General features: G+C 45.1%; 1 protein-coding gene and 1 pseudogene across 1 annotated transcript; one reads left to right on the top strand and one right to left on the bottom strand.

Annotated features, from left to right (window-relative positions):
• Nucleotides 1-142,162: 142,162 nt before the first annotated feature.
• Nucleotides 142,163-142,810, top strand: LOC138265086 (cysteine-rich with EGF-like domain protein 2-B; annotated as a pseudogene).
• Nucleotides 142,811-310,020: 167,210 nt separating this feature from the next.
• LOC138265594 (prolactin-releasing peptide receptor-like) lies at nt 310,021-960,923 on the bottom strand. Its single transcript, XM_069213450.1, has 3 exons — nt 960,767-960,923; nt 845,969-847,401; nt 310,021-312,909 (listed from the first exon to the last, which is right to left on the bottom strand). The coding sequence occupies exons 2-3, from the start codon at nt 846,385-846,387 to the stop codon at nt 312,276-312,278; spliced, it is 1,053 nt and encodes a 350-aa protein (XP_069069551.1). The 5' UTR covers nt 846,388-847,401; nt 960,767-960,923; the 3' UTR covers nt 310,021-312,275.
• Between the last annotated feature and the right edge of the window lie 192,510 nt (nt 960,924-1,153,433).

Here is a 1,153,433-nt window from a genome sequence, read left to right as displayed (position 1 = left end):
TGTACCGCCAATGGAATACCGCGTTTGAATGACCGCCGTGTGGATTCGTGGGTCGTAATGGCATGGGCGTATTTCTGTTGGCGTGACGGTGGAGGTTTGGTCATCTCCAGTTTATCGCTGCCCGCTGATGTGGCGGCCTGCAGTGGAGGACGGAATTTTGGAGGTTTGGCCGTTGTGGGTCAGAATGACCGTGGCGGTTAACCGCGGCCGCGGCGGTGTTATGCCGGTCTTCTGACCGGCGGTAAAGGGCCTTTTACCGCCGAGGTCAGAATGACCCCCTCAGTCTGCTACATTAACTCCGGTTCCCACATTTATCTGTCTCATGTGCTTATGACTATCATATTGTTCTGGAACAATTTATCGACTCAATACAATATCTGCAGCGGAATGAATAACTCTGTTGTATCTAATAGCTCTGAAGTCACACAACTCTCATGACATTCTCTATACTGAAACCTACTCTCCTTGGCTAGTACAGTCAGCTCAGTATTGTCACTGTAGAATACCATCTCAGTCATTCTGTATCTCAGTTGCAGTATTATGTTCAATGGTCATCTATGGCTCTCAGCTCTGACAGCAACAGAAGTAGAAGTCACTGTGGTCGTCTCTTACTCTCTATCCTCTTGATGATGTATAAGAACAGCAGCTGGCACAGAGAACTTTCTCTAGGACACCTTTTATAATTACTTTGATGGTTACATTTATTAACAAAAGTATATAGTTCTTGAGAAGTTGCAGAGTTAAACAATGCTTATTCTTGACAAACCGCAGAGGTTGGATACTCGTACTTCCTTTTACATGTATTCCTTGCTTCAGCAAGAACAGTTTTGCATACATAAATGTAATACATACTCAATTCCCATTAGTCACATAATGTTAATGTTTCCACCACATAAGCAGTTATTTTCTAAACACAAGTCAGGGCGTGCCAAAGCAGTTTAGTATGTTGGTAAGGATGTAGTTAATAATGGTTCTATTGTTTTAAGTCAAGTTTGTAGCATCTTCCAAGTCAAAAAGAGGTTATAGAAGAAACATTTAATAGAAGTATGTGCCAACATTTAATAGAAGTATGTCCCAGCCTAGCAAGTTTTGCAGTTCATGCAGCACGGTTACATAAAGTTCAGACCATGCTTTTAAATGTTTAGGCAACAACATTTTCTGGGCCTAGTAGTGCATTTTCATGTTAGTAATTAGTATTTAAATTTAAGTTTTCAACTGGGGCCTTATTACTGTCATGGTCTGTTCCATTCATGTATTAATGTTGCTAGTTGTATTTTCAATTCATCTAATTCATACCGTGGTGAGTTGGTAAAAAATATTGAGCATAAGCAAATCGGAGGAATGATATGGAGTATAATGCTATCTGACACAGCCATTGAATCTAACGTAAGTGGAAGCACTATGGTAACTTGTAAGGTTCCCCATTTTGTAAATGTATGTTATTGTGCTGTGTGCAGCACCACCTGTTTTCATGTGTTGGAAAATCTAAATCTGACATGGGCCTTATTGTGAAAGGCCATGAGTAAAACTGCATTGTAGATAAAAAACATAATAGTAATGTGTCACCCCTCTGTTCGTGTATAAAATGTGCGTACCAACTTTGTCTCTTCAATGGAGACATTCATGAACGTCCCCCTTTCTAGAACCAATAGCACACTTATTTACTCAGAGGTACAGCCTAACTCTGATGCTGGGTTAATTCTTCTAGAAATACTAAATAAATGTATGTTCTGCGTGTAACCACATATTTTAGATTGTTATTTCTGATATTCCTACGCAAGTAGTTTCACAAACAAATGCCCTCTGCACGTGGTAATTCATTATAACCAAAGTGTTAGACCTGACAGCCTTAGGGTGGTCACCCCCAGGTTTTTGCGTTCCTCCCTCCACTTTTTGACACTGTTTTTGTTGGTTTTAGGACTCTGGGCACTTTACCACTGCTAACCAGTGCTAAAGTGCACATGCTCTCGCCCTTAAAACATGGTGACAGTGGCTCCTACCCAATTGACATATTTAATTTACTTGTAAGTCTCTAGTAAAGTGCTCCCTTAACCATGTCTCAGGCCTGCCAATGCAAGGTCTGAGTGTGCAGTTTCACTGCCACTTCGACTTGCCATTTACAAATACTTACCAAGCCTTAAACTCCCCTTTTTCTACATATAAGTTACCCCTAAGGCGGGAACTAGGTAACCCATAAAGCTGGGTGCTATGTAGATAAAAGGCAGGACATATACCTATGTGTTTTATATGTCCTGGTAGTGGACAACTCCTAAATTAGTTTTCCACTGCTGTGAGGCCTGCTCCTTTCATAGGCTAGCATTAGGGCTACCCTCATATACTGTTTGAGTGGTAGATTCTGATAAGAAAGGAATAGACAGGTGATATTTGTGATATTTAGTATGGCCAGAATGGTAATACAAATCCCTGCTGACTGGTTAGGTTGAATTTTATATTACTATTTTATAAATAGCACTTTTAGAAAGTGAGCATTTCTCTGCACTTAAAATCCTTCTGTGCCTTACAACCTGTCTCCAATCCACGTCTGGGATGGGCTGGTTGACAGTTCCCCTGTGCATTTCACCCAGACAAACACAGGATGCTCAGTCATACCTGCACACATCTGCATACTGAATGGGTCTTCCTAAGCTGGAAGGGTGGAGGGCCTGACACATACATTTCAAAGGACAGTGGCCTTGCCCTCACACAATGGACAGCCAAACCCCCTACTGGGACCCCGGCAGACAGGTTTGCACTGAAAGGGGACCTTGTGCACTTCAAAACCACTCTTTGAAATCTCCCCCACTTCAAAGGCATGTTTGCATATATAAACTGGGTCCCTGACCCTAACAACTTAGACACTTCCTGGGACAGATACTCTGAACCAGATCCTGCAGCCTGCCAAGAGGAGCTGCCTGGCTGCCCAAAAGACTCACCTGGGCTGCTGTGCAATGAATGACTGCTGCCTTGCTGTTGCCCTGCTGCCTTGCTGGCCTCCGGCTCTGCTGAGAAGTGCTCTCCAAGGGCTTGGACTGAGCTTGCCTCCTGTTTTCTGAAGTCTCAGGGCCAAAAAGACTTCATCTCTGCAAAGGAACTCCTTGTGCAGCGAAAATCGGCGCACAACCTGCTGGAATCAATGCACAGCCTGCTTAATGGTGAAAGAATCACTGCATCGCCGAACCGGAATGACGCAGCCCGGCTCCCCGAGTGGAAATTGACGCTGCGCCAGCATTGTGACCGGAAATTCACGCACCTGCTGTGCAATAGAAACTCTGACACATCGCCCACTGGATTAATGCAGCACCTGTGGCTTCGTCCTGCATGCCCAGGATTTCCACGCATCGTCCCTGGGCGTCAAAGGACCTCGCATCGCAAAGAGGATTCAAGCCTGCATGCCAGAATTCGATGCAAAGTCCTTGCTGCATGGAAAATAATAGACACATTGTCTGTGTGCACCCGGACATCGGACGCACACCATTCGTTTTCCTCGCATAACTTCCTTTGCGGTCTCCGTGAGTGTAATTTTTACTCATACCAGGTACTTTGTTCTTGCAAGACACACTTATTGCTTTTTAAAGACTAAAGACTCTTTTTATCATTACAAAAGTGATATTTCAAGTTATGATTATCAAATCTTGATCGTTTTTACCTTAATTTGTTCCGATTAATAGCTCATATTTTTCTAATACTGTGTTGTGTATTTTTGTGGGGTTGTCACTGTGTTATTGCATGATTTATTGCACAAATACTTTACACATTGCCTTCTAAGTTAAGCCTGACTGCTCAGTGCTAAGCTACCCGAGGATGGGCCCTTGATAATTTGGATTGTGTGTAACTTACCCTGACTAGGATTGTGGTCCCTACTTGGACAAGGGTGTATACCTCTGCCAGCTAGAGACCCCATTCCTAACACAAACCTATTGGCTTTGCCATTTTGTTCACTTTTTAGTGTTTGCATGTGCTTTTTATGACACATTGTGAGACACAGCACCATGACCTTAAAGAAGGACATCTTGCATGATTGGATCACTCTGTCCTTGGTGGAATAGCTAAAGAACTTGATTTAAAGGTACCTGCTCTGATATGCTCTGTCTTTCCAGTGACTGGGACAAGACGTCATACCTTGAAGTTGAGAACTGGGTTTCTTAGAATCGCTATTGCAAGCTAAGTCCACATTGTATTGACATGAAATGTATACCTGTGCTGCTATGAATCATCCTTTGTAGCAGAAGGCAGATTCGTCTCCACCAGGACATTTCATAAGAGAGTAAGTTTAGCCACGCCATTATTATGAATTTGCTTATTCATCCTTGTTAAGAACAAGTTTGGCTGCTACACCTGTTGCTTTTCTGTAAGAGAATATACTTCTAAGATGTTGGACGGCCTAGGGCCTAATTCGCCATTTCCTTTCAGGGGCAGTCTAATTTTCTATATTTAGCATGCTGTGGTTGCAGGCAGAAGGTGTGTCTCAAAACAGCAAATTTTCTTCTTCTTTGATTCTGAGATTTTGTTCTTTGTCGGATGCCAGCCAGTTGGTCTTGTGTAGTGGTTAAAAGGAGTTGGTGACTCCGATGCCCCTGGTGTGAATGTGTGTGTTTTTGTGAGTGTCACTGTGTCTCTTCTTATCGCTGATGCTCATCGCTGCCGTGGCGCTGTGAATCGTCTCGCTTATGTGAAATTGTTGTACTTTTAATTTTCAGTTTATGTGGGAATAAAAATCCGGTTACGCTAATATCTCTAACTCGAGTAAATGCGAGGCCCATTGCATTACAAATGCTGGTTTTAACACGTGTTTATTTGCTTTGCGCATGTGTATGGATGGACACGGGGTCAATACTCGATCAAAAGTTACTTAATTCTTTTTTCCCTAAAAGAAGGGTCGGGGAAAAGGCGTCACCTATGTTTTTCCCCTAAAAAAAGCAAGAACTGGGAGAGATTTATTCAGCTACCTCTAAGCAACCCATCCCCCCAAAAAAAGTCGATTTCTTTGCTTTATTATGACTGTGTTAATACTTTCATTTTTGGCCATTCTGAAGTGACTCTTTGGTGCTTATACCCATCTCATAGCTGAGCCTCACCCTTTGTATGTTTGGGTATTTTTAATTGCGGTTCCTAATATTTTTCTCAGAGTTTAATGCGATAAGACAACTACAGTGGCTATTTAGGTAGGCGCATTCAGATGTTCAGTTGTTCCATGATGTGTAGTATTTTTAAGAGATCACAAATGGGGCAAATGTGGATATGTCATTCGGTAAGATGAATTCAATTACTGAGAAACATGGAAATTGGTGATTTTAAACGTTACCCTGGTTCCTCAGCCCACAAAATATTAAATTTTCCTCTCCCAGTCTTAGCGCGAAAAAAGTCTGTCAGAAATAAGGTTGTATTCACTAAATGCGAATGGCACAGGGAAAAGTTACAATATTCTTTAAGTTTTATTTTTAAAGAAAATGCATTTAGAAATCAAATGTTTGGGACAGCATTGCTTGTATTATATCAAATTAGGGTTGCTCGTTTATTTGGAACTGGTTGCAAACTGGCTGCAAAACACATTACAGTTAAAAAAGTTTGCATTTTTAACAGACGTATGCTTGTATGCTTTATACTGTTATTGGCGTCGTTGTGACAATATAAGCCTCAGTTACTTATTACATTTTTTGGGGGGGTGTAAAAATTAATTTAATGTGAGACGATGCGTAGCAATGAATGAATGAATTAATATTTATTTTATTAGTTAATTAAAGCCGTAAAAAATATTCCTTCAACATAAAATTTAACAGAACAATATTGGTGCAATAAGACATTTATGCTACAATAAAAGTTATGAGATAAAAATAGTGTAATACATTCTACAGATTTGGTTTGCCCCTACTTAATTGTTGGTACAAGACTTTGGCCCTCATTCTGACCCTGGCGGTCAGTGTTAAAGCGGCGGCCAACCCGCCAACAGGCTGGTGGCCGAAAAATATGAATTCTGACCCTGGCTGGAACCGCCAACACAGGCCGCCGCTTTAACACTCCGACTGCCACGGCGGTACAAACAAACAGCGCGGCAACCGCCAACAGGCAGGCGGCAGACAATGTACCGCCCACCCTATCACGACCCACCAATCCGCCACCTTTTCCGGGGCGGGAGCCCCGCCGATAAAAACACGGCGGAAACAGACATCTCCAATGGAAAACGCTTACCTCGACACACTCCACGCGGAATCGGAACAGCATGGAGCCCGAACTCCACATCCTCCCAGCCATTGCCCTCCTGCTCTTCTTCCAGGATCACGAACCTTGCCGCAGACGACAACGGTGAGTACTGCACCTATGACACAGGGGAGGGGGGAGGAGGAAAGGTTACGGGCACACACATACGCCACACACCCACCCCCACCCTCACCCCCACCGAAATACCTACACACCTATGCAGATAAAAAAGTCAGAGTGACACCCCCAACCCCCCTCCAAAAACAAAGACAAAAGCCAATGAATGTAAAAGTAGAACCATATTATTGCAACAATAAAGTATAGCGACCTTAGCAATATCTGAAGAATGAATACACATCTAGAACTCTATCCATACAAGCAGCAAAAGTCCGGCCCAGTCAATCAAAGTCCAAAGGTCCGTGGGCCAATGTGCAGCAACACATGGGCAAAGCCCACACACGAGATCCAGTCCATTGGAGAGAACACTGCTGGGGCATCACTAAAATAAAAAGACAGGCACCTCAGGGGGAAGGGAAGGGGGGGCACCTCAGCCACATGAGTCCTTGACGCCAGATCCACGAAGGGCCTCCATGCCCACTGTGCCATCCTGGGGAGTGCAAAGCCACAGTCTCACAAGTCTCTACAGTGGGTGGATTGCCCACTGTGCCATCCTGGGGAGTGCAAAGCCACAGTCTCACAAGTCTCTACAGTGGGTGGATTGCCCACTGTGCCATCCTGGGGAGTGCAAAGCCACAGTCTCACAAGTCCCTACAGTGGGTGGATTGCCCACTGTGCCATCCTGGGGAGTGCAAAGCCACAGTCTCACAAGTCTCTACAGTGGGTGGATTGCCCACTGTGCCATCCTGGGGAGTGCAAAGCCACAGTCTCACAAGTCTCTACAGTGGGTGGATTGCCCACTGTGCCATCCTGGGGAGTGCAAAGCCACAGTCCATCAGGTGGATTACAGAGACCACTGGTCATGAGGAGGCATGGTGGGCAGAGTGCGTCGTGAAGGCCTGCCCGACACAGAACCGGGACTGCCAATGGGCCAGTGGTGCTTGAGATGAAGGGCCCAGCGGAGCGTTGCTTGACAGGAAGGGCCCAGCGGAGCGGTGCTTGAGACGGCGGTGCCCAGCGGAGCGGTGCTTGAGATGAAGGGCCCAGCGGAGCGGTGCTTGAGATGAAGGCCCCAGCGGAGCGTTGCTTGAGATGAAGGCCCCAGCGGAGCGGTGCTTGAGACGGCGGTGCCCAGCGGAGCGGTGCTTGAGATGAAGGGCCCAGCGGAGCGGTGCTTGACAGGAAGGGCCCAGCGGAGCGGTGCTTGAGACGGCGGTGCCCAGCGGAGCGGTGCTTGAGATGAAGGGCCCAGCGGAGCGGTGCTTGAGATGAAGGGCCCAGCTGAGCGGTGCTTGACAGGAAGGGCCCAGCGGAGCGGTGCTTGAGATGAAGGCCCCAGCGGAGCGGTGCTTGAGATGAAGGGCCCAGCGGAGCGGTGCTTGAGATGAAGGGCCCAGCGGAGCGGTGCTTGACAGGAAGGGCCCAGCGGAGCGGTGCTTGAGATCAAGGCCCCAGCAGAGCGGTGCTTGAGATCAAGGCCCCAGCGGAGCGGTGCTTGAGATGAAGGCCCCAGCGGAGCGGTGCTTGAGATGAAGGCCCCAGCGGAGCGGTGCTTGAGATGAAGGCCCCAGCGGAGCGGTGCTTGAGATGAAGGGCCCAGTGGAGCGGTGCTTGAGATGAAGGGCCCAGCAGGGCGGTGCCTGACAGGAAGGGCCCAGCGGAGCGGTGCTTCTCACGGCGGGGCCCTGTTCATCGGTTCTGGTCACGGCGGGGCCCTGTTCAGCGGTGCTTCTCACGGCGGGTCCCTGTTCTGCGGTTCTGGTCATGGCGGGGCCCTGTTCAGCGGTGCTCCTCACGGCGGGGCCCTATTTCTGCGGTTCTGGTCACGGCGGGGCCCTGTTCAGCGGTGCTCCTCACGGCAGGGCCCTGTTCAGCGGTTCTGGTCACGGCGGGGCCCTGTTCAGCGGTGCTACTCACGGCGGGACCCTGTTCAGCGGTGTTCCTCACGGCGGGGCCCTGTTCTGCGGTTCTGGTCACGGCGGGGCCCTGTTCTGTGGTGCTCCTCACGGCGGGGCCCTGTTCAGCGGTTCTGGTCACGGCGGGGCCCTGTTCAGCGGTGCTCCTCACGGCGGGGCCCTGTTCAGCGGTGCTCCTCACGGCGGGGCCCTGTTCAGCGGTGCTCCTCACGGCGGGGCCCTGTTCAGCGGTGCTCCCCACGGCGGGGCCCGTTCAGCGGTGCTCCTCACGGCGGGGCCCTGTTCAACGGTGCTCCCCACGGCGGGGCCCGTTCAGCGGTGCCTGTCTTGTGTTTCCAGTGAACCACACCTGGCCAATACTTGCCGCTCACTCTGCATCGGACCTTTCCGTTGCGGGCCCTCCTGTGATGGAGTCCTGGGGCCCTGGCTCTCCTTCGATACCCCCGGAATGGGGCTGGTGGGGCCCTCATGGCCAGGTCGGCTGCTCCCTGCCTTTTGCTCCTTGCTGCCCTTGCCCTCCTTGGCAGACTGTCCGTGGCCCTTGGCTCCCTTACCCGATGTGGCAGGTGACGGTGCAAGGCTACCCTCCTTGGGGGCAGGCGTATCAGGCCAGTCGCGCCTGCCCTTCAGTTTTTTGGTCCTCTTCCCAGGGGGGGGGCTGGCTATGCCTTTGCTGCTGGACGATGTCCCAGCCCAAGGAAAGGGCGGACTCCAAAAACCAGGCACGACGTTCTTTGGAGTTGCTGGGCTGGTGGTGGCTGAGGTGTTTGTGGAACTCTTACGGGATGGAGGGGGTGGGTCAGGTGAGGAAAAGAAGTCCACTTTAGAGAGGAAAATTTTCTTTGGAGCCAATGGGAAGGGTGGCTGGAGTGGGTATGGGAGTGGAGGAAGAGGATGTGGTTGTAGGAGAGTCAAGTGTGCTGTCTTTGGGTGCAGGTGCTTGGGCAGGAGGCTGACGTGAGGTGGATGGCTGTTGTTTGGGTGCCTGCCTGCGTTTGTGTGGTTGGGAAGCGGGGGTGACAGACACACTGGGAGAGGACACAGGGGACGTGTACATGGCAGTGGGGGTGGTGACTGCACGTGTGCGGACTGGTGTGGAGGGTGTGCTGGTGATGGGTGCAATGGCTGATGGTGGTGTGCTTGCAGGTGTGTGTGGAGACGTCACAGGGAGGGAGGAGGGAGACGAGGAGGTGGGGGACACAGAGGAGGTAGTGGCTGTTGGCATGTCTGCATCTGGATGTTGCTTGGGTGAATGCTTGTGTGTCCTGTGGTGCTTATGTCTGGATGAGCTGCCCTTGGGTGTTGAGGTGTGTGCAGGCTGGTCTGTAGGTGTGGATGGGATAGGCAGAGGAACAGGGGAGTGGGACTGGGTGGAGGGAGTCAGAAGAGGGAGGCTGGAGACAGGGACAATCGCTGCCGTCAGTGCTGAGGCCAGAGCGTTGAACGATCGTTGATGGGCAGCCTGACCCGAATGAAGGCCCTCCAGGTATGCATTGCTTTGATGCACCTCCCTCTCCACACCCTGGATGGCATTCAAAAGGGTAGACTGCCCAACAATGATGGTCCTCAGGAGGTCAATGACCTCCTCACTGAGGGCAGCAGGGGTGACTGGGGCAGGGCCTGAGGTGCCTGGGGCGAAGGAGATGGCCGGCCTCCTGGCCTTGCGGGCACGGGCCGAAGGCCGAGGGGCTGCTGGGAGGGCGGAGCTGGTGCACTGGGTGGCGGCTATACCTGTTTCTGCGGTGGGCACGGATGTTGCCGCCACCGCAAGGGAGCTCCCTTCCGAGGACGTGTCGGTGTCGCTGCCGTCTCCACGGGTCCCCGTGGTGGAGCCCCCCTCGCCCTCCGTCTCACTGGTCATGTCGGAGTCCGTTGTATGGCCCTCCGGGGCCATGTGAGATGCAGCTCCCTCTTGCGCCGATGCCACTTCTCCTCCGCCTGATGATGCTAATGCACACATTCACAGAAAAACAAAGAAAATGGGGGGGGGTGGAAAACATAAAGACAAGTTGAGTGCATGCATTGGGGACACCGTTGGCGGAGAGGACAGACACAGAAGCCCCCTGCACTACGCTGCGCACTTGGTGTACACTACTCATTCAATGGGACATGCCCTACAAGCCTATGGGCGACAACTGCCCACACAGTATACACTGGTCCATGAATCGCGTTACTAGGCACCCTACAGAGGTGGGGAGCGGGGGCACAGGACCATACTTCACGGACGGGCCTATCCTACAGAAATCGCCTTGGCCTAGGGATACCCACAGCCCTCCTCCCCCACCCAGGCACCTCCACTGTGCGCAAAATAGCTGAATGTGCTGGTACTCACCCCCTTGTGTCTGCTGTGATGTCCTCAAGCGCCCATCTAAATCGGGGTAGGCCACCGCCAGGATCCGGGACATCAGGGGGGTCAAGGTACGACTGGCACCCCTCCTAGGTTGGGAGGCCATCCCCAGCAGAGCCTCCGCAGTCTTCCTGCTCCCGCGGCGGATGTCCTCCCACCTCTTGCGGCAGTGGGTGCCCCTTCTGGTGTGGACCCCCAGGGCCCGGACGTCCTTGGCGATGGCACGCCAAATGTCAATCTTCTGATGGGCGCTGACCTATGTGACATGTACAGGGGGGGAAGAGAAACATCATCACCTTTCTGCATGCTCGATGTGAGTGGCCCCCCCTCCCCAACCTTGCCATGTGGCACATGCTCTCATCTGTCGTGCCATGCATTCGTCATTCGCTGCCCTCCCCTCCATCGTACATCCTCCCCACTCAGCCCAGGCATTGGGCACTATGCATTGCCCCCCGTGTACTCACCTGTTGGTCTGGAGGCCCGTAGAGTAGCGCATACTGGGGGAGGACCCCGTCCACGAGCTTCTCCAACTCCTCGGAACTGAAGGCGGGGGCCCTTTCCCCAGTCGCAGCAGCCATTGTCACTTCCAGACCGAGGTCACAGCAGCACTTGCAGTATAGGTCCTCTCCTGTGGATGCTCAGGTCTCGTGTGATCAAGCAGAGAGAAAATGGCGGTTACGGCCGCGGCGGTGCGTGCCGCGGCGGTGCGTACCGCGGCGGCGTGTACCGCGACCGCCGGCGCTCACCGCCATTGGCTCCTGAAACCCATAGGGTTCAATGTTGTCCAAAGCGGCTTTGCGCCGCGGACTGTGACCGCCTACCGCCACGGTGTGACATGCTTGCGCAATTACCTCACTTCACATTGTCACACTTCACAGGTCAGGCAGCCGCCATTTCAAGGGCCCACATGGCTTCATTCCTACTGCGTCACACATGGCTAGGCCTTGCACCGACAATCATACTAGCCATTCAATCCCGAGAGATACGTGTACTAGGCATGCTGTGGGCACTTAGCTGTGGGTTGCTTGACTCTGTGCTCCATGTTGTCCTTCCTAGGCATCGTCCGCTGGGACTTGCGAGGAGACCGAGGAATCTTCCCGTGTACAGACCGCTGGTGGACCTGTCGACAATGGAAGAAAGACACGTCATACTCACCTACAGACTCAACCGTGCCACTATACAGGAACTGTGTGCCCAGCTGGAGCCAGACCTGATGTCACCCATCCGCCAACCCACAGGGATTCCGCCTCTAGTGCAGGTGCTGTCAGTACTGCTTTTTTTGGCAAGTGGATCATTTCAAACTACCGTGGCCATTTCATCTGGGATGTCTCAGCCTATGTTTTCAAAGGTGTTGTCCAGAGTGTTGTCTGCCCTGATGAAATACATGCGGAGCTACATCATTTTCCCTGAGGTGGGTGACTTGCCTACAGTGAAGGGTGATTTCTATGCCCTTGGACACATTCCCAATATCATTGGTGCCATTGATGGTACCCATGTGGCTTTGGTTCCCCCAAAAGACGATGAGCAGGTGTACAGGAACCGTAAAAATTATCATTCGATGAATGTCCAGGCGGTCTGTTTGGCTGACCAGTACATCTCCCATTTAAATGCCAAGTTCCCAGGGTCAGTGCATGACGCGTACATCATGCGAAATAGCAGCATCCCTTATGTGATGGAACAGCTACAGAGACACCGTGTGTGGCTAATTGGTGACTCTGGTTACCCAAACCTGCCTTGGCTATTGACCCCAGTGAGGAATCCCAGGACCAGGGCAGAGGAACGGTACAATGAGGCCCATGGGCGGACTAGGAGGGTGATTGAGCGGACCTTCGGCCTCCTGAAGGCCAGGTTTAGGTGCCTGCATATGACTGGTGGATCCCTAATGTACTCACCAAGGAAGGTGTGTCATGTCATCGTGGCCTGCTGCATGCTTCACAACCTGGCTTTGCGACGCCAGGTGCCTTTCCTGCAGGAGGATGGTCCAGATGGTGGTGTTGTGGCCGCTGTGGAGCCTGCGGAGAGTGAAGAGGAGGAAGACGAAGAGGACGACACAGACAACAGGGACAGAGTGATACTGCAGTTTTTCCAGTGACACACAGGTAATAATCTACTCCAGCATTGTATTATATCTGTAACTGTAGTGGCTCTCTACTGTCTGACCTTTCACCCCAATGTATGGTAACTTAGTTGTGTATATCACTTCCTATTTCAGTGATCTGATCCCCACGGAGTGCCCTCTGGTTTTTTCCCCATGGACTACCGCTGTGTGACACTGGTATGTTGTCATCACAATGTAACTAGGAATGTTTTGTTGGTTATATCGAATACATTTGGTTTAAATAAATAGATAGCAGAATCCAGTTGGTTAATGTGCAATAATTGTGCTTATTGAAGTTTTAAGATAGGTGCATAGTTCAAACAGGGTGATGGTGGAGGCATGTCCATGGCAGTGTCCAGACTGTCGTTCCTACAGGTCCATTGTCCATATGCCTGTGGAAGGTGGAGCAGGGGCAGTTCAAGGTTGGACAGGGTAAACAAGTGGGACAGTGGGATGACATCCGGGGGTTTCCGTGCATGGCGGGGGTCTTGACATCCTACTCTGTCTTCTTCCTCGATCTCAGGCCTTTCTTGCGGGGTGGTTCTTGTTCTGCAGGGGGTGGGGTCCGGGAGGGCCGTTGCTGTTGTGTCGGGGCCTCCTGACCACTAGCGCCGGCGTAGGTGGTGGGCTGTTCTTCCTCCATGCTAGTGGCAGGGGCCATTTGGGGGGCCACATGGTCCCGCAATGTGGTGACAATCTGGTTGAGTGCCACCACGATTGTACCCATTGCGGAACTGATGGTGCGCAGTTCCAGCGCTTTCGGATGTCTTCCCGATTTCTGGGATGCTGTCCCACAGCGTTGACCCTGTCGACGATCCTTTGCCATAGCTCCGCCTTCCTGGCTATTGTGGTGTGCTGCACCTGTGTGCCGAAGAGCTGGGGCTCTACCCTGATTATTTCCTCCACCATGACCCTGAGTTCTTGGTCCGTGAACCTGGGGTGTCTTTTGGGTGCCATGGGGTGGTGTGGATGAGGTGTGGGGTGGTGTTTGTGGTGATGAGTGTAGTGGTGTGTGGTGTTTTGTGCGTAGATGTGGTGTGGGTGATGATGTTGGGTTCCTGTGTGTGTTGTGGTTTGCGTTCCCTGTGCTCTCTCTCTGTGTATTGCGCCTTGTCTCTGAATTTCGCTTTGTGGGGGTTTGTGGGTGATGTGGGTGTGTGTTTTATATGGTGATGGGTGTGTGGGATTGGTGTTTGGATGTGTATCAGGTGTGTGTATTTGGAATTGTCCAATGTGGCTGTGTTTTGTAAAGGTGTGGGTATTTTGAGCGCGGCGGTGTGTACCGCCAATGGAATACCGCGGTTGAAAGACTGCCGCGTGGATTCGTGGGTCGTAATGGCATGGGCGTGTTTGTGTTGGCGTGACGGTGGAGGTTTGATCATCTCCAGTTTATCGCTAACCGCTGATGAGGCGGGCTTCAGTGGATGTCGGGTTTTTGGCGGTTTGGCAGTTGTGGGTCAGAATGACCGTGGCGGTTTACCGCGGCCGCGGCGGTATGATGGCGGTCTTCTGACCGGCGATAAGTGCCTTTTACCGCCAGGGTCAGAATGACCCCCTTTGTTACTGCACTGGCTATGTACCCTGCGATGTTACCTAAGAACCTTCCATTCTTTAATGTATTCATACTGGGTCGAAGGATTTTGATACCATTTTCACTCTCCCTATCACAGGGTTGTTTCGGCAGAGGACATTTTGAAGGAAAAAGTTTCCAGAAATTGAACTAGCCTAATATTTAATATGGTATTTCGCTGATTGAATGCTTCAGTTAGTGCTTGTCTACAGGATCTGATCCCTAAGCCATTTAGTTCTTTTTTCAGTAAATGTCTTCTTTCAACAGCCAAAGCTGGGCAACTGCAGATCACATGCACCAAGTTTTCCTCTGCCAGATGACATAGGCGGCACTCGTGGGTGCCTACTTGCGGCCCCTTCTTCCGTTTTGGCATGAGGTCTAGCGTTGGGACTTCACCCAGCCTGAGCCTTAGAAAGCTTTGCTTGATTTTCCGTGAGTAGGGGTCAGCCATAAGGGGCGATTCTTTGAAAGTTTTATATGAGTTAAGAATCAACCTACCATGCAACCTTTTAGTCAGGACCTCCCTGTCTTCTAGCCAGCTGTGTAATTTACTTGATTTATTCACTGCTTTGTTAAAAGCCGGGGTGGGAAGTGACTGGTCCCATACCTCACCTAAGTTAAAAAGAATTTTACTCTTTTCCAGATACCTTTTGTAATTGCTATTCCCTCTTTTTAAGATCATTTCCTGCTCGACTAGATTAGCTAATGACCCTTTTGGTGCACAGCTCAGTTTGTAACAGCATTTGATATATGCCGCAGGACGGGCTAGCGACTGCTTGACCAACATAAATTCCAGTCAGACCTGGGCTGGGGAGGCATGCCCTGGTAACCGAAAAACACGTGTATATGTCTTTATCAAAAGCTTATCCAGGAGAGCTACCCCCATCCCCCTCATCATTTCGACCCCATAGGTGAGGGTTGGCAGTAATTTTGCTCTCATTATGGCTGTCAATGGGTTCAGAGCATGACCACAGATTGAGTTTGAGAGCTGGTCAAAGGCGTAAGCAAGTGCCTGCACCTTATTTGTTATTGCTTCTTTTTGTGGCGCATAATTACATCTGGCATCGATCACGACACCTTGGTATCTATATGAGCTTACTTCCTCTAGGGTCTTTCCGTTCAAGTACCATTTACGCTGGCTAGTGGGTCTGCGATTTAGAGTGATCATTTTAGATTTATTTTGATTGATTTCTAATTCCTTTGTTCTTGCATCCTATTCTAATTTGTTTAGCAGTGTTTGCATGCCTATTCTGGTGTTACTAATTAGTAATAGGTCATCTGCGTATAACATATTAGATAGTTGTTGGCCACCCAGAGAGGGAGAATGGGATGATTGATTGTTTAACTTGGCAGAAAGATCTGCTATGTACAAATTAAAGACCGTATGGGCCAATACACAGCCTTGTTTAACACCGACTGTTGTTTTAACTGCCCTAGATAGGTGAGAGCCCCCCCCCATTTTAACCTTCACCCATGTATCGGAGTAAATCATTTCAATGGCATTTAAAATAGTGTGTGGTAACCTCCAAAGTTGTAGTTTGGTCTACAGTTTGCCATGGGGGACACAATCAAAAGAAGCTTTAAAGTCAACAAAGCACAAATAGGTGGGAGTCCCTGTTGCTTTTGCTCTGTTGGTGATCAGTACCAGTGCCATAAGGTTTGTTAGCATTCCTTTGTGCTTGGTGAAGCTGCTTTGATTTAAGGGCAACATGTTTTTATCTGCAATCCAGGTCTCTAAGTGTTTTATCACACAAGATGAGAAATACTTGAGGTCAACGTCTAAGAGAGCAATTAATGTGTAATTGCTTGGGGAAGCCACGTTCCCACCCTTGTATATGGGGTGGATTATAGAGCCTCTCCAGGTTGCCGGGACAATACCTGTTGTGAGCACATGATTGAACATTGCAGCCAGGAAATTGGCCCATCTTTCTGTTTCCTGTTTATATAGTGCTTGCGGGAAACCGTTTGGGCCGGGTGCACAGTCAGTTCGCGACTTCTGGATGATTTTTATCAATTCTGATGCCGTGAACTTCAAAACGTCTGGAGGGTTGGGTTCCCGGTTATTAACGCACCCTTGGGTTCGCAGTCCTTCTTCGATGGGCAACTCTTTTATATGGACTTTAAGTGGCATACCCATGCTTCCTCTGTTATGTTTGCGTTATTAGCTTCCTTTGGACCATTGTCCATTGTATTAATGATTTTCCAAAAACATTTGGAGTCAGATGTTTTGGACGCAAAGTGTAGTTTGGCCCAAAGCGTCTCCTGCTGGTGTTTTTAAAGGTCCATTGTTCCCTTTTAAGCAGTTTTCTTTGCTCTCGCAAAGCGGCCAGTAGTGATCCATTGCCTGGGAATTTACATAGTTGCCCTAGTAGTTTACCTACAGCTGCTTTCCTTCTGAGGACTGGCTGCGGCAAGTGTGAACGTCGGCGATAATTCAATTGTGCTCCCTCTCTTGAATTTCTTGAAGAGTCTTTGTTTATAAGATCGGTGGCAAAGTTCTCCCAGACTGTTGTCAATTTTGCCCCGCTCGTGGCCATTGATTCTAGCTTTCGTAGAGCCTCTTCTGCTTGGCTTTCAATAGTGTCGGAAGACCATTTGAGTCGCTTTAGATTTTCGGTGCCAATCACCCCATCCAGGGCTACCGCTTCCTCTGGCTTATATGGTGATGAGCGAATCCCAATTGCCTACGGCTTGTGATCACTTTCTGTGCAGTCCATAATGTTGAAGTCACTCACTAACGTGTACAGAGCAGGAGTCACAAGTGTGTAGTTGAGGTGGGAGACCGTTTTTCCGGAGGATCTTGTCCATGCAGGAGGGATGTCGGGCGTCTTCCGCCCATTTAGCACAAAGAGGCCTACCGATTCACAGGTGCGTATAAAACTCTCCCCTAACTTGTCTTTCCTGGTTTTAATTGGGAGAGTTTGGCTGGGCATCCTTGCCACTGTTTGGATATGATCCTCACTGGGGTTGTGGAATCGGTAGAGATTGAAATCACGCGAAATTAGCCAGTATGATGATTGTACTGTGCTTTTGATCCTTATCAGTTGGTTTAGTAACTTATTTGCTTCAATTGTTTTATTTTTTGGATTAATATATATGTTGATTAAGATCAGTGGTTCCTGCATATTCTTTCCCATCCATCGAGTCCGACTAGTTGAAAAGGTAGCTCTTCCTCCTTGTGCTAAGATGCTTGTGCTAACATAGATTGCTAGACCTCGTTTCGACCTGCCAGACCTGTTGGTTTTTGTGGCTGGACTGAGATATTCTGTGAATCCTATTAACAGTATTGATTCCATTGCCCAGCATTCCTATAGGAATATAATATCAAATTAACTAAAAAATGTTGTTACTGCAGGATCCTCCAACTTTGCCCACAGGCCACCTATGTTCCACAAACAGTGAGTGTCACTGAAATGAATAGCAGTGTTTGCTGGAGTAAGTTGTGGTCCATTATTCTCTGCACAAGCTTTTACCATAGGTGCTGCAGTTAGTTTAGCAAATTGACTTGTGATAGGACATTATTGTCTGCATCGTGCCCTTTGAAATCCATAGAATTGTGTAGTAATTTGCCTGTAGCAATAAACACTAGTACTGAAGCCATATCCAAATCTACTTCCCCCTCAATTCCAACTGAAATCATTGTAAGGTCCGATATATATGATCTATTTTGTTAATTATAATATAGTTCCCATATTGGGATCCTGCCAAGATAAAAATGTTGTACCAGGCTTCTCAGTCTTTGGCACTGATCATAGAAACCTCCATTACCCCTATTTATGTATTTGCTTGTTCTATCACCGTGAGTGGGAATCAAGTAAATGAAACTGATGTGTGTGCTCTGCCTGGAAGTAGTGGAGCCATTGTTGGTTTTTGTGATGGGGTGCTTTGTGTAGATCTGTGCATTGGTGTTATGGTCCAGTCACCCAGTCTGAGAAATGGTTCCTAGTAGTGTTTCAGTGCTGGGTGAAGGCCTCCGTGTCTACGTCAAAACACCCTGATCTCCCTCTACCTTACATTTCTTTATTCCTCATCTTGACTTAAGAGAGGAGATTTTCCCTATAAATTTGATACAGTCTATACCCTTCACTCTGCTTGGACAGAAAACAACCAAGACCTTGCCATCCCCTTGAAGTATAGACTTACTGCTGTCAACTTGTGTTTTTGACCCACCAATGGTATGGAGTTTACTTTTTATGACAGGGTGGATAACCTACTGTAAGTCGGTGACAGTCGCAACACAGGACTCTTGAACCATTTTGGTCTCCGTGACTTTTGATGTGTAGACCACATTTTGGTGGTTAGCTATCCTATTAAATTACGGATGTCAAAGGACTCCCATTTGCTTGTTTTTTATTACTTAGTGGTTGTAAAAAGAGTCAAAATGGAGCCTTAAGTATCTGATGTTTCAGACGTCAACTGAGGCATCCTCAGAGAATGCCCATATCACACCATTTAGTACTGCTATTTATTTGATGCCTTCTTTGGATCTGATTTTAAATCACTGCTTGTAGTATTATTCTTAGGATAATGACTCTCATATCTGAGTGTGGATTTAGGAGGCGTTTCGATACAACATAATAAAAAGTTTTCTTCCTTAGTACAGATATTGATGATGCCCCAACATTTGCTTCAGCTTGATAGGGAAAAAAATGAATTTATTCTGCTCGGAACCACACCCAGTGCCAATAAGTTTCAATCTTCAACCACCTGTACCTACCCCCACCGTTTTCAGCCAAAATGTAACTTCACGCATGAATGTAAAAAATAATGTATTTGCCTATCAACCACTCTTTTCCTGAGTTCACAAGAATTCTGTATTACAAAAAACATGCTATTTCATATGGTTTCTTTAAAAAAGAATTATCAACTTGCAGTCGTCTTCACCTGTGTAGGTCAGTCTCAAAATCTCTTAACTCCTGACAGCTACAAATATATAGATCGTCATAGTATGCGGTCTAAAGCAATGGGTCACCGAGGGAAAGGAAGCGCTACATTGGCCTAAGGTGAAACTCATGATTCTATTTAAATGGCTTTGTGCGCTGCATAAAGGGCTACATGTGTCAGCTTCCAAATATCTACAGGATACGAGCACTCACATAAAAATTCTATACAGTTATGTCTGGTCATTTAGATTTTGTGGCTGAAACCCAGCTAAAAATATTCACTTTGGATGGAGGGAGCTGTGAACCTTAGGGTGCTCCTTGTGAAATGCTCATCCTGGCTTTCTGTACAATGGACATTATTTTGTCTTCCAATAGAAACTGAACATGTATCACTTTTAACTTTTGAGGCAACAACTATATAATACCAGTGCCTATACAAAAGCTATTGTACTGTGTGCTGTGTGAATACCATAAAGTGAACTGACCTGACCTAACCTAACCTAACCAGTCCTAACATTCAAAGCCCTCTTGAAGAGGGGGAGGCAACATAACTAGGTTCAACCAGATTCAGGGGAAATATGATAAAACGGATTGTGTGCTGTTCCTCTTGCACGGATTCAAACAGACCTTACATGTCTGATATTCAATTCTCTGTAGTTTTTATACTCTGGACTATGAGACACTAACGCATACTATATTTCTATAGTACAACTAGGGCAAAAGCACAGGTTTTGTGATTTCCACCCTGTGGAACATTTTGAGAAGTGAGAGTACTCTTGACTGTCACCATGATCCCCTTGGTTATACCCATTAAAGCTTAGGATATTTGTACTCATTAAAAAATTAATACATGGCAGGCAGACTGTGTTTTTGTACTATTCCAGATGAAGATTGATTTGTGTATCATTGCCGTACATTTGAAACGGTGGCCAAGTTGTATGATCATCCAAGCCAAGAGTAACATTTCATGGTGAAACTGACTGCGGAGGTTGTGGCATCTCTCCTTCCCTGCTGAGTTTAATCAGAAAGCAAGGATCTAGTATATGGCTGAGTGTATCTGGCAGATTCTGGTGCCTAAAGTGGTCTATCCCTGAAATATCAATTGTGGAGCATCTCTTGAATCTCCATTTAGGTCTGCTCTTGGTATGTGACTTTACTCTTCCTGATCTACCTGGTGACTGGATGGTAATGCACCAGCTCTTTAGGAGTAACTAATGGTGTGTTGGACTTACGGATGTTACTGTGTCTTTTATAGATGAAGGCTTTTAGGGTATTAATATAGTCTTCATGACTTTAGCTAGGCAGGTTTGTTTATTTTCAATGCTGACATACATGTTTTTCATAATGTACGAGTTTGGATCCAGCCTCATTCTTACATTGCTGTAAGCCTGCATTGATCATGGGAATCGCTCATAAGGATGCTGCGAGCGGAGTATATAGTTTTTAGTTGTCTGAATGGGATAAAGCTGCATGGGTGTATCTGTGTATAAAGAGAGAATATGTACTTGTTTTCTGACAGATCTGTGGAAAAATCCTTTGGACCGTTGACTACTAGGCATCCAGCTCCTGATCGTGCACGTTCAGCTGCCTATAGGTGCCTGGCAGCTGCCATGGCCAACTTATTCATTTAATTACCTCCTGCTCTAAGGGTAATCAAAACTTGCTAGCAAACCATCTTCACAATATGCATATGTACAGGACCTGGAGCTGACTGGCAGGCTAATAAAAACTTGCACTGTTGCCTTCTCACTTTACTAGGAGAGAAATGCCACTCCAACTAAGACTGCATAAATGTAAACAAGATGCTGAATTATGTTCCAGTCAGATCTCAAACCAAAATAGTTCTTACATTACATAATGTTACAAACCAAGACGGTGCATACTTTTAGCAGAAAGATTCTGTCTGGTGACACAATTAATTGTATTTAATACCTGGATGACAAGTAGACAGCAGTAGCCGCCGCAAATGTCAAGGGGGTGAGGGCGACGACGGGGGAAACAACTTTCTAAAAAGATTAACAACGTTCTCCTCACGCCGCCTGTCTCCTGCTGCCTTGCTCCTCTTGTAGTGTCCCAGCATTCACTGGGACACCAGCACAGGCTCCTCCTCAATCCTGACACTGCTTTCATGCTAAACTTAGTCTGAGACGGCTGGTCAAACACACATGCTCACTTGGATGCACTCTCTCCTCCTCCCACCTCCCATGACCCAGCCCAGTCCCTCCCTGCACTGTCCGCTGAACCAGTGGAAGAAAAATAAAATTATAGTGAGCTATTTTTTTATTTTTCATCTGGTGGCTCAGCCAGTGTAGTGAAGCTCCTCATTCATTGCAGAGGAACTGACCCTGCAAGTGGACCCTGTGTTGCAATGCTGTGGTCTTTTTTGCTGGTGGGTTCGTCAATCCGTTTGGTATTCTACTTGTAGCTATTATTTGTGCCCTTTTCTTTTAGTTCTTCCTATTTTCCTATGTCCTGCCTTTCCTAGTCCCTTAAATCCATTCTGGGTTCTGTTAATGCTTGACAATGAGCTACAATTTGTTCTTTCGTTGTCTATTCATTAGTGGATTTTCTGCCGTTTCTCCCATACTGCAGTTCCTATGGAGGCACATCCCGAATGCAAGTCATTAGTAATGTAGAGGCACAGCAGCTACTGAAAATAGCCATCCTGTCTCTTGGTATCCAGGTGTATTACTGAGGAATGACCGTGATGCACAGCCTTTGACAAGCTGCTAATGGAAAGATTTGAACTGTTAGGCTCTTCTTTAGACAGTGATCACACTTAGTTGCTTATCCCAGTAGTTCTGTCTTACCCTAGTGTGTTGGGCTACCTTTGACAAGAAACACCTTAAGAAATTCTCCTCACATCATAGTTTTAAAACCTATCCTCACTCCATCCCTAACTACGGTCCTGCTTGGTGGCAAAGTAATTCATAACTATCTAGGGCAGTAGCTGCATCCATGTGCTATGCCATCTAGTCTGAACTTAAATGAAATCATGTGACCTCTGCTAACAAGGGCCCTTTCTGTGTTTATTTTTTAGGTTGATGTGTAATGGTACTTGCACCACTCATGGCAAGCAAATTGCTCTCTATACTATTTATAAGGCGCTCTGGGGCAGCCTCCTGGAATGACTGACTTCTTTTGATCCAGAACCTGCAGCCATCGGCTTGAGGCATTGCTGACGACATCTTGGCTCCATGTACTGGAGTATTTCAGTCTCACTGTTTTTCTGCTGTCTGTTTTCGTATGTCTTTCCGTCTCCATTGGGATGTATGATGGACTATTTTATAGTCAACAAGCATCCAGATAGCAGTGAATAGTGGCCGATGATAGAATCCTCTATAAAATGAATGGTACAGAAAATAAAGGAAACTTGTTTCTTTAGCATCCACTTTTCAGATGCTTTTCTCTAAGTTCGCTCTGCCACACACAAACAAGCACTTACTTAGCTAATGTTTGTTTTAATGAGTGCTATTGGTTTGAAGCACGGACGTAGCTACCATTGGTGTAGCAGGTGCAGTGGCACTGGGGCCCAGAGCCCTGAGGGCCTATTAAACCCTGATGACTGCTGAATAATTAGTACCACAGCAGCAGTCAAAGTGGTGCGCTGAAGCCCAGCTGTGATTAGTTTAGTTTAGTTTTTTGGATTTATAGAGCACATAGTTACTCAAGGGCATCCCAGTGCTAACAGCAGCAGAAGTTACGTACAGGAGGGAAGGAGTGATTTAGTTACAAAAAAGAATAGTTTTAAGTTTTTTCCTGAAGAGTCGCTCTGAGGATTCATGGCGGAGCTCCGAAGGAAGAGCATTCCAGAGACGGGCGGCCTTACTAGAGAAGGAATTACTACCCCAAGCTCACTTGGACCGAAAAATATGGACATACCGAAGAGAGGAAGACCGTAGGCTCCTAGATGGAGTATATAGGAAAATCAATTTTCTTAAGAAAGTTGGACCCCTACCATGTAGGGCCCTGTGAACAATGCAGAGTGATTTAAAATGAATCCGCTCCTTAATGGGGAGCCAGTAGAGAGTAGAAATAGCCGGTTTAGCAGAAGAATATTTTGGTAATTGAATAAGAAGCCTGGCTGCTGCATTTTGCACTCTCTGCAGCTTCTTTATTACGTAAAGCGGGGAAAGAATTAAAGTTTGAATAAGAATTCTTCTGGCCGTGGGAGGGAGAAGAGTAAGAATCTTCCTGAAAACACTTAGGAGACCAAAACAAGTGGAGGAGACTTTATTGGCTTGAAAATCCATGGTAAGCCGAGGATTGAGCCACACGCCCATATTCTTAACCTTTGTTTTGGGAGGGGGAAGGTTGTTAAAAGTATCTGAAAATGATGAAAGAGGAGAGGCAGGGGGACCATTGCCTAGGACCAAAACTTCTGACTTCCCGTCGTTAAATTTGAGTTTGGATTTAATCATCCAATCAGTGATATCCCTCATACAGCAAGAGAGGTTATCCACAGACGAGTCTCCAGAGCTGGAGAGGGACATCACTAATTGAGTGTCGTCTGCATAAGTTACCAATGAGAGGTTGTGGGGAGCGATCACTTTAGCTAACGGGGACAAATAAACATTAAAAAGAGTGGGGTCCCCCAGGGCTCTGGGAAAATATTAGAGAAAAAAGTGCGGTCCAGAACTTGAAAGGATCTACCTTTGAGAAAAGAGGAGAGCCAGGACAAAGAAGATCCTCTTATCCCTATTTCTGAGAGTCTTCAGCAAAGAAGATCGTGATCAACCGTGTCGAAGGCTGCACTCAGATCAAGCAAAATAATAGCCACATGAGTCCCTTGATCCAAAAGCTGACGAGCCGACTCAGTAACAGTAAGAAGGGCTGACTCTGTGCTATGCAAGTCTCTGAAGCTCATTTGGGTGGGATGTAGGAGCTCATGGCTCTTAAGATAGCTGGTTAGTTGAGAATTGACATTCTTCTCCAGGATCTTCGCTGCAATAGGAAGGAGGGCAATGGGTCTGTAGTTTTCTGATAGAGTAGGGTCAAGTTTGGGTTTCTTCAGAAGAGGCTTAATAACAGCATGTTTAAAAGACTGAGGGAGGGACCCAGAAGATAGAGAATAATTCAAAATGTTAGTAAGCGGAGGGACAATAATATCCGATACCCTTAGAAGAACAGAAGGAGGGGTAGGGTCCAAGGGAGAGCCAGATTTAATTTTGGACAGAAAATCAGCAGTTATCACATTAGTGAGAGGGGTGAAAGTAGCTAATGAGACTCCTTCAGAGAAAAGATCTAAGGCCTGGCAAATTGGGAGCAGATTCGATTGAGTGGGGAACCCAGAGTATATACTGGTGATTTTATCCTGAAAATATGATGCCAGTAAATTACTGTGGATGACAGAAGCCTCAATCATGGAGGCAGACGTGGGAGGTGTGGTGAGTTCTTTAAAAATTTGAAAGATTTCTTTCTGGGGGCAGTAGGAATTTTCTATTTTTGCACCGTAATAGGTGGACTGGGCAATTTTGATATTGTGGTGGTATACTCTGATAGATTGTCTATAAATATCCCTAGCAGAGAGACTGTAGTTTTTTCGCCACAGCCTCTCTAACTTTTTGCAGTTCTTCCTAAGTTCAAGAAGGAAGGGAGAAAACAAGGGTTTGGGTTTATGAGAAGATTTTTTTACTCTAGGTTTGATGGGCAAAATAGCATCCAGGGAGTACAAAATCCATTTATCAAATGAGTCTGCCGATTCTGGAACAAGAGGGTTATTGGTTGTACGAAGGGCCCGGAGGGCACTACGCCATTCCTCCGGGACCAATTTTGACCAAATACGCCCAGACATTAAAGGACTAATGGGCTGCTCCTGGACAACATCATAAGGGAAAATGAAGGATAGAAGGAAATGATCGGTCCATATTAGCGGCAAAGGGGTGCAGCCGTCAGGTCAGCAATATTACTAAAAATAAGATCTAGCGTATAGCCTTTCAGGTGCGTAGGGCCAATTACGTGCTGGGTCGATTGAAGTGCTGAGAGGGAGGTTACTAATAATTTGGCCAAGGGGCACTCACTGTAGCTGAACTAGCTGAGAGGCCAAGCATCAGAAGACACCAATTAGGAATTTCCATCTGACCCAACATACGTAATTCAGCTTGAGCTGGGCAGACCTGTGCAGCCAACCTCCACATTCATCACCCATGCTTTACCTGATCTGTCACTTCATTCCCAATGCTCCAGTGCTTAACTTCAGTGGGGCACTGGGAGATAAAAGCACTCCAAGAAAATATGTTCACAGCAGACATGTACTGTACTGCCTGAAAGCAGGGAATGAGTCAGTCTCCAGTAAGACTTAGGAGGGCAAATCATTCATGTCCAGAAGAAAAGTGTGTGAGCCCCAGTGATGTAGCAAGGGTACCCAACTGCAAGCAGAGAAAATGGAGCCCGATTGCTGTTTGTGTGATGCACAGAAGGCCTACAGGCCTCGGTGCTACTGCATCTGCTGCACTGTTGATAGCTATGCCCTTGGTGGGTTACCTCAGGGCTGTTTACCATGCTGGATAGCTAATAATACCTCCTTCGTCCACCACTAAAAGCAGCCCTTGGGGTGTCAGCGTAGCGGTGGCGTAACCAGGCCCCTGCAGGCCTTGCGGCGGTGGGTTCCTAGCCCGAATAGGGTCCCGAACTCTTCAAGGAGGTGCCATTCAGGTCATGACCCATAACTATTAATGAGATAAAATGGAGTTTGCAGGGAGGGGCATCATTTTGCGTTACGCCACTGCAGCCTACGGAGCACTTTACATGTGTTCATTCCAGCACTGATGAAGTTTTCGCAAACATTAATTTTCGTGAAAAATAATAAAATAAGTTGTAGTTGCTGAGTGAGAGTTTAGAAGTGTAGGTTCTGCATATATGTATGCTTTCCATAGCTGTACTAGCCTAGTGGCTTAGTTACATAAACATTCACACAAATTACTTTTATCCTGAGCTAACCTCTCTCTCTATGCAGGTTATCGACTTCACTGCACACAGCCAATCGATGAACGCCTCGGGGCCCACGCCACGTCTGAAGCCCTGCTGGTACAGTTGATGAAAAGCTGTGTGTGATGAGAAACAAATCTCTGCAAAGCACATTGTTGTCACATCATTTGCCTGTATGCTGCACGGCGTGGACGGCTGACCAAATCAGAGAGCCGCCAGGGGTTGGAACTGCAGCTCAAGATGCTGTGTCATACAACAAGGGATTTAGCATTTCCCACGTGACTAGTTATTAATGGAACCAAATACGAGAGTGATGAATCATAGATTCTGCCAGATAGACACTTTAAGCCAAACTTATAAACACAGCAAATCTGACATCATGTGCCCTTGAACAGTAAAGTACTTCAACCCACAAATCAGGAAGTAACACCATGTGATCCCTTAAACGAGTGAGGGACGATTGCTTGTTTCTAAAGCCTTTTTTTTAACAGAAAATAGGAGCTACAACATGTTAACGTAGAGTAAGACAGCACAAGCTCACAGTGGCATAGCACAAAATAACGGGACCACCGGCAGAATGTGATGAGGGCCCCTGAGTCTCCGATATCTCACAGTTATTCATTGGCCTTGTGCGGAGTGGGTCCTCCTTGAAGGGCTTGGGGCTCCCTGGAGGGTTGAGGTCCCCCCAACGCAGCGGAGGTTGCAGAGGTCTGTTTATGTCCATGCAAACCCCTAACAGCAGGACAAAAGGAAAAATAAACATTTTAAAAGTTTTTTTTTAAAGAACTCAGTCTGATTTTAAATCACTTATGATGCCATAGGAATATTAGGTGTTGTAGCAGACACGCAAGGCCCCTGCCATTCTGGGCTCACATTGCCAAGATGAAGACCTGAAGTGTGAAAGTTTCTTATTATAAATCCCACAGGCTATCCCCGGCCAGCCAATCCTTTTTATAGCCTTTGAAGGACAGGACCAACTGTAGTCATAGAAGTTCCAGATGCATAACTTTAGTGCGTAAACTTTATTTGTATTATTTATTTCCCACGTTACAACCACATACCAGACAGTGAAGCTCAGTGTACAGTAGAAGCGTCATACAGTAGCCCACCCACAATACAAGCTGATGACGCAGAAAAAGAAGGTCCGACATATATTCATACATATAGTGTAATCAAAACGTATAATGTAGTGTGATTTTAGTAAAGAAAATAATGTACGAGGGAAATTGTGCCCTCGGGGTAGTTTGCCATCATTGTAAACGAGCTTTATTAATCATGAAGTATTGAAAAATGTAGTAATCCGTCATAATTGCAAATGTATGCCCTGATTTCTCGTTTGAAACTGTTTTGCTTAGCTTAAATTTAGAAGAGGCTTTGGCCTAGTTGCCTGGTCTCAAATTCTAACTGCGTGGCTTTTTCCTTGAACTAATGAAACATATATTCTTGCTTGAAGTTGTATTTTTCCAGTAGAGCTGACTGATACATTTATCTCCAAGGTTTCGTACTAGGCCGGTTTCATCCCCTTTGATACAAGGTCAGTCTGCAGGTGCGGACAATGAAGGTACAGATAGTAAAATAATTGGCAAACCATGTTACAATTTGTGTTCCAAGGCTCCAAGGACAGTGTATGCATAAATGAGCGCTAGTAAAAGAAAATTTTCATTGGACAATTTGAAGCCAACCTATGAACCCTCCAATGGAAGACCCTGCAGAATTTGGAATGTTTCTTACTTAAACCCACTGGACAAAGAGAAGTCAGCCATTTTCCTCGATGCCAATTTGAAGCCAGATGCCGGACTCCATTTTGGACGACACCCTGATGCCCTTTTCTCTATCTGAGAGAAAAAGACTTTAAGAATTCTCACCCTAGAGACTTTAACTTTGATTTGCCCCGTCTTGCCCATGCAGTAACTTTGCCCCATTCTCCTTGCCGCTGCAAGGAAGCTTGCCCTTAACTTTGCCCCTTTGAAACTTGCCCCATGCTGATCGAACCGGTACCTGAAGGACGAAGACTTTTCTTGAATGCTGATTGTATTTATGAAAGGATAAATGTATTATGCATTGTGTTTTTCCTTTTAGGTACCAACTGCTATTTTGATAGGGTCCTAGCTAGAAGTTTTCCAAAATTGTGTTGACTAAATTTGTTTTGCATGAAGCCCCACATGCCGATGCTAATTAGAGGTTAGTCGAGGTATTCATTCAATGTACCATGCTAAATTGAAATCTTGTTATGCTGACCAATGTATGAAATTAGTCAAATACAGTTAGTCATATTAGTGATATGCATTGCCATAACTGAGTGTATCATTATCCAGATTTTGCGTAGATTGCGTTTCTTCCGCCGTTATGGACAGCCAGTAATGTTCATATACATTTATCATTTGGTTTTGAGACTTATATACATCATGTTAGCTTTGTTAATATAGGGAAATAAATTCACTAACTTTTAATAAACTGGTGTGGTTATTCATGACTGAAAGGTCATGGTGCGCCGAAATACCAACTGTTATTGATTTCTGATGTGCTATATTGATCTATTAATTGAGTATTGATTACCAATTACAATCGTTATTGATTATTGATCTGAGTGACTCGACTATTTTAGGATGAGGAGAGCCCGACTCGGTTAAAAGATTCACCGACCTCCAACGTGTCCAGGTACAGGTAATTTATAAGGGCTGGACGCATTATCGAAGCCAACCCCCCACACAAGCCTATGTCAACTATAGTTCCAGGCTTCAGCGAGTCTAAAGATCAATTTACAAGAAATGGCGGTAAAGAACCAGCACAGCTCGAAACCCTGAAGGTGGCCAGGCAGGTAAACAAAGCAACCAGAGTTCCACACTGCTGCATCCTCAATCCCTCAACAGGGAGAGTACAAAGCAACTCATATGTTGCAGTGTATGTATGACAAGAACCACATGTAGAAGATAAATACGTTGAGTTTATTTTTATTCAGAAGGAGATTCAGCACACGTCTGCCTGCTCCAAACTTCCAGCCATAGCAGACAATCCGGAACTCCTGCGCAGCACACAGTCCTGAAAGAATAAAGAAATACAAGTATTCTAATAATTAAAGAGACCACCCCAAGCACCCAATAAAAGAACAGAATAAGAGACCAAAACACACTTCCTCTCCTTTAACAGAGTAAACAAAAACAACAGAACAAAACAACATCATAAAACATTATGACAAAATACAGTCATTCAGGTGCTTAGCACCTCTACCTTTTTCCTACCTCTGCGAACCCATCAGAGACATCACCCCTGACAGCACTTCCTTCCCCCATAGATTCCTGCAATACCAAGTAGGAAGCAGAGGATTACTGCGAAATGGGGTACCAAACACCACCACTAGAGCATGCTTCATCAACAGAACAACCACAACCAGGGAATGCATCTCCCCCAACAATCAGCAGGCCCAACTCGACTCCTTACCCCAATGCACCTTAGCCACATTCCTCTTACTCCACCGTTTCCCATTCTCTACCTTGACAGAATGTTTGGAAACCTGAACAATAGTCGTCTTTGGGTAAAATTTGGGAGAAGACTATGTGGTACTCCTAGGCCTTCTGACCCTGACTTGCCCTCCTTAACAGAAAATTCCAACTGCTTCACATTCTTCAAATCTCCATATCTCATTCACTTTTTTCTTAAAACTTCCCTACGTTGACCTTTAACCGATCAATGCTAGGAATAGAGTTTTTGACTTTAATTTCATCCAAAACCCATTGGGAGGCAGCTCATTCTAGAAATGCCTACCTCCCAACAAGGCAAAAGGAGCCACATGACTGGTTGATTGTAGTGTATGTGATAACCCCAAATTCTGTCAACAATCACTTCTTGCACATTCATACCCACAGACAGTCAATTGAATTGTTTACTTGAACATCCTAGTCGTGCTCTCAACCATAGCATTACCTTATGGGCTATACAGCACAGTGGTAAGATGTCTAATCCCTAACTTCTTCACAAAGGCATCCATCTGATGAGAAACAAACTGGACACCATTCTTTGTGACTAAGGGGCATATTTATACTCTGCTTGCACCGAATTAGCGCCATTTTTTAAACTCTAATTCAGTGCAAAACTAACTCCATATTTATACTTTGGTGCTAGACCCGTCTAGCGCCAAATTTATGGAGTTAAAATCATTTTTTGGAAGTGGAGACCTACCTTGCCTTAATGAGATGCAAGGTAGGCGTTCCCGTGCAAAAAATGACTCTATAGCCTTAAAGCCATATTTAGTGGCCTATTTATACTCTGGGGCATATTTATACTCTGTTTGCACCGAATTAGCGTCATTTTTTTTACTCTAATTCGGTGCATAACTATCTCCATATTTATACTTTGGTGCTAAACCCATCTAGCACCAAGGCCCTGACTTATACTTTTGTTGCACAGCATTAACGTAATTTTTTGATGCAAAAGTGGCGCAAACGTACAAAATATTGGCCCTTATTTATACTTTATGCTGCAAAACTGCACTAACTCAGTTTTGCACCAAAAAGTTTAGCACCGGCTCGCACCATTTCTGTGCGCCAGCCGGGCACCATATTTATGGAATGGTGCAAGCCGGTGTAAGGGGTAGGCTAGAGTAAAAAAAAATGACTTTAGTCGGCTGGGGCTGGCGGTATAGAAGAAGGGGGTTTAGCACCAAAAAATTACTTAAGGGAGGTTAGAGTAAAAAAAAATTACTCTAACCAGATTAGCACCATTTTATGGTGCTAAACCTATCATGCCACATGACCCCTGCCTTACAAAAAGGCAGGAGTCATGCCCACCACCCCAATTGCCAGCACAGAGGACAAGGGTCCCCTGGGCATGGCCATTGCCCCCAAATAAAATGTAATCTTACCTGTACTTACCTGGGATGGGGTACCCCATCCTACGCAGTCCCTCTGGAGTGGGTGAGGGTGCCCTTGGGGCCTGGGGAGGGCACCTGTGGGCTCATTCGATGGTGTTCCACAATCACAATGGAAATAGGCCCACAGGTCCCCTAACACCTGCCCTGACCCAGGCTTTAAAAAATGGGGCAAAGCAAGCTTTGCCCCATTTTTTGACCCCTCCTCCCTCCGTTGCACCATTTTTGCATGGGAGTATAAATATGGCGTTAAGGCCATAGAGTCATTTTTTGCACGGGAACGTCTACCTTACATCTCATTAAGGCAAGGTAGGTTTCCACTTCCAAAAAATGACTTTAGCTCCATAATTTTCTCGCTAGACGGGTCTAGCACCAAAGTATAAATATAGAGTTAGTTTTGCACCGAATTAGAGTTTAAAAAATGACGCTTATTCAGTGCAAACAGAGTATAAATATGTCCCTTAGCATCAAAAAATTATGCTAATCTGGTTAGAGTCATTTATTTTTACTCTAACTAGCCTACCCTTTGCACCGGCTTGCACCATTCAATAAATATGGTGACCAGCTGGTGCCCAAAAAATGGTGCAAGCCGGTGCAAAACTTTTTGGTGCAAAAGTGCATTAGTGCAGTTTTGCACCAAAAAGTATAAATAAGGCCCTAAGAACGCTGATACCGCTTCACAGTGAAACAATTCCTTAACCCCTTCGCTGCCAGGCCTTTTCCCCCTCAGGTGCCAAGCCTTTTTTTGCATATTTGGGGCAGTTCACCCTTAGGCCCTCATAACTTTTTGTCCACATAAGCTACCCACCTCAAATGTGCGTCCTTTTTTTCCAATATCCTAGGGATTCTAGAGGTACCCAGACTTTGTGGGCTCCCATGAAGGAGACCAAGAAATCCTCCAAAATACAGCAAAACGTTTTTTTTTTTTTTTTTTTTAAATGGGAAAAAAGGGCTGCAGAAGAAGGCTTGTGGTTATTTTCCTGAAAATGACATCAACAAAGGGTTTGCAGTGCTAAAATTACCAGCTTCCCAGCTTTCAGGAACAAGCAGATTAAAATCAGAAAACCCAATTTCTCAACACAATTGTGGCATTTTACTGGGACATACTCCATTTTTACTATTTTTTGTGCTTTCAGCCTCCTTCTAGTTAGTGCCATAAATGGGTGTCAAACCAAAGCTGGATCCCAGAAAGCTAAACATTTCAGAAAAGTAGACACAATTCTGAATTCAGCAAGGGTGATTTGTGTAGATCCTACAAGATTTTCCTACAGAACATAACAGCTGAAATAAAAAAATATTGAAATTGAGGTGAAAAAAACCAGCAATTTTTCTCAAGGTTTTCCTTTGTAACTTTTTCCTGCGACGTCAGATTTTTGAAAGCGCGCTGCTGGACTCTTCTGGTTGCGGGGATATATAGGGCTTGTAGGTTCATGAAGAACCGTGGGTACCCAGAGCCAATAAATGAGCTGCACCTTGCAATGGGTTTTCATTCTATACCGTGTATACAGCAATTTATTTGCTGAAATATAGAGCGTGAAAAATAGGTATCAAGAAAACCCTTGTATTTTCAATATTGGCACAAGATAAGGTGTCGAGAAGCAGTGGTTATTTGCACATCTCTGAATTCCGGGGGGCCTATACTAGCATGTGAATTACAGGGTATTTCTCAAATGACTTCTTTTTTACACACCGTCTTACATTTGGAAGGAAAAGATGTAGAGAAAGACAAGGGTCAATAATACTTGTTTTGCTATTCTGTGTTCCCCCAAGTCTCCCGATACAAATGGTACCTCACTTACGTGGGTAGGCCTAATGCTCGCGACAGGAAACACAACATGGACACATCACATTTTTATATTGAAATCTGACGTGTTTTTTGCAAAGTGCCTAGCTGTAGATTTTGGCCTCTAGCTCAGTCGGCACCTAGGGAAACCAACCAAACCTGTGCATTTTTTAAAAATAGACACCTAGGGGAATCCAAGATGGGGTGACTTGTGGGGCTCTCGCCAGGTTCTGCTACCCAGAATCCTATGCAAACCTCAAAATGTGTCCAAAAACACTTTTTCTTCACATTTCAGTGACAGAAAGTGTCACGATTCACCCTGAGCTTACCGTTGATGTTGGAGAGAGGTGGTGAGCGGCCCCGGTTCCTGCAAGTCCTGCTCTGGCCGAGGTAGGGGCGACCCCTTCCGGTAGCCACGGTGCTGTTTGACAATAGTAAGCCACTACAGTCCGTGCCCTTCAGAAGGAGTCCCAGAGGAAAAACCCCAAAAGGGTAAAAAACCTCCAACAGAAACTCCCTGAAACAGATGGAGGACACAAGGAATTAGGACTTAAGATTCTGGAATTCTGGAATTCTGGAGACTGAAGATAGATCAAGAACAACTGGCACCACAAGAGTAAACCAACCGGAGCGTGACTACCACCGCAGGAGTGTTGCAACGCAATGAGAAGGAAGATAGATTCCCCTTATATACCCCTAGACAGGAAGTGGGAAACAGGAAGTAGTAATATCACCATCTTGGTTTGGGAAAAGGTCATAACCTAAAATAGAAAACATGCTCCTGAGAAAAGAAAAACAATGCATGCAGGGAAGAGAGGAAGTGAACAGCATGCTGGGAAGGAGAAAGGCATGCATAAAAACTAGTCATGTGCAGGCAGACGGCCTTTAACTGTGTGACAGGTAAGTGGGTATAAGGAAGGGGGTCCCGGGCATCCAAAGCGCGTTGATATGTCTTGCGCGCTGAGCGCGGCAAGGACCGTGACCCGATTCGGGGTCTCCGGCCCTGCCGCGCTTGCCATGTAACTCACGGCCGGAGAAAAGGGCCTCTGCGGGTGCTGCGACCCTTGAACCGAGCCGCGGCTTCTCCTTCGGCCCATTTTCCCAAAGAAAACAGAGCTGTTTTCTGCTAAATGCCAAGCCGTTGATTTTGGCCTGTAGCTCAGCTGACACCTAGGTAAATCTACCAAACCTGTGTATTTTTGAAAACTAGACATCTAGGGGATTACAGGATAGGGTGACTTGTGGGGCTCTCACCAGGTTCTGTTACTAAGAATCCTTTGCAAACCTCAATCTTTGACCAAAAAAACACTTTTTCCTCACATTTCAGTGACATAAAGTTCTGGAATCTGAGAGGAGCCACAAATTTCCTTCCACCTTGCGTTCCCTCAAGTCTCCCGATAAAAATGGTACCTCACGTGTGTGGGTAGGCCTAGTACTTGCGAAAGGAAATGCCCCAAAACACTATGGGCCTGATTCTAACTTTGGAGGACGGTGTTAAACCGTCCCAAAAGTGGCGGATATACCACCTACCGTATTACGAGTCCATTATATCCTATGGAACTCGTAATACGGTAGGTGGTATATCCGCCACTTTTGGGACGGTTTAACACCGTCCTCCAAAGTTAGAATCAGGCCCTATGTGGACACATCAAAATTATCAAATACTAAACTACCTGTTTATGCGGGGTGGACCTGCATTTTTGGTCCTGCGCTCAGCAGCCATATAGGGAAAGCTACCAGAACCAAACATTTCTGAAAACTAGACACCTGAGGGAATCCAGGGAGGTGTGACTTGCGTGGATCCCCCAATGTTTTATTACCCAGAATCCTCAGCAAACTTCAAATTTAGCTACAAAATCACATTTTTACCACATTTCTGTGTAGGATCACTGCACAGGGATAAATGTCCTACCACTCAACGTTCCCTCAGTCTCCCCGCAAAAATGATACCTCACTCGTGTAGATGGGCCAAGTGCCGGTGACGGGGAAGAGCCAAAAACATGTCGAAATTGAGGGGGAGCCAAAGCGGGTCCAAAAGGGCAGTTTAAAAAAAAAAATTTTTAGGCTGACAAGTAGGGCAGAATTTTTATTGGTATAGATGAGACAATGCTGGGTGGTAGGAATTTTGTGGATTCCTGCAGATTCCGGAAGGTTCCATCACAAAAATGTGGAACAAATGTGTGATTTCCACCAAAGTTGGAAGTTTGCAGGTCATTGTGGGTAAGAAAATGGTGCGGGGTGCATGTAAAGCTCACCACCCTGGACTCACTAAGATGTTTAGTTTTCAGATGTGTCTAGGTCTTGTGGATTTTTCTACATGGCAGCCTCCCAAAGTCCAAATGTGCAGCCCTCACTATTTCAAGTGGGATGATATTGAGAGTTAGCCAAGCTCTCATGGCCCACATGTAAAACGAAAACCCCAAATAATCAAATGTCCTCATGCTTGCTGTGGGATAAGATGTTTTAGTATGCGGAGGGGAGAGCAGAAAGACTGTTAACCCCTTCAGTTGGGGTGGGGGCATAACCATGCCCATACTGGTTGGTTGCCACCACAACACTATTTGTTTATTTTTTTAAATTCCCTGGTATCTAGTAGACTTTCTGACCCTCCCAGGTGCGGATCGGGGGTAATTGCTCCATAGTGGGCATAACAACGTTGGCCCTATTTATTTGGGCTGGGGGTATGGCCATAACCCCACCCTCTTATTTTGAATACAAATCTTCCCTGGTCTCTGGTGGGCCTTCTGCCCACCCCTTGGGAACAGATGGGCCTTCTAAAAATAGGCATCTCTGCCTATGGTCAACAGTAATGTGCTTGCATGGGGAGCGACCCTTGCCCAAGGGGCTGCCCTCTCCAAAACAAAACACACACATACACACACACCAATCCCTGGGGCCTAAGTGGTTTCTGCTCCCCTCTGGGGGCAGATCGGCCTAATTGGAATAGGCCGATCTGCCCCCGAGGGGGGCAGAAATGACCTAAAAACAATTTCCCCCCCTCCCCCGGGGAGTGACCCTTGCCTAAGGGGTCGCTCCCCTTATCAATATAAATAAATAAAAATTCCCTGGAGCCTAATGCTTCTGCCCCTGTGGGGGTAGATCGGCCTAATTAATATAGGTTGATCTGCCCCGGGGGGCAGAAAAGGCCTAGTAAAAAAATTGCCCTGCGGGGGGGGGGGGGGGGGGGCGGCGGAGGAACCCTTTCCTAAGCGGTCATCCCCCTTATCAATATTAATTTAAAAAAAAACATCCCTGCTGGAGCCTAATGGCTTCTGCCCCCCGTGGGGGTAGATCGGCCTAATTAATATAAGCCGATCTGTCCCCGGGGGGGCAGTAAATGCCTAATAAAATAACTGCCCCCGGGGGAGTGACCCTTGCCTAAGGGGTCGCTCCCCTTAGCAATATATATAAAAAACTAAAAAATCCCTGGTGGCTAGTGGCTTCTGCCCCCCCGGAGGCAGATCGGCCTAATTAATATAGGCAGATCTGCCTCCAAGGGGGGCAGAAAAGGCCTTATAAAACAGTTACCCCCCTGGGAGCGACCCTTGCCTAAGGGATCGCTCCTCTTATCAATATAGGAAGTGGGGCTCAGAAATGGCCTTAGATTAAATGCCCCCCCCACTTCGGGAGCAACCCCTGCCCAAGGGGTCGCTCCCCTTCTTTGTTTACACAAAGTAAACAAAACCCTGGTGTCTAGTGTGCATTCCTACAGCACGATCGCTATGCGGTCGTGCTGCAGGAATGCAGAGAGAGGCATGAAAAAGGAATGAAAAGCCTTTCCTTCCCTTTTCATGCCTCTCTGCCTCCTCTGACCCCCGTACCAAGGAGAAACTAATCAGTTTTCCCCTGGGGGAGTCGGGATGGAAGGGGAATCAGTTTACCCCCAGGGGGTGAGGGGAGGCGCTTGGGGGAGTGCCAGCGCTTCCCCCGAGGCCCTATACCAGGAGGTAATGGTTATGTCCATGGCGCCTGAGCGCCGTGCCACTGGATGTAACCATTAAGTCCATGGCGGGGAAGGGGTTAAGAAATGTGATCACATTAGAATAACTCTCTCATATACTTGTACAATACCCACTTAAAGTGGTAGTAATTCAATAACAAAACAAGTCTTTTACCTTCATTCAAACTGGAAATCGGGCTAATAAAATCCATCCCTACCTTCTCCTGGGGTCACTCAGGATATTCAACAGGACAAAGCGGTACATAATGAGTACGCAGAGACTTATCTGCTGTCATACACTCCACACAATTACTCACCAAAACATCCGTTTCTGGTTTCATACCTGGCCACCAGAAATACAATCACAATCATTTCACCATCCTAGAAGCACCTATGTGACCTTCATGAGCCAACCTTACCAGTTCTGCTCCTCAAATCACTCAGGGTAATCAAATAATTCTCACTAGCAAATCACCATCAATACTTAATTTGGTCTCAACTGTAAATTATGATCTCTAGTCACTAGCAATCAATGCTTCTCTGGGCCAACATTGACTTGGCTCTTTAGCACTTCTGACAATAGTCCCTTTTCAAACCATCAATCCACAATTTAATATATAATATCTTCCAAAAGCCTAACACGATCTAAGGATCCAATCACAGATTCCTCTTCATCAAGTATGTCGCCAAAATGAGCAGAACCTGTTTGCACCTTGGCAAAAAATCAGTTCTTTAATTTTTCCCACCTGAAATATGCTTCACTTTGAATTTAAATACATATATTTTGGGAAGTGAGCATATCAGCCTCGGACGGACCTTCCCTAAACCTTTATTATTCAAGCAAAAGACCAGTGGCCTTTGATCTGTGATCAGTGACATTTCTCTCCTCCACAAGTACCTGCTAAAAAGGTGCCACCCCCAGACACAGGGCAGTGCTTCATTCTGTATTGTAATAGAGTCCTTCACAGCTACAGATAACTGCCTGGAAGCAAAGGCAATAGTGTTTTCTTTCTTCTCTACCATTTGACTAAGTACAGAAACAAGACCCAATCCACCAGCATCCACAGTTACAGTGGAGGGTATATCATCAGAGAAGGGTTGTAAAGTAGGCACCTTTATAATAAGAGATTTCAAAATTGCAGAAACCTCAACTTGGTTCCGTTTCCAAACTAATTTTATCCCACTCCCTAACAGTGTCCTTAACTGGTTAGTTTGTAGGGCAAAATTCTCAACAAATCGTGAATAATAGCCACATAGACCAAGAAGCAATCTTAATTGGTCTTTATCTGCAGTGAAAAGACACAGCAATTGCTTGAATTTAATTGTCCTTGGGCGCAATTCCGTGTGCAGACATTTTGTGCCCCAAACACTCCACCTTCTGCACCATAAATAAACACTTGTCTTTCTTCACCATTAAGCCATATAAGGTATTCCAATCACTTTATTCAGGGAATATCCTTAAATAATTAAGATTAAGTTATACCTATGACTAATTTCTGGCTGGAGTTGACTGTTTGAGAACACTTCTAACATAAATTGATAAACCATGCCCTCTCAGCTTGCTAGACTTTTTTCTCTAATTCTTTTTGGGTCTGTACCATAAATTTGGTCCCTCGACAAGAAAACCGGATTGAGTGTTCACTAAGCCAACTAATGACGACTGGCCTACAAGAGCGTATATTTAATGACCTGAAGATGTTTTTCAAATACAATGTCCTGAAGCCTAGCAAAGCCGGGCACAAGCAAAAGATGTGTTCTAATGACTCTTGTCTGTACCCACACAGTCGGAAAAAATGTGTTGGTACTTGCTGTCTCCATAAAGAGACCATGTCTTTCGTTTCCGTCAACCCAAATCAAAACAGCATGAACCAATGTTTTAACGACTGTCTGAAGGATGCTGCTAGATATTCCTGAGCCCGTAAAGTTTTATATGATATTATACAGTACATGCATGCTGTTTTCTTGCCAGTTTTTGTTTGTCAGAAATTAGAGATTTCATTTTAGTGACAGCATTTGCCTTTCGATAAAACTCCGCTTTGCCCAGGTTCCGCTCCCAGGCTTCTCGCAAACCTAGCACTTTAATACAGTTGTTTAAGTGATGACCCCAGGTGCCTTTACCGTTGTCACGCTGTTGCTCCTCGATTTCAATCCAACATAGGTTGTTAGTGGTACCGATCTCTGCTGCACGCATTTTCCAGCATAATTTGGTGAAGGCACCTATACTCTGATATCCGTAGTTTTTTTAGACCCAATTCTAAGCGGACCTGGGCTGGAGATGCTGGTTGTGGAATCCGAAAAACCGATTCATAGGCCTCCGTATGAACTTGTTACTAAAAAAATGCCTCCTTCCCCAGCATAATTTAAGCTCCATAGGTGACTGTAGGCATTAGCCATGACAGAAAGCAGGCGAGTATATGACGGGTAGCTCAGTTTTTGTTTTAATACTTTGAAGCCATAGGTCAATTAATAGGCTTTAGCTTGAGCGACAGCAAGCTGTGGTTTGAAAGTCAAGAGGCGATCCATAGTAAATCCAAGTATTTGTATGTGGGGGCAACCTCCACCCGGGTTCCATTTAAGAACCATGAAACAGATTTATCAACCAGGCGGACAACCTTTGTTTTAGTCAAGTTCAATTCCAGACCTTGCATTGTTATGTATGTATAAAGTGTGTCAATACTATGCTGTAGTCCGACTGGTGTTTGGCTGAGGAAAACTAATTCATCTGCATTCTGTAACCATGCTATTCCTTTCCTTGCCAGTATTGGTGGATGACTATTTACAGGTGCGAGGGCCTCGGCTAGGTCTGCAAGATATAAATTGAACAGTGTGGGAGCTAATACACACCCTTGTTTTAATCCTTTTGCTGTTGATATTCTGTTGATGAGGTGGCCACGCTCTCCGATTTTTACTTGCACCCAAGGACCCGCATACAAGTCCATCATTACATTCAGAAGGCTGCAAGGTAAGCCCCAGCCTTTCAGTTTCTCCCATAGGCGGGTTCTTGGTACACAATCAAAAGCGGCCTTCAGGTCAATAAAACACGCATATAACCTTTTGTTCTTAACCCTGGCTTTATTTCCCAGCAAGGCCAGGACTGCCAGGTTGGTGGAGGCTCCCATACCAGCTCTGAAACCCGCCTGGCATTGTGGAATTAGATGTCTATCATAAATCCATTCCACTAGTTGTTGCAGTAGACAGGCTGCATAGAGTTTTGCTTCCACGTCTATCAAGGTAATTAGCCTGCAATTCGAGGGAGTTTCAGGATTTCCTGTTTTGTATTTTGGATGAATGATACTGCCTTTCCATGCTTCTGGTAGCCCCCTAGTGCACTGGAGGTCATTAAAAAGCAGCACCAGATAATGAGCTCAAAATGAGGTGTCCCCTCTAAAAAGGGGATTCAGAATTCTGTTCTGGCCAGCTGCCCCTTCCAGTTTTAGTTTCATAATAAGGCTGGTCATCTTTTCGATATCCATGTTCATTAGCGCATGTTTTTTTTCATTATCAGATAGAGATAAGTCAGTCTGCGTTGTCACTCGGAAGCCAAAGTTTGGCTTACCTAAGTCATTAGCTGCCTGAGTGGCCCCCTCCTTCACATGGTGCTCTGGGAGTGAGTACGTTGTTAGTACGCAGGCTTCCCATGTGGCTGCGTCAATACCTGCGTTCATATGTCAATTTTTTCCCTGATTTAATCAGTTTATCAGTTCCCAGAACTTTTTGTTATTTTTCTGTTTGTTGGACATGAGAAGCTTGGTCCAAAAATCCTCATGATATCTTTGTTTTGCCATCCAGCAATTTTTCTTTTATTTGGCTCTTAGTTCAGAAAGCCTTGTGTTATCAGATTTCCTACCCTGGTATATGTCCTTTAGGACTTTTTCTGATTCTCTAGAGACTTGGTTTTTCTGACTACGCAGTGTTTTGTTATACAATGGCTTTTCTGCCACTCTTAACTTTGTTGTTTGCCTCTATGACCGAAATTGGGAGACGTTTTTTGATGGAAAATGTATTCATTAGGGAATCACACAAGTGCTTCCAAGATGTCACCCATTCACCTGGAGGATGATTTTTTTGTTCCTGCATTCTTAGGCCCTCATTACAACCCTGGCGGTCGGTGTTAAAGCGGCGGTAATAAAGCCAACAGGCCGGCGGTAAAAAAAATGGGATCACAACCTCTGCAGAAACCGCCATCATAGACAGCCACTTTAACTCTCCGACCGCCATGGCGGTAGCAACCAACACCGCAGCGGTCACCGCCAACAGACAGGCGGAAGTCAATGTAATGCCCACCCCATTACAACCCACCAATCTGCCAGCTTTTCCGGGGCGGTACCAATGCCATCAAAAGCATGGCAGAATCAGTGTTTGGAAGGGAAACCACTCACCTCTTGACACCCAACGAAGAACCAGGATGCCATGGAGCCTGAGTTACAGGTCCTCCCCATGCTGGTGTCCCTCCTCATACACCAGAAAAATCTAAGGCGGCGGCGATGACCACAGTGAGTACTGCACCTAGCACACAGGGAGGGGGGGAGGAAAAAGAGAGTCACACACACACACGCAACATGCAACACCCCCACCCTCACCCACAACACCATACACACAAACACATGCATCAACATTACATTTACACCCTGTAACCCCCTGGAAGAACGCAAGGACAAAAGGCATTGAGTTAAACAGTGATATTTTAGAAATAGTCAGATATACGTAAAGATTAAAAAAACAGTATTTACAAAAATATACAATATGTACATAAGGTCGTACATTGTCCTTTGCAAATGTCCGTGGCCCACTGGACAGAAGGGTAACAATCAGGAGAGTCTTATTTCCTGGGGGGGTCTTGGCAATGTTCTTTGTCTTCTGCCTGGATTGCAGGGACCGTTTGCGGGTTGGTTCTCCTTCTGCAGGGGTTGGGGTGCTGGTGGCCTGTTGTTCCAGTGGCGGGGCCTCCTGTCCACTGGCGCCGGCGGAAGGCTGTTCCTCAGTTGGGCTAGTGTCAGGCGCCTGTTGTTGTACCACAGCCTCCCTCATGGTCTTGCCCATGTCTGCCAGCACCCCTGCAATGGTGACCAGGATGGTGTATATTTTTGTTAGGCCATCCCTGATCCCCAGGTACTGTCCCTCCTGCAGCCGCTGGGTCTCCTGCAGCTTGGCCAGTATCTGGCCCATCGTCTCCTGGGAATGGTGGCATGATCCTAGGATGTTGGAGAGTGCCTTGTGGAGAGTGGTTTCCATGGTCGTCCTGGGTTTGTGGGGTTGCCTGGGGTCCCTATAGTGGTGGTGGACACACTGCTGATTGATGTGTCCTGGGGACAGTGGCATGGGCCCGCTGGGTGGGTGCTGCGGTGGGGGTGTTTCCTGAGGGGGGAGGCTCTGTGGTGGGTTGGGACTGTGCCTGGGTACCCGACTGTCCAGAGGTCCCGGATGGGCTAGGTTGGTCATCGAGATCCAGGCGTGCATAGCTGCTGTCGTCACTGTGGGCCTCTTCTGTGGGGGGACTGGATGTAGCTGGCACCTCCTCTCCTGTAACTTTGACTATGGGTCCTGTGGGGATGCAAATGCTGTAATAGTGTATCTGCGTGGACCATATTGTGCATGGGTGTGTTTCCCTCTATGATTGTGATTTCCCTGTCAGCTTGGCCTTGTGTGAGTGGTGATTTACTGGGCATGCTGTGGTGATGGGTTTCCTGCAGGTCCATGATGGGGGTCCATGCATTGGTGTTGCATGCAGGGCTTGGTATTGGGATGGGTGGGTTGTGATGGTGGGGTATATGTGAGGTGATGGAGTGATGGGAGTGAGGGTAAGGGTGGGGGTATGTGATGACATGCAGGTAGGGTAGGGGATATAATAGTAAAGATATGACTTACCAGAGTCCAGTCCTCCTGCTACTTCTGCAAGGCCCTCAGGATGCATTATTGCTCCTCCCATGTTGTTAGTTGTGTGGGAGGAGGTGGGAGTCCACCGCCAGTCCTCTGTACGGCTACCTGGTGTCTTGCAACCACGGAACGCACCTTCCCCCGTAGGTCATTCCACCTCTTCCTAATGTCATCCATTGTTCTGGGGTGCTGTCCCACGGGGTTGACCCTGTCCACTATTCTCCGCCATAGCTCCATCTTCCTAGCCATGGACGTCTGCTGCACCTTTGATCCGAAAAGCTGTGGCTCTACCCGGATGATTTCCTCCACCATGACCCTTCGCTCCTCCTCTGAGAACCTGGGGTATCTTTGGGGTGCCATGGATGTGGTGTGCGTAAAATGTGTAAGGATGTGTGGGGTGATGTGTTGTGGTGTATGCTGTGATATGCGTGGATGGTGTATGGGTGATGGTTTTCTGTGCCTCCAATTGAGTGGGTGGTCCTGCCTTGTCTCTCTCTGTGTGCTATCATTTTTTTCATTGAAAGGGTTGTGGGCAATGTGGGTGTGTGTTTTATAATGGTGTGAGTGAGTGGGTGTGGTGTGTGTATGTGTGTCAGGTGTGTGTAGTTTGTATTGTCCAATGTGGTGGTGTTTTGTAAATGTGAGTGTATTTTGAGCGCGGCGGTTTGTGCCGCCAATGGTTTACCGCGTTTGAAAGACCGCCGCGGTGATTCGTGGTGTTGTGATACTGTGGGCGTATTCCTGTTGGCGTAACAGTGTGGGTTTTTCTATCGCCAGTTTATCACTGACCTTTGGTGTGGCGGACTTGTGTGGGTGTCTGTATTGTGGAGGATTTCTCAGTGTGGGTCATAATACCCGTAGCGGAATACCGTCGCGGTCACTGTATGTTGGCAGTCGTCAGCATGGCGGTATGCTGCATTTACCACCAGGGTTGTAATGAGGGCTTTTGTGTTTCTTTGAGCTCTTCAGTTGTACCTGCACTGTGGTGCACTTCTTCCATTACTTTGCCAAGGCCCGGCCTCTTCCATTTGAATTTTTTTATATCATAAGTCACTGGGGCAGAAATTATGATATTTGCTGAGGGGAGCCGATGTGATTAATTCTGGATCTTAATGAGTTGTGGGAAGTGATCACTCTCTCTGCGTTGTTGGATCCTATATGCTAAGATCAATGACAGTGCAGTTTTGTTTATTAATGTAAAGTCGATATTAGATTTTTTGGTACCACTTGAGAAGGTTACTTGTGTGGATGAAGCATCCTCAGGGAGAGGGGTCAGGCAGAGCAAACCAAGGATTTCAAGCTTTGTATTCACATGGGTTCCGTTGAAGTGTTTTGTGCTGCCCTTCCTCAAATCTAAGCTAAAATCACCAGATATGATGAGGATTGCGTCCTTGTTTTGCTTTTGCAGCATTTTTAAAATGCTGATCAATGTTTCCATATTTTCACTGTTTTGAGTTTTATTTGGGTGAATATATACATTGATCAGTAATAAAGTTCTGTTGTTGCCCGATGAAACCTGATGTTCCAGCTTTATTGGTAGCAGCCAATCGATTCCCAAGTCAATCTGTTTCATCACCCAGCTGATTTTCGTAGAGCCGTATGTTGTGAGGCCTCCCTTAGGGTGTCCATGTTTTTGAGGTTGTTTTGCGGAGATATCCATCCCAGTATATCCAGAAATTTGTATCTGCTCCATACACCATGTTTCCTGCAACATGATGATTTCAAACTGCTGTAGGAAACTCAGAGCCGCCTCATCAGTAACCAGATTTTTTAGAACATGAGTATTCCAGGAGCATATATGGTTGTTTTCTGGATTTTCATCAGCACCAATTGAGACTGTTGTTGTGTAAGTATTGCCTTCCAACCTGTTTGACTGTCGAGGGCATACCAATGAAAACCTGTTGGTATGTGTCTTGATGAAGCAGGCTTTGGTGCTTTACTATTGTTAAGTGTTCCCATATGCTTGGGGAAGTTTGTAACCCCACAGCCCCTTTTAAAATCGAGCCACCTTTCTTTTGTTCTGGTATCAGAAGATTGGGGTATCGAAGCGGTTCTAGTTTTTATAGGACGATAACGTTTCTTGATGTGCTAAAATTTGGTCAATAATGGCAGACGTGGCCCAAGGTGTCAGCGTTGTCTCTTTGTCTTTATTATTTGGATGTGGTGTAAACTCAACAGTCATCAATTCTGTTCTTGAGATATGAGCCAGGGGCTGGATCGCTTTTATAAACTTCAATATGGTGCCTCTGTTTAGGATGTCAAATGCCCCCTTCGAATCATAACAAGGGATTAGAAGTAGTTTATTGTCCACTGAAGCCACCTTATCATACGATGTCTGATGTCCTGAGATTCGTTTTTGTGCTGCACTGTTTGAGTAATCATCTGACTAAGGATGGTGAACTAGATCTGAAATCTTGTTTCCTGCAGACTGGTTTAGTGCGATCGTGCTGTGTTCGGTGCTTGCACATTGAGGGTTGTATTCCCAGAATTTGACAGTTTCCAACCTGTCATTAACCCGCGGAATTCCCTGTTCTGGGCACTGACAGATTATTATTATTTTTCCCTTTGGTTCTCTTGAGGCCACCTCACCGTATGAGGGGCTACTGCCATGCTCGCCACTGGAAAAAGGTGTTTTAGGTGACTGCTGCTGTGATGTTTGCTGATTTCAAGGAGCACTTGGTTCACAGGTAGGGTTGTCCTTGCTAGCTGGCTGTTCTTCCCTCATCTGTCTGGATTTTGCCCGGCTTGCTGTCTTGTTACAAGTGTCTGTTCTTCCTGATTCCTTAGTCTGCAAGCCGTTAAATTTAGCAAGTGATTTCCATATATTATGTTGCTGGGCTCCCTTAGATTTTTTCCATGCTTTGCTTTGTCGTTTATTTTACCTTTTCGTAAGGGAGGTTTCCTCTACTATTGAATTGTTAACAGCTGATTCCTTCGATCCGCCTGTAGTCGGGCCTATTTCTTGTGTGCTGAGGCATGATCTTCCCTCTATGTTGCTCTGAGTCCTTTTCTGTCCAGAAGAACAATTTTCTGTGAAATTATTGCTTTCATGTGGGGGGATACTCCACGTTTTGTGTGCTTTCCTCATTTCCTCATTCACTGGGTTTCTGAGGGCCTTCTCACCGTTACTGCTAAAGTGATCTTGAGTTCCAACAGGTCTGGAACTTTACCTCTTTCAGGATGTTGTTTAAGATTTCCAGGGTTCTTTGTGAGTTGTCACCCATAGTGGCACACTGACATGTCACCTGCTGGGTGCATGAGTGGGTTTGGGCCCTCTTTATCAGATCATTCAATGTTTGAAGCTTGTTGTCAATGCTCACAATGTGGAGGATATTAAGTAAGTCTACTTGAGTGTCTTGTTTATCTGCTTGAAATTGAATAGCTGCGGACATCGTGTCTATTGTTGATAGCAAAGCCTTCCACAATCTCCTAATGTTCTACGTTTGATTTGGCCCCCATTATGTGGTCCAACGGGGCCTGTTGTCGCTCGATTGCCGCGGCTGCTGAAGTTGCATGCATGTCAGATGTCGTTGAGGTTATTATTTTGCAAAGTGAGTAATCTTTCCTTGGTAAGCTTGTGCTGCAGATGGATCTCAATTTTGCTTTGTTATTTACGATCTGATTTCCTAGTGGTATGTCTGAACAAATATCTGAAAGATCTATTAGCGGATGTTTCTCTAATAATGCAGTCAGTATCGTTCTCTTCTTGCAGAGGTTGTTTGGGATATGAGGTGCAGCGCAAACTCTCCCCCCAGTTGTTCCAGTTTCTGAGATTTAAGGTGGAAAAGGTATCATTTTGGTAGCATCTGTGAATTTCTGCGTTGATCATTAAGCCAGTTTTATTAGGCTGAGGGTTTGGTGTATTTGTTGTTCCCATGTCAGCACAAGACTTTTCCACGTCCTGTACAGTCTTCACATCAACCGTGTCTATTATCTCAGTATCGTTGGCAAAAGCTAAACCTTTTGAAGCATTGGTGGAATTCAACTCCCTCTTAGTAAGCACCACCCTGTAGTCACACATTCGTCAAGGGTCCAGTGCTGCCGCTAGTTGCCTGCACCCGGTTCCGCGTTGAACTAGTTTGACGAATGTGTGACTACAGGGTGGTGCTCCCACCCGGCTCTGATGTTAACATTGACTTGTGAAACTCTAATTCTGAGTGTGCTGACAAATGACAGAGTATCTTGTGGCACAAATTAACTAGCCTCCTGACAAAAGGACAGGTAGGGCTTTGTCTTATAATACAGGGACAGGGCAAAGGTCCTGACAAAGGCGTATGACCCTAGCTGGCATTAGAAACAGGCCGAAACATGTTGACCCTCTTCAGAGATTGGGGTGTACAGGTTATTAACTCCTAAAACACCACCAATTATATTTGAATCCTGTCCAGGCTGTACTAGAATAAAATAGGATGAATGGTCAGCCTGAGTCAGTTTTAAATATATATTGTTTCTGATGTTCATCTTCAGTCCCTGTGCCATAACTGTTGGTCTTGTCTATTGTGCTTACATGTTCCCCCACCCTTACTGCTCCACTCCAAAGGGGATTCATATGTTTGGAGTGTGTTAGCAGGGCCCTATGATGAAGCATGCCACAAATTGTGGGTGAGGGCCGTTTTTTTCAAAATTATTGTTTATCTTTGAATCAGTCGGGTTTTGTACTTAACTAAATTCCCTCTCACCCCTTTATAGTGTGTTGTTGATTCTCATGAAAATATAAATTTCGTACTCACCAAAGGCTACCCTACAGAGGTCTCTAGGTGACAGTATGACATGCCCCCATTCCAGAGTATACAAAAGTATACAATTTGTTAAATACTACATGCTGGGTGACCCCGAATCTACTGTGACTACCATGTTCGCCTCACCAATGTGTATCTCACACACTGGATCACCTCACCCTTCCTCTCAGCATATGCTCCAGGTGACAACATATTGCCTATTGATAACATGTCAACTGACAATACCAATCTTTTTTAAAAAATCTCCTTCTTCCAGGCATTAAACTGAAAGGGACCTATCCTGGCCATCCCCAAAGACAACTTCTGCATATTCTTAGAAATACATGGAAAGTGTCCCTTTTTTATCTCAAGCAGATTTGACATACTATGGGACAATTACTGGAGTTGGCAATGTGACCCTTAATGCCATATCTAAAACAAACCCCTGATGACATGGTAGCCACTGGGTTTGCTCTCCTGATTTGAATTACAGTGGTGTAAGGTGTTGTAGATTTAAAGTAATTGGCATTCACATTATAAAATGAGTTTTGTTTTGACTTTTCAAGTTCCTTTGAAACCAAAACAGATTTTCAGTTCCCCTCGCGATCTCAAGATTTTCTTCTAATGCAGAATTCCTACAGCACAAAATCCTTTCTTGTATTTTGTTGTCAAAACAGTTGACCACTAACTGATCCCTCAAATACTTATTGACTTGACCAACAAATTTACATAGATGTCAAAATTCTTGGTTCGGCTAAGAAACTATCAAACGATTTAGGTTGAAACTGCTTCCATGTGAAGAAATTGTGTCTATCAACCATCACTCTAGCATCATCTCTAAAATGATGTTCCAATTTTTTCACAGCAAACACATCCCACTCAACAGATGGGGAAGAGTAAGTTGCAGTTGATGGTTAACCCTTTGGCCTTCCGTGTCCAAACAATTATATAACATATCCTTTTTCCTTATTGCAGAAAACTGCACCCCATCAATGTCAAGTAAGTAACAACCATTGTTGCTGTAATCTTGGTGCGCCAGGTTCTGGCAAAAAATTAAACAGGCAAGTGATTGAGGCCCATATTATATCATTGGTGGTAAAAACCGCCTACCGCCGCAATGACAGACGCCAAAGGACCGTCACCGTGGCTACCATCCATCCGCAATACTACGATCACTGCTGTACTTCCGCCACAAGAAGGGCAGAAATCCGGCATTGATCATACTGGCTACCACCAGTACCACCACGCCAGGAGAACGCCGCCAGCCGTATCATGACCTGTGATACTGCCTGGCGGTGTTCTGCTGGCAGGCGCTGCTGGTGGTAGCAGTGCCCCTTCCCGTTCCCTGCCGGAAGACCACCTGGAAGAAGGTGTGTGTGGGGTTGTGTGCATGAATGTGTGAATGAATGCATCTGTATGTGTAGTGTTGTTTGTGTAGGGTGTATGCATGTGTGTGAATGCGTGTAAGAATGGTAATGTGAATGCGTGTCTGCATGTCAGTGCAAATGTGTGTACGAATGTGTGCGAGAATGACTGGATGTATGCATGTATGAATGCATGTATGCCAGTGTGAGTGAGTGGGTGTATGCGTGGTGCGTCTGCATGCATGTATGGGGGGTGTGAGAGGATTGGACGGGGGAGTGTGGATGGAGGGGTTGTCTGGGGAGTGTTGGGGGGGTGGGTGAGCTGCCTACCAGTGACAGGGAAGGAATTTCCTGTCACCGGTAGGGCCTACCGCCATGGTTTTCGTGGTGTTGCTAATGCCACAAAAACCATGGTGGTAGGCTGGGTCAAAATGCCACCAGTGGGACTATAGCAGCTGCCGGGCCGGAGATTGACATTTCCGGCCCAGCAGTTGCTACCACCATGGCGGTCTGAGTGGAGAAGTGGCGGGTTGGCTCTAGCCAACTCTCCATTCTCATAATTTGGTGGTATGTAGCGCCAGCCTGTCGGCGGTACTGCCGCCACATTACCACTCACCGCTGGGGTCATAATGACCCCCTTAGTCTAGATTTTAGTGGTGTCCCTCATGTCACAAAAGTCATCAAAATGTGACAGTTTATGCCTTAGGTTAATCAAGGTATTAATTGTTTGAATGAAGAAAATTGCACTGACGTTTTATCAGTGTGCATTCGTTTACACTGTAGAGTTCAACCGAGGTGGTGTTTGAATCAAACCAACTGTTAGAAGGATTAAACTGATATTATGATGCAGCTTACACTCTAGACTAATAGAATGTATTGAAATTATATTGAATTTCTAATGATTAATGATTTAAAAAATGCATGCAACAATGGGAAAAATGTAGTTCCCATTGTACCCATTGAATTGTATTAGCAGAAATTATTTTTCCTTTTAGAGTGAATGTAACACGCATATTAATAAAATATTATTAATGTTGAATTCATAAGTTTGCATATTATATGTGTTTTACTAAAACATTATTTTAATGTATTGCTGTAATTCACTTGTGTTAGCCTAAGTGAGGCCTGCTAAGCTTGTATTTCGTGATTGTGCACTAAATGCTGTTTCATTCTTTAGCGTGAGTTTTCATTCAGACTTCATTCCCATGAGAAGACTATGTTTTGGTAATAGGTCCCTACTGTTTAGACATAGATAAAAGGTGTAACAGTAGATACGATCATTCTGAGCCATAGAATAACAAATTGTACAAATGTTTCAATCTCCTATGGAGCTTCTAGATGAAAGAGGTTCACTTGACAGACTTGGGAATATTTATGGATTTTGCAGTTTAAGGTTGTGTGAATGATTTTTATTGGATGATGCCCCTTCAACGAAAAATAAACTGCCACTTTTGGTGAATCAGAATTCTTTATGATCTTTGATATATCCATGACCAGTTGGACTTTGGTCAGATCTTTAGATCTTTAGATTTTCCAGACCCCTTCTGATGAAGAACCCTATATGCTGTGCCTCTTGGAGAGGTACCCTCCTCTCTGCGTTTTGCCCCTTTGGGATTTAGAAACCTTTTCTTCCAATCCCCTTCAGATGACTCTTGATTGAGCTTCAGACATGCTGAGACTTTCCCTTTTTACCTATCTTTTGCTCTCCTTAGCTAGTAGGTTGCATTCCGAGGTTATCATTTTCCAAATTATTTTTGTGCTTTTTGCCCTTTTTGTACTTTTGTTTTTTCCCCTGTATGTGTTTTGCCATACACCTGTCTGTCCCTGATCTGGCCAGCTTTAGGTTTTTCCTATGCCCAGCTAAATTCTGACTCTGCTAAATTGAATTGACTGATGATTGCTAATCCTGAGCAACACTTGATTTCTGTATCTCAAATAATAATTTTGTCGATGATATGTATTATTCTTCTTGAATGCTTCGTTTTGTTATTGTTAGTCTACCGGAACTTGTTTCATCACCTTGGGCAACCCTTGATGATTTTGTATTTTAATAACCTGATCTTGCAAATTTTCTACATGACATTGAGCTTGAGTTTGTAATAAATCTCTTAACTTTATTTGTGACTGCAATTTTCCTGCTATGGGAACATTGGTCTGTGGTGTGTAACTTAATTGGGTTTGCATTGAAATTGTGTTAATGGTTCTACCGTACCCTTTCACAAGGTCCAACGATTCATCAACCTCGAAGGGCATTGATTCCTGTGAAGGATGAAAATGCTTCAGTAGATCTGGCAGCAGACTTATGGTTTGTCCCACAACGGGGAAGAACTGTTTAAGTGTTTGGGAGTTAGGGATTAGCTTATGCGATTACCCAGCCCAAAGATTGTCTACCCCGAATTCTGCTCCATGGTTCGTTCTGAAGATTGATGAAGTTCCAGCGTGGTGCCTAGAAGTGACAGATGATTTGCACTTGCATTGCTTTTGGCCTGAAGATTGAGTGAAATGTAATGTTGTGAAGTGTTTTGCAGAGTCATCGTAATAGGAGTGACAGTGGCTCTTTTTGCTCAAAAATGTCAGTGGTTGTTGACAGGTCTGTCATGGCCTAAGATCCTGGGATAATGCACAAGTGTAGAAGACATTTGGTTAATTTATTGTCTGTAGTGAGGTACTTGTCATGAGACATTGTTGACAGTGCCAATAGTTTTCTTGAATGAGTTTGAGTTAGTGATTGGTAATAAGTGAATCCTGAATGCACATGGAGGATCTGTATCAACCGCAATGAGAATTGCTGGTCAAGTTTCATTCGTTGTGTAACTGTTAAAGATACAGCAGGAATTGTATCTCCATACACATTTGAAATGTTTGAGTTCCTACCTGTAGTGTGCTGACAAGTTGTTGGTTTTTGCTTGCAATATTTTGCATTAGGTGTGTGAGTGATTGTGTGAGAGACAACTGCAAAGCTACTGTAGTGATGAAAGAAGTGAGTGTGATGCCGTTCTGTGCCGTGCTGCTATAGGTCGGTTGGTGGACAGTGCCATGTTGCTATTGGTTGAGAACATTCAGAGCAAAGGATTTTGGGACTGAAATGACTTCCTGAGTCAATCGAAAGTTATTGTGATTAGTTGAATTTGAATGAAAATGAAGTTTTTCAAAGTATTAAATTGTGCTTTATGAGAAGATGCATTCATTCCAGTTAGAGAATGTATAACAGTCCCACCAGAGGAAACTGAGGTCATTATGTGTCGTCCGTCAAAGGATATTGTGCGTATATATGGCTTGAACAGTGGTGCAAGATTACTGAGAAAGAAGGTGCATTAGCATTTCCCCATTGTGTAGCATTTAATTTAAAGATTATAGATAATTTGAGATGAATAATGTATGAGATGAGACTGCCTCCAAGATCCACACAGTTCGAAGCCCTTAGTCTTTGGGAATTTGAAGCATGAGAGAATATGGCAGCCAAGTATGGCAAGAGATTGCAGACAGCAATTATGAGACTTTTTGAGGCTAGATGGGATGTAGAACAGAGAATGTGGAGAGCAAATGTGACTGAGGATGTTAGAATGTTTCTAGCTATTTCAAATAAAGAAGGTGAAGGCACTAACCTAAGACTAGGAAGAAAGAGACAGAAAAGACAGAACAGGCAACAGAAGCTGAGGATAAAAAGAAAACATATGAGAGTGATTCAGATGATGAGTTTATAAATCAGATTTGATGAATCCTTCACCTCCATATCACTCAGTTTAGGTAGGAGCGAGAAGTGAAGCAGCACTAAATGTAACCCCGAATGTGCCAACTGCTCCAGTTGCACAGACCCCCAATCAGATAGGACCAGGTACACCTGCAAATTCAGTGACACAAGTTCCTGTGGTGTACCCACCAGTTCCGAGTATTAATACAGTTTAGCCTGTATCGAGTCCAGTTGTAAACCAAGCCAATCCTAATGTGAGTCAGATGGTACAATCACCTTATGTGAATCTGTCAGTGCAAAACTGTGCCCCAAATCAACCTGTGCCAATCTTTAGTCCAGTTCAGTCAATACAAAATGTTACTCTGAGCTAGACAGGACAATGTTTCAGTACTGTCCTAACAGGACCGAGTACAGAAAGGACAATTCCTCAGAATCAGACAAATCTTATGGGTCCTGATAACTGGTTAGTTCCTGTGACTACAGGTCCAGTTGTTCCCTTGTTTTGCTTCAGGTATATCCGGAAGTAACGCCCCTTCAATAAATTTCCCGAGTGTTCCCGAAACACCAGCATCAATATATTGAAAAAAATCTGAGATGGAGAGACCAGTTTCTCTTGTTCAACCTTTGACCTCCTATTCGTGTAGCAGAACCTAATCCAATGTTATATTAAGCAGGACTTATTCGTTTTTTGAGGTTTCCTTAGGGAACCCCACCTCATTTAATGCCTAGATCTGGTCAGATCTTGAAAGTATATTGCAGCACTCCCCAAGCAGAAGTACCACAGAGAAATAATATCACTTTGAAAAGTTTCACTGCACAACAGTTGACAGACTGGGAAAGCAATTTGAGTCCACAAGATGCAACAGGTGTGACAAATTTCAGTGCCAGAACAGAAGAGACACCATAGAGAGATAGATCAGTGAATGTATCCAGATTGAAATTGGAATTATATTAAATGATTTTAGGAATGTTAGATACAGCTAAATTGGAAACTTACACTGAAGAAGAACTACGGTTCATGTACAAAGATGTTACGCAACTTGCAGGACAGGCATATGAAAGATTAGCTGAAGTGGTAAAAAAATATGATGTGGTTTTAGAAACAAACTGAAAGCCCTTAAAGAGAAGTTACAGATTAGAGTTACCCATAAAGGACATAGTTAACATTAGAGCTCCCGGAATGAAATTGCACATCAAGGAATTGATTACATACATTCAGACACGGGAGCCTTAGATAAGTAGGAAGGTAGATGGGCCAAGAAACAAGATCAGAAGTAGGTAAAGTCAAACGTGCCTCCAGCAGGAGCAAATCAAGTGGAAGGCAATTTGAAAATGATACCCATGAGAGAAATACCAGGTGGAAGTTATGTCTATATACCCTGGAGTAGAAGTGATGCAGTGTAATTCACCAATGATTACTCAAGATTGAAAGGAAAGCCTGTGGAATTGTATTTATTGTGAAACTTTGAAAATGCCTGTGGGAAGATTTGAATAAGTTGTTTGACATTATGGTTCCAACTGATTTGAGGACTGTTTGTAATGTGCATGTTGAAGAGGTGATGAAAAAGTATTATAGGGTGATTGAATTCCTGAACAGTTAAGTGTCCCTGAAAGATATTGATAGACAGAAGATTGACAGAACAGCCCAGGGACTGAGTCAATTCATGCTTACTATGAAAGGTTGTTGCAGGCTTTTTAAACATCATAGTGGTACAGAGTCTATGGAAACTAGAAATATGGGTCATTTTGTGTTTAGATTTGTGCAGGGAGCTAAGCGAGACATAAGTGAAATGATTCAGCAGCACCTGATTTGTTGGCAGAATAAGCCAGTTAATGAAACCCTGCGCTACACAAGGTACTGTAGTGATGAAATTAAAAGAAAAGGTAATTGTAATGCAATCGAAAGCTGCCCAGAAAGCTAATCAGAAACCGCAGTTGATGGTGAACACTAGTACAATGAAAGGAGTACCACAGCAGGTGAGGAATGTTGTCCAGCCTAGAGGTAGAGGACGTTGGTGTTCCGGTAGATCAAAGTGGAGGTGTTCTTGATGTTCAGGCTTTGAAGAGAAATAATCTATGTCATGCGTGCAGAAATTTTGGTCATTGGCGATGGGAGTAATAATGTGAATAATCAAGTGCAGAATGCAAGGCAGTCATCAAGTTCAAAGAGTTCAAAGAGTTCAAAGACCCAGAGTGCAAAATGTAAACAGCAGATGTGGGTACCACAAGCCACGATGACAAAACAGCAAGTGAGTGCTCCCCAAGGAAACATAAATCAAATGGCAAATGCAAATGTGAATCAGATAGCATTACAATTTCCCCTAATGGACCTGAGTGATGAGGAATTTTCAGAAATTCTTCAGCTGATAGCTCTGATGATGAGGTCTGCATGCTAGGTGCGTCCTTAGAAGTAGATCGACGTGGTCCCTACGGAAATGCCAACGTTATGGGCCATGATGTATCATTTGTTGCTGGCAAAGGAGCTACACATTCCACTGTCAGAACAGCTGAAGTGCAAAGTTTGCCTTTTTCAGGAAAAAGAATCCAAATTGTGGGAGATGCAAATACACAATTGACCTATCCTGTAACACACTATGACCCTGTATAAAAATAGGTTCATTTGAAGATGAGCACCAATTTATGGCCTGTGAGTCAAGTCCCATAAGCTTGGTGACCTACTGTGTAAACTAACCTTTTCTATTAGCTGCACACCCAGAGGAGTAACAATTGGAACAAATGAGGAAGATGAGCCCTGTAAATTGTAGAACAGTACCCAAGTGTCACACTGTATCCAATGTTTACATGTAATGAATTGCTCCAAGGTTTGAAAGAAACAGTGATACTTGAACTTTGGGATTTTTCAGGAAAAGAGATAGGTCTCATTAAAGGAGTTGAGCCTATTAAAATAATGGTGAAGCCAAATGCAGTTTATCCAAAAATACCCCGTGTAATATGTCACCAGAGACAATTGCTGGAAATACCCCTTTGCTGAATGAGAAAGGTATTGTGAAAGAGATTTTGGGAAGTCCAGGTAATTCACCCATTTTGGGATTGCGGAAGCCCAATGGAAAATACTACATAGTTCACGACCTGGGAAAAGTGAACGAGATTGTTGTTCCATGTTGTCCCTTGGTACAGAATCCTGCATTGATTTTATTCCAGATTCCCTGTGAAGCAGAGTGGTTTACTGTGAGTGATCTTTGTCTGGCTTTTTTCTCCATCCCTTTGCATGAGGAAAGCCAATTTCTCTTTGCGTTCAAATTCAGCAGTCGTGTCTTGGCATGGTGCCGAGTTCCACAAGGGAATACTGAGTCACCATTCATTTTCAACCACATCGTGAAGAAGAATCTGGAGACCTTTTAAATGCCTTACCATTCATTCTTAGTCGAGAACATTGGTGACGTGTTGGTTGAGTCAAACACCGGAGAAGCATGCAAGAGATACAATTGCTCTCTTGAATAATCCAACATACAGTAATAAAGTCATGAATTTTGCAAGCATTACTTAAAAAATACAGTTCTTTGAAGTCAATAGCTCCACCTGGGGCTATCATGGCATCGTGATCAACAAAACCAACAGTTCAGGCCATCCGTGGCGTCACAGGGCAGCTACGGTGTCGGGAAGACCTGCAAACAGTACCTTGGAAATGCTGGGGCTTGTGATCCTCACAATGACATCCGGAGTCTCAGGTGTTGGTTCCAGAGCTGTGCAGCGTTGTTGGAGGCAATATCTGATAAATCATGGAGGTGGATTATAATTAAACTCCAACTATACAATAATAAACTCAAGTTAGTTGGGTTTTATAGTCCGAATTGTGACAACATTGAGCCACTTAAACCGGTCTTTTCTCGTCTACATGATTTCTGTGATCTAGTTATAATGGCCAGAGATTTCAATGTGATTATGGATAATAAATTAGATAGATCAATGAGACGTAGATCAGTGGGTACTTCAACATCACAGGCATATCTTAAAAGGATGATGAAGGAATTTGGATGGTGCAATTTGTGGCGGCAGAGAGTCGGTGTGCATCAGGGGTTTTCCTTTAATAATAAAAAGTATGGCCATGCGTCTCCGATTGACCACCTTTTGGTTGAACAGGTGCTAGGTTAGGCAGTCTAAGATATAGGCCCTCATTCTGACCCTGGCGGTCGGCGGAGAGGCGGCGGTCGGACCGCGAACAGACCGGCGGTATTAAAAATGGCATTCTGACCCTGGCGGGAACCGCCAACACAGCCCGCCAACTTAACACTCCGACCGCCACAGCGGTACAAACAAACAGCGCGGCGGTTCCCGCCAACAGCCCGGCGGCAGACAAAGTACCGCCCACCCTATTACGACCCACCAATCTGCCACCTTTTCCGGGGCGGGAGCACCGCCGATAAGAACACGGCGGAAACAGACTACGAACGGGAAAACGCTCACCTCTACGCACTCCACGCGAGATTCCGGCAGTATGGAGCCAGAGTTACAGGTCATCCCCGCACTCCTATTCCTCCTCATATACCAGGAGCACGCCCGGCGGCGCGGAAGACATCGGTGAGTACTGCACCTACGACACAGGGGAGGGAAAAGATTACCGGCACACACCCACCCACCCACACCCACTACAACACACACATCAATGCATTCCCACAGATCACTGTCACAACCCACAAACCACCCCCCTCCGAAATAATGCAAAGACCAAAAGAAGAGATCATAAACGGCCAGATATATTGAAATATGGACACCAGTAATCCAAATAAATAAATAAACTATGTACAAAATATATACAGCTACTAAATGTAGTCCAACCACTGTCCGTGGATCACAGGGGTCCTGTGCAAAGGGGCAAGGCCCAGTCCCACGACAAGAACTCCACGGAGAGAACACTGCAGGGGCATCAGAAAGAAAATAGGACAGGCACCTCAGGGGGAAGGGAAGGGGGGGCACCTCAGCCACTTGAGTACACGACGCCAGATCCACGAGGGGACTCCATGACCACTGGCCCATCCTGGGGAGTGCAAAGCCACAGTCCATACAGTCCATACAGTGGGTGGCCTGCCCACTGGGCCATCCTGGGGAGAGCAAAGCCACAGTCCATACAGTCCATACAGTGGGTGGCCTGCCCACTGGGCCATCCTGGGGAGAGCAAAGCCACAGTCCATACAGTCCATACAGTGGGTGGCCTGCCCACTGGGCCATCCTGGGGAGAGCAAAGCCACAGTCCATACAGTCCATACAGTGGGTGGCCTGCCCACTGGGCCATCCTGGGGAGAGCAAAGCCACAGTTCAAACAGTCCATACAGTGGGTGGCCTGTCCACTGGGCCATCCTGGGGAGAGCAAAGCCACAGTCCATACAGTCCATACAGTGGGTGGCCTGCCCACTGGGCCATCCTGGGGAGAGCAAAGCCACAGTCCATACAGTCCATACAGTGGGTGGCCTGCCCACTGGGCCATCCTGGGGAGAGCAAAGCCACAGTCCATACAGTCCATACAGTGGGTGGCCTGCCCACTGGGCCATCCTGGGGAGAGCAAAGCCACAGTTCAAACAGTCCATACAGTGGGTGGCCTGTCCACTGGGCCATCCTGGGGAGAGCAAAGCCACAGTCCATACAGTCCATACAGTGGGTGGCCTGCCCACTGGGCCATCCTGGGGAGAGCAAAGCCACAGTCCATACAGTCCATACAGTGGGTGGCCTGCCCACTGGGCCATCCTGGGGAGAGCAAAGCCACAGTCCATACAGTCCATAACAGACCCCACTGCCACTGGAGGAGGCAAGTTGGCCAGAGGACATCCTGCAGCCCTGCCCGAGATAGATCCTGCCCTGCCACGTCTGCCAAAGGGCCAGCGGTTCTTGCCCTGAAGTGCCCAGTTCAGCGGTTCTGGAGACGGCGGGGCCCAGTTCAGCGGTTCTTGCCTTGAAGGGCCCAGTTCAGCGGTTCTTGAGACGGCGGGGCCCAGTTCAGCGGTTCTTGAGACGGCGGGGCCCAGTTCAGCGGTTCTTGCCTTGAAGGGCCCAGTTCAGCGGTTCTTGAGACGGCGGGGCCCAGTTCAGCGGTTCTTGCCTTGAAGGGCCCAGTTCAGCGGTTCTTGAGACGGCGGGGCCCAGTTCAGCGGTTCTTGCCTTGAAGGGCCCAGTTCAGCGGTTCTTGAGACGGCGGGGCCCAGTTCAGCGGTTCTTGCCTTGAAGGGCCCAGTTCAGCGGTTCTTGAGACGGCGGGGCCCAGTTCAGCGGTTCTTGAGACGGCGGGGCCCAGTTCAGCGGTTCTTGCCTTGAAGGGCCCAGTTCAGCGGTTCTTGAGACGGCGGGGCCCAGTTCAGCGGTTCTTGCCTTGAAGGGCCCAGTTCAGCGGTTCTTGAGACGGCGGGGCCCAGTTCAGCGGTTCTTGAGACGGCGGGGCCCAGTTCAGCGGTTCTTGCCTTGAAGGGCCCAGTTCAGCGGTTCTTGCCTTGAAGGGCCCAGTTCAGCGGTTCTTGAGACGGCGGGGCCCAGTTCAGCGGTTCTTGCCTTGAAGGGCCCAGTTCAGTGGTTCTTGCCTTGAAGGGCCCAGTTCAGCGGTTCTTGAGACGGCGGGGCCCAGTTCAGCGGTTCTTGAGACGGCGGGGCCCAGTTCAGCGGTTCTTGCCTTGAAGGGCCCAGTTCAGCGGTTCTTGAGACGGCGGGGCCCAGTTCAGCGGTTCTTGAGACGGCGGGGCCCAGTTCAGCGGTTCTTGAGACGGCGGACGGTCTATGGCCAACTGCTAATTGCCTGGTGGTGCCCTCCTGGGCAGCGGGGATGGTGCTCCTTCACTGCCCACCTGGGCTGTGGGTGGTGGGGCCCTCCTGGCCAGCTGGGCTGGGTCCTCCCTGGGCAGCGGCTATGGGGGTGGTGGGCTCTCCCGGGGCAGCTGTGCCAGTTCCTCCCGGGGCAGCGGCTATGGGGGTTGTGGGCTCCTCCTGGGCAGCAGGCCTGCTGCCTGACCTCTCCAACTTGCTGCCCTTGCCCTCCTTAGTCGTCGGCCTGTGGCCCTTGCCTCCCTTTGGAGCTGTGGCTGGTGACTGTCTGTGGGTGGTGTCCGGGGGGGATGTAGAAGGCGGGCTCCTGCGGCGCCCCTTCCGCCTTCTGCTCCTCTTCCCAGGGGGTGGGCTGGCTGTCCCCTTGCTGCTGGGCGAAGATCCAGACATGCGGGCTGGCGGGCTCCAATACCCCTGCACCCTTGTCAAGGGGGCTGCAGGGCTGGTGGTGGCTGAGGTGCTCTTCTTACCCCGACGAGAAGGAGGGGGGGGCTCAGGGTCAGGAAAGAAGTTAGTAGTGGCGAGGAAGAGCTTCTTGGGACAATGGAGAGTGGTAGGTACAGTGGGAATGGGAGTGGAGGGAGAGGATGTGGTTGTAGGTGAGTCACGTTTGCTGTCTTTGGGTGCAGGTGCAGGAGGGATAGGCTGTCGTGAGGTGGATGGCTGTTGGGTGGGTGGGTGGCTGCGTTTGTGTGGTGTGGAAGAGGGGGTGACAGACACAGTGGGAGAGGACACAGGGGACGTGTAAATGGCAGTGGGGGTGGTGACTGCACGTGTGCGGACTGGAGTGGAGGGTGTGCTGGTGATGGAAACACTGGCTGATGGTGAGGTGAATGGAGGTGTGAGTGTAGACGTCACAGGGAGGGAGGAGGGAGACGAGGAGGTGGGGGTCACAGAGGTGGTAGTGACTGTTGGCATGTCTGCATCGGAATGTTGCGTGTGTGAATGTCTGCGTGATCTGTGGTGCTTATGTTTGGATGAGCTTCTCTTGGGTGTTGAGGTGTGTGCAGGCTGGTCTGATGGTGTGGGTGGGACAGGCAGAGGAACAGGAGACTGGGAGGAGGGAGTTAGTAGAGGCAGGCAGGAGACAGGGACAATGGCTGCCGTCAGTGCTGAGGCCAGAGCCTGGAACGATCGCTGATGGGCAGCCTGACCCGAATGAATGCCCTCCAGGTACGCATTGCTGCGATGAACCTCCCTCTCCACCCCCTGGATGGCATTCAAAAGGGTAGTCTGCCCAACAATGAGCGTTCGGAGGAGGTCAATGACCTCCTCACTGAGGGCAGCGGGGGTAACAGGGGCAGGGCCTGAGGTGCCTGGGGCGAAGGAGATGCCCGGCTTCCTGGCAGAGCGGGCACGGGGCGAACGCGGAGGGGCTGCTGGGAGGGCGGAGATGGTGCGCTGGGTGGCGGCTGTACCTGTAATGGCGGGGGGCACGGATGGTGCCACCCCCGCAAGGGAGCCCCCTTCCGAGGACGTGTCCGTGTCGCTGCAGGCTCCAGTCGTCCCCGTCGTGGAGCTCCCCTCGCCCTCCGTCTCACTGGTCCAGTCTGACTCTGTGGCATGGCCCTCCTGGGCCATGTGAGATGCAGCTCCCTCCTGCCCCGATGCCACTTCTCCTCCGCCTGATGATGCTGATGCACACAAGCACAGAAAGACAAACAAAAAGGGGGGGGGAGAGAGAAATAAAGGGATATTGAGTACATGGATCTCCGGTACAGTTAGCGGACATGACAGACACAGATGCCCCCTGCACTAAGTTGCGCACTTGGGGTCCGCTACGCATTCCGTGGAACATGCCCTACACGCCTAGAGTTGTCAACTGCACCCATGGATGACACGGCCCAGGGATGGCTGTACTGACACACTACTGAGGGTGGTGGCTGGGGACACAGGGGCTTACGGGGGTGCCCAGCCTACAGATATCGCCCTGGCCTAGGGGGACCCACAGCCCTCCTCCCCCACCCAGACACCTCCACTGCACGACAACAGAGTAGATGATGCTTGTACTCACCCCCTTGTGTCTGCTGTGCTGCCCTCACGCGCCCATCCAAATCAGGGTAGGCCACCGCCAGGATCCGGAACATCAGGGGGCTCAGTTGACGGCAGGCACCCCGCCTACGTTGGGAGGCCATCCCCAGCAGAGACTCGGCGGTCTTCTTGGTCCCGCGGCGGATGTCCTCCCACCTCTTGCGGCAGTGGGTGCCCCGTCGATGGTGGACCCCCAGGCCCCGGACTTCCTTGGCGATGGCACGCCAAATCCCGATCTTCTCATGGGCGCGGACCTATGTGACACGTACAGGGAGGGAGAAATACCACGTTCAAGTTACTCAGCATTTTCCTTTCCAGTGGCCCAACGCCCCCCATCCCCGCCAGGCCCCCCGCCAGGCCCCCCGCCAGCCCCAACATGCACCCCATCCCCGCCAGGCCCCCCGCCAGGCCCCCCGCCATGCCCAACATGCACCCCATCCCCGCCAGGCCCCCCGCCAGGCCCCCCGCCAGCCCCAACATGCACCCCATCCCCGCCAGGCCCCCCTCCAGCCCCAACATGCACCCCATCCCCGCCAGGCCCCCCGCCAGGCCCCCCTCCAGCCCCAACATGCACCCCATCCCCGCCAGGCCCCCCTCCAGCCCCAACATGCACCCCATCCCCGCCAGGCCCCCCGCCAGGCCCCCCTCCAGCCCCAACATGCACCCCATCCCCGCCAGGCCCCCCGCCAGGCCCCCCGCCAGCCCCAACATGCACCCCATCCCCGCCAGGCCCCCCGCCAGGCCCCCCTCCAGCCCCAACATGCACCCCATCCCCGCCAGGCCCCCCGCCAGGCCCCCCGCCAGCCCCAACATGCACCCCATCCCCGCCAGGCCCCCCGCCAGGCCCCCCGCCAGCCCCAACATGCACCCCATCCCCGCCAGGCCCCCCGCCAGCCCCAACATGCCCCCCATCCCCGCCAGGCCCCCCACCAGGCCCCCCGCCATGCCCAACATGCACCCCATCCCCGCCAGGCCCCCGCCAGCCCCAACATGCCCCCCATCCCCGCCAGGCCCCCAAGCCAGCCAGTGGCCCCAAATCCAGATAGAATTAAACTCACTTGTTGGTCTGGAGGACCGTAGAGTAGCGCATACTGGGGGAGGACCCCATCCACAAGTTTCTCCAACTCCTCTCCAGTGAAGGCAGGGGCCCTTTCCCCAGTCGCAGCAGCCATTGTCCCTTCCAGACCGAGGTCACAGCAACACTTGCAGTATAGGTCCTCTCCTGTGAAAGTTCAAGTCGCAAGTGGATAAGTAGATAGAAAATGGCGGTCACGTCCGCGGCGGTGCGTACCGCGGCGGTGCGTCCCGCCACCGCCGGCGCCCTTCGCCATTGGCTCCTGAAACCCATAGGCTTCAATGTTAACCAATGCGGCTTCGCGCCGCGGTCTTGGCCCGCCGCCCGCCGCGGTGTTCCACGCCAGCGCATTGACCTCACATCCCATTGTCACACTTCACAGGTCAGGCAGCCGCCATTTCCAGGGCCCACATGGCTCAATTTCAACTGCGTCACACAGGCCTAGGCCTTGCATAGCCACTCATACACGCCATTCACTGCATAGAGAATCGTATACTGTGCTAGCTGTGAGTACGTACCTGTGGGTTGCCTGACTGTGTGCTCCATGTTGTCCTTCCTAGGCACCGTCCGCTGGGTTGGGCGAGGAGACGGATGAATCCTCCCGTGTACCGACCGCTGGTGGACCTGTCGACAATGGAAGAACGCCACATTATCCTGACCTACCGTCTTAACCGTGCCACTATCCATGAACTGTGTGCCCGGCTGGAGCCCGACCTGATGTCCCCCATCCGCCTACCCACAGGGATTCCCCCTCTGGTGCAGGTCATGTCAGTACTCCATTTCTTGGCAAGTGGGTCATTTCAGACAACCGTGGGAATTGCTTCTGGGATGTCTCAGCCCATGTTTTCAAAGGTGTTATCCAGAGTGTTGTCTGCCCTGATGAAATCCGTGAGGAACTACATCATTTTCCCTGAGGTGGGCGAACTGGCTACAGTGAAGGGTGATTTCTACGCCCTTGGACATATTCCCAACGTAATTGGTGCCATTGATGGGACCCATGTGGCTTTGGTTCCCCCAAGAGACAGGGAGCAGGTGTACAGGAACAGAAAAAGTTACCATTCAATGAACATCCAGGTGGTGTGTTTGGCTGACCAGTACATCTCGCATGTAAATGCCAAATTCCCAGGGTCAGTGCATGACGCCTACATCCTCAGGAATAGCAGCATCCCTTACGTGATGGAACAGCTAGAGAGACACCGTGTATGGCTAGTGGGGGACTCTGGGTACCCCAACCTGTCGTGGCTACTGACCCCAGTAAGGAATCCCCGGACCAGGGCAGAGGAACGGTACAATGAGGCCCATGGGCGTACTAGGAGGGTGATCGAACGCACCTTTGGCCTCCTAAAGGCCAGGTTTCGCTGCCTGCATATGACCGGTGGATCCCTAATGTACTCACCTAAGAAGGTGTGTCACATCATCGTGGCCTGCTGCATGCTTCACAACCTGGCTTTGCGCCGCCAGGTGCCTTTCCTGCAGGAGGATGGTCGAGACGGTGGTGTTGTGGCAGCGGTGGAACCTGAGGAGAGTGACGAGGAGGAAGACGACGGGGCTGAAACAGACAACAGGGACAGAATCATTGAACAGTACTTCCAATAGGACACAGGTAACATTTCAAAGATAATTTAGTAAAAGTTAACTACTCTGCAGCATCGCTGCTGCCTGTCTATTTGCCCCAGTGTATGATGACTGAGTTTTGGCTTTTCCCTCCCTATTTCAGATCTGGGGTCCCCACTACGAGTCCTGTGCTTCGTTTCCCCATGGACTACAGCTTTGTGGCAGCTGTTTGTTGACTTCACCATGTACAAGGACATATTTGCACTGTCATGTCAATTACAATCTATTGAAATCACAGCCAGACTCCTGATATTTTGGTGCAAAATAGGTGTTTATTGAAGTGCTCAAAATGGGATGGGTGGTTTCAAGTGGGTGGGGGCTATGGTGAAGGAATGTCCATGGCAGAGTCCAGAGTAACAGTCACACAGGTGCATTGTCCAGAGGCCTGTGGAGAGATGGAGCATGGGCAGTTCGAGGATGGACAGGGTGACAATGTGGGACAGTGGGATGACATCAGGTGGTATCCATTGCTGGCGGGGGTCTTGACATCCTACTCTGTCTTGCGAGATCTCAGGGCCCTCTTGCGGGGTGGTTCTTCTCCTGCAGGAGGTGGGGGTCTGGTGGGCTGCTGCTGTGCGGGGGCCTCCTGTCCACTAGCGCCGGCGGAGGTGGATGGCTGTTCTTGGTCCCGGCTAGTGGCAGGGGCCCTTGGGTGTTGTTCAGTGTCCGCCCTGCTGTTTACGAGGTCCTGCAGCAGCCCTACCATGGTAACCAGGGTGGTGTTGATGGCTCGGATGTCCTCCCTGTACCCCGATAGTGTTCCTCCTGCAGCACCTGGATCTCCTGGAACCGGGCCAGTACCGTCGCCATCGTCTCCTGGGAGCGGTTGTATGCTCTCATGATGGTGGTGAGGACCTCGTGGAGAGTGGGTTCCCTGGGCCTCTCCTCCCCCCCCTGTCGCACAGCTGCCCGCCGAGTTGCCCTGTTTCCCTGGGCCTCTGCCCCCTGGCCGGTGTGCCCACTACCACTGCCCCCAGGTCCCTGTTGTTGTTGGGGTGGTGGGTTATCCTGGGTGCCCTGTAGTGGTAGACACACCGCAGATTGACGCGCCCTGGAGACAGAGGCATGGGCCCGCTGGGTGGGAGCTGTGCTGGTGTTCCCAGAGGGGTTAGGGTCTATAGTGGCCTGTGCCTGTGTGAGGGGAACCGACTGTCCAGAGGTCCCCGATGGTCCGGGCTGGTCATCGGTGTCCAGATCGACAGAGCTGCTGTCATCGCTGACGGCCTCTTGGGTGGGGGGTGTGGATAATTCTGGCCCCTCCGCCGCGGTGTGTTGACGGTCGGGTCCTGCAGGGGTATAGAGGTATGGTTATAGTTTCAATGTGTGGCATATGGGTGTATCTGTGGGTTCCCGTGTCCCCAAGTGCTGGCATTCGTGTGTGGGGGCTTTGGTGAGGGTGGCTTGTGGGGGGGATGTGTATATGCATTGGGCATGCTTTGGTGATGGGTGTCCATGCTTAGTGGACGCATGCAGGCCTAGGTTTTGGGATGTGTGGGTTGTGATGGTGAGACATTGGCGGGGAATAGGTGTGCTGGGGGTGGGGGTGAGGATGGTGGTGGGGGTGAGGATGGTGGTGGGGGTGAGGGTGGGGGTGAGGATGGTGGTGGGGGTGAGGGTGGGGGTGAGGGTGGGGGTGGGGGTGAGGGTGGGGTTCGAGGATGGGGGTGAGGGTTGGGGTCTGATTTGGCATGCAGGTGGGGGGGAAGCAGTATTGAAGCTTCAACTTACCAGTATCCATTCCTCCGCCGACTCCTGCGAGGCCGTCAGGATGCAGGATGTTCAAGACTTCCTCCTCCCATGATGTGAATTGTGGGGGTTGAGGTGGGGGTCCTCCGCCAGTCTTCTGCACGGCGATGTTGTGCCTGGATACCATGGAACGCACCTTCCCCCGTAGGTCGTTCCATCGCTTCCTGATGTCTTCCCGATTTCTGGGGTGCTGTCCCACTGCGTTCACCCTGTCGACAATCCTCTGCCATAGCTCCGTCCTCCGGGCAATGCTGGTGTATTGGACCTGTGTGCCGAACAGCTAGGGCTCTACACGAACGATTTCCTCCACCATAACCCTGAGTTCTTCGTCTGTGAAGCGGGGTTGTCTTTGGGGTGCCATGGGGTGGTGTGTATGATGTGTGGGGTGGAGTATGTGTATTTAAGTGAGTTGAGTGTGGTGGTGTGTGTTGTTTTGTGTGTGGATAGTGTGTGGGTGATGGTGTTGAGTGGCTGTGGCTGTTATGTTTTGGATGCTGGTGTCTCGCTCTTGCCTTCTTTACGATTTTGTAAGCGTAGGGGTTTGTGGGTGATGTGGGTGGGTGTTTTATATTGTATTGTGTGTGTGGGAGTGGTGTGTGTATGTGTATCAGGTGTGTGGGATTCAAATCGTCCAATGTGGGTGAGTTTTGTTCGTTGGTGGGTATTCTGACCGCGGCGGTGTGTCCCGCCAATGGAATACCACGTTTGAATGACCGCCGCGTGGATTCGTGGGTCGTAATGGGATGGGCGTATTTCTGTTGGCGTGGCGGTGGAGGTTTGGTCACCTCCACCTTTCCGCTGACCGCTGGTCTGGCGGTCTGTTGTGGCGGTCGGATTTTCGGAGGTTTGCCTTCTGCGGGTCAGAATGACCGTGGCGGGTTTCCGCGACCGCGGCGGGATTATGGAGGATTTCTGACCGGCGGTAGGCGCCTTTTACCGCCGAGGTCAGAATGACCCCCATAGTTTACTTAGCAGCCCATCTATCGCAGCATTGATATTAACAATCAACCCTCATCTCAAAGATGAGGTAAGAAGATGGACTTTGGACTGTACGCTACTGTTGATTAGTGATGTTATATACCAACTCTGTATTGAGATGGAGAATATTTGAAGGTCAACTTGGGATCAGCCCCCATGACTGTGGTTTGGGACACCTTTAAAGCTGTTATAATGGGAAATATTTAGGCCCATATTTATACTTTTTTAGCGTCGCATTTGCATCATTTTGTGACGCAAAAGCGGCGCAAACTTACAAAATACCATTATATTTTTTAAGTTTGCGCCGATTTTGCATAAAAAATTACGCAAATGCAGCGCTAAAAAAGTAGAGGAGGCTTTTCAGATTTTTTTGCAGAGCTCTACATGGAGAAGAAGTCAGTAGCTGAGGAAGAGGGGAGAGACTGGCTGGGGACGGATATCTTGCCTAGCCTTACACGCAAGGAACAGGCCCAATTGAGCAAACATATCTCCCAGGGAGAAATAAGATCAGCATTAAAAGCAAGTAAGGGAGGTAAAGCAGTGGGAACGGACGGCATTCCGTTGGAACTGTATAATGTTTTGGTAGACTCCATAGTACCTGTTATGACAGATCTGTTCATGGAGATTGTGGATGATGGGGTGCCATTACCAACATCTTGGAATGATGCAATTATCACTTTGATTTTGAAGCCAAGTAAGAGCCAGTTGTGTTGTGAGTCATATAGACTGATATCGCTTTGAATAATGATTATAATTTATTTGCCAAGGTGTTGGCAGACAGATTAAAAGGGATGGTGATGGGACTCCTACATCCAGATCAAAATGGGTCTACCAGGGGTAGGTTTCTTCATGAACTAACCTTTAATTTGATTGGGCCTATTGATTTGGCTACTGCTTATGACACCCCCCTTGCAGTTACGATGCTGGGCACAATGAAAGCGTTTGATAGAGTTAATTGGGTTTACTTGAGCTCTGTAGGGCAGTTGCTGTGGTCAAACCCGCTCCATTAAGAAGAAGTCATCTTTTTTCCATTCACAGAGCTTACCTGTCACCATTCAAGGTCATGAAAATGAGGAAAGGGGGGAGTGGCTAAATGTACAAAGTGTGGTTAGAGAATGCAACGGATATCCACATGTTTATGAATTGTTCAGCAATACACCCATTTGGGGAAGAAGTGGGTAAGATAGTTTTGAGTATGTTTGGGGTAGATATCAAGTTAAGCCTCTCTTAGATTATGTTTTGGGATAATAGAGGGGGTCTGAAGAGTTGAGCAGGGATATGAAGAAACTACTCTTCTATTCTACACTTTTGGCTAGAAGGGAAATATGCCAAAAATGGGTAGGAGAACCCCCCCCCCGCTGCATGCAGAATGGCTTGTTGCACTTCTTTACACCTCAAAAATGGATGTGACCGGTGGTGTTTCTAAGGGGAGAAAATTTTGGTTGCCTTTGGTGGAGTGGATGGGGAGACAATGTAGCAGATAAGCAGAAGAGGCAATACGGCTAGGAGTCTGTATACTGTCCAATGATTACACCTTATTTCTGCTCTCCTAGTTGCGATGGTAAAGCACCTCCCCAATTGGGGTAAGGTGAGAGAGATGCGGCCGCCTTGGTCAAGGTCTGCTCTGCAGGCGAGAGGGTGCGAAACGGAACGACTCGGAGAAGACAGGTGAATGAGAACAACAACAAAAAAGAAAAAAAAGACACTGTACTATCAAATGAACATTTGACCCATTATGAGCAGATTATAGATGCTTCATCGAATGTGAATATTAGACATTCTAATGTCCTGAACCCTGTTACATTTATGCCTAACTCAGTTGAAAATGCAAGAGACCACGAGGAAGAGGTAGAGCATGACTGTCTTGATGTGACTGAATTGTGCACCAAGCCAAGACCTGACATTCAAGATGTCCCCTTAGATGAAAATTACTATGTCATGTTTGTTGATATCTCCTGTTTAAGAGATAATGATGGTACCCTGAGAGCAGCTATGCAGTTTGCACAGTCTCATGTGTGAAAGAAGCCTCTTGCCTTCGAGGAGTCTTTTCTGCCAAGTTGCCAAATTGGTAGCTCTTACTAGAGCACACTGCGTTTCTGAACAGCTTACAGTGACATTTTTCACTGATAGGATAGTTTTGGTGTTGTTCATGATTTTAGACAGTTGTTGTCCCAGAGAGGTTTTATGACTTCTTCTGGATCCCCTATCTAAAATGGTAACAAGATTTACAATCTGTTGAATGCATTACAGTTATCAGTCAGGGGCCAGCCACCCATGCACAGTGCACTATGCTGAGAGGGCACCTTGGAGCTCAGGGTCCCCCGCACAGCGGTGGTTTTGGAGCCTTTGTTATGCCACTGTGCAAGAGACACTCACCGTAAGAAGCATACAAATCTTTTCGACAGCTCTTGCTCCTTCACCAATAATAATTGTGATTTCTGTGACAGCCATTTCTGTTATGGGCCTTCTTTTAGCTCACAGTATCTGTAGACCAAGTGAATATAGGTACATCAAAATGCTGTCACTCAAAATTAGAAAGTTAATATCTGCCAAATACTTGACTTTTTTGATTAACTGTGAGAAAATAATCACTCTTACTGTTCAATCGTCTATAGTTTTCAAGGACTGAAAAAATGCACCTTGATTATGAAATCTGGCCTTTGATTTCGTAATTCTCTAGTTGTCATATGTGTGCGGTTTTTCAAAAAATTAACAAACAGGAAGTTTCCTGTCTGACTATTAGGATGATAACTAGAAGAATGTTGGTGTGTATTTGTCTGCATTGATTTACAAAATAACCACTTCATCAGATGTCCCTCTCTTTGTTGTATAATGTCCCAATTCTACTTTTAATATACCTATACAAGCGGTGTCATGAGCAAATGTTCTCTGCACATGCAGGTTTATTATTGCCATCTTTGTTCACTTTTTAGCGCTTCAGTGTGCTCTTTATGACACATTCTGAGACACAGCTCCATGATCTCTCAGAAGGAACAGCAGAAGAGGTTGATTTAAAGGTACATGGTCTAATCAGATCTATCTCTGCAGTGACTAGGACAAGGCCTCGTACCTGGAAGTTGAGGACAGGCGTTCATTGAGTCGCAATTGCTATCTATGACCTCATTGTACAGACATGAAGGGGCATATTTATACTCTGTCTGTGCCGAATGTGCGTCAAACATTTTGACGCACATTGAGCGCAAACCTTGCCCTGTATTTAAACTTTGATGCCCGAGCCCGCGGACGACAAAATTCCACCGTGTGCGTAATTTTTTGGATGCGGCAACCCGCCTTGCGTTAATCATATGCAAGGTAGGCGTTCCCGTCCAAAAAATGACTTAAACAGCCACGCGTTGTATTTATGCTTTCGGGCAAAAATGACGCACGGGCAGGAGGCGGAGCCGGAAAATGACGCACAGCCCGATTTGGGTCAAAATTTAACGCTTGGGTCAGGGCAGGCGTTAAAATGGGGCAAACACACCTGTATTTAATCAGAACCCATAGAAGCAACAGCAGAGCAGCAAAAGGGAGACATGGAGGTGCTTCTCATCCAGCGTGCACGCAGACACAGAGCCCAGCAGCAACAACAGCAGCTACCACAACACCAGCAGGGACCCCAAAGGCAGCACAGAAGGCAGGAGAGAATATTCCACCCCAGAACAACCCTTCATGGCCTCAGGGAACATGACATCATCCAGAGGTACAGGTTGAACTGGCAGGCCATTCAGCAGCTGCTGCGAAACATAGAGCCACAGTTGGCACCCACCTTGCTGATACCCGCACCATCCCAACAGAAACCAAGCTGCTTGCCGTACTTCACATGCTGGCAAGTGGCTCTTTTCAAACAACTGGTGCCCTAGTTGCCGGAATATCACAGCCATCATTCTCTGCCTTTTTGACCAAAGTACTGGATGCCATCATTGGACTCACACCCGCCACATCTGCTTCCCTAACACACTGCAGAAGCAGTAGGAAACAAAACAGGGGTTCTACCTCATTAGTGGCTTCCCGCACGTCCTTGGTGCAATCGACTGCACACATGTACGCCTTGTGCCACCTGCTGCAACTGAACACCTCTACCGCAACAGGAAGCACACACATTCCATCAATGTGCAGGCCATTGTCGATCACCAAGGATTGATCGCCAACATCGTGGCAAAATATCCTGGGAGTGTTTATGACTCATTCATCTTCTGTCATTCTACCATCAATCAGCACTTCCAGGATGGACGGTATGGCAATGGACTACTTGTTGGTAAGTACTAAAACCTACTTATATACACACTGCACAGCAACCCTGTAGGACACACAACACATACACCACAACAGCAACATGTCGACAGCATCACACTGAGGTTGTGACATTACTAGCCATGTTTCTTAGGTCACCATTGAACCTGTCACACATCTGAAATTAGTGTACAGCCTAATGTTAAGACGTGAATGATCACAACGTTTGGAGTGTGTTGCCTAAATGTCACCTTGCAAATTGTAAGCGTCTCAATTATGTTTACATAAATCCATTGCATAAGTCTAAAGGTATGTGATGTCCAGGGTACATTGATATGAACGTGTTAACAACACTGTCAATTTTAACCTGTGTATGGAACTATCATCTCACCCCCAGTGAAGACACAGGGACACCTGTATCACAAGTCACAGTGCTAGGGAGGGCACACTGTACTGCAAATCCTAAAACATTCTGCTGACAACTGGTCAGCAGCCAAACACTCATCCAGCCAAGGAAACAACACAATGTAGATGGTACATCCTACAAACCTAGGATGCGACACAATAACACAAAAGAGTCACAGACAACACACGACAACTACTGCCATGCAAGGTGATTTCAATGGGGCTAACTACATCAACATGATCCCATTCATTTTCTCTTGCAGCTGATCAGGGGTATGGCATCCAGCCATGGATAATGACACCTATTGGCAACCTGAGTACTGCAGCAGAGCGTGCCTACAATGACGCACATAGGAGGACACGCACCATAGTCGAGATTCCGGTGCCTCGACATCACTGGTGGTAGTCTCCTATATTCCCCGGAAATGGTCTGTAAGATCATTCTAACATGTGCCATTCTGCACAAAATTTGCATAAGAAGGAAAATTCCCCTCCTGGGACCAGAGCCACACATGCTTGAAGAGGAGGAAGAGGAGGATGGTGGCCTGCAACATGAGGGGGAACAACAAAACACGGCCGCTGGATTGCGTAGGCGGCAACATATCGTGAACAATTTCTTTTAAATATAATCACCATCACCACTTTATGAACTAATTTAAATAAACACCTATAATAATCACCATATCATGGTTTGGCTATTCATTTTTGCACACCTTTATCTCTAACTATCAGAATAAGAGTGTTGCTTAATGCAGCATTGCTGATATACCGATTAGGACACTGAAAATCCCAGAGCAAATGTTATGCATACCATACAAAGGTCACATACACACACACACTGTAAATGACATACATCCAGTACATTTCACCTTTGAAGGACAATAGCATAGGATCACACCTATTTCACACGTACATGTTGGAAACATGGTTCATCGCAGCAAGACAACATCACTCAATAAGGGGAAAACACAACTCATACATGAGGCAGTTGATGTATCTTTGCATCAGTAACAGGAATGTATGACCAGACCCTTGACAGCAGTAAGTCCAACTGCATCCAATCTTTGCAAGGACTGTCTGTGACTAGAGTTCCCTAGAATCAGAACATACACCGCACAAGTGCCACACATATGAGCAGCATTGCGCACATGACATTCCATGTACATGTCAGCCCATTTCCCAACTCCTGACACACCCATGCACCTGGTCACAACCCACCTGTCTGAAGAGGTCCCTGGAATAGTAATATGTGTACCCGAAATTCCCTCCTCTACACACACAGACTAACAATAGCAATCCAGTGTGCTACACCCTTTCCTATGGTATACCATTGTCATAGTACATCTGACTGCATGGACGTCAGGTCAATTAATGCACTGGCTTCTAGTTTCTAAGCCCTGTTAGCACCTGTAGATTGCTTCCCGTGTGAAAACATCTGTTGGCCATTAGAATGCAATACTCACCTACAGGACTTGTGAGAAACTGATGCAGCCCACACCTGTGATCACCTCCATGCACACCACCCATTTCAACATGCACTGCCCCTGCTGATGCCTGGAACAGCATAGGAGTTACCAATTTGTCAAATACACCGTTAAGCATTGCTACTAATTAAGCTGTGTAACACAGCCCTTGGGTTCATGTGTCACCTTCAAAAACACAGGACATACACAGTTTTACATGTCAACTGTCTAGTTAGTCCTCCACACAGTCTTAGTCAGACCACTGATTATGTAACTTGTGAAATTGCTGGATCCTGATTCACCCTGCACCCTGTCAGCCTGACTGGCATCTGTCTGTGCGTCACCCTCAAGTTTCCCTGTGGTTACACTTGCTTTACCAAACCTCTAATTCCTCAGAGGGTATTTGGTCATGTGCTTCATCAGTGCATACCCAAATACATTGTATAGCATCATCTGCCTTTTAATTGTACCATATGAGTTAAATGCTCTGTGAATTCCAAAATTCATGGCCCATCCCTTGTCTGGGTCTCATTTATGCATGAACGACCAAGTGTGACAGTGTCCCAGGGCCGTATGCAGGGATTGGGTATGGGGCCTTCAGCAGAACCAGCAACCTCTGATAATGTCCATGAAAAGTCCACACATGTCAGGACCCTGACAGTTCACACACAGAATTACATTGCTCACAACATATTGATGGGCTGTGTGTGGTGATTAGCTGCGAGAATAATCAGCAAAGAGGCTATGATGTTCCCAGATGCAGTGGGAATTGCAGGAGCCAACCTGTGTACAAATGTTGAATTGACACCTGCCGGAACATGACACCTGAGACATTATCTCACTCAGCACACCAAGGTTGCCCTGTTGACAGTCTCATTACACGTCTTCAGTGACAGGGTGGGACAATCCCCATGTAGGTTTTCATGTCCTCATCCACTTTACTCACATTGATCAACAAAGGATACTCAGTAGATACAGGAATAGCTGCCACTGACTCATGATGAGACCTGGACCTAACTGTGACAACATACTCCTCTAAAATATACAGGATCAACATTGGGCCACACACATGAACAAGACACCTCTGTGCAATTGATCACTGGAAATATGTGGACACGTGCTGCCTCGTCTGCTTGTCCAACACAGCCACTGGAGAGTTGTGGCTCAGTTATATGACCTCAACAGTGGCGTCATCATACATTTGTGGTTCACCTTTGGCTGTCTGGGCCAATGACATGGTACCCACTTCCTCAATGCATGTGTCTGACTCACTGTGGGATTCACCAACAAGTGCCTAGGAAGCTGTTACTAAAAATCTAGGACATAAGATGGTGAAATTGTGGACCATTGACATGAACAAGCGTCAGCCATCTATCTGGTGCATGCTTTGTCATTTGTGGTGTCTACGTTACCCAATATCTTGGAAGTGCACATAACGGATGTTGCTACATGTATGACTAACACATGTCCTCTCTCATTTCCACAATGACGTGCATCTAAGATATGGACACATTGACTTCACTTTCATACAAGCATATGTTCAATAATGCATCTTGTGATGCACACACACTCGGTCAACAACTACATTAGTTGCCACTCCACACACATTGAGCCATAGGCATTAAGGTATTGTACTTATGTGCGTCACATTGCTATCCTCTCCTGATGCCAAACAAGCCCAAATTGTGCAATACATATATGTAGGCCACACATATGGCCATCTAGTGCGTCAGCCAACCGTCAAAATCCTGTTAAGGAAGTAGCGGGTCATGGTCTGCTGCAGTATGATGTCTCACATGTGAACATACACCACCAACACCATAGTGGGTGCAACCAGCCTATCTCTGATGTGTCCCAAATGTAACATAACATAAAAAATGAAAAAATGCCCAAAACCAGTCCATGCACTGAAATTTTGACGTTGCTAGCGTTATGCGTAATTTTTTTCCCACCAATACAAATTGTGCGTCATATTTTTCGATGCACAAGAGTGAAAATTAGGCCGCATCCAAATAATTGTACAGACTATTTACTATTATTTGGATGCGGCCTAATTTTCACTCCTGTGCGTCAAAAAATATGACGCACAAACTGTATGTGTGAAAAAATATGACGCATAACGTGAAAAACGGTGGCCATTTTAGGCAGGAAGTGATGTAATAGGATATCCTGTTTACAGATTGTGTACAGTGGGTGTACTTTCACTTTCACTTTGCAGTCTGTGAGTCTTTTGGATTGTGTGGCTGTATTCAGAGTGGTGTCCAGTGATTTTGTGCTTTTGTGTCCTGTGTGCTATCTTAATAGTCATTTTGTGAAATAAATATTGTTGTTGTATAGTGTACTAGTGTGTTTTGTTTACATTTGTCCAGTATTCTAGTGTTTTTGTTGTTTGTGGGAGTCTGTTTTTTGGTAGTGCTAGTTTGGGTATAGTTTGGCTCTTTTAGTGGTTAAGTTTACTTTTCTTCCTTTTTTGTACCCCTACTTTCCCCCTTTTCCCCTTTCTACTTCTTTATCTCCTATTCCCCTTTTCATTGCCGAGATGTCTGGTAGGCCACGTCTTGGCAGGATGGGTGAGGAGGAGCTGGGGGGCTTTATATGGCTTGTGTGCCATTTCCTACCGCTCATGATCGAGGCAGGGTGATACAGAGGTATCACACTGAGGCGCACAGAATCCGGTGGGGAAAGGTGCTGCATCACCTGCAGCGCGTGTATGCCAGCCAGAGGAGTGACCACCTGCTGAAGCACCGGTGGGCTGACCTCATCACCAGGGAGCAAGATCTGCTGGACCACCTAGGAATAGTGATTGGTGGCACTGTTGGTGAGTACTAATCATGTAAATGTGTACAATTAAATGCTCTGTAGTGACATCAGATGATTTGTACAATATCTGCCAGCTAAGTTGCTGACTGTGTGTAATGCTGCGGAAACATACAGGGTAATTGATGCACTATGTGAAGGATCACAATTGCTAGCTGTCAGGAAGCAGGTGCTCTGCAAACTTACAGGATACTTTTCCATTAAGTAAATTGGTGCCTCCTTTGTGTCAGACAACCAAACAAAATAGGAGCCTATCATGTCTATATAGGCCACATTTGCCAGAGAAGTAAAGATGTACTAATGAGTGCTGGCTTAACGTCAATTGATGATAGCAAAGTGGCCCAGACATATGTCTCATGTGAGTCTGGTGAGTGTGGAAGGAAAGCGTTCACGGAAGTTCTATGAATGTTAGGGATTATTGTGGTCCTTCAACTTTTTGGATACATGTCAGATATGGATTTGAAAACATTGTGAAAAGGTGTAAGCTAACATCATAGACTGGTATTTGGAGTTAGTAGTGCCACATTCCAATTAGGGATGGCAGTCCAAAGGTATGCACATGGGTTCACATCTCCATGGTTGGTGCAAATCACCATTGCTGGGCCACATCAAATGAAGAAACTGTAACAACAGGAGGGGCTTACAAAAGTCCCTGCCCCTCTGTACATTGTACCTATGTGTAATAAATGTGTCATGGCCACATGGGCTGTTTGACTGGTAATGCAGTCCTCGCGTAACCAGGCTTTGGATGTCTCTCTTGGATGCACATGATGAGACGATTACACTCCATTATTATTTCTGATCACTAATGACGGAGCATGTTTGCCACCACATGATAGTTAGGGCCACTGCATGTGTGCAGATATGTGTGTAACTGTCACAGGAGACCCATGCTATGTACATGTTGGCTGTGATATATCAGATGCAGTATCATCATGTCTGAATGGCTGTCATTTCCTTATTCAGCTTACACATTATATATGTCTTTGAAATTGTTGGTCAGTGCACAGGTTCTGAGCACAATTCTTCCTTCCATGCCTTACAGGTGGACCGAACCCTACACTGTGCGAGAGGTGGCTACATTTGAGGACCCCAACCACTCCATTAAGTGTTGATATGTCTGTTATGTGTTGTGTTTGCTGGTGGTGTGTGATGGACTCCTGTGTGTTGAACACATAGCAAGGTGTGATGCGCTGGCCAATCATTTGTCTTGTTCCATGAGTGGGATTTCAGTTTCTCAAAACTTTTTGTGTTGGCCAATGCTTATCCGATTGAATTATCTAGGGATTGTTGGTCATTCCTGTGGGCCCCACACTGAGTACTGGGGTGAGTCATGTGGATAACACTTGTATCAACAAGAGTCGCACTGGAACTCAGCTCAGATTTAGTCAGCCTGTCAGACCCACATTCTCCCAGATTGGTACTGCAAATCGCTTTCCAACAGACTTCTGCTTCCCTATTCAACAAAGTACGTATTAAACTGTAGGTAGAACTTCCTAGCAGCATGTACTTCCACATGTAGTGCTACAGGTATGTGGAACTTGAGTGCAATGGCCTAGGTGTGCATGCTTATCATGATCATGGGTGTTTTTGCAACTCTGTGTCTGGTGTAAGTCATGCCTTACTGGAAGTATATGTTGTGTACCAAGGTCTGCATTTCCTGACATGTGTGGGGCTAGGATTTGTCAAGGGTTTGCAGGCTCCTAATTGTTGATAGACTTTACCTGTGGTGTGTGTAGAGCCAAACATGTGTGGAGTTTTCTATACACTCCTGGGTGTCCATGTTGTTTTGAATTGTTTGTTGTTTCTCCCCCCCCCCTCAAACACAGGCATGGGTTTGTGAATAGGGTACCTAGGACTAATGCTACCAGTATGTTACAAACACATGTGAATAAGTGACTTTTTGGTCAGAACCTAGTATACACACTCAGGTATGGCACATGGGTACTATACTGGCAAGTCTAGTTACAACCTGCAGACCATGTGGCTTTAGTTTTGCATTCCGTACACTGACATCTGTAGCCCAGGTATTGGCGGAGGATATGCAGCATGATTGTTAGCTGATAACTGGCAGAACTCAGATGGCAAGTCAATGCCAGTTGTTACCCATCTCATAGGTTTTGGATGTGCTATGTGTGATGTGACCTTTGTAGGCTGGCCTGCCATGTACTTCTTCAGGGACATTCAATGATCTGTATGGTGATATGAGCTGTTACAAGTACAGTAGATGTATTGTCTGATGTACTTGTTGTGCCATTTCAGACAATGCAGTTCCTAATGTCAATGATTTGCCTTTGTCTTCACAGCTGCAAACATGACACCCAACCAGGTCCGTGAGTTCCAGCGGCGGGCCATGAGATACCAACATATCCTGCTGGTAGAGTTGGGGTTCAGGAGGATGGCCCATTGATACCATAATGAACGGGCTTCCGGAGCATGGAGGGCTTTCCCACTGGGTGGCCCTACTTTGCCCACCACAGCCACCACCAGCACAACCACCAGTTCCACCCAGGTGGCACCACCCCCAGCTGGGACTCTTGTCCCAACGTCTGCTGTAGTTCCAGGACCCAGCATTGCAACAGCTTCAGGACAGACCACTGGCCTTGGCTCTACATGCCCACAAACCTCCTCCGCCGGTACCCAGACTGCCCCAGCTCCAACAGTTGACCCTGCAGCATTCCACGAAATGGAACGTAAGATGGACCGTGTGTTGAGGAAGATCAGTAATCTGAGCCGGGAAGTTTGCCATATTAACAGGCGTCTGAAGTCCATAAAGCGGACCCTCCGGAGGGCCAACCTCTAGACTTTGATGACAATGGACATGATTCCCTCCCCTCCTTCCTCTTTCCTTGTTCTCATACTTAGTGGGCTTAGGGGGCTTAGTGTTAGGTTAGTATAGTCTGTTAGTTTAGTTAGTGTTAGTGGGTGGGGGGTCCTGATTCTTTCTATTTTTACTTATGAAGTGTGTGGGTGGGCGGCTATGTTGGGGTTCTTGTGTGTTTAATAAAAAAAAATAAAAATAAAAAAATACAACAAAATATATATTTGTTTAGGATAGTATAGTATGTGTTTAGGTTAGTATGTGTTGTCCTCCATGTGCCCCGTCTCATAAGGGGGGTGGGGGGTTGATGTTTAGAACTTTTCGTTACATGTGATAAGTAAGTTTAGGTTAGGATAGTTATGGACAGTTGTGGATAATGAGTAGTCAGGGTAGATTAGGGTAGGTAAGACTTTTCCCTCAGTTTCCTCTTCTGTGATTACCATTTAATAAGTATATAGTTAACTCTTTACAGTATGTGTTAAATTATACTTGATCATGGCCTTGGCATTAGTGTACATGAATTTTGTTCTATTACATTTGTGTCCTATGCTACGAACAAATCCCAACTGAGCTGTAAGATTGGCAGCTACCCCAGAGCTACCTTGCAAAGATTCCACCATTCGTTGCAACCACCAATCACAGTTAATATGGATCCCAACGTGTTTTTGTTGGCAAGTATGTTTTGTAAGTCACAAACGGTGCTTCCAGACTTGGTATTGGGGGAACAGTTTTAGGTCTGACTGCAGTGTGATGTTCAAGGACACCCTTATAAGATGAGTTGTCGTAAGCACTCTTGTAGTCTTGTCTTCATGACTCACATAGATCATTTGTGACACTGTTCAGCATGATTACCTATTTGGATGTAAACTCAGACACCTTCATTCATGCAGTTTTTGTAGTGTTAGTTTAGATTTGTGTGCACTGTTATATGTGTTAGTATTGCATGGTGACAACATTTTGCTGCCACTATTTGATGACTTAGATATCCCTTGAGGAAGCATTATTCTGTTCAACACAGCATGATGGTGTATGGTTTGTCACTTCATCAGATATTACCCTCAGGAAGGGCACAGTATACTGGGCACTGTGCAGATTTATCTGACTACATAATATCAGGACAGTTGTATTGACAAGCTACGTTATTTGACAGTAGGCACATTTCAGTTATCTACTGCACAGTTAATGTGTCACATTACCCAGAGACAGATTTGTTGTGTAAGTGCTATTTATTAAAAAGTGCTGTAGTGCTATATGTACATTGTCCATGATTGTGAATCCATTATAGTGACATCTTACATTGTGATCCTACACAAGGGGTTAAGGAAATTCTTTTGACATGCTGGGGTGATGTTTAGATGGACAGGATTTGCCAATGAGTAAGAGAGAGACAATCACTGGGAAGGCTGACAAGATATACAGTGGTTAGCAGAACAGTCATTGAGTAGAGTTGTTGTAAGACTGGCATGTTACAAAGCGCTGGACCTTGGTAATAATTGGCCATGTGGCATGGACTAGTGCTTCCGGGTACTTTTCCGTGTGAATGTGATCTGTTCCATGTCTTCTTCTTCTGATGTGTGTGTTGCCTCCTCTGTCCTTGTTGGTGGTGGTAGTGAAGGGGCAACACACACCTCAGTGTTAGAAGACGTGGAGTCAGACATCCCGGTCACTGCTACCTGTGAAGGTCTTAAGGGCAGTTCTGCAGCAAGGAGGATCTGCTAATTCTTAAGAATAGCAGCCCCATCACGATGGTAGGCAGCCAGGTCCGCCCTGAGGGGTTCAATGTTGCATTCGTACACGCGTTGACAGGATTGCTGTTGTAGGTGTTGGGTCAACTGTATTACAGATGTGCTGATTTCCTACAGGCTTTTTTGCTGTTCCTGCAAGATCAATGTTAGCCCTTGCATAACTGCTGCCTGATCTGCAGATGACATCCTGCACGAACGCACCCCCTCTAGGCTGGCTGCCATAGTTTGCATCCCTACCCACACCTCATTGGCGAGCTCCCGCTGTACCCCAACTACAGTTCTCTCAAAGCTGGTGCCTGTGTCGTCTGAGTCCTCAGCTGTATTGGAGCTAGCAGGTCTTACAATTGGGGTGGTGGGTGGGTCCTCTGTGATGGCTGCTTGTTCTGTGCTCCTCCTTGTGACTGAAGGTGGGGTCTGGAGGGTTCCAAGGACCTCTTGGATGGTCTGCTGGGGAATGTTTGTCAGCTCGTCATCCATGTCATCAGGGTATTCTGGGACAGGTATATCCGCAGGAGATCCATCTTCCTCTGCAATGAAACGGGGTACAATTAGTGTGTGTTTGTTGTGGCATTAGTGATGTGACATGCGTGCCTCGTGATTAATTCACATTGTGATCTTGTTTTGTGTTCATTGCTCCAGTCTTTCAGATGGGCATTCTCCCAGGCCTATGGCCCACCTGCATGTCACATGTATTGTGATAAGTTATTAGACTTGTCGGCATCATCTCCTCTAGGTGTTTGTTCTGGCCAAATAGTGATTTGCCACCTTCTTGTCCTACTCAACCCTCCGTCTACATCCATTCTCAAGGTGAGACCTTTCACTGGCTGTGGGTGCTCTGATGGCACTGGCAGCACACTTGACAATCTGGACCTGCCCCAGTCTCTGATCTTTCACATCCACTTAAATGTAGTTGACGTGTAGCATATCCTATGCATAGCATTGTTATGGCACGGTATGGATGTTGGCATTGGTAATGTGTACAGCTGATGTTGGGAATGTGTGGTACATTGGATAGCCCTGATAATCGTATCAGTGTCCTATTTCCTCCTCTGACTGAGCAGGTGTATTTCAGTGACTGGTCACGTGTTCTCCCCCTCAATGCTGTTGTCTGAGCAGTATGACATTTGGGATGTTACATTGTGACCCAGGCACAGGATGGACCCTGACATATGCAGCATGGGTATGTCCTTAGTGCTGTGTAGGTCCTATTGCTGATGACATTGGCTGATGTTTGCAACAACTATGGGCATTGACATTTGACAGGACTGGGGCCTTTGCCTTGTTTCATGGGATTACTGGAGTTGTCATCCTCAACCCACTAATTTAGGTGTGTATGATCCATTGGGAAGTTACTGCCATTGGCTACTTGAGCTGCACACAGAGCGGAGGTGGTAGTGGCAACTGTTGTCGCAGTTACATTCCAGTTGTCGGTGTGGCTAGAGGTTGTTAATAGGGCCCTAGTTAATGTAGGGGGTATGGTGGATGACGTGTGCCGGGATGTCAGTTTGACGTTGTGCCCTTCCCTCCTGGCGTGGCTTTACCTTTGCTCCATCGTTGGCATGGCAGCATGCCCCCATGGGACTGTTGTTGGTGTAGTGTAATGGTGTGCCCCAGCTTCTGTCTGTGCAGGCCATGCCCCCATGCCATCCCCCTTTACCCATGCCACTCCATGTATAAGATGACGTCCATGCATTATGTGGGCAGTATCCCCCCCCCCTGCTTACGAATGACATTAGTGCAATTTAATTCCCCATGCGACTTACCCTGCATGTGCGTTGTCTCCTGGTAGTCTGCACTGTCCTGTCCTTGAATCCCTGTGACGATCTCCTCAGGGATGACGACTGCGACCATCTCCTCCATGTGGTCCAGGGCCTCCTGGTGTGCTGGACTCCCACCTCCAGTCTGCAGTTCTGCCTTCCTGTTCCTGGCCATCTTTTCCTTGGTCCTGCGCTTGCAGTCATGCCAGTGTTTCTTGCACTCGATGACTGTTCTGCGTACTTCTGCCACACTGTTAATCTTGTTGACAATTTGTTGCCATATAGCCTCTCTCCTACTGATTGGCAACTTTGAGGTGACAAACAGTTGGTGCTGATTTTCCGTCACCTCTTTAACCAGAATTTCCTGTTCCTCCGCACTGAAGCGACACTTTCTTTTCTTCTTAAAAGTGTCCTGGTTCTTGTGTGGGTCCTCCTGACTGGTTCCTGGTCTTTTGTCATCTTCCTGGGGTTTGTACAGGCATCTGGGATCCATTTTGGCTCTCCTCTGCTGAAATGGCTGTGTTTGCTGGGAATTTAGACGCAATTGCGTCAAAATACGCTGCATATCCGGTTTGCGGGGTCGTAAATCGACCTACAGTCATTTCAGCCGCGGTAAAGTCGTTTTCCTTTACGACTTGACGCTGCGGTGTGTGTAAAAAAAAAAGACTCACACCTGTGGTTTGCTCCACCGTGCGTCAAAGTATAAATTTAACGCCCGCACGGCGCACCAAAATGGCATTAACCGGCAGTATTATTTTTGACGCAAAACTGCGCTGGCGTAGTTTTGCGTCAAAAAGTATAAATATGGCCCGAAATGTGTACCTGTGCCGCTACGAATCACGCCTTGAAGCAGAAGGCATATTCGTCTTCATCAGGACATTTCATAAGAGAGTAAGTTTATTCCACACAATTAATATGAACATGCTTATTCATATTTGTTAAGAACAGGTTTCACTGTTACACCTGCTGCTTCTGTAAGAGAGAAAACACATAAGATGTTAACAGGCCTAGGGCCTAATCTGCCATTTCCTTGCAGGAGCAGCCTAATTTTCTAGATTTAGCATGCTGTGGTTACAGGTAGAAGGTGTGTCTCAAAGCAGCTAATTTTAATCTTCTTTGCTCTGAGATTTTATTTGTTGGATGCTAGCCATTTGGTCTGACATAGTGGTTAAAAAGGTTGGTGACACAGATGGTCCTGGTGTGAATGTGTGCGTGCTTGTGAGCGTCACTGAAAAGAATAGCAGTGTTTGCTGGAGTAAGTTGTTGTCCTTTGTCCTCTGCACAAGTTTTTACCATATGTGCTGCAGCTAGTTTTGCAAGCTGGCCTGTGATATAACATTATTGTCTGCATCCTGCCCCTTGAAATTCATAGAATTGTGTAGCTATTTGTCTGTAGGAATAAACTCTAGCCACTGGGGCATAGATTCACTGAAGCAGTAGCCAAAGCCAAAGCCACTTCCCTCTCAATTCTAACTGGAATCAATTTAAGATAAGATAAATATGATCTGCGTTGTCAATTATAATATATTTCCCATACTGAGATCCTGACAGATAGAAATGTTGTAACATGCTTCGCAGTCTTTGGCAATGATCTTAGAAACCTCTGTTACCCCTATTTATGTTTTATGTAAGTAGTGAAGACGGTGTTGGAGTTTGTAATGGAGTGATTTGGGTAGATCTGTGTATTTGGTGCTATTGTCCACCAGTAAATGTTGGTTCTGTGGTTCTCTTACTAGTGATTTAATGCATATGCTGTTTTGGTGCCTCTCACTCTTTCCTTTTGGCACAGGGTTTGGCATAAAATGAATATATTTTTTAATTCTCACTATCTCTTTAAAATTCTATATATTTTTCTTCGTAGCTTTGCACAGTGAGATATAAATCTCTGCAGTTTGATGGGATTTGTAAACCTCTTAACATTCCATGACAGTACTAATAATTATACTGTGAAACTTATATATAAAAAACAGAGGACGATCAGCACAATATGCTAAATAAACAAAAATAAACAAGGAAAATAATCCAATGGTAGATTAATTTGCAAAGAGAGAAAAACTGAATAAGTAAGAGGACTCCTGAGGGAGTGGGAAAGATAGAGGGAAAGGTAAAGAACGAGGTAAGAAAGATAAGCATAAGACAAAATAGACAGTACATATCGAACAAGCAATGACTGTGAGAAAATACCTGAGAACGTAGAATAAATATGAAATGGGAGTGGTGACAACACACAATGAAGACAGCACATTAAGGAGCCATCGACGAAGGACAGTAGTAAATTAGGAGATGATGATGCAGGTAATGTGGTCAAACGCAGAAGCACTGAAACGAGAAAGAAGAACAGCATATAATAGATGATAGAATTGAATGCATACAACAAGACATACAAGATAAAAACATCTAAGAGAGAAAAAATATATAAGATAACCCTCAAGCTAAAGGAATACAACAATTATGAATGAAAACCTGCCAAATAAGTTAACCATGCAAAGGTCCAGCATTTTCCATGGAAGTAGAATGAAATTTGAGAAACTTCCAGAGTTTCCTAGGAGCATCATAAGGTGTAGTATTGTTTTGACGTGTCAACTTGAAAGAGCAAGGATGAAAGAGACAATGGGGGTCATTCTGACCCCGGCCGGCGGCTTAAGCCGCCGGCCTGGCTGGGACCGCCAGAATACCGCTGCGCAGTCAAAAGACCGCCGCGGGTATTCTGGGTTTTCCTGCTGGGCTGGCGGGCGCCCGCCAGAAGGCCGCCCGCCAGCCCAGCGGGAAACACCCTTCCATGAGGATGCCGGCTCCGAATGGAGCCGGCGGAGTGGAAGGGGTGCGACGGGTGCAGTTGCACCCGTCGCGATTTTCAGTGTCTGCATGGCAGACACAGAAAATCTTTGTGGGGCCCTGTTACGGGGGCCCCTGCAGTGCCCATGCCATTGGTATGGGCACTGCAGGGGCCCCCAGGGGCCCCATGACACCCGATACCGCCATTCTGTTCCTGGCGGCCAAAACCGCCAGGAACAGGATGGCGGTATGGGGGTCGGAATCCCCATGGCGGCGCAGGATTCCCCAGGGCAGCGGGAAACCGGCGGTACACCGCCGGTTTTCCGTTTCTGACCGCGGCTGTACCGCCGCGGTCAGAATGCCCATGGGAGCACCGCCAGCCTGTTGGCGGTGCTCCCGCGGTCGTTGGCCCTGGCGGATTTTACCGCCAGGGTCAGAATGACCCCCAATATCTTTCTCCTGTGCTCCTATGACATGAGACGGAGGTCCAAAAATTCCTTACATTGAGCTGCAGTGGTGTTAGAAACATTCTGAGCGATAAAAATCTTTTTCTTTAACCAGAGTAACTGATTTTGGATTTACCAGCCTGAAGTACCTTCACAAGTTCAATAAACTCCAAAAAGAAAATATTGGTACCTCTGAGTTTAACCTAAGGAGATGCTGAGAATGGATGGTTCCCCAGTCTGTGAGCTCTCTCAATTTTTAAAGATGTAGTTGGTGGCATATGTAAAAACTGTGATATCCAAGAAGTGAAAAAAGAAATAGAATCTTGCCCTTCAAACTCTGGCAGGCCATAAATATGAAGGTTTTTGTGTCAATTTCTATTTTCCATATCTTCTATGTGATGCTTATTAAGAGTAATCTCTTCCTCCAATAGCAATATTTTACTTGCTTCGTCCTGGATATCACTTACTCTCTCTTCAACCAAGGACAATCTGGCCCTAATTACTGACCACTTGTCATCCAAGTGTTGAATACTTAGTTGGTCTCTTCCACAAAATGCCTTCATACACAGATTTCTTCAAACAAAGTTCCAGAGAAATAGGTGACAATTACTTTTCCGGTAAGGGAAGGTTTCAGATTAGGTGAATGGGATATAGAGGGTCTTAGAATGGCAGAATAAGTATGTTCACTTCGTGCGTGCATGGCCATCTTGGAAGAACGATCTGGTGAATGCTTCAAATGAGCCGATTTGGAAAGAGCAGGTGTCATAGATAGTTTCAGCTTTCTGGACCTGCCCATATATAAGGAGTGCCAAAAATAGTATCCTGGTGTATTTAGATGACTACACAGCCAGAGAGAGAATGAGCAAAAAACCAGGAGACAATGTGGATGCTGAGGTATATTGAGGTATGCGGCACCTCATCTCTGGAACTAAAAATCATAAATAAAACATCTATTAGTTGATAGAGGCAACGTGAGTGAAGGCAAGGAGCAGCCACATAGTTACCTCTGCATGGCTATCGCTCCCTTCACAGTATCCAGTAGTAGTCTACACTTCCAAGCAAAATATAAAGTTGGGTGTCTTCAAAAAGGTTGGTCCTATCACTTCTGCATGCTCCCAAAATAAAGGCTCCTCATTGTGATTGAAAAAGAAGCCTCACCAGCTGCAAAAGAGGAACAGCACGCAGATTAACGGTCACGCGACTATCTTCTTCATCGCCTGAACCATGCCCTCGCAAAATTGTTTCTTTGCCATTCATTTTTCAGGTGCTTTTATCTTCACTCTCTCTGCTGAAAACAAACGCGCTATGGCTTTTCTAATATTGAGCTGAACTAGCGGAAAGAGGCTAAACATCAGATGGCACCAATATAAGTAATTCAGCTAGAGCTGGGCAGAACAGTGCATCCGGTCTTCACATCCATCACCCATGCTTTACCTGACCTGTGACTTAATTTCAGATGCTCAAGTGCTCTCACATCAGCAACTTCAGTTGTGGTCTAGGCGATAAAAGCACCTATCCAGAAAATATGTTCACACCAGGCACATATTGTACGGCCTGAAAGCAGCACATGAATCAGATAGTCTCCAGTAGGACTTAGGATGTCCAAAAGAAAACTGTGTGAGCCCCAGTGACATAGCAAGGGTACCATAGGCCCAGTTGCAAGAAGAGAAAAAGGAGCCCGACTACTGCTGTTTGCATGGTAAATTACAAAAATAATCAAGGTGCACCAGGCCCTGAAGGCCTACGGGCCATGGTGCTACTGAACCTGCTGGACTACTGAGAGCTGTGTCCCTGGTGGGATACCTCAGGGTTGTTTGCCATGCTGGATATATGATGCTGACTCCTTCATCCACCCCTAAAAGTAGGCCCTGAGTTCTCAGCCTACCCGGGGTGTTAAGCAGGCCCCTGGGGCGCAGCTGAGCCCCTAGTCTTGTGGGGGATCCCCCAACACTTCAGAGGGTCTCCATTCAGCCCATGATCAATTCATGTTTTTGAGATATAAGAGACTCATCTAGAGTTGGGAGATCCACTGAAAGCTTGAGCCTACCTCAAGTTTGAGGCCTAGCTCTGGCTCATCTTGAGGTTCTTTTGGAACCTCAACCCCTTAAGGATATGAGATTTCATATGGTTTCTGCCTACCTCCTTTCCTCCCTCTACCTAGCATATGGTGTTATGGACGGTGCTGCTAACTTTATAACTGGGGAACAAGGTTCAAGCCTTGGAGTGGCTCAAAATTATATGATTCTGGGCACGTTGCTTTATCTACCCATGCCTCTAACCACAGAATGTAACCTTGTGTAATGTAACTGCCACTTCAATCTTAACTTAGGGACGAGTTCACGCTATATAAAAAAAAGCGCAAAGAGGTAAAAACAAAGCCTTAACTTAAAGAAAAAACAAAAAAGATACCCTTTTCCTGGCTGATTTGTAGAAAGTGAAAACAGAAAACCTAGAAAAATCTCAGCTCACCGCTTAAATTGTGTGATCTTCGGCAAAGCTTCTGTTTCACCAAAACTCTTTTTTCTTCATTATCGTGTCTGAAAGCACTTTGAAATGTGTGAGTTCAGAGTACTAGTTGTAGAAAAACCTTTTGTGCTTGATTTAAAAGACTATGGTGTTGCTGTATAATAATCTGGTCACATACTGGATTTACATGACAATTGTCTTGCCTCTTAGCGCACTAGAGGCCAGATTTAAGAAAAGTGGCGCAACACCCTGTGCAGTGCCATTTTTCTTGCACCCCTTAGCACCCCCCTAATGCCAGCATGTGTGCGCCGTATCTAAGATATGGCACACCATGATGGGAGTTAGGGAACTAGCATCAGAAATGTTTATGCTAGTTTTGGAGCTTTGCAGGATTAGTGTAAAAAATTTTGACACTAATCCTGCAAAACCCATTGAGGCCCATTGTATACAATGATGTGCCTCCATTTTAATGGCTGGTCTGAGTAGACGTTAAAAGTGCCTAAAAAATGATGCAAAGAAATCTCTAAGATTTCTTTCCGGCATTTTTTCGGCCCCTCTAATGGGGGAACGCCCCCTTTGCATACATTATGCTTGGTGCAGGTATTTTGTAGTGCACAGGGTTACAAAGTGGTGCAATGCAAGCATTGCGCCATGGTGTCAATTTGGCCTCTTTGGGAACGTTAGCCTGAAAACAATTACACTAATGTCATGCAAGGAGGCGCTAGGGGCTCTTAAATGTGCCGCTTAGATTTTGGAATTAATGACAAATTTTGTAATGCCCAGAGGTCCGCAAATCGTAGGAAGTCAACAAGAATGCCTGATGTTGTCTTAAACTTTTTTGCATCTATGTTTAATATCAGCAAAGCAAAACATACAAATTAAAGTTCTTGAGTTCAGAACAGAAGCCGACAACATTGATGATGGCTTTGAAGCTATAAGCGAAGAGGTGGAAGACAATCCCATGAACCGACAGGCTTATGCTGTGCAAATGTACTGTCTTAGTCAAATCATGTTTTAGGAAGTTCATCACAGCAAAGAGAAAACTCCGCTACACATGACAACTGCCCACGCAATTTTGTAGGGCAAAGTGTTACAAAATTGCGCAATGCATGCATTGCACCACTTTGTAAATTTGGCACAAAGATTTTGGTCTCGTTGGGCCACTTTAGGGTAAAAAAAAAATCGGCTAATGTGGCACAAGGAGGTGCTAGGGGCTCTTAAATCTGCCTCTAGTTGTTTATGTTTAAAAAGAATTATTTCAGTAAGTACTTCTCAGTGCAGTGCTACAATGTGACGTATTAATGTCAGAACTTCACAAATACACATTTTTGAGTTTTGAAGCGGCTATACTATATTTTATGTGATGTTTGTTGTGTGAATTACATAGGAAACATTTTTTGGGCTTGGCTTCTGCATGGGCTCTAAGATCCGAGCCAGGCCCATGGTTCGGCTCTGGCTCGGCCCTCCTTGTGTATGTATTGGCTTGCCTACCCCTAGGCTCAAGGGCGTCTCTTCCCATTTTGCAGGGGGCCCCATCATTTTTTATTACGCCCCTCCAGCCTACCGCACGCTTTACATGGGTCCCAGTGTAGCCCTGATCAACTTATCGCAAACAACCATTTCCCCCCCCAAAAATGAAAACAAATGAATGAGGTTGTAGAAGGAAGTGAAGGTTCTGCATCTATTTATGCTTCCCATAGCTGTACTAGCCTAGTGGCTTAGTTACATAAACATTCACACAAATTACTTTTATCCTGAGCTAACCTCTCTCTCTATGCAGGTTATCGACTTCACTGCACACAGCCAATCGATGAACGCCTCGGGGCCCACGCCACGTCTGAAGCCCTGCTGGTACAGTTGATGAAAAGCTGTGTGTGATGAGAAACAAATCTCTGCAAAGCACATTGTTGTCACATCATTTGCCTGTATGCTGCACGGCGTGGACGGCTGACCAAATCAGAGAGCCGCCAGGGGTTCGAACTGCAGCTCAAGATGCTGTGTCATACAACAAGGGATTTAGCACTTCCAACGTGACTAGTTATTAATGGAACCAAATAAGACACCGCTATGTCATAGATACATACCAGATAGACACTTTCAACCTAAATCATAAGGGCAGCAAAACTGACATCATGTGCTCTTGAACTGTTCTTAACCGAACAAAGCCCAGAGTAACACCCCAAGACCCCCTAACCTAGCGATGAACAATTACTTGTTTGTAAACCCTATTTACAGAAAACTCGAGGTACACCATGTTATTGTAGAGTAATTGTTGGAAGGTCCAACACCCCTGGCGTAACACAAAATGCTGGACCCCCCTGCAGAATGTGTCGAGGGCCCCTGAGTATCCCATGTCGCACAGTTATTCATTTGCCTTGGACTGAGAGAGTCCACCTTAAAGGGTCGCCCCCCCCCCCCCCCCCCCTCGGAGGGGCGGGGGTCTCCCAACTGCCGCAAGGTTCAGTTTTACGTCCCTGCAAGCCCCTACCGTCACTGGCAAAAGGAAAAGTTATTTTAAACTTCGGTACTCAGTTTGGGCCTGATTCATAAAGGTATGCTCTGATTTACAAAGAAAAACTCGGATTCATAAAGGTAAGCTTATACTTTTGTGAAAGTTTACAATTGTTTGCTATTCAAAAAGTTATTTTACCAATAGTATCTTTATAATCGTGGAGTCTTCCCACACGCAAAGATTGGACTGTCCTACCATTTAATGTGCGGAGACTCCGCAATTGTAAAGATGCTACTCATGAAATACATTTGTGAATAGCAAACAATTGTAAACTTAGACAAAAGTGTAAATTCACCTTTGTGTAGATTTTAAATTACAGATGGTGCCATCAGAAAATTAGGTGTGGTAGTTACCAGCAAAGTCATGCTCCTTGCTGCCTTTCTGGGGTCCCTTTGGCCAAGATGAAGTTATATAAGGCTCGCAGGCTACCTATGGTCAGCCAACCCTTTTTGTAGCCTTTGCTGAGGGGCCAACTGGAGTCAAAGAAGATTCAGAAGTGTAAATTAAGTGCATAAACCTTTTTTTAAATTATTTATTTAGTTTTCTCAAACATTATAACAACAACGTACCAGGAAGCGTGGGTGTCGATTCACCAAAATGCCAGGGGTAGCGGAGGTGACATCACATACCCTTTGACATTAATGACATCACAGGAGGTGACATCACATAACCCTTGATCCAGATTGTTTTTTCAGGAAGCCACATCACATAACCCCCAACATCACACTCACTTTTTTACACCCTCTTACACTCATTCATATTTAATCTCATTCACTTGCATTTGTTGTTAATCTCACTCATACTTACTGACACTAAGGCCCACGTTTACTAAAGCTTTGTACCGTGTATGCATCGCAAACAGGTGAAAAGTTTTAGGGTGGGATTTACTACCCAAGGCAAATCCTGATTTGTGATGGATAGTATCCCTAAGTAACGCAAGAATTGCGCTATGCACTGCTTTGCATTATTTTGCATGAAGTGGCTGTCCCATTGATGGGCATTCCAATGCAGTCACCTAGGGGTTTTGACACAAAACCCTATCCACAAACATTGGTAGAGAGCAATATGCACCAAAACCTTCTGACTGCTTGAAGCAGGCATAATGAGAATTGTTTTCATTTCTCCTCATTTTCCAACTTTGCATGTGTGCTGCATTATACTGCACACACTCAAAGTGAGAAAAGCCACAGCATAGTTTTTGTACTGGAATGTACCTCTTCCAGAATAAAACTTATGCTTCAGAGAATTCGCACACCCTTGTACTATGGTGCAAGGGTGTGTGCTTTGGTGCGTTGCAGCAAAAAGTGCACCAGTGCAGAAGGAGAGAAACAATGCATCACATCTCAGTAGATATTGTGCATTTGTTACTCTCCCCTTGATATAAGACAGCACAGCATCTTCAGGGCAGCACTGCCTGTGCGTCAAAGAATGGTACATTTGGGTCTCAATTTGACACACTCACTCATTACCTGTCACTGACTCTCACTCACTTTCACTCACACCCACATGCTTATGCATACAGACACATGCTCACACACACGGTCTTATCTCACATAAACACTCTAACTCACATGCGCACACACAACTCTCATTTGAAAATGTTTTTACTTACTACAGCTGCCACCAAAGGTGCAGTGCCATTTAAATGTGCTCCATGTTTTATGACACTAATAGTGAATAATAGAATATTATCACTATTAGTGTAAAGTGAAACGTGCTGTAAATTTGGAATTTGAAGCCGTCTCAGTGTTCTTGACACTGATTTTGCCACCTCTGAGGCCAAGGGTCGCAATACCAGTGGCAAGGGTAGCAAGGGGCAAGCCAGGGGTCAAAGCTGCGATTCCTGGCGACTCCTAAAGGACGTCCATGCCCGGCAGTGAAATGCAGTGTACAGTACAAGCATCATACACCAACCAGTCACAATACAATTATTCAAACCCCAGCACAAGCCAATGTCAACTCTAGTCCAGTCGGGGCTCGCTTCGCTCATAAGGAGCAGGGTGGGTGCAGCGCATGGCGGGGAGATCGGGTCTAAAAACTAGTAAAATAAATAATAAAATAAAAACTTACCTCACACCTCGCCGTGCCGCTCCTCTCCTCTGTCTCGCTGCAGGCACCGGCTCCCAGCCTGCCACGCGGCCAGTCCTGACGCTGCTCAAAGCAGCATCAGGATTGGCTGGGAGTGTCCAGCCAGGGCACTCCCAGGCAGACTGGGAGCCTGTGCAGGCTCTCTCCAGCCCGGCAACACAGTGCTAGGCTGGAGAGAGTCTACTGCGCATGTGTGTTTGGCCGGCCCAAGGGCACAGTGCACTCCCTCACTGCTCGACACCCCAATGGCCCCGCCCCTTTCACAACAAAGTGATAATAAACAAAGTTTATTATCACTTTGTTGTGAAAGGTTTTGCAGCTTCTGCTGCTGGCGGGGGGACGAGGCTCCTCCACCCTAATGGAGGAGCCGCCCCTGCTTTAGTCCCAGATTTCAGTGAATCTAAAGGCCAGTTTTAAAGAATTATCGGTAAAGAATCGGCACAGCCGGGAACCCTCTAGAGGGTCAGGCGATGAACAACGCAACTAGAGTATCACATGGCTGCTGCATCCTGTACGTAACACTCCATCCATGTTGCCCTCAATGCTAGGCGACACGTCTTCTCAGTCCATGCACCAAAGCAGTGCCACTAAGCTGGAGGGTTAGCGCTTACGTTTGTAAGGGTTGTTAAATGTTTTTTGATCTGCTACTTGGTGGGGTGGCATAGTAAATCCATCTTTAATTTATCAGTGCAGTATATTAGATATAATAACCATTCAATATCTTAGGTATGTCGTCTCTTCGGCACACACAGCTACCTATTTGTTTGTGAGCAACATTGCATTGAAAGTGAACTGCCTAATTGACACTGCTAGTGTTTTATGCACTCCAGGATGGCTATTTCGGGAGTCAGGGATATGTGACTATCTACCACCAAGAAAACCTGCTAAAAATATGTCTTCAATATTCTGCTACTTTAGCACATTTCCAAGCTGAGTGGATAAAATCAGCATTGATGCTGAGAACCGAATGCAGTTAGCAATAGTTGTTGGGCCATACTTGGAGGATTCATGTGGTGTGTTGTCGTCTGGGCATACATTTCAAATGAATTAGTTGAAGTTCACCATTAGGTGACAACATACCTATTGGTTTACAGCAGTACAGGCTTTCTCATCCATATTGTGTGTCCCAGATCAGACTCCCTCTTAGTTTTAGTGTAAGAAACAATCATCGGGGCCTTTGTTTGTATCGTCATGTACAACTTACTAGTGAGATGCCTATTTAACAGAAGTGTAAGGAGTAAGGAATAATTCCATAGAGGCTTTGGGTTCTTGTGGAAAAGTAGGATAGGTGGTCTTACAAAGGGCTCATGTATGAATGTGTATGAGCGTGGTGTATCCAGTCGCTCAAGGTGGCATACTCAATGAAGGGTCCAAACGTAGACCATTCAGCCATATCCTTATAGATGGATTTGTGCAGAGTGCATCTTCAATACAAAGTTTGCAGGAATCCCTCTGCTTAGCACCAGGGTAAACAAGAGCAAGATTCCAGGGATTCGAAACGTCTTGGTCACGCCTAAAAAGACAGCAGCCACCATCAATTCAGTGTTTAATTGTTTGAATACATAGACGAGGGTCTTCAACTTATGAGTTACTGACCTGCCAAGAATCAAGCGCGACTTGTCTGGTAAGACCAGGTGCGGCAGAAGTAGTGGCAGTCTTTATGCAAGAATTTTAGCCATAATTGACATCCATGCTTATTAAAGAGAATGGCCTGTATGAATCACGATGTATGGGTGTCTTCTCATGTTTAATTAGTGTGGATAAAAATTATTTATTTCTTTGTGGAGGAAAATGCCACAGAATAGAGAGCTTCATTGTTTACTTTTAACAACTTGGGGCAACCAACTCTGCCTAAGCTTTGAGAAAATCAATGTGGAGTCTATCTGCCCGCAATAATGCCACATGCCACTTATAGCGTAATAAGTGTGGAAAGAAATTTCTGGTGTGCACTTGCAAGCCATTCAAGAGTGATGCAGCCTAGATAGGTTTGTTAGTCAGCCACTAAGGGGAAATTCCTGGACTTGTAGTGGTGAGCATAGTATGCAGAGAACTCTGTGAGCATAGTCAAAATCCTAAAGATGAGTCACTTTGACATCATGTATTTGTATGATATTCTGGTGGATTAGGGATGGTGCATAAGTGAGGCTAGTGACATGCCTGAACTTGCTAATTTTACTTACAACCCTGCTGTAGCATACTTATGGAGATGCTTTACCTTCTGCTTTGCGGATGTATTCCAGACTTCATATTTCACCCTCTAATATAGTAAGTTGGTCTCAAACTGCCTTTCCCACCCCCTTGTGTTAGCAATACAGCTTCCCCTATTTATGCTCTGAAAGCATCCCACAGGACACCTAGCAAGTCCACTAAATTGTCACTGAGTTGGAAAAAGCCTATTATTTCAATCTTGGTCTCCCTTAACACTGTAGGCCTGAGTCACAAAGGTACAAAGAACTTACAGTTCAGGGTAAGTTTATGATTGTTTGCTATTCTCTCAAGGGTTTACGAGTAGTATATTTACGAGTGTGGAGATTCCACAAAATAAAAACTCCCATCTTTTTTGCGTGCTTTTAACTACTCCACGTTACGCATGTAACGCAGAGTTCTGGCCAAATTCCACACTCCGCTATGTGGTGGAGTTTTTTTATCGCATACGGCTTGCCAGCGGTAAGTTTGCAAGCGCGATCGAGAATTTGCATCCCCTAGTGCACTTTTCGGGTGCTAAAAGGGCAGCTGGCAAGATTTTCTCAACGCTGTTGGTTGTGTCAGTCTACTCAAGCTGCAGCAAACAAGTTAGGGCAGCAGCACCCTCTGGCACCTGGCATGGTGCCATTCGAACTGATTTCTCAGCACGGAACAAGCTCCCAGTGCTAAAATTTAGTGTGGGCAGGACAAATTACTGATTTCCGCCTGCTTGTGGAACTCCACAAACTTTCACAGAGTTTTGATGTACTGACGCGAAATTCTGCACATTGAAACTCCACAAGTTCCACCCACCTGTAATCACACTCCACAGTGAACATCAACAATAAACTATCTGTGCATGTTTTTGCAGCAGAAATATGCCTTTTTTGGTTGCTCATTGTGGGAGACATCTGGTCCACTCTTGTAAATGAGTCAATCATCTGGTCGATCGATGCCAAGCTCTTTTGCATTTGACGAGCAAAGATTTTTCTACAGGCTCGTCACTAGAGGGAGATGACACCTGTGCCATCCCTACATCATCCTCCAGAGGGGTCTTTGAAGGTCGCTTAGTGCCAAAAGCCAGCTTTGGCTGCTTGTGGAACTCCATTCCCATGTCGGGGTACAGACACATCAGGACACCCATAAAATAGAATTGGGATCCCTGAAATACACATGCCAATCCAGACCAGATTTGATTTACCACCAGTGTTCAATAGAATATACTTTGTGAGCTTGCCTAATCATGGCACCATAATTTTGGATTTTCTTGTTCGCAGAGACTTACAGGCCTCGGGTTGTCCCCATGGATCATGTGTCCCACAAGACATGTACCAATCTAAAGATACTCAATAGCTACCCACTCCCTCCTAAAGCCCATAATAAAACAACCCCATCCTCAAAAAACCCCAATTAGAACTACACCAATATTTACAATAAATAAAATTGAAATAAAAGGTACTTACCCACAGCTGCACGTCCTTCTCAGTTTGCTGAGACTGCAGTCTGCTGTGGAGCTCCCCTCACCAATCCAGACACTGTTCTCATGCTATTAACTAGCGTGAGAAAAGTGCCAAGATTGGTTGGGGAGGAGTGACTGGACGCTCCTCCAGGTGCTGGAGGCCTGTCCTTGCTCTCTAAGACAACTCAGACTGGAGAGCTTGAATGTGCTGGTGATCGTAAGACAGCCACCTAAACTGACATGCGCACTTTGGAGCATCCAGTCAGCCACTGCTCCAGTGCTCCATGCTGCCAACGGGCAGCAGAGGGCACGCCCTATGTGTTTCTTGGCTCAGGGCCCTGCGGCATGGACTTCAGTAAAAAATAAAATGACAATGAAATAATTTCATTACCATTTTACCTTTTCACCTGTGGCTTGCCTCGGGCAGGGGGGCAACGCTCCCCTGGCCTTGTGGAGAAACCACTGCTGCACTTTACTACAACATAGAAATCTGATAGCAACCCTAGGACTATATTTTAGGTATAACTTGACAGTACATGTGCCTCTTTACCTATTGTTCACAATGCTTTAAAATAGCCATAGAGAAAGATTTGAATCCGCCAAGTGGACTACTTCATTCTCACCCCATGCCATTAGCTGTTTGCTGCACTATTTTTGCCTTCTATAGAATGTTTGGGTTACAATGCCTTCGGGCTGGTTACATCTCAAAAGTACACCGACTCATCACAAATTCAGTTCTCTGTATCATAGTCGAATTGTATACAAAAATCAGTTGTTTATTATTATTTTTATTGCAGCAGGAAATGCTTTCAAGGCTCCTGGATTCCTTCCATTTAATAGCAAGCATTGGAAAATCAATAGTTCTGTCATTGGCTGACAGCCCTTTTGCTTTGTCAATTGTTACTTTGTTTTGTGAAGGATTTTGTAAAATGTTATTTTTGTGTCGCTGTCATGCCCTTGTCAAATAAAAAAAAATAGCGTTGACTAAAAGCAAATTATTCTTTGGCCTCACAAAACTCACTTTGCTATTGCTTCTCTGGCAGTGAAGGGAAATACTTTATGTGGATCCGCTGTTTGTGAAAGATCTGAATGCTGTTGCTCAGACTGAAATTAGCAAATGGCTGAAGAGGGCTGCTCCATGCAGTCTGCTCTAGTGGGAGAAAGGGAAATGAGAATGGCACCTCAGCAGGTCAATGGAAGAAGAGGACTGGCTGAAAGGATCTATTAGTAAGTATAGCATGTATGTATAATTTCAGTAAAAACAAAAGGTCTTGGTTAACGCCAGACCTAAAAGTGCTCCTCCCCTTTCCAAAACTCTTCCTGGTTATGAAAGTAGTAGCAACAAATCTTGCAATCAACAGCTAAGCAAGTCTATACTAGATCATGCATTATTTATGTGTATGCAGCCATACATATACTGAGTACTGGGCACTGAAGTACAAACCAACATCACACTGTGGTTTTGATGGCTCAGAAACTGCCCTTCCACAGGACATTCTACTCTACTGTAGAAGTAATGCCCCTTTTAATTGAACTCCCTCGTTAACAGCTTTGATTAGTGATTAGTACTTTTTTTTCAAACGTATGTGTGTCTTGTTTGTACACTTTACAAAGTAATTAAATAGTTATAAGAACATTTCTCGGATGCTTTCTTCTCCCTCATTCATTCTCATTCAAAAGGGAAACTGTCCCAAATGCCTGATGTCTCTTTATTCATAATCGCTTCATTGATGTTTTTGCTGCTTTTAATCAGAAGGATGCAAAGGGGGAACTATCACGTGGGATTAGAACTCCTCAGAGGAAAACATGCCTACGCTAGCCTATCTTATCTTATCTTATCTTATCTTATCTTATCTTATCTTATCTTATCTTATCTTATCTTATCTTATCTTATTATATCTCCACCCATTTGCAGGTAGTCACATTTATTTCTGCCTTCAGTTTGCTTACTTCCTAAAAGTCCATCTGAGTATATTCAATTAGATACAAAAAATGCCTTTTTTGTGTTTCCACATCACCTCCTGTGATGCTAGGTGGATCGTGTTACGACAGGCACTGTGACATCATCAAGTTTAACGCCATGTGATCTCACTTCCTTTGATGTTTTGGCAAAGGTCAAAGGATGCGTGATACCACTTCTACCACCCTTGCAATTTTGGTGAATTGAAGCCAATGATAACCGTTTCTTGGGGAAAATCTGTTTCAAATTTAAAAGTGTTTAGCATGTGGGTCTGGGGTCTAGGTTGGAATCCTTGATCCTCAATTATACTTGATCTGATCTTGGAGCACACTCATAATTACCTTTCCTCTTGTAACTGTCTAGTAGTTAGAAGGGTCTGATGTTGCAAAGATGAGCAGAAGGCGTATATGCTTCGATATCATCTTGAAAACAGAGGGTATCTGTCATTTCGGCCTGAGGTCGTATAGCCTTAAAGTGAAAAGTGCCCCATCAAACAAAGAAGATTAATAAAGGGGCATTTGGGCCCATTTGTGCACCAGTTTGCAGATCTGAAGAATGGACATAGGTTAGGAGTAGTCAGGGGTAAGATCTGATTTTATTGAAGGCCTATAGTGGGATCTTGTTTACAGCACTTATCAGCATCCGGCTACAGATCGTTTCAGCTAAAATTATCAATTCAGAGCCACCGCTCTGCAGAAGGTTAAATAATGTCTTTGATGTTACATTAGTTATTCAGTGATGTGGAAAAGCAGTTCCTTGCTGCACATACAGCTAAAGCAGATCTGCAAGCATCGTAAGCAGCTTCTCCAGACCTAGCAGGGTCTTCACACCGGAGTCTGGCAGCCCAAAGCTGCACTCACCAAGCCCTCTCCTCAGCAGACTGCTGTCCCAGGCTAACTCTCCGGACAGGCCTTCACAGAGCACAGGCTAGATTTGATGGCTTGCCAAGGTTTGTTATTCTTCTATCCTGGCAAGCAGAACTTACGTTTAAGAGTGAAAGAAAAATCCTGTACTTGAGTAAGTCGCTGTACCCTGACTGAAAATACCCATGTTTAAATTGAGAGTTTAAACAACCGCAGGCATGGTCTAGATCACAGTCTTTAAAGATTTGCACAACGGCAAGTACTCCATTCGGGTCTGTGCTTTGCAGAGGTAAAGCTGTGCTGTGCAGAAGACTTGTCATTGAAGGTGCCGGACACTGAGAGGTAAAACAAACTCCCACAGTTGTGCCAGCATTTTGTGTCTCACATCCTGGCTGCTTTGCTGGCATGCCACTGGGCACTAGAAAAAGAGAATCCCGCAGGTTGACTTTGCTGGTCAAAAGTTTGGTGTAACTACCACATGACCATCTTTGTACACCAATGGAAAGAGCACGGGATACTTAAGAGGGTGAAGAAAAGCCCTGGCAGGAGTTTCTGTGAGACAGCCTAATGCCCATGGCCATGCTTCACTACCCTCAGCAGATCTGGAGTTACAGGTATTAACCAATGCCATGCACTCCCAAGTAAAGAAATATGTTTATCCTTTAACACATAGTAAAAGAGGCGTCCCTACTTTCATGGTACGCAAATTATCTGAGCACTGAGATACTGCTGTGCAATTGATATCACAGAATGTATATCATATAGCACAATTTATTTGAATGATTATTTCTGTCCTACTCTTCACCATGTTCAAAAAGCCTATGGCAGAAAGAGGAAGTGACTGCCCAGAAACTATGTGATAAACTGACCCAATGCGAGGAGTGCTCTCCAAACCATTCTAGTCCTTTGTTGATGTTTATGGCCACATCATTGTTGGCCAGACCAATCAGTCCACACTGTGAGGTCAATCCACACATGGAACTACATCTAAGAAGGCAAAGTGACAATAAGCTGCTCCTGATCTAAACATATCTATTTTCTTCTTTTCAGATATATCCTTCAAGTACAGTATTACGCATACAGCATGCTGCCCAAGATGATGCAGGCACCCCCAGCCAACCACATAGACAGATTTATGTTTTCGTTATTTGATTATTCAACATGTGTTTACGCTATTTGCAAGCTATTACCACTACGTAGTTTGGTGCTGAGACCTACAGCTAAGTCTACATTTTCATTAGCAGGGCGCTACTGGTTGCAATGGTCACTGATGATGGAGAACTTGCATTCCCCCTCTAACTTCTATCTACCTCCATTGCTGTGGTTTGCTTATAAAGAGCGAATCTCAGGAGTACCCAGAGCTTAATTTGAGCTGGTGGATGCAGCGGGGGTCAAAGGCACTTAGATTCAAGGAAAGTGGCACTGCACCCAGTGCAGCGCCAATTTTCCTTGCGCCCCTTAGCGCCCCCCTACCGCCGTCATGTGTGTGCCGTATTTAAAGTAGGGTGCACCATGGCGGAGGGTAGGGGGCAATAGTGTTATTTAATGTGACGCTATTGGTGTACTCTGCAGGAGTAGCACCAAAATGTTGGTGCTACTCCTGCGGGGTACATAGGAGCCCATTCTAAATAATAGTATACCCCTTTTTAATGCGTGCTCTGTGCAGGCGTTACAAGTGGCAAAATAATGGCAAGTTAATCTCATAGAGTTCCTTGCACCGCTTTTTAGCCCCCTAATGAGGGAACGCTCCCCTTGCATACATTATGCCTGGGGCAGGCATAATGTGGCGCAAGGGTTTACAAAGTGGTGCACTGCAAGCATTTCACCACTTTGTAAATATGGCGCATGTGAAATGCCACCTTAACGCCACATTTGCGTTGAAATAAATGCCGCAAATGTGGCACAAGGTGGCGCTAGGGGTTATAAATATGACCCTTATTTTCTTCATCAGACTTTGACCCTTTACCAGACAGAGAAAAACACACACAGACCAAGGAGGATAAATAAAAAGATGGAAAAACAATGACAAAGGGAGAAAGCAGATTGATCTAAAAGGTAGGGAGTGTATGGAGGTGGAAGAAAGAGGCATGGGGTGGAATCCACACTACTTGGAATTCGTCAACCTTGACATTCGCCAGTGCTGGCTGCAGTCTTCTGAGAAAAACATTAGACACCAGTGCTTATTATTCTGCAAATTAAGCACTGAGAGTACTAACAGCAGAAACTGATTGATCCTGATAGACTATGCCTACAAATTGCTTACCGGAAGTCTCATGTTCACGTCAGGCGTTTATACATGTGATTTAATTCTGCCACTGTCTCCACCTACGATTGGATACTTGACTCATTCCACGTGCATCTTTCTGCGTTTTTCAGATGAGAATACTGGTACAATCATAGGTAATGAGGGCATGCATTACTCCTTCTAATTTAAAATAAAATTTGTTTTAATTAAGCGGCACGTTCATTGTCTTGAACAAAAGGCGCAGGTGCCATGAATCACCGTTTTGACTCTTTTTCAGGTTGTGTATTATGTAAATAGTCGGGAAAGTAGCTTAGCTATCAACCTTTCCTCCGCACACTACCATATTATGTGTGCTTCACTCTACTGCCTGACAGATCCCCAGGCTGCCGGGCAAATCTTTCTCTACCACATCACGTGGATCAGACTTTGAAACTGGTCAATTTAATGGAACTCTGAACCAATGTTTTTGAAGAAGAATCTGTGGCTTCGGTAACAAACGGATTGGATTTAGAGTTTGGCAGGTGGAGGATAGCCACCAAAAAGTGTTGTATGTCCAATAAGCGCTAATTAGAGTACATTTTTATGCATTATAATTGAGGCAGACTGGACAGTCCAGTTTTTGGTGGATTTCCCACATTTGCAAAACTCTGAGGGCCACATGTACGGACGTTTGGAATTGCGATTTCCTAATTGCAATTCCATGCAAATTGCAATTAGGAAATCGCAATTCCAAATGTACAAAACTCCATTGAGTTTCTTTTGCAATTCCCAGTAGGTCGCAAATAGACCTACCTCATTAGCATTAATGAGGTAGGTCACAATTTGCGACCCACTGGGAATCGCATAAATCACTGGTATGGTAGCCTGCTGGTCAGCAGACCGCCATGTCTGCAATATTTTTTTTTAAACGCAGCCTGTTTTCCTTAAAAAGCAAAAAATGAAATGTTTCAGTTTAATTTTTTCATTTTTTAAAAGTAGGGAGTGGTCTCAAGAACCACTGCCTGTTCTTGAAAACCGTTTTCGCATGCATTTACAAATGGGACCCTTTCCTGTTTGTGAATAGGTTGCCACCAATTTTCAGTTTGTGGTAACTGTGATTATTTTGGGTCACAAAGCAATCTTACATACCGCTGCGAGACGCTATTGGGAAGGCACACCCTTGGCACGCCCTTTTCTAATAGAGAGTTGCAAACGCATTACGCAATGCGGTAATCACAAATTTGGGTATGTACATAGAGAAATGCTTTTTTTTGGTCGCAAACAGCACGATTCTATGAATCATGCCATTTGCGACCACGAATAAGCTACACACATCTGCCCCCAAATCAGGCCCACATTTTGAATCTTATTTAGATAAGCACTTGAATTGGCAAGACAACTTGTAAATATGTGTTAACAAAAGAATGAAATTATGGTAATATGTTATTACCAAACAGGAATGCGAATGAGAAACCAGGGTCGTACATGTTTTTCTATTATTAAATGGTGTTAAGAGCTGGTCAATACTGACAAGTTGGTGCACTCTCTGCCTCCATTGAGCACACCAGTATTTCTGCTCTATGGAGGGAAAAGGGTGTTTATTGTTTTATGTTATTATACCAATACCATTTTTTTAAAGGTAAAGGCCCTCATTAAAGATGCACAAAGCATTTTCCAGTTGCAAATTGACAGAATTGCTCTATTAGAATTCGGGTTTCTGGTTGACAGAGGGATGCACCCTGATCAAGCGGGAATCACAGTCCTAGTCAAGGTAAGTCACAAACACATACTAAATTAACCTGTGCTCACCCTCTGGTAGCTTGACACAGAGCAGTCAGGCTTAAATTAACAGGCAATGTGTAAAATATTTGTGCAGCACTTTAAACAGTAAAACAGTGAAAACGCAACACAAAAAGATACCACATCGGATTAGAAAATAGAGCTTAATTTCTTTAATAAAATAAGACCAAAACAACAAAAATCTAATAAGTAGAACTTTCTTTGTGAATTTTCTATGAATAAATTGTAGACTAGAGCTTAAAAGCAAGATATGCTAATCGGGGACATCTGGTCGCACTGGACTGGAACAAAGTCAAGAGTTCAGGGCTGGCTACAGTGACCTACTTAGTCCCTCTGAACAAAAGTACCTTCTTCCTAGTTGCGTTGACGTCAAGGAGGATGCAAGGTGCAGCTGAGGTGATGCGTTGGTTCCGATCCCACAAGAGAAGAAGATGAGTCAGTTTTCTCCACACAAATGCAGCAATGCGTCAGCTCTCAGAGTGATTCACTGGTTCCGAGGCGTTGCGACTGGCCTGCCCCATGAGGCGATGAGAAAGATGCACTGGTTTGAATCCCCGCAAATGCAAAGATGCACCTGTTCTGATGATGAGTATACGTGGATTGACTGAAAAAGCACCTAAGGCCTCACTTCAAAGGGTCCAGGACTGGGGTGGCACCACTTGGCAGGGCAGAAGCACAGCTGGCATAGTCTAGGTGCAGATGCAGGTAAGTTGGAAGTCTTTTATGTCCTGAGACTTAAGAAAAAAGGAGATTAGTCAGCAGGCCCTTGGAGGCACTCTGGGTTCTAGGGTGGAGAGATGCAAGTACAGTCCTTCTTATCCGAGACAAAGACAGCAGGCAGCAGGTCAGCACAGCAATGCAGGAGTCCAGGAGAGTAGCAGTCCATCAGAGTGGCAGTCCTTGTAGCAGCACAGCAGTCCTTCATCCTGGCTGAGTATCCACAGGCCCAGAAGTGTACTGTACTCCACTACTTATACCCAGTTGTACCTTTGAAGTGGGGAAGACTTAAAAGAAAGGTTTTTGAAATGCACAGACGTCCTCCCTTTCTGCCCTGGTTCCAGATTAACTACAGGAGGGGTATGCAACCCTTTGTGTGTGGACAGGACACAGTCCATACAGATGTAAGTGTGATGCTGTGCCCAGCTCCTCCCTCCCATTATGCCAAGGATTGCCCATCAAGTCACACCTAAGCCCCCTTTGTGTATAGCTATACAAAGGGAATGCGTGAAGCCCAGCTGTCACACATCCCAGACGTGTATTCAGTAACAGGCAGCCAGCACCAAATGACTAAAGTAAGAAATGCCAACTTCCTAAAAGTGGCATTTTCAGAACTGTAATTAAAAATCAGACTTCACCATAAGTTGGGATTTTAAATTGTGAGTCAAGAGACACCAAACTCGAAAAATGTATCTCTTCCAGATTGTGAATTACACTTATTAAATCTAATAAAGTAATCCCAGTGTTATCCTACGGGAGGGATAGGTCTTGCTATAGTGGAAATTAATTTGGGAGTTTTTCCACTAACAAGACATTCAACTTCAAAGTACATGTACTGCTTTTTAAATACATTGCACCCTGCCCTCTAGGTTGTCCAGGCCCTACCTTTGGGGTGACATATGTATAAAGATGGAAGGTTTGGGCCTGGCAAAAGGGTTATTTTGGCAGGTCGACAAGGCATTGTAAACCTGCACAAAAAAGCTCTGCAGTGGCATGCCTGATACATGGTTAGAGGGTTACTGAACAAGGTGAAACAATCCTGGTTGCAGGCCCACAAGTAGCATTTAATTTACAGGCCCTGGACATCTTTAGTGCACTTTACTACGGAATTATAAGTAAATGAAATATGATAATTTGGATTTAATCCAATGTTACCATGTTTAAGGGGAAAGAGCACATGCACTTTAGCCCTAGTTTGCAGTGGTAAAGTGAACAGCATCCTAAAGTCAGCAAAAATGAGGTGAGAAAAGTGGAAGAGGGGGAAGACTACCCTAAGGCTGTCAGATCTATCATGTGTACCCCCAGCTGAAAGTGGGGAGAGGAATCCAACCCCTTTGGAGTTCTCTTTACTATGGCAGAAAAACTTGGTGAAACCATCAGCTTTGGCGTGGTCTGACCACGAACTGTGTTCCATTGTAAAGTCCATTCCCTGTAGGAAGATGGACCGCTTCAACAGTTTGGGCTTTTCTCCCCTCATCTGCATGAGCCATCTGAAGGACCTGTGGTCTGTCTGAAACTGGAAGTGAGTTCCGAACAGGTATGGTCTCAACTTCTTCAGGGCCCAGACCACAGCAAAAGTTTCTCCTTCAAAGACACTCAACTTCTGTTCCCATGGAAGTAACTTCCTACTAATGAATACTACGGGTTGGTCTAGGTCTCACAATGTAGCTTTGCTAAAGCTGCTCCTATAATGCCATGCTCTGAAGCGTCCTTTTCCATGATAAATTGTTTTGAAAAATCAGGTGCTTTGAGTACAGATGCTGTACCCATGGTTTCCTTGAGGGAATCAAAGACTTTCTAATAAGCCTCTGTCCAGATCAACAATCTGGTATGCTTCTTAGCGTTCAGCTTACTTAAGGGGGCAACAATGGTGCCAAGACCCTTAACAAATCTTCTGTAGCATCCTGTGAGGCCTCACCTCTGTTTGGAAATTTAGGAGGTTGCCAGGCCATGATAGTTTCATTTGTGGCCGGTAGTGACTGCACCTTGCCTTCACCTACCAGGTGTCCCAGGTACACCATGGAACATTACCTAATCTGGCACTTACAGGCCTTGATAGTCAGTCCTGTCTGTTGCAGGCCTGAACCACCTTGTGGAGGTGGAGTAGGTGTTTCTCCCAGCTGGAACTAAAGACAGCAATGTCATCAAGGTAGGTGCCACAAAGGACTCAAAACCAGCCAGGACCATGTTAACTACCCTATGGAAGGTAGCAGGGGCATTTTCCAATCCAAAGGGCATCACCCAAATCTGGAAGTGCCCTCTGGGGTTGAAAATACTGTCTCTTTTTAGCCCCTCAGTTAAGGCGATCTGCCAGTACCCTGATGTAAAATCAAAAGTGCTGAGGAATTTAGTGGCGCCTATTCGGTCAATGAGCTCATCACCCCCGGGGATGCGAGTGCCTCAGTCCTGGTGACTGAGTTGAGCCCTCAGTAATGCACGCAAACTCTGAGTTCAGGTGTTGTGCTGGTGGGGCGGCCTTTGGTACCAACACCACAGGGCTGGACCAAGGACTGTTAAAGGACTGAATCAATCCTAATGCTAACATCTTGAATTCTTCCTCCTTGATGCTGGCTCTCACCTTGTCTGACAAATTGTATATTTTGGTCTTTACAGGTGCCCTGTCTCCAGTATCAATATCATGGATGCACAGATGCGTGAGTCCAGAGGTGAGTGAGAACAGGGAGGCAAACTATCCCAAATGGTAACAGCCACCCTGCTGTTATAGGTTCAGCATGGTAGAGAAGTTGACACCCTCCACCGACCCATTGTGTTCCTGGTCAGGGGGAGGGTCACTCTCCTTTTCCACTACCACATCTGTCACAAGGAGCATGCTTATTTCGAACCTCTCAAAGTGAGGCTTAAGTCAGTTTACATGGAGCATCCTTAGGGGGTTCCGAGGGGTCTGGTGGTCCACCAGGTAGATGGCCTGCCCCTTGCGCGTCTTGATTTTCCATGGTCAGTCCAGCTGTCCTGGAGGGCCCTGGGCTCTATTGGTTCCATGATCCACACTTTCTGGACAGTCTGAGACTCCACCAGAGAGAACCTCTGAGTATACCAGAGTTTAATGTTTCTTGGCTGGCCTCTAAATTTCTTTTTGCCTTCTTCCAGAAGCAGTTTATCTGCTTGTAGAGGGTCAGCATGTAGCTGATCACATCCTGGGGAGGTTTCTATGGAGGTTTCTCCCATCCCTTCTTGACCAGGCTGTAAGGTCCCTAACAGGTCCCTAACAGGATGGTCATAGAGGAGTTCAAAGGGACTGAACCCTACTCCTTTCTGTGGCACCTCCCTCTAAGGGAAGAGCAGGCATGGCAATAGGGCTTTTCACTTACACCTCATGGGTTCAGGTAGACCCGTAATCATTCTCTTCAAGTTCTTGTTGAATCTGTCCACAAGACCATTGGTTTGGGGGTGAGAGGGTGTGGTGAACTTGTAGGTTACACCACAGTAATTTGCACATGGAAGACATTAAGTTAGTGCCTCTGTCAGACTCTACCTGCTTTGGGAACCCCTCATGGGTAAATATTCCATCAGAGTGCTGGGCACCACAGGTGCAGTCACTGACCTCAGAGGGATTGCCTCTGGGTAGTGGGTAGGATGGTCCACCAGGACAAAGCTGTTGCCTAAGGGTGTCTTGGGGTACAAAGGTCCAATGATGTTGAATCCTACCATTTAAAAGGGGTGCCAATCACAGGCAAGAGAATCAGGGGAGCCTTTTGCTTTTTCCCTCTTTTCTCACTGCCTGGAAAGTGAGACAGGACCTGCAGAATGTATCTGAGGCTGTCCTAATTTGGGGTCAGTAAAAGTGGGTGACATGCCTAGTGAAGGTCTTGTCTTGCCCCAAATGTCCTGTAGGGGTATGTAATGAGTCAAGCCTAGTAGGAAGGCCCTGTAACACTGGGCTGCCCCAGTGCAGGAGTCTTAGGCTCTCTATAAAGGAGATAATTTTCCCATTAGATGAGGTGATCACCAGATGCTTCACCTGCTGCATGGCTGAGGCCTGTCGCCTCAAGCCCTCAAGGATGGGCGCACTTCTGCACTTGGCCGAATCCCTCCCTGGTGGGCCCCCTTTCAATTTTCCAACTAGGAATCTGTGGTAGGTCACCTAAGGTGGCAATATCTTCCTTGGTTGGCTCGGGCCCTCCTCCACAGGGTTCCCATCAACTTCCACTATGAGAATTTCAGGGCCGGGTTTCCGATGTATCTTGCACTCTCCTTGGTAGGTGTCGGGGCCATTATTCTATGCTCCAGATGCCCTTGATTCCCTTCCTGGGAAGTCATGGACTGTGTGGTCACACAGACTCACTCAGGCAATCCCATCATCTCCATGTGGACCTGAGCTGTAGCTCACTCTAAGCAGTGTACTTCAGGTCATTGCATAGCCAACAATAAACAGGCTTGGCAGGGATTACAGCAACTTTTAGGGAACCTGAGACTTATCTCCCCTCCCCCCGCCCCACTCAAGGGTAACCAGAGCCACCGGTAGATGGCTCTTGCAATTGTCAGTGACTATGACTTGGAATGTGTTTGGTAAGACCTGCTCTGCAGACACCACCTGAAACATGAGAGTGGTCATGCAGGCTCCTGTATCTTGCAGAACGTTCACCAGTGTCCCAATAATGGTAACCCACTGCCTATACTATGAAGTATTTGCAGGCATGTGGGATTTTGGCACCATTACTTTAACCCCAAGGGAAACTAGTGTCAACTCTGTCTGTCCCACCAAGCTAATGAGGACAACCTCCTCCCCGAGTGCTACTCTCGCCAACTTAGGTGTCTGCCCACTGGTGGGGGGTTGTGCCCTCTTGGGACATTTGGAGTCAACTCCTGAATTGTCATAATTGTAGCACTCAGTACACTGAAGTACAAACATCCCTGACTTATGATAAAAGAATCCCTTCTTCTTAGGGTCAGACTGGGACTGCTTATCACTATTCCTTGGGAATTATTTTGGGGGCCTTTAGAGAACTCATTTTTAAGCTTTTCTGTCAAAGCCCAGCTCACCTGAGTTCTTGTTCAGTTCTGATGGAGGTTGAAGACAATCCGACCCCACCCTGAAACTGCTTGTTCCAGCACACTAGTTTTTAAAACAGTGCACTAAGAACAGAAGCTCAAGGGAAGGGGGGAAGTGGATAAAATAAAAAAAAGAGAGACAACACCGTTCTTGCGTTTCCACTGTTGAAGTGCTGCACAAATCTGCGGCCCTTTCTGACTTCTGTAGAAACTGGTGCCTCTTGGATCCTGGTCTCTAGTTTCCAGGTTTGGAATGTGTTACTGCTCTGGGATGTGTTTTCTATTACTGTTAAGCTTTTTTCGCATATTTCCAGAATCTTTTATAAAACAAATACTGTACTTTTACATCAAAATACAGCATGTAATTTGTGCAAGTCCTTGATTTACTGTTTTCCTTGCTGTCAATGGTTTCCACTGTTCGATTCCCAAAAGTTCCATGAAAAAAAACAATGTCCGCTTCACAAAGTCCTGCAAAATAATCCTGCAACAAAGAGCCTTAATCACAATGCTCGTGGAAGGCACTTCGCCTCAAACTGTCTATACACGAATCCAGAAATTGCCGTCAAAGCTCCCTCAGGTAATAAAAAGTTTTGCACTTACTTGTTGCTGGCAAGAGATACTGATCAGTCTAACCTTGTCTTCTTTCTCTTTTGCAGGTTACTCGTAGGAGAGAGGCTGAGGCAAGGAGGAACCGGAAACCGGAAGAAGGAAGAGCCAGCAGCTGCGCCAATTGAAGTCAAAGAAAGTCTGTAAAGAGCAGGAGTGCCAGCGCTGAGGGATCTGTTCTCAGGTAAGCGGGAGGTAGACGAGCACAAGCACTGGGTGAGGCTCGGGGGATGCCTTTTATAGACAGGGCTGGGTGTGGTTCGAAGAGCTGGGTGTGGTTTGAAGGGCTGGGTGTGGTCCTCACATGCTGCACATGTTCTTGGAAGGTGTGCAGAGCTGGGTGTGGTTTGAAGAGCTGGGTGTGGTCCTCACATGCTGCACATGTTCTTGAAAGGTGTGCAGACTTTCAGTTATTATGCAAATGAGTTGGATTACCACATGGCCTAGGGAGGAGTGTTTTAAAGAAGCCTTGGTAAAAGCAAGGCCCAATGTGTAAACAAAACAGCACATTAAACAACATACACAGAAGCCTAGGGGGGGGGGAAGGTGAGATAACAAGAAAGGCTTTGAATAGTAAGTTTAAAAGGGAGCTATTACAGAACCCACTAGTGCAGTGAGAGGGGACATGCTCTTTGCTGTGTACAAACCCTAACATTTTCTCCCCCCTGTTTCTTCTGGTGAGAGAGAACTTTGACCACCTTTGTGGGTATCACTTCCAGATATCACTCTGATTGTAGTCCAGAGGTCTGCCTCCTCAGCAAACTTACTGGGGTCAATCCGATTACTGTCCACTAGGTGCTGGCATAAGTCAGGAAAACAGATACTGAGCATGTGCTAACCTTGCTGTCCATTAAAATCACTAACCTTGCTGTTCCTCACTCAGTCACTCAGTGCCTTACTGAAGTAATCAACAAAATCTACTCAGGATTGGTTGGGGAGCTTCTGGCTGTCCCAGATTCGTTGGCAAAACTTTTGAAAAGTAATCAGAAATTTGGCAATTAAAAAGGCCTTCCTAGGGGTATACTTTGTTTGGTCCCAACCTCTAATGTCAGAAGTGTGTCCCTCCCAAGTGTTGACATGTGTGTCCAAAGACCACTCCTCCTCAGTGCTCCTCAGGAACCCTGTGAACCTGCAGTATAATCTCATAAGCGGAGAACTATTTATCATTGTCATCCCCACCACATAACTGGGCACCAATCCTTGGGTATACAAATCTGTTTTTCTCCATTAGGCACTGCAGGCATGCTGCCACCATTACTGCTGGAATCTACCTGCCTGGCCTTCAAATCCAGCTCTTTCAGACATCTGTTTGTGAGCCAGTAAAATGTTTTTCTCCGCTAAGACTCTCTCTGCCTTGTCCTTTTTGGCCTTCCTTTCAGTTTTTTTTTTCTTTGGCCTCTAGCTTTGATTTTTCCATCTGCAGCTTGAATTATGTCTCCTCTCTCTCAGGTCCCCTGGGGATAGGACAAGGGACGAGACACTGCACCCTGCTCTCACAGGGAGCTCCAATTCATGAATTTCACCTTCAGCCACGCAGGTGACTCCTTAGAAAAAATATTCCAGGCTTCCCCAATCCATCATTCTCCTTGGAGCAGGCTTCTGCCCAGGCCCTCAGCACCTTTTGAAATTTCACCTTCTTGGTGATACTCTTGGCAGGAACCCCCATCTTGTTGCAAATGTCTTTAAGTTGAGCCACTCTTTAAATTTCCAAGTTGGCCTGCTCAAATTCTTTTTATTCCTGTTCTAGAACCAGCAGCCAGAGACGTGTCTTTGAGGAAAAAATTAGGAAATGTCAATCATGGAGAACTGAAAATTCTAAATGGTCTTAGATGTGGAATGGTAGTGTACACCAAACCACTTTTTGGCACTGTAGAAACCCAAGTGCTATCCTCACTGCTGATCACAATTGTTAGAAATTGGGTTTCTGGTTGAAAGAGGTATGCATCTTGATCAAGCAGAAACCAAATTCCTAGTCAGGGTAAGTAAGTCACAGACACATCCTAAATTAACCTGTGCTCGCCCTGTGGTAGCTTGGCAAGCAGCAGTAAGGCTTAACTTCAGAGGCAATGTGCAAAGTATTTGTACAACATTTCTGACAGAGTGAAATCTAGAAGTAGAACTTGAGTTATGAATTTTAAATAATATATCATAGAAAAGCGCTTAGAAGAAAGAAGCACCAATCAGCACCAATCAGGGATATCAGGTCGCACCAGACAGGGACAAAGCCAGGAATTCAGGGCAGCGGTGATGGAGTGTAGGCCAGACACAGGGACCCACTTAGACCTCCTGAATAGAGGCATCTTGATCCTGGCTGCATCAACGCTGAGAAGTATGAGAGGTGCAGCTGAGGCAAAGAGATGCTTCAGTTTTCTCCACGCAAAGTCGATGATTAGTTGTTTCTGAAGGTAATGTGCTCATCCCAAAGGCGGTCCGTTGGTTCTCTCCTGTAGCAGAGGATGCATTGATTCTGATGGCGATCTGCTGGTTCCAAAAGAGATGCATTGGGCCCGCACCACGCAGCAATGTGGATGTGCTGGTTCCGATCCACACAAAGGTTCTGAGCCCCGGAAAGGTGAAGATGGGCTGGCTCCAATGAGGATGCATGGATTGACTGAAGAAGCACCTTAGCCTTAGTTCTAAGGATGCAGGACTAGGGTTGCGCCACTTCGCAGGGTAGACTCATAGCTGCCAGTGTCCAGGTGCAGATGCAGGTAAGTTGGAATTATTTTATGTCCCTGAAACTTCGGAAAAGAGGAGACCAGCCAACTGGCCCTTGAAGTCACTCTGGGTTCTGGGGTGGAGCAATGCAGATCCTTCTCACTCCCAGGCAAGAAGCAGCAGGCAGCAGGACAGCACAGCAACTCAGGAGTCCAGCAGAGTGGCAGTCCTTGTAGCAGCACAATAGTCCTTCATCCTGTATACACAGGTCCAGAAGTGTACTGAATTGGTGGTGTTAGAGGTCCAGTACTTATACCCAGCTGTGCCTTTGAAGTGGGGGAGACGTCAAAGAAAGGTCTCCTTCCCTATCCCCAGACTCACTACAGGGGGTATGTAGCCCTTTTTGTGGGGACAGGACACTGCCTATTCAGGTGTATGTGTAAAGCTGCGCCCAGCTTCTCCCTCCCATCCTGCCCAGGATGGCTCAGCAGGAGGTCAATGGCCCATCAAGTCACACCTAAGCTCCCTTTGTGTGTGGCTGTCTAAAGGAAATGCACATAGCCCAGTTTCACCCACCCCAGACATGTAGTCAGAGACAGGCAGCAGACACCGAAAGGCTATAGTAAGAAAATGGCAACTTTCTAAAAGTGGAATTTTCAGAACTGCAAAAAATCCGACTTCACCTTAAGTTGTGATTTTAAATTGAGCATCCAGAGACACCAAACTCTAAAATCATATCTCTTCCCGATTTTGAATTACACTTTTAAAATTGAATAAGTTAATCCCAATGTTATCCTACGGGAGGGACAGGCCTTTATGTAGTGCAAAACGATTTGGGGAATTTTTCACTACCAAGACATGTAAAACGTAAAAGTACATGTTTTGATTTTTTAATACATTGCACCCTGCCCTCTGGGTTTTCGAGGGCCTACCTTAGAGGTGACTTTTATGTATAAAAGGCAAAGGTTTGGGCCTGGCAAAAGGGTTATTTTGCCAGATCGACACAGTAGTGTAAAATTGCATACACAGGCTTTGCAATGGCAGGCCTGAGACGTGGTTAGAGAGCTACTTAAGTGGGTTGCACAATTCAGTTTGCAGGCCCACAAGCAGCATTCAATTTACAGGCCCTGGGCACCCCTCGTACACCTTACTAAGAAATTATAAGTAAATTAAATATGCAATTAGGGTTAAGACAATGTTAAAATGTTTTAGGGGAGAGAGCACAAGCACTTTAGCACTGGTTAGCAGCGGCAGAGTGCACAGAGTCCTAAAGCCAGGAAAAACAATGTCTCAAAAATGGAAAAGGTAGGCAAAAAGTTGTGGGGAAGACCACCCTGAAGCTGTTAGGTCCAACATGTTCCATTTGCAACTGGAAAAATGGTTTTTCAAATATACAAAATACGATTCAGTAACTTATTACTGAATCCCAATTTGCATTTGCGATTTAGTATTTGGAAGAGGCATGTTTTGGGGTTCCACTCCAAATACCAAATCAGTATGGTATGTTTTGCTGTTTTGCAACTGAATCCCGGTCTAAAACCAGTAATAGTTTACAACCATTTTTAAAGTGATAGTAACCCATTCGCAAATGGGAAAGGGTCCCCTTAGGTCTCCTTTCCCCCTGAGAATGTTGAAAACATTTTTTTTTTATTGCAGGCACTGGTCCGGCATACCACTGCCTACTCTTAAAAAATGAAACTTCCACATTTCATTTTTTTCTTTTTAAATGCATTCCATTTCTTTTTGAGGAAAACGGGCTGCATTAAACAAATAACGCGTTATTAAATAGCAGTCACAAATATGGTGGTCTGCTTACCTCCGGAGGCCACTATCCCTTTGATGGCTCTGATTCCTAATGGGTCACAAACTGCAACCTATGTCATTAACATTCATGAGGTAAGTCGATTTGCAGCCCACTAGGAATCCAAAATAAGGAATAAACATTTCATACATTTAGAATACCGATTAACAAATAGTGCTAACGACAAAACATCGGAACTGAGAATTGTTATTCTAAAGGTATGTACATCTGGCCCTGTATGCTGATGCCTGTGCAAACACATATCTACACGGGGATTGGAATTATAAGTTGTGTGATAAATATCACACCCTCACAAGTTCCTCCTGATGAATTTCGCCAGGTCAAACCTACCGGAATATATTGAGGGAAATGTCAGAAAAAAAGACAAAAATTTGGTATGTTAAAAATGATTCCACATGTTATGAGTAGTTTTCCTTTTTTAAAACTTGCAATCAGTGGTATGCCATAGCTTGGGGTAAATATGTAACTCCAGGGTAATGGTATTTCCCCTGCTCTGACAAACTTTTAATGAGGACAATAGGGATTTTTTTGCGTTTACATTTTGGGGGAAAGACAGCTAGTTTTAAATAACTAGGTATATAGAATACTAAATAAGTATTTGTAATGCAATGAGTCTTGCCTTTGCTTGAGTTAGAGCTATTTTTGTTGTAAATTCATAACTGGACTTTTCTTGCACCATACATTGGTCAAACCTGCCTCATAATTTGTTTTTTTCCTGCCACATAATCCCATTGGCCTTGCATATAACTAAAGTGCTTCCATTTGCATTCTTGCTCTATCTGCAGCCAAAAATTAAAAGGTTTACATTTAGCATCCTAATTTAGATCGGCCATGCCAATTCCAATAGAATACCACTTTCACCACCCCACCGTCAGAATTGCTGGCTGGTTAACACATTTCCCAAAACAAGAGAACCACGGAGGAGTAACGAGAGAAATAAACTAAGGGGTCACTCACAGTTATCAAGAGTATTAATAAGGATGTTAAGTTGACCTGAATCATGGTCATAATTGCAATAAGGAGAGATTAATAAAATGTTTGTAATTATCACATAACCCCAATAAAAACACAACAACTCAGGACAGACACAAATACTATGGATTTGTCCACGGAACTGTCTATTGGTGATATTGGAGGTTTAGCCACCCTTAGAGAATTGGAAGTGGGGGAAAGATTGTGGGACACTGAGATTGACCTGTTAAGAGATTTGTGATTGGAGACAGGTGGCATGAGTGATAGTAAATTTAAACCCAAATTGAAATATAATCCCACTACCCCCCATGACAATATTGATGCTTTTCATGAGGCTGTAGTGTTTTATTTGATGAAACTATGGAAGGACAGCAAGGATACGTTTGCGAGTAATTTAACACCAGGCCAACGAACAGCATTAATCACATTAAACAAAGCTACTTCTTTTGTAATCAAACCAGCTGACAAAGGTGGAAATGTAGTGCTGTGGGATTAGGAAGAAATATCAACAAGAAGTGAGGAGACAGTTGTTATTTTCGAATTGTTAGGACAGGTCAACAGTGACAGAATATCGGACTTCAGTGACATTGTTTCATGACTTACTTTTAGAAAGTTATAACTATGGCCTTCTCACAGATGATGAGTTACAATTTCTTACAGTTAAGAAACCAGTGGCACCTTGTTTTTACATGTTGCCGAAAATACATAAGGATAGCAGGGACCCTCCTGGTAGACCGATAGTATCGCCAAGCGGGAGTCTCCTAGAGAGAACACTTCAATATACCTTGATTATTTTTTGTGTCCCTATGTACTCAGCCTGGTGTCATATTGTAGAGATAGTATGGATTTTGTTACTAAGATATAAGACATCCCTTGGAAACCCAATTATATTATGGTGACTATAGATGTGGTATCTTTGCACACTTGTATCCAACATGATTTAGGCATTCAGGCATGTCAGCATTTTTTAAGGATACACTTATAAGATTATATGAACATTCTAAATTGCTTTTGAAAATGTTGAGATTTTGTTTGGAGAATAAAGTCTTCGTGTTTGAGGACCAACGGTACAGACAGGTCACAAGGTCTGCAATGGGGAGTTCCTTTGCTTCAAGTTATGCCTGTTTGTTTATGGGGTGGTGGGAGACACAACATCTGATGTTGGATGAAAATGAAAAATGGTCTAAACACGTAATTCTCTGGACAAGATATATTGATGATATCTTTGCAATACGGGATGGTCCAGAGGAAATGATACAGGACGTTTTGGATTGGTTATCTAATAATGAGTTTAATTTGAGCTTCACAAACAAAACACATAGGGAAACTATGGAATTTTTGGATGTTGTGGTCACAGTGGAAGGGGGTACTCTTCAGACTAGTCTTCATAAGAAAAGTACGGCAGGAACTAGCATTTTACATGCCTATAGCCATCACCCACCGAAATTGAAGTGGAGTATCCCATATGGGGAACTAATTAGAGCCAAAAGACATTGTAGCACATCCCACGTTTTCCAGAGTGAACAAATTAATATGATTAGTAGATTTAAATCCAGGGGATACCCAACAAAAGTTATCAAAGATGCTTGCCAAAAGGTGACAGAAGTACAAAGAGAGAGTCTCTTAGGGCCATATGTACGAACACATTTTCCCATAGACACAGAATGGGTAAAAACCTTTGCTACATCTGGCCCTTAGTTCCCAAAAGGAAGAAAGGAAATGAGAACACTCTGAGATGTATTACCACTTATACTGCTTACTCGGACCAGGTGATGAAGATTCTGAAACAATATTGGTACCTTGTGAGAACAGACAGGGTGATTGGTCGGATTGTCAGCCCCTATCCAAGAATGACATACAGGATGTGTAGCTTCCTGCAGGACATGTTGGTAAACAGTTATCAGACCAAGAATAGGGAGACTTTCCTAGTGCCAGGGCTACATTTCGACGGGGTCTGTATGAAGCTCAACAGGGCCCACCTCCAGATACCTCCAAATCTGAGTGCTCCTATAGCGCAGATTTTTGGAGTGATCTGGTGAGGAGAAGGTTGTGGGATGGGATCAGCAGGGAAGGAGATCTGAGAAAACAAAAAGGTCACATGAAAGCAATACAAAGCATGTTAACAATTCTGCAGAGACTTAAACTGCAGTCTGGCGTACGGGTTTCAGATTACTTTGAATTTTGAGTTACAGTATGGAAAGATGATTGAGAATATGAAAAGGCACCAGGACTTTCAGCAGACAGTTTTGTCGAGCCTTTCCATAATAAACATGCAATTGGTTGTCTAATGATACCTTCTTTAATGTAATATATATATGCCACAACATTCACCCACTTGCCTATGCTTGAATCATGAAGATTGTAAGTCAGCAATAAAACTCTTGAACTTGTAATCCTATTTTTCATGTTTATAAATCTCTTGACTTCAGAGTTAGTTGCAGAAGAATTCAATGCACTTTTAATTGTATGAAAATATTCTGAATGGAAGATGCTGTACTCAGAGTGACCCTGTAATAAATCAACACAGACTTCAGGACACAAAACTCAAATAACTGGAAAGATAAATTGAACCTAGATGCACTTTTTTAGAAAGAATGATCTTACCTTTAGAGCAGGGCCTGCTCTGGAAATACACTCTGCTGCTAGAGGCTGACACAAAGATTAATGAGTGAGATGACTGCAGGTGATAACAGGAGAGACTCCGCACGAAAGCTGCAATGACAGCTGCCTGACTGGATTGAGGAAAATACCCTTAGAAATGTCTTTACCGAGATGAGAGCAAACCGGACTGCCACCAGCGAGCCCCAGAGCAATAGTGAGCATCGTTTGCTGGGCGGGGCCAGTTTTATACTAGGTGCCACGCCCAAGATGGTGGCTTTACAGCCTGCTGGGTAGTGTAGTCTCTTTCAGACTACTACAATGAAGCAGCACAACGCTAGCAAACAGCTATATGGAGGAACAAACATTTGTTTAACATTCAAGACATGCCATATAATACCATAAAATATCTCATGGGGTAATAGCACAGTTTAATAAGAAAATGAACAACAAGACCACCAGTTAGCTTTGCAGGTGGCCTCGTGAGCTTTCCCACAAGATGGTTTGGCACACAATGATAACAATGAGCGCACAGGTAACTTAGCTGGGGTGGGCCCTAGATCACGCACCAGCCGTGTTCTGATAGAACACCCCCCTACCATGCGCAGTCTAGGGCCCGGCTTATCAGGATGATGGAGATGAAATCTTCTCACTAAACAGGGGCGTGTAGATTTTGTGCAGGTTCCCAAGAGTTGTCCTCCGGGCCATAGCCTTTCCAGGAGAGCAAATACCATAAGGTTGACCCCCTGAAATGAGAATCCAAATTGTTATGCACTCCATACTCCCAATCTCCTTTAACCAACACCGGTGCAGGGCGAGTAGTGCAATGGGCGGAAGCAGGCTTCAGAAGGGACGTATGAAATACAGGGTGAATATGAAGGGTTGACGGAAGCTTTAACTTATAAGTTACTGGGTTGACTTTACATAGAACCGTATAAGGACCTATGTACTTCGGATGGAAGGCACTTGATTTCTTAAATGTAAAATGCTTTGTTGAAAGCCACACAGAATCAATTGGCTGATATGAAGGTCATACCCTATGTTTTTTGTTATAGTGGAATTTATATTGTTCTTTGGCCTTGTTTAATTGTGTTGTGATTTTTTCATGAATTTGATACATATGAGTCATAGCATCTTTTACTGCAGGTAAGTCATGCATGGTCGGCAGATCTACTGGCAAAAAGGTGGGATGATAACCATAAAGTCCTGAGACTGGCGTGGTATCTATAGAAGAGTGGTAGGAGTTGTTGTACGCCAATTCAAACCACCACAGTAAGTCTACCCATGCAACATCTGCATCATTAGCATAGCATCGCAGAAATTGTTTCAATGTTTGATTACGTCTCTCTTTTTGACCGTCTGTTTGTGGATGGTAACTCGTGGAAAGATTGACAGAAATACGAAGTGCAGAGCACCATGTCTGCCAGAAACGTGATGAAAACTGGCAGCCTCGATCTGAGAGAATTACTTTTGGAAGACCATGGAGGCGAACAACTTGTTGCAACAATAAGGTGGCCAATTGACTAGAAGTAGGTAAAGATTTACAGGCAATCAAATGTGCATATTTTGTAATACTATCGATTATCACGAGAATTACAGTATGGTGTTGTACTTTTGATAGACCAACAATTAAGTCTTTTGATATATGTTCCCAAGGCCGAGATGGAGTTGCTATGGGCTGTAACAAACCTTTAGGTTTGCTATGATTGTTTTTGCATTGCGCGCAGACTTCACAGTCTTGATTCCTTTGTAGGATGTCTTTTCTTAGCATTGACCACCAAAAATGTTGTTGCATGAGTTCTACTGTGTTTTTTGGACCTGGGTGTCCTGTGATAGGATTGGCATGGGACCAGATAAATGCTGTTTGTTGCAGTTCTTGGGTAGGCAGGTATACTTTGGAACCATGTAGTGGTAGTCCCTCTTTAATAGAATTTTTCTCACACCGCTTCAGCCAGTCCGACCAACTTGCTATTGGAAATTCCTGTTGTATTTTAGTAAGGACGTTTTCGGCAGATGTAAGATACGATACCTTTGAAGGTGTTATAATTGGTTGTGGAAGTCCGTTGTCTAGAGTCAAGGAAGAGGTTTGTCGAGACAGAGCATCAGCCTTTCTGTTGTCAACCCCTAGTCTAAATGTGACAATGAAGTCGAATTCCGCAAAGAACATCATCCAACGTAGTTGTCTCGGGGTCAAGATTCTGGCTGAACTCATAAACTGTAGATTTCTATGATCTGTATATACTGTGATCGTGTGATCTGCCCCTAAAAGATAATGCCTCCATTCCTTGAAAGCATCACGAATAGCCAAAAGTTATTTTTCTGCAATGGTGTAGTTTTGCTCAGCATTGTTCAATTTCCTAGACATGTATGCCACAGGATGAAGTTGTCCAGTATCTAGGTGTCATTGTGACAAGATAGCCCCAACTGCTACATCAGAAGCATCTGCTTCTATTATGAAGGGCCTTTTGGTATCAGGGTGAGTTAATACTGGAGCAGTTGTAAAGATGTCTTTTAATAATTAAAAGGCTTGTTCTGCTTCATCTGACCGTATGAATTGTACCTTTTTCCGAAGAAACCTAGTAATAGGGGCCACCATTTGAGAAAAATAGTTAATGAATCAGTGGTAAAAGTTAGCAAATCCTAAAAAGCACTGAATGTCCCTAACAGATTTTGGTGTAGGCCACTCTGCTATGGCTTGTATTTTCTTTTCAGTCATTTGCATCCCAGCGAGTGTGTGAATTACACCCAGACATTCTACCTTGGTAACATGGAATTCGCATTTGCTCAGTTTACAATACAAGGTGTGTTTTCTAAGAATCCATAGGACTTGTTTTACATGATTGTCATGATCTGCCACAGACTCTGAATATATGAGTATGTCGTCTATGTAAAATATGACAAAGCGGTCCAGAAAATTTCACAACACATCATTCAAGAAGAATTGGAATGCCACAGGGGCATTACAGAGACCAAAAGGCATAACTAAATATTCAAAAAGACCATACCTTGTTTTAAAGGCGGTCTTCCATTCATCGTCTTCTCTAACGTGAACTAGATGATAAGCACCTCGCAGATCTAATTCTGTGTATATGACTGCTGATTTAACTTGATCTAATAACACCGGAATAAGAGGAAGAGGGTACTTATTTTTCACTGTGATTTTATTCAGCGCTCTATAGGCAATACACGTTCTTAACTCTTCGTTAGCTTTTGGTACAAAGAAGAGTGGAGAACCACAGGTGAGCGCGAGGGACAAATAAATCCCTTGGCAAGATATTCATCTAGATATTGTCGTAGATATTTGTTTTCATTTTCAGAAAGGGCATATATTCTGCAATTGGGTACCAATGATCCTGGAAGTAGATCAATTTGACAATCATATGATCTATGGGGTGGGAGAGTAGCTGCCTTTTGTTTACATCTTCAAATTGTAGGTATTGAGGAGGTAACGCCATTTCTTTCTCTGCTGCAGTGGCAATCTGTGCTATGAGATTTGTAGTTCTTTCAGGATTGGATTGGATTAAACAGTGAGTGGTACAATAGCAAGAGGAAAACTGTACTTCTCTTGTTTGACAATTCACATCAGGGTTATGCAACACGAACCATGGCATTCCCAAAATAAAACCATATTGTGGGGCTTGGATAACATCAAATTGGATACATTCGATGTGTACTTGACCATTTGTGGATCGACAAGTCATCTGAAGCAGACCTGTTCTCATAGTCACTGGTCCCCGAGATATCACTTTACCATCAACTGCTTGGACTATTTCAGGGGTTGTTTTGCGCGTACACTGGATACCTAACCTTTGAGCTGTTTGAAGATCCACAAAATTACCAGTGACTCCCGAATCGATCAATACCTGCAAGGTGTGTGAGTTCTTTTAAATTGTAAATGACACAGTTAGATAAAAATGGGACTTGTGGTTTGTTGCACATGAGTTTATTGAAGGGAACGCAAGTGTCCCCAAGCGGTTCCCTTCCTTACTTCTTGGGTTTCCTAGTTTTCCGTTGTTGTTTCCACAGTGGAAGTGGAACTCACCTTCCTTGGGCTAAAACTTTTCCCTTTGGGTTTTATTGTACATTCTTTGACAAAGTGGCCTTTGCGACCACAATAAAGACATTGTCCATTACGTCTACGCAAGTCTTTCTCTTCTTTCGATAGTGGTTGTCTGAGAGTACCAATTTCCCTGGGTTCTGTACTTGACTCAAGTTGCATAGTTTGTGACTTTGGTCTCTCAGACCGCCATCCTGTTCTTTCGTTTTTTCTTTTGTCCCCCTTTCTCTCAGCTAGACGGTGATCGCGTCTTAAGGTGAGATTGATTAATTTGGTGCATGTATTAGGTTGTGGGTCTATCTGGGCTAAGACATCTTTTAACTCGTCTTTCAGTCCTTGATAGAACAAAGCTGATCTCTTTTCCTCAGGCCAAGAGGTTTCAGCAATCAGGCGATTAAATTGAGACAGATAAGTTATCAAATCTTTGTTCCCCTGCTTTAGTTCCAATAATTCTCTATCCGCAGATAGAGTTACAGATCGACGATCAAAAACGTTCTAGAATTCTCCCACAAACCGTTGCCAGTGGTATAATAGGGAACTGTCATGTCGTACTAATGGAGCAGCCCAGGCGGCCGCAACTCCAGATAGGTATGATACTAGAAATGCAATTCTCTACTGAGCATCAGGAAGGGCAGCAGGTCTACAGGTAAAATGTAGTTCCACTTGGGTTAGGAAGATTTGCACCTTGGCTGGATCCCCCGAAAATCTTTCAGGAGGGGCTAAAGAGATCTGTGTTGGTATATTCACTGTGATATTAGTGGGGGTTTGTTGGTAGGTACGCTGTGTTTGTGAAAAACTTGTAACCCTCTGTCCACTCCCTACTTGTTGCTGTAACTGACTTACTCTATCTGCAAGCAACGCTGCAGTTGTTTTGGACTCCTGAATATCTTTTTGCATTTGTGTAATTACTTTCATTATGTCATCTAAGGTAGCCATGGTGAGATTCAATACAGACCAGGTGGAATTTAATTTGTGGGCTCACTATTCTGTCAGGGCTACATTTCCATGGGGTCTGTATGAAGCTCAACAGGGCCCACCTCCAGATACCTCCAAATCTGAATGCTCTTATAGAGCAGATTTTTGGAGTGATCTGATAAGGGGAAGGTTGTGGGATGGGATCAGCAGGGAAGGAGATCTGAGAAAACCAAAAGTTCACAGGAAAGCAATACAAAGCATGTTAACAATTCTGCACAGACTTAAACTGCAGTCTGGCGTAAGGGTTTCAGATTACTTTGAATTTTGAGTTACAGTATGGAAAGATGATTGAGAATATGAAAAGGCACCATACAAAGATGAGATCCCAATTTGACATACACCAACTTCAAAAGAAGTTAGTCTGTTTAAATGATAGGACGGTATATCAGTGTTTGCCACTTGGCATTTATACAATAAACAGATGTAACAATATCAAATGGAATTATTTTTAAGCCACTTAGCATCTGATATCATGATATTATCAGTGGAAATAGAATTGTCTCAGATAATTGCAGCACTAATAACGTCATAACAGGACAGTTTATAGTATTATTAGGTAATTTTGGCTTGATAATGAAGTAGTATGAAATTGGGATTCATAACAAAATGTTTATACTTTTTTTATATATAATTTTGGTTTGCTTTGAATATTATGATGATTTATGTAGTGTTTTTTCTATATATATATATTTTTTTTTCCAATGTCTAGCGAACCAAACAGTATATTTTCTATGGGGGGATGGGGCCTCTAAAGATTCGGGCTGAGAAGAAGAGCTCAATGGTTGAAACACGTAGCTGACGCAAGCTGATACATTGTTACTTGTGAAACATTTAAAAGCTACTGAATAAATACTGGAGCTGTTTGGAGTGCCAGTGTTCTACTGTTCAGATTAATTGAGATATATATATATATATATATATATATATATATATCTCGGTTAAAGCAATTTCTCAATCCAGAAAACGAAAACCAGACACCATGGCCATGCAATCTTACAATAAATGTAAATGGTGTCCGGTTTTCCTTTTCTGGATTGAGAAATTGCTTTAACTGAGATTTTTTGGGCTCCTGGGACCCGCACCGGACCGCTTAAGAATCCGCCTCGACACTTTACCAGGACAATGTATGTATGTTTGGATATATATATATATATATATATATATATTTTTTTTTTTTTATCATTAGTTTATTTTTCCTCCTTTATTCATTATTATTATTTTTTTAAACTTTAATTTACTTATTTATAATTTTATTTATAGTTTTTTATTTTTTTTTATTTATACACACACATATATATATATATATATATATATATATATATATATATATAGAGAGAGAGAGAGAGAGAGAGAGATTTATATATACATATATATTCACATACATATACATATTTAATCATGAGTAAATATACATTTGTTAAACAGGGGTAAAGAGTATGTGTGTAATTTATTGTTATGACATAGTTGCGATACATATTTCCTAAAGAACTATATATATCTAGAATATACCTACATTCAGATTAAAAATATTTATCAACAAAGGCATATGCAGTCCATTGCTGTTTGAATATGGTTGTTATGAAGGAAAGAGCCAACTCTTGAGTAGTCTTCTGAAGACAAGATAGTTATCTGTGGATCTTATATTTGGGGGTAATGAATTACTTAGTTTGGATGCTTGAAGGGAGAAGGATGTACCATCTATAGTCTTTTTCTTGTATGGTGGTGTTCTAAGGTGGGCTACCAATCTTGAGCGGAGTTTTCTTTGCTGAATGTATTTGGATATTTTGTTTCTGATAAAAAGTGGTCCTGTTCCATGTGTAGCTTTGTGGGTGATACAAAGCAGCTTTAAGGTGGATCTTCTGGCAATGGGTAACCAGTGTAGTGCTCTCAAGCCAGGGGAGATGGGGGCTTGTGGCTTTACATCCAATAGTAGCCTGGCAGTGGAGTTCTGAATACGTTGTAGTTTTTTCATAATAGAGAGAGATGTTCCATGGTAGAGGCCATTGGCATAATCCAGTTTGGATAGTAGAAGAGAGATAGTAGCCTGCACCTTGTGGGGAAATCAGAGGTGGGGGAAGATGCGTCACAGAGTCTTCAAGATGATGAAGCTTGGGCATTCATTGTTAACTTGGAGAGCTTGGTAATTCCAAGATTTTTAACTTCCTCAGATAATTGAGGAGGTGGTCTGAGATTGTCAGGATAGGAGCACAGTGGGTCATAATTTGTCTAGTCACCACACATGAATATTTCCATTATGGAGGCATTTAGTTTGACATGGCTCCAAGTCACCCACTGATCAACGGCTCTGAGGCAACTGAAGATTTGTGAGTTTTCAATGTATCTGGGGCATTCCAATTTAAGTAGTATTTGAGTGTCATCTGCATAGATGTAGCAAGTGAGTTGAAGATCATTCATCAGTTCTAGTAATGATATCATGTAGATGTTGAAATGCAAAGGTGAGATGATTGATCCTTTGGGGGACCCCGGCTTTTGTGAGTCAGGGTTTGGAGGAGAAGGGGGGAGAATAGATAATATTAGTTCTGTTTTGAAGGTAGGATGTAATCCAGTCGAGAGCTGTCCCTTCTATGCAGGTTTCATGGAGTCTTTGAATCAAGGTGTCATGGTAAACCATATCAAAGGCAGCTGAGAGGTCCAAGAGAAGTAGTGCAGCAACTCCATTGCGGTCGACTGTGTTTTTAAGATCATGCCAGATTGCTATGAGTGCCGATTCAGTACCTCTTCCTGGGCGGAATCCAGTTTGGTAGTTTGAAAGTATCGGATTGTCTTCAATGAATTGTGACATCTGGGCGAATGCTGCTCTTTCTATCAGTTTGCCCTGGAAAGGCCCATTTGTGATTGTCTGTAGTTGTTGGGGTCCTGGGGGTGTAGGTTTGTTTTCTTTAATAACGGATGTATATATGCCTTTTTTAGTTCTTTAGAAAAAGAATGTTGTTGAAGATGTGTGGTGGGCATGGGTCAGAAGGGCAACCGGAAGGCCTGCTTGCATTGACCAAATCCATAAATTAACCGTGTGGTAATTTGTTTGAAGGACTGTAGAGGCTGGGTTGGTTTATTCTTAGAGGGGATTTTAGGAAAGGAGTTGGTGCCGATGATTTTTTTCTGTTTTAAATAGGAGTCCAATGTGTCTGCCTTGGTCGTGTAATGAGTTGCCAGGATGTTTGTGAAATCTTGAGCAGTGGGATGACTTCCTTCCATGCATTTAGATTTTTGAAATTCATTGAGAATTTTATAAACATTCTTTGGTTGCAGATTTAGCATTTTGTATTCTGCCTGAGTTGTACCTTTATTTTAGCTTTTTTGATCAATGATTTGTATATTCTGTTAAATTTGGGTAGCTGCCGTTTGTCTTGAATGTTGTTTGTTTTGAGCCAGGTCTCCTGCAACCTCCTGATTTGTTGCTTTATCTTTTTGAGTTCTGTGTTTCTCCAAGGTGTTGGTTTCCTTTTGTCCTGTTTAGTTTTCCTGTGTAGTATTAGGATATCAAAAGCTTCCTGTAGCCACTCATAAAGTTTTGGAACAGAATTAATTGTATCTAGATCTGTGTTGGCTGTTAGTTGTGTTTCTAACTCATCAAAATTGAGTTTGCTCCATGTTCGATAGGTGCATGTATGTAAGTAGTTCGGGGTATGTTGATTTGTGGTGTTTTATGTCGGAAAGTTATCAAATGGTGGTCTAACCATGTGATTGGCGTGATGTTATGAACGGTAACTAGTTCAGGATGAGCAAAAATGACATCTAGAATGTGTCCAGCAATGTGTGTGGGATTGTGTACAATCTGATGCAGGTTCAATGCGACTACACCAGTGGTGATGGCTTTTGGAAGGGGCATATTGGGTTTGTCAAACCAAATATTTAGGTCCCCAAGAATGCATAGGTTTGAATATAATGCAATAAGGTTTGAAACTGTATCTAGAAAAGTGTCTGAGAATGTTGAGTTGTTAGGTGGAGGTCTGTAAAGGAGGAGAAAGTTACAGGAGGAAGTTGGAGTAGGGTGGCATTTGGTGAGGAGAGCTTTACAACCTTGTATGGAAATGTTGCCTGTTTTACTGAGATTTATTGCTTGCTTGAATACTATTGCTAGTCCACCTCCTCTCTTACCTATATGGTTTTGTGTGAGGGTTTGATAGCCTGGAGAATGGCTTCATGCATCACTGGGGCCATGTCATCTCCCAACCATGATTCTGTTATGAATAGTGAGTCAGGTTGTGTGTCTGTGAGCAGGTCGTAGATGTGGTGCTTGTTTTTTTAGAGTGATCGAGCATTTATAAGCTGGCAGTTTAGAAAAAAGTGTGTTAGTGGCGGGGTTGTTTTGTTTAGGAGAAGGGTGAGCAGTATATTTTGAGCTTGTAGCAGGTGTGCCGTTAGTTGTGATAATTGTGTGAGTGTCACAATAGTCCTGTTTTTCAGTATAGTGTTCCTTTTCGAGGAGGCTTAGGAGGCATTTTGTTGGGTCGGTGTGTGTTGGTGGTAGACTTAGTGGCTGAGAGAGACATGAAGAGTGTAAATTTTTTTGTAGGTTAGCCTCATTATGTAATAGACAAGGGGATGCAAGGTTGTTAAGAGTGGCATGTTGTTTATTTTGTGTGCATTTGTTTAGTGTGGAAGGAGTATGGGTTAGGGGTGGAGGAGCATGTGGATCATAATGTAAGGCTCTAAATTGTGCAATGGATGAGATGCAGGTGAATGAATGTGGCTGTGTTGGGGTGCTTGTGGTAGATGTTTGTGAAGAGTGAGAATGTAAGGGTAAAGCTAGGTCAGGATTTGTATTCTTTGAGAAATCATGAGGGTGGGAGTGGGTGTGACGGAAAGTATAACAGTTTGTGTAATTTTGATGTGCTGATGTGTGTGGTCTGTATTGTTTTTGTGGAATAGTGAGAGGAGATATTGATGTAGTGTTTTTTTGTGAAGGATTTGTATGGGAGTTAGTGCTGGTGAGTGGTATCAGAGTATTACAGGGGGTGTTGTTTTTTGGAGATGAGTGTAATATTGTGTTAGAGGGGATATATGTGTTTTGGGGAGTGTGTGTTAGTTGTGATGACTGTAAAAGGTCATATGTGTGCTGGAGTGGAGTGTGAGGATTGTATGGTTGTGTGTAATTGGTGAAGAGAGGGAAAGTGTGTTTGTAGATGGTGTTTTGGAAGGCTGGGTTTAGGTATTGTCATGATAAAAGGGGGTCTGTGTGGAGAAAATAGAGGATAGTGCTGTTGGTTTGTATGAATAGGGAATGTGTACATGGATGGCTGAAAGTAATGTATAATGTGGTTTTGTGTTGTGTGGGTGATGGCAGGTTGTGCTAGTGGGAATGGACAGAGTTGTGTTTGCTGTAAGAATGAAGGCGTTTTACTGTTGTAGTTGTGGTGGATATGTGTATAGGTGTGGTATATGGGGTTTTGTGTTGGTTGATGAGATATTGCAATCTGTATGAGGTCAGTTTGTGAGGCAGGAGTTGGATGTCTTTCCTGATAATGTGTTTGCATGTTGATGGATGTGTAGGGAGTAAGGGCCATATGTACGAACGCATTTTCCCATTGGCACAGAATGGGTAAAACCCTTTAATACATCTGGCCCTAAGTTCCTTTCTGATAGATAGTACATTGGGCAGCATTTCTGGCCACAGGCCCTACATGGCCTGAACAAGCCCAAACAGGCAACTGCCCTTGTCCTCTCCGTCCAAACAGGCAACTGCCCTTGTCCTCTCCAGCCAAACAGGCAACTGCCCTTGTCCTCTCTACCATTAGCCTCGAAACCCGGCCTGAGACTCCCTAAGCCCTAGGCTTAAATAGCCCTACTGGCCAATAGAAACCCAGTCTTAACCCTAACCAATCAGATTTGTAACCCTAAATCCCACAACCAATGGGAGACCCAACCCTATTCACCAATCATACCCCTAATCCTGACAACCAATCACAACCCCAACACTAAAACCAAGAGTCAATAGGAATCTTAACCCTATGTCAACATCAGGACAGTGCGAGCTCTACGGGTGATGTAATGCAAAAAGCCAATCCTTATGCAATATAATAATTTATGCATTGTGTGTTGATGCAGTATGTTAACCTTTTGCATTGCAGAGATTTATCTTGAAATGTCATATATACTGTTTTCAATGTATTGTTAGTTTTCAAGACTTTGCTGCAGGATTACAGGGAGTGGTTAGGGTGTGGTCCCTATTCTGAGCCCTTCTAGAATCCTTTCCTGCAGTCTGGCTGGGTGGTGCACGTGGGTGGGGTCTGGGTCTATTTAAGGGACCAAGCCCAGCTCCACGTGCTCACTATTCAGAGGTCCCGGGGCAGAGCAGCAGCATTTTCCTGAGCTCCTGTTCCAGAGGCCTACCTAGGCTTTTCCATTTCCATTTTCCATTTCATTATCTTGGTGATCCTCATGCAGGGCGATAAGGCGGAGGTCGGGTTAGGCCCCCGACTCCGTTTTCAGAGATATTCGAGTTTTGGGCCTTTTGGTTAATCGCGTGTGCGATTGTTTTCATGGCATTCAACTCTTGCAGTACAGATCAGCAGAGTGCGCAATCATTTCAAGGCATTTGAATCTTGATGTACGAAACGGCAACAGTGTGCGCGATTCATTCTTGGCATTTAACTCTTGCAGTACAGATCGGCAGAGTGCGCGATCATTTCATGGCATTTGAATCTTGATGTACGAATCAGCAACAGTGTGTGCGATTCATTCTTGGCATTTAACTCCTGCAGTTCAGATCGGCAGAGTGCGCAATCATTTCATGGCATTTGAATCTTGATGTACGAATCAGCAACAGTGCGCACGATTCATTCTTGGCATTTAACTCTTGCAGTACAGATCGGCAGAGTGCGCAATCATTTCATGGCATTTGAATCTTGATGTATGAATCGGAAACAGTGTGCGCGATTCATTCTTGGCAAATAACTCCTGCAGTTCAGATCGGCAGAGTGCGCGATCATTTCTAGACATTGAAATTCTGATGGTTGAATCAGCAGCAGTGTGTGTGATTCATTCGTGACATTTATCTCTTGTGTTTCAGATCAGCAGAATGCGCGATCATTTCTGGACATTGAAATCTTGATGCATAGTTCGATATTAAAGTGCATAATAATTTTTAGACTATTGAATTCTGAAATTCAGAACAGAGTATAACCTTGCAGTATAATTATGTGTCTATTGCAGTCCAGTCATGTGTTCATTGATTCTTGTTATGACATAATTGCTATTCCAAGAACTTGAGAAAGTTCAATGTTCCGATCATAAGAGGTAATTCTAACAATGCTCATATGAAAGTTTGCATAACCCTTCTTTATTTTCCAGCTACTCAGAGCTAATAAGGTCATGTTATAGAAAAGCCCTTGATCATTCATGTTATCAGTATATAAATATTTGGAACAAAGTTTATGAAAATCAATGTGAATAATCTTGTTATTGTGTTCTTAACTCTTGCTCCCACAGGTCTCCTTCCCCACTGTTCCCAACCTAAAACCCCATACCCCACTTGGCCATTCTTTAACTCTGTGCTATGATAGCTAGTAGAGTTTCAAGCTGCAAAGAGGTGGACATATTGGGAACAGGCGCAAACCCAGAGGATCCGGTCTCCCTGACACCCTAGTACCAATCACAAACCCAACCCTAAAAACCAGGAGCCAATAGGAATCTCAACCCTAGTACCAATGACAACCCCAACCCTAAAACCAGGAACCAATAGGAATCTCAACCCTAGTACCAATCACAGACCCAACCCTAATCCCTAAGCCAATAGAAAGACCAACCCCAACAACCTATCACAACACCATATGCAACAACCAATAGAAACCTATATAAGGGCCAAGTTAACTGAAGACCCAGCCCCTGTGGGAAGAGAGGAGGCAGCTGCTGCTCTATTCAGAATCTCCTTGGATACAGACAGGCTGAATCCACACTTCCAAGCTAGTCTACTTTCCAAGGAAGGGAGAGATTGTAAAAAACACTGAAATACTGCTTGTCGGGCACTCAGAAATTAGCTTTTTCAAGGCAAAACAGGTGATGCAGACAGTTTCTAAATACAAGTTTAAATCACAGAAACAGATTAAGCAGTCTCCTAAACACACTCTGGTTAGCCACTGAGGTGTATGTAGCCTTTTTACTTAAAAAAGAAGGGGGGTTATGCAGTCTTTTGCCACAAACTAGGAAGGAAAATTCAAACAGTCATGGCTAAAAATACAGCACTTTAAAAGGCCAATCTGCCTGAAACAAAGAGAGTCTATAGCAAACAGGCACAGGTAGCAGTAGAAAACACTTTTAACAAATAATAAGATTTCCCAGAAAAGTCTGGGGCTCCTTACCTGGGTCTCCTAGGAGTCCTTGGTCACTGGGCTGTATTAGGTAGCAGGGAAAACGCTGGGCTCACCAAATGGAGGTGGCTGTCTTGGGATTCCCTCCACAAACTTAAGTGGCCAGGGCAGGTGTGGGAGGAAGGCTCAGGTTGCCTGGCACTCAGAGAGCCAATCAGCAAGGCCCAGCCCCTGTGGGAAGGGAGAAGGCAGCTGCTGCACTGTTCAGAATCTTCTTGGATATAGACAGGCTGAATCCACACTTCCAAGCTAGCAGAGTCTACTTTCCAGGTAAGGGAGAGATTGTAAAAATCACTGAAATACTGCTTGCCGCACACTCTGAAATGTGGTTTTTTCAAGGCAAAACAGGTGATGCAGACAGTTTCTAAATACAAGTTTAAATCGCAGAAACTGATTAAGCAGCCTCCTAAATACACTTTGGTTAGCTACTGAGGTGTTTGTAGCCTTTTTACTTAAAAAAAGAGGTAAGGGGACTTTATGCAGTCTTTTGCCACAAACTAGGAGAGAAATTTCAAACAGTCATGGCTAAAAAAACAGCACTTTCGAGGGCCAAGCTACCCGAAACACAGAGAGTCTACAGTAAACAGGCATGGGTAGCAGTAAAAAACAATTTTAATAAATAATAAGATTTCCCAGAAAAGTCTGGGGCTCCCTACCTAGGTCTCCTAGGAATACTTGGTCACTGGGCTGTATTAGGACACAGGGAAAAAGCTGGGCTCACAAAATGGAGGTGGTTGGAGTATGTTGACTGTAATGCTCAGAACAGCCCATAAGGGACACCACACTAAAAATATAATTTCTAAGAAATATAGTAAATTAATCATATAATTAGCTCCTAGAGGGCATAACCGCATGAAGATAAAATTACATAAAGTAATGTAGTGCAATCATATAGTTAGCCACTAGAAAACATAGTGCACAACATACTTTCAGGCCTAGCACAACACTAAGGACCTTAGAGCACAAACTACACCCAATTGCAAAACAAAGGTTCCCAGCCATTAGAAAGCTTAAAAAGCAGACTGAATGGTGGGAGGGGCTGTTATTTAGGGGTCCCCACTAATCTAGTGTGGGGACCAATGGATGACCTAAACAGAATGACTGCATCATGCTGAAAGTTTTGGTGGTGGTCCCATGAAGCTAGGACCACTACAGACTGAGTTATGGGCAAAAATGTTTTGAAAAAGAATGCTTGCAAAGCATTATGGGGCGACTTTTCCAGAGTGCAGTGAATATTGGAGTATTGGGGCTCCCTCTGTGCCAGAGCCGCCATATCAGATTTCTGTGTTTTTTACGTAAAACATTTATCAACTGTATGTTATTTGGCAAGTTAACAAGAGTGAAGGGGAGAGCCAAAAGAAATTACCGATTAGGTAACAGTGAAAATATTGTGATTAGTGCTCCACCCGACGGATGTTGCGCTGTTGGCTCTGTGAGCTCTGTGAGGGCGATGGCTGCCATGGAGCATGAAGGGGAGAGACAAAAGAAAAAAAATAGTTCTCCCACGCTGAAATATATTGACAATCTTGCAATTATCTGTGTAACGGGCTCAGTCTGCAAGGCGGTAACAAAATTGCCCCAAGGTGGAACAAACGTAAAGCAATTACTAATGACATCAAGGGATTTTTGAAAAATAAACCCACAAAGAGTAAAAGTGATGAGCATGAGGTTGTATACTTGCAACAGGTCAAAGCGCTTGCACGCTTGACCTGAAAAGAAGACAAAAAACTGGGTTAATTAAAAAGTAAATTGCTTTTAATTTTGACATAATTTGGGTAATTTGCCTGTCATTTGGCAGACACAGTCGAACATTCAGATTACCATTGGTGTTTTTGAATTTACGCATATACATGGGGCCAGGAGAGTTAAGGGGGCACGGAGCAAAAAGTAATATTTTGCTAACAAGGCATAGTTTTCTACTGGTGTGCCAAGTTTCATGCTAATACATGAAGAATGGAATGCCAACCGCGACTATCGCACGGCGGATCTGCATACAAAACAGATGAACTCACTTCTAGTGGGAGCACAACGCAGCGCTAACGCGGCAAAAACGGCGATATAAGGAGAACAAAGGAGTGCAGGTATACGTAATCCTAAAACTCATGATATGCCTCGCATAGCTCAAATGAGCCGATCACATTCAAGTGTTCCGTCTTTTTCACCTTTGTTTACACTGAGATTTAAGATGCTGAACTGGTGACGTTTTTGTTTTTAACATAGTGGTGTTTTTAAGGTGATGAGAATTTTGGTTCCTTTACACATAAACAAATGACTGAACGGCTACTGATTATGTTCACAGCGCGAAGGGCCAAGGGCAAGGGAAGCCTAACACCATGGGTGCATCTGACACAAGGAAAATGGCACCTATTGTTTTATGTTGAAAGTGTAGTCGCCACGACGAAGATCACGGAAAAGAGGTTACAGTCCACACGGAGACTGAAATGCGCTGGCTTGTGGGAGAGCGCCTTGGTGCCATATTAAGGATACGATTTAACTCCTTCTAGAAAGGACACTTTTCCCGTGGTTACTGTGTAAAATTATGGTGTCAGATGCCATTTTCGCGACTTTAAAAAGTTGTGTGACCATAATGCAATTTCTTTTGTCTCTGTAATTATGTACGAATTTGATTCGCGCATGATGACCATTTAACATGATTCATTTTGAATAGATGTATTATTTTGCTGTTTTTTTCTTTTTGAAAACTGAAGAAATTAACATGGACGTGCTGGAGAAGGTCTGCATGTTCTTTTGAATTGGCTATTCATTTATGGAGCATGGGGGTTATTTTTGGTGTTTGGCTTAATCCGTGAAGAAGGAGCATATTTAAAGGGGGTCGATACAATTTTCGTTTGCTTATAACTTTGGCGCTGTTTGATCAATCAGTGTCAAGTGTGCAAGAAGTGAGCAAGTAATAATGTTTACTCTTGGTGTTCTCAGTTTCATGCAGGGTCATTAAGGGGGGTCGCAATTAAAGGGGGGAAGGCAAAGAAGTATTTACTTGCTAATACATTTGGTACCCTGTGAGGAACCACATCAAATTTGGTAGACAGCTTATGGTAAGTTAAGTTCTGGGCAGAGCCATCAGGGACGGTCAACGACAAATGAGGGAGAGGCATTAAAAGTTTAACTCTTTAATAACTTTGTTACTGTTCGATAAATCTGCATGAAATTTGTTACAAATTAAGCCCAGTGCAAGAATTTAAAGTTTCATGTAGATCAAATAGGTGAGGCCAAGTACAAGGAGAGGCCAAATAAAAGAATGAGTCTAAAGCTAAATCCTGCTGCTCACAGAGGAAGCATTGCTTAACAGGGTTGTCTGCTTATGGGGCTTGGGCACAGCGTCTTTGGCAAAGGCCATGCAGCTACCCACCACTTCGTAAGACAGAACACCCTGCACAGGTAAGCTGGTCTGCCCACAGGGTTGGATGCGGTGTCCTGTCAAAGGCAGGTCCTGTGGTCAACTATGCTATGTATGGCCGAAAGTCAAATGCAAGTTGAAATAGGTACAAGGCAGATGAATCCTGGACAACATAAAAACCCAGAGATTCAGTGAAAAAACATAGGTAAAGGTTAAGTTATAGATTAGTCAATACAAAACCAAAAAGGGGGTCCTCGGATTCTAATAATGATTCACTAGGGGTCCCTGGGTTCCGGTAATGATAAAGTGGGAGTCCACAGAAGTCAAAAGGTTGGGAACCACTGGTATACAGCATACAGTGCATAGTATACTTTATGGCCACCCATCCCCCAATCTTAGTACAACAGTTTGCTGATGGCATGTGATAAATAGAAAACATGGCAGGAAGTGAGGTATGGTGCAAGTTATGCTTTGTACACTGTTCCGGTTTTGTGTTTGTGGAGCCATAAATAATCTTTAACCCTATTTTTTTCAGTGAAAACGTGTAGAGCGTAGTATGTTATTTATTACCGTTGCTTGTAGGGATGAACCATGATTTATGACACCCTTCCCTTCCCTCAGTAATGGTAATACATTATAATCTCTGCACATCTGCATAAATGATTTATCCCCTGTCCTTTGCTCATTTGCATTTATTTAAACAAAGGTATTTAAACAAACCCAGGACGCAAGGGGTTAAATTTGTGAAATAAAGTAAAAGTATATCAGAGATGCTTTGCTACTATAAGGTGATTTTTTTTCCCTGTGTAAAATAATTGTTACCTGCCATCTGTGAGGCAGTGAGTTTCTTCTCATGTCAGTTCTGCTGTACTGTGGTAATAAAATGATGTCATGGAAGGTAGAAAGATAGATTTGCTCCATGAGAAGAGGAAGATGTGTGGTAGGCAGATTAGAGTAAAGTGGCTATGGAAGGAGGAAGCACAGGGTGGAATCAAAAGTATGTTTTCTCACAGATTATGTTTTTTCCTACTAAATGTAGGCCCAGATTTATCAAGTTTTTATGCAACGCCGCACAGCAAACCACATTGCTGTACTGCATAAAATCGAAAGGACAGGAATGTTCCATATTTACCATTGTACAAGCATTCCTGTCCTTTCCAGTCCTTACCCAGCGCCAACAAAGGCACCGTTATACCATGGTGCACTAGTGCATGCGTTGTAAACAGGATTGTTTTGTGCTCTAAGGGAAACCTTCCTGCACAAAAACAATCCTGAGAGGCATTTCCTCTTTCTATGTGTGCTGCAGGATGCAGCACACATAGACATAGTAAGAAACAAGGAGACATAAAGATATTTCTCCATGATACGCCTCACTTGGTAAGGCATAGCATTTTGTCGCATTCCCAGGTCTACCACTAAAAAAAGGGAATGCACCAAAATCCATGTGTGGATGCGTGGGAACACCCATGCTTCACCCAATGCAACTCCTCCCTGCTGCAGGCAGCAATTTACACTTGCTTGCATTACTTTAGATTTATCAAGTCAATCAGAGCCGCACAAGGTGGCCTTGCCTGGCTTGATAAACCTCACTTAGGATTGCTTCGGCCTAGCACCCTCTTGCAGGGCTCAAGGGTGATGCAAAACCTTGCTGAATCTGTCCCATTATTAATAAATTTCCCAACTGCGTAAGAGCACATGTTGCTTGGTTAGGTTAAAAAAAACGCTTCCGGCACGTTTGTCATGTGAAAAGAGGTGTGTCGTAACGCAAAGCACTGTTACAAATGTTGACAAACTGAAGTATTTAAATGGGAACACAAATGTAGTGAATCTCAGTCCACGTCTGCCTGCTAAGGTCGGTGTTGTGTGTAGCTGCATAAAAAGAATGTACCTTGCTTACTGAAGGTTTGGGTCGTGGTTATTTCTTTCTCTACTCATTAGGGAAGGGTGATCTGTCGTCAAAGAATCTATTGTCTGCTATCAGAGTGCGGGTCACGTGCCTGTGCATGAGACAAGCCTCAGGCAGCCTGACACGAAAGCACCTCTGATCCCTGCCGCCATCTGGCTCAACAACACAATAGTGGTTGCTGGCAAAGAGGAGTCAGTAGCAAAGAAAATGTGGTTGCGTGCAGTGAACCACACTCTCATCTCCCTCCTCAATCATGAATAAAGCATAGAAACATAATATTAGACTATGCCAAAAACTTTAGCAGTCATACATCTAAATTAAGACCACCCTTACAAGCCACTTTGTGATATTTTGACCCTTTCTGCAATAATGTCTCAAATTACAGAAGATCATGAGTTTCAGAACATGACATAAATGGATCCACAGGACACACCCAAGGGACCATCAACATAGTTAGTGGACCTGGGCGCTGCCAGTCCTTTTTCACATAGATCGGTGGTTCCCAACCTTTTGACTTCTGGAGACCCCCACTTCACTATTACTTGAACCCAGGGATCCCCACTGAATCAGTATTGGAATCCGCCCCCCTCCCCCCACTGAGTCATTACTGAATGCTGGGGACCTAACCTGTTAATATTATTTAATTTACTAAGCAGTCGCGGACCCACTGAGGAGGCTTCACGGACCCCCTGAGGTCCCCGGACCACAGGTTGGGAACAACTGACATATATCATAATGCTAGCGGATTGTCCTCCATCTCATAGTGGGAAGACGCATAGTGGTACCTGAAAATATATGGGGATCCCAAGGTAGCGTGCTACCCAGGATAAGATGCGTGCCTATGCACTATACAGAGTCCACCAATGGCACTCTCATAACAGTTGGAAAAGATGATTTTTACCCACCTGCATGTGTGTATGCTAACACTCTGCAAAATCCAGGCTTATGCATTGCACTAATTCTATCCTTCCTCCAGTGCTTGCACATTGCAACCAACGCCCTTTCAATCATATACCACGAGCCCAAAAGCAACTCAGTGAAAATGGGAACAATTTGCGACTTGTCTGGAATAGCAAAACACTCCATGAATGATATATTAGCAGTAGATGCCTATTCATGAATCGAAAAGTGCTTAAGTCCATTTACTGGTTATTGAAAGTGCTACATAAATAGAATACAATTCAAAAGGGTAACAGTTTGATTTATTCTCACCGTACTAGCAATCCCCGGTATTAAATATAGGTTTTCTGGGAGCTGTAGCCATGCTTCACATCAGTTATATTCTTAACATCAATTAAGATTTTCAATGAGTGCTTTGTACATATCTTGTCAGTCTCGTGCCCAATTTACCAAGCTCATTTGGATGGAAAGCTGGGTACTTCTTGCCAGGATACATACTCACCTGTGTATATGAAACATTTGCAGCAAGTGTTTAATTCAAGCCAGCTCTTTAACGTGGCACGCCCAAATATGTGCTTACTGTGTCACCGGAGCCAAGCTGCCCCTGAATAAAAAAGCCCAACTAGGCTCAAACCAGTCTTGGGTTACTTGGATTACTTGTGTTACGGTACAGAGAGATCCTGGCTTGGCAGTAAAGGCTGGACTATGCTTATTGCCGCAATATCAAAGTTGATTTGAACACAGATGGGTTTAATCTGAGGTGGCATAATGGGCAAAATAACGATGGGTTGGATTGTTACTCCAAGTAATTGAGAGTGGATAGTGCATTTTCAAACATTCCTCCCATCACTTTTTGTGTGTTTAATATAACACCCTGTGGCCAAGAGTATGCCCAAATGTGAGTCCCATGTTCACTGTAACACTGTAACCAGACTGCACCTGATGGAAGATGGCAAACTAAAAGCCGAAATTGGCCTTGAGTTGCTTGTGTTCCAGATCAGAGAGGACCTGGCCTTTCAGTGTGAGCTGGGCTGTTCTTATCGGAGCTAGGCTAAGGCTTATTTGCATTACGCTGGGTCTAATCTGAGGTGACATAATGGAAAAAAGAACAAAAGGATGAAATGCTATCCCAAGGCATTGCCAGTAGTTGGACTATCTACAAGCATTCCTCCCATCATTTTTTCTGTGTTTGATGTAACACCCGGATATGTACCTGAGTGGAAAGGATTTCATGTGAGATAAAACCTTTTAATTATGAATCTGTTTCATTCATGTAGGGATGCTCTAATACTGGTAGTAAATATGGTGATTTTCTCTTATCTGAGCATTGTCAGACCAGTTGCCCAGGAACTAAGCAACTAACAGATTGGCGCTCCTTTTAAAAATCTGCTGTCCCTGGAAAAGCAAAATCCAGATGCTGCTGCAAGCACACTGAAACACCAATGGTCTCCTTTTTAGCTCAGACTTTAGCCAAGACCTTTCAATTGTACTAAAATTATATGTACTATATACAATATGGGCAGTGGATAAGCAAACTTCAGCCATGACTAACTGCATTGTGAGTGATGGCATTCTGCCCTTTAACAAGCAGCACATCCACAAACAAAGTGGTTTCTGTCAGTGCCAGAGAGTACTATGACAAGTTGTGTTTTTTTTAAATCAAAACAGTTAATAAAGTTATCACCATTTATGCATCAGATAAAAAGTTAAGTATTGGACTTTTGTAGACTATTTATTACAAACCCAATTCATTGGTAAAGTAGAATTTGTAAGAAATATTTTACAAAAGGTATATTTAGGAAGTCACCGTTTACCTGCCCAGAGGAGCCTCCAGAAGCCCATTTGCATAAGATTCCAACTTTCACCCAGGGGCTGAATTGCTCCTTAATGAGGGGAGAATTGGCTCCCGGGCCTTAGACCAAAGGCTTAGGTGATGGGAAGTGTGTTCCAGATCAGAGAGGACCTGGCCTTTCAGTGTGAGCTGGGCTGTTCTTATCGGAGCTAGGCTAAGGCTTATTTGCATTACGCTGGGTCTAATCTGAGGTGACATAATGGAAAAAAGAACAAAAGGATGAAATGCTATCCCAAGGCATTGCCAGTAGTTGGACTATCTACAAGCATTCCTCCCATCATTTTTTCTGTGTTTGATGTAACACCCGGATATGTACCTGAGTGGAAAGGATTTCATGTGAGATAAAACCTTTTAATTATGAATCTGTTTCATTCATGTAGGGATGCTCTAATACTGGTAGTAAATATGGTGATTTTCTCTTATCTGAGCATTGTCAGACCAGTTGCCCAGGAACTAAGCAACTAACAGATTGGCGCTCCTTTTAAAAATCTGCTGTCCCTGGAAAAGCAAAATCCAGATGCTGCTGCAAGCACACTGAAACACCAATGGTCTCCTTTTTAGCTCAGACTTTAGCCAAGACCTTTCAATTGTACTAAAATTATATGTACTATATACAATATGGGCAGTGGATAAGCAAACTCCAGCCATGACTAACTGCATTGTGAGTGATGGCATTCTGCCCTTTAACAAGCAGCACATCCACAAACAAAGTGGTTTCTGTCAGTGCCAGAGAGTACTATGACAAGTTGTGTTTTTTTTAAATCAAAACAGTTAATAAAGTTATCACCATTTATGCATCAGATAAAAAGTTAAGTATTGGACTTTTGTAGACTATTTATTACAAACCCAATTCATTGGTAAAGTAGAATTTGTAAGAAATATTTTACAAAAGGTATATTTAGGAAGTCACCGTTTACCTGCCCAGAGGAGCCTCCAGAAGCCCATTTGCATAAGATTCCAACTTTCACCCAGGGGCTGAATTGCTCCTTAATGAGGGGAGAATTGGCTCCCGGGCCTTAGACCAAAGGCTTAGGTGATGGGAAGTGTCCCTCTTCTCTGATAGGATGACCATCTGGCCAGTGCCCAGGAACTTAGTAATCATCAAAGGGTCTGCCTTCTCACATGCTTATCAGTGCTTATTGGGCCTCCTCAGTTTGGTAAAGCTTCGTTCCAGTGACACAGTGTGACTGGTCTCCACTTCTGGGCATACCCATCCCACAGAGGGTGTCACATTGAAGTATACAAAAAAGAAATGGATTGAATGCTTGAACTAATCTTCACCACTGTTAATTACTCAGGGTCGCATCCCAGGCCATTGTTATTTTTCATACCATGCCACCTCAGGTTCGACCCAACCTTATGCAAATCAGTCTTGACCCTGGTCCATTAGGAAACCTCCAGCTCGTTCTTCCAATCCAGATTCTCCCTGAAACAGAACACACAGAACCAACTGATGACCCCTAATATGGGTGAAACTGGTCTTGGGTTGCTTGTATTCTGAATCAGGAAGAATCTGGCTTGGCAGTTCAGGCTGGATTGATCCCATTGGAGCAGGGTGAAGACTGATTTCAAATAGCAGAATCCAAACTGAGGTGGCACTTTGTGCATAATAAGGATGGACTTGTATGAGGCCCGAGTGATTACCTTTGATTTAGATTATTTCTAGCATTCCATCCAACATTATTTTGTATACTTCAGTTTTGAAAGCCCGTCTGACCCATCAGGCTCTCTTTACTAGATTTTACTGCCTTCTACTGCCCTGAGAAATTCTAAGATCTTTCTGCAAGTACTCAGTTCTGGTCTGATGTCCTCACCTATAAAAACTATAAGCTAGTCATTATTAATGCTGATTAAACTTAGACTAACATAAGAGCTCAGCCAGCCCTATCTATCAGCACAACAACATTTGAGTTGGACCTAAAGCCTCAAGTCAGGTTCTTTTTGTCAGCACAAAGAGCCTCCATACCGGTGCTCAGACCACCTCACCCTATATTTCAGAGCCGCCTCTTCTAATACTCTGGGGCCCTTAACTGATTCTCTGAAGCTAACTTCAGGTCTACTACTCTTTGCCTTGGTCCTCCTAGTCCCTCTGGTCCTAGTCTGTACTCTTGGGCCCTCCTATTTCTCCTCATACTGATTGTCCAGGTCCTCCTAATTCACTTACCCTTGGTCTGTCTGTTCATTCTGACCCTGGCCCGACAGGTCCTGATCCCCCAGTTCCATATCCTCCTGTCCTTGTAATCCTTTTCACCATGGTTCAGTACACCTAGTCCTCTTTCACCTGCTCCCCCTTGTCTGCTCTGGCCCTGGTAACCCTGGACTTTATGGATTAGGTCTATCTGGCCTTAGTCAACCTTGTCCTGGTTCTTATGGCTCTGGTCATCATACATGACTTGGTCCTTATCCCTCTATTGATAATCACAATTTTCCTACCAGTCTTCCTTTGCCTCCATGACTGTCACTCAGATTTGTATTTATTTATTTTGCCCTCCTTTAAGAAAAAAGGGGCCAAGGATAGAAATGAGGGTCTGAAAGAGACAAGACCCAGTCCACTTAAAACACTGCTTAGCACAGTAAAATCAAAACTACAATGCAACATACATTGGATACATTGGACATGTGACTAACATGCAAATGGGGTTGAACAGGCCACTCATGACTTGGGCCTATTATGGCTCCATGGCTGAATCCCACTCTGCTGAGTGAATAATGTAATAAAGTGTGTTTATTCAGCTGGCAGCTTCCCTCATGGATTACTCAGATGTTTTCCCTTCCCCTGCTCCACCGAAACCCCAATACTGGTTCAACCCAATTTACTTCCTTCAAGTGCCAATTGGCACTAATTGCCCTACGTCGGTGCCCCTACATTTGTGACCCAGATACCGCTTCTCCCTCTCTGCACACTGTTTGCTGCTACTTACTGGGTGTACCTTTGTTGCCAGGTTTGACATACTAAGCAAGCACAACCCTCCTTAAAAAGAAACCCAAAAATAAACTCAAAGCCTTCAGTTAAAAGATCATAAACAACAAAAGGAGGATAATGGACATAACAAGACAATGTATTCTTATGAGAGAAAAAACAAGTATGTATCATGTATGAAAAGCATACTCATTATTCTTTGAATAAATGACTTTAAAGAGTCATATGCAGATAGCTAAATACCTTTAGACTGTAGCACAAAATATCTGTGTGTTATAACCTATAGTGCTGAAGTAGACGTTTGACTTCCACATTGATTTTGCTGTATTTGTTTAACAGTAAAAAACATAGCTTAATTCACACACTTACTTTGCCCTTACTTTGTATATTTATGCATGCACTTACTTTCAAATGGTTCATACTTTCCAGCATAGTCGTTACAAGACGGCCAACAAGCTGCCATTGCCTGTAGTTCTTTTTTGTTCCTGTCTGGTTAAATAAAGACCTCCTTTACACTTTCCAGGCGCAGGTCAAATAGTACATAATGTCTACTATGGATTTAATTTAGGCTTTAATTTACTATGTAGCCTGTGGCTGTATGAATAGTGAATAGCCGACTGCTTGCTCAGTAACAGGGAATATGTGCTATTTTGCAGGGCACTGGGTATATAGCACAAAATGTGTACTATTTGACCAGTGGCCAATTGCAGCACCGCATGTCTGTGGGTGGAGCAAGAAGGCTCAAGAGACCAAGGCGGAGTCTGTTTCTGGGACGCAGGTTTGAATGATGTTCTGCTGCTCACTAGTGTGGCCTGGGTGGTGGAGAGAGCACACAAACAGCTGAGCACCACACTATGTGGCAGGTGCTCCTCTACCAGGGTTTTTTGCTATCCGTTTGCGCTTACTACAGCCACTGGCATATCCTGAAAGAGTCTTGCAAGACCTGAAAGAAAACTGGTGATTTCAGAAGGGGATGGAAGGTATTGTGAAAAAGAATGTTGGTGTTGGTAAAACGACCTGGAAAGAAAACACCTCATCAAAATATTAAATTAGTGATATTTGCCTTGTTGATATTAATATACACCTGTGTGACAGCAGGCAAATTTAATGCAACAACGTGGTAGAGGAGCGCGAAGAAAAAATAGAGAAATCATGGTTTAAGATGAAGGAGAAACATTCTAATTTGTTGAAGTGATTTCTATTGAAACAATTTAAGTTTGCTGTCCTTATGGAACTTATGGACCAGACTGCCTTGTCTGTCTCAGGGTATCGGAAATACCCTACCATGGGAATAGGTTTTGCACAGGAGATGGCACGAGGAACAGTAATGGATCCTGCAGTTGTAAAGTGGAATACACAGGACTGTTTTTGTTTAGATTGTACAGATGGATACTACAGCATGGAAAAGAACGACACCCATGCATTTTGTACAGCTTGCCACCGGCCTTGCAAAACATGCCCACAGGAAACCAACAATGACTGCCAGGATTGTAATGGGGATGGACAAAGACCAATTATCTCCTCGTCCATCTTTCCCCAATACAGTCCTTACCTACGAGATATAATCTCCGCCCAGCAGAACTGTTCCCTAGCTGACCTAAAAAAAATCCTCCCAATATGACTGCCATTGCCCAGCAGTCAGTAAAAAGGGGAGGTACTGCAACATCGCTTCCTGTTTATTGACAAGCTCTATAAAGAGAAAAAGCAAACTACTTTATAATCAATCCCATCCTTGGAGTGCGGGTGATAAATTAGGACTGTATAGGGTAAGACTTGGACTCGGAGTAATGAAGATTGCCGGTAAGCCAAAGGGCCATGAAGAAGCATGCGTAGGTTTGGATAAATATGCAGTTGAAAATATGTCCTGCAAAGATAATGACTACTACTTAAACAATGGATGCTTGTATAGTTGCAAAGCATGCGATCAAAGCTGCACAGGCTGTAGTGGTGGTGGATCTGATTAATGCATAAACAGGCTTCTGGATACACGGAAGATACATGCACGGACATAAATGAATGTGACCCTAGAGACCCTAGAGAGACACTTTTTTTCAGAGAAAGCAAAGGCTATAGCAAAACTCCAGGGAGTTATAAATGCACATGTTCTGAAGAATTTGAGGATGAAGGTTGAGAATGTACACAGAAAAAGCTGAAGTTCTAAAAGCTCAGGAAGCGGAAAAGCTACAGACAGAGCCTAAAACAACCAACACAAGGATCTTTGAAATCATTCACAATTACTAAGAACATTCACTTAAATACTGTTGTTATTTGGACAGAAACCTCTGCTTGGGCTTCAGACAAAAACTGTGGAGTTTGTTATTTGTATTAAATTGGCCACATGATTATCAATATTGTCAATTGAAGTGGGCGTGATACTTGCAGCTTTTTTTCTAATCATAAACTAGATGTGCATATTTTGATAGAATTGTTTATTATTAACTGGACTATTATGAACCATTTGCCGGAAAAACAGCCAATTCCTTTTATGTTTGCAAGCGTCTATTTACCTGGCCTAAATAATACAGATGATGTACAATTCGACTGGCGGCTGGATAAATAGTATGAAGAAGGTCTTTATTTAGCCAGCTATAAAGAAAAAAGGGACTCCAGGCAATGGAAGTGTGGTGACCATCCTGTAATGGGGATGCAACATGTCAGCATTTGACAGTTAGTGCATTTACAAATGTGCAAAAATTTGTAAAACGGTAAATGCATGAATTAACCTAAGCTGTTTTCACATAAAAAAACTAAAATCAATTTTGAATAAACAAAATCTATGTTATTTTAGTAATCAAGTAAGAATGTAGAAACAAAACAGATACTTTGAGATATGGCACACACACATGTTATGCTTCAGTATGGGTTTAAAGCATGTTACATAAATGTTTAATTCACTCTGTGAAAACATTTTTAGTTAGTGTTCATGATGCTCGTTTTTGAGGGCTGGGCCATTTGAACTTTTTATGAATGGCCTTGTGGTATCTATAGGCTTCTGATTAAGGGAGATTGTGCTTGCTCAGTATTTCAAATCTATCAACAAAGCAGCATTCACCAAGCAGCAGCATGGGCTGGCAAGGATGAATTGAACCAGGACAACTAGACGCATGAAGAACGATTTGCACAGACCAGAGCCAAAATGACTAGGGCCAGTCCAATGGAGGACCAAGACCAATGGAGATACTATCAGGTGAAACACATGGATGAGGATCACAGCAAGGAGAATCAAAATGATCCAAACCAAGAAGACTAGGTGCGCCAGCTCTAGGAGAACCAGGACACTAGAGGTAGGTAGATGAGAATCAGTAGTACCAAACTCAGGATGCCCAGGAAGGGCTAATACAATGATGACCCAGGAGAAGCGCAAGGAAGACCAGGGTCAGGAAGGATTACAACCAGTACCCTGGTGACCAGAAACACACATGAGCAGAGATGGAGATCCCTGAGGATCTGGAGAACCAGAACAATGCAGAAAAGGAGGGCTTGAAGCAGGACTAGGAGGAGGACCAAGGTCAAAAGGCACAAAGGACCTGGAAGTGAAGAAAAAAGACCAATAGCAGGAGGACAGCTATTTGAGAATAGACAACACATAGGATATGTTAGGATATCCCTTTTGTAAATGGTTCTTATTCATGCCATTTACACCACCAACCCCTAGAAACTCCCACCTCTGCAGCCCACGTATAGATAGGGTAAGTATTTGCTGAAAAATCAGAGCATGCAAAGTGAAGAAAAGCTGGGACTGTTACACACTGACCTTTGAGAGTAGACGACATGGTCTGATGGTGGCACTGTAGTCTGAGGGTGGATCTGAGAGCATAGGAACTGAAACTTGACAGAGGAGTTTAAAGGTGGATTGGTAAATGTGAGTGTGGTCTGTGATGGATAGCAGAAAGGATTTGAGAAACACAAAGGGTTCAAAGAGTATGGAAATCAGCAAAGGGAAGCTCAAGATCATAAGAAGGCTGAGATGAGTTGAAGAGAGGGTGATGAAGGCTCCAGATAGGTCATCACAGATGGCCCAAAGAGGGATTCTGTGTGACCCCCCCAGAAGTTTGCGATGGTATGTCATGTGTGTGTATGTAAGGCAGATATCTAGCAAGGGTCCGATCTACTAAGAAATCACGCACCACAAGGCAGCATGGCAACTTGTGTTGTGTTGCATGACAGGAAGAGAGGAGAAATGTGCCATATTCACTAAGATGTGAAGTATTTCTGCTCTCACCCTGCAATGACACACTATGTCAGTGTAGGCACCCTTGTACCATGTTGCAAGGGTGCCTGCATTATGAGTAAGATTGTTTTTTTGCAGGAATGGGCACCTTCATGCACAAATTTAATCCTTTGAGGCATGCAGAATGCATAGAAAAAGAAAGCAACAAGTAGCAATACAACTATTTCTCCTCATTACGCCTCATATGGGCAGGTGTACCATTTTGACACAATCCCAAGTTTACCCAGCTTAGTAAATCTGGAATTGAGTCCAAGTCCGTGGGTGGATGCATGAGAATGCTCATGGTCCACCCCTGGAATACCTTCTCAACACAGGGTAATGCAAGGCAGCGATCTGTGCTGCCTTGTGCTCCCTTCAATTTAATGAGCCACGCAGCGCCACACAAGGTGGCTTTGTATGGCTTAGTAGATCCCATTTAAAAGCAGGAGTGGCCTTGAGTCGCCTTGCTTGACGCAAGGGCAATGCAGGTACTTGGCATATCTGCTCCAAGTGCATAATGGTAAGACTCTGTGTGATGAAAGTCTTAGCGTATGGACCAATGTGATGCATTTTGCATGACGTGATGGAGAGTTTGTACAGCTTGTCTACACAGTGGGAGTTTACTGCCTGCATCCTTGTGGATAAAGGGTAGACACACAGAACTCATGTGAGGGTGCATGAATAAGAGGCTACCCAAAAACTCTGTGAGGTCCTTTTTTAGCAAAGGGCTGTTGATTAGTTCTTCCTAAGTGATGACATAGAGTAGATGGTAGAAGTAAAGGGAAGGTCATAGGTTTATATTGTTTAAGGTGTCAAAGTGTCTAAGCAGGGCTGCCCTTTTGTCAGTGCCTGATGACTACTCAGAAAGGCTGATGACAGCAGTGTGCTAAGATCTCGCGGTTCATAGTTTCCTTGTGGATACTTCTGTTTGGAACCAACACTATGGCTGCTGCGGTGAGGGCCATCACCTAACACAAAGGCTTTGTCTGAATGACAGCCGGATAATGTTATTTTAAAAACAAAACCACTCCAAGTCAGTTCTGAAACCTCACAGTAGATCCACATATCTGTATGGAAAAGGAGTATTAAAGTGGAACTGTGCAATGATCGATCAGTAGATCACATGAATTGAGGTGAAAATATGTCTCTGTCTTATTTGTAACAATATTTGTAATATGGTCAGTGAATTCAAATTTTGGTAAGTTTATCTTCTTCCGTGTCTATGATTGCTATATGTCTTTCTCTGATTTAATGGAAAAATTAATATTCCAATGACATTCAGTTTAATTAATCATAGTCCCATTCATTTGCTTGCGGCTTCTCAGCAGAATACGTTCTCTAGTGGCCAGACCAAGTATGGCCATTGAAGGAAGGACTTTAAACCATCTACCCTATTTAGAGTAAAGCCTGGCTGTAAGAGACATGAAAGAAATAATGACCCCATCACCATGGGAGAAAACGCCTATCATGAAGGACCATTGGTTATTTTGTTTTTCAAAAATAAACTTACGCTTTGGGAGTTTGCTTTTGAAAACAAACATTTTTTTTTAAAAAGGTTGCTAGCCGGCCATCAAATCTGACTGTACTGTCCTTCAAATGTTTCGCGCATAAACAGGAACCACCATGTCAGCCATTCCTGTCAAGGTAGACAGTTGTCCATAAGACCAGCGGACAACTCTGAATGACCAGGCCCAACCAAAGAGGACCTAATAAGGGGGACCAGGATTAGTGGAGCCACAAGGGCAGGAATCAGGATGACCCAAATGAGGAAGACTAGTAGTAAAAGCCCTAGCCGAACTAGGCCAACCAGGCTAAGTGGTTGGGGTCCCAGCAGCCCAGTAGTATCAGGATGTGGACAAGTAGCACCCGGAAACTGAAGAAGGGCTAATGCAAGGATGAACAAGGATCAGGAAGACCAGGGTCAGGAAGGATTACAACCAAGACCTCTCATATTCAAGAAATCTGAGTGACCACAACTAGTTAGACCAGGGCCTGGATGAGGATAAGGAGAACCAAAACAACCCAACCCAGAAAAGAAGGATTTGGAACAGGACTAGGAGGTGGACCAATGTCTAAAGGCACTCAAAGACCGAGAACTGAAAGAAGAAGGCCAGGAGCAGGACACATATATGAGTCTAGGCCACATGTATTAGCATATCCCTTTTATAAATGGTTCTTATTCATGCTTCTTATACTGCCAACCACAAGGAGCCACCACTGTTCAGCCCAGATATATAACTGGTATCTAAGTATTTGCTGAAAAATCAGAGCTTGTAAAGAGAATAAAAAGCAGGGACTGTTACACTCCAACCTCTGAGTGTAGAATACATGGTATGATGCTAGCACAGTAGCCTCAAGGTGGATCTGAGGGTATAAGGACTGGAACGTGGTAGAGGAATGTAAAGGTGAATGGGTGAAAATGATTGTGGTCTGTGAAGGATGGCAGAAAGGGTTTGAGAAACTCACATGTCTGAAAACAGGAAAAATAGTTAATGGTTAGCAAAGAGGTCAAATGGATGTGGCAATCAGCAAAGGGGAGCTCAAGATCATAAGAAGGCTCTGATGAACAGAAGAGGGGGTGCTGCAAGCTTCAGATACATCATCACACATGGCCCAAAGCGGGATTCTGAGTGATCCCCAGATCTTTGAACTGACATTCCATGTGTTTATGTGAGGTGGGTATATAGCAAGGGGCCGATTTACTAAGATGTCATGCAAAGCAAGGCAGCAAGACAACCTGCTGTGCTGCAGTCTGTGACAGGGAAAGAGCACAAATGTACCATATCTATTGATATGGCACATTTCTGCTCTCCCGCTGCGCTTTCACACTGTGTGCTTCATAGCGCCAACATAGGCACTTTTGCACCATGGTTCAAGGGTTCCTTTATTATGAGTAGGGTTTTTCGTGCAAGAAGGGGTGCTCTCTTCTTTCTATGTGTGCTGTGGAATGCTGCATGCATAGAAAGAAGAAGTAACAAGGAGCATTACAGATACTTCTTCTCATTGCCCCTCACTTGTCAAGGCGTACCATTCTGACGCAATCCCAGATTTACTCACCTTAGTAAATCTGGGATTGTATCAAATCCCATGGCTGGAAGCATGGGAACGCCCATTTCCCCTCCTTGGAACTCCTTTTCAACAAAGGCTACCGCAAGGTAGCGATTTGTGCAGCCTTGCTTTACTCTGGATTTACTCAACCATGCAGAGCCACACCAGGTGGCTTGAGTGGCTTAATAAATCCCATTCAAGGGCTGGCATTGACGTCCATCGACTTGTGTGACTCAAGGGCAGGAAACGCCATTAGTAACTCTGCCCCTAAGTGTGTAGTAGTATGACTCCTTGTGTGATGAAAATCTTAGTGCATAGGTCAGTGGAGTGTATTTTGCACAACTTGATGGGGAGGAAATAGAGCTTTCCTATACAGTGGGTGTGCATTGAATGCATCTCTATGGATAGAGGGTGAAGACCCAGAACTGAAGTGAGAGAGAATTTAGAAAAGGCTACCTAAATAAGTCTGTGAGGTCTTTTTAAGCAAAGGGTTGCTGATTGGTTCTTCCTTAATGACCACATAGAGTAGATGGTAGAAGTAAGGGATAGGTCATAGGTTTCTCTTGTTAAAGGTGTCAACATTTCTAAGCAGGGCATCCCTTTTGTCTTTCCCCAATGACTATTCAGAAAGGCTGATGACAGCCAGGTGCTGATATCTCATGCTTCATTGTGTCCTTGTTTTGGAACGTCTACTTGGAGCCAGCTCTACTGATACTGCTGCAAGAGCCATGGCCTAGCATAAAGGCTGTGCCTGAACATTAGCCAGAAAAATATACGAGAAACACCTCAAATCAGTTCTGAAACCTCACTAGTGGATCCTCATCCCCTGTCAGGAAAATGAGTATTAAAGTGGAACTGTGAAATGATTGTTCAGTAGGTCACAAGACTGGAGGTAGCAGAATATCTCTGTTTATTCAGTGTCTTATTTTTTACAATATTTTTTGATACCGTCAATGAATAAATATTTGTGCTAGTTTCTTTTCTTCTGGGTCTTTGATGTCTATATGTCTTTCTTTTATTTACTTGGATAATTCCTTCATATTCCAATGACATTCAGTTTAATTAAGGTTATTGTTCCATTCCTGTGCTTGTGGCTTCTCAACCGAATACTTCCTCTGATGGCTCGGCAATGTATGTACAGGGCCTCCCAAGTTCCTATGTCTTGGTCCACAGGGTAATGGAGTGGCCTTCTGTGTCATATCTGTCAAAGTAACTTAGAAACATTCAATTCATTTAGGACCTTTAGACCTATAAGTTAGTGCCAGCATCTTTGCCAGTTTTAGCGCTAAGAACCTTATGTAGCAAAATCACAAGGTTTGTGACCGCAAAAATACTCCTCATTATGTACCCTTTTTATGAGCTGGAAAATTCTTTAGACTAGTAAAAAGAGTTTTCAAATTGTTTCTGAATTGCAAATATGAGAGTTCTTGAAAGGGATTTCCTCCCTCTCCATTCTAATTTGGAGAGAATGTATTGATAGTCTGTGACTACTATTGCTGTTGCAAACCATTGATGAGGTAATGGCCTTCAAGTAGGGGAGGTATCTAATTTTGAAAGGGGAAGAGGCCCTCTTATATCAGGATGTTGGCTGACTTTGGGGCGTTCTAAAAACTGCCAACTAAATAGTGCAACATATCTACTGTTTAGATAGCGACCGGGTAAAGTTTTGTCTGCTATTTGCACAGTAGCCAGCCAAACAGTGCAGAGTCTCTACAGTTTAGCTAGTGGCTGGGTAAGTAGTGATGTTTTTCTGCTATATGCACGACTGCCAGCTGAGCAGTGCAGAATCACCACTATTCAGCCTGCATCCAGTGTAAATATTTATTTCTTCTAGCTATTTATATAGCAGACAGTCGGACAGTGCAGAATCTCTGCTATTTAACCAGTGACCCAGTAAATAGTGACGTTTTTCTGCTATTTGCATGGCCGGTAACTGAACAGTTCAGAATCTCTACTGCTTAGCCAGAGGTTAGGTAAATAATGAGGTTCTGCTATTATTTGCACAGCCAGTGGCCAAACAGTGCAAAAGCTCTACTATTTAGCCAGCAGCCGGGTAAATAATGATGTTTTCTGCTATTTGGATGGTAGCCAGACAATCAGTGCAAAATCTCTACTGCTTAGCCACTGGCAGGTTAACTAGTGAGGTTGCTCTGCTATTTGCATGGCTTTCGGCCAAACAGCGCAGAATGTCTATTATTTAGTCAGTAGCTGGATAAATAGCGAAATTTCTCGGCTACTTTTTAGTGCCGCTTGCTAAATAGTAAATAATTTATACTATTTAGCAAGTGGCTGAGTAAATAGCAGCACAAATTCACTGTTTACGTGCCAGTCGGGTATATATTACTATTTTGCCAGCTGAAGGCTAAATAGACACTTCCTTACCTTAATCTGTGGCCCCTCTCGCTTTGTGGTTATTTCTGTTTCTATCCCCTTTTTCGCTGTGCATACCCCCTTATCTGCTCCTTGTTCTCTTTCATGTGTTGTCTCCATTGTTCAGTGAACATTGTAAAATAGGTACTGTCCTCACCAGTACAAATATGGTGAAGATCAAGCTGGTAATTTCTTTGGCTATTGCGCCACCTGCTGGCAACTACAACACGTAGTTTTCTGTTATATATTATCATTGTGTCTCTTGAGCAGCAAACACCACACACCCCACAAAGGAAGAGCTTTGTTTGTCCAGGCTTAAAGGGTGTGCTGTCTTTGGCAGGCTGTGGTATCCATTACTCTTTCTGCCATCACCATGCGTTTCGTGAATGATTCGATTACTGCTCGTCTTTCTTTTGAAAATCAGTGATGGGGGAAAGTAATATTTATCTTTTCTTGACCTTAGTTTTCATGTTTTTTAGTAATGAATATGGTTTTGTATGTTGCTTGATGACTGCTTCAGGCTATATGTAGTAGGCTCGGGGCTAAGGGGCTGCTGCTTCTGCCTGTAGTGTACTGTTTCCCCACCGAGCAATGCAGCATTGTGCTTCCATCAGGTGCACTCACTAAAATCAGATCGCTCAGTGGCTCTCCGATGCCCATGGCCAGCGAGTTTCCAGGGTTGCGAAAAAATGAAATGTGTATTAAGTTTAGGAATGGCTTTCATACGTTTTCTTCCGTATGGGTGAATTTGGAGCTTATATTTGCACTGACACGTACCACTCCTTTATTATGACGTTTATTTGGGTCGGAGAACGATTTTAACTGTACTCTGACCTATGCATTTCAGTGTCATTCATCTATGTTCGGTAGCCGGGCACAGAAAGCAGACCGATTCCATCAACTGGGAGTGGTCATTGCTGCCATCTAGTGGCCACAAGTGGACACTCTTGTTTCAATTTTTAAAAAGATATGTCAAGCATGAATATCAAGGAAAGCCTTCCTGCACAAAACTACCCTTAGAGGTGTGTTCCTCTTCCTGAGTGTGCTTCAAAATGCAGCACCCTTTAAAAGAGTAAAAAATGAGGCTAAATAAAGATATTTCTCCTCCTTGTGCTTCTATCGCGAAGGTGTACAGGTTTACTAATCTTGGTAAATTGGGGACAGCAGCAAAGAGCGTGAGTGAATGCTTGGGAACATCCACTCCACTCATGTAAGGCCTTCCGGGCACAGAGTAGTGCAAGGCAGTGCTGCCTTCTGTTACTCCAGATGTGTTAAGCCACGCAGGTCCATGCAAGGTGGCTTTGCGTGACGTTATTAATCTGACTTAAGAGTTACCCGGCGTGATGCCAGGGCAGCGCTATCCTTTGATAAATCTGGGGCTTGGTGTGTTGCTTCTTCATTTTGAAGAAATATGCTATTTGCCAGCATGAAGAATTTTAGGTAAAACCTCTAGTGGAAAATTAAACTAAGCAATATACAGTTAGATATTTTTTAAAAAAAGATTTAGGGGCATATTTATACTCTGTTTGCGCCGGAATTGCGTCGTTTTTTTTGACGCAATTCCGACGCAAAACTAACTCCATATTTATACTTTGGCGTTAGAGGCGTCTAGCGCCAAAGTCCATGATCTTTGCGTATTTTTTTTTTAGTGTGGACACCTACTTTGCGTTAATGATATGCAAGGTAGGCGTTCCCGTCTAAAAAAGTGACTCCGAGGCATGTGCGCCGTATTTACACTCCCGGGCAAAAATCACGCCCGGGAGTGGGTGGATCAAAAAAAATGACGTCCAGCCGCTTTTACTTAGTTTTTTAGCGCCTGGTCAGGGCAGGCGTTAAGGGACCTTTGGGCTCGGAAGGAGCCCAGAGGTGCCCTCCCATGCCCCCAGGGACACCCCCTGTCACCCTTGCCCACCCCAGGAGGACGCCTAAGGATGGAGGGACCCATCCCTGGGAACATAAGGTAAGTTCAGGTAAGTAATTTTTTTTTTTTTTGTGGCATAGGGGGGCCTGATTTGTGCCCCCCTACATGCCACTATGCCCAATGACCATGCCCAGGGGACAGAAGTCCCCTGGGCATGGCCATTGGGCAAGGGGGCATGACTCCTGTCTTTGCTAAGACAGGAGTCATTTCAATGGGGGTTGGGAGTCGAAAAAAATGGCGCAATTCGGGTTGAGGCGATAATTTTGCCTCAGCCTGACTTGCCCCATTTTTTGGCGCTCAAGCTCCATATTCCACTACGCCGGCGCTGCCTCGTGTACGTCATTTTTTTTGACGCACACCAGGCAGTGCCGCCGGCTAACGCCGGCTAACGTCATTGAATAAATACGGTGCCCGCATGGCGCTTCAGAATGGCGTTAGCCGGCGTTAGATTTTTTGACGCACAACTGCGCTGGTGCAGTTGTGCGTCGAAAAGTATAAATATGGCCCTTAGAATCAGTTTATACAAATCGGATTTTAAAAGATATTATAGCTCACAATAAGGGGTGATGCCCCACATGGGCAAAGAAAGTACACACACTCACACACACACACACACATACAAAAACACACACTCACACTCTCCTCTCATCTGTTTTGAAGGCCTTAAAAATGGTAGTCAGTTTGAAAAATATAGCATTTTAAGTACCTTTACTATCCTCGATCCTCTCTATTTGCCTTGCCCCTTATGCCCCCTCATGTCCTGCTTCTCATATAATGCATCAACAAGAAATGTAAGCATGATGGTTGAGAATTTAAAGCTCACATCCCCACAAGCTTATTGACCAAGCTACGCAACTGATCACAATTTACAGAATCATGCAGAGAGATTGTATATTTCATATAATTTCCTAAATTGTGGAAAAAGTAAACATTTTGTAATAAATATAGGCCCATATTTATACTTTTTGACGCAAACGCTTGGCCAGATTTTCGTCAAAAAGTTTACCACCGGCTAACGCCACTCCAATGCGCCAGCCGGGCGCCTTATTTATGGAAAGAGGTTAGCCGGCGCTGCAGCCTGGTTAGCGTAAAAATAAATGACTCTAACCGGGCAGCGGAGGCGTAGGGAAGAACGGGGGTTGTGCATCAAAGAATGGTGCAAGTCAGGTTAGAGTCAAAAATATTGACCGTAACCTGACTAGTGTCATTTGTTGATGCACAACCCCCATGGAAATGACTCCTGTCTTAGAAAAGACAGGAGTCATGCCCCCCTGCCCAATGGCCATGCCCGTGGGACTTCTGTCCCCTGGGCATGGCCACTGGGCACAATGGCATGTAGGAGGGCCCAAGTTAGACCCCCCATGCCACTTTAAAAAATAAAAACAATACTTACCTCTACTTACCGTAGATGGGTCCCCCCATCCATGGGTGTCCTCCAGGGGTGGGCGAGGGTGGCAGGGAGTGTCCCTGGGGTCAGGGAAGGGCACCTGTGGACTGCTTCCATGGTCAGAGACCATGGAAATGAGCCCACAGGACCCTCAACGCCTACCCTGACCAGGCGTTAAAAAATGACTCCAAACAGGTTTAGAGTCATTTTTTAAGGCCCTCCCCTCCCGTGCGTCATTTTTGCATGGGAGTATAAATAAGGCGCAAAGGCCTTAGGGGCATATTTATACTCCATCTGTGCCGAATGTGCGTCAAAATTCGGCGCAAACCTTGCCCCATATTTAAACTTTGACGCCCGAGCCCGCGGACGTCAAAATCCCACCGTGTGCGTCATTTTCTGGATGCGGGAAACCGCCTTGCATTAATCATATGCAAGGTAGGCGTTCCCGTCCAAAAAATGACTTAAACGCCCGTGCGTCGTATTTATGCTTCCGGGCAAAAATCCTGCATGGCCGGGAGGCGGAGTCAGAAAATTACGCACAACCCGATTTGCGTAAAAAAATAACGCCTGGGTCAGGGCAGGCGTTAAAATGGGGGCAAACACACTTGTATTTAATCAGAACACACAGAAGCAACAGCAGAGCAGCAAAAGGGAGACATGGAGGTGCTTCTCATCCAGCGTGCACGCAGACACAGAGCACAGCAACAACAACAGCAGCTACCACAACACCAGCAGGGACCCCAAAGGCAACGCAGAAGGCAGGAGAGGATATTCCGCACCAGGACAACCCTTCATGGCCTCAGGGAACATGACATCATCCAGAGGTACAGGTTGAACTAGCAAGCCATTCAGCAGCTGCTGCACAACATTGAGCCACAGTTAGCACCCACCTTGCTGACACCCCGCAAAATCCCAACAGAAATTAAGCTGCTAGCTGTACTACACATGTTGGCAAGTGGCTCCTTTCAAACCACTGGTGCCCTGGTTGCTGGGATATCACAGCCATCATTCTCTGCCTTCTTGCCCAAAGTACTGGATGCCATCATCAGACTCACACACCGCCACATCTGCTTCCCAAACACACAGCAGAAGCAGCAGGAGACAAAACAGGGGTTTTACCTCATTAATGGATTCCCACACGTCCTTGGTGCCATTGACTGCACACATGTATTCCTTCTGCCACCTGCTGCAACTGAACACCTATACCGCAACAGGAAGCACACACATTCCATCAATGTGCAGCCCATTGTGGATCACCAAGGATTGATCACCAATATCGTGGCAAAGTATCCTGGGAGTGTCCATGACTCATTCATCTTCCGTCACTGTACCATCAATCAACACTTCCAGGATGGACGATATGGCAATGGACTACTTGTTGGTAACTACAGAAACCTACTTATATACACACTGCACAGCAATCCTCTAGGACAAACAACACATACACCACGACAGCAACATGTGGACAGGAACACACTGAGGTTGTGACACCGCTAGCCATGTTTGATAGGTCTGCAGTGAATGTGTCACACATCTGAAATTAGTGTACAGTCTAATGTCAATCCGTCAATGATCACAATGTATGGAGAGGTTTGGCTAGTTGCCACCTTGCAAATTGTAAGCAGCTCACTGATGTTAAAATTAATCCATTGCATATGTCTCAAGGTATGGGATGTCCAGGGTACATAGATGCAAACGTGTTACCACCACTGTCAAATTGAATCTGTGTATGGAACTATCATCTCACCCCCAGTGAAGACACAGGGACACCTGTATCACAAGTCACAATGCTAGGGAGTGCACACTGTACTGCAAATCCCAAAACATGCTGCTGACAACCGGTCAGCAGGCAAACACTCGTTCAGCCAAGGAAACAACCCAATGCAGATGGTGAATCCTAGAAGCCTAGGAATCAACACAATAACACAAAAGAGCCACAAACAAGACAACTACTGCCATGCAAGGTGATATGAATGGGGCAAGGCACGTCTACATGATTCCAATCATTTTCTCTTTCAGCTGATCAGAGGTATGGGATCCAGCCCTGGATTATGACACCATTTGGCAACCCAAGCACTGCAGCAGAGCATGCCTACAATGAGGCACATAGGAGGACACGCACCATTGTCGAGGACCTTTGTCATCCTCAAGTCGAGATTCAGGTGCCTTGACATCACTGGTGGCAGCCTCCTATATTCACCAGAAATGGTCTGTAAGATCATTTTAACATGTGCCATCCTGCACAACATTTGTATACGAAGGAACATTCCCCTATTAGAACCAGAGACACAAATGCCTGAAGAGGAGGAAGAGGAGGATGCTGGCCTGCAACATGAGGGGGAACAACAACACACAATTGCTGGATTGCGTAGGCGCCACCATATTGTGAACAATTTCTTTTGAAACAACTCACCATCACCACTGTATCAACATATGTAAATAAACACAGAAAATTATCACCATATCATGGTCTGGGTAATCATTTTTGCTCACCTTTATCTCTAACTATCAGAATAAGAGTGTAGCCTCATGGAGCATTGCTGACATACAGATCAGGACACAGAAAATTCCAAAGCAATTGTGATGCGTATTATACAACAGTCACATACACACACACTGTAAATGACATATATCCTGTAGGTTTCACCCTTGAAGGGCAATAGCAGAGGACCACACCTATTTCACACATACATGTTGGCAACATGGTTCATCGCAGCATATGGCACACAACTAAGACACCATCAGTCAATAAGGGAAAAAATGCTGCATACATGAGGCAGTGGATGTGCTATTACATTGGTAACAGGAATGTATGACCAGACCTGTGACAGCAGTAAGTTGTACAGCACCTATCTTTGCAAGGACTATCTGTGACTAGAGTTCCATATAAGCAGAACGTAGACAGCACAAGTGCCACACCTATGACAAGCATTGCGCACATGACATTCCATGTACATGTCAGCCCATGTCCCAACTCCTGACACACTCTTGCTCCTGGTCTCACCCCACCTGTCTTAAAAGGTCCCTGGAATGGTAATATGTGTACCCAGATATTCCCCCCTCTGCACGCACACAGACTAACAATAGTAATCCAGTGTCCTTCACCCTTTCGTATGGTATGCCATAGTCATTGTACCTCTGACTGCATGGACGTAAGGTCAAATAATGCACTGGCTTGTAGTTTCTAAGCCCTGTTATCACCTGTAGATTGCTTCCCATGTGAAAGGTACTGTTGGCCATGTGAACTCAAATCTCACCTAAAGGACTTGTGAGAAAATGATGCAGCACACACCTGTGAGCACCTCCATGCAGACCACCCATTTGAACATGCACTGCCCTTGCAGATGCTTGGAACAGCATAGAAGCTGCCATTTTGTCAATTACACTGTTATGCATTGCTAGCAAAAATAAGCTGTGTACCACAGCCCTTGGGTTTATGTGTCACCTTCCAAAACACAGGACAAACACAGTCTTCCATGTCAAATGTCTTGTTCTTCCTCCGACCAGTCTTAGTCAGACTACTGAGTATGTACCTTGTGAAATTGCTGAATCCCGATTGACCCTGCATCCTGTCAGCCTGACTGGCACCTGTCTGTGCGTTACCCTAAAGGTTCCTTGTGGCTACATATGTAGCATACTTGCTTTCCCAACCCTCACATTCCTCCAGGGGTATTTTATCAGGTGCTTCCTCAATGCATACTCAAATACATTGTAGAGCATAATCTTATTTTTTATTGTACCATAATTGTAAACTTGTCTCCAAATACCCAAATCATGGCCTATCCCTTGTCTGGGTCTCATGTATTCATGAGCGGCAAAGTGTGACAGTGTACCAGGGCCGTATGCAGGGATTGAAATGGTGCAGAACCAGCAACCTCTGATAAGGTGCATGAAAATTCCACACATGTTAGGACCCTGACAGTTCACACGCTGAATCTGATTGCTCACAACATATTGATGGCCTGTGCGTGCTGAATAGCTGCAAGATTAATCAACACAGAGGCTATGATGTTCCCAGATGCAGTGGGAACTTTACAGGCCAACCTGTGTACAAATGTTGTAATGACACCTGCCGGAACATGACTTCTGAGATATGATCTCACTCAGCACACCAGGGTTGCCCTGTTGACAGTCTCATAACACGTCTGCAGTGACAGGGAGGGACCATCCCCATGTAGGTTCTCAGGTCCTCATTGGCTTTACTTCCATTGTTCTCCGAAGGATACTCAGTAGATACAGGAATAGCCGCCACTGACTCATGACGAGACCTGGACGTAACTGTGACAACATAGACCCCTAAAAATATACAGGATCAACATTGGACCACATACATGAACCAGACACCTTTGTGCAATTGATCACTGGAAATATGTGGCCAAGTGCTGCCTTGTCTGCTGGTCCACCTCTGCCACAGGAGAGTTGTGGCTCAGTCATATGACCACAACTGTGGGGTGAGATTACAGTTGTGGGTCACCTTTGGCTTTCCGTGTCAATAAGATGGTACCCACTTAGGGCCTCATTCCAAGTTTGGCTGGCGGCGGGCGACAGTTGCACCCGTCGCGATTTTCACTGTCTGCTAAAGCAGACAGTGAAAATCTGTATGGGGCCCTGTTAGGGGGCCCCTGCACTGCCCATGCCAGTGGCATGGGCAGTGCAGGGGCCCCCAGGGGCCCCACAACACCCGTTCCCGCCATCCGGTTCTGGCGGTGAAAACCGCCAGAAACAGGCTGGCGGGAAGGGGGTCGGAATCCCCATGGCGGCGCTGCAAGCAGCGCCGCCATGGAGGATACCCCCAGCCGGGGGAAATCCGGCGGGAGACCGCCGGACCCGGCTGGGCGACCGCGGCTTCAAAGCCGCGGTCGGAATACTAACTGAAGCACCGCCAGCCTGTTGGCGGTGCTTCAGCCGGCCTCCACCCTGGCGGTCGAGGCCCTTAGTCTGTACATGTGCCTGACTCATGGTGGGTTCACCTAGGAAGCAGTATCCAAATTTCCAGGACATGTGATAGGCAACGTTTGGACCATTGACATGAACAAGCGTCTGCCATCTATCCGGTGCATGCTTTGTCATTTGTGGTGTCTACGTTACCCAAAATCTTGGAAGTGCACACAACTGATCTTGTCCTCTCTCATTTACACACTGACTTGCATCTGAGGTTTGGACACATTGGCCCTCATTACAACATTGGCGGTAAAAGCCGCTTACCGCCGTGCAGAAGACTGCCAACACACTGCCGCGGCCGCGGAATTCCGCCACAGCTATTACGACCCACAGCTCAGAAACCGCCAAAATCTAGACACCCACACAAGTCGGCCACACCAAAGGTCAGTGATAAACTGCCGATAACAAAACCTCCACCGTCACGCCAACAGGAATATGCCCACACTATCAAGACCCACGAATCCACGTGAATCCTCAAAATACACACACATTTACAAAACACTACCACATTGGACAAATCGAAATACACACACCTGATACACATACACACATACCACTCCCACACACTCAATACAATATAAAACACACACCCACATTACCCACAAACCCTTGCTACCCAAACATTTGAAGAAGGCCAGAGAGACAGCAAAGCAAAGACAACACCGGCATACTGAGGCACACAACACCATCACACATACACATCCACGCACAAAACACCACACACCCCTAAACATCACCTCACACATCACAACACACACTACTCCACGGCACTGCAATAACACACCCCAGGTTTTCTGAGGAGGAGCTCAGGGTCATGGTGGAGGAAATCATCCGGGTAGAGCCACAGCAATTCGGATCACAGGTGCAGCACACCACCATAACTAGGAAGATGGAGCTATGGCGCAGAATCGTGGACCAGGTCAACGCAGTGGGACAGCACCTAAGAACACGGGATGACATCAGGAAGAGGCGGTACCACCTACAGGGGAAGGTGTGTTCCGTGGTCTCAAGACACCACATTGCGGTTCAGAGGACTGGCGGCGGACCCCCACCTCTTCCCCCACAACTAACAACATGGGAGGAGCAGGTCTTGGCTATACTGCATCCTGAGGGCCTCGCAGGAGTAGCTGGAGGAATTGACTCTGGTAAGTTAAATCTTTAACTACTTCATCCCCCACCCTACCTGCATGCTATCACATACCCACACCCTCGCCCTCACCCCCATCACTCCAACTCCTCACATATGTCCCACTATCACAAACCACACTTCCCAACACCAAGCCCTGCATGCAACAACAAAGCATGGACACCCATCACCAATGCATGTCCACTACACATACCCACACAGATCCCTAAACAATTATCACACAAGGTCCTACACAGGAATGGAACCACTGGGGTACAGGGTCACCCACCCATTGCACACCATGGCACACACAGATGCAATAATCATGCCTTTACACCCCTGCAGGACACCTACTCAACGTCACCGGACAGGAGGGTCCAGACATGTCCACTCCACCCACAGAGGCCCACAGTGATAACAGCAGCTCTGTCCAACTGGATCTAGATGACCAGTCCGGCCCATCTGGGACCTCGGGACAATCGGTTCCCCTGACACAGTCACAGGCCACCACAGAGCCTCCCGTCTCAGGAAACACCAGCACAGCACCTACCAAGCGGGCCCATACCTCTGTCCCCAGGACACGTCAAGCCGCAGTGTGTCCACCACTACAGGGAACCCAGGCTAACCCAACACCCCAAGAACAGCAGGAACCTGGGGGCAGTGGTAGTGGGCACACAGTTCTGGGGACAGAGGCACAGGAAAACCGGGGAACTGGGAGGGCTGCTGTGCGACAGGGGGAGGACAGGCCCAGGGAACCCACTCTCCACGAGGCCCTCTGCAACATCATGGGAGCCTACCATCATTCCCAGGAGACGGTGGCAATGGTACTGGGCAAGTTTCAGGAGACCCAGCGGCTGCAGGAGGAACAGTATTTGGGGTTCAGGGAGGAGCTCAAATCCATCAATACCCCCTTGGGCACCATTGTAGGGGTGCTGAAGGACCTCGTGAACACCAGGAGGGACACTGTGGCACAACAAGGGGCCCCTGACACTAGCCTGGACGATGAACTGCCCACCACCTCCGCCGGCGCTAGTGGACAGGAGGCACCGCCACAGGACCACGACACCAGCACCCCACCCCCTGCAGATGGAGAACCACCCCGCAAGCGGTCCCTGAGATCCAGGACAAAGACAGAGAACAATGCCAAGACCCCCGCCAAGAAATGAGACCACCCTGATTGTCATCCTCTGTCCCACTTTGTCACCCTGTCCATCCTTAAACTGCCCTAGCTCCACTTCCTATGCCCCTTTGGACAATGCAAATGTGAGACAAATAGACTGGACTCTGCCATGGACATTCCTCCACCATTAACCCTGACCATTTTACAGCCCTCTCCACTAATTTGCACTTAAATAAACACCCTTGAATCACAAAACAATCTGGAGCCGTCTTTGCTTTCACAAATGTGTATTTGCTATTACTAAGGAAAATACCAATGTCCATTGTATTGTCAACATACCTATGTCACACAGCTCTAGTCCATGAGGTAACATAGCAGAGGACACACAGTGGGACCCACATCTATGAAATCGAAAGGGAAAGTGACAAATCAGGGTCCATACACTGGGTGAAAGTGACAGAAAGATGAGAGGTCGAACAATTTTATCAGATGTAGGAGGCAGTGAGGTCTTCTTACCTGTGTTTCACTGGAAGTATTGATGGATCACGGTGTTTCTGTTGTCTATGTCCTCTTCTTCTGCCTCCTCTTCTTCACTGTCCACAGGCTCCACAGCTACCACAACACCTCCTTCAGGACCATCCTCCTGCAGAAAAGGCACCTGTCATCGCAAAGCCAAGTTGTGCAGCATACAGCAGGCCACAATGATCTGGCACACCTTCTTTGGTGAGTAGTATAGGGGACCACCTGTCATATGGAGGCATCAACCTGGCCTTCAGGAGGCCGAAGGTCCTCTCTATAACCCTCCTAGTTTGCCCATATGCCTCATTGTAGCATTCCTCTGCCCTTGTCCTAGGATTCCTCACTGGGGTCAGTAGCCTTGACAGGTTGGGGTAGCCAGAGTCACCTGCAAATTTCGAGGGACAACCGTTAGACACACACTAACCCTTAGGGACAACCCCAGACCCATCAACTATTCACACTGTATAGAGTCCTTGTCCTCAACTAATAGCTACACACCGTGCCTCTGGAGTTGCCCCATCACATAAGGGATGCTGCCATTCCTCAGAATGTAAGCGTCATGCTTAGGAAACATGGCGTTCACATGGGAGATGTACTGGTTGGCCAACACACCATCTGCACATTCATTGAATGGTAACTCTTCCGGTTTCTGTACACCTGTTCACTCCTGTGGGGGTTTACCAAGGCCACATGTGTCCCATCAATGGCACCTATGATGTTGGGGATATGTCCCAGGGCATAGAAGTCACCTTTCACTGTAGGCAAATCCTCCACCTGAGGGAAAACGATGTAGCTGCGCATGTGTTTCAGCAGGGCAGACAACACTCTGGACAACACGTTAGAGAACATTGGCTGGGACATGCCTGATGCAATGGCCACTGTTGTTTGAAAGGACCCACTTGCCAGGAAATGGAGTACTGATAGGACCTGCACTAGATGGGGAAATCCTGTGGGATGGTGGATAGCTGACATCAGGTCTGGCTCCAACTGGGCACACAGTTCATGGATTGTGGCACGATCAGGTTTGTAGGTGATTGTTACATGTCGCTCTTCCATTGTCGGCAGGTCCACCAGCGGTCTGTACACCGGAGGATGCCGCCATCTCCTCACCTGCCCCAGCGGACGTGCCCTATGGAGGAGAACAGCGATCAGAGGGTCAGCCAACACTGAGGTACGAAATAAACAACTTTATTGCACACATTTGTCAATCCGCTATGTGCCTGTCTTAGTGTGTATGCAAGGCCTAGATATGTGTGATGCATTTTAAATTAATGCCATGTGGCCCCCTAAAATGGCGGCTGCCTGACCTGTAATGTGGGACAAGGGGATATGAGGTAACTGCGCTGGCGTTGTACACCGTCGCGGTAGGCGGTCAAAGACCGCGGCGCAATCCTGCATTGGTTAACATTGGACCCTATGTACGCCGGCGGTGACGGTATGCACGGCCGCGGACGTGACCGCCATTTTTTCTCTGTTCCCTCACTTGATACCTGATCTTCGACAGGAGAGGACCTACACTGCAAGTGCTGCTGTGACCTCAGTCTGGAAGCGACAATGGCTCAAGTGTCTGGGGAAAGGGCCCCTGCCTTCACATCGGAGGAGTCGGAGAAACTAGTGGATGGGGTCCTCCCCCAGTACACGCTACTCTACGGTCCTCCAGACAAACAGGTGAGTACACTGTGAGCATGCTGTATGGGCAATGCCTGTTTGGAGTGGTGTGGATGGGAGATAGGGGGGGGGAGAGTCATGCATGAAACGACGGTGAGTGTATGTGCGTCAGGGCAAGGGTGGGAACGTGGGCCAATGACTGTGACAGTCCAGACGGTTAAAGTTTTTCCTTTTCCCCTGTACTATTCCACTAGGTCAGTGCCCACCAGAAGAAGGATATTTGTCGTACCATCGCCAAGGACGTTCGGGCCCTGGGGGTCCACCACAGACGGAGCACCCACTGCCAGAAAAGATGGGAGGACATTCGCCGCTGAAGCAAGAAGACGGCGGAGGCCCAGCTGGGGATGGCCTCCCAACGTGGGAGGGGTGCCCGTGGCACCATGACGCCCCTGATGTTACTGATCCTGGCGGTGGCGTATCCAGAGTTGGATGGGTGCTTGAGGGCATCACAGCAGCCACAAGGGGATGAGTACTCTCACATCCATCTAATTCAGCGTGCATTGGAGGTGTCTGGGTGGGGGAGGTGGGCTTTGGGTTCCCCTAGGCCAGGGTGAGTTTTGTAGGCAAGGTCCCTTCGTGAGGCAGGCTATGTAGCACCCCACCCCACCAGTGTTAAGAGCCATCTACACCTAGTCAGGCTCCTGTGACTTCCATGTGTGCATCAATCGGGCATCGGCCATGTCCCTGGGATTAATTAGGGAACTCTAAGTGCATGGCGTAGTGCAGAGGGCTGCTGTGTCTGTAGTGTCCGCCAACGGTAGCGGTATTGCATGCACTGAACATGTCTTTCTACTTTCTTACCCCCCTTTTTATGGTCTCCCTGTTCTTGAGTGCATTAGCATCATCAGGCGGAGGAGCTGTGCCCCCGGAGCAGGAGGGAGCTGCATCCCACATGGCCCTGGAGGGCGAGACTGTGGAGTCAGAATTCACCAGTGGGACGGAGGGCGAGTGGAGCTCCACGGCGGGGATAGGAGCTGAGACCAGCGACACAGATTCCTCCTCTGATCGGAGCTCCCTTGCGGTGCCGGGCCCTCTGTGCCCACTGCATCTACAGGTACAGCCGCCACCCCCCCTACCAGCACCGCCCTCCCAGCAGCCCCTCAGCTGTGGCTGCTCACCCAGGAGGGTGGGCATCTCCTTCACCCCAGGCACCTCAGCCCCTGCCCCAGTCAGCCCTGCTGCCCTCAGTGAGGAGGCCGTTGACCTCCTCAGATCCCTCACTGTTGGGCAGTCTACCATTCTGAATGCCAACCAGGGTGTAGAGAGGCAGTTGCAACCGACAAATGCATACCTGGAGCGCATTCATTCTGGTCAGGCAGCCCAACAGCGAGCTTTTCAGACTCTGGTCTCAGCACTGATGGCAGCCATTGTCCCTGTGTCCAGCCTCCCCCCTCCAACTTCCTCAACCCAGACCCAATCCCCAGTACCTCAGCCTATCCCAAGCACACCATCAGACCAGCATGCACACACCTCAACACACAAGGGTAGCTCTGGCAAACATAAGCTCCACACATCCCACAGGCACTCACACAAGCATCATACCCATGCACACATACCAACAGCCACTGCCTCCACTGTGTCCCCCTCCTCCACGTCTCCCTCCTCCCTCCCTGTCACATCTCCACTCACACCTGCATGCACTACATCTTCAGCCACTACCTCCATCACCAGCACGCACATCACCACACACCGCTCACGTGCACTCATCACCCCCACTACCATTCACACATCCCCTGTGTCCTCTCCCAGTGTGTCTTTGAGCCCTCCTCCCAAAGTACACAAACGCAGTCACAGGCCCACCCAACAGCCATCCACCTCACAACACCCTCCAGCCCATGCACCTTCACCCAAAGTCGCAAACAAACACCTCCTACAACCACTACCTCTTCCTCCACTCCCAAGCCCCCTCCATCTACCCGTCCTAGTGTGTCTAAAAAACTTTTCCTGTCAAACCTTGACCTCTTCCCTTCACCTCCCCCACCCCTTCTGTCCCCTAGGGCCCACCTCTCCAGGTCCCAACCCAGCACCTCAGCCACCACATCACCGGGAACAGTGGTGCCAGCAGTAACCGGCTTCTGGAGTGTGCCAAGCAGCAGGGCAGCCAGTGTCCCAAGGAGCCAGGCCAAGAACATTCCCCCACCTCCAAAACAAAAGAAGTTGCACACAGCCCGGAGGGAAAAGGCCAAAACACCTGCCACCAAGGGCTCAGCCAGGACAACAGTTGGGAGTGGCAAGACAGCTGCGCCACCATCCAAGGTGGGGAAGGGGCAGAGAAAGAAAGGGAAGTCGCCGCCAACCTCCTCGGCGGACAATACCGCCACCGGCACCACCACATGCACCGCCGCCACGGGCACGGCCGCCCAGGACACCGCCGCCAGCAGCACGCTCAGTGAGCCCCCCACCAGCATTGCCGCCCAGGACACCGCTGACAGCAGCACGCTCAGTGAGCCCCCCACCAGCACTGCCGCCCAGGACACCGCCGCAGAGGCACGCTCAGTGATCCCCCCACTAGCACCGCCGCCCAGGACACCGCTGCCAGCAGCACGCTCAGTGAGCCCCCCTCCAGCACCGCCACCCAGGACACCGTCGCCAGCAGTACGCTCAGTGAGCCCCAAATAGCACCGCCTCCCAGGACACCGCCACCAGCAGCACACTCAGTGAGCCCCCCACCAGCACCGCCGCTACTGAGGCCGCCGCCATCACCACCAGTGGCCACGCCACATCCTGTGCCAGTGGCACCACCGCAGACATGGCTGCCATCCCCAGTGGTCAGTCGTACAAGGCTGGTGGGCAGTTCCAGGGGCCTGGACAGCTTCCATGTTGTCCCACCGTCAGTGGGGTGTCAGATCCACTACCTCAGTCCTTGGCAGGATGAAGCACTCTGGGCAGAAAGCCCCTTTCCAGAATCAGTGGAGAATGACATCCACTACCTCTGTCCTTGGCAGGATGAAGCACTCTGGGTACCGGGCCCCCACCAGAACCAGTGGAGAGACACATCCACTACCTCTGTCCTTGGCAGGATGAAGCACTCTGGGCACCAGGCCCCCTCCAGAACCAGTGGAGAGATACATCCACTACCTCTGTCCTTGGCAGAATGAAGCACTCTGGGCACAAAGCCCCCTCCAGAATCAGTGGAGACTGTTATCCACTTGAGAGACTGTGGCTTTGCACTCCCCAGGATAAAGCAGTGGGCAAACCACCCACTGGAGAGACTTGAGAGACTGTGGCTTTGCACTCCCCAGGATGCAGCAGTGGGCAAACCACCCACTGGAGAGACTTGAGAGACTGTGGCCTTGCCCTCCTCAGGATAGAGCAGTGGGCAAACTACCCACTGGAGAGACTTGAGAGACTGTGGCTTTGCACTCCCCAGGATGAAGCAGTGTGCAAACCACCCACTGGAGAGACTTGAGAGACTGTGGCTTTGCACTCCTCAGGATAAAGCAGCGGGCAACCCACCCACTGGAGAGACTTGAGAGACTGTGGCTTTGCACTCCCCAGGATACATCAATGGACATGGAGCCCCCTCATGGAGCTGGCGTTGTGCACTCATCCAGCTGAGGTGCCGTCCCTTCCCTTCCTCCTGAGGTGCCTGTTTTATTTCGATCTGATGCCCCTGCAGTGTTCTCTCCGTTTGGATCAGGTATCTTGTGTGGGCCTCGCAATGCATTTTGGGCCCTGTGGTCCACGGACTATGTAGGTGCAGTACATGGACTTGAATTCTTGATGTAAATATTTGTTAATAGTGTATATATATTTTTGATTAATGGGTTTTTCCTGATTACAATCGTTCAACTCATTTCCTTTTGTCCTTGCGTTCTTCCAGGGGGGATTTTGGGGGGAACTCTAATGTTTCAGCATGTATTGGTGTGTGTTGTTGTGTGTGAGGGTGGGGGTGGGGGTGTTGCGTGTTGCGCGTGTGTGTCACTCTCTTTTCCTTCCCCCCTCCCCTGTGTCGTAGGTGCAGTACTCACCGTGGTCATCGCCGCCATCGGTCGTGCTCCTGGTAGAGGAGCAGGAAGAGAATCGCAGGTAGAATATGGAGTTCCGGCTCCATGGAGTCCTGGTTCCTCGTGGGTTGTGTAGAGGTGAGAGTTTTCCCTTCCAAGTCCAGTTTCCGCCGTGTTTTTGTTCACGTTGAATCCGCCCTGGAAAAGGTGGTGGCCTCTCATAATGGTGTGGGCGGTACATTGTCTTCCGCCTGTCTGTTGGCGGTGACCGCCATGCTGTTTGTTTGTACAGCTGTGGCAGTAGGAGTGTTAAAGTGGCTGTCTATGATGGAGGTTTCCGCCGCGGCCATAGTTCCATTATTTTTACCGCCGACCTGTTGGCGGTTTTACCGCTGCTTTACCACCGACCGCCAGGGTTCTAATGAGGGCCATTGACTTCACATTCATACAAGCATATTTGTAATAATGCATCTTGTGATGCACACACACTGGATCAACTACTACATTAGTAGCCAATGCACACACATTGAGCCATAGGCATTGAGGTATTGTACTTATGTGCGTCACATTGCTATCCTCTCTTGACGCCAAACATGCCCAATTTGTGCAATACAAATAAGTAGGCCACACATATGGCCATCTAGTGCATCAGCTAAGAGTGAAAATCCTCTTAATGAAGTAGCGGATCATGGTCCGCAGTAGTATGATGTCTCACATGTGCCCATACACCGTCAAGACCAAAGTGGGTGCAATCAGCCTATCTCAGTTGTGTCACAAATGTTACATATCATGAAAATTGTAAAATGACCCAAACCCAGTTAATGCCCTGAAATTGTGACGCATGCGCATCAAAAAATGATGCACAAGCGTCAAAAAATGACGCTTATGCCCGAAAAACGACGTATAATGCCCTGAAAACACCATTGACTCTTCCACACTGTTCTTCAGAAAATTGTTTAAGTGTTAGACTATTTCCAAATATATGAATGCGGGCTCATTTCTACTCCTGTGCGTCGGAAAAAATGACGCCCAGGCAGTATGCGTCATTTTTTTTTTACGCATAACGATAAAAACGGCCACCATCTTAGGCAGGAAGTGATGTAATAGGATATCCTGTTTACAGATTATGTACAGTCGGATGACTTTCACTTTCACTTTGCAGTCTGTGATTCTTCTAGACTGTGTGGCTGTGTTGAGAGTTTTGTCTGGTTAAATTGTGCTTTTGTCTCCTGTGTGGTCCATTTCTTGTAATTTTGTGAATAAAATATTGTTGTTGTATCCTGTCTGAGTGTTTATTGTGTACAATTGTCTTGAATTGTATTGTCTTTGTTGTTTTTGGGAGTCTGTTGTGGGTAGTGATAGTTTGGGTCTAGTTAGGCTGTTTTAGTTGTTTAGTTTAAGTTTTTCATATTCTACTTTCCCCCTATTCTCCTTTGTTCCCCTTTATCCCCTATTTCCCTTTTTCTGCTAAGATGTTGGGTAGGCCTTGTCTGGGCAAGATGGGTGAGGAGGAGCTTGGGGGTTTGATATGGCTGGTGTGCCATTTCCTCCCCCTTATGATTGAGGCAGGTGGGCGGGTGATACAGCGGTATCACACTGAGGCACGGAGGCTCCGGTGGGGCAAGGTCTTGCATCACCTGCAACGCATATATCGGACACCAAGGAATGACCACCAGCTGAACCACCGCTGGGCTGACTTTATCTCCAGGGAGCAAGATCTGCTGGACCACCTGGGAATTGTGATTGGTGGCCCTGTTGGTGAGTTCAAATCATCTAAATGTGCACAATTAAATGCTCTGTAGTGACATCAGATGATTTGTACAATATCTGCCGGCAATGTTGTTGAGTGTGTGGAATGCTTTGGAAACATACAGGGTCATTTATGTACTATGTTATGGACCACAATTGCTAGCTGTTAGGAAGCAAGTGCTCTGCAAACTTACTGAATACTTTTGCTTAATGTAAGTTGGTGCTGCCTTTGTGTCAAACAGCAACACAAATCAGGAGCCAATTATGTATAGATATAGGTCACCTGCCTGTGAGGTATAGAAATTTCCAATTCATTACCTACATTTGCTGACGCAAGAGCTAGACTGACTATTGAAACACTACATGAGGTTGAAAATGAGTGCACGCTTCACGTCAATTGATGATAGCAATGTGGCCCAAACATAAGTCTCGTGTGTCTGGTGAGTGTGTAGGGAAAGCGATTACAGAAATCAAAAAATCTTAGGGATTATTGTGGCCCTTCGTCATTTCGGATACATGTCAGATATGAATTTGGAGACATAGGGAAAAAGTTCAAGCTGCCATCTTAGACTGGTATTTGGTGTTTGTTGTTCCACCTTTCGTTTAGGGATGGCTGGCCAAAGGTAAGCACATGGGTTTATATCTCTACGGTTGGTGAAACTCATCATAGCTGGGCCACATCAAATGAAGAACATGTAACAACATGAGGGCTTACAACTGTCCCTGCCCCTCTGTAAATTGTACCTGTGTGTCATAAATTTGTCATGGCCACAATGGCTGGTTGACGGGTAATACACTCCTCAAGGAAAGTGGCTTTGGATGTCTCTCTTGGATACACATGATGAGACGAATACACTCCATTATTATGTCTGCTCACTAATGAAGGAGTATGTTTGCCACCACATGATAGTTAGGGCCACTGCATGTGTGCAGATATGTGTGTAAAATTCACAGGAGACCCATGGTATGTACATGTTAGCTGTGCTATTTCGGATGCAGTATCATCATGTCTGAGTGGCTTAACTTACTTATGTAATCTTACACATAGTATTTATCTTTGGAATTGTTGGACAGTGCACAGAATTTGAGCACATTTCTCCCTTCCATGCCTTACAGGTGGACCCGCACCCTACACTGTGGGCGAGGTGGCTTCATTCGAGGACCCAGACAACTCCAGTAAGTGTTGATATGTCTGTTATGTGTTGTGTTTGCTGGTGATGTGTGATGGACTCCTGTGTGTTGAACACATAGCAAGGTGTGATGCGCTGGCCCATCATTTGTCTTGTTCCATGAGTGGGATTTCATTTTATCACCATTTTTTAGTTGGCCAATGCTTATCCTATTGTCTTATTTAGGGATTCTAGGTCAATCCTGTAGGCCCCGCAATGTGAATGGGGATGAGTCACGTGGATAACACTTGTATCAGCAAGAGTCGCACTGGACCTAATCTGTGATTTAGTCAGCCTGTCAGACCCACATTCTCCCAGAATGGGGCTGCTAAATGCTTACCCACAGACTTCTGCTTCCCTATTCACTAATGTACTTATTAAACTTTAGGTTGAACTTCCTAGCAGCATGTAGCTCCACATGTAGTGCAATGAGTATGTGGCAATTGAGTGCAATGGCCTAGGTGTGCATGCAAATCATGGCCAGGGGTGTTCTTGCATCTCTGGGTTAGTTGTAAGTAATGGCTTACTGGAAGAATATGATGTGGACAAAGGTCTGCATTTCCAGACATGTGTGGCGCTGGGATTGGTCAAAGATTTGCTGTCTCCTATTTGTAGATACACCTTACCTGTGGTTTGTGTGGAGAGCCAAACACATGTCCAGCTTTCATAAGCTTCCTGGGTGTCCATGTTGTTTGAAATTGTTAGTTGTTACTCCACCCCCCACCCTCAAACACAGGCATGGGTTTGTGAATAGTGTACCTAGGACTGATGATACAAGTTTGGTACACAGACATGAAAATCAGTGAATCTTTTGTCTGAACCTAATATACACAACCATTTTTCCCACATGAGTCCATTTACAACTTGCAGATCATGTGGCCCTAGATTTCCATCCCGTACAATGACATTTGTAGCCCTGGCATTGGCGGAGGATGTGGTGCATGATTGTTAGCTAACAACTGGCAGAACTATGATGCCAAAACATGCCAGTTGTTACCCATCTTGTAGGGTTTGGATGTGCAATGTGTGATAGAATCTTTGTAGGCTGGCCTGCCATGCACTTCCTCAGGGACATTCAATGATCTGTATGATGATATGAGCTGTTACAAGTACAGTAGATGTATTGTCTGATTTACTTCTTGTGCCATTTCACACAATGCAGTTCCTAATGTTATTTTTTCGATTTTTCTTCACAGCTGCAAATATGACACCCATCCAGGTGCGGGAATTCCAAAGGTGGGCAATTAGGTATCAGCATATACTTCAGGTAGAGTCTGGGTACCGAAGAATGGCCCGTAGATACCAGCACTAACGGGCCTCCGGAGCCTGGAGGGCATTCCCACAGGGCGGCCCTTCTTTGCTCACCAAAGCCACCACCAGCACAACCACCACTACCACCCAGGTGGCACCACCAACAGCTGGGACCGTAGCGGCAACCACCTCAGCAAGTGCTCCAGGCCCTAGCACTGCACCACCTGCAGGGCAGCCCACAGCCATGGACACTACACGCCCCACACTTACTTAGCTGGCACCCAGACCACCCCAGCTGCAGCTATTAACCCTGCTGCTTTTGTTGATATGCAGCATAAATTGGACCGTGTCCTGCGAAAAATGAGTCACCTGTGGCAGGATGTGTGACATATAAACCGGCGGGTGCGGTCAATCAAGCGGACTCTCCGGAGGGCCAACCTATAGACATGTTGACGGACATGATTCCCTCCCCTCCTTCCTTTTTTCTTATTCTTACACTTTGTGGGTTTAGGGGGCTTAGTGTTAGGTTTAGTATAGGCTGTTAGTTTAGTTAGTGTTAGTGGGTGGGGGGTCCTGATTATTTCTACTGTTTCTTTTTGGGTGTGTGGGTGGGGGACAATGTTGGGGTTCTTGTGTGTTTAAAAAAATATATATATAAAAAAAATATATAAAAGATAAAAATAAAAAAATTACAAAAAATATATATATTTGTTTAGTATAGGATAGTATGTGTTTAGGTTAGTATCTGTTGTCCTCCATGTGTCCCGTCTCATAAGGGGGGTGGAGGGTTGATGTTTAGAACGTTTCATTAAATGATAAATAAGTTTAGCTTAGGTTAGTTAGGGACAGTTGTGGGTAATGAGTAGTTAGGGTAGATTAGGGTAGGTAAGGCTTTTCCTCGAGTTTTCTCTTCTGTTTTTACAGTTTCAAAAATATGTAGTAAACCCTTTACAGTATGTGTGACATGCTTGCAGATCAGGGCCTTGGCAAGAGTGTACATGATTTCTTTTGTATTACAATTTGTTTCCTATGCTACAAACAAATCCCAAATTAGCTGTAACATTGGCAGCTACCCCAAAGCAACCTTGCAAAGATTAGACCATTCATTGCAACCACCAATCACAGTTACTATGGATCCCAACGTGTTTTTTTCAATAAGTATCCTTTCAATGTCACATACAGTGCTTCCAGATTTGGTATTGGGTACACTGTGTTATGTCTGACTGCAGTCTGATGTTCAAGGAAACCCTTATAAGGTGAGTGGTAATAAGCACTCTTGTAGTATCTGTTCATGAATCACATAGATCATTTGTTACACTGTTCAGCATGATTACTTATTTGGATGTAAACTCAGACACCTCCATTCATGCAGTTTGGTGGCTGTTCTCTTAGATTTGTGGGCAATGTTTTATGTGTAGGTTTTGCATGGAGGCAACATTTTGCAGGCACTATTTAATGGCTTAGATATCCCTTGAGGAAGCATTATTCTGTCCAACACAGCATTATGGTGTATAGTTTCTCGATTCATCAGATATTACCCCAGGAAGGGCAGAATATGGTAGAATCCAGGCCACTGTGCATAGTTAGCAGACTACATTATTTCAGGACATTTGTATTGACAAGCTATGTAATTTGACAGGAGGCAAAATTCAGTGGTCTACTGCACGGTTGATGTGTCACATTACACAGAGACAAAGTGGTTGTGTAATTGCTATTTATTGAGAAGTGCTGTAGTGCTATATGTACATTGTCCATGATTGTGAGTCCATTATAGTGACATCTTCCATTGTGATCCTACACAAGTGCTAAAGGCACAATTCATTTGAATGCTGGGGTGATGTGTCAGACAGTGCAGAGGGACAGGATTTGCCAATGAGTAAATGAGAGACAATCACAAGGCAGGCTGACAAGATATACAGTGGTTTGCAGAACAGTCGTTGAGTACAGTTGTTGCAAGACTGGCATGTTACGAAGCGTAGGACCTTGGTAATAGGTGGCCATGTGGCAGGGACTAGTGCTTCCGGGTACTTTTACGTGTGAAGGTGATCTGTTCCATGTCTTCTTCTTCTGATGTGTGTGTTGCCTCCTCTGTCCTTGGTGGTGGTGGTTGTGAAGGGGCAACACACACCTCAGTGTTTGAAGACGTGGAGTCAGACATCCCGGCAGCTGCTACCTGTGAGGGTCTTAAAGGCAGTACTGCTGCAAGGAGGATCTGCTGGTTCTTAAGAATGGCAGCCACATCATGATGGTAGGCAGCCAGGTCCGCCCTGAGGGTTTCAATGTTGCATTCGTGCACGCGTTGACAGGATTCCTGTTGTAGGTGTTTGGTCAACTGTATTACGGCTGTGCTGATTTCCTTCAGCCTTTTGTCTATTTCCTGCAAGATAGGAGTTCGCCCTTGCATAGCTGCTGCCTGTTCTTCAGTTGACATCATGCATGAACGCACCCCCTCTAGGCTGGCTGCCATAGTTTGCATCCCCACCCGCACCTCCTTGGCCAGCTCCCTCTGTACTCCGACTACAGTTCTCTCAAAGCTGGTGCATGTGTCATCTGAGTCCTCAGCTGTATTGGAGCTGGCAGGTCTTACAATTAGGGTGGTGGGTGGGTCCTCTGTGATGGCTGCTTGTTCTGTGCTCCTCCTTGTGACTGAAGGTGGGGTCTGGAGGGTTTCAAGGACATCTTGGAGGGTCTGGTGGCTGATGTTTGTCAGCTCGTCATTCATGTCATCAGGGTAGTCCTGGACAGGCATATCCGCAGGAGATCCATCATCCTCTGCAATGAAATAGGGTACAATTAGTGTGTCTGTGTTGTGGCATTAGTGATGTGGCACGTCTGCCTTGTGATGATTTCACATTGTGATCTTGTTTCCTGTTCATTGATCCAGTCTTTCAGGAGGGCATTCTCCCAGGCCTATGCCCCACTTGCATGTCACATGTATTGTGGTAAGTTATTAGACTTGTCGGCATCATCTCCTATAGGTGTTGGTTTTGGCCAAATAGTGATTTGCCACCTTCTTGTCCTACTCAACCCTCCGTCTACATCCATTCTCATGGTGAGACCTTTCACTGGCTGTGGGTGCTCCGATGGCACTAGGAGCACACTTAACAATCTGGACCTGCTCCAGTCTCTGATCTTTCACATCCACTTATATGTAGTTGAAATGTAGTGTATACTATGCATAGCATTGTTAATGCACGATATGGATGTGAGCATTGGTAATGAGTACAGCTGATGTAGGGGAATGCGTGGAACATTGGATTGCCCTGATAGTCGTAGCAGTGTCCTATTTCCTCCTCTGACTTTGCAGGTGTATTTCAGTGACCAGTTACATGTGTCCTCCCCCTCAAAGCTGTTGTCTGAGCAGTATGACATTTGGGATGTTGTATTGTGACCCAGGCACAGGATGGACCCTGACATATTCTGCATGGGTGTGACCTTAGTGCTGTGTAGCTCCTAATGTTGATGACATTGGCTGATGTTTGCGGCAACTATGGGCATTCACAATTAACAGGACTGGATCATTTGTCTTGTTTCAGGGGATTGTTAAAGTTGTCATCCTCAACCCTCTAATTTAGGTGTGTATGATCCATGGGGACGTTAATGCCATTGGCTACTTGAGCTGCACACACAACGGAGGTGGTAGTGGCAAATGTTGTCACTGTTACATTCCAGTTGGCTAGAGGTTGTTAATTGGGCCCAGTTAATGTAGGGGGTATAGTGGCTGACGTGTGACAGGATGTCAGTTTGACGTTGTGCTCTTCCCTCCTGGCGTGGCTTTACCTTTGCTACATCGTTGGCATGGCAGCATACCCCCATGGAACTGTTGTTGGTGTTGTGTTATGGTGTGCCCAAGCTTTTCTCTGTACAGGCCATGCCCCCGTGCAGTACCCCTTTACCCATGCCACTCCATGTATATGATGACTTCCATGCATTTTGTAGTCGGTATCCCCCCTCGGTTGTAGATGACATTAGTGCATTTTAATTCCCCATGCGACTTACCCCGCATGTGCGTTGTCTCCTGGTAGTCTGCACTGTCCTGTTCTGGAATCCCTGTGACGATCTCCTCAGGGATGACGGCTGCCACCATCTCTTCCATGTGGTCCAGGGCCTCCTGATGTGCTGGACTCCCACCTCCAGTCTGCAGTGCTTCCTTCCTGTTCCTGGCCATCTTTTTCTTTGTCCTGCGCTTGCAGTCATGCCAGCGTTTCTTGCACACGATGACTGTTCTGCGTACTTCTGCCACACTGTTAATCTTGTCGACAATTTGTTGCCATATTGCCTCTCTCCTACTGATTGGCAACTTTGAGATGACAAACAGTTGGTGCTGGTGTTCCGTCACCTCTCTTACCAGGATATCCTGCTCCTCTGCACTGAAGCGAAACTTTCTTTTCTTCTTCTCCCTATCCTGGTTCTTGTGTGGGTCCTCCTGGCTGTTTTCTGGTCTGTTGCCGTCTTCCTGGGGTCTGTACAGGCATCTGGGATCCATTTTGGCTCTCCTCTGCTGAAATGGCTGTGTTAGCGGGGAATTTTGACGCTACTGCGTCAAAAAAAGTCGCATATCCGGTTTGCGGTGCCGTAAATTGTCTCACTGTCATTTCCGCCGCATTAACGTAGTTTTCCGTTACAACGTGACGCTGCTGTGTGCGTAAAAAAAAAAAGACTTACACCTGTGGGTTGCAGCGCTGTGCGTCAAAGTATAAATTTGACGCCCACACGGTGCACAGTAATGGCGTTAGTCGGCGGTAATAGTTTTGACGCAAAACTGCATCTGCGCTGTTTTGCATCAAAAACTATAAATATGGGCCTTAGAGTAATTTTTTGCCCTGGAACGCCTACCTTGCATCTCATTAACGCAAGGTAGGTTTCCACAGTAAAAAAATTACTCAAACTCCATAAATTTGGCGCTGGACGGGTCTAGCGACAAAGTATAAATATGGAGTTAAGTTTGCGCCGGATTTGGTTTTAAAAAAATGACGCAAATTCAGCACAAACAGAGTATAAATATGCACCATAGTCTTTCTGCTTAAGACTGCTCATGTACAGAAACAGAGCAAAAGAAAGGAAAGCCAGGTTTCCGTTTTGTTTTTTAAACTGCAGCTTTTATTATGCTGTGTCCTGCCCGGTGGCTCTGACAGCAGGCTTTGTGACATCAGAACTCAACTATAATAAGTTACATCATTTTCTTATTATAAGCTGTCTCAAGTCATCACCAAGCCACTTAAATTATTGATGTCTTGTGCTTTCATATGAATGAGAGAATATGGTTGCAGACAGGTAGAATAAACACGAAGACTGCAGTGTGAAATCAAACACACCAAAAGCAGTTAATAATAAGTTTCAAAGATATTTGAATCTGTATAATATGGCAGGTTAATAAAATGCTGTTTCTCAGAATGTGTAGAAATTTGCAGTGACATTCATTTTTTCATGTACAGACCTAATGTGAGCAAAACATAAATATCTTGCCATAAATACCTCCTTTCTGCTGATTATTGGTCATTTTAGAAACAACAGAAAAAGGAAAAGCCAGTAATCATTTTTATGGTTTAAAGTGCAATTGTAATTATGCTATATCAGCTTCCATTCCAATTGGCCGATGTCTCGAATTTCAGGCATTATGAAGTCACATCTCATTTGGACTGCGACCAATAGCTAAAAATTCAGAGCAAAACTCCTTTCCCTTAACCATTCCCTTTCTTCCAGTTTGAGCCATAAAAGAACTATCAACCGTCTTCCAGGACTGGAAATCTTGTGGTTTCTTCCTTTGCTGATAGCACTTCTTTCCAAAATATGAAAAGCTTGAGCATTCCCACCATATGTGTCTAGGGTAGCCTCTCTTTTCACAGCCTCTTACATGTCTGTCTTTGTTTGTGTGGGGTTAAACGTCAGTTCATCATTGCAATAATTGAAGATTCTCTCTGAAGAATTGATTTGTTGAATTATGTTATGCCACTCAAGATTTCTTCTCATGCTCTATCTGATATGATCTTCTTTATCGTTTTCTCCCATTTCTAAATTGACCACATCTATGTATTATAGGCCTCCCCACCAAAACTTTGCACAATTTGATTATCAGTTCTCTAGAGTCCTTCACTTTTGTTACTAGTTTTTCAAAATTAGTTAGCTGTCTAGTGGCGGCAATCGTATTAGAGGCACATAACACCCAACATCTCAGGTTTGGTAATTGGTCAACTTCTGTTCCTATTCAGTCTTCGGAAGACATTATTTGGCCTTTGTCATATAGGTACCTTACCTTTTTCAGAATCAATTTTCCCATGCATAATAGACATTAACTTCACTATAGGGGGTATTGTTATCGTGTAAGGTGTTAGCAGAGCAGAGTAGGGTATATTATAACATGTTTGATGAGTGTGATTGAGTAGATGTATTTTTGCAGGGCACCCCAATGAGTTCTGCCTGCTTTTGCTCTAGCCATATGTACAGAAGGCCAGATTTACCAATCTTTCAAACAACACAGCAAGACTTCTCCTGGGGATCCTGCAGCACTTAGAAAGAGAAAACCGAGGAGAAATAAAGATATTTTTTCTTGTAATGCCTCCCCTGTGAATGTGTAGCATTTTGGCCCCCATCTCAGGTGTACCAGTCTTGGTAAATCTGGGAATGTGCCAAAATCCATGGGTGGTTATGTGGGAACAAGCATGCTCCACCCATGAAATGCATTCACAGGGCAGAGTAATGCAAGGTAGTGATTTGGTGGGATTGCTTTGCATGGTAAATCTGACTTTAGTATTTAATTTAGTATTGACACGCAAACGTGATACCCTATATTATGGTCTGACATTCGGAAATCCAAGTCCCCCCCCCCCACTGTTATGTAAATATAAAACCGTGTTCTCTTAGGATGCATATTACATATACACAGCAGTGTTCCTCTGTGGAAGTGAGGAGTGTCGCCCCCATCAAACTGCAGTGCAGAAAGTGTAAAAAATAAAACGGTAATAATATTATTTTATTACCATTTTATTTTTGACACTTTCTGCCAGCACACAGAGTGCGAGGGCGGGGCCAGTGCGTCACTGCTGTTAATGATTGGCAGCAGAGAGGAGTGGCCACTGCAGTGTGAAGTGCTCATGTTGGTTTGGCTGGCTACCTTGGTATGGCCAAACCGATGTGTGCAATTTAAACCTTTCCATCCTGGATGCCTTGGACAGCTGGGTTGGAGAGCAGGCACAGGCCTACAGTGCCTTTTGGAGCGTAGAGCCGGCCCGCTCCAGCCAACAAAGACCCTTTACTCATGCTGCTTAACAGCATGAAAACAACGTCTTGACTGGATGATGGAGTTGGCTGTGGGCTTCGAGTGCAGAGCACGTGCTGCAGAACAGAGAACAAATCGCCTGAAAAAAAGCCAGTACCCGAAAGTACCCAGAAAGTTTAAATTTGGTCCAATATTTATTTGATGTCTCTTCTTTCATTTGAATTGTATTGTGAAAAATAGTCAAAATTTAAATGAAATGTTCCAATTTGGTGTAACACAACAACAGCAGTTTTATGATTTGTTTTTAAATAGCACTTAGAGATTTCCAAGATTGCCAACACGTGTTTTACAAGACTATCATAGGTTGGCCGCTCCTTATGTTAAAACGTATGCCAAATTGCCTCCACATCAATGTATATGCACTACATATTGTTAGACAATCTTCCACCTGTTAGAATAAATGGTTGTAGTAACCTTTTATGAGGATAGAGTTATGGGATATCTCCAATAAATGCATAATCTATCAGAAGTCAGTTATAGGTCAATGTTTCTTGAACTAGAGTGCATTTTCAAGCAGTGCATCAGTTATTGAAAAGCAAGTTCCTGGTCAGACTCGGGTGTGGTTGCCCGAACACCAGATAATTTTTCCTTTGTAGCTTATCAAGGTTTGAATTTTCTTTCCAGGAGATGCCACTTCCCCCTAATTAGAGAGGCTATTCTCGTGATTTGTTAACTATTGCTTTGTGCGTTATTATTGCATGGTTTCCAGCTCATTGACACAAATGCGTCTCTTGATGTGGTGGTTTCTTCTCAAGGGCGGGGGAGTGTCACCCCTCACCCCCCACCAGTTGCGGAGGAAAAAATAGAATGGCAATGAAGAGATATCATTGCCATTTAATTTTTTCCCCCGCAGCGCGCACCAGCCCAGAAACATGCTGGGTGTGTTCTCTGCTGCAACAGCAGAGGACTTCCTCTGCTTCAGGCAGCAGAGGACTGGAGCAATGCGTGGCATGGATGCTCCAAATTCCACATGTCATTTTGACCGTCTGCTTTGCACCGGCCAAAGTGACCCTCGCACTTTGAAGCTCTCCACTCAGCTGACTAAGACAGCTCGGTGGAGACCAGACACAGGCCTTCAGGGCCGGAGGAATAGCCGACCAAGATGCTCCATCCAGTCCAGGCACTTCTTTAATGCTGGTTAACAGGATCAGAGCAGCGCCTGTATTGGTTAAGGGAGCTCCTCCGGCATCGGAGAGTAGAAGCACAGAGAGGAGGACATGCAGCCCGTGGGTAAGTGCCTTTTAAAAAAAAAATGTTTAATGCTTGCGTAATGCATGTGTGTAATGTTATGTACGTGTGTAGTGCATGTAAGTGTGTAGTGCATGTACGTGTAGTTTTTGCATTATAGTGTTATTTAGGCTTTAGGGCAGAGAGGTGGATTAAGCTGGGGTTTTTGAGAGAGGGTGTGTTTTTTTAACTTTTTTTTTTTTGCGAAGTGGTGGGGTGCTTTACCCGCCCCACCACTTTAAAAAGGTACAAGCTGCTGCTGGTCTCTTGTCTGTTTTTAATCATTTGTCATAATTTCCTTCTTATTGTGTTGATGCTTTACTTTATACAAGCCAATTGTTTACCAGGTTTTTTCTCAATGCTCCACTTATTCCTATCTGGGCTGCAGAATGTGCCCATAGGAGTGTGTTTTGAGGTGTCACTTGGGGATACAGCACAACTACTACAGTTTAACTCACAGTGAGAGTTGTGTTGGAGTCCGCGGGAATCTGTGGCAATAATTTTTTGTTTCTTGGCTGTGTCTGTGATCAAGAAAGTGTTTAAAATGGCAAATATATATGGTCTGGCACCTTTCAATTACCCAAACATCGTACAACTCCAAATAAGGGTGTGAGCTCCTAGATTGTTTAGCGAATTTGGGGCCAGATGTACACGATCAGTGTGGTCTTTTGTGACCGCCGATTCATATTTTGTTGCAATTGCTTCACAAATATTAATAAGGTTGTTGAGACCTACTATGCATCTCAGCCATCATAGGGATGGTGGTCTGCTGTGGTCAGAAGTCCACCATGTCTGTGATTGCTGTTTTTTTGTAAAAAAAAAAAAAAAAAAAAAGGCATCCCGTTCCCTTAAAGAAAGCGTGCCTGCAGTTAAAAAAAATATATTTTTTCATTTTGTTCTTGTTTAAGAACACGCATCCGTCCCGTGGACCACTGGCTTCTCTTAAACCGTTTTTCTACATTCACAGAGGGGAATGGATCCCAAGGGGACCCTTAACCATTACGAATAGGTTACCACTAAATGTTTGTAGTCAGAAGAGTATTAATGTTTTGCAACCAGAATTGGGTTCAGTATTTGTAAGGGATGCCCTAAACCCGCCCCCTTCCAAATACCGAATCAGTATTTGGCCACAAACCCATATTGTTACTGAATTGCAGTTTGGATTTCATACTACCCAAAATTAATTTTTGAGGTCTCAAATAGGCCGATTCTGCGACAAACGCAAAAAAGCCTAGTACATCTTGCTTTTAATTATGGAAATATATCAACGGATCTGTGAGTTCATATATAGGTATATACATTATACTGTGGCCAAGCTCAAACATTGATGGATTGGTTATGTCTGAGTTCACGTTTAAATGCAAAACCTGTGGTAATAGAGCAGTTTCAAGATCAGAATTATGACCAATGGATGCATTGCTATGTGCAAGGTAGCACTGCTATGTCAGCAATTTTTATGGTATGCTTAAATGCTTGAGCTCAGGTTTACAAAGATTTTTAGTCGAAGTAATATCCATTTTGGTATTTACTAAGCCATGCAAATGTAATTTGCATGGGTTTGCATGGTTTAGTAAATACAAAGGCCCTATTTACGACTTCGGCGGTCTTTTTCCAAAACCGCTGAAGCCTCTGCTGCCAACAGACTGCCAGTTGAGTGTATGTGTGTGAATGGGGGCTTCTGGGTGTCTTGGTGCATGTATGTGTGCGAATAGGGGTGTCTGGGTGCGTGAATGGATCAGTGTCTGGGTGTGTGCATGAATGCAGGGAGTGCGTGTGCATGAATGTGGAGAGGGGGAGTGTGTGTGTGTGCATGAATGCAGAGAGGGGGAGTGCGTGAATGGATGCAGTGGGGGAGTGTGTGAATGGATGTGGTGGAGGAGTGCGTGAATGGATGTGGATGGGGTGGGGTGGGGTGTGCATGAGTACAGAGGGGGGTGCGTATGTCTGGGTGCGATCGGGGGTATGTGTATGGTTGTATGTGGTTGGGTGGGGAGAGCGCATGCATATGCGTGGAAGTGGGAGCTAGGGTGTTTGCATGTGCGTGGATGTGGGTGGGAGGGTGCGTGCATGTGTGTCGATGTGGGGGCGGGGAGGGTGCCGGTGACAGGAATGGAGATTCATGTCACTGGCTGCATTACCACCAGGGTTTTCAGGCAGGCCGACCATGACAGAAAGCCTGGCTGTCTGCCGGGTCATAATACCACCGGCGGTCTCACGGCTGCCGTCCGGCCGGAAGTGATCACCTTCGGCCCTGCGGTCCGAACGCCCTGGCGGTACAGGTGGCATTGTGGCGGTTTGGCTTCAGCCAAACCGCCACTCTCATAATACGGCGGTCTTTACCTCTGGCCCCACGGTGGTAGGACCGCCATTGCGAGTGTGGGTGTCTTAAGACCACCACACTCGTAATGAGGGCCCAAAGTCACGTAATGCAGCAGATAACCCTGCATTGAGATATGTTCCATCAGGTAGGGGTTACATGGGTGGAACATGGGTGTCCTCATGCATTATGTTGCAAATCCAGATTTACAATGACTTGTAAACCTGGGTTTGTGCTGAAAGAGTGAGCGGACCCACCCTTTGCATTCTGTAACACACATAGAAAGAAGAACATGCCTCTAAGGACTGTTTTTTGTGCAGGAGGGTACCGCTTCCTGCACAAAAACAATCATGTTTGTAATACATGCACCCTTGCATCATGGCACAAAGGTGCCTGCATTAGCACTAGGCTGCCACACAAGCACTAGTACATAGAGGTGCTGAACAGTGTCATATCTTGGTGAATATGGTGCTGTTCAACTCTCTCCTGCCCACACAATGCAGCACAGCAACTTTGGCTTGCTGCGCTGTGTGAACCTTTAGTAAGTATGCCCTAGGGTTTAGAGTAAGGCCCAATATTAGTGATAGCTCTCTACAGCTAATGGAATTAAAAAAATTCTTATGTTCTCTATCAGCTCTGTTGCCAACTTCCCTTTGATCAGTGAACCCACATATTATTCATGTCTTCTATTGCATTGTGAGGATGGCAGCTTCCAACAAATTGATCACCCGTTCCTTTGCTGACATTTTCTTTTTTTGTTCTGGGGGTCCTCTGCATTTTCACTTTTATGGAACGTTTTTTGGGTCAGATGTTCGCTATGAGAGAGTGAGAGGACAAGACTTGTAAGCACAACCTCCCGTATACAACTGTACCTCACAAAGAGTGCTAGGGTCAGAGAAGTAAAGGGCCAAGAGGGAAACAAACCAGAATTCATGTTTCAAGGTACACAAAGCATGTTCCTGGGGAACAAAAGATATGTGCTTTCAGGAGTGCTATTAGATTAGGTGCCCCACAATCTGTATATCACAAAGAGTGCTAGGATCAGAGAAGAAAATTGGTTTATTTAGTCCTACTTAACTGCAGTTATCCTGAAGAAATGGACAGGTCACCTTACCCACTTCTTTCTGTGGCATGCTTCATCAGTGGTGACATATCCACACCATGGTAAGTAAATACCACCTTGAGGGATTAAACCAACCTGTGGGAGTTGTGATAAGATAAACAGGAGAAAAGCTGGGATCCATATTTTTAATGAAAGAAATGGGGTACACTCCATGGTTTTGTCTTTATTCATGGGGTATCTGATATATTATTAAAATCGTATTTGGTGGATTTTAGATGAGTTACAATTTGTCATCAATCCACACGTATTTAGCCAACATGTTTCAGCTATATTCCTTGCTCATAGGGGTCATAGACCTTTTTCAGGGCTTCACCTAGTGTAGTATACTTGTCTACTTAATAGAAGAAGACAGACGAGGGTCAGGTAGGTCAACTGTGACTTCAATCCATTGATGTATATGTGACTACAAGGTGGAACTCTCTGGTCTTGTTCAGGATATACATGTGACCCCAAGTGAGGGTACCAAACTAAACATAATAGGTTGAGTTAAAATATGCGCATTTCTGAGTGTGATACATTGAGTGATTGTTGAATAGGTTCTAATCTGATAGCACCCATCAAAGCACATATCTAGAACTCCTCAGTAACACCCTTTGAAACATTTGAATCCCAGTTGTTCTGCTCGTTGGTCTCAAATCTGTAGTTCCCCTTAATTTTAAACACTGCTGTTCCTAATCTTGCCTGCACATAGGCCACCAGCTAGCCTAAGATTTTCAGAGAAACAGGGGTAGCAGTGAGAAGCCCTTTCATTCCTTCATCAAAAACAAGGGGGGGTCTATATCAAGAGCTAATGTCTACAAATGCAGGTGAACTGAGTGTTACTCACATATCAACCTGCACTACATTTCATTTGTATTTTATTGCATTTACTATAGTTCATTACTGCTTCGATCTATTAAAAAATGAATGGTAGAAATGATGTAGTATTGGCAAAAGTACTACAAAAATACAAGAATATAGAAATATATATAAGAAGCCAAGCTGAAGAGAAAAGAAAGTAAATGTAGTAGGAGCAATGGTAACATTGTATCAAATATTTTTTTTTTAAATATTTCACTACTACTTCATTAGGAAGGTAAAAGAATGGTAAAATGCTAGCTCCAAACTCCAAATGTCAAAGGGCTAGCCACAGCTCAGAATCAATCACAGCATCCAACAACATAGATGACGTCCATTGCAAATTTAACAAATTCACCTCAGGACCAATATTCAGAACTCCGCGGAAGAGGGGGCATGGTGTAGCAGGCCCTACCAGTGGAAAGAGAGGAGCAAGATGTTTCAACTCCTACCCAGTGGTGTACATAGGAACAAGTGGACAGTGGGAGCATGAGGTGGGAAACAGAGTATAGCATAACAGGCCATGGACTCCTCCGATTGCTCCAGATCAACAGGGTCCTAGTTTCAGGCAGATGGCTGCCCCAGATGCTAACACAAAGAAAGCTCCCTCACCCTATTAATGCCAAACAACCTTTATCTTGGAATTTCAGGAATTGCAGTGGGCATATATTCATCATTGTACAAATATATGGAGTTAAATATAGGAAACCTATATCTACCTTTACGTTTTTACCTTCAGGATATTTTGGTAGTCAATATTAGGTCATGATATTTTTGCACACCAATATTGTTTTTGAATATTCTGGTGGTATACTATTATGGATCCCCACAAAACTGGGTCATACTTGGAAATTCAACTTAAAAGTTGTTGTTATAAAGTCTGTGTTTCACAAAACTGGTGATGATTGAACATTAAATGAAAAGTAAAATAAACATAAAAAAATGTTGGCCTTCTCTTCAAAGGCAATGGAGAGGTCTCATCAACCAAAACTAGCTTCAAGTAATGTCTTTTGTAAGGAAACTGGGTTATTAGTTGTGCAAGATGTAAGGCCTGTGCAAGTAATGGCTCTACAATTACCCCCTCAATGGGAGCCAAGCACCCCTATTGTAGTGCTTTGGGCTTTCAGGGTAGGGATGCAGAGTAGTCCATGGCCCACTCAAAGAAGGCGGTTTGGGCTAGTAATCACCATTCACCAGAACACAACAATAACACTTAACAAATGATTGTTCAGTCCATGCTTTTTTTGGAAAAGTACATTTATCACACACACCACTAAATACTATGCAGTGATTAACAAATATATGCATAGGGCAGATGGAAATAACTTTGGTGAAATTCTGAAATCACATTTGACCCCTAATGCCTCATCACCCCCAAAAATCACAGTACCCTCATGAAGATAGCAGATTACCATGTAAGAGGGTGTCACTTTAAATAAAGCAGGCCTATTGGCTTTGTCACGGTTACCTGCATTAAAAGACCAATGGCCTGAATAATACTTTTTTAGCACCGCATTTGCGTCATTTTTCCTGTACTCCTCAGTGGAGAATCCAAAGCCCTCAATCAGGATACCCTTCATGAGGTCATAAGATTCTGCATCTTTTCCAGAGAGTGTGAGGAGTCTATCCCTACACTTTCCAGTGAACATTTCCCAAAGGAGAGCACCCCAGTGAGATCTGCTTACTTTTCTGGTTACACAAGCCCTCTCAAAAGCTGTGAACCATTTGGTGATGTCATCACCATCTTCATATTTAGTTACAATCCCTTTAGGGATTTTCAACATGTCAGGAGAATCTCTGACCCTAGTTATGTTGCTGCCACCATTGATGGGTCCTAGGCCCATCTCTTGTCTTTCCCTTTCTATGGCTAGGATCTGTCTTTCCAAAGCCAATCTTTTGGCCATCCTGGCTAACTGGATGTCCTCTTCACTGGAGTTATCCTCAGTGATTTCAGAGAGGTTGGTCCCTCCTGTGAGGGAACCAGCATCTCTGACTATGATAGTTGGTGTCTTCTGTTCTTCCTCTGCAGGGGTTTTTCAGCTCGGCAGTCTTCTTCTTCTTCTTGTAGTTTCAGGAATCTAAATTCTTAGGTTCAGGGAAGCCCTTAAATACAAAATTTAAGGGCGTGTTTAGGTCTGGGGTTAGTAGCCAATGGCTACTAGCCCTGAGGGTGGGTACACCTTCTTTGTGCCTCCTCCCAAGGGGAGGGGGTCACATTCCTATCCCTATTGGGGGAATCCTCCTTCTACAAGATGGAGGATTTCTAAAAGTCAGAGTCACCTCAGCTCAGGACACCTTAGGGGCTGTCCTGACTGGCCAGTGACTCCTCCTTGTTTTTCTCATTATCTCTCCTGGACTTGCCGCCAAAAGTGGGGGCTGTGTCCAGGGGGCGGGCATCTCCACTAGCTGGAGTGCCCTGGGGCCTTGTAACACGAAGCTTGAGCCTTTGAAGCTCACTGCTAGGTGTTACAGTTCCTGCAGGGGGAGGTGTGAAGCACCTCCACCCAGAGCAGGCTTTGTTTCTGTCCTCAGAGAGCACAAAGGCTCTCACCGCATGAGGTCAGACACTCGTCTCTCAGCAGCAGGTTGGCACAGACCAGTCAGTCCTGCACTGAACAATTGGGTAAAATACAGGGGGTATCTCTAAGATGCCCTCTGTGTGCATTTTTTAATAAATCCAACACTGGCATCAGTGTGGGTTTATTATTCTGAGAAGTTTGATACTAAACTTCCCAGTATTCAGTGTAGCCATTATGGAGCTGTGGAGTTCGTTTTTGACAGACTCCCAGCCCATATACTCTTATGGCTACCCTGCACTTACAATGTCTAAGGTTTTGCTTAGACACTGTAGGGGCATAGTGCTCATCCACATATGCCCTCACCTGTGGTATAGTGCACCCTGCCTTAGGGCTGGAAGGCCTACTAGAGGGGTGACTTACCTATGCTACAGGCAGTGGGAGGTTGGCATGGCACCCTGAGGGGAGTGCCATGTCGACTTAGTCATTTTCTCCCCATCAGCACACACAAGCTGGCAAGCAGTGTGTCTGTGCTGAGTGAGGGGTCCCTAGGGTGGCATAAGACATGCTGCAGCCCTTAGAGACCTTCCCTGGCATCAGGGCCCTTGGTACCAGGGGTACCAGTTACAAGGGACTTACCTAGGTGCCAGGGTTGTGCCAATTGTGGAAACAATGGTACATTTTAGGTGAAAGAACACTGGTGCTGGGGCCTGGTTAGCAGGGTCCCAGCACACTTCTCAGTCAAGTCAGCATCAGTATCAGGCAAAAAGTGGGGGGTAACTGCAACAGTTAGCCATTTCTTTACAGTGGTCCTATATCCTGATGCTCTCTTTTGAGAGACAGTACTGGTAGCCCTCTTTTGTGCTGCCCAGTGGTCTCCCCAGGTGGCTGGCTCTATTGTGTTGGCTTTGTGAAATCAAGCAACTGGATTCTCTGTGCGCACTCATTATGGGTAGAGTACTTCTGGATTCATGGTGGCCACCCCACTCCACCAGACATGGGCCCAGGGATCACAGATGAACCCACCACCATTGTGAAGGGTGTGACAGCACTCCCCTTCCAGTTTCCTGTCAGGGGTCCTGGGATAAGGTCCTGGTTCCCTCCCTTCCATTGTGTTGGAGGTTGTGAGGGGTCTCCCCTTTCCCGCAGTTTGTCGGGTCCAAGAGATGGGATCCCTGGCACCGTTCTTGAAATTGCGAGTCTTCAGTGTGAAGGAATTGGGTCCCAGGCACCTTTTTTCTATATGTTACCCCTGGCTTCACAGAGCTTTGGGGAGGGGTCGCATGCACACTCCATTTGAGACCATTAATCAATCAGGAAGCTTGCGTTGACAATTCGTTGTGGCCCACCACTGAGATATTTAGGAAACAAACAGCAGAGACCCACATGCTCTGTCACTCAAGTGGGGGTCAAAGGTCAATTTCTTTCCCCTTGAAAATCTCAGGCCCCACTGGGATGATTCTTCGATTCATGGCTTGGTTTAATCCTGGTGGAGAGCCCTATCCACTGGAAGCATTTTCAGCAAGCCTCCTGGCCTCTATAGTGGCATGCTTTCATCTGGCTCTCTGCCCAAGAGTTTCTCCTTGACTTGGTCTCTAGTGCTCCTTTCCTCCTGCTGGGGCACAGAAATCCAGGTCCACCCCCATCTAATCCTTAGATGGTGTAAGGGAACCAACCTCACTGTTCCTGGAGTCCTGGGTCAACTGCGGGCACAGTCCTTAGTCTATTAGGGAATGAGGAGACTTGCACTTCCACCCGTTCATGATGTTGCCACCATCCATTTGGTGTTCAACTCTCTGTCCATCCCTTGGGAAGGGATTTTTGAGCGGGTGGAAATTCTAGATACCAGGCATTCTTGCCCAATCCTAGGATGCCACATTACCTCTTCTTCCCTGTCCAGACCTCCTGCACAGCATGGTGGGACAGACCAATATGGTGCCGTAAAGTACCCTCTGAAAAAACAACAAGGTGATGGATGGAATGGTTGAAATAATCATTGCCACTGGCGATTGCTTGGGCTGCATCCTAACCCACTCTTTGTTCTGCCTACCATGACACCTCAGTTTGGACCCAGCTATATGCAATCAGTCTTGACCCTGCTCCACTGGGAGCCTGACAACTTATTATCAGTTGCAGATTTACTTCCCCACCCATTCCTCCTCAATGAAGCACTGTTGGACCTTTGTTCACTCTTTTAAGGAGCAGAGGGTAATTAACATGACCCAGCATAGTGACTAAGGGCCATATGTATGAACACTTTTTCCCATAGACACAGAATGGGTAAAAACCTTTGATTCATCTGGCCCTAAAAGCCTGGAATCTGAGCCTGAGCACAGACAGTGTAATATGACAATTCTGGACAACTCATAAGCTGTACATGTAGGTACTTGGGATATGCATGTTCAAACTTGGTGTACAAGTCTGGCCCGGTTGATACCTCCTGGACCTTGTAGGCTTAGGGGAAGTGAAACTGCACTCTAAGGCACATTCCCCCATGTGTATAATAGAGTAACACTGCAGGTAACCCATGAAACCCTACTGACCATACCTATCAGTGACTACTAATATTATAAGGCCTACCCCAAGTCAACATCTAACCTTTCAAAGTCCCTTCTTGTGTGTGCCAGGCTACCTGTGGGCAATTACCAGGCTGTGCACAAAGACAGTCTCACACGCATAGCCTGCACACTTTTGCACATGCGTCTGCACACGTATTCATGTGTAATCAGCCAACTGCCCTTTCTCTAGCTGCATTGCAGCAGCCTTATCTTAAAAGGTGGACACTGGTGGTAAACATGCACATTCCATTTACCACATGATTACCGTAAATGAGTCTCGAGTAGTGAGACTCATACACTGTAAAGGTGAAAAAACCTGGTAATCAAAAAGCAAAAAATCCAAGCGGATTAAATGACAGGAAGTAATTTCTCTGCAACACTGCTACCAGCTGAAACTACTGGGAAGAACCGGTCATCACTTATGAGTAGTCTTGCCTAGTCAGCGGTTACAAGTGGCAATGGATTCTGACCAGACACACTAATCACCCATTGCCGGCCACCCCAGATAACCTATGCTAGCCACGTGTCATCAAGAATGCCCACCTAACTTAACCATGAGGCCACCTCTCCCCAAGGGGAATCAGACTGCACTAAAACCTTCCTGATTCTAGTCTGGATAGATATGGGACATTAACTGCCTACATGACCAGAGAAGGTCTAGGCCTACCCTTGCCCTGAGTCAGGCAACCCTGATCCTACAACTCACTGTATGGCAAAGGTTCTGTGCCTCATCACTGATGCCATCACACTAGACAGGTCTGAAACCTGTTTCATGTGTCACTGGCTGTTGTTGTTGTGAAGAATACACAACCCAGTATCTTCACTCTTCTGAGTCCCTACACCCTAAAGATGCAGACTCACCCACATCATTTACTCTGGGGTCTACAGCTGCCACTACCCTTGCGGGGTGACTGCCTTTCCTAAAGAAAGAATAGCCTACTCACAAATCTTATTACTCTCCTGACAGAGAAGCACCACTGGGCTCTTGGCCTGGGTTCTAGCTGGGACACCAGCATCTAGCCCTGTTACTCACCACCACACAGGCAGTGTCTGGAGGGCTGAGATCTCTTGGCAGGCAAACCTGCAGTACATTCTGGTCAGGTAGCTTAACGTGGGAACCACCCTGGAACCTAGAACCGTCTCATTCTCCACTGTGAGAACAGGGCCTCGACTCTTCTCTGTCATAGGAAGATGGATGTCTCCCAGGGGAAGTGCCCTAGGAAGCTGGATCCACCTCTGTCCTCCATAGGAACAGGGTCCATGTACCCAACCCAAGGGTCCTCAGGTCCTACAGAATTTCTGGGAGTCCCTTATCTCCCCAAGGAACAACTAACTGGCAGTTCTTTGTCTCAGCAGCTCCCCCCACGGGAACCACCTTCCGGAACCTAGATCCACCTGGTTTCCTCAGCGAGAACAGGGTCCATGTTTACCTTTTCTAGGAATTTTCCAAATCCCTCCAAGTTATTTTGGAGAGCCTATGGCCACAGGTCTGCCTCACTCACACTCAGTGGCTTCAGACAGCTCCCCGGCCTCCCAGAGGTTAAGAAGGAGACCAGCTAAGGACCCAAAAGATTTCTCCTGTGAAACTTGAAAGGTGACTGTTTAGGCACACACTCTCGCTGTCGACCTTGGGAGATCTGTCCTATTCTGAGTATGCCAAAAGAGCACCCCTCAGAATTCTGCCAGGCAAAGACCCACTGCAAGGGAACAGAGTAATTAACTTGGAGCAGTAGGGTGACAAAGGGCCTGACAATTCTAGATGGCCTGTAAGGCATACATGTTTGTCCTTGGGACCTGTAAATTCAAACTTGGTGTACATGTTTGCAACCTCAGTGGACCTTTTAACCCTAAGGGAAGCAAAACTGCATTCTAAGGTAGATTTCACCCTATGTGTATAATATAGTGGCACTGCAGATGATCCAGTAAACCCTACTGACTTTAACTATAAGTGCAATCTAATATTGTAAGACCTACTCAAGGTCAACAACTAGCATTGCATATTCCCCTCTTGCACCAGGAAACCTGTGTGCAATTACAAGGCTGTGCACAACGGTAGTCTCGCGCACACATCCTGCACATGTGTGCACGCATGTGCATACAAGTTCGCATGTAAGTAACCAAGGGCCATATTTATACTCTGGTTGCGCCGAATTTGCGTCGTTTTTTTCGACGCAAATTCGACGCAGAACTAACGCCAACTAACGCCATATTTATACTCTGGCGTTAGACGCTTCGGGCGCCAAAGTGCCCGGAGTGTGCGTCATTTTTTAGCGTGAACCCCTTCCTTGCGTTAATGATATGCAAGGGAGGCGTTCCCGTCTTAAAAAAAGACTCCCAGGCCTTTACGTGGTATTTATACTCCCGGGCAAAAGAGACGCCCGGGAGTGGGCGTGGCCAAAAACGGCGCATTTGCGCCGCTTTTTAACGCCTGGGTCAGGGATGGCGTTAAGGGACAAGTGGGCTCAAAATGAGCCCAGAGTGCCCTCCCCTGCCCCCAGGGACCCCCCTGCCACCCTTGCCCACCCCAGGAGGACACCCAAGGACGGAGGGACCCATCCCATGGACATTAAGGTAAGTTCAGGTAAGTATTTTTATTTTTATTTTTTGTGGCATAGGGGGGCCTGATTTGTGCCCCCCTACATGCCACTATGCCCAATGACCATGCCCAGGGGACAGAAGTCCCCTGGGCATGGCCATTGGGCAAGGGGGCATGACTCCTATCTTTACAATGATAGGAGTCATGTTGATGGGGGATGGGCGTCGAAAAAAAATGGCGCAAGTCGGGTTACGACGATTTTTTCGACGCAACCTGACTTGCCCCATTTTAAGACGCCCATACGCCATTTTCCCCCTACGCCGGCGCTGTCTGGTGTACGTGGTTTTTTTCCACGCACACCAGGCAGCGCCGGTCTGCTAGCGCCGGCTAACGCCATTCAATAAATACGGCGCCCGCATGGCGCTTCAGAATGGCGTTAGCCGGCGCTAATTTTTTTTACGCAAAACTGCGTTAGCGCAGTTTTGCGTCAAAAAGTATAAATACGGCCCCAAGTGCCCCATACCCTCGCTGCGTTGCAGCAGACTTATCTTAAAAGGCACACACTGGTGGTGAACACATGAAGTCTATTTACCATGTGATTACCCTGGGTGAGACTCAAGTGGTGAGACTCATGCACAGTAAAGGTGATCAAAAAGTGAAACATTTCAGCAGATTAAATGGGCTTACACAATTCTCTGAAGTTCTCCTAAAATATTTCAGTCTACCTTGTTTCATATTTTAAGATTAGGAATACAAAACACAAGGTCCAAGCAGCAAGATAGAGAGGAGTGAAAAGTCAAAAGTACAACAGTATGTGTGTTTGTGTCTGTCTGTCTGTGCACAAGTGCATGGACACTTGAACGCCATGTGAAGTCATCTGAAATTCCTCAGGTTAAGCAGTCATGAAATGTAGTGAGAAATGTTCAAGTAGTGACAGTTCAGAGAGGTGTATGTCAGTCGAGAGGTGGGATGCTATTGATATGCAACTATCTTTAAACAACGTGTTGTGACAGCTAGTCATTTCAGTAGTGATTGGACCCAGGCTCGTAGTACCCAGGAATGCCTCACGATCAGTTCACTATGCTTCACAACAAGTTCCTGCTTGTCTTTTCAATTATATTTTACATGTCGTAGGATGCTGGGTCATACTGGTTTATTGGTTCTGTGTTGTGTACTATGCCTCTTTGGTGTGTTTTGGGCATGCGAAAACCCGCGCAGCTGAAGTGGCACTTGTTTGTTTGTGGTAATGTAATTGATGGTTTTGATTTGCTTGGAGTTTCCATTTACATTTAACAAAGACAAGTGCATTTTCATGTTCTTGGTGGTAAGTAAGTCAGTGCTTGGTGCACGCATAAGGAAATACTTGGTGCAAACACCTTTCCTACTTTGCTGTAAAAGTTGTTTTCTTGAAGCGGTAATGTGACAGGAATGTTTGTACATATTAGTGATGTAGCATTTGATTAGGGTGGTGATGCTTTGTATTGGGTGTATGTGCTTTTGTGCTGCATTACTGCAATTTGTTGTTGTAGTGTGGTACAATTTGTGTGCTGCACTGAAGTTTTGACTGTTTTATTGTGCCCTATTATTCTCTAATTGTGTCATAGTGTAACTTTATATAGGGTATTGTGTAATGTTCTATTGTTTACTTCACAGATGTTAACAAATGCTTCTACATGTTCACCCAAATGTATCACGTGCCTTGAAAGTTTTCATGAGAGGGAACCATATACCACTGTCTATGGATATAAAATAGTGCTACTCCGACTTAAACATATCAATACATGAGGCATCCCAAAACTGTGCCAGCAACCTGTCATAAATTAGCATTTACAGTGCCCACCGTATGTTATATGTGATATGCCCCCTAGTGTATACCATCAGTGCTCCCAAGATGTCATATGCATGTATCTAGCTTTTTGTTGTTTCTCGTGCAGTGCCTGTTCCACATTAGTTGTTTCTGCCATAAGGGGAAAGATGCTGAAAGCACAGCACTGAAAACAGAGGCTGGTGATCCTGGAAGAGTAGAACTGACATTCTCTTGGGACGCTAACCTCGAGGAATTGGGCAAATGGACTGATATAGGCAATGAGAGACCTCCAGCGATACTGCTTTTATTGTAGCCAAATGGACTTACAGCCAGACCTATATGGTTAAATAATTGAACACGGGCTAGTGAGGAAATAAACTATACTCAATTGTGCATACCTGGGACACTGACTCGACTGGCCTGACACACAATCTTCTCTCAGTAACCAATGCATATGCAGACACGAATGTACACACTGCACGATAAATAACTGGAACCTGGAAGGGCAATAGTTGGTGCAGTGAACTGTACTAAGAAGGTCAAAGAAGGACATGACACCTATGTGACGTGGCTAATAACATAAAAGTTATTGATTTAAATACTGATTCCTTGTTTCTGTACATTCTGTTTTTCTTAATATAGAAGTACCAAGACATGAAATTCTTTGCTGTATGCATTTTGTTATTTTGAAATAGTAATAAAACATTTGAAAACTTTGCTTCCTCCACACCCTTCTATGTTGCATGAGAGGCACAAGTCACATATCACTACTGTGATATGTCTACCCTGTTGTGTAATAGGCACAAGCCACTCGGTATTTTGCTCTATGTTATACACCGAGAGCTACATATCTGTTGGTGCAAACGGGAAGAAATGTATAAAGGATAATAGCAGTGTCTGTTGGATCTTTGCAACAAATATGAAGCCATGACGGAGCTTGTGCCTGTAGGAGCCTGGTATATCTTTCTCCTACTTAGAGATACTATTATCTTTTCCACCTCATCCTTTCTGATCTTTCCAGCAACTACTGCATTTTTCACAAACTTCATCACAACTATGTTCATTCTCTTCACCATTCCATTCATCTCTGGATGGTAGCGAGTGATAGTTTGGGATACTCCACATTCTCCACATTCTCTTTAAAAGATGTGTCATCACAACAGACGCAAGTTGCTTCTCATTATTAGTTAGTAGACCGTTTGGTAATAATGAATGGTAGTCTGAAATATCTGTTCCATTGAAATCATCGCGCTGTTATTAGTAATGCTAGTCTTGGTCAAGTAGAATGATATAGAGGGCTTTGCACCCCAACTTCTATGTCAGGCCTTGATATATCCAGAGCCACCCCCTCTCAATGAATATCTGGTACTTAAGGCCTGGGCAAAGGTTAACTGTGTGTGTGTTTGTGTGTGCCCATATATGTGTTTGTGCTAGTGTTCAACAGGACATAGAAAGGAGAGATGATGTTTTTGGTTAGAGTGATTGATGATAGAGAACTTCATTTAGGACAATCAGCACCAATGCAGGTAATTTCAAACTATAAAGGGATTTGTCAGTGCATGTCATTTCCTATGTGATACCCTAAGGATGGAAAATGAAGAAACAGCTCTTGTTACCCTTACTAGAGTCCTCATCTTATTTGTATTGCAATCAGGAGTGATTGCATTGACATGCTGGAATTCAAACCTGCAACCTGCATGAGGCACACACAATTCTAAAGGAGCAATATGTACAAAGCCAAACATCCTTTCATATGGGCTTGCAGAGGCTTTGACTCATGGCAAAATGTACTTCAAATGTGTTTCTGGCTAGTAAAAAGCACTAGCTACTAAAGCCCTCAACATGGCAGAGCCTTGCTGGTCTTGCCAGTTTGCCATAGCTCCAGTTCCGTTTTCCTGGGAGTAATGATTTGAATATTGGAATACTGCAGAGACTTGTTAAAATTGCCTTTTTCTGCCTAGGGCTGCCAGCACAGGTGTTTTAATAACAATTATTAATGAGTGTTTATGTATTCTGAATAAGTGATTTGTGTAGAAAATAAATTAACATAGAAAAATAATGCACGCATTTGAAAATGTGATTACGATGAATGGCCACCAAAGTTAACAAAATGTACTAATCAATGATTTAATAATATGAAATATTGAGCATTTGTTAGATTAATGCAGTAATATGCCATATTGAGGATTATGAATTAAGCTTTAGCTTGATTAATTGTAGGCCTTAATTTAGCAAATTTCTTGGCCTACTTGCCAGGCCTCATGTAAAAGCTGTATTTCTTAATGTTTAATAAATGGCTGTCCTAGAGAGTTAAACTGTGATATTCCATTTAGCATTATATGTTCGTAGCTGAGATTTGCTTCTCATGAGAACCAACTGCTAGGAGGTGATGTTTACATTAGTGTAACATTTTGTGTGCAATGTGTGTGAGACTGACTTTCTCAGGAAGAGAACAATGGTGATACTGACTGGAGTGGAAGCTGCAACAATATTGTTACCTGACAAGACGGATGATGAGGACATTGCAAGACAAACCAATCAACGACATGTGAGCAGAGTAATAGTAGAATTCATAGATTTGGAGTTTTAGTTTTATTGGACAAAGTGTGAACATGCGATTAACTGACTAATAGGGATTTAGGAAGTAGTTTTAGTAGTTTACTACACTTAGAGGAGTTAGACATTCTGCCCATGCCTTTTTGCTAAGTGCCCATTTGCCATTTGCTTGCTGCCCAAAAGGTCAATAATTTCTTGTTTGTCTTGACAATCAATCAATCAATCAATCAAATAATTTCTTAAGCGCACTACTCATCCGGTAGGGTCTCAAGGCGCTGGGAGGAGGTTACTTTCTGAAGGTAAGGAGGTCCTGGGTCTTGCATAGGTTGGTGGGGAGGTTGTTCCAGGTCTTGGCGGCAAGGTGGGAGAAGGATCTGCCACCAGAGTTGGTGCGTTGGATGCGGGGGACTGTAGCGAGGGCGAGGTCGGTGGAGCGGAGCTGTCGGATTGGTTTACTCGTTCGTTGAGGTAGGTCGGTCCAGTGTTGTGGAGGACTTTGTGAGCGTGGACGAGGACTTTGAAAATGATCCTTTTGTTGATGGGCAACCAGTGTAGGGATCTGAGGTGGGTGGATGTGTGTTCGTGGTGAGGGAGGTTGAGGATGAGACGTGCGGCTGCGTTCTGGATTCGCTGGAGTTTTCTTTGAAGCTTGGCTGTGGTCCCTGCGTGGAGGGCGTTGACGTGGTCCAGTCTGCTGAGGGCGTGGGTGACTGTTCTTCTTGTTTCTAAAGGAATCCATTTGAAAGTCTTGCATAGCATGCAAAGGGTGTTGAAGCAGGAGGATGATGTGCCATTGATTTGCTGGGTCATGGAGAGAGATGAGTCCAGAACTATGCCAAGGTTGCGTGCGTGGGTGGTGGGTGTTGGGGGTGGTCCGAGGGTGGTGGGCCACCAGGAGTCGTTCCATGCTGTCTTGTTGGGGCCGAAGATGATGATCTCTGTTTTGATTGAGTTTAATTTGAGGTGGCTTGCTGTCATGCATTTGGCAATGTCGAGGAGTCCGGTGTGCAGGTTAATCCTGGCGGTGGCTGGGTTCCTGGTGAGGGAGATGATGAGCTGGGTGTCGTCGGCGTATGAAATGATGGTGATGCCGTGGGGGCAGAGGATGTTGGTGAGAGGAGCCATGTAGATGTTGAAGAAGGTGGGGATGAGGGACGATCTCTGGGGGACCCCACAGATGATCTTGGTGGCTGTAGATTGGAAAGGAGGAAGGTAAACTCTTTGGGTTCTTTCAGAGAGGAAGGAGGTGAGCCATTCCAGGGCTTGTGGCGAATTCCCGCGTCAAAAAGGCGCGCGTGGGGGGTTTGGTGGCATACAGTGTCAAAAGCTGCAGAGAGGTCTAGGAGGATGAAGGCGACGGTCTCGCCCTTGTCCACTCTGGTTCAGATGTCGTTTGTGCAGGCGATGAGGGCGGTCTCAGTGTTGTGGTTCGGGCACAGACGGGCACAGATGGGCTTGCCTCTGGCACACCTCTGGCATGCCAGCAGCGCACCCACTGCGCGCAATGGCTGCACTGCCATTAAGAAGGGGAGGCGGGAGGGAGGAGTAGCTGGGAGGCGGGTGGGGAGAGTCCAATGGGGGACGCGAGGGGAGCGGGGACTCAGGGACGCAGAAGCAGGAATGAGGAACCAGCGAGAGCCAGGAGGAAAAACGGGCACTACTGAGGCGCAAAATACGAAATGGAGCACAGAATGGACACAGTTACGGTAACAAACAGATCAAAAAACAAAAAATTAAATACAGTAAACGAAATACAAGCTATGGAAACTAAATGCAGAAAAACGAAATACAGGCTATGGAACGAAAATACACAACAAGACACGCCTACCACTAGGCACCAGGGATGAGGCGCAGGCAGGTGCCTGCGGGTGGTGGAGGGCCTCGAACTTCTTTTGCAGCGCAAACAGCGGGTCAGGGGCACGGAGGCAGGCTGGTGGAGCCGGAGTGGATTCCTGGCCTAAAGCAGGTCAGGGGGTCACACTAGGCTCCGCGCAGCGCCTGCCATTAGGAAGGGGAGGTGGGAGGGAGGAGCAGCTGGGAGGTGGAAGGGGAGAGTCCAATGGGGGTGCGAGGGGGGAGGGCCGCATGGGACGCAGCGGCAGGGAATGAGGAACCGGCGAGAGCCAGGAGGAAAAACGGGCACTATTGAGGCGCAAAATACAAAATGGAGCACAGAATGGGCACAGTTACGGTCAAAAACAGATCTAAAAACGAAAAATTAAATACAGTAAACGAAATACAAGCTATGGAAACTAAATGCAGAAAAACGAAATAAAGGCTATGGAACGAAAATACACGACAAGACAGGCCTACCAGTAGGCACCAGGGATGAGGCGCAGGCGGGTGCCTGTGGGTGGTGGGGGCATCGAACTTCTTTTGCAGCGGCAAACGGTGGGGTCAGGGGCACGGAGGAAGGCTGGTGGAGCCGAAGTGGACTCCTGGCCTAAAGCAGGTCAGGGGGTCACCATGACAAGAGGCATGCTTAAATTAATGCATAGAGACTTTGGGTTTTCTGAACTTTGATGATGAAATCCTGATGCTTTGCTGATCAACAGATGTCCTGAGGATGAAGACTGACTCTGCTTGCTGATCCACACTGAGGAAAGGTATTATAAATAGACAGTTGATTATTGTGAATATTTGCTTTTTCTTTCTAGGTACTGTTAGACTTTTCATCCTTGGCGTGGTCTTTCTTAACTTTTTACCTCTGTTTCCCAGGTTATTGATGCGTTCTGGACTCTGATTTTGGTGTTTTTGTCACTCTGGGCACTTTACCCCTGCTAACCAGTGCTAAAGTGCAAGTGCTCCTTTACAAAATGTGTATGTAATTGGCTTATCCAAGATTGGCATATTTGCTTTATTAGTAAGTCCCTAGTACAGTGCACTAGAGGTAACCAGGGCCTGTAAATTAAATGCTACTAGTGGGCCTGCAGCACTGGTTGTGTTGTACCACCCACTGCAGTGTCTGTGTGTGCGGTTTTAACTGTAAATTCGACTTTGCAACTGTATCCACTTGCCAGCCCTAAACCTTCCCTTTTCTTACATGTCAGACACCCCTAAGGTAGGCCCTAGGTAGCCCCAAGGGCAGGGTGCAGTGTATGGTTAAGGTAGGACATATAGTAATGTGTCTTATATGTCCTGACAGTGAAATATTGCTAAATTCGTTTTTCACTGTTGCAAGGCCCGTCCCTCTCATAGGTTAACATGGGGGCTACCTTTAAATCTGATTAAAGTGTAGATTCCCTTTGGGAGCAGATGTAAAGTTTGGGGTCTCTGAGCTCACAATTTAAAAATACATCTTGTAGTAAAGTTGATTTTAAGATTATGGGGGTGATTTTAACCTTGGCGGACGGCGGAGGCCGTCCGCCAAGGTACCGCCGTGAAATGACCGCACTGCGGTCAAAAGACCGCGGCGGCCATTTAAACATTTCCGCTGGGCCGGCGGGCGCTCTCCGAAAGAGCGCCCGCCGGGCCAGCAGAAATGCCCCTGCAACTAGGACGCCGGCTCAGAATTGAGCCGGCGTAGTTGCAGGGGTGCGACGGGTGCAGTTGCACCCGTCGCGTATTTCAGTGTCTGCAAAGCAGACACTGAAATACTTTGCGAGCCCTCTTACGGGGGCCCCGCGGCACCCCCTACCGCCATCCTGTTCATGGCAGGTTTCCCGCCATGAACAGGATGTCGGTAGGGGGTGTCAGAATCCCCATGGCGGCGGAGCGCGCTCCGCCGCCATGGAGGATTCCCCCGAGCAGCGGAAAGTCGGCGGGAGACCGCCGACTTTCCGCTTCTGACCGCGGCTGAACCGCCGCGGTCAGAATGCTCGTGGGAGCACCACCAGCCTGTTGGCGGTGCTCCCGTGGTCGGTGGCCCTGGCGGCCACCGGCCGCCAGGGTCAGAATGACCCCCTATGGGTCAGATGTAGCAAACGGTTTGCGAGTCGCAAACGGCGAAAATCGCCGTTTGCGAGTCGCAAACCTGAGTTTGCTATGCAGAAATGCATTTTGCGATTCGGAACCGACTCGCAAAATGCATTTCAGAGTCGCAAATAGGAAGGGGTGTTCCCTTCCTATTTGTGAGTCGCAGTGGTATGCAACTCCATTTGAGACCGCATACGCGGTCGCAAATGGAGTCGCAGTTACCATCCACTTGAAGTGGATGGTAACGCACTCGCAAACGGGAAGGGGTCCCCATGGGACCCCTTCCCCTTTGTGACTGGACCCCAAATTATTTTTTCAGGGCAGGTAGTGGTCCAAGGGACCACTACCTGCCCTGAAAAAATCCAAAACTAAAGGTTTCGGTATTTTTTTTTAAGTGCAGCTCGTTTTCCTTTAAGGAAAACGGGCTACACTTGAAAAAAAAAAAACTGCTTTTTTTAAAAGCAGTCACGGACATGGAGGTCTGCTGACTACAGCAGGCCTCCATACCCGTGAGTGCCCATAGTCGCTATGGGGCCGCAATTTGCGACCCACCTCATTAATATTAATGAGGTGGGTCTTTGCGACATGGAGGATTCCCCCGAGCAGCGGAAAGTCGGCGGGAGACCGCCGACTTTCCGCTTCTGACCGCGGCTGAACAACAACAATGCAACAAGGAGCCACTTCCCAATCACATGTTACTCCTCCTCCCAGTAACATTTCAGTACATGTTCCCACTCAAATTCCTCTTGCTGCTCCCGAAAGATTCTCAGGAGATTCCTCTAAAGTACAAATCTTCCTTAGACAAGTGGAGTTACATTTTACATGTCGTCCAGCTGCTTTCCCGGACCCACAGTCGAGAATAGCCTTCCTTATTTCATATTTAACTGGTGATGCTGCTACATGGGCAGTACCATTAGTACGTCAGGATAGTAGGCTATTGTATAACTGGTGCATGTTTATAAACGAGTTTGAAAAAGTTTTCGACCGACGATCTGTCACCTTATCAGCTGATAAAGACCTTTTAGAGCTACGACAAGGCAATAAAGATCTCATCACATATCTCTCTCACTTTAATCGTCTGGTTATGGAAACATCTTGGCCTGAGGAGAAAAGAGCCGCACTTTTCTATCAGGGGCTTAAAGAAGAATTAAAAGATATTCTAGCACAAATTGATCCTCAACCAAAGACTTGCAATGACTTGATAGATCTCACTTTAAGATTGGATCATAGACTTACTGAAAGAAGAGGAGACAAAAAACGCCCTGAACGGAGCTTCTGGCGTTCTGAACGATATCGAAATACAGTTGCATCCACCTCTTCATCAGATAATACTGGCGAACCTATGGAAATAGGAAAACTTTGTCAAGCCCTAACTAAGGAAGAAAAAGAACTTCGTCGCCGTTAGGAACAATGGGGGTCATTACGACCCTGGCGGAAGGCGGAGAACCGGCTGGCGGTTTTACCTTGTGGAATTATGACTATGGCAGTTACCACCATGGTCATCCGCCGGTTCTCCGTTCCGCCCGCCAGGGCGGAGACAACCGCCGGGCTGGAGACCTGGGTCTCCAGCCCGGCGGCCGTCACTATACAGCAGGCGGTATTTTGACCCGGCTTACCGCCGTGGATTTCCAGGGGTTTGAACCGCCATGAAATCCATGGCGGTAAGCACTATCAGTGCCAGGGAATTCCTTCCCTGGCACTGATAGGGGTCTCCCCCACCCCCACCCGACTCCCTCCCCTACCCCCACACCACCCCTGCCACCCCCCAAAGGTGGCAGGGGCCTCGTCCCCACCCGACCCTCAACATCACATAACTCACACACACCCGACACGCATGTAGGCACACACACCAACATACATGCCAACATCCACACACACAGTCAGACATGCACACCCACATTCAAACATACATGCACACATCCATACAGACATACCCACAGACATACACGCACTCATTCCCAAACATGCATCACCCCCACAAGCATACACGCACTCACACACCCCCTCTACATACTCAGACACACACACCCCCATGCACGCACACAACACCCCCCACCCCCCTCCCCTAACGGACAATCGACTTACCTGGTCCGTCGATCCTCCGGGAGGGGACGGGAGCCATGGGGCCAGCTCCGCCGACACCACACCGCCAACAGAACACCGTTGCGCCGAATCACAGGACGTGATTCGCTGGGCGGTGTTCTGTTGGCGTGTCGGTGGAGGTGGAGCAACCTCCACTTCCCCGCCGCCCGCCAGTATGGCTGTTGGCGGCTCTCCATCCGAAAAAGGACGGAGAGCAGCCAACAGTCATAATACGCCGAGCGGCAAACCGGCAGTGCTGGCGGTCTTCCGCACGGTGGTCCCTCGGCGGTCTTTAAAAAAGACCGCCGGGGTTGTTATGACCCCCAATGTCTCTATTGTGGGAAAAAAGGACACTTTGTGAGAGACTGTCTATCTAAACCAAAAAATAAATCAGATTTAAATATCAATCCAAAGAAACAAGTAGCTATGCTTGAAAATTCCGAGGAAAACTAGTAGGCCCAAGAATCAAGGAAGGGGACCTCTTGGGTACAAAAATAATCCCTTCTGTACATTCCAAAACTAGTCATCATATTAGACATTTACAACTTTCTATACAAATTATGGTTCAAGGAAAATGGCAGAAAGTTCAAGCTCTGATAGATTCAGGTGCCACTGGAAATTTTGTAGACTCTCAAACTGTTAAATCACTAAGACTCACATGTGCAAAAAAACAAATACCCGAAATTGTACAAGCCGTGGATGGAAGTGAATTATCTGGAGGCCCTGTTACCATGCGCAGTGTACCTGTTCACAAAATTTGTGAAAATGTCAATGGTCAAGAACACCAAGAAAGTCTCTCTTTCGATATTATCCAAGCACCCCAGTATGGTTTCATATTTGGAATGCCATGGCTAATATTACATAATCCACAAATCGACTGGAAAGAACAAACAGCTAACTTTCTTTCAGTATTTTGTCAAAAGAATTGTTTGCATAATGATCAGGAAAATATTTCACAATGTATAGCTACTGCAGCAGAAAAGGATATCATCTTACCTCACATATATAATGAATATGAAGATGTCTTCAGTGAACAAGCCGCAAGTACCTTACCCCCACATAGAACGTACGATTGTCAAATAGATCTCTTGGCAGGTTCTGTCATACCTAATTGTAGAATTTATGCTTTATCTGAAAAGGAGAATCTTGTTTTACGCAAATACCTTGATCAGTGTTTAGAAAATAATTTGATTCGTCCTTCACGTTCTCCAGCTGCCTCTCCACTATTCTTTGTATCCAAGTCAAATGGTGAGTTACGACCATGCATAGACTATATAGCCATGAATAAGATCACGGTAAAAAATAAATATCCATTACAATTAATCCCAGTACTGTTAGATCAAGTTAAGAATGCAATAATTTATACTAAGCTTGATCTACGAGGTGCTTATCATTTGGTTCGCATTCGTGAAGGTGATGAATGGAAAACAGCTTTTAAAACCCGTTATGGCCTGTTTGAATATCAGGTAATGCCTTTTGGTTTGTGCAATGCTCCTGCTGCTTTTCAATATTTTCTTAATAATGTATTAAGAGAATATCTTGATATTTTTGTAATCGTATATATTGATGATATTCTGATCTATTCCACCTCAGAAAAATTACATAAAGAACAGGTAAAGAAACTTTTACATACATTAAGAATTCATCATTTATTTTGTAAGCTTAGTAAATGTGAATTTCATGTAACCACTGTGGAGATTTTGGGGGTTATTTTAACTCCTAAAGGAATGCAGATGACCGAACAAAAGATCCAGACCGTAATGGAATGGCCTACGCCTAAATCTGTACAAGATGTGCAATGTTTCCTAGGTTTTGCACATTTTTATCGACGGTTTATAGAGCACTTCTCCCATAAGGTGGCGCCCATCACTAGACTGTTACGCAAAAACATTCCCTTTTGTTGGTCTGAAGAAGCTAATGCAGCATTCATCATGTTAAAACAGGCATTTACTACTGCACCTGTTTTAGCCCACCCGAGAGTTACGGACCCTTTTATCGTGGAAGCCGATGCTTCAGATGTGGCAATAGGAGCCATTTTATCACAACGTCATCCATACACTGGACAACTTCATCCAGTTGCATTCATGTCCAGAAAATTGAATGTCGCTGAACAAAATTATACTATTGCAGAGAAAGAACTTTTAGCAATTAAAGACGCTTTCAGAGAATGGAGACACTATCTATCAGGATCTAAACATAAAATCACAGGATACTCTGATCATCGAAATCTCAAGTTCACGAGCTCAGCTCGGATATTGACTCCTAGACAATTAAGATGGATGTTATTCTTCGCAGAATTCGATTTCATTGTAACCTTCCGCCCAGGCACAGAAAATAGAAAAGCAGATGCTCTCACAAGACAAGACTCTTCTCTCTCTCATGAAAAACAACAACCACAATCTATTATAGATCCTACCAAAGTGCTCTGTTTAATAGCCGCTGATGATTTTCTAGATCTTATTCGCTCTCACTTTCATATCACAGACTGGCAGAATTGGTTACAACAAAGCACTAAACATGCCATTCAACAAGGCTTACCATTATTTGACTCTCGGGTCTACTTACCAACTAAAGATTTAAGACAAACAGCCTTCCAATGGCTGCACACTCATCCTGTGGCAGGTCATCCAGGACCTCAAAAAACTATGGAACTTTTGAAAAGATACTTCTGGTGGCCCACGTTCTCTAAAGATGTTAAAAAATGTATCCAATCCTGTGAAGTTTGTGCTCTCTGTAAGAGTACACATAGTAAACCAAAAGGACTATTAATTCCCTTGCCGACTCCAAACTACCCTTGGGAACACATCACAATGGATTTCATCACTGGGCTCCCAGAAGTAAATCATACAAACACAATTTTGGTAGTCATTGACAGTCTTACAAAATACGCTCATTTCATAGCATGCAAGGGGCTCCCAACATCTAGCACTTTAGCCAATCTTATACTTCAAAATATTGTCCGTCTTCATGGACTCCCAAATGCATTCCTTTCAGATAGAGGCACACAATTTTCAGCTTCACTTTTGGCAGGCTTGGTGTTGAGCCTTACAAATAGATTCCGCTCTATCTACCAGTTACCAACCACAAACTGATGGTCAAACCGAAAGATTAAATCAGACACTGAAACAGTATTTACGTTGTTATGCCTCTGACACTCCTACAATATGGCCAGATCTTCTATGGCTTGCTGAGCTAGCATAAAACAATTCTTATCATTCGTCTATAAAAGAAACCCCTTTTTATGGTCTGTATGGTCGACATCCACAAGTACTGCCTGTCACTTTACCAGTTGCATCCCAAACAATGCCTGCGGTTCAAGACATTGTATCCTGTATGCAAAAGGTGCATACACGATTACAAGCTAATCTACGCCAAGCCAAATACAATTATAAACTACAATATGACAAGAAACATCAACTTGGTCCCACTTACAAAATACATGACAAAGTTTGGTTGTCCACCAAGAATTTTACATTCAAAGATCACAATGCATTTAATCCTAAATTCATCGGCCCTTATGAAGTCCTTCGTCAAATTAATCCAGTGATTTACAAATTGAAATTACCTCCCTGTCTAAAAATACATCCAGTATTTCATACGTCTTTATTAAAGCCTGCCATTTCATCAAGCACACCTCGGCCAGCACCGTTACTGGTACAAGGATACTGGGAGTATGAAGTGCGTGCCATTTTAGATTCTCGACTCCGTGGTTCCTCTTTATGGTACTTAATAGCATGGAAAGGTTATGGACCAGAAGAAAATTCCTGGGAACCCGCTACGCAGGTTCATGCTCCTCATTTGGTGAACAGGTTTCATCGTCTTCATCCAAATAAACCTGGCCCTCAATCGCGCCCGGGAGGGGGGTGTATTGTCAGACTTTGGCGTAATCATATATCTAAGCACAGTATTGATTTGGCCTCTCCGACCAAACGTCCTCACTTAGTACGTCCCTGCCACGCACTTTGTTCTATTAAATCACACTCTTCTCATTACTCATGTGGAAAAATGCATCTATTTAACAGGAGTGCTCGGTGGTGGCTTAATTGTTCAAATCCACGATGTTTGTATTGATGGGACTACAATTCCCAGCATCCTTCTGGAGCAGCCATGATTGAGGGTGTTGCTCCTCTATAAAAACCGACCACACCCAGGTTCCAGTGCTTACTATTTTGGAACCTTGCCCGGGTTGGATCTTGCATTTCAGTTCCTGTTTGGATTTTGCCTTTTCAGTCTGCCGCCGTGTGACAGAGGGCCTCCGGAATTCTTGTTGAAGCGAGTAGACGGACTCGCAGTGGTGAGAGTGTTTTCTCAGGATTCCTTAGCAACATTGTTTGTTTAGAACTAAACCGAAGCCTTGTGCTATTTTGTTGCCGCTCCGGTGTTCCCTGGAGACTAGATAATTGTTTAGTGCTATAGTTGCAAGTTCGTTCTTGGGCTGACTATTTCTTGAAAGGATTCTCTTGTTTAAAAGTAACACGTCAATTCACAAGACTTCAAAGACTTTTTAAAAAAAGCGAACTGTGTTATTTTTACATGCTTATAAAAACGTTATGTATACAAAAATAAGAAACATTTACACGCGCGCGCACAGGTTTGAAAAGGTTTATTATTTGAATTCACTGTTTGTTTTAAGAAGAAACATTTACACGCGCGCGCACAGGTTTGAAAAGCTTTAGTATTATATTCACTGTGTATTCTTGGAAAAAACATTTTTTAACTAAAAAGAGGTTGTTGATTTTCATTATACTCTGTTTAAAGGACGATCATACATGAAGGATACTTAGGGCCTCATTTAAACCTCGGCGGTCTTTCAAAAAGACCGCCGAGGCTGCGGGAGCCGGAATACCGCCATTGCCGGCGGTATTCCTGGCTCCCTATTATGAAATTTCCGCTGGGCCAGCGGACGGTAACAGTGTTACCGTCCGCTGGCCCAGCGGAAAAGTCACATCAACATTGCTGCCGGCTCGTAATAGAGCCTGCGGCAATTCTGATATGCAGCGGGTGCAGTAGCACCCGTCGAGCATTTCACTGCCCGAAATTCGGGCAGTGAATTGCGCGACGGGGCTATGCCTGGGGGCCCCTGCACTGCCCATGCCAAGTACATGGGCAGTGCAGGGGCACCCCAAGTCCCTTACCGCCATCCTTTCCATGGCAGTGGTTACCGCCACGGACAGGCTGGCGATCGGGGACTCAGTATTATGACCGCCAGGCGGAACCCTGGCGGTATGTTGGAGGGGCCGGCGGTATGGCCGTGGCTATTGCGCCACGGTCATAATATCTGGCGGAACACCGCCAGCCTGTTGGCGGTGTTACCGCCAGCTTACCGCCGGCCGCCAGGGTCGTAATGACCCCCTTAGTGCTTTGTTGGAACAAAGAATCAGTTATTTTATTTTATTATTGTGCATTAATCAATGTCAAAACTTTACATTTTTCTTGGACATTATTTTGTGAATATATTACTGTATATCTGCATATTACTTACATGATGGAATATCTTTGTTGAAAGTTTATTAATAGATATTAAGGAGCTTTGGTATATAATGTAGATTTATCTTACATACTTACCTTATAACAAATAATGGATAACTGTTTAATGTCCTTGTAGTTGTTCTCTTTGCATTTTTTAAAATTTTTCCTTTTTAGATTGCCTTCCACGCTGATCTTCTCTTTCCCCTTTTGAGTACGATATTTGAATTGGTATTTGTTAACAGTAAATCATAACAGAACAAACGCACAAATCCTGAGGAATCAGACTCTGACAAGATCGCCGCAACTCTGATCTGCGGCTGAAGAACACTTCTAGAAACCAGGAGGAACCTCTGCCTGGAGAAGAGCCGAAGAGCTGAGGAAGAAGAGATGCCCTGCCTGTGACTGTGCTTTGTGGAGCTATCCTGCAGTTGCTGTTTCTGCCAGAGTAAGAGGGCAAAGACTGGACTTTGTGTGCCTTTTATCTTGTAAAGATCTCCAAGGACTTGATTTAGAGCTTGCCTCCTGTTGTTTGAAGTCTCAGGGACAGCAAAGACTTCTCTCTGCCAGCACCTGGAGTCTCTGGAGAGACTCCTACTCTGCCCTGTGGTGCCTATCCAGTTCCTGGGACCCTGAAAGGAGAAGCTGGCAGCCTAAGAAGAGGAAATCCACACACAGAGCAATGTGTGGGGAAAAGATCGACGCAAATCCGATCTGCGGCTGAAGAAACAATGCGTCACTGGCTCTGCGTCTGAAAATCGTCGCTTGCCGGAAACGCGACCAAAGAATCGACGCACAGAGCTGGAGAAATGACACACAGCATCGCTGACGGAGGCTGGGAGATCACAGCCCGAGCTGCGTGGTTTTCGGATCATCATGCAGCAGGATAACCAACGCAAACACCGCTGGGTGTGTAAAAACAACGCAAGGCCTGCCCGGACCTGGGAGTGCTGACCGGATCGACGCATCGCTTTCCTGTGGAGAGAAGAAATGACACACCCCGACCCGATGAAAGGAGAAACGACTCAAGGTCTGGCTTGTGAGTGAAATCGAAGCATCGCAAGCCCTTTTTGATGCACACTCGCCCGTGCAGGGTTATTTTCGACGCACCCAAGGTACATTTTCACGCTAACAGTGTTAGTTTGTGTTTACAACAACTTAAAGACTCTTTTTGATTTTTAATTGATAACTTGACTTGTGTATTGTGGATTTTTGTCGTTTTGGTCTTGTTTTGTTTAGATAAATATTTCCTATTTTTTCTAAACCTGTGTTATGTAATTTTGTAGTGTTTTCATTAAGTTACTGTGGTTGTTGGTACAAATACTTTACACCAAGCACTCTGAAGTTAAGCCTACTGCTCTACCAAGCTACCAAGGGGGTAAGCAGAGGTTAGCTGAGGGTGATTCTTTCTTATCCTGAGTAGAGTGAGGGTTCTTGCTTGAACAGGGGGTAACTTGACTGTTAACCAATGACCCCATTTCTAACAGGTACCAACTGCACTGTTTTGTTAGAGCCATAGTTAGATGTTTTTCAAATTGTGTTACTAAATTGTTTTGCATGAAGCCCAACATGCTGATGCTAATTTGGTGTTAATCATGGATCCTCACTAATGAAATCTTGATATCAGGCTTAATGTTTGATGAATTTCCCTGCTAAACTTGATGTATGCAATTATATTGACACAGTTGACTTCGTTATTAATTTGCACCGTAACTTTAGAATGTGTTGTAGTTCAAGCTTTGATTAGATTATGTTTCTTCCGCCGCTTTGGACAGCCAGTATTGTTTCTGTATGTGTTTCAATTGATTTTGAGATTAATCTACATGACCTTACCATTGTTAATATAGGGAAATAAATACTCTAACTTTTACTAAAAGGTGTGGTTATTTATGACCGAAAGGTAATGGTGCGTTGCAATTACTGACTCCATTGAGAAAAAAATCATCGACCTATTCGCCTCCCCTTGTAAGTTTACTTATTAAGGTCAGACGCGCTAACAGGGCCATCTTAGTGTCTGTATTGTTTGGTGGTTGTCGTTAACCAGATTCTTCAATCAAAGCTGCAAACCCAGGGCAGACATTGCCGCAGAAATCCCTAAAGAAGATCCCTTAAACAGAAGTATGTGATTATACTGTGTTGAAAGATTCGTGTCTTCGTAGATCAACAGAAGCAATTCTGGGGTCAGTTCTTCTGTTTCTACAGTAGGTAAAAAAGACAATTCCTTTCTGATAAGCAAGCTAAGGTGACCGATTTACCATGCTCAATTGGCATTAGTGGGCTGAGCATGGGGGTTGATTAGATTTCAGAGATTCATTCAGGATCAGGAAATGCTCTCCCACTTTTGAGGTTGCCAGACTATGGGGGTCATTACAACCCTGGCAGACGGCGTTAAAGAGGCGGTAAGACCGCAAACAGGCCGGCGGAAAAAAAAGGGAATTATGACCGTGGTGGAAACAGCCAACAAAGACAGCCACTTTAACACTCCGACCGCCACGGCGGTACAGACAAACAGCGCGGCGGTCACCGCTAACAGACAGGCGGAAGACAAAGTACCGCCCACAGTATTACAACAGGCCAATCCGCCACCTTTTCCGGGGCGGATTCACCGTGGATAAAAACACGGCGGAAACAGACATTTCAAAGGGAAAACGCCCACCTCAAACACTCCACGAGGAAGGAGGACACCATGGAGCCGGAACTCCAAATGCTCCCTGCAATAGTGTTCCTGCTCTTTTACGAACATTAGCAACGGCGGCGCAGAAGACAACAGTGAGTACTGCACCTACGACATAGGGGAGGGGGGAGGCAAAAGTCAGGGACACACACGCAAAACCCCCACCCCCACCACGACCCTCGCACACTACAACACACACACCAATGCATTTCCAAACATCACAGTAACAACCCCCAACCCCCCCGGAAGAATGCAAAGACAAAAGGAAATGAGTACAACCATTGTAATGTATCACAATACAGTAAGCTAATATATACAGAAATATATACAAATGCCAAAATATATACATCACGATCAGTAGTGCAGGTATGCACCATCCAATGTCCGTGGAACACTGGGCCCAAAATGCATGGGCGAGGCCCACACTAGATACCTGTCCAGAAACGGAGAGAACACTGCAGGGGCATCAGATAGAAATACAACAGGCACCTCAGGGGGAAGGGAAGGGGGGGCACCTCAGCCGGATGACAGCACCACGCCAGATCCACGACGGGGCTCCATGCCCATTGATGTATCCTGGGGAGTGCAAAGCCACAGTTTCACAAGTCCCTACAGTGGGTGGGTTGCCCACTCTACCATCCTGGGGAGTGCAAAGCCACAGTCTCACAAGTCCCTACAGTGGGTGTTATGCCCACTGTGCCATCCTGGGGAGTGCAAAGCCACAGTCTCACAAGTCCCTACAGTGGGTGGGTTGCCCACTGGACCATCATGGGGAGTGCAAAGCCACAGACTCTCAAGTCGATAACAGTCTCCACTGGTTCTGGAGGGGGACTGGTGCCCAGAGTGCTTCACTCTTACTGTGACGGTCCCAGTTCCGTCACTGCCCTGCCACACATGGGCTAGCGATGCTTGAGTTGGCGGTGCTTGCCCTGTTCAGCGGTGCTTGCCATGGCGGTCTTTGCCCTGTTCAGCGGTGCTTGCCCTGTTCAGCGGTGCTTGCCATGGCGGTCTTTGCCCTGTTCAGCGTGCTTGCCCTGTTCAGCGGTGCTTGCCATGGCGGTTTCTGCCCTGTTCAGCAGTGCTTCACTTTGCTGTCTCTGACCTGTGCAGTGGTGTGTGCCATGGCGGTCCCTCATTGCCCAGCGGGGCTGTGGCTGCCGGGGCCCTCCAGGGCACTGACTCTGGCGGTGGTCTCCTGACAAGTGACGATTGTGCTGCCCTCCATGGCACTGACTCTGGCGGTGGTCTCCTGACCAGTGACGATAGTGCTGCCCTCCAGGGCACTGACTCTGGCGGTGGTCTCCTGACCAGTGACGATTGTGCTGCCCTCCAGGGCACTGACTCTGGCGGTGGTCTCCTGACCAGTGACAATAGTGCTGCCCTCCAGGGCACTGACTCTGGCGGTGGTCTCCTGACCAGTGACAATAGTGCAGCCCTCCAGGGCACTGACTCCGGCGGTGGTCTCCTGACCAGTGACGATAGTGCTGGCGGTGGCGTCCTGGGCAGCGGGGATGATGGCGGCCTTCTCCGCCGTGCTGCTCTTCCCAGACTTTGGCGCTTTCATCTGCCCCTTCCCCACCTTGGGAGTAGTCACAGCTGACTCGACACTCCCCCCGGGACCCTTGTGAGCGGCTTTGCCGGCAGGAGTCTTCACCCTCTCCCGTCATGCACTGTCCAACTTCTGGTGCTTCACAGGGGGGGGACTGGCTGTGCTTTGGCTCCGTGTCACACTGGCTGCCCTGGTGCCCGGTGCACTCCACATACCTCTAACAGGCACCACTGGTACTGGACTTTTCTGGGCTGAGGTGACCTATGAATTGGAGGGGGGGGGTGGTGGGAAAGAGGTCAACGTTGCTCAGGAAAAGTATCTGACGAACACTGGGACGGGTAGCTGGAGGGGGTCTGGGGGTGGAGGAAGAGGAGGTGGTTGTAGGAGGTGTAACTTTAGGTGATTTGGGTGCAGGTGCATGTTCTGGAGGCTGTCGTGAGGTGGATGTATGTTGGGTGTGTGTGTGCCCGCGTTTGTGTACTTTGGGAGGGGGCGTCACAGACACACTGGGAGAGGACACAGGGGACGTGTAAATGGTAGTGGGGGTGGTGAGTGCAGGTGAGCGGGGTGTGGTGCTGGGTGTTCTGGTGCGAGTCCTAGTGGCTGTAGTGGTAGTGCATGCAGGTGAGAGTGTAGACGACACTGGGAGGCAGGAGGGAGACAACGAGGAGGGGGACACAGTGGAGGCAGTGGATGTTGTGGGTGATGCTTGTGTGAGTACCTGTGGGATGTGTGGTGCTTATGTTTGCCTGAGCTGCCCTTGTGTGTTGACGTGTGTGCAGGCTGGTCTGATGTTGTGCTTGGGATAGGCTGAGCTACAGGGGATTGGGTCTGGGTGGAGGAAGTTGGAGGGGGGAGGCTAGACACAGGGACAATGGCTGCCATCAGTGCTGTGGCCAGAGATTGCAGGGTTCGATGATGGGCAGCCTGAACAGAATGAATGCCCTCCAGGAATGCATTAGTGTGTTGCAACTCCCTTTCTACACCCTGGATGGCATTCACAATGGTAGACTGCCCAAAGTGAGTGACCTGAGCAGGTCAATGGCCTCCTCACTGAGGGCAGCAGGGGTGACAGGGGCAGGGGCTGAGGTGCCTGGGGCGAAGGTGATGCCCACCCTCCTGGGTGAGCAGGCACGGGCAAAGGCTGAGGGGCTGCTGGGAGGGCGGTGCTGGTAGGGGGGTGGCGGCTGTACCTGTTGAAGTGGGGGGCACAGATGGTGCCGCCACCACAAGGGAGCTCCAATCAGAGGACGAGTCTGTGTCACTGTTTGCTGATCCGGTGACCGCCGTGAAGCTCCCCTCGCCCTCCGTCCCACTGGTGTATTCAGAGTCCGTGGTGTGGCCCTCCATGGCCATGTGGGATGCAGCCCCCTCGTGCTCCGGTGCCACTGTACCTCAGCCTGATGATGCTGATGCACAAAAGAACAGGGAGAGCACAAAAGGGGGGGGGGGAGGGACGACAGAAGAAAGACAGGTTGAGTGCATGGCTTACCGCTACCGTTGGCGGACAAAACAGACACAGCAGCCCCCTGCACTACGCCGCGCTCTTGGCCTCTACAGATGCAGTTCCTGGGATATGGCCTACAGGGCTATGGCCGACATCTGCACACATAGATGACACAGGGGCATGAATACCTGTACTTGGCACTCTACAGAGGTGGGATGGGGTGCCACATGGCCTGCATTACGGAGGGGCCTAGCCTACGGAACTCGCCCTGGCCTAGGGAAACCCACATCCCTCCTCCCCCACCCAGACACCTCCACTGCACGCAAAGTCAGCAGAATGAGAGTGTACTCACCCCCTTGTGTCTGCTGTGATGCCCTCATGCGCCCATCCAACTCAGGGTAGGCCACCGCCAGGATCCGGAACATCAGGGGGGTCATGGTGCGACAGGCACCCCTCCCACGTTGGGAGGCCATCCCCAGCTGAGCCTCCGCCGTCTTCTTGCTCCAGCGGCGAATGTCCTCCCATCTTTTACGGCAGTGGGTGCTCCGTCTCTGGTGGACCCCCAGGGTTCGGACGTCCTTGGCGATGGCACGCCAAATATCCTTCTTCTGGTGGGCGCTGACCTACATGACATGTACAGGGGAAGAAGAGAAGTAATTAACAACTGCACCGTCAAAGTGAGTGGCCCACAACCCTCCCCTTGCCATGTGGCACATGCATTCACACTCATTCATGCTCGCTGAACTGTGCCCCCTTCCTTCTTACATCCAGCCCTCTCCACCCAGACATAGCCCATACAACTTGCACCCTATGTACTCACCTGTTGGTCTGGAGGACCGTAGAGTAGCGTGTACTGGGGGAGGACCCGGTCCACGAGCTTCTCCAACTCCTGTGCAGTGAAGGCAGGGGCCCTTTCCCCAGATGCAGGTGCCATTGTCTCTTCCAGACCGAGGTCTCAGCAGCACTTGCAGTATAGGTCCTCTCCTGTCGAAGATCAGGTATCGAGTGATTGAACAGATAGAAAATGGCGGTCACGTCCGCGGTGCGTATCATCACCGCCGGCGCACTTCGTCATTGGCTCCTGGGACCCATAGGGTCCAATGTTAACCAATGCAGCATTGCACCGCGGTCTACGACCGCCCACCGCGACGGTGTACAACGCCAGCGCAGTTACCTCACATCCCATTGTCCCACTTTAGAGGTCAGGAAGCCGCCATTTCAGGGGCCCACATGGCTTCATTTTCAACTGCGTCACACATACCGAGGCCTGGACTCAACACACATACAGACAACTCTTTTGGAATTTGTTTCGTGTTCTGTGTATCTGTGCGTACATACCTCTGAATAGCTTGACTCTGTGGTCGCTGTTGTCCTTCCTAGGCACCGTCAGCTGGGACATGTGAGGAGATGGCGGAATCCTCCGGTGTACCGACCGCTGGTGGACCTGTTGACAATGGAGGAGCGACATTTAATCATCACCTACAGGTTTGACCGTGCCACAATCCAGGAACTGTGTACCCAGTTGGAGCCAGACCTGATGTCACCAATCTGCCATCCCACAGGAATCCCCCCTCAAGTGAAGGTGCTATCTGTGCTCCATTTCCTTGCAAGTGGGTAATTTCAAACAACAGTGGCCATGGCATCAGGGATGTCCCACCCTATGTTTTCCAACGTGTTGTCCAGAGTGTTGTCTGCCCTGATGAAACACATGAGGAGCTACATCGTTTTCCCTCAGGTGGAGGATTTGCCTACAGTAAAAGGTGATTTCTATGCCCTGGGACATATCCCTAACATCATAGGTGCCATTGATGGGACCCATGTAGCTCTGGTCCCCCCCACAGGAGTGAACAGGTGTACAGGAACCGGAAGAGTTATCATTCGATGAATGTACAGATGGTATGTTTGGCAGACCAGTACATCTCCCAGGTAAAAGCTATGTTCCCTGGCTCAGTGCATGACGCCTACATCCTGCGGAATAGCAGCACCCCTTATGTGATGGGTCAACTCCAGAGGCACTGTGTGTGGCTATTAGGGGACTCTGGTTACCCCAACCTGTCATGGCTACTGACCCCAGTGAGGAATCCCGGGACCAGGGCAGAGGAACGCTACAATGAGGCCCATGGGCGGACTAGGAGGGTGATCGAACGCACCTTCGGCCTCCTGAAGGCCAGGTTCAGGTGCCTCCATATGACAGGGGGTTCCCTATTCTACTCACCAAGGAAGGTGTGCCAGATCCTCATCGCCTGCTCCATGCTTCACAATCTTGCTTTGCGACGCCAGGTGCCTTTTCTGCAGGATGATGGTCCAGATGACGGTGTTGTAGCAGCTGTGGAGCCTGTGGACAGTGATGAGGAGGAAGCAGAGGAAGAAGACATTGACAACAGGGACTCAGTCATACAGCAATATTTCCAGTGACACACAGGTGAGAACACTTACTTTACTAATACTTTTACTTTCACACTTCTACCTCTATCCTGTCTGTAAATTTCAAGCAGTATTTGGTAACTGAGTTGTACATTTCCATTACAGTTTCACAGGTGTGGTTACCAACGTGTGTCATCTGCTTGCATCCTTCATGGACTTATGATGTGTGACATAGGTATGTTGACATTACTATTGAGAACGGATTTTGTCATTGTTATAGCTAATACACATTTTCTCAATCACAGACTGACTCCAGATTGTTTTGTGGTTCAAGGGTGTTTATTGCAGTGCAAATATTGGAGGGGTGGTAAAATGGTGATGGGTGATGGTGGAGGAATGTCCATGGCAGAGTCCAGTCTATTAGTCTCACAGGTGCACTGCCCATATGGGCATAGGAAGTGGAGCTGGGGTAGTTCCAATATGGACAGGGTTACAAAGTGGGACAGTGGGATGACAATCAGGGTGGTCTCATTTCTTGGCGGGGGTCTTGCCATCGTGCTCTGTCCTGTTCCTGGATCTCAGGGACCGCTTGTGGGGTGGGTGTCCGTCTGCAGGGGGTGGGGTGCTGGTGTGGTGGTCCTATGTCGGGGCGTCCTGTCCACTAGCGCCGGCGGAGGTGGTGGGCAGTTCATCGTCCATGCTAGAGACGCATGAAGAGCGAACGCCGCGATCGGTACCTATATCCCGGACTTACCGTGTGAGACGGTAAAACCTTGTGGATGTATATATATATAAAAAACGGATTATGTGGACCTAAATTCAACAGCCGACATCAGTCAATACATAGCTCATTCTTCTGCATAAAAATGGGTATCAACATGTTCTGCAGTGAAGCAGAAATGGCTGGAAAAACTATTGCCCTATAAAAACGTTAGACCAGACTCTTCAAGCAAGATTTTTTGACTACTACATCAAAAAGAACATTACAAACCTATAACCAATCTGACCAGAAGATTTGGCTGCTTAGACTAGAGCATCATTGAATAGTACCACAGGGAACGGCCCTGAGGAAGGTTGTCCATAATATTCTAAAACACCGAAACGCGCATGATTGTGTTATTATTGAACAATAAAGTATCTGTATTTATAAAATGAGTTTACATCAATTATGTAGTAGGATTACTTTATCTGTGACCAAGCACCTAAGTATAGTAGTCTGATATCATGAGCATATAACTGGTCAGTAATATATAGTTAGTATCATTCCAACCCATAGTGTTGGTACGTGAAGATGATTGTATCTTCATGCTTATTTGAGTAGCTCTATTAGTAGTTTTTCTCTACATCGTCCATGCTAGTGTCAGGGGCCCTTGGAGTGCCACGTGTCCCTCATGGTGTTCTGTATGTCCTTCAGCACCCCTACGATGGTGCCCAGGGCAGAGCTGATGGTTTTGAGTTCCTCCCTGAAGCCCAAATACTGTTCCTCCTGCAGGCGCTGGGTCTCCTGAAACTTGGCCAGGACCGTAGCCATCGTCTCCTGGGAGTGGTGGTATGCTCCCATGATGGAGGAAGGGCCTCGTGGAGAGTGGGTTCCCTTGGCCTGTCCGCCCCCTGTAGCACGGCAGCCCTCCCAGTTCCCCTGTGTTCCTGTGCCTCCGTTCCCTGGACCGTGTGCCCACTACCACTGCCCCCAGGTCCCTGTTGTTGTTGGGGTGGTGGGTTATCCTGGGTTCCCTGTAGTGGTGGACACACAGCCGATTGACGTGTCCTGGGTACGGAGGTATGGCCCCGCTGGGTGGGTGCTGTACTGGTGTTTCCAGAGGGTGGAAGGTCAGTGTTGGGCTGTGCCTGTGCGAGGGGAACCGACTGTCCCGAGGCCCACGTTGGTCCGGGCTGGTCATCTGGATCCAGTTGGTCAGAGCTGCTGTCATCACTGTGGGCCTCTTCTGTGGGTGGGGTAGAGATGTCTGGACCCTCCTGTCTGGTGACGTTAGGTAGTGGTCCTGCAGGGGTATAAAATCATGTTTATTGCATGTGTGTGTGTCATGGTGTGCAATGGGTGGGTGAGCGTGTACCCCAGTGCTAGCATTCCTGTGTGGGGGCTTGTGTGATGATGGTTAGGGGTTGTTATGGGTATGTGCAGTGGGCATACTTTAGTGATGGGTGTCCATGCTTTCTTGTGTCATGCAGGACTTGGTGTTGGGATGGGTGGTTTGTGTTATTAGTACATTAGTGAGGAGTTGGAGTGATAGGGGATGGGGCGAGGGTGGGGGTGTGTGATAGCATGCAGGTAGGGTGGGGGATAAGATAGTTAAGATTAGACTTACCGGTGTCCATTCCTCCACCGACTCCTCCGAGGCCCTCAGGATGCATAATGGTCAAGACCTGCTCCTCCCATGTTGTTAGTTGTGGGGGAGGAGGTGGGGGTCCGAAGCCAGTCCGCTGTACCGCGATGTGCCTGGAGACCACGGAACGCGCCTTCCCCCGTAGGTCGTTCCACCTCTTCCTGATGTCCTCCCGATTTCTTGGGTGTTGTCCCACTGCATTGACCCTGTCGACTATTCTTCGCCATAGCTCCATCTTCCTAGCTATAGAGGTGTGCTGCACCTGTGATCCAAATAGCTGTGGCTCTACCCGTACGATTTCCTCCACCATGACCCTGAGCTCCTCCTCCGAAAACCTGGGGTGTCTTTGGCGTGCCATTGGGTGGTGTAGGTGATGTGTGTGGGGTGGTGTATGTGGTGATGAGTGTGGTGATGTGTAGTGGTGTGTGGTGTTTTGTGCGTGGATGTTGTGTGGGTGATGGTGTCGTGTGCCTCTGTGTGGTGGGGTTGTCTATTGCTGTGCTCACTCTCTGGCCTTCGTCTACAATTTTGGGTCGTAGGGGTTTGTGGGTGATGTGGGTGTGTGTTTTATATTGTGTTGGGTGTATGGAAGTGGTGTTTGTATGTGTATCAGGTGTGTGTAATTCCAATTGTCCAATGTGGCGGTGTTTTGGATATGTGTGTGTATTTTGAGCGCGGCGGTGTGTACCTCCAATGGAATACCGTGGTTGAAAGACCGCCGTGTGGATTCGTGGGTCGTAATTGCATGGGCGTGTTTCTGTTGGCGTGACGGTGTCGGTTTTGTTTTCACCAGTTTATCACTGACCTTTGGTGTGGCGGACTTGTGTGGGTGTCTGAATTTCGGCGGTTTCCTAGATGTGGGTCATAATAGCTTTGGCGGAATTCCGCGGCCGCGGCAGTATGTTGGCGGTGTTCTGCACGGCGGTAAGCAGCTTTTACCGCCAATGTTGTAATGACCCCCTATGTCTGTAAGGGCTGCACATGCAGAGGCCCTGCAGAGCGAGAAGCAGACTTTGTCAGGGATCCACAGCAGTGGATGAAACAAAATGCCTCACGACCCTGCTTCTGACAATTAAGCCATCCTCATTGACTTGCAAGATTAAAACTCATCCTGCTTCAGAAGGTTCATGCCAGGGATGGTGAGTCCAATAGGGCAGAAAACTACCATGAGCCACCACATAAACAACCTGAAAATCACCATTATGTTTGCAAATCTGATTGCTCCCTGTCCTGACCAAAGCACTTCAAGGGTTGTGTTTGATAAGAGCACCAGAGATGCCAGGGCAAATTCTATTGATAGAAGCCGCAGGCCCCAGGAATGACTTGTATGATTTTTAGATTAATTGTGCATGTCGGGTTCAACAAGTCTCTTGCTTTGTCCAGTCCGAAATGCGTACTTTAACTCCTCCTAACCTGCACTCGTTTGGGGTGCTGGAGGGAGCACAGCAGAGCCCCATTGTCTCCTATGGGGAGCCAGGTTGACCTACTTCAGCCAATCAATGTGCTGCTCTCATGCTGTTTAAACGCATGAATTGGCTTGGGTGATAATGGTTGGCCCCTGCTTACAAGGCAGCGTGTGGGAGAGAGGACTACAGAACATGGCTAACCAACGTGTGACTATATCTTGAAGCTGCAAAGTAATTGGCCATGTTTCTGTTCCCTGTGCTTCAGGCACAGCTCCAATGACAACATTACATAGGAGGGGACTGGAAGAGAGCTGTCACTTTTTGTTGTTCATCCCCAGCCTGCGAGCACGTTTGTAAGCTCTGCCTGCGAGAGGTAGTCAAGGTCAGGTTTTCTACGGGACACTGAACACGCTAGATGTCTTCAGTTGTTCATTGGGGCAATGGAATTTGTTCATAAAGTTGAGGTGAGTGTGAAGCAGACTTGATTTTATAGCGCATTGAAGTGGTGCGCGGGTTGTGGCTGCCTTAAATGTGCTGGGTGAGTTACTTCTGGCCTGACACAACACCTGCGGGCCCATACCTTAAGGTTTAACCTCGCTGCTATCCGCGGCCACTTGTTCCGTAGTGCAGATACCTAACCAGAAATTATGTGTTACAGAAAAGAGAAGCCCATGTGTGTCCCAGTCTTACACTTTGCTCCCTGTCGCTACTTAGTTGGGATTCATGGCTCAGTGTTCTCCTCACTGCCACTCCAGACACAAAAGTAGGGGTCCCTGTGCTAACCCCACACATAGGTTTAAAGCTGCAAAGCAGATTCCTTATAACGCTTCTTCGGCGCTTTAGCCGCCGAAATAGAAAGTGAGCCATAGCAGCTTTAAATTGCCATTGTATCAAGTCATTGCTTAGTTTGCCTGGATTTATTTAACTGTAGTGTCTCTGCTTGGTACGTAGCAGCGACTTCTGTCTTAGAGATGTCCCACCCCCCACCTCTGTGTGCACCTTTACAATTACTTTAAATATACCTTCATGGTTGCAGCAAGCTGTAGGAGGCTTTAGAACGGGCTCCTGCACGGTGTCACAGATACTGAAATAGTCTCGAGGTTTAGCAACTTTAAATAGCTCTTCTGCGGGTCCCATTTACATCCCTTGTTTGTTTAAGTATCGAGTGCACATAGGAATGCAGCTTCTCCAAAACAGGGGCTATTTAATTGATATGGACAAACTAGGAAAACAAAACGGAGAGCTGAGCCATTAAGACATTTTGGGGCAGATTTATGAAAAGCGGCGCCACTTTTCTTGCACCCCCCCCCCAACGCCACCACGTGTGCGCTGTATATAAAATACGGCGCACCATGGCGGTAGTCAGGAGTACACCTTCATAATTGTTTATGCTAATTCGGCGCTTTGCAGAATTAGCATAAAAAATTATGCTAAATCTGAAAAGCACCCAGAGGCCCGTTGGAAACAACAGGAGCCTCCCTTTAATGCCTGCTATTAGCAGGCATTAAAAATAACTATAAAAATGACGCAATGAAATCTCTTAGAATTCTTTGTGCCATTTTTTCGACCCCCCCCCAGGGTCGGAACATCCCCCTTGCATACATGATGTCTGGAGGAAGGGGTTACAAAGTGGCGCAATGCAAGCATTGTGCCACTTTGTAAACATGGCGCAGCGCTTTTGGCCTTCCAACACCACATTAGCGTGAAAAAATGACGCTAAATTGGCGCTGGAATGGCGCTAAGCCCTCTTACATCTGGGCCTTGGTATGCAAATGGTCCAGGAAACACCCTGTAAAACATGGCACTTACAAATTGAAAATAAAATATTTATTGACCGCCTATGTTAAACCACAGGTTAGGTGTTTCTATAGTATTCATCCTGAACTGAATTTCTTCCTGTGCGTAGATATGTACTTTTAGAATAGTGCAGTGATCAGTGTCCGGATTAACATGGACTGGCAGAGTAGTTTGTGGGATCATCCCAGAGTGTAGCAAAGTGGGCTTCACGGACAGCACTGAGCCAATCCGTAACAGGGACAAATGTGATAGTAATTTTGTTTTGGATTACTTAATTGGTAACACACATAATGCATTTTAAAACATTTAATAGGATTAAGGCATTTGCTATAGAGAATCCTGTGTACTCAGCATGGTCGTTCCACCCAGTTTTCTCAGGCAGAACCCCCCTGAACCATCCTTGTCAGTTTGGCATGCTCGCTTCCCCCGCTCCTTTGTCTCCAATTTTTTTTGCCTCACCACCCACTTTGAAAAGTCACCACCAACCGCTGCTGCTTGAGATGAGACTACTCTATGCATCCTTTTATGCACAAAAATGAATAAGTCCCTATCGGGTAGGGAGGTGAAGGCTTAATAGCAGTTGCATCGAGGAGAGCACCAACCACCTAAAGGAACTCTTCAAGATCCTCAAGAGTTCTCCTGCTCAGCTGCCATGGAAAATACAATCCAACCCACCCAGGCCCTCTGCTATTCACTAGCTGACTACTTCCATGACAAAATAACAGCCATCTACAGAAACTTTCCCCACCAACTCACCAGCATCGAACATCTATTGACCCCGTCTGAGGACTCCCCCAGCCACCACATCATGGACTGGAAGCCAGCATCCATAAAGGAAACAGCCACCCTCATGTCCTCAACCCACTCTGGCTCATGCAACAACCCATGCCCACATTTCATCTTCATCCTGGGACAGAAGGAAATCAGCAGCACCCTCACTCCCTTCTTCAACACCTCCAACAGGACTGCCACCATGCCCAATGCACGGAAACAAGCAGAGGTCAAGCGCTCCTGAAGAAACCTTACGCCGACCCATGCAAACTAAAAAATTACTGCCCCATCTCTCTGCTCCCTTTCCCAGACAAGGTCCTGGAAAAAAACATCAACAAACAGCTCTCCGAACATCTGGAAAAACACAACCTCTTGACTCCTACCAATGCGGTTTCCGATTCAACCACAGCACCAGGACCGCTCTTATCACCGCAAAGGACAATGCCATGTCCCTCCTCGACCACAGAGGGAAAGTGGCCCTGATCTTCCTAGACTTCTCAGCTGTGTTCACCACCATCTCCCACTTCACCCTCACCGTCAGACTCCACCACGTCGGGATTCAATGCAACACTGTGAAATGGATCCATGCCTTCATCACAGGCCTCACTCAGAGGGTCCACCTCCCACCCTTCACTTCAGAACCTAAGAGCAACATTTGCAAGTCCCCCAGGGATCCTATCTCAGCCCTATCCTCTTCAACATTTACGTAATGCCGCTGGCCGAGATTGTTCATTCCCATGGACCCCAAATCATCTCTTATGCCGACGATACCAAACCAATACTCTGCCTTGCTGAAGACCACACCTCCTCCAGTGACAACTTCAGCAATGCCATGACACACGTCGCCGATTGGATGAAATCCAACTGCTTGAAACTGAACAAAGTCAAGACGAAAGTGATCATCTTCAGAAGCAACCCTCCCCTTGGTGTTACTCCTGGTGGCCTCCATGCTTGGACAACTCCCGTCACCAAATGACCACACCCGCAACTTCGTCATCATCATCAACAGCAAACTCACCTTCAAACAGCAGATAAACGCAGTGGCCTCCTCTAGCTTCCACAACCTCCCCAAACTATGGAAGATCTTTAAATGGTTCCCCATCGAAACCAGAAAGACAGTCACCCAAGCAATCATCACCAACAGACTAGACTATGGAAACGCCCTTTACATCAAACTCTCAGCACAGCTCCTTCATCCGTCTCTAGACCATTTAGAACGCAGCAGCAAGCCTCGTCCTAGACCTTCCCTGAAGAACTCACATCGCCCCCCTACGTCAGAGGTCTACACTGGCTGCTGGTGCATAAGAGGTGCAAATTTGTCTCCTACAAAGCACTCCACATCCAAACTATTCAACCGCAGACTCTTCTTCCACCAGCCAAACATGGAGCTCCAGTGGACAACTCTCACCCATGTCTTGAGAATCTGACACAGATGCTGCAGATGGCAAACCTTCTCCTACCTAGCTGCAAAGAACTGAAACAACCCCCCCGCCCCCACCTTCACACCTCGCACACCCTCCTTGATTTCAGGAAAAAAACTAAAGACATGGCTATTTGAGGAGTAGCTCGGACACATAGTGACAACCGTGAATGCCTGGGTACCCCCCCGGGGTGATAAGCTGCGCTTTACAAATACTATGATTGATTGATTGATAGCACTTCCTGATTTCTTAGCAGGGCAGCACCCAGAAGCGCTGTGAAGTGAGTTCCTTTATCAACCATGAAACACGCCATGGGTGTTTCACGACTGGGTGAAGCAGGGTGGAGGGAGGAATAAAGAGTTAATATATAAAAGCAGGGTACTAAGAAGAGAATAGGGAATTTTTAAATAGTCAGATGGGCTACAGGAGTTTGGGTGGCTCAAAACGTCCTGCAGTGTCAATCATGTTGTACATGAAGATTGGCAGACTCCACCCCTTCAATTTGTTTACCCACCAAATACATCATAACTTATATCACGGAAGAAGTACCCTAACATGCACCCTGCGGCCATCCACCACCAATCGAAATGTTCATGCACCCACGATCTGCTCTCTCTCAAGCACTTTCCTGATGCAGACAGAGAGATGCACCTAATTTCTCCAAAACGCTAGTACTTGGGGGAAGAAGGAACATACACTCGTTGTAGGTTACAGAGAGAGAGAGAGAGAGCGTCAACAAACGCATTATGTAAATTAGATGTACTCCTCTAATGAAAGAAAACTTCTCGATGGGCCTTCAACTTCGGTCTATTTCTGGATGGGAGAACAACAGTGTTGACTACACACACCATCAGTGTGTCCCCCTAATTCATACACATTACTAGGGCACAGGCCTTTGGCACTTTTAAAGCCGGGAGCCTTCATGCAACAGTTCCATATAGAGCGGGGCCCGTTATGCGCCTCAGTAACAGAGACCTATTAGCAGTAATAGAAGTGGATGGGCCCGAGTCTGAAGAGGAGCGTACGAACCCCGCAGGCATCTCGTTCCATTACACCTGCTTTTTTAGATGGATTTGCTTTTATAAATGAAATCGCAGGCCTCACCGCGCTTCATGTGGCTTCTTGCTGCAATGCTTTTAGAAGGGAAGCGATAGCCGTCCATGCCTCCCATAGGGCTTTGATGTTCAAGCATGCCTTGCATTTTATCTGTTCATCAAGAGGCGTACGCTCCCGGTAGCCAGGAATCAACATCTCGTTCGAGCCCACGGCTGCGGGCTAGGCATGTTAAAAATCCACCTAAATCTTGATGCCTGAGCAATAAACACGTTTCTGCCAATATTCGATGCTTTGGGCGACGATTGCAGGAAGATGAGTGGAAGTAGAATACACCAGGTTCCACTGGTAGGCTGAGCCAGTTGGCTTCATCGTCAAAGCCGGTGGGGGAAGCGCACTCACTTTCGATGACTGAGAATTACATTTTTAATCTTCAGACTTTGAACCAGAGCGCGAGATAAAAAAGGCGGAAAAGGAAGGAAGGGGTAATAGAAAGACCGGACAAAAGTGAGAAAGGGAGAAAGAAAGAGGAACGAAAAAGAACTAGAAAAAATAAGAAAAAGGGGCAGGAAGTGCAGGGTGGGATAAAATGAAGCATAAGATAAACCCAAGGATGGGCACACTGGGCAGTGGGCAACCCTGGCACCACAAAACACCCAAAAACATTTCAGCCTCCTCACTTATACTTATTTTTCACAATGTTAGCACTGGCGGGTGCTGCATTAGAAAGAATCTCGACATGATGGCAGGAAAGGAGCGCTTGGCACCATTAGAGCTAGGATTGCGCATGTTGAGGGTGTATTCTACGCTCCTACAAGTATTCAAACTCTCAGAAGCTTTTTATTATAGCTGAGTGCAGTGGTGAACGCCACAAATTTCGGGGGGAGGGGAGCAGTAACGGCTCCTTCGCAATGGCAAAGGAGCATCGCCCCCCCTGGCTACGAACCAGCAGCTGAAAAATAAAACAATAGTTCACTATCGTTTTATTTTTCAGCTGCTGGCTCAGCCAACATGTGAAGGGTGGGATGGGGCTGGGCCATGGGAGGGGGGAGAGGGAGGAGGAGTGGAGTGCACTAAGTGCAAATGTCTGTTGGGCCGTCCGTCTTCGCCTGGCCAAACGGACATGCGCACTCAGGTTTCTCCAACCCGGCTGTGTTGCAGAGCCAGATTGGAAAAAGAAAACAGACTCCCATGCAGTATCTGAGCGGCGTGACCAATCCTGACACTGCTCTCATGCTATGTATAGCATGAGAGCAGAGCCAGGATTGCATGGGGAAACCTTTGTTGGTGTCCCAGGGAGTGCTGGTGGCAGACAGGTACGTTTATTACAATTATCTTTCATTTTATTGTTTTCCCTTCTGAGTTCCCATGACCCCTCTTACAACCCCCTTACCTCTAGATAATTCTAATATCAATCAATGGGTGAGGCTTCCAAGCCTAGATTCCTAATGGAATGGGTTGGCACAGCTTTCCTTTGATAAGGTCTTGGGGTACATTTTCAATCTTTGAAGCCTACCCGGTACATATGGATGCTTCAATTCTAACCATTCCTATTAGACCTTCCCCTTGAGACCCTACAACCTCTTTGGATAACTGTAGCAAACCTCTGCCTGAGGGGGTGTTTCTTACCTAATCTAAGTAGAGATTAAAATTGCCTCCATTAAAAAGCCAGATGGGACCCTTTGATCCGTTATCAGTTTAGTCAGTTACTAGTAGGGCCATTACGCCTTGTGCTATTCTGCTACTTTCCTGGTGGGCTGAGAGGGTTGGGTATGTGCACAACTTAAATTATGATTAAACAATCACAGAAATTCACTGATAAAACAAAGTTTACCCTGACTGTACAACCCTGGGTTATTAGTTGTAAAGGATGTGGGGTGGTGTAAGGTAGTAATCTGAATTTGCTGGTACGCATAAATAACACGGGCTGGATGGAGGGGGGCTGTGGAAGATACCCCCTCCCCCTCAAGCAAAAGAGAGCATCATAGAGTCCAGGCAGAGGACAGGTCTGGCAAGGGAGCCTTAAAAACCAAGTTTGCCTCTCTTTATTGGCCAGAACCTGAAGAAAATACTCATGGGGTTCCAACAGATAAAAAGATATGATCTGATTGGCTGCTACCACATCAACAAAGACATAGCAGCAGCCATTTCAAGACTTGGGGGCTAAGTTCCTTGTCCTGTAAACACTATTTAAAAAATATAGAGGAGCATGATAAGGATACCATGCTCCGGTAGGCTTGGTAGAGGCAGTTCCAAAAGTAACCCTCATGGCCAAAAACATGTAAATTATATTTTAATGGCACCATGGAACCACGGTGGGGTTGGTGGATCAACTGTCCTGTTAAAAAAAAGAGAGGCTAGGTGCAACTGTTTTTATGGGGAGTGGGCCGTATGCCTTCCCTCCCCGAGCCCTCAGAAGGCCCGGAGACCCCATCCCCCAGGGCTGACATTATTATTATATATATGGGGAGATTGGCGCTCTACCTCCCCGAGCTGTGGAATAGCTCCGGGAACCACCATCTTCCAAGGCCATAACAAAAAATGTTGTGGGTCCCCGAGTACCACCTGAGACACCCACAGCAAATTCAAGCCTTGGGGCTGCTGGGGAAGTCTTGAGGTCTCGGGTGTGGCGGAGCCTCCTTAATTTGCTTTCTTCTGCCTGGGAGGAACAGATTTTCTCAAATCCCACATGGTGAGAGCAAAGCTGTGCTCCATGCCTGCAAGAGTGCATGCAAGGAGTTGAAGTTCTCCTTGCTAGGGATCTGGCGGACAGTGACCTCTAGTGTCCTGGAGGAAGGGATCCCCAGGACACTGCTGCCGTTGGGCCTCAGGGGATGAGGTCCCTAGGGCCAATGGATCACTCAGGAAGGGGGGATACATGTCCCCACCTGAAAACATACACTTCGGCTCTGGGGGATGGGGTTCCCATGACTCATTCGTTTATCAGGGAGATGGGCTCAAGCCTCCTACCCCCCAAAAAACTAAGTTTGGCTAAGTGGGAAGTGGTCCCTGGGGCCATTCCAAGGCTCGTGGAGGGAGACCCCGTGCCACCTTCCCTTTAAAAAGTAGTCATCCCCAGGTGATAGGATTCCAGGGGCCTTTAGAGGGACCCTGGAATCCTATCACTATAAACAACAGTTTTTGGCCCCAGGGATGGGATCCCTAGGACCTTGAAAAGACTCAGGGGAGAGGTGGTGGGGGGGTGCACACCACAATCCCTTTAGAAAAGTGATAGGCCCCAGGGGATGTGGCCCTGGGTCATGAAATGGCTCATGGAGGAACCATAAGCACCTCTACCCCAAAAAAAAGGATTTCAGTGGATGTGAAATGAGTAGGGTAGGCCCCTCCCTAACAGCCTTAAAACAACACAGAAACTCTCCAAGCTGGAACTATATGCTCCTCAGTTGGAGTGAAGTGGTCCCTGGTGGTTGGTTCTTTGGCTGTGTTTTGTGACCTGCAAAATGGTAAAATAAGACTCAAAGAAATGTTAATTTTTTTAAAAAGTTTTTTTTATTGAAAATAGTTTGTGACAATATTATTTAACATTGCAGTTTGTGAATTTATAAGATGTACATTCGATTTTAGTTATTTGTGACTGTGCTGACTCCTTGATAAAGCCAACAGGCCTGCTTTTTTTGTGCTCTGACTTTTTGACAAAGCTAGTAGGTCTGCCTTACTTAAAATGACATCCTTTATATTTTTTACATGATACAGTCAGCCATGTGCGGTGGCAGGGGTTGGTCCGCCGGGGGAATGGGTGCGCCCTGTCCCAGCATTGCCGGTCCGGCGCCAAGCCCTATGCTGTGTATTGTGCTAAAGATAATACTTTATGTTAAGCACAATAGAAATTCACTTAAAAAAACAAAGGTTAGAGTGATGTTATAATTAGAAATTGTAATGATATTTTACATTACATTAAAAAAAACCTTCAAAAATTCACTGAAAAAAGCAAAGGTTTAGGGACACTATAGTTAGGTTAAAATGGCAGTTCAAACGTATCATTTTAACACTAACAAAACAACTGAAATTCATCAGATATAGTTATGTCAAGTAGTTATAAGTAACTATAAAGTGTGCCCTAAAATAACTTTAACTCATGCTCTTGCTATGTACTGCCAATTACTTCACATATCCTATCACCTGTAAGGAAATGACTCTTTTCACCTCTTCACCCCCCACATTTGTGGACTGATGCAGCTGTTTTTTTTTTTTACTCTGAGAGTGCACCGAGGCCTGCTAACCAGTCCTCAGTGCCAATGTTCCAACCCCTTACAAAGTGTATGTCAAATTGGCTATCCCCAATTGGCAAGGACTGACTTACTTATAAGTCCCTAGTATATGGTACTATGTATGGCATGTATGGCAGAGTGTCCACCCAGGGCTGCAGTACTGATTGTGCCACCCTGTGTGTGACAAAGTACAAAATGGCTCTTAGCCTGTCACTGCAGACTGGAAGAGCAGTGGTCACTCTGCTAGTCCGACTATGCCATTTAAAATAATGGCAAAGCCACCACCTCCCTTAACAAAACATGTAAGTCTCTCCTAAGGAAGGCCGATGGAACCCTAAGGCAGGAAGCTGTAGGACATGCATTTTATATATACATGTCTTAGCAACAACACCTTCAAATTGGCGTTTTGTTGTGGAAAGGCAAATAGCCCCAATGGCTAACACAGGGTTACCGGCTGACCCCTTAGCCTTGCTAACTTCTGAATGGGACTTCCTAGCTGGGTATTGTAAGATATCAAATTAATCATATCATTAAACCCAATTTGATGCCGAGTCAAATTTAATGTCTCTTTTAAAGAAATGCAACTTATAGAATGTTGCCACTCTGTGACCCAGTTTGTCAAGTGGGCTCACACGGTCACTGGCCACCAGAGAGCATTCTTCCCACCTGGGGAGTCATGTGAATGACTCCTAGGCTTAGGAACAATACCAGCCTGCTGCACAGAGAGGTGACCTTCCCTTTTCAAGAAGCCAGTTAGGGTGTTAGCCCAAAAGGTGACCTTCAACGGTGAAGCTGCTTTTGGTGGCCAAATTAAGGTTTGCACTCCGGAGAGGCTGCCCTTTGTTCAGGTAGATGGGCTGACAACAGGAACAGGACAGGAAACTGGATTTCCCATGGATGTTTAGCCCTCAGGTAGCCACACATCTAGGTTGTGCTACCAAGCTCCTCACAGCTGAAGAAGGGTTCAGAAATCTTTGGAGTAGGCAGGTTAATGCACTCTGGGATTGTCAGATGCCACACATAGCATAAAGTCGCTACCAAGAGTGAGGGGATCTGGTAGCCAATTGGCTAGTGACCGCATCATCCCCAAGGGCACTTCCTAGGAATAAATATGGCACCCCTGGCACCCTGAACCTCAGATCACGTCAGAACTGAAGTGAGGACCGAACAAGGAATGTCCTGCTGACCCCTGGATTACGGAAAGAGAGATTGCACTGTATGCTGGACTACGCCTGCTGCACCCTGGGCTAGCAAACAGATACCTGTGGCTCCTGGCTTGGGAAAAAGTTGTGGCTCAGCCCTAGTCCCAGACTAAAGAAGTGACTCCAAAGGTCAGTTTGCTCACCCCATGGAACCAGCTCAAGGGACAAAAGAGCTGAAGTAGCATTAACCGGTAAGTCAGTAGCCACTTTGGTAGAATCACCACTGGCTGCCGCTGGGCACCCCAAGAGACAAATCGTCAATGGGCAAAAGTTTCTTCTGAGTCAGCCGAGCCAGGAGTGTCATCTGCGTACGGATTGGGCACCCAAGAAGGACACCAGCCTTCACCAAAGGATACCACTGGCACTGGTGAGTACTGAGACTGGTAGTCTAGCCCAGCTTTGCTAAGTGGCACGCATGTTGTGTTAGAATTATGCAATTTCTCTGATATTTCTGCATTACTGCAATGCCTGAGATTGTCACACAAAAGAATGTGTCCTGAAGTCTTATAAAACTGTGTAGTTCCAGATTCTCACTTTTCTAGGATGCATAAAAGGTATTGTTTATCAAAGGCCAGAAGCTGGCACTGGCATACAATGGGAGGAGTGTGTTTCTCAATATTATTATGATGTTGAAATATCCCACTATCACAGAAACACATATCCAAGCCAAGTGAACTACAGAGATTTGATGTCCGAAACACAATGCCACACACCCTCCTAATTAATATACAAAACCAGTGCCCTGCTCAAAGCATGTTATCAAACAGAGTTGGATGTCCAACTGCAAAATGAAGCTTCATAATATATGTGAAAACTGGGTCAGTCTAAATTGCAATAAAAGAGGGGCCTAACTGGATAACTGTAGAGGGAGAAGGAGGAGGGAGGATATGCGACCTAGGGCCATATGTACCAAAGCATTTTCCCATTGACACAGAATGGGTAAAACCCTTTGCTACATCTGGCCCCTAGTGACCAGAACTGTCTACTTTAGAACCGTAGAGGAGGACCTGAATCCTGGCCTCCCGACCTCAGTTCAACATTCGGTGACTCTGAACAAACCATATAACTTACTTGCACTAAATAAAGATGTATCTGATTCTCACGTAAAGTGCCACTGATGCAATTGTAATATTAAGGACCTTTACATACGAGAAAAGGGTGCTGTTTCTAGAAATGATTTATCGACATGGATGAAACTGTCTTTGTTCACTTGCAATAAAGTTTCCCTCAAAGTGTCTCACATAAAGCTTGAAATGTCACACATAAATGTACTACACTCATGGGAATGCTACACATTAGCAAACTGAATACTTGGCAGCTATGCTAGCCACCGCTTGCCTTCTACCAGCTCAAAGAGGACTACAAGGGACTCCAAACTCTTTAGCCAAAGTCACCCCAACTGACTGAGGAATAACTGCAAAAACATCCTGTTGACTGCCCAGCACCTAGAGCATCATTGAACATCTTCATCTCCTGTATCCTCAGCATTAGGACCACTCCATTGAAGTCTATGGAAGTTGTGCTGTAAAGGTTGGAACTGGACTGGAATACGCTCTCGTGGCCAGGTATCCACCCAAATCTACCACAGTAGCCCTAATCCTTCTCCCTGTCTGATTTGGTCACCCAGGCCGGGTCGGAGTAGCCAAACTAACTTTTACAAACTTTTAAAAAGTTTTCAAACTTTACAGTTGGCAGTGCTTGTTTGCGGTTGGATTAAAAATGAAGATTTCTTCAAGAATCTGTATCTCCGGAACCATCTGGTGGACTTTGCTCAACTTGGACTCTAAAAACTTGTAAAAATATAAATATAATTTTATAAGTTGTTGTGTTTCTTTTGTGTTATGTGTCTTTCTTATTTCAATGTTTGGTACTGTTAAATGCTTTCCAGAAGTTCCTTTGTCCATGCAAAAATTTAAATATATTTTGCCCCGGGGGGGTGTGGGGGCGGTCCCCAGGGTGCAGAGGGCAGCGCAGCCCCCCATAAATACATTCCGTTTTGCCGGAGCGGTGGTGGACCCTGGGGCAGTGGGGGGCAGCGCGGCCCGCCAATACATTTCACTTTGCCCCAGCGGGTGGTGGTTTGCATATTATTAGCACAACACACGGGGGAGGTGGTGGTCCCTTGGGCAGCAGGAGGGGGCCAGGCAGCCCCCTGCATATTACATAAAAGCTCTGGGGAGGTGGCGGTCCCCAGAGCAGCGGGGGACCCTCCCCGTATATGCAAATGTAAGCCCCCAGGACTTGGCCCACCTAAGGGCATTAGATTAACAAAGCAGAGAAGACAGTGCTTCATTTTATTTTATTTTACGAGCGGATTCGCAGATCTACTATGACTCCGCTCGTAAAATAAAAAAAATAGCTTTTTAGCCTTGGGGAAGGAGTCCTAAGAGGCTAGGGTGTTCATACCCGGCCCCTTTCTTTTAATTTTTACTTTTTTTTGGGACTCGGCTTCAGCCAGGTCCCAAGATGGCTGAGAACACTTCAATGACATCTGTTATTGAGGTGTAAATCAGCCAATCAGATCTCTGCACGAGATTGGCCGGGGTCACAAATCTTTCACATCCCTAGATATACAAATTTGGATTTTCTTTAATTTCTCTAAAACTACGGAACAGAATTACAGCAAATCAAAAAAACACTTTCTGGTCCAGGACCGACCTTCCTACCAAATTTGGTGTAATTCCGTCCAGTAGTTTTTGAGCCATTGCTGTTCAAAAACCCTATGGAAAAATTAATGGGGAAAACGTGTTTTAGGACATCCTTTATTCTCAGCCCCCCTTTAGGCAAGGGTTTCTCCCCTAAGGGGGCATATTATCGATGGTCATCTCTGTGCCTTTTGGGGCAAGATCAGTCAACTCTTTTAGGCCCATCTGCCCCCAAGGGGGGCAGAAGCCAGTAAGGATCCAGGGATTGCTTTGTTTTTTTTGTATGGGGGACAGCCCTTTGGGCCCGGGTCGCTCCCTGAAAGGGGGCACATATCTGTTGGCCATTTCTGCCCCTCTTGGGGGCAGATCAGCCTATTTTTTGTTTTTGGGGGGGGCAGCCCCTTGGGCAAGGGTCGCTCCCCAAAGGGGGGCATAGTATTGATGTCCATTTCTGCTCCCCAAAGGGGCAGATCAGCCTATTTTATAAGCCCATCTGTCCCCAAGGGGGGCAGAAGCCACTAAGATGCCAGGGATTCTTTTTTGTGTGTGTGTGGGGGGCCTCCTGAGCACGTTTCGCCCCCCAAAGAGGGAACATAACTGTTGGCCATTTCTGCCCCCCTTGGGGACAGATCGGTCTATTGTTTTTAGGCCCAACTGCCAGAAGCCACATAGACACCAGGGATTGCTTTATTTGGTTGTGAGGGGGTGGTCCCTTGGGCAAGAGTTGCTCCCCATTGGGGACACATTGGGGCAGATCAGCCTATTTCTTTTCGGCCCATCTACCCACAAGGGAGGCAGAAGCTATTAGACACCAGGGAGTTTTTTTTTTTTTTTAGTGTGGGACAGGCAGTCTCTTGGGCAAGGGTCGCTGGCACATAACTGTTAGCCAATTCTGCCCCCCCTTGGTGGCAGATCAGCCTATTTCTTTAGGTCCATCTGCCCCCAAGGGGAGGGGCATGAGCCACATAGGTACAAGGGATTGTTTTTTGTTTGTTTGTGGGTGGGTGGGCGGCCCCTTGGGCAAGGGTCGCTCCCCAAAGGGTGCATATAACTGTTGGCCATTTCTGCCCCTCTTGGGGGCAGATCAGCCTATTTTTTAGAACCATCTGCTCCCAAAGGGGTCAGAAAAAAACAGGCACCAGGGATTATGTTTTGTGTGTGTTTTTATTGTTTGGTGCAGAGCCTTGGGCAAGGGTTGCTCCCCTTAGGGGGGCAACCATTTTGGCCATTTCTGACACCATTGGGGGCAGATAAGCCTCTTTATGTTAGGCTCATCTGCCTCCCCGGGGGCAGAAACCACTAGACACCAGGGAAATTTCGAAATGTATGGTGGTGGGGTGTTTGTCGACTGGTGAAGTATTTGCACTTGTGATTATAATGTTTTATTTCTCCTTTTTGTTCTAGTTCGAAGCTTTTGATTCCTTTGCTGTGACTCCTTGTGGTTTTGGCAGTGATTGTCCTGCAGTTTGCATAATTGCATGTTTTGGGTTAGAAAAGCTATTCTCTCCAAATGAGTATCATTGATTACTTTTTTGTAAATGGTATACTAAATGCAGGATTGTGTGTGAAATTGTCCTTAGATTTGTGCATGATGATGATATTTGTCCCTGGGGGCAGGAAAGGGCACCTCCGGACTGTTTCCATGGTCAGAGACCATGGAAGTGGGCCCACATGTCCCTTAACGCCTGCCCTCACCTAGGCGTTAAAAAACGGCACACATCAGGCTGTGCGCCGTTTTTTAAGGCCCGCCCCCTCCTGTGCGTCAAATGACGCAGGAGTATAAATAAGGCGCACAGGCCCTAAAGTCATTTTTTGGATGGGAACGCCTACCTTGCATGTCATTAATGCAAAGCGGATTCTCGCATCCAGAAAATTATGCACACGGAGGGATTTTGACATTCGCGGGGTCGGACGTCATTGTATAAATATGGGGCAAGGTTTGCGATGAATGTGCGTAAAAAAAATGTACGCACATTCGGCACAGACAGAGTATAAATATGCCCCTTTGTTTATTACTTATTTTACACAGTGTTGGTTGTTGTTCGCGCATTTGTCAAGTTACTTTTATTAGGAAGGATCATGGCTAGCCGCAGGATGACCGCTAAGCAGGTTGTTGGTATGTTTTTTAAGTCATCTTCTGACCATCATTATGAGACTGACTCTGCATCAGAGGCAGAGGATGAAGTGCAAGATCCTGGCAGTGAATTTTCTGTCAGAGAGGAATCATCTGATGAGGAAGCCACTCTCAGTGCAGATGAAGTGCCTGTTTTAGAGGAGGGCACTGTTGTGCCGATAGTGCAGCAGCCTGGGGCTTAAAGGCTTCTCATTGGAAGACCTGAACTCTGGGTTGCACCATACATGGAGCAGCCGGTGTTGTCTGCCTTTACTGGTCTCCCAAGTGTAGAGTGAATACTGAAAACCTTTTACCTATCAATTTCTTTCAGTTGTTTATGGACGATGTATTTTTGGAAGAGACTGTTGAGCAGACTAATTTGTATGCTGAATAGTATTTGAGGGACAACAGTGTCAGATTTAAGTCCCAGTCTAGAGCTACCAGGTGGATACCCACAAATCTGGAAGAGTTGAGGAAGTTCTTGGTTTTAACTTTTTTGATGGGGCTGATAAGGGAGCCTTCATATTGTCTTCATGTATTCATATTGGTCAACCAGTCCCTTGATGGCAACGGCTACATGTCCTGCAACCATGAGTTGTAATCAGAATTTGCTTCTTCTTTGATGTCGCACTTCATTAATAATGCTTAAGCGTTGCCACAAGATCACCCTGATTCTGACTGTCTTTTCAAGATTCGGCCTCTCCTTGATCACGTTTCGTTTTTCAGAGATCTATGTTCCAAGGAAGGAAAAAGCTGTGGACGAGTCTTTAGTCCTGTTCAAGGGCCATTTGGGTTTTAGGAAGTACATTCCTAGCAAAAGGGCACATTATGGAATTAAGATGTATATGCTGCCTAAAAGTAGTACAGGATATGTTTATAATTTCCGGGTCTATACTGTAGGGATTCCAGTATTGATCCCCATGTGTGTCCGTCCAGTTTTGGAGTTAGTAAGAAAATTGTGTGGGAACTTGGTAGACGACTGTTTAAGAAAGGTCACCATTTGTACCTAGATAACTTCTACTCTGGACTGCAATGGTTCAGGGAATTGTACAAAGTGGACACTGTTGCTTGTGGCACAATCTACTCAAACTGTAAAGGCTATCCAAGGGAGTTTGTATGTAAAAAACTTGAGAGGGGACAGTGCAGTGCCCGGCATAATGATGAGCTGCTACCTCTGAAATTTGCAGACAGGAGGGATGTCTACATGCTGACTACCATTAATGATGCGCGTACTTCCCAGTGACTGTTTGGGGTCAGGTTGCTGAAGTGCGCCAACCTGTGTGCATTTTAGACTGCAATAAGCACATGGGTGGTGTAGATAGAATAGATCAGAGGTTGGAACCTTACACTGCTGTTCATAAGGCTCACGTTTAGTATAAAAAGTAGGCTATACATCTCTTCCATTTAGCAACTTTTAATGTTTTTATTGTGTTCAAGGATTGTTCCCCTGAGTCAAGGATGACATTTGTTAAGTTTCAGGATTCTGTAATAGAAAGCCTTGTTGTGGTGGAACAGGCAAGAGTTCCTACAGAAACAGTGGTGGAGGATGGGGCTAGATTGAAAGATCGCCAATTTCCTGATCACATTCCTCCCACACCCAAAAAAGACTTTCCCCCTAAGAAATGTAGAATCTGTGCCCAAAGAGGAATCTGAAGGGAGACTTGTATGTACTGCCCGATTGCCCTTCTAAGCCTGGGCTGTGTGTGGCCGGCTGATTCAGAAGTTACCACACCCAAAAGAATGAATGGGAACTACTGTGAGCGTGAAAGTAAACTGCCTGTTCTGTATTGTTTTATATTTTGTGTTCAGTTTCATGGTTGGCATTACTGTCATGCATTTAGTTAGAGCTTTTGTGTTTATAGCTTTATACTTAGCTATAATTAGTTAGTCTTTTCTTTAAAAAAAAAAAAAATGAGATGCCAGTGTGCGTAGAGTGGCGCTTGGTTGGCGGTGTGCGTGGAGTGGCGGTTGGTTGGCGGTGTGCATGGAGTGGTTATTGGCTGGCGGTATGCATTAAGTGGCACTTGGCTGGTGGTGAGTGTGAGCCGGCGCTTGGCTGGCTGTTTAAATAGGGAATTGCTGCTAGTCACCACAACACGTTGCTAGTCAACACCAGTTCACAGACTCCGTCAGCTGGTGTGATTGCTGTGTCAGGCACGTGGGAGTATGAAAGTGAATGGCGTTGTCTGTTGATGTGAGTGTTGTAATGTGCTGGGCCCGCGGCTGGCGGCGTGAATGGTCTTGTGCATGTCACGTTCGAAAGGTGTGTGAATGGACTGTAAAGCGGTTGGTGCCTTGTTGTGTCTTTACAGCTCAGGAGCTGTGAGTCCTTGATTCAGTTTTTTGGCCTTTCAGTTATTAACAATGCATTTCATTTTTGTGAAATCTCTTGTCAATAAAATTTGATCTATTGAACCATCACTCACCCTTGTGAGTATGTGTGGTACCTCACTTGTATGGGTCGGCATAGCAGAGTATGCCTAAAAATGTATTAAAAAAATTATGCTTATCAACTCGCTGTGATATCCCCTCAATCTCTACATGTTTTTGGCCCTTCCCTGTGGCAGGCACTTGTTAGTCAATTTTTTTGCATCAGAGCTGTTATTGCCTTTTTAGAGCTGGGAAGCCTTTGGGTACCTATGCGCTTTATAAATCTTTTAAACTAAACTAAACTAAACTTGGGCCACCCACGCAAGTGAGGTATCATTTTTATCAGGAGACCGAGGGGAACGCTGGGTGGTCAGAAGTTTGTACCAGCACATTGATCCTACACAGAAATGTGAGGAAAACATGCTTTTTTAGCTAAATTCGAGGTTTGCAGGGGATTCTGGGTAAGAAAACTTTGGAGGATCCACACAAACCACAACTCTCTGGACTCCACTGGGTGTCTAGTTTTCAAAAATGTCTGAGTTTGGTAGATTTCCCTAGGCGAACGCTGCACCTGGGACTAAAAACACAGGTGCCCCCCTTGCAAAAACAGGTATTTTTGTAAAAGATCTTTTTGATGTGTCCATGATCCATTTTGTGGCATTTCCTGCTGCGGGCACTAGGCCTATTCAGACAAGTGATATACCATTTTTATCGAGAGACTTGGGGGAATGGTGGGTAGAAGGATGTTTGTGGCTCCCGTCAGATTCCAGAACTTTGCATCACCAAAATGTGAGGGAAAAGTGATTTGTTTGCCACATTTTGAGGTTTGCAAAGGATTTGGGTGGCAGAACCCAGTGAGAGCCCCACAAATCACCCCATCCTGGATTCCACTAGGTGTCTAGTTGTAAAAAATGTACAGGTTTGGTAGGTTTCCCTAGGTGCCGGCTGAGCTAGAGGCCAACATCCACAGCTAGGCACTTTTAAAAAAATGCATCAGTTTTCATTAGAAATTTGTGATGTGTACATGTTGTGATTTGGGGCATTTCCTGTTGTGGGCATTAGGCCTTCTCACACAAGTGAGTGACCATTTTTAATGGGAGACATGGGGAAATGCTAGGTGGAAGGAAATTTGTGGCTTCCCTCTGATTTCAAAACTTTCCATCACCGAAATGCTGGGAAAAAGTCGTTTTTTTAGCCAAATGTTGAGATTTACAAAAGATTCTGGGTGACAGAATCTGGTGTAAGCCCCACAAGTCTCCCATCCTGGATACCTCTAGGTGTCTTGTTTTGAAAAATGTGTGGGTTAGGTAGGTTTCCCTAAGTGCCAGCTGAACTAGAGGCCAAAATGTACAGCTGGGCACTTTGTAAAAAACACAGCAGTTTTCATTGGAAAAATGTGATGGGTCCATGTTGTGTTTTGGGGCATTTCCAGTTGTGGGGACTAGACCTATCCACACAAGTGAGGGATGATTTTTATTGAAAGACTTGGGGGAATGCTGGGTGGAAGGAAGTCTGTGGCTTCCCTCAGATTCTAGAACTTTGCAGCATCGAAATGTGAGGAAAAGTGTTTTTAGACACGTTTTGAGGTTTGCAAAGGATTCTGGGTGACAGAACCTAATGAGAGCTCCACAAGTTACCCCATTTTGGATTTCTCTAGGTGTCTATTTTAAAAAAATGTGTAGGTTTGGTCCCAAGGTGCCAACTGAGCTAGGAGCTAAAATCCATGGCTTGGTACTTTGCAAAAAACACATCCTTTTTCATAGAAAAATGTGATGTGCCCATGTTGTGTTTTGGGGTATTTTCTGTCATGGGCGCTAGGCCTACCCACACAGGTGAGGTACCATTTTTATCAGGAGGTTGGGGGAATGCTGGGTGGAAGGGCGTTTGTGGCTCCCCTCAGATTCCAGAACTCTGCAGCACCAAAACGTGAGGAAAACGTTTTTTTTGGGACAAAGTTTAAGGTTCATAAAGGATCTTAAGTGACACAACTTGGTGAGAGCCCCACAAGTCACCCTATTCTGGATTCCCCTAGGTGTCTAGTTTTCAAAAATGTATAGGTGTTCTAGGTTTCCTTAGGTTCCGGCTCAACTAGAGACCGAAGTCCACATCTAGGCACTGTGCAAAAAACACATCTGTTTTCATTCGAAAAATGTGATGTGTCCATTTTGTGTTTTGGGGCATTTCCTGTTGTTGGCACTAGGCCTACTCACACAAGTGAGTGACCATTTTTAATGGGAGGCTTGGGGAATGTTAGGTGGAAGGAAATTTGTGGCTTCCCTCCGATTTCAGAACTTTCCATCACCGAAATGTGAGGAAAACGTTGTTTTTTTAGCCAAATGTTGAGGTTTGCAAAGGATTCTGGGTGACAGAATCTGGTGTGAGACCCACAAGTCATCCCATCCTGTATTCCTCTAGGAGGCTAGGTTTGAAAAGTGTGTGGGTTTGGCAGGTTTCCCTAAGTGCCAGCTGAGCTAGAGGCCAAAATGTACAGCTGGGCACTTTGGAAAAAACGCAGCAGTTTTCATTGGCAAAATGTGATGTGTCCATGTTGTGTTTTCCGGGCATTTCCAATTGAGTGAACTAGACCTACCCACACAAGTGAGGTATGATTTTTATTGAACGACTTTGGGGAATGCTGGGTGGAAGGAAGTTTGTGGCTCCCGTCAGTTTCCAGAACTGCAGCATCAAAATGTGAGAAAAAGTGTTTTTTAGACAAATTGTTAGGTTTGCAAAGGATTCTGGGTGACAGAACCTAATGAGAGCTCCACAAGTCACCCCATTTTGGATTTCCCTAGGTGTCTATTTTTAAAAAATGTGTAGGTTTGGTAAGTTTCCCTAGGTGCCAGCTGAGCTAGGAGCAAAAATCCATAGCTAGGTACTTTGAAAAAAACACATCCGTTTTCATTTGAAAAATGTGATGTGTCCATGTTGTGTTTTGGGGTATTTCCTGTCATGGGCGCTAGGCCTACCCACACAAGTGAGGTACCATTTTTATTGGAAGGCTTGGGGAAATGCTGCGTGAAAGGGCGTTTGTGGCTCCCCTCAGATTCCAGAACTCTGCAGCACCAAAATTTGAGGAAAAGGGTGTTTTTTTAGACAAAGTTTGAGGTTCACAAAGGATCTTAAGTGACAGAACTTGGAAAGAGCCCCTCAGTCACCCTATTCTGGATTCCACTAGGTGTCAAGTTTAAAAAAATGTATAGGTTTGCTAGGTTTCCTTAGGTGCCGGTTGAGCTAGAAGCCAAAATCCACAGCTAGGCACTTTGCAAAAAACACATCCGTTTTCATTCGAAAAATGTGATGTGTACATGTTGTGTTTTGTGGCATTTCCTGTTGTGGCACTAGGCCAACTCACACAAGTGAGTGACCATTTTTAATGGGAGACTTGGGGGAATGCTGGGTGGAAGGAAATGTGTGGCTTCCCTCCGATTCCAGAAATTTCCATCACCAAAATGTGAGGGAAAAGTAGTTTTTTAAAGCCAAATTTCGAGATTTGCAAAGGATTCTGGGTGACAGAACCTGGTGAGAGCCCCACAAGTCATCCCATCCTAGGTTCCCCTAGGTGTCTAGTTTTAAAAAATATGTGGGTTTGGTAGGATTCCCTAAGTGAGGCCAAAATCCACAGCTAGGCACTTTGCAAAAACACGTCTGTTTTCATTAGAAAAATGTGATGTGTCCACATTGTGTTTTGGGGCATTTCCTGTCGCGGGCACTAGGCCTACTCACACAAGTGAGGTACCATTTTTATCGAGAGACTTGGGGAAATGCTGGGTGGAAGTAAGTTTGTGGCTCCCCTCAGAACTTTGCAGCACCGAAATGTGAGGAAAAAGTGTTTTTAGACAAATTGAGAGGTTTGCAAAGGATTCTGGGTCACAAAACCTAATGAGAGCTCCACAAGTCACCCCACTTTGGATTTCCATAGGTGTCTATTTTTAAAAAATGTGTAGGTTTAGTAGGTTTCCCTAGGTGCCTGCTGAGCTAGAGGCCAAAATCCACAGCTAGGCACTTTGCAAAAAACACATCCGTTTTCATTCGAAAAATGTGATGTGTCCATGTTGTGTTTTGTGGCATTTCCTGTTGTGGGCACTAGGCCTACTCACACAAGTGAGTGACCATTTTTAATGGGAGGCGTGGGGGGATGCTGGGTGGAAAGAAATGTGTGGCTCCCCTCTGATTCCAGAACTTTGCAGCACCGAAATGTGAGAAAAAAGTGTTTTTAGACAAATTTTGAGGTTTGCAACGGATTCTGGGTAACAGAACCTGGTGAGATCCCCACAAGTAACCCCATCCTCAATTCCCCTAGGTATCTATTTTTAAAAAATGAACAGGTTTGGTGAGTTTCCCTAAGTGCCGGCTAAGCTACAGTCAAAAATCCACAGCTAGGCACTTTCCAACAAACACAGAGATTTTCATTATGAACATGGTGGGAAACACTGCCAACCGCCGTGGCGACGGTGAACAGAAGACCGCCATTGGCAGTGAACAGCACACCTCCATATACTGATGCCAAAAACAAAAACCTCCAAAGATTCTGCTACCTCCAGCCACCGCCAGGGCCCTTGATGGCAGAAAGGCTGTACACCGCACCCCGCCACTGCCAAGCAGACAAATCCTCGGCCCTCCAAATAATGGTGCACAAATCACCACAGCGGATAGTGGATGTCGAATGACCATTGATGGTATGGGCCACCACGGCCAGCAATGGGACCCAACAGCAAGAAATACACACATTGGCACGTTTGAAACCCACACACCGTACACACATCCACAACACTATAAGACACTCACATACAAACCCCAACAATCCTTTGCTATGCCAATAGCACGACAGATATTGACAACACAACACACATACACTGAACTCAACATCACACAAGCCACACACAAGCCACACACTCAACCACACAGCAGCACCCTCACCAATAATCCTACAATACACCACCCACAACACACACCATGGGTCCCCCTAAGCGCCTTGCTTCACAGATAGGGAGCTCAGGACAATGCTAGACGAAATACTGAAGGTCGAGCCACAAATCTTGGGGGCCCAGGTCTAGCACGCACCCATCGCCAGAAAGATGGAGTTATGGCAGATGATTGTAAACAAGGTCAATGCAGTGGGAAACCATTCACGCACAAGGGATGACATCCACAAGAGATGGAACAACCTGCTGGGAAGGTGATGTCCATGGCATCCATGCACAACATTGCGGTCCAGAAGACTGGAGGAGGAGCCCCACCTACACTCCCCGACTACACCGACTGGGGGGAGAAGGTACTGGCTATCCTGCACCGTGAGGGCCTCACTGGACTCACTGGAAGACTGGACTTGGGTAACTCATCTCCAATTTCTTCATACCCACCACACCTGTAATGCATGTACCACCCACCCCTCCAACTACCACCAGGACCACTTCCCCACCCAGGCCACAATCACTACATCCAGTCACCCTGCATGCCCACAAACCCACTAACAGGCCCACAACCCTCCCCCTATGCACAGCCACCTACCCCTGCAAGGAATCACAATGGCACTACGGCACCCACAATGCACCCCCACATCCCATGCAAAATGTAATCACAACCCCACAATAGGTCCCTGCATGGCCCGACAGGGGAATAAACAGCACAAAATAGGGCAGAGCTGTGCATCCTTATTCAAATTAGTACATGTAACATACATGTCCATTCCCCCCCCCACAGGCACCACCACCCATGCCACCCTGACGGAAAGGCCGAGTGCTAGCACCCCACATGGAGACAGGGGCCCTACTCAGGAGACTGGAGAGGGATGTATGGACAGTGAGGATTACCCTGGCCCGTCACATGGTCCTGGGCTTTCACCCTCCAGCAGCCCCACCCAGGATACCACTGACACCCCTACCACCCAGCCACCACCATCAGCTCAGGCCAAACGACCACACACCAGTGTCTCCAGGCCACAGACTGGTGGACCACATATACAGAGGCCAGTGTCACCACCAACTATCAGGTAGGATGATGATGGCCCCAGTGCAAGTGGAACTGCCAGACCTGTGCAGGGGACGCAGGCACAGGGGGCTAGGCCCAGTGGGAGGGCATCAGTGGCGTAGGGGGGATGCCAAAGGATAGATGCTGCACCCCAGGAGGTGATCTCTGAGGTCCTGGGTGCATACCACCATTCCCAAGACAGGATGGGCCAGTTCCTGGCCACCCTGTATCAGAGTTAAAGGCTGCAGATAGCCCAACACCAAGAGACTATGGAGCAGTGGACACAACTCAATTCCACCATGGCCACTTTTGCAGGGGTGCTGCAGAACCACTACCCAAGCCAGCCTGAGACCCCCACAAACCTGGAAACCCCTACCACTGCCCAGGACACAGACCTGCCCTCTACATCTGCAGCAGCAACTGGACTGGTGGCATTGGCAGAGGACACACAAGAGACCAGCACCCCTACCAGTGCTGCCGAGCACCAGGCACTCAAACGTGCCCTCAGACCCAGATATGGCACTGGAATACCTGCCAAGACCAAGGCCCCCACAAAGAAGCGACTTTGACCTGACCTGTCCCCCAAGTGTGCCACTGTGCAACCATCCTCACCCGCCAATAGCAACATAACAACTTGCAAGGGACATATGGACCAATACCCACTGCCACCAATCGCTGATCCCATGTACCTGGTATGGACATCCACCATGAGCCCACTCTCTATCATTGTACAGCGCACATGTGCAATTGTGCCACGTAATAAAACACATTTACACCAATTCATATGTCCCCTGTCATTATGAAAATTCAATTGCAAGTGTGAATGCATTTGCCAGTCAAATCCATATTCATACCTTTATTGCAGGAATGGTACCCCATGCACAACATTGTCTGGATTAAACCAAAATGGACACCATGTTTGTTTCTATGGCACATGCCACCTAAGTCTTCAGGTAACAGTGTCAATCACTACGGACACCACATCCCCAAACAAATGAGTCAGACCAACATTATGACATCATCAGTGAACAGTATCTCACAGTCACTGGAAGTATAGTTGGATCAGCTGGTTCCTGGAGTGGGCATCTTCCCTCTCTTCATCCTCACCATCACTCTCATCCCCTCTCAGAGGTAGCAGGTCTGGATGTACAGCACCCTCCTCCTTTAGTAGGGGGATAGCTCTCCTCACAGCCACATTGTGTAGCATGTAGCAGGCCACCACTATTCTACACACCTTGTCAGGGCCATGGCACAGGGATCCCCCAGAGAGATGGAGGCAACAAAATCTAGCCTTCAGGAGACCTATAGTGCGCTCACTCACCCTCCTAGTATGTCCATGGGCCTCATTATAATTCCTCACTGTATCTGTCCTGTGATTTCTCACAGGTGTCAGGAGCCATTGCAAGTTGGGGTAGCCAGAATCACCTGCAAAAGTGGTTGAAACAGGACTGTATCAAACTGCTATTACTTGCATACAACCTGGCTGTCAGCTATGTACTGATCCAGTGTTATACACACTCACCTATGATCCATCCTCTGTCCCCTTGTAGTTGTTCCATCATGTGCGGCACACTGCTGTTCCTCAGGACAAAGGAATCATAAACTGATCCTAGAAACCTGGCCTTTACATGTGAGATGTACTGGTCAGCAGTACACACCAATTGTATATTCATTGAGTGGAAGTTCTTTCTGTTTCTGTACACCTGTTTATTCACTCTTGGGGGGATGAGAGCTATGTGGGTGCCATCAATGGCACCTTTCATATGGGGAATGTTAGCAAAGGCATAAAATTCAGACTTGATGGCAGGGAGTTGCCCTTTGGGGAAACTTGACATGTGTCTGCATGTGTTGTACAAATGCATCCAGGAATTTGGGCAGGACGAGGCTAAACATTGGCTGTGAGAACCCTGCACCAATGCCCACTGTCACCTGAAATGAGCCCGTAGCCAAGAAATGGAGTACAGAGAGCACTTGCACTTCAGTAGGGATAGCATGCTGATTCCGATTACCCGGTTTCAGTAGAGGATCCAGTAAAACACATAGGTCCTGGATTGTTGCACGATTGAGTCTGTAGGTGACAATGATGTGACGTTCCACCATGGTATCCAAATCAACAAGAGGTCTGTACACAAATGGGGCCCTCCCTTGCCACATGGGTCAGTACCTATGGGGGAGGAAAGAACACATATGAGGGACACACATACACATGCAAAACATGGTGTGTATGAATAACTGCTGTACAATACGTATGTTACACACACAAGCGATGTATGATGTACAACTTTAGGGACATGTATGCAGTGATACTCTGGACTGATGTGAGGATCAGACACTCATGTGGGCAGGTGACTAAGGGCTGGGATATGAAGGCCCTGAATGGGGCCCATGACCATGAAATATGTACGTGGTGCTAGAAAAATGGCAGCCTCCTGCCATTCATATATGAAGGATTGGAAGTGACATCATTCCACTGGCGGTAGTTGTCATGGCGGTAGGCGTTGTTCACCGCCGTGCACCCATTCATTGGTTTACAAGGTTGTCAATGGGGAAACTGGGCCTATCATGATCGCCGCCGGCAGTGATGGTGCACACCACCGCAGAGTGTACACCATGTTGTCACCCCAATTTCATTTGACTCCAGAATCCCGTGCATGCAAGTACTCCACTGAGTGTGCTGCTGTGTCCTGACTCTGGTTACTCCAATGGCACACGTCACAGGGGAAACTGCCCCGTCCTTCACCACGGAGGAGCTGGAGAAGCTGGTGGATAGGGTCCTACCCCTGTATGGCAAGGTATATGGGTGACCAGAGGAGCAGGTGAGTTGGCAGTTGTCTTGCATGGATGTGTGTGATGGTGGTGGATGCCTGTATGCATGTGTGGTCAATTTGTAACTGCACAGGCATAGATTGTATGGCAAGTACTGTTAGTGAGGTGGTACATTGATCCTGTGAAGTATACAGATGTGTACGTCTCACTGGGGACGACATGTCAGTTGTATCAGATGGGCATATCCTGACCTCTGTTCATCTTCTCTGTGTGTCCCGTACAGGTCAGCACCCATCAGAAGAGGGGACTCTAGCAGACCATCACCACGGAGGTGAGGACCCTGGGGGTCTACAACCGGCAGAGCACCCACTGCTGTAAGCGGTGGGAGGACCTGTGGCGCTGGGCCAGGAAGACCTGCGAGGCCCAGCTGGGGAAAGCCTCCCAACGAGGAAGGGGTGCCCGTCGGACGCTGACCCCCCTAATGTCCCGCATTCTGGAAGTGTCATGTCTGGATTTGGATGGGCGCTTGAAGGCAGCACAAGGGGGGTGAGTGCCAACACTGTTTCATACCACTTTGAAGGATGTGTTTGGGTGCTGTGTATGTATGCTGTCAAGTGCAAGGCATTCTGACAGGTGTCTTCCAGCAGTCCTGCCCCCCATTGGCACGGAAATGGTTAGGGGCAGGTCTAAACAATCACAATAGGCCCTTAGGGATTGATCTTCCTGTACTGTAGGGTTCTTTGTTGGCACATGGACTAGTGGGTGCACTTACCGTCGTCTTCATCAGCGGTCACGGTCGTGCAGGTGTATTGCAAGGACGAGGACTGGCATTATTTGCAACTCTCTCTCCAAGTCTGCTTCGGTGTGTTCTGTGTGCCTACGGTGAGTGTTTCCTTTTATTTGGTTAGTTTCCGCCATGCTTTGAGTGGAGGTGGTTCCCGCTCGGAACTGATGGCGGTCTTGTGCTTCATTATTTGTTGGGCGGGTGGGGCCTTTCCGTCAGCCTGTGGGCGGCCTCTTCTGTCATTGTCGGCACTCCAATGATGGCGGTGTGTGGATGGGCCGCTGGCTGTTTCTCATGTGCTTCATTATTTGGCGGTCTGGACCGCCAGGCTGTTGGCGGTAGTTACAGCCACCTCCGGCGGAGCGGTGATTGCCGCTGTGTTCATAATGAGGGTGAGAGTTGTGAATGGAAAAATGTGAGGTGTCCTTGTTGCATTTTGGGGTGTTTCCTATTGTGGGCACTAGGCCTACCCACACAAATGAGATACCATTGTTATCGGGAGACTTGTAGGAGCACAGAATAGAAAAACAAGTGTTATTGCTAATTGTCTTTCTCTACGCTTTTGCCTTCCAAATGTAAGAGAGTGTGTAAGAAAGAAGTCATTTGGAGAAATGCCCTGTAATTCACATGCTAGTATGAGGATCCGTGAATTCAGAGATACGCAAATAACCACTGCTTCTAATCTCCTTATCTTGTGCCCATTTTGAAAATACACAGGTTTCCTTTATACCTATTTTTCATTATTTATGTTTTACCAAACAAATTGCTGTATACCTGGTATACAATGAAAACCCATTGCAAGGTGCAGATCATTTATTTGCTCCGGGTACTTTGGGCTCTTGATGAACCTACAAGCCCTATATATACCCCAACCAGAAGGGTCCAGCAGATGTAACACTATATATTGCTTTAAAAAATCTGCTATAGCTGGAAATAGTTACAGAAGAAAATGTAGACAGAAATGGCTGTTGTTTCAACTCAATTCAATATTGTTTTTATTTCAACTTTCTGTAGGAAAACCTTCAAGGATCTACACAAAGGACCCCTTTCTTAATTCAGTATTTTGTCTCCTTTTCAGAAATGTGTAGATGAGGGGGATCCACTTTTGGTTTCACACCCATTTCTTTCACTAACTGGAAGGAGGCTGAAAGCACAAAAAATTGTAAAAATGGGGTATGTTCCCGTAAAATGCCAAAATTTCATTTTCTGATTCAAGTCTGTCGGTTCCTGAAAGCTGGGAAGATGGTGATTTTAGCACCGCAAATTGATGCTATTTGCAGGGAAAAAACACAGGCTTTCTTCTGCAGCTTTTTTTTCTCATTTTTCACAAACCCCACAAATTTTTGCTGTATTTTGGCTAATTTCCTGGTCTCCTCCAAGGGAACACACAAATTCTGGGGACCTTGAGAATCCCCAGAATGACGGAAAAAAAAGGACGCACATTTGGTGCCGATAGTTTATGTGGACAAAAAGTTATGCAAGACTAAGTGCAAACTATCCCAAATAGCCAGAAAATCTTGGCACAGGGGTTAAAAGGGGATGCTACATAGGATACATTTTATAACGTGCGTGTTTTTGTGTACATTGCAGCACATCATCGATATTTTACTTAGATTATACTGACCTGATTGTAGAGTGTCAGAGGTAGACAATTGCTTTCTTCCGCGATGTTCTTTAGCTTTCACCGAATACTCATCCCTCATACAAAGTGATAATGCTGGTTTTGTTGTGGTTCAGGTAGCTGCATCACGTCTGTGTGCAGCCCTTCCAAAATGCTTCACATTAAGGCCCATATTTATACTTTTTGACGCTAAACTGCGCTAACGCAGTTTAGCGTCAAAAAGTTTTGCGCCGGCTAACGCCATTCTGAAGCGCCATGCGGGCGCCGTATTTATTGAATGGCGTTAGCCGGCGCAAGCAGACCGGCGCTGCCTGGTGTGCGCGAGAAAAACCACGTACACCAGGCAGCGCCGGCGTAGGGGGAAAATGGCGCATGGGCGTCTTAAAATGGGGCAAGTCAGGTTACGTCGAAAAAATCGTCGTAACCCGACTTGCGCCATTTATTTTCGACGCCCATCCCCCATCAACATGACTCCTATCATTGTAAAGATAGGAGTCATGCCCCCTTGCCCAATGGCCATGCCCAGGGGACTTCTGTCCCCTGGGCATGGTCATTGGGCATAGTGGCATGTAGGGGGGCACAAATCAGGCCCCCCTATGCCAAAAAAAATTATAAAAAATAAATAAAAAAATACTTACCTGAATGTCCCTGGGGTGGGTCCCTCCAGCCTTGGGTGTCCTCCTGGGGTGGGCAAGGGTGGCAGGGGGGGTCCCTGGGGGCAGGGGAGGGCACTCTGGGCTCATTTTGAGCCCACTTGTCCCTTAACGCCATGCCTGACCCAGGCGTTAAAAAGCGGCGCAAATGCGCCGTTTTTAGCCACGCCCACTCCCGGGCGTCTCTTTTGCCCGGGAGTATAAATACCACGTAAAGGCCTGGGAGTCATTTTTTAGACGGGAACGCCTCCCTTGCATATCATTAACGCAAGGAAGGGGTTCACGCTAAAAAATGACGCACATTCCGGGAACTTTGACGCTAGACGCCTCTAACGCCATAGTATAAATATGGCGTTAGTTGGCGTTAGTTTAGCGTCGAATTTGCGTCGAAAAAAACGACGCAAATTCGGCGCAAACGGAGTATAAATACGGCCCTAAATTTGAGAGATTCTTGAGCAGTCACGCAACTGCAAAGCAATTTATTCTGCCTGAGCAGGTTTAGGTCCTTGTTCCTTAGAGACCACATCATCAGCCGCCACAAGCCTCACGCTGAGTCCTGCTAATCTTCAAGGCGCGTGTTAGAGAGCAGTTAACCCACTTCACCTTTATACTTTGCACCAGAGGATTAACAGTTCTGTAATCTGGCTCTTGGGACGACTCCTTAATTAAATTTGCGCAGTTCATTTGTTGCACTGTATACTGATTAAAGTAATACCATGGTTGTAGTCCGGAATATCAAGTAGGGAGTATTGTGATACCTTAATATTATAGCCAAAATATTGAGCACCAAAATATCGAATATATGGAAAGATAGAGTTACTGTACTTAACTCCACATCTGCGTAACTTGAAGATATATGTAGTCAAGGAATATATAGGTTGAGTTAGGTATAGAAAACCTAAACATACTTAGTTGATATTTTTGTCCTCCATATTTTGGCTACGATATTAAGGTTTAAGAGTAATCCATAAACGATATTCTCGATCTACACCTAGGCTAAGCAAAGTTAGTCTGCAACGGCCTAACTCATGCCAGATTCTTAGGATATCCACAAAACAGAAGTTTGGTGGTACAATGGCACTTTCTGTGGACTAGAAACCGTTTTTGAAATGTGATATTTTTTGTGTGTTTAGAGTTTGCTTGAGGTAAACTTTTGCCAATAGGCCTATCCCTTTTAGCTCCACTCCTGGTTTGCTCACATTACTGGGATGAATGTGGTTAGGGTCGAAATACGGTCTCCCTCCCTGACTGTGGCTTTTATGTTAAGTTTGGAAATGTGTGGCACTATACCATGTTATCAACAATTTTTGTTTTGTAAACCGAAGTTATATGCACCCAACTGTTTCTTTATAGCAAGTTATTTGTCAATGATAGCCTGACCGTTATCAGGTGGGTATAATAAAACTAGCCTTTGACTTGTGTAATCCCCTGTTTCCTTTGTGAAAAGAGTAAGCAAAAGTTCCCTTGTGCACAATATGTGATTCTGGACTAACCCTCGTGTCTGGTTCTGGGTCTTTGTCTTTGCCAAAGGCATTGAATCAGCCTGTTTGGGTAGCTGAAGGAGGAAATACGCCTAAACATTTTGTTTTCCTCTTACCAGTTCCTTTTGTTCTTCTGGTTGTATGACAAAATATCATTTACAAAATTATTGTGACACAGAAACATCATGTTAAAAATATTGTCAGCAGAAATATCAAGTTTGCTTACTTTGGGCCTTATTTGCAGGAAAGTGGTGCACTGGTCCCGATGTGCCACTTTTCTTGCGTCACCCCTGCCCCACCTAATGACACTTTGGTTGCGCCATATTTACAATATGGCATGTCAACATTTTTTATGCTATTGTGGTGCTTTGCTGCATTTGCGTCAAAACTTTTGATGCTAGTCCAGCAAAGCACAGGAGGACAATTGATTAAAATGGGTGTGTCATTTTAACCCCTGCTCTCAGCAGGCATTAAAAATGACAGAAAAATGGCACAGTGAAATGTCGTAAATTTCACTGCGCCATTTCTTTTGGGTGTCCCTGTGTCAGAACAACCCCTTGCATACATTATGCCTGGAGCAGGCATAATGTGGCACAAGGGTTTACAAAGTGGCGCAATACAGCCATTGTGCCACTTTATAAATACATTGAGAGAGAAAGACATCCTTAACGCCCCCTTAGTGTAAAGAAAAATGATGCTAGGGCAGCGCAACGTGGTGCTAGGGGCTTGCAAATATGCTGCTTTGTACATAAATTACAAAAATATCAAAGAAACATATTGCAAAAAACAGAATATTATCAAATAAAGGTAAGTATGTTGAAATATACATGTAGAGCATACCAGGTAATTTATTTAATACTTTAAAGTTCAGAATAATAATATAATTCAGCATAATTTTATTTATTAATGTAAAATAATATATGTACATTTTCCAACATTTAAATAATTTAAAAAATGCATTAGAATTATTATTAATAATTTAAATATTAAAATGAACAAACATATATGTAAGGAAACAAATATCAAATTTAGATCAAACAATACAAATAAACAAACCAAAAAAAAACATTAAATAAAAAATTACAAATGGTTCATTTATTAATGATAATTCACTAATTTAAAATATAAATGAAAAATAATAAAACATAAACAATGACAATCAAACATAACCAATAGTATGGAAAATGCTATACTGTGAGAGTTAGATTTATTATTAAAACTTCAGTGTAAGCCAAAGTAGGTGAAGTGTGGTTCAGTTCCTATTATGAAACAGGACTGCGCGTGCGGGACAGCAAAACTTCAGAAAATGAGGACTGAGTTCTTCCACACCATCAGAAAATCTCGGCCTGGTTCCTGGCTAGCTCGCTGTGACTCACCTGAACGCCTGATCTTACAGGAAGAAGGTGATTTGTGGCAACCTGAAACATGACACTCATCCCATATTTATACTTTTTGACGCAAATCAGCGCCAGGGCAGATTTGCGTAAAAAAGTTTATCAGCGGCTAACGCCATTCCAACGCACCAGCCAGGAGCCTTATTTATGGAATGACGTTAGCCGGCGCTGCGGCCTGGTTAGCGTCAAAATAAATGACGGTAACCAGGCAGCGGAGGCGAAGGGAAGCCTGGGGGTTGTGCGCCAAAGAATGGTGCAAGTCAGGTTAAAGTAAAAAATATTGGAGTCATGCCCCCTTGTCCCCCGGGCATGGCCATTGGGCACAGTGGCATGTAGGGGGGCCCAAGTTAACCCCCCCCATGCCACTTAAAAAAATATATATATACTTACCTGCACTTACCTGCAATCACCATGGATGGGTCCCCCCATCCATGGGTGTCCTCCAGGGGTGGGCGAGGGTGGCAGGGGGTGTCCCTGGATGCAGGGAAGGGCACCTGTGGACTGCTTCCATGGTGTCCCACCATGGAAATGAGCTCCCAGGTCCCTTAAAGCCTGCCCTGACCCAGGCATTACAAAATGGCGCAAATCCGGCTGGGCACCATGTTTTAAGGCCTGCCTCCTCCTGTGCGTCATTTTGACACCAGAGGATAAATAAGGTGCACAAGCCTTAGAGTAATTTTTTGCACGGGAACGCCTACCTTGCATGTCATTAGCACAAGGTAGGTTTTCACGTACAAAAAATGACTCAAACTCCATAACTTTGGTGCTGGACGGGTCTAGCTCCAAAGCATAAATATGGAGTTAAGTTTGCGCCGAATTTGTCTGAAAAAAATGACGCATATCTGGCGCAAACAGAGTATAAATATGGGCCTCAGTCTCCTCAGGGAAGCTGTGGAAACAGATCTCACCCTTTAGTCATATTACTCATGCAAGCCAAGACGAAAACATAAAGAATTACATTCTGAGTTTTCAATATATTTATTGAAACTAAGGCAATCTTATATAAAGAGAATGAGCTGCAATAATTAGGCAGATGAAACAGAGCAACATAATCGGCATTATGTACATGGTGAAAACAGTGAACATTCCCAACAATGTTAGTTGGTTCTAGAAATTCTAGAGATTCCTACTTGGCCCTAGTACACTAAAGAGAGCATATTTGAGTGTACCCTTCTGCGTACCCAATCGAAGAGATTAGCCTCAGCCTCATACCTGAAACTCGTGTCACAAGTCTGCTGGTCCTATGAAAGGCAATCCTTATCAGGAGGCTGGATCAGCCTCAGTAAAGCTACATTGTCAAGCACAGCGGTCCAAAGATGGTCACGGCCGGCATGCCCCTCCGACCCTTCCTGTCAGCACTTTGCATATATAAGAAAACTGCACTGTGTTGGAAGATGCAGCTTTGATGTGATGCTTTGTCTTGGTATTAGAAGCTGATTACGTGTCGAGAGCTAACTAGAAACAAGCATCATGCATCCTGCCTTCTCAGAATATCATGTAAGCTTGTACGTAAAAAGCATACTGCTGAAAATGCGATGTAGCTAAAATGTACAACATGTAAAATGTGCAATGCAAAAGAAAGCTACGATACAGGGGGAACCATACTCTGTCCAAGATAGACATCACTACACCTTCCCCCGGGTAGTGACAGGGACAGATTCCAAAATCCTGTAGGCTAAGATCATATAAACTAATAAAATGATAAAATGTTCACTCCAACAAGCAAAGTTAAGAAACCAAATTAAAAAATAAATGTCAATTTAAAAGCGAATGAATTTAGGTTTGAAGTAGGAGCCTAATTCAAACGTTTATGGAGGCATCCAAATTGCCAGTGTTAATGGAACTCAAGATGGATCCCGCATCCACAGACAATAGTACTGCCAAAGCCTCAGTGACTAGATCAAAGGCACACACATGGTCAGTGGGTTCAGCAGTCGCAGAGACAGTAGCATCCTGTATAATACCCACTAATGGTGAGCCGAAAGGAACAAACCCGGAAGTTGCATCCACACCATCCTGAATCAATTGTATTCTCAAAGAAAAACACCAAAAATGGACCCCTAATGAAGACATCAACACATTCAATTCTGTAGATAGTGCCAATTGCATTGCAAGACAAATATTCAGTGTGCTTTCATAAGGGCACCAAAGACAGCAGAACACAGGCTGCACACAGCAGGACCATACTAGCAGAAATGACAGAGACCAGTCTTCATTCAGTTCCTCCACTAAAGACACACCAAAGTACAGTATCATACATTTACGACACAGGTTGACATGTGGTAGTTGTATCATCCTTTGGCTTCGAGATAGGACATTCATTCCGAGCAGAAAAAACAAGACCAAATTGCCACCTATTAAAGCAAATATCATTGGCAAGCCTCCAAACACTCGAAAATAAAGAGGGAATTGCTGCAGGAATGACTCCGAAAACAGGCTGAAATGTACTGACATAGCCAGACCCAACCACTTTAAAAAGTGTACAATTCCTGTGGTGTTTGATGGATTAAAAATGTAACCCACAATTTCACCCAAAAAACTCAGAAAATTGGTGTCTGTCTTTCAGAAGATGATCTTGCAAATTGCAATTCAAACATTTCATGGGCAGATGTACGCACCACATTCTTCTGACACAATAGTGCTTTGAAGGCCACAAGCTGACTACTCTAAATTCATCCGCGGAAGGACACAGTTCAATACCGCAGCAGTTCACTATTTGAGAAACAGAAACCACATACGGGACATATCTTCTCATCCCACAACAGCCTCAATCATTCCTTACAAAGCAACTTCCATTTGAAAGTAATTGAAACACTGGGTGAATCAAGGAAACTGGTACTCCCTTCAAGTAACAAGCCAGATTGGCCGCCAATGCATTGCAGATACTATGCAATGTCACCTGCTTACAAAGCATAAAGCAGTTAAGTGAAGCTTCACATTAGTTTCCACTTAGAACAACTTCATTTTCCCCACTTGTACACTTCTAATCAAAAGGCTGCTCCCACACCTTGTGGATAAAACTCTTCCCAAAATCCTCATATCGGCCCACCAGAAAATGTTTCAAACATACAGTAAATTGATATAAGGAGCTAGGCAATGAGCTAACTCAGTGTATTAGCCGTACTGCTGAAGGTGTCTCTGATACAGTGAAAGGCAATTTATCTAACTTTTGTATGTTAGATATTGTGTGGGTGGCATCCTTCTTAGTCATTACTAGCTGTTTCCGTGTCAACTTAAAGGGCAAAAACAATTCCATATAGTTAACATGCTTCCAGGGCACACAGTTTCCCTTTAACACTTGTAATATCCATCCTAACTACATAATAGACATCTGTTGACTCTGCCCATGTTGTAAAAAAGACATTTTATTTTGCATGATGTCATTTGCAGAAGACACAATGTTATTTCACATGTAAATGCGAGTGGATAATGTGTTCATTCCATTATCAACCACAGCCAGTGCGTTCCCTAAATCATCCCGATCTACTTGCGTTAAACATGCGGCTGCTTCCATTTGCGAAAGCTTTTATATTTAATTGTAAATAGCTTACAGGGATCTTTTAGATCTCCGTGACCTTGGACCTAACAAGAAATCTTGCAAGTCAATGTTATCAGAATGTTGTAACTATCTCTTTATGTTGTGAGATGTAACGAGAGTCTGGTGTACTTGATTTTGGAGGTATTCGATTTGCGACTGCCAATACAATCTAAGCAACAATAGGAAAAGTTTTGGATTTTGAAGGGGTTAGATTTACAGTTTTCACTCCAGTCTAAGAAACCGTAGGGAAATTGTGGGACCTTGAAGGGCTAGATTTACTATTACCACTCCAATTTAAGCAAAAGCAGGGGAACTGTTGTAGTTGGAGGGGTTAGGTTTACTATTCTCACTCCATTCCAAAACAGTTGCAAATGTGTTGCAAATTGCAAGGGTTTAATTTACTATTCCCTCTCCAATGTAAGCAAATGCAAGGAGGATGTTGGATTTTGGAGGGGTTAGATTTACCATTCCTACTCAAATCTGAGCAATAGTACGGAAAGTGATGCACTTTGGGGGAGTTAGATTTAATATTCCAAGAGAAAAAAAACTGTGAACATGTTATCCTTCAGAGGGACCACATTTTGTATTCCCGGTCTAATGTAAGCGACAGTAGGGAAAGTGGTAGACTTTGGAGGGGGCAGATTTACTATTCCCACACTCATCAAGGCATCAGTAGGGGAAGCTGAACTTCGGAGGAGTTAGATTTACTATTCTCACTCCAACCTAAGCAACAGTGGGGAAAGTGTTGTCATTTGGAGAGGTTAAATTTACTATCCTTACTCCAATTTAACCCCTTTGCTGCCAGGCCTTTTCCCACTCAGGTGCCAGGCCTTTTTGTTCAGCATTTGGGGCAGTTTGCGCTTAGGCATTCAAAATGTTTGTCCACATAAGCTACCCACGGCAAATTTGTGTCCTTTTTTTCCAACATCCTAGGCATTCTAGAGGCACCCGGAGTTTGTGGGTTCCCCTGAAGGAGACCAAGAAATTAGCCAAAATACAGCGAAAATTTTGTTTAAAAAAAAATAATAATAATGGCACTAAAGGGCTGCAGAAGAAGGCTTGTGGTTTTTTCTCTGAAAATAACATCAACAAAAGGGTTTGCGGTGCTTACATCACCATCTTTCCAGCTTTCAGGAATAGGTAGACTTAAATCAGAAAAACACATTTTTCAACACAATTTTGGCATTTTACTGGTACACATCCCATATTTACTATTTTTTTGTACTTTCAGCCTCCTGCCAGTTAGTGACGGAAATGGGTGTGAAACCAATGCTGGATCCCCGAAAGCTAAACATTTCTGAAAAGTGGACAACATTCTGAATTCACCAAGGGGTAATTTGTGTAGATCCTACAAGATTTTCCTGAAGAAAAAAACAGCTGAAATAAAAAGAAATTGAAATTGAGGTGAAAAGAAACAGCCATATTTCTCCACGTTTTACTCTGTAAATTATTCCTGCGATTTTTTAAAGCAATATACAGTTATGTCTGCTGGACTCTTCTGGTTGCGGGGATATATGAGGCTTGTAGGTTCATCAAGAACCCTAGGTACCCAGACCCAGTAAATGAGATGCACCTTACAATGGGTTTTCATTGTATATCGGGTATACAGCAATTCATTTGGTGAAATATAACACTTGTTCTGCTATTCTGTGTTCCTCAAAGTCTCCCAATAAAAATGGTACCTCACTTGCGTGGGTAGGCCTAATTCTTGCGACAGGAAATGCAACATGGACACATCACATTTTTACATTGAAAACTGATGTGTTTTTTGGAAAGTGCCTAGCTGTGGATTTTGTTCTGTAGTTCAGCCAGCACCTAGAAAAACCTACCAAACCTGTGCATTTTTTTTAACACTAGACACCGAGGGGAATCCAAGATGTGGTGACTTGTGGGGCTCTCACCAGGTTCTGTTACCCAGAATTCTTTTCAAACCTCCAAATTTGGCTAAAAAAACACGTTTTCCTCACATTTCGGTGACAGAAAGTTCTAGAACCTGAGAGGAGCCACTAATTTCCTTCCACCCAGTGTTCCCCCAAGTCTCCTGATGAAAATCGTACCTCACTTGTGTGGGTAGGCCTAGTGCCCGTGACAGGAAATGCCCCAAAACACAACATGGACACATCACATTTTCCCAAAGAAAACAGAGCTGCTTTTTTGCAAAGTGCCTAACTGTGGATTTTGATCTGTAGATCAGCCGACACCTTGGGAAACCTTCCGAAACCTATGCCTTTTTAAAAACTAAACACCTAGGAGAATCCAAGATGGGATGACTTGTGGGGTTCTCACCAGGTTCTGTTACCCAGAATCCTTCGCAAACCTCAAAATTTGGCTAAAAAACACTTTTTCCTCATATTTCAGTGACAGAAAGTTCTGGAATCTGAGAGGAGCCACTAATTTCGTTCCACCCAGCGTTCCCCCAAGTCTCCCGATAAAAATAGTACCTCACTTATGTGGGTAGGCCTAGTGCCTGCACCAGGAAATGCTCCAAAAACACAACATGGACACATCACATTTTCCCAAATAAAACAGAGTTTCTTTTTTGCAAAGTGCCTAGCTGTGGATTTTGGCCTGCAGCTCATCCGTCACATAGGGAAACCTACCAAACCTGTGCATTTTTGAAAACTAGACACTTAGGGGAGTCTAGGGAGGTGTGTCTTGCGTGGATCCCCCAGTGTTTTCTTACCCAGAATCCTCAGCAAACTTCAGAATTCGGCCAAAAAAACACTTTTTCCTGACATTTCGGTGACAGAAAGTTCAGGAACCTGAGAGGAGCCAAAAGTCTCCTTCCACCCATCATTCCCCCAAGTCTCCTGATAAAAATGATACCTCACTTGCGCGTGTGGCCCTGCTGCCTGCAACAGAAAAAGGCCAAAAACCTGTAGAGATTGAGGGGATAGCACAGCGAGTTGATAAGCACATATTTTTCTTTTATACATCTTTAGGCTTACTCTGCTTTGAGGACCCACACAAATGAGGTATCATTTTTCTTGGGAGACTGAGGGGAACGCTGGGTATTAGGAAATTTGTACCTGAGCAGTGATCCTACATAGAAAAGTGAGGAAAATATGCTTTTTTAAGCAAATATTTAGGTTTGCAGAGGAGTCTGGGTAAGAAAATGTTGGGGGATCCACTCAAGCCACACCTCCCTAGACTCCTTGGAGTGTCTAGTTTTAAAAACTGTCTGAGTTTGGTGGGTTTCCCTAGATGAAAGAGCACCAGGGACCAAAAACATAGGTGCCCCTCCACCTCAAACATAGGCAGTTTTGTAATAGATCATTTTGATGTATCCACGTACTTTTGTGATGTTCAAAACACTAAAATTGTGAAAAGAAATGCACTTAGGTTGTGTTAAAAATACCCCTCACCCACCAACGAAGTTGGTGTTATGCTTCATCATTGGGGTCCCACCCAAGACACCTAGGCCCATATTTATACTTTTTGACGCACAACTGCGCCAACGCAGTTGTGCGTCAAAAATTTTACCACCAGTTAACGCCATTCCAACGCACCATGCGGGCGCCTTATTAATGGAATGATGTTAGCCGGCGCTGCGGACTGGTGTGCGTAAAAAAAAATGACTCACACCAGGCAGCGCCGGCGTATGGGAAAATGGGGGTTGTGCGTCAAAAAATGGTGCAAGTGAGGTCTGAGGCAAAATTCAGGCCTCAAACCGGATTTGCGCAATTTTTTTTGACGCCCAACCTCCACTGACATGACTCCTGTCTTAGCAAAGACAGGAGTCATGCCCCCTTGCCCAATGGCCATGCCCAGGGGACTTATGTCCCCTGGGCATGGCCATTGGGCATAGTGGCATGTAGGGGGGCCCAAATCAGGCCCCCCTATGCCACAAAAAAAATCGGAAAAAAATACTTACCCGAACTTACCTTTACTTCCCTGGGATGGGTCCCTCCATCCTTGGGTGTCCTCCTGGGGTGGGCAAGGGTGGCAGGGGGTGTCCCTGGGGGCAGGGGAGGGCACCTCTGGGCTCCTTCCGAGCCCACAGGTCCCTTAACGCCTGCCCTGACCCAGGCGTTAAAAAACTGCGCACATCAGGCTGTGCGCCGTTTTTTAAGGCCCACCCCCTCCTGTGCGTCAAAATGACGCCAGAGTATAAATAAGGGGCACAGGCCTTAAGGTCATTTTTTGGAAGGGAACGCCTACCTTGCATATAATTAACGCAAGGCTGGTTCCCCCTTCCAAAAAATGACGCACATGGTGGAATTTTTACGCCCGCGGGGTCGGGCGTCAAAGTATAAATATGGGGCAGGGTTTGCGCTGATTGTGTGTCAAAACTTTTGACGCACATTCGGCGCAAACAGAGTATAAATATGCCCCCTAGTGTGTCACGGGTGTGCTGCAACGCCTGATTGTCATTTTTAACACACATATTGGTTGGCACGAGGGTGACTAATGGTTCAGTAGATCAAATTTTATTAACAAGAGATTTCACAAAAATTAAATGCACTGTTAATGACTGAAAGGCCAAAAAACGGAACCAATGACTCACAACTCGTGAGCTGTAAAGCCACGACAAGGCACCAACTGCTTTACAGTCCATTCACACACCTTTCATACATGACATGCAAAAGACCATTCACGCCGCCAGCCATGGGCTCAACACATTACAACACTTGCATCGACAGACAGCGCTACTCAAGGGCCCATCACTTACATAAGCCCACATGCCTGATGCAGCAATCACACCAGCTGATGGGAGTGTGTGGACTGACGTTTGGCTCGCACCACCAGCCAAGCGCCACTCCACGCACAACGCCAGCCAAGCACCACCCCACGAGCACCGCCAGCCAAGCGCCACTCCACACACACCGCCAGCCAAGCATCACCCCATGCACACTGCCAGCCAAGCACCACTCCACACACACCGCCAGCCAAGCACCACTCCACACACACCTCCAGCCAAGCGCCACTCCATGCACACCGTCATCACTTTTTAAATGTTTTTAAACAACAAAGAAACCACTAACTAATTATAAATAAGTACAAAACTACAAACACAAAATCTCTAACTGAATACATGACAGAAATGCCAACAGTGAAACTGAACATACAAAAATATAAAGCAGGCAGTTTACGCTCACAGTATTTCCCAGAACATTTTTTGGGTGTGGTAGCTCCTGAAACAGCCGGCCACACACAGCCCAAGCTTTGAAGGGCAATTGGGGCAGTACATCCGGGTCTCCCTCCGGATACCTCTTCGGACACAGACTCTACATTTCTTAATGGGCAAGTCTGTTTTGGGATTGGGAGGAATGTGATCAGGAAAGTGGTGATCTTTCAGTCTAGCCACATGCTCCACCACTGCTACTCTAGGAACTCTTGCCTGTTCCACCATAATAAGGCTCTCTATCACTGACTCCTGAAATTTAACAAATATCATCCTTGACTCAGGGGAACAATCCTTGAAGACAATAAAAGCATTAGGAGTTGCCAAATGAAATAAATGTATGGCCAACTTTTTATACCACACGTGAGACTTACGAAGAGCAGTGTAAGGTTCCAACCTCTGATCTACTCTACTAACACCGCCCATGTGCTTATTGTAGTACAAAATGCACGCAGGTTTGCACACTTCGGCAACCTGACCCCAAATGGTCACAGGGGAAGTACTCTCATCATGGATGGTAGTTAGCATGTACACATCCCTCCTGTCTGAGAATGTCATAGCTAGCAGCTCATCATTCCGTGAGGCACTGCACTGTCCCCTCTCAAGATTTTTACAGACAAGCTCCCTTGGATAGCCTTTCCGGTTAGAACGGATTGTACCACAAGCAACAGTGTCCACTCCGAACAACTCCTTGAACAACTGCACTCCAGTGCAGAAATTATCTATGTACAAATGTGGCCTTTGTTTAACAGTTGTCTACCAAGTTCACACACAATTTTCTCGCTAACTCCCAAAGTGGGCAGACAACCAGGGGGGTCAATACTGGAATCCCTACCAGTGTAGAACCGGAAATTATACACATATCCTGTACTAATTTCTGACTGCATATACAATTTAATTCCATACCGTGCCCTCTTGCTAGGAATGTACTACTTAAAAACCAAACGCCCCTGTGAGCGCGCTGACGTCATCAAATTGCCGAGGGGGTGGGGTCAGGGGTGGAAGGGGAAGCGATTTCCGTTCCATCCCCGACTGGGGTGTGTGGGTGGGAGGCCCATGGGTGGAGTGCTAGCACTCCCCCGTGGGCCCTGTGCAGGACGAGCTGGCTCGTCCCTGGTACACGTAACCGTGTGCGAGGACGAGACCAGCTCGCCCCAGGCACCGTGGGGGTTAAGCAACAGTAGCAAAGATTTTGGACTTTGGAGGGGTTAGATTTATTATTGCTAGTCCGATCTGAACAGTGGCAGGGAAAGCGTTGGACTTTGAAGAGGATTCATTTACTACTCAAAATCCAGCAAAAGCAAGGACACTGGTGGACTTTCGAGGGATGACGTTTACACTACAACATAAACAAAAACAGGGAAAGTGTTGGACTCTGAATTGGTTAGATTTACCATTCCCACTACAGTGTAAACAACAATTAAGAAAGCGTTGGACTTTGAAGGGGTTTCATTTACTATTCCCAATCCAATGTAAGGTGTATGCTGCACTTTGGGGAGGTTAGATTTACTAATCCTACTGCTTGGGCTTTGGAGAGATTAGATTTAATGTCCCCACTCCTTCGTAAAAACAAATAGTTAAAGTGATTAACTTTGGAGGGGTTAACTTTACTATTTCAACTCCAGTTAAAGCAATGGTATGGAAATTGTTGAACTGTGAAGGAGTTAGAGTTACTAGTCCCACTGGAACGTAAGCATCAGTATGGAAACTTTGTAAGCCAAAGCAGAGAAAGTGTTCCTCTTTGGAGAGGTTACATAAGCTATTCCCACTTCAATCTTAGCAACAGTAGGAAAAGTGTTGTATTTTGGAGGGATATGCATATACCATTCCAATTCCTTAATTTTTCTAAAAAACATTTAAATGCATAGCAAAATAAAATTATTTAATCATATTTAAACTAAGCCTAGATATATATGATAGATAAATAAAATTAAATTAAATGGAAAGACGTAAAATTCACTCTACAAAATTAATTTAAAAATAATAAATACAAAATATTTAAAATACTTATACTTCCTTCACTACCATCCAAAAATAAAACCCACAACAAACAAATAAAAATAATTTAAACAATGTGTAAAAGAAACACTATTAATATTAAATAATTATAAAATAAAACAGTTACAATTAATACCAATAAAAATATTAAATTAATTTTCAAATGTATTTTTAGTAATATTTTATTGTCACTTTATAGCTTAATAACAAAGCAATTGCTTTGCACATTACGGGTAGATTAATATATTGGTCCATATCCACCCCGTAATCCCAGGTCAGAGTTGTTATAACATCTCCCCGAGTATCCGGTGTGTTGCTTCAGACTTCAGCTAGGATCCCAGCCCATAAAAGTTCTACTATTTTTGTCCAGATTCTGTCATATTTGCGGGGGCAGCCCTTTGCCTTGTAGATCGTTTCTTCAAGCATGCTGCACCAGTCCATGCCCTGTGTACAGGCCTCCACCAAGGTGGCTGTCGGGAATGTCCAGTATCAGTCCTTCTAGGCAATTAACATGCCCAGACCCTCCAATGCTCTATCGCCCCGGGCCTGCCCATATCAGCTAGTATACCAAGTAGTACAATTTGTGAATGAGCCTTGATGTACATGCTTACAATGGCAGAAAGGACGTTAGTAATGGCAGTCTAGTAGGCCTGTATCACTGGGCAATTCCAGACAACATGAAAGAAATCCCCATAGGCTCTTTACACAGGCAGGGGTGTTATTAATGCCCGCCCTCCACATTTGGAAGGGTGACATATATGTTTGGTGTGAATACCTGAATTGTATGAAGCCAAGTCTGGCCGACATTGTCAGCATTCAATGGGCCATGTAGGCATTTCTCCAATCCCCGTCATCCGATTCTCCCATTCAGGCCTCCACTTTAACTTCAACGAGTTCAGCGATGTGGATGAATGCGCTGTTAGCGACCTGTAGATGTGTGATACCCCTCCCTTACCAAAGGGGCCCATAAGAATCCTGTTTTCTAATGGCCCGTATATAATCAAGACTGTTCTCTTGTGCCTCTTGATAAGCGTGTAGGGCACATCAGAGTTGTAAATAATGGTAGAATTGGGATGCAGGCATTCAGAATTCTGCCTGGAGCCACTGAAATGATTTAATGTGGCCACTGCCCAAGACATCTCCTATTCTTGAAATGCCAATAGAGTACCATCCCTGGATCCCTTCAGGGAGGGCACCTGAGCCAACCACCTGCGTTCCCACAGCAGGCTCTCTCTTGTCAGTCTGCAAGTCCACCTCACCCATCGGAGGGAGGCCCTCCACACTCCAGATGCCACCTGGGTCACCTCCAGAAGTTCAGAAGGAATGGGGGCTCCATAGAGGATTTCATACCTTTGTCTAGCCCCAATAATGCCAACACACCCATATATTTTTGGATTCGTCCCACCCCCCCATGCAACCAATCGTTGATGGGAGAAGATGTGTAGCCCAGTAGTATAGACCATATGTCTTGCCATGGAGAGTCCACCATCATACTTCCCCCTGGATGCACTTTCCAAAGGGTGCCGCCAACCCATATAAATTTGCATCCCATGGCCAGGACCGAGTCAAATCAGGTTTGCTGTATATATAGGGGTAGTTTTGTAGAGCATAAAGTAATCTCTCAAGGACCATCATATTGAACAGCGCAATTCTACCCATGGTGCTAAGGGGATGATTGCTCCAGCACATGAGGTCCTCCCAGGTCCTCTGCGTCATGGGGCTAAGGTTTAGAATCCACATCAGGCCTGGTTCAGAGGAGATGTGCACCCCAAGGTACTGGAAACTAACGCAACATATCTGGATTTGAGACTCCCAGGCTTCTTCCAGATGATCACCTTTTAGAGAAACCAACAGATATTTTCCCCAATTGACCTGTAGCCCTAATGCCTCTCTGAAGATTTCTAGGATTTTCAGAAGTCTGAACCCTGTCTCAGCCGGTCGAGACATGAATAGCATTATATGGTCCGCATACAGTGCTATGCAGTCTTTCTGTCTCAAAACCCAGTAAAAGTCCCACTCCTGAGCGTCACACCTGATACATGTTGCCAGTGGCTCAATGGCTTTTGAAACAAGAGTGGGAGAGGGGGCAACCTGCTCTGGTGCCCCTCCCCAAAGGAAATGCATTTGTAACACTCCATTAACTTGGATCTAAGCCCGTGGGCCCGCATAAAGGACCCTAACAAAGGTGTGGAACCGGGGTCCTAATCCCATTTTAGTATGAACTTCCTCAAGGTAGGGCCAATCAACGGTATCAAACTTTTTTTTAAATCAATTAAAAGGAGAGCCGCAGGGCCTTCTAGGGCTTTTATATTTGAAATGTCTATGTGAACTCTTCGGATGCATTATGTGGTGCCATGATGAGGTATAAAAGAATATTGGACAGAAAGGATCAGAGACTGGATGGCAGTCAGCATCTGGTTCGACAGGAGTTTTGCATACAGTTTTACTTCACTATTGATAAGGGAAACAGGTCGGAAGGAGGCGCATGTGGCTCATGTGTGGCCAGGTTTGGGTAAGACCACTATTGTGATCTGGTCAGTATCGATGGGAAAATGGCCCTTGTTGATGGCTTCAGTGTATAATTTAAGCAGGGGTGGGACAATGTTACTAGATTTGTCATGACTGGACCAAAGCATGATCTGATATCCCACAGGGCAGGATTTTGGCACCAGTGCTCCGAAGGAGATTCGCAGCTGGCAAGAACAAATGCTCGAAGTGGGACAGTGACCTGTGGGTGGCCGAGTTATGGGTAAAGCCTAGGTCCTTTGGGTGCCATAAATACCAAGTATCACTATTTTTGAGTCATTTCGACCAGTCTGCTAAATCTTGACTGTAGCAATCTTCTTGGAGCATTTGTCTAAGACCCATGCCAGTCTCCCTGACCAACAATATCATTAAGTCTCCCCCCAAAATTGTCACCCCTTGTAGTGCTTTCCTCTTAGCTAGTTTTAAAGCACTATCATAACACACCAGAAATACACTTCTGAGTTCAAAGAAGACTTTTATTGTTGTTAATTCTTCCCCAACCACAATATTTTTGAATGACGAATTAGTAGCTTTCAAGCCCGCGTTAATCAAACAAAATATATCAGTTTGCAATATACACAGCAGGTTATATTTATAAGATATTGAATGCAAAGCAAAACAAATACTTCACCGTGTGGGAAACTATTTACAGCTTCATCTTTCTAAGGTCTGCAAGCTGATGACCCCCTGTCAGCCGCGAGAAAGAGATTCATCTACCCACACGGGATTGCTGGCAGCTGGCGCCAAGCTCCAGCACGAGGTCCGGCAGATTCGAATCTGACCCTCTGCAGCCTGTTACATTCGTTACAAAGGTGTGCCCCCTCCTCTCAGACCTGGGAAACTGAGCAAGCCTTTTGGAGACTGGCCAGGTCTCCAAGACTACTCCTGTTCCCAAGCTCAAGCGAAGAAAAACAACACCCATGTACTCTCTCTTATCATGTCTAGTCTACTGTGAGAAAAACATCTTGGTTCTCTGGTGCAAAAACACAGCTTGGAAAAATACAGATTGGATTCTCAACTGCAAGATCTAACTCCACGTTAAAGGCAATAGGCAGCTAACCTAAGTATCAAATGCAATGTCATGTTAAAGGCAATAGCCAGCTAACCTAAATATCAAATGCAATGTCTAGTGTCATGTCAAAGCCAATAGGCAGCTGAGCTGAATACAAAATGCAATATATAATATCATGTCAAAGCCAATAGGCAGTTAAGCTGAATATAAAATACAATGTATAATATCATGTCAAAGCCAATAGGCAGCTGAGCTGATCATGTCAAAGCCAATAGGCAGTTAAGCTGAATACAAAATGCAATATATAATATCATGTCAAAGACAATAGGCAGCGGAGCTGAATACAAAATGTAATGTATAATATCATGTCAAAGCCAATAGGCAGAATACAGAATGTAATGGCTAATGCAATGTCAAAGCCCATAGGCGGCTCAACTGAATACAGAAAGTAATGGCTAATGCCATGTCAAAGCCCATAGGCGGCTCAACTGAACAAAACATACCATGTGCTACTGGTGAACATTGAGCAACTAATATGCGCAGTGGTGAAACACAAAGTCATTGGTCAAAACAAAATTTATCAAATGGCAGTACACCCCTTGAGGGAGAACCACCACCAATTCCCCCAGGACCTTCAGCATGGTCTGGTGCATTGTATGGGGGACGTAGATACTTAGGACATTGTATGGGGTGCTATCCAACGTGCCCTCTCACAAAATAAATCTACCTTGTGTGTACCACTTGATATTCTTTGGTCCTCTAGTATGTCCCATGTGGAGTACACTATTATGAGCAAGGAACTGACAGTTGAATCCCTGTGAGTGTGTTTCTTGTAGCAACACTATCCCTGGGGTATGTTGTTTTAAAGACTCAGATAATGTCCCTCTCTTAGCACGATCCAATAGGCCGTTAACATTCCAAGTCAGAATTGTTAGGGATTGAGGAATGGTATAGTCAAGGAAAATAATCAATAACCAGGTGGTCTGTGCCTAATTACTCATAGTTGTTGCAGATAGAGATACATGTGGTGGATGTTACCCGGTGGAATCCCAGTAGGGGGGCACTGAGTGGTGTGTTTCTCCAAAGTGGACATAAAACAGAGAAAAGCAATACAAACTGAACATAAGCACATACCTCCCTCCTCCCTATACTTCCCACCCTAAAGAAGCATCTGTCACCTGTCCCCAACACAACTTAGAACAAACTATTCAATAATGGGTTGGTTAATGTATCAAAGCAGGCCAGAAAGTCCCCCTCCAACCACCCCTGAAAATCACTGTTTAATAATGCCATATCAGGATAAATAAGAGTGCTGGCTTGTTAGACGTATTTGAGTTCCAATTATGTAAATTTGGTCCACATTTAGTTTGTGGGCCGGGCCGTGTTGGTGATGCAGAGGCGTTGTTTTCTGATTGATGCTGTCTCTCCTAGGTATTCTCCATGTCTCAGTGTCCCGTTTGTTATCTTCATGATCTGTTTCTCTGGAGCTCACCCTTTGGATCCTTAAATTCCTGGATAGGTGTGTGGGTTGGGCTTGAATTTTCCCACAGAATGGGTGGATTGGAGATGACTGGGCACTGTTCAGTGAGCCAAGTCCATGTGTCCTTTGGAGAATCAAAGAAAATTGTTTTTGACTGGTGAACCACCCACAGTCTAGTGGGGTATAGGAACATGTAGGGAACCCACATGGACCGCAGTTTAGCTTTAACTTGATCAGAAGATTTACATTGTGACTGAACCATGCAAGTCTAGTCTGGGAAGATCAGGATGCACCCAAGTGGAATGGTAAGTCTTTGTGAGACAAGTGCCTTTCAGGATGGCATCACAACATTTGTAAATCAGAATTTGTACTATTAGGGGTTGGTTCTATGGAGGGGAGTTTCTGGGTGAAGGAGTGGTGTGCTCGTTCGATGACAAAACACAAGGAGAGGTTTGAGGAATCCATCCGGGTCCGAATCCATTGTTCTAGAAAGTGTTCGGGGGATTGGTCTTCGGAACCCTCAGGAAATCCAACAAAGCAGAGATTGTTTACACCGGGCTCTGTTTTTGGCATCTTCTGCACATCAGGTGGGTAACCTTTGACAAAAGATGTTTCACAGTGTTTTCCAAGAAGGACATTCTTTCTTTGGCCTCCGAGACCCTCTGCACTCTTTGACAGAGGTACTGGCAGAGCAGGCTCACATCCGTTCCCACTTTTCCTATTTTCATCTCCAGTGACATTTCGTAATCTTATAGCTTGTAGAATGATGGATGCAGTGGCCCCATTAATCGAGTTGTCAGTACCAGAAGCACCCTGCGTAGTCTCCTTTGCCTCCCCCAGTGCGGATGTATATTTCTCCATTATGGCCTGGCCCATAGGCCTCTTATAACGGCCCTTGGTTCTGTTCCCAGATGTGGAGGCTGGTCTGAGTTGTGAAAGGGTGCTGAGGAACAAGGCAGTGCCCTGCAGGTGGCAGGATAGCTGTTACCTCAGCGTCCACACAGAGTCTGCTTTGGTGGGGAGAGGAGACAACTCGTTTGAACCAGACAGGACCAGATGAGGATGTGAGATCCCTAGAACAGCACCAGCAGTCCGTCCCAGTATGGTCCCTGGAGCCCTGTCACATCTTATGCCATGGTCCACACACTGGCTTACAGAGTTCTTCCAATATCGTTCACTCCACTGGAGTCTGATTCCACTGTGCGCTCATCCCCAGATCAACTAGCTGGTGGGTGGGTGGAGATGGTTAGCACCCATGGCATGCCCCACATTGATTTTTGAGCCGAGGTGTTGTGGTTCCACCTCAGTCACTGCAAAAGATAGAAGGCAGCCCCAATCCCTCACTCAGATCCATCATAGGATCCTGGGGCAATGGGGTGATGGTCCAGGGCCCATCCACCCGAGGTCCTTATTGCTAGTCCAATGGGTAGACCCCCCGGGGAGCAAACCTGATTCGGAGGAGGTGGTGTGCCTGAGGGGGAGCCTCCTCAGGGCTGAGCAAGGCCTAGGGTGCCCACACCAAGGCCCAGAGGCAGGAGAAAGAAGTCGCCAGATCTAGGAGTGAGTTAGTAACGGGCTGTTAACTGAGCCACAGGCAGTCATAGTCATTATCCACACACCACTTCTTTAAGTCTTAATGCTACTTAATCCAAGTATGTGCTACCTTCCCCATGGGAACAGGACCCGTCTCAAGACACTGTGGACCAGCCCTCCAGCAACCTAGGAGCTCCACATCTTGGCCTCACAGGGACTCGGGCTACAGTTTTCAGCCAAGGGATGAAGCATGATCAAGTTACTTGAGGGAAATAGACAGGCAATCATCTCTCTGGCCCCGGCCTAGCAAGAGCAGATGTGTGCCATCTGCTTCACCACAGCATGGGCCGGGGAGAGGCCACTCCACCCCCAGCCACCATTACCTGGACGCCGTGCCAGTAGCCGTGTCCATCCCACCGTTCCGCAAGGTACTCAAGTGGCCCCGAAAGAAGGCCCAGATAAGTCTGGCAGCAGTGGGGTGATCATGTAGATGTTGCCACACTTATAGGGTATGCCAGCACCCCAAAAAGGCAATAAAAAAGTGGCCATGTCTGGAGCTCAAAAAGTTCTACCTACCATTTTCAAATTTGTATAATTAAATAAACTGATCAACTAATTTTAAAAATGTGAAAACATTAAATAATTCAAACAACAAATAAGTAAATATTTTCATAATTAATTATCAAATAATGATTTAATTATGTGAAACACATAAAACTTTTAAAATAAGAATTGATATTTTAAATAATTTACCACCCTAATCCCCTTCGAATGCAACAAACCCCTACTAATACTTAATTATATAATTAACTATTAAATGTATATTTGAACAATTAAAAACAACATTTCATACACATATATTAATGAAAATGATAATTTATACAATTATTATTTTGTAAATGCTATTACATACCTTATACATTTTCTACGCAATATTTTTGAGTTGACACTAGTTTCAATACACTATTCTCATATCATATTATCCTTTTGCGATATTTTGGCTGAATAATGTTCTTTCACCCGCAGAAATGGGGTATTTCATGAGGTTGTCGGAGAATGAGGACCATGCTTTAAACATAATGCCCAGGAGAAGCTAGGAAGGTGGAGGGCAGGGCCAGATGATGTTTATCTCTGAAGAGCCTTTTGCTCAAAACTTTACTGTTGCATTATCAGTGCTCACATGGAGTCTTAATGTCCCACCCATTGCACTTTTCTTTTTTTCTTTGGTTTGTTTCATCTATAAGCCAGCTACAGAAATTTAAATCAAGTCTGTTAAATATCCATAAAGCACGCTTTGTAGATTTGAACTGATTTGATATGGGATATCAGTTGTGGATTTAGGGAAGGCTGGAAATGAAGATTGGCCTACAGCCTTTTCCTTCTAGCTCTACTTCTACCTTGTGTTTTCACATCTTTGTGCCTTTCTTTGCTTGCAGGGATGTTGTTGGGCTCGATCACGAATAATCCACCCTGATGTAATTGTCAATTTTGACTTTGTAAATCTGCCACAATATACAGCATATCATGTCGTCCATCCTCAATTTGTGTTTTTGTGCACTTCCCTGGAGCACAGAATGGACTACAAAATTATAAAATTCCATAAATCTCCAAAACTAAGTTATAATTTAAAAAGTTTGATTAATATGTAGAAAAATATGGATCAATCATATAATGTAAACAAAACACATTGTGAAATAATAATAGATGTCTCAATATGATATGTACACAGTCAGAATATTCTATAAACAGCCAACATGTGTTTCATCCTAGGACAAGACTTCCTCAGGGCAGAACTATATAGGTCAGTGGAGTCCAGAGGGACGATGAAACAGTAAGGGCCAGAGTTAAAGAAAAGTGCCAAAATTGGCAGCGCTGCACTGCATCACTTTAGAAACACAGGGATGCACCATATTTAATGGGATACGGCGCACCCCTGCGTTTCCCCCTCCGCTGGCACTAACTTTATCTGCTGCCAGCGTCAACGCAGGCATTCTTGCACCATTGTGCAAGCATGTCTGTGATGAGGGGTATGATTGTTTATGTGCGGGAAGGTGTCCCTTCCTGCACATAAACAATCACTAATGGCGCTTTGGCACTTCTGTGTGCCAAAGTGTCATTTTCAAATGATTGTTTATGTGCAGGAAGGGACACGTTCCCGCACACAAACAATAATTTCTGGCATTTTGCTTTTTGTATGCATGCGGCAGAATGCAGCACGCATAGAAAAAGCAAAAAATGAAGAGGGATAAAAATATTCCTCCTCGTTGCGCCCTGCTAACGACACGCCTAGGGATGGCATTAGATTTTGGTGCTGCCTCAGGTTTACGAAATTTCATACATCTGAGGCAGTGTCAAAATGCAATGGGTGTTGCTGTGGCACAGTACTGCGTGGGAAGGGGCCGTATGTACAAGGTGGCCTTAAGCCACAAAAAGTGTCTTACCGCCACCTTGTAAATACGGCGCTGTGCTTAACGCCACAGAAGTGTCACAAAAGGTGACGCTCCAGTGGCACTAGGGGCCTATAAATATGGCCCTAAGTTGTTTATTCTTAACAATCAAAAACCTTATAGCTTATAGTTAGTTGTGCCAAGAAGATGTAAAGTCGAATTATTATCACAGAATACTGAGTTGAACTTCACCAAAATAGCAGCACAGGATTGACCCCCTAATAAGGGATTAAAATCACTAGATAACTGATGACTTGGAATACATTGAGTTTATCAAATAAGGATGGCAATATTTTTCCAAAAGATACAAAAAGAAAATATTTGTAGCAGAACAGTGTTACAAAAGAGACCCCCTAAAAAGGGAGAAGTATCCCCGATGTCAGAATCAACACAAAGAGGGCTTGATGTAAATGTCGTCGGTAACAGTCCCACCGTCGCCTTTTTGATTGAAAACCCATCTGCACCACAAAAGTCCACCTGCCATATTTAGATGTTGGCGGTCTCATAGATAAAAGCTGGCATTTGAACCGCCATCTCCTCCAAGAAACACAGGGCGCGTTGATGGCGCAAAAGAGAAAAGTGGCTGATGGCAGAACCCCAGACACCCTTCCCGCCATGCAGATTTCGATGCGCCTTACTGGCCAGAAAAAGTGTCAGTCCGACCTACATAACATGTTTGAGTTGACAGATTGGGGGAAAAGGGGTGTTGTGCTGCGAGTTGTGTGTGTGAGTCAGTATGTGTATGTGTGCATGGAATGCGATTGGCTGGTTGAGGTGGAGGGAGCTGGAGTGGGTGATGTGGATATGTCTGTATGTGTGTCACTTGCATGTGAGACCGAGATTGTTGTGTATGTTGTGTTGCTTTGCGACACATTCAGGTGAGTGTGGTTGTTATGTGGTGGATGCTGCTGTGATGTGATAGTTATGTGTGTGTGTGAGAGTATTTGTGTAGCTGAGTGTGTAGTTGTGTTGCTTGTTGTGGTTGTGTCATGCGTTGCTGCAGTTTCAATGGTGTGTGCATCTTGTGTCATAGATGTATGTGAATGTGTGCTTTCAGCAGGTACAGATTGTGTTGTTTTCGACTGGCAGAGTATTATTGTGTGAATGTGATGTGTTATGTAGTGTGTAGCTCAGGGGTGCACATATGGCTATGGTACAGTGTGTGTGTATCTTAACACTTTTTGATGGCCCTTGCCATTGTATGAAGTCCATTGGATTCTGCCATCGTCTCGCTTCATCAGCAATCTGTCGTCATTCAATCCGCTTGCACAACATCTAAATACGGCAGATGGAACACAGTTGGCTTGACGGCCTTTTTGGGTCTGCGATTGGCGCAGCTTGGCGGTCCAACCGCCAAGTTCTAAATCAGGCCCATAGTTATGCGAAAACTGAACCATAATTAGGAAAGGTTCAGTATCAAGACTGATCCCCTACTTGGCTCAAATGGTGGACTATCAAAGAGTACCTAAAGACACTTCTTTTAAAGCAGACTAGTTGTACCTAGTCTGGCGATAGACTTGTTGGAAATTCATTTTCGGATCTGGAAGTAAGTGGCAAATTTACCTTACTGTTAGAAATGGGGTCTCTGGTTGACAGTCAGTTTGCACTCTGTCAAAGCAGGGACCCTCACTCTAGTCAGGGGAATAGAGATACACACCTAGGAAAAATCCTGCTCACCACCTTGGTAGCTTGGCACAAGGAGTCAGGCTTATCTCAAAGGCAATGTGTAAGGTATGTGTACCAACACACATAGTAATACAGTGAAAACACTACAAAATGAACACCACACCAGTTTAGGAAAATAGCCAATATTTATCTAAATCAAACAAGACCAAAACAGCAAAAGTCGAACGTACACAAATGAAGTTATGAATTTTCAAATTAAAAAGAGTCTTACTCTATAGAAAACAAAGGACGTGTTGATGTTACACAAAGTACCTGTTTTGCATCAAAAATAAAGCCGCACGGATGGGCGTGCGTCGGAAAAGTCAGCGATGCATCAATCAAGGCCGTATGTCATTTCTTCTCTGGTCGGGTAGGTGATGAGTTGTTTTTCTCTCCTGCAAAAGAGCAATGCACCGATTTCCAGAGGGGCTCCTCGAATCCGGGCAGGTTCGCATTGATTTTGAAGCCCAGCAACGATGCGTGCGAAATCTGGCAGCACAGTGATGATGGACCACGCTGCCTGGGGCTTGCATCGATTTCAGCAGCCGCAAGCGAGGGTCATTTCTCCAGCCGTGATGCAGGTGATGTGTTGATTTCCCAGCCGTGATGCTGGTGTTGCGTCGATTACTTAGCCGCGAGTAGATGGCTCGTCGTCTTTAAAGCCGCGATGTAGGTGGTGTATTGAAATTTCCCCCCCACAGCTCCTGTGGATTTCTACCTTGGTTCCGCTAGCTTCACCTTTTAAGGACCCAGGGACTGGATAGGGCACCACTTGGCAGGGTAGGAGTCTCAGCAGAGAGCCCAGGTGATGGCAGAGGAAGACTTGGATGGCCCTGTGGCTTCAAAACAGGAGGCAAGCTCAGTCCAAGCCCTCAGAGACACTTAACAAGAGGAATATACCAAAAGGTCCAGTCTTTGTCCTCCTTCAGGCAGAAGCAGCAACTGCAGGCCAACCCAGCAAAACGCAGTCATAGGCAAAGGGGCAGTACTCCTCCTCTAGCTCTTCAGCTCTTCTCCTTGGCAGAGGTTCCTCTTGAATCCAGAAGTAATCTAAAAATCTGGGGTTGTGGGTCCCTGCTTACACCCCTTTCTGACTTTGAAGTAGGAAAACTTCAAAGGAAAGTCTCTGTTGCTGACAAGGTCCTGCCTTGCCCAGGCCTGGCCCCAGACACACAACAGGGGGTTGGAGACCGTATTGTGTGAGGGCAGGTGCAGCCTATTCAGGTGTAAGTGTCAGCTCCTCCCTCTACTCTAGCCCAGATGAGCAATCAGGATATGCAGGCTACACCCCAGCTCCCTTTGTGTCACTGTCTAGAGGGAATTCGCAACAGACCAACTGTCAGTCTGACCCAGACAGGGAATACACAAGCAGGCAGAGTCACAGAATGGTTTAAGCAAGAAAATGCCCACTTTCTAAAACCGGCATTTTCAAACTGACAATCTAAAAACCAACTTTACTAAAAGTTGTATTTTTAAATTGTGAGTTCAGAGACACCAAACTCCAAACTCTACCTGCTCCCAAAGTGAAACTGCATTTAAAAGTTATTTAAAGACAAGATCCATGTTAATCTATGAGAGAGATAGGCCTTGCAACAGTGAAAACCGAATTTGGCAGTATTTCACTGTTAGGGCATGTAAAAACACACCAGCCCATGTCCTACCTTTAACATACACTGCACCCTGCCCATGGGGCTACCTAGGGTTTACTGTAGGGGTGCCTTACATGTATAAAAAGGAAAGGTGTGGACGGTTGAATTAGCAGTTTAAAAACTGCACAAACAGACACTGCAGTGGCAGGTCTGAGCCATGTTTACAGGGCTACTCATGTGGGGGGGCACAACTACTGCTGCAGGCCCACTAGTAGCATTTGATTTACAGGCCCTGGGCACCTCTGGTGCACTTTACTAGGGACTTACTAGTAAATCAAATATCCCAATCATGGAAAAGCCAATTACACACACAATTTAGGCAGGGATCACTTTAGCACTGGTCAGCAGTGGTAAAGTGCCCAGAGTACCAAAACCAGCAAAAACAAAGTCCAGCACACAGTCAAAACACAGGAATCAGAGGCAAAAGGACAGGGGATACCACGCCAAGGATGCCAGGTCTAACACTTACACTTATGATGACCTGGTATCCAGAAAAAGGACTCTCCCGAGAACTTTGAAGTCAACACCAAGGATTGGGCTGGGAGCAGAGAAGAGGAGGAGGGGGCAATATTGCTTGACTTAGGTAAGCTCAGGAAGACCAGTGAGAGTGTGTGCTGTGAAGACGCAAATCAGAGACCCCCCCAACAGGAACTCTGTGAAGTTTGGAAGCTGTGATCTGTCCCTGCCCACACAAGATGACTGATTCTTATCCATCCCCTCCAGCCTGACTGATGTCTAAAGGGAGCCTGGACTTCAGAACTGTGCTGTGTGACTGGAGGGGGAAGAAGCCTCCCTCCAATGGCCAATTGGGAGTACTGTAAAGGAACTTTCATTCAATGCCAGTTCCCCTGGCCCCCTCAGACAAACCTACTCCCCCCTCACCCTCCACTCACTCAGCCCAGGCCCCCGCCCTACCTGCACCCTTTCCAGCCCCACACACACTCATGGCCCCTTTACCTGCCACACCTGACATTTCTCCTACTCCTCATCCCTCACACCACACACCAACCATAGCAACCCCCCGAAAACAAACATAACACCCCCAACGCAATACTCACCTGCTCTGCCCCACCCCCACCAACCAGCCCCGCCGCACACCAGCCCACGACCAGAACACACCCCACAACAGCACCCTCATTCACCACACCAATACCACCCACCACAACCACCTCAACTGCCTGCTCCTCAACACCCGCTCCCTTCACAAACATGCCATAGAACTCTGGGACCTCATCACATCACACTCACCTGACATCGCCTTCCTCACGGAAACCTGGACCAGCCCCTCCTCGGAACCCGACATAGCCATCGCCACCCCCAAGGGATACAAACTCCAACGCAAAGATCACCTCAACAGGCCAGGTGGTGGCATCGCCATCCTACACAGGGACACCATCAAAGTCACCACCAGCTCCCATGACACTATCGACAACACAGAACACATGCAATTCCTGATCCACATTAACAACAACTCCAACCTCAGAGGTACATTAATCTACAGACCACCAGGACCACGCCCGCCTTCTGCGACACCATCACCGACACCATCCGCTTGCATGCCCTCACCTCCACAGACTACATCCTCCTCGGTGATTTCAACTTTCACTTGGAAAACCTACAAGACCACAACTCTACTTCCCTCATAGACAACCTCACCAACCTCGGACTCAAACAACTGGTCACCACACCCACCCACTCAGCAGGACACACGCTCAATGCAATTTTCACCTTAAGCCAACACATAGCCTACACCCACACCACCGAACTCCTCTGGACTGACCACCACTGCGTCCACTTCTCCTTCACCAAACCCCCCACACACCACCATCAACACACCACACCCTCCCGCATGTGGGACAAGACCCCACAGAATGCCTGAACTCCCAACTGGCTCACAACCCCCCCCACACCAACGACCCCAACACAGGAGCACACAACCTCTCTAAATGGATCACCACCTGCGCAGACACACTAGCCCCCCTTGGAAAACACATCGCCACCCACAACATCAAGAACGCCCCATGGTTCACCCCCGAACTCCAAGACTCCAAGCGCGAATGTCGCCAAGCTGAGAAAATATGGCGACAAGAACCCTCTACAACCAACTTCTCCACCCTCAAAACCACCATTCGCACCCATCACCAACTCATACGCACCGCCAAAAGAGATCACTACAAGACACACCTTGACAACAACTCTCAAAACGGCAAATAACTCTTCACCATCATTAATGAACTTGCCAAACCCAAAGCCAGCAACATAGACCTCTCACACACACAACCCCTATGTGACGCCTTCTCCAACCACTTCCACACAAAATCCTGGGCATCCACAACAGCTTCATACCACACACACCCACCACACACACCCCTCACTCACCCAACTCAACCCTCACTCATGACCCCCCCACCACACTCACCACCTGGGCCCCCACCACACACGAAGAAACCGAAAAAACCATGAACTCCATCCACTCCGGATCCCCCTGTGACCCCTGTCCACATTGTATCTACAACAAAGCCAGCCCAACCATCGCCCCCATACTCCGTGACATAATCAATTCCTCTTTCAACTCCGCCACCTACCCAGACCCCTGAAAGCACGCGGAAATCACCGCTCTCCTAAAAAAAAAAAAAAACGACCCGGAGATCCTCTCCAACTATCGCCCCATCTCCCCCCTCCCTTGCCCCGCCAAGGTTGCCGAGAAACTAGTCAACGCCCGCCTATCACACTTCCTCGAAGAAAACAACACTCTTGACCCCTCACAATCCGGGTTCCGCAAGAACCACAGCACGGAAACCACCCTCATCGCATGCACTGACGACATCAGGACCAAAGTCGACAAAGGCGAGACCGTTGCACTCATCCTCCTAGACCTCTCCGCAGCCTTTGACACCGTCTGCCACCACCCACTCCACACACGCCTCCACACATAGGAATTCGCCACAAAGCCTTAGACTGGCTCACCCCCTTCCTCACCGACCGGACCCAGAGAGTCCGCCTTCCACCTTTCCACTCCACCGCTACCAAGGTCATCTGCGGAGTCCCCCAAGGGTCCTCCTTCAGCCCCACACTCTTCAACATTTACATGATTCCCCTAGCCAACATCCTCCGATCACAAGGAATCACTCTCCTCTCCTACACAGATGACACCCAACTCATCCTCTCCCTCACCCGCAACCCCACCACCGCAAAAACCAACCTACACGCTGCTCTCCTCGACACCGCCAACTAGATGACAACTGACCACCTCAAGCTTAACTCCAACAAAACCGAGATCATCATCTTTGGCCCCAACAAAACCACATGGGACGACTCCTGGTGGCCCACCGCCCTAGGCCCGCACCCACCCCCGCAAACCAAGCACGCAACCTCGGCATCATCCTGGACCCCTCCCTCTCCATGACACAGCAAATCAATGCTCTAACCTCCTCCTGCTTCCACACACTCCGCACTCTAAAAAAAATCCTTCAAATGGATTCCCCCAGAGACCAGGAAGACAGTCACCCATGCACTCATCAGCAGCAGACTAGACTACGGTAACGCCCTCCACGCCGGCACCACACTCAAACTCAAACGCAAATTCCAGAGAATCCACAACACAGCGGCACGCCTCATCCTTGGCCTCCCCCGCCACGAACAAATCTCACCACACCTCAGATCCCTTCACTGGCTCCCCACAGACAAGAGAATCACATTCACGATCCTCATCCATGCAGACAAATCCCTCCACAACACCGGCCCAACCTACCTCAACGAAAGAGTGAACTTCCACACTCCCACACGCAACCTCCGATCAGCCAACCTCGCCCTAGCCACCATCCCCCACAACCAACGCACCACCACAGGAGGCAGGTCCTTCTCCTACCTCGTCCCCAAAACCTGGAACTCCCTCCCCACCAACCTTCGCAAAACCAAAGATCTCCTGCTCTTCAGAAAGAACCTCAAGACATGGTTGTTCGAACAGTGACCCTCCCTGCCCCCCTTGGTCCCCCCCCAAAAGCGCCTTGAGACCCTCACGGGTGAGTAGTGCGCTCTATAAATAATTTTGATTGATTGATTGAATGCCCCTGTAAAATGGAGGAGCCATTTGGAATGGGACTGTCACTTTAAGAAGATATAACATTCCAGTGACTGACCTATTTTGTCTTGTTGGCCTTATTTTAATCATAAAATGCTTTTGGATTAAAAAATAATCTTGGAGTGTAATGATTGGTTTCTTGATGCAAGTATTGTGATGGTGCTCTTGACCTGGCACTGTTGACACACATCCCTCCACCCCTCAAGAGCTCTGATACTTGAAATACCCCACAAAACATTCAAGACATCTTAATACAAAATAGAACTGGCTCCTACCCACAGCTGCAAATTGCCAGAAGAGAAGCAATCAATAGCTTCTGCAAGTCTGTTATTGGTCTCCTCGCTAGCCCCGCTCTACCTGATTCCCTGACCCAACCTTCTAGCATTCTTCTGCCTAAATCCCCCACTGATGGTGTGTACCCACAAATCAAACTACCCATAAATTCTATTCCTGCTAACTTGCCTGCAATTGTAACTCTTGATTGTCCCATCTTTATTAACGTCAGAATATATTTTACCAAGTCCTCTACTTTCCTCCACTCTTACAGTTGCTCACGAGTCCCAGGGCTAAAAAATTTCTTCCCTGGCCTGAGTGTAGGCTTCCTGCATGGAGACTGCTAACAAGTTCACCACAAGCTGAAGCATACTATTTCTATTATTCTCCATAGGTCTTGTGGCATCTGTGTCTTATCGAGTTCCGCATCCTTGGCCAACCCATGGAACCTCTCCGACTGTGAACAAGACAAGGCATCCGCAATGTCATTGTTCACTCCCAGCACATGTCTTGCCCTGAAAGCAATGTGATGGTGCAGGCAGCTCAGAATGAACATCTGAACCAGCTGCAGCCCCTCAGGGACCCTGGTAGACTGTCTGTTGACCACATGCACTACTAACAAGTTATCAATCCTGCAACCACCCTTTTGTGAGCCTGCTGAGCGCCCCAGATGATCACCACCACCACTAAGGGAAAGAACTCTAGAAAGGCAATGCTCCACCTCCCGACCCCGACTTTTACTCTTGAAGCCACTTCTTCATGCACCATCTGCCTTGCCAGTAAATGCCAAAGCCTTTCCGGTTCACTGCATCCGAGAAGATTTGGGCATCCCATTCAAGATCTTGCCAACCCCGCAAAGGAATTCCATTGAAGGATCCCAAAAAGAGGCGCCACATGTGCAGGTCCTCCTTTACTCACGCTGCTATGCCCAAATGATAGTGGGGAAGGTGCTTCCCCACCTAAGACAAGCCTTGGTTCCTAGAGAAAGTCCTGCCTCCCCTCACTACCCTACATGAGAAGTCCAGATGACCGAAGAGTACCTGTAATTCCTTGACTGTGCCTGTGCTTGTGCAACGTGTCATAACCAATTCCTTATCCTCCAGTAAGCAAAGCATCATGGCCTCAGAACCGATCTCCATGCCCAAGAAAGCTAATTCTGTGCTATGACTTTCCTTCTTTTTGGGTGCCAAAGGGACCCCAGTTCCTCCGTAATGACCATGAATTTCTCCAGGAGACTTTGACAGTGCCCTGAGCCTGCTGTGACCACCAAAATGAAATTGTCAAGGTAATGTGTTTGCTTAGTAAAGACCCATTGAAGAAATGTGCTGAAACATCCTAAGAGAGCACAAGATATGAAGCATCCCATCGGCAGCGCTCTCCATGTACCAACAACCTTCGAATTGCATCCCGAGGAGCTCAAAATCCTCAGGATGTATTGGCAGCAAATGGAAAGCCAACTTAATATTGCTTCTTGCCCTTAGCGCCCCCTGCCCGATTTTCTCAACAAAGTCAAGTGCCATGTCCACTGAGATGTACGACCTCAAAATCTTCTCCTCATTCACAGAAGTGCCCTCTGCCCAAGAGAGGTGCTGAAAAAGCCGAAATTGACCTTTCTACTTCTTCGGCATGACCCCCATTGAGGGAGACTGTCAGGTTTTGCATTAGCCAATCCATAAAAGGGCCAGCCTGCAACCTTCTCAAACCTCTTTATCCAATTGGCTCTGAACCACTTGTTTGTGAACACTGACCAATCTTAAATTTTCTGCCTACTGCCGTCTCCTTGGCCCAACATAGCCCAGACGAAACCCCAATGTGAACCCGTCCAACAAGAGATCTGCCTGCCCCTTATGATTGTACTGTGCCAACCAGAAGTGCAAACTCTCCAGGTTAACTGGAGTAGGAGCTTGTCCACCCAGTGCTGTGTACACCCCTACCTCCCTGGGCACTTGGCTGCCAATTAGCTTGCTGACCTCCAGTGCCTCTTTGCTGCTGCTGTCCCTGTTCTGCTTTACCCCCTGTTGCATTCCCTGCCCCATAGCAGTTGACCAATGCATGTCTTCCTGAGCACTTGGAGCATTCATGTCGGAACTTACAATACTCCCTTGTGCTGAGACCCTTGTTAAAGTTCCAATAGGCCTGAGCTGGATGCCCCCAACCCGCTGAGTGCCGGTCTGCCCTCTACCTGCAGAGCCCACCCCCCCCAAGGTTGGGACGCCCCTCAAAGGGACGATGTACTATTGGGAGCCCATTGACTGTGAATACTGTTTTCCCAAGCTTGGCAGGCCCCATCGTAAGCTGCCATAAATCTGTGTCAATTTCTCCCCTCTGCACTTCCAGTTCCAATGCCATATGCACCCGAAACTCTTCATCATATTGGACCCAAGTATATCACCAATAATTTATCTGCACTTTTCTGATGACATCAATGTACTTAAAAAGTGCAACTGACCTTTCGTGGTACTTTTCGTAAGAAACACTGGCATATATAAGGAAAGCTGCCATCCACTTTTCGAGTGTGACCGGGACTTTAGGGGTTTGGCTAGCTCATATTTCTCCTCTTTTGAGCCTCCCTTGAACCTTTACTCTCTATGTAACAACTTCAACATTTTCAACGTACTCCCTTTTCCAGGTTTTTTCTTTTGTCATCAGCATAAGGTGGGCCCCCAGTGGCTTAGAAGTACCCATGTATGGGAGCTTCTTTATGTTCACTTCTTTACTCTTCAGCGGCTCAGCTATAGATGCTGGTGCCATCTCATTGGTACCCCTCAAAAAAACACCACCTGACTTGATGTGGTCACCCCTTTCACCTGACCACGTGTCCCCCACCCCTACTGTCTCCTGTTTACCACACTCCCCCATTGTCTGTATTCGCTTATCACTTACTGTCCTTGCCCTGCTAGCTAGTTGCACCTCTGAGTTCATTCCCACACCTGTATCCAGCACATTAGCTCTTCTTTGAAAACTGGACTCCCTGCTTCTGCTAGAAGACTCTTTTACCTTCACCGCCACTGACACCATCTTATCCGCAAAACTTTAAAGCCTAAGCAACTTACCTGGGCCAAAGTCAGTGGCCGTTCCCATGCCCTCTGCCTCAGCAGCTGCACCTGCTGCGATGCTTATTTATGTCTGCCAGGCCTCCCTGCAGTACCTGCCACCTACAACAGATAGCGAAATGTCCGTGAGTTCCCCCCACCCACTCCTGTCTCCGTCCTGCCACCATTCATTCTCCACACCCTTCGACTCACTCATCCTGCAGCTCTCCTCCTCATAATCCAGCAGTTTGTTGCATTTCCTCAATCCTCCCTCTCCATGATGCCCCTGCCTGTGCGTCAAGTCGTGTCAATACCTCATTGTAGACCGCGTGATCCTCTGCTTGCTGCTGCAGAGGGGCCATACATTGCTCTCTTCATCACTCCTCCTCATCAGGACATCTCCTTCCCAGTACAATGATGCTGGAGGTTGCACTGCCCCTTCCATCTCGCAGAACTGAGAAAGCTTCCGTGACAGGCCTCGCATGCGCTCCCAATCTGGACGATGTCCGGCTAGCCACCCAGGGCCCACCTTCTCTTCTCATCGGGGCCACCAAGCTGCACTAAGGACTCCCGGGTTATCCTCTTCCTTTCACCGGTGCTCCTGCAAAATGGAAACAAGGTCTGGTGTGCTGGCAAGACCCCTAACATGCCACTGCACCTCCCCTACTTCATGCAAGTAGCAGTCCTTGTATGGACCGCCTGCCTGCCAATCCTCTTCAGCCATTATCCTAATCTGTACTCCTGGCCTGACCATGCTTGCCTCTGACTCTTGCACCTGACCTTGGCCCCTCCCCCGTGCACCCACCTGGCCACTTTCCCAGGTGTCGTCATTGCTAAATGCAATCTCTCTGCCACTTTCCCCCCAGTGCTCCTCCCCCCCCAGGACTCCTTTGTCTTCTTCCTCTTCGTCACTCCACTCCAGGAGTGCCACCACCAGCACTGAAGCCGGCCCCTGTGTACCTTGCCCTTCTTCAGCCTTTAATCTCTGTCCTTCACCCACCAAGTCCATCCTGCCCCGCTGAGCATACTTGACCTGTGAGCCATCATGCTGTCCTGCAATATACCCCTTTCCCCACCGGGGCACTGTCCAGCCACCCTGTGGCCTCCCCTGAAACACTTTGCCAGCTTTTGACCCCTGCTATCCACTTGTTCCCTCTCTTTGCTTGGGCAGTGCCCTCATCACTCTCCCTCTCTAACTCCCAGCTGGGCCCGGTCCATATATGCAAACCTCCCTCTTTCCCTTCCCTGGCTGCTGTTTTAGACAATGCCATCCACGAGGCTGTGGTCCCCCAGTCCTGCTCCTCCCATGCCCCTCACCAGACATTGCCTGAGCATTCACTGCCCCGTCCCTGTACCTGGGCCTCGTAGCAGAAGCCATGTGGCCCACGTGGTGGTGTTGCCCGAAATGCCTGGCACGCTCTCCTGCTTCCTGCAGGCGTCACACCTTTGCCCTGGTAAGTTCATCTGAGAGGAGCTGCTATGCTGACCGCGCTCCCATCGCTCTGCCTCACTCGCTGGAGACCAATCTCTGCACTCAGGAGCTGCCCGCATGCTCATCTGATCAGTGAACTCGCCTCACCGTTGTGATGCGGCAAGCTGCCAAAAACCACAGCTGGTACTCCCTCAGACGTAAGGGGTACGGACTGTTCTGACACCAGTGCCCCATCTGCCAGTAAATTGAGAAGCCTGCTTCACGCAGCAGCCTCACTGACTGCTCCACTTTCTCCTCAGACATGTTGGATATATAACGCTAAAAGAGTATAGTTAATCGGAAACTAAGCACCACATATCACTGACCACCAATGACGCTAATACGCAGTTATATTGGAAAAACACTACCACTAGCACCAGCCATCGGGTCAACCATGACAAAATGGTGGCAGGTGGCCTAAAATGGCTGTTTATATGCCCCAGGACTATTATGTAGCCCACATAGCCCAGATCAGTCATGGACTGCTGCACTTCCTCAATCCTCTGGGACAGGGTACACCTCCCGGTGGTCGGCTGCCCCCCCCATAATGGGAATAAAGAGCAGCCTTCGGAGAAGCAGCCCTAGCACAGCCTCTAGATCTGCTCTGAACAAGCACACGTGGAGCACTGATCAGGCCTGCTAGGGGGGAAAATTGCAAACACAAATAACATATGAGGCAAAAGGAGGTCTTTGATTGTTCATCCCAGCTTTCTATTAATAACAGATACATGTTTAAGCTTGTGTTACAATCATATCTTTATTTACAGATGACCATGCTTAAAGAGCATCAGACGGATTAGAAAGAGTGCTGCTGTCTTCAGAAGTGGTTTTCTTCGAAAGCTATTGTTCCGTGACTTCATCCGTGTGTTTTATTATGTTTTGTGGTGTCCATATATTGAGGAAGCATATTCTTTGTCTCTCATGCTGTATGCATAAACTTGCGTGCTGACTCCTTTTGCACCATCATACTGCTAATTTGACTTTGTACCTTTTCAAAAATAAGAGGGAGATTTAAGAGCCCTTTGTGCCATAACTTTGCCACACTAACGCAATTTATTTTTCGCTAAAGTGGCTCTATTGTGGTAAAAACACCTCACCAGATTTACAAAGTGGTGCAATACATGCATTGTGCCACTTTGCAACCCCTTGCACCACATTATGCCTGCGTCAGGCATAATGTATGCAAAGGGGCATTCCCCCATTAAGTGGGGGGGGCGAAAAAATGGAGCAAAGAAATCTAAAAGATTTCTTTGCCTCATTTTTTGGGCATTTTTAACGCCTGCTCAGAGCAGGCGTTAAAAGGGCGCACACCATTGGTTACAATAGGCCCCTATGTACTGTTCAGAGTTAACGCCAAAATGTTGGCGCTAACCTAGAACAGTACATCAATAGTGTCAAAAATTCTGACACTATTGCCCCCTACCCTAGGCCATGGTGCACTGTATTTTAAATATGGCGCACACATTGTGGCGGTAGTGGGGCGCTGAAGGGTGGAAAGAAAGTGCTGCTGCACTGGGTGCAGCCCCAATTTTCTTAAATTTGCCCCTAAGTAATTTAGAAATACTGTATTGAGTTAAGGAAGAGGGTTCCATTTACTTGTATTTACCAGCAATTGAGATGCTCGCTAGATTGTCATACAAGTTATCCATTTACTAACTGTTTGGATTTTAGCATCTTGATTTCTCTGCTGCATTCAGTTGTCCCTTTTGCTTAAGGCAGTCGTGGCTCATGCGACGCTGAAGGGGCAGGGCGGCACAAGAGGGGACAGGGGGCTCCCAGCCTGCCCTGTGCCAATCCTGACGCTGCTCAGAGCAGCATCAGGATTGGCTGGGAGTGTCCAACCAGGGCCCTCCCAGGCAGACTGGGAGCAACTGTGTTGCTGGGCTGGAGAGAGCCATGTGCGCATGTGTGTTTGGCCAGCCCGAGACGACCAGCAAAAAACATACTTGCGCTCTGAGGGGGAGTGCTGAGCACTCCCCCTCGTTCCTTGTCACCCCGTGGCCCACCCCTTTTCTCCAAAAACTATATTAAACAAAGTGCCATATTGAGACTTCGCTGTCTAGTTATAATTTATACTCTGACAAAGAAGTTGTCCTAGAAGTTGGTAGCAACCATAGAAATGGACAGAGTTTACAATGGTGTATACCACTGACATATCTGACAGTTATCTTTTGTAAAATGTTTAGATAGTTAAAGAGAATATATCTTCTAATTATATGTGCGGAATTCAGTATGGAAAATATATATCCTTTTCAATATTATTGTAATGTCCTGGATTATGTCTTCATAGTACTTTAGTTATTTTAAAAGAAATGCTTCATCTACCTGAATATCTCTAAACATGTTCTTGTGGTTACGGTCTGTTTATTCTCTTGATTTGGCACTAAAGTCACCTTAAGAGGTTTTAGTTCTTTCTCTGCCTGGCCAGTCATATTATGTTAATTTATAATACAGAGTAGTTCAGAATTTATTACAGTTTTACAACTTGTGTAGGGAGCACAGATGGCTGCTGTATACAGGGTCGGACAGGGACAGAAAATAGGCACGGCAGGAAAATATGGGTGGCCCTCATTAGTGAATCTAATAGCCAAAAACGTGGTCCACATTTGCAATTCAAGTTCTATAGGTGTTTTGTAAGGAAAGGGAGACTGCATGGATTTTTGTTTTCTGCAGGCAGTGTTTGTGGTAGTGTCAGGGGAATTAACAGTAAAACCCATTCCACAAGACCATAAAACAGTCACACAAACAGCCACAAAACAGGCCCACAATGTGACCTGTCAGACAAGCCCTTCTGGCACTACTAGATTATTCTATTTGGCAGTCTAACCCTCACCATATATAGGTTCTCATTATGACTTTGGTGGTCTATTCCGTAGACCGCCGAAGTCACTGCCGACCATATGACCGCTAGTGTTATAACTGCTGGCTGCTCTACGCCACTATTTGGTGGGAAAGCCACCAGCAGCGATATTGGCAGTTTGCGGTCTATTGGAGCTTGCTCCGCCGCCATCGCCACATCACCACAACACTGCCTGCCATATTACAACATTGTAAACGGAGTGGCGGTGTTGTGTTGGTGGGGCGCTGGCAGCGGAGCAAGCGCCATGGACCCCATTCCCTCCCGGACTACCACCGTGACCACCAGGTAAGGCGATCGTCTGACAGGGGACGGGGGTGTGGGGGTGTTGTTTGTGTTTGTGTACATGTGTGTGCAAGTGTCTGCATGCTTGTGTGAATGCCTGGATGGGGTTGGGGGGTGGCGTGGCCGTGTGCTTATGTGTAGGTGAATGAGTGAGCGTGGATGTGTGCGTGTATGTATGTAAGGGTGGTGTGTGCGTGCATGGATAGGGGGTCAGTACGGGGACCGGGAAGGAGTGGGTGGCTTCACTGCTTGGGTGTGTGGGGGGCTTCTGATAGGGTCGGGGTTGGGGGTGCCTCCTACTTGGAGGGGGGTTGGCGAGTCCTTTTGTTGTGACAGGAATTAGTATTCCTGTTGCCAGTATCCTTTCCGCCAGGGATTTTGTGCGGGGCTGCCGCCACTGAATCCCTGGTGGAAAGGATACTCATAATACTGCGTGCGGTGTTAGGTGGACCACCGGGTCGAAGGTGGTCAACCTTCGGCCAGGCGGTCCCACAGTCCTGGCAGTACAGTTGGCGTACTGGCTGTGATGCAGCCAGTTCACTGCCGCAGTCATAATTTGGTGTTCGTGCCCTGCCACGCTGTCGGCGGTCTGATTGCCACCGTCGGCGTGGCGGGGCAGGACCACCAAAGTCATAATGACCACCATAGTCATTTACTGATTCCCAGGGTGCTGACTTCCAGAGGGTAAGCTATGTTTCACGCCATCTATACCCTTTGGTGGGGAATCAGTGGCTTCAGGTTACCACCCGTGACTGGGCCTGCATGCTGCTTCAAAATAAATCAGACACACACCTTGCATTGTAACTGGCATGGAACCGAACTTACGCGTCTCCTCCATTTTATTATATACCCACAGTCATGTGACCTTGGGACAAACCAGTCTCCAATATAGCATGGGTCATTGGGTTGAACACCACTCGGCCGGAAGCATTACATTTTTCCTTTAATTAGTGTAAAACAAAGAAAACAAAACCACTTACCATGCCTACAGTGAAATTGAAAAAGGCCTTTTTCTACAACACTCCGAGAAGTCTTGTTTATGATGTTTTCTTTTTCCCTCCTTGGTCAGTCCATCTCATTGTCCTGGAATTGCTGGGATGGGGTGGGGTTTCTCCTGGGGTTGTATCATGGCAAGTGTCTCCCTAATGCCTCCTCTGCAGTGGGGTCTTGTGCCTGGGTCCTGGGTCTTGGGCAAAGATTTTGAGGCAGCTCTGGAGCTGTGAGATGGGACTCTGTTATCTGAACTCCTCTCCTGTCTCATCTGACTGCAGTTGGCTCCTTTCGCATTCAACGGGAGTGCTACCACCCCTGGGTGCATTTTCAGTTTTCTGGCCCCGTGAAACCAACACCATTGTCTCTTTTACTTTCCTAATTTGCCACGGTGAGAGCTCAAAAGATAAACAGAATTTGCTTCCAGGTGAGCAGTCTTGTACGAGCACCCTAACCCTTACTTGAATGCTCTGGACGGTGATGGGGTACTGTGTCTTCCAATCTCTTTCAAGGCGAGAAGATGCTGGGTGCTACTCCTGTGGTGGTGTGAGGCTTCTGGAGGTAGTCCTTCAGAAAGGTCTATGGGGATCATTCTGACCCTGGCGGTCGGTGACCGCCATGGCGGAGGTCGGCGGTAGCACCGCCAACAGGCTGGCGGTGCACCGCTGGGCATTCTGACCGCGGCGGTTCAGCCGCGGCCAGAAGCGGAAAGTCGGCGGGCACCCGCCGACTTTCCGCTGCCCGTGAGAATCCTCCATGGGGATTCTGACACCCCCTACCGCCATCCTGTTCCTGGCGGTTCTCCCGCCGGGAACATGATGGCGGTAGGGGGTGCCGCGGGGCCCCTGGGGGCCCCTGCAGTGCCCATGCCAATGGCATGGGCACTGCAGGGGCCCCCGTAAGAGGGCCCCAAAAGGATTTCAGTGTCTGCCTAGCAGACGCTGAAATCCGCGACGGGTGCAACTGCACCCGTCGCACCTTCCCACTCCGCCGGCTCTATTCTGAGCCGGCTTCCTCGCGGGAAGGGTGTTTCCCGCTGGGCTGGCGGGCGGACTTTCGGCGGTCGCCCGCCGGCCCAGTGGGAAAGCCAGAATGACCGCCGTGGTCTTTCGACCGCGGAACGGTCTTTCGGCGGGAACCGCTTGGCGGGCGGTGCCCGCCGTCCGCCGCGGTCAGAATCAACCCCTATATCTTGTTTTTTCAAAGTTTTGCAGTGTCACTTGGGCTTTGTTGATGGTTTACATAAAACATTTGGCCTCCCCATTTTGCAATGCTTTGTGGTGTTTTGTGCTCCTGCACAGCAAATAGCTGGCAAATTCCTGGCTATTGAAGGGGGGGCGTTGTCCATGCATATTTCCTTAATTAGGCAATGGGTGGCCATTACTTTTTTCTTGCTTTGGTATTGTTTCTTCGCCTGATGTGGATTGCACAATTTCCACCTTTGGGTACTTGATAAAGTTGTCAATGTTGACAAACAGGTGTTGGCCCTCAGGAAAGCAGCTGAAATCTGTGCTGGCTCAGTGCCATGTGGCCTCCAGAATTGGTTTGGGGATGATTGGGGGGCAGGAGGCCTGGGCTATTGGTATCTTTGCATAAATCATTCTGCCAGATGGGGCACTTAACGAGATCATCCAGCTCATGGAACTACACCTTGCAGCGTAGCCTGTTCTTTGTTCAGACAATCTCTTAGAGGGACATTGGGTGAGATCTACCATCTGCTGCATCAATTGGGTATAACCAGCTGGGGTCCTCCAGGAGACATCCTTCTGTAGTGACTGTGAGTTTGTCCCTTACTTTGTGCAAGGATTGGAGTATGTACGGGGCCTCTGCTGTTTTTTGTGCGATTATATTGGTCCATTTCCATGACCCGGATGCAGTGTTGGCAGATTGGAGACAGTCATCAGTCTTGGTTGTTTCTATGATGAGATAGCTTGCTCGAATGTGAACTTACCTTAAAAAACCAAAGACAAGAGGAGTTTGTAAAAACAGGAACGTTTGCTTAATTAAACATTGCACCTGGGAGAACAGTTACAGAGCCGGGATCTGAGGACTGTCTGAAAGTACAATGGTTCTGAGCGGTGTTTTATACAATTCTGTGGGTACCATAAAACAATTACAATATTCCTTTTTGGGGTGAAGAATGTGAACAGTTGTCTTGGAGTCATAAATAAGGTCCTGATAACAAATGCAGGTAGGACTTGACCTTGTGTGGACACAATGTGGGCCAGGGAGTACTTGTCAAGATGTCCGGCCTTAGGGGCGGTGGCCTCCTCATGCTGCTGTGCCTTCTGTGTTCTGATTGGCTAATTGTTCCTAGCTTCACGTGGCATCCGACTTTATGGTGTGTTGGGGAATGTGCGCATCCCTCTGGCCATGTGTGTTTTATTGGGGCCAATTTCCTCGAACTATTGTGGTGTTGCTGTGCTTATCTGTGGGACTGATCTAAGATTCCTTTTTGTACGTTTGCCTGATGCTACACCTCACCACACCTGTGACCTGTCAATCTGTAACTTCAGGCCTAGGTCGCAGAGCCTGCCTGACCGCATAGTTTTGTGCCGGGCTTGATAGAGATTTCATGATGAGGGAATTTAATAGTAGTGATGCGACTTTGTTCTTATATATGAATGCATCATTGTGTGCATCGGCATTGGTTATTCCAATATTAAGAATAGGAAAAATGCAAGATCATTCCATGGCCATCTTGACATACTCCTCCATGTCCGCTGCTTCCTGCTTGCTTTGGGAGGTAGCTGGGACCACGTGCTATGACAGATAGACAGCGGGTTTGTGGGATTCTGTTTTGTACTCCACTGAGACGTTTTGTTCTTGCAACTGGAGGATCCACATCTTTATCTCAGTGGGGCCTTTGTTGCAGACCGATTTAACAGTGGTAGTGGTAACTTGTGGTCCGTGTTCATGGGAACGGGGGGTCTTACAGGTACACGTGGAAGTGACAACACCCTCAGTGGATTGCAATTGTCCCTTTCTCAATGTGGGAATACCTCTGTTCAGTTGGTTAGTGTCCTGCTGGCGTAGGCAACGGCAGCCCATTTTCCGCACTGTTGTTTCTGAGACAGGATGGCTCAGTGGTCTGTGGGGCTAGTGTGCACTGAGAGTTCAGTGTCTTTGGCAGGATAGAAGTATGCAAGGGTAGTATCCTCCAAGACTACCTGTTTTGTGGCTTAGGATTCACAGTCCTGCTCCACACTCCATTGGTGAGTTCTCAGAGTTGTCCTGTGCGAGGTTAAGCATGAAACGACCACAGTAAGTTCCTTGAATTTCACAGACTTTGTCTGGGTTGGGGTGACGCCCTTCACAGAGAAATGGTAGATGAGGAAACAGATGTCTTCTTTGAGGAACTAATATTTTTCTTTGTGTAGGATGAGCCCACTGTCCTGGAGGTGCTGGAACACTGCTATCAGCCTGCAGATGTGCTCTTTGATGGGTAGGGCATGCACCAAACTATCATCGCTGACATTTAGGACCACTTTGAGCTCAGATAGCTCCACTCCGATCACATCTTGCAATAACTCAACCACGCTGGAAATGCCAAAATTAAGTTGTTTGTAAACTCTCAAGCAGAGGTGCGTCAAGAGTGTTATTATGAGGTGAGACTCCTGTACCAGGAGGATTTGGTGGTACTGTGACCTCAGGTCCATTTTCCAAAACCACTGGGAGCCCGATAGCTCTCCCACAATGTCGCAGACTGTCAGAGTTAGGTGTCTTTTTTGTTTTATGGCATTGTTAGGGAGGCCCATGTCTACACATATCCTCACTTGCCCTGGTTGTTTAAGCTTCTTTGCTACCACAAGTGGAGAGACTCATTGGGTTGGCCGCTCCACCTTTTCAATGATGTCTTCTGCTTCCAGCTTTTGAAGTTCGGCTTTGACTTTAGGACGAAGATGGAGCACTAGTCATCTGTGGTGCAGGGTGACCGGTTGCACTGACTGGTCTCTTAGACAGCTTATCCCTTGGAACGGGTGCTAAAAATCATTGAGGAGGGGGTCTACCATGCTAGCATGGATCCCAAAGGCAAAGTGAACTAACATGAGGCATTCAGAGGTGTGGCAGATGGGGAGCATGTCTGACCCACCTTTGGTGAAGTAGATACTTGCTTTGGTGGACTGACTGTGATGCTCGATGACAGCTGTGAAGATTCCAGCGAGTGGGAGGCAGGCGGTGGTGCCCAAAACATATATTCTGGTGGTTGTGGGGGCAAAGAGCTCGTTAAAGGCAGCATGTTGATGGAGGCGTCTGTGTCTACGACGACCATTAATGGCTGGCCATTCACCATGATTAGCATCGGGGCCCATGGGGACCTTATCACAGTGTCGGCTCAACTGCGTGCATATAATGCACTGTGCCTTCTAGGGAGGTGTCATTCATGTCATTGTCGTAGTCAAACCGGCTCTGAATCAGCGCCCACGTCCTTGACTGCTTTCTTTTTGGGGCTTTTCTGGGGGGATGTAGATTGGCAGACTTTGGCATAGTGATTCATCTTTCCAAAAGCTGAACTCTTCTCTCCTTTTGCTGGACATTCTCTGTTGTGTGGGAGGCGCCTCTGCTCCACCGACACGGCCTGTTAAGCTGGAACATTATTGGGGGATCTTGTCTGTTTTTGGGCATGTTGTCGCTGGTCATCTGGTTGACGGGCTCTGTGTTGATGGTGCGCTGGAGTGCTGCCTCCATGAGGGCTGCGCGAGCTTTGCAAGTTCCTTTGATCTGCCCAACATGAGAATGTCTGCATGCTTATCCTGGGGACTTGCAGAATTTGCTCTTGTAATTTGGCTGAGGAGCAGCCCCAGATGGACTGTGCCCAGATTTTGTCAAGCTCATCAGTGAAGGTGCAGGTGCTCCCAAGCTCCAGGAGCCTGGCCTAGAATTCATCCACCAACTCTTCAGGAGTTTACTGGGCCTAGCAGAACAGAAAACGCTCATAGTCCGGGTTGGCCATGTATGCGAAGTGCACGTCAGAGCAGTCTTGAGCTTGGTGTAGGTGTATGAAAGGCGAGCTTCGGCCACCATATGGAGAGTTTATGAATGTGTGTGCCATCTAGGTGGAGAATTAATGGGTAGCGTTTGTTGATCTCAAGGCCTGTAGCAGCAAATTATTTTTGAAGGAGTCAACCTAAGTGGCCCACTTGGTCGCTTGCGAGGAAATATGAGGAAAGGATCAATGGTCGGGTGGATATCATAATGCTGCTTTTTGAGTATGTGCTAATTGGGGTCAGCAGTGGCCTGCAGGTCTTTTGTGGGTGCCGAAGCAGGGCAGTGGCAGTTGCTGCTGCTTGGCAGGACGGAAGACTCCCAGTGTCCTCTTTCATTGTTGAATGGGTGCAAAAGAAATGGGACTGAGGCAGCCAACCTCTGTGCATGGGGTGTGCAGACTCCAGAATGCTGACACCATGTGGCAGCCTGCACCAAAAGAGGGTAAAGATGGCTGCTGGGTGAGGGCAAGACCTTGCTCATGCAACTGAAGGTCAAAGAAAACAGCTGGGCAGAGGCAGGCTCTTGCTCCATGCAGAGGCAGCTGCAGCCCATGTTGGTGCGCTCATCCAGAAGATGTGGTGTCCAGGCACTGTGGCTGCTGACAAGTGATGGAACAACTGGTGTCATGGCCAGGAATGCAGGTGGGCTGAGATGGTTGCTGCTGGCTGAAAGGAAAACTGCTGACGCAGGCAGTGACAGACAAGATGCTGGCCAAGGCGAGAGCCATTCCTGGTCAAGGAGAGCAAGAGCTGGCTCACTCTTTTGTCAGTTTGCACTGGCAGGAGCCTGGCATTGGTAGTAAAGGATGATCCTTATGAATCTACTACACACTTGATGTTAGTTCAAATATTAGGATTGTTGTGTCAAAAAAATGAACAACAACAAAAGTCTGTGTTTTTCTTAGTTTGAGTTCATTATGAGAAAAAGTACTTTTCTTCATGGTCGGACTGGGACAGAAAATAGGCCCATGCAGCAAAATAAATGTGGACGCCATTAGTGAATCAAACAAATAAAAAAATGGACCACATTACAAACTGGAGAATGTTTTAAACTTGTAAAAACACTGAGCAAAGCTGATTTGTCAATTAGCAGAGACCTCATGTACTTTTGCTTATTGCAAGCAATGCTTGAGGAATACTAGGGAAAGCAACAGTACAAACTGACCCACTAGAGCACAAAACAGGCCCACAACAGAATAAACAGACCACACACTGAGCTGTCAGACCAGCACATCAGGCACTGCCTGGTTGTCCTATAGGCCAGTCAGACACTGCTTTTCTCTTCACCATAACATGTTGTGTCAGCAGTATTGAAGTTTCCTCTGCAATGTCATGAAATGCCTGGATGGCTTGCTGGTAAAAACCTATATGTAATGATCTAAAATCTTAAAATAAAAATAATTATATTTCATTGTTCTTACCTCAGTATGTTTTTTCACTCCCCCATATATATTCTACTTTTAGAAGATTTACGGGGCTATTCCCAAAGGTAACTTACACTTTTTAGTAACTTTACCAAATTGGTTTATTTACAAAATCTGAGTGTAATATTACTCAAAAGTCTTAACTCACACATCTCCAACCATCTGAAACCATACACAAAATAATGTAAAATTGAATTACATAATTTGAAATAGCTAAAATATAAATAAATGTAACTCAATGTATGTTAAAATATACATAAAAATAAAACATACTTATTGTTTCATTATACAATGTTCAACAACCTTTATTTAAAAAATGTAAATAACATTATTTTTTATTCAATTATAATCATATTACTTTTAATTAATTGCGCACATCATTTGTAATAATTACTGATACATAGTAAAAAAAATTACTTTAGGTGTGAGTTAATTTAAATGTCAGAAATGTAGCATTGTTTTCTTTTGTTTTACATTTCAAGTAAATATATGCAAATAATAAACAATAATATTTAACATAAGCATTTATTACTAACTTTTTTCAAGGTCAATAAAGTTTTTTCTTTACTTTTCCTTATATTTTACTGTATGGAGATCTCTGGCCCACCTGCAGAGTCTCCTTATGGCAAGCATAGGGAAAAAACTAAGGCCCTCCTTCTGACCCTGGCGGTCAAAGACCGCCAGGGCCGCGGGCAACGGAAGCACCGCCAACAGGCTGGCGGTGCTTCATTGCCCATTCCGACCGCGGCTGTAAAGCCTCGGTCGGAAAACCTTGTCCGGCGGTTTCCCACCGGATTTCCCCCGGCTGGGCGAATCCTCCATGGGGATTCTGACCCCCTTCCTGTCACCCTGTTTCTGGCGGTTTTTACCGCCAGGAACAGGATGGCGGGAACGGCTGTCCTAGGGCCCCTGGGGGCCCCTGCACTGCCCATGCCACTGGCATGGGCAGTGCAGGGGCCCCCTCACAGGGCCCCAGCATGCTTTTCACTGTCTGCATAGCAGACAGTGAAAAGCGCGACGGGTGCAACTGCACTCCTGCATTCGGAGCCGGCTTCAGTGTTGCAGGCCCTTTCCCGCTGGGCCGGCGGGCGCTCCCTTGGCGGGCGCCCGCCGGCCCGGCGGGAAAGTCTGAATGGCCCCAGTGGTCTTCTGACCGCGGAGCGGCCAATTGGCGGTTCCCGTTTGGCGGGCGGCAATCGCCGCCCGCCAAACTTGGAATGACCCCCTAAATGTTTATTTAACTAGAAAAAATATATAAAAATATTTGCATGTTGAATAATATTATAAATTAGTTTTATATATTTATGTTGTATGTAGAACAAAAGAACATGTTGTAGCAATAATAATTCAATGTAAAATAAAAAGGTAATTATTTAAAATATATTAAATTCAACTAAAATTATTTTTCTGAAGTGAAAATGAAAAAAAACACCTAAAGTAAAAATATTATTCTTTTAAAATGTTAATAATTATTGAATGTGATGTAATGATTTATTAATGGTAATTTAATTATATTTTATTTTCAAATACAAAACGTTATTAAGGTATGCTCAAATAAAAAAATATATATATTTCATTTTTAGATCATTTTTCTAACCCTGAGAGTGAAATATTAATTTAATCTTACATTATTTCCTACTGGGATCTATTTTAAGTCCCTACCTCCATTATTTTATGTGCAAGTGTGTTGCAGTATCAATGGTTCGCCATATGTAGTGGTGGACTTACTTACTCTGAGCTGGAATACATATACTACTAGTTTGTGTTCAGTTTGTGAAAAATAATGGACTTATTCTCGTGGGTGTTTGCATGTCACTTAAAACCTTCCCTAGACCTCCCTAAATCACTCTCCTTTAGTTGTGAATATTCCCCATTTTCCAGCCACTCCCCCGTACCTCTCACATTTACTACTAAAGTGTATAACTTTGTGCGTGGAGCTTTTGTGGTCAGGGCAGAAATCTCTACACAGGAAAAGATAGGATATGCAGAGGTGTAGACTTTCACACATAGTTTGGGAATAGCAATTTGTAGTATGTTTGTAGCACTGTCGTATTACTACAACAATGTACTAAATAGTGCAGTTTTTAAATAGGACCCCATATCTTTTAAATCTTACACTTGCTGAGAAAATACAGTGTTATATTTCTTGGACTCCAGAAAGCCATATAAACGTTTAAAAAAAATTGTGTTGGGCCTGAGATCGTAGCAGGCTTTTCTGCCTTCAATAAAGCACAATTATGTAATATTTCTTCGCTGTAAGTTGGAGCTGTATGTTGGTTTATATGTCTTTCCTTATACATGCATTCCCTCTCAATGTACTTATGAATCTTTAAAATTATTACTTTACTAGTACTGTAGAAGATAAAAACAAATGTTGACTCTCTCAACATATCCTTTACCGCCACTCTCGGACTCATCCCAAACCTCATTCTACCACAATGATCTACAAAATAACCCTTGCTAGACTCTCCCTCATGTATGTCTCTTTTGACTCATCTCAAACCTCATTTTATGACTATGATCTCCATAATCCATTTCTAGAGACTCTTCCGTCTTCCATCTCTCCTTTTATTCATCCCAAACCTTATCTTACTACTATGCTCTCCCGAATATACGTTCTAGACTCTTGCCTCTTCTATCCCTCCATTATCCTATTCACTCCAACTAACAGACTTGCATGTCCACTGCTCAAATTAACTTATACTTCTACATACTATTCCATCACTAATACTTTTTGGGTTCCAGAGTAACGTGCCGAAAAGCACTTTTATAACTCGTCAGGGGTAGTAAGCATTAAATAAATACAATTACAATTAATATGAGACTAGCACAAGTTTCTTAATTTTTTTTGTTTTTCAGCAACCTCGGTTACTCTTCTGAGTGTGAAGTTCCTGAGCTTGTAAAAGCATGTTGGAAAAAAGAGCGTCCATGAACCCGGTCACGTGTGCTCAAGAAACCTTATGGTCACAACAGGCATTGCCTGAAAGCAGAGGTGTTAAATCCAATGCTACCGGTCTGTCCATTATCGAAATACTGGTCGCCAGTTAGTTGCTTCCAATATTTAGCTGAATGGTGGTACAAATTGTCAGCCATTTTTTTAATCCTTTTTGGACCAGGTAACAGTAACTCAATTTTCGATGTGGTATGTTTCTACCTGCATGACCTCATTTATTGCATTCTAAACATTTGAGCCTTTGTGTGGTGATTATGTCTAATTTATAGCTGTGCCACTATTGCATAAACCTAGCTGGGAAGCAATGGAGCACAGATGACTGGGTGAGAGCTGAAGACATTGATGCAGATTGTATAAGAAGGCTGCTAACAGGTAAGTACTACTGTGAGGGAACAAAGTACCATCAAGAGAATTTATTTATTTATTTCAGAACGCTTCCTTTATAAGGGCCCAATTAGGAGTTGGGCAGTTGAACCACCTTAACTCCAATATGGTGGTGGTGAGTTGGCCGTCAAGTCGGCAGCATCACCATTGCCATATTACGATGTTTCCACTGGGCTGACCAGGGGAAACCATTGTATTACGACATTTCCGCCGGTCAGCCAGGTGGAAACAGTGTGGCGGCATTTGCCTCGGCTCCCTCGGAATGCGCACTGTCTGCATAGCAGACAGTGCGCTTTCCGAGGGTGCTGACGGGGGGAAGGCACTGTGTTGTGGGCAGTGCAGGGGCCCCACTGTGGCCCCCAGCACTGCTGTTCCACAAGCCTTTTTAGGGCAGGGAGCCTGTCATGAAAAGGCTTGTGGAAAGGGAAGTTTTGATCAGTACTGCAGTGCCAAACTCAGCACTGCCATGTCTAGCCACAACTTCGTCTGCCGCCAACCAATTAGGATCCCTGATCCCAGTGGAGGTAGCAATCTCCTGGTTGTCCAACCGCCAGGATCATAATCTGGCAGTCGGACCGCTAGAAGTAAGGCAGTCCAACCGCCACTGTGAATTTGGCTGTCTCAAGACCACCAAACTCGTAATTAGGCACTTGGTGCCCAGAATAATACATGAAAGTCTACATATTATTACATAAAAAAAATATATATAATAACGCATGCATAGACAAAATGATGTCTGGAAGAAAATGTATTTACATGAATTGTGGAGAATGCAAAGTTCCTAAATTTCATGTTATGTGAAATTAATTAAATTTCACAAAATTACGCATTATGCAATTTTGTGTCATTATTTTTCAAGAGCATGCATCAAAAGGTCTTGCGAGATACCAACAGGAGACTGGTTAACACAGAAAATGTATCACAAAGATACATTTTTTACTCGAACCAGCCTCTTGAACTACCTCACAGGACTTTTTAATGTGAGGTGCGCGCACAGTTAAAAAAAATAGTTGACGTCAGACACTAGCAATTCACAATTCACCACAAAAGTTTGGGATCATAACATCATGTGTATAAATATAAAAATAAACATATATATACATGTATATACATATATATATTATTATATGTATATATATGTCTTAATAATTACTTATATATCACAAGAATGCAAATCCACAAATGTGCATTAGCATGTTCTGATATATGTTATTAATCAGTTGTGATTTCATTTTTGTAGATGTTTCAAGCCCTCTAAAGCTTCAGCTCAATTGCATACTTACAAATATTTTAAATGCACTTCCGTTTTGTTATCCTGTGTTGTACACCGCATACAGTAGCAAGCGTATCCCTGTTCTGAATTTGGCACACTAAGTGAGGATTTCAGAAAGTGCTATTGCTGGTGAAGTATATATACTCGTTCCCAATGCCGTCTTACATTCTTCCCATGAGAGGAGTCTGGCAACTGCTCATTAGTGCCTAGGTGGAGGTGTATGTTTACCACCTGTTCTCGCTTCCATTCAATTGCATCGAGAAAGATATGGAACTATAGGACAAAAGTGTATGAATTTTAGCTTTACCACCTCCAACTGATCAGGGGCAAAGTTCTGTTTTTTTGCTTAGACAGTTGCCTCCCTTATTTTTAATGCTTGCTGGCTATGTTTAAATGAAATAAGTTAGACTAATATGCTGTATCCCAAGTTTTTTTTTTTTTTTTTTACAGAACATGGGGCATTGTGTGCCAGGAAATGTCATCACTAGGACATCTGCGACGAACCCTGGACAAGACTCCACACAACAACCCCAGATGCCAGAGGTAAGGGAGAGATTTCTCCAGGAGAACTGGGCTGCAGCATGGTCCAGCTCTATACCTGATAAGTCAGTATCAGCCCATTGAGCCAAATTTAGATGAAGTCTAATTGTGTTTCATGCATTGTGTATGCTTTCTCTGCAAGTATTGTCTTGCATTGTTTGTACATTGTGGTGTTTTGGTAGGAGATGGTGAGGATGTAGACTGGAGGTATAGGTGGAATGGGATGAGTCCAAAAGTAAGCCTGAGCATGTGCAAATCCATGGCTTACAACGAGTAGGCTCGAGGTGTAGGTGAGGAGGGTTGGCAGGAGCATCAGATCCCAAAACACAGTCCCTTGAAGATGAATGTGTGAGGCAAACAGGCCCTCTGATTCAGCTGCTTCCGCTCCTTCACTAGCCCCTTGAGGCTCACAACCGAAAGTCAGCTGAACACAAAGGGGTCTTTGAATGTGATGGTGCAGTACCTTACCACCCCTCCATGAGACCAGTTAGAAACGTACCTAATGGAGTCCCTACCCTGCGTTCCATCTCCCTTTTACCCCGTGCCAGTGGGTGAGCCGAAGACATACATGTATCGTTTTCTTATTTTCTCTGAGTGTACTTAAAAGAACAGTACTGGGGCTGAGAAAATTAAACATAGTGTCCCCCACTGAAATGCACTACCGCCCACGCTATGTACCAGCAGTACTGTAAAGTCACATGTAAAAATCTGAACTAGTTGATGGGATTCACTAACCAGGTTGGGAAGAAGTCCTTTGCTTACATGGTACCTTTGACATACAAAGCTAGGGAACTTACAAAAAAAGGTAAAGGATTCCTTGGAAGAACATAGATGGCAAACAAAGCAACAAAACGCAAACATTATTCCAAAGTCTGTGGCATGAAACGCACCCCGACGATGATGGAATACTAACTATGTCACCTTAGAGACAGGAGTAGGGCTTTTGCTCCCACTGCTTTGCTACCTCCCTATTTATTCCACCAGGACACTGAACCACAAGAGAAAGGGAAGGCAAGTGAAGATCCCATGGAAAAGGATGTTTTACCCATACCAGCCAATGGGGTGGGGTCCCTAGTGGCTGGAGCATAAGGAGTTTACGTGCAATAATTCTGCAATAAGTGACTGACACAAGGCAATCAGGCAGAGGCATGTGAATAGTCAAACAAGACATGGACTTCACTGCTGTGGAGAGCTCTAGACAATAATGTGCTCATCTCTGACAGCACATTATGAGCCCCTGATTGCAGGTTACCCTGGATGCACTCTATATCAATTTGTTGGAAGCTGCTGCTTGCACAATGTGAAATCTGTCCAGGCTATCAAACTTGCTGCACTCACTCAAGCATGTAAACTTTACTGAAAGAAAGTGTGTGACATTCTGCACAGACCCAAAGTATGTGTTTGAAGTGATGCATGAATTTGGGCTCCTCTGAATGCAAGGGGATTTCTGACATCTGCTCGTAACCCCAATACAAATGGTGTGTACGTCCAAACGTGTTGAACCCGTTAATAATGCCTCAAAATGTTGCTGTAGTAAAGCTTGTTGTCTATCAATAGCCACACGACGAAGTATCCTCAGGGAAGCCACTTACTGATACAGCTGCCAGATCACCAGCCTAAGTGCACGCCACAGATGCAACTTTGTATATTGTACAGACTGATTTGTTTCCCATACAATCCCCAAAAGACCTGTCTATATGACAGGAATGAGAGTCTGAGACGAGAACCAATACTGAATAAAGAAAAAAATACCCAATGGAGTGTGGACAGACTGTTCAGAGTGGTTGGTCACACAGAAAATCCACTTCCCAGTCTTGCATGGTTGTATCATGGAGCTACCTATGTCGGTAGGGATTGAATTATTCATGTCACTGCAACCTCCTGGGATGTCCCCCTCTTTCCCTCTATATTCCAAAAGCAATGCCATTCCTGTCCCACTTGCCAGTCCCATAATGCCCAAAAAAGGAATTAAGACTACCCCAGATACTCATCCCCTCCCCCTTACAACCCCTTCGTGCACCTCCAAGTGGACTTTATCTAAATTACTAGGCATTCTTCATATTCTTATGTGCTAGAAATTGTCTGCGTGTTTTCAGGGTTGGTGGCAATTTATTACCACATGAGAGCAGATACCACTACACTCACAAAATGCTTACATTGACACACAATCCCACGTTTCAGAATCTCGAGTTGCCTTTAGAGCATGGGTACTTGCAAACATTTTCCCAGGGGCCAAAACGTTTAGTCTGTGATGTGACCGAGGGCCGCATCAATGCCAGCGGAATGGCAGTCGGCAAGGGGGTTGGGAGGACTGGCGGTTAAGTATTGGTAGGTGAAGCAAAGGGTATACATCTAGTGGCTGCATTGAGCAATATGAAACTAGAAAACCTGGGATTAATCTTAGCTTCCCCACTTTTTTCAAATTGTGTGATCCTAGGCAATTGCTTAATTTTAAGTTGAGGTTCTGCACCGTACAAATCTGCTTCTGTGTTTGATTTAATAAACTATAATGTTGTTCATTTATAATAGGAACCCAGGCCACTCAGAAAGTGCACATAACATCTGACTTGCTAGTTTAATTCACTATTGGCGTATTTGTCAGTGTAGAAGTGAAAATTAATGTTTCTAAATTCTTGTTTGAAAACTATCACATTTAAATTAATACTTCTCATTGCACTGATACAATAAATAATACTTAGGTGAAATGGACGTGTGTTAACTTAATACACTTTTTGAATTTTGAAGTGACTGTTATATTTGCAGACTTTTGCTGCAAGATGTCTTTAAAAATGAACTTGCTTCTAAAGTGAAGCTCAGGACTCCCTGGTTACTTTCTTTCCTTAACAGCAGATAACCTTGAAATAAACAATTGCCTCTTTATTTACGATCGAGTTAGGAGCAACCCTGTACTCCTGTTGTCCAGGGGACCGCATGTAAATGTCAAATGGGACGTACTTTGAGTATCCATGCTTTAGAGTGACCAAGAAACACACTTCATTTAGGGATTATTCAGCACTTTCAAGGCACCTTTCATTCTCAGTTATCTTGCAAAGATAATAAAGTGAAGTGTCCCAGTGGTCTGCCCCTAGCTCTGTGGTTCAACAGGGCCATACCAAAACAGAAAATCAAGATGAACCCTTATGAGATAGTGAACTATTGAAAAGATTGGCAGCGGGTTCGAAGTGAAAATGCACCTATCCCTATCCCCTACTTATATATAATCCTTGTAAAGAAACAAGAAGCATGTATTTATGAATCAATGTGTGCACAAATCACAGCACCTGCTGCCAAGGTACTAACTCAAGAGAGATACGATAATAGATATTTTGATAGTGCACCACTTGAAGTAGAACAATAAAGTCCAATTAGTCCATATCATCACGAGATCAATAATCAATATCTTCTCTCATGCTGATTATTTGGGTCATTGATGCCAACAAAACGTAATGCAAAAATAGTAGACAAGTATGTAGCGAGGCGAAAATGCCTCATATAGTCGAGGTTCTGCCGGTCCCGTACGAGGTGGACGCATCGATTATCAATTATACATAAGCCCTGAAGTAGTCCTTTGTTAAGGACGAAACGCGTTGGTTGATTTGTTTTTATGTGCAAGGAAAACTAAATAAAGAGAAGATGATCTTGTGATGATATGGACTAATTGGACTTTAGTGTTCTACTTCAAGTGGTGCACTATCAAAATATCTATTACCTTATGAGATAGTGATGGGATGCCCATAAGATGTTACCTTCAACACTCATATCTTAGCTGCAAGTTGACTTACAACTGAACGATGATGCTGTGCTCCAATATTTCGGAAAGCTTATATGCTATATGTACAGTTTCTCAAGCTGCCTTAAATGAGTATCTGTCAGAAGTCTGCCATTTCACCCAGCCCAGTGATTGGTCTCCACCCACAGCCACTGCTGCATGGCCAACATAGTCCCTATCTTGTGCTGCTGTTCACTAACACATCCACAAAGCGTTGTGTTCTGGCTATGTGAGACCATTCTTCCCAGGGCAAGTGTGCTGCACCTCTCTGCAACACCTGCCCGCAACTATCAGCTTGTGGGCCCACATAAAGCCCTGCTTCTGACCCACATAAAGCCCCATGCTAGAAGTACTCTTGTTGCTTCCATGACGCGTGCCAGTAAGCAGGGTTTCCGGTGCCCACCCTCCTCATCAGTAACACCACACGCCAAGCAATGATGCACACATCATTCCTAATCAATATCTCCACCATCCCTGGTAAGTGGCCCTGTTCTGGCTTCTGAAATCTCCTAAGGGTCTCGGCTGCTATCTTTTCCACTATCCTCAGTCTCTGGCCCCTGATGTGGATTGCTGAACGAGGAGTTATCAAGTAAACTAACTGTACTGTTCCTGTCCTTGAGCTAAGCTGTTGCTCTGTATATGAAAATAACCCCTTCTACTGTTGATGTTGTTTGAAAGCTATTGCCAAACGATTAAACCTTCCTTGTGCTGGATTTGCCCTCCGATGTCCCTTTCGGTGTGCTTTTGATTAGAGTGCCCGTCAAAGAACACAAAACTGTTCTATTTTTGGCACAGACTGTCGGAATGTGCCTTCTCTTCCCCACAGTCCTTACAGAGCTTTGAACAGTGCGGCAGTCCCACATATTGCTAAGACCACCAATGTTACTCATTTGGCCTTCTCTAAAAGTGGGTAGTTTGTGAACATTAATTGGCATCTAACTAGGGTGTCTGAGGGCCAAAATAAAAGTTCGTTTTTGTAGAAACTATGCACCTCGAAGCAACATTTTATGAACAGCATCTTCAAACTGGCATGGGGCATGGCATTGTCAGTGGTACAGGAAGTATGCGTATTTCATCTGTAGAAAGAAACCATTCTCTTGGCTGTCTCAAGAATCGGCCGAAGACTGCTTGCTGTTCACCCTCTCCAATAGCGTTGGGGGCACTGCAAGATCTCTGAAATGATCAGATTCTTCTACATTCTATTCCCTGACTATAGCATAGAACATGCCAGCCCAGGGAATATAAAACATGCTAACATACTGGAAAAATTAGTCAATGTCATCACCCTTCCCATAGGGTTGACATCAGATTAGTTAGATGCTGAGAAGTCCATGCTCTTGCAGAATAAAATGGCCATAGATTCTATCCTCACAGCCAAAGGGGGTGTGTGCGATAGTTATCTCTTTGAACATGAATGCATGCAAAAGTGTAACAACATGAATTCACATACTTACATGCCTTAATGATTGCTTATATACCTTTAGAATGCAAAACCACAAATGTGCCTTAATGCTTGCTGATATATTGTATTCATCATTTGTGTTTTGGTTTTTGTACTTTGTATCTTGTTAACCTTTGTATGTCATTAGGGCTTGTACGATGAAATGCCACCAGAATTTACAGATATGCTTAAATATCTAATCATAGAGCTCTTTGCAGACATTGGTGCACACCTAACTCCTGCTGAATATGGGCCCAACCGGTAACAGCACATGACTCACACCAGGTACAGAAATACAATTTTATTTAAACCATGTTATAATTCATTGTAACTGCACACATCTCGCCCTATCAGCGAGTAGCTGTTGAACTGCACACAGAGAATGAATTTGAAATTTCTCCTTATTTTCAAAAAAGACTTTTCTTGGCTGCAGTGACCTAACAGCAATCTTGCATTTATACAAATAATATTATTACAGTCATGAAATAGGGAATGCTGCTCGCCAGTTTGAAACAGAAGCCACACACAAAGACACCAGGACTAATTTAATATTGTACAAGGCCACTTCAGACAATGCTTATAGTACAGGGTTGAATTGTTAAAGAAAGAACAGACCTTATTTGTCTCTTGTGCAAGGACCTTTGGGCTGGTTTTCTGCGTGCTGTGTGATGAATATGAAGAAGAGGCAGAGATGCTGATCACCTGCAGGACCTAGGCTGGTGATCTCTGCGGGTTCCCCTTTCAAATAGTTCTCCTGTTGTACACTGCAGTAGGAGGGAGCCTGGCACACTACATTGTGGTTCAGCAAAGATCTCTGCGCTTGTTGATGTGGATAATTACCAAATGCCTCACTAATGAAATGTAGGTGTGCAGGTTGTCCAGATTTTGTTCAGATGTTGGAAGGACATAACCCCCTTGCTCTATTTGTCTGTCCTTCGAACCAATTTAGCAGTAGTTGCCCCCATCACTTTCACTGGCTCACATTTTGACATTCCCATAAACCACGGAGCAAATTGGTCCACTCTTTCAAGTTCTGGATTAAAAAATACAGTGAGATGGTGCTTCTGCAGTCACTTGAATGTAATTCAGTAAAAACAAAATTATTCATTTTGAAGACTAATGCGCACCTTACAGTGCCACAATAATGTAATTGAGAGTTAGCTAATACTAACAATCCAGCTGTTAAATGAGAAATTACTAGAAAACGGTAAGAAGAATGAAAGTTTATTTATTGTGTACTTCAGCCCACGTGTACACTTAACTTGTCATTTGGAAATAATCAAACGTGAAATAGAAAAATATAGAAGTGGCAATTATTAAATGTTTGTAATGATAGGTGGTGATTTTAATGCTAGGATTTAAGAAATTTAAGAAACAGGTAATTAAATGATTTTGTAGAGTGTATGGAGTGCGGGTTGTGTGAAAATATAGCAGTCCATTGGCAGCTGTAAAAGAGGTAAATTATTCGCCACTTGGTTGTGTCTTGTGGGCTTGACAAGCTGTAAATGGAGTCTTGGGAATGATTATCTTCCAAGGCCCGTTTGCAAAAGGGTTGAGCAAAGTTGTCCTATAGATTACCTAGTTGATAGCAGCAGACATAATGAAATGACACTGGATTCTAAGGTCTGCATCTGGATGGGGAGTGATCATTCACCCATTACATTATGGCCTATTTCAGCATAGTGTCAGGAAAGTCACACAGAATTAATCACTGATCAAAATTGTGATTATAGCTTTCTAATGAAATTCAGAATATGCTATCAAGGGGATTCTGTAGCCAACCATCAAGGAGTAGAAGCATTTCTATAGGATTCAAAATTTGCATATGAGCCAAATATAATATAAATGTATGGGGCATTTACCACAGATGTTTTTAGACAATGACATGGCGGTACTGAAAAAAAAAGAAGAGCTATTGGTATAGCTGAGAATGTGAAGTACATAGAGCAAAGTTGAAAAGATTGTTATGTATCATCTACAATTACTGAAAACACTGCACTTTTTAGCAAATGCATATTCTGGTTGACTTATGGGGTAGGTATTAATTTACTATTAGTTCCAAATAATGAGTTGATCGTATACATATGTCATCCCTCAGTAAAAGCAAAGCTCTTGGGCCAGGTGAAATTCCTAATTTTATATTTAATTTACATCCCAATTGTGGGCTTTTTTCACCCTCGTTTTTGTTGTGTAACTAACTCTGGCAAAATCCCAGAAACTTTTCCAATATATATAAAAGGGAAATGCAAGTGATCAATCTGCATTTAGGATAATATCATTACTAGATTTTGTTGCCAAAAATATATGCCAAATTGGTGTTGGAAGCCCCTGACGAGCAGGCAGCTGATTACGTGGAGCAAACTGGGTTTAGACAAGGTCTTGGTACTAATCATCAGATATTTGCACAGCTTTGGTTAATATGAAAACCACAAGCAAATGCAATATTTCGGCCTGCTTTGTAGAGTTCCTGCACTTTTGATCAGGCAGATTGTGGGTTACTTGGGGCAAGGCTGCATAAACTGGGAATCCCGCCTGCACCATTATCTATAATAAAAAGTCTCTCTGGTGCAAGGGTGCCTGCATTGGTGCTAGGCTGCACACAGTGCACCAGAGCAAAGAAAGAGCAGAACTGCTCCATATCTTTGTAAATGTGATGTATTTATGGTCTCTCCCTTTCATGCGACGCAGTGCAATCACTTTGTTTGCTGCCCTGCATTGTGTTAAAGATTAGTAGATATGCCACTATGTGTCTCCTATAAAGCCTTTGCAGCATTTTGAATCCAAGAATGGTGCGGGAGATTATCTCGTCAATAAAATTGCTTTTATAGCTTGCAGAAGAATAATGCTATTATGAATTGGACAGTTGGTAAGTAGGGATAAGTGTGAATGTAATGGGAAAGTACCCCGTGAATTAACACATTGTTTTATTCAGTCCAGCTTTTTATAACCAAGCAGAAACAGTTTTTGAACCATCTATTTGTCTTGAAAATATCCCATCTGTTTAATGGTGGCCGCATTGTTGTTTAAGTATGCAACTTTTAAAGTTGGAATTGCGTGGCAAGTTTAAAACGTTTTGTGGAAAGAAAATTCGATGTTAAAATAATCTTATGTATGACTCTCAGAGAGAGCCTCTACCATGTAATATGAGATATGCTTTTGAATCTCATAACTCAGTGCTATGACATAGCAACAGTTGATAACAAAACTGGGTACCCACTATTTTGATGTCTTAAAAGCTTTCCAGGCCAGGCTGGCAGGCCTCCTTGGTAGTCTGTCGGCAGAGCGCTGCTTGTCTCCTTTGACTGAAGGCCCAAGCACAGCTGCAGGAGTGGGGAGGAAAGCAAGGAAGGTGGTGGGGGCTGGTCAAGGATGGCGGGTACATTTCTTTTTAACCTTTGGGATAGGGGTACATCTCTGAGGCCATGTTATTTATAGCTCTTCCATTATCCTCTGCCCCTGCGAGGTAGTTGAAGGCGGGGGCAGATTTTTTTGGGCCGTACAACATGAAATAATACATGAGTAAAAAGTGAATTAATGGTATTTTATTCATCTTGCAGTTCTGAGTAACATCAGGCAACTGGAGCTTCACTCTTGTCTATTTGAGGTAACTCAGAACACTCAGTGAAAAATATCCCGTAATTCACTGCTACCCGCATATAATTCTATATGTTTGATAAAGTATAGTCCCTTTGCATACACAGCAAACATCATCAAGATTCAACTCAGTCACTCCTAGCGGATATCATCCATTAGGAATCACTGGTGGGATCTTGTACACCTGCTCATATTCAGGATGAATCATTTCTAATATTGTTATTGACTGGAGCTCTATATGGAAATCCCATATTTCTACTGTGTTCGATGCCACTGGTTCCCTCTCCCAACCCCTGTTTTCCCCATGGGCGTCTGATGATTTGACCTCTGCAGAGGCAGAAGCCTGTTAACAAGGTTCAGCCACATATGCTTAGTTTAAGGCAGAGGCGTTTTTCTTTCCAGATTGCCACAACTGACAATGTGGTATGGTAACTGTTTGCACACTAGTCCCTTGAACATAACTTGCTTTTAGATTTCCTGTTTCCTAGCAGGGTCTGAAACAGTTCACTTCTCTTCCTAAGGCCAGTGAAATGTTACTTGAAGTTTGTGATTGTTGCTACATACTCTTATTAAAACGAAAAGATGAGGAGGTTTAACTCCTTTTCTATGTCACGTTTACAGCAGTTATGAGATAGGAAATAAACTCTGCATTAGCTGAGCTGAGGTGCATACCAGTGGCATGCACATGTGTGCCTGCTCTTGCACTCACTTCACCCAGGTTGATGTCTCTGGAGGATATTTCCTTTGAAGCGCACTGGGCCAAACAGTGAGAGCCGGTGGTGGAGCTGGAAGGTATTTGGAAAATTCAACATGCCTTAACCAGAAACAGTACCATTTTATATTTTAGTTGCACGGGGCTCTGGTATGGATTTTAAGTAACAAAGTATACATACATAAAATAGAGTGTATTACTTTGCTGCAGAACTGAGAATGTGATACCTTCATGTTACTGTAGAATTGGCTAGATCGCACCACCAGTGGCTGATTGGTACAAAAATAGTCTCTACATGGATCTGAAGGGGCAAGAAATTCCCTTTACCTGTCTCACTGAAAGGTTCCAGCAAGTTTGCAATTGACATTATAGGAAGTAGATTTCAGTTTTTCTTGAATATCTGCTTCCAGAATTTTTCTAGATGGCGGCATCAGTTTCTGGTTAGCCCACATTGTTAAACAAGATCACGGTCCTACGAATGAAGCTTGTTTCCCAAGTGTAACTTCCCACAGCAGGGTGCAGGGTACTGAAGGTCCTGCAGCAGAGGAAACCGTTGTTTGTTTAGAAGAACATCAGCTGACCAGTTGGTACTGGACATTTCTTGTGGCCATAGGAGGTGAGTTGTAGGGACCACACTAAAGATGGATAATGTTGGCTGGAGCTTTATGAGTTGGATTTAAGGATTTTCTTCAAGGTAGCACTTCTGCCAGAAACTGTGGAAAAACATCCACTCTGGGATTGAAGAGAACCTGGCAGTTCTCCCTAAAAAGACATAACATTAGCAGACACAGATTTGCTGCTACTGCTCCTTAGAGCTATTTGGCAGGAAGTTCAAAGCCATGATGGGAGTGAGTGATGATCTGCAGCCTACTAATGAGGCTCTGTTTTTAGAAAAGTTTCACAGTTTGAAGGTAAAACCTTTGGAGATCCCAAACACCAACTTGTACCTAACTGCATTTACTCTGGGTTGGCCACAGAGGGTGCACGTGTCCAGTGAACTTCAAAGACAAAAATGGAGGGGCTTTTTTTTTTACCATAGGACAACACTGAATGACTTTTTTCAATGTTTTGCTATTGGGCTATGTTTTTCTTCTGAACAACTTTCGTTCCCTGTTTCTAATTGTCTTCATTTCTGTTACATATTTCTTATTACTGTTTTAAGTAACTTGGCTTGAACCTGTTAAATTGTTTATTGTTTGTTGCACATTTAGCACACATTGTTTACTAGAGGAATGCCTTGCTGCTTGAGGCAAGCTATCAAGAGGGAGCCAAGGATTCCTTACAAAATTCAGTTTATGTTGTTGGGACACATTGCTTGGGTGTTGTGGAAGCTCAAGCACAGCTCACAACAAGGCTATGGCCTTCCCTCCTCATAGCATACCATTCTGATGTCCTTTAAACACTCATTTCTGATATATACCATTCGGAGTGAGCCTGGAAATATAAAATAGTGGTTTGAACAAGATTCACTTGCCATGCTTGAGAAAAAGCAACAGGAGCAAAAACATCACCCTGATATTTTTTTCAATTTAACAAGAAGCCTTGAAGGACAAGCGTTCTTGTCACATAAATGCTGTTCTTTGCACTGTTGTTGCTGTTTGTTTAATGGTGAGAGCTGAGTTGTCACACTGCAAATAAGGTTTGTACTTGGGCAAAAATACAGCCGATTTTGTCCTAGGTTTCTGCCTTTCAATGTAACGAATGATGGATTCTGATCTTAAATTAAGCTCAGCCTCATCTTTCTCCCAGATCATGCCAAAGTTGCATACGCTGTCCAGACCACGGCACCTCACACTGTTAATTGCGTATAATTTTTTTTACAATTTAATATCCTGGAACATGAAATCACTTAATGAATGTGCTGCAAGATGTGTTCGATGTGTGAAAAGAAATGACGTGCAGGCGGAAGGGAAAGGGAAAGTGCTTGCACATGACTGCAGGGGTTTCTAGACACCACTGTAGAGTAAACGGCTGAATGTAGGCTGCCTGCAGGTCTGGCAGAGCTTCTGATCAGATTTGACTACTATCGAGCGGGGCACAACTTTTGCATTAGAGCTTTTTGCTCCATCTGGCCAGTCTTAAGGAAGTCCTTTCTTATATTCATATTATATTTTCATATTAATCTCTATTTCGTAGTTTAAATGCTACTTTTAAGTGCCGAATTCCACACCCACCATTTCCATTTCTCTCTAGTTTTCAATTACAGCAGATGTTTGTGTTTTGGTGTGGTGGAGCCATGCCTCCATGGACAACAACAGGAGGCGTGGAGGATTTACTGTTGTTTATAAACACCAATTTCAGCCCCCATCCGATAATCCAGGGTTGAAAGCAAACATGGTCAGTGTCTGTTTCTGAGTTTCACCCATATTTTGCACCAGTCTGTGATATGTCCTCATCAAATCCCATCGATTAAAACCTGAAGAAATTTGTGAGGGGAAAAACTAATGGGAAAAAGAAAAAACTTAAAGTTATACCACATGTTGAAAGTGGTCCTGCATGGATCTCTCATTCCACCCTGTAAAGTTCGGAATTAGTATGTAAAACCTCTAGGGTGAAAACGCTAGTTCCAGTTATGGTATTTCCCCTAGGAGGTTTTACATCTTTGACTTTTAGTGTTGTCTGCAATGTCATTGGTGCACAGACCGAGTAAGCGTGAGAGAGAAGGAGACGGAGAGACAGAGTGAGAGTGCAGTAAGAAAACAAGAGCGCGTGAGAGAACGAAACAAGTGAAGAGTTGAGTTTCAGATGACAAACTCATGCAGAAATGCTGTTGTAGCTGTAGAAACATCATAAGTACACAGTGATCTCGAAAAGTAGTGTTGAATGGAGAAGAGCAAACTTTGAGAGATGCAGACTCAAAACATTTATCTCTCAAATATGTCTTCCTGTTTGTCAGGCATCTTCCCATAGTGAAGGCTTCACAGCTTCTCAGCAAACACTTCCTCTCCCATTCTGCCACCCAAAAATATCTGAGGCGCATGGGTCTGTCCTATAGGCCAAAAATATAAGACACCATTTTCTAGTGAGCCATTGATTACCCTTGGAATCAGCATTGCCTTCTAATTAAAAGGCAGGAATTCAATACGCAGCTGTACTGCTCATTTAAGTTACAAAACGTTGCAGTGCCTACAGAGTTGGCATTGACCAGTGTGAAAGCTGGTGGTTTGAGACAGTACAAATTCATATTCCAAAATGTTCTCTCACTCCTGTAGTTGCCTTGATTCATGGACGCCCTTGCCATAAGCCAACAAGATATTAACTAAACATTGTGGGATAAGCATGACCTCTCTGTCAGTCCAAGACATTGCTATTAGTGCAGCTGGCAAAGTGATGTTTCCTCCGCCTCATTTCAGAGCATCACATTGCCCGCCACACAGTTGCTGCTTGGGATAATCTTCTGCCGGAAAGTGAACATCTTCTTCAGTTCACTGCGGAAGCGATCATGTAGCCAGGCATACAGAAAAGGGTTGCAGCAGGAAGAGCTCATGGCAAACCAGTGGCAGAGGAGCTGTAGAAGCAGGAAGTAGTCTTTGCTGATCATGTTAATGTCAATGTCGCGCATGATGTTGAAGAGGTGGATTGGTAGCCAGCAGATGCCAAAGGCCGTCACTACCAGCACAATGAGTCGGAAGGTTTTCCTCTTCCTCACCCGGTCAAACTCGGCCTGGCTTTGAGTGGGGTGGCCAGGCACCACCCGATTCTTCAGCTTTACAGTGATGCAAATGTAAGAGAGGGACACAGCAGACAGAGGGAGGATGTAAGTGATGATGAGGGCACTGTATGCATAGGCCAGGTGTTCCTTCTTTTTGCCCATCCAGAACTCCTCGCAGATGGTGAAGCCCTCCTCATGGAACTCCACGTAGTAAGTGTGGGCAATTGCAGGTGCTACCAGAGCACAAGAGAGAAGCCAGATGCCACCCAGAACATACACACAAGTGGTGACAGATATTCGTTTCTTCAGTGGGTGCACTGTGGCATAATACCTGCAGAAAGAGAAAAATATGTGATCAGTCCAAGACATAACAGCCACTCTGCGGCCTGCCACACTTGTTCATATTTAAAATATTTAGGCCAACACTTTTAAAATTTGAGCCCTATTTTTAAACCAAACCTGTTCAACATTTAATTATGCTAGTGAATTTTGCAGAATTCTTAAATATAGCGATTTTTTATTATCACGTGTGGTAGACCAGTTCACACAGAAAATGAACATTTTCAGCATGACCTAATATTGGTCAGTATTTTGCTTGTTTTTTTTTTTAACTTAATGTGCGTGCTCATATGGCAAACGTCATGCAAGGTAACAGTAACACACTTTTCATACTAAAAGGGTAATTTATTTCCCCAAATGTCACGAAATAAAATTAGCCAATTTTGTACATCCTGAAAATATGAAGATTTGCAGTAGATTTCCTTTAGCAAGATGGTCTGGTTACTTTCTGGTAATCCTTATTACTCTGATTTCATGTCTTCCTCATCACTGTTTTAGTGGGTGAGATATCATCTCTGGCAAGAGAAATAGTTTTCCTATCTAAGCAAAACACAAATAAACTACAAAGATGGTGGACTTTCTCTACCATTGTGAATGGCGTATCGAGGCAGTGGTTATACTCTTTTTCCTGTAAATAGTCAAGAAAAATTCACTCAAACAAACATACAGAGACACACCTTTTTTCTCCTTGCACCCTAACCACAGCAGAGTCATGACAGAAACATAGGACTGTGACTAGGAAGACCTGAACAAATCTTATCCATAAGAAACCAGACCGTTACCTCCTTATCCATCTATCTTGCCCCAGTACTTGCTAGGTGAGCTCATACTAAAGCAGTTAAAATAACCTGGAAATAGATAAACCCTCTAAATAACGCTGAAGTGATAATTTTAGTGCAAAAACAGAAACCCAGGATTTATGCAGAACTGCAACCTAAACCTTTTCACCAAAATTAGCAGTAATGTAACCTTGCACCTTGAGATGTTAATGATTCATGAAGGTGTGCGGGGATAACCAAGTGGCTGCCGAACACACATCCTCCAGTTGAGCATGGCCCAGGAGGCAGACATATCTCTGGTTGACCACCTTTGTACTGAACCTGGTTGGAACTCATTCTCTTTATTGTATCCCAACATGATTGTCTTCTTCAACCGTTTACTTAGGATTGCAGATGATGGCTGCATACCTGGTCCAGAATGATCAAATATCACGAAAAGAGCTTGCACCTTCCTAAATGTAGCTGTTCTTGCTACATAAATTGACATTGCTCTGTGTAGCCCAAGCGTATGCATTGTTTTCTCTTCTAGAGAGGATGGGGGGGAAATAGAAGGCCTGTGAAACATGAATGTCAGACATTACCTTAGGCACAAAGGAAGGGTTCAGTCTCAAAATTACTTTGTCTGGTAGTAAATGGAGAATAGTATCCGCACACATCAAAGCCTGCAACTCATATTTTTCATTCAGAACATATGGTCACTAAAACCATCATCTTATAAGAATGGCATTTGTTGTCTACCAACTCCAAAGTCTCAAAGGGAGAAAACGTAAGAGCTGTCAGACTTAAAATGCTCAGCATAAAGCAACAACATACCGGTATGTCTGGACTGTTGAATTGAAGAAGCAACCTACTCTGAACATTGTGGAGGTTGAAGATTCAACCTTTTTAAGCATCAGCCCCCTAACTGTAGGCGGCTGTAGCTGATCTGTTTTGGGATGGGGTGGAACCGGAGAATGCAACCGATGTGGAGCTGCTGACAGCTGAACTAGGAGGGGGAAACAATTCTGTCTTGACTAACAAGAGTCCACCAATTGAATATCTACATGATCCAACACAATCGTTTAGAGAACCCTTGGAATAATGTGAATCAGAAGGAAAAGCACACACCTGCCTGTCTTCAAAGGTTGCACCCCACTATCTCACACTGACATCAGTTGTACTCACCTTGAGAGAGAGATGAAGATAAAATTACCACCTTCCTCAGGGAGTCTGACTGTAGAGACCACTGCTGATCTTGAGAATCTGTGATTGAACAGGAAGTGGGAGACTATAGTCCTGCGATCGAGTAATCCAGTGGTTTAACAAGCTGTGAACTAGGGTACATAAGTGGACTGCAGGCCATTTAAAAATTGATATGGTCGATGCCATGTCCACCTCGATCTACCAAAGACACTCTGGCTTATGTCAGTGGTTTTGCTAGTAGATTCCGTAGATGAGACTGCAGTTTGGTTCTCGTTGCTCGGGATGAAAAAATCATCTTTCTCCAAAGAGATGCCCAGTTTGATCCCAATTAACTGAATCACCCTTTATGAAAGACTGCTGAATTTCTCCATGTTCAGAAGAAAGGTGGCCTTAGTGTTTCAGAAATGATCAGGAAATCCTTTGCTTCCATTTGAGTAAGGAGGAGAAATAAGCCAGTCATCCAAATTGTATCCAAAGTTAGTATCTTGATATACTTGTAAAGTATATAGCTGTTTACTGTTTTGAGATCCAGAACTGGTCTACAGCCTCCAGAGGCTGTCTGTACCTAGAATATGACTAAATAACAGCCCCCCTTCTCTGCTTCCAGCACTGGAATGACTGCTGCTTTGATGAGAAATTCTTGGATACCCTCTGTCAGAACCCTTTTCAGAGGTCCACGGGATAAGCAGCAGTTACTGGGCCTGACCATGGGGGCTAAAGCCTATTGCTCCCAATCACCCAGGGCCCGTCTTTGTATGGATCCTGCTCAACTGGACCAAGCACCCCTTCTGCACCTGTATCTCAGTTAGGTAGCATAGGACGAGCAGTCAAGGCTCCTTCGGGGGCAGATCACTCATACAAACCCGTGATGGCAACTCTTAACTCAACATGCAAGCAGCAGAAACTATAAACCAATGTCCAGTCAAATACTTGTTTATATATAAGAAGAAGGAGTTTAATTCTAATTCTACACATGCAAAGATAAACGACATTCAAAAGAAATAACAAAATCCCCTTTAGGTTGGGGCTCCAGTAGTTGTCAGGGCACTCCGTGACCTACTAATTTTAGTGCAACAGGTTCAATGTTATCCCCCATACACTGATGACTACATCCAGGAGATTTAAACATTTAGGCCATACTCAGTAGTTCTCTCTTCTGACTCCTTTTGAAAGTTCAGTCACAAGAGTTAATTGAATCGCAATACCGATGGCTGTATGTCCCCCGGTGCCCTAAGGGCTCATGTTGTGGCTTATACTCTTTGGTTGTATAGAACCCTTCAACAGCGCATCGGGCTGTGCATGGTGACACAAGTCAGCACCTAGCAAGCGCAGGCTCTCTCCTCCGAGCCATGCCACTGGCTGGTTCTAGCGACTGAGATTGTTTCCACTCTGGTGATCGTATGGTATGTCACACTTCTCTGTGCTGGGAGCTGAGATCACCTTGCTCCGACGGGGCACAGCCAATGTGCTTTGATGCTTGGGGCTCCTTCAGTGCAGTTCACCGGCTGCACTGAAGGAGCAGGGCTGGGCCTGCCTTGGTCCCAGCACCAGTTCCTTGGTCCTAGGTGACAGCCCGAACCCTTGGCCTCAGTGGCTCTGGTGGCTCCACCTGGCAAATGGGGTTGCCGCCATGGTGCTCAAAAGTCTGGTCATGCTGACCTAATGTTTACGATGGCTCCCTCTCCGGCACACAGGGCCACTTACCATGAGGTTGTGCATGCCTGGCATCCTCTATGCAACCCTCGCTCCTAGCTCAGTCTACGGGGGCCTAAGCTGGCATATGTAGAATGGCGAAACAGTCAAGCACACAGGCTAAGACCCGATCGGTGCAAGAGCAGATTCCTCACACCTCGCACAGTGAGTCCTCCTGATAGGACTCCCCCCAGCAACTTGCTCCATCCAGCGCTCTCCTGTTCCTCACAGGGTCTTCCTCACAGGGCACACTGGTCTTCGTGAGCAGGCAAGAGCTGGTGCTCCAGGCTCCACGGCAGGTAGTCTTGGTTTCCCTGGGTAATGTCCCCTCAACCAGCAGGGAAACTAGCAAAAATGGGCCCCGAGTCCTGCTCATAGGCAGAAGTGTTGAAGAGCTTCCACAACTCACATAGCCCACCTGACTGCTCTGGAGATGAAAAAATGTTGGTATCTACTTATCGTCCTTTTTCAAGACACAAAAGGCAATTTGGTGTCTGGGTCTTTGACATTTTATGTTGGGGTTCTGTTTCTTTGAAGTGTACTTCTTTCCCCTTTCTTCTTCCTTCTGAAGGATGTCAGTCACAGCAGGCAAGGTTCTGCAGCTGATTAACCTACAACAAGATTCATGGGAGTGACCAGAGTTCATACCTGGATGTCAACCACAGTGATATGTGCATCAATAGGTTAATCCTGGGTTCCCAGCCCTACTCTTTAAGATTCCCTTATCCCTCGGTCTCTCTTCCTAAGAGGTGTCCAGACCCCTTCTTTGTGATCTAGCTTTGAATCAAACAGCCTTTTGAAATACGCAGAAAGAGAGCCTGGCTTTCTCATCCTCCAGTGACTGTTCCTCCTCGCTTACAGAAACGCAGCAATACACAAATCTGTCTGGGGAGATTTCTCTACTCCTCATGTTTTCACCAGGCTTACCTGGACTACCCCAAATGGAACCCAATGCCCTGCATGTAATGTACCAGTGCAGGCACACCTGTACTTAGTGTATATCCACAGCCCACTTACTGCACAGCACTGTTATCCTCATACATTATGCCTCCACAAGCATAACTCCGTGCATCAAACATATTCAGTCTGTGTGCACTGTTCAGTATTGCAGCTTTTCTTTACTATACCAGAGTATTTCATTTTAAAAACACACATGGCCAGCATACACACCATGTATGCACAGACCACACTTCACCCCTTGAGTATTGTACTTCTTGAGAACACACATACACTCAACACATTTCCATCACACACATCCTTCCACATCTACCAGGCCGGGGGTGAGTTAAGAACACAGCAGCGGAAGTTTTGAAAAGGTGAGTGAGTCTGTAGGCTTCACTCCGGTGACACAGGGTAAAAAAAACCTTTTTCTGTGCAACTGATCAGTACACAGTATGCTGCCACTACAGTGCTTGTGTTGCTTAACTCCTGGTGAAAGTTGGTAGCCTTCCATCAGAATATAGTCCTGGCACCACAATATACCTCCGTAAAAAAATTGTTGTCCAGAGATTTCCGTTTTTGATTTGTGTTTTTGTATCATAGGAAAAGTAGTTTAGCTTGAGGAGACATTGCTAATCAGGGGCAATTTTTTCTGAATTATATTTTTAAAAATGTATCTGTTGCATGGATGATGTAATATTTCAGGAACCATGAGACCTATATACTTCATTTTGGTGTCAAGACATAGGTTTGTGGGTCAAGTGGTATAGAGACCAAAAATAACTCCTCAGAGCAAGCTTTTCACAATTTGCCAAAATAGTGTCTCTAAAATGATGTGCTTTAGCCATCATATTGGTAATTTTTTAATATTGTTTTTGTTTCAGGTTTTCCATTGATTCAAATTTGTAAACATGAGTGAGGCAGGTGGTAGCAGAGGATCTTTACCTCCTGACAAAATGTTGCTAACTAAATAATCTGAGGACTCCTTCGATGAAGAAAAATGTGTTATATGCCAAACTAATCCAAAAGAAAAGCTAACACCTACTGCAGCTGGACAAAAGAGAGTTTGAGATGCTGCAGAAATACAGCAAGATGAAGTTCACAAAAGAATGAAACTGATGGGTGAAGAGGATCAAATATTTTATCATTGTATCAACAAGCGCTACAAGTCGTATACAATGGAAAAAAGACTGGAATTTTTTTTTCCAAAATAGCAGAAACCACTAAATCACAACAAGAATACAAGTCTTATGAGAAAGAGACAAGAACCAAACTCAATGACCATCCACTCAGAAGATAGATAGCTACACCTCGTCCACCTCCAACAACTGATCAGAGAGCAGAGGCTCTTAAATCTGCTATCTGTGGCTTAGGCAGAACAATGGCCAAAGGATTCACAAAAGAACAAAGTACAGAGTATGAGAGTCTCAAAGCTCAGACATGTTTTTATCTGCAGCAAGTTTCTTTGAAGATTAAGTTTTCAGCCGAGTAGCTGATCTGAACCGCGAGGTGAATGTATCTGCAGCAGATTTGTATGCCCACTCGAACTGCATACTGCATGCATTTGAAAATATGAATGTACAATGAGCTCCCAGCAGCAGTGAAACCGCCAGCCTTGAGTTAAGTTTGCAGTCATTGAAAAAGCAAATTAAGGCCCATATTTATACCTTTTTTGCGCCACATTTGCGTCATTTCTTTTACGCAAAAGCGGTGCAAACATGCAAAATACAATTATATTTTGTAAGTTTGCACCGCTTTTGCGTCAAAGCATGTCGCAAATGCAGGGAATAAAAAGTATAAATATTGGTCTGCTGGCTATGGATTTACACTCAGTGAGATCAGAGAAATAATCGTCAACATTGATGAAACTGTATTGATCCATAATAATGAAGTTAAGATTTTTCTGATGAGAATGTACAATGACAGAAATCGTTTTTGTCAGTCTAACTAAAAGAATGAGCCACTTATGGTGTTCTCAACTGATTTGACTCCTGAAGTTTTTCTGCCAAAATAAGATCACGGGATGCAATAAAATCAGCAGAAGCTATTTTAAGAAACGCCTTGAAAGATTTAGATTTTGGACATAATGACACATCTTGTGATGCCCCAGAGCTCTGCAAATCATGGGAGTCAACAAGAATGCCTGATAGTGTCTTAACATTTTTTTACATAATTGTTTAATATCAGAAAGCAAAACTGTTACAAACTAAAGTTCTTGATTTACGAACAGAAGCCAACAACATTGATGATGGCTTTTAAGATCCAAGCGAAGAAGTGAAAGACAATCCCATTAACCAACAGGCTTATGATGTGCAAATGTACTGTCTTTTCCAAATTATGTTTTATGAATTACATTACAGCAAAAAGGAAACTCTGCTACATATGATGACTGCCCACACAATTTATGACAACAATGAATAGGATTGGTGTATCAACAAGTTATAATGACATAGTATAGAGCAGGAACTTATTAGAATGCTGTAAAATCTTGTGATACCAGTAATACTATCTCCAGTCACAAACTACTCAACAGAACACACAGCTCTGAAAGATCTCCAAAATGAGCATGCTTAGCTTGAAGACCAGTCTATCCTGCCAATTTTCTGCAATAAAGGTGTTTTTAGTATTGTAACAGAACTTTTATGAGCAATCCAGTAGAATTTGATGATCTTTATCCAATGATGGGCGTTTTCCACATGACAAAAGTTGTGTTGCGGTGTGCAGGAAGTTATCTCAGTGACTGTGGCGTAGACGATGCACTTATTGAGGCTGAAATCTTTGGAAGCAAAACTATCCAGTCAGTATTGGGCGACACTCATTATGTTCGTTTGTTACAAGGTATGGTCATTGTATCTGAGGCTATAGAAACATTGAGTTTGAATGCGTTCTGGAACAAGAATAACAAATTAGGTTTTGCATATCTTATCTCAGAAGTGAACGTGGCACAGGGTGCACTTCATTCAAAAGACATAGGCCCTCATGGACTGCCAGGGCCGTGGGGCGGTCTCACTGCCGATGGACCGGCGATGAAGACCGCCACATTATGAGTGTGGTGGGTTGGTCTCTGCCAACCTGCCACATCCCTGCTTGTACTGCCAGGGTGGTTGGGCAGACAGGCCGGAGATTAGCATCTCCGACCCGGGGGTCCACTGAAGACCACCAGGGGTATAACGAGTCGGCTTTCCGCCAGGGTTTCTGCCGCAGTAGCACCGCCACGAAAACCCTGGCAGAAAGGCTACCGGTCACTGCTCCAACACCCTGCTGCAAACCCAACACCCCCTTCTATACCAGCAATCCCCAACCCTCCCCTTCCAGAACAGCACCCCCTTCCCCCACCCCCTTCCAGAACAGCACACACACAACCACACGCACCCCGCATACACTCCTTCACCTACACTTACATACACGCATTCACTCACACGCATCCATACTCACATTCACTCACATGCATCCATACAAACATTTACTCACAAGCATCCATACTTGAATTCACTCACATGCACCCACACATGCATTCACTCACACGCATCCATACTCGCATTCACTCACATGCATTCATACATGCATTCACACAAACATTCCCACACGCACTCACTTCAACAATCATACACGCATTCAAACACCCATATATGCATGCATTCAAACGTGCATTCAAACACCCATGCACACACCCATACACACATGCATTCAAACACACATTCAAACACCCATACACACACGCATACACACATACATTCACACACGCAGACAACACCCACTCACACACAACACACCCCACCCTTCCACCCCTGTCGGACGATCAACTTACCTTGACCGGCGAGGAGGTCGTCCGGCAGGGAACGGGAACAAGTGCTTCCTCCTCCGGCAGCCCCCGCCATCAGGACACTGCCAGGCCCTATTACGGGTCGTAATACGGCTTGGGGAGTTCTTTTGGCGGGGCGGGCCTGTGGAAGAACGGCCCCTGCACCTCCAAATGCCAGCACGACTACTGGAGGATTTCCACCACAATTGTGGCAGAAATCCTTCAGTACTCATAATATGGTGGTCGGAAGACTACCAGCACTGGCAGCCTTTTGGCACCCGTGGCTTTGGCGGTCTTCTGAAAAGACCGCCGAAGTCATAATGAGGGCCATTATGCAAAGTCAGGCAATGATCAATACACTCAGTTCGAAATCAGAAAACTTGAAAACCATCTTGGTAGAGTTTGCCAAAGAATGTGAAGAAAAATCAGAACTTTGCAAGTACTGAGGAAATGTTTTAACACATGCAAGCTCTGGTGAAAAACTTGGTACGTGCATATCGGGAGGTGATTGCAAGCTGCATGTGAAGGCTATGGAGTCACTGATTACTGTGTTTCGTGAATTCGATTGCATAAACTACCTGAGATATGGGTCTCTGTATTTGGAAAGAGTGAAGAAAGTAAAGGTGGAAAAGCCATACCTCTACAAAAAATGCATCCAAAGACATTTTGTGGTGAAAGAGAGGGAAGATTCAATGCTGTGGCTCCAGATATGAAAGTGGAACAGATTATCCAGAGATCACAGAAAAGCTCCAAAGGAATTGTTGTCCAGACACGTAAAAGTGAAAATGTTGCACAATGGCAGCTAGTTTACAATAAAGCCCTTTCTATTTGCAATGTTTTCAGAGAGAGAGACAAATTCAAAATTAATGGACCACAGTGAAACTGTTCCTCACCACTAACTTGTGTGAAAGAGAGGGGAAAGTGTTAATAAACCTGTTGACAGCCTTCTTCCTTTCATGCAGCAGCAAGAAAAGCCCTTTAAAATGACTGAGCCTGTGCGACTACACAACTATGTGACCGAAAAATATGTGGATAATGATATAAAGACTTGTCTACTAGATGTCTTGGAACATGGATCGAAACTATACACAGAACTGAAGCAGGAGAGATTTGTATTGAAAGAGGAAAAGCTGTTACAAAAAAAACACAGATTTCACAAGCACATAGAGAGGTGGATGTAGTAAAAGAAAGGGTGAGTATATCAAGGATATTCTGCTGCATGATCTTCTTCCAACAAGTGCATTATTTACTGGAGATGTAGCAACCAAACCAGTGAAGCACAAACTTATACAAGAGCTCAATAAAAACTTTCACCTGAAGAATTTCAGTTCGAAAAGGCGTTGTTGGAAATGGCTTGTTTTGCAGGATTATCCCCAAACATTTTGACTTCTGACCTGTTTTTGATCCTGTGCCGAATTTTGTTTTGGCTGGCTTTAGGACTGTGGGCTCTGCTGACCAGTGCTAAAGTGCAAGTGCTCTTTCTCTGCATGATACTGGTGATTGGTTTATCCATGTTTGGCATATTTGACTTTCTAGGAAGTCCCTAGTATAGTGCACCAGGTGTGTCAAGGGCCTGTAAATCAAATGCTACTAGTGGAGCTACAGCACTGATTGTGCCACCCACATGAGTAGCCCTGCAAACGTGTCTCAGTCCTGCCATTGCAGTGTCTGTGTGTGCAGTTTTAAACTGCCATTTCGACATTGCAAGTGCACCCACCTGCCAGGTCCAAACCTTTCCTTTTAATACATGTAAGTCACCCCTAAGGCAGGCACAAGACAGTCCAATGGGCAAGGTGCAGTGTATTTAAAAGGTAGGACATGCACTGGTGTGTTTTACATGTCCTGTTAGTGAAATACTGCTAAATTCAGTTTTTACTATTGCAAAGACTATGTCTCCCATAGGGTAACATGGGGATTGCTTTGAAATATCTTTTAAGTATAATGTATAATTGGGAGCAGACAGAGATGTGGAGTTTGGGGTCTCTGAACTCACAATTCAAAAATATATATTTTGGTGAAGTTGTTTTTTAAATTGTAAGTTTAAAAATGACACTTTTAGAAAGTGGGCATTTTCACGCTTAACCATTCTATCCATCTGCCTGGCTTTGTAATTCATGTCTGGGTCAGGATGACAGTTGGGCGGCTTTTGAATTGACTTTAGACAGTCACACAAAGGGAGCAGAGGTGTTCCCTGCATATCAGGATGGGTCTTGCAGAGCTAGAGTGGTGGGTGGAGCTAACACTTGCACCTGAATAGGGCTGTCCCTCCCTAACACAAATAGGGGGTCATTCTGACCCCGGCGGTCAGAGACTGCCGGGGCCAGGGTCGGCGGGAGCACCGCCGACAGACCGGCGGTGCCCCGCAGGGCATTCTGACTGCGGCGGTTCGGCCGCGGTCAGATGCGGGAAACCGGCGGTCTCCCGCCGGTTTCCCGCTGCCCTGCAGAATCCTCCATGGCGGCGGAGCGCGCTCCGCCGCCATGGGGATTCTGACACCCCCTACCGCCATCCTGTTCCTGGCGGGTCTCCCGCCAGGAACAGAATGGCGGTAGGGGGTGCCGCGGGGCCCCTGGGGGCCCCTGCAGTGCCCATGCCAATGGCATGGGCACTGCAGGGGCCCCCGTAAGAGGGCCCCACAAAGTATTTCAGTGTCTGCTTTGCAGACACTGAAATACACGACGGGTGCCACTGCACCCGTCGCACCTTCCCACTACGCCGGCTCAATTCTGAGCCGGCGTCCTCGTGGGAAGGTTGATTTGCCCTGGGCTGGCGGGCGACCTTTTGGCGGCCGCCCGCCAGCCCAGGGCAAATCCCAAAATACCCTCAGCGGTCTTTCGACCGCGGAGCGGTATTTTGGTGGGGGAAGTCTGGCGGGCGGCCTCCGCCGCCCGCCGGACTTAGAATCACCCCCATAGTCTCCAACCCCTTGGAGTGTTTCTGGGGCCAGGACAGGAAAAGCAGGATCTTGTGCACTGCAAAGACTTTTCTTTGAAGTTTGCCTACTCCAAATGCAGAAATGGGCATACATTCTGGACCTCTGAGCCCACAGAGTTAGAATCCTTCTGGACTGAACACACTCTGCAAGGTAGAAGAGCTGGATGCTGTAGGAAGGACCGCCACTCTGCCTGTTGCTTTCCTGTGCTGGCCTGAAATGTATCGACACTCTGAGTAGACAACCTAGCCATCAGTTTAGCAACCTTCACCACTGGAGGGAATTCCTCAGAATTTTGCAGGGGATATGCTGCGAGAGGAACCCTGAAAAAGACTTCTCCTCCATTTTACTCCATTGATGCATCATGGCCTTCCTAACTGAAGAATGAAGTGGAAGGCTGTCAGGTTTATTTTCCTAATACTGACTGAAAAAGTAATTTTCTTCAGGTGGCTATGATGTCAATAGTATGGATAGGTTGTCCCTCAAGTGCCAGAGGACTTCAGTTAGCTCAAGGTCATGAATTCCTCCTCATCATCATGCACTTTGTATCTACTGGAGGAACCACCAGCCTGTGGCATTTTCTATAGGTGGCTCCTCTCTGGCTACAGCATCCAAGACCATCTGCTGGATATAATGCATAGTAATCCTTTCCCTAGAGGCAGGCTCAAATAAAGCATCATCAGGCTCACTCCACATAATTTCTTTTGGATTTGTTGTTGGCTTGCATAATGCAGCATAAACATCACTCAATCAGTATACAGTACATCCCTTACTACAGATTTTGTGCTTTTAAATAGTCCTGGTTTTGGCGCCTGAGCCTTGCAAGCTTGTTGCACTTCAATAGAAGACAAGGATGGCCCACCTGATCAGAGGCTTGGGCACTGTTAAAGATCTGGACCACTAAAGCTGGTCCTAACACCAAGCACTGCAAACACCCTTGAATGCTAAAACAGGTCACCTTGGATTGTTTGAACCCACATCTGTTGCCCCTAAATACTATGGGGGTGAGTGCACACATGCAAGCTCCCTAAAGCAACCACAAACTGACCCATTAGTGCCAAAAGCCAGAAGTCAGGACACATTTCAGACAGACAATGTCCCACTGTCAGTTTCATATTGGCACCATTATTGTGCTATATTTATAATACGGTGCACCATGGCGATAGCACAAAAAGAGTTAAAGTTTTTGATGCTATTGTGGTGCTTTGCTGCATTAGCATCAAAAATGTTGATGCTAGTGCAGCAAAGTGCAAGGAGGCCCATAGATGACTATAGGTGCGTCATTTTAATGCCTGCTTTGAGCAGGCGTTAAACATTACACCAAAATTGGCACAGTGAATTCTTTTAAATTTCACTGTGCCATTTTAGCGGGCCCCAGTGCTCCCTTTGCATACATTATGCCTGGTGCAGGCATAATGTGGTGCAAGGGGTTACAAAGTGGCACAATGCATGCACTGCGCCACCTTGTAAATATGGCGTGGAAGAAAAGTCACTCTAGCACCGCCTTAGCGTAAAAAAAAATCCCTATGACGGCGCTAAGGTGGCAGTACGGGCTGTTAAATATGACCCCATAATTTTGTTGTTCCCACTACAACCTAAGCTATGGACAGTGCTGAAGGCATCACCTCTCATACAAGAAAAACATGGTGAAGATTTCTGCCTAACAATCGCGCTGGAGGCGACAGAGTCACGTACGTCGCTCTCTTAGCCTCTTGTGATGATGCATTAAATAAAGTGAGCAGTTAGAAAATAACACCATCAACAGAGCGTTAGTTAACGTAATTATGGTAATGGGACGCATAATTCATGTATGACTCAGCCTGCAAACGAGGACGCCAAATGGAAATGAAGCAATCTTTCAATTACCGCGCAGCCTCCGCTGTGAACACGGGCTCCTGGGGGGAGTTTACCTTTCATTTCGCTCTCTGGGCTTGCGGCTGAACCGCATTACTGAGACGATGGTGCGTGTGTCTCTAACTGCAAATGCCATTTTCAAAAATGTGAACGCTAATTTAGCTTTTTGATTTGATAACGATGCAGGTATTTCAATAACCTAACGTTGCGCAGATGAAAAAAAAAGCCCGAGGTGACTTTAGGGGTGTTTTATAGATTTGCCTCAGAAAGAGCTTGGGGCTAGCTCGCAAACCAGGTGTTAGGAGGTGGGAATGTCATTTTTAGCAGGTGAAATGCAAAGAAAGACGTCTCACACGACAAATGGCGACCGAGGGAAAAGTACGACATACCAGGATTTTCAAAGGCTAAAAAGACTGAAATGTCATCAGTTAAACATGTACCAGAATCTTCACTCCACTACCACCAAGCACCCTTAATAAAATCAAACCTTTTTTACACATACCATATTACATCAATTACATCAATTATGCAATGTGATTTAAGAGGAATATAATGCATTAGCGTTACGTGATTATCACAGGAACAAAACTATGGATTCGCACTGTCACTAAATAACAAGACTTGTACAAGCAAACAAACACGTAATTGGCAATTAATGATTAACTTAATCTCTGACTCCTTCATCCCACTCACGAATTCTTGTACCCTCAACTATATATTCACTCACTCTCTCATTCAAATGCTCATATGACCGTTCACACTTCAATGGTACGAGTGTGAGTTAAGACTATCTTAATGGTCTTAAATTGTGAGTTTCCAGGTTTATGACCCTTATTGTCCACCCTGACGACTTTAACTAAACTTTAACTGTATATTGTTCCACCGAGCTATAGAGAATTCTGCAAAGAAATAGGTTGCTGCTCAACTGTAATAAGTCATTACAGTTTGGTGGTGACAGCACAATGCCTGCTGCCAGAAGCACAAGGTGATACACACGCCACAAAGCATAATTACAACTGCAGTTTAAACAAGCAAAGGAGTACTGTTTTTCCATCTGCTGTTCAGTTTCTTTACAAAGACTGATCAGTAGAAAGGAGAAATTTATGTTAACCTGTTTACTTTTAAGATACTACACATCATTATAGGAAAAACAGACTTTTTTGCATGTTTTTACACATTCTGATATTTTGAATCTGACTTACACTGAACAGTTTATAATATATCTTTGGAACAAAATCCTAATTTATTTCGGTGTGTTTAGTTTCGCACTATATAGTCATCTGTTTTTCTTCATGTGTGCACCCATACTATCTCTTTCAAATGAAAGTACAAGACACCAAGGTTTTAATTCGTTTGTTAGAAGGATGATTGTATGTCCACGTATTATAAGGAATAACATACCATGTGGCATTCGTTAAAAGGATTTTGAACATCACATCTGAGTTCCATGACCATAACAAGGAATTTGGCCTTCAGCCTATGTCCACTATAGGGTCACAGACATCTTTGGTGACTTGAAATATCCTCAGAATGTACTGCAGCGGACACTTAATTCCATATATATTTAAATTTAAATTAAGCCTATCAAAAAATAAGTTCTGGATATGTCATATATTGCATACATCATGTCATGGTGCAGTTTTAAAATGATTTTAGAGGCACTTCTTAAAAGATTAATTATCTGAGTGTTTCTGAAGTGATTTATGACCAACAGTAGATACACTGTAATTGAATCAAGACAGTTGATTCCAAGAGCACTTTTCAACAAGTGTCATGGTTAATGGAATAGAGATTAATATTGTGTAGGTCGAATAAGACACTTCACAAGATGAAGATTTCTGTCTGTTCTGAAAAACACCCTTTGCATTCAAAACATTGTATTTTCTTTAACATCTTTGTCCTTAATGGTAATAATTTGGGGGACTGACTACTTTTGCTGATTTTAAATAGAATTAAAAACATTAATGCCATGGTGTCCTACAGAAAAGGAGAACAACACATATAGCCTAAACACCTGTCAGATTAAGAATATTTGGGTACGGGAAATACACCTCCTTTGAGCATGGGTGCAGGGTCACCTTGAGTGGATAAGCAGCTGTAAATAAATGAGGACCTAGCCGCAATGATTTCAACTGTGGGTAGCAACAGCTACTTCTGGCATTACTTTTCTATCCTTGGTCTCAGGAGTCATGGGGGGAGTGACAGAAACAGAAACCAAATGTTCCTTCGAAATTCCTCTTTGGCCCACATTATGAGTGTCCTCTTAATTCCGATGGGCTCGGTAATTCGGTAACAGTAATTACCAGCCCTACTAGAAAACAGCAGATCTCTTTAATTTCACTCAGAGATTTCGGCTGTGGAAACAACCCTCTGTTATTGAATACAGCTGAAATCTCTGAGAGGCTGTGCTGGGAAAATGATACAATTTCCTAGGTAATTCCTCATTTCATAGTGGACACTCTGGGTCCATCTGGTGAAGGGGCTAGATGTTACCCCACTGCTGAAGCAACTGATAGATAAATCTGATAAATAAACCGATAAACTGATAAATCTGGGGATTTAGAAAATCCAACCCATTTACTGGACCACTCATAATGAGCACCTTGTAGTGATTTCCACTTCTTGCCATTGTCTCAACCCATTGTCTCAACCCCTCAGTTGCAATTTTAACCTCATGGAAAAGCCTAAGACAAATGGTCAATCATATAATTAAAGGGTGTGTAATGTTACTTCCACTACACTAAAGTTTTGATGTTTTGATGAAACATCATACCTACATAACCTTCTCCTAGGAACTGTACAACAATGATAAATGAATGTGTAGAAGGAGTAGTCTTACGGGATTTGTTTAGCTATAACTCTTAGAAGGCAAACTGGCTCCAATTAAGGACATAACAGCCATATGCCCATAGGCAAATCAGTCTTGACTCTGCTCTCTTAGGAACAGTCCAGCCTGAACTGTTGGCTAGCGATGGTCTGGGATGTGGCCCAAGTAGTTGCCAGTGTCTGAGATTATTTAAGTCATGCCATCCATCACATTTTTGTATAATTCAGTGAAACAACCTAAGTGGGAAGAGTATGCCAGATGTAGATCCAGTGCACTGGTCCACTGTGACAGCAGAACCAAGCTATACCCTCTGGTGAGCCCTAAAAGATTGCTTATTTTCTGGTTCAGAGAGGACCTGGCAGTTCGGGCTGGAGTGTTCCTATTGGATCAGGGTCAAGAATGATTTTCAAATGGCTGGGTCCAAACCGAGACGGCATGGTGTGCAAAGTAACGATGGACTGGGATGTGGCCAAAGTAGTTACCAGTGAACTGAGATTAATTTAAGCATGCATTCATCACTTTTTTGTATACTTCAATGAGACACTGTAAGTGGGACAGGTATGCTCAAACCTGTGTACCGTGAACACTGTGCCACAGGAACCAAGCTGTACCTGGCTGACAAGCCCTAATAAGGGGAAACCAGACTTGGGTTGCTTGTATTCAGGTTCAGAAAGGACATGCCCTGGCAGTTTGGGCCAGATTGTTACTACTGGAGTAGGATCAAGCCTGATATGCAAATGGCTGGGCGCAAACTTAGGTGGCATGGAGTGCAAAATAAATATGTACTGGGATAGTGCCGAGGAATTATTAGAGATTAAATCAAGCATTTCACCCATTAATTTTTTATATGTTAATGCGAAAAGTCCAAGGGGATTAAATGGGTGGAACCCATTTACTATAGATGTCATATCTTGGTGCTGAAGAAGAAAATAATGTGTGATAGATGGAAAGTTTACATTAACCAGTGTTATTCTAGAGTAGCACAATTTACAATCCATCTTTTACATGTCACCAATGCGTAATATTGCATTTATATTAGCCCTTATACTTACTGTGTACGTTAATCATATTGACACATGTAAAACGTTTAAACGTATTAATGAAATGTGGTCATTGCAAAGTTAGAGCCTTATACACGTGTGCACTAATGTTCAGATGAAAAATGCTTACGTTTATTCTTATTCACATTTTACATTACACTTCAAGCTATATTTGCATATGTAAACATATATTCTATGTCAGACCCCAGAGGGGTCTTTCTTAGATTTATTAACACAGCAGCCATATTGTAAACATTACAACAGAGTCAATTTTCCATAAACCCATGGAAAATTAATATAAAAGAAGTAGCAGTTCATTGTCCAATGGGATGCCAGGGAACGCCATAGCCAGTCGTGCCCCTTCTGTCTGTTTCTCTTTCTTTTCTACTCCACAGCTGGGTGAAGGTTAGGGCCTGGGACTCGGGTCCCCTCTGATTTTCTGTGTGCTGTTAGTTGCTTAATTTCACTAGTTTCACTAGTTTCTGTGTAGGATTGCTGCACATTGACCTTTGTGCTTGTATTTGGTTCAATTTACTGTATTTCACAATCTAATTACTGCACACTTTCCTTGCAGCTTACAGTGGCAATGGGAACGCGCTGATGCTCCTTTCGTGGTTGCTTCTGGCCTTCAAGCTATTTCTCTGGGGCAGGGTGCACAGTGGTCCTCTGGCCGCTCAAGGGTGCGCTTGAGCGACAGAGCCGCTACTCATGACCCCCATGGTTCAAAGAGCGCATCAGTCTTTTCCGCATTGCTGAGCAACTCCGTCTGTGGTGTAGGGTGTGGGTCTTCTCTGTGTACCCCATTCTGCCTGGAGTCTGGACACCCCGAAGGAGAAGTATTCGATTTGCAGTGATTCTTGTGTCCCACTGACATGGCAGATACGACCCAGGTGGTGAAGTAGAGCCCAGTAACTGTGTGGGTGTGTGGTGTCTGGGGATGCCTGTGGTCTCATTCTCTGGTATACTACCATGTATCACTGCACTGTGAGCTACCCATATATGTTCTGGGTCTCCACCCAGCTGACAACTGCCCTCTTACTACAGTGGGAGTCCAGTGTCATTACCATATACTGTATACTTGCACATATACTTACCCTTAATGGAGGAATAGGAGGACTGCTATACAGAAGAGGAGGAGGTCTGCTACTTCCCAGTCACGAGACGTGGTCGATGCCTCCGTACTTAAGGTCTAAGACACTGTGGTACTGCTGGAGAAGACGCTTCTTTAAATGGCACAGAGATGCCTACAAACCATCCCACCAAGGGAAGAACTCCGAGGGCCTTCAGCCACAGAACCTCCAGGGTTGCCCATCGTCACCCCCCACAGAGAAACCACACAAACGTCGACAACCTTTGGGGTAACCCTGGATGCCTCCTCCAGGCTAAAGAAAGCATTTTTAGACCCCAACCACCCTCCTCCAAATGCCCCAGAGGGCCTTTCCATTCCAGGATGTGCTTTGCCGCCGCACCTCCCCCTGCTTATGAAGGATCATATACATGGCCCAATTCAGGCACGAACGGCCCTGGCAGCAAATCCAACCCCCCTACGGAAGGGCCCCACGGATCTCAGTCCGGCATGCAAGACACTGTGGAGCTCATTCATCGTCGCTCTTCTGAGTGCTCTCCGGGGGACAAAGTAGACATGTGGTTGGGCGACTTTGCAAGCCTATTGGTAAGGAGATAAGGATTCGCCTTTGAGTGGAATGCCCTCGCCCTTCCCAGGGTGGCATGGTGGGTGCCCCATCTGAGGTCGACGCCAGAATGGCCACGTCCTGACTAAATACATCAGGGTCCCAAAAAAGGGGACAGAGTGGTCATGCCAGGAGAAGGTCCGGGATGTGATGGGTCCCCTTACTAAAATATTAGGCATAGCAGAAGACGCCAAAACATCAGGGGCACTTATTTCCCCAGAAGTACTGTCCGTCTAAGCCAAGCATGTTATTATTTTTCTGGACAACGCCAACTGTGCCGTCTCTACGGAGAGGCACAGGTCACTGCTGATAAAGATCAACCCTAAACTTGGGGACCTGGCGACATCGGAGGCTGGATAGGTGCCGCAAGGCAGGTTCTTTGTTGATCCCATTTCAAGGAGTTTGGCAAGTTTGTGTCAACTTTCAATTCACTAGATAAGGCCCAATCCTCCATTAATCATATTTTTAACCCGCTGGCTTTCACTGGGGCTGGCCACGGAATGGGGCTCGCAGTCGGCGGCTCTCAATCTCACACCTTCAGAAGTGGCTAATCTTCTCAACTAAGCCAATGGTAAGACCTCTTCTGCTTCAGGGGTTTTTACCCAACAAGAGGGTGTCCCTGTCACAGGGGCTTGCACTATGGTTCAAGAGGTGGAGGTCATTCCACCAACACAAACTCTGAGTCTAACCCTTATTTCCCATAAATTTTTGGGGGGGTTGACTGGTACATTTCGTAGACAACTGGAGGAATCTTGCCTCCAAAACCTGGGTGCTTCAGACAGTTCAGGGGTTCCACATAGAATTCTATGGATCACCTTTCCAACCAGTTCCTCTTCCCCCCTGTGCTTCTCAGTACGAGAGACCACAGTTATCCAAGTAGAGGTTCAAGAGCTCTTAGCCAATGGGCCTTCTTCCTTTCACTCCTCATCCTTCCGGGTTCCTAAGCAGTTTGTTCCTCGTGGAGAAACGGGACGGTGGTCAACGCTCGGTGAATACTCTTAGTGAATTCAATGAGTGAGCGATCTTTTGACACTTCAAGATGGAAGCATCCATCTCCTGCGAGATCTCCTATGCCCCAACAACTGAATAGTGCATATGGACCTCAAGAATTCTTACACTATGGTCCCTATCTTCCATCCACACCAACGGTTCCTCCTATTCCAGTGGCAGGGCCCAGACTTTCAAATTCAGCTTCCGCCCTTTCAACCTATCCTCTGCCCCCTGGTATTTCACTAAGGTCCTTACACCCATCGTCGAACACCTGAGGGCGTCTGGCATACGCATGATTGTGTATCTCTATGATATGCTCCTCTTGGGCCAATGCCTTTACGTGCTGTCGGGCATCTGGAGCAGACGGTAAACCTCCTCCATTCCTTGGGGCTCATCATCAGTTGTTAAAGTCTGCCTTGACCCTTTCTCAGACTTTGACTTTCTTGAGTATTGTGACAGACTTGATGAAGGCTACTCTGACTTTGCCCTCCTGGAAAATGGGCAAGATACAACTTGAGGTATGCCGAACCTTGGCCAACTCAACAACGTCTCTCCATCAAATCGCCAGAGTGGTCTGTCTCTATTTGTCCTCCATTCAGGTTATTTTTCCAGGGCCATTACATTTCCAAACCCTCTAAAAGCTGAAGGCATCTCATGTGCGTCGTGTCTTAGCTACTCCCAGTTTTTCTAATTTTCAGAGGAGACCAAGAAAGAACTATGAAGGTGGTTTACATATATGGAGGCCTGAAATGGCCATGCCATCTTCGGCTCCGATCCTGACTGAGTCCGATGCCAGTGGCACTGGCAGAGCAGCGTAGCTGTGGGAATTCAGCACCAGCAGCAGTTGTTCTGCCACAGACCACTCCCTACACATCAATTGCTTGGAGTTAATGCTGAGTTCCTTCACAGTGAGTTGCTGGACCAAGGACCATGCACAGTCTTGCATCCTCCTGAAGATGGACAATGTCGCAGTGGTTTGCTACATCAATCATATCGAGGGTCCCTGGTCCAGAGCACTCTTTGATATGGGCAACACATTTTGGAAGTATTTCCTCGAACACAAGGTCCCAGGGATCACCAATGAGGTAACACACTGTCAGTCGCTACAGTTTTGAGACTCAAGCCTATGATGTTGGAGGCGGCACATTCTGGTTGGCTGAGGCTGGACCCTAGCCAGGCAGAACCTACCACTCCCATCAGGGGTGGTTGATTACACTCACTGTATAACCTGTGTTCACCCTTGGGTAGCTTGGCAACGAGCCGTCTGGCTTATCACAGGGGCAATGTGTAAAGAATTGGTATGGCAGTACCAACAAAAAATACACTAGGCGTCACAAAAAAGACTTCACACGAGGTATATGTAAATAAAGTTTGTATTCAACACACACATTAATTAACACATGAGAAAAATAACACTTTCCCTCCCAGCACCCTCATGCAGTGCCAATACACTGTCAGCACAATACCCACTTTAGCGTTTTCCGGATGCATCCCGGTTCACAACGTTAGCAGCAGTGTGTACATACAGAGCCCAGCAGCACTTTTAGATAGTTCTGCGATCTAGGCCACACAGGTAAAACCCATTGTCAAGCCTGATATTCCTCAGACCAAGAAACAACGTGTACGCCACACTGCCATGCGGTATAATCAGTTACAGGTGGTCACTCTCACTCACTCGCTCCGCACCGTTACGCTTTGCCACTGATATCAGACAGGCTAGGATAACACTCACTCACTCAGACTTTCGAATGCAGTGCACTAATATCTGGCAGGCCAGTGGTCACTGCACTCGCAAACACACACCTTGGGTCCAAACCTTCCCGCACCCTCCAACCAGTTCCTACTATCCAGCCCCCTCACGAGCTGGAGATGATAACACCCTTTCCCCGGGGGACTAGGCCACTTGCGGCCGGAATTGCATTTGTTCAGGGCCCGAGGGTAAAGGTGGGGGAAGTAAAGAGATGACGGCTGATCATGCAACAGTCAGCACAGGAAGATCTGGCCACCCCTCACGGAGTTCAGTGAGGGGTCTCCGCACGTGCCATTCGGCGTGGGCCCCAGTTGCGCCTTTCGGCGTGGGCCCCAGTCTACCAAGCATGGGAGAAGGGTCACTCTGGGACACACACTCTTCACAGTGACACCCGGCCCAGCCAGGCGCTCTAATATACAGATACTTACCAAGTCTGCACCACCCTGGTAGGAGGCACAATGTCTGTGGTGCATTAACTTGAGTCACCCCAGACAGTCCCAGTTGCACACTAAGAGTTACAAAATGCGTCACACTAGTCAGATTCGGACACTCACAGGAAGTTATAAATGCCGTACCTCCCTGGAAAGAGGCACAACATCTCGGGCAGGATGGCCTGAGTCACACTTGACAGATCCGGATGCACACAGAAAGTTACCAATGCCGTACCTCCCTGGAATGAGGCACAATGTCTGGGGTGCGATGAATTGAATTGCACCAGACAGATCCGATCACGCACAGAAAGTTACCAAGGCCCTACCTCCATGGAATGAGGCACAACATCTGGTGAGCAATGACTTGAGTTACATCAGACAAATCTGATCACACATGGAAAGTTACCGATACCATTCCTCCCTGGAATGAGGCACAGTGTCTGGTGTGTGATGACTTAAGTCACACCAGACAAATCCAGCCACACACAGAGTGATGCAAGTTTAGCGGTGCCGTACGAGGTAGAATGTGACACTGCTCTGGGTATGCCCCTACCTATAAGGGTTGCACGCAATCAGCATGCAGTCAGGTGTCGCACGAGAGAAATGCGGGCCACGCGAGGTCCAGCAACAGGTGAATCCACTCACTACCATCCAGACGCTTATGCATGCCATGGCCCCATGATGAAGGGCCACACTCCTTGAATGCGGGCAGTACTTTGAAAGCTTTGCACCAGGCAAATCCGATCTCCGGATGTCTTACTTAGACCCACACCGGTGCTACCAGGTGATGTTCAGCAGATGATGTAAGCACATATGAGGACACAGCTCTCCAGATGACACAAGTAGAAGGTGTAGGTCCCTCGCAGGAGGTCTTTGATGTCCCTGAGACCTCTACCGAGAATAGGGGGCAAGCCAACAATCCCTTGGAGAGCACACTTCAAATGCCACACAGCAGCAACCAGTTTGCCCATGCTAGCCATTATGCAGGAAAGAGTGTGCGGTCCCTTCCTTGGGCAGTATTTACTCCTCGTGCACATACTGTTCCTGCAAGTATATCTCTACTTTGCTGCAGTGGGGCACCAGTGGTTATGCTGTAGTGTGCCTATGTACTTCGGGGAGATTCAGAGGGTTCGACTTTGAGCCACAGATGTCTCCCCCACATTTAAGTACTGTCAGCCATGGGGCTGTGGAATGCAGATCTTAAGCATTAGTTGGGCCATGAGCTGGTTTCGAGAGGCCAAGTGTCAGAACCTCTCCCTCCAATCTATCTAGCCAGGCCCACAAATGGCATCGGTTTTCGTTCCATTTGTGTGTCCACGTTTTCTAGCTGTCACTAGGTAATGCACAGATGTGCTCCTCCATCCCACAGTGTGGACTTGAGTCGAATTAAGAAGCACACAAAGCTTTTTAGGGCAGAGAAATGTCCACTTTCTAGAAGTGGCATTTCTCCATGATTATTGACAAAACCATCTTTAGCATAGAAAGGGGTTTGTCAAGAGGAATCCAATTATACTAAACAACATGAGGCTGCTCTGCTGCAATCCACTGTTTCAGCTTGGAGTAATTGTAACACTTCTCCCAAGTTAACCTATGGCCAAAGCAGCTCTCCTATGCAGTGAAAACACACATCGGTATCCTTCACTCTCTGGGCATATGTGCCCTTGCGCGCATACAAGGCTGCATTGGCAGGCTGTTCAGAAGCACCAAAGGTGCCAGTGCGCACACAGGTCTGCTAAGCCAGGCTAGTTACATGTTTAAAGGACCATAGGTGCTATTGCACACACCTAGGCCAACACTACTTCCCAACATAAGTGGGAAGGCATGCGTGCACTTTCACACTGTACTTACATTGGGAAAGTTCCCAGGACCCTAAGGCCACTAGGGGGGAACCAGTAAAACCTACCAGAAAAAGCAAAAAAAAGGTTTGGGGAAACACCACCTCAGTGTGTCAGGTCTAACATATGGAAATGACTTCAACAGTATTTCTGGCCCTCTCAGCCCGATAGACCTCTTTGCATCACGGCTCGACCACCAACTTCCCCGGTACTTCAGTTGCAGATTGGGTCCCGGTGCGGCAGATACCGATTCTTTTCTTTAGGACTGGTTGGGGAAGGGGCTATGCCTTTCTCCCTTATGCCATGTTAATGAGATTGGCAGTAAAGACACACTGGCAGGCAGCGAATCTGGTGGTGGTGACCCCAGTGTTGGAAGTCGCAAGTATGGTTTCCAGTTCTGATGGAACTTTATTGGGATTTTCCAATCAGTCTGCCCCTAGATCCAGCTCTCCTCAGTGATTCCTCTGGGAATCCCTGTCATCTGGTGATGAGCTGATCCCTTCAGCATAAAGCTGGAGGATTACATGTCTCAATGGCAAGTCCCAGAACTTTCAAGAAAAAAGCAGCAGACCTCCTTTCCGGGCCTGGCCGGACGGTACGGTTAAACAATACCAATCGGTTTGGTCTCAGTGGTTGGGTTGGTTTCAGCAACGGAGTTTGGATCCCATGGGGACTGTTGTTGTCAATAGCCTACATTTTCTGGCTTCATTGGCTTCAAATGGATTTGCCCACAGATCTGTCAATAGTGTTCGATCGTTGATTTCTGCTGGACATGATTTAGTGTGAGGCTTCCCAGTTGGGGAGTATCCCCTGGTTAAGAAACTGCTCAGGGGTATTCCACTGACTCTTCCACCAAAACTGAGGTATTTGGTCCTTTGGGATGTCAACAACATTTTCACCTCCTGGCCTTGCAACAATTATCTTTTTGTTATCTTTCTCATAAATAACTGTTGTACAAACTGGCCACCCTCCTATGTCTGGGGGCATATTTATACTCCGTTTGCGCCGAATTTGCGTCGTTTTTTTCGACGCAAATTCGGCGCAAAACTAACGCCATATTTATACTTTGGCGTTAGACGCGTCTAGCGCCAAAGTATGAGGAATGAGCGTCATTTTTTTGCGTGAACGCCTTCCTTGCGTTAATGAGATGCAAGGTAGGCGTTCCCGCCTAAAAAAATGACTGCGACGCAAATGCGTCATATTTATACTCCCGGGCAAAAATCACGCCCGGGAGTGGGCGGGGCAAAAAAACCCACATTTGCACCTCTTTTTAACGCCTGGGTCAGGGCGTCCCATGCCCCCAGGGACCCCCCCTGCCACCCTTGCCCACCCCAGGAGGACACCCAAGGATGGAGGGACCCATCCCAGGGACATTCAGGTAAGTTCAGGTAAGTATAATTATTATTTTTTAAAATATTTTTTTTTGGCATAGGGGGGGCTGATTTGTGCCCCCCTACATGCCACAATGCCCAATGACCATGCCGAGGGGACATAAGTCCCCTGGGCATGGCCATTGGGCAAGGGGGCATGACTCCTGTCTTTACTAAGACAGGAGTCATGTAAATGGCGTCTGGGCGTCGTTAAAAATGGTGCAAATCGGGTGGAGGCGATTTTTTTGCCTCAACCTGACTTGCCCCATTTTAAGACGCCCTAACGCCATTTTCCGCAACGCCGGCGCTGCCTGGTGTACGTGTTTTTTTTCCACGCACACCAGGCAGCGCTGGTCTGCTAGCGCCGGCTAACGCCATTCAATAAATACGGCGCCCGCATGGCGCTTCAGAATGGCGTTAGCCGGCGCTAATCTTTTTGCCGCAAAACTGCGATAGCGCAGTTTTGCGTCAAAATGTATAAATATGGCCCCAGATCTCTTGCAGGACAGTTTAGAGTGTTCGGGCCTTAGATATTATGGGATGAACTTTTACCACGGACAGGGTCACCTTTTATGTTGCTAGATGAAAGAAATGCAATTAAAGACTGATTTCATACCCAGCTTTTTTTGGATTCCCTGAAATTGTGTGTGATTCGATGTATCAAGGTATAAAAAATCTGTGACTGAAGAATTTTAACACAGTGGGGAGTGTCAATTGCTCATTGCCCTCCAGAAACCATTTAGGGTGGTCTCTTCCCCAACAATCGCTAGATGCGTTTGGCGGCTAATGCAAGAAGCAGGCATTGATACCAAGGTATTCAGTGCGCATTCTACTAGAGGGCTTTGCCTTAGGAGCTCACTTGGAGGATATTTTGAACGCAGGTCACTGGTCTTCAGATTCTACCTTTAACAGGTTCTATTTTAAACCAGTCTCTGCCATTGTGGTTCTGGTGGTGGATAAGTCTTAAACGAGCACAGTCCTCGCCTCCAGGCTCTGACATAGAATGAAAAATGTCCTAGCTATGTAGCAGAAAGTTTCAATTCTATTGACACGGCTGTGAGGATTAGCCCACTCAATGTATACGTTGCTCCCTCCCGAACACAATGGATCTGTTATGGATGCAAGTAAAACATTTTGTTTTGTCATTTGATGGGTAAATGTTTTCTGCATTTGTTTAGTCCTGCATTGATGGCTCAATAGCCTGTACGTTTGCTGTTTGTGCTATTAATATTGTTCAGTCTTGAGAAGTACAGATGGCTTAAAAATTGCTCTGGTGATTGTTGCAGGATTGGAGTCATCCAAACAGGAATGCGATCTCCCACAGTCTGGTTTTGTAGCAGGACAAATGAGCAACGGAGAGAAAGGACACAACTGGATACGGCATTCCATGGCGTCCCATTGGACAATCTAAATGTTACTTCTTTTATCTTCATTTTCCATGGGTTTGTGGGAAATGAAGTCTGTTGTAATGTTCTCGATATGGCTGCTGTGTTAATAAATCAAAGAAAGAAGAGCATAATCCTCGCCTCCGTGTACTTAATAGGATTGAAACTTTCCTTTATGGTGGCTAGGAAATGATTCATTCCTTTATTCACTTTTTTACATTTACTCCTTAAGTGACATGTGCATGCATAATCATGTATTCAAAGTGTATATCAAATGCTCAGTTAAATTAGCCTAACTATAGGCATCATTTTGAAATGTATTTTGCTTTGCCAGAGTGTTATAAATGGGGTCTTTGGTTGGCAGGCAGTTTGCACTCTGTCCAAGCAGGACCCTCACTCTAGTCAGGGTAAAGGAGAAATACACCTAGGGAACCCCGGCTCACCCTCTTTGCCTCTTGACATGAGCAGAAAGGCTTACGCCCAGAAGCAATGTGTAAAGTATTTATACTAACACACACAATAATACCGTGAAAACACTACAAAATGGACACCACACCAGTTTAGAAAAATAGGTACTATCTATCTAAATCAAACAAGACAAGAATAACAAAAATCCAACATATACAAATCAAGATATGAACTTTCCAAAGAATAAGAGTCTTGGGGCCAGATGTAGCAAAGTGTTTGCGCCTCGCAAACGGTGAAAATCGCCGTTTGCGAGGCGCAAAAGCCACTTTGCTATTCAGAAATGCATTTTGCGAGTCGGCTCCGACTCGCAAAATGCATTTCCGACTCGCAAATAGGAAGGGGTGTTCCCTTCCTATTTGCGACTCGCAGTGGGATGCAATTCCATTTGCGACCGCGTACGCGGTCGCAAATGGACTCGCAGTTACCATCCACTTCAAGTGGATGGTAACCCACTCGCAAATTGGAAGGGGTCCCCATGGGACCCATTCCACTTTGTGAATGGACCCAAAAATATTTTTTCAGGGCAGGGAGTGGTCCAAGGGACCACTCCCTGCCCTGAAAAAACACCGAAACTAAAGGTTTTGGTTTTTTTTTTAAGTGCAGCTCGTTTTCCTTTAAGGAAAACGGGCTACACTTAAAAAAAAAAAAACTGCTTTATTTAAAGCAGTCACGAACACGAAGGTCTGCTGACTACAGCAGGCCTCCATGTTTGCGAGTGGCTATACTCGCAATGGGGCCGCAATTTGCGACCCACCTCATGAATATTGATGAGGTGGGTCATTGCGACCCCATTGCGAGTCGCAGTCGGTGTCTGAGACACCGTACTGCATAGCAAATTGCGACTTGCAATTTGCGAGTCGGATGGACTCGCAAATTGCAAGTTGCAATTTTGCATTTTGCTACATCTGGCCCTTAATCCATAGAAAACAGTGAGAATGCTGTTGTTACACAAAGTACCTGGTTTGCGTAAAAAATAAAGCTGCACGGGTGAGCGTGCATCGGAAAAGTGAGCGATGCATCGATTCCTTACTCACAAGTAAGGCCGTGCGTCATTTTCTTCTCCGGTTGGGTTATTTTTCTCCCTCACAAGAGAGCGATGCGTCGATTTCCTGATGGGCGTCCCTGGTCTGGGCAGGCTTTGCATCGATTTTTCACGCCCAGTAGTGTTGCGTTCGAAATCCGGTCACACGGTGTCAGGAATCCAGCCTGCGTGGGGTTTGCATCATTATCAGCAGCCGCTAGCGGGTGTTGCGTGTCGTTTCCCCAGCTGTGATGCATCAATCTTCCATTTGCAATGCCGGCGGAGCATCGATTTCAGCCACGAGGCCGGTGGCCCATCGTTTATCAGCCGTGTTGAAGGTGGTGTGTTGAAAATTTCCCAGCACGGCGGTCTTTGCGTGGATTTCAGTACTTTTCCACCAGCTTCACCTTTCAAGATCCCAGGGCCTGGATAGGGTGCCACTTGGCAGGTCAGGAGTTTCACCAGACAGTCGAGGTACCTGGAGAGGAAGTCTCTGATGACCCTGAGACTTCAAAAACAGGAGGCAAGCTCAACTCAAGAACTTGGAGATTTTTCTCAAGCAGGAATGCACAACAAAGTCCAGTCTTTGTCCCCTTTCACAGGCAGAAGCAGCAACTGCAGGATAGCCCAACAAAGCACAGTCACAGGCAGGGTCAGCACTTCTCCTCAGCTCTTCTCCTTGGCAGAGGTTCCTCTTAAATAGTTGAAGAAATCTAATTTTCAGGGGTTTTGGGTCCAATACTTATACCCCTTTCTGCCTTTGAAGTTGGCAAACTTCAAAGGAAAGTCTCTGTTATTCACAAGATCCTGCCTTGCACCAGGGAGTTTGAGACTGCATTGTGAGAGGGCAGGCACAGCCCACTCTGGTGTAAATGACCACTCCTCCCTCAACGTTGTGCAGATGGCCCATCAGGATATGCAGGCTCCTCCTCAGCTCCCTTTGTCTCACTGTCTACAGGGGATTCACAAACAGCCCAACTGTCAGTTTGATCCAGACTAGGAATCCACAAACAGGCAGAGTCACACAATGGTTTCACTAAGAAAATGCCGCTTTCTAAAAGTGGCATTTTCAAACTGACAATTTAAAAAACAACTTTACCAAAAGATGTATTTTTAAATTTTACGTTCAGAGACACCAAACTCCAAATTTGCATCTGCTCCCAAAGGGAACCTGCACTTTTAAAGTGGGCCCCCATGTTAACCTATGAGAGAGATAGGCCTTGCACAGTGAAAGCTGAGTTTAGCAGTCTTTCACTGTTAGCACATGTAAAACACACCAGTACATGTTCCACCGTAACATACACTGCACCCTGCCCATGTGGCCACCTGTAGCCTACCTTAGGGGTGATTTACAAGTATAAAAGGGAAGATTTGAGCCTGACAAGTAGGTGCACTTGCCAGGTCGAATTGGGAGTTTAAAACTGCACACACAGTGGCAGGTCTGAGCCATGTTTACAAGGCTACTCGTTGGGTGGCACAACCAGTGCCTCAGGCCCACTAGTAGCATCTGATTTACAGACCCTAAGCACCTCTAGTGCACTTTACTGGGGACTTACTAGTAAATCAAATATGCCAGTCAGGAATAAGCCAACTACACATACAATATACACGGGAGCACTTGCACTTTAGCACTGGTCAGCAGTGGTAAAGTGCCCAGAGTACCAAAAACAGCAAAAACAGAGTCCAGCACACAGTCAAAATATTGGACGCAGAGGCAAAAAAGACAGGGGAGACCACACCAAGGATGCCAGGTCTAACACAGAGTGTTTCTCCTTTCTTTGCAGGAACCTTATCATGATTCTTGTTAGCTAGAGAAAGGAGTATTGTATGTATTAGACTGCGGATAGTGAGGCCTGAAGAGAGGAACGTTTGAAGTAGCGTGGAGACTAGATGGTGAGAAGAAGCCTCCTGTTCATAGTGTACAAAGAACAAGAGATGCTCAGGGTTGCATTTACTGCCTTAGTTTCGATGCGCTAGGAAACCTAAGGGATGTTGCAAATGCACACCAGGAGTAAAGAATTGATAGATATCTTGTGGTGTGGTAAAAGATTCAAATGTTGCTGAAGCTTCTATTGGTTTAACTGGTGTTCACATAGTTCACAGTTAGCCAAATTCCCTTTAGACGTTGAGGTGTACAGACCTCTCGGCTTTCTTTTTTTCTTGCAAGTGTGAAGTTTTATGTTAAACATGCATTCCTTTTATCTGAGGACTTCTATTAAAGTCTTTGCTATGCTGACTCCTTCCTAGCTTACTTAATTAGGACCTCCATTAGATGATTGTTGGAGGTGGCACATTCTGGTTAGTTGAGGCAAGACCCTAGCCAGGCAGAACCCACCACTCTCATCAAGGGTGGGTAATTACACTTACTGTATAACCTGTGCTCACCCTTGGGTAACTTGGCACAGAGGAGTCAGCTTATCAAAGAGGCAATGTGTAAAGCAAAGACACAACACTTCCCCACCACAACCACGCTGCACGGCACAAAGAAGACTACACACACAGTGTATGTATCAAAAGATTGTATTCAACACACACCTTGTCAACACAGTATGGTTATAATAATTTGCAGTGGCAGACAGGATATGAGGCCCAGCTGTACTGAACACTTCTACTGTATTTACACATGAGGTAAATTGTACATTCCTCCCTGCAACCACATAAGGTGCCAAATGCTGTCAGCACAAGACCCACCCTAGAATTCCGCACAATCAATGTAACACATAAGTTCAGGGTACATCCTGTGTCCCAACGTTAGCAGCAAAATGTACATACAGGGTTTACAACACTTTCGCGTAGCACTGCGGCCGAGCCCTTATTAGTAAGACGTCATGGCAATAGTGAGAACTCTCTGGCAGGATAAATGTGACCAGCAGCACCATAGTACTGCCTTCGTATTCACCTGCACTCACTCCCGCACATCCACTCTGCTCCACCGTGCTGTGCTATGGGTATCAGTCAACACATGCACACACTCACTCTAACACACTCACTCCCGGCATCAACTTCAGCACCTCCAGAACGGAGATGCGCAGTCAGGGGTTATGGACCTGAATCGCCCTCTACACTTCTTGTTGCACACAACAAGTAATGGGCCCTCACCTTCTATTCCAGGGGATGCCACGTATGGGGCACAAAGACTCAACTAACCCCAGACTTTTACAATCCCACGTGAAAAGTGCCCAGTGCTGTACCTCCAACAAAAGAGAGGCACAATGCCAGGTATCCACTGATCTGGGTTGTCCTGACTGTATGCTCATTTACTAGCCAATTCCCAAGATGGCACCTCCTCGAACAGATGAACCAGACTGGTGTGTGATGACTTGAACCACACCAGACACTCCCTGACACTCCCACAAAGGATTTAAATCCAGCACCCCTCTGGGAGGCACAAAGTTTAGCAAACAATGACTTGAGTGGCAGTAGACCATCCAGTCACACTTGGAACTTGATTTCCGTACCTCTCTGAAATGAGGCACCCTATCTACTACACAATTACATGTAGTCGCACCAAACTCCCTGGTCACACACTTTGACACAAGTTCAGCTGCGCCTTACAAGGTCAAGTACATCATAACTCAGGTTGCACCCTGACATTCAAGGGTTGCAACCAATGCAACCAAGGAACAGGGCACACGCACAATGAGCATGCAGCCGAGGCTCACACAAGAAAAATGCAACACACTTGACAATAGTGGTCCCCGCGGGGGCCCACACCGGTCGAGCCTGTTCACACCCACAAGACGTGTCAGTGTGCAGTGGTCCCCAAAATGAACGACCACTCACCTGAAGTACGGTCAGTCCTTGGCAAGCTCCGACCCATGCAATTCCAGTTTCTAGACACAATACTTATTCCACTTTTGCCTGGTGAATTCCAGCGTACGATGGAGACACATCAGAGGGCACTGCTCTCCAGAAATTACCAGTTGTCGATGTAAGTTCCTCTCCGGAGGTCTTTGATGTCCCTAAGACCTCCTCACAGAACAGGGGCCAAGCCAACCTGCCCTTGGTGAGTTGCCCTTCGGGATGCTACACAGCATCAGGCAATCAGCTCCAGGCCAGCCTCTAAGCAAGAAGTGTAGCGCAGATCCCCTCCTCAGACAGTTATCCTCCTGGGCACAACAGATTTCTATGGCAGTGTGCCCACAACTTCCAGCAGCAACAATCCTGCATCGCTGCAAAAGTTACTCTGCCTTGCAGATGTTGAGTACCCCTAGTTATACTATATGGTTCCTTTGAAGTTGGGGGGTTTCAAAGGGTTCTCTTTTGAAGCACAATGTCTCCCCTAAATTCCCCCCCTGTCTGCCCTGAGGATCTGAAATGCAGATCATAATCTTTAGTGGGGCCATGTGCTGGCTCTGAGTATCGAAAAACCTCTCCCCCCAATCTATCTATCCAGGCCCCAGATTGCAGGGATCATTCATTCTGGATGCCTACATTTTATAGGGGTTTCCGGGGGAATGCTCTGCCCCCATGACCCGTATAAGGAAGCCTAGTTTTTTATCATTATTAGCTTTATTTCGGTAAATATAAATACCATAAAAGCACATCACATAAAAAAGGAACGGCAAGCTACATGATAAACAATTTAAGTCATAAAAGATTAAAAAGGAGAGAAAAAAGAAGAGAGAAATATTTACACATAAACAGTTCCCTACTGGAAAATCGCACCTTATAGTTATATGTAAAAACACATTGTGGGTAAAAGAATAAAATACAAGCCTGGTAAACCTTATCAGATAAAAAGGATGTTTCTATTTAAAAAGTATCTAAGAACAAAACGAGATAAAAACAACAGGTAGGGAATACGTCTGAACCAATAAAAGTAATATGTGCATACAATGATAAGTCCATCAATTGTTGCTTGCCACATTCATTGTTAAATTTCCCTCTGCTTTTTTGAGCGTGTTCAGTCTGATACGCCAGATTGAATCTAAATATTTTGACAGACAACAAACCACTAAAACCGATGAATCAGATTTAAAAATTCTCAAAGCTAGCGAGCAGTTTTTAAAACCCTTACTTCTGCACAGAGGAATAATCCAACGGGCTCTTTGTTTGGAGTATGCGGGGCATTGGAAGAGAATATGAGTTACTGATTCTTCTCTGGCACAGCCCATCGGACACATCTTAGAAGAACAACTAAAATTAGACCATTTATATGTGAGGGAACGCAAAGGAAGGGAGCCCACCCTGAATCTGATGTATAATGAACGAGCAAACGGAGAAGATACTATATCCATATATTGGGCAAATTCATAATGGCATTTAAAATATAGAAAGTTTCCCGTCATGGATGATGGCGAGACAGCGGACAATTGGGAAAGTTGAGCGTGGAGCCAGAAAGCATCCTTTAGTGTCTGGGTTGCGTTCTTAGGGATAGATAATGGTTCCTTCCAATAGGACCCCAAACCAAGAAGCGAGAGGGTCCTTTCTACATATGCACACCACTTGATTTTGGAGCTAGTGTTGTTGGCCATCAAGTTAACTAGCGCACATCTATAATGGACGAGAGAATCTGTTGACCATAAGCGAATCCAGTACAACAGGGGCTTGAGTGCAACAATCTGGCTGATAGAAGGGAGATTTAGGTCCATGCGTATTGGGAGCAGTGGGGTACTGGAAGGAACTCTTAGCAGTGACCTTAAAAAAGAGTTCTCCACTTTTATCAAATCATCTAGGCAACAGTGGCCCCACAGTTCAGCTCCATAAATTGCTCCCCCTCTTGCTTGTAGTTTATAAATTTCTACTGCGGGCGTCATGGCAAAGCTAGGAGATCTAGCTGCAAATCTTGCAATGCCACTTGCTCACTGTTGCAATCGTAAAGTTGCCTTCTGGATGTGGCGCTGCCACTTGTGCGAGTCTTCTAATTTCAGGCCTAAATTATCAAAGTCGCTGACTCTTTCCAGCGCGGCACCCTCTAAATAAATAGGTCGTCTCATTCTGCCTTTCTTATCGCCAAACACCATGCACTTGGTTTTTAATCGGTTAATTTCAAGCCCATAATCATTGCAATAGTCAATGAATCTTGAAAGCAGGGTTGAAAGGCCTGTGGCTGTTTGAGATACCAGCAGGGTGTCATCGGCAAAAAGAAGGCAGGGGATCTTCTGCCCTCCTATTTTAGGCGAGTCGTTAGAGCACTCCATAAGATAAGGGATGCATGCGTTTATGAAGAGAAGGAATAAGGTAGGGGCAAGAACGCAACCTTGTCTTACACCTCGGGCAGTAAGGAATTTTTCTGTTAATTCACCTTGTGGGCCCCATTTAATTCTACCATAGTTGCCAGTGTAAAGATCCCTGATAATGTTTAAAATAGAGCACGGGACTCCTATTTTAGACAGAACTTCCCACAGTTTGTGGCGGGGTACTAGATCAAAGGCCGATTTTAGGTCTACAAATGCTACATATAGGTGGCCTAAGTCAACATCGACAACTTTCCATTTAATAGAAGTAAAACGAAATATCTGATCTAATGTGCTAATTTTTTCTCTGAAGCCCGCTTGTAGATGATTTAAGATTTGATTTTCAACTAGCCACTTGTTCAGCCTGCTCAACAACTGATAACAGAATTTTTTTTGAAGGTTGTCGAGGAGGCTGATCGGTCTATAATTACCCGGGTTGTTCCTCTCTCCTTTCTTATGGATGGGCACTATGATCACCTCTTTCCATGAGTCAGGATAAATTCTGCTAATCAAGATGGCATTAGAAAGTCTGTTAATGTATGGGCCCCAGGTATTCTGGTCCACTTTAAACATATCAGAGGGGATCCCGTCCATCCCAGGGGCTTTTGCTGCTTTCTGGGCTGCAATGGCCGACACAGTTTCGTTCAGTGTAAAAGGGGGCAAGAAAGACGTGGGCTCGTCAAAAGTTGTTAGCTCCTCCGAAATTATGTCAGGAATATGACTTGCCAGCAATGGTCCATACAATTCCTTAAAGTAGGAGAGCCAGATGTCAGGAGGGATATAAGACTCCAGGTGAGATGCGCGGTTCTGATCACCACAGGAAACTAGGAGCCAGAACCGTTTGGAATCATGGACGGTAGCTGCCTCAAGTAAATTGCTCCATAGCCCCTCTTCGTACTCGAGTTTACTTTTATTGCAAGTAGAAGCATAATGGCGTCTAGCATTGATGATGCCTGATCTGTCCTTGGTCCTTAGCGCGATGGCCAAAGTATTTTTGGCCTCCCTACACCTCTTGTTGAACCATTTAGTATGTGGTCGAATACAGGAGATAGTCAGTGGCCTGGGACGTTTAGTAAACAGCTCTTTCAAAGTGGCAAAAAGGTCCAGATGGAGAGGCAATATTTCTAATGGAGCCAGAATAAGGTTGGTATCAAATAACTGATGAGAAGAGGTTAGGGCACGCAATTTTCCTTGAAGCTTGTTTGATTGCACAAAGGAGTCCCACCTGACTGTACGCCTATTACTAGACAGCTCCATAGCAGTAGAGGAGACAGGAGGAAATGCGACCCCTACTAGGAGAGGTCTCTTGTATGTGATCTGGAGGGGAGCATGATCACTAGTATGGGGAAAGCCCACCTCTAGGTCTAGAATATGGTGCCATAGTCTTAAGTCAAAGAGGATATAATCCAATTTGTTGCTATATGAGCCCCTGAAGAAGGTTGGTCTGGCCGGAATGTCCGCTGGAAAGCGGCCATTACCCAAACGAAGGCCATGGGATATCATGAGATCCACTATCTGTGAGGCTCTAACGCATGGTTTATATGAATTTTGCTGGGTAGAATGAGAAGTCACAGGAGGAGGGATATTCCATACACTATCTTCAGACTGCATGACCTCTATGTGATCTGCATTAAGTTCAAGTAGAACGTTAAAGTCACCAGCTATTATGATATGATATTTGAGGCAAAGGTCTGAGATAAAGATATTCAATAGCTCGACAGTGGGAGATCGGTGATTTGAGGGTCCCGGTCTGCTATAAATATTTAGACAAAGGACAGGAGAGCCTGAGGCTGGGTAGATAGCAACGGCCAAAATATCATGGGAATCCACATATATCTCCTTTATACCACTCCCCTCTGTAGATTTTACCCATGTGATTAAACCCCCTGCCGCCCTGCCAGCTAAAGATGGCTTAGCAGGCTTGAAAAAAGAGCTATACCCTTGTTTGTATGTACAATGCGTTGCCCATGTTTCCTGGAACATGCAGACGTTAAAATTTCCGACGAATGCCCCCCACTCAGTGTCAACAAGTTTGCTGTTAATGCCAGCCACATTCCAGGACAAAAGTTTTGCTGTGTGCTGGGCACAAGAGATGTTTGAGTTCGTGGTAGTATCAACTTGGACGTAACTGGCAACGGGGTTCGCCTTAAATAAACTTGTGGTATTATTAATAGTTCCAGGTTGTGGGTCCGATAAAAGAAGAGAGCCTGGGCAAGGTGAATTAGATGGAAAGTTCATGGCTGCTGTAGCTGTGCAAAGGTTGGTGAGACATAGTCAGTCAATATCCGAGGTAACCCCAGGATCATGGGTTAGTTGGGCCCTTGAAACAGGGCCAAAACAGGACTTAGGGGCCAAATCAGGGAGTGGATCTCTCTGGACCTGATGGCCTGTTGGTCTTATATCTTAAGTAGTTGTAGAATAGTTCGGGACCAAATTGGCTGATCTAGTGGAAGGATTCACACACATATAGCTAGCAATAGGACAGCTAGCTGAAAGAGTAATTGCTGAGGACTTCCTGCGTATAGACCGTGCTTCCATTTCCATGAGGCCTGCTACCAAATGTGGGCTTTTAAGACTAAGTGTTATAAAGTCACTAGGACCAGAGAGACCAGGGGAACCATTAGATCGTTCGACAGATACAATGTCATCATGGATGATTGAACCACAACCCCTGGTATGTCTCACCCAGTGCAAAACCTTGTTTGTTAGTGAGGCTTTGTCTTCTCTCACGTTTGGAGGCAAAGGTGGAACATAGCACATGTATATGTAGTTGTTGCTAATTAATTTATGATTGTGGTATGAAGCTTTGGTAATATCCCATTTGAAGGGAACATTAAGAAGGAGAGGAGTAGTTCTTCCAAAAGAGGACGTAAGCTGTTTTGCAGGACACTGATCGTCTATGGGACCTGCAGCACATGCTAGTGGCAAAAGAGGCCCGTTTGATAAAACGCCTTTTGCAGGTGGATGCATGGTAGGCAAAAGGTTTGAGTTAGGCTCGCTAATAGGGGAAGAGTATTTGTTTTTAAGAAGGGTGGTAATCTCAAGCAATAATGCTCTCAACTCGCCAACTTCAGTCTTAAGGCTACACACCAATGTGAACAGATCATTTTGTAGAGGAGGACTCACTGTACATGGCAGAGTTGAGACGGCTGGTTGCTGATTGTCCGAATCAATGGATGCCAGCGGAGAAAAACGATTAGAGCATAAAATTGAAGGGTGAGGTGTGCAAGCTCTAGGAGCATCTAATTCAGAATAGGGTATAGGGAGGGCAATGGGATCTTGACAAGGCAACGACTGTTGGAGTGGTTGGTGAGATGAGGCGACAGAATGTGAGTTAACAACAGTGTGTGAACTAGATGTTAGAAATGGAATAAGCGTGCCAGATTTTGAGCCCTTTCGACTAGGCTTCTCCTTGTTGTTTAGAATCTGTTCTACCTCTTCTATTAAATCGTCTATTTCCTTGGCGACATGGCTAGTGTGGGGTAACATAGTCTTATTGATTTTGAGTATTTTGGATTTGCCAGAGCCTAAAGTCGGGCTGTCTTTGGCCTTACGCTTCCCCATTGGCGAATGGTACTATGTCACAATATAGAGGAGAGATTGGGGTACTTCCCTATGCAGAAGGGGCAATTGCCGTGCCTTAGGACCAAGAGGGGTGGCCCAGCCCGGCCTCCTTCGGCCTCTGACGGGCACGGACGGGCCCGCCCTTGGCCCGGGCTTCGCCCGGGCGCGCCCGCGCGCGTCCCGCGAGCGGGAGCGCAAATGAAGAATTTAAAGGGCTCCTGCCCTTTAGCTCCGGTGCTCCGATGTCAGCCCCCAGGTGAGGAGAGTCAGGACAAACCAACAGCGCAACCCGCGTCCCCGCGAGCGGGAGCGCAAATGAAGAATTTAAAGGGCTCCTGCCCTTTAGCTCCGGTGCTCCGATGTCAGCCCCCAGGTGAGGAGAGTCAGGACAAACCAACAGCGCAACCCGCGTCCCCGCGAGCGGGAGCGCAAATGAAGAATTTAAAGGGCTCCTGCCCTTTAGCTCCGGTGCTCCAATGTCAGCCCCCAGGTGAGGAGAGTCAGGACAAACCAACAGCGCAACCCGCGTCCCCGCGAGCGGTAGCGCAAATGAAGAATTTAAAGGGCTCCTGCCCTTTAGCTCCGGTGCTCCGATGTCAGCCCCCAGGTGAGGAGAGTCAGGACAAACCAACAGCGCAACCCGCGTCCCCGCGAGCGGGAGCGCAAATGAAGAATTTAAAGGGCTCCTGCCCTTTAGCTCCGGTGCTCCGATGTCAGCCCCCAGGTGAGGAGAGTCAGGACAAACCAACAGCGCAACCCACGTCCCCGCGAGCGGGAGCGCAAATGAAGAATTTAAAGGGCTCCTGCCCTTTAGCTCCGGTGCTCCGATGTCAGCCCCCAGGTGAGGAGAGTCAGGACAAACCAACAGCGCAACCCGCGTCCCCGCGAGCGGGAGCGCAAATGAAGAATTTAAAGGGCTCCTGCCCTTTAGCTCCGGTGCTCCGATGTCAGCCCCCAGGTGAGGAGAGTCAGGACAAACCAACAGCGCAACCCGCGTCCCCCCGGAAGCCTAGTTTATTAGACAGCAGAACCACTTCAGAAACCAGAAATACCCACTTCCCAGAAAAGGCATTTCTACGACATTGATGACAAAACCACCCTTACCATCATGAGGGGTTTGTCCAATGATTCTAAACATCATGCAGCTGCTCCCATGCATTCCACTATTGCAACCAGACTTAATAAAACACTTTCTGCCATGCTACTTGACAGGTAGAGCAGGGCTCATAAGTAGTGCCAACACACATGGGAGATCGGCACTCCCTCGGCCCAAATGCCTTGGGCCACACCCATGCCCGCCGCAGCATGTGGGCACCTTTATTAAATCCACTGCAAAGGTGCACATGCACCAATACTGACCTGTTCCATCAGCTCAGATCCTATATTAGTATAGACGTGCCCAAAAGTGCACACTCTAACAAGTGATGCCAGCTCCCGTACCTACATAGGAAAACCACCAGGGTGCAAGTTGCACACCCAGGGGAGTGATACTTCCACGTGGCTGGAAGATGGTGCCAGCACTTTCACACTGTACTTCCAGTGCGAAAGTGCCCAGAGCTGGTAGGCCCTTTGAGAGAACCTAAAGAAACATCCTGGAGATAAGTGAAAAACTTTGGGGGAACCACTTTACGCGTGTCAGGTCTCGCAATGATCTTATAGTTACCCTATATTTTGATGTTTCTTTATGAAACACCAATACTGTGTACTGTTTCTGGAAAAATCTAAAAGAATGGATGGTGAGACAAAGAGGGTAACCAGGAAAGAAAGTTACTAGTAGAAAAGAGTAATGAAAAGATTAGAATCAGACTGTAAAAGAAGCAAGAGAATTAATCTTGCAAAATACTCCAAGAAGGTTTTGTAATCTTAGAAAAAGATTTGAATAAATGAGCTACAGAATCACATGCATCATGTAATTTGTCAATGAAGCAAAAGTATTAAGATCAAAGGCAACAGCAGCGTGAACTACCTCTCCAGCACCATTGTTCTATGCGTCATTGAACACGCTCTCATTGACGATCATCTTAACTCAGCCGTCATACAAATGATAAGATATGTATCTGTTCTGGGCACTCATCTCTGTCCCACTTTTGGGAAAATGACAACAATTGGCTAACCGTCTGAGATTACAACATCTCCTATCTTGTGTGATCCTGCACCCTTTGTTGAGTCTTACAACGCTCATGACACTCATGCCTGTGTGAGCTTTGTAATAATATGGATAGCTCCAGTGCACATTTTGAACTGGTGCGCTCATGAAGGGGTGTTCCCTCATTTGCGTGTGTGTGGGAACCCATGCACATAAGCAAACACTTTGCCTATGTAACTATGGCGTATTACAAACTCAGGAGCAGAGTCAAGAGGGCAATTAACCTCGAATTGCAAAGGAAAGTGACAGAGACACTAGGAGCGCCCACTGCTCTAAAAACCGACCCTCCCCCGTGTGCTCCAGCCCCCGGGAAACTGCCAGGTGGAAAAATAGGTCTGTCTGGCCTGGTAATACGGCACACTGTTCTGGTCTGTTTAGGGTACGCTGTGGTGCAGAGTAGGACAAAGCATACTATAATTAATACAGCCCCAGAGCATAGGAGCCTTCAACAAGTCTACTCATCACTGTTCCATTTTCAACATAACTAACTTCTAACTTCTTTCTGTGCAAAGCATTTCAGAGAAGTAATCTGCAGTGAAAAATTTGGAGATTCACTTTGACATGGTTCCCTCTATGGAAAGAATTACATAGGGCTATATCTTGTAAGTCAAGTTGGCAAATACTTCATCGCTTTCCTTGAAGTTCTATAGAGATTGCTGATAATTACCTTTTTGAAGCTGTAGTATGCAAAACATGCTCACCACGAGCATTATAGATTGTAAAAAGCCCAGAAAGGCAAGAAATTTGTTAGCTGAAGAATGAAGAGTACAACACAATGGTGTTAGTGTTGGTGAAACATTGGATAAAGTTCAAAATGCTCTCTGCCAACTAACATTATAGGTCAGTAAGAGGCCTCAGCAGACAAGGGGCTTCATTGTGATCTTGGCAGATGGAATACTCCATCACAAACCTGACGGATATTCAATCGATGTATTGCAATCTCCATAGGATATAATGGAATTGCCAAGATCGTAATCAGGCCCAAAGTCTTCTCTTTGAAGATGTAGACCATATCAGCTGCTGAGATTAATGCAAGGGCATTTACCTTGCAAAACTAAACACCAAGAAATTGTGCACAGTAGCTAGGACTTCGCCATGCAAGGGAGCAACTCTATTGAATGGGATTTCTCATATATATAATAGACTGAGGGCCACTATAGCTTGAAGAAGTTACATACAACTAGGTTTTTTAAGACAACAGGTGACTAAATAGTTGCTTGAGGGTCATGTATATAGTCTTAGAATACATTTTTATGGCAGTTAGCTTGCTGCACAGATATATTATGTAACAAAGTAACTTTAGTCATCAAACATGATGGGTGTGAAACAAACTCTTTATGACTTTGCCAGGATGCTTTTGATCTTCACCTCGTTGTCTGCTATGAGCATACATTTCTCTTTTTCTACATTCTGACATTGTTTCTCCTTCTCCAACATCAATTTACCAATGACTTGTCTTCATACACTCACACAATTGTTCACCTTTTTTACAACATAACCCCATTTTTAATTGTCTATAATTATTCAGGGACCTCTTTCCAACAGCTAACACTTATGTATATAAGGTTGGTTGTACTCTACGTTGGCTGCCAAAGTTAGGTAATTTTGTTTAAGTGGTGTGCACCTATCACCCCTATAGACCTTCCCAGGTAGGGGTATGACAGGACCTTAGACATGCTGAGTGCTGGATGGGCCAGCACTAGGCTCAATCGAACTGTCCTTGACCATATTCCTTGGGCCACTTTTGTCGTTGGCTGTCTCTGCAACCTGCAAGAAGCTCACATCATGAGAAGACTAGACTTTTGGGTTCCAGGTCAGATCGTAAATGAGCAGCTTATTATGGGTCGCCATTACTGCATTCACACAAGCAAGATGGTGATGATGGATTAACTAAGATCTACCTCTGCGTCCAGAGTAGATGCAGGTCACCCCTTTTCTCAGTAACTAGCTAGGAAAAGTCTTGGTTTTGCCCCACAAGCGCCACTGGAAAGCTTGGATATCAGTGGGATTTATATGTGTATAATGGAAGTCTCTCTACCAATTCACAGAATCTGCTTGCATCCAAATTTACATTTCAGCCACTAATGCTAGGGATTGTGATACAACCTAGTACATAATAATCTCATATAATTTATAGTGAGTATCAGCTTGCCTCTAGCCCCAGCCGAGTCAAGAAAGAATCGAGTCTTTGCCTCTATGTATCATAGTGATAGTAGGATTAGAATGATGATGGAGTGGTTGATGCATTTTCTATTATTTTTCTCCCCGACCCAGTTATCCAGATTGCTTTTATCCAGATTGTTGTGTAGCTTAAATATGTTGATTTTTCCTATGGACATTATAGAAACCTATCAGTGACATATGTTGACTTAACCAACTTACCATTCAGTCAACGTGCCCCCAGTTGTTTTGAATCCTGTGAATTGATGGAAATCAGTTTGAAAAAAGTAATTAATGCCACCTGTAATCAATTTTAGTTTTTAACTACCCCTCTTCGCCTTCTGAAGTGCGCCAGTGAAGGTAATATTAGACTCTCGAAATTAATAACATTAAATCATAATTGACGAGAAACATCAGTAGGGCCTGCAGTAGATAAGACTGAGAGCTTGATTACGAGTTTAGGTGTTATTTATCGCCCCTGATAACGATACCACAGGGCATGTTATTTATCGGGTGCAATAAGCAGATATAACCTGCTGAAATTTAACAAATGTTCGGTTATTTAATGCATCCAATAATTGTCAAATGTGTTAATTAACACCAAACCCATATTTCCATCCTGTGAGTAAATGGGATTTACGCATGGCTCGAAGTTTAACAAGCCACTCATTATTAGGCCCTGAGTTGGATAATATTAGTGTCAGTGTAAACACTCCCCTGCTTTCCAATGATTCGTTCTTTCATTGAGTTTTATCATTCAAATGAGGCACTGATGATGACAAAAGGGATACTAGAAATGAAAACATCCGACCACCCATAGATTTAGCCATGAGACAGTGCATACTTCCCCTCAAGGTACCACTTGTAAAGGGGTCGGATCAGAGAGCACATTACAAAGATTGGAAAAGGCTTACCCAACCCAGTGACATACCTTTCATTAGCACTAGTTCTTGTTGCCATCATATTGAAAACTTGAATATTGCTAATCATTCACCACGATTATCACAGTATGGTAGAACATGCTTTAGTTCAATGCACATTCAAATGGCAACTTGCTCTCCACATGCTCTTTCAGCAAACTCTTGGAGAGACTACGGCTGAACCAAAGTGTACAATTAAGATTAATTTCCGGACCCACTCAGCAAGGCCATGTCAGCCCCATCCTCCTTGATTTGCATTGACTCCCTGTAGAATATTGTTCAAATATCTGATCAATACTCAAATCCAATCTAGCCGTCTAACCAATTCTTTATTTATTCGAAGATCACAATTCAATGTTCTTTATGTCCTGCTCTTCTTGCCTTTCTGGAAGTACCTAAAACGTCCACTTTCAATGAAAAAGAGTTGGGATACAGAACACTGTCCGCACTGTTTATTTTTGTGGAAAAGTCTGCTTTGTTTGGAAGCAATGAGATAGCACTACACAATCCTTTGGATAAGCTTTCCATACCAAAGGCCCCTACCTATGTACTAACACATGAACTCTAAACACTCCCTCACCATCAAACATTAACCTCCCCTTGAAAGGTTAACCTCCCTCCTCTTTATGAACGCTAAAAATGTATTTGTGGTATTTCAAATCACTGTTATTTTGCAGGCCTAAACCTTGACTGAGTGTCTTTCTGACCTGCCAGCACCAGGACCAGGCTATTTCCGTTTTCCTCCTTCCTGATATTCTTTCTTCCTAATTTTTAGGTGGTCCTAAACCTTCTGTACTCTTTCCTTGCCTTAACCTGAGCTCTGTCTTCTGCCATCAGAAAAAGCCTTCTCCAGAGGCATTCTTTCTTTCCCCCAACTGCCCAGACATTCTGCTTCCACCAGTTCTCCAGCACCTCCATCACCTCAATTGCGTACATTATGTTCCACTGGAGGGGCGGGTGCATCCCATCATACTTGAGTAGCATCGGACTTTTGTACTATATGTCCTGATAATTGACCACTTCAATGTTCCCAATCTTACAAAATCTCGCTATTCCTCTTTTTACTTTCTTACCACTTCTTTGTAGCCACCGGGGAATGGACCACCCTCCAGACCCACCTAGGCAGCAAATGGGTCCCAAAATGTCAATGCACTCCCACCTGTCTTGTATATCCTGCAATCCTTATTCATCATCTTCAACAGCTCCAACCCCTTAAGCTGTAGTAGGTTGTTCTCACCCAAGTGAAATAATAAAATGAGGTCATGACCCCTTTACTCCTATTTCCTGGGCAAAAGCTATTTCCATCACATGACCCCAGAACCATGGCGTACCACTGACACCTTCTCATCATCCAAACCTAGCTGCTGGTCACTTGATAGTTGATTGCATGCTCCACTGGTCACTTCACTATGGAATTGCTCTAATTCCAGATCACTTTTCTCCACCTCCAGCAAACTCCCCCACCTGTCAAGAGTCGAACTTCCATTGGAAGCCTCCTCACTTTTTCGACATCCCTGGCCACACATAGCCCCAACCTTGGCCCAAACCTTGCCCAATCTTTTCAGCCTCTCCTCTCCCCAACCTTGGCCATTCACCTCTGTTGCTGCTCTTAACTTAAATCAGTGTGTTGCATTCTGTTTAGGTGGTCATTCTTTGCCTCACAAGCATTTAATCAATACCCCTAGTGCTTGCTTGTCTATCACACCTTTTCCATCTTCATGCCTGAAAACCTTTTCATGATCCCTACCTGTTATTTCTTCATACTCCCTATGCAACACTGAACTCATTTATTTTCTCCCAGATGTACCCAAGTATACTTGGAACCTCTTCCACTATCCCACCATTTCAGACGCCCTCAATGTGTCAAAGATCAGGATAACAAAAATTGCTTACTCTATCCTACCATCCCAAGTGGACCTACACACGATTCTCTCCTGCAACATTATGTCCTCTAATATATCCACTGTTATGGCCTTCCTTGCATCTTCCTTCCTGCCCTTCTCTTTAGCCCATCCTTCCAAAATTGTACCTCACAAATTAGCCTCCATTTACCTCGTAAGTTCAGAAGCATTTCCCATAGTTTGGTATTCCTGCCAGTTTCTCTGCTATCGTCTGTTAGACCTGGCATCCTTGGCCTAGTTTCCCCTAACTTTGTGCCCTCTGGCATCCTGGTTTTCTGGCCCAATTTTGCAGGCTTTTAGGATTCTGGGCACGTTACCACTGCTGACCAGTGCTAAAGTGAAGGTGCTCTGTACACTAAACATGGGAATATTGCTTCTTTACAATTGGCATATTTAATTTAATTGTATGTCCCTAGTAAAGTGTACTATATGTGCCCAGGGCCTGTAAATTAAATGGCACTAGTGGGCCTGCAGCACTGACTGCTCCACCCAAAACAGTAGCCTTTAAATTAGTCTCAGGCTGCTACTGAAGAGCTTGTGTGCCTTTTTAAACTGACATTTCGACCTAGCAATTGGACCTACTTGCCAGGCCCAAACCGTCTTTTTATTACATGTAGGTCACCCCTAAGCTAGGCCCTAGTCAACCCCAAGGGCAGGGTGCAGTGTATTTAAAACGTTGGACATATACTTTTAAGTTTAACTTGTCCAGGTAGTGAAAAACTACTAAAAAATGTTTTAACAACTGCAAGGCCTATCTATCCAATAGGTTGACATTGGGGTTACCTCGAAGCATCCTTTAAGTGTAAGTTTCAATTGGGAAAAGTTGGAAATATGGAGCTTGGCATCTCTGGACTCACAATTTGAAATGACAACTTATAGTCATGTCGGATTTTAAATTGCAAGTCTGAAAATGCCACTTTTAGAAAGTTGGGATTTTCTTACTTTGATCATCCTGTGCCTCTGCATGTCTCTGAATACATGCCTGGGGTAGATGACATCTGGGCTTTGTGCATTCCCTCTAGACAGTCACAAACCAAGGGAGCTTGGGTGTGACATTTGCATCCTAATGGACCATCACCAGGCTGATGGGTCTTCCTGGGCTAGATGGGCAGGAGGAGTTGACACACCAGATTAGGGTTGTACTTCTCCTCACACAAAGGAAGGGATGAATACCCCCTGTAGAAGGTCTGTAGCCAGGAAAGGAAGGGCAGGGGCCTTGTGATCTTTAAAGGCCTCTTTGAAGTCTCCCCATCTCAAAGGCACATTTGGGGATAGTTACTCGATCCCCAACCCCACCAAATCAAAACTCTACTGGAACCAAGGACACTCTGTCAGGAAGAAGGCCTGCGGCACTGCCAGGAAGGACTGCCACTCAGTAACTGCATTGCTGTGTGTTGTGCTGTAGAAGGACTGCCACTTTGCTATTTGCTTTGCTGTGTTGGCCTGCTGCTTCTTGTCTGCAGTGAGGAGAGGCAGATTCTCTACATCCTTGCACCCAAGAGTCTCCAAGGGCTTGTTGGCTTCCCCCCTTTTCTCCTGCAGTCTCAAGGACAACTGAAACTGCATGCAACTCTTGTGGTGCTGCTGAACTCTACCATCTGTGAGTTCTACTCTTACCTGAGGGGCGCCCTTCCAGTCTTGGGATTCAGAAGTGGGTTCTGCAGCTGATTTCTGCAAAAACTGATGTGTCGCCTCAAGTGCAGGAGAAATTCTGATGTATCACTCTCTTGATGCAGATACAGAGGCTGCTCTGTGACAACAGATTCACAACCTGTACAGCTCGACGCTCTGCGCGGCCTGACAATGACGCATTACATTCACTTCAGTGGAGCTGGACGACAATGATGCAGTGACCCAACTGCAAGGAAAATACCAGCACATTGTGCCCTTGATGTCAACGGTTTGCTCCATCAAATGTACAGCTTCAGTGAGCCCTGCGTGTGTTCTGTGGCAAGCCTACCTTCCATTGCGATTGGCCTGGATATTAGATGTGCACCGGACCCCTGCAGCCTCAAGTAACCTTTTAACCGCTAGTGACGTCTAAGCACTGATTGAACATTTAATTTTTAAAAATTAATATCTTGACTTCTGTTTATTGAAGTTTTGTTGTTCTGGTCTTGTTTTACTCAAATCAATATTCTCTATTTTTCCAAACTGGCATTGGGTCTTTTTGTGGTGTCTTCCACTGTGATATAGTAAGTCAAGTGTTTCACATTGCCTCTTAAATTAAGCCTGACTGCTCTGTGCCAAGCTTCCAGATGGCGAGCACAGGTTACTTTAGGGTGTGTACCTGACTTTCCCTGACTAGGAATGTGGTCCCTACTTGGGCAGAGTGCATAACTCTGTAAACTAGACACCCAATTTCTAACATAGTCACTGATGACAATTGCTTCTCAGTCATCATAATTGAAAAGTTTATCATTCTGTCTTTCTGAGCTGGCATGCCTGCCTCATCCTTTCCTCTTCTCTTTTCTCCACATTTGAAAAACTCCACACATGCCTGTACATACATGTGTCTTGTGGTCTTTCCCAATGTATCCTCAACTAACTGCAGTGACTTCAATGTCCTAGGCTCCACATCTCTTCTGGTACTACTTCAACTTGTCTGGCTGCTGTTGGCACTAGCCTACAGAACTTAGACCACTGACATCAAGATAGCGTATCGACAAAGCCATCATCCAGCCCTTGTATGTGTTAGACCAAGAACACAATATTCCATCTCAGGCACTGCAATACTCACTCACTTAGCATCCACAAAACACAACAATCCATAGTGGATTGCTTGTTGATCACTCTCTCTATTGCCTCTTTGTCTACAGACAGCTTTCCTGTCGTCAAGTCTCTTGCCCCTGGACCTCACTGCTAGTACAAAGAGAAGAACTTTATAGTGGCAATTCTATGACTGTGCATTCTCTGTTCCTCCGGCCACTGTTCCACGCACACCCATGTCTTATCAAGTAAAGGCGATAACACTCACACCTAAAGCATAAGACTGGAGCTACACTGTCCAGCAGATTTGGTCTGTCTAAAGTCACAAAGTCACTCTATTACAGCTGTCCGAAATCTGTTAAAAGTCAAAATATGCTGATTTATCCCATCTGATATCCCAATCCTATGCCGGATTGTGGTGTCCACTTCATAGCCAAGATCATTCCTTTGAAGGAGACCCTAGCTAGAACCATCACCTTGCAGGCAAAGCTCAAACCACCAGAACATTCTGCATTTTCCTCAGCTAAAGCTTCTTCCTCCCAGTCACTTTTACCGGTAGGCTTCTCACTGCCTCTACTTTGTCTATTGATAATTTCAACACCATGGCAACTAAATCAAGTTCAATGCCCAAATGTACCTTTGTTGCCAGATCTTTCATTTTTTTACAGCACATTGGCAGCCCAAATTTTTAAGGAGATCTCTCCAATTTTCTCATCAAACAGCTGCATTCTTCGTGCCACACTCTCCTGCCTACCAACAAAAAATCACTCTGGTAGTGGAGCACTTACTCTTACATTTGTACTACCTATGCCAAAAAGGTACTGACTGTTTTAAAACACACATGTGCAATGGAGGGTCGTACCGGCATTAACTTGTCCACAAAGAGGCAGCCTCTGAACTGGATTCTCAAGAGAGGAAGATCTTCCTGATGAGTTAGCAGTAACAGGAATGACATTTTCACCTCTGATTTGCAGTTCTCTGCACTCAGTGTGCATTTCCTTACTAGTGCAATTTCCTCAACAGTGCTAGAGAAGACAAGGAACGGACAATGTTGACATCTTCGGATTCACTATCTGGGCAAGACAGGTGGTGAACCAGTCTGAATTCCCCTTTTGCCTCATTAGTGACCACAACCAACAATAATATGTAAATGTCTCATACCTGTCTCATGTCTGAACAGAGCCCTCCATGTGGCCTGCCTGAATCTCTTCCATCAGTTTTGTTTGAACTACCTCGGGCGTGTACTTCACCAATTGTAAATTCTCAACCCAGTGGCTCTGCTGCTGCCCAAAGTATGGTACCATGAACCTACTGATGAACCCTTCCTTCAGCTTCTGGGTCGCCTCCTCGATCATGTATTTCCGTAGCCACTCAAGGTTAATGGGAGTACAAACCCTATCCTATAGCCTCTGCTGTTCTCCAAAGAACTTCACTGGAGGTGTTTCCCATCACATTTGGAGTAATTGTAGCTGAATGTACACCACAACTGAAAACCAGTTCCTATATTCAAACTCTAATAAGGCCCTACTGTCGCTCCTGGGGCCTGCCATCTCACCCCTCCCATCAGTGTGGGTCTGCCTGGAGAAGTCAAATAAGGCAATTGAAAATCACCTACCATGGGCGCTGCCAGGATGGACCTAGTCGACATCATGCACCGGAGCCAACACTCATTATCTATCTCTCCTTAAGACCTTAATGGGTGTATCCCACTCCTTATCCTCATCATGCTTTAGGCATGCTAACCCTCCAATGCTGATGCTGGCTGTAGAGATCACATCCAAATACTTGAAGAGTGCTTTGCTGCACTTTGGATACTTACACACAAAATGCTGGCTAAATATTAAATGTTGCTGTCCATATCTCTATTAATCCCACGATTGACACCTTTGGCTGTTTTGCCAGCTCTCTTTCTTCTCCGTTCGACCTTTAGTTGCTGCATGTTTCTCTGTGTAACAGCTTGAATAGTTCCAAATATGTGCCATCCCATATCCTCTTTTTCGTGCTTACTAACAACCGCACTTCCAATGGTCCATACAGAGTAGCTTTATCCCTGGGTTGGCTACAACCATGACTGTTTGCTATGCCCTGTATCCTTTGGCTTTACTGTGTGCTTCCCTACCTTAGTCGCCACATCTTTCCCTTCAACTTTTTCTCTTTTCACTGCTGTCGTTCGTGCACTGGATCTGTCAATTTTTCTGTAGTCTGGTCCACCCTGCCATCCTTTTTTCCATTGTTTCTTTTGACCTCTTCCATGCCCCCAGATCTGTATTTTTCAAAAACCTTCTAAAGATTCTCACTTGAAGTTTTAGAATGACATGAAACCAATGCTTACTCTCCTGCACCTCCACTTCCCGCTCCTTGGCTACCCCATTCAATGTCCACTGCTCCCCCATGTACCCCACCAATCTCCCTCAAACTCAACATGCGGGTGCCCCTGAGTGTTCCCCACCCATCTCACTTTCTTCTCCATCATCCTTATCATCTTGGACACCTTCCCAGCAAGTTTCCTTTTCAGTCTCCGCAACAATTATTTTTGTCTACTGTGGCTCACTGTCATCCTCTTGTGCCTGTAACCTTCATTCTCAGTTGCTCCTATTTCTAGGTTTGGTGCACTGGGGCACCACTACCACAAATGCCACGAATGACCACTCCCACACACCCTTCTTTTCCTGCACTGCCCCCTCATCTCCCAATTGGCTTTCATCCTTTAATGAGCAACTGTTAATCTCTTCAGTGTGATGAATGTAGACCTCCCTGCTGTCCTCAACTGTTCTGCAGCGGCCTATCATGAATGTAGTCAATGCCCCTGGACTATGGCCCTTGCCTATCATAGGTAGGTTTTTGCTTCACTTGCTCTCATCACTTCAGTTACCTTGCCCTGTTTCCACTACTAACTTCATTCCAATCTACACTCTCCTTTCCCCTCTTTGTTCTTCACTTAGCTGTCTTCTTGAAGGGAAGGGTGCTCTGCTTACCCTTGATAGCGCATCCAGTCCTTATAAATTACTTGTACTTGGACACGCTGGAGGTTGGTGAACCTTTTAACCGAGTTGGGTTCTCCTCATCCAAAAATAGTCGGCTCTCTCTCAAATCAATAATCAATAACCATTATAATCAATACCCAATACTTAATCAATAGATCAAGCGACACATTTAGGAATCAATAACAATCAGTATTTTGACGCACCATGACCTTTCAGTCATGAATAACCACACCAATGTATTGAAAGTTAATGAATTTATTTCCCTATATTAACAAAGCTAGCATGATATAAGTGAGCCTCAAAATCAAATGGTATACATATACGAACATTACTATCTGTCCATAGCGACGGAAGAAACGCAGGCTTCGCAAAATCTGGATTATAATGCACTCGGTTATAGCAATGCAAATCACTAATATTAGCAACTGAATTTGACTAATTGCATACATCGGTCAGCATAACAAGATTTCAATTTAGCTTGGCGCATCAAGTGAATACCTCAACTAACCTCTAATTAGCATTGGCATGTGGGGCTTCATGCAAAACGAATTTAGTTAACACAAATTTAGAAAACTCCTAGCTTGGGCCCTATCAAAATAAGCAGTTGGTACCTAGGGAGGAAAAACACAATGCATAATACAATTATCCTTTCATATTTACCAAATACAATCAGCATTCAAGAAAAGTCTTCGTCCTTCAGGTATCGGTTCGATCAGCATGGGGCAGATTTCAAAGGGGCAAAGTTAAAGCAAGATTCCTTGCGACAGCAAGGAGAATGGGGCAAAAGTTACTGCATGGGCAGGACGGGGCAAAATTAGAGTTAAAGTCTCTAGGGTGAGAATTCTTAAAGTCTCTTTCTCTGCGACAGAGAAAAGGCATCAGAGGGTCGTTCAAAAATGGCTTCTTGAATCAGGCTTCAAAATGGCATCAAAGAAAAAATGGGTTTAAGTAAGAAACGTTCCAAATTCTTCAGGGTCTTCCATTGGTGGGTTCATAGGGTGGCTTCCTTTTGACCAATGAATAGTGTCTTTCTCCTAGTACTCATTTATGCATAAGGTGTCCTTGGAGCCTTGGAACACAAGTTGCAACAAAGTTTGCCAATTAATTCTATATCAGAGCTCTTATTGTCTGCACCTGCAGAAACTGACCTTGCTTCAGAGGGGATGAAACTAGCCTAGCACGCAACCTTGAGATAAGTGCATTAGTCATCTCTACTGGAAAAATACAACCTTAAAGTAAAATAATATGTCTTTGTTGATACAAGTGAAAACCACGCAGTTAAATTTGAGACCAGGCAATTAGGCCAAAGCCTCTGCTAAATTTAAGCTAAGCATATAACAGTTTCAACAAGAAAATCATAGAATAAATTTGCAATTATGACGGATTACTACATTGTCAATTCTTCATGATTAATTAAGCTTGTTTATAATAATGGCGAACTACCCCGTGGGCACAATTTCCCACGTACATTATTTTTCTTTGCTAAAATTACACTACCTTATACGATTTTGATTACATGATATACGAATATTTGTTAGTCCTTCTTTTTCTGCGTCATCAATCCCTCCTCTGATGACTAATTATGTCATCACATCAAATCTTCAACCACAAATTTTATTCCATTAAAATTCTGTTTTAGTAGTTTGGCACTTCAGTCAATTCCCTCTTCCTTTTTGTTCCCTTTGATTTTTCTCTGTATATTTCTACCATTTTATTTTGCTCTTTCTCTTCTCTTCTCCTTTTGTTTCTTGTTTTCAATATTTTAATAACTTTCCATATTCCCCAAATACCTAATAAGCAAATTAATATTATTACTATACCTTTTACTATTTTCAATAATAGTCAGTTCCAAATGTTGCTGAGCCAATTTCCCACGGAAGCAAATCCTTTCCCAACCTTGTCCCATACTCCTGGTTCTTTCAATTCTTTCAAATCTGTACTCTAGTTAAATTTGTAAGCATTTTCCTAATTTGCCCACTGTTGTCTGGAATATAAGGACAACAGTGACGTGCACTAAGCATTTTGCAAACGCCTCCATTCTTTGCTAAAAGAATGTCTAAAGCAAGCCGATTTTGAAGAGTCATAGCTCTTTCTGCAGCAAGTTCAGCATCAATCACGATCATGGCTCCTGAAAATTTTGTCAGCATGTTATCCACAATAGTAGACAACTTTCGTATTTTAATTGAATTCAATATGACTCCTACTGAAGGAATCAACGCTCCAAATATATCTCCTACCACACCAGAAGCTGTCTCCCTCTTCTGAATACGATGTAATTCAGACATCTTTGGAAATTTCTTTAAGTCATCTAGTTGATAAATCTTTGGAAATACTATTCCCAAATAACATCTCCCATACCATCCTTTTGGAAGACAATAATAGGCATTGAGTCCACAAATATAGCATACTCCTGGAGTAGCTGGATCTAGGCCATTTAGCATGAACGTCCATTTAGCTTGAAACAAAAACGCGTGTTTACATTCACTCGTTCCCACAAAGATTGTGTCATAATATGATTTAGGTCTATATATGCAAAGCTTTCCTACGTGTATTGCATCTAAAGCTAATTTCCCTTGTGTCTTTATTGCGGCAAAAGCATAGTTATCTACAGATGTCCTTTTGTGTAATTCCCTTTCTAATTTCTCCTTCACCACTTTCCTTCTATCTTCAGTGTGATCTAAAAAGCTTTTCTCTACAGGTGCAACCAAGCATGTAAGGTTTTCTCTATGAGCTTGAGCTGTGGAAAAAGGTGATAATGGTTCAAAGAAACCCCTAACTATTTTTATATAATAATCTCTTGCTACTTTACTCAAGTACTCTATTATGGGGACATATGAAAACATGACATCATGATTGGAATAGAAGTATTGAATAGACTCCTGGCCATAAAATCTGGTTAGTAACAAACTACATGAGATTCCATACGTGAGAGGCATGCTATGATATGCCACTCCTTCTATCACTGAGGTAGGTATTTGTGTGCACACATAACAATCTTTCACATCCATTGTCTCAACATACTCATTCAGCAAGCGATAGAAGACGTTTGAAGATAATTCTTTCTTGTTGTGTAAATATTTCTCGTCTTGTTCGAGTTTCTGCAGAGGAGTTAATTCAGTAGTAGGTTTAGAAGTAGAAGCATCATTCGCGTCTCTTTCATTCTTTCCATGCATTCCAAGAACTATTGCTATAATTATTAACACATGCAGTTATTAAACCTATACACATGCATTTACAACATTTCTTTTTGTGTCCTTTTGTAGTGTAGCCTGTCATGATCTATATAGAATCCGAAAGTTGAAGACTCTTTATCAAATCAAATTTGCAGATATATATATATAAAGCTGAACGAGTTCAAAGTTCACACGGTTTTCTTTAGCAGCTTAGTCTCTTATCGGTTTAGCAGCTTTGTCTCAAGATCGGTTTCAAAGTCAATCAAGTTATCAATGTCTTATCCGGTTCAAAGTCAATCAGGTTGTCAATGTCTTATTCGATAATGTTCATGAAATTTTCATTTCTCAAGTACCAAAGTGCCGTTCTGCTTCTTCATTTTCAAGACTGAGAGATAGAAATTCGTCTGACCAATCGTTAGTGGCTGTGTATGCCCACTCTGGGCCAGAATATCTCCTGCTCAGTATTCTTTTCCTTTTCAATTTTGCATCTCCTTTTGATTCTCTCTCGCTGATGTCTTGTTCTTTGGCTGTGTCTTTTTCTTCACTCGGTGATGTTATTACGATAGACACTTATTTTCTTTTCTCCTTCAATTTTGGCCCTTCATTTTCTTTTAATATTTCTTTAGTCTTTGATTTTACTGGCGATATGCTTTGTCTCTGTTTCGCGCTGCTTTCACCTGATGGACCTGCAACCGGTTCTGGAAGTATTTGAACAATTTTACTCTGTTCTGTTTTGTCTCCTTCTCCTAGGAGGTCAATCAGGTTTTCCTTTTCTTTGCCTGTATCGTCTGCTTCTGGGAAAGCCCTCCTCTCATTAGGCTCTCCTGCTTCTTCACCTGTTACAGGATCCTTGTCACCTTCAGTATCTTTGTCGCTTCCTGAGGCTTCTTCTCTGTTGTTCTCAAAAGGATCGACTGCGTCTTCCTTAGAAAATATTTCTTCTGTCTCTATTTCTTCTTGTTCGCTCTCAGGCTCTCTTCATTCTGCCTCAGTGCCTGGTACTTTCCTGTCAGCTGCTGGTAATTTCAGCGCTTCAACTTCCTCTTCTGTGGGGCACGTCACCCTTTTCGTGTGACTGGCGTGAATCCAGTTGGGAACTCCCGCACACTTCACAGCAGTGGTAGTTGTCAGAATCACTTGGAAAGGTCCTTTCCAACGGGGTTCCAGACACGATTTCCTCACGTGCTTCTTTATCACGACCCAGTCACCAGCTTTCAGGAAGTGTCCTGGACCTTGGATCGGTGGCAAGGTGGTTGCCTCCACCTGGTGAGAAAAAGAGCGGACCACATCAGCCAGACCTTTGCAGTAGTCCAATACCATATCATGGGTAATATTTACAAGTGTATTTGCAGGGACTGCTGGAAGCCTCATGGCTCTGCCCATGAGGATCTCAGGCGGTGATAGTCCAGTCTTTCTATCAGGTGTGTTTCTCATTGACATTAAAACCAAAGGCAATGCGTCAGGCCATTTCAAGTTTGTGGATGCACATATTTTCGCCATTCCCGATTTCAATGTGCCATTCATTTGCTCCACTACTCCTGATGCTTCAGGGCGGTAGCTACAATGCAACTTTTGTTCAATGTTCAGCGGTGCACACAATAATTTTATTACTTCGTTATTGAAGTGACTTCCCCTATCTGATTCTAAAGAGATCGGGAATCCGAAACGTGGTATTAGTTCTCTCAAGAGTAGTTTTGCAACTGTGAGACTGTCATTTCTGCGTGTAGGGTATGCTTCAATCCAATGACTAAAAATACACACAGTCACTAACACATACTTCAAGCCTGCATGCATACGCATCTCAATGAAATCCATTTGCTCAATGAAATCCATCCTGCTGAATGGCCCACCTGCTCTTCCAATGTGGCTCACATTTTCTACCGTTCCCTTCAATGCGTTCATTTATTGGCAAATGATGCAACGATGGCAAACTGCTTCAGCAACTTGGCGGAATTTGGGTTTGAACCAATCAATTTAGAATAGTCTACTCATGGCATCCCGTCCAAGGTGGGCTTGTCCATGATACAACCTGGCCAATTGCGTTAAAAGACTGTCTGGTAGAACCAATCTCCCTTCACTTGAAACCCATAAATCATCTGGTTTCTTTATGCATTGTAGTTTGCCCCATGAGAGTTTCTCATCCTTACTGACATTATTTTGTAGGAATTTCAATTCTTCAATTGTATCTAAAACCTTTAAAGCAAAGGCTTCACTTGGTTCAAGTTCTGGCTCATTTATCAGGTTCCATTCGTCTCTGAGCAATATACAGTTCAATGCGCAAAATCTTGCAACTTGATCTGCATATCCGTTTCCCAAAGAAACATTGGGGGTTATTCTAACTTTGGAGGAGTGTTAATCCGTCCCAAAAGTGATGGTAAAGTGACGGATATACCACCAGCCGTATTACGAGTTCCATAGGATATAATGGACTCGTAATACGGCTGGTGGTAAATCCGTCACTATTCCGTCACTTTTGGGACGGATTAACACCTCCTCCAAAGTTAGAATAACCCCCATAGTCTTGTGATTTCGAGTGTGCACTGCATTTTACCACTGCTACTTCTCCTGGATCCTGAAGAGGTCATGAAGCCTCTCTGTGACCACAATTGTCCAAAATCATGCACTATTCCAAATCCGTACTGACTGTCAGTGTAAATGGTGACTTTCATTAATGCGGAAAGTTGGCAAGCTCTAGTAAGGGCTACTAGTTCCGCTACCTGTGCAGAATAAACTCCCTGAAGCCAAGATGCTTCCAGAACACCAGTTATTGTACACACAGCATATCCTGCTTTCAATATTCCTAGTGCATCTCTTAAACATGAACCATCAACAAAAATAATTTGATCATTCTCTTCCAACCGGGTGTCTTTGATATCAGGTCTTGGTTTTGTACAAAATTCACTCACCTGAAGACAGTCGTGCTCGATGTCTTCAGTGTTCTCAATTTCGACATTTTCACTGGGGATCAAAGTTGCTGGATTCAACGTAGTGCACCTTTTCAGCTGCACATTGGGTGATCCCAAAATGATTGTCTCGTATCTTGTAAGCCTAGCACCGGTCATGTGCTGTGTTCGGGAATGTGTCAAAAGTATTTAGACTGAGTGAGGGACCATGACTGTTAAAGGATGTCCCATCACTATTCCCTCGCTCTGATTTAGGCTCATACCAACTGCTGCTACAGCACGCAAGCATCCTGGTAAGGCTGCTGCGACTGGATCCAAAGTAGCAGAAAAATATGCTACTGGTCTGTTTATAACACCATGGGCTTGAGTCAAGACAGACAAGGAACATACATCACGTTCATGACAAAACAATGTAAAAGGCTTTGTGTAATCAGGCCTACCTAAAGCTGGAGCTCTGCACATGCATTCCTTTAATTCAATAAAAGCATCCTTTACATCTCTCTTCAGTACTATTTCATCCAGCGCATCTTTCTGGGTCAGTTTCAGTAAAGGTTTGGCTAGAGCCGAGAAATTGGGAATCCATTGGCGACAGTAGCTTACCATTCCCAAAAACTTTCTCACATCCCTCCTCATTTAGGGTGGACTCATCTGAAGTACACTTGTTATTCTTTCTTTCATAATTCTTCTCGACCCTTTCTCTATCTGGTGACCCAAATATTTCACTTTCTTCTGGCAGAATTGTAATTTCAAAGGGGACACTTTGTGTCCATTCCTTCCCAAATGGTTCAACAGGGCAATGGTATCAACCGTACAGTCATTTTCTGTCTTGGATGCGATCAGTAAATCCTCAATATACTGTACCAAGGTTGATTCAAAAGGTAACTCCAATGATTCCAAATCTTTCTTTAGAATTCGATTGAAAATTGATGGTGACTCCGAAAACCCTTGAGGAATTCGACACCAACTGTAGACTCTATCTAGGAATTTGAAGCAAAAGAGAAATTGGCTGTCCTCATGAAGAGGGACAGAAAAGAATGCTTGTGACAAGTCGATTACTGAGAACCACTCTGCATCACAGGGAATTTGAAACATTTTCACAGCTGGATTTGGTACTACGGGACAACATTTGACTATTATGTCATTTATTTTTCTTAAATCTTGAACAATTCGGACCTTTCCACTCGGTTTTATTAATCCCATGATTGGTGAATTACATGGACTACTTAGCACTTCTCTCAGTACTCCCTGTTTCACAAACTCATCAATGAGTTGGGCGACTTTTATGAGAGTGTCTTGTGACATGTGGTATTGTGTAGTTTGAGGAAAATTTACATTGGGTTTTACAGTCACTTTCACTGGTTCTGCTCCTTTAACCAAGCCTACTTCTTTCCCTGTCATATCCCACACTTCATTTTCAACTGTTTCCTGTAATTCAGCAGGAATATCTGCATCAGTGAGCATTGGATAAAGAGTAATCAGGGGATACTCTTCATCGACAGTTTCCGTTTCGCCCTCTCCTAAACTGTCCTCTTCTTCCTCATCACTGTTCGTCTGAATTTTAATTCCATCATTTGAGCACACAATTGAGCATCCCAATTTGCACAATAAGTCTGTCCCTAATAGTGATATCGGGCTTGAGTCACACACCACAAATTTATGTGACCCTTGATAGTTACCAATTCTGACTTGCACTGGATCTGTGATTGGGTTTGTCAGATACCTATTTGCAACTCCCACTACTCGAACTGTTCTCCCAGAAAGTGACAAATTTGGTACTTCGATACTTCTGACTGTAGAGCGTGTAGCCCCGGTGTCAACCAAGAACGAAACGCTATGACCCATAACTCGTCCTTCCACATACGGTCCCTTTTGATCAACTTCCAAAGATGCTGCAAGCATACAATTTCCCTCCTCATCTGAACTTTCACTCTCCCATACATCGTTTATTCCATTCTCACTGTGTAACGGGAATTGGTGTACTGTGTCATTTTGATTCATTCCTTGACCTGTGACCTGTTGAGGAAGCATTACTTGTTGCTGATTCATTGGTGCTAAGGGTATTTGCATTTGCTGATTAGGTACCATAGGAAACTTCTGTGGCATTGGCTGCAACTGTGCCATTTGTACACGGGGCATTTGCACCTGCTGTGGTTGTAAACCCTGCATCTGATTCACATTATTTTGAAAATTTGGATTTGGACCTCTCATTTTCGGTCCTCTCATATTCTGAAATGAATTGACATCATTGTTTTGCTGACCTACACCTTCCTGCACCAACATTGGGCACTCCCGTTTCCAATGCCCGACGATTCCGCACGTATGACATGGCATCACCTTCTTCATTGCCTGTATACCATTTGGAACCACAACAGTATTCAAATCAGGACCATTATTCACAAAACCTCCTCGGCCTGTCTGAGCTGCTCTAAGCTGCATCACCATCACTTTTTCCTTCAACCTTTTCTGCTTTGTCTCAATCTCATCACTGCAGTATTTTGCATAATTCAACACCTCATCGATCGACTTTGACTGCCAACAAATCAAATGCATTTTAATCATCTGGCTGATTTTGGGTCTCAATCCTTCCACAAATCTGAACACAAAGTGGAGCATGTCCTTTGCCTCAATCGTTTCCGTGCCACTGTAATTTTTTAACGCTTTCAACAACCTCTCATAGTATGCATGTATCAACTCTTTAACTTCTTGTGCTGTTCTGTCGATTCTCTGCCAATCCACATTTTTCGACGCAACATTTGTTTTTAAATGCTCAATCACCTTGTGGTATAAAGTCATTACCATAGGCGATGGTGCACCTGTGTCCCTATCTCTTTCTGGTTCACTTGTTGGCCAACCTACAGCCCTTTTACAATCTTCCCACAAATCTGCCGGAACCACAATTTTGAATAAGGTATTCAGGTCTTCCCAAAGACATTTTGCGAGTTTCACAAATCTATCTTTTTGTTGATACCATTCGATCGGTTTCTCTCTTAATTTTGGGAAATCATCCGTAAAGGATTGAATATCACTCCTGTGCCACAGTACATGGACAAGTTTTCCCCCTGCTGTTTCTCTCATTGGTAACATGGTTATCAGATCATCATTCTGTTGTACTTTCTCATTCCGGTCTGGGGTACTTTCTTTCTTCTTGTCCTTTTTCTTAACCCACTTGCTCTCCCATTTGTCTAAACATCTCCAAACCTGCGCGCTTTGCAGTATCTCTTTAAGGTGTGTTTTCATTCCTGCAGATCTCATGTGTTCAAAATCTTTTGTCTCAAAGTCTAACCTGTAACTTCTGCTCAAGTGTTTGGCCTTACCTATGTCGACCTTGTTTCTGTCTGCAATTTCTTGTAACTTCTTATGTATGCTGCTTACTTCTCTTGTAATTCTAGGGCACATGTATCTCAGCTCTTCTTCTGTGTATGACTCTAACCTGTTCAAACCCATCGTTCCCTCTACTAGTTCATCTGCTTCCATGCCCAGTCTTATTCTATTCAAATATTCTTCTCCTTTCCCACTGGGTGTACTCTGCAGGGAGTTCAGGCTGTTCAACCATTGTGTTAACTGTTGCACGTTCAGTCCCATCAATGTAGCACTTACATCGACTGCTACTGATGGTTTCTGTAGCGTTTCTGTTTTTGAAGTTAGCGGTACTATTAGTGGTGGACTGGACCTTACCACAGTTGACGGAGCACAAATTGGAATTGGACTAAATTACAACAAAGACCCAGATCTATTTGGCAGTGTTTCTACCAGAGTTGTTTCTGGAGTATTTTCGATGCATCTCCTCCCTGTCTCATTTTGTGTCACTACCCCTTGGTCGCATACATTCGGCTTTCCCTGTATATACAATAGCACTGGCGGGCCTACAGTGATAGGCAGAGATATTGCATCTGGATTCTGTCTGTTCCCCGAATTCTGTGGCATGTTGATTCCCACATTATGGTTCATCATTGCTGGCATGTCTAACTGGTTTTCTGCTATTTGAGTGTACCTCGGCACTTCTTGCATCTGCTTTTGAGGCATCAAAATTTGTGCTGATTCGGCTTGAATCAATGTCAGTGTTTGGTAATTCTGTCCTCCCTGCACCATTAAACTAGAAGTCATTTCCAAATTATGCTCATCACAATAGCGCCTTTGAACCTGTGGCTGATAATCATTGACAGGTTTCAATTTAGGCACGTCAGGATATATTCTCTGAACTTGTGGTATTTGTGGTGTAAAAGGCATGTTGGGGCTACTTTGCCTCTGCGATATTCTCAAATTCGGTGTTACAGTACCCTGTATTGGTTCTGGAGGGGCAGTACTAGTGTTTGGGCCATTTTCGCTTTCCACATATGGTGGCGGGCGGTCATTTAGCAATTGCAGAATGAACTCCTCATCGTCTGATTCGTCTGACCTTTTCGAATTTCTATTGTCTTCTCTATCTCTGGACTGACTCCTGTTTGTTTTATAGGTAGCTTTCCTTCCTTCCGCCTCTGCTTCGTCAGTAATTGCTGGAAACAATTTAATCCCCTGCAATACGTCTGATCTCCAAACCTTTTGAGTACTATCCCATCTAGCATCTGCTAGTGTCTTTTCTACTTTTCTCACTCTTGTTTCAAATTTCTTTTGTTGTTGCCTTCTAGCCATTAGCTCCCAAATTGCTAACGCTTCAAACTGTGCTGGTCTTGGAGGTACTTTCATGTCGTATAGCGCGAATCTTAGATTCTCCAAAACTCTTAGAGTAAACGACCCATGAATAGGGAACGCTACACTTCCATGTTTTTCTGTTAATTTACACCATTGCTTTAACCATAGACATGATGCGACACCCTTTTCTTCAATCACGATGTAAGCTGGTGTACCCTCAGGCGGTGTTTCTTCTCCTACATTTGCTTTAATATATACATCCCCCCTCAAGGCACTCTTAAATGCTTTGAAGAATTTCATCTTTCCGTCTTTTATTTTCCTTAAAATGTAATCGATAAGTGACTTTAATTCCCGGAATACTCTTCGCTTGCCTTTCCCCTCCAATTGCGCTTCACGGACTGTGTCCAATCCGTGCGCGACCCTTCTCACCAACCAACCTATCCCAGCGCGGCTCCTAGTGACGTCACACTCACACACTGCGGCTGACAAAGTCTTGCGGCTTGTCCTCCTTCATTCAGCTTCACTCAAAACTAATTTCTGCAATATATCGCGAGCACTAACCAAAAAGAAGAAAACAAATCTGTCGGTTTACTACAGGAAGGGTAATACAATCACTTCAGAAACCTTAGGGATTTTTCACTAGCCTCAGCAGTTATTCCATCTTTCTTGGTTCCCCACTTTCGCAAGCAAAATTTGACCTGCAAACTTTACTCTCAACTGATCAATGAACTATTCTAGCGCGCCTTAGAATTGGTCAAATCTCAAAGTCGAAAATGTTCTTTCATGCCTCAATATTCATACTGACTTGTTGACCACGCCCGATTAACCTACTAAACCAAACAGATTACAACATCAATCAAGTGTCTCATACACTTTTCAACATACTCCGGAGTCTCTTGACCTCGCAGGGCCCGTCTCAACATCAACAACCACGTGGACAATTTTTCCTGCACAAAGCGCTACACACCTATGAAGTTCGACGACTTCCCTACTCTCACACTTTGGAGTATCACTCCTCTAAAATTTTTGATTGGGGTTCGTAACCCCCTAAAATCCTCACAAACTTCACAATTCATCTGCGGAACAAGCTGCGCAAGTGCAAAACCCTAACTTCACTCATGCTGTCACTAGAAACGCCGAAAACATTCTCACACCTCCATTTCTTCCATTCGCAAGCGCCGAGATTCCGGGAAAGACATTGGGGATTTAGGGCATCATCTTCTCTCCAGCTTGTTTTATCAAACAAAAATTTTAAATTTAAAAAGTCTATTGTTCGGATGGGGTCCCAAAGGGCGAAACCATCAATCTCTGCTACCATCTACTGATAGCGCGTCCAGTCCTTATAAATTACTTGTACTTGGACACGCTGGAGGTCGGTGAACCTTTTAACCGAGTTGGGTTCTTCTCATCCAAAAATAGTCATCTCTCTCTCAAATCAATAATCAATAACCATTATAATCAATACCCAATACTTAATCAATAGATCAAGCGACACATTTAGGAATCAATAACAATCAGTATTTTGACACACCATGACCTTTCAGTCATGAATAACCATACCAGTGTATTGAAAGTTAATGAATTTATTTCCCTATATTAACAAAGCTAGCATGATATAAGTGAGCCTCAAAATCAAATGGTATACATATACGAACATTACTATCTGTCCATAGCGACGGAAGAAACGCAGTCTTCGCAAAATCTGGATTATAATGCACTCGGTTATAGCAATGCAAATCACTAATATAAGCAACTGAATTTGACTAATTGCATACATCGGTCAGCATAACAAGATTTCAATTTAGCATGGCGCATCAAGTGAATACCTCAACTAACCTCTAATTAGCATTGGCATGTGGGGCTTCATGCAAAACAAATTTAGTTAACACAAATTTAGAAAACTCCTAGGTTGGGCCCTATCAAAATAAACAGTTGGTACCTAGGGAGGAAAAACACAACGCATAATACAATTATCCTTTCCTATTTACCAAATACAATCAGCATTCAAGAAAAGTCTTCGTCCTTCAGGTGTCGGTTCGATCAGCATGGGGCAGATTTCAAAGGGGCAAAGTTAAAGCAAGATTCCTTGCGACAGCAAGGAGAATAGAGCAAAAGTTACTGCATGGGCAGGACGGGGCGAAATTAGAGTTAAAGTCTCTAGGGTGAGAATTCTTAAAGTCTCTTTCTTTGCAACAGAGAAAAGGCATCAGAGGGTCGTTCAAAAATGACTTCTTGAATCAGGCTTAAAAAAGGCATCAAAGAAAAAATGGCTGACTTCCCTTTGTCCGGTGGGTTTAAGTAAGAAACATTCCAAATTCTTCAGGGTTTTCCATTCGAGGGTTCATAGGGTGGCTTCCTTTTGACCAATGAATAGTGTCTTTCTCCTAGTACTCATTTATGCATAAGGGCCCTCATTACGACCCTGGCGGTATAGAACCGCCAGGGCCGCGGCACGCGGGAGCACCGCCGACAGGCTGGCGGTGCCCCGCAGGGCATTCTGACCGCGGCGGTAACGCCGCGGTCAGAACAGGAAAACTGGCGGTCTCCCGCCAGTTTTCCGTGGCCCGTTTGAATCCTCCAAGGCGGCGCAGCTTGCTGCGCCGCCGAGGGGATTCTGACAAGCCATACCGCCATCCTGTTCCTGGCGGTTCGGCCGCCAGGAACAGGATGGCGGTATGGCTTGTCGTGGGGCCCCTGGGGGCCCCTGCAGTGCCCATGCCAATGGCATGGGCACTGCAGGGGCCCCCGTAAGAGGGCCCCACTTTGTATTTCACTGTCTGCATTGCAGACAGTGAAATACGCGACGGGTGCCACTGCACCCGTCGCACCTTCCCACTCCGCCGGCTCGATTACGAGCCGGCGTCCTCGTGGGAAGGTAGTTTTCCCCTAGGCTGGCGGGCGGCCTTTTGGCGGTCGCCCGCCAGCCCAGGGGAAAACTCTGAATACCCGCCGCGGTCTTCCGACCGCGGTGCGGTATTCACGACGCGCAACTTTGGCGGGCGGCCTCCGCCGCCCGCCAAAGTTGTAATGAGGGCCAAGGTGTCCTTGGAGCCTTGGAACACAAGTTGCAACAAAGTTTGCCAATTAATTCTATATCAGAGCTCTTATTGTCTGCACCTGCAGAAACTGGCCTTGCTTCAGAGGGGATGAAACTAGCCTAGCACGAAACCTTGAGATAAGTGTATTAGTCATCTCTACTGGAAAAATACAACCTTAAAGTAAAATAATATGTCTTTGTTAATACAAGTGAATACCACACAGTTAAATTTGAGACCAGGCAACTAGGCCAAAGCCTCTGCTAAATTTAAGCTAAGCATATAACAGTTTCTGGTTTTTGTGTTGTATTTTTTTTATTGTTAGTTGCATCATATTACATAGTGTACAGAAAACAGTCTATTAATCTAAGCCATTTCTGTTTATAATCATATTTTCTCTTAGTGTAGGCAATAAGTACAAATATACATTCTGTGAATCATTATCAATATACATGTCTGTTTCCTTTAAGCATTATGTATGGGTGATTACATTTTTATATCTCTCTTATCTACCTCCATGTCATTTGCCATAGCCGTGACATTTTTCGTATAACGATACAGATACAATCAGAGGTTCGTTGAATGATCCATTATAACCATCTTGTAAAAGAAGAGGAAGAAAAACAAAAGAACAAGAACCCATTCTCTCCATGGTGTCCTCGTTATATAACTCTGCTGTAATAGCAGTCGGGTTCAATATTAATCAAATGCCCCAGTTGCCATCTCCTCGAGTCTCCCAGAGATATGCTGCTAGTCATTTAAGGAACATAAGTCATAATGCTTCGTAATAAGGATGGGGTACGGTCAGGGGTAATGGGAGACCATTAGGGATGTACTGAGAAATATAAGGAAAAGCAATGATTAGTGTGGGTTATATGAATGGAAGAAGGTAGAGGGATGGCGGGTGAGGGGGGGTGTCTAGGGTAAAGATCAGAAAAGATAGAAGATAGAGAATAAAAAGAAAAGGCATGGAAGAGATAGGGAAAGAAAAACCATACATATGAATTGTATTAGTATCTATGATATCCAATAGGCAAAGGGAGAATAAGAAAATAACAACGGTAGTAATAATAATAATCACCGCAGTAATAATGATATTGATATTAATAGTGATAGTGATAGTGATAGTGGCCGAGGGGAAGGGGTCGCGTAGATTCAAAAGGCAAATCATTATATTGGCTGCGTCCATATGATGGGAATAGGGCCAGGTTACTAGCTGTTGTGGGGCGGGGGGCCGGAGGGTGGCGCGGTGATATGGACATCGGTAATATATTTCTAAGGATTGTGATATGAGTAGGGGTATGGGTTATGCCAAAAGGTCAATGAACAGTGGATAATGGGCAGTGGCTTTACCGTGGGTTATGCGGTAGCTTTCTACCGGGGGGTCATCTGAGTCCTGGAGGAGAGGTGCGTTAAGGGTATGGCATCGGGAATGATGTATTCCCACTACGTGGTATTTTGTAGAGTTCTTTAGGGGAGATCCGGTCCTAGTGTCCGGAGATGAAGGGTGACCAGGTCTGGAGAAACACCTCTGTTCTGTCCTGTAAACTGTAGATAAGTCGTTCATGTGTGGCTGCTTGGTACATTGCTATCAACCATTCATCATGGGAGGGGACGGTCGATGCACGCCAATGTCTAAGGATGCATAGTTTGGCCGTTGCTAGCGCGGTGTGTAGGAGTCTACTTTGTGTTCGTGTAATCTTATGGAGTTCTCCAGTATCGTGTAACAATAGGAGTGATGGGGTGAGGAGTGGTGGAAGGGGTAGAGTTTCCCGGAGAGTGTTTCCCACTGACCTCCAAAAAGTTGTACGGCTGTGCAATCGTGGATGATGTGGAGTAAGTCACAGTGTGTGTGTGGGCACCTCCAGCAGTTTGCATGGGGGAGAAGTCTTGCCATATGTAATTTCTGTGGGGTCCAGTACCAATCATGTAGGGTATTAAAGAGTCAGAATTTCAGGCGAGCCTCGCGTGCTCCGCGGTCTCTAGCTTTGATCAAGTCTGCCCATTCCTCCAAGTCTTATTCGGTCTGCAATTGCGTCTGCAATTTATTTTTGAGGGAAGTCAGGAGAGGGAGTGAGAAGAGGTGACGATTCAGCAATCCCGATACCGCGCCTTTCAGCTGCCCCCATGTATCCAGATAGTGTAATACGGGAGAGCGTTGGAGCTGTCGGGGATGGACACCTAGTCTTTGTATAAGACAATGTCTGAGTTGGAGGTAGCGCCATGAGTGACATTCCGGGAGATTGAATTCCACCTGTAGATCCCTGAATGTTTTCCAGGTCTCCCCTGATATAAGTTGATCCACTCGCATGACGCCCTGTTGGCACCAGTCCTTCCAGATAATAGTTTTCCCCCCAATCTGGAAACCTTTGGTGCCCCATAGTGGGGCTCTGTCATGTAGGTGGGGGTCTATTTTAAGAAGTCGGTTTACCCGCTGCCAGGTTTTTCTCATGGCTCCTATCATAGGATTAGTGGTTCGGGTGTGTTTTTGGCTCGTATCGTATAATAACTGGAGGCCGTAGGGGGCTCCTGTAAGAGCTCGTTCTACGTCTACCCATAACGGCGGATTTCTTACATTCGGGAGTAGGAGGGTCATTTGTGAAAGCTGTAACGCGTAAGAATAATGTTCGATTGAAGGAAGGCTTAGTCCGCCGCACTCCCGTCAGGCTATTAAGGTGGTTCTGGGTAGTCGTGGGCACATGGATCCCCAAGCAAAGGAACGGATACAGAGGTCTATCTCTCTTAATACAGGTAAGGGTATCTGTAAGGGGAGCATACCTAAGACATGTAAGAACCTCGGAAAGGTCACCATCCGCACCGCTTGTACCCTGCCCCACATAGAGAGGCTCAGTTGACCCCACTTCTCAAAGTCCCGTTTCATAGCACTGATCAGTGGATCTATATTGTCTGTTACTACATTGACCAGCCCTGTATTTACATCAATTCCTAGGTATCTTAGTCGGGAGTGTTTCCATTTGATCGGTAAACCTTGTATGGAAGCACTAACTGTGACTGGGGAAAGTGGTAGGGCTTCACATTTGTCCCAATTGATTCGGTATCCTGCTATGTGTTCGAATTCCGTTAGAATCTCACTCAGGGCAGTGATGGAGTTGGGTAGGTCAGTGAGGGTAAGTAGGATGTCGTCCGCGTATAGATATATGTCAGAGTTTCCACCTGGTAGCGGGATTCCTGATATGAGGTTGGAACTACGGATGACTGCTGCCAAAGGAAGGAAATAGGAGGGGGGATAGCGGACATCCTTGGCGTGTCCCTCTCCGAATCGTAAAAGTGTCCGATAGGAACCCCCCACAGTTTACCTGTGCTGTCGGGGAATCATATAAGAGGCACACTTTATTGATGAAACCGTCTCCTAATCCGAAACGTTTCAAGATTTCAAAGAGGTACCACCATTCTATTCAGTCAAATGCTTTCTCGGCATCCAACGAGAGGGCTAAGGCTTCCTCTCGTGTATCACGGGCAGTCCAAATAGCATGAAAGAGTGTGCGAAGGTGATTCCTGGAGGAGCGGCCCGGTACAAAGCCTACTTGGGAGTGATGAATTAGAGAGGGGATAACTTTTGAGGCGAGTGGCCAGTATTCCCGCTAATATTTTAATATCTCCGTTCAATAAGGAGATAGGACGATAGCTTCCGCTGAGAAGTGGGTCTTTTCCGGGTTTTGGCAAAACTGTGATGGTGGCTTTATTAGACATAGGATGTATGGAACTCTCCCTCTCAGCCCCTTGGAACGCCTCGTATAAGGCATCTACCGTGTCGGTTCCAGTCCATTTATCGAATTCAGATGTGAACCCATCTTCCCACAATGCTTTGTGATATGATAGATTGGCTATTGCCTGTTGTATCTCTACCTTACTAATGTCTCCTTCTAAAAGAGCCCTGCCTTCATCTGTCAGATGGGGAACTTGCGTCCTCTGCCGGAATGCGTCTAAGCGGGCAATGTCCTCCGATGTTTCTGAGGAATACAGAGTTTGGTAGTACCGACCGAATTCCTCTGCGATCGCCTGGGGGTGCGTGATGAGTAAGTTATCCTGGGTGCGCAGTGCTGGTATGGCAAGTGCTGTTTCCCGTTGACGCAGTTGGGCAGCCAATAGGCAGCCCGCTTTCTCTCCGTGCTCGTAGTGTCGTCCCTTCAGCCTTTGTAGGGCATATTCTGCCTGTGAGGTATAAAGGGAATTAAGCTCCATTTTGGCCTGCTCCAGGGAGCGGCGGTTGGGGGGGGTAGGTTGCTTTGTATATTTCCTCATGGCCTGCGTTTTTGTATCTTCTAACGTGCGCTGTTGAGCCCTTCTATGAGCATTGGAGATAGCTGCATCTCTCATTAGTTGCCCTCTAATAGTTGCTTTCGCTGCAGCCCAGAGAAGTTGCAGTGAGGTTACTGAGCCTCTGTTATCCTTCAGGTATGTGGCCACATGGGTCTTGAGTTGTTCCTTCCCATTCGGGGATCGGTACCTAGTGTTAGGGAGGCGCCAGGGTTTACGGCCAGGTGTAATCAACCCGAGTTCCAGGGTTATTAATACCGGGGAATGGTCTGATAGTGCGGCCACCAGTATTTCTACTGGCTTAGCCGATTGTAGCATTCTATGATTAAGTAAGAAATAGTCTAGCTGTGATTGGGTCCCATGGACCGAAGAGACAAAGGTATATTCCCTATGGGAAGGGTGGGAGAGGCGCCAACAATCTATTAGGCCAAGGTCTGAAAGGATGTCTTTTAGTACGGCTCTATCTGCATTGTTACCCGTGTCAAGACCACTTGATCGGTTTAGGATAGCATCTTGGACTATGTTCCAATCCCCCCCAAGAATATATTGTGAGGCACCTATCTGTGTTAGAAGACGATTAAGAGAGAGGAAAAAGGAGCGCTTAGAGCCGGTGGGGGCGTATATTGAACCTATACATATTGTGGAGGATCCCACCACTAGCTTGGCCAGTACGTAGCGTCCCTCTGGGTCATGCCATGTTTTAACTAATCGGAATTGCAGGGAGCGACGCAGAAGTATTGCCACTCCACATTTCCTTCCCGTTCCCTGTGTACCTGCCAGTATAGGTGGTGTTCTGCTGTATATTACTTTTCCCACCCAATCCCAGCGCAGTTTCTCTGATTCCATCGAGGAGAGATGTGTTTCCTGTAGCAGAGCAATGTCGGCATGTTTGGAGCGGAGATAGGACAGTATCTTTTGTCGTTTAATATAGTGGGTCATGCCGTGTGCATTCCAGGACAGGGCTGTGAGTGGGGTTGTCGTTCCCAAGGGTGCCGGGTGTGTAATGGGTTATGGTGTATTGGATGTGTTATGGTCCGTATGATAGAGCCAAGAAGCGGGTAATGATAAGCCTGAGAAGCGAGCAATAAAGGTTTCTTGTTTAGTTAGGCCTTGGGATACTGAGAGGGGTCCCCTTGGTCACAATACGAAGAATATTGAAGAAGAGGAAAGGGGGGAGGATGGAAGGAGGTAGGGTAAGGTGTGTAGAGAAACAAACAGCGATTACTACGCGGGTGTGGTATAGGAGTAAAAAGGGAAGTGGGTCTAGGAACCTCACTAAAACGAGGAAGTAAATGATAATAATAATGAGAGGATAAATAGAGAAAATAGGGAATGGAAATTGGTCAGGGTAGGAAAACACTCACTACTGCCTAAAGCCTTCTAGTCTGAGGGTCTAACCTGTAAGGCCCGTGCGCCGGTAAGGTATTATATCAATGGGACATAATGAGGGAATATGTGTTTTGTTCCTGATGTCGTGAGACCTCCCAGGGGGCCCCCCAGTCGTGTGGGTGCATAAATGGGTGCATGAAAGGCCGAGGGGCCGGGTGTGGGCCCGGAACAGATATTAGGGTCTAAAGACGGGGGGTGGGGAAAGGAATGGGCCCGGAACGGCGAGCCACGGGACACCCCACAACACACACTCTATGCTTGTTATCTGTTAAGATATCGTAGAATGTAAACATTTGTGGTATATTATGATGATCTCTGGTGCTGCGTTCTGTGTGATCGCCTGGGAATATGTCCCATGTGGCAGTCTCGGAGCCGCCGCGACCCGGAGTTGTGTTGACCTTATTACTCCCTTCAGTGCGGTTATTATATGCCTGAGAATTTGCTGCACTGTTCGGCGGGTGTGCCTTCTGTGGTTCATCTTCAATAAGGTTAGGGGCGTGGTATTATCTGTTAAGATCGTCTGTAGGTTCTCCTAGTGGGTGGGGGCGTTGGGGCTTTCCCAGTCGAGGGTACTGAGTGTTCCGCCCGCCCCCTCCTGGGATGGGGAGAGGGGGGGCGGAGGTAGAGACAACGGGTCATCAGGGTGACCTCCCCTATCAGCCGTCTGTCTAGTAAATGTGTAGTGTTCGAGACGGTACTGAGCGGGGAGCGCGATGTGTATCTTCACGTTTGTGTATGCCTGCCCTATGGGGGGGGGGCGTACGGGTGACTTGAGTATGACTATGTTAAGAACTCCCCCATTAATGAGATTGGGGGTGATGCTGTGTGGTGCCCAGCGAGTCTGTTCCTATCTATTCCTTGTCCTGGTTCCTATGCAGAATCCTCTCCCCGCCCCCGCACCTCACCCCCCCCCCCCATCAATCCCACATCGGGACCCGGGTCGACCCGACCGCCGCGGCGGGGCCGACAGGCAGCGGATACGGCTTGCCCTATATGTTACATTGCAGCAGACAGCATTTGGTGGGTGTGTTTTTTAACAGGCCCCCACCCCCCTTCTGGGCGAACAGCAGATAAAGTGGATGAGCACGTCACTTAGCTGTCCCAAGGTAGAGGGTAGATGGTCTAGGAGCAGGTCCGGATCCCCGATTTGTCTGTTCTACTATGGAATTAGTGTTCAACATGGTGGTCTTCTGATGATGGTTTCAAGGGGGAACGGGATTTGTCTCTGCCCGCATCTTGAGTGTGGTCAATCACTGCTTGAAGGATGTGTTCCCGGGCTTCTTGTGTCTTTGGGGGTCGGTCATACATTCGGCCTCTTTTTTGCGAGGGGGGGCATTGAGTCTGAGGCCATGGAGTTGGCAGGCTAATAGCAATTTCTGTATGTGGCGCTGTAGATTCCAGATGCCCGGGGGCGGTGTCCATAGATTGTGAGGTCACACTGTTCAAGTAAGCGCTGAGGTCCTCGGGTCAGTGAAGTCTCTGGATGTACCGTGGTGTGTGATCCACATACGTGCCGGCTCAAAAAGACCATACTTGATGTCTAGGGATCTTAGTTGCGGGCGGAGAGGAAGAAATGCCCTTCTTCTATAATTCGTTAACCTTCTAGAAGTCTGCCGCTACTCTGATTTCATGTCCATCCAGTGATATCGGTTGTTGTGTTTTGGCAGTGGAGATGACCTGGCGGGCTTGTTCATGAATCAGGAAGCATGCAATGATAGGGCGTGGTTTATTTGTAGACGCTTTGTGTGGGGGACCAATTCTGTGCACCCTCTGGAATTCTGGAGGTGGTGAAAGCTCTATGCCGAAGTGGTTGGTCAGCAGCGAGCTAAGGAAGGTTTTGATATCGAATCCTTCTTTTTGTTCCGGGATACCGAAAAAGCGTACATTGTCTCTACGACTTCGGTCCTCTAGGTCAGTGAGTTCTGAGCGACTTTAGTTCCTCTTCCTGATCAGGGATTGCCGCTACATGGTCTTCCACTGCCGACAGGTGTTGGTCTAGTTTGGTTACTGTTTCTCTGAAGCCTGCTATGTCAGCGCGGATTGAGGAAGAGGCCAAAGTAAGGTCTGTTATTTTTAGGTCCATTACCTCCAAGCACCATCCAACTGAGGCAATCTCTTGCAGTATACGATCTGTGGCGTCTAGTGTGGGTTGATCTACCGGGGGTGATGTGTGTCCCTGTGGCGCCGTTTGTGCTGCCATGGTTTTGGGTTGAGCAATGGCTTCCGAGAATAGTAGTTGGCGTGGATGTTTACTTGCAGTCTTGTCGTTGGGCATTGTTCTCAAGGAGTGGAGGTCAGATAGAGGATACTATTTTAAGAGCTAGCACTCGAGAGCTTGTATGAGTCTGTTCAGACCTACGGACGGTTCCTTCGACTTCCGAGGGTGGGTCAGACTTTGGGTTATAGGATCTGTGGGTAGGCTTCCCACTCGGTTCGGTATCCTGCTGTGACCCGTGAAGCTTTAGAGCATGATCTATAGAGGACAGTCTAGAATACGCTCAGTTTCTGATAGTGGTGGGGAGAGGTATGTTCATTGATATAGGGATAGAGAGGGATCAACGAATTTGGGTATGTTGCAGCGTGCAACAGAAGGGGGCATTTCGCCTATGTTTCGTTATGGATGAGTCCCTTGTTGCATTGCACAGTACGATGGTCTTTTTTTTGGGGGGGGCAATTGGGCGAAGGGTCCGGTTGATTAGTGAGGTACGTGCTGTTCGGGGTCCTACTCCCCTCTTGTTTCGTTCTGTTCTCCTCCCTTCTTCCTATTCCGGATTTCCTCTCCCCTCTTTGCTTCTTTGCCATTCCTTATGTGTTTAATCTTTGTTCCTCCCGTTCTCCCTCCATTACTTTCTGGTGTCCTTTCGCTGTCCCCCCCTTTTCTTCCTTCCCCTTCTCCCCCGCTCCTCCTCTGGGTGTCGCAGAGAGTCTTATTCTTGGCCTCCTCTTCCGTGTGCTAGATCAAAAAAAAGGGGGGGGGAGGAATGTGTCCCTTGTTTGCTGCTGGGGGATCTTTTTGTTGGGAAGTGCCGTTTGGGGAATCTCACCTAGTGGGCTCACCATTTCAGCGTGTTGTTACCAGTCCCCATCAGGTACGATTTAGTCCTCATGAGATAGCGCTTCCTTGCCGATGCGTTGCTGTTCCGTCGTGGTCGTTTTCAGGCCCCAGCACCGTGGTGGCTCATCGCCTTTGGGGTCCTCCCCCCCCCTCCTCCGAATGAGGGGGCAGTGTGGCGCCCCAGCACCCGGGGAGCCGAGGCAGCAGAGGGCCGGTCCGGGCACCCCCCTTTGCGGTGTGCTCCTGGGCACGTACGGCGCCGCACCTTAGTCCGCGGCTCCGCGGAGTTCCGGAGGCCGCATCCACTCCAGCGTATCCGGTCACGGCCGCCGTCGCTCGGGTCCCGCAACTCCGCCACTCCGGAGGCCCCTCCTCTCCACCACCTGGGAGGCCACGCCGGAGGTCAGAAACGCAGGGGTAGGCCCTCCGTTTATCAGCTTGGCCTGCCCGGCGCGTGGAGATCTCCTCTCAGGCGGCCATTTCCTTCGACGGCCAGACCACGCCCCCATATAACAGTTTCAACAAGAAAATCATAGAATACATTTGCAATTATGACGGATTACTACATTGTCAATTCTTCATGACTAATTAAGCTCGTTTATAATAATGGCGAACTACCCCGTGGGTACAATTTCCCACGTACATTATTTTTCTTTGCTAAAAATCACACTACCTTATACGATTTTGATTACATGATATACGAATATTTGTTAGTCCTTCTTTTTCTGCGTCATCACCCTCACCCTGCTTGTACTACTTTTAGTGTCCGAAAGATTCATCTGTTCCTCTTGGGTAGGGCATAAACACTCATGTAACTCTGCCCCATATGACGGGAATCCTGGACCTTAACAGAAGGTTTTCAGAGTGTCCATTCTCCCATCCCCGCTGTTAGCCCTGGTGTCCTGGCGTCCTGGCCAGCAACCATATTATTGCTGTTTGTGCCCCTCACCCCTTGTGTGCTGCAACGGTTTTCCCTGCTCCTGATTGTCCTCCTTGCTCTACAGCTCTTGTACCTGTGCCCGCATCTGACATCCCTCTACTATGTTATAACCATGACCCACTGCTACTGCAATGGGAGCCTGTCCACTGGCACTCCCTGTGTTTGCTATTTTTTTAGTGAGGGTTACCCCTCCACGACCTGTGTCCCTCTTATATTACAAACCAGCCTGTCTCTCTCTATATATATATCTTGTGTGCCCAACTCCTTCCTGGTTCTTCTGGGGACTGTCTTGCACCCTTCAGTGATGGCTCCCGAACTGCTTATGCCCATTTTGTTAGGGGTCCTCTGCCATTTCTCCAGTGCGCAGTCTGCTCCTCCCCTTGGTGGAGTGGGAATCCCAAGACATGATGGCTGCTGAGATCCACGCAAACGCTATCCTTTTACTGCCTGATTTAATTTGCCTGAACTGTAGGGGACCTCCTGATAACATGAAGTTGCCATCCCACTGCCCACGGCACCCCAATGGCATACCCTACATCCCTGGAGGTTGAAGCTCCACCCTTAGGTGCCCTCTTCCTTTTGAATGTGCCGAAGGATTGATTAATTGCTGGCATGCAAGCGTGAAACATGCGGTTATGAGTAGGCTTGGGAGAAATGTTTTCTACTCCAGCATTATCTTACATAATTTCAGGTATTTCACATTATAACTGCTAAGTGACATGCCAGAGATTACACCATTATGCCACATTGTTTAATTCAGATTTCATTGGGGTAAAAATCCTGTTGTGGGAAAACGGGACAAACGTGGACATGAGCAGCTGTTGTTCACCTCATTCTCAAGTTTTTTTTTTAATAGTGAAATGCACCGAAGCATCTAAATTGGATGCAAGGGCACAACCTCTCCCAGAAGTGCGAGAGACCTTCGCCCCCACCCCCTAACCATTCTTTGAATGCTCTCTTATTCCCCACTCTCCCCATGAACACATAAAAAGGGGGAGACATTACTGGGATATAAAAAGCTGCTGTTTATTACATTGCACATCACCAAGGCACAAAAAAATGTTGCAATTTCATTTCATACAAGTTAAATGTATGATATAGGGATTCTGTGTCATTCAGGCTATCCACTGGTTTGCGTGTTATGCTACTGGTTGCAAGTGTTCCTGCGCAGCCTTTTCCATGACGGCCCTTTGGTCATGTAGTTTGCTGGCTAAGCTTCTCTTGCTACCAAATCACAGTGGGCAGCCCCCACAGCCTTGCCCGGGCTGCAAGTGCCTGGTCTGCCTGCTGCTAATTCTATGTCAGGACCGGAGGCTCCGATTATGCTTTCTCTTTCTTTACTGACTTAAACAGCAGCCAATCAAATACAAGTAACAGAAAAAACTACACATCCCAAGATGCCTAACATCCTATCACATGGTCCAATCACTATCCATGTCCTCTGTCATGAGTCCCTTGACCTTTGATGTCACTTCCTCTTTCTTTGCTTCTTCGCAGCAGATAAGTACACGTTTTTTCATTCTCTCTATTTCATCGTATTTACTTAATGCTAAACGTTCTAACAATTGTGATTTAAGCGTCGCGATTCAGCGCGCTTTTATTATGTTTGTGTAAGCGCTCGAGCGCTTTGTTTATCTTGGCTTTTTGCCAAGTTTTGAGCCCGTTTTTTTGTTAGTGGAATGGGAGCGGGAGCGGAGCTGCTTTTCAGCAGTCTCCTTTCTATTTTAACTTGCGCGCGCGCGCTCGTCTTATCGAGCCGATCTCTTTCCAATTTTGGAAACGATCGGCTCGAGTGTACTGCGTGCTTGCTCGTGTGCCCCTATTTGTTTCTGCCGCTTGCTCCCTGACGCCCAGCAGAGTCAACTTGACTGGGTTGTAAAATTTAATAAGGCTATTGCTGAGAGTGCCTTTCAGGCAGCTCCCTCCACACTTTAATAAAGGGCTCCTTTTTCCTGTGCCTGAATTGGGGTTTTTGCACTCCCCATGATTGATTCCTCTTTAACTACTTGGTATTACAGTACCCCTCAAGACTTTTATACCTTTATATATTTACCATGGCCCAGTGGGATGACCAGGAAACTGAATATTATGCAGAGGAATTGGGCAATCAACTGGAAGTTGATCTGGTGGAAGCCCTTGATAACAGGGTTCAGCAATCAGTAAATGATGCCCTGGTGAGAGCTCTGGGTCCCTTTTCAGGGCAGCTATTTGACTTTGCTCGATCACAGGGTTGGACACAGGGTCAGCAACCTCAACAAGAGCCCAAAAAAGTAAAGGACAAAGCAAAAAATGTAGAATCTGGAGCAGAGGTCAGTGGCACTCACGCAGGCGCATTTGAAAAATTGCGCAAGAAACGCAGCGGTGAGCATAATTACAGCTCAACAAAGGGAGCATCCTTTTCTTCCTCCTCCTCTGACAAAAATTCCTCCTCTGATGATTCGGATGATTCTGACGCTCCTATGCCTAGTAAAAATGCTAAAAAAGCACCCCCTCCCTGTCAGATTTTGGACTTCGATCCCACAGAAATCATATACCAATCCCAGTCCCAGTCCCGAAGTGGCTCAATACGTTCAATCCAATTTGCGGAAAAGTTTTGATAAGGAAGTCAGGTCACGATTAAAAGCAGAGTTCCCCAGACGTGACCTAGAGGGCAAGGTTTCTGATACCCCAGAAATAGACCACACCATGGTCACCTTTATGAGGAAGTTTGCTAAGGACCCCAAAAAAGGTTTGGATCGATCCTGGCGTAATCGCCAAGACAAATTGTTGGATCTTTCAGGACCTTTGACCAAGATCCTGGAAATGGCGTCTGTAGCCAAGGAATCAGGATCCCTGGTGGACATCGATGTTCTTATTGGTTGGGCACAAAGATCTATATGCCTGTTAGGAAACTCTAATCGTGCCATTTCCGCAGAACGCAGAAAATTCCTGAAATTCGTATCTTCAGGGAAGTTTGGTTTTAACATTTTATCCGAGTGATTCTCCGGGGTTGAGCTATCCAGGCGTCGGATCTACAGTAAGAAGAAGATGTTTATGACTCCGGTTTTTGGGATGGCGTAAAAAGTTTTCGTTTTCAAGTTGATCTTATCTGGTCTGACCAAAGAAAGAGGAAGTGACATCAAAGGTCAAGGGACTCATGACAGAGGACATGGATAGTGATTGGACCATGTGATAGGATGTTAGGCATCTTGGGATGTGTAGTTTTTTCTGTTACTTGTATTTGATTGGCTGCTGTTTAAGTCAGTAAAGAAAGAGAAAGCATAATCCTCGCCTCCGTGTCCTTAATAGAATTGAAAATTCTTGACGCGATAGCTAGAAATGTTTTTATCCTTGCTGTCTCCTCCCCCATGTCCCTGCTGTGAGGCATCCCAAGGACACTACCTGAGCAGCTCTTCTTCTCTAAGCTTTTGTGCTATCTGGCTGTCTGTGTTTCGCCTCCGCTTTCAAGCCTAGCCCCAGACCTATGGCTGTGACATCCGCGCCTACAGTGTGGGTGTGTCAGTGTTGTGGGGGTCGCGTGCTTTGGGGTTGCCGACCAGCACCCACTTTTACCTCTTGGGGTATCCATTGCATCCACGTCTGAATGGCAGCTTCAAAACATGCCCGCCAATCAGCATGCCTCCGTTTCGTGGGCTTACACCTCCCGTGGCCTGCTGGTCACGCCCTTAGGGGGTGTTAGTCAAGAGCCCGAAACTGGTGCACTGTGCTGACCCGCTCACGAATCGTTTTGTGCTTCAAAATAGAACTAAATGGTAAAATGACGGTTTGTGCAACGTTGCGTAATTTTTGAGCATTTCGCATAATACCCATAAAAGACATCACGCAATTCGCCTATGGTTGGTGACGCACTTGGTGCTGTCCTCCTTTCCGAACGCACCCGTGAGGGAGAGTGTTTCACCCCCCCAGAGCAAGGCCCACCGTCCCTGCAGCTGCAACCAGAGCACGGAAGGGCCTGTAGCTCTACTTACTGAGTCGTCCCTCCTATTCTTTCATAGGGGCAGAAATCCAAGCTCTTCGAATAGTAAAATTCCACTTTACCATTTATTTTTTTTATTTACCTTTTCCTATTTTACACTTAAGCGGACAGTTTACTTCAGCTGGTTGGGCGGTTTTTACCTGTTATTTTTCAAAAATAGCGCCACTTTTGTGCATTATAAACGAAAACATAGCATGACACTAAAAGCAATAGCTTCCAGGTGACAAAAACACAGTGTGTACTTTACGAGAAGAATCAGAGTTGTTTCTGGTGATTGCACCCAAGAAGGTTGTACAGTTCGGCAACAGCATTAGGAGGTCATATTTGAACATAAATAAATATAGTAAGTACTGTTTATTCTATGCCACCAATACAAACTGCTCAATGTCCGACCAAACTATATCCCCGAACAAAGGGCTAGCCGTCCTGCTTAACAAAAGAGGCATTTGGGAGCAATATGCTTTACAGCCGTCTCCAGGTGTGAAAAATGCTAAAATCAAGGATTATTTACAGAGCATAGTCCTACTGGTTCAATTACTGTTATTTTCGAGTTACTCGGTCTGCTAATAGCTCTCACTTGGAACAGATTACATTCTAGACCACATGAATTCAAAAGCTGCGGTGAAATTTCGCTGCGGCTCGGGGAGTATTGTGTGCCAGGCTCGGCCGAATGCCTAGGGACTGCCAGGACTCTAATTATCGCAAATCTGATACTCCTGCTGAATTGAAGCTTATAAAAAGTGACCCTGTCGAGGAGAAGACACGCGTACAAAAATTGGTGGGGGAAGCTGGAGCAGTAATTCTCGCACGCAATGTGGGACGTTTCTGACGTATGCTATGAACAGGGCGGACAGTCGAATCCTTTTAGCAGGGGTACCAGGTCAGCATCGTTAAACATAGCAGGACTGGCCATTCTGTCACTTTGGCATCTCCCCAGGAGCCTGTCCGCTAGAGGGCTTTCAGAGCAGGATGGGCTGCCATGTCCAACAAGGGCCCTATTCCCCTTGCTGCATTCAGCATTGTGAGTGAGACGTTTGCCATTACTAATTTTCTTTTTCATTGTGGCCCTGTCTGTAAATTGAGCCCCTCCCTGCTTAGATGCCTAAAATGGCTTCTGGACTCTCACAAGAACACATAGCCCGATTTACAAGAAACAGGTGCATCCGTACTGATGCGCCAGATTCCTTGCCCCTCCACCTCGCCTACCCACGCCATCTAACGACACAATGGCGCACCGTATTTACAATATGACACACCACTGAGCACGTAGGCCAATAGCGTCAACATTTTTTGCGCTACTGTGGCGCTTTGCTCCACTAGTGACAAAAATGTTGCCGCTAGTGGAACAAAGTGCAAGGAGGCTCATTGATTTCAAAGGATGCGTCCTTTTAACACCTGCTTTGAGCAGGCGTGAAAATTGAAGCCAAAAAGGGTGCAATGAAATCTTGTGGATTTCATTGTGCCATTTTTGCGGGCCTCCTAATGCCACAGCGCCCCCCTTGCATACATTATGCCTGGCGCAGGCATAATGTAGTGCAAGGGGTCGCAAGTGGCACAATGCATGCATTGCACCACTTTGTAAATATGGCGTGGGATTTTGCCTCGTTCAGCCACATTAGAGTAAAAAAAAAATGAGGCTAATATGGCGCAAGGAGGCCCTAGGACCTTGTAAATCTGGCCCATAGTGTGCTCTTTGCATGGTAATCGAATGTTCTATGCCACTGAAAGGGTTTCCCAGTTTATTGTTATAGAAGTGGGTTTTTAACTTTTCAAAGTGGAGACGCCATTTCCACCTGCCACACTGCTTGCTATCACTGTTGCTCTCTTGGGCAAGTGTTGTTGAGGCCCGTAGAGTGGGATCAGGGAATGCTTGGTCTTATGGACATCTGGGCTGCTTGCCATGTCCAACATCCCATAGAGGCCCCGTTTGAGGGAGCAGGCTCCAAGTCTGAGACCTCTTTGTGGGAAGTCCAAGCTCCTTCACACTGTGGCCTTGATTTATACTTTTTGGTGCAAAACTGCACTAACGCAGTTTTGCACCAAAATGTTTAGCACCGGCTTGCACCATATCTGTGCACCAGCCGGCCACCATATTTATGGAATGGTGCAAGCCGGTGCAAAGGGTAGGCTAGTGTAATAAAAAATGATGTTGGTCAGGTGGGGCTGGCGGTATGGAAGAAGGGGGTTTTGCACCAAAAAATGACGTTAAGCAGGTTAGAGTAAAAAAAAATGACTCTTACCTGCCTCGAGTCATTTTCTGACACAAAACCATCCATACCACATGACTCCTGTCTTAGAAAAGACAGGAGTCTTGCCCACCACTCCAATGGCCAGCACAGGGGACCAGGGTCCCCTGGGCATTGCCATTGCTCCCAGTGCCATGTAGGGGGCCCATTACAGGGCCCCCAATGGCCCATAAAAAAAAATACTTACCTATACTTACCTATACTTATCTGGGATGGGGTCCCCCATCCTCCGCTGTCCCTCCGGTGTACATGGGGGTGTCCCTGGGGCCTGGGGAGGGCACCTGTGGGCTTATTCCATGGTGCTCCACCATGGAAATAGGCCCACAGGTCCCCTAACACCTGCCCTGACCCGGGCGTTAAAAAATTGTGCAAAGCAAGCTTTGCACCATTTTTGACCCCTCCTCTCTCCCGTGCGTGATTTTAGCATGGGTGAATAAATATGGCGCTAAGGCCATAGAGTAGTTTTTTGCACGAGAACGCCTACTTTGCATCTCATTGATGCAAAATATGTTCCCATATCCAAAAAATGACTTTAACTCCATAAATTTGGCGCTAGACGGTCTAGCATCAAAGTATAAATATGGAGTTAGTTTTGCACCGAATTTGCATAAAAAAATGGCGTAAAGCCAGCGCAAAACAAGTATAAATATGCCCCTGTGTGTATCACTCAGAGAGAGATGAACAACTGTCTAATGAGCTCCATTCTAGTACAAAGTTCAAGGGAAGGGAAGGTTGGCCCACAGTGGGTTCTAGTTTGAGGCACATTCTATCTAGGACTCAGGTCAGGAATAGCTATGACTTGGCATTCCTTATTACATGACGGGGCTACTAGTATAGGAGGTAGGTAGGATCACACAGCAAATATTTTAAATGGGGTGTTATTATATATTTGCAATATCCTACAGGAATTTGCAAGGCTAGACCATGGAGACTGAAGAGGAAGACAAAGGGCCTCATTACGACCCTGGCGGCCGGCAGTAAGCTGGTGGTAACACCACCAACAGGCTGGCGGTATTCCGCCAGTTATTATGACCGCCCTACCGCTGGCCCCTCCAACATACCCCCAGGCTTCCGCAAGCACCGCTGCCCTGGGGATTATGAGTCCCCAACTGCCAGCCTGTCCATGGCGGTAAACACTGCCATGGAAAGGCTGGCGGTAAGGGGGACCTGGCATGCCCCTGGGGCATGGGCAGTGCAGGGGCCCCCAGGCACAGCCCCATCGTGCATTTCACTGCCCGAATTTCATGCTATTATGAACCTGCTGCAATGTTGATGTGACTTTTCCGCTGGGCCAGCGGACGGAAACACTGTTACCGCCAGCTGGCCCAGCGGAAAAGTCATAATAGGGAGCCAGATATACCGCTAGCACTGGCGGTATACTGGCGCCCGCAGCTTCGTTGGTCTTGGAGAAAGACTGCCGAATTTGTAATGAGGGCAAAAGTCTCACTGTTTAATTTCTAGCTATCAAATATAATTTCTCATTTAACATCCTCATATCGGTATGTTAGGAGGTGTTCCATCCCTGTTCTTTATAGAGAAGTTTATCTTCAACCTCCTCTTTATGTTGGATGACCTGTTACAAAATGGTCTACCATAAATAAGTGTATTGGTGATGATGATCTTTAAAATGAGTGACCAATTTGGTTCTTAATTTCTTTTGGTTTATGGTGCGTGCATGTTTTTGCATTCTCACTTTTACCTTCCAGCTAGTCATCCCAATCAATATATTCTGACACAGGCAAGTCAGGCAATAAATTACATTGGCTGAATTGCAGTTTGTATGTTTCTTTTGTTCCAAAGTGAATCTAGTGCATAAAGCTACAATCTTGCTGGATTCTGTTAGGGCATGGATATTGGATTTGTCAGATGGAAAATGCCTTGTGAGTCTGAGCAGTTCCTAAAGATTGGAGGGTTATTCTGTTGTAATTTTTGGTCCTTTGTAGACCACTATGTATCTAAGTTTTCAAGCATGTTTGAAGTTGAATCTGGGGGCTGCAGTACTGCTGTCACCAGTTTACAAAATCTGCTGTTTGTTTATGATTTTCTTAATTTGATTTTCCATTGGATCGAAGGTAGAAAGTACAGTAATCCTATCTTCACTGTTTTAACATTGATTTCAAGAAGAGCTGTACTTGGTGTATTGAGAGCCTTCCTCAAAGCATGCAGATGACCCTCTTGAGGTATCATATCTAGGCTAGTTTCTTTTGTAAAGCTCTTGATTATGTGACCAAGTCCTCAATGTTGCTGCAGTTCTGTCTAAATCTGCAAAATTGCCTCAAAGGTAAGTTGTCACGCAAAGCGCTTGGATGAAATGATGTGTAAAGTAAGAGGGGGTTCTTGCCAATTTTATTATGATGTACAGGGGTCCTCAGTCCATTGCCAGAAGACACAACGGCCAGTTCTAGAAAGGATATCACCTCTGTACAGAGGGATCAAGTACAGAATAGTTATGGGGTCTGACTGTTCAGCCATTCACCAAATACCTTAAGAGTTGTTTTGAGACTGTATCAAATTCATAGGTCAATGTCTATGAATCTCTTCCACATATGGATATGAGATCTATAGGGATTGCTCTCTGAGTATCCTCCTCAAACTGACCAATATAGATATTTGCTATGATGGGGGTGGCTGTAGCACACAGTTTGGAGGAATAACTGGTCTTTAAATGTAAAGTAGTTCCTGTTGAGTTCTAAACACCATAGTGCAATGGTTGAGATGGTGTCATACACCCATTCTCTTTTATCCAGTGCATTTCCATTTCTTTTAACGTTGCCATATGGGATTTATGTGTCGATAGTGACTCTATGTTTAAAGCCACCAAAGCTTCCTACTCAGGACAGTATTCAGTGTCTTTATGGATATCATCTGTCAGCACAAGGAGATCAAGTAACTCATACAGCTTAGAGAGCAATAGGTGCAATGCAGGAAGAATGTCTATGTCAGTGCTCCTTGATAATTCCTGATCTTGCCTCAGGGTGCACCTCAGAAACTGAAGAGGAAGGAGAGAACCTGCAGATATTCTCCAAAGAAAGTGCATTGCCAGCTGATTAGCTCAGCTCCATGATGGAGTCATGTTGGTTTCAATATCAAGAACGTAGAGCTGTCACTGAGAGTAATGGATCCCAGAAGTCCAAGGGTGATTAAATTTACAAACACAGATTTACTACGACTTTGCACCAGTTCAAAGCAGTGTAAAGTATTTAATATCAAGTTCAAAGGGTGTTTTATGCTCGTAAGGTGCTCTTCTCTCAGGACAAAACTGCTTTGCATCGCTTTACATCAACTGGGTGTTAATGGGGCAGAAAAGCTAAAAAACAACAGGTTTTGATAAAAAGCCCAATCTATTAAAATAGCCAGATTGGACTTTGCACTAAAAACTAAGGGCCATATATATGACCCGGTTTGCTTTGCTCTTGTGCCATCTGGGAATGTGCCAAAAACATACACCTCCCCAGGAGAGGCGTAACAAGGAGAAATATGTTTATTTCTCCTCGTTCTTTTTTCCTTCTATGTATGCTGCATTCTGCAGCACACATAGGAAAAGTAAAAAGCCTCTCAGGATTGGTTTTGTGCAGGAAACACTAGGCTGCCTAAAGGGCGCCAGTTCAGGAGAAAGGCCAGGAATGTGCAGTATTCTTTTAAATACTGCCAATTCCTGTCTTTCCCTGTGACGCAGGGCAGCATAGCGATGTGACTTACTGCTCTGCTATGCATGACAAATCCCATTTCAGAGCTGGCGTAAACAAGAACAAATGACGCATTGCACGTGAGCTTAAGTGCTCAGCACATAGAAGAGAGGATGTGGTGTAACAGCTAGAGCTGCTGACTATGGAGCTAGGGAACTGGGTTTGAGCCTCTGTGTTGGCTCGACGTCTTGTGATTCTGGGCAAATCACTTAATCTCCCCATGCCTAGCAAAAATGAATGAGTCCTTGTGTAGCGTAATTAGTGCTCATGGAAAGAGCTCCAATCCCTTTGGGCCAATTTCGCCCTATATAAAACTTTAAAAATATCTAATGTGTAGGATCCTTCTGAATTTGTCTAGGTACAGGAAGGATATGCCTACAGTGCTAGACTGCATATATCCACCTTTTCTCCATGCTGCAAGAGAGTCCCAGCAGAGAGGATGACACCAGAAGCAGGCCAGTGTTGGTAGATATGGTCTGTGCTCTGTTTTGGCCTTTGTGCAACGCAGCTCTGTGCAGCAAATGTGTTTGCACCGCTGTTCTGCCTGAAACATTAGTAAATCTGAGCCCAAGTGTGCAGTTCATGAGAAGTATTCTGTGCTTCTTTACATGTTTGCCCTTTTGGATATTGTCGTTTGTTGATAGCACCAGCTACCTGTCATGAATGTAAAAAAAAAAAACCTCCTCCCACCACTACTGAACAATAACTCAATAACTCAGAAAAAATACTATAAAGAATTATCCTGCTTAAGAGATTACGCAGTTGGCAGGAATGTGTTTTACAACCGCCACTATTAGTAGAAAAGCTGAAATCAACAACTATTTACGGTAAAATGCTTGCCCTGCTGGTTCAATTGCTGTTATTTTAGAGCCAGTCAGTCTCATAATGAATGACCCGCCTCCTCTCACTTGGAGCAAGCAGCAGGTTTCTCCTTGGCTCTTTAAATTGACAAGGCTGAGCAAACCTTCACGCGCTGCCTAATACATCTTAAATGCCAGGACTCTAATTATCGCATCACTGAAACATCCACAGGTTTAACCTTTATAAAAACTACCCGCGCCAAAGAGAAGGGAAACACACAATGAATGTCCTAGTAAAGGAAGCTAGAGCTGTAATTCGCTGCAGCGCGTGAGCGCTATTTCTGTCTTAGGCTACAAAAGGAAGCCAATCAAATCTTTCTTCGTAGCCCAAGCCGAAACTTCCAAAAGGCGGCTTCTGAATGGTCCTTTCTATGGTGGCTTTACATAGACTACAAGGCCATTTTTAGGTCGAGTGCGCAAACTCTTTGACTTCTAGTAAGCACTGTGGGCTTTTCACCACGCCCATCGCACAGCCATCACTCTCAGCCTCATCCTCCCTCATGCACGTAAATGAGGCATGATCATGTGACAGAAACGTGTTATTCTCATCAAAAACGTATCTAACACAGTGTCAGGATCTTCTCCTCAAAGAAATGTAAATGCCCTTGAGGAGAAGCTATGATAGAGGCACACAATTCTGGCCCTATTGTTCTCACAAAATCCTGCTTACTTTGCCAGCTTAGAAAAGGACTAAGGCTCTGATTTATACTTTTTGGTGCAAAACTGCACAAACTCAGTTTTGCACCAAAAAGTTTAGCACCAGCTTGCACCATTTCTGTGCACCTAGCCGGGCACCATATTTATGGATTGGTGCAAGCCAGTGCAAAGGGTAGGCTAGTGGCAAAAAAAATGACTTTAGTCGGGTTAGGCTGGCAGTATGGAAGAAGGGGTTTATGCACCAAAAAATGACGTTAGGCAGGTTAGAGTAAAAAACATGACTCTATCCTGCCTAGAGTCATTTTCTGACGCAAAACCATCCATACCACATGTCTCCTGTCTTAGAAAAGACAGGAGCCATGCCCACCACCCCAATGGCCAGCACAGGGGACCAGGGTCCCCTGGGCATGGCCAAGGCACCCAGTGCCAAGTAGGGGGGCCTATTTCAGGGCCCCCATCGGCACTTGAAAAAATAAAATAAAATACTTACCTGTACTTACCTGGAATGGGGTCCCCCATCCTCCGCTGTCCCTTTGGTGTGGGTGGGAGTGTCCCTGGGGCTGGAGAGGGCACCTGTGGGTTTATTCTATGGTGTTCCACCATGGAAATAGGCCCACAGTTCCCCTAACGCCTGCCCTGACCCAGGCGTTAAAAAATTGGGCAAAGCAAGCTTTGCCCCATTTTTTGCTCCTGTGCATTATTTTTGCACAGGAGTATAAATGTGGTATTAAGGCCATAGAGTCATTTTTTGCACGGGAATGCCTACCTTGCCTCTCATTAAGGCAAGGTAGGTTTCCAGTTCAAAAAAATGACTTTAACTCCATAAATTTGGCGCTAGACAGGTCTAGCACCAAAGTATAAATATGGAGTTCATTTTGCACCTAATTAGAGTTAAAAAAAATGACGCTAATTCGGTGCAGAGTATAAATATGCCCCTAAGTTGTTGGGAATTGTGCAAAGTGTAACTCTGAGCTTTTTGGCTTCTTGGTCTATAAGAGCTATGAAAATGTGCAAGTATATTACGTCTTTCTCTGATGTTTCTCTAATGTTCACAGTTCCAAGCCCACCCTCAGGATTCACTATGAAAAAAGGTTCAAAAGTTAGAAGCATGCTATATGTTTGGTGATGGTGTTGAGGTGCAGTACTCACAACTAGTTGCGGTAAGACTGGCAACAATAGGTGTTGATGCTTGACAGGGTGTTCTAAGGATAGAAATCAATGCAACACATACCATTGTGCGATAAAGCATGTCTGTTACAGGGTGGAATGTTACGGACACCAAAGCAACAATATCACACTAATGAATAGAGCCTGTAGTTACAAAGAAATAGTTCTGAGCAACCACACTAACCCCTTCAAGAATTGTTGAAACTGGTTTGAATAAAAGTGAAATGATGTAACAGGTGAACTGTAGATTTAAAACAGTCTCTTCATTCAGTAGTATATTATGTTATGCTACATTATGCTATGTATATGGAGGCTGCACTGGCAGTATCTGCGGTCTAGGTAAAGAGCAATGTTTTCAGTTACTTGTGGAACTCAAGAACTGAGGAGTCAGTGCTGATGTACAGGAGAGGTTGTTCCAGGTTTTAGGAGAGAATTATGAGAAAGTTTGACAGGGGAGTTGCGTGAGAGCAAGAGGCCGGCCAAGAAGAAGTTTCTGGTTGGGGTGTAAAAAGTGATACAGCTGTTGAGGTAGGAAGGGCCTAGATTGTGCAGGGCTTTCTAGGCATGTATGAGGAGTATGAAGAGTGCATGTTTGTAAACAGGAAACCAAGGGAGATCTCTGAGGTGTCAATTGATATGTTACCAGGCGAGAGCCTGATTGTTAAATAATACCATCCTTCCTTCCAAAAGTGTCATCTTCATCCTAAAATTCTCTTATAAATCATCTTTTTCAGGAACCTTGATTTATTGCCTCTAAGTTTTTGGGCAGAATTCTTCAAAACAGTTGCTCAATTTCCGGAACCCTACGCATTCCATGGATCTAATTTCCTCATTTTGGGAGATATCAACTGTCACTTTGAGGATTTGGAGAATACTGATACCAACAATTTAACTGACTCACCTGCTACATTAGGACTATCCAAACTAGTCTCTTCTTCCACACATAACGCTAGGCATACTCTGGATCCAATTTTTGCTAGCAAAAGTCTTCTTAAAACCCTCTACTCATACCATCACTCTGGTCCGATCATGGTCCTGTGTCTTTTTTCCTGCTCCTTGATCAACCAATCCCTTCCACCTGCTTCCATAAGAGGAGAACTACTGCCTCTCTTCTAAAATTAACCAAGACAACTTAAACTCCTCTCTTAAGCACTTTAATCTGCAGCTCACTCCGGACTTGGATGCTGCAGTATCCAACTACAACCTTTGACTTACCTCAGCACTTGACACTTTTGCCTTTAAATGCCGGTCCTCCAGTAAGCATTGCAATTCCATGGCCCCATTGTACTCTGACGATCTGCGGGAGGCGAACAAAATTTGCAAACAATCTGAACAGGCCTGGAGGAAATCTTATTACTGACAGGCCAAACTGAATATAGACAAGCTATCAAGAAATACAAAGAACAGACTAGAATAGAAAAAAAACAAATTCTATACTTCTTAAGTCTTTTACATCATACACAACTTCAATAATCCCAAAACTATGAATTCTTCTGTCGCCTTTTCCCAAACCCTCTATGACAATCTTGCTGAACTTAAAAAAAAAAAAATCATGACTATTTATGAAAAGTTCCCTAGAGCTCGGTATGATATTGCCTCCCTGCTCAATATTCAGACTCAGATGCCACCTGATATAGCCCTTCTGAACTGTTCCACACTTTCAGAAAAACAAGTATCTGCAATTCTTACCCAATTGAAAGCAGACTTTCAAAATGGCTCATGTACAGTTAGAATTTTACATCTTACCACTCAAAGTATAGCTATAGTCTTTTCTACTTGAAGCAATGCTGCCCTATCGTCTGACTCAGTGCCCATGCTATGGTAAAACATTATTATTACACCACTGCTAAAAACCTATGTTGGAATCCATCATGCTCACAAATACCAGTCACATATCCATCCGACCATGGCCCTCAAAGTCTTGAAAAAGCAGTCTATATCTACTTTCTTCCTTCATCAAAAGCAGCCAGCTTTAAAGTTTTCACAGATACATGGTAGAAAAATGATAAAGGAAGAGAAGCTTTTATTGTGTCACAGTCCTTCAGTTATCCAGGAGTCAACTGATACAGAGCTCCTGGCAGAGTATGAAGTGAACATTTTAATTAGAACACTGATGATGTAACAGGAGAACAGCATTATAACATTATCTCCCTTTCTTTACAACCAATAAGAGGCATAAAATGATATACATATTGACAAAGAACCAAAATAAGGAACAATAAAAACAATGTCAATAGGTAGCAGTATACTAAAACCTAATGACACAAATCTGAAGATCTGAAAATCAAATAATACAGTAAGATAAAATAAATCTAAACAATCATGATAATTAAAGTTCATATCAGGCTTGAATATGTTAAGTAATCATTTAAATAATTTGTCAATCCCATCCCAGTCTGTGTAGGCTTTTCCAAACTCTTGCACTTCTTCACAAACCAATTGCTGATGAAATATCAAAATTCAAACCATGAACATCTACATTCCTTTAATCTTTTGCATAGTCAGTGAAAGGCTATTGGGGAACTTTATCTTTAAAAAAAAATCCTAGATACATTTCTTTCCCCTAAATTTGCCAGCATTGCCACTAATAGCTTCGCCTGTAATTGGTTGACCAAGCTTGTCATGGTCTTTGGGTAGTTTGGATCGTTAGTCGGTCCTGACCCAGTTGCCTACCTTAATTTTAGAAATGGTGTTTCTTACATTATTCTTCCTAAAAAAAAACATTCAGTAGAATTAGTCTACTCGTGTTATTATTTCACAATCGATAATTTGCTCATGACTTACTCTCAAACCTTATTTTTCATCAATGTGGACCCATTTGAAACCTTGGAATCTTATTGGATGACAAACACTCGCGTCAATGCCGGACACATTTGAAACCTTGGAATCTTATTGGATGACAATCTCTCCTTCGCAGCCCCCATCATCATGGCAGCCACCACTTGCTGTTTCATCCTCTGCACTTTTAGAAAGAGTCTTCCTCTCCTGCCATGCTCCTTCCTGAAACTGTTATTCAAGCACTTATTCTCTCCCACTTAGACTATACAAATGTTCTCTACCTAGATCTTCCCCAGTAGTGGATCAATCACCTTAAGATTATCCAAAATGCAGCAACCTCCGTGAGATCCCATACAGACTTATCTTCGCTCCTTACACTGGCTGCCAGCTCAGCAATGGATCCAATTAAAGGCTCAGTTGAAAATTCACTGGGCACTTAATGAGGCTGGGCCTTCGATCTAAGCCAGAGGTTCATGTGTTATTTTATAACCTCCTTTTTGCACTCTGCCTCCTTGGCCTGTGATCATCCCAGTCATGCACCAGAAAACTCAAAGAGGCAGATCCTTCTCTTATTTTAAAGCCAAACTCTGAAACAAGGTTCCCCATGACATCAAACTATTTTCTGTTGTCTCTCTATTTTCAGAAAAAAAACATTAAAACTATGTTATCCTAACTCTAGTATTTTACATCCCCAGGGTCTTTTCAAAGCTACAATGTCATAAGGTAACTGTGCAGTGTAGGAAACCACTTTTATTCATTCAGTCCAGAGAACATTGAAGATCACTTTTTAAAGGCATTGGAGCTGCAAACTGGTTACAACTCTTTCCAAGTTCTCCCCAGTGCTGTCCGGTAAATGCAGTTCAAGGTAGTCCATATCTCATTGTTTCTGTTGTGCTCACTTGAGTGCTAAAACACAGCCAGGACTCTGTAGATCTTGACACCAGTGTATGTTCTTTTGAACACTTCAGAACTGCAACAGTTCTGTTAAGGGGAACATGGCCTGTTGCTCGGTGTAGATGAAGTAGAGCCAAACAGCTTCCAGCTGTAGATTTCTGGCATTCAAAACCAGTCACCAGGGGCCAGATGTAGCAAAGTTTTGCGAGTCGCAAATGGCCCGAATCGCTATTTGCGACTGTGCAAAATCGGAAATGGGATGCAAAAACCCCATTTCCGACTTGCAAAAAGCGATGCGAGCCGTTAGCGACTCGCAAAATTTGCGACCCAATTTTGCGACCCGCAAAGAGCAAGTCGCAATTTGTGAGCTGCAAACCTTATGCAATTGCAACTCGCAAATTGCGACTAGTCGCAAAAAGCCCAGTTTGCACTTGCAATTTACCACTAACTCAGAGCAGGTGGTAACCATTACCAAAGTATAAAAGGAGACCCAGAAGGCATCTGGGTTACTCAAGATGGCGGAGATATACCTGATAGCAGTGAGGAGGAGAATCCACGCTGCCCAGCAGAGGAGGAGGAGGGGCCACAGACAGGAGAAGATATATAGAACAAGGCAGACTCTTTTTCAGCAAACTGAGGAAGAGATCTATGACAAATACCGCCTTAGCAGAGCAGCCATACTAGAATTAATTGATTTACTTAAACCACAGCTAGAATACCAGACTCTGCGCGGCTCTGCCATCCCTACGCATGTGCAAGTGCTATGCTCACTGCACCTCTTGGCCTCAGGGAGCTATCAGGGGGTCATTGCTGTGGCAGGTGGGGTATCTCAAAGTGCACTGTCAAGGTTCCTCAGGGCCTTCCTAGATGCCTTACTCACACACATGTCTCACTTCATATACCTACCAAGGAATGAGGCAGAAATTAACAGCACCAAGCTGGACTTTTACCGCATTGCCAACTTTCCCCATGTCATAGGATGTGTAGATGGGACACAGATTCAAATATGCCCCCCTGCAAACCTGGAACATCTTTTCCGCAACAGAAAGTGTACCCACTCATTGAATATTCAGGTTGTTTGTGATGCCCATTATGTCATCACTTACATTGTAGCTAAGGTTCCAGGCAGTACCCATGACTCCTACATTTTTAGGCACAGTGGGATACACCAATGCCTGGAACGTGGGGAGTTTGGAGACGGATACCTCCAAGGTAGAGCTGCATACACCTTGCAGACATACAGACAGGTCACCGTGCACACCAACCAGGAATTTCTAACAGTGTGATGTTTGTGCCCAACAGGTGACAGTGCATATGCTCTAAGGCCATGGATTATGACTCAGTTTTTGACACCCAGCAATGAATGTGAGAGGCGATACAACAATGCACATAAGAGGACCAGGAACCTTATCGAACGCACCTTTGGACTTCTGAAAGCAAGATTCAGATGCCTCCACCACAGTGGAGGTGCCCTCCAGTTATACCCCATTAGAGCATTCAAAATTGTGGTCGCATGCGCCATCCTTCACAACATAGCCACCCGACGTGGGCTACCTCTCACCCCTGCAGACCCAGATCCTGATGATGAAGAGCAAGAGCAACCACATCGCCATCATGGGGATCGGAGTATAGCTAATCAAGGCAGACTGAGACGGGAACACATCGCAAGCCGATACTTTGGAAGGTACGTGTTAACTCCAACTATACTCACCTATTGACCAAAAACTCCATATGTTAAGTGGAACAAAAAAAATATTTAATTTGTGCAGAAATAGAACTATTTACAAATAATAATTGTTCATGGTCATCTAAATGCAAACCATGCATGGGGCACATTGATGTCATGTGCCACATCAACAGGGACAGGGTAATGTCTATGTCCTTCGGCGGCCCCTGCCATCCTGGCTGGTCCCTGGTGCTTCTGCTGTGCTCTGCCTGGTACTGGTACTCCTGAGCACCCTAGTGTTAGTGGCAGAGACACTGCTCACTGTAGAGCCCTCCTCGCTGTCCTGGGGTGTTTCCCCTGTGCCCTTGGACAGATGCCGTGCCTCCATTAAGTCTATCACGTGTGTGATATGTCCCAGGCCCCTAGCCACATCTCCATCAAAATGGCCCATTTCGACCTGGAGGCCAACTGTCCTCCTCGACAGGCCAGTGGTGTTCACAGCCAGTCTGCCGATGGATGTGGCCATCCTATCTAGTCTTTGTAGGAGCTGACGGTCCCTGCGCCGCCCACCCTCGGCCTGGGCCAGTAGTCCTGCCGCCAGATCCCTCATGGACAGGGCTAGGTCCCCAGTGTTTGTGGCAATAATGTCAATTCTGGAGTTCAGATGCTGCATGCTGGCCTCGTTATTTCAGACAAAGCGGTGCAGCACACCACTAATCCTCCCTAATATGTTATTTTGCAGGCCCTGACCATGCAGCAGCTGTGCCTCACTGTTGCTGGGAGGTTGACGGCCGGACGCAGCCTGCAGCCCTGATCTCCTGTACCTGCGTCGCCTGCGCAGCGGTGGCTGCCCTGTGTGTTCAACTGTATCACTCCTGCCTGTTGCTGGCACAGCCTCCTGGAACACAGTTGCAGCAGGTGTGGACATTTCAGGGATGATGTTGGCCGTGCAGGTGGGAGTGCTGGCAGCTCCTGAGCTGTCCTCATGTGGCTGGCTGCTGTGGGTTGTGGTGGTGTCTTGTGGGAGACCTGTGGGACATGGGGAACAGACTGTCAGTGTCTACTATCTGTTGCACACTTCCTAATAAACAATTGCCTATGAACTGCCTACTTGACTACATTTCCCATAATGCATCATTCTGGTGTTTGCTACCCTGAAATGGAGCTATCTTGGTTGAGCATGCCCCTGTCTACATGGTGGGTGGGGGTATGGCATTGATAGGGGTACAGGCATGTCACATGGTACTCACTGGTTGAAGTGGTGGGCTCTGAGGTGTCCAGGTCTCCAAATCCTGACACTGCCTCCTGCTCCAGGGTCTCCTCCACCCTTTCTTCCAGGGGTGTGGGTGGTGGTACTGAAGATGGTCCCCCTCCTGTGCCTCTCATCTCCCGGAGCCTTTCAGCCACCCTCTCCTTGGTCCGGGAGCAGAGGTCATACCACCGTTTTTTTATTTCTTCAACACTCCTGTGGCTCATCCCCAGGGAGTTGATTTTTTCCTGGATCTCCTGACACAGTTGTCTTTTGGTGGCTTCTGGCACATTGAGGGCTGCCTTCCCAAATAAATCGTCATAGTGCTGACAGCATTAATCTGTCAGCACCTCCAGCTCCTTCTCTGAGAATTTAAGTTTTCTCTTCCTAGGAGTTCCTTCCATTGCAGCTGCTGTTTCTCCTGTGTGCAGTTCAGCAGTTAAAAAGGGTGTGGTCCTCCCTCCTCCCAGGTGTATTTGTTAACTTCCTGGCTGTGATGTCATCATCATGTGCCAGGAAGTGTTTCCAGAGTGTTCTGGAGTGGTTTCTGGAGTGTTCTGCTGCACCTGTAAGCAATTTACAAGGTACTTGCAATTTGCGACACCCACTCGTAAATTGCGAGTTCGTTTTTTGCACGGTCGCAAAAAGCGACCTCGCAATCAGCGGACTCGCTCTCTGCGTTGCGACTCCGGGTGCGAGTCGCTATTTCAACACTGACATTGTACCTGCATTTCAATTTGCGACTCGCAATTTGCGAGTCGCACCTACTCGCAAATTGCGAGTCGCAACATTTTTGTTTCGTACATCTGGCCCCAGATTCCCAAGGGGCAGAATCCTGTACATACATTATTAGTGAGTGACGTTGCTAGACTGGCCGCAAGCCTGTTCCACTCCAGTGAAGTGTATTGAGGTAAATGTATTTCAATGTGTTCCACAAGTTTTATTCTAATCGTTTGACTTTTAATAACATGAGCTTTCTCCTAAACCCTTTCTTAAAATTTTTAATCTTTCAGACTAATATGGCATACCTACAATCCATGTGAGACCAACAGATCTATTTTTGACATAAAAACCATCTTAGGTAAATCCACTCATATCGACAATGCTGCCTGTAAACCATTTGAGAAACTTCTTAGACCCTTCCTTTAAACCTGGCTGCATGCCCCTATCAAACACCTTTGTGACTCACTCTCTAGGCCGCCCACCTGAACATCCCTGACCTAAAAACCTCATTCCATCCCTTATTACATGAGCACCAAGAAACTGAATATGACAGTCTGCTACCCTTTGTTTAATGAAATCTATGAAAAGCAGGGAGTGGTTTGTAAGCATGAATCGTAGCACATGAATTATGGATGCAAATGCACATAGTATTTCTTAATACATGCTTAAAATTCTGCTTACTTCTCTCTTTTTTGTCTCTCCTTTTTTCTAGTATGAAATGTTCATCTTCATTTATCATTTGCTTCTACCTCTGATAAGGCGTTGAAGCGTATTTCGGTGAGTGGCACGCTACTCTTGAACCCAAAAGGATTAATGGGTGGATTAGTATAGGGAAATATGAGTCCCGTATTGGTATTAGTATAGGGAGGTATGAATTAATTTTAGCAGAGGACATGTGAGTCTATTCGTTGACTTGAATAGAATAATGGAGGGATAGAGGAGAGGAATCCAGAAGTGTTATTTGGGAGCTCATAGGAGTAAGATTAGGTTTTGGATGAGTAAAGCAGAGGTGGAGAATGTAAGAGTCTGCAGAAAGGGATTAGGGAGATTATAGTAGTTAAATGGGGTTTGGAATGAGTCAAAGGAGAGATAAATGAGGGAGATTTATGTAGGGTTGATTGGGAGATCATAGTCGTAAACTGAGGTTTGTGGTGAACCCGGAGGGGTAGAGGAGGGAAGAGTCTTGGAAGGGTTATTTTGGAGATCATAGTAGTAGAATGGGTTTGGGATGAGTCAGAAAGTGGAGATAGAGGATAGATTGATATAGGGTGATGGTCAGACAGAGTAAAGCTTTTGAGAGAGTATTTTTTCTTTGTCTTGTACAATAGGATTAGAGTAGTAAAAATCTACAGATAGATGATTACATAGTCAAGGGAATAAATGAGTAAGGAATATAATATATTGAGATTTAAAGATGCATTGTATAAACACAGGCTTTCAAGAGTTACAGTATTTGAAGTTAATTTACTTTTATAACATTATTTTATATTTCCTCAATATTTCAATAGTGAAATGCTTGTAGATAAATAGTTAAGATAATATTGACCTATTCTGATAGATAAAATAAAAAGAGAGACTCATAAGCATCTAAACAAGCAATTTATATAGAAACCATGCAATGATCTATGAACATGTCAAGTGTAGAATAATATACACGCACACACATATACATATATATATATATATATATATATATATATATATATATATATACACACATACACATAAACATACACATATACATAATACTATATATACACAAATACACATTTACACCTATAAATACAAATACTTACATATGTACATTTAATTGAAGTAAAATACACATTTGTTAAACAGGCTAAAGAGTATATATATATTTAAAAATATGTAGTATTATTACACAATTATTACACAATATGTGTATTGTAGTACTATTAAAAAAGAAATACACATATCTAGATATATACATATAATCAAATTATAACATATTTACACACAAGGGATATGCAGTCCATTGCTGTTTGAGTATGGTGATTATATATATACATATATATATATATACACAAATATATGTATATGAATGGAATTCCTGTATTTCTGTAACTAATACTATTTATATGTCCTTGCAAAAGCTCCAGGCCTGAACGCCATTGAGCGCTGAAAGTAAGGTCTCTGCTGACTTGCATTCAAATAGAGGCTTTCATTTGTTTTCAACTGCATTAAAATAAACGTATAGGATGATTAATACATAATCTCTGACCACTCTTTTACTCACAGAATATCAAACCACATGTTTATTATTATTATTATTGAGAATTGCTTACTTTACTACCTTACTTAAATAGACTGATATTGTGTTTACACCAAATTGCCTGTTAAGCGCTCAGAAACAGTAATACTGCAATGTTATCATTATTGTTGCCACAAATAATTTTATTATTTGCTAACTGGTGCTAAAGAGTAGACATCCCTGTCTCAGGATGTGCTCTGTGATAAAATTGGTCATGAAACTGTATTGGTATCTGTGTGTCGCATTGTATTATATTGCATTTATATGGTTCTTCTTACCCCGACAAGGCACTGAAGCACTTTTGTGAAGGGGTTGCACTCTACCCTGCAGAAGGGCATGGATGGAATACTGAATCCTTCATATGACCTATATGCGTAGTGTAGGTGTGCATGCAGAGGAGAGATGTGCTCTTATCTTGTTTTTGTCACTGCGCCCAAGCATAAAATTTAAGCTGTTGATGCAAAAAACACAAGTACACAGGTAGGGAATGCTTACAACTGAATGAAAACCAAATGTATTTAGACCATGGTTGGCATGCCACTCAGAAGGCAAATCATCAAAGAGGAAAAACGATGTAGCTGCGCATGTATTTCAGCAGGGCAGATAACACTCTGGACAACACATTAGAGAACATTGGCTGTGACATCCCTGATGCCATGGCTACTGTTGTTTGAAAAGACCGACTGGCCAGGAAATGGAGTAACAACAGGACCTGCACTAGAGGGGGTATTCCATGTCGGATGGCAGATAGCTGACATCAGGTCTGGCTCCAACTGGTCACACAGTTCCTGGATTGTTGCACGATCAAGTCTATAAGTGATAATGATGTGTCTGTCTTCCATTGTCGACAGGTCCACCAGGGATCTGTACACCGGAGGATGACGCCATCTCATCACCTGCCCCAGCGGACGTTGCCTATGGAAGAGAACGGTGAGCAGAGGGTCATACACCACACAGGTTTCACAAGGCTGTTTAGCACAATTGTTAAATTTTCTCTATGTGCCTTTGTCTGTCCGTATTCCTGGCCTAAATAGGTGTGACACAGTTAGTTGGCCTGCCATGTAGCCCCCTGAAATGGCGGCTTCCTGACCTGTAAGGTGGGACAAGGGGAAATGAGGTAACTGCGCTGGCATTGTGCAGCGTCGCAGTAGGCGGTCAAAGACCGCTGCGCAATTCAGCATTGGTCATCATTGGGCCCTATGGGTTCCAGGAGCCAATGATGATGTATGCCGGCGGTGACGGTACACACCACCGCGGACGTGACCACCATTTTGTATCTCTTCACTCACTTGATACCTGACCTTCAACAGGAGAGGACCTACACTGCAAGTGCTGGTGTGACCTGTATCTGGAAGTGACAATGGCTACAGTGTCTAGGGAAAGGGCCCCTGCCTTCACTGCGGAGGAGTTGGAGAAACTGGTGGATTGGGTCCTCCCCCAGTACACGCAACTGTACGGTCCTCCAGACAAACAGGTGAGTAAACTGTGTGCATGGTGGGTGGCACATGATTGTATGGAGTGTCATGGATGGAAGAGACTGGGGTGGGTGACAGGCCAGCATGTGAGGATGGTGTGTGTATGTATTTCTGGGCCAGGGTTGGAGGTTTGTGGCCAATGTGTGAGAAGAAATGTACGAGGAGTAACATCCATTCTTACTTCACTTTTCCTCTAGGTCAGTGCCCACCAGAAGAAGGGGATTTGGCGTGCCATCGCCAAGGAAGTGCGGGCCCTGGGGGTCTATCATAGACAGAGCACCAACTGCTGAATAAGATGGGAGGACCTGCACCGCTGGACCAAGAAGACGGCGGAGGCCCAGCTGGGGATGGCCTCCCAACGTGAAAGGGGTGCCCGTCGCACCATGACTGTCGCGCCGCGTGGTGCGGCGCGAGCCGAATGTTCGGCACAAGCCGGGCGTTCGGCTGGGGCCGCACAGCGCGTTTCTAAAACGCGGCGCGCCCCCAGCCTTTCATGCACTTTTCGAGGCCCCAGGCATTGCATGGGGCCTCGCTCTATCGTTCTCCACCGCCTTGCTGGGGTCTCCTGACCCCCCTTACCTGTTCTTCTTTCTTCCTTCTTGTCCTCTTTCTTTTCTTCTTTCTGGGGTCTTTTTGTTGTACTTTTTTTATGTCTTCTTCCCTTCCCAGGTTACCTTTCTCTTCCCAGCATTCATTGTTCCCTATTCTCTATGGTTTCTATTCTGTTTTGTTCTATGTACCTCTCCCTGTCTAATATGGTGTCCTTTTACTTCCTGTGGGTCACTTCCTGTCTTTTGGTATATAAGGGCTGTGTTTTCTTCATTTCCTTGCGCTGCAACACTTTCTGCTCAGTTAGTGTCTTCGCTCCTGATTTCCTCCCCTTTTGGTTCTGGATTTCAGCATTCTGTGTTTCCTGACCTTTGCTCCTTTTGGATTCCTGTTTGTTTGTTCTTGTTTTTTCCAGGAATCTTCCTGTTTGGAGGTTTTTCACCTTTTCCTAAGGGTTTTTTTCCCTCTGGCGCTATTTTCTGAAGGGCACGGTCTGTTCTTGGCGTCTCCATTGCCTACAGCACCGTGGCTACCAGAAAGAGTCGCCCCTTTTTGGGCCAAAGTCGAACATTGAAGATCCACGCCACCAGATCTGCAAATTCCAGGCGCAAGCAGCACGTGAGTCGTGACAGATTGCAGCGCCCAACCATTCCGACATCCTCAAACACCATGGATGACTCAGTGGCGGCTGCTGCAGATCCGGAACAATCTCTTTTGACCACGATTCAGCAACAAGCTCAGGAATTGCAACAACTACGCAATGAAAATGCTGCGTTACGACAGGCTTTGGCTCTCCGCACCAGTGATGTTCCAACTATCTCCGCTTCCACCCCTTGTTTCTCTGGTGAACCAACCAAGCTTCGCGAGTTCCTGGATGCATTAACTGTGTACTTCGCCTTCCGACCTACCCAATTCTCCCACGACAGGACCAAGGTGGGCTATCTTATCAGTGCCTTATCCGGTCCAGGCTTGGCCTGGGCAACCCCGATGGTGTCCTCCAACGACCCGGTATTGTCAGACTATTCCACCTTTGTGAGTCGCTTCAAACAGATGTTTAGCCGTCCTGGATTGGAAGCCTCTGCTGAAGAAGCCCTATTTGACATCCAACAAGGCTCGCAAGACGTCTTGCAATATATAACCCGTTTTCGTCAGCTGGCGGCAGAGACCACTTGGGTGGAACGTACTCTGGTAACTTTATTTCGTAGAGGACTCAAAGAAGAAATAAAGGATGAACTAGTACATTCTACCAGAGCAGAAGAGCTTCGTGGCCTGATGGATCAAGCACTGTCCATCGAATATCGTCTTCAGGAACGGAGATCGGAAAAGAAAAGGAGTAGAGGGTTTTCCCAGCCAAGTAGCTCACGAGCTTGCCTACAGCGTTCCGAGGAACCTCGCACTCCTGCTAGAGACATCGAAGGGGAACCCATGCAGGTGGATACTACCCGAGGTCCGCTCTCTGCTAGTGAACGAGAAGACAGACGCAAGAGAGGGTTGTGCCTGTACTGTGGTTCTGCTGGTCACATGCTTCGTACCTGTCCTGTACATCCGCCCAGGCCTTCGGGAAACGCCACATCCCGTCCTTTGTAAGAAGGGAGGGGACGGGATCTACAGCTATACCTTCCATCAGCTCCTTTAATGACAATACAACCGCCTTGTTCATTTTTCCTGTCCTGTTACAACTTCCTGACGGTCGTCAAGAAAAGACTATGGCATTACTAGATTGTGGTGCTAGTGGTATATACATGGACAAGACGTGGGCTGCTGCTCACCAAGTTCCTACACAAGCAAAAGAAGTACCCGAACAGGTACACAAAGTGGATGGATCCTTGATATCCTCGGGTCCTGTAGACACCACTACCCTGATGTTAAGTCTACAGGTGGGAAACCATCAAGAACACATTTCCTTCGATCTTATCATGTCCCCCAACCATACCATCATTCTTGGAATTCCGTGGTTCATCAGACATAACCCGTATATAAATTGGGTAACCCGGACAGTTTCTTTGTCTTCGCAATTTTGTCATGAGAACTGTTTTACTTCCGACAAGTATTGGTCTCCGAAAAGATCCTTAGATACTGAAGGTGCCACTGGTATGTCCATTAATACGGTCCAAGGGGTCCCAGACCACTATTTGGAGTTTCAGGATGTTTTCCAAAAACCGTCGAAACCTGTGCTACCTCCACATCGAGAATATGATTGTGCTATTCCATTGGAACCCGGCACAATTGTTCCTTTTGGGAGGATGTACTCTCTCACGGAACCCGAAAGAGAAGTTCTAAAAGAGTATCTGGACGAAAATATACAGAGTGGTCTTATTGTTCCATCGTCGTCTCCGGCTGGGGCTCCTCTCTTTTTTGTGCCCAAGAAGACAAAGGATCTTCGTCCTTGCCTGGATTTTCGAGGTCTGAATAAAATAACAATTAAAGATCGTTATCCTTTGCCTCTCATCAGGGACATACTAGAAGCTATCAGAGGGGCTCAACGTTTTACTAAATTAGATTTACGAGGAGCTTACCACCTTTTACGCATAAAAGAAGGCGACGAATGGAAGACAGCTTTCAGGACTCCATTTGGCCATTTTGAATATAGGGTTATGCCGTTTGGCCTCACTAACGCCCCCACAATCTTCCAGAGATTTATGGACTCAGTGTTTTCAGACCTTCTGAATCAGACAGTCGTGATCTACCTAGATGATATTCTTATTTATTCTAGAAATCCTGAACTCCATTCATCCCTACGCATGTGCAAGTGCTATGCTCACTGCACCTCTTGGCCTCAGGGAGCTATCAGGGGGTCATTGCTGTGGCAGGTGGGGTATCTCAAAGTGCACTGTCAAGGTTCCTCAGGGCCTTCCTAGATGCCTTACTCACACACATGTCTCACTTCATATACCTACCAAGGAATGAGGCAGAAATTAACAGCACCAAGCTGGACTTTTACCGCATTGCCAACTTTCCCCATGTCATAGGATGTGTAGATGGGACACAGATTCAAATATGCCCCCCTGCAAACCTGGAACATCTTTTCCGCAACAGAAAGTGTACCCACTCATTGAATATTCAGGTTGTTTGTGATGCCCATTATGTCATCACTGACATTGTAGCTAAGGTTCCAGGCAGTACCCATGACTCCTACATTTTTAGGCACAGTGGGATACACCAATGCCTGGAACGTGGGGAGTTTGGAGACGGATACCTCCAAGGTAGAGCTGCATACACCTTGCAGACATACAGACAGGTCACCGTGCACACCAACCAGGAATTTCTAACAGTGTGATGTTTGTGCCCAACAGGTGACAGTGCATATGCTCTAAGGCCATGGATTATGACTCCGTTTTTGACACCCAGCAATGAATGTGAGAGGCGATACAACAATGCACATAAGAGGACCAGGAACCTTATCGAACGCACCTTTGGACTTCTGAAAGCAAGATTCAGATGCCTCCACCACAGTGGAGGTGCCCTCCAGTTATACCCCATTAGAGCATTCAAAATTGTGGTCGCATGCGCCATCCTTCACAACATAGCCACCCGACGTGGGCTACCTCTCACCCCTGCAGACCCAGATCCTGATGATGAAGAGCAAGAGCAACCACATCGCCATCATGGGGATCGGAGTATAGCTAATCAAGGCAGACTGAGACGGGAACACATCGCAAGCCGATACTTTGGAAGGTACATGTTAACTCCAACTATACTCACCTATTGACCAAAAACTCCATATGTTAAGTGGAACAAAAAAAATATTTAATTTGTGCAGAAATAGAACTATTTACAAATAATAATTGTTCATGGTCATCTAAATGCAAACCATGCATGGGGCACATTGATGTCATGTGCCACATCAACAGGGACAGGGTAATGTCTATGTCCTTCGGCGGCCCCTGCCAGCCTGGCTGGTCCCTGGTGCTTCTGCTGTGCTCTGCCTGGTACTGGTACTCTTGAGCACCCTAGTGTTAGTGGCAGAGACACTGCTCACTGTAGAGCCCTCCTCGCTGTCCTGGGGTGTTTCCCCTGTGCCCCTGGACAGATGCCGTGCCTCCATTAAGTCTATCACGTGTGTGATATGTCCCAGGCCCCTAGCCACATCTCCATCAAAATGGCCCATTTCGACCTGGAGGCCAACTGTCCTCCTCGACAGGCCAGTGGTGTTCACAGCCAGTCTGCCGATGGATGTGGCCATCCTATCTAGTCTTTGTAGGAGCTGACGGTCCCTGCGCCGCCCACCCTCGGCCTGGGCCAGTAGTCCTGCCGCCAGATCCCTCATGGACAGGGCTAGGTCCCCAGTGTTTGTGGCAATAATGTCAATTCTGGAGTTCAGATGCTGCATGCTGGCCTCGTTATTTCAGACAAAGCGGTGCAGCACACCACTAATCCTCCCTAATATGTTATTTTGCAGGCCCTGACCATGCAGCAGCTGTGCCTCACTGTTGCTGGGAGGTTGACGGCCGGACGCAGCCTGCAGCCCTGATCTCCTGTACCTGCGTCGCCTGCGCAGCGGTGGCTGCCCTGTGTGTTCAACTGTATCACTCCTGCCTGTTGCTGGCACAGCCTCCTGGAACACAGTTGCAGCAGGTGTGGACATTTCAGGGATGATGTTGGCCGTGCAGGTGGGAGTGCTGGCAGCTCCTGAGCTGTCCTCATGTGGCTGGCTGCTGTGGGTTGTGGTGGTGTCTTGTGGGAGACCTGTGGGACATGGGGAACAGACTGTCAGTGTCTACTATCTGTTGCACACTTCCTAATAAACAATTGCCTATGAACTGCCTACTTGACTACATTTCCCATAATGCATCATTCTGGTGTTTGCTACCCTGAAATGGAGCTATCTTGGTTGAGCATGCCCCTGTCTACATGGTGGGTGGGGGTATGGCATTGATAGGGGTACAGGCATGTCACATGGTACTCACTGGTTGAAGTGGTGGGCTCTGAGGTGTCCAGGTCTCCAAATCCTGACACTGCCTCCTGCTCCAGGGTCTCCTCCACCCTTTCTTCCAGGGGTGTGGGTGGTGGTACTGAAGATGGTCCCCCTCCTGTGCCTCTCATCTCCCGGAGCCTTTCAGCCACCCTCTCCTTGGTCCGGGAGCAGAGGTCATACCACCGTTTTTTTATTTCTTCAACACTCCTGTGGCTCATCCCCAGGGAGTTGATTTTTTCCTGGATCTCCTGCCACAGTTGTCTTTTGGTGGCTTCTGGCACATTGAGGGCTGCCTTCCCAAATAATTTGTCATAGTGCTGACAGCATTAATCTGTCAGCACCTCCAGCTCCTTCTCTGAGAATTTAAGTTTTCTCTTCCTAGGAGTTCCTTCCATTGCAGCTGCTGTTTCTCCTGTGTGCAGTTCAGCAGTTAAAAAGGGTGTGGTCCTCCCTCCTCCCAGGTGTATTTGTTAACTTCCTGGCTGTGATGTCATCATCATGTGCCAGGAAGTGTTTCCAGAGTGTTCTGGAGTGGTTTCTGGAGTGTTCTGCTGCACCTGTAAGCAATTTACAAGGTACTTGCAATTTGCGACACCCACTCGTAAATTGCGAGTTCGTTTTTTGCACGGTCGCAAAAAGCGACCTAGCAATCAGCGGACTCGCTCTCTGCGTTGCGACTCCGGGTGCGAGTCGCTATTTCAACACTGACATTGTACCTGCATTTCAATTTGCGACTCGCAATTTGCGAGTCGCACCTACTCGCAAATTGCGAGTCGCAACATTTTTGTTTCGTACATCTGGCCCCAGATTCCCAAGGGGCAGAATCCTGTACATACATTATTAGTGAGTGACGTTGCTAGACTGGCCGCAAGCCTGTCCCACTCCAGTGAAGTGTATTGAGGTAAATGTATTTCAATGTGTTCCACAAGTTTTATTCTAATCGTTTGACTGTTAATAACATGAGCTTTCTCCTAAACCCTTTCTTAAAATTTTGAATCTTTCAGACTAATATGGCATACCTACAATCCATGTGAGACCAACAGATCTATTTTTGACATAAAAACCATCTTAGGTAAATCCACTCATATCGACAATGCTGCCTGTAAACCATTTGAGAAACTTCTTAGACCCTTCCTTTAAACCTGGCTGCATGCCCCTATCAAACACCTTTGTGACTCACTCTCTAGGCCGCCCACCTGAACATCCCTGACCTAAAAACCTCATTCCATCCCTTATTACATGAGCACCAAGAAACTGAATATGACAGTCTGCTACCCTTTGTTTAATGAAATCTATGAAAAGCAGGGAGTGGTTTGTAAGCATGAATCGTAGCACATGAATTATGGATGCAAATGCACATAGTATTTCTTAATACATGCTTAAAATTCTGCTTACTTCTCTCTTTTTTGTCTCTCCTTTTTTCTAGTATGAAATGTTCATCTTCATTTATCATTTGCTTCTACCTCTGATAAGGCGTTGAAGCGTATTTCGGTGAGTGGCACGCTACTCTTGAACCCAAAAGGATTAATGGGTGGATTAGTATAGGGAAATATGAGTCCCGTATTGGTATTAGTATAGGGAGGTATGAATTAATTTTAGCAGAGGACATGTGAGTCTATTCGTTGACTTGAATAGAATAATGGAGGGATAGAGGAGAGGAATCCAGAAGTGTTATTTGGGAGCTCATAGGAGTAAGATTAGGTTTTGGATGAGTAAAGCAGAGGTGGAGAATGTAAGAGTCTGCAGAAAGGGATTAGGGAGATTATAGTAGTTAAATGGGGTTTGGAATGAGTCAAAGGAGAGATAAATGAGGGAGATTTATGTAGGGTTGATTGGGAGATCATAGTCGTAAACTGAGGTTTGTGGTGAACCCGGAGGGGTAGAGGAGGGAAGAGTCTTGGAAGGGTTATTTTGGAGATCATAGTAGTAGAATGGGTTTGGGACGAGTCAGAAAGTGGAGATAGAGGATAGATTGATATAGGGTGATGGTCAGACAGAGTAAAGCTTTTGAGAGAGTATTTTTTCTTTGTCTTGTACAATAGGATTAGAGTAGTAAAAATCTACAGATAGATGATTACATAGTCAAGGGAATAAATGAGTAAGGAATATAATATATTGAGATTTAAAGATGCATTGTATAAACACAGGCTTTCAAGAGTTACAGTATTTGAAGTTAATTTACTTTTATAACATTATTTTATATTTCCTCAATATTTCAATAGTGAAATGCTTGTAGATAAATAGTTAAGATAATATTGACCTATTCTGATAGATAAAATAAAAAGAGAGACTCATAAGCATCTAAACAAGCAATTTATATAGAAACCATGCAATGATCTATGAACATGTCAAGTGTAGAATAATATACACGCACACACATATACATATATATATATATATATATATATATATATACACACATACACATAAACATACACATATACATAATACTATATATACACAAATACACATTTACACCTATAAATACAAATACTTACATATGTACATTTAATTGAAGTAAAATACACATTTGTTAAACAGGCTAAAGAGTATGTATATATTTAAAAATATGTAGTATTATTACACAATTATTACACAATATGTGTATTGTAGTACTATTAAAAAAGAAATACACATATCTAGATATATACATATAATCAAATTATAACATATTTACACACAAGGGATATGCAGTCCATTGCTGTTTGAGTAGGGTGATTATATATATACATATATATATATACACAAATATATGTATATGAATGGAATTCCTGTATTTCTGTAACTAATACTATTTATATGTCCTTGCAAAAGCTCCAGGCCTGAGCGCCATTGAGCGCTGAAAGTAAGGTCTCTGCTGACTTGCATTCAAATAGAGGCTTTCATTTGTTTTCAACTGCATTAAAATAAACGTATAGGATGATTAATACATAATCTCTGACCACTCTTTTACTCACGGAATATCAAACCACATGTTTATTATTATTATTATTGAGAATTGCTTACTTTACTACCTTACTTAAATAGACTGATATTGTGTTTACACCAAATTGCCTGTTAAGCGCTCAGAAACAGTAATACTGCAATGTTATCATTATTGTTGCCACAAATAATTTTATTATTTGCTAACTGGTGCTAAAGAGTAGACATCCCTGTCTCAGGATGTGCTCTGTGATAAAATTGGTCATGAAACTGTATTGGTATCTGTGTGTTGCATTGTATTATATTGCATTTATATGGTTCTTCTTACCCCGACAAGGCACTGAAGCACTTTTGTGAAGGGGTTGCACTCTACCCTGCAGAAGGGCATGGATGGAAGACTGAATCCTTCATATGACCTATATGCGTAGTGTAGGTGTGCATGCAGAGGAGAGATGTGCTCTTATCTTGTTTTTGTCACTGCGCCCAAGCATAAAATTGAAGCTGTTGATGCAAAAAACACAAGTACACAGGTAGGGAATGCTTACAACTGAATGAAAACCAAATGTATTTAGACCATGGTTGGCATGCCACTCAGAAGGCAAATCATCAAAGAAATCATAAGTACAAATGGGTGCTCAAAAGGAGAACAAATATACTTGTATTCTCGAGTCCATGTTTAATGGACAAACAAATCTGCACGATTTACTCATGAAATAAGTAGCACTAAGCTGTAACACAAATCATGATCTGGAACACGGCACTAATCCTTTCAAATTTGACCATGCCAAACGCATCAGCTTGAGACCAGCAAGCCAACATCACAAATTGCAGTTAATTCAGAGGCAGCAGGCATCGTATTGAACTATGAAAGAACCTCTTAGCAGTGCAGAATAGCTTGCAGGGACTGCCAGCCTGCCAAGCGGTGTGCGGAAAATTCATAATTCTTGCCTACTGGACTGTATTTGGCATGCACCATAATTTCTGTTATGCCAGTGTAATTTTGGAAAATTTGAGTTACACTTGTTACATGACATTCCTAAAATTACACTATAATGCTATGTTGTAAGATTATATACCATTTATTACAAGTGTATGTGATCAACACAAATTACCAGAATGCTAGTGGCTGTTGATTGAGGCTCTCATGTTTTCTGTGTTATTTTTTTGTGTGTAAAATGCGTTCTTGCTTCCAAAATGTAAATGAGGATCCATTTTATGCTAAAATATAGTGCTAAGTGGCACTTAGCTTTTTGCATAATACACCATATTTTCACATACTTTTTTCAAAATTTTGTGTAATTAAACAAATGCAAATTATGTAAATTTCTCGCACACCACTAATCACTTTAGGGCTCTGTGGGAAAAAAGCTCCCAGACATATACAAGTAAAGGAGGGTCATAATATTTTGGATACATTCCCACAGACACAGTTCAAGAGCTGTTGGAGAACTGCCACAACCCCACACTCACATCAAGTTACATCCTATATTAGGAGATACAGAAAAAACGAGCATTTGCAATGTAATAGGTCTCGCATTTGTGAGAGTTAGAGCTATTGGTGTTGTAAATGCCTAGTTGGACTTTTCTTGCCACATAAATTGATCAGCCGTGATGATAATATGGTTCCTCTCCTTTAAGAGTAAGCCTTTGTACTAATGCTATAAAAATGAAAAAATGTGAACTTGCCAACAGAAATGGCCCTTGGGAAACCACAAAGTAAGGCATAACAAAACAGTCTCAAGGCGGGACAAATGTACAGCATTTACCAACTACATCAAGGGATTTTTGAAAAGCAGGCCCAAGAACGAATGAAAGTGATGGGTGTGGCTAAAGCTCATAGAATGGATTCCAACAGGTCGAAAAGCAGCGCTTGCGAGCTGCTGTGCTTGCCCTACAAGACGGGCAATGAGCATGGCGCTAATGGTCCCATGATGTTACCTTCCATGGGAACACAACACCTCTCTCTGAACTTTAATTCCACTACAACGAGGAAAACCTACTGCAAAAACGAACTAAGCAAATGAAAGAAACAGACAGAGGGCCCCAGCAGGAAGAGTGTTAATGGGTAATGGGGCTTGGCTGTGGTGGTGTTGTCTCCATGGGAACCTTTCCCCACCCAAGTAAGTGTACTTCGAATTCCAGATCGGGTATGACGCAGCAAGTCTCTGCACACCCCAAAATCCAGGGCCGTTTTATTACGCTTGTCTCAACAAGCTGCAAGCGGGGCAACACCAGTGAAATAAAACTGGAAGAGGGAAAAGAAAAACATGCTGAAACACGTGCACTAAAATATGCACATCTCTGAAGGGAAAGTCAGACAACAGGTTCATCTGGTGCAGGCAACAACTAAGAGCAGATCGAGGAAATGTAAAATGTCAAAAGTTTCATGCACAGCCTCAATGGGATGGTCATTGGGTTTCTAAGTGCGCCCAAAGCTTGGCATCTGAAGGCAATGAATTAAAGGTAAGTAAAGAGAGGCACAAGCAAACACAATTTGACTAAGTAATGGAAGCAACATAAATCTAGCATGAGTCTGAGTATTAGCTACTAAAAAAAGGTGGATCACACAGAAATACATTTCCATAACAATGCTTAATTTGTAAAAAAAAATATGTGCTTGGCCCAATATGTACCTCGAAGGACCATTGCAGTTTCCACCAAGCTTTGTCCCTGCCACCGCTGGAAAACACAAAAAATCGGTGCTTCCCGTTACGCATCACACTCCGACAAATTTAACAATTTGGAATAATCTAGGTCACCCACAGCCATAAGAATGGCATGGGTGTGCTCATTATATATCTATATCACATAAGCCCAATATCTATATCTCACAAGTCCCAGTTAAATAAGGTCACTCGCTCGGGGCAAAGCAGTGTGCCTGAAATCCTTTATTTTCCATGGCCGCCATGGAGCACGAAGGGGAGAGACAAAAGAACAAGCATTTGCAATCCAATGGGTCTCACATTTGCTCGAGTTACAAGTATTAGCATTGTAAACTCCTAACCGGACATTTCTTGCCACATAAACTGACAATGAAAAGTAAAACAGGTTCACATAACGGTGAAGGAGACACACAAAAGCAAACAGAAGTTCGCTCGCAGTCAAACATAAGGGTAAAAGTGCAATTATCCATTTAACAGGGTCGATGTCATGCAAAGCGTTTGACTACTGCCCAGCGAGATCACGCTGCGTAGGAAATAAAAATAAAAAGTAGTTCAGAAGCCAGGTGGAAAACACAGAACCTCGTTTGTTTTCAGTAGTTTACCAGTGCTCTGGAGGAAGGCTAAACACCAGAAAAGGCATGACGTATGCATGCCTTTCACTAATGAAATCAAGCGAATATTAAAAGCAAGCTCATGAACCAACCAAACATATGGGCATGACATGGGCGTGGTTAAAGGCCAACAGAGAGATTACAACAGGGGCCAGAGTGCTTGCGCGCTTGACCCTAAAAAGTAGTGCATACATACTAATGTTTATGGCCGATAATAATAATGTAACAGGGTCAGTCTGCAAGGCGTAATGAAACAGCCTCAAGGCAAGACAAAACATAAAGGTCCTCATTACAACCCTGGCGGTAAATCCCGATTTCCGCTTTGCTGAAGAACGGCAACATACCGTTGCAGTGGCAGAATTCCGCTTCAGGTATTACGACCCACATTTCGGAATCCGCCACAATACAGACACCCACACAAGTCCGCCACTCCAAAGGTCAGTGATAAACTGGCGATACCAAAACCTACACCGTCACGCCAACAAGAATACGCCCACACTATCACGACCCATGAATCAACGCGGCGGTCTTACAACTGCGGTAATCTATTGGCGGTACACACCGCCACGCTCAAAATGCACACACATTTACAAAACACAACCACATTGGACAATTCAGAATACACACACCTGACACACATACACACACCACATACATAACACTATAAAACAGACACCCACATTACCCACAGCCCCTTACAACATTTTTTGAAAAAGCAGAGAGAGAGAGAATAGCAAACACAACACCAGCATCCACAGCCACACAACACCAACACTCATACAACATCCACACACTCCAAACAACACACACCAACATAACACTTCACACAGCACAATAAACAGCACCTCAGACATCACCCACACAACACCATGGAACCTCAAAGGCACCCCAGGTTTTCAGAGGAGGAGCTCAGGGTCATGGTGGAGTAAACCATCTGGGTAGAGCCACAGCTTTTCGGATCTCAGGGGCAGCACACCTCCATGGCTAGGAAGATGGAGCTATGGCGGAGAATCATCGACAGGGTCAACGCAGTGGGACAGCGTCCAAGAACACAGGATGACATCAGGAAGAGATGGAACGACCTACGGGGGAAGGTGAGTTCAGTGGTATCCACACACAAGATTGCTGTACAGAGGACTGGTGGTGGACCCCCACCTCCTCCCCCACAACTAACAACATGGGAGAAACAAGTCTTGGCAATACTGCATCCTGAGGGCCTCGCAGGAGTAGCAGGAGGACTGGACTCTGGTAAGTCAAATCTTTACTACTATATACCCCACACCCTACCTGCATGCCATCACATACCCCCACCCTCACCCTCACCCCCGTCACTCCAACACCTCACATATGTCTTACTATCACAACCCACACATCCCAATACCAAGGCCCTGCATGCACCACCTATGCATGGACCACCATCACCAAAGCATTTCCAATACAGATACCCACACAGACCCCAAACCAACTATCACAAAAGCCACCCCAGAACCTCCCCCTCAGGAAACACCACCACAGCACACACCCAGCGGGCCCATCCCTCTGTCCCCAGGACACATCAATCAGCAGTGTGTCCACCACTACAGGGAACCCAGGCAAACCCACCAACCCAAGAAAATCAGGGACCTGGGGTCAGTGGCAGTGGGCACACAGTTCAGGGGACAGAGGCACAGGATAACAGGGAAGCTGGAAGGACTGCTGTGCGACAGGGGAAAGTCGGGCCCAGGGAACCGACACTCCATGAGGCACTCTCCAACATCATGGGAGCATACCACCATTCCCAGTAGACCACGGGCACAGTACTTGCCAAGTTTCAGGAGACTCAGCGGCTGCAGGAGGAACACTACCTTGGTATCAGGGAGGAATTGAAGTCCATTAACAACACCCTGGTCACCATTGCAGAGGTGCACCAGGAAATAAGACCCTCCTGAATGTAACCCTTCTATCGCACTTTGTCACCCTGTCCACCTTAAACTGCTGTTGCTCCCCTTCCTATGCCCCATTGGACAATGCACCTGTGAGACCAAGAGACTGGACTCTACCATGGACATTCCTCCACCATCACCCCAGTCCATTTCACACCCCCTCCACTTATTAGCACAGAAATAAACACCCTTTAATCATAAAACAATCTGGAGTCAGTCTGTGCTTTCACAAATGTGTAATTGCAACCTCTCTGAAATATAGCAATGTCAATATACTTGTTCACATACCAATGTTACACAGTTGTAGGCCAGCAGTAAACATAGCAGAAGGCACAAAGTGGGACACAGATCTGTGAAATGGAAAGGCAAAGTGACAAGTCAGGGTCCATACACAGAGGTAAAAAGGCAGATTTATGCAAGGTCCAACAATAGTATGAAATGTGGAAAGCAGTTCCATCCTCTTACCTGTGTCTCACTGGAAGTATTGCATGATGATGTTGTTTCGGTTGTCTACATCTTCTTCTTCTGCCTCCTCTTCTTCACTGTCCACAGGCTCCACAGCTGCCACAAGACCACCATCAGGCCCATCCTCTTGCAGAAAAGGCACCTGGCCAGGTTGTGCAACAAACAGCAGGCCACGATGATCTGGCACACCTTCTTCAGTGGGTAGTATATGGATCCACCTGTCAGATGGAGGCACCGGAACTGGCCTTCAGGAGGCCGAAGGTGCGCTCTATTTTCCTCCTAGTTCGCCCATGTGCCTCATTGTAGCATTCCTCTGCCCTTTTCCTGGGATCCCTCACTGGGGTCAGTAGCCATGACAGGTTGGGGTAACCAGAGTCACCTGCAAATATCGAGGGACAACTGTTAGACATCATCCAAACATTAGGGAATCTCCCATACCCAAACAGCAAATGAAACTGAGTGGGGACTTTAGGCTCACCTATTAGCCACACACAGTGCCTCTGGAGTTGCCCCATCACATAAGGGATGCTGCTATTCCTCAAAATGTACGCGTCATGCACTGAGTCAGGATACTTGGCATTCACATGGGAGATATACTGGTCTGCCAAACACACCATCTGCAAATTCATTGAATGGTAGCTTTTCCAGTTTCTGTACACCTGTTCGTTCCTGCGGTAGGGGGGGGGGGAAAAATGCCACATGTGTCCCATCAATGGCACCAATGATGTTGGGGATATGTCCCAGGGCATAAAAGTCACCTTTCACTGTTGGCAGATCCTCCACCTGAGGAAAAACGATGTAGCTGCGCATGTATTTCAGCAGGGCAGATAACACTCTGGATAACACATTAGAGAACATTGGCTGTGACATCCCTGATGCCATGGCTACTGTTGTTTGAAAAGACCGACTGGCCAGGAAAGGAGTAACGACTGGACCTGCACTAGAGGGGGTATTCCATGTCGGATGGCAGATAGCTGACATCAGGTCTGGCTCCAACTGGTCACACAGTTCCTGGATTGTTGCACGATCAAGTCTATAAGTGATAATGATGTGTCTGTCTTCCATTGTCGACAGGTCCACCAGGGGTCTGTACACCGGAGGATGACGCCATCTCATCACCTGCCCCAGCGGACGTTGCCTATGGAGGAGAACAGTGAGCAGAGGGTCATACACCACACAGGTTTCACAAGGCTGTTTAGCACAATTGTTAAATTTTCTCTATGTGCCTTTGTCTGTCCGTATTCCTGGCCTAAATAGGTGTGACACAGTTAGTTGGCCTGCCATGTAGCCCCCTGAAATGGCGGCTTCCTGACCTGTAAGGTGGGACAAGGGGAAATGAGGTAACTGCGCTGGCATTGTGCAGCGTCGCAGTAGGCGGTCAAAGACCGCTGCGCAATTCAGCATTGGTCATCATTGGGCCCTATGGGTTCCAGGAGCCAATGATGATGTATGCCGGCGGTGACGGTACACACCACCGCGGACGTGACCACCATTTTGTATCTCTTCACTCACTTGATACCTGACCTTCAACAGGAGAGGACCTACACTGCAAGTGCTGCTGTGACCTGCATCTGGAAGTGACAATGGCTACAGTGTCTAGGGAAAGGGCCCCTGCCTTCACTGTGGAGGAGTTGGAGAAACTGGTGGATTGGGTCCTCCCCCAGTACACGCAACTGTACGGTCCTCCAGACAAACAGGTGAGTAAACTGTGTGCATGGTGGGTGGCACATGATTGTATGGAGTGTCATGGATGGAAGAGACAGGGGTGGGTGACAGGCCAGCATGTGAGGATGGTGTGTGTATGTATTTCTGGGCCAGGGTTGGAGGTTTGTGGCCAATGTGTGAGAAGAAATGTACGAGGAGTAACATCCATTCTTACTTCACTTTTCCTCTAGGTCAGTGCCCACCAGAAGAAGGGGATTTGGCGTGCCATCGCCAAGGAAGTGCGGACCCTGGGGGTCTACCATAGACAGAGCACCAACTGCTGAACAAGATGGGAGGACCTTCGCCGCTGGACCAAGAAGACGGCGGAGGCCCAGCTGGGGATGGCCTCCCAACGTGAAAGGGGTGCCCGTCGCACCATGACCCCCCTGATGTACCGATTCCTGGCGGTGGCATATCCTGAGTTGGATGGGCGCTTGAGGGCATCACAGCAGCCACAAGGGGGTGAGTACACTCTCATTTAGCTGACTCTGCACGCATGACGAGGTGTCTGGGTGTGGGAGGTTGGCTGTGGGTTCCCCTAGGCCAGGGCAGAGGCGTAAAGGTAGATCCATTGATTTGCAGCCTCATTCCCAGTCCAACCCCAAAGGTGGTATTTGCCCTCTACACCTAGTCAGGCTCCCATGAGTTCCAGCTGTGCATGAAATGGTTCTCGACAGAATCCCCCATGGGCATGTGCTTTTCCCCTGCCCTGGAAGTGCATGGCTTAGTGCACAGTGCTGCTCGCTGTGTGTTGTGTCCGCCAACGATAGTGGTGTTGCAGGCATTGACCATGTGTCTCTTGTGTCTCCCCCCCCCTTTTTGTTTTGTCACCCTGTCCTTGTGTGCATTAGCATCATCTGGCGGAGGAGCAGTGGCACCAGATCAGGAGGGAGCTGCATCCCACATGGCCGTGGAGGGTGAAGTAACGGAGTCAGAAGGCACAAGTGGGATGGAGGGCGAGGGGAGCTCCACGACGGGGACAGGAGCAGACACCAGCGACAGCAACTCCTCCTCTGATGGGAGCTCCCTTGTGGTGGCGGGCACCTGGGCCCACCGCATCAACAGGTACAGTCGCCACCCCCGTACCAACACTGCCCTCCCAGCAGCCCCTCATTGAGATACCCGTGCCCACTCACCCAGGAGGGTGGGCATCTCCTTTGCCCCAGGCACCTCCGGCCCTACCCCAGTCAGCCTTGCTGCCCTCAGTGAGGAGGCTATTGACCTCCTGAAACCCCTCACTGTTGAGCAATCAACCATTTTGAATGCCATCCAGGGTGTTGAGAGGCATTTGCAGCAAACAAATGCATACCTGAAGGGCATTCATTCTGGCGTGGCGGCCCAACAGAGAGCATTTCAGGCTCTGGCCTCAGCACTGATGGCATCCATTGTCCCTGTGTCCAGCCTCCCCCCTCCAACTTCCTCTACCCAGACCCAATCCCCTGTACCTCAGCCGATCCAAGCACACCATCAGATCAGCATGCACACTCATCAACACACAAGAGTGGACATGGCAAACATAAGCACCACACATCCCACAGGCACTCACACAAGCACCATCCCCATGCAGACACACCAACATCCACTTCCTCCACTGTGTCCCCCTCCTCCACGTCCTCCTCCGCCCTCCCTGTCTTGTCTCCACTCACACCTGCATGCACTACATCTTCATCCACTACCTCCATCACCAGCACGCCCATCACTACACACCGCTCAAGTGCAATCACCACCCCCACTACCATTCACAGGTCCCCTGTGTCCTCTCCCACTGTGTCTGTGAGCCCTCCTCCCGAAGTACACAAACGCAGGCACACACCCACCCAACAGCCATCCACCTCACAACAGCCTCTGGCCCATGCACCTTCACCCAAATTCAGCAGACGTACACCTCCTACCACCACTACCTCTTCCTCTACTCCCAAACTCCCGCCATCTTCCTGTCCCAGTTTGTCTAAAACTTTTCCTGGCTAACTTTGACCTCTTCCCTACACCTCCCCCCCGTCCTTCTCCTAGGGCCAGGCTGTCCAAGTCCCAGCCCAGCACTTCAGCGACCAAATCCTCCAGCACTATGGTCTCAGCATGTCCGGTCACATCGCGGACGGCACCCATCCGGGCTGCCAGTGTGCCACCTAGCGGGTCCAAGGAGCAGGCCCTTCCGCCACCTGCCAAGGTGAAGAAGGTGCCCATGTTCCGGAGGGAGAAGCCGCACCTACCACCAAGCAAGGGCCCCTCAAAGCCAAAAGGAGACAGTGGCAAGGGAACAGCAGCGACATCAAAGGTGGGGAAGGGATACAAGGCGAAGAGCAGGACAGGGCACGGAGGCCCTGTCCGGAGGCTCCGGCTGAGGGACCAGAGTCACCCCTTCTGTCAACCAGAACATCAACCTGTACAGCAGCGGACACCGCCACCTGCACGTCTGCTGCCTCAGCAACAGTCCCCAGCATCATCCCCAGTGGGCAGCCATCCGAGGCTACAGGAGACGTCCTGCTGTGTCCCTCAACACGTGCAGACACATGCATCACCGCCAGCACCTCTGCCACACACACCGGCGCAACCACTGACACCAGCCCCGTGACTTGCTCAGACAGTGCCACCACAGCCGACATGGCAATCATCCCCAGTGGCCAGCCATCCGAGGATGCAGGAGATGTCCTGGACCCTGCACAGCCTACATGAGGCATGACATCCAGCACTGTTTGTACCTGCAGTTCGTGGCACACCCAGGTGACGGAATGGGACCTGGCACACTGCATGTGAAGCACTCTGGGCACAAAGCCCCCTCCAGAACCAGTGGAGATTCACATCCACTACCTCAGTCCTTGGCAGGATGAAGCACTCTGGGCACTAAGCCCCCTCCAGAACCAGTGGAGATTCACATCCACTACCTCAGTCCTTGGCAGGATGAAGCACTCTGGGCACCAAGCCCCCTCCAGAACCAGTGGAGAAAGGCATCCACTACCTCAGTCCTTGGCAGGATGAAGCACTCTGGGAACAAAGCCCCCTCCAGAACCAGTGGAGATTCACATCCACTACCTCAGTCCTTGGTAGGATGAAGCACTCTGGGCACAAAGCCTCAGTCCTTGGCAGGTGAAGCACTCTGGGCAGAAAGCCCCCTCCAGAACCAGTGGAGATTCACATCCACTACCTCAGTCCTTGGCAGGATGAAGCACTCTGGGCACCAAGCCCCCTCCAGAACCAGTGGAGAAAGGCATCCACTACCTTGGTCCTTGGCAGGATGAAGCACTCTGGGCACAAAGCCACCTCCAGAACCAGTGGAGATTCACATCCACTTCCTCAGTCCTTGGCAGGATGAAGCACTCTGGGCACCAAGCCTCCTCCAGAACCAGTGGGGACTGACATCCACTTGTGAGACTGTGGCTTTGCACTCCCCAGGACCAATCAGTGGGCAAACCACCCACTGGAGAGACTTGTGAGACTGTGGCTTGGCACTCCCCAGGATAAAGCAGTGGGCAAACCACCCACTGGAGAGTCTTGTGAGACTGTACCTTTGCACTCCCCAGGACCAATCAGTGGGCAAACCACCCACTGGAGAGACTTGTGAGACTGTGGCTTGGCACTCCCCAGGATAAAGAAGTGGGCAAACCACCCACTGGAGAGACTTGTGAGGCTGTGGCTTTGCACTCCCCCGGATAAAGCAGTGGGCAAACCACCCACTGGAGAGACTTGTGAGACTGTGGCTTTGCACTCCCCTGATAAAGCAGTGGGCAAACCACCCACTGGAGAGACGTGTGAGACTGTGGCTTTGCACTCCCCAGGAGCAATCAATGGGCAAACCACCCACTGGAGAGACTTGTGCAACTGTGGCTTTTACACTCCCCAGGACCAATCAGTGGGCATGGAGCCCCCTCGTGGAGCAGTGGTGCCGTCCGTTCATCGGCTGAGGTGCCCCCCATCCCCCTCCTTCTGAGGTGCTTGTTTAATTTCCATCTGATGCCCCTGCAGTGTTCTCTCCATTTCGAGTCAGGTATCTTGTGTGGGCTTCGCCCATGCATTTTGGGACACTGATCCACGGACAATGATTTCATTCATATCCGGACTTGTGTAGTTGGTGTACATATTTGTATATACTGATATTTGAATTTAACCTATCTGATATTTCAGTGATTAAACTTGTTACAATCATTTACTTTTGTCCTTGCGTTCTACCAGGGGTTGACGGGGTGTATATGTAATGTTGCTGCATGTATTTGTGTGTATGGTGTTGTGGGTGAGGGTGGGGGTGGGGGTGTTGCGTGTTGCATGTGTGCGTCACTCTCTTTTCCCTCCCCCCTCCCCTGTGTGCTCACCGTTGTCTTCGCCGGAGTCTTTGCTGGTCCTGATATAAGAGGAGGTAGACCAGCATTGGCAGGACCTGTAACTCGGGCTCCATGGCGTCCTGGTTCCTCATTGGGTGTCGAGAGGTGAGTGGATTCCGTTCCAAGTACTGTTTCTGCCGTGCTTTTGATGGCGTTGCTACCGCCCCGGAAAAGGTGGCGGATAGGCGTGTTGCAATACAGTGAGCGGAACCTTGTCTTCCGCCTGTCTGTTGGCGGTTATCACCGCGGTGTTTGTTTCTACCACCATGGCAGTCGGAGTGTTAAAGTGGCTGTCTATGTTGGTGGTTTCTGCCATGGTCGTGATTCCAGTTTTTTTTACCGCTGGCTGTTGGAGGTATTACCGCTGCTTTAACACCGACCCCCAGGGTTGTAATGAGGGGAAAGGTATTTCCCAATGACATCAAGTGATTTTTGAAAGGCAAGCCCAGGACTGAATGAAAGTGATGGGCGTGAGATGGGCATGGCGAAGCCCACAGAATAGATTACAACAGGTCAAAGAGGAGCGTTGTGCGCTGCTATGCTCACCTAAAAAGAGTGCGGTAACTTTTAAACTCAGAAGCACAGCTTCTATGCACACTAAATTGCAAACAGAAACATTATCGATTTACTGAGATAGCCAAACAGATATGTACGTAGATAGAAACATTAAAATGGACACACACTAAAAACATCCTTGAAGTCATCAACTCCATCGACTGACAAATTCACTGTGGTGGTTTCTGCTTTAGGATACTGGGGCTCCGCCTACCGCAGTTCCAGGCCATAACAAATATATTTTCCTATCTTGCACTTCTCAGTCAAACACGTTAAGTGGCTGGCTGCTTCACCCTTGCTTTAAGCATGGACAGGCACACAAGAAATGACAGGATAGCCAATGCGTGTGTACGGGATTAATTCATGTAAGGTTACTTTTTATATCCCTTGATAGCCATACCAAGGGTGCTGCGCAGCGACATAACTTAAAGCCGATTAACTATTTTCGCACAGGGCGAGGCATGCTGACGCCATGCGTGACGATGTAAGGCATCTCACATCACTCATCAAAGAGAACCCTCCATTTTTACAGCAGTACATCTTCAATATTCACTTGAACATGGACTGCCCACCAGTGGGTTTATTTTGACACAGCTGCTCGATGTCAGTGATTATGACACTTCCATAAAAGGCCTCCACACCAGTTACTTCATTGAAAGATGCTAGAACATCACTACCCTTTAAGTAGTGAAAAATGCTGGGCTGCTTTCAGTGGTGGCCGGCAGCTGTAGGAGGGAGGGGGTGGGCGGGAGCACACACACACTCATTCTTTCACACACATGCACATTCATTAACAACACTCATAACATTCAAACATGCACGTACATGCCAAACAATCATTTTAAAAGATCACACACACTCATTCTTTCACACACAAATGCATGCACATCCATTAACAACACTCATAACATTCAAACATGCATGCACGCACCATTCATTTTAATAGATCACACACACACAGTCATTCTTTCACACATGCACGCACATCCATTAACAACACTCCTAACATTCAAACATGCATGCACGCTTCAAACATTCATTTTAAAAGATCACACACACACTCATTCTTTCACACACACATGCACATCCATTAACAACACTCATAACATTCAAACATGCACACACGCTCCAAACATTCATTTTAAAAGATCACACACACACACTTACCTTCGGCCTCGGAGGTCCCAGAAGGGTTGGGACTGCTGCCTTCCCTCATCAAAGGGAGAAATGAGTATTGCCCTCTAAGACCACAATTTTAGAACACTTCTGAACAGAGGACGTTTTACCAGGAAGAAGTGCTAGATGCTGTAGTAGGGACTGACACTCTACCTGTTGCTTTGCTGTGCTGGCCTGCTGCTTGCTGCTTCTGTCCTGAGAGTGAAAGGATTGGACTTTGCTTACTACATCTTTCTTCCAAAGGTTCTCCAAGGGCTTGAACTGAGCTTGCCTCCTGTTAAAAAGTCTCAGGGTCATCAAAGACTTTATCTGCCATCACCTGGGTTCTTTTGCTGAGAGTTGTGACTCTCCAAGTGGTACCAAATCCAGTCGCTTGGCCATTGTGAGTGAGTTCTGGTGCAACCAAGATGAAACCAAGTACATCAACCCCAGAGTGACTTTGGAACCAGTGCCACTGTCTGACTCTGCGCCGCTGCCTGCACCGGAGCTGTGGTCCCCCTGAGAGTAACGACATTGACCGACAGCACAGGCCCAATGCCGCTGGAGTACCTCTGAAATCCCGCCAGAGTGCGAGTCCAGAGTATTGTGTCACCAACACCCGTGCACATGACCTCACCGCAGCACCTGTGGCCCATGATGTGATTGCGACACTGCAAAGTCAACACTTTGCATCTTGATTTGCTGGATTCATCGACCCCGCAGGATAGTAAATAGCCAATGCCTCCCCACCTATGCCGCTTCACCTCTTGTGCAGCCCTAAGGAAATGATGCCTCACCTTCCCTGCCTTGCAGTAAGGAACCAACACCACATGCCTCCGGTAGCAGTATGGAACTAATGCCTCACTGGCTCCAGCGACGCCTCACCTACCCAACTCTGTGCCATGTCTTTGTTTCCCCATTGTTTTCAAAGGTACTGTGCCTGATGTCCATGTGACCTTGTGACCAGGCTCACATTCCTTTGCGAGTGGTGCTCTTACTGTTGGAAAGGACTCAGTCAAGACATGTGCTAGCCCTAGTTGGAGCTGTTGTGTTCTAAGCGCTATACTTAAATTTAATCTTTGAAAATTTGTATCTTTGCAAGTGTATGTTGGATTTTTGTTGTTTTGGTCTTGTTTTTCTCAGATAAATTATGGCTATTTTTCTAAACTGGTGTGGAGTATTTTGCGGTGTTTTCACTGTGTTACTGTGTGTGTACAAATACTTTACACATTGCCTCTGAGATATGCCGGACTGCTTGTGTTACGCTGCCAAAGGGGTGAGCAGTAGATATCTTAGCTGTGTGGCTCCTTTACTTTGACAAGAATGAGGGTCCCTACTTGGACAGGGAGCAAACCACTGCCAACTAGAGACCTAATTTTTAACACCATTTAGTGAAAGAGGGTATTTCCAATGACCACTAACCTCCTGTCGCAGAATGAAGGTGTTCTCAGTTTCCACCCAGTAAGCAACAACACAGCACCCGGCAGCCGTGGGTGTGAGGTGCAGCAGCCTTCCAGAGGCGTGTGATGGACCTTGATGCTAAGAGACAAGTCAAGAAGGCAAGATATGGCCTTGTGTGTTTTCAGCCATTTAAACAGCCCCATGGTACATGTATCCCACCCACGTAGATTGTTATGCCCTGACGGTTTCTGTAATTCATTGGTAACTTCACCCCAAAGGCATGCTAGTGCGGGACATGTCCAGAACATGTGTTGCATTTCAGCATCCATTAACAGACATTTGGGGCGGCAGGAGTCCGCACCACAAAAAAATTCAGTACATTTCCTGTGGAAGATAGGCTCTGTGAAGACTGTAAAATTAAATACAATTCAGTTAAGTGTTCCTGGACACCGTAAAGGGGTGTGTAAGGATAAGCTCCCATTCAGCGTCATTAAATTTTCCAATGAGGTCCATTTCCCATTTGCCTCAAAGCGCATCTTTGGGAGCTAGCGCATGCTTTGGTAAAGCCTTAGTCAGCCAACTGATAAGATGCTGCCCGGTACCCTTAGTGTAAACCACTTGCATTAACTTCGGCGGCTCGCAAGCTTGTGTTTTTATTTGCACAAAATGTAGATCAGTGCGCTGTAAGTCACAAAGTGACGCTGAGGCACACCATGATGTCTCTTAAGCTCACCAGAGGTAATCAAGGAACACTAAAAAAAAAGATTACCCAGAAGCTCCAGCCCCATGGCATGTGTTTTATTGTGTAATTGTATATTGTGTTTACATCCATATGTAGTTGATGGTTCTGGAAGGGAGCACTTGCTGATGTACAGCTACAACTAAGGCTGTTGCAGCCGGTATGCTTGGTGATCGTCTCAGCTTGTGGGTATTTTTCACGTGACTATGAAACCATTTGAACATACTTATATGTGGTGGTTCTTTCATCACATATTGGCGACGAGTAAGACCATGATGCATTTTTGCCCACCAACTGAGACCAATAGAAGTGCCTTTTGATTGGCTAAAGAGAAGATGGAAAACTGACGCTTCGGGTGTCTAGAGCAGAGCAAACCTTGCAATCGACATCCTGAGCATCAACAGACAACAGAACTCAAAGTGGTCCTCAAGGCAGAGCTGCAGGGACAATATCTGTTTTGGGGTGAGTGTTCTTCACCTCAAGTGCTTACATATATGGAAGAGAATATTGAAGAGTACTTCTCAGCATTGAAGATTCGAGCCACAACTAACGGATTTAGGCCCATATTTATACTTTTTGACGCACAACTGCGCCAACGCAGTTGTGCGTCAAAAATTTTACTGCCGGCTAACGCCATTCCAAAGCGCCATGCAGGTGCCTTATTTATTGAATGACGTTAGCCGGTGCTGAGGACTGGTGTGCGTCAAACAAAATGACTCACACCAGGCAGCGCCGGCGTGGGGGAAAATGGAGGTTGGGCGTCAAAAAATGGGGCAAGTCAGGTCTGAGGCAAAATTCAGGCCTCAACCCGATTTGCGCCATTTTTTTTTTACGCCCAACCTCCATTGCCATGCCCCCTGGGCATGGTCATTGGGCATAGTGGCATGTAGGGGGGCCCAAATCAGGCCCCCCTATGCCACAAAAAAAAAAAAAAACGAAAAAAATACTTACCCCAACTTACCTCAACTTCCCTGGGATGGGTCCCTCCATCCTTGGGTGTCCTCCTGGGGTGGGCAAGGGTGGCAGGGGGTGTCCCTGGGGGCATGGGAGGGCACCTCTGGGCTCCTTCTGAGCCCACAGGTCCCTTAACGCCTGCCCTGACCCAGGCGTTAAAAAACGGCACCCATCAGGCTGGGCCCCGTTTCTTAAGGCCTGCCCCCTCCTGTGCGTCAAAATGACGTCAGAGTATAAATATGGGGCACAGGCCTTAAAGTCATTTTTTGTAAGGGAACGCCTACCTTGCATATAATTAACGCAAGGCTGGTTCCCCCTTCCAAAAAATTACGCACATGGTGGAACTTTGACGCCCGCTGGGTCGGACGTCAAAGTATAAATATGGGGCAGGGTTTGCGCCGATTGTGCGCCAAAACTTTTGACGCCCATTCGGCGCAAACAGAGTATAAATATGCCCCTTAGTGTCAATGTTGACACGTACATTTTTGACCTGTTTCTTTTTAATTGTTATGCCAGGAAAATCCAAGACAGACACTTGAATTGTAGGAATCCATCATTAACAGAAGTTTTAGACTGAGCAAAAAGAATTGAAAGGTCCATGATAATGTGTACAGTATTGCAAGCTGATGTTCCTGTTTATGCATTTACTGATGCGTGTGATGATTCATGAGATGCTGATGAGTCTGTGTGTATGGTGATGTCAACTGCAAAATATGGTAAGACAATCAAAAAGAAAACAAGTTATGCATGTTATAGGTGTGGATCAAAAGCACATTTTGCTAATAACCTAAGTTGTTCCTCCTTAAGCAAGTGCTGTTTAACTTTGAAAAAAGTGGGACAGTTACAGGCTGTATGAAAGAATGGGAAAAGTGTGGTAAAAATAAATAAGGTGGATGTCAGTGAGGAGATGTGTGCTGAAAAATTTACTTTGGAGGTAAAAAATCCTATATGCATAACAATGTCAGTCTCCGAGTTATGGCAAATTCTGGTTTGTCCATAACTATTTTAAGAGATACCACCTTTTATAGGAATTGGGGAAACTATGTAGCCCTAATGTCAATGGAAATTAACCTCAAAGCATTTGAGGAAAAAGACATCGATATGTTGGGTTATTTTGAATTGAAATTGAATGTTTAGGATGAACAACTTCCACAAAGGTGTATGTTGCAGTTAAAGGCAAAGGTATAATGGGTTGGAGAGATTTGTCCAGAGTGGGACCTTATCTCAAGTCAGGGGCCAAGAATCCCAGGGTCTTGGGAGACTTACCTATTGCTCATGTAGTGTGAGAATCTGAGGTTACGAACATGGCAAAGTGGCAACGTTTCTTCAGAAAAAGTTGGCTTAGTCAACGGTTCTGAACATCAAATTAATTTCAAACCAGATGTTCAACCAGTTGTTCACCAAGTCCGGCCAGTACCTTTAAGCATTAAGGAGGAACATAAGCAAACATTAAAAAAGTTGTGTGAGGAAGGTATAATTGTACAATGTGACTTACACTCACTAAATAAAAATATAATCATTGATTGTCACCCCATATGCAGTATAAATGACCGCTTGGCCAATTTAGGTGGGGGGAGGTTTCTTTTTATAATTGATTTATGCTTGACGTGTCACCAGTTACCCTTGGCAAAAGAGTCTCAAGAGTTACCAGCATTTGCTACACCCTTTGGTGTGTACAAATATGTTAGACTGATGTTTGGACTCACGTCAGCCTCTAGTCTCTTTCATAGATTGATGGAAAATCTTTTTGAGGATGTACAATGGGTGCAGGCCTACCAATGATATCTAGGTTTTTGCAGAGAGTACAGAAAAGCATGATGAAATAATAAGGAAAGTGTTGGCTATACTGGCTAAAACTGGTATGACAGTCAATAGAGATCAAATTTTATTAATAAATTAGTGGCATAGAAGTTTGCGTATGGTGACTAATTAACCTTCAATAAAAAGCTTAACACAGAAATTAATGTGGAAATGTAAATTGTGCATTTTTGAAACATGGTGGACAATGTGGCTGCCATTCGTATTTTAGCATCACGTTTAACATGAAGACATTATTAATTTATATTTTGAGTGCAATACTAAGTAGAGCTCACATTGAAAGTATTATTTTTGAGAAGAAACAATAGAAATGAAGTATATCATGAATATTAAATAAATATGAATTAATTGTACTTATATTGAATTAAATGAATTTTAATAGGACAAGTTACATGTGTGCAGAAAAATAAATGCACATTTAAACTATTCTAACATGTCGTAAATAATGTCTGCAATTTAATAATATGCTTTGCGTATTGTAAGGTGCTCAAAAGGATGCTGATGTGATGTTGAATGTCCTATTGTAATGAAGGCGAAGAACATGTTTCAGTATTAATTATGTAATAATATTTGTTCCAGCTGTCGAACAAGACAAGAAATCTATGATTCCCATGAGAAATGTTTAGTTTATATTGTGTGTCATGAGAAAGAATCCTGAAGTAACAAATAACTAGAAAATGTAATATTTTGACGGAACTGTATGAAATCATTGAAATTACAATGCACTCTTGCTGAGAAAATCCAAAATAGTTGCAAGCTTGATGGTGCCATCAAAGGCCATCGGACTCTGAATCTGATGCCTGAAATGAGCCCACCTGAAGGATCAATCAAGAGGATTGTGGTTATTTGACATTGGTGGGAGACTTTGAAACTCGATGCTAGTCCATCTAGAACTGCCAGAAGCAGTCCATTCCTGCCCCATGTCTGTCCAGAATTCTGCTAGATCCAGTCGTGATGCGCTGATGATGCCTGTAGGAAAGTACCATCGTTCTTGGCATGTTACCCCCAATTTTACATGTATGTCAGTATGTTTTTGCCTGTCTCACTGGGATCCTTCTAGCCAGGACCCCAGTGCTCATAGTTTGTGGCCTAAATTTGTATGCCTGTGTGGTGCCTAACTGTGTCACTGAGGCTCTGCTAATCAGAACCTGAGTGCTCATGCTCTCTCTGCCTTTAAATGTGCCACTATAGGCTAGCCACTACATTTACCAATTTCAATTGGCATACTGGAACCCCCTTATAAGTCCCTAGTATATGGTACCTAGGTACCCAGGGCATTAGGGTTCCAGGAGATCCATATGGGCTGCAGCATTTCTTTTGCCACCCATAGGGAGCTCAAACAAACCCTTACACAGGACTGCCATTACAGCCTGCGTGAAATAACACACACGTTATTTCACAGCCATTTTCACTGCACTTAAGTAACTTATAAGTCACCTATATGTTTAACCTTCACTTGCTAAAGGTTAGGTGCAAAGTTACTAAGTGTGAGGGCACCCTTACACTAGCAAAGGTGCCCTCACACAGTTCAGGGCCATTTCCCCGGACTTTGTGAGTGCGGGGACACCATTACTCGCGCGCACTACATATCGGTCAATACCTATATGTAGCTTCACAATGATAACTCAGAATATGGCCATGTAACATGTCTAAGATCATGGAATTGTCCCCCCATTTCAAATCTGGTATTGAGGAGCCAATTCCATGCATCCTGGGGGCTTCACTATGGACCTCCAGCACTGCCAAACCAGTTCTCTGGGGTTTTCTCTGCAGATACAGTTGCTGCCACCCCACAGACAGGGTTCTGCCCTCCTGGGGTCTTGGCAGCCCAGTCCCAGGAAGGCAGGACAAAGCATTTCCTTTGGGAACAGGCTGTAACACCCTCTCCCTTTGGAAATAGGTGTTAAAGGCTGTGGAGGGGTAGCCTCTCCCAGCCTCTGGAAATGCTTTGAAGAGCACAGATGGTGCCATCCTTGCATAAGCCAGTCTATGCCGGTTTAGGGAACCCCCAGTCCCTGCTCTGGCGTGACCTTGGACCAAGGAAAGGGGAGTGACCACTCCCCTGTCCATCACCACCTCAGGGGTGGTGCCCAGAGCTCCTCCAGTGTGTCTCAGACCTCTGCCATCTTGTTTTCAGAGGTGTGGGGGCACTCTGGAGGCCTCTGAGTGGCCAGTGCCAGCAGGTGACGTCAGAGACCCCTCCTGATAGGTGCATGCCTGACTAGGTGGCCAATCCTCCTCTGAGGGATATTTAGGGTCTCTCAGTGGGCTTTTCCTCAGATTATGACTTGCAAGAATTCATCAGGGATTCCTCTGCACTTCTCTCTTCGACTTCTGACAAAGATCGACCGTTGACTGCTCCAGGACGCCTGCAAAACTGCAACAAAGGAGCCAGAAGACTACCAGCGACATTGTAGCACCTAATCCTGCCGGCTTTCTCGACTGTTTCCTGGTGGCGCATGCTCTGGGGGCTGCCTGCCTTCACCCTGCACTGGAAGCCATGAAGAAATCTCCCGTAGGTTGACGGACCTTTCCCCCTGCTCCAGCAGGCACCAAACTTCAGCTTCACCGGTACTCTGGGTCCCCTTTCATCTTGACGAGCGTGGATCCTGGAACACAGGTGGTAGACCCAAGTAACCCAGACTGTCCAGTAGTCCAACTGTCAGAATCTGGAGGAGGTAAGTCCTTGCCTCCCCTCCCCAGACAGTAATCCTGTGCACCGTGTGATCTGCAGCTACAAGGGCTTCCGTGCACATTTCCAAGAAATCCTGCATGCACAGCCGAGCCTAGGTCCCCAGCACTCAGTCCTGCGATGCCCAGCTCCCTGAGTTGACCTCTGGTGTTGTGGGACCTCTCTTTGCAGTGTTGAGATAACCGCTGAGTTCAGTCTTCTTGAACCCGTGTTCAAGGACTTCTGCGGGTGCTTCCTTCCTGTCCGTAGGCTCTCTACGTTGCTGAGTGCCCCCCTGTCTCCTCTCCCACATGGTGACATCCCGGTCCTTCCTGGGCCCAGGCTTCACCTTTTTCCTCCAACTGCAACTCTTGCAGGTAGCAAGGCTTGTTTGCGGTATTTTGCCAAGGAAATTACTCTGCATCCTCCAACACGCCATGGGACATCTTCTGCACAAAGCAGAACATCCTCCCTCCTTTCATTGTTGCAAAACCTGCAGCTTCTTCCAACCGGAGGCAGCCATTTTGCACCTTCATCCGGGGTTCAGTGAGCTCCTGCCCCCCTGAACACTTTAGCGACTCTTGGACTTGGTCCCCTTCCTTTGCAGGTCTTCAGGTCCAGAAATCTGTCTTCAGTGCTTTGCAGTCTGTTGTGGTCCTTGCAAAATCCTTTATCACGACTTTAGTGTGTTTTGGGGGAAATAGTAGTACTTTACTCCTGCTTTCCAGAGTCCTGGGGTGGGGTCTCCTTTACACCCTTAGTGTTTTCTCATGCTCTCAGTGACCCTCTACACACTACACTTGCCTAGGGGAGCATTCGTGGTTCGCATTCCACTTTCTTAGTATATGGTGTGTGTTGCCCCTAGGCCTATTGCATCCTATTGTGTTTTACAGTGTTTGCACTACTTTCTGACTGTTTTACTTACCTGATTTAGTTAGTTGTGTATATTTTGTGTATGTTACTTACCTCCTAAGTGAGTATATCCTCTGAGGTATTTTTGGCATATTGTCACTAAAATAAAGTACCTTTATTTTTAGAAACTATGAGTATTATCTTTCATATGATATAGGGGGTCATTCTGACCTTGGCGGTCCATGACCGCCATGGCGGAGTGCGGCGGAAGCACCGCCAACAGGCTGGCGGTGCTTCCTGGGCGATTCTGACCGCGGCGGTAAAGCCGTGGTCGGAAAAGGGGAGCCAGCGGTTTCCCGCCGGTTTCCCGCTGGCCCAGGGAACCCGCCATGGCGGCGCTGCTTGCAGCACCGCCATGGGGATTCCGACCCCCTTACCACCAGCCTGTTTCTGGCGGTGTCCACCGCCGGAACCAGGATGGCGGGAACGGGTGCTGTGGGGCCCCTGGGGGCCCCTGCACTGCCCATGCCACTAGCATGGGCAGTGCAGGGGCCCCCTAACAGGGCCCCACAAAGATTTTCACTGTCTGCTTAGCAGACAGTGAAAATCGCGACGGGTGCCACTGCACCCGGCGCACCCCTTCAACTCCGCCGGCTCCATTCCGAGCCGGCTTCATTGTTGAAGGGGCTGTCCCGCTGGCCCGGCCGGCGGTCTTCTGCCGGTTTCCTGCCGGTTTCCCGCTGGCCCAGGGAACCCGCCATGGCGGCGCTGCTTGCAGCACCGCCATGGGGATTCCGACCCCCTTACCACCAGCCTGTTTCTGGCGGTGTCCACCGCCGGAACCAGGATGGCGGGAACGGGTGCTGTGGGGCCCCTGGGGGCCCCTGCACTGCCCATGCCACTGGCATGGGCAGTGCAGGGGCCCCCTAACAGGGCCCCACAAAGATTTTCACTGTCTGCTTAGCAGACAGTGAAAATCGCGACGGGTGCCACTGCACCCGGCGCACCCCTTCAACTCCGCTGGCTCCATTCCGAGCCGGCTTCATTGTTGAAGGGGCTGTCCCGCTGGCCTGGCCGGCGGTCTTCTGGCGGTCGCCCGCTGGCCCAACGGGAAAGCCGGAATGACCGCCGCGGTCTTTTGACCGCGGTGCGGTCTTTCGGCGGGAACCGCTTGGCGGGCGCCGACCGCCACGGTCAGAATGACCGCCATAGTGCCTATATGACACAAGTGGTATTGCATGAGCTTTGCATGTCTACTTTTTCAGCCTTGGCTGCTCTGCATTAGCTACCTCTATCAGCCTAAGCCTGCTAGAACACTACTACACTCTACTAATAAGGGATAACTGGACCTGACATAAGGTGTAAGTACCATTAGCACCCACTATAAGCCAGGCCAGCCTCCTTAAATTCCCAGCTGATCTCTGCTCCTTCTAAACTCCTCTACATCCATAGCTATTTTCTGATGAATAAAGTCATACCTTCTAATTGCCCCATTTGCTAATACTGTTCAGTACTAATATGCTCAACTAATTCTGAACTGCTGACTTGTCCAACGTGCAGCCCATGTTCTGCTCTGTCCTGATGCTGCTTTCAACTGATTTCAGGAGAATTTGAAAGCTCTTGTTGATTAAGTATTGCTGTCTGCTGTTCCATGAGGAGAGTTAAAATCAAATGTGGTTTCTTGTCTTTTTTTCAGTTTACTTAATTACTCCAGAATATTTTTATAGTAAGCTGCCCTAGTAAAATTATTTTTCCGAATTATTTTTGTCTTCCTTTGGTTTTGCCTGCATGTGTTCGCCCATTCCCACATATGCAAGTCCCAATTTGTGTTAGAGATAAGGAGGCCCAGCTCTGAAACTGATTGTTAAAATTGTAATTTGACGATTTACTGATGTCACCATTATCTGCTTTAAAATCTGAAATAACGTGCATATTCCATTTTTACTGATCTATGTTATTCTTTTGGAGTGTTTAACAGTATTGATGTTTAGTAGGTTAAATCTTTTTAGAAGTTTTGGTCAGCCAATCATTTTCATGTACATTTATAACTATATGTTTTGTGTACCATATAGGTGACATTAATTGAAATGAAGCTTTGAAACATATTCAATTTGGAATTTTAATTAGTGTTAAGTGGTTCATGGTGTTTAGAATTGTTTATGGTTTTATGTCATTGATTTGTGACTGATTGAATCTTGCGACTACACTTTTCACCAAGTCCAAAGATCTAGTTGACCTCTACAGGTGAGAATAGTAATGGTGTCTTACCAGTGCGCTTGTGGCTTCTGATCCTCAGGTGGGACGAAGACCTCCATGGGTGCACAAATACAGTGAGACGTGATAAGTGTAAATTTAGTACAAATGAGTTGGAATACATAGGGTACACTGTTTCAAGAAGTGGAATTAAACCAATATTTTGTCTTATTAAAGCCGTGAGAGATGCTGAACCGCCTAAAATTAAAGATGCACTTTCCTCTTTCTTTGTGCTGACGGAATACCACACACAATTTATACACACAATTGCCCAAGTTGTGTAACCTTGAGAGCCTTACTAAGAAAATTAACTAAACTTGATTGGTCTTTTGTTTTAGATGAAGTATTTGGTACTGTAAAGAAAATTATTGAGGGGGCTCCTGTCTTAAGCACTTTTCCGGCTGGGTGTAAGTGTTCTATAAGGTTGGACCCCCGACTTACAGGGCTGGGAGCTGTTTTGACTCAAAAAGTTGCAGGAAGAAAACAAACTGTGGTGTTCACATCCAGAATGCTAAAACATGCAGAGTGTCACTATAGCACTATTCAGTATGAGGCTCTAATGTGTACCCGGGTAGTGCAGAAGTTAAAGTCATATATCTGGGGCTCAGAATTTGAACTTGTGACAGATCATAAACCTCTAGTGCATTTGCTTCAGAGTGGTAATCCGTGCAAAGTGTCTTCAAGATTAATAAGATTGCTGTCACAACTCCAGGAATACACTTTAGGCATAAAACATGTTTCTGGAGAAAAAAGGTACAGAGCAGATTGCTTGTTTTGAATGACACTCAGTATTCTGAAGCGGGTGCGATCTAGGTACTGATACTGAATGTTCAGCCGCAGTAATGGATGCAATGGATTTAGTTTAATTGAAAATTACAGCAGCAGAGTGGCATAGGGCATGTGTGAATGATGAAAAGTTGTCTCAGGTGAAGAAATTTACTGTTGATGGGTGGTCAGCAAGTGGGAATTCAACTGGTGATCTTATGGTGTTTTCACAGGGATCTGAAGAACTATCCATTGTAGGTGACATGATTATGCGTCATGACTTGTTTGTGCTAGCAGAGCAGTGTAGAAGGCCACTAATGCTCTATATTTACAAGGAGATGTAATGCCCCTTTTTTGTGGCGTTACACCTCCTTGTAAATATGGGCCCCTTCAACTTAGTTTTCTTTGTCAGAGGGGCATGCAGTGGGTGCTGTGGTTGACATTCCACTGCAACACCCATTGCTTTTTGATGCTGCCTCAGAGTTACGAGTTGTTGTAAACCTGAGGCAGCGCAAAAACTACTGCCACCTCAGGGGTAGCGTTAGCATGGCAAAACAGAGGAATGCTTTAACTCCTCCTCATTTTTTACTTTTTCCATGTGTGCTGCATTCTGCACCACACACAGAAGAAGTAAAATAATATAGATTATTGTTTATGTGCAGGAAAGGACACCATCCTGCACATAAACAATCATTCAAAATGACGCTTTGGTCCTTCTATGTGTGCTGCATTTTGCACATAGAAGTGCCAAACCACCGTTATAGATTATTTATGTGCAAGAAAGGACATCTTCCTGCACATAAACAATTTATCCCCTCAACGCAGAAAGCCTTGCACTATGGTACAAGGATGCCTGCGTTGGCACTAGGTATCTTAATTCAGTGTCAGCGCAGGGAGAAACGGAGGGGTGTGCCATACTCCTCAAAATACGCGCACCTCTGCGTTCCTAAAGTGGCACAGTGTGGCGCTGCTATTTTTGGCGCAGCACTTTGCTATGCCACTTTGACATAAATCTGGGCATAAGTGTTTAAAGCAAAACTATTGGTGGCCTTATTTCAAGGCACAGGTGACATCAGTGGTGGACAACTGCTATGAGTGCCTACTATCTGACAAACACTGGAAGATGATGAGCATGCCATTGCAGCCATTTCCCTTTCCTGAGGCACCTTGGGATAAGGTTGAAATGGACTTTGCTGGTGCTTTTTCACTTCTTCCAAGTGACATGAGATATCTTATCATGTTGGACGATTACCACTCCAAGTGGATTTATTATTCTTTTGTTAAAGCCACCAGTACCGAGTTTACAACTAAGTTCTTGAATGGTGTTTTCTCTGTAGAAGGATCACCAAAAGAGATTGTTGTAGATAACAGTCCTCATTCTGTTTCTAATGGTTTGTGCAAGCTTTGGGAATTGCATGATTTTAAACATATCAAGGTGGCATTATATTTGACAAATTCAAATGGTCTTGTTAAGCAGGCAAATACATTTTCACAAGGAAAGTATTCAGGTGGCTTTGTCATCAGGATAAAAAAGTTGTGCAAATGAACATTTTGGGTTACAATATGTCTCCCCATGCCAAGACAGGGGTTGCACCATTTTCCTTGATTTGAAGTAGTAAGGTGCACACAAATTTGTACCCCATATGATTGTCACCCACGGGTGGGTGTCCAGCGAGTACTGATGGTTTAAAAAAAACACATAACAAGGTACTTCAAAAACAGACAGACATAAAACAAAGGTTTGATAAAAGTAACAAAGGTAGTGGTAGTCCAAGTTTAGAAGTCAACGAATGGGTGTTGATTAAGAAATCCATAAAAGTGAAAAAGGGGGTTTCAAAATTTTCTTATCCTATTCAAGTAATGAAGGTTGGTGAAGGAGCAGCAGTACTTGAGGGAAAGGGATGGTGGAACAAACACAACTTGAAGCGGAGTTGATACAGAAGTATAGTTTGGAAAATAATATTAAAGAATGTGATTGGCCTTCTTGGTTGCAAAGCAGAGACGTAAATCCAGTTAATAGTATTTGCGACCAACTGTTAGTAGTTGTAGGCTAGGTACAAGTGCAAATGAGTAGCAATTCAGATGCGATAGTACGCGTCAAAGTGTTGGTGCGTAACCTAATCTGTAACTAAATATGCCAGATAACAGGAACAATGTGAAAAGGGAAAGAATGGTATTGTGAGCCACAAATAGTCTGAAAGTACCTTTCAGATATGATGACTATACTGTATTTAGAATTGATAACATTGTTTTTTTAGGGTTGAGTGCGCAAGCACTCTGGCCCCTGTTGTAATCTCTCTGTGGGATTTTAACCATGCCCCTCACTTTAGTTGGTTCGTGGGCTTGCCTTTTACAATTCTACTTATGCTGGTTACATGGATAATTCTACATTTGCCGGTTACATGGATAATTGCACTTTTGCCGATATGTTTCACTGCGAGCAAACTTCTGTTTCCTTGTCTGTGTCTCCTTCACGCTCATGGCGACCATCAGCTCACATATGGGAAACTGATTTACTTTACATTATCAATTTATGTCACAAGAAAAGTCTGGTTAGGAGTTTACAATGCTAGTAGCTCTAACTCAAGCAAATGCAAGACTCTTTGCATTGCAAATGCTTGTTATATTTTATTGTCAGGTTTTATCATTATATCTTGTAAAAAACTGTTTTAGTGTAAGGGGGAAAGTGTATCGTGTAATTGTATATTGTGTTTATATTCATATACGGTTCATGATTCTTGAATGGAGCGCTCGCTGATGCACAGCTGCAACTAAGTCAGTTGCAGCTGTTGTGCTTGGTAATCGATCCATCTCAGGTTGTCGGCAGTTTCAACATGACTATTAAAACATTTGAACGTATTTATGTGTGGGAGTTCCTTCTTCCCACTGTGTCCTTGTTTGAGATTTGGAAGTAAATCAGTATACAGCAGGCCCAGGAGGGTGTTGCCATGGCTTAAGGGTGGGTCCACTGAGTAAGCCATGGAGCTTTACTGTACCATATGTGGGCAACCTGTAGGAGTCGAGGACAAGGTTGTGTGGAGCCACCGACTGGGGAGAAGCACTGTAGCACCCCAACTTTCATCCAGGGGCTTACATCATTGTAGTATCTAACAGATGTATGCCTGCAGCCCAGCGACAGAGCAAATGGAGCTGTGAGGTAATGTAGTAATGCTCAAAATTAAGAGAGCCGAGGCCAATCTGGTTGGGTGGACTCTAAAGTTTCTTGAGTGCGGCCCTTTGGCTACCACTGTTCCATATCAAATCACAAATTATGGAATGTCTAGAGCACGGGTGAATATTGGAGGTATGTGGAGCAGTAGATTGTCAAAATAATAAGGGAAGCATTATCATCAGTGAGAGGGTGTTGCTGCCCATTGCTGATAGTGGAAAGGTTCTCCAAAATGCCACCCCGTGAGGGCTGAGATAGCTCATGTTATGATCCTATTGAGTATTGTATTGTATTGTATTGTAATAGTATTTATATAGCGCTTACTACCCCTGACGATGCGTCAAAGCGTTTTTCGGCAAGTAGCACGCTACTCCAGAACCCAACAAGAATTAGTGATGGATTAGTATAGGGAAATATGAGTACAGTTTTAGCATTATTATGAGTTAATTTGAGCCACGGATATGAGAGTTTGTTACTTAGATTGACTGGAGTTATGGAGGGGTGGAGGAGGAAAGAATCCAGAAGTCTTAATTGGGATTATATGGTAATAGGATTTAGGCTTCGTATGGGTAAAGGAGGTTGAAAGAGGGAAGAGTCCGTGGAAGGGGTTTGGGAGATCATAGTAGCAGGGTGAGATAAATGAGGGAGAATTTACTAGGGTTGTTTGGGAGATCCTGGTAGTAAAGTGAGGTTTGGTGAGTTAGATGTGGAAGCGGAGGGAAGAACTTAGGCAGAGTTATTTAGGAAATAAAAGTAGTAGAATGGACTTGGGATGAGTCAGAGTGGGAATGGAGGATAGATTGATAGAGACATGACATATGGTGATGGATAGATAAGTGTGATATAAGATGAGAGCAGGCACTCATAAGTATCTAGTATAACAACTTATGTAGGAGTTACGTAATGACCTATGAACATGTTAAGCATAGAATACCATACACACATATATATATATATATATATATATATATATATATATATATATATATACACACACACACATATAGATAAGTGATAGATAAGTGTGATATAAGATGAGAGCAGGGATTCATAAGTATCTAGTATAACAACTTATCTAGGAGTTATGCAATAACCTATGAACATGTTAAGCATAGAATAACATACATACATATATATATATATATACACACACACACACACATACATACACACATGAATACACACACATATGCACACATATATGTACATAATACATATACATGTTTAAACCATGAGTAAATATACTTAGTTAAACGTGTTTAAAAAGTGTGTGTGTAGTTTATTGTTATGACATAGTAGCGATACATATTTTCTAAAAAACTATATATAACTAGAATACACACATAATCAGAAAAAAGTATTTATCAACATAGGCATATGCAGTCCATAGTTGTTTGAATATGGTGGTTATGAAGGAAAGAGCCAACTCTTGAGTAGTTTTCTGAAGACAAGAAAGTTATCTGTGGATCTTATAGTTGAGGGTAATGAATCCCATAGTATACTTGAACGGAGAAGGATGTACCACCTATAGTCTTTTTCTTGTATGGTGGTGTTCTAAGGCGGGGTGCCAATCCTGAGCGGAGGTTTCTTTGTTGAATGTATTTGGTTATTTTGTTTCTGATTAAAAGCGGTCCTGTTCCATGTATAGCTTTGTGGGTGATACAAAGCAGCTTGAAAGTGCATCTTCTTGCAACGGGTAACCACTGTAGTGCTCTCAAGGCAGGGGAGATGTGGGCTTATGGCTTTAGATGTAATAGTAGCCTGGCTGCGGAGTTCTGAATATGTTGTAGTTGTTTCATAATAGATAGAGATGAAACATGGTAGAGGCCATTGGCCTAATCCAGTTTGGATAGTACTAGCGAGATAGTAACTTGCATCTTGTGTGGAAATTCGAGGTGGGGGAAGATGCATCGTAGAGTCTTCAAGGTGATGAAGCTTGTTCGTGCTAATTTGTCCACTAAGTCTTGGTCTGTGATATGTGCAATATATTCATATACCTAATTGTATGCTGCTGCCAGGTGAGACTGATGTCCTTGATGTCCAACCTAACCATAGTGGCGAAAGGGTTGAGGGGGGAATGAGTTCTGTTTAAATTACTTCATTAGTTTGTACCTTTCAATAATGTCACAATGCATATTGAAACCCCAGCCGACGACACAAGGCAAAGAAGCATTCTAGAATACCCTTTGTTGGAGATTGTTGGAATTCTGGACTGGTTAACGATAACTTTTTTTTTTCTCTACACTGGAAGGCCCATAGAAGAATATCTATACCACTCCTTTGCGTTTTTTCAGCCATTGGAGAGAAGCAAAGCTCAGCTTTTTTACTCGATTTTCACTAGTTTCTCCACAAAATAACTTCACTGTGTTCCCTTGAAAAACATATTGCAATGTAAAAAAAAGGGACATGGCACATGAGGTGCAAGTGAATTTCCTCAAAGTATATTCATAGCACAGATGATTACCTCCATCATTCTGCTCCTAAAAAGACCATGACGCAGGCCAAACAAGCCTGATATCAGTTTGTTCATAGAAGAATACAGAATACAATTCGAACAGTTTCCCTTTCACTGCCACTTACTCCTCCCAAGAAACTTGTAGGAGAAAAAACATCCTATTCAACTCCCTCTTGCCTTAGAGTCACACCTGAGAGTTGTCACTAGAAACATGCCAGTGCAGACAACTTTACTCCACTGGATGTACATAGGGACATCATGGCACAGCAGGGGGTTACCTCAGTCAGCTATGGATACAATCTTCTGAGAGCCAAGGGAGGAAGAGAAAGAGAGCAGGAGAGATCTATGGGACAACAACATTAGGTATTTAAAGGGGAGAGGATCGGGGGCAGCATTGTGTGAGGGTATAAGACAACCAGCCTGACCCTGCTAAGCCCATGATCTATTCCTATTCAGATTTAGATAAGTACATCTTTTAAGCCACCAATCAACGAAAGCACAGAGAAAAAGGGCAATAGGTCGGCCCCCCTCAACCGCTTGTTGCCACAAGTGTAATTCACATTTGTGGTGAGCCCACATTACAGTGATTGTGAGTTGTATCTCCCATTCCGTGTGTAGTCTCTCCTCTTTACTGCCTTTAGGACATATACTTGGAACAGTTTTATAAGGCCAAGTGCCCTGCAAAGAAAAGCAGATTTATATTTGTGTAACACCACCCCTTTCCCCACCACTGGTGTATATGGTGCAGATGGTGAGCACCCTATGGTGCAAAGTGACACTGCACTTGTGTCACTGCCTCCCATACGCAGGTATTGAGACCGATGCTGCTAATGGATTAATATAAAAGCAGCAGGGCATCATTCCTTCACCTGCAACAATTGCAATGGAGCTATGAGGCCTGGAAGAACTTGTCCATATGAAGCAGAAGCAGGAGTAGTGCTATTCATGTGGGAAGATTGCTAAAAACATTAAAATTTGCTCCTAACCGGAACCATAAATTTATGATGTAAGCAACTTGGAACCCTATCAAAGTCCCTGCTGCTACACAGAGCATCATCACATGCTGCTTATAAAGAGAGCTGAAACATGGAGGGAAGACTGAAGACAGATATAATAAGTCAGACACTTCTCATGCTTCTGGAAAATATGTCACGACAGTCGATTTGGGACTCTAGTACCCTTGTGACTAAAACACAGAGAGAAACCCCCTACCAGATCAATTTTCTACTTTTATTTCACCAATGATTGATTGTGAGGAAGTCATACCAGTTTGCTCAGCGAAGACGTACCTGCCCCCTTTCAAGGAGAACCATGTTGTTTCTACATCTGTCTATACCATGCATGCCATTGCCAACTACACAGAGAGGGACTCTCAGCAGGACAAACTTTGGAGTAGTGCGGACTGCGCACCAGCAACTAGCGCTGAGCTGCAGGGGGGGAGGCGCTGTATTTAAAAATAACTTATCGGTGTAAAAGCAGCTGTTGCTGAGTTCCTTGTGTGCCCAGCAGTTTCCAGACAATAATAAAATGTCAAGATATCTCTGGTGATTAATGTTCCACTGGAGAGGGATGGAGTTTTGTCTAGTGACAGTTTTGGCTCATGATAAAGTAGCGCAGAAAGTTAATATGCCTAACTGCAAGGAACATGTACTATGCGGATCACAGAACTCTATTTCACGTGGATTGCTCAGTGGGTTACTGCTTTTGTCACAGAAATCCTTCTGTTATTTGCAGTTCCTAAGTTACAGTCCTAATGTAGCACAGTGACCAATGAACTGTCATCAAAGAGCTGCATGCAAACTGCATGGTATAGGTTAGTATCTTATATTTTTCCCCCCAATTATACGTTTCCTAATGTTACTGAAAGCCAACCCCAACCAATGTGGTATATTTTTAATTTGGTGTTTTTGCTTACCCAGACCAAACACTCTTAAAATATACCGCCCACTAGTATGGATGACGTGATTCCTACACCTACACCTTATAATCATCATTGGTTTATGTACATTTCCTATACACTGATATACACATGTTTAATTCATTGTCTCTGTATATTGAGTGTGAGATGTAAAATGCTCTGACACCCTACATTGGCATGAGTAGCGCCATAAAACAAATTCATTGCATGTGGGAGAGGGTTTATGAAGAGATGATTGGCACTGTTGGAGGCTGATAGTGAGGGAATCCATGAAAAACAAGGTCATGGGGGAAGTGCCCAAAAAGATTGTTGCACCGGGTACAACAAGCGCTAAAGCCAGCCCTGCCTCACTGTAGTCAGATGGATTCTTCGTTTACTGTAAGAGCTAAGCACTGTTCTCAAATTTTTTGGCATTCTCAGTGAAAAGAATAGTAAAATGTGCCGGGAGCCACTCCATTTAGCTTCACATCCACAGTAGATGAGCATCTGCTCTAATGCTCTAATTGGGTTACTGGTTGAGGGGGGGTGAAACCCTACTAAAGAAGCAACTACAATCCTTGTGAGGGTGATGTCACAAGCAAACCCCAAATTATCCTGTGCTCAAACAGCTGGTAGCTTGGCATAGAGCAGTCAGGCTTAACTTAGACTCAATGTATGATGTATTTGTGTAGAACATCAACAGGACTAATGTGTAAACACAACACAAGAAGAGTCCCACACCAACATAGAAAAATAGAGTACATTATAAAAAATACAATGAGACCAAAATGACTAAAATTCAGTGAGTAGGACTTTAAAATGTTAGCGAATTTAGTGCCAAAAGGCCCAAAGTGCCAACTGTGGATTTCTGGTGATATTATACATATTTTAGCCCTTGGAGATAGGGACTCCCTCATCTCAAGGTTGTCATTTATATGTTTGTTTGTACAAGATATCATATATCAATGTGGCGCGCATCCAGAATCTAGTGTACAGTGTTGTCTGCTTGTCCTTTCCATGGTGTCTACATCAACATTTGACTATATGGTTGGGAACTGCCCTGTTGAAGGTGGCCTCCATATGAGAGGATTACCGAAACGCGCATAGGCTTTGGGATCCTACTATGTTTTTGCACTATTGTTCTAGAATTCTGTAATATCAGATATTGGATTTTATAACCTTTTGTATGTATATAGACATGCATTAATATTATATTCCTATTTTTCTAGATTATTGTTTTGTAATAGCATTGTATTTTTCTATATTAATGAATATATATACAATTTTTGTATGAATGTGGTCTGATTGATTTAATGTCTTAGTCTCTCTTAATTATATCAGGCATTATGTAATTTAATAAAATAACATAATGTTGAAATAATTTTCTGATTCTATGATATGTGATTTGTTGAAGTAAACATTAGGATTTTGATGTAGCCTAAGACTGGACATATAGCTATCAAACATATATAGTTGTTGACATACATAATTAGCTGTATTTATGTATATTTTGATGTTCTTGTTGACTTACATCCATATAGTATAATCTTAGAGTAGCTTATAGCATTTGTCTTTAACTTCGGATTTCTGGTCACACCAAACTGGGGCAAAGTCACAAATTCAGGCAGTTCATCAAGGACACTGTTGACTAGGAGGCTTGTGATGCGGAGTGCTGTGTTGAGGATGAGTCATGCACCAGCTGGTTCTGTAGGATCTGCGATGTCGAGTTCTGCGTCATCATTTAGGATGCCAATGACGGGAGGCTTGAAATGTGACTGTAGGAAAGTACCATCTTGCCTGGCATGCTACCCCCATTTTTCACTGTATGTATGTTGTTTTAGCCCTTGTGTCACTGGGATCCTGCTAGGCAGGACCCCAGTGCTCATAGTATGTGCCCTGTATGTGTGCCCTGTGTGGTGCCTAACTGTATCACTGAGGCTCTGCTAACCAGAACCTCAGTGTTTATGCTCTCTCTGCTTTCTAAATTTGTCACTGCAGGCTAGTGACAAAATTTACCAATTCTCATTGGCACACTGGTGCACCCATATAATTCCCTTGTATATGGTACTTAGGGACCCAGGGTATTGGGGTTCCAGGAGATCCCTATGGGCTGCAGCATTTCTTTTGCCACCCATAGGGAGCTCAGGAAATTCTTACACAGGCCTGCCACTGCAGCCTGAGTGAAATAACGTCCACGTTATTTCACAGCCATTTTTCACTGCACATAAGTAACTTACAAGTCACCTGTATGTCTAACCCTCACTTGGTGAAGGTTGGGTGCCAAGTTACTTAGTGTGTGGGCACCCTGGCACTAGCCAAGGTGCCCCCACATCTTTCAGGGCAATTTCCCCGGAATTTGTGAGTGCGGGGACACCATTACACACGTGCACTATACAAAGATCACTACCTATGTATAGCGTCACAACGGTAACTCCGAACATGGCCATGTAACATGTCTAAGATCATGGAATTGTCCCCCCAATACCATTCTGGTATTGGGGGGACAATTCCATGATCCCCCGGGTCTCTAGCACAGAACCTGGGTACTGCCAAACTGCCTTTCCAGGGTTTTCACTGCAGCTGCTGCCAACCCCTCAGACAGGATTCTGCCCTCCTGGGGTCTGGACAGTCCCAGCCCAGGAAGGCAGAACAAAGGATTTCCTCTGAGAGAGGGTGTTACACCCTCTCCCTTTGGAAATAGGTGTGAAGGGATGGAGAGGAGTAGCCTCCCCCATCCTCTGGAAATGCTTTGATTGGCACAGATGGTGCCCATCGCTGCATAAGCCAGTCTACACCGGTTCAGGGATCCCCCAGCCCTGCTCTGGTGCACAACTGGACAAAGGAAAGTGGAGTGACCACTCCCCTGACCAGTACCTCCCAGAGGAGGTGCCCAGAGCTCCTTCAGTGTGTCCCAGACCTCTGACATAGTACAGAGGTGTTGGGGGCACACTGGACTGCTCTGAGTGGCCAGTGCCAGCAGGTGACGTCAGAGACCCCCTCTGATAGGCTCTTACCTTTCTTGGTAGCCAATCCTCCTTTCTTGGTAGCCAAAACTCCTTTTCTGGCTATTTAGGGTATCTCCTCTCTGGTATTCTTCAGATAACGAATGCAAGAGCTCACCAGAGTTCCTCTGCACTTCCCTCTTCGACTTCTGCCAAGGATCGAATGCTGACTGCTCCAGGGCGCTTGAAAAACCGAAACAAAGTAGCAAGACGACTACCAGCAACCTTGTAGCGCCTAATCCTGCCGGCTTTCTCGACTGCTTCCTGGTGGTGCATGCTCTGAGGGCTGTCTGTCTTCACCCTGCAGTGGAAATCCAGAAGAAATCTCCCGTGGGTTGACGGAGTCTTTCCCCTGCTAACACAGGCACCAAAGGACTGCATCACCAGTCCTCTTGGTTCCCTCTCATCCTGACGAGCGTGGTCCCTGGAACACAGGAACTCTATCCAAGTGACCCTCACAGTCCAGTGATCCTTCAGTCCAAGTTTAGTGGAGGCAAGTCAGCAAACCTGTGTACTGTGTGATTTGCAGCTGCTCCAACTTCTGTGCACTTCTCCAAGGATTCCTTTGTGCACAGCCTAGCCTGGGTCCCCAGCACTCCGTCCTGCGGTGCTCAACCCTCTGAGTTGGACTCTGACATTGTGGGACCCTCCTTTGTGACTCTGAGCCAGCTCCGGTTCACAAATCTTCTAAGTGCCTGCTCCGGTACTTCTGCGGATGCTGCCTGCTTCTGTGGGGGCTCTCTGAGTTGCTGAGCGCCCCCCCTGTCTCCTCCTCCAAGGGGCAACTTCCTGGTCCTTCCTGGTCCCCAGCAGCACCCAAAAACCTCTACCATGACCCTTGCAGCTAGCAAGGTGTGTTTGTGGTATTTCTGCCTGGAAACACTTCTGCAACCTCCAGCACGCCATGGGACATCTTCCATCCAAAGGAGAAGTTCTTAGCCCTTTTTGTTGTTGCAGAATCCTTGGCTTCTTCCACCCAGAGGCACCCTTCTTACACCTTCATCCGGGGTTTCCTGGGCTCCTGCCCCCCTGGACACTATCGCGACTCTTGGACTTGGTCCTCTTGCCTTGCCGGTCCTCAGGTCCAGGAATCCGTCTTCAGTGCTTTGCTGGTGTTTGTGGTTCTTGCAGAATCCCCCTATCACGACTATTGTGTCCTTTTGGGGTAGTAGGTGTACTTTACTCCTACTTTTTAGGGTCTTGGGGTGGGGTATCTTGGACACCCTGGCTGTTTTCTTACAGTCCCAGCGACCCTCTACAAGCTCCCATAGGTCTGGGGTCCATTAGTGATTCGCATTCCACTTTTGGAGTATATGGTTTGTGTTGTCCCTAGACCTATGTTCACCTATTGCATCCTATTGTAATTCTACACTGTTTGCATTACTTTTCTTACTATTACTTACCTGTTTTGGGTTTGTGTTCATATAACTTGTGTATATTACTTACCTTCTAACTGAGGATATTCACTGAGATACTTGTGGCATATTGTCATAAAAATAAAGTACCTTTATTTTTAGTAACTCTGAGTATTGTGTTTTCTTATGATATTGTGCTATATGATATAAGTGGTATAGTAGGAGCTTTGCATGTCCCCTAGTTCAGCCTAAGCTGTTTTGCCATAGCTACCTTCTATCAGCCTAAGCTGCTAGAAACACCTCTATTCTACTAATAAGGGATAACTGGACCTGGCAGAGGGTGTAAGTACCACAAGGTACCCACTATAAGCGAGGCCAGCCTCCTACAGTGAGCACCTGCATCGGGGATGCATTGCACAGCAGATGGTTCTGATAAGGCTGCGAGGGCCATGCAAAGTCATACTGCCGAGAAAGTCCACGCTGCAAAAGTGATGCATAGGTTCCGCTCAGGGTTGCGCTGCTCAGCAGAGAAGATTTGTTGGTTCTACCAGGTCCACAGATGGGCTGGCAGAGCACCTTTTGGCCCACTTCCAAGGGTCCAGGACTGTGGTGGCACAACGTGACAGGATAGGACTTACAGCTGCAGAGCCCAGATGCTGGTTACAAGATACTAACCCTTGGAGTCACTCTGGTGGTCCTGGATACTGGTTACAGATCCAGTCCTTCTTACCCAGGCAAGAGGACAGCAGGGCAGGAGGGCAGCACAGAAGGGCATCAGTCCTTCAGGGTAGCAGTCCAGTTGAGTAGCAGTCCTTTAAGGAGCAGCGCAGTAGTCCTTCTTCCTGGCAAAGTCTTCCACAGGTCCAATAGTGCACTGAAGAGTTGTGGTCTGAGGTCCAATATTTATACCTGGTGCCTTTTTTGAAGTGGGAGAAGCTTCTAGAGGATTCACCTTAAGCGCCTCTCCTGCCTGGCTCCAGACTAACTACCGGGGATATGCAGACCTTTGTATTCAGACAAGATACAGCCTATTCAGATGTAGGTGGGGCTGTGCCCAGCCTTGCCATCATCCTGCTAGTGATGGCCCTTCCAGGCACACCTAAGCTCTCTATTGTGTGTGGCTGTCTGGAAGAAATACACAAAGACCAACTGCCAACTACAACTAGTCATTGACCTAGAGATAGGCTCAGGCACTGAATGGCTAAAACAGGAAAAAAGCCAACTTTCATAAAATGGCATTTTCAAAATTGTACTTGGAAATCTGACAGCTATAAACAAGGATTTCTCATTACAATTCCAAAGACAACAAACATTAACTGTTTAGCTAGTCCTATTTCAAATGTATCCTTTTTAATTGTAATAAGGTAACCACAAAGTTATCATATGGGAAAGGTAGGCCCTGCAGCAGTGAAAACTAATTCAAGAGTTTTTCTCTACTAGGACATGTATAATTAAAACTACATGTTCTTTTTAAATACACTGTACCCTGCCCCCTCAGCTGTGTAGGGCTTACCCCAGGGGTGACTTATATGCATTAAAAAGGAATGTTTGGGCCTGGCTGGTTTATTTTGCCAGGCTGAAATAGCAGTTTAAAATCACACACATAGGCTGCAGTGGCAGGTTTGAAGGGCTATAGAATTGGGTGGCAAAATTAGGGCTGCAGGCCCGCTAGTAGCATTTAATTTACATACCCTGGGCACATGTAGTACCACTTTACTAGGGGCTTACAGGTAGATTAAATGTGCCAAATGGGCATAAGCCAATTTTACCATGTTTATAGGAGAGAGCAGAAGCACTTTATCACTGGTTGGCAGTTGTAAAGTGCACAGAGTTCTAAGGGCCAACAAAAATGGGTTCAGAAAACAGGAGAACAAAGGAAAAAAGTTTGGGATGACCCTTCGGAGAGGTCTAAGTCCAACACACACACAGTACTGCACCCAACCCCCGAACAACATCTCCTTGCTGTCTCATGCCCTGTATATCACCCACATGCAAACTTGGTGGAGGATTAACCGGTCAATATGTGGTAAATGCTGTTCCCGAGCAGTGACAGATTTTAATGCAAAGGATGTCAAAGTAAATATTGATACAGTTTAATATTCATCTAAGAGCTGAATTATAACTCCTTCTGAGTTAGGTTCACATTAGGAAGTTGAGTTGAGCTCTTACACAAGCTGATTGATACATTTTGCATTTTGTGAGTGAGCTAGAGAGACTGGCCTCGACGAGCATTTCTCTTCAGAGCTCTGTGGCATCCAAGGAAGACCCTGAGAGCCAGAGAAAAAAAAGATCCCACCATGCTTGCTTCAGAACCTCCAGCTGACGTGCTGTGTGGATGCCTCAATCTTCTGAGGGATGACTGATTTTCCATCTTTAATCTAGGCACCTGCATTTATGAACCGCTCTATGTAATAGTGCATCACACATCTATTTTAGTGATTTTGGTTGTCTTTTAATTATAACTATCTTGATACGTGTATCGTTTTGCACATATCATTCTTTGTTGTAATGATGTCAAAAGTTGGGGGCATCACTTCTTGTGACATCCTCAAACATACTAAATAGCAGTGCTAAGAATTTGGAAAACGTATAGCGCAGGTATTGATTAAAGCAAGAAATAAAAGGCCTACCTTGAAGCATCCTCTGTGGTTAACTCCATTCATCGAAACAATGGAATACTACCCGGATGGAATCCCATTAATTAATATTTATTCAAGTAAGGAGTGGTATTATATCAAGAGGAATGCTCTCATTTACTGGTGGCTAACATTCACTTAAGACTTACAACCCACTTAACACTTAACACTTTAAACCCATGGCTCATAAACAAGTTAAAAACCCTAAAGACCACAACATTCCCTAGAGGAATTCTCAGTGGCTAATAATGATTCAAGCACACAATAGAATGCTACTTAGAGGATTTCATTGTGGTTAATATTGATTCAAGGATTTCTACTCATCACTCACGGGCTAGTTTAAAAAACCTTAGGACTGCACTATTTCCCTGTAGGTTTCATTGATTAAACCATGTTGTTGACAACTGTTTTTGGTGTTGAAATGAGTAACCCTAAGTGGGATGTATACATCCAGATGTGGGTGATATGGGATAGAAACTTTATGGGTTTCTACTACATGAGGCCTAACCAGAATGCAGCACATCTGTGGTTTTCCTTTTCTAGTTCAGAAGGGAAAGGGCCTAGCAGTTTTGTTTGGAATGCTCCTTTTCCAGATTAACTAAGATGATCTGCATAAGATGGGTCCCCTTTTGCAATGCTTTAGATGAGCATTGATAAAATGTAATGGAATGCTAAGCAGGGGAAGTCAGAGAGATTAAGATTGATTTAACCTATCCATGATAGGGTAATAACAGATTGAAGTCAAAGAAAGAACTGATGAGACTGAAAGAGTCCCCTCCATCTACCATGCACATTGGTCCTTGAAACATGGGTAGGATTCCTCAACAGATTGTAAAAACCTGCATGCTATGCATGAATGCCTGCACTCCACTTTCGGGAGGGAGTGTCTCAAGTGAACTCCTGTCTCTTCTGCACTTTAGTTTCTGAGCAGGACAGACAATGCCCTGCCTTAGCCTGTCAGGTCCAACTCTTTCCAGAAAGGGCACAAAACTTTATAATGGTCTCTGGCAGTAAAATATACAGTGAATACCCTTCTGGAGTCATGGGAAAAAGTATCTCACGCATATATTAAATTGATCGTGCTTGAATAGTTTAATCTGATTGCGATAACCAGACCTACAGCAAAGCACCAGACTTTCCAGCAGCACTTGAAAGATTTGACCGGCTCCATTTAGTGAAAGGACCCACTCATGTAGATGGGCAGACCCTTAACTGGGTTTCAACACAAGGCAATTGGAACATGACTGACTCAATAATGTAAATTAGGATTGATTGGTCGGTATTTTACCCAATGGGCATAGGGTAGAATGAGCCTTTCTGTCATTTCTTGGTGCAACTTACCTTCAGCTGCCGCAAATCTCAATGGGAAGGGCAGGCAGGCGGGAGGTGGGGGTGGCTGGTGTTTAATGATGGGGGAAGAAATAAAAAAGAATAATAAAAAAATTACTGTTCCCACGGTCGCCGCCTGACACTTCGCTCCTCTGCTCTTCTGATGTCCTAGCAGTCCCTGGGACACCAGCAGAGGCTCCCATGCATTAATGGTGCTGCTCTCAGGGTACAACTAGCTAACAGCAGTGCCAGAATTGGTCTGAGCAGCCTGGTCTGATGCTCAGACACTGCATGGGAGTCTGTACAGCTTCTCCAAACCGACTGTGGAACACATCTGGGTTGGAGAAACCTAAGTGTGCCTGCGTGTTTGGCCATCCTAGGACGGCTGGCCAAACACACATGCGCACATAGGTGCACGCCACTCCTCCTCCCCTCCTCCCCCTCCCATGGCCCAGCCCGCCCCTCCCTGCACATGCTGCTGGCTGAGCCAGCAGCTGAAAAATAAAACAATAGTAAGCAATTGTTTTATTTTTCAGCTACTGGCTTAGCGAGGGGAGCGACGTTCCTTCGCCATCGAGAAGGAGCCAACCCTGCTCAACTTCTATTTGTCTGAGGCTCTCGGGCAAAATGTTCACACAAAATCTTTTTCTGGCAGGACTGTGAGGCCCCACAATAAACTGTCCTCAGAACTACTGAAAGTGATCACATTAACAACAGGATAAACTTGTAGGAGCACTTACTCTCCACAGGAGTTGGATACTTATAAAAAATGGTTGCCTAAATAGATGAATATGCTTTGGGAAGCTAAATCTGATTTTTATCCGAAAAAGATCTTGAGTTTGGCACAGCACTCCTTTGACTGGTCTCTATCACAAAGACCTTCCAGAACCTGGCATGCATGCCAGTGGTCTTCCATATTCTCAGTCCTAGATCAGATGAAAGAGATCTATTTCTCCATGAGGAATTCTGTCTTTACTAGTGAGCCAAAATATACTTTGCAACAGAAAATCTGTTGGATTCCTGCTGAGAACATTTCCAGATTTCTGCCCTACTGGCGTCGTGAGACTTAACACCAGCTACGTTTGGTAGCACACCCCAGTTTATTAATGCCAGTCTGAAACCTGGGATTGTTCCTAACCCATGGAAAATTGGCACAGTGTCTCTCATTCTAGGAGGTTTCTCACCATAGTGCTAATTTCCAAAGTGTAACTCCAGGCATAGGAAAGATCCTGACAAGGTAATCGCTGTGTCCCTCTTCACCACATTTGATATGGTTTAACACTTCATTCTTCTTCAGAGACTGGCAGGCTTCGGCATAGGAGGCAAAGAGCTGAATTGATTTACCTCCTTTCTGACAAATTGCTACTAGCTGCAGTCACTTCATCCCAATAAATCATACAAGGCAGAGGTGAGCTGCGGTGATCCACTGGGTTCTTACATTTCACAAATATTATTTAATATCTATGTCTACCCTTTGTCTGCTCTAGTCAGATCTTTTTTTGGTAAAGGACTATTTTCTATGGTAAAGAACCCGAATATTCATTAAAAGCTAAGAAGAATGTTCCTCATCCAATCTTCAAACTCAACACTGCATTGCTGCCGTCCAGCAATGGATCAGCCATGATTATTTCAAGCTCAAGGCTAGTCAAATAAAGCTGTTTCTGCTCGGCAATACCATCTCTTGCTGGGGTTATGCACTGTGGCCTGTAAGTGGTTTGGAGTGTAGTGGATGTATGCCAGTGCCATAGCAACCCTCCCAGGCCTGTCGCTGTAGGAGAGAGGAGACAACAAGGCCACTACCTTGGGAGAGTTTTTGCCTCATTCCTACAAACTGGCTGTCATACCCTTGAGAAGCAACCCTTTCTAGTGTGTTTAACTAATCTTTTGTACCACTAAACAAGCCACAAAGAGGCACCTTTGTGGCATTTAACCCAGAGAGTGAGGGGTCAAAAGAGTTAGGAACAAAGGAAAAGGGGCAGCATATATTTTGGGGTTAAACCTTTAAATGGCTTATTCCTCTACATTAACAATACCAGCCTAACTTTTAAAAACATTGACTGTATACATAGAGAATAACAGAAGAGGCCGCTTAACTGAATGGGATGCTTCAAATGTGTGCAGATTGGTCAAACAGAGCGTCAGACAGGATAGGTTCCAGATGTGCGACATCTGTGACTTCGGGTCAGTGTTTAAAATGGAAATACAGAAAAGCTGGTACTCTGTATTTATTTAAACACTGCTTTGGGTTACAAGTCTCATGACAGCCCTCAGGACTGGATTCGGTCAAATATATGTGTGTACCTGAATCTTCCGGGCCTTGACAGTTCTTTTTCGGTTCATAAATCTGTGCACTGGTTGATGGTTTTGAAGTGAGAATTATCTCAGTTGGGGTGGCTACTCAGAATTTGAAGTCTTGGCCTTGCCATTTGGACCACTCAGAGTAGAGCGGGAAGCCTGAGTTTGGACGATATAGTGTGTTTTCACCTAGACCTGTGGAGCCCAGTGAGGCTCCTACAGGGCTGGTTCATTAGCATTTGTTTTTGGGCTAAGAAAAGGATTCAAATGGAAGGAAGACCCACCCTACTCCACAGTCCAAGGCACTTGTGTTAAATGAATATGACAGTTGTCCGTATCTTTATATTCAGTAGATCCACTTGTTTTTATTGGATGTATTCTTCAATTTCAATCAGTCCAGCCAACACATGTTTCATCATGCGAACAATACTCCCTTTGACTTTTTCAAGGCTGAAAGTTAACATAATTCAATACAGTTATGACACAAACCGTAATTAGGTTTATATTGAATATCAGCCATATCCAATCAAAAAAGATAGAAAAAGACCAAAATCCAGTGTAAATTATAAAATAACAAGAAAAAGGGGGAACATTGTCATCTACACATCTGAGCTCCAAAATGAGCAGTGCAAGTGAAACTAATACAAATAGACTCAAAATGGTGGGTGGTGTCCAATATACCATTGTCATAATGCCACTGTAGAAATAGATATTAGTGTTATTAGGCCAAAAGAGGATATTCCCAAAAATGTGCTGCATCCACATACGCGAGGTTCATAATCCCAACACACAAAGTGCATAAATAAACCCGTGCTCAATCACAATAAAGTTAGTTATGTCCACTAAACTGAAACTTACCTATTTAAAAGTTTTTAGGACCCACTGTTGCCATAATTTGCACTACATCCTCATAGTTATCCTGCAAAACCAAAAGTGATAAAGGTCACCGAACCATTACCGAAATGGCCACGTATCGTTAGCAAGTAATGAATTAAAAGTCACTTGTTTCTCCCTTACCAATGTGAAGTGGTGTCCTTATACACAGTAATTCTAAGCACTCCTCAAACGTGTTTCGTTTCGTATCATAATCTATCATTAAATACCCAAACAATAAAAACTAAACCTGTGTAACATCATTAATGTGTTACAATAGAGAATAAGTATGCATAATATTTGCTAAATATATCTCTTTATTACAAGTATGTTAGGTGTGTAAATCCAGAACAAGTACGTAAATCGTTAAATAGAATAACCTGTGGGAACAGGTCCCCACTTTTATTCAAAAACCTCCAAAATACATTTAAATGTAATCAAAACTTACTAACAAACCCAGAACAAACATTAGCCGCTCGCAATAAGTAAAATTAAAGTTAAAGGGAATACATGTCACCCGTAAGATGCTCACGAATATCTCATTGAAGTCTGAATTCAGTAAGAGTTCCGAAAGGCGTGTACGTGTGCAGTCAAACCAAACTCTGTCTTGACCTCAGTTTTAAATAAACCACACATCAACATAGATGACGGACTTGCTAGCCTAAAAGACGCCCGCCATCGTAGGAGTATGACCATATACAAGATGTGTATTACGATTCTAAACTAAAATTAATTATGTTTGATAAACAGCATGTTAAATGTACATGAAACATATGTTCATTCAGTTATAGATATACATTAATCATAAACTGGCAATATTAAGCTAGCAATTCCAGCCGTTATTCACTTGCTTGTAGTTAGCAGAAATGTGTGTTGCTAAATGGATCCATTAGTAACTCCTTCTTGAAAAAGGTAGGTGGATAATAAGATAATGTACCAGAACGAGCTATGTCACTCCCATGAATGTATCCCAAAAGATTCAAGTTAAGTAAAGACAAATCTTGTCAATACATCAATATATTCAGGAATACCTAAGGCAGATTTATCAACAGTTCACGTATAAGGATGTCCTTAACAGAAGTGAAAGCAGCACGTTGCGGAATTCCTCCTTGATTTTATGTAATTAAAGACAAAAAATGTGGTAGCAGAGCTCTTGTTTAATGTTATACTTTTTTAGTACATATTGTATTAGTGGATTGGCAATAGTAGAAATTATTGATATGTTGTTTTTAACATGTTCTTTTTCCAAAAGGATCAGACCTCTATATATCAAAAAACAATTCACTTGTTAGCCCAAAAATAATTCTAGTTCATGATTGGTATTAAGGCCCTCTTCAACCGCTCTCAACCTAAGAATCCAAATACATTCTCTCCTTCTTAAAGATAATTCTCTATTACCCCCTGGGGGTCCTTGTGAACTTGTTCTAAGCCAAAGAATTCAAAGTTTTTGATAGTTCCCTGATCCGAGCATTGTCTCATATCTACAACAATGGGCTATCTAGTATCATCTTGTCTCAAAGCTCTGTAGTGTTCCCTAATCCTTAACCTCAAGGATCTAATGGTGCTTCCCACATACATGCATTTACATTTGCATACAATAGCATAAACCACAAAATTACTGTTACATATAATATTCGTGAGTATCCGAAACTGATCTCCAATGTTATTAGTAAAAGTATATGTCCCATTACGGGCCCATTTACACATCCCACAATGCCCACATTTATAAAAACCTTGCATCTGAGTTGTCAACCAATTAGTAATAGGGCTCTGAGTGGGATAGCTGGGACATAGAATATTCTTCAAAGTTCTACCTTTTCGGTAAGTAAATTGCGTACTACCCAAAATGTGTTTCTTAAAACTGATGTCCGCATATAACAAGTGGCAATGTTGACGCATGCATTTGAGTAAAAGACTTGATATCCGTGTATAATTTACAATGCATTGCATCTTATCAATATTGGTCTTGTGTTTATTCCTCAATGTATCTATTCTAGAGATTCTCGTAATCTCATCATATGATCAACAGTACGTGGGTCATATCCGCGCTGGGTAAAGCGTGTTTTCATGTCTATAATGCATTTTTGAAAATCTGAGTCATTACCACAATTACATCTCGCTCGTTTCATTTCCCCATACGGAATTGCCATAATTTGATGTTTTGGATGTGCACTGGTTGTATGTAATAGAGAGTTACACTAAGTACTTTTTCGATATAATCTAGTCCCAATTTTCTGATCTTCAATGTAAAGTTTGACATCCAAAAATGCAATACTAGTGGTACTGTGTTCACAAGTAAATTTGATATCAGCCTCATTGGAATTCAAATATTCACGAAAACTATTCAATTCCATGATAGTCTCATTCCAAATCATAAAGCAGTCATCAATACATCTACCCCAGTATAGGATGTGGGTATCCCATTCATTTCCTCCCGAGCCCCAAATTAATTCCTGCTCGAAATATCCCATGAATAGGTTTGCATATAAAGGAGAACATCTTGAACCCATTGCTACCCCTTGTTTCTGTCGGTACCAATCAGTTTTGAACAAAAAGAAATTGTTATGTAATATCAAGTCAGTCATTGTCACCAGCATCTCTGTGTGTTCCCATAAGGTCGCTGATCCCTTGTTCAAAAATTGTCTTAACACAAGAATACCTAAGTCATGTTTAATGCTGGTGTACAGCGAGACCACATCGAGAGTAACTAAAGTCATGCCTGGCTCCCAACTAATGTCTGCAAGTATACTCAAAATGTGTTTGGTGTCTTTAATGTATGAGGGGAGAGTAAGTACATATGGTTGTAGAAAAACATCCACAAATTCTGACAGTCTTTCTGTAGGGCCCCCATGCCCAAAACTATGGGTCTACCTGGAGGGAATTGTAAGTTCTTGTGTAGACACTTTTATAATTTAAAATATTGGGGTGGAAGAGTTGTGAGTGCCATTCCAATCAACACACCCTGTCAGTTTTCTATACTATTGCTATACGTGGGCAGCTTCAAACACCTTACTGTTAACTTAACACCATGGATCGTAACTAAATAGCTGAAGCACGATATAACAGTTTAGAGGTAAATAGTGAAACTAATACTAGAATATTGGGTGGAATTCATAAACCTAAGGAAGGTTTGAGAGATAGGTTTATGAGATTGGAGAAGCTTAAAAAGCAAGACATTTCTAAATGGTGGAATGGAGCAACTCTTAGACAATATGTGAAACTTAACAGGATACCCAGAGGACTAAGGACTCACATTTTTCCCACATTTGATGATTTGGATGATGATCTTTTGGATAGGTGGAGAAAGAATAATCCTCAAGTTCTATGAAATTAATAGACATCCTAATTGAAAATGCTGACCGAAATGGCTCTAAATTACAGTCAGAGATTTCAGTATTGGAAGCTGAGAATAGTGAATTAAATTTAGTAGAGGCAAGGACTAAGAATTATGCGATTTGGAATGATATTATTACCAGACAACAGAATGAAATCACACAAAGGAAGGCAAAGAAACATAGGCGTGATGAGTTGGATTATAAAAATGGCAAAAATTTTACCTTCTCTAAAAAATATGACCATCTGATTAGAAAGGATGACAAAATACAGAGATTGGAGACAGGATCACAAACCTCATTAGTGCCCCATCCACTAGTGACAGTGATTTAGAAATTAGTGAGGGAACATCATCGCACATGACTGTAAATAAGGATAATACTCCCTCTTTTTAAAGGGAAGTACAGATAATCAAACAGGGACACCGGGATTCGAACTGGAGAAAATAAAATTCCCTAAAACAAGGAGGGGTAAGAGAGGAGGGCACCATAGAAGAAAGGTAAGGAATGAGAACGAGGCGATGGGACAAGGTGAAATAGCAAGTACTGCTGAAGGAACACTCAATATAAGAAATCTCTCCAACAGAACCCTATCGGATGATGATGTTTCCCAATTAAGCAAAGGTTTGGGTTTTTGTCCTGAAGATACCGGTGAATTTTATCAAATGAAGATAGACTTATTTAAATTCATCAGACGTCTAAAATTGAAAAAACATTTCTCTACAAATGCTACCAATTGGCTTGAAACTACATTATTATATAATATGAATAAAGATTACAGTCCCCTAACTATCCAAGATATAAATGATACGGCCACTCTAATGTCCATTACTGACTATGAGGAAGACTCAATTACTATCCCACAAGTACTCTCAGAATTAGATATCTATTCTGATACAATGGCCAGTGGATTAAAAACAAAATCGAAGTGGACACCGAATTTGATTAGCAGGAACTCTATTGACACTTTTTACAAATTGGTCTGGAGAGACCTTGACAAAATGGAATACAAAATGAAAAAACGTAATTGGCTTCATAAAGGAATCTTAGCTATGGTGAATGTATGGCCCTCAAAACCTTGCAAAAATGTAATGACATAATAATAAATGAAGCTGATAAAGGTGGTAATATTGTAATAATGAACAGATTAGATTATGAACAAGAAATTTACACACTACTGGGGGAAAAAGGTGTGTTATGAAAAAATTGCACATGATCCGATACCAAATTTGACAAACATCATCAACAATTGTTTGAGGGATTAGTTTGTGAAGGGTTTATGGAATGAAGATGAATACATATATTTACGAATCATTAAACCTAGATACCCGTGTTTATAATCTCTTCCATAAATACACAAAAATGTACCATTCCCTCCGGGTAGACCCATAGTTTGGGCATAGGTGGTCCTACAGAGAGACAGTCAGAATTTGTGGATGTTTTTCTACAACCATATGTACTTAATATCCCCTCATACATTAAAGCACCAAACACATTTTGAGTATACTTGCAGACATTAGTTGGGAGCCAGGTATGACTTTGGTTACTCTCAATGTGGTCTCAATGTACACCAGCATTAAATAGAATTAAACATGACTTAGGTATTCTTGCATTAAGAATTTTTGAACAAGAGATCAGCAAGCTTATGGGAACACACAGAGATGCTGGTGACAATGACTAAATTGATACTACATAACAATTTATTTTTGTTCAAAACTGATTGGTACAGACAAAAACAAGAGATATCAATGGGTTCAAGATTTTCTCCTTCATATGCAAACCTATTCATGGGATATTTGGAGCAGGAATTAATTTGGGGCTGGGAGGAACTGGATGGAATACCCACATCCTATACTGGGGTAGATATATTGATGACTGCTTTATGATTTGGACTGGGACTATCATGGAATTGAATGTTTTTGCGAATATCTGAATTCCAATGAGGCTGCTATCAAATGTACTTGTGAACACAGTACCATTAGTACTACATTTTTGGATATCGAACTTTACATTGAAGATCAGAAAATTGGGACTAGATTATTTAAAAAAAGTACTGTGTGTAACTCTCTTTTACATGCAACCAGTGCACATCTGAAACATCAAATTATAGCAATACCGTATGGGGAAATGATACGAACGAGACGTACTTGTAGTAATGACTCAGATTTTCAAAAATGCATAATAGACATGAAAACCCACTTTACCCAACTCAGATATGACCCATGTACTGTTAATCAAGCATATGATAAGATTACGAGAATCTCTAGAATAGATACATTAAGGTATAAACACAAGACCAATAGCGATAAGATACGATGCATTGTAAATTATACACGGATATCAAGTCTTTTACTCAAATGCATGCGTAAACATTGCCACTTGTTATATGCGGACATCAGTTTTAAGAAACACATTTCGGGTAGTCTGCAATTTACTTACCGAAAAGGTAGAACTTTGAAGAATATTCTATGTCCCAGCTATCCCACTAAGAGACCTATTACTAATTGGTCGACAACTCAGATGCGAGGTTTTTATAAATGTGGGCATTGTGGGATGTGTAAATGGGCCCGTAATGGGACATATACTTTTACTAATAGCATTGGAGATCAGTTTCGGATACTCACGAATATTATATGTAACAGTAATTTTGTGGTTTATGCTATTGTATGCAAATGTAAACACATGTATGTGGGGAGCACCATTAGATCCTTGAGGTTAAGGATTAGTGAACACTACAGAGCTTTGAGACAAGATGACACTACAAGTTCACAAAGACCCCCGGGGGGTAATAGAGAAATATCTTTAAGAAGGAGAGAATGTATTTGGATTCTTAGGCTGAGAGCGGTTGAAGAGGGCCTCAATACCAATCATGAACTAGAACAAAACAACATATCAATAATTTCTAGAATTGCCAATCTACTAATACACTATGTACTAAAAAAGTATAACATTAGCTGAGATCTCTGCTACCACATTTTCTGTCTTTAATTACATAAAATCAAGGAGGAATTCCACAACGTGCTGCTTTCACATCTGTTGAGGACATATTTATACGTGAACTGTTGATAAATCCGCCTCAGTTTTTCCTGAATATATTGATGTATTGACAAGATTTGTCTTTACTTAACTTGAATCTTTTGGGATATATTCATGGGAGTGACATAGCTTGTTCTGGTATAGTATCTTATTAGCCACCTACCTTTTTCAAGATGGAGTTACTAATGGATCAATTTAGCGACAGACATTTCCGCTAACTACAAGCGAGTGAATAACGGCTGGAATTGCTAGCTTATTTTTGCCAGTTTATGATTAATGTATATCTATAACTGAATGAACATATGTTTCATGTAAATTTAATGTGCTGTTTATCAAACATAATTAATTTTAGTTTAGACTTGTAATTCACTTCTTGTATATGGTCATACTCCTAAGATGGCGGTCGTCCTTTTAGGCTAGCGAGTCCGCCATCCATGTTGATGTGTAGTTTATTTAAAAGTGAGGCCAAGAAGGAGTCTGGTTTGACTGCACGCATACACGCCTTTCGCAACTCTTACCGATTTCAGACTTCAATGAGATACTGGTGAGCATCTCATAGGTGACATGTATTCTCTATAACTATAATTTTGATTTATTGCGAGTGGCTAATTTTTGTTCTGTGTTGTTAGTAAGTTTTGATTACATTTAAGTGTAATTTGGATGTTTTTGAATAAAAGTGGAGCCCTGTTCCCACATGAAATTCTAATTAACGTTTTACGTACTTGTGCTAAATTTACACACCTAATATACTTGTAATAAAGAGATATATTTAGCAAATACTATGCATACTTATTATCTATTGTAACACATTAATAATGTTACAAATGTTTAGTTTTTGTTCTTTGTGTATTTTCTAATAGATTACGATAAGAAATGAAACATGTTTGAGGAGTGATTAAAATTACTGTGTATAAGGACACCACTTCACATTGGTAAGGGAGTAACGAGTGACTTTTAATTCATTACTTGATAATGATACTTGGCAGTTTCGAAGATGGCTCAGTTCTCTTTATAAATTTTGGTTTTGCAGGATAACTATGAGGATGTGGTGCAAATTATGGCAACAATGGGTCCTAAAAACTTTTAAATGTCACGTAGTGTTACGCTCTACTCAAGTCAGCTGGTTAATGCATCCACTGCAGAGATCCTAACAGAACGAGAATGTCACATATTATAATCCTGACATAGCTTTTTCACCTCTTCATCTCTGCAAGGTTGATGCAAATGAATTATATTGATTTTGTTAAGAATGGTACCTGCTTTACAGTGCTATGGAATGGCAGAACCTGTATTACTAACCGCTATATAAAAAAACTGAGATATTCCCAGAGTGCCCAAACACGCACCAGACAAAGAACCCTAGTTGGGAGAGGATGTGGTATAAGGGCCAGAGCTTCTGACTTTAGAGCTGAGGAACATGATTAGAGTCTCTGCGACAGCTCAACCTCCTGTGATTTTGGGGAAATCACTGAATCACCCCTTGTTAGCAAAAATAAATGTAATGTAATGAGTGCTGTAATACATTTCTATCGAGTTTGAACAAACTGACCACTGTTTTGAAGAGGCCCAATTTAAATCCAAAGGCTAAGTGTTTTTTGCTATCAAGCTTGAGGCCGTGAAGTGCTTGGGTTCGGAGTCACAACTCCTTTTCCACCATTTTGGAGCCAACACCTTTCGCCATCTTCTTGCCTAGAACTAACCTATGTGCTGGGCTGGTGACCATCAGTAGGTTATCAGAAGCATGTGCTATTGTTTAGTGTTAAATTCTACTCAAGTCAGTTGGTTGATGCACCCACTGCAGAGGTTTTGACAGAACGAGAATGCAACACATTACAGTCCTGACATAGCTTTTTCACCTCTTCATCTCTGCCATGTTGATGCAAATGAGTTATTGCAATTTTGTTAAGAAATGCACCAGCTTTGCAGCGCTGGATTATATAGCAGAACCTGTATTACCAAACGATATATTAAAAAAAAGATTTATTGCCAGACTGCCCCAACACCCACCAGAGAAAGAACCCTAGGGGAGAGGATGTGGCTTAAGGGCCAGAGCTGTTGACTTTGGAGCTGGGGAAAATGGTTTGAGTCTTAGCGCCGGCTCAACATCCTGTGATTCTGGCCAAATTACATAATATCCCCTTCCTACCAAAAATTCATGTGTTCTTGTGTAATGTAAGCGGTGCTCATGGAAAGCACTGTAATAACTGTATCAAATTTGCACTATACAAAACTGCAAAATAAAAAAAGCTTTCCAATACTTGTGTGTGGAGTTGGTGCTACATAATGCTGCAAAAAATAAAATGAATAAAAACGCCTTCGCAGACATCAAAGAAATAGCAAGATGCCCAAAACCAAGGAATACAAAGAAACAACATACCACCATGAGCGAAATGGCAAGGCAAAAGAAAAAATAGCGTTCCAAACCAAGGTACATACCCGATCGTGTAAAAATCAATGCAACAGGGTCAATCTCCAAGGCAGTAAGGAAACAGCCTCATGGCGGGACAAACGTAAAGCATTTACTGACGACATCAAGGGAATTTTGAAAGGCAGGCCCAGGAACAAATGAAAGTGACGGGCAGGAGATGGGCATGTTAAAGCCCATTGAACAGATCACAACATGTCAAGAAGAGCATCGCTTGCACGCTGCTATGCTCAACCTCAAAATGCAATTTGCGGTGGCCACTCGTGTTGGTTGAGTAAAATGTTGGGTCATCCCCCAGCAAAGCATACATCCGATGTGGGAATGGGTTGATCCTCTTTAGCTATTGGCCACATTAGGAGTGTCAGTCTGATCAACTTGCAGGACAGGCATTTGGTATTTACATTGTTAAATATGCTGAGCGGTGGCATGTTATCTGTGCACAAGAGTTTGGGCAGCAAGATGGTATGAATGCCGTCGAACATTCTACTAATACTTTATGTGTGATCAATGAAGGCTGCATTCATTGTTTTCTTGTATCATGAATGATCTTGGAATAAACAGTTAAACATCACATTAGAAATGTTCTAGCCAGTCACTGTAAGACCTGTTGAGTTTGCCAGTGCTTGTTTTATGTGTAACTGTTTCTTTTTCGAAGGCGCCGGAACACGTTTTTAAAGTAGAAGTGTGCCTAAATAAACAAATAAATAGATAAATATGTCCATAAATCTATAAACAAACAAAAAATAAATAAATGAATGAGTAAAGTAACAGTGCCTCTTATAAGCAGCTTGTCTTCTAGGCAATTAAATGAATGAATTCTCATTTTCTGCACTTCTAACAACTGTTTAAATAATAGACTTTTAACTATGAGCGACTTAATAAATTCGCCTTAGGTTGCGTTTCCAATTACAGACGAAAACTGAACTGGACAGTCTGCATTTGTTTTTTCCAATTTTTGCAATCTGTTGCAAAGTGATGCAATGTGTTAACTGTGTGTCATCTTTAAGACTGATTATCTTGCTTTTAATCTTTGATTTGCTATTACTGATGCAAGGAAGGCTCTATTGAAATTGTGCCTTAGCAAAATGTGAAACCGGAATACACACAGGGGAATTTTCTCAATGGGAGGAAGAAACAGTTGTCTGCATACAGTAGTGCCATTCTCCTATGATGGACTACGAGCAAGTAATCGTGTTTCTGTAGATAAGTGGTTGGATGGAAGGGGACATACATATCAGACTCTAAATAGGATGGTGAAGGAAGGTAGGTCATATATCCTGAGCACTCGGTTAGAGTGCAAGAATTGTAAACGAGCATTGGTAAATGCAGTAGGTTTCGTCTATGGGGTTAGAAATAATTTAAGAGGTGTGGGAGCTGTGTATGATGGCAGAAATAATGGTGTGTGTGCTCATTGTGCAGGGTGAGTGGTGCATGAAAGCAGGTTGAGAAGTGTCTGAGTGCAGGGTGAAAGTGCCTCACTGCAGGGTGATTGATGTGTATTCAGTGCAGAATGAGAATTGTGTGACTTTACAGGGTGAGAGATGTTAGCCTCTACAAGGTAAGAGGTGCGTGAGTATTGGGTGAGAGGTATGTCAATAGTATAAAAGAAGGATGAGTGGGTGAGATGTCTGGGTGAAGGTTGAGAGGAATGTGAGAGCTGGGTGACAGGTGCCAATGGTGTGTGAGTGCAAAGTCAGCACTGTGTGAGTGGTGGGTGAGCAGCTTCTGACTGCCAGTGCAATGTCAGGATTACTGAGCCGAGTAAATGATGGGTGAGTGTGAAGGTGAGCTGTGTCTGAGAGTAGGTGAAAGATATGTAAGTGTTGGGCAAAGTTACTAAATGAGGCAAAGCAGCGCTATGTCCTAATATACCCCAAACGGCTGCCTGGGCACCGCTCAGCACACCCGGCTGCTGGCAAGGCACCACTTGTCTGTTGTACCACATGTGGCATGCGAGCAGCAGCTGTCGGGCGGGGCCGTAAACAAGCATCAACCGAAAATATGTTTAGGTTATTTACTGCATGCATCCGGGCCTCTGCCAAAATTGATGCCGCCTGTGCACACAAGATGCACAGCCCTTGTCACAGGTACAAAAGGACCACGCACGTGCACACAGATTCCAGTTTTCTTACATGGTATGACACCAAGTAATACATAAATAGCGTAAGTGTAACTTAGGGGAGTGGCCCTTCAGGAGGCACTATCTTGGCTGGTCTGTGCAGCACCTGACACCAATGCAAGACATTTCCCATATTTATTTTGTCTCACAAATATTTGGCAGCGATTGTAAGTGAACTAAAAAAAACAGAATCCCTTGCGAATTAAAGATGAGCAGTGTGTAAGCACATCAGTCACGGAACCTATCAGAAACAACGTGCAGGACATTTTCTAAAAATGCTATACGATCTCCGAGACCATAAATGTGTTTCTAGGAGTACCTCGAAAGACTTTTCCAAACATCTGCGAATGATTATAATTTTTCAGAAACATGCAGTGCCCAGGTGATCACAGCTTGGCGAGTGTTCGAGGAGAGGGAGCCGTCCCTGCTACTTACATGGTGGTGGTGGATGCCTCGGTCTGGTGGCCTGGTGGTCACACTACCGGCATCCATTCTGCAAGACCAAGACAGGAATGACAAAAAGGAGAGCCGGCATGAAACTGAGGTGTTGGGATGCACGTACCTAATAGAGACATACTTTCATGCAAGGCAACCCATGAAAGTTAATGCAAGGCAACGCCCTGAGAGGCGCTCACATTAAAGTCAGGCTGTGTGAGCGTGACAAAGATAATAATAATAATATGAGAAGAGCCAGCACGAAGCTGACGAGGTGAATACAGTTTTGTATGAAAGGGGGACAGAGCTGTCGGCTATGCCTCCAAGCGCTGTGCAGGCAAAACATCCCCAAAAAAGTTCCACTTTCAAAGCGGATGAAAACAGTACTAGGGCCTCGGGACACTAACAAGAGAAAACACACAAGGAAGAACAGGAAATAACATGCTGCAGCCAACAGAAACGAGGCAAAAGTAAGTGACAAGCACAGAACCAATGAAAAGCAAGGGGGTGGGATTTAAGCCCTTTTAAGATATATATTAACAATAGATTTCAGAAGCACAGCTCAAGCGCTGTGCAGGCGAAAGCTAAAAAGGAATGGGTTAAATGGATTTGGTAGACAGTAATGGGATGAATGGATGATATAGTTGTACATGAATTCACTGAAATAAACCAAAGTTTATCTCAAGTGGCTAAAACTCGTGCCCAAAAGTAACTATAACTCATGCCCTCACCTTGCACAGATAATTACCCCACATATTATATCACTCATGACATGTGCTACAATATCATTGATAACATTACTGCAACATCTGAAATGACGTAGTTGATGACAAGACTGTGCATGGTAGAATGCGAGTCATAGTTCCATTAGGGCACGAGTTACAGTTACTTAAGATAATTATATACTGGAAATTTCTAGGTTTTTTCTTTGTTTTAAACAGTACTTTGTCACTGAACCTCACTTTAAACGTTGTTTTTTTCAGTGAATTTCTAGGAATTTTTTATTTCCATATTCAAAGCCAATCCCAACCGCACACGTCCTTTGGGTGTGCATAGCAGGCAGTTGGCTGCCCTATGACCAAACTCTTGCAGGTAAGCAATCCTATGCCACACATGGCCTTGTGTTAGCTGCAGGGCCTAACCTAGGGCCACGCCCTGCATCCAGTCCCCCCGGCAGACAATCCCATGCCACGCACAGCTTTCTGGCATGTGCAGGATTTGGTTGTTCTCGCAGGTCCTAGCTGCACTTACTTTCTGACTTTGCCAAAGAGTCATAACAGCAAAATATAAAAAAGGACCTCATTATCATCTTTCTCCAAAAATAACCAATATTTATAATTTAGGGGGTCATTACGAGTTTGGCAGTCTTTTGGCAAGACCGCCGTGCTGGTGGCGATCAAAAGACTGCCAGTGATGTCGGTTCAGTGACCGCTGTATTATGAGTAACAAACTGAAGACTGCCCAAATACAGCCACAAATCCTAAACTGCCAGGCTGACCGAGGGTGGCAAGAGACGGTCCCACCACCAGCACCTCCACGCCGACAACATCCCACCCTCCATTGATGGTGCGAATAGCTGTGGTCTAAAAATCACCTCCACCAGAACCCAACACCAGATTGGACAGTCTGAATACCCCACACCTGACACACATACACACACAACACACACCTGCTCACTGCACTATACATCACACCCTCACACCCCCCAATCCATTTTAACCACAACTACTGACAGAGACACACAAGACATCAAGGAGCACAACCAAAGGAGAACAGTGCACGTCAATATCATAGGCACCAATAGACTTCCCACCCATCACACACCACACAACTGCACCAGCAACACAATACACATATCGTCACTGCACACAAACACCATATACCAACAGCACACACAACCAAACACTCTCACCCCACCAAGCACTCTACACTGCACACTATACACACAACACACACCCCCACCCACAAGACAACCACCATGTCCTGTCAGAAGCACCCAAGTTTCACAGATGATGAGTTGAGGGTCACGGTAGATGAAATCGTGAGGGTAGAGCCACAACTGTTTGGAGCTCAGGTCCAGAAAACCTTGATAGCCAGAAAAATTGAGTTATGGCAGAGGATCGTTGACAGGGTCAACTCAGTGGGCACCCATCCACACATAATGGAGGACATCAGGAAGAGGTGGAGCGACCTGCGGGGGAAGGTGCATTTCAGGGTATCACGTCACCAGATTGCCGTCAACAAGACTGAAGGAGGGCTCCCATATCCTCCCCCTAAGTTCACATCGTGGGAGGAGAAGGTCTTGGAAATCATGCATCCTGAGGGCCTGACTGGAATCATCAGAGAGCTCGACTCTGGTAAGTGAACAACACTCCCCAGGCACTAATCACTTCTGTTCAGCATGTGCCTCCACTACCCATCACTCCCTAATCCATCCCATCTCACACTTCTGCATTCCCCCAATCACCCCGTGCCCCTCCCCTATATGCTACACCACCCCACTGACACTATCCCCACACAGTTCCTCCCTAATGCACGGATATCAATCACAATGCCAAGCACCACAACTCCCAAAATACATCACTCCCTACACATCAAAAGATCACAGTCCCACTTCACAGTGGAACACCTGCACGGAAAAGCATAGCACATGCCACATCAACTGGATGCTTTCATGTGGTCCAAAACATGGCAATGGCAGCAATGCTATCCACTATCCACGATCCTCAGCCCTCAATTGAAAATAGAAACAGTGCCACAAGCCTTCTCACCCACAAGCAATGTCTGCAGTGTTATTGCCATCAATGGGAAACAAGTCAATCTACTCCATGCATCAGACAATGATATGAACAAGTACATCTCCACAATGTAACTCTTTCCCTTTTCATCCGCAGGTCCTCTGCCACTATGGGTATCAGCCACCCTGGCAGGATTGGTTTCTAAGATGTGTGAACATACCATGCAGACAGTGACTTATGAGGGCATTTACTTCCAATTTGGGATTTGTGTGGTCACTCTCAACAAAGTTTAAGAGCCCAGCTCCTACCATCACCATCAGTACACCTGAGGTGTCAGGGCATCGACATCAGTATCAGCCTACCACTTGACAGAGGTAATTAGTGAGTCCTCAATCAGCTGCCATGTATTGTATGTGTAGAAAGGCACAGTGGTCCCTAAATTCACTGAGCTATTTGTCAGTGGATATGTGGGCATGCTACCTACCCATTCAGGATTCTGTTGAGTGAGGAGTATGGGATATGTCTCTATAAACGAGCATGAGAATGTGCCAAGCACTGGACAAGTGTGACTAGTATGACCATCATCAAGTACATGAGTGCTATTGTTCCACCATCAGCAGTTTACATCAGCATTGCTGTAGTTTCCCCCATGGTGTTCTACTGTTGTAGCATGTGTAGGTAAGGGCATGGCCTGCCATGGCATAGCAGCAGATAATTATATTGTTACTCTGTTGAGTGTTGCGTTGGTATTGACCCATTGCACCCTGTCTTTCTCTGCCACCCTCCCTCCCTCTCCTCCTCTGTCTTTGTGTGCATCAGCATCATCAAGCGAAGGAGAATGGGCACCAGTGAGTGGGGAAGATGCAGCCCACTTGACCCAGGAGGCTGACACTAGCAGAGCAGGGGGACCAGTGGGACGGAGTGTGAGTGGTGTGCCATGGGGGAGACAGGATCGACAACAACATCTTCAAATTCCTCCTCCAATGGATGCTCCCTCTGTGGTGGCAGACCCATCTGGAACCCACCCAGCACAATCCTTGTCAGCCACCCCCCTTACCAGCACCACCCTCCCTGTAGCTCACCACCTAGTTGCTTATGTCTGGTCACCCAGGAGGGAGGGCATCTCCTTTGCCGCAGGTACCTTTGCCCCTGCCCCAGTTATCCCTGGTGCCCTCAATGAGGAGACTATTTACTGACTGTGGTCCATCTCTGTGGGGCAGTCAACCATAGTGAATGCCATCTAGGGACTGGCATCACAGATGCAGCAGTCCAATGCCTACCTGGAAGGCATTCACGGTGCCCTGGCTGCCCTGCAGAGATCCTTTCAGGCTCTGGCCTCCTCATTGACGGCAGCCAGTGTCCCGTCCTCCACCATCCCCTCTTTAACTACATGTTCCCAATCCCACAGCCCTCTTCCCTCACCCACCTAAGGCACACTTTCATACCAACATGCATCCACATTACCAGACACGGTTCACAAGGACAAACACAAGCACCACAAAAGACACCACCGCCATCCACACACACAACAGACATATGCATACACAACAACATCCACTCCCTACACGGACTCCCTCACCACCTCCCCCCTCACAGACACCACAGCACTCATATCTGCAGTTACCACATCATCACTCCCAGATCCTGCCACAAGTGCACTCATTCCCACCATCACTGCAATAGCAGACCACGTAAATGCACCCCATAGACCACATGCCCACTCAGCACAACTGTCAACACCCCTACATGCAGCACATCCACCCTACCTGCAGACACCACCACAACATACATTCACATATCCACCCTGCCATCTCCCTGCATCTCCCCTCCCTCCTCCCACTAGACCTAAACGCCCACATTCACCCACCCAACAGTCATGTAGCACACACATGGCATTCATGCTTGCACCTGCACCCAAGGCACCTCACCGTACACACCTCACAACTACTACCTCTCCCTCCACTCCCAAACGTTTATCCCATGACCAACCTTGTGCCCCTAAGAAATGTTTCCTCTAAGAATGTTCGCTGTTCCCTCCCACTGTCCCAGTCCCTATTCCCCCCAAGGGCCCTGTTACCCACCCCAAACCCCCCAGCCTTCCAACTCTCAGTCCTCCTTAGGTCCTCCAGGTACAAGCAATGCCCCTACCCCACCTAAAACTTCTACCCCCACAAAGGCCAAGGTTACCCCTCTCAAACTGAGACCCAAGCCCCCCTTTCTTGGCATGGTTACCCTCATTTTATGCCTGTTTGTCAGTGTGCTTGACTGTGTCTACTGGGATCCTGCTAATCAGGACCACAGTAGTTATGCTCTCTCCCTTCCACATTGATCACTGGATACTGTTATCACAGAATTCTACTCACAATTGGCATACTGGTGCCCCTTATTAGTCCCTAGTATATGGTACCTAGGTACCCAGGGCATTGGGGTTCCAGGGGATCCGTATGGGCTGCAGCATATATTTTGCCAACCATAAGGAGCCCATGCAAAGGCTTCTGCAGGATTGCCATTTCAGTCTGCGTGAAAAGGTGCACGCACCCATTCACTGCCATTTACACTATACCAGGTAACTTATAAGTCACCCCTATAGCAGGCCCTCCAGCCCTAAGGGTAGGGTGCAAAATTCCCGTCTGTGAGGGCACCCCTGCACTAGCTGAGGTGTCCCCACAACCTCCAGGACCATTTTCCTGGACTTCGTGAGTGCGGGGACGCCATTTAATGCGTGTACTGGACATAGGTCACTACCTTAGTCCAGCTACATAATGGTAACTCAGAACATAGGTATGCTTGTTATCAAACATGTAGGAATCATACCCCCATGCTTTTGCAAGCATTGGTTGAATGATCCCATGCGCTCTGGGAGCTCCTTAGAGGACCCCCAGTACAGCCATTATAGCCTTCTGAAGTTTTCCAGGCAGCCCTGACTGCTGCCATCTCACAGACAGGTTTCTGCCCTCCTGTTGCTTGAGAAGCTCAATCCCAAGAAGGCTGAACAAAGGATTTCCTTTGTGAGAGGGGTGTTACACCCTCTCCCTTTGGAAATGTGTGTTACAGGCTTGGGAGGGGTAGCCTCCCCAAGCCACTGGAAATGCCTTGAAGGGTACATTTGGTGCCCTCCTTGTATGATCCAGTCTACGCCAGTTCAGGTACCCCCAGTCCCTGCTCCGGCATGAAACTGGACAAAGGAAAGGGGAGTGACCATTCCCAGGTCCATCACCACCCCAGAGGTGGTGCTCAGAGCTCCTCCAGAGGGTTCCTGGGTTTTGCCATCTTGGATACAAGGTTGGAAGGGAACTCTGGGAGCATCCGAGTGGCCAGTGCCAGCAGGTGATGTCAGAGGCCTCCACTGATAGGTGCTTACCTGGTTAAGTGACCAATCTCTCTTTCAGGGCTATTTAGGGTCTCTCCTTTTGGGGGTTCTTCAGATTTGATTACAAGACTCCAGCAGGACTCCTCTGCATCCTCAACTTTGAATTCTTACTGAAGAAACTGCATCTGGACCCTCCAGGAACTCTACACACTGCAACAAAGAAGCAAGACGCCTTCTGCAACATTGTATTCTCAGCTCCTGCCAGCTACTGCAACTGTTTCCCAGTCGTGCATCCTCTGATGACAGTCCATCTTCAGCCTGCACCAGAAGAACAAAGGAATCTCCCTTGGGGTGAAGAAGTCTCCTCCCCTGCTTCAGCAGACACCGACAGCAACGACGACCAGCTGCGTGTATCCTCTCTCCTGCTGAGCTGCGTGGATCCTGCATCACGGGTGGTGGACTGAAGTGGTCCTGATGGTTCTGACGTCCCACTGTCCTACTTGGGTGGAGGTAAGAGCTTGCCTCCCCACGCAAGACAGTACCCTTGTGCACCACGTGTTTTGCAGTTGCCAAGACTTGTTGGCATCGTTCCACGAAGTTCTTCATACATCTTGCAGCTCCGGCCCCCAGCACTCCTTCCTACGACACACAGCTTCATGAGTGGTTCTCCGGCGGCTTGAAAGCCTTTGTCGTATGGCTGCATGGTCCTCCTTTTGCACCTTCCTTGTCCTTGTGCCGTGGGACTCCTTTGCGCACTGCATGCTCTTCTGTGGGCTCTCTGAGTTGCTGAAAGCACCCTTAGACTCCCCATCCTGGGTAAAGTCCACCTGACCCTTCCTGGTCCCAGGCAGCGTTGTTTTTCGCCAACTGCAAGCTTTGCATTTCCCAAGGCTTGTTGGCGGACTCCAGCAAAGCAAACTGGACTGCAATCTTGCATCCAGCGTGAGACATCACTTGCACCAACCAGGAACCCGACTCCATCTTCATGGGTGCGATACTGACTGTTCTTCTTCACCTGTGGTTTCGTTTTGCACCTCCATCCGGGTTAGCATGTGCTCCTGTTCTTCCTGGACCCTTCTGTGCTTCTTGGACCTGGTCCCCTTCTTCCACAGGCCCTCAAGTCCAAAAATCCATTGTTGGTGTCTTGCAGTCTCTTCTGGGTCTTGCATAATCCTTCTTTTTGTTTCTGTGTGTATCTTGGGAAAGTTACTGTGATTTACTCCTACTTTCCCGGGCTTTTGGGTGGGGTCTAGTACTTATCTTTTGGGTTTTCTAGTACTACCATCGACCCTCTATACATTACAGCTGCCTAGGTAGGAAACTGACTTTCGCATTTCACTTTCTAAGTATACTATTTGTGTTTACCCAGACCCATTTCTAACTATTGTGATTTTCACTCATTGCACTGTTTTCAAACTATTTTTATGCTGAAATATGCGTACTAGTGTATATAATTTGTGTATTACTTTTCTCCTAAGGGAGTGTAGTATCTATGGTATTTTTGGTATTTGTGTCACCAAAATAAAGTACCTTTGTCTTTGTAACACTGAGTATGTTCTTTAATGTGTATGAGTACTGTGTGGGTACAGTGGTATTGCATGAGCTTTGCATCTCTCCTAGATAAGCTTTGGCTGTGCATCCACAGCTACCTCTAGAGAGCCTACCTTCTAGACACTGCCTACATTTCACTAATAAGGGATAACTGGAGATGGTATAAGGTGTAAGTACCATAGGTACTCACTGCAAACCAGGCCAGCTTCCTACATCCCCCCAAACAAAACCAAAGGACCCCCCCACCAAACCAAAACCTAAGGGCCACCCTCAAAACCCAAACCCCAACTTCAAAACTCCCTCACCCTGAGGTGCCTGCATGCCCCATTGATGCCTTTGCCATGTGGAGTCCACTTTGCAGTCAGGAGTCAAGTTGGGGCCATGGACATTGCCTATGTGCCTGGGGAACACATTACAGTTGGACTGGCCTGTAGGCCTATATTATATATAGTTGTTTATGATTTGCCCATTTCATTGTTATATATCGGCACCAGACACCCTTTGGTGTTGAGGGTAACAAAGGTGTCATGACTTTCCTTCCACATGTATGTGTTGCATATGTGTGATTTGTTGTGTGTGGTTTGTATGTGAGTGTGGTTATGTGTGTGTGTGTGTGTGTGTGAGTTGAAACACTTTGGTAGTTGCTAAATTCCATTAATAAAGACTGTGATTTTGGAGCTTTTGGAGTGCAGTGAACTCTTTTCGTTTTATAATATATATATATATATATATATATATATATATAATATTAATAATTACTTTATTTTGATAAAAACCATAAAGGCATCATAAATACTTGAGAAAAGTGCATTAAAAAAACAAATCCCTTTAAAGTACACACCCAAACATAATTGTAAAAAGCACCATCAGAAAAATATATAATTCAAGATTACTGAGGATAAAATCTTAAAACGCATGTACAGGCAAATAAAAGCAGATACATATTTAAAAGGCAGTGTTACTCAGATAGATCTTCAGCTACCCAAACCAGAATCACCAGACCCATAGTAGTTACCTAGGAGTGGAAATAATAATTTCTTCCATTGTATCACAGTTAAGCAACCCAAAGACTTCCCGGTGATATGTAACTTCTGATAAGCAATGAATGGGGACAATCCACCTTCAGGTTGAGACCTGACCAAATGGCTCTCAAAAATTGGAGGTACAGTTATGATGAGTAATATATGCAACTTAGTTTCGGGACCATCTAAACACAAATAACACATTCTAACAATCAAGGCAATGTCTTAATCGTAATTTCCGTTAGGGCATCCCCCTCTATCTAATATGCCATGCGTGCTCTAAGTATTTGGCTACTGTGAATACTATTACAGTCTTTTTTCATATTTACTGATTCTCAGGGCCTCACAATAATGTCTTACACTCAGAAGCTTACAAACCGCAATTATCAGTCTTCTGCGTGGCTGTGAATACCAGGTACAGAAAAAAATAAACTGATCTTCAGTTTATTTTTCCAATGGGCAGAAAGGGTAGAACGTTGAGGAACTTTCCTTATCCCATTTGGCCATAACGGGTCTTAAAGGGAGGGACCCATTTCTAAATTGAAGATACAGCCATTTGGCAGTGGGCAGATACATTTCATCCATAATATAAACTGGACCCTGCTGGGCATTGCAGGCAAAGGGAGCTGGGTCCTGAAGCTTGAACCCTGTAGCCATAGCCTGTAATAGGATTTGAAAGATGCGTGAAGTTCTGATAGGCCTCCAATTGGCCTCCCAGCACTTGTGAATGTGGCCGTGGTAAGTCATCCAACAAGTCATCCAGTCGGGAGAGATGTTGTGCAATGTGCCTTCGGTGCTGGGCTGGGTGCAGGGTCCTGCTGGTGAGTGAGAGGTATGTGTGGGGCAAGCTGAGGCGTTGCAGAGGTGGAGGCGTTGCAGGAGGAAGCTGTGGGGCACAGCGCCAGTTCTCGCTTATCCCCATATCATCACATCATCATATTCTGCTATATCATATACACTCTCTCACTGTGAAGCAAGAAACCCAGAAATCTATGAAAAATTGTGGAGTGCTCTGGGGACTCTGGGGAGTGCTGTTTGGCGGGGACTTCAGGAGTCAGCAGGCATTGGGCCCCAGGAGGCATTCCTCTGCCCACCAGCAGACCTGACCTGACTTTGCACTATTAATGCGCTTTTATTCTCCTGCACTGTGGGACACGCTATTCACTGCTGTTTGGGTGCGGACTTCAAGAGCCAACAGGCATTGGGCCCTTAGAAGGGGTCCTCTGCCCACCAGAACACCTGCCCTGACTTTGCGCTATTAAAGCACTTTCCTTCTCCCGCTGCACGGGATGCGCTATTCATCACTGGGTGTGGACTTCAAGAGCCAGGAGGCATTCAGCCCAGGAGGTGGTCCTCTGCCCACCAACACATCTGACCTGACTTTGCGCAATTAAAGTGTTTTCATTCTCCTGCTGTGCAGGATGCGCTATTCATCACTGTTTGGGTGTGGACTTCAGTAGCCAGCAGGCAAAGGGCCCCAGGAGGCGGTCCTCTGCCGACCAGCACACATGACCTGACTTTGCGCTATTAAAGCGCTTTCATTCTCCTGTGGTGTGGGACGTGCCCAGGCGGTGCCCGGGCAAAGCCCAGACATAGGGCAGGCCCGTCCTGCATCGGCAGGTGACAGGATGAGGCAGGACAGGGCCACCCCCATTGGCCTTTCCTGTTTATATCCCCGTTAGGGGTAAGTGTTGAGCGATTCAGGGAACTGAACAGGTGCATTTGGCCTGCATATAAAGTTTGTTAACTTTGAGACTACTTTGCAACAAGGAATTATGATCATCATATCGGTCTCGAAGACCGTTCCACTGTCGATTGACCGGGCACCCTTATAAATGACTAGTAGCATTGCTTAGGTGTAAGAATGTAACTTGGTATCTCACATCTAACGCCAGAGGCTCTGTGCAAACGGAATGCGTTTGTTGCAGACCTTTTTGATCAAGCTAGTGTTTGGAGTATTTGATATTGTTTTGTGCCTAGGCACTCAGCAGAAAACTGTACCCTAAATAAACTAGATGATTAATTGCGGAAGTGGAGGGCATATTGGCATTGAATAATTCCGATTTTTCCCAGCAAAAGGGGATAAGAGCCTCTCCACATAAGGGCATTCATTCATATTTTTAAAACTCTCCTTTAGACACAGCAACGTGGCTGGTCTAAGGCAGAATGCCAGCCCTGATCCTTGTGAAGAGTCTTCAGCAGAATGCATGCCAGTAGGTAACAAAGCCCAGTATATGGGGTAATCCGAGTTAGAAACTATGGTGGTCATTCCAACCCTGGCGGTCGGTGTCAAAGCGGCGGCTAACCCGCCAACAGGCTGGCGGTTAAAAAATTTGAATTCTGACCCTGGCGGAAACCGCCAACAGAGACTGCCACTTTAAACTCCGACCGCCACAGCGGGACAAACAAACAGTGCGGCAGTCACCGCCAACAGACAGGCGGGCGACAATGTACCGCCCACCCTATCACAACCCACCAATCCGCCACCTTTTCCGGGGCGGTAGCCCCGCCGATAAAAACACGGCGGAAACAGACATTTCAAACGGAAAACGCTCACCTCCATACACCCCACAAGGAATCTGGACAGCATGGAACCCGAATTACACATCCTACCAGCTATTGTATTCCTGCTCCTCTACCAGGAGCACGAACGCCGGCGCAGAAGACAACGGTGAGTACTGCACCTACGACACAGGGGAGGGGGGAGGAGAAAATATTACGGGGAAACACATACGCGACACACCCACCCCCACCCCCACCCACTACAACACACACATCAATGCATAGCAATACATCACTGTTACAACCCCCAAACCCCCCAAAAGAATGCAAAGACAAAAGGAAATGATCATAAACAGTCGAAAATATTGTATTATTGGCTTATAAAAATATCACACATTTAAAACTAATATATACATAAATATTAAAAGTCCGATAATTCTAGCTGTCATTGTCCGTGGACCACTGGGCCCAAATCACATGGGCAAGGCCCACACAAGATACCTGACACCAACGGAGAGAACACTGCAGGGGCATCAGATAGAAAAACTACAGGCACCTCAGGGGGAAAGGAAGGGGGGGCACCTCAGCCACATGAGTACACGACGCCAGATCCACGAGGGGCCTCCATGGCCACTGTCCCATCCTGGGGAGTGCAAAGCCACAGTCTCTCAAGTCCAGACAGTGGGTGGTTTGCCCACTGTTCCATCCTGGGGAGTGCAAAGCCACAGTCTCTCAAGTCCAGACAGTGGGGGGGTTGCCCACTGTACCATCCTGGGGAGTGCAAAGCCACAGTCTCTCAAGTCTCTACAGTGGGCGGTTTGCCCACTGTTCCATCCTGGGGAGTGCAAAGCCACAGTCTCTCAATTCTCTACAGTGGGTGGGTTGCCCACTGTTGCATCCTGGGGAGTGCAAAGCCACAGTCTCTCAAGTCTCACAAGTGGGTGGGTTGCCCACTGTTACATCCTGGGGAGTGCAAAGCCACAGTCTCTCAAGTCTTTTCAGTGGGTGGGTTGCCCACTGTACCATCCTGGGGAGTGCAAAGCCACAGTCTCTCAAGTGGATGACAGTGTCCACTGGTTCTGGAGGGGGACTGGTGCCCAGAGTGCTTCGTGCAGCCCTGCCCGACACAGATGCAGCACTGCCCCTTCCGCCAATGGGCCAGCGGTGCTTGAGACAGCGGTGCCCTGTTCAGCGGTGCTTGAGACCGCGGTGCTTGAGACGGCGGTGCCCAGTTCAGCGGTGCTTGAGACGGCGGTGCCCTGTTCAGCGGTGCTTGTTTGAAAGGGCCCTGTTCAGCGGTGCTTGAGACGGCGGTGCCCTGTTCAGCGGTGCTTGTTTGAAAGGGCCCAGTTCAGCGGTGCTTGAGACGACGGTGCCTTATTCAGCGGTGCTTGAGACGGCGGTGCCCTGTTCAGCAGTGCTTGAGATGAAGGGCCCTGTTCAGCGGTGCTTGAGACGGCGGTGCCCTGTTCAGCGGTGCTTGAGACGGCGGTGCCCTGTTCAGCGGTGCTTGAGATGAAAGGCCCTGTTCAGCGGTCCTTGAGACGGCGGTGCCCAGTTTAGCGGTGCTTGAGACGGCGGTGCCCAGTTCAGCGGTGCTTGAGATGAAGGGCCCTTTTCAGCGGTGCTTGAGACGGCGGTGCCCAGTTCAGCGGTGCTTGAGACGGCGGTGCCCTGTTCAGCGGTGCTTGAGACTGCGGTGCCCTGTTCAGCGGTGCTTGTTTGAAAGGGCCCAGTTCAGCGGTGCTTGAGACGGCGGTGCCCTGTTCAGCGGTGCTTGAGACGGCGGTGCCCTGTTCAGCGGTGCTTGAGATGAAGGGCCCTGTTCAGCGGTGCTTGAGACGGCGGTGCCCAGTTCAGCGGTGCTTGAGACGGCGGTGCCCAGTTCAGCGGTGCTTGAGATGAAGGGCCCTGTTCAGCGGTGCTTGAGACGGCGGTGCCCAGTTCAGCGGTGCTTGAGACGGCGGTGCCCTGTTCAGCGGTGCTTGAGACGGCGGTGCCCTGTTCAGCGGTGCTTGTTTGAAAGGGCCCAGTTCAGCGGTGCTTGAGATGGCGGTGCCCTGTTCAGCGGTGCTTGAGACGGCGGTCCCCAGTTCAGCGGTGCTTGAGATGAAGGGCCCTGTTCAGCGGTGCTTGAGACGGCGGGCCCAGTTCAGCGGTGCTTGAGACAGCGGTGCCCTGTTCAGCGGTGCTTGAGACAGCGGTGCCCTGTTCAGCAGTGCTTGAGATGAAGGGCCCTGTTCAGCGGTGCTTGAGACGGCGGTGCCCTGTTCAGCGGTGCTTGTTTGAAAGGGCCCAGTTCAGCGGTGCTTGAGACGACGGTGCCCTGTTCAGCGGTGCTTGAGACGGTGGTGCCCTGTTCAGCGGTGCTTGTTTGAAAGGGCCCAGTTCAGCGGTGCTTGAGACGGCGGTGCCCTGTTCAGCGGTGCTTGAGATGAAGGGCCCTGTTCAGCGGTGCTTGAGACGGCGGTGCCCAGTTCAGCGGTGCTTGAGACGGCGGTGCCCTGTTCAGCGGTGTTTGAGACGGCGGTGCCCTGTTCAGCGGTGCTTGTTTGAAAGGGCCCAGTTCAGCAGTGCTTGAGACGGCGGTGCCCTGTTCAGCGGTGCTTGAGACGGCGGTGCCCAGTTCAGCGGTGCTTGAGATGAAGGGCCCTGTTCAGCGGTGCTTGAGACGGCGGTGCCCAGTTCAGCGGTGCTTGAGACGGCGGTGCCCTGTTCAGCGGTGCTTGTTTGAAAGGGCCCAGTTCAGCGGTTCCAGCCCAGGCATGGGTGTCACTCGCCACCTGACTGTGGCTGGCGGGGCCTTCCTGCCCATCTGTCCGTTGGCTTGCGGGGCCCTCCTGGGCTGCCGTACCGGGCCTCTGGGTGTCCTCCTGCACACCTGGGAGGGGGCTGGTGGGGCACTCCTGAGCAGCTGGCCCGCTGCCGGACTTGTCGGGCGTGCTGCCCTTCCCACCCTTCTCTGGTCGTCTGTGGCCCTTTGACACCTTTGGCGGTGTGCCAGGTGGCACCCCACTTCCAGACGGAGCCAGGGTAGGGATTTTGGTCCCTGGTGTCCGTGGCCTCTCGTGCCGGGCACTGCTAATTTTTGAGTGCTTTTCCGGGGGTGGGCTGGCCGTGCCTTGGCTCCTAGCCGGAGTAGTTGCCCTTGAGGGTGGGGGACTCCACAGTCCTTGGACAACAGTCCTGATAGGTCCTGGTTTGGTGGTGGCTGAGGTGCTGATTGCAGTCTTATGAGATGGACGGGGTGGGGGAGTTGTAGGAAAGAGGTCAAGTTTGGAAAAGAAAAGCAATTTGGAAAGAGAGGGACGGGTAGGTGTAGTGGGTATGGGAGTGGAGGAAGAGGATGTGGTTGTAGGAGTGTGAAGTCTGGTGTCTTTGGGTGCAGGTGCTTGGGCTGGAGGCTGTCGTGAGGTGGATGGCTGTTGGGTGGGTGGCTGCTTGCGTTTGTGTGGTTTGGAAGAGGGGGTGACAGACACACTGGGAGAGGACACAGGGGACGTGTAAATGGTAGTGGGGGTGGTGACTGCACGTGTGCAGAGTGTTCTGGTGGGTGTGCTGGTGATGGACGTAGTGGCTGAAGATGTTGTGCATGCAAGTGTGAGTGGAGACGTCACAGGGAGGGAGGAGGGAGACGAGGAGGAGGGGGACACAGTTGAGGCAGTGGCTGTTGGTATGTCTGCATGTGGATGTTGCTTGTGTGAATGCTTGTGTGATGTGTGGTGCTGATGTCTGGATGAGCTTCCCTTGGGTGTTGAGGTGTGTGCAGGCTGGTCTGATGGTGTGTCTGGGATAGGCAGAGGTACTGGGGATTGGGTCTGAGTGGAGGAAGTTGGAGGGGGGAGGCTAGAGACAGGGACAATTGCTGCCGTCAGTGCTGAGGCCAGAGCGTTGAGCGATCGCTGATGGGCAGCCTGACCCGAATGAATGCCCTCTAGGTATGCATTACTCCGGTGCACCTCCCTTTCTACACCCTGGATGGCATTCAAAAGGGTAGACTGCCCAACAATGATGGTCCTCAGGAGGTCAATGACCTCCTCACTGAGGGCAGCAGGGGTGACTGGGGCAGGGCCTGAGGTGCCTGGGGCGAAGGAGATGCCCACCTTCCTGGGTGAGCGGGCACGGGGCAAAGGCTGAGGGGCTGCTGGGAGGGCGGTGCTGGTGCGCTGGGTGGCGGCTGTACCTGTTGTTGTGGGGGGCACGGATGTTGCCGCCACCACAAGGGAGCTCCCTTCAGAGGACGAGTCGCTGCCACTGACATCAGCACGACTCCCAGCTGTGGAGCTCCCCTCGCCCTCCGTCTCACTGGTGAAATCCGAGTCAGTTGCATGGCCCGCCATGGCCATGTGAGATGCAGCTCCCTCGTGCTCCAATGCCACTTCTCCTCCGCCTGATGATGCTGATGCACACATGAACAGGAAGACCACAAAAAAGGGGGGGGGGAGAAATAAAGACATGTTGAGTGCATGGATTACCGCTACCGTTGGCGGACAAGACAGACACAGAAGTCCCCTGCACTACGCCGCGCACTTGGGGTCCACTACGCAATCCGTGGGACATGGCCTACAAGCCTATGGACGACAACTGCACACATAGATGACACAGGGCCATGGATACCTGAACTTGGCACCCTACAAAGCTGGGGGGCGGGGGCACAGGGCCATGCCTTACGAAGGGGCCTAGCCTACAGAAATCGCCCTGGCCTAGGGAGATCCACAGCCCTCCTCCCCCACCCAGACACCTCCACTGCGCGCAAAGTCACCAGAATGAGAGTGTACTCACCCCCTTGTGTCTGCTGTGATGTCCTCATGCGCCCATCCAAATCTGGGTAGGCCACCGCCAGGATCCGGGACATCAGGGGGGTCAATTGACGACTGGCACCCCTCCTACGTTGGGAGGCCATCCCCAGCAGAGCCTCCGCCGTCTTCCTGCTCCCGCAGCGGATGTCCTCCCACCTCTTCCGGCAGTGGGTGCCCCGTCTGTTGTGGACCCCCAGGGGTCCGGACGTCCTTGGCGATGGAACGCCAAATCGCGATTTTCTGGTGGGCGCTGACCTATGTGACATGTACAGGGAGAGAAAAATTGTCATCACCTTCTGCATGCTCGATGTGAGTGGCCCCCCTCCCCACACTTGCCATGTGGCACATGCTCTCATCTGTCGCCTGATGCATGCCTCAATCGCTCCCCTCTGGAGGTGTTGTCCAGAGTGTTGTCTGCCCTGCTCAAACACATGCGGAGCTACATCGTTTTCCCTGAGGTGGGGGATTTGCCTACAGTGAAGGGTGATTTCTATGCCCTTGGACATATCCCCAACATCATAGGTGCCATTGATGGGACCCATGTGGCTTTGGTACCCCCCAGAGAAAGTGAACAGGTGTACAGGAACAGGAAAAGTTATCATTCCATGAATGTACAGATGGTATGTTTGGCAGACCAGTACATCTCACATGTTAATGCCAAGTTCCCTGGCTCTGTGCATGACGCCTACATCCTGCGAAATAGCAGCATCCCGTATGTGATGGGTCAACTCCAGAGGCACCGGGTGTGGCTATTAGGGGACTCTGGTTACGCCAACCTGTCCTGGCTATTGACCCCAGTGAGGAATCCCAGGACCAGGGCAGAGGAACGCTACAATGAGGCCCATGGGCAGACTAGGAGGGTGATCGAACGCACCTTTGGCCTCCTGAAGGCCAGGTTTAGGTGCCTCCATATGACAGGTGGATCCCTAATGTACTCACCAAAGAAGGTGTGCCAGATCATCGTGGCCTGCTGTATGCTTCACAACCTGGCTTTGCGCCGCCAGGTGCCTTTTCTGCAGGAGGATGGTCCAGATGGTGGTGTTGTAGCAGCTGTGGAGCCTGTGGAGAGTGAAGAAGAGGAAGCCGAAGAGGACGACATAGTCAACAGGAACACAGTAATAGAGCAATACTTTCAGTGACACACAGGTAAGAGTACACACCGGCATATTACATTTACTTAAAGACTCCTACCTCTCTACTGTCTGACTTTTTCCCCCAGTGTATGGTAACTGTGTTATGACTTTCCCTTCCGTTTTCAGAGCTGTGGGCCCCACTGCGTGACATCTGCTTAGTTTCCCCATGGACTACAGCTGTGTGACAGCGGTTTGTTGGCATCACAATGTGAAGAAATTTTTTGCCACTGTCATGTCTAAAACATTTGTTAAATTCACAGACAGACTCCAGATTGTTTATGTGCAATAAGTGTGTTTATTCAAGTGCTCTAATTTGGATGGGTGGTTGCAAATCGGTGAGGGGTGATGGTGGAGGATTGTCCATGGCAGAGTCCAGACTATCAGGTTCACAAGTGCATTGTCCAAATGCCTATGGGAAGTGGAGCAGGGGCAGTTTAAGGTTGGACAGGGTGACAATGTGGGACAGTGGGATGACAATCAGGGCGGTATCCTTTGCTGGCGGGGGTCTTGACATGTTACTCTGTCTTCTTCCTGGATCTCAGGGCCCGCTTGCGGGGTGGTTCTCCTTCTGCAGGGGGTGGGGTTCTGGTGGCCTGTTGGTCTTGTGTCGGGGCCTCCTGTCCACTAGCGCCGGCGGAGGTGGTAGCCAGTTCTTGGTCCATGCTAGTGGCAGGGGCCCTTTGAGGTGCCACAGTGTTCCGCAATGTGGTGATTAACTCATTCAGGGCCACTACGATGGTACCCATTGCGGAACTGATGTTTCTGAGTTCCTCCCTGAACCCCATATACTAATGCTCCTGCAGAAGCTGGATTTCCTGAAACCTGGCCAGGACCGTGGCCATCGTCTCCTGGGAGTGGTGGTATGCTCCCATGATGGAGGAGAGGGCCTCGTGGAGAGTGGGTTCCCTTGGCCTGTCCCCCCCCTGTCGCACAGCAGCCCTCCCAGTTCCCCTGTTTCCCTGGGCCTCCGTCCCCTGGACCGTGTGCCCACTACCACTGCCCCCAGGTCCCTGTTGTTGTTGGGGTGGTGGGTTAACCTGGGTGCCCTGTAGTGGTGAACACACCGCTGATTGACGTGTCCTGGGAACAGAGGTATGGGCCCGCTGGGTGGGTGCTATGCTGGTGTTCACAGAGGGGGGGAGGTCTGCTGTGGCCTGTGACTGTCTGAGGGGAACCGACTGTCCCGAGGTCCCCGATGGACCGGGCTGGTCATCAAGATCCAGGGAGACAGAGCTGCTGTCATCACTGTGGGCCTCTTCTGGGGGTGGAGTGGACATTTGTGGACCCTCCTGCGCGGTGACCTGGCGTTCGGGTCCTGCAGGGGTATAAAAGTATGGTTATTGCTTCTGTGTGTGCCAATGGCGTGCAATGGGTGGGTGCCTGTGTACTCCAGTGCTGGCATTCCTTTGTGGGGGCTGTTGTGACGGTGTTTTGGGGGGGGGGGGGGTGATGGGTATGTGCATTGGCCATGCTTTGGTGATGGGTGTCCATGCTTTGGGGCCGCATGCAGGGCTAAGTTTTGGGATGGGTGGGTTGTGATGGTGAGACATTTGCAAGGGGTAGTTGTGAAGGGGGTGAGAGTGGGGGTATGAGTTGGCATGCAGGTGGGGTGGGGGGGATGAAGTAGTGAAGATGAGACTTACCAGAGTCCATTCCTCCAGATACTCCAGCGAGGCCCTCAGGATGCAGGATGTTCAAGACTTGCTCCTCCCATGTTGTAAATTCGGGGGGAGGAGGTGGGGGTCCGCCGCCAGTCCGCTGTACCGCGATGTTGTGCCTTGATACCATGGAACGCACCTTCCCCCGTAGGTCGTTCCACCTCTTCCTGATGTCATCCCGATTTCTTGGGTGCTGTCCCACAGCGTTGACCCTGTCCACTATTCTGCTCCATAGCTCCATCTTCCTGGCAATGGTGGTGTGCTGCACCTGTGTCCTGAACAGCTGGGGCTCTACTCGTACGATTTCCTCCACCATAACCCTGAGTTCATCATCTGAGAACCTGGGGTGTCTTTGAGGTGCCATGGGGTGGTGTGGATGATGTGTGGGGTGGAGTGTGTAGTGATAGGTGGGGTGCTATTTAGTGGTGTGTTGTGTGAAGTGCGTGGAAGTCTGTGGGTATTGGTATTGTGTGCCTGTGGATGCTTGGTAGTTGACTGTGGTGTCTCTCTCTGGTCTTTGTTCTGAATTTTTGGCCGTAGGGGTTTGTGGGTGATGTGGGTGTGTGCTTTATATTGTATTGGGTGTGTGGGAGTGGTGTGTGTATGTGTATCAGGTGTGTGTATTTCGATTTGTCCAATGTGGTAGTGTTTTGTACGAGTATGTGTATTTCGACCGCGGCGGTGTGTACCCCCAATAGAATACCGCAGTTGAAAGACCGCCGCGTGGATTCGTGGGTCGTAATGGCATGGGTGTATTTCTGTTGGCGTGACGGTGGAGGTTTGGTCATCGCCAGTTTATCGCTGACCTTTGGTGTGGCGGACTTTTGTGGATGGCGGTATTTTGGCGGTTTGACTGTTGTGGGTGAGAATGACCGTGGCGGTTTACCGCGGCGGTGTTATGGCGGTCTTCTGTCTGGCGGTAAGTGCCTTTTACCGCCAAGGTTGGAATGACCCCCTATGTCTGTAATCAACAATGCTCCAATTGCTTTGCTACTCTAGTCATCTAAGTAGCGACTCTACCAGAGTAGTAGGATCCACATGACTGACAAAGTCTGTACATTTAAGTGATGCTAGCCAGGCTAAGTTGGGGGAATCTCTTGCATAGTTCCAGCTACTAAGGGGAGGGATAAAAAGTTTAGATGAGTGCATGAGCAGGTTGGTTAGTGATTTGGAGAAGAAGGTGGCCAAACTTTTCAGTATTGGTGGAAAATATTTGCATCAAAGTAGGTGTTGACAAACTAATGACCCGGCATTGTAGGAATATTTTGCCCACAAGTTCATTCCATGAAATTGCTTCAGAGTTAGCCTGGGGCAAGGAAGGCTTTCCTGACAAAGTATCCGCAGTTCCCTCTATCTTTGAAAGAGGTGAGCTTGTTGAAGGAAGATATACTCTTAAGCAGAATAGTACTCATAGAACACAACACAACTAGACAACCACCAGCCAGAGAGCCAGAAACCCCTTGGGTACCCTGGCTCGTGTAGTAATATGGAGGGTACATGTATGTCTAGTGACATCTACTTGATAAATGTCCCTAGAATCCCGCATGGAGGTAGAGAAACCCAAGATTCTTGTGAGAACAAAGTAATTATTTGGCTCTGTCACTCCAGGGGATGTACATCTGTAATTAGGGACTATATCCTATATGCTACTCACTGTAGCCCAATAGGATTTCAAACTTATTAAATAGGGCTGAAATTTAGGGCTGCATAATTGTGGATGAGTTGATAGCTATGGAGTTAAGATTTAGGTCCAATTCAAGCTCAAATATGAAACTTAAACGTATTACCGCCAACTCCACAAGGGATGACCCGATTAAAGCAGCTTGTAATTCTTCAGCTCCTTTACACTGCTCTAGTAATATAAATGATCACATGGTGACTCGGATGGGTTGTCTGGAGCACCGATGACACAGGTCTCATTGGTAGGTGAAAAGAGAGATAAGGGAAGGGATACAGCTTTAAATATAGAGGCGAACACTACTCCGGAAGTCCAGAATTCTAGTAATGGGGTTGACAACTGTGAGTGGGTCATCTGGCGAAAATGTAATGAGGTTTATCCTGGAATGTGGCAGGTGTGGAAGCAAAGCTAGCAGACCCAGTGGGGATAGAGTTAATTCATACCCACCAGATTATACTTCTGCAGGAGACGTGAGCAGTGGCTCCAGTTTCTAGATGTGGGTATATTACTTTTACTGCAGATGTGGTTCCTTCCACTTCATGAAGATCTTCTGGTGGCCTACTTATCTCATTGATATTAGATCTTTTTCCGTTAGTAAAAAAAATTGTAACATGGAATAAGTTCTTGCTGGGTGTAGAAGTAAAAGTAAAAACTCCCATGGGAGTTCTGATATCCCTTAGAAGCCGACCTTTAAAAGAGGTCTTGTAAAATCTTCTATTGACTACCTTTTTAGTGGATCAGGATTTGTGGCCTTCCCTGGTTGACATGGCTGTTGTCTCTAGAGTAGATAGCGACCATGATGCCTTAAGTGCTGTATTTGCTCTCGTTTTGTTCACAAGTTGTAACCTATCTCCAGTATACAATTTGAGTCCATTAGAGACAGTTAGCAGTAGGAGGAGCGTTAAATGGATCGAAGTTATGGATAATAAAGCTATCCAAACCCAAGCTGAAGAGCTGTTTGTGGATAACTTAGCTGAGGTCATTAATGTGAGAGGACGTAAGCCGGACATGGTCCCTGTGCATTGTCAACTAATGGAACAATTAAGACCCTTGTTCATGAATGTCAGGAAAAGAGGATGTTCCCTCAAAATTGCCCCAGCTGGTTTACCAAGGAATGCCAGAATGTAAGTACAGGTTCCTGGAATCTCTGAAGTTGGGCATTAGGACGCAAATAACCTCCGCAAGGAAACATTGTAAGACTATTTTAACCAAAGCAAAAAAAAAGTTGGGAGACGGACCAATGGGATGAGCTTACTAATGCACTCAAGAGTAAGAATACGAAGGGTTTCTGGAAATTGGTAGCATCCAGTTCAAAGATAATTGATAATCATCTTGATACAGTAGTGCAGCTTGTGGGGTGGTTAGAACACTTTAGTGCCTTGTACAACGAGAAGGGGCAGGAAAGTGCTGGGAGTGTATTGGAGGAGCACACTGAGTGGGGCTGTCTTTTTGCTCCAGTGGTTCCAACTAACTCTCCGGAGAAGGTGGTTAACACTAAGTCAGAGTCCTCCTACTTCTCCCTGGAAGAAACAAGAGTAGCAATAATGCAAGTGAAGAAGGAAAAGGCCCCTGGGCTTAATTGTATTCCGGGTGATCTTTTTCTGTCTCCTCCTGAGGTGTGGACTCTCTATCTTAATGCTCTTAGCAATGCCATTATTAGGGGTGAAGAAATTCCGCCCACTTGGCTTGGAGCGGTTTTTGTACCAATATATTAAAAAGGGAGAAGGACTTACTCTCCAACTATAGACCAATAAGTTTTCTGGATAACTCTCAAAAAGGTTTTTGCAGACAGGTTTTGGTGAACTTACAAACTTGGGTTACAGACAGTCATATTCTTGGGGATGCTCAGGCAGGATTTAGGTGCAATACTAGTACCCATGACCAGGTCTTCGGATTTAAGCTGCTGTGCTGGAAGTAGATTACCATGAAGGGAGATCATTTGTACATTGCCTTTATAGATCTTAGGTCGGCATTTGATTTAGTTCCAAGAGATAGTCTGTGGAAGGTACTTGAAGCTTATGGGGTCCCATGTGATCTATTATGGATTTTAAGAGCTCTTAATACAAATACTTTTGCAAAAGTTGGGTGGAACATGGGTGGGGACCTAACAAGCAAGATTCCAATTTGTCAGAGGGTGAAGCAAGTTTGTGTATTGGCCCTAACATTATTCAGCCTTTGTATTAATGGGGCAGTTAAATGGCTTTTTCATTGTACACATGATGCTCTTAAGCTAGCTGGATCTCCACCCAGATACTAATGTTTGCGGATGACACCTTGCTCATTTCTAGAACCCCTATGGATATTCAGGCAGAGCTGGACTCCTTTATGGCTTTCTGCAAGATGAGGGGCCTTGAAATTAACCCACTGAAAGCAAATATTATGGGAAGAATGGTAATTGATGGCTCCATAATCAAACAGGTTAAACATTTTGTTTGTCTAGGTGGTCCAAATGTCTGATACAATGACTTGGATCTATCAAACTGAGAGGAGTAAAAATATTCTAAAGCAGAGAGCTTATCCGATCAGTAGGAAACAGAAGGCAATGGGTGGAGGTGTTGTGTCTCTGGCCCTTCAGATTTATAAAGCTGCAGCTTTACCGGCGGCCACTTATGAGGCCAAAATCTGGGGATTTGCTAATGCTATGGCCCTCTTAATGGTTAATAACAATTTAACAAGGGGCTTATTTAAGTTATCAAAGGGTCTGCCTCTGGTCCCACTGAGGCTGGGTCTAGTACTTAATCCTATAAACTTGAGTCCTTCTGTTAACATTTTTAGCCTACACAATCCAATCATAAAAACAACCACAAGAGGATCCTGCACTCCAGCTGAAGAGCATGGAGCTCCAGCTAAGAGTGCCTTAAAAAATATGGTGAACTCTGTTTGGGTCACAATTTTAAAGTCCAGGAGACTAACTTGTATTTAGTGTTGTGGTGGGGGGAGGATGATTTGCTTCCTGCAGCCCTCAACAGCATTTAGAAAATGGTGGTGCCCCTCCCTACCCCAGGGGCACCACCAAAGCTTTAAAATTAATAAACAGAAAAATCATTTGAAGGGCATTATGTGGCACTCCTAGAAAGAGCAGTGAATAGTAAATAAGCAGCTCCTGCCGCTCATTATTTGTTCATTTTGGTGTCCCAGTGTGACCCTGGGATACCCTTTTTTTAAACATTGTGGAGGGAATGTATGCCCACCTTCCCTTTACTTTTTAATTGGCCTAGCGTGATAGTATCCCTTCTGTGTGCCACCTCCTCATCCGTAAAGTGCCAGACCCCAAGGGATGCGCCCCCAGGACTGTCAACAGCTTAGGGAGATGGACCACATGCTCCCCTCCCTTCCACTTAAATTTTGGTTCCAGGGGATGGAATCCACAGGGCCTCAAATACACTCCACTTTCCTTTATTCTTTGTTATACACAGCACCGTTTTTTTAAATGCTGCAATCATGCTGGAATTCCATGCTACTCTGACCACTAGCGACCCCTCAACGGCATACATGAATCTTAACATTGCCTAGCAAAGCCAGGGTCAGTTTGATGCATTATAATTTCCTAAAGAAGAAATACTTGCCTCCTACCACTTCTGAAAAATTTGACCACATCTTTCCAACCCATATACTCATACTCCCCCCACAAGGTTCATCCAATTCAATTGGTACTTCATGAACTTTAAACCCATCCATAAACAATCATGTGCAAAGACAATAGGGATGGCCTTTGAACAATCTTAACTGACATTTGACTTTGCCAATACTTGTTACTAAGGCTGAATAACATCAGCAACATGAGTACCTGCCCCAGCGTGATGGCTTGGATGCCTGCAGGTGTCACCATGGAGGCACAAACATGAGTCAGGATGCTGCGGCAGCATTCGTTTTTAAATTTTAATTTAATATTCCAAGATGGCAGGCGCCCAACTTGGAACAATAAATTTTAAAAATATAAAAAGGGCGCAAATGGGCATTATAGGAAGGAGCGGCCAGGTAGCAAATTGCAACTGCCAGGCCCGCTAACAAAATAAAATACAGATAAATACAAAAAAAGATGGGAAGGGGAGAAAAGCAATGCAAGAGCAGGCTAGGAGGGATCAAGTCAACTTTGCTAAGTGACTATGAACAGGAATGAGTGTGAGAGAACATGCTAGGTAATTTTGGAAAAATGCTGAGAGGGATGGGAAGGGGTGGGGAAGAATGAATAAAAACAGCTGGGAGCATTAAGGGAGGTGAGGGGAAGGCCCAACACAGGGCATAGATCAATGAAACATATGCCCTCACATGGAGAGCTGAAAGAAAAAGAAAAATGTTTTTCCCTGCTGAGCGTGTAGAAGGATACAAGTCATCCCTTAAAAAGATGGTAAAGAAACTATGTGCAAGAAGGGATGCTTTTAAATAAGAGAGAAGTTGATTAAATTGTCAAGAAATTCAACCAATGATATGTAATGGGCTGACCCAAAGCCCATTCTAAGTATTGGTATTGTGCACAAACAGCCTTCAAACTCTCACAGCTAAAAACTGTCTATACACCTTTCATTGTGTGAATTTTTTTTTTTTCTTTTTTCCATAGGAAACATATTTTCAGCAAGAGGAAGGTCCACCCCATACATCCCCATCAGTTTAGGCATGTTCCTCTGCCCATTCTCACCATGATAAGGAACATACTCCTGCCATAGTAGACTGTGAGCTACAAGCAGCTCAGAAAATTGTGTTCATTCCTGCTCCACATTATACCAAGTAAGTGGTAAGTGTGCCTAGTGAATCAGGCACTCTCTACGGGAAAACTGGATGAAGCAACACATTATACACTTGCCTACCACAATATAGTGTGTCTTCTTTCTGGATTGTTTGCCAGGTTGGATATCTGGTGACCACTCAATTAATTTACACATAAAAACAACCCGGTTATTTAGCCTTTGTGTGTTTTCTGTGAAATACATATGGATACTTCTGCCCTTGAAAAGAGTAAATTTAGAAAGCATTTGCAGGTTGGCATACACGAGAATATGAAAACCCTAAACTCATGAGTTTGGTGTTGTCCCCAATTTTCAAAGCTGTCAACACCTCGAATAGGATATACACATGTGTAATGCCTTTCCAAGTGATTACACTTGCAGGAAGTAATATTACACATGCATACATTACTTTTCGAGTACAAACTCAAGTTTAGTGATTACCAGCTCATTTACATGTATAAGTGGAATGTATATGAGAAAATTGCTTGTTGAAATAAGCCCCAGTGGGCCACGCAGGATGGAATGAAATGTCGCCCTGAGTGATTACTTATGCCTGACATTAATTCAATCATTCTATCACCTTGTAGTTGTTGCAGTTGATGCCCGAAGTCCGACAGGATGCCCAGATGCTAGGTCCTATGCTCACTGTACCACATAACTCAAGCTACACACCCTACTGATGAGCCCCTCGAAAGGCAAAACTGGCCTGGAGTTACTTGGTGTTCCTTCTATAGGGGGCGTCATCTGGGAATTCTAGATGAACTGTTCCCCTGAGGAGCAGGGTTGGAACTGATTTGCGTAAGAAGCCCTTTGTCTTAAGTGACATGGTGGGCAAAGAACGATGGACAGTAATGCAGGACTGAGCAACTAACAATGGCTGAGATTAATTCAAGCATTCCATCCATCATCTTGTTGTTCCTTGTGCAGGATAAAGAGTACCTGCTTGCTGCCCAGCTAAAGGAGCAGGCTACCACTGCCGCCTACTCTCTGGCATACACTAAGGACCCTCCCCCCATTGATGTCGCCTTCCCTTCTAATCCTTGCCAATTTCACAACCCCATCAGGTAGTTGAAAGGATTACAGACTATTGTCGAGTTGACATCGCAAGAAGTCACACATCAAATAGTCGGGCGAGAATGAAACATGATAGTGACTGTGAGATCATCCCTCTTGCGAAAGTATACCTACATTTTTGGATGCAGCGTTTAATACTAGCATTGAGCCTATTCCTAAAACGTTGGGCATTATCGGCAAAAGGAGTACTGAGTTACGGGGACAAAAAGAAATTAGGCGCACAGGATCACACTACCTGGTTAAGTAGGAATTGCAGCACAGGTTCTCTAGTCTTCTGCTTCCATAGGCAAATTAATGAGCATTTAATTTCTTCTGCTCTAAAGGGAGACGATAACTCCTGCCCTAGGACACAACTCACGACGCCAGACATCCAGAATGCATGCAAGCCACACTAAAGAGTCGTTTTTCTTTCCCTAATGCATAATGTACTTTCTCCAGAATTGTGTTCTTCCGGCAAAACTTCTCCGTGAGGTTATAAATGTAATGCAGATGTTCTTGCTTCGATGCACTTCTTTTAAATGTCGAGGTCGAAAAGGTTGCTGTATAGACAGTGCTGAAAAATGGAGTGTTTAAGAGATCCACACCCCAGGTAGAGCGCAGCCAGGTAGGCCTGCAAATGTTAAGTGTGGTGAATAATATATGCAAACACCAGAGAGAAAGGTTCGACTGCCTATGTGTATGACGTGCGCTGGAAGAATTCTTTAGGAGTCGCCGTTGATATATTCTGGAGGGCAGTGTAAACTGTATGAGAGGAACCGTGACAGGCAGTCTGGGAGTCTTTGTAGACGATTAGAAGAAAACGTTACCGGGCACTAAATAAGTGTTGAGGAAGACTACAGTGAGAATATTTGTAAAAGTATAAGGTAGCCTGGTGTAGTAGGTCCTGGTGGAGGTGCATTGGAAGAGGTCTGTGAGAGTCTTCTCATGACTGCACTAGAAAGGACTGTGAATGTTATGAATGAGGTGCTTCGAATGAGCTCTGTGGGGGTCATTGCACAAGTTTACTGAAGTGCCTTTAAGGGTTATGATTGAGATGAACTGGGAAAGGTCCACGGTTAGGGGAGCAACTAGACCCGAACATCGGAGGGGGCTAGTACTTAACAGTGGTGGTGGGGCTACAATTTTGAAACACCGGGGTCAGGCACATTTGGAAGGCCAATAGGTCCAGGTTTAATGTGCTAATATGTGGAAAAGGCATGTGTGTATGCGTATTCTTACCTGCTTTAGCACATTAAACATTAAAACTAGATAGATCATTTATCTTCGCCTATGCGCTGCCCTGAGACACCAAGCACTGCTGGAGCTCAGAGAGTGTACACCCGACCTGCGAGCATCAGATGTCTCTTGGTTGGTACCAGTCCTGCGCATTTCTGATGAGATAGCATGGCAAGGGTGGCATGGGCCCTGGTGTAAGCAGGGGGATTGGGCACTTTGAATGCTGGTGTGGTAATACAGCAAATATCAGGGTTCATTGGGCACTCAGGGCTCTGGTGTCACTGCACCTGCTCCACCAATGGTAGCTATGCCTCTGGATGACGCACAGAAAAGAAAGCAAGATTCAGGTTGAGTTTTATCTATTTGCATCTACGCAGTGGTTTAAAGTTATGTACATACAAAGGATACATAATGGGCAACAGTGTGATCTGGTACAATATTATCATTGAGCTGTTCTGGTGATATTTTTGGCCCTGTGCTTTGTAAATGTCACCAGTAGCCCCACATTGCAGACAAGGTATGCATTGAGTATTTTTTTTATATTACAAGCTGTTTTATTCATATTGCAGCTAACAATGGGCATTGACTGAAATTAAAATGAGATTTTGTTTCCCTGTTACAAATAGATTCTTGGTTAAACAATAAGCATTGATGAAAGCAGTGGATTTATGTGAATCTGCGGCAGCAGAGTTTACAGCTTAATTATGGGTTTACTGAATTTGACAAATAATTTCCACAATTTGAAGCATTCACCAAACATTTTGTTTAAAGCTCTAAGGGTTGAACATAATACCGTGAGACAACGTGCCACATAATTTGCATTTTTAGCTGCATAATTTCGATAACCTTGATACTCCAAGCTGCATGTTCTGAGTAGCCCGGACAATGTAAAACCTCTGCACCTTGGTTTTTGAACTACCACTATGACAACAAAATGTGTATTTCTCACAACATAACCATCACATTTTTCCGTATTTCAGGGTTCCTTGAACTACATGGGTTTCATACCACTGCTTCTTGTGCAACCAGCGCCAAAACACGAAATACATGCATTTTTCTCTAAAATGTAATGACTTTTCAATAAATTTAAAATTGCTATGCACTGCTGTGAGAGTAGTGAGGCAATATCATAAATCCCACCTATACAGCCAGTTCTCATTTTGTGAACTCTAGGTAAAAGTTTCTTAGCAATATTGTTGTGCTGTTCTTTCAAACATCTTTCTGGCTTCTCCTGTTTCACTTGTAGCCGCTGTTCTTTTCCATCACAGTCACACTCCCCTCTCATTTCTTTTTCTCTCACTTTTCTGTTCAGATCTCACACATGCTTAATTTTGTTACACCACAGTCTAACTTATCTCCCTCTCTCCAATTGCTTCTCTCAGTCCCTCCTCTTTTGCCACCATTCTCCCTCCCACCTTCTCCTCCTCATTCCCTATCAGAAATAGGTCATGTGGAAGATTGACCCAGGTGAGAGATGTGTGATAGTCCCACGGAATATTAGGTGGTCCCGGGTTCTTACTCCCCACGGAACCCCAGATTGACATTATAGAATAAATGCTGAAAGAGCTCAACTCTGCTTGTGAGCTGTCTCACCTTGATCTTTGTCTGCACAGAGGCACAGCCCTGTCTGTAGTGGAGCTCTGCTGCATACTTGGAACAACTGAGCTCTATATCTCTAGGGCCACTGCGCTGTGTATGCAGGTACTCAGCTCCAGCTCAATGAAACACATTACCTACGGGTTTATGGTTTCTGCTCTAGGAGTTCATGGGTTCAGCACTGTATGCAGGGAACTTGGCTGTATCTGGGCTGGAGCTCAGCTCTATCTGCAGAAGAATGAGTTCAGCTCTGCAGGATGACGAGGTCCGTTTGTGGCAGGGCTCCACTGTCTGTGTATGCACAAGAACCTACTTCTCTTTGAAAGTGAGAATCTGAGTTTGAGAGTGTGTATGAATAAGTGAAAGTGAGTACAAGGGAGTGAGTGAAGGAGAATGAGTGTGTGTAGAAAGAGTGAACGAGTGATTGATTGATGTTGTGAGACAGAGTGGAAGTGAGCTCTGGGTTTTGCTATCAATGGTCCCGCATGTGCACTTGCACCAGATCCCAAAGTATGAATATGTTTGTTTATGAGTAACAGTGAGTGGGAATAAGTATGAGTGAAAATGAGCAAGTGAGAGAATGTGTGTTAGAGTGAGTGAGGCGAAAGACTAAGTCGCAGATTATTGAGCTGAAGTCTTGGGCAGTACTACACCCTACCACTTTCAAAGATCACGAGCAGCCACTGACACCAATAGTAACCAACGAGATGTGCCTTAGCAGCCTGACCGACCCACATTGGAACTGGGGAACAAAGTTTGAATCCCAGCGCCAACTCAACATCCTGTAATCCTGGGCAAATCACTTAATCTTCACGTGCCTCAAACAAAAAAAAACAAAAAAAAACAAAAACAGATTTTGTGTAATGTAACGTACTGCTGTCTGTTGGAGTAAAACAAAAATGTTTGTTCGGATGCTCTATTCTCCAGCCGTACTTTGCCCTGAATTTCCCTGAGGCAGGCACCCACACAGCTGCATGCCTGCAGTTCGGGCTACGGAACACAAAAGGGTGGGCTGAAGCCCTTTCACCCCAATAGGCGTTGCACACCTCCCCGCGGTAGACTTTGCACTGTAACACGTGAAGTGATGGGTTATAATGGAGGTGCAGTGAGAGCGCTCAGTGAAAGTATGGACATGTGCACATTTGCTGTGATGGGTATTGGGACTGAGGAACCTCGGGAGAGGTCTGAGTGTGTCTTCACATTCGCACAGTGGAAGATGATTTAGGACATTTTCTAAACTGAATGAAAGGGCCGTGTGAGAGCCTTTGCAGTATGGCAGCGAAGTGAAAAGGGGCGCCCTACCACAGTAGCAGTCGTAGCCGAAGACCATTCACTGATCTGTCCAGAATCCGGCGGATTGACAAACACAGAAGGTGAGGCGTGTTAACATAAATGTGTTAGGAATTGCGTCAACATGCTCAAAGTGAGTTACTGCAGCTGAATGTCTCTGGAGCAGCAGGAGGTGCTGAGTGCTCGGTGGAAGTGCTTCTGATGAGCTGTGTCTGGGACGACAGAAGGTGCTCCTCCCAGCAATGCAGAACGAAATACTTGGGTTTCCAGCAGCAAGAAAAGAGGCGAGGCTTATGTCGTTTATGTACAAAGGGATCTGTGTGACTAACTCAGACTTTTAAGTGTTGCCAGATGGGCACAGTGATGCAAAGGAATAGACCACAGTCAGTGTGTCAGTGGCTTTATGAAAGCATTCTTCATGGTGGTTCCAGTCCACAATGTCCTGGAAACCTTTTAAATTCCAAGAAGCCAGGGGCTAGCACAAGTTCGCCCCTGCCTTGCCACAGACGAGCATGGTGAGCCCATCATACGAAATTCACCACTCGGGTTGGACTGGAGAGTCCTGGGGTGTAGTTCAGTCCTCCCACTGGATGAATAACTAAGGAGGCATTAGCTTAGGAGGAGGCAGAGGAGTAGCCAACGCACCAACCTGCAGTACGTACCTTCTGGCCCGGCCAGGTTTCCCAGTGGTCCAGCCCGACCTTGCGGTCAGTAGCCTATTTTGTCCAGCTCATTGCAAATGTGGTATCATAGACGTGCTGCTCTTCAGTGTAAAGCTTTCTGTGGAAGAGTCCATTTCGAAGGGAAGACTCTTTAAATTGACACCTCTCATACGTCATTACTCTCTTGGGTAGAGATCAGACCATAAATGTACCGTCTCTAACCCCCCCAGCCCCAGGGTGCAACGGGGGAATTTGGTGAATGGATGTGACCCGGTGACATCCGGATACCTTACACACTCCTGCTGCTATTAAGTGACTCCAGGAGGTGTGACGACTTTTGATGTGGCCATAAGCAGCAGTGTATGTTTGCTGCCTTAAAACCATGTGCCCGATAGCCAATGCCAAAAACCCTAAAAGGAGTGTTGGGGGTCACCAGGCTCTTAGTTCGATGTCAACAGCAGCACACATTGGTCTAAGAATATATCTACCCAGACCCTGTTGTTCCATGACCACTTTTTATTCAGGTTGCCTGGTGCTTGCACTTAGTAAAAGCAGACTACTTCGTTAAATCTAAAATGAACACTGAAGAACGGTAGACTGCATCATGAGATTACTGGGAGATTAACAGATTAATGCTAATGTGGTCACTCTCTCACTATCACGGCGGAAGCATTTATAATAATTCTCCCTTGCTAGGATTAATTTATTTACAGAACAAACACGCCTGCCAAAAATGAACTGGGTAAATACACACTCTGTTTGAAAAAGGCTGAGTGCCTCCAATCTCCTAATTAACACAAGAGAATGGCATTTTGCAGGGCCGCAAGAGGCCTCATTTATCTTGCCAGTGCCTGAAGTGACAGAAAACCTGGGCCCATATTTATACTTTTTTTGCGCCGCATTTGCGTCACATTTTGACGCAAAAGCGGGGCAAGTTTACAAAATACAATAAATTTGCGTCGCTTTTGCGTCAAAAGGTGACACAAATGCGGCGCAAAAAAAGTATAAATATGGGCTGATGAGCCAGTTTTGGGGTGCATGCACAGTCAAGGTCGGCCCGGACTGGTGGGCCCACTGACAGTGCCAGAAGTGGTCAATGTGTTGGCATGTCTTGCGGTTGTCTGTGGGTCAGTCTTCTGGTTTTGTTGGCCTCTTTTGTGGTTGTGTGTGGGCTTGTGTTGTGAACTTTCACACGGAACCGTGTTGGTCACTTTTGTGGTTGCGTGTTGTGTTGTGAACTTTCACACGGACGTGGTTGCAGCTGTAGGCAGCACTGTAGGAGACAACCGGTTCCCTTGGGGCGTGTAATCGGAAAATAAAACAAGAGCCTCCAGACCTTCCATGATTACTGCACTCTAAACGTCCCTAAGTTTTCCCACTTGTGAACTCTATCCAGCCGCGTTGTGTGCAGGGTGATGTTTAAGAAACTCCTGGAAGAATTATCTGCAGAAAGCCATGAGACCTCTTGTCCTAGGAGATATATAGATCACAGATCTGAAATACAGTGGCTCTGAATTCTATATGAAGATCGGTATAGTTACGGACATACGTGAGGCAGTTGAATGTTGTGTTTAGAAAGTGGAAAATATTTGACTACTCATTGGAACATATGCTAAAATGACTTTACAATTTTATTTAAAAAACTCCACGGCAGAAGTAATTAGGAGAAAAGATGTGCTTCTCTTGCTGTTGCTACCAGTGGCAAAATAAAATGGCAACGTTAGTAGTATGTACTACTAGTTGTGTGATTATAAACGTGAGGACTTCTCACACAGGCTATCCTTGTGAAAAATATTGTTGGGGAAATGACAATTGTTGTTGGTGCCAATTTTAAGAAATTTGGCAAATGCCACTATTCGGAAAAGAGTCATGCATTGCTGCCTTCTAGGGGTGGATACACAACCGAGGGCCTGATTTACAAAGGTAAACGTACACTTTTGTGTAAATTTATGGGGGTTTTTTTGGTTTGAAAAAACTACAAGTTAGTGTTAAGTTTACCACTGCTTAGACTCCGCAGTCAGGAAGGAGAACTGAGAACATAAAACCGATAGGCATGCCCTAAATTTGCTTTTAGGAATCAGGCCAAGAGTGTCAATAGCCTGACATTTCCAAATCAAACACAATTTATATTAGATTAAGTGCATGTGATGAAGCTGAACAAGCAAGTCTAGCCAAGATGCAACCCTGGTTCAGTCACGTCTGTTTAATATAATTGAATATGAATTATAGCCAAAAAAACGATTATGTAAATCTTATGTGCGTATCTGCATCGCCTTCTATGCTACTTGTTCCCATTGTTAAGTGAGGAATTGGACATTATGCTCCTTTCTTATGCTTTGCTGCAAATGAGCCGTGGCCCATCTTCACAATCAACCACAGTAAAAATAGCAATTAAACTCTGCACATCTGCCTAAGTACTATTTTTGATAGTTCATAGGATCACCTGTAACATGGTCATACGTTGCCATACATGGGTTTTATGACATCATAAACCACAAGGCCGAAGACGGACTGGATTGCAAATGTAGCCAGAAACCCAAGATACCAACAAAGGGCCATATTGTACATTATTTATCTTACTATTTAGGTAAATGTTATATGACATGTATACTTTGGGGCAGTTTGGCAGAGGATGAGGTATTACAACCAGGGATGACAATTTAAGATTAGAGGAACCAGGTTTGAGTCCTGATGCTGGCTCAACATCCTGTGATTCTGGGCAAATCACTTAGGGCCAGATGTAGCAAAAATTTGTGAGTTACAAATGGCCCGAATTGCAATTTACGACCCCGCAAAATCGGAAATGGGATGCAAAAACCCCATTTCCGAATTGCAAATTGCGACGCGAGCCATTACCGACTCGCAAAATTCGCGACCCCATTGTGCGACCCGCAAATAGGAAGTCGCAATTTGCAAGTCGCCAACCATATGAAAAAGCCACTCGCAAATTGCGACTTGTCGCAAAAAGCCCATTTTGCACACCCAATTTACCACTAACTCAGAGCAGGTGGTAACCAGAACCAAAGTATAAAAGGAGACCCAGAAGGCATCTGGGTTACTCAAGATGGCGGAGATATATGTGATAGCAAGGAGGAGGAGAGTCCACGCCGCACAGCAGAGGAGGAGGAGGAGCCAGAGACAGGAGAGGATATACAGAACCAGGCAGACACTTTTCCAACAAACAGAGGAGGAGATATATGATAAATACAGACTCAGCAGTGCAGCTATATTAGAATTAATAGATCTACTCAATCCGCAGCTGCAACGCCAGACTGTGCGCGGCAGCGCCATCCCCACACATGTGCAAATGCTATGCTCACTGCACCTCTTGGCCTCGGAAAGCTATCAGGAGGTCATTGCTGTGGCAGGTGGGGTATCACAAAGTGCACTCTCACGGTTCTTCAGATGTTTCTTAGATGCCATACTCACACACATGTCCAGATACATATACCTACCCAGGAATGAGGCAGAAATCAACAGCACCAAGTTGGAATTCTACAGGATTGCCAACTTCCCTCATGTAATAGGGTGTGTAGACGGGATACATAAACAAATATGCGCTCCTGCAAATCTGGAATATCTGTTCCGCAAACAGAAGTGTACCCACTCACTGAACATCCAGGTGGTATGTGACGCCCATTATGTTATCACAGACATGGTAGCCAAATTTCCAGGGAGTGCACATGACTCTTACATTTTCAGGCACAGTGGGATACACCAACGCCTAGAACGTGGGGAGTTTGGAGACGGATATCTCTTAGGTATTGCTGAATACACCCTGAAGCCATACATACAGGTCACTGTAGAAACCATCCATGCCCTGCTAACATTGTCCATTTATGCCAAACAGGTAACAGTGCATATGCGCTACGACCATGGATACTTACCTCGTACCTAACACCCAGCAATGAGAATGAGAGGTGATATAACAGTGCACATAGAAGGACCAGAAATGTCATAGAGAGGACCTTTGGACTGTTAAAGGCAAGATTCCGATGCCTCCACAGAAGTGGAGGTACGCTCCAGTATGCCCCAAAAACAGCATTCAAGATAGTTGGCGCATGCGCTATACTGCACAACATTGCCACCAGACGTGGGCTACATCTCACCCCTGAAGACCCAGATTCGGAGGATGACGAGCAAGGGCTACCACATCGCCATCATGGGGATAGAAGCATTGCAAATCAAGGCAGACAGAGACGGAACCACATTGCAAACCAATACTTTGGAAGGTACGTGGTAACTGTCACCACACACACTAATGTCACACACAAAGAGCCCAGTTGTGAAGTTGAACAAACAAGAACTTTTATTAAGTGAACCTAAGTAATGATGAACTGAACTTTTGTGAAGGGGCTGTAAATGTCCACCTGCAATGAGGACACATTCACTTCATGTGCCTCAAGTGTCCTGCAGTGCTTGGGCTCATCACCTCCGCCTGGGATTCCCTGCATGGCTAGTGCTTGGTGTGTCAGCAGACCCCTGACATGAAATGCCACTCCTCAAGACACGTGTGTCCGTGGCAGATGTGCTGTTGACGGTGGACCCCTCCTCACTGTCCTGAGGTGTCTCTGCCGTGCCCCTAGCCACCTGTCTGGCCTCCATCATGTCCACAGCGTGGCTGATGCGACCCAGTCCCCGAGCCACATCCCCTGCAAAGTGGCCCAAGTCCACCTGCAAACTAACTGTACGGCGTGACAGCCCTGTGGTGTTGACTGCCAGGCGGACGATGGATGCAGCCATGCGGTCCAACCGGTGTGCGAGTTGCCGCTCACGGCGCCTTGCACTCTCTCTCTCTCTGACACTAGTTCTGTTACGAGTTGACGGATGGAGAGTGCAAGGTCACCGACATTCTCGTTCAGACGTGTGAACTGTGTGTTCACCTGTGCCAGCCCTGTGGGGAAATTACGCTTCATCCGTTGCATTGCCCCTGATATTACTCTCATCTGCCTTGTTTGCAGGCACTGACCTGATATGAGGGCTGCCTCCGAGGCGGACAGAGATGAGCCACCTACATCCTCCTGGGACACTGCTGGGACATGGAGTCTGCGTCTGCGACGCGGTGGAGCTTCAGGGTCCTGCTGTATGACACTGTGGCTGGGACCAGGTGCTGTGTCGATTTCCACAATGTCCATTGGTGCAGCTGGAGGGGACTGTGGTGGTGTGGTGCTGGGCCCTGTAGTGGCTGCTTCAGACTCCTGTGCTGCTTGTTGGCTGCTCTCTGCACCCTGGACGGACTGGCTGGTGGGGGTGTCTTGTGGGAGACCTGTGGGACATAGGGAAGACACTATCAGTATCTAACATCTGTTGTATGCCTCCTAATAAACTGTTGCCTATCAACTGACTACTGAACTACATTGCCCATAATGCACCATTCTGGTGGTTGCAAGTCTGGAATGGAGCTAGTTTGGTTGTGCATGCTGCTGTGTACTGGGTGGGTGGGGGTATGGCAGATATGGGTGTACATCCATGTTTCATGGTACTCACTTGTTGATGTCCCTGGCGCTGATGTGTCCAGCACTTCCATTCCAGCCACTGCCTCAGGCTTAAGGGTCTGTTCCACAAGTTCCTCCATGGGTGTGGGTGGTGGGACGGTGGATGGGCCTCCTCCTGTGCCCCTCATCTCCCGGAGGCACTCTTCCACCCTCTCCTTGGTCCTGGAGCGCAGGTCATACCATCTGTTTTTTATCTCCTCTATACTCCTGTGGCTCACCCCTATGGCGTTGCATGCCCCTTCCATGCACAGTGCTGTGTGTGAAGAGGCCGTATTTACAAGGTTTAAGCCACCTTGTAAATACTGCGCTGTGCTTAATGCCACAGGAGCGTCACTAAAAGGGATGCTCCTGTGGCGCTAGGGGCCCCTTTGTTCATTAGATTGTTGAAACTATTCTGTGCAAGGCACAGCTAACAAAGGGTATTGATTTCAATTACAATGTTCACGTTTTGCTTTCCTTTCATGGAGAGAATACTGATTAAACAATGTACAATGGTAAATCTAGGCATAGTGGTTAGGGGCTTTTGTGATGATGATGAATCCCATATTTCAAATGGACCTGTGAATTATTTTACAAATGGTTCTGTAATATTTGTCCACTGCAGTTTGGCAAAAACACCCAAATATGTAATGTGTATTTATAAAGAAATTATTACCAAATGGTGGTCGTCACTGGGTAGTTATACTTAAGAATACGTTTCCATAGAAAAAAACATTTTTTGGGGCTGTTTGACAAATCTTTTCAAAACTTCCCCCCAAAAAAGTCTCAACCACGTCAGCTCCTTCTTGGAAAGCTTCGGGATGGTCTGTCAAGTGGGAGCCCAGAAAAATGGAGAAGAAAACACAATTACACCAAAGTTGTCGGAAAGATAGGTCTTGAACCAGAAAATGTGTGTTTTGTGATTTGGTGTAAATTTAGTCAGTAGTTTTAAAGAAATTAAGGCTAAAAAATTCTATATTTCATACTGTACAGGACCCATGGGGCCAGTAGATCTCAAAATAAGATCTGATTGTCTGCCACCACATCGGCAAAGATGTGGGGGGCAGCCATCATAGGACTCACTCGGGACCTGTGTCCCTAATTCTAAAAAAAAGGAGCCAAAAAGATATAAGGGGCAGGGTAGGGATACCTCGCCTCTTAAGCCTGATGGGACCCACTGTGGGCCAAAAACTATTTGTGTTTTAAATTATACCGCAAAGTTGTGGTAGATCTGCAAATCCACTGTAAAATTAAAAAAAAAAATAGGGAGGGCTCCTGTACTATAAAAAAGAGGGTTGCCCACACCCCATGGACCAGAGCATTTTTGTTAAAAGGGGAGGGGGACATGTGCCCCCTCTTCCAGAGCCCCCCTGAGGCCTTGTGCACTCCATCCTCCAGGGGCACATTTAATGAACTAGGGTAGGGGGGTGCATAGCCCCCCTTACCCAAGCCTCTGTGAGGCTCCAGAGACCCCATCACCCAGGGGAGAGAGCAGAGGCAGGGAAGACTAATGTTCTCCCACTTGGCGGGAGAAGAAAGCTGCTCCAGTCAGGTGAGAGGACAAAGAACATAGAATTTCTACCCCCCCCCCCCAGCAAGAGCAAAAGAAAACTGATCCTGCGGGGTGGAAACAAAGCCTGATCCTGCTGCACCCAGGATGGGTGCTGGCACGGGAGCTGGTGGGCTGTGATGGCCTTAGTGCTACTTCCGTAGCTCCAAACGAGAGCAGTGCTGTGAGGTGTCCACTGTGGACACAGGTCAGCCCCTGAGTTAAATGCAAAACAATTAAAAAAATTGCTGGCTAATGCCTGGCCCTTCGGCTCATCCTACAGCCCCTCACTGGAAATGAAATCTATGGATGCCCCGGTGGGATCGGAAACCAACAAAAGTAAGAAAAAAAAGAAAAAAGTGAATAACAAATGAGCGTCCAGAGCCGTGGGTGCTTAGAAAATGGGGGGTCCCACAATCATAGCTGATCATCCAAAATGGCTGAATGAAATTACACCAACTTTGGCAGAAATCTATAAACTGGTCCAGAAAATGTGCGTTTTGTGAGCCAGTGCAACTCTGTTCAGTAGATTTTCATGATATTAAGGTTAAAAAACTTTGTATATTTCATTTCCAAAGAGGATCCACGGGGCGGACAGATCTCACGATGAGATCTGATTAACTGCCACCACATGAACAATGGTGTGGCAGAAGCCATCTTAGGACTTGGGTCTCAGTCCCTGTCCTGGAAAAAACATTAAAAACCCTCTAAGGGGGCAGGCTAGTGACACCCTGCCCCCTAAACCTGGAGGGGAGATTTCAAGTGCTTCCAAAAAACAGAGTGGGCCCGGGCCAGGGAGAGTAGCAAACTAGGTTTTTTTGGGGAGGGGGTGTGAGCCCCCATGTCTCCTAGAGGCCCGGGGACCCCATCCCCCAAGGCAAAAGCTTAAAATTAAGGTGGGGCATGCATCCCCGTCCTCCCAAAACCTTATTCTGGCCTCTAGGACCCCATCCCTCGGGGGCCAACACTTGAACTGATTATCATAAGTAACTATAGCTTGTTCCCTAAAATGACTGTAACTTGCACCCTCGTCATTCATTGGTTATGACCTCACATATTACATTACTCAGTGCATGTTCTATGATATCATTGTTAACATCACTTCATTATTTTAAATGACATCATTGATGACAACACTGAAAATGGGGGGAGCACGAGTTATAGTTACTTTAGGGTTCAAGTTATAGTTACTTGAGATAACTATAACTGGTAAATTTGTGTTTTCTTCAAAGTAACATATTATTCCCATACCTAACTATAACGTCACTTTAAACTATAAACATAAATATATATTTATATATATGCATATATAAATATACATTACCCTGTATCGGTCGCATCTGGGTACTTATAACTAGATCAGCTTTTTCATAGGTTATGTGTTTTTTCTGTGGCTAAAAACATTGGCACTTTTTAATGAATCTCCACGAAACTTTCCCAAAAAATACTCTATGTTTCCTATTTTATGCATGGAAAATTTCTGTGTCATCCATCAAGTGGGAAAAGCGAGAAAAAAAGTGTGAATCACACCAAATTTTGCAGAAAGCTAGATCTTGGTCCGCAGATTGTGTTTTTTGTGACATGGTGTAAATCTGTTCATTACTTTTTAAGAAATTAAGGTTTCAAAATATTTGTATATCAGGATGGTTGAGTCCACATGAGTGCCAGTTTAACAAAAGAGCATTCTAATTAGCCCAGGGAGCATTTTTCCCCCTTGGGCCATCTCCCTCCTGTGGGAGGCAGGCTTCTGCAGGAGCGAGAGCTTTGATTCGCTGTCAGCAACATTAGAAACATTTTGATGGCCGCCATATGAGACTCGGGGACTTAGTCCCCTGTCACGAACTTGGAAAAAATAATAAAAGGGAGCAGGATTGAGATACCCTGCTCTCTAGTCCTCATAAGGGGGGACCCAGCGAGACCCCCCTGAGACCAAAATAAAAAAAGAAAATTAGAAGAAAAAAAAACTAAAATGGCAGGTGCCAATATTTAAAATATATATGGGGAGGGGGGCATCATTAGGCCCCACTCCCGGAGCTGTTTTCAGCTCCGGTGACCCCATTCCTGGTCGATTCTATTCATTAATAGGATGGAGGCACACAGCCCCACTGTCCAAGCTGTTTTTTGGCCCGGAAACCCCCATCCCCTGGGCCACAATTTAATTATTTAAGCCATGTTCAGACCCGGGGATCCCATACCTGGGGCCCATAGTATTTAATATGAGGAGAGGGTCATGCACCCCCCTCTCCCTGAGCTGGTTTTGGCCCCGGGGACCCCTTCACTAAAGGCTGATTTTCTTAAAAACATGGCTCCCCTCCCTGGGCCAACTTAGGCCCTGGGGGCCCCCATTCCCTGGAGCCAAAATGTTCACTAAAGGGAAGGGGCCATGCCGCCAACCTTCCCGAGCTCTAAAAAGGCCATGGGGAACCCATTCCCCAGGACTGCAATGTAATTTAAAAGGGAGGGGGCTGCCCCACCCCCTACCTGAGCTCCTAATGGCTAGGGGCCTAATCCACCAGGACCGGTTAACTTGCTGTGTCCTGGTGAGCCCACTCCTGGGACCCAGTGGTTACCCTGCCCGCATTGGCACAGGGAGGAAAATATATATTTGCTCCCACCTAGCAGGAGAACTTACAAATCTCCCTCCAAATAGTAGGTGGGAGCTTTAAAAATGCTCCCGCTGGCTGAGAGCAGACTTGTTCCTTATCTGCACAGATGTGGGCAGAGAAACGAAACAACAGATTGCTCCTGCCCTAAGGGAGCAGCATAAAAGCAGCTGCTCCCCTTTGGGCAGGAGCAATGCAAGCTCCCTGCATGTTGCATACTTCAACTTAGAAGAGGTGGGGCCAAAGAGGCTAAGCTTGTAGGTGAATTTGCACCTTTGTAACTCAGCAGCAATTAAAAGGGAGAACCAAGGGCTCCGCTCTTATACCAGAAGTCGACAAGAAAGAACCCAGTTTTCTTGGACTGTCACTTCCAATGAGATTTTGCTCCAAAAATTCAAGGAAGCATTCACCTCCATCAGGGTTTTCAGATCGTTTTTCAACATGTGACTGTAGAGAAAACACACTTGCTTTACCTAGGCCAAGTACAAGAATTTAGGATTTTTTGTCCTTTACAAAATTGGAGCTTCAACTGGGGCTCCTGCTATATTTGTAATTGTTTCCTGTTGAGGTTTAATTTCTGTGAAATGAGCACCAGGTCCAGAATGGAACCTCACCTGTGTATTTACTCCAGAATGTCCACAGTTGTGTAAAAAATGTTCACCCCACTGGTTAATTAGTAAGTGCTACCTCGTTGGGTGACTGTTTAGTGAATATTGTACATTGCAGTTGCATAAACGACTACAAGGTAATGTCTCCAGTGATCTTGTGTATAAGTAATTGCAGCAATCTAATTTTTCCTAGAGTGTCTTCATACACAAATCAATGACTAAGGGCCACATGTATCAAGCGTTTATGCATTCACAAACAGTGCGAATGACCATTTGCGAATGCAAAAATGCCTTGTATGAATGTATGAAAGGCATTCGCTATGCAATTTTAAGGAATCTCTAAAATAGCGATTACTTAAAATTGCGGCCCCTGTTTAGAGAATCGCAAATTACGATTCTCTAAATAAGAAATCGCAAATAAGGAATCCTTATTTGTGATTTCTTAGGAACATGTATCAAGCTTTTCCTTAATGCGAATTGAGCATTAAGGAATCGCAATTACCACCAAATACAACTTGGTGGTAACCATGTGCAAATTAAAAAAATGCATAAAAAATGCATTTTTTAAATTGACATGTAACACACACATGCCCCTTTGGCATGTGTGCACCTTCCATGTCCTAAAATATTTTTTTGGGGTGCAGCAGAGGGGGACTTAGGCCCCCTACCCCCTGTGGTTTGCACTTCCCAAATTGCAAATTCCAAATAGGAATTCGCAATTTAGGAAATGCAAAAAATTTGCAAATATGGGTCAACAGGCTCGTAGGTGCGAATGGGGTCAGAATCGCTATTTGCGATTCGGTAATAGCATTTGCAATTTTTAAGATATCGCTATTACCGAATCACAAATATGATACATATCATTTTGTGACTCTGATATAGCGATTTCTTAAAAATCGCTATTAAAGAATTGCAAAATAGATTCTTGATACATCTGGCCCAAAATGAGTTCTCATTTAAAGAAGATGCTAAGACTACAGACAAAGAGTTGAATCTCCACAAAACAAGGGTACTTCCTCTGATTTATATGAATTAAGTGCTTTTCTGTTTGGTGGAGATGTCTTCAAATTCCTCTGCATCAAGAATGTGTCCTCAAAATCGGTGGAAAATGCACTCTGGTCCATTTGGTAAGTTGAACTGTCCATTAGCCTGGAAATGTCAGGAACACCTGTATACCTCAACATGGAAGGAACAGGCCAAATAAGTGGAGCTTGTATGTGACTTGACACCTTTTCATACTCAGCAGCATTTGAAAGGGAGACCTTAGACTCTGCTCTCAAACCAGGAGATAAAAAGAAAGAACCCACTTGTCTTAAACTGTCACTACAGAATAGATTGTGCTCCAGTAAATCAAGAATGCATACACCTCCATCAAGGATTTCAGATTGTTTCTCAACATTCAGTTGTAGAGAAAACACACTTTATTTGCCTTGGCCAGGCATAAGAAGTTATGATAATCCGTCCTTTACAGAAGTGGAGCTTAACTGAGGCACCTAATATGTTCATATTTGTAAGTACTTCCAGTTGAGGTTTAATTTCTGTGGAATGAGTATCAGGGCCAGAATGCAACCTCACCTGTCTATTTATCAAAGAGGAGGCCACAGTTTAGCACAAAAAGTGTAGCCAACTGGAAACCTCATTACTGGTTAGTTTTAAATAGCTACCTTGGGTGAATATTTAGTGCATATTCTACACTACAGTGGCATAAAGGACCATGAAGTAGTGTCTCCAAGACCCTGTGTACATATAATGTGGGCAAAATGATTGTTCCTCAAGCATCTTCAGACAAAAAAGTGTGACGAAATGAATCCTCATATAGAGAAGATGCTGTGTCTACAGAGAGTGAGTTGAATCTCCACCCAACAAGGGTACTTCCTCTTAATTATATGAAGTAAGTGCTTCTTTGTTTGGTGGAGATGCCCTCATATTCCTCTGCATCATGAATGCTCCTTCTAAATCAGTGAGAAATGCACTTGGGTCCCTTTGGTGAGATGAGCTGTCATTCAGCCTGGAAAACCATCACAAACACCTAACGTAGAAGGGGCAGGGCCAAACGGGCAGAGCTTGCAGTAGAGTGACCAGATATAGACAAGCAAAAAGCAGGACAAGGCCAGACACAGAAGTAGGACTACAGGGTGAGAAGACATGTAAGAAATAAATAAGTGAATTTCTATGGTTTTGTACATTTAAGATGTGATAAGATGTAAGTCTAACAATGACGACCCTGTAACCTTTGTCTTTTAAGTGAATATATATAAATATATATATATATATAAATCTGTTTTGTTTTTTTAAAAACCTTAGAAATTCACTGAAAGAATCAAATAAAACACAGAAACTCACCAGTTACAGTTAGCCGAGCCAACCATAACGTGCACCTCTGTCATGCACTGATTATGACCTCACATATTACATCACTCATGACATACTCTATGACATCATTACTGACATCAATAATGACATCTCAAATGACATCATCACTGGCAGCCTGCAGCCTCTGTGCTGCACAGACCAGTATGAGTCTATCTCATATCTTGAATCAAGGACTTGCTAGTCATTCATGCCCTCTACAGTCAGTGGCTGCATCAACTTGCCAGTGGTCAAACCAGGAAGGTGTTGTTAATTAGGTTGTAGAGAGGTGGTGTGGGGGTCTGCCTTGCTTGCGCTTGCACCATTACATCTTCAGTTAAAGTGAGCTGATTCTCCATCTTTCAAACCCCAAAGGATATCATACCAGCAGTAAAGTAAATTGAGAACTCTTTAGAATAAATATAGTTACTCCAGTGATGGGGAGAAGTGATCACTTTGTCAACTTTGCTTCTAGTGCATCCATCTGTTTTATTGGTTCAATTGAGTACACCAATCCTTTATGCAACTGATTTATGTACTTACACTGCTCACACAAATCAAGCTATGGTTACCAACTAAAAGTTAGCCCCAATTTCAAATTCCTTCCCATTTACAGAAAATGTAAATTGTCCAATGTTCGGTTTTGCTATTTATGTGTACATATTTTTATTAATCTGCTAATAGTGTTCAATTTTGTAAACAGTCTGGGGCCCCCTGAGTGGACACAGTGGATTCCAAGGGTTCATGTACCGCACGTTATGAACCACTCTACTAGAATATACATTTGGAGCTTGCAAGTACTTGACAAGCTTATATCCACTAATTAATTCAGTAGGCCCTTATGGTTGATCGACTCACAGTGAGTGCTTCACAGATTGTTAATTTTTCTTTAGTCAGTAAGCCCAATAAGACTATTACAGCATGTGAAAAGATTTCCATGACAGACCTGATGCTATCTTGCACTTGGCTGAACAGGGTGATTGGCACCGGACCCGGACTCTGCATAATATCCACAGGAGTCAAAGGAAAGACATAAGATACACTTATTTTTTTTAGGTTTAAGGTTTGCCCTCTGGTTGGGTGGGTAGTTGGGGTGACCCAGGAGTTCGGAGGAGGTGTGAATGAACCCCATAGTAAGTGAGCAAAAAGCCTTTGAAGTGGAGGCAAGGGCTTACTAGATCACCAATGCAAAACCTAGTAGATGAATGTGTTGCAAGGGGTGCACTGGTTCAGATGCACTGTTTCTTCTGCATGTCTCAATGGGCACTGATTTGACGGGTTCTGATTTCAAGGGGTCTAGTGGATAAAAATGAACATGCTTTCTGATCATCTTCCTTGGTAGCAGAGGGTAGGTGCGGTCAGATAATCTTTTCCATTTCTTGTCTTCCTTTCTCACCTTCTTCATGGATGAGCTGAGGCACAATGTGGCAGAATACATAAATGTTTCCCTGATTGAATGAGGGTGTAGTGAGGAAATGAGGGTCATAGAGTCTAAACTGAGTAAAAGCCCACCCAAATGGACTCACACTGATGTCATGTACCACCAATATGGGAGGGTATGCACAATTATGTAGAGATATTTGATAATGTGCACTAATTACGATTGTAAAATGTCCTCTCTGGATAAAGGCATATTTGATATTAAATGCTTAATAATAAAATGAAAGGGCATAAAGTTAAACCTTGTCTAAAGGTTGAACTTTCTAAATTGGTATAAGACGTAACATGCCAGCATCAATTTCAGGTGCTAGGTATTTCTACTTCAATCAATCAATCAGTGCTTGTAAAGTACAACTACTCACCCGTTAGGGTCTCAAGGCGCTGGGGGGAGGCGGAAAAGAGAAGCTCATACCGGTGAGGTGGTTATTAAATAAGCCATGTCTTCAGTTCCTTTACGAAGCTGAGGAGGGAGGTGGTTTGTCTGATGTGGAGAGGAAGGGCGTTCCAGGCAGTGGCTGCGAGGTAGGAAAAGGAGCGTCCTCCTGTTTTGATTTTCCTGATACAGGGTACTTCTGCGAGCGAGAGCTGGGCTGAGCGTAGGGCCCAGTGGGGTACGTGGAGGTTGAGTCGCTGGTTCAGGTAGGCTGGTCTGGTGTTGTGGAGGGCTTTGTGTGTGTGGGTGAGGATCTTAGAGGTGATTCTTTATTCTATGGGAAGCCAGTGCAGTGTACGAAGGTGTTGCGAGATGTGGCAGTGTTGAGGTAGGTGAGGACCAGTCTGGCGGCAGCATTCTGGATGTTTTGTAGTTTGCGGGTGAATTTATTGTTGATTCCATCATAGAGTGCATTGTCGTAGTCCAGTCTGCTAGAGATCAGGGTGTGTGTGACAGTCTTTCTATGTTCGAGGGGGATCCACATGAAGGACTTTCGTAGGAGGCAGAGGATGCAGAAGCAGGTGGAGGTGACTGAGTTGATTTGCTGGTTCATGCTGAGGTTGGAGTCCAGGATGATTCCGAGGTTGCAGGCTTGGCTGGTGGGGGTGGCCGCGTTTCTGATTGTGGGTGGCCACCAGTAGTTATTCCATGCGTTGGGTTGAAGGCCCATGATGAGTATTTATGTCTTGTTTGTGTTGAGTTGAAGGCAGCTGTATCTCATCCAGTTGGCGACTGCTTCCATGCCTTTGTGGAAGTTGTGTCTGGCTTTGTCGGAGAGGGAGTGGATGAGTTGAGTGTCGTCGGCGTAGGAGGTGATGTTGATTCCATAGCTTCTAACGAGGGTGACTAGCGGGACCATGTAGACGTTAAACAACGTGGTGCTGAGGGAGGATCCCTGGGGCACTCCGCAGGTGGTGGGTTTGCGGTCTGTGAGGAAGGGTGCGAGTCTCACTCGTTGAGTTCTGTCGGAGAGGAAGGACTGGATCCAGTCAAAGGACTTGTCTCTGATGCCGGCTTCGTCTATCAGGGTGTGATAGGAGACTGTGTCGAAGGCCGCAGAGAGGTCTAGTAGGATGAGTGCCGCTGTCTCTCCTGTGTCCAGCAGGGAGCGGATGTCTTCTGTTGTGGCCAGGAGGGCTGTTTCGCTGCTATGGTTTTTCCTGAATCCGGATTGGGAGATGTTGAGGATGTTGTGGTCTTCTATAAATGTGGCGAGTTGGCTGTTGTCTGCTTTTTCGATGACTTTCGTAGGAAATGGGAGTAGGGAGATGGGTCTGAAGTGTTTGAGGTCAGTTGGGTCTGTCAAGGGTTTCTTGAGGAGGGGGTTGATCTCGGCGTGTTTCCCGTCATCAGGGAAGGTGGCAGAAGCTAGTGAGCGGTTGATGGGGCGATGGTGTCTGCGGCTCTGTTGAAAATGAGGTGGGGGTATGAGTCCGTGGGGCTCCCGGAGTGTATGGATCTCATTATTCTCAGCTTATCTTCAGTGGTGAGGGGGGTCCAGGTGTTGATTGTTGGCTTGTTGCTGTCGGGTTTTGGTAGAGGGGGTTCTGTGCTTAAGTTGTCCTTGTTTCAACTACCCTGGAAAGGTGTAGCATTTTGGCACATTCTCAGGTTTACCTGTCTTGGTAAATCTGGGAATGCTTCAAAATCTATGGGTGGATATGTGGGAACACCCATGCTCCATCCATGGAACGGCTTTCAAGGGCAGAGTAACGCACTGCAGTGACTTGCTCTGCCTTGTATTACTCCAGTTTTACTAAGCCACACGGGACACGCATCATGGTCTTGAGAGGCTTGGTAAATCTCATTCTAGGTTTTGCATTGCCCCGAGTTGCCTTGTGTGGTGCAAGGGTCGACGCAAAACATTGTTAAATATGGGCCTCAATACTTATGAAATTATATTTAAACTGTGTTAGTTGAAGTAGATGGGTAATCTTTATTAGAAGGTTTTGGAAAAATTGAGTCAGATAATGTTTGCTTAGTATGTTTAAAAAGGTTAGTGTGAGGGTAAGCAAAGTGTGAGTGAAAAGCCCAGCAAAGTGTTTAGGGCAAGAAAGCTTCTAGTAATTAATAGTATTTAGAAGATTTTGTTAGGAACATAATTGTATGGATTCTTTATCAAAAAGTTGATTACATCAGTAGACAAACTGCAAATATTTTATTGCATTTGTAAGATGTATGTGTGTGCAAGACTGTACTTTATCAAATAGCAATAAGGGTTGGACATACACAATATCCAGTATTTTCATAACATCTTTAGGAAAGCTGACATCCGTGAGCACCTTTACTTTGTAAAAAAACCTAAACAAAATTGGCTTAATTCAGCAACTTCAATTTTCTCATTCCAGCAAAATAAATACATCAAAGAAAACATGCTGGATCTCAAGTGTCACATTGGAACAACAGTCCAACTAAAGAACTAATTGATGCCCTTCATCAAAACCTAATGGGAACACAACTGGAACAATGTAGCCATACTCAAAGCGCCATAGCCTTGAAGAACAGCTTATCTAAACAATGGCAAATCATGAAAAAAACAAATGTTAGCTTAAAGGGGCTGATCCAAACCCCCTTCACTCTGCACTTCTTATTGTACTTTTTTCAAGAGGCGACGTCTTGATGTTTTCCAAACAACTAAAGCTGGTTGTGGCAAGCCCTAAATAAAGACTAGTTGAACCACAAATCAGGTATACTGCTGAGAGGGGCCGCAACCAGCATCTCTGTTTCAAATCAATAATACACTTAGGCCCTCATTACAACCTCAGCGGTCTTTTTAAAAGACCGCCGAGGCTGCGGGAGACAGAATACCGCCAGTGCCGGCAGTATTTCTGGCTCCCTATTATGACTTTTCCGCTGGGCCAGCGGACGGTAACAGTGTTACCGTCCACTGGCCCAGCGGAAAAGTCACATCAACATTGCTGCTGGCTCGTAATAGAGCCGGCAGCAATGCTGATGTGCAGCAGGTGCTGTAGCACCCGTCGTGCATTTCACTGCCCGAAATTCGGGCACTGAAATGCGCGACAGGGCTATGCCTGGGGGGCCCTGCACTGCCCATGCCAAGTGCATGGGCAGTGCAGGGGCCCCCAGGGGCACCCCAAGTCCCCCTTACCGCCAGCCTTTCCATGGCGGCAGGGGATTATAGTGGAGGGGCCGGCGGTATGTCCGTGGCTATTGCGCCACGGTAATCATAGCTGACGGAACACTGCCAGCCTGTTGGCGGTGGTACCTCCAGCTTACCGCCGGCCGCCAGGGTCGTAATGGAGCCCTTAGTCTTTGCAGTACACAAGGACTGTCCGTGATGAGACACACCTGTCCACTATAATAAATACTAATGGTGTAAAGGTTTGCTATGTCTCAATGTATGCAGTTTTGAAAGGAGATGTGAAGCCTGTTATGGACAGAAAACTTGTGCCTCTTCTCACTTTCTATGTGTACCAGTACTGTGACCCATATCTTTTAAAGGAATAGGAGTAGTGCTTCGTTTGAGCTGGTGGGTTACGGTGCGGGACACCAGCACTTATTTTTGAGGGCCGGCACTTGTTTTTCTGCCTCAAACATTTATGGGAGTAAAAGACACATTTGGAAGAGAAGAATTAAAAAAGCATGACAAAGGGAGAAATCAAAAAGCTGCAAAAATGAGATGAGGTGGAAGGAAGTGGCTGTAAATAAATTAAGGTGGCTGAGATGTCTTCAGGATTACGCTGCCTCAGTATTCTGTGCCCTCACATTTAATTGCAGCACCCGTGAGTTTCATTGGAGGGTTTTGGGCACCGGCATATTTTTATTTACAAATTAAGTACTGAATAGGAGTCACTATGCCACAAAGAGTGTTATTGAACCGTCACAGGGGAAGAAGCATAGACTGATCCAGGGTGACTGTTGTATGCTCCGTCAAAGATGTCTGCACTGACAGCTTTGGCTTGGCAAATGCTCTTGTAACCAGGGGATGGTAACCATTCACTGCACAGCGGCTGATAAAAATCATTGATACACCTCATTCTATGTCAAAATAATAGCTGATTTGAATTTCTTTTCAATTCTGTGCCTTGTTGCTTCCAAGGATTCACATTGTGGGGGTTGCAATTTGTAGCCCACTTGTGTGTTGCTTGGCACGGTGAACATTAATTCTTTTTGAGCATCTAGCCCAGTGCTTGCCCACAGGGAAAAATCCATCATATTCCATGTAATGGCGAAGTGCTGCTTTGAATGGATAGTGTCTGGTAATTCTGGTCCAGTGCCAGCTTAATTTGCAACATCATTTGCACTAGCAATCGGTGCATTAACATTTGTACCTACTGACAAGTGCAAAGCATTTCTGCATGGGCCAATCAGTGAAAAAAATGTTTTACCCACGTCGGTTCGCACAGATGATGGAGCACAATTGCACCAGGAAAAATGTCTTGACACCTGTGCAATGTATGTAATCCAGCCCTTGGTCTGTGTTTTTTAATAGGCCAGTTCCTTTCTTTGTTTTGAAGGAACACCAATGTTTGTTCAAAATGACTCTTTTTTAAGTACGCATATGAACTCTTTCTCTTCAAACTAAGGCCCTGATTTATACTTTTTGGTGCAAAACTGCACCAATGCAGTTTTGCACCGAAATGTTTAGCACCGGCTTGCCCCATTTCTGAGCACCAGCCAGGCACTATATTTATGGAATGGTGCAAACTGGTGCAAAGGGTAGGTTAGCGTAAAAAAAAATTACATTAGGTCGGTGGGGCTGGCGGTATGGAAGAAGGGGGTATTGCACCAAAAAAATACATTAGACAGGTTAGAGTAAAACAAATGACTCTAACCTGCCTAGAGTCATTTTCTGATGCAAAACCACCCATACCACATGACTCCTGTCTTAAAAAAGACAGGAGTCATGCTCACCACCCCAATGGCCAGCATAGGAGACGGGGGTCCCCTGGGCATGGTCATTTCACCCAGTGCCATGTAGGGGGGCCCATTTCAGGTCTCCTAATGGTACTTAAAAAAAAAAAAATACCTACCTGTACTTACCTATACTTACCTGGAATGGGGGTCCCCCATCCTCCGCTGTCCCTCTGGTGTGGGTGGGGGTGTCCCTGGGGCCTGGGGAGGGCATCTGTGGGCTTATTCCATGGTGTTCCACCATGGAAATAGGCCCACAGGTCCCCTAACGCCTGCCCTGACCCAGGCGTAACCATTTTATTTACCTCTCCCGCCCGTGTGTAAATTTTTGCACAAGAGGATAAATAAGGCACTAGGGCCTTAGAGTCATTTTTTGCCCGGGAACGCCTACCTGGCATCCCATTGACGTGAGGTAGTTTTATGCAGGCAAACAATGACTTTAACTCCAATATTTTGGCACTAGGTATGTCTAGTGCCAAAATATAAATATGGAGTTAAGTTTGTACCTGATTTGCGTGAAAAAAATGATGCAAATCTGGCGCAAACAGAGTATAAATATGCCCCTAAGTTGCTGTTAACTGCCCAGCTCTTGCTCCCCCTACCCGTAACCAGACACTTGAGGACAACAAAAACCAGACACCCAAAACCTGACCCTTGAACAAAGCGAAGCGTATACTATTCACCTCACTGCAGGGGGTGCACAGTATTTGGGTTCTTTTTAACACCTAGGCAATAATTATTAAGAGCAGCCGTTGATTGGTGATCTTTATCTTTATCGCATCTGATAAAATCCTACTCCAGTCGGACTTTATCTGGTGCCATAAATATACCATCCAGTAACAAGTTTTGGGAAAATAATGTGACGATTTCGTTGCTCAGATCACCAAATTCCGTATGTTTCGTTAAGTGCTGGGTATTTTCCCCTCGATTAATATCTGCAGGTTTGATCTGCTGCTGTTTTGTACAGAACTCATAGTTGAGATGTATGCGGAAGCAGGAGTTAACATATCACAAATAACCAAGCTGCACCTCTTGAGGACCTAACTCTATACACGTTAACCCATTATTACTGTTTTCTATGCTGAAAGGGAACAATACTGTCAACTGACCGAAATGCTCAGTACAAGCGATGCAATTAAAGTACGAGAAAATAATTGAGGGGAAGTGGCGTGCAGGAAGACAATTATTACTAAACAATATTTAGCTTAAACAGTTAACCACTCCTACGGCTTTAATTACAACACTTAAGAACATCTTGGCATTCTAACTAAATATCCTTTGAAGTATGCTGTACCCGAGAGACCAATAATGCAGGGAATTATGTGAAACAGTATTGTTTATCACCTGCATTTTCAGCAGCTTCTTTGATAGATATACATCAAAATGTAACAGGAATATAAAATGGAAATGTCAACAGAGAAATAATTTAGAAAAACTTAAAACTCTTTCTGTTTTGAGCGAGTCTCTGTCCACCCCTATTTCGTCTCTGCCACTTTCCTTCCAGTTGAAGTAGAGAAGAAATCAAATGATTGCTTTTCCGCCCCATCTCCTGAAACCAGTCCCTTCCGGTCTGCCTTTGGAGGACACCTAGAACAATACATCTTGCTCACTTGATTATTCAAAATCTGTTGTTCCGTTTAGCTTTTTTACTCTCTGTCCTCCAACGTTTTGGCCTCTTTTCTTAGACTTGACTTACTCAACGAATTAAGGCCCGTATTTATATTTTTTTAGCGCCGCATTTGCGTCGTTTTTTGACGCAAAATCGGCGCAAACTTACAAAATATATGGGCCTAAGTATTTCTAGTGATGCATCACGAACACAATTGACTTCCTCTCAACTCATCAACAATATGTGACCAGAATATTTCTGTCTTTTAATACTTTACTGCCTGTTTTCAAATTACCCAGGGAAGATGAAGATCAGTGAAGAAAAAGTAATTTGTGTGATATCCTAAAGCATGAAGTTAAAACATACCCTATATCTTTAGAGAAGATCAAAAGCTAAAGGTCGACCACGGGTAAATTTTTTGCATTTCACTGTTGGCTGCACAGGTTGATGTGACATTACTGCGAATACTTCAGGTTACTTTACAAACAAGAGACTTTCAGTGCCTAATTGTAGCTGATGGTTGCAGGTGATGCCCACCACCACTCATTTTGGGGACCACAACCTATTTTCTATCATTAGACTTTGACCCACAATAAGAGAGTGAAAGGTAGAGAGAGGGGAAAGAATGATGAAGTCTGAAATGGGAACAAAGTAACAAAGGGGGAAAGCATTAATGAAAATAACCTGCAAGAGAGAGAGATAAAGGGGAGAGGAGTGTGGTGGTGGAAGAGGCAGGAGGTGTAATATAAACCAGATGGCCTTGGCATTCTGTGACCACAGCATTGGGCTGCATTAGTACTGGGACTCTGACAACATGTTTGGGCCCTGACACCTATTCCTTTTCTAATTAAGCTCTGGACACTTTTGTCAGCTTGGCATGAGCAGGATCGACCTGGAGCCTGAGAATTGCGTTCATTGGGAGTCCGGGGGTTGGGATTGAGGTAAAACATTAATTACCCCCAGGTCCCTCTAGTCCTCGTCCCATTCATCACTTTGTGGAGATAACTATCTCCATGACAGAAAAAAGAACATGAGGAATGCTGGGACATGCCCTGACCGCCTCCTCCCTCCGGTAGTACATAAGCTGTACTCACCCAGCATTCCGCTTGTTCTTTTTTCTCTCTTCAGACAGGACGAGTACATGAGGAGGTCGTCCCTGCTGTTCTTGGATGACTGGCCATTCCTGATGCGCTACCTTCTGGCCTGCCGGGCTTGCTGGGGTAGCGCTGCTGTTGGGCCTCGCTGTGGCCGCTGGGCGGGCCATTGCTGTTAGTTGCTGAGGTGGTCTGCAGTTTTCCCGTCTCCCGGCCAGCTGGGCTGCTGGGAGCCATGCAGGGGATGCCGGATGTCAGGGCTTGCATGACTTCCTCCGTGCGTGGATTCACTGGAAGCCAGGCATGCTCGGGAGGTGCGCCATGGCCATGTCTGCTGGTGTTTGCTGTTCCTCCTGCGCTGGGGCCCTGGGGTGAGTACCGGCTGGTGGCCTGTGTTTTCTTTCTCTCCCTTGTTGGTTTGTGCTCTGTGGGGCCCTGGCCCGGAACTCTCCTTCTTGCGGTGCCGTCTGGCGACTGCCAGTGCCCATGCGTCCCTGTTTTCCACGGGGAGTGGTTTCCGTGCTGCAAGCTTCCCCCATGGGGTTTGGGGCCAGTTTGTACTGGACACCTTTCCCCTCGTCCCACAAGTATGCCCGTCCTGGGTGGTGGTGCCAGCCTGGTATCTTGTGTCTTCTCCATGTGGTGCCCTGGGGTAGGGCAGTTACGTCCAAGGGCCCTCGCACTGGTCTCTTTCTTATGGGTCTGCCTGTTTTTCCGCTTGCTAGTTCTGGGGGCACAGGATTCTTTCCCTAATACTCCTTTTGCCCACTAATGGTGTGCCATGTTATTGCTTTCCTGGTCTTTTTATTTCTTCCAGGCTGCGCATGGCTGGAGAGAGGTTCTGTTCCCTGTTTATATTTTACTGCCCCCTGCGGTTCTGGGAAGGCCATGATCTCCTGCTCTCCGCCCTGTGTGGCACTGGCATTTTCTTTCCTCTCTAGTGTTGTTGTCAGTTTCTAGTTGCAGTCTTTTTTGCGCTGCTGCCCTGGCCCTGGTCTGTCCTATGCCTTGGCCTGGCCGTCTCTCAGGGATGGTTGGTGCAGGCAGGGGCTTCCCCGACGCAGCTTCCCCTGGGGGGGGAGAAGGTCAGTCCGCAACAGACACACGGCTTCCCGTCCCACAGGTGCAGCGGGGTGAGGGTTCTCTGCTGTCCCGTTCTGTTTTTGGTGTTTTCCAGTGGCATACTGGACGTGTTGCTCTTTCTCGCCCCATGAGTTGCGTTTTCTTTTCCAGGGGTACTGCTGTCTTTCTCCCCTTTTTTTATGTCCCCTTCTCTTGCCAGGGTGGTCTCCATCCCGGCCTCTCTCTCTCAGAAAAATGTTCTGTTTCGGTTCAAGCTTTTCATTTTTGTGTGTGGGAGCCTGGGGCTCTTCCTGGCATTTTGGTGGCTTCTACCCTCTGTCTCCCGGGCTGCACCGGCTGTGGTTTGCCGTTTCAGGGGTTCCTCTCTAGCTGGTGCGTTGCTGGGCACCGCCTGTGCCTGCCTTGGGCTATTGGTCTCCCACTGTCTCTTTGGGATTCCCCTGTGGCCTGCTGGCCTTGGTCGCCGTCACTTCTGAATTACAGTTGGTGTTCTGCCGCGTGTCTTTTTGGCTGTTTTCTCTGCCTGCCCTTTTTTCCTGGTGGGCTGTACTCCCATTCCAAGATGGCTACTCGCAGCAATGTTTACTAAGCGACCATCTTGGAATGGCGTTGTGCTGGCTGTATCATTGTTTCACTGTTCCAAAATGGTTGATACATTGCTTCTAAAAGTAGCAGTCCTGTTTGAATCATACACTATGCACAATACCTAGATGGCCTCCTGTTGCTCTGTTGAAGTTTTTATTCATTTTTTGTATTGCTAGAATATTCTGAACACATTAAGATGCTGGCATTTTTTTCTTTTTTTTACTTCAATCTTTTAATATATTGGATTAGCTTTTTGAGTTTCTGTGTGCTTTTTAAAGTGGACCAACAAGTGGGTGGTTGCAAGAGTGAGTCAGTGGTTAGATTAGAAAAATAGATGCAAGAGTGCAAGGATGAGTGATCTGGTGCATTCATGATGAATTATTGAGTGCCTACACTCACCAATGACTCAAGAGGCACTTACACTTATAAGCCAGGCCTCTTGGCATTGCCAACACTTGTTGCCGTATGGTGTTATTTCCAATGATGTAATTAGGGGATTAAACAGCATTTTATAAACATTAAGCACCCTACATATTTTAGTGAATTGTTCACAGTAGCAGTTCTTAACATTGTGAATTATGGGCCTTCACTGAATCACTCCTAAAAGCTTCGGACCATGGGCTAAGGAATTTAGGCTTGGGACCTGGGCTAAACTATACTCATTTTGTATTCACCACGTCTAAGTGCAGATTTACACCCAAATATAGACTTGCATGTGTCCTCCTCCAGTGCAGCCTCCTATAACAGGATATAAAAGAGTAACGTTTCTATTAGATTCATTACTGCAACTTTGTGTGTCTCCTACCCTACAGTATTTCACTATCCTCACATCTTGAGAACAGACACCCATAAGGCTAAGCCCTTCCAATGGATTTATTTACTTATGTTTTTATAGAGCAGTGCTAACCAGCCACTGGTGGACTAAGAATGCTTTGTGTCTCTGTGTGGTGAAGCGTAGCAGTAGTTAGATAGTGAATATGAGCCTCAATATCAATGGGATATCTGCCAAGATAAGAATTTGAATATGGTAAATCTTAACACAGGAGAAACATGGTCGGTATCAGTAGAAGGCATCACCAGTTACCCTTCTGGCAACATTTATTAAATTTAGTCTATTGTTACTGTTTTCTAGAGTGCAGACAGGACCTCGGGGAGTTTAAGAGCAGTGTGCAGAGGTATAGGCAATTCAAGTAAATTAAAAACATGCAATACTTTTATGGGATACAGGTCAGCAATTCTATTGCAGGATTGTTGCTTCAATGGAGTTGTAGGCAGTGTGGGAGAATGATTAACTGTGACTCCAAGAGTGCCCTGACTAAGTTATTTCAATGACACAGGCTCTGGAGGTTGTGCAGAGGGAAGTGGAGGGAGGAATAAAACACTGGGAGAGTTGATGGGAAGACAAAGAGGGGAACAATGTATAGAAAGACTATATGGATATTTTATATTCTTGTGTACCGTGTAAAAATCAACCAGGAGAGAGGTAATGGTGACCGAGGTGAAGTCATGCAAAATGTATGTCTGTTGCCTAATTCGGAGTTGGGTCTTTATGGAAAATATTTAGAATTCTGAAAGAAGTCCTTGACCCACAGGAGAATCTATGGACAGAAAATCCTCCATCATAGAATGGTATGGTGGAGGGCATTCTACTGGTTGAGACTGTCTGAATTTAGCACTTTCTCGAGAATTCAGGCCATTTTCCATTCCACCCATCTCTGGATCGGCTGTACATTGGCATCGCACACAGCATGTTCTACTCATACATAAGGTAATTTCTGAAGAGGAGCACAGGCAGTGGCAGGTATGAAGAGGAGGATTGTACATGCGCGTTGAACTAGTTGTAAATGGTAATGGGAGAGAAGAAAAGATGACAAGACAGTTGGCAAATGGGTTCAACGAGACTGTGGTAGAAGAGCCTTGAGCAGGTCATGGTGGCTTTTTGCATGAGCATTAGCACGGGGCCCCAGTGAGGGTACTGGTGAAAGAGTGAGAATATCAGTGAGGGCTATTGGGAGAGACAAAGCGCAGTGGCCCAGGTAAGAGGGCTTAGGGGAGTCCTGGGTTCATGCACCCTCAAGTTCTAGGGACCTGCTTGGTCTGGGTCATTATATAGATGGTGTGTCTGGTCATTCTCTGAGAGGTAGATCTTAAACTGGTCGGTTATGAAGTCTTTCCGAACTGGGATTAGGAAAGTGAGCCTCATGAAAATGAATGGAGACAACTGCATGGTCTCTGGTACTGCCTGAGGTTTCTTAAGCTGTGAAACCTGTGGAAAAGAGTAATTTTCTTTTAATGAAGGTATGATGTTTTTCCAACATCTTCAGAACCCGTAGAAGTAATATAATAAGCAAGTGCAAGTGGTGAACCACTATGCAAAGTATTACAATTGGCTGTCACTGACATACATATCATGATCTTGAGACTCACCTCTGCAGTATATCAACAAGATGTCAATCTTCGTTATATAGATGATGTGGGCACACTTTGCTTGGCTCATCATCACAGCACAAGGCGTATATATGAGGAGAATGCCATGTTCCCAGTGTACTCATGTCATGCACCATTTCCATCAGTATTGACAATAGTTGTCATGTACAGTGTGGAATTTACATGTGTACATACTCAGTTTTATCATGGGGTGGCATGAACAGCCAATATTCTTAGGGGATATTTCCCATAGTCCCAAAATTGCCGCATTGGTTCCCCCTCATCACTAATATTTGCATACCCTAGTTTCTATGTGCCTAGAAACTATCCGCCATGTTAAATATAGACCCATTATTGTCACGTGCATGTCACTATATTCCCAATGTTTTAATTGTGTGCAGTATATACTCTCAACGTTGTTGTGGGATGCCATAATTCACTAAATCTAACAGGGCTGTAACCTACATTCCAATTTTAGCACAAGGGTTATGTACATGCTAAAACTGATATCATAAGTGACGCTTAACTTCATTTAGGCTTAATGATCATTCTGCACCACTGCACGTTGAGCAAACCCAAATAGCCAGACATCTTTTGCATGGGCATCACAAGCATCAAGATGATTCTACTGCTTGCCAATCTCTCTGTCTTAGTGGTCAGGATCAGTGATGAGAAGATATGGCTGTGGACTGATTGCGACCAAGGCATCTTCATCGTTTTTTGTGCAAGACATCATAAACACGCCTTTGCACTGAGTGCCAAGGTGTGTGCATGGCACTAGGCACCTTAGAGGAGCACCAGCACTGAGGATGGGTGCAGCAGCATCACATCTAAGTAGATATGGCCATGTCATCTTTGGTTGCTGTGCTGCATTCCTCTAGATTTTAGTAAATCTCCCAAGCCTGCAGAAATTAATGTTGCGCACAGACGGACGATCTGTCACTGTCCGGGACTGAGTAACCCAAAAGAGCCCTGCGAAAAATGCCCAAACCAGCCCCACTTCCTTCGTCTCCTGACCAATCTCTCTCTTTCAAACTATTCTCTCTCTCCTTTCTCTCTTCTCCCTCTCTGATCGCTTTCTATCCACCTAACCTCCCTCTCTCTTTCTCTCTCTCTCAAGTGACAGAAACATCAGGAGCGGTCCTTGACTTTCATAACCAGCCTCAAAGAGCTCCAGCCCACTGGGGAAATGCCCGGTGGAATAAAAGGTCTGTCTGCACTGTTTACTCAGATTAACCGGCAGACTTAAACAGGGACGGTGGCCCTCAGAGACCAAATCTGATTGAAAAGTAATTGATTCCATCCCACACCTTAAAATGCTTTACTTAGATCAGGCTGTTTGAGATCCAGGGAGACTTCTGAAATTTCCAGCACTGTCTGTGGACTTAAGATATTACGTCCTGAACAAGAGCGGGCTTCAAGCCGGGCAACACCATGAATAGTCGAAAACTGAAGTTTCTTTTTTCCCCACATCTTTACAACAACTCCTTTGATCTGCCGTAACACTGCATCTGATCAACAGTGAATACTGGATCATCGTCAAAAGGCTAATGGATCTGCAGAAGGCTTTGTATCCTAGCGAGAGATTTGAAATGCAGACGAGCTCATTAGCGAGCTGAGTTCCCACCAGTTTATTTAAATCAATAGCTCGGATGCGGCGGGGAGCCACGGAAGGGCTACCTTTTCACACATTCTTATGATTTTTTTTTTCAAGCGAGAAGTCATATGGTAGCAAAATTTGAAGCAGAAGGAGACACAACTGGAGTCTTTTTAATGAGTCCTAGGAGTGATGTACACCAGATGGGATGCGCAAGCTTTGCTATTATTCTGTGGAATGCACCGGAGGCTTCTGTGCCGAATCTGCTATTACAGGTTCTACTAGAACCTTTAATCGCTGCAGCTTTGGTCCAGACTGCAGCACTGAACAAATTATAGCCTGATGGCAAGGGCTGTAAAGGTTGCTTAAGACATCAAATGTGAGTTATCAGCCAAGCCGCACTAAGGGCCCATAACAAGGGTGAGGGCATTTAGCAACCAATATAGGCCAACGCAAAAGGGCTATAATGCTGTTAGAACACCCCACCTACTGGAGATAGAATGTTCTAAATTGAAAAGGGAGAGACAGAAGACAAACATTGGAACTGCTGCACCACGAAGAAGAATGAAATGTGTACATGTAAATACCTGAATTGTACTGGGAATAGCACCAACCTTGGGGCTTGCCTCCCAGTGAGTAATTGCAGGGTGACAAAGGGCTTAGAAGTTGTTTTCAAGAAATACTGTAGCTCATAGTGTGTGAAATCATTTATGAAGTGATAGAGTGAGGGGCTGAAAGAAAGCACTACATAGCATATGGTTTTAAGTATATGACAATATTTTTTAAAGTAAAAATAAACTTGTTAGTGTCTTAAAGCAAAAAAAACAAAGCATTCCACATTTTTGGCTGTAAATGTTAAAAGCTAGCGCTGAATCACAGTAAGCTTGAGGTGAAGCTCTGAGAAGATAAATAATGTAGGGCAGTGAAACAAGGCAATAAAGTTAAGACAAATAATGAAGAGAGTAAACATAAGGGTTTTACTTCAAAAACTGAACACTTCAACAAGTATATCTGAAGCTGGAAACTTTTTTAAGGCCATTTTGAGATGTTCCTGCCACTGCATGCAGCTCAGAAATGTAGAACGTTGTTTTTGAAAGAATCATAGTGCTATTGTGAAAATGAAACAAATAAGCCACAGTGATATGTGTAGCAATGCTGGGCTAAGTGGGCTAATGCATACACTGCAAGGATCTCTGCTCACAGGGTGTAATCATAGGGAGTTCAATGAGACTTTCATCATTCTGAGGCTTATAAAATGAGTGCTATTAAGTATGTTAACAGTACAGATGGGTGCAGGGGCGTAGGAGACAATACATTTCTGGGGGGGACAGGGACAGCCTTGGGGACTTTCAATCAACCCTATACAAATATCGCTCGTTGTTTACGAACTGCAGGCTCCGATAAATATATACAATCATATATATATATATATACAATATATATATATATATATATATATATTGGAAGTGAAATAGGGAGAAAGGAAGGCATGTTTACACAGTCTGAAAGTATCTTTTATTGTTATTTACATTCACAAAGTAATTAGCTCAAATATGAAAATAACATGTTGATTAACCTTGCATCTTCATGCACCAAGCAAATCAAGGTAGGAGGGTAAAAAGGAAGAACATACCCTTTGCGCCCCACACCCATCATGCCCTTCGCCTCATGCCAATTGGAACTGCACTGGAGAGATCAAAAGCGATTAGGTACAATAGTTGTAAACTGTGCTCGGAAACCAGAGTTTACACTTCTACTCCTGTGTGTGATCTTGGGAAGCTCAGCTCCACATCAGTCATAACTAGGAGCATTTCAACTGAAGAAGCTGTTGGAGTTACAGGCTATATAACATGGATTCTCTAATCTCTGTATGAACTGCAGTCACTAATTTCTTTAGAAACGGCTGTTTGTGATGCACCAATTCACAGCGTGTAAAGAAAAGACATTCACTGATTGTAAAGAAAAGACATCAGAAAATGACTATGATAGGGTTATTACAGTCGAGTTCTGACATTACAATGCCTTCTGCCAGAGCTAGCAGCCAAGGTAAAAGGCAGATCAGGTCACAGAGCATAATTAATGCAGCTGTTTAAACCAGAAAATGGACTTTTGCTTTTCTTTCTTCTGCTCTACTTTAATAGCTTGGAATGACAGAAGCTATGCACTAAGGTTTTAAGTGGTTTGTGGGAAAGTTGGTGGTGTAAAATACCCCCTGTGTACATAAGGATATTGCAAGTCACTTTAAAGTTCATACCTTATAAACAAGCATTGGCAAAGTCAATAGGTCTCGCCTATGCAAGTTCTATTGCCTTTGCCAATGTGTTTTAGCCACCCTGTACACTAGTGAGACTACTATTCAGCATGGCTCAAAGTTAATGGCATAAAGGAGAATGATGTGTCATCGACTGGTGTGGCGTAGTATCATGGAGTAAGTAGAGTGCCCTAGAACACCACTCCCATAAACAATGATATTAAAGTAGTATGCAAATGGAATGTTTTATGCATTTATTCAATCAAAATATAAAAGATCAAATGTAGTGGGAAAACATCAACAGGGGAAATCGAGAAAGACTGGTATTCGGGCATTACACAAGTTATCTGGATGACCCAATGTAGCCAATTACAAGAAAAATGTAAAAAGTAACCTGTATAGTACAGTGGCTTGGAGGAGGCTGGCCTGGTTTGTAGTGGGCACCTATGGTACTTACACCTTATACAACGTCCAGTTATCCCTTATTAGTGAAACGTAGGCAGTGTCTAGATGCCAGGCTCTCTAGGGGTGGCTGTAGTCAAGTCTTATCTAGGAGACATGCAAAACTCATGCAATACCACCGTAGTCACACAGTACTCACACACATGAAAGAAAATACTCAGTGTTACAAAAATAAAGGTACTATATTTTGGTGACACAAATGCCAAAAGTACCATAGAGACTATACTACCTTAGGAGGTAAGTAATACACCAATTATATACACTAGTATGCAGCAATAGCAATAAAAACAGTTAGAAAACAGTGCAATTAGTGAAAATCACAATGGTTAGAAATGGGCCTAGGGGAAACACGAACTATGTACTAAGAAATTGGAATGCGAATGTCGGTTTCCCACCTAGGCAAGTGTGGTGTGTAGATGGGTGCTGGGAGTATTAGAAACCACCAAAGGTAAGTAATAAAACCCACCTCAGAGCCCAGGAAAGCAGGAGTAAATCACAGTAACTTTCCTAGAACACACAAGAACACGAGACAGAAGATAATGCAAGAACCAGAAGATACTTCAAGACACAAAGGGTGGATTCCTGGACCTAAAGACCTGTGGAAGAATGGGCCTAAGTCCAAGAAGCACAGAAGAGTCCAGGGAGGACAGGGGCCCCTGCTAACCCGAATCAAGGTGCAAAAGAAGAACCACTGGTGAAGTCAGTACTGCACCCAAGAAGATGGATGCGAGTTTGTGGTTGGTGCAGATGATATCCCACACCGGATGGATGATTGCAGTCTGGTTTGCATCGCTGGATTCCACCAACAAGCCTTGGCACAGAAAAAGCTCATGGTTAGCGGAAAATGGCACTGCCTGGGACCAGGAGGGACCTGGTGGACTCTACCCAGGAGGAGGAGTCAGAGGGGGCTCTCTGCAACTCAGAGAGCCCACAGAATACCAGCCAGCGCACACAGGAGTCCCCCAGCACGGAGAAAATGGAGTTGCAAAAGGAGGCCCGCGCAGCACAAAAACAAAGGATCCCACACTGCCAGAGAACCACTCAGGAAGCTGTGCTTCTCAGGAAGGAGTGCTGGGGGCCGGAGCTACATTGTGCACAAAGAATTTCATAGAAGGATGCCACACGCCTTGGCAACTGAAAAACACGTGGTGCACGGGGTACTGTCTTGTGTGAGAAGGCAAGCTCTTACCTCCACCAAAGTTGGACAGTAGGACGTCAGGACCATCGGGACCACTTCAGTCTACCACCCGTGATGCAGGATCCATGCAACTCGTCAGGAGAGGGGACCCATGCAGATGGTCATCGTTGCAGAGAGGTGCCTGCTGAAGCAGGGGAGTGACTCCTTCACTCCAAGGGAGATTCATTCATTCTTCTGGTGCAGACTGAAGACAGGCTGTTCTCTGAGGATGCACAACCCGGAAACAGCTTCAGTTGCTGGCAGGAGCTGAAGTTACAATGTTGCAGAAGTCATCTTTGCTTCGTTGTTGCAGTTTGTGGAGTTCCTGGAGGGTCCAGATGCAGTTTCTTCAGTGAGAAGGTGAAGTAAAGGATGCAGAGGATCCCTGCTGGAGTCTTGCAATCTGAATCTGAAGAACCTCCCAAAGGAGAGACCGTAAATAGCCCTGAAAGGAGGATTGGTCAGCTAAACAGGTAAGCACCTATCAGAGGACGGCTCTGACACCACCTGCTGGCACTGGCCACTCAGATGCTCCCGTAGGTCCTTGCCAACTTGGAATCCAAGATGGCAAAACTCAGGGACCCTCTGGAGGAGCTCTGAGCACCACACCTGGGGTGGTGATGGACAGGGGAGTGGTTACTCCCCTTTCCTTTGTCCAGTTTTGTGCCAGAGCATGGACTGGGGGTACCTGATCCGGTTTAGACTGGATTATGTAAGGAGGGCACCAAATGTGCCCTTCTAAGCATTTCCAGTGGCCTGGGGAAGGAAGCTACCCCTTTCAAACCTATTTCCAAAGGGCGAGGGTGTAACTCCCCTCCCCCGAAGGAAATCCTTTGTTCTGCCTTCCTGGGCTTGAGCTTCTCAAGCAACAGGAGGGCAGAAACCTGTCTCAGAGGTGGCAGCAGCTGGGGCTGCCTGGAAAACCTCTGAAGGCTGGAATGGCAATACTGAGGGTCCTCTAAGGAGCCCCCAGAGTACATGAAATCATACAACCAATGCTTGCAAAAGCCTTGGGGTATGATTCCAACATGTTTGATATCAAACATACCTATGTTCGGAGTTACCATTATGTAGCTGGGAATAGGGAGTGACCTATTTCCAGTACAAGTGTAAAATGTCATCCCCGCACTCCTGAAGTCTGGGAAAATGGTCCTGGAAGTCGTGGGGGCACCTCTGCTAGTGCAGGGGTGCCCTCACACACAGGTACTCTGCACCCTGCCCTCAGGGCTGGAGCGCCTGCTCTAGAGGTGACCTATAAGTGACCAGGTGCAGTGTAATTGGCAGTGAAAGGGTGCATGCACCATTTCACGCAGGCTGCAATGGCAGTCCTGCAGAAGCCTTTGCATGGACTCCCTGTGGGTGGCAAAAGAAATGCTGCAACCCATGAGGATCTCCTGGAACCCCAATGCGCTGGGTACCCAAGTACAATACAATAGGGACTTATAAGGGGGCACCAGTATGCCAATCGTGGGTGAAATACTGGGTTACCAGTATGCAACAACCATAATTTAAGGGAGAGAGCATAACTACTGGGGTCCTGATTAGCAGGATCCCAGTAGACACACTCAAACACACTGGCAAACAGGCCAAATGTGGGGGTAACCAAGCTAGAAAGAGGCTACTTTCCTACAAGGTTAGCATCCACAATAATGAGTTACAAGCTTTTATACACCCACTTTTACATGAATGACTCAAATAATGAATCAAGAAGTCATTAGCTCATAGTACCTATGCTTATGCCAACTTATGTACAATATCACAAATTCAAGTCAAGGTACTTTGGCCGATGATATTTCGATCCCCTAGAAAAGTATCAGGATCATCCTAAGCCTTCGTTAAGCTTGAGTTAAAAGGGTTACAGAGTGCTTGTAACCAAAACGGCGAAGATAAATCTGACTCACGGCTCATATGAGTGACAAGGCAATCAATGGAGATCTGAATCTCTAATCAAGCGCCAATGCCATAAAGTAGTAGTAGAGTGGAGTAGTGTCACAGTGTAATAGAGTGTCAGAAAGTGGAGTGGTAGAGTGTCGTAGAGTGCAAAGGCATAAATAAGAGTGAACTGGAGTAGAGTGAAGTAAAGTAACGTGAACTAGCGTAGAGAAAGTTGGGTAGAGTGTTGTTGAGCGTAGTACATTGTTGTATAGTGGAGTGGCATAGAGGGTTGTGCAGTGGCGTTGAGTAGATTATCGTGGATTAAAGTGGCATAGAGTGGTGTGGAGTGGCATAGAGTGGAGTAAAGTGGAATGGAGTGGCGTATAGGGAGTTACAGAGTGGAAAAAGTGTTAGAGTTTAATGGAATTTAGTGTCAGAGTCTAGTATCATGGAGTATAATGTCAGAGTGAAGTGTCGTAGAGTGGAGTTGGGTGGTCTAGAGTGAGGTGGCATAGAGTACAGTGGTGCAAAGTAGATTGGTATAGAGTGTGTTGGTTTTGAGTAAAGTGGTGTAGAGTGCATTGACGAAGACTGCACTGGTTTAGCATACATTGTAGTAGCGTAGAGTGGTGAAGAGTCGAGGGGCGCAGATTGGAGTGGCACAGCATAGATTGCAGTGGTTCAGAGTGATGTGTCATAGAGTGATGCGGTGCATGGTAGAGTGGAGTGGTGCAAGGTAGAGTAGACTGGTGTAGAGTGCAGTGGTGGAGTGCAGTTATGCAGAGTAGAGTGGCATAGAGTGTAATGGCATATAGTACATTGGTGTAGAGTGCAGTAGAGTGGCATATAGTTGAGCGGTGCAGAGTAGAGTGCCGTGGTGCAGAGTAGAGAGGAGTATAGTTCAGTGGCAGAGTGCAGAGTAGAGTGTCATAAAGGGCAGTGGTGTAAAGTAGAGTGGCATAGAATGCATTGGTGTGGAGTGCAGTGATGTAGAGTGATGCAGAGTAGAGAAGAGTGGCTTAGAGTACAGTGGTGCAGAGTAGAATAGAGCTGCATAGAGTGCCGTGGCATAGAGTAGATTGCTGCAGAGTACAGTATAGTGGTGAAGAGTAGATTGTTGCAGAGTGGAGCATAGTGATGTAGAGTGCAGTAGCATAGAGCGGTGCAGAGAAGATTGGAGTGGCGCAGGGTACATTGGAGTGGTGCAGGGTAGATTAGACTGGCATAGAATAGAGTGGAGTTGTGTAGATTGCAGTGTCATAGAGGAGATGATTTCAAAGTAGAGTGAAGTGCCTACAGTGGAGTGGTGTAGAATAGATTAGAGTGTCGTGGTGCAGAAGAGTGCAGTGGGACAGAGTACAGTGGCATTGAATGCAGTGGTGCAGAGTAGAGTGGCGTGGAGTTCAGTGGCAGAGTGCAGTGTTGCAGATTAGAGGGTCGCAGAGTACAGTGGTGTATTGTAGAGTGGCATAGAGTGCAGTCGCCTAGAGTGCTGTGGCGCAGAGTACAGTGGCATTGAAAGCAGTGGAAGAGAGTGCTGTGGTGCAGAGTAGATTGGCATAGAGTGCAGTGGCAAAGAGTGCATTGGTTTTGAGTAAAGTGGTGAAGAGTGCACTGGCAGAGTTCAGGGGTGTAGTGTACAATGGTTAAAGAAGAATAGCATAGATTGCAGTGGCGTAGTGTAGAGTGCTGCAGAGTAGAGTGATGTAGAGTGGAGTGGTACAGCATAGATTGCAGTGGCGTAGAGTAGCACGGAGCACAGAGTGGAGAAAAGTGGTGTAGGGTGCAGTGGCATAGGGTAGATTGTTTCAGAGTACAGTGAAGAAAAGATAGAGAAAAGATAATATACTTCAATATGCTGAAGTATGTAATGACAACAACAACATAAATAATAATGCTAGGCATAACGGCCCAAAATGAAATATCGCTTCTCCCTGTTAGCCATGCTATAATCAAGCCCTTCATTACCTAGATAAAATCTTAGAAAAATGTACCCTTCTAATAGCTAAATTGTGTGAAAAGGTAAAATCTGGGCCCAATCTCGACTTCACTGTTTCACCAACTGGTGTGATCTTAGTCAAATACAAATATTGTGTTTCAGAGTCTCCTTTCTAGCCTGCAGGCACCAGGCTGAGTGTGACTCTGTTTCCACTTTAGATCTTCCTCATTGTCCTGCAGCTCCTCTTAAAGGCCTCCTGCAGTGCTCCTCTTCAAGGCGGCAGGTGATGCAGACAGTAATCATCCAAAACTCTTTTCTCCTCCTTGTGCCCTTTGTTCTTATGAGCACCCTTAATGCCCACAGCTGTAAACAGGACAAACAAAAGGGCAGAGGGCACAGGGGGCCTCCTGACTCACCTTCATTCTGTTCCCATCAGATTGGAGGATTGTCGGTACAGGGCTATTATAAGTAGCGCTTTTGTGCGCTAATGGCCCTCTGAATAATAGATGTAAAAGGGGAAATTGTTTTGTCCCCTTGTCCCCCCCACCTTCGTCCCCCGTGTCCCCCACCCTCCAAAATCTGAGGGGGATATATCCCCCGCGTCCCCCACACTTCCTACGCCCATGGATGGGTGTGCTAATAAGAAATTTGCAAACTATATCCAAACAAATGTACATTGTAGTAAAATGTATCATAGCAACCATACTTCTCTTTATATTATTGCATTCACAAAACAGTCACAAAAATTTACTAAACACGCTCTAGCTTACACCATTGGATTTAGCATTTGTTTTCTGTTTTACGAGGGCATTGCTGCTCCTCCTAAGCTGCTACCAGGCTGCTATCTGCCCTTACCAGTGCCGCACATATTGCATAGGCACCATGAAAGTTGCCACCTTAGAATGGGGTTTCCCATTCTTTACAATTAACTATTAATCTATGCAAAGATTGTTGCTGTGCACGCCATCTTCAAATGTTTATTCCATGCATTATTAATAGCAAAAAATAGAAAATCCCATTTTGAGGTGGAAATTGTGAGTACATAAGCAAACCGCTCTGCTGATGGCCATTGAAGGCTAGACCTTTTGACTTTGCCAATTATTTTTTTCCTGCTGCTGCTGCATAGCTTTGACGAAAAGCATTGGCAAAGCCAATAGATCAAAAAGGAGAGACCTGTTAGCTTTGCCAATACTTAGTTTCAGACTATTACCTACATCAGTGGAGTCTGCACGAGGTTCTAATTGTTGACAGTATCGGTAAAGTCACATTTCAGTCTTCAGCAGTTTCAATCAGTACCTTTTAAATTGTATCATTACTTTGCAAAGGCAAATAAGGTTTGCAGTTTAAAAAAATAAGTTCTATTTATTCTGGCGGGTGTTTTTTCATGAAGTCGAGGATTAAAGGGATCCTAAGGTGATAAGGAATGTCATCTAATAAGGAATGTCATCTAACAATAGGCAAAAGCAAACCTTTTCATAATATTTCGTTTCGGCATATTTTAAAGAGATTTGTGATTTTTTATACCAATTTTTTCATCTCAAAGAATTCCAAAGATTCATGATTTTTCATTGATTGTTGATAATCCTACTCCTGTTCTCTGTTTACGGGTTTGCATTTTTAATCACAGTCTAGTCATTGGCAATGACAATAACAAGCAAATATCAAAGTTGAGGGTGGTGGTGCCACTCAATAAAGTTGCTCTTTTCGTCAATAATTTAATAGGGAGTGTAATACAAGTGGCAAGTAAAAATTGTTGTGCTTTTTAGGTGACATTTGGCCTTTTTTAGCTTTTTGTCCTAGTTTGTATAAAGAAGCCAACTAATGAGAGGTAAACGTGAAGGAAATGACTATTCCCGGAAGCCACGCCCCTCAAATAAACACTCACTTGTATTTGTATAGTCCTTCTTACACTATGTGTGATTTGAGTTTTTTGTGCATGTGGTAATGGGCAAGCCTGTGCTCAAGGATATGCTTGGGAACGTGTTTTGCGCCAGGTATGTACCAGCACACCAGCTCCTTCATGCATGTAATTGTAGAGCGATCAAATACAACAAATCTATCCAGCAACACAAGTCTGTAAACTAGCCTGTAAACATGCATAGGAAGTTGCATTTAAGGCAGCAGAATGGCCTCTACATAAGATTTTAAAGAAGGAGAAATAGACTCCCTGTTTGTGGAAGTTGGTAGTAGTTTACATTCATAGGAAACACAGTTTCAATTTGAAATGTTTTTTTGGTGTAATTTGGTTGCGATTATAGATTTACTAGTTTGGGGTTGTTTTTGTGATGAGATCAGTGCCGTTTAAATCCTGGCAGGGCCTACTCTGCTTTTCATCATTTCTAGGTCACCAAAACAACCGCTTTTGACTTAGGTTATAGCACCATCTGTTATTATGACACCTACATTTTCTGGTAATAGGGGTTTTCTCTATTTAAAGATGCCCAGGTTGAATCCGACCCAGTCGCCCTTCCAACCCACTTCCTGCATCAGGACAGACTCAAGAAATCAGATTTATGCTGCATTTTGAGCATGCTTTGTACTGTATTCAGGATAAACATGAGAGTATGGATATTATATTTAATTAAGGTTGCTTAAGATGTCATTCACCTCCAAGCCACTGTCTCCATTGACACCAATATAGAAAGTTGGACTCACATGGTTAACTTGCCTATGCGTAGCTGCCTACATATGTCAGCTAAAAATCAACTAAAGTCAGGTGAAATACAAATGCATACAAACATGTAAATGCGTGAAGTAAAATACAAGTACAAATACAACTACAAAGAACAAGTACAGACCTAGAAAAACCTATCTCTGCTTCAGGGCTGTGACCCACGCTTTTGGTTTTCAAAATCATTTACTGTTATAAATGTTAATTGTATTGACATCGCAATTATGTTATGTTATGTATGTTAAATGGTTTTCTAAAGTGCTCAGTTGCCTGAAGGTGTCTTGGCACCTGCTATAACAACAGGCAATGAAATGAAAGGACACATAGACTACAGCGTGTTAAATAGCCAGGTTTTCAGAGTCTTCCTGAAGGCTAGTAGATTTGATTCCTCCTTGATGTGCAGCTGGAGTGTGTACCAAACCTTTGTGACTTCCAGTACAAAGCTCTTGCCTCCCCAAGCTGCTCGAAGTGCTTTGTATGTGACGTAGAGTGCTTTGAAAGCGATTCTTGGTCTTATAGGAAGCCAGTGCAGTTTTTTTTATTTGAACTGGCCGCCGAATGGTGTTTAGGAATCCTAAACAGGAGTCTGGCTGCTGCATTTTGCAAGTCTGCATTTTGTTCAATAAGTATTGGGGGCATTGAGAAATAAGCCATTGCAGTAGTCCAGCTTTGCCATAAACAATGATGACAAGTATTTTTTGGAGGTTAACTGGAATGAAAGGTAAAGTCTTTTTTATGGCCTTCAGTGTACAGAAGGCCGAGGGGGTCACTGTGTTGGCATTTTCTGTATAGGTAAGTTTGTCATCCATCAATACTCCAAAGTTGTGAGTCTTCCTCACGGTAGGGAGCCCATTTTCTGCAGCCAGCAGGTCGGGGTCCAAAAGGAGTTTTGAACTCCAAACAGTAAGACATCAGTCTTCCCTGAGTTGAGCTTTAGGCAGTTCTTGTCCATCTGGGAGTTAACAGCCTGCATACAATCAGAGAAGCTGGACCCTGTACCCTTGACATTATTAGCTAGGGAGATGACGATCTGGATAGCATCTGCATACGAGGTTAGGGAAAAACGTACGTTTTTTATCAGGTCAGCCAGAGGGGTGCCATAAATGTTAAATAGGGTCGGGCTGAGTGGGACTCCACACGAAAGAGAGAAGCAGTGTGAGGTAAAACCGACCAGGCGGACCAACTGCTTGCAGCCCAAGAGGAAGTATTTCAATAGCTCCCAGACTGAACCAGTGATCCAAATATTTCCTACACAGTCCAGCAGCAGCCCATGATTAATGGTGTCAAAGGCTGCTTAGAGATCAAGCAGGATAAGGGCTGCCCTTTTCACCTGGTTGACCGCCAACTTAATTTCTTCAGTAGCCTTAATCAGTGCCATTTCTGTGCTGTGGCCTCTACGGAAGCCAAATTAACTGGAGTCTACAATGTTGTTACATTGAATGTACTCAACAAGCTGTGAGTTCATGATTTTGTCTGCTACTTTAGCTGTCAGAGGTAAGCAACAGACGGGGCGATAGTGATTTGGATACCTGGACATTCTTTAGGAGTGGGAATACTGAGCCTTTATTTTTTAATAGGGATAGAAAAGTGCCAGACTTGAACATAAGATGAAAGATGGTTGTGAGTATTAAGGCAATGGTCTCTGCTGCTGATTTCGCCATCCTCGCAGGGCCTGACGTGGTGGAATGAGTATTCTGATGACATCCTTTAAAAGGGAAGGGGCGAACTCGCCGAACGTCTTCTACCCTGCAGGAGTTCTGTTTGTGATTCGAAGTCTTCTCTTAATATTGGTTGCCATTCAAGGCCTCATTGAACATAATTGTTAAAGTGTAAAAATCGTGGCGGGGCCCTTGCCCTCCTGTTTGTTTTGTGTTTCTAAATGCCTACCCTGTGCATCCTGGTTGTTTATTGCATCTTGCAAGAGACACCCATTGTCCCATCCTCTAGTCCTCGTGTCTTGTGAACTTTTTCTCCTCCATAGGTAATGTCCATCCTACTCATGGCTCCTAACACTTTCCCCGTTATACATAGTCCTCGTCCATTTTCCCCCCACCCTACTCCATGTGTCTGGTGCAAACCGATCAGTGATAATGTTCAATACATAAACCTCCACATCACCATGGCTATCACAAACTCAATCTACATCAATGACTAATCCAAATACCAACAAGCTGAAAGTGATTTCCCTCAATGGTAAAGGCCTCAATCACCCAGTGAATCTCAGAAACGTTTCTGACTACTGCTACTCCCTTAAAGGCAACCTGATCTTTTTACAGGAGACCAAGATTGGGTATAAAGAGGACCTTTGTCTCTGCACAGGCTGGGTATCAGACATCGCCTCGTTTCCTGCTATCTCAAAAAATGGGGTCCTTAAACCCATTTCAAAAACCTCTAGTCTCTCAATCATATCGTCTGAACCAGACAATGAAGGCAGATGGCTCATTACATGACTGAAAAACGCATCCACAGAAATCTATGCAGTAAATGTATACACACCTAACACAGAAGAACCAACATTTTGGAAATCCCTCTCTGCCAAACTTGCACTCCTTCCACCAGATGCACAGATCATCCTTGAGCAGATTTCAAATTACCACTAGACCCTCTCTTAGATAGTCAACCGGCTTTCGATACAGAACACTGAAATCTCATTAAGTACTGCAAGCTTTATGCTCAACAGACACATTAATTGACGTCTGAAGACTCCACAACCTCATCAGTAGCAATTTAACTTTCTTTTCACTCCCACATAACTCCTTCTCCTGAAAAGACTACCTTCTAGTCGACTTCCCGCTCCAACAATATACTGCCTCTACCTCCATCAAACAGATTATTATCTTTGACCATGCCGCCAAAACAATATGCCTCCAGATTCTCTCCACAGCCCCTAAATCTAAAAATTGGCAAATGAACTTGGAAGTGCTGAAGACCCAGGGATGATTAAGGAACTTCAAGAGAAGCTCTCCGAATTCATTAAAATAAACAAAAACTCAGTAGCTTCACCAATAACCCCATGGGACTCTCTTAGGTGCTATATGAGAGGTCAATTTATTAGCTGAATGTCTTGTAGAAACAAACTTATCAAATCGACAGTTGACCTGCTAGTAAAAGACATAAAAGCCAATGGACTTTGTTACGGACATAATAATGATCCAACCACCCTAACAAATTTATAATGCCTTAAATATGAGTTCAACACCATGGTTAGCAAACGTGCACACCTTTGGGTTCATGCGTAAAAAGCTTTTCCATCTTAATAAAGCTAGCAAAGCTCTGGCAGCCTACTTAAAATTCAAACACAATAGCAATCATATTCAACCAATTAAAGACAACAAAAAAACCTACGAACCACTACCAATGAGATACTTTGTCTTTCAATGCATTTACACTAAACTCTACACACCCTCAGTTAACACTCCACTGACTGAGTGCTTAGAATTCCTGAACTCCTTACGAATTATACAAATCTCGAACTCCGACCAACAGAAGCTTGCCAGCCCAGTCTACAGAGAAGTAATTATTCGCACTATCAAATCCATCCCGTCAGGAAAAGCCCCGGGTGTGGGCGGTATACAGATTGTTTTTTATAAAACTTTTTATGAAACTAATCTTTATATGCCACGAAAGACTCTAACCCATTACCCTACCTTGGGCACAATCACCAGATCAGCATCCAAAGCCATTATTGTCATCATGCTCAAAGAAGATAAAGACCAGTCAAACCCTAAAAACTTTAGACCTATATCTCTCATTAAAAGGGAAGCAAAGATTTACGCAGAGATTCTTGCTTCCTGTCTTGCCCCCCTGATCCCCAAAATAGTACATCCTACACAATCAAGTAAGTGATAACATTCATCTCTTTTCACACATCATCGAAAGGGCCTTCAACCTGCTTTCTCCTGTGGCTACGGCCTTTGCCCTAGATGCAGAGAAGTCCTTTGATAAGGTCTCCTGGCCTTACCTTGAAGCTGTGCTCTTGAAACATGGCTTAGGGCAAGAATGTATTATTATGGCCATTGCCCTATATCATAATCCCTCAGTCAGAATAAGAATCAATAGTTCAACTTCACAACTGTTTTCATTACAACAATGTATGCATCAAGGATGCCTCCTATCCCCCCTCTTGTTCCTACTTGCACTTGATTCTTTGCTTATGATGCATAATGAAGCCACTGATATCCTGGGCATCCCCTTGGATAACACACCCTAGAAAATACCGGCCTACGACGTTGACATACTGATTTTCACAGAATCCCTTGGCCCCACCATTGCAGCGATCCTATCCAATATTGCTCAATTCACCCAATTCTCTGGTTACTCATTAAATAAAGACAAGACACAGATCCTTCATCTTAATGTTCATTGTCACCCCTTCATATTTGGCTCGTTCAACTTCCAATGAAAATCATCCATCAAATATCTTGGAATTTGGTTTTGCAATATCCTTGCCGAGTTGGTTTCTGCCAATGAACACAAAACTCAGACTAAAATAAAAGACTTATTACTGCATAGATTCTGAAGAACATATCATGGTGGGGTAGACCGAAGGCCATCAAGATAATATTTTCACCCTTAGTTAACTTCTTATCCAGCATAATCCCAACACCCTTCTCACCAGAATTCTTTCTTAAAATAGACAAGGCGGTTCCTAACTTACTTCCTTTGCAAGAACAAAAAACCCAAAATCAGTCTGAAAAAACCAAGGACCCCCACGACAGTAGGATGGTGCCATTTCCCTCACTGGAGTTTTTATCAAATGGCCTTCATAGCTACCAAAAGTGCATGGTGGTTTGAAACTAACACACTAAAAAACCTATCTGACTGGCCCCCCCATTGATCTCCCGGTTATAGACCTTTTTCTCTGTGACCTCTTACTCAACATTGCCATTAAGGTAAACCTGTTAGATTGGGAGTCTAATAAAAATGTCTCAAAAAGCACCCACATTTTGCAAAACAAATGTATCCATAACCCATCGCCTTGAGGGAAATCCTTTGCTGCAAGGAACTCTCAACCATTGGATTATCTCTCCACCTACACTAAATTAAGTTATCCTTCTTTCCAACACATGACACACTCCTTCCCTGTGTTCCACCGGACTCTCAAATATTCACTCAGCTCTCATTCATAATGACATGTATGTTGTATCACACTCACTCACAGACACTTCCTAAATACTACCTATGTAACATGCCATCTATTAATGCATGCTTCTATTGCACAATATCCCATTTGTATAAGAAAGTATTATCCTTGCACGGATGTACATGTCTTGACATGGTTGTTCTTCTGTTAAACTCTTTCCTTTCCGATTCTTTTATACTGTATTTTTGTACCTTGTTTTTAATAAGATACCAATACAATATTTTTGAACAACAAAAAAAATCAACTAAAATGAGTGTTGAGTTTTAGGTATCCTCTATCACAGTTGCATTTTCAAATAACAGCCACTTTTACTTCTATGTCTTCCCACACTTAAATCTACAAAAGGCTTTAGTGATAAAACTAGCCATTTAATCGCACTCAACAACAAAATAAATAAGGTGTGTGTAAAGTTCCCCTACAAAAGTATATCTGAAATGTTAAGAGCTTTCTGTGGATAATCACAGTATCTGCACAATTGATACTAATAGTTTTGAATTGCATTTTCTAGTTCTTTTGTCATAGATAAACATGGATCATGTGTGTGCGCCATGGCGTGGGCCTGTCCATGGATTGCAGTCATTATTGTCCCAGGAGGGGCACCCAAAGCATTACCATCATAGAGGTGGAAGGCTACCACCTTCACCAAGAGTAAAGTATCACAAGTGCATTGGTGGTGCAATACTGTGTAGTGATCAGTAGTAGTGAACAGATTCTTTGTACCCGGTGTCACTGTAGTCAAGTCTACAGGCTCAATAGCCTTTTTTGAAAGTTCCTTAGGTGTGTGTTTAACTCTGCATGACAAATTCTAAAGCCCCGTCCGCAAGGGGATTGTGTTATTGCTCGTGAATGGCGTTAATCCTTTGAATGTGTAGTGTTAGAAATAAAACACTTATTTATTTATAAAACTAAGTATTTGACTGGACATTTGTTTATTGTTCATACTGTGTGAACTTTGAGCTTTGAGTTGTGTTCACTTTCCCTTCATCTATACTGCCCCACCCCATCCACCCCAAAGAAGCCTTTGACTGCTGGTCCACAGCTACCACTGAGAGTCAAATGCAGAAGGGATACTTGACCCAGTTGCTCAGGATCCATAGCAGGCTGGGCCCCAGAACATCAGGAGTAAAAGATCTCTACCACCACGGTGCTGCCCAGTAGTCCCTGCATGCCCTGTGGTCCTCTGAGAGTGGTTCTGACACACGCCATCTTAAAATCTCCCTTTGTGCCAGTCCCTGCACTTGTCACCTAGCAGCTTAATGTATGAAAGGGGTGTACCCATTCTGTATCTATGGGGAAATGCATTCATACATATGGCCTAGGTTCCTTCTCATCAATGTTGCTGAGACCGCCAAAAGACTCCATATGTCAGCAAAATAAAACAATAACATCATGTGACAATCAAACTGTCTTGCCTTCATCTTTTATATGTCTGGGAGGCAGACTTTTATTTCCTCAAATATATTTATTTTTGCCTTTCTGTATCTTTAGTGTATATGCCCCTTTACCTAGTTTTCACTAAACATCTGTTAGAACCCTCAAACCATATAATATTGATGAAAACAAAATGAAAAGGCTTGCAGACTGCACTAGCATTCGGGCATGACCATTTGCTTGTTGTTTTTCCCTTTTCAGTCCAACTTGTCAAAAGTAAAGTCACTTTCTGCAACTTTTTGAATGGCTCAGGTCCATACGCACAATGCAATTGTTAAACCTATAGGCTTTGCCAGAGTTTGTTCCATATTGCATTATGACAATAGGGTGCCACTGATAGCACCGTTTACACTATCTCTGAACCTGAAGAACGTTTGCAATATAGTCAACTCTTTCAAGGTAGCACAAATGTCAATGAAAGACAAGACCTGGTGCCAATAGGTATACCCATAGCACAAATCTGGGATGGTACTTTGATCTCAAAGAGGAACCCTAATTTGTGGCTGAGAGCAGTGACTGTCCCTTTTACTAACTTGGTTCAGTGTCTACCAATTGCTGCCAGTTATCACTGACCTGCTCAGGTGAGAAAATGTTTGGAAGAGTTATTTTGCCCAAGTAAACATGACTGGAAGTCTCTGATTTCCTCTCTCCTTTGTAGGCATATTTCAAAATATGAATCAGCACAATGGATAAGTGATTGTCTCTCATAATCTTAAACCAAAGGTCAGTCAGTCTGAAAACGGGCACTCTTTATGGCGTTTTCACCTGCAACCACATAGCCCCCACTAATGATCACACCTAACATGGAATTAATATAATCTATCACTAAGTACCTGGAGTAAATGCATAAAATGTGATTTTCTGGGAGCATATGACTAATTACAATAACCACTAGATTAACCACTAATCTCGAGTTCCAGAATAGTGTGCTATTTGCAGGAAGACACTTCAACACCTCATCAGGGGTAGTAAGAGGTATATAAATAAATTTACAATTGCAAGATTTTCAGTACTTATGGCTGTTCCTGACGTAACAAATAAAGATCCCCTTTTTCACTTTTGAAAATCTCAGGTCTTGACCATGGCATTGATCAATTAGTAAAATTACCCTGTGTGAATATCTACTGTCAATTCTGCTACAGAGCCACTTTGAAGAGCAACAGCCTTACGTCAGCGCTCAGACACGAGCCACTGCTGTGAGTGCAGACAGTACTCAATATTAAGAAGTAGTAATTCCAACACCACCTTGAGTTTAGTAAAACACAAGATCCACCCACTAAACTGACAGTGAGACTTTATGTGCGGCTCTGGTGTCCCCAGAAAGTGGCACCCTAGCCTACTGCTTAGAATGCCTTGTTATAGAATATACCCTGGTTTTGATGCATTATTGTGGAGCAAAAAGTTGAAAACAGATTGATAGTGGCCGGAATCTTTAAACAGTTTTCTGACAGTGTTTTTTAGGTCAAGCCCAGACAGCGCTTGCGCTGTCACTAAGCGACCTGTTGTATATGCTTTGTGGGGTTCAACTCCACCCATTTCTTGCCATTGCTTTTCATAGGTGTCTATGTCAGTGGTTTCCAACCTGTGGTCCGGGGGCCCCTGGGGGGTCTGCGAAGCCTCCTCAGCGGGTCCGCGACTGCTTGGAAAATTAAGTAATATTAACAGATTAGGCCCTCAGCTTTAAGTAATGACTTAGTTGGGGTGTCCCCAGATTCCAATAACGATTCAGTGGGTGTAACAGGGTTCCAGTAATGGGAAAGTGGGGGTCCACAGAAGTCAAAAGGTTGGGAACCACTGGTCTATGTAATTGTCCTTTAACAATCCTTTCTTTTCAGTTGTCAGTTCTGCCTCTTTGTCTGTCCTTTTTCTCTTACATTCCTTACACGGAGCATGGACTAAGTACTGTATCATTCTGCTATGGTTCTTCATCTGTTCTTTAAGGGACTTTATTTTTTTTTGTTTCCTGCTCTGTTACTGTTTACCTGTGTTCAGCTTCGGCACCATAGCTGCATACATTTTAAAAATCATTCCTCTCTCTCACCTACTCCCACAGTTGTGTTAGTGCTGCCTCCTGCTCCATTGCTTGTATATTTTTAGCCTTTTTTGCAGTTTTGGATGTCAATCATCAATTGGGCTTCTTTTGGTAAGATATTCATTTGGTTTTGGGCTTTCTTTTAAGCTGGATTGGCCTCTGTTTTAGCCTTTTATCAGCGTTTAGGCATTTGTAATTTTGTTTCCGTCCATAATTTGTTTAAAATGTGATTGTTTACTTTTTTTTGTGGTAGACATGCAAAGCCAATGCCGGGACCCAAACCCTCTTCCCCAATTACTAAGTCAGCAGCTCTGTATGTTACACCACATCTTCTCCATTGATGACTCAAGGAGAGTGCATTTGTTATTGCACTGTGTTGCTCATGCCCGTCTCTTCCCCTGCATTGCTTTCTGTTACCCGCCCCTTCCACTTCCATGCCCTTAAAAAAGCTGGTGTGCACTGACCAATGTCCTTGCCTCTCACAACCTAAGATCAGTTCAGCATGCGGCTATTTCCATCTGGCTGAGACGCTGCTCTGAGACGGCTAAGAGGGCGCTCTCCCTGATGAGCCTAATCTGCATAAGGGGTGAGGAGTACCGAAGAGAGCCGATGAGCAAGCTACTCACGAAACTCTGTAGAATGCTGGTCTCCAGGCTGCTTCTTTAGTTGCTTGTCCTCCTCCCACTCCTGTCGTTATTGTTTGCCTCCTCTCTTCACCCTACCTTAGTTGTTTCTTGGCTGTTGCCTTGCAAGGCCCCTTCCATCACAGTTGTTTGAGGCAGAAAAGACAGCACTGGCCACGTTCTAGCGCTTTGTAACTATGTGTGAATAAGTTGCAACTTTTGTGCAGAGGCTGTGCCTGCTTAGCCCAAGCCCAGTTGGATCAGGGTCATGTGTATGAAAGGAGGCCATGCACAGCCTGGTGATACCTGCTCATCGTCACACGTACGCCTGCCGCCAGTCCCTAGCCCGATGCCTGCTTCTCTGCTGTACGAGGGTGGCACAGCATGAAACCTTGGCCACTGACACATTGTGGTGCACCATCCAGTCATATGTTTATTTGTAAGGGTCCACACAGTAGCCTAGCTTGTTCTTTTTTTATTATGCCATGCTATGGCTGGCTGCTCAGAGGAGTACACCAAACGGGTCAGACTGTACACTAAATCATTCCTATGTTCATTGTGAAAATGTCTAAAGCACTAACATCCAGCTCCGATTTAAAAACAAATCATAAATTTCAAATGTCAGCACCAGTGCCTGTACCATGATGTCACAAAAGAAAAGAGATACGATCATGGGCTGGTGAACACACTACAGTGCAATAACTGCAACCATAAACGTACTGTGTGACCACCTGAACAGCACCCAGCATAGCACCTCAAATACACTTTGTGTGCACAGTGGCCCATTACATTGTACAGAAGGCCTGTGAAATAACAGACAGTCTTGTTTTAGTAGAATGAGGATGTCGGAGAAAAACACTACTTACCTGTAGCAATCTGTTGTATCTCGCATCATAGATTTACATGTTGTGCACACCTCTGCCTCTAGTGTTGTGCTAGACACACTACAAATTGTTTTTCTTTGAATAAGTATTTTCGGTTGTGAACCAAATCGTAATACTCTCCTTTAAAGTCACAATGCACTAAAACAAAAATGTCACCTCAAATTTTGTGTTTCTCCCATGTTAAACTTTGTAACACAATCCACATAAATACACTCCATACCATGCCACATAATTCCAATCTGCATAATTTCACTCAACACACACACTTCTATGCCACACAATCAACTCTACACATTTCCATTCCACATCACATGATTCAACAACAAACCATACAATTCAGCTCAACAACACAATTACACAACACACCCAATACATGCAATTCATATCACAGAATTCCACATTGTGCCACAAAATTCAACAGGACACCACATAATTAAACTACACTACATACCACTCTAAAACTTAAAATACCGCTCCACATAATTGCAATCAAGCACACACAAACACACTCCATATAATTCCAGCACACTTGACAACACATAATTACTATCCACATGATTTAATTACACACCATGTCCCATATTTCTACTACACAAATCCACTCCACACCATACAATTTCACCACACACAATTCCATAACTAACGATTCCAATCCAACCCACATAATTCCACTCCACACCACATATATCCACTCCACTCCAAACCAAAACACACGGGTAAAAGACTGTCATTTACAATGCCAGTAGCTCTTACTCTCACAAACATGAGACTTATTGCATGGCAAATGCTTGTTGTATTTGTTAGCGGTAATGACCGAATCACAGAAACGGATCTGTGTCAGCGGTATTGGAATTTGTGATCTTGGCTAGAAAATGTAAATAGTTTTGTCTTGACCGTGATTGAATTGGAAGTAATAACATAAGTGAGTGACATTTTATTCAATATTTATGAAAATACCACTTCCATGAATGAAAATACTCCAAATGGTAGGAACATCAAGCACCGCACAATTAACTGTTGAAAATTGAAAACTAGGACAACCACCTTTGCCACCAATATATTAAAATGTAGCCAACAGAAAAAAACATTTGCTTTCACCACACAGTGCCGCAGTGAATGGCATCTCATTCAAAAAAGCAGAAACTATGATTAAAAGAGCAACGTGCAGACCAAAGAAAATAAGAAACATGCACGGATTAAAGCAACGTACACAAGAGTTTTTGTTAAAAACGACAGAGTATAATTATTGCCATACGTGCTGGAAGTAAGGGTGCCGGGATGCTGCAGCATCCCCAGAAATAACCATTCCGGAGTTCATATCTAGAACGAGCAATAAAGATGTCTTTAAATTCTGTAGTTATTTACGGCGCGTTCAAAGACAGAGGTCGACTGTACCGCTGTATCTTCTGACGAAATTTACTGCTTTTTGTTTAACATGAAGATGGGGGTTTTCTTTTCATTCTCTTCACAGAGAAAGGATTCTGTAAAAAGAACTGCTGGAGTATAAGGAGTGTGAAAGGACGAGCTGTGGGATGTCAATTTTTAATATTAAAAACCTGTCAATGGACAGCAAAAATATATCAAAACCTATAACCAATTATGGAAACGATGTAAATAGCATAAAAAAATGAGACACTTAGGGGCTGTAGGAGACTGGCCTGGTTTGTAGTGGGTACCAAAGGTACTTACACCTTACACCAGGTCCAGTTATCCCTTATTAGTGAAATGTAGTCAGTGTCTAGAAGCCAGGCTGTTTAGGGGTAGCTGTAGCTGAGCAGCCAAGGTTAATCTAGGAGACATGGAAGCTCTTGCAATACCACTGGAGTCACACAGTACTCACACACATAAGACAATACTCGGTGCTACAAAAATAAAGGTGTTTTATTTTTAGTGTTACAATGCCGAAAATACCTTTGAGACTATACTCCCTTAGGAGGTAAGTAATTTACACTGTATATACACTAGAATGCAGAAATAGCTGTAAAACAGAAAACAGTGCAAACAGTGAAAATCACAATAGGCTGCAATGGGCCTAGGGGGAACACAAACCATGTACTAAAATAGTGGAATGCGAAAGTCGGTTTCCCACCTAGGCAAGTGTAGTGTATAGAGGGGTGCTGGGAGTGTAAGACAACACCAAAGGTAAGTAATAGAACCCATCCCAGACCCCAGGAAAACATGAGTAAATCACAGTAGGTCTGCTGAAACACACAAGAAGTTATGATATAAGATTATGCAAGACCCAGAAGAGACTGCAAGACACCAACAATGGATTCCTGAACCTGAAGACCTGTGGAAGAAGGGGACCAAGTCCAAGAAGCACTGAAGAGTCCAGGGAGAACAGGAGCCCCTGATAACCCGGATTAAGTTTTTAAAAGAAGAACCACCGGTGAGAAGACAAAGTCGGTTATGCACCCAAAAAGACAGATGCGGGTTCCTGATTGGTGCAGAAGATGTCCCACACCGGAAGGATGATTGCAGTCTGGTTTGCGTCATTGGATACTGCCAACAAGCCTTGGCACAAGCAAAGCTCACTGTTAGCAGAAAATGGCGCTGCCCGGGACCAGGCTCTATTCAGCAGGGGGAGAAAAAGGGGACTCTCAGCAACTCAGAGAGCCCTCAGAAGACCAGGCAGCATACACAGGAGTCTCACAGCACGGGGACAAAAAAGGTGCAAATGGAGGCACATGCAGCACGACACAAAGGTATCCCACGCTGCCAGAGAACCACTCAGGAAGCTGTGCATTGCAGGATGGAGTGCTGGGGGCCTAAGCTGTGCAGGAAGAACATCTTGGAAGGTCGCACACAAGCCTTGCCATCTGCAAGTCACACGGTGCACGGGGATACTGTGTTGCGTGTGGAGGAAAGCTCTTCCCTCCAACATAGTTGGACAGCTGGACCTTGGGACTGTCGGGTCACTTTAGTCCACCACCCGTGTTGTTGGATCCATGCCACCCGTCTTCACTGCAGAGAGGTGCCTGCTGAAGCAGGGAAGTGACTCTGTCACTCCACAGGAGATTCCTTTGGTTCTTCTGGTGCAGGTTGAAGACAGGCAGTCCTTGGAGGATGCACAACCTGTAAACAGTTGCTGTTGCTGGCAGAAGCTGAAGATACAATGTTGCAGAAGTCGTCTTGGCTTCTTTGTTGTAGTTTGTAGAGTTCCTGGAGGGTCCAGATGCAGTTCTGTAGGTAGAAGATGAAGTAAAGGATGCAGAGGATTCCTGCTGGAGACTTGCAATCTGAATCTGAGGAAAACATCCAGAGGAGAGACCTAAAATAGCCCTGAAAGGGGCATTGGCTAGCTACAAAGGAAAGCACCTCTCAGGGGAGGGCTCTGATGTCATCTGCTGGCACTGGCCATTCAGATGCTCCCAGAGTGCCCCCCCACCTTGGAATCCAAGATGGCAAAACCCAGGGACACTCTGGAGGAGCTCTGGGCACCACCCCTGGGGTCACTTTCCTTTCCTTTGTCCAGTTTTGCGCCAGAGTAGGGACTGGGGGTTCCTGAACCAGTGTAGACTGGATTATACAAGGAGGGCACCATCTGTGCCATTCAAAGCATTTCCAGAGGCTGTGGGAGGCTACCCCCCCATGCCTGTAACACCTATTTCCAAAGGGAGAGGGTGTAACACCCCTCTCCCAAAGGAAAAGCTTTGTTCTGCCTTCCTGTGCTTGAACTGCTCAAGCAACAGAAGGGCAGAAACCTGTCTGTGAGGTGGCAGCAGATGGGGCTGCCTGGGCAACCTCAGAAGGCTGATATGGCAGTTCTGAGGGTCCACTGTGGAGCCCCCAGAGTGCATGGAATTGTAAAACCAATACTGGAATCAGGGTACAATTCCCAGGTGTTAGACACCTTACATGGCCATATTCGGAGTTACCATTGTGAAGCTGGACATAGTTATTGACCTATCTCCAGTGCACGCATAAAATGGCGTCCCCGCCCTAATGAAGTCTGGAAAAATGGTCCTGGACGATGTGGGGGCACCTCTTCTAGTGCAGAGGTGCCCTCACACCAAGGTACTTTGCACCCAGCTTTCAGGGTTAAAAGGCCTGACATATAGGTGACTTTTAAGTGACATGGTGCAGTGAAAATGAATGTGAAAGGGTGCATGCACCATTTCACGCAGACTGCAATGGCAGTCCTGCAGAAGCCTTTGCATGGGCTCCCTATGGGTGGCAAAAGTAATGCTGAAGCCCATAGGGCTTAGGTACCTAAGTACCATATACTAGGGACTTATAAGGGGGCACCAGTATGCCAATTTGGGATGAAATACTGTGTAACCAGTATGTAGTGACAAATTTGGGAAAACAGAGAGCATAAGCACTGGGGTCCAGGTTAGCAGGATCCCAGTGACACAGTCAAGCATAATGACAAAACAGTCAAACATACTGACAAACAGGCCATATAGTGCAGCGCCACTTTTCTTCACCACATAGCGGCATCCCTAACACCATCATGTGTGCAGCGTATTTAAAATGTGGTGCACCATGGTGATAGGGGACTAGCATCAGAATTTTTTACGCTACTCCGGAGCTTTGCAGGATTAGCGTCAACATTTTTTTACGCTAATCCTGCAAAGCCCATTGTAATCAATAATGTGCCTGTTTTTAACCCCTGCCCTGAGCAGACGTTAAAAGTACCGAAAAAATGATGCAAAGAAATCTCTTTCTTTGTGGCAATATTAAACCCCTCGACTGAAAGCATCTGTACCCAACTATTATTAGAAAATTAATTTATTAGGGGGGGGTGTAGCACCTCACACTCCCCTCATGAAGCTATGCATCTGTTGAATAGGCGTGGATCATTTTTTACACTTGTTCTGTGTGATACACTTGGATTTTCAGTATCCTTATGACTTCAGGGATGTAATATTGAAGGCAGCACCCCTCAATCTTAAATTCGTTCTGGCACCACTGGTTATTGCATCTGATAAAGAATGTTCACAAAGAAATCTTCATTTAAGCACAGCTTCAGTTTGTGTAGCCATGTTCGCCTTTATTGCCTCTTCCCTGTCTAATATTAAAGCTTCCCATTTCCCACTTGTGTTTCTACACGCTGTGTAAGCCAACCACGCTGGAGCAAGGCATGCCAATTTGCAAAAGTGACCGTGGACCTTCATTTATTAAGTTTAACAATGAGCAAAATGCCCTTGAGCACTCCATAGCAGCACTGCATAGAGTTTGTCTGGAAGTGAAAAAATATGGATTGAACTTTGGGAACAAATGTAAACTGGACTGAATAAATATTTGATTATCTTTGGATATAAAACATCAATTACATTTTTTAGAATGCGGTGTCCTCCAATACTTTTTTGTCATACTTTTAATCAAACACTTTTCTGTAAGAAGACTTTTTTGCACAACTTTTTTTTAATACTCTTTTTGTAAGAATACGTTTTTGTGCAAGGATTGTGGTGTCAGTACAAGCAGAGGAGCCGTTAGCACTGGGCATTTCGTGAGTTTACCCTGATAACTAACATGCACATAGGGCCATTTTTATACTTTTACACGCAAAACTGCATTAGCGCAGTTTTGCGTGTAAAAGTGTAGCGCCGGCTAGCACCATTCCTAGATGCCGGCCGGGCATCATATTTATGGAATGGCGCTAATGCCCTGTTAGCGTCCTTGTAAAAGAAGCTAACCGGGTCGGGGAGGTGTAGGGGAAACCAGAGGTTGTGTGCCATATTATGGCGCTACACTGTTTAGAGGCAAACAAATGCCTCTAAGTAGTGTAACACCATTTCCTGGTGCACAACCCCCATGGACATGGCTCCTGCCTTAGTAAAGACAGGAGCCAAGCCCACCACCCCAGTGGCCATGCCCAGGGAACGAATGTCCCCTGGGCATGGCCATTGGGGCCAGCGCCATGCAGGAGGTCCCAAGACAGTGCCCCCAGCGGGGAAAAAAATAAAAATAGAAATACTTACTGGGACTTACCTGGGACATCCTATGGTGTCCGTCTGGTGTGGGTTGGGGTGTCCCTGGGGCCAGGGAAGGGCACCTGTGGGCTCTTTCTATGGTCTCTGACCATGGAAAAAGGCCCACAGGTCCTTTAATGCCTACCCATATCCAGGTGTTAAATAATGGTGCTAAGCAAGCTTAGTGCCATTATTTAAGGCCCCCATCCCACTGTGCATGAATTTAGCACAGGGGGATAAATATGGTGTTAAGGCCATATCATCATTTCCTGGATGGGAACGCTAACCTTGCATCTCATTGACGCAAGGAAGGGTTTCACGTCCAGAAAATGACGTTAACTCCATTACTTTGGCGCTAGACGGGTGTAGCGCCAAAGTATAAATATGGAGTTTGGTTTGCGCTGAAATAATGAAAAAACAATGACACTAATTCAGCGTAACTAGGGTATAAATATGCCCCCTAGTGTTGCTTGGGTGCAAAGCGAGCCGTAATATAGCAGGCTCTGACTAATTATGATCCTCAGTCTCCAAGGGCTGTATTACATGAAGTGCCCTGGAGATGCAAAGGGCGTTTGCGCTGACTTTGTGCACCCTCAGGGCACTTTGATATTACAGAAGGGTCCACTGGTGCTTGTGTGGCCCCCTTCTGTAATACCAATAGCACTTGCACACATCAAGGCACCAGATCTATGATCATAGGGTATTCCCTCATTTGCATGGGGGCGTGGCCCCAAGCAAACAAGGGAATCAGTTTGCCTCTGCGCTTGCACCGTATTACCGATGTGGGCGCAGAGCCGAAAAATGCCTCTAGAATTTGCACTGAAAGTGCGCCACTGAAAGGTGGTGCATTAACAGTGTGCATCTAAAGGCAGCCTTCTGGGCAGCGTCGGTTCCTCCTCGAATGGGGAGGAGCATTGCCTCACCTGCTGCAAGCGTGGCAGCTGCAGCAAACATAATTGAATGAAATGGTCAATGGACATGACCATTTTAGTTAAGTGCGCACTGTGACTCGGCTCGGGAGCAGCGCCATTTCTTCTGCTGACTGGCAGCAGGAATGCCTTGCCTAAAGCCTAAAGTGTGCATGTCAGATTGGCAGGCTGTCTAGCGATGGCCAGCCCAAAATGTGCACTTCAGCCCGCCCGATCCTAGCTGTGTAACAGCCAGGAGGACTGGAGGCACAGGCTCCCAGTCTAACATTAATTGGCAAAGCCAATAGGTTTCATCTATGCAAGATCTATGGTGTGAATGTTTTTAGATAGGAAGCAAGAGTGACATGAAAAGTGATGCATTGGCTGGGGTGTGTGGGTTATCAATGGCATATCACTGTGCTGTCAGGTTTGTAGGGGTGTAGAGATGTGACAGACTTTACTTTATAGATACCTTTACTGCCTTCTTTACAGAGCGCCAGATGCCAGATTTTCTGGGACAGCAGAAGAATGTACAAATCATAAAAAACACAAGAGGTGAGGAAGCCATGAGGAGCTCTTATCTCCCCACCTTCCTGGTACTTCCAGCTTCCGGGTTGCTGGGGAAAACCTTCAGAGCCCATTCCAGTGCCCTGCCTCTTCTCCTAGGGCCCAGCCCAAACCTCCTCCCAGTCCGGACCACCTCTCCTGCAGCAGAGAACCTGCCAGAGCTCGGGACCAGGATCCGGGTCAGGCGGCAGCAGGTGTTTTGCTGAGTGCTAGCAGTACCGCGTGCAAGAGAGCCCCCAGGTGAGCAGCATTGGTGGGTGAGCAGCATTGCCTTGTCTGGCACCTGGTGGGAGGGGTTCTTACCTGCCTTCTCTCATGTTCACTTCTACTTGAGACTTTTGTGTCTCACATTTACATCTTTTCCACTTTTTGCCCCTTATGTCTGATTTTGTGTAACCTCCTCCTTGTACTCCTTTTCCCCTAGTAAGAGGTTGCATGCTGCACTTTGGCCTCTCCACTTACAACAGGTTGCTTCAGTTGGCCACGCTGTGGCTGACATTGCCATGCAGGTGTAGTTTCTGTGCTTTTAAGTTTCTGGTGCTGTTATATTCTTTGAGCCCGGGTAATTCAGGTGACACCGCGCTAATGCTGAATGGGTTGTAGGAAATGTAGACATTTGTTGTAAGAGAAGCCAGCTGTTGCGTCTGTGAATGCCAGTGCTATATGAAAAGGATGCCTTGATTCTAGGGCCCATAGTTATGGATGGTTAGTGGCGCCTTAGCGCCATTTATTTTAGCATTAAAACAGCGCTAACCTAACTCCATATTTATATTTTGATGCTAGACCCGTCTAGCATAAAAATATTTGAGTTAGTGCCATTTTTAGGATGTGTGAACCCACCTTGCGTCAATGAGATGCAAGGTAGGCATTCCCATACTAAATATGCCGCTAGCCCCCCAGTGCCATATTTACCTCCCAGCACAGAAATTACATCCGGGTGGGAGGCTGACCTAAATAATGGTGCTAAGCCCGCTTAGTGCCATTATTTAACCCCTGTGTCAGGCCAGGCGCTAGAGTGCAGGTAGGTCTATTTCCATAGTGAAACACCATGGAATGGGCACAGAGATGCCCACCCCAAGCTCCAGCAACTGCACTACCCAAACCATAGGGACACTACAGGAGGGGGGACCCGATCCCACGCAAGTTTAGGTGAGTATATTTTATATTGTTTTAAAGCTCCATTCCCCCTAACGCCATAACCCCCTGGCTAGCGACTTTTTTTACGCTAGCCATTCCTTAGCGCCATCGTGTGTCATTCCATAAATATGGCGCAAGAATGTCTTTAAGGAATGGTGTTAGCTGGGGTTAAGAAAAATGATGCACAACTGCATTAGCGCAGGTGTGGGGCATTTTTCATACATATACCCCTTAGTTCTTTATTCAACTTGTTGAGTGACACCTGGCCATTCAACTTTCCTTCTGGCAGTTTAGTAGCACAGCTGATCGCTATTTAAGTTTCCATTCTCAGCTTGATTAATCTAGTGGAGATAGCATGCTCAGGAGTGAAGGGTGGTGAGAGTAAACATAAAAGCACCTTTGGGGGCATATGGTCAGTGGAAGGATACTGACCATTAGCCAATGGCAGTGACCGGAAGGAGTACTTGGACCCAAGGCAACACAATAGCAGGATGGCAAAGGAGCAAGGAGCAGAGACCAGTAAGTGAAAGTGGACAGTGTGCTGGCCAATCAGAAGCATGTAAATCAGAATGACGTTGAACTGAGCCAATGGTAAGTTCAGGTAAATTAGGGCTGGTTCTCAGCCCCTTTAAAACATTTTTTTTAATACACAATAGATTTCACAAGCAGCGCGCAAGTGAGCTTGCAGGAAAAACCTAAAAAGGAGCACTGTTTTAGTCTACTACGCCCACTCATGGTGCTATGCTCATGCTGAAAACAGCATTAAAGTAGCTCGAGCATTCTTTGGCCGTTCACTTCATCGCTTATGTGCTGATAGCAAGTTTGTAGATTCTGAGCTACCCTATGGTGTTGTTTGGTGTGAGGGCGCAGTGCCACAGACAACATCTGTGACACTTCAAATAAAATAAAAGAAGACACCAAATTTAGAGAAAATTTGCAGCCCTACGAGTAAATACCCAACGATTCTGCCAGGTAACTGAATGAATAGCTGGCTCTAGCCTTTAATTCACCTGCACTTGTAATTGACACCCTGTCATCGTCTGGTAATCAGAAAGCTTGCGAGTGACTTCAGACGGCCCTTGTTCATTTGAGCCTAGTAAATAATTGTTTTAACAATATCAGAGCTTTTGTAGAGACTGGTTACCTACTTAACTTGTATCCATCTAGAACATGCCACATGGTACATGTGTATGCGTGTGTACCTTTGCCTCTTTTATGCCCTGGATGAGACATTATTTACTCGATTGACACCTGTAAGGGTCCAAAACATGCCTTTCACTTCGCCTGAGATCCCCTCCTGATCAGGTGAGGAGTGTTTTTTCCCGGGTCAGATATGGTGTGTTTGTTTTACTGTCGGGTCTCCTGGCTGTCGAGTGACACCTGAAACGTGGGATTGCAATTATAGGAACCCCAGGCATAAGCAGAAGGTGGGGTATGCATTCATGGAGGTTAAACAAACCTCAGTGACAAACAAATCATGCTCTTGCATATACAGTTAACAGGTTGTATACAGGCAGACTTGCTCTTCCTCCTTCTGCAGGTGATAAAACAAGTACGTTCAGTAACAATGTAGATGTGATATAGGGTGGCATGAAACCCCTCTGAGTGAATGTGCGCCTTAGAAAGGACCCAGGCGTTATGATAAATGAGCCCCCAATCACATCCTTTGTGCAGTGGATGCCTCTGCACAATGGAGATAGACTGCCTTAAGGACAGCAACGAAGGGATGAGTGGCACTGATGGGTGTGACTGTGTGAGGCTGCATGTGAGTGAAGGAGTGTGTGCAGTGCTTAATTTGTAAATAAAAACGTGCCGGTGCCCAAAGTCCTCCACTTAGACACACGGCTGCTGCAGTTAAATGTGGGAACACGGAATACTGAGGCAGCTTATCCTGAAGCCATCTCGGTCCTCTTCAATCCATATAAAGCCACTTCCTGCCCCTTTAGCTCACTCTTGCAGCTTTCTACTTTCTCCCTTCCTGGCGCTTTGTCGTTTTTCCCTTCTTCCGTCTTTCCCATTTGTGTCTTTTGCTCGCATCAAATGCTTGAGACAGAAGAATAAGCCCTAGCCTTCAAAGATAAGTGCTCAGCACCGGAAACAACAAGCACAAATTAAGCACTGAGTGTGTGTCTGACTGCATGTGTACAAGCGCAGGGGAATTGTTTTTATGCCAGAAAAGTGCCTGTGGCAAAAAGGCTCTGAAAGCATATTTCCAAAATAACAGTAGCAAAAGTACACCAACCCTCTGCATGGTCACATGCGTTTTCTTCCCTTACTTTGTCAGTGTACACGACTTCATTTTCTCCTTTCCAGAATTCCTGTTTACCTCGACTTTGTAATACATTCTTTATTCAATGTGATGTGCAGTAAAATGCACTCCTATGCCTCTATTTTCTTCGGGGGTGGGAACCCCCGAATACCTTGGCACCTGTAAGGGTCGCTCACTTCGTTTGCTCGCCCCATGAAATTAAATTTCTGCCCTACCATTTCTGAAAGTCACCAGCCGCCACTGCCTCTGGGTGGGAGAAAAGGGGTCCCATGAACCCCTCAGACATCCCTTTGCAGGCGGGTGCAGTGACACACTGCACCCGCCGGCAAGGGAATAACTAATGCCCCTTAAAAGTACAGGCAGGCTGCCGCCCAGCACAGAGACACATGGAGCTTTTAAACAGCTGCTCAGTATTTCTCTTAAATGCGTTGCCCCTAGGGCATTACAAGTTTGCGGCTGCCCTGGGGACAGCGCATTCAGTATAATACAGTGCACTCTCCTTGTTTGCACCGGAAGCATATTTTGAAAGGTGCGCCTGGCACAAACAAGGAGAGTGCGCCGTATCCTGTAATAAGGCCCCAAGTAATCTTTAAACCACGTGTTCCAAGGGTGCAAAGCAGGTTTTTCCACAGCAGGCTCTAATTCTTTGTGATGATGATTACCAATAGATAACCTGAATAATACAGAAAGTAATTTCAAAAGCAACTTTACAGGATGTGCTAAGCAAGCTGCAGAACATTCGGTTTGGATACATTCTAAAGTTTGTTCACCATAGTTGTAGACTATCATATCATGCTGAGCTGAGGCAACATCCAGCAGGGTTTCTGAACATAGCTCTGTCAGAGGGGCACAGAACCTGCAAAAAACAGTATCAGACACCTCTGAGCTGTATTTAATGTGGCTAATCAGCAGAAAACATCGCACCAAATCTCGGCCACAACGTGTCACGTGCTGGATGTAGTGGTTGATGTCTCACCTCCTAGTCTCAGAACAACAAGCGACCCAATTTGTAAGCCACACTGTCTGTCCTGGTTATAACACAAATTACTGAGAGGACATCTCTTGGAAAGCAGAACAATGCAGCACAAGAAGGAGAAAGCGGAAGCCAGAAAAAACCTCCAAGGTGCAGGACCCCAATAGTAGGGCAGTTCGTGCAAGACTGAAGTTTTTAATCTGAGTGCAGGACTGGAACTGAGCTGGCCGGATGGGGCATAGTTAGACAAGGACTGGAGCTGAGCTGGAGCTAGACCAGGACTGGAGTTGAGCTGGATCTGAGCAGGAGTAAGCTGACAGAGCTGGAGCAAAACTGGATCATGACTTCACTTTCCACCAGCCTTTCCATGGTGGTTGCACCGCCATGGAAAGGCTAGCGGAAAACCAGTGCTGGGGGCTCATGGAACCATGTCAAGGACAGTGCAGGAAAACCCCTGCCAGCACCCCTGGAATGCATTCCAAGGGTTCTGATGTGCGATGGCATTGGTCAAGGCTCCTTTAAGGGAGCTGAGGCCACTGCCGCCGTATTGTTTCCGCTGGACTGACCGGTGGAAAAGTCATCGTGATATGACAAGGGGTGAGGGTGCCAGTTTGACAGCAGCCTCATCCTCATGGCTTAAAGTCATAATATGGCCCAACGTCCATCTTCTCACCTGCGATCCTACCCTGACCGGTACAGCTAAGGATGGTCTGCTTATGATGATTTCCCTCCAACTTGATTGTAAAGTATCTGCTCATGAGAGATCACTGACACAATATCCTAACCAACAATATTGTGGAACAAAAATAGAGTGTCAAAAATATGATTATAAAAATGCGGTTTTCCTGTACTTATAATTGTTAGTACTAAAAACATACAAAAACATAATTTTCTAAATATATACAGTTAAAAATAGTAAATATTTTACTATAAATGCACAAATATATATGTGTCTCTGTGCATGTTACACACACATATGTTTGTGTATGTTTACATATACTTATGTATAATGTAACACTATTACTAAAAATATATATTTTACATTATATTAATTTTGTGGTTATTTTTTAAATTTATTAATATAAAAAGTTCACCCACAAATAGTGTATATATTATACACACACAAACACACACACACATATACAGCAAATGTGAACAATATTGACATTAACTGCGAAAATTAAATACATTGACAAATTAATTAAATATAAAAAGCTATAAAATAAAGAAGGCGTTTATTTAAAATATTATAACTAACATAAAAACAACTGTACAATTGGAACTCTATTATTTTGGTCAATTTTGTTTGCTGTGGTCTGAGAATAAGAAATGAATATGGGTGCGTATAATGTACTTTGTTGACTGTATTAGGCTGACTAGTATGGGGGCCCAATTTTTAGTAGTACTTGTTTTTTAGCCTTCACAAGATATTACTTTTATTGTTATTTGTTTTAACTTTGCTTTATTGGCTCTCTGCAAACTCTCTGCAAACAGTCAGTATTTGACTGACTGACTGTCTTCTTTGGTAGGACCATCACATGACCTTTGATCCTAAATTTTCCCAGGAGGTTATGTCACATGACTTTAACCCTGATGACAGCACAATAAGTGACATTGCTGACGTTCCAAAATAACGATGTTTACAACAACAAAGACACATGCCAGTTTTATACACCTCCTATATTAGGATGATGACATGATCATTTAATATTTCAGGGAGTTAGAATTACCATAAAATGTAGCAAGTAGGTGAAGCAAGTGAGCCAGACATCTTCTAAAATGGTTCGGGGGGTGTTTCCCCAGAAAAGATTTAGAAAAAATGAGATTAAATTGTGCATTTTTAAGCACAACTTTCACATAACCTTGTTAAAAAGCCATAGGCTTTTAAAGGACACTTTAAATATCCAAGTCCTTTCACAGTGTGCCAAGCCAATGAAACCTGACACTTCCCGGAAACTGGCCCCATTTTTATTATGTGCTATGGGTGCCCCCATATGCCAAAAATAACCTCTAATGTGCCAGGACCAGCATTTTCTCACAGGTGCTCTCTTAGGCCAAAAATTACATACAATATACAACAGCTAGAATTTTGGCAATAATGACAACCATATACCATGGTTGACCCTTAAGTCAAAAATTGCCCTACTCTGTTATATTCAGCAATCTGTCATGGCCGCTTCCTCTAATAAGGCACAGTTGACCTCCATTATGACTAAAATTCCGATGAGCTAGTGCAGGCATTTTACCACAGGTACCCCCATTCCACGAATTTCCTCAAGTGTGCCAGCTCCACATGTGCCCTGGATGCCAAGAATTACCTCTAGTTTGCTAGTACCAGTAATTTACCATAATTCCAAGAATTGCCTCCAGTACTTATTACCTATAGAATGCTAGTATTGTACTTTTAGTCCAAGAATGACCTCCAGCCTGCAAGTAGCTTGTCACAGGTGTCTGTCATGGGAAGAATTGCCAGGGCCAGTATTTTGCCATGGTTGTCTCTATAAGACGAGGATATCTTTCACCAAACCTGTGCAAGTGGCAGACTCAAAAGCAAAATACCACATTGTCACTCATCCTTACTTACATTCACTTGTTTCCACTCGCTCACTGTCACTTATTAATTTCCATTAACTTGCACTCACTCATTCAGTGTCACTAACTATTTTGCACTTACTCCTACGCTCACTCCATAATTCTTTCTCACTTCCACTTATCGCTCGCTCTGGCTCACACATACTCACATGTACTTAAATTCACTCTTACTCTGACTCAATCATACTTTATCCTCACTAGCTCTCACTCTTAGTCTAACTCTTTTGATTTCACTCACTGTTACTGTGACTCTTTCTTATTCACTGTAATTCTCACAGTCTCTAACACACCCTCACACTCATTTATTCTCCCTTACTTGTGGTTACTCTTACTCTCTCTAAGTCTCATTCACTCTGACTCACTCATACTTACTTACTGACACTCAATCTCACACATCACACTCTACCTGCCACTGACTCTCACTCACTTTAACTCATGCACTTGTTACACATACACACACACTCCCACATACACACACTCTGTCACAAAAACACATTGTCACATGCACATAACATACATATAAAAACATGTTTTTACTAGCCTCAAATGCCAGGACGGGTCTAATTCCAGCTAAATGTACTCAATTTTTAATTAAACTACTAGTGTATGACATAACAATATTCACTATTAGTGAAATAAACAACTGTCATGAAACAAGTAGAGTGTAACTCCACCTAATACTCATAAGGGCGAGCTGCCCCAGTGTTCCTGTAGCACTGATTTTGCCACTTCTAAAGGTAGCGATTGCAAAGGCAGTGCCTGGAGTTGCAAGGGGCGAGTCAGGGGTCACTGCTGCAACCCTGGCAACCTCAAATGGCATCCATGTTTAACATAACAACGCTCTCATAATTCTGCTCCACTATCTAGAAGGTTTGATAAAAAGCGCTCAAGGACACATTTTGACTTAACCACATTCATGCGTGTGTTGGCCAACACCAGGGAAGGACTTTTTTATTTTAAACCCCCTGAGGAGATACGGAAGCGATTCCGTGTCTCCCCCCTCCCGGGCCCCCACCCGCCCATCTGTGATGTTGGTGTGCTGACATCACACTTGTTTTCCCCGTCGGAGCAGGAAGCAACAATTAGGGCCGCTCTCTACTCCTGTGGGTAAAACAGGCTCGAAAGGGCCTCCCCAGTTTCAGGGAGCCCGGCCTTGTTTGAAAGGGGAGACTCTCCCCTTTCAAATGAGGCCTTCCTGAAAAGGTTTCCTGTCCGTGTATCGTGGCAGCACTGTAATGTCCAGGAAACCCTACTAGACACCAGGGATTTACTCTGGTGGGGCCAGTCCTCGTAGGAATGGGCAGACCCCCTTCCCGGGGGCACTTTAAAAAAAATATGTTTGGTTACTTCTGGGGGGGGGGGGGAGAGGTAGAAAAATATTAATATAAAAAAATATGGCCAGCAGGAATGAAAGTGTTGTGTGTTGTGGGTGAATGGCGTGTGAATGGACCATAAAGCAGTTGGTGCTGTGAAGAGGATTTATTGCTCACCGTCAGAAGGCTTGGTTTCAATATTAAGATACCTTGATAAGTGTTTATGCTTTAAAACCAGAATTTCTGGAGGTGCTAAAATCAACCAGGGTGAGTGGTGGATTAACTTTAACATACAAGTTCCAGGGGACTCCAAGGTTGCTGGACTTGCGTGGCTCTTACCATTTTTTCTTCACCCAGAATAACCCGCAAATCACAAACTTTGCTTAAAAAAACTCATTTTTCCTTGCATTTCAGTGAGGGAAAGTCCTGAAATCTGCAGGCAATCACAAATTTGCTACCAACCAGCGTTCCCCTAAGTCTCCGGAGAAAAACGTTGCCTCACTTGTGAGGGTGGGCAAGTGGTCGCGACAGGGAAGGGCCCAAAACGTTTTGTGGAGGCGTCAAAATGATCTATCGCAAAAAAAAACTGGTTTTGTAAGGCAGGCACCTGCGTTTTTGGTCCTGGGCTCAGTGGTCATATAGCGAATCTGACCAAACCCAGACATTTCCAAAAACTAGACAACAGGGGGAGTCCACAGAGGTGTCGCTTGTGTGAATTCCCTTAAGTTTTCTTACCCAGAACACCCTTCAAAGGTGAAACATTGAGTAAAAACACAAATTTTCCTTACATTTGTGTCACGTAAACTTTTTTTAGCCAAATTGTGAGGTTTGCAAAGGATTCTGGGTGACAGAACCTGGCGCGAGCTCCACAAGTCACCCCATCCTAGATGCCCTGTGGTGTCTAATTTTAAAAAATTTACAGGTTTGCTAGCTTTCCCTAGGTGCCGGCTTAGCTAGAGGCCACAACCTACAGCTAGGCACTTTGCCAAAAACAAGTCCGTTTTCATTGGAAAAATTGAATGTGTCCATGTTGCATTTTGGGGCGTTCTCTGTCGCGGGCACTGGCCTACCCACACAAGTGAGGTACCATTTGTATCAGGAGACTTGGAGGAACACAGAATAGAACAATAAGTGCTACTGCCAATTGTCTTTCTTTACCTTTGTGCCTTCCAAACGTAAGAGAGTGTGTAAGAAAGAAGTCATTTTGAGAAATACGCTGTAATTCACATGCTAGTATGGATACCCCCGAATTCAGAGATGTGCAAATAACCACTACTTCTAAACTCCATATCTTGTGCCCATTTCGGAAATACATAGTGTAGGAAGCTGGCCTATTGTGTGGTGGACACCTATGGTGTTGGCACCGTATACCAGGGCCAGGCGACCCCTATTAGTGTATGTAGGCAGTGTCTCTAGAGGTAGCTGTGGATGAGCACCAAGGACTTATCTAGGAGACATGCAAAGCTTAGGCAATACCTCAATGGTCACACAGTAACTTATCACACATGACAGAACCACACAGTGTTAAAAAAAATAAAGGTACTTATTACAGTACTACAACACAAGATTACTTATAGGCAGTCCCCCAAATGAAGATAAGTACACACTATATATATATATATATATATATACATATATATATATATATATATATATATATATATATATATATATGTATATATATATATAAATACACACAGCAATAATTAGGGATTGGCACAAGAAACACCAAGCATTGGCAAGAATTAATTAGGACCCTAGGGGAGGACCAAACCACATACTAAAATAGTGGAATGCAAAGTGAAGCCTCCCAGCCAAGGATATGGAGTTGTTAGAGGCAAGCTGGAAGAACTAGGGACCCCAGGAGGTGAGTACCTAAGTGACCCCCAGTGACCAGAAGAGCAGAAGTAAGTGCCTGGTCTTCCAAGGACTAACAAGAGGACTTGGGTATTGGATTGTGCGAGAACAGGACCAGTCTAGAAGAAACCAAAGGTAGATTCTGGAAGAAGAGGACCTGTAAATGAAGGAGACAGAGTCCAGTCCACGATGGAGTGTCCAGTGGGGGCAGGACCCACTGCCCTCCCTTCTGTGGATGAAGATCTGGGTTGATAGGGGAAGGAAAAGACCAGCTGTGGAACCGAGGAGCTAAAGAGAAGTCCTTGGTGCATATGGTGTTCCACGTCGTTCTTCGGGTCGCAGTTGGTGAGTGGTTTAGGAGAACCACCATCAAGCCTTGGCAAATTCCCAAAGAAGCAAAAGAAACGGTGCAAGGCTGAAAAGGACCAACAAGGGACTTGACTCTTGGAGGGGAGTCCAGGCTGACCCACAGTAGTTGGGAGACGTAGTAGAAGCAGTAGCAGCCCCCACAGGCAACCCACTGGCAGCAGGCACAGTAAGTTGCAGTAAGGCCTAATCAGCACACCTGGAGAGGAGTCCCACGTTGCTGGAGTAGCAGAGTGAATACTGTGATTGGAAGGATGACGTGCTAGGGGCCGGGGCTACTCGGAACCTGAAGATCCCTTCGAGAAGGAGACAACAAGCCTTGATAGCTGCAAGAGTTGTGGTGCACAGGGGCACTGTACTGCAAAGAGAGGTGAGGGTTCACCATCTCCAAAGTTGGACAGCGGGCAGAGAGGGCCAACAGGACCACTCCAGACCACCACCTGTGATGCAGGATCCACACAGTTCCAGAGGAGTGCAGATCCACAAATCAGGTTGTCGTTGCTGTAGGTGCCTGCAGATGCAGGGGAGTGACTCCTTCACTCCAAGGGAGATTCCTTTTTGCTTCTCAGTGCAGGCTGAAGTCTTGCTGACCCCAGAGGATGCACAGCTGGGGAAATGTTGCAGTTGCTGGAAGGAGCCGGAGAAACAATGTTGCAAGGCGAGGTCATCTCGGGAGTTGCTGTGTTGTAAGTTCCTGAAGAGTCCAGTTGTGGTTCCAGTGGCCAGAAGTAGAAGTAAATGATGCAGAGGAGTCCTGATGGAAGCTTGCATATCGAATCTGGGGACCCACCTTCAAGGGAGTACCTAAATAGCCCTAAAAGGTGGTTTAGTCACCTTGAAAGGTGACCACCTATATGGAGGGGTCTCTGATGTCACCTGCCTGACCTAGCCACTTAAATGCTCCTAGGTTCCTCTGCACATCTTGGTTTCAAGATGACAGAGTCGAGTGGCCACCTGGAGGAGCTCTGGGCACCACCCATGGGATGGTAATGGACAGGGGAGAGGTCACTCCCTTTCCTTTGTCCAGTTTTGTGCCAGATTAGGGATTGTGGTCCCTGGGCTGGTGCAAACCGGTTTATGAAGGGAGGGCACCAAATGTGCCCTTCAAAGCAAACCAGTGACTTGGGGAGGCTACCCCTCCCATGCATTTTAATACCTATTTCCAAGGGAGAGGGTGTTGCCTCCCTCTCCTACAGGAAATTCTTTGTTCTGCCTTCCTCTGCCTTTCAGCAGGAGGGCAGAAACATGTCTGAGGGGTGCAGCAGCGCGGGCTGCCCGGAAAACCCTAGAAGACTGGTAGGAGCAATACCGGAGGGTCCTCTAAGGTGCCACAGAGTGCGTGGAATCATACAGCCAGTACTGGCAACAGTATTGGGATATGATTTTTTATACCAAACATGCCCCGGTTCAGAGTTACCATTATGTAGCCAGGCACAGGTAGTGCACCATATACAGATAGTATACCAAACAAATTACTACAGGAGGAAGAGAACACTTTGTCCTTTCATATCCACCCTACGGACATTTGGGTCAAAGATTTTAAGGGGAACAATGATTCATCTGCACCAGTTAGCCCAGGTATGGAGTTAGCTCCCACACAGGGTGTCACTAATTTCATTTATGAGATAGAGAAAGTTGCTGAAGCTTTTGCGTTCTGAATAAATGATTAAAGCCCCAGGTCCAGACGGGGTCTCCTCTAAGGTAAATAGAGTGGAAATTAGTTTATCTGCATCTCTTATTACACAAATGCTGAATGCTGCTGTCAGTGAAGGCAGCCCCACTTCTTGGTCTCATTCAATAATTATATCAATTCTTAAGAAAGGGGACAAAAACGACCCCTGTTGCTTTAGGTCTATTGCACCCATAAGTTCAGTAGTTAAGGAATAGTGAGCCATATTTGATTCCTGCCTACTGTCTTTTGCAGGGTAGATGCTAATGTTGTCTCTGGAACTCTCAGTGCTTTTAGAAAACTTTACCTCAGAGCGAAGGTAGCTGCTGCAATGAGTGGCATAGTTGAGTATTATTTTGTCTCCCATTAAGGTATAAACTGAATGTTAGATAGTCACAAGTTATGCTACGTTGTTTTTACCTAAAATACTGCAAAAGTGAAATACAGAAATAATGTGGCACTTCATTTTGGGCTGTTTTGCCAAAATTGTTGAATAAACCTACATAGGCCCTTCCAAAAAGATGCAGCTGAAGCTTAAACGTTACGACAACTTACTTCCATTTTCAAATTGGCAGACTGCTGTAATTTGCAGAAATATTTCGCACAGCTTTATTTATTTGTTTCAGGGACTGTCTATCAATGTACTTCATTTTCAAGTTGCATATGATTGGGTAATAAGGAGAAAGAAACGGCCAAGAGGGGCTTGAAAGTAATTGTTTGTTTCTATTACAGACAGTAGATGGTCACTTAAACGATGGGATTCTGCGGTTAGACGTATTGGTGGTTGTGAAATAGTTTGATGAGTATTTCTAATTTAAGTTATTATTTGTTCAATTTTAGGGGAAGAAGTGTATTTTTATTTTTTATTTAATTTCCGGAGCCCAAAATAAATTTAAAAAAATGTATAAACCATTGCTGGTCACTACCATATGAGGAGTAATATTTCCAAAGACGTTTTGATTTCTAAAATTCTCAAAAACACACGGCCATGTGCCTCATTATGACGGTAGCAGAAGTTCTGGGTGGAGATTCTGGCCCCAGGTTTCCCCCACACCTAAATCCGACCAACTTTCAGAGAAAGGACATTGTGGTAAAAGTAATCTTCATGATATTGACTGAAAATGAATAATTGATGAGGTATGATCCAGCTGTGAGCATTCTATGTATGAATTTATGAAGATGCAAGTTTTTTTTTACTTTAATTCATCTGGTTGAAAATCATGACCTGTTTCTCAATTTATGTTGTACATATCCTCGTTATGCTAAAAAGTGATCAACACAAGTTATATTTTGAAAAAACAGAGACGTTTCCTTCGGCAAATACATCGTGCACAGAACAAAATTAACAATGCAAACTAATCTGCATACATATTGCTCCATATAATTACGTCATAAATATACAAGTTACTTGAATAGCAGTGGTGGGCTGTGCTTGGCTTAAATGGCTTCTATTAGCATTAAATTTACCTGCGCAAAACTTAGCAGTTGAAAACGAAACTTTTAATGTTATGTTGTTGTAATGCTAATATAGCTTGCTAGAGCGCACGAATCACCCCCTGAAGAGTTATCTTGGTGCTGAAGATAAACACAAGAAAGACAGAACACAAAGATTGAAATAGAAGTGTCTTAAGACGTTTCCTGAATTTAACATAATCAGAAGTGCAGATGTGATAAGGCAAGTTATTCCAATAAGATGAGGCCAGGTAAGTGAAGGACCTGCCGCCACATCTTGTCAATCAAACACGAGGAACTGTTAGTACGGCTTTATCCTTGGAACCCAGATTCCTAAATGGACAGTGCTAAATAGCTAGGACTGATGCCTGTTAAATTTATATGTAGGACAGCAGATTTTAAAAATAGTCCTTATCTTAATTGACAACTAGTGTAGGGATGTCAGCAAAGGTTCGAATGCAGAACTGGCAGGGAGATTGCAAACATGTTGCGCAGCAGTGTTTTGGACCACTTGCAATTTGGCCAATAAGCATTTGCTAAGGCAAGTAAGGCATTTCCATCGTCTAATTTGCTCATTATCAGAACTGAACAAGAGTTTTCCTGGCAGAGGATGGAAGGTATGAGAAAGGTTTCTTCAGCAAATGGTCATGTTGAAGCACCTGCCCCTAATGTTGTTGACATGGTCTTTCATAGACAGAGACTGATCTGTTTTAAGGCCAAGATTTTTGATTACCTGCTTGGACGTAGTAGTAGGGCCTGGTTCTATAAGCTTGCAAGCCAGGGCCCAAAGTTGCTGGGCTTTACTAATGGCATCATCTCAGTTGTGTCAGCATTCAGTTGTAAAGAGTTTGCTGCCATCCATTCTGATACAGCTTACATACCATTGGAGAACTGATCCTTAATTTACTAGTCTTTATCAAAAGAGATCATCCGATAAGTATCATCAGCATATGATATAGTTTAAAATCCAAAGGCTCTTCCATTAGCGGCTAAGGGGGCTACATAAATGTTAAACAGTGTGGGGCTTAGACAGGAGGCCTGCTGTACACCCTTGTCAATCAACATAGTGAGAGACTTGAAGGTGCCCAAAGAGACAGTCTGAGCTTTATTTTTTAAGAATTCTTGAAACCATTGCAAGTCAGTAGCACAAATGCCAACCACATACAGCCTTTGAATCAACCTAGAAGTGGACACAGTAGCAAAGGCTGCAGATAAATCTAATAGCAGTAGCATAGATGAAGTGCCTTATCCAGGGAGAGTCTTCTGAAATCAGTAACCACAACCAAGGCAGTCTCAGTACTATAAGAGCATCTGGACCAAGATTACAATGGGTCCAGAATCTTATTAGCCTCAAGATAGGCTGAGAGTTGAGTATTTATTAAACCTTCCAGTGACGGGCCCAAGAGTGGAAGCAGAGAAATGGGACAGTACTTTGCTAGTTTGCTAGGATCAACATTGACTTTTTTGTATAGCTACAACTTGTGAAGATTTCCTAGCATGAGGTATACTTGCAGTGTCTACAGATAGATTAAACAGTGCCCGAACAGTGGGTGCCATCAGGTGGGAGAGTAAGGCTGTAATCCATAGAGGACTGAGATCCAAAGATGAGCCAGATTTGGCTTATCCTTGGGTCTTTTGAATCTGCTCCAGAGAGAAGGGTGCAAACATTTCTAAACTGCAGGCACCGTTTCGGGGAGGAGGAAGTGGGGGGAGTTCTATAGTTTAGCACATCAGCAGCCAGATCTGCAGAAATGATAAATTTCTTATAAATTTGGTTAATGTTGTCCTCAAAGAAGTCTGCTAAGGAAGACTCCAATATATAGGCTACTTGGAAAAGCAGTATGCTGAAGTCGTATGCAAAGATAATATCATAATTCAGTTTGTAACACTATTTTTTTTAAATATCTTCATATAAGAACTTTTGTATTGAATATTTATTGGTCACTGCTGTTACACAGGCTATGAATCTCCTCATAGGAGGCAACTATCCATGGAATAAGCATTCATTTGCATTCCAAATTTCTACGGCCAGTGCAAAATTTGCCAGAAAAATGGCTGGACTACTACTAAATCTAAATATAACTAATGGGGAGTGCAAATGTACAATTCTCACTCCTACCCATAGGTTTGGTGGAAACATGTTGCATTTTCAATGGCAGATATACTATCCTCACACCAACCCAACTAACATTTGGAAAAGTGTTAGATTTTGGGAAGGAAGATTTCCCACTCAAGGGGAAGTCTGCCTGACCCAAAATCGAACACTTGCATGAAGACAACTTCCAATACTTGCATGAAGACACCTTCCCAACACTATCATGAAAATATCCTCCCAACCTTTGCAACCTGCTTGATCCTAAATCCATCTACACCGGCTTGGTGCTCAAAACACAATGGTCCACATTTATCAAAGAATTGCATTGCTCTTGAATCACATAGGTGGTTGTAAAGACAACACAATCCTTAAATCAGATTTACCAAGCCAGGCAAGGCCACCTTGCCTTACTCTGCCCTGGGAAGGCATTCCTTGAGTGGAGTGTGAGTGTTCCTATACATCCACTCATGGATTTTGGCAAGATTTACCAAGACATGTAGACCTGAGAATGCATCAAAATTGTATGTCTCCTGGAAAGAGATCCAATGAGGTGAAACATCTTTATTTCTCGTTGTTTTCTCCTCTTTCTAAGTGTGCTACATTCTGCCTCACACTTCGAAAGAGAAGGTGTCTCTTTCTGCACAAAAACAGTCCTGTCTGACAAGAATGCACCCCTGCACCATGGCGCAAGGGTGCCAGCATTGGCGCTAGGCAGTCACTAATGTGCCAGTACAAGGAGAGAACAGTAATGCACCACATCATGGTAAATATTGGGCCTTCTTGCCCTCTCACTTTGACACAGTTCCGCAAGTTGTCTTGCTGGGGTGCATCAAAATATGATAAATCTGCCCCAATGTTTCCTTCCCCCTAGTAATCTTCTTTGTACCTACAGGTGTAACTGGGCCTCGGCAGACAACCTTCCTCTGTAGTCTCACTGCTTTTCTGTCTTGTAAACCATCAAACCTTAACAGTGTCCATGCCAAAGACCATAAACCATTTTTTTACCTTACAAAATGTGAGCCACCCTTTCACATGCAACCAAAAATGGAAAACCCATCCAAACTAGGAAACTGGCCAACAGTGGAATGTCTCCAGAGAACGACCATTCCACTTAGTCTAAATTGCCCTATAGAAGAGGACTGCCTTACTTCTACCAGAGGCCAACTTGTGAAAAATACCAAGATGTCCCTATATGACAATCTGTAACATTTCTAGGGCTCACCATTCTAGCACCAGCAATCAAATGATGTCCCCTATCCTTTCATGAGTTAGTGAGGCTGACTGTTGGATCTCATTTGGCACATTGCCATCAGCAAATGACAATGCTTGCACACCCATAACCATCAAGTCCTACAGACAGATTCTTTGATAAGTGTAAGAATTCAATATATCCTCTTCAATTAGCACTGCATGTAACATGTTCACCTGCATTTTTTGAAACCATGCCGCTATGAGACACGACCCACAACCCATTTGATATTTAGCTTTTTTTTTCTTTGTCACTCACTTTCTCTCTCCAAACCTTTTTTTCCTCTTTCCTTACCTTCCACTTTTTCTTTTTTGGCCTTTTCCTTCAATCTTCGATTATCTTTTGATCTTTAAGTCCTTTCTCTTTATCGCGCACATTCATTTCCTTTTTGCTATTCTCATTTTCTTTTCAAGTTGCAGTCTATCAGTCTCTCTCTCTCTGTCAAGTTCTCTCTTTTTTCTTTCTCTCACTCTTATTTCTCTCTCTTTCCGGTCCTTACTTTTTTTTCTCTCTCCCTCACTATCGCTCTTATCCATTACTCTTCTCTCTTCTCATCTCTCGTTCGTATATATATATGTTCATTTTGCCATGCATGTAAAAAAGCTGAACAGTAATATCTGCAGTAGGGAACTTTAAGGGCCAGTCGAGGTTGGTCTCTGTGCCTCCCATGTCTCAGGCAATGAAAGGCATGCTGCTGCCGCCTGCCTCAGACTCAAATCGTCCATTAATGGAATTACACAAAATGAAGAAAGAGCTGCTGGTGACTCACGAATAGAGCACGCTCTTGGCCAAGGCTTGAGATGAATACGACTGGTCCATCAGGATGAAAGAGTCCAGTTCTCAAACCTGACAAAAAGTGCAGACTTGGTACAGACAACTGAAGAGTACTGGCTCATTGAAATACATATGCATTCCACAGCCCTTAACCCAAAACTGGGTAATGGTACCCTAATCAGCAGAAATTTGCTTACAAATGCCGCACAGACTTGTTAGAACTCTACAGGGAGTGCAGAATTATTAGGCAAGTTGTATTTTTGAGGATTAATTTTATTATTGAACAACAACCATGTTCTCAATGAACCGAAAAAACTCATTAATATGAAAGCTGAATATTTTTGGAAGTAGTTTTTAGTTTGTTTTTAGTTTTAGCTATGTTAGGGGGATATCTGTGTGTGCAGGTGACTATTACTGTGCATAATTATTAGGCAACTTAACAAAAAACAAATATATACCCATTTCAATTATTTATTATTACCAGTGAAACCAATATAACATCTCAACATTCACAAATATACATTTCTGACATTCGAAAACAAAACAAAAACAAATCAGTGACCAATATAGCCACCTTTCTTTGCAAGGACACTCAAAAGCCTGCCATCCATGGATTCTGTCAGTGTTTTGATCTGTTCACCATCAACATTGCGTGCAGCAGCAACCACAGCCTCCCAGACACTGTTCAGAGAGGTGTACTGTTTTCCCTCCTTGTAAATCTCACATTTGATGATGGACCACAGGTTCTCAATGGGGTTCAGATCAGGTGAACAAGGAGGCCATGTCATTAGATTTCCTTCTTTTATACCCTTTCTTGCCAGCCACGCTGTGGAGTACTTGGACGCGTGTGATGGAGCATTGTCCTGCATGAAAATCATGTTTTTCTTGAAGGATGCAGACTTCTTCCTGTACCACTGCTTGAAGAAGGTGTCTTCTAGGAACTGGCAGTAGGACTGGGAGTTGAGCTTGACTCCATCCTCAACCCGAAAAGGCCCCACAAGCTCATCTTTGATGATACCAGCCCAAACCAGTACTCCACCTCCACCTTGCTGGCGTCTGAGTGGGACTGGAGCTCTCTGCCCTTTACCAATCCAGCCACGGGCCCATCCATCTGGCCCATCAAGACTCACTCTCATTTCATCAGTCCATAAAACCTTAGAAAAATCAGTCTTGAGATATTTCTTGGCCCAGTCTTGACGTTTCAGCTTGTGTGTCTTGTTCAGTGGTGGTCGTCTTTCAGCCTTTCTTACCTTGGCCATGTCTCTGAGTATTGCACACCTTGTGCTTTTGGGCACTCCAGTGATGTTGCAGCTCTGAAATATGGCCAAACTGGTGGCAAGTGGCATCGTGGCAGCTGCACGCTTGACTTTTCTCAGTTCATGGGCAGTTATTTTGCGCCTTGGTTTTTCCACACGCTTCTTGCGACCCTGTTGACTATTTTGAATGAAACGCTTGATTGTTCGATGATCACGCTTCAGAAGCTTTGCAATTTTAAGAGTGCTGCATCCCTCTGTAAGATATCTCACTATTTTTGACTTTTCTGAGCCTGTCAAGTCCTTCTTTTGACCCATTTTGCCAAAGGAAAGGAAGTTGCCTAATAATTATGCACACCTGATATAGGGTGTTGATGTCATTAGACCACACCCCTTCTCATTACAGAGATGCACATCACCTAATATGCTTAATTGGTAGTAGGCTTTCAAGCCTGTACAGCTTGGAGTAAGACAACATGCATAAAGAGGATGATGTGGTCAAAATACTAATTTGCCTAATAATTCTGCACTCCCTGTAATGAAAAACTGTGGAGAGTGACCTTGACTGAGCATCTTCTTGGACAGACATTGAGTGGACAGCTATCACCTCATTCAGCTTGCAAACTTGCCAAGCATCTACACAATGCAATTAATGCCTCAACCAAAGCCAGACATTTTACTAGAGTATGTTGATAGCTGCAATTGCTGCTAAAAGTCCAAGTCTTTCATCATTTTTCCTTTTTCTTCTTAATTTCTGATGCTCCCGGGTACTTTAGTATTCACACTTCTGCTTCCAAAGGTAGAGTGCATTTAAATCCAGATAATATGCTTATGATTAAAGAAAGAACTTACACTTGCAGGTTGTTTAAAGAAATATTTGCGTATATGGTACTGCATATGCCAATTGTTTCCATTAATCACCAGCTCGCAAACTAATGTAAGCAAATGACAATGTCCTTTATCACCTCACATAACAATGCCTGTGAACCTATCATTGTAAGACGCTGGGTTATTAGTAGCACCCTAAGGCTGATCAGTCCGCACTGCTCCCCCATGCACATTAGATGGTTGGTATCAGAGGGCCACAGGGAGAGGTCTTTGGTCACAGCACTGATTTGGGCATGTCACAGGTACTAAGGCCCATATTTATACTTTTTAGCGCCGCATTTGCGCTGTTTTTTTACGCAAAATCGGTGCAAACTTACAAAATACCATAGTATTTTGTAAGTTTGACTGATTTTGCGTCAAAAATGACGCAAGTGCAGCGCTAAAAAAGTATAAATATGGGCCTGAGTTTCCTTAGGCGGCGTGGGCCGGCCACAGCGAAGGGCAAGGTTTCCTCCGGTGGCTGGGCCCCGACCATGGTTGGCATTGCCAGGGTCTTCGGTGTTTCTAGGCGGCACTCGGGTTCCGAAGTCAGTTTCCCTTTGTAGTCAGTGAAAGGCAGGAGCGTTGACAAGTCAAAGGCTGGAATGTGTGAGGCATGCACTGAGTGAATAAGTCACATAGTGCCCCACACGCACTGCCCAACAAAGAGTGAATAAATTACATAGGGAGGTCAGACACACGGGTCCTCATCGAATTGCACTGCTGCAGGACTCACGCTCGAACAGAGTCCCATGACAGTGGTGCGCAGGTGAAATATTTTATGACCCTGAGATTTGTAAACTGGGGGCAAGCCAACAAGCCCTAGTAGTTCTTTGCTGTAGAGGGCAGCTTACGTTATTCCTCATTGCAGAGCTAGCGGACAGCAGGGGAACACAGCAGAGCAAGCTGTAAAGTGGTAGTCCCTTCTGGCAGCACTGCTTCTCTTAGTTGCAGAGTCTCCTCAGGACCCCAAAGTGAACTAGTTTGGTAGGGTTTAGAGTCCAGTAATTACAACCAAAAAGGCCTTTGAGGTGGGGGAGATATAATTTAAAAGGAGTCCTCTGAAGTGCAAAATGGTCCCTTTCATTTCAGCCTTGTCTGCCAGTGTATCTGTGTGTGTGTGGGGGGGGGGGGGAGAGGGGGTTTATTCAGTCATTTGTGTTGAGACAGGACACCACCTATTGAAGTGTAAATGTCAAGCCCTCCCCTTCCCTGTACCCAGGAAGACCCATCAGTATGCAGATGAATGCAGATGCAGGTGAGTGTCCTGTGTTTGTGACTGTCTAGAGAGAAATTCCAAAGTGTAGCCACCACCCAGCTGTGTATTTAGAGACAGGCTAAGGCACAGGATGGTAGAAGAAAGAAAATGGTAACTTTCTAAAAGTGACATTTTCAGACTCACATTTTAAAACCTCAAACTCCATATTTCTATCTTTTCCCAATTGGAAATTACACTTAAAAGATGTTTTAAGGTATTCCCAATGTTATCGTACGAGAGAGCTAGTCCTTGCAATAGTGAAGAACAAAATTAGGAGTCTTTCATTACCTGGACATGTTAAACTTAAAAGTACATGTCCATCATTCTAAATACACTGCACCCTGCCTGTGGAGGCGAACTGGGACCTGCCTTAGGGATGACTTATATGTCATAAAAATGAAGGTGTGGGCCTGTCCGGTGGGTGCACTTGCCAGGTCGAAATGGCAGTTTAAGCGTGCACACAAGCTGGCTGTGCAGTGGCAGGCCTGAGACATGTTTTAAAGACTACTTTAGTGGGTGGCACAATCAGTGCTGCAGGCCTGCTAGAAGCATTTACTTTACAGACCTTGGGTTCAAATAGTGCACCATACTAGAGACTTACAAGTAAATTAAATATGCCAATTGTGGAGAAGCCAATGTTACCATGTTTAGTGTACAAGTCACCTGCACCTTAGCACTGCTCAGCATTGGTAAAGTGCCCAGAATCATAAAACCATCAAAAATAAGGTCAGGAAACAAAGAGGAGGAACGCAAAAAGTCTGGGGATGACCCTGCAGAAAGGGCCATTTCCAACAGGCTCCATGAAGAGTATCCTATGCAAAATGAAGCCCGCTTGGGGCATTATGGGGCTCTCCTAGGCTTGATTCTCGATTTATAGACAACTGATTCCATAGAAGTGGGTGATTCAGTTTTTTACAGTTGCACTTGCACTCTTTATTTTTCTCTTTGGCAGTGCCAGGTGCCAGTGCCCAATCGCGCATCTGGGTCCTGTCTTCTTTGAGGGCTGTGAGGGGAGCCCCAAAGCCCCGTAGATCTTGCCTGCATCCTCCGCACTGTTAGAGAGGTGGGCTGGAGCTGGCTGCACTGTTCAGAGCTCATGTGCGGTTGAGAGCCCTGGCACCTTGGTTGGCTCCCGCCCACAAGTGGTAGCAAAGCAGACACCTTTCTTCTCATGGTCGGGGCATGTGTTCCCTGGGACTCCCTGCTGTTCTGAATGCCCTCATTTCTATTTTTTGTTTTCCTGAGGTGATGGGATCCCCAGGACTTCATGAATCATGCCTCAGGGGGTGGAGTCCATGCACCTGGATGAGAGCTCTGAGAGGGAGGTGCTCGCAAGACCCCTTCCCAGGGAAAAAAATCAATAATGCTCCAGAAGGCACTCCTGTAACTCTTGCCCCTTTGGGCCAACCTTGAAAATCTTGGATTTGTTTTGCTTCTGGTGGCCAAGCTTAGTCACCAGGATCTTTTTATTTAGGGCTCTTGGCCTCTAAAAAGCTTGTTTTTCAGGAGCAGCTGATTTTCCTGCTCCCTGCACCAGACCTGTCCTCTGCTTGGCTCCTGGTACTTTTCTCCTGCTGGCGGCTGTATCTTGTGCAGCCCTTTCACAACCTGGCAGGTGAAGACTCTTCTTGCTGCACTGCCAATGCCCCACAGCCTCTTGGGTCCTTGCAGGGGACCTATGATGGGCAGTGGAGTCCAGTTCCTTTCTCCCAACTGGTCCAACAGGAATGTAAGGGGGCCAGCTGAAGTAAATGTTGTTAGTCCATCTTTGCCAGGCATCAGGTGGCTTCTACTCCCAACTGGGCGTCTTTTCACCATTGTCACCTCCCATTTCTTCTCAACTGTCTTTTCCTTGTGCAGGGTTTTTTAAGTTGTGGTAGAAAGTTCTAGATGCCGGGCATCCCTGGCCAATCCTAGAATGCCACACTATCCTTCAGTTCTTGTCACAATCCTCATGCACAGCATTCTGGGACAAACCAACATAGTAACTTCAAGGTTTTTTCTGGAAAGAACTCCTTTGGGGACCTCAACTCTGCCCCTATCTGAAATCAGTGTGTGGTCTCCTCTAACCAAAACTTTAAATGTGAGTCCCTACTGTGTTGAGTCCAGAGGCCTAGCCCTCTGATTTTTTATAGTTGGTCTGGGCTGTTCCTGCCCAGGTGCGGTGTGACAAAGTAATTATTAGATGCAGATTTCCCCCACACCCTTTCCCCCTCAAAGGAACTGGGTCACTCAATGATAATTGCTACTTTGGTGTGTGGAGGCCTTTGTTTTCTTTTCTGGGGAATAGTAATTAACTTGTCCCAGCAGCGGGGACAAGGGCCTGAAATCTGATTATGAGATGACACAGGGAAATACGAGTCTTGTAGTCCCATAAGGTGTGTATATATAGGTGAATGGGTTCTGTCATTTTAAACTCGGAGTACTTGTTTCCCTCAATATTGGTACCTTGCTGGACCCTGTAGGCCTAAGGAGAGCAAAACTGTACTTTAGGACAGATTTTTCCTATCACTGAGATCGCATTGTAAACGCTACAGATTTTCCAGTAAGCGCTACAGACATACACTTTGAATGCCTCCTATATTGTAATGCCTACCCCAGGTCAGTACCAATCCCCGCAGAGTCCCTTCTGTGCGAGGCTGACTGTGCGCAAATAAAGGGCTGCATATAATAGTAGTCTCACATGTACAGCATACACCAACGGGTCCAGATGTGTTTACAAGTAACATCCCAGTACCTCATACCCTAGCTATGTGGCAGCAGCCTTATATTAAAAGAGCGGTTAACACGCTTGGTCCAATTAACGTGAATTTACTGTGGGTAAGACTCAAGTAGTGAGAATCACCCATGTTAAAAGTCCTAAATCCAGGTGGTAAAAAGTGATAAATCCTAGTAGACTAAATGGCAGAACCAATTTTCTACTATCATGAATTACCAATACTTATCACCCTATTCAGGAAAATGGCAAAGTGCCCACCACAATCTGGGAGTGCATCAACCATATTAAGAGGTGACACTATCAACAATACCAGAGCCAACTGAAATTGTCTGCACAGCAGGTGCCTTGATGCCTACAACCACCAGTTGTTCTCATCACCATCATCCTCATCAGAAAGAAGCACAGTTTACACCTCCATAATTGTCCAGCACTATTGACAACCTTTTCCGTTCAGTACAGTCCATATCACCACCAAACACCTCCGGGACCGGTAACATATTTTGCATCCATTGCTATAATTGAAACACTGAAACGAAATCAATTATTTAAGATGCATTAAAATGCTAAGCCAAGTCATCAGGTCATTCTAGAGTTTACAATCTCAGACTGCTTGCAATCTCAAAAAGCCTTTCCCCGCTGTGCTCCTAAAACCCTGCAAGAAAAACTAATCTTGATATACTTCTGATTGATTCCTGCCCTTTGTTTCCTTAGAATGATTCTCTTCTCATCTTCCAGCCTCTGAATGTCCTCTGTTTTTGAGTATAATCTCATCAGCCCCAGATTTACTAAATGTTCACGCAGTGCAATTCTGTTAGTAAGAAGGGTCAGAATGGTGAGTGAGAAGTTGAGCCAGATGTAAGAAACACATGAGTTAAAGAGTTTTTTTGGTGCGATATTAGTAGACCTGACAATTTACGCTTGTGTATGGATACTATCAAGCCTGTCATTAGCAGTGAATATAGTTGGTGTGAACAGCAAATATCATTGAACAGCCCAGTTTAAGAGGGAAAGTGTGGTGGTTATATTAGGGCAGAGACTTGTGCAGATTTGTTTCTCAGCAAGCGGGGAGATAAGTGGTAGAAATTCTGAGAAATAGGGGGGCATATTCCATTACGTTTTCTGAACATGAGGGTTGATTGTTTAGCTTTGAGGCAGATATTTGATTATTTGCTTAGATTCAAAGCAGCTATAGATCTCTGGAGCACAGCACCTTGGATACTGACTAGTGTTTGATTAAGAAGTTGACAAAGGTTTGTAAATCATTGATATGGAGGCACATAAGAGGTTGTTTGACTCAGAAGTATAGCAAGATTCTTGTAGCAGTTTTTCAGGTGGTATACCAGCATTGTATTGCATGTTCAATCATGTGACAAAAATATTACTTGTACTGCATTAACAGAGGCACTATATACACAAGGCACTTACAGAAGTTAGGGATAATAGTTATATACTTACCTTGACAGTGTAGTGGTAGGTTGTTTTGTGGATGCAATATTATTGATAATCAGTGCTAGTGACTTCAATATACCATGATACAACCTTCTTAGCTAGATATTGGGTTGGATTGTGCTGTACAGATTTGTGCAGAAATGCACCACAGAAGTTATGCTGAACCGTCTCTCCAGATATCTTTGTAAAATTGGTGAATTTTAGCACATATTGGTCCTTACTGAGACACTAGTGACTAAATGACAGCAGAAACAGTACTCATTACTTTAGGTCTGAGGTAGACTTTAAGCCCTGATGGACAAAACTTGTTACAGTTTGCAAACCCTTTGATTAAAGAATTCAGAGGATCTGCAAGCAGTTAAAAACTGTTCTGATGCAATAAACTCATTTAGCAATTCGCACAAGTTTATCTAAGTCACAAAATGGATTTAGAAATAGTTTCTGAAACACTACTTGGAAGGGGTGTGTTTTGGCTGTCCCTTCCAAATAGAGATTCGAACCTTGATGTATCAGTCATGTGCGATTGTAATTCTGGTCTCAAATTATTGACCAGTTACTAAATTCCAAGTTGGGCTGGTAACTGATTAACATAGGAAAAGGGGCCCCCTTTCAACATCCCCCTTTTGTGAATTGGGGAGGTACGTTTTCAAAACTCTTTTTTTAAAGCAGCATCAGTTCCTTGAAGTAAAACAATTAGATGGATGTGGTCTGCTGTTCCTCGCAGTCTTCACCCCTGTGATTGTAGACAATAACAAGGGGTTGCAAATTGCGACCTGCCTAATTAACATTAATATGCCAAGTTGTTATGTGAATGCCCTGCGATTCAGTACTTTGTAAACCGACCTATTAGTAGATAGCTTGATTTGCAAAATTTTATTGTAGCAAAAAGTCTGTGCAAAAAGTTGTCCCGAATGTAATCTTTTAACATCAGGCCCTTAGCACAACAATAATATTTTATAAATTCTGTTTTGTCTAGAATGGCAACGGCGTTCCTATTTATACAAAAAATGTTTGTTTGATCATGAAAACAAAAGAACACAAAACACCAGTTTATGACACATTTTGGACAGTAGAGAAAATGCTTAATTTGAAAATCCTTTAATTTCTGTAAAAAAAAAAAAAAACCTTGACATAAAAAACATAACATGGATGCTAAATTGAGCAGAAATGTATATTGTTTGGCAATGTTTCTCTTATCTAATTAGGTCATTAGTCATCTAATTGGAATGACACTATACATGAGCTCAACAGAAAATTGTTGCCTGAACATGCACAAAACACTTTCCTTTGGTGATAAAAATAAAACAGGAAAACTAAGTTTTTTTAAAACAATATTTTCTTTCAGTGTTACCTGGCTTTAGTAGGAAGAACCCGCCACTCCGCAGCCCACGACTGAAAGTGCCACTTCATTAGGGTAGACAAAATTACACAGGAAAGTAGACTCTGAGTCTGGATTTTCAAACCAGGGCTTAATTAACCAATTACCCTCCCACGTAAAGCAGCAGCAAAGAGCACGTCTTTTCCAACATATCCTATTAATTAAAGCTCTCTCCGAGCCCAAAGCGAGACATGTTGTCCTCGGGCCAGCTGTGAGATTGTGTCGGCTGCCCTATTAAGGTGTGCCTGGTAAGTTAACGACGTTAAATGCAGATGTGCCGGCAGCGGTCACCCTGAGTCAACTCTACAGGATCCTCTGCGCCCGTTTTACGTCTGAATAACTGTCGGCCTTTTGGAAAAAACAGAAAGAGTTTGCCACTTTGCTGTCACTGACAAGAAGCTAATGGTCATAATTCTATGGACATGGTAAAATGACATAGGAAGTGCAGCAAGAGTAAGGACCACATGTGTCACGGCTACCATATTGATTAAAAGCATATAGATATTAATGTCTTCGTACAATAGGCGATGGAGAACATTTTCTACTTCAGCCGACAACCAACCAACCAATTATCAAACAGAGGATGCTCGGAATGTGATCAGCGTATAAGAGGGATCATTAGTGACAGCCAAACAGACCTGTTCAAAGTAGAAATGCAGTTCGGGGAGCGGGCTAGGAAAGCAAAGCTGGACCATAAGTGGCCCGCAGCCAACATGCTCCGAAGGCCCCAGGTGGACATGGGCTGGTGCCCAAGCTCGGAAGAATCAACGCGTTGCATTGGTCAGACTCCCTTGAACCGACCAATGCAAGGGATAAGGCATGTCCTCCTACTAGGCCAGAGGGGGGCAATCGTCATCTGGGGACCGCAAAAGTTGTCCCACCTACCCACAGCTACCTGGAGCTGGGCGTCGCAGCTGCAAATGTGAGGATTTGGGGCATTGAGGTGAATCAGCGAGGAGGAAGCAACGCCAATAACCGGCTTCGATTACTCAGAAGGGCGGCCAATAGACCTTCGGATGGGAAGAAGTGCCAGAGTGGGGTACTTGGGATGCCTCACTGCAGGTACACAGAGGGACAAAGGAAGAGCAAAAAGTGGGGTAGCCACAGAGCGGGCAAGGCACTTGCAGCCGGGGCACGGCTAGAGAAGGTCGCAAATTTCACACATCGGTAGCAAGGGAACCATAGCCTCAACGTGAGCGTAACCCCAAAGGATCTTCGCTCCCACAATACAAACCAGAACTGAGCCGGAGAGTGGTGTCAAAGATTATTTATGGTAATGACCCACAAGCATAAGATTACGGATCAACGATTTTCGAGTAGACACAATGCAGTTCCCAACCTATGGTCCGTGACCCCCAGGGGTCTGTGACACATTCCATGGGGGTACACAGGCTTTGGCCAGCAGGAATTTACATCTCCATCTGGGGCCTCTACAGAAACACATGTGTGTTTTTATATTTGTTAGTAGATTTGTGCAACAGCTTTAAAAACACTACAAAGTATCTTGTAAGCCTTCCAAATAAAAGCATCAAGATAACTCTAGTAATTAATGTATCTGCTGGAGAGAGATGGGAGTTTTGTCTAGTTACAGTTTTTACTCATCTAGGGTAGCCTAGATGGTTAATATGCCTGCTGCAAAGAACGTGTGTCATGCAAAGAAAAGTATTTTCTCTGCCTAGCACAGTTGGTTACTGCTTTTGTCACAGAGATTCTTTTGTTACTGCGCAAAGCATAAGTTACAATCGTAATCTAGCACAGTGAGCTATGAAGTACCAACAAAGAACTGCATGGAACAATTTAGAAAATTATGTTTTACCCCCAGTCTTTCATTATACTTATGCTGCTAAAAAAAGGTTTTCTTTATAGGAATACAATGATTTTTAAAGACAACGGTAGCCACTGTGTTATGTGCTGAATCCTGAGTTAGTGCTTCACCCAGACTAAGCACTCTTAGAAAATGCATACCTGTGCGGATTGCATGTGAATCCTACACCTTGTTGTCCCATGTAAAGTGCTCTGATACCCTACACTGGTATGAGATGTGCTATCAAACAAATGAATTACATGTCACAGAGAGGCTATGGAGAGATGAGAGGCCCTTATGGTTTTACTTCCTTTCCCCACCACATTGTATATGAAAAAGCTTTCTCAGATCTTATGTAGCTAAAATATAAAAACAAAAATTGCTTGGGAAATGTAGAATCTGACTTGAGGATTCAGCTTTCCTAAATAAAAACAAACACTGAAACGTTGGTTGCTGAGATGCAGCACCAACCTTCCCATTAAAGTGTTTAACTCTTTGCATATTTTGTCAATATAAAATACTTATATCTTTAGTAATTTGATTATTTGTTTGGTTTGAACTTGTGTGTGTATTTTTTATGAATTACTATTTTATTGTTTGAAGTTTGAATTGTAGAAATTGCTTGGGGGTCCCCGGCTTCCAGTAGTGATTCAGTGCGGGTCCTCAGTAGTCAAAAGGTTGGGAACCACTGATTTATGACGAATGCCATTTTATGATTGTGTGCCTATGATTTAGTGTCCTGATGATTTATGACTGATTATGTGATTATTGAGCAATGGCTAATAAGCTGCGGTCACTTGTATCCACCCATAGGTCTGGAAGTGTCGTTATTAGTGGTGGTGGAGCTGTGGTCAAATAGCCCGGGGGAATCAGGTTGCCCAGCTGGGGCAGGTTATACTTGAGATGCATTGCATCACGTTTGTCGTTGTCTTTTTTCACTTTCTACGCACCTCCCTTATCTGGTTTGAAATACATGTGAGGCAATTTATGGTTGGTGAGCTCTTTGGTAATGTCTGGGCTGTCCTGGGTGATTGTGTCCCATGGCTGCTCAGCGAATCTTCTATGCTGGATCATTATTGTGTAACCTATATGAAACTGCTGTTGCATGTATCAAAGAGTGTACTTGCCTGGGTTGCGACATGTATCCTTGCTTACTGATGTCACAATAGCACTGGTAATGAAGATTAAAAGTGGCCTTTTATACACACAGATTTTAGAAACAAGAGAGAGACAAGAGAAGACATATTAGTTCCAGTCCCATCAGTGTCTAGATGTCTAGGAGCCCCTAGCAGTTTTTACCCCTTATGAGAAAACTGCAAGGAGGCACAAGACAGGAGACAAGATGTTACAGCTCAGAAAATAATTTCTGCTGCTAGGTGCTCTTTAACAATAATTGTCCATATCATACATTTATGTGCGTACACACATTTGTTTATTTCAGCTTTAACAGGCAACACAGGTGAAGAGTCCACTGGACCCACCTTTAGTTTCGTTCTTTCACTTTTTACTCTCATGTGCACCTTGATAAAGATAACACTTGTTACACACCATTTTCATGAACATCCTGTTAGCGCATCAGAGCCTTGACAAGTAAACTTACAAGGAGACGCGTTTAGGGCGACGAACCTTTGGACCACGTTCGGGGACTTCCCAGTACGAGATGTCTTTTAGGCATCACAAATCAATAGATCAATAAACCAATCAAAAATCACGATAACTAATCAACAAACTAACCAATAACATTTGGTATGAATCAATCAGTTGAACACACCATGACCTTTCAGTCATGAATAGCCACGCCAATTTAGTTAAGTGTTAGGATATTTATTTCCCTATTAGTTACAATCTAATATCATTTCCGTTAATATCATTAGCAATTTATCTCATCAGTAACTCTTCAGATTTGCAACTAGAACGCAATTAATCAATGCATAGAGAATATTCATTCAGTATTAACACGTCATTAATAAGAAGCAACTTAGCAAAGTCTCAGTAGTACATTGTTAGAACTGACAGCCTTAGGGTGGTCACCCCTAACTTTTTGCCTGCCTCCCTCCACTTTTTGGACACTGTTTTTGCTGGCTTTTAGACTCTGCGCACTTTACCACTGCTAACCAGTGCTAAAGTGCATATGCTCTCTCCCTTAAAACATGGTAACCTTGAATCATACCTGATTGGACTATTTAATTTACTTATAAGTCCCTAGTAATGTGCACTCTCTGTGCCTAGGGCCTGTAGATTAAATGCTACTAGTGGGCCTGCAGCACTGGTTGTGCCAACCACTTAGGTAGCCCCTTTTCCTTGTCTCAGGCCTGCCACTGCAAGGCCTGTGTGTGCAGTTTCACTGTCACCTCGACTTGGCATTTAAAAGTACTTGCCAAGCCTAAACCTCCCCTTTCTCCACATATAAGTCACCTCTAATGTGTGCCCTAGGTAACCCCTAGAGCAGGGTGCTGTGTGGGTGAAAGGCAGGACATGTACCTGTGTAGTGTACATGGCCTGGTAGTGTAAAACTCCTAAATTCGTTTTTGCACTACTGTGAGGCCTGCTCCCTTCATAGGCTAACATTGGGGCTGCCCTCATACAGTATTGAAGTGGTAGCTGCTGATCTGAAAGGAGTAGGAAGGTAATATTTAGTATGGACAGAATGGTAATATAAAATCCTGCTGACTGGTGAAGTTGGATTTAATATTACTATTCTAGAAATGCCACTTTTAAAAAGTGAGCATTTCTTTGCACTTGAATCTTTCTGTGCCTTACAATCCACGTCTGGCTGGGCTTAGTTGACAGCTCCTTGTGCATTCACTCAGACACACCCCAAACACAGGGTACTCAACCTCACTTGCATACATCTGCATTTTGAATGGGTCTTCTTGGGCTGAGAGGGTGGAGGGCCTGCTCTTACACAAAGGACTGCCACACCCCCTACTTGGACCCTGGCAGACAGGATTGAACTGAAAGGGGACCTGGTGCACTTCTTAGCCACTCTTTGAAGTCTCCCCCACTTCAAAGGCACATTTGGGTATAAAACAGGGCCTCTGCCCTACCTCATCATACACTTGCTGGAGAAGAACCCTGAACCAGAAACGACATCTTGCCAAGAAGAACTGCCTGGCTGCTCAAAGGACTCACCTGTCTGCTTTCTACAAAGGACTGCTGCCTTCCTGTTGGCCTGCTGCCTTGCTGAACTCTTGTCTGGCTGTGAAAGTGCTCTCCAAGGGCTTGGATAGAGCTTGCCTCCTGTTCCCTGAAGTCTCAGGACCAAAAAGACTTCTCTTTTTCACTTGGACGCTCCGTGCGGCAAAATTTTCAAGGCACAGCTTGTTCCGTGGCGAGAAAAACGCCGCACACCGACGCTGATCGACGCGACCCCTTCAGGACGACCGGAACTTCGACGCACGGCTTCACAAGGACAACGCCGCCCGACCTCCAGAGGAGAAATCGACGCGACACCTGCCGTGAATTCGAAATTTCGACGCGCAGCCCTGCAGAACGACGCGCAGCCGGAAAACAAGCAGGAAAATCCACGCACAGACCCGGGACTTCTGGTAATCCCCACGAGCCACAGAAAGAGACTGTCCGCGCGCCGGAAAACGACGCACGACTTCCCCGTGTGAAAAATAACAACGCAAGTCTGTTTGTGCTGGGGAGAAATCGGCGCACACACCCTTTTGCCACGTATCTCTTCTTCTGTGGCCCTCTGAGGAGATTTTCCACTCCAAACCAGGTACTTTGTGCTTGAAAGAGACTTTGTTTGCTTTTTAAAGACTTAAGACACTTTATATCACTTTTCAGTGATATCTCTACAAATTCACATTGCAACTTTATTTGTTTTGACCTACTATTATCCTGATAAATATTATATATTTTTCTAAACACTGTGTGGGGTATTTTTGTGGTGCTATATGGTGGTATTGTATGATTTATTGCACAAATACTTTACATATTGCCTTCTAAGTTAAGCCTGACTGCTCGTGCCAAGCTACCAGAGGGTGGGCACAGGATAATCTTGGATTGTGTGGGACTTACCCTGACTAGAGTGAGGGCTTTTGCTTGGACAGGGGGTAACCTGACCGCCAACCAAAAACCCCATTTCTAACATTGGTGATCAGCGGTGAGGATGGAACTTGTGTTTGTGCAGTGACATACAGTAGCTAAGTATTTCACTACCTACCCACAGTTGAAGGTCAACTTGATTTTTATCTCTTTTTGCAAAATGTCATTTTTTTTCTTCCTGACAATTTTCAAAAACTAAATCCTCACTCAACATGTCTCTGACTGGGTCTCAAATGGGAGACTTTGACCTAGTCCTGTTGATAGATATACGGTCAAACAGCTAAGAGGGTTCTGCAGGGCAATGAGGGTACCCACCCAAGGGGCCTCCAAAAAGGAGGACTTTCAAGTGGCGCTGAGGGCCTGGGCAGAAGCCCATTTAGAAGAGGATGATGAGGAAGAGGAGCCAGAAAATGGCCCTTCAGAGGATTTGTTGCTATCTGTGGATGATGTTACTACTGCAATTGTGCCCCCTTCCAGACCAGGGAGCAGTGTCTCTGTGCAAAGCCTGACCGCAGAGGAAAGGAGAGAGGAAAGGGAGTTCCAATTGCAAATGGCAAAACTGAAAATTAAGGCTCAACAGGAGGAAAGAAGGGCTGAGAGAGAAGCCAAGCAAGCTGAGGCTGAAAGAGCAGCCAAACAAATTGAAGCTGAAAGAGAAGCCAAACAAGCTGAAGCTGAAAGAGCAGCCAAACAGGTGGAAGCTGAGAGAGCTTTGGCTGAAAAGAAACTATTGTTGGCTCATGAACTGAGTCTCAAGGAGCTGGAGATCAAGGCGAGACAGTCTGAATCCAGCAATAATGGTGGTAGCATACAGACAGGACCTGCTGGAGAAAAGAAGGTTTGTATACCCAAAAATGTGGTGCCCAGTTTTGTGGTGGGAGATGACATAGATAAATGTTTAGCTGATTATGAAGTTGCACTAAGGGCTCATGAGGTACCTGAAGGGCAATGGGGGGTAGCTATGTGGGGTTATGTGCCGCCATTGGGGAGGGACACACTTCTCACATTGGATCAACCTGATCAAAACACATACCCACTTCAGAAAGCCACTTTACTTGTCAAGTTTGGGCTGACCCCTGAGGGATACCGTCAGAGGTTCAGGGACAGCACCAAACAAACCACACAAACATGGGTAGATTTCTTTGACTTTTCCAGTAAGGCACTGAATAGATGGGTGCGGGGCAACAAAGTAGATGATTATAAAGGGATATATGACTTGATTCTGAGAGAGCATATGCTTAATACTACTTTTACAGAGTTGCACCAGCACTTAGTGGATAGTAAGCTGACTGATCCCAGGAAGCTAGCTGAGGAGGTGGACCTCTGGGTTAGCACCAGAGTGTCCAAGAAGGTACCTGGGGGGGACACCCACATAGGTGGTCAGGGTTCCCAATAGAAGAAAGAGGGGGGAGATAAACTTACAGATAAGGAACTCTCCAAAGGCCCCCAAAAGAATTCCCAGGGAGGGGGTGGCAACCATTCCTTTTCCAGATTTGGGAAAAAGCCAGGGACATATGATAGGTCAGGGAAATCCAACCCCAAATGCATGGAGTGTTACCAGTATGGTCACTATAAAGGCGACCCCCAGTGCTCCAAGAGAGCACCGTCCACTACCGGACAGACACCTGGGTTGACTAGTGTAGCGCTCGGGAGGGAGATGGACCCAGATAGCTTTGGGGAACAGGTAGAGATTTCCCTAGTGTCCCTGGGAGAAGGAGAAATGGTGCCCAAAGCCCACATGCCCCAAAATACTTCCAAGTACAGGCAGTGGGTCACCATTGATGGGCAGAAGGTGGAGGCTCTGCGTGACACAGGAGCCAGTATGACTACTATCAAGAGTCAGCTGGTGTCAACAGAGCAGATAGTCCCTAATACATTCCACCAGGTCATAGTCGCTGACAATCGTGAGAGTCACCTACCGGTGGCTCAGGTTCCCTTTGAGTGGGGGGGGTCTCTGGTACTCTGAAAGTAGCTGTGAGTCCTGCCATGCCTGTAGATTGTCTGTTAGGCAATGATCTTGAGCATACTGCTTGGAAAGAAGTGGAGCTCAGATCTCACCTGGAGATGTTAGGGTTACCTGAGTGGGTCTGCATGACCACACGGTCCATGGCTGACCGAGAGGGAAGTCAAGGGCGTCTGGAGCCTGGAACAATGGCCCAGAGAGCTGCCAAGAGGAGGGGCAAGGGGTGCGGGAAACCGGTCCCAGAAGTTCCCGCAGTGGTTGACGGGGCTCCTGAGGAGGAGGCTCCCGAGCCAACTGGGGAAGACATTGCCACCCTAGGTGACCTACCGGAGCTTGCTGGCTGGCAAGTTGAGGGTGGACCTACCAGGGAGGAATTCTGCAAGGCGCAGAAAGAATGTCCCACTCTAAAGGGTCTGAGGAAGCAAGCCTCAGACCAGGCGGCAGGTGAAGCCTCTGGCGATCACCACATATATTGGGAGAATGATCTCCTCTACAGTGAGCCTAAGGTTCCGGCCTTTGGGGCAGCGCGTACGCTGGTGGTCCCCCAGTGTTACCGAACCTTCCTACTGGGTCTGGCTCACGACATTCCCTGGCAGGACATTTGGGGCAAGGCAAGACCTTTGACAGGCTTGTCTCTCACTTTTATTGGCCCAGAATGAGGACAAACTCAGATAAGTTCTGTAGATCTTGTCCTACCTGCCAGGCCAGTGGTAAAGCAGCGAAAAGGGTTAAAACCCCCCTGATTCCACTTCCTGTCGTTGGCACCCCCTTTGAAAGGGTGGGCATCGACATTGTTGGTCCATTGGACCCCAAAACTGCCTTAGGCAATAGGTTCATCCTGGTTTTGGTGGACCATGCCACCCGTTACCCAGAGGCAATCCCTCTGAGGACCGTAACTGCACCGGTGGTGACCAGAACTCTGATGGGGATATTTACCCGTGTGGGATTCCCAAAGGAGATAGTGTCTGACAGAGGCACTAACTTCATGTCTGCATACATGAAGTCTCTGTGGGATGCGTGTGGTGTAACCTACAAGCTCACCACACCCTATCACCCCCAATCTAATGGTCTTGTGGAGAGATTCAACAAGACGTTGAAAGGCATGATTGGTGGCCTCCCTGAGGCCATGAGGCGTAAGTGGGACGTCCTCTTACCATGCCTTCTCTTTGCTTACCGAGAGTTCCCCCAGAGGGGGGTGGGGTTCAGTCCCTTTGAGCTTCTCTATGGGTACCCTGTCAGGGGACCCTTAAGCATTGTCAAGGAGGGGTTGGAGAGAGCTCCAAAGGCACCCCCTCAGGATGTGGTCAGCTACATGTTGGCCCTCCGCAACCAGATGACCCGCTTCTGGAAAGAGGCCCAAAGTAACCTTGAGGCCAGTCAAGAGGTAATGAAACGCTGGTATGACCAGAAGGCCACCCTGGTAGAGTTTCAACCTGGAGACAAAGTGTGGGTAATGGAGCCAGTAGAGCCTAGAGCTCTCCAGGTCCGCTGGTCTGGCCCATTTGAAGTAAAGGAGCGGAAAGGGGAGGTCACTTACCTAGTGGACCTCCAAACCCCTAGGAACCCCCTAAGGGTGCTCCATGTCAACCGGCTAAAGGCTCATTTTGAGAGGTCTGAGGTCAACATGCTTCTGGTCACAGATGAAGGAATGGAAGAGGAGAGTGAACCTCTCCCCGACCTCCTCTCTGCCCAAGAAGGTGATGGGTCAGTGAAAGGGGTCATCCTCTCTGACTCCCTGACTCCCTGACTCTAAACCAGAAAGGAGACTGCTATGAGTTGTTGGAGCAGTTCTCCCCCTGTTCTCCCTTACTCCTGGACTGACCCACCTCTGTGTTCATGACATTGACACCGGTGACAGTCTCCCTGTGAAGAACAAAATTTACAGGTTATCGGATAAGGTGAAAGCCAGCATCAAGGAGGAGGTCTCCAAAATGTTAGCTTTAAGGGTTATAGAGAAATCCAGTAGTCCCTGGGCCGGCCTAGTGGTGTTGGTCCCTAAGGCTACTGCCCCAGGTGCGAAGCCAGAACTCCGGTTCTGTGTGGACTACCGGGGTCTCAACTCAGTCACCCGGACTGATGCTCACCCCATCCCCCGAGCTGATGAGCTCGTTGACAGGCTGGGCGCTGCCAAGTTCCTGAGTACGTTTGATCTTACTTCAGGGTACTGGCAGATCGCCCTGACTGAGGGGGCTAAAGAGAGATCCACATTTTCAACCCCTGATGGCCATTACCAGTTCCGGGTGATGCCATTTGGATTGAAAAATGCCCCCGCTACCTTCCAACGGTTGGTTAATGGGGTCCTAGCTGGCAAGGATGCCTTCTGTGCAGCCTACCTGGATGACATAGCTGTCTACAGTTCCAGCTGGGAGGAACACTTGCTCCACCTCAAGGAGGTGCTTCAGGCCCTGCAATAGGCATGCCTGACCATCAAGGTTAGTAAGTGCCAGATTGGGCAGGGTTCCGTGGTGTACTTGGGACACCTAGTGGGTGGTGGCAAGGTGCAGCCACTCCAGGCCAAGATTGAAACTATCAAGGCCTGGCAACCACCTAGAACTCAGACTGAGGTGAGAGCCTTTTTAGGCCTCACCGGATACTACTGCAGATTTGTCAAGGGCTATGGTACCATTGTGTCACCCTTGACAGAACTCACTTCCAAGAAACAACCTAGGTTGGTGAATTGGACAGAGGCTTGTCAGAAAGCCTTTGACTCCCTGAAGGAAGCCATGTGCACGGCCCCCGTGCTCAAGGCCCCTGACTACTCCCAGGAATTTATCGTGCAGACAGACGCTTCAGAGCATGGCATAGGGGCGGTCCTAGCACAGCTAAATGAGGAGGGCCTAGACCAACCAGTAGTCTTTATTAGCAGAAGGCTATTACCACAGGAACAGAGGTGGAGTGCTATTGAAAGAGAAGCTTTTGCTGTGGTCTGGGCACTGAAGAAGCTAAGACCCTACCCGTTTGGGACTTACTTGCGGGTTCAGACAGACCACAGGCCCCTCAGATGGCTCATGCAGATGAGGGCTGAGAATCCAAAACTCTTGAGGTGGTCCATTTCCCTACAGGGGATGGACTTTACGGTGGAACATCGCCCCAAGGTTGACCACGCCAATGCTGATGGTCTCTCCAGATACTTCCGCCTTAGCGATGAGAGCTTCCAGGAGGTCGGGTAGCTCTCCCCACTTTCAGCTGGGGGGGACACATGTTAGACCTGACAGCCTTAGGGTGGTCACCCCTAACTTTTTGCCTGCCTCCCTCCACTTTTTGGACACTGTTTTTGCTGGCTTTTAGACTCTGCGCACTTTGCCACTGCTAACCAGTGCTAAAGTGCATATGCTCTCTCCCTTAAAACATGTTAACCTTGAATCATACCTGATTGGACTATTTAATTTACTTATAAGTCCCTAGTAATGTGCACTCTCTGTGCCTAGGGCCTGTAGAATAAATGCTACTAGTGGGCCTGCAGCACTGGTTGTGCCATCCACTTAAGTAGCCCCTTTTCCTTGTCTCAGGCCTGCCACTGCAAGGCCTGTGTGTGCAGTTTCACTGTCACCTCGACTTGGCATTTAAAAGTACTTGCCAAGCCTAAACCTCCCCTTTCTCCACATATAAGTCACCTCTAATGTGTGCCCTAGGTAACCCCTAGAGCAGGGTGCTGTGTGGGTGAAAGGCAGGACATGTACCTGTGTAGTTTACATGGCCTGGTAGTGTAAAACTCCTAAATGCGTTTTTGCACTACTGTGAGGCCTGCTCCCTTCATAGGCTAACATTGGGGCTGCCCTCATACAGTATTGAAGTGGTAGCTGCTGATCTGAAAGGAATAGGAAGATCATATTTAGTATGGCCAGAATGGTAATATAAAATCCTGCTGACTGGTGAAGTTGGATTTAATATTACCATTCTAGAAATGCCACTTTTAGAAAGTGAGCATTTCTTTGCACTTAAATCTTTCTGTGCCTTACAATCCACGTCTGGCTGGGCTTGGTTGGCAGCTCCTTGTGCATTCACTCAGACACACCCCAAACACAGGGTACTCAGCCTCACTTGCATACATCTGCATTTTGAATGGGTCTTCCTGGGCTGGGAGGGTGGAGGGCCTGCTCTCACACAAAGGACTGCCACACCCCCTACTGGGACCCTGGCAGACAGGATTGAACTGAAAGGGGACCTGGTGCACTTCTTAGCCACTCTTTGAAGTCTCCCCCACTTCAAAGGCACATTTGGGTATAAAACAGGGCCTCTGCCCTACCTCATAAGACACTTGCTGGAGAAGAAACCTGAACCAGAAACTACATCCTGCCAAGAAGAACTGCCTGGCTGCTCAAAGGACGCACCTGTCTGCTTTCTACAAAGGACTGCTGCCTTGCTGTTGGCCTGCTGCCTTGCTGAACTCTTGTCTGGCTGTCAAAGTGCTCTCCAAGGGCTTGGATAGAGCTTGCCTCCTGTTCCCTGTAGTCTCAGGACCAAAAAGACTTCTCTTTTTCATTCGGAAGCTCCGTGCGCCGAAATTTTCGAGGCACAGCTTGTTCCGCGGCGAGAAAAACGCCGCACACCGATGCTGATCGACGCGACGCCTTCGGGACGACCGGAACTTCGATGCACGGCTTCGCAAGGACAACGCCGCCCGACCTCCAGAGGAGAAATCGACGCAACGCCTGCCGTGAGATCAAAATTTCGACACGCAGCCCCGCAGAACGACGCGCAGCCGGAAAACAAGCAGGAAAATCCACGCACAGACCCGGGACATCTGGTAATCCCCGCGATCCACAGAAAGAGACTGTCCGCGCGCCGGAAAATGACGCAAGACTTCCCCGCGTGAAAAATAACGACGCGGGAGAAATCGACGCACACACCCTTTTGCCACGTATCTCTTCTTCTGTGGCCCTCTGAGGAGATTTTCCAGTCCAAACCAGGCACTTTGTACTTGAAAGAGACTTTGGGGGTCATTCTAACCCTGGCGGTAAAAACCGCCAGGGCGAATGACCACGGTAGCACCGCCAACAGGCTGGCGGTGCACCGCTGGGCATTCTGACCGCGGTGGTTCAGCCGCGGCCAGAAACGGAAAGTCGGCGGTGTACCGCGACTTTCCGCTGCCTGTGAGAATCCTCCATGGCGGCGGAGCGCGCTCCACCGCCATGGGGATTCTCACACCCCCTACCGCCATCCTGTTCCTGGCGGGTCTCCCGCCAGGAACAGGATGGCGGTAGGGGGTGCCGCGGGGCCCCTGGGGGCCCCTGCAGTGCCCATGCCAATGGCATGGGCACTGCAGGGGCCCCCGTAAGAGGGCCCCAAAAAGAATTTCAGTGTCTGCCTAGCAGACACTGAAATTTGCGATGGGTGCTACTGCACCCGTCGCACTCCAGCAACTCCGCCGGCTCCATTCGGAGCCGGCTTCATCGTTGCTGGGTCTTTCCCGCTGTGCTGGCGGGCGGCCTTTTGGCGGTCGCCCGCCAGCACAGCGGGAAAGCCAGAATGGCCGCCACGGTCTTGTGACCGCGGTGCGGTCATTTGGCGGGAACCGCATGGCGGGCGGCGACCGCCGCGGTCATAATCAGGCCCTTTGTTTGCTTTTTAAAGACTTAAGACACTTTGGCCCTCATTCTGACCCTGGCGGTCAAAGACCGCCAGGGCGGAGGACCGCGGGAGCACCGCCGACAGGCCGGCGGTGCTCCAATGGGGATTCCGACCGCGGCGGTAAAGCCGCGGTCGGACCGGCAACACTGGCGGGCTCCCGCCAGTGTACCGCCGCCCCATTGAATCCTCCAAGGCGGCGCAGCTTGCTGCGCCGCCGAGGGGATTCCGACCCCCCCTACCGCCATCCAGATCCCGGCGGTCCGACCGCCGGGATCCGGATGGCGGTAGGGGGGGGTCGCGGGGCCCCTGGGGGCCCCTGCAGTGCCCATGCCACTGGCATGGGCATTGCAGGGGCCCCCGTAAGAGGGCCCCTAATTGTATTTCACTGTCTGCTGCGCAGACAGTGAAATACGCGACGGGTGCAACTGCACCCGTCGCACAGCTTCCACTCCGCCGGCTCGATTCCGAGCCGGCTTCATCGTGGAAGCCTCTTTCCCGCTGGGCTGGCGGGCAGCCCAGCGGGAAAGTCAGAATTACCGCCGCGGTCTTTCGACCGCGGAACGGTAACCTGACGGCGGGACTTTGGCGGGCGGCCTCCGCCGCCCGCCAAGGTCAGAATGAGGGCCTTTATATCACTTTTCAGTGATATCTCTACAAAATCACATTGCAACTTTATTCGTTTTGACCTACAATTATCCTGATAAATATTATATATTTTTCTAAACACTGTGTGGGGTATTTTTGTGGTGCTATATGGTGGTATTGTATGATTTATTGCACAAATACTTTACACATTGCCTTCTAAGTTAAGCCTGATTGCTCGTGCCAAGCTACCAGAGGGTGGGCACAGGATAATCTCGGATTGTGTGTGACTTACCCTGACTAGAGTGAGGGCTTTTGCTTGGACAGGGGGTAACCTGACTGCCAACCAAAAACCCCATTTCTAACATACATGATTCAACAAAGCAAGAACTCAGTCATTTGTCTATTTGCATAGGATATTTGTGAACACCTTAACTAACCTCAGATTAGCATTAGCATGTTGGGCTTCATGCAAAACATTTTAGCAAACACGAATTTGGAAAACATCTAAACTATGGCCTCTATCAAAAGAGCAGTTGGTACCTAGAAAGAAAGGCAAACAGACAATTACAAATTTGCATCAGATAATTACCAATCCAACAGATCAGCAAACAGCGTGAGTCTTTGTCCTCAGGATCTCAGCAGAGATAGGACGGGGCAAAGTCTCGATATAGCATAGCTAAGAAATAGGATCTTCCCTCATATGGAGGAGAAGTAAGTATCAGGTAAGCACGGGTAGCGGATGGTTTAAAGTAATAAGACAAAAGCAAAAGAGTTAAAGTCTCTGTAAGGTAAATGGAGTCTCAAAGTTTCTGCGCCTCATAACTGCCCTTTCTCTTTGGGTCCCTCCGTTAAATCAAAAATCTTTAATTAGCCCTTAACTCCTCATTGGATAATAATTGGTGCATCGTTATCTCTGTCCAATAATCCTTCATGCATTTCGCCTGAATTTTCCACAAACCACAGTTCTCATGTCGAGGATTGGTCCATGTTATTGACGTCTTCATCGGTTGGAATGTCAGGTAAGAAAAGTTACACTTTGCGCTCCAGTCAGTGTCTCCATTGTTTCTCTCCTACTCTAGTAACCTTGCACCTGTTACGAATTACACTGTTGCATTCAGCAAGAACGTCTCCTTGAACAAGTCGGTTCTCATGAGAAAGAATTTACTACGGCTACACACACATAACTTCTGGAAAAGTACAGCTTTGTGTCCTTCAGGAAAAACAGCACATTACACGTTAGAAAAATACAGTTTTATATGAGACCAGGCAACTATGCCCAGACCCTTGCTAAGCTAAGGCCCTAAATTAATAAACAACTCGTAATACATAACTCTAATTTTGATGTGCTAATAGAAATTCAAAACATTAGTACATAGTTAATTCAAATTAGCAACTTTCATTAGTCTTCGTATACATTGGTAGCCACTCCCTGTGGGCACATTTCAAAAGCGTGCATTATTTTCTACGTTAACACATTTTCTATGCAGCTTCATCACACAATATTTTGCAAGCTTTTCATGTTAATATTGCTTTTGAAAGACACACTCCAACAATCCTTATGCTCAAATTGAGTTTATCCTTTTAGATAGATAAATTAAGTAATACGCGTCATTTATCAAATATTGATGATTTCACTTGCATCAATTAGAACAAGACGGTTGCTTCCCTATGAGCATGCCAATCTTAGAGGTGAAAGTATAAACCGCTGTCTCACTTGAGATCCTACTCTTGTTCCCATCACACTTATCTTGCAGCATTCTTACAGTTATATCTGGCTCTGCGATTGAGAATGACAAAGAAAAAAACGAATGCTGCTTAATGAGTGGCTTCTTGGCAGTCCACCAAAAATAATATTTATCTCAGGGTCTCTGCTCAATTCTCAGGTCTCTTAATGAGGAAGGGAGATTGATTCCCTGAATCACAGATGGCATTTTTGGAACCTGAGACTTCTGCAGGTAAAGCTAGACATAAGATGTGAGTAATCCCTTAAATGTTAAGATGCCACAACTGGGTAGGTTTAGAAATGCTTCTGTTTGTATGCAGCATTTCTATAGTATGAACCAAGTAAAAGACAGTGGAGAGCTGTACAGATTCAAAGATAAGCATAAAGTCAACAAGTGATAGGAGAGGTTCCTGGTTTGTGAACAATTGATGTAGTGCGAAGTTCTGTTTTTTAAAGAGATGCTTCTTTAACTTTTCTCTAAACTGGACTACCATGTTGGAACGACGTGTGCTAGGGGGCATTAGGACCACGCACACACTAGGGGAGGAGAGGACTAGCAACCAGATACCACTTCTGGTCAGTGAAAAGGGGCAGCAGACTTGCGCTGGAACACGAGCGAGGAAGGACGTGCCTGCACTGGGGCAGGGGTATCGGAAGAAGAATAAATAATCTTGTACACACTTTTACATGCCTCTGTGTGTTTTCTGTGAGGCTGGGGCATGGAAAGGAAACTGCTGGCGATGATAGCAGTGAGCTGCCTACCACGACGTACCCATACATTAGAGTGGGCGAGTTGGCACCCATGCAGTGCTTGAGAAGCACTCAGCTACATGAGGAGCTCATGCTGGGCACGCGTCCACATCCAACAAAGGCCTCACAAAGAAGCGGTAAGCTCCGCCGGTCCTACATTGACGCTTAACCTTCCTGCGTTTATCTCTAGCACAGTGATTCCCAACCTGTGGTCCCGGGACCCCTGGGGGTCCGCAAAGCCTTCTCAGGGGGTCCGCGAGAGCCTAGAAAATTAAAAACTATGAACAAATATTGACAAATTAGGTCCCCAGCTTCCAGTAATGACTCAGGTGGGGGTCCCTGGAATCCAATATTCAAATGCAGCAACATACGCTGTGTCTGCGGCCAGCTGACTCAACCATGACCAAAGAGTGCAATGAGGGCACAATTCCAAGCATGATTTTCAGACACCCACTGCCATTTGACCTCTTTGACTCTCAAACGAAAGGTGCTCGCTGGGAGAAATGAATCAGGAGTTTCGAACCCTACTTGTGTACTACCTGCAAGAACCACACGGATGAACAATGCAGAGTCCTATTCCGGAACCTAGTCGTTGATGATGTTGAAGACCTGCTCATGACTTATAAGTCTGACTTAATAACTATGTACAAAGGCCTGATAAAGAGCCTCACAGACTGCTTCGATCCTGTGAAACATTGATTTCAAACATTACAGGTTCAACCCGGCATGCCGACAAGTGGATAAATCCCTTGATGACTTTGCGACCCAGCTGCACAAACTAGTCATCTACTGCGTATTTAACCAATTCACCAATGAGGCCGCAATAAGGCTGCGTATCATCGAAGGATGTCACTCAGCTGGTTCCGCAGGAAAATACTGAAAGAAATGTACACACTGCACAAAATACTGACCATTGCGTGGTCAGAGGACAGGGCCACATCGCTTGCTATCCAAATGGAAAATGGGAAAATGCGGATCATTTAACAGGTACACCACATGGCCTGGAGCATCAGCAGATGTGACAAGCCATCTCTGCCACTGAAAGAGAAACGCAGACTGACATGCTATCGATACAGCCTGGAATACCTGCACATCGGCACCTGCCCGGCCACGGTACACAGATGTCAGAAATGCAACCACAAAAATCACTTTGCAAGCATCTGCAATCGCTGACACATCAAAGCAGAAAGAGGTTGACTTGCCCAATCATGAACAACATTGAGTCAACACGCACGACACTTGGAAGCACACACTCGTAGCTCATCCAGTGACTCATATGTTGCCAATACTCAGGAAGATAATAAACGTCTATACCTCATGATGGATGCACCGGCACAAGAACTCTCATCCGAACACGTCCAGCTAGTCGACAACTGACAAATCAAGAAGACGGAGAAGGTAGAGCTTCAAGTTCGAATTCCTACAACAAGATTCATACTTGACAGCAGAGGCACATGAAACATGATGTGCGTGTCCGAATATGAAAAAATTAAACACAAGCCTTTGCTATCGCCTTCCACTATTGACGTCTTTACTTGAGGTGTGAATCAACCTGTAGTAAACATGGGGAAATTCATGGAGACGCTCACTTACAATGCCACATCGGTGAAAGCAGAGGTGCATGCCCTGCGGTGAGATGTTCCAACATCTTGTCTGCTCAGCAACGTCACTGCACAAGTAATGGGCCTCCTGCCCATGACATACCACATAGCTGAGCATCACAACATCCTAGAAGAATACCATGTGATACTGAAAGCGCTTGGAAAGCTGAAGGCCGAGCAAGTCACCCTTCACATCAATGAAGCAGTCAAACCAGTGGCTCTGAATCACTGCAGAGTTACTGTGCATCTCCAACCCCAGGTAGAGGAAGAACTAAAGAGTTTGCTAGCTCAGAACGTCATTGAGCCCGTGGATGGACCAACCTCCCTGGGTGGCCCCGACTGTGGCCCTGCTCAAGAAAAACACACAAAAAATATGAAACTCTGTCGACATGCGTCTACCGAACACAGCTATCACAAAGGAATGGCACCCAGGCTGTCACTTAAATGACATAATCAGCTGCCTCACCAAGATATGTGTGTTCTCAAAGCTGGACCTGTTCAGAGGCTACCACAAGCTAGAACTTGATTCGCAGTCCTGTTACATCACCACATTCTCCACCCACCTAGGGCTATTTAGCTACTAGTGATTCAGCTTCAGGGTGTCATCAAAAGCAGAAATATTTCAGGAGATGGTGAGATGAGTGATCAGACCCATGAAAAACTGTCTAAATTACAGCGATGACATCCTAGTATTTGGTTGGACACATGAGGGGCACGACACAGCACTGTTGGAGGTATGCAAGAAGTTAGAAGCGGCAGGCCTGACACTGAACGAGGACGAATGAGAGCTGGGAAAAGGAGAACTTGTCTTCTTCGGACATGTCCTCTCCTGAAAAGAGATGCAGTCAGACCCCAGCAGGGTAGAAACACTCTGCAAAACACAACCTTCAGTAGATGTAGTGGAAGTAAGGTCATTCCTGGACTTGGCAAGTTACTGTGCTCGCTACATCAAGGACTTTGCCACTGTTAGCACCCCACTTTATGAACTGATAAAACAAGGACAGCCATTCCCTTGGACCTCAGAATGTGACAAGGTGTTTGAGGACATCCATCACGCCGTCACAGTCGTAGATCACCTCGCCTACTTTGACGCATCTCTCTGCATAGAGCCCACAGTAGACGCCAGCCCGGTGGGATAAGGAGCAGAACATAGGCCTTGAAGAGACTCAGCAATGCAAATCGTTGCGTATGCAAGCAGGAGCTTGTCGGACGTAGAAAGAGCATGCTCTAAACCAGAAAAAGAAAGCCTAACGGTAGTGTGGACATGCAAGCACTACCACTTGTTCATCTACGGGAAATCATTCACCATAGTAATAGACAAGCAGACCCTTGTCACGGTACACGGCAATCCCAATGCAAAAATTCCACTGTGTATGGAAAGGTGGGGGATACGCCTGATGGACTATGACTTCAAAATAGTGCACAAGCCCTTGCTGACTACATGTCACAACTTCCCCTGCCCCGGACAACCAAGATGCCATCCGTGGCCGAGGAATACCTCAATTTTGTGCTGCGCCAGAATACACCTGCCACACTGACGAGGGAGGAACTGGCACAGGAGACAACGACTGATGCTACGCTAGAAGGGGTCAAAACACTGATGCAGCAACAGAGGTGGAGACGTGACCAACAGCACCACAGTAGGTGAAGAGATCAGGAAAGAAGAAATACTCATGTTCAAACAGGTGCAAGAGGAACTGTCATAGACAGAGCAAGGGATACTGCTCAGAAGCACCAGGGTAGTCATACCGAATACACTCGACGACAGATAGTCAGCCTTGCACAGGAGTCTCAAAGATGCATGGTGGCAAAAAACAAAATGCTGAGAGAAGTATGGTTCCTGGGACTTGACCGTCTGGTAGAGAATATGATTATGCAGTGCTACCTCTGTCAGATAACAGGAAGACCACCCAAACCAGAGCAACTGCGTATGTCGGACCTCCCTGAGACCGTATGGAGAACGGTTGCTGAGAGAGTCAGCCATCTTACAAGATCTCTCTCTCAATCTCTCTCTCTACATCTCTAGATTGGTAGCCTCAGGAAAGCATGGAACGTGTCCATTGGTACCAACAAAGATAAGTGTGGGAATGTGCATATTTCATCTGCAATTGGAGGAGATGTTGGAACGACGGGTGCTAGCGGGCATAAGGGACACACACACAAGGGGAGGAGAGGGTTGGCAACCGGACAGTACTTCCAGGCAGGGAAGGGGGGCAACATACTTGCACAGGAACACGAGTGAGGAAGGACGTCCCTGCACTGGAAGAAGAATAAAGAACCTCGTACACACTCTTACCGGCCTCTGTGTGTTTCCTGTGAGGCTGGGGCACGGGGACATGACACACCATTAGAGCATTCCTGATGGCTACAGGGGTGCTGCTTCAGATCCTCCATGCATATGCGGAAAAGGCTTTAATGCCTGTGTTTTTTTTAATTTTGTTAAATTTTTTAGTCTGCAGGTTGATGGTGTCCTGGCTGTGGGTGTACAGAGAACCACCAGTAAAGTCACTTTCTGGAAGAAACAAATTCACTTTCTTTAGAAGAGAGAGATTGTATGATGCGGTCTTTGTTGTTTTGTTTTTTGCAATGTGTTAACTGAGGATGAGGTTGGCGCCCTGTGTAAATCCAAGTGACTTTACATTCGGTAAAGGTTTGGGGTTTGAAGCAGTCAGGTCATGTCTTGAGTCAGGTTTGTTTTATTTCTTGCTTGTCATACTTGGCAAATAACATGAATTCTGACTTGTTGGTATTGAGCTTCTGGTAGGGACTGGAAATACAGGTCTGATTTTTTCAACATGCTCTGTTGGATGTCTGAAACAGACTTCTCAAGTAGAGTTGTTTATCATTAGCATATTGGTTAATCTTGATACTGGTATCTGTGAGTGGAGCACCAACTGGCTACATGTAGAGATTTCAAATGACGGAGGACAGTATGAAGCCCTGTCAGTTTTCCCTATAAGATCCTTGGCTTCTTGTCCCAGCCCCTTCACTGATTCTAAGCCTGACTCATAGCTCATCATGACTCTTTCTCCCCACCAGCTCACATTCTCTACACTTCAGTACCAACATCCCTTTGATAATATCACAGGTAGTCAGCACTGACTGACTTGAAGAAACTTCAGCAAAACATGGTACAAACATATATCTGTCAAACAGACTCAGGAAATAAATAAACTCAGATACATGCATCTCCTGTTTGGTAGCCAACTCAATGGGGCACAAAATGCAGTTCACACTAAATAACAGTGACACAGTGCTAACGTACAAGCATTAGCCTGGCTCTGGCCAGTGCTCCTGTGCAAGCACTAGAATTGTACTCACAACTTCTACACATACACAACACCCATGGGCAAGAAGCTCACATGTAGGCACATTTGAACTGTTATATTGCCGACAGGTTTGACACTGTGAACCAGTCTTGTATTATCATGGCCAAAGCATTCTGAATGCTGAGAGTTTTAAGCCCATACATTTAGAGGCAAAACAGAACTTTCATGGCAAGGGAGTCCTTTTTAGGTTACAGCCTACCAGACAGTGCTACTGTCTGGTTTGCTAAATACATCTTGGGGACATTCAGAAAGCTGTCCTAGGAATGTATTCTGCCTGTTGCTTGCCATTGGCTTTGTGGTTTGTAACTCATATTTTGTTTATGTTCTATTTGCTGTCTTTATTTGTTTTAGGCTGTCCAGCTTGAGTTTGGTACCATCCCTTGCCTAAGCCTTATTTAGAGTTTCCTTCAGAGAGCTCACTTTTTGTAAACAGGCCTGTAAGTCTTGTTATCTCGTCACATTTGCTGTGCATTCAAAGACCAAGGTCAATATCAGGTGCTTGTTTACTTTCCTTTCTCTGACTTCAAAGTGAGAGGATTTATGTAACAATCATGCTGGATACTGGGGGTAGACAAGAGTCTTTTTCTAGCACATTACAACATTTAACTGAACTGTGTCAGTATTCTTCACACCACCACACTGTACTCTGCACCACTCTACTTTATACCACTCCATGCCCCTGCACTCTGCCCACTCTACTCTATACATTGCATGCTAAGCCTCTCTTCTCTATCCTGCACCACTCTCCTCTATGTCAATGCTCAAGAGCAGACGTTTAAAGGGGGCTTCCATTCTTTAGAATGGGGACCTACGTACTCTGCAAGAGGAGCGCTAATATTTTGGCACTACTCCTGCAGAGTACATCAATAGCGTCATCAGAAATGACACTATTGCCTCCTACCCTGTGCCATGGTGTGCCGTATTTTAAATACGGTGAACACCTGGTGACGGTAGGGGGGGTGCTAAAGGGAGGAAGGAAAGTGGCACTGCACTCAGTGCAGTGCCACTTTCCATAAATCTGCCCCCGTGTGCTATGTATCTGGGGAGCCAGTGCTGTTCATGAAGTCAGCACAGGGTGCTATGCAGCAGAAGGCACATTATTATGTACAAGTGGGACAAACAGTGATGAGAAATTGATGTAACTCATATCTATGTGACACCTTCCTCCAGTTTAAAATATTTTGGCCAACAACATTTTGCATGCTGATTTGTTTTTAACTCTAGCCTCATAATGCCAAATGAAAATATCCCCGATTGTAGAGTTCTAGTGATAAAAGGCCAGAAGTGTTTGAAGGTGCGACAGGTCACGTGGGACTCTTGGAAGGTATGCACGTGTATAGAAAAAAAAATCCTCATGATGTTTACAATTTGACATTTTAGTTTTGCTATTTTAAAGTCGTTGTTTACTCAGTGTCTCGCCTTATGAACAAAAAAGTGTACCTTAAGTAAAAATCTGATAAAGTTTATAGGAGTTTGCAAAGATTTGTTCACCTGCCTCATGATGGAGTTGTTTTATTAAGCTAGATTTTCTTCATAAACATTTTAGAGTTTGCAAAAGTAAAAAAAAAACAGCATGACAGTTTTTTCGCTAAATCTCTTCAACAAATGAACTTGACCGATGTGGGTAAACTTGGCAAACTTCCAGCTTTGAGAGCAAAGTTTAAAACTTTTTCCACACATTTTCACACCACGTGTTTGTTTTAAGTGCAGACATCAAGAGTTCCGTGCAATGAATTTCATAAATGAAAGAGTCTTGCTGCACCTTTTTACTGTCAGGCGACCCTCTGCCTGACTTGAATCATTTTAGAGAACACTACATTTCTCCTGAACAAGCCATCAGTGAAACCATCCCATGCAGTATAAGGAGGAGAAAGGAGCCAAATTCCGTTATGCGGCATAACTCTTGATTAACCAATTATAAAGCTAGCATTTACATTTCGAGTCTCCTAATCTTATAGATATGTAAAAGAATCACTCCCACGAGTGTCGTCGTTATAACAGCGACGGTTCGCTGATCATCCGCAAACTTCGGGAAGGATGCTGAAAATGAGTGTGCATGACAAAGGTGAGTCAAGAGAGACCCATTTGTGAGGAAAAGAAGGCAAAATGATAAAACGGTGAAGCAATTGCGGATTAGATAAATGGTGGAAGCCAGCGCTAAACATGGGCTAGCATCTCAGAAGGGGTGGTGGTGGCGTTAGGAAAGGAGGGGGTTGGGCGTCAGAAAACGACACTAGCCTGGTTAGAAGCAAAAAAATACCTCTAACCAGACTAGTGCCATTTCTTGGTGCACAACCACAAAAAGCATGACTCCTGTCTTAGGTAAGACAGGAGTCATGTCCACCACCCCAATGGCCAGCACAGGGGACAGGTGTCCCCTGGGCATGGCCATTACACCCTGTGCCATGCAGGGGGCCCCAAGTTAGCACCCCCAATTGCAAAAAAAGATAATTAAAAAATACTTACCCTACTTTCCAGGGATGGGGTCCCCCATCCTTTGGTGACCTTCTGGTGGGGGTGTTCCTGGGACTTGGGGAGGGCACCTGTGGACCCATTCCATGGGGTTTAACCATGGAAATGGGTCCACAGGCCCCCTAACACCTGGTCTGACCAGGCGTTAAATGGTGCTAAGCAAGCTTTGCACCATTATTTAGCCCCTCCTCCCACCAGTGCATCATTTTAGCATGGGGATAAATATGGGGCTATAGGAATAGCACCATTTTTTAGATGGAACGCCTACCATGCATCTCATTGACGCAAAGTGGGTTCGTGCATCCAAAAAATGGTGCAAACTCCAGTACTTTGACTCTAGACGTATCTAACATCAAAATATAAATATGGAGTTAAGTTTGCGCCACATTTGCGTAAATACAATGATGCAAATTTGGTGCAAACAGAGTATAAATATGGGCCTAAGTTTGCATTGGAAAAGCTCACAGTTAAGGAGAGAGATTTCTTTTGAGAAGAAAGAAGACTGGCACATCAGAGCAGTGCTTAATTTGAGCCAGTGGTTTCTAGTGCAGAGCACCGCAACTTATTTTTTGGGGTTAGCTCTTATTTTTCTGCCTCAAGCATTTACTGTGAGCAAAAGCCCCATATGGGAAAGACAGAGGAAGAGAAAAACGAAAAAGCGTTACAAAGGGAGAAAGCAGAAAGCTGCAAGAAAAAGCTGGAGGGGCAGGGAGTGGCTGTAAATGTATTAAATAGGCCCGAGATGGCTTCAGGATTACGCTGCCTCAGTATTCTTTGCTCGCACATTTATTTGCAGCAACTGCATGTTTCAGAAGAGAGCTTTGGACAGCAGCACATTTGTACTTACAAATTAAGCACTGCATCAGAGAAAATAATATAAAAATAGTTGACACAGTGGCAAGGCTTTGCAACCCAACCTATATTGTGCCTGTTGGTAATGCTGCACATTGAAACAAAAAGCGGTCTTTCTTGGAGAAAATGTGCATGACTTTCTTAGGCTTCGTTTCCGGTTTGAACCTCAGAGCTTTCCATTGTACATGCCTCTTCTACAGGGACTTGTATTTCTTCTACAGGCTTCTCAGACAATTTGCAAGTCAAAAGATGGATTCCCTCCTATCTGAAATCTAGAATAAACTGACTGTGTTCCTGGCTCTCATCTTCCTTCCATCTTGGTCTTTCTGATTTCTGGCATCGGGCCTCCCTGGACTACTCCAGAAAACAAGTGTCTTTCGGGTGCTGCCTCTAGATCTAGAGGCGGTGGCTGGTCTTTGCCTCAGTACTGCGTCAAGGCAAGGACCATTGGTAGGTGCTTTGATGTCATCCTCTTATGTGCAGCCCTGGGAACATCTTAGGGTCTTCCTTTGTGATAGAGATTTAGAAGCTGTTGCTTAGTAGATGATGTTTCTGCCAAACCTCATAAGACCTTATAGAAGTAGCGGGTGTTAAATCATGTTCGACTTTCCCTTCTGACCCATGTTCCTCTGAACGAGGTCAGTCAATAACTAAGTGTGAGCTTTGAAGAGTTTCTAGTGAAGAAGGTCTTCAATCAAACTTGAGATTAAGGTCTCGCAGGTCCAAGTTGCTTGGTTACGAAGTACCACTTTTCAATTCCACCTCGCCTAAGGATAACCACAGCGAGCCTGATTTCAATGAACAAAAATGTCAAGAGCAGAAAAGGCACTCGTATGACAAAAATGTAAACATTTAATGGAATCTTCTGTTTTGGCCCTGCATTTGTCTTATCTATTGTTAGCACAGGAAAAGGCATTGCTCTATGTACAGGCAGGAAACAACAAGTTTTACATAAATGGAATCATGCTTGACACGCAAGCTGCCTTCATTCACTCACTCAGTGTGCAGAGCGGATAGCAGCAGTGCAAGTTTCAAAAACATAGAAAAGAATAATTGACTTTTAATATTTAAAACTAGATTGTGTATGGACACTAGGATCTCAGGCTCGGGAGGCATATTGCTCCCCCAAATCCACACTGTTGTCCAGGTTAGTTGTGGAAGAGGAGTTAAGGCTTTGTTTAAACAAAACACGGAGTGAGGTTGAGTCAGTTTACACCATGCCTCAGTCTTCACAATTCTATTGAAGATGTGAAGGTCCAGCTCAATTGATTTGTGAGTTTTTGTAAATACACACATCATTTTAATATCTCATAATATAGAAATTTCTATAGAGTAAACAAATCAAAAAGAAAAGTATGTGTTCAAAGAAACAATTAAATATAATGCAACTAGAACACGGTGGAAAAAGGTTCAATTAGTATACAAATAAAATCATTACTGAGGTAGGGTAAATGTCCAGCGCTTTCATCAACTGACTGTTGTTTCAATGACAGATCAGTCTAACTTAATGTTGCCCTCCGGCACCAAAGGCCACCGGGTCTGCACATGCGTGATGATCCTTTTCCACTGTCTCTGTTACTATCTTCGAAACCCCATGCCTCTCCAAGTCTGGTACTCATCAAGAATACCTGGATAGCAGTTGAGCTTGTAATGATAGATAAAATTACAACAGTTGGTGACAGGTACTCAGCATATCACAAGATAGATGTTCATCGCCAGCCCCAGTGTAGCCGAGGAGCTCAGGGGGCAATGACAGCCATACCAGCAAGGGCTGATGACACAGGTATAGACTGGATGGCACACAGTCTGTGCCTGTATGTGTCCACGCGACTGTATTCTCAGGCTTGCCCCATTCCAGTTGCCTCCAAACTGACCCCTCTTCCCCACATACGAGGTCCAGCTACCATCTGATGGACCTACAGCTATCATAAGGGTAATGATACTTGACATAATGTGACCTCATATGTCCTGATGGTTCCAAAGTCTAGCATAATGGCATGGCCTTGATATTATGTTGATAATTGTTGACATAACAGTGACACTATGTGGCTCATTTTGTGTCCACTCATAATATAACACTGCTTCTAGCACAACTGTAGTAGTTCTTGGCATACACCACTCACCAACAGCCTAGTGGTATTCACTTCTGATATAATGCTGTATAATCAAGGAAATTCTTGGCATAATGTGGACAGTCATGACATGATCTTACTGACTTTTGCCAGAATTGTAGCCCTGACATTATGGTGAATTTTTAGGTCGAGCAAAGCAGCGCGCAAGCGCTGCTTTTCAGACGTGTTAGTATGTATCTGGGCTTTTAACAACACCTGCCTCACGCCCATCACTACCACTCGCTCGTGGGCTTGCCCTTCAAAAATCCTTTTGATGACATTGGTAAATGGGGAGGTTTTATTACCGCTTTGGCCATCGACCCTGTTACATGGCTAATTGCACTTTTGCTGATAAATATGACTGCGAGCGAATTTTTTTTAACCTTTTGTGTGTCTCATCAAGCTGATGCTCATGGCGGCCGAAGCACTGTGAATCGACTCGCTTATGTGAATGTTTTACTTTTAATTTTCAGTTTATGTGGCAAGAAAAGTTTGGTTAGGAGTTCAGAACGCTAATCGCTCTAACTTGTGCAAATGCAAGACCCATTGCATTGCAAATGCTTGTTTTTATATTGTTGGCATCCATACACATGCAGTTTCTTTCATTTTTGAGTAATGCTCTGGAAGATGTGTAGAGGATTAATTGGCTTTTCTATCTTACATAGTTGATAGTAGATGATGTCTCCATTCTATGGAAACACTTCTAACAAGGCTCATTCATCCATCCATCAGCCACTCACTAATTAATCATTTTCACTGTTCATCCTTCCAGACACTTACCCATTCATCAGTTCTAGCGCCCATTCATCGTTACAACAAACTTTCATTCATCCTGCCATCCACCCGTACACTCATTCATCCAGCACATTTATCCTTGCACTCAAGTATCCGCGTATTCTTCCAATTACTGACCTATTCTGATATTTACTGTCTCACTCATCCACACAATCAAACTCTCCATTTAAGAAGAAGTGTTTTCCCTTTTAAAACAAACCCAAACCTATTGACTTAGCTAACTCTTTTTTTAAATGTAGGCATACAAGTCATTATGTTTAACTACAATATTTTCATATGACAATAAATGCAATGGTAGCATTCAGTTTCACGATTATTAAAAGGCTGGGAAAAATTCCCACAAATGAGAATTCTCTTTACAATTCTACATATCCCTACTGTTTAGGGATTTCCGTGTCAAACTAATGTTCCTCAGAAAATGACACCTTCTTATTTTACAATCTATCATATAGGTTTGCCAGGTTTCCCATATGAGGTGGCCACTTTAGGGACATCTGCCAAAGAATAGCAGAATTCCAGTCCACCTGCATTCTCCCCTCTCATTTTGGGTGTGGGTGAGGGTGATGTTGTTAACTGAAGAGACAAAGCTGGCATTACCATGAGGTAGACCAATTAGGCAGACAACATTGTCAGAAATGGTTTTGGACCAGTCGTTGAATAAGAGTAGCCCTTTCCGCCACTATTTCTGTGGACACCAAGGCCCATATTTATTCTTTTTTTGCGCTGCATTTGCATCATTTTTGTGACCCAAAAGCCGTGAAAACTTGCAAAATACAACTGTATTTTGTAAGTTTGCGCCGATTTTGCATTTAAAAGCAGCACAATTGCGGCGCAAAAAAAGGAAAAATATGGGCCCAAGTGTGTGAATACCAACTGGTAAATCCCTCAAAATGTTTCTAAGGTTCTGGGAACCACATCTTGGCCATTTCTGAAGTGGGTACTGGAAATGTGTTCTTCCCTATGGGGACAGATTTCCAGTACCCACCTTTATTTCAGCAGTTCCCCAATACTGCCAGGGTCTGTGGTGATCTGCAAAAAGGGTCCGTGCAAGTGTCTATGACCACTTCTTTAATACTAAAGTACCCAGGGAAAAAGTAGGTACAGATGCTGGTTGCATTCCTGGGGGGCAATTTATAATAGGAACCCAGAACTGAGAAGCTGCTACAAACTGAATGTGTCAACAAGTGCAAGTGGACTCGTATTTTGACTTCTAGTCGCAAGTCGCTGGTTTGGCTGCGTGGATACAGAAACAAAGGACGAGTTATACTCTAGATATGTAAACTATCTCATTGCAGTTTGCAAGATAAATGAAATGGCCCATGTGTCTATAATTTCCTGCTGATGAAGGTAATGTCAATGTGATATTCTGTCAGTCATACTGATGTGATAGAATTTTGAGCCTGATGAATCAAAAATCCGATTTGCATTTCTTAAATAGCAAATTTAAAGAAATCGCTATTTAAGAAATGCAAATTGGTAAGTTTGAATTTTGCGATTCGGTAATAGCGATTACTTAAAATTCACAAACTCTATTACCAAATCGCAAATAGAGAAAGCGACTTCATTCAACCTTATAGGCCCATAGGTGCGAATGGTTTTGCATTTCCCAATTTGCGAATTCCAGTTAGGAATTTGCAAATTAGGAAATGCAAACCCCAGGGTGCTGGGGGCCTAAGGCCCCCTCTGATGCACTCCCAAAAACATTTTTGCGGACATGTGAAGCACACACATGCCTTAGGGGCATATGTGCAATACATGTCAATTTAAAAAATGCATTTGTAATGCATTTTTAAAATGTGCACATGCTTACCACCAAATTGGACTTGATGATAATTGCATTTCCTAAATGCCCAATTCGCATTTAGGAAATGCATGATACATGTGCTTTGGAAATCGTAAATAGGAATTCTCTATTCGCAATTTCCCATTTGGAGAATCGCAATTTGCGATTCTCTTACTGGGGTCGCAGTTTTAAGGCATCGCTATTTTTGCGATTCCTTAAAATAGCACTGCGAATGCCTTTCATACATTGTGAAAGGCATTTTTGCCTTCGCAAATAACCAAATTGCGATTCACACCGTTTGCGAATGCAAAAACGTTTGAAATATGTGGCCCTTTATTAGTTTGTTTCCACTGTGTCCTAGTGGCTGCGCCTCAGATAACAGCGCCCACTCTTACCAATGATTTTACTGCTTCACAAACGTGATGGGGATTCTGTCCGCATTATTACAGGTGCCCTAGAATTTGATCCACTTGCGATAAGCTAGGCAGGATATCCATCACGATTATGAAGGAGTAACCCTTCTGCGAAACTCTAAATTAGCCCCTTAAACTCTCTTGTGTCATCAACAAAGGAGCACTCTGCCACTCCCTTGCAAATATTCTTAGGACTGGCCACAGAGCACTTGGGTTGTGTCATGCTTCAATAGCTCGTGCTCGTGACTGATTTTATGGCCATGTTTCCGTAATTTTGTGCTGATATGAACTTTACTTCAAGCTGTTTTTGTAAAATTTCACACTGCCTGTGAAAATTGCATGCAAATGTATGGAACTATAATGAGCTGTTTTGGGCCACCTCGTAAGATTCATTTAATAAATTGACAACGTTTCGCGATTTTTAAGCATGCACAGTAGTGTTCATTTTAAACAGTTCCTAGCAAATGTAGAAGCCTGCCAGATGCTCAATAAAACGTACTGGCGTTACGATTCTTCAATCGTCTTTTTCTAACAGACAATGGTGGTCATTCTGACCTCGGCGGTAAAAGGCGCCTACCGCCGGTCAGAAATCCTCCATAATCCCGCCGCGGTCGCGGTAACCCGCCACGGTCATTCTGACCTGCAGCAGCCAAACCTCCGAAAATCCGACAGCCACAACCGACCGCCAGACCAGCGGGCGGCGGAAAGGTGGAGGTGACCAAACCTCCACCGCCACGCCAACAGAAATACGCCCATGCCATTACGACCCACGAATCCACGCGGCGGTCATTCAAACGCGGTATTCCATTGGCGGGACACACCGCCGCGGTCAGAATACACACAAACGAACAAAACTCAGCCACATTGGACGATTTGAATCCCACACACCTGATACACATACACACACCACTCCCACACACACAATACAATATAAAACACCCACCCACATCACCCACAAACCCCTACGCAAAAAAATTCTGAAAGAAGGCCAGAGCGAGACACCAGCATCCACAAACTAACAGCCACAGCCACTCAACACCATCACCCACACACTATCCACACACAAAACAACACACACCACCACACTCAACACACTTAACTACACATACTCCACCCCACACATCATACACACCACCCCATGGCACCCCAAAGACAACCCCGCTTCACAGACGAAGAACTCAGGGTCATGGTGGAGGAAATCGTTCGGGTAGAGCCCCAGCTGTTCGGCACACAGATACAATACACCAGCATTGCCCGGAGGACGGAGCTATGGCAGAGGATTGTCGACAGGGTCAACGCAGTGGGACAGCACCCCAGAAATCGGGAAGACATCAGGAAGCGATGGAACGACCTACGGGGGAAGGTGCGTTCCATGGTATCCAGGCACAACATCGCCGTGCAGAAGACTGGCGGAGGACCCCCACCTCAACCCCCACAATTCACATCATGGGAGGAGGAAGTCTTGAACATCCTGCATCCTGACGGCCTCGCAGGAGTCGGCGGAGGAATGGATACTGGTAAGTTGAAGCTTCACCACTGCTTCCCCCCCACCTACATGCCAAATCATACCCCAACCCTCACCCCCATCCTCGAACCCCACCCTCACCCCCACCCCCATCCTCACCCCCACCCTCACCCCCACCACCATCCTCACCCCCACCACCATCCTCACCCCCACCCCCAGCACACCTATTCCCCGCCAATGTCTCACCATCACAACCCACACATCCCAAAACCTAGGCCTGCATGCGTCCACTAAGCATGGACACCCATCACCAAAGCATGCCCAATGCATATACACATCCCCCCCACAAGCCACCCTCACCAAAGCCCCCACACACGAATGCCAGCACTTGGGGACACGAGAACCCATAGATACACCCATATGCCACACATTGAAACTATAACCATACCTCTATACCCCTGCAGGACCCGACCGTCAACACACCGCGGCGGAGGGGCCAGAATTCTCCACACCCCCCACCCAAGAGGCCGTCAGCGATGACAGCAGCTCTGTCGACCTGGACACCGATGACCAGCCCGGACCATCGGGGACCTCTGGACAGTCGGTTCCCCTCACACAGGCCCAGGCCACTACAGCCCCAAACCCCTCTGGGAACACCAGCACAGCTCCCACCCAGCGGGCCCATGCCTCTGTCTCCAGGGCGCGTTAATCTGCGGTGTGTCTACCACTACAGGGCACCCAGGATAACCCACCACCCCAACAACAACAGGGACCTGGGGGCAGTGGTAGTGGGCACACCGGCCAGGGGGCAGAGGCCCAGGGAAACAGGGCAACTCGGAGGGCAGCTGTGCGACAGGGGGGGGACGGGCCCAGGGAACCCACTCTCCACGAGGTCCTCACCACCATCATGGGAGCATACAACCGCTCCCAGGAGACGATGGCGACGGTACTGGCCCGGTTCCAGGAGATCCAGGTACTGCAGGAGGAACACTATCGGGGGTACAGGGAGGACATCAGAGCCATCAACACCACCCTGGTTACCATGGTAGGGCTGCTGCAGGACCTCGTCAACACCAGGGCGGACACTCAACAACACCCAAGGGCCCCTGCCACTAGCCTGGACCAAGAACAGCCAACCACCTCCGCCGGCGCTAGTGGACAGGAGGCCCCCGCACAGCAGCAGCCCACCAGACCCCCACCTCCTGCAGGAGAAGAACCACCCCGCAAGAGGGCCCTGAGATCTCGCAAGACAGAGTAGGATGTCAAGACCCCCGCCAGCAATGGATACCACCTGATGTCATCCCACTGTCCCACATTGTCACCCTGTCCATCCTTGAACTGCCCATGCTCCATCTCTCCACAGGCCTCTGGACAATGCACCTGTGTGACTGTTACTCTGGACTCTGCCATGGACATTCCTTCACCATAGCCCCCACCCACTTGAAACCACCCATCCCATTTTGAGCACTTAAATAAACATCAATTTTGCACAAAACTATCTGGAGTCTGGCTGTGATTTCAATATATTGTAATTGACATGACAGTGCAAATATGTCCTTGTACATGGTGAAGTCAAGAAACAGCTGCCACAAAGCTGTAGTCCATGGGGAAACGAAGCACAGGACTCGTAGTGGGGACCCCAGATCTGAAATAGGGAGGGAAAAGCCAAAACTCAGTCATCATACACTGGGGCAAATAGACAGGCAGCAGAGATGCAGGAGAGTAGTTAACAGTTACTAAATTATCTTTGAAATGTTACCTGTGTCCTATTGGAAGTACTGTTCAATGATTCTGTCCCTGTTGTCTGTTTCAGCCCCGTCGTCTTCCTCCTCGTCACTCTCCTCAGGTTCCACCGCTGCCACAACACCACCGTCTCGACCATCCTCCTGCAGGAAAGGCACCTGGCGGCGCAAAGCCAGGTTGTGAAGCATGCAGCAGGCCACGATGATGTGACACACCTTCTTAGGTGAGTACATTAGGGATCCACCTGTCATATGCAGGCACCTAAACCTGGCCTTTAGGAGGCCAAAGGTGCGTTCGATCACCCTCCTAGTACGCCCATGGGCCTCATTGTACCGTTCCTCTGCCCTGGTCCGGGGATTCCTTACTGGAGTCAGTAGCCACGACAGGTTGGGGTACCCAGAGTCCCCCACTAGCCATACACGGTGTCTCTCTAGCTGTTCCATCACGTAAGGGATGCTGCTATTCCTGAGGATGTAGGCGTCATGCACTGACCCTGGGAATTTGGCATTGACATGCGAGATGTACTGGTCAGCCAAACACACCACCTGGATGTTCATTGAATGGTAATTTTTTCTGTTCCTGTACACCTGCTCCCTGTCTCTTGGGGGAACCAAAGCCACATGGGTCCCATCAATGGCACCAATTACGTTGGGAATATGTCCAAGGGCGTAGAAATCACCCTTCACTGTAGCCAATTCGCCCACCTCAGGGAAAATGATGTAGCTCCTCACGGATTTCATCAGGGCAGACAACACTCTGGATAACACCTTCGAAAACATGGGCTGAGACATCCCAGAAGCAATTCCCACTGTTGTCTGAAATGACCCACTTGCCAAGAAATGGAGTACTGACATGACCTGCACCAGAGGGGGAATCCCTGTGGGTTGGCGGATGGGGGACATCAGGTCGGGCTCCAGCTGGGCACACAGTTCATGGATAGTGGCACGGTTAAGACGGTAGGTCAGGATAATGTGGCGTTCTTCCATTGTCGACAGGTCCACCAGCGGTCGGTACACGGGAGGATTCATCCGTCTCCTCGCCCAACCCAGCGGACGGTGCCTAGGAAGGACAACATGGAGCACACAGTCAAGCAACCCACAGGTACGTACTCACAGCTAGCACAGTAAACGATTCTCTATGCAGTGAATGGCGTGTCTGAGTGGCTATGCAAGGCCTAGGCCTGTGTGACGCAGTTGAAATTGAGCCATGTGGGCCCTGGAAATGGCGGCTGCCTGACCTGTGAAGTGTGACAATGGGATGTGAGGTCAATGTGCTGGCGTGGCACACCGCGGCGGGCGGCGGGCGAAGACCGCGGCGCGAAGCCGCATTGGTTAACATTGAAGCCTATGGGTTTCAGGAGCCAATGGCGAAGGGCGCCGGCGGGTGGCGGGACGCACCGCCGCGGTACGCACCGCCGCGGACGTGACCGCCATTTTCTATCTACTTATCCACTTGCGACTTGAACTTTCACAGGAGAGGACCTATACTGCAAGTGTTGCTGTGACCTCGGTCTGGAAGGGACAATGGCTGCTGCGCCTGGGGAAAGGGCCCCTGCCTTCACTGGAGAGGAGTTGGAGAAACTTGTGGATGGGGTCCTCCCCCAGTATGCGCTACTCTACGTTCCTCCAGACCAACAAGTGAGTTTAATTCAATCTGGATTTGGGGCCACTGGCTGGCTTGGGGGCCTGGCGGGGATGGGGGGCATGTTGGGCCTGGCGGGGGGCATGGCGGGGGGCCTGGCGGGGATGGGGGGCATGTTGGGCATGGCGGGGGGCCTGGCGGGGATGGGGGGCATGTTGGGCATGGCGGGGGGCATGGCGGGGGGCCTGGCGGGGATGGGGGGCATGTTGGGCATGGCGGGGGGCCTGGTGGGGATGGGGGGCATGTTGGGCATGGCGGGGGGCCTGGCGGGGGCCTGGCGGTGATGGGGTGCATGTTGGTCCTGGCGGGGGGCCTGGCGGGGATGGGGGGCATGTTGGGCCTGGCGGGGGGCCTGGCGGGGATGGGGGGCATGTTGGGCATGGCGGGGGGCCTGGCGGGGATGGGGGGCATGTTGGGCATGGCGGGGGGCCTGGCGGGGGGCCTGGCGGGGATGGGGGGCATGTTGGGCATGGCGGGGGGCCTGGCGGGGATGGGGGGCATGTTGGGCCTGGCGGGGGGCCTGGCGGGGATGGGGGGCATGTTGGGCATGGCGGGGGCCTGGCGGGGGCCCTGGCGGGGATGGGGGGCATGTTGGGCATGGCGGGGGGCCTGGCGGGGGGCCTGGCGGGGATGGGGGGCATGTTGGGCATGGCGGGGGGCCTGGCGGGGGGCCTGGCGGGGATGCGGGGCATGTTGGGCATGGCGGGGGGCCTGGCGGGGATGGGGGGCATGTTGGGCCTGGCGGGGGGCCTGGCGGGGATGGGGGGCATGTTGGGCATGGCGGGGGGCCTGGCGGGGATGGGGGGCATGTTGGGCCACTGGCAAGGAAAATGCTGACAAACTTGAACGTGGTATTTCTCCCTCCCTGTACGTGTCACATAGGTCCGCGCCCATGAGAAGATCGGGATTTGGCGTGCCATCGCCAAGGAAGTCCGGACCCTGGGGGTCCACCATCGACGGGGCACCCACTGCCGCAAGAGGTGGGAGGACATCCGCCGCGGGACCAAGAAGACCGCCGAGTCTCTGCTGGGGATGGCCTCCCAACGTAGGCGGGGTGCCTGCCGTCAACTGAGCCCCCTGATGTTCCGGATCCTGGCGGTGGCCTACCCTGATTTGGATGGGCGCGTGAGGGCAGCACAGCAGACACAAGGGGGTGAGTACAAGCATTATCTACTCTGTTGTCGCGCAGTGGAGGTGTCTGGGTGGGGGAGGAGGGCTGGGGGTCCCCCTTGGCCAGGGCGATATCTGTAGGCTGGGCACCCCCGTAAGCCCCTGTGTCCCCAGCCACCACCCTCAGTAGTTTGTCAGTACAGCCATCCCTGGGCCGTGTCATCCATGGGTGCAGTTGTCAACTCTAGGCGTGTAGGGCATGTTCCACGGAATGCGTAGCGGACCCCAAGTGCGCAACTTAGTGCAGGGGGCATCTGTGTCTGTCATGTCCGCTAACTGTACCGGAGATCCATGTACTCAATATCCCTTTATTTCTCTCTCCCCCCCCCTTTTTGTTTGTCTTTCTGTGCTTGTGTGCATCAGCATCATCAGGCGGAGGAGAAGTGGCATCGGGGCAGGAGGGAGCTGCATCTCACATGGCCCAGGAGGGCCATGCCACAGAGTCAGACTGGACCAGTGAGACGGAGGGCGAGGGGAGCTCCACGACGGGGACGACTGGACCCTGCAGCGACACGGACACGTCCTCGGAAGGGGGCTCCCTTGCGGGGGTGGCACCATCCGTGCCCCCCGCCATTACAGGTACAGCCGCCACCCAGCGCACCATCTCCGCCCTCCCAGCAGCCCCTCAGCGTTCGCCCCGTGCCCGCTCTGCCAGGAAGCCGGGCATCTCCTTCGCCCCAGGCACCTCAGGCCCTGCCCCTGTTACCCCCGCTGCCCTCAGTGAGGAGGTCATTGACCTCCTCCGAACGCTCATTGTTGGGCAGACTACCCTTTTGAATGCCATCCAGGGGGTGGAGAGGGAGGTTCATCGCAGCAATGCGTACCTGGAGGGCATTCATTCGGGTCAGGCTGCCCATCAGCGATCGTTCCAGGCCCTGGCCTCAGCACTGACGGCAGCCATTGTCCCTGTCTCCTGCCTCCCTCTACTAACTCCCTCCTCCCAGTCTCCTGTTCCTCTGCCTGTCCCACCCACACCATCAGACCAGCCTGCACACACCTCAACACCCAAGAGAAGCTCATCCAAACATAAGCACCACAGATCACGCAGACATTCACACACGCAACATTCCGATGCAGACATGCCAACAGTCACTACCACCTCTGTGACCCCCACCTCCTCGTCTCCCTCCTCCCTCCCTGTGACGTCTACACTCACACCTCCATTCACCTCACCATCAGCCAGTGTTTCCATCACCAGCACACCCTCCACTCCAGTCCGCACACGTGCAGTCACCACCCCCACTGCCATTTACACGTCCCCTGTGTCCTCTCCCACTGTGTCTGTCACCCCCTCTTCCACACCACACAAACGCAGCCACCCACCCACCCAACAGCCATCCACCTCACGACAGCCTATCCCTCCTGCACCTGCACCCAAAGACAGCAAACGTGACTCACCTACAACCACATCCTCTCCCTCCACTCCCATTCCCACTGTACCTCCCACTCTCCATTGTCCCAAGAAACTCTTCCTCGCCACCACTAACTTCTTTCCTGACCCTGAGCCCCCCCCTCCTTCTCGTCGGGGTAAGAAGAGCACCTCAGCCACCACCAGCCCTGCAGCCCCCTTGACAAGGGTGCAGGGGTATTGGAGCCCGCCAGCCCGCATGTCTGGATCTTCGCCCAGCAGCAAGGGGACAGCCAGCCCACCCCCTGGGAAGAGGAGCAGAAGGCGGAAGGGGCGCCGCAGGAGCCCGCCTTCTACATCCCCCCCGGACACCACCCAGAGACAGTCACCAGCCACAGCTCCAAAGGGAGGAAAGGGCCACAGGCCCACGACTAAGGAGGGCAAGGGCAGCAAGTCGGAGAGGTCAGGCAGCAGGCCTGCTGCCCAGGAGGAGCCCACAACCCCCATAGCCGCTGCCCCGGGAGGAACCGGCACAGCTGCCCCGGGAGAGCCCACCACCCCCATAGCCGCTGCCCAGGGAGGACCCAGCCCAGCTGGCCAGGAGGGCCCCACCACCCACAGCCCAGGTGGGCATTGAAGGAGCACCATCCCCGCTGCCCAGGAGGGCACCACCAGGCAATGAGCAGTTGGCCATAGACCGGCCGCCGTCTCCAGAACCGCTGAACTGGGCCCCGCCGTCTCCAGAACCGCTGAACTGGGCCCCGCCGTCTCACGCACCGCTCCGCTGGGCCCCGCCGTCTCAAGAACCGCTGAACTGGGCCCTTCAAGGCAAGGAGCGCTGAACTGGGCCCCGCCGTCTCCAGAACCGCTGAACTGGGCCCCGCCGTCTCACGCACCACTCCGCTGGGTCCCGCCGTCTCAAGAACCGCTGAACTGGGCCCTTCAAGGCAAGGAGTGCTGAACTGGGCCCCGCCGTCTCCAGAACCGCTGAACTGGGCCCTTCAAGGCAAGGAGCGCTTAACTGGGCCCCGCCGTCTCCAGAACCGCTGAACTGGGCCCCGCCGTCTCACGCACCGCTCCGCTGGGCCCCGCCGTCTCAAGAACCGCTGAACTGGGCCCTTCAAGGCAAGGAGCGCTGAACTGGGCCCCGCCGTCTCCAGAACCGCTGAACTGGGCCCTTCAAGGCAAGGAGCGCTTAACTGGGCCCCGCCGTCTCAAGAACCGCTGAACTGGGCCCTTCAAGGCAAGAACCGCTGGCCCTTTGGCAGACGTGGCAGGGCAGGATCTATCTCGGGCAGGGCTGCAGGATGTCCTCTGGCCAACTTGCCTCCTCCAGTGGCAGTGGGGTCTGTTATGGACTGTATGGACCGTGGCTTTGCACTCCCCAGGATGGCCCAGTGGGCGGGCCACCCTCTGTATGGACTGTTTGGACTGTGGCTTTGCTCTCCCCAGGATGGCCCAGTGGGCGGGCCACCCACTGTATGGACTGTATGGACTGTGGCTTTGCTCTCCCCAGGATGGCCCAGTGGGCGGGCCACCCACTGTATGGACTGTTTGGACAGTGGCTTTGCTCTCCCCAGGATGGCCCAGTGGGCAGGCCACCCACTGTATGGACTGTATGGACAGTGGCTTTGCACTCCCCAGGATGGCCCAGTGGGCAGGCCACCCACTGTATGGACTGTGGCTTTGCTCTCCCCAGAATGGCCCAGTGGGCAGGCCACCCACTGTATGGACTGTGGCTTTGCTCTCCCCAGGATGGCCCAGTGGGCAGGCCACCCACTGTATGGACTGTTTGGACAGTGGCTTTGCTCTCCCCAGGATGGCCCAGTGGGCAGGCCACCCACTGTATGGACTGTATGGACAGTGGCTTTGCACTCCCCAGGATGGCCCAGTGGGCAGGCCACCCACTGTATGGACTGTATGGACTGTGGCTTTGCACTCCCCAGAATGGCCCAGTGGGCAGGCCACCCACTGTATGGACTGTTTGGACTGTGGCTTTGCTCTCCCCAGGATGGCCCAGTGGGCAGGCCACCCACTGTATGGACTGTATGGACTGTGGCTTTGCTCTCCCCAGGATGGCCCAGTGGGCAGGCCACCCACTGTATGGACTGTATGGACTGTGGCTTTGCTCTCCCCAGGAGGGCCCAGTGGGCAGGCCATCCACTGTATGGACTGTTTGGACTGTGGCTTTGCTCTCCCCAGGATGGCCCAGTGGGCAGGCCACCCACTGTATGGACTGTATGGACTGTGGCTTTGCTCTCCCCAGGATGGCCCAGTGGGCAGGCCACCCACTGTATGGACTGTTTGGACTGTGGCTTTGCTCTCCTCAGGATGGCCCAGTGGGCAGGCCACCCACTGTATGGACTGTATGGACTGTGGCTTAGCACTCCCCAGGATGGCCCAGTGGTCATGGAGTCCCCTCGTGGATCTGGCGTCGTGTACTCAAGTGGCTGAGGTGCCCCCCCTTCCCTTCCCCCTGAGGTGCCTGTCCTATTTTCTTTCTGATGCCCCTGCAGTGTTCTCTCCGTGGAGTTCTTGTCGTGGGACTGGGCCTTGCCCCTTTGCACAGGACCCCTGTGATCCACGGACAGTGGTTGGACTACATTTAGTAGCTGTGTATATTTTGTACATAGTTTATTTATTTATTGGGATTACTGGTGTACATATTTCAATATATCTGCCCGTTTATGATCTCTTCTTTTGGTCTTTGCATTATTTCGGAGGGGGGTGGTTTGTGGGTTGTGACAGTGATCTGTGGGAATGCATTGATGTGTGTGTTGTAGTGGGTGTGGGTGGGTGGGTGTGTGCCGGTAATCTTTTCCCTCCCCTGTGTCGTAGGTGCAGTACTCACCGATGTCTTCCGCGCCGCCGGGCGTGCTCCTGGTATATGAGCAGGTATAGGAGTGCGGGGATGACCTGCAACTCTGGTTCCATACTGCCGGAATCTCGCGTGGAGTGCGTAGAGGTGAGCGTTTTCCCGTTCGTAGTCTGTTTCCGCCGTGTTCTTATCGGCGGTGCTCCCGCCCCGGAAAAGGTGGCGGATTGGTGGGTCGTGATAGGGTGGGCGGTACTTTGTCTGCCGCCTGGCTGTTGGCGGGGACCGCCGCGCTGTTTGTTTGTACCGCCGTGGCGGGCGGAGTGTTAATACGGCGGGCTGTGTTGGCGGTTCCCGCCAGGGTCAGAATTGCATATTTTAGACCGCCGGCCTGTTGGCGGCTTGGCCGCCGCTTTATCACCGACCGCCAGGGTCAGAATGAGGGCCAATGTTATTTTCCATGTTTCAGCAGGGTGCAATGAAAGTGTAATACAGCACTTTCTCTTGAATCAGACTTTATGCACTGCATTATGTTCTTTTTAACTTTTTAATATGGATGATAAACTTGAGCACAATTTATGGACAATGAATATCCCATAGCAGGCATTAGAGGATTGAGTCATCTCTGACCTAGGCTGCTCACAGAAAAGCAATAGCTATAAATTGAAAAGAGATGTCAGTGCCCCCCTTGGAATTTGATTTGAACACATGGAATCTCCCGTGTTCTGAGAAAGTGGCTAAAGAAATTTGATATCTGTAATGATCAATTGGAACATACTGGCTGCCAAGTGACCTGCATTGCGTGTTGCACGTACGTAAAATCCTTAAAAAATAAACATGTATGTGAATCCTAATCGTACACCAAGATTACGGCCATGGTCGCTCATAAATGTATGCAGACACTCTCACACGCCCAAGGACCGGTGGTCCTAAACACTGGTTGTAAACCAGATTGCGACCTGGATAATATTTCGCGGTGCAACTGATGTATTACAAAGTCATATCCCCAACTGCATATTAGTTGAATGTCTCAAAACCTCTTATCTCAATAATATATAAGAAGCAGGTAGCATTTTCTATCCCCTTGCAAATGCCTGTGAACAAAACGGTGGAGACCTGCAAACGACATTAGTTCTAAATCCCTGGGCTTGCATTTCCTACATACTAGTATTTTCTGAAAGTAGTCTCTGCGCATAAAGGGGCAGAGACTGCTTAAAAAAACTCACATTCAGGCAATGACATCAGGGGGCGCATGACCTGTTCTTCAGGACCCCCATCAACCTCTAACGTTCCCACCCCAGGTCTCTTTCCACCATTGAAAAGGTGGAAAATCAAATGCCCCTCACGTGGTGTGCTGGTGTCTGTTTAGTGGTTTGCAACTTTAATTTCTTTACCGAATCATGGATACATTGCATGCCATACAACGAAAAGACGATTGGAAGCTAATTAGGTCTATTCAGGGCAGACATCTTTAGTACATTGTGGCTCCTAATTTTATGATTGCAAAGCCAGGTGATTTTGCAAATTGCAGGCCTTAACACAGCAAAATCATTCTTGTACTTTGGGCCCTATGTCCCTTCACTTCATGCACTCCACTTCCTGCATTCTACGTTAACACATTTTCAAAGTGTAGGCATGCTCCTCTCAAATAACAGCTTTTAAGCTCTGCCTTTTTGAGTTCTCATTAAGGATTCATGGCAGACACGCTTGCCTTTTGGCATTTTTGTTCGTGTGCATTCATTATATTTTAGAACAGACCCACATGTGATAAGCACTCATCAAAGTAGTTTCTTTTCCACACGTCCCTAGGCAACAACGCCTCCTGCATTCATTACAGTACTTATTTTCAGATTTTTAGGTACCTTTTTTCTCACAATGTCCAGAAATGAGAATGCACAGGGTGAATCGGAAACAGCTGGTAACTTGGGCAATTTTGGGGTTTTTGTATAGCTATCCTCGGGGAAGTGTCTGGATTCCTGGTAACACAATTGTCCTGTTTGTATCTAAGGAGGTCCCTCAGAAACCTAAATCCTGAGCACTTTTTGAGGCACACAGAGTGCAAGAGCTGCAAACTAGCGAATTGGCAAAGAAAAAAAATCAGTCTCCAACAATGAACACATCAGAGCGTTTATATGGTAAAATAAATGAAAACTAGTGCAAGATTTCCAGGGTTGATGGATGAAGAGGGTTACAGTTGGAAATATATCTGTCCAAGCCAGTGCTTAATTAGCAAAATAATTAGTTCCCAAACCGCTGTTCACGTGCCTGTGGCCAGCATTATAAAATGTCAGCAGGCCGAAGACTAAAGGTTCATATTCTTGAATCCAACTCATGCCTCTTTGATCCAGTGCCAGGCAATCTATGCCCATTAATCTCAGTCTTGCAGGTTCCTGCTTTTTCCCCTAATGACAGGTTTTCTGTCTTTCTTCTTCCTCTCTAAGTGTGCTGGGTATGCCCAGACATGGCTTGCAGGCTCACTGTGCCTTTGGATTCAAGCTAGCCTGGCTGATCATGGGTGATACCCTGAAACTAGTCCCAGGATGCTTGTTTCCAGTCCAAGGTGGGTTTGACCTGGTAGTTCGGGCTGGGCTGTTCCCATGGGGAGCAGGGTTGAGACTGGTTTGCATATGGCTGGGTGCATACTGGGATGGCATGGTGGGCAAAGAAATGATGGATTGGGATGCGGCCTCATATTGCAGCAAGTGGAGGGCAGACAATACTCCCCAGCTGAAACTATACCCACTATGCTCCAAGCAAGTGGTTAAGGTGTTTGGATTTGGGGTCATTACCTGCACCAGAAGGGGAAGATCAGGAGTGTCTGGACCTAGTGTTCCCTGGTAATAACCTGTAATCAATGGATTTAGATTTGTGAAAATTGTAATGAGGCCCAAATGCTTTCTTCAGTCATCTAATGTCCCAGAAGAAACATTTTCAAGTGTTAAATTGTGAGATACCTCCTGAGAAACACTTGTTTGCCATGCTCAGAATTCCAAAATCAAATTCATCTTAAATTCACATAAATTCAATAGCCCAGTAAAAGAAATTATGGCTAGCAATTGATGTAAAACTGCTGTCCAGGGATTACTAAGGTTTTTTCAAATGTAACCTAACATGTAGTATTTGGGAAAGGAAAATTGCAAGGGAAAATGCGCAGTGGGAACTTCTTGCATCCCTAGATATTTGTTTTATCTCATTTAGAATCACACACACTTCAACAGTCTTGAGTTTTATGCCTACTTGCTTCTTCACAGGTGTTGTTGTGTCCCATTGTGTTTGGGGGATCTTGGTACCTCTAGATCACAATAAAGCTTTTCTTTCGTTTTTCTCTTCTCCTAGTGTTCAGGACACATCCAGAGCCCTCAAGGCTTTTGCGAGAGGGGGAGTTGCAGCAACTGTTAGTTGGAAATTAACAATAATGCAGGCCAACAAGGTGAGGGTAATGGTGTCACAGCATTTTTTATCAGAGCGAAAAACAAAATCTCTCAGACCCATTGTCATTTGGGTGTAGATGGCTTCAAGTGTTAGAGCTCAAAGGGGCCCACACTGTGACACAAGTTTGCATTAAGGGAGGGAGTACTTTGAAGGTAACCATTGGGAGGAGGGCACCTCTGGCAGACATGGGATCAAGTGCAGTTTGTTTCCGGATTTTTCTTGAGTCTTCTTGGTTACCATTGTGCCACCATGAAGACCCTCTTGCCAGAGGGTCTTCTTTGTGCAGTGGAGTACCTTAAGGAAATACAGAGCATTGGTACATTTTCACAATATGACCTTCAGGGGCCGGTCCTTGTTGCACATGCAACACTCTGATCTTGTTGGCTCCTCTTTCATACAATATACAACAAAGCCATGTAAGGAATGCTGGAATCAATTTCAGTCAGTGGTCATCACTCAGGCCTCTTTCAAGCCCTTTGTTTTTATCCACTCTGCCACTCCACGCAGAAACCAGTTGTATGCCCATATATGGACTTAGTCAGCAACAGATGAGATTAGCACAGGGGCACATGCTGGGAATCAGAAACTGCTTTTGACTACAACTAATCATATGAAGCACCCAACAAAATCGAGGCTACATAACTAGAGGGAGGGGGACTCCCAAGCTAGGGTAGCCTACCTCTTGTCTATCCAAGAACTATCTCACATATATCTCTCATCATCTGGGGGGGTTCACCATGCTTAGTCATGATAAAGTACACATTTTTCGACAGGGGGGAGCAGTAAATGTTGGGTCCAGGTTAAAAAAAGCTGATCTCCCCATAAATGTTGATTACAGGCACCAATGCTAATCATGTCCTGGTCTTCGGGACAGTTGTTTCTCATGATGAAAGATGTACACATTGGATGGACCATTACTGTCTAACATGAGTCCAGAACTCTGCTGGTGCTGCAACATGCAAAATCAGACAGAGCAGTTTCAGTGGACTTGTGATAATATCCTTGATCAACTGGAATGGTGAAATGAGGAGAAGCATGGCACATTGGGACTGGTGCACAGGCTTTCCATCCTACAGAAATTAAGGCTTATTTTGTTCTTATGGTGGAGGTAACTTTAACATTTTTGGCAAGGCTATGTTTAGATAGGAGATTTTGTTGGTGAAACTACATCCGGTTAAACATAGAACTAAGCCTTCATGGACGGTCTTGAACTGAATGATCTAATGAACAGTTTTTACTACTGTACTGATTTTTGTGGGTCCTTGTGAATTTTATAATGCACAGGTGGATGAAAATATTTCTATAGCTATTTGCAGCACCCCATCCAGTCACCTTTAGGTGGGACTGTCAACAACCTCACACCATAACTTTCATTGTCAATGTGTTGTTCCATATTGAATTACTTCTACACAGAAAGAACAGAGCAAAACACAACACTGTAACTCTTATTAATTCATAAATGGAAATAAACACAAAAACTTACACAGGTTTGGCATGTTCGATATGTGCAAACAAATCGAACATCAGCAACAAATTACTGTTAAAAATGGTAATACGTGAACAACGTAGGCACCCTGTTTTGAACAAATCATCTCACCTTGCTTCTTTGTCGTGTCACTCAACATGACAGAGCAATGTGGAGGCACAGTAGAGGAGTTACTTATAACATTACAGATGGTGGTTGGAAACAGGCACACAAGGGTGGAGAGGACAATACCAAATTAAAGGGTTCTCATTGTAGTCAACTGACATTTTAAAACTAAACGAAAGACTCAGACTGCCTTAGCTTGTCCACGGACAGTGATCTTATTCTTTGTTTCACTGGTCAGATTCACAAAAAGTTATATATCTGGACCAACAGCTTTTCATCCTCAGAAGGGTGTAGATGTCCAAAGTTAGTAATTCACAAAGTTCCCAGGCTATACGTCAAAAACAGTGCAGGTTACACGTCTCTAGGAGATTTAGGAAACATTTTTGTGAACTCAATGTTTCTGGCTATGCACAAGCATTTCTGCCTGTTGAATCATATATGATGTAGAGTTACTGAGTTACATATGCTGATAAAATTCTGTTGCTATGTACTACAACAATTTTTTTGTCTTCAGTAGGAAATTCTATACCTCTCCTGAGAAACATCCTTCATCTACACTACGACCAATCTTTGGGCTGTCCTGAATCCCTTCGGACCCAAGAAATGATCATACCCGAGTAGGAAGGATTCAGACAGGATAATGAGACTATTTTGGAAAAAATATAAATAAAGTGGATTAAAAATAGAGGACTGAAATAATTGCCTTTGTCCTTGGGATCCTGAGATTGGATCCACGTCCCTTCAATGGACTGCCAAACCATGAGCTTTCCTAGTTTTCCGCAGTACCTGTGCCAGCCCTTGTGGAAGCCCATGTCTTCCCTTCCTCACAGTTAACAATCTGACGATTCTATCCTGCCTCAGTCCTCTCGTTCTGATGTTCTACTATCAGCTCTAAAAGTTGAACTTGTATTCTTCTCCAGTGCTTACTCCTTGGTCTAGATTGAGACACAAGTGCTTCAAGAACATCACCGCATATTATGGTAATACTTTCACATAAACTCTCATTATCCTAATGAAACTTCTGGATTTGGGCGGCAGAATCACCTGCACTGTGGAAGACTGAGTCTGAACCCACTACAGGTGACACCGGTCGGCCTAATCCGGGCTTTGCTCCAGCTGACTAGCAGTGCCTCATATCCACCCAAGAGCAGGGATGATTGGGCAACCGAGTGCATGACACAGTTGACTCCTCAGGGAAATCGTGGTCGCTCAGATCTCCTCCGTTTCTCTCAGTTACATTAGTCTCACATATACAAGGACAATCAGAGGCAGAATATATATTTCAAGAAGGGTTTATTGAAGTAACTGCATCTTAGATAATAAAGCATGTACTGCGATAACTAGGACGATGAAGCATGACAGGATTAAAATTGTGACAAGGAGAGTGAAGCATAAAAATAACACTACCAGATTGTCAATAGAATCATTAATATAGGTCCTACCTAGGCAATGCTAGAGCACAGCATGTTAAGCTCTAGTTCTGCCCTTCAGTTTCCCCTGGGAAAGACATCATCCCTCATACCTGAGCAAGAGGCCTGCAGTCTACTTAAGCAGCTGCAGCAAAGCACTCAGCAATCAGCATACAGTCGTGGTCATCTGACTGGAATCTCCCTCTAACATACATGGGTCAAAGTAATTTTTTTGTAATAAAACAGCTGATGTTCCAAGAAAGTATTCCTACATAAGGGTGTTATGTTTTTATGAAAACTAGAGACAAACCATTTACCACATTTGCTGGCTTACTGTAGCCTTGAGAAAAGCACAGAGTGAAAGAAATGCCTTGTTTAAGAATGCGGTGCTGGCATAGGCAAAGAACAGCTAGATAGAGAAAAAAAAAACTGCAAATGTGGTTATTGTTAAAATAATAAATGAAGCTGAATAAAATATATCTAGGTTAAAGTGCACAGCGGCAGGCAGTTCGCTAAAATAATGTGTATGAAGCTATAGCTAAAATGGCTACACAACACCCTCCCCTTGCTGGTTCAGAAGTGGTTCAAAGCCTAATTATTTATAAAAGCTACTAAGACTCAACCTAAGATATATATAAGAATGTCAATAATGACAAGTTAAAAAGACACTTGAGCATGAGTAAAAAGGACAATTTAAAATGGTAACTGTTGCGTAAAAAAGGCTGAATTTCAGGAGTCAGAGTCATTTGGAAGTTGCCAATTGAATCCAGGATAATTGAAGACATGAAATCTTCCACTTCGGCAGGTGGTAAAGTAGGAAGTTCATTGCCAAGGAAAACTAAGGAGCATTCGTGTTCCAAAGCTTGTGCTCTAACCAAGGCAGCAGCATTCTGTGGTGTGCCCAACAATGAGAATGAGTTTAGAGCTGCAGCTTTCATGTAGGGCAACTCATAAGCAGCTTTCCGTAACAAAGGCACCCTCAACGCGCATGTCTGGTAATGAGCCCTCAGCGAGAACATCAACAGATCAGCGTGCAATGAAAGCAAGCGCTGCATAGAAAGACAAACTTTCAGTGCATGTTCGAACGAGCACTAACGGCACCGAAACACAGGCTGCACACAAATCAAAACTGGTCTGAATGACAGAGACCAGTCACACTCCAATTGCTCCAGGAGTGTTGCTCCAAAGTACTGCCTCATGTGTTCACAACGCAGCTGCGCTGGTGGGAGAACTTTCAGTCCTCCTTGGTGCGGTGGGACTGCCAATGCACAGAAAAAAATAGCAATAGCAAGATGCCACCTATTATAGCCAAAGTTATCTGAAATCCACCCAAAATACTGGAGAATATTGATTGGATGGCTGATGGTATAGAGCCGAATATAGAGGAGAAGGTGTGAATAAAACCAGAACCGACGGCCTTAAAGAAATTTGTAATTCCAGTAGTACTGGACGCATTAAATATTCGTCCTGCAAGCTCACCAAAGTGTCTCAGAAAGTTGGTACTTAAAAGAGACTGTATCTCTGCTGATGACCTTGCCACCTGAAGCGCATAGTTCTTGTGTGCAGAGGTGAGTGCCACATGTTTTTGAAACAATGAAGCCTTGAGTCTGCTCAACTTGTCAAAATTCACATTTGACGTTGCGATATGGGGTCAGCTACTTCCCTCTGAAGTGTAGGAGGAAACTTCTTATGTTCGTACGTTCCCGCAGCATGTAAGAATCTTAGAGACCGAAACGACATAAACTATTCCGGCTCGCATGCCACAACAATTTTCATTATTGATGAGGATATAGCTGCCATTTGAGAGCACCTGGAGTGCATGTCTAATCAAGGGGACTGGAACTCCCTTTAGAAAACAAGCCAAGTTTGCTGCCGAAGCATTACACGCCCCGTGCAAGGACAGCTGTTTACAAAACATTGAATGGCTGACAGAAGTCTTGCATTCACTACCGCTAAGAAAGACCTCTTTTGTGCCACTGAGACATTTGTACAAGGATAGCTCCCACACCTCATAGATGCAACTATCTCCTAGCCCTTCATATCTGCCCACTGCAATGTGTTTTGAGCTGGACGTGAACTGTTGTACAGTTTCATTTAAAAATCTCATTTGAACAGGTATCAGGCATGCTCTAAATAAAGCTTCCTATCCCCTTATTTGCCAATTTTTGTTCCCCACACACCTTTTAAATCAATCGACTTCAACCAATATTCATAACCTTCGATAGCCAACCGGAAAACAAAGGAATATGAATAAATGAATTTCCTATCTGTCAATAATATATGTAAATTTTTCTTTAATGCCAATTTGAAATAATATGACTCAGCATTTTTAACACTGCCCAGAATAATATGCATTTTGTTTCAGAATATATTTTAGAACTCCCTTGTGGTGGAGTTGGACAATGTTTTCCCATTGTGTGTAATTAAAAATAGTCTTTGGGGTACTTGCTCTGTGAAATGAAATGGTGTCCATAATAATTATAGCAAAACATGTCACCATAATTTTCTTTGGATTGATAAACATCCTCATTTTCAAATACAGTAAAATACAGCAATTCAGTCATCAGAGAATCAACAGTTTTTACATCCCAGTCATCAGCAACAACTCCGGGTGTTATTACATCGTTCATAGAAAGTTTAAACGCATATGATATTTGAATGACTTCCGTGGGGGCGTATATATCAAATGTGACTTTATCCAGACAATCTCATCAGGAATTGGTATCGCAGAAATATTCACACAAGACACGTGACTGCAGACCTTGTGAGAAGAAAAATGGGGTTTCAGGACTTCATCCACCAGTTCAACTGTTGATCTTTCAGGAAGAAAATGACCATGTATTAATAGAAATAATGTTATGACAAAGCCAATCCAAAGGAGGAAAGCTAATACAGTCAAGGTAAGCCACAGATAGTTCCATGGGAGAATAAAGTAATTTGTTTTAAGCCAGTTTATCATTATATGTTTTTGGCAGTTCAGCTGTAGAAGAGGCAAGTGAGTCCGAAAAAGTGTTATTGATGTCAGTAAAGTATCCAGAAATAGTTCATGCAAAAGCTGGAGCTGTATTTGTAGGAGGGGAACTGGTAGGGGTCCCCAGCGGTGGTTCACAGTAAATGACGCCACCCGTCTGTGTTGAAGTTTGTCAAATCGATCAGTAATTTCGATATCGTTTGTTGTCACAGATGTTAGTGGAACTAAAGCAAGATCATTTTACACCCTCCCCAAGCTCGGAGAGGTGTCAGCGTTGCTGCTAAAAACTTGTAGAGGGACATCTTGACCTTGGAATCCAGATGTTAGATGTTATTGGTACATCCTTAATTCTGGCGGAGGCAGCACTGGCAGAAGCATTGTTGTCACTGAACTGTTGTAATTCCTGCAAGACAGTGACACCTCCATTTATGTCAAAAGGTGTTTCTGCGACCTCCACCCCAGGACCATCAAGTTCTGGAACATACAGTTGAGTTCCTAATAGGTACTCATATGAAGTATGGCCCCTCCAGGGACCTTCTAGTCAGATTGTTAAGTGCTCTCTGGACTCCAGACAGGGGATTAAGCCAACTATGACCCGTACCTAATACTCTGGCTGTTAAGGACTGCTTTAAATCACAGTTTAGTTGCTCCACTACACTATTTCCCTAGGGATGAAATGGAGACGAGTAATTGAGTTGGACCCCCTAATGAAGCCATGGCATCCCTGAATGCCCTTGAGGCAAAGCAGTGCCCTGGTCCGAGTGGAAAGCCGCAACTGCATATGTGCAGATAAAGACTTGCAAATCTTTAATAACAGTCCGAGAGTCAGCCGAGCATTGTGGCCACACCCATAGAAATCTGTAGCAAGAGTCAACAGCGACTAAAATGTATTTGTATGCACTGTCCGGTGTTAGGGGACCACAATGGTCCAAGTACACACATTGTAAAGGTTAGTTGGAAATTAGGAGGGGTGTCTGCGGTGGGCGTTTGACGGTGGATCCCTTAATTTGTTGGCAGATGTCATAACAAAGGACATACTGCTTGGCCTGTTTAGATAGGTGTGGCCATCAATAATGTGCTTGCAATAATGATATTGTAGCCGCCACACCAGCATGGCCAGATGCAACCCCCTCATGCGCTGCTTTAACCAACTCCAGTCTTATGTCTTTATTGGGAATTACTCGAACTCCCACGCCTGGTGCTTTTACTTCTGCATGAAGGTAGCCTCCCATTAGGTAGGAATATTTTGCAAGAAATGCTTTTGGATAGGACGTGCCTTCATCCGTAGCTTTCACAGCAGCCCATATGTCATTGTCCAGTTTCGTTCCAGAACGAGTTACTACAGCAACAGAAGCCGTAGCTTCTGCTGATTTGGCTTCTTCATCAGCCAGTGTATTTCCAGCAACGTGTATTCCAACATACTGGTGTCCAAGTGTATGTGCAACATGGACGGTTTGGTAGCGTTTTCTTCAGATCTGCTACTTTCCCCCACAGAAGTCTGTGTTTGATACCTGAGCAAGAGGCATATTATCTACTTAAGCAGCTGCAGCGAAGCACTCAGCAATCAGCATACATTCGTGGTCATCTGGCTGGAATCTCCCTCTAACATACATGGATCAAAGTGGTGTTTTTATAATAAAACAGCTGATGTTCCAATAAAGGATCCCTATGTAAGAGTGTGTGTTTCTAGGAACACTAGAGACAAAGCTTTAACACGTTTGCCGGCAGCCTATCTTACTGTAGCCTTGAGAAAAGATCAGAGTGAAAAAAATGTCTTGTTTAAGAACGAGGTGCTGGCCTAGGCAAAGAACAGATAGATAGAGAAAATAAAAAAAGACCGCAAATGTGGTTATTGTTAAAATAATAAACAAAGCTCAATAAAATATATCTAGGTACTTTAGCGGCAGGCCTAGTTTGCTAAAATAACGTGTATGAAGCTATAACTAAAATGGCTACACAACAATACCAAGGCAGTGCTTTACCTCTTTCCACATATTACCTATGACAACGAAAGGTAAATAGAAAAGAACCTGCAACTCACTCACACCTGTGTGTGTTTAAGTAGCCTGAACAGACACAGCTTTGTCCCACGATGAATCTCATGGTAACTATTTAAATCACTATATAGTTAAATTAATTAATATATGTGTCAGCCCTTTGTGATCCAGCATGATTAACAACGGGCAAATTTCATCTAGCCATTCAAGGATAATCACAAAATAACTATGATCCACCCAAATTATGTTTGATGTAAGCATAACATTATTAATTATAATAAATACTAAATGTCAGAATAAACAAGCAAAGGTACATTCTTAGAACTATCTCCTTCCAACATCCATTTCCTTATGAATATTCATACGCGTAAACTTAAAATAATATCTGGTCCACACAAAATGTCCTTTGACCTTGTACTCAGCTTTGCTGCATTTCAGGGGCAAGTCACATATCAATAAATGAAGACAGTGATATGTATTATGGGTTGTATGATGGAACCACGCATGCTGGAATAACGCATACCTTAACAACCGGGCGGAAACATAACCGCATCTTTCCACCCATGCCTTTATCATGCATAACTTTACAATGAATTTTGTTGTGAAAGTATGGCATGTTTCTAAACAGCATGCAACATGGCATGTGTTGTTCTGTCATGCAGCCCCCCTCAGCCCTGAGGCCCAAAACTACCCCGACCCCTAATACCTATGACCCCATCCCCCAACTCCCTGTTCCTAAAAAAAAAAAACGATCCCAACCCCCCACCTTGCCCTTAAAAACTAAAGTACCCAGACTCCCCACCCACCCTAAGCCCTAAAAAAAAAACTACACCCACCCCTGCCCCATAAAACCAAACTACCCGGAAACTCGCCACCTGCCCTGAGCCTTAAAAAAAATTTAGCCTGACTCCCCACCCCACCACTAAAAACGAAACTACCCTAACCCACCCCACCCTCCATGAGCCTTAAAAAAAAAATGCCCTGACCCCCCCACCCCCACCCCTGCCCCTAAAAACTAAACTACCCCGACACCCCCCCACCGGCCCTGAGCCGCAAAACCTCCCCCGTAATAAGTAAACTACCCCGACACCTCCACCCACCCTAAGTCCTAAAAAAAAAAAAACTATCTCGACCTCCACCTCTGCTCCTAAAAACGAATCTACCCAAACCCCCACCAGCCCTGAGCCCTAAATCCACCCCACTGATAAAAACTACCCATCAACCCTGCCCCAACCCCACTTATCTCACTGCATCCTCTCCCGATCCTTCTTCCTCTTCTCTACTCCCACCCTTCTTTAAGCCTTCCCCCACCTCTTAAAAATAAACCACCCCACCCTAAGCCCTAAATAAACAAAATACGGAAACCCCGCCACTCCCGTCCCTAAAAAAATAAATAGTCCAACCCTCTAAGCCCTAAAAAAAATACCAGACCCCCACCCCTTAAAAAAAATAATAGCCGGCTCGACCCCCCACCCACTCCAATCCCTTAATCCACTCCCCAGCCTCACTTACCTCATCCTGTCCTCAGCCGCCTCTCTCAACCAACGCACGGCTTTTTCTGTGCCTTAACCACGCAGATGCATAGTTTAGCACATTTGTGGTTGAGGCACAAATAAATGCCATGCGTTGTTCCGGCAAGCGTGGTCACGTCCGCTTTGTTAAGGATTCGTTGGTAGGGAGGATTCCCTTTATTGTCACATACATTTTAACCCTTCTTAATGTCAGGCGGCTGACAACTATTGACATTCATGCAGACTGCAAGACTTAAGGGTCCAGAAATCATTCTCCCTATGACCTTTGCTGCTCTCCGTGGAGTAAATGTTCAGTAAATGTAATACAAATTTCTCTATTTTGCTTTGCGCTTTTATTCCTGAACACGTCCCATCTTCAGATTCTTAGGAAGATTCATCCTTTGGCCTGAAGAGACCTGTATTTTACACAGGAATTCCTACATTATTGAAGACGGTAATGCCAATAATCCCCACGACAGAAGCAATTCTTTCCTCATCTGTGATTTAGTTAACGAAGCGAAATAATAAACTTAGAGCTGATGACCATGTAAGACGAAAACCGGTATGGAATTACTGTTTAGTATACTCCACAAGCTTCGTCCCGAGCTTTAAAGCATCCTCTTTCATCAGGCTCTCTTGTTCGAGCCAAACCATTTCAACCGAATCTGCCATTTTACCCATTTATTCTAGTGTGCTGTGTCAGTCACTTTTCCCTCACACTGACCGTCCATCTTGCTTCACCAGATACGTTACTTACTCTGGCTGTGGGCCAATGACACCTGTTGCTGTTGTCTAAAACGGATCCTGGCACACACCCCTTTCCAATACTCCAGGCATCATCCTCTTAGCAGGACGTCTCATCATTCAAGATCATCTTATCTAATGTGCTGGGGGCCACACTAAATGATGAAAGGCATCCCAAGAAATCCCACAACGGGAGACTCCATGAGGGCAAGTTTTCACCTGAGACTGGGAATGTGGCTTTGCACAGTCTCTCTCACTCCTGTTATGGATCCCATATCTTCAGCCGAAGAGAAGCGCAAGCCATCTTCAAGATTTTGAAGGTTGCTATGACTAACCATCCACTCCGCTCAGGTTTACAACAAAGGGGGGACAATATCTATGCAATAGCACCAGAATTCTAACATCACTAACTGGCACATACACTGCATGCAAATCTCCATGGATAATTCAGTATGTTGCGTTCTAATTGCCAGCCCAGCTTAGTCAGGACAGAGTACAGTGATTAAAAGAAACCTTTAATTTATCATCTCAATCACCTAATCCAATGCACCTGAAACAAACAAATACTGCATGAAAATATACCCCCAACTAAACTTCACACTTCCTCTTCCTGTTGAAGCATACGACCCCTACCTTTCTCCAGGTCCTTCTGTGTGAGTTACATGCTGTGTCCTTCCATTCCAGTGTGGGATCTTTTTTCCTGTCCCTCCTCCTAGTTATTTGCCGAGAACCATATTCAGTCCGAGCGCCAAGTGCTAACCCACACCCTACGCCCAGTTCCCCTTTTTTTAGTAAGGGTATCCTTACAGCACAAGTTTAAACTTTTCCAACTTCTTATGTGCGTTGTACATTGCAGCGCACTTGTAAAGTTAGAAAAGCTTGGACTAAAGAACAATTTTGCCCAATCTTACACCGACACATAGGGGAAGACTTAAGATTTAAGAAAAGTGGTGCACCTAGTGCAGCGCTACTTTCCTTGTACCCTTTAGCGCCCCCTTACCTCCACATGGGTGCGCTGTATTTAAAATACAGCGCACCATGGCGCAGGCTAGGGGGCAAAGAGCGTCATTTTGTACGCTATTGATGTACTCTGCAGGAGTAGCGCCAACATTTTGGCACTACTCCTACAGAATACATATGGGCCCCTTATAAATAATGGAAGCCCCCCTGTTAACGCCTGCTCTGAGCAGGCGTTAAATGTGCCCAAAAAAATGGCGCAAGGAAATCTGTTTGAGATTTCACACATGTACTACCCACGATGCAGCCCCTTGAACAATAGTGCTACTTTGTGTTATTTTAGGACTAATTTCCAGGGCTGGGAAAGTAAATCCCAACTCTACACATTGCTCTGGTTTGCATCACCAAAAATGTTGTTTCTGCTGAAATTGATACAAATAGTATGAACTGAGAATGTGATGCATAATTTAGTTTTTATCCTACTGTAGTTTGAGAAAATAAAAGCACCAACACATGTAAGATGCGTATGTATGTGTACACTAATACAGTATCAGTTGTTTGGTTGAAAATATGTTCAAGCAAAAAGCAAATAGACTCATCTTACTACTATGTAGGCGGCTGTCTATGTTGGACCCCAGTCAAATGTAATCACCATTGAAGATTTTATTGGTCATTTCTCGTGTACCAGGGTGAACCTTTTCTGAATAGTCAGCTGTTTCAAGATCCACAGTCGTGTTTCCTCCGTTATAGAGGAGGAGAGTTGCCCCACTGCCTCAGCAGCATAAAATCATGTAAAACAAAATGATAAGAAAGCAGTTTTATTATCACTTTATTTTACATAAGCACGACAGAGCCGAGTCTTGTGGGGCGGGGCCAAGGCAAGCATGGAGGGCACTTGTAGTGGTGGGCACTGCAAGTGAACATGGCGGTTTGGCCAGCTGCCTGAAGATGGCCGAACCGTCATGCCCACTTAAATGTCTCCATGCTATTGCTGGACATCAGCAGGCACAGGCTTTCAGTCCCTCTGGGAGCGTAAAAGCAGAACACCGCCTAATCCCAGCGCTGCTCTCATGCTGGGTAATAGTATTACCAACATTAGAGCAGCATCTGGATTGGCGCAGACTATTCTGGGAGCCTGTGACAGAAGAGGACCCAGACGTGAGGCGGCAGGTAAGTTTTATTGTAAACGTATTTATTATTGTCCCCCGCGCTGCCCCACCACTTTTCCCTCCTGGCACCCACCATTGATCTACAGGGACACTGTTTAACGGTGTACGATGTCCCAGGTCATGCAGTTTTGTAACTTTAGATCATGTGCTGGAAAACTGGAATGCCAACTTTAGATCACATGCTGGAATGCTTGGAATGTCAAGTTATTTTAGTGCCATTCTATGTAAATGTAAATTAGCACTTGTATAGCGCACTACTCACCCGTTAGGGTCTCAAGGCACTGTGCTCATACCGCTATGGAACCCCTCCTGGCTTTTCCCTGTGAGGCACCCACTCCTGAGCACCCCCAGGGTGAAGCCAGGCATCCAAGCGCTGTTGGGGCCGTTGTGGAGATTAAGCAAGCTATTGCCCAGAGTTGCAGAGTGGGACCCATGAATTAGATTAGGCACCAAGGCGAGAATTATCTGGTCAAGGGGAATTAAGCCCAAGACCTGCTGAAGCGGGACTTGAACCCTGGTCTTGAGCCAGATCTCTGCTTCAGGGTCTGCCGCTCTAACCATTGAGCCACACTTCTCCACTATAGAGTCTATACTGCCATTGGTAAGACCGTGCAGCACTGCCAGAGGTCTGCGGTTCTGGACCCTCACTAAATCATGTTGGAAGCTGGGGACCCTCTGCCTGAGCATCTTCTATGATTTGAACCTCATGTCAGCCCTACATTTTGCGCTATTTTTTGTGTTAAATGCGTTCCTGTCCTTTACCTATGTGTTTTGGTTTGGAGTGGAGTGGATGTATGTGGTGTGTAGTGGAGGGCTGGCTGTATGTGGCGTGGAGTGGAATTATGTGGGTTGGTTTGGAATTGTCTGTGGTGTGGAGTGGATTTGTCTAGTGGAATTATGCGGCATGGAGGATAGATGGGCATGTGCCATGTGATCAAAAGACAAAGAAAGGCATACAAAAGGCGTAGAAAAGCTAGCCAGCAGAAAAGTAAAAGTAAACAGAGAATGACAACAAGGCAGGCAGGCAGGCAGGCAGTTAAAGAAGAGATACACACAAGTAAAACAAGAGGGGAAAGGTACATACCAATCACAAAAATAAAATATTTGTGGAATCGGCCTAAAATTCGACTAATAAAGCTCACAAATAGGAAACAAGAATGCCTGTTTGGCCTGTTTAATAATGATTCATATCTTGCTATCTCTACCTGTTTTAAATGAACACGCAAACCTCTACTACTGCTATTATAATGCACCTCACCAGCACTACCGCAAGCGGACCTGACAACTTAAAAGCAGATGCCAGCTCCCAAAGTCACTCTGTTGTGTGTTTGCATGTAGGCCAGACCTAAAAACGGGAAAGGATGTTTTGGCCATCAATCACAAGAACACACATCTGCAATTGAGCAATTAATTAAAAAAATACGATAACAATACAAATAAGCCAGGTTTTGTAGTTCCCTGTTTTAGTAAACATACAATCCATAAAAACAAGATTTAGCATATTTGGCAGTGTTACAGGAATGCTCACCATGTGAATTCAGAAAGAGTTGCTTTCAAATGGGCATATATTTTTTGTAAAAACACCATAGCCTTATACCCTTCATACAAAAAGACATCCAAATATATCTTAGAATGATTTACTGAAATTGACCTGCAACCATATAATGGGACTTTTTTGCTCTTGTGCTATTTGTAAAATTGCTGATAAAATAGCTGTGGCAGCCCCATGTGTTTTCGCCATTACGTGCATAATCTCCTGATGAACCCTCCTGTAGCAGACAATGGCCCTCATTCTGACCCTGGCGGTTCTCTACCGCCAGGGCCAACGGGGGCGGGAGCACCGCCGACAGGCCGGCGGTGCTCCCTTGGTCATTCTGACCGCGGCGCTTTGGCCGCGGTCAGAACGGGAAAACCGGCGGTCTCCCGCCGGTTTTCCACTGACCTTAGAATCCTCCAAGGCAGCGCAGCTTGCTGCGCCGCCGAGGGGATTCTGACCCCCCCTACCGCCATCCTGTTCATGGAGGGAAAGCCGCCATGAACAGGATGGCGGTAGGGGGGGTCGCGGGGCCCCTGGGGGCCCCTGCCGTGCCCATGCCAATGGCATGGGCACGGCAGGGGCCCCCGTAAGAGGGCCCCGCAAAGTATTTCAGTGTCTGCCTTGCAGACACTGAAATACGCGACGGGTGCCACTGCACCCGTCGCACCTTCCCACTCCGCCGGCTCGATTACGAGCCGGCATCCTCGTGGGAAGGGAGTTTTTCCCTGGGCTGGCGGGCGGTCTTTTGGAGACCGCCCGCCAGCCCAGGGAAAAACTCATAATACCCTCCGCGGTCTTCAGACCGCGGAGCGGTATAATGGAGGGCGGGATCCTGGCGGGCGGCCTCCGCCGCCCGCCAGGGTCATAATGAGGCCCTATGTGTATTAATCTGCAGTTAATGCCATCAGCTTCGGCAATTATGTAAATAATGCTTGTGAATTCCAGGGTCTGTGTTTTCCTTTTCTCGTGCAAACCTCTCCTCAAACAAATACAAATCGTATTAAACACTGGTGCTGTTATGTGTTCTGAAAACATTTACATTGTATTTTTACAGGGCGGGTCATTAAAACACTTTACGCTAAGAGGACACAAATAGGATTGTGATGATACAATGGTGTATTTGCTCCATGCACTATTTATGAAGCACCCCAATATTTACAAAAACTGACACCATTGCAGACTGCATGAAGCATATTATGTCACTTACAAGATATGACTACTAAGGGATCTTTAAAATAGCATAAAACTTGACGAGTTGGGTTGGTAATTAAAAATAAACTAAAATGCACATTTAAAAAAAATTAAGCCCGAAGGTGGGGAGTGGGGCATAGCCAATACAGAGGGTGCAAGTGGGGTGAAGCATCACGAAGGGTGGGAGGTAGCAACACTGAGGGCCCGGGAAGTATTGGGGAGAAGCATATCGGCACGCGCTACATGAAGGGGCGAGGGGCAGAAGGGGAGAGAAGTGCAGGGCACCGTCGATACCACCAACAGGCATCTAACTAGACTTTGATATCAATGTGAAATGAAGTATGGAACCATAACATGAGAATGGATCAACTAGAAACCCATACATTCACATTCACAGACATGGCAAGTTGAGCGGAACAAGCATGCCATCCATTCCATCTATTTTCAAAGAGCTTGGAAATCAAAACTCTTGTGCAGCCACAGTTCTCCACTGAACCGATCCAAATAGAAACTCGGGCCCATTTTTAATATGAATTCCAAATGCTGTACATATTGCTGTCAGTCCACATTTAGTGTAAACTAGAGTCAAAATGGGAGAGATGTACAACTTACAGGTGGGACTGATTTTGCTTTCGAGGGTCAAAACATTTAAGTATTATTTGCTGACCAGTCCAAAGATACATTCAAGATAAACAGGCCTCGACACTTCACCCATGTGAAACAGCATCGCAACGTACGGATTCCCTATTGTATGTGTTTTAATCATACAGGCTGCCATCAAATGCTTAAAATACAATGAGCTCAATTTTTGGGCTCCACCACACAACATTTAAATATGTCAATTTCATTTCTTAAGGATATTTAAACATGCCTGACTGTATCTGGAGGTTAAGACACGTTTGGAGCATTTTTGGTTGAACAGGCGCTTGAAACAACTGCAGGAACGAGGATGCAATGCTATTTCAGCCTTTATCCTTGCGGATGAGAACCAGACCCTAGACTTACAGATGTGCTAATCACCGACATAAGGTTGATGTGCAGACTCAATATCAGACGTGACTGTAATATTAATACAACCCGAAACATTTGCGTTGATCTGTGTGTTACCCTGAACTGCTCACACTGTTAAATAACAGTCTGCAACATTGTCATAATAGTAGCAGGCATGATCCCATGGGGAAGCCGTCTGCCACAGCCCCAGTGAAGCAACAGTTACAAAACTGTGCTCCCAAAATGCCCGCTTTCAAAAGCGCACTGTGCACATTTTCTGAGGCCTAGTTAAGATAATTATTTAAATACAGAACAGCATCAGAATCAGGCTGCCAACTACACATGCCGAATCACACAAAAATATGCTGCATCGTATTCAAGAATAGAGGCTTGCTTAAAGATTGTTTGTTACTGTCTGGTATAGGGTGATCTGTTAGAACCAGTGCCTGATACCTATAAATCGAAGGTTTGAGGCTGTCAACACTGAAGACCTGCAAAATACGTGCGCTTCAAAACCAACCACACAGTTTCCTTTCGACCAGAGGCGTGCAGAAATGCATACACAGCCTTCTTCCGTGGAACCTTGAAAGGGCCATAGGAATCTAAAGTGTCCCTCCAGCACTGTAGTAACACCACTGCACGAGAGACAATGGAAAGAACACACAGGCACAAAAGGGAGGGGGTGGGCAACAAAAGCAATGTATAGAAAAAGAAGTACAAGAGGTAGACCACTCAAACACATGGAGTGCTGAACACTTGGAGAGCTGAACATAAAACACATCGGGCTAGATTTACAACAAACTGGTGCAGCGCCCTGCCAGTTTTGAAATGCGAGGATGTGCTGTATTTATAAGAATGCGGCGCACCCCTGCATTTCCCCCCACGCTGCGCGAAATTTAGCTGCTTAGCGCAAACGAAGGCATCCTTGCACATAGTGCAAGGGTGTCTTCGTTGAGTGAATTGATTGTTTATGTGCAGGAAGGTGTCCCTTACTGCAAATAAACAATCTACAATGGCGATTTGGCACTTCTATGTGTGCTGTATAATGCAGCACACATAGAAGTACCAAACGTCATATTTCCATGATTGTTTATGTGCAGGAAGGGACACCTTTCTGCATATAAACAATCATTAATGTCGATTTTGCTCTTCCTATGTCCGCTGCAGAATGCAGCAGACATAGAAAAAGCAAAAACAAGGTGAAATGAAATCATTTCTCCTCGTTGCGCCACGCTAACACCACACCTGTGGTGGTGTTCGTTTGTGGCGCTGCTACAAATTCTTGTAAATCTTGGGCAGCATCAAAAGCAATGGGTGTTGTGGTGGTACGATCACAGCAACACCCATTGCATGTCCCTTAGTCGCAGAAAACCGAATCGGGGGCATATTTACAAGACGGCATTAAGCCACAAAAAGTGGCTTAGTGCCGCCTTGTAAATATGTGTAATGCACAGCGCCACTGGAGTGTCACAAAAAAAATGACTCCATGACACTATGAGGCTTGTAAAAATGCCCCATAGCTCGCCTTACAAATCGGAGATATGTCTGTAGTTTAACAAGTGTTGTTTGTATGTGTTTTTTCTTACATTAAGCTTGCGGCAATTGTGAGAGCGACTTGGCTGGGATTGGTGATACATGCGAGCAGAGGGAATGGGCCGCAGTAAGACGAAGCGGGTGAAAACAACAATGCAACCACTCTGTGGTAGGCTATTTTTTCCCTTCCTTTTGCATTGTAGATAAAAGTTCGGCACACGGCTGAAAAAGCAGCATCCGGGACATTAGTGTGAGCGAGATGGGTGGCCTGACTATGTAAAAAAACAAATCTAAAGTGATACGTGAGAACACGGAGCATGTGCAGTACAGCAAGGTCTAGCCCTCTGAAGGAAATTAAAAAGAAAACCAGGAAGATTTGAAAGCATGCGCTGTGTAGATAAATGTAAGGTGCATGGCTGAAACATGAAGCACGGTGACCTTGAAGCTCTGAGCACTAAAAAGATCATAGGATGCAAAGCAGCAACGGAGTAAACGCTGAACACAAGCAAACAGTACCACGAGAAGGAAACCAAAAAAAATGTGTCCCCCAAAGAACAGATAAACACAACAATGCAGAATGATACAGTACTTAGTCCCTGCACCATGGGAAGGAGGAAAGGGAGAAAGAAGGGACAAAGACGCAGGACTGACCACTAGCAAGAAAGGGTTTGTAAAGGACACGGAACAAATAAATGAAATTCAGTGGGATGGCTATAAGCCCACAAGAGAAGTATACACTAAAGTAGATTCTTGAATGCTCAACCTAAAAATAGGGCAAAAAAGCACATGACTTGAATGATAGTTGCTCTCATTCTGTTCATTTGAGTTGTTCCCATTCTCTTGTTATTGGATTTTTTGCCTGAATGTGTAGTTATGGGCAATTTACATAACAGACATAACACTTGATACACAAAATTATGTGAGATTACAACAGGGTAAGCTAAATAATACCCGGTCCTCATCAGTATACCCTGCAAATAGTTATGCAATCAATATAGCTAATCATAGTGGTCCATACAAAAATGGTAAATCATGTGTGTATTTGGTGCTTTCTGCACCTAAAGATGAATGTTGTGGTATTTCTAGGAATTTTCTTCTCAGTAAGTATTGGCAGCTTGGACGTGTTGATATCTAATGCGTAAAATGATGACTGTCACCTTATTTCACACCTAACTTGACAGACATATAAAACTTGGACACTTGCAAAAAACAGTGAATGGGTGTCAAAATATACCGATGCAGTTGTCAATGCCACAGAGTGGCTATTGGTGCAGTTACAAATGTGCCACAGAGGATTCCTGGGTATTGTTCTTTACTTTAACCGGTTGTGCTGCTTAATACATCAAAGAGGTGGCAGTGTAGGTGGAGGGATTCGGTGCTCTGTGCCCGTAGAGCCAAATCTAAAAAGGGAAATAATTAACAGGTTTTCCTCAGCGAAGTGGTGTAGACTGCTGTCAATCTTGTGTTTTCATGTCAATCCTCAATAAGGGCTTAACCCTCTTGCAGTAAACTATGCCAATTATTAGACAGTGGAACCAGCCATTTACTCTGGAAGTTCAAGAAAGGACCGAAAGCTGCTCTTTAGGGAACTCCCTTGCCTGCTAATTGCCTTTCGCTTAGAAGCAAAAGCTTCTCAGCCAAATCTTGTGTTTAAATGTATTGTTCCTCCAAGTCCTAAATCAGGCCTCATGACTAAATAGCTAAGGGAAGTGTGGCTTGATGTGCCGCCATGCAGATAGATGTGGAGTTAGAAATAAAAAGTCTACACTTCCCTAGACATACTTAAATTGATGATTCATTTATAGTAGATATTCTGAACACAATATTAGTGCAGGTCGAACAAAAGGTGTTTACTATTTAACGTTCGTCCGCCCTTATGGAGGAGCCGCCCCTGCATTACTTCCAACTTTCTTGTGATTTTTTTACATTTTATCTGAATCTTGTGATCCTAGCCCTACTCTCGTTCCCTTCTCCAAGCTACCTAGTCATATCATGTTAATCTGACCATTTCTTTTTTTTAAATTACTTTCAAAATAAACATTGACCTTTTTAAATGTGCATGTGTTTGGTTTTCCATCTACTCATTGAACTGCATTGCTTTTATCACCAATGTCTACACTCTTTTTAAATGAAACTTGTGCTTTGGTAACTGCATAAAAGAGAACAGAATTATGGGCCATATGTACAAAGGGTTTTAGTCTCAGAAAACCCTGTTGTTTGGTATATCAGTGTGTTTGGGAATTCTAAAACCATTTTTAGGGTCGAGTGCAAAGCGCTCTGTAGCTGATGTAATCTCTCTGTGGACCTTTAATCATGCCCATGTCGAGCCCATCAGTTTGGTTGGTTTGTGGGCTTGCCTTTTAAAATGAGCTTGATTTAATTAGTTAAAGGAATACATACTTCATGCCTTTTCCGGTGTTTAGCCCACCCGGAGCACACGGGCCAACTAATGAAAACATACGAGGCTCCATGTTTTCAGTATGATTTCTGCACTACTTTTTCTCTTTATTTTGTAGGCAGCACAATCTCGCTGGGCAGTAGTAGCTCAATTTGCATGACATTGTTAACGCATCCCGTTATGTCAATTTTATACACATTAGGACTCGTTTTAGGTCAAGAAATCTTTGGACCCAGTGGTGAGACACCGCAGGACAATATAACTGATCAATATGTCAAGCAATATATCAATGATGTCATCAATATTTATCACCACAATATACTTTACTTTGGATAAAGACATTAATCAAATTGTCGCCGCGACCATGACCTTTCAGCCATAAATAACCACACCTTTGTTAGAATTTTGTGAATTTTATTCCCTATTGATTACAATCTACTAGTAGAAGTGTCAATCTCAAAACCAAGAAGCAAAGGAACATAGTCACGATATGGCAACTGTTATAAGACTTCAATAATGCAAAGATCACAAACATAAGAGCATAGCATAAAGTAAACATAGATCAGAATACATAGAATATCATATACGTCTCAGTTCAGCATAGCACAATGTCAGTCTTGTCTATTTGTGTCAGTCAGGGTGATCGCCTAGCCTAACCACTAATTAGCATCAGCATGTTGGACTTCATGCAAAATAATTTAGAACACCAATTTAGAAAACATCTAACTAAGGTCTCTATCCAAAAATACAGCAGTTGGTACCTAGAAAGGAAAAGCAAACAGACAAATTACAATAGCACTGTCATAATTACCCTCCTCAGATTAAGTCAGCATACAGGATCAGTCTTCGTCTTCAGGACATCAGTTAGATCGCCGTCAGTCTACTTCGTCTAAGGGACAGGGGACACTTCCCTCATAAGGAGGAAAAGTGTAAAGGGCAGTCTATGGGCAAAGATAATTTTATTAAGTCTTCAATCACCAAACAGAGTGCCAGAGTTTCTGGCTGCAATCTATATCATTCCCTACCTAGTTCCAACGACCCTTCTGTGTCATGAGTTTTTATCCCTTTTTCGCAATACCTTCCCCCAAAATTCTATTGGATATTCGCTATACCCCATTATCTTCAACCTATCAAATTATACATTAGATAATCCAAATTGTCACCCCACGATAATTTATAACACTTTGATTGGTCTTCATAATTGACGTTTTCGTAGGTGGCACATCCGGGGTGTTTTGTCATCATCTTGGCACGTCTCTCGGGTCATGAGCTTCTTTATCCATGGTCAAATGTCCTTGTGCATTCTTTTGGTATACTTTTGTTTCAAATCTGTATAAAACTTATGCTAAGGCAGCTAACATGCGGATGGGAACAGGATGAAGTTGGATACATGAAACGAAGGAAAAGAACAAATGCTGGGTCATGGCCCTTTACAAGTCAGCACACTGGAAAACAGAAAATATGCTTCAATATGAGAGCTACACGGCTAAATCTTCAACTCATGCTAACCTAAGGCCTATAGGATTTTCAATACAATATCGTAAATGCTAATATAAGCTTGATTAATTATATCAGAAACCAATTTACTCATTATTGTCATTAGTTCATATTATCATAGTCATAATTCAAATGCACATTAAGCAAATCACTAATTATTATGGTTTTCTATGTGCAGCATTGTTAAGCATTTCATGTTTAGCATATGTAATATTTGAACTACGCTCTCTCATTCCCTCCTCTGATGACGCTCATCATCACACAAACCTTTCCCTTTGATCTTTCATTTTTAATTTTTCACCTTGCGCATAATACGCATTTCAACATCTTGCCCTTTATGTGAACTTTCCCATATTTCATTGAACATTTTCTCTCTTTCGCTTTCTTCGTTCCTCCTGGTTCTTTTAGTCCAATTTCTCTTTATTTTGTCATTGATTTTGCATGCCCCCCATAATCCTAATAGACAGACTAGAACAATTAATAAACCCATCAAAAGTTTTGCAAGTACCCCATTCCAAATGTTGGTAAACCAGCTCCCAACTCTGGCAATTCCCTTTCCAAATTTCTCCCAAACGCCAAGTTCTTTCAAATCCTTCAAATCTGTACTATCTCTAGTAAGGTTAGTAAGTATACTTCTAATCTTTTTACTGTTATCTGGAATGAATGAACAACAATGACGCTCATTGAGCATCTTGCAGACTCCTCCACTCTTAGCTAAAAGAATGTCTAAAGCAAGCCGATTTTGAAGAGTCATTGCTCTTTCTGCTGCAAGTTCAGTATCCATCAGGAGTATAGCCCCTGTAAAATTTGTCAACATGTTATCCACTATAGTAGACAACTTTTGAATCTTCATAGAGTTCAAGATAACCCCTACTGATGTGATTATGGCTCCAAATATATCACCAATGACAGCCGCCACTGCTTCTCGTTTTTGTCTGGGATGTTGTAATTCAGACGCCTTAGGTATCTGTTTTAAGTCATCAATTTGGTAAATCTTTAGGAATACTATTCCCAAATAACATGTCCCTTACCATCCCTTAGGGAGACGGTAATAAGCATTTAGCCCACAGATGTAATAGATCCCAGGGATCACTGGATCTTGTCCATTTAGCATAAAGGTCCATTTACTCTGAAACAAAAACACATGCCTGCACTCACTCGTTCCCACAAACAAATTGTCCTGTTCATATTTTGGCCTATATATACAGAGCCTTCCTACGTGTAATGCATCTATAGCTAATTTGCCTTGTGTCTTGATTGCAGTGTAAGCATAATCATTTGCCTATGTACGTTTCTCTAATCCTTTTTCTAATCTTTCTTTCAATGCTTTGCGTCTATCATCTGTGTGATCTAAAAAGCTTTTCTCTACAGGCGATAGTAAGCAAGTCAAATTATTGCGGTGTGCCTAGGCAATTCCAAATGTAAGCGTCGGCTCAAAGAATCCCCTAACTATTTTTTTATCATGTTCCTTAGCTAACTTGTTTAAAAATTCAATCACAGGCACAAAAGAAAACACAACATCCAAGTTTGAATACAAATATTGCACATGCTCTTGATTATAGAATCTTGTTAGTAGCAAGCTGCAACTAATTTCATAAGTAAGAGGGAGGCTATGATATGTAACTCCCTCCTTCACAGACGAAGGAATTTTTGTACATACATAACAATCTTTTGCATCCATAGTTTCCACATACTCATTTAGTAAGCGATAGAAGACATTAGTAGAAATTTCTCCTTTTGCTTTAGTTCCCTCATGCATGTGTCTTGCATCCTGCTCAAATCTTTCCCATGGTGTTAGTGTGGTAGTTTCAGGTTTTGGAGTAGCGTTAATAGTTTCTTTCTCTATCCATGACATTCCTATAATCACTCCCACAATCATCACTGCACACACAACACCTATTATAAGCCCTAGCCAACCACACACTTTACTTCCCTTGCTACTACTTCTATTGTAAGCCATGTTTATATAGAATCGGACAGCAGATCAACAACCAACTTGAGGATAAAACTTTTTTTTTTCTGCGTATATTACAGCGTCTTTACTCACTCCAGGACCTCTTTTGTCAAATCAGGTTAGCAGCTTGTCTTAATCAGGTTTAAAGTCAATCCAGTTTTAGTGTCACTTTCGGTAGTTTATAACGTCTCTCTTCAGTTTCAAAATCTTCCAGAATTTAACCAAGCGTCCCTCAGATTCGTTCAAGTACCGTAGGATTGGCCTGGTACTTCTCGATCAAAGCAGAATGCTAGGAATTCTTGTTGCCATTCAGATGTTGTAGCATACGCCCATTCAGGACCTGTATATCTTCCGTTTGCGATTCTTTTTCTTTTCAGCCTTCGTTCACCCTGTTGTTCTCCTTCACTCAGATCTTCTACTGGAGATGTATCGTTCTCTTCTAATATTGTGTCATTTGATACGTCTCTTATCTTGAAGAGTGGTTTATCTGACCAATTGTCTCCTCTATGCGTCCCTTCTTGATGTGTCCTTTCGGGACGCTGGACAGCACCCTCCTCTTGTGATATAGTGTTTTCTCTGGATGGACCTGCAGCTGGCTCAGGAGACTCTGACACGTTCTGATTTCTCTCTACAATTTCTCCTTCTTCTTCTTCTTCTGGTTCTGTGCCGGGTTCGAGCTCTAACCCGTACTTGTCTACTTCTGGGAGAACTTCTTCTTGATTTAATTCTCCTGACGCCTCTACTGAGATAGGCACTCTGTCACCTCTCTCAAACTCATTGACTGTTTGAGGGACAAGGCTGTTCTCAGTGGGCTCTCCGGTAGTCTCAGTTCCTTCTTGACTGTTCTCTGGCCCTGAGACTTCTCTTTCTGAAGTTGTTGTGCCGGAAACTTCAAGTTCCTCTTCAACAGGACACGTTACCCTTTTTGTATGACTGGCATGTATCCAGTTGGGAACTCTGGCACACTTTACAGCAATAGTAGTCGTCAATATTACTGGATATGGCCCTTTCCAACGTGGTTCTAGACACGATTTTCTCATGTGCTTCTTGACAACTACCCAGTCACCAGCTTGCAGAGAGTGGCCTGGAACGCCGATCGGTGGCAATGTGTTAGCTTCCACCTGGTGAGAGAAAGAGCGAATCACATCAGCCAAACCTTTGCAGTAATCCAACACAATATCATCTGTAATATTCACTAGCGCATTTGCAGGTACTGCTGGTAATCTCATAGCTCTACCCATGAGGATTTCATGGGGGGATAGTCCCGTTTTCTTGTCTGGGGTGTTTCTCATTGACATCAGCACTAGAGGCAAGGCATCTGGCCACTTCATGTTAGTTGCTGCGCACATTTTTGCCATTCTTGATTTCAAAGTACCGTTCATTTGCTCTACTAGTCCTGATGCTTCGGGGCGGTAGCTACAATGCAGCTTTTTGTTCGATGTTAAGTGCGGCACACAGGAGTTTAATCACCTCATTGTCGAAGTGTCTACCCCTATCCGATTCTATAGAAACCAGAAACCCGAATCTTGGTATCAGTTCCCTAAGTAGTAATTTTGCGACTGTAAGACTGTCATTTCTACGTGTGGGATATGCTTCAATCCAATGACTGAAAACACACACAATCACTAACACGTACTTCAATCCCCCACAAACAGGCATTTCAATGAAGTCCATTTGCATTTTGTTAAATGGACCTCCAGCTCTCCCAATGTGGCTCAAAGTTACCACGGTTCCTTTTCCAGCATTCATCTGTTGACAGATGATGCATCTGTGACAAGAAATTTCTGCGGCATGTCTGAATTTTGGGTTAAACCGATCAATTTTGAATGACCTGATCATGGCATCTCTTCCCAGGTGAGCCTGTCCGTGATAGAGCCTGGCAAATTGGGATAGAAGACTGTTTGGCAGGACTAATTTCCCTTCCTCTGAAACCCATAAATCATCAGCCCTCTGTACACATTGCATTCTTTGCCAAGAGCGTTTCTCTTCCTTGCTTGCACGGCTCTGAAATGTTTTTAGCTCATCTAATGTGTCAACTACCCGCAATGCTAGGTTCAAACATGTGACATTTTCAGTTTGTGGAAACAATTCCCATTGCTCCTTGAACGATATATAGTTCAATGCGCAAAATCTTGCGACTTGATCTGCATAACCGTTTCCCATGGACACAAAGTCTTGTGATCTAATATGAGCACTGCATTTCACCACGGCAATTTCAAGAGGTAACTGAATCGCATGTGACAAATCCTTTATTTGTTCACCATTTTTCACAGGAGAACCAGATGAGGTCATAAAACCTCTCTGTGACCAAAGTTGGCCAAAATCATGTACAATTCCGAATCCGTATCTGCTGTCAGTATAGATAGTGACTTTCAAATATACAGCTGCGTGGCATGCCTTAGTAAGGGCAATCAATTCTGCCACTTGTGCAGAAAACACTTTTTGGAGCCAGGAGGCTTCAACGATACCAGCTATGGTACATACCGCATAGCCAGCTCTCAGTGTTCCTGCAGAACCTCTTAAACAGGACCCATCGACAAACATAATGCAATCATTTTCTTTTAACTGTGTGTCTTGTATGTCTGGGCGAGGTTTGGTACACAGCTCTGTTACCTCAAGACAATCATGTTCAAATTCTTCCCCATTTTTAATTTCAGTATTTTCATTAGGAAGTAAAGTTGCCGGGTTCAATACACTGCACCTCTTGAGTGTGACATTTGGTGACCCCAGTATGATCGTCTCATACCTAGTGAGATGTGCATTTGTCATGTGCTGAGTCTTAGTTCGAGTCAACAGAATTTCAACTGAATGTGGAACCATTACTGTTAGAGGGTATCCCATGACTATGCCTTCACATTGTAAAAGGCTCTGACCAACTGCTGCAACTGCACGCAGACAACCCGGTAAGGCTGCTGCGACAGGGTCCAAGGTAGCTGAAAAATATGCTACAGGGCGATTTGCATCTCCGTGGACCTGTGTTAAGACAGACAAAGAACAAGCATCACGTTCATGACAAAACAACAGGAAAGGTTTCTCGTAGTCTGGCATTCCTAGTGCTGGTGCCCTGCACATGCATTCTCTTAGCTCCATAAATGACTCAAGCTCTTCCTTTGACAAAGTCATAGTATATGGCTCATCCTTGATTTCTTTACCTGTCAGTTTTATCAATGGTTTCGAAATGATCGAGAAGTTGGGTATCCACTGGCGACAGTACCCCACCATTCCCAAAAATATCCTTACATCTCTTTTTGTCGTGGGGGGGTTCATTTGCAAAACAGCTGTTATTCTTTCCTTTGATATTCTCCTGGACCCCTTTTCAATCAAGTGTCCTAAGTATTTCACCTCCTTCTAACATTATTGTAGATTTCTGGGGGACACCTTGTGTCCATTCTTTCCCAGATGATTCAGTAATGCAATGGTATCGTATTTACAACTGTCCCTTGTTTTGGACGCAATTAGAAAATCATCAATGTACTGCACAAGAGTTGAATTGAAAGGCAGCACCAGTGGCTCCAAATCCTTCTTCAATATTTGATTGAAGATGGATGGTGCCTCAGAAAACCCCTGAGGAATTCTGCACCAACTGTACACCTTATCCAGGAATTTGAAACTGAACAAAAATTGTATGTCCTCATGAAGAGGTATCGAAAAGAAGGCTTGTGATAGGTCTACTACGGTAAACCATTCAGCATCACAGGGGACCTGGAACATTATTACTTCTGGGTTGGGTACTACAGGGCAACATTTTATCACAATTTTGTTTATTTTTCTCAAATCTTGCACAATTCAAACTTTTCCACAGGGCTTCTTTAAACCCATTATGGGAGAGTTACATGGACTGCTCAAGTCTTCTTTCAGAACTCCCTGCCTGAGAAAGTCTGCAATTATTTGTGACACTTCGATAAGAACATCTTGGGTCATGTGGTATTGTGGCACTTGAGGGAACATTGCATTTGGTTTTATCTGGACTTTGACTGGTTCTACCCCTTTTATTAATCCTACTTCTTTCCCGGTCAAGTCCCACACCTTTTCTGTTACTGACCCTCGTAGTTTGACAGGCAATCGATCAAGGTATGCATCGGGAATAGAGTAATCAGAGGGTAGTCTTCATTTGTTCCTGTTACTTCCTCTAGAAATTGGCTTTCATCTCCCTCATCATCACTATTTGTCTGCACTTCAAATTCCGTCATTAGAACAGGTAATTGAACATTTTGTCTTACACAGTAAGTCTCTTCCCAGTAGGGATACTGGACTCGAGTCACATACTACAAATCTATGTAGCCCCTGGAAGTTTCCAATCTCAACTTGCACTGGATCTGTAATCGGGTTAGTCAGATACTGATTTGCTACTCCAACCACTCGTATGGTACGCCCTGAGAGAGGCAATCTTGGAACTTCTGCACTTCTAACTGTGGAACGTGTGGCTCCTGTGTCGACTAGGAATGAAAGCTTATAACCCATCACTTTTCCTTCTACGTATGGGCCTCTCTGATCCACCCCTAAGGATGCTGCAAGCCTGCACTCCTCACTGTCTGATCTATCATCTGACCACTCCTCATTCATGCCATTTTCGCCTCGTAGTGGGAACTGTTGCACAGTATTATATTGATTTGTTACCTGGCCTGTGACCTGCTGAGGAAGCATCACCTGTTGCTGTCCCATCGGAGCCATTGGTAATTGCATTTGCTGTCTAGGCACCATAGGAATCTGCTGCTGCACTGGTTGCATTTGTATTGACTGAAAACGCGGCATTTGCATCTGCTGCATGGGCTGTACCCCTTGCCTTGTACTAAATTGTTCTGAAAATTTGGGTTCTGATGTCTTATTTTTGGACCTCGTGAATTTTGTAATGTACCAACATTAGTGCTTTGCTGAACTACACCATCCTGCACCATATTCGGACACTCCCATTTCCAGTGCCCCACGCCCCCGCACGCGTGACATGGTGACATCTTTTTCGCCCCTGAATGTCATTTTGAATTACAACAGTATTCAAATCTGAACCGCGATTTACAAACCCTCTGCCTCGTCCTCTCGGTTGTGCCTGAAACACACCATTAATTTGCGGTTGCTGCTGTATCATCTGTTGAACTCCATTTCCATGTATTCCAGCCTATGCAGCCCTTATCTGCATCACCATCACCTTTTCTTTCAACTTTTTCTGCTTCAATTCAATCTCGTCACTACAGTACTTTGCACACTGCAACACCTCATCCATCGGTTTGGCTTGCCAACAAATCAAATGATTCTTAATCATCTGGCTAATCTCTGGTCGCAACCCTTCAACAAATCTAAACACAAGATGGTTCATATCCTTTGGTTCAATAGTCTCAGTACCACTGTAGTGTTTAAACGCCTTTAACAGTCTCTCGTAATAAGCATGTATTGACTCTTAAACCTCTTGAGAGGTCCGGTCAATTTTCTGCCAATCAGTCACCTTCGGTGACAACTTTTGTTTCAAACACTCAATCACCTTATGATAATACTTCATCACCCTCTTCAGAGGGTGCCCCGGTCACCTTATCTCTTGCCGGCTCCTTCGTCGGCCAATCTACCCCTCTCTTGCACGCGAGCCACAAATCAGGCGGAACAATGATCTCGAACAAGATGTTCAAGTCTTCCCAGAGACACTTTGCAAGTTTCACAAACCTATCGGTTTGCTGATACCACTCGATCGGTTTCTCTCTCAATCTGGGATAATCATTAGTAAAGGATAGAATGTCTCCTCTGGTCCAAGGCACATGAACTAGGACACCACCAGCTGTCTCTCTCATAGGTAATATTTTTACTGATTCCAAATCAGGTGAGGTCTTGGCTTGATTAGACCCTGGGCTATCACCCTTTCCCTTATCTCTTTTCTTTGCCCATCGGCCTTCCCATTTCTCCAATGCACCCCAAATTTGTGCGCTTTGCAATAATTCTCTCAAATGTGCCTTCATTCCTGCAGATCTCATGTGCTCAAAATCTTTTGAGTCAAAATCTAATCTGTAACTTCTTTTCAAATGCTTAGTGTTTCCGATATCAATATTGTATTTATCTGCCAGGTTTGATAATCTCTGATGCACCTTACCTACTTCTTTAGTAATCTTGGGGCATAGGTATCTCAATTCTGCCTCTGTGTATGACTCCAATCTATTTACTCCCGTTGTTCCTTCTACTAACTCAGCAGCTTCTGCCCCTAATCTTACAAAGTTCAGGTATTCATCTTGTTTTTCCTTCTCTGGTTCGACTGTAACCACTGCAGTCTTCTGTGAAGTATAAGTCTTTTCTAACCATTCATTTAACTGTTGAACTGTAAAACCCTGCAATGAAATGTTCCCTGCATGCATCATTGGGGAATGGGAGGTATTCGTACTCATTGTTTGTGGAGTTAAAACTCCTAAACCTGCTTGACGCATTGCTTCGAGGGGTGCTCCCACCGGACTAAGATCCATTAAGGGCCTCAGCTGTTCAATCACTTGTTCTGCGGGGGCCATTATCTGTTGAGTTCCCATAGACCCTCCTCTTATCGCCTCCTGAGTCATCACTCCCTGATCACACACACCTGTTTTACCCTGTGCATACAACGGCACTGGTGGACCAACAGTAATGGGTAACGATATGGCGGCAGGTGTCTGACCCAGACGCAGACTTCTTGGAGCAGCAACTCCATAGGTCTGTTCTAATGTACCCGGAACAGGTACTAATGGCGGACCAGCTACAGGGTTGTACCCTGGTATCAGCTGCGGTTGTGGTTGGGATAGTAGTTTCGGAGTTGATTCAATCTGTATTAACTTTGGCTTTGTGTATATCGGGTCTGGCGGCACTATCAAATTTGTAGTCGTCTCAAGTACTGGGACATCTGGATAGATTCTCTGTATCTGCGGTGGAGGCTGCAACTGTATCGGTATGTCTGGTGTAGTGGGTACACTGACACCATTCTGTAACGAAGCCGTATCACTAGTCTTTACCGTATCAGTAACTCCCTTTTCTTGCGTCTGATTCCCAGGATCCAGGCTAGTACTTGGAGCACTGTCGCTCACCGCATATGGTGGCGGACGATCATGTAACAGCCTGGCCATAAATTCCTCATCGTCTGAATCATCTTCCTCTTCCCAAGATCTTTTATTCTCTTTAGATTTGTTTGAGTCTTTGTTTTACAAGAGGCTTTCTTTCCCTGTGTCTCTTCTCCCTGTGCTATTGCTGGGAACAATTTTAATCTGTCTACAATTCCCCGTCTCCACATTTTGTTCTCATTATCCCACCTAGCTTCTGAATAAGATTTTTCTGTCCTTCTCAGTCTTCTCTGAAACCTTTCTTGTCTGTGTTTAAGTGCCATTAAGTCCCAAATTGCCAAAGCCTCATACTGTGCTGGTCTCGGAGGTGGTTTCTGTGTACTTAACATCCACCTCAAATTTTCCAGTACCTTTGGATTAAACGTCCCATGCTCTGGGAACGCTAGACATCCCTCTTTCTCTGTTAATTTGCGCCACTGTTTCATCCATAAGCAAGGCGCGACACCTTTCTCTTCCATGACTATATAAGCTGGAGTACCCTTGGGTGGTGTAGGCTCCCCATCAGTTGCAGCGATATACACGTCTCCTTTTAGAGCACTTTTGAATGCTTTAACGAAATTCATTTTTGCGATTTGTCTCTTAGTTTTGTATTTAATCGGAGTGACTTAGTTCCCAGGACACTCTTCACCCGCCTTTCTCAACCTATTGCCTCTTACGGACGGCAGCAAATCCGTGCGCGACCCCTCTCGACAACTAACCTATCTCAGCGCGGCACCACTGACGTCACACTCACACACACTGCAGCTGACAAAGTCTTGCGGCTTGTCCACTCCTCACTGAACCCATACAAACTCATACAAACTAATGCAACTATTGCGAGCACCTTAAATGACAAGACAAATCTGCCGGTTTACTACAGGAAGGGTAACACATTCACTTCAGAACTTTACAGAGATTTCACTTGAAGCCTCGGCCGCTACTCTCTCCTTATCAGTTCCCGCATATGCAGGCAGAATTCGACTAGCAAATTCTACTCTCGACTTGTCAATGACTCCTTCTAGTGCACTTTAGAATTTGTCAAATCTCCATCGAAGGTTTCACACATACATTATGATTCAAACTTGACTTGTCAACCACGCCCGATTGACCTATTAAACCGCACAGATTACAACATAACCCCAAGTGTCTCCCACACTTGTCTAAATACTCTGGAGTCTTAGACCTCAACAGGTCCGTACACAACAACCAACCACGTGGATAATTTTGAGCATTAAGCGCCACACTCACATGAAGTACGCCAACTTCCCTACTCTCATACCGCGGAGTACGGCCACTCCTACTAAACAACACTTAATTTGGCCTAATACACACAAATCTTCACAATCTTCTGCAAAAGGCATAAGCTAAGCAAGCGCAAAAACCCTAAACCACATACATTATGGCGCCGAGAAAATTCCCAACTCATTTAGGCAGGCTCCGAGATCCCGGGAAAGTCATGGTGAACTTAGAAACCCAGCATACCTCCAATTTGCATTATCACAGAAAAACAAATTAAACAATAACTCTCCGTCCTGGGGCCCCCAAGGGCCAAACCGTCGCTCTGCTACCAGAACTGTTAACACATTAGGACTCGTTTTAGGCAATGAGTCTTTGGACCCAGTGGTGAGACACCGCAGGACAATATAACTGATCAATATGTCAAGCAATATATCAATGATGTCATCAATATTTATCACCACAATATACTATAGGACAATTTGGTTTGGTAAACTCTAACATGAAGGAGGGCACGGCATTGATACAGGGAGATCCGCATGCTGCTTACACAGAAGAACTTTATTATAGAGTTTACCAAAGAAACATTCTACATTTTATTCACCCAACATTTTTCCCCATGCAGTTTTTTGTAGGGCTGATTTTTCCTACCATGACGTAACCAGAACTCGGTACCATAACCACATTGACAACCTTAGTGGTAAAATGCATGGACTCTAACAATTTGTATATGCCAACCTTTGCTAAAATGCTTTTTCTATCCTTCCGACTGGAGGCTTCGAATTCCAGAAGGCAGGATGATGGTGATGGGGGTTGAAATTAAGGTTTTCACATTTAATTGTGGCCCTTTGTTGTAGACCTGCTTTTCATCACATGAATTACTTCACAATTAATATTGTTTCTGCTGACATGCTAACACAAAAGGCAAACGTTTCTACATCAGATGAAGCAGATGCCCATGCTCTACTTCTGCAACTCTTCTTACTTTAAGAACAAACATTGGCAAAGCCAGTAGGGCTGGTGTTAATGTACAAACAATTGAAGCCTGTTCTAATGACTTTGAGAATTCTGGGAAGAAGTAGCGAAAGATATTGCTTTCTGACAATAATGCATGTAGGAGAAAAGTCAATAAATGTGACAGGACAGTTGAGTTTATTTTTCAGATTTAGAATAATCCCTCATGCATGCTGATGTACAGATTTCCTGAAAGACGGAATGAAATATTGCCAGCTGACACCATGAGGTGAGAGGGTAAAACTTCTATTGGTAGAGTCAAGTCAAAACCTACTCTCGGTATAATTGAAAACAAAATCAATTGCTAAAAATATTTCATTCAGAGAGCTAAGCTGTCAAGGCAGGCCTAAAAACAAATAATTTTTATCTTACTTGCATAGGCCATTTTTAAGGCAAAATGTAGAATAGTAAAGCACTGATATTTGGTGTACTTTATCATTGACGGACATACTACTTTAATGTTATTTTAGAATTTATGGGAAGCTGTAAAACATCCAGTGGAATGCGTGAAAGATAGTTTTCAGTGCAGCTAACACTATTTTTTGCATGAAGTGAAAAGTACAGTATTACATGCCTATAACTACCAGAGCACAACCATGAACAAATCGGGTGCTAATTTTATACCAATAATTGCAGAAAAAGTGACAAACAATGGCTGGAGATTTATCGCTAAACGTGTAGTAATGTCAAGATAACTGGTTGTGGTGATGACATTACTGGAGTGGAATCATAGCATAACATCCAACATTCTGAAAATGATTCTATTGGTGGGGCGGTGCTCGTTTCTCCCAAATAGCACTGCGGCCCACTCCACTGTACATTAACAGCAATATGTAGCCCTGAAAGTGCTGCTAGTGATGCCCTAAAAACATTCTTCTAACTCTTAAACGAGCAAAGCTTCTCTGTGTTGCTATACTCCAAAAAGAGCCTCATAACTTTACCGATATCACAGTAATTCCTCCCCAAAGTTACCAATAATGAAGGGCATTGATGGCGATGGAAAGGGAGGCGGAGATTGAAATAACAGGGGTCATAAGTGGAACCCTGAAGATTGCCTCAGAAATGAGGAAATACCAGGAAAATAATTATTTGATTTGCAATTCATTCCAGTATTTCACCTTAGACCCCTCCTCCTTTCAGTAGGGACAGTCACTAAGTTAGTGCTAAGGGGTAGTAAGGAGTTTATAGGATTCAGGAGAGAGCTGAAATAAGGGGTAGTGAAGGACTTTTATAGTTCAGGGAAGGGTAGCTTTAAGGGGTAGTAAGGAGATTTTAGGGTTGAGGGAAGAGTAGTGTTAATGGGTATTTAGAGTCTTCAGGGTTCGATATGAGAAGCATTAAGGGATAGATAGGGGTTTGTAGGGTAAGGGAAATATAGTGTGAAGGATTTAGTTAGGTTCAAGGAATAGTAGCATAAAAGGACAGTAACAGTTTTTAAAGTCTTTGGAATAGTAGCATTAAGCTATAGAAATTGATTTTTAGGTTTCTGGGAAGGGTCACATTAAGAGGGATTAAATGCTTATAAAGTTCAGGGAAGAATAGTCTTAAGGGGTAGTAACGAGTTTATAGGGTTCAGGGAAGTGTAGCATTAAGTTGTACTAAGGGTATTTTTTTAGGGTTTAGGGATGGTTAGTATTAATGGACAGTAAGGGCTTTTTAGGGATCAGTTAATATATAGTAAGAGTTCCCTTCCAGGGAATGACAGCGGTAACAGTAAGGTGTTTTAGGGTTTAGAGATTGGTAGCTGGAAATGGTGGTAAGGATTTTAGGGTTCAGGGATGATTAGCATTGGGTGGTAATACATTTTAAACGCTTCTAGTGTTCAGGAAATAGTAGAGCTAAGGGGTAGTAACTTTTTTGTAGGGTTCATGGACGGGTGGTTGTAGTGAATAGTAATGATTCTATGCTTCTGGAAAGAGTAGTGTTAAGTGGAAGCAACAGTTTTTAGGGTTCAGGGATGTGTAGCATTAAAGAGTACGTAAGGGTTCAGGGATCAAGAGTGGGTAGTATTAAGGAAGAATATGGGATCTTTAGGGTTCAGGGAAGGGGTAGTTTTAAGGGATTTTAAGGGTTCAGGGAAAGTTAATGTACGAAATGCTTAGTAAGGGATTTCTAGAGCTCAGGGTTTGGGGTAGTAGGATTTTTTTAGTTCCACGAAGAGTAGCTCTAAGGAGTAGTAATGGTATTTTAGGGTTTAAACATGGGTAGCATTAAAGGGTAGTACAGGGTTTTTATAGGTCAGAGATCGGTAGCAGTAATGTGTAGTAAGGGTTTTTTAAAGTTCAAGAATAGGTTGCATTAAGGGGTAGTAATCCTTTTTACAGTTTACAGAAGGGTAGTGCTAAGGGGTACTAAGGTTTTTAAAGTTCGAGGAAGAGTAGCATCAAGTGTTAGCAAAGGGCTTTTAGGGTATAGGGTAGTGTTAAGAGGAGGTAAGAGTTTTTAGTGGTCAGTGATAGCATAGGCACTATTAACGGGTATTAGAGCTTTTTAGGGTTCAAACAATGGTGGTGTTAAGGCGTAGTTAGAGTTTTCAGTGGCTGGGATTGGTAGCATTTAGGAACAGTAAAGGGTTTTTAGGGGTCAAAGAAGAGTAATTGTTAGAAATGGGGTTTCTGGTTGGCTAGGGTATGCATCTGAGCCAGGCAGAACCCACCCACTCTAGTCAGGGCAAGGGAGTCACACGTCCAAGATAACCCCTGCTCACCCCCTTGGTAGCTTGGTATGAGCAGTTAGTCCTAACCCGGCGGCAATGTGTAAAGCATTGGCACAACACACACAACACACGTGACGCAATATGTACTCCACAAAGTGAACCCAATACTGAGCTATGTAAAAAAAAACTGTATTGCACAAAACATAATTAGACCAAACATTACATGTCGGTAAAATCCTGCTACATTAGCAGTTGTCAGAACGTTACATAGGTTACTAATACTCTGCAAGAATAAGCAGTAGTCACATTAGAACACCTAAGTACTCAGGATTCTGCAACATAGGCAGTAGTCAGGAATCACAATCTAAACTATCCATAAAGGGACATTAGAGAACCTATGGCAAGTAATAAAACACATATAAGCATGTTATGCCCATGAAAGGAACATCAGCACATATATGTATTACACCATAAAGTAAGCAGGTTAACATATCACCCCCCAATGTCCATCTGAGAATCATAGGAATGAATTTGCCCAAAAAGTACCTGAATTATGGTGAGAAAGGCACTCCGGGTGCCAGGCGGATCGATCTGGGTGCCCCCGGCGCTGTTATGCACAAAACGGGGTCCACGTGTTGATCCTGGGGGGTGGCAGGCAACACTCTCTGGTCTTTGTAATGGGCCCCTCCTGGGCCTGCGATCTCTAGGGGCCTCTATGGACCACGACTGGCCCTCCTGGGGGGCGAAATGCAGGCCCAAACCAACAAGGGCCACAGTGGGGGCCTCAAAAAGGGGACCTGTGGTGTTGTGGGGCCTCTGTTGAGACTTCCATCCCACCCGTAGTCTCCACGAGCGAGATCAGGGCTTTGTTGGGTTCCGATAAGGCTTCCTTTCCCCCCTGCCCATCCACAACACAGCAGAGGCTTCGGTGGAGCAGGGAACCTCGGATTAGGCTTCCTTCCGTGCCCGATGTCTTCTTCCTTGGATCAGCCCCCCGGGCCGCGGCAGTGTGCAGGAACTGAAACAGGTGCCTGCTTGTGCCCCGGGGGAGCTCCTCAGTGCTTGCTCCTTTCCTTCAATCTGGTGGTGCCCCAAGGGCACCGGGGACAACACCACTCCGGCGCGCTTTTAAAACAATTCCGGGCACTTTTCAGAGCGCAAGGGGAATTCCTCCAGCCCGGGTCGTGTCGGTGATTTGTTGGTTCAAGACTGCACTTTACCAAGCGCAAAGGCCACCACGAAGAAGCGCTTTAAGCGCAAAAATGAACCGGCAAAGGAGCACTTTCCAAGCACTTCAGGACAGGTTTGTCAAAGCTCTATCCAGGTATTATGTGAAAGGAAGCCCACCTCGAACTTTAGGTAGTTGCAGGGGTCAGGGACCAACGCACCTTGCCCCTCGAGACAGAAGAAGGGAGGAAAGTACAGGCTAGCAGGCCCATTCACAGGCCAACACAAGGGATGCAGATGGTGGCAGTTCCTCCTAGTGACCTAGCAGGTCACAGGTCAGCCCAGCAGAAGCAGTCCACGGTGGGTCCTGGTGAGTCCTATTCAGCAGCGTCCTGTGTCCAATTCCAAGTAAGTCTCTTCATGTCCAAATTGTGGGGAAAAATCCCCTGTACTTATACTCAGTTTACAGTGTGTTTCACAAAGAGGGGGGAGAGGAGGTTCCAATCAGTTACAACTGGTTCTGGGCGCGCCCCCTCTCTCCCCTCCAGCACAGGCTCCAAACATCAGTTGAGGGCAAACGACCCTATTGTGTGAGGCCAGGGCACAGCCTTTACAAATTCAGGTGTGCCCGCCTCTCCCTTCTCTCAGCCCAGGAAGACTATTCAGTATGTAGATGCACCTCTGTGACACCTCCACCTCCCCTGTGTACATGCTGTCTGAAAAGTATACACAAAGCCCAACTGTCACTCTGCCCAGACGTGGATTGGAGTCAAGCTGCAAAACACCAGAGTCATAAGCACAGAGAAATTATCACTTTCCAGAAGTGGCATTTATTTAATGATAATAAAAAATCCAGCCACACCAGTAAGCAGCATTTGTCATTACCATTACAACCATACCAAACATCCCTACACTACCCCTCATAAATCAGATAATACCCCCTACACATAAGGCAGGGCATTTCCAATGTAATCCGATGAGAAGGCAGCACTCACAGCAGTGAGAAACCAAATAGGCTGTTTGTCACTACCAGGACAGACCACGCTACTAGGCACATGTCCTGCCTTCTACATACATAGCACCCTGCCCATAGGTCTAGCTAGGGCATACCTTAGAGGTGACTTACATGTAGTAAAAGGGGAGTTCTGGGCCTGGCCAGTAAATGTAGATGTCAGGTCCTTGTGTGAGAAAACTGTGCACACAGGCCCTGCGCTAGCAGGCCTGAGACAGGTTTAAAAGGCTACTTTAGTGGGTGGCGCAAAAAGCGCTGCAGGCCTACTAGTAGAATTTAATTTACAGGCCCTGGGTATAGAGATACCACTTTACAAGGGACTTGAAGGTAAATTAAATACCCAATTAGGTATAAGCCAATCGTACCAAGTTTACAAGGGAGAGGATATGCACTTTAGCACTGATTAGCAGTGGTAAAGTGCTCAGAGTTATAACATCATCCAACAAAGGTCAGAAAAATAAGGAGAAAAAGGCAAAAAGATTGGGAAATGACCCTGTAAAAGGGCCAGGTCCATCAGTAATGTAAGGGAGTTTGTATGGTTAAGGGAAGGATAGCATTAAGGGATGGTAAGCAGATTTTAGGGTTCAAGGAAGGTAGTGTTGAGGAGTAGTAAGGGGCCTTAGGGTAATGGATAGGTGGCATTAGGAAGTAGTAAGGTTCACTTTATAAATGTAGCGTTCAGGGTTGTAAGGGTTTTTAGGGTTCATGGATGAGTACTGTTAAGTGGTAGTGATCTTTAGGGTTCAAAGAAGGGTAGCATTAAGGGATACTTAGGGTTATCAGGGTTTAGGGATGGGTAACATTGAGGATTTGTAAAGAGGCTGTAGGGCTCAGGGAAGGGTTGTGCTAAGTGGTTTTTATGGTTCAGGGAAGGGTAGCATTTGAGGAAATACGGAGTTTTTATGGTTCAAGAAAGGATAGGATTAAGGGGTGGTAAGGAGTTTTTATGATTCATGAAAGAGTCATTTAAAACTACAGCATATTAAGTAAATTAGTTTAGTCAACAAATATTAATGTTGAGGTAAATACATTTATTCCTAATGTAATTTTTAAAAATTAACTAATACATTAAAATTAATAATTAAAGCAAGTTTTGGAAAACAGAGATCTTATCAAAAGGCTCACTAGCCAATAAATATTCAAACTATAAATTACAAAGAAAAGCTACCATTCGCTCAAGTAGTCCTGTTAAGGTATCCCTGAAGTTGAGGATTGAAAGGAAAGAGGGGAGATGGGTGGGACTGCAATTCAGCAACACATTCCTCTTGGCTGCCCTCCTCCCATTTGTGCTACTGCCAGAGAAGAACAAACACCATAATTATCTAAATATCTAAGAACCTTATATCATTGAAGGGACTTGTTTCACTTAAAGGTCGATCTCTGTTGTAACACAAGAGCTAGACTTTATAAAAAAAAAAAAACTCTGGCAACTTTATAAACAAATTATGACAGTTGTTGAAGGCTAAACACTTTTTCTGTAGAAGGACAGAACTTCCAACCAATTAAAACATGTACTTCTGTCCATTAACCTGTGCGCAGAGCCAAGGTCTTCTCAGTATTACTCGTGAAAGCAATTTAGGTTGATCCCATAAAGTCTGGAGAAAGCTACTATGTCAAGCCAGACCTAAAAATCAGACATTATGACTTCTAAAAGTACCTGGACTCCCCATTCCCTAATCTACTAATACTCGAATTCAGTCTCATTAATTGAGATCGTAACAAGGCACCAGTCAATCCATGACTAAATTACTGCTGACTCTGTGGCTTGTCTGTTTCTCACAGAAATGTGTCTATCAATTTCTACCACCTACTGGGATTTTTCCAGGTGCTTTCTCAAGTATGTGCACACTACCCTGCTGGTTAAGAGGGGTGAATTCCAATCACCTATGGAGCTTTGTAACATTTTTGTTTCACCGCAGCACGCCAAATTACTTGCACAATTGTCATCTTGTGTTTCCAACAACCTATAGATGCACAGTTTGTCATTGATTAGTTACCAACATTTGCTTACACAATTAGTGTTCTCTGCTTGGTTACCCCAGCATCGAACTAGACAACTCATAAGATATGCTTGGAGTTGAGCCATACTTTTAATGTCATCTTCTGCATACGGTTGCGAATCAAATTAGATGCAGTTTGTACAGTGGACTGGTTGGACCATTTTTAGGTTCCAGTTCAGCGTTATTTCTATACTTGCTCACGAAGTGAAAAATACAAGTAGCACAGTTAACACAATATCGCTTAAACATCAGTTTAGTAAATAGTTGAACCACGGATTGTATATCTCTTTGACACTTGTAGTGACCCTAATCTGACTGGTGTCTAATTTAATCATCTCTTCTTTCTGCACCCTTTGGCTTGCTAGACCTAGTTAACAAATACTCATAGATGCTATCGGTTTAACCTTGCCTGTCTTCTCACTGACATTGAGAAAGACATATTTGACTAGGGTTTCAGAGTGAAGGTTGGCTAAGCATGTAGACCAGGGTACATGTTTTGCATTTTTTGATTCACACCGGTCCCTCTTCTCTGAGTCTTTTATGAGACAGACTTGAAGGAGAGAGAGGCTAGTGAATACATAGCCTGTGTCCCTGACTCCAGACCATAATAAGCATAATTTTTCCAAAACGTGATATGGCAGGGACCCCTGATAGCAGTATATGGAAATTGGAAAACATAACTCCATTGATGCATGGACAGAGGTTCATTAATAAATAGAAAATTAACAGCTCCTATTAAGCATAATCAGAGAAGCCCTAAAAGCTTTGCCTCTCCCAGCTTTTTAGACCACAAATCCCAATTCATAAGCCTGTTCACAATGTAAGCATCCAGTCTCATCTGCGCTTAAAAATTCATCCTCAATACATAGATTTAAAGAATTGGCCTTGATGGTCTACTTTGGATGAATTTATTTAAAAACATGCTTTGGGGTAATCTTTGTGCTAAGTTATTGAATCCATTTTGTTATACTCTTTATCTTTTCCTCTATAAAAGATATTAGCTCTATTCTTCTTCTATTTTATATTATACATGAAATTTGCAGTTCCATTTTAAATATGTAATTTTGTTAGTTGAAACGATGTGTCAAATATTTTTTATTAAAAAGGGAAGAAAAAGAAGATTCCTCAAATTAGAGTACCTACCAAGATGGTCTTTTTTCACTTCCCCTGTTCATCCATCCCAAAACGCTTAACTATACGGTTCAAGTATTCGTGGACTTCTGACAAGTCAATGCAAACTCCTTATATGCAGAGCTTCCTCATCAAGGCTAGTTTAACCAAATAAGAAAGGAGTATTTGTCTGTAAATTCAGTGTGACTGCAATGTTTGCTGTTGGAGCTAGACTAAAGATCAAAATACTACAACTCTGAAGCCCTCCAGGATGCCTTCCCTATCTACCTCAGCTAGAAGGCCACCTACTGGTATCAACCATCAAGGACCCAATGTTCCTCCGTATAAACTGTACGCTGCTTTCTAAGAGTCAAGCACAAAATATTTGGAGTAAAGCTGATAGAGTTCTGAGGAGCACAGCTGTGGGATTCTCTTTCAATACATCTCCACAGCAAGACTAGTCATCTTAAATTTGAGAATTCACTCAAAATGTTCCTCTTCCATTAAGTCCCCACTAGACTACAACTAAGGTGGGGATTGTTCTGATGCCAAGGTCTAGGGACTGATATTTCCAGGGAAATGTCACTGTGTTGATTGGCATGCCTAGATTTTCAAGGAGTGTTTATTACCAGCATATAAATTAAAGCCAGGATTAGATATAAATCTCCTGAAATTATGGTTAAAACTGACCAACACAACCTTGTCTTGTGGTGGAGTCTGTCTACCATAGTGAATGGCCCACCTTTTTTTTTTACAGCATTCACTACTTGGATTTGGTAAGCCCTTACCAAAAGATCTTTCCATACCTTCCCAAGGTTCTGAGATAATGTAATGAAGTCAGAAGGAGTTGGTAAGGCCCCTTCTCTAGGACCTTTGTTTGTAGATGGTGGGCAATATTCATGGTGCATACTATTGATTATCAATAATGTCCCCAGGAGAACATACTATTTCAATCCAAATGGACAACCAAGTAAGTCCCATTGTAAGACCCTTTGTATACTTGACCGGACCACAGATACAGTGTAAGACAATAATCATACTCAATAACCTCAATATCATTCTAGATCTACTTCTTTGGAAGCACCTAATTTAGAGGAGGTGGGTATAGAATGCAACTCCCAAAGTATGCTACATTATTCACAATCGACAAGTGAATGTCTTCTGAGGGCAATACACATGCAAACGTTCCCTGCTTGTCCAAAAGATTTGCATAACTGACAAAGACTTTACCCACGATCCCAGAACAACTCGAAACAAGATAAATGTTGCTTCGGACTGGGGACAATGAGCCCATCTGACCTCCGTTCCTGTGAGAAGTCTGTGACTCCTCATATTTTTGTGATATGTTCTTCAGGGCAGCATTTTAGAAGTTAGGGTCACAGTTGTAGAGACTTAGTGGGACCCTACTTTCTTGCTCATCCAGTTTATTCCCTAAGGTGTAGTACTTCTGCATATTTTTGCTTCCCTCCATACAAAAAATTCACACGGGGTTTGATAAACTGTAATATTCACCCTTATGATGTGGCCCCATTTCAAATGTGGTTGGCCAGTTTGCACTGTCTAGTATATAAAATGGCTCACTTTGACACAAAATGATTGGCATATAACCTGCAAAGGAGGCAAAAACACATCCTGGCAAGGCAAACTCCGAAATCCATTCTTTGGAGTTCTGTAACATATACCATGTAAATGACATGTGTTTACTGCTCCTAGACACAACTAATATATGGTACGAAGCACTGTGTTATGTTTTTTTCGTTATTAATCAATGCGTTGGTATATAAAAAGTGCTTGCATAGGGCAAGCATAACCACTTGGCAGATGTAACTCTTTGCAAGGGGGACATTCGTATCGCTTGCAGGTGGCTCTTACCCCACATTGAAAACCCAAAAAAGAGGCTTGCAAATGATCCTGCCTCAAAATAGGCTACTTGCATCCGATTTGTTTGGGGCTTTTAAAAATGATGTTATAGCGATGAGCCGCTGTGAATGAGCCAAGAGTAAACACAGTGAATCGTGCAACAGAAATATGAGGTGTGAATCCCAAGGTGCAAGCACTTCAGCTAGAGGAGTGCAGAGAAGAAAAAGGTATCCAAAAAACACGGCGAGAGACTGATTGCAGTTGTGTCAGGAATGCATCCCATTAAGGATAAGTGAAGAAACAGAGACAAGCGAACAAAGTGACAGTGACAGCGAAGAGCCAGTAGTTAGATGTTGAAAGAGACAACAGGCGCCTAGTCAAAGGTACTCAGAAATCTGAATGGATTTACCTTGGTGAAAGTGGGCCTGATTCAAAAACACTTGGGACTGAGAAACAAGCAAGAGTGTTTGAAAAGCGCCCATGCTATCACAGTGAAGATTGACTGATTTTTGATTTACTGGATTGAAGTGGAACACATCCAAGAGCTGAAAATTCATTTTTTATATCCAGAGTATCCTGTGACATTATTAGGTCCCAGGCTGCAGTCGGAGAGTAGGGTTGTCCGTTTAGTGTAACCAACAATAGCTGCAGGTTCTAATCCTAAAGGCAACTGAACTAATAATTACATCAAATTAATTGAAAAGTTATAATACCATTTGCAAAGTAGAAACGAGTAGAATGTTGCTTTTTGATTTGTGATCTTCATTATCTTTTTCGTGGTACATGAAAGAAAACATGAAGGCTTCAAATACATCAAAAAGATGAAGAGCTAAACTAACAGTAGTAGCAATTGCTTTAGTTATACTAATGCTTGGCTTATCAGTGGGTCTTAATTCGTCGGCTGAGCATGCTTCCACAGAAACTACACCTAATTCAACTTATTTAGAATAACAGCATAGGTTTAATATGAACATTTTCCATAGAGATTGGTCTGAAGGAAATTATTCTGAAAATATGTTCTTTAATATTTTACACAAGTACTCACGAGTCATGCATATGCACAACTGTTATATCTGCACACGTAACTTCCTTCCCAGCAGCTGGTGTCACATACCACCACTTGCCACTCACGTATGCCCTTTCCAGTAGTATAATTATGAGTTCAATCTATCAGCAAGGTTGATTTGGTATTATGTCTCTAATTATGATTTATTTTTAGGTTATATTCCCATGTATAAAAAATCGAATCAGAGCAAAGTCTGTAGAAAGAAAGGGACACTATTTAAGGTCTGTCACAAAAATTAATGTTTCTAAATTTTTCAAGGCTAGATTTACATGCAAATTGACTACAACTGAGAAGGATTTTGTTGAAGAGTCAGAAGAAAGAAGGTAAGGAGAGGAGCAAAGATGGGTTTGGAGAAGGAAGAATAAGAGCTGAAGGAGGCAAGAATGCAGTCAAAGTTAAATGTATATTGGCAATGACAAGGAAAGTTATGTTTTATGAGATGAAAAGAACAGGTTAAGAGCTCTCACATGGTAGGTTGGAGTGAATGGGTACAGCGATTTGAAGTTATGAGTGAGAAAATATTTTCAGGGAAGGATCCTATTATTCCAGGAGTTTAAGATGTGTGCGACGAGATTGCTTATTTCTAACTTCCTACAAATTGGATTGGAAGTTGCTACTTAGCTTTAGTGTTTCCTATGCTATATCACATACATGAAATGGATGATAAGGTGGTAGTAACTCATTGAAGACCATGGTGCTTCACAAGTAGTAGGTGACATCTTTAAAGCTATAATTCGTTCTGAAGGTATAGTTTTGAATGATTTGAAGATTAGAAAGTGGCCACATTGGCACATTGCCTCACTACAAATACTGCTGTTTGGTTAACTGCTATTAACTCTGAGCTTGTGGCAATAAGCAGTGGCTTTACAGGAGAAGCTTGCGTTAGTTACCTCAATCTCAAAAGAGGGAGAAGTTTTCCTCATGTACGTTTTCTGCTCTGCTGCTTGTATCCCCAACACAAGTAATGACATTAACATGTTTAGTTCTTACATTTCAGATATTTCTAGAGAGGCAAATGACTTAGAAGAGACAGATGCCTCGGAAGCCATAGGATAAAGACTTTCTGCGGTTGGTAAGTGGCTTAGTGGTATTGGCAGTTTCCATCCTCTGCATGACACCTCTTTATGAATAAATTCTATTTTGTCACATGTGTTTGCCTTTGTCTCTGTCATTGTATTTCTGAAATCTACCCACATCTCATTTCAAATACCACAGCATCCTCCTTTGTAAGTAATACGGTTACACCCCCTCTAGCTCTTTTATTTATCCCACTATTATCTGCATGAACACGCATACCCCTACTAATGACCACTCCTAACTCCTACTACTTCTATCTACCACAAAGAAACTGGAGTAAATGCATGGTATGGTTTCATTGAGAGCACACGATTATACCCAACAGCCAATAAGCACTTGAGCAGTGCTTAATTTGTGAATAAAAAGGTGCTGGTGCCCAAAGCCCTCCTCTTAAACACACGGCTGCTGCAATTAAATGTGCGAACACGAAATACTGAGACAGCGTAATCCTGAAGCCATCTGGGCACTCTTCAATCCATATAAAGCTACTCGCTGCCCCTTCAGCTCCCTTGCAGCTTTCTGCTTTCATCCTTGTGACGCTTTTTCGTTTTTCCCTTCCTCCGTCTTTCCCATATGTGCCTTTTACACCCAGCAAATGCTTGATGCAGAAGACTAAGCCCCGGCCCTCAAAAATAAGTGCCGGTGCTCACCGGAAACAACAAGCACAAATTAAGCACTGCACTGGAGTAAGCATTAACCTTGGGTTCAGGAGCAGCGTGCGGCCCAGTTTAAAGCACTTTAACACCTTGTCAGGGGTAGTAAGCGCAACATAAATGCAATTACAATATAATTTGTCTATTGACTTCCTGAGAGCCACAAAGACCATCACTACTGGCGATATCAGAGTTCGAGTCTGTGGCCTTTAGCTCAGTCAGTGCCTATCTATCTCTTGGAAACAAGCTGGCTCCTCTGTGCCAGGTGAGAAAAGCGTGAAAGAGTTTCTATGTTTACATCAAAATGATCTCTCCTTGTACTTTCTGTATAATTAACTAACTTTCAAAATAGGACACAACCCTGATGAAAATGTATCAAGAAAGTGTGTCATTTTGGTATCAAACTTAACCACTTTCCAAATGTTCACAAACTTTCAGGGACCTAATTTTTCACTGTTCCCACTTATTTCTATCCTGCATTGCTCACATCAAAATTGCATTGCTCGTTTTAATTGCTTGCCCCCCCCCCCCATCATCCCAAGTGGTGACTTCAAGCTAGCTGTGCCTTGCTGAGAATCCATTTGCAGTTTTTTTATATAACACAATCTCGACTCAAAGGTATTAAAGCGCCTTACATGAGCAGCAGTTACTTTATACAAAGTCACATTTTATTAGGCACCGGAAGATTAAGTGATTTGCCCAGAATCACAAGATGTGGACCCCATGCCGAACCTGGTTGCCTAGTTGCAAAATCGGCAGCTCATTCCCTGATACCACATCTTCTCCCTAATCAATTTCTATATTTCCTTTGATGTCGAGTTGACTCACTCAATTTCAATGCCAAGAATTCAGAGCGGAAAAACATATGTTTTATTAAAGTTGGTCTCCTTGGAGACCGTGCAAACAACATTTCCTTAGGAAGGTTGTAATAACTTTGTGGGTTTCCACTATCAATACTAAAATGCTAGACTGTGGTTACTTTTCTAGTGAACAATGCAAACACGACCTGGAATGCACAAAAATCGCAAGATTGCTTCGTGGACTTTCCAGTCACATGTCCACCTAACAGAATCCTCAATCGACTGGCCTCAACATTACCACATTCCTATTTCAGCTTGAGCAGTATCATCCAGTGGTGGCTGGTGTCCTTTAAAAGAGGTGGTGCGTAACCCTTGGCTCGAATTCTAGTGAGCTTTTTCGTGAAGGGATTTCTCCCACTTTCTTGCACTAGGTTTACTGTCTGATTGTGACTTACTCAGTCTCACTCGGTCATACTAATGCACACAATCTCACTCATTCTGCTCGGACCCACTCTGACTCACTCAGTCCTACTCATTCTCACTCATTCTGCATTTCTCAGTCTTACCGTGCCTCATGCCCAGTAACACTCAATTACATCCACTATCATTCTTCCTCGCTCACATTCATCCTCAAACATACTCGTCGTTAGTTTCACTCATTCTCAGTCACTCTGACTCACTCCTTCACTGACGCAATCTCACATTTACTCACACCCATAGTAACACTACATGCTTAAAGTGCTGGAATTTCATTAGCTCTGAACAGTATCTCTGATGGCTGGCACAGGTACCTGCATGCACATGTGTCAGCAATCAAACAATGACACTATTTGCCTTAGCTTGTTGCTGGACCTAAAGCATGTCTGCATTTTATTTTTAGTATGCCAAGAACGAAAAATTATTCACTGTGGATACAATAAGAATGGACCACATAACAAAGAGGGTGTAGTGTAGCTCTGCATCCTGTCAAGGACAGCAGCCACAGGTCCAGGGGCACCCAGCCATCAAACCAATTCATCTACTCAATCATTCATCCTTTCACTTATCCACACCATCTTTCATCCATCCATGCATCCTTTCAATCATCCATCCATCCTTTCCGTAGTCCATCCCCCCTTTTGCTCCATCTATCCATCCTTTAGTTCCATCCTCCCTTTGACGCATCTGTCTATCCACTCTCACTCAGCCATTCATCTTTACACCTATCTGTTCACCCTTCGTTCCATCCATGCATCCAACCATCCACTCATACATCCCTCATTTACCCTTTCACTCAGCCAACCATCCTTTCACGCACTCATCCATTCATCAAATCACACTTTCACTCATAAATGTATCCATCCATCCATCCTTTCATCCAGGCATCCATCTACCCTGCCTTTCCCTCATCCATCCATTGTTTTACTCATCCATCTTTACATACATTCTTTCACTCATTTATCCTTTTGCTCGTCCATCCAAATTTTCACTCCATCTATTCATTCACTCATCCATCCATTTACACTTCCAGTCATCCATCCTTTCTCTGATCATCCATCAATCCATCTTTTCATTTCTCCATCCATTAACCCATCCATCCATCTATCCACCCTCCCTTTCACTCATGCACCCTCTCTCTGTTTCATGTTTTCATTCTTAAATCCATCCTTTCACTCACTCATTCATCCATGCATCTATCCATCCACAAGTTCATCCATCCATCCACTCATCCTTCCACTCCTTCACCCTCCCAAGTAAATTGTGAGCCTTTGCCTGTAGAGCCGCAGACAGAAGAGGCCCATCAAGAACCCCACCCATAGCTGCTAAAGGAGGGAGTGGAGTAAGGGGGTTGACGTTGCCCCTGATGCAGAATCTTCACTGCACACTTACCTCTTAGTCCACTAGTGCACTTGTTGTATGCAGCTGGTTTCTTCCATCTCTTGGGCCTCAGAGTTGAGATAACCAAAGTGAAACCAAATGCAGACTAAACGTGTTTTTGCCAGGAGAGCAGCCATCTGCCCCACTCCTACAGCCTTCCCCTCTGTGATTATTGTTGCCACCCACTCCCTCTTGGTCCTAAATGGCCTGCCCCACCCCCAGCCACTGAAGTGAATGGATCCTTACTAACTCTTCCCAGGGCCACAGTTTATGCAACCCCAAAAAGCAACTGGATCCATGGCTTTTTAATTCAGCCCTCCATCTCCTGTAATGTCACTGCTGTAGCTTGTGTCTGCAGGTCAAAAAAAACCTTAACTGCTTGGCACTTTCACAGTAGGACATTTGCAAAGTTCACTAGAGATCACCCAAATGGTTCAGTACACCGTCTCAGAGCAGTATTTTTTAACAGCTGCTCTCGGTTTATTTCCTTGTTCTTGCTTCTCCCCTGAGTATGGCAGGGCAACGCTCATTGTGCCCATTAACAGCAGTTACCTATGGTATCATCTCTGGAAAAACGCACATGGAAAACTGCTGTCTGAGAGCAAGGGAAACCGTTGGATGCTGAGAAAAGTACATGCAGGTAACACAAGGCTGGAGCTGTCACTACTAGTAAAACCTCAACATTCACTCTTCAATAGACGTCTAGTACCTTCTTATAGTGGGTCGTTTGTAAAAGATTCCTTAGACAAACCACAATGCTTCCCAATCATGGGCCTATTATGCCAGAAAACAGGGATGGATTGGCAGGTCTGGCAATTGCCCATTGCCCCAGGGGCCTGTGACAAAGACCAGCTAGTGGGCCATTTTTTTCACCTGCAAATAAAACTCCCAACATTTGTCAGGGCCACCTTGGTCACTGGCATACAACCCAAAATGCTGCTTCAGGCAAAGAGCAGAAGTCAGAGCTTAGTATGACCAAGTACAGACCTGGGTGGCTCATTAGCATGTGCATCAGGACTATGGGCCAAACTGAGCGGGCACAGCATGCGGCAGAACTCCCTCATCCTGAGTCTCTGAGCGTGACAATGAGGCCCCAGGGAGTGGCAATGCTGTTTTTGATTATCACAGCTAGCACTCATGTTACATGAGGGTGCACTGAAAGAGGTTTGTGCATGCAAGAAGCCAGATCACAAATGCTGGCCATATAAGAGGCTCTGTTTTAGTCTCCAGCTGCAGACAGATGAGCCACCGGTGTAAGATGCCACATTTCTTCTTCAAAACTGTGAGGGTGCTCACTTTTTCCATTGAGAGAAAATAAAATAGGGCTAACAACTAAACTGATCAAAAAGAAAAATTGTATTTTGATAGCATTACTGTGAAAAACATTCATCCTGGGACAAAATGACAAAGGGTTGGGAGAATAGACATGGTAAGGGTGTAATCAAGTGGAATGGGCGAGGGACACAGTGTGGAGGCACAAAGTAAAACGTGCAGAGTGGAGAAGAATGACAAAAAGAGGGGAATAGAAAAGGAAATTAAAGAAGAGGAAAACTCACCTGAGACTAACATAGCAACGTTTTTCTAACCCCTTGGGTGCCCGCAGACGAGACCACCTCGTCCAGCTATGGGCCCCCGGGAGGAGCGCTAGCGCGCCCCCCAATGGCAGAGCAGAGATGGAAGGGGAATTGCTTCCCCTTCTACCCCCTCGCACCCCCGTGACCACCCGTGGTGTCTGATGACGTCAGCGCGTTTCCGCAAAAGCATTTCTCCTCTGATCACGTGGAGGGGCGGAGAGGCATGAAAGGAGAGGAAAGGCCTTTCCTCTCCTTTCATGTCTCTCTGAGCATTTCTGCTGCCTGAACGCGATGCGATCAGGCAGCAGAAATGCCACTAGACACCAGGGATTTTATTTATTTTTGTTATTTGAAATAAGGGGAGCGGCCCCATGGGCAAGGGCCGCTCCTCGGGGGCATATTATTTCTAGGCCATTTCTGCCCCCCCAGGGGGCAGATCAGCCTAAAAGTATTAGGCTGCTCTGCCCCTGGGGGCGCAGAAATCCACTAGACACCAGGGATCATTTTATTTATTGTTTTTTTTTTTTTTTTTTTTATGTTTGGGGAGCAACCCCTTGGGCAGAAACCACTAGACATCAGGGATTTTTTTTATTTTTTTTGTACTTACGCATAAGAGGAGTAGCCGCTTGGGCAAGGGCCACTCCCCAGGGGAGCAAATGACTTTTAGCCCATTTCTGCCCACCCCTGGGGGCAGATCGGCCTATTTTTGTTAGGCCAATCTACCCCCAAAGGGGGCAGAAACCTCCAGACACCATGGATTGGTGTATATGTATGTGTGTGTTTTGCTTTGGGGGTCAGCCCCGTGGGCAAGGATTGCTCCCCATGGGGGCACATTACTGTTGGCCATAACTGCCCCCCTTTGGGCCAGATGGGCCTCTTTTTGGAAGGCCCATCTGCCCCCAAGGGGGAGCAGGACGCCCACCAGAGACCAGGGAAGATTTGTTTTTCAAAATAAGAGGTTGGGGGTATGGCCATACCCCCACCCCAAATTAATGGGTCCAAAGTTGTTCTGCCCACCAGTGGGCAGACTGGGCAATTACTCCCGATCCACACCACGGGGGTCAGAGAGTCTACTAGATGCCAGGAAATAAAAACAATAAAAGCAAATAGTGGGGTGGTGGCTACCAACCAGTATGGGCCTGGTTATGCCCCCACCCGAACTGAAGGGGCTAACAGTCATTCAGCTCTCCCCCACACACTAAAACATCTTATCCCATGGCAAGCAAGAGGACATTTGATTATTTTTGGTTTTTGTTTTACATTTGGGCCATGAGAGCTTGGTAACTCTCAAAATCGTCCCACTTGGAATGGTGAGGGCTGCACTTTTTTGTACTTTGGGAAGCTGCCATGTAGAAAAATCCACAAGACCTAGACACATCTGAAAACTAAACATCTAGCTGAGTCCAGGGTGGTGTGCTTCACATGCACCCCGCACCATTTCCTTACCCACAATACCCTGCAAACCTGCAACTTTGCTGGAAAGCACACATTTTTCCCACATTTTTGTGATGGAACCTTCCGGAATCTGCAGGAATCCACAAAATTCCTACCACCCAGCATTGTCTCATCTATACCGATAAAATTTCAGCTGCACTTGCCAGCCTAAAATTTTTTTTTTTTCAAACTGCCCTTTTGGGCTCACTTTGGTTCCCCCTCAATTTCGATGTGTTTTGGTCTCTTCCCTATCACAAACACTTGGCCCACCCACACAAGTGGGGTACCATTTTTATCGGGAGACTTGAGGGAACACTTGGTGAAAGGAAATTTGTGGCTCATCTCAGATTCCAGAACTTTCTGTCACCGAAATGTGAGGAAAAAGTGTTTTTGCAGCCACATTTTAAAGTTTGCAAAGGATTCTGGGACACAGAACCTGGTGAGAGCCCCACAAGTCACCCCGTCTTGGATTCCCCTAGGTCTCTAGTTTTAAAAAATGCACAGGTTTGGTGGGTTTACCTAGGCGGTGGCTGAGCTAGAGGCTGAAACCTACAGGTAGGCACTTTGCAAAAAACACCTCTGTTTTCTTTGAGAAAATGTAATGTTTCCACTTTTTGTTTTGGGGCATTTCCTGTCGCGGGCACTAGGTCTACCCACACAAGTGAGGTACCATTTTTATCGGCAGACTTGGGGAAACGCTGGGTGGAAGGAAATTTGTGGCTCCTCTCAGATTCCAGAACTTTCTGTCACCGAAATGTGAAGAAAAAGTTTTTGTTTAGCCACATTTTGAGGTTTGCAAAGGATTCTGGGTAACAGAAACTGGTGAGAGCCCGACAAGTCACCCCGTCTTAGATTCCCCTAGGTCTCTAATTTTCAAAAATGCACAGGTTTGGTACGTTTCCCTAGGTGGTGGCTGTGCTAGAGGCCAAAATCCACAGGTAGGCACTTTGCAAAATACACCTCTGTTTTCTTTGAGAAAATGTTATGTGTCCACTTTGGGTTTTGGGGCATTTGCTGACGCGGGCACTAGGCCTACCCACACTAGTGAGGTACCATTTTTATCGGAAGACTTGGAGGAACGCTGGGTGGTAGGACATTTGTGGCTCCTCTCAGATTCCAGAACTTTCTGTCACCGAAATGTGAGGAAAAAGGTTTTTTTAGCCACATTTTGAAGTTTGCAAAGGATTCTGGGTAACAGAACCTGGTGAGAGCCTGACAAGTCACCCCGTCTTGGATTCCCCTAGGTCTCTAACTTTCAAAAATGCACAGGTTTGGTACGTTTCCCAAGGTGGCGGCTGAGCTAGAGGCCAAAATCCACAGGTAGGCACTTTGCAAAAAACACCTCTGTTTTCTTTGAGAAAATGTTATGTGTCCACTTTGTGTTTTGGGGCATTTCCTGTCACAGGCACTATGCCTACCCACACAAGTGAGATACCATTTTTATTGGGAGACTTGGGGGAACGCTGGGTGGAAGGAAATTTGTGGCTCCTATCAGATTCCGGAACTTTCTGTCACCGAAACGTGAGGAAAAAGTATTTTTTTAGCCACATTTTGAGGTTTGCAAAGGATTCTGGGTAACAGAACCTGGTGAGAGCCTGACAAGTCACTCCGTCTTGGATTCCCCTAGGTCTCTAGTTTTCAAAAATGCACAGGCTGGGTACATTTCCCTGGTGGCGGCTGAGCTAGAGGCCAAAATCCACAGGTAGGCACTTTGCAAAAAACACCTCTGTTTTCTTTGAGAAAATGTAATGTTTCCACTTTTTGTTTTGGGGCATTTCCTGTCGCGGGCACTAGGTCTACCCACACAAGTGAGGTACCATTTTTATCGGCAGACCTGGGGAAACGCTGGGTGGAAGGAAATTTGTGGCTCCTCTCAGATTCCAGAACTTTCTGTCACCGAAATGTGAAGAAAAAGTTTTGTTTAGCCACATTTTGAGGTTTGCAAAGGATTCTGGGTAACAGAAACTGGTGAGAGCCCGACAAGTCACCCCGTCTTGGATTCCCCTAGGTCTCTAATTTTAAAAAATGCACAGGTTTGGTACGTTTCCCTAGGTGGTGGCTGTGCTAGAGGCCAAAATCCACAGGTAGGCACTTTGCAAAATAAACCTCTGTTTTCTTTGAGAAAATGTTATGTGTCCACTTTGGGTTTTGGGGCATTTGCTGACGCGGGCACTAGGCCTACTGTTGTGTTTGGGTTCGGTGCGCGCTCTTCAGAATGTTTGTGTTCAGTGGATTCGGGAGATGACAGTTTGCTGTTTCTCCGAGTTGCTGGACGCTAGGTCGCGCATTACCATTAAAGCTGTTTATAATACTGGACCAAACTTCTATTCACCACAGTTTGGCGACGAGGGACTTGGCGCGACCTAGGTCAGCAGCGGCAGGGTGTTTTATTGGAGATGTGGATACGCGCGACATTGCTGTTTCCCGAGGGAGAAGTGGGTGCACCTGCGCCATTGTTCACACCTCGATTTTCACTGGAGTGGCGAGGCAGCTTTGAGTGTGCTGCTTCGTGTTAGCGTGCTGTGAGCCAACGTCGTTACTGTCGTGCGGAGAGCCAGCGCTGATTCTGCCATCGACATGGAAGTTTTTGGGTGGAGCACCAGAGCGGTTTTCGGTCGGGTGTGTGAGCGGAGAGCCGGCACTGAGGAAGGAGTGTCACTACTTATTACACTACTGCTGTTCCTGTGTGTGAGCAGTGTTTTCTGGAGGAGCGGAACGGCTGGGGCTTTCAGTATGCGCAGGAGCCGGCGCTGATGTGACGTCTTCGTTTTTTACATCCTGAACCTCTTGTGCAACCGGAATCTCTTGTGTAGGAAGTAGATTCTGAGGCTATATCCCGGAAGTGTTACTGCCTTGGTTCGTCTAAGTGTTAAAACAGGTGGAGGTGAGAGAACATTATTTTGGTTGTTTGCTCGTTCCTAGAGGGACTCTGTGAAACTCCTGACTGCATTTAAGTGCCTCTACTGTGAGAACTTTTTACCTGCTTTTATGATGTTCAAGTAATGGCCACATAGCTTTTCTGTTTACTGCATTGTATCGTTTCTTTTGTGTTAATACGTATTTGACAATTGCTATGATGGCCAACTACTCCAATATTTCTCCACCACCTTTATTTCTACCTGTTCCAGGGGTGCCAGTCTTACCTTGGGAGGATTGGGTGGAAATGCTGGAGAATTACATTGTTGCCTTGGATGGTCAGGGTTATACTCCTCAAAGGAAAAAAGTTATCCTTTTGAGTACTCTGGGGTGTGAGGGTCAAAGGATTTTTAAATATCTTCCTCCTTGTATGGGGCCCAATGGACAGCCTATGGACGATATTTATATAGAAGCAATTAAGAGGTTGGAGAACAGGTTTGCAAAAGAAACTAATTTAGTTTTAGCTAGGTTTAAGTTTTACACACAACCTCAAGATCATCATGAGTCAATTGATGATTTGGTGTCGCGGTTGAGGGAATTGTCTGTTAAATGCAAGTTTGGTGCTATGACAGAAGAACTGATACGTGATCAACTCATTGTGCAGTGCCGCGATAAAAAAATTCAGGAGAGACTATGGGCGGCTAAGAATCCCACGCTACAAGAAGCAATTGATTTGGCAAAAGTGATGGAGGAATCGAAACGCTGTATTAAGGAACTGGAAAGGAAAGAGAAAACTGTGGAAGTTATGGCTTTAACAAATGATTCTAAAATTTTGAGACCAGAAACGGGAACTGCAGCAAAGAAAAACATACTTGGTGGAAGTAAGGGGAGGGAGTGCTTTAGGTGTGGTAGTACTTTGCACTTGGGTGACTTCAAGAAATGTTTTGCCATCAATAAGGAGTGTCGCAAGTGTGGTCGCAGAGGACATTATGCCCGTGTGTGTAGAGAAAATACTCGGGGTACTAAGGAGTTTAAATCAAGCATAAATTTGGTTGAGGAAGGTGGTGAGTCTCCTTGTGAGGATAGAGTACTTGTGGTTGGACAAGACTCCAACGTGAAAGTGAGTGTGAGTGATCGTCGATGTTATAGACCGACAGCCTTTTTTTTAATTGGGGAGGTTCAACTAAACCTCATGGTGGACTCGGGTTCGTTGTACACCATTATTCCTGAGAGTCTTTTTAGACGTTTTTGGGGTAATGAAGAGTTATTACCTAAGGATATATCCCCGGGGGGATATCAAGGGGTGGAAATTAGGTTGCTGGGTTACATGTTGAAGGAAATTCATTTTGGGGGTAGGAAAGTTCTTGGAAAAGTTTATGTGTCTGTTGAGGGCCCACCTATATTGGGTTGGATGCATCAATATGATCTCAACATTGTCATCAGTCCCAGAGCGTCCAATCAGGTTTTGGTGGTTGCGAATATACTTTTGGAAGATATTTTGGAAGGTGCTGGGGATGTCTTTAAAAAAGAATTAGGATGTCTAAAGGGCTACGTGCATAGAATAGTATTGAGAGAAGATGCCCATCCTATCCAACATAAAGTCCGCAAGATACCATTTGTGGCAAGAGAGGAAGTCAAGAAAGTGATTAACAACATGTTGATTGAGGGTATCATTGAACCGGTTGAAGTGTCTCCATGGATTTCCCCGGTTGTTATTACGCGGAAATCGGATGGGAAGGTTCGGTTATGTGTGGACTTGAGGTCAGTAAATCAGAACATTGTCGTGGATACTTACCCTTTACCCAATATAAATGAGTTGTTATCTGCGGTAAAAAATGGTAAGTTTTTCTCTAAATTAGATTTGAGGAGTGCTTATCATCAGATTAGACTTCATCCTGATTCCAAGCATGTCACAGCATTTGTCACTCCGGAAGGTACCTTCCAATTTACTCGCATGCCTTTTGGTTTGGCTTCCGCTGCGAGTGTGTTTCAGCGATTGATGGGTCAGATGTTTGGTAAATTCAAGGATGTATTATTTTTTCAAGATGATATACTTGTGATGGGTGATACCGTTGATGAACACAATGTCACACTGAGGAAAGTACTCAAGATCATTGGAGATTCTGGTCTAAGCTTGAATAAGGAGAAGTGTATTTGCTTGGTAGAGGAAATTGACTATCTTGGGTATTCTATTGCTAAAGGTAGTATTAAACCGAAGAAAAGCCTGTTGGAAGCCATCAAATTTGCACCTGCACCAGCTGACAAAGACCAGTTGAGGTCCTTTTTGGGACTGGTGGAGTATTACTCCAAGTTTGTACATAAATTTGCGAGCAAGACTGAGTGTCTAAGGAAGTTGTTGAGGAAAGGGAGTAAGTTTTGTTGGCTTGAGGAACAAGTGGATGGTTTTAATCGTATTAAAGGTGAGATTTGTAGTGCAGGTATTTTGTCAGCTTTTGATATTAATTTACGTTCTATCCTGACTGTGGATGCCAGTGGGACTGGTTTAGGAGCTGTGTTGTCACTAGTTCATGGGAAGCAAGAGAAGACAGTCGCGTTTGCGTCTCGTACGTTGACACAAACGGAACGGAACTATTCTGTTATTGAGCGGGAAGCTTTAGCGGCTGTTTGGGGCACAGAACATTTCAGAACGTATTTGTGGGGGTTGGAGTTTACTTTAAGGAGTGATCACAAACCCTTATTGAGAATATTATTGGCTGGTGGTGCTGGTAAGGGGTCAGCAAGGTTAGCTAGACTTTCTGCAAGATTGCAAGAGTATCTGTATCGTGTAGAGTATGTTCAGGGTTGGAGAAATGTTCAGGCTGATTGTCTGTCCAAGTTGTCTCTGGATTGGGAGAAGGTGGATGCCCAGTTGGTAAAGTCTTGTGATACAGATGATGCTGTGGCCTCTATTGGTAGTGTTGTTGAATGGGGTTTAGGTACATTTACATTGGATGAATGGAAGAATGAGATGGCAGTTGATGATTGCCTTAAAAGTGTTTTTAGATTAGTTTCCTTGGGAATTCGAAGGGAGAGTACGCTTCCACTGTCTGTCAGGCCTTTCTTGGATGTGTTGGATGACCTGTCGTGTTGTGGGGACAGTGTATTGATGCGAGGGGAACGTTTTTTTCCGCCTGTGGGACTGAGGTTTAAGTTATTTTCTTTAGCTCATGAGGGTCATTTGGGCCAGGGGATGACTAGCAGAAGATTGAAAGAAAATTTTTGGTGGCCTGGTTTGGATGGGCAGGTTAAGTGTTGGGTGGAGCAGTGTGCACTATGCAAAGAGAGTGAGAAAAGGTTGAAAGTGGGAGTGGGTAGGGTGGAAGGCCATATTGAAGATCCGGGAAAACCTTGGCACACGATTTGTTTGGATTTCATTGGTCCACTAATGGAAGTTCCCTTTCAAATGCGCTTTGCTGTTGTTATTGTGGATGTTCACTCTAGATGGTTAGTGGTTAGATTTGTACATGATGTTACCACGACCACGACCATAAAAGTTTTGGAAGACATTTTCATGGAGGAAGGTATTCCCAGGGTTCTTATCACGGACAATGGCACTCAGTTAACTTCGAATGAGATGTGTTTGTTCTTGAAGAATTGTGGAGTGCGACACACCAGGACTTCTCTGTACTACCCACAGGGTAATGGAATAGTTGAGAGGGTTAACAGATTAATCAAGGGAACTATACAGCTAGCTTTGGCTAATCACTGTAGTGTGCAGAAGATGATAATTGATGTTGTAAGAGCATATCGCTCCACGATTCATAGTACTATGGGTGTGTCTCCTTTCAGTGTGATGCGGGGGAGACCGATGGGGGCGAAATTGATTCCTTCTTGGCTTCAAGAGTGGGTTGCATCTGGTGGTAGTAACAAGACGGGTGTTCCCTGTCAGCGTGATCACGGATTGAGTGTGGGTGACTGGGTCAAGGTTAAGTCAGGTAGAGTAAGAGCGGGTGTTTCAAAATTTAGAGGCCCCTTTCGTGTGAAGAAGGTTGGAAGATTTCAAGTTGAGACTGAGGAAGGAGAGAAGTGGAATGTGAGAAATGTGGCTCTTTATCAGAAGGGGGGGAAGTGTGTTTCGAGTCAGGTGGAGGATGAATGTTCTAGCTCTTTCTTTTGGAGTGTTGATGGTGAGTCAGATATAAGTCACAGTACTAATTCTGATGCTGTAAGAAATGAAGGTAGAGAATCTACTCCTGGTAGGGGTTGTGTTTCTGAGGCTGGAGAGAGTGAATCACAAAGTGTAACTCAAGAGATTGAGAAGTCTCGAACAGAAGGAGTGGTTTGTGAGCAATTGACGAGGTCTCGCAGATGTCCTGGTTATCTTAAAGATTATATTTTGAAGTGATTTGGTTTTATAATTGTTTTTGATTTAAAAAAAAAAACTGTATTATTAAGTAACAACTTGTTTTTGTTTAAGTTATGTTTTATGTTAGATATTTCCTTTTGTACACAGTCTATGTGAAGGCAAGAGGATATGTTGTGTTTGGGTTCGGTGCGCGCTCTTCAGAATGTTTGTGTTCAGTGGATTCGGGAGATGACAGTTTGCTGTTTCTCCGAGTTGCTGGACGCTAGGTCGCGCATTACCATTAAAGCTGTTTATAATACCTTTATTGTGGACCAAACTTCTATTCACCACACCTACCCACACTAGTGAGGTACCATTTTTATCGGAAGACTTGGAGGAACGCTGGGTGGTAGGACATTTGTGGCTCCTCTCAGATTCCAGAACTTTCTGTCACCGAAATGTGAGGAAAAAGGTTTTTTTAGCCACATTTTGAAGTTTGCAAAGGATTCTGGGTAACAGAACCTGGTGAGAGCCTGACAAGTCACCCCGTCTTGGATTCCCCTAGGTCTCTAACTTTCAAAAATGCACAGGTTTGGTACGTTTCCCAAGGTGGCGGCTGAGCTAGAGGCCAAAATCCACAGGCACTTTGCAAAAAACACCTCTGTTTTCTTTGAGAAAATGTTATGTGTCCACTTTGTGTTTTGGGGCATTTCCTGTCACAGGCACTATGCCTACCCACACAAGTGAGGTACCATTTTTATTGGGAGACTTGGGGGAACGCTGGGTGGAAGGAAATTTGTGGCTCCTCTCAGATTCCAGAACTTTCTGTCACCGAAATGAGAGGAAAAAGTATTTTTTTTGCCACATTTTGAGGTTTGCAAAGGATTCTGGGTAACAGAACCTGGTGAGAGCCTGACAAGTCACTCCGTCTTGGATTCCCCTAGGTCTCTAGTTTTCAAAAATGCACAGGCTGGGTACGTTTCCCTGGTGGCGGCTGAGCTAGAGGCCAAAATCCACAGGTAGGCACTTTGCAAAAAACACCTCTGTTTTCTTTGAGAAAATGTTATGTGTCCACTTTGTGTTTTGGGGAATTTCCTGTTGCGGGCACTAGGCCTACCCACACAATTAGGTACCATTTTTATCTGGAGACTTGGGGGAACGCTGGGTGGAAGGAAATTTGTGGCTCCTCTCAGATTCCAGAACTTTCTGTCACCGAAATGTGAGGAAAAAGTTTTGTTTAGCCACATTTAGAGGTTTGCAAAGGATTCTGGGTAACAGAATCTGGTGAGAGCCTGACAAGTCACCCCGTCTTGGATTCCCCTAGGTCTCTAGTTTTCAAAAATGCACAGGTTTGGTACGTTTTCCTAGGTGGCGGCTGAGCTAGAGGCCAAAATCCACAGGTAGGCACTTTGCAAAAAACACCTCTGTTTTCTTTGAGAAAATGTTATGTGTCCACTTTGTGTTTTGGGGCATTTTCTGTCGCGGGCACTAGGCCTACCCACACAAGTGAGATACCATTTTTATCGGGAGACTTGGGAGAACGCTGGGTGGAAGGAAATTTGTGGCTCCTCTCAGATTCCAGAACTTTCTGTCACCGAATTGTGAGGAAAAAGTATTTTTTTAGCCACATTTTGAGGTTTGCAAAGGATTCTGGGAAACAGAAACTGGTGAGAGCCCGACAAGTCACCCCGTCTTGGATTCCCCTAGGTCTCTAGTTTTAAAAAATGCACAGGTTTGGTAGGTTTCCCTAGGTGGCGGCTGAGCTAGAGGCCAAAATCCACAGGTAGGCACTTTGCAAAAAACACCTCTGTTTTCTTTGAGAAAATGTGATGTGTCCACTTTGTGTTTTGGGGCATTTCCTGTCGCGGGTACTAGGCCTACCCACACAAGTGAGGTACCATTTTTATTGGGAGACTTTGGGGAACATAGAATAGCAAAATTAGTCTTATTGCCCCTTGTCTTTCTCTACATTTTTACCTTCCAAATATAAGACAGTGTGTAAAAAAGACGTCTATTTGAGAAATGCCCTGTAATTCACATGCTAGTATGGGCACCCCAAAATTCAGAGCTGTGCAAATAACCACTGCTCCTCAACACCTTATCTTGTCCCCATTTTGGAAATACAAAGGTTTTCTTGATACCTATTTTTGAATCTTTATATGACCACGCCCGCAACCTCGGCTTCATCTTGGACCCTCTTCTCACCATGACCAAGCAAGTCAACGCCGTGTCCTCCGCCTGCTTCCTCACTCTCCGCATGCTCCGCAAGATCTTCCGCTGGATCCCCGCCGACACCAGAAAAACCGTGACCCACGCCCTTGTCACGAGTCGCCTGGACTACGGCAACACCCTCTACGCCGGGACCACCGCCAAACTCCAAAACCGCCTGCAACGCATCCAAAACGCCTCGGCCCGCCTCATCCTCGACGTACCCCGCAACAGCCACATCTCCGCACACCTGAGACACCTGCATTGGCTCCCAGTCAGCAAAAGGATCACCTTCCGTCTTCTCACCCACGCACACAAAGCCCTCCACAACAAGGGACCGGAATACCTCAACAGACGCCTCAGCTTCTACGTCCCCACCCGCCCCCTCCGCTCCGCTGGCCTCGCACTTGCTGCCGTCCCTCGCACCCGCCGCTCCACGGCGGGTGGGAGATCTTTCTCCTTCCTGGCGGCCAAGACCTGGAACTCCCTCCCCACCAGCCTCAGGACCACCCAGGACCACTCCGCTTTCCGGAGACTCCTAAAGACTTGGCTGTTCGAGCAGCGATAACCCCCCCTTTCCCCCCTAGCGCCTTGAGACCCGCACGGGTGAGTAGCGCGCTTTACAAATGCTAATGATTTGATTTGATTTATATTTCAGCAAATGAATTGCTGTATAACCAGTATAGAATAAAAACCCACTGAAAGGTGCAGCTCATTTATTGGCTCTAGGTAACTAGGGTTCTTGATGAACCTACAAGCTCTATATATCCCCACAACCAGAATATTCCAGCAGACGTAACGGTATATTGCTTTAAAGAATATGACATCGCAGGAAAAAATTACAGAATAAAACGTAGAGAAAAATGGCTGTTTTTTTCACCTCAATTTCAATAGTTTTTTATTTCAGTTGTTATTTTTTGTAGGAAACCCTTGTAGGATCTGCATAAATTACCAATTGCTGAATTCAGAATTTTGTCTACTTTTCAGAAATATTTAGGTTTCTGGGATCCAGCATTGTTTTCTCACCTATTTCTGTCACTGACTGGAAGGAGGCTGACAGCACAAAAAAATCGTAAAAATTAGGTATGGCCCAGTAAAATGCCAAAATTGTGTTGAAAATTGGGTTTTCTGATTCAAGTCTGCCGGTTCCTGAAAGCTGGGAAGCTGGTGATTTTAGCACTGCAAACACTTTGTTGAAGCCAATTTCAGGGAAAAACCACAAGACTTCTTCTGCAGCCCTTTTTTCCAATTTTGTTTTACGAAAACGACATTTTCACTGTATTTTGGCTAATTTCTTGGAATCCCTCAGGGGAACCCACAAAGTCTGGGCACCTCTAGAATCCCTAGGATGTTGGAAAAAAAGGATGCAAATTTGCCGTGGGTAGCTTATGTGGCCAAAAATTTATGAAGGCTGAAGCGTGGCCTGCCCCAAATAGCCAAAAAAGGCTTGGCACCGGAGGGGGAGAAGGCCTGGCAACGAAGGGGTTAAAAGACATTAGCAAAAAAAACAAGTGATGGACGGAATGCTGAACATTGTCAAACACTCACCCCCAGTCATAGATCTGGGTTTAATCCATCGTTCTTTTGCTCACCATGCCACCCCAGTTTGGACCCAGCCATACGTAAATCAGTCTTGACCCTGTTCTTCATGGGAACAGTCCACACCAAACTGCCAAGCCAGGTCCTCACTGGACCGGAAACAAGCATAATGGGACCGGTTTTGGGGTTTCACCCCTCATCAGCCAGGCTAGCTTGAATCCAGTGGCATGGGAAGCACGGGACCCACGTCTGAGCATACCCTTCCCACTTAGGGCGACAAAGCAAAAACAACAAGTGATGCACGGAATGCTGAACATTGTCAAACACTCACCCCCAGTCATAGATCTGGGTTTAATCCATTGTTCTTTTGCTCACCATGCCACCCCAGTTTGGACCCAGCCATATGCAAATCAGTCTTGACCCTGTTCTTCATGGGAACAGTCCAGACCGAACTGCCAAGCCAGGTCCTCACTGGACCAGAAACAAGCATCCTGGGACCGGTTTTGGGGTTTCACCCCTCCTCAGCCAGGCTAGCTTGAATCCAGTGGCATGGGAAGCACGGGACCAACGTCTGGGCATACCCTTCCCACTTAGGGCGACAAAGCAAAAACAACAAGTGATGGACGGAATGCTGAACATTGTCAAACACTCACCCCCAGTCATAGATCTGTGTTTAATCCATTGTTCTTTTGCTCACCATGCCACCCCAGTTTGGACCCAGCCATATGCAAATCAGTCTTGACCCTGTTCTTCATGGGAACAGTCCAGACCAAACTGCCAAGCCAGGTCCTCACTGGACCGGAAACAAGCATCCTGGGACCGGTTTCGGGGTTTCACCCCTCATCAGCCAGGCTAGCATGAATCCAGTGGCATGGGAAGCACGGGACCCACGTCTGGGCATACCCTTCCCACTTAGGGCGACAAAGCAAAAACAACAAGTGATGGACGGAATGCTGAACATTGTCAAACACTCACCCCCAGTCATAGATCTGGGTTTAATCCATCATTCTTTTGCTCACCATGCCACCCCAGTTTGGACCCAGCCATATGCAAATCAGTCTTGACCCTGTTCTTCATGGGAACAGTCCAGACCGAACTGCCAAGCCAGGTCCTCACTGGACCGGAAACAAGCACCCTGGGACCGGTTTCAGGGTTTCACCCCTCATCAGCCAGGCTAGCTTGAATCCAGTGGCATGGGAAGCACGGGACCCACGTCTGGGCATACCCTTCCCACTTAGGGCGACAAAGCAAAAACAACAAGTGATGGACGGAATGCTGAACATTGTCAAACACTCACCCCAGTCATAGATCTGGGTTTAATCCATCGTTCTTTTGCTCACCATGCCACCCCAGTTTGGACCCAGCCATATGCAAATCAGTCTTGACCCTGTTCTTCATGGGAACAGTCCAGACCGAGCTGCCAACCCAGGTCCTCACTGGCCTGGAAACAAGCATCCTGGGACCGGTTTCGGGGTTTCACCCCTCATCAGCCAGGCTAGCTTGAATCCAGTGGCATGGGAAGCACAGGACCCACGTCTGGGCATACCCTTCCCACTTAGGGCGACAAAGCAAAAACAACAAGTGATGGACGGAATGCTGAACCTTGTCAAACACTCACCTCCAGTCATAGATCTGGGTTTAATCCATCGTTCTTTTGCTCACCATGCCATCCCAGTTTGGACCCAGCCATATGCAAATCAGTCTTGACCCTGTTCTTCATGGGAACAGTCCAGACCGAACTGCCAAGCCAGGTCCTCACTGGACCGGAAACAAGCATCCTGGGACCGGTTTTGGGGTTTCACCCCTCATCAGCCAGGCTAGCTTGAATCCAGTGGCATGGGAAGCACGGGACCCACGTCTGGGCATACCCTTCCCACTTAGGGCGACAAAGCAAAAACAACAAGTGATGGACAGAATGCTGAAGATTGTCAAACACTCACCCCCAGTCATGAATCTGGGTTTAATCCATCGTTCTTTTGCTCACCATGCCACCCCAGTTTGGACCCAGCCATATGCAAATCAGTCTTGACCCTGTTCTTCATGGGAACAGTCCAGACCGAACTGCCAAGCGAGGTCCTCACTGGACCGGAAACAAGCATCCTGGGACCGGTTTCGGGGTTTCACCCTTCATCAACCAGGCTAGCTTAAATCCAGTGGCATGGGAAGCACGAGACCCACGTCTGGGCATACCCTTCCCACATAGGGCCACAAAGCAAAAACAATAAGTGATGGACGGAATGCTGAACATTGTCAAACACTCACCCCCAGTCATAGATCTGGGTTTAATCCATCGTTCTTTTGCTCACCATGCCACCCCAGTTTGGACCCAGCCATATGCAAATCAGTCTTGACCCTGTTCTTCATGGGAACAGTCCAGACCGAACTGCCAAGCCAGGTGCTCACTGGACCGGAAACAAGCATCCTGGGACCGGTTTTGGGGTTTCACCCCTCATCAGCCAGGCTAGCTTGAATCCAGTGGCATGGGAAGCACGGGACCCACGTCTGGGCATACCCTTCCCACTTAGGGCGACAAAGCAAAAACAACAAGTGATGGACGGAATGCTGAACATTGTCAAACACTCACCCCCAGTCATAGATCTAGGTTTAATCCATCGTTTTTTTGCTCACCATGCCTTCCCAGTTTGGACCCAGCCATATGCAAATCAGTCTTGACCCTGTTCTTCACGGAAGCAGTCCTGACCGAACTGCCAAGCCAGGTCCTCACTGGACCGGAAACAAGCATCCTGGGACCGGTTTCAGGGTTTCACCCCTCATCAGCCAGGATAGCTTAAATCCAGTGGCATGGGAAGCACGGGATCCACGTCTGGGCATACCCTTCCCACATAGAGCGACAAAGCAAAAACAATAAGTGATGGACGGAATGCTAAACATTGTCAAACACTCACCCCAAGTCATAGATCTGGGTTTAATCCATCGGTTTTTTGCTCACCATGCCACCCCAGTTTGGACCCAGCCATATGCAAATCAGTCCAGACCGAACTGCCAAGCCAGGTCCTCACTGGACCGGAAACAAGCATTCTGGGACCGGTTTCAGGATTTCACCCCTCATCAGCCAGGCTAGCTTGAATCCAGTGGCATGGGAAGCACGGGACCCACGTCTGGGCATACCCTTCCCACTTAGGGCGACAAAGCAAAAACATGCCACTGGATTTAAGCTAGCCTGGCTGATGAGGGGTGAAACCCAGAAACAGGTCCCAGGATGCTTGTTTCCTGTCCAATGAGGACCTGGCTTGGCTGTTCGGTCTGGACTGTTCCCATGAGGAACAGGGTCAAGACTGATTTGCATATGGCTGGGTCCAAACTGGGGTGGCGTGGTGAGCAAAAAAACGATGGATTAAACCCAGATCTATGACTGGGGGTGAGTGTTTGATAATGTTCAGCATTTCGTCCATCACTTATTGTTTTTGCTTTGTCGCCCTATGTGGGAAGGGTATGCCCAGACGTGGGTCCCGTGCTTCCCATGCCATTGGATTTAAGCTAGCCTGGCTGATGAGGGGTGAAACCCCGAAACCGGTCCTAGGATGCTTGTTTCCGGTCCAGTGAGGACCTGGCTTGGCAGTTCGGTCTGGACTGTTCCCATGAAGAACAGGGTCAAGACTGATTTGCATATGGCTGGGTCCAAACTGGGGTGGCATGGTGAGCAAAAAAATGATGGATTAAACCCAGATCTATGACTGGGGGTGAGTGTTTGACAATGTTCAGCATTCTGTCCATCACTTATTGTTTTTGCTTTGTTGCCCTATGTGGGAGGGTATGCCCAGACGTGGGTTCCGTGCTTCCCATGCCACTGGATTTAAGCTAGCCTGGCTGATGAGGGGTGAAACCCCGAAACCGGTCCCACAATGCTTGTTTCCGGTCCAGTGAGGACCTGGCTTGGCAGTCTGGTCTGGACTATTCCCATGAGGAACAGGGTCAAGACTGATTTGCATATGGCTGGGTCCAAACTGGGGTGGCATGGTGAGCAAAAAAACGATGGATTAAACCCAGATCTATGACTGGGTGTGAGTGTTTGACAATGTTCAGCATTCCGTCCATCACTTATTGTTTTTGCTTTGTGGCCCTATGTGGGAAGGGTATGCCCAGACGTGGGTCTCGTGCTTCCCATGCCACTGGATTTAAGCTAGCCTGGTTGATGAAGGGTGAAACCCCGAAACCGGTCCCAGGATGCTTGTTTCCGGTCCAGTGAGGACCTGGCTTGGCAGTTCGGTCTGGACTGTTCCCATGAGGAACAGGTTCAAGACTGATTTGCATATGGCTGGGTCCAAACTGGGGTGGCATGGTGAGCAAAAAAACGATGGATTAAACCCAGATCTATAACTGGGGGTGAGTGTTTGACAATGTTCAGCATTCCGTCCACAATCGTGGACCACTTTTTCATTATGTGCCCAAGCCTAATTTTGATCCGAATCTGACCCTGTCAGCAAACCGGTCGATGCCAGCCAAAAGGCAGTGAAACAACTACTATATGTCACATTCTGAAAACAAATACCCTGCAAGAGCTTCTGGTTGTTTTAGTGTGCTGATTGCATTTGAATTATTTATTCAAACCGAGATACCAAGTGTGTGGAATAGGCTGCTTTATTGGAATAGGTGGGCCTTACTAATTGCTTTACAAACTAAGCATGCCTCACTAAAGGACACATGTACAAAGCCTTTTTGAGGTTGCAAATGGGCTGATTCTGCGAATCGGCTCGTATGCAAATGCAATATGACATTTTGACATCTAGCAAACCCAAATAGATATTCAGTAACCTGCGATTCGGTATTAGGAAAGGGCATGATGATGACATCCCTTGCAAATACTGAATCTCAGTGGCATGTATGAATGTTTTGTGACCAAAATGTGGTCGCAAAAATATTTTACCACTAATTTCAAATTGGTGATAACCCATTTGCATGTGGGAAGGTGTAGCCAAGGGACCCCTTTCCCATTGTGAATGTTTGTAAAGGCAAATTTTAAGTGTGGGCAGTGGTCTCATGGACCGCTGCCTACTCTTAAATTTTTTTTAACTTTTCATTTTTTTTAATGCACCCAATTTTTCCTTTATTTAAAAGCTATCACAGAAATGGTGGTCTGCTGACCACAGCAGGTCACCATCCCTGTTATTTTAGGGATTCCCAATGGGTCACAAATCAAGCCCTACGTTATTTATATTCATGAGGTGGGTCTAGTTGAGACTCACCTGGAATCAGAAGTCAAACTCAAAACAGTTTCATATATTTGAATTCGCGATTTCCTGATTGCGACTCGCAGGAAATTGCAATTAGGAACTCGCTATTTCAAACTTTCGTACATGTTGCCCCTAATATTTACATTAACTATAACGCCATTGCCCTCCACCGCTTGGTAAACATCCAACAAACCTCCCCAACACAACTGAGAATCAACTCACTTATTCGTCTCACCTGAAATTCCGTTACCCTAAAAACGCAAAGCTTGAACTTCCTATGTCTGACATAAATGTCAATTTTAGACCCTTTGCCTCAATCACCATTCAAACTGCTTTTCCCCCTCCCAGCTTGTAATTACAATGTTTTGAGCTTTAAGCTCCACCAATATTGTTACAAGCACCTGTCCAAAAGCAACAACTGTCAAATTACTGCCCCCCAGGTCCTCCTTGCCCAAACTGCAGAATACTCCATTCCCCACACACAATCCAGTCCTTTCCCTTCCAAACCATGTAATCTATGGGGTTTTAGCCACACCCACTGCATATACATTACTATCACTCATTTATGGACTTGCGTTTCAAAAATCCTTTGTTATCATTAGTAAATGCTTTACGTTTGTCCCTCATTGGGGCACTTATGTTACCTCCTTGGCCATCACCACTGTTACATAGATAATTGCATGTTTGCCGATACATTTGACTGAGAGCGAACTTCTTTTTCCTTTTGTGTCTCTCCTTCGCGCTCATGGCAGCAAGTGGCACTTTGAATCGGCTCACTTATGTCAACTAATGTTCTAGTTTTCCTTTTCAATTTATGTGGCAAAAAAAGTCCAGTTAGGAATTTATAACGCTAATAGCTCTAACTCGAGCAAAAGAGAGATCCATTACTTTGCAAATTCTTGTTGATGTTGGTCAGAGCGTCTAGTAATACCTTCTTTGCCTCTTGAAGATGGCTCTCTTCTTAAACCAATGAGCTGTCAAGGGGTGCCTTGCTAAGCCAGTCCGATTGACATTAAAGATTACTTTAATAATCAGACCACCAGGTAGATGGGTCTGATTTGTGGAGGGCGAACTTAATAAACTTTGTATCCCATCTGTAAATCATTTGCAGTGAGAAGCCGGAGATGCAGCAGGAGCAAATCATCTAATAAAGAAGTGATTACCTCAGTGCCCTTGTGAGTTCAGACCACAGTACTGATAAAACAGTGCCACACCTATGCCAGGCATTTCTCCCTGGTGGATGGTGTCAAGCAGGACTAGAGTCGGAGTGGCAGAAAATAGGGCCGAGTAGTCTGGCACCAAAATAAAGGTGGCCCCCATTAGTAAAAACAGGTAGCTAAAAAAGTGGCCTACGTTTGCAAATTGGGGCAGTTTTGAGCTTGCAGTGACCAAATATATAGGTGTTTTGCAAGGTATGCTAAATTTAATGCATTTGTGTTTGTTGAAGACAATATTTGCAGTACAAACAGGGAAATCAACAGCGAAAACGGTCTCACCAAACCATAAAAACATGGACACAAACCACCAAAAACGAAAAGACTCACACACTGACCTTTCATACCGGCCTTTTTGGCATTGCCAGATTGCCGTATAGGCCAGTATAACGGTGGGCAGAGTGGCGATCTATATGACAACCAGATGACAAAGCAAATACTGGGACATGCCATAAATGCAAGTGTACCCTTCAAGATATTTTTAGTAAAGAAGGATTCAGACAGGCGAAGGCTGGATCTCTATTACTCAGCAAACGTCTTGTATCCTCTGTCAGGGAAGAAGGATGGACCTGGGCTACAGTGTTAATCAGGTGGGCGACACTGAATGGTACTGATGAATGTCTATTTACGGTTTGGTTATAGTGAAGTGACCTGGAACCTGAAATCAATTCATGATGATGGCTGAGGGCGACATTGCAGCAATGTACATGCAATTGTGGATGGAAAATCAACAAAGACTTACGTCATCTTTAAGAATCAGTAATTATGGCATATATGTGTTTTGCCTTTTAAGTGCCCTCTGCCCTTTTTCTCTTTTTGCAATCTAAATAAAAAGTGCATTAAATAATAATTTTGTGTACTTGCATTTACTGCGCTCCTGGCATAGAGTTTCTTTAGCAAGTACAAAATGTGATACTTAAAATGTGTAGGTCAGGCCTTCAGCCATTATATAGTAATTATTGACACTCACGTCCTTAGCCCTCAGGGAACTAAGAGATTATATCGGTTTGGTAAGTGCTTATTATGCACTCTTCGAACATAATTGTGAAAAGCCACTTAGGAATAGTCAACCCATTACCCATGCTTCCTTTTCCTTGCAATAAATGAGTGGCAGCAGATGATCTTTTAAAGTGGCGGACATAAGACCAACTTCTCCTGCGGAGGGTCTGGGGTTCTCACCCTGAAAACATTTCGAATAAAATGCAGTCAAATAGTGCGCTTTAAAGCACAATTTTCACCCTAAATTTGCTCAAATGCCCCTGGCTTTGACAGCCGGCTCGTTAAGTAATCAAGTGTTTTACAGTGTTCCCAGGCAATGATGTCTGATGCTCCTCAGGAGTTGGGTCCATAGTTTTCAAACTATCTTAATCGTGCCCCTCATATCTCATAAACTACCTCCACTGTGGTAGGAACAGCATTTTGTCATTCATGTTCCAATAACTTGTGGGTGTCAATTTGTTGCCAAGAATTGCATACAATATGCCAGTGGCAGAATGTTGCCTTTGGTGGCATCCAGATACCATTAGTGACCCATATCTCAAAAATTACCTCTAGGATTTCAGGGTCAGCATTTTGTCATGGTTGCTTTCCCCCAAAATGCTGTGACTGTCCTCCCTAAAAACAAGGAATACCTCCAGTATGCCAACACCTTCATTTTCCTATAAGTCTCCCATATGTCAATAATTACTTTTAGTGTGCCAGTGTAAGCATTTTGTCATAGCAGCCTTCTAAGCAAAGTATTACCTCAAATATATTAGTGGCAACGTTTTACTACGTTTCCCTTCACATCAATAATTTCTTCCAATATGGAGCATTGCGACATAGCCATAAGCCAAGAATTACCTTCAGTAGGCGGGATGCCCACATTTGACTTGCATCCATAACACACTCACACTCTAACTCACTAACGTTCATTCTCAAACTCTCAAATTCTAACTCACTCTTTATCACTGACTCTCACTGTCACTCACTTGCACTCACTCATTCTCACAGTCACTCTTACTCGCATTCTCAGTTACACTTACTGTGACTCACTTATTCTTGCTAACTTCACTAGTCACTCTCATGCACATGCACAGAGTCCCACATACAGATGCACAACACACTCACATGCTCGCAAATACACATGCTCGTTTTCTTAGCCACACACACATGCGAACACAAACATAAGGTTCAATAGATGTATTATTATATACACTTTTTAACTTACCTCAAGTGTCTACACCACTCCTCAGCTTCTCCATTGAGTCTTGCTGCAGCTATATAGCTCTTTTCTACCTCACGCACTTGAGAAAGAAACTGAAAGCGTGGTACTTTTCCACACATACAACAATCTGATGCACTACCTCACTCAAGCTTACAGACCCTTGTTTTTTGACCCTTGCTCAACTTGTCACAGGGAAGCATAAGGTCAGTGAAGCTCCTGACCCAACCCCACCCTGCAATGAGGTGGGAGAGCATGAGGTGAGAGGCTGATAGACGTGCCCTAAACACTGCACCGCTCAACTCCAAAGGTCTCGCAGGTACCTTTATAGACGGCATTGCACAGCCTCACGAGTGGGGCCTCAACCAGGGAATGTCAGGTAACTAAACGCAAAAGCGGCATAAATTTATAAAATACAATTGTATTTTGCAAGGTTGCGCAGCTTTTGCTTAAAAAAAATGACGCAAATGGGGCACTATAAAAATTATAAATATGGGCCTAAATCTGTTGGTTAATGTAGGTAGCCTGCTCTCCTACCAGCCATCGGACAATATAAGTACCCAAAGATATTGCTTGCAGCGAGGGTCAGCATTATTTTTTTATTGTACTAATAGTGAATAATAGTTTATCATTCACTAATGTTATAGTTAAAAAAAAGTCAGAAAACAAGTAGCGTTCAGCCCATATCAGTGAGCCGCAACTATAGTAAATCTTTGTAATGGATGGAGGGACTGTGGGCAGCAGAGTTGGTCTGTGCTGAGCAGAAGCCTCCCAATACCCACATTGCTGATCACGCAAGGACCCCAGTATTCATGCAGAGAGTACTTAATTATATACATTATTAGGTATGGGAAGGGCTGGAGAATAGTTACTAACTCAAAATGCCTGAAATTATGATGCTTGTAAACATTAGTTTTGTATTATTCGGTCCTCAACTGTATTGGCCCTTAACCTCAGAGTAACACGCAAAATGTACACAATTGGCGAGCTTAGAAAATAATCGTGAGATGGCAGTGTCCTTCATAAAATAGAAATATTACTCAGCACATTTCTTAATGTCTTATTTACAAGACTATTTTTCAATTTAGGTTTGCGTTAAGCATAGCATAAAATTCACAAACATAAATATGCAGATAAATAACACCTCTCACAATGGTTATAGTGGAAGAATAAGAAAGGGGTTCATCCTGTGTGGCACTGAGCTTTCTTAAGGCTTCTATATGAAATGTGTATGCATTAATGTGCTGTATGGAGGCTCTAATGTTGATGTCCGGCTGGACAGGGCTAAAGGTGGGGGCTGTCTCGGCAGTGGAATACACTGTTCTCATACTGTTCTTGAACTGGTGCATACCTTGTAGTACCACACATGCATAATAATAGCTCCATTAAAGCATGTCTGTAGACTTTGCAAGTGTGTTAAATCATTAACTGAGAGCAAATTAAGGACTTCCACAATGTCCTGTTCAAGACATAACTTACTTTCTACTGGCGTTGAACCTATGAAAACAGTTGATTCATTGAAAGAATGCTGTGAAGAAGCAACGCTCCATTCCTAAAGCATGGCAATGACGTGTCAGCTAATTGCGAGGCCTGTATATCCACTTGTTAAATTGCAGTTCTCATTATTATTCCTGCCAAAAGTCCTTGGCATTATACTGCCTATGTGACTAAATTTACCTGTCGGTGTTGTTGAAAATAGTACGTTTTGGATGAAAAGAGGAATGTAGACCCACTGGACGCCGAGTACAAGCAGCTAATGGGATGTGAACTTGTTTATATGTGGAGATTAGAACACTTGTGTTCGTTGGAGGGGCCAACAATAACATAGTTCAGCGAGTGGATTCGGATGTTACCTTGAAACATGTAATGGGAGGTGTCTTGCAAAAAACCTCATCTGTCAGGTTTGTACATGGAAAATGTACGCCATTGCAATGACTTTTTAAACATTTGCCGAGCAACTGAAATATATCTGATTCTGGCAGACATTGCTTCAAAGGATCTTTTATATAGAATGACAAAATGCAATCACTACCCCCGTCTCCATGACAACTAACTAACCTCGTCTAGATAATTCAGTACCATCTGTTAAGGCTACAGTGTCAGGGTCATTGCTATTCCTCACTATTTGACAGAATAATCCACAATTGACATGGCGACATATTTGAGAGGAAAAATGTCTCGGAACAGACAGTTAACAAATCCTAGGGTAGGCGGCAGTAAAACCAGGCTAAGGTTTTAATTGGAAAATGTCTCACCACTGTGGGACAACTGAGAGAGGGCCAACTGTATGCGCTAAAGGAGCCTGCTACAGGACATATGGTGAATATAAATGAATGACTCTGCAATATTACCCTGAAATTACTTTACTGCTCTGCTTATCAGTTAAATAAGTTATGGCACAAAGTTTCAGGGAAACTTTCAGGAGAACTGAAACATCAAATGAATCATGGAGTAGATTCATAGAATGTAGAGCTCGTAAAGGAGTGTTTGGCTTATAAAATGGAAAGCAGAACCTAACTAAGAGAGCCCTGAGAGTACATGACACTATCATTATGAAAATGAGCGACACTCTGTATGTGACAACATGTCATCGACTATTTAGCCAATACCTACTGATTTTAGTTAAATCATGATATACTTACTTATAGGGGCTTTCAGCCAGCCCTCTTCATCCATTGGTCAGTTGCTGTGTCATTCCCGTTTTTCTTCTGCCCCCTGCAGCATACGGCATGAGGCCATGGGTCAGCCCGCTTTGGACATCGGTCATCGGTCATCGGTCATCGGTCATCGGACATCGGTCTGTGAGTGACTTCATTCTACTCTTTTACATGGAGCACATACATGCTCAAAGTAGTAGTCAGAGGCTATGACAATGTCAGGGCAAAGTGTGCTTTTTGAAACCAAAAACGTTTCTTTTAGCCAATGTTTTGTTTTAACATTAGCATGTATCCCGCAGCTTTGCAACGGCATTTCTACTAAAAGTAATATGAGGTCACATTACTAAAAAGTAGTTCGTTTCATAACATACGGTCTTCACACTTAAATTGAGGTGTAAAATCCCTTCCTGAAATGCTCTTCATGGCACAGGATTCCTGTGTTAAGGGTATTTACTCCAGCTGGCTCTGCAGCAGGCTGGACATATTTGAGCATTGGAAGTTTCCTAAAACGGTGGGTGTGAGTGACATCCTGAAGTTACTGTCCAAGGTCTGCCACCTTGCCCATCATTTACATTGGATCTGGAATCCATTACTTAAACCTGGGGAAGTAGTGGATGAATCTAGGTGTGGAGAAACCTGAATGTAGAATGTGGACCAGAAAGGTCTTACACCAGAAATGTGAGACCAAATAAAGTGCACCTCTATTCAGATACTATGGTTTGTTGTGACTAACAATAGACAACCATCACGCATCTGTCCTGGAAGTCACCTCAAAAACATTTATCTGCCATGTAGATACCATTTTAGCTAAGTATAGTAAACTTTCCACAATTGTAAATTGTTCTACTGCCAGCAGGTGGCTGTTTAATATACCTGATTGAAGGCTGTGTTTGACAATGCACTCAGGAACACTTTTATCACTGAGTTGCGTCGCCCTTGCACCACGCAAGTGGGTGCATCGGTGACACTACTAAGATTTATCAAGCCATGCAAGGCCACCTTGTGTGAGCCTCCATGGCTTGATAAATCTAGAGTAACACATACAATGAAAAGTGCTGTGCTGCATTACCCAGCCCCAGGGAGGCATTCCAAGGGTGAAGAGTGGGTGTTCCCACACATCCACCCATGGACTTTGGTGCATTGCCAAATTTACCATTAATGGTAGACCTGGGAATGGATAAAAATGCTATGCCTCTCCAGGTTAGGCATAACAAAGTGTGCTGCAATAATAAAACAATTCAATTTTCTTAAAGCCCATTTTGTCACACAAAAAGGACAGAGACTCGTGACAAAAGTTAAGTAATGTTATTACCAATTAATAATCAGTCCAGTATCTTAGCATGTCAGGAGAATAATAAAAAGATGCAAGATTACGGCTGGCAATCTGAAATATCGCAATAGGTTCAGTCTCAGTAGGATAAGATATAAAATAATCACAGCCACAGCAGGACAGAAAGTGAGAATAAGAAATAAGTGTTCCTTAAAGAAACTCTGATTCTCGCTCCTAAACATGAATACGTTCTGAAGCCACCTAATCAATGTTTTATGTTTAGAATAAGGATGGTTTATAGAGTGGTTGCTCAAGAAAAGTCTGAAATGCAAGAAGGTGTTAGCATAGTAAAGACTTCAGTAGAATTCTTCCAGAATTGGAATAAGTGTTTAGCATGAAGCTTCACACTTGCGAGGATAAAAGGAACAGAGAGATCTGTACCCCTCAAAGTCTAAGGGATTCTGCTTTCACTTCTAACGGAGTGAACATTGACTAAACTTCAGCAACAATTCTATCTCATCCCACCTCACCAGGAACCAATCATTTCTCTTCTTGTGGTGTACAGTTGTAACATTACCTGATTTTCTCATCCCGCAGAACTTTGACAGTTATTACAACCTTGAGCATTCCCCATACCTGATACACGATGAATAGGTGACTTCATCCGCTCATTAAGTCGTCACGTGTCTTGCCAAGATTTCTCTTCTCAGGCCTTACTATCAATAAACTAATACATACAATAATACTCCTCTAGCTCTACCTAATGAAATTCTGAGAAATAATTTGAGGCCCAACACACTCTAAGCCTTCAAGCCTCTTTCTGTACGAATCTTATAATCGTATATGGTGGAGGACGTAGAACACTTATAGGAAGGTAGGGCCCACTGGCACCGCTATATGAAGAACAGGAGAAAGAAAAAGTGTGGCCTCTGATCAATCCATTAGACAAACATCCCAAGTCGGTTGCCTTGTTGGATTTCTCAAGGCTAAAGAATAGAAAAGAAAACATATAATGGATTATCAAATTAAAATTCAACATAATATCTATCAAAGAACCCTGGAGAAACACCTTGTGATTTGGTGAATAACTTACATTGCTTCCTCATGTGAACAAGTGAATAGATCTTAGAAAAGATACCAAGAGATGATGTAAGAATATGTAACAAAACTCTAAATTAATCTAATTCATGTCCCCATACAGTTGAAATGACAGACACCACTTCCAGGTGACATTAGGGCAGGAGAAACGTCCTTATCTCAGTAAGTACCTGTGATGTTAGAAGGTTAAAATCCTGTAAAAATGATGCTCATGTAGTTTCCTTTTCAACATACCCTTAAAGAGGAAAGAGGTCAAAGCTTAGAGTGAGGTGATTAAATTGAAGACTATAGATTATAAACCCTCAAATAGGAAATCTAAGGATTACTATAGATTATAAACCCTCAAATAGGAAATCTAAGGATTTAGTGACACGTATATGTGGTCTTCAGTAGTATATTCTATATCTAAACCTTCCTAAAGTCTGTGGTATCTTTTTAGTAAACAGGATATCAGGTGTGTTCAAAGCAAATTATCTCCCTGATTTTTCAAATTCAAATTCATATTGAGTCAATATGTAGTAGAGACAGTAATCGGATGTGAAAAGAGTCTTCATACATATATATTTTCACTTGTTTGACCTTAAAGCGTTTTAAGTATCAAAAAGCTATTTTGGATATTAAAAAAATAGCTTTTATCACTAAGTAGGCGATTATGACTGGACTGACATCCATGTCTGGGGCATCCCCTAATGGATAGTTATATCTCGGTTAACAAAAATAATAATACATCAAGTTGTAATCATAAGGGGAAAAGAGCACAAATACTCTGTATTCTTTGTAAAAAGTTAACTTGAAGTTAGGAAAAAACTAATAAATTTTGAACTGGTTAATCCATCTGACACATCTATAACATGCCATGCCATGCCATAGACAAGCTCTTGTTCACAGGTGTTTTGTAAGGAGATTATCCTGTTCGGTTAAGAGGCTCACTGGTTGTTATGTTCTCATTACATTCTCTGCGGTCCTTCACTCATGCAGTCCAGCTTCTAACTTGAGAACCATCTTAAGAGCAGTATTTATTGCTCCTGTTGTAAATAGTCCTATGTTTGTTTCAACTAAAAAAAAAGAACTGTCATTGGAGCGGGAATATACCATACTTAAGGAAATAAGGGCCAGATGTAGCAAAGGGGTTTACCCATTATGTGTCTATGGGAAAATGTGTTTGTACATATGGCCCTAAGTTATAATTTTGACATATGATGTGCTACATGTTATGATTGTAGAAAGGAATTCACAGGGCTTCATTGATTAATTCTAGTATGAGCCATATTAACAATGTTATTCTTTATTTGGACGTCATTAGTCCATTTTTCCCCTATAACTATTGGAAGGATGAAAGTGAGGCTGGCCCTACGCAGTGCAAGCAAAGTTCCTTTTCCAGAAATGTGTATACTCATGGCATCATTTTAGAAGGATGGTTAAAGCTCATACAGTTCACCAATGTTAAAGCCGGTATCATTTCTTAGGTCTTAAAAGTAATATGTTGCACTTAGACTGAACGTTAATAATTTACCATGTTCCAATAACCACTAACTTAGAAAGGAAAGGGGTGTCCCCATTTCTGAGATTTCAAATTCAGAAAATGCTGTCGATACGTAACATGTAAGAAAAAAGTGTATTGTTTAGTAGTATTAATTGTATGGTAAAAGGGAATGGGTGACGTCCTCCTGAATATATTAATTATTTTATTTTATGTTTTTCATTGTTGTAATTAATTGGCCTATATTCTTAAATGGAATCAATGCTATTGATCAATGGATGTCTTATGATAATAAAGAACTGATTAACAAATAGATCCACAGGGGTTACTACCCCTGAGTTTTTTCTTAAATTTTTCGAAGCCAACAAAAGTTTTTTGGTATTGATGAGTTATGAGAAAGTGGTCCACCAATGGTTGTTTGCCATTTGCTTTCTGAATATTTCGGTAATGGTCTTGTATCCTTAATTTAAGCAGGCAGGTAGTGCTACCAATGTATACTTGTCCACATGGGCAATAAATTGCATTTATGACTGATGTGCTTTCACAATTGATCCAGTATTTCATAATGTGAGTAAGTTTATTAATCATCAAGTTCCTTGTTTTATTCTTACTCAATTTACATATGGAACAGTTGTGACAGCTATAAAAACCAGTGGTTTTGTCCAGAAACGTTCGTTTAATTGGGTTTTCATCTATGTAATGCGATGAACAGAGTTTTTGACGTAAGTTCGGTGCTCTAGTAAAGCTCATTTGGGAGTAGGCTTCTAAATCATTATAAGAAATTATGAGAACAGACCAGCAACTGAAACAACACGCTAACCAAGCCAAATACATTTTAAAATGAAGGCCTTTACTCCGGCTAACATTAACTAAAAATGGAATGTGCTTTTCAAATATATGATTATACATGCACAAGTATAGCTTTCAAAATATATGCAGAACATGATCATAAGAAACACGTTACTTCTGCAAAAACAACCTAAAGTGTAAATATGAACACGAATAATGAATACATAAAAGCTTTTTTAATGAACATTAGCGAGTTTATGGTGCGCTGCATGAAAGTTAAATAAATATGCCCCTCAGTATGTAAAGCGATATGGCTGGAAGAGTGAGCATTACTGCACAAAAGCAGGAAAATAAACACCCTTGCTTGATTCTTTGTGGGCATGAATAAGGAGTCTTCATCTTTTGAGGTTTTCAACACAAAGAAATGTTGACACTGTTGAATAGTGGTATTTCCGGTGAATCTGTTTTCCTAATCCTTGCCACTATTCTGGCAGCCATCAGTTTATTTTTAGTTAATATATTGCTTTTATGCGGACTACCATGAAACTTTTCGTTATTTTCAGTCTGGTATTGTAACCTATGAGCTCTTGATCAAGTACCCAAATAGTCAGTTTTGTTGTTAGCTTGCACAGTGCCATCTGCATAACAAATGTGTTACTACGTTCTGCAAAAGTTGTATTAATACAATGCCATTAGGACAGAAACATAAATGCCAAGGAGGTGCTCTGACTGCAGGCCAGTTACACTTCTCAGCGAGTCAAGCATGTACTCCTGGGATAAGTTTGTACCTACAGTACACATGGTTCATTCCCAGCAGAGCTGCCTCAGCTCTTCATCCTTCCAGTGCTACTACAAAGGGTGCACAAGGCTGGGTAATATTAAAAGTCTTATTACTAGTAATTAGCCCAAAACATGGCAGCAGCAACTGCATAAATGCCCATTGCATCACTGCTAAATACTTATTCAGTTGCTGAGGCGGGAACAAGATAGGTGAAGACTGTAAAAATGAAAGAAGGTGGGGCTATGGTATACTACCAGGGAGATTATGGCCCTTATTATGACTTTGACGGTCTCTGGGTGAGACCGCCAAAGCCACGGGCACCAGAAGACCGCCAATGCTGCTGGTCTTCCACCAGCCATGTAACGGGTACTGCCAGATTTCTTCTGCCACACTGTGGGGAGATATCCGGCAGTAGCCATGCTGGCAGATGGTGGTGCTCTGGCGTAACTACCCCCTGCACTGCCCCACCAGAAGGACGCTGCCTGCCATATTATGACCATTAACACGGCCTGACCGTGTCCTGCTGGTGTGGTGATGCCGGCGGTGGCAGCGCCCCTTCCCGTTCCCTGCCGGAGGGCCTCCTTGCTGGACAAGGTAAGTTGGGCTTCCAACACGGGAGGGGAGTGGGAGAATGGGGGGTGTTGTGTGTGAGTGGGTCGTGTCTGCGTGTGTGTATGAATGTGTGTGTATACATGTGTGAATGTGACTGTGAATGTTGTGGTGTATGCGTGGTTGTATGTGTGTGAGTGAATGCGTGTATGAATGCCTGTATGTGTGAGTGAGTGAATGCATGTATGAATGTGTGTGAGTATGTGTGAGTGAATGCGTGTATGGATCCGTGTGAGTATGTGTTAGTAATGGGTGTATGGATGAGTGTGAGTGGATGCATGTCTGGAAGTGTAGGTGAATGGGTGTATGCATGGTGCATGTGGGTATCTGTGTGCATGTATGCGGGGAGGGGCGATATGTGAGTGTGGGGGGCACTGTAACTGTAGGGGGGTGGGCATGCTATGTGAGTTGGGGGTTGGGGGTTCTGTGACTGGGGTGGGGCATGGGGGGGTCAGGTGCTTGCTGGGGAGGTGGGGGAGCCATCTACCAGTGACAGGGAAGGAATTCCTTGTCATCAGAAGCCCTACCGCCATGGTTTTCCTGGTGGTGTTACCGCCGCAGAAATCATTGTGGTAGGCTGGCTCATAATACCTCCGGCGGTCCTCTGTGGACTGCCGGGTCAGGGATGTACATCTCTGGCCCAGTGGGTAATACCGCCATGGCGGTATGGATGGAGATGTGGCGGGTTGGCAGCGGGCAACCCGCCACACTCATAATGTGGTGGTCTTCACCGCCCGCCTGTTGGTCGGAAGGCCGCCAGGGTCATAATGACTACCTATATCTCGGCTTAAGTATTTCAGACAATCAAAGTCAGCAGACTGAGGGGTTTGCATAAGACAATAGTGTTAGAAAAAGATTGGCAGTGGCCAAGTGTAGCAATAATTAATCAGAATCCAGTATACTTGAGGTGGGTTCTTACTTTATTGAGCCAACCGCAAACTCCTCAGCAAACAGCTCCAACGTCTTTTCCCAAGTGCCTTTACGGCATTCCACATCCAGAATAAATACAGAGAACATGGAATTAAGAACATACAAACACTAATGGCCTGGTTACGACCTTGGCGGTGGGGATTACTCTGTCACCGCCGTATAACAAATTCCATAGGATAAAATGGAACTTGTAAGACGGTGGGCAGGATATCCTTCACATTTGTGACAGAGTGAACCCATTTGCCAAGGTAGTAATCAGGCCCTAAGTGCTTTAAATCCTACATAATTACATTGCATTGAAATACAAACCCTACACATTTTTTAAAGCAAACAAGAATTTATACAATAGAAAGGAAACAGGAAAATAAATAACAAAACTAACAAAATAAAATAAAAATAAAAAATATTTCTAAACTTTTAGGTTTCTTCGCACTTCTCCCACTAGATGTTCTTAAGTCATCATTATTATGAGAAGCATTCTTTTAATCTCTTGATCTCCCACTAGATGTTTGCTTCTTTTTTTTTTTATATAATTTTTATTTCTGAATCAGAAATGATCATAAAGTGAAAAGATGTAATCGTTTAACAAAGGAGATAAATAATAACAAACACTAATGGCACAAGTTCATTAAATTCAGTCTGCAAACAAATGCTGAAGTGGGGTAATACGTTATGATATAAATTATCAAGGAAATCAGAGTGAGGAAGGGAGAACAATAAAAAAAACAACAATGATGGCTTATTAAAACAGAAAACAGCTTATCTGGTCCCAGCCAAAACCATTACAAACTCCTAACTGCTAGGTTGAATCGAAAGCTGGGTATCCTAGCTAAATCCTGCCCAAATTCACCCCTATCTTTTAAGAGAACATGCTCTCCTAGTCTTGGCCAATGCTAATTTAGACTCATATATTCCCCGAATGGTGGCTCACCATTTGGCGGTTCTTGGAGGTAGGTAAGACACCCATACCCTAGCAATGCAAAGCCTGGCTGTTACAATAGCAATAGCCAACAGCCACTGAAATCCTAAATCGAGTTCCAAACCGTATTGTAGTAAGATCTCCTTCTTTCCTTGGGTGTAAGCTGCACATGATGCCCCAGACAGGAGGTTAGAAGTTGGGTCACCCCTGACCTGAAATCTTACGAAACGAGACAGGTAACAAATATATGTACAAAATCAGATGCATAGCAGCCACACATAGGACACTTCGTTTTATCTAATCTTGGATTCCCGTTCAATTTTGAGATTTTCTTGGCCATATAATACAACATACAAATAGTTTTAAATAGTTGTAATTTTAAATTACACCTGAGCTGCCTGATACAGTGGTTGTGACTGTGATGGAAGAGGTCCCCCCGGCAGTACCTTGCCCAGAGCAGGAACTGGCAGCCAATGATCCTAGCATTAAAAACTGAACTAACGTAGCCAGACAATCTGAGGGGAGTTTGAGCAGTCTAGGGGCTCTGCAGAGGAGGTAGTGCAAGGAAGTGTGTCTCCTTCTTCTTTATGGGCATTGACTATATCTCAACAGGTGGGGGAGTCTGCCCCAGCCCTAATTGTTGGTATTACTTTTGATTCAGTTGACCCTGCTCAACCATCCCAACCTAGCCAGCGGAATCCACAAATATCTGCCCAGGTCACCTGGGGGAACACTAAAAAAGGCAAAAGCAAGTAGGCTAGCAAGCAAGCCAATAAAATTAAGCATTCCCGCAAGAATCTGGGCAAACTGACATCCCTTCATCTGAAACATAGGACATTGAGTCATGAAACTAAGAGCAGTGTTAAATGCAATTTGCTGCAGGATTGGCCTACTTCAAAGGGGGAAGCTAAAGTTCCAGCCTTCTTATTGCCTTCTGCTCATGTCGTGGAACACATGGTGTCAGGGGCTGATTGTGAGCGCCAGGCTGGCTTGGGCTCTACTACTTCTCCTGGCTCGGAGTACACTCTGGCTAAGGCCATATCTTTTTCGACAAGCAGTTCTGATTCCCTGACTGTTGCCTCTATGGGCCTCCCTCGCTGGCTGCTGCTACTGAGACCTCTAATACAGATCTGGCATGGGAGCCCTCCCTTTTTGCGATATTTCAGTTGTTACAAGAACAGCAAATGGAAGCACAGCAGAATTACGTGCAGGTTAGAGCGACCCTTGGGTAGGTCGCTCCCCCGCCGCTGCAGCTCCACCTGCCCTGCCACCTGTTGTAGGTCTTGTCTGCACCTGCTTCCAGTCTGCCGTTCTCTCTCCTGTCGCTGCTCTCCTTCTAGCTGCCCCTCTCAGCCTGCTGCCTTCTTCACCTGGATTTCCCCCTGTGATTCTTCCTTCCATCTCGCTTCTCTCTCTCTCTTGACTCCTCTTCACCTGGATTTCCCTTCGTGATTCTTCCTTCCATCTCGCTTCTCACTCTCTCTTGACTCCTCTTCACCTGGATTTCCCCTTGTGATTCCCACTTCTATTTCATTTCTCCCTCTTATCTCTCTTATCTCTCTTACTGACCTGCTCCTTCTCCTTCTTTTTTTCTGCCCCTCTTGCCTCTCCTCTTAATTTCTTTTTCCTTAGCCGATTTCCCTCTAGGTGCCCTCCCGCTCTCCCGCTCCCCCGTTTTCCCACCACTGCCCCTGTGCTGCCCCGCCCCCCCCTGCGCCCATTCGCCGCCCTCCCTCCCGCCCCCCAGCTGACCCCTCCCTTTAATGGCGCCTGCTGCGCGACAGAGGTAGCGACCCTTGACCCTTGGGAAGGTCGCTCCCCCGCCACTGCAGCTCCACCTGCCCTGCCACCTGTTGTAGGTCCTGTCTGCGCCTGCTTCCAGTCTGCCGTTTTCTCACCTGTTGCTGCTCTCCTTCTGGCTGCCCCTCTCAGCCCGTTTCCTTCTTCACCTGGATTTCCCCCGTGATTCTTCCTTCCATCTCGCTTCTCTCTCTCTCTTGACTCTTCTTCACCTGGATTTCCCCTCGTGATTCTTCCTTCCATCTCGCTTCTCTCTCTCTCTCTTGACTCCTCTTCACCTGGATTTCCCCTCGTGATTCCCACTTCTATTTCGTTTCTCCCTCTTATCTCTCTTATCTCTCTTACTGACCTGCTCCTTCTCCTTCTTTTTCTCTGCGCCTCTTGCCTCTCCTCTTAATTTCTTTTTCCTTAGCCGTTTTTCCCTCTAGGTGCCCTCCCGCTCTCCCGCCTCCTGCTCCCCCGTTTTCCCACCACTGCCCCCGTGCCGCCCCACCCCCTGCACCCATTCGCCGCCCTCCCTCCCGCCTCCCGCCCCCCAGCTGACCCCTCCCCCCTTATGGCGGCCGCTGCGCGACAGAGGTAGCGACCCTTGGCCCTTGGGTAGGTCGCTCCCCCGCCGCTGCAGCTCCACCTGCCCTGCCACCTGTTGTAGGTCCTGTCTGCGCCTGCTTCCAGTCTGCCGTTCTCTCTTCTGTCGCTGCTCTCCTTCTAGGTGCCCCTCTCAGCCTGCTGCCTTCTTCACCTGGATTTCCCCCGTGATTCTTCCTTCCATCTCGCTTCTCTCTCTCTTGACTCCTCTTCACCTGGATTTCCCCTCGTGATTCTTCCTTCCATCTCGCTTCTCTCCCTCTCTCTCTCTTGATTCCTCTTCATCTGGATTTCCCCTCGTGATTCCCACTTCTATTTAGTTTCTCCCTCTTATCTCTCTTATCTCTCTTACTGACCTGCTCCTTCTCCTTCTTTTTTTCCGCCCCTCTTGCCTCTCCTCTTAATTTCTTTTTCCTTAGCCGTTTTTCCCTCTAGGTGCCCTCCCGCTCTCCTTCCTCCTGCTCCCCTGTTTTCCCGCCACTACCTCCGTGCCGCCCGCCCCCCCCTCTGCAGCCATTCGCCGCCTTCCCTCCCTCCCGCCTCCCGGCTGACCCCTCCCCCCTTACCTCTTATGGCGCCAAAGACAAGCCCATCTGCGCCCGTCCGCGCCTGAACCATGCCCAGCGCCAGAACCCCTGGCCCCCACCGCACCCAAACCCCCATCTCAGATACGACGCCGCCTCCCTCCACGCTCTCAACCCCGGGCGTACCGCCAACTGCTACCAGGCCAGCCCCAAATGCACTCATGGACCCTTTGCCTGTCAAGCCTGCAAGTACACCTTCCACCGAGCCTGCAATCCCTCCACCAGCCCGCGAACCAACAACCACCTCAAGTGCATCCTCCTCAACACACGCTCCATCCACAGGCACGCCATCAAGCTATGGGACCTCCTGGACATCACAACTCCTGACGTTGCCTTCGTCACAGAAACCTGGATGAACGCCTCCTCAGCTCCCGACATCGCCATTGCCACCCCCGAAGGCTACAAGATCGCCCGGAAAGACCGCGCCAACCAAATCGGGGGAGGAATCGCCATCATCTACAAAAACTCCATCAAAATCACGACCTCCACCGAAGACACCCCCTTCGCCGCCGAACACATGCACTTTCTGATCCACACCGACCCCAGGACCACCCTCAGAGGTACCCTCGTCTACAGGCCCCCTGGCCCACGCGCCCTTTTCAGCGAATCTATCACCGACTTCATCACCCCGCACACCCTAGCCTCACCAGACTACATCCTCCTCGGGGACCTAAACTTCCACCTGGAGAAGAACAACAACACCAACACCGCCACCCTGCTCGACAACCTCGCCAACATTGGACTCAAGCAACTAGTGAACACCCCCACCCACTCCGCTGGCCCCCCGCTCGACCCCATCTTCTCCACCAGCAACCACATATCCTTCAGCCACTCCTCTGAACTACTCTGGACCGACCAGAGATGCGTCCTCTTCATCTTCAAACATGAGACCCACCACCTCAGCACACAACAAATGCCCCGCAGACCGTGGAACAAAATCTCCACAGAACTGCTACTCACAACTCTTAACCACAACCAACCAGCCATCACCACCGACGCCAACACTGCAGCCCTCAGCCTCACTCAGTGGATCACCGACTGTGCCGACGACCTCGCCCCTCTTAGGAACCACCCAAGAGAAACCAACATCAGGAAACCCCCGTGGTTCACTGAAACCCTCAAGGAATCCAAGAAATCCTGCAGTTCCCTCGAAAAAAAACTTGGCGCAAAGAATACACCGCAGAAAACATGTCAGCCCACAAGGCCGCCACCCGCGCACACCACCAGCTGATCCACTCAACCAAAAGGGCATCTTTCAAAGAGAGACTTGACAACAACACCCACAACAGCAAGGAACTCTTCAACATTGCCAGAGAGCTCTCCAGCCCCAATGCCAGCTCAAACACCATCAAGCCCTCACAGGAACTCTGCAACTCCCTCGCCACTTTCTTCAATCGAAAGATCACCGACCTACACGACAGCTTCGGACCCCAAGCCCCGCCACCCACCACTGAACCAACAGCTCCAGCCACTACCCTCAGCGCCTGGACCCCCGTCAGCACCGAATAGACCAAAATCACCATGAACACTATCCACTCCGGCTCCCCATCGGACCCATGCCCCTATCACATCTTCAACAAAGCCGACACCGTCATCGCCCCCTATCTCCAAAGCATCATCAACAGCTCGTTTGCTTCTACCACCTTCCCCGAGAACTGGAAACACGTGGAAGTCAACGCTCTCCTGAAAAAACCCATGGCTGACCCCAATGACCTGAAGAACTTCCGCCCCATCTCTCTTCTCCCCTTCCCAGCCAAGGTCATCGAGAAGGCCGTCAACAAGCAACTGACCAACTTCCTTGAAGACAACAACCTGCTCGACCCCTTCCAATCGGGCTTTCACACCAACCACAGCACGGAAACCGCCCTCATCGCAGCCACCGACGACATCAGAACCCTGATGGACAACTGAGCAACTACCGCCGTCATCCTACTGGACCTCTCGGCTGCATTTGACACCGTATGCCATCGCACCCTAATAACCCGCCTCCGCTCCACTGGAATCCAAGGTCAGGCCCTAAATTGGGTCATCTCATTCCTTTCTGACCGTACCCAAAGAGTCTACCTCCCGCCCTACCGCTCAGAACCCCCCAAGATCATTTGCGGCGTTCCACAAGGCTCTTCGCTCAGCCCCACACTCTACAATATATACATGAGCCCCCTTGCGAACATTGCTCGCAAACACAACATCAACATCATCTCCTACGCCGATGACACACAGCTGATACTCTCCCTCACCAAAGACCCAGCTACCGCTAAAGCCAACCTCCATGATGGAATGAAAGACGTCGCAGAATGGATGAAGCTCAGCCGCCTGAAGCTGAACTCTGACAAGACGGAGGTCCTCATCCTCGGAAAACTCCCCTTCTGTCTGGGACGACTCATGGTGGCCCACGGCTCTGGGCACCGCACCAACCCCCTCTGACCACGCTCGCAACCTCGGATTTATCCTGGACCCCCTCCTCACCATGACCAAGCAAGTCAACGCCGTCTCATCCGCCTGCTTCTACACCCGCCGCATGCTCCGAAAGATCTTCTGCTGGATACCCACCGACACTAGGAAAACCGTTACCCACGCCCTCGTCACAAGCCGACTGGATTATGGAATCGTCTCCAGCGAATACAGAACACCTCTGCACGCCTCATCCTTGATATACCGTGCCACAGCCACATATCCGCCCACCTGAAGCACCTGTACTGGCTACCCGTCAACAAGAGGATCACCTTTAGGCTCCTCACCCACGCACACAAAGCCCTCCACAATAAGGGCCCCGAATACCTCAACAGACGCCTCTCGTTCCACACGCCCACCCACCAGCTCCGCTCTGCCAGCCTCGCTCTCGCCACCGTCCCTCGCATCCGCAGAACTACCAATGGAGGCAAATCCTTCTCCTATCTGGCAGACAAGACATGGAACTCCCTCCCCGTTCACCTGAGAACCACCCAGGACCACCTCGCATTCAGGAGATGCCTAAAGACCTGGCGCTTTGAGCTGCAGTAAAATTCCCCCCCAGCGCCTTGAGACCCTCACGGGTGAGTAGCGCGCTCTATAAGTGGATTGATTGATTGATTGAATACTGCTTTGATTCAGTGACCACTAGCCAAAGTATCTAGTAAAGTTGCCGCTCTTACTATAGATATGAGGGAGCTTCAGGAGCGTGTTGCTGGTGTTGAGGAACTGGGAGCAGCCGCTGTGAAAACCATTGGGAACCATGATCAGCAGCTGATGCATTTCCAATCTAAAATTGGAGATCTGGAGAATTGGCAACAAAGAAATAATCTGCGTGAGTTTGGCATATATGAAGGAAAGGAAGGAGATGACCCGCGCCAGTTTATTGTATAACTGATTTCTTAATCTCAGTAATTGGGACATGAGTTCATGGTTTTCGGCAGGCACACCGTCTTCCAATCGATTGAAATAGCTCTTCTTCCTCTGGCAGTTCTAAAATGTCGCATTCACGCCCAATACTAGTTTATATTGGTAAGTTTTTACTGCTACATGCCATCTTTTTGAAGTCCTGTCTCGCTACTCCGGTCACAGTTGATTCAATGCCCATTGCAGTTTGCTCAGATCTTCCTAAACCAACGATGGAAAGATGGTGAAAGCGCCATCAGATGACTGGCCATTTAAAAGTCGTTTAGGCCCAAGTGTTTCTACAGGAACCAGCTAGGTTAAAAATTCTAAAAGACAGATGAACATGCATTTTTTTATGGAGCATAAGGCTCAGCATGCTCTGCAGGGACTGTGTCGCATTAAGTTACTGAGGTGCCCTCTTGTAAGGTACTATATTCATACTATATTGGTGTGGATTTTTTTTTGCATTTGGCCTTCTGCTCTTAGATGGGTTTTTTCATGTTGCTGGGTTTACTTGCGGTGTGTGTGTGGTAGATCGGGTGGGGGAGGATCCTTTCACCCGATACGGTGCGGGGTGGGGTTTGTAGTGTGGGCATGGCATATTGGGACACTTCAAGGAAGTTTGGTAAAGGATGGTGGGGAGGAGTCACATAAAATGAGTCAGGTTTACTCTCAGTTGTTTGGTTTGATATTGTTTGCTACATTTATTATTGTGCCGGTTGGATTGGAGGACTGTTATGAGATAGCTTATGCTTGGATGATGAGAAGTGGGCTTTGTAATGGCTAAACTGAGATGTATGTGTTGAAATGTATCTTGTTTTAATTGGTTCTCTAACCGACAGTCAGTTCAGGAGAAGGTCAAATTGAATAAACCGCCTTTATTATTTCTTAATGAGACCCACCTTGCCTATAAGGATTGCCATCTTTTAGAGCACTTAGGTTACTATAGTATCATTTGTACTTCTAAACCTGACTCCAATCCTGGGATAGCCATTCTGTCTCCCACAAATATTGCACTGAAGACACTGAAAACTGCTGCAGACCCTAGAAGTCAGTGGGCGATAGCACAGGTTTTGATATTTGGCTATATATATGTGGTCTGCACAGTCTACGGCTGAATGTTAATGAGCCTGATATTCTGGATATGTCATGTTTGGAGATATTGGAATGGTCTGGGGAACTACTTATAATGGGCGACTTTAACTGTGTTATGAACTATAGGATTGACCCTATGAATCGTTTTGCCTCTCCCTGTATGGAGAAAACGAGGGCATTGATTGTTGATTTAGCTCGTCTGCATGGTCTGAGCAACGTATGGAGAACAGTCTATCCAACTGAGCCTGGCTTCACATTTTACTCATGCCCACACGGGCATTATTCTAGGATAGATATGTTTTTCACAAGTTGGGGTTAGAATCGATGTGCAGAGATGAAAATCTGCCCCAAGGAAACTTACGACCATAACCCCATAATTGTTTCATTTACTGTCTCTGCTGAAAGGGTGGAGCAGCAACAGCTTTCGTTTCCTCGCTACCTTTTAACTAATCCTGATTATTGTAATTTTATGCCCAGATCACTTGCGGAATTTCTTCAGGTAAATATTTCATTGGCCTCACCATTTGTGGTTTGGGATCCTATGAAGGCACTTATTCGGGGGACTACGTCACGGTTTGTACTTCGTAAAAATATAAGCGATCAGGTCTATGCTAGGCAGTTCAGACAGTCTATTACCCAGCTGGAGATTAGGCATGCTCAGGCAATTGCTAGTTACAAGCCTGATATACAGGCTTTACATTCTGATCTGATTGTGAAGGCCTCTCTCCTTGGGTGGGCTCTGAGGGAGAAGGTGGCTGCAAGGTATCTTAAAAATTGAGCCTTTCAATACAAGTATGGGGAGAGGGTGGGGTGAGTTTTGGCACATCAAATCTCAGATAAGAAGGCAAGGAGTAGAATTCACTCCATCAACGAAGTCATATATACCCACACTCAGGCTAAAGCTGGACAATTTTCCATCTTTTATCAGGAGCTGTATAGTCTGGCTCAAGGGTTTAACTCATTCGAGTTTCAGGGCTACATTCGGGGGCTAGGGCTGCCATTTCTTCAGGATTCTAACTTTGATTCGCTTTAGAGAGGTGTCTCTACTGAGGAAATTGAGGTGGTGCTCTCTGCTCCGCCATCCGGCAAGGCAGAAGGTGAGGATGCAATCCCACTTGAATTTTATAAATCATTTAAGGATATCATTAACCCTGCACTACTCGTGGTTATTCAGCATACTGATGAGAGCGGAGCAGTCCCTAGCACTTGGGATCTGACTAATATTATTATATTTCTTAAGAAGGGCAACCCAGCAGACAAACGAGGTCTTATCACCCCATATCTCTCATTAATGCTGATGCTAAGGTGTTTTCCAAAATTCATGCTACTAGACTTGCTCCGCTGTTATCAGATTTAGTCTCACAGCAACAGCACTGCTTCATACCCGGTAGAGATACTATATGTCATACCAATACAGCTGTTGTGGTGTTTGAAGTTGCAGCTAAACTCAGGCAAAGAATACATATGATACTTCTAGATGCTGATAAGGTGTTTGACTGTGTTGTATGGCACTGTCTATGGGCATCAATGTGAACTTTTGATATTAAGGACCAGTTTTGTAAGTGGGTGAAGTAATTTCACAGGAACCCATCTGCCAAGTTGGATTACACCGGGATAGCTTCTTCTCCATTCCAGATCTTTCGGGGCACTAGGCAAGGGTGCCAGCTTAACCCTCTTTGTTTTGTTTTATATATTGAGCCTTATTAGAGAATGTTGGTATAGAACCTATATTGTTGTAATTTAGCAGTGATTAGATTACGCATTAGCAGAATACATCTTGTATTTAGTAACTATTGTGAACATTTTGCGGAATCCATTTTGTATTCATGGCAGCCATTTTCTCTGCTACATGCTGCCATGTGCTCACCATGTGCTCTGTCCTACCTTTCTGTTAACTGCTCTTGAAATCTGCCTAGTGACAAGTTATATTTAGCATCTCTTACTTTCGCACATGCTCAGTAAGGTCTGCAGCTGTTAGTCCTTGGAAACTGTTAGCTCCTCCTACCTGTCGACTGTGCATTTTCCACATGACCTTACTTGTATACAAGTCTTGTTTCCATAATTGTACCATCTCCTTTTAGCCCCTGTGTGGGTATAAAAGGACCATGCTCTCTCAGTTCAGTGTGCTACTTCAGACATTACCCTAGGGTGCTGTTTGAACTGTAGTACCACCTCATGCGGTTAATAAACTTTTGTCTTTTATTCCAGTTTCTGTGCCAACTTCTTCCTACATGGTCTGAGGACTTTGTGCAGAGAAAGGTGAACCCCTTGCACTAGTAGGCCTTGCTGAGGCTTACTTCAACAAATTTGCGCCTGAACAGGGACTCATCGGCGACTCGGATGCCCAACGAATTGGTCGCGACGAAGGATTGGAATCTCGCTGCGGACGATCAATGCCTGAGGAGACCCGAGTCTTGGCAACCACGGCGTTTTTCCCTTCTTTCTGATTTGACCATCCAGGTGGCGCCGGTCCTCGACTGAGATCCTTTTTGTTCATTCGTCATGCAGTGACCATTTGGTCGATTTTAGAACTTGGCAGTTGGAACCTGGACACCCTGTGATTGGTAAGAGCCGTTTTACGGCACTTGCTGTGGGTTTTGATGCCTGTGGTTGGTAATGTAGTTTAGCACTACTTACTGTGGCTCTCGTGATTTGGGTGACTAGTCAATTTGTATTCTTTGGATTTGATATAGAAATTGCAATTTATATAGGCAGGTAATGAGGAGAATTTTCTCCAATTTAATTTTGATTTGAACGGCACCTTAAGTGCTACTTTGATTATAATATTGCATATTCTGCACTATTTTTGGCATGCCTGTTTTTAGCGCACTTCGTAGGATGTGTTGCTTTTGTAATGGTACCAATTTGAGATTGGAAGAATCGCAACCGGCACCCCCAGAGGGGACGCCAAATAGAGATATGTATGTTAAACATGGTCTTTCTTCTATAATGTACAGCACATTATGGAATAAATACACCCGCGCGGATCCTGAGTTACGTTGGCCTATGCATGGGTCATTTGATTTGCGAAAGATTGAGTATGTGGAACAATGTATGTGTAAGCGAAAGTCTAGGCAAGATATGTTTGACTGTGTACGAATGTGGGAGAAAGAAGCGCGTGGACGAGTGAAGCGTGAGCAAGCCTTGCTTGAGAAAGAGCAGCAGAAGAATGTATATGTGAAAGCATTGGAAATGAGAAAGAAAGAAATAAATGACTTAAAGGAGCTAGAAGAGAAAGAACGTAAGCTACAGGTAACTGGCCAATACACTGTTAGGCAACCTCTCTATCCTATCCTTAATAAACCACATGATGATTTATTCTTACTAGATCGCCCTCCACCTCCGTATGTCGTCCCTTCTGCCCCTCATGAGTTACCTAAAGTCTCCAGTTCGGAGCAACAGAAGATGCGGGACAGTCGCTCTATGCTGCCTGCTGACCGTGTGTCTGAGCTTAGATCTATTGCTCGTAAAACAATTTGTAGCGTTGTTTCTGCTTCTGAACTTTTAGACAACATGAAAGGGTGGACGGAAAAGGAGCAGCTATATTTTACTGAGGCATTTGGCTCAGAAGTTATTGAACTATATCGGAAATATTCTGATGAATTAGAGCCCGATGATGTAGCAGCTGATCATAAGCAAATGCGTGATGGTCTTTTTGTTTTCTCCCAGGTGGCTGATGCAATCAGGCGTTTAATGAAATTACGTATTGTGGCAGTCCGTTTGCAAGAAGAGAAAAGGGCTGCGGATGCAGTTGCACGAGCATCTCAGACCGAAGGGGCGCAAGCTTCCATCTTTGAAACAGATAAGACTATGATAGTTCACGCGAAACCAATGCGGGAGGCCGCGCCTTTGTATGTTCTTCCTAAAGGATTGGCTACAAATGATGATAAAACTTCTGTTGATGCTAAGGGTTATTTTATTTATAATTGGGTGTATACTCCTTGGAATAGGGCAGATGTAATGGCACTTAAAACAGCATTACCTGACCCGCAGAAAAATCCAGCCGCCTTTTATGAGGAAGTTGAGGGAGCAATTAGTTCTTGTACTATGACTTTGGCTGACATTGATTTATTTTTCGGATTGATATTACCGCCAGATATGTGGAGAATTGTTCGTAAAATTGATGATCGTACAGTTTTTGGGGCATCATGGAAAGAAATAGAACAGATGGACGGGGATAGGGAACCTGCGAAAAAGCCATATCAGTTGATTCTAGATCTTCCTGCAGCCATATTAGTTAAGTTGAAAACGATTATTCCCCCTAAAAAAATAGATTGGACTGTTTTAGCGTCTTGTAAACAAAAGGCAGTTGAATCGGTCTCTGATTTCTTTACACGCTTTGAAGAAGCATTTCATGATTTTAGCGGTCAGTTATTGTCAGATGATACGGGCAGACATTTGTTCGTCGATAAATATGTTGCAAATCTGTTACCAGGAATAGCTAGTCGTCTAAAAGCTAGTGAAAGTTCATGGACTACCTCTACTCCGGTTTCTCTTTTGACTATGGCTCAGTATTATGAACGACAGGAATTAGAAGCAAAAGGTAGCGAGGAGAAAAAGATTAAAGAATTAAAGACGAAGGTTATGTTGGCTCAAGCTTATGGTCCGCCTTTTAGAGGTAGTGAGAGAGGTGGACGGGGATCTTATGGTTCTTCTTACACTCGTTCGAATTTGTCTGATGATCAGTGTGCGTATTGTAAGAAATTTGGGCACTGGGCTGCCGATTGTCCAGCACTACGTGTTCAGCAGTGTTCACGTGGTCGGGGACAAATGAGAAATCGCTCAGGATATTCAGGACCTAGAAGAAGCACAAATGATCATGCTAGGGTTGATGCTAATACACGAGGGCAGGATGGGTTTAACACTTTTGATAGACGGAACCAATACCAGATGTCTGATCTTGTGCAGCCTGATTTCCAAGATTCTGCTTATGCATAGGATTGCCTAGGATGGGGTAAGGAATCAGTTGAAGTTCCAGTAGATCAGAGGGGTCCCTATGTTACAGCACATGTTTTGGGTCTTACTGATCAGTTTCTGGTTGATACAGGAGCTACTCGTAGCGCCTTGTCTAAACAATTGATTCCAAGGGCTCCCCTGTCTGGCTTAACCATTACATCAATAGGTTTCGATGGAACACCTTCCCCTAGCCCATTGTCACAACCACTTGCATTCCATGTTGATAAATATACTGCTCCAGGTCCATTTTTGCTTTCTCCAAATACACCAGACAATATTGTGGGTCTTGATATGCTCAAGTATTTCAGGGCTACAATACGATGCTCTCCTGAAGGGGTGCGTGTTATTTTAAATGATAATCATCCTGTGATGGAAAGAGTTTGTCTTGTTAAAGAGGATGTTGCATTAGCTTCACTCCCTAGTACTTTGTGGGCTACTTCAGATACTGATGTGGGACAAATGATTATTCCACCGGTACATATTAGTGTCAAGGAGGGAGCTGTATTGCCACGTTTGCCTCAATACAAAATTTCACTGGAGGGCGAAGAAGCACTCACACTAACTGTGCATGATCTTATTGCAGTTGGAGTTGTCGAGGAAGTTCTGTATAATGTTTGTAACAGTCCGATTCTTCCTATTCTGAAAAAGGATACTGATACTAGGATTTACCGATTCATTATTGATTTACGAGAAGTCAATAAGATTGTGATACCACAATATCCTGTGGTATCTGACATCACAACACTCCTTACTTTGGTTCCCCTGACAGCAACTACGTTCTCTGTGATAGACTTGAAGAATGCTTTCTTTTCGATCCCTATTCATCCTGGCAGCCGATATTTGTTTGGTTTTATTTTGAATAAACGATCATGTAGATTTTGCAGAGTTCCTCAAGGCTATACGGAGAGTCCAAGTATTTATAGTCAGGCGTTAAAATGACAACTTGATTCTTTTGTTTTGCCTGAAGGTGTGGCTCTCATACAATATGTTGATGATATTTTGTTGGCAGCTGATACCCCGGAGCAATGTGAAAAGTGCACTTTGTCCTTACTTTCTTTTCTTGCTTCACACCATCATAAAAGTCACGAAAGAAATTGCAATATTGTAGACCAAAGGTAACCTATTTAGGTCACCTTTTGTCTAAGGAGGGCCGTGCACTTACATCAGATCGTATTCAAGCAATTTTAGACACACCAGTACCCTCTACTCAGAAAGATGTTCGTGCATTCCTTGGTCTTACTTCTTTTTGTAGGCAATGGATATTAGGGTTTTCACACATTGCCAAACCTTTGCTAGCACTTTTGACTAAAGATACTCCAATGCCCCTCCCATGGACAGATGAATGTGAGACTGCTTTCCGGCAGCTGCGACAAGCCCTTTGTTCTGCACCAGTGTTAGGTACTCCAGATTACATGAAGCCTTTTGCACTTTACGTACACGAGAAAGATGGATGTGCATTGTCAGTTTTAGTACAGACACATGGCGATAAGCAGCGTCCCTGTGCATATTTTTCAGCAGTACTTGATCCTGTCGCTCGAGCGTTGCCCGGGTGTTTTCGTTCAGTTGCCGCAACAGCTGTCTCAATACGTCAGAGTAAAGGGATAGTTTTGTCACATAAGCTGTTGGTGCTAGTACCCCATGCGGTTGATGCTCTTTTAAATCAAACAAAGACACAATATTTAACTTGCGCCCGTATGACAGGTTATGTGTTGACATTGTTGGCTCCTCACATTACACTGAAGAGATGTGCGACACTAAATCCAGCTACTTTGTTGCCATATCCGGTGACTCAGCCTCAGTCACAAGAAACACATGATTGTATATTCCTTACCGAAGAACAGACAAAGGGTCGTGTTGATTTACAAGATACGCCCCTTTTAGATGTAGACGGGGAACTGTGGGTTGATGGGTCTTGTTTGAAGTTGCCAGATGGTACGACTTCAGCTGCATATGCAATCACCACAATACACACGGTAGTGGAGACAGCTCGTATACCACAGAAGTCAGCTCAAGCAGCTGAACTAATAGCTTTGACACGAGCATGTGAGCTTAGTACTGATTTAAGTGTGAACATTTACACAGACAGCCGCTATGCTTTTGGAGTGGCTCATGATTTTGGTTTGCTTTGGAAGGAAAGAGGTTTTCTCACATCCCACGGGATGCAGATAATGCACGGAGAATTAGTGCATAACCTCTTGACTGCATTGACATATCCAAATAAACTAGCTATTGTGAAATGTAGTGCACATAAGAAAGTGACCGATAAGATAGGGCAAGGTAATGCTCTTGCAGACCGTGTAGCACGTGAGACTGCAATGCAGCGAAGTACTACTTCTATGTATGTAGTGAAGTCACAAGCTGAACTTTGGCATAATGCTAGACAAGACGTATTAGATATACAGAAATCTGCTTCTGTGAAAGAACGTGAGCAATGGTCTAAAGATGGAGAATTGGATGATGAGGGCTGTTGGCGGAATAAGCAGATGGATAAATGGAAATTGCCTATAGCTTTTGTACAACCTATGGTTCAGATGGCACATGGGCTGGCACATGTTGGAGCTTCAACAATAACGAAGTTGCTTACGCAAGTTTGGGAGCATCCAGAAATTTCCAGTACAGCTAAGAGAGTAGTACAGTCTTGTTTGATCTGCTTACAATACAATCCTGGAAAAGGGACACGTACTCCTGCAGGAGGGCTGGCTACACCAACTGCACCTTTTGAAATTCTACAAATGGATTATATTCAGCTTGAACGCTGCAACAATTTAAAGTATGTCTTCGTGGTGGTTTGTGCCTTCAGTAAATTGATAGAGGCGTACCCCACAAAGGATAATACTGCCATTACCACAGCAAAGGTGATTTTGAATGAATTTTTCCCTAGGTTTGGTGTTTACAGACTTTTATGGAGCGATAACGGATCTCATTTTGTTGGGGAAGTTATTAAGTATGTCCTGAAAGGATTAGGGATCAAACAGAAGTTCCATGCGGTTTTCCACCCACAATCAGCATGGTTGGTGGAAAGGTATAATGTTACATTGAAGCTGAAATTAGCGAAGATACAGGCTTCCACATCCTTAACTTGGCCGGATGCATTACCATTGGCATTATTGTCTATTAGGTCAGTGCCACACTCCCGACTTGGCCTTAGCCCCTATGAAGTAGTATTTGGGAGACCAATGAATATTTGGGGAGTTCCTAAACCAAAATCTGTATATGATGCACCTTGTGTCCTGATGAATGATTATTTGGCACAGTTAACCAACAATTTGGTTTCTATTCATCAACAGGTTCGAGAAGCACTTCCTGACAGATCTACAGGTGAAGGCCATGAACTTCGACCTGGTGACCAGGTGATGATTAAGTCTTTTGAAAGATCAAGCAGCTTGGAACCAAGGTGGCGAGGCCCAGAACAGGTGCTCCTTGCGACAAGGACAGCAGTTCGAGTGACGAACCAAAAGAATTGGGTCCATAGTACTCACTGCAAGAGAGTGCTACCTACCTTGGCGGAACCTGCTGTGCTGACCGATCATCGAGAGATTTTGACTACGGAGAAAGGCCGTGCTATATCACCTGGCGAATCTGCAGACGTCTTCCCGGACCATACGACTTCTCGAGTGTCGCGATATAATTTGAGACCAAGGAAAGAATCTGAAAATTGTTTTGAAAAGACTGGTTGAGCTACCGCCCTGGGTTAGTGAAACGGAGAGCCAATGTGGCAAGGGGGGTGGATCAGCCGTGCATTAGAGTAGTGACACCCATCTTGGCCCGTGGTGAAGAAATCAGCGGCTGCCCAGGGATAAGAGCTCCAACGATTGTTTTTAATTCATTTCTGAAAGGGTCGATTATCACTGTTGCTAAAATGAATAACAAATTGATCATTAGTATTATGGGGTTTGTTGTTGTTTTGGTGGTTACAGCAACAATCACCTGGTTTATTGAAAAGAAGTTTCCTGCTCGTGAGTTTTTTGTTGCCACTACTCCAGTACCAGAGGATCACTATTACTTTACGCTTCCCTATCAGGAGCAGAAGCACCGTCAATCGTACTTCAATAATACTTTCATTCAGATGTTGCATCATACTCATAATGCTACAAATACTACTAACTGTTGAGTATGTGGAATGATACCTGCGCATCAAAAGAAAGGAGGAACACCTTTCATTCCTCTTCCTTTTTCACACAATGGTTCTTGTCAAGCTTGGTACATGCTTTTGTTTGCATCTGGAAAACGTACAGAGGGCGGACTTCTTTTTCGCCTTAATAAAGTGTGCTACCAAGACAAAGATGGGTATCCCCAAGCTAAAGGAACTAAATGGGAATCGGAAGAGTATCAACCGGACAATGTTTCAATACCATATGTCTTCACAAATATACGAGACTCTGACAAGAAAGAACAATTTGTGATTTCTGTTACAAAAACTAAAGCAGATTTATGTATACGAAGCATTGGACGAATTCCAGTAGGGATAAGCGATTGTACCTTGATTTTAACTATTGAGAGTGTACATAATAGTAGTTTTACAGCTTCACATAATACATATTTTGTTTGTGGTAACTATGGATATTACCAACTACCTGTTGGGTGGTCAGGTGTGTGTTATGTATCTTTTCTATTACCCCCTGTGTTTTTGGCTCCAGCATCATATCACCAAGATTTAAAACTGTTCAATGACATCATTAACAATAGATATAAAAGGGAAATAAGTACAAATGAGGTAGACCAAACGGATACTAGCCTGCAACAATATGTTGATTTTAATTTAGGATTGTTCCCCTTTGTAGGTGTTGCATTAAACAGTAGGAAAGTGAGACAATTGACTAGGGTTGTGGAAGCTGTTACCAATCAGGCAGCTCTGGCACTTGGGAATATTACTGAGGAGCTCCAAGTTGCGAGGATTGTAGCGCTCCAAAATCGTATGGTACTAGATGTGATATTAGCTGATCGAGGTGGTGCATGTCGAATCATCGGTAGTAGTTGTTGTGTTTTTATCCCAGATCACTCACCTTCAGTATATGATGCAATATCTAAATTGCATAAAATTGCTGCAGAAATCCATACAGAGACTGGTACTTGGACTTTTTCTGGATGGTTTTGGGCTCTTGTTTCCGCCTGGGGCTGGAAACTACTGACTATCCTGTGTGTAATAATTGCAATATTTTTTACATGCTGTATCTGTATTCAGTGTGGTCCAATGTTCTGCTCCATGTGTATTACTGCTTGTATGCCTACCAAAAGAAATATTACAGAAATGAAGGCACAACATATGTTAGATAAGGAAATAGCTGAAATGATGAGCATAAATATACAGGATGAATATTTAGATTATCCCAGAAAGACGAATGTCTTCAGCTAATGCTGAAAGGGTCATCTGTTGTAATTTAGCAGTGATTAGATTAAGCATTATCAGAAGACATCTTGTATTTAGTAACTATTGTGAACATTTTGCGGAATCCATTTTGTATTCATGGCAGCCATTTTCTTTGCTACATGCTGCCATGTGCTCACAATGTGCTCTGTCCTACCTTTCTGTTAACTGCTCTTGAAATCTGCCTAGTGACAAGTTATATTTAGCATCTCTTACTTTCGCACATGCTCAGTAAGGTCTGCAGCTGCTAGTCCTTGGAAACTGTTAGCTCCTCCTACCTGTCGACTGTGCATTTTCCACATGACCTTACATGTATACAAGTCTTGTTTCCATAATTGTACCATCTCCTTTTAGCCCCTGTGTGGGTATAAAAGGACCATGCTCTCTCAGTTCAGTGTGCTACTTCAGACATTACCCTAGGGTGCTGTTTGAACTGTAGTACCACCTCATGAGGTTAATAAACTTTTGTCTTTTATTCCAGTTTCTGTGCCAACTTCTTCCTACATGGTCTGAGGACTTTGTGCAGAGAAAGGTGAACCCCTTGCACTAGTAGGCCTTGCTGAGGCTTACTTCAACAATATGCTTCAGAGACTTCAATCTTTCGGTTACTGGCTATGCAGATGGCATTGCCATTTGCTCTACCAATCCTTCAGTTGCACTGAATCATATAGTAGATAAGGAAGAGAGATTAAGATATTTTTCTGGATTTAAACTTAATATAGCCAAAACCCAAGTGCTTCTCAACTATGAGCCAGATGCTCCATTGGCTTGGGTAACGTCGTCAGCTACATATCTTGGTGTCCGGCTTAATCCACAGGTTGATACAATCATTAAATTGAACTAGAAACCTTTGTTATCTTCAGTTGTACAAAATCTATGATTTTGGCACAGGCTCCCGATTAGCATCATCATTCCACTACAATATCATCAAAATGAATGTGCTGCCTAAATTCTTGCATTTGTTTTGAGCAGTTCCCTTTTGGGTTCCAAATTCCTTTTTACACTGTTGGAAGGTGCTATAGGCAGTTTAATTAGGGGCTATAGACGTGGTAGACGGGCTATCTGCCTATTAACATTTCCCTGTGAGAAGGGTGGGCTAAAACTACCCGACTTCAAGCTGTATTTTTGGGCTGCCTTTGCTGGTTGTTTGCGTAATCTGCTAACGCAATGCAATCCGCATCCTTCAGGTTTTTTTTTCAGTTTGCATTAGAGTCTGGTTATAGGTCATTTTGTATGGACTTTTGGATCCCAACTACTTCAAATGTGTTAAGTTTGAGTGTATTTGTGGCATTTGTACCTTATTTTGCATGACATGTGTAAAATGTGCCCTGTCATCAATTAATGTGGACCCACCACTCTGGTTTAATCCTGCCTTTCCAGCTGTATGCCACGATTCAATCAGTAAGGCCTGGAGGAGGAATGGGGTTGAGACGGATGGGCAGCTCTATGAACTTAATAGGTTCCGATAATTTGTGGGGCTCCAGACTTCTTTTTCCATTCCCCATAAGTTGTTTTTTTAAATACTTGCATATAAGGGACTTATGCCAGGCTCGGACATTTGTTCTTCCTTATATGAAGTACCTAGGAGCTCATTTATTAGCTCAATTTGTCAGGTGCTGTGCAAGCAAAGGGTGAATGACAGTTTGCAATATGCTCTTAAATGGAATATGCTACTCACGCTGGAAATCCTACCTTCTGAAATCTATTCTGCTCTGGAGTTGGTTATTGACTCAGTGCACTCTAAAATTATCAATAGATGTTCTGCCATCATCATTAGCATGGGAAGTATTCTCTTCATCTCTGATATGAGAATTTGATTCATTTCTCTCACAGGACTCCTGATCAATCATGGAATCTGCACAATCTGATGGTACAGAATCAATTTGATCACTTGAATTCATATTATCAGAGCTTAACCACCAATAACTACTAGAGGAATTAACATTGTTATCCAACACAGCATCATCCTTACTTTTGCCAGTTCTTTCTATGGCAAGCAGACTTGTGCCATATACAACCATCCTCAAAAATGACACTATCATTCATTACTTTAACAATTCTTTTAGGTTCTCTAAACTTGTTCTTACTTTTGCAGTTTTCCTTCCTCTGTTCACTCATACCCACTGCCCTATTTGAAGTTAGATTTGTCATAACACCATGTTTAGAATTGTGATATGTTTTGTTTTTAGTTTGAACACAATTATATGCCTCTTCACTTCACTGACATCTCAGTTAACTAATCTACTTCTCTTCATTCAACCAGGATTAACTATTGAATATACTGCTCTCCTTCTTAATAATGTAATTTGACTTTCGCCTACTGAACCACGTGAAGTTACTCTATCAGCTCACAACCTTTTCTTTAACTCAGTATTCCTACATTTATTGTAATTATTGGAGAGGTGTGAAATGCCTTTGATAACTCTGTTAGCCCTCTCCAAAATACTATTTCCCCTAGTATGATAAGGAGCAGTATTTTTTAGTTATACAATAGCAAATACTTTTTCATCTCCTCAGATTTAAATTTCACACCATTATCTGTTAATATAGGAGCAAGAAATCCTTCTCTCAAAAATACTTCATTAAAAAAATTATTATCGTTGTGGTATCTACTCTATCAACAATTTATAAATAAATCCACCTAGCGCCGGCTAATGCCATTCTGAAGCGCCATGCGGGCGCCGAATTTATTGAATGACGTTAGCCGGCGTTAGCCGCCGGCGCTGTCTGGTGTGCGTTAAAAAAAACGACGTACACCAGGCAGCACCGGCGTAGGGGGAAAATGGCATATGGGCGTCCAGAAATGGTGCAAGTCAGGCTGAGGCAAAAAAATCGCCTCAACCCGATTTGCGCCATTTTTTTACGACGCCCATCCCCCATTGAAATGACTCCTGTCTTAGCAAAGACAGGAGTCATGCCCCCTTGCCCAATGGCCATGCCCAGGGGACTTCTGTCCCCTGGGCATGGTCATTGGGCATAGTGGCATGTAGGGGGGCACATATCAGGCCCCCCTATGCCACAAAAAAAAAATATATATATACCTTCCTGGACTTACCTTTATGTCCCTGGGGTGGGTCCCTCCAGCCTTGGGTGTCCTCCTGGGGTGGGCAAGGGTGGCAGGGGGTGTCCCTGGGGGCAGGGGAGGGCACCTCTGGGCTCATTCTGAGCCCACTGGTCCCTTAACGCCTGCCCTGACCCAGGCGCTAAAATCCGGCGCTAATGCGGTTTTTTTTGACCCGCCCACTCCCGGGCGTCATTTTTGCCCGGGAGTATAAATCCGACGCAATAGCATCGGAGTCATTTTTTAAGACGGGAACGCCTACCTTGCATATCATTAACGCAAGGAAGGTGTTCACGCAAAAAAATGACGCTAACTCCATGAACTTTGGCGCTAGACGCGTCTAACGCCAAAGTATAAATATGGAGTTAGTTTTGCGTCGAATTTGCGTCGAAAAAAACTACGCAAATTCGGCGCAAACGGAGTATAAATATGCCCCATAATATCTAATGCCACATCTTCCCAAGGTAAGTGGAGGATTGGGGGTTTTCTGGGTCTGGCAGCCTTTTCTCATTCAATACATGACCTTACAAACCTTTCTCTTTCTTTATCGACCTTAGGCCACCAATGCAGTTCCTTCACATTTCATAAGTCTAATTTAATACCAAAATGTACATTGTGACAAAGGCTGATTTTATTCTCCCATATCCCAATAGGAGGAATGGAATGAGTTTGTCCCCTCTAAAAATGTAAGAATTATTCATGCTAAGTTCATCTTTAACTTCCCAGAACTCTCTCAAATTATCATCCAAACCAACTATTGTTTACATCATCTATTGTTTACCTTATCCTTCACCTCTTTTTGTGCTTCATCTTTGTTGTAGACTTCTAACAATTAATCCTTGTCAAAACTGTTGCCAAAGTGACCAAATTGAAAAACACCAACCACTAAATATTAATTCCATAGATCCTTATAATTTTCTGTGAGGGAAATTCTTCTTAAAAAAATCTGCAGTAACATTCTTTGCTTCTGGAACTTAGTGAACATCATGCTTAAAATCCTGTTTATGCACGGACAATCTGGCTATTCTAGCTGAGGTTCTAAATAACCTTCTGCAGTTAACAGTTTGGTTAGTGGTTTATGGGCACATCTTTCTGATGGTGAATTCTCTTCCACACTAAAATTTGCAGAAATGTTCCAATACCCACACGTGCTAAAGTTTCTCTTTCTGTCATAGAGTATCTTTCCTCTTAAAGTAAAAGTGAACATGATGCAGAAGCAATAACAACCTCTTTTCCATCCTCATCCATATGAGTGGGTACACTACCTAATCCCTTACTATTTACATTCGGCAGTTACTATTGTGGGAGCTGCAAGATCAAACCCTTGTAAATTGGATGGTTTACTAATGGCATCCATGATTTCCTTAAAGGAATGTTCACACTCCTTGAACCAAACAAAATTGGCTTTTGATTTCAACAAAACCCTCATAGCAAATGTTTTCTCAGAGAATTTAGACTCAAGCTCAGCTAAACCCAAAAAATTACCTAAGATCATCCTTGGACTGTGGTAAAGGTGTATTGTCAATAGTATCAGCAAGTTTTTATTTTGGTTTAATACCTTTGTCACTAATCTCATGTCCCAAATATGTTACTTTCTTCTCCACAACCTGCATTTGGCATTTTCCCCTGCTAAACCCTTTTCTTGTAATACACATCAAACTTTTTTTTAACCATTCATCATGTTCTTTCTTGTCCTGACCAATGGCGGAACAACTTAGTACATGCCAAATCCCGCACCATGGCACGGACTAAAGCCATGGGGGTCACCCATTGGATTTCACATAAATGGGCGCAATTGGAAATAATATTGAATATTGAAAGAACCTTATGTGTGAGAACACTATAATTTGGACTCTTGACTTGATTGAACAATTGGAAACATAAAGGCCCTGAAAAATGTACACATGTAAATGAAATGTGTTGGCTGGCCATGCTTTTATGCTGGAATCATGTGAAAGGAAAATGAATGTCTTTTATTACCTGAAGATTGGAAATTAGTAAAGGGAGAAGTAGTAAATTGGACATTCTCAGATTGATTAATGTTGAGGATATTTGATGGTGCATCATTATTTTTGTGATTTTGTTTTTTGAAGTTCCCTTTCTTTGTTTTGTTCCTGCATACCCGCAGTAAGTTGACAATAATACAATATTTTGAGCATTTAACTGCTTTAGCAGGACAATTATTAAATTTTGCTGTATGTGTAGTACTTTCACAACTATAGCACATTAAGGCCCTCATTGCGAGGCTGGCGGTCATGAGTCTGCCACCCTCTCCATGACAGTCCTACAGCTGCAGAGCCGGTGGTAAGGAGCGCAACATTAAGAGCTGACGCCAAGCCTCCACAACCCCACCTGGCCTGCCGGTGCGGTTGCACTGCAGCGGCCGGCTGAGAGCACCTCTAACCTGGCTACAAACCACCAGGCTTTCAGTGGCAGTCACCCCGCCACGAAAACCCTGGCAGTCACGCACCCAGCAACAGGAATATCCATTCTTGTTGCCGGCACACAAATGCACACATGTCCCCACACGTGCACACAACCGCCCCCACCCGTCCACACACTCACAAACACCCCAAAACCCTTCACGCATGCATGCATTCACATACACACATACATGCACTCAGACATCCCCACTCAGTCACATTCATCAACACAGACCCCCCCACTCACTCACATTCATCCACACAGACACCCCCATACACGCACACATATACGCACACACACATTCACATTCACTCGCATACACACACAGGTAGCCTCCTCCGCCCCTCTTGAACACCCACTTATCTTCTCTGTCGAGGAGGATGTCAGGTGAGGGATAGGTCCTGGCGTTGCATCGCCAGCACCAACACACCAGCAGGACTCGGCCAAGCCGTATTTCGGCTTATAATACAGAGGGCGGAGTCCTGCTGCTGTGACAAAGCTGGCGATGCACCCCCTTTCCACCACAAATATGGCAGATGGCCTCCAGCACTCATAGCATGGTGGTCTGCAGACCGCCAGCTCTGGCGGTCTAGTGTAGGATTTAGCTTTGGCGGTCAGGGAAATTGACCACCAAAGAAAAATGAGGGCCTAAGTTTGTTACTTTCCCTTGACCATTTTTAAGCCCTTTGCAAATGTCCTTATTATTTCTCTTACAGTCTCCATATTCACGTTTATTGGTTTTATGGCTCTTTCCTCTCATTTCAGTAACTTTTTTAACAGAAAGATCATTACCATGAGGAAAAGTAGTCTTGGCCCACCGCTCTGATAGTTCTGATTTCTTTATTAAGGCAGTGATTACTTTTAAATTAACACCCCTTTCACTCCGCAACCTTTCTTGTTTTCCATTCATTTTAAAACACGTAATTATCTGGTCACGGATAAGATCATTGTGTAAATTTCCAAATTTGCTGCCAAATTTTCTGGTGAAGATACATAATCATCAGTACTTTTACCTTGTTCCTGCTTTCTCTGAAAGAATGCATATCTCAAAACAGCATTAGATACGGAGTGTAATGCGCATCTAAATTCAAAGTAGCACTTTTGCAGACTTCAATATCTCTACTCCGGTCAACTTTTGTACTGAACATTACATTTGGAAAGTCCCAGGACCTACAAAGTGCATAGAAATAATTTTCTTTCTCTCAGCAGAGAGTACACCACCATTATTCTCTGCGCTATGTAGTTATGCGCTATGCGTCTATGTAGTTCAGCAAAATATTATTTTCTCTATGCCTATTTAATGTAAAGTTTACCCGAGGTGGATAGGACTTTCTTTGGAGTGCTCAGATTTATATTGACCACAGGAGTAGATATGGACACACTGATGAAAAATGTTATTGTGCGTTTTCTTAGAAAATGTTCATATAAAACCAAATATTGTAAAGAATAAAGCATACCCTAGTAATTATTGCTGGCAAGAATTGTCCATGATTTATGCACATAATATGATATTTTACTTTGGGTTTCTTCAGAATCTAATCATGTAATTTCTCAAATCAGAAAGTTTCAAAATGATGGCATGTTATCAGATAGATTGTCGTTGCTAAGGAGTGTCTGATGACTGTGTATCTGCACCCAAATATAATACACTCAATATGGAGGCACATAGGTCAAACAGTGTAACCTAGCAGATGAATGCTGGACAACGCTCTGACTTACGATGCAACTGCAGTGAGATGCCAGAATGATGTCTCAACAGAAGATGTGTGTGAAGGAGTGAGTGCATGTGGCTCAGTCTCAAATATCAACAAGACATAAATGATAGTTGTGCCAATAACCATTGCAAGCGCACCTGGTCCTTAGTAAGTAAACTTACAAGGGGATGCGTATAGGTCGATGAACCTTTTGAATCACATGGAGTATCCTAGTCATGCAGTGATTACTGAACCAACGATCAACAATGATAAGCAATATCATTCTGTTAAGAAACCACAAAGAAAAAACATACTCATCCAAAAATAATCACCACCCATGAAAAAGGTTAACAATTTGTATTCTCTATTGATTACAATTCTAATCAAAAGTAAACTCCACTTTTTATTAATCAATTTTTATTAATCATCAAGGTAATTAGTATTCTCCAAGAAAATCATAAGCAACGATGCAGTTCATAAGTCCATAATTATCAATGTTAATGAAGTAATTCAGCAATTCAAAACGTCAGTCATTGTCACTGTCAATGTCTCCCTAACAGCCTACCTAACCAAGATTAGCATCAGCATGTGGATCTTCATGTGAAAACAATTTAAAGAAAAACATTAATTTGGAAAAATCTATCTAAGAAAGAATTTCTATAAAACAGAGCAGTTGATACCTTGAAGAAAAGGCACAAAATTAGTCAGTCACATTTCCATAGCTACCTATCCAGGATGGATCAGCAACGAGTCAGTCTTCATCCCCAGGTCATCCACTGTCAGCTAAGTATCAGGCTCACAAGGTATAAGCCCAATTATCGCACTTCAGACAGCGTCTCCTGACGTCATCAGCTTTCTCCTCGCAGTTCTGATTTCGCTCCCCTTGTCATGACTTTTTATTAGGGTCTCCCAGTCCATCCCCCTAATTGCTAATTGGTCAGTCTCGTCAGAAGTTATGACTCTATCCTATAGTTTTTATTTACCAAATCTCTATTTCTGCATGGGCTTCAAGCCCCCTAAATTTGATTGGTCCTTCTTGTGATGAGACCATCATCCGGCTCTTCAGGTAACAAAATTGTTGCATACATAGGGGGTCATTCTGAGTCTGGCGGGCGGCGGAGGCCGCCCGCCAGACTTCCCCCCTCCAAAATACCGCTCCGCGGTCGAAAGACCGCTGAGGGTATTTTGGCTTTTGCACTGGGCTGGCGGGCGACCGCCAAAAGGCCGCCCGCCAGCCCAGTGCAAAAAACCCTTCCCACGAGGACGCCGGCTCAGAATTGAGCCGGCGGAGTGGGAAGGTGCGACGGGTGCAGTTGCACCCGTCGCGAATTTCAGTGTCTGCAAAGCAGACACTGAAATTCTTTTTGGGGCCCTCTTACGGGGGCCCCTGCAGTGCCCATGCCATTGGCATGGGCACTGCAGGGGCCCCCAGGGGCCCCGCAACACCCCATACCGCCATCCTGTTCCTGGCAGGAGAACCGCCAGGAACAGGATGGCGGTATGGGGTGTCAGAATCCCCATGGCGGCGCAGCAAGCTGCGCCACCATGGAGGATTCAATAGGGCAGCGGAAAACCGGCGGGAGACTGCCGGTTTTCCCTTTCTGACCGCAGCCAAACCGCTGCGGTCAGAATGCCCTGCGGGGCACCGCCAGCCTGTTGGCGGTGCTCCCGCCGACCCTGGCCCCGGCATAGTCTTTAGTCAGTGCCTCTATTGTTCAAGTCCTGGTAAAGTGCATTTAGTCTACACTACACATAATTGTATCAAATTGTCTTCATCATCTCCTGTCCGCTGGTACATTGCAGAATATACTAGCAGAGCCATCTGAACTCTGAACAGTTCAAGGTCCTTTACTCTGGTTACCAGTCCTCACAAGATTTGTCGAGTCTTCACGTTGTAAGCAGGCATGGCCCAGTGAAACCAGGCCTTTAGTTCGGCTAAGTTAAGAATGTGAATTAACACAAAACATAGGTTATACATCCAGTTATGATATATTAATACATTTTACATAACTTTTCTCATTATTTTTAGCATCTGTTAATACACATGGTGACCACTCCCCATGTGCACATTTTCGATTATACACGTTATTTGTGTAATGTTAATTTCTCTATGCAGTTTTCTCATTATTAAACACATATTAATCATTGACATTTCTTAAATTAGCATATCTGCTCCGTCACCATGAAGCAACTCCTACATCAATCGTGCTAATAAAGTAAGCTTAAATAGCACAAAGCAGTGAGCGCTACTCCGAAATGTAGGCCTGCCAGACTATTGACTTGTTCCAAAATCCCAACACATCTTCCAGACTCTCTAGTAAAAACAAAGTGGTCACATAGGTTCAGGAGTTGAATGAGTCTCCTCACTTGTCACCAAATTCTGTAGCATTAACTCACTGGAATCCAGTATACTCAAAATGAGTTCTTACTTTGGTTAATCAACCCAAAACTCCTCAGTGAAGAGCTTCAACATCTTTTCCCAGGTTCCTTACAAGATTCCAAATCCAGAATAAATACAGAGAACATAGGACTAAGCATGCAAGAACATTAAGGGTCTGATTTTGTTGTAATTTATTGGCAATGATAAATAACAATACCACGGGGTCTATTATTTGTAGGATGTGATAAATAACACCAATGGTGAGTATATGGGGAATAACATGCAGATTTTGGTGTTTAACACACCAAAATCCATATGATATGTCATGTACCATATGATCCCCCTGTTAAATTTGGCATGTTTGGCCTGACGAAATGTGAGGAATGTTGAGTTATTTAATGCATCCAATAATTGTGTAATGAGGTAAACTAACCAAAAGCATTATTCCGTCCCTTGCTAAACACAGGTTTATGTACAGGACACAGTTTAACTTGCTATTCATAAATAGGCCATAAGTGCTATAACTTCTAAATATACCCTGCACAAGGCCATTAATCCATTTCACTGATGGACATGGATTGAGAGGACTGATTATTTTCTGCAGGAATTATTGTGGACAGAAAGTAAGGGATTCTGAAGCCTTTTTTTCATTCTCCCAGTCATGGGATAGGAGATAAGAAGAATGACAATAGAAGAACTAGAGACAGAGCCCAGATCATCCAGCACCCCATAAGGGTGCCATCAGAAGAGACGCAGATCACAAAACTGGAAGTAATGTCAAGATATACCACATTTATATTCCTTGATGTTGGGTAGGTGCCTGAAGGAGAGATTGGAGGGGAGGCTGTAGGGAGGATTTGGTATGTTTTAACCTGGTTTTGTAGAGCCTTGGAAAGGTGTACTTAGCTAATTTGGTAAGTACAGCAAAGAGTGAGAGTTGAGGGGGTAATATAAATAGTGTTTATCTGATTAAAGAGCCTCTCCATAATCTGTTCATGGGAAAGCAATAGAAACAGGACAAATAAAACCAGAAATAAATAAATAAAACTGATATATTTAATTAGTGTTACCGGTTTTTTTTTCTCATCCACCAAGGCAGCCACATTTCCAGTCTGCCTGGGTGTGACATTTCCACGTTGCAGTGCCCTAATGTGTTACATTTCCAGACCGCATCTGTGGTACTTTGAATGACTTCACCCACCAACAGCAGAAATGTCCTCTGGAGGTAATGTGAATGCCCCTACAGCTTCACGATTTATCCACGCCAGCAGCAGAAAAGATCTTACCATGGCCTCTCACATCATCAAGCCCTTTCCCTAAAGCTCCTGGATCTTGAATTTTTCTTACACAAGAGCTCTTACTAGGGGTGAGTGGAAGTTGCAGAGTTTTACTCAGTGGAATTCCGCAGAGTTACATAAAAACTCAGTGGGAGTCAGCAGAGTTCTGCTCACCACGATGGAGAGATCAAAGGGCATTAAAAATGCCATCTTGCTGCGCTCTATAGTTTTGGAACGGGTCACAGCAGCTAATTTGCTGCTTGCAATGGCTGCCGCTGCAGCCCGCACTCCACCTGTTAAAACTGGGGATGTTTCTGTCTCTGTTCTGCTCTCCTCTGGCCTAGCCGGGCCGTGCTACATCTAGTCAGCAATGCCACTGGGTGTGTAACTGATGGTCGCTCTGCGCTGTTCAGGAATAGCCGCTTTAAACATTTCCCTCCCTTTTGCCAAAACACTTGGCTATTGCAAGAAGCAATTATGCACTGAACGCCCATTCCCTTCCCTTATTTATTTTATGCCAGAAGACCTGCTAATTGTTGTTGAGGACATACTGGCGCTGATTGTTGGTTGAGCATGGCCTCTCATCAGGTTAGACTGCCGTGCTAGCAGTGCGAGGACAAGTTGATAGCACTTGTTCCATCTAGCGCTTCCCTGTTGCAGTGCCATTCGTTCCACACAACCACGGATGAGAGCAAACGCCACCCTGCCCTGGGGTACCTATTAAGTACACACTCCCCCCCCCAAAAAAAAAACACAATGTAAAGGCTGCCGGTAATATGACAACATTCACACTAGTGGTGATACATGTTATCAGCGATCCCACAGATAGCGCCAATAGCATTTGCAGAAAGGTACGTTATACAAAGAACAGTACAGCTGGTACCGGAAACACACGCTAACTAAAAAAACAGGAAGGAGTGGAGAGAAATTATGCTTAGGCTAGCCTGATTTATTTGTGAACGTAAACAAGCAGGGCATAGTGGGCTTTAACGACGAGGCTTAAAGAAGTTTTTCCCCCTCTTTATCAGTGTTTTGTTGTCTGGGCCACTAGGCCTAAACGTTGGCAAGAGTAAATATGAGAAGGATCAGTAATAGGAGGTTGGCAGCCCTCGACCCCACACTCCCTTTTTATCCGGGTAGATCTAGTCCCTGTCACTGACTCTTGTCAGACTCGCTCCCCAACAGACCCCGTCGACAAGGTGTTCTGCCATATTTCTGCCCTTTGACACCCTTCTTTTCCCACACGGTTAAAGGCTGTCAAGAGCTACTCCGCTGGCTCGGTCTACAACTTCCACAGGACTCGATGGGTAGTATATGAAGGATACTTTGCTCCAGTGCTTAATTTGTAAATTAAGAGGTGCCGGTGCTCCCTTAAACACGAGGCTCCTGAAATTAAATCTGCCAGCACTGAATACTGAGGCAGCGTAATCCTGAAGCCATCTCGGGCCTCTTCACTCCATTTACAGCCACCCCTGCCCCTTCAGCTCATCCTGCAACTTTCTACATTCTCCCTTTATGACCCTTTTTAGTTTTTTCCTTCTTCCGTCTCTCAAACATGTGTCTTTTGCTCGCAGCAAATGCTTGAGGCAGAAGACTAACCCGCGGCCCTCACAAATAAGTGCCGGTGCTCAGCACAGAAAACAACAAGCACAAATTAAGCACTGCTTTGCTCGCTACGAAGACTGCCCTATACCTTCCGCCGTACACCATGGGCAATTTATGAAGGATAGTATACTCTCTACGAAGACTGTGCTATGCGCTACGAAAACTTGTGCTATGGTGTGTGAAACTGTTGGCTATGGCAAGCAACTGCTAGATCTGAAGCCTTGCCCTCCCACCATAGGCAATAACAATAGAAGAAGGGCTTACTGGCTCCTGTCTGCGGGCCGCCCTCAACACATCTCCTGTTATGATGAGGCCATCTTAACCCCTTCACTGCCAGGCCTTTTCCCCCTCAGGTGCCAGGCCTGTTTTTTTGGCTATTTGGGGCAGTTCGCACTTAGACCCACATAACTTTTTGCCCACATAAGCTACCCACACCAATTTTGCGTCCTTCTTTTCCAACATCCTAGGGATTCTAGAGGTACCGAGAGTTTGTGGGTTCCCCTGAAGGAGACTGAGAAATTAGCCAAAATAAACCTAAAATTTTGTTTTGTTTTTTTTTAAATTGAAAAAAAGGGCTGCAGAAGAAGTCTTGTGGTTTTTTACTTGAAAATGGTACCAATAAAGGGTTTGCGGTGCTAAAATCACCAGCTTCCTACTTTCAGGAACAGGCAGACTTGAATCAGAAAACCCAAGTTTTCAGCACAATTTTGGCATTTTACTGGGACATACCCCATTTTTTAACGATTTTTTGTGCTTTCAGCCTCTTTCCAGTTACTGACAGAAATGGGAGTGAAACCAATGCTGGATCCCAGAAAGCTAAACGTTTCTGAAAAGTAGACATATTCTGAATTCAGCAATGGGTAATTTGTGTAAATCCTACAGGGTTTTCCTACAGAAAATAATAGCTGAAGTTAACAAATATTGAAATTGAGGTGAAAAAAACAGCAACTTTTCTCCACATTTTACTCTGTAACTTTTTCCTGTGGTCAGATTTTTGAAAGCAATATACCATTACGTCTGCTGGACTCTTCTGGTTGCTATATAGGGCTTGTAGGTTCATCAAAACCCCTAGGTACTCAGAGCCAGTAAGTGAGCTGCACCTTGCAATGGGTTTTCATTCTATACTGGGCATACAGCAATTTATTTGCTGAAATATAAAGAGTGAAACATAGGTATCAAGAAAACCTTTGTATTTCCAAAATGGGCACAAGATAAGGTGTTGAGAAGCAGTGGTTATTTGCATATCTTTGAATTCTGGGATGCCCATACTAGCATGTGAATTACAGGGCATTTCTCAAATAGACGTCTTTTTTACACAGTATCTTACATTTGGAAGGAAAAAATGTAGAGACAGACAAGGGGCAATAACACTTGTTTTGCTATCCTGTGTCCCCCCAAGAATCCCAATAAAAATGGTACCTCACTTGCGTGGGTTGGCCTAATGCCCGCAACAGCAAACGCAACATGGACACATCACATTTTTACACTGAAATTTGACATGTTTTTTGCAATGTGCCTACCTGTAGATTGGGCCTCTGGCTCAGCCGGCACCTAGGGAAGCCTACCAAACCCACACATTTTTTAAAACTAGCCACCTAGGGGAATCCAAGATGGGGTGACTTGTGGGCCTCTCACCAGGTTCTGTTACCCAGAATCCTTTGCAAACCTCAAAATTTGGCTAAAAAACCATTTTTCCACACATTTCAGTGACAGAAAGTGCTGGAATCTGAGGGGAGCCACAAATGTCCATCCACCCATCATTCCCCCAAGTCTCCAGATAAAAATGATACCTCACTTGTGTGTGTAGGCCTAGTGCCCGCAATAGGAAATGCCCCAAAACACAACGTGAACACATCACATTTTCCCAAAGAAAACAGAGGTGTTTTTTGCAAAGTGCCTACCTGTGGATTTAGCAACACAAAAGGATGATGGACGGAGTGCTGAAAAATGCAAACACTCACCCCCAGTCACAGATCTGGGTTTAATCCATCGATCTTTAGCTTACCATGCCACCCAAGGTTGGACCCAGCCATATGCAAATCAGGCTTGACCCTGCTCCTTATGGGAACAGTCCACCCCAAACTGCCAAGCCAGGTCTTCCCTGGACCAGAAACAAGCATCCTGGGGCCCGTTTCAGGGTATCACCCTTCATCAGCCAGGGTAGCTTGAGTCCAATGGCACGGTGAGCAAGGGACCCACGTCTGGGCATACCCTTCCCACTTTGGGCAACTTTAGCAACACAAAAGGATGATGAAAGGAGTGCTGAATAATGCACACACTCACCCCCAGGCACACAGATCTGAGATTAATCCATCGTTCTTTTGCTCACCATGCCACCCCAGGTTGGACCCAGCCATATGCAAATCAGTCTTGACCCTGTTCCTTATGGGAACAATCCAGCCCAAACTGCTATGACAGGTCCTCCCTGGACCGGAAACAAGCATCCTGGGACCGGTTTTAGGGTATCACCCTTCATCAGCCAGGCTAGCGTGAGCCTAGTGGCACAGTGAGCAAGGGACCCACATCTGGGCACACCCTCCCCACTTAGGGCAACTTTAGCATCACAAAAGGATGCTGGACAGAGTGCTGAACAATGCAAATATTCACCCCAGTCACCGATCTGGGTTTAATCCAATGTTCTTTTGCTCACCATGCCACCCCAGGTTGGACCCAGCCATATGCAAATGAGTCTTGACCCTGTTCCTTATGGGAACAGTCCAGCCCAAATTGCCAAGCCAGGTCCTGCCTGGACTGGAAACAAGCATCCTGGGACCGGTTTCAGGGTATCACCCTTCATCAGTCAGGCTAGCTTGAATCCAGTGCCCCAGTGAGCAAGGGACCCACGTCTTGGCACACCCTCCCCACTTATGGCAACTTTAGCAACACAAAAGGATGATGGACGGAGTGCTGAACTTTGCAAACACTCACCCCCAGTCACAGATCTGGGTTTAATCCATCGTTCTTTTGCTCACCATGCTACCCCAGGTTGGACCAAGCCATATGCAAATCAGTCTTGACCCTGTTTCTTATGGGAACAGTCCAGCCCAAACTGACAAGCCAGGTCCTCCCAGGACTGGAAACAAGCATCCTGGGACCAGTTTCAGGATAAAACCCTTCAACAACCAGGCTTGCTTGAATCCAGTGGCACAGTGTGCAAGTGACCCACGTCTGTGCATACCCTTTCCACTTAGGGCAACTTTAGCAACACAAAAGGATGCTGGACTGAGTGCTGAACAATGCAAACATTTACCCCCAGTCACAGATCTGGGTTTAATCCATTGTTCTTTTGCTCACCATGCCGCCCCAGGTTGGACCCAACCATATGCAAATCAGTTTTGACCCTGTTCCTTATGGGAACAGTCCAGCCGGGTCCTCCCTGGACTGGAAACAAGCATCCTTGGACCGGTTTCATGGTATCACCCTTCATCAGTCAGGCTAGCTTGAATCCAGTGGCACAGTGAGCAAGGGACCCACTTCTGGGCACACCCTTCCCACTTAGGGCAACTTTAGCAACACAAAAGGATGATGGACAGAGTGCTGAACAATGCAAACACTCACCCCCAGTCACAGATCTGGGTTTAATCCATCATTCTTTTGCTCACCATGCCACCCCAGGTTGGACCTAGCCATATGCAAATCAGTCTTGACCCTGTTCTTTATGGGAACAGTCCAGCCCGAACTGCTAAGCCAGGTCCTTCCTGTTGTTTTTGCATTTACCTGTGGATTATGGCCTCTAGCTCAGCCGGCACCTAGGGAAACCTACCAAACCTGTGCATTTTTTAAAACTAGACATCTAGGGGAATCCTAGATTGGGTGACTTGTGGGGCTCCACCAGGTTCTGTTATCCAGAATCCTTAGCAAACCTCAAAATATGGATAAAACACCACCTTTTCCTCACATTTCAGTGACAGAAAGTTCTAGAATCTGAGAGGAGCCACACATTTCCTTCCATCCAGCAATCCCCCAAGTCTCCTGATAAAAATGATACCTCAGTTGTGTGGGTAGGTCTAGTGCCCGTGATAGGAAGTGCCCCAAAACACAACGTGGACACATCACATTTTCCCAAAGAAAACAGAGGTGGTTTTTGCAAAGTGCCTATCTGTGGATTTTGGCCTCTAGCTCAGCTGGCACCTAGGGAAACCTACCAAACCTGTGTATTTTTGAAAACTAGACACCTAGGGGAATGCAAGATGGGGTGACTTGTGGGGCTCCCACCAAGTTCTGTTACTGAGAATCCTTTGAAAACCTCAAAATATGGCAAAAAAACAACTTTTCCTCACATTCCAGTGACAGAAAGTTCTGGAATCTGAGAGGAGCAACACATTTCCTTCCACCCAACGTTCCCCTAAGTCTCCCGATAAAAATGATACCTCACTTGTGTGGGAGGCCTAGTGCCCGCAACAGGAAATGCCCCAAAACACAATGTGGACACATCACATTTTCCCAAAGAAAACAGAGGTGTTTTTTGCAAAGTGCCTACCTGTGGATTTTGGCCTCTAGCTCAGCCGGCACCTAGGGAAACCTACCAAACCTGTGCATTTTTGAAAACTAGACACCTAAGGGAATCCAAGATGGGATGACTTGTGGGGCTCCCACCAAGTTCTGTTACCCAGAACCCTCTGCAAACCTCAACATTTGACAAAAAAAACACTTTTTCCTCTCATTTCGGTGACAGAAAGTTCTGGAATCTGAGAGGAGTGTGAGAAAGTAGCCTCTTTCTAGCCTTGTTACCCCCACTTTTGGCCTGTTTGTGAGTATATGTCAGGGTGTTTTCACTGTCTCATTGGGATCCTGCTAGCCAGGGCCCAGTGCTCATAAGTTGGTGGCCTATATGTATGTGTTTCCTGTGTGATGCCTAACTGTCTCACTGAGGCTCTGCTAACCAGAACCTCAGTGGTTATGCTCTCTCTGCTTTCCAAATTGTCACTAACAGGCTAGTGACCAATTTCACCAATTCACATTGGCATACTGGAACACCCATATAATTCCCTAGTATATTGTACTGAGGTACCCAGGGTATTGGGGTTCCAGGAGATTCCTATGGGCTGCAGCATTTCTTTTGTCACCCATAGGGAGATCTGACAATTCTTACACAGGCCTGCCAGTGCAGCCTGAGTGAAATAACGTCCACGTTATTTCACAGCCATTTACTACTGCACTTAAGTCTTATAAGTCACCTATATGTCTAACCTTCACCTGGTGAAGGTTGGGTGCAAAGTAACTTAGTGTGTGGGCAACCTGGCACTAGCCAAGGTGCCCCCACATTGTTCAGGGTAAATTCCCCGGACTTTGTGAGTGCGGGGACACCATTACACGCGTTCACTATACATAGGTCACTACCTAAGTATAGCGTCACAATGGTAACTCCAAACACGGCCATGTAACATGTCTAAGATCATGGAATTGTCACCCCAATGCCATTCTGGCATTGGGGAGACAATTCCATGATCCCCCGGGTCTCTAGCACAGAGCCCGGGTACTGCCAAACTGCCTTTCCGGGGTCTCCACTGCAGCTGCTGCTGCTGCCAACCCCTCAGACAGGTTTCTACCCTCCTGGGGTCCAGGCAGCCCTGGCCCAGGAAGGCAAAACAAATGATTTCCTCTGAGAGAGGGTGTAACACCCTCTCCCTTTGGGAATAGGTGTGATGGCTGGGAGGAGTAGCCTCCTCCAGTGTCTAGAAATGCTTTGATGGGCGCAGATGCTGCCCATCTCTGCATAAGCCAGTCTACACCGGTTTAGGGATCCCCCAGCCCTGCTCTGGTGCGAAACTGGACAAAGGAAAGGGGAGTGACCACTCCCCTGACCTGCACCTCCCAGGGGAGGTGCCCAGAGCTCCTCCAGTGTGCCCCAGACCTCTGCCATCTTCAGAGGTGTTGCTGGCACACTGGACTGCTCTGAGTGGCCAGTGCCAGCAGGTGACGTCGGAGACTCCTTCTGAAAGGCTCTTACCTCTCTTAGTAGCCAATCCTCCTTCATAGGTAGCCAAACCTCCTTTTCTGGCTATTTAGGGTCTCGGCTTTGGGGGAATTCTTCAGATAACGAATGCAAGAGCTCACCAGAGTTCCTCTGCATCTCCCTCTTCACCTTCTGCCAAAGGATCGACCGCTGACTGCTCAGGACGCCTGCAAAACCGCAACAAAGTAGCCAGACGACTACTAGCAACCTTGTATCCCTTCATCCTGCCGGCTTTCTCGACAGTTTCCAGGTGGTGCATGCTCTGGGGGTAGCGTGCCTCCTTCTTGCACCAGGAGCTCTGAAGAAATCTCCTGTGGGTCGACGGAATCTTCCCCCTGCAACCGCAGGCAACAAAAGACGGCATTACCGGTCCTCTGGGTCCCCTCTCAGCATGACGAGCGTGGTCCCTGGAACTCAGCAATTCTGTCCAAGTGACTCCCACAGTCCAGTGACTCTTCAGTCCAAGTTTGGTGGAGGTAAGTCCTTGCCTCCCCAGGCTAGACTGCATTGCTGGGTACCGCTTGATTTGCAGCTGCTGTGCTCCTGTGCACTCTTCCAGGATTTCCTTCATGCACAGCCAAGCCTGGGTCCCAGACACTCTAACCTGCAGTGCACAACCTTCTGAGTTGTCCTCCGGCGTCGTGGAACTCTCTTTTGTGACTTCGCGTGGACTCTGGTTCACTCTTCTTCCAAGTGCCTGTTCCGGTACTTCTGCTGGTGCTGCCTGCTTTTGTGAGGGCTCCCTGACTTGCTGGGCACCCCCTCTGTCTCCTCATCCAAGTGGCGACATCCTGGTCCCTCCTGGGCTACAGCAGCATCCAAAAACCCTTACCGTAACCCTTGCAGCTAACAAGGCTTGTTTGCCGTCTTTCTGCATGGGAACACCTCTGCAAGCTTCTTCACGATGTGGGACATCCATCCTCCAAAGGGGAAGTTCCTAGTCCTCTTTGTTCTTGCAAAACACCAAGCTTCTTCCACCCGGTGGCAGCTTCCTTGCACCCTCAGCTGGCATTTCCTGGGCTCCTGCCCACTCTCGACACTGTCCCGACTCTTGGACTTGGTACCCTTGTCTTACAGGTACTCAGGTCCGGAAATCCACTGTTGTTGCATTGCTGGTGTTGGTTTACCTTGCAGAATCCCCCTATCACGACTTCTGTGCTCTCTGGGGGTTGTAGGTGCACTTTACACCTACCTTACAGTGTCTTGGGGTGGGCTATTTTTCTAACCCTCTCTGTTTTCTTACAGTCCCAGCGACCCTCTACAAGCTCACATAGTATATGGTTTGTGTTGCCCCTATACCTATGTGCTCCTATTGCAATCTATTGTAACTTTACACTGCTTGCATTACTTCCTTTTGCTATTACTGCATAATTTTGATATTGTGTACATATATCTTGTGTATATTTGTCATCCTCATGCTGAGGGTACTCACTGAGATACTTTTGGCATATTGTCATAAAAATAAAGTACCTTCATTTTTTATATATCTGTGTATTGTGTTTTCTTATGATATTGTGCATATGACACCAGTGGTATAGTAGGAGCTTTACATGTCTCCTAGTTCAGCCTAAGCTTCTTTGCCATACCTACCTTCTATCAGCCTTAGCTGCTAGAAACACCTCTTTTACACTAATACGGGATAACTGGACCTGGCACAAGGTGTAAGTACCTCTAGTACCCCCTACAAGCCAGGCCAGCCTTCTACAAGGAGCCACAAATTTCTTTCCACCCAGCATTCCTCTGAGTCTCCCGAAAAAAATGGTACCTCACTTGTGTGGGTAGGTCTTCTGCTCGCGACAGGAAATGCCCCAAAACACTATCTGGACACATAAAAATTATCAAATACAAAAGTACCTGTTTTTGCGGGGGGCACCTGCGTTTTTGGTCCTGGGCTCAGCAGCCATCTAGGGAAACCTACCAAACCCAGACATTTTTGCAAAATAGGCACCCGAGAGAGTCCAGGGAGGTGTGACTTGCGTGGATCCCCCAATGTTTTCTTACCCAGAATCTTCAGCAATTGTTAAATTTTGCTAAAAAATCACTGCATCTGACACATTTCCTACCACCCAACAGTCCCCTCCATCTCCCGGTAAAAATGATACCTCACTTGTGTAGGTGGGCTAAGTGCCTATGACAGGGAAGAGCTAAAAACTTGTCGAAATTGAGGGGGAACCAAAGCAGGTCCAAAAGAGCAGTTTGAAAAAAAAAATTTTTAGGCTGACAAGTGCAGCAGAATTTTTATTGCTATAGATGAGACAATGTTGGGTGGTAGGAACTTTGTGGATTCCTGCAGATTCCGGAAGGTCCCATCACAAAAATGTGGGAAAAATGTGTGATTTGCACCAAAGTTGGCGGTTTGCAGGGCATTGTGGGTAAGGAAATGGTGCAGGGTGCATGTGACGCACACCACCCTGGAATCAACCAGCTGGTTAGTTTTCAGATGTTTCTAGGTCTTGTGGATTTTTCTACATGGCAGCGTCCCAAAGTTAAAAAAAGTGCAGCCCTCACCATTCCAAGTGGGACGATTTTGAGAGTTACCAAGCTCTCATGGCCCAAATGTAAAACCATAACCCAAAATCATCAAATGTCCTTTTGCTTGCCATGGGATAAGATGTTTCAGTGTGCGGGGGAGAGCTGAAAGACTGTTACCCCCTTCAGTTCGGGTGGAGGCATAACCAGGCCCATACTGGTTGGTAGCCACCACCCCACTATTTTTTTTTAATTCCCTGGCATCTAGTAGACTTTCTGCCCCCCCCCCCCCAATGTGTGGATCGGAGGTAATTGCCCAATCTGCCCACTGTTGGGGAGAACAACTATGGCCCCATTTATTTGGGGTGGGGGTATGGCCATACCCCAAACCTTTTATTTTGAAAAAAAAATCTTTCCTCGTCTCTGGTGGGCTTTCCTAAAATAGGCCAATCTGCCCCCAAGGTGGGGCAGATATGACCAAAAGTAATGTGCTCCAGTGGGGAGCGACCCTTGCCCAAAGGGCTGCCCCCCAAAAAAAACACACGCACACCAATCCATGGTGTCTAGATGTTTCTGTCCCCCTTGGGGGCAGATTGGCCGAAAAAAAATAGGCCGATCTGCGAAATGGCCTAAATACAATTTGCCCCCCAGGGGAGCGACCCTTGTCTAAGGGGTCGCTCCCCATACATAAAAACATAAAGTAAATAAAGAAATGGATACATCCCTGGTGTTTACAGGTTTCTGCCCCCGTGGGGGCAGAAGTGGCCTAAAGATAATTTGGCTCCCTGGGAGGGACCCTTGCCTAAGGGGTCGCTCCCCACACATAAAAAAATAAAATGAACAAAAAAAATTATCCCTGGTGTCTAGTGGTTGTCTGCCCCACCTGAGGGCAGATCGGCCGAATTATATTCAGCCGATCTGCCCTCGGGGGTGGCAGAAATGGCCTAAAACTAACTTGGCCACCTGCAGAGCGGCCCTTGCCCAAGGGGCCGCTCTTCTAATGAGCAAGAATGATAAACAGAAATAATCGCTGGTGTCTAGTGGTTTCTGCCCCCGGGGGGAAGAAATGGCTGAAAAATAATTTGGCCCCCTGGGAGCGACCCTTGCCTAAGGTGGTCTCTCCCCACACATAAAAAAATAAAAATGAACAAAATAAATGTTGTTCCTGGTGTCTAGTGGTTTTCTGCTCCCCCAGGGGGTAGATAGGCCTAATTATATTAGGCCGATCTGCCCCTAGCGGGGCAGAAATGGGCTAAAAATAATTTGGCCGCCTAGGGAGCGGCCTTTGCTCCCCTTATTGAAATTTGCAAAAAAAAATAAAAAATCCCTGGTGTCTAGTGGGCATTTCTTTTGCCCGATCGCAATCCTGTGAGAGACAAGAAAGGAAAGGTCTTTCCTTTCCTTTCTAGTCTCTCCTGCCCCACCTTCCGGTAGGAAGAGAAATGAAAAAGCATTTCTCTTACGGGATCATGCTGGAAGCATGTTGGAAGCATGCTTCCACCACGATCCGAGGTGACATCTGATGATGTCAGCACGCGATTTGCGCGCTGACATCATCAGACGTCACTGGGGGTGGGGGAGGTGGTGGTGGAAGGGGACTCGCTTCCCCTTCCATCCCCGACTGGGGTGTGCGGGAGGGAGGCCCATGAGGGGAGCGCTAGCCGGGTTGGGTGCAGGACGAGCTGGTCTCGTCCCAGGCACACGGGAACCAAGTACGTGGACGAGACCAGCTCGCCCCAGGCATCCTTGGGGTTAAAAGAGACAGCTCGAGCATGATGAAGCAGAACAAAAGTCAGTGCTGATTAATTCCACAGACAGAATGGAGCACCTGAATTTATTAGTAATTCTGCGTTACAAAAGTAACGCAGAAATACTAAATTCCTTCAATTCCACCCACCCCTAAGTCTTACACAGTTGCTGGGCCATACTTACAAAAATCAAGATTTGAGATTTTGAAAATTGTGATTCTCACCAAATCACAATTAGAAAATCGCAATTCCTAAAGTACAAAAAACTTACATCTATTAAACAGCAATTTCTAGTGAGTCACAAATCGACCTGCCTCATAATTATTAATGTGTAGGTCACAGTTTGCGACCTATTAAGAAAGAAGTGATAGCCAACGCAGGGATGGTGGCCTACTGGGGTCAGCAGACCACCAATGTCTGTGATTTCCTTTTTAATAAAGCAATCTTTTTTTTTAAATGCATCCTGTTTTCCTTAAAAGAAAACTGAATGTATTTAGTAAATAGCAAATTAAAGTTTTAAGTTTCATGTATTAAGAGTGGGCAGTCATCAGTGGGACCACTGCCTACTATTAAAATATATATTTTTTTACATTCTCATTTGTGAATGGTTACCACTTTCTTTTTAGTAAACTGTATAAATTATTTTTGCAGTGGTAATTTCGGCACAAAACGTTAATGCATACCACTGCTGTAGGAAGATGGCCTGGTGTGCGGTGGGTACCCATGGTACTTACACCTTACACCAGGTACAGGTATGCCCTCTCAGTGAAGTGTAGGAAGGGTCTAGAAGCCAGGCTCTCTATTGCTAGCTGTGGATGAGCAGTCAAGGCTTATCTAGGAAACATGCAAAGCTCATGCAATACCACTACAGTCACACAGTACTCATGCACAAGAAAGAAAACACTTGTTGTACAAAAAAAGTTACTTTATTTTTGGAACACATTATCAGAAAATACTGAAGAGGGAACCCTCCAATAGGAGGTAAGTAAATACACTATATATACACTAATAAACAGTGAGAGGCATACGAAAGTTAAATGTAAAATATCAATAAGCAACAGTAGCCATGGGGGGACTCCAAACCATATACTAAGAAAGTGGAATGCGAACACAAGGCCCCCACCTAGGTAGGCAAATCATGTAGAGGGGAGCTGGCAATACTAGGAAACCACACAGGTAAGTAATGTAGTACTCCTCAGCGACCAGGAATTCAGGAGTAGGATTTCCCCAAAACCACCCCAAAGGATGAAAAGAAGAAAGAGAAAATACTCAGAACAGCCTTTCTGGAACCAGCAGTGGAAAACAAAAGATGGAGATCTTTGGAGAGATGAGACCAAGTTCAGAAGTGTCTGTAGAGTCCAGGAGGAGTAGGAGATACTACTCACCCAGAGGTACCTTTTGGAGTTGGTCGACAAAGAAGGAAGGCAGGTCAGCACTGCAGCACAGAAGCTGAAGAAGAGTTCCTGATGTGTGCAAGAGGTGTCCACCCTGGAAGTTGGATTGCAGATGGGTGTCAGTGATGGATTTCCACCAACAAGCCTTAGCAAAGGCAAACTCACAGTGGGAAGAAAAGAGGTGCAGCCAGGGACCAGCAACGTCCGAAGGACTCCACCCAGGAAAAGGAGCCACAGGCGACCCTCTGCATCGCAGAAGGCCCACAGGAGTAGAGGCAGCACCCACAGGAGTCCCACAGTGCAGGGACACAGAAGTCGCAGAAGAAGCTCATGCAGCACTATAGAAGTTGCTCACACGTTGCCGGAGGACCATGCAGAGGTCCAGAAGTTGCAGGAGGGAGTCCTGGGGGCTGGAGCTACAAGTCACCTGAATTTCCCCTTGGAGGTGAAACAACAAGTCAAGGTTCCGGAGGCCAGAAGTCAAAGCAGAGGTTGCAGAGGAGTCCTGCTGGAACCTTGCAAGCCGAATCTGAGGAACCACCCCAGAGGAACACCCTATATAGGCCAAAGAGGGGACTTGGTCACCTAACCAGGTAAATTCCTATTAGAGGGTGCCTCTGATGTTACCAGCCTGGCCATTCAGATGCTCCCAGAGTTCCCTGCCAACCTTGGAATCAAGATGGCAGTACCCAGGGACCGCCTAGAGGAGCTCCGGGCACCACCCCGGGGGTAGTGATGGACAGGGGAGTGGTCACTCCCCATTCCACTGTCCAGTTTCGTGCCAGAGCAGGGACTGGGGGTGCCTGAACCGCTGTGGACTGGTTTATGCACAGAGGGCACCAAATGTGCCCTTCAAAGCAAAACCAGTGGCTTGGGGAGTTTACCCCTCCCAAGCCAATGACACCTATTTCCAAAGGGAGAGGGTGTTACCTCCTCTCCCAAAGGAAATCCTTTGTTCTGCCTTCCTGGGCTTGATCTTCCTGGGAAAACCATGTAGGACTGGTGGTATCAATGCTATGTTCAGTACACATATAAAATGGCATCCCCCCCCACGCATGAAGTCCACTAAAATGGGATTGGAGTTTGAGGGGGCACCTCTGCTAGTGCAGGGGTGGCCTAACTCATAGGTACCTACATCCTGCCCTCTTGGCTGAGAGGGCTTACCATAGGGGTGACTTAGAGTGACCTGGTGCAGTGACCTGTAGTGATACCGGGTGTGTGCACCCAGTTCACGCAGACTGCAATGACAGGCCTGCAGAACCCTTTGCATGGGCTCCCTATGGGTGGCAGAATAACTGCTGCAACCCATAGGGATCCCCTGGAACCCCATTGCCCTGGGTTCCTAGGTACCATATATTAGGGACTTACATGGAGGCCTCAGTATGCCAATTGTGGGGATAAAAAGTTACCAGCAACCAATTTTAGAGGAGCGAGCACAGTCACTGGGGTCCTGGTTAGCAGGATCCCAGTGAACTCAGTCAGACACACTGACAAACGGGCCAAAGTAGGTGTAACCAAACTAGAAAGGGGCTACTTTCCTACAGCTGCTATTCGGTAGTCGGAAGGGACGCCCTAAACACACCTGTTTCAAATACCGAATCACTATACAAAATTGTGTTTTAGTCCATTTGCAACCTCAAAAAAGTTTTTTATATATATTGCCCTTTGTAATGTGTTGGAAATTTAAAAATAAAAACAACCAAGGGTGTGGCGTATTACTGCTTCTGTGTCCAAAAGCAGTTCATTCAACTCACATATGTTAGACAACTTTAGTTTTCTGCTTACAAAAGGTAGGCTTTAATGACAGCGCTTATTCAAACTATTGATGCTTTTTGTTTGAGGGAGGAACATTTTACATTGTTCACTTTTTTTTATATATAGAGGGCATGCATATAATTAGAAAAACTGATCACACGTGCACACCGTTGTCAATTCTGTTCTCTTCCGCATAAAGTTTTGGCACTTATTTTTAACCAATTAGTGCTTGCCATTTTTTCCACTTTTTTACTGTCACTTCTATTTACTGAAAGCATACCAATCAATCTCCAAAAATAACTGTGGCTTTCGAATATCGGAAAGTAACTTGAAGTGCGAAGTATAACACAGTAACTAGTTAATATTCTGCTGCTTTCTTATTGCCCGCTGTTTCTAACATAAATATATCAGCAATATACAATGGACTATCTTGTTATCTCTGCACATGCTGCTGCTCTGAATTTTCAATCTGCAACACTTTCCATTCTGAAACTTGTAGTTTGACTTTTCCACCAGACTTTCATTTTAAATAGCCAGTGTATAAAGTGACTCAGCGTAAACACTAGGTTGAGTACTAGCTAGTACTACCAACTCAACATTCCCAGATGCTTTTCTAGATACAGTTTCAACCTTATTACATTATACTCAAACCTATGCATTCTTGGGGACCTAAATATTTGGTTTGACAAGCCCAATATGCCCCATCCAAAAGTTTTCACCACTGCCCTAGTCGCATTGAACCTACATCAGATTGTACACAATTCCACACACATCGCAGGACACATCCTAGATGTAATTTTTGCTAAGCCTGAACTAGTTACCGTTCATAGCATCACGCCAATCACATGGTCAGACCACCATTTGATAACTTTCCAACATAAAACACCACTATCAACATACCCCACAACTACTTACAGACATGCACCAATCGACCATAGAGCAAACTTAATTTTGATGACTTAGAAACACAACTAACAGCAAACACGGATCTACATTCAATTAATTCTGTTCCAAAACTTTATGAGTGACTACAGGAAGCTTTTGATATCCTAATATCACTCAGAAAAACAGGGCAAAAGAAAACCAAAACCATGGAGAAACACAGAACTTAAAAAGATAAACCAAAAAATCAGAAGGTTGCAGCAGACCTGGCTCAAAAGAAACAACATTCAAGAAAAGTAGTAGCTACACAACCTTAAGAGAATATACAGATCATCAATAAAAAAAGCTAAAAAAGGTAATACTCAGACAGAATTCAAATAAAAATGTTCAATTAATTTTGAAAACCTAAATGCATGGAAGGAAGTCATCCTACTACTCAAGAAAACCATCAGCACCAACCCCTTTCTTAAACTTCCCTCTAAGAAAAAAACAACTCAGCCTCTACAATCCTTCAAACAAATATCACAAGGTGAATTTATGGATTTGGTCAAAGCAAGCAGGCCTTCCAGTTGCCCTTCTGACCCCTGTCCACCACACATCTTCAAGAACATTCTTTTATCTACTTCTGCTGCCACACCTGTATGAAGAATCGTCAACAACTCTTTAACTGCAGGAACTTTTCCTAAGATCTGAAAAACGCATACATACGTCCATTATTAAAGAAAACAAGCCTAGACCCGCAGAACCCCAACAACTACAAACCAATCACAAATGGACCTTTAATGGGCAAACTAATAGAAAGAGCAGCATTTGCCCAGCTGTCACAATTCATTGAAGACAATTCCATACTTTTAGACTACCAACTGGAAGAGGCACTGAATTGGCACTCATAGCAATCTGGGATGATCTTAAAAATACAGCTAACCGCAGTGGAGTTGCTGCACTATTTCTCTTGGACCTCTCGGCTGCCTTTGATACGGTTGACCAGGACACCCTAATTCACAGACTCCATGAAGCCGGCATTGAAGGGACTGCTCTCGACTAGATTACATCCTATCTTCGAAACAGAACTAATATTATATATTCTCCCCCTTCTCGTCCAAGCCATACCTCACAAAAGCAGGGGTCCCCCAGGGATCAATCATCTCACCTTTGCTTTTCAACATCTACATGATATCATTACCAGAATTGATCAATGATTTTCAACTCACATGCTACAACTATGCAGATGACACACAAGTACTACTTAAATTGGAAAGCCCCAAAGACATTAAAAATTCACAAATCTTCAGTTGCCTCAGAGCTGTTGATCAGTGAATGACTTGGAGGCATCTCAAACGAAATGCCTCCAAAACAGAAATACTCACATGTGGTGACTGGAAAAATTATGACCCGCTGTGAGCCTGGCCTGATGATCTCGGATCTCCTCCTCAATTATCCGAGGAAGTTAAAAACCTTGGAATTACCATGGACTCCAAGTTAACAATGAACGCTCAAGTGGACAAATTAGCACGAACATGCTTAATCAACTTGAAGACTCTGCAACACATCTTCCCCCATCTTGGATTTATGCCAATGGCCTCTACCATGGATCATCTCTATTATGAAAAAACAACAAAGTATTTAGAACTCCGCTGCCAGGCTACTATTACATGTAAAGCCACAAGCCCACAACTCCTCTGCCTTGAGAGCACTACACTGGTTACCCATTGCACAGAAGATCCACCTTCAAGCTGCTTTGTATCACCCACAAAGCTATACATGGAACAGGACCCCTTTTTTATCAGAAACAAAATAATCAAATACATTCAACAAAGAAACCTTCACTCAAGATTGGCACTCCGCCTTCGAACACCACCATACAAGAAAAAGACCATAGGTGGTACATCTTTCTCTGTTTAAGCAGCCAAACTATGAATTTTTTTACCCCAAATATAAGATCCACGGATAACTATCTCGTCTTCAGAAGACTACTCAAGAGTTGGATCTTTCCTTCATAACCACCATATTCAAACAGCAATACTGCATATGCCTAAATTGATAAATACTTTTAATCTGATTATGTGTATATTCTAGGTATGTATAGATCATAGGAAATATGTATTGCTACTATGTCATAACAATAAATGAGCCACATACCCTTTAAACCTATTTAACAAATGTATATTTACTCACAAATAAATATATATATATATGTGTGTGTGTGTGTGTATGCATGTGTGTATGGATGTTATTCTATGCTAACATGTTCATAGGTCATGGCATAGCTCCTAGATAAGTTGTTATATTAGATACTTATGAGTCCCTGCTCTTGTTTGTATATCACACGGATCAAATGTTTTATTATCATAAGCATTTCACTATTCAAAATTGAGGAAAAATAAATAAATGTTAAAAAAGTACACTTATTAATTAACTTCAAATATTACAAATCTTGAAAGTCTGTGCTTATACAACTACTTTTCTTCTCATATAATTATACCCATCATTATATTCCTTGAACATATATTTCCATACTATGTACTTATATATCTATTTATTACTCTAGTCTTGCTGTACTAGAGAAAAATTATAAAAAAATAAATAAAGTAAAATCTATAAATAAAATTCAAATACAATTAAAATTATAAATAAGTAAATTAAAGTTTAAAAAACCTGAATAAATTTAAATAAATAATGATTAGAAAAGTATATATATATATGTACATATAAATAAAATGATAAATAAATAAAAATAATATAAATGTACTCTCTTGTAAGCTTTACTTTGTCTACTCATCACCATATGTCTCTATCAATCTATCCTCCATCCCCACTCTGACTCGCCCCAAACCCATTCTACTACTTTCATCTCCAAAATAACCCTGCCTAAGCTCTTCCCTCCTCTTCCACATCTAGCTCACCCAAACCTCAGTTTACAACCATGATCTCCCAAACAACCCTACTAAATTCTCCCTCATTTATCTCACCTTTGACTCATCCAAGACCCCTCCTGCTACTATGATCTCCCTAACCCTTTCCACAGACTCTTCCCTCCTCCATCTCTCCTTTACTTATATCAAACCTCATCCTATTACTATGAACTCCCAATTAACATTCATGGATTCTTTTCTCCCCTATCCCTCCATTACTCTAGTCAATCCAACTAACAAACTCACATATCCTCTGTTCAAATTAACTCATAATAATACCAAAACTGTACTCATGTTTCCCTATACTTATCCACCACTAATTCCTCTTGGGTTCCGGAGTAGCCTGCTACTCGCTGCAAAGTGCTCCGACGCCTCGTCAGGGGTAGTAAGCGCTGTATAAATAATATTACAATACAATATGTACTCAACTGTCTGACCTCTGTTGAGTACTGGTTCCTTCACACTCCAGGGCCGCATGCCGCAGACACAAAACACTACTGACACATGTATAATACGTAACTAACCTCACGCACTGGAAGTATAATCTGTGATTCCCTTGGGCCCTCATGTAACTGGACAGAACCACAAAGGAGGTGCTTGGTCTCAAAGACCCCTCAGTCAAAACAGTGTTGTCACGCGTCCCACTTCACACAACATAACAACTGCTTTCACTTTATATGATTAGAGCGGTCTTTAGGTTTCCTGAGCAAAGAGAAATTCTGACTCAGACAGGAGGGATTGGAACCAAACTACAAAAGGGAGAGAAGTATGCATCTGCCTGATGGAGCCGAGTGTCTGATGAGCCAGAGACACTCTGGAAATCTTAGTGTGGGAGCAGAGTGTGATAACTTGACTGAACTGCTAAATTACGCACAGGCACAATCAGAAACAGCTTTCCTCAGCTGCTGAGCTTAATCGTATGGCCAAGGCTCTAAGACACCATACAAAAACCCATTCAGAACAGCAGTCTACTACAGCACACATGAGCCTCTTTAATGGAGCAGCCGTTGTTGTAGTGGGAGAGGAGACAGGGGGAAGAAGGTGAGAAAAAGTCACTTGCAATAACTCGAGCAGCTATAGTTTTCGTTTAGAACCCTACATATTGGCTGCCTGTAGCAAGAAAGAGTGTGCGCCAATACTTAGAGCCACAGAGCTATAAGAAAAACAGATGTTAACTTTGAACCAATATGGGTGATGTACTTCAAATCTTGCAGTAAGGTGGCAGATATTCTAATATGAATTAGTTTAACTCTACATGCCTGGCACTTGGAAGGGCATATCCACTTCATAAAAATGTTCTGCAATGCAGACTGAAACTGTTGAAGAATATAGTTCTCTTAATGCATCCATCCTATCAAAGCACAGTCAGCCATGACAGCCTCCTCTCCAAGTGATCCCTTATTACAATCATAACATTCTATATGATGCTCCAAACACACTACGTGTTACATCATCATTAAAGAGACATAATACATAAAGAACAAATTACTTACCTTTTGTAATGCATTATCTAGTAGAAACAGGATCTAGCTGCAGGTTACTTTAGAATCTTCCCCAGGTGTGAGGCTCGATCTGGAATCTTTTTTCCTATAGCATATTTGTGCATCGGAAGAGGGAGCTGTGCGACTCTGCATCTTCATCGTCCACTGGATTTGACATCCGCGAAGTCCATGTAACCCCCTCATTGACGTCAGTTTCTTCCATGACTATTTTCCTTGCTCAAAACGTGGAGTCATAAATAGAAACTGCCATTTGAAACAGTGCGATAGCACAAAAGACACCCCTGTGTCAAATAATCACTGAATTCTCAATTCTAGGTGTTAGTTTCCATAACAAAATCTTCTGAGACCAAAGAGGACTCCGTTTGCAGAGCTGGAAGGATGGGAGCATTGTTAAGGAATCTGCGGCTAGATCTTGTCTCTACCAGATAGTGCATTATCAAAGGTAAGAAACTTGTTCATCTGATAGAGACATCTAAACGCAGATTCCTTACTTTTGAAGTCATAGTAACTCAGAGGAATTAATGCGAACCCAGACCTCCCAAAAAAGTATCATAAAAGTGGTCTACAACTAGAAAAAAAGACTGGACAATCATAATAATTAAGGTGAGTAATAATATACTCCATGATATCAAAACCTGCAAACGGAGCCACAGGTAAATAAAACCATAAGACATGAAAAATATGGGAATAAGCTCATCCATGTTAATATGTCAAATGTGTATCAGAAGGGACCCAACAACATTGAAAGTCTCTAACCAGAAGAAAACTGGTCTAGTACAAAAAGAATAGGGCAGGCATTCATGAGAATACCTATGAGGAAACACATCCTCTTTGGTAAAAGAAATGTGTAAAAGTCCACAGTAATAAAAAGTCATAAAATGTTAATGGCATCAAGATAGCATCAACCATGACTGATACTATTAAAAATCTGTCCTTAGAACAGACCCGGTCTAGAATAATTCAAAAAGACCGGGCATTCATAAGAACATAGGTGCACCCTAACATATTTCATGACATAAACTTATGGGAGGAACCACAGATAAGGAGTCAGAAACAATCAAAAACATGGAATAAAGAGAATCTATGTTAATATGACCAATCAGTGTTAGAAGCGAACTAACAAAAGAATATTAAGATGTTTTCTCCCTTATTGGGAACAAAACCCATGCATGAGCACCCCAAAAGTACTGTGGAAAGGACCACAGCAATGGAAGTCATAAAGACAAAGAAAACATGGATAAGAAACACTACTTGTGACCATAGTGCAGTAATTCCAAAAGAGCTGGTGAAGATAAATCTATTTGTTCTTATATGTAGACCAAAACTGCATGCTCTACCTTATTGGAACACAGAGCAGCATAACATGTCATTGAACAATATCTCTTATCATGTAAAGGTATATCCTAACCAGACCTACACTATAAGACACCCATAGACTGCTTATCTCTTGAAGAGAAAAAATACAATTGCCCTCTTTAAAAACAAGTTGAGGACAACAATAGTAACCGTTGGCATAGAAATGTACTTTTTCTTTGGAAAAGTAGCTACAGATGATAAAAACATCTTCAAGATATTCTCAATATATATTCCTACTGACAAAGGAGTATAACAAATAAACACCTATGTAGTAACCAACAAAATATATATGTTTATTATTTATATTTTTAAAAGCTGAATAAAAGGGCAAGTATGAAAAAGGGACAGCTGTAGTGTGGCGGAAACCAAGGTGAATATGTGGTGTGACTCTGATAATGATTAGGACTCATTAGAGATGAACTAGAAAAAGTGTCAATGGTGCAAAAATGGAAAATGTACACGATTCTGAAATAAAAAGAATCAGTCCGACTTTGTATATTCCGTCTTATGACAGTATTTCTCAAAGTACAATACCTAGAGTCAGGTAAATGATGAAAATAGTTGTACCTTGATGAGGTATTAACATATAACCTCCTCAAGCACAACAGATGTAAATATATTCATAGAGGAGAAGAAGTACCCCAGAAGAGGGAAAAATTCTTCAGCAAAGAAGGAAGTGTTGAATGCAAATGCCCAAGCACAGAACAACTCCTAAAGAGTGAAAAATAGTAATTATTCTAGACAATAGCGAGACTAGAATCTACACAGAGTTACTTCTTGTTAGACCTGGCAGCCTTTTGGCGTGTCTCCCCTGTCTTTTTGCCTTCTGACCTCCTGATTTTATGGTGTACTGGGCTCTGTTTTTTGCTGGTTTATTGTCTCTGTATACTTTACCACTGCTAATCAGTGCTAAAGTGCAAGTGCTCCCTATTCAAATTGTACTGTTGATTGGTTTATCCATGATTGGCATATTTGATTTACTGGTAAATCCCTAATAAAGTGCACTAAAGGTGCCTAGGGCCTGCAAATCAAATGCTACTAGTGGGACTGCAGTACTGGCTCTGCCACCCACATAAGTAGCCCTGTAACCATGGCTTAGACTTGCCACTGCAGTGTTTGTGTGTGCAGTTTTAAACTGCCAATTCTACTTGGCAAGTGTACTCACTTGCCAGGCTTAAACCTTCCCTTTTACTACGTCAGGCACCCCTAAGGTAGGACCTAGGTAGCAAGTGGGGCAGGGTGCAGTGCATGTTTAAGGTAGGACATATACTAGTGTGTTTTATATGTCATAACAGTGAATTCGGTTTTCACTGTGCAAGGCCTACCTCTCTCATAGGTTAACATGGGGGATGCCTTTAAATATCCTTAAAGCGCAGATTCCCTTTGACAGCACATAACAATGTGGAGTTTAGGGTCCCTAAACTCGCAATTTAAAAATAAATCTTTTAGTGAAGTTGGTTTTTAAATTGTCTGTTTGAAAAGGCCACTTTTAGAAAGTAGGTATTTTCTTGCTTAAACCATTCTGTGACTCTGCCTGTTTGTGGATTGTCTGTCTGGGTCAGTTTGACATTTGGGCTGTTTTGCACCCTCTAGACAGTGACACAAAAGGGGGCGGGGGTGTAGCCTGCGTATCCTGATCAGCCATCTGAACTAAAGGGGAGGGGGGAGAGGTCGTTCACACCTGAAAGGACTGTACCTGCCCTCACACAATGCAGTCTCTGGCCCCATGGTGTGTGTCTGGGGCCTGGCCTGGATCTGTCAAACACTTGAGACATTGCTTTGAAGTTTGCCAACTTCAAAGGCAGAAAGGGGCATAAGAGGAAGACCCAAAACCCCAGTCTTTTAGAATCTTTCTGGAATCAAGAGGAACATCTGCCAAGGAGAAGAGCTGAAGAGCAGGAGGAGGAGTACTGTCCCTTTGTTGTGCTGCTTTGCTGGACTAGCCTGCAGTTGCTGCTTTTGCCTGAAAAGAGTGCAAAGGGTGAACTTTGCTGTGTGTCCTGCTTGAGGGCTTGGAATAGCGCTTGCCTCCTGTTGGAAGTCTGAGGGACACCAAAGACTTCAGTTTCCTCAACCTGCAGCACTGGGTACTGTGGCCCATATTTATACTTTTTAGCGCTGCATTTGCGTACTTTTTTTATGCAAAAACGGCGCAAACTAGCAAAATACAATTGTATTTTGCAAGTTTGTGCCATTTTTGCATCAGAAAGCGGCGCAAAAGCGGTGCTAAAAAAGTATAAATATGGGCCTGTGTGTTTTGTGCTGTTCAAGAGGAAAAACCACTGGCCTGCACCGTGACCTGCCGATGCTGTGTCTTCACTAGGCATCCCTGCCTGCACCGTGGCCTGGGGACACCGCTTGTGAGGGTCATGAAGCACCGTCCCGTCCCGCACCCCTGGCTTGGGCCTACCGACGACAGTGCTTTCATAACGTTGACGCTGCCTGCACAGTGACCTGCGGGGCACCGCACGTCGCATCGTCCCGCTTCACATCGCAGCCCCGACGCCATCCACTCCAGCGCTCCTGACTTCATCAGCCAAGAGTTCGATCTGCAATTAATGTGACTTCAAGGGTCCGATGACTCCTGCACCGACTCTGGAACCAGCAGAGCTCACCGCGAGGATCAGGATGCCCTACAAATCCACGTGACATTGCAGCCGGCCTGAACTGTTGGTTTTGTTGATCACGATGCCGTGATAGCCCCAGGTGGAGCTATTGCCTCCAAGCAACGGTATTTATGAGTAAATCTTGCAGAATTCATATTTTTAATATTGTATGTTCGATTTTTTTTGTATATGGTCTTGTTTTAAATAGATAAATATTGGCTATTTTTCGAAAACTGGTGTGGTGTCCCATTGTAGTGTTTTCATTGTTTTACTGTGTGTTATGAGCAAATGCTTTACACATTGCTTCTGAGATAAGCCTGACTGCTCGTACCAAGCTACCAACAGGGTGAGCAGGGTTTATCTGAGCGGGTATCTCCCTTATCCTGACTAGAGTGAGGGCCCCTACTTGAACAGGGTGGAAACCGACTGCAACTAGAGACCTCATTTCTAACACTTCTCAATTAAGGCCCATGATAAACTTATAAAAAAGGATAATGTTTAAAGAACATGTCAATACCATACAAATGTCTACATCAAAGTGTAGAAAATCCACCAAACTGTGATGGCTATCTAATATAAAACCTTTAAGACCAAACAAGGAAAGTCTTAAAGTCCCCAAGAAAATACTTTAAGCCTTCTAAGGTATCCAATCTACCAAAAGTAGAAAAAGTTATACTACCATATCATAGGGAAAAGTAGACATACACCACAATTAATGTAGATCAACAGCTACCTTATTTGACAGTACAAAAAGGACTTAGTAAATAGACACTCTTAGTGCTGTAGAATCTTTAAAAAGAAATCTCTTTGAACAGAGATTAAACAATATACTGACACTCCCAAGTTCCATATAAGGGATACTAATACATATATATATACGAATGCTCACCAGCATAGCAGCAAATACTCAAATACTCCACTTAGTGTATGGTATATACCATAAGGGTAATAAACTCTTAAGCACAGGCTTTTCTTCAGAGTAAGTAAACAATATCACTTTTATATCAGGTGCATTAAAAAGGGACATCCCTTTTAGAGGCTGCTATAGACAAACTTGATTACACCAAGTAATAACAATAGTGAAAGTGGCCTTGATCATCAGGCATGAAAAGCCCCATAGGGTTGTAGGGCACTATACACCCAAATAATAATTTAAGGAAACTTAGCACCTGCTAAAAGCAGGAACACCAATCAGGTGACACAAATAGGTTGTAACTGATACATGTAACTGAAAAAAACTCAAGGCCCTGTAGAAGCATGGCTCTTCTGTGAAATAGGTTGGTACAAATAACACCCTTCCAGTCAGGACACGCATTATGAACTAAGCCAAAAGGTAGAAAAGAGCCAAGCTAATTCATTGCTCCTACTGTCACAAAACACCTTTAAGTTGAATCTGCATGTGTATGTGCATCTGCATGTGCACCACATAATTGGGCCCCATCAAACAGAAGGTCAATCAATGTGGCTTTGACTGCCTCTAAAAAACCCTGAGGTGTGTAACCAGGTGCGGCGACATAGCATAACTGAGGATGCCATAGCTTGACCCACAAAGTCAGTAGTAACCATACCACAGCAAATGCTTAATTTAGCTGCTTACTGGCAATCTTGAATTATAGGAGTAAGAGTGCTCCTGTTTCTACCGGCAGCGCAGGCAAAGTGTTCGCAAATAAGTCCCATAAAGAATCAGAGAAATGTCCAAGAACACAAGATGTATACACAGACTGTGGAGCAGAACTTGTGGAGGGCAAAATATGCCTGCCACGGATGTCTAGACTCCTGGATTCTATATGATATGGGACATGTGGGAGAGACTCAAAATCATGGAAGGCCAAATAGCCCTGTGCCACCAAACTTCAATGAGTATAATGTCTTATTAGACAAGCTGGTTCACCAGGGGCAGGTCTGTGGGATATAGCCCGGTCAACAGGGTCCCTGTATCAGGTTTAGCCCAAGCCGCTAACACAATATCATACAGGGCTTTGCTGTATGGAAGCACTGATTCAACCCCTTTTGACTTTGATGGAGGACATCAATTGTGGGGTTTGAAGTTAATTCCACTGAAGGAAAAGTCAGATCTGCCTCTACCACAACCCTTTTCAGCATGTCTGCAACAGAGGAGCTCACCTTTATAGCAAGTCTTGTGGGGGAAAGTATGCCTGAGGCTGGAAAAGGATCCAAGCTCCTAGCCACAGTTAGGTCAATTAACTAGCTGTCCTCTCTGTAAGGTTCCAACTATGCTACCACCTCCCCACCATCTCCATCAGTAGGATAAACATGAAGGGACTCTTGTGGACAAAGAACAGGGATAACAGGCATGGCTAGCGCCAGGCCTGATGTTGATTGGTGCTGAGAAGGCGATTCCTCACTGTCGATTTCAACTTCAGACAGAGAGAGGGATTCATCTTCGATTGGTGCTGATATTGGAGTTGCCAGAGTCAGCTGATCAGGTACTGAATCTGAAATTGGAAACGCTGAAGGGGTGTGCACTGGCATCACAACTGCTTTGTCAACTGATGCTGAAGGCCTAACTGAAGCTGAGGGCAAACCCACCAGCATGGACACAATCAAGGCACTTCGTACCTTCTTGTGACACAAAGGTGCTCCAATTGAAGATGATTCACCAAAGACAGTGCGAAGGGAAGTGTAATATTCACGCATCTGGTCAGGAGTTGTTCCATCCCCTGGAAAGGAAGAGAATCCAACCTTGTTTCCTCAACCAAGGAATGATGGGAGGTCATAGGCTGTGGTTGGCAACTTTCGTGAGTTCGACCAGTTATGACAAGACTTACCTCTTGACATTGATGGAGCATGGTGTCCATGAGAATGACTCCTTGAAAGGACCCGCAAACGAACGTCAGTTCAAGAAGGAGACCATGGTCAACAGGAAGACCGGGACTGCTCTGACATCCATGCCACCAGAAGCTTCATACAATGCTCCTGCTGTACCTTTAGCCGAAGTTAATGATAGGAGTCACACTCTTTGGCATCATGGTGCTCACCCAGGCACCACATACAGATCGGGTGGGAGTCCATAGCAGCCACAGATTTCGAATCCCAAAGACATGGAAAAAGCACGCTGTTCCAGGCGACGAAAATATAAAAACGTTCCAACTCACCGTTACCTGGTCCACGTTGCATGCACGGAAAAGAAGGAACTGATGTTGGCGCACTGCAAGTGGTTTAGAAGGACTCCACTGACATCACATCCAGTGGATGACGTCAATGTGGAGTTGCGCAATGCCCCTTTCCAACACGCAGACTTGCTATGGGAAAAAAGTTTCCGGATTCAGCTCGTGTCTAGGAAAAATTCTAAAGTAAGGAATCTGTGGCTGGATGTCTCTATCAGATTGCAGCTCACCACAGTGAAGTTTTCTTTAATGAACACCAATAGTGCTAGCATCCGGTATTTATCATGAAATTATGGTACAGCTTGAAGCCATGTTGATGGATTCCAAGCTGTAAATTCTAAAATATTTCCTTTAGAAATTAATAAAATGAGGGCATTTTTTTTGCCATATAAAATATTGGTAAGGCTCTAATAAGCTAAAATAAGGATGCATTTGCTAAGTTCTCAGATGTCTTCCTCCTAATTTCAGAAATTCTGACATGCAGAGTCAAAAATGTACTTCCAAAATCATCAGCAGTCAGTTAGTTGTTTCCCTAGTAATCAACTAAAAGGTCTCCACAACGTTTTGGTGAGCAACAAGAGTGCTAACATGTTGTATTCAAGATAAAATGAAGGCACTCCTGAATGCCATTTTATTAAATAAGGGAATCTTGAATTTAAAGCCTCTCATGCAGAGCCACTGAAGTAATGAGATTTGAGATTAATTGAGATTGAGATTAATTGAGCATGAAACCAGAGAGTTAAAAATGTGAAGAGAGGTATGTGTTTGTAGTAATTTGAGGCTTTTAGTAATTTTATATATATTTCACTGAAACTCAAAAGTTAAAGGGACACTATGATTAGGTTAGTTGTTAAGACATTATGGTTAGATGTTGGAATAAAACACAATCTAACATTAAAATTCTGCAAAACAAGTTTTAGTTTTGCGAACTAACTGTAACCTGCACTCTCATTATGCTCTGCTTATGACTTCACATATTACATCACTCATGACATCTTAAATGCCACCAATGATGACATCACTCGTGGCCTAGTAATAGTATTTTGCCAGACCCGGCATCCAATCTGCATCAGGACTTGGAATAAGGGGACGATTATGACTTAGTCGGTAAGGGAACTACTGCCGCTTTTTGGCGGTCTGACCATCCACATTCCTGGTGGTCTGACCGCCCAATTAGGATGTGTGGGAACACCATCACCAGACCACTGGAACCGCTAATATCAGAACTCCTGCAGCAGATGTGGGAGACGTAGAGGTGGACAATGAAGGTGGTCCCAACATTTTTCCTGCCGGGGTATTCATGAATTGCCTTTCGGTGACCTTTTCATGGCAGGGACACCTTCATGCAGGAGTTGATGGAAAGGCATAATGAGCCAAATAACTGTGATGGTGAATGTTCCCTTGTGCAACGTAGCTTGTGACCAGGTAGTGGCCTCCAATGCCATAAGGTTGATGCGCTCACTGTTTCACTTGCACATGATGCAAGGAAACAGTGTGCCTGTCTGGCTGGAGGCACCACATATGGCCATCATTTGCTTCGGATTCTTTTCAGTAGCCAAAGCGTGCTGCTGCCACACCACTAGCCCCGCATGAAACTCGTAATGCAGCGGTTAAGATGCTGCCAGCTTGGTGGCCTTTTCCTGACCACCGAGGGCTGGCGGTATGAACACCAAAGTCATAATCGGGCCCTAAGTGCCTACCTCTGGAAAGGTGATCTCCACTGCATACGATCTTCAGCAATCCAAAGTAGGATTACCCTGTGGCAAGGGTTTGAAACCACCCCTCCACAAGCAGGCAATCCCCTCTATGCGCAGACTTTGGACATACATAGTGGAGGGTGTCTGAATCCAATATACATTAGGGGTTAAATGGTGGGCTTGATCTATGGCCAGAATCTGCTCCAACCCCATCCATGAGGCCTGTGGACATGGGCAGCAGGGGATGGCCAGCACCTGCATCCCCCATGGCTTTCTCACACTCTGCTTGCTCAGCCTTCAGCCCTTCACCGCAATGGCTGACCAATGTTGCTCAATAATGTTCAACGGCCACCTCCTTGCAATAAACCTGCATTCTTTGGTTGAACACTTGTAAAAAGACAATGACATCCACCAAAGTGCTTCACATTCTGAAATATTCAGTTTTGTTTGCATCTTTTGAAAAGCTTACAGACAAGCTTATAAGCATCCATCCAACAATTTAGGTTGTCGTATTAATGTTCATCCACAAAGCTTATAGCACACTGTCAGAATCATAGTGTGATGCCATTTGTAATTTTTGTCAACAATGTCATGTAAATATAATGGGTGATGTCATCAATGATGTAATTTAACATATCATGAGTGATGTAATATGTGAGGTCATAAACAATGCATTATAGGATGAAAGTTAATGTTAATTCACTAAACCAGTGCTTTGTTTTTTGTTTAAACTTTAGGTCTTGTCTCATTCCCATACTAACTGCAACTACAATGTCACTTTAACTGTTTGTTTTTTAAGAGAACTTAAGATAGGAGAGGTGGCGGTCTCCGACCTTTGGTTTGTGAATTGCATTTTGTAGTATGTAATACTGCTGTAGTATTACTTTAAATACTACAAAATGTAATTTGGAAATCGGGTGCATAATGCATTGTATTGGTATTGTTTAGTGCTTGCTTGTTCGTGAGATCTAAAGAGCTTATCTGAGTAGTATAGGAGTCTTATTTATATTGTGCTTCCTTACGACTGCGGCCGAGACCATGGCTAGTAGTTTGCTTTAAGTCGGACTCCAGCATGTATGAACACATGCATACATGGGAGGATGGCAACCAGCAACACTAGAATTACAAAGTAAAGAAGTACCCAATTATGCAGCAGCCTTGACTAGATTTGGTGGCAAAAAAGGCACATTATATTGGCATAATACTGCACATTCTGTGGCAGAATGACGCCACTATTTTGTCCTTTTAACATACAAAATTAGTGCCTGGGCAAATATGGAATTGAAACACTACCAGTTTAACATCAATCAGTGAAAAAGGTAAACAGTTTTCCTTCACAACTATGTATCACTGCTCAGCATCATATGCGGCACATTTTGGTTACTAACATTTGATACATTCAAACTAGAAACAAAATGCTTTATTCATGAACTCTGCTCACTATACAGAAGAAGGCTGATTAAGTCATAGCAGCAATAAATCAGTAAGTACACAGAATACACAACAGTCGAAGAATCTATTTTTTTTACCGTGGCCCTGATGACACCCAAGGACTGCAGACTGTGTTCAAGGTAAAATAATCCCTTAGCTGAGACCAGCCTTTTGCCTTTCCCCAATCAATCTTTGGTATGGCTGATGGCAGCCATGTGCAGAACGCTTGTCCCTCTTTGTGCCTCTGTTGGGAGGAGTTCCAAGCTGGATACCACATTTAAGATCATCACTCTACACAAAGGCTGTATCAGGAGAGCAGTCTACAGAGGGCACTTGGAGAGAACCATCCTAAACCGGTCCTTTAGGTGCAGAAAGTGGATCCATATTTTCTGTCTTCTTTGACTATATAAAAGTGGAACCAACTGATCCATTGAACCACTCCAACCTTTTAGTTCTCTATGAGTTTAACATTTGGGCAGATGCAGCCAACAAGGCATTTATTTTCTTAGCTCCTTATCAATTTTCTGGCAGCTTCAATTTCAGTGAGTTTGATGAAGACCCTCCTGCACGACTGTGGTCAGTGGATTGATCTTAAATTTGCCACTAACAACTTAATCAAGGGCCATTTGGCCGCTTCCTAGGCTTTGACAGATCACAGTTTGGCCTCTTTCAATTTGCTGCTGTAACGTCCATTCTACCCCTCTCCCCACCCACCTTCTGGAACTATAAGTAAATGCCTCTTGTCAAAGTTATCTTTAGCGGCTTTCTCAAGTGGGCTCTCTAATATAAGTCCTCCTTTGTTCAGCTGTTCTGTTAAGCCTGAGCTCAACCAATGGATATTTCTTGTACATGACATGGTATTGCCACTACTCCATACCATACTGTTACATTAGAAAGCCCTGCTAAAAAATCTTGAATGTGAATGACGGATGGACTACTTAAGCAGTCAAATTAATTTCAGAACTGTCACCTGCTCATTTAAAAACCTTGTGATTGCCTCCAAAGGAACCTAGTTTACTACAAAAAATCCTGAATGCACATACTGCAGCTAGGGGATTGATCAATTTAGTACATTCTCCATCCTCTCCTGGCTGCTTATTGGTTAACCTCAAACTCAGTTAGTCACAATGTGACAATCTATATAAGTATTCTGCTAAAAAAAAATATAAAGTCTTTATCACCTTTGGTTCTCTACTTATGGTGCTAGTCCTTTTGTGGACATTACTGATGTCCTTATTCCTCTCTCCATATCTCTCTCTCTCTCTCTCTCTCTCTCTCTTTCTCTCTCTCTCTCTCTCTCTCTCTCTCTCTACTCCTTCTTGACATCCAGGAGCAAATTTACTGTCTCTTTAGAGTATTCTTCGGATGCCCGTCCTGCTTGCAACTGGTGCTCTCCTTTGCACCCACAATCTCTGCTACATAACTGCAATAAATGTATCCTACTCACCGCTTTTCCCAAAGACTAGAAACAATCTCCAGTAACCCCTTTGTTAAAAAAGCCTTTCAAAGAAATAAAAATTTCGAGTACATCCATCCAATTTGTATTTCCACTTTTCACATAAAGCTACAGGAAAAGACCATTAATAAACAAATCCTTTCTTTTAGTAATCCAATAACATCTTCAACAATATACAGTCCAGTTTTCCACCATCTGACAGTACAGAAACTGCTCTGGTCTCTGTCTTTGGTGATATTCGAACATTGGCAGACCAAGGAAAATCTTCAGCATCAGCCTTGCTAGACTTGTTTGCTGCATTCAGTACTATCTCTCATTAGGACCGCATAGCAAAAGTTGGAATACTCAGCGAGGCTCTAAATTGAATCAAGTCACAGCTAGCAAAACAAGAACAAGCAGTCTAGTTCACCCCTTTCAGGCAGAGTCCAAAACCCCTCTTTCATTGAGTACCACATGGCTCATCCGCAAGCCTTACTCCTTTTAATCTGTATATTCTTCCACATATACAAATGATTTATTAATTATTTATATACTGCACCCACATCACTCAGATACTTTTCTCTCAATTAGAGTTCCGCTGATTCCATCTCTGTATTTCAGAGTTGCCTGCTCAGTGTAGTGGACTTGATGAGAAAACATCCCTTAAGCATGATGCCAACAAGACAGAGATTTTAATTTTGTCTATGCATAATTCTTCACAAGTCAGTCCTATCAACTTTTGCATGCTCAAGTTGTTTCTCCACCAAATCCAGTCCCTCATATGCAAACCCAAGGTTTCATTCTCCAGCAGGACCCTCTTTTCTCCCTAAAATTAACAAATTATCTGCCTATTGCTTCATCGTACCTGAATTATTATAAAAATCTTTCACGTATCCCTTTCGATCTCAGGATCTTATGGTTCAGGCTACAATTCTCAGTCACCTGTACTACTGCATCCCTTCGTTTTTAGGATTCTCTACCTACATTCTTTCTTGCCTTCTACACATCCAGAGTGTGGCAGCTCACCTTCTTTTTTTAGTTTTCCTACTCCCTATACTGGTTTCCCAGCACACATTATCTTTAAATCCCCCTTCATGGAAGCTTTTTATTGTGCCCATTACCTTCAACTTGAATGTCATCTTTATCATTGATCTTGTACTCTCAGATACAGCACTACAAGATTATTAGTGGCTTGGCCTGTTACATTGCTGCAGCAAGCTCTGGAATTATTTGCCCTCCTCTAAATGGTCTCATGATTTGCTGTTAATATTAAAATCATTAAAAACCTGCCTCGCGTTTTTTGACTTGCCTATTTCTTTGGTGCAGCTTGATGAATCTTCACGAAAGTTTCCCCAAAATTCAATAGTCACCTCATCTGCTGACTGTAAAGTTTTGGGGTGATCCTTCAAGCAGTGGCAGAGAAAAAAGTGGGGGTGCAAAAAAGGTGTGTTTCCAATGTTAATTCCCATAGAAATTTTGAACAGGTCTACAGCCTGAACCACTGGATGAAATTACACAAAATTTGACAGAGCGGTAGATAGCTCTTGATCCAGAAAGCATCCTTTTTGTTATTTGGTGTAAATCCATTCATTAGTTTTTGAAATATTTGACAAACACTAAATTTGTAAATATAGGGACCGAAAGGCTCCACAAACCCTCCCAATCCTGTGCTGAGATTGGATTGGCTGCCAACACTTCAAGAAGGAAGTGTTGGCAACCATCTTGGGACTTGGCTTCAGCCAAGTCCATGAAAAAAAGATGAAAAAAAAAAACCAAAAGGGGCCAGGGTAAAGACACCCTGACTCCTTAGCTCTAGTGCTGGGGTCCTAGAGGTCCCCCCAAAGCAAAAAAATATATATTTTCACAGAGTCGCAGCAGATCCTCGAATCTCAGTGAATTTTTTTTTTAAAATAAGTGCAGGCTCCTGTGCTTATTTCTGTAAGGCCCCGGGTCGGCCATGTCCGGGGGCATTGATTTAATCAATATGGGGGGGCTGCCCGCTCCTCTCACCCTGGGGGCTGCCACCCCCCTCTGGGCTTTAGTCAAAAACAGTGCAGGGGGCTGTCCAGCCACCACGCAGCCCCAGGGTCTATCACCCCCTCAGGGCTCTAATGAAAAACAGTGTGGTCGGGCTGTCCGTCCCCCCGTAGCCCAGGAAACCACCACCACCCTAAGGTTCTAATGGGAAATAAAGAAGGGGCCACTCACCATATTCCCAGGGCTCCATTCAGTTACATTGCGGGGGCCCGAGAAGTCCCGCTGCAGACATGTGGGCAACCACCTCCTCCGGGCTCAAATGAAATACAGTGAGGGTGAACCACCCCCCCCCCCCACAGCCCCAGGGACTGCACCCTCTCCAGGGCTAGATTATGTTGGAGGAGGGCTGCGTGGCCCCCCTAGTGGAGCCAATAATTGCCCTGGGGATCAGCGCCCCCAAGACCAGCTCCTGCTCTGTTCCAGGGTGGCCACGCCCGAGACATAGCTGTTTGCTCTGAATTGGTGGCAGCTTCGACAGCTGCCATCAAGTCAGACCAAGCACTCCGCTCGCAGTGGGGGCAGCTGTCAAAAAGGTCGCACTCACTTCAGGGGAGGTTTCCTCTGTTTCCCTGCCCATGGAGATGCAGGCAGGGAACCAAGGTAAACACTGCTCTCACAGAGTTGTCAACTTCACAGGAAGTGGGGAGCCTGCTGGGACCTTCAGGTTCCCCGTGGTCACCCATGTCACATGGCTAGGCCCTGGGGGATGGAGTCCAGGGGTGAAATCAGCCTGGGGAGGGGGTCACATGGCCTCTCTCCCAAAAAAAAACAAAAATGTAGGCCATCCCCCCTAGGGATGGGGTCCCGAGGCAGGGGCCAGCCCAGGGAGGTGGGCCACTGGGTCCCCCTACCCCACAAAATATATATATTGACGTGGGCCCTGGGGGATGGGACGGGGCTTTAATCGGCCAGGGACCCTCCACCCCTCACAAAAGAATTTTTAAAAGGTTGGGTCCAGGGGATCGGGTCCCCAGGGCCAAAATCGGCCAGGGGAGTGAAGCCATGCAGACCTGCGGCCAACTCCTGTTGTTTATGGCCAAAGGCTGTGCGCAGCGTTGGGTTGGGTGGTTAGGGCGTTGGTCGCAGAGATTGGCCACAGGCCGTGCACAGCACACGTTTTGGTGATTATACCGTGGTTGGATTAACGAATAGTAATGAAAATTACTTACAGTATAAAAAACATAGAAATTCACTGAAAAAAACATAGGTTACAAGGATGTTATAGTTAGGTAATAGAATTAAAAAAAAACTAGAAGTTCATTAAAAAAATAAAGATTACATGAATGTGATAGGCTCACATTTTAAACATGCAAAACCATAGATTCACCTGTTATAGTTAGAGCTATAGTTACAGGGAATATATATATATATATATATATATATACACACACACACATACATATATATATATATATATATATATTCTCTTTATATTTCTCGCATATCAAAAGGTACACATAAAAGTGGAATCTGCAGAACCACTCATTGTTCCACCTCAAAGTCCTTTTTGACCCGGAAGCGGAGTGTTACACTGAGTACTCAGAGGACTGCTGTGCAGCCAGAGCTGGGGTCTGCTTGACAACTGGCTTCCCAGAGGTGATGTGACATTTGCTGAAGTCTACCCCTTGCTGCAAGAGCTAATCATCTGTCCTGAGCAACTGAAAGCCAGCCAACTTGCTTAGATAGGGAATGAGCTACATACCTGTTACGGAGCTACTGTCCAGGAGTGAAGCGCAATGTGAAGCTGGTGAAATCGGCAGCCTTGAATCTCTTTTTAAGTGAGAAATTGTACAAGTCTAATAAACTGAGCACTGTTAAGAGTGTTGAGAGTAAAACTGCACCTAAGCTAATTCTTACAATATTGTGAATCACAGGAGGGACCTGGGGCCATATCAGGGAGAGGTGACAATGGACTCTCACACCCAGACAATACCTTGAATCCAGAATATATCTATGTGTGATATTTGATCCTGGTATGTAGTAAACATGTTTTTCTTTATTTAAAGCACAGTACTGGGTTGATGGTTTCAATGATAAATTAATTGGCTAATTGTAGAGAGTGCAGGTCATTCATGGGTCATTCCATCCTCTCTTTACTAGCCAAACTCTATTTAAATAGCGGCTAAGCCCAAAAACGATGATGGAACTTGTAACTGATTACTTGTAACTGATTTTAGAGTATGGAAGGCCTCTTTGAAATGTTTCACACCTAGGGTATTGCCAAGTGGCTTGATCCAGGTCTGCCTTGGCTTTTCATATGCAGGACAAAAGAATATACCTTGTCCAACATCCTCAATCACATTATAACAGAATGCACATAAAGGACAATTTGTCACAGTTGGATTTCCAGTTACATATAAACTTGTTAACCAGTAATGTGCCCAACCTAAATTTTACAAAGTCCGGGTCTGAGGATGTTGGATTGCATCCAATATGATTCTAGGGCAGGTACAGGTTTGATAGATAAAATATGAAAAATACAGACTGATTCATATGGACAAATATGTAGAATGGGTAACAAGGAAACCTATGTATTTCTGCAATGGACACAAGATATAGAGTTAGTGGTTATTTGTGCATCTCTGGATTTCTGGGTACTCACACTAGCATATGATTTAGAGGGCATTTTTTAAATGTCTTCTTTCTTATCCATGGCTTATATTTGGAAGGCAGAAATTCAGCAAATTCCAATTGGTAATAATAAATGTTCTACTATTCTGTGCTTCCACATGTCTACTGATAAGAATGGTACCTGACTTTTGCAAGTAGACCTAGTGCCCGCAACACGAAACGGGCCAAACACAACATAGATGCATCACATTTTTCACTGAAAACTGATCCTGCTTTCTGAAAAGTGGGTAGCTGTAGATTTTGGTCCCTAACTCAGGAAGCACAGAGGAAAATCTGGAAAATGTGCACTTCCTTGAAACCTAGACACCTGGGGGAATCCAGGGAAAAGTGACTTGCCTGGCTCCCACCAGGATTTTTTGGCCAGAATCCACTGCAAACCTTGAACGTTGACAGAAAAAAACAAAAAACATTTCCCTTAATATTTCTGTGATGTCTGTGATGTAAAGTTCTGGAAAAAGTAAGGAGCCATAAACTTCCTTCCACCTGGCATTTCCCAAGTCTCCCCATAAAAATGGCACCTGATTTGTGTGAGGAGGCCTATTGATTGTGACAGGAAAGAGCCCTTAAAACAACATGTATACATCCCATGTTTCCACCCAAAATTGACCCTTTCTTTGTGAAGTGGGTTGCTGTGGACTTAGGCACCTAGCTGACCCTAGCAACCTTGCTCATTATTTAAAACTAGACTCAAGAGGAAACCAGGGTGGAGTGACTTGTATAGTTCTCACCAGGTTTTTCTACCTAGAATCCTTTGTAAACTACAAACTTTGACTAAAACATCATTTTCCTCGATTTTCTGTGATGGAAAGTTCAGGAATCTGTGGGAAGCCAAAAACGTCCTTCCAATTAGCATTCCCCTAAGTCTCCTACTCCAACTCTGGGCCCTAGGTCTAAATTCCGGGGTCCGATGAATTTTCCTTCACCATTCTGAAGGGTGAGGAGACAATGAATCAAATTATTCAAATTACTTACGGTGTAACTCGATGGTCACACATTCAAATCCAGAGACCAACTTGTGGTTCAAAGGACTTTCTTTAGGCTAAAAGTCAAACACACATATATGAGTCTCAAAATCACAGTATAAATGTAAAAGATAACCAAAGGTGACTCAAAACATCATACAATACGAAATTTAACTAACATGTAAAAGACTACTAATTCAATAGCAACAACGCATAAAAAAGAAAAGAACAACTGATGCATAGAATTTAAATCCTTTTCCTGCCTAACCATTTAATCTAAAATCCTAACTATGCTAATGCTCTATAGGTTCAGGAAAGTAGACAGTACAATGGAACTTCTGGAGAGGTTTCCATTAAGAGAAGTATGTTGGCATGAAGCCACATAGAAATTAGAATTCAAGACAGGTATCTATGTAAGGTCTGCTCTCAGCCAAAGGCAAAGGGAGGCTGAAGCTTACCACTAACTAAATCGCTAACTACACTACACTTAAATCTTGATTTTTCCAAAGGTGATCTCAAAAGCAAATAACTTTCCCAGTTCAAAAAACACAGGGCCGTATTATGACTCTGGCGGTCTCAAAACCACCAGACTCCTGGTGGTGGTCAGACCACCATTGCTGTGGAAGTTCAACCACCACATTATGACCCTGATGGTCGGACCACCAAAAAAGCACCATCCCCTCGGGATCTTTGATCCCGATGGGATGACGGAGGTCATGGTTGGAATCAGCCATGGTGGCACTGAACTCCGAGATGATTCAAGGGTAGGGTGACCTGTACAGCTATAACCAGGTTTTATTGCCCAGAATCCCTTGCAAACCTCAAACTTTTACTTAAAAACATATTTTCCTTGCATTTCTGTAATGGAAAGTCCTGGAGTCTGCAGGGGACCACTAACTTCTTTCCACTCAGCATTCCTCTAAGCCTCCTGATAAAAATGGTGACTCAATTATGCTGGTAGGCCTAGTGCCTGAAATAGGAAATGGCCAAAACGTAACATTGATACATCATATTTTCCACTGAAAACTGACCCTTTTTTTGCAAAGTGGGTAGCTGTGGATTTTAGGTCCTAGCTCAGCCGGCACCTAGGGAACCCTAGTATAGTTTCAATTTTTTTTTAAACTAGACACCATGGGAAATCCAGACTGGAATGATTTCATTGGCTCTTACCAGGGTTTTGTTTTACCCAGAATCCCTTGCAAACCTCTAACTTTGACTAAAAACACATTTCCTCAAATGTTTGTGTTGGACAGTTCTAGAATATGAGGGGAGCCACAAAATTCCTTCGACACTGCATCCCCACAAGTCTTCCAATAAAATGGGTACCTCACTTATGTGGGCAGGCCTAGTTCCTGTGCAGGAAATTGCAAAAAACACTACATGAATACATCAGATTTTCCAATTAAAACTGACCATTTTATGCAATTTGGGTAGCTGTGGATTTTGGGCCATTGTTAGGCTGGCACTTAGGTAACCTGGAATACTTGTACATTTGTGAAAACTAGACAATTGGGAGATATCAGGGATAGGTGACTTGCACAGCTCTGACCATTTTTTCTTTTACCCAGAAACCCTTGCAAACTTCAAAATATGACTCAAAAAACACATTTTCCTCACAATTCTCTCATGGAAAGTTCTGGAATCTGCAAGGAGCCACAAACTTCCTTCCTTCCAGTACTCCCCCAGACTCATGATGCAAATGGTACCTCAAGTGTGTGTGGGTATACTTTGTGCCTGGGCACGAAATGGCCCAAATGGCAACATGTACACATCACCTTTTTCTACTCAAAACTGACACTTTTTTTTAGCTTTGGACTTTGGGCCGTAGCTCAGCTGGCACCTAGCGAAACCTAGAAAACGTTCACATTTTTTAAAACTAGACACATTGGCGAAATCCAGGGGTTGTGATTTGCATTGTTCTCACTAGGTAATTTTACCCAGAAACCACTGCACACGTCAAATTTTGTTAAAAAAACATGCCTTTTTCTTACATTTCTGTGATAAGAAAGATCAGGAAGCTGCATATTTCCTACCACCCTGAGTAACCACTTCTTCCCCATAAGAATGTGTGCTATGTTGAGAGATAAGCAATCAGGGTAGCTGTAGTATTTGGGGACATGCTGTGGTTCCACCCATGCAAACCTACGAACCACAGACATTTTTAAAAACTAGACAACCATTAAATTCCAGGGTGGTGTTCCTTGTGTGGATTCCCCACAATACCCTGGAAACCTCAAACTATGCCTTAGATCACTTATTTACCTTAAAATTCAGTGATGTAAACTTCGGGAGTCCACAGAAAACCACAAAAATCCTATCACCCAGCATTACACCACTTGTGCTGATATAAATGCTGCACCACTTGTGAGGCTGGGACAAGTGCCCACAACAGGAACGGATCAAACCAAGGTCAATAGGAGAGACTACCCTTGACTTTGGTTTGATCCGGTCCTGTGTGATATGTGATTGCAGCATAGTTTGAGGTTTGCAGGGCATCATGGGTAAGAGCACCTCATGGGATCTATGCAGGGCACACTACCCTGGAATCCACTGGATGTCTAGTTTTCCAAAATGTCTGTAGTTTGTAGGTTTCCATATGTGGTGGCCGAGCACTGCCCCAAATCTCACAGCTCCTCCTATGTTCATCACTCCAGGCAGTGCTTTAGGGTCTTTTGATGAATGGCTCTTTGCTCACCCCCACAAGCCAGGTACAATTGTTATTGGAAGACTTGAGGAAATGCTGGGCAGTAGGACATTTGTGGCTCCCTGCAGATTCCTGAATGTTTCCTTCCTCACAGACATGTGAGGAAAGTGTGTTTTTTTAAGTCAAAGTTTGTGGTTTGCAGGACTTTGTGGCTATGAAAATAATGTAGGATTCACACGAAGCACACCACCGTGGACTCCACTCGATGTCTACTTTTGTTTATAGAACTGAGTGGGTCTGGTAGGTTTTCCCTGATGGAAGCCCAATAAGTGAAGCCATTCATGACTGCCAGTGAGATGATATTGGGGTTAGCCACACTCTCCTTTGCCCATATATAAAAACAACACCCAAAGGAATCAAATGTCTTCTCGTTTGCCTTTGAGTTGAGATTTTCTGGTCTTTAGAGGAGCAGAAAGACTGTTGAGGCTTTGTGGGTGAGGGCGGGACAGATGTTAGGATGTGCGAGACCCACCCTAATATTTTATTTAAAAAAATATTCCTGCCATACTGTGGGCTTACTTGCTGCCAGGGGCAGATTACAGCAAATCTCCTGTCTGCCCTGGGGACGGGCAAAAAGACTAATTTGTTCCTTCTTAAGGGAGGGGGTATGGCCAATGCCAGAATGCAACACCCACACCACTTTCTTTTGCCACAAAGGTAAAGCAACATATTTTTAATTAAATATCGTAGCTCAGTGCAGCAAGTTCCTTTGCAGTGCTGTGCTGCGTGATAGGGAAAGCGCTGGAATGCTCTGTATTTAACATTATACGGAAGATTACTAATTTTGTGCTGACAACAAGGCAGGCACCCTTGTACCATGGAGCAAGTTGCCTGCATTGTAAGTCGGATTGCTTTGTGCAGGAAGGGACACCTTCATTCCCCATAACAATACTGGGAGGCAGTTTCCTCTTTCCATGTGTGCTGCGGAAGCAACTGGGAGAAATGAAGATGTTTCTCCTCGTTAAGCCTCACCTGGGAAGGTGTAGGTTTTTGACACATTCCCAGGTCTACCATTAATGGTTAGACTAGGAATGCGCCAAAGTTCATGGGTGAATATGTGGGAACATCCACGCTCCACCCATGGAACACCTTCCCAGAGCACAGCAATGCTTTGCAGCGATTTACGCAGCTATAAGTTACTCTAGATCTAACAAGCCAGGCAAGGCCGCACAAGGTGGCCTTACCTGGCAATTCTAACTTAAGAGATGTGTCGCTCTTGCACCATGTTGCCAGGTGCAAGAGCTACACAATTATTTGCTAAATATGGCCCAAAATCCCTGGTGTCAGGTGGACATTCTACCCCCTGAAGGCCATATTTCTGGCAATCTCCCCAAAGGGAGGCAGAAAGACACTATTGAGCCTTCTGGGGCAGTAGGCAGCACTCTCCTTTTGTTTGTTTTCACTTTTGAAGAGCCTGGTGTGTAGTGGGCTTTTTGCCCTTGGGGCAGATTGGGGGTGAATAACCCTAGCCACACCCTGGAGGGTGGGGTTCAGAAATTCTATTTGGCTGCAAGGTGGGTAAAAGCATGGGAATATGCCCCAGGCAGCTGCTACCCACCACCAAAAAATATGGCATAAATGTAGTCCATGGTGGACTTTCCGCTCTACCAGGGAGGGCAAATTGTGGTAATTGCCCATAACACTCCTAAGGGGGGCCAAAATGATGTCCGTCTTCTTGTTCATGTGGGAACATAGCCATCCCATGGTGGGCAGCCCCTACCGCTATGCTTTAAAACAAAAAACAAAATCAATTGTGTCTAGTGGGCTTTCTGCCCCCCCGCCCCCAGGAGCAAATTGGAGGTAATCATCCCATCTGGCATTCAAGGGGGGACAGAAAGACTGTCACCCCAGTTTTCTTTGGGGTGGGGGCATGGCTATGCTCATAGTGGGATGTCCCTACTGCTATAATTTTTTTAAATAGACCCTGATGTATTTCTGCACCCTGAGGGGGCAGGTAGGGGGTAACTACCCATTTGCCAGTGATGGCGGACAGAAAGACTTTCTCTTTTTTTGTTGGGGTGGGACCATGGCGTGCCCATGGTGGGCAGCCCCCACCCCTATATTTTAAAAAATCCCTTGTGTCTAGTGGGCTTTTTCCCACTCTGGGGGGCAGATAGGGAATATTCACTTCCATCTGCCCTCCAGGGGGCAGAAAGAATGTTACCATAGTTTTTTTGCTGGGTGGGGGCATGGCTATAGTGTGCACCCAGCACCCCTTTATTTTTTTAAACATAGATCCTGGTAATTACCACCACCCATCCTTTATGCAGGGCAGAAATACTGATCTACTATTAAGGAGTGGGGAGCACAGGCCCTTGCCTTTGGGACACTCCTCCAAAATCCCAGGTGTTTAGTGGGTGGATCCCTTTTTGACGATTTCTCTCCTATGGCAATAACCCAACAGGGATCTGCTGGTAAGGGATGTAATTGGAAAGGGGAGATTCTTTCCTTTCAATCGATACCTCTCCCTCCCCAATCAGTGCTCAGGCTGAAATACGTACCTTGAGCAGTAATCAAGTGAAAGTAAAACTAGTCTATCAGAACGTTTTACTTTCACTTTATTGTAATGATGTCAGCATGCCCTGTGTGCCGCTCACCATGACACTGAAGGAAAAAAAAAGACTCAGGCTGCTCAAAAAGCTCCAAAGGAGCCTTTATATGCCTCCGCAGTGTTGGCCAAAGGCGTCAGGTATAAAAAGAGGGCTCTCAGACCCACTCTTCAGTACACTCCTGAACCTCTGGATACTATATAAGAAGGATTCTCTGCTTGCTGAGAAGGAACACTGGACCTGCATTGTTCATTCCAGGCTGAAGTGACTCCAAGGTTCAGCTGACTGACCTCCTGTCTGAGCTACAGGTTTATAACACACTTCAAAGGACTCCTTCAACTGCCCAGCTGACCTGCAGCAATGGACCTAAAACTTGACCTGCAACTGGAGCTGCCTGAGCCCTGCTTGCCTCTGCTGGAGTGAGTTCCTGATCCGCAAGGGGTGTCCCCCAGGTCCTAGGCTGTTGTTGTGGCATCAGTTAAACTCCTCCATGGAGAAAAGGAGAAGTCCTGAAGATGTGGGCACTTCACAAACACGAACAGACAGGGCTGTTTGTACCAAGCTCCTCCCACCCGCTCTGTCTGCCAATGCGAAGGTCCAATGAAACAGACTTTGTGCTATGGTGATTACAAGCGACGACCAGCAATGCATGATCAGCAATTCACACTACAGTACCGACAGCCAGCTGTGGCCACCAACACTAGCCTTCAGTAGCGAATGCTTGCAAAACCCAACAGGATATTCATGCTACAAAGACAACCATTATCAAAGCTCCGCCTGATCCTCACGCTACTGTGATGTCCCTCTATGACATTCTCGCTGCTATTCGCAGCCTCCTCCACTGAGAACGGAACATTTCAACCTGAAGTTAAGAAGGCAACTTTTTCAGTAGGACTAACTTGGTCCTTGTATCTGGCCCACGCTCTATTATGGTTGGCCTGAACTTGTTGTGTGTCATGCTTTGTGCCATTAGGCTCTACACTTCCCTTAAATATTTAAATTGCATGTCTCTGGTTCTACTGATTGGATTTTGTTGTATTGGTTTGAAATAATTTATTACATTTTGCTTTATTTTTCTAAAATTGTGTGGGATTTTTCATCAGCTGTGTTTTCACTTTATTACTGTTTGAATGCTGCATGAATAATTTACACATTGGGGGTTATTCTAACTTTGGAGGAGTGTTAATCCGTCCCAAAAGTGACGGTAAAGTGACGGATATACCACCAGCCGTATTACGAGTTTCATAGGATATAATGGACTCGTAATACGGATGGTGGTAAATCCGTCACTTTTCCGTCACTTTTGGGACAGATTAACACCTCCTCCAAAGTTAGAATAACCCCCATTGTGTCTAAGTTAAGCCTGACTGCTCTTGCTCCAGGCTACCGGAGGGTTAAGAGCAGGTTAGTTTAGTGACTTTTTGTGGTTCGCCTTGGCAAGGATTGTGGCTGTTGCTAGAGTAGGGGTTCAGTCCCTCAACCATCAACACAATTTCTCCCACCCGGCCACAAAAGTACATGACTTAAGGGACAGCCTACACAGTCAATGGTAACATGTAAAATGTCAACAGTTAATGGGTGAAGAGAGCTGACCAATTGTCTACTCATATGTGTTTCAGGAAGACTGATACAGCTATCTAAAGGCAACCGTGGCCCATCCATATGGGCTGAGACGCCACGCTCCCACCTTTTTCCTGACAAAGAGTGCCTGTCAAACTGAACAAAGGTCTGCCTCACACACACTCTTCTTTCTTCAGGTCAGGCAGCCAGGAGCTTGACATAGGCTAAATCTGCTTGCTCCTGGTTGCCTGAGCTGAACTTTGCCAGACTGAAGATTTCACAGCCCTGTCGGCGTGGCCTCCTCAGCCTGGTAAATGTGCCTCAATGTCCACCCCCTCATGAGAGTCACTAATTGCCGTGGACCTGGGTGCTTCAGTTTTAAGCTCTGAAGTACCCAGGGCCAGGTGTCAGTCAGTGAGACTTCGTCACAGAATGGTTTGAGGTCAGCAGTCTCACTGCCCCAATCCACTCTGTGATGAGTGAGGGACTGCTGCATTCTCTCACGGCCCTTAGGTCAGCCAGCGAAGGAAGTCAGTGGTCCCAACCCTCTTGGGATCTCTGAGGCGTCCCTCTCTACAATGAAGTTAAGTTTGATGTGCTTTTTATGTTTGGTGCCTGCATGCGTGTATGTACGAACATATGTGTATTGATGATTGAGTGTTGTAAATGGGGGTGTCTGTGTTTATGGGTGTGTGAATGCATGGGTGTGAGTTTGTATGTGTGCGTATTTGGCCCCCACCCCCTTCCCTGCTAAAAGTACAATTCGCCACTAGGGTGGTCGCTGCAAGCATTCCAGGCCTTTTGCAGATAAAATAATTTCAACTTTGTGTACTAGAACTTGGAAGTGTTAGCTCTAAGAGCTACCTTATCAACAATCAAATTATCATAGCTAAGTGGAAATGCCTCTCTCCTTCCCCACCTCCTAATTTCCTATAAATCTATTGCTTATGGTGTCATTGTGGAAGCCTTAGTTTCTTGAAATGTTTTAGCTCTGTCTGGTCCTGGGTGATTGCGAATAGCCTGGCGAGTTTATACCAAGGTTTAACACGCCTGTCTTCAGGAATTAGGAACATCAAAGTGGGGGACATTATCAGCCATCAGGGAATGGAGATGTAAGAATCCTTCGCTGCAGCCTAACACAAACCTGTCTCTTTGCTTCAGCTTAGAGCTCTGATTTTCTCTTTTGATCACCCTCTGCTATCACAATATGGGCAGTAGCCTAGCAACGATACCATGGGCCCTAATTCAGAAAGGATATTCGTCCGTCTATCTCTTGGTTTAATAATATAGAATAGCCACTAAATGGAGTATAGTGGGCTACTCACACATGTGGGCCCTGGTGCCACTGTACCTACTGCACTATTGATAGCCACGCCCCTTGCTAGAGAAGCATTTTCAGTTGATAGAAGAGCAATCCAGGCCATCTTAATCAATCATCACCTATTTATCTGCATCATCTTCAGTCTAAATGCGGAGGTTAGGCAGCGAAACATACTTCCTTTTGCTTCATGGCCGCTTTAGCACAAATGTACCTGCTGACATGCTAGTGGATGTGCCTGGGCACTATCACCTATGCCTTCTGCTCTGAAAGCTGTACTCTTTTCTTTTCAAGGCTTTCACGCTTTCCGAAATAACTTTCATGATTTAGTGGATTGTAGTTTGGAATGTGGATTACAAGAAAACGGTGGCACACTAATATCGTGGGCAAAATATAGAGGGAAAAATTAGCAAAAGCATGCAGGGGAGCATAGATGTGGTGCTAGGTATAAAAAATCTATACATACTTACCTTTCGACATTTTATCCACTATTCTGTCTATGATATTAGTGTCCCACGATATTCTGTGGTCCATATTCAGGATCCAGATCACACAGTGAGGCAGAGATGGTGCAAGGAAATGGCATTTTGACATCTTCTGCTCTTACCCAAATCCAGCCCGGGTACCCACTACGAGATGTGGGTGCCAACCTAGGCAACGGACTCCAGCTACCCTGTGGCAGGCTGGTAGAGCCACACACATCTGCTGTGTGACCACAGGCCCTCACTTTGAAATCAGTCATTCACTGTGACAGATTGAGTGGCAGTTTGAATCACTCTCAGGGCCATATTTATACTTTTTGACGCACAACTGCGCCAACGCAGTTGTGCGTCAAAAAAGTTAACGCCGGCTAACGCCATTCCAAAGCCCCATGCGGGTGCCTTATTTATGGAATGACGTTACCCGGCGCAGCCGACTGGTGTGCGTCAAAAAAAATGACCCACACCAGGCAGCGCCGGCGTAGGGGAAAATGGAGCTTGGGCGTCAAAAAATGGGGCAAGTCACGGCTGAGGCAAAATATTGGCCTCAACCCGATTTGCGCCATTTTTTCTGACTCCCAACCCCCATTGAAATGACTCCTGTCTTAGCACAGACAGGAGTCATGTCCCCTTGCCCAATGGCCATGCCCAGGGGACTTATGTCCCCTGGGCATGGTTTTTGGTCATAGTGGCATGTAGGGGGGCACAAATCAGGCCCCCCTACGCCACAAAAAAATAAAACAAAAATGACTTACCTGAACTTACCTTAAGTTCCCTGGGATTGGTCCCTCCATCCTTGGGCGTCCTCCTGGAGTGGGCAAGGGTGGCAGGGGGTGTCCCTGGGGGCATGGGAGGGCACCTCCGGGCTCCTTCCGAGCCCACAGGTCCCTTAACGCCTGCCCTGAGCAGGTGTTAAAAAATGACGCAAAAGCGGCTGGACGTCATTTTTTTTGACCCGCCCACTCCCGTGCGTTATTCTTGCACGGGAGTTTAAATAAGGCGCACATGCCTTGGAGTCATATTTTAGACGGGAACGCCTACCTTGCATATCATTAACACAAGGTAGGCATCCACGCTAAAAAATGACGCAAACTCCAAGATCTTTGGCGCTAGTCAGGTCTAACGCCAAAGTATAAATATGGAGTTAGCTTTGCGTCGGATTTGCGTAAAAAAAACGACGCAATTCCGGCGCAAAGAGAGTATAAATATGCCCCTCAGTCTTTCCATGCTGGGCTGTCCCCATCTCAGATGAGCTTGAACCTGTGTGGGGGACAGTGAATCTTTCCTCATAATCTGGTGTACTGTTCCACTCTGTGCCAGGAGCAATTTTTAAGGGTGTGCCACTGTGTAGTTGAGGATAATGGAGTCCATGTAAAATCGGCTGTGGGTGTTCCACTTCTGTCTCCCATCAATGATGGACTCTCTGTAAAGTGCTAAAGCAGAGGTGTAGCTCTCAATAGCATGACGGGTGCAGTGGTGCCAGGTCCCAAAACCCTGGTTGACCCGCCGAATCCTGAAAATTGTACTTAATTACTCACCCTATGTCAAAGTCACCGCCAAACAAGAGCTGGGGTGGAAAATCTTTATGGTTGGCCCTGGCAAATGAGGTGCTTCTTCATCACAACCTCCACTGCAGCTGCTCCCAGAAAACAACCAACCCCCAAGAATCTGAATTAGAATGCTTGAGCCAAAGGGAATATGTAAGCCCCAGAGGAACATACAAAGCACAACACCACGGCACCCTCCCTGTGCCAGAGAAGGGATGAAATGAAATGTCGATGCCACAAATTAGGTGTGTGTGGAGTGCACATTCATAGTGGAAGTGGTGATGGATGGAAGGCGAATGGTACATCGTAGCGCTAGATCCAGGATTCGAGCAGAAGTAGATCTCTTGTCTGGTTCAGTTTAGGCGCTCTTAATCCCTTCTGCCACGCCTGGCATCATAAGTGTTTTGTTCACTGAAATCCCTTGGGATTTAATGACTCATTCATGAATAACACCGCGCAAAAATGGATTACGTTTTACAAAAGCTTTAAAGCAATTTCTGTCGGCATTATAGAAACCATGGGTTATCTGGTATGAATGTTGAATAGAAGATCTCCTATGTGCGATAATGAATATAGTTCTCTTTTGTTGAACTTTCTGTTGATTTTTACAATCCATTTAGCTGCCTGTATTATAAGTAGAAACTGAAAAAAATTGGAGCCAGGGATTTTGATTAGCTTGTTTAGTTACTGTGAATTCATTTCAATTTACTGGTTGTGCGTCTTGACAGCAAGGGAGAGTGTAAGAATTGTGGGCCTTGGCCTCATATGTAGCCTGACTCTGCAATACATATAATATTCCCTATGCACCTCCCATCTTCCCTGATCAGGGATATTCTTGCTCTATGTAAATGGGGGGCCTGCAAGAGCTATATGTTTCGCACAAACCTGCAACCTTCCTGTTTTTTCGCTTAATGCGAGACGTATGATGGCTGAAAGGGTTTGCAAAGAAGTGTTCTGTGTATTTTAAGGTTTCCTGCATAAGAGCGGGTTGGATGACGAAGTTAGCGCTCTTACAGAGTAGGTCAGTTGCCAGTGCTTGTAAACAGTAATTTGAATACGAGGGTGTAAATAAAATCAATAAGGACCTAGGTAAAGACTTATTAAGAAGAAGAAAGACCGGTGGTCCCTATGTAGTTTCTCCATAGCTGTCGTAGACACGGCTCCCTTCTTCTCTGTGATGAACTGTAGCTGTCCACGAAATCAACACTGTCACAGATAGATTGATGCTGCCGTTAACTTTTCACTTAAGTAAACAGTTCAGTCCAGCTCCTTCGTTTTCGTTGTTTTAACAGGACATGGCGTGCCTTCTATGTTGGTGGCAGGCATTGTGACATCACAACTCAACTGTAGTCATTTATTACGGTTGAGTTGCTTCGTCGTTAAAATTATTACAGGTAATTGTAATGATATAAGTAGGCTGCAAAATTAAAATCAAATGAGAGAAATGTAAACATCGAAAAATGAATATGCAAAGAAAATACTATGAAACCGTAGACCTTCATAACTATATGAAAATTCTAACTTTTTTTTAATCCTGAAAGAATGTTCTTAGAAATGTGTGACTGTGTCGCAAATTTCCAGATATAATTAAATATGTAACTGTTTCAGCATCTACAAAACAAAGCAGGGGTGTATTTCTTCATGCAAAACGTGATACCTTTAAAAACCCATCAGCTTTGAAGAATGCCCACTTCCCATATAGCTATTTTCAGAGCGAGAAACAACCTTCATATTGTTGATCAGTACATACACATTAACATTTCTGTTGGTTTTCATAAACTGTTACTGATGAATCAACCAAAGAGCACCACAAACCGGCTTTTAGTAGTAGGTTAGGCTGCTTTGCAATTTCTCCACACTGGTTTAACTTCTGAATATTATTGTGTGGTTGAAGTCCCACATTCCTTGTTATGCTAATCAGGAAAAGGCGGGGGCTATTTTTTTTCTGCAGGTGAACTCTCACAAAATTCAGAAACTGACATTACGCAAATTTTATGACATGTGTCCTCACAGCTGAAAATGGGGAGAGCTACCCAACCCCTTGGGAGCTCTCATTGTTAATGTAGAAGAATCTGGAGAGACCATCAGCATTGGCGTGGTCAGTCCCCGGGCGATGCTCCACCGTAAAGTCCACCCCGTGTATGGAAATTGACCACCTCAAGAGTTTAGGATTTTCACCCCTCATCTGCATGAGCCATTTGAGGGGGCCTGTGGTCTGTTTGAACCCGGAAGTGAGTTCTAAACAGGTATGGTCTCAGCTTTTTTAGTGCCCAGATCAAAGCAATGCTTGTCTTTCAATGGCACTTCACCTCTGTTCCAGAGGTAATAGCCTTCTGCTTATAAAGGCTACTGGTTGGTCTAGACCCTCCTCATTCAGCTGTGTTAGAACAGCCCCTATGCCATGCTCTGAAGCATCCGTCTGCACGATGAACTCCTTGATGTTGTCAGGGGCCCTGGTCATGGGTGCCGTGCACATGGCTTCCTTTAGAGAGTCAAAGATTTTCTGACAAGCCTCTGTCCAATTCACCAACCTAGGTTGTTTTGGGGATGTTAGTTCTGTTAAGGGGATCACCATGGAGCTATCACCCTTAAAAAACCTACAGTAGTTCCCATTGAGGCCTAAAAAGGCTCTAATTTCTGTTTGGGTTATAGGTGGTTGCCAGGCCGTGATTGTCTCAATCTTGGTCTGGAGGGGCTGCACCTTGCCCCCACCTACTATGTGTCCCAAGCGCACCACGGAACCCTGCCCAGTCTCGCACTTACTGGCCTTGATTGTCAGGCCTGCCTGTTGCAGGCCCTGGAGCACCTCTTGGATGTGGGGCAGGTGTTCCTCCCAGCTGGATGGCAGTGTTGCCTAGGTAGGCAGCGCAGAACACATTCTTCTCAGCTAGGGCCCCGTTAGCCAACCGTTAGATGATAGCAGGGGAATTATTTTACCCAAATGTCATTACTCTGAACTGGTAATGACCCTCAGGAGTGGAAAAATCAGATCCCTCTTTGGCCCCCTCAGTCAAGCCGATCTGCCAGTACCCTGATGTGAGATCATAAGTACTGAAGAATTTGGCAGTGCCTAACCTGTTTACGAGCTCATCAGCTCAGGTGATGGGGTGAGCGCCTGTCTTCGTGACAGAATTGAGACCCCTGGTAGTCCACACAGAACCTACGTTCTGGCTTAGCATCGGGTGCGGCAGCCTAGGGTATCAGCACCACAGAGTTGGACCAGCCAGCATCTTGCCAACTTCCTCCTTGATGTTGGCTTTCACCTTGTCTGACAACCTGTAAATTGTGTTCTTTACAGGGGGACTGTCTCCTGTGTCAATATCATAGACACACAAGGGGGTGAGTCCAGGGGTGAGGGAACACAGGGAGGAATACTGTTCCAGTGACTGGTAGCAGTCTCTTCGCTGGTCCAGGGACTCAGAGAGATTGACTCCCTCCACTGACCCATCGCCTTCCTTGGCAGAGAGGACGTTGTGGAGAGGTTCACTCCCCTCCTCCACACCCTCATCTGTCACCAGAAGCATGTTGACCTCAGTCCTCTCAAAATGAGGCTTCAGTCGGTTCACATGGAGTACCCATAGGGGGCTCCTAGGGGGCTGGAGGCCCACTTAGTAAGTGGCCTCCCGCTTATGCTCGTTGATCTCAAATTGGCCAGTCCAGTGGTCCTGGAGAGCTCTAGGCTCTACTGGCTCCAGTACCAAAACTTTGTCTTCAGGCTGACCTTCTGGCTGTACCAGTGTTTAATCGCCTCTTAACTGGCCTCAAGGTTACTACTGGCCTTTTTACAGAAGTGTTGCATCTGGTTTCGGAGGGCCAGAATGTAGCTGACCACATCCTGAGGGGGCAGTGCCTTGGGAGCTTTCTCCCACCCATCTTTCACAATGCTTGAGGGTCCCCTGACAGGGTACCCATAGAGAAGTTCAAAGGGACTGATCCCTACCCCCTTCTGCTGTACCTCTCTGTAAGCGAAGAGAAGGCATGACAGGAGAATGTCCCACTTACACCTCATGGCCTCAGGGAGGCCTGTGATCATACATTTCAGGGTCTTGTTGTATCTCTCCACAAGACCATCGGATTGAGGATGATAGGGTGTGGTGAACTTGTAGGTCACCCCCACATGAATCCCACAAGGACTTCATGTATGCATACATGAAGTTTGTGCCTCTGTCAGATACAATCTCCTTTGGGAATCCCACACAGGTAAATATCTCCATCAGAGTTCTGGTCACCACTGTTGCACTCACCATCCTCAGAGTGATTGCATCTGGGTAGTGGGTGGCATGGTCCACCAAAACCAGAATAAACCTGTTGCCTAGGGCAGTTTTGGGGTCCAATGGACCAATAACGTTGATGCCCACCCCTTTCAAAGGGGGTGCCAATGACGGGAAGTGGGATCGGGGGGCCTTAAGCCTTTTCCCTGTCTTCCCACTGGCCTGGCAGGTAGGACAGGACCTACCGAATGTATCTGAGGCTGTTTGCATTCAGGACCAATAAAAGTGGGTGACAAGCCTGGCAAAGGTTTTGTCTTGCCCTAAATGTCCTGCCAGGGGAATGTCGTGAGCCAGACCCATTAGAAAGGCCCAGTAGGGGGCCCACTTAGGCTCACTGTAAAGGAGATCATTCTCCCAATATATAATGTGATCACCAGACGCTTCACCTGCTGCTTGAAATGAGGCCTGTTGCCTCAAACCCTCAAGAGTGTGGCATTCTTTCTGTGCCTTGCTAAAATCTTCCTGGGTTGGCCCACCCTCAACCTGCCAGCCAGCAAGCTCAGCTAGGTCACATAGGGCAGCAATGTCCTCCCTGGTTGGCTCAGGGGCCTCCTCCTCAGGGACCCCGTCACCCACCGCAGGAACTTCTGGGACTGGTTTCCTGCACCCCCTTGCCCCTCTCCTTCACAGCTGTCTGGGCCATTCTTCCAGGCTCCGGATGCCCTTGACTCCCCTCCCGGGCAGCCAAGGATCTTGTGGTCATGCAGACCCACTCAGGCAATCCCAACATTTCCAAGTGAGACCTTAGCTGTACCTCCTTCCAGGTAGTTTGTTCAAGGTCTTTGCCTAACCGACAATCGACAGACATAGCAGGACTCACAGCTACTTTTAGAGTACCAGAGACCCCGCCTCACTCAAAGGGAACCAGGGCCACCGGTAGGTGGCTCTCATGATTGACGGTGACTATGACTTGGTGGAATGTGTTCAGGAGGACCTGCTCTGCTGCCACCAGCTGACCCCTGACAGTAGTCATACTGGCTCCTGTGTCATGCAGAGCCTCCACCCGTTGCCCATTGATGATGACACACTACCTATACTTAGAAGTGTTTGCAGGCACCATCTCTGGATCCCCCAGGGATACTAGGGTTACCTATGTCTGTTCCCCAAAACTGACTGGGACTACCTCCTTCCTGAGTGCTACACTAGCCAACCCAGGTGTCTGTCCTCCAGTGGGGGGCTGTGCCCTCTTGTGACACTTGGAGTCACCCTTAGAGTGACCAAACTTGGAGCACTCTGAACATTGGGGTACAAACCTCCCTGTCTTATGGGCAAGGAACCCCTTTCAGTACTGGTCTGTCTTCCAGTGTCCCAGTTGGCAATCCATTGTGTGAAGACAGGCCACTAACCTTTGAAATGTAAGTGTCAGGCCCTCAACCCTTCTCGCCCGGGAATACCTGTTAAGTATGCAGAAGAGTGCAGGTGTGACTGTGTCCTGTGTTTGTGGTTGTCTGGGTGAAATACACAAGGAAGCTATCAACCAGCCCAGCCCAGGCGTTGATTGGAGACATGATGTAAGGCACAGGTGGATTTTAATTGCAGAGAAAAGCTCACTTTCTAAAAGTGACATTTCTAAAATAGTGATATAAGATCTAACCTCACCAATACGCAAGATTTTCTATTACCATTCTGGCCATACCAAATATGACCTGATTACCCCTTTCTGATCAGAATCTACCACTCAAATATTATATGAGGTTAGTCCTAATGCTAGCCTATGAAAGGAGCAGGCCTCACAGTAGTGGAAAGCGAATTTAGAAGTTTTGACACATGTACATGTCCTGCCTTTTACCTACATAGCACCCTTCTCTATGGTGTATAGGGTATAGGGCCTACCTTAGAGGTGACCTGTGTGTAGAAAAGGGGAGTTTGAAACTTGGCAAGTATTTTTAAATGCCAAGTTGAAGTGGCAGTGAAACTGCCCTCACAGGCCTTGCAATTGCAGGCCTGAGAAATAGTTAAGTGGCTACTTATGAAGGTGGCACAATTAGTGCTGCAGGCCCACTGGTAGCATTCAATTTACAGGCCTTGGGCACATGTAGTGCACTTTACTAGGGACTTACAAGTAAATCAAAAATGCCAAATGGGAATGAACCAATGTTACCATGTTTATGGGAGAGAGCATATGCACTTTAGCACTGGTTAGCAGTGGTAAAGTGTGCAGAGTCCTAAAACCAGCAAAAACAGTGTCAGAAAAGTGGAGGTGGGCAGGTAAAAAGTTGTGGGATAACCACACTAAGGCTGTCAGGTCTAACAAGGGCCATTTATCTTTTGTCCCATTTTTAAAAAGTTGTAGTCATGATGTGAGGTCATATTTCGCCATTGATTTAGGTGCTCAGTTGTGTGATATTGTCTCTCTCCTTCAAAAAATAAATAAATGTATGGTATATTTAAAGGCTTGCTAAATGCAACCAGTGCACCAGTTTGTCAAGGCCAGTCTTCTTGACTTTGCCGGTGCTTGTTAAATATTGTGTTTTCTTTAAAATGGCCTGAGAGTGTATTGCCTTATGTTTAGAAACAAAGGCAAAAATCCTCTGTTTTAGACGAAGTACCAAGTGATAATTCGAAAACTGTAAGAAAAGAGCAGCTTCCAATGCCAAGTTTTGACACCTCTGTGAAATCTCTGAGTAGCAGCCCCTATTTCTCGTTAAGGGAGAATCAATAGGTTATCGGCGTCCAGACTTTGAAGTTGACAGCTTCATTAAGCCGGTCCCAGGCTGCAGGAGCACGCGTCTAACAGGACAGTTAAAAGCAAGTTCTCACCATCATTCTTCATAGATAAACTGGCGAACAAAACAAATCTGTCATTTACGCAAATGTGTCATGAAAGCTGATGTTTTATCTTCATCCCGAAACATTACACAAGCCTGGCTTTGTCAACATTTGTGTATGCTTGTCAAAGCAAAATCTGTTCGCATAAATTCATACTAAAACTATCTCCGTCGTTTGAATACGTGCACGGTACTGCTGCATTCAGAGGATGGGGACCTAGAGCGCCCCACTGGGCAGTGACGTCACAGGAAGTAACGCCACAAGAAGTGGTCACACAACTGGGTTGTGTGAAGTGAACACCTGTGATTGAGAATTGTGGTGAACTCAGGGAACGTAGCACTTTGCAAAGAAATTCGCAGTTCCTCACCTTCCTTCGAGGACCGGTCTCACTTCACATATTACATTTCCAGCAACCAGATGTCTCACCAATGATAGATGGGAAACAAGGTTGCCACTTAAGTAGCAGGTTGACAATGTAATTAGGCCGGCGAAAAATCTCAGATTAACCAGTATAATGTGTGTAATTTCATGTATTTTGCATTATGATTATAATGTCAAACTCTCGAAATTATGCCATTATGACATGTTGCATTACTGTTTCACATGTATGGCAAAAAGATACGTCGGAAGTACTTGAAAAACGTTGACGACCAGAACATGAGCCGCTGTCGTTCGTGGTACGTGTTTTTGGCACAAGCTTGTTAGCATGACATGCGACCTCACGTTCATGCATTTCACGCTAAAATATTGTACTTAATTCCAAATTTGCTTTTCATCTAATTATGCTTTTTTGTAATTTCCCCCCAAAATGAGCGTAATTACGTATAAGCAAATTATGCGAATTTCACAGAACCGTTAACATAACAGTTAGTGCTGCTGTGCTCATCCCCTTTCCACTGCTGCTGGAAGTTGCATGCTGGGGTTTCTGGCATTGTGGCAGTGTGGAGAGCAGATGAGTCCAATGGCACCATCGAGCAGGGTGGATGATGCCCAGTGCTGTAACTCTCCGGCAGCAACTGGGATTCACATTTTCTCCTCAATTTCCCTTCATTAAAAAAATAACGCATGGTGTATTCAGAAAAACACAGCCAAGTCGGCTCATCTAATAAGTTACTTTCTTGCACAAGACTCGCTACAACCATTACAAGTACAACCGCATTGCACTCCTAACTTTAGTGGCTGTTGGCCCCTAGCAGTCTAATTGTCTATGTGCTCACCAGGCCAGAAATTTGTCTACCCTTCAAGATGTATACGTCTTGCATACTGTATTTTTCCTTCCAAAAATATCTATGACAGTTTTGGATTGGAAATTGTCTGTGAAACGTTCAGGTGCTGACATATTAAACATCCTCCCAAGGCCAATGACAAAATGTAATATGTTAGATTGAGTTCTAATTACCTACAAAAATTGTCTCTGAAAACCACTTCGGATAAATGTGTTGCCTAAAGAATAAGTTATTATTTTCTAAAGAAGAAGATTGAGTCATTCAAAAGCACACTGCTTTTTTCATGCAACATTTTTTAAAGTTTAATTAAAGCACAATAGGATATCGCACAACTCATTATAGACACGGTCATGGTGGCGAGTCTAACGGTTATTTAATGAAACGCTATCCAATAAGCTCTTGTGGGTAAGAGGGTCGAACCTCCACTCTCACAATAATGGAAGGATCTGTCCACCCTCCACGTGGGCCCTGCATATATTATATAAAGGGCCAGAGTGAGAACTAAATTAAGCCCTGGATAAAATGTTCTAAAACCACTTCCTGCCCCCCTCTTCCTCTCTCTCCCTCTCCCCACTCCTTGCCTCCACTGTGCTGCTTGAATAAACCCTGGGGAGACGGACAGTGTGACAGATGTGGCCGTAGTTTTTCAAACTCCGACCATCAATGGCTCCAGTGCCCAAGGGAAAACGCCTGGCCACATTCTGGCCATGATGGTACACACAGAAGGAATACCTTGTTCAAAAGGATTAAGTTTGAAGTAAACTCAGAGATGTTCAAAATAAGCATTTCACATTTACAGTACAGCATCATGATGTCGTTTTCTGTGCTGGGCCAGCTCGGAAAGGGTCTGTGCATTTCTTTATGGCTTCTTGAAAGCATATTTTAACTCGAAATTTCTCTGAGTTAATGCATGTTTACTGGCATTTGACCTTTGCAAAAGAGATTTGGTACTATGGCAATTGGTCTGTATAGTGACATTTCTGAATTGGCATATCTACTCCTATAAGCAGATTTGTGGGTGGTCTAGGTTCTGTCTAACCCAAAAAAATAGAACAGCCACCACAAAAATTCTGCAGGCAGTTTACTCATCCAGGGCTTGGTCTGCATGCCTTTCTAGGATATATATGTAGCGGGAATCTTCACAAAGTTGATGCGACTGAAGGTACTTTAGACAGGACAAAAACATTTTTCATTGATGAGACAAAAAGGATGAAAAAATACAAAGGCACTCATGTATTTCATTCCTGCATGATGTACAACTGTACCTTTCCCCGTGCATACATAAACATGACTGTGAGTTTTCCCAGGAATGTATTGCAGATACAGATACCTAAAGAATAATTTTGGAATTGTTGTGATTCCTTAAAAGTGAAATGCTTCCCGAAAATTCAGCGGTTAACCAGGAGTAAATGGCTAACAGTTAGTACTAGTAGTATGCAAATCAAGCTCATTATCTTAACTTTGTTTACACTAGCAACCACGCTGTAGCCTTTTCTTCTAATATAACCCACCCTCTCCATAACATATACAGTTTTCTCATTCTTCCCTCCTGACCAGAGCACCACATCAACCTCAACAAAATCATACTCCCAACCTACCATCAAGACTCCTTCTTACCACCATGTTTGACAAGTGTGAGTGTTTATCCAGCAATTCATTTGATTATTGTACGCTCCATGGGCCCATTTCACAACAATATTTTGTGTGCAGCTGTGTTTATTCCTGATTATGAGATGACTTACTCCTGAATTTCCAGGAGTAAGACATTCAACTTAAGGAACAATGGGGGTCATTACAACCCTGGTGGTACAAGACCGCCAGGGCTGTAATGACGGAAGCACCGCCAGCAGGCTGGCGGTGCTTCCCTGGTAATTATGACCGCGGAGGTGCGACCGGGACCGGTAGTTTCCCACCACAATGGCCCCGGCGGTAGTAATCCGCCAGGGCAGCGCTGCTAGCAGCGCTGCCCAGGGGATTACGAGTCCCCCTACCGCCACCTTTTCCTGGTGGTTTGAACCGGCAGGAAAAGGCTGGCGGTACAGGGAGTCGCGGGGCCCCTGCACTGCCCATGCCACTGGCATGGGCAGTGCAGAGGCCCCCTGACATGGCCCCGTGCAGCTTTTCACTGTCTGCATAGCAGACAGTGAAAAGCGCGACGGGTGCAACTGCACCCGTCGCACGGCCGCAACACCGCAGGCTCCATTTGGAGCCGGCTCCTGTGTTGCGGCCGAGATCCCTGCTGTGCCGGCGGGCGGAAACTAGGTTTCCACCCGCCGGCCCAGCGGGGATCTCCAAATGGCCACGGCGGGGGTGCGGGTGCATGGTCGGCCGCCCGGCGGTCCGATCTTGGCGGGTAATGAGGGCCAATGTTTAGTCAGTTTGGTTCCTTAAGAGCTATTCACAACAATAAAGTTACGTGTGGGTAAATAAACACATGTACATTTACACAGTGAGCGTTGATTTCAGCAGCAAAAATGTTTACATAAATTCCTGTGTGTAAATTAGTATATAAATTGTACTAACTATTGAATTCATGTGTGTTACATAATGGTGCCTTTTTGATTGGCCATCATCGAATGCAAGGACTGCACATGTCTTCTTATAAATATTTCACTAACGTAATGAAAAAACATGTCTCTTTAAGAGCATGTTCACTGCAAAATTAAATGCTGAAATCATATAAGTAGTTCTTATTTTCAACTGGGCCTCAAGCAGACAAGGCCACATTGTGAAGTTATCTAACTCCCCGTGTTCTTACTGCTGAGACATTTGTATGCTTTCACGTCCGTTGTTTAACAGACTCCATTCATTGAATTCGCATATTTGTCTGTAGTTATGTTTCTAACTCATGGATTTCTCTCAAGGGAAATGGTGCAACGAGAAATGTTTACATATCTTTGTAACTACTGTCCAGCAACCACATATTTGGAAGATGCCAAACAATGGGACCACAGATTGAAGGAGGAAGAGGATATATATGCAAGATACATTTAGTATAAGTTAGAATTATGTAAAGGGAACACAAGCAAATCAATGCTTCTCAAGCTAACATTTTTTGCAATTATGATATCTAATGTTTTTGTAATTGGAAGTTGTTTCTTCACATGCCTCTTTTAGCCAACAGCAAATGTTTAGTAAGTTTAATTTAATGTTTGAGAGTCAGATGGGGTTTTTCCTTTCTGGTTTCCAGAGACTTCACTTCGCATTCTAAGTGTGACCTGTCACTTTGACACATTCTGCCGTGACAGCCAGTTTACTGACATTCTGGTGCTTTATTATTTTCTGAGTTTACTATGCCTGTTCAATACTGAACTAATGATCTGATGGTTTAGTGATGTTATATTCCAAATTCTAAACCGTCCCCCTTTCCCTGCTACTGTCCTGATGCTGACGCTGAGGTCCCTCTGATAAGCAGAACCCAATTGCTGACCTTTCCTAGAGAGAGGTAACTATGAGAGATCTGAGTATTGTTATTTGTCTTTTGTTTTCAGGTGCCAACTGCTACTGTTTTAATACTAATGCTGTTTTGCTAGCGCCATAATTAGATATTTTCTAAATTAATGTTCATAGATCTTGTGCACGAAGCCAAACATGCTAATGCTAATTTGAGGCTAGAGATGTGTTTCCTCATGCCTCATGTTAATCTGTTTGCTGAATAAATGTATCATATATCTCTTTCTCAAATATTCCGCTTTTAATGAGTCTTTTCTCTGTTGAGATTATGTTCTTGTTGCTTTGTTTAAACTAAATTTCTAACGTAGGTTTGGACAGCCTGTGATGTTTCTTTATTTGTACCATTTGGTGTTGAGACTAATTTTCGTGACCTTAGCATCGTTAATATAGGGAAATAAATATTTTAATTGATACTTAAAGGTGTGGTTATTTATGGCCAAATGTGTCATGGTGCATTCTTTACTAACTCTCTAATGTTTTGCATTATTTCATTGTTATTGTGCTTTGCAATACTGGTTTCAATATAATTTAAACGGGTCAAAAGATTCATCGACCTTATAGTTGGGTCCACTTACTATTATCCTGCTGAATTAGATAAGCCAACGGCTGTCGCGTGGGCTCTCATTATCCTAAATGAGACTACTGGATTTCTAGGTAGCAGGGTTGTTCCTGGTGTGGGGGACTAAGTCTTACCCACTTGGAAGGACCACTGTCACCTCAAATCCGGTTTTGCTCCGGCTAACTAGCAGTGCCTCATCTCTCCCAAGGGGAAGAGGTGAGTGGGCAGCCGAGGGCATGACATCTTTGGAACTTCTCAGGGAAGTCGTGGTCACTCAGACCCAAACCAGCTCTCTCTCATTTACAGTATGATCTCATATACAAATGACAAAAGCAGTTTGAGTTTTATAGATTGTTTTAATAAAACGACTGCATTTTAGATATTAAGGCATGAGCCGCAATAACCAGAACCATACAACACAGTAGGATTGAAATAGTCACGAGGAGAGTGAAACATAAGAATAACGCTATCATGGTGTTAATAGATTCTATTCTCTCTCTCAGTTAGTTCTATTTCGAGCACAGCATGTTAAGCTTCTAACTTGCCTTTTAGATTCCCTGGGAAGCCATCAACCCCCATACCTGAGCAAAGGCCTGTGATCTGGTTCAGCATCTGCAACGAGGCAGTCAGCGTCTAGTTGTGGTTCCCTGGTCAGAATCTCCCTCTTGCGTGTATTAGTACAAGGAAGTGTTTTTATAACTAACATGTCAGTGTGATTACAAAATGTCCCTACGCAAGAATGCCAAAGACTAAACTCCTACCACGTCTATCGGCAATGTACCAGACTCTATCCTTGACTGAAGCACAGAGTGAACAAGAATGCGTTATTGAAAACTCCAGTGCTGAAGTAGGCTAAACAGTGTGATATAAAAAATAAAACAAGACCGTAGAACTGGCTATTTGAAAAATAACAGTACAAAGCTGAATAAAAAGCATTTAGAGCAAAGTGCACAGAGGCTCTATGCTGCGAGCATGGAATAAAATACATCCAGGGCAAAGTGCACAAAGGCCTAACGCCTGAAGCTAACACGCAAAGGATATATAAAACTGACCACACTACAGGGCGTGCTAGCAGTTTTAGTAGCAGAATTTGATGGTTATGTCTCTTTAAATTATTGATTCTGATATTGGTTATGTCTCTTTAAATTATATTGATAAAGTGATTTTTAATTGAGATTTGTTGTTTTGAAATTATGCAGAAAATGGAGAAGATGTGTCCCTAAATGCCCAAGGTGACTTTCCCCGGTCTTTGGAGTTTGCCTGTGTTGGTGGGGAGTGTTCTCAGCATTCTATTGTCATGGTTGAATGAAGTAGGTTTTACGCTTGCACAGCTTTAGCTAATTTACAGGTGAAAGAGTTGTTTGTGAGGTTTTGAGGGAGTTTGCATACTTCAAATGTTGCTGAAAAAGGAGTTTGCGTGCTCCAAATGATGTTATAGAAGAGGTTTGTGTACTCCGAAGTGTGAGAGCAGGGAAGTTGGCGAACTTCACACGTGTGTGGAGCTTGGTGCTCAAAAATTGTCCAGTGGTTGCTGGTATATGGACCCGGCGATGTCTAAGACTATGGAGTATTTTAAATATGTAATGAGACACTTGGTTTTTGTTGTAATTTGTCTGTTTAGTAGGCCAATCGGTTGGCAAGTCGACTTTGTGAGTCAAGTAGAGTGTGAGTTCTTTTCAACTGAGATTTAGTGAGTCCTATGTGCGCTAGGACAGTATCCATTGAGCAGTTGAGAGTAAATTTTGCAGGTTGAATTTTGCTTGTGAATCTGGGGAACTGAGAAAGTTAGAATAGCAGCAAGAGCGAAAGCCGTCAGTGAAAATCTGTAAGGTTCCTGAATTGATTGTGATTTCCTCTACCTGTACTAAACAGACAGATTTGTTTTTTAATGGTTTTGATTAAGTGCTCTCTAATAATTTGCATTAGTTTTGAGTGTTTCTGAGTTTAGGACGAGCCGCAAGACTTTGTCAGCTGCTGTGCGTAAGTGTGATGTCATTTTGTGCAGCCCTGGGATAGGTTGGGTAGTGAGAAGGGTCACGCATGGATTGGTGGACAACAGTGAAGCGCAATTGGTTGAGATGGTAGACGAAGAGGATTGTCATATTAAAAGTCACATCCTGATTATTGATTTTTGACATCAATTTGAAAAAATGAAGTTTTTCAAAGCTTTAAAAAGTGCTTTTAGGGGAGACAAATATATTCCAGCTAGGGTAGGAGAAGATTGTCCGCCAGAAGGTACTCTGGCATATATCTTAATTGAAGAGAAAGGTACCAGAGCATGCCTTTGGTTAAGCCATTGGTGCAAAATCACAGGAAAAGAAGGGAGCTTAGCTTTTCCTGAAGAGGGAACATTTAGTTTGAGAATCTTAGAGAATTTGAGACCTGTGATGTATAGTTTAAAACCTCTGCCAAGACCAGCTCAGTTTGAAGCATTAGCGATCTGGGAGCTAGTTGCCAGACAACAAGCATTGAAATTTGAGAGAAAAATGAGTAGAGCAGAAAAGTCACTAGCAGAAGCCAGGTGGGATAATGACCAGAGACAGTGGAGATTAGGTAACTTACACAGTATTGCATATTGTAGAAGCAACAGCTAATCGAATAATGCTGTCAGGACAGGTTTACCAGAAACTAATGTTAATTCAGACAGAGGCAACTCTGATGTTATTGCCTTAAAAGCAGAATACAGGGGTAGTGCAGTCTCCAAACTCAATTGCAAGACCAAATCCAGATGCTGTATCTGTACCTATTAATATTAGTCCAATTATACCATTGTATGCACAGGGAAATGATGGAACAAATGATTAGGGAATCCTAAGTCAAATGTCTGAGTGGGACAAAGTGGGAGAAGGACATAATGATAATACCAGAATACTTTCTCCAGTGAGACAGACTTTTGATGGGCCAGGGTTATTAATAGACCTGAGTCCTATCAGAGCTCCTTTGAATACTGAAACAGGGTCACAAACAGAGTTGCAGATTGGCACCAACATGAGGTTACTGACAACTCAACCTGCAGGTTTAACTGTACAACAGCTACCTGGTACTCAGCCTAATAACATCTCTTTACAGGGCTTGACAGCTCAGCAACTATGTGAGTGGTTAGAAAAGCTGAATACCCCAAAAGATGCTTCTAGCGGAGGGCATTATATCAACTACACTAAGCTTTCAATGGAAGTGAGTGAACTTTTTGAAGGAACCGTAGGTGTGAATAGGTTAGAGTCCTACACTGACGAAGAGTTGTGATACTTGTGTCCAAAGATTACAAAAGACGCAGGTGAGGTACATCAACAGTTAGTAGATGTACAAGACAAATATGGGATAGAACTTTCGAAAATGAAATATTTGAAAAGAAGTTACAGGTTAGATTTGGAGGCAAAAGACTTCGAACACATGAGATCTGCAAAGATGAAAACGCACCTTAAAAAGTTGCTTCAGAGTATCCAGATTTGGAGAGCATTGGACAAATGGGAAGGCAGATGGGTGAAGAAAATAGACAAGCCGAAAAAAGGCCCTGGTACTTTTTGTGCAGAAGCATCGCAGAATAAGGAAGCAGTGAAAGTCTTACCAATGAGAGAAATTCCACAAGGGAATTTTGTACCTGTCCCTTGGAGCAGAAGTGACATTTTGTTATTTACAAATGATTACCCCAGCTTGAGGGAGATATCAGTAGAATGGTTCCAACAGACAGATAGGTTTGTGAAACTTGCAAAATGCCTGTGGGAGGATTTGAACACTCTTTTGGAGATAGTTGTTCCAGCAAACTTATAAATCGAATGCAAAAGGAGTGTAGATTGGCCAACAGTGAGCTGCCGAGAGATCTAGAAACAGGTGCACCGTCTCCTGAAGTAATGAAAGCTTACAATAAAGTGATTATGTTTTTGAAAACGAGAATTTCACACAAAAACATTGATTGGCAGCGCATATATAGGACAGCTCAGGCAGCGAAAGAATCAATTCATGGATACTATGAGAGGTTGCTAAAAGCATTTAAATATTACAGTGGTACAGAAACAATTGAGCCGAAAGACATGATTCATTTTATGTTTAGAATTGTTGAAGCACTCAAACCAGAAATTAGTCAGATGATTAAGAGCCATCTGATTTGTTGGCAAGCAAAGCATGCAGAATACTGTAGTGATGAGATTGAATTGAAACAGAAAAAGTTGAAGGAGAAAGCGATGGTGATGCAGATCAAGGCTTCACAGACAGGGATTCAGGGAAGTTTTCAGCCTCAGCGACAACAGGGAAATGGCAGGTTTCAGAATCAAGGCACGTTTCAGAATGAAGGCAGAAGTCATGGTGGAAGGGGAAGTGTTAATTGTGGTTCTGATTTGAATACAGTCATGATACAAGGAGAGCCAGAAGGAAAGAGAATGTTACCTTGTCACGCTTGCGGGGGAATCGGGCATTGGAAACAGGAGTGTCTGATGGTAAATCAGGGAGGTATGGTTCAGCAAGTGAATGCAAGTGAGCAGTCATATTAAAAAAATTCAGAATAATGTACAATCAATGCAGGGTTTCCAGCCTATGCAGCCCATGCAAACTGTACAGCCATTACAAGTATGACTGCCTCAGTTACAGCAGATGCAGCCACAGGTGCAGATGGTACCTGCACAACAAATTCAAATGCCAATGCAGATTCAGATACCTCAAGCCCCTATGGATAAGCAGCAGGTGATGCTTTCTCAGAGGTCACAGGTCCAAGTGTGAATCAGAGTAATAATACTGTACACCAATTTCCACTACATAGTGAGGATGGAATAAAGGAGGTTTGGATCTCTGACAGTTTGGATGAAGAAGAATGTGTGATGGCAGCTTCTTTAGAAGTGGATGTAATGCTATTAATTGTGTTTGACCAATGACTTTGTGTTTCACCACTGCGCATATTAGTTGCTCAATGTTCACCAGTAGCACATTATATGTTTTATTCAGTTTAGCCGCCTATTGGCTTTGACATTGCATTAACCATTACATTCTGTATTCTGCCTATTGGCTTTGACATGCTGTATTCAGTTTAGCTGCCTATTGGCTTTGACATGATATTAGACTCTACATTCTGTATTCAGCTTAGCTGCCTATTGGCTTTGACATGATATTAGACATTATGGCGGTCATTCTGACCCTGGCGGTAAAAACCGCCAGGGCCGTGGTCCGCGGGAGCACCGCCAACAGGCTGGCGGTGCTCCTTTGGGCATTCTGACCGCGGCGGTACAGCCGCGGCCAGAAACGGAAAGTCGGCGGTGTACCGCCGGCTTTCCGCTGCCCAGGGGAATCCTCCATGGCGGCGCAGCTTGCTGCGCCGCCATGGGGATTCCGACCCCCATACCGCCATCCTGTTCCTGGCGGTTTCGGCCGCCAGGAACAGGATGGCGGTATGGGGTGTCGTGGGGCCCCCGTAAGAGGGCCCCACTTACAATTTCAGTGTCTGCTTAGCAGACACTGAAATTCGCGACGGGTGCTACTGCACCCGTCGCACCCCTTCCACTCCGCCGGCTACATTCGGAGCCGGCTTTCTCGTGGAAGGGTGTTTCCCGCTGGGCTGGCGGGCGGCCTTTTGGCGGTCGCCCGCCAGCCCAGTGGGAAACCCAGAATGACCGCCGCGGTCTTTTGACCGCGGTACGGTCTTCTTGCGGTTCCCGCTGGTCTTCTTGCGGTTCCCGCTTGGCAGGCGGCTCCCGCCGCCCGCCAAGCTTGGAATCACCCCCTATATTTTGTATTCAGCTTAGCTGCCTATTGGCTTTGACATGATATTAGACATTACATTTGATATTTAGGCTAGCTGCCTATTGGCTTTGACATGATATTAGACATTACATTTTATATTTAGGTTAGCTACCTATTGCCTTTAACGTGGAGTTAGACATTGCAGTTGAGAATCCAAGCTGTATTCTTCTAAGCTGTGTTTTTCCACAAGATGAACCAAGCTGTTTTCTTCACACCAGAATGGACCTGATAAGAGAGAGTACATTTGGTGTTTTCCTTTCTGCTCAGGCTTGGGAAGAGGAGAAGTCTAGGAGATCTGGCCAGTCTCCAAAGGCTTGTGTAGTTTTCCCGAGTCTGAGAGGAGGGGGCACGCTTTTGTAAGGCTGACTCTGGGCTACAGTGAGTTAGATTCGAATCTGCTTGACTTCAGGCTGGAACTAGGTGCCAGTTGCCAGTCTCCCATTTGGGTAGATAATCTCTTTCTCGCAGTTGACCGGAGTCATCAACTTGCAGACCCCAGAAAGATGAAGCTGAGTTAGGCCCTGCCGCCTTGCTCAAACGGTGATGAATTTGATTTATATGCTTTGCTAATATAATCTGCTGTGTACATTGCAACTGAGAAGTACTGTGATATATTTTGTTTTCATTGCTGCAACTACTTTTACTCTTTTGAACGTGTGCTTGAAGCCTATTAATTTGTCTCTCAAGAACTTGTGGGTGGGGAAGAATTAACAACAATAAAGGTCTTCTTTGAACTCAGAAGTGCATTCCAGAGAGGTTCTGTAAGCTCTGATACAAGATAAGTAGGAAGGCAGAACATTTTGGTACCAGAAGTGGGGCCGAATTATAGATTTCTACGTGCACAATTTAAAAGTGTAATTGTTTTTTTTGTTGTTTGGAGAATTACAGAAGCTCGGCAGACCATGTTTGAAAATGCATGTGTAGTTAAACTGCCTGATTGTGCTGTGAGAAACATGTTTTCTTGTGATAAAGCATATTTAGAAAATGTGCCTTTTGGAAGAAATGATGTTCCTTTTGTTTTTGACAGAAGGGTTTGGATACTTTTATCTGCTTACCGAAAAACGCAGGAGAAATGTAGGCAGTTGGAACATGAAAATAAGAATTTACGTGAGAAAATTAGCCAGAATACATTATTGCAAGATAATGCTGAAATGTATAAAAATGCTGTTTTAGAAGAATCTGTCTTTTCCCATTCCAGTAATGAGGGGGTTAAGACAGCTGTGAGCCAGTCTGAGCCTCCGTGTGAGCCAGGTTTTTTGGCAGTCGAAGTGCATTCCTTAACTGATAACACGGAGAACGGAGCTCAGAATGTGATTTATGAGGTACCGTCGCAAAATGCACAAGTAAAACGAAAGATTTTTGAGTTTCTTACTGTTTGCACTAAGCAAGAGACACTGAGTTTCATTTGCTTGTTTGATTTTTGGAAACAGAATAGCCCTCATCTGAGTGAAATCCTAACACTTTGGTATATGCTCACTAGAAAATATTATATGCAGCTGGGCGCTTGTGATTTGGCAAATGAAATAATTCAGACTTTAGGTTTTTGCGCAGTGCAAGAGGGAAACACTGATTTACATGTAAATCAGGAACAGGGGAAGAAAAGAGTGCCCCTAGCTAGGATCATACATTGGATCTGGTACATGCAAGATAGGGCTAGAGTACCACAGGTAAAAGAGTCACCAGTGAAATTGAGTGCACCATTTTAATTCGTGTCCCCTGAGGATAAAAAGCATGTTTGTTTGACCAATGATTCATTGACTGAAATGCTGTATTCTAGCACAATAGAAGGAACCGTGTTGTACAATGTGTGTCAGACTTTAAAGCAAGAGCTGCGTGAGATGTGTCATTTTTACACTGATTCTTGGTTCACTGCCAATGGTTTAGCTGTTTGGTTTTCCACATGGCTTGTACCTAACTGGTTCAATTCCCTTGCAGATGTTAAAGAGAAAAATTCAGAGAGAGAAGTCTTTACCCAGAATTCTGACTTAGTGGGGATGGCTAAATGGGTGCAACAGAAATGTGAACAGCTGGGAGAAAAAGCCACTTACAGGTGGGCAGAGATGAGAGGGATGCACATTCCCCTAGATTTGATAAAAATTGTGCAGCACGCACAAGAGCAATCTGTCCCACAAGCAGTCACAGAGCAGTTGGGGAGAGGAAAGTTACTAGGACAGATATGGCAAACTGATCAGGTTTTAGGGGGAGTGATTGCTTCAAATTACCAAGGAGAAATCAAAATTATGCTGATAACTAGAAAATAATTTGATTCATTCATACAAATTGGAGACAGAATTGCCCAACTTGGCAAAAATGCAGTGAATGGAGGTTTGGTAAAGAAGGAGTCTGCCCCAGCCCTTCTGACAGTGCAAGAAAAGGGAAGCTTTGGTGCAGCAGATACAAACCTCAGTGCTGAGGTGTGGGTTGAAGCCCCACGTGACCCTCCAGAACCTGCAGAAATCATAATAAAGGGCCCCAAAAACGTCCTGCTGATTATAAAACAGGGAAAAGAGGAAGGGTACATTTCAAATGACAAATGTTATTTGCAAGAAAAGTCATACTTTTTTCTTTTGCAGATCCTACCACGTTTTGCCACTGTCCCAGAGTGTGCTGTGTGGTCTCCCTCCGGGTGTGTGCGTGTGGGGTCGGGTAAGGGACCAAACCCCCAACCTGAACCTGACTGAGTAAAGTGCAAGCACCATGGATCCATTTTGTGCAAATGGCGCCTTCAGTTCAAGTTCAACTTGTTTGATTACATTCTTCCACTGGAACTAAGCAACCTTAACAGTTAACTGTCGTGTTTTTTCGTGTGGAACTCTGACTTCCACTAACCTTCCAGCAAACCTTTCAGGTGGACCGTGCACCTCTACATGAGTAGAACTCATGCTACATCAAATTGCTATTCTAGAAACAATGTTGAATTAGAGACACTATCATCTCATTTAGAGTATAAAAGTTTCAGTCTTTTCTGTGTAGATGTATCTGAGGTGAAAGGTTATGAGATCTATATGTTAATCCACTTTTATTGCTTTACAATGATTGCTTTGATCATTCAAATCTGATTTGCTTACAATGTTTTTTTTTGTGCGGATGTTTTTTTTTGTTGTGCTGATGTTTTTTTTTGTTTGAAACAAGAGATATGTGAAACAAAAATTAATTGGTCATAGGGTGGAATGTGATGCTATTAATTGTGTTTGACCAATGACTTTGTGTTTCACCACTGCGCATATTAGTTGCTCAATGTTCACCAGTAGCACATTATATGTTTTATTCAGTTTAGCCGCCTATTGGCTTTGACATTGCATTAGCCATTACATTCTGTATTCTGCCTATTGGCTTTGACATGCTTTATTCAGTTTAGCTGCCTATTGGCTTTGACATGATATTAGACTCTACATTCTGTATTCAGCTTAGCTGCCTATTGGCTTTGACATGATATTAGACATTACATTTTGTATTCACCTTAGTTGCCTATTGGCTTTGACATGATATTAGACATTACATTTGATATTTAGGCTAGCTGCCTATTGGCTTTGACATGATATTAGACATTACATTTGATATTTAGGTTAGCTGCTTATTGCCTTTAACGTGGAGTTAGATATTGTAGTTGAGAATCCAAGCTGTATTCTTCCAAGCTGTGTTTTTCCACAAGATGAACCAAGCTGTTTTCTTCACACCAGACTAGACCTGATAAGAGAGAGTACATTTGGTGTTTTCCTTTCTGCTCAGGCTTGGGAGAGGAGAAGTCTAGGAGATCTGGCCAGTCTCCAAAGGCTTGCGTAGTTTTCCCGAGTCTGAGAGGAGGGGGCACGCTTTTGTAAGGCTGACTCTGGGCTACAGTGAGTTAGATTTGAATCTGCTTGACTTCAGGCTGGAACTAGGCGCCAGTTGCCAGTCTCCCGTTTGGGTAGATAATCTCTTTCTCGCAGTTGACCGGAGTCATCAACTTGCAGACCCCAGAAAGATGAAGCTGAGTTAGGCCCTGCCGCCTTGCTCAAACGGTGATGAATTTGATTTATATGCTTTGCTAATATAATCAGCTGTGTACATTGCAACTGAGAAATACTGTGATATATTTTGTTTTCATTGCTGCGACTACTTTTACTCTTTTGAACGTGTGCTTGAAGTCTATTAATTCGTCTCTCAAGAACTTGTGGGTGGGGAAGAATTAACAACAATAAAGGCCTTCTTTGAACACAGAAGTGCATTCCAGAGAGGTTCTGTAAGCTCTGATACGAGATAAGTAGGAAGGCAGAACAGTGGATCAGAAAATCCTTATGTTAAAGGAAAGGTGAATGGTCACAAAGTCAAATTTTTGGTTGACACTGGAGCTACACATTCAACAGTGAGATCTGCAGAAGTTCCAGATCTGCCCTTGTCAGGGAAGATTGTGGGAGTTGCTAATCAATATTTGACAAATCCAATTATGGAACCAGTATTGGTTAAAATTGGCAATTTTTAAGGTTTGCACAAATTTGTTGTTTGTGATTCAAGTCCTGTGTCTTTACTGAGAAGGGATTTATTGTGCAAAACAAGAAGATCAATTACATGTTCAGATGAGGGCACTGAAATTCAAACAAACAGTGATGATGAGGAAGACACAACACTTACTGTCTGAAGAATTTCCTTTGATAAGTGTTGATGAGCCAGTGAATGAGGAAGTTCCTTTGATTAGTTTTTTTCCAGTTTTTGAAGCGAAAGATCTTCCTGCTGATTTACAGAAAAGTGGATTTGTTTAGTGGAATTATTTGACATGGTGTGCAAGAGTTATGTGGATAGTAATTATGTGGTACTGAGTGTACTAGAATAATGAGGCGTGGGATTGTGTGTCATGGAGTGTAATTATGTGGAATGGTATTTTGTGCTGTGGAGTGCTACGTAATGGAGTTTAAGTATGTGGTGTGCTGTTTAATTTTGTGGTATGATGTTGAATTCTGTGGTGTGGATTGTTTGTATGTGGTGTATTGTGTAATTGTTGTTAAGCTGAATTATGTGGTTTGTTGTTGAATTTATGTGGTGTGGAATGGAAATTTTTAGAATTGAATTGTGTGGCGTGTAAGTGTGTGGTGTTGAGTGAAATTATGCTGATTGGAATTATGTGGCACGGAGCTGAGTGTATTTATTTGGATTGTGTTACCAAGTTTGAAAAAAAGCCCATTGTTCTGCACTCCACTCAGGGGTGGTCCAGCTGTGGTCAACAAGGTATCACAGGGGCAGACAGTGGTATGTACTTGTTCTGTATGCTACTACAAAGAAAGAAGAGTGGTACTTCACATCATTGGATGTTTACCAAAAAGTACGATGTCAAGGGGTTGGTTACTCAATGATCGCAATGAGGAGAGAACAAAGATTGCCTCCTGTTATGTTCTGCACAGGTATTTAAATTCATAATTAATAATCCCACACTCAATTACAGTAATAAAATCAAAGACAAATAATTGAAGTTTAAATAAATTCTAATGCTAATAACCGCAATGCGATGAAATACAAATGCACGTGGCATAAACACTACTTCCCAATAAGAAGTGACAAACACACGGGCTGCAACATCCCTGTGAGTGAAATAGCCACATGAAGGGGCATTCAGGTAACTACCAAACCTGCCTAGATCTATGAAGCATCATTCACGTAACTAACAAATAGGGTGCAAGTAGTGAAATCCTGCAACACCTGCTAGAGCTTAATTCTTAACCACAATAAAAACAAGCATTTTCAATGCAACGGGTCTCGCATTTGTTTGGGTTAGAGCTATTAGCGTTGTAAAGCAAAAAAAAATGCAGCGCGATCGCGCTATGTAAAATGCAGTGCGATCGCACTGCATGGAAAATAAACAGAAAAATAGTCCGGACTCCAGGCTGAAAACATCGAGCCTCGTATGTTTTTGGTACTTTACCGGTGCTGTGTAGGTGGGCTAAACACCGGAAAAGGCATGACGTATGCATGCCTTTTCACAAATGAAAGCAAGCGGATTGTAAAAGGCAAGCCCACGAACCAATGTAAGTGACTGACGTGGCATGGGCATGGTTTTAAGTCCAAAGAGAAATTACAGAATGGACGGAGCACTTCGTGCTCGCCCATAATGAAGTGGTAGGCATTCTCTAGAGACGGGGAGAGAAAAAACGTGTGGGCAAAAATGAACAATGCAACTGCAAACACACAAAAAAACAAGTCATTGGTGGTCGCAGTAGGAAGCTAGTCTCTGCAGTGCAACTGCAATTTCGACAAGCAGAAAACAATAACCAGACGGGGGAGTGCGGGGGAGGAGAAGAAATAGTACCTCAATCACAGTGATAGCAGCGGACGGGCACTAATTAAGACCAATAAGAAGGCTGCAGAGAAGAGTGATGGAGCAGCCGACAAATTGTAAGCAATGGGCAGACTCTAAGCCCTTCTCTAACTATAGCAGTGTCTCGCTAGGGACACACATGCGCTAGCGCATACTTTCGCAGACTCAATCCTAATCAAATGAGTTGTAATCAGCTTGGTCCTCATTATGACCAGCCCTAATTGTGGTAATACGTATTACCACCTGATAGAAGGTGACTCTGCCAAGTTGGAATTTATTGGGTGTGATCAATGCCACCCAATTATGAGTGTTTGGGCAATATAATATGCAGATATTGGTGCTTACCACACAAAATCTATAATATGGACATTTCCCACCCCTATGATGAATATCAACAGGTTTGATCTCCTCAAAATTGCGATATGTGTTGTTACAGTGGTTGCTCCATAGATCACAATGATCCAGGCCACTTGTAAGGAGCCCCAGAGGAGATATCAGAATCATATAGTCCATTTACAGACTGAGGCCCGGATTATAAATGAACTCATTTTGGGCACAAAACTCTTGATGCACGTCAGATGGGATTTAAGTCTGTTGGAATTTTTCCATTGTTTAATTGTGCATTTGCTATCTGCACATGTGAAACGTTTGCGTTTGCCACGGGTTTAAGACAGGTAAAACCAAATAATGCACTCTTCCGATATGCTCACTGTGAAAAACCTGCTAATAGGAATTTAGTTCCCCAAAATGCATTCCAGGGTGTATAAATCTGAATTTCACACTATTTGCACACGGGCTAATGCGACACGTGCAATTAGCTCCTTAGCAAACACTTGGAAGACCATTTTAGGTCAAACAGGACTTTGCACCCAAATCTGAAGTCACAGTGAGACAGAAACCACAACAAGTTGTCCAGAACAAGAAATCCATGTCAAACGATTTGAGAAAGAGGAGCAGCAATGCTAAGCTATAAAACCTTAGTCAATAACATAAGGGATGCGTTCTTAGTAACTGTTATAGCAACAAATAATTAGTTCAAGTACATCTTCCAGAAAAGGAATTTCAAAAAATTAGACCATTTGAAAAGATTAACATATGACTCAAAATGGACACCAAGCGTTCCAAAACAAGCTATACATCCTGCTAGCAGTGAAGAGATTGTAAATTAGTGAGCAGCCAAAGTGAATGAACAACAGCATTTCTAGTAGACCTCAGTAAATAGGAGATGCAGCAGGCTGGATTACAACCTGAAATACAACAGGTCGTGAACCATTCAGGGACATGGCATTGTTATTTTTTACCACAATGCTCGTTCCAAACATCTCACAGTGATTTATTTGAGTAGATAAAGAATATTATTTCAAATGTAAACATCTTACGTAGTTGCTATTAGTCACTGAGGTTCCAGTCAAGTAAATATGTGTGCTGACAATGACAGGGCCTTCAGTTTGATTTCATAAGAGCAAAACGATGGTAAACAAAGAATATAAACTGAGAGGTGTAATCACTTATGACAAAAACATGACATTTTATTAAAGTGAAGTAATTTGTCATGCCAATAAGCCCAGGGTCATGATTATTTAACCTTCTCTTTCCTGAAGGGGAGTTATTACCATTTGTGTTAGGGTCTGAATCGTTGTAGTCGCTGTCAAACTATGGCGTGTTCACTCCGTGCATTTGTATACTGCTTCCATTTTTGTTTTATTTTGGGGGCCAGCTAGTGAATACAGAGCCGTTTAGTGCAGCGCCCCTCCCCGCGGTCACTCTCGTCATTAGTGGGGTCTTGCTGTTGAGGCTGTACGGGGGGCATTCTCAGGGGCGGCCCTGAGGGGGCAGCTGCACAACACAACTAGTGCAACAGCCCAGAGCGGCACTTTCTCAGTCCGGCACTTGTCTTTGATCACAGGATGTATCCCACTTTAGGGTGTGAAACGGTTTGTGCTGCGCGGTCTGTGAAAGAAAATAGGCAGACATCGCTGCTGAGAACTTCCGGCATTAAATAAATATATTCAGTGATTGAAATGGAAAAATAATTGTAAATTAATGTAAATTCATTCTGAGAAGGGCCGGTACTCTCCAATTAAAAGTATTACGTTTTTCTTGAGAAGAGCAGGTACTCTCCCTCTAAAAATAAAGAAGTGGCGGTACTCTGTACCGGACAGTACCGGCCCATTTAAAGCACTGTTAATATGTTCATGTCCAACTGCAAAGCGAACAAGCAATGGCTAGGTGGGGAGGAGGTACGGAAACTGAGGATGCAAAGGGAGGATGGGTGAAGCAGCAAAGAGGGAGGGCATGGGGATGAAAACAGCAACAGGGAAGCGAAAGGGGCGGTGACGGATTTGAGGGCAAGCAACACGGGTTGGAGAGGGGACTGTAATGGAGTTCAGTTGTCATCTCGCATCAAACTCTGCTGTACTAGAACTGAGGTGTAACTGCGGAGAAAGTACACACTTCCTGACTTGTTAAACGCTGCCATATCTTACCGGCACATTCAAAGGCTTCTACAAAGCACTTATTCGCTAACTGTCACTGCCCTTCAAGTACTGAAACCTCCCAGAAGATCTGAAAATGCCCCTCTGTAAGCGCTAGAATCCAAGTACTGAGACACTAGCTCACCTCTCATATGAATTTCATCAAGTACCCGTAGGCCAGTACTCAGTGTAGCGAATCTCAAAAGACACGTCCATAAGGAGTTGCACCATGCACTGACATTACTTTACAAACGCATTCACACAGTGTTCATATATCGAACCATAACATGCACCACCATCTCACTGTGAGACGTCCACCGCGTTCTATTACCGCCCAGTTCATTTTCACTTACATTACACAGTAAGATGAACTGACCTGAAAGAAAAAAACAAGTGTCAGACGTGACATTTCAGCTGGCCTCCAAAAAGTTTGTACCTGAATTGCATCAGGAGCAATGGACTGGCACAGATTAAATTAAATGAATCAGTGCTTGGTCCCTGGTCCACAGCAAGCGACGGATGTGACGCATCGGCTGCACTGGCAAATTGAAATGGCTGCAGAGAAGAGCACCGCAGATGAGGACAAATGGTAAGCATTGGTGGGCTCCAAGCCTTTTACTGTATAGTGTCTTGCAAGTGAAACACATGCACTAGCGCATGCTGCTACAGGCTTGACCGCAATAAATACCCTTCAAGTGACTCAATCAGTTAAAGCCAAAAATCAATCCAAGCAGCCTCTACATTTGCAGATTAACCAAATGGGCACATTTAAATTTCTTTCAGGAAGCAGACACCCTGGCAAGAAGGCTTGTTAGGTTTTCAGCTGTCTGTTCCTCCCTCGGCTTCGTAGCACAGGGGACTCTCTCCCCTTGCACTTCAGCTGAGGCATCACAAATGTTGGAATTAACCGCTCCAGGACTGTTGCCTTCTGACATAAAGTAGGGGAACTTTTTGAAAATGTAAAAAGTATGGGCACATCCTACCCCTCAGATCTCGCCCACTTCATCCTTTGAATCACAACTATGCCCGATTTTTTCAATAGCCGGAAAATGGCTACATTTACACAATAAAAAAGCCCCAGTAAATATTAAGAAAAGCAGATTTTGGTGCGTTAAACAACAACATTTCCATTTTATGCACCCTTTTCAGGGCACAACTCATAACTTATTGCAATAGATAAATACAGTGCAGTTACCCAGACTCAAAACTGAGGCCATGGAGGGTGCAAAAATAATAAGCAACAATTTTGGAAAGCCTTTGACACATATTAAATATTTATGATTGCCGAATTATGCAATAAGTGCAAATTAGGTGGCACAGACACCCCACTCTTAAGCAAGGAAGCGCCAGAAAAGTTGAATGTAGGGTTTTGATTGCGAGTACCTGTATATGTGGACGAGCAATTGCAAGTTTGGTGGTTAACAAAATGTAACCACAGGATTTTTTTTCGATTTCATCAAATAGAAAAGTCCTTCAGTTACAATCTGACATAAACAATAATTTTACTTGGCAAATCTATGACATATTTATTCAAATTTTGTATTTACCTTCAAGAGCATCTTTGCCAGTTTTGTGAAAAATGCAATTTTGTACATTACAGAACAATAAAAGGCTTTCCCTGCTCAAAACCAGTGATGAACGGAATTTGATTGATTTTCATTTGCATAATTATGTGAAATTTTGGGAAAATTACATGTAAATATGTGAAATGCAAATCCAGCAGTAAACCTATAATTTAGAGCAAAAACAATGTATTTAAGCACACATTTGCTTTAAAAAAAAGTGAGAAACACAAGTGCCATGAGCAACAGCTGCCTGCATTCATGTTATTTGTATTTTTCCTGTACTCTCACGCTAAATTTGCTGCAAAAACAGTAGCCCAATGGTGTAAATTCTGGAAACTTGTGCAACAAGCATAATGCAAAATTCCGAAAATGATGCAATTTACAATGGCTTACTTTAAATTTCGCACAAGCCAATTCAAATCTTGCTGCCAAAATGCTCTGCCTCAGTCACATGCATTTTTCATGAACAGTTTATACTATACCAGATTCACACATGATAGACTAGCTAGAAAGTAAATTAGAAATGCAACTATGCGTAATATGACCATGGAATAAATTATTCAACCTTGACTGATTCACTATAAATCAGCCCCTTCCTGACTGAATTTAGGCAAAACAAAATAATCCACCACTTAGCTGCAAAGTGCAAGTAAATGTTGCAGGGCCCTTATAGCATGCTGCGTGCCAAGGGGCAAATTCACTATTTTATCCTACAGAAAAACAACCAAGAAGGCACAATATCTATAAAGAGATTGAGCTGCTGCTCTCTTCCCAAGTGCTGGTGCACTTTCTGGCAGCACACAATACCATGCTTAAGCTAACTTGAATGATTTGTGCATGTGCTATATAGTACAGCACAAGTAAAAATAGGAAACAGTTTGACAGTAATAAACCCTTTTTTCCTGGTTTCAGCCTGCCTCACAGAGGTGTATTTTTTGGAGCAAAACCCTGTCTACTATTGTTTGTATATAGTGCTTTGCATCAAAAACCATATGGGGTAGCAGAGGAATGTCTCTGGACCAACAATGTGACGACCCCTTAGGTGTGCTTCACTTTTGGTGACTTTACAATGGTGCAAATTGGGGATAAATCTGGTCCTAAATCCACAACTACTTTCAGACACTTTTATGAGAAGCATCCTTAAAACAAGGAAACACAAGCCCTCTTCTTGGGCCTGCCTGCCCTTTCCCCATGTAATAGCTTTTTGGATCTCAGTGGACTCGGATGGAGAAGGCAGCTCCCTCAACAATGGCATCAGCTCAGAGAGGAGGACTTTACTGCTCTGATGTTTGAGAAGAGATGATGGTTTGGACTTGCACAGAAAGATTGAAAATAATAACGTATGGTAAGGTAGCTCAAGATCTTATTGTAGGTTACCAGCATAGCATCTGACATAAATATTGTGTCCTAAATATTGTTTAAAAAAATGTCCACCCACTGGGGGCAGTAGAGGATTTGAATCCAATAGGACAATGTGTCTGTAAATAATATTTAGAACACTACACTTATGTCAGATTATATTGTTTTAAACAATATATACAACCACTAATACTGAGTTGTGTTCCATTTAGTTACAAAGTGCAAGAAAAGGATGAATGGGTTGTGTGATGATACACCATGACCACAATTGGTGATATTATTATGAACAGTTTTCCTAAAGTGAGGACGCATTAGAATCCTTCAGGCCTTCTCACTCTCTGCTTGCTTAATAGCTTTTATGCCTACCAAGAATGCAAACGCTCAGGTATTGGCATCAGCTCTTGAGTAGGGACTGCTACTTGAAAGCTCCGATGTTGCACAGAGCTCATTGCTTAGATTTGCTGAGCTGCACTGGAAGCCATATATTTTTTTTAAATATATGTATTTACCTATTAATGTGTTGATGTATGATTTGTCATTAGTATTTGTAACTGTGGCTATTTAGGCACTTTACAATTATTAATAACTGCTATAGGTAAATATGTCATCATAACAACAGTAATGTGAGTTAAAGGTGGGAGAGAGTGAGTGTCAGGCAGCATTATATACATCACAAACGTGAAACAACAGAGAAGGAAGAGGAAAAACTAAGAAGGGAGGAATTGCTTAGCCTAAGCGGGATAGGCACGTATTTTGATGTTGCCTGAAAGGATATGTGCTTAAGCAGAGAACGATTTGACAGGTCAGCAGTTTGTTGGCTTTCTGTGTGTTTTCAACAGTAAGCTGCAGGTCAGTAGTTTGAGGACTGGTGTTGCAGACATGCCATTTTTGACATATAAGTTTGTTAAATTGAGTACAATTGGGTTAATAAAATATTGATACAAATTGTATACGCAGCAAGAAACAAATCTGTGCTCTATGCTCCAAAAATGCCATAAATTATTACCTTTCTATATATTTTATGTTTAAAAGGCCCAACTTAAAAAAAACAAAAGTTGCATATTTCCTAGTGTACCTGTGCAGTGAGACGCCTGTTCTACAGGGTAACAGCCATCTTGCCAGAACTGTAGTCAGATCCCTCATGTGCATTGATGCTGGAGGGACTAACGTCGGGACCAGGGGCTTCAAAACACGAGATGGTTGCGAAGTGTGAAAGTGCCTGAGGCGAAACCAGGAACAGCACGCATTAACAATTCATGGGCACAGAGGAATCCCCAGACAATGGGATCTTGGTTAAGATATATTCTTTTTTGTGTTGCAATTATTTATTGAATAGAAGCATCAGGGAATAAAAAGCTTAGGGTATCATGCAACGATACAGAAATTCACAGAAACAATCACAAATACATTGATTGGCTGGCAGAGATATTACAGGTGTGTCAAGGGGTGGGGGGCGATCAAGAACGCTCATCTATATCAATCGATAACAGCAGATGCATGCTGGTAACCAGGCAAGTAGAAAACCACAAAGAGGGCGAAATTGAGGAAGGGAGGCTGAAGGGTCCTGGGGCAGGAACCGGGAGGAGAGGGGCAGAGGGGCAGAGGGAGGATGGGACAGGGGCAGAGGGGAATAAGAAGCAGGACGCAAGGGAAGGGATCGCAGGGGCGAAGGGAGAGGAGGGGGAGGAGAGAGCGCAGGAGGGAGAGGGGAAAAGTGAGAAGAAGGAGGAAGAGAGGGGAGAGAAAGGTGGAGAGGGGGGAGAAAAACGAGAATACGAAAATGGAGAGAAAAGAAACGAGAAAAGGAAAAAGTATCCATGGAGTTGGGGTGGGGGCGATTGTTTAGGTACGGCATGATAACCTACAAGTGAACACACCCAAAAAACGAGAGGCAAATTCCCCCACTGCCAAATGGGACAAGGCTGAGGAGGCTGCCAAGCCAGTGTGTCCTGCCGCGCAGAACAGGGAAGGGGAAAGGGAGGAGAGAGGGCGAGGAGCAGCAACAAGCTGAGGCCACTGTGGTTCCATCGAGCATCTGCCAGCAAGCATCCTGCAAGAACGGAGACCATATGAGAAGAAACGTGTCTGCCTTAAACTGAAAATTATAAATGATCTTCTCATAAAAAGGTTTTTTTAAACATCTCAGTGAGCCACTCTTTGTGGGCCACCCGTGGGGAGCACCAATGATGCAAAATGCAGAGCATCAGGCAGTGGTGAGCAGTCTACATCAGTGGTTCCCAACATTTGACTTCTGTGAACCCCCAGTTTATCATTGCAGGAACCCCGGGACCCCCAGTGAATCATTTTTAGAATCTGGGGGCCCCCAAGAGCTCTCGACTCAGGCCTAAACATTATTGATGGTTTGAACCGCAAAACGGCTAAGAAAATACAGAAACAGGCGTTTAATCAAACACATACACAAATGATAACTAATTTTATTACATTTGCAAACAAAAAAAATAAAAAAATACACATTTTTAATTTTAAAAAGTAAGGTCGGAGCTTTTCTGAATTCAATTGAAGCCAAACATTGTCCATGCTATATTGTTTGATGCACCTATACTCTTCCCTCAGGTCAACCTGAGGAGACTAATTTAAGGTTTTGCCTCCAATTTCAAATTCCTTGACACTTACAATACGTTTTAAAATGTTCAATTTCACATTTAGCCACTTTATTTACATTCACATCATTAATCTGTTAATATCTGTTAATTTTCTAAGCAGTCACGGACCCCCTGAGAGAGCTTCGCGGACACCGAGGTCCCCCGACCACAGGTTGGGAACCACTGGTCTACGTTCATAGTGGGAAAGTTGATAGGAATCCGACAAGTCGTGAAACAGAATCAGGTGACACAGCAATGGGGGAGGGGGAGGGGTAAGCCATCATCCTCTCAACAAGGAGTCCACTGCATCCCATTAGTTGTGAAGACTGGCATTGCCCCATAAAGGATCCTTTTCATGAAGGTGAGCATCCACCAAGAGAAGCCTGTTGGCCTGTGTCCAGGTCTTGAACATGGCCTGGATTAAGGGATTCACCGGGTTGGGGCAGGAGGAATGGGTATATACAGGCTATGCAGCCCTGTAGGGCTGCTCAGGATACTTTACTCTTCTGCGACCCACATTGGGGGCTCCCAAGCAAGAGGATGCATATAGGCAAGTTGCGCCAAATGCAATGTGTAGGAGGCTGGCCTGGCTTGTAGTGGGTACCAAGGGGTACTTACACTCTGTGCCAGGTCCAGTTAATCCCTTATTAGTGTAGAAGAGGTGTTTCTAGCAGCTTAGGCTGATAGAAGGTAGCTATAGCAGAGCAGCTTAGGCTGAACTAGGAGACATGCAAAGCTCCTACTATACCACTGGTGTCATATGCACAATATCATAAGAAAACACAATACACAGATATACTAAAAATAAAGGTACTTTATTTTTATGACAATATGCCAAAATTATCTCAGTGAGTACCCTCAGTATGAGGATGCCAAATATACACAAGATATATGTACACAATACCAAAAATATGCAGTAATAGCTAAAGGAAGTAATGCAAGCAATGTAAAGTTACAGTAGATTGCAATAGGAGCACATAGGTATAGGGGCAACACAAACCATATACTCCAAAAGTGGAATGCGAACCATGAACGGACCCCAAACCTATGTGAGCTTGTAGAGGGTCGCTAGGACTGTAAGAAAACAGTGAGGGTTAGAAAAATAGCCCACTCCAAGACCCTGAAAGGTAGGTGTAAAGTGCACCTACTATCCCCAGAGAGCACAGAAGTCGCGATAGGGGGATTCTGCAGAAAGAACAAACACCAGCAATGCAACAACAGTGGATTTCCGGACCTGAGTACCTGTGAAACAAGGGGACCAAGTCCAAGAGTTGCGACAATGTCGAGAGAGGGCAGATGCCCAGGAAATGCCAGCAGAGGGTGCAAAGAAGCTGCCACCGGATGGTGGAAGCTGTGGATTCTGCAAGAACGAAGAGGACTAAGAACTTCCCCTTTGGAGGATGTATGTCCCACGTCGTGAAGAAGCTTGCAGTGGTATTCCCACTCAGAAAGACCGCAACCAAGCCTTGCTAGCTGCAAGGGTCATGGTTAGGGTTTTTGGATGCTGCTGTGGCCCAGGAGGGACCAGGATGTCGCCACTTGGATGAGGAGACAGAGGGGGCGCCCAGCAAGTCAGGGAGCCCTCACAGAAGCAGGCATCACCCGCAGAAGTACCAGAACAGGCACTTGGAAGAGGAGTGAACCAGAGTCCACCCGGAGTCAGAAAAGGGAGTCCCACGACGCCGGAGGACAACTCAGAATGTTGTGCACTGCAGGTTAGAGTGTCGGGGACCCTGGCTTGGCTGTGCACGAAGGAAATCCTAGAAGAGTGCACAGGAGCCGGAGCAGCTCCAAATCACGCGGTACCCAGCAATGCAGTCTAGCGTGGGGAGGCAAGGACTTACCTCCACCAAACTTGGACTGAAGAGTCACTGGACTGTGGGAGTCACTTGGACAGAGTTGCTGAGTTCCAGGGACCACGCTCATTGTGCTGAGAGAGGACCCAGAGGACAGGTGAGGCAGTCTTTTGTTGCCTGCGGTTGCAGGGGGAAGATTCCATTGACCCACATGAGATTTCTTCAGAGCTCCTGGTGCAAGAAGGAGGCAGGCTACCCCCAGAGCATGCACCACCAGGAAACAGGCGAGAAAGCCGGCAGGATGACGCGATACAAGGTTGCAGTAGTCGTCTTGGCTACTTTGTTGCGGTTTTGCTGGCGTCCTGAGCAGTCAGCGGTCGATCCTTTGGCAGAAGGTGAAGAGAGAAGTGCAGAGGAACTCTGGTGAGCTCGTGCATTCAATATCTGAAGAATTTCCCAAAGCAGAGACCCTAATTAGCCAGAAAAGGAGGTTTGGCTACCTAGGAAGGAGGATAGGCTAGTAAGAAAGGTAAGAGCCTATCAGAAGGACTCTCTGACGTCACCTGATGGCACTGGCCACTCAGAGCAGTCCAGTGTGCCAGCAACACCTCTGTTTCCAAGATGGCAGAGGTCTGGGGCACACTGGAGGAGCTCTGGGCACCTCCCCTGGGAGGTGCAGGTCAGGGGAGTGGTCACTCCCCTTTCCTTTGTCCAGTTTTGCGCCAGAGCAGGGCTGGGGATCCCTAAACCGGTGTAGACTGGCTTATGCAGAGATGGGAAGCATCTGTGCCCATCAAAGCATTTCCAGAGGCTGGGGGAGGCTATTCCTCCCCAGCCATCACACCTATTTCCAAAGGGAGAGGGTGTAACACCCTCTCTCTGAGGAAGTCCTTTGTTCTTCCTTCCTGAGCCAGGCCTGGCTGGACCCCAGGGGGGCAGAAACCTGTCTGAGTGGTTGGCAGCAGCTGCAGTGAAACCCCAGGAAAGGCAGTTTGGCAGTACCCGGGCTCTGTGCTAGAGACCCGGGGGATCATGGAATTGTCTCCCCAATGCCAGAATGGCACTGGTGTGACAATTCCATGATCCTAGACATATTACATGGCCATGTTCGGAGTTACCATTGTGACGCTGTACATAGGTAGAGACCTATGTACAGTGCAGGCGTGTAATGGTGTCCCCGCACTCACAAAGTCCGGGGAATTTGCCCTGAACGATGTGGGGGCACCTTGGCTAGTGCCAGGGTGCCCACACATTAAGTAACTTTGCACCCAACCTTCACCAGGTGAAGGTTAGACATATAGGTGACTTATAAGTTACTTAAGTGCAGTGGTAAATGGCTGTGCAATAACGTGGATGTTATTTCACTCAGGCTGCACTGGCAGGCCTGTGTAAGAATTGTCAGATCTCCCTATGGGTGGCAAAAGAAATGCTGCAGCCCATAGGGATCTCCTGGAACCCCAATACCCTGGGTACCTCAGTACCATATACTAGGGAATTATAAGGGTGTTCCAGAATGCCAATGTGAGACAGTTAGACATCACACAGGAAACACATACATATAGGCCACAAACTTATGAGCACGCACTGGGGTCCTGGCTAGCAGGGTCCCAGTGACACATAACAAACATACTGAAAACATAGGGTTTTCACTATGAGCACTGGGCCCTGGCTAGCAGGATCCCAGTGAGACAGTGAAAACACCCTGACATATACTCACAAACAGGCCAAAAGTGGGGGTAATAAGGCTAGAAAGAGGCCACTTTCTCACACAAACCCCCCCCCCAAACGAAGGACAATAAGGCTAACCTTGGCCAGTTGAGACTTTATTGTCTAAGTGGTGATAAATAGAGAGTAGCTCTGCAATAGACTGGTTACTCCCTTTATCATCCACTATATGGTTACTTCCCTGTGGGGATGTAAACCACTCTGTTTGAAGTTTTTTAGCTAAGCAACAATGTGAAGATATATTTTCAGAGTTTCTATCAGTAAGTTTTAGCTTAGAACAGTGGGGATTGTCCAGTGGACCTATTTCTAATGATGAGAATGCCAGACAGGGATGCTGTCTCAGTAAAGCCATAGCTGGGCAAAAACTTTGTCCATATGGCTGTAAGAGAGAACAGGGATGCTGTTTCTCTTGAGTTGGAGCAGGGCAAGGATGCTGTCCTGTGAGCTCCAAACTAAGGCAGGGCTGCTGTCCTAAGTGTTATGAGGCAGTGCAGGGTTTCTGCACTAAAGTTTCTCTGGGAGGGTTGGAGGGATGCTCCATGTTAGCTAAAATGGTGCTCTTTTTCTCACCAATATTAGTTATCCCACAGAGAGGTAATTCTACCTCTGGGAGTACAGCTATGCCAGCTGATGATTCCCTTGGTACAGGGGCCACCCCAGGAGAGGTTTCTCCCACCACAGGAATGGTATCCTGAATGGCAGGGTGGTTAGGGGATACTGTGATACCCTTTTTACCTGTTGTTAGAGAGGGAACCTGAGTTTTCAGGCCTTTTTCTCTCCTTTGCTTTTTCATTTCAGTAGAAATGAGAGGGAACAATTCCTCAGAGATACCCAGCATGGCTGCATGTGTATAAAAGTCTACCTCAGCCCAACCTGAGGTCTCTAGGTCATTACCTAAGAGACAGTCTACAGGTAAGCTAGGTGGCACTACCACCTGCTTAGGGCCAGTAACTCCACCCCAACTAAGCTGAACTATAGCTAAGGGAAGAAACTTAGTGGAATTATGGACATCAATAATCTTATACTGTTGTCCAATGATGTGTTGTTCAGGAGCCACTAGGTTTTCAGTCACCAAAGTGATACTGGCACCTGTGTCCCTGTAGGTCTGGGCCTCAACACCATTTATTGAAACTGTCTGCCTGTACTTATCCATTGTAAGGGGACAAGCAGCCAGTGTGGCAAGGCCAATGCCACTAGGTGTGACAGAAACTGTCTTTGAGAGTGGCAGGACCTTGCAATTACCCTAATTAACTTTGTACCCAAATATAGCCACAAAGGCAGCAATGGTCTCCAACAATGCCTCGATGAAGGAGGAAAAGTCCTAGAGTGTGAGCAAGATTTCATCCGGCTGGAGGTAGATTGTCGAGAGGCCTCTTGAAGTGGGAATCCCCACAATCCTCTCAGACTGACAGAGCACCGCAGTCAGGGGTTCCATTGTGAGAAGGAGGAGCAGTGCCGAAAATTAACACTCCTTACGCTTTGCCCTGTTGGTTGGGAAGGGATTCGAAAGACAACTGCCACAAGTGACCTGTGCCAAGATGGAGTCATAGTGCTAGTGGACCCTGGAGATACAATCCGTGCAAAGTACAAATTTGTTTAGCACTGCAAACAGGTAGTCCCACTCTGTCCATTAAAGTCCTTCTCGGCATGCAACAACAGTGCCCAAGCCTCCTCCGGCAGGTCCTTAGGCAGCCACACAGCATAAGCCAGCATGTGCATATGATTCTGGGATGATTGATTCAGAACTGATTCAGAACCTGAGAATGATGGACCAGAGAAGGGATAATTTACTTGAGGCAACCCACCAGAGTAACAGCAAAGATGTTAATGTTGTTGTGGAGAAAAAGGACATGGGGCAGTAGCTGGCACAGAGGAGGGGATCCTTCCCAGGCTTGGGAAGGACCGTAATCAGGGCCATTTTGGAGATGATGCCAAGAAAACCTGTTCAATCAGTCTCCCGGAAGGCATCATAAAGGGAGTCCAATACCTCAGTCTTCATCCATGTGCAAAATTTGGCCAGGAAGCTGTCCTCCCTGTGGCCTTATAACAGGGGAGGTTAGGGATGGCCTGCACTATCTCTTCCTTAGTGATCTCACCCTATAGCAGTTCTCTATCCATTTGGAGGGGCTGGCCAGACGGACAGCCCTGAAGAAGGTATCAACCTAAGCCAGGTCTGTGACAGCATCAGGGGTGTAGGAGACCCTAAAATAAGAGGCAAATATATCTGCTATTTCCTGTGGGTGGCTAACAAGATCCTCAGCCTAGGGCTTAATGGTGGGATGGCCATCCCCACATTCCTCTCCTGCAACTGCACCACCAGAAGCCTGCCCACCTTCTCCCCATGTTCATAGTATTGGTACTTCAGTTTTTGGAGTGTGTATTCAGCCTTGAAAGGTAAAGAGGGCAGTGAACTCCGTACGTGCCCTCTAAAGGCTGCGTCCAGTGGTGGACAAGGGGTGGGCTGTGTAAAGGGGTGTGAGATTAGCTACATCTCCTTCCAGCATTGTTTTTAGGTACCGAGCCATCCCTCATTAACTGGCCCTTGAGGGTCACCTTGGCCGCCACCCACAGGGTTTGGGCCGAAGCCACTGACCCTTTGTTATGCATGAGATAGGTGCATGCATGGGATCTGAGCTATTTCTTACCTATGGACTGATTAGAACAAGAGAAACTGATTTGCCATGGTTTGGAAATTGGCTTAGTGAGGTCCAGGTGCACTAGCAAGTGGACTGGGGAATGATCCAAGAGTACACCCTCTAACATGGTGGCCTCCCACACTATAGGAAGCATGAGGTAGCCAACCAGGAAGAAATCTAGCCTCAACTGGGTCCTTTGCATTGGAAAAAGAAGGGTGTACTCCTTGTCCGTAGAGTGAAAGAAATGCCATATGTCCAGGAGCCCATGGTTCATCTGTAGGTCGCCCAGAAGGACTCAATCTACATTACTATAAGCATCGTCAGGGCCTGTAGAGTCCGAGATGGCATCCCAAGCTAGATTCCAATCACCCCCTGGAAGTAGTTGGCTGGTATCAAGTTCAGTCAGCATGTAGTTAAGCCAGGAAAAAAATGGGCATTTAGGGCCCCTTTGGAGCAGAAATGGAACCCCCACAGAGCATCCAGTCACAGACCTGCAGTTTAACAAATGCATACTGACTGTCCGGGCTTATAGAGAACTTGAGCACAGTATGCAGGAAGGTCTTGCGGAGCAGGATAGCCACAACACACTTTCGCTGTGTGGCCAGCCCAGCAGCTGGTGGTGGTGGGTAGCTATAATGGATCACCTTACCCACCTAATGCCGCTGAAGTTTCTCCTCACTCATAAGGTGTGTCTGCTGGAGCATGGCTACATCTACTTGTTTAGAATTAAGGTAGGTAAATGCCTTCTTGTGTTTGATTAAGTGTGTAGGGCCGTTCACTTTCAAACAGATAACAATCAAGGTGCCTGGTGTGGACATACCGGAGTACTATGGCAAAGGGGTGATAGATGCAGAGAGAGGGCGAATGGGAGTGGAAGGAGGTCCTGAGCTCTACACCCTATGTGTAGGCCCACACTGAGGCTGGGGAGAGGGGTAACTGCAGGACACAATGATTGAAAGATGTGGGACAATGTGGGTAGTGGGGAGCCACCCATAGACCCAAAGCAGGTAGAGGTGAAGGAAAGAAGGTGAAGGATGGTGGGGGGCAGACATGGAGGACAGGGCAAATGCAGGGCAGGAGATGGGCGGTAGAGAGATGGAACTGGGAGAGAAAACAATTGGCAAAGCCAAACAACAGGAACTGAGTGTCAAGGCAAATACTCAAAAACTGCGATATGCAGGTTGAAACCTATAGATCCAGTGAGGCCCAAGGACAGGGGGGAGCAACCGGACGGGCATAGAGGAGGACACTAAAATGTTGAGAAGGAATGGGACAATGAGTGATAGAATGGATGCATGATGACAATCAGCGATGAATGGGAATGGAGGGAGAACGTAATCAATGAGCAAGGCCTGTGGAGAGAGAGGGGGCTGTTGAGCAGGGATACAGATGTCCACAGGATGATCAAGGTGGCCAGAGAGAAGTGGACAGTGCATTGCTCACCAGGCACCTGCACCACAGGGAGGAGGAACTGCACAGACACGAGCGAACATGAGCGTACAAGCAATGAACATGCTATGAACTGGAAATAACCAGTGAACAATAAGCATTAAGCAAACATTCCATACTCAGCATCAGGCCCATAAGGATAGGGGCTCAAGGGTACAACAACTGCATAGTCTGAGTAAGTCAATCATTGGATGGTCCAGCATCAAGCAGTGTGCGGGACTTATCCCAGCCCCCGTCCTGAGTCAGCTTCACCACTGCCTCAATGGCCTTCCCTCTGTCGCTCTGCAGACGATGTGACCTATCCTGGAGTCAGGCATCACAAGGCTGCCAGTCTTCAGTCTCGGGAAGGGTTGGCATAGCCATGGTGGAGAAGAGGTTGAGGGAGTCCAGAGCTGATTCCATGGTTCTATAATGCAGAGTGTCGAGGAACAATCATAGTTCCTCCAAATTGTGGAAGTCTTTGGATTTACTATTCATCATGATCCACATGTGCACCAGCTTGAAAGGGCCTCCAATTTGTGGTCCACTACCATGATTTCCTTTAGGGTCAAGTCCATCGTCTTTAGAGGAGCCTGCAGGGGAGGTGGGTGCTGGCTTAGTCTGGGAGACAACTTCTGTGAAAATCAGCTGTCTGATTAGCTTCCTTGAGGCCATGGACAGCTATGTGGAGGGAATATGAGAGAGAGAAAGAGAGCAGGCATGCATCCCCAGCAAGCAACTTGGCAGAGAGGTGCCGAACTGGACAGGCAGACAGTTGACAAGAGGCTGGAGGTGCTCTGGGAAGAAGGATTGCAAACGCAGGCAGGGGAAGGAGGGCAAAGGTAGACCCTGCTTTCTGTGTGAAGACCACAGGTGTCATTCAGATGTCCAGATAGCCGGTGGAGGGGCCTCGACATTCACTTTCCCACTAAAGGTGGCCCACGAGATCGGCCGGGGAGGAGACACAGGGGACGGCAAAGAAGGTCGGAGTGCAAGGAGGGAGACAACAAGGCAGGGGCCATGTAACCTCCGTTGGCTGACTTCTTGTATGTCAGTGGCCCCCTGGTCACTGCAGGAGGATGACGGAGCCTAATGCTGCAGCATCCCCTTCAGAGGTGGTGCATGGGGAGGCCCAGAACATCTGCCCTTCCCTGTCACAAGGTGGCCCCACACTACAGGCCCCCTTGGCAACAAGACTCCCAGAACAGAAGTGGGTAAGAAGGATAAGGAAAGGATGGCCTCGGAGTAGCTGGAACATTATTTGTCGCTGAGACCCAGGGGCAGATGAGGGTGTGCACTAGAGTAAGGAGACTGCGGGAGGCCAATTGGGTGAATGCAACATCCTGCGGATGAGCTTCCCACCAAGAGGAGACAAGTATGCTTTATTCCCAAGGTGCCCCCAACTCATTGCAGCCAGTCGTGTTGGGCGCTCCGGCGTCTCTGCTGTCACATCCATAATTTTCAGAGACACGCAGGTTGGACTCGACCCCCAGCTGCCTGCCAGCTGGCATTGGCATGTTATGGCTAACCAGCAGGCTTCTTGTGGTTACAATGCAACAGGTATTGCTTGTTCGAGAGTTTAAGCTATTGGTACTGTAAATTACATTGTTTTTACCTATGTGTTTTTGTTTATGTGTGGATGTATGTGGTGTGGAGTAGAATTATGTGGACTTGTATTGGAATTGTTAGTTGTGGAATTGTGTGGAGTTGAATTGTGTGGCATGGGAACTGTGTGGCGTTGAGCGAAATTATGCTTATTGGAATTATGTGTTATAGTGTGGAGTGTGTTTATGGATTGCTGGTATGTTATACAGAGTGCATTTATGTGTGGTGTATTTATGTTGTATTGAGGAGAGTGTAATTATGTGTTGTGTAATTATGTGGCACTGAGTGGTATTATATGGAGTGCAATTATGTTATGTTGTGCAGAATTGTATGACATTGAAGTGTGTGTTGTTATGTGCGTGCAGGGATATTAACACTAAACTCAACAAAGTGTGTGATGTGAAGTGGTCAGACACCATACATTGGTATGAGTAGCACAATAAAACTAATGAAATGCATGTGAGTGAGGAGTGATGAAGAGATGAGGGGCACGTCTGGAGGGTGGTAGTGAGGGAATCCATGGAGAAAGAAGTCATGGGGTGAGGGGTAGGTGGCGCTCCAAAAAATATTGTCACGCAGGTTGCCACCAGTGCTAAAGCCGGCCCTGGTTCTGTCACAACATTCTAATGTCCACCCCTTGCCAAATTGCAAACCTTCTTTTAGGTATTCAGCCTTTCCTAACTTTGAAAACTTGATCTTCACTCACTCTAATGTAGGCAGTTCCTCCTGAAATCACTATGCTAAGGTAGGCAGCACACTTACAGCACAGGTTATAAGTGGAAGTCCTTCTTGCAGTTATCATTCCCCCGGACCCTGCCCTACGGAACACCAACATGGTCTATTCAATTCGTCACTGCGCCCTGAAAGGTTACAGTCTCTAATGCCCACCCACAGAACACCAACAAGAAACAACCCTGCACAACACTAACCCACTATCGAGACGCTACCTTGGTCCCAAAGTTCCGCCTCACAACGAGATACCACCTTCCCAACACTGATCTCTATGGGTTATGCTGCTCCTATATGTCAATATAGCGCTGACACTGGAAAGAAACATAACACATTGTTGCATGGTAACCCCATTCAGCACTCATACATTTAATTGCTGACAAAAAGTATATGGGCTGCATTTCGTGAAGGATTCTGCAGTTGCTTAAGCTTTCGCTCGTGTTACACAATTCTGATAAGTTTGCACTCATGTTAGTAGCAGAATGCACAGAAGCTACACCACCTGCAGCAACAGCTCATGCATGGCCGTGTAACGCTTTTCTTGGCCATAAGGCGAGCTCTTCTGGTTCAGGGGAGGAACTGGCACGAAGGATGTGGCATTCTTAAGTGATGAAGTAACTGTTTTTGAGAGAAATTAGTCATTTTCTTTTTTTTAGCCAATGGCTGTACTTAGTGGGTAAAGAGTGAATTAAAGTAGTGCGGGGCAAGGTTAGTGAGAAATGTTTACGTGCATTTTAAAACAACAAAATAGATATTTCTACTGAATAGTATTTTTCAGATTTCAAATAACTGCAACAATGCTTTTCAGATGTTCTCTGGCATGACCTGTTACGAGGTGTTTCGGACAAGCAGTGACGATATGGAACATGAGGAGCAGTAACTCTTTACCTCTTTCCCCCAAGAAACTAGAGAGCCGCTTAAAGCTTGACATAGAAGTAGTGTTTTTGAAGCAAACTCTATTCCTTTGAGTATGCACGGATATAAACCTTCAGGAGAAAAAAGCAAAACAAGAAGAAGGAGGGTGGGAAACAGAGAGGTAGGGAAGAGGATAAAAACCAAAACAGGAGGGCAGGCGGATTAAAAATAAGGAAAGCAGGAGTCGTTTTGAAAAAAATGAATGAGAATTGGAGGCCACATGGGGTGGGTTTCAAAAGAACAAGGGCAAATGGAGAGATGTTAATATAATGGAGCTGGGAAAGAAAATGAAGCCGGGGAATAGGGGTTGAGCCTGACGGGAGACTCAAAATCCTGTGATTGGTACAGGGGAGGAGGGAGAGAGGGATCAGGCAGAACAGGGCAATGAAGAGGATACACACATATGTGTAAAGATAAGACGTGAAGGCAGAAACACGTACATCAGAACACGAGCCAAGGTAGAAAATAATTAAAAATAGAGCACCCCCAAACAAAAGACAAACAAAGCGTACGGAAACTGTACTTGGCCGGTGCTCCTTAGCCAAGAACGGAAGTGACGTATCGGCTATTCGAACCAGTTAGGAGACAGAAAAGAAGAGCAATACTGCAGTCAGCCTATGGTAAGCAGCAGGAGGGATAAAAGCCCTTTTACTGAATACAGCAGGTCTTGCACACAGCGCAACCGTGCTGCCTAGGCTCATCCTAAAAATGGCCCACATTTGGAAATCAGGCCTGTTTTGAACTTTTAAGGAGATGCTCTGGTGATATTTTGTGAGGGATAGGTGACTGTGTGTATTTGTGTTTGCCGGAGGCAACGTTTGTGGCAATATCGAGGAAATCAAGAGGAAGAACCGGCTCATCTGGCCATAAAATTGGTCCACAAAATGCTAAAAAACAACCCCCTGCAATAAACTGTCAGACCAGCCCATTGGGCACTGCCTGATTGCCCTATAGACCAGTCCAACCCCGTTTCCATTATATACATATTTGAATTATTGAGCTTCTTACAGATATGTATTCGAACCATCAGCCATTTTAACTGTTTACCCCAGGACTGTCTCTGGTCCGATATTGCGCTCCCAAATATCTGTGGCGAAATCATATAAACATTTTTGGTGATATCCAAATTTGTCAGGGGTAAACGGCATTGGCCGTGTTTGCTATTTAACTGGTAGACCTGCCAACTTGTGAAAGTTTTTCAGCATTTGAGGAAGGGTGGGAGCTTGAAAGCGATGGGGCTAAGTTCCGAGGACAGCCTGAGGCACTTTTTAATGTACCCCCCACCACCCACCCCCAACAACACTAAAAACAAATCTTTGGAGGCTGCTGCTGATGTCCTGGGGAGATTTCACACCTCATAATGGACATCAGCTGAACAAAAAGGGCCAAACAATTAGCTGTAATCCTGCTCTCTGCAGCCTTTTCCAGCTAATTCTGTGCAGACCGGGTGACATTGGCTCCTTGTTGGGTGATTATGTGATGGGAACCGATATTGTGGGACACACAGTGGTGCCGTGTGAGTTTGAAAACTTGTAGTGGTGCTTGACATTAGCACCACCTTGCACCTTATAATATTCTTTATTATTGTCAAAGGTATTGGTAGTGGAATGTCTAGTCTACAAATGAAATGTTGCACAATTGTAAGCATAAGTTTAGCTTATGAAGTGAATGTATTGTATTTTCTTGGTCTACCATATTTACTGTACTGTTGAAATTTGTAACCAGTCAGTGGTGTTAGAATGGGATTTTCTGCAGATTTGATTTGTGTTTTGAGTTTTAATTTGTAGTAATTATTCTAAATGCTCATGGTAAGGAGGTAGTGCACTTTCAGGCACAGTTCAAGGATTTTTGGCACACTATGCAAAATATTACTGTGCCCCATAGAGTGCTCTTCATATATTAATAAAAATGCTGTTTTCAATATTTTTGTTGTAGGTTGATGCTACACAAAAGCATTGATCAAATTACACTGCCTTACCTAATCTTACAGGAGCAGCAGCTATTAACGTTACAAAAGGAAAACACATTCTAAGAGGAGACTGTATTGTGAAGAATTAGGGCGGCAGACCAACAAGATGGGGCCATAGGGAGCAAAACAGCTGAACATAAAAGACCTCACATTCTCACTGTAATACCTTCTTGGATGGGCAACGAGCGGTCATAGCCCCTCTTTTTTATATCCTGTGGCCGTATCTGGCTGTAGGGTTGCGTGTGATATCATCTCTCGCATCAGAAGACATTTATGGAGGCCAGGTGACTCACTGCATCCCCTCCAGTGTTAGTCCACCCTTACTCTCCCTTCTGAATTGTTTTGGCCAGACACACAAAGTACTGGAGCCTCTGGCTTGGGACTTGGTAGAAGGATGTATTGTCAGCCTGGGGTTGTTTGCAATACATCCTGGGTTTCTTGAGCGGGTGTCTCAACTGCATATGTTGACATTCAAACCACTCGCCACCCCTGGCCTCAGCTCTTCATTTTTTCTATCTGTGTCAGTTGCCAGGGTTTCTGGACCACTCTGCACATCTTCCTAGAACTCATGAATATTCCAGGCAGTGCTTCCTTTTGCGTTTCAGTAGCTCACTGGGCTGATATCATCTCTGTTATCATCCACTCCCTTCTCTCATATGGCATGTGGAACTTTCACCCTGATTGCAAGTTTTGTATCAGTAATCAGTTCCCTGGTACCAGATGTGGAAAGGGGGTCTTTCACGCCAACTTGCACTTTCATTGTTCTTCCTCCTCCAGTCCTGTGTCTCGCCTGGGTCAGGTACTGGCTCCTCCCATCCAGGACATGTGGGTATCATATCCACCCCTGCCTCTCAACAGTCATTGCTCAGGGTGAGCATTGAGTTGTGCAGTGTGGCATGCTCTGATAGGTTCTTTGAAACTTGTGTAGACTGGACTCCAGGCCTGCCCTTTCATCCACCGCCATGAGGAGTGCTTGTTTAAAGTGTTCAACATTTCACTTGGCTTTGGTCAATTGTGTATACTTATACACACACACACACACACAAACCTATTAATATTTATATTGGCTGGCAAGCTTTCAGGGGCCATGGGGCGAGGAGCCAGGCTCACCCCCCCCTGGCCCGCATATGTATTTTAGAGATGTTGGTGCCCTGTTGGCCACTAGAATCAAAAAGCTCCAGCACTACCAGCATAGGGTACAACAAAGGGTGCTAGCTGGGGAGCCAGTTGGCCAGGTGGGGTCGCAAAGGCCGTGGGTCTCCCGCTGTGACCTGGAACAATTATTTTTTATCTCAAGTACCTATAACTTGTGGACTAAAATAAATATAACTTGTGCTTTCACTGTGCACTAATTACCTTATATATTACATCACTCGTGGCATATTCTATGACATCATTGATAATTCAGCACTTGAAATTACACTATTGATGACAATACTGTGCAAGGCAGGGGAGTATGTCATAGTTATTTTAGGGCATTTTCTCGCCCCACTCATGCACACTCGATCTAGCCCAACCACTGCACTAAGACCACCAAACAATAGTCACTACTCTTGTTTCACTAAAGTGATCTAGTGTTTTCTTTCTCCTGGTCTGGCCCTGTGCTGCAGCATGGGTGTTGCCTGATTAGGTACTTTCCATGCTGAACAATCCTGCTGCAACCGCCCTAGCAAAAATATTTTGTAAAAATATAGGACATAACTTTGCTTACCCCTGCTTATTAGAAGTTAATTAGTAATGCAACACAAATCAATGTTCTGGGACCTGAGGCAATACTGTCTGCATTGGTGTCTTGAGGCAAATTATCCAGTTCAACTGGTAGGATTTTCTCCCAAGATAAAGTCCCATAATTATGGAATGCCAGTTGTAACTGATTTCAGCCTGTTAAACTACATTTGATAGAAGTCCTAAATGGGATGATTTGTGCTGCCTGTTAATGCATCATCTCTGAATTTCTGGTACCTCATAAATTGGTAGTACCAAGCGGAGTATTCTCCCAGTGCAATTATTGAATTAGAAACTCGCATAAGCATGATTGATAGCACAGATGGGGTGCACGTTGTACAATCAACACAGGACCTACTTTCTTACACCCTGGAGTGGACAGAAGGGCGGGGCCGGGCTTCAAGGGGTGCTGTTGGTGATGCACAGCATGATGCTCCTACTGCCTCTTTCTTTTAACGAAGAAGGTGCTGGCAGCAAAGAGTGGCTCACCAAAATACCAGCATCTTCCTTCAAGTCAACAGTGCCACGGAGGCTTCTTTGTTGCACTCACCTCTCCAAGCAGGTGAAGAGCTTGGAGTGCAACAGCATCAAGGATTTCCTGGGAGAGCTGTGGTGGTCACTGGCTCTTCCTGCACCTGTGGCTGCACAGTCTCAAGCGGGGAGCTGCAGCACCTCCAGGTGGTGGAAGTGACAGTCTGTAGGAGGGTGAGAGTGCTTCGTAGAGTACATGACCCAGATCAACCAAGAGTGATAAAATTAGGGTTCCATCAGAAAAGATTTTCACTTGTTACTACTAGTCACCACTGAAAAGTTTGAACATAAGTCCTTTGAATTCAAATATGGCACATGAATGCATGCTTATTGAACCGTGAGTGTAAGAATTGTGTTGTTCGTTGACTGGGGTGTGAGCCCTGGTCAAGCAGCAACCACATTCCTTGTCAGGGTAAGGCACAAGCCAACCCCAATTGCTATTTTAAACATTGTACTGAAAATAGTTCCAAAAAGTACAAAGACCTAGCCGGTTGAGCTAGACCAGGACAAAGTCACAAGATCGTGGTGACGGTGATGGAGCATGGGTAAGTTCAGACTGACCGCAATGAAGTGCGTCCGGCTACATGGACCCAGTTAGGCCCATTAAACAAAGTACCTTAAATCCTGGTTTGATGAGCATTTTGAGGATCTGCGTCAAAGGTGTGTTGAGCAACTAAAGTGATGCTTCATTTCAGAGATGTGAGGCTGAGGTGCCAGTTCCTGTGTTATTGTTGGGGGTCCTATTGATGAGGGTTTGCCATGCAAAGTCCAGCATCAAAGATGTGCCACACAGCCGGGTCAATACACCAGTGAGGCTGCGATGCAGAGCCCTTCATAGTCGTGAAGGCTCCTATTGATGAGGGATGTGAGGGCCTGCGCAGAGAATGCATCACACAGCCGCAGTTCTGGGGACGTGACAGGCTGTGATGTGATGTGAGTCTTTGCAACAGTTCTGATCCAACAAGCAGTGGTTATGTGTTGGTTCTTTTCTGAGTTGTGCTGCACAGCAGAGGAGATGTGTCAGTTCCGCTGGATCCACAGAGGCTGGCAGAGCCCAGGACTGGGTTGCACTACTTGGAAGGGTAGACCCACAGATAGCAGAGTTCAGGTGCTGCGTTCAAGGACGTTGGACCCTTCTGTCCCTGAGGCTCAAGTCAGGAGGCCAACCAACTCGTCCCTGAAGTTACTTTTGGGTCCTAGGTTCAAGAGATCTAGGGCCAGATGTAGCAAATGGTTTTACCCATTCTGTGTCTATGTGAAAATGTGTTTGTACATATGGCCCCTAGTCCTTCACACCAAAGCAAGAGGCCAGCAGGTCAGCACAGCAGGGCTGCAGTCCTTCAGAGCAGCAGTCCAAGAAAATGGCAGTCCTTTCATCAGCACAGCAGTCCTTCTTTCTGGCAGAGTATCCACAAGTTGAGATTCAGGAAATGTCCTAAAGAGTTGGTGGCAGAGGTTCCAGTTATGCCCAGTTGTGTTGTTGAAGTGAGGAAAAGCTTCTAGAGGCATGCCTTTGAACTGGACATGTACAGCAGTTTTCTTCGGTCCTTCTTTTGGGTTCTCGTTTTCTTTTACTGTGAAATAATATCGGGGCTCGGCATCTCTCTGGTTCCTGCTCACATTACTCTCTGAACAGAAAAGAAGGACAAAAGGAAATTGCTTTTGATAGAGAAATCCTTGCAAATGCACAATGAATTTGCTCTATGTAAAAAAGAACGAGAATTATAACGAGTCAGGGTCCTCAGGAGAATTAAAAAAGAATAAGAAGCTTGAAACGTGTCGATGGACAAACTTGGGGGGTGTTTTAATTGAATTTAATTGAATTTAAGTTGTACAGTAGACATTCAAAAAAAGACTCATGAACTTATAAAGTCTACTGTAACAGAACTGGCTTATAACCCCCCAAGGGACATTAGCAGCAAAAGGATTTTCATAAACAACCGTAGCAATTACAACCCCTGCTTTTTGTTCATTATCAGACTGGTCGTATGAGTATGTGTCATTTTTTGTAACTATAATATAATTAATGTCAGAATTTTGTACAGTATTATTGATTAGAAAATGTGACTTTTTGATTATCTGAATGTGGTTTAACGGATATGTTTAAGTGAATAAAATTACATAGAATATCATGTAAATAAATACATAGGTCAAGGAAATTCAATTACTTGATCATAAATATAAAGTGTTTTTTGCACCATTACAGCTAGGGTATTTGTGTGCTATATGTTTTAAAGAGGCCCAATCTGGCTGTATTAAAAGGGCCCAACACCCAAATAAGTAACTTTCTAAAAGTGCCATTTTCAGAATTGTAATTAAAAATCCGGCTTCACCATAAATTAGAATTTTTCATTATAATTCCGAAGACACAAAACATGAACTGGTTGCTTGCTCCCATTTGGAAATTACAACTTATTAAATGTAATAAGGTAACTCCAATGTTAATCTTTGGGAGAAGCAGGCCTTGCAGTAGTGAAAAATCAAATGTAATAGTTTTTCACTACCTAGACATGCAAAACTTAAAAGTCCACGTCCCACATTTTAAGTACATTGCATCATGCTCTCTGGGATGTCTAGGTGCTACCCAAGGGGTGACATATATGTATTAAAAAGGAAGCTTTCTGTCTGGCAAAAAGGTTTGTATTGGCAGGTAAAAATGGCAGTTTAAAACTGTGCACACAGGCTGCAATTACAAACATGATATGTTTAAAGGGCTACTTAAGTGGGTGGCACAATTAGTGCTGCAGGCCCGCTATTCACATTTAATTTATAGTCCCTGGGTTCAGATAATGCCACCTTACTAGAGACTTACAAGTAAATTAAATAGGCCAATTGGGTATAAGCCAATTCTAACTTGTTTTTAAGGAGAGAACACAAGCACTTTAACATTAGTTAGCAGTGGTACAGTGCCTATATTTCTATAGCCAGAAAAAGCGAAGTCAACAACCAGGAGGACTGAAAGCAAAAATGTAGGGGGAAATCCACAAGAATGCCAGATCTTACAGTGAGGTGTAATTTATTTCAATACATTTCACATGGGGACCTTCCCATATTAAACGTGAGTATTTTAACAAAAGAGTCCCACTCGTATTACAGAACTTGGGCCAGTCCGGCATGCTTGTACAAATTGCAGGACGTACTTTTTCATTTACATAGCAATTTTTGCCTGATAACGCATCTTATACACTTTAACACTTCAGCTGATTTCTGTAAGGCCTTGTGAACTACTTAAATCAGTATGCTTGATTAAATTTTTTTAATGCATAACAGGGACATCAGTTCCAGTTTTGAGACATTGATGTACTAAACATTAATATTGCTGAACATCAATATGTAACTATTGATTTTTTTCACAATTCTATGGAAGCTTTGGGGATTGTTTTGCATTTTTCCCTACCTTATTAATTATATGTCGATCCCTCTGCCTCTTATTTGTGCTTCTCCTTCCAGTTGTTCTGTGTTTAGGTAGGTTTTTTATTTGTCTGTCAGATATTTTGTTCTTATTCTTAAAACTATAAACACTATGGGATCAGAGAAGTATTTCTATCTCCTATCTGTTTACTGGTGAGTGTTATCAATCTGCTTCTGAAGGAGTACTTGCAATACAATGAGACACTATTTTACATTTAAAAAAACACGCAAAGGTAATTCTCTAGCTCATCCATGCATAATAGGCAAAAAGCAACCATATTTTTCAGTGCAGCCGCCTAATTGTTTTTTCCTGGTTATAATTTGGGACAGAATGACTGCACAGTGGTCAAAGTATCACCCACAATCCCGCTTCTATCCCGCTCCTACTCTATCCCACCCTCCTTGATATCATGGCAGTGGCTCTTCTACAGCTTCCTGGCCGCTAGTTAAACTTTCAGCATGCATGGCCAGCAGCTCCTGTGATGCTTTTGAATCATGCTTCCAAAGGTGTTTGGGAACAGAAGAGAGTGCCTGGTTCTTCCTGCTCACCTCTAGCAACTCTTCTACTGCTTGCTGGGAACTCCTATATATTCTCTCTTTATGACCCTGCTTGTCTTTCAATAAAGAGAGCTTTCCTTATCTTTCTATCAGCACTCATTCATATGTCTTTTGTACTTTCCAAGTTTCTCTCTCCTTGCAACCCTCTCCTCAATCACAAGAAACTTATGGCATACAGCAACTCCTTCCGGTGATGAAACCATGAAAGCAAGATGTTGGGACGGGAGTGTCTGACTGAGGGTATTTGGCATCCTGACATTTTATTTTGGCACTGGCATCACGCTAACCTAGCGTCTGCAAAAGAATGTGACCTGTCCATGATTTTGCTGGTCAATGTATCTGGATGTGCATAAAAATAGTGCTTTCATTTGAGCCATAAGACTACTGTTGCTGTAATGGGGTTGGCACATAGGGGGAGCTGCTAGCATGACATGTTTTAAAGATCTATTGTGTGACCAGACTTTTTTTATCTGGGTCACAGAATTGGAGGCCTGTTAACACTCACATGTAAAATTATGCTTCTGTGTTCTTTCCAAGTACATTGCACTTGCATCCCAAGTGTGTGTTAAGTGTGTTGTGTGTGGCATATGTATATATATAATAATGTGTGTGAGCTTGCCAGAGTAGTGACAGTTAGTGGATTTATTTTGGATGCCCCTCCCTGACCTTTAACAAGAGGGAGAGCAACAACTGTGCTGCCAGGCAGTTGAAGTGTATTGCTGATTTTCCTGTAGCTATGAGACAGAGACCTAGACACTGCAGTGATAAGAGAGGAGTCAGGGCTTCCTTAAATATTCTAAGAGGCCTTTGGCCAGGAAGGAGCTGCTAATTAGTCTTCCTGGGGGTTACCATCTGATGGATGGTAGGGTGAGAGGTGGACCTACAGACCCTGTTGTGAAAGGTGAGGAAGTCTTTAGGTGACGCCTGCCCTTTTGCCTTTCCCTGATGACTCATTAAGTTGTGCTGATGACAGCCAGGTGCAGAAGGATCACGCATCTTTGTGCCTCTGTTGTGGGTGACCAAGATTGCAGATAACCCTGCTGTGAGAAGCATCAATCTAGACTAAAGCTGTGACTGGAGAATAGCATTGAAAGTACACTTGAAAGAAGAACCACCTCAAGCGAGTTCTTAAGTTTGATTTAGTGAATCCATATCTCCTGTGTGCCACCTGTGTCTAAAGGAATGACCATTTACCCCAATTATTGAGTTCCAAATCCTCTAGACCATGGAAGGGAGTGCTCTGCAGGGGACTCAGAGGGATTCTATGCATCCAGGACTGAGATCTGCTTGGCAGCAGGTTTTCTAGAGGTGAAGGAACATCAAATGAAGTCTAGATCTCTTTTTGGAGAACCTATTTACACATACTGAAATGTCCAGTTGCCTGAATGACTCCTGAGAAAGCAAAGGAGTGAGGTCCAGCATATTCTTCTGTGGAGAGCCCAGAAGAAGCAGACTGAGTGAGAAAGATCTGTGAGGATCAGTGTGGCAGGGTCCTTCCCCAATCCCAAGATCTCCCTAGAGTTTCAAGTAGGAACAGTGGGTCTGTGCTGATGTGATCAGTGAGGCACAGTAGGGGCCGTTATTGTGAAATGGTGGTTGGCCCATGCAGGGGTCCATTTACCAAATTCCTGATCAGCCCTGGGGATGCTGCATCTGCCAAATCTGTGATCAGCAAGTGTGGGACTACATCTACTAAATTCTTTATCCACCCATGTACGCAACATCTGCTGAATCTATGACTGTTCTGTGCGGGCTACATCTATTGGATTTCTTACCGCGTCTGAAGCTTCATCGTCCATATTCTTGATGCACACATGCAGAGCTGCAACTACCCAAGTGTCGAAAGTCCTGTTACTGGTAGACCTTCAGTCCAGTCAGCCCCTATCTGCAAATGGTCACTATGGGGCCTCCATGGGATGGCACTTACCACCAGTCCAGGCAGGACAGCAGCATCCCAGGGCTTCTATGATTAGGTAAAAGCAAGGAAGATGATTGGTTGCCCCATCACCAAACACGACCACTGATTTGCGGCCTGTGGCCTGTGTCCTGCTCGAAGGAACTCCAAAAGAGATTGCTAAAGCATCAGTGCATATTTGAGTATGGGACACAGTTTTCAATAACCTAGTTGCCTGAGAGAGACTACCACTCCACCACTATCAATGCCACCATGATCTCCATCCACCACCATTACCACTGTCGCTATTATCAGCACCGTCATTATTACGACTATGACTTTCATTACATTCTCCACCATTATTTTACTACATCATCTCTGCATGCTTGTGTTTGCTCGTGTTACTGCATTAAAGCTAGGTCTATTGGCTTTAACAAAGTGTTATTTTCCTTTTGGGATTAAGTGGCTTCTTGCCATTCTTTCTCCTTTTATTCCTTTTTAGTGCATGCTCATCCAACCTCTTCAGTCAATTTGGTAAGAGAGTCAAAATTTTGCACTTTTCTTGCCACTGCGTGCACCTTTTTTTTGCAGAAAAACACCCTAGAAATCAATTTATTTTGAAGTCACATAAACATTCAAAGGACTTCCGGATACAGCAGAAATGTTCTCAGCCGTGAGATGCTACTACTCCTTCACAAACTGCCTGAAAATAGAATGAAACCTGTGACAAAATCTTAACTTTTCTGAGAATGCTTCTGGATTCAGTAAAGAGGATAATTAGGGTTCAATACAAAATAACCCATTAAGATGTTCCATTGTAAGAACTTGCGCAAATTGCGCACACAATGTCCGTTCTTAAGAGGTCTTCCCATCCTGGGTGGAGATTGCCTAATCTGCCTGAGGTAAAGAAACAATGGTGCCAGGGTTGAGAGAAATTAAATCTTCAAATCTCACCTATCATAACCTCATTTCGCTCTTTGGTTGAATATGTAAGAGATATATATTGAGTAAATATGATGTCACTGCTGCTTCTCCAGCTGTCTCAACAACCACTCTTTCTTCTTTAGTCTCATCTGCTCCTAAAAGCTTCCAATTCTTTGCGCTGTCCATTGAGCCTCAGTGGATAGATTTCCCTCTTTCATTTCCCTACATACTCCCAAAGTACTTAGCTTGGTTGGAAACCCAGAACAAGGTAACTGGGAATGAAAGGTAGAGTATCATCTGTAAAACCTCTACCGTAACCCTTTCTTGTAGCAGACAGTGGCGCACAGGAAGTGTGACGAAAGTCCTTGTTCCTCTGTCGACTTTCCAACACACGCCAATGTGGCCATCATTCTGGAATGGAGTCAAGTATAGCCAAAGAAGAAAAACACTGGACATATGTGTTTCGATCTGAGAGGATGGCCAGTCTTCTGGAGTAATGTTTTCCAACTACACCAGAAACACAGTCAGCGTACTATTTTTTTACTCAATTAGCAGAAACATAAAACTTTATGGAAGCATTCCACCAGCACATCAACCACAAGGCAGCATTTTCCAGGCTGAATGTTGCTGGATAATACACAGCTCCTATCAACTTTAAAAAAAATCCTCATCCTCTCACAATTTCGAATGTGTACTGAGGCCTCTGTTATCCCGTGGCATAGGCCTGCATGTTTCTATGATGATCATTAAAACAAAGTTGAATCCAACTTGAAACAACTGATTACAAATGCAGATTGCTGATGAAACATTCCACTTGGTCTGTGTTCACATAAGGAAGCTCTCTAGCTGAACTCTCATGGTTGTAGATGCCACATTTAGTCTTTCAGTCAAAAATAAACTTTGTCAGGGCTGGACTAGAAACCGAAGCAGCCCTGGCAGATTTTGTCAGAAAAGCCCTCTTAGGGAGCATAGCGAGCGAGCCTAACCACTACAATGGGGCGTGGGTTGGGGAAAAATGGCAAAAATGCTGCGTTCTAAAACACATTATTAAGGGTTGACTTTACTGATAGCAATTTATTTTTACCCAAGCAAGCCCTTTTTATCAAAATTAGGATAATCAAAGAATGGGGGCAAAACATACTTTTCTCACCTGTACCATGCAGTTTGATTGCAGTTCTTTGATGGCAAATCACAGCTCACTGTGCTGTCATATGATTGTAACATATGAACTGCACAATAGCAAACAGAGCTCTGTGACAAAAGCAGTATACCACTGATCTACGCACATAGAATTCTGTTCTGTGATCTACATAGTACACGTCCTTTGCAGCAGGCATATTAATGCTCTGAACTACCTTAGATGAGTCAAAACTGCCACTAAACAAAATCGGATCTCTCTCCAGCAGCTACATTAATCACCAGAGTAATCTTTGCACTTTTAAAAACATAAGGAACCTGCCTTTGATCCCAGCTGGATCAACCAATTGACTTCCTCGAATGCTTCACTCCTTTCTTTGCTGGCATCTTCTGATGACAATCATGCACCTGCTTAGAAGAAGCCTGACATTCAATGTAAAACATTAAGGCCCAGATTTAAGAGAAGTGGTGCTTCATTATATGAAGCACCACTTTTCTTGGCCCCATTGCACTAACCTAACACCACCGTGTGTTTGCCATATTAATGATTCGGCGCGCCACGGCGCATGTTAGGATCAATAGTTTCATAATTTCGGATGCTATTGTGGTAATTTGAAGGATTTGCGCCAAAGATTTTGGAGCTAATCCTGAAAAGTACATAGAGGCCCATTATAAAAAATGGTGTCCCTCAATTCAATGATTTACAAATGACGAGAAAAATGGCACAGAGTGCCATTTTTCTGGGCCTCCTATCGGGTTCACCAGTCTGTAGTTTATTGTTTTCAAATCGACATCTTGCTCTTCAATGTATGCAGATGTAGGGTAGTCACATAAATCTTAGCTTCCATGTGTACAGATGTTGCATTCCAAGTGTACCACAGCCTCAGCCAACACGTGTTTCATCTTAAGGAATAACCCAACGACTTCCTCAGGGCTGATATGATATCAAATCCTGAATCTGCTTAGACTTAAGATGTCATATATGACAAGCATAAACAAATTTCATCACGAAGATATCGATTTGAAAACAATAAACTACAGACTGGTGAACCACACTGAAGAACTAAGATGCCTCTCTTTTTTTTATTTAACTTTTTATTGATTGTGTTTTCGGACTGTACTGATGCATTTTTCATTTGATCAAAAAATGTATATATAGTTTTGATATTGATTTTGTGAGACATATTCTGTTTTTTGTTAGAGCGAGTGCCTCTGATGCTACTGTTTTGTCTGATTAACCTGGTTTTTCAGATTTAGGGATAAGGGCGTTTCCCTTATCAGTTCACCGCTTCTCTGATATTTGGGCAACTGTACATGTGCTGACTGGGACTTTGAGCACCATTTCTCCATTGGCTAACAGCCTCTCTTTTGTATATAATGCCTCATTAGCATAAAAAATGACGCCAATGTGGGGCAAGGTGGTGCTGGGCCCTTCTTAAATTTGGACCTAACTTGTCACCTCTTCTCTGGATTCATCACCAGTGGCAAAGTATTGGCCGGACCCAGGGATAAAGAGAAATCAACAGAAAGCAAACAGGAGTCAGGAACTAAGGCCCTGATTTAAGGAAAGTGGCACTGCACCCAGTGCTGGGCCACTTTCCTTGCGCCCCTTAGCTCCCCCCTAATGCCACCATGTGTGTGCCGTATCTAAGCCCTAAGGGGCTGATTTAAGGAAAGTGGTACTGCACCCAGTGCAGCGCCACTTTCTTTGCACCCCTTAGCGCCCCCTTACTGGCTCCCTGTGTGCGTCATAATTAAAATACAGTGAGCCATGGTGCAGGGTAGGGGGCAATAGCATCAGATGCTATTGATGTACTCTGCAGGAGTAGTGCCAAAATGTTGGCGCTACTCCTGCAGAGTATATAGGGGCCCATTGTATTCAATGGCAGGCCCCCTTTTATCACTTGCTCTGAGAAGGTGTTAAAAGTGCCTAAAGAAATTGTGCAAGGAAATCCATCAGAATTCCTGGTGCCATTTTTTCGCCCCCCCCCCAAAGGGGGGATGCCCCATTCTATACATTATGCCTGATGCAGGCGTAATGTGGTGCAACGTGTTACAAAGTGGTGCAATGCATGCATTGCGCCACTTTGTAAATATTGCACGTGTAAAAAGCCACTTTAGTGCCACCTTACCGTCAAACAAATTATGCTATGGCGGTGCTAAGGTGGCTCTGTGGCCTCTTAAATCAGGCCCTAAGTGTTTACAAAAAAGTAATGTAGAAACCAATTACCTTCATCGTTTGTGTCCTTTCATATTCGGTACACATTCACCAAGCAATAAAGTATGCTCTGCAGTACAATTTTAAAACATCTAATTTAGGGACACATGAAAAACAGAACTATCTCTGATTAAATAAACATTAAAGAAAATAACACAAAAATATAATTAGGCACCGTGTACAAGGAGGTTCATTTTTGCTTTGGAATCAAGGGATTTTGGTGGAAGAGAAAATAACTACAAAACATTGGCTTGGACGCAAACTTCATTTATCAGTGAACTAACCAGTGAATTCACTCGGTTTTCCTCATCCAGCCAAGATTCTCCACCAACCTAGAAAACACTTAGAACATTGCATCTTTTCTAGTGACTTTCCAGGACTGAAGGCAGATGGACAGGTGCCTTCATAAACAATATTCTTCATGCTTATATTTTCTAAAAGGTAGTTAGTTACCTGTCCACAGCGATGGCAGTCAGGATGAATACTGAAACATAAACGGTCACCGGTTGCATAAGGAACACAAAATAGCAAGTGAACTTGCCGAAGATCCAGCCACGGGGATTGAAGGCATAAGCCAGGGTGAAGGGCACACAAGTGGCACACATCAGCATGTCCGAGAAAGCCAAGTTACCGATGAAGAAGTTAGTGATGTTATGCATCTTCTTGGTCTTGCAGATTACATAGAGGAGCAAGTAGTTGCCAAAGATGCCGACTAGCACCACCAGGGCATAGCATGGGATGATGAGGGCCTTGAATGACTGCAGGAGCTGTACCCCCGTGAACTGTGAGCTTGAGTTGGAGCTGTTCTTCAGGCTGATCTGAAAGGTGCTGATGTTGAGCGGCAGGATGTCCCAGCTCCCTGTGGGTTCCATTATTTGTCTTTAAGATTACAGTGTGATTTACACCGCCTCGCGCTTCTAATTTGCAAGTTTGAACATCCCTTAGGATGATTTCATTTTTTAATCCACATCTAAATTGTCTGCTTACATTTGTGTACAATTGTATATCTTCTAGATCACACGTTGCCCAAATGGTTTTTGTATGGGTTTGCTCCTTAGCACTGGGGTTGCAGATTTAAAATCAGTCAAATGTTGATGGCTATCCGTTAACCAATTTCAAGGGACTTAAGTGTCGCAATAGGTCGCCAAGAAATAACAACGTCCATCTAGTGAATTATTCATCAACATTACTGTGTTCTCCAAATGTCCACTTGCCTATCAATCTCAATCCAGATCCGAGTGTAGGAGCATTGGCGGTGGCAGAGGTTAAAGTCGAAGAAAACCATGTTCAGTAGTTTCCATGATGGTCGATGGGAGGAGAGTTTCATCTATGCCTGCACCGACGTCACCATTTACAAAACAGATTACGCCGACATTCAGTGCTGGGTGGTCAGCGTCTGTCACATCCAGTTGCGTGCTTTAACTCATGAAGTAAACCTTCATTATCTTCATGTCTTAAGGATTTTGGTCTGTCATCTACAGGCGAATACATTCGTTACCCCTGTGGAAGGGTACTAGTCACACCAAATACACAAAACGATAAGAGACTTTTCGAATAAATACGTGTTCAGCAGAAAAAGCTGCAGAACATCAGACTATTGAGGACGGCATCTTCTCGGGTCGTTTTTAAAGGTGCATGAATGGATTTGAAACTGTGCAGAATTTCCATAGGTTTAGGCACTGTTTGCATTTCACACTGTTAACAGTTTCAGCTGATGCACGTGTCAACCAGCTCTTTTTACCCTCACTTCTGGGTTATTCTCAGGTTCATTATTTTGGCCCCTCCAGCGGTATCTCGTGCAGGAGATCTTTAGTGAAGCCTTCTTTTTCAGAGGTGCTGAGAACGCCTGGTTTGGGCAGGCAGTTGGGCGATACATACATGGACATCTGAAAACATAATAAAAGGAGAATATATTTAAAAAAAAACATATCGTTCTTTGGAAAACAGTTATGAAGTCTAAACCACACAGAAAGCCAGCATGTGTTGTGCTATCAAAACATTCCTACGTGCGTATGCAAAAGTCAGAAATAACTCATGGAAGCAGGATGAACAGGCTTTTTTCTGAACCTTAATGTCCCTTAGCATGAAGGATACCTTATTCACCCCACTGTGGCGCATATTTATACTTTTTTAGTGCCGCATTTGCGCCATTTTTTTACGCTAAAGCAGCGTAAACTTACAATATACACTTGTATTTTGTAAGTTTGCGCCTGTTTTGCGTCAAAAAATGATGCAAATGCGGAGCCAAAAATGTATAAATATGGGCCAGTGTTCTCTATCTACTCTTTTGCATGCCAGTCCTCTCTGTGTGTTACTGGTCTGAGGGGGGCAGTGACACTCATATTCAGGATCCAGTACACGACTATTGCTTGTTTTCATACTTTATGTGATCTCGTAAGGTGTAAATTCAAGTGTCTCAATCCCGGCATGCAAATATAAAAGCCCTCTCCTAGTATCTCCCAATCAAACTCACTCCAAGCAGTCTTTCTGCTAGTCTCAGAACAATTTGTACATGATTCCTTTTCACAGTATGGTACAACAGACACACTCCGAATACACAGAGTACATTTAGGCCCATATTTCTACTTTTTTAGCCCCGCATTTGCGCCGCTTTTTGCGTCAAAAAGCGGCGCAAATGCGGCGCTAAAAAAGTATAAATATGGGCCTTATTGTCTTACTATCCTCACTCTCTTGTGCTGTAGTACCTCAGTCATGTTAGTGACAAAACTACTCTTCCTCCAAACCATTCCACCCAAGTACAGCTCAACTCTTCCTAAATGCAGGTGATCTTCACCCTGAAAGTCAGCCTCGGTGTTAGATGGGCCTTTGTACATACTAAACAAGGGGGCTCCTCCATTTGTCATCTAAAACCTGGTAATTCAAAACAACGTGCTTTGAGTCTTTCTTCTCAAAACCGTTAAGGATCAGGGTACGAGAGTGATTTGTGTCGTAAGACATTTGTGAAGCCCCTATAATATTTCATACAGCAGTGGCAGCAGGTTAAAATTCTAATAATGCACCAAAAGGAGGCATACATTGTCTGTATCTATTTCAGTGTCATGCCACTTCCTTTCGAACATTTCCTCATGAACTAATATTTTGATGAAGACCATCTCATTCCTTGTCATTTCCTTGTAAGATATAAAATGAAAAAATACCTATGCTATAAGGTGAACGTTTTTTAAAATTGGATTGTGGTAAATGGTAAGTGGGTAAGAGTTAGGAGTAAGGTGTTATGGGTAAGGAATTAAAGGTAAGAGGGTAAGTTGTTAAGGTGGGAGGTTAAGTAGAAGGATAAGAATTTAGAGGTTAAGGTTAAGGCAATAATGAAAAGTGGTTAAGAGTACAGGAAAAAGGGTAAGAAAAAGAACGAGAGAGGTTATGGGTAAGGAGTGGACACAAGGTTATTGGTACTAGGTTAAGAGTAAGAGAAAAGAGAAAGGATACTGGGTTAAGAGCAAGTGGTTAAGAGGTTATGAGCAAGGGAAGGGTTAAAGGTAAAGGTGAAAGGGTATGGAGTCAATGCTACAGAGGTAAGGATAAATGTACAAGGGGAAACTTGCTAAGGCTCAAAAGAAAGGAATTATGGCTGAGTAGATAAACGATTAATAATAAGTGTTTATGTGAAGGGCAATAATTAGGGACAAGGTAAAGGGATGAGGGGCTCAGGATCAAAGGAATGAGGGGTAAGAGGAAGTGGCAAAAATAAGGGATTAAGGGGAAGGGATTAAGGGGAAGGGGTTAAGAGGGAAACTATAAAAGAAAACGGAGGCAAGAGAAATGAAGGAGTAAGGAGTTGTAGTTATGTTACCTGTTATATTTTTTATATTATTTGGGGATTTTAGCTTGAGAAGGCTGTTTTTGTAAAGTGCTGTTATCAATGGGCAGTGGTTGTTAACAGAATGTGTATGTTTGTTTCCAATCCATAAATACATTTGATGTTAAAACAATGGACAATGCTGAAGGCCGGTTGATATATGTGATCCTTTGGCTGTAGAGTTTATTGCATTGTTAAGGATTTACACATTTACCACATATTTGCAAATTTCACAACAGATGTTGTATCTAGCACAAATGTATGAAAATAGTACTGTCTGAGAATGTGGCACATAATTAGCATTTCCCCATAATTATGATAGCCTTGCAGCATTACCACACACTTTGGTTATCCAAGCTCACTGTACCCTGATTTTGCTCTTCACTTGACAATATAGTTCAAGGTATCCTCCAACTGACTTCCCAAAAGTACACCCTGCACCAGTTCTATTGTTTCTCAGCTGCCAGTTCAGTACTTTGACCCCATGTAGCTCTACCATAGTGCATAACCATTTTTACTGCTTTCCTTCCTGTTGCAATACCGGACTTTACACAAACCTCTGACGGAGAGTCTTGTTCACTGTTTTTGAAAATAAGTCAGCATTTCTGATGCATGGTAATTCCTGTATTGGTTACTGGTTGCAAGGTAAATTCAATTTAAGGTCCTCTGTCATTAGTGAAAAGCCCTACATGATGACAACTCAGCTCCATTTTCCTCCAGAGCATATTATTTTGATATTCTTCTAAGCGTTCTCTTGGGTCTAGTTTGATGCCCCTGTTGATTATGCTGTATTAATCCAAAATCAGAAAGGGAGGTTTTGCCTTTTCTATTGCTGCTCCTATCATCTGGAGCTCTCTCCCCTTTCATTTCTGCCCGCTTAAAAATTATTAATGTTAGAAAATCACTTATGACTTTCCTGTGATGTTGAGATCACTTTATCCTTCTATCAGTTTTCGCACAATGATGCCCTAGGATGAAAGTTTTGAGTGCTCTGTGAATACCTATATTTACACAAACCTTCCAGCCACTGCTGGTACACTTAGATCCCATCCGTCTATGAGTTTGTGAATGAATAGAGATATTTATAGATGACCTCTACAGACATCAACACAAGCATCTCACCTTACACCTCATAACCCCAGCCCCCAGAAATACCTCCATAAGAAAATAGTTGTCCAGAGATTTTAATTTTTTATTTGAGTTTTTAGATCATTAGAGAAGTAATTTAGCTTGGGTAGACATTACTTCAGGACGCAACATCACAAAACAATAGATGGAGTGTTGAAACTATTCAAACACTCACCCCCAGTCACAGGTCTAGGTTTAATCCATCGTTATTTTGCTCGCCATGCCACCTCAGTTTAGACCCAGCCATATGCAAATCATCTTGACCCTGTTCCCCGTGGGAACAGTCCAGCCTGAACTGCTAAAACAGGTCCTCGCTGGACAGGAAATAAGCATCCTGGGACCAGTTTCAGGGTATCACCCTTCAGCAGTCAGGCTACCTTGAATCCAGTGGCACAGCCAGCAAGGGACCCACGTCTGGGCATACCCCTGCCACTTAGGGCGCACAAAGCAACATCACAAAAAAAAAAAAATGATGGATGGAGTGATTAAACTTTTCAAACACTCACCCCCAGTCACAGATCTGGTTTAATCCATCGTTATTTTGCTCGCCACGTCACCTCAGTTTAGACCCAGCCATATGCAATCAGTCTTGACCCTGTTCCCCATGGGAACAGTCCAGCCCGAACTGCTAGGCAAAACCCTGAAACCGGTCCCAGGATGCTTGTTTCAGGTCCAGTGAGGACCTGGCTTGGCAGTTCGGGCTGGACTGTTCCCATGAGGAACAGGGTCAAGACTGATTTGCATATGGCTGGGTCCAAACTGGGGTGGCATGGTGAGCAAAAGAACGATGGATTAAACCCAGATCTGTGACTGGGGGTGAGTGTTAACATTGTTCAGCACTCCGTACATCATCCTTTTGTGTTGCTAAAGTTGCCCTAAGTGGGAAGGGTATGCCCAGACGTGGGTACCTTGCTCACTGTGCTGCTGGATTCAAGCTAGTCTGGCTGATGAAGTGTGAAATCCTGAAACCGGTCCCAGGATGCTTGCTTCCAGTCCAGTGAGGACCTGTCTTGTCCGTTTGGGCTGGACTGTTCCCATGAGGATCAGGGTCAAGACTGATTTGTATATGGCTGGGTCCAAACTGGGGTGGCATGGTGAGCAAAAGAACGATGGATTAAAACCAGATCTGTAACTGGGGGTGAGTGTTTGCATTGTTTAGCACTCCATCCATCATTCTTTTGTGTTGGTAATATTTCAGGAACCATAAGATCTCTATGCTAGGTTTTGGGGGTCAAGTAGTCTTATAGAGGCAGAAAATATTTTCTCAGAGCAACCCTTCCACCATTTTAGAAAATGGCAGCTATAATAGAAGATGAAAAGAAAGATTTAGAAATCAAACAAATAATAATGGTTTTTAATCATTTTATGTATAAACCAAATAATGTCTTTGATCTAAATGTGAAAAAATCATGTTTATTTCTCATGTTTTAGACACTTTTTCATAGTTCACTTTATTTGTTTCGGCAATCCCTCATGGTACATTTGCAGAATGTTGAACATTTGAGAAGAGCATATCGACAGGGACATCTTTTCGTAGCACGGGCTTTGCAAGTGCATGTACATGTAAGTTCTGTGGGTAGAGGCGTTAGAAATTTCATAGGTTTAAGCACCCCATCAATATCTTCCCAAACAAATTCACACAGATCTTTCTCTGCATATGCATGACCCAAAACATTTACCCATCTTCTGATCAAGTAGAATGCTCCTTTAATGTGTTCACGCACAGAATATGACATCGGTGGAAGGTCACTCAGCAGGACTGATCTCTTGAACTCACTGTACCGAAGATCGTCAAATGTGAGACAGTCAAAACACGTTTTCCACACATGCACAAGGTATTTTTCTATGTCTTTAAAGTCACATTTTTCTTCTGTTCCAGCAAATCCTTTTAGAAACTTCACAGGTTCAGCAGTTTAAGCTCTAAGCTTTGTTCCAGTTTTGCTCATAGTGTCATTACCCGTAGGAAATGTGTCTTGATAAGAACACATCTCTGGGTCAAGTTTCACGTACAGAATATGAAGCAGGATTAGGTGTCTTTTCTTGCGGTTCCATAACATATCCATAACTCTGATGATCCATGATTTATGAACATTGCAGCAAATCTAGATAGCACAATAATAGCATCTGAGTCATTTGACAGTACAATAATTCGATTTGAACCATTTCAAATAGTCTACTCAACATTTGGCACCATACAAAGGTCAGTTTCTTCCAATTTGCTATCAAGTTCTTCAACAATATGGCCTGTATCTTTTGAATATATCTCTGCAGGCACTAACTCCTCATTGACAATCATTCCACTTAGAATAATTGGAAATTCAGTGTTCACTGAAGCTTCAGCAATGTTTTGGTGATTTAACATCCCCAAGTTCATCTTGTTAGATGTTGATGATCAAAATTAATCAAGTTCCACAGGTATAGGTGTCGAATTTTGTATGAAGGCAAGGTCAATTGTTCCACTTGTAGACATTAGTCTGATTCTCTCACATTCTTTGACAGATAGTTTAAGATTACTGTCAAAGACAATGTACAGTTCTTGCAAGGTGCACACTGACCTTGATGACTGTATAACAGTCTGCGTGAGCACTCTGAAGTTTTGCATGGATGAAACATTGACCATTCGCAATTGTGACATATAGTCCACAACAACAGCAGTTTTCAATGAGGACAACTTTTCAAATTAAAATTATTCAAGTGAAAGTTTTTTTTAGCTCCTGCACAAGTTTATGTTTTACTGGTTCGGTTGAAGCATTTCCATCATTAAATGCGTTTGTTGGAAGAAGATCATGCATCAGAATGTCCTTAATAAATTCACCCCTTTCTTTTTCTACATCCATCTCTCTATGTGCTTGCGAAAGTAACCTGTTTTGTAGTGGCTGATTGGACGAAACTCTTACTATGGCAATTAAAGAATGTAAGCTTAGCTTTAGTGATTATGTCATACAGCTTTTTCACTTTCAATACAAATCCCTCCTGCTTCAGTTCTGCATATAGTTTTGATCCATGTTCCAGGACATCTAGAAGACATGCCTTTATATTGTTATCCACATATTATTTGGTTTTGAAGTTGTGTAGCTCCACGGGCTCAGTCATTTCAAAGGAGTTTCCTTGCTGCTGCATAAGATGAAGAAGGCAGTCAACATGTTTATCAAAATGTTCTCCTCTCTTTCCCACAAGTTCATGGTGAGGAACAGTTTCCCAATGGTCCATGAATTCTGAATTTGCCATCTCTCAGAAAACATTGCACATAGAAAGGACTTCATGGTAAACTAGCTGCCATTGAGCAACATATTTTACATGTCTGACCAACCAGTCCCTTGGAGCTTTTCTGTGATCTCTGGATCGTCTGTTCCAGTTTCATATCTGGAGACACAGCATTGAACCTTCCCTCTCTGTCTTTCACCACAAAATGTCTTTGGATGAATTTTCTGTAGAGGTATAGTTTTTCCACCTCTAGCTTCTTCACTGTTTGCAAATACCAGAACCCATATATCAGGTAATTTATGCAATCAAATTCGTAAAACACAGCAATCAGTGACTCCACAGTCCTCAAATGCAGCTCCCAATCACCTTACCGATCAGCATGTACCCAGTTTTTCACTAGAGCTATCATGAGTAGAACATTTCTCCAGTACTCACAAAGTTCTGACTTTTCTTCACATTCTTTGACAGACTCTACAAACTTGGTTTTCAGGTTTTATGATTTTAGGCTGAGTGTATTGAACATTGACTGGCTTGCATTATGTCTTTTGAATGAAGGGCACCCTGTGCCTTGTACACTCCTGAGATAAGATATGCTAAACTTAATTAGTCATTCTTGTTCCAGAAAGCATTCCAACACAATGTTTTTATAGCCTCAGATATGATGAGCATGCCTTGTAACGAATGAACGTAATTAGTTCTGCTCAATACTGTCTGGACAGTTTTGCTTCCAAAGATTTCGGCCTCAATAAGTGCATCATCTATGTCACATCCACTGAGATAACTCCTGCACACCGCAACACAACTTTTTTCATGTGGAAAAAAACCATCATTGGATAAAGATCATCAAACTCTACTGGCTTGCTCATAAAAATGTAGACTACAATACAGAAAACACCTTAATTTCAGAAAAGTAGCAGGATAGGCTGGTTTTCAAGCTGAGCAAGAAAATTGTGGAAATATTTAGAGCTGTGTATACTGAGGCGTAGTTTGTGACTAGATGCAGTATTGCTGGTAAAAACCCAACCTTCTTCAGTGGGAGGGTATTCTGAGAGATCAGAGCATGAATTCCAGCCCACGGAAGAACTGGCTTTTCTTCATCCTTCAGTCCACACCGAATGAGCAATATGAATAATTCAGTTAAATCAGCTTTGCAGACCACAGCATCAGGTAGAAGAATGTCTTCAGCCACTTTGAAACTTTCTGGTAGACTGGAACATGTTGACGGCTTGTAGTGATTTTGCACACATTGGCAAGGTAGATGGGTTATAAGTTGCAGCTTCAGCTTTGTTTGTTTATGCTTCCAGCTGACACAGCTTGTTTTCCAGCAGCTACCTCATTGGTACAGTCTTCAAAAAGCAGTATCATGTGTGCTGGATGTTCCAGACAAAGAAGAGCTGTCTTCAAAATCAAAATTATCAGGAGCAGCAATTGTAAATATTTTCCTGGTAAAGTGACTTAGAAGTGGTGTGCTGTCGGATTCACAATATTTTACAGAATGAGCTGCTAACAAGTTCCTTCTTTGTACTATGGCATTATAACTTCTTGATACACCAATCCTACTCATTAAAGTGATTAGCTCTCGACTTTTGCACTTGTCATAGATTGCGTACGCAGTCATCATATGTTGCAGAGTTTGCTTTTTGCCATGATGTAATTCATAAAACATGATTTGGAAAATACAGTACATTTGCACAGCATAAGTCTTTCAGTTCATGGGATTTTCTTCCACTTCTTCTCTTATATCTTCAAAGCCATCATCAATGTAGTTGGCTTCTGTTTTGAACTCAAGAACTGTAGATTGTAACAGTTTTGCTTTGCTGATATTAAACAATGATGTAAAAAAAATGTTTAGACAACATCAGGCATTCTTTTTGGCTCCCATGATTTGTGGAGCTCTGGGGCACCACAAAATCTGTCATTAAGTCCAAAATTTTAATCTATCAGGACATTTCTTAAAGTGGTTCCTGCTGATTTTTCTGCAGCCTGTGATCTTATTTTGGCAGCAAGAACTTCAGGAGTCAAATCAGCTGAGAACAACATAAGTTGCTCATTCTTTTTGCCAGACTAACAAAAACGAATTCTTTCTTGGTACATTTTAACCAGAAAAATCTTAACTTCATTATTATGGATCAATACAGTTTCATCAAGGTTGACTATTATTTCTCTGATCTCATTGAGTGTGAGCCCATAACCAGCGCTCAAGAGTGGCTTTAAAACTTTATTTGCTTTTTCAAAGAGTACAAACTTGACTGAAGGCTGGTGGTTACGTTGCTGCTGGGAGCTCATTGTACATTCACATTTTCAAATGTATGCACGCATGCAGTTCGGATGGGCATACAAATCAGATGAATATACATTCACCTCACTGTTTAGATCTTCTACTCAGCAAAAAACGTCATTTTGGAAGAAACTAGATGCAGATAAAAACAGGTTTTGCTCTTTGAGACTCACATACTTTGTTCTTTTGTCAATCCCTTTGGCCCTTGTTTTGGCTAAACCTCAGATAACTCATTGAAGAGCCTCTGCTTTCTGATCAGTTGTTAGAGGTGGACGAGGGGTGGCCATCGATCTTCTAAGTAGACGGGCACTGTGTGTCGGTTCTCGACGTTTTCTCAAAAGACTTGAATCTTGTTGTGATTCACTGGTTTCTGCTATTTTTCGACAATTTGTTTCCAGATATTTTTCCATTGTATATGTCCTGTAGCACTTATTGTTACAATGATAAAATATTTGATCCTCTTCGCACAGCAATTTCAGTCTTTTGTGAACTTCGCTTTGCTGAATTTCTGCAGCATCTCAAACTCTACTGTCCAGCCGCAGTTGATGTTAGCTTTTCTTTCAGATTAGTTTGGCATGACACATTTTTCTTTGTTGAAGAAGTCCTCAGGTATTGTAGTTAGCAACACTTTATCAGGAGGTAAAGATCCTCTGCCATCACCTGCTTCGCACATATTTATGAATTTGAATCAATGGAAAGCCTGAAACAAAAACAATTTTAAAATAAATTATAAATATGATAGCTAAAACACATCATTATAGAGCGGCCATTTTGGAAAATGACAAAAGGGTTGCTCTGAGGAGTTATTTTCTGTCGCTATAAGACTATTTTATCCCCAAAACCTATGTTTTGACACAAAAATGAAGTATTTATGTCTCATGGTTCCTGAAATATTACATCATCACTGCAACACGTCCCCTATTTTTACAAATGGTGTCCAGAAGAAATTGGCCAGATTTTCATTGTCTAGCCAAACTAAATTACTTCTCTAATGTTACAAAAACACAAATGAAAAATGAAAATCCCTGGACAATATTTTTTTTCGGATGTATATCAAGAGGCCAGGACTGTCAAGGACTTTTTCATCTAGGCTCCAGGGTCCATGCAGAAGCCAGTGGAGTCGGCAGCAGTTTATGAAAAACTGGTTTCCTTTAACTGATGTCTGAAAACAAGATGACATTGATGTAGTCTAAGAGAAAGAAGCATTTTATTCCTGGTAACTGGGTCTTGCACCTGGATCCATTTTGTAATCACTTTACATTCCTGAAAATGCGAGCCAGAAGACCATGTTGAGAATGAAATTCAATTAGCGATATTCAAATTTTTTAACCTTTTTGTATAAGTTTCATGGTCTTCATAAGGTAAATATCTAACATTGAGCTAGAGTCTAAATGTAACTAGAAGTCAGAGGAGGGCCTTTGAAAGAATAACAATATGGGCTCCCCGTTGCCTTCTACCCACCAGCCTGAAAGAAGCATTTTATACTACCTTCAGGCAGGCTGCAGGCTTTGAGAACCCACACATACATCTACAGGGGACGTTTAAGCAACGGCTGTTAATGGATTTATGACCATTGCGTGATAAATAATGGAGATGAAAGGCAAGCTCAGTTTCATCCATAAAATTATGAAAAAAAACTTTAACAATGAATCCTAACTGATCCTTTAGGGAAATATTTTTATTCTATGAGATTAGCTCTACGTCCCCAAACATTTAGCTTTTTTCCGCACTTGCCCAAGTTTTAGCTTACACAGTAGGACGAAACATGCAGGCCCGTCCTTAAAGCATTTCTGTCACTGACGTGCATGCCACACTGTTAAAATGAGTATCACCTGACACCAGTCAATTCAAAGGCTTGTACACGAGCACACCACTTTTATTAAAGGCACACATATTTCAAATGATTGATTCATGAGTGCTGCAGCTTTATGCACTGTACTGAGCTAACATTAAAATGGAATCGAGAGAAAGATTGATGTCTCCCTTAATGCACTGTTTCTGCCATGTGCTGGGCTTTGTCACACACGTGGATGGCTACAGGCCAGTGTCTCTAATTTACTTGGGATGTTATAGAGAGTTGGGTGGACGCGCAACATATGCCAAAAAGTAGTGTTTCTCGCCCGCCCTATTTAAATTGTGTAGAGGCCCTTTACACTCTAAGCAGAGTAGAAGGGACACCTGTCAATTTTTGGTAGACAATCCGCATCCACTTATCTCTAAATAAGATAATTGTTGTAATAATTAATTAATAGGCGATTGATTAACTTCAGAAGTTCCTGGTGTTATTAAGCATGAAATTTGATAGATACTTTAATATGAAATTGTAAAATGTAGAATTGCTTGGTGAGGTTTACATTCTAAATAAAGCCTTTTTTCACAGCATAAACTATAGCTTTCATTCAGGGCTAAAATAAATTTCCTTTTTTTAGGTCTGTCTGACAGAAAGCATTTATTAGTTGACGTTTCTTTCTAGGAAGTGATAGAGCGGTCCGTACTAATAATTTACCTGTATTCGGACGCTCTTTAGGCCGATGAATCTTTTGACTAAGTGGGACTCTCTGTACTCTTAATCAGTCAATTTCATTAAATCAATAATCAATAACGAACATAAGCAATACCTTGATCAACATAACACTTAACAATTAATCCAGAATACATTCTCGGCGAACCCTGACCTTTCAGTCAGGAATAACCACACCAGTTTATTCGAAGTTAGTGAATTTATTTCCCTATATTAACAAAGCTAGCACAATATAGATGTGTCTCAACACCAAATGATAAACATAAATGAACATTAATAGCTGTCCATAGCGGTGAAACAGGTGCAATCTATGTAGCATTTGAATAACAAGGCATTCGATAATAGCAATGCAAATCACTAATACGATAATCTGTAATGAACTAATTGCGTACATTTAGTCAGCATAACAAGGTCTCAAATTGCATCGTGCAACAAAAGGAATCCTCGTCTAACCTCAAATTAGCATCGGCATGTGGGGCTTCATGCGAAAAACAATTTAGCTACATTAATTTGGAAAAACTCCTAGCTAGGGATCTTATCAAAAATCAGCAGTTGGTTACCTAAGAGAAACACAATGCAATTTTACAATTTCCTTTCATATTTATCAATTACGATCAGCATTCAAGGAAGTCTTCGTCTCGCAGGTACCGTTTTCTCGATCAGTATGGGACGGGGCAAAGGGGCAAGGTGGACGGGGCAATTGCCTCGCGGCGGCAAGGTAAAACTACTACTTCATGCAAGGGATCAAAGTTAAAGTCTCTAGGGCAAGAATTATCTAAAGTCTCTTTCTCTCGATTAGAGAAAGCATCAAAGTCTCTTTCAAAATGGCGTCGCAGCAAAGTGGGCCATAATAGCTGCAAAGTCTACAAAATGGCGGGATGTCCAATAATGGCTGCAATGGCTAATGGCTACTTTCTTCTCGTGCACCTGGTTTTTATAGACAACAGTTCAAATCCAGTAGGGTCTTCCATTGGAGGGTTCATAGGTTAGCTTCAAATTGTCCAATCAAAAACGACAGTTCTCAAGCTTTTACTTAAGCATACATTATCCTTGGAGATGGGTACGCAAGTTGCAACATTTTATACCAATTAACTCACTTTCAGAGCTTCCATTGTCCGCACCTGCAGATTGACCTTGGAGTAAAGAGAAAATATGCCAGGCTGGCACGAAACCTTAAGATAAGCATGTGAACGATCTCAGTGGAAAAGTACAGCTTCAAGCAGAAATACACGTTTAATAGCACATTGGAAAAATACGAGCATCTAAACCGTGAGACCAGGCAACTAGGCCGAAGCCTCCGCTAAAGTTATGCTAAGCTAAAACATTTCAAACAAGCAAATCGTAGCACACGTTCATGATTATGTCGGATTAGTGCATTTCTAATACATCACGTTATATAAAGCACGCTTATAAATGTTGGCAAACTACTCTGAGGGCACATTTTGTCCCCGTACAATCTTTATTAGTTCGGTTAAAGTCACACGTGATTATTGCAGCACTACGTTTATGCGTCAATGAATGTAAAACCTTCATTTTCTGCTTCATCAGAAGCCATCTCCAATTATTCACTTTGACCCTGACCTGCATTTGTCTGCAAAACAGGATTAGGCAAATAAGAGATCCTTTTTTTTAATTGGGCCCAATACAACAGTGCTGGATCTGACCATTACCACATGGCCTCCATTTGAAGTGCAAAGGGAAAGTATGGCGCAGCGGAGTATTTTTTATCACCTTGAGTCATTTATCATCCTGGATTTCAGAGTAAGTAGTATCTGATAATTTGGTTGCTGAAGTCAACTGTAAAATAGAATGGTAAATTAATTTTAAAGCAAACAAGAATGTAGGTTAGTTTAGGATTTCTTTATTTTGGGCTACAAAGCTAGACCCATACAAATACAGTTTACACTAAGTGGTGCTCAAGTGGGGCTCACTGACTTCAGATTTCCGAAGCCAGATGACAAAAACGTCCTACTCTCATGTCAAGACAGAGCTTTTATTACACCCCCACTTCTCTGGTGGGATGACGCTCTTGGCGGCCTGTTTTGAAAGCTCAGGGCTGCTCCTGGAGCTACTGTCACTTTGCCTAATTCCCTTAGGTTAATTGCAGAAGGCACAGAGGTTTCAAGACAGTGAAAGAAATTGAGAGAGGGAGAGAGAAGGTAGATCGGAAGTGAGCACAGAGGGAGGAGAGGAGAGAGAGAGAATTGATGGATAGAGAGAGGCTGCCTGAGGAGACGAAAATAGTCCACACAGGACCCACAAAAGCTAGGGGAATAGATTATGTTTGAAACTTGCTACAACTTCTATTACACGTTTCATTCTACTGTCCAGTTGAGACCCAAACAACTTGTATCACAAGATTCCCCAAGGCCAACAAAGGCCAGAAACGTACAACTTTTTGAGTGATGTCAGCTTCCCCTTCCAAGGGATCATCTCATCAAACAAGTTCTAGAAGTAATTCTTCACACTCCTTTCATCAGTCTGCAGGCCTGGCTTCTGCCAGGACAGCTTTGTAAGCTCTTCCTGACTATATGTGTGGACATATGGTCGTTGGCAGATTTTCAAATTTTTTATCAATCTGGGGACTTTCTGCATCAGACCTCTGTGTTACAAGGATTACAACTGGCATTACAGATCAGACTCCATTCCATCTTACCTGCTACCGGCCTTCTCTGCAGCCCAGGGCTAACAAACCTAGAGTGGCAAACACCCTTTGGTCTGGAATCGAGGGATTAGGAGCCTTGAGTGGCATCTGTTGTGAACCACATTTGGAAAAGGGCCAGGGACCTATATTTACTACTTTCTGACCCAACAACTGAGTTGAAGTTTCAAGTGATTATCAATCAGAATAGGCTCAACTTGTTCTTTAGGACGATCTACATCATCGTAAAAACCCTTGACTGCATCATCCCACCAGTCTGGTAGACAGACTCACTAGCATCCATAGAATTTGAAGATGACTATCTTTTCATTCCGATTTTTTTGTCAGATTTTCCATCAAGGTTTAATATTTTCGATCACTGTCCTCCCCTTTGGCCTCATGGCAGCGCAAAGAGTTTCAATACAATTCTGGCCCCTCCAAGGCCCTGATTAGGAGTTAGGTGGAATTCCTTTGAGAAATTCAGTAGCCGGAATTACTGGGATTCTTACCCGGGGGTACAGCTTTGCAAGACTCGTAATCATGGTCCATCGAGGGTGTCTCGATGATCAATGATAAAAGTTTTGAACTCCAAGGAACTTCCAGGAACTCCACTCAGGTCGAATAGTACATACACTTTTGGCAAGTATCTATGTTTTCTGTGGAAGAGGAACATAAGGGAATTAAGTACATTGAACTTTCATGTGAAAAACTAGTACCTGCTCTGAGCAGGACGAGGCTTTGTGATTGGCCAAAAACAGTATCAAAGTATTGGAATCTAATGAATTATTTAAAAGATTTGAGCTACATGTGGTAGAGCGTTCCGTACTTATAAATTACCTGTGTGGGGACGCTCTTGGGGTCGATGAATCTTTTGACCTTGTGGGGCTCTCCTCACACTTGAGTAATCAATTTAATCAACTCAATAATCAATAACGAACATAAGCAATGCCCTGATCAACATAACACTTCACAATTAATCCAGAATACATTTCGACGAAACCATGACCTTTCGGTCACGAATAACCACACCAATTTATTGCCAAGTTAGTTCATTTATTTCCCTATATTAACAAAGCTAGCACAATATAAATGTGTCTCAACACAAAATGATATATGTAAATGAACATTAATAGCTGTCCATAACGACGAAACAGATGCAATCTATGCAGCATTTGAATAACAATACCTTCGATAATAGCAATGCAAACCACTAAAACTATAATCTGTAATGAGCTAATAGCATACATTGGTCAGCATATCAAGGTCTCAAATTGCATCGTGCGACAGATGAATCCTCATCTATCCTCAAATTAGCATCGGCATGTGGGACTTCATGCAAAACAATTTAGCAACATTAATTTGGAAAACTCCTAACTAGGGCTCTTATCAAAAATCAGCAGTTGGTTACCTAAAAAGAACACAATGCAATTGTACAATTTCCTCTCATATTTACCAAATCCAATCAGCATTCAAGGAAGTCTTCGTCTCACAGGTACCGGATTCAATCAGCATGGGACGGGGCAAAGGGGCAGGGTGGACGGGGCAATTGCCTCACATCGGCAAAAGGACAAAACTATTACTTCATGCAAAGGGACAAATCAAAGTTAAAGTCTCTAGGGCGAGAATTAATTAAAGTCTCTTTCTCTCGATTAGAGAAAGCATCAAAGTCTCATCAAAATGGCGTTGCAGCAAAGTGGGCCATAATAGCTGCAATGTCCTGCAAAATGGCGGGTATGGGCGATTTCCAATAATAGTAACCGGTAATGGCTGTTTTCCTCTCGTGCACCTGGTTTAAATAGACAACAGTTCAAATCCAGTAGGGTCTTCCATTGGAGGGTTCATAGGTTGGCTTCAAATTGTCCAATCAAAAACTACAGTTTACAAGCTTCTACCTAAGCATACATTATCCTTGGAGTCGGGAACGTAAGTTGCAACATATTTTACCAATTAACTCACTTTCAGAGCTTCCATTGTCTGCACCTGCAGATTGACCTTGGAGTGGAAAAGAAGATGCCAGGCTGGCACGAAACCTTAAAGATAAGCATGTGAACGGTCCCACTGGAAAAGTACAGCTTCAAGCAAGAATACACTTTTATTAGCACGTTGGAAAAATACGGGCATCTAAACCGTGAGACACGGCAGCTAGGCCAAAGCCTCCACTAAAGTTATGCTAAGCTAAAACATTTCTAACAAGCAAATCATGGCACACGTTTACGATTATGTCAAACTAGTACAATTCTAATACATCACGTTATATAAAGCACGCTTATAAATGTTGGCAAACTACTCTGAGGGCACATTTGTCCCCGTACAATCTTTATTAGTTCGATTAAAGTCACACTCGATTATCGCAGTACTACGTTTAAGCGCTAATAAATATAAAACCTTCATTTCAGCTTCATCAATCCCTCCTCTGATGACTACTTGTCATCACACAAAACTATTCCCACAAATTTTATTCCATTAAAATTCTGTCAGTTCTCTCTGCCTTTTAGTTCCCCTTGTTCTTGCTTTGTATTCTTCTGCCATTCTTTTCATCATTTTCTCTTCCTTCCTTCTTTTAATTCTTTCCATTATCATTATTATTCCCCTTTTTATTCCCCAAATTCCAAATATGCAAATCAGTACAATTAATATTCCCTGTATTATTTTTAGTAATATTCCATTCCAAATGCCACCAAGCCAATTTCCCACTGAAGCAAGTCCCTTTCCAACTTTCTCCCACACTCCTGGTTCTTTCAATTCCTTCAAATCTGCACTCTCTTTCGTTAAGTTAGCAAGCATTGTTTTAATCTTCACACTGTTGTCCGGTATATAGGTACAACAGTGGCGCGCACCAAGCATTTTGCAAACGCCGCCATCCTTTGCTAAAAGAATGTCTGAGGCAAGCCTGTTTTGAAGAGTCATAGCTCTTTCTGCTGCAAGTTCAGCATCTATCAGGATTATAGCACCTGAAAACTTTGTCAACATGTTATCCACTATAGTAGACAACTTTCTTATTTTGATGGAATTCAACACAACTCCCAATGAAGGAATCATGGCTCCAAATATATCTCCTACCACAGCAGCTGCGGTCTCTCTTTTCTGGATACGATGAGATCCAGACGTCTTTGGAATCACTGATAGGTCATCCAGTTGATAAACCTTTGGGAACACTATACCCAAATATCATATCCCCCACCATCCCTTTGGAAGACGATAATAGGCATTATGCCCACAAATGTAATATACACCTGGAATGACAGGGTCAAGTCCGTTCAGCATGAATGTCCATTTGGCCTTAAAGATAAACGTATGTTTACACTCACTCGCTCCTACAAAAATGTTGTCATAATAAGATTCACCTCGATATATACAAAATTTCCCTACGTGCCAAGCATCTAAAGCTATTCTCCCTTGTGTTTTTATTGCAGCAAAAGCATAATTATCTACTGAAGTCCTCTTATGTAGCACTTTTTCTAATTTCGCATTCATTTGTGCCCTTCTATCATCTGTGCGATCTAAAAAGCTTATTTCTACTGCTGAGAGGGAGCAGGTAAGGTTCTCCCTATGAGCGTGAGCTGTTTCAAAAGGTAGCATTGGCTCGAAAAATTCCCTCATTATTTTAGCATCCCAATCTTTAGCAATCTGGCTTAGCTGCGTGATTATAGGAACATATGCAAAAGTAACATCATAATTTGAGTAAAAATACTGTATGTTGGTTTGACCATAAAATCTAGAAGTTACTATACTACATGTAATCCCATATGTAAGAGGCATGTGATGATAAGTCACCCCTTCCGTTACCGATGTCGGTATCTGTGTACACACATAACAATCTTTCGCATCCATGGTCTCAACATATTCTGTTAGCAAGCGATAGAAAACATTATACGAAAGCTCCTTTTTATCATGCAAGTGTCTCTCATCTAATTCTAGTCTTTTTAGTGCGGTTAGTTCAGTGACAGCAATAGGAGCAAAAGTAGAAGCATCAATTTTCTCATTCTCACCCTTACGAAGCATTCCAAGCACTATTGCCATTATTATTAGTACACATGCAATTACCAAGCCTATACACACATATTTACAATACTTCATTCTACTGCTTTGTGTCATGATCTGTATAGAATCAGAGAGCTAGAAGCACCTATAAAAGAAACGATTTAGCAATTCAGTTACAAAGCTGAACGAGCGCAATGTTCACACAGTTTTCTTCAGGAGGCCAAGTCACTTATCGGTTAGCAGCATTTGTCTCAATTCGGCAATAACTCAGTCTCTCTTTTTTTTTTTTTTTTTTTTTCAAAGTTCAATAACTCACTCTCTCTTTTTTTTTTTTTTTTTTTTCAAAGTTCAATAACTCACTCTCTCTTTTTTTTTTTTTTTCGGTTAGCAATGTCGTCTCAAATCGGGTTTAAGAGTCAATCAGGTTTTCAAAGTCTTATCAAGTTAGCAAATGTCTCATCCGGTTTAGCAATGCCTCAGCTGGTTGTATCACGTTATATTATATCGAGCAATGTCATTTACCAGTTTTTCAATCAACAGTGTCCATAAAACTTTTCTTTTCTATTGGTATCTCTTCTTCTTCGTTCTCGAGGCTAAGAGATACAAATTCGTCAGTCCAATCGTCATTGACTACATATGCCCATTCTGGAACGGAATATCTCCTGTTTGGTATTCTTTTCCTTTTCAATTTTGCCTCTCTCTTTGATTCTGCCTCACTGGTACTTTCCTCTTTGGTCAAGTCTTTTTCTTCACTTGATGTCGGTACCACAACTGACACTTCCTTTCTTTTCTCTTTCACTTTTGGCCCTTCACTGTCGTTCAACGTTTCTCTCGTTCTCACTTTTACTGGTGATACACTTGGTCTTTTCTTTGCACTGTGTCCACTTGATGGACCTGCGATCTCTTCTGAAGAAGTTTGAACAGTTTCGTTCTGTTTTGCCTTGTCCCCTCCTTCTGAGGAGTCAATCACGTTTTCCTTTTCTTTATCTGTACCGTCTGTTTCTGGGAAAGCCCTCCTCTGATCAGGCTCTCCTGCTTCTTCACCTCTTTCGAGCCCTTTGTCACCGTTACTTTTGTCAGGCTCTTTGTCACTTTCAGCTGCTTCAGGCTCTTGATTACCTTCAGCTGCTTCAGGCTCTTTGTTACCTTCAGCTGCTTCAGGCTCTTTGTTACCTTCAGCTTCTTCGTCGCTGTCTGTGGTTTCTCCTTGGTCTTCCCCAAGTGAATCAGTTGCTTCGTCCTCAGACAATATTTCTCTCTCCTCTATTTCTGCCTGTTCGCTTCTAGTTCGGGTTTGCTCTGTCTCAGCGCTTTGCACTTTGTTATCAGGAACTGGCAGTTTCAGCGCTTCAACTTCCTCATCTGTGGGACACAACACTTTCTTTGTATGACTGGCGTGAATCCAGTTGGGAACTCCCGCACACTTCACAGCGGTAGTTGTCGTCAGAATCACTTGGAAAGGGCCTTTCCAACGGGGTTCCAGACCCGACTTCCTCACGTGCTTCTTTACCACGACCCAGTCACCTGCTTTCAGTGTGTGTCCTGGACCTTGGATCGGTGGCAAGGTGGTTGCTTCCACCTGGTGAGAGAAAGAGCGAACCACGTCAGCCAGACCTTTGCAGTAGTCTAACACCATATCATCTGTAATATTCAAAAGCGCGTTTGCAGGAACTGCAGGCAGTCTCATGGCCCTGCCCATGAGAATTTCATGCGGGGACAATCCAGTCTTTCTGTCAGGGGTGTTTCTCATTGACATTAACACCAAAGGCAATGCGTCAGGCCATTTCAAATTTGTCGATGCACATATTTTCGCCATTCTTGATTTCAGTGTACCATTCATTTGCTCCACCAGTCCTGAGGCTTCAGGGCGATAGCTACAATGCAGTTTTTGCTCAATGTTCAGCGCTTCGCAAAGTAACTTTATCACCTCGTTATTGAAGTGACTTCCCCTATCTGATTCTAAAGAGATCGGGAATCCGAAACGTGGTATCAACTCCCTCAACAATAGTTTGGCAACTGTAAGGCTGTCATTTCTACGTGTGGGGTATGCTTCAATCCAGTGACTAAAAATGCACACAATCACCAACACATACTTCAGACCTCCATGCACAGGCATCTCAATAAAGTCCATCTGCATTCTACTGAACGGGCCGCCTGCCCTACCGATGTGGCTCGCGTTCACAACCGTTCCCTTTCCTGGGTTCATCTGTTGACAAATGACACATCGGTGGCAGACTGCTTCTGCAACTTGACGAAATCTGGGGTTAAACCAATCAGTTTTGAACAATCTTATCATGGCATCTCTCCCTAGGTGAGCCTGCCCATGATAGAACCGCGCAAGCTGCGATAAGAGACAATTTGGTAAGACAAATTTTCCCTCATTTGAAACCCATATCTCATCTGGTCTCTTTGTGCATTGTGCCTTAATCCAGGAAACTCTTTCATCCTCCCTGACGCTATTCTGTAATGCTTTTAGTTCATCCATTGTATCCACAACCTTCAAGGCAAATGCTTCAGCTGGTTCGAGCTCTGGCTCATTTATCGAATTCCATTCATCCCTGAGCAATATACAGTTCAAGGCACAAAATCTTGCGACTTGATCCGCATATGCATTTCCCAAGGAAACATAGTCCTGTCCTTTTGTATGAGCACTACACTTTACCACTGCAATTTCGGCTGGCATTTGAATGGCATGTAACAATTCCCTTATTCTCTCCCCGTTTTTCACTGGGGACCCTGAAGAAGTCAGGAAACCTCTCTGTGACCAAAGTTGCCCAAAGTCGTGCACAATTCCAAACCCGTACTGACTATCAGTGTAAATGGTAACCTTCATCAATGCAGACAGTTGACATGCTCTTGTGAGGGCTACAAGCTCTGCTACTTGTGCGGAATATACTCCTTGAAGCCAGGACGCTTCCAAGACACCTGTGACAGTACATACAGCATATCCTGCTTTCAATATTCCCAATGCATCTCTTAAACATGACCCATCAACAAAAACAATTTGGTCATTGTCATCAAGCTTAGTGTCCTTGATGTCAGGTCGGGGTTTTGTGCAAAATTCAGTCACCTGAAGGCAGTCATGCTCGACGTCTTCAGCGTTCTCAATTTCAGCATTTTCACCAGGGAGCAAGGTTGCTGGATTCAACGTAGTGCACCTTTTCAGCTGCACATTCGGTGAGCCCAGAATTATTGTTTCATACCTTGTGAGTCTTGCTCCAGTCATGTGTTGCGTTCGGGAGCGGGTCAAAAGTATCTCAACTGAGTGAGGGACCATGACTGTTACTGGGTGTCCCATCACTATTCCTTCACTCTGAGTGAGGCTGATACCAACTGCTGCTACGGCGCGCAAACACCCTGGAAGTGCTGCTGCAACCGGATCCAAAGTAGCTGAAAAATACGCTACTGGTCTGTTTACGCCACCATGGGCTTGGGTCAAGACAGACAAAGAACATGCATCACGTTCATGACAAAACAATGTGAAAGGCTTTGTGTAATCAGGCATACCTAAAGCTGGAGCCCTGCACATGCATTCCTTCAATTCTACAAAAGCATCCATCTCATCTCCTTTCAGCTCAATTTCATCCAAGGCATCCTTCTGGGTCAATTTCAGTAAAGGCTTTGCTAGAGTCGAGAAGTTGGGAATCCACTGGCGACAGTAGCTCACCATCCCCAAAAACTTCCTCACCTCTCTCCTTGTCTTTGGTGGACTCATTTGAAGTACACTTGTTATTCTTTCCTTCATTATTCTCCGTGACCCTTTCTCTATTTGGTGACCCAAGTATTTCACTTTCTTCTGACAGAACTGCAACTTTGAAGGAGACACCTTGTGTCCATTCCTTCCCAAATGGTTCAGTAGGGCAATGGTATCGGCTGTGCAGCCACTTTCTGTCTTAGCTGCAATCAGTAAGTCATCAATGTACTGTACTAGGACTGACTCGAATGGCAATTCTAACGCTTCCAAGTCTTTCTTTAGTATCTGATTGAAAACTGACGGTGACTCAGAAAACCCTTGAGGAATTCGACACCAACTGTAAACTCTGTCTAAGAATTTGAAACAAAAGAGAAATTGGCTGTCCTCATGAAGAGGCACCGAAAAGAATGCCTGTGACAAGTCGATGACTGAGAACCACTCAGCATCGCAAGGGACTTGAAACATTATCACAGCTGGATTCGGTACTACAGGGCAGCATTTGACTATGATGTCATTTATTTTCCTCAAGTCCTGCACAATTCGGACCTTTCCACTCGGCTTTATTAGTCCCATGATTGGTGAATTACATGGACTGCTTAACACTTCTTTCAGTACTCCCTGCTTTACAAACTCGTCAATCAGTTGGGCGACTTTCATGAGGGTGTCTTGTGCCATGTGGTATTGTGGGGTCTGGGGAAAGGTTGCATTGGGTTTTACAGTCACTTTCACTGGTTCCACTCCTTTCACCAATCCCACCTCTTTACCTGTCATATCCCACACTTCTTTTCCGACTGTTTCCCGTAATTCAGCTGGAATATCTTCTTCAGTTATCATCGGAAGAAGGTTAATCAGAGGATGTTTTTCATCGACAATTTCCATCTCGTCCCCTTCTACACTGTCCTCTTCTTCCCCATCACTGCTCGTCTGAATTCTGATTCCATCGTACGAGCACATAATCGAACATCCCAATTTGCACAATAGGTCTCTCCCTAACAGTGCTATCGGGCTTGAGTCACATACCACAAAATTATGTAACCCTTGGTAGTTACCAATGCTGATTGGTACTGGATCCGTGATTGGGTTCGTCAGGTACCTGTTTGCTACTCCCACCACTTGAACTGTTCTCCCTGAGAGGGGCAAATTTGGTACTTCAATGCTCCTAACAGTTGAACGTGTGGCTCCTGTGTCAACCAAGAATGAAACTCGATGACCCATGACTCTTCCCTCCACATACGGACCCTTTTGATCAACTTTCAAGGATGCTGCAAGCACACAATTTCCCTCCTCATCTGAACTTTCACTCTCCCATACATTGTGTATTCCATTCTCACTGTGTAATGGGAACTGTTGTACTGTGCCATTTGTACTCATCACCTGACTCGAGACCTGTGGAGGAAGCATCACTTGCTGCTGACCCATTGGTGCCAAAGGTATTTGCATTTGCTGATTAGGTACCATTGGTAACAGCTGTTGCATTGGCTGCATTTGCGTCATCTGCATACGGGGCATCTGCATCTGCTGCGGCTGCATAGGCTGTAATCACTGCAGCTGATTTATGTTCTGAAAATTTGGGTTTGGACCTCTCACTTTCGGTCCCCTCATTGTCTGAAATGCATTGCCATCGTTGTTTTGCTGACCAACGCCTGTACCTTCCTGCACTACCATCGGGCACTCGCGTTTCCAATGTCCGACGATCCCGCACACGTGACACGGCATCACCTTTTTCATTGCCTGCACACCATTCGGAATCACAACAGTATTCAAATCCGGACCATTATTCCCAAAACCTCCTCTGCCTCTGCCTCTCGCCTGTGGCTGAAACACCATATTTCCCTGCGGCTGCGGTACCTGCTGTTGGAACCCTTGCAACCCTTGCAAACCTTGCAGACCTGTCTGAGCTGCCTTAAGTTGCATCACCATCACTTTCTCTTTCAACCTTTTCTGTTTCACCTCAATTTCGTCGCTACAGTATTTCGCATAATTCAACACCTCATCAATCGGTTTCGACTGCCAACAAATCAAATGCGACTTTATCATCTGACTTATCTCTGGTCTCAGCCCTTCCACAAATCTGAACACAAAATGAAGCATGTCCTTCGCCTCTATTGTTTCCGTGCCACTGTAGTTCTTAAACGCCTTCAACAACCTCTCGTAGTAACTATGAATCGACTCTTTAGCCTCTTGGGCCGTTCGATCAATCTTCTGCCAATCCACGTTTTTCGCGGCAACCTTCGTCTTCAAATGCTCAATCACCTTATAGTACAAGCTCATCACCATAGGTGATGGTGCACCCGTATCTCTGTCTCTCTCTGGTTCACTTGTCGGCCAACCTACAGCCCTTTTGCAGTCTTCCCACAAATCTGCCGGAACCACAATCTCAAAGAGGGTGTTCAGGTCTTCCCAAAGACATTTTGCAAGCTTCACAAACCTATCAGTCTGTTGATACCATTCAATCGGCTTCTCTCTCAGTTTGGGAAAATCATCCGTAAAAGACTGAATGTCGCTTCTGTGCCACGGTACATGTATTAATTTTCCCCCTGCTGTCTCCCTCATTGGTAACATGGTTATTGCATCACTACTCTGTGGTCTTTTCTCGTTATTCTCTGGGACACTGTCTTTCTTCTTTTCCTTTTTCTTTGCCCACCTGCTTTCCCATTTATCTAAGCACCTCCACACTTGTGCACTCTGCAGCAATTCTCTAAGGTGCGTCTTCATGCCTGCTGACCTCATGTGTTCAAAGTCTGTGGTCCCGAAATCCAATCTATAGCTTCTGCTCAAGTGTTTTGTCTTGTCTATCTCAATCCCGTTTTTGTCAGCTATTTCTTGCAACCTTCTGTGTACCTTGTTCACTTCTCTCGTAATCCTGGGACATAGATACCTCAGCTCTTCTTCCGAGTAGGACTCTAGCCTATTCACACCCATAGTCCCTTCCACCAACTCTTCTGCTTCCATGCTCAACCTTACCCTATTCAGGTAGTCTTCCCCCTTCCCACTTGTTGAGCTTTGGGTGGAATTCAGACTGTTGAACCACTGTGTCAGCTGTTGCGCATTCAGCCCCATCAATGTAGCATTCACATCAACTGCCATCGATGGTTGCGGCAACTTTTCAGTGTGCGATGATAGCGGTATCATCAATGGGGGACTCGACCTCACCACTGTTGACTGAGCACATATGGGACTAAACTCCATCAAGGACCCAGATCCAATTGGCTGAGCCGCTATCGGAGTTATCTCTGGAGTGTGTTCTATGCACCTCCTTTCCGTCCCATTCTGCAGCATTGATCCTTGACTGCTCATACCTTCGTTAGGCTGAACGTACAAAGGTACCGGAGGACCTACAGTAATGGGTAGGGTTATCGCATCTGGATTCTGTCCATTCCCCAGGTTCTGAGGCATGTTCATTCCCACACCATGGGTCATCATTGCCGGCATGCCCATCTGACTCCCCGTCATCTGAGCATGTGCTGTTCCCCCCTGCATCTGCTTTTGAGGCATCAAAAACTGAGTTGATTCAGCTTGTGCCAATGTTGGGTTGCAACCATTCTGTACTCCCATTACGGTTGGATCTAGAATCATTCCCGTACTGTTATCACTGCTGTAGTACCTTGGGACCTGCGGCTGATAATTTTCTGCTGTTTTCAATACAGGCACATCTGGATATATTCTCCTGACCTGCGGTATCTGCAGGGTGAACAGTAAACTGGGGTCCTTAGATCCCGATGGCGTTTCTGAACTCTGGGTTTCATTATTCTGTACCGGTGCCGGAGGGGCAGAACTGGTACTTGGACCTTGTCCATTCTCTGCATAAGGTGGTGGACGGTCGTTCAGCAATTGCATGATGAACTCCTCATCATCTGATTCGTCCTCCCTATCTTTGGAACATTTCCTGTCTGTCTTACAGGTAGCTTTCTTGCCTGTCGCCTCTTCTTCTTTTGCAATTGCTGGAAACAATTTTATCCCCTGCAATACATCTGACCTCCACACCTTCTGTGCATTATCCCACCTAGCGTCCGCTAGTGTCTTTTGTGCCTTTCTCATCCTGGTCTCGAACTTCTTTTGCTGTTGTTGTCTAGCCATTAGTTCCCAAATCGCTAGAGCCTCAAACTGTGCTGGCCTTGGAGGTACCTTCATGTCGTACATCGCGAATCTCAAATTCTCTAGAATCCTTATATTGAATGTCCCATGGATCGGGAACGCTACGCTCCCATGTTTCTCTGTTAGCTTGTGCCATTGCTTTAGCCAAAGGCACGGAGCTACCCCCCTTTCCTCCATCACAATGTAAGCTGGTGTACCTTCGGGTGGCGTCTCCTCTCCTACGCTCGCTTTAATGTAAGACTCCCCCTTCATCGCACTCTTTAATGCTTTAAAATTTTTTATTTTCTCGTCTTTTATTTCACAAAGTTTGTAATCAATAAGTGACTTTAATTTCCCGGAATACTCTTCGCTTGCCTTTCCCCTTCCAATCGAGCCCCACGGACTGCGTCCAATCCGTGCGCGACCCTTCTCTACAACCAACCTATCCCAGCGCGGCTCCTAGTGACGTCACACTCACACACACTGCGGCTGACAAAGCCTCGCGGCTAGTCCCCCTTCACTCAGCTCCTCTCGTAACAACTTCTAGCATGTATCGCGAGCAACCAAAATAATAATAAAACAGATCTGTCGGTTTACTACAGGAAGGGTAACACAATCGCTTCAGGACCTTAGGGATTTTTCGCTAGCCTCGGCAGTTATTCCATCTTTCTCGGTCCCCACTTTCGCAAGCAAATCTGACCCGCAGACCTACTCTCAACTTGTCAATGATCTATTCTAGTGCACTTAGAATTTTGTCAAAGCCCGAAGTCGAAGTTTCTTTCACTCCCTTAACACACGTACCGACTCGTTGACCACGCCCGATCAACCTACTAAACCGCCCAGACCACAACATAAAACAAGTGTCTCATACACTTTTCAACATACTCCGGAGTCTCTTGACCTCGCAGGGCCCGTCTCAACAACAACAACCACGTGGACCTTTTTCTGCACAAAGCGCCACACGCACATGAAGTTCGACGACTTCCCTACTCTCACACTCGGAGTCGCACCTCCGCTATTTTCTATGAAGTTCGACGACTTCTCTACTCCTACACTCGGAGTCGCACCTCCGCTATTCTCTAAAAATCCTCGCAACCTTTTCACACATCTGCGGCAGTAAGCTGTGCAAGTGCAAAATCCTAACTTCACTCATACCATCACTAGTACCGCCAACGCCGATTCCACACCTCTGTTCTCTCCATTCGCAAGCTCCGAGATCCCGGGAAAGTCGCGGGGGACTTAGCCCATCATCATTCTCTCAATCTGTTTTACCCAAGAAAAATCTAATTCAACTTCTCGAGTGGGGTCCCAAAGAGCGAAACCGTTAATTCAACACCATGTACTTTAAGTATGAGGGTCCCAAAGGGCGTAACTGTCCTCTGCTACCATCTACTGGTAGAGCGTTCCGTACTTATAAATTACCTGTGTGGGGACGCTCTTGGGGTCGATGAATCTTTTGACCTTGTGGGGCTCTCCTCACACTTGAGTAATCAATTTAATCAACTCAATAATCAATAACGAACATAAGCAATGCCCTGATCAACATAACACTTCACAATTAATCCAGAATACATTTCGACGAAACCATGACCTTTCGGTCACGAATAACCACACCAATTTATTGCCAAGTTAGTTAATTTATTTCCCTATATTAACAAAGCTAGCACAATATAAATGTGTCTCAACACCAAATGATATATGTAAATGAACATTAATAGCTGTCCATAACGACGAAACAGATGCAATCTATGCAGCATTTGAATAACAATACCTTCGATAATAGCAATGCAAACCACTAAAACTATAATCTGTAATGAGCTAATAGCATACATTGGTCAGCATAACAAGGTCTCCTCATCTATTCTCAAATTAGCATCGGCATGTGGGACTTCATGCAAAACAATTTAGCAACATTAATTTGGAAAACTCCTAACTAGGGCTCTTATCAAAAATCAGCAGTTGGTTACCTAAAAAGAACACAATGCAATTGTACAATTTCCTCTCATATTTACCAAATCCAATCAGCATTCAAGGAAGTCTTCGTCTCACAGGTACCGGATTCAATCAGCATGGGACGGGGCAAAGGGGCAGGGTGGACGGGGCAATTGCCTCACATCGGCAAAAGGACAAAACTATTACTTCATGCAAAGGGACAAATCAAAGTTAAAGTCTCTAGGGCGAGAATTAATTAAAGTCTCTTTCTCTCGATTAGAGAAAGCATCAAAGTCTCATCAAAATGGCGTCGCAGCAAAGTGGGCCATAATAGCTGCAATGTCCTGCAAAATGGCGGGTATGGGCGATGTCCAATAATAGTAACCGGTAATGGCTGTTTTCCTCTCGTGCACCTGGTTTAAATAGACAACAGTTCAAATCCAGTAGGGTCTTCCATTGGAGGGTTCATAGGTTGGCTTCAAATTGTCCAATCAAAAACTACAGTTTACAAGCTTCTACCTAAGCATACATTATCCTTGGAGTCGGGGACGTAAGTTGCAACATATTTTACCAATTAACTCACTTTCAGAGCTTCCATTGTCTGCACCTGCAGATTGACCTTGGAGTGGAAAAGAAGATGCCAGGCTGGCACGAAACCTTAAAGATAAGCATGTGAACGGTCCCACTGGAAAAGTACAGCTTCAAGCAAGAATACACTTTTATTAGCACGTTGGAAAAATACGGGCATCTAAACCGTGAGACACGGCAGCTAGGCCAAAGCCTCCACTAAAGTTATGCTAAGCTAAAACATTTCTAACAAGCAAATCATGGCACACGTTTACGATTATGTCAAACTAGTACAATTCTAATACATCACGTTATATAAAGCACGCTTATAAATGTTGGCAAACTACTCTGAGGGCACATTTGTCCCCGTACAATCTTTATTAGTTCGATTAAAGTCACACTCGATTATCGCAGTACTACGTTTAAGCGCTAATAAATATAAAACCTTCATTTCAGCTTCATCACATGCCAGCCCAGCTCACACATCTTTCCATAAGCAGCTTTTGAAATGTGACTGCTAACTTTCTTGGATGCTCAATTGGACAGAATCAAGTGACAGGCCCTGCTCCAAAGCACTGGTCTATCAGAGGTACTACGTTGTCAGAGAAGTTCACAATTTGTCTAGACCCAATTACCTTTCTCGTCAAACGGTGGCGTCTCACACTAGCCTGCCTTTCGGAAAGTTCATTGACCATTTTCGAAGTAAAATCTAATTTCAGTACGCATTTACAAACTCAGCAAGAAACTTCCGAAAGCTCTTCTAACAAAAAATACTCACGTTCCTCATCCTTTTTCCTGGGATTTTTTTTTTAGCTTTTCCTTCTCTCTCAACAGCAGCAGCTATAAATAACACATACGATAACTCGCAGAAGTCTTCTCCACATATTCCCCAGCCAGTACCATTCAACAGAGTTGGCTGCCTCGCAAAACACGGTTTATGTTTTATTTTCTCAACTTACCCCAGTCCATTCGTTTGATGCAAATCCCCTGCCTCTCTCCTCACCAGCTATCTGCAGCTCGCCCTATATTCACAGAGAGCAATGACTGTGTGAAGGAATTACACGACGCTTTAATTAAAACTGAATTTTTAAAAAACAAACGAAATATGCAAAATAAATGCATACACTTTCCTTTGTACCACTGCTTTTAGGACACGTTTGTAGGTATAGAAAATAAAATTGCCTTTGTGCCTAAAAAAAAAAACTGAGGGGCTTATTTACAAGAAATTGGCGCATCAGTGCTGATGCGCCATTTTTCTTGCGTCACCCCTGCCCCACCTCACGATACCATGGGTGTGCCGTATTTACAATAAGGCGCACCATGGAGCACGGTAAGCAATAGCATCAAAATATTTTACACTATTGTGGCTCTTTGCTGCACTAGTGTCAACATTTTTTTACTCTAGTGCAGCAAAGTGCAAGGAGGCCCATTAATAAAAATTCTTTGAGCAGGCATTAAAAATGTCATCAAAAATGGCGCAGTGAAAGATTTCAGTGGGTCACTTTTGCAGGCCTCCTAACACCAGAACGCCCCCCTTGCATACACTGTGCCTGATGCAGGTATAATGTGATGCAACGGGTCGCAAAGTGACGCAATGTATGCATTGCGCCACTTTGTAAATATGGTGCAGTGAAAATTGCCTCCTTGAGCCTCATTAGCGTAGAAAAAACTTATTGTAGTGTGGCGCAAGGAAGCCGTAGGGCATGGGTACTCACAAACATTTTCAAAGGGGCCAAGATCTTTGGTCTGCTATGTGAGCGAGGGCCGCATTAACGCCAGCAGTGAGGGGCTTGGGGGGGAAGGGGGTGGCGTGGGAGGAAGAGAGGGGTTGTTGGTAAGGAGGGTGTAGGGGAAGTAAATCATAAACATTTAGAGGCGGAACTGCACAATGTGTAACAAGAAAACCTAGGATTAATCCCAGCTTCCCCACTTAACCAAATTGTGTGATTCTAGTCAATTGTTTTCTTTCTATAGCCCTCCTTTTTCTTCATTTTCACATATAAGAGGGCCTTAAAATACACGACTTCAGGATGTGCACCATAGAAAACGTTGTCCTGGGTTTGATTTAATAAACTATAATGGTGTTCATGTATAATAAGAGCCCAGGCCACCCAAAGAGTGCACGTAACAACTGGCTTGCGTCTTAGTTCACTGGTCTCATTGTGGGGGGTGAATGCTCCTAAATCCGTTTTTGAAACTATCACTTCAAAAAAGAAATACTTCTGAATGCACATATATAATTCGATGTACTAAGGTAAAACGGTTCTGCTTGTAAATAAAAGGACCGGTTTTGAATTTTTAAGTGATTTTTGCTGCAAGATGTCTTTAAAATGAAGGTGTTCCTTTCCTTTACTTCGTTAACCTTTGAATAAATGATTGCCTGTTTATGTAACATATGTGTATGCTAGTGCTGAGTTGGGTAAATAGCAGCACTTTGCTGCTGTTGACCTGGGGGCCGCACGTAAAGGTCAGGAGGGCCGCATGCGGCCCTGGGCCGTACTTTGAGTATCAGTGCCCTAGGGCCTTGTAAATCTGTCCCAGAGTGACTTATGCCTGCTGATAGCAGACTGCAGGCATAGTTGCACATTATATCTACAGCCCCTCATGGCTCCAGATGCGTTCTTGTTAGTACAGATTGAAACAGGGCTATCCACCTCACAGGTGCCTCAGTTTCATTATGCTAATAGTTTCTGTGAAGAGTCTGATCCCCAAGTAATCGAAATATGTTGCAATATATTACTTTTCAGACCTATGGAGGCCCGTCTTCAAATATATACAGTGTTTTGTCTTAACGTCCAGATATTGCCACAAAGGAGGGAAAGGATGGGTGCTACAGTGAATTGACTGGAGAGGAAGGGAGGAAGAGGAGTTGATTGCAGACATCACCCTACACTACAGATAGGACTGGATAAATGGGTTAAGAAAGAGCCATTCACATTTCAGACATCATCCCACTTGAACCTGACCCTTCTCCCGCACCATTGGCCTTCAAGAGTGAATTGTCTGCCTTAAATTCTTATTTTCCCCTTGTCCTCTTCTGGTGAAGCTAGTATGTTTTCTGAGATATTGAAAACTCTGCTTCACCTACAGTGTAATTTAATCTGGAATGCCTAAACTCAGAACACGTCAGGAAATTGGCTAGAGACAGAAAAATACGATCTAGAAGGATTGCTGCCTCATAATTCCCCAAATACACTTTAGAGATTGTAGTAAATTGAGTATATGAGCAGTGTCAGAGACACAGGGGCATATTTAAGAGCCTCCTAGCGCAAACGGAGCACCACTTTTCATGACGCTCTGGTGGTGCAATGCCTTGCGCCGTATTTACAAGGTGGCGTTAAGCTACTTTTTGTGGCTCAACGTCACCTTGTAAATACGGCCGCTTCACATGCAGCCTTTTGCGTGGAAGGGTTGTGCAATGGGTGTTGCTGTGGGCGTGCCACAGCAACACCCATTGCATTTTGACGCTGCCTCAGATTTATGAGTTTTTGTAAACAGGAGGCATCGCCAAAATCGTACGCCACCCCAGGGGGGGCATTAGTGTGGTACAACATGGGGAAACGCTTTCATTTCTCCTTGTTTTTTGCTCTTTCTATATGTGCTGCATTCTGAAGCATACCTAGAAAGAGCAAATCACCATTTAAGATCGTTTTTGTGCAGGAAGGTGTTCCTTCCTGCAAAAAATAATCTCCCCCTCAATGCAGCCATCTCTCCACTAAGGTGCAAGGGTTGCTACGTTGGCGCACAGCGGCAAATTTAGTGTTGGCACAGGGGAAACACAGGGGTGTGCCGTATTTTAGTAAATGTGGCACATCCTTGCGTTTTGAAAATGATGGTGTGCAAAACTGCAGCGCTCCGTCATTTTCTTTTAAATCTGTCCCACAATCTTTTACAGAGTACCTTCTGCTCAGTGCAGCTGGCAGTGATGCGACATGCAAAACCACAATTCCCAGCAGTAAAAACCATAGCTTTTACCTAACAGATTGGTCTATGCCTAGAGTGATGATGCCACTTGTTTAAATACATTGCAACCCTGACTTTGTACACAACACTGACCGACCACAAGAATGTCATCAGAGATCACCAAATCTCGAATTGGCTATTCCTGTGTAACCATAGAAAAGCAAAGTTACACATCATCTACCAGATAGTGTGGAAGCTAACAATGGACTCCACAAGCTCCAATCAGGCATCAGAGCAGGTAAAAAGATGGAGTGTACACTGACAGTCACCCAGGAGATTATGTTACCCCACTTAATGGAGACCAGAAAACTGCGATAATCCTTTTAAAGTGATCCAAAGCTTACAACCCTGAATGTCACTGTATCCTGCTCATCCATTTGAAAGAGTGGATTGGAGTTTCTTGAACTGTAGCAAAAACATGCATTTCAAGCACTCATCCATAAACAGAGTTAATGTTGTGGTGCCACACTGATATTATTAGACCCTCTTCTGTTTAATTATTACAATCAACATTTCTCTCATATGATCAAACTACACAACCTTCAGCCATATAGGCATGCAGCTGGTATCAAGTGCAACATTCACCTGGAAATTTTGTCTGAAAGCTATGGAAACATCTCCGAATTCCAGGATCACATATTCTTTTGGTTAATAGACGACTTCTTCTGTTTAAAGACAGAAAGATGCTTGTGGACGGTTGTGCACAAAGTGAGTAGATGTTTATCCAGTTGAACTTCATTCATATCTGCGGCTGTGAGACACCCGTGGTAAACATATGTGTCCACTAGAATGAGTCCATTGATCACTGAGTGGCCCAGGACTAGGAGGAAAGTCCTCTAAGAGAATCCTATACATTTTAGTTCAGTTGATCAGTTTTTTCATTATAAAGCAACCTGTTTGCTGAACGCCGTAAACTACACTGTCAGAGAAGCCTGAAACACATCTTCAAGTGCTAAAGCTTTAAAAAGCAAGAGGTGCTACAGCGGATGGCAGAGGGTATAGCTGGGTCTAAGCATAACACATAAAATACCTCAGAAGCCTGTAGTTCTTGTGGAAGCTACACAACACTGCATCATACAGAGAAGTAGTGTATGTTTAAGACCCCAGTGCGTTGCAATTATTTACCTAATGTATTGTTGAGAGCATAATCTATTGTGTAAGAAATTGGATTATTGGTTGGGAGGGGTGGAAGCACCACTCAAATAATTAACACAATCCTTGTCAGGACGAGCCACAAAAATCACTAAATAAATCTGCGCTTAACCCTCTAGTAACTTGGCACAAAAGCAATCAGGCTTAAATTAGAGGCAATGTGTAAGGTATTTATGCAGCCTTCAAACACTAATAAAAGTGAAAAAAACACAAGGAAAATTCCATACTAATTTAAAATATAGAGCAAATTGTAATAAATAAAATGGCACCACAACTGCAAAAATCCAATCAGTAGAACTGGAGATATACATTTTTAAAGTTGTAGGTTAAAATAGCGCCAAAAGGCACAAAGCCCCACTTATAGTTATCTGGTACCGCTGGACCTGGAGAAAGGCACAAGTTCGGGCTAATCATGATGTGATAGAGGTAGGTTGGATACAGGAACAAGAGTCGTCCCACTGAAGAGGTATCTTTTCATATCTCTGTGAAGGAGCTGATGTTTGAGGTGGGAGTGGCTGTGAACAGGTCGTTATTGTCAGGAAGCGCAGGGTAGGTGTTGCAGATGGTCGCTGTTGTAGATTGAACAGCTGGTCATCACTGGAGTTTTACCTTGTTGGACATCATGGCTTGTTACTGGCAAATAGCAGGTGAATCTGGAGCTTTGTGATGGCAGTCATTGCAAGCAGTCGATTCTAGACGGGAAGAAGTCAACTTGCAGAAGGCCGCTGATTCTTAGGGCGAAGAGGTCACTTGGTGATGCAAGGAGCCCAAAACTTCATCTTTTCTTTAGGAGGGGTACACTCTGATGTCAGTAAGTGCCCAGGGCATCGGGGGCACCTCTTGGGGATCAAGACTCACTCCAGAAGAGTCCAGCAGCAGAGTTTAGGCAGGTTCAGTTGGTGCTGGTCAGATGGACAGTTGCATGGAAGACTGAGAAGAGTCTGGAAGGTTGTTATGTCTCTGAAGCTCAAACAGGAGGTCAACCAGTTGACCCTTGGAGTCACTTCTGGTGAACTTGGGTTTAAGACAAACAGGTCCAATCACCCTTCTTTAGACAGCAGGGTAATGCTTCTTCTGAATCTTCCAGGGGTGTTCTGATTAAATATTCTGATGGTGCCACATTTAAACCTGGTGCCAGCCTTTGTGTGGGGAACTTCTCTGGCTTATCTCCCAAAAATGGCTCTGGTCAGTTCTTCCCATTTCCTTGGTCCTGGCCCCAAACTGTCTAGGGTGACAAAGGCAAGGGCATGCCCAGTGTCGGGTTCCCTTTAGGATGCTGCTGGCAGGACCCTTTGAAGTGTAATCAGGGCAGTGCACAACTCCTCATCAGCCACCCAGTCAGAAAGACCCACTGCTGTCACACCTAGGCCTCTTTGGTCTTAATGTCTGGAAGCCACACACAACCCACAACAGGAGTGCCATTCACAGTCATGTGATCCAGGATATTAGCAGAAAGGTACCCTTGATTTTGGCAGAAAAATTGCAAATTTCTAAAAGTGGCATTTACAAAATTGTAACTTAAAATCCCACGTTACCATTAAAGTGGATTTCTCTATATGATCCCACACTGAAGTTACCAGTTTTTAACTGTAACAAGGTAATCCAGTGTTAGTCTATAGGAGAGACAGCCTTACAACAGTGGAAAACTACTTTAGGAGTTTTTCACTGGCAGCACATGTAAAACCTAAGGACACGTCCTGCTTTTGAGATACCGTGCAGTCTGCCCTATGATACTTTAGGGCCTGGCAAAAGGTTTATTTTGTCAGGTGGGAATGGCAACTAAAAACTGCACTGCAAGCTACAGTGGCAGGCCCGGGACATGTTTTACAGTGCTACTTTAGAGGTGGCGCACTGGGTGCTGCAGCCCACTTGTAGCATTTAATTTAGGGACCCTGGGTACCAGTCGTTCCATTTACTAGAGCCATATAAGTAAACTAAATGTCACAGGTAGTAGTGGGAAAAATGTACACAGTCCTAATGCCAACAAAAACGAATTCAGCAAAAATTAGGGAGTGAGCTTGAAATGTCTGAAGGGAATATCATGGTAAGGATGACAGGGCCAGCACATTGTTTATCAAATCTTAAGTTGAAACTCCTGATACACGTTGTCAACTTTGGAATCCCCAAATATTGAGTTATAGAGGAGCAAATTTGTATAGTAGAAAATGTTATAATACTGCCCTGTCACTTTTAACATTGGAAGATTCTGTGACAAAGAAACATGTATCATGTATAGCAACTGTTGAATGGCATAAAAGAAAGGAGTGGTCCACGCAAACACTAGAGCTATTTGATTGAAGACTGCAGGAGTCAACAAGGATATTAGTGGAACTTGCTTTTTAGTTTATTGTACTGTATTGTATTGTAGATTTGAAAAGCGCTTGTTACCACTGTTGAGGCACTGAAGTGCATTGCCGAAGTGAAGCATGTTACTCCGTGGATGCTAAACCTAATTTTTTGGGTGTTACTTGTAAGTGCTGGACTTAGTTCTCCATTATGCAACATTATTGGTTTCGAGATTCTGATAAGTTGCATGCAGTTTCTATTGAAGTGAAAAGTTAGTTGTTCATTTTAATTGATGCAGATGCCTATGTAATGTACCAAAATGCATTTCTAGCCCTGTCTCTGTGGTGAATGCACATGGACGGCCTCCAGTATAGAAAGTGTATTATGTGTATTATACTACTATTTGGTTGTCCTATGACACTATGGAGGTAAAAACCGCCAGGGCCGTGGTCCGCGGGAGCACCGCCAACAGGCTGGCGGTGCTCCTTTTGGCATTCTGACCGCGGCGGTACAGCCGCGGCCAGAAACGGAAAGTCGGCGGTCTCCCGCCGGCTTTCCGCTGCCCAGGGGAATCCTCCATGGCGGCGCAGCTTGCTGCGCCGCCATGGGGATTCCGACCTCCATACCGCCATCCTGTTCCTGGCGGTTTCGGCCGCCAGGAACAGGATGGCGGTATGGGGTGTTGTGGGGCCCCTGGGGGCCCCTGCAGTGCCCATGCCAATGGCATGGGCACTGCAGGGGCCCCTGTAAGAGGGCCCCACTTAGAATTTCAGTGTCTGCTTAGCAGACACTGAAATTCGTGACGGGTGCTACTGCACCCGTCGCACCCCTTCCACTCCGCCGGCTCCATTCGGAGCCAGCTTCCTCGTGGAAGGGTGTTTCCCGCTGGGCTGGCGGGGGCGGCCTTTTGGCGGTCGCCCGCCAGCCCAGTGGGAAACCCAGAATGACCACTGCGGTCTTTTGACCGCGGTCTTCTGGCGGTTCCCGCTTGGCGGGCGGCTCCCGCCGCCCGCCAAGCTCAGAATCACCCCCTATGTTATTGGATGGCAGTGGTATTGTTCGAGAATATGGTTATGTGTTTTTTTGACATGCCTTACTGACTGGTGGGATTTAGACTTGGAGGTCAAGCAGTGTAGGACAGAAAGAGACACAGACTGGACTGATGTATTCAGTTAGTACTCCAACAAAACACAAAGGCAACCCTACTCAATAAAAACCAGGGCCTTAACAGTATTATGAAAACCAATGGTTCTTGTTTGAATTATATATGTGTTAGTGATAGAATTTAGGCATGATCTCAAAGATGAAACTGTAATAGGATGCAGATAGAGAAAGTCACACTAAGACGTCCACCAAACACAATAATTGAAGACAAAGAATGTTTTAACATATAACTAATTTCATATTATCATATAAAAATGTACAAAGGTGCATAGTGTCCCAATTATGAATATATTAAAAAAGTACAATGAGAAAAAAAGCAACCGAAAACATCTTTCAACACGCAGATTGTGCTTTCGCTTATTTGGTGTAAATGCATTCAATAGTTTTGGAGCTATTAAAGGACAGCCAGATTTGCATATCTCTAGCCTGATGACTTCACGAATAATGATGAGCTTGTGCAGGCAAATGCCCAGCGCAGATTAGCTGTCAACACTTCAACCAGGAAGTGTTGGCAGCGAGACCCACCAAAAAAAAATGAAAAGGGGCCAGGGTAGGGATATCCTGACCTCTTACCTACGGAGGTGGGGTCTTAAAGGGACCACCCACTGGGCTCAAAAGCATTTTTTTTTTATTTTTGCTGCAATTTGGGGCAGTTCTGGAGAAAGTATTTAAAAAATGAAGCATGCTTTGTTATTCTGATTCTCTCGGGTGCGCCAAGACCCAGAGGCATTATTTATTCTAATGCAAGGGTGCCCCCAGCCCCCTTCCCACAGCCCCATGGACCACCACCTCCCTGAGGCTTTAAACTAATATGGTGTGGGGGACCGCGCAGCCCCCCCATGCAGCCCCAGGGACTGCCGCTTGCCCAGGGCTTTTAACTGATGTGGTGCGGGGGCGCGTGGCTCCCCTGCAGCCCCGAGGACCACCACCTCCCGGGGGAAAATAGTAAAAAATGTAAAGGGGGTCAGTTTCAAAATCCCCAAGCTCTGGGAACCACCACCTCCCCGGGGCTATTTCCAAGTTGGAGGGCGGCCCCATGGCCCCCCTGGGGGGCCACTCCCCAGGGCCGGCTCCTGCTATGTCCTAGGTTGCCCACACCTGGGACAAAGCTATTTGCTTTATGACAGTGGGATCTGTCAAACAGGTTTCTCTGTCTGAAAGTAATGTTTTCATCTGTCTTCCCTCACGCAGATATATGGGCAGGGAAAACAGATGAAAACATTGCTCAAGTAAGCATGAAGCTGCTATTAAAAGCAGGTCCTTGCTTGCTGGAGCAATGCAGGCTCACATAGGAGGCGGGAGCCAGCTGGGATTGCAGGGAGGCCATGAGGCTCCCCGCGATCCCAGATACCCAAAAGAGGGCAAAACATTTGTAAAAATAGTTGGTAGGGACCACGGGGGAGGCCTTGAGGATACCCCAGTGGTTCCATATAGGCCGTAAAGGGCACAAATGAAAACATTTAAAAAAAAATACCTATGGCCTAATGTTCAAGGTTTCATTGAAAGTTGAGGGTTCTACTACAGGTGTGTCCATGATGGTTTCCCTCCTTTAATTTCTTTTAAACTTCAAATGGTTAAGGTTCATACTGAAAGGTGATCTCACTCTTTTTAATTGACAAATACATTTTTCTTTTAAATTTGTCCTGAAATATTTAATTCTAAATACACCATCCATCAAAGAATAAAAACTCTCTGTCTCTCTCTCATTCTCTCTCTTTTAATCTCTTTCTCTCACTCACAGCCGCACTCAGAACCTCATGCATCCACTCACACACCCACTCAGACCCTTACGCACCCACTAACAGACCCACTCAGACTCTCATCCACCCACTCGCAGACCCACTGACACCCTCATGCACCCACTCACAGACCCGTGCACTCACTAAGAAACTGATGCACTCTCACACCCAGACAGAGACTCTCACAGCCACTCTCCTCCCCAGATACACCCTCTTACACCTATTCTCAAAGCCAGAGAGATAGGCTGTGACAAGCTCCCGCTGTGCAAAGTAGGTTTGGGTAGTTAGGGGGTTGGCCGCAGGGACTTCCTGCAGCCAGGCCTTGTGGGCAACCCCTGCTGTGCGGTGCAAAGTTGGGTGCTTATAGGGGGTTGTGACCAACCACTGCCACACACAGCCAAAGGCACTGGGCATTGTTAGGTTGTAGGTCTCGCAGGTAGCTTGAATAGAGGGCCCACAATGGTAGCTGAAAGGACAGGTTGCAGAGTCTCCGCATAGGAGTCAGTCACTGCCTGAGGTGCGAAACGTTAGGCTCCTTTATTTTCACCCCCACGGCAGTACCCAACCATTCCGACTCCCTACAGCGGAGTCCACACACAGATACCCATACATTGACAGCAGGAATGGACTTTCCCACCCACAACATAACATTCCTCCTTTATCCAAATGGCAATACATAACTTAAAGCAACATTTGCATGGCAACCAGAACTGGATGTAATGTTTGGTAGTAACTCTCAGGTGCAGGTGCAAGATACATAGACAGACAAACCAAATCAATTGGAACAAGAGGGAAAAAGAGATAGAGAGAGGGCGAGAGAAAGAAAGAGAAAGAGAGAGAGAGAGAGAGAGAGAGAGAGAGAGAGAAAGAAAGATAATTTCAGCTTGCGTAAAAGGTCATCCACCACAAAGTCTCTGAGGCAGGAAGACTTCACTTGGCATTGGCTCAGGTAATACCTCACAGTCCCTCACCACCTGGGAGTTCCTCTCCTGCTTTCTAAACCTTCTGGTGTCGATGGAACCCCTGGGATGGGCATCATGTCCTGACTGCCTTTATTTTGATCACTGTCGGGCCAGGCGAGGATCCTGGGATCCATTTATATCTGAGAGAGGTATCAGCATCGAGATGGGGTCTGGGTTTCTCAGACTCCCAGACGGAAAGTGTTCCTCATCCTCTCCCTTCTCTTCCATCAGGGAAGGTTGAGAGAGGTCATTTGGACAATTGTCAGGGGCTTTGTATAGCTTGAAGAACGATATTTTTCTTGTGACCTTTTTGCTCTCTCTGCATGTGGTTATCATAGTCCCCTGTCACCTTCTATGGATCAGCTTCAAAAGGTAATGTGAACTTGTCCATGGGGTGTTGATTTTTTACCAATACTTGATTGCCTAGTCAGATGACTTGTCGTCTTGCTTGCCTTGCTTTGGAAACCTGATCATTTTGTGCCTAGCACTGACTCAATGCTTTTGGTACTTAGTTTCGTAGTACTGTAGGATCCTTTACATGAGGGATTGTGTCACCCACTGTCCTTTGCATTCAAAGAGTGGCGGGGCTCACCTTGGTAGTGGCATGTGGTTTCAGGCAATAGTCTCTCATAAAAGAGTAAAGAGCACACTCCATGTCCTGGCTATAAGCGAGGGCAATCCTGAGGACTTTATTAAGTGTCCGCATTAATCTTTCTGCCTCACCGTTGGCTTGGGGCCACCGGGGCATGACCTTCAGGTGACTAATGCCTCTCGACTGCAGATACTCAGCAAGCTCTTTGCTGGAGAATGGAGGGCCATTGTCAGTTCAGAGTTGTCACAGTAAACCATGAGCCATGAGCGGCCATGATTTTTTCTAGTTGGGGAATCATCTGGCTGGGGGTGGTGGACTCAAGGCTTTCAACTTCTGGGTACTTCCCAAAATCAGCGCTGGCCCCATGCAATGGAACTGAGGGGGTTGTCTCTGTAATTATGGGGGCCAATTGTTCTGTGGAGCTGGCAGCCAGACAGAGTGGGCATTGTCTTATTGTTCGCCCTACCAGATCATGGAGTTTATGGATCATACTTTGCACCTCAGTCTAGACTTGGTTCTGACAATTCCTTGATGAGCAGTGTGAAGAAGGTCAACCTCCCATTGCTGTAATGTTTTCAGAATCACCAATCATGGACCTCTAGTTAGACTGCTTCAGGGGATACCACTAATTCCAGACATATATTATGCAGTGATGCTAGAGTCAGTCTTGCATCCTCTGCGCGAGGATTCACACGTGGGTTAGGGTGTTCCAGATTCCTGATACCACTGCAGAGATGGCTAATTGGAGACATTCATCTTTAGTCGTGGACTGCATGACATCTTCGATGGAGATCGGCAAAGGTCTGGACAGTTCTAACATAAGCCAAACACATTCTTCCATTTCCTTGGCCTCAGATTCCTCTTCATCTGTGGCTGAGCGGGTATGTCTAGATAAGAAGGCCGCAGGATTGTGGACACCTGGCTGATACACCATAGAGAACCTGCACTCTTGCAACTGGAGGATCCACTTCTCTATCCTCGGAGGAAGCTTTGAAGAGGACCTAGAGAGTGGAGCAATCAGAGGCTTGTGATCGGCATGAACCTTGAATGGTTGGCCATAACGATATAGGTGAAAATGGTGACAACCCAATGCACCGCAATGGCCTCCTTTTGGATGTGGGAGTAGCGTTGTTTGGTGTCCTTTCGGGGCATGACTGGCGCATTCAACCCGAGCCCATTCCTTGTTTGCTTGCTTTTGTGACAGTACAGCTCCCAGGTCGAAAGGTTTGGAATCCACAGATAATTCAGACTCACGGTCAGGATCAAAGTATGCCAGTGTGGTGTCTGCTGACAATGCCTTCTTGGTCACCAAAAAAGACTCCTCTTTGGTGGGTCCCCAGCTTCAAGTAGTGTGGTCAATTCCTGAAGAGGGCTGGTGGGGCAGATAGGTTTTGGATGAAACGCCTGGAGTAAGCAACCATCCCTAAAAATCTGTGCACTCCAGTGATGTTAGTGGGTGCTGGAACTGTTTGGATGTTGTGGACCTTAGCGGGTCTGGCATGATTCTTTCTTCTGAGAAACGGCATCCAAAGAATGCAATGTCTTTCTGAAGGAAGGCACATTTCTCGTTGTGAAGTGTAAGACCTCTGTCTTTTAGTCTCTGGATCGTCACACTCGGACGATCTAGGTGTTCTTCCAAAGTGTGGCACGCACCATGATATAGTTGCTGACATTGATCACTTCATCAATGCCAACCAAAACTCCTCTAATGGTGTCCTGAAAGACTTTTGCTGCACTGGACACTCCAAAACGGAGGCATTTATACCTTCACAAACCCACGTGTGGAAAATGTGGTGATTGTGCTTGACTCGGGTGTAAACATTAGTTGATGATATCCAGCATGGAGGTCGATTTTGGAAAACCATCTTGAGCCACTGACCTCTGTCACAATATCATCGACTGTGGGTGTCAGGAGTCACTTTCACTGAATGGCCAGATTGGGTAATGCAGATTCTGACCTCTTCTGGCTGCTTGGGTTCTCGTGCCACCACAATTAGGGATACCCAGGTAATGGGGTCATCAACCTTTTCTATGATGTCTGCCTTTTCTAGCTTATGTAGTTCTGCCACCAACTTGGGGTGCAGGTGAAATGCTAATCTTCGATGCTTCAGTGAAACAGGCTGGATGGATTTGTCAATGTGCAAGTGTACGAGGCGGTCGTTGAGACAGCCTATGCTATCAAATAAGGTGGCGAACTCGTCCACCAATTCATCTATGTTTCTTTGATGGACACTGAAAGCAAACATGACCAATTGCAACCGTTCCCCTACCTGACAGCTCAACAGCATTCCAGAGCCATCTCTGGTCATGTAGACTTTCACACAAATGGAGTGAGAGTCATGCTGGATTTCCGTTGTGAATACTCCGGCAAGTGGGAACGGTGTTGAATAGCCATATGCAAAGACTTGAGCGGACGTTGGGTGTGAAACAGGTTGAGTGGGAAGTGTCATCAGGACCTCTTGTGCCATGATGTTAATTGAAGCTCCTGTGTTGATTAATGACAGGAGCTGTTGTCTCTAGTATTTCGGGAATCTGCATGGCATGTACTGTTTTGTTTTTCTGTCCCTTGTTAGGTGTAGAAAACCTGCACGTTTTTGCGAAATGGTTGGGGTTGTTGCAGGCCGAGCATCTTCTTCCTTGGGCAGGACAGGGTCCTTTTTGAAGGTAGGACTCTCCGCAGTTGTAGCATGTTCTTGAACTTGAGTTGGGCTTGGAGCATGTCCTCTTCTTGTCCGTGCTCACCGCTGCCACCGCGTTGACCAGAGCCTCTTCTTTGTTCACTGCCCGCACTTTAGAAAGTTCTTTGGATCGACCCATTGTCAGAATGTCTGCCATTGGCATCCCAGGCACCTGTAATACGGATTTCCTTGAGGTTGAAGGAGGAGCATCCTTGAATGAATTGCGCACAAATTTCATCGTTCGCATCTGGTAGGGTGCAGGTGCTGGCTAGGTGAAGTGTAGAATGTGTCCACAGATTAACGTGGTAGCTGACATGCCTGGCGTAGCAGGAATCTTTCATAGTCCAGATTTGCTAGAGGAGCAAAATGGGCTGATAATGCCTGTTTCAATGATGTATATTTGTAATGGGGGACAACTTCCACGTCGGATTTCCCCAGCTTATGGATTGCTGCACCTGACAGGTGTAATGTCATAGGATGTTGCCTGTTCTTGTTCAGTGCTATTACTACAAAATAGGTCTCCATTCGTTTCACCCAATACTTCCATTGGGCTGCTAGGGCTGGAGGGGGGCCATTCACTATAATGGTTCTAATGGAGGCCATGATGGGTAAGACAGGGGACCGTCACATTCAAATTAGGGCTTGGAGCACTAGTTGCGGGCAAAAAAACTAAATTTCCCCAAGTGCAGTATGGGGGCAGCAGAGCTAGTGGGTCTGGCTTTCAAATCTTTATTAGAGACAAGAACTGCAAGTTCTGGTCCTTAGATGTGTGCCCGAGATAGGCCACCGTAGCAACTCTGCAGCTCACTGGGCAGTGGACATTAGTTGGAGCAAGCAGGGCATAGCAGCAACATAGGCACCTCCAAACAGACAGGCCCAGCAACAAATTTAAAACACCTCACCGGACAACTGGCAGCAGTTTGCCAGGGCAATTCAGGTCCTGGAGCAGCACTGCCTGTCAGGGGATCCTCAGGCAACACCTCAGCATGTTGGAGAGACTGGAACATCCTTGCGTAACTGTAGGCTGGTGATCGCGTTTCTGTACTGCTGCATGCAGGTGCGAGATAAACGCTGCACTGAGAAAGGCGCCGTGTTCCGCAAACAGCAGTGATAGCACCACGGATAAGCGCACACTCATTGCCAGTTGTTAGGTTGTAGGCCTTGCGGGTGGTTCGCACAGTGGGCCCACAGTGGTAGCTGAAAGGACAGGGCACAGAGTCTCCGTGTATGGCTCAGCACTGCCCAAGGTGCGAAACCCCAGGCTCCTTTATTTTCACCCCCACGTCAGGACACAACCATTCAAACTCCCTGCAGCATGGGGTCCACATTCAGATACCCCTGCGTTGACAGCAGGGATGGACTTTCACATCCCCATCACAACAGGCGCGAGGTGCTGGCGTCTCTGTCTTAATGATAGGGGCAGTGGATTAAAACAAGATTTGGAGCTCAAGTGCTTCAAACTTCGGTGGCCAGAATGAGGCATATTCGACCAGTTGCCATAGTAACATGAATCTCTTGAGGGGCAACCATCAAAAAACATACAGCCTGTTGCGGTAATCGCATGAATCCCTTTATGCGGGCCAATCAATCGTAGAAACTTCCAAAAATAAAAATGAAAAATAATAAAAAGTTAGGGAAATTCAGTTCAGCTGAACTATTAGTAAGCGAAAGATAGATGTCAAGAGTGGGTTAGTATGCACAATACTCGTGAGGCAGAGTTAGTGGAAAAAAGACAGACAGCAAAAAGGAAATAGGCAGAGAAATAATGAATCAGCATTGTGGTTATGAAGAAACCCTAATTAATGAAATCAACATAATAGAAAAAAGTAAATAACCTTGCAGTATGCCATATGTATGATAACAATACAATGAATTACATCAGATATTACAATAATCATGGTAGGGAATGACGCTGGAAAAAATGCATTAATCTGGTTAATGATGCAGAGTTTGTAGGATTAAGGCCAAAAAGTAAAATAGAGAAAAAATGAAGGAATCAGTTAGTATTATGATTACAAAGAATAAGCAATCCTTATCAATGAAATTAACATATTAATTAGAAGGGAAAGAAAATGACCTTGCAGTGTACCATATACATGAGATAATTCAATGCGTGACATTGAAAAATCGCATCAGTCAGAAGAATTTGAATACAGAATCTGATTCTGATTCTGAGTTGCATTAGTCAGTCTTCACGTAAAGAATGTATATACAAAATCAAATAGTTGTCTACAGGTAAAAGCACCAACCAGACCAGGAACAAGTGTAGCTCAAAAGTCAGTGGTGGCAGTCAGCCTTGGCATAGCAACCATTGTATATGAGCAGACGTACCGGCTAGAGTCTGTATTAGAAATACTCAGAAACACGCCAGTCTTTCGGTTCTGCCACATTTAAATGCCATTCCTCCATTGTGTTCAGTCCTCGTTCTACGGAGCTACAATGTCTAATCCATTTGCCTACCATTTTTTGAAGGATGCTTGTTAAGTCTCCATCTTTGCTAGAGTCGAAGCAGTGTCAATTACTTGACATCTTATATCATCCGCTGTATGATTCTTTTCCAAAAAGTGTGATGCCATAGGGGCACAGGCCACAAAACATCTGATCCAACTCTGGTGCTGGTATATGCAGATTTGATAGGTTGTGAAGTCTGCACTATATAGATCAATTTGCAGGGCACCATAATGAACACACTACATTTTCAGAATTACAGTTAAAAACAAGCATTTGCAATGCAATGGGTCTCGCGTTTGCTCGAGCTACAGCAATTAGCATAGTATACTCTTAACCAGACTTTTCTTGCCACATTAATTGAAAATGAAAAGTAAAACAGTTGCACAAAACTAACCTGACTTTTCTTGCCATATAAACTGAAAAGTTAAAGTTTCATATAAGCGAGCTGATGGCCGCTGTTAGAAATGGGATCTTTGGTTGACAGTCAGGTTATCCCCTGTTCAAGCAAGGACCCTCACTCTAGTCAGGGTAAAAGAGAATCACCCTCAGCTAACCCCTGCAAACCCCCTTGGTAGCTTGGCAGAGCAGTAGGCTTAACTTCAGAGTGCTAGGTGTAAAGTATTTGTACCAACACACACAGTAACTTAATAAAAACACTACAAAATGACACAACACCAGTTTAGAAAAACAGGACATATTTATCTAAACAAAACAAGACCAAAACGACAAAAATCCGACATACACAAGTCAAGTTATGAATTTTTAAAGATTAAACTCAAAAATAGCGCTTAGAAACAAAAATGCTTCAATGAGATGTTAACACGGTGTCGTGACGGAGTCGTTCCCAACAAGCCGACACCAGCGGCGCCGGACACGGAGTCGTGTAGACCCCCAAGTACAGTACCTTTGGTGAAGAGTGAAAACAAGCCGATGCGCGAAGTCGGGGATCGCGGCATCTGTGCGAAACGTTGAATCCACGCACTTCGAGCGGCGTTGGTCACGATGTGGTGCAGCGACTTCCACAGAGTCGCAGACTTCAGCGGGCTGCAGCGGCGTCGGGCCCGCAAAGAGCGTCGCGTTTCAGCGGAGGTCACGGCGTCGGGTGCAGGCGGAGTTACCGGATTCAGCAGTGGCGTTGGTCCGGAGTCGGCCGAAGTCGGTTTCCTTGGATTTCCACCAGCTTTCCTTTCAAGGGCCCAGGGACTGGATAGGGCACCACTTGTCAGAGCAGGAGTCTCTCCAGAGACTCCAGGTGCTGGCAGAGAGAAGTCTTTGCTGTCCCTGAGACTTCAAACAACAGGAGGCAAGCTCTAACTCAAGCCCTTGGAGATTTCTTCACAAGATGGAAGGCACACAAAGTCAAGTCTTTGCCCTCTTACTCTGGCAGAAGCAGCACTGCAGGAAAGCTCCACAAAGCACAGCCCCAGGCAGGGCAGCACTTCTTCCTCAGCTATCAGCTCTTCTCCAGGCAGAGGTTCCTCTTGGTTCCAGAAGTGTTTCTAAAGTCTGTAGATTTGGGTGCCCTTCTTATACCCATTTTAGTCTTTGAAGTCACCTTTCTTCAAAGGGGACTCACACCTACTTGTGAAATCCTGCCTTGCCCAGGCAAGGCCTCAGACACACACCAGGGGGTCGGAGCCGGTATTGTCAGAGGCAGGCACAGTCCTTTCAGATGAGAGTGACCACTCCACCCCTCCCTCCTAGCAGAGATGGCTAATCAGGAAATGCAGGTTACACCCCAGCTCCCTTTGTGTCACTGTCTGGTGTGAGGTGAAAAACAACCCAACTGTCAAACTGACCCAGACAGGGAATCCACAAACACGGCAGAGTCACAGAATGGTTTAAGCAAGAAAATGCTCACTTTCTAAAAATGGCATTTTCAAACGCACAATCTTAAAATCAACTTTACTAAAAGATGTATTTTTTAATTGTGAGTTCAGGGACCCCAAACTCCACATGTCCATCTACTCTCTAGGGGAATCTACACTTTAATCATATTTAAAGGTAGCCCCCATATTATCCTATGAGAGAGACAGGCCTTGCAACAGTGAAAAACGAAATTGGCAGTATTTCACTGTCAGGACATTTAAACCACATTACTATATGTCCTACCTTATCCATACACTGCACCCTGCCCTTGGGGCTACCTAGGGCCTACCCTAGGGGTGTCTTACATGTAAGAAAAGGGAAGGTTTAGGCCTGGCAAGTGGGTACACTTTCCAAGTTGAATTTACAGTGTAAAAATACACTTACAGACACTGGAGTGGCAGGTCTGAGACATGATTACAGGGTTACTTGGGTGGGTGGCACAACCAGTGCTGCAGGCCCACTAGTAACATTTGATTTACAGGCCCTGGGCACCTCTAGTGCACTTTACTAGGGACTTAACAGTAAAACAAATATGCCAATCATGGAGAACCAATTACGTACACATTTTAAACAGGAGCACTTGCACTTTAGCACTGGTTAGCAGTGGTAAAGTGGCCAGAGTAACAAAAACAGTAAAATCTGAGTCCAGCACACATCAACAACCTGGGGAACAGAGGCAAAAGTTAAGGGAGACCATGCCAAGGATGAAAAGTCTAACACGTGTCCCCCCCCCCAGCTAAAAGTGGCGAGCAACTACCCATCCTCATGGGAGTTCTCATCACTAAGGCAGAAGAACCTGGACAGACCATCAGCATTGGCGTACTCTGTACCAGGACGATGTTCCACCGTAAAGTCCATCCCCTGTAGGGAAATGGACCACCTCAACAGTTTTGGATTCTCACCCCTCATCTGCATTAACCATCTGAGGGGCCTGTGGTCGGTCTGAACTCGGAAGTGAGTCCCAAACAAGTAGGGCCTTAGCTTATTCAGTGCCCAGACCACAGCAAACGCTTCGTGTTCTATGGCACTCCACCTATGTTCCCTGGGTAGTAACCTCCTGCTAATGAAGGCTACGGGTTGATATAGGCCCTCTTCATTAAGCTGTGAGAGTACTGCTCCAATACCATGCTCTGAGGCTTCTGTTTGCACAACAAACTTCTTGGAGTAGTCAGGTGCCTGCAGCACAGGTGCTGTGCACATGGCAGCCTTCAGGGCATCAAAAGCGTTCTGGCAAGCCTCTGTCCAGATCACTTTCGAAGTCAACTCAGTTAAGGGGGTAACAATGGTACCATATCCCTTAACAAACCTCCGGTAATATCCTGTGAGACCTAAAAAGGCTCTCACTTCAGTCTGGGTCTTGGGAGGCTCCCAAGCCAGAATCGTGTCAATCTTAGGCTGTAGGGGTGCCACATGGCCACTCCCCACCTGGTGTCCTAAGTACACCACAGAACCCTGCCCTATTTGGCACTTGCTCGCCTTAATAGTGAGGCCTGCCTTCTGCAGGGCCTCTAACACTCTCCAGAGGTGTTGCAGGTGTTCCTCCCATGTGGAACTAAACACAGCAATGTCATCCACGTAGGCGGCACTGAACTCATCCAGTCCTGCCAACACCTGGTTGACCAACCTCTGAAGGGTGGCAGGGGCGTTCTTCATCCCAAAGGGCATCACATTGAAGTGGAAGTGCCCATCTGGGGTAGAGAATGCTGACCTCTCCTTTGCCCCCTCAGTTAAGGCAACCTGCCAGTACCCAGATGTTAAATCAAACGTACTGAGGTACTTGGCAGCTCCTAACCGATCAATGAGGTCATCACCTCGGGGGATGGGGTGTTCGTCAGTCTTGCTGACCGCATTGAGACCCCGGTAGTCCACACAGAACCTAAGTTCTGGAGTGGCACCAGGAGCAGCAGCCTTTGGAACCAAGACCACTGGGCTGGCCCAAGGACTGCTGGAGTGCTCAATAACCCCTAGGGTTAACATTTTGGAGATTTCCTTCTTAATGCAAGTCCTGACCCTGTCAGTCACCCTGTAAACCTTATGTTTAACAGGTGTACTGTCCCCAGTGTCCACATCATGTGTGCACAGGTGTGTGACTCCTGGGATCAGGGAAAACAGCGAGGCGAACTGTCCCAGCACGTGGCGACAGTCCCTCTGCTGTTCCTCAGTCAGGGAGGGGGAGAGGATCACTCCCTCCACAGACCCATCTTTCTCTCCTGCAGACAGGAGGTCAGGAAGAGGCTCACTCTCTTCCTCCACCCCGTCATCTGTCGCTAGGAGCATGGATAGCTCAGTTCGCTCAAAGTGTGGTTTGAGGCGGTTGACATGTAGGACCCTCAAAGGGTTCCTGGGGGATTGCAAGTCTACCAGATAGGTGACCTCGCTCTTTCTTTCCACCACCTCAAAAGGCCCAGTCCACTTATCTTGGAGAGCCCTAGGCTCCACTGGTGCCATGACCCACACTTTTTGTCCAGGCTGAAACTCAACCAGAGTGGCATTCTGGTCGTACCACCGTTTCATATCCTCCTGGCTTGCTTCCAGGTTCTCCTGAGCGAGACTCCTGAAGCGGGCAGTCTGTTTTTTTAGTGCCAGCATGTAGCTAAATACATCCTGGGGTGGTTTACTAGGAGCTTTCTCCAAAGCCTCCTTCACCAGACTGAGCGGTCCCCTCACAGGTTGGCCATAGATGAGCTCAAAGGGGCTAAAGCCAAGTCCCTTTTGAGGCACCTCCCTGTAAGCGAACAGAAGGCATGGCAAGAGGACGTCCCACTTACGCCTCAAGGGCTCTGACAGGCCCTGAATCATGCCTTTCAAGGTGTGGTTGAATCTCTCAACCAGACCATTACTTTGGGGGTGGTAAGGTGTGGTGAACTTGTACGTTACCCCACACACCTTCCACAGAGACTTCATATAAGTCGATATGAAGTTTGTACCTCTATCAGATACCACTTCCTTGGGGAACCCCATGCGGGTAAAAACTCCTATCAAGGCACGTCCCACCACAGGGGCAGTGACCGTCCTTAGAGGAATGGCTTCTGGGTACCATGTGGCATGGTCCACCAAGACCAGGATGAACCTGTTGCCCATGGCTGTCTTGGGATCCAGAGGCCCCACAATGTCAATTCCTACCCTTTCAAAGGGAGTACTGACTACAGGTAAAGGTTGGAGGGGAGCTTTGCATTTCCCCCCACTCTTGCCACTTGCCTGACAAGTCTGACAAGACCTACAATAAGCAGCTGACTGCTTGTGCATCAAGGGCCAGTAAAAGTGGGAGACAAGCCTCTCATAGGTCTTGTCCTGCCCTAGATGTCCTGCCAAAGGCACATCATGAGCCAAACCCAGTAGGAAGGCCCTGAAGCACTGGAGTACCACCAGCATACGAGCTGACCCAGGCTCAGGAACCTTAGGCTCACTATACAGGAGGCCATCCTCCCAATAAATCAGGTGAGTACCTGGCGCCTCGCCAGCCGCCTGGGCTGCAGCCTGCTGCCGTAGCCCCTCAAGAGTAGGGCACTCCTTCTGCGCTGTGCAGAATGCTTCCCTGGTGGGTCCCCCTTCCTGCTGCCACAGCGACAGCTCAGGGACCTCCCCCAGTTCAGCCACCTGTTCCCCTGTAGGCTCCGGGGCATCACCCTCAGGCTCTGCCTCCTCCCGGACCGTGGGAACTTCTGGGGCCGGTTTCCCGTGCCCCCTGCCGTTCCTCTTCTTGGCGGTCCCCTGGGCCACTGTTTCAGGCTCCAGGGGCTCTTGACTACCCTGATTGGCTGCCATAGACTGGGTGGATACGCATACCCACCCAGGCAGACCCAACATCTCCAAGTGAGACCTGTATTCCACCTCCTTCCAAGGGGAATCCTCCAGGTCGTTACCTAGCAAACAATCAACAGGCATGGTTGGACTCACAGCTACTTTCCAGGAACCTGAGACCCCCCCCCATTCAAAGGGAACCAGCACCACTCTGCAGAGGCGCTCAGAGGTGTCTACCGCAACTACTTGGTGAAGTACTCAGGGATCAATCTGCTCTTCAGACACCAGGTGACTCCTCACTGTAGTCACACTGGCTCCTGTGTCTCTCAGAGCCACCACCCTCTGTCTATTGATGGTCACCCATTGCCTGTATTTCTTAGTGTTATCAGGCACTAGGTTTCTCTGGACCATCTCACTGTCCCCTAGTGAGACAAGGGTCATTTCTGCTGGTTCCCACCCACCTGAAACCAACTCCTCCCCAAGCACTACACTGGCCAAACCCTGGGACGGTGCACCAGTGGGTGCCGGTGTACTTTTGGGGCATTTGGGGTCCCCCCTCACATGACCCACCTGGTCACATGCATAGCACTTACGTGGTGGACCACCTGTCACTGGCTTCCCTTTGGACAACCATGGCTTCTTTTCACTGGGGGGTTGGGAATCCTAACCTTTGGAATCAGTTTGAGGCCCTTTAGAGAACTCCCCCTGTTTGCCCTTACCCCCCCTTTCTTCTGAGAGGGACCCTGCCCACCCTTGGCTTGGTCTCCCCCATACCTCTTTTGGACCCTGGTGCTCTCCCAGCGGTCCGCTTCCTGCGCAAGCTTCCCGGGGTCAGTCAGCTTGCTGTCAATGAGGTGCTGGCTCAGCTCTGGAAAACATAAACTATACAAGTGCTCCCAAGCAATTAAATTGTAAAGCCCCTCATACGTGTTTACCTTGCTGCCCTTCACCCAACCATCCAGTGACCTGCAAAAAGAATCAACACATTCCAACCATGTTTTGGATTCCTTTCTCTTGTAGGATCTAAACTTCTCCTTGTACTGCTCAGGGGTGAGACCATACCTGGTGAGTAAGGCCTCCTTCATGACAGGGTAGGTAAGACTCTGAGCATCCCCTAAGGCCGTCAGTGTGTCCCTCCCCTCTGCCTCAAATGCTTCCACAGGGCTGCCCCCCAATGAGCTTCAGGGACCAGGTTCATGTGGAGAGCTGACTCATAACCCTTGAACCACAAGTAGATATCATCCGCCCACTTATAATCGCTCACAAGGTCTTTTGGGATGTGTACCCTTCTCTCCGGCTGCACTGTAGGATTGCTGTGACCATCCCTACTGGACTGGCTCCTCTGATCTAACTCCTTTAAGTTAAGCTCATGAGCCAGCTGCATCTTCCTTTCCTCAAGGACTGCTCTTCTCTCATCTCTTTCTTTCTCCAGATTGAGCTTCTGCAGCTCCAATTGGTATGCCCTCTCTGCCTGTCTGTCCTGCAACTCCTCAGGTGTCAGACCCTTGGATGAGACACTGCTACCTGCCCTGGAGACCTTCTCCCTGGACATAACAGGCCCACCCACAATACCATTGTGTACTGAACACTCTTCCTCATCCTCCTCATCTCCCTCATCCTCTGTGTGCCCTTCAGTGCTCTTGGCTGTCACCCAGGCCCTCAGCGCCTTTTGCAGCTCCTCCTTCCTGGATGAGCTCTTAATGGGATAGTCAAAACTTTTACAGAACTGCTTCAACTGAGCTTTGGTATAACTCTCCAATTTCTCAAGGTCAAAGTCAGCTCCAACTGATGCATCTCCAAGTAGAGACATGATGAAAGGTAAAAAGAGTGCAAAGTTCCAAATGCAGAAACAAGTTCCCAAATGAAGTTCAAAGCCAATCAAGGATCAGCGTAAAAAAAAAAGTGGACGTAGGGAAAAATCCACAAAAAGAGAAAAAGCAAAAATCTCAAGACAAGCAGTATGTGGTCACGTAGTGGTCTGAACTCGAACAGTAGTGTACACTTAATTACTGTATATCAAGTACAAATACAAGTCCAAATCCCAACCGCTGATCACCAATGTTAGAAATGGGGTCTTTGGTTGACAGTCAGGTTACCCCCTGTTCAAGCAAGGACCCTCACTCTAGTCAGGGTAAAAGAGAATCACCCTCAGCTAACCCTTGCTTACCCCCTTGGTAGCTTGGCAGAGCAGTAGGCTTAACTTCAGAGTGCTAGGTGTAAAGTATTTGTACCAACACACACAGTAACTTAATGAAAACACTACAAAATGACACAACACCAGTTTAGAAAAACAGGAACTATTTATCTAAACAAAACAAGACCAAAACGACAAAGATCCGACATACACAAGTCAAGTTATGAATTTTTAAAGATTAAACTCAAAAATAGCGCTTAGAAACAAAAATGCTTCGATGAGAGGTTAACACGGTTTCGTGGCGGAGTCGTTCCCAACAAGCCGACACCAGCGGCGCCGGACACGGAGTCGTGTAGACCCCCAAGTACAGTACCTTTGGTGAAGAGTGAAAACAAGCTGATGCGCGAAGTCGGGGATCGCGGCATCTGTGCGAAACGTTGAATCCACGCACTTCGAGCGGCGTCGGTCACGACGTGGTGCGGCGACTTCCACGGAGTCGTGGACTTCAGCGGGGCTGCAGCGGCGTCGGGCCCGCGAGGAGCGTCGCGTTCCAGCGGAGGTCACGGCATCGGGTGCAGGCGGCGTTACCGGATACAGCAGCGGCATTGGTCCGGAGTCATCCGAAGTCGATTTCCTTGGATTTCCACCAGCTTTCCTTTCAAGGGCCCAGGGACTGGATAGGGCACCACTTGTCAGAGCAGGAGTCTCTCCAGAGACTCCAGGTGCTGGCAGAGAGAAGTCTTTGCTGTCCCTGAGACTTTAAACAACAGGAGGCAAGCTCTAACTCAAGCCCTTGGAGATTTCTTCACAAGATGGAAGGCACACAAAGTCCAGTCTTTACCCTCTTACTCTGGCAAAAGCAGCACTGCAGGAAAGCTCCACAAAGCACAGTCACAGGCAGGGCAGCACTTATTCCTCAGCTATCAGCTCTTCTCCAGGCAGAGGTTCCTCTTGGTTCCAGAAGTGTTTCTAAAGTCTGTAGATTTGGGTGCCCTTCTTATACCCATTTTAGTCTTTGAAGTCACCTTTCTTCAAAGGGGACTCACACCAGGGGGTCGGAGACGGCATTGTCAGAGGCAGGCACAGTCTTTTCAGATGAGAGTGACCACTCCACCCCTCCCTCCTAGCAGAGATGGCTAATCAGGAAATGCAGGTTACACCCCAGCTCCCTTTGTGTCATTGTCTGGTGTGAGGTGAAAAACAACCCAACTGTCAAACTGACCCAGACAGGGAATCCACAAACACGGCAGAGTCACAGAAGGGTTTAAGCAAGAAAATGCTCACTTTCTAAAAGTGGCATTTTCAAACGCACAATCTTAAAATCAACTTTACTAAAAGATGTATTTTTTAATTGTGAGTTCAGGGACCCCAAACTCCACATGTCCATCTACTCTCTAGGGGAATCTACACTTTAATCATATTTAAAGGTAGCCCCCATATTATCCTATGAGAGAGACAGGCCTTGCAACAGTGAAAAACGAAATTGGCAGTATTTCACTGTCAGGACATATAAACCACATTACTATATATCCTACCTTATCCATACACTGCACCCTGCCCTTGGGGCTACCTAGGGCCTACCTTAGGGGTGCCTTACATGTAAGAAAAGGGAAGGTTTAGGCCTGGCAAGTGGGTACACTTGCCAAGTCGAATTTACAGTGTAAAAGTACACTTACAGACACTGCAGTGGCAGGTCTGAGACATGATTACAGGGTTACTTGGGTGGGTGGTACAACCAGTGCTGCAGGCCCACTAGTAACATTTGATTTACAGGCCCTGGGGATCTCTAGTGCACTTTACTAGGGACTTAACAGTAAAACAAATATGCCAATCATGGAGAACCAATTACGTACACATTTTAAACAGGGGCACTTGCACTTTAGCACTGGTTAGCAGTGGTAAAGTGGCCAGAGTAACAAAAACAGTAAAATCAGAGTCCAGCACACATCAACAACCTGGGGAACAGAGGCAAAAAGTTAAGGGAGACCACGCCAAGGATGAAAAGTCTAACAGCCGCCATCAGCGCAAAGAAGACACACAAAGGGAAATAAAAGTTCACTCGCAATGAAACCTATTGGCAAAAGTGCAATTATCCATGTAACCGGCAAAAGTGCAATTATCTGTGAATGGAACCACAGCCAGACAGGATGGGTCTTCCTGTAGGACTAATGAGGTCCTTGTGCACCTTGGGCAAAGTATACAGAACCTGTGTGTGTGGATTCACAACATAAATCCTTTTCTGAAATGTCACCTTTTTCTTTTCCTCTTTTTGTGACCTTCAAAATCTCATTCCTGCTCCTGTCTGAAGGATTTGTGGGATATCTTTTGTAGTGTTCAATGTCTGAAATTTGTATGTGTAGTTCTGCATAATAGACATTGTAGTCCTGTAGCACAATGCCACCCCCTTTATCAACCGGATTTATAATGATGGATTGCTCATTATTAAGTGCTACTAATGCTTGTCTTTCTGCAAATGTATTATTATATGGTATAAATTCCTTGGCATACGTCATGGCATCTAAATCTCTAAGGATTAGCCTCTCAAAAGTAATCAAATCCAGTGGCATGAGAAAACTAGATGGATAAAGAGTAGATGGAGGTCATAAACCAGTTACCGAATCAGACATAGGGTCACTTCTATCAGAGGAGAACAGTTTCAATCTGATATTGCAGAAAAAGTTTAATAGTTCAGTCTTTAAAGTAAAGAAGTCAGTCCTTTCAGTAATGACAAAATAAAGTCCTCTACTCAGTATTTACATTTTTGAGGAAGAGGGGAAATGATGTGATAAGTTGCAAATCAGCATCTGATGTAAGTCAATATCACCAGGTACTATTGGTGTGTTAAAGGTCCCAGCCGGCCCCATTTGTACATTCTTCTCGTGGTCTGATATTCCCCTGGAGATTGAAACCATGCTCTGCCAATCCCTCTGGCTCTGTTGCCTTGCCTCCTCTAGTTGGTCTGAATAGTCTGAACCTGCTGAACAATCAGAGAAGGTCACGGATTCAATTCTTATTGTATTTTCCCCAGGTGTACTGTCTGTCCTGTGTAGGTATTAACGAGTAGTATTCATCTTGCAGATATGGAAATTACTTTTCTTTTGAAAAGTTCTTGATGTCTTTGGTGACCTTATCTTCATGTTTTTCATAAGCTCAAAACAGTTATATTCATCAGTCATTCTGTTCAGGTTATCTAGTAATTGCTTAGCCTCTGCCATGTTGTCACCTCCTAAACGTTCCTTCTCTAGGGCCTCTATCTCTTTAAGTTTTTCCTTAGCATGTTCAATTTGCTGTTTCTACTCAAGCACCCTCCGGTGACGAGAAAAAGTGGGAGAAATGTGACTGAATCCGCCTCTGAATTTTTTGTTGTCCCTTAAAACCCCTGGAATACTCCTGACTATTGGCCCTTGGGGAATGATCTCTGCCTTCAGGTGCTCTGTTAGCATCCAAGCATGCAATTCTCTCTCTACATCATCATCGCAACTTTACCTAAAGTCTATCAAGTGCACATATATAATTCCAATATGAACTGTTGTTTTTCATAATAGTATTCAGTTAGTAGGCATATGAATTTGCCTGTTATGCAGGTCATGTGCATTTTAGTGGTGCCACATGCTATGGAATATGAGTATATGAAGTATGTTATGTTGAAATAAATATATTTAACCACATACATGAACTATTTCCTTAGCTGTTATCTTATTTATTATAGTTTAGTTTAGTTTTAAGGATTTATAAAGCGCGTAGTTACCCTACGGCATCCCAGCGCTAACGTAACATGACTAATGCCAGCAACAGGAGAATACAGAAAGTTACCTACAGAAAAGGATAGTCTTGAGTTTTTTCCTAAAAAGCTGCTCTGAGGATTCGTGACGAAGCTCAGAGGGAAGATCATTCCAAAGGCAGGCGGCCTTGGTGGAAAAGGAATTGGCTCCCCAGGCTCTCTTAGACCGCAAGATGCTGACATGTCGGAAAGAGGAAGACCTCAAACTTCGAGAGGGGGCATAGAGATGGATCCGTTTTCTGAAGAACATCTGACCCTTATCCTGAAGGGCTCTGTGAACAATGCACAGGGCTTTAAAGTGGGTACGCTGCTTGATGGGGAGCCAGTGAAGTTTTGAAAGAGCCGGCTTTGCGGATAAATGTCTAGAAAGATTAATGAGAAGCCTGGCCGCTGCATTCTGAACTGTCTGCAGCTTCTTTATCACATAAGCCGGGGAACTGAGAAAAAGAGAGTTCCCATAGTCCAGGCGGGAGAGGATCAGAGTTTGAACGAGGATTCTTCTGGCCGTAGAGGGAAGAAGGTTAAAAATCTTCCTAAGGACTCTTAAAATACCAAAACATGTAGAGGAGACTTTTTTTGCTTGAAAATCCATAGTCAAGCGGGAATCCAGCCAAAAGCCAAGGCTTTTTACCTGAGCCTTGGGAGGAGGAAGATTGTTGAAAGCCTCAGAGTGCAGTGAGAGGGGGGAGGCTGGGGAACCATTGCCTAATACAATAACTTCTGACTTTCCATCATTAAATTTAAGCTTAGATTGGATCATCCATATTATAGGATAATATTTAACAACTTATCAATTGCTTTTTCTTCAGAATGTAAATTAACCATTCCGCTTCCCCTTCGGCCAGTAGAGCTTGACCCACCAATGACAAATAGTTCTTCGGCGAGTCCTAGTATTCTCTCCAATGAAAGATGGCTGTTCTCTCAGTGAGAGTTAATGGCATCATGATGCAACATCTTCTTCTGGAGTATTTGGCGTGAACCACAAACACTGACTAGCAACATATGTAAAAAAACATAATTGGTGGTGTTAGTCTGAAGCTTATTCTTGATCTCATGGAATATCTCTTCATGTCTAATCTGCCTTTTAAACTGTAGGTTTGTTTAATGTCACTGTTGGAATAACCAAGCTGGGGTCTGAATATCCCAGTGTAGGTTCTCATACCCAAGAAGCTCTTAACTTTGAGCATATTTGAGGGCCTCGATGCCACGTTAAGGTCAATCAAGGTTCATGGGTCAGCCAAGAAACCATCCACTGTGAAAATGTGCCTGATTAATTCGAGGTTTTGCAGTAGAAACTCATACACATCTTACTGCAGTATAAATCAATTTCTTTAAACCTTCTTAGCACCACCCCCTCAGGCAATCCTAATGCTTCTTTTCGATAGGTGCAGATCTGGATATAACTAACAATGCTAACATCTTGTAATTTGGCCAGCATGTCAAAGGATGGTGTTTTGAAATATTTTTGGGACAGACAAAACCCAAGATCTTAAAGCTGCATATAGATTTTGGCAGATGTGGGTCATCAATCATAATGCAGCGTATGCTTTTTTTAAGCCCCATTCATAATGTATAAGGCCACTAAGGAGTCTAGGGCCACTGTGACATCTACTGCTTTTTGGCAGATGTCCTACATTCACCAAACTTTAATAAGGCCTTTAAGGTCTACCACTTTGGCAAATCGAGACATCTGCCAAGTAGTGGTGAGTGGTGGGGCAACCCCCACTTTTCAACAGATGTCCCACATCTGCCCATCTTTCAATAATGCCACTGGTCTTTTGTCTCACCCTAGGGGTAGGGGAAAGAAGGCCACAGGAAAGGAAATGTAGTTATATACAAGAAGAATTCAAGTAGCTGAAGAAGCTGCCTTCTACATTGAAGTTAGCTTGGAGAACCAGCAAACACCACTGAGATCTGTCATGGTTCCTGATGCACAGTGTTAATTTGACAGCTTTGTTGAGAAGTTTCATATTCAGATTGCCACATCTCAGCACATTTGTGCTTGTCCCTAACTACTATAGCTGATAGTTGCACAACAAAGCCCCTAACTTTTTCAACGATGTCTGCCATTACTAGCTTCTTTCTTCCGTTTCAACCCGGGGACACATGTGAAACATGGTTTGTGATGGTGCAGAGTTTTTCTGATTTACAAATTCACTTCTTTGTTGTTCAAATAATATATTCCCAGAAAAGTCCCATGTGTTTGTTGAAATATGTTCAAGCTGCATCTGTGAGTAATGCTAACTAGACTGACAGTAACACATCGTCAGTGTCGCAGCCAAGAAACCCCTATTGGCTGCTATGCCAAATGATCTTATAATGACTTTGAGCCCTCCACGTTGCCTCTGAGAATAAAAAGGTAACCAACAAATTATTAGTTTTCGCTCTCACAGGTGTAGATATACACGGTAATGGACTAGGTTTCGGGTATATATGAACTGTTCTAATGATACATCATTGCCAAATGCACCCTTAGAAAGGAGTGTCATCACATCAAACCCTTGAATATGTTGCACTTCTGGTGATCCTGTGCCACTCCAGCTCCTTCCTATCAGGGAAATCATGAAGTTTTCTTCTGACTCCAATGAGGATAAAATAGACATGACACCTTTATGGACAGCTTGTACATTTTGATGTCCTGTGCATCATTCTGTCCACTGTGCCATTTGGCTTTACCCTTTTAACTCCACTCACAGGTTCCAAATGTGCAATGAAACTGTCAATCGATTACACATCAGCGCTAAGTTCCATCTTGGTGCCAACAAAAAAAATATGCAAACTCTGACAAGAAACATGATTTTTGCATGCATTAGCACACCAAAGCCAGTAGATCTGTCCAGGTTTATGCAAATAATGTCACCCACTTAGATAGAAAAAGCATGCAATATTTTTAATGATCAAAAAATGAATTTTGCTTTTATTGTGCCTCTTATACATTGATTTGGACAAAACTGTCCGCACTCTGAATCCCCTGGTTGATCCATGTCACCATCCATATTGGACATAGCATAGCGTAGTGGTGGGTTTTCTCCCCCTCAGTTATACAAAAGAAGAGACTTCTGTTATGGAATGCAGTGCTGTTAGACCTGACACACTGAGGTAGTGTTTACCCAAACATTTTTGCTTTTTCCTGTAGGTCTTGCTGATTCTCTTTTAGTGGTCGTAGGGTCCTAGGCACCTTCCACCTGTAAATACAGTGTGAAAGTACGTGCCCTTCCTGCATATGTTAGGAAGTGGCGCTCACCCATTTGTGCATGCTTACACAATAGTGTTTGAAACGTGTCTATACTGCCATTGTGGGCAAGTGTGTGCACCTTTGCACAATGGTCTTTAACCTGTGACTGGCCTGCCATTGTAGGCTCGTGCGTGAGCACATGCACCACATACACTGAGGGTGTTTTTTAACGTAGTGAAGAATACCCATGTGTGTACTCACTGCCACTGAGGGTTGCCCTCCCCATAGGCTAACATAGGGGAATGCCTGAAACCACTCCCAACTGTGATAGTGGATTGCAGTGGAGCAGCCTCGTGATCTTCCCTATCATTGGATTCTCAGTGATAAGCCCCTTCCTTCGGTAAGGTTGATTTTGACATTAATTGCTGAGAAATGCCGCTCTGGAAAGGGGGCATTTCTCTGCTCCAAAGATCGTTTATGTGCCTTTTTACCTGGCTCCAACCAACACCTTAGGTTGGGGGAGCCTATTTGTGCATTCCCCAGAGACAGTTAGGAACAATGGGTACCCAACTGGACCGACAAACCTTTGCCACTTGAGGGCCTGGCTGGATAGATTGGAAGGAGAGGTTTTGACACATGGCCTCTAGGGACCTGATCCTGGCCTCACTAAAGATTAAGATCTGCATTCCATGGTCCCATGGCGGACAGGACTGAAATTTAGGGGAGACATCTGTGGTGAGACCCTGGACTGTATGGTACACACTGCCAGAGGACTCTGTTGTACAGAAGAGGGATAACTGCCCTTGGAAGGGACTGCACACCCTTCTTGAATCGTGACTGGTCTAGGCAGACTGCCTGCTGCTGTGTGGCACCCTGAAGTGTGCCCCCCAAGGGCTTCTTGGCTTGCCCTCTGTTCTCTGTGGAGGTTTTAGGGACATCAAAGACCTCCCACGAGGGACCCATGCCATCTGCTTGCGGCACCTGGAGACTAGTCCCCTCATAAGTGTTACATCATCTGCTGGATTCCAACTGACAGCACGTCGTGGGCACAAAGCTAAGAATTGTGCCTGGAGACCGAATTTCCTGGAGCGGAGCCCCACAAGTATTGCCCACATCTAAGGAGTGTTACCCCTACATCGGGGGCACCAGCACACATAAGCATCTTGTTGGCAATAGGCGGATTCACTGGTTGGGCTGTGGCGTGGCATGCTTCATCAATTGTAACGCATCTCCCTTGTGCATCCTGCCAACTGCAAGCTCATTGCGTGCAGTGTCCAATTCACAGACTGAGACTCTTGGAAGTGACGGCGTAACTGTAGCAGTGCCTCATTCTACCTCGTACAACACTATTGAACTTGAGCCTTTGTGTGGGACCGGAACTGTCTGGTGTGACCTGCATCACTGAGCACCGGGCATTGTCAGGGAGGTACTTAATTTGCGTCTTTTCGATTGTGTGTGATTGGAACTGTCTGGTGTGACTCGTATCATTGCGCACTAGGGGTTGGGCCTCATTTCTGGCAAGGAACTGAACTGGTATTTTTTCAACTTAAGTGAATGGAACTGGCTGATGCAACTCGTATCAACATGCACCGGGCATTGTGCCTCATGTTTCGGGGAGCCACGGAATTGGTAACTCTTCATCGTAAGCGGTTGGAACTGTCTGGTGTAACCCGTATCAACATGCACTGGGCACTGGGCCTCATTTTTGGAGAGGCACAGACTTTTCACCTTATTGTTGTGTGTGTGTAACCAGAATTGTCTGGTGCGACTCATATCATTGTGTGCCAGACATTGTGTCCGGATTGCCTTGGTGCACCTTTGTTCAACGTGTACCTGACAGAGCACCGTAACTTCTGAGAGGCTCACCAGCTACATACCCCCTTTCATCGATTGCTCCTTTTGGGCCCTCTGTGTGGTGAGCCACCTGCCCTCACCTCACCCGGCCCTTGACGACAGCTGACCAGGCCTGGGTGGTGAACATAATTGACTGGGTGGGCGGAATACTTCTGAGATCGATCAGAAGTGGGTCAAGGTACTGCATGATCACTCCCCCCCCCCCCCCCGCCCGGTGCTCTGCAGAACTAGGCCGGTGCCAGAATGCATATTATAGAATTCTTTAATTGAACAAACTATTGCTCTCACCCACTTCTGCTCCACATCCTGTGGGTGAACTTGCTGAAGGGAGGTCAACCCACTTTTGTTTGTCAACTGCTTCATAATCAGTCCTGCTACCGACCCCCCACATCTTCCCTTGGACCTCAACTAATTGTGGCTTTGGCCGAGAGCGGCCTACTTTCGGGTGGGGGGGTGATATCTTTCTAATCTGTGGATGTGGTGTAGTCAGGGTGAGATGGAGGGTCGAGGAGAACTAGCGCCAAGGGGTTTGCATTGTACTACCAATTGGCCTGCCGGATATCAGTTGCACTGCATTACAGTGCTGCATGTATGTGTAAGTGTGCTTCATACTGACCTGCCTGATATCCGTAGTACCGCATATCGGTGCTGAGCCAATGTGTGCATATGGCGGAGTGCTTGCATGAAGACCGCCTGCTAGTGAATACATTGACTGGTAGTGCTGCTTTACACGTTGATTTCTTGCCAACTGGAAAGTGCGTTTGACATTGGTTCTACCCGTGTGCCTCAACCCACGGTGTTGTAAAAATGTTGTCATTATCAGTGTGCACATATCCCCGATACTGCTGTGATCTGGACGGCATCTTATAGATGTGGGATATAGCAATATATTTGTTTCCAGGAGTTAGACCTGACAGCCTTAGGGTGGTCATCCCCCAACTTTTGGCCTGCTTCCCTCCACTTTTCTGACGATGTTTTTGCTGGTTTTAGTACTGTGCGCACTTTACCACTGCTAACCAGTGCTAAAGTGCATATGCTCTCTCCCTTAAACAAGGTCACATTGGTTCATTCCTAATTGGCATTTTGGATTTACTTGTATGCCCCTAGTAAAGTGCACTACATGTTCCCAGGGCCTATATGTTGATTGCTACTAGTGGGCCTGCAGCACTGGTTGTGTCACCTTCATAAGTAGCCCCTTAACCATGTCTCAGATCTGCCATGGCTAGGCCTGCATCTGCAGTTTCAGTACCACTTCGACTTGGAATTTTTAAAGTACTTGCCCCACCCTAAACTTCCTTTTTCTACATATAAGTCACCCCTACGTTAGGCCCTAGGTATCCCATAGGGCAGGGTGCTATGTAGGTACAAGGCAGGACATGTATATTGTATTTTATATGTCCTGGTATGTGAAAACTCCTAAATTTGTTTTCCACTACTGTGAGGACTGAATTAGGACTACCCTCTTTTAGTGTTTGAGTGGTAGATTCTGAACAGAAAGGGGTAACCAGGTCGTATTTAGTATGGCCAGAATGGTAGTAGAAAATCGTGCTTATTGGTGAGGTTGGATTTTATATTACTATTTTAGAAAGTCAGCATTTCTCTTCACTTAAAATCCATCTGTGCCTTAGAGCCTGTCTCCAATCAATGTCTGGGCTGGTTGACAGCTCCCTTGTGCATTTCATCCAGATAACCAGAAACACAGGACGCTCAGTCACACCTGCACTCATCTGCATACTGAATGGATCTTCCTGGGCTGGAAGGTTGGAGGGTCTGACACTTACATTTCAAAGGACAGTGGCCTGCCCTCACACAATGAACTGCCAAACCCCCTACTGGAACTCTGGCAGACAGGCCTGTACTGAAAGGGGAACTTGTGCACTTCAAAACCACTCTTTGAAGTCTCCCCCTCTCCAAAGGCATTTTTGGGTACATAAACTGGGTCTTTGACCCCACCAACTAAGACACTTCTGGACCTGAACCTCCAACCTGTCAAGAAGGACTGCCTGGCTGCTCAAAGGAGTGGACATATGTCCTGCTGTTGCCCTGCTCCCCTGCTGCCCTCTGACTTTGCTAAGAAGTACTCTCCCAGGGCTTGGATTGAGCTTGCCTCCTGTTTTCCGAAGTCTCAGGGCCAAAAAGCCTTTGGGCCAGATGTACCAATGGATTTTACCCATTCTGTGTCTATGGGAAACTGCTTTAGTACATATGGCCCTTCATCTCTTAAGGAAACTCCTTGTGCACCGCAAATCGGTGCACAGCCTGCCGGAAACGATGCACAGTCTGCAGTGTGATGAGAAAATTGCTGCACACCCTACCGGATTGACGCAACACCTGTAACTTTTTCCAGGATGCTCAGAATTTCCCTGCATCGTCCTTGGGTGTCAAAAAGATCCCCGCATCGCAGTAAGGAACCAAGACAGCACCAAAAAACGGCGCAAAGCCCCTTGCAGCATGGAAAGAAACAACGCATCTGTGCTGCATTGGAAAATCCATTGCACATCCTATTTTTCCATGCATCTCCTCCTCTGCAGTCTCTGTGCATGCCAGATACTTTGTGCAAACAAGAGACAACTGTTGATTTCTAAGATATAATACTCTTTTTAATCTTGCAAAAGTGATATTTCAACTTGTGCTTACTGAATCTTTATCGTTTTAACCTTAATTTAACCAGATAAATATTCTAGATTTTTCTAAACCTGTGTTGTATTTTTGTGGTGTTTTCACTGTGTTACTGTATGATTTATTGCACAAATACTTTACACATTGTCTTCCAAGTTAAGCCTGACTGCTCAGTGCCAAGCTTCCAGAGGGTGGGCACGGGATAGTTTGGATTGTGTGTGAGTTACCCTGACTAGGATTGTGGTCCCTACTTGGACAAGGGTGTATACATCTGCCAGCTAGACACCCCATTTCTAACACCAGGGTGAGCCTTGTTCTGTCAAGGTATCACCCCCCCATAGGGGTGCTGGGTGGGGGGTAATGTCGGATGCCTCCCAAATGAGCATGTTTATGAGGTCACTTTAATGTGGTTGGGCTTGGGACTGTGTGGTTTATGCCCAGACATTCATGATTTTGATGTTGTGTTAATTAATGTGCATATTGAATACAAACTGTGTTTACCTACTACATGTGTGAAGTCTCTTTTGTGACGCGCAGGGAATTTATTGCGTGATAGTGTTGTGCCAATGCTTTACACATTGCCTCTGTGATAATCCTGACTGCTTATTGCTCAGCTACCTAAGGATAAGTTCAGGTTATACAATGAGTGTAATCACCCACCCCTGACTGAGGGGTAGGTTCTGCCTGGCTGGGGCCCCGCCACAGTCAACCAAAATGTTCCACCTCCAACAGGTGTGTTGTAATAAAACCATACAATTGACCTGACAGCATCAGACACCATACATCTTTGTCAACCGCCTATTGAACACATTTTCCTAAAACCTGGTTCATCCATGTAAAAAGCCAATTGGTCTGAGGATGGTTAATGACCTATGGGATGCTTGATGTTGCCACTCTGTAGAACACTCTCTACATCCTCACTGGCAAACTGAAGACCACTGTAAAACACCACATATTCAAGAAATGCCTTTTGCAAGAGATACACCTTTCAAAAACGAAATAATGGCTTTTGAGCTAGGTTTGGTTAGAAACCATACCTCAGGACACTTTGGGGGTGATTCTGACCCCGGCGGTCTTAGACCGCCGGGGCCAGGGTCGGCGGGAGCACCGCCGACAGGCCGGCGGTGCCCCGCAGGGCATTCTGACCGCGGCGGTAAAGCCGCGGTCAGACCGGCAACACTGGCGGTCTCCCGCCAGTGTACCGCTGCCCTGTTGAATCCTCCAAGGCGGCGCAGCTAGCTGCGCCGCCGAGGGGATTCCGACCCCCCCTACCGCCATCCAGTTCCCGGCGGTCCGCCCGCCGGGAACCAGATGGCGGTAGGGGGGGTCGCGGGGCCCCTGGGGGCCCCTGCAGTGCCCATGCCACTGGCATGGGCACTGCAGGGGCCCCCGTAAGAGGGCCCCTACAAGTATTTCACTGTCTGCTTGGCAGACAGTGAAATACGCGACGGGTGCAAATGCACCCGTCGCACCTTCCCACTCCGCCGGCTCGATTACGAGCCGGCATCCTCGTGGGAAGGTCGTTTTCCCCTGGGCTGGCGGGCGGCCTTTTGGCGGCCGCCCGCCAGCCCAGGGGAAAACTTGAAATACCCGCCGCGGTCTTTTGACCGCGGCGCGGTATTTTGGGGGCGGAATTCTGGCGGGCGGCCTCCGCCGCCCGCCAGAATCAGAATCACCCCCTTTGTGTAATACCGAACCATAACCAGGGCATAATGAGATTGAACAGGTAGAAGATTAAAAGGCCCTGCAGGTTGAATACTGACCTTCTTCCAAGCCCTGGAAGGAAACTCAATTGTTTGAAGAGGAGGAGAAATAATATTCGAGCCCTTCTCCCAGCTGTTGCAAATCACACAATCTTTTATTACCTAATCAATCACTCTATCCATGGAGGGCTACCAAGATGATTTGTGGATCCTGCGTTTAGTTAAACTGCAGCCCATTTGTCCCTCATGGGCACTCATATTAAGATTCACTCTCAAGGCTACTGGGGAACTGATCTCTCCTCTCATAAAAGCAGGCAATCATCACCTGACAAATCTGAAGAAATGTTGACATAAATCTAACATTTTCACACCACATTCCTTTAATTAGGACATCTATTCTTGACAAAGCTAACCACCTGCTAGAAAACACCTTCTTCTTGCATACTTCAGTGTCACTCTTGTTCATAGAAAACACTCAAAGACTTCCCATCAACATCTGTATCTAGACAACTCTGCCTCTGATTCACTCTCTCTAACATCATTGTTTGAGTCAACTGAACGTGTGGCTAAATCGTCTGGTCTGCCAAACTTTCTGCCCTGGATGTGGCAATTTCAAAATTGTACAGCAACAGTCTGGTATAGTTAGTATTTTAAGGAACTCAATAATGTTTACATTTAGAAACATATCTGTCGTATGTAGTATCCCAATTTTTCTTTAATGCCAAAATAAGTTAAAGGATTTATTAAATGCCTGTTTTCTTTACATGTTGACTCATGAAGCAGTAGTGGAGAAATAAAGCATGCCAAGTTACAACAAAGACTCCAGGTAGCCATTTTTTGGTCAGACCATTTCGATTCGTAAAAAACAAATCCAATTAGACAGCCATGACAGTGTTAGGCTAACACTTGAGTCCTCATAAATACATTAGAAGATGTTTGTTGCAACGAAAAAAAAAGATTTCTTTATGTTTAGAATCCATGTGTGAAAAAACGGATTAAGTGAGACAAAAAATGTAATCAGGCATTGTAGTTTTGATATTCACAATAGTCCCAAACAGACTGTAGTGGAACCACTCCTTAATAGGTGGAATAACTCCAGGCTTGGGTAGAATTTCGAATACCCTGAAGTAACCTGAGAAATTTCGATAATTCCAGGTTACTCTTTGGCGCAGAAGCTCCAATAATTCTGTCATTACTCCTCCTCACGTAATGGGCAGTAATTTGAAGAGAAAAATCCTACCACAAGAGCACTGTTTGTGCTCTCTATCGCTTTTCTGATGTATTTAGCGATGTTTCGGGAATACCCTGTGTCCATTTTGGACCTCATGGTGCAATAGCGCTTTCTGCTGGTTGTGAATTGGTGAAAAATTCTACCCCATAGCACATTTAACAATCGTGAGCAGCAGCTTGTGCTCGCTATTCGTGATCTGTTACAGTTAGTTCTATTTCTTAGCACAAAATACATGCTCACATTCATTTTGGAGTGGTCCTTTGGGCACTAAGAAATAGCGTTAAACACAGAATTATTTTGCTTGCAGAATTCGAGGGTATAATTATGGAATTCTTAGGTAATTCCACATGATTACACTACACAGAATTATTCAAGTTGCACCCACCCCAAAATTACACACCAGATAGCTGTATCTTGCGATGCTGGATGTTTACTGAAGGCATACTTAATGGAAGAGTAGTAACAAAAGCGCTGGCATACAGCTAAAACTGTTGAGACAGATTTGAAATTGAGCTGCTGAAAGTCCGGCAACCTTAGACATTATGGGTCATATTTACCAGAGCCTCTGTAAGTCAGATTTATGGTGCCACCCAAAGCCTCTTTGCACGTCTTTGAATGACCTCATAAATCTGGAGTAGTGCAAGTCGCGGTGTGGCGCTACACTGCCCTAGGTAGGCACTGCATGGGCGTTGCTGTGGGTGTTCCCAAGCATCCCCAGATTTACAAGACCACTTGGGTATGCCCCAAAATGTTACGCCTCCCTAGGGGAGGCTCAACAAGGAGAAATATCACTATTTCTCCTCGTTTTCCCTCTTTTTATATGTGCTGCATTCTGTAGTACACATAGAAGGAGGAAAAAGTCTCCCAGGAATGTTTTTGTGCAGGAAGGTGCCCCTTCCATCAGAAAAGCAATCCTGCATGCAACGCAGACACCCTTGTCCCATAGCACAAGGGTGCCTGTGTTGGTGCTTGGCTGCCCATTATGGCCCAGCTCAGGGGGAAAGGACAGTAATGCACTGTGTGCCTTAAATAGGGTGCACTCCTGCCCTTCCCCGTGACCAGTGCAGCGCAGCAAGGTGACTCACAGTACTGCACTGCATCACTTTCCCATAAATATATGTCAATGTCTATTCACTTATAAATTTCCTGTAAGGAAACCTGTATTTGACTGATAAGTGAGCCTAGCATGGGGCTTGATGCAGCAGGGTGCTCTCCATTTAGTGCTCTAAGTGGTTTTAGTTAGATAGCATTTTGACTCTTGCAAAGATACATTTGAGTGATAGCATCATCATAATGCATGAATGATGGTTGCCCGGAAGGCCAACATGATATTTTGTACACATTATTTTTCCACTAAGCCACCGTTTTGAGTTTTTCTGAAATCCTGATTCAGGCAGTAATGGGAGGTTCGTTTTTTTTTTTCCTATGGCGCACCTCTGGTTTTCCCCAAACGGATTTTGCTGGTCAAATGAAGGACGTTGTCTGTGGGAAAAAAAAGCCAAGAACGTGGGTAAAATCTCCACAAACAGGTGCGTAAACATTGTTTTTTCTTACTTAATTCCTATACGAGGCTCCAAAAACTATAACGACGCGGAAACACTGCATCTTGCAATTACTACTCCCCATGGTATCAGAAATTGAGCATAACTCGTAATGAGGACTTACGTGTTTGTTTATCCACATTTAAATTATTTATGAATATAACTGGACCTCTTTTTCCCTGGCTGTTATTAAATGAGGGTCGCTGTAACGAAGGAAAGAGAGAGAGAATGAGAAAGGGAGTGTGTGCGCGCGCGCTCCCTTCGGCATGAGTGCGTGAAATAACGTGCGCGCGCGGTTAGCTGGTGAGCAGTATAGTTTAAGTTCAGCAAATGGTTAAGGAATGGTGCCCAGCTAGCAAACCTTAGGAGGAATTGTGATGTGGCCACAATCCTTGTGTTAAGTTAAAATAGGTTATCCATGCCGCCTGCTTTTGCTTCTAGGTTGTATGTACGAGTTCGAAATGGGTGAATGCACAGTTGTGTTGGCTGAAATGCCTAGACTTGTTGACGGTTTCCCCCCTAAGCAAATGTATAGACTTTTTTATGTGTGAATTACGAAGCAATGATTACCCTTCAAATGTGAAAGGGAGCGCAATCCAGGGGGAAAACGGTCCTTCATTGAAAAATATTTTTCTCCTTCCTTACTTCGCACTCAGGGGCATAACACAGGGCCAGACAGCCCCTGTGATGCGGGGGCTACAACCCTTCAGGGGCCCCGAAACTCCAGGAAGGGCCCATTCAACCTAAACCCATAATGATCTATGCGATATTCGAGACTCAGCGGCCCTCGTCACAGACTACCTTTTATTTCACATGCAGCAGCGCTATGAAGCGGCCCTTTGGGCGCCAAAGCGGCACTACAAAGAGCACAGCGTGCAACATGATGAGCCACAAACAAACTCTCTAACCTTTTCACATTCAATAGACACGTAGCTTCCAATAAATATGGATTAATCATGTGTCAGACTAACAATCCACCGACAAGGCCAGAAATTCCCCGCCTTTGTAATTACTTGCATTTCGGGTCTCAGCTTTCTCTTTACAAACAAGATTGATTTTGCACAGGAATTGCATGAGTTTTATTAGAGCTGAATGTAAAAAGAAAGAAAAAACAACACAAAAACAGAGAAATCGATGAATATAATTTATTTCGACTGGCAAACTTAAGTAGATTTTTTAAACATAGTCCCGGACATGAAATAAGGTTCCTTTTTTTAGAACACAAGAACAGAGTGCTGCGCTCACTAATAGCATGCACCCCCGAAGCTATACTTAGACATTTATCTATACCCACATATGTCGCAGGTGCTTTCGTGTTAGGGTACTTTGCCGAGGAGCTATCTACCAATCAGAGCTCTTCGTTGCATTTAGTGGTAATAGGTTCTGTGAAGATTATCATACCTTTTACTGGAGCAAGTAATTGAAAGATTGTGTAGTAGATTATCTACTAGGGCCAAAGAGGCCCTTCTTCAGATAGTTACAGTGAATTGGCTTGACATACAGTATTATCTCAAGGGGAGAGGGAGTGAAGGTAGAACGGGGGACGGCGGGGTTTGGGGGATGATATGATAAATAGGATTGGGTGAGGGAGATTATTTGATTCAGAGCTGAGCTACAGCTACACAGGGATCTAATTAAAATTTGAATGAAATGTGATTTTTGATTAAGAGTTTAATTGCTGCCAAATTCTGTGCGTAGTCTGTAGAATTAGAAAATATCAGGCTGACAGGGTTCAAGGCATGCTTCATGTTGAAAATAAAGTCTACATTGCAAGAGTCATCTTTTACGACCAATTTGATCGATTATCCACGAAGCAAACATAAAGAAGTTCGAACAGTCCCAGGCCACATCATTACCAGTTTTGTTTTAATATTGATCTGGGCGGGAACAGGAGTTTCTGCCCAAGCTGGTATTACAAATCGCGCGGTAATGCTACACAATTTGGGATTTCCACAGACACAATTAACCAAATAAAACCTGACAGACCAGGAGGCAGATTTAAGAACCCCTTGTGCCATATATCACCACATTAGCATCATATTTTTGATGCTAATGTGACAATATTATGGCAAAAATGCCACCCCATATGTACAAAGTGGCGCAATGCATGCATTGCACTACTTTGTAACCTTCTTGTGCCACATTATACCTGTGCCAGGCATGATGTATGTAAGGGTGGCATCCCCCCTTTAGTGGAACTGAAAGAACGGCGCAAAGTAATCTAAAAGATTCATTTGCACCATGTTTTTGTCATTTTTAAAGCCTGCTCAGAGCAGGCGTTAAAAGGGGGCATGTCATTGGTTACAGTGGGCGCCTATGTACTGTTCAGCCCTGGACAGTACATCAATAGGGTAAAATGTTTTGATGCTATTGCCCCCTACCCTACGCCATGGTGCACCGTATTTTAAATATGGTGCACACATAGTGGCGGTAGGGGGGCGGTAAGGGGAGCAAGGAAAGTGGCGCTGTACTGGGTGCAGCACCACTTTTCTTAAATCTGCTCCAATGTCCATAGACTGATATCTGACATGTCGGAATCTCAATGGAGAAAAGCCTATTCCTCATTAGTTAGCAGAACACTTGTAATAGCATATTAAATTAACATTAAGGAATTACTGAACCTCACAGTGTTGGTCATTTTAGGCACATGTTTACAGTAGTTATGCTCCTGCATCACGTGTAACAGACTCCTTAATGGCCAGTGAAGGAAGATGTTTATACTGACCAAACTAGTCTAATAGGAGTAAGGAAACCAATACACGTCTTTAGGTCATCAATTTTTCACTGTTGGCTGTTTTTACACTGATAGAAGCCAGAGAGATAAAGAAAGCATTCTAATACCTGTTACATGGGTCTGCCCACAATGCTGAATAAATTAAAGACAATTGCAATCAACAGAAAACAAGTCTCAACGCACACACTTCTTACAATAAAAGGTGTGACACTTTCATTCTCTGCATCTGTTGTAAGTAGAGGTTTCTCTACATGATGTTATGAGCCTTCACCTTCGCCCAGATCTACACAATGCTGAGTCCCTGGTATGTGTTTGTACTTTTTTGGCCTCAAGACACATGGCCTTCATGGATGTGTGATGATGTCGGCTTTACTTTTGACCTTCAAACGCATAGAAGGGTTCCGTAGTCTAGAGGGACACACCTTGCATGTCCCTCATAGTTGGAGTGAATACCATAAGCTCACTGTATTGGCCAAAACTGGCAGTGGTGGCAGCCTGTTTAATGGCAGTGGCAGGGGAGGTACCTATTTATCTGTTGCCGCCAGGTTGAAAAGTTATACCGAGTCCAATGCAACCAGATTCTTCGCTACATTTTGTATGCGTGGATGAAGCACATTTCTGCAGAACACTGTGTACATCTTAGGATGAACCAGAAGTTTGTGTGTTATCATTGACTATGAACTCAGTGGAATCATTTGTTGGTTTCCATTGACAAAAGGCTGCATCAAAAGAAGGCTGGTGGAAGCCTTCCCGAATAGTCTTGCATATTGGTAGCATTCCTGAACCGCTTGTGAAGAAACAGATGTGGGAAGGATGGAGACAGTGCTCCTTTTAAACGTGCAAAGGCAACATTAACTATGTATTGCTCTTTTTTCCTTTCCCACGTTACCCCTATTAGATTGGTAGAAGGTGTGACAGCAGTCCATGTGAAAGGGTAGTTTTTTTTTTACAGGGCCTGCCATGTTGTTTTCCTGGAGTTGCTGCACTTGGACAATGGACAGGTGAAAAGGTGTGAAGGTTTTTTTTCTCCATTGTGATTGTGTTTTAGGTTTTTCCTGGTGCAGACTCCCACTTCTGCCATCCCCTAGTTGCCATTATATAATGACAAAGAGGGTGACTGAAGTTTCTGAGAATACACAAAGTGGCAGAACTATTGTGATTTAGTTCCATGACTACATTGACTAGGGAGCTGGAGGTATCCCTGCAGGAAGAGTCTGCTCTGAAGAGAAGCTCAGTCTTAGCCACCTAGTGAGCCTCAAGGTTTCCTTTGCCCTTCTTCTTAGTTTACAAGCATTCAGCTGGATTGGCAGTGCAGACCGCTGGGAGCATAAATCATACTGACCCACTTGTGATTTACCCAGTTCCTCATCTGCCCCAAATAAGCACAGAGCTTAAGAACACTAAACTGTAAATCCAAAGTTGGTCCTGTGGACTGACCTGTGTCCCCAGTGCTAAAACGTCTGCCCAGTGACCTTTCACTCCTAGCTGTAGGCCGCAAGATTATAACAGCATGGGCTCTAGGATGTCTATAATCGCCTTATGCCTTTCTTCAAAGACCTGAGTGTGGACCATGCTCCTTGTTTGGGTAATGGGTTTGATTACACCTGAGACGATGACTCCATGAACCGTGACCACTCACTTACCTGACCACAACCCATCTTTTCCCTTCTGAGGCCACCAGAGAAAAGTGGTGTGGCACTGAAACTGCACTCACCGGCAGCAGCTCCCGAACTGAAGCTCTGCTGCATAGCACCCAGGTACACCTGCTCCCCCCCAGCACAAGCACTGGACTTGGCACCATTGAATTTAAAATAGAATATTTTGGGTCCCAGAAGAATCAAAGACACACTGATCAGTATCAGTGTGTCAATGACTAAGCCTCAATTTGCCAGGAGCTGTATAGATTTCCAATGTCTTTATATTATTTCTGTACTGATTAGAATTACCATAGATGTAGAACTCTTCCAACTCAATGATCTATTTATGCAGCATTGCAAAGTGGTAGAATAGAATAGTTTTCTTCTTAATTTAAAAGCAGTGGCTGGATACTCTGGTATTGAGTGATACTGGTTGACTTGTTGAGTACTAGGGGTCATATTTATACTCTGTTTGTGCCGAATTTGCGTCATTTTTTTAAACGCAAATTCAGTGCAAACCTAACTCCATATTTATATTTTGATGTTAGACACGTCTAGTGTCAAAATTTATGATGTTTGCACCATTTTTGGGATGCGTGCACCTACATTGCGTCAATGAGATGCAAGGTAGGCGTTTCCATCTAAAAAATGCTGCTATCCCCATTGCCCCATATTTACCCCCCTGTGCTAAAATGAAGCATGGGTGGGAGGAGAGGCCAAATAATGGTGCAAAGCTTGCTTTGCACCTTTATTTAACACCTGGGTTAGAACAGGCGTTATGGGACCTGTGGACCCATTCCCATGGTTAAACACCATGGAATGGGTCCACAGGTGCCCTTCCAAAGCCCCAGAAACACCCCCACCCACTCCAGAGGATGGGGGACTCCATCCCAGGTGAGTAGGGTAAGTATAGGTAAGTATTTCATTTTTTTTTTTAAGTACCATTGGGGGCCCTAACTTAGGGAACCCTGCATTGCACAGGGTTCAATGGCAATGCCTAGGAGACACTTGTCCCCTCTGCTGGCCATCGGGGTGGTGGGAATGACTCATGTCTTTCCTAAGACAGGAATCATGTTTTTAGAGGTTGTGCGCCAGGAAATGGCGCTAGTCTGGTTAGAGTCATTTTTTTTGCCTCTAACCAGGCTAGTGTATTTTTTTGACGAACACCCCCCCTCCTTCCCTAATGCCATCCCCACCCGGCTAGCATCTTCTTTTAAGACGCTAGCCCAAGTTTAGTGCTGGCTTGCGACATTCCTTTAATATGGCGCATGGCTGGCGCTGTGGAATGGCGCATGCCGACGCTATACTTTTTGCCGCAAAACTGCATTTGCGCAGTTTTGCCGCAAAAAGTATAAATATGACACCTAAGAGTCTCACTCCCACCACCTCCATAAGTATGTCTTTGCTCACCTTGCATCCCTGGGGGACATGTGCTATAGGAATGTATGTGGTGCTCAGTTATCAGAGTCCCAGTAGAACGATCTCAGGACAGCAGTGGGAAATGGACTCAACCAACTCAACTCGGGCCCTGTGACTCCTGTGTGCCCCAGGAAGACCTCTTGAACCAGTTCACAAACCATTCCAAAAAGTGTTTTAAAATTGGTCTATAGTTTGGGATTTTTTCTATAGCAACACTATGGGGGTGATTCTGAACCCGGCGGTCAGAGACCGCCGGGGCCAGGGTCGGCGGGAGCACCGCCGACAGGCCGGCGGTGCCCCGCAGGGCATTCTGACCGCGGCGGTTCGGCCGCGGTCAGATGCGGAAAACCGGCGGTCTACCGCCGGTTTTCCGCTGCCCATGTGAATCCTCCATGGCGGCGGAGCGCGCTCCGCCGCCATGGGGATTCTGACACCCCCTACCGCCATCCAGGATGGCGGTAGGGAGTGCCGCGGGGCCCCTGCGGGCCCCTGCAGTGCCCATGCCAATGGCATGGGCACTGCAGGGGCCCCCGTAAGAGGGCCCCACTTAGTATTTCAGTGTCTGCTATGCAGACACTGAAATACGCGACGGGTGCCACTGCACCCGTCGCACCTTCCCACTCCGCCGGCTCAATTCTGAGCCGGCGTCCTTGTGGGAAGGATGATTTGCCCTGGGCTGGCGGGCGGCCTTTTGGCGGTCGCCCGCCAGCCCAGGGCAAATCCCAAAATACCCTCAGCGGTCTTTCGACTGCGGAGCGGTATTTTGGTGGGGGAACTCTGGCGGGCGGCCTCCGCCGCCCGTCAGGGTCAGAATGACCCCCTATATGTCACTGAAACTACACCTATTCATTAAAAAACAGCCGGTGGAACAATATTTTATTATTGTAAATATTATGTAGGAAGCCACTGTGTGACTCAAGACATCAGATCTCCAAATGAGGGAATAACACGTTTCAAATGTTTCTACATTGTGACACCTTATTCCTGCATTGGCTTCCTTGTTTGTGATGTAGCATGAATTTGCACGAATAGAGAAACAATACAGTTCCCTTTCTAGGAAGAAGTTCTTATTCCTACTCTGATTAAATTACCTTTAAATATAAAAGTATTTTTTTCATGCTGCAGAACCCCCAAACTCAGTCCATCAATTGGGGACACTAATAGTACCTGGGCAAATCGTATCACATTTTTAGTATCTGTTCAACAAATTAATACAACTATCAACATCTGGATGGTGTTCCAGTTAACATTTACAAAGTGTTTGACACTACATCGGAACACTTGTAACTTGATTTGTAGTAATACTTTATCCAAACAGATGTTTTTGTGTTAAAATCTAATTTCAGGATTGCGTAGTTCTAGTGCCTACGGTCATGTATCATTTTCAGCCGCCGTTTAGCTAAAGGATGTACAAGCGTAACTTAAAGATATCTGCAATAATCAGAGATGTGCTATTTTGTGAGTTGTCTCATAATCAAAAGATCGAACACTTTATGTCACTGACACCGGAATCCTCTGCTAATCTGCAGACGTTACATACCTTTCACAATACCTTTGTTTTAAATAAGATCTTTGGGTCAACCGCAGCACTAAAGTATCAGATTGGGCGATGCAGTACACAACAGATGTAGTTACAGTCAGTGCTTAATTTGCAAATAAAAAGGGTCCGGTGCCCAAAGCCCTACTCTTAAACACGCGGCTGCTGCAATTAAATGTGTGAACACGGAATACTGAGGCGGTGTAATCCTGAAGCCTGCTCGGCCTCTTTAATCCATATAAAGCCACTCCCTGCCCCTTCAGCTCACTCTTGCAGCTTTCTACTTTCTCCCTTTGTGCCGCTTTTTCGTTTCTTCCTTCCTCCGTCTTTTCCATATGTGTCTTTTGCACGCAGCAAATGCTTGAGGCGGAAGAATAAGCCCCGGCCCTCAAAAATAAGTGCTGGTGCTCAGCACCGGAAACAACAAGCACAAATTAAGCACTGGTTACAGTGCAAATCTTTGTTGCGTTTTATTTACTTGTGTGTCTGCTGTTCGTTTTTAAAACATTCACACTCTTACCCAAAGCTCTGCTTGGGGTTAATCTTTCCTATTCAACCCGATTGTGTAATGAATCCAAGTGCATCTGCCTTTAGGTTTACACAGACGTTATTTAAAGATGTTATACCCAGCACGTCTGATAGGACACTGATGACATCACCCAAAGGGAAGTGTTGGCATGGAGTGGTACATTGCCTAGGGAAACAATAACTGACATATTCAATCAGTCTGGTGGTAATGTGAAGACCCATGCGAACATATATATTCATAACAAGGGGTGGCTATACATTACTGGGAATCTGGGCAATATGGCAGAATAGCAAGGAGGAACACTGAGTGTTATTACTGAGGCACAAAACAGTTATTAGTAGGATCAGCTAATGAACACCTACAGGCCACAAAAGGCAACTACGTTTCTAACCAGTAACGACCACAGCACAACAAACCCTAAAATGTCAATACTTTTATTTAATCACAATTTAGGAATATATGCGGGTTAATTCGCAGGTTCACTGTATGGATCATAAATAGCAAAGGCGCGGTTGCGAAATCGCTATGTGACGAAGTAATTTTCATGCTTTATAGAACTGCAGACAGTAAACACCATATATTATAAAAAACAAACAGCACAATGGGTTTTGGCTGAAATGGTTAGAAATCAGACAACAAGAAACAGTCCAAGCAAGTCTGCCTCAGAGGTAATCTTCTGAAATAAATTCAAACCATGTACATTGTGGTAGACGTATGTCTTGACCCCTATACAGGGAGTGCAGAATTATTAGGCAAATGAGTATTTTGACCACATCATCCTCTTTATGCATGTTGTCTTACTCCAAGCTGTATAGGCTCGAAAGCCTACTACCAATTAAGCATATTAGGTGATGTGCATCTCTGTAATGAGAAGGGGTGTGGTCTAATGACATCACCACCCTATATCAGGTGTGCATAATTATTAGGCAACTTCCTTTCCTTTGGCAAAATGGGTCAAAAGAAGGACTTGACAGGCTCAGAAAAGTCAAAAATATTGAGATATCTTGCAGAGGGATGCAGCACTCTTAAAATTGCAAAGCTTCTGAAGCGTGATCATCGAACAATCAAGCGTTTCATTCAAAATAGTCAACAGGGTTGCAAGAAGCGTGTGGAAAAACCAAGGCGCAAAATAACTGCCCATGAACTGAGAAAAGTCAAGCGTGCAGCTGCCACGATGCCACTTGCCACCAGTTTGGCCATATTTCAGAGCTGCAACATCACTGGAGTGCCCAAAAGCACAAGGTGTGCAATACTCAGAGACATGGCCAAGGTAAGAAAGGCTGAAAGACGACCACCACTGAACAAGACACACAAGCTGAAACGTCAAGACTGGGCCAAGAAATATCTCAAGACTGATTTTCTAAGGTTTTATGGACTGATGAAATGAGAGTGAGTCTTGATGGGCCAGATGGATGGGCCCGTGGCTGGATTGGTAAAGGGCAGAGAGCTCCAGTCCGACTCAGACGCCAGCAAGGTGGAGTACTGGTTTGGGCTGGTATCATCAAAGATGAGCTTGTGGGGCCTTTTCGGGTTGAGGATGGAGTCAAGCTCAACTCCCAGTCCTACTGCCAGTTCCTGGTAGACACCTTCTTCAAGCAGTGGTACAGGAAGAAGTCTGCATCCTTCAAGAAAAACATGATTTTCATGCAGGACAATGCTCCATCACACGCGTCCAAGTACTCCACAGCGTGGCTGGCAAGAAAGGGTATAAAAGAAGGAAATCTAATGACATGGCCTCCTTGTTCACCTGATCTGAACCCCATTGAGAACCTGTGGTCCATCATCAAATGTGAGATTTACAAGGAGGGAAAACAGTACACCACTCTGAACAGTGTCTGGGAGGCTGTGGTTGCTGCTGCACGCAATGTTGATGGTGAACAGATCAAAACACTGACAGAATCCATGGATGGCAGGCTTTTGAGTGTCCTTGCAAAGAAAGGTGGCTATATTGGTCACTGATTTGTTTTTGTTTTGTTTTTGAATGTCAGACATGTATATTTGTGAATGTTGAGATGTTATATTGGTTTCACTGGTAATAATAAATAATTGAAATCGGTATATATTTGTTTTTTGTTAAGTTGCCTAATAATTATGCACAGTAATAGTCACCTGCACACACAGATATCCCCCTAACATAGCTAAAACTAAAAACAAACTAAAAACTACTTCCAAAAATATTCAGCTTTGATATTAATGAGTTTTTTTGGGTTCATTGAGAACATGGTTGTTGTTCAATAATAAAATTAATCCTCAAAAATACAACTTGCCTAATAATTCTGCACTCCCTGTAAGCTGGAGGCAGTGAATCCCACTGGTGTGTCATCTGGCACAATAGCAAATAACTAATGTGATTAGGTTGACTTTATACATTTATTCTGTGCCTTTATCACTAGCTCGTTTGCTATGTAAATGAGCTAAACATTTTACTATTATGTACAAGTGTTTCCAGTACATGAGAACACCGTATGCACAAATGCTGTTTTAATGTGTTACCACATTAAAGGCAAACCTCTCGGCTTTTGGATACATTGCCCAAGCTCAGATGGAGGATGTGTATGAAAATATGAAGAACTGCAACAGACAATTTTCATAGTGACACAGAAACACTGCAAAGAACTTCAAAGAAAATTATAAATTCCGGAAACAGATACACACACACACACACATACAGTAAAGAAGTAAACATTAGACAGCTATATGCTACACCTGAAACGAGAACTGCAAACAGCAACAGACATAAGGAAACAATAGAACTGTGAACATGATTATAAAAAGAGAACTATAACAACATTGCAAAGGTTGAAAGCATGAAAAAAAATAGAAGAAAGGCACAAAAGCTATCCCCATGTTCTCTTCATGTATTGTGTACACAGTGTAAGTCTGTACCTAGAACATATTATGCAAACAAAGTAGCTTCCAATAATATTCTGAGATCTCCCCTCCTTTTCCCTCCTGAACTAGGTGAATGCAGACAGTCTCCAGGAAGCTGTTAGTGAAATAGCAGTAGCTCACAGCCTGTCTTTGAGTAGCTTCTGGAAGTAGTAACCTGAGTCTTGTTTTTGGCAGGATTCAGTTGCCTCCCTGCTCAGGGTGCATTTTAAACAGTGGTCGAAGTGCATTAAAAAAGTATGGGAATTGTGAAGTTGCATGCAAAGGGGCAGGGGCAGTGAGCATGGAGGCGGAGTCAAAAGTGTGGCTAAAGATCCAAATATTGTGTACTTTTTTTGGTCTTTCACCGTCAGGTAGCTACATATCAAATAGCATGCAATTTAAATGAAAAATAAATAAAAAAGCTGTTACTCACTGGGAAATGCACTTTAGTATATTATGAAACCTTTATTAGTTAATGAACTGCAGAGATCTGTGTGTAATGGGAGGGCCACAGAATCTTGGTTGTTGAGTGGAGAATAGTGACCTGTGTATTTTTTGTGCTAGGAGGTCAGAGTCTATGTGAATATGTAAGCCATTCTTTTAAACCTGCATTAAACACAGTATAATATAGACTGCTACAAAATGCACAAAAAGGTTTAAGATAGAATGGTGCTTCCAAAATATAGATTTTGGAAATACCCAGACTTAACATACTATGGAAATACAATCTCAATTAAAACCATGTGCTTCACAGCTCGGTTGTTAGTTATTTGCACTCCCACTCAAAAAGATCTTTGTCACCACAAAGCTTTGAGTGACTTGATCTGTTAAAGACAGTACCAGCTCCCAAGCGTCCTTTACAATTGCAGATTACCCTATACATTTGCAGATGAACTCTTTGCGCACATTTGCGTTTCTTTTAGGGAAGGAGGCACCCGGCAGAAGGGTTTGTTTATCTGCCTGCCCGGCTTCGGTTTCACAGCACTGGAGACTCATTGTATGACGCTTCAGCTGAAGCATTTAAAAAATAGGAATTAACTGTCCCGGGACGGTTGTCTTTTTCCAAGAAGTAGGGGAACCGTTTCTCATAAACCAGACAAGTATGGGCAGGTCGTGCCCCTCCGATATCGCCCACTTTGCCCACTGACTTTAAAACGATTAATGCTGATACTGTGAGGCAGGGAAAGGCCATGGTGCACGATCAGCACATAGCCCAACCTCTTCTTAACCCCTTAGCTGCTGGGCCTTTCCCCCCCCAGTGCTGAGCCCTTTTTTGGCTATTTGGGGTAGTTCGCGCTTAGGGCTTCATAACTTTTTGTCCACATAAGCTAACCACGCCAAATTTGCGTCCTTTCTTTCCAACATCCTAGGGATTCTAATGGTACCCAGAGTTGGTGGTTTCCCCTGGAGGAGACCAAGAAAATAGCCAAAATACAGTGAAAATTTTGTTTTTTCCAAAAAAATGGGAAAAAAGGGCTGCCGAAGAAGGCTTGTGGTTTTTTCCCTGAAAATGCCATCAACCAAGGGTTTCTGGTGCTGAAATCACTATCTTCCCACCTTTCAGGAACGGGCAGACTTGAATCAGAAAACCGAATTTTTCAACACAAATTTGGCATTTTACTGGGACATACCCCATTTCTACTATATTTGGTGCTTTCAGCCTCCTTCCAGTTAGTGACAGGAATGGGTGTGAAACCAATGCTGGATCCCGGAATGCTAAACATTTCTGGAAACTAGACAAAATTCTGAATTCAGCAAGGGGTCATTTGTGTAGATCCTACAAGGTTTTCCTACAGAAAATAACAGCTGAAATAAAAAAATATTGAACTTGAGCTGAAAACAACAGCCATTTTTCTTTATGTTTTACTCTGTAACTTTTTCCTGCGATGTCAGATTTCTGAAAGCAATATACCGTTTTGTCTGCTGGACTCTTCTGGTTGCGGGGATATAAAGGGCTTGTAGGTTCATCAAGAACCCTAGGTACCCAGAGCCAATAAATAAGCTGCACCCTGCAGTTGGTTTTCATTCTATACTGGGTATACAGCAATTCATTTGCTGAAATATGAAGAGTGAAAAAGAGGTATCAAGAAAACCTTTGCATTTCCAAAATGGGATCAAGATAAGGTTTTGAGGAGCAGTGGTTATTTGCACATCGCTGAATTCCGAGGTGCCCATACTAGCATGTGAATTGCAGGGCATTTCTCAAATAGACGTCTTTTTTACACACTCTCTTATATTTGGAAGGAAAAAATGTAGAGAAAGATAAGGGGCAATAACACTTGTTTTGCTATTCTGTGTTCCCCCAAGTCTCCCGATAAAAATGATACCTCACTTGTGTGGGTAGGCCTAGTGCCCGCGACAGGAAATGCCCCAAAACACAACATGGACACATCCTATTTTTTTTATAGAAAACACAGCTGTTTTTTCCAAAGTGCCTACCTGTAGATTTTGGCCTCTAGCTCAGCCGGCACATAGGGAAACCTACCAAACCTGTGCATTTCTGAAAACTAGAGACCTAGGGGAATCCAAGGAGGGGTGACTTGCGGGGCTCGGACCAGGTTCTGTTACCCAGAATCCTTTGCAAACCTCAAAAAGTGGCTAAAAAAACAAGTTTTCCTCAGATTTCGGTGACAGAAAGTTCTGGAATCTGAGAGGAGCCACAAATTTCCTTCCACCCGGCGTTCCCCCAAGTCTCCCGATAAAAATGATACCTCACTTGTGTGGGTAGGCCTAGCGCCCGCGACAGGAAACGCCCCAAAGCGCAACGTGGACACATCAAAATTTTTGGAAGAAAACAGAGGTGTTTTTTGAGAAGTGCCTACCTGTAGATTTTGGCCTCTAGCTCAGCCGGCACCTAGGGAAACCTACCAAACCTGTGCATTTCTGAAAACTAGAGACCTAGGGCAATCCAAGGAGGGGTGACTCGCGGGGCTCGGACCAGGTTCTGTTACCCAGAATCCTTTGCAAACCTCAAAAAGTGGCTAAAAAAACAAGTTTTCCTCAGATTTCGGTGACAGAAAGTTCTGGAATCTGAGAGGAGCCACAAATTTCCTTCCACCCGGCGTTCCCCCAAGTCTCCCGATAAAAATGATACCTCACTTGTGTGGGTAGGCCTAGCGCCCGCGACAGGAAACGCCCCAAAGCGCAACGTGGACACATCAAAATTTTTGGAAGAAAACAGAGGTGTTTTTTGAGAAGTGCCTACCTGTAGATTTTGGCCTCTAGCTCAGCCGGCACCTAGGGAAACCTACCAAACCTGTGCATTTCTGAAAACTAGAGACCTAGGGCAATCCAAGGAGGGGTGACTCGCGGGGCTCGGACCAGGTTCTGTTACCCAGAATCCTTTGCAAACCTCAAAAAGTGGCTAAAAAAACAAGTTTTCCTCAGATTTCGGTGACAGAAAGTTCTGGAATCTGAGAGGAGCCACAAATTTCCTTCCACCCGGCGTTCCCCCAAGTCTCCCGATAAAAATGATACCTCACTTGTGTGGGTAGGCCTAGCGCCCGCGACAGGAAACGCCCCAAAGCGCAACGTGGACACATCAAAATTTTTGGAAGAAAACAGAGGTGTTTTTTGAGAAGTGCCTACCTGTAGATTTTGGCCTCTAGCTCAGCCGGCACCTAGGGAAACCTACCAAACCTGTGCATTTCTGAAAACTAGAGACCTAGGGCAATCCAAGGAGGGGTGACTCGCGGGGCTCGGACCAGGTTCTGTTACCCAGAATCCTTTGCAAACCTCAAAAAGTGGCTAAAAAAACAAGTTTTCCTCAGATTTCGGTGACAGAAAGTTCTGGAATCTGAGAGGAGCCACAAATTTCCTTCCACCCGGCGTTCCCCCAAGTCTCCCGATAAAAATGATACCTCACTTGTGTGGGTAGGCCTAGCGCCCGCGACAGGAAACGCCCCAAAGCGCAACGTGGACACATCAAAATTTTTGGAAGAAAACAGAGGTGTTTTTTGAGAAGTGCCTACCTGTAGATTTTGGCCTCTAGCTCAGCCGGCACCTAGGGAAACCTACCAAACCTGTGCATTTCTGAAAACTAGAGACCTTGGGCAATACAAGGAGGGGTGACTCGCGGGGCTCGGACCAGGTTCTGTTACCCACAATCCTTTGCAAACCTCAAAAAGTGGCTAAAAAAACAAGTTTTCCTCACATTTCGGTGACAGAAAGTTCTGGAATCTGAGAGGAGCCACAAATTTTCTTCCACCCGGCGTTCCCCCAAGTCTCCCGATAAAAATGATACCTCACTTGTGTGGGTAGGCCTAGCGCCCGCGACAGGAAACGCCCCAAAGCGCAACGTGGACACATCCAAATTTTTGGAAGAAAACAGAGGTGTTTTTTGAGAAGTGCCTACCTGTAGATTTTGGCCTCTAGCTCAGCCGGCACATAGGGAAACCTACCAAACCTGTGCATTTCTGAAAACTAGAGACCTAGGGGAATCCAAGGAGGGGTGACTTGCGGGCTCGGACCAGGTTCTGTTACCCAGAATCCTTTGCAAACCTCAAAAAGTGGCCAAAAAAACAAGTTTTCCTCACATTTCGGTGACAGAAAGTTCTGGAATCTGAGAGGAGCCACAAATTTCATTCCACCCGGCGTTCCCCTAAGTCTCCCGATAAAAATGATACCTCACTTGTGTGGGTAGGCCTAGCGCCCGCGACAGGAAATGCCCCAAAACAGAACGTGGACACATCACATTTTTTCATAGAAAACAGTGCCTACCTGTGGATTTTGGCCTCTAGCTCAGCCGGCACCTGGGGAAACCTAGCAAACCAGCACATTTTTGTAAACTAGAAACCCAGGGGAATCCAAGATGAGGTGACTTGTGGGGCTCGGACCAGGTTCTGTTACCCAGAATCCTTTGCAAACCTCAAAATGTGTCTAAAATACCACGTTTTCCACACATTTCGGTGACAGAAAGTTCTGGAATCTGAGGGGAGCCACAAATTTCCTTCCACCCAGCGTTCCCCCAAGTCTCCCGATAAATATGATACCTCACTTGTGTGGTTAGGCCTGGTGCCTGCGACAGGAATAGATCACACAACGGTCAATGTTGGTCCTTACGTGAGGCAGCTGTTGACCCTGGGGTGATCCATTCCTGACACAGGCACTAGGTGTAGGCACTCAAGTGGGGTAGTGTTTTTATCAGGACAGGTGAGGAGTCACTGGGTGGTAGGAATGTTGTGGATCCCAGCATATTCCTGTAGTTTGTGTGACAGAAATGCGAGAAAAATAGAGTTTTTTCTCAACATTTCAGCTTTGCAGGGTATTCTGGGTAAGAAAACTTTGGGGAATCCACACAAGTCACACCTCTGTGGACTCCCCCGAATGTCTAGTTTCCAGAAATGTTTGGGTTTAGTGTGTTTCTCTATATGGCCGCCGAATCCAGGACCAAAAACACAGGTGCCTGCCTTACAAAACCAGTTTGTTTTGCCATTGACAATTTTGATGTCTCCACAATATGATTTGGGTGGTGGAATTTGGGGCTGAACTAAATTGGTGAGCTCCCAAGAGAGCACTCTCTCTCTGCTTGCCGCCGCATTCACCTGCTCTCTGGGTTGGCCTAACCCACTATTACCCAGTTGCACGAACAGCTTGCGAAGGGACAGCAGGACTGTCCTCATCACCTCCCTCATAATGTACTGGAAGAGGAGTTTTCGAATGGGACTCCTCTGACTGAAAAATCACTCCCAGAGTCTGCGCCATTGTCCTATCCCTCAGATGCTGTCTCAGTATCTGATGTCTCAGTCTCTGATCCTATGTCAGAGCTTTCCTCTATAACCCGAGTGCAGGCAGCAGTCATCCATCAAGATGCCATCTCTGCTATTGGCTAAACTGTTGCTCTAAAACACTAGCCTACGTAGACAGTCACAAAATCGATGGTGTGTGTGAGATACGTGCAACAGTAGAGGCCACCTTACCTGCGCTTCTTCCCTCAATCAGCACGTACTTTCAAGACACTCAAAAAACACCTTGTCACATACCATTCGTCACAGTCTTTAGCACCTCCTGCGCCCAGTCCAACAATCATTATTGGTGCTCCCACTCCCTCCTCCTCGGATTCCCTCATTACCACCCAGCAAAAGTGCCCTTCATCTCTCCATAGACTTTACTAATGTACTCAGCTATTTACATAAAATACAGATGTGCTCTTTGCAGTAGGCATATAAACCTTCTGCGCTTCTTTATGGCACTAAAACTGCCACTAGACAAGTCGGACCCTTTTCCCCCCAGGGAAACCACACACATATTGACAAAAGTGATGTATATATGACAGCCAACCACCTGAAACTCAACTCAAGCAAAACCGAAATAATCCTCTTTGGCCCTCACCAAAAAAACCTGGGACCCCCCATGGTGGCCCACCACGCTAGGCCCTGCACCCACCCCCGCCAACTACGCACGCAACCTCAGCATCATCCTAGACTCCTCCCTCTCTATGACCCAACAAATCAACGCTCTTACCTCCTCATGCTTCAACAAACTCCGTATACTGAAAAACATTAAAATGGATCCCCACAGAGACCAGAAAAACTGTCACTCACGCACTCATCAGCAGCAGGCTTGATTACAGAAACGCCCTCTACGCCGGCACCACTCTAAAACTCAAGTGCAAACTACACGCATCCAGAACTCAGCAGCACGACTCATCCTCGACCTCCACCGACACGAACACATCTCTCCACACCTCAAATCCCTCCACTGGCTCCCCATTGACAAAAGGATCACCTTCAAGATCCTCATCCTCACACACAAATCACTCCACAACACAGGCCCTGCCTACCTCAACGAGAGTCACCTTCCACACCCCCACACGAAACGTCCGTTCAGCTGACCTCTCTCTCGCCTCTGACCCCCGCATCAAACACACCACCACCGGGGGCAGATCCTTCTCCTACATTGCACCCAAAACATGGAACGCACTCACAACTCACATTCGCAAGACCCAAAACCTACTTCTTTTCAGGAAGGGCCTCAAAACCTGGCTTTTTGAACAGTGAACCTCCTAGCCCCTTTCCCTCCCCCCCGTCCCCCCCCCAGCGCCTTGAGACCCTCACAGGTGAGTAGCGCGCTTTATAAATCTCTTTGATACAGATCTACCTATATATATATATAAATATATATCTACATAGATATATCTATAGATATATCCATGTACCTAGATATATCTATCTACATAGATATATATATATAGATATATACATATATATTTTTTTAGTTGTTGTATGGTTTCCTTGGGGGCCAAAATGGCCCCCAGGGAAACCCTACAACATCTAAAAAAAAAATTGCCCCCACAGGGGGTCACCCTGCCCACGGGCGACCCCCTGTCATTTCATTGTTTTTTTTTTTTTTTTTGAAAAAAAAAAAAAATCCCCTGGGGGGGGGGGGGCGCGATCGCGCCCCCCCCCTCCCCAGGGGGCACCTACCTTTTTATTTTTTTAGGAAAATTATGCCGGGGGGGGGGCGGCCCGTTTTCCGGGGGGGGGGGCTGCCCCCCAAAAGTGAAATCCCTGGTGTCTAGTGGGGTTTCCTGGCCCCCGATCGCAGCTGTGCTGCGATCGGGGGCCAGGAAACCGTTTCAGAAGGCCTCATAAGAAAGGGGAGACTCTCCCCTTTCTTACGAGGCCTTCTGAAACTGTTTCTGGCCCCCGATCGCAGCTGTGCTGCGATCGGGGGCCAGAAACAGTTTCAGAAGGCCTCGTAAGAAAGGGGAGAGTCTCCCCTTTCTTACGAGGCCTTTTCAAAATGTTTCCTGACCCCCCCGATCGCAGCTGTGCTGCGATCGGGGGAGCCAGGAAACCTGAAAGTGTTTCCTGGCCCCCGATCGCAGCACAGCTGCGACCGGGGGCCAGGAAACACTTTCAGGAAGGCCTCGTAAGAAAGGGGAGACTCTCCCCTTTCTTACGAGGCCTTCCCGAACGTGAAAAAGGCCGTTTTCCCCATGAAAGCAGGAAGCGGCCGCAAGGCTGCTTCCTGCTTTCATGGGGAAAACACCTTTGCAACGTCAGCGCGCCTCGCGGCGCGCTGACGTCACAAAGGGGCGGGTGGGGGGCGGGGGGAGACACGGTAGCTTCCGTGTCTCCCGGGGGGGGAAAAAAAAATTAAAAAAAATCCTCGGGTGCGACGCACCCGAGGATTTATTAATGCCCTTCCTGGTGTCGGCCACTGGTCGTGACCCGCACCAGGGAGGGTGTGTGGGCGTCGGCCAGTGGCCGACGCCCGCATTTAAGAGGTTAAAGAAACAATGATGTAAGAAGCCGGCTTAGATCAGAGCACATCGTTTGCCTTTGTTGACGTTTCAGAGGCTTACTTCATGAAACAAAATATACAGTATTTGGAGGGTTATTAAACCATATCCAAAGATGTATTTTCAGAGTCACGCTAAACTTAAATTTCTTTCTTTCTCGCTGTCTCTTGTTCTTGTGGCTTCTTTTGTTCTATTTCTTTCTTTTTTCTCTTTCCTGTTCTCACTCTTTGTTCTATCTCTTTTTTTGTTGCCTGTCTTTCCCATGTGTGTTTGCTTCTTTCCTTCATACCTTCTCTCCTTTTGTTCCTTCCTCATGCTTTTTCTTACTTTCCTGTGCTCCTTGTCTCCTTCTCTCCTCTTCTTTTCTTTTGGCTAAATAATTATTTGCGTTTGGCTGGAAAGGTTTTCTCCTTTGATGTATGATATTTATATGAATTGCATCCCCTGATGAAGGACCTACGGGTGCCAAATGCATTGGGAATGTTTTGATATTTTTCGACTGAAATCACGATTGACAAGTTTGTGATATTTTGCTACATTGATCTATGACAAAAAGGGGTCTGTCAATAAACAGTAGCTGAGTGATGCGCAGTTGGCGTCACTCTGTGATCAGCAATAAAAAGTAAAGAACATTTAAACAGAATAAAGAACATTATGCATTAATTTCAGCATTGTATTGTTATCACAGAGCTGCGCACCTGAGGTTATAGTTTACAGTTTCTCAATGAGTGCAGTCGCACTCTGCTGTTGGTGACTATTGGTACCATTGCATTCCTGTACCTGGGTGTCTCGAGGTGCTACGAGCTAGACAAGCAGGAGCATCCGTAACCAAGACAGGATAAAAACCAATGAGATACCGCCGACAACGCGAACACGGCATGCTGTGCCCCTGACGCACCTTCTAAGCGGATCGCAGCAGGTGCAACAGTTGCGCAGTCTCTTGACCTCCTTCAGCCCAGTCATTTACTCTCACCACCCAGGCCCGGTCCTGCCAATACTACGAAATTGCATTTACACTTAATATATAGAACTCGGAAAGACAGTGTGAACTCTGATCGCGGCCCGGAAGTAGATCAAAGCTCGTTGTGTGAGCAGCAGCACGAGCAGCTGACGGACGCCAAGCGCCCCGTCCCGCGTCCCGCAGACTGCGTCCTGCGGCAACAGCCGGCATCACCTGGCATCCGGCATCTGGCCTCCAGGCCCCCCGGTCCCGCACCGTGAGCCGGTAATCTGCCCGTTCTCCACCAGGCACTGGAGTTGCGTCTTTGGGCTGAGGTTGAGGCTGGGACTGAGGGAGCAGGCGAGGGGGTGGCTTCAGAGCTTGCGCTTGTTCCAGCACTCGCCGCTTGCCGCTTGCCGCTGGCTGTTATAAACTAGGGGGTGGCCCCTGGACCCTCTTCAGCTGCAGGAAAACAGGCAATAGGCGTCAGGCGTAGGGAGTCAGATCCCAGGTGCCTGGTGAAGAGGGCCGACTTGGGACTGCGTACTGTTGGCCACTGCCTACTGCTGCCTATTGCTGGTGTCAGTCCTACAGCCACACAGCCCCTAGAGCAGTGGTCTTCAAACTTTTTAATGCCGCGCCCCCCCAGTTGAAAAATAAAAATCATTGGGCCCCCCCTCAGAATTTTTCACAATTATTTTAGAAAGATGGCAATGTTTAAATAGGTCTAAACCTATTTAAACATTGCAGTTAAGTACTGTTACCTTTTTAAAACTGCAATAACATGCTTTTGCTTAAAACAAAGGCATGTTATCTGTATAATATTTCTTTTGGCCCGAGTTTGGCGCCCCCCCTGGGATCACTCGAGGCCCCCGAAGGGGGGCACGCCCCCCAGTTTGAAGACCTCTGCCCTAGAGGCTGTCCCTTGGGTCCTTATCTGGACTTGGACTTCACTTGGTCTTGACTGGTGGGTTGGTGAATTTTGGGTTATGGAAGCAGCCCTAAGCAGGCCTCAGCCCGGACACTCATCTGGGACCCAGTACCCTATGTCCCCCCCTTTACCATTCTTGGTCCAGGTCACTAGGGGCCATGCAGGTGTGGGCATCTTGGTCCAGCAAAGGATAGAGTTAGCAATGACCTCAACAATAACACGCACGCCTTTACCCACACAAACCCACATGGAAACCATGGAGGTAATAAGTAAGTCCTGATAGGAGCTGTGGCAACGACTGGAGATTGGGAATAGGCACAGGCAGGCTCATTGTACCCTAGGTGCGCTCGCCATTACACAGCTATAGCCTTAGTCTCCCGGCAAGAGTACTCGGAGTGTGGTAAGGGTGAAACAAGTATGCTCGGGCCCCCCCCCTTGGACTGAGGAAGCATTAAATAAGTCATTCAGTGGAAAGCAAGATTAAGGCCACACACTGCAATAAGCGACAGCAAGCAGTAGTGGGTGTGCCGGCGCTTAGTTTCTTCCTGCTGATGGATCTGAACACTTGCTTGTGCTCTCATTGGACACAGACATAGCCCAAATCCTCAAGTAAGAGAGTTAGAACATCTGAAGACCTGAGAAGGAGGGAAGAGAAAAGGAAAGAAAGAAGAAAGAAGTAAGCGTGCTCGGGTCCCCCCTCGGCCTTAGGAAAAAAACCTGTGATAAACAAGGTGGAACAACAGTAAGTCCAGGGGGTGTGGCAGCGCTTAGAACTCCTTGCCTGCAGGAGAAAAAAACTGAACCACAAAAATAGCATAAACCTCATAAAGTGAGCAAATGCTGCAGATGAAGCTGGCAAATCTGCTAAAGGAGGTCAAACCCAAGGGCCCGAAAGGACCGAAGGCTCACAGGTCTTTTGGTGACAATTGGAAACTGGCACATAGAATTTTTCTTAGATATAAGGATCACAGTAAACCAAAGCAGCAGAGGAAATCACTGAGGGCACGACGTCCCCTCAAGGCACTGGGCCCGAGGACTAATCGCAAAATGGGAAAAAAGCGACAAAAAAATCTTTGGTGTCACAACAACCCCCCTAGCCCGATTGATCTATGCCCTAGAGGCCCGATGTTGGGGAAGAAGGAGTCTTTAGTACCAGCAAATTCCATATAGACCACAGATCCCACAGCTTGGGCCAACCGCAAGGTGCATTACAATGACTTGACCTGGAGCACCAGAAAGGCCCAAAACCAAAGCCGAAGCAAAAGGCTTGAGATGTCAACCAATCATGTATACATAACTATTTTACAAGAACTAGGGATGGTCCAGGTATTGCAGGGGAATCAGTGGTTTTCATTGCTCATAAGGGGACACAGGTTTATGGTCCAATCCAGGAAATAAGACATCGCAACCAGAACAAATATAACATGAGTCCTGTGGCATCGTAGGCACAGATAGCAGCCTGGATGCCTCACTCATCGGGGAACTGATAGAGCTGGTGGATACCGCAATAGGAGGTAGTTCGGCAACTCATAATAAGAACCAGCTGCATGACACACCTGGAACTATCATCAGCAACAATATCAGCACCCCACAAACACATCAAGCTGAAGTAAAGAGCCTATCATCGACGACAGGATCGCCATGCAGTGGGTTGGATGTTCATGTAAGGGACAGCCGACGGCAGCCACCTGTTGAGACTCACTATATTGCACCAACCCAATTGGTGGCTCGGTTGGCCCAAGATCTAATAGATACTCGCGGATCCACATCTTCCCCTGATCAGGGTTATGAGTGGGACCCACAGGTTTCAAACAGCTTATTGACTCAGGAAGGGCTATGCCCGCATTACCCTTGTCCCAACGAACAAGCATGTGAAGAAGATTATGGAAGAAACCCCGGAGAAAAAAAGAAAAGGAAATCATGTACCCAATGTGGATCAAGAGGCAGGGGGCAGCACTGACTGCAGTATTACCACTATCAATAACTCTTTGCTGGCGGCAGTTAAGGCGCTGTCTTGGCAATCCCATAAGATGGAGATTCAATTAGACTTAATCCATATGTTGGCTCAGAATGTGCTCTTGATAGACAATAAATTGAATGCGCTGATGCGGAAGTTAGAAGGGTGGCACCATTGCACCCCAATGGGGAAGGGAAAGGATGGGAGTCACACAGAAGCAATTCTGGATAAACTTTCAACACTGCCAGAGCTGTTATCCAGTTAAATTCAATCATGTAGATCTACGGGTGCCACTGAAAAGGAAAAAAAAGAACTAGCTCTATGTCACTTGGTGGCAAGAAACAGGACCCCTGTAAAGGGAGTCCTGTATTCAAGTCTCAGGGGTTGGCTAGCATGGAGCATGATTTAAGAATTGACCACTCTCCTATGGCACTCCCGCTATCTATTGTAATTATTGTGAGAAAAAAAAAATCCTGAGTTGTTAAATCTGGAGAAAGCTGCAGACCATCCCCTGATGGTGTTGCAACTTTCCCCCATAAACACTGTGGGGAAAAGTAGTCAAGAAGTGAAAACAGTGATGATAGAGTCGAACAAGCTGCATAAGTTGAGCATGGGGTATGGCCAACAGCCGTTGCTGACAAGAAGAAGAGATTGAAAAAAAACCACATAAATTCGCCAAAAAAAACACAAGATGGAACCCAACTGAGAGACCACTTAACAAAACTAGCAACCCCACAGATACATTGGCACCTTACCCCGTTTTTATGCAGAGATCAGTAGTCACCTCCACACTGAGCACCCACCCTGTAGATGAGGATATCCCATCTAATATCGAGTTTAAACCCCAAATCAATTACATTAAGGCTGTTTTGGCTAACAAAGAAACTCTGGGTCGGGTGTTGCTAACATAGCAACAGTCAAGTACCATCTATAGTAGGTGCTAGGTCTGTTAGAATTTCAGCTCCAGGGCTAACAAAGGGTCCTCACCAGCTGGAGGGGAGTTGCCTGTAATGGGACAAGAATCTACAGGGAGCACGGAAATAGCACAGGTGACGGGCTACACTCCTGTGCCTTACCTTTTGGGCATGGAGAGTGGGCGTAGCATTACTGAAGAAAACCCAGATAGAGAGTTAAATAATATGCCACGTGTCTCTAACAGGGCCGCAGGTATGAAAAAATAAAGTAATAGTGACAATGCAATCGACCAGGATCTGAGCTTTGTAGATACCACCTCTGTACAGCAAGGGGCCATGGGGATAGTTGAGAGGGGGTCTCAATCAACAGGAAGCTTAAGGCCAGGCCAGGAGGGGTCTGGAGTATTGAGAACTGATGTCAAACTCATCTAGAAACAGATTATGAATATACTAGGGTACTAAAGATAAAGCCTGCAATCTATCAAGAACACACTGATCTGTCGACCATAATTTTTACCCCATTTTATGCCACTCAGGGGTCATGGGATATTCTCAATAGATCTAATATCCTACGATTACTACATCATATTTCGGCATTTGCAAGCTTAATGTCAGAAGACTTAATAGAGGTAAACTCTAGCACTCTCACATGGATTAGCAAGATTGAATCAACAATGACCACGTGGTCGGCACAAAGTAATATTGATAGAATCTTTGAATATGAAGGCCTGTAAGAAAAGTGGGGCATAAGAATTAGTAAGGAAGTCAGAGATTGGTACCTACGAGCCTCATCCACCAAAAATCAAGCACCATCTCTGGCGAGAGAAAATCTCAATGTATTGAGAGGTTCCTCGGCTATAAATCCACTATTCTTAGGGGAAAAAATAACCATACATCTGATAAGGGAAACTGGTGATCCCAACCAGGATGAGCCTAAGAATATAGGTAGGGCTGAATCTGGTGGGCTAAATGAGTGCCATGATACTTTGAGGGGGAAAGGATGGGGTTGGCTCCCTGCAGCACTGTCTACCAGAAGGAAGAAGTGCATTTAGCTCTGTAAGCACTACCAGCAAACTTGAATCAAATCCAATTAAAATAATTCACTGGAACGTGGCTGGCCTTGCTTCATTATTAACCGGCGCCGGATTTATGATTTTTGCAGACAAGGCAGACATAATGTGCTTTGAAGAAACATGGATGGTAGAACTGATGGCCATAGAGGGCTTCATAACATTTCAGTTCACTGCATATAAACAAAAATTGTTTGGTAGATGCATTGGAGGCCTTGCTACATATGTTAAGTTAGACCTGGCCACTAAACTAGTAATGGAGAAATCGATTAGTAACATGCTACTGCTATCAAAACATGGCTTAGCCTTATGTAAACAAATCACTCCAGTCACAGTGATAAACATATATAATAACCCCTACCAAGGTAAGAAATTGATGATGGCCAAATCTACACTGGCCCTATTGAAAGAGTTTGTCCATGATCACCCTGGCCATGAGTATGTGTTGGCAGGGGACTTTAATATTCAGCAGCTTGGCTAGGAAGGGGGCCACTCTTGAGATCCCGTACGACTGGCTTTAGAAGCTTTTTTGAATGAATATGACATAAAAAAAACTGATTGTAGCAATATAGCAGTGGGCACCTGCATCCCTACTTTCAGAGACATATCCACAATAGATTATATCTTTTTATGCCCAGGACTCCTGAGCCAGTGCCTAAGCCAGAAGGTGGTTTACAGATCAGAAAGAGACCACAACCCAGTGGTAATAAAAGTTGCTCTAGGGGCTATGAGACATGACCTGTATAAAGCAAGTGGTCATCAATTCATAGAAGGCCCCATAATAAAACGCATTAAATGGTCTGCTCCCTGTAAAACAAAATATGAGGCATGGAAGAAGGCAAATGGTCCAATAAACCTTCACCAGGGGGCTGGTCAAATAATAGATCAATGAAGGCTGGTGCTTAAAAAACTTCAAGCTCACCTCTGCAATAGAGTGCAGCCCGGTCAAACTGGGTGTAAATAGAACAGGGTGGTTAAGCAGCTAGTACCCAAGGAATGGTCACAGTATAAAAAGAGGTATCGGCAGGCAGAGAGGCGTTACAAGAGGCTCAATACTCCAGCCTCAGGTGCATTAAGGAAGTCAAAATGGAAAGACTATAAAAAAGCATTATGGATGCTGAAGACCAAAGAGATGGAAGAACGTTGGAAATATCTGGTAACACTGCTCCCATCCACCAAAAGTAGAGAATTTGGGGATTTCATCAGCACATTGCTTTACGACTCCAAAACAAACACTAATGTGATCTCAGCCAGCGACTGGGAAAGGCATGTGGGAAATTTGTATGTAGACATAAAATATGTAGGGGATCAAGCTCACAGCGCTGGCCTTAATGAATCTGATGTATTATACAACAAAATTGGCCCCATCACCATTAAAACTGTGCAAACTATCCTTGGCAAAATGAGGCGGGATGGGGCCCCTGGACCCAATGGCCTGCCAGGGAGCATCTTCAGAGATGACCAAGCTTACTGGGACGCACTCCTGACCTCTTTATTCAATGACTGCCTACATTCTTCGGTGGTTCCGGTGGCATGGAAGGGATCAATACTTCAACCTATCTATAAAAAAGGGGACATTACTTGCCCTGAAAACTACAGGCTGATAGCCTTATTGGATGTAGATGGTAAAGCATATGCAAGGGTTTTACTACAAGAGCTGGAAGAATGGATCTCAGCAAATGGCATAATTCCACCTTATCAAGCAAGTTTTAGACCTAGTTCATCTACGTTAGATAATGTCCTGACACTTTCATATCTTGGACAAGAAGCACTAAAACCAATGTCTCCACGACTTTTGGCATGCTTTATTGACTATAGTGCGGCTTTCGACGGGGTGGTGCAGCACACCCTGTGGAAGAAACTAGCACCCTGGGGGATTCCAAGGAAATTGCTAGCTTCAATAATGGCCCTAAACTCGGACACTTGGGTGAGAATACAAATCACAAATTCACGCGTGACTAGGGAGATTTTTACCAACAAAGGCCTAAAACAGGGCTGCGTCATAGCGCCCACTCTCTTTAATTTATATACAGCTGACCTGGGTGCTGAGTTGCTCAGAGGTAATATGTTTCCTCCAAGGTTGGGGCAATATGGTGCTCCCCATAATACAATATGCGGACGACATGGTTTTGCTTGCCCAAACCCGGATTGGGCTCATAAGGGCCCTTGATATACTGCATGACTACAATGAAAGGAATGCTTTAAAAGCGAATGCAGAAAAAACGAAAGTTCTGGTTTTTAGCCGACAGTCAAAAAATTTGTATAGAAGATGGAAACTTGGTCCTCTAAGTATAGAGCTGGAAGATAAATATCACTACTTCAGGGTCTGGTTATCAAATACGGGGAGAATAACACATCAGGCAGCGGCACTGTCCTCTAAAGCAGTAAAAATCTCACACGTATTAGCAAAACTCCATCAGCGGATTAAGGCACCCACATTCGAACCCCTTGGGAGGGTGATAAGAGCAAAACTATTACCTTCAATTACTTATGGCCATCTGGCTTTTCTGGGCAAATTGACAGTGACTCTAGAGAATGCCCAGATGAGAGCCTGCAAAAGGACCTTTAAGAACCCCAGATCAACAAGGCATGCAGGGATACGGTTGGAACCAGATATAATATGTATGGATTTGTTGTGCAAAATAGATATGATAAAGTTTTATCAAAGTGTCAGCAAGGCAGAGGAGTGTAGCCTCAGGGAGGCTTTGAAAGTAATTTTCAAAAATATAACAAGCAACTGGGCCATCTATCTAACAAAGGCTGAGGAACAGTTCAACCTGGCCCTTCCTACTCTACAGACCCTGCCATCACGAAAGCGGTTCTGAAGAAAAAACTGAAAGTGCTTGGTGTGCAAGCTTCTAGAGCCAAAGATATCTTAACAGTCAGGGACATTCGTGGAGCTGATGGCCTGCATGAATCGTATGCAACCTTCAAAGGCCAGCCTTATATAAAAGGCCCGCTAGGAGAAGGAGCGTTCCAGTACATCCTTCAGATGCGCCTTTTAACCATACCTGCCTGGGAATATCGACGGAAGTGAAAAACTGCACAAGGGCACATGCATGAATGCATGTTGTGTAAATACACACTGAATCAATAAAACATCTTGTAAGTTGTTGCCCCAGTTTGGCATATGAACGGCACCTCCTGTTAAAACCTCTGTTCTTGAAACATGGGGTGAGAACATGCAACAATGTCCTAAGCCTTAAGTTTAACACAGTAGTCCCCATGGAACAGGCCCATTTTGGAAAATTCTTCCATAAGCTTTGTTCAGCCTTACACCAGGCAAGGAGCCAAACTAGCAAGGGCAGCTGTGGAGGGCCTCAAAGAAACGGCTCTGACGAGATGGCTCCTCCCTCCCAAGTCATCTCCCCCTGTCACCTAATGGCCTTGGATACTCGAAACGGGTCTGGGCCGACATGCTAACAATTGGCTGGCGTTCTCAGAAGGTTGTATTATGGGTATTTACTTGTGTAAACAGCCTGTGGTTAACATCTGGGGACCCCAGGTTGGGGCAATTTACTGGGCGCTATAGTACTTTACAGAATTCCATAGAACGGGCTGTGACCAGGCATCACTCTTGGCACTGGAAGGGTATTTCTTGCTGCCTATTTTATTTCTTTTATTTTATTATTTTAAACATGTTGTAATTATTTTAATTAATCAGGCAATAAAGATTAATTAATTCATTCTTTTCTCCATCTCACCTTTATTCCTACTTTTTTTCCTTTTATCATGTGTTTTGGTTTTTCTTTCCTTTCCTCATGCCCTGCTTTCTTACACCTTTACTTTCATTCTCCTTTTTCCTCCTTTATTCCATATTATCTTTTCTTCTCACCTCAGTGTTTCATACCTTTCCCTCTCTTCTTTGTTCACATCCTCCAACAGAGCACATTCATCAGACTAATACCCACAATTCCATAGCAGCTCAAGCGCACCACATAACTAGACATTAGGACAGCACATCTCTCTTCATAAGAAATATGTAACTCATTGAGGAGAGACATCACTCAGAACTAAGACATATGCAGTAAACCAACAGGTAGTCTTGTTTAAGGGGATCATGTGGACCTTAATAAGATGCAGACTCCCATTTACCTCACACATACTTAAAGTGGTTCATCACACTTATCATTCCTCCAAAATGGAATGTGGGATGAACTGATCAAGATGTCTGGCTGGACACATGAATCACTGTCAACCATTACAACACACAATCAAACATATTCAGAAAAGAGTCAGATTAATCATAGTTGTGCTACTCATCATACGCAAACATTCAGAAAATAGACTCCAGTTCATATCAGACCAAGGCAGAAGTGGGCTACATTCTGATGGGTGTAGAGGTCATTTAATGGAAATACAATGCCATACAAATCTCTGTCACATAACAGCACAAGGTAAGGTGGACTTGCCAAGGTTTTAATTCTACTTTTATTGTACGGTTGATACATTTGGCACCACTCAGATTGGTAGTAATTTACAAGTATTTATAAGTGATAAGAACAACAGACATGGTATTATGTGCTGTACAAACAGCCATTACTAGTGTAATTACAAATAACCCTACATATCTTACACAAAGAAACAAAATACAGACACACAGATGCAAAAAGTGTGTTCAAGCAAAACAACGTCTTAACTTGTTTTATCTCTTTGCCAACGTGTGAATTGACACCGAGTGAATCTTCGTTTCCTCTGATGAGTTGCTGAGACTGCAGGGAAGGTGTGGAAGTGTCAAGCACTGATTCCTTTCTGTGGCGATCCTTGAACTGAAGCATTTACAGCTAGGCACATTGGTGGAGGTTTGTGGCTGGTAGGGAAGGATCCTCAATCACCGCAGCCTGCCTAGAAACTAATGCTGAATGTAGCACACACTAATTTGGGTATGGCTGGTGTTTGTTATCAAGTGTCCACAAGCTCCAAAGTAAGAACAGCAGACTGCATCACACCTGCCTTGTTCACCTTAGTGTCAGCGTTATCAGAGTACGTATTGGGGTTCTGTCATGTGAAAGAAACTTATCAAAGATAACACAATACAGGTACCTATACAATATAACATATTCTTAAAGCCTATAGTCTACATTAATTGTGCAGTTGGAATGATGGACGAAGGGGCTGAAGTTAAAAACAATGGGGCATATATACAAGAAAGTGGTGCATAAGCTGTGATGCGCCACTTTTCCTGCGTAGCCTTGCGCCCCCTAACATCACCATGGTAGTGCCGTATTTACAATACTGCACCACATGGCGCACGTTAGCAAATTTGCGTCAACATTTTTTACGCTATTGTGGCACATTTGTCAACTAGTGCCAAAAATGATGGTGCTAGTGTAGCAATGCATAGAGAGGCCATTGGAAACAGTGGGAGCGTCACCTTAATGTCTGCCTTGGACAGGCGTGAAAAATGAAGGGAAAAATGACATAGTAAAATCTCGTAAATTTCACTGTGCCATTTTTCTGGGCCTCCTAATGGGGGAACGCCCCTCTTGAATATATTATGCCTTCGCAGGCATAATGCAGTGCAAGGGGTTAAAAAGTGGCACAATGCATGCATTGTGCCACTTTGTAAATTTGCCACGAGGAAAAGTCTTCATTGACGCTGCTTAGCATTAAAAAAATTGCGATAGGGCGGAGCAAGGAGGCGCTAGGGGCTTGTAAATATGCCCAAATTTATGCTATCAATCTAAACCATATTGTGAGTCCCCAACAGCTCCAAGTGCAAATCAGGCTGCATTCAGTTCTTTGCAGCACAACCAGGACCCTCTGAGCTATTTTTTCCAGGACTGGAAATTGTGACCGGCAACTTACGCAAAGTTCTCTGCAGCAAATACATTAGTCCACTGAGCCAGTGTAAGAGCATAGTGTAATGCTATTCGTATTTATCCACCAGCTCCATCTTGACCACTGATTCCATGTTGTGCTTAGCTTCACCCACCGTCAGGTATTTTTTTGCGCACAGCTTGTGCAACATTTTTGCTCTTTCTCACTGAAGGATGGGTATATAAAATGGACGAGTGAAGGGCATGATAAGATGTACCAGGCTGAGAATGTTTATGGTAAGGCAGGGAACAGCTCAGTCTTGGAAAAACACTTTGAGAGTTGGCCAGGCTCATGTGTGCTCCTTTCCAACACTGACCTGGTGCGGCTGGCACTTGAACAACAACTTACAATATGGGAGGGGGGAGAGTTTCTAGAATTCTCCTTTCCAGCTGATTTAAGGTATTTAAGAGGGAAGGTTGGTGACTGGGGTTAGACAGAACTCATTCCGGGAGGGGGATGCCTTTGCCCAGATTTCCAGTGAGGGAGGTTCTCTCTTTCCGCAGTAGTCAAGGTTCTTGACTTGAAGTTGGCAAACAGATTATGCCACTGTCAAGCCTCATGGTGATGCATTTTGAATTCTTATTTTTAACTTTGCGTTGTGCATGAATATATAATCACTATATATATATAAATATATTATCCATGATTGAAGTAGTGTATTTTCATTGTTTGTTTCTATCATCATTATTATTCTACTGCTGTGATTATTTTCAGAAGTGTACTTGTGTTGCTGCATTTGACCTACACACTTTCCCTGTACGAACCTTGAGAAGTGCCTTAGTAAATTTATTACTTAGACTGAGTGCTGCATTGTTGGCATTCCTTTCATTTTGTCTATTCTCAGTCTGAAGTATAGCAAAACACTGAGATAGTCGGAAAGGGTGGGAAAGGCTGAAAAGTGTAAGAATTAAAAGTGAAATATGTTTGGCAAGGATTCAAAAGAAGTATTGCAAACCATTTCTAAAAATGCAACTGAGATTCCAGGATGGATCAAAGGACCTTCTAATGTCTTGGCGAACGAGTGGCTCTGCAGGTTGGGACTTTCGGAATGCTGGGATGAATGTCTTAATGATGCCGAACCTAAAAATGTGTTGATATGTTTACAGAAGGTACCTTTTGAATGTAGTGGTGTTTTATCTATTTTAGGGTGGCAAGGGTGGATACTGCTCTCTTCCTATAGAAAAATGCACGAGAAGTGCAAGAAGTTAGAACAGGAGAATCAAAAATTAAAAAGGCAGTTAGTTGAAACTAAAAGTTGCCCGGAACAAATTTTGTAAATGTAGAAGTAGAATAAATCAGAAAAAAAGTTCATGTAGCAATTACTAATGCAGGATTAGATTGGAATCCAGATTTATGAGACACCAATGTATGGGAAAGCACTGATTTATCAATTTCCAGTAATGAAGAGGTTAATAAAGGTGGGGGTCAGGGTGAGTTACATGAGTCAAGAGTGGTTCGCCCACAGCCCATATTCAGACAAAAAATACAGGGCACTCCACAGAACCAGGGAGGAATTGAAATTCATTCTTTAGAAGATTACACTCAGCAAGAAGTTAATGATATTATGTATTGATTTAAAAGAAAAGTGGGGACGCACTGCTTACGTGGATGGTGAGGTTATTTGACACAGGTGCTTCAGGGATGACATTAGATTCGGGAGATTCAAGGAAGTTTTGTACTCTTAGCACTGACCCCCAGTAAAAGAACAATTAGGAGTTATGGGAATCAAGGAGCGACAATTTATTACTATTGGCAGTCATGGGATGTAATAAAAAATACCATTCTGAATCAGACTGGCCGCCAAATGATAAGCCTTCGTACACATTGAGAGATGCCGGGCAAAGAATTAAGGAAGAAAGTATGAAACCTGGTATTCTATTAGATGTAGCTCACAATTTGTTAGAGGTTCCATTGACCATTTCAGTTCGAAATAAAATAATTTGCCTTGCTCTCCATCTGACAAACAGGTGATAATGACTCTCAATCAATCAATCTATCAGTATTTGTAACGCGTGAGGGTCTCAAACGCTGGGGGGGAGTGGAGGAGCCCATCCGAAGAGACACGTCTTGAGGTTCTTCCTGAAGATGGTGAGCGACGTGCTTTGTCTGAGGTGCAGGGGGAGGTTGTTCCAGCTCTTTTCTGCAGTGTAGGTGAAAGATCGTCCTCTGGGAGATGTGTTCTCAGCGAGTGAGGTCCAGAATGGGTCGGGCTTTGGCGTTCTAGATGAGTTGACGTTTTTTGATGTTCCCAGGTGTGAGGTGCTGGCGTAGAGGGCGTTGCCATAGTCGAGCTTGCAAGGGACTAAGGCATGGGTGACTGTCCTGCAACAGTCTGCTGGGATCCATCTGAATATCTTCCGAAGTTTGCGGATTGTGTGCCAGCAGGAGGAGGCGACAGAGTTTACCTGGTGGGTCATGGATGGGGAGGAGTCAAGGATGATTCATAAGTTGCGGGCCTGGTAAGTCAGTGCAGGGGGGGTGGTGAGGGATGTGGGCCACCAGGAGTCGTTCCAAGCTAAGGTGGAGTTTCCGAAGATGATGCGCTCCGTCTTGTCGGAGTTGAACTTCAGGAAGCTTTCTCTCATCGAGGTGGTGACGGCTTCCATTCCTGAGTAAAAGTTCCTTTTGGCCTTGTCCGGGTCTTCGGTGAGGGAAATGATGACTTGTGTGTCATCGACATATGACACAATGTTCATACTGTGGCTTCTGATGATGGCAGCAAGAGGGGCCATGTATACGTTGAACAGTGTGGGACTCAGTGAGGATCCTTAGGGGACTCTGCAGCTGACTCCTGTGGGTCTGGAAGTGTAGGGTGGAGTCGGACTGTCTGCTTCCTCCCTGATAGGAAGGAGTGGATCCATTCCAGGGCTCTTCCGCAGATTCCTATGTCATGGAGTCTGGTGGGCAGAGTGCTGTGGAAGACTGTGTCGAAAGCTGCTGAGAGGTCGAGGAGTATGAGTGCTGCAGTGTGGCCGCGGTCTAGGAGTAATCGGATGTCATCGGTGGGTGCCAGGAGTCTCCATGTTGTCATTGCTGTGGAAGCTGAACTGGGAGCTGTCCAGGGAGTTGTTGGCCTTGATGAAATTCCGTAGTTGTGCGTTGATTGCTTTCTCTAGTACTTTGGCGGGGTAGGGTAGCAGCAGGATGGGCCTGAAATTCTTTAGTTCTGGTGGGTCGGCCAAAGGTTTCTTCAAAAGAGGGTGTATTTTGGCGTGTTTTCAGTCCTCGGGGAAGGTGCACATGCTGATGGAGCAGTTGATTGTATTACGAAGCTCGGGCGATGCATGCGCTGGCTCTCATGCATATGTGGTGCGGGCAGGGGTCCGAGGGGGCTCCGGAGTAGGTGCTGTTCATGATGTTGACTGTTTCCTCTGTGGTGAGCGTGGACCAGCAGTGGATGGTCTGGGTGGGTTTTGAGGGGGTGGGTCGGTCGTATGTTCCAGTGCCAGGATTTTCCGTGAGGAAACTGTCGCAGATGTCCTGGATCTTATGGTGGAAAAAGGAGACAAGTTTGTCGCAGAGGTCCTGTGACGGGGGGATGCTGATGGCTTCAGAGGGGGGATCTGTGAACTCGTTGATGACTGAGAAGAGTTCCTTCGAGTTGTGTGCGGAGGAGTTGATGCACTCCCGGAGTGCATCCTTCCTTGCGTTCTCGATTTTTCGTCGGTGGGTGGCGTATGCGGCTCCGAATGAGGCGAGGTCTTCACTGGATTGGCTGTTCCTCCATTTTTTCTCTAAATGTCTGCGGGTACACTTTGATTCTTGGAGTTTGGTTGTGAACCAGCACGCTTTCTTAGGTACTCGTTGAGCTGATGTCAGCCGGAGAGGGGCTAGAGTGTCAGCGCATTCGGTGATCCATGCGTTGAGATTGCGCTCCTGTGTTGGTGTTGTCAGAGGGGGGAAGGAGGGATTTGGTGAGTGATGAGGTGAGTTGTTTGTTGGTGATTTCTTTCCATTTCCTGTGTGGGGTCCTGAAGGTGCGGGTGCGGCTGCTGGGTGCAGTGACTGTGAAGTGTATGCAGCGGTGGTTGGTTCAGTCTGGGGTGGAGATAGTCTCAATGGTGATCCGGTTGCTTGAGGTGAAGATGGGGACCAGTGTGTGTCCTGTGATTTGTGTGGGTGTGGAGACCAGCTGTCTGAGGCCAAGGGTGGCGAGGTTGTTGAGTATAACTGTGGTGTTTGGGCCAGTGCAGTCCTTGAGGTGGAAGTTCAGGTCGCCGAGGAGGAGGTAGTCGACTGACGCCAGGGCCTGCGGGGGTAGCGATGTCTACGATGTTGTTCATGAAAGCTGGGCGGGCAGGGTGGCCTTTAGGGTGCCACGGTTGGAGGAGTTGTGGTTGGAGTGGACCAGGAAGTGAAGGTATTCCATGGTGGTGCAGTATTCTTCTTGGCCGGCCTTGACCCGTAATGAGGACTTGTGTACGATGGTGAGTCCTCCTCCCGGGCAGGAGGGACGGTCCCTCCTTAGGATTCTGTAACCATCGGGAATGGCGATGCCGATGTCTGGACCCCAGGTGGGGTTGGTCCAGGTCTCGGTAAGGAAGGCGATGACCGGTCGGGTGGTGTCGATCAGGTCCTAGAGTTCGGTGGCATATTGGTGGAGTGAGCGAATGTTCAAGAGTAGGCAAATGATGGGGTTGTGGGGGTTGTTTGTATCTTTGTGTGCGGAGAGTACCTTTGGTGTGTTGAGGCTGGTGCTGAAGTTGCATTTCCTGCAGGTGAAGGGTCCGTGAGTGTCCTTGGGGGAGATGGTGCAGCAGTTGTTGAGACGTCTGGTGTTGAGGAGGAGGAGGGTCTTAGAGTCATAATGGAGGCAGTCCAGGGGGTGGTTTAATGGAGATCTAGGGTTCCTGTCGCTGGGCACAGTACAGGCCAGGACAGGTGCAGATGGGCCTGCCTTTGGCGTGCCAGCATGGTGACTGCGCTGCAGCCACCATTAAGAAGGGGAGGGGGGTGGAAGGAGCAGTCAGCTGGAAGGCGGGAGTGCGGGAAAGGTGCTTTGTGAGGGGATGGGGGAGAGACGAAAGAGAGGAGAAAGGAAAAAGAAATAGAGAAAAATGAGGGATGATAGAACAAAAAGGCAGAAAGGTGAAAGAATGACAGAGAGAACGAAAAGAAAAGGAAATACTTACTTGTGATGGCCACTAGACCACCAGGGATGAGGCACAGGTATGAGCCTGCTGGTAGAGGAGGGCCTTGAACTGACAGTCAGGAGACTCTCAGTTCATCCCAGCAAAGGCAGAGGCAGCAGCAGCCAGAGGACCTGGGGAGGGCAGCAGACGCTGACCAGGAGGTCAGTGCAGTTGCCCTCTCACAACGCTGCAGCTGCCATTAAGAAGAGGAGGGGGTGGGGGAGCAGTCAGCTGGGAGGTGGAAGGGCAGAAAAGGTGCTTTGGGGAGGAGGGGAGAAGAGGAAAGAAGGAAGAAAGGAAAAAGAAATAGAGAAAAATGAGGGATGATAGAAGAAAAAGGCAGAAAACGCAAGAGTGAAAGAGCGACAGAGAGAAAGAAAAGAAAAGGAAATATTTACTTGTGATGAGCACTAGACCACCAGGGATGAGGCACAGTGATGAGCCTGCGGGTGGCCTCGAACTGAGAGTCAGGAGACTCTCAGTTCGTCCCAGCAAAGGCAGAGGCAGCAGCCAGAGGAGCTGGGGAGGGCAGCAGACGCTGACCAGGAGGTCAGTGCTGTAATTAATCAGACAGTGCAGAAAATAAAAGGGGTGCTGGAGGCGGTTCGCGAGCTGGGAGAGCTTGGCAATTGGAGTAAACCAGAGAGAGCTTCGAGGTCTGAGGTTCGCACAGATAACAACTGAGTATCTAGGAAAAACATGTTTATGGCATTACTGAAGGATGGTGTCGGCATGAAGCAAATTGATGGAATAGATACCAAAAGCCTGTGGGAGATGTACCATAAAGGAGGCATGGACTGCAAAGAAGGTAGCAGGTGGGTTCACAAGCAAGACAATAAACGTGCAACTCAGAGTCAGACACAGAAGCAGAAGGATGGAAAGGAAAGGGAAAAAATTTCTCCTCACAAGGGAAAGAGGAGGAAGGTTGGGACAGCGAGGGGTTAACTGTTGAAAGCAGGGACGGAGTAGAGTCTGCTCGCAGATATGAAAGCATATATCCAGATCTGACTGGGGCAAAAGTTGACAGGTTTCAATCACATTAGGTAACAGGCCAAGCTCCAGTACAGGGATGGACTCGTAAAGATAACAGACCACATGTTGAGTTAGAAATACACTGGAACCACAAAAATGTGCAAAGAGTCTGACACTAGTTGACACCGGAACAAGGCCTCTTTAATTTATGGTAATCCCAAAATATATACTGGTCAGCACCACACCATCACAAGGTTAGGTGGTAAACAAACTCCTGCTGTGCAAACTACGGTTCGAATGAAAATAAGAAGAACACCGAAAAGAGAACTTACTGTTTTGATTGGGCCCCTTCTGGAGTACATACTGGGAATTGACATTTTTAAAGGAATTACTTTGTATTTGGAGGATGGTTGTTATCAATTTGGATCAAAGAGATACATTTCAGTGGCAGCTGTGAGGGTGGGACATCTGACTATACCACCAGTGAAGGTGCCCCCAGCAACCAAGGTATTACACATAAAGCAGTGCTGCATTCCAGGAGGGCATGATGAAATAAGTAAAGCCATCCAAGAAATGATTGAGGCTGGTGTAATAGCTCCAACCACCACCTAATGGAACAATCCTCTGTGGCCCGTGCGCCAACCTGATGGGTGCTATAGAATGACCAATGATTACTGCAAGCTGAATAAACATACACCCCATTGACAGCTGCAGTCTCAGACACCATCACTTTGATTGAAAGAATACAGAAGCATTCAGGGACCTGGTATGATACCATTTATCTTGTTAATGCTTTCTTTTCTATACCATTGGCCCCTGAATGTAAAGAAGAATTTGCTTTTTCACATTCTGGCAGACAATTCCGAATGTTAGCCTTGCCTATTGTGTATATCCATAGCCCCACCATCTGTCACCGGCTGGTGGCAGAGCACCTGGATGAAGTATCTGTCATTCCAGGAGAGCAATTGACCGTTACATTGATGATGTGATGATTGAAAGAGAAACACAAGGACAGGTGCAGACTCAGGTGCAGCGGGTTGTGGAACTCTTGCAGAGTGAAGGGTGAATGATTACTCCAGATGAGACACAGGGACTGTCTCAAAATGTGAAGTTTCTAGGGATTCAGTGGAATCGGGAACATAAAGAGGTATTGCCACAGGCAAAACAAAATATTTTAGAGCTTGCCACTCCCCGCACTAAGCAGGCGACACAGCGATTCATCGGATTGCTTGGTTTTTGGAGACAGCATATTCCTCATTTGAGTCAGATTCTAGCCCCTTTGTACAAAGTGACATGAAAGACTCATGAGTTTGAATGGGGTGAACGGCAGCAGTGTGCAGTTGATTCGGCAAAGGAGGTGATTCAACAGGCTTTAGATTTATGGCCAGTACAGGATGGAAACATTGAGGTGCATTTAACCGTTCAGGGGCAGTATGCAAATTGGAGCATGTAGCAAAAACAGGGAAGAACGAGGGTGCCCCTGAATGTCTGGACTAAAAAGTTACCTGATGCTGGGAGCAATACACTCCTTTTGAGAAACAGTTACTTGCATGCTACTGGTCTCTAGTGGATACTGAGCAAAAGACCCTAGGTCATGATGTGATTTTGAGACCTGAGATTCCAATAATGCAGTGGGTGATGAGTTCACCTGAAACGCACTGTATAGGACATGCATAAGAAGCTAGTATCATACGTTGGAAATGGTACATACAGAACAGGGCTCGAGTGGGACCAGCAGGCACAGCCGCTCTACATGAACAGGTGTCACAAGCCCCCATGCAGGATGAGGAGAGGGTGCAGGAGGTACCATAGATAAAAGAGTCACCAGTGAGATGAGGTGAGCCATTTGAATCCATGTCCCCTGAGGATAGGAAGCATGTATGGTTTACTAATGGTTCAGCAAAATACGTGGGGGCCAAAAGACATTGGAAAGCAGTTTCAAATAACCCAGTCACCAAAAAGCTGTTGGCCACTACAGGAAAAGGGAAGAGTAGTCAATATGCAGAATTGTATGCTGTGTATCAGGCATTAAAGCAAGAATTACCTGGAACTTGTCAGATTTATACTGATTCTTGGTCCACCGCCAATGGGTTAGCCACCTGGCTTCCCTCATGGCATGCCCATTACTGTCAAATACATTCAAAGGAGGTGTGGGGCAAAGAATTGTGGCAGGAAATTTGGGAAATGCTAGAATAAAGTACCATTACTGTGTATCATGTAGATGCCCACTGCCCCACTGATTCACTAAAACACCGGTTCAATTCCCTTGCAGATGACAAACCCAAAATTTCAGAGGCAGAGGTGGCGACACCGAATTCTGACTTGTTGGGGATGGCTTAATGGGTGCACCAAAAACGTGGACACCTGGGAGAGAAAGCCACTTACAGGTGGGCAGATGGGAGGGATGCACATTCCCCTAGACTTGATAGAAACTGTAATCCTGCAATGTCCTGTTTGTCAATACACACAACAGAGATCTGTCCAGCAAACTGTCAGAGGTCAGTTGGGGAGAGTGAAGTTACCAGGGCAGATATGGCAAATTGACTACATTGAGCCACTACCGACTACTCGTGGGTGTCAATACGCTTGCACAGTAGTGGACATCTATTCTGGTTACCTGATTGCTGTCCCATGTAAACGTGCCACTCAGTATAATACCATCAAAACTCTGGACCTGTTAATGTTATATTATGGAGTACCACTCTAGGTCCAGAGTGACAATGGGTCACACTTCAAAGGATTATTGGTACAAGATTACTGTTTACAACTCAACATTAAGTGGATATATCACATTCCTTATTATCCACAAGCTGCAGGACTGACTGAGAGAAGGAGCAACAATTACGAAACTTGTCGGATGGAACTTTGAAAAACTGGAGAGAGCATTTAAATGAAGCCCTCCAAATTCTGAATAACAGACCACTAACAAATGCTGAGACTCCCTTGATGAGGATGCTAACCGCCACATTGCAGGTACAACCCCAAGTGGCAACCAACATCATCATGTATTGGGAAATAAACCAAGGAGCCTTAGCTCCTGACCAAGCTTCACCAGAAACTGCAGGTCTTGACCTTCATGCTTTAAAAGCTTAAACACTGAAACCAAGAGACATGGCATTTTGTGAAACAGGTGTTGGAATACAGATTTACCCGTAGCATTTTGGATTGATTGATCCCAGATCTGGGTTACCACTCAAAGTTATTCACGTTTTAGGGGATGTGATTGATGCAGACTACCAAGAAGAAATCAAGATTTACCTCTTGAACAGTGGAGACACTGATTTGATGTTACAAGCAGGAGATAGAATTGCTCATATGTTACTCATCCCAGTGAATGGAGGAATAGTGAGAAACGGAACTGCCCCAGCCTTTCTTACGGTACCGGGGAGGGAGGTTGTGGTTCAACTGACAAAAACCCTGGTGCTAAGGTGTGGGTAGAGTCCCCAAATCATCCTCCTGAACCAGCAGGAATCATTGCTAAATGGAAGGACAATGTCCTCCTGGTTATGAAGCCCAGTATAAAAGGGTGGGAGTATGTACCAGATGACAAATGTTATTTGCGAGAATGATCATACTTGGCTCTTTTACAGATTATACTACAAGGTGTCTGTGCAGTGAGAGTGCTGTCTGGTCTCCTTTTGGGCGTGTGAGTGTGGGGTCAGGAGGGACAAAAAGCCACCACTTTCAACCTGATTGATCAATCATGTTGAGCGACACCTTTACTGCACTTGACAGACAATATTTGGACCCACCTGGCACAAGTCGTGCTCAACCGGTCGGACTTTTGCAGGGGATCCATACAAAGTACATTGGATGTCCTATCTACATGTTTGATTGCAATATCCACATCTGCAAGTGTCTTACTGGACATTTTTTATTCCACCAACCAGGATGAAGATGTTTAGGAACATGATGTGATATCCCATTTCAGCCCCTACGAATATTGTAGGGATTGTCAAGAAGCAACAAACGAGAAGTGGGAAAATCTCACTCAGATAATTGTGTACAATGTCACCACTAGCGATGTCTCTTACCGCATGTCTTGTAATCCTTTTTAAATTGGAAAATCCTCTCATCTGTGCCTAGAGGCAAAAACATGGTCTTCTCAAGAGATACCGTGGGAACACCAAACTTTGTGTTATCATCAAATGGATGAACATTGCAAAAACATGACCAATAACACGGCTTGCCTTCACATTGTGACTGCCGCTAGTCACAGCAAACATGTGAAACTCCCAGTGGGATGGTTAGTTTCCTATAGAAACATCACTTTCACAAACATTCCTGCTAATATAACTGATGGACCGTGTACCTTTACACGATTAGGACTCATGATGTTTCCATTTCATACTGTGCATACTCGCTATTCAAGGGAAACTGTTCAATTAGGTGAAGATTGTGATTCCGAAGTTCAAATATTATCCCAATCAGAATATATAAGCTTGAGTCTTTCTATTGTAGGTGCACCCAGACTAGTTGTTTATAATACTCGAGCTATCAACATGTTAGCATGTTTAATGGTTAAAAGTATCAAGCATACTTCTATTGCTTTAGCTGAATTATTACTAGAGGTACTAGGAAAGCTGCATTGCAAAACAGAGCTGCTATTGATTATCTATTGCTAAAGCATGAGCATGGTTTGCTCAGAATTTGAAGGTCTTTGTTGTTTTAATCTGTCAGACCACTCTAAATCCATCCAGTCCCATTCTGACTCTCTACATGAATTGGTGAAAGGAGTAAATCAAAATGTAGAAAAAGGGTGATGGGACTGGATGTTTCAGTGGCTGCCCGATTTTGGGCAGTTACGCAATGCTTTGGGTGGGATTCTGGTAGCATCACGATAATGCTGTGTTGATGCGTACAATGAATACCTAATTTACTTACAATGTTTAAACCAAAAAGAGTTAATTTCACACCAGTATGATATGAGAGTCACTGGTCAAAGGGTGGAGTTTAACGCTATTTTTATTTAACCACCAGCTTCATCTTGACCACTGACTCCATTTTGTGTTTAGCTTAGCTTCACACACTGTCAGGTACAAGGTTTTCGCTCTTTCTCACTGAAGGATGGATACATAACATGGAGAAGTGAAGAGCCCTGATGATAAGATGTACCAGGCTGAGAATGTTTATGGTGAGGCAGGGAACAGCTCGGTCTTGGAAAAACACTGTGAGAGTTGGCCAGTCTCACACGTGCTCCTTTCCAACACTGACCCGGTGCGGCCAGCATTTGAACAACAACTTACAATATGGGTGGAGGGGAGTTTCTAAAATTCTCCTCTCCAGCTTGTTTAAGGTATTTAAGAGGGAAGCTTGACTAATGGGGTTAGACAGAACTCCTTCCCAGAGGGGGATGCCTTTGCCCGGATTTCCGGCGAGGGTGGTTCTCTCTTTCCGCAGTCATCTGGGTTCTCGACTTGAAGTTGACAAAGAAATGATGTCACCATCAAGTCCCATGGTGATCTATTTGTAATTCTTATTTTTAGCTTTGCATTGTGCATGAATATATAATCATTATACATTTAAATATATTATCCATGATTGAAGTAGTGTATTTTCATTGTTTGTTTCGATGATCATTATTATTCTACTGCTGTGATTATTTTCAGAAGTGTACTTGAGTTGCTGCATTTGACCTACACGCTTTCCCTGTACGAACCTTGAGTAGTGCCTTAATAAATGTATTACTCAGACTAAGAGTGCTGCTTTGTTGGCATTCCTTTCATTTGGTCTTTTCTCACTCTGAAGTATAGCAAAACACATAGAGTTTCACACATTGCTGTGCAGGAACACATTAACCCTACAAGAATTTTATAGCGGTTCTAACTCATCGCCAGGGGGTTACACACTGCAAGTTTTCATTCCACCTGATTGATCTTAATAGTATTATACTTGGATAATTTCTGGATACAAATAGATTCATGCAGCAGTTGCCTTAACTTCATAGACTACCTTCAAATAAAATGTGTGTTTGATCAGTAAAGGAAGCCTGAACAGCTTTACTATTGCATTCTTTCTTGTTCTGAATTTCTTTTGGGGCAGAGGTTTCAAAAATAATGTATATGTAGGGGCAGAATTCCTCTCCTCAAACTCCGCCCCCAAGATTTGGCCACCTTTTTGCCCCTCACTCCCTCGCCCCCCTGTGGGTTCCACGAGTAAATATTTATTTTCATTTCCGCAGTCTGCATGCTGGACAGCGACAACAGATTAGTATTAAAGCATCCATAGAAATACCTGACTCTACCCCTCGAACTGGGATAAATCAGTGGTGAGGGGTTTAAGGGCAGCAGCAATTTACATTAAGTTAGAGACATCACAGAGAATGTAAAGACAAACAGCACAGCTGCAACAGGTGTTCAACACAGTGGCAAGAGACTGGAACGGCAGCAGCTGTAGATCTCAAAAGTGGCCCACCAGCCACAGGCAACACAATAGCTACGTGTAAAGGTGATTTTCAAGAAACAAACAGCAAGAAGATGCATACATTGGAAACAGTGAAACCAATGAACACTGAATAGCACAGCTCCAGGTCAATGAAACAGCATTGCAATCATAAATCTATGAAAGTCCACAGTTATGTTTCATTATGTTACGTTGGGTTATGTTATGATGATTTATATAGTGCACTACGGCACCAGATGTGTAGGGGTGTGGTGTCCAAGCTGCTTTTACAAAGAGTGAAGTCTTCTGCTTCCTGCAGAACTCAAGAAATCAGGAGGGGGCTCTGGTGTGTTGAGGGAGGTTGTTCCGGGTCTTGGGCGCAATAAAGGAAAATAGTTACATGTATAAACAGCCCAGCCGTACACGTGGGAAAAGACACCAGCTACAGCAAGGTGATGGCTTAAAGCAGCACAGAAGCTACAGGCGTATAAAACCTCGCGTCCTCCAATCCTGCCCACCCCCCAACCCAAAAAAATATTTGTGGGAGGTACCGAGTCCCTACAAGATCAACACACTCGAACTCCGACCTTTACTACAATCTATGCCATCTTCCCGGGTGGTTCCGATGCACGGGGGGGGGGGGGGGCCTGTGAGAAGCACAGGCAGATCTCCTTTATTCACCCCACTCAACAGGCAGCAAAAAACTGACCGTAGAATTATTGCATAATAGTAAAGAGGAGACGCAGTTTACCTCATAGGTTACTGAACGTCAAATTAGCAGACTATGTTGGAATCCCAGCTGCCTCACTAAAACAAATCGTGTGATCCTGGTCAGATCTCTTCCTATCCGTCAATTCCCTTAATTGTGACTAGACGGACGTGCTTAGAAACGCTTAGCATGAATGTTCTGTGCTGTAAGTATAACTTCACATGTACTCTTCAATCAGTCTTCTCTGTGGTTTTTAAATATAGCAGCAGTTTCTAGAGGGTACTGCTTCAGCCTTGGTGTTTCAAAGCCCTGTAAATCGCTGTTATCATCCGAGGCCATTAAAAATAAAGCAGGTGAAGTGGTACCGCGAGCTTTACTACTTAACAGAACATACTCTGCGTCGAACCTGAGACGCAAAGAAAAGGCGCAGTGGCACCGTATAAAGAATTGTACGGATTGCTGTCATCCTCCGCACATTTATCGATCCAGCTGCACAGTTGATCGGATTATGGTCCCATGCACTTCATCCGCCACCTTTTATTTTCAGGGTGCTATGGACAAAGTGCCCAGAGAGAAGTGCCGCGCGCTTTATAAAAAGTAAACGGTCTTCCTTATTTTGTTTGCAGCTTTTCACGCGGCACGTCGCAGAGATACTAATACATGGACATAACGCTGCAAACAAATATAAAAGTAAACTTAAACATCTACCTTCCCTTTACTCATTCCCAGGTCCTTCCCACACATCTTCATGCGTCCTCACAACTCCGTGGTCGCTATTCCCCAACAAGCACCGGAGAATCACTATCCTGTAGCTGCTTTTTAAAAATTTTAAATCAGTATTTCATTTGAAGTTCTTCCCCGTTCCCCGTTCACTCCCGTAGTTGAAAGTAATTTCCAGCGTTTTGAAATGGGTTTATAATGCAACAAGCGCCATTCGCATAACTTAAGTTTGTTTTACGCAGGAACACCAGCTGTACTGACCTGAAGTGATAGGAGAAGCAGTCATTCTCTTGTCATGTGTAGATCCTCGGCAGCATCGGTATATCTCACTTAAACCAGGGTGCGAGAATGGGCACGAATGGACGCGTGCCCAGGCAGGCACTGGCTGCTTCCAGGTGGCTCACGCGCTCCATCTGTTTCAGGGTGACTGACGTCTGCAACGAGAAAGGCGAGTTGACTCCGCCCACTGGACGCAGCTAGTATTGCACTCCCCTGCTTAAAGCACCGCGCGACCTCACCGGAGCAATATGTATCCGAACTGACTAAGAGAGCTAGCATGCATGCTGCTGCCTTAAAATACCTGAAATTATTAATGCGTTTATTCAATGGTTCTAGACACTAAACGATGCAAAGAGTGTGCAATTTGAATTAAGTGCCCTTTTGGAAGTTGAATTGTCGGCAAGATGTTGAAGCAAATAGATTGTTCGTGGAATTTTATATATATGTATATTCACAGAAAAAACACAAAGGTCAAAGAAGCGTTATAGTTCAGTGAATTGTTAAACAACGCAATGCTTTAAAATCTAAACATCACAGAAATTCCCTATAGTTATCTTAAATAACTATTTCTTGTGCTGTAAGGTAACTATAACTTGCGCCCGACATACAGTTTTTGCATCAATAAAATGGCAAATCTTGCAGTGATATCATAGAAGATGTCATAAGTGATGTAATACCTGCGGTAATTAGGATGGCGAGAGCTGATTTATAATTACGATAGGGCACTTTCCATGGGCAAACTACGTAAAAAGTAGCACCTTTTTGGAAAGTTTCCTGGAGATTCATCAAACAGTGCCAAAGTTATTAGCAACACAAAAAAGGCATTGCTTATGGAAACATGTTCCTAACTATAACTATCTTGTGGGGACCACCACTGTGTAATTTGTGTGCGTGTCTGTGTTTTTGTGGAATGGTGAAGTCAACCAGGTAGCTACAAATCTCTAGAGTTCTCCGTTTGGAACTGTAGAGTAACTTCCACTGGGTGTGAGTGGGTGCTGGGCAGAGGAGCGATATTCTAAACAAGCATTTGCAGTGCAATAGGTCTCCCATTTACTTGAGTTGGAGCTATTGGCATTGTAAATGCATAACTGGACTTTTTTGCCACATTAATTGGTCAACCCTGCCACATATTTTTGTCCTTTCTGCCACATAATTCCAGTTGCCCTGCATATAACTAAAGGGATACTAGGCCTAATGGAATATTTTTTTAAATAAGGCCCTTAAAACACAATCTACTCCCAGGTGCAAAATGTATTTACTTGGGAGTTGGTACAGGCGACATTGCTCACAGAGCAATGAATAAATAATTGTACTCCAAGAATGCATGCTTAGTGGACCGCTGTCCTTCTACTGCAGTCTAGGAAGTCAAACAAAATGCCCATGATTTTTAACACGCTTGAGGAGAGCCACCTCACATGATATTAAGGATACTCATTCAGACTTGAACTGAAATATTAGCTGTAAAATATTGACCATTGTACAGCATAAACTACGGTAAGCTCTCCTCAAGGCTAGTTTTATAAATACACACACAAACAGCTCAAGTTTAACATACTCAAACATGTATAGTTCATCTAGTCAGGTTTCTGCTTTGTATTCTGCAGTTGTATCACTTTATAAAAATAAAACAAGTCCCAGAATGCAAAGCTGAAACATAAACTAAAAAAGCAAATCACGCATTGAACTAGGGAGCTGATCAACTCTACGAATATTACTCCAAGGGCTGGTCCAGCTTATTTCACATTATAAAAATAAAACTTCAAGTCCCAGAATGAATATGTGTGCTGCAAAGAATGTGTACTAAGCAGATCAGAGTGCATATAATGTAAAAATGTAAAAATAACTCTGACGATTAATGTTCCTTCTGGAGAGAGCACACATTTTTGTCTAATGGAAGATTGGAGTCATCACAAGGTAGTGCACAGGGTTAATATGCCTGCTGCAAAAACGTGTAATAAGCAGATCAGAGTGCATATAATGTAAAAACGATACCACTGATCGAGTTCGCGCTCTGAGTGCTGTGAGCGCCATAGCAGCCAAGAGAATATACTTATGTCTAGTGAAAGCTTGACGTCATAAGATTGTAGTGCACAGGGTTAATGTGCCTGCTGCAAAGAATGTGTACTAGGCTAATCACAAAGTGCACATAATGTAAAAATAACTCTGATTTATGTTTTTTCTGGCGAGAGGACTTACTTTTGTCTAGTGGAAGCTTGGAGTCATCATAAGGTAGCGCACAGGGTTAATGTGCCTGCTGCAAAGAATGTGTACTAGGCAAATTACAAAGTGTATGTCATGTAAAAATGACAAAATAAGTCTGGCGATTTACATTCTTTCTGGAGAGTGCTGTGAGTGCCATGGCAGCCACAAAACACAGACAGAAGAAAAAAGTAGTTCACCCATGCTGAAGTATGTTGGCAATCATGCAATTTAGTTATAGGAAGTTTCATACAAAGAAATAAAATAATCTTAAAAAAGGTGAAATTATATCTGCTAGATGAGGGGTTCTTAACCTGACTTCTCTGGATCCTCACTTAATCATTTTTTTAACAATTTAATTTTGCATTTTCAGGAGAAAACAAGTGAGCATGACACACTGTACAGTTCCACTCAGAAGCAATAAACCTATTCAAAGACAATGGGAACTGCAGCCGCCCACATACATCTGGTTATAATGAGAAAGTCAATTTGAGGCACTACCCCGCCCACGGTGGGCATCAGAAAAAAGACTCTCAATGCCCCCAAAAACAATCCCACAAAAAATGAGGAAGAGGAAAGGCAAAAGAGGACAAGATGAAGCAACATATATTGAGCTGTACATCAATGTAGAAGTTTGCATAACGTTTTGGACATTGTCATATGTAGCTCCCTGACCCATTGCAAACGCTTAATGTGGGCAGTGAAGGGGCACCATGTAAAGCCAAGTTTAACCACTCTGTCACGGATGATGGCAGTAACTTTTTCCATGGCGTATATCGACAGAACCTTTCCCCACCACATATTGAAAGAAGGGGGAAGAGATTGTTTCCACATTTAGGCTATAGACAGCCATGCCGCTAAGAGCAGGTGAGAGTATAAGCTGGCTCGAGGGGTCATCGTGGGAAAGATTCTATATGCCCCCGGGTTACCTAAAAGGATCGAAAGTAGATATAGTGGTAGTTGAGCATTGATGATGGTCTGTATAGTGCGCTGAATCTCCACCCCGAATGTCTGAATCAATGGACATGACCACCATGTTTGTAAGAAAGTGATTCGCTCCCCACATCCCTTCCACCACAAGACTGAGTTGCCAAATATTTTGGAAAGTCTGTCAGGAGTGAGGTACCAGTGAGTTAATATCTTCTATGCATTTTCTTTGTAGTGGATACAGATTGATGATGAGGCCACTCTACCATATGGGCCCCCATGTGTCATCAGATATCTCGATACCCAGTTCCCTCTCCCAATGTGGTACATACGCATGTTCTTTTGGGGAGTGAACTGTAAGAGGCTTTGGTAAAGCCATGATATGCCTTTATGGTGAACATTATTGAGGTAGAGGGACTCTATGGGTGAGACATCAGACTGGAGAGCTTGGAGTCAGGGGGCCTACCTGCCCAATAGAGCGCCTGATTCAGCCTTCAAGTTTCTCATCTAGCTAGTGCAAATTTGGTGACTAAATCACCTCATGGGCTCAGCCCCCATCCTCGTAAAAATTGCCCAGGATATGGGAGCGGCCCTGAACCCAGCGGAAGGAACCAGGATTGGTCCTTCCTGGCGGGAAGACCGAATTATGTGCCAAGGGGGTGAGTCAAAAATAATAGGTTGGGAATGCTCTGCGTTGCCATACCTCTTTCCAATATGTTAAAAGTAATGATGTCAAAGGTAGGAAGGAGGCTATCACTTCGAATGACACCGGGAGCCACCACAGTCAGGATAGAGGGGGCGAATGCCGGTTCTACTTGGACCTAGGGTTTCTTGTCAGGTTGTGTTCCAGTCAAGGGAAGGGCAAAGCTGTTCTGCTAAAATATATTTGCAGCATTAGGAAAGCCCAGACCCCCCTTTGCTCAGTGTCACTCTCGCTACTCTTGCAGAACCTGCCCCACATAAAATCAAGCATTTTTACACAGATATGCATGCATAGCTAGGTAAGAAGGGTCAGAGGTAGGTTCTAGACACATATAAAAACTGAGGCCTGAAGTTAATTTTCAAACTACTAATTATACCCAACCAAGAAATCTCCAGCTTCACCCAACTACAGAGATCTTTGAAGAGGAATGAGAGGAATGGTATGTTGCAGGAGTACTTATCCTTCATTGATGTGGCAGGGGAATCCCCAGGTAAGTGATAGCTGATGGCTCCCATTGAAAGCCTCTCCTCCTAATGATGTCCTACAGGCTGCTTTGAGGGTCTGCTAAACACATGCCCCTTGACTTGGCAAAATTGATTTTAAAGCCCGAGACTAAGGAGAAGGCCTCCAGCTCCTTCACCAGTGCTGGAATACTAGTGTCAGGTTCTGTTATAAAACAGAGGATGTCATTGGCGAAAAGAGCCAACTTGTGCTGTATGCCACCAACCACCACTCGTCTAATTATTGGATTAGACTGGACCTTGGCTACCAATGGTTTCATCATAAGGGCAAGTATTATAGAGGATAAGGAGAAGCCGAGATGGGCCCCCATGTAAGTCTAATTGGTGGGGCAAAGGAGCCATTCATTTTAAGTTTGGCACTGGGCTTTTGAAAGTTGGCGGGAATGAAGGCTTTCATCTTGGGCCCTAAATTGATCTTGTCGAGGACCTAAGAACGATTTTGTTTAACTCACACACAATGATAAAAAAAACACATTTTAATTCTAACAGGAAAGTTGGAGTTTTTTTTAAATTCGATTGAGGCCATTCATTATATTCTGTTTGATGCACTTTCCCTGTTCCTACAAATAGATCTGAGGATATCGACTTGTTTTTTAGCTTCCAACGTTAAATTCCATCACAGTTATGGAACTTTTGAAACTTTTCAGTTTTACATTGTGCTTCTTTATTTATATACATTTGTTAATCTGTTAATTATTTAATTTTCTAAGATGTTTCAGAGGCCCTGACTATGCGTCACAGAATCTCAGGGGTACCTGGGCCACAGGTTATGAACCGCTGTATAAACCATCTGACATACAGTGGCATTTCAAATATAACATTCTTGCAATAAAAAGTGATTGTATTTAGAAATGTACTATTTAGCGAATCACCCAATAATATATGGATCCTTCGACTCCAGAGCTTAGTACGTGCTGGTAGTGGAAATCGGCACTGATTGCTCATCATCGGATTTAGAGCAAGAGAGAGAAATAGAGAAACTGGAGAAAGAAGGAAGAAGTGAAAGTAAGTGAAGCATTTAGAAAGGGACAAAAAAGGGAAGAAAAGTGCCAGCAATACTGAAATAAAGAGGCAATACGTTTATGGAAGAAAGAGGCATAACATTGATTCAAGGCTAGGCAGCATTAACATTTGACAACCTCACCATTTCCCACCATCGGGCACCGTAAAAAAACTTTCATCCCTTCCACTTATTACTCATATTTCTTCACTCTTTCTTTTTTAATTTAACATATTAAGAACTGTGGGGCACATTTATTAATCTTTAATGCAGGGCAGCAAGCAAAGGTGTTGAGCTGTGCTGCGTGAAAGGGAAAGATAGCAGACATCCTCCATATTTACAAAGATCTGGAGCATTTTTATTCTTTCCTTGTGCTCGTGCACCCTGTTTGCTGCCTAGCACCAATGCAGCCACCCTTGAACCATAGTGCAAGGGTGCCTATTTTACCAGCTGGATGTTTTTTGTGCAGGAAGGGACAACTTCCTGCACAAAAACAATCCTTCAAAGGAATTTCCGCTTTCTTTGCGTGCTGCAGAATGTAGCACACATGGAAAGAGGAAGTAATAAGGAGAAATAAAGATTTTTATCCTCATTATGCCTCACTGAGGAAGGTGTAGCATTTTGATGCAATCACAGCCATACTAGCTTTAGTAAATGTGTGAATGCACAAAAATCCATCGGTGCATGAATGGGGAGGCCCGTGCTCCACCCATGGAACACCTCTCAGCTTTAAATGTAATGTAAAGCAGTACAGGCAGCTGTGTTATGCTACATTTCTTCACAAAGCCACGCATGACAGCGCAAATCGCCCCTAGCGGGTCTTTTTAATATTACTGATGTTTGTGTGTTGTCATTGCATCACCTTGTGCAATTCAATGGCAAGGTAAAAGCTTCATAAATCTGGGCTTGTATGCCTCTTGTTTGAACCACCTGCACTTCCTAGGTACATAAGTGCATATCTTTTTGAGCCAACTGCTCCTGCTAGGTACATAAGTACATCAACAGGGTTTCCCCTTACTTCTTACAAAAAACAGGACAGACAGGAAAGCATCCTGTAGTATGTTATTTGGATTTTTGCAAAGCCTGTATACAACTCAGCAGTATTCTCAGTCAGTGCCCTGTCATCCCTCAAGCTTTTTTCACAAGTACAGGCTGTGCATTTTCCCATCCCTTTGTACATTCCCAAGTCATAATGAACAGAGAACGCTCTACATCTGGCTTTTAATTAAGCTTATCTATTTTTGATCTTTCATTTCAGTCACACATCTTGCTGGGCCAGCCAGGTGCACGGTAGTTAAAGGTAACATAACAGATGGTAAACTGGATGGGTAAACAAATTCAAAGTTTCACTTTGATTCTCCAATGTAACATTTAATTCCGTTTTTAAAAATAAAAACAGGTGTACCAGGTAAAACAGAATTTCCAATTCATACTGTGAAGAACAAAAATAGTTCAGCAGCCATTCATATGTACGTTTAAGGAGTAGCGGACTGAGGGGCATATTTATACTCCGTTTGCGCCGAATTAGCGTCATTTTTTTTAACGCAAATTCGGCGCAAAACTAACGCCATATTTATACTTTGGCGTTAGACGTGTCTAGCGCCAAAGTATGAGGAAAGAGCGTCATTTTTTTGCGTGAACGCCTTCCTTGCGTTAATGAGATGCAAGGTAGGCGTTCCCGTCCAAAAAAATGACTGCGACACAAATGCGTCGTATTTATACTCCCGGGCAAAAATCACGCCCGGGAGTAGGCGGGGCAAAAAACCCCGCATTTGCGCCTCTTTTTAACGCCTGGGTCAGGGCAGGCGTTAAGGGACCTGTGGGCTCAAAATGAGCCCACAGCTGCCCTCCCTTGCCCCCAGGGACCACCCCTGCCACCCTTGCCCACCCCAGGAGGACACCCAAGGATGGAGGGACCCATCCCAGGGACATTCAGGTAAGTTCAGGTAAGTATAAATTTTATTTTTTTTATATTTTTTTTTGGCATAGGGGGGCCTGATTTGTGCCCCCCTACATGCCTCAATTCCCAATGACCATGCCCAGGGGACATAAGTCCCCTGGGCATGGCCATTGGGCAAGGGGGCATGACTCCTGTGTTTACTAAGACAGGAGTCATGTCAATGGCGTCTGGGCGTCGTTAAAAATGGCGCAAATCGGGTGGAGGCGATTTTTTAGCGTCAACCTGACTTGCACCATTTTTAAGACGCCCTAACGCCATTTTCCCCAACGCCGGCGCTGCCTGGTGTACGTGGTTTTTTTCCACGCACACCAGGCAGCGCCGGTCTGCTAGCGCCGGCTAACGCCATTCAACAAATACGGCGCCCGCATGGCGCTTCAGAATGGCGTTAGCCGGCGCTAAACTTTTTGACGCTAAACTGCGTTAGCGCAGTTTAGCGTCAAAAAGTATAAATACGGGCCTGAGAACCTCGAGTGGCTTGGGCAGACTATCACTCAAGTGACTTGGGCAGGATGTCCCTCATGGGGCCTGGGTCCCTTGACGAGCTTGCGCTGTATGTTCCTCCAGCAGGTCCACATGCTGCAAACATGAGGTGCAAAGAGAGGCCAGTGGGGGGCAGCATTTGCTTATAAGTTGATTGGGAGCTGAAGCACAATGGAGCTTTAGGAACGCATTTTTAGGTCGCAGCCTACCACACAGCTCAGCTGTGTGCTAAGCGAATGACATCTTGTGGAGTTTCAGAAAGGTGACCTGGGGATGCATTCTGCCCATCGCTTGCCATTGGCTTTGTGGTTCACGTTTTCTTGCTCCCCATTTGCTGGTTTTATTTGCTTTGGGATGTCCAGGTTCAGTTTGACCCTCCAGGTGAGAAAGGTGTTTTCAATTAATACTTCCATGAACTCCTTTTCTGTCAACAGGACTTTAAATCTTGTTCTTACCTGTCACATTTGCTGGACATTCAAAGACCAAGGTCAAATGTCAAGGTGTTTTTTCGTGGGAGCCTGGTTATTTTGTTTTGCTTTCTGGTGACTTCAAAGTGACAGCCTTTATAGGAAAGCGAAGTGCAGCCTTTGTACATGGAGCCTGCTTGTGCCCTCTTTTAATTTAATTTTAGACATAGGCATCTCAAAAGGTATCTTGTTCTTTATCTGCACAAAACATTTGCACGTTTTTGGCAAATTTCTTCTTCTTTGAATACATTTAATTTGTGAAACTGCCCTTTTAGGAACAAAGTACAAAACCACATTTCAGTCTCTGCATCAGCCTAGCCTTTGGTGTTCTTGGGAAATTTACATTGTTTATGGCCCATTCACTGTCAAGCACAGGATAAGATGTTTTTCACAGAAAAGAGCCAGCCACATTATAACACATTTCAACTCTGCTTGGTTTTCACTTTGATGTGTAATTCTTTATTTATGACATCGGTGGCAACACTTTTTGAAGACTTGGATATGTTTAAAGGCACTTTTTTTTAAAGCTTTTGTGTTTGTTTGCTGACAAAATAATTCGGTCTGCAACTGTGCCTTTTTCTGAACACATACATTACTGGATAAAAATGATTTCCTCATGTTACCTTGCAGGCACTAGATTCATGATTAGGATTTTGCAGCAGGTGCAGTGGCAAGGGGCCAAACGCTCTAGGAATCCCTCTGAGCACCAATTATTGCTGTCTGTTGCCACTAGGCAAGCAGTCCCAAGTGCAGTTAACTTGTAGGCACTAGGGCCATGATTTAGATGGTGCAGAAGGTGCAGTGACACAGGGGAAAAAAGCTCCAGGAAACTCGATGAGTATTGATTATTGCTATATGTTGTCAATGAAACAAGCAGTCCCAAGTACACTTACATTGCAGGAATTAGGGTCATGATTTGGATGGAGCAGCAGGTGCAGTGGCACAGGGCCCAAAAGCTCTAGGAAACCTACCAAGCACCTTTTATTGCTATATGCCGCCACTGAACAGTCACAAGCACATTTATCTTGCCGGCAGTAGGGTCATGATATGATAGTGCAGCAGATGCAGTAGCACAGGGGCCAAAAGCTATAGGAAACCCACCGAGCACGGGTAGTTGCTATATGTTGCCACTGAACTTGCGGCCACTAGTTCAGTTACCTTGCAGGCACTAGGGCCATGATTTGGATGGTGTAGCAGCTGAGGTGGCACAGGGGCCAAAAGCTCTGGGAAACCCACCGAGCACCAATTATTGCTATGTATTACCACTAGGCAACCAGTCCCAAGTGCAGATACCTTGCAGGCACTAGGGCGTGATTTGGATGGTGCAGCAGGTGAGGTGGCAGGAGGGCCAAAAGCACCAGGAAACACACAGAGCACTGATTATTAATATATATGTTGCCACTGAGCAAGCAGTGCCAAGCACAGTTATCTTGCAGACAGTAGGGCATAATTTGGATGGTGCAGCAGGTGCTGTGGCACAGTGGCTAAAAGCTCTAGGCAACCCACCGAGCACCGACTATTGCTATATGTTGCCACTGAACAAGCAGTCCCAAGCACAGTCACCTTGCAGGCACTGGGGCAGTGATTTGGATGGTACAGCAGATGCAGTGGCACAGGGGCCAAAAGCTCTAGGAAACACACTGAGGACTGATTGTTGCTGTATGGTGCCACAGAACACGACGTCCAAGGGCAATTATCTTGCAGGCACTTGTACCACGATTTGGATGGAGCAGCAGGCACAGTAGCATGGGGTAAAAACTCTAGGAAACCCACCCAGCGCCGATTAGTGCTATATGTTGCCACTGAGGAAGCAGTCCCAAGCACAGTTACCTTGCAGGCACTAGGGCCATGATTTGGATGATGCAGCAGGTGCAGTGGCGGAGGGGTCAAAACCACTAAGATATCCGCTGAGCACGGATTATTGCTATATGTTGCCACTAAACAATCAGTCCCAATCGCAGTTGCCCTACAGGCACTAGGGGACATGATTTGGATAGTGCTGCAGATGCAGAGGCATGGGGCCAAGAGCTCTAAGAAACCCACGAGCACCCATTATTGCTATATTTTACTACTATACAAGCAATCACAAGCACAGTTACTTTGCAGGCACTAGGGGCACGTTTTGGATGGTGCAGGAGATGCAGTGGCACTGAGGTCAAAGCTCTGGGAAACCCACCAAGCATCGATTATTGCTAGATTTTACCACTAAACAAGCAGTCACAAGCACAGTTACTTTGCAGGCACTAGGGGCCAGGATTTGAATGGTACAACAGGTGCAGTAACTCAGGGGCCAAAAGCGCCAGGAAACCCACGAGCACCGATTATTGATATATGTTGCCACTATACAAGCAATCACAAGCACAGTTACTTTGCAGGCACTAGGGACACAATTTGGATGGTGCAGCAGCTGCAGTGGCACAGGGGCAAATAGCTCTGGGAAACCTACTGAGCATGGATTATTGCTATATTTTACTACTACCCAAGCAGTCACAGGTGCAATTGCCTTGCAGACACTAGGACCACAATTTGAATAGTGCAGCAGGTGTGATGGCAGAGGGGCCAAATACTCTAGGACAATGGTTCCCAACCTGTGGTCAGGGGACCCCTAGAGGTCCGCGAAGGCTCCTCTGGGTGTCCATAACTGCTTAGAAAATGTAATTATATTAAAGGATAAGTTCCCCAGCTTTCAGTAATGACTTATTGTGGGGCCCTCAGATTCCAATAATGATGCAGTGTGGGTCCCCGGATTCCAGTACTGATAAAGTAGGGGGCCACAGAAGTCAAAAGGTTGGGAACTACTGCCCTAGGAAACAGCTGAACGCCCATTGCTATATTTTACTGCTAAACAAGCAATCACAAGTGCAGTTACTTTGCAGGCACTAAGGGCACTATTTGAATGGTGCAGCATGTGTAGTGGCACAGGGGCCCAAAACCCTAGGAAACCCAAAGAGCACTAATTATTGCTATATGTTGCCACTAAACAAGGAGTCACAAGCGCAGTTACCTTGCAGACACTAGGGCCACAATTTGATGGTGCAGCAGATTCAGTGGCACAGGGGCCTATAGCTCCAGGAAACCCACTGAGTATCGAATATTGCTATATTTTACTACTCAACAAGGAGTCACAAGCACAGTTACCTTGCAGGCACTAGGGGCCAAGATTTGAATGGTGCAGCAGCTGCAGTGGCACAGTGGCCAAAAGCGCTAGGAAACCCACTGAGCACAGATTATTGCTATATGGTGCCACTAAACAAGCAGTCAGAAGCACAGTTACCTTGCAAGCACTATAGGCAATGATTTTGATGGTGCAGCAGGCACAGTAGCACAGAGGCCAATAGCTCTAGGAAATCCACAGAGCACTGATTATTGCTGTATTTTACTACTAAACAAGCAGTAACAGACACAGTTACCTTGCAGGCACTAGGGGCCATGAGTTGCATGGTGCAGCAGGTGCAGTGGCACAGGGGCCTATAGCTCCAGGAAGCCCACTGAGTATCGAATATTGCTATATTTTGCTACTCAACAAGGAGTCACAAGCGCAGTTACCTTGCAGGCACTAGGGGCCAAGATTTGAATGGTGCAGCAGGTGCAGTGGCACAGTGGCCAAAAGTGCTAGGAAACCCACTGAGCACAGATTATTGCTATATGGTGCCACTAAACAAGCAGTCAGAAGCACAGTTACCTTGCAAGCACTGTAGGCAATGATTTTGATGGTGCAGCAGGCACAGTAGCACAGAGGCCAATAGCTCTAGGAAATCCACCGAGCACTGATTATTGCTGTATTTTACTACTAAACAAGCAGTAACAGACACAGTTACCTTGCAGGCACTGGGGGCCATGAGTTGCATGGTGCAGCAGGTGCAGTGGCACAGGGGCCTATAGCTCCAGGAAGCCCACTGAGTATCGAATATTGCTATATTTTGCTACTCAACAAGGAGTCACAAGCGCAGTTACCTTGCAGGCACTAGGGGCCAAGATTTGAATGGTGCAGCAGGTGCAGTGGCACAGTGGCCAAAAGTGCTAGGAAACCCACTGAGCACAGATTATTGCTATATGGTGCCACTAAACAAGCAGTCAGAAGCACAGTTACCTTGCAAGCACTATAGGCAATGATTTTGATGGTGCAGCAGGCACAGTAGCACAGAGGCCAATAGCTCTAGGAAATCCACCGAGCACTGATTATTGCTGTATTTTACTACTAAACAAGCAGTAACAGACACAGTTACCTTGCAGGCACTAGGGGCCATGAGTTGCATGGTGCAGCAGGTTCAGTGGCACAGGGGACAATAGCTCCAGGAAACCCACAGAGCATCCATTATTGCTATATTTTACTACTAAACAAACAGTCACAAATGCGTTTATCTTGTAGGCACTAGGGGCCATGATTTGAATGGTGCAGCACGGCAGGTGCAGTGGCGAAGGGACCAAAAGCACATGGAAAGCCGACGAGCACAGGTTAGTACTATATTTTACCACTAAACAATCTGTTACAAGCACAGTCATCTTTCAGGCTCTAGGGTCCACGATTTGGATAGTGCAGCAGGTGCAGTGGCACAGAAGCCAAAAACCCTAGGAAACCCACTAAACTCTGATTATTGCTATATTTTACTACTAAACAAGCTGTCAGGATTGTTTTGTAACCATTGCACCCAAAGTAACAAATAGCCTAAGGCATCACTGTAATAAAAGCTGTAACCTATTGGAATTTCCTGTTTACCTACAACTTATGTTACATTCAGTGCATTTATATGGCACATTTTCACAGTTTTTGTATGGTACTAAAATGCTTCTGAATCTGGACACAGTAACACCTTGGCAAGGGCATTCTCCTTTCTATAACATTGGCACTTCACCCGCTGGAAAACTATGTAAATACTTGTAACTTACCATATGGCATTACATGCCAAGCATTGACAAAGACAATAGGTCTCGCCTATGCAAGATCCTTTGGCTTTGTCAATGTTTTTTAGCCAAATTATACAGCAATGTTAGCTTCAGTGCAGCATAACTGAAAATAAAAAAGTGGTATAACATGGACAATGCTAGCTATTTTATTTTTACATTACTTAAAGCCATTTGCAACATAGCTAAAAACATTAGCAAAACCAATAAATCTCACAAAGGCAAGACCTATTGTCTTTGCCAAAGCTTGTTACATTTAGAGATGCTAAGAAGGAGGAATGTGTGCACTAGCTCTGAAACCACCATTAACCAGCAGCGGAGCAGTTCCAAAGCCTTAAATGCAGCCTGGCAAATCCCACATTCACCTAATTGATTTAAGGCTCGATCCATTTTAAGTATGGGAGGAGCAGTCCTTCCATAACTTGTTGCTCAAGAAAGACTAAGAAGCCAAGGGAACATTTTCTTTCTTTCTTTCTTTCTTTCTTTCCTTCTTTCTTTCTTTCTTTCTTTCTTTCTTTCTTTCTTTCTTTCTTTCTTTCTTTCTTTTCTTTCTCGCTAAGGGCATCAAACATTCCTTACAGTAGCAATGCTGAGTATATACATTTAAAACACATCCTTTACATGCTCACACAATCTGGAGCAGCGAAGAGAGCACATAAACATGCCCTAAAAGCACTCTATTGCCTTTTGGTCGATGCAAGCATCAAATTCAAGTGTTTTGCATCATGCACTAGACATCCTGTGTCAAAGGGCCAAAGGCCCAGATTTGTTAACACTTTGCACCAGGATTGCATCATGAAAGTAATGCGAACTAGTGCAAAGTGTTGTTTTGGTATTTACTTTTCAGTGCAAAGAAATCTGCCATAAACTAACATGAGGTAGTGCTACACACTACTTTGGGATTCTTTGCATCAGTGGGCTTAACATGGGTGATACCTAGGTGTCTTCTGAAACCACCCATGGTTTATGACACTAATCCCCATCTTCTGAAAAAGGTAGACAAATATTTGTCCAAAAAATTGTGCCTCCTTGAGGTGGAGTAGCATGTGAGAAAGCTTTCTTCCCTAAAAATCTTTTTAAGTTTACATGTGCGCTGTAGCACACATACAAAGTTAGGGAACGTTTAGCTTTTTAGCTATGTCTAAAGATAGTATTTTTTATTGCAAGGATACCTATACACGTCCAGTACAAAACCTGTGCCTGAAATCATGCAAAAAACCCTTGCACTATTGTGCAAGGGTTTGTGTGTTGGCGCAAGGCAGCCTTAACTGCACCAGCACCAGGGGAGAAAGCAACAGGACCATATCTTACTAGATAAAGTGCTTTCTGCTCACTGTCTTTTAGGCAATGAAGTAGAACATCTTTGGCTGCTGTGCTGAGTTGCATGAAAAAGTAATACATTTGAACCCAAAGTTACATGCAGAAATTAACACATCACAAGGAGTCAGACAGGATCCCACACTCAAATAATGGACACCTGTTCATTAATTGAGCTATCAAACAGATGAAATATGGAGACACACCATTGGAACTCAGGGTCATAGGCTCTGGAATGCTACTGTAGACTGAGTCCAGAAGAAAACTCCTTGCTTTCCAAGAAAAGTCAGTAACAGAATTTGTTTCCTCCAATATAGATGATCTCTTTTTCTTGGAGTTATATTTAATAATATTGGTTTAGGTTCTTCCTTTCACTGATTGGAATCTAACTACCCCTTCCTTCACTTTGTACTTCATTGTTTCCCAACCAAAGTACTTACAAGACACCAACATGCCACAAGCAGCAATTTCAGTAACTGTTAGACTTTTCATCCTTTGTGTGGTCTCCCTTAGCTTTTGGCCACTGTTCCCCAGGTTGTTGATATGTGCTGGACTCTGATTTTGCTGTTTTTGTTACTCTGGGCACTTTACCACTGCTAACCAGTGCTAAAGTGCAAGTGCTCCTTTACAAAATGTGTATGTAATTGCCTTATCCATGATTGGCATATTTGGTTTACTAGTAAGTCCCAAGTAAAGTGCACTAGAGGTGCCAGGGCCTGTAAATCAAATGATACTAGTGGGCCTGCAGCACTGGTTGCGCCACCCACATAAGTAGCTCTGTAGTCATGTCTCAGACCAGCCATTGCAGTGTCTGTGTGTGCAGTTTTTACTGTACATTCGACCTGGCAAGTGTACCCACTTGCCAGGCCTAGACCTTCCCTTTTCTTACATGTAAGACACCCCTAAGGTAGTCCCTAGGTAGCCCCAAAGGCATGGTGCAATGTATGGTTAAGGTAGGACATATAGTAATGTGTTGTATATGTCCTGACAGTGAAATATTGCAAATTCGATTTTCGCTGTTGCAAGGCCTGTCCCTCTCATAGGTGAACATAGGGGCTACCTTTAAATCTGATTAAAGTGTAGATTCCCTTTGGGAGCGGATGGACATGTGGAGTCTGGGGTCTCTGAGCTCACAATTTAAAAATACATCTTTTAGTAAATTTGATTTTAGGATTGTGTGTTTCAAAATGGCACTTTTAGAAAGTGGGCATTTTCTTGCTTCTACCATTTCTGTGACTCTGCCTGTTTGTGGATTCCCTGTCTGGGTCAGTTTGACAGTTGGGCTGGTTGCACCTCACACTAGACAGTTACACAAAGTGAGTTGGGGTGTAGTCTGCATTTCCTGATGAGCCATCTGTGCTAGGAGGGAGGGGAGCAGTGGTCACTCACACCTGATAGGGCTGTGCCTGCCCTGACACAATGCAGTCTCCAACCCCCTGGTGAGTGTCTGGGGCCTGGCCTGGGCAAGGCAGGATTTCACATTCAAGAGAGACTTTGCTTTGAAGTAGGCCGACTTCAAAGGAGAAAATGGGTATAAGAAGGGCACCCAAAACCACAGACTTCAGAACACTTCTGGAAACCAAGAGGAACCTCTGCCTGGAGACGAACTGAGGAAGAAGAGCTGCCCTGCCTATGACTGTGCTTTGTGGAGCTATCCTGCAGTTGCTGTTTCTACCAAAGTAAGAGGGCAAAGACTGGCCTTTGTGTGCCTCCCATCTTGTGAAGATCTCCAAGGGCTTGATTTAGATCTTGCCTCCTGTTGTTTGAAGTTTCAGGGGCAGCAAATACTTCTCTCTGCCAGCAACTGGAGTTTCTGGAGAGACTCCTACTCTGCCAAGAGTTGCCCATCAAAGGAGAAATTGGGTATAAGAAGGGCACCCAAAACCACAGACTTTAGATCACTTTTGGACATCAAGAGGAGCCTCTGCCTGGAGAAGAGCTGAACAGCTGAGGAGAAGTGCTGCCCTGCTGTGACTGTGCTTTGCAGAGCTATCCTGCAGTTGCTGCTTCTGCCTGAGCAAGGGGACAAAGACTGGACTTTGTGGTATATTCCTACTTGAGAAGGACTCTCCAAGGGCTTGGACTGAGCTTGCCCCCTATTCTGAAGTCTCAGGGCCATCAAAGACTTCCCTTACCAGCACCTGGACTCTCTGCTGAGACTCCTGTCCTGACAAGTGGTGCCCTATCCAGTCCCTGGGCCCTTGAAAGGAAAAGCTGGTGAAAATTCAAGGAAATTGACTTTGGACGACTCCGGACTGACGCTGCTGCTGAATCCGGTGACGCCACCTGCAACCGACTCTGTGATCTTCGCTGTAACGTGGCGACCTTCGCATGCCCAATACCGCTGTAGCCCTGCCGAAGTCTGGGACTCCGTGGAAGTCGTCGCACCACGTCGTGACTGACGCTACTCGAAGTGCGCGGATTCAACGTTTCGCACAGACGCCGCTATCCCCGACTTCGCGCATTGGCTTGTTTTCACTCTTCACCAAGGTACTGTACCTGGGGGTCTGCGTGACTCCGTGGCTGGTGCCGTTGGTGTCGGATTGTTTGGAACGACTCTGTCACGACGGCGTGTTAACACCTCATTGAAGCATTTTGTGTTTCCAAGCGCTATTTTTGAATTTAATCTTTCAAAATTCATAACTTGACTTGTGTATTGTGGATTTTTGTCATTGTGGTCTTGTTTTGTTTAGTTAAATTTTTTTCTATTTTTCTAAACCTGTGTTGTGTCATTTTGTAGTGTTTTCATTAAGTCACTGTGTGTGTTGGTACAAATACTTTTTAACTAGCACTCTGAAGTTAAGCCTGCTGCTCTACCAAGGGGGTAAGCAGGGGTATGCTGAGGGTGATTCTCTTTTACCCTGACTAGAGTGAGGGTCTTTGCTTGAACAGGGGGTAACCTGACTGTCAACCAAAGACCTAATTTCTAACAGTAACCTAAATTAATCACCATAGCACAAAGTCATTCTAAATGCAATTCCATTTCCCATTTGGTCTGATAACATTTCATAACCATATCCTAAACAAATGTAAGAATTCAATACCTTTGGTTGACTTCTTTCAATTAAACATTTTTCACTTTCTATAAGACCTGCCAAAAATCAGTACTTTAGTCAGTTTAGCCTTAATAATAGGACTACTGTCTTTAGGAAATGCGGACCATATGTGGTGCAGACCAATAAAGTGGCATAATGCATGCGTATTAAAGGATTTGAATTTATACCTTCCAGGCTTCGACAAATACCTGTTTTCGACATTATATACTTTTTAATAGGTGAGACAAAAGTACTTAACTGATTTAGTACTAAGACACATGCCTACCACATGCTATTCAAGACAAACATTTGCTTGTACAAACGAGGAGGAAAGAGTTTGTAAATAGCACACACAAAAATAAATAATCCACTAACATAATTATTCTTTTTTTGTTTTCTTAAAACAAAATAAAACATAATTATCAGCTTCTAATTGGTGAAAGTTACACTTTTGGAGTAAATTTACACTCATATTTTTGGAATAACCAAAAAGCAGTAAGGTTACTCAAAAGTGTAAATTCGTCAAATGTGTATAGGCGAAAGCCCTTTCATTTTGTGGAGTATTGGAGTAAATTTACACTCAGATTTTGTGAATGACCAAAAAGTGGTAAACTTACTCAAAGTTTATGAATTTGGCCATCTCTGCCTAGTACACAATTAATTGCATGCCAAAGTGTGTGCTAATTCCCAAACAGCTGATAGCCAAAACTATACTTAGCTGAAGCCTACGAACAACCACATTCATTTTAGTAAACATCTGCAAGACAAATTAAAATAAGTTTGCTGGCAGACCTCTAGAAGGCACAACCCTCCTTGAACAACACCCAAGAAAACTCCTTAAATTCCAAACGATCTTGAAGACACACCTTTTCCCCATCTAGTATTGTCTCCTTCTCTTACGTTGAATTACCAGACCGTTTCATTACATGGTCCTGCACGCTAACACCAGTACACCTTTTAATTTGCATTTAACTCTGTCATCATCACTGTTGAACTTCATTCTCATTTGTCTCCAAATCTTTATTAACTTGAGCGGCTACAGCTCCCTGAGAGGCTTCTAAGATATGGAATTTCGTTTTTTTTATGGGAATGTGGGCACCTTGTTGTCCGTTTGCAAAACCCATCTTTCTCTCATTCTTACCTTTTTGCTTTTTCTTGATTATTGCTTCGAAGTAATTGGGAGGTGTCATTTAGCACTTAACAAAATTCCATATAAATAAATACATGTGCCCTCCGTTTCAAGATAGATTATTTTGTATCAAAATTAATTTCTATGTTTTTTCAAATACACATTGATTTTATTTACAATATATATAAACTTTTAACTCATACTTTGATTATATTCACAAGTGGTTCAATCATAAAGTTCTCTCTTCTTGGCTTTCATCTGTTTGTTGACAATTTCATGGATCTTTGCAGTGTTAAAGTTTTATGTTAATTTTGTTGATTATTTATTTGTCCAATTGTATACTGTCCAATGATTCAACTATATAGAATGAAACAAAGAATTATAACGAAGGATCCCATGCCACTATAGGTGGGCAAGACAGACAATTGATGGGGGAAGGTGATCCAGAGGTGGGCCAAGGGCCTGGCTTGGCTCTAAGAGCCAGATATTAAGCCAAGCCATCAACACATTTGGCATGTAATCATTCAACAACTGTACTGTTCAAATACGATAAAAACTCTTCAAAAGAAAAAATAAATCTGTATTCGTTTAAAATGTGGAATTGTATCACTTTAGTTTATTAGATTATATTACAACTGTCTTTTATTAAAAGTGTCTATTTCCAAACACAAAGTTAAAAACAGTCACAAAACCCACTCTCCCTTACCCTGGCAAATACGTTGTGAATGAACCAAGGGAAGGGTCAGCTGGTATTCTCTCTATATAAATGGCTGCATTGTTATCATAAAAGGAACAGCATTATATTCTCATCAGAGGTTTTAGTACAGCTTGCATTCTGGTCTGAGTTATTTGAAGGGGCTTTCAGATGTGATGTTCAAGTAAAACTAGGCACAGTGACGTAAAGAATTGTCTAGTGTTACGCAATTTGGTTTCAGGGAGAAGGCAGAATTGAACACCAGTTTTCCGATAACAAATTATGCAATTCAGTCACTAGATGAATGGCTCCTCCTTTCCCCCGTTTATCACGAATGGAGATATTCGTGTTTGATTTGTGTGAAGCTAAATCAGTAAGATGAGTGTAATAAATACACATATAGGGGGTGATTCTAACATTGGCGGGCGGCGGAGGCCGCCCGCCAATGTTCCCCCGACAAAATACCGCTCCGCGGTCACAAGACCGCTGAGGGTATTTTGAGATTTGCCCTGGGCTGGCGGGCGGCAGCCAAAAGGCCGCCCGCCAGCCCAGGGCAAATCTACCTTCCCACGAGGACGCCGGCTCCGAATGGAGCCGGCGTAGTGGGAAGGTGCGACGGGTGCAGTTGCACCCGTCGCGTATTTCAGTGTCTGCTTTGCAGACACTGAAATACTTTGCGGAGCCCTCTTACGGGGGCCCCTGCAGTGCCCATGCCATTGGCATGGGCACTGCAGGGGCCCCCAGGGGCCCCGCGGCACCCCCTACCGCCATCCTGTTCCTGGGGAGAGACCCGCCAGGAACAGGATGGCGGTAGGGGGTGTCAGAATCCCCATGGCGGCGGAGCGCGCTCCGCCGCCATGGAGGATTCCCCCGAGCAGCGGAAAGTCGGCGGGAGACCGCCGACTTTCCGTTTCTGACCGCGGCTGAACCGCCACGGTCAGAATGCTCGAGGGAGCACCGCCAGCCTGTTGGTGGTGCTCCCGTGGTCGGTGACCCTGGCGGTCACCGGCCGCCAGGGTCAGAATGACCCCCATAATACCTTAACTCAGGCTGACACTAGAAGTCTATCTAGAAACAACATTGCTAAAGCCAATAGGTCTTACCCTTTGGCGTTGACATTGTTTTTCTAGCCAAGCTGCACAATATCCCTGATGCTGTGCAGGATGGCTAAACAATAGCCATGGCTAAACAATAATAGAAAAAGCCTTCAACATGACCGGCTGTTTCATTTTGCAGATGCCTGATCCACACATGCGATCCCAGTCAGAATGATGTGGCTGCTTTTTTTGTTCTTAGTTACTGGCCCGAGTTGGATCGGTAACTAAAAAAAGAAAAAGCTAAATTGTTTTTTGTGAAGCAGGTGGGGAGAAAAACGAAGAGGGAAGCAAAGGGGACAAGAGCTACACGGGATAGAGGTGAGGTGCAAGCAACATATAGAGCATGGGTGTAAGAAAAGCCAACTGGCGAAAGAGCAACATGAAGTCGGTAGGGTGAAGCACACCTTTGAGAGAGGGGAGCACAGAGCATGGAGGGGGAGAAGTGTTATATGATTCCTATGAGATTGGTAGGACTGTTTTATTTCAACAAAATTTCACAATATAGAGACAGTCTACATATAGCATCAGTAAATGTAAGCTTTTTTTGGCTAGCTCACAGTACCACATCGAAAATCCTCAACCATTCAGGGTAACAGATGTTGTTGGTAACCTCTAACATGAACAGTCTGATTCCCAAGGAATGGGGGAAACAGATCTAACCCTTTGGTTTGATATTTTTGCATGCCCAAGGTGTCAACACGAAAAAGTACGTAAATACATTTTCAAAAGTTGATTGAAAAGTTCTTATTCTTGTATATAAAGCATGAATTGTGATAATTAAGCAGATTAGACACATTGTTGTAATAAGCATTATTAGAATGGTGAAATATACAAACAATTCAACTATGTTAATTGCTACTAATGTTCCTAATGTTACTGCTGTTTGTCACTAGTGGGAAACATCCTTTATGCTGACTTTTTTATAACGAAGTCCTGGTTAACGAAAGCGGAACAACGCTTTCTTTAACCACGACTTCGTTATTTTGTGCCTTAACCACGCATGTCCTGAACAACGAACATGCATGGTTAAGGTACAAACAAGGGAGTCGGCTGAGGAGGGCGACACAGATGAGGCGACGACTCAGGTAAGTGGGGGGTTTTAGGTTTTGGGGAGGGGGTGGATGGTCGGGGGTTTTAGGTTTTGGGGAGGGGTTGGGGGTGGGGCGTTTTTGGTTTTGGGGAGGGGGTGGGGGGTGGGGGTTTTAGGTTTTGGGGTGGGGTTGGGGCGTTTTAGGTTTTGGGGAGGGGGTGGGGGGTCGGGTTTTAGGTTTTGGGGTGGGGTTGGGGGGGTGGGGCGTTTTTGGTTTTGGGGAGGGGGTGGGGGGTCGGGGTTTTAGGTTTTGGGGTGGGGTTGGGGGGGTGGGGCGTTTTTGGTTTTGGGGAGGGGTGGGGGGTCGGGGGTTTTAGGTTTTGGGGTGGGGTTGGGGGGGTGGGGTGAGGCATGCAGGATCAATGGGTGCCTGTTACTAATGACTTTACCAGGAATGCCTTTACAACGAAATATCGTTGTTAAGGCATTCGTGGTAAAGGCATTAGTAGTAACAACGAGGTCGGTGTTCCGACCTCGTTGTTTAGGCACCCATTGTTTTGTCAGTCGGCATTCCGTCGTACAACCGTCACTAGTACCTATGCACTAAACAGAGTATAGCAGGTGTACCCTCTGCCAGACCTCTTGAGATTGCCTAACCCCCTTACTTGGTATGCTGCCTAATATGTGAGACTTAAAAAGTACAAAGTTAAGTTAAGGGAAGGCAGGTCATCTATTTTTATGCTTATATCACAGCTTAGCCAGAGTGTACAAAGAGAATAACTTCATGAGAGATTCAACAAATCAGTGAAGGCATGTGCACAAATTAGCAACACGATGAGGATTCAGGCCCCCAAACCCCCAGTTACAGATCTTTGAAGCAACTGTGAAGAGCAGAGCTCAGTTGCAAACAGGCTTAAAAATAAAACAGTCAAACTTTGCTTTTTATGTCTGGCATTACCTCTCTCAGTAGCTTCATGTTTTTCAAAACATAGGTAATAAAGGTACATACATATTTTCTATGCACTTGGACTTGGTGACAGCCCTCCGCATCGAATTAGTCTTTTCTAGTGTCTTTCACATTTTCCTTCATCCAACTACAGCATAAAGCCCACTTCCGCTATTTATCCTTTTCACTCTGTGTGATGGCATTTTTCCGGTGAACTTGTCCAATCCAATTAGAAAGGAATCCACTTCAGTTTAAGGTCTAGTTTACAAATGTCTGCTCTAATTTGGTTGTTTCTAATATTTTAGTGCAAAAATCCTTCTCTTTATCCCACTTTTCCTCCTTCTTGCCTCTCACCCATCCCTCTGCTACCTCTCCTTTTCCTCCTCCTGCCTCACACTGCCCTCTTGCTCATTTGGCTCCATTTTCCTACCTTTGATCAGCACACCTCCTTTTTACAAGGTGAATAGAAATAAACCTCATTAGTGTCAGTTGAAAGGTGAACGTCAGGCCTTGGTCTGGGTGGATGAGGAATAATTACTCATGTAGATACATTTTAACACCCAGATGGAAGGCTTCTATTACATTTCTCACACCAGCTCTTCGACATCTACCTGCTGTTGCCACTGGGAAAAGGCAAGTCATAAAATATATAAAAGGCATGTTTTATGTGCATATGTTCATGTTGTCACAGGACTAAGCTCTTTGAAAAGGGGAGGGAGGGAATACAGAGATAGCTTCTCACTGTCACTCTTTAATACATCCTCACATCTCATCTCTTCAACATAACACACTCAAATGCAAATACAATTGAACAGATTCCTAACAATGTTTTCTCAAACACGTGTACACTAACTATCATCAAATGGTCACATATCAATTGTGGCAAAAGTCATTCCTGTCTTCTTATCCAACGGCATTTTACATGCTGGTATTTTCAGCCCATATTACAGCGATAAACAAGCATTGGCTAAGCAAGTAGACCTGTAATTAATTTGTTTTATAATAAAAGAATGTTTAAATTATGCCTTCAGAATATAGTAATCGAAAGCTAATGATTTAATTTCTTTGTGCAGCTAAGAATCATATTTCCCTGTTATGGCATTAAATCTAAAAATAATCTTCTAGGCACACTTGCACTTAAGAAAGGCTTCATAATTTATTTTGAAAATTATATGCAAGGGTTACTTTTTTCAATGTTTATAGTTTTTTTAAGGTTTTTTGCAAGCGTAGGGTAGCTTCATAGCAGGTGTTAAAAATGCCTTTAAAAATGGTGCAAAGAAATGTTTTAGATTTCATTGCACCATTTTTTCGGACCCCCTAACAGGGGAATGTCCCTCTTGCATACATTATGCCTGGCTCATGCATAATGTGGCACAAGGGGTTACAAAGTGGCGCAATGCATCACAGATCACAGAGCAGCCCCCTGTGGGCACCAATTGTTTTTAATTTATACATGTGTGGTTCTCCTGGGGACCATGATTGGGCTCCAGAGAAACCACACATATGTAAAAAAAATGGTGATCTTTATCTTTCTCTCTCTATCTCTATATATATGTATAGATAGAGAGAGAGAGTATATATATATATATATATATATATATATATATATATATATATATATATATATATATATATATATATATATATATATATATATATATATATATATATATATATATATATAGTGTGAGAGAGAGAGAGAGTGCTGACCTCGGAGGAGTGGGGACTGTGTTTTGTGCAATAACATGATTTAAAAACACCTGATGCAGAGTTCCTTGCACATTCAGCTTTCAGGCCGCAAAACAAGTGTCAAGATCTCCTGCTAGAGAAAGAGATGGAGTTTTATCCAGTGGCAGTTTGGGTTCCCATAAAGTAGCGCAGAGGATTGATATGCCTGCTGGAAAGAACAGATCTGTATTTCATGTGGATAGCTGAGAGATTAGTAAAGCCAGCCTTTACCAGTGCTTTAAAACAAATGAAATGTATGTGAGAGAAAGGCTATGGAAAGATGAGGGGCACTTTTGTCAGATAGTAGTGAGGGAATAGGAGAAGGAGCTCAAAAATGATTGTCGCACTGGGTGCCACCAGTGCTAAAGGCTTTGATGATGGGTATGTGGCAAGGTGAAGTAGGACTACGTGTATTTTTGTCTTTTTTAGTGTCTTTGGAGAACCTGCAGATTTAGGAAAGAGGATAAGGTAAGGTGCCTTTGCCATTATTTACTTTTGCATACATCTCTCATGCACACACACACGGACAGTTTTAGAACAACAAATCTGCCTTCTACATAGGATAGTGTTTTAGAAGAATGGTTTTAGCCAGTAGTAGAGATGCCATCTCATGGATTACTGCTGCCCAAGCCCTAACCCGGGTTATGGATGTCAGCTCTGAGGCAGGATCAGAGACATCAGATACTGAGACTGCATCTAAGGGAGAGAAAAATGGAGCAGAATCGGGAAGTGATTTTTCAGTCAGCGGAGTCCCATCTGAAGACTCATCTTCCCGTGATTCTGAGGGACACCATGATGGCAGTCGTGCTGTCCCATGCTGTCCCTGCTTCTGCACAGTCTAGGCAGCAAGACAACATTAGCAGCTTAGACCAACCCAGCGAGCAGGCATGTGCGGGAGCAAGCACAGACAGAGTGCTGTCTTGGCAGCCCCCGAATTTAGTTCAGCCTCAAATTCCGCCTTTCACTGGCGACGCTGTCTGTAAAGACAATACAGCCAACATTTTGTCAACTGACTACACCAATCTTTTTTTGGATGGTGACTTCCTTGAGCAAATTGTACAGCAAACAAATTTGTGTGCCGAACAATTTCTGAGAGAGCATGTAGGCACTCTGGGGCCTCGTTCTAGGGCAAGCAGGAGGACTACCACTTCGCTTGAGGAGCTGAAGATATTTTTGGGCTTTACACTCAAAATGGGGTTAGTGGAAAAATCAACCATCCATTCCTACTGGTCTTCTGGCATGGTTTGGGTAACCCCCATCTTCACACCGTACATGAACAGAGATTGTTTTTTGCTATTGCAGCGCATGCTGCATTTCAATGAAAATTCTGCTGCATTGCCACGGGACCATCCAATCCATGAGAGACTCTTCAAAATTTGGCCTGTTGTGGCACATTTGTCTACCAGGTTTCCAGAGAATTATACTCTTGGAAAGAATATAGAAACTGATGAGTCCTCACTATGACATCAAATGGTACATGCTGTGAGAGAGCTCCTGGCTATGTGTGCAGCTTGAGAATGTATACAAAGAAGTACTCCACTCTAAACCCTGTAAGTTGCCCTCTCAGGCTAGGAGACACAGGAAAGATTGTAAGAGACCTTGGCCAGCCACTCCTTCACAAAGGTTCTAACCTTTATGTGGACAAATTATGTACTGAAGTAGAGTTGTTCAGTGAGCTGTATAAAGCTGGACCTGTGGCCTGCAGTACAGTTGATTGTCACAGCAAACGATTCCCGCAGGAGCTTGTATGTAAGAAGCCCCAGAAATCCCAGAGCACTATGTTGCATTCCAACTAACTGCTCGCAGACCAGTTCTCGGATAGGTGTGACGCATATGTGCTCACTACAGTTCATGATGAGAGCACTCCCCTGTCATGGTTTGGGGTCAGATGGCCGAAGTTCAAAAGCCCACCTGTATACTTGATTACAACAATTAGATGAGTGGAGTGGATAAGAACAAGTAGGTTCTTCAGCCATTCAATGCATGTTGTAAAACTCACGCTTGGTTCAAGGAACTGTATACCCACCTGATCCAGATGGCAACTGTTAGACCTTTCATCCTTGGTGTGGTCTCTCTTAACTTTTTGCCTCTGTATCCCAGGTTGTTGATGTGTGCTGGACTCTGATTTTGCTGTTTTTGTTACTCTGGGCACTTTACCACTGCTAACCAGTGCTAAGGTGCAAGTGCTCCTTTACAAAATGTGTATGTAATTGGCTTATCCATGATTGGCATATTTGACTAGTAAGTCGCTAGTAAAGTGCAATAGAGGTACCCAGGACCTGTAAACCAAATGCTGCTAGTGGGCCTGCAGCACTGGTTATGCCATACACATAAGTAGCTCTGTAATCATGTCTCAGACCTGCCATTGCAGTCACACCTGAAAGGGCTGTGCTTGCCCTTACACAATGCAGTCTCCAACCCCCTGGTGAGTGTCTGGGGCCTGGCCAGGGCAAGGCAGGATTTCAAGAGAGACTTTGCTTTGAAGTAGGCCAACTTCAAAGGAGAAAATGGGTACAAGAAGGGCACCCAAAACCACAGACTTCAGAACACTTCTGGAAACCAAGAGGAACCTATGCCTGGAGAAGAACTGAGGAAGAAGAGCTGCCCTGCCTATGACCGTGCTTTGTGGAGCTATCCTGCAGTTGCTGCTTCTACCAGAGTAAGAGGGCAAAGACTGGCCTTTGTGTGCTTTCCATCTTGTGAAGATCTCCAAGGGCTTGATTTAGAGCTTGCCTCCTTTTGTTTGAAGTTTCAGGGACAGCAAAGGCTTCTCTCTGCCAGCACCTGGAGTCTCTGGAGACACTCCTACTCTGCCAAGTGGTGCCCATCTAGTTCCTGGGACCCTGAAAGGAGAAGCTGGCAGCCTAAGATGAAGAAATCCATGCACAGAACGCTGTGCGTGAAAAATCAATGCACTGCTGGCTTCGTGGCTGAAAATCGACGCTCGCCTGCAACGCGCCCGAAGAATCGATGCACGGAGCTGAAGAAATGATATGCAGCATCGCTGACGGAGGCTTGTGACATCGCAATCCGCACTGCGTGGTTTTCGGATCATCGTGGGGTGGGATTTCTGATGCGAACACCGCTCGGCATGTAAAACCAACACAAGGCCTGCCCGGACCCGAGAGTGCTGACCGGATCGACACATCGCTCTCCTGCGGAGAGAAGAAACAACGTGCCCCGACCCGACGAAAGGAGAAACAACGTAAGGTCTAGCTCGCGAGTGAAATCGACACATCGCAAGCCCTTTTTGACGCACCCTTGCCCGTGCGTGGTTATTTTTGATGCATCCAAGGTACATTTTCACGCTAACAGTGTTAGTGTGTGTTTAAAACTACATGAAGACTCGTTTTGCTTTTTAATTGATAACTTGACTTGTGTATTGTGAATTTTTGTCATTTTGGTTTTGTTTTGCTTAGATAAATATTCTCAATTTTTCTAAACCTGTGTTGTGTCATTTTGTAGTGTTTTCATTAAGTTACTGTGTGTGTTGGTACAAATACTTTACACCTTGCACTCCAAAGTTAAGCCTTCTGCTCTTGCCAAGCTACCAAGGGGGTAAGCAGTGGCTAGCTGAGGGTGATTCTCTTTTACCCTGAATAGAGTGAGGGTCCTTGCTTGGACAGGGGGTAACCTGACTGCCAACCAAAGACTCCATTTCTAACAGCAACATTCAATGCATATGTTTTTTTTATCGTCAGACAACCACAGGAAGACTCATGTCTTTCCTTGACTTTAAGTTGTCCGTCACTAAAAGTCTTACTTCTACAGAAACAGCAGCCTCCACCTCATATGTTCTGGAGGATGTGGCAAGACTTCAGGAATGACACTTTGCTAATCGCATTCCTGAAACACTTAAAAAGGCTTGACTATGTTGTCATTGTAAAGTCTGCTCTAAGCAGTGAAAGAGGGAGGAGAGTCGTGTTTATCATCCCAAGTGCCCATCTCAGCCAGCCCTGTGGTTTCCTACTTGCTTTATGTTGTATCATGCAAAAGTGAAGTGATGTAAAGTTGACTGAGGAGGAGCTCCTCTTTGGTAAACCTTTTAATGGCTGTGCATGGATATCTAACTTCCATGGGCCACTACTTTGGTAGGCAAACAGCACAGAAGTCCTCTACTCGAGGAAATCATGGACTTCCTATGGCTTGCTCGACACCTTTATCCATCGTCAGAATATGATAGGTGTACTGTTCGCTGATTGACAAGTAGATTATAGTCCCCACACTGCACTTAATAGTGGACAGAACATATGCCATGTTGTCAGGGAGTACGCTGTGTGTCAAAATGTTAATGGCTTGACTTGATTTTGAAATGTTTTTTAGGGAACTTATGTATACTCCACAAGGACCACCCTGAATGTCCACGACAACAAGAGTAAGTGTAATAAGTCAAATAAAAGTCAGTGGGACTTATTCATTAACATTTCTACTTGCTTTGAAAGTGTACAGATTCAATTAGAAACTTGTATCATAACCAATGTTATTGAAAAGGTCTACAGGACACAAAATCTTGTATGATGATTGTTTTCACATCTTTAGTGAAAGATTTGAAAACAATCATCATACAAGGTATTGTGCCCTGTACCCTTTTTCAATAACAGTGTGTATGATACAAGTTAGTAATTGAGTTTTCACACTTTCAAAGCAAAAGTGGAAGTTTCGGTGAATGAGTCCTACAGGACATAAGTCTCTTTTTCAGCCTGTGATTCCAAGAGGACCTCGAGCTGAGCCGGAGCCAGGCTTCTGACTTGAGTCTGACTTGAATCATAACGAGAACTGTAATGAAGGCAAGGTAGTTTACCAGACGGCTTTTATTTCTATGAGGAGCAATTATTGGCAAAAGAGCTCTGTGCATGTCTCTCTATGACTAGGAGCTAATGCTGGTGTAGGGGGAAGAATGGGCGGGTAAGGCAGGAGCGGTGAGGGCAGAGAAGTGGAGGAGGCAAGGAGCAAGGGAATCGATGACAGGAAAGAGTATACGCGTGGAGATGGAAGTGATGGCAGAGGAAAGAGCGCAGGTGGCAATGAATGAAATATAGGGAAGGGGAGAGGAGAGGCGCCAGGCGTGACATACAGGAGGGAAAAATTGTGGAACCCGGAGCTACACAGAGGAGTGGTAGTACAAAACAAAAGGAAAAGTTACAATAATACTTTACCTTCCCCAGTTAGACCTGCTAATCTATGCGTGCTGTTGATGCCCCTTTATGGTTCTGGAGAGCATACGCTTTTGCTTCTAATAAACCCTAGCAATCTGTAACTTTTTGGCCCTTGCCTCTACACACATGACAATCATGCTTGTGTGCTGGAAGTATCTTTTATGACAATGATTGAAAGCCGAAGCAGGGCTCTGTGGATAAAAGATCAAATCATTTTTTACCTTTTTCTAGTGATGTGATTGCTGTCAGCTCACCTGGTTGTAGAGGATTGACAGTGGTGGCAGTGACATGATTCCAGAACCAGGACAGGTTCTTTTCTCTGTCACCTGCCGGGGGGTAGCCTATCAGGCCTTCCAGGAAGCAGACCTGTGTAGTGGAAGAGTCTCTGCTGTTTGCAGGGACTTCATAAGGATTTTGGGGCACTGGGCCAAACGTATTTTGGGAGCCCCTGTTCGGAACAGCTTTGAATTTATGATACAGTGTCAGGTCTTTTATGCCATTTTTGGCCAGGCCACTCACAGTGCACAGGCACACTCCTCCAAATTCTAAATCTGTTTTGATCTAATATTCAGGGATGGTGATGTGTTTTTCAATATTGTAACACAACAGCAGCTCACTAATATCACTATAAATAATATTTGTGACACCCTCCCATTTCTCATATATGAGATCCTATAATGATCTAAAAGAAACGTTTTGTATAGATATTGCAAGTAAGACAACACCATTTTTCTCTGCAAAGTGCCCGTAATAGACTCTCACACGTCACTCATATTAAAAATAAATGAAAGGAAAACAGTATATAAAACAATCTGCTGTAGAATTATTTAAGGTCACCAGAGCACGACTCATTGCAGAACAGAGCTGGGTCTATCAGGGCGCCCCATGAAAGGTTGGTGTCCTTTGACAGAACACACTTTGGCCATGCCTTAAAACAAAACGTCTCTGGCTGTTTGACCTGACAGCAGTGGACACATTGTGGCTTGCTGTCCCACCCCCAATGTGATCGCAGCATACTGATGGAGCTCACCTTCGTCTACCTGACAGGTTCTTAGGAAGAGTTTTCAAAGATAAGTGAGGAACCAGTCAGGAAGAACAGGGTATCTTCTTTTTTATTACATGTTAGGCCTTTAAAGACAGCGGGAGATAGCTCTAGCCAAGGCTTCATCCTCCCACCAACTGTAATCCTGAAATATCTTGTGGTCCCTTGACCTGGACCAACATTCAGGTTCTTGGAATTGTGTTTGTGTGCTGAATGTTCCTTTTCCCTGATTCCACTTGTATCTTTTGGAAGTGTATGAGAGGACCCGTAAGCTGAGCTGTAAACATCAATAGGTCCTGATGAAATTGAGTGTTACCTACGTAGCTGAACATTATATGTAAAAGATGACTACCAATAACCTTCCTCTGTGTTGTACCTGAACATGTGAAGTTCTACCAATGCAACAGTGGTATAAGGAACGAAAGAAACCGAAATTGAAGGAACAGAAAACAAATTGTACACGAAAAACAAGAAGTAACCTCTTGTGATCAATCATCTGGTAACCTCACAGAAGAAGAAAGCTGAGTCCAGTTTGATTCTCCAAGGCTGCTGTGTGAGTCTGTAAGGAGCAGAGTAAGAAGGTGTCCTCTCAGGGTCAGAAATGCTGGGTTCAGTCGTGTTCACTGTACCAGTGAAGAAGCAGTCTAAAGATGTCCAGCTGTTCAAGAAAGGATGCCTTTAGTTGTTCCAGAGCCTTGTGTGCTGAGACATGCCCGGTCAGGTAGTCCTGAGCGTAGTTCCGGTAAAGGAGCTATGACAAGAGCAAAATGCAGTTCTAGGAAAAAATCCGAGAATAGCTGAATTACCAGGAGGTCTGCTGGGAAAGCGGGAAATCAGAACACACGGAAAAAGTGCTGAAATGAGGAATATTGATGTCCAGAAGGGAGGTTTTATCCATTTCTCAGGGATGAACATGTGACTGATGGTGGGAGATGAGCATTGCCGTATCAGGTTTGAATGGCATTCATTGATGCTGAGGGGAGAACTTGTCGCGTTGAAGCTGAGGAGTGGACTTCACCTCTTCGCTGGGGCCAAGGGGTCAAGGGGGCCTAATCCAACACACCTAAGGGAAGAGTTCTCCGTGAGAAGATTGTGATGCAGTTCCGCCAGCTGTAAACACTAACATTGCTAGTTTTTGAAGTAATGCCCATGAGTGTGAAGTACTGGAGTACGGTGCAGCTGCTCTCTTTGGCAGCAAAGCGGAGAGATGGGACACTGCAAGTAAAGGTTTGTGTGCACTCTAGGCTAGACTCTCAAGGGAAACTTTGCTGCGACATGCCCTGATTAGATTCGTTTTGTTTTAACTTTATCACCAACCTCGTATTATTTGGGTTTAAGTTAAGACACGGTATTATTATTATTTTTTATTGCTGGATCCTCACTTTCCATCGTATTATGTTCTGAAAATAAACACCTTCCATGTTTAAGTTTAATGAAATAAAAGTAGGACTGCACACCTGCCTGTGTTCACAGAACCTGTGTGTCCCATTTATGTTCACTCTCGAGTGCGCGGAGTGCCAATGGAAGCTGAATATTTATAGGGCATAGCATTGCTCCTTATACTATGGGCCTGATTCTAACTTTGGTGGACGGTGTTAAACCGTCCCAAAAGTGGCGGATATACCACCTACCGTATTACGAGTTCCATAGGATATAATGGACTCGTAATACGGTAGGTGGTATATCCGCCACTTTTGGGACGGTTTAACACCGTCCTCCAAAGTTAGAATCAGGCCCTATGTGTTTAATGTAATGGTGGTGCAGGGTTCCAGCCTTTGTTCACTGATAGTAGGGAATATTTTTTGTGATTGACAGCGGGCGTCTGCTTTCATGTGTTTGCTGACGTACTGACACAAATCGTAAAGTCATGCTTGGTGCAGTGTTATCTTTGTTTATATTCTTTGTTGTTCAGTGACGTATTGGAATCGTTAATATGTTTCACATAAATGTGGTGTGCTTGCTGGGCATGGTTGGTGTGTGTTAATTTGGTGTAAATTAGAATGGTGTTAGTTTTCACTTTGATGTACAGACAACATATGTGGAAGTTGACTTGAATTGTGTTTTGTGTGTGAATACGAAACAAGTTCTTAGTCGGCAAGTGTGTGTCCTGGATAGTTGACATTTTAGGATCTGGTTCCATATGAGTTTTTGTAAAAGTGTGTTGCGCTCTCCATCTACGTGCTGTGCTGCTCAGTTGCGTGATTAGAAGTGCGAGAGACGGGCATGTTGCCATGTTGGCAGCGCCTGTGGACTGGGCTGCTGGGTGTTGTGTATCCGGCGCTACTTTAACGTTGTGTCTATGGGTCATATGTACGAACACATTTTCCCATAGACACAATGGCCCTCATTCTGACCTTGGCGGTCTTTTCGCAAGACCGCTGAGTTACCGCCGCGGTGAAGACCGCCGACCGCGGCGGTGTGCCGCTGTGCGCATTCTGACCGCTGGGAGCGTTCCGCCGGAAAACCGCCAGCAGCCACACTGGCGGTCGGCGGGAAAGTGGAGACTGGTCAACCTCCACCGCCACGCCAGCAGAACACCGCCCACAGAATTACGACCCACATTTCTGTGTGGCGGTCTTCTGTTGGCGGTCTTCTGTTGGCGGTCACGTCCCTATGGCTCCCGTCGCCTCCCGGAGGACCAACGCACAAGGTAAGTTGATCGTCCGTGAGGGGAGGGGGTGGGGGGGTGTTGTGTGATGTGGGCGTGCATGGGGGTGTGCGTGTGAGTGTGTAGAGTGGGTGTGTGAGTGCGTGTATGCGGGCGGGGGGTGCTGCTGTGTCTATGGGTAATGTGTGCTGTTCGGCAGGTGCGCATGTCGGCATGTATGTGTGCGGGTATGTGTCCCCGTTGTGTATGTGTGTGTAGGGGGCGTGTATATGTGCATGTTGGGGGTGTGTGCATGTCGGGGTACATGTATGTGCATGTCGGGGTGGGGGTGGGGAGGGGGTTCGTACCACCTCTGGGGGGTGGCAGGGGGGTGGAGGGTGTGGGGGGAGGACTCGGGTGGGTAGTGGGGGGTGGGGGAGACCCCTATCAGTGCCAGGGAAGGAATTCCCTGGCCCCGATAGTGCTTACCGCCATGGTTCGCACGGCGGTTCCCGCCCGCAAGAAACCGCGGCGGTAGGCAGGGTCATAATACCCTTGGCGGTCTTGGGACGACCGCCGGGCCGGAGTGCGCAAACTCCAGCCCCGCGGTCATGACCGCCGCGGCGGTCGGAGTGGAGAAGTAGCGGTCGGTCGCGGCGGGGACCGCCGCGGTCAGAATGCCATTTTTAATACCGCCGGTCTGTTCGCGGTCCGACCGCCGTCTCTCCGCCGACCGCCAGGGTCAGAATGAGGGCCAGAATGGGTAAAACTCTTTGCTACATCTGGCCCTATGTGTGTGGCGTGACCAGATTTACCATCGCTTTGACATGACACAAGTTCTAGGCTCAGCTTCAGGGACCAAATCAAACAGAGCATAAGTTCATCCATACTATAGTTGAATAAAAACACAATTATATGCCATTTTTTAGCTTGATCTGTTGATAAGGGGCTATACAGTTTAAGAGAGACTATTTATTGCTACGCGAAATCCTTCGCTGAAGGATGCCACAGCCGTTGTTATTATTGCATAATTGCTCAATCCACCTAAATTCTGTTTTTAACGATTTTGCAGCTGTTACTTGATTGAGTAAACTAACAAACAAACTGGCACTAGGGCATAAACTACTATGTACACGAGAACTTTTCGGTGGAGATAGAGAATACAAGCAGTACACAGCCGAAAGGTGAAAACGATCGAAACGAACATGACTACTTATCTTCCTTTCCAGAACAGGATGACATATACCGTTAAAAACAGGTTTTACATTTTAGAAAGCTACTGGCTGTTTTTTTCGATGCAGACTACTGCGCTCGGACACTGAGTTCTTTTTCGCAAACGGAGAAAATGTTTTTGGCTCTGAAATATGCGCCCACTTGACATTTACTTTCTCTGAGTGATGGGCCTGCCACGGCATGAAGAATTCCAGAATTGGCTGCAGATTAAGATATGAAAGTGCAGGTTTAGCGAGTAACCTGAATTATATTCTTGCGCGCTCCTTCAACATGTTTGAGCCGTGCCAGGCGGCTAACCCAGATTTTTTATTGCATTCAAGGTCAATTTAAAGTCAAATCTTACATTTTAGTCAATAATACTTTATTTTTAAATTATTGAGCTTTTTCTGACAGGTTCCGTGATAGATGTGTGCCCAGGTAACACAGGCCCCCTGCAGCCCCTGTGGGCCAGAGGCCCCCCAAGCCTTCAGTGACCACCAACCAGTCAGAGGGGCCGCATTTAGCCCAACGCCAATGACAATATGTGAGATATGGCAGCTTCAGTAACCCTTCTTCACATTCTGAAGGGGGCCCTGCATGTTTTTGTTATTCCACTGTATGTGCTCCTGTGTCTTTTGCAGAGGCAGTTTCAGAAAATGGAACTCAACGGTCTGAGGCTCAAATTAAAACCCCGTATCTGAAAATAATACCCAAATGTGTAATAGAGTTCCTACTGAGTATTTGCTTTGAGTATTTGCTTTGTAGAGTAATGTGCAATACATACAAGCAAAAACATGGGGGTAACGATGTTATCACACTTTTTCCACATTTATTTCTACACTTTGTTACAACCAGGAGCTGGTGGCCTTGGCCTCTGTGGCCTCATTCCAAATTACGCACAAAGCAAACATCTGGTTTATGTGACCGTTTTTTGCAAGGAGTGTTTTCTTTATGTCTTACATGTACATAAGGGTAAATGCTCCCCCTAGGTGTGGGCATATATTCAAGGGGGTTATAGACATAAGCTGAGTGCACCCGCCCTGCAGAAATAAGTGACAGACGCTTCATAAAGCAAAATGACACACTGTCCCTTGATCACATAGCCGTCGGCTTAAAAGGAATGTGGTGGAAGTGGAGACACTCCTTTTTTTAGGGCCAAGCTTGCGAGTGCATGCGCTAGCGCATGCAACTCACATGCGCAACACAGTTGTGATCGGTAAAGGGCTTGGAGCCCGCCTGTAGCTCACCATTTGTTGGTTTGCATGGCACTCTGCTTTCCAACCTCGCAATTGGTCATGGCATATCTGGCATCATTTCCATTCTTCTGTGTGGGATAGGGATGAAGCACTAATTGATTTTAATGTAATTAGTGCCTGTCCCCAGCTCCCAATGTGATTGAGGCACTATTTTGTTCTAACTTTCAGTGCCCGACAAACAGAAGGCTTGTTACTGGCAAAAACGTGCCCAGCAGGACAAACAAAATTGCAAAGTTTTAATTTTTAAAGCTAACTTTATTTTATTTTGTTAAGTCATCTTTTCTCAGTTTCCACTCATGTTTTTCTTTGTTTTTGCTTGTGGGCACTGTTGTCAAAAGATGACAATTAACTTGCTCAAAATATGCAAGACTTTTTGCATTGCAAATGCTTGTTCTTGGTGTTCTACCAAAAAAGATGATGTATGTGTACAAGAAGCACAAAGCCTCAGACACAAAAGCTCTCTACACCCTCACAGGGAGTCAGCCGCTGCATCTGATATCAGCGAGAGGTTCTTCTGTGGGAACAGATGCTCTGTGCATTTGCCGGTGTGTAAAAAAGACAGTTGAGGAGCATGTTGGCCTGAAGAGGTAAGGGTGAGGGGTGAGACTGGGTACCACTGGGCCACCAGCATTTTACCAGTAGGAAGGAGGATGGGGCTCCAAGGATTATTAGAAGAGGTGGACAGAGGGAAGAGCGCATGGGTTGGGGGTGTACTAGGCCATAAGTTTCATGTAATTTGCAATGGGTTAGCATCATTGTAGAGATGGGTGGCGGGGCACTGTCCAACCAGGGAAGATAGAAAGAAGAGATAGGTGCAGCACAAGGGACAGGTATAGATACGACTCATTGGGGTTCGAGTATAGGGAGTTCAGGTAGCCAGGCTGAGAAAGCTAATTAACAATTAAAAATGTGCTTGACATTATTTTTGATTTGCTAAATGTAGGTCTTTAAAATTTGCACAACAAATAAATGTGCACAAGTTTGCTGCTCTGTTAAATAGAAAAATATTGTATTTTATTTCTCATCTGATGGTCGTGGCTGATCTCCGTATCTTTTCTTAACTAATGAGATGTAAAATTTCAAGTGAGAAGGCTGTAGCATATTGCCAAAAATGATTTTTTCCATTATCTATTATATGAAGCTTCATTCAACAGAACCTATCTTCATCAGGAAGTACCAAATGCAAAAACATGACTTTATGAAGTGTATTTTAAAGTTGTTATATAACTTGCGGTGCAAAGATTAGATGAGTAATGAACGTCTCCACAGAAATTCATAATGTAGGGTGCATGTTAATGAAACGTGTTCAGGTGAAAAGCAAGAAAACTGTTTTTGTTTTTGTGTTACATTAACTTACTGGCTCCATGCTGACAAAAAGTTATGCATTTAGAAATGTCACATTTTTGTTCTTTATAAGATGTGTTGTGCAAAACAGTATAAATTGACTACTTTATTTTCAGTTTCAGGTTTCTTTAAGGAATTCGCTTTTGGCTTGCACTGCTTTATGCTCTTTTTGCTTAGACATTTCATTTTGATACACTTGCTTAAATTTGCACACATGCTCTTTATTGCCCAAACTTATTTTAAATCATATTATTGTTTTAGAAACTTTCTTAATTGCTGGCTAGGGTTAGCTTACTTGGAACAATTGCACTGTTGACTTATTCTAATTTATTATCAGGCTTATTCGACATGTACACAATTGAAAAGCTCTTTTTGAGCACATATTTTTAATCTTGTGCAGAATATTTTCTTACATATCTGAATGACTTGGCTATTTGATAATGCCTTTTCTAACCAGTTTTGCTAATGCTTTCTTAGATCATTTTTGTGCCTAGATCAAGCAATTGATTTTCTATTTTATACTATTTTGGTTGGTCTATTTTTTGCTGTAAATTTAATTATATTCCCTGAGTAAATCTAATGATATAAAAAGTGAGCCTTTTTACGAATATGTTTTGCCACAACTTTAAGGGATAGAATGGGGGCATAGGTGAGGAATGGGGGACTAGGGCATTAGTTCTAGTTTTGAGGGAATGAATAAGGCAGGCAAGGGAGAATCAAGGGGATCAGAAGGGGAAATTAAAATGATCAGAATAAGGCAAGCCATTGTCAGGGAGAGCGAAGAAGGCCAGAGACAATATGAGAGACTAATTGGGGGACCGTGAAATGCTGGGATTTCTGCTTACAGCTACAACAGCTAAAATAAAGAACAATCAGTGTGCTGGCAGAAATGAGGACCATTTAAGAGAAAATATGTAGAAGAATGGCCAGGCTAGGTAAAGATGGGGAGGAGTGGGACGCTATACAGGGGCGTAAGAGAGACGTCTTTGCAGACATACCAGGATGGAGCAATGAAAGAGGAGACGGGAGGGGACTGCACTGGAGGATTCACAAACGGAAGTGATTCTGTAAGTAAGAGACCTTTCAGAGCAGGAAGTGAGCGGTGTTCGGAGCTGGGCAGATGCAAAGGAGATGGCAGAGCACAGAGAGGAAGGTAAAGGACGAAGAAAGGTCACTGTAACAGCCATCGGGAAATAACTCAGTGACAGCTGTATTTTTAGTGTAAAAGGTCATTTATTAGGACAGGGTTGCATAAGCAAAATAACCTTAACTTTTATAACGTAAACCGTAACTTTATTAACGCCCTCCCTTTAACATCTGCCTCGCTCATCCTTCCCCTTCAAACCCTTATTTCGTTTCCATTCCCCTACGCACTCCCCTTTTCCTTTCATGCCCCATTTGGTTCGTGCGTACCCCCACTCAGAGCCTTCACCTGCTTGTTTATTCCCTGGAAGGGTGGCCAAGCCCGCATCTGGCTCACCACCCTCCCCCATCTACTGCTCGCTCTCTGCTGCAACCTGCCCTAACTGACAAGTAAACCTCCCCCCTTTTAAGCCCTACCTCTAACTTCCATCCTTCAAAACTCTTCTTCCAATTGCCGGGTGGGTGGGAGGCCAAACTAACCGCGCAATGGGTCAGCGCGGAAAGAGGCCGGTCCCTCCACCCCAACCCCTTTTATTCCTACCCTTAAAACCCACCCCCACTTACCTTTCGACCAATCCCCTGTCCCGCCGTCACTTCCTTCCCCGAACCGGCCCGCGGGGAAGACTAGAGCGTTGCTCTATGCCTCCCGCGGGCCCCCTCATTGGGAAATAACTCAGTGACAGCTGTATTTTTAGTGTAAAAGGTCATTTATTAGGACAGGGTTGCATAAGCAAAATAACCTTAACTTTTATAACGTAAACCGTAACTTTATTAACGCCCTCCCTTTAACATCTGCCTCGCTCATCCTTCCCCTTCAAACCCTTATTTCGTTTCCATTCCCCTACGCACTCCCCTTTTCCTTTCATGCCCCATTTGGTTCGTGCGTACCCCCACTCAGAGCCTTCACCTGCTTGTTTATTCCCTGGAAGGGTGGCCAAGCCCGCATCTGGCTCACCACCCTCCCCCATCTACTGCCAACCAGCACCAACCCACTTGGCGTTGTGCTGCCCCACCCCCCTTCGGACACGCTACTGCACCCCGCACTACTCATTTCTTGTTTGTAATCCACAAGTTCTCTCCCCACAACTCCTCAACCAGCAGTCTCAGATCTGTCAGATAATACGCATTCCCTAGTGTGGACAAGTGTACCCCATCATCTCTGAACAAAGCTACCTCCTGCTCTGTAATATTTTCATGCTTCATTATCTTTATCCCCTGAGCCCCACAGAACACCCTCATCGCTCTGTTAAGTTTCCTTCGAGCCCGTTCCATGGCTCCATATTTTACTGCCCCTCTCCACACTCTTCGTGGAACAAACTCTGTCCAAACCAAGCATGTACCATGCAGTTTTTGCTTGAGAATCTCCAAATCCCTCTGCATGTGCTGCAGTAGTGTGAGTCCTGATAATTTTACCAGGTCATTCTCTCCCAAATGAATGATCAACAAATCTGGACATCCCCAGCTCGATAAGTTAGTAGTGATGAAAGGAAGCAGGTTACCCCACCGCATTCCGTTCTTTCCCCACCATATTACCTCGTGCCGCCTGCTGGATAGTCCCAAGGCCCGACCATATATCTGCTTTCCGCGAACTTCGCTGCCCAATGTACAAATGAATGGCCGACCAGCCATGTCACCGTCTTGCCCTGCGATGGACCAAGCGCATCTCCTGCAACGGAAAAAATAACTGTAACATGTGTTTTTGAACATCAAAACCCCCCCCCAACCAAAAACCTTGAAGCTATCCCTCCTCACATCTCAGGGTCTAACGTATCGTTCACAACACCTTGATCTCCAGCGGCCTATTGCCCTAATCTTTGCCCAGTCCCAACCCAAATGCGCTGCGGCCGTGGCCGCCCCAATTCTAAATGAATGTGTGCCAAAATCCATGGCCTGGCGGCCCACACGACCTAAAGCCATTCTCAATACTCTCAAAAACTGAAAACTGGTGAGCTTGGAGCCAGACCTGTGTGTGAAAACCCCTGCTTCTTTGTTCCCCCTGCCTGAATTTTGCCACTTACTCCATTCCGTAACAGGGCAGGCCAACACGTTGCCCCCTTTTTCTAACCATACCCACTTACCCCTACCTAGTTGGTCGGTTTTTGATCGTCTAAGCCAGATCCCTAAACGGCCGCCGTGCGCGCACACCTCCTTGTAACGTACCCCCACCGCCCTCCCCACCCCCAGCAACTCTGACACACGGAAAGCTCCAAAAAACATCCACACTATGCATAGTCAAAAAAGTGCCAATTCATAATCGTCCGTGCAACATACCGGCAGTACGTGTAACAATTCCAGTAATAAATCAAAATCAATGGGTTCCCTGGCCGCTCTACCTTCTACCAATCTAATCCTGCCCCATCCTTTCAGCATCCTTCCCAGCAGATCGTTTCTTGCCGGGTCGTGATCAAAAAACAATTTTCCATAAAACGATACCCCTGCCAATTTACCCCCGATAGTGGCTGCTGACAGACCTTTCTGAATCATGTACAGCACAAAACGCAATGCCCGATGTTCTAGCTGTCTTTTGCTCTGTCCCCAAAAACTTCCCATAAACCGTTCAAAAAACTGAAAATCCAACCAAGCCAGCCGGTAACTTCGCCGAGTGGATTCCGCTAAAGACATCTCCACCAGCCCTGTGATCATCATGCCCCCCATTCCCAAATGTCTGCCGGGACCGATGTCTTGTTCTGTTCTGCTCCTGGCGCCAGGTTGCGGAAACGCTGCCACTGTGAACGAGACAGGGAATCCGCAATCTCGTTGAAAACTCCTGGAATATGTACAGCTTTAAATATCACATTCAGAGATAAGCATTGCAACATAAATCGGCGCAACAAGCGCAACACCCTCAAATCCCTCGCCTTCTGTCTGTTCACCAGCTTGACGACCGCCATATTGTCGATTCTGAATAAAACTGTCCTGTTTGCCAACTCTTGTCCCCAAACTGCCATGGCCACCAGGAGGGGAAAAAATTCCAGAAAAGCAATACTTCTTCCCTGTTTTAACCATAATGTTGGCCACGCCTCCGCGCACCACCGGCCATCCCAGAAAATTCCAAAGCCATGTGCTCCCGCCGCATCCGAAAAAATCTGCACCTGCCACACTGTCTCTTCTTCACAGAACCACATAGATACCCCATTGAATTGTTTCAAAAATGCTTCCCACACCCTCACATCCTCTCTGAGTCCCGTCGACACCCTTATTCTGTGGTGTGGCAAAACTGCGCCCGACATGGACAAACCCAATCGCCTACAGAAAGTCCTTCCCCCCCTAACTACTCTACAAGCAAAATTGAGATACCCCAACAGCTTCTGGGCTGTCCGCAAGTCGATTTTTCGCGCCTCTTTCACAAGACCCAAGAAAACCAGTATCTCTGTTACCTTCTGTGCTGGTAATCTGGCCGTCATTGTATTGGAGTCTAACTCAATACCCAGAAAAGTTAATACCGCTGCGGGGCCTTCAGTTTTTTCGGGTGCCAAAGGCACTCCCATCTGCTGTGCCATCTCCTGAAAGATTGTCAGGGCCCTCTGGCATTCTCCTGAATTCTTTTTCCCTACAAACAGGAAATCATCCAAATAATGGGTCACCGCATAATGCCCACTACTTTTGACAAACACCCACTGCATGAAAGTGCTAAAGGCCTCGAACAAAGCGCATGAAATTGCGCAACCCATGGGCAGAACCCTGTCCACGTAGATGGCCCCTTCAAACTGCATCCCCAGCAAATCAAAATCCCCAGGGTGTATTGGTAGCAACCTGAAGGCAGATTGTATGTCACATTTTGCCAGTTCTGCGCCATTACCACATCCCCTGACCAGTTTAATCACATCATCCACCGACGCATACCCCACTCTGGTATCTTCCGCCGCAATGAAATCGTTAACCGATGTGCCCTCTGGCCATGATAGGTGATGAATCAACCTGAACTCACCCGGGGCCTTCTTCGGCACCACTCCCAATGGGGAGATCATTAAATTCTGACTTGGCCACTCATAGAATGGGCCCGCAATTCTGCCCAATAGCATCTCCTTGTCCAGCTTCTTCCTAACCACTTGAGGTAGTTCCTTCGCAGACCGCAAATTGTCTGCCCAGCGCCTCTCCCGCGGGCCTTGGTAGCTGACCCTGAACCCCTCTTGAAAACCTACCGCTAACTTCAACGCAGCTGCCTCATCAGGGTATCTGTGCAGCCATGGTAAGATAAAATCTACCCTAACTGGTGTAGGCCCCCTTTGGAGCAGGAGCGCCCTGGGTCCCTCTGCCTTTTGAGGCCCTCCATTGCTCGGAGGGGCTGGAAAGTGAAAAACATTGTGTGACCGGGTGACGGCCCCCGCACTTGGAGCAGTCGTGTTTAAACTTACAAAGGTGTCTGGAGCAGAAACCCTTGTTAAAATTCCAGCACGCTCCTGTCGTGCTAGGTGTTGTTTTCTGTCCCACACCAGCCCCCCCCCGGACGGGACGTGCCTGAAATGGCTTATAGATCACCGGTAAACCACTCACTGTGTGAGTTGATGCCGTGGATTGCGATGACGCCATCCATTGCATCCATAATTCTGGGTCGAGATCCCCCCATGGCTTATCTGGGTTAATGCTCACTCGGGCTCTGAACTCTTCGTCGTAGCTCAGCCAGGCAAAACCCCCAAAATGCATCTGCGCTTTCCTAATAATGTCCATGTATTTAAATAGCGCTATAGCTCTGTCCGGGTATTTCTCACAATAAATACTCGCAAAAATCAGAAATGCCGATGTCCAGTTATCCATATTGATTGGGACCCTCGGCCTACGGGCCAACTCCCACTCCTCCTCTTTAGACCCCTCCTTGGCTTGTATATCCCTATGTAATAACTTAAAAACGTCCACATACTCGTGTCTCCATATTCTGGCCTTTGTTTTCTCCGCCACATGTGAGCCCAAAGGCATAGCCAAGCCCATATAGGGTAGCCTCTTCTTGTGTTCTCCCCCTTCCTTTGCGTCTGCGCCTGACTTCTCCCCCGTTGCCTTGTCTCCACCCTCGCCCTCGGTCGTGGCTTTGACTTGTGTGTCTGTACTTTTTTCCCCGCCCTGGTTATCCCTAGCTGGTACCGGGTCAAGTATCAAACCATCACCTACTCCTACAGACTTGCAGATTGGCGCATCATCCCCTTTACCGCCATCCCCCCAGACCGACCACCATTGCCCTTTACCTCTTCCTTGTGTAGCCACTGGTCGCGAAACCTTCCGGGCCCCTCGGCCCCGTGCTTGCTCTTGCCTCCTTTCTTGTGGACCACTGCTGTAGTCCCGTTCCTGAAAAATAGAAGCGGAGAGGGGGGTTGCGCCGCTCCTGCGTCCTCTTCCCCTCCCCCTTAAGCTGAGTATCTCAGTCTCCCTGATCTCACCCTCTTCCCATTCCTCCAGCTCCTCTTCGTAATCTAGATCCAGCACGTCATCCTCGCACACATCCATCTGTTTACTAACATTCCCACTCATCATCGTATAGTTAGCAGGGTTATCCTCATGGCCCTCGTGGCGTCTGCCACTCTTGTGTTGTCCCCGATCCTGCGGAGTAGAGAAGGCCGCCGAAGACCCCTCTAGCGCTTCGGACCAACGTACAGGGGCCGTGTTGCGCCCCGTTGGCATCGCCTTCTTTCTGCCAACCTCCTGCCTTGACATTGACCTTCCGCGCCCAGTCTGGCCGTATGCGCCACTGGTACCCACCGCGCTGCCTAAACCGCTATCTGTCCCCATTTCCTGGCCCCTATCGCTCGGGACCCATACCCAACTACCTTTCCCAGCGTCTTGCGGCATGGATCCTGTGCTGCCTACACTATCCGCTGGTCTCTTTAGCTGCCGGCCGTGCGGCACGGACATGTCCCGCTCTAAGCACAATTGGGCCCACCTGTCCTCCGTTTCTGCCACTATGCGGCGTTGTTCCCTAATCCTGGCCTCTAGGTCCCAAGCCTCGTCCGTGTCTAGCCTGCCTGGCCAGGGGCCGGGGGGCGTGTACTCCCCTGACGACCCTCGTGTCTCTTTGGGCTGCCCCTTACTGGCCCTGCCCTTGCCCAGCCCGCCCGTGAGTCTGGGCCCCTTGCCTTTCTTTTTGGAGTTGTTGTTGGCCCCGGCCGGGTAGGCCCCGCTCTTAGGCAGAGACAGGTCCATCGGCATGGGGTCAATGGGGGGGGCGGACGCTCAAGCACTAACTCATCCTGAACGGGGACTCCTGTCTCTAAAAGCTGATCCTGTTGTAGATCTATGCCCACCACCTGGTGCGCTGGTGCCGTGCCCTCGTCTGATGGGTCTGGCTCGACCACTGGGCCTTCCCCGTCACATGTTTGGCTGGTGGAGGAGGATGCGCCCTGCACCCTTTCCGCCGCCGCTTTTTTGGACCTCTCGGGGGATGTACATGCAGCTACTGCTGCCGCTACTCCGCTTGACGCGGCACGCGTCGGCCGTACCATACCCACCCATGCCTGTTCTAAAACCCCAGGCCTGAGGAGGTCAGCCCGACCCGCTTCGCCAAGTACGCGAAGCGCGGCCTGTACCGCCTCCGCGTCGTGGCTGGCTGCCATGGCGCAGGGGCGGGCCTCCCCTTTTTTTTTTTTTGTGCCCCGAGCTTCTGTCTCGTTGGAAAATGAGGGCAAGGGCTCTTTGTTAAATAATCTACCTGTATTATTCCTATATATGTATCTGTTTTTTTTTTTTTTTTTTGGGGGGGGGGGTTCTCTAAGGGGCACTGGCCCAACTACTTGGGCCCTCACCTGGCCCTGCCGGCCTGCGGCCCACTCCGGCTGTTAGGCCTGATGTGGCCTTCTGTCCTTTTTTCCCCTATTTTCCTTTTTTTTTTTTAATATTAAACCAGCGCGATGGGGAGCGTGAACCGTTCCCCAGCCGCTCCTGGCTCGCGTGTATATTTTAAACGGTTGCTTCGGAAACCGTTTTAAAACCCCGGCCGCTGAGCCGCGGGGCGGCCTGGCCGGCTGCCAAGCCCGCGCAGTATCTGCCAGGGAGGGCGGCGGCCCGCGGAGGATCGCGTTGCCGCCCCCTGCTTCCGACACACCGCGGTGAGAGCGCGCGCCCACACCCAGCTGTCCACCTCTAATAAATAGTGCCCGCCGGCACAGCCTAAAACTTCCCGGGCCCACAGCCCCCCAGAAACAAAGACACCACACTACCTCTGGAGCTCACGAAAACCCCCAGGGACCGGCCAAACTAACCGCACGATGGGTCAGCGCGGAAAGAGGCCGGTCCCTCCACCCCCAACCCCTTTTATTCCTACCCTTAAAACCCACCCCCACTTACCTTTCGACCAATCCCCTGTCCCGCCGTCACTTCCTTCCCCGAACCGGCCCGCGGGGAAGACTAGAGCGTTGCTCTATGCCTCCCGCGGGCCCCCTCAAAAGATATGCGGGGCCGGGCCAATGGCTAAACTTAAGTATTTGCATAAGAAGCCAGTGGGAAAACTGAGTTAACAGGGATTGCCGGGAGATGGGGTCAAGGTGCAAGAAGGAAAGAAAATATGAAAGGAGCCAGGGTGGGCTATGGGGCCGAGGAGAAAGTAAGGAATGGGGCTTGAAATTATGGAGAAGCAGCAGAAAAGGAAAGAATAACTCCAAAAAATAGGGCAATGATGATTTTTGAGAAAAGGTAAGGGAGCCGCTTAGGAGGGAAAGGAAAAGATAGCAAAGGAGTGTGGGGAATAGAAAGAGGCAGATGATTGTGGATGGAGGGAGCAACAGGAATGTGTCCAGAGGGTCAGATGAAGGACCGGAAGGAGTAAAAAAGATAGGGAAAAAGAGGAAGAAGGGGCAGTGTACAAGAGGAAGGGTATGTGGGGGACCAAAAGGGAAAAAGGAGGGATTATAAACACCAGCTTATCCGTGTAATGTCCTGCAAAGGGATCTGGGGGTATTGCAAGGAAGAGGAGTGAAGAGTGACAAAGGGCTAGGTGTGAAAGAAAAAGATGCAACAGAAAGTAAGCTCGAGGGAGGAGAAAATACAGAGACACCATTGCCAGACCACCTGGGAAAAAGTGGCAGGCTGTCATGTCTGAGTAAGGAAGGAACGTATTGTGAGTTGAGAGGCATCGAGGCTACAGAAATACAGGGAGGATGCTCACAAATGTTATTAGGGAAACATGAGTAGCAGGGTGTGGCATTACAATGACAAGCTGTTTAGAAGGGACCAGGATTTGCACTGGGAGTTTAAAGGGGCAAGGAAGCATGCATTTTACTGATTTGGATGCAAGGGCTCGGGCATGAGGTCCATTTCATTGAGTCCTTCAGCAAAACAATCACGTGACAAGGGTGATAGAAGGTGTATGATGGAAGTGTATAGCTTGCAATGTCACCAAAGGCATTGCGATGCAGAAGCTTGGTGCAGGTTCTTGCATAAATGCAGTTAGTGAAGTGGTTGTCATATAAGTGCACAATGCCAGGAAAGAACAGTCAAGTGTTTCTTTGCAGCTCGGAAAGGAAAGTAGGCCAATCAATGAGGTGCAGAAGAAGCTAAAGTGAAGTAACAAGAGGGGAGAAAAAAGAAATGGTTGAGGACATATCCACAGCTTTCTGACATCAGTGGTAACAGAAACAAGGCATTGGTGGGTTTAGTCAAGAGATCATAAAAGGTTTCATGATTCCAACCCAGGAGCAGGAGGTGGGTTTCACAGTGCTTAACCTAAAATCAGCTGTTGAAATGCCAACTATTTCAAGACAAAAGATTGCAGGCGTGTAGCTGCGCATTTTTCAGGAGCTGACATTTCACAACTTCAGAATATCACCTCTACTGCTAATATCGAAGGAACAGGGGGAGTTTAGAATAATACATCACCTCTTGTACTCAGAAGAAAGCTCAGTAAAATTCCCAATCAGCACGAAGGGATGCTCAGTAGACTAGACGTCCTCTATGAAGCTAGAGTGAATGACAAGATTATCATGAACATTTGACAGTAGCTGCCCATTAAATATGCTACTTCTGAGCTGTCCTTCGTTTTGACCCTTTTTTAAGGGTAGTCAGCCTGGGGGTCAACCAGTTGCCAGAAGGAGCCTCAATGGAATTTACCATATCTGTTTTTTCCCCCTCCGGGGCAGGAAAAAACGGCCCAGGAGCCAGGAGATGATAAATCAAGGTGTATGAATGTCCATAGCTGGCACAAAGGAGGTTTAATAGACAATGAACAATACAGATGGTAAGTCTGTATGTTTGTTGTGGAATGCTACAGCACAAAGTATTTATTGCCATGAACGCAAACTCCACAGTTATTGAAAGCAATCATACAAGTGACATGTGGGGTGACCTAAGGACGGTTGTGTTCTGTATTTCTGGTTACAGCTGAGGGGCTAGGCCCTATCTTGTCAGTCCACCGATCAGCGAGGTGAGGTTCATTCTTCAGGAAGGCAAAGCCTGTCCCATTAAGGGATAAGTAATGGGCAGTTGAAGTGGTGCAGAAGGTTTGTGTTGTTGACCACTCAATCCATATAAATGACACTGTTTAGGGCCCAATCTAGGGTATGGAAGATAGGTACCCAAACCAATGGATAGCCCATCTTCTAATGCACTTGCAATAAGGCGGACGGGATATCCATCACATTTGTGATGAAGTGCTGAACTATAAATCAAGCTCCTAGCAGGCATGCAACACCCATTGGGCATAAAGGGCTTTAGCCCCCCACCCCATCATTTGCAGTAGCCGGCTGTGGGGTGCACAGGCAGTTCTTGAACTGGCCTGGCCTGGGCGAGGCAGGGGCTGACATATCAGCCTCCTCCAAAGTATTTTGCAGGTGTTCAAAAGACCATTTTCAGTTCAAAAGTCTTTGCATGTTTTGCTTACTGCCCCCTGCTGTGCCAACTCTTGTTATGGGCTATGGTGCCAGAAGTGGAGAAAGAATTTCATTAACAATACAAAGGTGGGCAAGCTGCAAATGGATACTGAGTGGTGAGCTAGAGCCCAGCAAATGTTCTGGTTTGGCTCCAAGCACCAACACAGTAACTGAGCCCTCTGAGTGCTATACAATGCGTCATATAAAAATGTACTAAAGACTTACATTTCAAAAAGTTTATTTCTTTAACTTCCAAGTGTTTCACTTCAGGGCACTAGTATGAATTTCTGCATTGACTGTGACATTTATCAGAAGTGACAGTTTCTAAACGTCAACTTTGAAACATTCATTCCTGAGATGACAAAGTTATTATCAGGGCCACTGAAATTATGTGAATCGGGGACCCGGTGCGTTTTCGAATAATATTGGATTTGCCGCATTTGACACATAATCCTCCGTCTTCTGCAAATCTGTAGAGTTTTACAAAAAGAAAATTGTTTCTAGCTCAGACTGATCAAAAGTTACTAAAAACATGGCGATACGTGTTCCTGCGCTCTGAAAGGCCCTCAGCCAAGGTTGAGTGGCCATATTTCAGTTGCTAATTGTTGTATTTAGGTGTTACATTTAATCAACTTATTTGGCCTTTTTTTGCTGCATAATTTAATCAAAACTGCTGCATAATTTGTTCCCCCTCTGTTGCGTAATTCCAGTGGCTTTGGCTATTAGTGAAGTAAGAGGCATGTCAGTTGTCATGTGAAACCCACTTAGATTTTTATAACACATGAGCAACATTTAAGCCTTAAAACATAAAAGGGAAATTGTTGCGGAAGGCACATGCTAACTTGAGGTTTTTTTAAGGTACTCTTAAAAGGGATGATAACAGATATGGATGCACAGTTAAATAAGGTAATTGCCTAAGGTAAAACAAATTTTGTCTAGCAGTTAAATCAGGTTTGAAACCTGCTTTCTTGGTTTTACAGTGCACAATTTAGCCACTAGATGGAGCGTAAGAGGCCTATTGACTGTCATAAGGACGTAGGTTGCAGAAGGCACATGAAGTCTTGGTTCATAGTTCCAAAAGGACTTTTTATTCAGAGCCAGAGCTCAGTATCTGGCTCTGGACTGCTATGGCTCTCACACCTCTAGAAAAGTAATTTTCTCTCATGTCCAAAAGTATGACCTTTTAGTGCAGCATCAGCTCCAACAATCATAGTTCAAATTACATCTGAATCCCCTCTGCCAACTGTCAAGGACATGCTAAATTACTTAGAGTGTTTATAAATCAATCATTCCTCATTCACACAGCACATACTACACTCACACAGGTTCACTAGTCATCCTTCCCTCACATGGGATCATCTTTTACTGTACCAATCCACTCACAAGAGTTCCCAGGTCACCAAGTTCTCACATGGGCACAACACTCACACCTGCCCCCCCTGCACTTAAAGGCATTCCTTTCAACTTGCACTCACACTGCTCACCTTGCCCTTAAACCACTCACCGTCACTCAGCACTTACACACCACACATCTAACACAGCACTCATTAAATTACTCAACACTTGTGAACATGCACATATGCATACAAATGGACCCATAGAACACCTGATATTCCTGTAGTATGAGATGCCTATTCAGTCCATCCGTATCAACAGGTCCAGTTTAAGACGTGAGAGTGTACTAAGACTGCAGGATAGTACAGGAAAGAAGAGTGATCTGAGTTTGTGGGGGCTGTTTTGGGAGGTGGGATCATTCTTAGGTTGTGGGGATCAGCAAAGAGGAAGTGGTGAAAGCAGCTGAGGCAGGAGGGGGAGCAGCACAACAGGCTAAGGATGAAGCACTGCAACTGAGCCTGTGCGCCAGTGTAGGAGTTGACTGGGACTGCACACTAAAGGTGTGGTGCACGTGGGAGCAGAAATTGCAGCTCAAGAGGCACTTTTTGGCCCTGCACTGAGCTCCACTGGCTTTCAGAACACCTGTTTTGAAATAGGATGGGGGGGTCATCATTGGCCAGACTTGCTGTTTTTGCTGCTTCTGAAGCTGTGATGACCAAAATATGAGCCCTTTAGGCGTGCATAACAGTAGCCCTCTGCAGGGGGTGGTACCGGAGGGTAGAGTGTGCTGAGGCTGCAGATGTTTGTGATGGAAGTTGCCCACTGGGGGCCTTTGAAGTTGGGAAGAGTGAACTGAAGCTGTAGGTTGGTATAGGAGAAGGGACTGGCATGAAGCTGTAGCAACGCAGGACCACAGGCTAAGGCTGCAGTGAGCAGCGCTTCTTTAGTGGCAGGAAGGTTTGGCAAAACATACTTTTTTTTTAATGTCACCAATGCAAATGGGTGATAGAGCGTTCCAGCCTAATAAATTACCTGTATTTTGGACGCTCTTGGGCCGATGAATCTTTTGACCAAGTTGGCTCCCTGCACCCGAGAGTAATCAATTTAAAATCAACAATCAATAAAAAATACGAGCATCTAAACCGTGAGACAAGGCAACTAGGCCAAAGCCTCCGCTAAAGTCATGCTAAGCTAAAACATTTCAAACAAGCAAATCATGGCACACGTTTACGATTATGTCAAACTAGTACAATTCTAATACATCACGTTATATAAAGCACGCTTATAAATGTTGGCAAACTACTCTGAGGGCACATTTGTCCCCGTACAATCTTTATTAGTTCGGTTAAAGTCACACTTGATTATTACAGCACTACGTTTATGCGCTAATAAATGTAAAACCTTCATTTCTGCGTCATCAATCCCTCCTCTGATGACTACTTGTCATCACACAAAACTAATCCCACAAATTTTATTCCATTAAAATTCTGTCAGTTCGCTCTGCCTTTTAGTTCCCCTTGTTCTTGCTTTGTATTCTTCTGCCATTCTTTTCATCTTTTTCTCTTCCTTCCTTCTTTTAATTCTTGCCATGATCATTAATATTCCCCTTTTTATTCCCCAAATTCCAAATATGCAAATCAGTACTATTAATATTCCCTGTAGTATTTTTAATAATATTCCATTCCAAATGCCACCAAGCCAATTTCCCACTGAAGCAATTCCCTTTCCAACCTTCTCCCAAACTCCTGGTTCTTTCAATTCCTTCAAGTCTGCACTCTCTTTTGTCAAATTTGCAAGCATTGTTTTAATCTTCACACTGTTGTCTGGAATATACGTGCAACAGTGTCGCGCACCAAGCATTTTGCAAACGCCGCCATCCTTTGCTAAAAGAATGTCTAGGGCAAGCCTGTTTTGAAGAGTCATAGCTCTTTCCGCTGCAAGTTCAGCATCCATCAGGACTATAGCACCTGAAAACTTTGTCAACATGTTATCCACTATAGTAGACAACTTTCTTATTTTGATGGAATTCAACACAACTCCCAATGAAGGAATCATGGCTCCAAATATATCTCCTACCACAGCAGCTGCGGTCTCTCTTTTCTGGATACGATGGGATCCATACGTCTTTGGAATCACCGATAGGTCATCCAGTTGATAAACCTTTGGGAACACTATACCCAAATAACATCTCCCCCACCATCCCTTTGGAAGACGATAATAGGCATTATGCCCGCAAATGTAATATACACCTGGTATGACAGGGTCAAGTCCGTTCAGCATGAATGTCCATTTGGCCTTAAAGATAAACGTATGTTTACACTCACTCGCTCCTACAAAAATGTTATCATAATAAGATTCACCTCGATATATACAAAATTTCCCTACATGCCAAGCATCTAAAGCTATTCTCCCTTGTGTTCTTATTGCGGCAAAAGCATAATTATCTACTGAAGTCCTCTTATGTAGTTCCTTTTCTAATTTCGCATTCATGTGTGCCCTTCTATCATCTGTGCGATCTAAAAAGCTTATTTCTACTGCAGAGAGGGAGCAGGTAAGGTTTTCCCTCTGAGCGTGAGCTGTTTCAAAAGGTTGCATTGGCTCGAAAAATTCCCTCATTACTTTAGCATCCCAATCCTTAGCAATCTGGCTTAGCTGCGTGATTATAGGAACATATGCAAAAGTGACATCATAATTTGAGTAAAAATACTGTATGTTGGTTTGACCATAAAATCTAGAAGTTACTATACTACATGTAATCCCATATGTAAGAGGCATGTGATGATAAGTCACCCCTTCCGTTACCGATGTCGGTATCTGTGTACACACATAACAATCTTTCGCATCCATAGTCTCAACATATTCTGTTAGCAAGCAATAGAAAACATTATACGAAAGTTCCTTCTTATCATGCAAGTGTCTCTCATCTAATTCTAGTCTTTTCAGTGCGGTTAGTTCAGTGACAGTAACAGGAGCAAAAGTAGAAGCATCAATTTTCTCATTCTCACCCTTACCATGCATTCCAAGCACTATTGCCATTATTATTAGTACACATGCAATTATCAAGGCTATACACGCATATTTACAATATTTCATTCTACTGTTTTGTGTCATGATCTGTATAGAATCAGAGAGCTAGAAGCACCTATAAAAGAAACGATTTAGCAATTCAGTTACAAAGCTGAACGAGCGCAATGTTCACACAGTTTTCTTCAGGAGCCAAGTCACTTATCGGTTAGCAGCATTTGTCTCAACTCGGCAATAACTCAGTCTCAATTCGGCAATAACTCAGTCTCAATTCGGCAATAACTCGTTTTTTTTTTTTTTTTTTTTTTTTTCAAAGTTCAATAACTCACTCTCTCTTTTTTTTTTTGTTTTTCAGTTGGCACGTTGTCTCAAATCGTGTTTAAGAGTCAATCAGGTTTTCAAAGTCTTATCAATTTAGCAAATGTCTCATCCGGTTTAGCAATGTCCCAGCTGGTTTTATCACGTTACATTATAACAAGCAATGTCATTTACCAGCTTTTCAATCAACAGTGTCCATAAAACTTTTCTTTTCTATTGGTATTTCTTCTTCTTCGTTCTCGAGGCTAAGAGATACAAATTCGTCAGTCCAATCGTCATGGACTACATATGCCCATTCTGGACCGGAATACCTCCTGTTTGGTATTCTTTTCCTTTTCAATTTTGCATCTCTCTTTGATTCTGTCTCACTGGTACTTTCCTCTTTGGCCAAGTCTTTTTCTTCACTTGATGTTGGTATCACGACAGACACTTCCTTTCTTTTCTCTTTCACTCTTGGCCCTTCACTGTCATTCGACTTTTCTCTAGTTCTTACTTTTACTGGTGATATACTCGGTCTTTTCTTTGCACTGTGTCCACTTGATGGACCTGCGATCTCTTCTGAAGAAGTTTGAACAGTTTCGTTCTGTTCTGCCTGGTCCCCTCCTTCTGGGGAGTCAATCACATTTACCTTTTCTTTTTCTGTACCGTCTGCTTCTGGGAAAGCCCTCCTCTGATCAGGCTCTCCTGCTTCTTCACTTCTTTCGAGCCCTTTGTCACCGTTATTTTCTCCAGGCTCTGTGTCGCTTTCAGCTGCTTCAGGCTCTTTGTTACCTTCAGCTGCTTCAGGCTCTTTGTCACCCTCAGCTGCTTCGTCGCTGTCTGAGGTTTCTTCTTGGTCTTCCCCAAGTGAATCGGTTGCTTCGTCCTCAGAGAATATTTCTCTCTCCTCTATTTCTGCCTGTTCGCTTCTAGTTCTGTTTTGCTCTGTCTCAGCGCTCGGCACTTTGTTATCAGGTACTGGCAGTTTCAGCGCTTCAACTTCCTCATCGGTGGGACACAACACTTTATTTGTGTGACTGCCGTGAATCCAGTTGGGAACCCCCGCACACTTCACAGCGGTAGTGGTTGTCAGGATCACTTGGAAAGGGCCTTTCCAACGGGGTTCCAGAAACGACTTCCTCACGTGCTTCTTTACCACGACCCAGTCACCTGCTTTCAGTGTGTGTCCTGGACCTTGGATCGGTGGCAAGGTGGTTGCTTCCACCTGGTGAGAGAAAGAGCGAACCACGTCAGCCAGACCTTTGCAGTAGTCTAACACCATATCATCTGTAATATTCAAAAGCGCGTTTGCGGGAACTGCAGGAAGTCTCATGGCCCTGCCCATGAGAATTTCGTGCGGGGACAATCCAGTCTTTCTGTCAGGGGTGTTTCTCATTGACATTAACACCAAAGGCAATGCGTCAGGCCATTTCAAATTTGTCGATGCACATATTTTCGCCATTCTTGATTTCAGTGTACCATTCATTTGCTCCACCAGTCCTGAGGCTTCAGGGCGATAGCTACAATGCAGTTTTTGCTCAATGTTCAGCGCTGCGCAAAGTAACTTTATCACCTCGTTATTGAAGTGACTTCCCCTATCTGATTCTAAAGAGATCGGGAATCCGAAACGTGGTATCAACTCCCTCAACAATAGTTTTGCAACTGTAAGGCTGTCATTCCTACGTGTGGGGTATGCTTCAATCCAGTGACTAAAAATGCACACAATCACCAACACATACTTCAGACCTCCATGCACAGGCATCTCAATAAAGTCCATCTGCATTCTGCTGAACGGGCCGCCTGCCCCACCGATGTGGCTCACGTTCACAACCGTTCCTTTTCCTGGGTTCATCTGCTGACAAATGACACATCGATGGCAAATTGCTTCTGCAACTTGACGAAATCTGGGGTTAAACCAATCAGTTTTGAACAATCTTATCATGGCGTCTCTCCCTAGGTGAGCCTGCCCATGATAGAATCGCGCTAACTGCGATAAGAGACAATTTGGCAAAACAAATTTTCCCTCATTTGAAACCCATAACTCATCTGGTCTCTTTGTACATTGTGACTTAATCCAGGAAGCCTTTTCATCCTCCCTGACGCTATTCTGTAATGCTTTTAGTTCATCCATTGTATCCACGACCTTCAAGGCAAATGCTTCAGCTGGTTCAAGCTCTGGCTCATTTATCGAATTCCATTCATCCCTGAGCAATATACAATTCAATGCACAAAATCTTGCGACTTGATCCGCATATGCATTTCCCAGGGAAACATAGTCCTGTCCTTTAGTATGAGCACTACACTTTACCACTGCAATTTCGGCTGGCATCTGAATGGCGTGTAACAACTCCCTTATTCTCTCCCCGTTTTTCACTGGGGACCCTGAAGAGGTCAGGAAACCTCTCTGTGACCATAGTTGCCCAAAGTCGTGCACTATTCCAAACCCGTACTGACTATCAGTGTAAATGGTAACCTTCATCAATGTAGACAGTTGGCATGCTCTTGTAAGGGCTACAAGCTCTGCTACTTGTGCGGAATAGACTCCTTGAAGCCAGGACGCTTCCAAGACACCTGTTACAGTACATACAGCATATCCTGCTTTCAAAACTCCCAATGCATCTCTTAAACATGACCCATCAACAAAAACAATTTGGTCATTTTCATCAAGCTTAGTATCCTTAATGTCAGGTCGTGGTTTTGTGCAAAATTCAGTCACCTGAAGGCAGTCATGCTCGACGTCTTCAGCGTTCTCAATTTCAGCATTTTCACCGGGAAGCAAGGTTGCTGGATTCAACGTAGTGCACCTTTTCAGCTGCACATTCGGTGAGCCCAGAATTATTGTTTCATACCTTGTGAGTCTTGCTCCAGTCATGTGTTGCGTTCGGGAGCGGGTCAAAAGTATCTCAACTGAGTGAGGGACCATGACTGTTAATGGGTGTCCCATCACTATTCCTTCACTCTGAGTGAGGCTGATACCAACTGCTGCTACGGCGCGCAAACACCCGGGCAGTGCTGCTGCGACCGGATCCAAAGTAGCTGAAAAATACGCTACTGGTCTGTTTATGCCACCATGGGCTTGGGTCAAGACAGACAAAGAACATGCATCACGTTCATGACAGAACAATGTGAAAGGCTTTGTGTAATCAGGCATACCTAAAGCTGGAGCCCTACACATGCATTCTTTCAATTCAATAAAAGCATCCATCTCATCTCCTTTCAGCTCAATTTCATCCAATGCATCCTTCTGGGTCAGTTTCAGTAAAGGCTTTGCTAGAGTTGAGAAGTTGGGAATCCACTGGCGACAGTAGCTCACCATCCCCAAAAACTTCCTCACCTCCCTCCTCGTCTTTGGTGGACTCATTTGAAGTACACTTGTTATTCTTTCCTTCATTATTCTCCGTGACCCTTTCTCTATTTGGTGACCCAAATATTTCACTTTCTTCTGACAGAACTGCAACTTTGAAGGAGACACCTTGTGTCCATTCCTTCCCAAATGGTTCAGTAGGGCAATGGTGTCGGCTGTGCAGCCACTTTCTGTCTTAGATGCAATCAGTAAGTCATCAATGTACTGTACTAGGACTGACTCGAATGGCAATTCTAACGCTTCCAAGTCTTTCTTTAGAATCTGATTGAAAATTGACGGTGACTCAGAAAACCCTTGAGGAATTCGACACCAACTGTAAACTCTGTCTAAGAATTTGAAACAAAAGAAAAATTGGCTGTCCTCATGAAGAGGCACCGAAAAGAATGCTTGTGACAAGTCGATGACTGAGAACCATTCGGCATCGCAAGGGACTTGAAACATTATCACAGCTGGATTCGGTACTACAGGGCAGCATTTAACTATGATGTCATTTATTTTCCTCAAGTCCTGCACTATTCGGACCTTTCCACTCGGCTTTATTAGTCCCATGATTGGTGAATTACATGGACTGCTCAACACTTCTTTCAGTACTCCCTGTTTTACGAACTCGTCAATTAGTTGGGCGACTTTCATGAGAGTGTCTTGTGCCATGTGGTATTGTGGGGTCTGGGGAAATGTTACATTGGGTTTTACTGTCACTTTCACTGGTTCCACTGCTTTCACTCCTTTCACCAATCCCACCTCTTTTCCTGTCATATCCCACACCTCTTTTCCGACTGTTTCCCGTAATTCAGCTGGAATATCTTCTTCAGTTAACATCGGAAGAAGGTTAATCAGAGGATATTTTTCATCGACAATTTCCATCTCGTCCCCTTCTACACTGTCCTCTTCTTCCCCATCACTGCTCGTCTGAATTCTAATTCCATCGTACGAACACATAATCGAACATCCCAATTTGCACAATAGGTCTCTCCCTAGCAGTGCTATCGGGCTTGAGTCACATACCACAAAATTATGTAACCCTTGATAGTTACCAATGCTGATGGGTACTGGATCTGTGATTGGGTTTGTCAGGTACCTATTTGATACTCCCACCACTTGAACTGTTCTCCCTGAGAGGGGCAAATTTGGTACTTCAATGCTCCTAACAGTTGAACGTGTGGATCCTGTGTCAACCAAGAATGAAACACGATGACCCATAACTCTTCCCTCCACATATGGACCCTTTTGATCAACTTCCAAGGATGCTGCAAGCACACAATTTCCCTCCTCATCTGAACTTTCACTCTCCCATACATCGTTTATTCCATTCTCACTGTGTAATGGGAACTGTTGTACTGTGCCGTTTGTACTCATCACCTGACTCGAGACCTGTGGAGGAACCATCACTTGCTGCTGACTCATTGGTGCCAAAGGTATTTGCATTTGCTGATTAGGTACCATGGGTAACTGCTGTTGCATTGGCTGCATTTGCGTCATCTGCATACGAGGCATCTGCATCTGCTGCTGCTGCATGGGCTGTAATCCCTGCAGCTGATTTATGGTCTGAAAATTTGGATTTGGACCTCTCATTTTCGGTCCCCTCATTGTCTGGAATGCATTGACATCATTGTTTTGCTGACCAACACCTGCACCTTCCTGCACCATCATCGGGCACTCGCGTTTCCAATGTCCGACAATTCCGCACGCGTGACACGGCATCACCCTTTTCATTGCCTGCATACCATTCGGAGTCACAACAGTGTTCAAATCTGGACCATTACTCCCGAAACCTCCTCTGCCTCTGCCTCTCGCCTGTTGCTGAAACACCATATTTCCCTGCGGCTGCGGTATCTGCTGTTGGAACCCTTGCAACCCTTGCAAACCTGTCTGAGCTGCTTTAAGTTGCATCATCATCACTTTCTCTTTCAACCTTTTCTGTTTCACTTCAATTTCGTCACTACAGTATTTCGCATAATTCAACACCTCATCAATCGGTTTCGACTGCCAACAAATCAAATGCGTCTTTATCATCTGACTTATCTCTGGCCTCAGCCCTTCCACAAATCTAAACACAAAATGAAGCATGTCCTTCGCCTCTATTGTTTCCGTGCCACTGTAGTTCTTGAACGCCTTCAACAACCTCTCATAGTAACCATGAATCGACTCTTTAGCCTCTTGGGCAGTTCGATCAATCTTCTGCCAATCCACATTTTTCGCGGCAACCTTCGTCTTCAAATGCTCAATCACCTTATAGGTGATGGTGCACCCGTATCCCTGTCTCTCTCTGGTTCACTTGTCGGCCAACCTACAGCCCTTTTGCAGTCTTCCCACAAATCTGCCGGAACCACAATCTCAAAGAGGGTGTTCAGGTCTTCCCAAAGACATTTTGCAAGCTTCACAAACCTATCAGTCTGTTGATACCATTCAATCGGTTTCTCTCTCAGTTTGGGAAAATCATCCGTAAAAGACTGAATGTCGCTTCTGTGCCACGGTACATGTATTAATTTCCCCCCTGCTGTCTCCCTCATTGGTAACATGGCTATTGCATCACTACTCTGTGGTCTTTTCTCCTTGTGCTCTGGGACACTGTCTTTCTTCTTTTCCTTTTTCTTTGCCCACCTGCTTTCCCATTTGTCTAAGCACCTCCACACTTGTGCACTCTGCAGCAATTCTCTAAGGTGCGTTCTCATGCCTGCTGACCTCATGTGTTCAAAGTCTGTGTTCCCGAAATCCAATCTATAGCTCCTGCTCAAGTGTTTTGTCTTGTCTATCTCAACCCCGTTTTTGTCAGCTATTTCTTGCAACCTTCTATGTACCTTGTTCACTTCTCTCGTAATCCTGGGACATAGATACCTCAGCTCTTCTTCCGAGTAGGACTCTAACCTATTCACACCCATAGTCCCTTCCACCAATTCTTCTGCTTCCATGTTCAACCTTACCCTATTCAGATAGTCTTCTCCCTTCCCACTGGCTGAGCTTTGTGTGGAATTCAGACTGTTGAACCATTGTGTCAGCTGTTGCGCATTCAACCCCATCAGTGTAGCATTCACATCGACTGCCATTGATGGTTGGGGCAACTTTTCAGTGTTCGATGATAGCGGTATTATCAGTGGGGGACTCAACCTCACCACTGTTGACTGAGCACATATGGGACTAAACTCCATCAAGGACCCAGATCCAGTTGGCTGAGCCGCTATCGGAGTTATCTCTGGAGTGTTTTCTATGCACCTCCTTTCCGTCCCATTCTGCACCATTGATCCCTGACCGCTCATACCTGAGTTAGGCTGAACGTACAAAGGTACCGGAGGACCTACAGTAATGGGTAGGGATATCGCATCTGGGTTCTGTCCATTCCCCATGTTCTGAGGCATGTTCATTCCCACACTATGGGTCATCATTGCCGGCATGCCCGTCTGACTCCCCGTCATCTGAGCATGTGCTGTTCCCCCCTGCATCTGCTTTTGAGGCATCAAAAACTGGGTTGATTCAGCTTGTGCCAATGTTGGGTTGCGACCGTTCTGTACTCCCATTACGGTTGGATCTAGAATCATTCCCGTACTGTTGTCACTGCTGTAGTACCTTGGGACCTGCGGCTGATAATTTTCTGCTGTTTTCAATATAGGCACATCTGGATATATTCTCCTAACCTGCGGTATCTGCGGGGTGAACAGTAAACTCGGGTCCTTAGATCCCGATGGCTTTTCTGAATTCGGAGTTTCATTATTCTGTACCGGTGCCGGAGGGGCAGAACTGGTACTTGGACCTTGTCCACTCTCTGCATAAGGTGGTGGACGGTCGTTCAGCAATTGCATGATGAACTCCTCATCATCTGACTCATCTTCTCTATCTTTGGAACACCTCCTGTTTGTCTTACAGGTAGCTTTCTTGCCTGTCTCCTCTTCTTCCTTAGTAATTGCGGGAAACAATTTTATCCCCTGCAATATATCTGACCTCCACACCTTCTGTGAATTATCCCACCTAGCGTCCGCTAGTGTCTTTTCTACCTTTCTTATCCTGGTCTCAAACTTCTTTTGCTGTTGCTGTCTAGCCATTAGTTCCCAAATCGCTAGAGCCTCAAACTGTGCTGGCCTTGGAGGCACCTTCATGTCGTACATCGCGAATATCAAATTCTCTAGGATCCTTATATTGAATGTCCCATGGATCGGGAACGCTACGCTCCCATGTTTCTCTGTCAGCTTGTACCATTGCTTTAGCCAAAGACACGGAGCTACCCCCTTTTCCTCCATTACAATGTAAGCTGGTGTACCTTCGGGTGGAGTCTCCTCTCCTACGCTCGCTTTAATGTAAGACTCCCCCTTCATCACACTCTTTAATGCTTTAAAAAATTTCATTTTTCTCGTCTTTTATTTCACAAAGTTTGTAATCAACAGGTGACTTTAATTCCCGGAATACTCTTCGCTTGCCTTTCCCCTTCCAATCGAGCCCCACGGACTGCGTCCAATCCGTGCGCGACCCTTCTCTGCAACCAACCTATCCCAGCGCGGCTCCTAGTGACGTCACACTCACACACACTGCGGCTGACAAAGCCTCGCGGCTTGTCCTCCTTCACTCAGCTCCTCTCGTAACAACTTCTGGCATGTATCGCGAGCAACCAAATAATAATAAAACAGATCTGTCGGTTTACTACAGGAAGGGTAACACAATCGCTTCAGGACCTTAGGGATTTTTCACTAGCCTCGGCAGTTATTCCATCTTTCTCGGTCCCCACTTTCGCAAGCAAATCTGACCCGCAGACTCTGCTCTCAACTTGTCAATGATCTATTCTAGTGCAGTTAGAATTTGTCAAAGCCCGAAGTCGAAATTTTCTTTCACTCCCTTAACACATGTACCGACTCGTTGACCACGCCCGATCAACCTACTAAACCGCCCAGACCACAACATAAAACAAGTGTCTCATACACTTTTCAACATACTCCGGAGTCTCTTAACCTCGCAGGGCCCGTCTCAACAACAACAACCACGTGGACCTTTTTCTGCACAAAGCGCCACACGCACATGAAGTTCGACGACTTCCCTACTCTCACACTCGGAGTCGCACCTCCGCTATTCTCTAAAATCCTCGCAACCTTTTCATACAATCTGCGGCAATAAGCTGTGCAAGCGCAAAACCCTAACTTCACTCATACCGTCACTAGTACCGCTAACGCCGATTTCACACCTCCATTCTCTCCATTCGCAAGCTCCGAGATCCCGGGAAAGTCGCGGGGGACTTAGCCCATCATCATTCTCTCAATCTGTTTTACCCAAGAAAAATCTAATTCAACACCATATACTTCTCGAGCGGAGTCCCAAAAGTCTAAACCATTAATTCAACACCATGTACTTTAAGAGTGAGGGGTCCCAAAGGGCGTAACCGTCCTCTGCTACCATCTACTGATAGAGCGTTCCAGCCTAATAAATTACCTGTATTTTGGACGCTCTTGGGCCGATGAATCTTTTGACCAAGTGGGCTCCCTGCACCCGAGAGTAATCAATTTAAAATCAACAATCAATAATCAATAACGAACGTAAGCAATACCCTGATCAACATAACACTTCACAATTAATCCAGAAAACATTTCGGCGAAACCATGACCTTTCGGTCATGAATAACCACACCAGTTTATTCAAAATTAATGCATTTATTTCCCTATATTAACAAAGCTAGCACAATGTAAATGTGTCTCAACACCAAATGATATATGTAAATGAACATTAATAGCTGTCCATAACGACGAAAAAGGTGCAATCTATGCAGCATTTGAATAACAATGCCTTCGATAATAGCAACACAAACCACTAAAACTATAATCTGTAATGGGCTAATTGCATACATTTAGTCAGCATAACAAGGTCTCAAATTGCATTGTGCATCAAATGAATCCTCATCTAACCTCAAATTAGCATCTGCATGTGGGACTTCATGCGAAAACAATTTAGCAACATTAATTTGGAAAACTCCTAACTAAGGCGCTTATCAAAAATCAGCAGTTGGTTACCTAAAAAGAAACACAATGCAATTGTACATTTTCTTTCATATTTACCAAATTCAATCAGCATTCAAGGAAGTCTTCGTCTCACAGGTACCGGTTCCGATCAGCATGGGACGGGGCAAAGGGGCAGGGTGGACGGGGCAATTGCCTCACAGCGGCAAGATAAAAGACAAAACTGATACTTCATGCAAAGGGGCAAATCAAAGTTAAAGTCTCTAGGGCGAGAATTATTTAAAGTCTCTTTCTCTCGATTAGAGAAAGCATCGAAGTCTCTTTCAAAATGGCGTCGTAGCAAGATGGGCCATAATAGCTGCAATGGGCAATAATGTTCGTGATAGCTGGCAAATGGCTGGTAAAGTTCGCAATGGGCTCGTAATGGCTATAATGGCTGCTTTCTTCTTGTGCACCTGGTTTAAATAGACAACAGTTCAAATCCAGTAGGGTCTTCCATTGGAGGGTTCATAGGTTGGCTTCAAATTGTCCAATCAAAAACAACAATTTACAAGCTTCTACCTAGGCATACATTATCCTTGGAGTCGGGAACGTAAGTTGCAACATATTTTACCAATTAACTCACTTTCAGAGCTTCCATTGTCCGCACCTGCAGATTGACCTTGGAGCAAAGAAGAAGATGCCAGGCTGGCACGAAACCTTAAAGATAAGCATGTGAACCGATCTCACTGGAAAAGTACAGCTTCAAGCAAGAATTCACGTTTATTAGCACATTGGAAAAATACGAGCATCTAAACCGTGAGACAAGGCAACTAGGCCAAAGCCTCCGCTAAAGTCATGCTAAGCTAAAACATTTCAAACAAGCAAATCATGGCACACGTTTACGATTATGTCAAACTAGTACAATTCTAATACATCACGTTATATAAAGCACGCTTATAAATGTTGGCAAACTACTCTGAGGGCACATTTGTCCCCGTACAATCTTTATTAGTTCGGTTAAAGTCACACTTGATTATTACAGCACTACGTTTATGCGCTAATAAATGTAAAACCTTCATTTCTGCGTCATCATGGGGAACAAAACTTAGTTACCAAGGCTTCATTACAGTGGACATAGCAACCATTTTTGATATGGGAAATATCTTATTGGGAACCTCTTTTCACCCATACTTCTAGCGATTATACTCCTGCTTGATCACAGAGCAATATTCTTAGCCAGTACTATCACATCGTTGTGGAAGGTCTTTTTCTTGCACACTGACACATTATTGTGTTTAAATCCGACAGCTGTGTGTGGTGAAGGAGACGAATCAGGAGTCAATAAGAGTGCAACAAGCACTGCACTCTTTCTCTGCAGCACCACACAGGTTCTGCCCAATCTAATGCTGTAATCAAGGTAAACATGTTGGCGCAGCCAAAGTCTCTCTGACAGTTATGCTTTTAAAGGTTTTTACTGTTGATCACACAAGGTATGGTAACAGCTGTGCTGTCAAGCCAGACCTAAAAACTACATGTCAGAGCTATTGAGACACATCCAGCAAGGTGCTTAACAACGAACACTGTAGTGATATACATTAACTTAAGTATATTAACACTTTAAGAATAACAACTGGGTTTATGTCATGTTTTGTGTAGTACTGGTGATCATCCAAAAGTAGGGAAGTGGGTTTTATAACAGTATTCATTTTGTTGAAAATCACCCTGTTTTCATTCTTTGCCTCTAATGCCTTTAGTGCCAACACTTTTGCACAATTCCTACAGGCATCCATTGTGCCCTTGACTGCCATTGAAAACTTAGAGGTTTATCTATGAATGTTTTGCCTCGACCTTGCACCATGCCAGGGGAAGCAAGGGTGACACAAAACCTAAGTCAGATTTATCAAGCGACACAAGGCCACCTTGCTTGGCCCTGCATGGTATATTGATCGCGGAGTAACGAAACACAGCTCAAATCGCTGTGTTGCATTTCTCTGCCTCAGAAAGGCAAGCCATTGATTTTGATGTATACTCAGATTTAGGGTAAATATCAGAATGTGCCAAATTGTTACGCCGGGATGTGTAACGAGAAGAAATATGTTTATTTCTCCTCATTTTTTACTCTTTCTATGTGCGCTGCATTCTGCAGCACCCAGAGAAAGAGGGAAATGCTTCAGAGGACTGTTTTTGTGCAGGAAGATGTCCCTTCCCTCACAAAAACAATCCTGCTTACAACCCAAGCACCATGCACTAGGCATCACATTGTGTGCCAGAGCTGGGAAGTGAGAGGAATGCACCATAAATTGTTAAGTATGTCACACTCACAACCTTTCCCCATCATGCAGCACAGCAAGGCCCCTTGCTGTGCTGTGCTGCACTGTGCTCCGTGAATATTGGTTAAATATGTCTCTCAGTATTAAGTGAATGAGACTTTGGTGGCATAACATTTATAGTTGGACACTATGAATACACAGCATCTATAGCAGAAGACATATGTCAGATCCAGTTTAGGGGGCATGTGGCAAGCAGGAGGTAATGAGCCTCAGCCATGTAGGCAGGGGTGTTTTTGCCTTGGATGACCCAGAGTCTTTCCTACTATGGCTTCACAAAGTGGGCCATGTAAACCCCTTCAGCACTTGACTCTCAGTGGTAGTACTTTGGAGCAGTCACACTCTTCTCAGGGAGGTAGTGCAGGTGTATGTAAACACAGATCACCCTGCAGAGTAAGATTTGTTGTCCATCCCAGTTCTTTATTTGGATCAGAAACATACCTTAATAGACACGTTTAAAATTGTATTACTGCAGCAGGTACAATAATATACATTGCCACTTGGGCTAATGCATGCTCTCTTTAGTATCTTCATTTGTCTCTTTTATATGAGTTCCTCCTCTTGTGAGTCTAGGGAGGTTCCTGTTAGGTTAGTTTTGTGAGAATGTAATCGAGACTCAAGTGCAGGTAACCCAGTTCAATTATAGTTGTGCTCTGTTCAGTACAGTCTCAGAGATTCAGTCTCACTATAGTGCAGGTCTCTGTGTGTTTCAGCATCATGTGTCTCCGATCTTGCTCGCTTCTAGTGTGAGACAACATGGTTGCAGGAGTGGTTGTGATCTGGGTAGGCCGTAGCATGATGGGACAGCCAGAGCCTCAGCCATGAGCACTTTGGTGAATTAAGGTAATGGGAGTCATAAAGAGCTCATGGCAGGCACCAGACCCATTTCTGGGTCACTAGGCAGCAGATGGGTCACCACTTACATGGGTTTAACAGCAGCATTCTAGCAGTCTCGGGATGCACTTTGTAGATACTGTAGTGGTGACCTCCATGTGCACAAGTCTTGGCTTCGATAGCAACGTTCACCACAGACACAATTCTTGACTTCTGTGGTGGCATCAGCCACAGGGACAGCTCTGGGTTTCTACGGCTATATTCACCATGGACACAGCTCTTGATTTAAGCAGCAAGATCACCAGTGATTGTTCCTATTGCATAGCGGCAAATTTGGCTGTCCGCCTGCAATTCCCTCTTGAAACTGCATTTTAGGAGTGACGGCGTTCAACCTCTTTGGGCTTGCAGATCACTCTCTGCTGGTGTCTTAGTCCTGGTAGAGCCTCCACACTGGAGCCTGGTGGTTTATGGCATTTCCTGGACAGTCACACCTCCTGTGGCTTGGCATGCTCTTTCACTCGGAAGCAGGCAGGCTGCCTTCCATGTGCTATATGTCAGGGGAACAGCTGTTTCAGCGAGTAAAGACTACAGGTGATGTATCTTCTTCCCCTGGGAAGATAGCTGTCACACAGTTCTGGTTGCACAGCAGTTCCCAGAGTATGCTTTGGAATACTCCTTCCCTTGGTAAAAGGACATGGAACTGGAGCAAAAAGCATCTAAGTAGGTCCCACTTTTATGCAATCAAAACAGATAGGGAATGTAGATTCTCTGTATGCAATCTCAAAACAGGTTACGGAGTTTCTTCTGTCAAGTCTTCTTACTAGGCTGTTCTATAGACACAGCCTTTGTGTAGAGTAATGTTCTTCATGGAAGGGAAGTCTCCAGCCTGGAATACCCACAACAGAGGCCCAAATCGGTGCAATGGTTCTGCAACTGTCTTTTCACCAGCCACCCTGAACAGTAATCAGGATGAACACAGAAGGTTAGCCTCACCTAAAAGAACTCTCTCACCCTGAACAACAGGAACAAAAGTCCCTCCTCGACCACCTATCAACTGGCAGTACTACAGGAAAACTTATTGGGAGCTCCACTCAACAGGAGTGCTTACAAGACTTTCTAAAGGAGCTTTGTCTTCTCCCTCTATTTTCAGGAATGACAGTAATACTCTTCCACTGTCTGTGGAAACAATCTCACCTACATCTTGTGCACAGGAGCAGGCTAGGGGCTTCCAAAATGGGAAAGTGGGCCTCCATTACTCTGACTAACTCATGGACATACTGCATGCACTACAGAAACCACAAACACACAAAATCCACTTGGGACGTTAGTACTAGGATATAGGTTACACACTGATGCAGAACTTTACACAAGTGGGGCTGTCAACAAAGACAGAAGTTCTGGTCACAACTGTGGATTAACAAAACACGGTATGTTGCCACCACCACCACCGTATATGCTAAACCCATGACAGGGGTCATGGTCCACTGTCAGCAAAATGAGGGCACACTTGGTGCATTCCTTCTGCTCAAATTACAGTTCCAGGAATTTGAGGGGTAAGCCTCTGCACCAGTTATATTCGTGTGAGCCTAGAGCCAACAGCAAAAACCATAAGATAGTTGCAATCAGGCACTCAGAACATGGCATCATGACTGCACACCCCGCAGGGAACATTCCCAGTCCAACAGCATGTTCAGGCAATATTATGTTTTTCCTAAATTATTATGGCTTACAGTGGCGGCCACCACATATGTCAAGGAGGGGACGGGAGGGTGGGACGATGACCAACGATGGGAGAAACATTTAAAAAAAAAAGAAAAGAAACCACTTACCTTGTGCTGCCCGTCTCCCATCTCCTGCCCCCTCAATCCTCTTCTGATGTCTCAGCATTCACTGGAACACCAGCACAGGCTCCCCAGACAGGATCCTGGCACTACTTTATGCTAAACATAGCATGTAAGCAAGGCTGGGGTCTGTGTGTTTTTTCCAGCTCGGCTGTGTATGCAGCCGGGCTGGAGAAACCTAAGTGCACAAGTGTGTTTGGCTTGCCGTTAAAGGCCAGCCTGAAATGGCCGGCCAAACACACTTGCGCACTTAGTGCACTCTCGCAGCCCCGCCTCTCCCTGCTCCTGCTGGATGAGCCATCAGATGAAAAATTAAAAATAACACAATAGCAAACTGGCTCATCCAGGGGGGCGAGGCCCCTCCGTCACGGCAGAGGAGCCACCCCTGATGGCTTATCTTATGGTCTTTTTACTACATATATGTTTCGCTGACTCCTGAAAATATGCTATTTTGTGGATACTCAAGGGATGCAAATTTGTGTGTCAATGTATGGTCATTGGTTTAAATATACATTGTTTCCAATATTTGCCCATCCCCACACAGTGCATGCATACATGAGTATCCGCTCCTCACCCTATTAATGGTGAGTAGCTTGGATGATTTTTTTTAAAATTCACAATACTTATTTGGTGATAGTAAGGAAAGCTGGCAGGAGCCAGTAATATGAACAGTCCTTGTGACTTGGCATCTGCCTTTCTCTGGGGAGACCTTCCCTATGTCCTGGAGAGTATACCTACTCGCTGAAAAGCTAGGAGTGTCCAAAAGGCCTTAACATGGGGAAGACGATTTGAACTGAGAGATCTGTTGAGGGGTTTGCAGATCTAATAAGAGGCCTCAGGGTCACAAACAACAGTCTCGCTACAAGATTTCAGAAGAAGAGGGTCTGACAGCCATAATATCTGAAGTGGTAGTACTTTAGGACATTCTGATTCCTTGGCAATACAGCTGAAGGCCTCCTCATCACTTTCCCTTGCAGTTTGGAGGGCAAACCTGCATTACTTCCCACTCACCAATTTTACTCTTCTTGTATCCCTTCCGACTGCTCAACCACAATTCCAAAAGCACAGTATAGTTCAATAGATAACAAAACACAAACATACCTACATTCACTCACCTTCAATCTCATCAACCCTCCATCAACCCTTCCTCAATTTTGCAAATGCTCGTGGGCCGGCAGAAAAACCTGCAGACCCATGTTCTTATGACTGGCTCTGCAGCCAGTCCAACCAGGACTGCCAATAGCTCATTAAATAGGGTTATTTTCCAAAAGGAACTCTAAATGTAATATAAAAAAAACTGAAAAAGATTTGAGCCAAGAGAGCCTTCTAACCACTGGCTAATAACAGAGTGTTTTTAGTCGAAAATTAGAACCATTGAAAAATCTACCTTCAAAACATATACCTTCATTCAAAGAAAATAACCTGCTTTCCGACCACCAGAACAGATTCTGGTATGACTGGTGCACAGAAGCAGTAGTGATTTCCATGTGGGAGGATTTTAAATATACATTGGCTTAAAAATGGAATACTGTCATACCTATTACTTGAACTTTCCCTTGCCTTTGCCACTATTCATCATCCCGCGCTTCCACAGAGAAGTGACAACTTCAGAGTGCAGGGCGAGTAATTGAAGCAGATTGCACCTGTTCTATCAGACAGATCATCATCTCTTTCCTCTCTTCAGGTCAGCTACATTGAGTCCACAACTAATGTACCAAACAATATTACCCCCTCTTTAATATTTACCTTATTTCTCTATAGCACCCAGTATCCTCCTTCAATCTCAAGTGTTACTCTTAAGCAGATAATAAACAAATTACACTTAATTATGAAAACCCATCTGACTTTGACTTATACTTAATCAAAAAGTCTCAGACAGTCAAATAATGGATGATATCGAACCACAGCAAAATAAACATGTTACAAATTGAAATATCCATGTGCAGCAAATGGATCAAACAATACCCATCAACAATAGGGCTTCAGCAAGTATGCCTACCACCAAACAACTGAGCCCAAGTGAGGAACTCCAGTCTGTCAGTTGTAATGGGGTTGTCTTTGTCCAGTACATTTAAACTGCAGTTTGGAGCTTCTTTTCATCATATTGGCTGTAACGACATCTCCACCTACATTGCTTGAAATTCTGGTCCTGCCCCATTGGTAGAGTTAGCCCTCCCTCCCCCTGAAAGGTGACTCTAGTTGTGCCCCTGGCTCCTGGTATTTAATGCAGATAAATGGTAAATATCCGGTTCTGACCGGTTTAAATCTCAACCTGGTGTTTATCTTTATTGAGTTATGTCTGTTTATGTACGAAAGAGATATGGGAGGAGTGCATGCTGGTGTAATTGGGGGTAAGGGGAACAAGTCAGACATGGGAGCTCAGTCTGGGGACTGTCCCACAAAACTGTGCTCATAAAACTGTGTAGTCATGGTAACCACGTGAAAGAAGGGATGCAAAGCCTGTTTTCATACTAGTTTCCAACTATGCACTAGCAAAAAACAGAGCCATTACAGTGGTCAAACAGTATTTCTACTTGTCTGACACCATTCCTCTAACAAGAGCCAATAAGAATTAATGGCACCCTTGTAAAAACCTTCGTGTGTACAGATAAATTGGTGGATCGAACCATACCACCAGCCTTCAAAAGCTGTTGAGTCCTGCTCTGCTTCAGGTAGGCTTGTAATTGTTAGACCCAAGTGATGCAAATTGGTGGTACGAAACCTCTGTTTTTTTTATTTTGTATTTAACGGTGTAAATCTCAAGAATGATTATTGTTGTATTTGGGTGTTATGATTAACAAATTATCGTTTTGCTCAAGACAAGGCATCTGTGATGGATCCATTGTGTTTTTGTCACCAGTATTCTGGACTAACATTTCCTTCATTTTTAAAGGGTTCTGTATTACGTGGTGCCAGGACTAATGACAGTGGACGTCCGCGAGTTTAGGAATTTTGAAAACTGGGCTTTATGCCATACTCTTGGATTACCACCCGGAATTAGCATTGATGCTAATAAGGTGTGTCCTTTTAAAAATACTAAGGCCCAGATTTAGAAGAATCTGGTGCATCAGTAATGATGCACCAGATTTCTTGACCCCCCCCTCACCGCCACTGAACTACTACATGGTGCATGTTAGGCCAATAGCATCAAAATTATGACGCTATTGTGGCGCTTTGCTACACTAGCGGCAAAAACTTTGACACTAGTGCAGTAAAGTGCAAGGAAGCCCATTGACTTCAATTGGTGCGCCCTTTTAATGCCTGCTTTGAGCAGGCATTACAAATGAGGCCACAAATGGTGCAATTGAAACTTGTAGATTTCATTGCGCCATTTTTGCAGGCCTCCTAACACCGGAACGTCCCCTTACATATATTATGCCTGGAGCATGCATAATGTGGCATAAAGGGTTGCAAAGTGGCACAATGCATGCATTGCGCTACTTTGTAAATACGGTGCAGTGATTTTTGCCTTGTTGAGCCACGTTAGCGTAAAAAAAAAATGACACTAATGTGGCGCAAGGAGGCGCTAGGGCCTTGTAAATCTGGCTCTAAGTTGCTTGTATGTTTTTTGTGGGCATTTTTATGCTATTAGCAAATGATTTTATATTTTTGAAGGTGTAAATAAAAGTTTGTTTATTCTCACTGTCACAATGATATTTTAATTTCCATTAATTTATTTTGATTGTGGCATGCTGAATATGTTTATAAGGACAAAATGTCTAATAAATAATTGTTGATTATTAATTCTTCTAGGGCAATTTTAGCACCGGTTATTAGCACACAACAAGAGTTAGCACATAAATCGAGCAATCACAGCCAGGTCTTGGGAAGTGGTGTGAAGGTTGAAACCACATGCAGCTGTTTTATCACACATTCGTTTAGAGCGAATACTCCATTTCCAATTATTGATGGATCATTCCCTGACCCTTTCCTCCAATATAATCTTCCATATGATAAAGTGAACAGTGTTGTATTAGGAAATGTCATAAGAACAAAGGTTTACTTTGGTGGCATGTATATATTTTTTTGAATATATTATTATAAAGATCCATGACCCTCCACTAATCCTCTATCGTTGGTGCCTCAGCGCCTCCCCATCTGCGAACAATGACGACCACCATACCCGGATTACAGAAGAATAGTTGCGTTCTTGGGATATCAATATCCATGGAAATGCCCAGCAGTACATATTTGGGGTCCGCAGATAGGGTTATGTTAGGGATATAACCTAATTCAGTTAATATTTAATTCCAGTATTGATGGACAATCGAACAGTCCCATAGGGTATGTAGGAATATTCCTTGTCGTGTTTTGCATCTCAGATATTCTGGTGATGCAGCTCTCCCAAATTTGTGAAGCCTGACTCGATCATGCTGTGCTCTATCGAGTATCTTATATTGGATAGGCCTCAGCCTTATTTTTATGGTCACTTCTCTATAAAGGGGAAACCACTACCATATATTAAAGAAACACTAATTACATTTTGAAATATTTTTTCATGGTCTTACATTTTGTTTGTGCAATTTACACCCCTAATAAATTTGAAGGCTCTACGCGTACTTTGACACTTGACACTTAAGGATAAACTAGATCACTGATTTGGCCTTGGCTCAACTGCAAAACTATTTTAAGACATTGACAATGTGGGCAATTATTCAGCGCAACCTTGCAAGGGGTCTGGCTCCTGCTCACCCTTCACAAGCATAAACAGCGGGCCAATGACGGAGAATAGTTTCCTGAGTGGATGGGGTCTGCTTCCTCAACCAATTGACAGTGCTGCTTCTGTTTCTCTCTTCTATGTTGAGACAACTCACCAGGTGCACAATACTTTCCAATACTCTTGGTAGATCCATCATGTCTGATCTTAGGACCTGTCCCACGTTGTTCTTCTCTTTCTTAATCAGCCAGTTCTTAGTAACAACCCTTTGAATAAGCTGCTCTGGATCTCCCATCCGGCATCAATTTCATCCACCTCACATCCTGATATTAGGTGTGAGACTGTTTCCCACACCATCTGCTCTGCCTCATTATTTTTTTGAGAATTAAAGTCCACCGGAGGGTGAGGTGAGCCAGATGTTTTTGGTAAACATGTTTAGACTAGCATAATGTTAGTTACCATGATGTTTCCCAAATTGTTTGCCATATGTTTTAAAATGTTTAGAAACATAATCAAAGCAAAGGTACTCTGCTGCTGTTATATCAGAGTATCTATAACATCAAGATTTAAATCAGACTGAAAGTGTTCTGTTAGGACAACATGTCTGCAAGTATTTTGATATAAAATGAGGCACTATTGAGCAGGATGGAGTATTCAAAGAATGTTAAGGAGGATCAGTTGTTGAATTGGGAGTCAATGTAAGGATTGCATTAATATCGGGTAAGTGGTGGTAGGGATTAAATGCAGGACTCCGAACACTAAGCACGCTGCCTGATTTTGAATAGATTGCAAGCATTGCTTTAGAAAGGCTTAATATGAAGATACATGCTATTACAGCCTGTTCTAATGACTGTCATAATCTTGAGGTGTTTGCTTTCAAATGATAACAGTGAGAGAATGGTGCATAGTAATTTCATTTGGACAGTACAGGAGCAGACGACTGAAACTATTGAAAGTTCATTTGAAGGGTAAAATAATTTTTTACACCCAGACTTTTAACAGTTTTAGCTGGTTTGGGGAAGGCACTAAAATTAAATCACCGAAGAGGTAATTGGCAGTGAGAATGAATGGCACAGGTATTGGGAATTTCAATCTTGCCCATATTTAGTTGGCGTCAATGTAAGCCCATCAGTCCTGCACCACTGTAAAACATCCCTGTAATTTTAGTGCATGTTTAGAGGGGGTCATTTGAAATAGTAATTATTTGTTATCATCTTACATATAAAGATTAAATCTCAATTATCTAAAATGCTCACATACATATTTAACAAGTATAAGAGACCGTGCAATCCTGTAGGACAATGCAAACAATGTTACTGAAAGAAGAGAAATAATAACCAAAGTCATCTGATGACTTCTGTTCATTAGGAAAGATGTAAACCAATTCAGTACATTGCCACAAATCCTTGCCTGCAGATAATTAATGAGAATGCTACTGACTATCCTGTCAAATCCTTTTGACAGGTTGAGTATAATCAGGGAATCTGCACAGTTATTGTCCGCTGTCCTACAAAGGCGATTTGACGCAGCTAAGGCATGCATCATACTGCAATGAGGATGAAAGCCCACTTGAGAATCATCAATAATTTAATTAGATTGAAGGAAACCGTGCAGTTGTATAGCTTATTAGGCTTCCTAAATATTTGCCTCAGGTTGAGTAATGAGATATTGGTTGAAATGAAGTAGGGATTCAAATTTGTTTTTTTTTTAAAAAGCAGAATTATTGCGCCCATTTGAAAAGGGCATGGAATGGCGCCTTCTTCTAGTGACAAATTAAGGCTCTCCAAAATAGCAGAAATTGTGCAGTCAGAATAGGGTCTAGCGGGGACCTTGATCTGCATTGTGTAATTAAAGGACAGAGTATTGAATGGTCCAAAGTTGTTCCAAGATGGGAGAATGGAATGAATGGGGGCAGCAGTTGAGTTGTCACAAATAGCAGATTTCTTTCACATTGTTATTAGATTAATAAATTGATGTTTATGGTCCTAATTGAACCTCCAAAGAAAACAAGCTACACTGACAATATGATTTTAGGCAACTTTTAACCAGATTTTGTTAACCTTTTATAGATGGAAAACATGTGTGCAAGACTCTTCCAAACAAAGCAAGCAAGCTTTCAGAAATACCATTTTCCAGATTAATTTACCAGAGTCACTCGTAGTATTTAACCCAGATACATGTGATTTATCTTTTTCCACAGTTAACTCCAGGATTGATTATGCTTTTTCTAGTCCTAATCCAATCAACACATTTCTCAATTCCAAAATGCAATCCATCCTTATTTCTGAACGTGTAGCTGTTTTTCAGATTTGAATCTCCCCTAAACTACACACAAACTGATGGGGGTTAGATCTTGATTATTTGATTGACTCAATCTTACTCAAGGAAGGTAAATTATTTACAGAGAAATATCTAAGATTTAATTTATCCACGAGCAACCAATCAAAATAACTTGGTTTGCTTTAAAGCTTCTGCAAGGGACTTTTTATTAATTATACCTCCAAAATAGATGCATGTTAAAGTAAAATAAAAATAAAATGTTGACTAATTTTAAAAAGATGGGGCCAGATGTATCAAGAATGCATTTTGTGAATCGGAAATAGCGATTTTTAAGAAATTGCTATTTCTGAGTCGCAAAATGCAGTGTATCAAATTTGCAATTCGGTAATAGCGATTTCTTAAAAATCGCAAATGCTATTACCTTATCGCAAATTGCGATACAGCCCCCATTCGCATCTATGGGCCTGTCGGCCCATATTTGCGAAACTTTTGCATGTCCCAAATTCAAAATACAAAGTCCAGGGTGCTGGAGGCCTAAGGCCCCCTCTGCTGCACCCCAAAACATTTTTTAACAACATGTAAGGTGCACACATGCCAAAAGGGCATGTGTGCTTTACATGTAAATTTTAAAAATTCATTTTAAATGCATTTTTAAAATTTGCACATGGTTACCACCAAGTTCAACTTGGTGGTAATAGCGATTCCTTAATGCCCAATTTGCATTAAGGAATTGCTTCATACATGTGCTTTAGAAATCGCAAATAAGAATTCCTTATTTGCGATATCTTATTTAGAGGGTCGCAATTTGCGACTCTCTAAACAGGGTCGTAATTTTAAGGAATTGCTATTTTAGCGATTCTTTAAAATTGCATTCAAAATGCCTTTGATACATTCTGAAAGAGCTTTTTTCATTCGCAAACGGGCATTCGCACCGTTTGCGAATGCAAAAAGCTTTCATACATCTGGCCCCTAGTAACTTAAGTGACATATTTTAAAATGCTCACTTGTTAATGATATTAAGTGGCATTTGAGTTTAATAAATATATCAAATCAAATCAAAAACATTTATAAAGCGCGCTACTCACCCGTGAGGGTCTCAAGGCGCTGGGGGAGGGGGTTACTGCTGCTCGAAGAGCCAGGTTTTGAGCTGCCTCCGGAATGCTGGGTGGTCCTGAGTGGTCCTGAGGTTGGCGGGGAGGGAGTTCCATGTCTTGGCCGCTAGATAGGAGAAGGATTTCCCACCTGCCGTAGTGCGGCGGATGCAAGGGACGGCGGCGAGTGTGATATTGGCTGAGCGAAGTTGACGGGTGGGCGTGTAGAAACTGAGGCGACGGTTGAGGTATTTGGGTCCCTTGTTGTGGAGGGCTTTGTGTGCGTGGGTGAGGAGCCGGAAGGTGATCCTTTTGTTCATGGGAAGCCAGTGCAGGTGTCTCAGGTGGGCGGAGATATGGCTGTTGCGGGGTATGTCGAGGACGAGGCGGGCGGGGGCGTTTTGTATTCGCTGAGGACGTTTCTGGAGTTTAGCGGTGGTTCCTGCATATAGGGTGTTTCCGTAGTCCAGGCGGCTTGTGACGAGGGTGTGGGTCACAGTTTTTCTGGTGTTGGCGGGGATCCAGCGGAAGATCTTTCGGAGCATGCGGAGAGTGAGGAAGCAGGAGGATGATACGGCGTTGACTTGTTTGGTCATGGTGAGAAGTGGGTCCAGGATGAATCCGAGGTTGCGTGCGTGGTCTGAAGGGGTTGGTGCGGTGCCAAGGGCCATGGGCCACCAAGAGTCGTCCCAGGCGGACGGGGTGTTTCCGAGGATGAGGACTTCCGTTTTGTCTGAGTTCAGTTTCAGACGGCTGAGTTTCATCGATTCTGCGACGTCTTTCATTCCATCTTGCAGGTTGGTCTTGGCGCTGGTGGGGTCCTTGGTGAGGGAAAGTATCAGCTGAATGTCGTTGGCGTAGGAGGTGATGTTGATGTTGTGTTTGCGTATGATGTCGGCGAGGGGGCTCATGTAGACATTGAAGAGAGTCGGGCTGAGCGAGGAGCCTTGTGGGACGCCGCAGATGATCTCGGTGGGGTCTGAGCGGAACGGAGGGAGGTAGACTCTTTGGGAGCAGTTAGAGAGGAAAGAAGTGATCCAGTCCAGGGCCTGTCCTTGGATACCGGTGGAGTTGAGGCGGGATATTAGGGTTCGTGACAGACGGTGTCGGAAGCAGCCGAGAGGTCGAGGAGGATGAGGGCAACAGTTTCTCAGTTGTCCATCAGAGTTCTGATGTCGTCTGTGACTGAGATGAGGGCGGTTTCTGTGCTGTGGTTGTCTTGGAATCAGGACTGGGAGGGGTCGAGTAGGTTGTTGTCTTCAAGGAAATTGGTCAGTTGCTTGTTGACGGTCTTCTCGATGACTTTGGCAGGGAAGGGGAGGAGCGAGAAGGGGAGGAAGTTCTTCAGGTCGCTGGGGTCCGCCGTAGGTTTCTTCAGGAGGGCGTTGACTTCCGCGTGTTTCCAGCTCTCGGGGAAGGTGGCAGAAGCAAACGAGCTGTTGATGATGGTCTGGAGATGAGGGGCGATGATGTCGTCGGCTTTGTTGAAGATGAAATGTGGTCAGGGGTCCGAGGGGGCACCGGAGTGGATGGTGTTCATGGTAACTTTGGTCTCCTCCACGCTGATGTGAGTCCAGGCGTTGAGGGTGATGGCTGTGGTTGTAGGTTCTGTGGTGGTTGGCTGGGTCTGGTGTCCGAAGCTGTCGTGAAGGTCGGTGATCTTACGATGGAAGAAGGTAGCGAGGGAGTTTCAGAGGTCTTGTGAGGGCATGATGGAGTTGGAGTTGGCGTTAGGATTGGAGAGCTCTTTGACGATGTTGAAGAGTTCTTTGCTGTTGTGTGTTCTTGTCCAGTCTGTCTGTGAAGGAAGTTCTTTTGGTGGCGCGGATCAGCTGATGGTGTTCACGGGTGGCGTTTTTGAGGGCAGACATGTTTTCTACGGTGTCGTCTTTGCGCCAGGCTTTCTCGAGGGTACAGCAGTTTTTTTTGGATTCCTTGAGGGTGTCTGTGAACCATTGAGGTTTCCTGGTGCTGGTCTGTCTTGGGAGGCGTCTGAGGGGTGCGAGGTTGTCCGCGCAGTTGGTGAGCCAATGAGTGAGGCTGAGGGCTGCGTTGTTGGGGTCGGTGGAGAAGAAGGGTTGGTTGTCGCTGAGAGTGGAGAGTAGCTGTTCCGTGGGGATTTTGTTCCAATGTCTGCGTGGGATGGGTTGTGTGCGGAGGTGGAGAGTCTTGCGTCTGAAGGTGAAGTGGACACATCTGTGGTCGGTCCAGTGTATTACGGAGGAGTGACTGAAGGATATGTGGTTGCTGGCGGAGAAGATGGGGTTGAACGTGTGTCCGGCGATGTGGGTGGGGGTGTGCACCAGTTGCTTGAGACCGAGGTTGGCGAGTTGTCGAGCAGGGTGGTGGTGTTGGGGTCGTTGTTCTGCTCTGGCACAGCGGCCGCCATAAGAGGGATAAGGGGTGGAGGAGGGGTGGAGCAGGGGTCAGCTGGGGGCAGGAGGGGGGGCAACGAATGGGAGTAGGGGGGCGGGGCTGAGCGGGAGGTGGCGGCGGGAAAGCAGAGGGCAGGGGGTCAGATAGAGGGGAAGGGAAAGAAGATAGGGAAGGGGGTATTACAGAGGAGGAGAGGAGTCAGGAAGAAAAGAAGAGAGAAATAGAAGAGGAAGGAGAGAAGACCACAAAAGAAGAGGAGCGACGAGTCCAGAGGAAGAGAAGACCACAGAAGAAGAGGAGAGAGGAGCACAGAGGAAGAGGAGAGAGGAGCACAGAAGAAGAGGAGAGAGGAGCACAGAAGAGTACAGAAGAAGAAAAGAACACGCAGGACGGGGTGCAGAGGAGGGGAAGAACACAGAAGAACACAGAAGAAGAAAAGAACACGCAGAGAAGAGTACAGAAGAAGAAAAGAACACGCAGGACGGGGTGCAGAGGAGGAGAAGAACACAGAAGAACACAGAAGAAGAAAAGAACATGCAGAGAAGAGTACAGAAGAAGAAAAGAACACGCAGGACGGGGTGCAGAGGAGGAGAAGCGCACAGAAGAACACAGAAGAAGAAAAGAAGAGAGAAATAGAAGAGGAAGGAGAGAAGACCACAAAAGAAGAAGAGCAACGAGTCCAGAGGAAGAGAAGACCACAGAAGAAGAGGAGAGAGGAGCACAGAGGAAGAGGAGAGAGGAGCACAGAAGAAGAGGAGAGAGGAGCACAGAAGAGTACAGAAGAATTAAAGAACACGCAGGACGGGGTGCAGAGGAGGAGAAGAACACAGAAGAACACAGAAGAAGAAAAGAACACGCAGAGAAGAGTACAGAAGAAGAAAAGAACACGTAGGACGGGGTGCAGAGGAGAAGAGCACAGAAGAACACAGAAGAAGAAAAGAACACGCAGAGAAGAATACAGAAGAAGAAAAGAACACGCAGGACGGGGTGCAGAGGAGGAGAAGAACACAGAAGAAGAAAAGAACATGCAGAGAAGAGTACAGAAGAAGAAAGGAACACGCAGGATGGGGTGCAGAGGAGGAGAAGAACACAGAAGAAGAAAAGAACACGCAGAGAAGAGTACAGAAGAAGAAAAGAACACGCAGAGAAGAGTACAGATGAAGAAAAGAACACGCAGGACGGGTGCAGAGGAGGAGAAGAACACAGAAGAACAGCAGAGCAGGAAGAAAATGTGGTGAGGAAGAGGAGAGGGACACAGAGGAAGAGCAGAACACGAGGAAGGTGCGGTGAGGCGGAAGAGAAGGACACAGGAGAGGAGCAGACCACGCAGCAAGTGGGCTGCAGAAGAGGAGCAGAGAGCGGAGGAAGATGGCTACCAGAGGAAGGAGCAGAGAGCGAAGGGAAATGGACAGAGAGAGGACAACAGAGGTGCGAAGAAAGGTTGGAGGAGAGAGCAGAAGACAGAAGACAGAAGTTCAGAAAACAGGTCTGATTTTTCTCTAGAAATATAAAGACAAGAGCGTAAGGTCAATAGAGGATAGAGAATTTGTTGATGAATTATTTCAACGCTAAAAAAGAGAGACCTGTAATTTGATCTATCATTGATGATAATAGGAAAGACAAGTCTGCCCACTCAAAGATAACTAATTATTTTGTGAAATATTATTAAAAAAAATATATACACAAGATCAGTATTAAATCTGGATGATAATGAGATCTTTGTTCCTTTAGTTTCAAGGCACTTATATCCAGAGGCTCATATATCTTCCTTTAGAGTAAGATATACTTTGGAGGATCTGAAGACCATCATGGTAAAATGGGATAAGGCTTACGACTCAGCTGGTCTCCCAATTGAATTTTGCTAATTTTTTATGCAACTAAAAACATTTAAATCCCACAAATTGCAGGTATGTGACATATCTCAAGGGAAATATTCTGGTTCCTTTGCAAAAGCCATTATTTGTAAGGTTGCCAAACTGGAGAAAGATTTTAAAACTATAGGCATCTATCTCTCTTATTAATATAGATAGCAAAGTTTTTTGCAAAATCGCTTCTTTGTGATTGTAGTCAATTGTTCCTAAATTAACTAGAAATTAGAAACCTGGTAGATTATTATTGGATAATGGTTGTACCTTTTTGAATTTGTATTGTAAATCCCTTGATTGTGAATCACCTTTTTTTGCATTGGTGTTGGATCTCGAATTAAGAAGTTGATCTCTAATTTTTTTTCAGAGAATTGATTTTTTTACTTTTGAAATTTATATGGAATTTAAAAAAACTCAGAGTTATCTTATCTAAATTGAATTTACATGAATGTAACAGTTTGTATTTTCTAATGTTTCACCATATAATTTATCCTTCCTTTTCTTTAACACAAACTGTGTTCTGGCTTTTGGTTCAAGAAAAGAGGACTTATCTTCATTAGTACACATATATTGTTTGTATTTACATTCTCTATTCAAAATGTTTGTCTTTATCTCAGGAACCTCATATATTTTCTCTACCAATTCCCAAAAATGCTTGTATTATTCATTTTTTAGTGACTCATGTTGAGCTATCAGAAAGAGATTCATTTGTATCATCTTACATTTGGTATAACGAAATCATTGAAATTAAGAATAAGACGATTTTTTGAAAACCTGGAAGGATAAGCGTATGCATGAGGTCTACTTTTTCAGTATTATAATGTCATTCCCATTCTACAATTAGAAATTTCTTGTAATTTACCTAATCCATAGTTACAAAAATAAGGACAAATTCAGGTGTGTGCTAGAGCTTTTTCATTCTTCGCTACTAATGTCAGGTTTCTTAATCCTGAGACTAATTCAGAGATCCATCAGAATTTGACTTCCATTAAAGTAGTCAAGATTTGCTATATTTACTTTTTCTGAAATCTGTGTCCAAACCTAAAGTGAATTAAATTGAGACTTCCATTGGCTCACTATTGCAGTGCAGCAGTTGCCATAGACAAATTCCATGATTCACATCTCTTTAGTGAGCAGAACTGGGAGAAACGTGAGACAAATATGCCCACATTCATTAAGGTATATCAAGGCTTGAAAAACAAGGACTACATGTGCTATTCAAAGTTGTATAATCTCAAACTACCACAATCAGGTCTTAGACTTGGGAAGATGTTTTCTTTGGTGATGTGTACGCATAAGACAAGGAGTGATAAACTGCGTCCTTTAAGTTCCTCTGCTTCCTGTTCCATGGCACACACTCTGTGAAACACTAAACCTAGTGGCAAAGCTGTTGCTCTCACCACCATCCTTGCTGAAGAACAACTTACAAGCGCGTCCAGCAATCTTTTGCACTACATTGGTTTAAAATATTTGCCGTTTTCAAATACACCAAATCCTGCAGTGGTAGGCATTTGCCAATTTAAATCTTTCTGTCAATTTATTCTTAGACATTTCAATTTACTTAACCAAAATGCATCAAAGGGATGAGACAGTAAACAGTTGTGTACAACATGGGGGGTTTATTTGCGTCAAGGAGGATGGTGACTTTACCATCAAGGCTGTATACCTCAAGTATTTGGGTTGTACTGATGTCAGTCTTGCACAAATTTGAAACACCACTTAATTAGAAAATGGTTTATAAAAGAACTTATTTTCATAACTTTGTGAAGAATATAATGGCCTATACACGTCAACTCGCAAACACCAAGAATGTGTCTGTTAATGTCAATATGAACAATAGGATAGTAAAAAGAAAAAATGAGTCAGCGTGGAGCAGTGCATACCAGAAAATTACATATGTTGTATATGGCACTTCAAAAAACTGCCTTTTTATTTCTTGGGTTTTCCATTGTGATTAAACCTGAGAGAATGGGGTACTAAACCTTCATAAGTCCATCATCTTGTTGGCGGTTGGGCACAGCTTACTTAATGCTTGAACCGAAACTAAGCAAAGCATTAGCTTCCACACCTCCAACATGTTTAGATCTAATTGTAAAATGTGTTTATGAAGGAGACATGAACAAACCTTTAACAGGCACAACATTATCCAGCATGATAGAGTTTTTTTTTTTTTATTGATGACCATAACAACTGATATACCATATCAAGGAAGGACAAAGGAAGCAAGTAAAATAAAGGGGCACCATGAGCTCTCCTTTTAATGAGGATTTGTTCCCATTCTCTGCATCCTACATCATTGCCCACTCATAGCAGGTTCACATGCCCCGGATGTGCCAGTTGAGGCAACTTAGGTAAGGCAAGCCGGTGACCTCAGCAGTACTGGACCATTAATGGCCACAGCCCCACAATGCCACAGTGGCAACCTTGGAGAGCTTGTGGTCAATGCACACACAGTCCCCCTGCAGTCTCTAATTTAACTTGCTTATTATCTTTTGTTGGCAACACTTTATTGGTTTGAGTGTGCATTGCCCCAAACTGAGACACAAAAGCCATGTGTTCATGTCCCTCCATTTGGTTATGACGTTCTTCTAATGGGCAGGTATTCCATGTCTCAATAGATGGTGAGCAGGCATTCTGCAGAGCATTAGCTGATAGTCAGGTATCTTGCTGCTCAATTACTGAAGGCCAAGTATTGTGTTATTTATTAGCTCATTGGCAGGCAGTCTCTGCTTCTGTGATTGATGGCTATACATTGTATTAGATTGCGGCACTGCATCAAGTATTCTTTGATATGGACACAGACAAGTGTTGTTTGGCACTACAATTGATGGCCACTAAATATTTCATACCGTAGAGGATGCCCAGGCATTCCATGGCATCCTAACACAGGAATAAACATCATTTGCCATAGATGTATATATGAATGTATGTATATGGTATTACTATAACACAAACGTAGCCAAAAGGCAGTTGGGCACTGTGCATGGTCAAAGGCACGCTTAAAGTCAGCAAGTAATAAGAGATGAAACTGAGTTGTGTAATGTTAATGCCTTGTGATGTAGTGTTCCCTAAAGAGGGGAGTCTTCAACTCTTTCCTAAATTGGAGTAGTGCTGGGGGCAGTCTTAATGGATACTGAGATGTTGTTTGAGTTCCTCAGTGCAAAGAGGGAAATAGAAACAGAAATCACCCTTTTAAAGATGGCAATAATTATCAGTCACATTTGCTCACTGACATTCATTCATAGGCAGGCATTATGTGCCTGGGTAACTGACAGGAGAGGATGCCATGTTATGGCACAGTTATTGATCAGCAATAATTCTTGGATAAATGGGGGGCATGTACTCAGTGGCTTCTTAGTTGATGGGATGGTATTCACTGGCAAAACGCCTCCAAGGTTTTTTATTTTTACTCATTTAAACAATATCATAAAATATATATTACACAGATGGTTCAGACATATACGTTGGACACACACAACATGACAAAAAAGGCTAATGAGTACAAATCTGGCACTTGTGAGATGCGTATTCCAAGAACACTTCACCTCTCTACAGGGTGACCAGATGTCCCGGATTTCCCCGGAGAGTCACGATTTTTTTAGGACTGTCCCGGTGTCCTGACGCTTCTCTTAATTTGAAAGAAATGTCCCGGTTTTTGGAGCAAAAGTCAGATCATCTAGAGAAGGATAAGTTAAAGACGCCTACAAAGTATGAAATAAGTAAAGTAATTTATTTGTTACTGTCAGGCAACACAGTCCCCTGTCTGCTCCCAGCAGAGAGAGGGAGTGGAGAGCAGAGAGGGGCTGCTGGGGGGGGCGGGTTGGGGATGCAGCATGGGAGGTCAAGCCAGAGCTAATTTTATGTATGTAGTCTTGTAAATGTGTGTGTGTGTGTATATCCACACACACACACACACACACGTATGGTCACACATTCACAAAGCTATGCAAAAAAACGGGACATGGCACATATAAAAGCGAGAGTAAAGTCTTTAGTCCTTCTTTTATGTCTGACCTGTCCCGATTTTTGCGCTTCAAAATCTGATCACCCTACCCATCTACAAGGGAATGAAGCGATACAATCTAGGGGTCCACCCGTCCGTAAATTTCACGGACTGCCCGTAATTTCGCCCTGCCGTCCGTTGTCTGTGATGAAAGGCTTAACGGACGGCGTTTGTCCGTAATTTTAGCCTTCCACCTAAAGGACAAAAAGTAATTAGATCACTTTCCCCAGCTGGATTGAAAGGTAGGGAGTCTCCTGTGCTCTAAGAGGTGGGGGTAGACAGATAAGAAAATGCCTTCTTGCCATGGTATCTCCTTCCCTAAACAAATGCAAATGTGCACAACTAGTAAATCTGCAAATGAAAAGGGGCTTGGAAACTTGCATCCACTTTAACCAAAGGAGTCACATGAAGCTTTCTGATGGCAAAGATATTTTCTTTTAGAGAGTTACTGCAATGGTGCTCCAAGGTGAGCTGTGGAGTGTGTGGTTTTAATGGGGTGTTTAAAAAATGTTAGTACTAGGTATAAACTGTATATTATTCAAATCTGTATTGGTGAAGCACTTTTTTAATTTAACCAAAATGTATTTGCGCATTTTGGAGCAGCCTATATATGATGTAATTGTATTTATAAAGCGCTTACTATCCCTGACGAGGCGTCGAATGCATGTTTAAAATAAGGACTTACACATTCACAGTTCTTTCAGTGACCTCGGTACCTCATAGTACTAACAAACATTGGCAAAGTCAATAAGTCTAGTCTACGCAAGAGTTATTGGCCAGAGTGGCTACTGTTCATGGCCAAAAGTTAGTGGAATTGTGGTGTGGAGTTGAGTAGGGTGGCATAGGAACAGTGGTGTACTGGTGCAGATTACAGTGAAGTGGGGTACAGTGCAGTTGTTTAGAGTGCATTGACGTAGAGTGCAGTGGCATAGGACAGAGTGACATAGAGTGCAGTGGAGTAGAGTGGCATAAAATAGAGTGGCAGAGAGTGCAGTAGTGTAGGGTGGTGCAGTGACAGAGAGTGCAGAGTAGACTCGTGTGGCAGAGAGTGCAGTGGTGTAGTGTATAGTGGTGCAGTACAGAGTAGCGTATAGTGCTGTACAGTGCATTCGCATTGAGTGGAGCGATGCAGAGTAGAGAGGCATAGAGTGCAGTGGCATAGAATGGAGTAGTGTAGAGTGGTGCAGTGTAGATTATAGTGCTGTAGAGTGCAGTTGAGTGGAGTGATGCAGAGTAGAGTGGCATAGAGTGCAGTGGCATAGAATGCAGTAGTACATAGTAGATTGGTGTTCAGTACAGTGGCAGAGAGTGCAATGTTGCAGTGTAGAGTGTCAGTGCAGTGATGTAGAGTGGAGTAGAGTGGCACAGAGAGCAGTTGCGTAGAGTACAGTGATGCAGTGTAGAGGGCAGTGGCGTACAGTGCAGTTGTTTAGAACGGATTGGCGCAGAGTGCAGTGGCATAGAGTGGCATGGGGTAGAGTAGCATAAAGGGCAGTGGAGTAGAGTGGTATACAATAGAGTGTCAGAGAGTGCAGTAATGCAGAGTGGTGCATTGTTATAGAGTGCAGAGTAGACTCATGTGAGATAAATGTAGAGTCCCAGACATACACTCTAGTGCTGTGAGACTACAGGCAAGTTGTGGGTACCTCTTATCCTGACATTAGGTGTGAGACTGTCACCCACATCTTCTGCCATGCTTCTTTAATTTTTTTTAAGGTTGAAAGTCCATGGGCGGTTGGGGTAAGCCAGATGTTTTTGTTCAATTTGTTTAAACTAGCATTAGGTTAATTACCTTAATGTTTCCCAAACTGTTTGTCAGGGGTTTTTAAATGTTCAGAAACATAATAAAAAATGTGCTGTTACTTTCTCTTCAAGAAAGATTGGGTAGATTTGGGTATGGGTGATGGCCTTGTCAGTACTGAAGGGAATTAATTTACAACTGAACAAGGACATAATGTGACACCTGAATGTAGCATACCAGGAGGCAATCACACAAAGGCCACAGTGAATAAGTAGTGCCATGTTAAAAAAGAGTAAATAAGTGCACAGACAACATAGTGAGGCATGGCCTCTCTTGCCTGTGTCTGTAAAACTGAGGATTGTTCTTGAATTTTTGTCCTGAATTTTGACCCTTTGTCCTGAACTTTGACCCTTTGTCCTGATTTTTTACAGTCCTGTCCAGAATTTGCATTAATGCCAGGTGGTCACCATAATCCAATCGACGTATGGGAGCAAAGGTTAAAAAAATCTAACTACAGGCGAGACCAAGTTTTGTGATACACTGTCCAGAAGAGAGGTACAGAAACAAAATCCTTGAATTGGGCCACTGCCACACACCACGTGGTTTCTATATTGTTGTTTCGCTGCTGCGACCATGATTTTTTTATGTATAGCTTCCTCTTTTAATTGCCCATTAGTTACCATGGTTATCATCGAGACGATGCTCTAAAACGTTTTCTTAGTGAAGGCAATTGTACAATGTGAGCCACACAACCTGGATCTGACAATACGATTTTTGGCATTTTTTCTCTATTGCTAGAGTCTCCACTGTTGGAAAAGTGACAATCGCTTGGAGTCACGCAGGTACAGGAATGCGTTTGATGCCGCTGGTGGAAAAAATTATCCAAATTCAAAAGCGGGTAAAATGCCAATTCCTTTTTTCCGCATTGATGTCAAGCTGGCTTCAGAACAGAACAAATGTAAATGACGCTTTTTACAGCAGAAATCTGTTTTTTCCCAGCAAATGCATTAACTAAATTAGAAACTCAGAAGATATTACCGGTTTCCTGCAACTTTTTATCATTTCAAAGACGAAGAGGAGGCAGGAGGAGGAATGGGAAGGGTGAGCAGGGGAGAGGGGTACTAGAAAGATGAGGTAGAGGCAAGGGGGAGAAGGAGGGCATCGGAGAGAGCACGTAGAGAACAGAATTGATGTAGCCAGTGCTTGAAATGCAAAAAATAAGTACATGTACAGGTACTCACCATAAGGAGCTGTGGACTAGGGAAGCTTGGCGCCGCTGTAAGGGCAGTGCTTATGGCAGGACAAGGGCCAGGGCTAGGTTTTTGACCTTTCCAGGTTTTGTATGTCAGAAGTCTGCATGCATTGTAGAAATCTGAGATGTATCTGTCCACAAGTTATTACACTAATAACCATTTATATAGCACTTAATAATATACATTCACTGCTACCTAAATTAGCCCTTTTTTAGCATCCTTAAAATAACAGTAGATTGCGGAAAAACAGTAAGGTTCCAAACATATTAAGGTGACCACCTGTCCGTCATTTACACAGATTGTCCATAATTCCGACCCAGTGTCCGCTGTCCGCTACTGAAGTTAAAATGGAAAGCATTTGTCCCTAATTTCAGGAAATTCCATTTTGCAATTGTGTGCCCTATTGAGCAGCTACAGGCTCCCATAATGTCATTTTAACCCGCTTTGTACTTGTCAGAACAGACTTTGGAACTGGCTTCCCGAACACTAAGAATTGCTGTAGCTGTTTTAAAGAGCTCTGTAAGGCACAGAGAGGCATTCTTCAACAAAACAGATAACACTGTGGAATATTTGAAAACCTCTGGTTGGTTATCTTTGGTGCTTATATTCAGTTTTTCAAATTTATTTTACATTTTTAAGTGTTATTTTCTTATATAACTTGACACAAAGATTTTAAGCACTTATGTTTTTATTTATCTTGAGCATGTTAAATATCATTTTAGTTTTTTTCATTAGTTTATAGTGGACTGGGAGATTGATGGCCAGATGAATGGATTGGTGGATGAAAATGTGTGGGCTGATTTAGATGAGGTAGATTTGTGGGTGAACGAATGGATATTTCATTGGTCAGGAAGATGGATGAATGGATTGACACATTGATAGATGGATGGGTTATTGGATGGTTGGATGAATAAATCCTGGTGTGTGCATGGATTGGCAGTTGGATGGATGGATAGGTGGGTTCATGGATGGATAGGTCAAGGTGGATAGATGGATCTGGTTGGGTGTATGGATGAATGAATAGGTATGAACAAGCTGTATTAACAATAAACTTTATTGGCATTTTCAATATAACTTACATAGAATAAAGCACATATCCCTGCATCAACACGCAGTATATCTCTCAATCTGAGTATACATGTAGACAAATAAATGCCAACAGTGGCACATCAGTGGTCACAATACGTTGTCACGTATATTTTTCTGCTGGCCATCCTCTCAGTCAGTACCACAAGTGTATGTCCCCTCTACATCTGTCACAATATAATTTCCTTGGTGATCACAGGAACAATAATAATTTCCATGATTACAATACTTTCTGGTGCCTGTTAGGGCAGTCTTGGGGCATGTATACTGGAATTTAAATTTCTATTGTAGTTTCGGTCATATGCCCAAGTTTCCTTGTCAGGGAGAGTCTCTCAATGCCATTTACTTGCAATGTCTTGCTAATCCACTATGATACTAATGTATAAAAATCCTTTCATTTACCTATTTGCTTAAACATGCAGTAGAATATTAAGCGGGCTAAATTTGGTTGTGAGCTCAAGAACTCTCTCATGCCCTTGTAACACTACCACTGTGTAAGCTGTGCTATGCCAAAAGGTCTGTATCTGAGGGCATAACCAGGTTTTGTGCAAGAAGTCCCCTTCTGCATCATTATATCTCAACCATGAAGGGTAGAGTCATGTCAGAAGATAGAGAGCTTCTTGTGTGTCAAACTGTCATGGTGGTTGTACTTGAAGTGCATTAACCTCTTCAATGAGCGTGACGGCCAGCGGGTGGTCTGGTCACGACCATTAGCTGACACCTGGGAGGGCTTTAAATATTCTCCTTTGCTCTGCAACAAAGGATTTTTTTAAAGTTCTTGGGAGACTCGAAATAGATTCTACCCCCATTCCCTATCCCACCCATCTGTCACATCAGCACATCAGAGGAGCAGGTAGGCGTCCTCTCCCCACTCTAGTGGGGAATAAAAGGCCAAAATGGTTTCCACAGATGCCATGGAGGCAACAATATAAAGAGGATACTATTCCCTCTCCATCAATGCTTTTCTGGCACTGTTTTCTGGCCCCAGGAATCTTGTTTTGGGGGGTTCAGCCCCTATGTAAGTGGGCCGCCCCGCAGGTTTTCCCCTGGGGGTGTGATCCGCCCCCCCCCCCCCCGGGATGAAAAAACAAAAAAAGAGCACAAAATAAAATGTCAGGGGCTGCCTTCCTGACATGAGTTGACCCACTAAGGGGGCAAAACTTCTTTTTAGAAAAAAAAAAGATTTTTTCCTTGGGGTCATCGCGCCTCCCCCCAGAGGATAAAAAAATAAATAAAAGCTTAATGAAAATGGCGGGGTCTGCCCTATTGACATGGACGGAGCCCCATTGGGGTATAATTTTTTTTAAACATGTGTGGTTTGCCTTGGGGTCGTGATTGGGTCCCGGGAAACCACACATGAATTTAAAAAATGATATATAGTGAGAGAAAGAGAGAGACTGACTCTCTCTAATCTCTCTCTCGCTCTCTCTCTCTCCATATACTGTATATATATATATATATACATATATATATATATAATACATCCAGAATTCGTGAAAGTCAGCGTCCAGCACGGCAGGCTGCAACAGGGTCACGAACCCCTTTAAATCATTCAAGATACTTCTTGGAAAGAAGACAGTGTCACAGCCACTTACTTGCTACACCCGATGTTCTTTATTCAGGCAGAAAAGCACTCAAAAGACAAAACAAAAATTCTCCAACGCGTTTCAGGAGACTCTGCTCCCTTGATCACAGAGACATTAAAAAAAAAACTTTTCCCTTTCCATTATAACTACCATAATAAACACAAAAAGTGGACTACATTCATTATCCCAAAACGATGGCAGCCATCTTAGAGTCAGAAGCTTTACACTGACCATTAAAACTGAACATTGAGGCTGAAAGTAAACAAAAATTAGTGTTTAAAAATAATAATGATAATAATAAGTATAAGTATAACTTACTTTGACCCACTATTATTCTGTATTATTTTATTTTATCCTCGTTATATTGTTAATAGACTTAATTAGCTAATCCAATCTATCTAGTATGTACATATGTCTTGATAACACAATGATAATAATATTTGTATTTCCTCCTTACTTATTCCATTACTGATATTGCAGACTAATTGTTGTCTATATACTTAGCCATATCTCTTATGAGAATATTCATCTTATTGACATCTTTGAATTTATGGGTAATCCAGCAATACCCTGAAGATATAATAGCTCTTTTGCTTTTTGTTTAATTTACACCTTCAAATACAAACAAACATCATATTTCTGTCCACTTATTTGTAAATACTCCAGGTGAACCTTTACGTCCTTCCTGCCAATCGTGGAAAGAAAAAAAGGGTTAAATTAATTACTGAATTTATACATTTTAAACAAAATTTATACACAACTGAGTTTAAACAAATAATTTATAGTCCAAATCTCTGAAATTCTAAATATTTATAGAATAAATCAATGTAAATGTACTGATAATTCTTCATCCTTATTCAGACCCATGGGTTCCATGGTATTACAACTGATAATTAACCTCGATTCTAGTTGTCTCAAGTCCAAAGTCCTATTACCACCTCTTGTTTTCAATATTACCCTATCCAGAACCATGAATTGTAATTTGCTTTCATTCTTATGGTGAAATTCTTTAAAATGTCTTGCCACGGGGTAGGATTTGTCCTCATTTCTAATAGCTCTAATATGTTCCAAAATACGCTTTTTTGCTATGTGTATGGTACTGCCAATGTAAAATTTATTGCAGAGACATTTTAGAGCATAGACACAGTCTGATGTGCATGAAACATGCCTCCTTATTTTAAACAGTTTTTTAGTCCCAGGAAATGATACCTCCTTACAATTTGAGCTGTATCTGCATGCCTTACATTTGCCACAAATGTAAAAACCTTGAATTGGTTGTGTTTTTTCATTCTTGGATATTAGGCTTTGACTAAGCATATCTTTCAAGGACCTGCTTCTTCTGAAAGTGAAAGCCGGATGTTCATCCAATAATTCACCTATATGTTCATCGGTCCTAAGTGCTGGCCAGAATTTTACAAATGCTTTTTTAATTTCATTTACTTTATCATGGTATGAGGTTATAAATCTAATCTTAATATTTTCTTTCTTAATATTTTCCTCCTTATCTACCAAAAGATCCTCCCTTTTGGTCTGTCTAACTCTCATTACAGCTTTATCTATTATAGCCTGTGAGTTGCCTCTTTCAATAAATCTTTCGGTCATTATTTCAACCTCTTTCTCAAATGCAGCTTCAAAACTGTAATTTCTTCTCGCCCTTAGTAGTTCCCCATAGGGGATACTATTTATCAAGTTTCTTGGGTGACTGCTCTTCGCATGTAATAGACTGTTGCCTGCGGGATTTTTCCTGTATAATTCACATTCCAATTTATCGTTGATTACCATAACTCTCACATCCAGGAATTCTAATTCAATTGAATCAATAGTACAGCTGAACCTAAGGTTGAGATCATTATTGTTCAGTTCATCCACAAAATTCAAGGCTGATTCTTTACTTCCTTTCCAAATACAAAAGATATTGTCAATATACCTTACCCACAGGACTGCTTGGTTTTCAAAACCTTTGATGTTCCAGACAACCTGCTCCTCCCACCAGCCCAGGTATAAACCTGCATAACTGGGGGCAAAGCATGTTCCCATTGCAGTCCCCTGGTCCTGACGGTATAAAGTGTTGTTGAAAGTGAAAAAATTGTAAGTCAAGCACATCAGTATCATATCTAATAACATTTCAGTATGTAGAAGGTAGGATAAATAAATTTTACATGGGCAATACCATACACATAGCAAAAAAGCTTATTTTGGAACATATTAGAACTATTAGAAATAAGGACAAATGCTACCCCGTGGCAAGACATTTTAAAGAATTTCACCATAAGAATGAAAGCAAATTACAATTCATGGTTCTGGATAGGGTAATATTGAAAACAAGAGGTGGTAATAGGACTTTGGACTTGAGACAACTAGAATCGAGGTTAATTATCAGTTGTAATACCATGGAACCCATGGGTCTATATGAGGATGAAGAATTATCATACATTTACATTGATTTATTCTATAAATATTTAGAATTTCAGAGATTTGGACTATAAATTATGTGTTTAAACTCAGTTGTGTATAAATTTTGTTTAAAATGTATAAATTCTGTAATTAATTTAAGCCTTTTTTTCTTTCCACGATTGGCAGGAAGGACGTAAAGGTTCACCGGGAGTATTTACAAATAAGTGGACAGAAATATGATGTTTGATTGTATTTGAAGGTGTAAATTAAACAAAAAGCAAAAGAGCTATTATATCTTCAGGGTATTGCTGCATTACCCATAAATTCAAAGATGTCAATAAGATGAATATTCTCATAAGAGGTATGGCTAAGTATATAGACAACAATTAGTCTGCAATATCAGTAATGGAATAAGTATGGAAGAAATACAAATATTATTATCATTGTGTTATCCAGACATATGTACATACTAGATAGATTGGATTAGCTAATTAAGTCTATTAACAACATAACGAGGATAAAATAAAATAATACAGAATAATAGTGGGTCAAAGTAAGTTATACTTATACTTATTATTATCATTATTATTTTTAAACACTACTTTGTGTTTACTTTCAGCCTCAATGTTCAGGTATAATGGTCAGTGTAAAGCTTCTGACTCTAAGATGGCTGCCATCGTTTTGGGATAATGAATGTAGTCCACTTTTTGTGTTTATTATGGTAGTTATAATGGAAAGGGAAAAGTTTTTTTTTTAATGTCTCTGTGATCAAGGGAGCAGAGTCTCCTGAAACGCGTTGGAGAATTTTCGGGGCATATTTATACTCCGTTCGCGCCGGAATTGCATCGTTTTTTTTTAAGCAATTCCGACGCAAAAGTAACTCCATATTTATACTTTGGCGTTAGACGCGTCTAGCGCCAAAGTCCATGGAGTTTGCGTCCTTTTTTAGCGTGGACACCTACTTTGCGTTAATTATATGCAAGGTAGGCGTTCCCGTCTAAAAAAGTGACTCCGCGGCATGTGCGCCGTATTTACACTCCCGGGCAAAATTCACGCCCGGGAGTGGGCGGGTCAAAAAAAATGACGTACGGCTGCTTTTGCGCCGTTTTTTAACGCCTGCAAAAGGCAGGCGTTAAGGGACCTGTGGGCTCGGAAGGAGCCCAGAGGTGCCCTCCCATGCCCCCAGGGACACCCCCTGTCACCCTTGCCCACCCCAGGAGGACACCCAAGGCTGGAGGGACCCATCCCAGGGACATTAAGGTAAGTACAGGTAAGTATTTATTTTATTTTTTTTGTGGCATAGGGGGGCCTGATTTGTGCCCCCCTACATGCCACTATGCCCAATGACCATGCCCAGGGGACAGAAGTCCCCTGGGCATGGCCATTGGGCAAGGGGGCATGACTCCTGTCTTTGCTAAGACAGGAGTCATGTTAATGGGGGTTGGGAGTAAAAAAGAAATGCCGCAAATCGGGTTGCGGCGCAAATTTTGCCTCAGCCTGACTTGCCCCATTTTTTGGTGCCCAAGCTCCATTTTCCCCTACGCCGGCGCTGCCTGGTGTACGTCATTTTTTTTAACGCACACCAGACAGCGCCGGCGGCTAATGCTGGCTAACGTCTTTCAATAAATACGGCGCCCGCATGGCGCTTCAGAATGGCGTTAGCCGGCGCAAATTTTTTTGACGCAAAACTGCGTTAGCGCATTTTTTGCGTCAAAAAGTATAAATATGGCCCTTCGTTTTGTCTTTTGAGTGCTTTTCTGCCTGAATAAAGAACATCGGGTGTAGCAAGTAAGTGGCTGTGACACTGTCTTCTTTCCAAGAAGTATCTTGAATGATATATATATATATATATATATCACAGCAATCCTAATGCAGCCATTCAGAATGATGTGCTCATCAGCTGGTGCAAGCGCTGGAGGGTAGACCGATCCCTCAGATTAATAATGTACTACAAAAAGAACTGCACCACACTCCGTGAATGAAGCAATTCCTTTATTATACTGAATGGGCAACCAACGTATGGAGCAGAAGCTGGGAGTTATTTTTCAGCTGGCAGAGTCCCATCTGACGACTCCTCTTCCAGTGATTCTGAGGGAGACGGTGAGGACAGACATGCTAGTGGTGCATGAAAGACATGTTTTCTTGATCTTCAAGTAGCTAGGGGTGGAAGGAATTAGTATAGGTTCACTTGGCAATTATACAAGATAGTTCATGACTCTGATGAGGACAGACATGAACGGGTAAGAAAACCTTACAGTAGGTGTGCTTTCCCAGGGATATTGCATAGGTAGAAGGCAGATAATAAAGGTAGTAAAGATATACATCATCTACACCTATGGATTCAAACCCTTTGGTGCTGCGCTCGCACTGAATTACTATGACACTTATGGGTCAGTGTTTGACCTTCTTGCCTTGTTCATCCTCCATCAGAACTTAGTAGATGTTTGATTTGCTGTATAATAAGTGCATTACAGTGACAGCACTGCACATAACAATGGCTGAGACGTATGCTAATTTCTCACAGACTACTCTGTCTCTTTAGGGAACTTTGCAAAAATTCCCCAGCATGTCTGCCGTAGTTTCAAAGGTAGATATGCTCACTCAGTTCGATGAGTGGGGTTCACAGGGCATCTTTGAACACCCCCAACTTGCATCCATATTCTGGAAGGAGTTGGAATTAGCATAGTGAGTGCACCAAAAGCGCATGAAAGACATGGTTTCCTGAGCCTCATGTGGCTGTTATGGGAGTGTAAGGAAATGTCTCCTTGGCATGGTTACCCCCTGACTTTTTGCCTTTGCTGATGCTATGTTTTGATTTGAAAGTGTGCTGAGGCCTGCTAACCAGGCCCCACACCAGTGTTCTTTCCCTAACCTGTACTTTCGTTTACACAATTGGCACACCCTGGCATTCAGGTAAGTCCCTTGTAACTGGTACCCCTGCTACCAAGGGCCCTGATGCCAGGGAAGGTCTCTAAGGGCTGCAGCATATCTTATGCCACCCTGGGGACCCCTCACTCAGCACAGACACACTGCTTGCCAGCTTGTCTGCTGGTGAGGACAAAACGAGAAAAGTCGACATGGCACTCCCCTCAGGGTGCCATGCCAACCTCACACTGCCTATGCAGTATAGCTAAGTCAGCCCTCTAGCAGGCCTTACAGCCCTAAGGCAGGGTGCACTATACCATAGGTGCGGGCACCAGTGCATGAGCACTGTGCCCCTACAGTGTCTAAGCCAAACCTTAGACATTGTAAGTGCAGGGTAGCCATAAGAGTATATGGTCTGGGAGTCTATCAAACACGAACTCCACAGCACCATAATGGCTACACTGAAAACTGGGAAGTTTGGTATCAAACTTCCCAGCACAATAAATGCACACTGATGCCAGTGTACATTTTATTGTAACATACACCCCAGAGGGCACCTTAGAGGTGCCCCCTGAAACCTTAACCAACTATCCGTGTAGGCTGACTGGTTTTAGCAGCCTGCCACACTCGAGACATGTTGCTGGCCACATGGGGAGAGTGCCTTTGTCACTCTGTGGCTAGTAACAAAGCCTGCACTGGGTGGAGATGCTTATCACCTCCCCCTTGCAGGAGCTGTAACACCTGGCGGTGAGCCTCAAAGGCTCACCCCCTTTGTTACAGCACCACAGGGCATTCCCGCTAGTGGATTTGCCTGCCCCCTCCGGCCACGGCCCCACTTTTGGCAGCAAGGCCGGAGGAGATAATGAGAAAAACAAGGAGGAGTCACTGGCCAGTCAGGACAGCCCCTAAGGCAACCTGAGCTGAAGTGACTCTGACTTTTAGGAATCCTCCATCTTGCAGATGAAGGATCCCCCCAATAGGGATAGGAATGTGACCCCTCCCCTTGGGAGGAGGCACAAAGAGGGTGTAGCCACCCTCAGGGCTAGTAGCCATTGGCTACTGCCCTCCCTGACCTAAACACGCCCCTAAATTCTGTATTTAGGGGCTCCCCAGAACCTAGGAACTCAGATTCCTGCAACCTAAGAAGAAGAGGACTGCTAAGCTGAAAAACCGTGCAGAGAAGACGGAGACACCAACTGCTTTGGCCCCAGCTCTACCGGCCTGTCTCCCCACTTCTAAAGACACTGCTCCAGCGACGCTTTCGCCAGGGACCAGTGACCTCTGTATCCTCAGAGGACTGCCCTGCTCTAGAAGAACCAAGAACTCCCGAGGACAGCGCCTCTGTTCACCCAAGACTGCAACTTTGTTACAAAGGAGCAACTTTAAAACCACTTGCGTTTCCCGCCGGAAGAGTGAGACTTGCTACTCTGCACCCGACGCCCCCGGCTCGACTTGTGGAGAACAATCACTTCAGGTAGGACTCCTCGGCGTCTGCGAGACCGTGAGTAGCCAGAGTTGCCCCCCCTGAGCCCCCACAGCGACGCCTGCAGAGGGAATCCCAAGGCTCCCCTGATCGCGACTGCCTGATTCCCAGATCCCGATGCCTGGAAAAGACTCTACACCCGCAGCCCCCAGGACCTGAAAGATCGGAACTCCAGTGCAGGAGGGACCCCCAGGAGGCCCTCTCCCTTGCCCAGGTGGTGGCTACCCCAAGGAGCCCCCCCTTGCCTGCCTGCATCGCTGAAGAGACCCCTTGGTCTCCCATTGATTTCAACGACAAACCCTACGTGTGTTTGCACACTGCACCCGGCCGCCCCCGTGCTGCTGAGGGTGTACTTTCTGTGCTAACTTGTGTCCCCCCGGTGCCCTACAAAACCCCCCTGGTCTGCCCTCCGAAGACGCGGGTACTTACCTGCTGGCAGACTGGATACGGGGCACCCCCTTCTCCATTGAAGCCTATGCGTTTTGGGCACCACTTTGACCTCTGCACCTGACCGGCCCTGAGCTGCTGGTGTGGTAACTTTGGGGTTGCTCTGAACCCCCAACGGTGGGCTACTTTGGACCCAAACTTGAACCCCGTAGGTGGTTTACTTACCTGCAAAAACTAACTAACTCTTACTCCCCCCAGGAACTGTTGAAAATTGCAGTGTGTCTAATTTTAAAATAGCTATATGTGATTTATGTGAAGACTGTATATGCTATTTTGATTATTCAAAGTTCCTAAAGTACCTATCTGCAATACCTTTCATTTACAGTATTACATGTAAAATTTGAACCTGTGGTTCTTAAAATAAACTAAGAAAATATATTTTTCTATACAAAAACCTATTGGCCTGGAATTGTCTCTGAGTGTGTGTTCCTCATTTATTGCCTGTGTGTGTACAACAAATGCTTAACACTACTCCTTTGATAAGCCTACTGCTCGACCACACTACCACAAAATAGAGCATTAGTATTATCTCTTTTTGCCACTATCTTACCTCTAAGGGGAACCCTTGGACTCTGTGCATACTATTCCTTACTTTGAAATAGTGCATACAGAGCCAACTTCCTACATTGGTGGATCAGCGGTGGGGTACAAGACTTTGCATTTGCTGGACTACTCAGCCAATACCTGATCACACGACAAATTCCAAAAATTGTCATTAGAAATAGATTTTTGCAATTTGAGCTATTTTTCTAAATTCTTAAAAGTCCTGCTAGGGACTTGTGTTAGTCCCTGATAGCATTTCTTTTAGAGTTTAAAAGTTTTGTGAAAGTTTGAATTAGGTTCTAGAACTAGTTTTAGATTCTTAAAAAGTATTCCAACTTTTAGAAACATAATGCCTGGTGCAGATGAGAATGTGGTGGAACTCGACCTCACACCTTACCTCCATCTTAAGATGAGGGAGCTAAGGTCTCTCTGCAAAATAAAGAAACTCCCAATTGGCTTAAGACCCTCCAAACAACAGCTCCAGGAGCTTTTGGCAGAGTTTGAAAAAGCCAACCCCTCTGAGGATGACAACCCAGAGGACGATGATAGTGACTTGGAGGAGAATTCCCGCCTTCCAGTCCTAATTAGGGAAATCAGGGACCCTCAATCCCTGATTCCAACTGTGACAGTCAGAGATGCTGCTTCCCTCACAGGAGGGGCCAGCACCTCTGAAATCACTGAGGATAACCTCAGTGAAGATGACCTCCTGTTAGCCAGGATGGCCAAAAGATTGGCTTTAGAGAGACAGCTCCTAGCCATAGAAAGGGAAAGACAAGAGATGGGTTTTGGTCCCATCCATGGTGGCAGCAACTTAAATAGGGTCAGAGATTCTCCTGACACGTTGAAAGTCCCAAAAGGGATTGTAACTAAATACGAAGATGGTGATGACATCACCAAATGGTTCACAGCTTTTGAGACCAGAAAAGTAAACAGATCTCACTGGGGTGCTCTCCTTTGGGAAATGTTCACTGGAAAGTGTAGGGATAGACTCCTCACACTCTCTGGAAAAGATGCAGAATCTTATGACCTCATGAAGGGTACCCTGATTGAGGGCTTTGGATTCTCCACTGGGGAGTATAGAATTAGATTCAGGGGGGCTCAAAAAACCTCGAGCCAGACCTGGGTTGATTTTGTGGACTACTCAGTGAAAACACTGGATGGTTGGATTCAAGGCAGTGGTGTTGAAGATTATGATGGGCTGTACAATTTATTTGTGAAAGAACACCTATTGAGTAATTGTTCAAATGATAAACTGCATCAGCATCTGGTAGACCTAGGACCAATTTCTCCCCAAGAATTGGGAAAGAAGGTGGACCATTGGGTCAAGACTACTGTGACCAAGTCTTCTACAGGGGGTGACCAAAAGAAAGAGGTCACAAAGCCTCCCCAGGGGAAGAGTGTTGAGACATCCAAAAACAAAAATAGTAAAGAGTCTTCTACAGGCCCCCAAAAACCTGTACAGGAGGGTGGGCCCAGAGCCTCTTCACAAAACAATTTTGGGTACAAGGGTAAAAACTTTGATCTCAAAAAGGCCTGGTGTCGTAGCTGTAATCAGCCTGGACACCAAACTGGAGACAAGGCCTGTCCCAAGAAAAGTACAGCTTCTAACTCCACTCCAGCTAACACTGGAATGGCTAGTCTCCAAGAGGGATCAACAGTGTGCCCAGAGCAAATCAAGTGTCACACTGAAGCTACATTAGTCTCAGAGGGTGGGGTGGAGTTAGCAACACTGACTGCCTGGCCTCCTAACATGCAAAAATACAGGCAGCAGCTCTTAATTAATGGGACAAGTGTAGAAGGCCTGAGGGATACAGGTGCCAGTGTCACCATGGTGACAGAGAAACTGGTTTCCCCGGGTCAATACCTGGCTGGACAAACTTATCCAGTCACCAACGCTGACAATCAGACTAAAGTACATCCCATGGCTATGGTAACTTTAGAGTGGGGAGGGGTCAATGGCCTGAAACAGGTGGTGGTCTCCTCAAATATCCCAGTAGACTGTTTGCTTGGAAATGACCTGGAGTCCTCAGCATGGGCTGAGGTAGAACTGAAAACCCATGCAGCCATGCTGGGTATCCCTGAACTGGTGTGTGTCAAGACAAGGGCACAGTGCAAGGCTCAGGGTGAAAAAGTAGAACTGGAGCCTGGAAAAAGGGCCCAACCTACCAAGAGAAAAGGAAAGACAACTGGGAAACCATCTGCAACACAACAACAAAAACAGAACCTCTCTTCTCAGGCAGAAGTTCTGCCCTCTGAAGGAACGGAGCCTATGGAGTTAGAACCTTATCAGGTTGAGCTCTTAGGCCCAGGGGGACCCTCAAGGGAACAGTTGTGTAAGGGGCAAGAAACCTGTCCCTCTCTTGAAGGCCTTAGGCAGCAAGCTGCTGAAGAGTCCAATGGCAAGAAAACTGGAACACATAGGGTCTATTGGGAAGATGGACTCCTTTACACTGAGGCAAGAGATCCCAAACCTGGTGCCACTAGGAGAGTGGTAGTGCCTCAGGAGTTTAGGGAGTTCATATTGACCTTAGCCCATGATATTCCTCTTACTGGGCATTTGGGACAAACCAAGACGTGGGAGAGACTAGTCAACCACTTCTACTGGCCCAACATGTCCCAGAAAGTCAAGGAGTTTTGTGTCTCCTGTACCACCTGTCAAGCCAGTGGTAAGACAGGTGGACACCCAAAGGCCCCCCTCATTCCACTTCCAGTGGTGGGGGTCCCCTTTGAAAGAGTGGGTGTGGACATAGTGGGTCCACTTGAACCTCCCACAGCCTCAGGGAACATGTACATACTAGTAGTAGTGGATCATGCTACTAGATACCCTGAAGCTATTCCCCTTAGGTCGACTACTGCCCCTGCAGTAGCCAAGGCCCTCATTGGTATTTGTACCAGAGTGGGCTTCCCTAAGGAGGTGGTGTCTGACAGAGGTACCAACTTCATGTCAGCATACCTGAAACACATGTGGAATGAGTGTGGAGTGACTTATAAATTCACTACACCATACCATCCACAAACTAATGGCCCTGTTGAGAGATTCAACAAGACATTAAAAAGGCATGATCATGGGGCTCCCTGAAAAACTCAAAAGGAGATGGGATGTCCTCTTGCCATGTCTGCTTTTCGCTTACAGAGAGGTGCCTCAGAAGGGAGTAGGGTTCTCACCCTTTGAACTTCTGTTTGGCCACCCTGTAAGGGGACCACTAGCTCTTGTGAAAGAAGGTTGAAAGAGACCTCTTCATGAGCCTAAACAAGACATAGTAGACTATGTACTTGGTCTACATTCAAGGATGGCAGAATACATGGAAAAGGCAAGTAAAAACCTTGAGGCCAGCCAACAGCTCCAGAAGGTTTGGTATGACCAAAAGGCTGCAATGGTTGAATTTCAACCAGGGCAGAAAGTCTGGGTTTTGGAGCCTGTGGCTCCCAGGGCACTTCAGGACAAATGGAGTGGCCCTTACCCAGTGCTAGAGAAGAAGAGTCAGGTCACCTACCTGGTGGACCTAGGCACTAGCAGAAGCCCCAAGAGGGTGATCCATGTGAACCGCCTTAAGCTCTTCCATGACAGGACTGATGTGAATCTGTTGATGGTAACAGATGAGGACCAGGAAGCTGAGAGTGAACCTCTCCCTGATCTCCTCTCATCAAACCCTAAAGATGGCTCAGTGGATGGAGTGATCTATTCAGACACCCTCTCTAGCCAACAGCAATCTGACAGTAGGAAGGTCCTGCAACAGTTTGCTGAGCTCTTTTCCCTAACCCCTGGTCAGACACACCTGTGTACCCATGATGTGGACACAGGAGACAGCATGCCTGTCAAAAACAAAATATTCAGACAGTCTGACCAAGGTAAGGAAAGCATCAAAGTGGAAGTCCACAAGATGCTGGAATTGGGAGTAATTGAGCACTCTGACAGCCCCTGGGCTAGCCCAGTGGTCTTAGTCCCCAAACCTCACACCAAAGATGGAAAGAGAGAGATGAGGTTTTGTGTGGACTACAGAGGACTTAATTCTGTCACCAAGACAGATGCCCATCCCATTCCAAGGGCTGACGAACCGATTGATAAATTAGGTGCTGCCAAATTCTTAAGTACCTTTGACTTAACAGCAGGGTACTGGCAAATCAAAATGGCACCAGGAGCAAAAGAAAAGACAGCATTCTCCACACCTGATAGGCATTATCAGTTTACTGTTATGCCCTTTGGTTTAAAGAATGCCCCTGCCACCTTCCAAAGGTTGGTGAATCAAGTCCTTGCTGGCTTGGAGTCCTTTAGTGCAGCTTATCTTGACGATATTGCTGTCTTTAGCTCCAGCTGGCAGGGTCACCTGGTCCACCTGAAGAAGGTTTTGAAGGCTCTGCAGTCAGCAGGCCTCTCTATCAAGGCATCCAAATGCCAGATAGGGCAGGGAACTGTGGTTTACTTGGGACACCTTGTAGGTGGAGGCCAAGTTCAGCCACTCCAGCCTAAGATCCAGACTATTCTGGACTGGGCAGCTCCAAAAACCCAGACTCAAGTCAGGGCATTCCTTGGCTTGACTGGGTACTACAGGAGGTTTGTGAAGGGATATGGATCCATAGTGACAGCCCTCACAGAACCTACCTCCAAGAAAATGCCCAAGAAAGTGAACTGGACTGTAGAATGCCAACAGGCTTTTGACACCCTGAAACAAGCAATGTGCACAGCACCAGTTCTAAAAGCTTCAGATTACTCCAAGCAGTTCATTGTGCAGACAGATGCCTCTGAACATGGGATAGGGGCAGTTTTGTCCCAAACAAATGATGAAGGCCTTGACCAGCCTGTTGCTTTCATTAGCAGGAGGTTACTCCCCAGGGAGCAGCGTTGGAGTGCCATTGAGAGGGAGGCCTTTGCTGTGGTTTGGTCCATGAAGAAGCTGAGACCATACCTCTTTGGTACTCACTTTGTAGTTCAAACTGACCACAGACCTCTCAGATGGCTGATGCAAATGAAAGGTGAAAATCCAAAACTGTTGAGGTGGTCCATCTCCCTACAGGGAATGGACTTTAAAGTGGAACACAGACCTGGGACTGCCCATGCCAATGCAGATGGCCTTTCCAGGTTCTTCCACTTAGAAAATGAAGACTCTCTTGGGAAAGGTTAGTCTCATCCTCTTTCGTTTGGGGGGGGGGGTTGTGTAAGGAAATGCCTCCTTGGCATAGTTACCCCCTGACTTTTTGCCTTTGCTGATGCTATGTTTTGATTTGAAAGTGTGCTGAGGCCTGCTAACCAGGCCCCAGCACCAGTGTTCTTTCCCTAACCTGTACTTTTGTTTACACAATTGGCACACCCTGGCATCCAGGTAAGTCCCTTGTAACTGGCACCCCTGCTACCAAGGGCCCTGATGCCAGGGAAGGTCTCTAAGGGCTGCAGCATATCTTATGCCACCCTGGGGACCCCTCAGCACAGACACACTGCTTGCCAGCTTGTGTGTGCTGGTGAGGACAAAACGAGTAAGTTGACATGGCACTCCCCTCAGGGTGCCATGCCAACCTCACACTGCCTATGCAGTATAGATAAGTCACCCCTCAAGCAGGCCTTACAGCCCTAAGGCAGGGTGCACTATAACATAGGTGAGGGCACCAGTGCATGAGCACTGTGCCCCTACAGTGTCTAAGCCAAACCTTAGACATTGTAAGTGCAGGGTAGCCATAAGAGTATATGGTCTGGGAGTCTATCAAACACAAACTCCACAGCACCATAATGGCTACACTGAAAACTGGCAAGTTTGGCATCAAACTTCTCAGCACAATAAATGCACACTGATGCCAGTGTACATTTTATTGTAACATACACCCCAGAGGGCACCTTAGAGGTGCCCCCTGAAACCTTAACCAACTACCCGTGTAGGCTGACTGGTTTTTGCTGCCTGCCACACTCGAGACATGTTGCTGGCCACATGGGGAGAGTGCCTTTGTCACTCTGTGGCTAGTAACTAAGCCTGCACTGGGTGGAGATGCTTATCACCTCCCCCTTGCAGGAGCTGTAACACCAGGCAGGTGAGCCTCAAAGGCTCACCCCCTTTGTTACAGCACCACTGGGCATTCCAGCTAGTGGAGTTGCCCGCCCCCTCCGGCCACGGCCCCACTTTTGGTGGCAAGGCCGGAGGAGATAATGAGAAAAACAAGGAGGAGTCACTGGCCAGTCAGGACAGCCCCTAAGGCAACCTGAGCTGAAGTGACTCTGACTTTTAGGAATCCTCCATCTTGCAGATGGAGGATCCCCCCAATAGGGATAGGAATGTGACCCCCTCCCCTTGGGAGGAGGCACAAAGAGGGTGTAGCCCTCCCTGACCTAAGCACACCTCTAAATTCTGTATTTAGGGGATCCCCAGAACCTAGGAACTCAGATTCCTGCAACCTAAGAAGAAGAGGACTGCTAAGTTGAAAAACCGTGCAGAGAAGACGGAGACACCAACTGCTTTGGCCCCATCTCTACCGGCCTGTCTCCCCACTTCTAAAGACACTGCTCCAGCGACGCTTTCCCCAGGGACCAGTGACCTCTGAATCCTCAGAGGACTGCCCTGCTCTAGAAGGACCAAGAACTCCCGAGGACAGCGGCTCTGTTTACCCAAGACTGCAACTTTGTTACAAAGGAGCAACTTTAAAATCACTTGCATTTCCCACCGGAAGCGTGAGACTTGCTACTCTGCACCTGACGCCCCCGGCTCGACTTGTGGAGAACAATCACTTCAGGGAGGACTCCCCGGCGACTGCGAGACCTTGAGTAGCCAGAGTTGCTCCCCCTGAGCCCCCTCAGCGACGCCTGCAGAGGGAATCCCGAGGCTCCCCCTGACCGCGACTGCCTGATTCCCAGATCCCGACGCCTGCAAAAGACTCTGCAACCGCAGCCCCCAGGACCTGAAAGATCGGAACTCCAGAGCTCCCCCCTTGCCTGCCTGCATCGTTGAAGAGACCCCTTGGTCTCCCATTGATTTCAACGACAAACCCGACGTGTGTTTGCACACTGCACCCGGCCGCCCCCGTGCTGCTGAGGGTGTACTTTCTGTGCTAACTTGTGTCCCCCCCGGTGCCCTACAAAACCCCCCTGGTCTGCCCTCCGAAGACGTGGGTACTTACCTGCTGGTAGACTGGAACCGGGGCACCCCCTTCTCCATTGAAGCCTATGCGTTTTGGGCACCACTTTGACATCTGCACCTGACCGGCCCTGAGCTGCTGGTGTGGTAACTTTGGGGTTGCTCTGAACCCCCAACTGTGGGCTACTTTGGACCCAAACTTGAACCCCGTAGGTGGTTTACTTACCTGAAAAAACTAACTACTCTTACTCCCCCCAGGGACTGTTGAAAATTGCACTGTGTCTAGTTTTAAAATAGCTATATGTGATTTATGTGAAGACTGTATATGCTATTTTGATTATTCAACGTTCCTAAAGTACCTACCTGCAATACCTTTCATTTAAAGTATTACATGTAAAATTTGAACCTGTGGTTCTTAAAATAAACTAAGAAAATATATTTTTCTATACAAAAACCTATTGGCCTGGAATTGTCTCTGAGTGTGTGTTCCTCATTTATTGCCTGTGCGTGTACAACAAATGCTTAACACTACTCCTTTGATAAGCCTACTGCTCGACCACACTACCACAAAATAGAGCATTAGTATTATCTCTTTTTGCCACTATCTTACCTCTAAGGGGAACCCTTGGACTCTGTGCATACTATTCCTTACTTTGAAATAGTGCATACAGAGCCAACTTCCTACAGGGAGCCACTAGTAAAGGTTTCTTATGCAGGCATTCAGTAACGTTCAGGTAGTAGGGGACGGTTACTTGACAGGTGATAAAATGTGGTCAAACTTATTCTATCCTGTGGAGTATGAATGTGATGGGCCCTTGTCTGGCGGTGGTAAGTCGACCTGAGTGCAGTGATTAATTGGATTGGGCCTGTGGCTGGCTGTATGAATGTGTTGTGTGTTGTGCGTGAATGGCGTGTGAATGGACTATAAAGCGGTTGGTGCCATGAAGAGGCTTTATGGCTCACCTTCAGTAGGCTTGGTTTTAATATTCAGATACTTTGATAAGTATTTATGCTTTGAAACCAGAATTTCTGGAGCTACTAAAACCAACTAGTGTGAGTAGGGGATTAACTTTAACATACTAGCACAAGGGGAGTCCAAGGGTACAGGACTTACATGGCTCGCACCAGTTTTTCTTCACCCAGAATTCACTGCAAATCGCAAACTTTGCTTAAAAAACACATTTTCCTTGTATTTCTGTGAGAAAAAGTCCTGGAATCCGCAACAGTCACAAATTTCCTACCACCCAGCGTTCCCTAAGTCTCCTGAGAAAAAACATTGCCTCACTTGTGTAGGTTTGCAAGTGGCTTCGACAAGGAAATACTCAAAACGAATCGTGGAGACATAAAAATTGTCTATCACAAAACACTCTAACTTTGTAAGGGTCCTGTGTTGTTGGTCCTGGGCTTTGTTGCAATTTAGGGAAGTCTATCAAACCTAGACATTTCCTGAAAACTAGACACCCGGGGGAGTCCACAGAGGTGTGGCTTGTGTGGATTCCCCAAAGTATTCTCACCCTGAATACCCTGCAAAGGTGAAACATTGAATAAATAAACTAATTTTCCTTGCATTTCTGTCACATAAGTTACTGGAATGGGCTGGGATCCCCAATATCCCTACCACCCAGAATTTCCCCATGAGCCCTGATAAAAGAACTACCCCACTTATGTGTCTGTGCCTAGTGCCCACGTCAGGAATGGATCACCCCAGGTTTAACATTAGTCCTCATGCTAGGACTACCATGGACCTTTGTGTTATCCATTCCTGTCACAGGCATTAGGTCCAGGCGCACGAGTGGGGTAGCTCTTTTATCAGGAGAAGTTGGGGAATGCTGAGTAGTAAAAAGTTTGTAGATCCCTGCATATTGCTGTAATTTAACACACTCACAGAATTGGAAGAAAAAATAGTGTTTAAATTTGACGTTTTACCTTTGCAGGGTATTCTGGGTAAAAAACTCTGATGAATCCACACAAACAATACCTCACTGGACTCCCCTTGATGTCTACTTTTCAGAAATATCTATTTTTGATAGGTTTCCCTATATGGTTCCCGATCCCAGGACTAATTAGTACACTCAACCTAGTTATCATTATCGCCACAAAATGTTTTGGGCCCTTTCTTGTTTTGGGCACTTGGCCTATCCACACAAAAGGTGTACTATTTTAATCGGGGGACCTGAGGTAATGCTGGGTAGAAGGAAGTTTGTGGCTCCCCTCAGATTGCAGACCTTTGCAGCACCAAAATATGAGGAAAATGTGTTTTTTACACAAAATCTGAGGTTTGCAAGAATTTCTTGGTGATAGACCATGGTGAGAGCCCTAAGTCACCCCATCCTGGATTCCTCTAGGTGTCTAGTTTTAAAAAATTTACATCCTTACTAGGTTTCTGTAGGTGTCGGCTGAGTTAGTGCCCAAAATCCACAGCTAGGCACTTTGTGAAAAATGCATCCATTTTCAGTGGAAAAATTTGATTTGTCGATGTTGCGTTTTGGGGCAGTTTCTGCTGCAGGCACTAGCCTACCCACACAAATGAGGTACCATTTTTATCGGGAGATTTGGGGTAATGCTGGGTGGAAGGAAGTTTGTGGCTCCACTCAGATTGCAGAAATTTACATCACCGCAATGTGAGGTTTAGACAAATTTTGAGATTTGAAAGGATTCTGGGTGACAGAACCGGGGGAGAGCCCCTCAAGTCATTCCATCCTGGATTACCCTAGGTATCCAGTTTGAAAAAAAATATACAGGTTTGCTAGATTTCCCTAGGCGCCGGCTGAGCTGGAGCCCAAAGTCCACAGCTAGGCACTTTGCAAAAAACGCTGTTTTCAGTGTGAAAATGCGATGTGCCACGTTGCGTTTTGTGGCGTTTCCTGTCGTGGGCACTAGGCCTACCCACACAAGTGAGGTACCATTTTAATTGGGAGACTTTGGGAAATGCTGGCTGGAAGGAAGATTGTGGCAGATTCCAGAACTTTCCATCACCGAAATGTGAGGAAAAGGTGATTTTTAGACACATTTTGAGATTTGCAAAGGATTCTGGGTGACAGGCCCTGGTGAGAGCCCCAAAAGTCACCCAATCCTGGATTTCCCTAGGTACCTAGTTTTCAAAAGGGTACAGGTTTGCTAGGTTTCCCTAAGTAATGGCTGAGGGATAACCCAAAAACTACAGATTGGCACCTTGTAAAAAAGCACGTCAGTTCTCAGTTTAAAAATGTATGTGTCCTTGTTGCGTTTTGGGGCATTTCCTGTCAAAGACACTAAGCCTACCCACACAAGTGAAGTACCATTTTAATCCAGAGACTTGGAGAAAAGCTCGGTGAAAGAAAGTTTACAGCTTCCTTCAGATTCCAGGACGTTACATTACCGAAATACGAGGAAAATGTGTTTTTTTAGACAAATTTTGAGGTTTGCAAAGGATTGTAGGTGACAGAACCTGGTGAGAGCCCCACAAGCCACCCCTTCCTAAATTTCCCTAGTTATCTAATTTAAAAATGTTTACATGTTTGCTAGGTTTCCCTAAGTGCTGGCTGAGTTAGATCCCAAAATCCACAACAATGCACTTTGCAAAAAAGCGCGTCGGTTTCCAGAGTGAAAACGTGTATCCACGTTGCGCTTCATTGTGTTTCCTATCGTGGACATTAGGCCTAACCACACACGTTAGGTGCCATTTTAATCGAGAGACTTAGGGAAATGCCGGATGGAAGGACGTTTGTGACTCCCTTCAGATTCCAGAACTTTCCATCACTGAAATGTGAGGAAAATGTGTTTTTTTAGACAATTTTGGGGCTTGCAAAGGTTTCTGGGTGGCAGAACCCGGGGAGAGCCCCAAAAGTCACCCCATCCTTGATTCCCCTGGGAATCTATTTTTGAAAAATGTACAGATTTGCTAGATTTACCTAAGTGCCATAAGAGCTAGAATGAAAAATCCACATCTAGGAACTTTGCAATGTTTCCTACCGCAGACACTAGGCCTACCCACACAAGTGAGGTACAATTTTATTTGGGAGACTTTGAGGAATGCTAGGTGGAGTGATGTTTGTGGCTCCCCTCAGATTCCAAAACTTTCCATCACCGAAATATGAGGAAAAAATGTTTTTTATCCACATTTTGAGGTTTGCAAGGGATTCTGGGTGACAGAACCTTGTGAGAACCCCACACGTCACTCCAAATTTAGATTCCCCAACGTATCTAATTTAAAAAAATGTGCAGGTTTGCTAGGTTTCCGTAAGTGCCTGCTGAGCTATAGCCCAAAATCCACAACTTGGCAGTTTGCAAAAACAGAGTCCATTTTCAGTGTGAAAATATGATGTGGCCACGTTGCATTTTGGGGGGTTTCCGGTTGCAGAAACTAGGCCTACCCACACAAGTGATGTACCATTTTAATCTGGAGATTTGAAGGAATGCTGGGTGTAATGAAGTTTGTGCCCCCCACCAGATTCCAGCACTTTCCATCACCGAAATGTGAGGAAAAAGTTTGTTTGTGAAATTTTGAGGTTTGCAAAGGATTCTGGGTGACAGAACCTGGTGCGAGCCCCACAAGTCACCCCATCTTGGATTTTCCTAGGTGCCTAGTTGTAAAACATGTACAGGTTTGCAAGGTTTCAGAAAGTGCCAGCTGAGATAGAGCCCAAAGTCCACAGCTAGGCACTTTGCAAAAAACACATCAGTTTTCAGTGTAAAAATGTGAAGTGTCCATGGTGCGTTTTGGTGCATTTCCTGGTGCAGGTACTAGGCCTACCCACACAAGTGATGTACCATTGTTATCAGGAGACTTTGGGGAACACAGACTAGAAGAACAAGTGCTATTGCCAATTGTCGTTCCCTACATTTGTGCCTTCCAAATGTAAGACAATGTGTGAGAACAAAGCCATTTTGAGAAATACCATGTAATTCACATGCCAGTATGGGTACCCCCGAATTCAGAGATGTTAAAATACTTTCTGGAGGAAAGCCTTCAAGGGGCTACACAAGTGACCACTTGCTGAATTCAGAATTTTATCTACTTTTCAGTAAGGTATAGCAGTTTGCTAGGGGGTTGATATGAATTGGCTGAGATTGTCGCTTTTCTTTGAGCCATCAATGCATCTCACAACTCTTCATTCATGGGCCAAGGTCTGCCTCCTAGGCCTCACCCAGTACAGAAAAGAAATCAAGAGTGCTGATTATGAGTGATCAGTATGAATAGAATAGGCTTCTCCATTGCACCCGTCAGTACTTTTGCTTTTAGTTGGTTAAACTCTCAGAAAATGTTGACTAATTTGAGGTATGAGAATTCAAATTATGGGTCTGTTATTGAGCAGACAGTATCCTATGCCACAACCCACCCCAAATTTGGAGATGCCTTTTATATCTCACCCACTAAAGCCTGATAGAAAATGGATCTATTTTAATACTGCTCCCAGTCACAGGAAAGTTTCACCTCTGAGTGGTCTATTAATTTAATAGCTGCAGTCTATCATTCCACAGACAAATTGTCTTCGAGGTACTATAAAAGATGCAGGGTGTAGTAATTATCATTAGGCTAAAGAAGGAGATCCTCCTCCATAGAGGGACATTCTGTCCTTCTAATACCTGTTCCAGTCAAAGCCTGATATTTGCCCACCTCCGTTGAACTATTCTGCCAGAGGACCTACAGCTAAGGCAAATAGGAGCAGTGATAAGGGGCAGCTCTGCTTTTTTCCCTCCTCTATTGGAAAGCGAGGGGGCAGTGTTCCGTTATTACAGACTTCAGCTACCGCAAGTAGAAGAGCTGGATATACTAGATAAAGCCTGGACCAGAGTCCATCTTTTCAAGCAGAGAAAAAGTCACAGTTTTTGGAGAAAAAGTCCACGTTTAAGGTGTTGAAGGCTTTCTGGACAGTTGACTTTGAGGTGTTGAAGGCTTTCTGGACATCTTTGTTCAGCAGAGCAAAGAGACTCTTCGAGCAGTGCCCCAGTGCCAATGCATTATGGAGTCTCCGAATGTTATGCTTTTTTGAACTGGTGCAGCATAAACTTATTTGGATCTGGGTGCCCCAGCGGACTAATCACCAGAGTAAGGCAGTGCCAAGAACTTAATGAGAATTGTGATCTCTGTTCAGTAGGGAGATGGATCTGTATGAAGCGCAGGATTCAATTAGCCTGGAGGGTATGTGGATCAATGTAATCTCGGCCTTTCGCGGGTCAGATTACTGCAGACAATTCACTGCAAGGATCTTGAAAAGTGCAAGCAAATGTGGGCTTAATTTAGCCAAAAGGCTTTAAAAAAATCCAATAGCAAGCCACTGAGATCCATTGTTCTACCTATTTCAAAATGGCTGTGAGCTTCGCCCAGCTCTATAGAGCTGTAGAGCTGTGATAGGTTTGTCAGGATTTACTTTGTCAAAAGAAAAGCACTGCGTGAAATGGTTGACAACAAAGCCCTTCAATGTATCCACATGGGGAGGACAGCCATCACGGACAGGCTTCGGTAACAATTAGCAAAAGTCTGAGGAAGCCTTCAATATTCGGGGATTGGGCGTCCTTTGTGGTCTATGACCTGTCCAGTGAGGCAACTGGGTCGACTCGTTTAGTGGGCTCGCAAAAGAGCTAGTCTATTTTGTTTCTCCAGTGGTAGAGGTGCTGTTGTGTCGCCAGCCACTACTACTGGTCTTTGTTTAAATGAGTTTACCGCAGGGGATGTTTGTGGTGGGCTTTCTGTGGGAGTAGTTTAGGTGTATGTGAAGTAAGAAATTGTGTTTCTAGAGAGTGGAACCCTGCCTCCAGCCCCAACATAACTTCTTGCTGGAGTCACCTGCTATGCTACTAATTACAGCACTTCGTATCGGGACCTTAAAAGCTTTCATAATGTCCATGGGAAGGGCGCTGTGCCAACATTGATTTGAAAGTGTCAGTATCCATTGTTAGCTGAGACATAAGCTAAGCATCAGGAAGCACCCATGCACTAAATCTCCACCCTGTCAGTTCCCTTTGCCACCAAGGTCAAGCTTGAGTGCCAATGGGGAATTATCTGACAGGTGTCTGGCAGGGACATGTGTACTCGTAATGAGTTTACGCTTGGGGAGTAGCTTTAGAAAGTAGCCAAGACTAGAAAAAGCTGTGGGAGCCCCAGAGTAAACATAAACTATTGTATGTTATTTTGTGAAATGTAGCAAGGGTTGCTTGGGCGCCTTAGCATTTTAATTCCTGTTGCCAGCACTCAAATGCACAAATCAAACATATTGGATTTGCTGATGCATGTATATGTTTTATCATTTTAAGTCTTGCATTTCTTGTAGTACGACATCTTGAAGCTATTACCGAAGACTGAGCTCTTTCTAGGCTGGTAGAAGCAGGGGTAGGGCAAGCAGCACTAAAGAGAGGTAGGATGAAACTTAGCACCAGTTTCATCTGAAACAACGATGCACGCACACACACACTCTCTATCTCTCAAATTTCAATCTCTGTCAAATTCTGTTTAGTGTGCATGTTTGCTAGTGTTAACGCGTCCTTCTATGTTAATTTATTACACATTAGGACTTGTTTTAGGCCGATGAATCTTGTGACCCAGTGGTGAGACACCGTAGGACAAGATAACTGATCAATATATCAAGCAATATATCGATAATGTCATCAATGTTTACTACCACAATGTATTTCACTTTGGATAAAGACATTAATCAAATTGTCGACGCAACCATGGCCTTACAGTCATGAATAACCACACCTTTGATAGAATTTTATGAATTTTATTCCCTATTGATTACAATCTACGAGCATAAGAGGTAATCTTAATACCAGGAAGCATAAAAGCATAGTCACGATATAGCAACTGTGATACGATTTCACTAATGTAAGAATCACAAACATAAAAGCATAATACGGTGTGAACATAGATTAGAATACAACAAATATCACGTAAGTCTCAGTGCAGCATAGCACAATGTCAGTCATTGGTCAATTTGCGTCAGTCAAAGTGAACTCCTATCCTATCCACAGATTAGCATCAGCATGTTGGGCTTCATGCAAAACAATTTAGAACACCAATTTGGAAAACATTTAACTATGGTCTCTAACAAAACAAGCAGTTGGTACCTAGAAAGGAAAAGCAAACAGACAAATTACAAATTTCATTGTCATAATTACCCTCCAAGGATTGGGTCAGGACACAGGATCAGTCTTCTTCTTCAGGACATCAGTTAACTTGCCATCAGTCAAACTCGCCTAAAGGACAGGGGACACTTTCCTCATAAGGAGGAGAAGTGTAAAGGGCAGTCTATGGGGGGGATGGTTTATTAAGTCTCAAAGTCACCAAACAGAGTGACAGAGTTTCTGGATAAAATCAATAGCATTCCCTACCTAGTTCTCTCGACCCTTCTGTGACATGGGTTTTTATCTCTTTTTCGTAATACCTCCCCCCAAAATTCTATTGGACATTTGTTATACCCCACTATCTTTAACCTATCAAATTATACATTAAGTAATCCCAATTGTCACCCCACGATAATTCAAAACACTTTGATTGGTCTTCGTAATTGACGTCTTCGGAGGGGGCACATCCGGCAATTTCTTGACGGTTTTGGCACGTCTTCCCGGGTCATGAGTTCCTTTGTCCATGGTTTAAACGTCCTTGTACATTTCATTAGTCTACATTTGTTTCAATTTACTACATAAAATTTATACTAAAGCAGTAAGCATGCGGATGGGAACGGAATTATAAAAGATACATGCATCTACCGAGTTGGAAGAAAAGAACATTTGCGGGGTCATGGCCCTTTGTGAGTCAGCACACTGAAAAACAGAGAAAAATGCTTTAATATGAGAGCTAGGCAGCCGAGTCTACAACTTACGCTAACTTAAGGCCTATGAAGTTTTTTAATATAAATGCAATATTGTAATTGTTAATGTAACTCGAATAATCATAGCATTAATTTTTCTATTTATTAGTTTGCGTATACATTGGTTGCCACACACATTATAGTCATAATTCAAATGCACGTTTAAGCAAAAGTCACTATTATTGTTGTTTACTATGCAGCATTGTCACACATTAATATAGATTTTCTACTCTAATATATTTTATATATATCTACGCTCTCTCAATCCCTCCTCTGATGACGCTCTTCATCACATAACTTTTCTTTGACCTTTCATTTTTAATTCTTCACTTTGCGCATAATGCGCATTTCAACATCTTGGGCCAGATGTAGCAAGTCGGCAATTTGCGACTTGCAAATTGCGAGTCCCTGCGACTCGCAATTTGCAAGTCGCAAATTGCTATGCAGTACGGTGTCTCAGACACCGACTGCGACTCGCAATGGGGTCGCAATGACCCACCTCATAAATTGCGGCCCCATTGCGAGTATAGGCACTCGCTAACATGGAGGCCTGCTGACGTCAGCAGGCCTCCATGTTAGCGACCTGCTTTTCAATAAAGCAGTTTTTTTTTATTTTGAAGTGTAGCCCGTTTTCCTAACAGGAAAACGAGCTACACTTCAAAAAAAACGAAACCTTTAGTTTCGTTTTTTTTTCAGGGCAGGGAGTGGTCCCTTGGACCACTCCCTGCCCTGAAAAATAATTTGGGGTCCAGTCACAAACTGGAAGGGGTCCCATGGGGACCCCTTCCAATTTGCGAGTGGGTTACCATCCACTTGAAGTGGATGGTAACTGCGACGCGGTCGCAAATGGAATTGCATCCCACTGCGAGTCGCAAATAGGAAGGGAACACCCCTTCCTATTTGCGAGTCGGAAATGCATTTTGCGAGTCGGAGCCGACTCGCAAAATGCATTTCTGAATGGCAAAGTGGCTTTTGCGCCTCGCAAACGGCGATTTTCGCCGTTTGCGAGGCGCAAACACTTTGCTACATCTGGCCCCTTGTCCTTTGTGTGAACTTTCCCAAATTTCATTGAACATTTTCTCTCTTTCACTTTCTTCGTTTCTTCTGGTCCTTTTAGTCCAATTTTTCTTAATTTTATCATTTATTTTACATGCTCCCCATAATCCTAATAGACAGGCCAGAACAATTAATAGACCTATTAATATTTTCGCAAGTACCCCATTCCAAATATTGGTAAACCAGCTCCCTACTCTGGCAATTCCCTTTCCAAATTTCTCCCAAACTCCAGATTCCTTCAAGTCCTTCAAATCTGTACTATCTCTAGTAAGGTTAGTAAGCATACTTCTAATCTTTTTACTGTTATCTGGAATGAACGAGCAACAATGACGCTCATTGAGCATCTTGCAGACCCCTCCACTCTTTGCTAAAAGAATGTCTAAAGCAAGCCGATTTTGAAGAGTCATAGCTCTTTCTGCAGCAAGTTCAGTATCCATCAGGAGTATAGCCCCTGTAAAATTTGTCAACATGTTATCCACGATGGTAGACAACTTTTGAATCTTCATAGAATTCAAGATAACCCCTACTGAAGGGATTATAGCTCAAAATATGTCACCAATGACAGCAGCCACTGATTCTCGTTTTTGTCTAGGATGTTGTAATTCAGACGTTTTAGGTATTTGTTTTAAGTCATCAATCTGGTAAATCTTTGGGAAAACTATTCCCAAGTAACATGTCCCATACCATCCCCTAGGGAGACGGTAATAGGCATTGAGCCCACAGATGTAGTAGATCCCAGGAATCGCTGGATCCTGTCCATTCAACATAAATGTCCATTTACTCTAAAACAAAAACACATGTCTGCATTCACTCATTCCCACAAACAAATTGTCCTTCTCAGATTTTGGCCTATATATACAAAGTCTACCTACATGTAATGCGTCTATAGCTAGCTTGCCTTTTGTCTTGATTGCAGTGTAAGCATAATCATTTGCATATGTGCGTTTTTCTAGCCCTTTTTCTAGTCTTTTTTTCAATGCTTTGCATCTATCATCAGTGTGATCTAAAAAGCTTTTCTCTACAGGTGATAGCAGGCAAGTCAAATTATTGCGATGTGCATAAGCAGTTCCAAATGTGAGCGTCGGTACAAAGAATCCTCTAACTATTTTTATATCATGTTCTTTAGCCAGTTTGTTCAAGAATTCAATCACAGGCACAAAAGAAAACACAACATCCAGATTTGAATAAAAGTATTGCACATGCTCCTGATTATAGAACCTTGTTAGTAGCAAGCAGCAACTAATCCCGTATGTTAGAGGGAGGCTATGATAAGTAACTCCCTCCTGCACAGATGAAGGAATTTTAGTGCACACATAACAGTCTTTCGCATCCATGGTCTCCACATACTCATTCAGTAAGCGATAGAAGACATTAGTAGAAAGTTCGCCTTTAGAATTAGTTCCCTCATGCAAGTGTCTTGCATCCTGCTCAAATCTCTCCCACGGTGTTAGTGTTGAAGTTTCAGGCTTTAAAGTAGCGTTAATAGTCTCTTTCTCTATCCATGGCATTCCCACAATCACTCCCACAATTATGATTGCGCACACAATACCTACTATAAGACCCAACCAACCACACACCTTACTTCCCTTATTACAACTTCTATTATAAGCCATGTCTATATAGAATCAGATAGCAGAATAACAATCAATTAAAGGATGATTTTGAAACTCTTTTTTTTTTCTGCGTGTATTTACAGCTTTTTAACTCGCACCAGGACCCCTTTTGTCAAATCAGGTTAGCAGCTTGTCGTAATCAGGTTTCTCAAAGTCAAATCCGGTTTTAATGTCACATTCGGTAATTTATAAGTTTCTCTTCTCAGTTTTCAATTTCGATTTTGACCAAGTTTTCCTTTAGATCAGTTCAGGTACCGTAGTATTGACCTGCTACTTCTCGGTCAAAACAGAATGCTGGGAATTCTTGTTGCCACTCAGATGTTGTAGCATATGCCCATTCAGGACCTGTATATCTTCTGTTTGCGACTCGTTTTCTTTTCAATCTCCGTTCACCTTGCTGTTCTCCTTCACTTAGGTCTTCCACTCGGGATGTATCGTTTTCCTCTAATATTGTTTCATTTGGTGTGTCTCTTATCCTGAAAAGTGTTTTTTCTGGCCAATTATCACCTTTATGCGTCTTTTCTCAATGTGTCTTTTCAGAACGCTGGACAGCACCCTCCTCTTGTGATATGGTGTTTTCGCCTGATGGACCTGCAGATGGCTCAGGAGATGCTGGCACACTCTGATCCTTTTCTATTATTTCTCCTTCTTCTTCTTCTTCTGGATCTGTACCGGGCTCAAGGTCGAACCCGTATCTGTCTACTTCTGGGAGAACCTCTCCTTGATTTGGTTCTCCTGCTGCCTCTACTGAGATAGGCACTCTGTCACCTCTCTCGAACTCATTCACTGTTTGAGGGACGAGGCTGTTCTCATTGGGCCCTCCGGCAGTCTCAGTTCCTTCTTGACTGTTCTCTAATTCTGAGACTTCTCTTCCTGGGGTTGTTGTGCCGGAAGCTTCAAGTTCCTCATCAACAGGACACGTAACCTTCTTTGTGTGACTGGCATGTATCCAGTTTGGAACTCCGGCACACTTCACAGCAGTAGTGGTTGTCAGGATCACTTGATACGGACCTTTCCAACGTGGCTCCAGACACGATTTCCTTACGTGCTTCTTGACAACCACCCAGTCACTAGCTTGCAAGGTGTGACCTGGATCTCCGATCTGTGGTAATGTGTTAGCTTCCACCTGGTGAGAGAAAGAGCGAACCACATCAGCCAAACCTTTGCAGTAATCCAACACCATATCATCTGTGATATTTACTAAAGCATTTGCAGGTACTGCTGGTACTCTCATAACCCTGCCCATGAGGATTTCATGGGGAGACAGTCCCGTTTTCTTGTCAGGGGTGTTTCTCATGGACATCAGCACTAAGGGCAATGCATCTGGCCATTTCATATTGGTAGCTGCGCACATTTTGGCCATTCTCGATTTCATTGTACCATTCATTTGCTCTACCAGCCCTGAAGCTTCGGGGCGGTACCTACAATGCAGCTTCTGTTCAATGTCGAGTGCGGCACACAGGAGTTTAATCACCTCATTGTCGAAGTGTCTGCCCCTATCTGACTCTACAGAGACCGGAAACCCGAACCTCGGTATCAGTTCCCTAAGTAGCAGCTTTGCAACTATAAGACTGTCATTTCTACGTGTGGGGTAAGCTTCAATCCAGTGACTGAAAACACACACAATCACCAACACGTACTTCAATCCTCCACAAACAGGCATTTCAATGAAATCCATTTGCATTTTGCTAAATGGATCGCCAGCTCTCCCTATGTGGCTCAATGTTACCACCGTTCCTTTCCCGTCATTCATCTGCTGACAGATGATGCACCTGTGGCAAATAACCTCTGCAGCATGTCTGAATTTCGGGTTGAACCAGTCTATTTTAAATGACCTGATCATTGCATCTCTCCCGAGATGAGCCTGTCCGTGGTACAGTCTGGCGAACTGGGATAGAAGGCTATTTGGTAGGACTAGTTTTCCTTCCTCTGAGACCCACAAATCATCAGCCCTTTGTACACATTGCATTCTCTGCCAGGAACGTTTTTCCTCTTTGCTTGCATGACTTTGTAAGGTTTTTATCTCATCTAGTGTGTCAACCACCGGTAATGCAAGGTTCAAACATGTGTCATTTTCAGTTTGCGGTAATCATTCCCACTGTTCCTTGAACGATATGCAGTTCAATGCGCAAAACCTTGCGACTTGATCTGCATAACCGTTTCCCATTGATACAAAGTCTTGTGATTTGACATGAGCATTGCATTTCACCACGGCAACTTCAAGAGGTAACTGAATTGCATGTAACAAATCCTTTATTTGTTCACCCTTTTTCACAGGAGAACCAGAAGAGGTCATAAAACCCCTCTGTGACCAAAGTTGGCCAAAATCATGTACGATTCCGAATCCGTATCTGCTGTCAGTATAAATAGTGACTCTCAGATTCACAGCTGCGTGGCATGCTTTAGTAAGGACAATTAATTCTGCCACTTTTGCAGAGAACACTTTCTCGAGCCAGGAAGCTTAGATGATACCAGCTATGGTACACACAGAATGTCCAGCTCTCAGTGTTCCAACTGAGTCTCCTAAACAGGACCCATCAACAAACATGATACAATCATTTTCCTTTAACTGTGTGTCCTGAATGTCTGGACGTGGTTTGGTACATAATTCGGTTACCTCAAGACAGTCATGTTCAAACTCTTCCTCATTGTTAATTTCAGCGTTTGCAACAGGAAGTAAAGTTGCCGGGTTCAATACAGTACATCGCTTAAGGGATACATTCGGTGACCCCAGTATAATTGTCTCATACTTAGTTAGTCGAGCATTTGTCATGTGCTGAGTTTTAGTTCGAGTCAGCAGAATATCAACTGAATGCGGAACCATTACTGTTAGGGGGTATCCCATGACTATGCCTTTTCATTGTGTAAGGCTCTGACCAACTGCTGCAACTGCGCGCAAACAACCCAGTAAGGCTGCTGCGACAGGGTCCAAGGTAGCTGAAAAATATGCTACAGGGCGATTTGCATCTCCATGGACCTGTGTTAAGACAGACAAAGAACAGGCATCACGTTCATGAAAAAACAGTAGAAAAGGCTTCGTATAATCAGGCATGCCTAACGCTGGTGCCCTGCACATGCATTCTTTTAATTCCATGAATGACTCAAGCTCCTCTTTGGACAAAGCTATGGTACATGGCTCATCCTTGATTTATTTTCCTGTCAGGGTTTTGAGATGATTGAGAAGTTGGGTATCCACTGACGACAGTGGCCCACCATTCCCAAAAACAACCTGACATCTCTTTTTGTTGTTGGAGTGTTCATTTGCAAAATGGCTGTTACTCTCTCTTTTGATATTCTCCTGGACCCCTTTTCGATTAAATGCCCTAGATATTTCACCTCTTTTTGACAGTATTACAGCTTCTTGGGTGATACCTTATGTCCGTTCTTTCCCAAATGATTCAGTAAGGCAATGGTGTCGTATTTACAGTTGTCTCTGGTTTTAGATGCAATCAGCAAATCATCAATGTACTGCACTAGAGTCAAGTTAAAAGGCAGTATTAAGGCTTCCAAATCCTTTTTCAATATATGATTAAAGATGGACGGTGATTCAGAAAACCCTTGTGGAATTCAGCACCAACCGTACACCTTATCCAGAAATTTGAAACTGAATGTAAGGAAATGCCTCCTTGGCATGGTTACCCCATGACCTTTTGCCTTTGTTGATGCTAAGTTTTGATTTGAAAGTGTGCTGAGGCCTGCAAACCAGGCCCCAGCACCAGTGTTCTTCCCCTAACCTGTACTTTTGTTTCCACAATTGGCACACCCTGGCACCCAGGTAAGTCCCTTGTAACTGGTACCCCTGGTACCAAGGGCCCTGATGCCAGGGAAGGTCTCTAAGGGCTGCAGCATGTCTTATGCCACCCTGGGGACCCCTCACTCAGCACAGACACACTGCTTGCCAGCTTGTGTGTGCTAGTGAGGACAAAACGAGTAAGTCGACATGGCACTCCCCTCAGGGTGCCATGCCAACCTCACACTGCCTATGCAGTATAGATAAGTCACCCCTCCAGCAGGCCTTACAGCCCTAAGGCATGGTGCACTATACCATAGGTGAGGGCACAAGTGCATGAGCACTGTGCCCCTACAGTGTCTAAGCAAAACCTTAGACATTGTAAGTGCAGGGTAGCCATAAGAGTATATGGTCTGGGAGTCTGTCATACACGAACTCCACAGCACCATAATGGCTACACTGAAAACTGTGAAGTTTGGTATCAAACTTCTCAGCACAATAAATGCACACTGATGCCAGTGTACATTTTATTGTAACATACACCCCAGAGGGCACCTTAGAGGTGCCCCCTGAAACCTTAACCAACTACCCGTGTAGGCTGACTGGTTTTAGCAGCCTGCCACACTCGAGACATGTTGCTGGCCACATGGGGAGAGTGCCTTTGTCACTCTGTGGCTAGTAACAAAGCCTGTACTGGGTGGAGATGCTTATCACCTCCCCCTTGCAGGAACTGTAACACCTGGCGGTGAGCCTCAAAGGCTCACCCCCTTTGTTACAGCACCCTAGGGCATTCCAGCTAGTGGAGTTGCCCGCCCCCTCCGGCCACGGCAACACTTTTGGCGGCAAGGCCGGAGGAGATAATGAGAAAAACAAGGAGGAGTCACTGGCCAGTCAGGGCAGCCCCTAAGGCAACCTGAGCTGAGGTGACTCTGACTTTTAGAAATCCTCCATCTTGCAGATGGAGGATTCCCCCAATAGGGATAGGAATGTGAACCCCTCCCCTTGGGAGGAGGCACAAAGAGGGTGTAGCCACCCTTAGGGCTAGTAGCCATTGGCTACTGCCCTCCCAGACCTAAACACACCCCTAAATTCTGCATTTAGGGGCTCCCCAGAACCTAGGAGCTCAGATTCCTGCAACCTAAGAAGAAGAGGACTGCTAAGCTGAAAAACCCTGCAGAGAAGACGGAGACACCAACTGCTTTGGCCCCAGCTCTACCGGCCTGTCTCCCCACTTCTAAAAGACACTGCTCCAGCGACGCTCTCCCCAGGGACCAGTGACCTCTGAATCCCCAGAGGACTGCCCTGCATCTAGAAGGACCAAGAACTCCAGAGGACAGCGGTTCTGTTCACTCAAGACTGCAACTTTGTTACAAAGGAGCAACTTTAAAACAACCTACGTTTCCCGCTGGAAGCGTGAGACTTGCTACTCTGCACCCGACGCTCCCGGCTCGACTTGTGGAGAACAAACACTTCAAAGAGGACTCCCTGGCGACTGCGAGACTGTGAGTAGCCAGAGTTGCCCCCCCTGAGCACCCACAGCGACGCCTGCAGAGGGAATCCCGAGGATCCCCCTGACCGCGACTGCCTGTTCCTCAGATCACGACGCCTGGAAAAGACTCTGCACCCGCAGCCCCCAGGACCTGAATGATCTGAACTCCAGTGCTGGAGTGACCCCCAGGAGGCCCTCTCCCGTGCCCAAGTGGTGGCTACCCCGAGGAGCCCCCCCCCCTTGCCTGCCTGCATCGCTGAAGAGACCCCTTGGTCTCCCATTGATTTCTATTACAAACCCGACGCGTGTTTGCACACTGCACCCGGCCGCCCCCGTGCTGCTGAGGGTGCACTTTCTGTGCTGACTTGTGTCCCCCCAGTGCCCTACAAAACCCCCCTGGTCTGCCCTCCGAAGACGCGGGTACTTACCTGTTGGCAGACTGGAACCGGGGCACCCCCTTCTCCATTGAAGCCTATGCGTTTTGGGCACCACTTTGACCTCTGCACCTGACCGGCCCTGAGCTGCTGGTGTGGTAACTTTGGGGTTGCTCTGAGCCCCCAACGGTGGGCTACCTTGGACCCAAACTTGAACCCCATAGGTGGTTTACTTACCTGCAAAAACTAACAACCACTTACTCCCCCCAGGAACTGTTGAAAATTGCACTGTCTAGTTTTAAAATAGCTATATGTAATTTATGTGAAAACGGTATATGCTATTTTGCTAATTCAAAGTTGCTAAAGTACCTACCTGCAATACCTTTCATTTGAAGTATTAAAGGCCTGGAATTGTCTCTGAGTGTGTGTTCCTCATTTATTGCCTGTGTGTGTACAACAAATGCTTAACACTACTAATTTGATAAGCCTACTGCTCGACCACACTACCACAAAATAGAGCATTAGTATTAAGCTTGTGACAGGTCTATAACGGTAAACCACTCAGCATCACTGGGAACCTAAAACATAATTACTGCTGGATTGGGTACTACGGGGCAACACTTTACCACAATCTCGTTTCTTTTTCTTAAATCCTGCACAATTCGAATCTTTCCACAGGGCTTCTTTAAACCCATTATGGGAGAGTTACATGGACTGCTCAAAACTTCCTTCAGGACTCCCTGCCTCAGAAAATCTGCAATTATTTGTGAGACTTCAATAAGAACATCTTGTGCCATTTGATATTGAGGCACCTGGGGAAACACCGCTTTTGGCTTTACCTGGACGCTAACTGGTTCCACTCCTTTTATTAGTCCCACTTCCTTTCCTGTCAGGTCCCACACTTTCTCTGTTACGGTCCACTGTAATTCGACAGGTAGATCAATCATGGTAAGCATTGGGAACAGGGTAATTAAAGGGTAATCCTCATTTGTTGTTCCTGTGTCCTCTTCTAAGAACTGACCTTCATCACCTTCATCGTCACTATTTGTCTGCACTTAGATTCCATCATTGGAACAGGTAATCAAGCATTTTGTCTTACACAATAAGTCCCTTCCCAGTAGGGATACTGGATTTGAATCACAGACTACAAACCTATGTAGCCCCTGGAAATTTCCGATCTCGACTGCACTGGATCTGTAATCAGATTTGTCAGATATTGATTTGCTTCTCCAACTACCCTTATGTTACGCCCTGAAAGTGGTAGTTTTGGAACCTCTGCACTCCTGACTGTAGAGCGTGTAGCTCCAGTGTCAACCAGAAACAAGACTTTGTAACCCATCACCTTGCCCTCCACATATGGACCCCTTTGATCCACCTCTAGGAATGCTGCAAGCCTGCATTCTTCACTGTCTGAGCTATCATCTGACCACTCTCCATTCATGCCGTTTTCACCTCGCAATGGAAACTGTTGTACTGTACCATTTTGACTCATTACCTGACCTGTGACTTGTTGAGGAAGCATAACCTGTTGCTGTCCCATCGGAGCCATTGGTAATTGCATTTGCTGTCTAGGTACCATGGGAGCCTGCTGTTGTACTGGTTGCATTCGCGCTGGCTGAAAACGCGGCATTTGCATCTGCTGCATGGGCTGTACCCCTTGCATTTGAACCAGATTGTTCTGAAAATTCGGGTTTTGATGTCTTATTTTTGGGCCTCATACATTTTGCAATGTACCAACATTAGTGCCTTGCTGAACAACACCATCCTGCACCATATTCGGGCACTCCCATTTCCAGTGCCCCACGCCCCGCACGCGTGACATGGTGACATCCTTTTTGCCCCTTGTACGTCATTTTGAACCACAACAGTATTCAAATCTGAACCGCGATTTACAAACCCTCGGCCTCGACCTCTTGGCTGTGTTTGAAACGCACCATTCATTTGCGGTTGTTGCTGTATCATCTGTTGAACTCCATTTCCCTGTATTCCTGCCTGTGCAGCCCTTATCTGCATCACCATCACTTTCTCTTTTAGCTTCTTTTGCTTCAGCTCAATCTCATCACTACAGTATTTAGCATACTGTAACACTTCATCAATCGGCTTTGCTTGCCAACAAATCAAATGATTCTTAATCATCTGGCTAATCTCTGGTCTCAACCCTTCGACAAATCTGAACACAAGGTGGTTCATGTCTTTCAGTTCAATAGTCTCAGTACCACTGTAGTGTTTGAATGCCTTTAACAATCTCTCATAGTAAGCATGTATTGACTCCTTAACCTCTTGAGAAGTCTGGTCGATCTGCCAATCAGTCACCTTTGGCGACACCTTCTGTTTCAAAAACTCAATCACCTTATGATAGTACTTCATCACCTCTTCAGAAGGTGCCCCGGTCACCTTATCCCTTGCCGGCTCCTTCGTTGGCCAGTCTACTCCCCTCTTACACTCAAGCCACAAATCAGGCGGAACAATGACCTCAAACAAGGTTTTCAAGTCTTTCCAAAGACACTTTGCTAGTTTCACAAAACCTATATGTTTGCTGATACCACTCGATCGGTTTCTCTCTCAATCTGGGATAATCGTTAGTGAAAGACAGAATATCTCCTCTGGACCACGGTACATGGACTAAGACACAACCAGCTGTTTCTCTCATGGGTAATATTTTTACTGAATCCACATCAGGGGAGGCCTTAGCTTGGTTAGACCCTGGGCTGTCACCCTTTTCTTTGTCTCTCGTCTTTGCCCACCTGCCTTCCCAGTTTTCCAGTGCTCCCCAAATCTGCGCACTTTGCAATAATTCTTTCAAATGTGCCTTCATCCCCACAGATCTCATGTGTTCAAAGTCTTTAGAGTCAAAATCCAACCTGTAACTTCTTTTCAGGTGTTTAGTGTTTCCAATATCAATATTGTATTTATCTGCCAGGTTCGCTAGTCTCTGATGCACCTTGCCCACTTCTTTGGTAATCTTGGGGCACAAGAATATTAATTCTGCTTCTGTGTACGACTCCAATCTATTTACTCCCATCGTACCCTCCACTAATTCAGCAGCTTCTGCACCTAACCTTATAAAATTTAGGTACTCATCTTGCCTTTCCTTTTCTGGTTCAACTGTAGTTACTGTAGCCTTTTGTGGAGTATATATCTTCTCTAGCCATTCGTTCAGCTGTTGAACTGTGAAACCCTGCAGTGAGATGCTCCCTGCATGTATCATTGGTGACTGTGAAGTGTTTGTACTCATTGTCTGTGGAGTCAAAACCCCTAGTCCTGCTTGACGCATTGCTTCTATGGGTGCTCCCACTGGACTAAGGTCTATTAAAGACCTCAGCTTTTCAACCGCTTGCTCTCCTGGGGCCATTATCTGGGGAGTTGCCATAGACCCTCCTCTTACCGCATCTTGAGTCATTATTCCCTGGTCACATACACCTGTTTTGCCTTGGGCATATAATGGTACTGGTGGACCCCCAATAATCGGTAAGGATATGGCAGCAGGTGTCTGACCTAGTCCCAGACTTTGTCGAGCAGCAACTCCATCGGTCTGTTCCAAATTACTCAGAACAGGCACTAATGGCGGACCAGCTACTGGGTTGTACCCTGGTGTCAGTTGTGTCTGAGACAGCAACTTCGGAGTTGACTCAATCTGCACTAATTTTGATTTTGTATATATCGGGTCTGGCAGCACTATCAGATTTGTAGTAGTCTCAAGTACTGGAATGTCTGGATAGATTCTCTGTATCTGCGGTGGAGGTTGCAACTGTATCGGTATGTCTGGTGCAGTGGGTACACTGACACCATTCTGTATCAAAACCGTATCACTAGTCTGCACTGTATCAGCAACTCCCTTGTCCTGCGTCTGGTTCCCAGGATCCATGCTAGTGCTTGGAGCACTATTGCTCACCGCATAAGGTGGCGGACGATCATGTAATAATCTGTCCATAAATTCCTCATCGTCTGAATCATCATCCTCTTCCCATGGTCTCTTATTCTCTTTAGAATTGTTGGAGTCCTTATCTGTCTTACAGGAGGCTTTCTTTCCCTGCGTTTCTTCTCCCTGTGCTATTGCTAGAAATAATTTTATTCCATCGACAATTCCTCTTCTCCACATTTTACTCTCGTTATCCCATCTAGCCTCGGCATAAGATTTTTCTGCCCTTCTCAGTCTTCTCTGAAACTTTTCTTGCCTCTGTTTAAGAGCCATTAGATCCCAAACCGCTAATGCCTCGTATTGTGCTGGCCTTGGAGGTGGTTTCTGTGTACTTAACATCCACCTCAAATTTTCTAGGACCCTCGTATTGAATGTCCCATGTTCTGGGAATGCTAAACATCCCTCTTTCTCTGTTAATTTGCGCCACTGTTTCATCCATAAACAAGGCGCAACACCCTTTTCTTCCATAACTATATAAGCTGGAGTACCCTCAGGTGGTGTAGGCTCCCCCTCAGTCACTACGATGTTTACATCTCCCTTCAGAGTGCTTTTGAGAGCTTTGACAAAATTCATTTTATTTGTATTTTAATCAGAAGTGACTTAGTTTCCCAGGACACTCTTCACCCACCTTTCTCAACCTATTGCCTCTCATGGACGGCAGCCAATCCATGCGCGACCCCTCTCGACAATTGACCTATCTCAGCGCGGCACCACTGACGTCACACTCACACACACTGCAGCTGACAAAGTCTTGCGGCTCGTCCACTCCTTACTAAACCCACACAAACTAATGTAAATTACTGCGAGCACCTTAAATGACAACACAAATCTACCAGTTTACTACAGGAAAGATAACACATTCACTTCAGAACTTTACGGAGATTTCACTTGAAGCCTCAGCCGCTACTCTCTCCTTCTCAGTCCCCGCATACGCAAGCAGAATTCGACCCGCAAACTCTACTCTCGACTTGTCAATGGCTCGTCCTAGTGCACTTTAGAACTTGCCAAATCTCCATCGAAGGTTTCACACATACATTTCAATTCAAACTTGATTTGTCAACCACACCCGATTGACCTATTAAACCGCACAGATTACAACATAAATCCAAGTGTCTCCTACACTTGTCAACATACTCCGGAGTCTTAGACCTCGACAGGTCCGTACATAAACCACCAACCACGTGGATAATTTTGAGCACTACGCGCCACACTCATATGAAGTACGCCGACTTCCCCACTTTTATACTGCGGAGTACGCCCACTCCTACTAAATTAACATTCAATTGGCCTAGATACACACAGATTTTCACAATCACCTGCAAAAGGCATAAGCTAAGCAAGCGCAAGAACCCTAAACCACACACATTATGGCGCCGAGAACATTCCCAACTCACTTAGGCGGGCTCCGAGATCCCGGGAAAGTCATGGTGAACTTAGAAACCCATCATACCTCCAATTTGCATTACCACAGAAAAACAAATTAAACAATGATTCTCCGTCCTAGGGCCCCCAAGGGCCAAAACTGTCGCTCTGCTACCAGAACTGTTAACGCGTCCTTCTATGTTAATTTATTACACATTAGGACTCGTTTTAGGCCGATGAATCTTGTGACCCAGTGGTGAGACACCGTAGGACAAGATAACTGATCAATATATCAAGCAATATATCGATAATGTCATCAATGTTTACTACCACAATGTATTTCACTTTGGATAAAGACATTAATCAAATTGTCGACACAACCATGACCTTACAGTCATGAATGACCACACCTTTGATAGAATTTTATGAATTTTATTCCCTATTGATTACAATCTACGAGCATAAGAGATATTCTTAATACCAGGAAGCATAAAAGCATAGTCAATATATGGCAACTGTGATAAGATTTCACTAATGTAAGAATCACAAACATAAAAACATAACACGGTGTGAACATAGATTAGAATACAACAAATATCACATAAGTCTCAGTTCAGCATAGCACAATGTCAGTCATTTGTCAATTTGCGTCAGTCAAAGTGAACTCCTATCCTATCCACAGATTAGCATCAGCATGTTGGGCGTCATGCAAAACAATTTAGAGCACCAATTTGGAAAACATCTAACTATGGTCTCTAACAAAACAAGCAGTTGGTACCTAGAAAGGAAAAGCAAACAGACAAATTACAAATTTCATTGTCATAATTACCCTCCAAGGATTGGGTCAGCACACAGGATCAGTCTTCGTCTTCAGGACATCAGTTAACTCGCCATCAGTCAAACTCGCCTAAAGGACAGGGGACACTTTCCTCATAAGGAGGAGAAGTGTAAAGGGCAGTCTATGGGTGAGGATGGTTTATTAAGTCTCAAAGTCACCAAACGGATTGACAAAGTTTCTGGATAAAATCAATAGCATTCCCTACCTAGTTCTCTCGACCCTTCTGTGAGATGGGTTTTCATCCCTTTTTCGTAATACTTTCCCCCAAAATTCTATTGGACATTTGTTATACCCCACTATCTTTAACCTATCAAATTATACATTAAGTAATCCCAATTGTCACCCCACGATGATTCATAACACTTTGATTGGTCTTCGTAATTGACGTCTTCGGAGGGGGCACATCCGGCGATTTCTTCACGGTTTTGACACGTCTTCTCGGGTCATGAGTTCCTTTGTCCATGGTTGAAACTTCCTTGTACATTTCATTAGTCTACATTTGTTTCAATTTACTACATAAAATGTATACTAAAGCAGTAATCATGCGGATGGGAACGGAATTATAAAAGATACATGCATCTACCGAGTTGGAAGAAAAGAACATTTGCAGGGTCATGGCCCTTTGTGAGTCAGCACACTGAAAAACAGAGAAAAATGCTTTAATATGAGAGCTAGGCAGCCGAGTCTACAACTTACGCTAACTTAAGGCCTATGAAGTTTTTTAATATAAATGCAATATCGTAATTGTTAATGTAACTCGAATAATCATAGCATTAATTATTCTATTTATTAGTTTGCATATACATTGGTTGCCACACACATTATAGTCATAATTCAAATGCACGATTAAGCACAAGTCACTATCATTGACGTCTTCTATGCAGCATTGTCACACATTAATATAGATTTTCTACTCTAATACTGTATATGTTATATATATCTACGCTCTCTCACTAGTTTTTAATCCTCAATTAAGTCCAGTTATATTCCAATATTTCTTCAATAATGCTTCACGTTTTATAAACCAAAGAAAATAGAACTACCTTGACTTGTACTTGTGTCTGCAGTGTCTTTACTTTACATTTATATTATGACTTGCTATATTAGATGTGCCCATAAAATGGACCTGCTGTCCTGAATTTATGTCATGAATTTTGACCTTTTGTCTTGAAATTCTACAGCCACTGTTCAAAATTTGCCTTTGTGTCATGTGGTCACCCTAAGACGTATGCATTGTCGTTTGCATACAGCTTCCTGATACAGGTCCTAACTCACTAAGCCATGATAAAGATTTTAACTTATGACCTGCTGGTAACACAATGATCTCTGCAACAAAAACAGTAACCAACTGAGTAATCTACATAGAAATTCAAATCTGAGATCTGTAGGTTACATACTGTGTTTTCTAGGAGGCACGATGACCGCCTATGCAATTTTATGGTGAATTGAACCTTTGATTAGAATGCACTCATATCTTTCCAGCAAGTGCATTAACCACCAGAATTATTTCAGTAGTGTTGTGCCTGTGAACTTGCTGGGTACACAAAGATCTCTGTGTAATGTAATATTTTGTAACAGCCTGTTGTGACTAGTTAATCTAGAACAGTGTTACTATGCAGTATGTCTTGTCATATTTTTGGGGCAGAGTTTTAAAAAATATGGGGCATATTTATGAGAAAGTGGGCCATCTGTCCTGAATGCGCCACTTTGTAAATATGGCATGGGGAAAGGCCACATTAGCACCACCTTGTAAATATGCCCCTGAAAGTATAATATTAGAGTTTACTCCTTGTGACTCCACCCACTTTCTGCTACCAACCTCTAGCTCTTGTGCCTTTCCAATTAATAAGCGGGTATTGACCTCATGAGTAGACATTTTTTAACAATATCAATATGTATGTCTCCACAAAGGTCAACTTGCTGTATCATTTGTTCACAAAGCTGTTGACATCCTAGAATTTCAACAAATCCCAAGTAGTTAATTCAGTGTCTTCAGACAGAAAATGAAAAAGCACTATCCACACCCAGGCTGCAAAGTTTCTAGAGTGTGAAGTGCTGCTGTAAACTCTAATTTCTAACCTTTGCTGCCAAGGTAGCAGGTGTAATCACTTCTGGTGGAATAACAAACCTTAAGGGGGCCCCTGCAAAGTACTTCTAGGGGGTCCCTCCCTCCTGGCCTGTGCACAATGTACCGTGCTTAGGGGACCCTGGAGCTCGGGGTCCCCCGCACCGAGGAGGCTGCGGGGGACTTTGTTACGCCACTGGCTGAATACATAATGAGTGTAACTTTGCTACTTTGGAAAGGAAGATGGACTTTTAACACACATACTCTACACACTCAATACAACTCTAAACGCTTGCGCCACACAGATAAACACACACATATGCTCTAACACACTCAACCCTTCCACACTTAAACGCCCATTCCATAGTTTCTGAAACACATCCAGTTTCACAACCGTACCATATTTCATTCTTGCAGTTGTACACTCACGCACTTTTTCCTTTTAATTTCTCTCACAAAATCTCATACAACGCACTGGTGGAAATTGGCGGCTCTTACAGTTTTAGCAGGTGCAACATCAGGGCTGGGGTCGCAAGGCGTGCATGTTTCGAAAATGTTTCAAAGGCTTGGAGGGATGTGTCTCAATGGAACGGCGTTACTGAAGACATTGTCTGCTCCAAATTACCTAGCACGTTTACAATTCTGAAGAAACTTTTATCTATACATGACATACTCTGGAATCAATTCTAGACCTGCTGATTGTTTTTAAAGTGCAGACCCCTTGTTGATAATGTATTCATGATGTGTATGGACTGCCGCAAAATATATTGTCAAGTTCTTAGTAGCTCCAATGTGTCTCACTGCTATGTGACATGTTCAACCAGTCCCTGTTTTTTGCCATCAACACATTGTATGCTGGACATTTTAAATCCTTAAAATTAAAAAAGGAAACTGTAAGTCCTAGAGTGGAAAAGCAGAATGCCAATAAACACCAGGAACAATCGAAAGTGTCACACATTCCATGAAGCCTCAGGTCAGCTTTGGTGCATGTCAGCTTTTGTAAGTGAAGAAAAGAGTTGTGGGATTCAAATGCATTAAACAACTTAGTAAAAAGTAAAATAAAATGCTTTAATTTTATGCAAGGAATCAGGAAATTGGTGGAGATGGCAAGGATTTACTTTCCAGTAAACATGTTTAATTTAAATTGCTAATATGCTATGATTTTCAGTCATTTAAAGCAACAAACATGCTAAAAAGCTGCACTGCCTTAAACAATGCGCCCCACACCCCCAACCATTAGAATTGTACAGCCACATCTCAACCCAGAACTGTTTGAGATTCATGGATAAACTAAATCCCCTGCAGCCACGTCTCCACTCTGATGACTTCACATGCAGATCGCTGTGTCCTGATGAAAAGAGCTGGTGTACTTGTGCCAGCTCACCCCAGGCTTCCACTGCGACGGAGTCAGTCCAGGATGTAATAACGGTGCTGCCTAGGTGCGAGGTAATGGACGGAACACCATTGAAGCCAAGCTTCAATGAGTACAGGTACTTTCCTTATCCAAGGTGCTCAAGGTGAGAAAATGAAAAAGTGCCAGTACTCGGTACCAGTGAGTGCTGGCCCAGTTAAAGCAGTGGATGTAGAGCCAAGTTCAAAATATGGTGAGAAGTCCGTAAAAGTCTAGCACATCTGGCGCCGCATCCATATAGGAAGGTCTTGGATGAGTAGAATAGAAATACAACAATCGGATGGAAGGAACCACATGAGGACAGAGATGGCGAAAACCAAGAAGTCAACAAACGATATTGAAGTACCAAAAATCTGCCATTGTTTGGCAAAGGCAGCATTTTGATGCACCGGGGGAGTAGCAGTCATAATAATAAAATAAGTAGTAGTGTGCTGAATTTGCATACTTTTCTTCTGCGCAATTACAAAATGATGTTTATTTGAAATTGGAATCAGGCATTTTGCGGTAAAAAAAAATAGAACAAAAACACAAGTGCCCTCAACAACAGCTGTTCACGTTCCTTTTGTTTCTGTTGCTCTTGTGCTCCTGCGATAACAATCATACCCCAAAGCACTTGAAATCATATGGCGTGGCGTAAAGGCATAATTTCGGGAACTTCCAGCATAACAAAAATGTGCCTAGCCGTACAAATAAGTGAACAAAACCTGGGTTTCTCCTGTATATTGCAACCCCATCAAGGTCCAGACATGACAATCTTGCTTAGCTGCAATTGAGCAGTTGAATGAATGGTGACATTAAGTCAGCAGCAACTTAAGATCAAACAACGTGTTCTGTTTGACAAATTTTTGCTCTGACCATCTCACTGCCATCCCACACAGGGGCATAGCTCAAGGGGTGTCTGGGGTATTACACATCCTAGAAAATGTACATATTTAAGTACAAGTGCTTTGAGTTGGGTCATGTGAAGTGTCTGTTGGATTTCACCTGGAATTTGTACATTCGCAAACAGACAAAAACATACACACTCTCTCGTCTATTGTCTGAAGTCCTTATTAAATGTTGATCTGTTTGAAAAATATTGCCTTTTAACTACCCCTAACAATCTGCAATACTCTCTGTTTCCACTACCCCTTAATCAAGTCCTTTCTCTCATGTAATGTGTTTTAACAAGACGTCTCAAGGTGATTCTTGAGAGATCTGAAGCCCCACCACCCCACAACCATAGTGACCACGCAATGCCCCTGATCCCATGGTTGATTCTGAGAGAGCATAAATTGGCTGTGCCATTATGTCACTTAAAACATGAAATAAAGGTGTGAATTTTTTTCTATGTAACATGGGACATGTTTCCCATTTAAACATGGTGCACTAAAATCCATACAAGTGAAGAGCACAGATTAATATAATGTTTAATGTATGCCACTGTTTGCGCGTCGGTCCTTAATAAGTAAACCTACAAGGGGACGCGTATAGGTCGATGAACCTTTTGACTTGTTAAAGATGTTCTTACCATAGTTCCAGAACAGGAACTATAATCAATACACAATAAACAACAATCATTAGTCAATCAATAATCAATGAAGTCAGTAGTTGTCACACACCATGACTTTTCAGCCATAAATAACCACACCTTTAGTAAAGTTTAGTAAGTTGATTTCCCTTATATTAACAATGCTAAAGTCATGTAGATTAATCTCAATATCAAATGAAACCCATATAAAAACAATACTAGTTGACCAAAGCGACAACAGAAATGCAATCTAATCAAAACTTGAATCACAACACATTCTAAAGCAACGGTACAGATTAATAACAAAGTCAGCTGCAGCAAAGTAATCATGTACATAGAAAGAGAAGGCAGAAAAATGCAATTCAGTCACATTGTCATATCTACCTATCCACGGTATGGGTCAGCAAGCAGAATCAGTCTTTGTCCTCAGGTCATCAGTCGATCAGCAAAGCATCAGGCTCTCAGTCAGAGAGTATGAGCCCAATGACAGACTCTTGAGTCTCTTCTTCTCAATATCGCATCTCATAACTGGGTAAGATCTGGAGTCCTTTCCCTCTGTTGTGTTGTTATATCAAAGTCACCCAAACTATCCCCTAATTCCCTATTGGTCAGTTAATCGTACGTTATTACTCTACTCTAATCTATGAATTCTAATATTTCTTTTTTGACACAACATTGATTGGTCTGCTTTCCGAAGTCCTCATCATCCGGCTCGTCAGGTATTGAATTTGTTGCATCTTCGTCTCCAGTAAGTGTCTTATTTGTTCGCGCCCTGGGAAGGAAACCTCTTGCACACATTACACATAGCTTGTTACACTTTTAAGGACACTGTCTGCTGTTAGTCGGTTCTCATGGAAAGCTTCTGCTAAGCACTTTGAACAAGACAATGAACATTTCACAGTTAGTTCACTCTGTCACCATTTTTTATTAAACGCTAAGAAATACAGCTACTACATGAGGCCTGGCAAAACTAGGCCAAGACACTCGCTAAGTTAAGACCTACAATTAATAAGCTAGAACATAATTCATAACCCTCAATATGACATATTACTACATTAATCTAATACATTATCAATATTTCATGAGTATTAACCATCAATTAGTACATTTCGTGAAGACTGATGGCCATTCTTCGAGGTCACAATTTCAAACGTGCGCATTATTTTCCCCTACATTATTAATTTTCTACAAAAGTCATTATTCAAAATACGTAAAAACTCATTAATAATTTCTAATTAAGACATCTGCATCAGCAATGTCTTCTCTGATGACTAAGGCCCTCATTATGACAATGGCAGTAAATCCCACTTACTGCCATGCTGACTGCCGCCAACATGCTGCAGCTGCGGCAGATATCTATTCACCATATTATCACACACACACACCAATCCATCACTATTTAGCCACACACACAAGTCCTCCAGCCCAAAGGTCAGTGATAAACTGGCGGTCTCAAAACCCACACCATTGCGCCAACAGAACAAAGCCCACAACATTATGACCCACAAATCACCACGGCGGACATTCAATGGCGGTAAACCATTGGAGGTACGTACCGCTGCGCTCAAAATGGACGCACACATACAAAACAACACCACATTGGACAATTCAAACTACACACACCTGACAACCATACACACACCACACCCACACCACTATAAAATACCCCCCCCACATTACTCACAACCCTTTACGACTACAAAGCATTGCCAACAGAGAGAGACAGCAAGAACACTCACACAAGCAGAGCCACATATCACCCTCACCTATACACCACCCATGTACCTTACATCACACACCCCAACACATCACCCTACACATCCTCACACACACCACTCACACTACACCCATGGCACCACAACAACACCCCAGATTCTCTGAGGAGGAGCTAAAGGTCATGGTGAAGGAAATCATCCAGGTAGAGCCACATCTATTTGAATCACAGGTGCAGCAGTTATACATTGCTAGGAAGATGGAGCAATGGCAGAGGATCGTGGACAGGGTAAACGCTGTGGGACAGCACCCCAGAACAAGGGATGACATCAGGAAGAGGTGGAACGACCTATGGGGGAAGGTGCATTCCATTGCAGCAAGACACCAGCTCACAGTACAGAGGACGGGTCTGGTGGTGGACCCCCACCTCCTCCCACAAAACTAACAATATGGGAGGAGCAAGTCTTGGCAATCATGCATCCAGAGGGCCTGGCAGGAGTAGGAGGAGGACTGGACTCTGGTAAGTCAACTCTATACTATTATCACCACCCTACCTGCAAGCTATCACATACCCCGACCCCACCCTCACTCCCATCACACCACCACCTCCCACACACCCCACCATCACAACCCACTCATCCCAATGCCAAGCCCAGCATGCACCACCAATGCATGGACACCACACCTATCACTAAAGCATGCACACTAGAGAGAATCACCTAGCCCACCACATAACAACTCACACAAGGAAAAGCCATCAGGGCAATAACAACCTTAGAGGGCAACCAACCCATGCACAATATGCCACACACAGAAATAATATCACTGCATTTACATTCCCACCGGTATCCCAGCCGATGCCACTAGAGAAGAGGTAACAGCAACATCCACTCCCCCCACTGAAGAGGCCCACCGTGATGATAGCGACTCTGGCCACCTCGATCTGGATGACCAACCTGGCCCATCAGGGACTTCCGGACAGTCAGTTACCCAGGCACAGACCCACACCACCAGAGAGCCTCCCCCTCAGGAAACACCACCACAGCACCCATCCAGCGTGCCCATACCTCTGTTCCCAGGACACGTCAATCAGCAGTGTGTCCACCACTACAGGGACCCACGGGCATACCACAAACCCAAGACAATCAGGGACCTGGGGTCAGTGGCAGTGGGCACATGATTCAGGGGATGGAGGCACAGGACAACAGGGAAGCTGGGAGGACTGCTGTGCGCCAGGGGGAGGACAGGTCCAGGGAACCGAGTATCCAGGAGGCCCCCACCGTCCTCATGGGACAACATTCCCAGGATACGCTGGGCCAGATCCTGGACAAGTTGCAGGAGAACATGCAGCTGCAGGAGGGACAGTACCAGTGGATCAGGGAGGACTTGAAGTCCATTAACACCACCCTGGTCTCCATAGCAGGGGTGCTGGCAGCAGACATGGCCAACATTATGAGGGAGGCAGTGTCACACCAGTGGGCCCCTAACACTAGCCAGGCTACTGACAAGCCCTCCACCGCCGCCCCACTAGTGGACAGGAGGCCCCATCACAGGACCAACAGGCCACTAGCAACCCCCCCTGCAGAAGGAGACACCCGCAAACATTCCCTGGGATCCAGGCAGAAGCCAGAGAATATTGCCAAGACCCCTCCAGGAAATAAGACTCTCCTGATTTTCACCCTTGTGTCCCACTCTGTTACACTGTCCACCTTGAAATGCCATTTGCTCCACTTCAATGCCCCCTTGGACAACGCAGCTGTGCTACATACAGACTGGACTCTACCCTGGACTTTCCTCCATCATCACCCCAGCCCATTACACTTCCCCCTTTTCTTCAGAGCACTGCAATAAACACACTTTGAAAAAACACAAGTATGGAGTGTGTCAAATGATTTAAGTATGTATTCGTTTAACAAGGTTTAAACATTACAATTCAACTGTACAGTAATGTATACATAGGAAAGGCCTATAGTTGGTTGGCTGCAGTTAACACACCAGTAGTGATAGTGGGGCACCAAAATCTGCAAAAAGAGTTGCCAAAGGGTACAGTGAGTGGGCATAGAAGTAGGAATTCACAGCCTGCCAGTGACAATGTTAAACAAAAAACTGTCAATGAAATGTGAAGTTACACTGTCTTACCTGTGTGTCATTGGAAGTAGTTTAATCACTGCAGTTCTGTTGTCCTCATCCTCGTCTTCATTGTCCACAGGGTCCACTGCTGCCACACGGCCATCTCCAGCCTCTTCCTCCTGCAGAAAAGACACATGGCATGTCAAGGCAAGGTTATGCAACATGCAGCATGCCACAATTATCTGGCAGACCTTCTTGGGTGAGTAGCTCAGGGATCCACCTGTTAGATGGAGGCACCGAAACCTGGCCTTCAGGAGGCCAAATGTAAGTTCAATTATCTTTCTTGTTCACCCATGTGCCTCATTGTAACGTGCCTCTGCCCTTGTCCTGGGATTCCTCACAGGGGTCTGTAGCCATGAGAGGTTGGGGTAACCAGAGTCACTTGCAAATATCAAGGGACAACTGTTAACCACACACTATGCCATATGGCCCACACCATGCCCATACGCCAACATCCACTAGGTGGGAACCAGGGCTCACCTATTAGCCACACCCTGTGCCTCTGTAGTTGGGCCATCACATTTGGGATGATGCTATTCCTCAGGATAAAAGCTTCATGCAACGAGCCTGGATACTTATCACTAACATGGGAGATGTACTGGTCCGGCAAGCACACCATCTGGACATTCATCGAGTGAAAACTTTTTCGATTTCTGAACACCTGTTCGTTTTGCCGGGGGGGGGGGACAAATTTAATATGTGTTCCATCGATCGCCCCAATGATGTTGGGGGTATGTCCCATTGCATAGAAGTCAGCCTTCACTGTGGCAAACTCCTCCACTTTGGGGAAAACATTGTAGCTGCACATGTGTTTAAATGGGGCAGCCAACACTCTGGTCAGCACTATTGAGAACATTGGCTGTAACATTCCTGCTGCAAAGCCCACTGTCACTTGGAAAGAACCAGTTGCCAAGAAATGAAGCACTGATAGCACTGGCACAAGAGGGGGGATCCCCATGGGGTGACGGATAGTAGACATCAGGTCAGGCTCCATTTTGTGGCAATCAGCTCTGTGATTGTGGCCCTGTCACGTCCGTAGGTAAGGATAATATGCCTGTCCTCCATTGTTGCCAAGTCCACAAGGAGTCTGTACACTGGGGGATGTCTCCATCTCCTATTCATCCGCAGTGGTTGCAATCTATGGGGCAAAAGAGTGAGGAGCCGATCATAATCTGTACATTGTAGCCACTACAGTTCAAAGCATAATGTGATTTTTTAATGTATTAGTGGCATATGTCTTGAATGTACAATTGTGATCTGTGATGCAGTTATGATCCATGGTCTAACCCCCCCTGAAATGGCGTCCGCCTGTCCTGTATGGAGGGACAGGTGGAAGTGAGGTAATTCCGCTGACGTATGCGCCATTGCAGGAGGCGGTCGGGAACCGCCGTGCAACTCCTCATGGTTATTATTGGGCCCTATGGGGTACAGTGGCCAATGGTGATGTACGCCGGCAGTGACGGTATGCACCGCCGCAGACATCACTGCCATTTTCTATCTGTTCACTCACTTGTTACCTGACCTTTAACGGGAGAGGACCTACACTGCATGTGCTGCTGTGAACTGTGTCTGGAACCTACCATGGCCCGTGTGACTGGGGAATGGGCCCTTGCCTTCACCTCAGCAGAGTTGGAGAGACTGGTGGCTGGGGTCCAACCTCAGTACGGACTGCTGACCAGACCAACAGGTGAGTACACTGTGAGCATGATGCATGGGGCATGAATGGATGGAGTGGTGTGTGTTTGAAGGCCTCATGGAGGGGGGCTGGTGGATGGGCCCTGGGCAGCGTGCAGCATGTATTCTGGGCCATGTCTGTGCGTAAAGGGATGGGAGGGCTATGGTGGGCTATGAGTGTAACAGGCAGGACAGTCTTACTAATACCTTTCCCTGTGTATATTTCCTCTGCAGGTCATCACCCATCAAAAGAAGGGTATATGGTGTGCCATCGCCAAGGACGTGCTGACCCTGTGGGTCTACGGCAGGCGGAGCACCCACTGTCGGAAACGGTGGGAGGACCTGAGACACTGGGCACGGAAGATGGCAGAGTCCACTGGATCACTGCCTACTCTGAAAAAATGAAACCAATTGGTTTCATTTTTTCTTTTGCATTGCAACTTGACTTCCTTTAAGGAAAATGAGCTCCAATACAAAAACAAAAACTGATTTATTAAAAAAAAAGCAGTCACAGACATGGAGGTCTACTGTCTCCAGCAGGCCACCATCCCTGTGAGTGCAGGGAATCGCAAATTTATATTAATGAGGTGGGTCTTTGCGAACCCCTTGCGATTCGCAGATGGTGTCATGGACACTATTCTGCATATGACTTTGCGACTCGCAAATTACGAGTCACTCCGACTCGTAATTTCTGAGTCGCAAAATCATATCTACCTACATGTGGCCCTAAGTCTCTTATCTCTTTACTATTATAAGGATATATGAGCAACAATGCCTAGAGTTAATCATTTTACAGACTCGGCCATCCTTCGCTAAAAGAATGTCTAAAGTAAGATGATTTTAAAGAGTCATAGCTCTAACCGCAGCTAATTCAGTATCTATCAGGAGTATAGCCCCTGAAAAATTTGTCAGCATGTTATCCACAATAGTAGACAACTTTCGAATCTTGATCGAATTCAGGATGACTCCCACTGAAGGAATCACTGTACCAAATATATCTCCCACTATCGCAGTAGAGGACTCCCTCCTCAGTCTCTTATGAGGTAATTCAGTCACTTTCAGAAACTTTTTCAAATCCTCCACCTGGTAAATCTTTTGGTTAAACTATTCCCAAATAACATGTCCCATACCATCCTCTTGGAAGACGGTAATAAGCATTAAGTCGACAAATATAATATATCCTCGGAATCGCAGGGTCCTGCCCATTCAACATAGATGTTCATTTACTCTGAAACAAAAACACATGCCTACATTCGCTCGTACCCACAAATAAAGTGTCAGTTCGCGATTTTTGCCTATATATACAAAGCTCCCCTATGTGTAATGTGTCTAATGCTAATTTCCCTTGCATCTTAATTGCAGTGTAAGCATAATCATTCTTGTAAGTTCTCTTTTAATTTTTCCTTCAGCGCCTTTCTCCTATCATCAGTATGATCTAAGAAGCTTTTCTCTAAAGGTGTAAGCAAGCATGTCAGGTTATTTTTGTGCATATAAAATGTGCCAAACGTTAAAGTAGGTTCAAAGAATCCTCTAACTAATACTTTTGCATTATCCTTTGCTATTCTGCTAAAAAGAATAATGACAGGAACAAACGAGAACACAACATCGTAATTGGAGTAAATTGGAGTAAAAATACTGAATATACTCCTGGTTCTAAAACCTTGTTAGTAACAGACTGCAACTTATTCTGTAAGTTAGTGGAAGACTATGATAGGTGACTCCTTCTTTGACTGATGAAGGAATCTGTGTAGACGCAAGACAATCCTTTGCATCCATAGTCTCAACATACTCACTCAACAAGCGATTAGTAGAATCATGCAAATACTTCTCATCTAACTTAAACCTCTGCACAGCTGTTAGTGTAGTTGTCTCAAAAGCAGAAGTATGGTTGGCTCCATTCGCGTCAAGAACAGACATTCCCACAATCAATATTATAAACAATATTCCACACATAGGCCTTCATTATAAGATTGACGGCAAATGCTGCCTACCGCCACGGTGACCGCCACCAACATACCGTCGCCGTGGCTACCGACCGTCCATGGCATTATGACCATTCCCAGAATCCCACAAGCCTTCTGGTGGAATTCTGGCTACAGTCATGGCGGCGGACGGCAGTAAGGTGGCGCTGCTGCCAGCAGTAGCGCCACGCCAGCAAAATACCGCCTACCGTATCATGTTCCATGATACGGCCTGGCGGTGTTTTGCTGGCAGACGTTACAGCTAGCAGCAGTGCTGTGTCCCGTTTCCTGCCAGAGGACCCCCTGCAAGTTGGTAAGTCGGGTTCTCCAACAGGAGAGGGGGTTGGGGGGTGTTGTGTGCATGTGTGTGGGGGTGTGTGTGACTGTGTTTGAATTAATGCATGCATGTGTGCACAAGTGTGTGTGTGTACGTGCATGTTGTGTTGTGTGATTGCGTGTGTGCCTGGATGTATGTTCGTGAGTGTTGCTGTGAGTGTGTATGAATGTGTGCATGCGTGAGTTAATGTGTGTATGCGTGTGTGTAATGGTGTGTATGAATGTGCGTGTATGTGTGTGTATGTGGGTGGTGGGAGAGGGCAGGGAGTACTCTGTGGAGGGGGGTGGGGGAGACCCCTATCAGTGCCAGGGAAGGAATTCCCTGGCACTGATAGTGCCTACTGCCATGGTTTCCATGGCAGTACAGAAACCACGGAAACCATGGCATTGGGCAGGGTCAAAATGCCATGGGAGCCGGGCTGGAGACTGAAGTCTCCAGCCTGGCGGCCGTTAACGCTGTGGCGGTCGGTGTATTAACTTGGTGGTTTGGCTTTGGCCAAACCGCCAATGTCATAATAGTGACATTATTACCAGCTGTTGGTGGTAATACCTCCACTATTGCACTGACAACCTGGGTCATAATGACCCCGATAATTGCAAAACCAATGGTCATATTTTTACAGTGCCTAGCGTCTCTAACCTGCTTATCTACGTCAGCCATGATCTGTAAAAAATCAGAAAGCAGAAGTAACTCAATAACGTTCGGCAAAAATAAAAAATAGACAATTCTTTCAGCAATTCCGTTTCACTTCCAGGAACCCTTCTTCCTTGTCAAAATCAGTTAGCAGCTTTGTCAAATCAGGTTTCAAAAGGCAAATCAGGTTATCAAATGCCTTTTCCAGTTTCTTTCAACAGTCTCTTTCTCAAAAGATTTTTTCTCAGATTGTCTCAACAGTTCAGCTCCTTGATCTTCTTCAGGTTACCTCAAAATATTGACTTGGAACTTCCCATCATAACAAAAAGACATAGGGGGTCATTACAACCCTGGCGGATGGCGGAGAACCGGCGGTAAGACCGCCAACAGGCTGGCGGTCTTACCTTGGTGAATTATGACCATGGCGGTCACCGCCATGGTCATCCACCAGTTCTCCGTCCCGCCCGCCAGGGCGGAAACGACCGCCAGGCTGGAGACCTGGGTCTCCAGCTCTGCGGCCATCAGTATACCACCAGCGGTATTTGGACCCGGCTTACCGTCGTGGATTTCCGGCGGTTTGAACCGCCATGAAATCCATGGCGGTAAGCACTATCAGTGCCAGGGAATTCCTTCCCTGGCACTGATAGGGGTCACCCCCACACACACACCCCGACATACATGCCCCTAGCCACACACACAGTCAGGCACGCACACCCACATTCAAACATACACGCACACATCCATACAGACATACCCACAGTCATACACGCACTCATTCCCATACACACAACACCCCGCAAGCATACACGCACTCACACACCCCCTCTACGTACACACACGCACACCCCCATGCACTCACACACCACACAACACTCCCCACCTCCCTCCCCTAACGGACGATCGACTTACCTTTTCCGTCGATCCTCCGGGTGGGGAAGGGACCCATGGGGGCAGCTCCGCCGACACCGCCACACCAACAGAACACCGCCACGGCGAATCACAGGACGTGATTCGTTGGGCGGTGTTCTGTTGGCGTGGCGGTGGAGGTGGAGCAACCTCCACTTACCCGCCGCCCGCATGTATGGCTGTTGGCGGCTCTCCGTCGGAATAACGACGGAGAGCAGCCAACAGTCATAATATGCCGAGCAGCAAACCGCCTGCACTGGCGGTCTTCCGCACGGCGGTCCCTCTGCGGTCTTGCAAATAGACCGCCGAGGTCGTAATGACCCCCATAGGCCCTCATTACAACCCTGGCGGTCGGTGGTAAAGCGGCGGTAAAACCACCAACAGGCCGGCGGTAAAAAAAATTGAATTATGACCATGGCAGAAACCGCCAACATAGATAGCCACTTTAACACTCTGACCGCCACAGCGGTACAAACAAACAGCATGGCGGTCACCGCCAACAGACAGGCGGAAGACAATGTACCGCCCACACTATTATGAGAGTCCAATCTGCCACCTTTTCCGGGGCAGATTCAATGTGAACAAAAACACGGTGGACACAGGACTTGGAAGGGGAAACACTCACCTCTACACAACCCACGAGGAACCAGGACGCCATGGAGCCTGAACTCCAAATCCTCCCAGCGATTGTCTTCCTGCTCCTCTACCAGGAGCACGAACGACGGCTGTGATGACCACGGTGAGTACTGCACCTACAACACAGGGGAGGGGGGAGGGAAAAGAGAGTGACACACACATGCAACTTGCAACACCCCCACCCACAACAACATACACACCAATACATGCTGCAACTTTACATTTACACCCCCCAACCCTCCCTGGAAGAACGCAAGGACAAAAGGAAATGATTGTAACCATTGTAATCAAGATTTATCCATTAGTCAAAAATGTATATACACTATAAACAATTATGTACACCAAGAATTCAAGTCCAGGTACTGCACCTATATAGTCAGTGGACCACTGGGCCCAAAATGCATGGATGAGGCCCACACTTAATGCCCAATCGAAACGGAGAGAACACTGCAGGGGCATCGGATCGAAATAAAACAGGCACCTTAGGGGGAAGGGAAAGGGGGCACCTCAGCCAGATGAGTGCACGACGCCAGCTCCACGAGGGGGCTCCATGTCCATTGATGTATCCTGGGGAGTGCAAAGCCACAGTCCCCTCAAGACTCTCCAGTGGGTGGTTTGCCCACTGCTTTATCCTGGGGAGTGCAAAGCCACAGTCCCCTCAAGTCTCTCCAGTGGGTGGTTTGCCCACTGATTTATCCTGGGGAGTGCAAAGCCACAGTCTCTCAAGTCTCTCCAGTGGGTGGTTTGCCCACTGCTTTATCCTAGGGAGTGCAAAGCCACAGTCTCTCAAGTGGATAACAGTCTCCACTGGTTCTGGAGTGGGCTTTGTGCCCAGAGTGCTTCATCCTGCCAAGGACTGAGGTAGTGGATGTCTTTCTCCACTGGTTCTGGAGGGGGCTTTGTGTCCAGAGTGCTTCATCCTGCCAAGGACTGAGGTAGTGGATGTGATACTCCACTGGTTCTGGAGGGGGCTTTGTGCCCCGAGTGCTTCATCCTGCCAAGGAGTGAGGTATTGGATGTTCTTGGATGCTGTCCCACTGCGTTGACCCTGTCCATGATTCTGTGCCATAGCTCCATCTTCCTAGCTATGGAGGTCTGCTGCACCTGTGATCCGAATAGCGGTGGCTCTACCCGGATGATTTCCTCCACCATGACCCTGTTAGGGTTTGTGCACAGCAAAGAGCATGTCCCCTCTCACTGCACTAGTGGGTTCTGTAATAGCTCCCTTTTAAACTTACTATTGAAAGCCTTTCTTGTTATCTCACCTTCCCCCCCCCTAGGCTTCTGTGTATGTTATTTAATGTGCTGTTTTGTTTACACATTGGGCCTTGCTTTTACCAAGGCTTCTTTAAAACACTCCTCTCTAGGCCTTGTGTTAATTTAACTCATTTGCATAATAACTGAAACTCTGCACACCTTTCAAGAACATGTGCAGCATGTGAGGACCACACCCAGTTCTTCAAACCACACCCAGCTCTGCACACCTTTCAAGAACATGTGCAGCATGTGAGGACCACACCCAGCCCTGTCTATAAAAGGCAGCCCCCGAGCCTCACCCAGTGCTTGTGCTCGTCTACCTCCCGCTTACCTGAGGACAGATCCCTCGGCGCTGGCACTCCTGCTCTCTACAGACTTTCATTGGCTTCAATGGGCGCAGCTGCTGGCTCTTCCTTCTTCCGGTTTCCGGTTCCTCCTTGCCTCAGCCTCTCTCCTACAAGCAACCTGCAAAAGAGAAAGAAGACAAGGTTAGACTGATCAGTATCTCTTGCTAGCAACAAGTAAGTGCAAAACTTTTATTACCTGAAAGAACTTTGACAACAATTTCTGGATTCGTGTATAGACAATTTGAAACAAGATACCTTCCACGAACATTGTGATTCAAACTCTTTGTTACAAGAATACTTTGCGGAACTTTGTGAAGCAAACATTTTTTTTTTTATGGAACTTTTAAGAATCGAACCGTGGAAACCATTAACAGCAAGGCAAACAGTAAATCAAGGACTTGCACAAATTACATGCTGTATTTTGACGTAAAAGTACAGTATTTGTTTTATAAAAGATTCTGGAAATATGGGAAAAGTGAGTCTGCTATTGGGAATTTAGGCTTTAGTTATATTAAGATGAATGTTTGATATTGGTAATTCTGATAACGGTATTTGTTTCATGTTTTAGAAGCTTTAGAGTATTAGAAAGCACATCCCAGAGCAGTAACACATTCCAAACCTGGAAACTAGAGACCAGGATCCAAGAGGTACTTTTAGAAGAAAATTTCTAACAAATAAAGGGATAGTCAGGAACCCAGTTAGGAATAGGTTGTACTTATCTGTGCTTTGTTTATGTTTCATTAGGCACCAGTTTCTACAGAAGTCAGAGAGGGCCGCAGATTTGTGCAGCACTTCAACAGTGGAAACGCAAGAACGGTGTTGTCTCTTTATTTTATTTTATCCACTTCCCCCCTTCCCTTGAGCTTCTGTTCTTAGTGCACTGTTTTAAAAACTAGTGTGCTGGAACAAGCAGTTTCAGGGTGGGGTCGGATTGTCTTCAACCTCCATCAGAACTGAACAAGGACTCAGGTGAGCTGGGCTTTGACAGAAGCACAAGCCTTAAAAGAAAAAAAAAAATTCAGTTCTGGTGGACGATGAATATCGGGGAAGAAATAGAGGGCATTGACGTCACGGATATGGCGCAGGCCCTAAATGAGGACTTGGCTCATAATGAATCAGTGTCTGGCATCTTGCAACATATGCAAGAGGAAATAGAGAGATTAAAGATGGAGAATACCTCTTTAAAACAGGATTTAAGCAGGTATAAATTTAGGGTATCTCAGTGGAACACAGCTTTTACGCCTTTGTTTAAAACCTCCTCAGAGACAGGGGCGCCATCAAAACATACAACTTTGCCTCACCCAGTTGAGGTCACTGTTAATGTTCCTAATGCTGTGCCCTTAGCAGCACCTGAACGTTTTCATGGAGATAGTAACAAATTCCATGTTTTTTTCAATCAATGTCAATTACACTTCGTTTGTAAGCCACAACAGTTCCCTACTGATGCTACGAAAGTGGCATTCGTCTTGTCTTATTTGGGTGGCACAGCAGCCAATTGGTCAATTCCTTTCGTGGAGAGAGATGATCCCATCCTCCATAATTGGAATCAATTTAAACGTACCATGACCAGCCTTTTTGCAAAACACACTTTCATGCAGGCAAGTGATAATGAGCTTTTAAATCTTAAACAAGGTAACAAGGATTTATTGACCTATCTCACTAGTTTTAATCGTTTACTCACCGAGACACAGTGGCCAGAAGAAAAGCGTGTCTCCCTTTTCTATAAAGGTTTGAGAGACGAGTTAAAAGACGCGCTGGCTCATATCGTTGATTTGCCAGAAGACTATTCGGACTTTGTAGATTTAGTTGTGAAATTAGAACATAGACTAGGAGAAAGAAAGGGAGATAAATACAAACTGGAATCACGGTTAACTTTTATTAGACACGAGAAGAAAGACCCAGATAATAAACTCCCTGAACCTGAGCCTATGCAAATAGGGACACTCAAAGGTCCACTCACATCAGAGGAAAAAGAAAGAAGGAGAAAACTTCAATTATGTTTATATTGTGGAAGGGCAGGTCACTTTGCCAGAGAATGTCCAGTAAAGCCTAAAAATCCACAAAAGGGTGCTGTTTCCTCCACCTCCTCAACTGAATCGGGAAACGATTAAGCTTGACAAGGGGAGAGGTTACTTGTTCGAGAAAACATCTTAATCAAACCTCTAATGCTGCAGCCTTCATGGTACCGCACATACCTAGACATTTCATAATTCAGGTCGTTTTAATTGTTAGTACCCAAGTGAGGCATTCTCTCCCTGTCCTACTGGACTCAGGCGCGACAGGAAATTTTGTGGATAATAAGTTAGCGGAAAACTTAGGACTTCCTATGTGCCTAAAGCCTTGTCCAGAAGCAGTATGTGCAGTGGATGGGTCAGAATTGACCTCTGGATTAATCAAAAAACAAACAAGTCCACTTGTTATGGTCTGTCAGAACGGGCACACAGAGGTGATTAGCTTTGATCTGATAGATACTCCTAATTTTGGTTTGATTCTCGGGGTACCCTGGTTAACAACTCATAACCCCAAAATTGATTGGGTGAATAGAACTGTTACTTTGGATTCCTCTTTCTGTAGAACCAATTGCTATCAAGAAGCAGGTACAGAACAGAGCACAGTATTACACTGTGCTAGTGTTACACAAGATGAACCAAGTCTCCCTCCTGAATATTCTGACTTTAAAGACGTCTTTGATCCAGTAAAGGCTAGTGTGCTGCCCCCACATAGGTCTTATGACTGTCGTATAGATCTTATCCCAGGGGCCCCTTTACCTAATAACAGAGTATATGCTTTGACTGACGAAGAAACCAAATACTTAAGAACCTACCTAGATGACCTACTACAGTCTGGGTTCATCCGTCATTCCACATCTCCGGTGTCATCTCCACTCTTTTTTATCCCAAAGCCGGATAAATCCCTGCGCGCGTGTATCGATTATAGAGGACTAAATAAGGCTACAATAAAGAATAAATATCCTCTTCCTCTAATACCTGTGTTGTTGGATCAATTAGGACATTCTACTGTATACACTAAACTAGATCTGCGGGGAGCTTACCACCTGGTCCGAGTAAAAGAGGGGGATGAGTGGAAGACAGCTTTCAAGACAAAGTTTGGTTTATTTGAGTACACAGTAATGCCCTTTGGGTTATGTAATGCCCCTGCGGCCTTTCAGTTCTTTATAAATGAGGTCCTACACGAATTCCTGGACGTTTGTGTCATAGTATACATAGACGACATCCTCATTTACTCTAAGAACTCAGAAGAACATACCCAACATGTTCGTGCAGTATTATCAAAGTTAAAAGAAAATCATCTTTTTGCTAAGTTAGAAAAGTGTACTTTTAATGTCAGCAAGGTGGACTTTTTAGGATACTGCCTGTCACCTCAAGGAATAACTATGGATGTAAAGAAAATCAGTGCTATTGCTGATTGGCCAGAACCATCCTCTGTAAAAGATATTCAGAAATTTCTGGGTTTCGCCAATTTTTATAGGAGGTTTATTGCACATTTTGCAGACATTGCGGCCCCAATAACTACCTTGTTGCAGAAAGGGCAACAATTTCTTTGGACTGATGAGGCGGCACACGCCTTTCAACTCCTAAAACAAAAGTTCACTTCAGCCCCAATTCTGAAACATCCTGATCCTGACTTGCCTTTTTTTGTTGAAGCAGATGCTTCACAAGTAGCTTTAGGAGGAGTTCTCTCTCAACGAGATGCAGTAGATGGCCAGTTACATCCTATAGCCTTCTATTCCAAAAAGTTATTACCAGCTGAACAAAATTACACTGTGGCTGAAAGGGAACTACTAGCTATCAAAGTAGCCTTTTCAGAATGGAGGCACCATTTAATGGGAGCCAAGTACCCAGTTACAATCTTTTCTGACCATAGGAACCTACAGTTTTTTGGATCACTTAAAGCACTAACACCACGTCAGATGCGCTGGTTAATTTTTTTTAGCACATTTGACTTTGTAATAACCTATAGACCAGGTGCACAACAAATTCAATCTGATGTGTAATCTAGATACGGACATACCTCAGACATGAAACAAGATAAAATAGGAGAACCCATTATTCCTCTCCAAAAGTTTTTGGCACCAGTACAACAGAAGGATTTCATCACAGATCTATATAATGCACACATGCAAATAACACCTCAGGATTGGTTAAAGGATTCCCATAACACAATACAACGAGGTTTATTGTATCACGACAACATGCTGTTAGTGCCCACCTCTGAATTACAAACACAGGTGATAATTTGGCATCACGCCTCACCGTTGGCAGGTCATCCTGGTTGGGTAAAAACCCTGGAAAATGTGCAAAAACACTTTTGGTGGGACACTATAAGAAAGGACATTAAGCAATTTGTCACTACCTGTCCAATTTGTGCAAGACATAAATCTTCTCATAAGGCCCCTGACGGCTTGTTAATACCAATGCCAACACCCAAACAACCTTGGCACACTGTGAGCGTAGACTTTATTGTAGGTTTACCACCTGTAAAATCTTTCACAACAGTGTTGGTTATAGTGGATTTTTTATCTAAAATGACACATTTTGTACCATTACGGAAATTACCCACGGCGGCAGAATTTGACGATATTTTTATAAGGGAAATTATGCGTTTACATGGTTTGCCAAGCAAAGTGGTGTCAGACCGAGGGAGCCAGTTCAACTCTAAATTTTGGAAAAAATTATGTAAAAAACTGAAAATAGATGTGGCATTATCCACTGCTTTCCACCCAGAGACAGATGGACAGACTGAACGACTGAACCAAACCTTACTTCAAACGCTACGTTGTTTATTGGCTGATTATTCTAGTGAATGGTTGAAAGCTCTCCCTGTAGCGGAGTTTGTTTATAATAATACTGAGCATTAAGCTCTACTTTGCTCACCATTCTATTTCTTGCAGGGGTATCATCCAAGAGCTATACCCATTTTGTTAGAAGATTCTCTGTTACCTACAGTAACGGATAGACTAACGAGGTTAGGTGACATACAAGACAAAGCCAGGAAACATTTATTAAAGTACAAGGAAAGCATGAAAAGACAAGCAGACAAACACAGATCTGAGGCCTCAATGTATAAAATCGGTGACAAGGTATGGCTCTCCACAAAGAACCTAAACATAGAGGGATCCCGAAAGCTGCAACCACGTTTCATTGGACCCTTTAGTATAACTGCCATAGTAAACCCGGTAACAATAAAATTAGATTTACCAAAAGAATATCCAGTACATACTACATTCCATGTGTCCTTGCTTAAGCCGTACAATCCAAAAACCCGACCTGAACCACCACCTCCACCCATACCAATTAAGGGAAATCTAGAATATGAAGTGAAAAGCATAAAAGACTCAAAAAGAATTAGTGGACGTCTGTTTTATTTAGTAGAATGGAAAGGATATGATGAATCTGAGAATTCATGGGAACCAGCATCATATGTACATGCCCCACAGCTGATTAGACGGTTTTATTTAAAAAATCCAGGAAAACCCCGTCCTGTAGGAGGGCCTTTGAGGGGGGCAACTGTTAGGGTTTGTGCACAGCAAAGAGCATGTCCCCTCTCACTGCACTAGTGGGTTCTGTAATAGCTCCCTTTTAAACTTACTATTGAAAGCCTTTCTTGTTATCTCACCTTCCCCCCCCCCCCCCAGGCTTCTGTGTATGTTGTTTAATGTGCTGTTTTGTTTACACATTGGGCCTTGCTTTTACCAAGGCTTCTTTAAAACACTCCTCTCTAGGCCATGTGTTAATTTAACTCATTTGCATAATAACTGAAACTCTGCACACCTTTCAAGAACATGTGCAGCATGTGAGGACCACACCCAGCTCTTCAAACCACACCCAGCTCTGCACACCTTTCAAGAACATGTGCAGCATGTGAGGACCACACCCAGCCCTGTCTATAAAAGGCAGCCCCCGAGCCTCACCCAGTGCTTGTGCTCGTCTACCTCTTGCTTACCTGAGGACAGATCCCTCGGCGCTGGCACTCCTGCTCTCTGCAGACTTTCATTGGCTTCAATGGGCGCAGCTGCTGGCTCTTCCTTCTTCCGGTTTCCGGTTCCTCCTTGCCTCAGCCTCTCTCCTACAAGCAACCTGCAAAAGAGAAAGAAGACAAGGTTAGACTGATCAGTATCTCTTGCCAGCAACAAGTAAGTGCAAAACTTTTATTACCTGAAAGAACTTTGACAACAATTTCTGGATTCGTGTATAGACAATTTGAAACAAGATACCTTCCACGAACATTGTGATTCAAACTCTTTGTTACAAGAATACTTTGCGGAACTTTGTGAAGCAAACATTTTTTTTTTTTTATGGAACTTTTAAGAATCGAACCGTGGAAACCATTAACAGCAAGGCAAACAGTAAATCAAGGACTTGCACAAATTACATGCTGTATTTTGACGTAAAAGTACAGTATTTGTTTTATAAAAGATTCTGGAAATATGGGAAAAGTGAGTCTGCTATTGGGAATTTAGGCTTTAGTTATATTAAGATGAATGTTTGATATTGGTAATTCTGATAACGGTATTTGTTTAATGTTTTAGAAGCTTTAGAGTATTAGAAAGCACATCCCAGAGCAGTAACACATTCCAAACCTGGAAACTAGAGACCAGGATCCAAGAGGTACTTTTAGAAGAAAATTTCTAATAAATAAAGGGATAGTCAGGAACCCAGTTAGGAATAGGTTGTACTTATCTGTTCTTTGTTTATGTTTCATTAGGCACCAGTTTCTACAGAAGTCAGAGAGGGCCGCAGATTTGTGCAGCACTTCAACAGTGGAAACGCAAGAACGGTGTTGTCTCTTTATTTTATTTTATCCACTTCCCCCCTTCCCTTGAGCTTCTGTTCTTAGTGCACTGTTTTAAAAACTAGTGTGCTGGAACAAGCAGTTTCAGGGTGGGGTCGGATTGTCTTCAACCTCCATCAGAACTGAACAAGGACTCAGGTGAGCTGGGCTTTGACAGACCCTGAGCTCGTCCTCAGAAAACCTGTGGCGTCTTTGCGGTGCCATGGGGTGGTGTGGGTGATGTGTGAGGTGGTGGTGTTGTGATGTGTGAGGGGATGTGTTTGTGTGTGTTGTGTGAGGTGCATGGATGTTGTGTGAGTGATAGTGTTGATTGCCTGTGGATGCTAGTTTGTTGATGGTGGTGTCTCTCTCTGGCCTTCTGTCACTATTCTGGTCATAAGGGTTTGTGGGTGATGTGTGTGTATGTTTTATATTGTATTGCGTGTGTGGGAGTTGTGTGTGTATGTGTATCAGGTGTGTATATTTGGAATCGTCCAATGTGGTTGTGTTTTCTAAATGTTGTGTATTTTGAGTGCAGCGGTGTGTACCGCCAATGGAATACCGCGGTTGAAAGGCCGCTGCGTGGATTCGTGGGTCGTGATAGTGTGGGCGTATTCCTGTTGGCGTGATGGTGGAGGTTTTGTTATCACCAGTTTATCACTGACCTTTGGTGTGGTGGACTTGTGTGGGTGTCTAGATTGGGTCGTAATAGCTGCAGTGGTACCGTACAACATACCGTCGCCGTGGCTACCGACCGCCCATGGCATTATGACCATTCCCGGAATCCCGCGAGCCTTCTGGTGGAATTCCGGCTACAGTCATGGCGGCGGACGGCAGTAAGGTGGCGCTGCTGCCAGCAGTAGCGCCAAGCCAGCAAAATACCGCCTACCGTATCATGTTCCATGATACGGCCTGGCGGTGTTTTGCTGGCAGGCGTTACAGCTAGCAGCAGTGCTGTGTCCCGTTTCCTGCCAGAGGACCCCCTGCAAGTTGGTAAGTCGTGTTCTCCAACAGGAGAGGGGGTTGGGGGGTGTTGTGTGCATGTGTGTGGGGGGTGTGTGACTGTGTTTGAATTAATGCATGCATGTGTGCACAAGTGTGTGTGTGTACGTGCATGTTGTGTTGTGTGATTGCGTGTGTGCCTGGATGTATGTTCGTGAGTGTTGCTGTGAGTGTGTATGAATGTGTGCATGCGTGAGTTAATGTGTGTATGCGTGTGTGTATGGGTGTGTATGAATGTGCGTGTGTGTGTGTATGTGGGGGGTGGGAGAGGGCAGGGAGTACTCTGTGGAGGGGGTGGGGGAGACCCCTATCAGTGCCAGGGAAGGAATTCCCTGGCACTGATAGTGCCTACTGCCATGGTTTCCATGGCAGTACAGAAACCACGGAAACCATAGCATTGGGCAGGGTCAAAATGCCATGGGAGCCGGGCTGGAGACTGAAGTCTCCAGCCTGGCGGCCGATAACGCTGTGGCGGTCGGTGTATTAACTTGGTGGTTTGGCTTTGGCCAAACCGCCAATGTCATAATAGTGACATTATTACCAGCTGTTGGTGGTAATACCTCCACTATTGCACTGACAACCTGGGTCATAATGACCCCCATAATTGCAAAACCAATGGTCATATTTTTACAGCGCCTAGCGTCTCTAACCTGCTTATCTACGTCAGCCATGATCTGTAAAAAATCAGAAAGCAGAAGTAACTCAATAACGTGCGGCAAAAATAAAAAATAGACAATTCTTTCAGCAATTCCGTTTCACTTCCAGGAACCCTTCTTCCTTGTCAAAATCAGTTAGCAGCTTTGTCAAATCAGGTTTCAAAAGGCAAATCAGGTTATCAAATGCCTTTTCCAGTTTCTTTCAACAGTCTCTTTCTCAAAAGATTTTTTCTCAGATTGTCTCAACAGTTCAGCTCCTTGATCTTCTTCAGGTTACCTCAAAATATTGACTTGGAACTTCCCATCATAACAAAAAGACATAGGGGGTCATTACAAACCTGGCGGATGGCGGAGAACCGGCAGTAAGACCGCCAACAGGCTGGTGGTCTTACCTTGGTGAATTATGACCATGGCGGTCACCGCCATGGTCATCCACCAGTTCTCCGTCCCGCCCGCCAGGGCGGAAACGACCGCCGGGCTGGAGACCTGGGTCTCCAGCCCTGCGGCCGTCAGTATACCACCGGCGGTATTTGGACCCGGCTTACCGTCGTGGATTTCCGGCGGTTTGAACCGCCATGAAATCCATGGCGGTAAGCACTATCAGTGCCAGGGAATTCCTTCCCTGGCACTGATAGGGGTCACCCCCACACACACACCCCGACATACATGCCCCTAGCCACACACACAGTCATGTACGCACACCCACATTCAAACATACATGCACACATCCATACAGACATACCCACAGTCATACACGCACTCATTCCCATACACACAACACCCCGCAAGCATACACGCACTCACACACCCCCTCTACGTACACACACGCACACCCCCATGCACTCACACAACACACAACACTCCCCACCTCCCTCCCCTAACGGACGATCGACTTACCTTTTCCGTCGATCCGCCGGGTGTGGAAGGGACCCATGGGGGCAGCTCCGCCGACACCGCCACGCCAACAGAACACCGCCACGGCGAATCACAGGACGTGATTCGTGGGGCGGTGTTCTGTTGGCGTGGCGGTGGAGGTGGAGCAACCTCCACTTACCCGCCGCCCGCATGTATGGCTGTTGGCGGCTCTCCGTTGGAATAACGACGGAGAGCAGCCAACAGTCATAATACTCCGAGCGGCAAACCGCCTGTACTGGCGGTCTTCCGCACGGCGGTCCCTCTGCGGTCTTGCAAATAGACCGCCGAGGTCGTAATGACCCCCATAGGCCCTCATTACAACCCTGGCGGTCGGTGGTAAAGCGGCGGTAAAACCACCAACAGGCCTGCTGTAAAAAAAATGGAATTATGACCATGGCGGAAACCGCCAACATAGATAGCCACTTTAACACTCTGACCGCCACGGCGGTACAAACAAACAGCATGGCGGTCACCGCCAACAGACAGGCGGAAGACAATGTACCGCCCACACTATTATGAGAGTCCAATCCGCCACCTTTTCCGGGGCAGATTCAATGTGAACAAAAACACGGTGGACACAGGACTTGGAAGGGGAAACACTCACCTCTACACAACCCACGAGGAACCAGGACGCCATGGAGCCTGAACTCCAAATCCTCCCAGCGATTGTCTTCCTGCTCCTCTACCAGGAGCACGAACGACAGCTGTGATGACCACGGTGAGTACTGCACCTACAACACAGGGGAGGGGGAGGGAAAAGAGAGTGACACACACATGCAACTTGCAACACCCCCACCCACAACAACATACACACTAATTCATGCTGCAACTTTACATTTACACCCCCCAACCCTCCCTGGAAGAAAGCAAGGACAAAAGGAAATGATTGTAACCATTGTAATCAAGATTTATCCATTAGTCAAAAATGTATATACACTATAAACAATTATGTACACCAAGAATTCAAGTCCAGGTACTGCACCTATATAGTCAGTGGACCACTGGGCCCAAAATGCATGGGTGAGGCCCACACTTGATGCCCAATCGAAACGGAGAGAACACTACAGGGGCATCAGATCGAAATAAAACAGGCACCTTAGGGGGAAGGGAAAGGGGGGCACCTCAGCCGGATGAGTGCACGACACCAGCTCCACGAGGGGGCTCCATGTCCATTGATGTATCCTGGGGAGTGCAAAGCCACAGTCCCCTCAAGTCTCTCCAGTGGGTGGTTTGCCCACTGCTTTATCCTGGGGAGTGCAAAGCCACAGTCCCCTCAAGTCTCTCCAGTGGGTGGTTTGCCCACTGATTTATCCTGGGGAGTGCAAAGCCACAGTCTCTCAAGTCTCTCCCAGTGGGTGGTTTGCCCACTGCTTTATCCTAGGGAGTGCAAAGCCACAGTCTCTCAAGTGGATAACAGTCTCCACTGGTTCTGGAGTGGGCTTTGTGCCCAGAGTTCTTCATCCTGCCAAGGACTGAGGTAGTGGATGTCTTTCTCCACTGGTTCTGGAGGGGGCTTTGTGTCCAGAGTGCTTCATCCTGCCAAGGACTGAGGTAGTGGATGTGATACTCCACTGGTTCTGGAGGGGGCTTTGTGCCCCGAGTGCTTCATCCTGCCAAGGAGTGAGGTAGTGGATGTTGTCCCACTGCATTGACCCTGTCCATGATTCTGCGCCATAGCTCCATCTTCCTAGCTATGGAGGTCTGCTGCACCTGTGATCCGAATAGCTGTGGCTCTACCCGGATGATTTCCTCCACCATGACCCTGAGCTCGTCCTCAGAAAACCTGGGGCGTCTTTGCGGTGCCATGGGGTGGTGTGGGTGATGTGTGAGGTGGTGGTGTTGTGATGTGTGAGGGGATGTGTTTGTGTGTGTTGTGTGAGGTGCATGGATGTTGTGTGAGTGATTGTGTTGATTGCCTGTGGATGCTAGTTTGTTGATGGTGGTGTCTCTCTCTGGCCTTCTGTCACTATTCTGGTCATAAGGGTTTGTGGGTGATGTGTGTGTATGTTTTATATTGTATTGGGTGTGTGGGAGTTGTGTGTGTATGTGTATCAGGTGTGTATATTTGGAATTGTCCAATGTGGTTGTGTTTTCTAAATGTTGTGTATTTTGAGTGCAGCGGTGTGTACCGCCAATGGAATACCGCGGTTGAAAGGCCGCCGCGTGGATTCGTGGGTCGTGATAGTGTGGGCGTATTCCTGTTGGCGTGATGGTGGAGGTTTTGTTATCACAAGTTTATCACTGACCTTTGGTGTGGCGGACTTGTGTGGGTGTCTAGATTGGGTCGTAATAGCTGCAGTGGTATTCCACCGCCGCAGCGGTGTGTTGGCAGTCTTCGGCACAGCGGTAAGCGGGATTTACCCCCAATGTTGTAATGAGGGCCATAAACTCTTGTTGCTATTCGTTTGTAGTTGCCTGCGCCCATTCAGGTCCTGCATATCTTCGACTTGCTATTCTCTTTTTTTTCAATTTTTATCACCATTCAGCTCTCCTTCACGTAGTTCTTCTTTTCTTGTAGTATCTACTTCTTCCTCTATTGTTGGTTCAACAACCACCTCTTTCCTTTGCTCCACTTGCGATTCCGGCCAGTTATCTCCTCTCAATGAACCTTCTGTCAGTATTCCCTTCAGGATTGAACTTGAATCCTTTTCCTTCTTCACACTTCACAGCTGTTGTATTCGTTAGGGCCATTTGGTACAGTCCCTTCCAACGAGGCTCCAAACACGTCTTGCGCACATGCTTCCGGACAACAACCCAGTCACTGGCCCCCAGGTTGTGCCCAAGGTCAAGGATCGGTGGCAGTGTGGTGGCGTCCACCTGCTGAGAGAAAGAGAGAACTACATCAGCCAGACCCTTGCAGTAATCCAACTCCATATCATCTTTAATTTTCACAAGTGCATTGGCTGGAACTGCTGGCAATCTTAATGCTCAGCCCATGAAGATCTCATGGAGTGTCAGTCCTGTCTTTCTGTCATGTGTATTTCTTATTGACATCAACACCAAAGGCAATGCATCGGGCCATTTCAAATTTGTAGCTGCACACATTTTTGCAATTCTTGACTTCAAGGTACCATTCTCTACTCCACTAATCCTGAAGCTTCAGGGCGGTAACTACGATGCAACTTTTTGATCAATGTTCAATGCTGCACACAATAGTTTAATCACCTCATTATTGAAGTGAGTTTCCCTATCTGATTCTAAAGGGATTTAAAAACCGAAGCGCAGTATCAGTTCCCTAAGCAGTAGTTTCGCTACTGTGAGACTATCATTTCTTCGTGTAGGGTACGCTTCAATCAAGTGACTAAAGATGCAAACAATCACCAACACATATCTCAGACCTCCACACACAGGCATCTCAGTGAAATCCAAATGCATTCTGCTAAATGGACCTCCTGCTCTTCCAATGTGGCTCAAATTAACCACTATCCCTTTCCCCGCATTTAATTGCTGACAAATGACACATCAATGGCATACTGCTTCAGCTGCTTGTCTAAACTTGGGCTTGAACCAGTCAATTTTGAACAGACAAACCATGGCATACCTTCTAATGTGCGCCTGACCATGATAATACCTTGCCATTTGGGACACCAGGCTGCTTGGTAAAACCAACTGACCCTCTTCTGAAACCCACAATTCATCCTGTGACTTCTGTCTTGCCTCTGACCTGTGACCTATTGAGAAAGCATCATCTGTTGCTGCTCCATCGGAGCTTGAGGTATCTGCATTTGCTGCCTAGGTACGATAGGAATCTGCTGCATCGACTGCACCTGTGACACTTGTGCATGGGGCATTTGCACCTGCTGCATGGGCTGGAAATTCTGTATTTGATTCACATTATACTGAAAATTTGGATTTAGACCTCTCATTCTTGGTCCTCTCACATTTTGAAATGGATTGATGTTGTTACCTTGGTGAACAACACCCTCCAGCACCATCATCGGACACTTCTGCTTCCAGTGACCCACAGCTCCGCAAATGTGACACGGCAATAGTTTAATCATTCGTGTTACATTATTCTGAAATACAACAGTATTCAAATCCGGACCACGATTCATATTGCCTCCACGACCCCTACCTCTCATCTGAGGATGAAACATGACATTTCCCTGCGGTTGCGGCATCTGCTGCACAAAATTTCCTTGCACTCCTGTCTGAGCTGCCTTAATCTGCATCACCATTGCCTTCTCATTCACCTTTTTCTGCTTCGACTCAATTTAATCACTACAGTATTTCACATACTGCAACACCTCATCAATCGGCTTTGCTTGCCATCAAATCAAATGACGCTTAATCATCTGACTTATCTCAGGTCTCAATCCTTCCACAAACCTGAACACAAAATGCAGTATATCTTTCGGCTCAAATGCTTCTTTGCCACTGTACTAGTTGAACGACTTCAAAAATCTCTCATAGTATGCATGAATCGACTCCTTTACTTCCTGCACTGTCCTATCAATCCTCTGCCAATCAATATTCTTGGGCGAAATCCTAGTCTTCAGGAACTCGATCACCTTATAGTAATATTTAATTAGCTCAAGAGATGGTACACTGTACTCTTATCTCTCTCCGGTTCACTTGATGGCCAATCTACAGCTCTCTTACACGCGACCCATAAGTCAGCTGGAACTACTATCTCCAGTAATGTGTTCAAGTCCTCCCACAAACACTTTGCAAGCTTTACGACCCTGTCTGTCTGCTGATAGCACTCTACTGGCTTTTCTCTCAATTTTGGGTAGTCATTCGTAAATGACAAAATATCACTCCTACTCCAAGGAAAATTAACAAAATTTTGCGCTGGAATTTTTCTCATTGGCAAAATCTTTACCGGATCCTTATCCTGTTGTACATTCTTAGCCAATTCCAGAGAATCTCTTTTCCTCTTGTCTCTTTTCTTTACCCATCTGCCTTCGAGCTTCTCTGCAATAGTTCTTTTAGGTGCGCCTTCATTCCGGCTGACCTCATGTGTTCAAAATCTTTTCCTTCAAAATCTAATCTAATCTGTAACTTCTCTTCAAATGCTTCATTTTCTCAATTCCTATGCCATGTTTTTCTGCCAAATCTGCCAATCTCTGATGCACTTTGCCCACCTCTCTTGTAATCCTTGGGCATAAGTATCTCAACTCTGCTTCTGTGTAGGACACCCCCATTGTTTTCTCAACTAGTTCACCCGTTTCCATGCTTAATCTGACACAATTTATCTATTCTTCTCCATTGGAAGTATTCTGTGGGGTATTCAGCTTGTCTAACCATTCAGCTAACTGCTGAGCTGTCAATCCCTGTAACAAAATGTTACTCGCTTGAACCAGTGGCACCTGCAGTACCGCTGCACTCGGTGTCTGTGGTGTCAATAGTTTCAAGCTCTGGCCTGCATTTGGTCCGTTCATAGCATCTGGAAGTGCAACAAGTGGACTGAGGTCTAACAATGATCTAGATCCATCAAAAGTCTGACCCACGGAAGAGACTACCTGAACTTGTTAATTTGGTCCCCTCCTCATTAAACTCTGAGACATTGCTCCTTGTTCGTTCACAATCGGGTTCTTTTGCACAAATAATGGTACCGCTGAACCAACAGTAATTGGCAGCGATATTGCTTCTGGGGCTGCTCTGGCACCTGTACCCTGTGGGGGAGTGACTCCCATGCTTTGTTTCATTACCGGTGTCAAGTCTGACTGTGTGCCTGTCTTTGGCATAAATCTCAGCAATCCCTGTGGCTGCACATGGGGCAACAAAATCGGACTCGGCTCAGTCTGGACCAACATTGTTCTCTGAACCACTTGCTCCATAGGCACCACTAAATTCGAAGTCATCTCTAGAATAGGCACATTAAGATAAATTCTCTATATCGGTTGCGGCTGCATCTGTGTCTGAACTACAGTAGTAGTCAGCACATGAGGATTACCTTGCACCACACCCTGTGTCAGGTTAGAATTAACCTGTACCAGACTCACAGTCCCCATCACCTGTGCCGGGCTGTTGGATCAGCACTAGTACTCCAACCACTCTCATGCACCACATACGGTGGTGGTCGGTCTCTCAATATCTGTGTAACAAGATCCTCAGCATCTCATTCCTCCTCCTCTATGGAAGACCTTTAAGCTTCCTTACTCTCAGACAGGCTTTATTAGTCGTTCTAGTCGCTTTCTTTCCTTCCATCTCATCTCCCTGTGTAATTGCTGGAAACAATTTACCATCCTGCAATGTCACTGATCTCCATTTCTTCTGTTCCCAATCCCATCTTGCTTCCCATAAAGACTTTTCTACCCTTCTTATTCTTTTCTCAAATTTCTTCTGCTGTTGCTGCCTAGCTACCAGCTCCCAAACTGCTAATGCCTCAAACTGTGCTAGTCTCAGAAGGGGCTTTGATTCACATAGGGCCATCTGCAATTGCTCCAAAATTCTCAAATTAAAAGTTCCATTCTCAGGAAACGCTAAGCTCCCATTTTTCTCTGTCAACTTGCACCATTGTTTTAATCAAAGATATTGGAGCGACACCTCTCTCCTCGACTACAATGTAAGCCGGTGTATTTTGTGGCGGTGTAGACTCTCCTACACTCGCTCTTATGTATGTGTCTCCCCTTAGGGCACACTTGAATGCCTTGAAAAACGTAATCTTTTCTACTTTTGTTTATTTGAGTCAGATCAGGAAATGACTTTTATTCCCAAGATTTCTTTCACCTACGTTCTCAACCAATTGCCTCTCACGGACGGCTGCCAATCCGTGCGCGACCCTTCTCACTAACCAACCTATCCTAGTGCGGCTCCAATGACGTCACACTCACACGTACTGCAGCTGACAAAGTCTTGCGGCTCGTCCTCCTAAACTCCAATCCACTGAAAACTTATGCAAAATATTGCGAGCACTAATAAAAAACCCAAAACCAAACCTGCTGGTTTACTATAGGAAGGTAACACAATCGCTTCAGAAGCCTTACGGATTTTCACTGATGGCCCTTTCGCTCATACAGCTATTCCTCTTTGTCGGTCTCCCAGATTCAGAAGAAAAATTTGACCCGCAAATTTTACTCTCAACTGATCAATGGGTCTGTCCAGGTGCACATAGGACTCGCCAAATCTCAGTCGAAATTTCCTCTCACCCACTCTAACTCCCACATTGACTTGTTGACCACGCCCGATCAACCTACTAAACCAGGCAGATTATAACATATAACCAAGTGTCTCCGACACTTTCTCAATATACTCCGGAGTCTTAGACCACGCAGGGTCCGTACATCAACAACCATGTGGACAATTTTTTTGCACAAAGCACGATTTCCCTACTCCCCTAAGGCAGAGTACTCACAATCCTACTAAAACTTAATTTGGAGTACGCAACCTCCCTAAATTCTCCCATACATCACAATTCACCTGTGATTTGCATAAGCCATGCAAGCGCAACCTATCTCTTTCATACTATCACTAGAACGCCAGGAACATACCCAAAACCACTAGCAGGATCCAGGATCTGGGAAAGTCATTTCTGGGCTTAAGGGAACATCATTTTCTCTACAAATGTAATTTTGAAAAACAAAATCCAAATCTCAAAAATACTGCAAACTTGTACAAAGACAAACCCATGAGTCTCTTTACCACAGCTGTTAACACCCTGTACCGGACACTTATGGCAAGCTCCTAAAGAGACAAACCATCAGTCTTCTACCATAACTGTTTGCAAGTCTGTCCTTAATAAGTAAACTTACAAGGGGACGCATATAGGTCAATGAACCTGTTGACTCGTTTAAGATGTTCTTACCATAGTTCCAGAACAGGAACTACAAACAATACACAATAATCAACAATCATTAGTCAATCAATAATCAATGGAGTCATAATTGTGATGCACCATGACTTTTCAGCCATGAATAACCACACCTTTAGTAAAGTTTAGTAAGTTTATTTCCCTTATATTAACAATGCTAAAGTCATGTAGATTAATCTCAATATCAAATGAAACACATATAAAAACAATGGCAGTTGACCAAAGCGACAATAGAAACGCAATCTACTCAAGGCTTGGATCACAACACCTTCTAAAGCAACGGTACAGTTTAATAACAAAGTCAGCTGCAACAAACTAATCATGTACATAAAATTCAGCAAGATACGTCGTCAAACATTTGTACCTGCAATTTGCCAGTCATCATGTGAATAGATTCAACTAACCCAGGTTAGCATCAGCATGTGGGGCTTCATGCAAAACAATTTAGAACACAAATTTAGAAAACATCTAACTAAAAAAAAACTATTAAGATAGTGCAGCGGGTACCTAGAAAAAGAAGGCATAAAAATTCAATTCAGTCACATTGCCATATCTACCTATCCACGGTAATGGGTCAGCAAGCAGAATCAGTCTTCGTCTTCAGGTCATCAGTCAATCAGTAAAGCATCAGGCTCTCGGTCAGAGAGTATGAGCCCAATGCCAGAATCTTGAGTTTCTTCTTCACAGTATTGCATCTTATAACGGGGTAAGATCTGAAGTTTTTTTCCTCTACCGTGTTGTTAAATCAAAGTCACCCAAACTATCCCCTTATTCCCTATTGGTCAGTTAATCGTACGTTATTACTCTACCCAATAATTTTTCTATACCAAATCTATGAATTCTAATATTTCTTTCTACACACAACTTTGATTGGTCTGCTTTACGATGTCCTCATCATCCGGCTCGTCAGGTATCGAATTTGTTGCATCTTTGTCTCCAGTCAGTGTCTTCATTGTTTGCATCCTGGGAAAGAACCTCTCGCACACATTACACATAGCGTGTTACAATTTTCAGGACACTGTCTCATGTTAGTCGGTTCTCATGGAAAGCTTCTGCTAAGCACTTTTAACAAGACAATGAACATTTCACAGTTAGTTCACTCTGTCAGCATTTTTACTAAACGCTAAGAAATACAGCTTCTAAATGTGGCCTGGCAAAACTAGACCAAGACACTCGCTAAGTTAAGACCTAAAATTAATAAGTTAGAACATACTTCATAACCCTCAATATGACATATTACTATATTAATCTAATACATTTTCAATATTTCATGAGTATTAAGCATCAATTAGTACATTTTGTGAAGATTGGGGGCCATTGTTCGAGGTCACAATTTTAAACATGCCCATTATTTTCCCCAATGTTATTAATTTTCTTACACACTCTCTCGTCTATTGTCTGAAGGCTTTAATAAATGTTGATTTGTTTGAAAAATATTGGGGGTTATTCTAACTTTGGAGGAGTGTTAATCCGTCCCAAAAGTGACGGTAAAGTGACGGATATACCACCAGCCGTATTACGAGTTCCATAGGATATAATGGACTCGTAATACGGCTGGTGGTAAATCCGTCACTTTTCCGTCACTTTTGGGACGGATTAACACCTCCTCCAAAGTTAGAATAACCCCCATTGTCTTTTAACTACCCCTAACAATCAGCAATAATCTATCTTTCCACTGCCCCTTAATCAAGTCCTTCCTCTCATATAATGTGTTTTAACAAGATGTCTCAAGGTGATTCTTGAGAGATCTGAAGCCCCCACCACAACCATAGTGACCAAGCCATGCCCCTGATCCCATGGTTGACTTTGAGAGAACATAACTTGGCTGTGCCATTATGGAGGTCATTACAACATTGGTGGTAAAAGCCGCTTACCGCTGTGCAGAAGACCGCCAACACACCGCCGCGGAATTCCGCCACAGCTATTATGACCCACAGCTCGGAATCCGCCAAAATCTAGACACCTACACAAGTCCGCCACACCAAAGGTCAGTGATAAACTGCCAATAACAAAACCTCCACTGTCACGCCAACAGGAATACGCCCACACTATCACAACCCACGAATCTACGTGGCGGTCTTTCAACTGCGGTATTCCATTGGCGTTACACACCGCCGCGCTCAAAATACACACACATATACAAAACACAACCACATTGGACAAATCGAAATACACACACCTGATACACATACGCACACCACTCCCACACACCCAATTCACTATAAAACACACACCCACATCACCCACAAACCCTTACAACAACAATTGCGACAGAAGGCCAGAGAGAGACACCACCAGAAAGAACAATAGCATCCACAGGCACTCAACACCGTCACTCACACAACATCCACGCACCTCACACAACACACCTCTAAATATCACCCCACACATCACAACACACACCACTCCACACATCACCCACACTACCCCATGGCACCGCAAAGACACCCCAGGTTTTCTGAGGAGGAGCTCAGGGTCATGGTGAAGGAAATCATCCGGGTGAAGCCACAGCTATTCGGATCACAGGTGCAGCACACCACCATAGCTAGGAAGATGGAGCTATGGTGAAGAATCGTGGACAGGGTCAATGCAGTGGGACAGCACCCAAGAACTAGGGATGACATCAGGAAGAGGTGGAATGACCTACGGGGGAGGGTGCGTTCCGTGGTCTCAAGACACCAGATTGCGGTTCAGAGGACTGGCGGCGGACCCCCACCTCCTCCCCCAGAACTCACTACATGGGAGGAGCAGGTCTTGGCTATACTGCACCCTGAGGGCCTTGCTGGAGTAGCTGGAGGAATGGACTCTGGTAAGTCAAACCTTTAACTACTTCATCCCCCACCCACCTGCATGCTATCACATACCCCCACCCTCGCCCTCACCCCTATCACTCCAACTCCTCACATATGTCCCAATATCACAAACCACACATCCCAAGCACTGCATGTAACACCAAAGCATGGACAACCATCACCAAAGTATGTCCATTGCACATACCCATACACCCCCCTAAACCATTATCATCAAAGGTCCCACACAAGAATGGAAGCACTGGGGTACAGGGTCACCCACCCATTGCGCACCATGGCACACACAGATGCTATAATCATGCATTTACACCCCTGCAGGACCCCTACCCAACGTCACCAGACATGTCCACTCCACCCACAGAAGAGGCCCACAGTGATGACAGCAGCTCTGTCCAACTGGATCTAGATGACCAGCCGGCCCATCTGGGACCTCGGGACAGTCGGTTCCCCTCACACTGGTGCAGGCCGCTACAGAGCTTCCCCCCTCTGGAAACACCAGCACAGCACCCCCCCAGCGGGCCCATACCTCTGAACCCAGGACACGTCAAGTAGCAGTGTGTCCACCACTACAGGGATCCCAGGCTAACCCACCACCCCAACAAAACCAGGGACCTGGGGGCAGTGGTAGGGAGCACACAGTTCAGGGGACAGAGGCACAGGGAAACAGGGGACCTGGGAGGGCTGCTGTGCGACAGGGGGAGGGCAGGCCCAGGGAACCCACTCTCCGCGAGGCCCTCTCCAACATCATGGGAGACTACCACCATTCCCAGGAGACGATAGCAACGGTACTGGCCAAGTTTCAGGAGACCCAGTGGCTGCAGGAGGAACAGTATTTGGGGTTCGGGGAGGAACTCAAATCCATCAGTTCCACCCTGGGCACCATTGTAGGGGTGCTGAAGGAACTCGTCAACACCAGGAGGGACACTGTGGCACAACAAGGGGCCCCTGACACTAGCATGGACGATGAACTGCCCACCAGCCTCCGCCGGCGCTAATGGACAGGAGGCATCGCCACAGGACCAAGACACCAGCACCCCACCCCCTGCAGTTGGAGAACCACCCCGCAAGCGGTCCCTGAGATCCAGGACAAAGACAGAGAACAATGCCAAGACCCCCTCCAAGAAATGAGACCACCCTGATTGTCATTCTTCTGTCCCACTTTGTCACCCTGTCCATCCATCAACTGCCCCAGCTCCACTTCCTATGCCCCATTGGACAATGCACCTGTGAGACTAATAGACTGGACTCTGCCATGGACATTCCTCCATAATCACCCCTGACCATTTTACAACCCCCTCCACTATTTAGCACTTAAATAAACACCCTTAAATCACAAAACAATCTGGAGTCAGTCTGTGCTTTCACAAATGTGTATTTGCAATGACAGAGGCAAAATGCTATATCCAATGTAATGTCAACATACCTATGTCACACAGCTCTAGTCCATGCGAAAACAAAGCAGAGGTCACACAGTGGGACCCACATCTGTGAAATCGAAATGGAAAGTGACAACTCAGTGTCCATACACTGTGTGAAAATGACAGACAGGTGAGAGGTAGGAGATTTAAATCAGATGTAGTAGGCAGTGTTGTCTTCTTACCTGTGTCTCACTGGAAGTATTGCTGGATCACCGTGTTCCTGTTGTCTAGGTCCTCTTCTTCTGCTTCCTCGTCTTCACTGTCCACAGGCTCCACAGCTGCCACAACACCTCCATCTGGACCATCCTCCTGCAGAAAAGGCACCTGTCGTCGCAAAGCCAAGTTGTGAAGCATACAGCAGGCCACGATGATCTGGCACACCTTCTTTGGTGAGTAGAATAGGGAACCACCTGTCATATGGAAGCACCTGAACCTGGCCTTCGGGAGGCCGAAGGTCCTCTCTATAATCCTCCTAGTCCACCCGTGGGCCCATTGTAGCGTTCCTCTGCCCTTGTCCTGCGATTCCTCACTGAGGTCAGTAGCCATGACAGGTTGGGGTAACCAGAGTCACCTGCAAATGTCGAGGGACAACTGCACTGAGCCAGGAAATTTGGCATTCACATGGGAGATGGACTGGTCTGCCAAACACACTATTTGCACATTCATAGAATGGTAACTCTTCCGGTTTCGGTACACCTGTTCACTCCTGCGGGGGGGTACCAAGGCCACATGTGTCTCATCAATTGGCACCTATGATTTTGGGGATATGTCCCGGGGCATAGAAGTCACCTTTCACTGTAGGCAAATCCTCCACCTGAGGGAAAACGATGTAGCTGCGCATGTGTTTCAGCAGTGCAGACAACACTCTGGACAACATGTTGGACAACATAGGCTGGGACATCCCTGATGCTATGGCCACTGTCGTCTGAAAAGACCCACCTGCCAGGAAATGGAGTACTGACAGCACCTGCACTAGAGGGGGGGATTCCTGTGGGATGGCGGATAGCTGACATCAGGTCTGGCTCCAACTGGGCACACAGTTCCAGGATTGTGGTACGATCAAGTCTGTAGGTGATAAATACATGTCGCTCCTCCATTGTCGACAGGTCCACCAGCGGTCTGTACACTGGAGGATGCCGCCATCTCCTCACCTGCCCCAGCGGACGTGCTCTATGGAGGAGAACAGCGAGCAGAGAGTCAACCAACACTGAGGTACGTAAACACAACTTATTCTGAAAATGTTTTAAAATCGACATATGGCTGTATGAGTGTTTAAGCAAGGCTTAGAGATGTGTGACGCAGTCAAAAATAATGCCATGTGGCCCCCTGAAATGGCGGCTGCCTGACCTGTAATGTGGGACAAGGGGATATGAGGTAACTGCGCTGGTGTTGTACACCGTTGCGGTAGACCACGCAACAATCCTGCATTGGTTAACATTGGACCCTCTGGGTCCCATGAGCCAATGACGATGTACACAGGCGGTGACGGTACGCACCGCCTCGAACGTCACTGCCATTTTCTCTCTGTTCAATCACTTGATACCTGATCTTCGACAGTAGAGGACCTACACTGCAAGTGCTGCTGTGACCTCAGTCTGGAAGAGACAATGGCTCGTGTGTCTGGGCAAAGGGCCCCTGCCTTCAGCACGGAGGAGTTGGAGAAACTAGTGGATGGGGTCCTCCCCCAGTACACACTACTCTACGGTCCTCCAGACAAACAGGTGAGTACACTGTGAGCATGCTGTTTGGGCAATGCCTGTTTGGAGTGGTGTGGATGAAAGATGGGGGGGGGGAATGAGGCGTGCATGAAACGACGGTGAGTGCATGTGCGTCATGGCAAGAGTAGGGATGCGGGCCAATGACTGTGACGGTGCGGACGGTTATATCTTCTCCTTTTCCCCTGTACTTTTCCTGTAGGTCAGTGCCCACCAGAAGAAGAATATTTGGCGTGCCATCGCCAAGGAAGTCCGGACCTTGGGGGTCTGCCACAGATGGAGCACCCACTGCCGGTAAAGTTGGGAGGACATTCGCCGCTGGAGTAAGAAGACGGCGGAGGCCCAGCTGGGATGGCCTCCCAACGTGTAAGGGGTGCCCGTCGCACCATGACCCCCCTGATGTTCCGGATCCTGGTGGTGGCGTACCCGGAGTTGGATGGGCACTTGAGGGCATCACAGCAGCCACAAGGGGGTGAGTACACTCTCATTCAACTGATTCAGCGTGCATTGTAGGTGTCTGGTTGGGGGAGGTGGGCTGTGGATTCCCCTAGGTCAGGGCGAGTTTAGTAGGCAAGGTCCCTTCTTAAGGCAGGCCCTGTGGCACCCCACCCCACCTGTGTACAGAGCCAACTACACCTAGTCAGTCTCCTGGGACGTCCATGTGTGCAGCAATCGGGCATAGCCTTGTAACCCATGTCCCTGTGATTGATTAGGGAAATCCAAGTGCACGGTGTAGTGCGTCTGTGTCTGTAGTGTCCGCCAACGGTAGCAGTATTGGATGCACTGAACATGTCTTTCCTCTGTCTTCCCCCCCTTTTTGTGGTCACCCTGTGCTTGTGTGCATTAGCATCAGGCGGAGGAGCAGTGGCACTGGAGCAGGAGGGAGATGCATCCCACATGGCCCTGGAGGGCAACACAACAGAGTCAGAAGCCACCAGTGGGACGGAGGGCGAGGGGAGCTCCATGGCGGGGACAGGAGCTGAGATCAGCGACACAGACTCCTCCTCTGATGGGAGTTCCCTTGTGGTGGCGGGCCCCTCTGTGCCCCCCGCAGCTATAGGGAAAGCCGCCACCCACGCTACCAGCACTGCCCTCCCAGCAGCCCCTCACCGTTTGCCCCGTGGCCGATCACCCTGGAGGGTGGGAATCTCCTTCGCCCCAGGCACCTCAGGCCCTGCTCCAGTCAGCCCTGCTGCCCTCAGTGAGGAGGCCATTGACCTCCTGAGATCCCTCACAGTTGGGCAGTCTACCATTCTGAATGCCATCCAGGATGTTGAGAGGCAGTTGCAACAGACAAATGCATACCTGGAGGGCATTCATTTTGGTCAGGCTGCCCATCAGCGAGCTTTTCAGACTCTGACCTCAGCACTGATGGCAGCCATTGTCCCTGTCTCTAGCCTCCCCCCTCCAACTTCCTCCACCCAGACCCAAACCCCTGTACCTCAGCCTATCCCAAGCACACCATCAGACCAGCATGCACACACTACAACAAACAAGGGAAGCTCAGGCAAACATAAGCACCACACATCCCACAGGCACTCACGTAAGCATCATACACATGCAGATATACCAACAGCCACTGCCTCCACTGTGTCCCCCTCCTCCTCGTCTCCTTCCTCCCTCCCAGTCTCGTCTCCACTCTCACCTGCATGCACTACATCGTCAGCCACTATGCCCATCACCAGCACACCCACTACCACACCCGCTCACATGCAGTCACCACCGCCACTACCATTCACACATCCCCTGTGTCCTATCCCAGTGTGTCTGTGAGCCCACCTCCCAAGGTGCACAAAAGCAGCCACACACACACCCAACAGCCATCCACCTTACGACAGCCTCCAGCCCATGCACCTTCACCCAAATTCACCAAACGTACACCTCCTACAACCACTACCTCTTCCTCCACTCCCAAACCCCCTCCATCTACCAATCCCAATGTGTCCAAAAAACCTTTCCTGTCCAACCTTGACCTCTTCCCCTCACCTCCCCCACTCCTTTAGTCTCCTAGGGCCCGCCTCTCCAGGTCCCAACCCAGCACCTCAGCCACAACATCTGCGGGCACAGTGTTGCCAGTTGTAACCGACTTCTGGAGTGCGCCAGGCAGCAGGGCAGGCAGTGTGCCAAGGAGCCAGAGCACGGACAGTCTCCCACCTCAAAAGCACAAAAGGTTGGCTAGTGCATGGCGGGAGAGAGGAACAAAATCTTCCACCAAAGCCTCTACCAGGGGTACAGTTGGGAGTGTGGAGACAGCTGCGTCACCATCCAAGGTGGGGAAGGGTTACAGTAAAACAGGCAAGTCTGGGAAAACTTGCACGGCGGACAAGACCGCCACAAGCACCGCTGGCAAGGACACCACCACCACAAGCACCGCTGCCAAGGACACCGCCACCACAAGCACCGCTGAACAGGACACCACCGCCACAAGCACCGCTGAACAGGACACCGCCGCAACATGCACCGGAGGCCAGTGAGCGCCAAAGATTTCGATGTTACTGAGGCCGCCACGAGCAGGGTGAAGCACTCTGGGCACAAAGCCCCCTCCCGAACCAGTGGAAGATCACACCCACTACCTCAGTCCTTGGCAGGATAAAGCACTCAGAGCACAAAGCCCCCTCCAGAACCAGTGTAGTATCACATCCACTACCTCAGTCCTTGGCAGGATGAAGCACTCTGGGCACAAAGCCCCCTCAAGAACCAGTGGAGAAAGACATACACTTGAGAGACTGTGGATTTGCACTCCCCCCGATGCAGAAGTGGGCAACCCACCCTCTGGAGAGACTTGAGAGACTGTGGCTTTGCACTCCCCAGGATAAAGCAGTGGGCAAACCACCCACTGAAAAGACTTGACAGACTGTGGCTTTGCACTCCTCAGGATGCAGCAGTGGGCAACCCACCCACTGGAGAGACTTGAGAGACTGTGGCTTTGCATTCCCCAGGATAAAGCAGTGGGCAAACCACCCACTGCAAAGACTTGAGAGACTGTGGCTTTACACTCCCCAGGATAAACCAGTAGGCAAACCACCCACTTTAGAGACTTGAGAGACTGTGGCTTTGCACTCCCCAGGATAAAGCAGTGGGCAACCCACCCATGGGAGAGACTGTGGCTTTGCACTACCCAGGATAAAGCAGTGGGCAAACCACCCACTGCAAAGACTTGAGAGACTGTGGCTTTGCACTTCCCAGGATAAAGCAGTAGGCAAACCACCCACTGAAAAGACTTGAGAGACTGTGGCTTTGCACTCCCCAGGGTGCAGCAGTGGGCAACCCACCCACTGGAGAAACTTGAGAGACTGTGGCTTTGCACTCCCCAGGATGCAGCAGTGGGCAAACCACCCACTGTAGAGACTTGAGAGACTGTGGCTTTGCACTCCCCAGGATAAAGCCGTGGGCAACCCACCCATTCGAGAGACTTGAGAGACTGTGGCTTTGCACTCCCCAGGATACATCAATGGGCATGGAGCCCCCTCGTGGATCTGGCGTTGTGCACTCATCTGGCTGAGGTGCCCCCCTTCCCTTCCCCCTGAGGTGCCTGCTGTATTTCTATCTTATGCCCCAGTAGTGTTCTCTATGTTTTGATCGGGTATTGAGTGTGGGCCTCGCCCATGCATTTTGGGCCCAGTGGTCCACGGACTATGATGGTGGAATACCTTGGACTTGCATTCTTGGTGTATATATTTGTTTCTAGTGTAAATATATGTATATGATTGTATATATTTTTGATTACTGTTTTTTAATAGATTACAAACATTCAAATCATTTCCTTTTGTCCTTGCCTTCTTCCGGGGGTGGGGCTGGGTGTTGTTAATGTAATGTCTCATGATGTATTAGTATGTGTGTTGCAGTGGGTGAGGGTGGGGGTGGGAGTGTTGCGGGTTGCGTGTGTGTGTCACTCTTTTTTCCCTCCCCCCACCCCTGTGCTGTAGGTGCAGTACTCACTGTGGTCTTCGCCGCCGTCTCTGTTGTTCCTGGTAGAGAAGCAGGAAGTTAAAGGCTGGCAGTATCTGGAGCTCGGGTTCCATGGCGTCCTGATTCCTCGTGGGGTGTGTAGAGGTGAGCATTTTCCCTTCCAAGTCCTGTTTCCGCCGTGTTTTTGTTTGCGGTGAATCCGCCCCGGAACAGGTGGCGGATTGGACTGTTGTAAAACACGGTGTGGAACCTTGTCTTCTGCCTGTCTGTTGGCGGTTACCGCTGCGGTGTTTGTTTGTACCGCCGTGGCGGTCGGAGTGTTAAAGTGGCTATCTATGTTGGCGGTTTCCACCACGGTCGTGATTGGCAGTTTTATTGCCACTTTAACACCGACCGCCAGGGTTGTTATGAGGGCCTATGTCTCTTAAAACATGAAATGAAGGTATGATTATTTTTCCATGTAACATGGGACATGTTTCCCATTGTAAACATGGTGCACTAAAATCCATAAAGGTGAAGAGCACAGATGAATATAATGTTAAATGTATGCTACATTTAATCATTGTTTTGAAAGGATGTTTATGTCATAGTATTTTAGAAATATTCTTCTTTATAATCATTTTATATTTGACATGAGAGACGTATTGAAATCATTTGCACTGAAAGTGTATTCATGTTAATTTAGCTTGGCCGGAGTGAAGGCGACATCTTTCCTATACTCTAAGCTTCTAAGTGATGTTTGCTTTTTGCATGCTTTTCTAAAGCTGCAGGTGTTGAAGATACTAAGGAGCCTATTTTGCATGAAAGATAGGAGATCCTGAGAGAAGTGCTACATAGATGGAAGGAGTATCACAAATTGGCAATTATCACTTTGAAATTCCTGAGTGTGAGGGTGAACCAAAGCCACATAGAAGAGAATTGAAGGAGATATAATTGTCAATCAAGTGTTTGATTTACAATTTTTACTTTCAGAGGAAGAGTTTGAAAATGATGTCATTTTGGAAGGATTGAGATTTAAGTGTGGTCTAGTTTGTGAAAGAGTCCTATCCCCTTATTACTTTGTGCAGAGTGGACCTCTCAGAGGTACAGACATCAAATTCTTAAAGATTTAGCTGCTTTTTGCTGCAAACATTTCTCTTGATGGAATCTTCTACAGAAGGTCTCTTATGCTGACCTTTTCTCTGAAACTCCTCCAATATTAGAATATTTGGGAATCTAGATTCAATTGTTAGGGAGGAAAATTTGATTTTGGATTTCAGACATCAAACGCTTTTCTTGATTTTCAACATTGTCCTTCTTGAAATAATGGTATTTAATGTGGTATTAGATTCAATAGTCAGCGATCTTTTAACTCACCTTTAGTTTTTCTGTACATCTATACTATGGTTTTAAGACTAATTTATGTAAGTTTAACTTTGAGTCTGCAATCAAGCCCTTAGAAACGTTAAGTTGGTCTCTGAGATTGAATGTGTGACCATTTGGTTGCACAGTAATTAATTTAAATAATTTTACTTGAGTGTCCTCATCCCTCGGAACATAGAAAGGAAGGATTCATCGGAATTAAAAATATGAGATAGAGTCCAGGCTAGCTCAAATGGTAGTGACGTGGATGGTTCTCTTTCTAAAATGACGAGAACTGGAACCATATTCTTCAGCGTAGTTAGGTTAGTCCACAGTGTCCAACCTCAGATGCCCATCTCCAGATTTGGAAAATCAGCAGAATTGCAGTAACTTTAAAGAGTGTTGTACTGGCAGCAGCAGAGTGAGTGTCAATGGGGTTCCAATTTGCTGCAGTTTGTGTCTAGCTTGCTGTGATTGTGAGGTTGGATGGTGTCCTGAGAAGATGTTTTGTATGTTGTGTGAGTGTGGTGGTTTATAAAAAAGTTGAAATGGTTATTGGGCCCGACGTGGCCTAAGATACCGGAATAGCTTAAGAGGTGTAGAAGAAACCATGTTATATCGTCTGCTAAGAGGTTGTATTCATTGTGAGATGTCATCAATGGCACAGTTAAGATAGGGACTTACTTTGTGTGAATGTGAGGCAATTGTTATAGTGGATCTTGATGTGAAGATTGAAGATGCACCGATCTTGATGATACCCCTCAGGCAGAGGTTTCATTCAAAGTGATTGTGTTTGAAGCTACTCATTTTTTAGTGGAACAAACAAAGGTTCTGTATTTTGTATATGTGTGTGATATTGCGGAGTGAGTGTGCATGCAGATTGTAAAGGAGGGTAACTGCTCCAAGGGGTGAGGTCTACATCACAGTGTGCTGCACTGGTATAGTTCAGTTTGTGTGGTACCATGCTGCTATTTGTGGACAACTTTATAAGGTGCTGCACTGCGATTGGTGATTATGACGGAGGAAGAAATTGTGCATACGGCATTGTTTGGATTCAACTGAACCTTTGTGGGGGAACTTCTACCCGCAGATCTGGTGCCTTGACTTGATTTTTCCACCCTTCCCTTTTGCAGTGACATCAATGCCTCCAGAGTGCCAGGAGGCACATAAATTTAAACCCTAGAGCCCCTGGGTGGGAAACTTCTACCGGCGGATGGGGGGGCCTTGACTTCATTTCCCACCCTTACCTGTGGTAATGACAGGCCGCCAGTGCATCCACAGCACTAGGAGGTGCATAAATTCGAACACCAGATTCTGCTGCATGTGTGGCACACATCCAGGCATTTAGCTAAGGCCAAGACCACGCCAAGACCTGGCCCGTCTGCACTTGTCCGCGGCTGGACAAGACTGGCCTGGGCCACAACCTTTGACTCTTTCTTTTGGGAGTCTTTTTGAGGTACTGTCCATTTGATGGTTCATTACTGTTTGGTGGTTGGGTCACCTCCTGACGCATTGGCCATGGGTAAAAGGAAGGCTTCCCCTTCTGCAAAAGCGGGTGACACTATTCTGGATGGTTTTATCAAGAAAGCAGTGGGTGTCCTTAATAAGGAAATAGATAGTGCAGAACGACAATTGTCCACCACTGCTGCCCTGGCCTCTAATGCACAATTGTCTCCTGAGTTATATACTCCACCTCCCAATGTGTCTAGTAGTAATCCACAACAAGCCCCCTTGGAACCCTTGCCTCGGCTTAATGAGCATGCTTATGAGAAGAGCTCAACTTACAGCAATCTTTAGTATCACCTCAAGCTAGGGCTTCTGATGGTGATCCCCCAACTAAAAGGAACAGATGTCGGGGGTAAAAAAGTGCCTTTTTCCACTACCACTCTATTTGTCCCTGACTATGTTCACAACCATGCTCATAGCAATTTCCCTTTTTCTGAGTTGTTGACTATTCTTCAGGATAATTTACTCAGTAAAATTAGGGGACTAATGCTTGAACTGCTCTCTCCAATTACAAAGAGACTTTTAGAAATTGAGGAACTCTTGCTCAACATTAGGCCATCAAGACTTGGTCCTATGGTGGCTCTTCCACCCCAGTTATTACCTGTGATGGACCAAGTGCAGTTGGATCCCCATATACGTGATTCTGGATTTGGGCCTATAATAGATGAGTTGGCTACTACTGGAACTGCTACAGTACCATCAGGCATTTTGCACAATTCTAAAGTAAATCTTGTAGATGGTACCCTGTTGTCATTAACCACAATGCCTAAGGCTGGTACACAACCGGCCTCGCAACTTCGGTTAGTCAACCAATCGATTTCACCAACTGTCCTAGGAGTAACGTTATAGAGGTGGCTAGTGAGCATGTGACTAATAATTTGCATCTAGCCTGTCACCCTTATATGACTCTTTTGGTTAATGTTCCACCTTTGACCCTGGGTACTAGTGAATCTCTAAGTGCACTAAAGAGTAAAGATGTCCACTGGCTTAGTGTGAATTCTAGCTTTCCCGCTAATAGAGTCAATCAAATTTTGATGGTTAGAAGAGTAGAATGGATTGGCCCACTAAGGAAATATTTTACTGGGGATTGCATCATTTTCAACTTGAAGCATCCTAGTTCTGCAGGGTAAAGTTTAGCAAGGTCAATGACAATAATTTCACCTGCAAAGTGTATAGTGCTACTTCCATTGGACTTTCTTTAGATCGCCACCTACATAGTACTGGTTTGCAATGCAATTGTGTGATTCTTTGTATATCTCGCCTCTATCTATATCCAATAGGTTACAGGTCCTGGGTTCGCTGCAAGATAATGACCGACTTGTGCATTGTAGTGATCATTCCCCCTACTGCTGTGGAGAGAGAAATGGGATGACTAATAAATAGTGCTGTAGTCTTGATGAACCCTACTTTGCCACCCACCTCTAGTACTGGGGCTGTGTGAATGGGGAAAGTGGGGTTTCTGATAACATTAGGGAAGATCCCAGCAGCCACAATGTATCACCACATGTGGAATCCCTTGGCCGTATTCCCAAGAAGGAAGTCAGAGGGGCAGTAAACTTTTCTACATGGAACGTATGTGGGTTACAGAATACTTTGGGATCACCGATTGGCTCCTTATTTTTAGGGATTATTATGTTATTCATATACAGGAAACGTGGCTTGTCAACTCAACCCAAGCTGAGGGTTATTTCTCACACTTTTTGGGAGCTGTACAATCCCAAATAGGGCGGGCGAAAGGTGGGCCTCAGGTATTAATATCTAACAAGCTTCCTATTACTGTTAACAAGCTTGCTACTGTAGGTCTCCATACTATGTTCCTGTGGCTAGTATCAAAGGGGACCCAGAAGTGGTGTTGGTCAGGTGTTATAATAATGTATTTGACACCTCACATAGCAAAGTGGTCCAAGCCTTGGAGTTGGGCCTACAAACTCTCCCACCCACTATTCACTCCATCTTTGAAGTGATATGGGCTGGAGATTTTAATACACAGCAGTGTCCCCTTTTGGGAAGTAAAATATGGGGTTCCTCCAGTCTGGATGCAAATGGTTTTATACATTTTTGTTATAATGATTATGGGAAAGCTTTGAATATGGTAATGCATAAATATGATCTTCTCACAATCTCTCAGGTGGGTGTCATACCCACAGGATTTGTAGGGGGCAGGCCGCAGAGCAGCCCATGGAGGCAGGATTACATGCCATCCGCCGGTGGTGACGGCTGCTCAGTGGTGGTGGTGCTGCTGGTGGGGGAGGCTCCTGCCCATCTCCTGCAACCTCGGACGGCTGCTCAGTGGAGGTGGTGGTGCTGCTGGGGGATGGGAGGCCCCTGCCCATCCCCTGCAACCTTGGACGGCTGCTCAGTGGAGGTGCACAACCATGGTTGGTGGTGGGGGCTCCATCATAGTTCCTGCCCCAGGCCCCATGGTCTTCCTGCCTGCTGGTGCAGGCTCCTTGCTCTTCATGGCAGCTGGGGCAGGCTCCGTTACCTTCTTGCCTGCTAGGGCAGGCTTTTGCACTTTCTGGCAGTGGGGACAGTCTCCTTTCCCTTGACGTTGCCTGGTGCAGGCTCCTTCACCTTCAGGACATATGGCCCGGATCCTTTTCTCCACAAGTGGGTGTGGTGACGACTGGGCCCATGGACTAGGTGGCTGAGGTGCTTGGCTGGGTTCTCCCTACACTGCCTATAAGTGCAGGATTCGGGGAAGGGGTAGGGAAGAGGTCAATGGTGGATAGGAACAGTTTTTAGGGAAATTGAGAGGGAAGAGGGAGAAGGAATGGGAGTGGAGGAAGAGGGAGTGGTTGTTGGAGGTATCTGCTGCTTTTGGGTGCAGGTGCTTGGGCTGTATACTGTTGTGAATTGTTTGGCTGTTGGGTGTCTGAGTGCTTTCGTCTGTGTACCTTAGGAGGGGGGAACAGACACAGAGGACGTGCGCATAGCTGTTGTGGAGGTGTCTGCCAGTGAGGTGTGTGTTCTGATTGGTGTGGTGGTGGTGATGCTGGTAGTGGATGATGATGTAGTGCATGCAAGTATGAGTGTGGACAGAATTGGGTGGGAGGTGGAGGATGAGGGAGAGACAGTGGAATTAGTGGATGTTGGTGTGTCTGCATCTGGATGGTGCTTGTGTGAGTGCTGTGGGATGAAGTGTGTTGCTTGTTTTTGCCTGTACCACTCCTGTTTGTTGTCTTGTGTGCATGCTTATCTGCCTGTGTGCTTGGGATGGGTTGGGGTTGAGGAGAATGGGCCTGGGAAGAGGAAGTTCGAGGGGGAGGGTAGAAACAGGGACAATGCCTGCCATCAGAGAGAAGGCCAGAGCCTGGATTTATCTCTGTTGGGCCGCCAATCCAGTGTGAATGCCATCCAGGAATGCATTAGTCTGTTTCATCTGGGCTGCCAGCCCCTGGACGGCATTCACAATGGTTGACTGCCCCACAGAGATGGATCTCAGGAGGTCAATAGCCTCCTCACTCAGGGCAGCGGGGCTAACTGGGATAGGGCCTGATGTGACTGGGGTGAAGAGATACCCACCTTCCTTGGTGAGCGGGCACGGGCAACTCACTGAGGGGCTGCTGGGAGGGTGGTGCAGGTACAGGGGTAGCGGTGGTATATGTAGCTGGGATGGTCACAGAAGTGTCTGTCAGTACCAGGGAGCTTCCATCAGAGGAGGTATCTGTGTCTGAACTGTCCCCTCCAGTCTCTGCTGTGGTGCTCCCCTCACCCTCCGTCTCACTGGTGCCCTCAGCATTGGTAGACTCTGCCTCCTGGGTCCTGTGGGACGCAGTTCCCTCTGTCGCCGGTGCCTCTGCTCCTCTGCCAGATGATGCTAATGCACATAAGGACAGGACGACAAAACAAAAAGGGGGGAAGAGACAAAGGATAAACTTGGTCCATGGCTGCACCAACAACACCGTTGGCGTACACAGCACCCTCACACACAGGGAACAGGCCTACGCAATATGTCATATTACTACCAGAGAAATAGTTATTAGCCAAGGCATGGGGTGGGGCACACACCGCCAACTGCAGCACACCTGGGACCCATGCAGCCCTGACCAGTAGTGGATGCCTATGAGCTAGGTAGCAAGATTTGCCCTTCTGAACCCTAGCCACCAGGGGACCTATGCTGCAGTGTCAGGCCTGGCCTAGGGGCACCCACTGACACACATCCCCCACCCAGTTACCACCCCACCAGCTGTAAGTTGTCATGATGGGCACTGTACTCACCCCCTTGTGGCTGCTGTGTGATGCCCTCAAGCGCCCATCCAGCTCAGGATAGGCCACTGCCAGTATGGGGGCCATCGGGGGTCAGGTTTCAACGGGCACCCCTTCCTCATTGGGAGGCCATCCCCAGCAGGACCTCCGCTGTCTTCCATGCCCACGTCTCAGGTCCTCCCACCGTTTGTGACAGTTGGTGCTCCGCCTGCCATAGACCCCCAGGGTCCACACCTCCTTGGCTATGGCCCGCCATATACCCTTCTTTTGATGGCCCCTGACCTCCAGAGGCAATAGACACAGGTAAATATATTTAGACAAAAGAGTCCTTTTACACTTTTACACTTATGGCCCACCATTCCCCTTCACATTGCCATTTACATGCACATGGCCCAGCACACAAACTATACGCCATCCAGAGGACATCTACTCAACCCCCTTACACGAGGCCTTCACACACACCACTCCATGCATTCATACCATGCATTGTGTCCACAGTGTACTCACCTGTTGGTCTGGGGGCCGATACAGCAGTCCGTAGTGGGGTAGGACCCCATCCACCAGTCTCTCCCCCTACTCCGAAGTGAAGGCTAGGGCCGTTTCCCCAGTCACACGTACCATGGTAGGTTCCAGACACAGGTCACAGCAGCACATTCAGTGTAGGTCCTCTCCTGTGGATGATCAGGTAGCAAGTAAGGGATCATTTAGAAAATGGCGGTCATGTCCGCAGTGGTGCATGCCGTTACTGCCGGTGTACATCACCATTGGCCACTGTACCCCATGGGGGCCAATGTCAACCAATGAGGAATTGCACAGCGGTTCCCGACCGCCTCTCGCAACGGCGCACAACGTCAGCGGAATTACCTCATTTACACCTGTCCCTCCACACAGGACAGGTGGACGCCATTTCGGGGGGGGCAGGGCTTCAAAAATTGCTGCGTCACTGGTGAAATTAGGACATAATGGACAAATCACACTTACCCATTGCAAGTTGACAACATGCAAAGTTCTGTTGTAGCTCCATTGTTCAGTTTGTGACCGGGTACTCACTCTTTTGCCCCATACATTGCTACCACTGAGGATGAATAGGAGATGGCGACATACCCCTGTGTACAGACCCCTGGTGGTCGTGGCTACACTGGAGGACAGGCACATAATACTCACCTATAGACTGGACAGGGCCACAGTCACAGAGCTGTGTGCCCAATTGGAGCCTGACCTGATATCTGCTATTCGTCACCCCACTGGGATTCCCCCCTCTTGTGCAAGTCCTATCAGTTCTCCATTTCCTGGCAACTGATTCTTCCCAAGTGATAGTGGGCTTGGCAGCAGGAATGTCACAGCCAATGTTTTCAATAGTGCTGACAAGAGTGGTGTCTGCCCTGATTAAACACATGTGCAGCTACATTGTATTCCCCCAGGTTGAAGATTTGGCCACAGTGGAGTTCTATGCAATGGGACATAGCCCCAATGTATTTGGAGCAATTGATGGAACACATATTGCATTTGTCCCCCCATCAAAATGAACAGGTGTTCAGAAACTGGAAGTGTTTCCACGTCAATGCAAAGTATCCTGGGTCGGTGCATGATGCCTTTGTCCTACGGATTTGCAGCATCCCAAATGTGATGGGCCAACTACAGAAACACAGGGTGTGGCGAATAGGTGAGCCCTGGTTCCCACCCAGTAGGTGTTGGTGTATGGATATGGTGTGGGCCATATAGGATAGTGTGTGTGGATAAATGTTGTTCCTCGATATTTGCAGATGACTCTGGTTACTTAAACCTATCATGCCTGCTGACCCCCGTGAGGAATGTCAGGACAAGGGCAGACGAATGTTATAATGAGGCACATAGGTGAACCAGAAGGATCATTGAAAAAACCTTTGGCCTCCTAAAGGCCAGGTTGAGGTGCCTCCATATAACAGGTGGATCCCTGTGCTACTCACCCAAGCAGGTCTTCCAGATAGTAGTGGCATGCTGCATGTTGAACAACCTGGCCCTGAGACGCCATGTGCCTTTTCTGCAGGAAGAGGAGGCTGGAGATGCTCGTGTGCCAGTGGTGGACACTGTGGACATTGAGGATGAGGAGGCAGATGATGAGCACAACAGAACATCAGTGATCAGACAATACTTCCAATGACACACGGTAGGACAGTGTTACTTCACATTTCAATTACATTTATTTGAATGTGTGTGGCACTGGCATGCTGACATTTCCCACTTCTATGCCCACTTACTGTTCCCTCAGCAATTCATTTTGCAGATGTTGGTGACCTCACAAATACTGGTGTGATCACTGCAGCCAGGTACAGGTCATTAATCTATGCTCATTTTCAGTACAGTTGAATTGCAATGTTTGTCTCTGTTTCAATGAATACATAATTGAAAATATGACATGCTCCAGACTTTTTTTTCAAGGGTGTTCACTGAAGTGTTAAGAAATAGAGGGGCAAGTGCAAGGGGATGGGGTGATGATGGAGGAAAAGCCAGGGTATCGTTCCAGTCTGTTTGTAGCACAGGTGTATTGTGCAAGGTGACATAGGAAGGGGAGCAATAGCAGTTCAGGGTGGACAGTGTGACAGAGTGGGACACAAGGGTGACAATCAGGAGAGTCTCATTTCCTGGTGGGGGTCTTGGCAAGGCTCTCTGGTTTCTCTCTGGATCACAGGGAAGGTTTGTGGGGTGGTTCTCCTTCTGCAGGGGGAGGGGTGCTGGTGGCCTGTGAGTCCTGGGGCGGGGCCTCCTGGCCACTAGCGGCAGCGGAGGTGGAAGGCTGTTTAGATATCTGGCTAGTGGCAGGGGCCCGCTGGTGTGAGACTGTCTCCCTCATAATGTTGGCCATGTCTGCCAGCACCCCTGCTATGGAGATCAGGGCGTTGTTGATGGCCTGGAAGTCCTCCCTGATCCCCTGGTACTGTCCCTACTGCAGCCACCTGTTCTTCTGCATGTTGTCCAGGATCTGGCCCATCATGTCCTGGGAATGTTGATAGGCTCCCAGGATCTCTGCAAGTGCCTTCTGGAAAGTGGATTCCCTGGGCCTGTCCTCCCCCTGGCGCACTGCACTCCTTCCAGTTTCCCTGTTGGCCTGTGCCTCTGTCCCATGAACTGTGTGCCTACTGCCACTGACCCCCGGTCCCTGATTGTCTTGGGTATGAAGTGTGGCCTGGGGTCCCTGTAGAGGTGGACACACTGCTGATTGATGTGTCATGGGGACAGAGATGTATGGGTAGGCTGGGTGGGTGCTGTGGTGGTGTTTACTGATGGGGTAGGCTCTGTGGTGGTGTGTGACTGGGCCTGGGTAACTGGCTGTCCAGAGGTCCCTGACGGGCCACATTGGTCATCCAGATCCTGAAGACCAGAGTTGCTGTCATCACTGTGGGCCTCTTCAGTTGGGGGACTGGATATTGCTGGCACCTCCTCACCGCTGACATTGGCTGGGATACCTGTGGGGATGTGGATGATGAGTTATGGTTTCTGTGTCTGACATATCTGTGGCTTGCCCTCTTTGGTTGGATTTGCCCTGGCATCTTTCACTTGTATTTATTGGTGTATGTTGGGATGGTTAATTCTCTATGGTGTGCATGCTTTAGTGACAAGTGTCCATGCAGGGCTGTGAGTGGTGTCCATGCATTGGTCAAGCATGCAGAGCTTGGCATTGGGATGAGTGAAATGTGATGGTGGGGTGTGTGGGAAGTGGTGGAGTGATGAGAGTGAGGGTATGTGATGGCATGCAGGTAGAGGGGATGATAGTAGTGGACTGTTGACTTACCAGAGTCCAGTCCTCCTTTGACTCCGGCCAGGCCCTCAGGATGCAGTATTGCCAAGACTTGTTCCTCCCATGCTGTTAGTTGTGGGGGAGGAGGTGGGGGTCCAACACCAGTCCCCTGTATAGCGAGCTGGTGTTTTGCTGCAATGGAACGTACCTTCCACCGCAGGTCATTCCACCTCTTCCTGATGTCATCCCTAGTTCTTGGCTTCTGTCCCACGGCATTGACCCTGTCCACGATTCTCCGCCATAGCTCCATCTTCCTAGCTATCTATATCTGCTGCACCTGTGCTCCAAATAACTGTGGCTCTACCCTGCTAATTTCCTCCACCTTGCCTCTTAGCTCCTCCTCTGTGAAGCAAGGGTGTCTCTGTGGTGCCATGGTTGTTGTGTGAGGTGTGTAGGTGAGGGTGCGTTGGGTAATGTGTTGGGGTGTGTGATTTGAGGTGCGTGAGTGGTGTATACGTGTGTATAGTGTGTGGCTCTGGTTGTGTCTGTGGTCTAGATGCCTCTCTGCTGGCAATTGTTTGTAATGGTAAAGGGTTGTGGGTAAAGCAGGTGTGTGTTTTATAGTGGTATGGGTGTGTGGGTGTGGTGTGTGTATGGGTGTCAGGTGTGTGTTGTTTGAATTGTCCAATGTGGTGGTGTTTTGTTTGTGTGTGTCCATTTTGAGTGAGGCGGTATGTACCACCAATGGTGAATGTCTTCTGTGGTGATTCGTGGGTCATAATGTCGTGGGCATTGTTCTGTTGGCATAACGGTATGGGTTTTGATACTGCTGGGTTACCACTGACCTTTGGTGTGGGGGGTTTGTGTGTGTGGCTGAATAGTGACAGATTAGTGTGTGTGTCATAATATGGTGAATGGATTTCCGCCTCGGCGTTGGTGGCAGTTAGCATGGCGGTAAGTGGGATTTACCACCAATGTCATAATGAGGGCCTATATCTTTTATTGGTAGAAATACCAATTTTGTTATCAATCATATTCTGATATCCTTTTTTGATTGTGATTTGGTTGGCACCCCCAGTATTATCCCAACCGTTTTAAGTGACCATTATCATATTATTCTACCTCTTTTTTTTTGTTGGAATAATCGTTGTGAGGTATCTGCTACAATTGTAAATATTGCTCCAGCTAGGCCTAATGGGGGTAAGGATTAAATGGTCAGGGGTAAACCCAGCAGTATCTTACAGGAAGCAATAAATCAAAACTTTGTAGTGCTTAATTTCTGTTTGGGGGAGGTGGCAGGCCATGAAACAATGCTGTCTAATTTTAACCAGATTATGCACTGTATGAACTCCCTGCTTACGAGGGACCCGAGAATCACTATAGTTAGTAATCGCGGGTGATTTGACCACTCATTTAGCCAGCCCTCCTAGCTTTTGAACACAGCCTTATATAGTTTTCCCAGGGACCAGGTGGTTCTTAGAACACTACGTAAAACTTATAAGCAGGATTTAGCAGCCAGGAAGAAGTTCCTAAAGGATGAGGCCTGTGAAAAACTAAAACAGAATGCCAAAATGAAGAATACCAAGTTATTCTGGGACACAATGCTCCTTTTTTTAAAATGATAAATTCCCAGAGTTCAATTGTTATTTCTCCTTTGAAGCATGGCTGACCCATTTTTCAGATATTTTTAAACAAAACCAGGAGACATGTAGTTTACCTGTGAGTACGGGACAAAATCCTACCTCTCTGAATATTACTATTGATGAGGTCTTCTCCGCTTTGCAGGTTAGTGTAACTGGTCAGGCCCTGGGCCCGGATGGAGTACCAGTAGATGCCTTATAGTGGCTAGGCGCTTTTGGGACCCTATTCTAGTTAGGGTTTTTAATGCGGTGGCTGAATATAAAATTCCATCATCTTGGGCTGTTTCAATACTTATACCAATTTTTGAAAAAGGCGATAAATCAGACCTCAAATGTCACTGGCCTATTACTCTCTTGGACTCCTCTGTTAAATTGATGAGGAGGATCCTCCTAATGAGGCTCGAGAGTGGGTGAACGGATAACTCTGTCCTTTCAGACGTACAGTTTGGGAAGCTCTCGGAACGGTCGAACAATTTGTAAACTTGAATCTGTTTATAGGGAAATATACTAAAGCCAAGCCAGGATCCCTCTACCTCTACTTTGTCGATTTAAATAATGCATTCGACCTGGTTGACCATTCTGGTCTTTGGCTATCTCTGATCTACCCTGGTGTGCCGAGGGAGAACATTTGTTTTCTTGCATGTCTTTATGAGAATTTATATTCACAAGTGCGGTTTGGTCCCAAGGGCAAATGTTCACCAGTTCTAAGGATTGGGAGAGACATTAGAGGGGGCTGCGTATTAGCCCGACTACTGTTTTCACCTTTTATCAATGCAGTGGACGAAACCTTGCAGGCCCTGTTGTCTGACGCCCCCAGTGCTGCCGGCCACTCTATTCCAGTGCTGTTATATGCTGATGACACTGTGTTGTTTTCTAGGACTCCAATAGGCCTGCAGAAGTTTCTAAATGCATTCAGAGAGTTTATGGCTTTAAGGAAATAGTGGTTAACACTTGCAAAACCTATTAAATGATATGTGGAATTTAGCCAAAAAAGTTAGATCTTTCTTTATTGGTGATTCCCCAATCTCTGGAGTTAACTCCTTTTGTTATCTGGGAGTTTTATTCACATGTAATGGTATGTGGGGACAGCAGGTGCTAAATGTTATGAAATGTTACGAAAAGAATATATTAGACTGCTTAACTTTGGACAATGTTTCTCTTATCCCTTGGCTTTTGTACTTGAATATAATGTTCAGCTACCTTTTTAATCTGCATTTAAGTCCACTTAAAGTTTTATCTTTAACCAAGAGCCAAGTTAAAGAAATCTTTTTTGAAGCCAGGTATGATTGCAGACTGAGAAATGAGGCGAATAAGCCGACTGTTGCCTTTTATATGTCCTGTCTTTCTATGGAGTGTTGTCAGTACTATTTAATTTGTGTCAATAATATCCAACTCCATTATGTCTTGTCTAGACTATGATTGGGCACAGTTCACCATCTAGTCACATTTCCTAAAATGAAAGGTCACCCCTCAGAAATAATGGCATGTCCCAGTGATGGGTCTTCACAAGAAAGCACTTTGCACTTTATGCTTTTTTGTGATTTCTATAAGAATCTTAGGCATTTCTACCTAAAACCCCTTTTTCTTGCCCACAATATTAGAAACCATACAAAAGCAATGGGATACCTGTTTGCGCTTGGTGATCATTTTCTATGTTTTAATGTTGCTCTTTTTATATTGAAGGCTGTGCATCAAAGGAAGAGTATTATATGTTAGATGTTGCTCTAAAGGGGTGAATTTTGCCTCTTCGTGTTGCCAGAATGTTTTAAACAAATGTACAATTTATCTGTCTTTTTATACTGTATATGTTGAATGGACTTTTATAGCTGTTTGTAAATTGCAGAATACAGGGGCATGTTTAATAAAAGTGGTGCTGCACCCAGAGCAGCGCCACCTTCCTTACACCACATGGTGCCCCTCTACCACCACCATGTGTGCAAAGTATTTAACATACAGCGCACCATGGCACATGGTAGGAGGCAATACCGTCAGAATTATGATGCTATTGATGTACTGTTCAGGGTTAGCGCCACAAGGTTGGCGCTAGCCCTGAACATTACATAGGGGCCCATTATAAATAATGGTATGTTCCCTTTTAATACCTACTCTAAACTGGTGTTAAAAAAGCCTGAAAAAATACGACAAAGAAATCTCTTAGATTTCATTGCGCCATTTTTGCGGCTCACCCTAGTGGCGGAATTCCCCCCTTGCGTACATTCTGCTTGGTGCAGACATAATGTGGCGCAGGGAGTTACAAAGTGGCACAATGCATGCATTGCACCACTTTGTAAATATGGCTCAGCGTCTTGGCCATCTAACGCCACATTAGAATAAAAAAGTGATGCTAATGTGTCATTGTATGACGCTAGGCCCTCTTAGTTCTGGGCCCAAATTTTTTAACTGAACTAAACTGAAGCTTTGTGGACATTTTTGAAGAATGAAATGCTTTCAAGTTATACGAGATTTGTTTAGAGGTGATGTTCATATTCTTAGTAGGGAGAGTGAATTGGTGCCTCTCCAAGGTACACCAGACACATGTCTTTGGATTGGTCAGTGTTTCCAAGATTACCAAAAAGTATGGTCCATTGAGATTTCCACAATATAGTACATTTCATTTGAGGATTATTGAAAATTTAAGGAGAGTGTTGTGTGAAATGAAGCCAGCTCCTAGACCTACACAGTATGAGCTGCTTAATGCTTTGGAGCGGGCTGCCCATGCTAGAGAAAAGGAGAAGTACTAGGGTAGAGCAAAAAAGGTTATACGCACTTATGCAGATGCTAGATGGGATGCTGAGCAGAAATGGCGAACAGACATCATAGAAGGGGGTCAAGCTTTGACTACTGATCTGGTTGCGGAAGAAGGGGAAAAGAAAATGTTTCAAAAACAAAAGGAAAAGAAACCAAAAGAGCTTGATGACATGAGTCTGGAAAGTGAAGATCAAAATGTTGGTGCTACTTCTGCAGAGTACATCAATAGCTTCATAAAAAATGAAGCTATTGCCCCTACACTGCGCCACAGTGTGCTGTATTTTAAAAACGGTGCACACATGGTGGCGGTAGGGGGAGATAAAGTGCACAAGAAAAGTGGTGTTGCACTGTGTGCAGCGCTATTTTTCTTAAACATGCCCCATTGATTCTTGTAAATCTTGGCTTAGAGCAGTTAGAGACTTATAAAGAGAATGAGCTCACATTTACGTGTCAGGACATCACTAAGCGAGCGGACCAAGTTCATGATATATTGGCAGAATTGGCTCAGAAATATGAGATAGACCTAAACAAGATTAAGGTTCTGCACAGACGCTATTGAGTGTACTTCAGTGAAAAGGGCATTGCTGACATGAGAACTCCAGGACTCAAAACTCAGATCAAAGAACTAATTCAGAGTATTCGATAATGGAATGAATTAGATTAGTGGGATACTAATTGGGTGAGATGAAGCAGGTAAAGAAACTTTTGGATGAACTGCCTCCATGTGGGACTGAGGGAGGTGTTATAACCTTCCCCTTGACAGAAGTGCATGATGAAGGGTATGTTCATGTGCTGTGGAGCAGAAGTGATCTTGCATCTTTTACCAATGATTTTCCAAACCTAAGAGGGAGGCCAGTCGAATGGTACTAACAGGTTGAAATGTTTGTGAACATTGCACAGGTGTTGTGGGTTGATCTGAATACATTATTGTTGTTCTAAGTGACTTGTGGACTCAATGTAAAATAGCTGTTTGATGACCTGTGGTGAAACCAACTAGAAATGCAGTAACCAAGGGTCCGTCACTATTGGTAATGAAGAAATATCAGGAGGTCATGATATTCCTGAAAAAGAAAGTGCCTCCACAAGATGTTGATTGGGTCAAGATTGAAATTGCGATCCAAGAGTTAAAGGGGTCACTCCATGCTTACTATGAAAGATTGTTGCAGGCATTCAAACAGTATAGTGGGTGGTATGGAAAACCTAGAGGCTAAGGATATGGCACATTTTGTGTCAAGATTTGTGACAGGGCTGAAGCCAGTGTGCAAAAAACTGTCATGATAAGATAGAGATGAGGCAGCAAAAGCTCAAAGAAAAGCTGATGGTTACCCAAATAAAAGCAGCTCAAAGAACTAGCCAGATTCCCATTGCTGTAAATAATGTGGGTGAAATGCAAGGAGTATACCAACAGGCACAAAATCCAATACAAGGTGGGAGTCGAGGAGTTCCTATAGATCCTGGTACAGGAATGGATGCAAATAGTCTAAAAAGATCAACTCCTGGTCACATCTGCAAAAAGCTGGGACATTGGAAGCGAGAATGTCATTTGAATTCAGCTAATCGGGTCCAAAATGCAAGGTTTGTGCCGTCTCAAAATTAGAATCTCAATCAGATGCAGGGTGTCCAAAGACCCAGGAGACAAAATGTTAATATACCCCTAGCCCCAATAATACAAGTACCTCAATGTCCGATGCCACAGCAAAATGCTGTTGGTTTGAGACAGAAATGAATCAGGGGATGAGAATGAATGAGAATCAGATGAAGGATAATAATCCATTTCAACAATTTCTCTTGTTCAATTTCAATGAGGGTAATGGCTCTGATCAGTCAGCCTGAAGGTGCCTGAGAGAGGAGGAAGACTGCATACTTGGCGCAGCCTCGGAGGTAGACCAGAGTGGACCATTCATAGATAGTGAAGTGGATTGCCATCCTGTGTCACTCCTGGTTGACATTAGTGATACCCGTTCCACTCTAAGACCAGTAGAAGTACCAAACCTACCAATTACAGGAAAAACAGCCTAAGTTGCTTGTGTAGAGAATAAACACCACTCCAGTCACAGTTAAAATAGGATATTTTGTTGACAAGCACAAGTTTATAATGTGTAATCTCAGCCCAGAAAGTCTCTTGGAAAGAGATTTCCTATCAAAGCCGGATTGTATAATATTTTGTACCCCAGATGGAATTGAGATTCAGACCCAAGATAAAGATACTTTAATTTAAGTATTGAGAAATGAATCCCATTGCATGTTATTGACTTTGTTAACAGTTGACGATTTGCCTCCAGATTTTATAGAATCTGTCAAAGATGAAGTGTGGGATTAGTTGGGAAAAGATATCGGACTGATAAAAGATGTAGAAGTTGTCCGAATAACTGTAAAAGCTAATGCTGAATTCCCAAGAGCCCCACAGTACAATTCGACCCCTAAAACGATTGCTGGAATACCTCCTGTGATTGAGTCCATGATGCAGCAGGGAATTCAGAAGATGATAATTGAATGTCCGTACAATTCTCCTATTATGGGTCTTCAGAAGCTGAGTGGCAAGTACACAATTGTGCAGGACCTTAGGAATATAAACAACATTATTGTTCCTTGTTGCCCCATGGTACCGAATCCAGATGTAATATTATTTCAAATTCCATATGAGGCTCAGTGGTTCACTGTTACTGACTTGTGTTAAGCCTTCTTTTCAATACCGCTGAATGAGAATAGCCAATTCCTCTTTGCATTTTGGCTCCGAAACAGAGTTTTGGCATGGTGTCGAGTTTCACAAGGGCATACTGAGTCTCCATTGTTTTTCAATCAGATTCTAAAGAAAAACTTGGAATCTTTGGTCATGCCTTGCTATTCAGTCCTGATTCAGTATATCGATGACCTAATGGTAGCGTTGAATACTCAAGTACCTTGCAAACAGGATACCACTGCATTACTGAACCACCTGGCCAAGAATGGACATATAGGGGCATATTTAAAAGCACCTAGCACCACAGAGTGTCACTTTTTGTGAAGCTCTGGTGGTGCTAAGCAAATATCCATATTTACAAGAACGTGTAACTCCACTTGCTTGTAATTATGGGCCCCTCCGACGCAGGTTTCTGCGTCAGAGGGGCGTGGAATGGGTGTTGCTGTGGGCATTCCACCTCTACACCCATTACTTTTGATGCTCCCTCAGATTTATGGAGTTCTCATAAATCTGAGGCAGTGCCAAAAACTTATGCCATGCCAGGGGTGTCATTGACTGGCTAAAACAAGGAGGGATGCCTTTATTCCTCCTTGTTTTTTGCTTTTTCTAGAAGAAAGCAAAATACTATGGACGATTGTTTACGTGCAGGTAGGTATCTCTTCCTGCACATAAACAATCATTCAAAAGGACACTTTGTTACTTCTATGTGTGCTGCATTTGCAGCACACATAAAAGTGTCAAATCACCATTATAGATTGTTTATGTGCAGAAAGGGGCATCTTCCCCATAAACAATCTATCCCCTCAATGCAGGCACCCTTGCACTATGGTGCAAGGATGCCTGTGTTGGTCCTAGGCACTTTAATTTAGTGCCAGCGCAGTGGGAAATGCAAGAGTGTGCCATATTTGTCTAAAGTGAACTCCTGGATTTAAAACGTGGTGCAGTGCGGCTCTGCTATTTTTGGCGCAGCACAGAGCTGTGCCACTTTAGCATAAATATGGGCCAAAGTATTCCCAGGAAAGTTACACTATTGTGAGAAAGAGGTCCAATATCTGGAACACCACATTGGGAAAGGAGTGAGAAAAATGTCTCAAGAGAAAATTTCAGCCATACTGAAATTGAGTTACACCAACTACACAAAGGGAAGTCAGAGTGTTTTTGGGAATGGTGGGCTACTGTAGGCAGTGGATACTCAGCCTTTCCCTGGTGGCTGAGCCTTTGCAGAGGCTGACACATAAGGATGTGTCCAATCCAGTAGCATGAGACAATGATTGCCTTGTCGCATTCCTAGAGCTGAGAGAATGTCCCTGTCGTGCCCTGGCTCTAGAGATGTCCAATTACAACAAATCTTTTAAACTTTTCTGCAGTGAGAGGGAAGACTGAACTCTCCCTGTGCTAACTCAAATGCAAAGAAATGCTAAGAGAACCATGGCACATTTTTCTTCCACTTTAGATCTTGTTGCTTCTGCATTGCATGGATGTCTAAAATCCATGGCAGTGGTTAGGACTAGTATAGAGAGGCATGAAACTATAGTTATGGGTCACCCATTAACTATCTACGTGCCCCATTCAGTAGACACTTATAAACTAGAACAAGGACCCAGTGCCTAACAAGCAGTCAGCTTACTAAATATGAGAAAGAGATCTTGGTTGCAGAGAATGTGAACATTACAGGATTTTGAATCCTGCTACTCTTTTGGCAATAGTGGGTCAAGGAACCAGTGACGTTTGTGAAAGGGACCACAATTGTCTTGATTTTACTGAACTGTGCACTAAGCCAAGACCAGATGTTCAAGATGAACCATTACTTAAATCTGATTATGTCCTCAATATGCTGATGGTTCATGCTTGAGAGACAGTGGAGGAGGTTTGAGTGCAGCCTATGCCATCTGTACCCTTTCTGGAGTTGCTGAAGCTTCCTGGCTTCAGGGAATATTCTCTGCCCAAGTAGCTGAATTAATTGCTTTTACTAGAACATGTTGCAGTTCTAATCAATTGAAAGTGACAATCTTTACAGATAGACAGTACAGCTCTGGTGTTGTTTATTACTTCGGACAACTGTGGTCTTAGTAAGGGTTTACTACGTCCTCTGGATTTTCAATCTAGAATGGCGAACAAGTGATAAACCTCCTTGATGCGGTACAAATGCCTGAACAAGTTGCAGTGGTCAAGTGCCCCGCCCATCATTCTGGAGAGGATCATGTGAATTTTAGACAATAGGTACACCAATAAGGTTGCTAAGTACTGCGCTCCTAATGTTTGTGCATTTATTGGTGAATTCAGAAATGAGGGAATGGATGAGACTAACTTTAACCTCTTATTGACAACAGATGATACTTGGGATGAGGTGAAAAGGCTTCAAGAGGAAGTGTCTGGAGAGGAACAACAGAGTTGGGCTAGAGAAAGTTGTGTTAAAAGAGACGATGACATTTGGGTTTCAATGGATGGACAACCAGTGTTTCCAAATAGTCTGTTACCTCTTATGGCTAGACATTTCCATGGTCTGGCCCATATTGGTAGAGACGCAATGGCGAGGTTGCTTAGTTAGACTTGGTTCAATCCTAAAATTAGATTGATGACTGAATCGTTGTGTCACAGATGTGTTGTGTGTTAAGAGAACAATGTTGGAAAGAGAACTGCAGTCAAATCGAATCAAATAAGCTTTATTCAACAGAGGTTTGCCATAAAAGCATACATACAGAAAACAAAGTTAATACATTAACCGCAAACCAAACATAGAAGTAAAACTTCTGTATTCGAGGAAGAAGTGTTTATGTAAGGGCGAAGGCGGAGCGCCATTCCGAGCACCACCAGCGATTTGGAAGCACACCGGCATCCGCAAGCAGGAGTGTTTATATATATATATATATATATATATATATATACATTAACTGTTCAGAATAATATCATTAAATAAAGCTAGGAATAAAACAGTAAAAAAGATTAACAATCACCCAGCAGGTTGCATATGGCAATAGTTATGGAATTTACTTCTCAGTCGCTAGCAGAATGTATTATTTTTCAGTGTCTGAGGATAGCCCATAGGAATTTAGACATGATGTTACAGATGTATATGGTTGGTAAAGACTGTAGGAACACATAAGCTGGTCGACATTGTCTCAAGTTCAAGGATCTCAATAATGGCAGCAATAGTATGAACAGAATAGAATCGTATGGAAAGAACTTTGCTCAGTGGCTGTGTCACAGGGGCATTTGGCCATAGGTCTCAACCAGTCATCTATGGTTGTAAGACTCACCAAGTGATGGAAAAGATCTAGCCTAAACCTGGTCAAAAGGAATCTGTGCTATTTGTTGCTCACCTCCTTTAGATATAGTTGCATACCAAGTGAGGTTAAGATCAGCTGCTTTTTAAGAAGACTTGGCTTAAGCAGTTCAGCAGTTAGACTTAGTTCCTCTAGATGTGACAAGCAGTCTTTCTTTAGGGTTTTTCTAGTGACAGCTCGCAGTGTTTCTGGCTTATAGTAGTAGCCTGAGTCCTAGATCACTCATAAAAAATTTTACGTAGCCCAACCACTTTACTTTTTCTATATTAGAGGACCTAAGGCAATCCAATGTAATCTCTTGGTTCAGCTTTGTGTACTCAGAAGTCCATATCTTGTGCCATAGCAAAATCAGTTGGGGTTTGACTAGGTTTAAAATTAGCAGGACCCCTAATTCCAAGTGGCATACCTGTGATGGACTACTCTGTGGGAGAGAGAGAAGATACTTCAGGAAGGCATTCTCTATCAACTGTAGGGAGACATTGTTTACATGCCCCCAAAGGCCAGCCCCGTACATGGCTGTTGACATACATTTGGCCTTATACACTGTTAGTATCTCCCTTGGGGGTTTCTTACCAACCTTGCAAACAAAATTGCGTAAGGCTGCAATCGTTTTCTGGAAGTGTAGCCCTCTGGTTATAATTGCCACTTGCCGCATCCCTTTTACGTCAAACAAGATCCCCAGGAAGGAAAAGGATGTAACATAATCTATTCTGGTGTTGTTAGAAATGGGGTCTTTGGTTGACAGTCAGGTTACCCCCTGTTCAAGCAAGAACCCTCACTCTAGTCAGGGTAAAAGAGAATCACCCTCAGCTAACCCCTGCTTACCCCGTTGGTAGCTTGGCAGAGCAGTAGGCTTAACTTCAGAGTGCTAGGTGTAAAGTATGTGTACCATCACACACAGTAACTTAAAGAAAACACTACAAAATGACACAACACCAGTTTAGAAAAATAGCAAATATTTATCTAAATGAAACAAGACCAAAACAACAAAATTCCACCATACACAAGTCAAGTTACCAATAAAAATGCAAAAAGAGTCTTTAAGTAGTTTTAAACACACACTAACGCTGTCAGCGTGAAAAAGTACCTTGGGCGTGTCAAAAATTACCCCGCACGGGCGAGTGCGCGTCAAAAAGGGCTTGCGATGCGTTGATTCCACTCAGGAGTGGGACCGTGCGTCATTTCTTCTCTCTGCAGGAGAGGGATACATCGATCCGGTCAGCACTCTCGGGTCCAGAGAGGCCTTGTGCTGTTTTTCCAAGCACAGCAGTATTTGAGTCGGAAATCCAGCCGCAAGATGATCTGAAAACCCCGCAGCACGGGTTGTGATCCTTCAGTCTCCGTCAGCGATGCTGCGTGTAATTTCTCCTGCTCCGTGTGTCGATTCTTTGGTCATGTTTCCTGCGAGCATCATTTCTCAGCTGCGGAGCCGGCGGCACATCGTTTCTTCAGCTGCAGGACGGATTTGCATCAATCTTTTCCCCGCACGG

Source organism: Pleurodeles waltl, chromosome 11, assembly GCF_031143425.1.
Source record: "Pleurodeles waltl isolate 20211129_DDA chromosome 11, aPleWal1.hap1.20221129, whole genome shotgun sequence".
NCBI lineage: Eukaryota > Metazoa > Chordata > Amphibia > Caudata > Salamandridae > Pleurodeles > Pleurodeles waltl.
The sequence above is the reverse complement of the archived record's forward strand: the minus strand, read 5'-3'. Positions and strand labels throughout refer to the sequence as shown.

What these genes read in the sequence shown, in the direction of transcription:
- LOC138265594 (XM_069213450.1), bottom strand. Translation starts at nt 846,387, where the DNA reads ATGGAACCCACAGGGAGCTGGGACATCCTGCCGCTCAACATCAGCACC. An exon ending in ACTGCCATCGCTGTGGACAG is followed by an intron (nt 312,910 to 845,968) that starts GTAACTAACTAC and finishes CTCTTTCTGCAG; the next exon opens with GTATTATGCCACAGTGCACC.